At 29.4% G+C, this 1,140,500-nt stretch overlaps 58 protein-coding genes and 9 long non-coding RNA genes across 156 annotated transcripts in view; 39 read left to right on the top strand and 28 right to left on the bottom strand.

Moving 5' to 3' along the window:
* Positions 1–2,567: 2,567 nt before the first annotated feature.
* On the top strand, positions 2,568–16,438 carry LOC123263514 (mothers against decapentaplegic homolog 4). 6 transcript variants are annotated; one of them, XM_044726352.1, is made up of 12 exons: positions 2,568–3,016; positions 3,119–3,263; positions 3,371–3,519; positions 4,816–5,095; positions 7,264–7,554; positions 7,631–7,822; positions 10,784–10,972; positions 11,057–11,236; positions 11,945–12,193; positions 13,847–14,128; positions 15,668–15,798; positions 16,039–16,438. In XM_044726352.1, the coding sequence occupies exons 2-12, from the start codon at positions 3,194–3,196 to the stop codon at positions 16,117–16,119; spliced, it is 2,094 nt and encodes a 697-aa protein (XP_044582287.1). In that variant the 5' UTR covers positions 2,568–3,016; positions 3,119–3,193; the 3' UTR covers positions 16,120–16,438. The 6 variants fall into 6 exon arrangements, with proteins under 6 accessions (XP_044582287.1, XP_044582289.1, XP_044582288.1 ...); XM_044726350.1 differs by having other exon boundaries at positions 2,569–3,016; positions 7,249–7,554; XM_044726351.1 differs by having other exon boundaries at positions 2,569–3,020; positions 7,249–7,554.
* Positions 16,439–22,992: 6,554 nt separating this feature from the next.
* LOC123263605 (probable 28S ribosomal protein S26, mitochondrial) lies at positions 22,993–25,997 on the bottom strand. The gene is made up of 3 exons (XM_044726503.1): positions 25,905–25,997; positions 25,537–25,829; positions 22,993–23,474 (listed from the first exon to the last, which is right to left on the bottom strand). Exons 2-3 carry the CDS (start codon positions 25,773–25,775, stop codon positions 23,057–23,059), a joined length of 657 nt encoding a protein of 218 aa, XP_044582438.1. The 5' UTR covers positions 25,776–25,829; positions 25,905–25,997; the 3' UTR covers positions 22,993–23,056.
* Positions 25,998–26,434: 437 nt separating this feature from the next.
* LOC123263561 (palmitoyltransferase ZDHHC16) lies at positions 26,435–30,249 on the top strand. The gene is made up of 5 exons (XM_044726433.1): positions 26,435–26,570; positions 27,435–27,582; positions 28,197–28,506; positions 28,594–28,784; positions 29,710–30,249. The coding sequence occupies exons 1-5, from the start codon at positions 26,521–26,523 to the stop codon at positions 30,127–30,129; spliced, it is 1,119 nt and encodes a 372-aa protein (XP_044582368.1). The 5' UTR covers positions 26,435–26,520; the 3' UTR covers positions 30,130–30,249.
* A 312-nt stretch (positions 30,250–30,561) lies between these two features.
* LOC123263544 (proteoglycan 4-like) lies at positions 30,562–33,393 on the top strand. The gene is made up of 2 exons (XM_044726403.1): positions 30,562–31,347; positions 32,058–33,393. The coding sequence occupies exons 1-2, from the start codon at positions 31,247–31,249 to the stop codon at positions 33,376–33,378; spliced, it is 1,422 nt and encodes a 473-aa protein (XP_044582338.1). The 5' UTR covers positions 30,562–31,246; the 3' UTR covers positions 33,379–33,393.
* A 2,639-nt stretch (positions 33,394–36,032) lies between these two features.
* On the top strand, positions 36,033–54,058 carry LOC123263097 (serine/arginine repetitive matrix protein 1-like). The gene is made up of 5 exons (XM_044725634.1): positions 36,033–36,130; positions 36,893–37,393; positions 47,085–47,306; positions 51,578–52,160; positions 53,869–54,058. Exons 1-5 carry the CDS (start codon positions 36,033–36,035, stop codon positions 53,998–54,000), a joined length of 1,536 nt encoding a protein of 511 aa, XP_044581569.1. The 3' UTR covers positions 54,001–54,058.
* A 1,260-nt stretch (positions 54,059–55,318) lies between these two features.
* Positions 55,319–57,643, top strand: LOC123263536 (serine/arginine repetitive matrix protein 1-like). Its single transcript, XM_044726390.1, has 3 exons — positions 55,319–55,575; positions 55,703–57,029; positions 57,107–57,643. Exons 1-3 carry the CDS (start codon positions 55,469–55,471, stop codon positions 57,236–57,238), a joined length of 1,566 nt encoding a protein of 521 aa, XP_044582325.1. The 5' UTR covers positions 55,319–55,468; the 3' UTR covers positions 57,239–57,643.
* A 916-nt stretch (positions 57,644–58,559) lies between these two features.
* On the top strand, positions 58,560–61,155 carry LOC123263583 (ribonuclease Oy-like). The gene is made up of 3 exons (XM_044726476.1): positions 58,560–59,841; positions 60,787–60,969; positions 61,052–61,155. The coding sequence occupies exons 1-2, from the start codon at positions 59,266–59,268 to the stop codon at positions 60,964–60,966; spliced, it is 756 nt and encodes a 251-aa protein (XP_044582411.1). The 5' UTR covers positions 58,560–59,265; the 3' UTR covers positions 60,967–60,969; positions 61,052–61,155.
* Positions 61,156–62,671: 1,516 nt separating this feature from the next.
* Positions 62,672–63,666, top strand: LOC123263632. The gene is made up of 3 exons (XR_006509185.1): positions 62,672–62,953; positions 63,031–63,337; positions 63,426–63,666. It is a non-coding gene; the product is annotated as an uncharacterized LOC123263632 (long non-coding RNA).
* A 1,456-nt stretch (positions 63,667–65,122) lies between these two features.
* LOC123263589 (sepiapterin reductase-like) lies at positions 65,123–66,447 on the top strand. Its single transcript, XM_044726483.1, has 3 exons — positions 65,123–65,414; positions 65,492–65,796; positions 65,864–66,447. Exons 1-3 carry the CDS (start codon positions 65,177–65,179, stop codon positions 66,104–66,106), a joined length of 786 nt encoding a protein of 261 aa, XP_044582418.1. The 5' UTR covers positions 65,123–65,176; the 3' UTR covers positions 66,107–66,447.
* Positions 66,448–68,437: 1,990 nt separating this feature from the next.
* LOC123263491 (centrosomal protein of 135 kDa) lies at positions 68,438–95,441 on the top strand. Of its 7 annotated transcripts, none has more exons than XM_044726286.1 (18): positions 68,438–68,705; positions 68,810–69,086; positions 71,899–72,131; positions 72,212–72,764; positions 73,994–74,152; positions 74,230–74,384; positions 74,455–74,733; positions 74,803–75,032; positions 75,804–76,014; positions 76,086–76,201; positions 89,569–89,848; positions 90,725–90,922; positions 90,997–91,376; positions 91,436–91,567; positions 92,837–92,944; positions 93,366–93,421; positions 93,550–93,968; positions 94,086–95,441. In XM_044726286.1, exons 1-18 carry the CDS (start codon positions 68,514–68,516, stop codon positions 95,403–95,405), a joined length of 5,298 nt encoding a protein of 1,765 aa, XP_044582221.1. In that variant the 5' UTR covers positions 68,438–68,513; the 3' UTR covers positions 95,406–95,441. The 7 variants fall into 7 exon arrangements, with proteins under 7 accessions (XP_044582221.1, XP_044582224.1, XP_044582219.1 ...); XM_044726289.1 differs by having other exon boundaries at positions 93,550–94,703; positions 94,908–95,441; XM_044726284.1 differs by having other exon boundaries at positions 93,550–94,852; positions 94,895–95,441.
* Positions 76,565–84,908, bottom strand: LOC123263545. Of its 2 annotated transcripts, XM_044726405.1 has the most exons (6): positions 84,773–84,908; positions 83,272–83,434; positions 83,031–83,206; positions 82,620–82,957; positions 79,214–79,960; positions 76,565–76,586 (listed from the first exon to the last, which is right to left on the bottom strand). In XM_044726405.1, coding segments are annotated over exons 1-5 (1,404 nt in total). In that variant the 5' UTR covers positions 84,775–84,908; the 3' UTR covers positions 76,565–76,586; positions 79,214–79,235. The 2 variants fall into 2 exon arrangements, with proteins under 2 accessions (XP_044582340.1, XP_044582339.1); XM_044726404.1 differs by lacking the exon at positions 76,565–76,586 and having other exon boundaries at positions 78,457–79,960.
* A 1,042-nt stretch (positions 95,442–96,483) lies between the features above and the next one.
* Positions 96,484–128,881, bottom strand: LOC123263493 (AT-rich interactive domain-containing protein 2). Of its 14 annotated transcripts, XR_006509177.1 has the most exons (17): positions 128,423–128,881; positions 128,046–128,307; positions 125,725–125,818; positions 123,309–123,406; positions 122,413–122,564; positions 115,397–115,863; positions 112,448–113,028; positions 109,723–110,337; positions 108,626–109,022; positions 106,289–106,609; positions 105,882–106,055; positions 102,052–103,770; positions 99,933–100,118; positions 99,676–99,756; positions 99,192–99,283; positions 96,937–97,137; positions 96,484–96,834 (listed from the first exon to the last, which is right to left on the bottom strand). XR_006509177.1 is itself a non-coding variant. In XM_044726292.1 (16 exons), exons 2-16 carry the CDS (start codon positions 128,135–128,137, stop codon positions 97,017–97,019), a joined length of 5,190 nt encoding a protein of 1,729 aa, XP_044582227.1. In that variant the 5' UTR covers positions 128,138–128,307; positions 128,410–128,881; the 3' UTR covers positions 96,913–97,016. The 14 variants fall into 14 exon arrangements, 12 of the variants coding, with proteins under 12 accessions (XP_044582227.1, XP_044582226.1, XP_044582225.1 ...); XR_006509178.1 differs by lacking the exon at positions 99,676–99,756 and having other exon boundaries at positions 106,421–106,609; XM_044726292.1 differs by lacking the exon at positions 96,484–96,834 and having other exon boundaries at positions 96,913–97,137; positions 128,410–128,881.
* A 9,237-nt stretch (positions 128,882–138,118) lies between these two features.
* LOC123263096 (zinc finger protein 593 homolog) lies at positions 138,119–143,666 on the top strand. Its single transcript, XM_044725633.1, has 3 exons — positions 138,119–138,205; positions 138,276–138,376; positions 143,450–143,666. Exons 1-3 carry the CDS (start codon positions 138,119–138,121, stop codon positions 143,664–143,666), a joined length of 405 nt encoding a protein of 134 aa, XP_044581568.1.
* LOC123263550 (serine--tRNA ligase-like) lies at positions 138,276–145,020 on the top strand. Its single transcript, XM_044726412.1, has 2 exons — positions 138,276–138,376; positions 143,450–145,020. The coding sequence occupies exon 2, from the start codon at positions 143,670–143,672 to the stop codon at positions 144,993–144,995; it is 1,326 nt and encodes a 441-aa protein (XP_044582347.1). The 5' UTR covers positions 138,276–138,376; positions 143,450–143,669; the 3' UTR covers positions 144,996–145,020.
* A 17,305-nt stretch (positions 145,021–162,325) lies between these two features.
* Positions 162,326–174,031, top strand: LOC123263539 (neuropeptides capa receptor-like). Of its 2 annotated transcripts, XM_044726393.1 has the most exons (5): positions 162,339–163,293; positions 169,217–169,508; positions 169,566–169,671; positions 173,621–173,821; positions 173,905–174,026. In XM_044726393.1, exons 1-5 carry the CDS (start codon positions 162,424–162,426, stop codon positions 173,942–173,944), a joined length of 1,509 nt encoding a protein of 502 aa, XP_044582328.1. In that variant the 5' UTR covers positions 162,339–162,423; the 3' UTR covers positions 173,945–174,026. The 2 variants fall into 2 exon arrangements, with proteins under 2 accessions (XP_044582329.1, XP_044582328.1); XM_044726394.1 differs by lacking the exon at positions 169,566–169,671 and having other exon boundaries at positions 162,326–163,293; positions 173,905–174,031.
* A 3,059-nt stretch (positions 174,032–177,090) lies between these two features.
* LOC123263509 (dynein axonemal heavy chain 1-like) lies at positions 177,091–210,364 on the bottom strand. 2 transcript variants are annotated; one of them, XM_044726345.1, is made up of 7 exons: positions 210,295–210,364; positions 203,660–204,102; positions 189,012–189,802; positions 186,808–186,939; positions 182,153–182,642; positions 181,933–182,065; positions 177,091–177,381 (listed from the first exon to the last, which is right to left on the bottom strand). In XM_044726345.1, exons 2-7 carry the CDS (start codon positions 204,037–204,039, stop codon positions 177,229–177,231), a joined length of 2,079 nt encoding a protein of 692 aa, XP_044582280.1. In that variant the 5' UTR covers positions 204,040–204,102; positions 210,295–210,364; the 3' UTR covers positions 177,091–177,228. The 2 variants fall into 2 exon arrangements, with proteins under 2 accessions (XP_044582280.1, XP_044582279.1); XM_044726344.1 differs by lacking the exon at positions 210,295–210,364 and adding an exon at positions 206,543–206,880.
* A 4,623-nt stretch (positions 210,365–214,987) lies between these two features.
* LOC123263593 (MOB kinase activator-like 2) lies at positions 214,988–222,367 on the top strand. Of its 2 annotated transcripts, none has more exons than XM_044726487.1 (5): positions 214,988–215,421; positions 218,129–218,383; positions 218,608–218,732; positions 219,872–220,099; positions 222,152–222,367. In XM_044726487.1, exons 1-5 carry the CDS (start codon positions 215,417–215,419, stop codon positions 222,196–222,198), a joined length of 660 nt encoding a protein of 219 aa, XP_044582422.1. In that variant the 5' UTR covers positions 214,988–215,416; the 3' UTR covers positions 222,199–222,367. The 2 variants fall into 2 exon arrangements, with proteins under 2 accessions (XP_044582422.1, XP_044582421.1); XM_044726486.1 differs by lacking the exon at positions 214,988–215,421 and adding an exon at positions 215,549–215,711.
* A 5,655-nt stretch (positions 222,368–228,022) lies between these two features.
* LOC123263644 lies at positions 228,023–228,909 on the bottom strand. Its single transcript, XR_006509197.1, has 3 exons — positions 228,291–228,909; positions 228,172–228,206; positions 228,023–228,092 (listed from the first exon to the last, which is right to left on the bottom strand). It is a non-coding gene; the product is annotated as an uncharacterized LOC123263644 (long non-coding RNA).
* Positions 228,910–229,468: 559 nt separating this feature from the next.
* On the bottom strand, positions 229,469–238,489 carry LOC123263523 (palmitoyltransferase Hip14). Of its 2 annotated transcripts, none has more exons than XM_044726368.1 (7): positions 238,354–238,489; positions 234,765–235,303; positions 234,403–234,706; positions 232,475–232,675; positions 232,230–232,391; positions 231,246–231,402; positions 229,469–230,612 (listed from the first exon to the last, which is right to left on the bottom strand). In XM_044726368.1, exons 2-7 carry the CDS (start codon positions 235,301–235,303, stop codon positions 230,131–230,133), a joined length of 1,845 nt encoding a protein of 614 aa, XP_044582303.1. In that variant the 5' UTR covers positions 238,354–238,489; the 3' UTR covers positions 229,469–230,130. The 2 variants fall into 2 exon arrangements, with proteins under 2 accessions (XP_044582303.1, XP_044582304.1); XM_044726369.1 differs by having other exon boundaries at positions 234,403–234,682.
* On the top strand, positions 238,422–289,028 carry LOC123263572. Of its 2 annotated transcripts, XM_044726460.1 has the most exons (4): positions 238,422–238,535; positions 238,750–238,950; positions 285,525–286,108; positions 288,616–289,028. In XM_044726460.1, exons 3-4 carry the CDS (start codon positions 285,674–285,676, stop codon positions 288,964–288,966), a joined length of 786 nt encoding a protein of 261 aa, XP_044582395.1. In that variant the 5' UTR covers positions 238,422–238,535; positions 238,750–238,950; positions 285,525–285,673; the 3' UTR covers positions 288,967–289,028. The 2 variants fall into 2 exon arrangements, with proteins under 2 accessions (XP_044582395.1, XP_044582392.1); XM_044726457.1 differs by lacking the exons at positions 238,422–238,535; positions 238,750–238,950 and adding an exon at positions 264,516–264,889.
* Positions 289,029–303,065: 14,037 nt separating this feature from the next.
* LOC123263547 (FK506-binding protein 59) lies at positions 303,066–309,474 on the bottom strand. 2 transcript variants are annotated; one of them, XM_044726406.1, is made up of 5 exons: positions 309,346–309,474; positions 308,783–309,240; positions 306,501–306,748; positions 305,036–305,545; positions 303,066–303,329 (listed from the first exon to the last, which is right to left on the bottom strand). In XM_044726406.1, exons 2-5 carry the CDS (start codon positions 309,237–309,239, stop codon positions 303,162–303,164), a joined length of 1,383 nt encoding a protein of 460 aa, XP_044582341.1. In that variant the 5' UTR covers position 309,240; positions 309,346–309,474; the 3' UTR covers positions 303,066–303,161. The 2 variants fall into 2 exon arrangements, with proteins under 2 accessions (XP_044582341.1, XP_044582342.1); XM_044726407.1 differs by having other exon boundaries at positions 303,066–303,347; positions 309,346–309,473.
* Positions 309,475–313,695: 4,221 nt separating this feature from the next.
* LOC123263517 (ralA-binding protein 1) lies at positions 313,696–324,788 on the bottom strand. Its single transcript, XM_044726359.1, has 6 exons — positions 324,612–324,788; positions 324,367–324,502; positions 321,949–322,187; positions 321,618–321,879; positions 316,496–317,606; positions 313,696–313,842 (listed from the first exon to the last, which is right to left on the bottom strand). The coding sequence occupies exons 1-6, from the start codon at positions 324,694–324,696 to the stop codon at positions 313,735–313,737; spliced, it is 1,941 nt and encodes a 646-aa protein (XP_044582294.1). The 5' UTR covers positions 324,697–324,788; the 3' UTR covers positions 313,696–313,734.
* Positions 324,789–326,663: 1,875 nt separating this feature from the next.
* On the top strand, positions 326,664–343,754 carry LOC123263489 (cytoplasmic dynein 2 heavy chain 1). The gene is made up of 16 exons (XM_044726280.1): positions 326,664–327,094; positions 327,513–328,539; positions 330,103–330,323; positions 330,379–330,777; positions 330,848–331,089; positions 333,127–335,689; positions 335,749–335,992; positions 336,050–336,362; positions 336,414–337,175; positions 337,227–337,699; positions 337,753–338,467; positions 338,521–338,747; positions 338,804–342,005; positions 342,061–342,782; positions 342,833–343,071; positions 343,128–343,754. Exons 1-16 carry the CDS (start codon positions 326,861–326,863, stop codon positions 343,713–343,715), a joined length of 12,171 nt encoding a protein of 4,056 aa, XP_044582215.1. The 5' UTR covers positions 326,664–326,860; the 3' UTR covers positions 343,716–343,754.
* Positions 343,755–344,633: 879 nt separating this feature from the next.
* Positions 344,634–346,448, top strand: LOC123263095. The gene has a single exon (XM_044725632.1). It carries the CDS (start codon positions 344,634–344,636, stop codon positions 346,446–346,448), a length of 1,815 nt encoding a protein of 604 aa, XP_044581567.1.
* Positions 346,449–351,242: 4,794 nt separating this feature from the next.
* LOC123263498 (eye-specific diacylglycerol kinase) lies at positions 351,243–366,139 on the bottom strand. Of its 2 annotated transcripts, XM_044726313.1 has the most exons (9): positions 365,908–366,139; positions 362,782–362,880; positions 355,548–355,686; positions 353,728–355,477; positions 352,907–353,057; positions 352,479–352,802; positions 351,688–351,960; positions 351,456–351,619; positions 351,243–351,382 (listed from the first exon to the last, which is right to left on the bottom strand). In XM_044726313.1, the coding sequence occupies exons 1-9, from the start codon at positions 366,063–366,065 to the stop codon at positions 351,330–351,332; spliced, it is 3,111 nt and encodes a 1,036-aa protein (XP_044582248.1). In that variant the 5' UTR covers positions 366,066–366,139; the 3' UTR covers positions 351,243–351,329. The 2 variants fall into 2 exon arrangements, with proteins under 2 accessions (XP_044582248.1, XP_044582247.1); XM_044726312.1 differs by lacking the exons at positions 362,782–362,880; positions 365,908–366,139 and adding an exon at positions 360,199–361,975.
* A 9,978-nt stretch (positions 366,140–376,117) lies between these two features.
* Positions 376,118–390,590, bottom strand: LOC123263562 (troponin T, skeletal muscle-like). 12 transcript variants are annotated; one of them, XM_044726438.1, is made up of 14 exons: positions 384,291–384,454; positions 383,110–383,156; positions 382,918–382,948; positions 381,485–381,505; positions 380,733–380,750; positions 380,326–380,353; positions 380,059–380,260; positions 379,962–379,998; positions 379,552–379,651; positions 379,265–379,483; positions 378,801–378,893; positions 378,252–378,332; positions 377,752–377,830; positions 376,118–376,365 (listed from the first exon to the last, which is right to left on the bottom strand). In XM_044726438.1, the coding sequence occupies exons 6-14, from the start codon at positions 380,329–380,331 to the stop codon at positions 376,136–376,138; spliced, it is 1,047 nt and encodes a 348-aa protein (XP_044582373.1). In that variant the 5' UTR covers positions 380,332–380,353; positions 380,733–380,750; positions 381,485–381,505; positions 382,918–382,948; positions 383,110–383,156; positions 384,291–384,454; the 3' UTR covers positions 376,118–376,135. The 12 variants fall into 12 exon arrangements, with proteins under 12 accessions (XP_044582373.1, XP_044582374.1, XP_044582378.1 ...); XM_044726439.1 differs by lacking the exon at positions 384,291–384,454 and adding an exon at positions 383,221–383,287; XM_044726443.1 differs by lacking the exon at positions 380,733–380,750.
* Positions 390,591–390,971: 381 nt separating this feature from the next.
* Positions 390,972–393,834, bottom strand: LOC123263627 (U11/U12 small nuclear ribonucleoprotein 35 kDa protein-like). The gene is made up of 3 exons (XM_044726534.1): positions 393,775–393,834; positions 393,384–393,599; positions 390,972–391,056 (listed from the first exon to the last, which is right to left on the bottom strand). Exons 1-3 carry the CDS (start codon positions 393,775–393,777, stop codon positions 391,045–391,047), a joined length of 231 nt encoding a protein of 76 aa, XP_044582469.1. The 5' UTR covers positions 393,778–393,834; the 3' UTR covers positions 390,972–391,044.
* Positions 393,835–394,244: 410 nt separating this feature from the next.
* LOC123263634 lies at positions 394,245–409,667 on the top strand. The gene is made up of 3 exons (XR_006509187.1): positions 394,245–394,255; positions 409,202–409,351; positions 409,437–409,667. It is a non-coding gene; the product is annotated as an uncharacterized LOC123263634 (long non-coding RNA).
* Positions 394,854–404,035, bottom strand: LOC123263504 (calcium/calmodulin-dependent protein kinase type IV-like). 16 transcript variants are annotated; one of them, XM_044726334.1, is made up of 10 exons: positions 403,639–404,034; positions 403,450–403,537; positions 401,101–401,304; positions 398,799–398,940; positions 397,848–398,047; positions 397,618–397,770; positions 396,335–396,963; positions 396,221–396,232; positions 395,878–396,190; positions 394,854–395,805 (listed from the first exon to the last, which is right to left on the bottom strand). In XM_044726334.1, exons 1-10 carry the CDS (start codon positions 403,670–403,672, stop codon positions 395,106–395,108), a joined length of 2,475 nt encoding a protein of 824 aa, XP_044582269.1. In that variant the 5' UTR covers positions 403,673–404,034; the 3' UTR covers positions 394,854–395,105. The 16 variants fall into 16 exon arrangements, with proteins under 16 accessions (XP_044582269.1, XP_044582264.1, XP_044582263.1 ...); XM_044726329.1 differs by having other exon boundaries at positions 395,878–396,022; positions 396,095–396,963; positions 403,639–404,035; XM_044726328.1 differs by having other exon boundaries at positions 394,854–395,683; positions 395,732–395,803; positions 395,876–396,963.
* Positions 409,668–410,377: 710 nt separating the features above from the next.
* LOC123263606 (transmembrane protein 60) lies at positions 410,378–421,784 on the bottom strand. Of its 2 annotated transcripts, XM_044726505.1 has the most exons (4): positions 421,649–421,784; positions 416,789–417,154; positions 416,523–416,719; positions 410,675–410,880 (listed from the first exon to the last, which is right to left on the bottom strand). In XM_044726505.1, exons 2-3 carry the CDS (start codon positions 417,002–417,004, stop codon positions 416,543–416,545), a joined length of 393 nt encoding a protein of 130 aa, XP_044582440.1. In that variant the 5' UTR covers positions 417,005–417,154; positions 421,649–421,784; the 3' UTR covers positions 410,675–410,880; positions 416,523–416,542. The 2 variants fall into 2 exon arrangements, with proteins under 2 accessions (XP_044582439.1, XP_044582440.1); XM_044726504.1 differs by lacking the exons at positions 416,523–416,719; positions 416,789–417,154; positions 421,649–421,784 and adding exons at positions 410,378–410,588; positions 412,599–413,108 and having other exon boundaries at positions 410,664–410,880.
* On the top strand, positions 421,092–425,259 carry LOC123263580 (NADH-cytochrome b5 reductase 2). 2 transcript variants are annotated; one of them, XM_044726472.1, is made up of 4 exons: positions 421,092–421,216; positions 423,375–423,692; positions 423,776–423,964; positions 424,851–425,259. In XM_044726472.1, exons 1-4 carry the CDS (start codon positions 421,205–421,207, stop codon positions 425,232–425,234), a joined length of 903 nt encoding a protein of 300 aa, XP_044582407.1. In that variant the 5' UTR covers positions 421,092–421,204; the 3' UTR covers positions 425,235–425,259. The 2 variants fall into 2 exon arrangements, with proteins under 2 accessions (XP_044582407.1, XP_044582406.1); XM_044726471.1 differs by lacking the exon at positions 421,092–421,216 and adding an exon at positions 421,858–421,965.
* A 2,110-nt stretch (positions 425,260–427,369) lies between these two features.
* LOC123263620 lies at positions 427,370–431,731 on the top strand. Its single transcript, XM_044726525.1, has 3 exons — positions 427,370–427,436; positions 427,527–427,673; positions 431,306–431,731. Exons 1-3 carry the CDS (start codon positions 427,382–427,384, stop codon positions 431,587–431,589), a joined length of 486 nt encoding a protein of 161 aa, XP_044582460.1. The 5' UTR covers positions 427,370–427,381; the 3' UTR covers positions 431,590–431,731.
* Positions 431,732–431,821: 90 nt separating this feature from the next.
* Positions 431,822–457,665, bottom strand: LOC123263503 (ubiquitin-protein ligase E3A). Of its 2 annotated transcripts, none has more exons than XM_044726321.1 (9): positions 457,504–457,665; positions 457,186–457,298; positions 448,336–448,471; positions 445,860–446,145; positions 443,392–443,757; positions 441,954–442,813; positions 439,410–439,888; positions 436,056–436,505; positions 431,822–431,991 (listed from the first exon to the last, which is right to left on the bottom strand). In XM_044726321.1, the coding sequence occupies exons 2-9, from the start codon at positions 457,230–457,232 to the stop codon at positions 431,871–431,873; spliced, it is 2,745 nt and encodes a 914-aa protein (XP_044582256.1). In that variant the 5' UTR covers positions 457,233–457,298; positions 457,504–457,665; the 3' UTR covers positions 431,822–431,870. The 2 variants fall into 2 exon arrangements, with proteins under 2 accessions (XP_044582256.1, XP_044582257.1); XM_044726322.1 differs by having other exon boundaries at positions 457,186–457,273.
* Positions 444,623–445,244, bottom strand: LOC123263640. Its single transcript, XR_006509194.1, has 3 exons — positions 445,233–445,244; positions 444,993–445,002; positions 444,623–444,886 (listed from the first exon to the last, which is right to left on the bottom strand). It is a non-coding gene; the product is annotated as an uncharacterized LOC123263640 (long non-coding RNA).
* Positions 457,666–459,787: 2,122 nt separating the features above from the next.
* On the bottom strand, positions 459,788–472,982 carry LOC123263497. 6 transcript variants are annotated; one of them, XM_044726309.1, is made up of 8 exons: positions 472,697–472,982; positions 472,486–472,621; positions 468,639–470,023; positions 468,538–468,578; positions 467,600–468,495; positions 462,580–462,965; positions 462,399–462,498; positions 459,788–460,874 (listed from the first exon to the last, which is right to left on the bottom strand). In XM_044726309.1, the coding sequence occupies exons 2-8, from the start codon at positions 472,603–472,605 to the stop codon at positions 459,972–459,974; spliced, it is 3,831 nt and encodes a 1,276-aa protein (XP_044582244.1). In that variant the 5' UTR covers positions 472,606–472,621; positions 472,697–472,982; the 3' UTR covers positions 459,788–459,971. The 6 variants fall into 6 exon arrangements, with proteins under 6 accessions (XP_044582244.1, XP_044582242.1, XP_044582243.1 ...); XM_044726307.1 differs by having other exon boundaries at positions 467,600–467,826; positions 467,863–470,023; XM_044726308.1 differs by having other exon boundaries at positions 467,600–468,578.
* Positions 466,057–808,486, top strand: LOC123263646. Its single transcript, XR_006509199.1, has 3 exons — positions 466,057–466,090; positions 547,350–547,352; positions 808,358–808,486. It is a non-coding gene; the product is annotated as an uncharacterized LOC123263646 (long non-coding RNA).
* Positions 475,892–480,066, top strand: LOC123263566. 2 transcript variants are annotated; one of them, XM_044726450.1, is made up of 4 exons: positions 475,892–476,147; positions 476,228–476,477; positions 477,473–478,101; positions 480,017–480,066. In XM_044726450.1, the coding sequence occupies exons 1-3, from the start codon at positions 476,032–476,034 to the stop codon at positions 478,094–478,096; spliced, it is 990 nt and encodes a 329-aa protein (XP_044582385.1). In that variant the 5' UTR covers positions 475,892–476,031; the 3' UTR covers positions 478,097–478,101; positions 480,017–480,066. The 2 variants fall into 2 exon arrangements, with proteins under 2 accessions (XP_044582385.1, XP_044582384.1); XM_044726449.1 differs by lacking the exon at positions 480,017–480,066 and having other exon boundaries at positions 475,893–476,147; positions 477,473–478,164.
* Positions 479,555–486,643, bottom strand: LOC123263554 (interleukin enhancer-binding factor 2). 2 transcript variants are annotated; one of them, XM_044726415.1, is made up of 5 exons: positions 486,628–486,643; positions 486,400–486,533; positions 485,350–485,649; positions 483,134–483,698; positions 479,555–479,965 (listed from the first exon to the last, which is right to left on the bottom strand). In XM_044726415.1, the coding sequence occupies exons 3-5, from the start codon at positions 485,641–485,643 to the stop codon at positions 479,679–479,681; spliced, it is 1,146 nt and encodes a 381-aa protein (XP_044582350.1). In that variant the 5' UTR covers positions 485,644–485,649; positions 486,400–486,533; positions 486,628–486,643; the 3' UTR covers positions 479,555–479,678. The 2 variants fall into 2 exon arrangements, with proteins under 2 accessions (XP_044582350.1, XP_044582351.1); XM_044726416.1 differs by lacking the exon at positions 486,628–486,643 and having other exon boundaries at positions 486,494–486,508.
* LOC123263600 (proteasome subunit alpha type-2) lies at positions 486,609–495,664 on the top strand. The gene is made up of 3 exons (XM_044726497.1): positions 486,609–486,738; positions 492,020–492,352; positions 495,202–495,664. Exons 1-3 carry the CDS (start codon positions 486,698–486,700, stop codon positions 495,530–495,532), a joined length of 705 nt encoding a protein of 234 aa, XP_044582432.1. The 5' UTR covers positions 486,609–486,697; the 3' UTR covers positions 495,533–495,664.
* LOC123263557 (RNA-binding protein Musashi homolog 2) lies at positions 545,645–646,062 on the top strand. Of its 9 annotated transcripts, none has more exons than XM_044726428.1 (5): positions 568,333–568,401; positions 632,455–632,540; positions 637,068–637,180; positions 643,422–643,662; positions 644,897–646,062. In XM_044726428.1, the coding sequence occupies exons 4-5, from the start codon at positions 643,429–643,431 to the stop codon at positions 645,722–645,724; spliced, it is 1,062 nt and encodes a 353-aa protein (XP_044582363.1). In that variant the 5' UTR covers positions 568,333–568,401; positions 632,455–632,540; positions 637,068–637,180; positions 643,422–643,428; the 3' UTR covers positions 645,725–646,062. The 9 variants fall into 9 exon arrangements, with proteins under 9 accessions (XP_044582356.1, XP_044582364.1, XP_044582363.1 ...); XM_044726423.1 differs by lacking the exon at positions 568,333–568,401 and adding an exon at positions 598,693–599,163; XM_044726425.1 differs by lacking the exon at positions 568,333–568,401 and adding an exon at positions 599,146–599,163 and having other exon boundaries at positions 632,465–632,540.
* On the bottom strand, positions 608,268–643,455 carry LOC123263638. The gene is made up of 3 exons (XR_006509192.1): positions 643,177–643,455; positions 643,019–643,100; positions 608,268–610,177 (listed from the first exon to the last, which is right to left on the bottom strand). It is a non-coding gene; the product is annotated as an uncharacterized LOC123263638 (long non-coding RNA).
* LOC123263633 lies at positions 651,810–654,938 on the top strand. Its single transcript, XR_006509186.1, has 2 exons — positions 651,810–653,039; positions 653,128–654,938. It is a non-coding gene; the product is annotated as an uncharacterized LOC123263633 (long non-coding RNA).
* Positions 675,699–687,275, top strand: LOC123263505 (dipeptidyl peptidase 9). Its single transcript, XM_044726339.1, has 6 exons — positions 675,699–675,781; positions 676,222–676,447; positions 678,953–679,087; positions 681,148–682,735; positions 684,600–684,872; positions 686,684–687,275. The coding sequence occupies exons 2-6, from the start codon at positions 676,278–676,280 to the stop codon at positions 687,029–687,031; spliced, it is 2,514 nt and encodes an 837-aa protein (XP_044582274.1). The 5' UTR covers positions 675,699–675,781; positions 676,222–676,277; the 3' UTR covers positions 687,032–687,275.
* Positions 691,485–692,840, bottom strand: LOC123263617 (39S ribosomal protein L51, mitochondrial). Its single transcript, XM_044726522.1, has 2 exons — positions 692,730–692,840; positions 691,485–692,036 (listed from the first exon to the last, which is right to left on the bottom strand). The coding sequence occupies exon 2, from the start codon at positions 692,033–692,035 to the stop codon at positions 691,538–691,540; it is 498 nt and encodes a 165-aa protein (XP_044582457.1). The 5' UTR covers position 692,036; positions 692,730–692,840; the 3' UTR covers positions 691,485–691,537.
* LOC123263553 (cellular tumor antigen p53) lies at positions 694,909–700,656 on the top strand. The gene is made up of 3 exons (XM_044726414.1): positions 694,909–695,147; positions 696,817–697,036; positions 699,693–700,656. Exons 1-3 carry the CDS (start codon positions 695,065–695,067, stop codon positions 700,548–700,550), a joined length of 1,161 nt encoding a protein of 386 aa, XP_044582349.1. The 5' UTR covers positions 694,909–695,064; the 3' UTR covers positions 700,551–700,656.
* Positions 702,590–707,106, bottom strand: LOC123263542. The gene is made up of 3 exons (XM_044726401.1): positions 706,455–707,106; positions 704,001–705,063; positions 702,590–703,150 (listed from the first exon to the last, which is right to left on the bottom strand). The coding sequence occupies exons 1-3, from the start codon at positions 706,625–706,627 to the stop codon at positions 702,926–702,928; spliced, it is 1,461 nt and encodes a 486-aa protein (XP_044582336.1). The 5' UTR covers positions 706,628–707,106; the 3' UTR covers positions 702,590–702,925.
* LOC123263609 (oxysterol-binding protein-related protein 11) lies at positions 707,807–711,701 on the bottom strand. Its single transcript, XM_044726507.1, has 2 exons — positions 711,170–711,701; positions 707,807–708,272 (listed from the first exon to the last, which is right to left on the bottom strand). The coding sequence occupies exons 1-2, from the start codon at positions 711,399–711,401 to the stop codon at positions 707,920–707,922; spliced, it is 585 nt and encodes a 194-aa protein (XP_044582442.1). The 5' UTR covers positions 711,402–711,701; the 3' UTR covers positions 707,807–707,919.
* Positions 711,691–716,545, top strand: LOC123263599 (proteasome assembly chaperone 2). The gene is made up of 3 exons (XM_044726496.1): positions 711,691–711,711; positions 712,971–713,375; positions 716,104–716,545. Exons 2-3 carry the CDS (start codon positions 713,043–713,045, stop codon positions 716,497–716,499), a joined length of 729 nt encoding a protein of 242 aa, XP_044582431.1. The 5' UTR covers positions 711,691–711,711; positions 712,971–713,042; the 3' UTR covers positions 716,500–716,545.
* LOC123263615 (translocon-associated protein subunit delta) lies at positions 716,534–721,619 on the bottom strand. The gene is made up of 2 exons (XM_044726519.1): positions 721,203–721,619; positions 716,534–716,863 (listed from the first exon to the last, which is right to left on the bottom strand). Exons 1-2 carry the CDS (start codon positions 721,449–721,451, stop codon positions 716,603–716,605), a joined length of 510 nt encoding a protein of 169 aa, XP_044582454.1. The 5' UTR covers positions 721,452–721,619; the 3' UTR covers positions 716,534–716,602.
* On the top strand, positions 721,795–737,537 carry LOC123263500 (erythroid differentiation-related factor 1). Of its 4 annotated transcripts, none has more exons than XM_044726316.1 (7): positions 721,795–721,820; positions 721,934–722,012; positions 725,018–727,094; positions 729,384–729,934; positions 731,329–731,644; positions 736,631–736,988; positions 737,269–737,537. In XM_044726316.1, exons 2-7 carry the CDS (start codon positions 721,983–721,985, stop codon positions 737,408–737,410), a joined length of 3,474 nt encoding a protein of 1,157 aa, XP_044582251.1. In that variant the 5' UTR covers positions 721,795–721,820; positions 721,934–721,982; the 3' UTR covers positions 737,411–737,537. The 4 variants fall into 4 exon arrangements, 3 of the variants coding, with proteins under 3 accessions (XP_044582251.1, XP_044582252.1, XP_044582250.1); XM_044726317.1 differs by having other exon boundaries at positions 721,813–721,831; XR_006509179.1 differs by lacking the exon at positions 721,795–721,820 and having other exon boundaries at positions 721,885–722,012; positions 736,631–736,832; positions 736,867–736,988.
* On the bottom strand, positions 756,516–868,475 carry LOC123263534. Its single transcript, XM_044726388.1, has 7 exons — positions 868,272–868,475; positions 857,455–857,686; positions 778,156–778,469; positions 777,870–778,049; positions 763,169–763,347; positions 761,023–761,510; positions 756,516–757,110 (listed from the first exon to the last, which is right to left on the bottom strand). The coding sequence occupies exons 1-7, from the start codon at positions 868,293–868,295 to the stop codon at positions 756,884–756,886; spliced, it is 1,644 nt and encodes a 547-aa protein (XP_044582323.1). The 5' UTR covers positions 868,296–868,475; the 3' UTR covers positions 756,516–756,883.
* On the top strand, positions 787,735–805,945 carry LOC123263643. Its single transcript, XR_006509196.1, has 4 exons — positions 787,735–787,862; positions 797,377–797,384; positions 799,025–799,030; positions 805,935–805,945. It is a non-coding gene; the product is annotated as an uncharacterized LOC123263643 (long non-coding RNA).
* Positions 868,476–870,386: 1,911 nt separating the features above from the next.
* Positions 870,387–916,438, bottom strand: LOC123263541 (carboxypeptidase Q-like). 3 transcript variants are annotated; one of them, XM_044726399.1, is made up of 7 exons: positions 910,210–910,418; positions 909,704–909,850; positions 908,886–909,345; positions 905,508–905,658; positions 898,693–899,366; positions 896,915–897,170; positions 870,387–870,403 (listed from the first exon to the last, which is right to left on the bottom strand). In XM_044726399.1, exons 3-6 carry the CDS (start codon positions 909,266–909,268, stop codon positions 896,918–896,920), a joined length of 1,461 nt encoding a protein of 486 aa, XP_044582334.1. In that variant the 5' UTR covers positions 909,269–909,345; positions 909,704–909,850; positions 910,210–910,418; the 3' UTR covers positions 870,387–870,403; positions 896,915–896,917. The 3 variants fall into 3 exon arrangements, with proteins under 3 accessions (XP_044582334.1, XP_044582335.1, XP_044582333.1); XM_044726400.1 differs by lacking the exons at positions 870,387–870,403; positions 909,704–909,850; positions 910,210–910,418 and adding an exon at positions 916,423–916,438 and having other exon boundaries at positions 896,809–897,170; XM_044726398.1 differs by lacking the exons at positions 870,387–870,403; positions 910,210–910,418 and having other exon boundaries at positions 896,809–897,170.
* A 136-nt stretch (positions 916,439–916,574) lies between these two features.
* LOC123263597 (RWD domain-containing protein 1) lies at positions 916,575–920,687 on the top strand. The gene is made up of 4 exons (XM_044726494.1): positions 916,575–916,744; positions 917,371–917,717; positions 917,802–917,988; positions 920,474–920,687. Exons 1-4 carry the CDS (start codon positions 916,675–916,677, stop codon positions 920,602–920,604), a joined length of 735 nt encoding a protein of 244 aa, XP_044582429.1. The 5' UTR covers positions 916,575–916,674; the 3' UTR covers positions 920,605–920,687.
* A 454-nt stretch (positions 920,688–921,141) lies between these two features.
* Positions 921,142–935,664, bottom strand: LOC123263521 (NADP-dependent malic enzyme-like). 3 transcript variants are annotated; one of them, XM_044726365.1, is made up of 12 exons: positions 935,482–935,664; positions 932,730–932,886; positions 931,233–931,391; positions 930,892–931,073; positions 929,159–929,468; positions 928,896–929,078; positions 924,399–924,624; positions 924,178–924,320; positions 923,085–923,379; positions 922,521–922,665; positions 921,426–921,494; positions 921,142–921,232 (listed from the first exon to the last, which is right to left on the bottom strand). In XM_044726365.1, exons 1-11 carry the CDS (start codon positions 935,505–935,507, stop codon positions 921,455–921,457), a joined length of 1,866 nt encoding a protein of 621 aa, XP_044582300.1. In that variant the 5' UTR covers positions 935,508–935,664; the 3' UTR covers positions 921,142–921,232; positions 921,426–921,454. The 3 variants fall into 3 exon arrangements, with proteins under 3 accessions (XP_044582300.1, XP_044582299.1, XP_044582301.1); XM_044726364.1 differs by lacking the exon at positions 935,482–935,664 and adding an exon at positions 933,019–933,068; XM_044726366.1 differs by lacking the exons at positions 921,426–921,494; positions 935,482–935,664 and adding an exon at positions 933,019–933,068.
* A 39-nt stretch (positions 935,665–935,703) lies between these two features.
* On the top strand, positions 935,704–940,095 carry LOC123263574 (ELMO domain-containing protein 2). Its single transcript, XM_044726462.1, has 4 exons — positions 935,704–935,761; positions 936,596–936,701; positions 937,983–938,511; positions 939,612–940,095. The coding sequence occupies exons 3-4, from the start codon at positions 937,996–937,998 to the stop codon at positions 940,032–940,034; spliced, it is 939 nt and encodes a 312-aa protein (XP_044582397.1). The 5' UTR covers positions 935,704–935,761; positions 936,596–936,701; positions 937,983–937,995; the 3' UTR covers positions 940,035–940,095.
* A 536-nt stretch (positions 940,096–940,631) lies between these two features.
* On the bottom strand, positions 940,632–944,537 carry LOC123263576 (thioredoxin domain-containing protein). Its single transcript, XM_044726464.1, has 6 exons — positions 944,284–944,537; positions 943,813–943,998; positions 943,072–943,210; positions 942,837–942,998; positions 942,615–942,740; positions 940,632–940,928 (listed from the first exon to the last, which is right to left on the bottom strand). Exons 1-6 carry the CDS (start codon positions 944,420–944,422, stop codon positions 940,772–940,774), a joined length of 909 nt encoding a protein of 302 aa, XP_044582399.1. The 5' UTR covers positions 944,423–944,537; the 3' UTR covers positions 940,632–940,771.
* A 1,334-nt stretch (positions 944,538–945,871) lies between these two features.
* LOC123263578 lies at positions 945,872–962,795 on the top strand. Of its 3 annotated transcripts, none has more exons than XM_044726466.1 (8): positions 945,872–946,083; positions 948,359–948,632; positions 951,576–951,695; positions 953,324–953,413; positions 954,941–955,040; positions 955,175–955,373; positions 959,733–959,814; positions 959,884–962,795. In XM_044726466.1, the coding sequence occupies exons 2-8, from the start codon at positions 948,468–948,470 to the stop codon at positions 960,034–960,036; spliced, it is 909 nt and encodes a 302-aa protein (XP_044582401.1). In that variant the 5' UTR covers positions 945,872–946,083; positions 948,359–948,467; the 3' UTR covers positions 960,037–962,795. The 3 variants fall into 3 exon arrangements, with proteins under 3 accessions (XP_044582401.1, XP_044582404.1, XP_044582403.1); XM_044726468.1 differs by lacking the exon at positions 945,872–946,083 and adding an exon at positions 946,548–946,631; XM_044726469.1 differs by lacking the exon at positions 953,324–953,413 and having other exon boundaries at positions 945,873–946,083.
* LOC123263637 lies at positions 949,890–951,976 on the bottom strand. The gene is made up of 3 exons (XR_006509191.1): positions 951,783–951,976; positions 951,555–951,719; positions 949,890–950,661 (listed from the first exon to the last, which is right to left on the bottom strand). It is a non-coding gene; the product is annotated as an uncharacterized LOC123263637 (long non-coding RNA).
* Positions 962,796–973,544: 10,749 nt separating the features above from the next.
* On the bottom strand, positions 973,545–1,028,462 carry LOC123263494 (protein artichoke-like). Of its 2 annotated transcripts, XM_044726303.1 has the most exons (5): positions 1,028,286–1,028,462; positions 980,578–980,928; positions 976,437–979,532; positions 976,021–976,376; positions 973,545–975,956 (listed from the first exon to the last, which is right to left on the bottom strand). In XM_044726303.1, the coding sequence occupies exons 2-5, from the start codon at positions 980,867–980,869 to the stop codon at positions 975,300–975,302; spliced, it is 4,401 nt and encodes a 1,466-aa protein (XP_044582238.1). In that variant the 5' UTR covers positions 980,870–980,928; positions 1,028,286–1,028,462; the 3' UTR covers positions 973,545–975,299. The 2 variants fall into 2 exon arrangements, with proteins under 2 accessions (XP_044582238.1, XP_044582237.1); XM_044726302.1 differs by lacking the exon at positions 1,028,286–1,028,462 and having other exon boundaries at positions 980,578–980,988.
* On the top strand, positions 993,942–1,015,985 carry LOC123263530 (alpha-glucosidase-like). The gene is made up of 2 exons (XM_044726382.1): positions 993,942–995,771; positions 1,015,962–1,015,985. Exon 1 carries the CDS (start codon positions 994,034–994,036, stop codon positions 995,762–995,764), a length of 1,731 nt encoding a protein of 576 aa, XP_044582317.1. The 5' UTR covers positions 993,942–994,033; the 3' UTR covers positions 995,765–995,771; positions 1,015,962–1,015,985.
* On the top strand, positions 999,556–1,011,555 carry LOC123263531 (alpha-glucosidase-like). Of its 2 annotated transcripts, XM_044726385.1 has the most exons (2): positions 999,556–999,917; positions 1,010,219–1,011,555. In XM_044726385.1, the coding sequence occupies exons 1-2, from the start codon at positions 999,582–999,584 to the stop codon at positions 1,011,548–1,011,550; spliced, it is 1,668 nt and encodes a 555-aa protein (XP_044582320.1). In that variant the 5' UTR covers positions 999,556–999,581; the 3' UTR covers positions 1,011,551–1,011,555. The 2 variants fall into 2 exon arrangements, with proteins under 2 accessions (XP_044582320.1, XP_044582318.1); XM_044726383.1 differs by lacking the exon at positions 999,556–999,917 and having other exon boundaries at positions 1,009,834–1,011,555.
* LOC123263518 (alpha-glucosidase-like) lies at positions 1,001,641–1,003,662 on the top strand. Its single transcript, XM_044726360.1, has 2 exons — positions 1,001,641–1,001,920; positions 1,001,963–1,003,662. Exons 1-2 carry the CDS (start codon positions 1,001,666–1,001,668, stop codon positions 1,003,613–1,003,615), a joined length of 1,908 nt encoding a protein of 635 aa, XP_044582295.1. The 5' UTR covers positions 1,001,641–1,001,665; the 3' UTR covers positions 1,003,616–1,003,662.
* On the top strand, positions 1,003,867–1,005,619 carry LOC123263532 (alpha-glucosidase-like). The gene has a single exon (XM_044726386.1). The coding sequence runs from the start codon at positions 1,003,893–1,003,895 to the stop codon at positions 1,005,567–1,005,569; it is 1,677 nt and encodes a 558-aa protein (XP_044582321.1). The 5' UTR covers positions 1,003,867–1,003,892; the 3' UTR covers positions 1,005,570–1,005,619.
* A 26,831-nt stretch (positions 1,028,463–1,055,293) lies between the features above and the next one.
* Positions 1,055,294–1,058,023, top strand: LOC123263602. Of its 3 annotated transcripts, none has more exons than XM_044726499.1 (5): positions 1,055,294–1,055,580; positions 1,055,638–1,055,701; positions 1,055,776–1,056,059; positions 1,057,538–1,057,716; positions 1,057,780–1,058,023. In XM_044726499.1, the coding sequence occupies exons 2-5, from the start codon at positions 1,055,694–1,055,696 to the stop codon at positions 1,057,987–1,057,989; spliced, it is 681 nt and encodes a 226-aa protein (XP_044582434.1). In that variant the 5' UTR covers positions 1,055,294–1,055,580; positions 1,055,638–1,055,693; the 3' UTR covers positions 1,057,990–1,058,023. The 3 variants fall into 3 exon arrangements, with proteins under 3 accessions (XP_044582434.1, XP_044582433.1, XP_044582435.1); XM_044726498.1 differs by having other exon boundaries at positions 1,055,296–1,055,580; positions 1,055,764–1,056,059; XM_044726500.1 differs by having other exon boundaries at positions 1,055,299–1,055,580; positions 1,055,764–1,056,059; positions 1,057,568–1,057,716.
* A 1,259-nt stretch (positions 1,058,024–1,059,282) lies between these two features.
* Positions 1,059,283–1,060,556, top strand: LOC123263581. The gene is made up of 5 exons (XM_044726473.1): positions 1,059,283–1,059,594; positions 1,059,652–1,059,715; positions 1,059,768–1,060,057; positions 1,060,110–1,060,258; positions 1,060,313–1,060,556. Exons 1-5 carry the CDS (start codon positions 1,059,417–1,059,419, stop codon positions 1,060,520–1,060,522), a joined length of 891 nt encoding a protein of 296 aa, XP_044582408.1. The 5' UTR covers positions 1,059,283–1,059,416; the 3' UTR covers positions 1,060,523–1,060,556.
* A 70,214-nt stretch (positions 1,060,557–1,130,770) lies between these two features.
* LOC123263495 (protein artichoke-like) overlaps positions 1,130,771–1,140,500 on the top strand; it is a 36,851-nt gene continuing 27,121 nt past the window's right edge. Inside the window, exons 1-2 of the mRNA XM_044726304.1 lie at positions 1,130,771–1,130,990; positions 1,136,077–1,136,649. The gene's annotated coding sequence lies outside the window, so the exon portion shown is untranslated. The remainder of the gene's footprint in view (positions 1,130,991–1,136,076; positions 1,136,650–1,140,500) is intronic.

Below are 1,140,500 nucleotides of genomic sequence, written 5' to 3'. Positions count from 1 at the left end.
TTATAAATGACTATATATGGAGGAATATACAGCCATCCAAGATTATATATAATCCCATATATAATTATATATAAGTATATATAATTATATATGCTTATATATAATTAACATATAAAAAAATTTTTTCCTTGAAAAAAAATTTTTTTTTGGTTATCACGAAAAGTGCAAAATGATGTTTATAATTACGTTTAAATAATTCTGAAAAACAAAATTTGTTACATTTCCTATGAGATGTTTTGGTCTGCTCTGCTACTACCTAATAGTAAAATCTTTATTTATTTTATTATTTAAATAAGTGTTATATTATAATGAGATTCGGTCAAATAAATAAATTATGAATTATGACTATCCAAATATATTATAAAATCAATTTTTACATTATATTTATGATAAACTCATATGATACATTATGTAGATCATAGAATCATTGTCATCTAAGACAGCAGCACAGCAGACAGAAACTTCAAGACGCACGGAGATCACTAAAGTTAAGCAGCATTGAGCAGGGTTAATAGTTGGATGGGTGACCGCTGGTGTTATAGCCGTAAAATTATAGCTAGATATTTTTTTTTGCATTATAATTGGTTACAGAGAATTGCGTAGGACCATATTAAATACTATATCCATAAAATTAACCCAATAATTAATTAGATGTAATAAATATATAATTAAATATTGTTATATATAATTATATATAGGATTATATTTGGCCATTTTTCATGTATAATCATATATAACCAATTTATATAATTATATATAAATATTTTTTCTCGGGTTATTGACACACTATAAGAGATAAAGTTATGATTTGATTTTTTTTAAGCAATCAAATATCAATATCGTTGAATTTTGCTTGTGGTAATGTCTCAAGTAATGTTTTAACTAATCAATTTCTTTTTTTTAAATGATAATCACTGATATTTACTAATTAATTTTAAACAATTAAATATAGTATTCGGATACACCAATTATTGACAGTTTAAAAAACTGATTGATCTAATTATTGACATACCTTAGCCCCAATTATTGACACCTATATTGCTTATGTCTAGAATCATCAGCTTATTCTTATTTATCGAAACTTATTATTAAGTAATCAATATTATTAAAGTTTATTAATAATAATTTCCATAAATGATTAATTACTATTAAAAATATAAAAATTAATTTAAAAATAATTTATTGAATCAAAATAGTTCAAACTCTTACAGTTAATTTTTTAGGTTAAAGTCAGAAAAAAAGGCGTGATAGCGCCTTATTTAAAAATTATCAACTAGTTATTGACACCCATTATTTAAATATTATAAAGGAAACAATTAATTTCGATTATTCAATTTTATAAATTTTTCATGTATTGTTAATTAAAAAAAAAAAATTAGGAAAACGGTTGACCCTAAAGGCCATCCCTGCAACTTCCCGCTAATTCCGTTAATACCTGGCCGCTTTTTTGAGCTCTTCGAGCTCAAAAGTACAATCTGTGTGTTGTTTTAAGCTCTCCGAGCTCAAAAAGATACCTTTTCTATGCTTTTGAGCTCTTTGAGCTCAAAAGTCTGATAGAAGTTTCATAGAACACTATTTTTTGAATGTTCATGCCGCAATAACTTTTGAATGAATGAACCGATTTTTACGCGGTTGGCGGCATTCTACGCAGTTTTTTAAGCCTCATAAAGAATTTCTAAGTTTCAATTGGTCAAACTAGAAATTTCGGAGTAACTCTGAAAAAACACTTTTTTCGGTTTTCTTTCGTTCACGATATCTCTCGAACGAATCAACCAATTTTGACGGGATTGGCGGCGATCGACGTGGTTTTTCAAAGTTAAGAGCTGATTAGTTTTTGGAATCGATCGGTTAAGCCGTTTAAAAGTTATTCCAAAAGAACCACTTCAGAAAAAATTTTTTTTCCTACTTTTTTTTAGATTTCTCCAAATTTCTCAAAATCTATCGGTCTGAATCGGTTCAAATTAACAGGAAATCTAAGTTTGGCGAAGCCCTTTCGAATGGCACCAACCGCGATGAAATCGGTTCAACCGTTCAAAAGTTATAAGAGGTTTACATACTTACACACACACACACACACACACACACACACACACACACACATACATACATACATACAGACATAGTGACACCCTCGCGGGAATAGTCAGGGAAGCTTCCTAGGACCTCAAAACGTCGAGATCTGATGAAAACTCGATTTTCGAAAAACGGGGTAAAACCAATAACTTCCCGATTTTTGAAAATTTTCAATTTTCTTAGCGGGAAGTTAAAAAAGATCATATAATTAGATGAAGAAGTTAATTTAAACTCGGCATTTAAAAAAATTGCTTTTCTAGCCAAAGTTGTTAAGAAAGACGCTCGTAAGCTGGTTTGATCAACTGGTGCTCTTTTTTTTAATAATTAACATTTAAAATTTTGAACTGAGTAATTTTTTTCAATTTTTTAATTAATTAAAATTTAATAAAAATTTATATGATAGTTGTCAATAATTGGGGCTTTTACCTTATTATTTTTATTTTTTAATAAGAAAAATCCTAAAAAAAATCTATTAAATCAATCTATTAAATCAACTTTCACTTCTTTTTAAACTGTTTAAATTTCCCGCGCTTTGTACCACCTACCGCCTAGTGACAGAAACAATTTTATCCATTCCCCTTCTCCTTCGCCGATTATCAAACTCAAACTATACACACTATACTTTACACACATGAAACAAAATATGTATAATAAAAATTAAGCCTCAAACGGCTTGTGATTGCTTTGTTATTCCTAAAAATATCATAAACAAACCATTGATAAAAGTAACCACCATAATATCAGTGTTATATAAAAAAAACAATACTAATTACCAATAAATGTGTGCCAAAATTTATCCTTCACCCTCAAGAGAAACGTGGTTTGATAAAATTACTCAATCATAACCATACAATTAAGTTATTCCAGTGACATTCGTATCACCTCACAATAATTTAACCAACAATAAATTAAATACACAAAAAGAACTCCAACAATTTAACAAGTAGGTAATTATATTTTTTTTTTTTTTTCTGTAATTTAATAAATTTATTTTTAGGTATTTTTATAAAAATTGATTAAATTAATTTTTTTTTTTTTTTTTCAGAAAACAAGAAATTATTTAATTTGGATTTATTATTAAAAATAATAAATAAATAAAATAGCCACGGCTTTTACGGAGATGGTGGGACTTGCGGGCGGGGGAGGACATTTGTATCCCTCGCCCCCGATGCAGACTAATAATTCCGAGTGTAAGTATTTACTATGTTTATTTTATTTAATAAATATATATATATATTTTTTTTTTAATTAGTAATTAGTTATTAATTATTTGATAATTTTTATTATTTATTTTTAGTGAGAGAAATGACGGGGATCACACCAACGGCACCTACAAGCGCCGATGCGTGTTTAAGTATTGTCCATTCGCTTATGTGCCATCGCCAGGGTGGTGAGAGCGAGGGATTTAGTAAACGTGCCATTGAATCGCTAGTTAAAAAATTGAAGGTATTTATTGATAAGTTGACAATTTCTTAAATATTGAAGTTTTTGAAGATATAAGCTCATCCTGATGATACGCTCGTCAAGAGCTTTCATTTGAGTACCTACATGCATTTTTGATATATTTTTGATATATACATATATATAATATATATTTTTAAGATATAAGCTCATCTTGATGTTACATTCGTCAAGAGCTTTCATTTGAGTACCTACATGCATTTTTGATATATTTTTCATATGTAATATATATAAATATATAAAATATATGAAAAATTGATGTGGGTACTTAAATGAAAGGTCTCGATGAGTGTAACATCGGGATGAGCTTATATTTTTAAAAATGTCAATAATTAAGAAATTATATTCTATTTTGTCAATTTTGGATATTTTTCAAGATATAAGCTCGTCTTGGTGTTACACTCATCAAGAGCTTTCATTTGAGTACCTACATGCATTTTTAATATATTTTTGATATATACATATATATAATATATATTTTTAAGATATAAGCTCATCTTAATGTTACACTCGTCAAGAGCTTTCATTTGAGTACCCACATGCATTTTTGATATATTTTTCATATATACATATATGTAATATATATAAATATATAAAATATATGAAAAATTGATGTGGGTACTTAAATGAAAGGTCTCGATGAGTGTAACATCGGGATGAGCTTATATTTTTAAAAAGGTCAATAGTTCACAAGATACAAGGTAATTTCTTGATTATTGACATTTTTGAAGATATAAGCTCATCTTAATGTTACACTCATCAAGAGCTTTCATTTGAGTACCTACATGCATTTTTGATATATTTTTCATATATACATATATTTAATATATATAAATATATAAAATATATGAAAAATTCATGTGGGTACTCAAATGAAAGGTCTCGATGAGTGTAATGTCGGAATGAGCTTGTATCTTTAAAAATGTCAATAGTTCACAAGATAAAAGATATTTTCTTAATTATGTATCTAGCGATAGTGCATTTTTGAATGTAACTAAAATACTTATCATAATAAATTAACTATCTACTAATTTTAATATTTAAGTTTATCAATAGAATATTTTTATTTTTTTATAATAAATTTTTGACAAAATATAATTATATTTTCTTAAAAAAATTATTGACTATACTCAACCGATTTAATTACTCAAGATTTAGTTTTTAAGTTTACAAATAAATAAACATCTAGAAAAAAAAGTATATATTAATAACGAATGATTCAATTTTATTTTTTTTTTTATTTATCAAAGGCACTTAAAAATAAAAAATGACTAATTTTAGGAAAAAAGAGATGAATTGGACAGTTTGATAACAGCAATAACAACAAACGGCGCTCATCCAAGTAAATGCGTGACTATCCAAAGGACACTTGATGGTCGTCTTCAAGTAGCAGGACGCAAAGGTTTTCCACACGTAATCTACGCCCGGATCTGGCGATGGCCGGACCTGCACAAAAACGAACTGAAACACGTAAAATATTGTCAGTTTGCATTCGACTTAAAGTGCGACTCCGTTTGCGTGAACCCTTACCACTACGAGCGTGTTGTTTCACCAGGAATCGGTAAATTTTTTTTTATATTTATTTTTTAATCAATCACTTGGGTTATAGCTTTTTTTTTTTTTAATTTATTTAAGCTTTAAAAATCATTTTTAGTTATGTGATTAATTTTATGCTTAATTGAATGTGCTATTTTTTTAATTACCTCCAAATTTAATTATCTATGGTAAAGGCACCAATTAGTGACAGGGATCTAATTATTGACACGTATTTTATTTTAAATCTTATTTATCTACAATATTAATAACAATTTTTTTATACAAGAATTAAAAAAAATTAATGAGAAAGATTCATTAATTAAAATAATAAAGTTTAGTATTCTGAAACTTGTAAAATAAACTAGAAGTAAGCACTAAAATTTCCAGATTTTTAATTATTTTTTAAACTAATCGATTTAAACATTTTTTTTTAATAAATAAATTATTAAAAATTAACAATATCGGATATTTACATTCAACTGAATGATTATTAATTATAAACAATTGGTGTCAATAATTGGTACACAAAATATATGGATCTGATATTGACAGGTGAGTTTATACCAAGCTGTAACCTCTCCAATCAGACTTTACTTATTTCATTTAGATCAGATTAATGGTGACAAGTAAGCATTAAGGGTGTCAATAATTGGTCCAACGGTATGTCACTAGTTGGATCAATCGATTTATCAGCCTGTCAATAATTGGTGTATCCGGATGATTGACTTTGTCGATTGAAATGAATTATTAAACTTGAGAAAATATTATTAAAAAGCATTAATTTTGTTTCTCAAAAGATTAATCAATATAATGTAAAACCAAAAATTGGACAATCTTAATTTAAAATATGTTTAAAAAAATGAAATCCTAATTTTTGTAAAATTGCACTGTACTTTCTTAACTATTGACGTTTTTAACGATATAAGCTCACCCTGATATTACACTCATCAAGAGCTTTTATTTGAGTACCCACATGCATTTTTGATATATTTTTCATATATACATATATATATAATATTTATAAAATATATAAAAAATTGATGTGGGTACTCAAATGAAAGGTCTTGATGAATGTAACATCGGGATGAGCTTATATCTTTAAAAATGTCAATAGTTTACAAGATACAAGGTAATTTCTTAATTAATGAAAATTAATTTACCATATATTTAATAATTTTCAAAAATTTATAACAAATAAATGATGGCAAAAAAAATTTCAAACTTAAACACACACTTATCTAAGAATAATTTTTTTTTTAATTTAATAACATTAAATTTTTATATCTTTTTCATATATACATATATATAATATATATTTAAAAGATATAAGCTCATCTTGATGTTACATTCATCAAGAACTTTCATTTGAGTACCCACATGCATTTTTGATATATTTTTCATATATACATATATATATATAATATACATAAATATATATAAATATATGAAAAATTGATGTGGATACTCAAATGAAAGGTATTGATGAGTGTAATGTCGAGATGAGCTTATATCTTTAAAAATGTCATAGTTCACAAGATACAAGGTCATTTCGCAATTAATGAAAATTAATTTAATAATTTTAAAATATTTATAACAAAAAAATGATAGAAAATAAAATTTTAAAACTAAAAAGTGCAATTTTCTAAAAATAATTTTTTTTTATTAATTTAAAAATATATTAAATTTTGATATATTTTTCATTTATACATATATATAATATATATTTCAAAGATATAATCTCATCTTGATGTTACACTCATCAAGAGCTTTCATTTGAGTACCCACTTGCAATTTTGATATATTTTTCATATATACATATACATAATATACATAAATATATGAAAAATTGATGTGGGTACTCGAATGAAAGGTCTCGATGAGCGTAACATCGGGATGAGCTTATATCTTTAAAAATGTCAATAGTTCACCCCTGGACCTTAATTTTATAACAAAATAAAATTACTAGGTTCCTTAACCTAAAAAAACTAATTTTTTTTTTTTTTTACTAACGGCACATTTATTAAAAAATTAGCTAACTAATTAACCTTCTGTACACCAGAAATACTAAAAATTCGGAGTACCAATTAAAAATTCGCAGTACAGTGGGTTAAAAAAAACAATCGCTGCTTTATTATATTATTTGCATTTATGTCATCGAATGGGTTCTTCTCGACCTAGACCCGTTCTTTACAGATTTATCAGGTCTGACTCTGCAATCTGGGGTCGGAGTGGGCCCTGGTGGCCGACTGGTCAAAGATGAATACAGCGTTGGCGGTGGAACCGTCACGGTTCCAGGGGTTCCGAGTGGTGGCGCTGTATCCGGAACCGGTTCCTCGGCTTCTGGTTCCTCGAGCGTCGGTGGCTCCACCGGTATGGACGTAGACGGAGAGATTAACCAGATACAGCACCATTCTCAGTCCTCGCAGTCCACCAACAGTAATTCGCAGTCCTCGCAATTTATCACTGGTCTTCCGTCTAATCCAAGTAAATTTATCAAATCAATTATTTATTATTTTATTTTATTTATTATTTTTTTTTTTTTATGATTTTATTATTTTAGCAAATGAAAATATTTACCCTAGAGCTGGTGTAGTAGGTACTGTTCCTGGAACTGCTGGCAATGTCAGCGGGCAACAACAGCAGCAACAGCTTAATCGTAGTAATGCTAAATTGGATGATAGTAATTGTCCTCCGACGAGACTTACTTGGACACCTTCTCCCCATCATATTAATTCGCGGTCTTTACATCATCGTATGTATTTATTTATTTTTTTTTATTTACTAATTTTTAACGGGAATGGATACTGAGGACTGACAATTTTCGACTTGTACTAACAACTACTAAAAAGTTTTTTTTTTTTTTAATTATTATTATTATTTAGTTTTTTAATTAAAGGATCATTCTGGTACCTTGAATGATGTCAGACTCATCAAGAGCTATCATTTGAGTACCCATATGCATTTTTGATATATTTTTGGTATATTCATATGTATAATATATATTTTTAAAATATAAACTCATCTTGATGTTACACTCATCAAGAGCTTTCATTTGAGTACCCACATACATTTTTGATATATTTTTATATATACATATATATAATATATCTATCTACATAAAATATATGAAAAATTGATGTGGGTACTCTAATTAAAGATCTTGATGAGTGTAATATCAGGATGAGCTTATATCTGTGAAAATGTCAATAGTTTACAAGATACAAAGTCATTTCTTAATTTTGTAATGTATATAATATATATTTTAAAGATATAAGCTCAACTTGATGTTACACTCATCAAAAGCTTTCATTTGAGTACCCACATGCAATTTTTATATATTTTTCATATATACATATATATATGTGTTTATATATAAATGTTACATATATGAATATATAAAAAATATATGAAAAATTGATGTGGGTACTCAAATTAAAGGTCTCGATGAGTGTAATGTCAAAGTGAGCTTATATCTTAAAAAATGTCAATTGTTCACGAGATACAAGGTCATTTTTTAATTATTGAAAAATAATTTAACATATATTTAATAATTTTAGAAAATTTATAACAAAAAAAAAAATTATAAAACTAAAAATGCAATTTTGTTGAAATAATTTTTGTTTTTTAATTAATAACATTGAATTTTGATATATTTTTGATGTATACATATATATATAATATATATTTTTAAGATATAATCTCATCTTGATATTACACTCATCAAGAGCTTTCATTTGAGTACCCACATGCAATTTTGATATATTTTTCATATATACATATATATAACATATATAAATATATAAAAAATATATGAAAAATTGATGTGGGTACTCAAATTAAAGGTCTCGATGAGTGTAATGTCAAAGTGAGCTTATATCTTAAAAAATGTCAATTGTTCACGAGATACAAGGTCATTTTTTAATTATTGAAAAATAATTTAACATATATTTAATAATTTTAGAAAATTTATAACAAAAAAAAAAATTATAAAACTAAAAATGCAATTTTGTTGAAATAATTTTTGTTTTTTAATTAATAACATTGAATTTTGATATATTTTTGATGTATACATATATATATAATATATATTTTTAAGATATAATCTCATCTTGATATTACACTCATCAAGAGCTTTCATTTGAGTACCCACATGCAATTTTGATATATTTTTCATATATACATATACATAATATATATAAATATATTGTTATTCGTTGTGTGAGAAAACATTTTATTATTTTAATCGATTATAAAAATAACATATTCCAATGGCATCAAAATCGGAGCTGGAAACCTGGGAACCTTTCCTTGTAAGCAATAAAAACGGACGTATTATTCTCTTTGTCCAAAAGTAAAGCTTCCTTAAATTTATGAATAGGGTAAAAAATAGTTAAAAACTATCATTCTAGCAATATAAGCTAAAATTTTTATGAAAATATCTACAATTCATGAATTTAATGGATATATTTGAAAAAGTTATTAGAAAATTATTGAAATCAGAAAGCATTGGGGTTCGGTTACGAATATCTCTTAAACGGTTGCAGTAATCAATTTAACATATCAGATCTTTTTTGTAGAGCGTTAAATTTCCTACAAAAATGTGGCATATTTATTTCACAACTATTATCTTCCAATGTGGTAGGAAATTAAAAAAAAAAAATTTTTTTTTGATAAATTTTTTGAACTTTGACCTTGGATATCTTTGAAATGGTTAATGTAATCGCTTGCACATATCAAATCTTTTTTGTAGATCATTAAATTTTCTATAGAAGCATGTATAAAGATTTGATTAAAAAATTGATCAATAGTGAGATATGATCTTTTTTATAAGAGACTAACAAAAAATATAAAACTGTGATGCGGATAAGCTTCCTATCAATATTAAGAGCTCAAATTTGGTGAGAATTTTCTAGAGGTGCCTGAGAACCAACTTTTCAATGTTAGAAGTTAAAAATAAAAGTAATCGATTTTTTTGACCCACTCTAATACATATATATAATATATAATATGTATAAGTATATAAAATATATGAAAAATTGATGTGAGTACTCAAATGAAAGGTCTCCACGAGCGTAATATCGAAGTGAGCTTATATCTTTAAAAAATTCAATCGTTTACAAGATACAAGGTCATTTCTTAATTAATAAAAATTAATTTAGTATATATATATTATATATAATTTAGTATATATATTTAATAATTTAATGAAATTTATAACTAAAAAAGGATGACAAAAAACATTTTTAAAATGAAAAAAATGCAATTTTTTTTTAATTTAATAACATATTAAATTTTGATATATTTTCCATATATACATATATATAATATATATTTCAAAGATATAAGCTTATCTTGATGTTACACTTATTAAGCTCTTTTATTTGAGTACCCACATGCAATTTTTGTATATTTTTCAAATATACATATATATAATATATATAAATATATAAAATATATGAAAAATTAATGTGGGTACTCAAATGAAAGGTCTAGATAAGTGTAACATCGGAATGAGCTTATATCTTTAAAAATGTCAATATTTTACAAGATACAAGGTCATTTCTTAATTAATGAAAATTATCTAACAAATAAATAATGGCAAAAAAAATTATAAAAAAAATTATTGTTTTTTAAACTTACAAACCAGAATGATCCCTTAATTCGTCCAATAGATTGTCTATTAAACAAATGACTAACAAAATATCAATTAAAGCCGTAGTTCATCAAATGGGACACCCAGTGTCTCAACAACAGCAATCATTAACCGGTGGTTCAGCGCCTGGCGCTCCGATTCTAAGTCCAACACAAGCTCAATCATCAGACCAATTTTACAGCACCAACACTCCACCTCAGGATTTAAATTCAGCTGCTCCAGCAGTTGATGCTCTAACTGCGTCTCTTGGTAATGATCTAATGATTAATTATAATATAAAAATAATTAAGACACCTTAAGTAACAATTGGTTGATTAAAAAATAAATCAACAGGCGGAACACAAAGTTCTCCTGTATCTCCAGCACACTTGCACCATCAGAATGGGTTTGCTGTTGCTTCTGGAGCTAATCCTTACAATCATGGTGGTCCTCAGTGGACTGGAGCGAATACTTTGACTTATACTCAGAGTATGCAGCCACCAGATCATCGACATCTTCACCAGACTTATAATTGTAAATTAAATATTTTCAAATGGTCAATTTTTGCACGCCTCATAGCGCGAAGCGCGTCAAGTTGTGCTTTATACTCGACTCGTCAAGGTCAAGCAATTTTGTGATCTTTAAATGCCTCTATCACAACCCTATTACACTTATACAATGATATAAGTAGATGTACACCGAGAAAACACTTAAATTAAACCATCTTTTACTTTCTAAAATCATGTCATGTTGCTATTTTGAAAAAAAAAAAAAAAAACGTTTTGAAAAAAATTGTACGTGGACGTCCGGATGTCACTCCATTTTGGATGTAACAAAGATTACTCCCGAACAAATTGATATTTCAAGACCAGACCTTTTTTATTAGTTTAAAAATTCGATTAACTGGGTCCGTATTTAATATCAGTAGCCTAGTTTACGTATTTTTTTTTTAAATTGAATTTTTATTAAAATTCACTACGATACAACTGTACAAAGACAAACGAACTTTTCTTATTTTTCACGTGAAAACTATGGCGCCACTTGATCAAGCTAGATTTTTTTAGACTAAGTGCGCATGTGACAAGAAAAAAGGGCGCCGATATTTAAAAAAAAAATAAAAAATACTCTGTAAGAAATTATTTAATTTATTTTTTTCTTTAAAAATGAATGAGCGTTATGAGGCGTGCACTTTTGGATTTTCCAAACTTTTTTTTTATTTTTTTAACTAAACAATTTTTCCAGGGCATGGAAGTGAAGTTGGCGGGACTATGAGTGGATTATTATCAACCCAACCAGCTCCAGAGTACTGGTGCTCAGTAGGGTACTTTGAATTGGACACACAAGTAGGAGAGACATTCAAAGTGAGCAGTGGGTGTCCAACAGTAACTGTGGATGGTTACGTTGATCCTAGTGGTGGTAATCGTTTTTGCTTGGGCGCGCTGAGTAATGTGCATCGTACTGAACAAAGTGAACGTGCTCGGCTTCATATAGGTAATTATTAATCTACTTATTTTATTATAATACCCAGGTAACATGTGCTTGAGCAAGACTTAGGTAGTGTCTTGAGCAAAACCCCTAGTTGATAGTGCCTTTTTCTACATATAGGTCTTGCTCAAGTTCATGTAGAAGGAACTGGTTCAAGATTTATACATACCTAGCTTAAGACATCTTGTGCAAGAATATGATACAAGTCTAATGCAAGGTGCATTGAAAAACTTTCTGACGGATTTTTTGAATCAGAAACTCACAACAGACATTTACCCATGACTTGCTCAACATTTGCTCAAGATCCGTAATTCTCAGTAATTTGTTCATTTCTAAAGTATTTGTCAACCAAAAACTAACAGTAAATGTTGAAGCGTGACTTGCTCAAGATTTGCTCAAGATGCATCATGCATTATATATTTTATAGCACTTTTTCCCCTCCACTACTTGAAGATGTATTGATTCAGTGGTGCTCATTTTAAAATAGTTTTGTCTTGATCGATAAAACAGTAGGTCTATAATTTAAAAGGTTAAGCTGAATGAGATCCACTGATCCTATAGTAAATATAGAAGGGGTAGAATGATGCGAACGGTCATTCGAAAACATTTGATCTGGAGCAGATCTTGAGCAAGTCTTGCACAAGTATATTCAGCATGCTTCTGGTGTCAGTCTTTCTCAGGAATCGATATAGTTAGTTTATCGATAAGCATCTTCAGATTTTCTCAATTTTCTTACACAATTCTCGAGCTATAATTTGGCCCAAAGTTCTTGTACAAGGCTTGTTCAAAACTTGTCAATTGAATTTACTACAAGTATCTTGAGCAAACCCCCTAGTTGCTAGTGTTTTTTTCGACACATGGGTCTTGCTCAAGTTCATGTAGAAAAAACTGCTTTAAGATTTATATATAACTAGCTCAAGACATCTTGTGCAAGAATATGTGACAAGTCTAGCGCGAGGTGCATTAAAAAACTTTCTGACGGATTTTTTGAATCAGAAACTCACAACAGACATTTACCCATGACTTGCTCAACATTTGCTCAAGATCCGTAATTCTCAGTAATTTGTTCATTTCTAAAGTATTTGTCAACCAAAAACTAACAGCAAATGTTGAAGCGTGACTTGCTCAAGATTTGCTCAAGATGCATCATGCATTATATATTTTATAGCACTTTTTTCCCTCCACTACTTGAAGATATATTGATTCAGTGGTGCTCATTTTAAAATAATTCTGTCTTGATCGATAAAACAGTAGGTCTGTACTCTAAAAGGTTAAGCTGAATGAGATCAACTGATTCTATAGTAAATATAGGAGAAGTAGAATGATGCAAACGGTCATTCGAAAACATTTGATCTTGAGCAAGTCTTGCACAAGTATATTCAGCATGCTTCTGGTGTCGGTCTTTCTCAAGAATTGATATAGTTAGTTTATCGATAAGCATCTTCAGATTTTCTCAATTTTCTTACACAATTCTCGAGCTATAATCTGACCCAAAGTTCTTGTACAAGGCTTGTTCAAGACTTGTCAATTGAATTTACTACAAGTATCTGGAGCAAGACCCTTAGGTAGAAAAAGACACTAAAAACTATCGAAATTGAGACCAGACTTGCTCAATCCTTGAACAAGATTGCTATATGGGTAATGGTTAATTTTTTTTAGGTAAAGGAGTAGTTCTAGACTTACGCGGTGAAGGCGATGTATGGCTCAGATGCCAGAGCGAGCACAGTGTCTTTGTCCAATCATATTACCTAGACCGGGAGGCTGGACGTGCACCTGGTGACGCAGTTCACAAAATCTACCCACAAGCTTACATTAAAGTCTTTGATTTAAGGCAGTGCCATAAGCAAATGAGAGCTCAAGCTTCTACTGCTCAAGCCGCTGCTGCTGCTCAAGCTGCTGCTGTCGCTGGACATTTGACTCATGGCCAGCCAATTACTAAAAGTAAGTTTGGTTTGTTATTTCAATACCTTATTTCAAAAATTTTTTTTAAGTTACTCAAGATTTAATATATAAATTTAGAAATTAAAAATATTTATTTAGTAGCGTAACCAATCTTTAAACAATTGATCTGCAAAATGACAAAATTTTTTATTCAAGTATTTTATGAAAATAATTTTAGTAAGGTAAAGTACCCAGTAGTTGAACAGGTTTCAAAGTAAAACGTATTCGACCCTACTTTTAACATATAAAGATGAAATTATTGCAAATTAGTGATTTTCATGAAAATATAAACAATTTCGATTAGCAAAATAACAAAGATAGAATATTTATATTTTGACAACGTTTTTAAGATAGACTATCAAAGGAGTAGTAGTTGAACAATCAATTCTGACAAGCCGCAGTAGTTGAACACTCCGGGAGCAGTAGTTTAACTAATAAAATATATGCCAATAGACACACCAAAAATTTTCAACATTTTATTGAAATATCTAAAGAATTATAACATATTATTGATTAATATTCAAAATAATACTATCAATATTTAATATATTCATTTAAAAATGATAAATATTTGTATTTAATTTTTTAATTCCATTTTTTATCAATGACAAAGCAAATTTTCAATTATAAATCAAAAAAACTCTATTCAAAACGTTCAATAATTTTTAACTACACTAATTTTTAGCTATAAAACTTATTTAATTTGCAGAAATTAATACAAATGACAATGCTGATCACTAGTCTATAAACCTATTAGAGATTAGAGTGCTGTTAAAATTATACGGGCCCAGCTTGTTCAAGTTCTGGGTACTGCTTTTTAAATTTCGAGATATAGTTACACGCTAAAATTTAATATAAAAATTATAGTTTATGTCTTTGCAAAAAATATGTATTATTCAGAAAAGACTATTTCATTGGGTGGTACAATTTTTTTTACTTAAAATGCTATAATGTTTTTTTCACTGATTGTTTGGTTTACGGTTTAGTACCTTTTTCATAAAAAAAATAGCATCTATCGGTGATTCTCGACATGTCAACTTTTAAGTTAATAAAAATATAAATGTTTTGATTTATAATTGAAAAAACTTACAGAAATCAATTACTGTATCATTGAATAATTATAGCATGCGCATATTACTCATAATAAATCGGATTTTGTATTACAACAATTCGAAAAGTCTGTTCAAGTACTGGTCCCATTTTTATAAGTGTTCTACTGGGTACTTTACCTTATTTATATAATTAAAAACAAAAGAAGAATTTTATTTAATATAATTTGAAAGATTTGAATTTTAATAATTTGCTCAGTTGTTTTAAATTAAAAATGATTATTTAAATTTGAATTTCGGCGGGAGAGTGACGTAGTTCTGGGTCCGGTGCGCAACGCCATCTACAGAAAATTTAAAGAACTTTACTAAAGCCGGGAAAATTTGAATGTTTAATTTAATTTATTCAGCGTTTTAAATTGTTAATTTATTTTAGATTGTATTTATAATTAGAAAAAAATTTTTTTTTTTTTAATAATTTTTATATTTGAAGGTTTAAGTGCAGCAGCAGGAATAGGTGTTGATGATTTAAGAAGACTTTGTATTCTACGACTGAGCTTTGTCAAGGGTTGGGGTCCTGATTATCCTCGACAAAGCATCAAAGAGACACCTTGCTGGATTGAAGTAATTTTTATAAATTTTTTTAATAAAAATTTTTAAAAAATTTCTATGAAAAAAAAAAAATCTGTGATAAAAATTAAAAAAAAATTTCTATAACAAAAAAAATTTTTTTTTAATAAAAATTTCTAAAAAAAAAATGTTTTTTTTGATAAAAATTAAAAAAAAATTCCAAAAAAAAAAAATTTTTTTTAATAAGAATAAAAAAAAAATTTCTATAAAAAAAAAATTTATTTTTTTTTTAAGGTACATTTACACCGAGCATTACAATTACTCGACGAAGTGCTTCACACAATGCCAATCGACGGACCACGAGGTATCGAATAATAAATTTAAATTTCTTCAATTATTTTAATTAATTTAAGAAATATTTTTTAGTACTAAAATCTGTTATTACTTTTTAAAAAAAAAATTACGAACAAAATAATATAATTTGAAATATCGTCTCATTAATTTAAATAGTAGATGCAAATATATATTTTGGTTAAGCTAAAAGTAAATAACCTTGTTCACTAATTAATGAGTAATTATAATAATGATACTGATAAAAAAAAAAAAAAAGAATTTATTGGTAAAATATATGGCGCCATGGCCTTGCTCTCAGACACAACGTACAAAAAAATTATCAGGTTAAAAAAAAACTAATAATAAATAAATAAAAATTTTTACTAGGTCGAGTTTAATAATTAATAAAGTTTAAAGCGTGTCGTATTTTTGTCAACTGCTAAAAACTATATTTTAGAGAGAAAATGTCGATTTATTTAATGAATAAATGAGGGTGTATTATAAGGCGGCCAAATGCAATCTCATTTTATTTTTTTTTTTATTAGAGTAAGCCTGGGCTGGGGCATAGAAATTTTAACCGCAATTCTTTATTAATTATTTTTAAAATTTATTATTATTGTAAATACTTTAGGGTCAAATTTAGATCCAAAGATTTTTTTTAAGGCACTTTTTTGCCTTTAGTTATTAAATTTAACTTTGAGGTATTTGTTATAGTTTTATTGAGATTGTTAATGACATTTTTGAAATCTCAGGTGACAATTTATTATTTCTTTAATTTAAAACTCATTAAATGACCTAATTGGTCGTAAAAAGTTGAAAAATAAATTTTCAGTCTCTTATTGGTCGATTTTTAACTTTGGAACTCAAGGAACAGTTTGCGCGCATGCGCAAAAAAAGCGCGCGAAATTAAAAATTGTTATTATAACCTTTGAATTTAATTAATTTAATTGAAATTTAATTAAATTAATTGAATTAAAAAATTTGATTTAATTTAAATGAAAAATTTAATTAATTTAATTTAATTGAAAAATTAATTAAATAAAAAATTTAATTAATTTAATTTAATTGAAAAATTAATTAAATAAAAAATTTAATTAATTCAATTAGAAAAAGAACCAGTACTTGAACAGACTTTTTGAATTGTTATAATACAAAATCCGTAAATTTGTTAATTATATAAATAATCTAAAATGAATTGACAATTTAAAACGCTGATTTAATTAAATTTAACATTCAAATTTTCCCGATTTTAGTCAAGTTCTGTAAGATGGCGTTGCGCACCGGATTCAGAACTACGTCACTCTCCCGCGAAAATTCAAATTCAAATAATAATTTTTGATTTAAAACTTAACTGAGCAAGTTATTAACATTAAAATCGTTTAAATTACATAAAATAAAATTTTTCTTATGTTTTTAATTATATAAATAAGGTAAACTACCCAGTAGAACACTTATAAAAATGGAACCAGTACTTGAACAGACTTTTCGAATTGTTGTAATACAAAATCCTATTTATTATGAGTAATATGGGCATGCTATAATTATTCAATGATACAGTAATTGATTTCTGTAAGTTTTTTCAATTATAAATCAAAACATTTATATTTTTATTAACTTAAAAGTTGACATGTCGAGAATCGCCGATAGATGCTATTTTTTTCATGAAAAAGGTACTAAACCGTAAACCGAACAATCAGTGAAAAAAACATTATAGCATTTTAAGTAAAAAAAATTTTACCACCCAATGAAATAGTCTTTTCTGAATAATACATATTTTTTGCAAAGACATAAACTATAATTTTTATATTAAATTTTAGCGTGTAACTATATCTCGAAATTTTAAAAGCAGTACCCAGAACTTGAACAAGCTGGGCCCGTATAATTTTAACAGCACTCTAATCTCTAATAGGTTTATAGACTAGTGATCAGCATTGTCATTTGTATTAATTACTGCAAATTAAATAAGTTTTATAGCTAAAAATTAGTGTAGTTAAAAATTATTGAACGTTTTGAATAGAGTTTTTTTGATTTATAATTGAAAATTTGCTTTGTCATTCATAAAAAATGTAATTAAAAAATTAAATACAAATATTTATCATTTTTAAATGAACATATTAAATATTGATAGTATTATTCTGAATATTAATCAATAATATGTTATAATTCTTTAGATGTTTCAAAAAAACGTTGAAAATTTTTGGTGTGCCTATTGGCATATATTTTATTAGTTAAACTGCTCCCGGAGTGTCAAACTACTGCGGCTTGTCAGAATAGATTGTTCAACTACTACTCCTTTGATAGTCTATCTTAAAAACGATGTCAAAATATAAATATTCTATCTTTGCTATTTTGCTAATCGAAATTGTTTATATTTTCATTGAAATCACTAATTTGTAATAATTACATCTTTATATATTAAAAGTAGGGTCAAATCCATTTTACTTTAAAACCTGTTAAATTACTGGGTACTTGACCTTTTTTTAAAATAAAATTTAGAGACTGAAAAAATATTTTTTTAACTTAAAAAATTGTCACCATTACTCAATTAATTTTTCTTGTTGATTATTTAAAAATTTTTAATCATTAATAAATAAAAATCGAACAATTACCAGCTCGAACAATATTTGAGTCTGATTTGCTAATTTTTATTAAAACTACCAATGAAAAATTTTAAAAATAAATAAAAAATAAATACAATTGCTTGTAAATTGTTGACATGAGCTTAAAAAGTAAAACTTTCTTTCGCATTGTGTACAAATGAACTTAATTATTTAAGACTTGATACAATCGCGTTATAATTATACTATAATAATAGTTATAAAATGATTAATAATAATAATAATAATAATAATAACAATATATAACAGTAAAAATAAGTTTAATAATAAAAGATAAATATTTAGGCGTAAAAAGTATGATAAAAAAAAATATGTTATAAAGAAATGGGTGAACAAAATAAATTATGTGCCATTTCTCATTAATTATAGTAATAATTAATTATAAAAAGCTATAGAAAAAATACCAACAAAGTTTATTTTAAATAAAAATCATTTTTTATTTTTTCGACGCTCCTGGGATTCGAACCCGGTTCTTTAAAATTATAGCTATTTTCACTATTTTCTAAATCTATTTCTAAGGTAAAGACACTAATTAGTGACAGGGATCCAATTATTGACACGCTATTTTATTTTAAATCTTATTTATCTACAATATTAATAACAATTTTTTTATACAAGAATTAAAAAAAATTAATGAGAAAGATTCATTAATTAAAATAATAAAGTTTAGTATTCTTAAACTGATAAAATAAACTAGAAGTAAGCACTAAAATTTCCAGATTTTTAATTATTTTTTGAACTAATCAAATTAAACATTTTTTTTAAAAAAATAAATTATTAAAAATTAACAATATCGGATATTTACATTCAACTGAATGGTTATTAATTATAAAATAATTAGTGTCAATAATTGGTACACAAAATATATGGATCTGATATTGACAGGTGAATTTATACCAAGCTGTAACCTCTCCAATCAGACTTTACTTATTGTATTTAGATCAGATTAATGGTGACAAGTCAGCATTAAGGGTGTCAATAATTGGTCCAACGGTATGTCACTAGTTGGATCAATCGATTTATCAGCCTGTCAATAATTGGTGTATCCGGATAATTGACTTTGTCGATTGAAATGAATTATTAAACTTGAGAAAATATTATTAAAAAGCATTAATTTTGTTTCTCAAAAGATTAATCAATATAATGTAAAACCAAAAATTGGACAATCTTAATTTAAAATATGTTTAAAAAAATGAAACCCTAACTCTTGTTAAATTGCACTGTACTTTTTTAACTATTGACGTTTTTAAAGATATAAGCTCACCCTGATATTACACTCATCAAGAGCTTTCATTTGAGTACCCACATGCTTTTTTGATATATTTTTCATATATACATATATATGATATATATAAATATATCAAAAATGCATGTGGGTATTTAAATGAAAGCTCTTGATGAATGTAACATCAAGATGAGCTTATATACTTTAAAACGCCAATATTTGAGAAAATACAGTGCAATTTAGTATATATATTTTGTGAACTATTGATATTTTTTAAGATATAAGCTTACCCTGACATTACATTCATTGAGACCTTTCATTTGAGTACCCACATCAATTTTTCATATATTTTATATATTTATATATATTATATAAATGTAATATATTTTATATATTTATATATATTATATAAATGTATATAATATATGAAAAATTGATGTGGGTACTCAAATGAAAGGTCTCAATGAGTGTAATGTCAGGGTGAGCTTATATATTAAAAAATATCAATATTTCACAAAATATATATACTAAATTGCACTGTATTTTCTCAAATATTGGCGTTTTTAAGTATATAAGCTCATCTTGATGTTACATTCATCAAGAGCTTTCATTTAAATACCCACATGCATTTTTGATATATTTTTCATATATTTATATATATATAAATATATAAAATATATGAAAAATTGATGTGGGTACTCAAATGAAAGGTCTTGATAAGTGTAACATCAGGATGAGCTTATATCTTTAAAAATGTCAATAGTTCACATATTTTTTTAAAAATCCTTGTCTCTTATAGTGTCAATAATTAATGCTTTTACTTTAGAGTTAGGATCTTAGAAATAAAAAATGAATTTTATTCAAATAAAATCTTTTTTACGAAACTTATATTTTTAACATGTCGAATAAGCAGTTTTATACATAGTAACAAGTCATATAAAAATATAATAATAATAAACCATGTATGATTAAATAATTATAGTACGCACGTTTACGTTATGATTGTTTAATATTATGACTTCATTTAAATTAAGGTTAATTATTTTTATTAGTTATTGTTAATGTTGGCTACGTTAAAAATGAAGTCACAATTTTTTTTGTAGCATAAAAAAAAATTTATAATTGTTTTTCTGAAAAAAAAAAAAAAAATTGTTGGATTTTTTAAGTTTTGGATTGTTAATAAATTTACAAATAAATTAAACTCACACATACACGTTTATATTGTTTATGAATTACCGTGCAAGACTTTTTTTTTTAATTAATTAATTAATTAATTAATTAATGCCTTCAATATTTGCCATCATAAATTGAGATTCTAAGACTTGAAATAATAAACGACTAATTACTATTATCTCAACAATTAATAATTAATAATTATCTCTTAACAACAACAATAAAAATAAACTTAATAATTAAACGAACAATCGAATAACTGTAATAATAATTATGATAATTATAAATAATATTAATAGCGAGCGTGTGTGAGAATTTAATAAGATATTAAACAAATATATTTAAATGCCAAAGATGTTCCGTTAAAATATTAAAAAAAAAAAAAAAAAAAAACCGACGTTTAAATAGTAAACAGTTCTGTAATGTCTTTTTAATTAAGGAACAAACTCATTGTTTTAATTAATTGTCTTTTTAATTTTTTTTATTAGTTTAGCTTATATTTATATTAGTTATATATTATTGGATACATTACCATTTACAAATAAACATATACTTAATAAAAAGTACTTTGTTTTTTATTTATTCTTACTAGTAGTTAATTTATAATAAGTATTTATATTAAGCAGCATAATTGAGAAATTACCTTGTATCTTGGGAAATATTGACATTTTTAAAGATATAAGCTCATCCTGATGTTATACTCATCGAGACCTTTCATTTGAGTACCCACATCAACTTTTCATATATTTTATATATCATATATATGTATATATCAAAAATATATCAAAAATGCATGTGGGTACTCAATCGAAAGCTCTTGATACGTGTATGATTATGATGAGCTTATATCTTTAAAATATATATGATATACATTACAAAATACGAAATGACCTTGTATTTGTTAACTATTGACATTTTTAAAGATATAAGCTCATCCTGATGTTACACTTATCAAGACCTTTCATTTGAGTACCCACATCAATTTTTCATATATTTTATATATTTATATATATTATATATATGTATATATGAAAAATATATTAAAAATGCATGTGGGTATTCAAATGAAAGCTCTTGATGAGTGAAGCATTAAGATAAGCTTATATTTCAAAAATATATATCATATATATGTATATATGAAAATATATCAACATATAATATTATTAAATTAAAAAAAAAAAAAAATAATAATTTAAAAGAAATTGCATTTTTTCATGTTTTAAAATTTCTTTTGTGTTAAATTTTTTAAATTTACTAATTATATACTAAATTAACTTTCATTTATTAAGAAATGATCTAGTATTTTGTCAACTATTGACATTTTTAAAGGTATAAGCTCATCCCGATATTACACCCATCGATACCTTTAATTTGAGTACCCACATCAATTTTTCATATATTTTATATATTTATATATTTCACTAATACCATATATATAAAATATATAAAAATTGTCATGTGGGTACTTAAATGAAAGGTCTCGATAAGTGTAACATCAGGATGAGCTTATATCTTCAAAAATGCCAATAATTAAGAAATGACCTTGTACCTTGTCAACTATTGACATTTTTAAAGATATAAGCTCATCTTGACATTATAATCATCAAGACCTTTCATTTGAGTACCCACATCAATTTTTCATATATTTTATATATTTATATATATTATATATATGTATATATCAAAAATATATCAAAAATGCATGTGGGTACTCAAATGAAAGCTCTTAATAAGTGTAACATTAGGATGAGCTTATATCTATAAAAATGTCAATAGTTAAGAAAGTACAGTGCATTTGACGATTACTGATTTTAAATAATTTTATAAAATTTTTCAATTTTTTCCATGTCAAATTTTTTTCAAAAATTATCCTAAATTTAAAGAATATAAATAATTTACTCCAATAAAAATCTATTTATTTCTTTTTCAATAATATTTATTAATAACAAAATTACATAAAAAACTACTGCTGCACTGATTGCTTGATCTGTTCCTCGACAATACTCTTATCATACTTATTTCCCACGGAATCAATAGCATAATTATAATTAATAGGATTAGCCATAGCTTCCTCAATAGCCTGATCAATATTCTCCTCAGTAATAAAAGCCTTGGCCTGTTCCTTTAATTTCTTGACCTTAGTCTCAACTTCATTCATAATTCCTTCATCACGCGTCTTTTTAGCGTCAACCTTCTTCAGAATCTCTATCTTGCGCAGAGCTTCTTCTCGACGACGTCTCTCCTCGCGGTTCTGAGCTTGTACCTTATTCCACTGGTCGTTTATCTCCATGCTTTTTTGGAAGTCTTCTTCTTCGGTTTTTCTTATTAGTTTTTCGTCTAACTGTTCTTTGTTTTCTTCGACAACTTTCATGAAGTACCCTCTGAAATTTAATATTTATACTTTTTAATTTATACTTTATTAGTCTTTTTTTTCTAAGTGTGTATTTTTTACTTTTTCAAACTATTATCCATATTATTAAGAGAATAATATTTATATAAGAAGATAATAGATAGATAATTAAAAAATGACCTTGTATCTTGTGAATTATTGACATTTTTAATGATATAAGCTCATCTTGAAGTTACACTCATCGAGACCTTTAATTTGAGTACCCACATCAATTTTTCATATATTTTATATATATATATATATATATATATATATCATATATATGTATATATGAAAGATATATCAAAAATGCATGTGGGTACTCAAATGAAAGCTCTTGAAGAGTGAAACATCAAGATGAGCTTATATCTTTAAAATAAATATTATATATATATATATATATATATATATATATATATATATATGCATATATATATATATATATGGGTGATTCTCTGTAAGGATGTTTTGCTGTCCCAGGCATTTTTATTAGAAAAATTGTTATTTTGTTGCTAAAAAAAATTTATTACGAAAGTAAAAAAATATTTCTATTCCAAACTATTCCAGCATTGAAAACTAAAATGAAATAAATTTAGGTTTTTTTGCTATAAATTGGTAAACCACCGAAATATCAGTCCCCTGGGTTGTCCCTTTCCCAAAATTAAACCTTTAAGATTGAATTTTAAGTTATTCGTCCATAATATATAATTTGGTCCATAATGTTTATAAACTTAATTAGTTAACTAACAATCTTCTTCAATAAAAAGTACCGAAAATTAATTTGTTTCATTAAATTTATTAAACCAAAGTTATATATATATATATATATATATATATATATATATATATATATATATATATATGTACATATGAAAAATATAGAAAAAATGCATGTGGGTACTCAAATGGAAGCTCTTGATGAGTGTAACATTAAGATGAGCTTATATCTTTAAAAATGTTAATAATTAAGAAATGACCTTGTATCTTGTGAAATATTGACATTTTTAAAGATATAAGCTCATCCTGATGTTACACTCATCAAGACCTTTCTTTTGAGTACCCACATCAATTTTTCATATATTTTATATATTTATATATATTATATATATATATATATATATATATATATATATATATATATATATATATATGTATATATGAAAATATATAAAAAAATGCATGTTGGTACTCAAATGAAAGCTCTTGATAAGTGTAACATCAAGATGAGCTTATATTATTAAAAAACGTCAATAGTTAAAAAAATTCAGTGCAATTTAACAAAAGTCATTATTTAATATTGCAAAGTTTTAATTCTTTATAGATCACAAGTCACGGCAGTCACATAGTGACTTCAAGGTTGCTAGTTTATTTTTAATTAAAAAAATACTTTTATAAAATTTATGATATTAAAATTAACCGACGTTCAACAATTTTGATTTTTTTTTATTAATTGAAGTAGAAAAAAAAAATATTTTTACAAAATTGCACATATAAATTTTAAAACTTTCTACATGTGAAATTTTTTCAATTAATTTTTTTAAAATAATTTTTTCAATAAAAAAAATTCTAAAAATTTGTAGATGTCGGCTAACTTTATTGTCATTAAACTTTACATTCAAATTTTTGATATTATGGCAAAAATATATGTCCTAAAAAATTTTTTTTAAACAAAAGTTTTTCAAAATTTAATTTCATAAAAAAATATTCATGTTTTTTTTTTTTAGGATCAATAATTTCACCGTAATTTCAATAGTAAGATTTATAATTAAAATATTTCAATTTTTTCATTTCGAATCTTAATTTTAAAATTACAGCAAAAATATTATCTTCTTGAAAAAATCACAAGAAACATTTTTTTTTTATAAATTAAATTTTAAAAAACTTTTGTTTAAAAAAAAATCTTTATTAGAGCAATATTTTCGCCGTAATATTAAAAATTTTAATTTAAAATTGTGACAATTTAATATTAAAATTTTGACAAATTATTTTAGTAAAAAAAATTATATGATAAAAAAATAAATTTAAATTATAAATAAATAAATAAATAAACTTACATGAGTGATTTCCACTGAGTATGATAAGTATTAGTAAGCCGTCTTATCTCAATTGCTTCCTCCGGTGGCAGCCTTAACCTGGGGTTTATTCTAAACAACTTTGATTTCGCCGGCGGCAACCACATTGGTTTTCTTTTCCACCATCTTATTGTTTGTGAATTAATTGCATTTATTCCAACCCATTCATTAATTATTAAATTGTTCATCATTTTATTTATAGTTCCACTTGTCCGCAGCATTTTGCTCCTATTTTTTTATTTTTTTACACCAATAACAAATTTTACAATTTTTACCTAAAAAGTAAATTAAAATAAATTATTAATTAATAACAAAATTTATTTAAAAAAAATAAATTAATAATTACTTACAAATTTATTTATTTATTATTAAAATTAATTTTTCATTATTTATTTAAATAAATTAATTTTTTTTGGAGTTTATTTACTTTATTTACTCTATTTACTTAATTTACTTTTTAGGTTAGAGCGCAAATTTACTGCGCATGGAAAATGATCTATGGAAAATACTTCTGCGCATCGCGCATTGCGCAGTGCGCAAAGCGCACTGCGCATGTCAAAATATTTGTTGATTTTTTTTTCTTAAATTAAAAAAATTAAAATCAATTATTAATAATTATATTTTATAAAAATTAATGTTTTTTTTTAATTATTTATCTTTGATTTTTAATTTTTAAATTTGGCGCGAAATTTAAAAAATTCAAAATTCAATTTTTAAAAATTGCAATTTTCTAAAACAAAAAAAATTATAAATAATTAAGTAGAGAATTAATAGAAAATAATTTTTGAGAAAAGCAAAAAAAAATTTAATAAAGGTAAAAAAAAATTTTTTAAATATTTCCGCGCAAAATTATAAATTTTGAGGTTGTGTTTTCTGTGTTAGTAAACTAAAAATAATTATTTAGACAGAAAATTTTAAATATTTAAAAGTGAAAAATGGTGATTAGTTGATAAATAATTCGATAAAATGATTACAAGAGTAATATGGAATTTAATTAGAGTACCGAGACGCGTGAGGTAAGTTTTTTTTTATTAAAAATTAGATAAATAATTTTTTTAACCTTTAAAAAAATTAACTTTTGTTTACATGTTATTATTATTAATTATTATTTCAAATAAAGTGAATTTAAAAGACTTATGGTCAATTTTTTTTCAATTTTCATAATAATTAAATTAATATAAAAAATTTTAAGAATTTTTTTATTGAAAAAAATTTATTAGAAAAAATTTGAAAAATTTTAATTCCAATTTTTTACTTATTTTTATTAATTAAAAAATCAATAATTGTCAAATTTCTGCTATCATTAAAAAAATATGAAACTTTTTTATTTTATTTTTAAAAATTTTTTAGAATTTTTGCTGGTCAATTTTTTTTAATAATTTTATTTCTTAAAAAATTAATAAATATATTTGCTAAATTGATTGTCATTAAATAAAATATAAAAATAAAGTTAACCGACGTTTTTAATTTTTTAATTTTTTTCCATTTATTTAATTGGACCAAAAAAATATTTTTTAAAAATTGCATTTAAAGTTTTTCAAGTTTTTTACAAGTGAAATTTTTTTTTCTTATTTTTTTGTAATAATTTAAGAAAAAAAATTCTAATATTTTTTAAATGTCGGCTAATTTAATTTTCAAAAATAAAATGATATTAAAGTTAGCTGTCACTTAATTATTTTTTAATTTTTTTTTAACAAAAAAATTTGTTCCGAAAAGTTATTTTTAAAAAATTGCATTTTTAATTTATTAAATTTTCTAAATGCCAATTTTTTTCTCATTTTTTATTATGCAATTATTAATTTATTGAAAAAATTCTTAAAATTATTAAATATCTGCTAAATTAATTTTCATTAAATAAATTTAAGTAATTTTCTTTTCAGATTGTATTTTGGTGAAAAATGGTACAGACTTAAAATAACATTTTTGAGTTTATTTTACAACGAATTTTTAGATTGGGGATATGCGTGCGATACCTTAATGGAACCTATTTTTTGGTTTGTAAATAATTTTACGGTGGTATTAGGTCCAGTAAGTTTTTTTTTCTAATAATCACATTTATTTATAAAAATTAAGTTATCCGACATCTAAAAATTTATGGTATTAAAGTTAGCTGTCCCTTGACCATTTTTTAATATTATTTAACAAAAAAATTTGTTCCGAAAATTTTTTTTAAAAAAATTGCATTTTTAATTTATTAAATTTTCTAAATGGCAATTTTTTTTTTCTGAATTTTTAATCCAGTAATTTATTTATTAGAAAAATTATTAAATATCTGCTAAATTAGTTTTCAATAAAAATTTAAAGTATTTTTTTTTGTTGAAAAAAGTATAATAAAAAAAAATTCATTTGTAAAAAACTTGAAAAATTAGAAGTGAAATTTAAAAAAAATATTTTTCAATTCTAATTTAATAATTAAAAAAAATCAAAAATAAAAATAATATGTAGTAATTACCCCACAATTTTAAAATCAATTTGGTTTAAAATTTTTTAAATCCATAAAAATTCAAAATTTTGTATAATATTGATGATAAGTATTTTAAGTTTAAAAAAAAAAGCAAGCTTTTAAATGTAAAAGTTATGCATTAAAACACTTAAAATCACTCTAAAAAGTGTTTTATTAATTAAAAAATTATAACTTTCAGCTTCTAGTCTTTACAGTATCAGTATTAACAGCGATAATCGTTTACATCGCGTATTATGTCGGATTTCCTTACTGGTGGGAAAAGAGTCCATTGATGACATGTATCTTAATGATAATCGGCAACTGGATACTAATGAATGTCTTGTTCCACTACTACATGGGAGTTAACGTCCCAGCTGGATATCCTCCATCTGGAATTCTAATTCCTGAAGCGGTCAGTATTTGCAAGAAATGCATCAGTCCAAAACCTCCTCGTACGCATCATTGCTCTGTATGCAACAGATGTATTCTAAAAATGGACCACCACTGTCGTATCCTTTTTCAATTGAAATTCCTGTTTATTGTTTAAATTTTATTAAAATCTACTCTAAGGAGTTTGTTCCTTAATTTTAAACCAGCCTGGCTGAACAATTGCGTGGGACACTACAACCATCGTCATTTTTTCCAATACATGGCCTTTACGGTATTAGGTGTTGTCTTCTTGATGCTGTTCGGCGTTGAAATAGCATATCAGGAGTATTTTCCAGCCCAAGATCCAGATCTGCATGGACATCCTGTGAGAATCAACAATTCGGAAATAATTCCAGTGGTAAGCAATATTATATTATTTTGTTATTTTATTAACCCAGGTAACATGTGCTTGAGCAAGATTTAGGTGCCAGTGTCTTGAGCAAAACCCCTAGTTGCTAGTGTCTTTTTTTACATATGGGTCTTGCTCAAGTTCATGTAGAAAAAACTGCTTCAAGATTTATATATAACTAGCTCAAGACATCTTGTGCAAGAATATGAGACAAGTCTAATGCAAGGTGCATTGAAAAACTTTCTGACGGATTTTTTGAATCAGAAACTCACAACAGACACTTACCCATGACTTGCTCAACATTTGCTCAAGATCCGTAATTCTCAGTAATTTATTCATTTCTAAAGCATTTGTCAACCAAAAATTAACAGTAAATGTTGAAGCGTGACTTGCTCAAGATTTGCTCAAGATGCATCATGCATTATATATTTTATAGCACTTTTTCCCCTCCACTACTTGAAGATGTATTGATTCAGTGGTGGTCATTTTAAAATAATTTTGTCTTGATCGATAAAACAGTAGGTCTATACTCTAAAAGGTTAAGCTGAGTAAGATCCACTGATCCTATAGTAAATATAGGAGGGGTAGAATGATAAGAACGGTCATTCGAAAACATTTGATCTTGAGCAGATCTTGAGCAAGTTTTGCACAAGTATATTCAGCATGCTTCTGTGTCAGTCTTTCTCAAGAATTGATATAGTTAGTTTATTAATAAGCATCTTCAGATTTTCTCAATTTTCTCACGCAATTCCTGAGCTATAATCTGGCCCAAAGTTTTTGTACAAAGCTTGTTCAAAATTTGTCAATTGAATTTGCTACAAGTAGCTGGAGCAAGACTCATAGGTAGAAAAGGACACTTACAACTATCGAAATTGAGACCAGACTTGCTCAAGCCTTAAAAAAGATTGCTATATGGATATTTAATCGATTTTAGATGGAGTCCATGGATCATTTGAGTGCAGAAGAACTATCAGAAATCGCTCGTCAAAATGAAGAAATCAAAGAACACGAATTAAGACGGCGATTGATCCTCTTTGCGGCGTTGATCTGCGTAGCTACTTTTGCTGCCTTAGGTGCTCTAACTTTCTGGCACGCTGGATTGATTGCAAGAGGAGAAACCAGCATTGAAGCTCGCATCAACGCTACCGAGCGCAAAAAGTATAAAAGCTTGGGGAAGGATTATCAGAACCCGTATGATTTCGGGCCAAGGAAGAATTGGATTATTTTTCTGGGCCTAAGAGGGCGCAGCTGGTGGCGAGTTTTGATGCCCTCGACGCACAAACCTGATGGAGATGGCCTCATTTGGGAGAGCATTTATGATAAAATCGTGTTGGAAGGTTGCCAGGCTAGATGACAAAAAGAGTTTTGGAAGAATGTTTGAAGATTGCCATCATGAATTTCATCAGTGTACATTTCTATTTTTTATGTTACTTGTATTTGTAAGATATGGACCAATAAAAGTTTTAATATTTAAGGGGGTGATGTAAGGGATTACTGACTGCTATACTATCGAAGAGAAAAACTTATTTATAATTACCTAAGCTCATTTTTTATACATAAAAAAAAAAGAAATCGAAAAAAAACTATTCTGAAAAAATTTGAGGATTTGCAGAAAATGTCAAAGTTTAATATGATAAAAAAATTACAAAATTTTTTATTTTTTCCAAAAATTAGAAAAAATATTTTTTTTAAAAAACTAAATTAAAAAAAAATTTTTTCAAAGAAAAAAACGTCTCAATGAATTAAAATTTGAAAAAGTTATAGCCATTTTTTTTTAATTCGTAGCTTTTGGTTGGATAAAAAAATCTGAAAAAATTCTGGAAACGTTTTTTATAAACGTTATTAGCAAGACATCATTGATTAAGATCGAATTGTTTTGCATATAATCTTAGAAGAAAAGCGCGTTCGAAAATTTTGATAAAGCAAGTTAAAAAACTAATGCCAAATTGGCAAATTAAAAAATCTAAATATCGAAATTATAAATAACAAAATTATTGCTTAAAAATCATCAGAGTCTATAATTATAATTTATATTGTTTTTCTACCAATTAATTGATGGTATTGTCATCGAACATATCTTATCGCGACCGTAAAAATCAATTAAATACCGGTAATAAGCTTATAATCTTATTCTTCATGTATACTAGACTCTTAAAATTTCATTCTCATAAAATCCAATGCGCTACTTCTAAATGTAAGCCACGTATATGACTTTTACAGAATATACCTTAAGGCGTTTTTGACACTTCAGAATTGTTAATTGATCATAAAGTGATGTTCTTCATACTATTAGAGCGTTTTGATTAGTTAAAGAAAAAAAGATTAAAAGAAAAAAAAATTTCATCACCACCTCCTCAATCTACGTCGTATAAAACATTATTATTTAGTGAAGAAACGTATTTCATCTTCGTTATAAGTATTCTACTTAAAGCCTGTTGATTTCACTTGCAAAATTCGAAGTTCAATTTAAAATGAGGTGGCATTTGATCGCCGCGGTCGTAATTATAGCTGTTTTCTTCTCGGAAGAAATTCTGGCTAAACCACCAAAATACAGGCCGCAAAGTACTAAAGTGTAAGTGTAATATTTGATTCAGGGGCATTCCATAGTAACTGGTTGGACATTTGACTCTGGAATTCCATCAATTATATACACTCTTAAAAATTTTTGTAAAATTACAAATCAGTGTATAGCATTGCGGAATAAAATACAATTCATATAATTTTCCAATACCTGTCAAGAAATTTACTAAGATGTATTGTAATTTTACAATCTTCATGTATAAACCTAACACGAATTGTAATATTACAGAAGCGTTAGTCAATTTTTAAGAAAAAACTTTTTAATTTTGCAAACATTATTTGTGATCTGATTCAGCATATTTGTATGTAAAATCACAAAAAAATATTGTAATTTATATTACAATAATCTCAGAAAAAATTCAAAAAGCTTTTTTTTATTTTTACAATTTTCATTGTAAAATTACACTGTTCAATGTAATGTTACCAGACAATTTTAATTATATTACACGAATTGTAATTCTACTTCACTGTTTTCCAATTTTAAAAACAATACTTTTCAGTTTCTTCCAAATAAATGAATAAAAATTTTGTTACTAAATCAGTTTAGTACTCCGTACTAAATCCTTCTATCAGTGTACAAATTAGTCAAATATAGACTTTTAATAATAAATTAGAATTAATTAGAGAAATCTTTTAATTTTCTCCTTTCGCATGGAATGTCCTCCAGATGTTAAAACCTAAAAACCTTTCCTTCACTAACAGGACAGTAGCAGTCTCCAAACCCAAAAACAAACCAGCGAATCGTCGCCCTGTAAGTACTTCAGTGACGCCATACAGACCTCAGAAATCTCTCTTTAAAGACGTTTCATCATTAGTAGTATCTCGCCCTGCCCCAGCCGCTGAATCATCATTGTCTTCTCACTTTTTACGACTCAAATTATCACCTTCTCGCCCATCATCATCATCACAGTCAGAGAACCCTTTAAAACCAACCATATCCGGAGGAGCAAGAACTACGTCTGAAGAACGATGGTCAAATATTCGGAATAAGCCAGACAAATATCAACCTAAGCAGCCGAACGCTATCAAACTTCCTATTTCTAGCAGAGTTTCTGTTTCTGGTTCGATTATCCACAAGCGTCCTGGTCGTCCCGGCCTGAAACCATCGCTCAAGGAGCTGTATGCATCTATAAAAAAACAACAATCTGAACAACCGGTTAGCAGAACGCCTTCGAGTACACCACGTCCAGTTCCTAATCGGCCAAACAGTCCACCACCAACTAACGCTAACAATCCGGTGGCTAACCGTCAACCAACTCCAGTTAACAATCCAGAACCTGGTCCTGTTTTTCAACCACCAGCTCCAGAGACTCTAGTTCAAATAGCAGCTGCACCAGCACCAGGATCCAAAGCAGCGCTTGGAGCACAAAAGAAGCTAGATAAAAAGGAGAGAGTCTTAAAGAGCAAAGGTAATGCACAAGCTGCACTTCAGCAGGTCAATGATGATGCGGGAACTTGCAAGGATCCAACTGCTCCAGCTAGTGCATGCTTTGACTTTTACATTCTTTCGGTATCTTGGGGTATTACAATGCAAGTCAGGCGACTTGGCAATACTAATATGATCAATAAAGCTGAATGGGGTGTTCATGGACTTTGGCCCGCAATGAAGAACTACGGCAAGCATCCAAAGCATTGCAATTTGAAAATACCCTATGATCCAAAACAGATCTTACCTATACAGGATGAGTTAGAGAACATATGGTTCTCAGCTAACGGAAGTCCGATGACTCACCAAGCCTTTTGGAGGCACGAGTGGGAAAAACATGGCACTTGTGTTGCAAGGTCGCCTCAGATTAAAAGTGTTAAAGATTATTTTGAAAAGGGCTTGGAACTTTTCGATCAAGTCGATGTTCAAGCTAAACTTAATGCCGCAAATTTTAGGACTAGAAGTGAGATGACTAATAAAGATATGCATCATGAAATTTCAAGAATTTTAGGGCACAGGGTTACTCTTAAATCGATTCATTACCCGGTAAGAAATTCTATGATCATGATTATGATAATTTATCAAGGTTCTCCTTAGTGATACTGAAATTTTTGGTACTTGCAGAGAACAAAAAAAGTTTTGCTGAGTGAAATAAGACTCTGCTACAACCATAACTTCCATCTTATGGATTGTCCACCAGATGCAAAGACGTTGAACCCTGGGAATCAGGACACAAATATAGTTTATGCTTTAGGGGTTCGCCAGATACCACGTAAGCATTAAATTTTTTATTTAATTTAATCCAGCCCAACGTTGGAATCTTGCATCGAATCAACATAGGTAACATGTGCTGGAGCAAGATTTAAGTACCAGTGTCTTGAGCAAAACCCCTAGTTGCTAGTGTCTTTTTCTACATATGGGTCTTGCTCAAGTTTATGTAGAAGGAACTGGTTCAAGATTTATATATACCTAGCTCAAGACATCTTGTGCAAGAATATGAGACAAGTCTAATGCAAGGTGTATTGAAAAACTTTCTGACGGATTTTTTGAATCAGAAACTCACAACAGACACTTACCCATGACTTGCTCAACATTTGCTCACGATCCGTAATTCTCAGTAATTTGTTCATTTCTAAAGCATTTGTCAACCAAAAACTTATAGCAAATGTTGAAGCGTGACTTGCTCAAGATTTGCTCAAGATGCATCAAGCATTATATATTTTATAGCACTTTTTCCCCTCCACTACTTGAAGATGTATTGATTCAGTGGTGCTCATTTTAAAATAATTTTGTTTTGATCGATAAAACAGTAGGTCTATACTCTAAAAGGTTAAGCTGAATGAGATCCACTGATCCTATAGTAAATATAGAAGGGGTAGAATGATGCGAACGGTCATTCGAAAACATTTGATCTTGAGCAGATCTTGAGCAAGTTTTGCACAAGTATATTCAGCATGTTTCTGGTGTCAGTCTTTCTCAAGAATTGATATAGTTAGTTTATCGATAAGCATTTTCAGATTTTCTCAATTTTCTTACACAATTCTTGAGCTATAATCTGGCCCAAAGTTCTTGTACAAGGCTTGTTCAAGACTTGTCAATTGAATTTGCTACAAGTATCTGGAGCAAAACCCATAGGTGGAAAAAGACACTAACAACTATCGAAATTGAGACCAGACTTGCTCAAGCCTTGAAAAAAATTGTTATATTCTTCGGTGCTACAAGTTCAACTATGAAAATAATAAGATAAGCTTTTGCGTCACTTTGTTTGAATACCTTAATCAATAAAATTTATATTTTTCAGCAAACAGAGGAAAAGCTTCATTATAATTCGGATAATCTAACATGGTACTCCATATTCATCAAAAATGATGTTTGATGATTAGCAGCTGTTATATCTATTGGTACTCTGACTTTGCCATGCCAGTCTCATCAGTCATCAATATGATTATTATTCATAAGAATATTGTATTTTTTTGTACTGGAAAAATATATTAATTAACGAAATTTGAACTATTAGTTACTATTTGAGCTTTTTATTTAACATATCATTTGAAGTTATGTTATATCTCAAAGTTATGTAAGTAATATTGAAATAAGTCTGCTTAGAGCATTAAAGATCCACTTAGTTCCCTTAGATGCGCAAATTTATCCCCACGAGTGCGGACACTTACCCTCAGTACGGGGTAAGTGTGCGCATTTAGAATCCTTCGGATTAATCCGTTTTTTTCCGGTGTTAAAGTTTTAGACTTTATTTCTTAATTTAATTATTACCTGAATAAACACTTCATCGGAGACATATTTTTATTTTCCTTTTATGCTTATCGTTTAATTTTGACACTAGTTTGAATGTTTAAGTGCGCACATTTGCCCCACATGACTCTGTAAGTCTTGAAAAGTTATTCTTCACGTTATCAACAACTAATAAAACTTCACCCGCGATTAATTAGTTTTTTACTCTCGCACTTTATCGTTGTTAAACTTAAATTCATAAGAAATGAATACAATTTTCACTTACTCACATTCAACCATATTTTTCTATACTCATCAATTCAATCTTAAGAAACACGTTTACAAATATTTAAAAAAGACATCATTCGAAAACTGACGTCAGATTCCGTTCAAAATCTGAATCTTCTGTAGTTATAGTTAGATACCTACTTAGATAATATTTCTTATGTTCGAACAGTCTAGGGTTCGAATCCTGGTCAGAGCTAGTTTTTTTTTTTTTTCAAACTAAAAATGTGTACAATTGACTATTAGATTTTCAACAATGTTTTTTTTAGTTGCATTATAAAAATTGTATAATATTTTTCCCCACTAATGAATAGTATTGACGTCAAACACTTATCTTATCATATTAAAATAATTAATTTAAACACCGATAACAATAACAAGCTTAATAATGGAGAACGATATCTTCTACAGCTACTCAACCCTTGAAACTAAAAAAATCCTACTCGTTAATTTGTATACAATACCTTCCAGCATATTTGACTCATAAAACATGGACGTCATTAGGTATAATTAAACGTTTTATCATACAGAATATTATTAGAACACTTTAATTCGTAATTGAAAGTGTCAGATAAAAATTATTATCACCACCTACTAAATCAACTTTGAAGCGGACGTCATTCCTATCAAGTATAAGAAGTATAATTCCAATTTTCCACCTTAGTCATTATTCTACCAAGGTATCGCCTGTGGAATGTAATTGCACAATTAGAAGTTCGAAAGTATTGAATCTAAAAATGAAGTGGCATATAATCGCTGCAGTTTTACTCACAGCAGCTTTCATCCCTAAAGAAATTCTGGCTAAGCCATCAAAAGCTAGATATCGAAGTAAAGGGTAAGTTTGAAGATTTATTTACTACCCTATCACAAAAATCCATATAGGAAATCAGCCTAGATTCCCACATAGCGTTTTCGGATAGATTCCCATATGGTTCCCATATAGCAATCTTTTACAAGGCTTGAGCAAGTCTGGTTTCAATTTCGATAGTTGTTAGTGTCTTATTCTACCTATGGGTCTTGCTCCAGATACTTGTAGCAAATTCAATTGACAAGTCTTGAACAAGCCTTGTACAAGAACTTTGGGCCAGATTATAGCTCAAGAATTGTGTAAGAAAATTGAGAAAATCTGAAGATTATTATCGATAAACTGACTATATCAATTCTTGAGAGACTGACATCAGAAACATGCTGAGTATACTTGTGCAAGACTTACTCAAGATCTACTCGAGATCAAATGTTTTCGAATGACCATTCGTATCATTCTACCCCTCTTATATTTACTATAGGATCAGTGGATCTCATTCAGCTTAAACTTTTAGAGTACAGACCTACTGTTTTATCGATCACCTTGCATTAGACTTGTCTCATATTCTTGCACAAGATGTCTTGAGCTAGTTATATATAAATCTTGAAGCAGTTCTTTCTACATGAACTTGAGCAAGACCCATATGTAGAAAAAGACACTAGCAACTAGGGGTTTTGCTCAAGACACTGGCACCTAAATCTTGCTCAAGCACATGTTACCTGGGTAGAAATCCATATTTCCTATTTTTTTGATAGGGCAGATTGAATCTAACAGAATTTTTTTTTTTTACAGAATTTCTAAAAGCTCAAAGCTTAAGAACAATCCAGCGAATCGTCGCCCTACAAGTACCTCAGTGACATCCTACAATCCTCGAACTTCAATATTCAGACCAATTCCATCAGCAGGACCATCTCTTCCTCCACCACCTCCACCATCACCTTCTTCTCACTTTGGAAGACTCCGATTATCATCCGGTTCTCAACCAACACGATCGAGAACACCATCACCGCAATCAAGCAGCCCTTCGAAGTCAACCGCATCCGGAGGATCAAGGAACACGTATCGTTACCAAAATCCATATGTTCCAACAGCGACAAACCCACTCCTAGCTGTGCAGCCTGGTATTGCTCACCTACCTATAACTTCGGGTACAGCTTCTGGAGTTAGTTTGGTAACTCGGAGGCGCCATGTTAAGGCACGGACATCGCTTCAGCAGCTGGGGACTATTTCAAGGAATTCACGATCTCAAACTCGAAGTATCAATCCACCACCTCTAGTTCGTAGTCCGTCACAGAATCCACCACCTCTACCTTCACTTCGGTTCCCTTCACCGCCTCCAGTTTATAATCCGCCAGCGAAACCACCACCAGCTTCAGCTACCAATCCGCCAGCTCAAGTTGGCAATCCTGTATCGGGAACTTCAGGGTCCCAACCACCACCTCAAGTTGGCAATCCTGTACCTGGACCTTCAGGGTCTCAACCACCAGCTCCAGCTGCTCTTGTCCAAGTAGGAGCTGCTTCAGCACCAGGATCCCGAGCAGCCGCAAAAGCGGCAAAGGCGCAAGCGAAGCAAAACAAAATCAACAAAATCAAAACTAACGCCCAAGCTGCGCTTCAGCAGGTCAATGCCAACATCGGAACTTGCAAGGATGTAAATGCTCCACCTGAAGCGTGCTTCGACTTTTTCGTTTTGTCAATCTCTTGGGGACCTGCGACGAAAATCAAGCGACTTGGCACTGCTGCTCCGATTAATAAGCCAAAGTGGAGCGTTCATGGACTTTGGCCTTCATTGAAAACCTACATGAAGCATCCAAAGCAATGCAATTTGAAAATACCCTATGATCCAAACCAAGTCTTACCTATACAGAATGAGTTGGAGGATAAATGGTTCTCAGCTAATGGAAGTCCCATGACCCACCAAGCCTTGTGGAGGCATGAGTGGGAAAAACATGGCACTTGTGCTGCAAGGTCGCCTCAGATTAAAAGTGTTAAACAATACTTTAAAAAGGGTTTGGAACTTTTTAATCAAGCTAATGTTCAAGCTAAACTCACTGCCGCTAACTTCAGGCCTAAGAAAGAGTTGACCAATAAAGACATGCATGATGAGATCTCAAGGATTTTAGGGCATAGGGTTACCCTCGAGTTTATTGACCATCCAGTAAGTATTTCTATGATCGTGATTATGACAATTTATCAAAATTTTACTTGGTGTATTGAAATGTATGTTACTTGCAGAGAACAAGTGAACTCTGGCTGAGTGGAATCAGGCTCTGCTACGACTTCAACTTCCTTCTTATTGATTGTCCACCAGCTACTAAGACGCTGAATACTGTGAACGAGAACACGAAGATGATTTATTCTTTATAAGGTTCTTTAACTACGGGAACTTTAAACAGATGTGTATTTTATTAAAAGACTTATTTAGTAGTAATAAAAGTTATTTATGGATTAATTATCGACTTATTGACTTCAAATCCAAGATTTGGGGGTACTCTTATTACCAATCCTAGCCCAAAGGCTTTTGCGTCAATTGCTTACGTTTGAATAACTGATAACAATCTTCGATTAATATAACGAACTGATAATTCGAATTCTTCAAAATAATTCAATTTTAACCTAAATGATATGAACATACATGATCATGTCTAAAACGTTAAATGTCTCAGATTTGATTCTGTTTGGTCATGTATAATCATATCTAAAGCGTTATATACTTCAAACCTGATCATGTGATAATGCATGATCATGTATGTTCGTGCATGATCAAATCTGAAGCGTTAAATACTTCAAACCTGATCATGCATGGCCCAGAAACACATAAATCGATAAAAGAATATAAAACCTTTCTTACTTTTCATACAAGTTCTATTCTTATAATTATATTACAGTAATTATACCCTGGTAACATGTGTTTCAGCAAGATTTAGGTGCCAGTGTCATGAACAAAACTCATAGTTGCTAGTGTCTTTTTCTACATATGGGTCTTGCTCAAGTTCATGTAGAAAAAACTGCTCCAAGATTTATATATAACTAGCTCAAGACATCTTGTGCAAGAATATGAGACAAGTCTAATGCAAGGTGCATTGAAAAACTTTCTGACGGATTTTTTGAATCAGAAACTCACAACAGACACTTTTATCCATGACTTGCTCAACATTTGCTCAAGATCCGTAATTCTCAGTAATTAGTTCATTTCTAAAGCATTTGTCAACCAAAAACTAACAGCAAATTTTGAAGCGTGACTTGCTCAAGATTTGCTCAAGATGCATCATGCATTATATATTTTATAGCACTTTTTCCCCTCCACTACTTGAAGATGTATTGATTCAGTGGTGCTCATTTGAAAATAATTTTGTCTTGATCGATAAAATAGTAAGTCTATAATCTAAAAGGTGAAGCTAAATGAGATCCACTGATCCTATAGTAAATATAAGAGGAGTAGAATGATGCGAACAGTCATTCGAAAACATTTGATCTTGAGCAAGTCTTGCACAAGTATATTCAGCATGTTTCTGGTATCAGTCTTTCTCAAGAATTGATATAGTTAGCTTATCGATAAGCATCTTCAGATTTTCTCAATTTTCTTACACAATTCTTGAGCTATAATCTGGCCCAAAGTTCTTGTACAAGGCTTGTTCAAGACTTGTCGATTGAATTTGCTACAAGTATCTGGAGCAAGACCCATAGGTAGAAAAAGACACTAACAACTATCGAAATTGAGACCCGACTTGCTCAAGCCTTGAAAAAGATTTCTATTTGAGTATTATTAAACAAAATGATTTCACAATGTTAAATACCTATAATAAATATGATTTAAAATGATTTACATGATTTGAGAAGATTAAAAATGTTTAGAAAGTTAATTCCCGGGAAAAACGGATTAGATCTGGCCATATATAAAAAGATCTAGTCAGATCTTTAAATTGTCTCTATCTGGCAAGACATGACCAGATATAACTTGATCTGACGAGATATACTAAAAAATTGTTTATATTAAATATTACAAGATCTGAATAGATGTATTCAGATCTGATCAGATATAAAAAATAATAGCTAAATAATCACACCAACAAAAATTACAATTTCATGGAATAATATCCAATGAATACTATTTTCTTTTTACACTTTGCGTATCTGTCTTGATTAATTACTAAAAAAAAAATTTTATTGTTTAAAAGCTAGTTGGAAATACCTACATGTATCAATTAATCTTTAACAAATATGTGATGAATATATTTCTCAATAAATAAATGGAAAAAATTAAAGACCCATTGTTATTCATTCTTTATGATTTACTACAATATATGTATAACTACATAATCAGAACTGATTGAATCTAATACTTTTGACAGCTCTGATATAGTTACATCTGGCCAGATATGATAAGATCTTTTCATTTCTAATGTATTTTCAACCCAGATATAGTTATATCTGTTTAGATCTGATCATCATGTCTCAAATCCCATATCTGGTCAGATATAAATGGATTTGATCGGATATAATTAGATATAATTATATCTGGTTAGATCTAAACCTTTTTCACCAGGTCATATCAAATCATTTTGTGTAATCAGTCTTAGTCATTAATTTGTATAGAATATCTGTAGGCATATTTGACTCATAAAACATGAACGTCATTCAGCTATCAAATACAAACGTATTGAATATAATCAGACGACTATTTGAATTCGTCATTGCAAGTATAAGAATAAAATTACTATCACCACCTCCTAAATCAACCTCAAATCAAACGTCATTCCTTTCAAGTATAAAAAGCAAATCCTAATTTCTCACCTTAGTCATTATTCTACTAAGGTATCTGTGGAATCTAATTGCACAATCAAAAGTTAGAAAGTATTGAATCTAAAAATGAAGTGGCATTTAATCGCTGCAGTTTTACTTATAACAGCTTTAATCCCCGAAGAAATTCTGGCTAAGCCATCAAGAAATAGGTCTCGAAGTAGAGGGTAAGTTTGTTAACCAGATTTATTGACGAGATGTTTGAATCTAACAGGAAATTTTCTTTTCTAACAGAAATTCTAATAGCTCAAAGCCGAAGAACAACCCATTATACCGCCGCCCTTCAAGTTCTTCAAAGACGTCCAACAACCCTCATACTTCTATGTTAGGAGCGATTCCATCATCATCAGTGCCACAATCTAATCCTACGACGTCAACTAAAGTCTTCAAACGAATCTCATATGTTCCAAAAACGACGAAGCAACTTCCAATTAGGCAATCGAATAACGCTAATCAACCTTCAACTTTGAGTAACACCAGACCTGGTCTGATTGTTCAGAACCACCCTGTAGGTCATGCTCGACGACCAACTCTCCAACAGCTGGGGAATTCTAGAATGAATCCACAAGTTCCAACTTCAGTTGGCAATCCATCTTCGGCGAATCCACAACCAGCTCCAGCTAACAATCCGCCAGCTCAAGTTGGCAATCCTGTACCTGGAACTTCAGGGTCCCAACCATCACCCCAAGTTGGCAATCCTGTACCTGGACCTTCAGGATCTCAACCATCAGCTCCATCTGCTCTCGTCCAAGCAGGAGCTACGATAGCAACAAGTTCCCGAGCAGCCGCAAAAGCGGCAAAGGCGCAAGCGAAGCAAAATAAAATCAACAAAATCAAAACTAACGCCCAAGCTGCGCTTCAGCAGGTCAATGCCAACATCGGAACTTGCAAGGATGCAAATGCTCCACCTGAAGCGTGCTTCGACTTTTTCGTTTTGTCAATCTCTTGGGGACCTGCGACGAAAATCAAGCGACTTGGCACTGCCGCTCCAATTAATAAGCCAGAGTGGAGCATTCATGGACTGTGGCCTTCTTTGAGGACCTACATGAAGCATCCGAAGCAATGCAATTTGAAAATACCCTATGATCCAAACCAAGTCTTACCTATACAGAATGAGTTGGAGGATAAATGGTTCTCAGCTAATGGAAGTCCCATGACCCACCAAGCCTTGTGGAGGCATGAGTGGGAAAAACATGGCACTTGTGCTGCAAGGTCGCCTCAGATTAAAAGTGTTAAACAATACTTTAAAAAGGGTTTGGAACTTTTTAATCAAGCTAATGTTCAAGCTAAACTCACTGCCGCTAACTTCAGGCCTAAGAAAGAGTTGACCAATAAAGACATGCATGATGAGATCTCAAGGATTTTAGGGCATAGGGTTACCCTCGAGTTTATTAACCATCCAGTAAGTATTTCTATGATCGTGATTATGACAATTTATCAACATTTTACTTGGTGTATTGAAATGTATGTTACTTGCAGAGAACAAGTGAACTCTGGCTGAGTGGAATCAGGCTCTGCTACGACTTCAATTTCCTTCTCATTAATTGTCCACCAGCTACTAAGACGCTGAATACTGAGAACGAGGACACGAAGATGATTTATTCTTTATAAGTTGTTCTTTAACTAAGGAAACTTTAAACATATGTGTATATTTTATTAAAAGACTTATTTAGTGTAATAAAAATTATTTATAGATTAATTATTGACTTATTGACTTCAAATCCAAGATTTGGGGGTACTCTTATTACCAATCCTAGCCCGAAGGCTTTTGCGTCAATTGCTTACGTTTGAATAATTGATAACAATCTTTGTAACCTTTAAATGCCTCTATCACATCCATATTACACTTTTACAATAATATAAGTAGATGTACACCGAGAGAACACTTAAATTAAACCATCTTTTACTTTCTAAAATCATTTCATGTTACTATTTAAAAAAAAAAAAAAATACGTTTTGAAAAAAATTTTACGTGGACGTCCTGATATCACCCCATTTTGGATGTATCAACGATTACTCCCGAACAAATTGATATTTCAAGACCGGACCTTTTTTAATCGTTTAAGAATTCGATGAACTGGGTCCGTATTTAATATCAGTGGCCTAGTTTACGTATTTTTTTTTTAAATTGAATTTTTATTAAAATTCACTACGATACAACGGTACAAAGACAAACGAACTCTTCTTATTTGTCACGTAAAAACTATGGCGCTACTTGATCAAGCTAGATTTTTTTAGACTAAGTGTGTATATGACAAGAAAAAAGGGCGCCGATATTTAAAAAAAAATTAAAAATAATCTGTGAGAAATTACTTAATTATAATTTTTTTTTTTTAATTAATCACACAATTTATTTTTTTCTTAAAAAATGAATGAGCGTTATGAGGCGTGCACTTTTGCATTTTCCAAACTTTTTTCAACTCCATCTATAGTAAGCAGAAATTTTAATTTTTTAGATAAATATAATTCGGTAGTAGAAGAGATATATTATCGGTGTTGATGAGTAAAGTTCATTAGCAAGGTCATTAATCTCCATTATTTTTAATATTAATTAGATTAAGATGAATCAAACCATTTAAGAGCAGTTATAGATAGAACCACTTGTCAACAACAACCAGTTTAAGTAAATTTAATTTTTCTACCTAATATAGTATTTTATTCTCAAATCTACGTAAAGAATACTTAAAAATTTTTAAATGAAGTGTCATTTAATTGTTGGAGTTTTAGTTGTTCTAACTTTGTTTCTCGATGGAACGTTCGCTGGACGAGGACGGGGGTCTTTTAATTTCCGTCGAGGTAAACCGTAAGTCATTTAGTAAAAACTTAAAATAAATTTTTATTGTTCTGTTTTCCATCCAGATGTTTACATTATATCATAATATATAATGAATATATTCAGTTAATTCTGTTATCCCAGGTAAGAAAGATTATGTATAATTGTATTGAGCAAGATTTAGGTGCCAGTGTCTTGAGCAAAACCCCTAGTTGCTAGTGTCTTTTTCTACATATAGGTCGTGCTCAAGTTTATGTAGAAAGAACTGCTTCAAGATTTATATATAACTAGCTCAAGACATCTTGTGCAAGAATATGAGACAAGTCTAATGCAAGGTGCATTGAGAAACTTTCTGACGGAATTTTTGAATCAGAAACTTACAACACACTTACCCATGACTTGCTCAAGATTTGCTCAAAATCCGTAATTCTCAGTAATTTGTTCATTTCTAAAGCATTTGTCAACAAAAAACTAACTGCAAATGTTGAAGCGTGACTTGCTCAAGATTTGCTCAAGATGCATCATGCATTATATATTTTATAGCGCTTTTTCTCCTCCACTACTTGAAGATGTATTGATTCAGTGGTGCTTATTTTAAAATAATTCTGTCTTGATCGATAAAATAGTAGGTTTATACTCTAAAAGGTTAAGCTGAATGAGATCCACTGATCCTATAGTAAATATAGAAGGGGTAGAATAATGCGAACGGTCATTCGAAAACATTTGATCTTGAGCAGATCTTGAGCAAGTCTTGCACAAGTATATTCAGCATGCTTCTGGTGTCAGTATTTCTCAGGAATCGATATAGTTAGTTTATCGATAAGCATCTTCAGATTTTCTCAATTTTCTTACACAATTTTTGAGCTATAATTTGGCCCAAAGTTCTTGTACAAGGCTTGTTCAAAACTTGTCAATTGAATTTACTACAAGTATCTTGAGCAAACCCCCTAGTTGCTAGTGTTTTTTTCGACATATGGGTCTTGCTCAAGTTTATGTAGAAAGAACTGCTTCAAGATTTATATATAACTAACTCAAGACATCTTGTGCAAGAATATGAGACAAGTCTAATGCAAGATGCATAGAAAAACTTTCTGACGGATTTTTTGAATCAGAAACTCACAACAGACACTTACCCATGACTTGCTCAACATTTGCTCACGATCCTCAATTCTCAGTAATTTGTTCATTTCTAAAGCATTTGTCAAGCAAAAACTTACAGCAAATGTTGAAGCGTGACTTGCTCAAGATTTGCTCAAGATGCATCATGTATTATATATTTTATAGCGCTTTTTCTCCTCCACTACTTGAAGATGTATTGATTCAGTGGTGCTCATTTTAAAATAATTCTGTCTTGATCGATAAAACAGTAGGTCTGTACTCTAAAAGGTTAAGCTGAATGAGATCCGCTGATTCTATAGTAAATATAGGAGAAGTAGAATGATGCGAATGGTCATTTGAAAACATTTGATCTTGAGCAGATCTTGAGCAAGTCTTGCACAAGTATATTCAGCATGCTTCTGGTGTCAGTCTTTCTCAGAAATCGATATAGTTAGTTTATCGATAAGCATCTTCAGATTTTCTCAATTTTCTTACACAATTCTCGAACTATAATCTGGCCCAAAGTTCTTGTATAAGGCTTGGTCAAAATTTGTCAATTGAATTTGTTACGAGTATCTGGAGCAAGACCCATAGGTAGAAAAAGACACTAACAACTATCGAAATTGAGACCAGACTTGCTCAAGCCTTAAAAAAGATTGTTAAATGGCTAAATATATATGAAATAAAGTCCTAAGGTGAAGTACTCAGTACTTGAACAGACTTTTCGAATTGTTGTAACACAAAATCCGTATATTTATTGTGAATAATATGCGCATGTTATTATTATTCAATGATACAATAATTGATTTCTGTAAATTTTTTCAATTATGAATCATAACAATTGGTTTTTTGTTAACTTAAAAGTTTACATGTCGAGAATAGCCGATAAATGCTATTTTTACATGAAAAAGGTACTTAACCGTAAGCCGAACAATCAGTAAAAAAAACGGTATACTATTTTAAGTAAAAAATAATTGTACCACCCAATGAAATATTCTTTTCTAAATAATACATATTTTTTGCAAATACATAAACTATAATTTTTATATTAATTAATTATAGAATTTAATAAAAATAAAATTCAAATTTTAGCGTCTAACTGTACCTTGAAATTTAAAAAGCGGTATCCAGAACATGAACAAGCTGGGGCCGTATAATTTTAACAGCACTCTAATCTCTAATAGGTTTATAGACTAGTGATGAGCATTGTCATTTGTATTAATTACTGCAAATTAAATAAGTTTTATAGCTAAAAATTAGTGTAGTTAAAAATTATTGAACGTTTTGAATAGAGTTTTTTTTATTTATAATTGAAAATTTGCTTTGTCATTCATAAAAAATCTAATTAAAAAATTAAATACAAATATTTATCATTTTTAAATGAACATATTAAATATTGATAGTATTATTTTTAATATCAATCAATAATATGTTATAATTCTTTAGATATTTCAATGAAACGTTGAAAATTTTTGGTGTGCCTTTTGGCATATATTTTATTAGTTAAACTACTCCCAGAGTGTCAAACTACTGCGGCTTGTCAGAATTGATTGTTCAACTATACTACTCCTTTTATAGTCTATCTTGAAAACGTTGTCAAAATATAAATATTCAATTTTCTTTGTTATTTTGCTAATCAATTCAAAATTGTTTATATTTTCATGAAAATCACTAATTTGCAATAATTTCATCTTTATATATTAAAAGTAGGGTCGAATACGTTTTACTTTGAAACCTGTTCAACTACTGGGTACTTTACCTTATATTGCTAGAAGACCTGGGTAACAATTCAAATATTTATGTATCAAGAATCATATTTTTAATCAACAAGCTTTCTAGGACTTCTAGAAATAATCAGGGTAATCACCGATCTCCAAGTCCTGAAGTAAGGCGCTTCAGCCCTCAGAATTCTCAGTTTAGACCAGTATCCCCAGAAGCATTATCACGTCCTGCGAGAGCTCCAACACCACCACCATCATCATCACCTTCTCGCTTTGGACGACTCCAATTATCACCAGCTTCTCGCTCACCATTACCATCAGTATCACAATCAGGCAACTCAGAAAATCCAATCAGCCCAGAAATATCAAAGCCGACGATTCAAGAGCAAGATTCAAAAATCCACAAAATTGCCAACAAATATTCAGATGAGCGATTGAACGTTGTAAACCAACATTTTATTCGTCCCAAAGCTGTTATACCTGATCGTAGTAAGCCTCCACCAACACTTGAAGAGCTGAAGAAGAATCCAAAGCATCCACAATTTAAGCCTCGAAATATCATTCCACCGCCCCTAGTTAATAATCCGCAAGCGAATCCACCACCTCTACCTTCGTATCAGTTCCCTTCACTGTATCCAGTTCGTCCACCACGAACTAGAACTACCAAACCACCAGCTAAAGTTGCCAATTCTGTACCAGGACCTTCAGAGTCTCGACCAACATCTATAACTGCTCTCGTTCAAGCAGGAGCTGCTCCAGCACCAGGATCCCGAGCAGCCCAAAAAGCGGCAAAGACGAGTAATATGAAACCCGGGTAAGAAAGACTATATATGGGTGATTCGCTGTAAGGACGTCTTAAATCTGTACAAAATTGTCCGACCAAACTATTTTTGATTTTATTAGAAAAAAATTTAACAAGGGCTACAAAATTATCAGCTTAATTATAATAAATAAACAGCCGAATTAATATTTGCTTTTTCGATATTTGTGTATCTTTTGCCATATAACATGACAGGGGATTGCTTGCCAGGGGACTGTTTTTTTTTTATCAAATTGAGAAAAATCAAGCAAACTATTTCAATGCATTTAACTTTTCAAGTTTTCAATCAATGTTTACATTAATTAGAATAATATTAAGACTTATGGATCGAATTTTATAAATAAATTATAAATAAAAATAGTTGCCAAGGGACTGAGTTTTCAAGTGGCCCAGACACATATTTCCAGCACAAACGGTGCTTTGACACTAAATAAAATGCCGATAAAGCGCTAACAGCCCTATGGTTACTAACTCGAGGCTATTTAGATCCTTATAAACCTTACAAAAGGTAAAATAACACGCTGGATTTTTTTTTTGGCTTTGAACTTTTGGCAGGGGACTGTTCTTAAAATGCCTGGGACAAACTTTGGTTTAATGAATTTAATGAAACAAATTAATTTTCGGTACTTTTTATTGAAGAAAATTGTTAGTTAACTAATTGAGTTTATAAAAATTATGGACCAAATTAAATATTATTGAAGAATAACTTAAAATTTAATCTTAAAGTTTTAATTTTGGGAATGGGACAGCCCAGGGGACTGTTATTTCGGTGGTTTACCAATTTATAGCAAAAAAACCAAAATTTATTTCATTTTAGTTTTCAATGCTCCAAATAGAAATGTTTTTTTACTTTCGTAATAAATTTTTTTTAGTAACAAAATAACAATTTTTCTAATAAAAAAATGCCTGGGACAGCAAAAAACATCCTTACAGAGAATCACCCATGGGGGATAATAATTACCCGGGCGGTTTTGAGAATGCCGTAAAAATACCGTAATTTTTCGGAATTTATGCTCATGCCGTATATTTACCGTTATAATTCGGTAATAATGCGGTTAAACTATAGTTGTTTTGGCCAGTTTTTATACTGTAATTATCCAGTATATATACTGCACTTATGCTGTACAGTTACCAAAAATATACTACACGGAGAGAAATTTATAGGAACCTTTTCAAAAATTATGGGAATGGTTCCTATAATAAAATGATCATTATAGGTATCAATCCTATGCTCATTATGGGAACCATACCCATAGTTTATTGGAAACGTTCCTATACAATAATGGAATAGCTTCAATATATTATGGGAATGGTTCCTATAATATTATAGGAATGGTTCCTGTACTATTAAAGGAATGGTTCCTATAATATTATGGGAATGACGCACATAATAATAGAAAAATGTTTATGTTCATAATAATGAAACAATCACTTCAAAAATATATAGTAATTATTATATATTTTTTTGCTAATAAATTTTTTTTTGTAAATAAAAATTGATCTTTCACTAGAGTGAAAAAATTTCTTTTTCATAATTTTTATTCACGTGTGTACTTAATTTTAAATTGTTTATTCCAACTCAGTTATTATTGTGTTAGATACTATTGAAAAATATTGTAGCAATTCTAAAGTTTCTCTAATAATAAGGATATTTTCTCACTATACAATTAGAGAAACAAAGCAGATGGAAATTTATTGTTTATTTTTACAATTTCATTTTATTTTTAAAACAAATTATTTATTTACAATACACATGTTGAATATTTATTAAATCCACCTTTTGGGTATGTAACTTTTATTGTTTATATGAACAATATTACTTATTTTACATATTTCAAATGATGTTATTAGGAAGCAAGTAAAATTATCGAAATTACTAATAATTTCAAATGCTTCAAAGTGGTCATCAAAGTCACAAATAACTTGAGTTGTAATGATAAATATCTTAATATTATTACACATCATCACTATAATATTATGGGAATGGTTCCCATAAAATTATAGGAATGGTTCCTATAATATTACAGGAATGGTTTCTATAATATCATAGAAACTATTCCTATATATTATGGGAATCATGCCGATATTACAGTTATAATTATAGGTATCGTTCCTATAATTATAGGAACCATTTCCATAATTATAGTAACATTTCCCAAAAATTATGGGTATAATTCCCATAATTTAAGTAATCGCTCCTAAAATGGTATAGGAAAACATTTCATTAAAATTATAGGAATGATTTCCATATTTTTCTCTCCGTGTACACAATTACCGCATTAGTGCCCAAATTTTACCCAAAAAATTCCAAATAATTACCGTAATAATACAGTAATTTTGCCGAATATTTTTTGATATAATGGACAATTATTAAAGATTTGGTTTTATTTTTAGTTCACTTCTATGTTAAAAATGAAAAATTTCCAATTTTGCTTTTTATTCTCCATCGCTACTTTGCAAAAACAAATACTGTTTTTTAATAAATACTAATGTAGAATATTATTTTTTAATTAGGTATTTAGCGGTAATGAATATAAAAAAATACATATGTTAAGTAAATATATTCTAATTTTAATTTCAATTTTTAATTTTTCACTTAGAAAATTGCAAATTTTCTAAAATCGAAAAGTTATATTGTTTCACATGTATAATTATATTATTTAATTTTAAATATGCTTATCGTAAGATGAGCGATGATGCTTAATGTATATAGAATAAGCAAAAAGAAAATATGGTATAGACCGGGTAGCTCAAATGGTAGAGTAGCCGACATGTCCTCAGGAGGTTCTGGGTTCGAATCCCAGTCCGAGCGTTATTTAATTTTACACCATTTTTTAAATCCACAGATTCGGTAGAATCTGGCGCCAAGTTCCGTTCAAATCCGTTGTAAACGGAGCGCCAGACTACCGACTGTGTTTACTGTAAGCAGAACGGTATTTCGAGGTTGCAAAATTTTATTTAATTATATGGTTCTCCTTTTTCCAAAATAATATATTATAAAAGTAATTTATACTTTATTTTACTGATATTAATTAATTATAATCAATTATAACACTTAATTCACTTAAAATTATTAAATTTTATCAGCACAAACTATAGTAAGCCCAGAAATTTCGATCCTGACTTTTTTTCGATGGGGAATATCAGCGCCACAGACTAGATAAAATAAAAATGTGTAGTAATCCTTCCTATAGACACGCAACTACAGTAAAAAGTGATTCATAGCTTGCATCTATGGCCGCCAGGGTGCACTGGAATTACATCTACATAAACTGTAGCTTTAAGGGGATAGTTTGCAGTAAAAAGTGCAGTCAACACGAGATTTAAGTTGTTATCAATTGTAAATTTTCATTATAATTACAAAAAATACTAAAATCCGAACAAAAACAGTTTCACTGTAAAAAAGTCGCACCAAGTCCACGTTCATAAGACTATTAGGAAAAAAAATTTTTTTTTTTACAAAAAGATACAAAATAAAAAAATTAAAAAATCCGAGTAACCGATATGATTGTTTATGATTTTCGGAAATTAAAAAAAATTTTTTTGTAAATTTAAAATTTAAAAAATAATTTTAGAACGTACTTTGTGTGCGTCATTGTGTATTTCAATTTTTAAAGTCCTAGTAAATAGATTTTACGAATTTCATTAAAAGTAAAATATTTTGCAACCGCGCACACTAAATACGTTCTAAAATTTTTAATTTTTAAATTTACAAAAAATTTTTAATTTCCGAAAATCATAAACAATCATATCGGTTACTCGGATTTTTTAATTTTTTTATTTTGTATCTTTTTGTAAAGAAAAAAAAAATTTTTTTTCCTAATAGTCTTATGAACGTGGACTTGGTGCGACTTTTTTACAGTGAAACTGTTTTTGTTCGGTATGGTTTTAATACATTCATTTTACCGCCTTATTACCATAAATATGCCGCATTTTCAGCGTAAATATTTCGCATTTTGAGCGTAAATGTTCCGTAATGTTTCGATAAAAAAACTGACCAAAAGAACCGAAAAAATACCGCATTAATACTGTATTACTGCGATATTTTTTCGGCATTTACAAAACCGCTAGGGTATATATAATTATAATATATATATATATATATATATAATTATAATAATTAAATATGCGCATATATAATTATTAAAAAATATTGCATCCAATTATATATTATTATATATAATTACATATAATTTTATATAAGTTATATATAATAACATATAAGTATATATAATTATATATAAATTTTTTTACCCGGGAAACAGAATCAGCAAAAGCGAAACTAAGGAACAAGCTACGCCTCAGCAGATCAATGCCAATATTGGAACTTGCAAGGATAAAAATGCTTCAGCTGATAAGTGCTTCGACATATTAATTCTTGCACTCTCTTGGGGCCCTGCGACGAAAGCCTTGCGATATGCCATTGAGTCTCCGATTAATAGAGCAGAGTGGAGCATTCATGGATTTTGGCCTTCATCGAAAAACAACGGACGTGTTCCATTCAGCTGCGATTTGAAAAAAAAATTCTATGATCACGAACAAATCTTACCTATAAAGGACCTTCTGAAAGAAAACTGGCTTTCACTTAACGGGTTTTCTAGGAGCAACCGAGAATTTTGGGAGCATGAATGGATAAAACATGGCACATGTGCTTCAAGGTTGCCTGCAATGAAAAATGTTAGACTATACTTTGAAAAGACCTTGGAAATTTTTTATAAAGCCAATGTTTACGCTAAACTTACTGCTGGAGGCTTCAGGCCTAGGACAGTGATGACCCAAAAAGATATGCGAGATAAAATCTCAATGATTTTAAAGCAGAGGGTTAATATCGCGATTCAATATCACCCAGTAAGTATTTCGATTGGGGTCATTCTATGTCAATTCGACAAATAGTTGGAATCGACCCCTTTCAATTTGGACAAATTTTGGTCTCAAGATTTCTTTTATCATATAACAAAGTTCTGCCTAAGAAAAAAATATAAAAAATTTTTTTCAAAAGATGTACAAATTCAAAATTTTGCAATTTTTACAATTTTTCAATTTTGTTTTTGTAATATCTCGAACGATATTATAGATACAGGAATGGCCTTTTGTTTGTTTGAAAGGGAACACTTAGGGCTATTGAAAAAAAAAATATTTTGAAAAGAAATTTTGACAAATGCCAAATTTGTCAAATTTTGAATTTTAGAACAATCGTTAAAAATTAAGTTTGCAGTTAAAATTTTGGCTCAATTTTTTTTGTTAAATACCTTGTACTGATCTTAAAAGATGCTGAAATTTTTAGAAGGGTGTTTTTTTTTTTTCAAAAATATGAATTTTTGAATTTCCAAAAAAAATTTCTTTTCGTTTTTTGCAATTTTTAATTAAGGAGATCCACGGGAAGTAGTCAAATTTTTAAAAGTTCCTGAAAATTTGTAAATTTAATCTACGTAGCCTAATAACTAATAAAAAAATTAAAAAACAGTAGCTTTCCGGGATATTTAATCAAATGATTAGATTTGAAAATTGTAATTTTTACATGTTAGTGGAGATTCCACCAGCCGTGTATTTGGTTAAGAATTTAATGCAATTAACGATTTAAAAAAAATTTTATTTTCATTGAATTTGATTGAAAAAATAATAAGCTAAAGATTAAGACAATAAAAAAGTAGCTTTCCGAACGTATTACGGAGATATTATAGATGTTTTATGAAAAATCACTCGGAACTTCCGTTCTTCAAAGTATTATAATTGACTTGGCAACACCGCTTGCACAGTGTTACTCAAAGCATAAGTAACCAAGGTTTTTTAAATGCTAGAAGATCTTAGTCATTTTAGTTAGACATTAAACATAAATAAATTTTAAGGTTAGGGAACTCTTGCGGTGTTGCCAAGTGTATACCGGTAATTCAGAATGCTACACTTTTTATTAGTCAATTAAATGTTAATAATTATTTAATGAGTAAATTTATCGGAAATTTCCTCAAACTGTTATTAATTAATTTAAAAATTAATTTTAAGATGCACAACAAAAGTATTTTTACGTATTACTTTTTCATAGATATTCTTTACACTAGATTCTGAACACCCTTCTAAAAATTTCAGCATCTTTTAAGATCAGTACAAGGTATTTAACAAAAAAAATTGAGCCAAAATTTTAACTGCAAACTTAATTTTTAACGATTGTTCTAAAATTCAAAATTTGACAAATTTGGCATTTGTCAAAATTTTTTTCCAAAATATTTTTTTTTTCAACATCCCTAAGTGTTCCCTTTCAAACGAACAAAAGGCCATTCCTGTATCTATAATATCGTTCGAGATATTACAAAAACAAAATTGAAAAACTGGAAAAATTGCAAAATTTTGAATTTGTACATCTTTTGAAAAAAATTTTTTATATTTTTTTCTTAGGCAGAACTTTGTTATATGATAAAAGAAATCTTGAGACCAAAATTTGACCAAATTGAATGGGGTCGATTCCAACTATTTTTCGATTTGACATGGAATGACCCATTGTCATGATTATGATAATTTATCAAAATTTCATATGGTGTATTGAAATGAATGTAATTTACAGAGAACAAGCGAGATGTGGCTGAGCGAAATAAGGCTTTGCTACGACCTCCACTTCAATGCTGTAGATTGTCCACCAAATCGCGCGTCGCAGATGGCTGATAAGGAGAACTTAATGATAATTTATTCTTTATAAGTTTTTCTTTAACTAAATGAACTTTCAAGAGAATAAAAGAAAATTCGAAAAAGCTTAATCCTTATTTATCCTTTTTAATTCTAAAATAATGTTGTAATTTCTGTTTTTAATATTTCAGGCATGATAAAATTTGCAGCGGTTAACACTTCAAACCTGATCATGGATGGCCCAGGTAACATGTGCTTGAGCAAGATTTAGGTGCCAGTGTCTTGAGCAAAACCCCTAGTTGCTAGTGTCTTTTTCTACATATGTGTTTTGCTTAAGTTCATGTAGAAAGAACTGCTTCAAGATTTATATATAACTAGCTCAAGACATCTTGTGCAAGAATATGAGACAAGTCTAATGCAAGGTGCATTGAAAAACTTTCTGACGGATTTTTTGAATCAGAAACTCACAACAGACACTTACCCATGACTTGCTCAACATTTGCTCACGATCCGTAATTCTCAGTAATTTGTTCATTTCTAAAGCATTTGTCAACCAAAAACTAACAGCAAATGTTGAAGCGTGACTTGCTCAAGATTTGCTCAAGATGAATCATGCATTATATATTTTATAGCACTCTTTCCCCTTCACTACTTGAAGATGTATTGATTCAGTGGTGCTCATTTTAAAATAATTCTGTCTTGATCGATAAAACAGTAGGTCTATACTCTAAAAGGTTAAGCTGAGTAAGATCCACTGATCCTATAGTAAATATAGGAGGGGTAGAATGATGCAAACGGTCATTCGAAAACATTTAATCTTGAGCAGATCTTGAGCAAGTCTTGCACAAGTATATTCAACATGCTTCTGGTGTCAGTCTTTCTCACGAATTGATATAGTTAGTTTATCTACAAGCATCTTCAAATTTTCTCAATTTTCTTACGCAATTCCTGAGCTATAATCTGGCCCAAAGTTCTTGTATAAGGCTTGTTCAAAATTTGTCAATTGAATTTGTTACGAGTATCTGGAGCAAGACCCATAGGTAGAAAAAGACACTAATAACTATCGAAATTGAGACCAGACTTGCTCAAGCCTTGAAAAAGATTGCTATATGGGCGGTTATGTCTGTTTTTAATTGTAAGTTTTCCTACAAGTAAGCCACAACACGATTCTATCAAATGATCTTTGCAGCGACATCTATTGAGTTTATTTTTAATTCCATCTATAGTAAGAGATTCTAATTTTTTTAATGAATATAACTCGGAAATTCACAACACCGAGTTGGAACTAGAGTAGAAGGGGTACTTTATCAATGTTGACTAGTAAAGGTCATGAATCTTTATTATCTTGAATATTGATTAGATTAAGATGTCTAATCATTAAAGACCAATTATAGATAAAATAATTCACTTTTGAACATCACAAATTTTCAGAAAATTTAATTTTTCTTGCAAACATAGTATTTTATTCTTGAATCTAAGTGAAGAATACTTTCTTCTTCATTAATCAGTAAAAAAACTTTACGCCTGCGTAAAGTTTCAAAATGAAGTGCCATTTAATTGTTGGAGTTTTTATTGTTCTAATTCTGTTTCTCGATGTAACTTTCGCTGGAAAAAGACGAGGATTTTTTAATTTTGGCCGAAGTCAATCGTAAGTTATTTATTAAAACCTTTAAATCAAGTTTTATTGTCCTGTTTTCCATCCAGATGTTAACCTTATCATTGTCTTCAGTTAATTCCGTTATTTGTGTATCAAGAATCGTTTTTTTAATCAACAGAGTTCCTAGGACTTCTAGAAATCATCCGCTTAATCGCCGACTAACAACTTCTGAAGTAAAGGCCTTCAGCTTTCAGAGATCTCGCTTTAGATCAGTATCTCCAGAAGCACCATCTCTTCCTGCGACAGTTCCAGCATCATCAAAATCTTCTCGCTTTGAACGACTCCGATTATCACCAGTTTCTCGCCGACCATCATCATCAGTAGCACAATCAGGCAACTCTGCAAAGCCAATCAAACCTGAAGGATCAAAGACCAGGATTCAAAATCAACGCCCAATTGACCAAACGAAATCTGTTAACCAACCTACTGATAGAACTTCTAGACCTAGCCAGATTGTTCGGAGTCGCTCAGTGGATAATCCTCCACGACCAACGCTTCAACAGCTAGCGACTAGTGCAAGGAATTCACGATCTCCAACTCGAAGTGGCAATCTACCACCTCCAGTTCGTAATCCGTCACGGAATCCGCCACCTCTATCTTCGTTTCGGTACCCTTCACTGCCTCCAGTTCATGATCCGCCAGCGAATCTACCACCAGCTTCAGCAACCAATCCGCCAGCTCAAGTTGGCAATCCTGTACCTGGACCTTCAGGGTCCCAACCACCAGCTCAAGTTGGCAATCCTGTACCTGGACCTTCAGGGTCTCAACCACCAGCTCCAGCTGCTCTCGTCCAAGCAGGAGCTGCTCCAGCACCAGGATCCCGAGCAGCCGCAAAAGCGGCAAAGGCGCAAGCGAAGCAAAACAGAATCAACAAAAGCCAAGCTAACGCCCAATCTGCGCTTCAGCAGACCAATGCCAATATTGGAACTTGCAAGGATAAAAATGCTCCACCTAACGCGTGCTTCGACTTTTTCGTTTTGTCAATCTCTTGGGGACCTGCGATGAAAATCAAGCGACTTGGCCCTGTCCCTCCGATTAATAAACCAGAGTGGGGCATTCATGGACTGTGGCCTTCATTGAAAACCTACAATAAGCTTCCAAAGAGCTGCAATTTGAAAATCCCGTATGATCCGAAAGAAATCTTAACTATACAGGACGCTCTGGAGGACAGATGGTTCTCAGTTAACGGAAGCCCTAAGACCAACCAAGCCTTTTGGCAGCATGAGTGGGATAAACATGGCACTTGTGCTGCAAGGTCGCCTCAGATTAAAAGTGTTAAACAATACTTTAAAAAGGGTTTGGAACTTTTTAATCAAGCTAATGTTCAAGCTAAGCTTACTGCCGCTAACTTCAGGGCTAAGAAAGAGATGACTAATAGAGAAATGCATGATGAGATCTCAAGGATTTTAGGGCACAGGGTTACCCTCGAGCCTATTGACCATCCAGTAAGTATTTCTATGATCTTGATTGTGATAATTTATCAAAATTTTACTTGGTGTATTGAAATGTATGTTACTTGCAGAGAACAAACGATCTTTGGCTGAGTGAAATCAGGCTCTGCTACGACTTCAACTTCCATCTTATTAATTGTCCACCAGATACTAAGACGCTAAATACTGCGAACGAGGACACGAAAATGATTTATTCTTTATAAGTTTTCTTGAACTAAGGAAAATTTGAACATATACTCGGGAAAAATGCTTCATATTCATGTGTGATCAGGCCTGAAATTGGACATGATCATGCTCTTTCATGCATGATCATGTCTGAAGCAGTCATACGTTAAACCTGGACATGTCTTTTCATGTATGATCAGGCATGAAATTAGACATGATTTTGTTTGATCGTGTTTGGTCATGTACGATCATTTTTGGTCATGCATGATCATGTCTGGTCATGTTTGATCCTGTCTAATCATACATGATCATGTCTGGTCATGCATAATCATATCTGAAGTGGTAATACGTCAGGCCTGATCACGCCTGTTCATGTTTGATGTCATATATGTACATTTTATAGAAATAATTTGTCAGTATAATAAAAGTTGTGCATAAATTAACTATCGACTTTATTTTAAATCGAAGGTGTGAAGGTGCTTTGATTATCAATTCTAGCCTGAAGGCTTCAACAAATCACCAACAATATGATCTCTTCAAAATTTGGTGACCATGATAAACCAATCTTAATGATTTCATATGAAAGGAATTGATAGTAACTTATAAATTCTTGCATTTTCGGAGGTTCGCTTTGAAACTTAAGCGATCTAAACACGGTTTTTTGATTAATAAAGCAGTGAAGTATGCATCGACTGTCACTCTTGTTGGAAATCAATCGAATGTATCCAAGAACTTGCGATTTACTAATACCATATGATTGGAATTCATGGAACGAAGTTGAACTCTTAAAGAACACCCTAGAAAACAAATGGCTTGCAGATAGCGCTGGATTTACTAAAAACGAATCCTTTTGGAAGCTTGGGTTAGATGAGCATAGTATGTAATTCAAGGTTGCCTCAAAAAGGCTTCAAGCCATCAATCTTGAACGACTATGAAAAGAACAAAGAAACTAATTAACTCTACGCTGTTATTATTTTATTTTTTTATAAATTCGGGGAAACCCTCTTTGTTTTTTACCTTAATGGCACTCTAGCCTGCTTTTAAGACACTTAATTACAACTAATTAAGATCGTAAATTCTATTGACATCATCGAAGCTAATGAATGTTTTTAATTTCGACGGAATCGAGCAATAAACTTCAGCCTAGCTTACAAGTGAGCATTTCACGGTAAGGTTTAGTGATACTACAATCGCAGGTGTTGAATACCATGAAGTGGCATCTGATCGTTGGGTTGCTGGTGGCTTCATTGCTCCATGAAGCTCTTGCCGACCGCCAGTTTTTTAAATTAGGTAAAGTTAATTCGTAAGTAAATATTCTTCTTTGAGCATCAAAAGCTTTAGAAACTGATGATAAAATTTTACCAGGAGATCCAGAAGTCCAAGTCCTAGAAATGATCCAGCGAACCGTCGACCTACAAGTAACGCAGTGGTACCTTACAACCCTCTGAATTCTCAATTTTCCAGCAGAACTCCAACTGGACCCGCTCCTTTTCAACCTTTGCCATTGCCAACTCCGTCATACTTGCCACGGCATCGTTCGCCCTTACCTCCTCCAACAGGCGATCGATTTGAGCGACTTGGTAATATAAGACCAACGTCAGCATCTGGAACCTCTAAGAATAAAAAGTCAGGAATTGGGACCTTGAAGAAAAACAAACCAGAAACTGGAACCTTAAGGCCTCCAATTCGTTCAAATCCTTCTATCTCTTCTGGGTCTGCACCCGGACCATCTTCATTAAAGGCTTCTAAGCATTTAAAATCTCTGCCAAGCCTTCAGCAGCTGAGTCATCAAGTGCCTCCAACATCTACCCATCCGCAACCAACTTCCAACCATCCGCAATCTTCAACATCAAGCAACCCACAACCATCAACATTCAGCAATTCTGCACCAGTACCAAGCAATTCTTCAACTTTCCAACCACCAGTTCCAGCTTCTTTAACTCAAGCTAGCTTAGATCCTGCTGAGCAGAAACGCTTAGCTCGTCAGCAAGCCAAAGCAGCCAAGAACCAGATCAAGACTGGAAAGATCGTCAAGAACAAAGCACAGCTGGACCAGGCTGCTCAGATGACCACTATTGAAGGGACGAAGTATCCCAACAGAGCAGCGGTTAAGTGCAGTGATCCTAATGTTCCACCTCAGAGTTGCTTTGATTTCTACGTACTATCAGTTTCCTGGGGGCCCGTCGCCCGGGTGGTAAGATTAGGCGCTTCGGAGCATCTTACAGAAAAAATCCGATCAGAATGGACCTTGCATGGACTCTGGCCCTCCTTGAATAACTTCAATCGTGTTCCGGAAAGTTGTAATCTGAATATACCCTGGAATTCTGCGCAGTTGAAATCGATATATACTTCGATGAAGAGGAAATGGTTTACAACGTACACTAGGTACAGAGTTGTTGAACAATTCTGGCGGCACGAGTGGGAAAAACATGGCCGCTGTGCAGCGAGGTCGCACTTTATTAACAGAGACATTCTTGCGTACTTTAAATTAGGCTTAAGGCTTTTTGATCAGGCCAATGTTCAGGAGAAACTCAGGAGGGCTGGCATCACTGCTAGTACCACGTTGTCAATTAGGGAAATGCGGAATGCTATCTCTAATGCACTGGGCACTCGGGTTAACCTTCTGCATATTGATTATCCGGTAAATATGTTACTTATGCTCATTTTTAAGTTTAAAACTTCTAGATTTGGCTTTTTGGTTCGAAATTTTTCCATATTTTGATCATTTTTGCGTCCCAAAAATTTGGATTTATGACAAAAAGATAGTCTGCAAAAATTATTTGGGCTTCAGACTCAGAATTGCCGCGAAAAATTTGAATCCAAATATTGCACGCCTAATAGCGCGAACCGCGTGAGGTTGTGCTTTATACTCGACTCGTCAAGGTCAAGCAATTTTGTGATCTTTAAATGCCTCTATCACAACTATATTACACTTATACAATAATATAAGTAGATGTACACCGAGAAAACACTTAAATTAAACCATCTTTTACTTTCTAAAATCATTTCATGTAGCTATTTTGAAAAAAAAAACGTTTTGAAAAAAATTTTACGTGGGCGTCCTGATGTCACTCCATTTTGGAGGTACCAACGATTACTCCCGAACAAATTGATATTTCAAGACCGGACCTTTTTTAATCGTTTAAGAATTCGATGAACTGGGTCCGTATTTAATATCAGTGGCCTAGTTTACGTATTTTTTTTTTTTTAATTGAATTTTTATTAAAATTCACTACGATACAACCGTACAAAGACAAACGAACTCTTCTTATTTGTCACGTAAAAACTATGGCGCCACTTGATCAAGCTAGATTTTTTTAGACTGCGTGCGCATATGACAAGAAACAAGGGCGCCGATATTTAAAAAAAAAATAAAAAATACTCTATAAGAAATTACTTAATTATAATTTTTTTTTTTAAATCAATTACACAATTAATTTTTTCTTAAAAAATAAATGAGCGTTATGAGGCGTGCACTTTTGGATTTTTTAAACTTTTTTGTTATCTTTGAGATTAATTTCTCGGTTTTTATTCGGATTAAATTTTTCTTTTGGGTTTTACGAACTTTTATTTATCATTGTTACAGAATTCAACGGAAACATATCTAGCTGAAATTATAATATGTTACACCATGGATTTCCGACCCATGGATTGTCCGTCGCACCATAAATATTACAACAACGACATCAAGGATAAATCGATAATCCTCGTCCCAGATATTGTTCCCGAACACAAAATCGTATGGAAAGACCCCAATGAATCTTAATTGGTAAGAAATATGAAATATAAGCTTTCTACAAATTTTTGATTTATTAGTTCTAAACGAAATTTTCTGACATCGTCTTCCGTAGATTGACATGAATCATCTTTCGCATCAAAAAGACACGAAAGTACAAGATGGACTTACGAATTATCGGCAAAAAATTATGATCATGATTAAACAAAAATAAATTAAACAAAAAAAAAAAAATCAAATCAAAACCAAAAAATTTGAAAAAAAAAACATTTTAAATATAAAAATGATTATTGCCATTGTCTGTATTGCAATTGACTTTCCTCAGAGTCCTCAGAATCATGGATTCAATGTAAAAATTGTAATAAATGGTCTTATGATTCTTGCGCAGGAATTGGCGGAGATTATTCTGACGAATATGTTTGTGATCATTGCGAATAATCGTATATTCATTAAAGTATCTCAATGTGATTTCCTAATCATCGAACATTTATATTTCATGGTTTAATCAAAGTGTAATTTTTGTTAACGTCTTAAAAAATTATTATGAATTTTATTGCTGAACTGTTAATTAGTTTTAAATAGATAATAATTAAAAATATAATTAATTTCTTTTATTGCACTCAGAGGTTTTAAACCTACGTACAAGAAAAAATACAGAGATGTTATTTAGCAATGAATCGGTAACAATAGTTTACATTGATTGAAATCACAGGTTGAGTTTTCAGATTGAGTTTTTTAAATACGTAATATCTTGAACCAGACCTTTGTTTTTATATTCTTATCAAGTCAAAATTAGAAATATGAATTGCGTAGAGTAAGACATCTTTGGAGGAATTCAAATAAAACTTTGAGATTAGATTTCTGTCTGGTGCAGAGTATACTGTGATCAATAATTTACAATATAATTATTACTGTTTTAATTTTAAAAAACTGTGCTTTCAATTTTTTATAAGCTATATAATTCAACTTTTCATTAAATTTTTCAGTTCAATTAAATTCATTCTGATTTATTGACCTGAAAAGGCCTAAAATAATGAATTCTTTAAATTTGTCATTTTTTTTTTTTTTTTCGAGTGGTCCATTATGCCCCACATATCACATATTGGCCTAAAATATCATAAAAACATTATAGAGGTCATAACTTGAGGAAAATTGAAGAAAAAAAATTTTTTACCTAATTTTTGAGGGGGGCCGTCGTGCCCCAGGGGGCCTTCGTGCCCCAGGTTCCCCTTCCAAAAAATTTACAAAAATAAAATCCATAATTAGAATCCAAAATTTGATTCTTGTCATTTTTGTATTTACGCGCTTACTGTTACTAGTGAGACCGATGGAGTAGAAAATGACAGCGCCATCATGTGAAAAGTAAGAAATGTTTTATTATGTATCTCTGTGGTGCCATCTAACAATTTTTTTTTTTTTTAACTGAATTATAATTTACTCAGCGTTTCTCTTCATTTAAAATAAATATTTGAATTTTTCGTAAATTGATTTGACATTTATAAGAATTTTATCTAAATCACAATATTTGAACCAAATAATGGTATAATAACTTATAAGACTGACATCAAAATTACAGAAAGAACATAAATCTAACAGCTGTAAAAATTATACTGTGAGTTGTGCTTAATGAGCGAAATAAATAAATAAAATTGAACATTATCTTTACTGGTATCACCAAAACATATATAAAGCGCAAAAACTGCACTTTTTTCATACCATACCTCAACGGAAGTATTAAATTATTATCAACGACTTACGGAGTTTATCAATTCAGTTAATATGGGTCCAGAGTTATTTTTGGTTGGCAGATTATTTATTTTAATAACTGGAGCGAGTAAAGGGATAGGACGGGGCTTTGCGATTACATTTTCTCAAGTAGCATCCAGCAATTCACACTTTTTATTGATAGCTCGCAATGAAACTGGATTGCGAGAAACAGCTAGCCTTATGAGTAATCATGTAAATGTTGATTACGTCAGTATGGACTTATCTTTAGCGCAAGCTGATCAGTTTGAAGGTAATATTACTACATATTAACATTACATTAATTGTATTTATGTCCAATTTTATTAATTACTTGCTGATATTTTTCAGATATGATTAGAAAACGCATCAATCCGAATGAATATGATCATGCTATTATTATCCATAATGTTGGAACAACTGGTGATCTATCACAATTTTGACTTCTGAAATGAATAATTTTCGTGTTTAGGAAAAAATGTATGATTTGAATGAGTTTTCTCCAGCTGTTTTGAACTCAGTTTTCATGAAAATATTTAATGACAAAGTCAAAGCTAAAAAGTTAGTCATTAATATGAGTTCATTCACCGCTAAAACACCTTTTCAATCTCTTGGTTATTACTGTTCGGCAAAAGCTGCACGCGAAATGTATTTTAGGGTATTAAGCAAATTTTGTGAATATTTCTATTAGCTTATTTGTTATTTCATAGAAATATGAGGCAATTTTACACGCAATTTGGTTTCAGGTTTTTGCTAAAGAGTTTCCAAACGTCAACGTTTTAAATTATTCCCCTTACATGGCTGATACTGATTTATTCAGAGCAGGGGAAAACATAACAAGAACAACAGAACTTCCTCGATTCTTAAGAAAGCACGTCAAGAAGGCAAACTATTAACGCCTATCCAAGTAAGTCATCGTCTTATTGCTATTATATGGGCACAAAAGTATAAGTCGGGTGACTATGTAGATTACTATGACCGTTTATAAATGACAGTAGTTTTAACAGGTTTAAAAATAAACTCCTAAAGTAATTAAGTATCTCAATCAACACTGTTGGAAAAATTATTATAAAAATTAGGAAAACGGTTGACCCTAAAGGCAATCCCTGCTACTTCCCGCTCATTTCATACTTAAGCGTACAAAACTGAATTTATTACGTTTTTGAGCTCTTCGAGCTTAAAAATATAATTTTCGTATTATTTTGAGCTCTTCGAGCTCAAAAATCTGCTAGAAGTTGAATAAAACACTATTTTTCGAATTTTTGAACCGCAATAACTTTTGAATGAATGAACCGATTTTTAAGTGGTTGGTGGCATTCAACGCAGTTTTTCAGCCTCATGAAGAACCTTTAAGTTTTAATTGATCTAACAAGGAATTTCGAAGTAGTTCTTAAAAAACGATTTTTTCGATTTTTTTTCGTTAACGATAACTCACGAACGAATTAACCGATTTCAACCAAGCTGGCGGCAATCGACGTGGTTTTTTGATGTTAAGAGCTGATTAGTTTTTGGAAAAGATCGGTAAAGACGTTTAAAAGTTCCAAAAAAACCACATTCGAAAAAATTTTTTTTTTTAGTTTTTTTTCAGATTTCTAAAAATCTACTGGTTCGAATCGGTCCAAATTATAGTCAAAATCTTGGTTTGATCAAGCTCTTTCAACATTCGTTGAAAACTGGATTTTCGAAAAACGGGGTAAAACCAATAACTTCCCAACTTTTGAAAATTTTCAATTTTCTTAGCGAAAAGTTAAAAAAAATAACTGTCCACAACTTTGGAACTAATGGACAAATTTGCCCCTTTTTTAAATAATTATTTATAACTTTTGAACAGTTTAGCCGATTAAAACGCATTTTACGGCGTTCAAAAAAGGTTCATCTGCTATAAGATTCCATGAGAATTAGAATTATTGCGGCACAGTAGATTTTTAGATATCTCAAAAATAAAACAAAAAAAAATATAAATTATAGATAAAATTTATATTTGAATGCTTTGCAAGTTGATTTGACATTGATATGACTTTCCTGAAGTAAAAATATTTAAATCAAAAATTTATTTTTACCTGCATCGCAAAAACATATTTAAAGCGAGAAAAAGTCGATACTTTTTATCATACCTCAATGGAAATATTAAATTGTTTTCAGCGATTATCATAATTATATATTTTCCAGCGTTTCCCTTCATTTAAAATAAATATTTGAATTTTTTGTAAATTGATATGACTTTTATCTAAATCACAATATTTGAAACAAAAATCTGTGATAATAACTTATAAGACTGACTTATCTGAATTATACAGAGAACATGAATCTAACAGCTGTGAAAATTACTGTAAGTTGTGCTCGATGAGCAAAATAAATAAATAAAATTGAACAATATCTTTACTGGTATTACCAAAACATATATAAAGCGGAAAAAACTGCACTTTTTTTATACCATGCCTCAACGGAAGTATTAAATTATTATCAACGACTTACGAAGTTTATCAATTTAGTTAATATGGGTCCAGAGTTATTTTTGGTTGGCAAGTTATTTATTTTAATAACTGGTGCAAGTAAAGGGATAGGACGAGGCTTGGCCATTACATTTTCTCAAGTAGCATCCAGCCATTCACACTTTTTATTGATAGCTCGAAATGAAACTGGATTGCGAGAAACAGCTAGCCTTATGAGTAATCATGTCAATGTTGATTACGTCAGTATGGACTTATCTTTAGCGCAAGCTGATCAGTTGGAAGGTAATATTACTACATGTTAACATTACATTAATTGTATTTATGTCCAATTTTATTAATTACTTGCTAATTATTTTTAGATATGATTAGAGAACACATCAATCCGAATGAATATGATCATGCTATTATTATCCATAATGTTGGAACAACTGGTGATCTATCACAATTGACTTCTGAAATGAATAATTTTCGTGTTTGGGAAAAGATGTATGATTTGAATGTGTTTTCACCAGCTGTTTTGAACTCAGTTACCATGAAAATATTTAATGACAAAGTCAAAGCTAAAAAGTTAGTCATTAATATGAGTTCATTCACCGCTAAAACACCTTTTCAATCTCTTGGTTATTACTGTTCGGCAAAAGCTGCACGCGAAATGTATTTTAGGGTATAAAGCTAAGTTTTTTAATATTTCTATTAGCTTATTTGTTATTTACACGCAATTTGGTTTTCAGGTTTTTGCTAAAGAGTTTCCAAACGTCAACGTTTTAAATTATTCCCCTTTCATTGTTAATACTGATTTATTTAGAGCATCAAAAAACATAACAGGAATAACAAAACTTCCTGGATGGCTTGTGAAAGCATATCAAGAAGGTAAAGTTTTAACGCCTATCCAAGTAGGTCATCGTCTTATTGCTATTATATGGGGACAAAAATATAAGTCGGGTGACTTTGTAGATTACTATGACCCTATATAAATGACAAATTTAAAAATAAACTCTTAAAATAATAAAGTATCTCAATCGACACTAAGGTAAAGTACCCAGTACTTGAACACTTACAAAAATGGGACCAGTACTTGAATAGAATTTTCGAATTGTTATAATACAAAATCTATAAATTTATTATGAGTAATATGCGCATATTATAATTATTAAATGATACAGTAATTGATTTCTGTAAGTTTCTTCAATTATAAATCAAAACAATTATATTTTTGTTAACTTAAAAGTTAACATGTCGAGAATAGCCGATAGATGATATTTTTTTCATGAAAAAGGTACTAAACCGTAAACTGAACTATCAGTAAAAAAAAAAAACGGTAGATCATTTGAAGTAAAAAAAATTGACCACCCAATGAAATAGTCTTTTCTAAATAACACATATTTTTTGCAAAGACATAAACTATAATTTTTATATTAAATTTTAGCGTGTAACTATACCTCGAAATTTTAAAAGCGGTACCCAGAACCTGAACAAGCTGGGGCCGTATAATTTTAACAGCACTCAAATCTCTAATAGGTTTATAGACTAGTGATCAGCATTGTCATTTGTATTAATTACTGCAAATTAAATAAGTTTTATAGCTAAAAATTAGTGTAGTTAAAAATTATTGAACGTTTTGAATTGAGTTTTTCTGATTTATAATTGAAAATTTGCTTTGTCATTCATAAAAAATGTAATTAAAAAATTAAATACAAATATTTATCATTTTTAAATGAACATATTAAATATTGATAGTATTATTTTGAATATTAATCAATAATATGTTATAATTCTTTAGATATTTCAATAAAACGTTGAAAATTTTTGGTGTGCCTATTGCCATATATTTAATTAGTTCAACTACTGCTCCCGGAGTGTTCAACTACTGCGGCTTATCAGAATTGATTGTTCAACTACTACTCCTTTGATAGTCTATTTTAAAAACGTTGTCAAAATATAAATATTCAATTATCTTTGTTATTTTGCTAATCAATTCAAAATTTTTTATATTTTTATGAATATCACTAATTTGAACTAATAATTACATCTGTATGTATTAAAAGTAGGGTCAAATAAGTTTTACTTTGAAACCTGTTCAACTACTGGGTGCTTTACCTGATTGGAAAAATTATTGTAGAAAAAATAACCATCCACAACTTTGGAACTAATGGACCGATTTGCCCCTTTTTCAAAATTTACTGAGATTTTTGTTCGTAGAATAAAGTTATTGAGTTTCATCGAGCTCCGTCAAAAATTGCAGCCGTAATTGTGCTTACAAGCTCCGTTCTATCACATGTATATAAATTAACTTTTGAGCTGACACTATTTTTCGGTATAACTCAACAAAATAAAACATATAGCAAAATTTTATGTAAATTCCAACATGAGTACCTCTGCAACAGATTTATAAAGAAATATACCTCTAAGACTAATCAACGAATTTTCTTAAAATTGAATGTATAAGCTCTAAATATTGTTATTTATCATACAGAAGGCTTGATTCATTAATTCTATTGAATAAACAATTTTAAATATTCCAAATAAATGATATAATATTACTCAAGGACTGTTTAATATCGAAGAAAATCTGATGAATTTTATAAATATTTAATATATAAAAATATATTTAATTCGGTTAAATATGAGATTTTAAACATAATTATTTAAATTATAACAATATATATATTACAATGTTTACTGTAATTAAGAAAAATATAGCATTATGCGAGAATTTGAAGGTTGACAAGTTTAATAGTTATTAAAATAATTTTTTTTTTTTAGTTAAAATAATATTTTATTTAGTATAATTAATGTTAAAAAATAGTTTAAATTCTGTAGTTATTTTGATAGAACTTTTGCGTCAGAAAACGGTATAAGTTATATGCAGTTACTTAGTTTTTCCAACAAAAGTAAAGCTAACACTCGTTACAAGGTATTCTATCAGTTTTTTAAATGAAAAAAATTTTTTGTAATTTTTGCAACTATAAAATTTATAAAAAAAAATTCCATAATTAGGTTACCAAATTTTATTTTTTTTATTTCTGTACTTACGCGCTTAGTGTACTTATGTTTACTTACCCCCTTAGCGTCACTACTGAAACTACTGAGACTGATCATGGTGATATAGAAAGTTACAGCGCCATCATATGAAAAGTACGAAACTTTTTTTTTTTATAAATCTCCGCGGCGCCATCTTACAATTTTTTTAAAAACTAAATTATAATTCGCGGTTAAAATAATAATATGGCGAGTGAGTGTTTATTGTTTACTGTGCACTTGTGCGAAGTAAAATAAGTTGTTAACAGTAAACAAACAATGAAACAATTATTATATAAATAATATAAAATTAAATTAATAAAATTATTATTATAAATTGTAAATATAAAAAAATATAAAAAAATGTGCGACTCAGTTGAATCATACACTATCGGTGCAAAGTACCGCACTGTAAAAAAGCGGCTTGACAGTTTAGGTTATAAACATTCGCTGTCTTTAGACTCTCTGAGCTTAGTTGAGCAGCTACTTGCTGATTTAATAAAAACAACTGAAAGTTTGAAGCATTTTAAAAGTGTCGCTGTTAATAATACTGAGGTATGTTTTTTTTTTTTTTTTAATTTAACTTAATATTTTTTTGTGGTTATAATTAATAATTGATTAATTAATTAATTAATAAATAAATTAATTAATTTTTTTAGAATCGCAATCCTCAGATCCGATTCAAAGACGAGTCACTAGACGAGTGCAATCGCTTGCACGAAGAATTGCTTCAGTGCAAGGAAAGTAATTTAAAAGTCACTAAAGATTTAAAGAAAAAAATCCAGCGGCTGGAGAGCGAGACAGCTGATCTGCAGCTTGCAGCCTCCAGGAACTTGAAGAGGATAAAAGATCTGGAGGTTGAGTCTGCGAATAAGTCTAAAAGGATTCAGGAGCTCCTCGGCAAGTGTTGCAAGCCGACTGTCAGTAATACACTAGGTTAGTTTATTTTAAACTAGCAACTTGGCAGTCACTTCGTGACTGCCGTGATTTGTGAGATATAAATAGATATAATTTTTATTAAATAATGAATTTTAAATAGCATTGTATTTTCTTAAATATTGACGTTTTTAAAGATATAAGCTCATCTTGATGTTACAGGAATCAAGAGCTTTCATTTGAGTACCCACATGCATTTTTGATATATACATATATATTAGGGTGGCCCAAAAAAACCGACTATTTTTAACTTCCCGCTAAAAATCTCAGATTTTCAAAAATCGGGAAGTTATTGTTTTCACCCCGTTTTGCAAAAATCGAGTTTTCATCAGATCTCGACGTTTGAAGGTCACAGGAAGCTTCCCTGACTATCCCCGCGAGGTTGTCACGGCGTCTGTATGTATGTGTGTGTGTGTGTGTGTGTGTGTGTGTGTGTGTGTGTGTGTGTGTGTGTGTGTGTGTGTGTGTGTGTGTGTGTGTGTAAGTATGTGAATCACTTATAACTTTTGAACGGTTGAACCGATTTTATCGCGGTTGGTGCCATTCGAAAGGGCTTCGCCAAACTTAGATTTCCTGAGAATTTGAACCGATTCGTGCCGATAGATTTTGAGAAATTTTGAAAAATCTCAAAAAAAATTAGAAAAAAATCATTTTTGAAAGTGGTTTTTTTGGAATATCTTTTAAACGGCTCGATCGATCAATTTCAAAAACTAATCAGCTCTTAACGTCAAAAAACCACGCCGATCGGCGCTAATCCGGTCAAAATCGGTTGATTCGTTCGAGAGATAGCGTGAACGAAATAAAACCGAAAAAAACCGAAAAAACCGTTTTTTTTCACATAACTTCGTCATTTCTTCTCGGATCGTTTTTGATGATATAGAATAATTTCAGAGGTTAAAAAACCGCGTCGATTGCCGCCGAAAACGTGGAAATCGGTTGATTAGTTCGAGAGATATCCTCGACGAAATATTTGGAAATAAGGATTTTTTCAACATAACTTCGACATTTTTTGGAATAACTTTCAAACAGCTCTACCGATCGATTCCAAAAACTAATCAGCTCTTAACATCATAAAACCACGTCGATTGCCACCAAGCTGGTCAAAATCGGTTGATTCGTTCGAGAGATATCGTGAACGAAAGAAAACCGAAAAAAGTGTTTTTTCAGAGTTACTCCGAAATTTCTAGTTTGACCAATTGAAACTTAGAAATTATTTATAAGGCTTAAAAAACTACGTAGAATGCCGCCAATCGCGTAAAAATCGGTTCATTCATTCAAAAGTTATTGCGGTATGAACATTCAAAAAATAGTGTTCCATGAAACTTCTATCAGACTTTTGAGCTCAAAGAGCTCAAAAGCATAGAAAAGGTATCTTTTTGAGCTCGGAGAGCTTAAAACAACACACAGATTGTACTTTTGAGCTCGAAGAGCTCAAAAAAGCGGCCAGGTATTAACGGAATTAGCGGGAAGTTGCAGGGATGGCCTTTAGGGTCAACCGTTTTCCTAATTTTTTTTTTCTTAGTCTCGAGTGAAAAAATGTTAGTTTTTGATGTTTTAAGAGCCCTCACCAAAGGACAGCTCAAAAAAAATTTTTAAGAGGTGACTCCAAATTTTTTAAAATTTCAAAAATCGTCAAAAATCGAATTTTTTTTTTTTTAATTTTTTTTTCTCGTTACGGTATAATTTTATAGACCAAAAAAAAATAAGTTTCTGAAAATTTCAGTTCAAAATTTAAATTTTGAAAGGTCGCTCATAATTTTTTTTTTTTCTTTAATTAGTCATATCGCTGACTTTAACTGTTGGAAGTGGTACGTTCGGGTCTTTTTGGTTTGTAAAAATCTTAACCTACGCGGCAAAGTCAAATCTCAACAAAGCTGGTTTCTAAGACCAGCTTGGGATTCGAACCCACGCCTGGCAGTTGATTAAATAAAATTATTAAATTAAAAAAAAAATTATATTTTCTATGTTGTGCTTGATTTTTAGTTCATATCGTGATGTATTTTTATCGATTATGGTACTAAATAAAGAAAAAAAAAAATGCATGGAATTTTAATTTGAAAAGTAAAAGGTCGCTCGAAAAAATCTAAACTAATGCAATAATAAATTAAAGAAAATTATGAGCAACCTTTTAAAATTTTAATTTTGAACTGAAATTTTCAGAAAATTATTTTTTTTTAGTTTATAAAATTATACCGTAACGAGAAAAAAAATTAAAAAATAAAAAAAGTTCGATTTAAGACGACCTTCCAGAGAATCACCCATGTATATAATATTTAAAAATATATGAAAAATCGATGTGAGTACTCAAATGAAAGGTCCCGATGAGTGTAATGTTGGGATGAGCTTATATCTTTAAAAATGTCAATATTTCACAATATTTCTGGACACCAAATTTTTCTTATTCTCTTAATAATATAGATGATCAGCTGACTATTCCTCAGACAACAGTACCTAAAACTACTGTACCCCGAACAACGGTTCCCGGAACTTCTGTTCCTGGAACTTCTGTTCCTGGAGCTATTGTTCTTGATACTGCTGTTCCTAGAACTTCTGTTCCTGGAACGAGTGTTCCTCGAACTTCTGTTCCTCAGACAACGGTTCCTGGAACTGTTCCTAGAGCAACAGTTCCTGGAACTGCTGTTCTTAGAACTATTCTTCGTGGAACTGCTGTTCCTAGAACTATTCTTCGTGGAACTGCTGTTCCTAGAACTATCGTTCCTGGAACTTCTATTCAATAATGTTCAAGAAAGTTATTTACTTTTAAAAATTAACTAGGCGCTTAGAATTACTAAATTTATTTATTATTTTACAGGAAATAAAAAACGAACTGTTTTTCCTTTAAGAAAACCAGTTTTAGAAGCCGACCCACTCCCAGTAGACGCTAGTGACAACAATCGGTACATAAATCTCAGCAAAGTTGACCAGCGCAGTGTCGACTTGGTAGCAATGGGAGACAGAAAAATAAGTTCTTTGACCCACGAGCTGACTAAACTGAAGAACGAGCTGTCTCAACAGAAAGACAACATTGTTTTATACAGAGAGCAGGTAAGAAATAAATTTACTAGAAATGAATAATTAAATTGAACTAAATTAGCAACTTACTTATTATAAATGATAATCCTCAGCTGGCATTGAAGGACAAGGAAGTGTACAGATTAAAAAAAATAGTAGAAGCTAAAATCGGCAATGACTGCACTTGCAGAAAGAACGAGCGGTGTGTCGAGTGTAATTTACTCGGTTCGAATAAATTGTCTGAAATAAACGAGGTGAGAGTTCTGCAGCAGGCGAAACTGAACCTGGAGCAGCAGCTGAGAGACGCTTTGGACAAGCAGCATGACGCGATGACCCAGGCGATGAAACTCGCTGAGAGGAATGAGGAACTGGAGAAAGAGTTGAAGGATATTGACCATATTGCCCTGGCTGTTGAAGCTGACTGCAATTCTACTGTCAAGGAAAACAACAAACGCGTCAGCCAGCTTCAGGAAAAATTGGAGAAGACCATGGCTCAGATCAGGCAGCTGGAGACCAATTTGTTGGGTGAAAAACGGACGAGTCAGGAACTCAGAGCTGATTTGGAGAGCTGCAGAGCTGAGAAAAGAAATATTCAGCGATCGCTGGATAATCTTGAAGAGGAAAATCGCCAGCTGACCAACAGGCTCAATGATTTGAATATTATAGGTAGGTTTTTTAGGTAATAGAAATTAGTTTCAAATAATTGGGTTTTTAAAATTATAGGAGTGAGCGATGTTAGTAAAAAAAAATTTTATTATTATACTACTCTGAAAAAATTTAAACAAACTTTTAAATAGAATTATAAAAATTAATTTCTTGTAATTCATTCTTCTGTTCCTAGAACATCGGTTCCTGAAACTTTTGTTCCTAGAACATGTTCCTGGAACTATTGTTCTTTAAACATGTTCCTGGAACTATGATTCGTAGAACATTGGTTCCTGGAACGATTGTACCTGGGGAACTTCTGGTCCTTGAACAGAGGTTTTTGGAAATTTTATTATTTGAACAACGGTTCCTGAAACTATTGTTTGCGAACAAAAGCTCGTGGAATTTTTGTTTCTTGAACAACGGTTCCTGGAAATTTTGTCCCTAACTATTGTTCTTAAAACTAAGGTTTCTGGAACCATCGTTCCTAGAACTTATGTTCCTGCAACTATTGTTCCTGGGGAAGATTTGGTCCTTGAACAGAGGTTTCTGGAACTTTTTTTCCTTGAACAACAGTTCCTGGAACTGTTCTTTGCGAACAAAGGTTCCTGGGATTTTTTTTCTTGAACATCGGTTCCTGGAACTTCTGTCCCTAAAACATGCGTCTAAAACTACTGTTCTTTGAACATGTTCCCGGAACTATTATTCTTTGTACATGTTCCCGGTACTATCGTTCTTTGAACATGTTTCCGGAACTATAGTTCTTAAAACTAAGGTTCCTAGAACTACTGTTCTTCAAACTAAAGTTTCTGGATCTATTGTTCATTAAACGTGGTCCTGGAATTATTCTTCTTTGAATATGTCCTTGAAACTATTGTTCTTTGAACATGTCCTTGAAACTGTTGTTCTTTGAACATGTTTCCGGAACTATTGTTCTTAAAACTAAAGTTTCTGGAACTATTGTTTCTAGAACATGTTCCTGGAAGTATTGTTCTTTACGCATGTTCTTGGAACTATTGTTCTTCGATTATGTTCCTGGAACTATTGTTCCTAGAACCTGTTCCTGGAATTATTGTTCCTAAAACATGTTCCTGGAACTATTGTTCCTAGAACTTATGTTCCTGGAACTCTGTACAAAAAAAATTTACCTACTAATAATTTAGTATATAAATTAACACATCACCTATTCCTAATTTTTCATATTTTATAATTACGCTTACATAACACGCATGTTGCTTTTAACATAATAGAACCTCATTTGAATGCCGAAATCAATAGACTAGAAAGAGTAAATCAGAACCAAAGATTCGAGTTAGCTGAGTTGAGAGAAGAGAATAGATTATTGAAAGAGCAGTTAGATAATAATAAAAGTAATGTTAAGAAAAATTCTAAGAGCATTGGAAAAATTGGTACACGCTTTGATTAATTTTAGTTCATTTTTGGTTTAATAATTTGGTTTAAATCAATTTTATTTCTGTTTGATTAGACAAAAGGATGTCTCATGACACTTCCAGCAAAGTAGCTGAGAAAGGAGAAAAGATTAAACAATTGGAGAAAACTATTCATCAGCTTGAAAGAGACAAAAATTATTATCGTGAAGAATGGAACAAACTTTTGAGCCAGAGGAAGGATGCAGACACGGTAAAACTTTTTTTTTATAAAAAATTTTGGTCTTAATAATTAATTTATTCATTTATTTAAATATTTTAAGACTGAATTATGGAGCCAAATTTGTGAATTAAAGCAACAATTAAACGAAAAAGAATTAAAAATTATGGAACTTCAACGAGAGCGCAAGGAACTTGCTCGGGAAAAATTCGAGCTTGAAAATAAGCTCAAAACTTGCAGAAGTGTCGGTTCCTGTGGTTGTTTTTCAGAGAACGGTTCCAGGAATTCTCAATTAAAGGTTCTGGAACGGGAACGAGACTCTGCACGCACTGACGTTAACCGCTTGACGGAAGAGCGCGACATCTTGCGGGAGCGTCTTAAAGTAAGTATTTATACCCTGAAATTTATTTTAATTATTTTTTTTTAATAATAATTAATGAATTACCTTTAGCTGGCGACGGACGCGCATACAAGTGAACAAAGAAGGCTCCGGGAACGGCTCAGAGACTTGGAACTTAAGCTTGAAGATGTGGAACGAGAGAAACATAATTATATTTTGTCCCAAGAGAGCCGCAGGTCTGCTGTTACTGGCTTGGAAGATCAGTTAGAGGATGTTAAGGAAGAATTGAGGAGAACTAAGCAAGAGTTGACCTCTCAGAGGACTCAGTACTTTCAATTGAGGTATGTAACGTTTATAATAATAATAATAATAATAAAAGAAAATATTAACAAACTTTTAAATAGAATTTATTTCTTATAATTTATTATTCCGATCCTAGAAAATCGGTTTGTGGAACTTCTGTTCCTCGAACAATTATTCTTGGAACTTCTGTTCCTCGAACAATGATTCTTGGAACTTATGTTCTTCGAACAATGGTTTTTGGATTAACAAACTTTTAAATAGAATTATAAAACTAATTTCTTATAATTTATTATTCTGTTCCTAGAACATCGGTTCGTGAAACTTCTGTTTTTCGAACAATGGTTCCTGGAACTTTTACTCCTCAAACAATGGTTCCTGGAACTTTGTTTTCTCGAACAATGGTTCCTAGAACTTATGTTCCTCGAACAACGGTTCTTATTATTATTATATCAATAATATCTCTAAATGCATAAGTAAAAAATGATCTTGTATCTTGTGAACTATTGACATTTTTAAATATATAAGCTAGCACTGACATTACACTAATCAAGACCTTTTATTTGAGTACCTACATCAATTTTTCATATATTTATATATATTATATTTATGTATGTATAGGTATATATGAAAAATATATCAAAAATGCATGTGGGTACTCAAATGGAAGCTCTTGATGAGTGTAACATCGGGATGAGCTTATATCTTTAAAAAACGTCAATAGTTAAGTGACAAATTCTAAAAGAAAGGATTAATTTTATTTTTGCCAATCTAAAAATTAATTTTAATAATATTGAAAAAAAATTTTTCAGAGCATTGCAGGATCAGACAGACCAAGCACTAGGAGATGTCCAAAGTCAATTACATCACTCAGAAGCTGAGTTAACAAAAGCGGTGGAACATAGCCGTGATATGGAACAGCAGAACATACAGTTGAATAATGTAGTCAAGGAACAGAAACAAGAAATTAATACTTTGAGGACTAGTATGGCGAGATTGGATCGAGAAAAGGATCAATTACTTGTAAGTATTTTTTTTTTTTTTTTTTATTATTATTATTAAATGTAAATAATAATATTAATTTTTTTTTTAAGATGGAACTTGATGAAAAAACAGAAAAAATTGCGGGACTAGAACGCGAAGTAATGTTGAAAGAACAACAAGCTAGTGGGATTGAGCAACAACTTCGTGACATGCAGCGAAAAAATCAGTGAGTAATTACCACAAGTTTATTTACACTTTATACATTCCAATAAATATAATTTAAAAAACAATTACAACTATTCTTATAGCTAAAAGTAATAATTATAATATTTTTTTTTCTATAATTAATATTAAATATTTTAGTTGGGGCTATTTTTATAGTAACTTATAAATCACGGTATCTTTTAAAATATTGAAAATAGACCTATAGTATAAAAACGTTTTTTGTAGAAAATTTTACAAGCTATAATTTTTTCCTAAACTCAATATTTTAGGAGTTATATCTCATTTTTAATCTCTTAAACCAAAAAAATCTAAAATAAGATAAAGTACTCAGTAGATGAACAGGTTTCAAAGCAAAACTTATTCGATCCTATTTTTAATATATAAAAATGTAATCATTAGTTTAAATTAGTGATTTTCATGAAAATATAAACAATGTTGAATTGATTAGCGAAATAACAAAGATAATTGAATATTTATATACTGACAACGTTTTTAAAATAGACTATCAAAGGAGTAGTAGTTGAACAATCAATTCTGATAAGCCGCAGTAGTTGAACACTCCGGGAGCAGTAGTTTAACTAATTAAATACATGGCAATAGGCACACCAAAAATTTTCAACGTTATATTGAAATATCTAAAGAATTATAACATATTATTGATTAATATTCAAAATAATACTATCAATATTTAATATGTTCATTTAAAAATGATAAATATTTGTATTTAATTTTTTAATTACATTTTTTATGAATGACAAAGCAAATTTTCAATTATAAATCAAAAAAACTCTATTCAAAACGTTCAATAATTTTTAACTACACTAATTTTTAGCTATAAAACTTATTTAATTTGCAGTAATTAATACAAATGACAATGCTGATCACTAGTCTATAAACCTATTAGAGATTAGAGTGCTGTTAAAATTATACGGCCCCAGCTTGTTCAAGTTTTGGGTACCGCTTTTAAAATTTCGAGGTTATAGTTACACGCTAAAATTTAATATAAAAATTATAGTTTATGTCTTTGCAAAACATATGTATTATTTAGAAAAGATTATTTCATTGGGTGGTGCAATTTTTTTTACCCGGGTAAAAAATATTATATATAATTATATATGAAAAATGACCCTATATAATTATATAGAATTAGATATAATTATATAGAATTAGATATAATTATATAGAATTATATATAATTATTTCTATAAAAATAAAAAAAAATTAGACGTGCGCGGGGACTGAACCAGGGACCTGACGCTTGAAAGGCTGACGCGCTACCTGTTTACCTACGAGACTTATTTGTAAACAGAGTTTAAAATAACTACAAGTAATGCAAATCGTATACATAATCAATTTTTATAAGTTAACTTAATTAATACAGTTCCTATTACTTCATCCACAAAAAATACTATAGATTAATAAATTATTAATCATTAGAGTAGCAGACTCTGAGATAAAAAAAATTATATACAATTGTATATGATTCATATATAATTATATATGATTTCTGTATAGTTGCACTGATAGAAGGATTTGTTTATATTTAATAAGCTTTATTAAATACTAATAAATGATTTATGAGCTGTAATAGAATTCGGTATGTTACAATAAACGTTATTATAATGTAATAAAATTAATGCAAATAATTTATAAAGATGATTTTTGTTTATAAGCAATCTTTATATCATATGACATTGCAAGTGAAACAAATTCACTCAACAAAATATTTATTAACTTTTAATAAATATTTGTTAACTATTAATAAATACTTATTAACTATTAATAAATGTACTTTCCTTTCAAATAAATATTTGTTGAATGTTGAAAAAAATTTATTAAAATTTAATAAATTAAATAATTGTCTTCAAACAAATTAAATTTCTAATAGTTTATAAATTCTTTTATCAGTTTATATACGAAATATTTATAATTTTATATAATTTCATGTAATTTTATATAATAATGTTTGTAGCTTTTGTACAATTCTATAGAATTATATAAAATTATATCTAATTATATGAAATTATATATGATTATATATAATTATTGAAAAAATGTTACATCTAATTCTATATTATTATATATAATTATATGTAATTGTATATGATTATATATAATTATTAAAAAATGCTGCATCTAATTATATATAATTACATATAATCATATGTAAGTAATATATAGTTATATATAAGCAATATATAATAACATATAAATATATATAATTATATATACATTTTTTTACCTGTGTACTTAAAATAATATACCGTTTTTTTTTATTGATTGTTCGGTTTACGTTTTAGTACCTTTTTCATGAAAAAAATAGCATCTATCGGCTATTCTCGACATGTAAACTTTCAAGTAAACAAAAATCTAGTTGGTTTAGTTTATAATTGAAAAAACTTAGAGAAATCAATTACTGTATCATTGAATAATTATAATATGCGCATATTACTCATAATAAATATACAGATTTCGTATTACAACATTTCGAAAAGTCTGTTCAAGTACCGGTCCTATTTTTATAAGTATTCAAGTACTGGGTACTTTACCTTATTTAAGAAAATTAATTTTAGAGATTAAAATAACAATTTGTCATCATTATTTTCAAATTACGCGCGCTTTCTTATGCGCATGCGCGCAGACTGTTCCTCGAGTTCCAAGATTAAAAATCAACCAATAAGAGACTGAAAAAATATTTTCCATGAATAATTAGATCATTTTAATGAGTTTCTAATGTTAAAAATTAATAAATTGTCACCTGAGACTTCAAAAATGTCATTAACAATTTCAATAAAACTATAACGAATACCTCAAAGTTAAATTTTATAAATAAAGGCAAAGAAAAATGCCTTAAAAAAATCTTTGGATCTAAATTTGACCCTAAAGTATTTACAATAATAATAAATTTTAAAAATAATTAATAAAAATTGGGGTTAAAATTTCTATGCCCCAGCCCAGGCCTACTCTAATAAAAAAAAAAAAAAAAAATGTTCAAGTACTGAGTATTTTACCTTAATAATAAAACCAAAATTTCATCACTGGATTTTGTACCGTCGGTTTAAATAATTAGCAATTCCAACCGCGGGCGGTTGACATTCACCAGGATTAGCACTGAGTAAATTAGTTTCAACATCACTATCAACCACCGAAGAATTAACTCTTGAGTAACCAGGCCGGCACTCGCAAGCGACCTTACTAGCGCTATCTCCAGCGTCAATCCAAGAATCAGGCCAGGAGACGGCCTCGCGAGGTCGTCTCCTGGTAACCAGCCACTCACCTAACCCACACGGGCCCTGGGTGTACAATTTATAGCAGTTCTTACCCACCAGGAACATCCCCGGAGTGTTCTCGCACTTATCAAGCTCTAAATCCAGGTCCCGGCACTTTCCCGAGAGCTTCATCAGCTTTGTGCACTCACAGACGCCATTATAGCTGACCCCATCGACGCTGGGCCTGACAGAGTGGTCATAAAGGACCACTTGGCCCGCGGAACAGGGCCCCCGGGTCCCAATTCGGTAGCAAGTACGCTCCCGGGGGAAGTAGAGCCTGCTGCGCTTGCAGGGGACCTGGACGCAGGCCGTGGAGTTCATTAGCATGCTGCCCGGCTCGCACGGGCCACGCGTGTATTTTCTGTAACACTGACCGTCTGAGTAGAGGACATGACCGGGTTTACAAGTACATGTTGCGTGGATTTCGTCACTTGTTATGCTAGCGTTGGTGACTACGTAATGGTGACCTTGTTTACACGGCCCGATCCCACCTGAAATAATTAATATTTTATTGGTTGTTTTGCATACCTTAAGAAGAAAGAGAGGAAAGTGAATTGCTAAATTATAACGTCAGAAGTATTGAAATATTTTTAAATGCTTTTTTGGTTGCTCGTACTTGAATTAATTTAAGTAACTACCCTAGCGGTTTTGTAAATGCCGAAAAAATGTCGCAGTTACACAGTATTAATACGGTATTTTTTCGGTTGTTTTGGTAAGTTTTTTCATCGAAACATTACGGAACATTTACCGTAAAATTGCGAATAATTTACGCTCAAAATGCGAAATATTTACGCTGAAAATGCGGCATACTTATGGTAATAAGGTGGTAAAATCACTGTATTAAAACCATATTTAAAAAATGGTGTAAAATTAAATAATGCTCGGACTGGGATTCGAACCCAGAACCTCCCGAAGACATGTCGGCTACTCTACCATTTGAGCTATCCGGTCTATACCAAATTTTTTTTTTGCTTATTCTATATACATTGAGCTACACCGTCCATCTTACAATAAGCATTTTTAAAATTAAATAATATCGCGTTACTGATGCCATAAGGGCGCATCCCGAAAAAAATACTCTTGAAATGGCATAAGGGCGTATAAAAAATTTTTTTCCGGGAATCGACGTAGTTATGTATGAAACGGACAGAAATGCAAAAAAAATTTTGGTACGCCCTTATGGCACCCAGGGTACCTACCGGGAGCAATAAGGGCGTACCAAAGAAAATTTTTTTCGGGAAACAACATATTTTTACTTGAAACGCGTCGAAATGACGAAAAAAAATTTTTTTCAAATTTGAAATTTTTTGATACGCCCTTATGGCACCCGGGGTACCCACTGGGAGCCATAAGGGCGTATCAAAAAATTTTTTTTTTTGAGAAACAACATATTTTTACTTGAAACGCGTAGAAATGACGAAAAAAAATTTCAAATTTGAAAAAAATTTTTTTTCATTTCTACGCGTTTCAAGTAAAAATACGTTGTTTCCCGAAAAAAAATTTTTTGGTACGCCCTTTATGGCTTCCGGTAGGTACCCTGGGTGCCATAAGGGCGTACCAAAATTTTTTTTTGCATTTCTGCCCGTTTTAGGCATAACTACGTCGATTCCCGAAAAAAATTTTTTGGTACGCCCTTATGGCACCCGGGTGCCATAAGGGCGTATAATAGGCTGATACGCCCTTATGGCATTTGTAACGCAATATAATTATATATGTGAAACAATATAACTTTTCGATTTTAGAAAATTTGCAATTTTCTAAGTGAGAAATTAAAAATTGAAACTAAAATTAGAATATATTTACTTAACATATGTATCCTTTTATATTCATTATCGCTAAATACCTAATTAAAAAATAATAGTCTACATAGTATTTATTCAAAAACAGTATTTGTTTTTGCAAAGTGGCGATGGAGAATAAAAAGCAAAATTGTAAATTTTTCATTTTATTCATTTCTAACATAGAAGTGAACTAAAAATAAAACCAAATCTTTAATAATTGTCCATTATATCAGAAAATATTCGGCAAAATTACTGTAATATTACGGTAATTATTTGGAATTTTGGGTACACTGATAGAAGGATTTGTTTATAGTTAAAAATATTTGTTAATATTTAACAAATCATTTATTAGAGACCACTTTTAGTCCTTAACAAATATTTCTTAGTATTTAAAAGATTTATTAATATTTAATAAATGAATATCTGATTTATTAAATACAAACAAATCATTTTAAATACTAAGAAATATTTGTTTGATACTAAAAATGGTCTCTAATAAATGATTTGTTAACTATTAACAAATATTTTTAATACAAATAAATCCTTCTATCAGTGTAAAATTTGGGCATTAATGTGGTAATTGTATAGTATATTTCTGGTAACTGTACAGCATAAGTGCAGTATATATACTGAATAATTACAGTATAAAAACTGGCCAAAACAACTATAGTTTAACCGCATTATTACCGAATTATAACGGTAAATATACGGCATGATCATAAATGCCGAAAAATTACGGTATTTTTACGGCATTCTCAAAATCGCGAGGGTAGTGATAAATAGTTATATAGACTGTATTTAAATCAATATTTTTCTATTATTGTGTTAAACTAGATTTTTCTAGCTCAGAGATCAAATCTTGGAACTTCTGTTCCTGGAACTCCTGTTCCTAGGGTAACCGGTCAGAAAATCTAAGGCAATAATGTCCATGGTAATAATTTCCAAAAATAATGTCCAATGCAATAATATCCAATTGCAAAAAGATCAAAAATAAAAATATCCAAAGACAAAAAATGTATCCAACATTAATTAATCCCAATGCTTTAATTCATATTTGTACCCAAATATGCTATGAGTCACTACCTAAGTAAAATTATTAATTCAATATTCTAATTCAAGAAAGATTAAGGTTGTTACTAAGTACTTGATAATTCTTATTATCATTGTTTACGATGACTCGTATTATTATTTATATTTATATTAATTGGATATTAAAATGTTATTAATAAATAATTTTTGATTGGATATATTGACATTGGATTTTTCTACTATTGGACATTATTAATTAATAAAATCTTTTATATATTTACTATTAAAAATTAACTAGGCGCTCGAATTTACTAAACTTATTTATTATAAAAAAAATTACCTAAAGGATAACACATCCTTGTTTCTTCATGATAATGCGGAATGCTTTTAAGACACCCACACTGACCTCCAGGCAAGAAAATTTCTCCTTGCTCCAAACAAGGTCCTGTTGTGTAATGCTCATAGCAGCCATCTTCAACTCCTCTGTGGTAATACGCCCCCAATTCGCCTTCAGTGTTACATCCGCACTCCGCGATCCCATCAGCGCCATCTACGAGCAGCTGACCTCTCTGACACGGCCCGCGGGTCAGTTTGCTGTAGCATTTTTCGTCCCTGGGCCAGAACAATTTCCCGCGGTCACACTTTTCTGGCTTTTTACACACTCCCCACCTTCTTGAGCTTCAAGAATCATTAAGAACCTTTAAAATCATCACTAGTAAATTAATAAATTGAAAAATTACAAATTACTCACTCATTAGACTCCAAAGGAGCAAAATATTCTCCAGCTGGACATTCAGCTCTTGTAAAAATCGGCCAGCATCTTGATTCTGCAGCAGACTGAGCTGTTCCTGGAGGACACCGGCACTCAGCACCTGGACCTTTTGCCGTTGGACCCAGTTCCATTGTCTCCGGGCACGGAGCTCCGATCTGCGAATTAAACTCCTCAAAATTCTAGCCTTAGAATTCAATTTTTAAACAATCATCAAATTTACCTGGAAAATCTTGTAGCACTTGCCATCTGGTGGCCAGTACAGTAACTGCCAGCCTCGTGGCTCCGCTGCGCAAGGATTGCTCGATGGGTCCGCCCATGGTGGAGGAACTATTGCGCCATCTATGCTTTTTATTACTAACCACAAAAAAAAACTCTCCGCTAACCTAAAAAAAAAAAGATTTAATTTTTGGGTCAACGGATTACTTTGAAATTTTTTTCTAGGATCCGTACTACTATAAAGAATAATTCTACAAAATTTTATCTTAATATAATCAGAAGTTTTTTTATTAAAAATAATTAAAAGTTAAAACTGGTGTTCTAAGTCGTCCGCCATTTTAACTTTGTGGATTTAAATAAGATAAAAACACCGCGAAGGTAACTGGCGGGAAATTTAAATTCAAAATTTTGAATTAAGAAACTAATAAATTATTTTTTTTTTAATTACTAATCACAAAAATAAATTCTTCATTAACCTAAAAAAGAGTTTCAATTTTTGGGTCAACGGATTACTTTGAAATTTTTTTTTTAGAACAGTACCACTACAAAGAATAATTCTACAGAATTTTATCTTGATCTCTTCAATAGTTTTTTTACTAAAAATAGTTGAAAGTTAAAACTGGTCTTTTAAGTCGTCCGCCATTTTAACTTTGTTGATTTGAATAAGATAAAAAAGGCGCGAAGGTAATTGGCGGGAAATTTGAACTCAAAATTTTGAATAAAAAACTAAAAAATTATTTTTATTTAATTACTAACCACAAAATCACTCCACCAACCTAAAAAAAAAGTTTCAATTTTTAAGTCAACGGATCACTTTGAAATTTTTCTCGAGGACCCGTACCACTACAAAGACCAAGTCTACAAAATTTTATTGTAATATATTTAGTAGTTTTTTTATAAAAAATAATTAAAAGTTAAAACTGGTGTTTTAAGTCGCCCGCCATTTTAACTTTGTAGATTTGAATAAGATATAAAAAGCGCGAAAATAACTGGCGGGAAATTTGAATTCAAAATTTAAAAATAAAAATTTATTTTTTCTTCCAGGAGAAATTAAACTAGCCGTAAAAATATTTAAATACCAGAATTTGGCCTTCAAGAGAAGGTCATTGCGAGTGAAAGTATCGACAAATAGGACATACAAGATAATATTATTTTATTTTATAAACTCGCCGATATAAACTTACACTTTTATTAATTTTATTCGGCAACAAATAATTAACTGTATCAAGGATCAAGATAATTGCATAATTGCTTTAAAAACTACCGGTTACATCAGCACTTTCTCGTTACGTGAATTAATGCGCTAATTACCGTGATCCATATCAGCGTAATTTATTTATTTTTATTCAACAAATCAAAGCTCTTTTGTTTTGCTTCTGACAGCCAGAAAAATTTCAAGTAACAAATTTATTTATTTATTTTTTATGGACTATTCTTGTCCATGCTTGCCATGTCCTTGCCAGGGAAAATTTCGGTAATTAAAAATTTTTATAAATATTACTTACATTTTTTTTTTTATTTTTAATTAGTAAAATATTTTTTTTTTTTTTTATTTTTTTGTTAATCACTTCACATTTTTTTTAAAAGAAAAATTGAGAACTAGACGAATCGAGTTCCGCGGCTCGACTGAGAGACCTTGCGAGCACACTACCTGGTTACTTAACACATAAATATAAAGAGGGGGGCGTTATATATTTTAGCTGAAAGGGATACGGATTATATTAAGGATGTATTATACAAAATGAGTCATGGTTTTTCCAATTATGTATTGGGATTATTTTGTTGCATAATTTAGGATCAATTTTTAATTATTGAAATTTTTAATTTTTTAATTAAATTATTAATTTAAGAATTAATTAAATTAATTTAATTTAAAAAAAAATTAAGGTTAGAGCCCTAATTATTCACAGGGGTCAAAATATTGACGACCTAAATTATTTTTAAATATATTGTTGAATATATTAAATTATGAATTTTTATTAAATTTTAATTAATTAAAAAAAATTATCTAATTATATGATTTTTTTTATTTTTAATTAACAATATATAAAAAATTTATAAAATTAAACAATCGAAATTAATTGTATGATTTACAATATTTAAATTAGCAACCTTGCAGTCACTACGTGACTGCGGTGACTTATGAACTATGAATAAAATTTTGCATTAAGTTAATGACTTTTGTTAAATTGCACTGTACTTTTTTAAATATTGATTTTTTTAAAGATATAAGCTCATCTTGATGTTAGACTCATCAAGAGCTTTCATTTGAGTACCCACATGCATTTTTGATATATTTTTCATATATACATATATATAATATATATAAATATATAAAATATATGAAAAAATGATGTGGGTACTCAAATGAAAGGTCTCGATGAGTGTAATATCGGGGTGAGCTTATATCTTTAAAAATGTCAATAGTTCACAAGATACAAGGTCATTTATTAATTGTTAATATTTTTAAAAATGTAAGCTCATCCTGATGTTACACTCATCGAGACCTTTCATTTGAGTACCCACATGCAATTTTGATATATTTTTCATATATACATATATATATATATCTATATCTATATATATATATATATATATATATATATATATATATATATAATATATACAAATATATAAAATATATGAAAAATTGATGTGGGTACTCAAATGAAAGGTCTTAATGAGTGTAATGTCGGAGTGAGCTTATATCTTTAAAAATACTATAAGTTGACAAGATACAAGGTCATTTCTTAATTATTGATATTTTTAAAAATGTAAGCTCATCCTGATGTTACACTCATCAAGAGCTTTCATTTAAGTACCCACATGCATTTTTTATATATTTTTAATATATACATATATATAATATATATAAATATATAAATAATTGATGTGAGTGCTCAAATGAAAGGTCTCGATAAGTGTAATATCAGGGTGAGCTTATATCTTTAAAACTTTCATTAGTTTACAATTACAAGGTCATTTCTTAATTAATGAAAATTAATTTAGCATACGGGTGATTCTCTGTAAAGACGTCTTAAATCTGTACAAAATTGCCCGACCAAATTATTTTTGATTTTATTATAAAAAAAATTAACAAGGGTTACAAAACTATCAGCTTAATCATAATAAATAAACAGCCGATTTAATTGTTGCTTTTTCGTTATTTGTGCGTCTTTTGCCATATAACATCACAGGGGGCTGTTTGCCAGGGGACTGTTTTATTTTATCAAATTGAGAAAAATCAAGCAAACTATTTCAATGCATTCAACTTTTCAAGTTTTCAATGAATGTTTACATTAATTAGAATAATATTAAGACTTATGGATCGAATTTTATAAATAAATTATAAATAAAAATAGTTGCCAGGGGACTGAGTTTCAAGGGGCCAAGACACATATTTCCAGCACAAACGGTGCTTTGACACTAAATAAAATGCCGATAAAGCGCTAACAGCCCTATGTTTATTAACTCAAGACTAGTTAGATCCTTATAAACCTTACAAAAGGTAAAATAACACGCTGGATTTTTTTTTTTGGCTTTGAACTTCTAGCAGAGGACTGTTTTTAAAATGCCTGGGACAAACTTTGGTTTAATGAATTTAATGAAACAAATTAATTTTCGGTACTTTTTATTGAAGAAAATTGTTAGTTAACTAATTAAGTTTATAAACATTATGGACCAAATTAAATATTATTGACGAATAACTTAAAATTTAATGTTAAAGTTTTAATTTTGGGAATGGAACAGCCCAGAGGACTGTTATTTCGGTGGTTTACCAATTTATAGCAAAAAAACCAAAATTTATTTCATTTTAGTTTTCAATGCTCCAAATAGAAATGTTTTTTTACTTTCGTAACAAATTTTTTTTAGCAACAAATTAACAATTTTTCCAATAAAAAAATGCCTGGGACAGCGAAAAACATCTTTACAGAAAATCACCCATATATATTTAATAATTTTCAAAATTTTATAACAAATAAATGATGTCAAAAAAATTTTCAAAACTAAAAAATTGTAATTTTTTTAAAATAATTTTTTTTTTTTTTTCATTTAATAACATTAAATTTTGATATATTTTTCATATATACATATATATATATATATATATATATATATATATATATATATATATATATATATATATAGTATATATAATATATATTTTAAAGATCGAAGCTCATCTTGATGTTACACTCATCAAGAGCTTTCATTTAGTACCCACATGCATTTTTAATATATTTTTCATATATAAATATATGTAATATATATAAATATATAAAATATATGAAAAATGTATGTGGGTACTCAAATGAAAGGTCTCGATGAGTGTAACATCAAGATGAGCTTATATCTTTAAAAATGTCAATAGTTCACAAGATACATGGTCATTCCTTAATTATGTGTCTAGAAATAGAGCATTATCAAATATAGCCTAAATACTTATCATGATAAATTGACTATTTACCTTAATCAAAATTAAATTTTTAGGAAAAAAATTAATTAAAATAAAATTTTTAAGATGAAAATTGGCAAAACAAAAAAATTAAATAAAAGTTTTAAGGGTGATTTATAGAGAAAAATTCCTGAAGTTTGTTTATAAAATTGAAGAATTATGTTATAATGCGCAATTGCGGTTTTCACTTCCATATTAATATAAACAAGAGCTCGAGCATCATCCGTGTGTTTTTCTTTCTCTTGAACACTAAATCCGTATAACAGCTTGGAGAAAGTTTCGTTGCAACTCTCTAGGGTTTCCCTCTCGATTTTATCAATGTTGTTGTTGTTATTAATTAGGAATTTGGTTTATTTTAGACGAGATGAGAAATAGGGAAGATCTAGTTCCTTTAAAAATGATTATAACTCCTAAAATATTGATTTTAGGAAAAAATCATAAGAGACCAAAATCATAGCTTAGAAAATTTTCTACAAAAAACGTTTATAACATTAACGTTTTATATTATAGGTCTATCTTCAATATTTTAAGAGATATAATATTATATCCTAAAAAAAAATTTTAAATACTATTAAGGTAAAAGTCCTAAATATTGACAGGGGTCTAAATATTGACACCCTAAATTATTTTTAAATATATTTAATTATCTGTAATAAGAATAACTATCATATAAATTTTTATTAAATTCTAATTAATTAAAAAATTGAAAAAAATTACTCAGTTCAAATTATTAAATGTTAATTATTAAAAAAAAAGAACACCAGTTCATCAAACCAGCTTACGAGCGTCTTTCTTAACAACTTTGGTTGGAAAAGCAATTTTTTTAATTGCCGAGTTTAAATTAATTTCTTCATCTAATTATATGATCTTTTTTTTTTTTTAATTAACAATATATGAAAAATTTATAAAATTGAATAATTGAAATTAATTTTTTCCTTTATAATATTTAAATAATGGATGTCAATAACTAGTTGATAATTTTTAAGTTGAATCTCATATTGACAGCCAGTCGACAGCGCTATCACGCCTTTTTTTTTACTTTAACCTAAGAAATTAACTGTAAGAGTTTGAACTCTTTTGATTAAATAAATTATTTTAAAATTAATTTTTATATTTTTAATAGTAATTAATCATTTATGGAAATTATTATTAATAAACTTTAATAATATTGATTATTTAATAATAAGTTTCGATAAATAAGAATAAGCTGATGAGTCTAGGCATAAGCAGTATAGGTGTCAATAATTGGGGCTAAGGTATGTCAATAATTAGATCAATCAGTTTTTTAACCTGTCAATAATTGGTGTATCCGAATACTCTATTTAATTATTTAATATTAATTAGTAAATATCAGTGATTATCGTTTTAAAAAATGAAATTAATTAGTTAAAACATTACTTGAGACATTACCACAAACAAAATTTAATATTGATATTTGATTGCTTGAAAAAAATCAAATCATAACTTTGTCTGTTGTAGTGTCAATAATTGAGGCTTTTACCTTATTATTATTAATCTAAAAAATTAAACACGCAATCTCATAATTGCATAACAAAAAATATTTTACATAATCTCAAAAATCGGATTAAAATAAATATAAAATAAATTCTTTTATAAGAAAAACAGAATAATCAATCATGACTATAAAGACCCGTCGGATGACTAGTAGTTATTCCAAGATCCGTCTTTGGACCATACCATACCTATTTCATTTCCTCTTCCGGTGTTTTACCAGTGACTTGCACTTAACAACCAACTTTCCCTAATTATATTTATTTTCCTGGTCGTTTGCTTGTTTACCATCAATCATTATTCTCGCGTCTAACTAACAATATATTTTTTCAGGATCTGCGTGGACCAGACGGCGGAGCAGGAGCGCCAGTTGCGCAACCTGCAGATGGAACTGGAGAACAGCAGCCGACAGATGGCAGCAGCGGCCAATGACCGAGACAACGCTCTGATGGAGAACCGACGGCTTCAAGATGACCTAGCAGCGGTAACTTGCGAGTTCAGGACGCTCCAGCGTGAGCTGGAGGCTTCCAAGGCTGAGTCTCATGACCTGAAGAGACAATTGCAGACTTATGTTAGTGAAGTTCGACGTGCTGAGGAACTGCTCAATAGAAAGGTATTTTAAAAATTTTTTTTAAATCGATTAATCAGATTTTAACTATTGTTCCAAGAACTATTGTTCTTGGAGCTCCTGTTTCAGGAACTGCTGTTCTTTTTGAAGCTTCTGTTCCTGGAACTATTATTAAAACTCTTATTCCTAGAGCTATTGTTCCTAACACTGCTCTTCTTGAAAATATTGTTCCTGGAACTTCTATTCTTAGAACTAGTATTGAAACTTCTGTTCCTAAAACTATTGTTCCTGGAACTGTTCTTCATGAAACTATTGTTCCTGGAACTGTTTTTCTTGAAACTATTGTTCCTGGAGCTTCTATTCTTGGAACTAGTAGTGAAACTTCAGTTCCTAGAACTGTTGTTCCGGAAACTATTCTTAAAACTTCTGTTCCGGGAAATGCTGTTCTTTGAACTACTGTTCTTTGAACTATTGTTTTTGAAACTTATGTTCCTGAAAGTGTTCTTGAAACTATCGTTCCTGGAATTCTATTGGAGCTATTATTGAAACTTCCGTTCCTTGAACTTCTGTTCCACGAATTGCTGTTTTTGGAACTACTGTTCTTAGATCTAAGAATACTATTCTTGGAACTATTTTTATAACTATTGTTCTTGGAACTGTTATTTTTAGAACTATTGTTCCTAGAACTTCTGTTCCAGGAACTATTCTTGAAATATCTGTTCAGACCTATTGTTCCCGGAACTATTATTGAAACTTCTGTCCCTAGAACTGTTGTTCCTAGAACTAATGTTCTTGGAACTTTAGCAGACTATTTTTTTTCTCCTTACATAAAATAATCAAAAAATTGAACGTATTACTTAGAATTCGAACATATATACTCCAAAAAAATGAACTAAAATAACCAAATTATTTATTTTTCAGGAAAATGAACGCACAGAAATGTTGAACCACTACAGAAGTCTCAGTCTAGAAGCCACAGTCCTGGAAAACAACAACCACAGTTTAGAATCTGAAGCTGCTGAAGCTAGAGGCGCGTTGCAGTCCGCGAGGGACCGATTGGTCGATCTGGAACGCCAATTAGCCGACAAAGATTGTCTCATTAGAGGTTATGAAGCTCAGGTGCGTAAATTCAGTTTGTTCCTGCAGCTCCAGCCCAGATTTGGCTTTTAACTAATAATTTTTCGCTCCAACAGATAACAGAGCTGACTCAGAACGTCGCCAGCTTGGAGACTCAAATTCGCCAGCAGCTGGAACATAGAGGAACAGCGGAAACTGACCTGAACGCGGTTCGGGATCTTTGTGTTCAGCTAGACCAACAAAAAGAGGCGCTAAAGAAGGAAATTAATGATAAAGATGCTATTATTGCACAATGTGAAGCTAAACTGTCGAGATTCAAAGCTGAGAACAATGCTGTTCATGATCAGAAAAGCCGCGACCATGTTACTATTGATAGGCTGCAGATGCTGCTGGACCAGGCTCGTCGCGAGTCGATTAATTATCAGAAGAACAACCAGGAACTGCTTAATGAGATTGATAGGCTAAAACAACGGATCGATGATTTGCAAAATAAATTGTAAGAGTTTTAATTCATGCTGTTGTTTGTTGAGAAGTAAGGTTGATGTTTGTTAATAGGTCTTCGGAGTCTGCGGAACTTCAGCGCTGTCAGAACCAAGCTGCGGAATACAGCAACCAGGTTGCGGAACTAAGGAGGAAAGTTACTGATGAAAGGTTCAATAGGGCAAGAACTGAAGAAAAACATCGAAGGTATTCTATTTGTTTAATTTTTTATAAGAATTATTTATTTACAAAAAAGAAAATAATTATTTTTTATGTTTATCAACTTATTTTATCTAAAAACTAATTTATTTTATGAAATATTTGTCATTTTCCTTTATTTAAATTAATTTAGTTCATAAATTCTCTGTAAGATGGCGTTGCGCACCGGATAAGGAACTACGTCATCACTGGCGCGAAAATTTAAATTAAAAAAAATGAATTTCAACAATAAACTTGAATTAAATTTTCATTCTTGAAAATTGTTATAAAAATTACTAAAATTTTATATTGCAAATAATTTTTTTATTAAATTTATCAACTTATGCATAAAAACTAATTAATATAACGAAATTCCCATTTTAACTTAATATACTTCTTAAATTTTTTGTAAGATCGCGTTGCGCACCGAATATAATATACTACATCATCATTGGCAGGTAAATTCAAATTAAAAAAAAATAATTTTTAATATTAAACTTGAATTGAGTTTTAATTTTTTCAATTTTTCCTATTAAAATGAATATTTTTTATGTTTATCGACTTATTTTACATAAAAACTAGTTTAATTTATGAAATATTCGTGATTTTCTGTTATTCAAATTGATTTAGTTCACAAATTCCCTGTAAGATGGCGTTGCGCACCGGATAAGGAAGAACGTCATCACTGGCGCGTAAATTCAAATTAAAAAATAATGATTTTCAATAAATAATTTCCACTACATTTTTATTCTTCGAAATTTTTATAAAAATTAAGAAATTATTTATTCAAATTAAATTAAACAATTTTTTTTTATTAAACTTATCAACTTATTTTACAAAAAAACAAATTTATATTACGAAATTCTCATTTTAATTTAATATACTTCTTAAATTTTCTATAAAAAACACTTTTTTAATTAAATTAAACATTTAAATCTTCCCGGTTTAGTAAAGTTTTCAAAATTCTCTGTAAAATGGCGTTGCGCACCGGATCCAGAACAACGTCATCACTGGCGCGAAATTTCAAATATTTAAAAAATTTTTTTTAATTTCTTCTTGATAACTTCAATATTTTTTAAATAAAAAATCATTTGAAGTAATTTAGAATAAATAAAATTAAATTAAAATTATTAATATAAATAATAAAATAAAATTAAAAAAATAAGATAACAGTATTTATTATTAAAATTAAAATTATTAAAATAAATAATAGAATAAAATAAAATTATTTAAAATAAAGTTAAATAATTTTTACAAATAACTTTATTAATTTTTTAGAAGCTATCCATACAGTGACCAGATGCACATGTCAGGAGAACCAGCGCCAACGGGAGTGTCGCCATCTTCTCGAGACTTCATGCCCCAGGAACTAGGAACGAACATCAGGTAAATAACATAATAATAATAATAATAATAACATTCTTATAAATTAACCCGCATGTTTATTCCCACCAAGACGACTAGATTGGCTTAACTTACCGTACGACGCCCTCACTCGACCACGCTCGGAACTATCAACCGAGCGTCGGCCATTTTCGGTCTCAGTAACTCGTTGTGATTGTCGTTCTAAATTCTGTAAATCAATTCGTAAATTATCAGCCAAATAATAATTTTTCCATCCAAAATTTCCTGCATGTAAAATTAGAGCATGTAACCATAACCTCAAATTAATAAATAATATATTTCTAAATTTATTTGTTTTCAGATCACTTAATTCATCACCAGACATATATAATGACATAATTTAAACTAAAAAAAAAATTTTTTAAAATAAAACAAAATTAATAATAAATAAATTTATAATTAGATTTCGTGATGACGGATATCCGGATACTCTACGGGATTTCACGGCAACGACAAAAGGTTTGCAGCTTAGCAAGTCTATCGGTATTAAAATGTAGAGACCGTTTTTAGCATATAAGTAGAAAATATTTATTATTATTATTTATATTAATATATTCTCATACTATTGACTGAAATATTGAAAATAGAAAGCGATGTCGTTCCTGGTGAAAGTATTACTGACAGTGGGTACATAGTTCATCATCAAGAGGAACGACCAAGAACGCCATCTAGGAAGAAGTCTTTACCCTGTGCCAAGAACTGTTGCACTGAAGACACTGTAGATGGCTGCCCTGCTTCAAAGTGTGACAAATCTGTTAGTACAGATGCTGAAAAAACTAAAAGAAAAAAAACACAGACTGATAAAAATTTTAGACCGCGGCTTGTTGATGCTGCAGTTTCGGTTCCTGCCGTTGCTGACGCTAGTGTCTCAATTCATGAGTTATCTAATTCGGTAGAAGAAATTTCTGTAATTCTAGACGTTCCTGATGTTCCAAATGTTCCTCAAGTTCCACCGGTTCCACATGTTCCGAATGTTCCAGTGATTCCATATGTTCCACAAGTTCCAAATATTCCACCGGTTCCAAATGTTCCAGCGGTTCCAAATGTTCCAGATGTTCCACGGGTTCCAGTGGTTCCAAATGTTCCAGTAGTTCCAAATGTTCCAGTGGTTCCAAATATTCCGAATGTTCCTAATAGACACCAAGACAACCGACTAGCTAATGCAACCCAGCGTCAAGTTCCAGGAACATCAAAAGACAAGAACACTGACACTGTTCCTGGAACAAGTGAAATTCCCAAGAAGCGTGGTAGGCCTAGAAAAGACCCAGATGATTGCGGTTGTACAGTAGAAATACAACTACCCAACTGTCGGGTCCAAGTTCCACCGGAACCACCGGAACAAGATGAGAACGAGGAACCGTCTGATCCCAGTGACTTGATAAACAGAACTTTTGACCGAGTTCACGATCTTACTAGAACGGTTCAAGACAAATTAAACTCAATGAGCTTCAGTGGAGAAGCTTCTCAACCTTCTAGAGGGCGCGATTCATTCCGTAGGTCAGGAACCTCTGAGAACGAAAATGAAGTTGTCGTTGAAGAGTCTAGTACTTCATTAATCATAGAGACGGGAACTAGACCTCGTGTTCCACCAGTTGACCGCAGGGTTCCTAGAACTGGGTTACGTTCCGGGGAAGTTCCACAGGTTTCTTCTGAACCTGCAAGGCCGGAACGGATTCCAACGCCACCTACGCGAGTTCCAACGTCACCTAGACGTGTTCCATCACCGGAACGTGTTCCATCGGCACCTAGACGTGATCCATCGCCACATAGACGTGTTCCAACGCCACCTAGACGTGTTCTGTCGCCGGAACGTGTTCCACCACCACATAGACGTGTTCCATCGGAACATAGACGTGTTCCAACGCCACCTAGACGTGTTCTGTCGCCGGAACGTGTTCCACCACCACATAGACGTGTTCCAACGCCACCTAGACGTGTTCCATCCCCACCAAGACGTGTTCCAACCCCACCGGAACATGATCCACCCCCTCCTAGACGTGTTCCAACCCCTCCAGAACGTGTTCCACCTCCTCCTAGGCTTCCAGCGCAACCTAGACCTAGAATTCCAGTTCCTTTCAAATCTCAAGGACCTCCAGCGCCACCTAGACCTCCAAAACAAAAGAAACCTCCTAAAGAAAAACAATGTGACCTTACTAGATGTCACAAGTGCCCTATGGTGCGCCCTCCGCGGCAGCACGTGCAATTTCCCCGGCGAAATCTTCAACCAATCCACACTTCAAGCCCAGTTGCCAGCAGCCACGCCATCTCGCGGCCAAACCACCGGTACCACTTGCGCTCTCATGCTAAAACAGTTTACAAGATTGAAAATGGTGCTGCAAAAGTTATTTCTCAGACCCGGGAAGAAAGTTCTAGTTCCGGATCAGAGGTGGCGCGAGTGAGGAGAAAAAAATCACGGAAATTGTCGGATTATTCAGATGTGTAAAATTGTAATTAAATGTTTAATAAATTTGTTTTATAATTATTACTTAATTCTTATTACATAATTTTTAAAACATGAATATTTAATTAATTAATTTCAAATGTTTAAAATACAGTTTTACACTTTTAAAATTATTGAAATGCTAAATTAATTAAGAAATGACCTTGTGTCGTGTAAACTATTGACATTCTTAAAGATATAAGCTCACCCTGACATTACACTCATCGAGACCTTTCATTTGAGTACCCACATCAATTTTTTATATATTTCATATATTTTTATATATCATATATATGTATATATGAAAAATATATCAAAAATGCATGTGGGTACTCAAATGAAAGCTCTTGACGAGTGTAACGTCAGGATGAGCTTATTATGTTTAAAAACGTCAATATTTAAGAAATGACCTTGTATCTTGTGAACTATTGACATTTTTAAAGATACAAGCTCACCCTGACATTACTCTCATCAAGACCTTTCATTTGAGTACCCACATCAATTTTTCATATATTTCATATTTTTATATATATCATATATATGTATATATGAAAAATATATCAAAAATGCATGTGGGTACTCAAATGAAAGCTCTCGATAAGTATAACATCAAGATGAGCTTATATCTCAAAAATCTTCAATATTTAAAAAACTACAGTGCAATTTATAAATTATCTAAAATGTTAAATAAATAAAAAATCTTTATAATTATTACTTAGTTTTTATTACATAGTTTTACAGTCATGAACATTTAATTAATCATTTAATTTTAAATGTATAAAATACAGTTTTACACTTTTAATGTTACACGGTTAAATAATTACAAAATGTGTTGCGTTATAGTTTATAATTATAATTATGATTATTTTTTAGTTATTATTATTAATATTATTTTAATCTATACACATAATGTTGAAAAACGAATTCGAGCATTATCATTACAGCTAGAGATTACATTGAATAATTAATTATTTACAAGTATGTATAGTTAATACAATTAATGCTTCCAATTTATTTTTTTTTTAATTTAAAAAAATATAAATGCAATTTATGTCTGATTTATTTTTTTAAATTTTTTTACTTAATTTTTAAACAGAGATTTTTTATTTTTAATACTCAAATAAAAATTATTAATAAATTTTTAACTACAAACAAATCGACTTATAAATAATTTCAATACAAAACGCAAACAATATTAAATAAAATTGTTCTGTGTGATATGATCAATTATTTTAATAAGAAAAAAAATTTTATAAAAAATTATGACACTAACAAAAATTAACCGGCGCAACGCCTAATAAGTTAATAGGCCTCATTGTAATTATTTTGTATAATTAATTAATTATTAATACTTAATTGTCTACGACATTGATCTTTAATAATTATTTATACATTTAAAAGCCCCTGGGTACTTTAATTAATTAAATAATTAATTAATAAATTAATTAATAATTTAATGAATTAATTGACAAATTAATTAATTAATTAATTAACTAATTAATTAATTAACTAATTAATTAATCAATATTAATATTAATTATCCAATTTTGTAATTATTGATCGCTGCTCAGTGTACTTTAATTGGAAATTTTTTTAATTAGTACAGTAATAAGGTCACCTGCTACTCCCGGTGCTTTGTTCGTTCATGTCGTAGAGAACTTGGGCTATTGTTCGGGATGATTCGACGTTAGATAGCGCCACGCCTGCCAAGTGAGGCTCGTAAGCTCTGAGATGCCTGAAAATTTTGGTTATTAATAAGTTGCACTGTAATTTCTTAAATATTGATGCTTTTAAAGATATAAGCTCATCCTGATGTTACAGGCATCAAGAGCTTTTAGTTGAGTACCCACATGCATTTTTGATATATTTTTCATATATTCATATATATAACATATATTTTTGAAATATAAGCTCATTTTGATGTTATACTCGTCAAGAGCTTTCATTTGAGTACCCACATGCATTATTGATATATTTACATATATACATATATACGATATATATAATATATATAAAATATATGAAAAATTGATGTGGGTACTCAAATAAAAGGTCTTGATGAGTGTAATGTCGGGATGAGCTTATATCTTTCAAAATGTCAATAGTTCACAAGATACAAGGTCATTTTTTAATCATTGAAATTTTTAAAGATATAAGCTCCTCTTGATGTTATACTCATCAAGAGCTTTCATTTGAGTAACCACATGAATTTTTGATATATTTTTCATATATACATATATATAATATATATATATATATATGAAAAATTCATGTGGGTATTCAAATGAAAGGTCTCGTTGAGTGGAATGTACGGGTGAGCTTATATCTTTAAAAATGTCAATAGTTCACGATATACAAGGTCATTTCTTAAATAATAAAAATTAATTTAGCATATATTTAATTTTAATAAATTTATAACAAATAAATAAAGGCAGAATCTGTTTTAAAAATGAAAGAATGCAATTTTCTAAAAATAATTTTTTTTTAAATTTAATTACATCAAATTTTGATATATTTTTTATATATGCATATATATAATATATATTTTTAAGATATAAGCTCATCATTATGTTATACTAATTAAGAGCTTTCATTTGAGTACCCACATGCATTTTCAATATATTTTTCATATTTCCGTATATATAATATATATAAATATATAAAATATATGAAAAATTTATGTGGGTACTCAAATGAAAGCTCTCGATGAGTATAATGTCAAGGTTAACTTATATCTTAAAGAATATCAATAATTCACTAGATAGGTCATTTTTTTATTATGTATCTAGATATAGATCATCATAAATTAACTGGTATCGTTTGGTATGGTCGGAAAAGTTTTGACCTGGAGTTGTACCTTTTTATGGTTTCATATTATTCTCACCAATAGTCAATTTATAATGATAAGTATTTCGGCTGCATTCAAAAATGCTCTATCTCTAGATACATAATCAAGAACTGACCCTGTATCTCGTGGGCTATTGACATTTTTGAAGATATAAGCTCATTCTGACATTACACTCATCGAGACACTTCATCTGAGTACCCACATCAATTTTTCATATATTTTATATATTTATATTTACTATATGTATGTATATATGTAAAATATATCAAAAATGCATGTGGGTACTCAAATTATAGCTCTTGATGAGTATAACATCAAAATGAGCTTATATCTCTAAAATAAATATTATATATACATATGTATATATAAAAAATATATCAAAATTTAATATGTTATTTAATTTTAAAAAAAAAATTATTTTAAAAAAATTGTATTTTTTATATTAAAAAATTTTTTTTTGTGGTCATTTATCATGAATTTTTAAAAATTATCAAACTAATGAAAAATTTATTTTTATCAATTCATAAATGACCTTGTAACTTTTAAACTATTGACATTTTCAAAGATATAAGCTCGTTATGAAATTACACACATTAAGACCTTTCATTCGAGTACCCACATCAATTTTTCATATATTTTATATATTTATATATATCAAATATATGTATATATGAAAAATATATCAAAAATGCATGTGGGTACTCAAATGAAAGTTCTTGATGAGTGCTACATCAAAATGAGCTTATATCTTAAAAATATATGTTATATATATGTATATATGGAAAATATATCAAAAATGCATGTGGGTACTCAAATGAAAGCTCTTGATGAGTGTAACATCAGGATGAGCTTATATCTTTAAAAAAGTCAATATTTAAGTAAGTACACTGCAATTTAATAAAATTCATTATTTACTAAATTAATAATAAATTAATAATTACCTTCGACCATGGGCTGAATATATGACTAGGTTTCTGAGAATTAGAGCTGCCGTTAGGCGAATACTTTTAGTAACTGGACCTTCATTGTCATCCTGAAAAAAAATATTAATTAAAAATTTTCACGACTTAATGATAGAAAGTAAAAAAAAAAACCATGCGAAAGAATTTATGACACTGAAGTTAGCAGGCGTCTAAAAATTTTTAATTCTTTTTTTTTTTAATTAAATTACAACTAAAAAGATATTTTTAAAAAATTGCACTTATAGTTTATCAAGTTTTTTACATGTGAAATTTTTTTTTTTAATTGTTCGATTGAAATTTTTTCAATAAAAAATTTCTAAAAATTTTTTAATGTCAGCTAACTTCATTTTCATAAAAATTTGGGGGTAAAATGGTGTTAGTAATGAAATGGAAAAAAACAACCCGAGTGAAATTGAAATGACATGCCTTTGGATGAGGATAAAATGGTGGATGTTAATTTTACCTGTTCTGGTGTAGAGTTTTGACCAGCTCGAGGAGAACTGACGGTAGTTGTAGGAGCAGCCGGCTTGCTTGGCCTTTGCTGCTTTAAATTATACATAAAATAGTAAGAGATAAGGCTAGAGCTAGGGATTTATAAGAGAAATATTTTTTCCTAACCATGTGTGTTAATTAACCAATTAATTCCCTTTGTTAATTATTTATACTTAATTGATAATTAATTAATTTATTAAATTAATTATGAGGTGTGTAAAAGCTTACCATCAATTCCTTGGGGTTGATAAACTCAAGAGCGTGCCTTTTGATTGCGTGGAGCGCCGCGTTCGGCGCGTAACCAGGGTGCGAAGCTGTAGCGGCGGCTGACGCCGCCGCTGAGGGCGCTGGGGTTGATGTCGATACTTCTTTCCCATTGGTCGCTAGGTTTTTTCTTCTCAGGAACGCCATTTTCTGTTTTGAAAAAATATTTATTAAGAAATGACTTTGTATCTTAGGAAATATTGACATTTTTTAAGATATAAGCTTTTCCTGACGTTACACTCATCGAGACCTTTCATTTGAGTACCCACATCAATTTTTCATATATTTTATATATTTATATATATCATATATATTTATATATGAAAAATATATCAAAATGCATGTAGGTACTCAAATAAAAGGTCTCGATGAGTGTAACATCAAGATAAGCTTATGTCTTTAAAAATGTCAATAATTAAGAAATGACCTTGTATCTTAAGAACTATTGACATTTTTAAAGATATAAACTCATCTTGGTGTTACAATCATCGATACCTTTCATTTGAGTACCCACATCAATTTTTCATATATTTTGTATACCTATATATATTATATATATGTATATATGAAAAATATATTAAAAATGCATGTGGGTATTTGAATAAAAGCTCTTGATAATAACCTCAAGATGAGCTTATATCTTTAAAAATGTCAAGAATTATAAAATGGCCTTGTATCTTGAGAACTATTGAGATTTTCAAAGATATAAGCTCATCCTGATGTTATACTCATCAAGAGCTTTCATTTGAGTACCCATATCAATTTTTCATATATTTTATATATTGATATATACTATATATATGTATATATGAAAAATATATCAAAAATGCATGTAGGTATTTAAATGAAAGGTCTCGAGGATTGTAACATCAAGATGAGCTTATATCTTTAAAATATATACTATATATATATGTATGTATGGATATATATCAAAATTTCATGTTATTAAATTAGAAAAAAAAATTATTTCTAAACAATTGTATTTTTTAGTTTTGAAAATTTTTTTGTCATCAATTTTTTTTTATAAATTTTTCAAAATAGTTAAATATATGCCTAATTAACTCTATTAATTAAGAAATGACCTTGTATCTTGTGAACAATTGACATTTTTGAAGATAAAAGCTCACCCTTACATTACACTCATCGAGACCTTTTATTTGAGTACCCACAAGCATTTTCGATATATTTTTCATAATATTCATATATATGATATATATAAATATATAAAATATATCAAAAATGCATGTGTGTACTCAAATGAAAGCTCTTGATGAGTGTATCATCGGAACGAGCTTATATCTTAAAAAACAACAATAATTAACAAATGACCTGGTATGTTGTAAACTATTGACATTTTTAAAGATATAAACTCACCCTGACATCACACTCTTCGAGACCTTTCATTCGAGTACCCACGTCAACTTTTCATATATTTTATATATTTATTTATATCATATATATGTATATATGACAAATATATGAAAAATGCATGTGGGTACTCAAATGAAAGCTTTTGATGAGTGTAATATCGAGATGAGCTTATATCTTCAAAAACATCAATAATGAAGAAATGACCTCGTATTCTGTGAACTATTGACATTTTCAAAGATATAAGCTTATCCCGAGGTTACACTCATCAAGACCCTTAATTTGAGTACCCACATCAATTTTTCATGTATTTCATATATTTATATATATCATATATATGTATATATTCAAAATATATCAAAAATGCATGTGGATACTCAAATGAAAGCTCTCGATAAGTATAACCTCAAGATGAGCTTATATCTTTAAAACCATCAATAATTAAGAAATGGCCTTGTATCTTGTAAACAGTTAACGTTTATAAAGATATAAGCTCGTTCCGAGGTTACACTCATCAAGACCTTTAATTTGACTACCCACATCAATTTTTTATATATTTCATATATCTTATATATTTATATACATCACATATATGTATACATAAAAAATATATTAAAAATGCATGTGGGTACTCAAATGAAAGCTCTCGAACATCCCAACCTCAAGACGATCTTATCCCTTCAAAAACCTCAATATTTAAAAAAATCAAACTTACCTCAGGATTACAATGCTTGTCATACAAATGCGTCATCAAGGAAAACCGTCTCCTTTTAAGCCCATCACAACTAGCCCACAAACAAACGACCTCTTCCGCATCATTAGGACAGTGTGCTTCACACCCATGCATATAAACCTCATGCGCAGTCTTGAATTGCTTTAGACACCCCCTCCACTCGCACAAAAACGCATTAGGATCCAATTTAATAACAACTTTCTCACTCTGCGCCTGACTTGTACTCGGCTTGTCCTCCGTCGACGTTGAAGTCGAAGTCGTCACCTTCTGAAGTTTATTGTGAAGCTTAACATTGGTCGCGGCAGCCTGGTGGGGCGTGGTGGGCCTAGTTGGGGGCGGAGTCGACGCAGGAGTGGGCGTGACCACTCTGGACGGTAGACTGCTAGTAACCGGACACTGTTGAGTCATCGCAGGAATCGTCACCGTAACAGTATTAGGATTGCTTTGAGTAACAATCGACGTGTTGACGATAATAGAATTCTGGACCGCAGAAGAGGTTGGTACCAAAGGTGGAATGTTACCGATTGCTGGTAAGTTACCGACCGAGGGGTTCTGCATTATCGGCCGAGGCATTTGTGTGACCACGACCTGCTGACCCTGGGGTGTAACTGCGACGACCTTCTGGTGACCTTGACCCTGAGCGGCTTGAGGTTGAAGGATAATTATGGTTTTAGCTCCAGTTCCTTGTTGTTGGGTAGTTTGAGCCACTAGGACGGTTTGCGCCTGACCTTGTACCAAAGCGGTCTGAGATTGGGCCAAGACGTAATTTTGACCTGGAACGCCTCCTGAGACGACATACTGGAGCTGTCCACCCGCTCCTTGCTGGAGCAGCACCTGCGGCTGGGTCGTCCTGGCCTTCATCTGTCCCGGGATCAGCACCTGGTTGTTCTGAACAACAATTTGCCTTGGAGCAGCGACGATCAGCTGCTGAGGAACTTGCTGAGGAACCTGGACGATCTGCTGGACGACTTGTTCCGAGAACTTGGGTTCCTCTTTAACCGGTTCCTCTAGATCGTTCTCATCTTCGATAATATCCGCCGCTAGCGCCGCGTAAAGGTTAGCTGCTGTTGAAGAAACTGTGACCTTCTCCTCCTGATCTTCCTCAGATTTTATAGAAGAGACTGTTGACTCAACATTAACTGAATCATTCTCGTTCCAGGAACTGGTTCCGTTGGAGTACTTGACCTTCTTTACAGAATTCTCCTCGGAATCACTCGACCTTTTGATAGGCGCTTCTATCATCGCGTCGTCGTTGATAGACATTCCGCATTCGAGTTTCACTTCCTTCTTAACGTGGTTCTCCATGTTTTTTAGGACTCCGTTGACAAGTTCCCTGTCTACTTTACGCTCTAGGAGATCCGCGAGCATCAAGTTCTGCTTCCCTCGGGAACTCACGCTTGATTCCTTGGAACTGCTGTCCTGGTCCAGGTCTGGGGTTGCGCCGTTCTGGAGGATTCCTTCGAAACTGGTGATGGAGTTCTCTTCTTCAGCGACCCCGGAACAATCACGGCCGATTCCACTGCTAGAGGCTAGGGAATTGTTTGTGGAGTCTGAATCCTCGGTTACTGGAGGAGTGTAGGGTTTTTGGGTGATGAATTTTGGGGTTACTGGTGGGCGGATTACTTTTTGACCAATGTGGTTTTCGGTGGAGACTATCACTGAGGGTGTGCTGCTGGTTACTGTTTCGTCGTTAACTTCCATCTGGAAAAAATTTAATTATTAATAATAATTTAATAAATAATTAATTTAATATTTAAAATATTGTTATAAATAACATCTTTACTTAATCTTAACTAAAATTGTGAATTAAATAAAAAAAAAAATTTTTTTAATGTTTAACGTTATAAATATTATTAAAAAATTATAAAGTATTATATTTAAAATGTTAATATTAAGAAATTTTATGATAAAATGAGTTTTATGGATTCAATTTAGTTAAATTTTAAATTAAAAAATTTATTAAGTTTGAATTTTGGCGGGAAAGTGACGTAGTTCTGGATCCGGTGCACAACGCCATCTTACAGAAAATTAATGAAACTTTGCTAACGCGGGAAGATTTAAATGTTTAATTTAATAAGCGTTTCAAATTTTTAATTTATTTTAGATCTAAGGGTTACCAAGGGACTAGGATCTAATTATTGACCTAAGGTAAAAGCCCCAATTATTGACAGGGGTCTAAATATTGACACCCTCAATTATTCTTAAATATATTCAATTATCTGTAATAAGAATAACTATCATATAAATTTTTATTAAATTCTAATTAATTAAAAAATTTTAAAAAATTACTCAGTTCAAATTATTAAATGTTAATTATTTAAAAAAAGAGCACCAGTTCATCAAACCAGCTTACGAGCGTCTTTCTTAACAACTTTGGTTAGAAAAGCATTAGTAAAAACATTACTTGAGACATTACCACAAACAAAATTCAACGATATTAATATTTGATTGCTTAAAAAAAATTATATCATAACTTTGTCGCTTATAGTGTCAATAATTAGGGCTTTTACCTTATTTATATTTATCTATAATATTAATAACAATTTTTTTATTCTAATTATTTTTCAAACTAATCAAGTTAAACATTTTTTTTTAATAAATAAATTATTAAAAATTAACAATATCGGATATTTACATTCAACTGAATGGTTATTAATTATAAAATAATTGGTGTCAATAATTGGTACACAAAATATATAGATCTGATATTGACAGGCGAGTTTATACTAAGCTGTAACCTCTCCAATCAGACTTTACTTATTGTATTTAGATCAGATTAATGATGTCAAGTAAGCATTAAGGGTGTCAATAATTGGTCCAACGGTATGTCACTAGTTGGATCAATCGATTTATCAGCCTGTCAATAATTGGTGTATCCGGATGATTGACTTTGTCGATTGAAATTAATTATTAAACTTGAGAAAATATTATTAAAAAGCATTAATTTTGTTTTTCAAAAGATTGATTAAAATAATGTAAAACAAAAAATTGGACAATTTTAATTTAAAATTTGTTTAAAAAAATGAAACCCTAACTTTTGTTAAATTGCACTGTACTTTCTTAATTATTGACGTTTTTAAAGATATAAGCTCATCTTGATGTTACACTTATCAAGAGCTTTCATTTGAGTACCCACATGCATTTTTATGTAATTTTTATATATACATATATATAATATATATAAATATATGAAAAATTGATGTGGGTACTCAAATGAAAGGTATCTATAATTTTAATATCTGAGATTATATCTTTAAAAATGTTGATTTTAAATATGTTACGAAAAATGAAATCGTAATATCTCTTATAGTGTCAATAATTGATGCTTTTAGCTTATATAATTAAGAAAATAAGGATAATTATGTATCAAGTGTATTTATATAATAAAAGAAATTTTTTTAATTAAATTTAGTTTAATTAATAAGGTCTTGATCTTAATAATTGTCCAGGTAAGTTTTAAATCATTTTTTAAATTCAAATTTTGGCGGGAGAGTGACGTAGTTCTGGATCCGTTTTTTAACGCCATCTTACAGAGAATTTAAAAAACTTTGCTAACGCGGGAAGATTTAAATGTTCAATTTGAATACAAAATATATCTTTTAATATTCTAAATATTCTAAATAATTATTTTTAATCAAAAGTTGTAATTAATTAATTATTATTAAATTATTAATAATTATTAAATTACTTAAGAATTATTAAATTAATTAATCATTATTCAATTAATTAATTATTAACAAATTAATAAACTAATGAATTATTATTAAATTAGTTATCATTAATTATTATAGCAATTATAATTAAGTACATACCTTTTCACAATTATTAGCAACAACTTTAGCGCCATTGAGCCGCTGTACTTTCTTGTTCCCTCTTTGTTTTGCAGGAGCTTTAAGAACCACCGTAGAGGGCGTAGTTGCGGTAGAAGTAGTAGGTGTCGCCATCTGTTGCTGAAGCAGTCTTTGCTGTTGTTGTCTTTGCGCGACCTAATAAAAATAAAAAAATAAATGATAAAGAAAAAATTGATAACATTAATTAAAGTCTTCCTAATTAATCCAACAAAAAATAACAAATTAACCACACATCGTGCTTGTTAGTTCATCAGTGCCTGGACACTCTAATTAGTAAAAACTAAAACTTCATATAATATAACCTTGAAGTGTAATTAAATGGAACAAATCATAAAAAATGTTTTTGTTAATCCAAACAAAAACAATACCTGATTGTTTGTTATTAGCTGATTGGCACTGATGGTTGTTGGGATGCTAGTAGTATTTGTTACACAGGCATTTGAAGAAGTAGACACACAGGTAGCAGCGGCGCTGGGCATGCAGTCGCCGCTGACCGTTACCTTTGTAGCCAATAGGCTTTTTATTATCGAACTTGAAGTGGTACCGCCATCTTTGGTCACCACTTGAACCATCTGGGTCTGAGTTTGCGTCTGCGCCTGCGCCTGAACTGTTCCTTGGAGTGGGGGTTGGTTCTGCGCGGAACCGCTGGCGAGCAGCGCCTGGCTTAGATGAGGATGCGTCACGGACACCTGAGGGTTGGAATTTGAATTAAAGTGACGAATAAAATAATAATTTTATTACATTAATTTTAAGGAGATCCAAGTACCCTCCTAGTGTAAAGAATGTATATAAAAAAATAATACGTAGAAATACTTTCGTTATTTTAAATTTAAAATTTTAAATTATTTTTTAAATTTGAATTTTCGCGGGCGAGTGACGTAGTTCCTTATCCGGCGCGCAACGCCATCTTACAGAGCGCGGGAAAACTAAAATTATTAAATTTTTCTAAAAATGAGTTAATAAGCGTAAAAAAAAATAAAAAATGAAAAATATGGTCTCTATTTATTAAAAATAAAAATTATATGCATATTTTTTTTTTCATTTCATTAAAAATATCAAGAAAATTCTTTAAGGAGATTCAAGTTCTCTCTTAGTGTAAAGAATGTCTATAAAAAAATAATACGTAGAAATACTTTTGTTATCTTAAAATTCATTTTTAAAAATTAATAACATTTATGAGAAAATTTCCGATAAATTTACTCATTAAATAATCATTAACATTTAATTGACTAATAAAAAATATAGCACTCTGAATTACCGGTATACACTTGACAACACCGTTCGAGTTCCCTAACCTTAAAATTTATTTATGTTTACTGTCTAACTAAAATAACTAAGATTTTATAGCATTTAAAAAACCTTAGTTACTTATGCTTTGAGTAACTGCACAAGAGGTGTTGCCAAGTCAAAAACAAGACTTTAAAGAACGCAAGTTCTGAGTGATTTTTCATAACAAATATAAAATATCTCCGTAATACGTTCGGAAAGTTACTTTTTTTATTGGTTTAATCTTAAGATTATTATTTTTTCAATCAAATTCAATGAAAATAAAATTTTTTTTAAATCGTTAGTTGCATTAAATTCTTAACCAAATACACGGCTGGTGGAAACTCCATCATGTAAAAATTACAATTTTCAAAGCTAATTATTTGATTAAACATCCCGGAAGTCTGTTTATTAATTTTTTAATTAATTACCTAGGTAAAATGTCCTAAAGCAAGATTTAGGTAGTATCTTGAGCAAAATCCGTAGCTGCTCGTGTCTTTTTCTACAAATGGGTCTTGCTTAAGTTCATGTAGAAACAACTGGTTTAAGATTTATATATAACTAGCTCAAGACATCTTGTGCAAGAATATGAGACAAGTCTAATGCAAGGTGCATTGAAAAACTTTCTGACGGATTTTTTGAATCAGAAACTCACAACAGACACTTACCCATGACTTGCTCAACATTTGCTCAAGATCCGTAATTCTCAGTACTTAGTTCATTTCTAAAGCATTTGTCAACCAAAAACTAACAGCAAATGTTGAAGCGTGACTTGTTCAAGATTAGCTCAAGATGCATCATGCATTATATATTTTATAGCACTTTTTCCCCTCCACTACTTGAAGATATATTGATTCAGTGGTGCTCATTTTAAAATAATTCTGTCTTGATCGATAAAACAGTAGGTCTATACTCTAAAAGGTTAAGCTGAATGAGATCCACTGATCCTATAATAAATATAGGAGGGGTAGAATGATGCAAACGGTCATTCGAAAACATTTGATTTTGAGCAGATCTTGAGCAAGTCTTGCACAAGTATATTCAGCATGCTTCTGGTGTCAGTCTTTCTCAAGAATTGATATAGTTAGTTTATCGATAAGCATCTTCAGATTTTCTCAATTTTCTTACACAATTCTTGAGCTATAATCTGGCCCAAAGTTCTTGTACAAGGCTTGTTCAAGACTTGTCAATTGAATTTGCTACAAGTATGTGGAGCAAAACCCATAGGTAGAAAAAGACACTAACAACTATCGAAATTGAGACCAAATTGAGACCGAATTGAGACCGAAAAAGATTGCTATATGGGTATTAGAATACGTTTTTACTTCGCCTGGATCTCCTTAAACAACTAAAGTGAACTTAGGAAGTGTTAGGTGTTCGTTGGGTGAGTTAGAGTCAAAAGGATGTGAAGAAAAAGCATAATGAGGACGTAGACCCACCTGACTTTTAGAGTCAACCTTGGTAATGATCTGGGGTTGGTTCAGAGTAGCGTTTGAGGGTGTCGGTTTCGGTGGGGCTGACAAGTGGGCCTTTAGTATAGGAGACGCGGGTGTCTGGGCTGTGGCGGTGGAGTTGGTAATTGTCTTGGATGCATTGTTATCAAGGGCCGTGCTGTCGGGTGCAGGACTTTTAGTGACTGTACGCTGTTGTACCAGTTGTAGCACCTTTGCGGGTGTTGGAGTTGATGAAACTGATGTTACCACTGCTGGAGATGATGGCTGGCTTGGATATGTGATTGGTGCTGGAGTTGCGCGGACTCTGATCCCTTCGTAGTACTGCGTTCCTGTTGTTTCTCCTTTTTGTGGGTTTGGGCCTATTGTTCCGCCAAATACCGATCTGGGTTGATAATTACACATTAATACTTTAAATATTCGATAAAGAAGGAATTTTAATTAAATTTATCAAGAAAAAATAGTTTAAAATTGAAATTATGTTTTTGAAATTTGAATTTTCGCGCCAGTGATGACGTAGTTCTGGATCCGGTGCGCAACGCCATCTTACAGAAAATTTAAGAAGTATGTTAAATTTAAATTAATACACGGCTTTTTTAGAGTGTAAATTCAGGTAAAGACACCTATTAGTGACACGAATCCAATCTTAATGTACCGATCAGCCTGGAGTCCCCCTCTGGTCTCGGCCGGACCCCTATCGAGACAGAAGTCTGAAAAGCGGGGTAAAAAAAAAAAAAAAAAAAAAAAAATGAATAATTCATTTTTATAAAAATTTTTTTCGACAAAAAATCAATACTTTTATCACTTAAACGTCACATAAAAAACTGTCTATTTGGTACTATTTGGTAAATTTTATTCAATAAGAAGTTAAAAATTAATAATTGTCAACTTAAACTCAACAAAATATTACTAAAAATATTTTTTTGCCGCGAAATAAAAATTTTTTTTTTTAATTTGAATTTTCGCGCCAGTGATGACGTAGTTCTGTATCCTGTTTTTGGCGCCATCTTACAGAAAAATTCCGAACTATTTTAAAAAAAACAGCGAAAAAATCCAAATTTCATTAAAAAAAAAAAATGACTTACCTAACACATCTAGGAAAATGAAGCGGAGCAATGACTCCCCGTCGTCCAATTTTAGTACAAGAGCTCAAATATTTTTTATAAAGTTCTTCCTGTTCAATCTTAACCCCAGGCGCAAGTTCAAAAGTGGCTCTGAGCCACCCGAGAGCAAACTGTTCATTCTCTTGGATAATTTGCTGATGAGCATGCTGCTGCTGGAGAGAATTAGCAGCCTCGATGGCTTTATTAGCAGCAGCCTTGACAGCAGGGGTCGCTGGAGTAGTCGGCCTGGAGGTTACAGGACTAACTACAGGAGCAGCAACTGGAGCTGGGATGCTAGCTGTGGTGACGACAGCTGGTGTGGTAGCAACGGGAGTAGGAACAGAAGTAGTAGTGGTGGTAGTGGTGCTCTGGCTGACGGTAGAGGTCGCTAGAGTGCTGACAGTTTCCACGACGCGCATTAAGATACACGCCTTGGGTCCATAGCTCTGAGCTTCAACTGTGACCAAGGCCACCAGGGTGTCAATGGCACCCCGGACCCTCGCCAAGCTGGTGCAAGGTCTCTCTCCGAGACTCGTCAGCGCGTACAAGCACTCCAGGGTGTAGACAAGCAGCGCTATGTCGCTGAGTGCCAGGAACCTTGTTTAAAAATGTAAATTTTTGAATATTTTGTATTTTATTTTTGTTTTATGATATTTAAAAAAAAAATTACTTGTGAATTAGTCTAAAGTATTTTAACCAAACACTTTTTTTTACCGTATAGTCAATTTTATGAAATATAAGGTAAAAGCCCCAATTATTGACAGGGGTCTAAATATTGACACCCTAAATTATTTTTAAATATATTTAATTATCTGTAATAAGAATAACTATCATATCAATTTTTATTAAATTCTAATTAATTAAAAAATTGAAAAAAATTACTCAGTTCAAAATATTAAATGTTAATTATTAAAAAAAAAAGAATACCAGTTCATCAAACCAGCTTACGAGCGTCTTTCTTAACAACTTTGGTTAGAAAAGCTATTTTTTTAAATGCCGAGTTTAAATTAATTTCTTCATCTAATTATATGATCTTTTTTTTTTTTTAATTAACAATACATGAAAAATTTATAAAATTGAATAATCGAAATTAATTGTTTCCTTTATAATATTTAAATAATGGGCGTCAATAACTAGTTGATAATTTTTAAGTTGAATCTCATATTGACAGCCAGTCGACAGCGCTATCACGCCTTTTTTTTATTTTAACCTAAGAAATTAACTGTAAGAGTTTGAACTCTTTTGATTAAATAAATTATTTTAAAATTAATTTTTATATTTTTAATAGTAATTAATCATTTATGGAAATTATTATTAATAAACTTTAATAATATTGATTATTTAATAATAAGTTTCGATAAATAAGAATAAGCTGATGAGTCTAGGCATAAGCAGTATAGGTGTCAATAATTGGGGCTAAGGTATGTCAATAATTAGATCAATCAGTTTTTTTACCTATCAATAATTGGTGTATCCGAATACTCTATTTAATTATTTAATATTAATTAGTAAATATCAGTGATTATCGTTTTAAAAAATGAAATTAATTAGTTAAAACATTACTTGAGACATTACCACAAACAAAATTCAACGATATTGATATTTGATTGCATAAAAAAAAATCAAATCATAACTTTGTCTCTTATAGTGTCAATAATTGGGGCTTTTACCTTAACTAAGATTTGTTCATCTTTAAAAAAAAATATTTTGATCTTGCTGTTCCTTATTCTGTTAATTTTTGTACTTAGTTACAGATAACTTTCTCTGAACAGAAGTTCCAGGAACAACAGTTCCAGGAACAATAGTTCTAAGAACAGCAGTTCCAGGAACAATAGTTCTAGGAACAATAATTCTAGGAACAGCAGTTTCAGGAACAATAGTTCTAGGAACAGTAGTTTCAGGAACACAAATTCTAGGAACAATCGTTCGAAGAACAGCAGTTCTGAGAAAAAAAGTTAAGTAGAAGATTCTAGCTTAAGGCATGCAATATTTAATATAAATAAAAAAAGTTTAGAAAATCCAGAAGTGCACACCTCATAACGCTCATTCATTTTTTAAGAAAAAAATAAATTGTGTAATTGATTAAAAAAGAAATTATAATTAAGTAATTTCTTTCAGAGTATTTTTTATTTTTTTTTTTAAATATCAGCGCCCTTTTTTCTTGTCATATGCGCACTTAGTCTAAAAAAATCTAGCTTGATCAAGTGACGCCATAGTTTTCACGTGACAAATAAGAAAAGTTCGTTTGTCTTTGTACGGTTGTATCGTAGTGAATTTTAATAAAAATTCAATTTAAAAAAAAAAATACGTAAACTAGGCTACTGATATTAAATACGGACCCAGTTAATCGAATTTTTAAACTAATAAAAAAGGTCCGGTCTTGAAATATCAATTTGTTCGGGAGTAATCGTTGGTACATCCAAAATGGAGTGACATCAGGACGTCCACGTAAAATTTTTTTCAAAACGTTTTTTTTTTTTTTTTCGAAATAGCAACATGAAATGATTTTAGAAAGTAAAAGATGGTTTAGTTTAAGTGTTTTCTCGGTGTACATCTACTTATATTATTGTATAAGTGTAATATGGTTGTGATACAGGCATCTAAAGATCACAAAATTGCTTGACCTTGACGAGTCGAGTATAAAGCACAACCTCACGCGCTTCGCGCTATGAGGCGTGCAATATAAAATAAATCAATAAAAACAAACCTGCAGATTAATTCAAAGACTTGATCATCCAGCCCGAAAATCACCAGCTCCTCATTGCAGTCTTGTTGGCTGATCTTATTAAGGACTTCCAAGCAAGACATCACCACGAACCGATCCGTGGAGTCGATCCCGTGGACGATGCAATTTATTATCCCCTCAGCTAGTCTTTCTCCGATTTCTTTAAGCTCGATCTCGTTCGCGATGTTCCCCAGGATGTCGAAGCCAAGTTGGTGTAAATTGCTCCATCTCGCGCGGACGCAAAGCAACACGAACCGTAAAAAGCAGCGGTTCTTTCCAAGAACCGCTGCATTCTCTGGAGTGAAGCTTAAGTTCCTAAGGATTGAAGCGATTTGCAGAACTCGCTGGCCATAAGGGTCCTGCGTGCCCAAGGTACGACCCATGCAGAACAAATCGCGGTCCTCTTCCTCGAATTTTATTATTGAGTTTGCGTTCTGGTCGAAACAACCTTCGTCTAGGTACGTTGAGAGCGAGGAGATGCTTAGAGTTGAGGCTAAGCGGGAACATTCTAGAGGCAGGGGATCTACTTCCATTGCTTCGCCGTTTACTAGCTTTTCTTGCTGCTGGAAAAAATTTATAATTTTCTTTAAATTGCACTGTACTTTTTTAAATATTGACGTTTTTAAAGATATAAGCTCATCCTGATGTTATACTCGTCGAAAGCTTTCATTTGAGTACACACATGCATTTTTGATATATTTGTCATATATAGATATATATATATATATTTTAAAGATATAAGCTCATCTTGATGTTATACTCATCGAGAGCTTTCATTTGAGTACCCACATGCATTTTTAATATATACATATATATATATTTATATATAATATATATAAATATATGAAAAATTGATGTGGGTACTCAAATGAAAAGTCTCGATGAGTATAACATCGGGATGAGCTTATATCTTTAAAAATGTCAATAGTTCACAAGATACAAGATCATTTCTTAATTAATGAAAATTAATTTATATATTTAGTAACATTAAAAAATTTATAACAAAAAAATGATGGCAAGAAAATATTTTAAAACTAAGCAATGCAATTTTTAAAAAAATAATTTTTTTTTTTAATTTAATAACATTAAGTTTTGATATATTTTTTATATATACATATATATTTTAAAGATATAAGCTCATCTTGATGTTATACTCATCGAGAGCTTTCATTTGAGTACCCACACGCATTTTTGATATATTTTTCATATATCTAAATATATATATATATATATATATATATATAATATATTATAAATATATAAAATATATAAAAAATTGATGTGGGTACTCAAATAAAAGGTCTTGATGAGTGTAATGTCGGGGTGAGCTTATATCTTTGAAAATGTCAATAGTTCACAAAATACAGGGTCGTTTCTTAATTATAGATGTTTTTTAAGATATAAACTCATCTTGATGTTACACTCATCAAGAGCTTTCATTTGAGTACCCACATGCATTTTTTATATATTTTTCATATATACATATATATATAATATATATAAATATATGAAAAATTGATGTGGGTACTCAAATAAAAGGTCTTGATGAGTATAGCACCGGGATGAGCTTATATCTTTAAAAATATTAATAGTTCACAAGATACAAGGTCATTTCTTAATTACATATCTAGAGATAGAGCATTTTCGAATACAGCCTAAATAATCATCATAAATTGACTATAGCCGATAGATGCTATTTTTTTCATGAAAAAGGAACTAAACTGTAAACCGAACAATCAGTAAGAAAAAACAGTATGTCATTTTAAGTAAAAAAAATTGTACCACCCAATGAAATAGTCTTTTCTAAATAATAAATATTTTTTGCAAAGACATAAACTATAATTTTTATATTAAATTTTAGCGTGTAACTATACCTCGAAATTTTAAAAGCGGTACCCAGAACCTGAACAAGCTGGGGCCGTATAATTTTAACAGCACTCTAATCTCTAATAGGTTTATAGACTAATGATCAGCATTGTCATTTGTATTAATTACTGCAAATTAAATAAGTTTTGTAGCTAAAAATTAGTGTAGTTGAAAATTATTGAACGTTTTGAATAGAGTTTTTTTGATTTATAATTAAAAATTTGCTTTGTCATTCATAAAAAATGTAATTAAAAAATTAAATACAAATATTTATCATTTTTAAATGAACATATTAAATATTGATAGTATTATTTTTAATATTAATCAATAATATATTATAATTCTTTAGATATTTCAATAAAACGTTGAAAATTTTTGGTGTGCCTATTGGCATATATTTAGTTGTCAATATATAAATATTCAATTATCTTTGTTATTTTGCTAATAAATTCAAAATTGTTTATATTTTCATGAAAATCACTAATTTAAACTAATAATTACATCTTTATGTATTAAAAGTAGGGTCGAATACGTTTTACTTTGAAACCTGTTCAACTACTGGGTACTTTACATTATTTAATTGAAAATATAAAATTTTTGGCCAATTTTTAAGCTCCTAGAGCCAAAAGGGCGGATAATTAGAGACCTACGGCCTTTTGGCTTACGAAAATTTTTTTTTTCACTTCTAAGCTCAGAATATGTTTTTTAGATTGAGTAAAAAAAATTTTTTGTACTTTCTTTTGGGTTTAAGATTAATTTTCTTAAAGCCAAAAAGCCCGGGGAAAAATTGTTTTACTATAAAAGTTTGACAAAAAGCTCGATAAAGGTAGATCTAAATAAAAAAGTATCAAAATAAAAGCGAGAAGATAATTAATAAGACAATTAGATCCTACTAAAATTTCTCCGTTCTTTTGGCTTTAGATCACTAAATTTTTAAATTTTTAAACCCAAAACACAAGTACATTTTTTTACATCCGCCTTTTTGGCTTTTCTAAATTTTTTTTTTTATTTTTAAGCTTAGAATTTTCTTGCAAATTACCAAAAAAAATTTTTTTTAATATTTACCTCTTTATCCTGCTCCTTATCTTCAGAAATTTTCTCTTTACTCTCCCCCGCAGCTTTCTTACTATTTTTATCTAAGATTTTCCTCCTCGAGAAAGTATTTAGAATAGTCGGCGTGGGTTTCTTCATAAAAGTCCTTTCATCAGTGAGATCTAGCACCTGGGGCGAGTCAAGAACATCAGACCAAAATGAGTTTATAGAGTAGTTCCTCACTCTGGAGTAAACTTCAATAAATAGGTGCCTCGTCCCTGGAGAGTCAAAAACCCCAGCATGGGCAAGCAAGATGTTGATAAGCCGGGGATACTTGTCTAATCTCAGCGTGTGCTTGCCTTCGTTAGATAAAAGGGTGCAGACATTTATAGCAAAGTCCTGCTCATTGGGCAGCGGTGAGAGCAAGGACAGTGCTAACTTGTCGTAGTTTGAGGGCTTGTAGAGATTCGATGACAGTCCGTTGTACTCGCGGAGTGATTCTAGAATTTATGGATATTTATGTTGGATTATTAATCTTATTAAAATATTTCTAAACGTTTTTTTTTTGTACACTAATAGAAGGATTTAGTTTTATTTAATAAGATTTAGTAACAGATACTAAATGATTTAGTAACAAATCTTTCATTACCAAATATTTATTAATAGGTACTAAATCATTTATTAAAGCCCATTTAGTTCCTCTAAATAAATATTTATTAGTATTTAACAAATTATTTATTGCTACGCAATAAATCGTTTATTGGTATCAAAGAAATTAATTTTTTAACTAATTTTAGCGTATAACCCAACTTTTTAACTTAAAATAAATAAACAATAATTAAAATAAATAATTTTAAGTAAAAATATAAGGTATTATAAAGAAAAAAATCTCATTAAATTATAATTTTTTGTTTGACATTTATAAAATTTAAAATTAAACAAGTTTTTAATATATCAATAATAGACTAATTGAAAAATGTTAACTAAACTCCACTGAGAAAAGACATAAATAGAAGCCATTTATTGGGAGGATTCCAGGAACAATAGTTCTAGGAACAGAAATTCTAGGAACAATCGTTCTAAGATCAGCAATTCCAGGGACAATGGTTCTAAGAACAGCAGTTCCAGGAACAATCGTTCTAAGAACAGCAGTTCCAGGAACAATGATTCTAAGAACAGCAGTTCCAGAAACAATTGTTTTAAGAACAGCAGTTCCAAGAACAGAAATTCTTGGAACAGTCGTTCTACACTGATAGAAGGATTTAATTCTATTTAATAAGATTTAGTAACAGATACTAAATGATAAAGTAACAAACCTTTCATTACCAAATATTTATTAATAGGTACTAAATCATTTATTAAAGCCCATTTAGTTCCTCTAGATAAATATTTATTAGTATTTAACAAATTATTTATTGCTACGCAATAAATCGTTTATTGGTATCAAAGAAATTAATTTTTTAACTAATTTTAGCGTATAACCCAACTTTTTAACTTAAAATAAATAAAAATAATTCAAATAAATAATTTTAAGTAAAAATATAAGGTATTATAAAGAAAAGAATCTCATCAAATTATATTTTTTTGTTTGAGACATTTATAAAATTTAAAATTAAATAAGTTTTTAACATGTCAATAATAGATAAATTGAAAAATGCTAACTAAACTTCACTGAGAAAAGACATAAATAGAAGCCATTTATTGGGAGTATGTGTGTTTTCAAAGGGAAGATAAATCTCCCAAAATCGAGCTTAATAAAATAATTTAAGTCAGTGAATAGGTAATGTATCACATACACATTGGAATTAAAGCGTAGCCATCTACCGACAATACTTACCAAAGAAATATTTAGTACCTGTTACTAAATATTATTTGGTGGAAATAAATATTTATTTCCATGTAATAAAGCTTTGTTCATATAAAGAAATCATTTATTAAACTGTAACAAATAATATCGATGGGTACAAAATATTTATTTCTCCCAAATAAATGAACAAAAATTTTGTTACTAAATCCTTCTATCAGTGTAAATAGTTACATGAACTGTATTTAAATAAATATTTTCTATCGTATTAAGCAAAAAATAATTAGGTGACTGAAAAGTTGTTACGGGCGATGGCTCAGATAGCTTAAGGGGCATTCCATGCGAAAGGGGAAATTGACTAAAATTAAAAAATTTCTCTAATTAATTTTAATATAGTCCCAATTTATTATTTAAAGTCTATAATTTACTAATTTGTAAAGAAAATTATTTCTAATCAATAAGAAAATAGATTTTTCTCTCCTAGTAACTTTTCAACCGTACTAACTTGTATCCTGGTCAAATGTTGTTTTAATAGTTTTAAGAACAAATTCATTTTATGTTTGTTATTAACTAACATATCCCGTGCCTAATACCACAAGGGCGTATAATTTTTAACTTCCTGCTAAGAAAATTGAAAATTTTCAAAAATCGGGAAGTTATTGGTTTTACCCCGTTTTTCGAAAATCGAATTTTTATCAGATCTCGACGTTTTGAGGTCCTAGAAAGCTTCCCTGACTATTCCCGCGAGGGTGTCACTATGCCTGTATGTATGTATGTGTGTGTGTAAGTATGTAAACCTCTTATAACTTTTGAACGGTTAAACCGATTTGATCGCGGTTGGTGCCATTCGAAAGGGCTTGGCCAAATTTAGATTGTAATACAATTTGGACTGATTCGGACCGATGGATTGCGAAAAATCTAAAAAAAAAACTGTAAAAAAAAAGTTTTCAAAAGTGTTTTTTTTGGAATAACTTTAAAACGGCTTTATCAATCAACTCCAAAAATTAATCAGCTTTTAACATAAAAAAACAACGTTGATTGCCATTAATCCGGTCAAAATCGGTTGATTCGTTCGAGAGATATCGTGCAGGAAAGAAAACCCAAAAAAGTGTTTTTTCGGAATTACTCCGAAATTTCTAGTTTGACCAATTGAAACTTAAAAATTCTTTATGAGGCTTAAAAAACTGCGTAGAATGCCGCCAACCGCGTACAAATCGGTTCGTTCATTCAAAAGTTATTGCGGTTTGAAAATTCAAAAGATAGTGTTCTATGAAACTTTTATCAGACTTTTGAGCTCAAAAGCATAGAAAAGGTGTCTTTTTGAGCTTGGAGAGCTCAAAACAACACATAGATTGTATTTTTGAGCTCGAAGAGCTCAAAAACTTCGTAGGTGCAATTTTAAGCGCCCAGGTATTAACGGAATTAGCGGGAAGTTGCAGGGATGACCTTTAGGGTCAACCGTTTTCCTAATTTTTTTTCTAATAAAATCAAAAATAATTTGGTCGGACAATTTTGTACAGATTTAAGACATCCTTACAGAGAATCACCCATATATTTATATATATTATTTATGTGTATATATAAAAAATATATCAAAAATGCATGTGGGTACTCAAATGAAAGCTCTTGATGAGTGTAACATCAAGATGAGCTTATATCTTTAAAAACGTCAATATTTAAGAAAGTACAGTGCAATTTAACAAAAATCGTTATTTAATAAATCAAAATTTTATTTATTTATAGTTCACAAGTCATGGTAGTCACATAGTGACTGCAAGGTTGCTAGTTATTATTAAATTATTAAAAACTTGGACCAAATTATAACAATGTTATTTTTTTGAAAGTTGCAACAAATAACTTGTTTTCTTTACTGTTAGATATAACAGAGTATCTCAGATCTTATGAATTATTACTAAGGTTTTAACCTTAAATGTACTCAAGTATCTATTTCATTTATTGTTATTGCTTAAACCTTTGTAATCATAATGTTTATTATTTTTCAGAGAATAGATATCCTAATGAAGCCGAGGATAAACAATGAAGCTTCACAATTTCAATGAAATTAATACAAACTTTACTTATTGCAACATATTGAAGAAAATCAGAAATTTGATTTACTTGAAAAAATACTTGCAAACTGCACGTAGTTTTTTTTAAAACTTTTTTTCAAAATTTTGTTAAAAGAAAAAAATAAAATGTAAAAAAACTCAGCGTGACCTATGAAGAGTCAATGTAAAAAAATTACTTTATCTAAAGCCAAAAGGGCGTATAATTTTTAACTTCCCGTTAAGATTTTTAAATTAAAAATTTTCTAAAAGCGGGAAGTTATTGGTTTTAGCCCATTTTTTGAAAATATTGTTTTCATCAGATCTATACTCAGCTCAAAAAATTTTTTAACGATTAGTTAATAATTTCTTACTTATAATAAGATGTTTTTCATTCTATATATACATATTATGGATTTTAACTAGAATTTTATGCAACGAATAAGAAGGAAATTTATAAAAAATATAAAATTTTAGTACGCAAAAAAATTTTTAATTTATATGCTTCTTTAATTATTGGAGTGTCCAAAATGATGAAAATTCAATCATTGATTACTGTTCTTTAGTTCTAATTGATTCATCAAAAAAGCTAGATTATAAATTACAACGTCTTACAAATAACTCTATCAGATTTATCTACAATTTAAGACGTGACGAGCATATTACTCCATATAGACAATCACTAAATTGGTTAACGATCAAATCTAAAAGTCGTTACTATCTGGCTTGTTTTTTATATAAACTCCTCAAAACTGGTGCACCTAAATACTTAAGAAATCTCTTTGTGGATGAACCCCCAGATATCAGAAGATCTGAAAGAATAGCCGCCAAATATAACAATAATTTCAAAATCCCAAACTTCACCAACTTAGTCTATGAACACTCTTTTGTGGTATCCGCTATCCGACTTTGGAGGGAATTACCAATTGAAATAACTAACTTACTGAGTCTTGATACTTTCAAGACCAGTTCCTATGAATTTTTTCTTCACAAGGAACGAGAAGGCCAACCATGAACGTCTCACAAATTACCTAGCTCAGTTTAATTTTTGGATCAACTTACTTACTAAAAAACTATTTTCTTTTGTGTTTGCTATCAAGAAATCTACCTGCTATCAGTCTTAAACAACAAATTAATCATATATACAAATTAAATTATTTCGTCTATCTACATAAATTATTCTTGTAAAGATTTGTTGAGTATATTACATACTAAAGTTTTCATTTTTCAAATTTTTAATATTAAACCACTGTCAGAAAAATATTCTAAATGAAATTGTAAAACAATATAATTATATCTTTATTGCTCATTACGTGTACTTTAATAAAATTGAAATGTATACTTTGCCATTTGGCCATTGCCTTGGCATTAAATCATAAATAAATAAATAAATAAAAAATTTAAATTTACTACTATCGAAAATGTTGACTTTTTAAAAATTTATTTTTTTCACAAACTTTCTCTGGACAATTTTGAAGACTGTTGTTCGAAATTATGAAAAATCCTGATTTTTTTTATACGCTCTTTTGGCTTTAGACAGATAATTTTCTAAAGCCAAAAGGGCGTATATCTTAAGATACGCCCTTTTGGCATTAGTACGTCAAAAATTTTCTTTCTGCAGATCTTTACGTTTCGAGCGATTCTAAAAAGAATGGCAAAAAAAAATTTTTTTTATACGCCCTTTTGGCATTAGGCACGCGATATTTATTATTATAGTTTTAAAAAGAAATTTTGTTTATGTTCGTTATTAATTAACACCTAAGTTTATCAAGATCGTGTTGTCAGCATGTTAAATTCTTTATTTGTGTTTTTTAATTAGTTTTTTTTTAATTACCCTAATTAATTTATAGTTAAATATATTAACAATAATGTTTCTAAGGTTGAAATAATATAAAAGTCTTTTTAATAAACAACTTGATGTAGAGATTTTGTACTTGTCCCACCAGTCACAAATGCCTGTCCCACCAGTCACAATAAAAAAAAATTTTTTAGTGACAAAGGGATGTTGTTAATTAGTTATTTTTCTATATTATAAGATAAATTTGACTACAGTATAAGTTTAAGTCACATAATTATAGCTCATAATTGATGAAATTTCAGAGTCAAATGTCCCACCAGTCACTATGGAATGCCCCTTAAGTTACTTTTTTGAACCAATTTGAAAATTTTAGTGCAAAAAATACGTCTCAAAATTTACCAAAAAATTATTAAAAATAGATTAACATACAGGTTGCTAATTCAAGTGATTTTTTTTTTAGAAAATTTCAAAGGAAAGTTTTTGAAAAAAATTAAGTTACTTTTTTAAACCATTTTGAAAATTTTAGTGCAAAAAATGTCAAAATTTCCCAAAAAAACTCTAAAAAATAGAATTTTTATAAATTAACACACTTTTTTACATTTTTGTTTGTTTTTTAAAGAAAATTTCAAAGGAAAGTTTTGAAAAAAATTAAGTTTCTTCTTTAAACTACATTGAAAATTTTAGTGCAAAAAATCTCAAAATTTCCCATAAAAATCTTAAAAATTGAATTTTGATGAATTAACACACTTTTTTACATTTCATTTTTTTCTCTTAGAAAAATTTCAAAGGAAAGTTTTTAAAAAAAAATGAAGTTTCTTCTTTGAACCATTTTGAAAATTTTAGTGCAAAAAATTTCAAAATTTATCAAAAAAAAATCTAAAAAATTAAATTTTAGTAAATTAACACACTTTTTTACATTTTATTTTTTTCTTTTAAGAAAACTTCAAAGAAAAGTTTTGAAAAAAATTTAATTTCCTCTTTGATCCATTTTTAAAATTTTAGTGCAAAAAATACGTCTCAAAGTTTAATAAAAAAATTGGATTTTTATCAATGTAATTTTTTTGAAACAAATCAAGTTCCTTCTTTAAACCATTTTGAAAATTTTAGTACAAAAAATACGTCTCAAAATTCAACAAAAAAATATTAACATGCAGGTTGCTATTTCAAGTAATTTTTAAAAATTTTATTTTTTTTTTTTTTTTTTAAATTTCAAAGTAAAGTTTGCAAAAAAAATTTATTCCGTTAAAAAAAAATTCATTATCATGAAATTTGAATTTTTTTCAATTATTTCAATTTCTCAGTATATATCTATAGACATAAAATTTACAGAGGGAATTTTTTAATTTTTTTTCAATGAAAATTAATAAAAAAAAAAAAATATAATTTTAATGAATAAACCTACCAGCGACATTGTGTTGATGATAATTGTAAGTAAGAGGAACAGAATGAAGCGACCTGGCTGACCACTTGCGATGCCTGGAGTCCTCATCATCATCATCAGCCTGCTGTCCGTCCTCGCCAAGAAAGTGGACCTTCTCGTACCTGTCGAGATACCTGAAAGCTCTGTAAGGTTAGACCCCGGCGACTCGCTGGGAGTGAATGACTGAGTGACAAATAAACGCTCTACTCGCTGCGCTGAGGTGAGTGTGTAGATGATCGGAGAGTGGGTAGATAGTCCAGCAGCCACGTGAGTCGTCACGCTTTTGTAGTATATAGTAGTCTGTAGTCTGCAGTCTCGTTGGAGCCAGATATCAATGAATGAATGGTAGGTAGGCGGTGGTGAGTACGGGCTCGTAGTAATATAACCAAACGCGAGTTTCAGTGTCAAGTATTCAGTAATATCGCTTCTATTCGTATCGCGATGCATACGAACATACCACAGGACTCGTGTTTTCTCGCCGGGTCGATCGGGAGGAGGGGGTGGGGGTGTGGGGGGGAGGGGTCTTAACATACACCAAGAAATTAAGAAGTGGTGGGAGGAAGCAAGCTTGTATTTTGTAGCACTACTTCCCATGTAATAGACTAGACCAGGAGTTACTTCTATTCATCGGTTTCTTCACGCTAGTTTTTTATTATTATTATTACATCGGGTATAGAAGGAGATTGACACTCACTGCGCTGATTGATACTCGGTCATTCAACTCTTTTTTTTCAAGGTTAATTGTCAAGATAATTTAATGAAGATTAATTTGACGTTTTTTAAAAAAATAATTTTTTTTTTTTTTTTTTTTTTTTCAAGTTCTTGATAAGAAAGATTGAAATTTTTTTTTTTTTTTTTTTTAAGGGTTTTATAATTACCGTAAGTAAATTTGCTTCAAGCCCACGCCGCTGTTTACGCAGCCTGATGGTAAGTGAAATTGTTCGCATAATGATGACCACTCGTTTCTGGTATTTACCTGGAAAATTTAAGAGTATAAATTAAATTGTTTTTAAAAAAATTTTTATTTATTTATTTTTTTTTTTTTAATATTTAGAAGAAAGAATTTATTTTTAAAATAAATTCGGAATTTATTTTAGGAAATAATTATTTTATTAAGAATTTTAAAAATGAAAATAGATAAATAAAATTTTGATTTATTAAATAATAATTTTTGTTAAATTGCACTGTAATTTCTTAAATATTGACATTTTTAAAGATATAAGCTCATGTTGATGTTACAGGAATCAAGAGCTTTCGTTTGAGTACCCACATGCATTTTTGATATATTTTTCATATATATGTAAATATATTATATATTTTTAAAATATAAGCTCATCTTAGTGTTATACGTATCAAGAGCTTTCATTTGAGTACCCACATGTATTTTTGATATATTTTTTATATATTTATATATATGATATATATAAATATATGAAATATATGAAAAATTGATGTGGGTACTCAAATTAAAGATCTCGATGAGTGTAATGTCAAAGTGAGCTTATATTTTAAAAAATGTCAATAATTAACAAGATACAAGGTAATTTCTTAATTATTGACATTTTTATAGATATAAGCTCATCCTGATGTTACATTCATCGTAGAGCTTTTATTTGAGTACCCACATGGCAATTTGTGTATATTTTATATATACGATATTTATGAGATATATAAATATATAAAATATATGAAAAATTGATATGGGTACTCAAATTAAAGGTCTCGATGAGTGTAATGTCGGGGTGAGCTTATATATTTAAAAATATCGATAGTTCACAAAATACAAGGTCATTTTATAATTAATAAAAATTAATTTAGCAAATATTTAATAATTTTAAAAATTTTATAACAAAATAATGGGAAAAAATTTTAAAAACTGAAAAATTGCAATTTTTTAACAATAATTTGTTTTTTTTTAATTTCTAACATACTAAATTTTGATATATTTTTCATATATACTTGTATATAATATATATTTTACAAAATATAAGCTCATCTTGATGTTACACTCGTCAAGAGCTTTCATTTGAGTACCCACATGCATTTTTGATATATTTTTCATATATACATATATATGATATATATAAATATATAAAATATATGAAAAATTGATGTAGGTACTCAAATGAAAGGTCTTGATTAGTGTAATGTCGAGATGAGCTTATATCTTTAAAAATGTCAATATTTCCCAAGATACGAGAAATTAAAAAAAAAAATTCTAATTTTTGTATATTAATTATTTAATAAAAAATTTGTAAATGTTTTAAATAAATTTTTCTTGATAAATATTTGTAGCAAAAATTTTATAAAATTAAAAAAAAAATTTTTAACTAAATTTAAAGTGAAAATTTATATAAAAAGAATTTTTTTTTTAAATGCTGACAAAATTTGTAATAATAATTAAATAAAAAATTTATTTTTTAAAATTTGTATATATTTTAACTAAATTTTTTTTAATAAATATAGCAAAACTTTTATAAAATTAAAAAAAATTTTAATTATTCTATTATTATTATTTATTTTATTTTTAACTAAATTTAAAGTTAAAATTTATTTTTTTTAATTGTGACAAAATTTGTAATAATAATTTTTTAATTAAAAAAATTATTATAAAAAAAATTTTAAAGTTAAAAGAATCAGCTGTAGCCTTTAGCCAGGTATCTGGACATGGAGGGGATGAATGTTGAGCTAAAAGGGGCTAGAGACTAGAACGAGAGATTGCAAAGAATAATAAACCCCCTCAAACAGCTGATCCACGCTTATTTATATTAAACTTTTCACCGAATTAAATTAATCGAATGATTAGCAATAAATTAATGTGTTGAATTTCCATCGGTACTTTTATTATATTTTACAGAGTAATAAAAACCTTTTGTACAACGTTGTCATATTTATAAGCAACGTCGAAGCCCGTTTGGTGCCGGTATGCGCGCGACTGGGCGCGGTGTTGCCGTATCGACCGCGCTTTAGTACGCGAATTAGCTCTTTTCAGTCCCGGGACAATTTTTTTACTTTAGTTTTTGATTTATTGACACTTTGTTAAAGAATTAATTGTTTTTTATCTTTAATTATTTTTTTTAATTTAAGTATTTAAAATCAATTTTGATAAAAAAAAATTTTTTTTTTTTTTAAATTAATTTTAATTTTAATTTAATCCTGAAAATTATTACTTTTGATAATTTTTTCTAATAAAATTTAATTATCATCAATTGTAATAATTTTTATTAAATTTTATTTAATTTTTTTTCAGTAAATTAATTTTAATAAAATTAAAATTCAATTTAAAATTATTACCTTGATCCATCCACCATGTGCAGTAACAAGTAGATAAAGTAAATATAGATCTATTTCATTTCCGCTAATTTTTGGATATTTTTTAAATCCGGTCCTGTAAAAAAAAATAAATTATTAATATTAATAAAAATTTTATATTAATTTTTTTAAGAAAATTATTTATAAAACTATAAAAATTATTAAATGTGCAAAAAAAAATTTTTTCTACATACATAATTAAGAAATGACCTTGTATCTTGAGAACTAATGACATTTTTAAAGATATAAGCTCATCTTGACATTGCACTCATCGAGACCTTTCATTTGAGTACCCACATCGATTTTTCATATATTTTATATATTTATATATATTACATATATGTATATATGAAAGATATATCAAAAATGCATGTGGGTACTCAAATGAAAGGTCTTGATGAGTGTAACATCATGATGAGCTTGTATCTTTAAAATATATGTTATATATATGTATATATGAAAAATATATCAAAATTGAATGTGTTATTAAATTGAAAAGAAAAATTATTTTTAAAAAATTCAATTTTTCATTTTTAAAAATTTTTTTTATTATAAATTTTTGAAAATTATTAAATATATGCTAAATTTTCATTAATTAAGAAATTACCTAGTATTTTGTAAACTATTGACATTTTTAAAGATATAAGCCCATCTTGACATTACACTCATCGAGACCTTTAATTTAAGTACCCACATCAATATTTCATATATTTTATATATTTACGTATATTATATATATATATGTATATTTGAAAAATATATCAAAAATGCATGTGGGTACTCAAATGAAAGCTCTTGATGAGTGTAACATCAGGATGAGCTTATATCTTTATAAATATCAAAAATTGACAAAATACAATATAATTTCTTAAATATTAACATTTTTAAAGATCTAAGCTCACCCCGACATAGTACTCATCGAGACCTTTCATAAGTACCCACATCAATTTTTCATATATTTTATATATTTATATATATTATATTTATGTATATCATAGTGTAACATCAAGATGAGCTAATATTAAAATATATATATTTTATATGTATATATGAAAAATATATCAAAATTTAATGTTAGTAAATTAAAAAAAAAAAATATTTAAAAAAAATTGCATTTTTTCATTATAAAAATTTTTTTTTTGTCATAATTTATTTGTTATAAATTTATTAAATATATACTAATTTTCATTAATTATATGACCTTGTATCTCGTGAAATATTGAAATTTTTAAAGATATAAGCTCACCCCGACATTACACTCATCGAGACCTTTAATTTGAGTACCCACATGAATTTTTCATATATTTTATATATTTATGTATATCATATATATGTATATATGAAAAATATATCAAAAATGCATGTGGATACTCAAATGAAAGCTCTTGATAAGTATAACATCAAGATGAGCTTATATCTTTAAAAACGTCAATATTTAAGAAATTACAGTACAATTTAACAAAAATCATTATTTAATAAATCAAAATTTTATTTATTTATAATTCACAAGTCATGAAAGTCACATAGTACTAGGTAGCTAATATTAAATTATAAAAATCATAATACTAAAGTTAGCCAACGATTTTATTTTTCTAATTTTCTTTTAATTATTAAATAAAAACTAAAAAATTGCACTTATAGGATTTCAAGTTTTTTACTAAATTTTTTTAAACAATTTTTCCAATAAAAAAAATTTCTAAAAATGTTTAGATATTTTACTTAATTTTAAATAATAAAATAAAGTTAGCCGAAATTTTTTATTTTTTTATTTTGCTTTATTTATTAAATTTAAAAAAATATTTTTAAAAAATTGCACTTTTTATAAATTTTTTTTAATAATTCTTTAATAAAAAAAAATTATAAAATTTTTCAGATGTCGGTTAACTTAATTTTCATATAAAAATTTATTGAAAATCGTCATAAAAAATTATTTTTTTTTTCAATTTTAGATTCAAAGTAAAAAAATTTTTTTTTTATTTTTCAAAAAGCTTCATAATTTTTTTTTTAGAAAATTTAATGTCAAAAAAAAATTTTTAAAAATTCCACTTATAGTTTTTAAAGATTTTAACAAATGAAAAAAATGTTTTTTTATTTTTATCTAATAATTCTCTAATAAAAAAATCATAAAATTTTTTAAACCTCGGCTAACTTAAATAAAAATTTATTTTTTAAAAATGTTGATAAAAAATTTTATTTTTTAAAAAGCTTAAAAATTTTTTTAATAAATTAAAAAATTGAATGTCAAAAAAAAATTAAAAAAATATTAACTAAAATAAAAAAGAATAAAAATTAAAAAAACAAACCCTCTAGTCTCATGAAAATGATGAAGCTCCTTCAAAAAAGTGAGTCTTTCCCTCTCGTAGGTGACCGGGTCCTTATTAAGGATCTTAGCCATGTTAATATTTAAAAACTGGCTTTATTTATCCAAAGTTTGTACTTGAATTTAGTCATTAGCTCCTCGCTCGAGTTATCAGCCCAGCAAACCAAGACCATGTGGAGAGTGGCCAGTGAATCCCCCCCTCGAGGGATCAGCAGCTCAGGAGCCACCAGTGCCTCTAGTTAGACCTGAAAAAAAATTCCAGGGTAAATAAATAAAATATAAATAATCACTGACAACAATGTTTAATTATTAACTAACAAATAATAAATAAAAATAATAATAATAACACAATACACTAACGACGAAGCTAAACCGTGGATATCAAAATGGCGTCCCTGCCGCCTTCAGTGGCAAGTTTTAAGAGGTAACTCCCGAGGATATTCTTAAGGGAAGCTTTTTATTTCCCGGTCCGGGTCCAGGAGCACTCCGAGCCTCGGCCCGGATTATTAGTCTCACCTCAAGGCTGGAGCTCACCGAGCACTCAGTCTTTGGCTGTCACGGCCGTCGTAATGCACCACTACAGCTACGCCAGACACCTCGGACGGCAGATACACCTTTTACTCACGAGTGAATATTTTTTTAGTTCAGTTTTTATTTCAACGGTCAGAGGAATAACACTTAATTTAACTCCCGCGCACTCCGGTTAGTTTATTCGGTAATAGTAATCTTTGAAGGGTAATTATTGATGCACTCGACGACTATTGTAGACACTAGTGTACAGTGTTACCCCCATTTCCGTCTGTTTCTGTTAGCTGCTGATTTTAAATTTTGCTTTACACCAGAGGGCGTTTCTGAATCGCTTTCACGCTTTTTTGGAACAGCTGCTGACATCTGGCGGATCTTTTAAGTAAATACTTTTTTGACATGTTAATTTTATTTATTTTATTAAATAATTATTGTTGACTAAAATTTATTAAATTTTCGTTATCAAAAAAATTATAATTAAAATTTGATATTTATTTAGATTAATAAAGTTAGCCGACATTTTTCATTTTTTAATTTTGGTTAATTTAATTAAATTAGAACTAAAAAATATTTTTTTTTAATTGCACTTATTATAGTTTTTGAAGTTTTTTACAAGTGAAAATTTTTTTTGTAATAATTTTTTCAATAAAAAAAAAAATTTTTTTCATTTTATTATGTCGGCTAACTTAATTTTCATATTTATTTTTTAAAATATAAGTGCAATTCTTTTATTTTTAATATCAGCGGATTTTAGTGTCATTTTTTTAATTAATAAATTTTTTTTATAAAAACTTATTTTATTAAAATTTATTAAAAAAATAAAAAAGGCCATTCGGCAGCCGAAATGGAAGTAGATTTTTCACATAAAAAAAATTGATTTTTAATAAAATAATATAATAACACTGATAATGTATAACTTCATTCATGAATTAAAAACAAAATTCAATAATAAATTTAAAACTATTTACAACAAATTTTGGAAAAAAAATTATCTTGTGAAGAAAAAGTTTCTCAAATATTTACCAAAGAATTGCTCAGATTATAAGATTTGAATTATAAATGTCCAAATTTTAAGTAACTGCTTAGAAACAACAGTTTTCAAGTTAATCAGAATTTTGCAACCGGATAAAATTTTAGTTGAAGAAAACAATGGTTAGAACTAATTTGTGACATATTTACTGACAACCTACCCGAAAACATTACACGAAAGACTGATCAATATGGTAATTATTGAATTTACATCATGATTAAGCTATGATGCAGACAATAATTCTAAAACGGCTGCAACAGTAAAACTGTTTCATTAAACGAATTCTAAAAGGAGTAATATTGAGGCTATTACTACTTTTGAGTAGTGAAAATTGAAGCTTATTAAAAGAGCTTTACGATGCATTTTACCGAATTTCAATATCTTGTCTAGTTCAGTAATTATACCAAGTTGAAGTAGTAAAAACATCAATTTTTACGATTTTCAAAATTTCAAAATCCTGTCATTTCCAAATTATTCGCTCGATTAAGCTCATCTTCGAACTTAATCTTGGTCTTGATCGATAGGTAAAGCATGCTGAGTTTGAGAAGAATCGGTCATAAATTGAAAACGCTATCGTGCTGACAAGCCGCGTTATATCGTATAAATATATATATATATATATATATATATATATATATAAATACATACATATATAAACTTTTGAACTATATATATTTTCTGACTCAGCTCGACAAACTAAGTCAGAAAATGGCTAAATTTTTTAAAAGTTGCGCCATGAGGACGGCTGCAATAGTTAGATTTTTATAAAATCTAAAAATTTGACATTTTATAAATTTTTAAAAATATAAGTGCAATTAATGAAAATTAAGTTAACTATGGCACGCTGTTTTACTTTTTAAAGCTTAAGATTTTTTACCTAACGTTTAAATTATAATTAACATTTTTACTGTTTTTGAATTATGTTTGACATAATTTTTATTTGAGATTATTTTTTTTAAATCTATTTTTATTTCACTATTGATAATTTTAATTCCATAAGCTTATATATAAATATAGGGTTTTGGAGCATTTTTCATTTTTAATAATCTTATTTTTTACAATTTTTTCAACATTCTTTTCAAGGAGGAATCAATTTTTATTTGAAATTTGTAGCTGTACGCATATTTTCCGATGCTATATATATGATAGAAAATTTTGTTTACGTTGTTGAGTATAGATGAAAAAAGTTTGGAAAATCCAAAAGTGCACGACTCATAATGCTCATTTAATTAAGAAATATAAAAAAAAAAAAAAAAAACTTAAGTCGTTCAAAATTAATTGCCGAAAAAATAGCTGTAGTAGGAAGGTACTGCACAAAAGCCCCTGGTGGAATAAAATTTACATAATATCTATAGATATAGAGCTATCACCATCCATGTTAATTTTACATGGATATATATAGATATACAGTCTTGTAGTTTTCGTTTTTTATTAATTGCAATTAAACGACACTGAATTAATTAATCATTTGCATTCAGTGACCTACAATCGTCGATTAGAATTTAAAAAAAAAATTTTAACTCAAATAATGGATTTTTTCACAAGTTACAGTGTTTTCGGGTTTCACACATGACGGACAGGAAAATTTTTTGACCTATTTTTGTGTTTTTTTCCAATTCTATTGCAGTAAATCAATTTTTAAAAAGTATGAAATTAATCTCCATTAAATTATCTCGACAATAGTATGCAAAATATCTTGATTCCGTGAACTAACAAGGCTATAATAATAAAAATAGCCGCCAAAAGGAGGCGAAAAAAATTTTTCGATCGTAAAGCACTCTCTGATGCTTCGCATCATGAGTCGTGCAATTTTCTTTCCTCTTAGAAATTATGATACAAAAAAACGAACTAATTTTTATTTTTGAATACTAAATATGCTATATGAAAAATTTTCTGAATTTTTTTGAAGCTAAATTTTTACTAAGATGATAAATTTAATTCAGTCCCTAAAAATATAGTATACAAATATTAATCATCATTAAATATGATAAAAATTTATTAAACTTCTGTTTGAATTTTATATTGGTATCAAAAAAAGTAACTGTGATCTTTAAAGTCTCAAAAGAATCACTATTGAATAACAATTTATCCTATTTTCATATAATTTTTTACAATTTTAATTTTAATTGATCAATTGATATTTTGTTGATAATGATAATAATACTCTAGCTAATTAATGATATACCAGAATAATGATATATGTGATATATAACTTGTACAGTTATTTTGAGCGGTAATGCATTTAGTTTAAATGCTTTCGGTTATATTAACCGAACAAAAACAGTTTCAGTGTAAAAAAAGTCGCGCCAAGTCCACGTTCATAAGACTATTAGGAAAAAAAATTTTTTTTTTCTTTACAAAAAGATACAAAATAAAAAAATAAAAAAATCCGAGTAACCGATATGATTGTTTATGATTTTCGGAAATTAAAAAAAATTTTTTTGTAAATTTAAAAATTAAAAAAAAAATTTTAGAACGTATTTAGTGTGCGCGGTTGCAAAATATTTTACTTTTAATGAAATTCGTAAAATCTATTTACTAGGACTTTAAAAAAATTGAAATACACAATGATGCACACCAAGTACGTTCTAAAATTTTTTTTTAATTTTTAAATTTACAAAAAAATTTTTTTTAATTTCCGAAAATCATAAACAATCATATCGGTTACTCGGATTTTTTTATTTTTTTATTTTGTATCTTTTTGTAAAGAAAAAAAAAATTTTTTTTCCTAATAGTCTTATGAACGTGGACTTGGCGCGACTTTTTTTACAGTGAAACTGTTTTTGTTCGGATTTTAGTATTTTTTGTAATTATAATGAAAATTTACAATTGATAACAACTTAAATCTCGTGTTGACTGCATTTTTTACTGCAAACTATCCCCTTGAAGCTACAGTTTATGTAGATGTAATTCCAGTGCACCCTGGCGGCCATAGATGCAAGCTATGAATCACTTTTTTTTACTGTAGTTGCGTGTCTATAAGAAGGATTACTACACATTTTTATTTTATCTAGTCTGTGGCGCTGATATTCCCCATCGAAAAAAAGTCAGGATCGAAATTTCTGGGCTTACTATAGTTTGTGCTGATAAAATTTAATAATTTTAAGTGAATTAAGTGTTATAATTAATTATAATTAATTAATATCAGTAAAATAAAGTATAAATTACTTTTATAATATATCATTTTGGAAAAAGGAGAACCATATAATTAAATAAAATTTTGCAACCTCGAAATACCGTTCTGCTTACAGTAAACACAGTCGGTAGTCTGGCGCTCCGTTTACAACGGATTTGAACGGAACTTGGCGCCAGATTCTACCGAATCTGTGGATTATACTTATTAACAAGGGTTCCAGAAATTTATTAATTAAAACTTTCATAAAAATTAGTGCGATGACGGAAAAAATACTTTATCATTGGAAAGTTTTGTAAGTAAAACAACAGAATTTAAAATCATGGAAATCAATTGAATTTTATTTGACAAAAAATATTAAACAATAATTAAGTCGATCTGTAAGTTAGCAATTAAAATTATCAATATTGATAATATTAATTCCGAGTCTGAATTAAAATTATCAATATTGATAATTTTAATTCCGAGTTTGAATTAAAATTATCAATATTGATAATTTTAATTTACAGGGTGAATTAAAATTATCACTAGATGTTTAAACCATCCGTGCAGCCAATACAAAATCGCGGAATTTGATGGGTCTCGGAGTTAAAATTATCTATTTAGATCATTTTAATTCGAACTTGGAATTAAAATTATCAATATTAATAATTTTAATTCAGACTCGGAATTAAGATTATCAATATTGATAATTTTAATTCAGACTCGGAATTAAAATTATCAATATTGATAATTTTAATTCATAAATTCATTCGTTATGATCCGTATTAATAATTTTTTGAATCGTCTATTAATTCAATCAGCCAAAATAATTTCTTAATTATTTTGTTATAGTGTATTTGCTGAATTTTTATGATGATAGAACATCATAAAGAAATATGGAATGAAGGTCATGATTTATAAAAATTTATTCATATTTTATATTGAAATAAAGTTTTCCCTGGTAATTTATTTTTCATTTTTCGTTGCTTATTTAATAATGCGAACAAAAAATTACTAGATATAGAAATTTATTGGTCAATTATATGGATTTTTTAGCACTTTGGATGTCTTCAAAAATAACATTAAAAAATGTTTCAACAATAAGTTATAATTCTTTAGCATCAGTTAAAAATTTAAGGAATTAGCATTATGTTCATAATTGAAAAGCCATTAATTTTTTATATCGTTGAAATATTTAGCTATTATTGGACGATACTTGAAATAATTAAATCGTCATATTATTTATTCACTTCCTATATACAAAAATAAAAAAAAAATTCGATGCAGCATCAATAATATTCGTCAATTGGAAATTATACATTCAAAATAAATACTCAACGTATATATTACACATAAATCAAAATAATTATTTCCTTTCTTATGAAATAACTAATTATATGTTAAAAAATAAAAATGCACACAATTTTCTATATGTATACATAGTTTGTAAATATTTTACTTACGCACAATTTTTAATAAAGTAAAAAACTACGATGTTATAATATCTTGGTACGATTTGTAATAGAACTGTTATAATTATTATGGAATTTGTCTTTTCAATCAATTATTATGACAACTATTTTTTTATGAGTTTAAAAAGTAAAACGGCGTGCCATAAAAATTTGACATTTATTTTTTAAAATATAAGTGCAATTTTTTTAGTTTTAATGTCAGCTGATTTTAGTGTCATTATTTTTATTAATAAATTTTATTTTTATTAAAAAAATTAAAATAAAATTTTGGCATTTTTTTAATTTTTAAAAATATAAGTGCAATTTTTTAAAAATATTTTTTTATTTTTAATATCAACTGATTTTAGTGTCATTATTTTTTTTTGTTAATAAATTTGGTTTTTATTAAAAAAATAAAAATTTGACATATTTTGTAAATTTTTAAAAATATAAGTGCAATTTTTTTAAAAATATTTACTCTGTTCTTATTTAATTAATTTTTAAAACTAAAATTTATTTAATGTTAGCTGATTTTAGTGTCATTTTTTTATTATTAATAATAAATTTGGTTTTTATTAAAAAAATTAAAATTAAAAGTTGACATTTTATTTATTTTTAAAAATATAAGGGCAATTTTTTTAAAATATCTTTTTATTTTCTGTCAGCTGATTTTAGTGTCATTATTCTTATTTAATTATTTTTAAAAAAATAAATTCAATTTTATTTTTTAAATATTTTTTTATTTTTAATGTCAGCTGATTTTAGTACCATTATTTTTATTAATAAATTTGATTTTTATTAAAAAATATTAATAGAAAAAAATTGAAATTTAAATTTAACATATTATTTATTTTTAAAAATACAAGTACAATTTTTTTCAAATAATTGTTTATTTTTAATGTCAGCTGATTTTAGTGTCATTATTTTTTTATTAACAAATTTGGTTTTTTTTTTTTTTTTAAATTAATAGAAAAAAATTAAAATTTGACAGTTTAGAAATTTTTAAAAATCTATAAGTGCAATTTTAAATAAATATTTTTTAAGTTCTTATTTAATTAAACATTTCTTTATTTTTAATATCAGCTGATTTTAGTGTCATTATTTTTATTAATAAATTTGGTTTTTATTAATAAAAAAATAAAAATTTGACATTTTATAAATTTTTAAAAATACAAGTGCAATTTTTTTTTAATATTTTTTTAGTTGTAATTTAATGAATTGAACATTTTTTTTATTTTTTATGTCAGCTAATTTTAGTGATTTTAGTGTCACTATTTTTTTTTTTAATAAATTTGGATTTTATTAAAAAAATTAATAGAAAAAAAAAAGCTTGACATTTTATTAATTTTTAAGAATATAAGTGCAATTTTTTAAAAATATTTTTTTATTTTTTATGTCAGTTGATTTTAGTCTCATTATTATTTTTGTTAATGAATTTGGTTTTTATAAGAAAAATTAATAGAAAAAAATAGAAATTTGACATTTGATAAATTTTCAAAAATACAAGTGCAATTTTTTGAGAAATATTTTTTTAGTTGAAATTTAATTAATTGCATGAAAAAAGTATTTTAATTTTTCATGTCAGCTGATTTTAATGTCATTATTTTTATTAAAAAAATATAAATATAAAATTTGACATACTTATGTAATAAATTTTAAAAAATGTAAGTGTAATTTTAAAGAAATATTTTTTTAGTTCTTATTTTATTAATTTAAAAAATTAAAATAATTTTTATTGATGACATTAAGTTAAAGCGAGCAATCACTTGAAATTTTTTTTTAACAAAAAAATTTATTCCAAAAATTGAATTTTTTTATTTTTAAAATTACATGTCAATTTCTTTGTTATAAAATTATTTAAACTAAAATAATAAATTAAATTTTGATTTTTTAATGTCAGTTGATTTTTAGTTTGATTACTTTTATTATCAAATTTGGTTCTTATTCAACTGTCAAAATTTTTAAAATAAAATTTTTTATTTTATTTTAATGTTACTTACCTATTAATTATAAAATTTACTATTAAAATGTGAAAAAATGACTCTTTTTACTAATTTTTATAATCAATGAAATTAAGAGACATTTGATAATTAAAAAAATTAAAATTTGACATTTTAATAAATTTTTAAAAATATAAGTACAATTTTTTAAAAATATTTATTTAGTTCTAATTTTATTAATTTATAAAATTAAAATAATTTTTGATGTCAGCTGATTTTAGTATTATTTTCATTATTAATTTTAGTTTAATTAATTGTGATATTAAAGTTAACAATCAGATGATTGTTTTTTAACTTAATTTTATAAATTGATTTTTTTATTCAGTTATCAAAATTTTCTAAATAAAATTTATGTTACTGACCTGTTGATTGTAAAATTTACTATTAAAATCTGAAAAATAATTTTTTTTATAATTAATTTTTTACATTAATTATTACAAGTAATGAAGTTAAGAGATCTAATAATTTTCAGGATTTTTTTTATTAAAAAAAATTAGGAAAACGGTTGACCCTAAAGGCCATCCCTGCAACTTCCCGCTAATTCCGTTAATACCTGGCCGCTCTTTTGAGCTCTTCGAGCTCAAAAGTACAATCTGTGTGTTGTTTTAAGCTCTCCGAGCTCAAAAAGATATATTTTCTATGTTTTTAAGCTCTTTGAGCTCAAAAGTCTGATAGAAGTTTCATAGAACACTATTTTTTGAATGTTCATACCGCAATAACTTTTGAATGAATGAACCGATTTTTACGCGGTTGGCGGCATTCTACGTAGTTTTTTAAGCCTTATAAATAATTTCTAAGTTTCAATTGGTCAAACTAGAAATTTCTGAGTAACTCTGAAAAAACACTTTTTTCGGTTTTCTTTCGTTCACGATATCTCTCGAACGAATCAACCGATTTTGACCGGATTGACGGCGATCGACGTGGTTTTTCAAGGTTGAGAGCTGATTAGTTTTTGGAATCGATCGGTTGAGCCGTTTAAAAGTTATCCCAAAAAAACCACTTCAGAAAAAATTTTTTTTCCTACTTTTTTTTGGATTTCTCCAAATTTCTCAAAATCTATCGGTCCGAATCGGTTCAAATTAACAGAAAATCTAAGTTTGGCGAAGCCCTTTCGAATGGCACCAACCGCGATGAAATCGGTTCAACCGTTCAAAAGTTATAAGAGGTTTACATACTTACACACACACACACACACACACACACACACACACACACACACACACACACACACACACACACACACACACACACACACACACACACATACATACATACATACATACAGACATAGTGACACCCTCGCGGGAATAGTCAGGGAAGCTTCCTAGGACCTCAAAACGTCGAGATCTGATGAAAACTCGATTTTTGAAAAATGGGGTAAAACCAATAACTTTCCGATTTTTGAAAATTTTCAATTTTCTTAGCGGGAAGTTAAAAATAAAAATTTGACATTTATTTTTAAAAACTATAAGTGCAATTATTTAAAAATATTTTTTTAATTGCAAATTAATTAATTAAAAAAATTTTTTTAATTTTTAATGCCAGCTAATTTTAGTGTCATTATTTTTATTTTTAAATTTGATTTTTTTTTAAGCTGTCAAAATTTTTAAAATAAAATTTATTATTTTACTTTAATGTAATTTTTCAAATGTAAAATTTAATTACAAAATTAAAAAAAATTGTTTTTTATTAAAAAAATAAAATAAAAATTATAATATTAATTTTTTTTCAAAGAAAAAAAATTACATTTTTAAAATAATTAATTTTTTGCGGGCTTTTTACTTCAAAATTCCGCCACCAGAGGGCCAAACCCATAAATCCTATAAATCAATACGTAAGTATTGCAAGCAATTATTTTAATTGAACCGACTTGTAATACATAAAAACTAAAATAAAAAAATAATATAAATTATTTTTATAATTTTATAATCACCAATGCCTTACAAAAGAAAAAAAACCGTGCAAGGTCATGGCATGAAAAAAGGATTAAAGACCAAGCGCAAGAACAAGGATCTTGATGAGGTAACTAACACGTGTTTATATTTTTTTGTGATTTTCAATTAAATAATTACTAATTAATAATTTTATATAGATTGAAAGTGATCGGCAAGAAGAAAATGCTCAGAAATTGTTAAATCAAGACATTGATTTAGATCAAGCCGGATTTGGACAGTTTTATTGTGTTGAATGCGCGTAAGTAACCTACAAATTTTATTAAAATTAAATTAGCCGACATTTAAAAATTTTTAGAATTTTTTTTATTAAAAAAATTATTAGAAAAAAAATAATAAAAAATGTTCATTTGTAAAAAATTCGAAAAACTATAAGTGCAATTAAAAAAAAAATATTTTTTATTTCTAATTTAATAAATTAATTAATATAATTTATAATAATAATAATCTTTATTTATCAAATTGCTATCTTTCTTCATTACAATAGTTTTAATATAAATAAAATATATGATCAATCAAAAATTTTTCTGACCGCAATATAAAATATATTATTAAAATAAATTTTTTACATATTCTTTTAATTGTCTTTTAAAGTATGGGAGTCTATCTTCAATTTTTATATTTTCCGGAAGCTTATTGTACAATTTAAATCCTTTATACACAATACATTTCTCTGCCGAGCGCGTTCTAGTTTATTTAATGTGCAATAAGGAGCGATTTCTTGTATCATATTTATGTCTATTTTCATTTCTAGTGATTAATTCGTACAAGTAATACGGTGCTTTATTTATTATAATTTTATGTATAAATACACAACAATTGTATGCTATTCTCTGTCTTATATTTAACCAGCCTAATGCTTTTAACATAAGGTAAAGTACCCAGTACTTGAACACTTGTAAAAATGGGACCAGTAGTTGAACAGACTTTTCGAATTGTTATAATACAAAATTCGTAAATTTATTATGAGTAATATGCGCATATTATAATTATTAAATGATACAGTAATTGATTTCTGTAAGTTTTTTCAATTATAAATCAAAACAATTATATTTTTATTAACTTGAAAGTTGACATGTCGAGAATCGTCGATAGATGCTATTTTTTTCATGAAAAAGGTACTAAATCGTAAACCGAACAATCAGTCAAAAAAACGGTATATCATCATTTTAAGTAAAAAAAATTGTACCATCTAATGAAACAGTCTTTTCTGAATAACATATATTTTTTGCAAAGACATAAACTATAATTTTTATATTAAATTTTAGCGTTCAACTATACCTCCAAATTTTTAAAGTGGTACCCAGAACTTGAACAGGCTGAGACCGTATAAATTTAGCAGCACTATAACCTCTAATAGGTTTATAGACTAGTGATCAGAATTGTGATTTGTATTAATTACTGCAATTTAAATAAGTTTTATGACTAAAAATTAGTGTAATTCAAAATTATTGAACGTTTTGAATGGAGTTTTTTTGATTTATGATTGAAAATTTGCTTTGTCATTCATAAAAAATGTAAATAAAAAATTAAATACAAATATTTATCATTTTTAAATGAACATATTAAATATTCACAGTATTATATTTAATATTATTCATAATATTTTATATTTCTTTTGATATTTCAATAAAACGTTGAAAATTTTTGGTGCGCCTATTGCCATATATTTTATTAGTTCAACTACTGCTCCCGGAGTGTTCAACTACTACTCCTTTCATAGTCTTTTTTAAAAACGTTGTCAAAATATAAATAACCAATTATCTTTGTTATTTTGCGCTTCAATCAATTTAAAATTATTTACATTTTCATCAAAATCACTAATTTGAACTAATAATTACATCTTTATATATTAAAAGTAGAGTCAAATATGTTTTACTTTGAAATCTGTTCAACTACTGGGTACTTTACCTTAATACTTGTATATTTATTTACACCTAATACAAGTCTCATTGCCCAATTCTGTGCTTTCTGCAACTCATCAAGCTTATATTCGGTAAAATTAAGCATTAATGAGCTACAGTAGTCAAAATAAATAAATTTAGAGACTGAGAAAAAATTTTTTTACGGGTTTATTTTTATCATAAATTGGTTCTGATATTTTTTCAGCGACATTAATTTATGATTTAAATAATTGAGAGAGTAAGAAAAATTTTTTGACGAGGATATTATTATTCTAAAAGGAATTTCACTTAGGGTAAGTGTGGGTATTACTGCGGGTGTAGGTATGACTGCGGATTTTTTTATTTCAATAATAAATAAATGGTACTTGAGCTTTTTAAATTAAAAAAATTGTTGCTAATAATTGAAATCTTCAAGAAAATATTTGCACAGTAGTTTTACACGTACAATAATTATTCAATTTGTTATTAATAAATTAAAATTAACTGGCTATGCAGGTCGTAAACTATAGCTTTTTTGTGAGTTTCCGTACGAAAAGTGGTGATACTAAAAGATCTTTTTCTCTACATGAAATGGTTCAAATTTAATATTTTTTGCATATAAAAGTAAGATAACCCTTCTTCAATATCTGTCATGTATTAAAAATTGAATTTTAATTAATTGATATTGTTTATTTCCTCGTTATCCGGTCTATACTAAATTTCCTTTCGCTTATTCTATATACATTAAGCCACACCGTCCATCTTACGGCAAGCATTTTTTACAAATATAAATAATGCTGTGAAGCGGGAAAGAATAAGAGTTACGGTAATTATTACGTGAAGCGTTCCACATTCACGTAACAGGATATTGGTAGGAAAGGATTGAGAAAGGAATGTGGAGAGGATCATCTTAATGTGAGTTTATAGAATATGCGAGAAAAAATTATTAGATAGCTCGGACTGGGATTCGAACCCAGAACCTTCCGAAGACATGTCGGCTACTCTACCATTTGAGCTATCCGGTCTATACTAATAATAATTACCGTCCTATTACTAGGAGTATTTAAAAAAAAAAAAAAGTTTATTTCTAATGTATATATAACTCAAATTAATTAAACACTATTTAATAATTAAAATTGTAATTTATTTAATGAGCTATAACTTGCACTAGGAATTTTTATACAATTAGTTATGCAATTATGTCGAGGATAATCACATAAAAATAATTATTTTTCATATTGCTGATTTTATAAGCTGGAGAAAAAATATTTAAAATTATTTAAAAAGAAATTATAATAAGGTAAATTGAAGCTAATTACATGAACTTTAAAATAACAATTGCCAGAATTTAGTTATCAATTATGCTTTTTAATTTATTTGGAAGAATCTCGTTAAATTAATATTTTAATGAAAATAAAAAAATTTTTCTCTTACCCACAACTTTGGAACTAATAGACCGATTTGCCCCTTCTTCAAACTTGACCGAGATTTTCGTTGATAGAATAAATGTATTAAGTTTGATCGAGATCCGTAAAGAATTCCGGCCGTAATCGTGCTTACACCCCGGTTCTATCACATATATAAACTTTTGAGCTATTTTTCAGTATAACTCAACAAAATAAAACATATTATAGCAAAATTTTATGTTAATTCCAACATAAGTACCTCTTCAACAGATTTATACAGATATCTACCAAAGACTAATGAACGAATTTTCTTAAAATTGAATGTATAAGCTCTAAATATTATTATTTATCATACAGAAAGCTTTATTCACTAATTCCATTAAATAAACAATTTCAAATATTCCAAATAAATGGTAATATTATTTAAGCGCTAGTTTATATCTTAAAAAATCTGATGAATTTCATGAATATTTAATAAATATAAATATATTTAAGCCGATTAAATATGAGATAGACATAATTATTTAAATCATAATAATATTATAATGTTTACTGTACTTACTAAAAATATAATATTATGCGAGAATTTAAAGATTAATAACTTTGATAGTTATTAAAATAATTATTTTTTTTTTTCAATTAAAATAACATTTCAATTAGTATAATTAATGTTAAAAAATAGTTTAAATTAATAAATTATTTATTGTAGTTACTTTGAAAGATTCTGGTTAAATTCTGTAGTTATTTTGATAGAACTTTTATTTAAAAAGACGATATAGGTTTTATGTAATTAGTTAATTTCACAAACAAATGTAAAACTAACGCAAGTTAAAAGGTATTCTATATCAGTTTTTTAAATGAAAAAAATTTTTTTGTAATTTTTGCAAATACCAAAAAATTTATAAAAACATAAGGTAAAGGCACCAATTAGTGACAGGGATCCAATTATTGACATCCTATTTTATTTGAAATCTTATTTATCTACAATATTAATAGCAATTTTTTTATACACTCTAATAATAAAAAAAATTAATGAGAAAAATATATTTATTAATTAAAATAATAAAGTTTAGTATTCTGAAACAACTCGTAAAATAAACTATTTTGAAGTAAGCACTAAAATTTCCAGATTTTTAATTATTTTTTAAACTAATCAAATTAAACATTTTTTTTTAATAAATAAAGTATTAAAAATTAACAATGTCGGATATTTACATTCAACTGAATGGTTATTAATTATAAAATAATTGGTGTCAATAATTGGTACACAAAATATATGGATCTGATATTGACAGGTGAGTTTATACCAAGCTGTAACCTCTCCAATCAGACTTTACTTATTGTATTTAGATCAGACTAATGGTGACAAGTAAGCATTAAGGGTGTCAATAATTGGTCCAACGGTATGTCAGTAGTTGAATCAATCGATTTATCAGCCTGTCAATAATTGGTGTATCCGGATGATTGACTTTGTCAATTGAAATGAATTATTAAACTTGAGAAAATATTATTAAAAAGCATTAATTTTGTTTCTCAAAAGATTAATTAATATAATGTAAAACAAAAAATTGGACAATATTAATTTAAAATATGTTTAAAAAAATGAAATCCTAATTTTTGTTAAATTGCACTGTACTTTCTTAACTATTGACGTTTTTAAAGATATAAGCTAATCTTGATGTTACACTCATCAAGAGCTTTCATTTGAGTACCCACATGCATTTTCATATAATTTTCATATATACATATATATAATATACATAAATATATAAAATATATGAAAAATTGATGTGGGTACTCAAATGAAAGGTCTCGATGAGTGTAACATCGGAATGAGCTTATATCTTTAAAAATGTTAATAGTTCACAATTCTTAATTTAAAATGTGTTTAAAATAATGAAATCCTAATGTCTCTTAGTATTAATAATTGGTGCTTTTATCTTAACCCATAATTTGGCTCCCAAATCTAATTTTTATATTTATGTGGTATTGCAATTTTAATATAAAATAATTTTCTTCAATTAGGAGGCATTTTATCGACGAGGAAGCCCGTGACAAGCACCGTAGATCCAAAGTCCACAAACGCCGCCTAAAAGCCCTCGAAGTAGATCCCTACACTATCGAGGAATCCGAGCGAGCTGCAGGCCACGGTAACTGGATATCCCCCAAAAAGCGCAAAATCGAAACTTTAACCCGGGAAAACGTTAGTTTACCCGATAACAAAAGAATGAAAATCCAATAAAAAATGGCATTAAGTAGAATCTCACCCTCAGTCCTTAAAAACATCACTTGCAGGCACGCATCAGCTCTTTTTATCCCCGGAAATAAAGCAACCGACTCTTACTCGTTCCTTTCCCCAATCCTCGACTTCGACGAGCGCTTTGCCGACATAAAAAAGCTCGAATATCAATTGCATTGTCGAAAAATCCCGCTAGATGTCCGCGCGGTTAAAGATTCCTGGGACTTTTACAAAAGCATAGACACCCAGCGCCACCTGATCGAAGTTCAGCGTGAAGAATTAGCTCAGAAGATAAAAAAGGTCAAAAAAAATGGCGGGTCTATAGAAGAACTTAAGACCCAGGGCGCCATCTTGCGGCACGACTTGAAATTAATTAAAGAACAGCTCTGGAAGCTTGAAGAGACAGTAATTGTTAATGTTCTGAACTTACCCAATGATTTAGATGAAAAAACTTCAATGGAACCGGTGGTTCTTAGAACACAAGGTCGGAAAACTGTTGGAACATCAAAGAGCCACTTGGAACTTGGCTTGGAACGCCACCTGGTCGAGTTTCTGGAACCGATGTGCTATTATCTGACTAATGAAGCCGCTTTGGTTGAATTAGCAGCCACCAGGTGGGCAGCTGGGTATTTTTTGGACACTATAAGGGTCAGTGGAACTGATTTTGCGCGGGATTTTGTTGTTGAAGCTTCCGGAACTGACCACAATGACCCCAGGGCGTCGTTCTTGCTGGAACACAGCAACCATGATGATAAAATCTTGGGTAAGCTTCATTTAGTCGGAGGGTCTAGCTTAATTGCGTTTTTAAGCATGCATACCAAGCAGCTGATTAATCCCAAAAACTTGCCACTGAGGTACCACTCCGTAGGTCGGCATTACACACCGACGGTCGGTAAAACAGATTTGGGACTGTTCGGAGTCGCTCAGGCGACTAGTATAGACTGCTTTACACTCTCCAAGGCTTCGGAAGCCACTAAAGAGTTTTTTAAGCTTGTGGATGTGCTTACTAGGGTCTATGATGACTTAGGGGTCCATTATCGCATTGTTCTTAGAGCAGCTGATGAACTTGAGCCCTGGGAGGCTTTAAAAGTGTCCTTTGAGCTGTGGTCCAGGCACAGCCAGAGGTATATAGAAGTAGGTCACTTAGCGACCCATGGGAATTATTTTAGCAAGAGGTTGCTAATTGCGTTTCAAACTAACACCGGCAGGGATTATCCATCGGCTATTTCCGGAACTGTACTGTCTGTTCCAAGGTTACTAGGATGCTTGATTGAGGATTCGGGTGATTTTGTACCGTGTGTTGTTAAGCGTATTTTGGAAAATGGATTGTAAATTGTTGAATAAATATGTTAAATTATATCAGTGTTTTGGGCTTGTTAATATTCTGAGGTTTGATTATTGATTTAATTACACTGTAGGGTATTTATTAATAATTAGTGCACTAATAAAAGGATTTAGTAACAAAATTTTTATTCATTTATTTGAGAGGAACAAATATTTTGTACCCAGCAATATTATTTGTTACAGTTTAATAAATGATTTCTTTACGTCAACAAAGCCTTATTACATGGAAATTAATATTTATTTCCACCAAATATTATTTAGTAACAGGTACTAAATATTTTTTTGGTAAGTTAAATTAAAGCATTGCCATCTACCGAAAATACTTGCCAAAGAAATATTTAGTATCTTTTACTAAATATCCGAGCAAAAAACAGTTTCACTGTAAAAAAATCGCGCCAAGTCCACGTTCATAAGACTATTAAGAAAAAAAAATTTTATTTCTCTACAAAAAGATATAAAATAAAAAATTAAAAAATCCAAGATACCGATATGGTTGTATATGATTTTCGGAAATCATTACAAAAAAAATTTTTTTGTAAATTTAAAAATTAAAAGAAACAATTTTGGAACGTATTTAGTGTGCGTGGTTACAAAATATTTCACTTTTTATGAAATTATAAGCTTATATCTTTAAAAATATCAATAGTTCACAAAATATGTATACTAAATTGCACTGTATTTTCTCAAATATTGGCGTTTTTAAGTATATAAGCTCATCTTGATGTTACATTCATCAAGAGCTTTCATTTAAATACCCACATGCATTTTTGATATATTTTTCATATATTTATATATATAAATATATAAAATATATGAAAAATTGATGTGGGTACTCAAATGAAAGGTCTCGATGAGTGTAATGTCAAGGTGAGCTTATATCTTTAAAAATATCAATAGTTCACAAAATATATATACTAAATTGCACTGTATTTTCTCAAAAATTGGCGTTTTTAAGTATATAAGGTCATCTTGATGTTACATTCATCAAGAGCTTTCATTTAAATACCCACATGCATTTTTGATATATTTTTCATATATTTATATATATAAATACATAAAATATATGAAAAATTGATGTGGGTACTCAAATGAAAGGTCTCGATGAGTGTAACATCAGGATGAGCTTATATCTTTAAAAATGTCAATAGTTCACAAGATACAAAGTAATTTCTTAATTAAGTATCTAGAAATAGAGAAATTTTATCATATGACTGAAGATAAAATTTTCCTCTTAATATTATTATTACTTCGGTGGTTATTCATAATTATAATTAGTGGCTTTGATAGCGCGCTTCGTATATTTAACTAATTTGAATAACTCTTTAATTTTACGTTGCAGCGTGGAATTATATTCCATCAGTTCCGCAGTTCTTTGAAAAACAAAATTTTATTTATTTTATTATTTTATGGATATTATTAAATGAATCCAGAATCAAGCATATAACATTTTAGATGCGTGATATTAATTCATTTCAAATTTCATTAATGTTTATATTGGCTTTTAAATTGTTGAGCATACTCGAGTTTGTTAATAACATCAACACTTACAATTGAATATTTCTGTATGAATAATAAAAAAAAAAAAAAAAAAAAATAAACTAGCTGGGTTAAAAAATTATCCGTCTAGCTTGATAATATTTTGAGGAATATATTACAATATATAGACGTAAAAAAAAAAAGTATGTACGATTCCATTTAAAACCACACCTTTGACAATATTACGGAACTAATTTCAGATGGTAAGACTAGTTAATTTATTTGTCTTCATCCCTAGTTTAATTATCGCCCATAATTCTTCTTTTATTCTTCTCAATAATTTTTCCATGACTGTTGGTTAATTAGGCTTGATAACTTTGAAGAAAAAAAAAAATTGTAGTGTACAGTAATAATAAAAATATAGGTAAAAGCCCTAATCATTAAGAGGGGTCTAAATATTGACACCTTAAATTATTTTTAAATATATTTAATTATCTGTAATAAGAATAACTATCATATCTATTTTTATTAAATTCTAATTAATTAAAAAATTAAAAACAATTACTCATTTAGTAATAGTAGACACGACTACTACTAATATTACTAATACTACTCTACCATTTACTAATATTTAGCTTACTAATATGACATAAATAAGCTTACTTTACCACAAACAAAATTCAACGATATTGATATTTGAATGCTTAAAAAGAATTAAATCATAACTTTGTCTCTTATAGTGTCATCAGGACGTTTACTTTAGTCATTAAAAAACAATAAAAAATTAATTCTGGAGAATAAAAAATTATTTTACCTGACCGGGATTCGAACCCTGGCTTGTCTGGTCAGTACTAATAATTCTCTATCAAGCAAGAAATATTAAAGATCGAAGTCTAAATATTGACACCTTAAATTATTTATAAGTATATTAAATTATCTGTAATAAAAATAACTATCATATAAATTTTCATTAAATTCTGATGAATTAAAAAATTGAAAAAAATTACTCTGTTCAAAATATTAATTGTTAATTATTTAAAAAAAAGAGCACCAGTTGATTAAACCAGCTTACGAGCGTCTTTCTTAACAACTTTGGTTAGAAAAGCTATTTTTTTAAATTAATTTCTTCATCTAATTATATGATCTTTTTTTTTTTTAATTAACAATATATAAGAAATTAATAAAATTGAACAATCGAAATTAATTGTTTCCTTAATAATATTTAAATAATGGGTGTCAATAACTAGTTGATCATTTTTAAGTTGAATCTCATATTGACAGCCATTCGACAGCGCTATCACGCCTTTTTTTTTACTTTAATCTAAAAAATTAACTGTAAGAGTTTGAACTCTTTTGATTCAATAAATTATTTTTAAATTAATTTTTATATTTTTAATAGTAATTAATCATTTATGGAAATTATTATTAATAAACTTTAATAATATTGATTACTTGATAATAAGTTTCGATAAATAAGAATAAGCTGATAATTCTAGGCATAAGAAGTATAGGTGTCAATAATTGGGGCTAGCGTATGTCAATAATTAGATCAATCAGTTTTATAACCTGTCAATAATTGGTGTATCCGAATACTCTATTTAATTATTCAAAATAAATTAGTAAATATCAGTGATTATCATTTTAAAAAAAGAAATTGATTAGTTAAAACATTACTTGAGACATTACCACAAACAAAATTCAACGATATTGATATTTGATTGCTTAAAAAAAATAAAATCATAACTTTGTCTTTTATAGTTTCAATTATTGGGACTTTTACCTTATATAAAAGTTTTTATTACTATTTTCAATTTATTGATTATTTTATGTCGGTGAAAAAAAAAATAATACACTGGATACTATAAGAACAATTTAAGAATATACTTATAATAATAAGATAATTTAAATTTGAATAGATTTGGTCATCTTTAAAAAAAAGTTAATTCTTGTGCTTAGTTATAAGTAGGTAACTTTTCTCTGAACGGAAGTTCCAGGAACAGAAGTTCTTAGAACAATAGTTCTAGAAACAGCAGTTCTAGGAACGATAGTTTTCAAAACCACGATTCTAGGAACAGAAGTTATAGAAACAATGGTTTTAGGAACAGAAGTTTCAGGGACAATAGTTCTAAGAAGAATGGTTCCAGGAACAGAAGTTCCGGGAACAATCGTTCCAAGAACAGTAGTTCCAGAAACAATAGTTCTAACAACAGCAGTTCCCGGAACGATTGTTCCAAGAACAGCAGTTCTAAGGACAATAGCTCTTAAAACAATGGTTCTGGGAACAGCAATTCCAGGAACAATAATTCTTAAAACAATGGTTCTAGGAACAGAAGTTTCAAGGACAATAGTTCTGAGAACAATTGTTTTAAGAAAAGCAGTTCATAAAACAATGGTTCCAAGAACAGCATCGATGGGAACAATAGTTCTTAAAACAATGGTTCTAGGAACAGCAATTCCAGGAACAATAATTTTTAAAACAATGGTTGTAGGAACATCAGTTCATAAAACAATGGTTCCAGGAACAGGCGTTCTAGGAACAACAGTTCTAAGAACAGAAGTTCCAGGAACAATGGTTCTAGGAACAGAAGTTTCAGGGATAATATTTCTAAGAACAATGGTTCCAGGAACAATAAATCTAAGAACAGAAGTTCCAGGAATAATAATTCTTAAAGCAATGGTTCTAGGAACAGAAATTCTAGGAACAATAGTTCTAAGAACAATAGTTCCAGGAACAGAATATCTAAGAACTAGTGTTGTTAAAGCAGAATATTAAATTTATGTTAAAATACCAATTAATCGATTTTAAAAAAATTTTAACAAGTTCAAAAATTATTTTTCTTTCTGACCTGCTTTTTATATCACTCATTTTTACTATAAGATCCGATTCAATGGGATAAAACGTTGAAATCTTGATGTTTAAGCGCTAGTTAAACACACTCACTATAAAAATATATTTTTTTTGTAAATAATAATTCATTATATTCCTTCACAGTTATAAATTCCGCCAATATTTTTTAATAAAAAAAAATCTGTCAGAAGCAATGAAATCCGGATGCAGACAATATTTACTTTATTCTGTAATTATCCAGTGCAGTGTTTGTTTTTCTGAAAAGTGTTTAAAAAAATGTATGGATGAAAACAATTGTATAAACAAAATGGATCATAAAATTCACTTAAAAGGGTATAATATATCAATTATTCGTAAAGCTTTTACGTTTCTATATTTGGGTTTAACAAATAAAAATAGCAATTAATTTTATCAAAGTAGAAATATTTTTACATTAGGGTTTTTTAAGGGTTAATAATTGAAATACTGATGTTTTAATATACAGAATTTTTAATTTAATATTATAAAGTTAAATGTTAAATTATTATTATCAAGTCAAATTTATCTTATAGCAAGGTAAAAGCCCCAATTATTAACGCTATAAGAAAAAAGTTATGATTTGATTTTTTTTAAGCAATCTAATATCAATATCGTTGAATTTTGTTTGTGGTGATGTCTCAAGTAATGTTTTAACTAATTAATTTCTTTTTTTAAAATGATAATCACTGATATTTACTAATTAATTTTAAATAATTAAATAGAGTATTCGGATACACCAATTATTGACAGGTTAAAAAACTGATTGATCTAATTATTGACATACCTTAGTCCCAATTATTGACACCTATACTGCTTATGCCTAGAATCATCAGCTTATTCTTATTTATCGAAACTTATTATTAAGTAATCAATATTATTAAAGTTTATTAATAATTATTTCCATAAATGATTTATTACTATTAAAAATATAAAAATTAATTTTAAAATAATTTATTTAATCAAAAGAGTTCAAACTATCACAGTTAATTTTTTAGATTAAAGTAAAAAAAAAGGCGCGATAGCGCTGTCGACTGGCTGTCAATATGAGATTCAACTTAAAAATTATCAACTAGTTATTGACACCCATTATTTAAATATTATTAAGGAAACAATTAATTTCGATTGTTCAATTTTATTAATTTCTTATATATTGTTAATTAAAAAAAAAAAAGATCATATAATTAGATGAAGAAATTAATTTAAAAAAATAGCTTTTCTAACCAAAGTTGTTAAGAAAGACGCTCGTAAGCTAGTTTAATAAACTGGTGCTATTTTTAACTTCCCGCTAAGAAAATCGAAGATTTTCAAAAATCGGGAAGTTATTGTTTTCACCCCGTTTTGCAAAAATCGAGTTTTCATCAGATCTCGACGTTTGAAGGTCACAGGAAGCTTCCCTGACTATCCCCGTGAGGTTGTCACGGTGTGTGTGTGTGTGTGTGTGAAAGTATGTGAACCGCTTATAACTTTTGAACGGCTTGACCGATTTCATCGTGGTTGGTGCCATTCGAAAGGGCTTGACCAAACTTAGATTTTGAAAACTATTTGGACCGATTCAGATCAATAGATTTTGAGAAATCTTCAAAAAATTGAAAAAAAATTTTTTTTCAAATGTGGTGTTTTTGGAATAACTTTTAAACGGCTTTATGGTTCAATTCCAAAAACTAATCAGCTCTTAACCTCAAAAAACCACGTCGATCGCCACCAGTCCGGTCAAAATCGGTTGATTCGTTCGAGAGATATCGTGAACGAAAGAAAACCGAAAAAAGTGTTTTTTCGGAATAACTCCGAAATTTCTCGCGCGATCAATTCAAAATTTGAGATTCTTTGTGAGGCTTGAAAAACTGCGTCGAATATTGCCAACCGCGTGAAAATCGGTTTATTCATTCAAAAGTTATTGCGGTTTAAAAATTCAAAAAATAGTGTCTTATCAAATCTCTATCAGACTTTTGAGCTCGAAGAGCTCAAAAGCATAGGAAAGCAATCTCTTTGAGCTCGGAGAGCTCAAAATAACCCATAAATTGTATTTTTAAGCTCGAAGAGCTCAAAAACATCATTGGTGCAATTTTAAGCGCCTAAGTATGGAATTAGCGAGAAGTTGCAGGGATGGCCTTCAGGGTCAACCGTTTTCCCAATTTTTTTTAATAATTAACATTTAATATTTTGAACTGAGTAATTTTTTTCAATTTTTTAATTAGTTAGAATTTAATAAGAATTTATATGATAGTTATTCTTATTACAGATAATTAAATATATTTAAAAATAATTTAAGGTGTCAATATTTAGACCCCTGTCAATAATTGGGGCTTTTACCCCTCACGGTTTTGAAAATGCTGTAAAGATTTGGTATTTATACGATGCTAGCCGTTACCCGCCCGCTTCGCGTGGCGTACAATATAATGGTACATGATCATCTATTAGGGCTTTTACCTTATATAAAAATTTTTAATTTTTTTTATATTTAATGCCTTCTTATTATCCTTTAGGAATTGAATTTTATAATTTTTTAATTAACGCCCACGCAAGGATTTGTGAGGGTGGCATTTCATAAAATTCATTCTTTACAGCTCAAAAACTCCAAAAAAATCAATCTGCCCAAGTTTCAATCCTTTAGCTGCTATAGATTAAAAGGTACAATTTCTTTTAATTTTACGCCCACGCACGGACATGTGGGGGTAGAATTTAATGAAATTTATTCTTAACAGCTCAAAAACGCCAAAAAAGCATTCTGGCCATGTTTCAAAGTATTAATAGCTATAGATTGAAATTTACGAATTTTTTCTTAATTTGACGCCCACGCACGGGCACGCCAGGGGGGTGGAATGTCACAGAATTCGTTTTTAAAAAATTTCTAAATGTAATTTGAAACATTCTGACCAAGTTTTGAACTATTAAAAGCCATAATTGAAAAATATGAATTTTTTTTCGTGAACACCCCGCAACCCCCCTTGTGGGTGGAATTTCGTGAAATCCGTTCTTAGCTGACCTCTACTTGGCAAAAGGAATATTCCTGCCAAATTTCAAGTCTCTAGGTCTTATAGTTCCAGAGATATCGTGATGAGTGACTATCTATATCTATAGAAAGTCTCCTATATATATATAGATAAATGCTGTATTTTTACCGTAATACTTCAGTTATTTTAGCGAGTTTTTTTTGTCGAATTATTACGAAAAAATTACGAAATAAATTCAGAATATTTACGACAATACAATAGAAAAAACACCATTCGGCCACACCCGAAATGGAAGGTAGATTTCACTGTATGAAATTCTTGATAAAATGACGTACATAAGTCGGTTGTACTACACATTGCCTAAAAATGGTTCAATTGCACTCTTAAATTTGAAAAAATAACTAAAAATGATCAAAATGTCAATGTTATAAACGTCAAATTGAAGGCGATTTTATGAGCTTTCACATGAATTTATCAAAAATTAGTAATCTCTTTTCAATCGAAAGTTATACAACAATGAAGTCACCGAAAACGTGATTATCACTATTTTGATAATTTTGAGGTGCTACCATTTCTAAACTTATCGACGAATTTCGCTCATTTTAGGGCTCATGCAAGCTAATCATCCAAGGGATCTATATACTAAATTTCGTTAGGATCTCTTAAGAATTCTCGATAGAATAACATTCATAAGTCGGTTGTACTACACATTGCCTGAAAATGGTTCAGTTGCACTCTTAACTTTGATAAAATAACTAAAAATGGTCAAAATGTCAATGTTAAAGATAATTTTATGAGCTATCACATGCATTTTTCAAAAATTAGCTATCTCTGTTCAATCAGAAGTTATACATCAATGAAGTGTCCAAAAACGTGATTTTCACTATTTTGAAAATTTTAAAAGGCCGCCATTTCTAAACTATTTAATCGATTGTGCTCGTCTTCGAACTTGTTCAAGGTAATTACTCAAAGAATATGTGTACCGAGTTTCATCTAAATCCGTTAAGAATTGTAGACGCTATCGTGTCCACAAGCCACGTTATATTACATATATATACATAAATATATAAACTTTTGAACCAATGCTAATTTTGAGCTTTACTCGACTACATAAGAGATAAAATGACAAAATTCCGTGTGAATTCCGACACAAGGACCAATGCAATAGATAGATTTCTACGAAATCTACCTAAAATTACGGTATATTAACAGCATTTAAACCGTAAATGTACCGCATATTTACTGTGTATCTGCGTCACTATTGCAGCAAAAAACCGGAAAAGAAGATCCCTACTTTCTATTACCGGCAAAATACCAAAAATATCCTGCTTTACTACTATTTTTCAATAGCTTAAAATTTTTGAAGTGAAACTTCTTTAGAATCGTTGTGATTTCAAACCGGATGCAACGAAAAAACGACAGGTAAGAGACACAAATACAAAAATGTGTAGGATGAAGCCAGGGGAAAGAATGAGACAGAAATATACATACAATTTGTATATTATCGGTCTCTCCTCTTTGTGCCATACTTCGTAGCGTCCCCACTCCCATCTTCTAAGCATAGTCGCCTGTAATTTGTGAGCCAGAGCGAGAGAGCAGATGTCAGTGTGTATGTATATTGCACACTGTTTAATACGTGCTTGTATTTGAGCATTTAACGTGTGTAGTGCATGTGAAAACTACGTGAGCTTACTGTACACTGTATGCGGCTGCGTATTACAGCGTTTTAGTAAGATAGCGTGGTGTGTTATTATTTAACTGTTTGTGAGTATTTTTATATCTTGTACTAAATAATAAATTTTATAAAATGCCGAAAACTAATGCCGAAATGTGTCGTCAATATCGACGCAAAAAAACGGAAATTAAAATGAAAAAATTATGATAAAATTCCGATGATTTTAAGTGGGGATTTTAACATAAATTTTGCATCAGATACAGCGCTTCCTTTGATTGAGTTTCTCGATACAACATTTTATTTAAAAATGTGTAACAATCGCACTCAATCAACTACAAGATCAAAAACGGTAATAGATGCAGTGTTCCAAAGATATATCAACCAAATTGAAACTAAAATATTTGTATCGTATTTTAGTTATCATAAGCCTCTTGTATCATTTGTTGAAACTGAAAATATGGAACTTGAGTAATAGATTATGTAACATATGTTAAATAAAATATAAAATATCTTTTAAAATTAATCAAAATACTTTCATTTTTGAACAATTAAACTTTGTAATTATCCTACCCTTGTTATAAATATTCATCTCATTCTTTTGTCGATTCACTGAAGTTTCACTTCTATCGTGTGTGAATCGCACACACACCTTTTTTTTTTTTTTATAATATTATAAACTATCATGAATAATTTTTAAGAGGTTGATAAATTAATTTCTCTATTGTTAATATTATTATCATTTTTTTTTGTCCAGACCGGGATTCGAACCCGGATTATTTAGTTATGCGCCGAAGATGACCACAGAGATACCGTATTATTTCAGAATTATGACGGTAAATTTATGGTAAACGCATGAATACCGAAAATTTACGGTATTTCAAAAACCGCGAGGGACCTTAGTATAGGTTTCAGACACATAATTATAATTGATAAATAAAAAAGCACAGAAACAATTATATAAAGCGTACAATTATATGATTTATTTGGTAATTATTGAATAGTTATTTTATCAAAAGTCATTGTTAAAATATCAATTATTATTATTAAAAGCATACGCAATAGAGCTTTACCAATTAGTGCATAAATTAATAATCAATGCTCGACATTTCACTAAAATATTATGAATAACAATTAAATAAATCAGATATTGAATTATTGAAATAATAAATAACTAAAAAGAATATTTAATTAATTTTGTTTAAAATTAATTCATTTTATTTTACAATAATTAATGATGAAAAAAAAAAAGTTAATTAATTTATTGAAAATCAGAACTAAATTTACAGTAATTTATTAATGAGTAATTATTTGACCTTAATTAAAATTTTTTAATTTATTGAATAATAATTTAATATGAAATATTAAATGTTTCGAATATTATAATACCGTGATCTGTGATTACTGAATGCCTGAGGGATTGATTCAACATTCAATGGAAACAATGTAAAATTGTTTAGCATAGGATAATTAGAGGTAATTGAATAGATGAAATAATCATTTTTTGTTTACTGGAATATAATTGATCGTTATACAAAATTTTAGTGAAACAATAATAAATTGAAAACCAAGAAAAAAGTTATTTAGCAGTCGAAATTAAAGATAGATTCCATTAATAGATATAAAAAATTAGGAAATTAAATATTAAATAGGAAAATTTTTTAAAAGTTACGGATAATTGTAATATCTTTAACAGGATATAAGCTCATCTTGATGTTAAACTCATCAAGAGCTTTCATTTGAGTACCCACATCAATTTTTCATATATTTTTGATATATACATATTAGGGTGGCGCAAAAAAACCGACTATTTTTTTTTTTGAGTCTCGAGTGAAAAAATGTTAGTTTTTGATGTTTTAAGAGCTTTCTCCAAAGGACAGCTTAAATAAAAATTTTTAAGATGTCGCTCCAAATTTTTTTTAATTTCAAAAATCGTCAAAAATCGAATTTTTTCTTTTTTTATTTTTTTTCTCGTTACGGTATAATTTTATAGACTAAAAAAAAAATAAGTTTCTGAAAATTTCAGTTCAAAATTTGAATTTTGAAAGGTCGCTCATAATTTTTTTCAATTTATTAGTGCATTAGTTTAGATTTTTTCGAGCGACTTTTTACTATTCAAATTAAAATTCCATGCATTTTTTTTTTTATTTAGTACAATAATCGATAAAAATACATCACGAGGTGAACTAAAAATCAAGCACAACATAGAAAATATAATTTTTTTTTAATTTAATAATTTTATTTAATCTACTGCCAGGCGTGGGTTCGAATCCCAAGCTGGTCTTAGAAACCAGCTTGGTTGAGATTTGACCTTGCCGCGTAGGTTAAGATTTTTTCAAATCAAAAAGACCCCAACGTACCACTCCCAACACTTAAATTCGGCGATATGACTAATTAAAGAAAAAACAAAAATTATGAGCGACCTTTCAAAATTTAAATTTTGAACTGAAACTTTCAGAAACTTATTTTTTTTTTTGGTTCATAAAATTATACCGTAACGAGAAAAAAAATTAAAAAAAAAAAATTCAATTTTTTAGTAACAAAATAGCAATTTTTCTAAGAAAAATATGCCTGGGACAGCAAAAAACATCCTTACAGAGAATCACCCATATAATATAAATAAAAATATGAAATATATAAAAAATTGATGTGGGTAATCAAATTAAAGGTCTCGATGAGTGCAATGTCAAGATGAGCTTATATCTCTAAAAATGTCAATAGTTTACAAAATACAAGGTCATTTTTTAACTAATAAAAATCAAGTTAGCATGTATTTAATAATTTTAAAAAATTTGTAACAAATAAATGATGGCAAAAAAAATTTAAAAAAAATGAAAAAATGCAATTTTATTAAAAATAATTTTTTTTTTTTTTAATTTAATAACATATTAAATTTTGATATATTTTTCATATGTACATATATATATATATATATATATATATATATATATATATATATATATATATATATGTATATAATGTATATATTCTAAAGATATACGATCATTTTGATGTTACATTCATCAAGAGCTTTCATTTGAGTACCCACATGCATTTTTTATATACTTTTTATATATAAATATATATATAGGGAAAGTGGGTTTCGTAGACCGTCAATCACGCAAAAACTACTGAACATATTGACATGGGACTAGGACCATTCGACGCGGAATGAATTGTAGATGGTTATAGGCTACTTATTTTTCGAATTCCATCAATCCTTCACCATTTTATTTCTATTTAACTTAGATAAACATTTTTCCCGCCCATAAAAACAAAAGACGAGCATTTTTCTTTAACTCATTTTTTTTTTTATCGGCATAAAGGGTTTTTTTTTTTTTTTTTTTTTTTTTTTGAGAATTTAGTTCCATCTACCAACGCGTGGGCGGATGCGTGGGCAGATGCGTGGGCGGATGCGTGAGTGTAATATATATAAGCGAAATAGGGTTTCTTTGACTAAAGTTGACGTCAAAACTACCGAAGCTATCGGGATGGGACTGCTACCATTCGACGCAGAATTTTCCGTAGATGGTTATGGGCTACTTATTTTTTGGATTTCATCAACCATTTGTCATTTTTTTCACGATTTACTTTTACATACATTTTTTCCCGCTAAGAAAAACAAAAGACTCTCATTTTTTATTCATTTGTTTTTAATACGATTTTCTTTTGTTTTTATTACATAACCTTGATATTTGATTGATTTAACGTCATTTAAAAAAAGTTTAAGAAAAAGAAGCTTATTATTTTTGGTGAACTAAGTGTCGAAAATTTATGTTTATATGCTGGTCGTATGTTTGGTTATGATAATTATCTGAAAATTAATTGGTTTCATGAAATAAAATAGTTAGATATCTATGAAATCTACTGAAAATGTTGTTGTTTATAAACTAGAACTTTTTGAAACATGAAACTTCAACCATATCTATTGAGATTTAATAACATTTACTAAAAATTTCCTTACAGTAAACGTCTCTTTAGCAGCGGGAAAAAAGTAATTGCTAGGTTTCCAAAACTTAACATTACATGTAGTAATTCGGTCAACGGATTAAGAATTTTATATACATATTATTTTTGCTGATTACATAACTTATAAATTGTTCTTATTGCGGGATCGCGGGAATGTATCTGATTAAAATGAATGCATTTTCCAAACACTGGGTATGTGAAAAATAAATTTGGCTACTTATTTAAATAGAATTCGTAAAAAACATGCTAAATTTATTTTCTATAAAATATTGATGTCACTGAGAAAATTTTAAATAACAAAAAAATTCTTTGCAATTGAAGCTAGACAGATTTAAACTTTACTTATGAGACTTGCAGTGACTTTAACTAAAATTTCAATACTCATTTGGAATCTGTACAAATCAAAACAATACTCTAATTAAATTTCAAGTCTAGATCTAAAAATGCAATTCTATAAAGCGCCCAGCGAAGCGGGCGGGTAACAGCTAGTATATATATATATAAGATAGATGCTATTTTTTTCATAAAAAAGGTACTAAACCGTTAACCGAGCAATCAGCAAAAAAAGCGGTATATCATTTTAAGTAAAAAAAAATTGTACCGCTCAATGAAATAGTCATTTCGAAATAATACATATTTTTTGCAAAGACATAAACTATAATTTTTATATTAAATTTTAGCGTGTAACTATACCTCGAAATTTAAAAAGCGGTACCCATAACCTGAACAAGCTGGGGCCGTATAATTTTAACAGCACTCTAATCTCTAATAGGCTTATAGACTAGTGATCAGAATTGTCATTTGTATTAATTACTGCAAATTAAATAAGTTTTATAGCTAAAAATTAGTGTAGTTAAAAATTATTGAACGTTTTGAATAGAGTTTTTTTGATTTATAATTGAAAATTTGCTTTGTCATTCATAAAAAATGTAATTAAAAAATTAAATACAAATATTTATCATTTTTAAATGAACATATTAAATATTGATAGTGTTATTGTTAATATTAATCAATAATATGTTATAATTCTTTAGATATTTCAATAAATCGTTGAAAATTTTTGGTGTGCCTATTGGCATATATTTTATTAGTTCAACAACTGCTTTGGGAGTGTTAAACTACTAAGGCTTGTCAGAATTTATTGTTTAACTACTACTCCTTTGATAGTCTATCTTAAAAACGTTGTCAGAATATAAATATTCTATCTTTGTTATTTTGCTAATCAATTCAAAACTGTTGATATTTTCATGAAAATCACTAATTTAAACTAATAATTACATTTTTATATATTAAAAGTGGAGTCAAATACGTTTTACTTTGAAACCGGTTCAACTACTAGGTACTTTAACTTAATTGCATGCCTCATTGCGCGAAGCGCCTGAGGTTGTGCTTTGTACTCAACTCGTCAAGCTCAAGGAATTTTGTGATCTTTAAATGCCTCTATCACAACCATATTACACTTATAAAATAATATAAGTAGATGTACACCGAGAAAACACTTAAATTAAACCATCTTTTACTTTCTAAAATCATTTCATGTTGCTATTATGAAAAAAAAAAAACGTTTTGAAAAAAATTTTACGTAGATGTCCGGATGTCACTCCATTTTGGATGTAACAACGATTACCCCCGGACAAATTGTTATTTCAAGACCGGACCTTTTTTATTAGTTTAAGAATTCGATTAACTGGGTCCGTATTTAATATCAGTAGCCTAGTTTACGTATTTTTTTTTTTAAATTGAATTTTTATTAAAATTCACTACGATACAACTGTACAAAGACGTTTAACTACTACTCCGTTGATAGTCTATCTTAAAAACGTTGTCAAAATATAAATATTCAATTATCTTTGTTATTTTGTTAATAAATTCAAAATTATGTATAAGGTAAAAGCCTCAATTATTGACAGGGGTCTAAATATTGACACCCTAAACTATTTTTAAATATATTTAATTATCTGTAATAAGAATAACTATCATATAAATTCTTATTAAATTCTAACTAATTAAAAAATTGAAAAAAATTACTCAGTTCAAAATATTAAATGTTAATTATTAAAAAAAAGAGCACCAGTTCATCAAACCAGCTTACGAGCGTCTTCCTTAACAACTTTGGTTAGAAAAGCTATTTTTTTAAATGCCGAGTTTAAATTAATTTCTTCATCTAATTATATGATCTTTTTTTTTTTTTAATTAACAATATATAAAAAATTTATAAAATTGAATAATCGAAATTAATTGTTTCCTTTATAATATTTAAATAATGGGTGTCAATAACTAGTTGATAATTTTTAAGTTGAATCTCATATTGACAGCCAGTCGACAGCGCTATCGCGCCTTTTTTTTACTTTAATCTAAAAAATTAACTGTAAGAGTTTGAACTCTTTTGATTAAATAAATTATTTTTAAATTAATTTTTATATTTTTAATAGTAATTAATCATTTATGGAAATTATTATTAATAAAATTTAATAATATTGATCACTTAATAATAAGTTTCGATAAATAAGAATAAGCTGATGATTCTAGGCATAAGCAGTATAGGTGTCAATAATTGGGGCTAAGGTATGTCAATAATTAGATCAATCAGTTTTTTAACCTGTCAATAATTGGTGTATCCCAATACTCTGTTTGATTATTTAAAATAAATTAGTAAATATCAGTGATTATCATTTTAAAAAAAAAAATTGATTAGTTAAAACATTACTTGAGACATTACCACAAACAAAATTCAACGATATTGATATTTGATTGGTTAAAAAAAATTAAATCATAACTTTGGCTCTTATAGTGTCAATAATTGGGGCTTTTACTTTATTTTCTTGAAAATCACTAATTTGAACTAATAATTACATCTTTATATATTAAAAGTAGCGTCAAATACGTTTTACTTTGAAACCTGTTCAACTACTGGGTATTTTACCTTAATTACTAATATTTTTATAAATTTGATATTCAAAGAGTTGCATATCTATTTATAAAAATTTATATTTATATAAAAATCGTTAAATTTTTCACTAGTAATAAATAAAACATTTTACTCTCTCTATAAAATATTTTTCCCTCGGAATTTCATAAAAATTCTTCATTTATTTAATTATAAATTTGTTTTTTAAAATCCTTACGGCATTCCGTCTTAATTTTATCAATCTGAAAAATGTCGCATGTATAATAAAATTAAAAATTCCATAGTCCACTAGAATATTTTTATTTTCATTTTTTATTTCTTGGGTCATATATATTTTCACCAATATTCACGAGTGTACAATTATGTTTTAATATTTTGTTCATATCTGTAATACACGTTATAAAATAGATCAAAATATTTATTTTCAATCAAAGCTTTTTTTATCCTAAAGAGATTTATGTGTGCAACAATAACAATTTTTATTGAAATCGTCCAAAGATTAAAAGTACGTAAACACTGAAAGGTAAAATATAAAAAATATCTTTAAATAATCTATATTATTAAGAGAATACGAGAAATTTTGTATCCAGGATAGTCATATGATGAAATCTTTATATCTCTAGATACATAATTAAGAAATTACCTTGTATCCTGTGAATTATTGCCATTTTTAAAGATATAAGCTCATCACGATGTTATACTTATCGAGACCTTTCATTTGAGTACCCACATCAATTTTTCATATATTTCATATATTTATATATATATGTATATATGAAAAATATATCAAAAATGCATGTGGGTACTCAAATGAAAGCTCTTGATGAGTATATCATCAAGATGAGCTTATATCTTTAAAATATATATATATATATATATATATATATATATATATATATATATATATATATATATATATATATATATATATGTATGTAAATATGAGAAATATATCAAAATTTAATATGTTATTAAATAAAAAAAAAATTTTTGTTTTTAAAATTGCATTTGTTAGTTTTGAAGTTTTTTTTTTGCCATTATTTGTTTGTTATAAATTTTTTAAAATTATTAAATATATAAATTAATTTTCATTAATTAAGAAATGCCCTTGTATCTTGTGGAATATTGATATTTTTAAAGATATAAGCTCACTCCGACATTACACTCATCAATACCTTTAATTTGAGTACCCACATCAATATATATATATATATATATATATATATATATATATATATATATATATATATATATATATATATATATATATATATATATATATGAATATACAAAAAATATATCAAAAATGCATGTGGGTACTCAAACAAAAGCTCCTGATTTATGTACCATCATAATGAGCTTATATCTTAAAAATCTTCAATATTTAACAAAATACTGCAAATTAACCGAAGCTTTCTCTAAAATCTCCTAAATTCCCACCTACCTACCCTCTCGCACATGCTCCAAACATCTCCGCCTGAGAGCGAACCGCGGGAGCTTTAGTTTAATTCCCGCGTCCGCCTGGTCCGCACCAATGGCTCTCAAACCAACTTTCCACCCGTGAATCCTAAAATATGTATCTTAACTTCGGAAGTAAATTAAAGTGTGTCTCGCGCATTCGTCGGTCAATCGAAAATTTAAACCTCTCCTCTGCTTCTTTTCCATCAGAAGAGAGTAACTTTAGCGCTAATTTATCTTACAATTTGAATTACCTGGACTACGATGAAGAATCAGCGATCTGCAACCCAGTTCTGTTCCTTCTGGAACTGTTCCACCAATATTACATCCCTTCAATTATTTTTCTGGGTCTTGTCGGGAATTTACTGTCCTGTGTTGTTTTTTTGAACACCCACTTGAAGATGAGAAGCTCCAGCTACTATTTAGCAGCTTTAGCAACAACAGACTTCAGTTTTTTGGTGACTTTAATGGTAGTCTGGCTGAATTTTAAAATAAACTGGAAGGTCTTTAACGAAGACGGCTGGTGCGAGATTCTCGTCTACGTTAGCGCAGTCTGCAGCTCATTAAGTGTCTGGCTAATTGTCGCTTTTACTGTGGAAAGGTTCATCGCTGTTCAGTATCCGCTGCATCGTCCGTACATCTGCACAGTTGCAAGAGCCAAAATGGTGATTTTTATCCTGACTGTTTTGGCGTTAGTTTGCCATTCTTACGCTTTCATCACTGCTGGAGTTACTAAAAGCCGCGATGGTGTGGAAGATGTTTGTGATCTTAAGCCAGAGTACCTTGAAGTCATGAGGGTCATTAATATCACTGATACAGTCGCTAGTTTGATTCTTCCGCTGATTTTAATTGTGGTGATGAATACTATGATCATGAGGAACTTCTTGAAGTTCAGCAGGAGGTTCAAGCAAACTACTAGTGTGCCCGGGACTTCTAATCAGTGCACCAGTAAGGATCGCAGTGATATTAATCTCAACCAGGCACCTGTAAGTTTTAATAGAGGTGAAAGTTTTTAGTTATTTTTTAATAACGTTATTGAAATATTTATAATATTGTTAACTTCTCGCTAAGAAAATCGAAAAATCGGGAAGTTATTGGTTTTACCCCGTTTTCCAAAAAAAGAGGTTTCAACAGATCTCGAGGTTTTGAAGCCGTAATAAGCTTTCCTGACTATTTTTACGATGATGTCCGTACGTCTGTATGTATGTATGTGTCATTCGAAAGGTCTTCGCCAAACTTAGATTTCCTGTAAGTTGGAACCGATTCAGACCAGTAGATTTCGAGAAATCGCAAAAAAACTACAAAAAAAAAATTAGAAAAACGGTAGACCCTGAAGGCCATCCGTGCAACTTCCCGCTCATTTCATACCTAGTTGCTTAAAATTGCATTAATGATGTTTTTGAGCTCTCTGAGCTTAAAGAGATAACTTTTTATGCTTTTGAGCTCTTCGAGCTCAAAGGTCTGATAGAAGTTTGATAAAACACAATTTTTCAAATTTTTAAGCCGCAATAACTTTTGAATGAGTGAACCGATTTTTACGCGGTTGGCGGCGATCGACGTGGTTTTTTTATGTTAAGAGCTGATTAGTTTTTGGAATTGATTGGTAGAGCCGTTTAAAAGTTATGCCAAAAAATGTCGGAGTTATGTTGAAAAAACACTTGTTTCCAAATATTTCGTCGAGGATATCTCTCGAACCAATCGATCCGAAAAGAAATGTCGAAGTTATGTCAAAAAAACACTTTTTTCGGTTTTCTTTCGTTCACGCTATCTCTCGAACGAATCAACCGATTTTGACCGGATTAGCGGTGATCGACGTGGTTTTTCAAGGTTAAGGGCGGATTAGTTTTTGGAGTTGATCGATCGAGCCGTTTAAAGTTATTCCAAAAAAACCACTTTCAAAAATGATTTTTTCTTATTTTTTTTTGAGATTTTTCAAAATTTCTCAAAATCTATCGGTCTGAATCGGTTCAAATTCTCAGGAAATCTAAGTTTGAGGGAACTCTTTAGAACGCCGTTTGGTTGGTTTTGATCGGTTTAGGCGTTCAAAAGTTATAAGCGAGTCACATAGTCACTCACACACACACACGCACACACACACACACACACATAGACACACATGCAGACATAGTGACAACATCGCATATATAAAATATATGAAAAATTGATGTGGGTACTCAAATGAAAGGTCTCGATGAGTATAACATCAGGATGAGCTTATATTTTTAAAAATGTCAATACTTCACAAGATACGAGGTCATTTTCTAATTAGGTATCTAATAGAGATAATTTCGAATGCAGCCTAAATATCATAATAAATTGACTATAGCTGAGAATGAAATTAAACCTTAAAAAGGCAAAAATTAAAGTCAAGACCTTTGCAATGACACTAAATTTCACTAAAAAAAAACCCGACTATCCTGGAAAAAAAATTTTTCTTAGTCTCTTAATAATAAATATTTTATTTAACTTCAAATTATTACCGGCACATCTATTATTACATTCATAAAAAAAAAAAAAAAATAACCGCGACGGTATTTTACCTCTTAAATATTTATCTGAAATTATTCTGACATGATTTGACGTGACAGAAGGGATAAAAAAAGCACCGAGAGCTTTTTTGTATTTTTAAATACTCAATTAGTCTTCAAAAATATTATTTTATTTTATTTTATTTTGTTTACGTAATTTTTAATCTTCAGTCCAGTGAAATAATTATTTTTATTGAATGCGGAAATAAATCTCTTACCGATTAAAAATGATTAGATGAGGAATAAAGATTTACTTAAATTTTATAACGTGTTGTACTGATATAAATAAAATAATAAAACAAAATTGTCCATTCAAAAAAAGAATTGAAAATATTTATAAGAGGTAAAAATATTCTATTGAAATATGGAATTTTTTTATAATCATACATTCGAGATTTTTTAGATAAATACGGAAGGCTGTAGGGATATTAAACAACAGATTTTTAGTTAAATAAGAGAATTTTTATAAAATTCCGAGGAAAAATATTTTATAGAGAGAGTAAAATGTAAAAAATGTAATTTTCTCTTATGTATGGCCACAAGGGATTACGATCTCATGGTCAAATAAATAATATATCTATCTAAAATGTTTTATTTATTACTAGTAAAAAATTTAATGATTTTTATATGAATATAAATTTAAAAAAAATGTATAAAAAAAAAAGTTTGGAAAATCCAAAAGTGCACGCCTCATAACGCTTATTCATTTTTTAAGAAAAAAATAAATTGTGTAATTGATTAAAAAAAAAGATAATTAAGTAATTTCTTACATATTTTTTATTTTTTTTTAAATATTGGCGCCCTTTTTTCTTGTCATATGCGCACGCAGTCTAAAAAAATCTAGCTTGATCAAGATCTAGCGCCATAGTTTTCACGTGACAAATAAGAAAAGTTCGTTTGTCTTTGTACGGTTGTATCGTAGTGAATTTTAATAAAAATTCAATTTAAAAAAAAAAATACGTAAACTAGGCTACTGATATTAAATACGGACCCAGTTAATCGAATTCTTAAACTAATAAAAAAGGTCCGGTCTTGAAATAACAATTTGTCCGGGAGTAATCGTTGTTACATCCAAAATGGAGTGACATCCGGACGTCTACGTAAAATTTTTTTCAAAACGTTTTTTTTTTTTTCATAATAGCAACATGAAATGATTTTAGAAAGTAAAAGATGGTTTAATTTAAGTGTTTTCTCGGTGTACATCTACTTATATTATTTTATAAGTGTAACATGGTTGTGATAGAGGCATTTAAAGATCACAAAATTCCTTGAGCTTGACGAGTTGAGTACAAAGCACAACCTCAGGCGCTTCGCGCAATGAGGCATGCAATTAAGTTAAAGTACCTAGTAGTTGAACCGGTTTCAAAGTAAAGAGTATTTCACTCCACCTTTAATATATAAAAATGTAATTATTAGTTTAAATTAGTGATTTTCATGAAAATATCAACAGTTTTGAATTGATTAGCAAAATAACAAAGATAGAATATTTATATTCTGACAACGTTTTTAAGATAGACTATCAAAGGAGTAGTAGTTAAACAATAAATTCTGACAAACCTTAGTAGTTTAACACTCCCAAAGCAGTTGTTGAACTAATAAAATATATGCCAATAGGCACACCAAAAATTTTCAACGATTTATTGAAATATCTAAAGAATTATAACATATTATTGATTAATATTAACAATAACACTATCAATATTTAATATGTTCATTTAAAAATGATAAATATTTGTATTTAATTTTTTAATTACATTTTTTATGAATGACAAAGCAAATTTTCAATTATAAATCAAAAAAACTCAATTCAAAACGTTCAATAATTGTTAACTACACTAATTTTTAGCTATAAAACTTATTTAATTTGCAGTAATTAATACAAATGACAATGCTGATCACTAGTCTATAAGCCTATTAGAGATTAGAGTGCTGTTAAAATTATACGGCCCCAGCTTGTTCAGGTTATGGGTACCGCTTTTTAAATTTCGAGGTATAGTTACACGCTAAAATTTAATATAAAAATTATAGTTTGTGTCTTTGCAAAAAATATGTATTATTTAGAAAAGACTATTTTATTGGGTGGTACAATTTTTTTTACTTAAAATAATATACCGTTTTTTTTACTGATTGTTCGGTTTACGGTTTAGTACCTTTTTCATGAAAAAAATAGCATCTATCGCCTTTATCGACATGTAAACTTTTAAGTTAACAAAAATATAATTGTTTTGATTTATAATTGAAAAAACTTACAGAAATCAATTACTGTATCATTGAATAATTATAAAATGCGCATATTACTCATAATAAATCGGATTTTGTATTACAACAATTCGAAAAGTCTGTTCAAGTACTGGTCCCATTTTAATAATTGTTCAAGTACTGGGTACTTTACCTTAGTAGGTTTTATATAAAGTTATTGCAATTGTCTTTAACTAAAAAAATTTTGCTATTTACTCAGCTTGGCGAAGTTCAGAAAATACTATCAAAAGTTTATTGATACGATATAACCGGGCTCTACTGTAACTCACACAATTCTAATCGGATCTCCATAAAACGTAGCGTACGTATTTTTTGAAAGATTTCTAAGGTTAACTTCGAAGATTAGCTTAATCGCTCGGTTAGTTTACTAATTACAGCAATTGTTAATTTTTATAAATTAATTAAAAATGAAAGCTTTTAGTGTCTCTCCTTGCTATAGCTTAAGAATAAGATAACTTACTAAATAGCTGTAAATTTTATCTGAAAGCTCATCAAATAACCTTTTATTTACATAGCTATTTATTTTGCTAGATCAGTAAGTTTAAAAATGACAGCAATTTAAAGGTATTTAAATTTAATAAAAAATATTTAATTCCAGTGGTTCTATCAGAAATTTATAACAAATTCTCGTGCTTATTAACCAGGCTTTTATAAATCTATTTATTAACAATAGAAATGGAATTAAATTCCTTGCATTTCTTACCAAAAAAATCTATACGGGAATCCAGCCTGGATTCCAAAATCGCGATTTCGGATAAATTACCATATGGTTTTCTATATAGGAATCCAGGGTCAGATCCTACACTGTTAAAAATTTTACAAAACGGTTTTGTAATTTTTAAAATATTTTCAGATCAGCTAAGTTTGTACAATTACAATACTTTCCTTGAATTTAAATAATAAAAAAGAAAGATTTGATTTAATATTTGTTGTCATTTTATTTTTATGAAGCGCTGACTAAATTTTGCATCTCACTTAGACCTAATTTTTACAACTCTGATGATATAAAGTGAAAATAATATTTACCCTAGCTAAGAATCGAACGCGAGCCGCGCGCTTGTCAGACCGTTACCTACGCCGTACGACCGATAGGTGATTTAACATCTTATTATTCTTATAAGCTAATCCTATGTAGTGATTGAGCTTTACGGCTTATTATTTATTATTTACATTATTTGTGTTATTTGATGCTGTTTATTGATGGAAAATAACTAACTTTTACATTATTTATAATTCATTGAATATTATAAGAATCAAAGTCTAACATATACTCATTAAAATATATTGATTTCGAAATGATCGTTTGAGCGTAATATTAAAATTTATAAAAGATAAATGATGCCTCGAATTTATTATGACAAATAAACTTAGACTAAAAATTAGTAAAAATAAATATGAAGGACACTGTTATTTTTTGATACATCAGTCTCATTTTTGTAAAACTTAAAAGTATTGTTTTTAAAATTGGAAAACAGTGAAGTAGAATTACAATTCGTGTAATATAATTAAAATTGTCTGGTAACATTACATTGCACTGTGTAATTTTACAATGAAAATTTTAAAAATAAAAAAAAGCTTTTTAAATTTTTTATAAGATTATTGTAATATATATCACAATATTTTTTTGTGATTTTACATACAATTATGCCGAATCAGATGACAAATAATGTTTGCAAAATAAAAAAGCTTTTTCTTAAAAATTGACGAAGGTTTTTGTAATATTACAATGCGTGTTAGGTTTATACATGAAGATTGTAAAATTACAATCTTAGTAGATTTGCTGACAGGTGTTGGAAAATTACATGAATTGTATTTTATTTCGCATTGCTATCCACTGATTTGTAATTTTACTTATTATTTGTTTTGTAATATGATTGTAATTTTGAAAAAATTTTTAAGCAACCTTGAAAGTTCATTGTGCGTGGAATAATTTACCTCGTTAAATATAACTCACCTTAACTATATATAAATATATAAATACACAATACCTCTTAAAATTTCTTAGGTGAGCTTAAAAATACCAAAAGTTTACACAGATGATTAAAAATTAAATAAAGATATTAATCCCAAAATAAATATATTTATTTACTCACTTGAAATTTATTTATAAATTGATTAACAGAGCGGGAGTAGCAGTCACAGCGGTATAGTTCTTGGAACGAGAAGAGTCCCGTCACAGCAATCATTTCATTCATCAAAAAACAATCAATCCCACCATTCATCAGGTATCGGATCGACGGGAGCCGGCGGGGGTGCCCCCGCCGGCTCTGGAGCTAGTATCAATGTGGGAGGGCAGCCCGTTCAACTTCCGACACTACCCAACTTGCCGGTGACTCAAACACCACCCGTTGCTTCAACTTCTATGATGCGTAGCAATTATCAACTCCCCGAATTTACTCCAGCTAAATGTATCCGTAAGTTTATTAAATCATTAATTAATTAAATTATTAATTGGTACGTCTTTATTGCAGACATTAGATCTTCCTCGAAGAACTTAGCTACTACCAGAAACCAACAGAGTATTACTAAAATGCTGTTATTAATTAGTACTGTATTTGTCTTACTCAATTTACCGAGGTAATTGACTCTTTTTTTTTTTTTTTACTTTTAATTAAGCCGTTTGTCCCCGAGCTCGCTAGAGTTTTATTTCCCATTCGAGTGACTACGTAGCTTGGAGGGTGGATAATCCTATTTGTGATGGGTTCTAATTAAGATTTAATTTTATTGGTATTTTATAAGAAAATGAGCAAAATTAAAAAAATTACCTTGTATTTTGTGAAATATTGACATTTTTAAAGATATAAGCTCTTGATGTTAAACTTATCGAGAGCTTTCATTTGAGTACCCACATCAATTTTTCATATATTTTATATATTGTATATATGTATATATGAAAAATATATCTAAAATGCATGTGGGTACTCAAATTAAAGCTCTTGATGAGTGTAACATCGGGATGAGCTTATATCTTTAAAAATGTCAATTATTAAAAAATGACCTTGTATTTTGTGAACTATTAACATTTTTAAAAATATAAGCTCATCCTGACATTACTTTCATGGAGACCTTTAATTTTAGTACCCACATCAATTTTTCATATATTTCATATATTTATATATAATATAAATATATATATATATATATATATATATATATATATATATATATATATATATATATATATATATATATATATATATATATATGAAAAATTGATGTGGGTACTCAAATGAAAGCTTTTGATGAGTGGAACATCAGGATGAGCATATATCTTTAAAAATATCATAAATTGACAAAATACAATATAATTTCTTAATTATTGACATTTTTTAAGATATAAGCTCATCCTGATGTTACATTCATCGAGAGCTTTCATTTAAGTACCCACATCAATTTTTCATATATTTTATATATATATATATATATATATATATATATATATATATATATATATATATATATATATATATATATATATATGGGTGATTCTCTGTAAGGATGTTTTTTGCTGTCCCAGGCATTTTTTTATTAGAAAAATTGTTATTTTGTTACTAAAAAAAATTTATTACGAAAGTAAAAAAACATTTCTATTTGGAGCATTGAAAACTAAAATGAAATAAATTTTGGTTTTTTTGGTATAAATTGGTAAACCACCGAAATAACAGTCCCCTGGGCTGTTCCATTCCCAAAATTAAAACTTTAACATTAAATTTTAAGTTATTCGTCAATAATATTTAATTTGGTCCATAATGTTTATAAACTTAATTAGTTAACTAACAATTTTCTTCAATAAAAAGTACCGAAAATTAATTTGTTTCATTAAATTCATTAAACCAAAGTTTGTTCCGGGCATTTTAAGAACAATCCTCTGCCAGAAGTTCAAAGCCAAAAAAAAAAATCCAGCGTGTTATTTTACCTTTTGTAAGGTTTATAAGGATCTAACTAGCCTTGAGTTAATAACCATAGGGCTGTTAGCGCTTTATCGGCATTTTATTTAGTGTCAAAGCACCGTTTGTGCTGGAAATATGTGTCTGGGCCACTTGAAAACTCAGTCCCCTGGCAACTATTTTTATTTATAATTTATTTATAAAATTCGATCCATAAGTCTTAACATTATTCTAATTAATGTAAATATTGATTGAGAACTTGAAAAGTTGAATGCATTGAAATAGTTTGCTTGATTTTTCTTAATTTGATGAAAAAAAAAAACAGTCCCCTGTGATGTTATATGGCAAAATACACACAAATATCGAAAAAGCGAAAATTAATTCGGCTGTTTATCTATTATGATTAAGCTGATAGTTTTGTAGCCCTCGTTAATTTTTTTTCTAATAAAATCAATAATAATTTTTTCGGACAATTTTGTACAGATTTAAGACGTCCTTACAGAGAATCACCCATATAAACAATTTATGTATAAGTATATATAAATATTTTTTCTCGGGTATATATTACATATATGTATATATGAAAAATATATAAAAATGCATGTGGGTACTCAAATAAAAGCTCTTAATGAGTGTAACATCGGGATGAACTTATATAATTGAGGTTTTAATTGAGGATGGTTTTACTTGTAACACTGTAGAGTGTTTTACAAGGGAGGGTGGGGAATTATTGTCTCTCCACTTTTTTCTCCGCAATATAATCTCTTAAACCCGTCATTATAACTCTCAACCACTTTTTCGTCCCCACTCCCCTGCATGTCGGGATTTTTTCTTTCATGCCCCACACATGTGCTGCGACTGTGGCCGACTTACGCGTTATAATCAGTACCTGCATTTGCATTACGGTCTTAAATAGCATGGAGGTACTTCTATAATGACATTTTACCTCCATAACTATATGGGAAAACCACAGAAAACCCGACCGGTACAGAGGCTGGCAATGAAACGCACATATTCTTAGTTTATAATCATTGAAAAATATTGGTGCGCGCCGGAATCGAACCCTGGTCCCACTCTTTCGAAATGCAGGTACTGAGCCGATTAGGCTATTGCCAACCTGGAATGAACTTATATATTTAAAAACATCAATAGTTAAAAAAGTACACCCTTAAAAAAAAAAAAAAAAAGATTTGAAACGATTCAACCTTTGAATGGTTTTAAATCTTTTTTTTTTTTTAATAAGGGCAATTCAATTTAACAAAAGTCATTATTTAACGGAACAAAATTTTATTTATTTATAGTTCATAAGTCACGGCAGTCACATAATGACTGCAAGGTTGCTAGTAATTATTATTTTTTATTAAAATTACCTTTCACATTTTTCAAAATTTTAATATTTTATTTTTTATATTCAAAGAGGTAATGAAAAATGTATTAATTAACGTACCAAGTTTCAATCATTCAGTTATTCCGTTGAATTAAAAGCGATCGATAATTCAATTGCGTATCAAATTTTCTACGTATCCCTTTAAATTTGAATATCGCTTTATTGCAACTATACAAACCAAAAATTATTATTTTTTACTAAAATTACCTTTCACATTTTTCAAAATTTTAATATTTTATTTTTTATATTCAAAGTGGTAATGAACAATTTATTAATTAACGTATCAAGTTTCAATCATCCAATTATTCCGTTGAATTAAAAGCGATCAATAATTTAATTGTGTATCAAATTTTCTACGCATCCCTTTAAATTTGAATATCGCTTTATTGCAACTATACAAACCAAAAATTATTATTGGTTAATAAAATAAAAATGGAATTTTTTATTATTTCAACGGGTTATACCTAATTGCGAGCTCAAAGCGTTTTTTTATTAATTTTTTCTGAAGAGACATTTTATTTAACAAATATATAAAAAATAAATAGTGAAAAAAATTATAAAAAATGAAAAGGCGTCAGGCAGTGAATAAAATATATACACAAGTTCCAAAAATAAAAAAAAATTAATTTTTTTTTTAATTTTAACTTAGTATAACCCCTTTAAAAGTCAAAAAACAAGTTGCCGGCTTTCGGTCGACAAAATGGCGTCGGTTTTTAAAATGGCGGGCGCGCGAATTTTAAAAATATTAGCGCGCGAATTTTTTTAAAGTTTGAATTTTTATAGACTTAAATACTGTTTTATAAATAAAATAAATACCTTTTTTTTTATATAATTTTAATTGGGTATATTTTTGAGCGCAATTTGTTCTAGAGCAAGAAATAAAAATAAAGTTACAAGTTAATTAAGAAAAAATGAATTTTTTTTCAATTTTTACTAAGTATAACCCCTTAAAATTCCAAAAAACAAGTTGCCGGCTCTCTGTCGACAAGATGGCGTCGGTTTTTAAAATGGCGGGAATTTTAAAAATTTCTAAGCGCGCGAATTTTTTTAAAATTTGAATTTTCAAAGACCTAAATGCTGTTTTAAGGATAAAATAAAAATATTTTTTTTTTATAATTCTAATTAAGTATTCCTTTGAGCGTAATTTGTTCTAGAGTAAAAAAAAAAAATAAAATTACAAGTTAATTAAGAAAAAGTTTTTATAAGAAAAAAAAAGAAAAATTGTAGTTAATGTTGACCTTATTATTTCCAGTTACGCAATCCGTCTGTGTGTTTTTTTTTTCACCCTCGCCGGCCGAGACCAGCCAGTATTACTTTGGTGTCTGCAGCAATTTTTTATGCTTCTGTACTACACTAATTTTAGTATTAATTTTTTACTATACGCCATGTGTGGTATCACCTTTCGGCGTTGCCTCAACCAATTACTACGAAAGTACCTGACAAATATGACAAGGTAAATATATATTCTCTCCATTAAATATGTAGTGACACCTAATACCTTTTATTACATCAATAATAATAAATCTTGAATTTCAGATACTTTGGGCGCCGAAGGAGAAATTCTAATAGCTCGTAAATAAATATCTAGTCAATTGTGTGTTTAAAAATTTCAATTCCATTCCTCTTACTGTTATATTAATAAATGTTTGTCAATGTTAAAAATGTAAAATAAAAATTCTAATGAAATTATTTATACTGTTTTATAAAAAAAAAAAAAAAAAAAAAAAAAAAAAAAAGAAAATGTTGCTTTTCGAATGCCAATATTATATATCAATCCAATGAACTGTAAAATTATTATGTCGGATTATATTCACGTCCGTACGATTGTCATCTTGTTATACTTCAGAACTGTTTTTTTATTCCGATGGTTTCGAATGGTAGAGTAGCCGACATGTCTTCAGAAGGTTCTGGGTTCGAATCCCAGTCCGAGCTATCTAATAATTTTTTTTCGCATATTCTATAAACTCACATTAAGATGATCCTCCCCACATTCCTTTCTCAATCCTTTCCTACCAATATCCTGTTACGTGAATGTAGAACGCTTCGCGTAATAATTACCGTAACTCCTATTCTTTCCCGCTTCACAGCATTATTTATGTTTATAAAAATGCTTACCGTAAGATGGACGGTGTGGCTTAATGTATATAGAATAAGCGAAAGGAAATTTAGTATAGACCGGATAGCTTAAATGGTAGAGTAGCCGACATGTCTTCGGAAGGTTCTGGGTTCGAATCCCAGTCCGAGCTATTTAATAATTTTTTTTCGCATATTCTATAAACTCACATTAAGATAATCCTCCCCACATTCCTTTCTCAATCCTTTCCTACCAATATCCTGTTACGTGAATGTGGAACGCTTCACGTAATAATTACCGTAACTCCTATTCTTTCCCGCTTCACAGCATTATTTATATTTATAAGTACCAGGTTTCGACCATTGCATAATAATTGATGGTTGTTTCTGGACAGTTATCTAATAAGCAAAATTTTGTGGCCAAGGTATTGAGATGATAAAATAGGTTTTTATGGTTGAATTTGATATTATTGGAAAAGTGTTGATCTGGAGTTGTGCCTTTTCTTGGTTTCATATCATTCTCACTAATAGTCAATGTATGATGTTAAGTATTTAGAGTGCATTAGAAAATAATCTCTAGAAAGTTTGGAAAATCCAAAAGTGCACGCCTTATAACGCTCATTCATTTAAAAAAAAAAAAAAATTGTGTAATTGATTAAAAAAAAACATAATTAAGTAATTTATTACATATTTTCTAAAAAATGACCTTGTATCTTGTGAAATATTGATATTTTGAAAGATATAAGCTCATTCCGATGTTATACGCATCAAGACCTTTCATTTGAGTAAGGTAAAAGCCCTAATTATTGACACTATAAGAGACAAAGTTATGGTTAAATTTTTTTAAGTAATCAAATATCAATATCGTTGAATTTTGTTTGTGGTAATGTCGCAAGTAATGTTTTTACTAATTAATTCCTTTTTTTAAAATGATAATCACTGATATTTACTAATTAATTTTAAATAATTAAATAGAGTATTCGGATACACCAATTATTGACAGGTTAAAAAACTGATTGATCTAATTATTGACATACCTTAGCCCCAATTATTGACACCTATACTGCTTATGCCTAGAATCATCAGCTTATTCTTATTTATCGAAACTTATTATTAAAGTTTATTAATAATAATTTCCATAAATGATTAATTACTATTAAAAATATAAAAATTAATTTGAAAATAATTTATTGAATCAAAAGAGTTCAAACCCTTACAGTTAATTTTTTAGGTTAAAGTAAAAAAAAAGGCGTAATATGAGATTCATTTTAAAAATTATCAACTAGTTATTGACACCCATTATTTAAATATTATAAAGGAAACAATTAATTTCGATTATTTAATTTTATAAATTTTTCATATATTGTTAATTAAAAAAAAAAAAAAAAGATCATATAAATGGATGAAGAAATTAATTTAAACTCGGCATTTAAAAAAATTGCTTTTCTAACCAAAGTTGTTAAGAAAGACGCTCGTAAGCTGGTTTGATGAACTGGTGCTCTTTTTTTTAATAATTAACGTCGATTCCCAAAAAAAAATTCTTTTGGTACGCCCTTATGGCATCCAAGGTGGGTCCCGGGAGCCATAAGGGCGTATAAAAAAATTTTTTTTTTGGGAATCAACGCATTTTTGTATGAAACGTGCAGAAATGCAAAAAAAAAAATTTTTGTCTAACTAAAAATTTTTTTGGACTTAAAAAAAAAACAGAATTTTTATTCTTCGCCCTTATGGCATCCGAGGTACGTTCCGGGAGCCATAAGGGCGTATAAAAAAATTTTTTTTCGGAAATCAACGTAATTTCGTCCGAAATGTGCAGAAATGCAAAAAAAAATATTTTATACGCCCTTATGGCTCCCGGGGCCCACATCGAATACCATAAGGGCGTATAATAAAAATTCTGTTTTTTTTTTCTAAGTCCAAAAAAATTTTTATATGGAAAAAATTTTTTTTTTGCATTTATGGACATTTCATGAAAAAATACGTCGGTTCCCAAAAAAAATTTTTTTTGATACGCCCTTATAGCATCCGAGGTGGGTTCCGGGAGCCATAAGGGCGTATTTTGTACTTTACCGCCCTTAGGGAACACTTGTTCTAGGGCCGATTAAATTGAATAAATAAATAAATAAATGGCTTTTATTTATGTCTTTTCTCAGTGGAGTTTAGTTAACATTTTTCAATTAGTCTATTATTGATATATTAAAAACTTGTTTAATTTTAAATTTTATAAATGTCTCAAACAAAAAAAATATAATTTAATGAGATTCTTTTCTTTATAATACCTTATATTTTTACTTAAAATTATTTATTTTAATTATTTTTATTTATTTTAAATTAAAAGGTTGGGTTACACGCTACAATTAGTTAAAAAATTAATTTCGTTGATAGCAATAAACGATTTATTGCGTAGCAATAAATCATTTGTTAATACTAAATATTTATTTGGCGGCAATGGGCTTTAATAAATGATTTAGTACCTATTACTAAATATTTGGTAATGAAAGGTTTGTTACTTTATCATTTAGTATCTGTTACTAAATCTTATTAAATAGAACTAAATTCTTTTATCAGTGAGCGTTATGATGCGTGCACTTTTGGATTTTCCAAACTTTTTTACATTTTAACCTGAGTTAAAATAAAATAGTCAATCCAGACAGTTAAATTAGTTACTTTATTTCTGGTAAGTTCAATAACCACATCTCTCGAATTCAATGAATAATTCATTTAATCTCTAATAATTTTCTTTGTGATAAATCGATCCGTTGAAAACCACAAATACTACTGTAACTTTTAATCCGATTTAATATTATTATGTAAGCTTCTATTCACATAGGGACCGACTGCATCAACATTGTTGGCTAATCCTTTCTTCACTAATTCCATTAGCCCCGTGCATTCCCTTAGAATATCCAGCAAGCTTTTGTCCGAGCACAAATGCAAAATCTGGAATTTTTTTTAATTTAATGAAAGGCGATTTATTATTTTAATTCCAGAAATTAAAAAAAAAATAACTATTTTTTTTTTTTTTTATAGAAATTGCTTCTTGCACGGAGAAAAAAGTATTGCTATTATCACGATATAGTATAGTGATGATCACGATCCACGTATGACTATACTTTAGATGCGCATATATATGTCCAATCTAGTGGATCGTGATTATCACGATATGAATTGTATTGATTGAATTTAAAAAGCAGCAAAGAAAATCCTTACATTCATAATAAAATATAGAATATATAAATAAGTAATCCAAATAAATCTAAATTTTTCTCAAGAAATGAATCTCTATAAAATGTAGATAACAAATTAAAGCCCTCAAAGAGCTTTTGAAGGCTATCTTTCTATATCAAGTGTGGCTTTTTTAAAATTAATTTTTCAATAAAATTAGTCATTTTTTTTTAACATTATAAATTTTAAAATGAAATATTTAAAAATAAAATAATTCCAAGATTGATTAAATGTTCCAATAATAAAAGATTTAATAAATAATTATGATAAAATAAATGAAAGATTTAAAATGACAACATATCAATGGTATTTATTCTTACCAAAGAATAATTGGACACTGTTATGCATTAACATGTTAAGTTCTATAGAAATCCTACGTACTTAACACACTAATGCATAACAAAGTCCAATTAACGTTCTGCTTGATTTAACTCCGCATAGTATTTAAATCCAGCGTTAATCAAAAATTTATTTCAAAAAATGTAAATATTATTTTTTACTGAATAAATACTCAACTTGTTTTTAATTATTTTATTTTATTTTATTTTTTATTTTATTTCAATAAACAAACCCAACAGCCTAGGCCATTAACAGGGTTAATAATACAATCGTTAGTACATAAGAAAAATAAATTTTTGATGTATAACAAGATGACTTATAGCTAGCATAGTGATTTCATTCATTTCCACTCATAAAAATTGCTGAGTAATTATTGCTTATTACTTATTAATTATTACCTATTAAAAATTACTTATTAACTATTAATTCATAATTGCACATCTTTAACGCCACTTAGTTGCTAGTTTGCCAAGTAACGCAGTTACATAGCCATTAGGACAATTCAACATATCAAGTGCAGGTTCCCATTGATAAAAGCGATTCACTGTATTAGAGATGCGATATATTGGCGCTGCCTGAGATAAGTTAGATTTAGCAATAGGTATGTACATTGGAGTTTGATTTCTCATACCTAAGACTGGTATCTTAAATTTAAACAGTGATAGCAATTGAGGACAATCCACCAAGTTGTTAAATAATTTAGTTGCAAAGGAGAATTCCGCACAGATGCGTCTTTCATCGAGAGTAAGATATTCGCATTCTTTGCATAGCGTGAGATCTGCAATTCCCCGAGCCGGATAAAGTCCAGTTTTTTTCCAAATTAAAAATTTTAAAAACCTTCTTTGAACTCTTTTCAATCTTAGTGGACTGTCCTGATTGAGTAGGAGACCATACTAGCGAAGCATACTCAAGTTTTGGTCTAACAAATGTATTATATAACAATTTAATGGCATTAAGATTATTAAAGTTTTTTGAAACTCGAGTAATGAACCCTAGCGTTTTCCAGGCTTCAGACATCATATTATTAATGTGCGTTGCAAAAGTAAGTTTACTGTCAAATGTTACCCCAAGTATTTTGACTGTAGTACTCTTATCTAAAATTTTTCCAGATATGTTGTAGTCAAAGTTGATAATATTTTTCCTCCGAGTGAGTGTTAATACGCAACATTTGTCAGCATTGAGTTGCAGCCCATTGTCCTTACACCATTGCACCATGCATTCAATGTTACGTTGTAAAAATATGCAATCATTTAAATTATGTATTCTCATATACAGCTTAGAGTCATCAGCAAATAAATCAAAGAAACAGGAAGTATGCTGTGCTAGATTATTGATAAAGACAAGAAATAAGAGAGGACCAAGGTTGGATCCTTGAGGAACTCCCAAAGTAGAAATATAGGGTTTAGACCTATATCCCATATAATATACAATATTTTCCCTGCTGACTAGGTATGAAGTTAATAAGCACATGAAGAGAGTAGTTAATCCTAGTTCACGCAGTCTATTAAGCAATATTCTGATGTCAACCTTATCAAATGCTTTAGCAAAATCTGCACAAAATACGTCAAGTTGTTCCCCAGCAGTAAGAGTTTCATTAGCAAGCTGAGTGAAATATACTAAATTAGTTACTGTTGAGCGTTTGGGCATAAAGCCATGCTGAAGTGGAGAGACAATGGACTGAAACTCACTGAAGACTGTTTCATAGATATACATCTCCAGTACTTTGGAGAACGAGCAAAGTATTGCTATGGGTCTGGACAGAGTAACATCTGTCAAGTTTCCAGTCTTAGGTATGGGGCATACTTTGGACTGTTTCCAGATATCAGGAAAAGTTCCATGAATAATTGAAGATTATATGATAATTGTCAGTGGAATACTGAATGCTTCAGCGCATTCGCGCACAATACAACAAGGAATACCATCTGTACCAGCAGACCATTTGTTTGGCAATTTTTTACAATACCTGATTATAAGCGCAATACTTAATACATTCCATATTTTAAATGTTAGAATTAAGCGGAGGTTTATCTAGTCAGGATTTAATAACCATGTAGCTGATATTTAAAGATATAAGCTCACCCCGTCATTACACTCATTGAGATCTTTCATTTGAGTACCCACATCATTTTTTCACATATTTTATATAGTTATATATATTATATATATGTGGGTCATTCCATGTCAAATCGACCTATAGTTGGAATCGACCCCTTTCGATTTTGATGAATTTCGGTCAAAAGTTTTCTTTTATCATAAAACGAAGTTCTGCCAAAGGAAAAAAAATAAAAAAATTTTTTTCAAAAGATATGCAAATTCAAAATTTCGCGATTTTTTCAGTTTTTTCATTTTGTTTTTGCAATATCTCGAATGCTATTATAGATACAGGAATGGTCTTTCGTTTGTTTAAAAGGGGACACTTGGGGCTATTGAAAAAAAAATATTTTGGAAAAAAATTTTGAAAAATGCCAAATTTAATAATTTTGAATTTTTGAAAATCGTCAAAAATAGAGACCGCTATTAAAATTTTGGCTCAATTTTTTTTTGTATGATACCTAGTAATGATCTTAAAAGATCCTGAAATTTTTGGATAGGTGTTTTTTTTTTTTTTTTCAAAAATATGAATTTTTGAATTCCAGAAAAAAATTTTTTTTTGTTTTTTGCAACTTCTATACAAGTTAAAGTTATGCAGATACATAATATTGTAATTTTGAGTAATTAGAAATCAAATGCACGACGTGAAAATATTGAATAATGAATTAATTTTAACTTTTATTCATTTTTTAGACATAATCTAAAAGTCAGGCTTAACGCATGATATAATTTTTTATTTTCTTAACGCATGATATATTTTGTCCGTTTCTTCTCTTCAATTACAGTTTTTAAACTCAAATAACTCAAACAGATATTAATTTTCTATAAAAATTAGAAATGATTTCATGAGAATATCAATTTTTTTTCGTTCTTTCGAATATTTATTTACTTACGAATTTCTGCACAATCATAGTTCTCAATCTCAAATTACAAATTATTCCCATGTTAATAAGACGGCAAGTGGCATCAAAAACTTTAAATGAAGTAAAAAAAGGACAATTAACAAATTCTATCATGCGTTAAGGATGACTTATTTTAAGGATGCAAGATTATGTCTAAAAAATTAAAAAAAGTTTAAAAACCCAAATATGAAAAATATATCAAAAATGCATGTAGGTACTCAAATGAAAGCTCTTGATGAGTGTAACATCAAGATGAGCTTATATCTTTAAAATATCTAATATATATATATATATATATATATATATATATATATATATATATATATATATATATATATATATATATATATATGTATATATAAAAAATATATCAAAAATGCATGTGGGTACTCAAATGAAAGCTCTTGATGAGTATAACATCAAGATGAGCTTATATCTTTAAAATATCTAATATATATATATGTATATATAAAAAATATATCAAAAATGCATGTGGGTACTCAAATGAAAGCTCTTGATGAGTATAACATCAAGATGAGCTTATATCTTTAAAATATCTAATATATATATATGTATATATATATATATATATATATACTATATATATATATATATATATATATATATGTATATATAAAAAATATATCAAAAATGCATGTGGGTACTCAAATGAAAGCTCTTGATGAGTATAACATCAAGATGAGCTTATATCTTTAAAATATCTAATATATATATATGTATATATATATATATATATATATATATGTATATAAAAAATATATCAAAAAATGCATGTGGGTACTCAAATGAAAGCTCTTGATGAGTATAACATCAAGATGAGCTTATATCTTTAAAAACGTCAATATTCAAGAACGTACATTGCAATTTACCAAAAGTCATTGTTTAATAAAGCAAAATTTTAATAATAACTTACATTAGGATTCTGTCGAGCTTTTTTAATTATCCGCCTCCAATATCGTTGAACCGTGTTGAATTTTTTATACTCTACTGGCAGCTGTCTGCTTATACCTTCATTACTGAACACGGGTTCCATATTTATCCACATTCTGAAATCAATAACACTCCGACGGGTAAATTAAATGAACTCCAGGATGAAATTAATAATATAAGTATTGTTGAGTACTGTATTGTACCTTTGCACATCAATCCAAGTGGATAAAACTTGTCGTATTAATTTCAGCTTAGCTGCCCACTCATTAGCAGAAGCTTCGAATGCTTCGCAGTTTATCTGCTGCACTTCTCTAATATCTTCGTCCAATTTTTCAAACAATTCCTTTGAAACACTGATCACACAAGTTTCGGAATTTGAATTGTGAGGCGCTATTTCGAGCTTTAGATTAAGCCAGGATTGAGATAGTTTCTCAAGGGTCACTTCAACAGAGTACTCTTTTTGCGCTTTGTCAGCTACTTCAGCAATCATTTCCATATGAGTCATGATACCAAGGTCGAGAAGCTGCTGAAGTGTTAAGTTAGGTGGTTGAGATATTGATATTCCGGTCTGCATAATTATTTCTTCTCTGTGTCGCTCTTTTAGACCGGGAAAGGTTATTATGTCGACAATAAGGGTGTAGGGTTTGAAGGATTCTATTTTGGTGGATATGTAGGATGTTATTTTCAATATATCTGGAAAAAAGCCCCAATTGACACACTGTTAAAAATTTTTGTAAAATTACAATCATATTAAAAAACAAATAATAATTAAAATTACAAATCAGTGTATAGCAATGCGAAATGCAATACAATTCATGTAATTTTCCAACACTAGTCAGAAAATCTACTAAGATGTATTGTAATTTTACAAACTTCATGTATAAATCTAACACGCACTGTAATATTACAAAACCGTTGGTCAATTTTTAAGAGAAAGCTTTTTAATTTTGCAAACATATTTTGTCATCTGATTCGGCATAACTGTATGTAAAATCACAAAAAAATATTGTAATTTATATTACAATAATCTCATAAAAAATTTAAAAAGCTTTTTTTTATTTTTACAATTTTCATTGTAAAATTACACAGTGCAATGTAATGTTACCAGACAATTTTAATTATATTACACGAATTACTGTAATTCTACTTCACTGTTATCCAATTTTAAAAACAATACTTTTAAGTTTTACAAAAATGAGACTGATGTATCAAAAAACAACAATGTCCTTCATATTTATTTTTACTAATTTTTATTCTAAGTTTATTTGTAATGATAAATTCGAGGCAGAATTTATCTGTTATAAATTTTAATATTGCGCTCAAACGATCATTTCGAAATCAATATATTTTAATGAGTATATGTTAGACTTTAATTTTTATAATATTCAATGAATTATAAATAATGTAAAAGTTAGTTATTTTCCATCAATAAACAGCATCAAATAACACAAATAATGTAAATAATAAATAATAAGCCGTAATGCTCAATCACCTCATAGGATTAGCTTATAAGAATAATAAGATGTTTAATCACCTATCGGTCGTACGGCGTAGGGCGTTAGGTAACGGTCTAGCAAGCGCGCGGCTCGCGTTCGATTCTTAGTTAGGGTAAATATTATTTTCACTTTATATCATCAGAGTTCTAAAAATTAGGTCTACGTGAGGTGCAAAATCTAGTCAGCGCTTCATAAAAATAAAACGACAACAAATATTAAATCAAATCTTTCTTTTTTATTATTTCAATTAAAGTAAAATTCAAGGAAAGTATTGTAATTTTACAAACTTAGCTAATCTAAAAATATTTGTAAAATTACAAAACCGTTTTGTAAAATTAGTAACCTCACAGAGCTATATATGTTTTGTAATATTACTATACCCGATTGTAATTTTAAATAAATGTTTTGCCTATTAACTTCCAATACATTTATCGTAAAATTACAATAGAAATTTATAACAGTGGCCCACTATAAGAGCCAAATTTATGATTTAATTTTTTTTAAGCAATCAAATATCAATATCGTTGAATTTTGTTTGTGGTAATGTCTTAAGTAATGTTTTAACTAATCAATTTCTTTCTTTAAAACGATAATCACTGATATTTACTAATTAATTTTAAATAATTAAATAGAGTATTCGAATACACCAATTATTGACAGGTTAAAAAACTGATTGATCTAATTATTGACATACCTCAGCCCCAATTATTGACACCTATACTGCTTATGCCTAGAATCATCAGCTTATTTTTATTTATCGAAACTTATTATTAAGTAATCAATATTATTAAAGTTTATTAATAATAATTTCCATAAATGATTAATTACTATTAAAAATATAAAAATTAATTTTAAAATAATTTATTGAATCAACAGAGTTCAAACTCTTACAGTTAACTTCTTAGGTTAAAGTAAAAAAAAAGGCGTGATAGCGCTGTCGACGCTGTCAATATGAGATTCAACTTAAAAATTATCAACTAAGTAATTGACACCCATTATTTAAATATTATAAAGGAAACAATTAATTTTGATTATTTAATTTTATAAATTTTTCATATATTGTTAATTAAAAAAAAAAAAAAAAAAGATCATATAAATGGATGAAGAAATTAATTTAAACTCGGCATTTAAAAAAATTGCTTTTCTAACCAAAGTTGTTAATAAAAACGCTCGTAAGCTGGTTTGATGAACTGGTGCTCTTTTTTTTAATAATTAACATTTAATATTTTAAATTGAGTAATTTTTTTCAATTTTTTAATTAATTAGAATTTAATAAAAATTTATATGATAGTTATTCTTATTAAAGATAATTAAATATATTATTATTATTATTTCGATTTTTACTTGTATACCGTTCTTGGTTTTTACAAGGCTGGGTAGATGGTAGCTGTCGTATTCCGCGAGTGCGGCACCGTCCTGTGTTTTTATACTGTCCTTGTTTATTCAACGCTTTTTTTGGACCCCAACACATTCTCTTTTCACTCCTGTATTTTCACTACATAATCAACCTTATTTTTCGCACATTTGTATACTCAACTCTTTATTATTATCACGCGGCTGTGGACCGACTTGTGCTCTCTGAACTGTATTCACGCTATTCCTCACCCCTTTCTATCGGTTGTTGGAATAGTGGCGATGGGGAAACCACAGAAAAACCCATGCCAGTACAGTTCGGCTACCGGAGCGACCCCCGACGGTTGGTGTTGGAACTATTCGAACAACCGTCGGGGCTCGAACCCTCGCCTCACGGCATGATATGCGAGCGAACTAACGGGATAATGACTTAACCCGCTAGGCCATCATGCCACTGATATTTAAATATATTTAAAAATAATTTAGGGTGTCAATATTTAAACCCCTTTCAATAATTGGGGCTTTTACCTTTTTTGTTTAGTAAATAATAATATTTCAATTTTTTTAAATAAATTTTTGATTAACGCTGGATTTAAATACTATGCGGAGTTAAATCGGGTAGAACGTTAATTATTCTTCGGTAAGAATAAATACCATTAATATGCTATCATTTTAAATCATTCATTTATTTTATCATAATTATTTATTAAATATTTTATTATTAAAACATTTAATCAATTTTGGAATTATTTTATTTTTAAATATTTCATTTTAAAATTTATAATGTTAAAAAAAAATGACTAATTTTATTGAAAAATTAATTTTAAAAAAGCCACACATAATATAGAAAGATCGATTTATCCATTTCAGCACATAGTAGTTTAAATATTTGATACTATACCTTTAGAACGTTTGTAAAATTTATAAATTCAAGGAAAATTATACATTTAATAATTAAAATTGTTAGTTAATTAACGAGCTATAACTTGCACTAGGAATTTTTATACAATTAATTATGCAGTTATGTCGAGGATAATCACCTAAAAATAATTATCTTTCATATTGCTGATTTTATAAGCTGGAGAAAAAATATTTAAAATTATTTAAAAAGAAATTATAAAAAGGTAAATTGAAGCTAATTACATGAACTTTAAAATAAAATTGCCAGAATTTAGTTATCAATTATGCTTTTTAATTTATTTGGGAAAATATCGTTAAATTAATATTTTAATGAAAATGAAGAAATTTTTCTCTTACCCACAACTTTGAAACTAATGGACCGATTTGCCCCTTTTTCAAACTTGACCGAGATTTTCGTTGATAGAATAAATGTATTGAGTCTGATCGAGATCCATAAAGAATTGCGGCCGTAATCGTGCTTACACCCCGGTTCTATCACATATATAAACTTTTGAGATATTTTTCGGTGTAACTCAACAAAATAAAACATATTGTTGGAAATCTTCATGTTAATTCCTACAAGAGTACCTCTGCAACAGATTTATAAAGAAATCTACATTAAAAGTAGCACATTATCGTTTTGTTGTCGAGATATAATAATTAAAACATTTTTTAGGAAGATTTCTTTAGAAATGTAGATATTGTAGCCAGGACGTCGCAATTTAAAGAAAATTTTTTGATATGTTTAATTAGCCGAAAAGTTTACATCTACGGAAGAGAACGCGGCATGTAAGCAGGATTGCGCCTAAAGTTCTTGACCGATCTTTATGAAACTCAGTGTACTTATTCTATGAATCAATACCGAGATACAGTTTGAATATGAGCTGAATCCGCCGGTTAGTTTACGAGTTGTGGCTGTTTTAAACATTTATTTCATTTTTGAAAAATTTCGAATTTTTCAAATTTAAGAAATCTAATAATAACAATAAAGGGTGGTTGCTATAATTATTGCTATTTGCTATAAATTCATTGTACTTATCACAAATTTGAATTATATACAGTAAAAATAAACTTTTTCCCACTAACAAGATAAATTGAAGTTCATATACCTGGTTGATTTTCAAACAACTCGACGCAACCCAAAACATTTTTTTCCGTTTCTTTTATAAAGCTTTGCATTATCGAGCTATTTATATTAATGATTGGATTTTCAAGCCACTGTTCTTCAGTTTTCAGCCAACCTAAAGTACAATTATGGAATATTACAACGGTCCATTATTCACTAGAGTATTTGAATCTATCTTACAATTAGTAAACAATAAAGCTCTTTGAAGAATATTTATGAATAATTGGTAGCATATAATAAAATTTTCAAAGAAATTAACTCGTAAATTCTACAATCTAGAAGTAAAATACCGAATGTACTTCTAAAGTATGTCAAAACGCAAAAATATTTCTGCTGATATAGCAAACTTTTTCATGGCTTGAGCAAATCTGGTCTTAATTTCGATAGTTGTTAGTGTCTTTTTCTACCTATGGGTCTTGTTCCAGATACTTGTAGCAAATTCAATTGACAAGTCTTGAACAAGCCTTGTACAAGAACTATCGGCCAGATTATAGCTTAAAAATTGTCTAAGAAAATTGAGAAAATCTGAAGATGCTTATCGATCAACTAACTATATCAATTCTTGAGAAAGACTGACACCAGAAGCAAGCTGAATATACTTGTACAAGACTTGCTCAAGATCTGCTCAAGATCAATGTTTTCGAATGACCGATCGCATCATTCTACCCCTTCTATATTTACTATAGGATCAGTGGATCTCATTCAGCTTAACCTTTTAGAGTTCAGACCTACTGTTTTATCGATCAAGACAAAAGTATTTTAAAATGACCACCACTGAATCAATACATCTTCAAGTAGTGGAGAGGAGAAAGAGCAAATTTTGAGCAAGTCACGCTTCAACATTTGCTATTAGTTTTTGGTTGACAAATGCTTTAGAAATGAACAAATTACTAAAAATTACGGATCTTGAGCAAGTCACTCAAGTGTCTGTTATGAGTTTCTGATTTAAAAAATCCGTCAGAAAGTTTTTCAATGCACCTTGCATTAGACTTGTCTCATATTCTTCCACAAGATGTCTTGAGCTAGTTATATGGGTGATTCTCTGTACGGATATTTTTTGCTGTCCCAGGCATTTTTTTATTAGAAAAATTGTTATTTTGTTACTAAAAAAAATTTATTACGAAAGTAAAAAAATATTTCTATTTGGAGCATTGAGAACTAAAATGAAGTAAATTTTAACTTTTTGCTATAATTTCGTAAATCACCGAAGTAACAGTCCCCTGGGCTGTTCCATTCCCAAAATTAAAACTTTAACATTAAATTTTAAGTTATTCGTCCATAATATATAATTTGGTCCATAATGTTTATAAACTTAATTAGTTAACTAACAATCTTCTTCAATAAAAAGTACCGAAAATTAATTTGTTTCATTAAATTCATTAAACCAAAGTTTGTCCCAGGCATTTTAAGAACAGTCCCCTGCCAGAAGTTCAAAGCCAAAAAAAAATTCCAGCGTGTTATTTTACCTTTTGTAAGGTTTATAAGGATCTAACTAGCCTTGAATTAATAACCATAGAGCTGTTAGCGCTTTATCGGCATTTTATTTAGTGTCAAAGCACCGTTTGTGCTGGAAATATGTGTCTGGGCCACTTGAAAACTCAGTCCCCTGGCAACTATTTTTATTTATAATTTATTTATAAAATTCGATCCATAAGTCTTAACATTATTCTAATTAATGTAAATATTGATTGAGAACTTGAAAAGTTGAATTCATTGAAATAGTTTGCTTGATTTTTCTTAATTTGATGAAAAAAAAAAACAGTCCCCTGTGATGTTATATGGCAAAATACACACAAATAACGAAAAAGCAAAAATTAATTCGGCTGTTTATCTATTATGATTAAGCTGATAGTTTTGTAGCCCTTGTTAATTTTTTTTCAAATAAAATCAAAAATAATTTGGTCGGACAATTTTGTACAGATTTAAGACGACCTTACAGAAAATCATCCATATATAAATCTTGAACCAGTTCTTCTTCATGAACTTGAGTAAGACATGTAGAAAAAGACACTAACAACTAGGAGTTTCGCTCAAGCAAATGTTACCTTTGTGAATATTACTCAACGAGATATTCAATACAAATATTCGTTTGAAGTTTTAAAATCCAATAAAATATCCATCAAAGGTACTAAAAGCTTTGAAATAAAAACCATTCATTTTTTAATTAAAAACGTTTCCATTACATACCTGCTGCAGTTGTCCAGAGCATTTTGTAAGGCTTTAAATATTTTTCCAGGCCAGCTAAATGATTAAAATCTGTAACTGGTAAATCAAAGAGACCTTGGCGCTGATTTACAATTAAAGCTTCGGATTTGCAGGAGTTAAGTAATTTCCACAATTGGTTTATTTCAAACGCACATTCATGCAAATTTTCAACGCTAATTTTTCCAACTACTTTTTCAAATTTTGCCGGCAAGGATTTGATTCTTTCATCAAGCTCTAATTTATCTTTTTGTAAATCCTCCAACAATTTCAAACGCTGATCATTGAGTACTTTTGATGTTAATTTTATTTGACGAGTAACTTTCAATGAATTCCCAACAGCTTTGTAAAACAAATCGAAATCACTGGTTGGAATTTCGCAATTAGTCGCTTCAAGCAATTTGTACTCGGAATCCACTGTATCCATTGCTTGACGTAATTCAGCAAGTACATATGGGATTTCTCGGATAGAGTTTTCCGCTTTGATTACCTCTTCAATGCAACGCGGCGTATTTGTTAATTCTAACTCAATGTCTCTGTAATAGGCGATGATGTTTTCCACTTTTATTCTGCACTGATTCGTTAGTACAGTGATGAGCCCGCGGATAATAGTGAGATATTTGTCGTGCAAGGATTTTTTTGCCTCGATGGATATTTTAAAAACACCTATCCATACAGACGTGGGTAGGTTTTCGTTCATGCAATTTAATTCTGATTTAAAGTGGATCAGTCCCTGGAATATTTCATGATTATCCATGTTCTCGGCTTCAATATCCCTGGATATAACAACACGGAAGGTTAATAATACAAATATAAGGTAAAGTACCCTGAAGAACACTTACACTGATAGAAAAATTTAGTTCTATTTAAAAAGAATTAGTAACAGATACTAAATGATTTAGTAACAAATCTTTCATTACCAAATATTTAGTAATAGGTACTAAATTATTTATTAAAGCCCATTGCCACCAAATAAATATTTAGTATTTAACAAATGATTTATTGCTACGCAATAAATCGTTTATTGGTATCAAAAGAAATTAATTTTTTAACTAATTTTAGCGTGTTACCCAACTTTTTAACTTAAAATAAATAAAAATAATTCAAATAAATAATTTTAAGTAAAAATATAAGGTATTATAAAGAAAATAATCTCATTAAATTATATTTTTTTGTTTGAGACATTTATAAAATTTAAAATTAAACAAGTTTTTTACATATCAATAATAGACTAATTGAAAAATGTTAAGTAAACTCCACTGAGAAAAAACATAAATAGAAGCCATTTATTGGGAGGATTCCAGGAACAATATTTCTAGGAACAGAAATTCTAGGAACAATCGTTCTAAGATCAGCAATTCCAGGGACAATCGTTCTAAGAACAGCAGTTCCAGGAACAATCGTTCTAAGAACAGCAGTTCCAGGAACAATGATTCTAAGAACAGCAGTTCCAGAAACAATTGTTTTAAAACAGCAGTTCCAAGAACAGAAATTCTTGGAACAGTCGTTCTACACTGATAGAAGTATTTAATTCTATTTAATAAGATTTAGTAACAGATACTAAATGATAAAGTAACAAACCTTTCATTACCAAATATTTAGTAATAGGTACTAAATCATTTATTAAAAGCCCATTTAGTTCCTCCAAATAAATATTTACTAGTATTTAACAAATTATTTATTGCTACGCAATAAATCGTTTATTGGTATCAAAGAAATTAATTTTTAAACTAATTTTAGCGTGTTACCCAACTTTTTAACTTAAAATAAATAAAAATAATTCAAATAAATAATTTTAAGTAAAAATATAAGGTATTATAAAGAAAATAATCTCATTAAATTATATTTTTTCGTTTGAGACATTTATAAAATTTAAAATTAAACAAGTTTTTAACATATCAATAATAGACTTATTGAAAAATGTTAACTAAACTCCACTGAGAAAAAACATAAATAGAAGCCATTTATTGGGAGGATTCCAGGAACAATATTTCTAGGAACAGAAATTCTAGGAACAATCGTTCTAAGATCAGCAATTCCAGGGACAATCGTTCTAAGAACAGCAGTTCCAGGAACAATCGTTCTAAGAACAGCAGTTCCAGGAACAATGATTCTAAGAACAGCAGTTCCAGAAACAATTGGTTTAAGAACAGCAGTTCCAAGAACAGAAATTCTTGGAACAGTCGTTCTACACTGATAGAAGTATTTAATTCTATTTAATAAGATTTAGTAACAGATACTAAATGATAAAGTAACAAACCTTTCATTACCAAATATTTAGTAATAGGTACTAAATCATTTATTAAAGCCCATTTAGTTCCTCCAAATAAATATTTACTAGTATTTAACAAATTATTTATTGCTACGCAATAAATCGTTTATTGGTATCAAAGAAATTAATTTTTAAACTAATTTTAGCGTGTTACCCAACTTTTTAACTTAAAATAAATAAAAATAATTCAAATAAATAATTTTAAGTAAAAATATAAGGTATTATAAAGAAAATAATCTCATTAAATTATATTTTTTCGTTTGAGACATTTATAAAATTTAAAATTAAACAAGTTTTTAACATATCAATAATAGACTTATTGAAAAATGTTAACTAAACTCCACTGAGAAAAAACATAAATAGAAGCCATTTATTGGGAGGATTCCAGGAACAATATTTCTAGGAACAGAAATTCTAGGAACAATCGTTCTAAGATCAGCAATTCCAGGGACAATGGTTCTAAGAACAGCAGTTCCAGAAACAATCGTTCTAAGAACAGCAGTTCCAGGAACAATCGTTCTAAGAACAGCAGTTCCAGGAACAATCGTTCTAAGAACAGCAGTTCCAGGAACAGAAATTCTTGGAACAGTCGTTCTACACTGATAGAAGTATTTAATTCTATTTAATAAGATTTAGTAACAGATACTAAATGATAAAGTAACAAACCTTTCATTACCAAATATTTAGTAATAGGTACTAAATCATTTATTAAAGCCCATTTAGTTCCTCCAAATAAATATTTACTAGTATTTAACAAATTATTTATTGCTACGCAATAAATCGTTTATTGGTATCAAAGAAATTAATTTTTAAACTAATTTTAGCGTGTTACCCAACTTTTTAACTTAAAATAAATAAACAATAATTAAAATAAATAATTTTAAGTAAAAATATAAGGTATTATAAAGAAAATAATCTCATTAAATTATATTTTTTTGTTTGAGACATTTATAAAATTTAAAATTAAACAAGTTTTTTACATATCAATAATAGACTAATTGAAAAATGTTAAGTAAACTCCACTGAGAAAAAACATAAATAGAAGCCATTTATTGGGAGGATTCCAGGAACAATATTTCTAGGAACAGAAATTCTAGGAACAATCGTTCTAAGATCAGCAATTCCAGGGACAATCGTTCTAAGAACAGCAGTTCCAGGAACAATCGTTCTAAGAACAGCAGTTCCAGGAACAATGATTCTAAGAACAGCAGTTCCAGAAAAAATTGTTTTAAGAACAGCAGTTCCAAGAACAGAAATTCTTGGAACAGTCGTTCTACACTGATAGAAGTATTTAATTCTATTTAATAAGATTTAGTAACAGATACTAAATGATAAAGTAACAAACCTTTCATTACCAAATATTTAGTAATAGGTACTAAATCATTTATTAAAGCCCATTTAGTTCCTCCAAATAAATATTTACTAGTATTTAACAAATTATTTATTGCTACGCAATAAATCGTTTATTGGTATCAAAGAAATTAATTTTTAAACTAATTTTAGCGTGTTACCCAACTTTTTAACTTAAAATAAATAAAAATAATTCAAATAAATAATTTTAAGTAAAAATATAAGGTATTATAAAGAAAATAATCTCATTAAATTATAATTTTTTGTTTGAGACATTTATAAAATTTAAAATTAAACAAGTTTTTAACATATCAATAATAGACTAATTAAAAATGTTAACTAAACTCCACTGAGAAAAAACATAAATAGAAGCCATTTATTGGGAGGATTCCAGGAACAATAGTTCTAGGAACAGAAATTCTAGAAACAATCGTTCTAAGAACAGCAGTTCCAGGAACAATCGTTCTAAGAACAGCAGTTCCAGGAACAATCGTTCTAAGAACAGCAGTTCCAGGAACAATGATTCTAAGAACAGCAGTTCCAGAAACAATTGTTTTAAGAACAGCAGTTCCAAGAACAGAAATTCTTGGAACAGTCGTTCTACACTGATAGAAGTATTTAATTCTATTTAATAAGATTTAGTAACAGATACTAAATGATAAAGTAACAAACCTTTCATTACCAAATATTTAGTAATAGGTACTAAATCATTTATTAAAGCCCATTTAGTTCCTCCAAATAAATATTTACTAGTATTTAACAAATTATTTATTGCTACGCAATAAATCGTTTATTGGTATCAAAGAAATTAAGTTTTTAACTAATTTTAGCGTATAACCTAACATTTTTACTTAAAATAAATCACAATAATTAAAATAAATAATTTTAAGTAAAAATTTAAGGTATTATAAAGAAAAGAATTTTATTAAATTATAATTTTTTCTTTGAGACATTTATAAAATTTAAAATTAAACAAGTTTTTAACATATCAATAATAGACTAATTGAAAAATTTAAACTAAACTCCACAGAGAAATGACATAAATAGAAGCCATTTATTGGGAGGATTCCAGGAACAATATTTCTAGGAACAGAAATTCTAGGAACAATCGTTCTAAGAACAGCAGTTCCAGGAACAATCGTTCTAAGAACAGCAGTTCCAGGAACAATCGTTCTAAGAACAGCAGTTCCAGGAACAATGATTCTAAGAACAGCAGTTCCAGAAACAATTGTTTTAAGAACAGCAGTTCCAAGAACAGAAATTCTTGGAACAGTCGTTCTACACTGATAGAAGTATTTAATTCTATTTAATAAGATTTAGTAACAGATACTAAATGATAAAGTAACAAACCTTTCATTACCAAATATTTAGTAATAGGTACTAAATCATTTATTAAAGCCCATTTAGTTCCTCCAAATAAATATTTACTAGTATTTAACAAATTATTTATTGCTACGCATTAAATCGTTTATTGGTATCAAAGAAATTAATTTTTAAACTAATTTTAGCGTGTTACCCAACTTTTTAACTTAAAATAAATAAAAATAATTCAAATAAATAATTTTAAGTAAAAATATAAGGTATTATAAAGAGAATAATCTCATTAAATTATATTTTTTTGTTTGAGACATTTATAAAATTTAAAATTAAACAAGTTTTTTACATATCAATAATAGACTAATTGAAAAATGTTAAGTAAACTCCACTGAGAAAAGACATAAATAGAAGCCATTTATTGGGAGTATGTGTATTTTCAGAAGGGAAGATAAATCTTCCAAAATCGAACTTAATAAAATAATCTGAGTCAGTGAATAGGTCATGTATCACGTAAACATTGGAATTAAAGCATAGCCATCTACCAACAATACTTACCAAATAAATATTTAGTACTTGTTACTAAATATTATTTGGTGGAAATAAATATTTATTTCCATGTAATGAGGCTTTGTTGATATAAAGAAATCATTTATTAACCTGTAACAAATAATATTGATGGGTACAATATATTTGTTTTTCTCAAATAAATGAATAAAAATTTTGTTACTAAATCAGTTTAGTACTCCGAACTAAATACTTCTATCAGTATATAAAAATGGGAGCAGTACTTGAAAAGACTTTTCAAATTGTTGTGATACAAAATCCGATTTATTACGGATAATATGCGCATTTTATAATTATTAAATGATACAGTAATTGATTTCTGTAAGTTTTTTCAATTATGAATCAAAATAATTAGATTTTTGTTAACTTAAAAGTTGATACGTCGAGAATAGCCGATAGATGCTATTTTTTCATGAAAAAGGTACTAAACCGTAAACCGAACAATTAGTAAAAAAAAACGGTATATCATAATTTTAAGTAAAAAAAATTGTACCACCCAATGAAATAGTCTTTTTTAAATAACACATATTTTTTGCAAAGACATAAACTATAATTTTAATATTAAATTTTAGCGTGTAACTATACCTCGAAATTTAAAAAGCGGTGCCCATAACCTGAACAAGCTGGGGCCGTATAATTTTAACAGCACTCTAATCTCTAATAGGTTTATAGACTAGTGATCAGTATTGTCATTTGTATTGATTACTGCTAATTAAATAAGTTTTATAGCTAAAAATTAGTGTAGTTAAAAATTATTGAACGTTTTGAATAGAGTTTTTTTTTATTTATAATTGAAAATTTGCATTGTCATTCATAAAAAATTGAATTAAAAAATTAAATACAAATATTTATCATTTTTAAATGAACATATTAAATATTGATAGTATTAATTTTAATATTAATCAATAATATGTTATTATTATTCAGATATTTCAATAAAACGTTGAAAATTTTTAGTGTGCCTATTTTACTGTAATACTTCAGTTATTTTAGCCAGTTTTTTTTGTCGAATTATTACGAAAAAACTACGAAATAAATTCAGAATAGTTACGGCAATACAATAGAAAAATTACGGTATATTAACAGCATTTAAACCATAAATGTACCGTATATTTACTATATATCTGCGGCAATATTGCAGCAAAAAACCGGAAAAGAAGATCCCTACTTTCTTATTACCGGCAAAATACCAAAAATATGCTGCTTTACTACAATCTTTCAATAGCTTAAAATTTTTTTTTATAATATTATAAATTATCATGAATAATTTTTGAGAGGTTGATAAATTAATTTCTCTGATTTTATTATTATTATCATTTTTTTTAGTCCAGAACGGGATTCGAACCCGGATCATCTAGTTACGCGCCGAAGGCTCTACCAGTTGAGCTATTAGAGACACTATCCGTATCCATTTACTCAGTCACCTAATAAGACTCACCGAGTAATGAACACAACCGCCCATCTTACGGTAGAAAGCAATATATCTTTAATTATATCAGTATAAACGCGGCAAAATTGCAGTATATCTTTGGTATTTTTACCGTAGAAATACCATTTTATTATTGTAAAATTATAGTAATATTATAGTTAATACATAAATTTTTTACGGTAAAAGTTCTAGAGTTTTACGGTAATTTTATCGTATTATTTGTGAACTTTGCAGCAAAGGTACGGTAGAAATGCTGTATAACTATAGTAAAAAAACTGGCCAAAATAACCACAGAAATACCGTATTATTTCAGAATTATAGCGGTTAATTTATGGTAAATGCATTAATACCGAAAATTTCCCGAGTAAAAACAGAATTCCGCCGCACCACCGCTGCACGGCTTTTTAAGCGCCGCACCACCGCTGCACTACAGCCGTGACAATTTTGGTTATTTTACAAGTGCCGTATCACCGCCGCACCACCGCCGTGACAAGTAAAGAATTTATCTATTCGCCGCACTACCGCCGCACCAGCGCCGTGACAAGTAAATAAATTTCTATTCGCCGCACCACCGCTGCACCACAGCTGTGACGCGCCCGGGTAAAAATAAAATTATTAATTTTTACGAGAAAATAATAAATTTCGTTCGACCGCCGCACCACCGCTGCACCACCGCCGAACCATACCGCTGTTTGATGGTATATACATCGAAATAAAATATTCGTTGATCATTCAAATAGCTTAACTAAATTTTTTAAGTTAAGTATGGCTTGCAGTGCAGTTGGCAATGTTCGAGACTTCCATGCAGACGATCCAGGTTCGAATCCCATCACAGTTCAATTTTTAAAATTCTTTCAGAGTATTTCGATAGGCGTACCGCTTCTGTGCAACCCGAGGACGAAATTAAAAATCTACATCAACAATACGACTAAAAAAATCAATAATTTCGCGGTGCTTTGGCCTGATTTAAAAAAAATTTTTTTTTTAATATTAGGCATTCGATTAAAAGGAGGTTGATCAATAGGTCTTACATAAAGATTTCTAGTCGCATTATTTATTAATTAATTATTGCGTGATAAATTAATTATGATACCATTTTTTGTGAAATTGTAGGTATGATCCGAACAAAAACAGTTTCACTGTAAAAAATCGCGCCAAGTCCACGTTCATAAGACTTTGAAGAAAAAAAATTTTTTTTTCTTTACAAAAAGATATAAAATCAAAATATTAAAAAATTCAAGTAACCGATATGATTGTATATAATTTTCGGAAATTAAAAAACATTTTGTTGTAAATTTAAAAATTAAAGAAATAATTTTGGAACGTATTTAGTGTGCGTGGTTGCAAAATATTTTACTTTTTATGAAATTCGTAAAATCTATCTACTAAGACTGAAAAAAAATTTGACATACACAATGACGCACACCAAGTACGTTCCAAAATTATTTCTTTAATTTTTAAATTTACAACAAAATGTTTTTTAATTTCCGAAAATTATATACAATCATATCGGTTACTTGAATTTTTTAATATTTTGATTTTATATCTTTTTGTAAAGAAAAAAAAATTTTTTTTCTTCAAAGTCTTATGAACGTGGACTTGGCGCGATTTTTACAGTGAAACTGTTTTTGTTCGGATTTTAGTATTTTTGTAATTATAATACAAATTGACAATTCGTACCAACTTAAATCTCGCGTTGGCTGCATTTTTCATAACAAACTATCCTCTTGAAGCTACAGTTTATGTAGAAATAATTCCAGCGTACCCTGGCGAGTGTAGGTGCAAGCTGTGAAATATCTTTTTCTAACTGTAGTTTCTTATCTATAGAAGGATTACCATGGATTCTCGAATTATTTAGTCTGTGGCATGTCACTTTCTCCATAAGAAAAAAGTCAGGATCTAAAAATCTGGGTCGCTATAGTTTGTGCCAGTGAATTTAATTAATTTTAAATAGAATTTATTATTTTCAAAGACCATTATTAATTAATATTGATAATATAATATATAACGTATTATTATAGAGTATCATTGAAGAAAAAAAAGGTCTGTAGAATGAATAAAATTTTGCAACCTGAAAATATCGTTCTGCTTACGGTAAACACACTCGGTAGTCTGGCGCTCCGTTTGCAACGGATTTGAACGGAACTTGGCGCCAGATTCTACCGAATCTGTGGATTTAGCATTGGTGCGGCGGTGGTGCAGCGGTAGTGCGGCGATGCTAGGGGGAGCAAATTTTTTGCGTGCGGCGTAATAGTCCGCCAAACGGTGGTCGTGCAGCGGTGGTGCGGCGGTCGAACGAAATTTATTATTTTTCCGTAAAAAATAATAATTTCATTTTTACTCGGGTTACGGTATTTCAAAAACCGCGAGGGCATATATTTTATTAGTTAAACTACTGCTCCCAGAGTGTTAAACTACTGCGGTTTGTCAGAATTGATTGTTCAACTACTACTCTTTTGATAGTCTATCTTAAAAACGTTGTCAAAATATGAATATTCAATTATCTTTTGATGCACGGGAAAATTAGTTTGCTAGTTGTTATTAACTTTCTAAAAAAATTGGTAGTTAGCAGATTTTATATAAAGTTATTACAATTGTGGAATTGCCTAACTTTTGAAAACTTTTCCTATTTCCCGACTCAGCTCGTCAAAGTTTAGAAAACACAATTAACGCAAAAGTTTGTAGTTACGATATAACCGGGTTTTACTGTAACTCACAAAATTCTCATCAGATCATAAAACGTAGCGTACTTATTTTTTGAAGGATTTCCAAGGTTAACTTCGAAGATCAGCTTAATCGCTCGTTTAGTTTACTAATTACAGCAATTAATGATATTTATAAATTAATTAAAAACGAAAACTTTTAGTGTCTCTCCTTGCTGTAGCTTAAGAATAAGATAACTTACTAAATAGCTGTAAATTTTATCTGAAAGCTCATTAAATAACCTTTTATTTACATAGCTATTTATTTTGCTAGATGAATAAGTTTCAAAATGACAGCTATTTAAAAGTATTTAAATTTAATAAGATAATTTTATTGCTTTCTTAAAAAATTGCAATTAAGTGCAATGAGTTCAATACAATCATACAAATTATAAAATTATAAGTACATATAAAGAAAAGAGTTTCAATTTGTTAATGTTCAATAATCGATTCTCTCAGTTCACAAAGTGTTCCTATGTAATTGTAGACGTTCAATAGTTCATTAGGTTTACTAAGTTGCAGAATGGAAACCAGGTTTGCGTTGTTCATGAGACTTGAGATGATTTTAAGGAATTTAGATCTGATTTCAAGGTATGAGGGACAGGGCAGCAGGAAGTGGAAAAGCAAGTCATTTTCACCAGAGTTGCAGGTCGGATAGGACTTTAAATTTAATAAAATAGTGAGTTTTAGTGATTCTTCAAGCGATTACACTAATAGAAGGATTTAGTACGGAGTACTAAACTGATTTAGTAACAAAATTTTTATTCATTTATTTGGGAGAAACAAATATTTTGTACCCATCAATATTATTTGTTACAGTTTAATAAATGATTTCTTCACTAGCAGTTTCACCGCCACGGTTATAATATGATCAATTCACGGTCAAACATTAGTCTATATGAAGTGATTTGACGGTTTACATTAGGTGTCGTGAACAATTTTGACGATTGATTTACCGACTGTAGATCCGAGAAATACCTTTTCCTGCGGGTGAACTTACGGTGACCCTGATAGCCACAGTTTCAGACCAACCAAGTTGGTGTCAGATAGTTGCCACCAACTTAGCGACAACTTGCGGTCAACTTCCGAATTTGTAACTGTTGGCGCCAAGTTGGCTACAAGTTTCTGAGAAAAAAGAGACCAATCTACTGCCGCAATATGTCGCCAAATTTCTTGAGAAACTTATCGTCAACTTGGTGTGAAAAAGTTTCAGAGCAACTTTTGCCGACAACTTGGTGACAACTTGGTGAACAAGTTGACACTATGACCCAAATTTTACTTTTTGTAATTGAGTATTTTAGTTTATTTGTTGTTAATTACTTAAAAATTAATAAAAACAATTATTGTTATTAGTGCGGCGATTATTATTTAATTATTGTATTTATTTAGTTAATAATTTTATATTATTGTTACCGAAGGTATGATTAAATTAAGAAAATAAGCGTGTGAGAAATTATTACGAAGCCGAGCGAATTAATTGTAAAAGAAATTAAAAGACTGGGAAAATTATTCTAAGTTCCGAACAAGATTTAGTATGGGAAAGTGATGAATGGATATAAAATGAAAGAAATGACGATTATTATTTTGTAAGAAATAAATTAGGTAAGCGAAAATTTTATAAGTCCCGAGGACAATTTAGTATGGAAAAATCAATGAATGGATATATAATGAAGGAAATTGCGATTAAAATAATAAAGAATTGTGAATTTGACGAAACGAATGGATAGAGAATGAAGAAAATTGCGATTAAAATAATAAAGATTTGAGTTTCAAAAATAAAAACTTAGAATTTGGCGAGACGAATGGATAGAAAATGAAGGAAATTGCGATTAAAATAATAAATAATTATTTTTGAATGCTAGTTCGAGAACACCGGACAGGTGTCTAAAACGACTCTTCCTTTTCGTTACAAGAGAGTTAGGCAAAAAATGATAAACGCCAAAATTTGGCTCGATAAAGGAAGCAATTCTTTCTCGGGAGAATTACTCGGGCGAATACTCTTCACCAAGTAATTCCAGAGGATGATACTTTACCTGGAGTCTGACCAAGGCCCAGGTAAGTATCATGAACCGACCGGGTGAAAGTGCTTCTCCCCGTGCCAAAGCCTTCAGCTGAGGTACGGTAGGTGATCATAAGCCGTGTAGGTGGGGGCGAAGAGGACACTCTCCATTCGCTCTCGGGGTAGAGATTTAGGCCCAGGGGTGACGGCTAGTCTCCTGGGAAAGCGGGGAACCAGCTCTTGACAGTTAGTTCGCGATTTTGAACCGCGAGTATGTGTGAAAAGAGTGTTCTAATATATTGTTTATATTGTTTAATTTGTTTATATTGTTTATATCGTTTATTAACATGATCAGGCCAATAAAGAGGTTTTTCTTTTTTTCTTTGATTTATTTAAAATAAAGTGTTTTGTTTATTATTTTGTTATTGATAATGTAATCTCCGTTTATGACCCTGGACTCCGGCGAGCAAATTTCGAGCCGGGGAAAAATAAATTTATTTTATTTTTATAATTTTTGGAAAACGTAGACGATACAACACCAACCGAGTTACTTTCCAAGAGTTGCCGCCAAGTTGGTGACAAGTTGCGGCAGTAGATTGACAGAAAGTTGCGGCCAACTTGGCTATCAGGGGATCTGATCGACATTTGACCATCAATTCACCCGCATATAACTGACAAACAACTAGCTCATTACGGTCGATTCACCGTGTCATCGTAGGAATCCGATGAAAGAAAATAGGTGCATTCACCCAGAATAATCGATATTAAGCTCGTATAATGTTCGCGTATACGATAATATTAAAAAAAAAAAAAAAATTAAATGTAAAATCACTTCGCCCAGACCAAGGATCGAACTCGGATCATCTGATTGACAGTCAAGGGATTTTCCTGTAATGCTATCCCAGACGTGCATTAAAGATGCATTTTAATCACGGTCTATTTTACGGATACTTAATTTAGTTTTGATAATTATTTCTATTCTATGAATTCTAAATAATAAATCAACAAAGCCTTGTTACATGGAAATAAATATTTATTCCCACTAAATAATATTTAGTAACAGGTACTAAATATTTATTTGGTAAGTATTGTTGGTAGATGGCTATGCTTTAATTCCAATGTTTATGTGATACATAACCTATTCACTGACTTAGATTATTTTATTAAGTTCGATTTTGGAAGAATTATCTTCCCTTTGAAAACATACATACTCCCAATAAATGGCTTTTATTTATGTGCCTTCTCAGTGGAGTTTAGTTAACATTTTTCAATTAGACTATTATTGATATGTTAAAAACTAGTATAATTTTGAATTTTATAAATATCTCAAACAAAAAAATATAATTTAATGAGATTCTTTTATTTATAATACCTTATATTTTTACTTAAAATTATTTAGTTTAATTATTTTTATTTATTTTAAGTTAAAAAGTTGGGTTACACGCTAAAATTAGTTAAAAAATTAATTTCATTAATACCAATAAACGATTTATTGAATAGCAATAAATAATTTGTTAAATACTACTAAATATTTATTGGGTGGAACTAAAGGGGCTATAATACACTGTTAAAAATTTCGATTGTAATTTTAAAAGAAATGTATTGAAAGCTAATAGGCAAAACATTTATTTAAAATTACAATCGGGTATAGTAATATTATAAAAAATATATGGCTCTGTGAGGTTACTAATTTTACAAAACGGTTTCGTAATTTTAAAAATATTTTTAGATCAGCTAAGTTTGTAAAATTACAATACTTGCCTTTAATTTTACTTTAATTGAAATAATAAAAAAGAAAGATTTGATTTAATATTTGTTGTCGTTTCATTTTTATGAAGCGCAGACTAGATTTTGCACCTCAAGTAGACCTAATTTTTAGAACTCTGATGATATAAAGTGAAAATAATATTTACCCTAACTAAGAATCGAACGCGAGCCGCGCGCTTGCTAGACCGTTACCTAACGCCCTAAGCCGTACGACCGATAGGTGATTAAACATCTTATTATTCTTATAAGCTAATCCTATGTGGTGATTGAGCATTACGGCTTATTATTTATTATTTACATTATTTATGTTATTTGATGCTGTTTATTGATGGAAAATAACTAACTTTTACATTACTTATAATTCATTGAATATTATAAAAATTAAAGTCTAACATATACTCATTAAAATATATTGATTTGGAAATGATCGTTTGAGCGTAATATTAAAATTTATAAAAGATAAATGATGCCTCGAATTTATTATTACAAATAAACTTGGACTAAAAATTAGTAAAAACAAATATGAAGGACATTGTTGTTTTTTGATACATCAGTCTCATTTTTGTAATACTGAAGAGTATTGTTTTTAAAATTGGAAAACAGTGACGTAGAATTACAATTCGTGTAATATAATTAAAATTGTCTGGTAACATTACATTGCACTGTGTAATTTTACAATGAAAATTGTAAAAATAAAAAAAAGCTTTTTAAATTTTTTATGAGATTATTGTAATATATATCACAATATTTTTTTGTGATTTTACATACAATTATGCCGAATCAGATGACAAATAATCTTTGCAAAATTAAAAAGCTTTATCTTAAAAATTGATCAACGGTTTTGTAATATTATAGTGCGTGTTAGGTTTATACATGAAGTTTGTAAAATTACAATACATCTTAGTAGATTTTCTGACTGGTGTTGGAAAATTACATGAATTGTATTGCATTTCGCATTGCTATACACTGATTTGTAATTTTAATTATTATTTCTTTTGTAAATGATTGTAATTTTACAAAAATTTTTAACAGTGTAAATGATTTAGTACCCATTACTAAATATTTGGTAATGAAAGGTTTGTTACTAAATCTTATTAAATGAAACTAAATCTTTCTATCAGTATACTATTAAATTCGATAACTTATAATATTTCAGTAAGCTCCATCTAAAAGCTTATAAGCTAAGTCTATCTATATATTAATAAATATTATAATAGAAAAATCTTTACTCACCGAAGATAGGATTCGACATCCAAGCTCAGAATCTCAAGGTACATTTGATAACTATCGACGTAAGCTATCAATTTACCAATAAGCGGTCGATAGAAGCTCTCGATGCTTGTCTTTGCATCAACAATTACGTCATCCAGAAGCCCAATAGGCGAAAGGAACATATTCGGGGGAAACTTCAACTCCGGAAACAGGTAAGCTTGTGGATGCTTAATTGCATGCAACTGAACCACTATCTCGTCAATCCACTTCAATAAAGACGGTACAAACTCGTTAATTTCTTCCGCATATGAAAATATTCTTGAATTGGTTGTGAGAGTCACTTCAAAAATTGCATCTAATGAGGGCTGTAAGCTTAGAAAGCTGCTTAAAGGATCTAGCATTGGAATTACCAACAATAACTGATATTTCTCTATCGAAGACTTTATCAATGTATTCAATGCAGTCTGAAAAAATAATTAATACAATTAAAAAAAAAAGTTGGGTAAATCTTAACATGCCTTAAGCACTTGTTAGAAGTTAGCTTTTAAAAGTAGCTTAAATTCATAAAAGTTTTTACTAAGGTAAAAGCCCCAATTATTGAAAGGGGTCTAAATATTGACACCCTTTATTATTTCTAAATATATTTAATTGTTTGTAATAAGAATAACTATCATATAAATTTTTATTAAATTCTAATTAATTAAAAAATTGAAAAAAATTACTCAATTTAAAATATTAAATGTTAATTATTAAAAAAAAGAGCACCAGTTCATCAAACCAGCATACGAGCGTTTTTCTTAACAACTTTGGTTAGAAAAGCAATTTTTTTAAATGCCGAGTTTAAATTAATTTCTTCATCTAATTATATGATCTTTTTTTTTTTTTTTTTAATTAACAATATATGAAAAATTTATAAAATTGAATAATCGAAATTAATTGTTTCCTTTATAATATTTAAATAATGAGTGTCAATAACTATAGTTGATAATTTTTAAGTTGAATCTCATATTGACAGCCAGTCGACAGCACTATCACGCCTTTTTTTTTACTTTAACCTAAAAAATTAACTGTAAGAGTTTGAACTCTGTTGATTTAATAAATTAATTTTTATATTTTTAATAGTAATTAATCATTTATGCAAATTATTATTAATAAACTTTAATAATATTGATTACTTAATAATAAGTTTTGATAAATAAGAATAAGCTGATGATTCTAGGCATAAGCAGTATAGGTGTCAATAATTGGAGCTAAGGTATGTCAATAATTAGATCAATCAGTTATTTAACCTATCAATAATTGGTGTATCCGAATACTCTATTTAATTATTTAAAATTAATTAGTAAATATCAGTGATTATCGTTTTAAAAAAAGAAATTGATTAGTTAAAACATTACTTGAGACATTACCACAAACAAAATTCAACGATATTGATATTTGATTGGTTAAAAAAAATCAAATCATAACTTTGTCTCTTATAGTGTCAATGATTGGGGATTTTACCTTTACTAAGATTTGTTCATCTTTAACAAAAAGTATTATTTTGATCTTGCTGTTCCTTATTCTGTCAATTTTTGTACTTAGTTACAGGTAACTTTCTCTGAACAGAAGTTCCAGGAACAATCGTTCCAAGAACAGCAGTTCCAGGAACAATAGTTCTAGGAACAGAAATTCTAGGAACGATCGTTCTAAGAACAGCAGTTCTAGGAACAATAATTCTAAGAACAGCAGTTCCAGAAACAATTGTTTTAAGAACAGCAGTTCCAAGAACAGAAATTCTTGGAACAGTCGTTCTACACTGATAGAAGGATTTAGTTCTATTTAATAAGATTTAGTAACAGATACTAAATGATAAAGTAACAAACCTTTCATTACCAAATATTTAATAATAGGTACTAAATCATTTATTAAAGCCCATTTAATTCCTCTAAATAAATATTTACTAGTATTTAACAAATTATTTATTGCTACTCAATAAATCGTTTATTGGTATCAAAGAAATTAATTTTTTAACTAATTTTAGCGTGTTACCCAACTTTTTAACTTAAAATAAATAAAAATAATTAAAATAAATAATTTTAAGTAAAAATATAAGGTATTATAAAGAAAATAATCTCATTAAATTATATTTTTTTGTTTGAGACATTTATAAAATTTAAAATAAACAAGTTTTTAACATATCAATAATAGACTAATTGAAAAATGTTAACTAAACTCCACTGAGAAAAGACATAAATAGAAACCATTTACTGGGAGTATGTGTGTTTTCAAAGGGAAGATAAATCTTTCAAAATCGAGCTTAATAAAATAATCTGAGTCAGTGAATAGGTTATGTATCACATAAACATTGGAATTAAACCATAGCCATCTACCGACAATACTTACTAAAGAAATATTTAGTACCTGTTACTAAATATTATTTGGTGGAAATAAATATTCATTTCCATGTAATAAGGCTTCGTTCATATAAAGAAATCATTTATTAAACTGTAACAAATAATATTGATGGGTACAAAATATTTGTTTCCCCCAAATAAAGGAATAAAAATATTGTTACTAAATCAGTTTAGTACTTCGTATTAAATCCTTCTATCAGTGTAAGAACAGCAGTTCCAAGAACAGAAATTCTAGGAACAATCGTTCTAAGGAGAGCAGTTCCAGGAACAATGGTTCTAAGAACAGCAGTTCCAGGAACAATCGTTCTAAGAACAGCAGTTCCAGGAACAATCGTTCTAAGAACAGCAGTTCCAGGAACAATCGTTTTAAAAACAGTAGTTCCAAAAACAGAAATTCTAGGAACAATCTTTCTAAGAAGAGCAGTTCCAGGAACAATAGTTAAGTCAACTAGAAGATTCTAGCTTAAGGCATGCAATATTTAATATAAATAAAAATAATTATATGTACCTGCATATGTTGGACGATAAGGTTAACCAATCGCTTGAGTTTAACGACGTCGTAAACCCACGGATCTGTTTGACGGATATTAAAAGCGCCTTTTCCGACTTCACGAAAGGAAATTTTCACAGTATTTATTATTTTTTCCAGCCACTGGCCTTTCAAGTATTTTATTGTTTTCGCAGCTGTCTGGAGCTGGAGAAAATTGAATTGTTCAGGCGTTAAGCATTTATCAAGACGATGCGAAATTAAGGTCATGCTTGAAGCTTTATTGCACAGCATAATTATCTTCGCGAGCACATCATGCACTTCCCGGCGAGCAAATAAAATTTCTCGGTGAATTTTTTTTTGAATCTCCTAATTAGAAGGTAATTTTATTAAAAAAACTTGATATTAATATTAAATTTTAAAATATTTCATTAAATTATTTCGCAAGTCGTTAATTAATTAAAATAGCAAAAACTGTAGAGAAAAACTGTAATATAATTTAATTGTAATTATTACCTTGTAATTTTGCATCGCTTCTATTTTATAAAAGTCATACTTGACCTCTGGCTTTTTCCAACCAGAATATTTTTCCACTCTCTTCTCTAAAATTAACCTCAACTCAATTTTTCGGTAATCCGAGGATACTTCGGATATTAACTTAATTAAAATTTGTCATTTTTAAAGATTTAATTAAATTAAGGCATTTTCTCTTATAAAATTTTAATTCCGCGTACTGTTAAATTATTTCCGGCAATCTAATTATTATTAAAAAAAAAAAAAAAATTATTACCTTTGCAATTTTATCATCGGGATACTTTTTACCACGAGTCGCTAATTGAATAATTTTATCAATTATTTCTTGATTTATTTCAATTTCATTTTTTACTTTTAAATTTTCCAAATAAAAATCTAATCCGTCCATCTTCAAAACTTGAAAAAAATTAATTAATTTACTAACCTATCAATTATCAAATTTAAAATGTCAAAATGCTAACTTTAATATCATAATTAATTAAACAAAATTTACTAATCGAAACAACTAGCGAAATCGCAGTCACTAGGTGACTAACGTGACTTGTGAACTATGAATAAATAAAATTTTGCTTTATTAAATTAATGAATTTTGTTAAATTGCACTGTACTTTCTTAACAATTGATATTTTTAAATATATAAGCTAATCCTGATGTTACACTCATCAAGAGCTTTCATTTGAGTACCCACATCAATTTTTCATATATTTTATATATTTATATATAATATATATTATGAATATGTATATTAGGGTGTGCCAAAATGTAACTTCTGTGGAGAACCTTTTAAAATTGGAATTTTGTGTTCCACTTTTAACAGCAGCTGTGATTGGGCATTTCCTGAGATATTTCGGGTTGAGAGAATTCATTTGATTATTTATAGGGTTTTTAACAGGAGATTTAATTGGGCACTTCCGGCCAAATTTTGAATTTTCACCGGAAATACCCGAACTAAGCTTCTGTTAAAAAATTTTATGAAAATCAAATACATTGTCTCACACCAAAATATATCAGGAAATGCCCAAACGCAACCCCTGTTAAAAGCGGAACTAAAAATTCCAATTTTAAAAGGTTCTCCACGGGAGTTACATTTTAGCACACCCTAATATACATATTCATAATATATATTATATATAAATATATAAAATATATGAAAAATTGATGTGGGTACTCAAATGAAAGGTCTCGATGAGTGTAATGTCGGAGTGAGCTTATATCTTCAAAAATATCAATACTTCACTAGATACAAGGTCATTTCTAATTAATGAGAATTAATTGAGCATATATTCAATAATTTTCAAAATTTTATAACAAATAAATAATAGCAAAAAAATTTTTTAAATGAAAGAATGCAATTTTTTAAAAATAATTTTCTGTTTTAAAATTAATAACATATTAAATTTTTATATATTTTTCATAAATACATACATACAATATATATTTTTTAAGATGTAAGCTCATCCCGATGTTATACTCATCAAGAGCTTTCATTTGAGTACCCACATGCATTTTTACATATTTTTCATATATACATATATATAATATACATTAATATATGAAAAATTGATATAGGTACTCAAATGAAAGGTCTTGTTGAGTGTAACATCGGGATGAGCTTATATCTTTAAAAATGTCAATAGTTCTGAAGATACAAGGTCATTTTTTAATTAATGAAAATTAATTTAGCATGTATTTAATAATTTTAAAAATTTTATAACAAATAAATGATGGCAAAAAAATTTTGAAAAATGAAAAAATGCAATATTTTCAAAATGATTTTTTGTTTTTCAATTCAATAACATTAAATTTTGATATATTTTTCATATATTAGGTACTAAATATTTATTTGGTAAGTATTGTTGGTAGATGGCTATGCTTTAATTCCAATGTTTACGTGATACATGACCTATTCACTGACTCAGATTATTTTATTAAGCTCGATTTTGGAAGATTTATCTTCCCTTTGAAAACACACATACTCCCAATGAATGGCTTTTATTTATGTCTTTTCTCAGTGGAGTTTAGTTAACATTTTTCAATTAGTCTATTATTGATTTGTTAAAACGGTTCTGTAATATTACAATGCGTGTTAAGTTTATACACTGATAGAAAAACAATCTTGATTCAAGAAACTTTTTTTCTTCAAAACTTGAACTCTTGAAACTAGATATATGTATATATATATATATATATATATATATATATATATATATATATATATATATATATATATATATATATATATATATATTTCTTTCAAGAATTTTTGTCTCTTGGTTCAAGATAGGCGATAACATTGATTTAAGATGTTACCGACTTGTGTTAAGAATGGCTTTTTTTTTTGTCATTAATTAATTTACTTATTTCCAAGAAATAATTTTTATTTGGTATAACAATTAAAGACTATTTAGTTTTTGAAATATACTTTAATGAATTATTTTAAGTTTTTTAAACGATAATTTTATTTTGATTGAAAAACTTAAATGTATCGATTGAAGATAATATAGCTCTTAAGCCAAGAAAATCTAAATCAAGAAAAGAAATTCTTAACAGGCGAGACCATCTTTTTCTCGCTTTGCTCTCACGGAGTTCAACGGAACTATCTCTGTCGCACTCCCAACAGCAGAGCAATTGCAGTTTCGATTGGTTTCACGAAACGAATGAAATTTTTGAAAAAAAACGCTTTGTGGTGAAATAGTTTATTAAATTATCTATTATCTCTAAAAACGTTTTTTCAAAATTTACATTCGTTTCGCTAAGCCGATTGAAACTGCAATCACTGGTCTCGGCTGTCCTCCAAAATAAATTCTTAGATCAAGAAAATATCTCTTGAGTCAACATAAATTTTCTATCAGTATACATGAAGTTTATAAAATTACTACACATGTTAGAGTAGATTTCCTGGCAGGTGTTGGAAAATTACATGAATTTTATTTTATTTCGCATTGCTATACACTGATTTGCAATTTGACTTTTTATTTGTTTTGTAAATGATTGTAATTTTACAAAAATTTTTAACAGTGTAAATGATTTAGTACCTATTACTAAATTTTTGGTAATGAAAGGTTTGTTACTAAATCATTTAGTATCTGTTACTAAATCTTATTAAATAAAACTAAATCTTTCTATCAGTGTTCTATTAAATTCGATAACTTATAATATTTCTGTAAGCTTCATCTGAAAGCTTATAAGCTAAGTATCTATATATTAATAAATATTATAATAGAAAAATATTTACTCACCGAAGATAGGATTCGACATCCAAGCTCAGAATCTCAAGGTACATTTGATAACTATCGACGTAAGCTATCAATTTACCAATAAGGGGTCGATAGAAGCTCTAGATGCTTGTCTTTGCATCAACAATTACGTCATCCAGAAGCCCAATAGGCGAAAGTAACATATCCGAGAGAAACCTCAACTCCGGAAACAGGTAAGCTTGTGGGTGCTTAATTGAATGTAACTGAACCACTATCTCGTCAATCCACTTCAATAAAGACGGTACAAACTCGTTAATTTCTTCCACATATGAAAATATTTTTGAATTGGTTGTGAGAGTCACTTCAAAAATTGCATCTAATGAGGGCTGTAAGCTTAGAAAGCTGCTTAAAGGATCTAGCATTGGAATTACCAACAATAACTGATATTTCTCTATCGAAGACTTTATCAATGTATTCAATGCAGTCTGCAAAAAATAACTGATACAATTAAAAAAAAAAGTTGGGTAAATTTTAACATGCCTTAAGCGCTTGTTAGAAGTTAGCTTTTAAAAATAGCTTAAATTCATAAAAGTTTTCACAAATAATAGTCTACTGGAGCCTTAGTAGACTAAAAGCCCCAATTATTGACACTATAAGAGACAAAGTTATGATTTGATTTTTTTTAACCAATCAAATATCAATATCGTTAGATTTTGTTTGTGGTAATGTCTCAAGTAATGTTTTAACTAATCAATTTCTTTTTTTAAAATGATAATCACTGATATTTACTAATTTATTTTAAATAATCAAACAGAGTATTCGGATACACCAATTATTGACAGGTTAAAAAACTGATTGATCTAATTATTGACATACCTTAGCCCCAATTATTGACACCTATACTGCTTATGCCTAGAATCATCAGCTTATTCTTATTTATCGAAACTTATTATTAAGTAATCAATATTATTAAAGTTTATTAATAATAATTTCCATAAATGATTAATTACTATTAAAAATATAAAAATTAATTTATTGAATCAACAGAGTTCAAACTCTTACAGTTAACTTCTTAGGTTAAAGTAAAAAAAAAGCCGTAATAGCACTCTCGACTGGCTGTCAATATGGGATTCAACTTAAAAATTATCAACTAGTTATTGTCACCCATTATTTAAATATTATAAAGGAAACAATCAATTTCAATTATTCAATTTTATTAATTTTTCATAGATAGTTAATTAAAAAAAAAAGATCATATAATTAGATGAAGAAATTAATTTAAACTCGGCATTTAAAAAAATTGCTTTTCTAACCAAAGTTGTTAAGAAAAACGCTCGTAAGCTGGTTTGATGAACTGGTGCTCTTTTTTTTAATAATTAACATTTAATATTTTGAACTGAGTAATTTTTTTCAATTTTTTAATTAATTAGAATTTAATAAAAATTTAAATGATAGTTATTCTTATTACAGATAAATATATTTAAAAATAATTTAGGGTGTCAATATTTAGACCTCAGTCAATAATTGGAGCTTTTACCTTAAATAAAATTTGTTTATCTTTAAAAAAAAGTATTATTTCGATCTTGCTGTTCATTATTCTGTCAATTCTTGTACGTAGTTAGTTACAGGTAACTTCCTCTGAACAGAAGTTCCAGGAACAATGGTTCTAGAAACTGCAGTTCCAGAAGCAATGGTTCGAGGAACAGCAGTTCTAGGAAAAGTAGTTCCAGGAAAAGAAATTCTAAGAACAAGCAGTTTTAGGAACAATAGTTCTAGGAACAGTAGTTCCAAGAACAATAGTTCCAGGAACAATGGTTCTAGGAACAGTAGATGCAGAAACAAGCAGTTCCAGGAACAATAGTTCTAGGAACGGCAGTCCCAGGAACAGCAGTTCCAGGAACAGCAGTTCCAGGAACAGAAATTCTAGGAACAATCGTTCTAAAAACAACAGTTCCAAAAACAATGGTTCTAAGAACAGCGATTCCAGTAACATAAATTCTAAGAACAATTGTTCTAAGAACAGCTGCTCCAGGAACAGAAATTCTAAGAAAAATTGTTCTAAGGACAGAAGTTCCAGGCACAATCGTTCTAAGAACAGCAGTTCCAGGAACAATAGTTAAGTTAAATAGGAAAGTCTAGCTTAAGGTATGCAATATTTAATATAAATAAAAATAATAATATGTACTTGCATATATTGGACGATGAGGTTGACCAAGCGTTTGAGTTTAACGACGTCGTAAACTCATGGATCTGTTTGACGGATATTAAAAGCACCTTATCCGACTTCGCGGAAGGAAATTTTCACAGTATTTATTATTTTTTCCAGCCACTGGCTCTTCAAGTATTTTATTGTCTTTGCAGCTGTTTGCAGCTGGAGGGATTTAAATTATTCAGGCGTTAAGCATTTATCCAAACAGTGCGAAATTAAAGTCATGCTCGAAGCTTCATTGCACAGTGTAATTATTTTTGCAAGTGCATCATGAACTTCCAGACGAACAAATAGAATTTCCCGGTGAAGTTTTCTTTGTATCCCCTAATTTTAAGAAAACTTAATTATTAATAAGCTGTGCACTGTTAAAAATTTTTGTAAAATTACAATCATATTAAAAAATAAATAATAAGTAAAATTTACTTTAAAATAACAATTGCCAGAATTTAGTTATCAATTATGCGTTTTAATTTATTTGGGAAAATTTCGTTAAATTAATATTTTAATGAAAATGAAAAAATTTTCTCTTACCCACAACTTTGGAACTAATGGACCGATTTGCCCCTTTTTCAAACTTGACCGAGATTTTCGTTGATAGAATAAATGTATTGAGTCTGATCGAGATCCGTAAAGAATTCCGGCCGTAATCGTGCTTACACCCCGGTTCTATCACATATATAAACTTTTGAGCTATTTTTCGGTGTAACTCAACAAAATAAAACATATTGTAGCAAAATTTTATGTTAATTCCTACAAGAGTACCTCTGCAACAGATTTATAAAGAAATCTACATAAAAAGTACACTGTTAAAAATTTCTATTGTAATTTTACAAGAAATGTATTGGAAGCTAATAGGCAAAACATTTATTTAAAATTACAATCGGGTATAGTAATATTACAAAACATATATAGCTCTGTGAGGTTACTAATTTTACAAAACGGTTTTGTAAATTTAAAAATATTTTTAGATTAGCCGTTTGTAAAATTACAATACTTTCCTTGAATTTTACTTGAATTTAAATAATAAAAAAGAAAGATTTGATTTATTATTTGTTGTCATTTTATTTTTATGAAGCGCTGACTAGATTTTGCATCTCACGTAGACCTAATTTTTACAACTTAGATGACATATAGTGAAAATAATATTTACCCTAACTAAGAATCGAACGCGAGCCGCTTGCTTGCCAGACCGTTACCTAACGCCCTACGCCGTACGACCGATAGGTGATTAAACATCTTATTATTCTTATAAGCTAATCCTATGTGGTGATTGAGCTTTACGGCTTATTATTTATTATTCACATTAGTTGTGTTATTTGATGCTGTTTATTGATGGGAAATAACTAACTTTTACATTATTTATAATTCATTGAATATTATAAGAATCAAAGTCTAACATATACTCATTAAAATATATTGATTTCGAAATGATCGTTTGAGCGCAATATTAAAATTTATAAAAGATAAACGATGCCTCGAATTTATTATTACAAATAAACTTAGACTAAAAATTAGTAAAAATAAATATGAAGGACATTGTTGTTTTTTGATACATCAGTCTCATTTTTGTAAAACTGAAAAGAATTGTTTTTAAAATTGGACAACAGTGAAGTAGAATTACAATTCGTGTAATATAATTAAAATTTTCTGGTAACATTACATTGCACTGTGTAATTTTACAACGAAAATTGTAAAAATAAAAAAAAGCTTTTTAAATTTTTTATGAGATTATTGTAATATAAATTACAATATTTTTTTGTGATTTTCTATACAATTATGCTGAATTAGATGACAAATAATGTTTGCAAAATTAAAAAGCTTTATCTTAAAAATTTACGAACGGTTCTATAATATAACAATGCGTGTTAGGTTTATACATGAAGATTGTAAAATTACAATACATCTTAGTAGATTTCCTGACAGGTGTTGGACAATTACATGAATTGTATTTTATTCCGCATTGCTATACACTGATTTGTAATTTTACTTATTATTTGTTTTGTAATATGATTGTAATTTTACAAAAATTTTTAACAGTGTAGCACATTATCGTTTTGTTGTCGAGATATAATAATTAAAACATTTTTTAGGAAGATTTCTTTAGAAATCTAGGGGTTGTAACCGGAACATCGCAATTTAAAGAAAATTTTTGGATATGTAACTAATGGACCGATTTACCTTCTTCAAACTTGACCGAGATTTTCGTTATTTAAAAATAATTTGGGGTGTCAATATTTAGACCCCTGTCAATAATTGGGGCTTTTACCTTAAATGCAATTTTTCAAATCTAATTTTGTTTAACAAATTAAAAAATTAGCTACAGCTAACTTTAATCTTATAAATTTATAAATAATTAAATTTATTAACAAATTTCTTACCTTTTCACAAAGAAGAACTAACTAGCGCCATCTTGCTTACTATCAGCTGATAATCTTGTTCCCGTGATGGCGCCGCGCAGCGGCGCCATCGCGGCAAGCTTGCAAAGCTTGCCGTGCTATTCTATGAGAACAGCAGATTTCCAGTTTACCTCCTCAAAAATATCTTAGATTCTCGAAGACTGGATCAGCTGTCGCGCAAGGTTATTCCGTATTTCCAAAATTGCGTATTTAATCCCAGAGGAGTTATATAAAATAAATCATAAATAATAAATAATAGAGCCCCTTAAAGAGAGTGACTCTTCATTAACGACTTAGATAGCTAAAGTGATTAGTGGCCATGTTGGCTTTCTTAAACTCTTGATTTTAACCTGGAAGATTTATTATTATAATTATAATTATTATTGTTATTGTTATTATAATTGTTATTGTTAAAATAAATTTAAATGAATAAGTGAATTGAGTCCTAGGATTAAAACGGAGGAACCAGCCGGTTTTTTTGTTATCAAACTGGAGGAATTAAAAATCATCCAAGCTGGATAGGTTACCCGAGTACCTCCGCGATACCGTGGATTGGTTTATGGGGTAAGATGGACATTATTGCACTAATAATAATAATTAAATAAATATATAAATATTGTTAGAGGTAAAATTACCCACGTGATTTAATTATCAGATAAGTTATCAGGATTGTTTACCGAGACGTGGCTTGGTTGTATGGCTTCTTGAAGCCTGTCAGTGATTAATCATCAGTTTGTTCATCAAAGTTAGCTTATCAGGATGTTTGGTCTCGGGAAAAATAAAATTTTTAAATACTCCGCTATTAACAATCCTCTTGCCATCGACGTCGAGGACACCGTTACGTGCTTCTGCAGGTTTTAATATATTATTTTGTTAATTCCAGGTATTGATTTCTCGGTATTTATTAAAAGACCAGTCAGCTGACTCGACGTGTGTAACAGCTGATTCATACGTTTTATGTAACACGTCGCAATGCAGGCTCGGAGGAATATTGTGTTATTATTGAGAAATCTAGAGATTTTTGGAGGTATAAGCTCATCTTGATGTTATACTCTTCGAGAGCTTTCGTTTGAGTACCCACATCAATTTTTCATATATTTTATATATTTATATATATTATATATATGAATATATGAAAAATATATAAAAATGCATGTGGGTAGTCAAATGAAAGGTCTTGGTGAGTGTAATGTAAGGATGAGCTTATATCTTTGAAAATGTCAATAATTAAGAAATGTACTTGTATTTTGGGAAATATAAACATTTTTTAAGATATAAGTTCATTTTGATGTTATACTCAACGAGAGCTTTCATTTGAGTACCCACATCAATTTTTCATATATTTTATATATTTATATATATTATATATATAAATATATAAAATATATGAAAAATTGATGTGGGTACTCAAATGAAAGCTCTCCTTGAGTATAACATCAAAATGAGCTTATATCTTTAAAAATGTCAATAATTAAGAAATGAGCTTGTATCTGGTGAATGATTGACATTTTTAAAGATATAAGCTCATCCTGATGTTATACTTTTCAAGACTTTTTATTTGAATATCCACAACAATTTTTCATATATTTCATATATTTTATATATATATATATATATATATATATATATATATATATATATATATATATATATATATATATATCTATATATATATATATGTATGTATGAAAAATATGTAAAAATTTGATGTGGGTACTCAAATAAAAGGTCTCAATGAGTATAATGTCGGAATGAACTTATATCTTTAAAAATGTCAATAATTAAGAAATTATATTGTATTTTGTTGTTTTATGATACTTTTAAAGATATAAGCCCATTTTGATGTTACACTCATCAAGACCTTTTATTTAAGTACCCACATGCATTTTTGATATATTTTTCATATATACATATATATTTATTTATTTATTTATTTTAACCCCGCTTTTCAGACTTCTGTCTCAATGGGGGTCCGGCCGAGACCGGAAGGGGACTCCAGGCTGATCGGTACATTAAGTTTTGGCAGAATAAGTTTTTGCGGTATTACATACTTTTTCAGCCTGGAGAGTAATGCGGCGATGGGCCGACTTTGGGGAAACTGCACGCATTTGCCTGTGCCCCACCGGTAGCACAGGGCTTGGGGAAACCATCGAAAAACCCAAACCTGTACAGCCCGGCGTGAGTTACGAGCACCGATGTTCACTGAAAATTAAATTTCAGCTCACACCGGGATTCGAACCCACGCCTCACCAGTCCCAAGCAAGCATGACAAGCATTATACCGCTTAGCCATGGGACTGGCTTATATACATATATATAAAATATATAAATATATAAAATATATGAAAAATTGATGTGGGTACTCAAATAAAAGGTCTTGATGAGTGTAATGTCGAGGTGAGCTTATATCTTTAAAAATGTCAATAATTAAGAAATGACTTTGTATCTTGTGAATTATTGACATTTTTTAAGATATAAGTTCACCCTGACCTTATACTCATCGAGACCTTTCATTTGAGTACCCACATCAATTTTTCATATATTTTATATATCTATATATATTATATATATGTATATATGAAAAATATATGAAAATGCATGAAGGTACTCAAATGAAAGCTCTTAATGAGTAACATCAAGATGAGCTTATATCTTTCAAATATATATTATATTTATGAATAATAAATATTTTTCATATATATTTATATATATGAAAAATATATTAAAATTTAATATGTTATAAAATTAAAAAACAAATTATTTTTAGAAAATTAAATTTTTTAGTTTTGAAAATTTTTTTGCCTTCATTTTTTTATTATAAAATTTTTAAATTTATTAAATATGTGCTACCTAAATTAATTTCCATTAATTAAGAAATGACTTTGTATCTTGTGAAATATTGAGATTTTTAAAGATATAAGCTCACCTCGACATTACACTCATCAAGACCTTTCATTTGAGTACCCACAACAATTTTTCATATATTTATATATATTATATATATGTATGTATGAAAAATATATCAAAAATTGATGTGGGTACTCAAATGAAAGCTCTTGATGAGTGTAACATCGGAATGAGCTTATATCTTAAAAAATGTCAATATTCAAGAAAGTACAGTGCAATATAACAAACTTCATTATTTAATAAAGCAAAATTTTATTTATTTATAGCCCACAAGTCACGGCAGTCACGAAGTGACTGCAAGGTTGCTAATTATTTATTAATATATAAAAATGAAATTGCTTATTTAAATTACTTATTTTTTTTAGAAAAGCCAGACGGAAGGAGAAAGATGCAGGAACCACGGAAGACCCCAAGCTGTACCTGGAGGAAGCGGCCCTGGAGAGACAGCTGCCCGAGCTGGACCTCAGGATGCTGGTGGACTTACCACCAGGGCTGGACTACAACGAGTGGCTGGCCTCTCATACGCTATCTCTCTTTGATCATATTAATTTGATCTATGGGACTATTTCGGAATTTTGTACTCAAACTGGTTGTCCTGATATGACTGGGCCTGGACTCAGGTTTGTTTTGAAAATTATTAAAAAATTTTTTCAATTATAATAATTTTTGAATTATTTTAATTTTAAATTATTTTAATAATTTTTTAGATTTTTTTGGTAAATTTGAAGATTTTCTGCACTAAATTTTTTGCTTGTAAATTCTAAGCTTAAAATTATTTATTGCTAATTAATAATATACTTTTTTAAATTTTTTAATATTAATAATCAAGTGTAATAATTGTTAGAACTTACTTGTGGTTTGACGAGAAGGGAAAGAAAACTCGGGTCGCTGCTCCGCAGTACATTGACTACGTTATGACGTTCACTCAACGTACCGTCAGCGACGAGACGATATTTCCCACGAAATATGGTAAATAATAATTTATATTTAATTGCTGAGCATATTAAGGTAGAGGACCCAGTAGTTGAACAGGTTTCAAAATAAAACGTATTTGACCCTACTTTTAATCTATAAAGATGTAATTATTAGTTTAAATTAGTGATTTTAATGAAAATATAAACAATTTCAAATTAATTAGCAAAATAACAAGGATAGAATATTTAAATTTTGACAACGTTTTTAAGATAGACTATCAAAGGAGTAGTAGTTGAACAATCAATTCTGACAAGCCTTAGTAGTTTAACACTCCCAAAGCAGTAGTTTAACTAATAAAATATATGCCAATAGGCACATCAAAAATTTTCAACGTTTTGTTGAAATATCCAAAGAATTATAACATATTATTGATTCATATTAAAAATAATACTATTAATTTTTAATATGTTCATTTAAAAATGATAAATATTTGTATTTAATTTTTTAATTACATTTTTTATGAATGACAAAGCAAATTTTCAATTATAAATAAAAAAAACTCTATTCAAAACGTTCAATAATTTTTAACTACACTAATTTTTAGCTATAAAACTTATTTAATTAGCAGTAATCAATGCAAATGACAATGCTGATAACTAGTCTATAAACCTATTAGAGATTAGAGTGCTGTTAAAATTATACGGCCCCATCTTGTTCAGGTTATGGGTACCGGTTTTTAAATTTCGAGGTAAAGTCACACGCTAAATTTAATATAAAAATTATAGTATATGTCTTTGCAAAAAATATGTATTATTTAGAAAAGACTATTTCATTGGGTGGTATAATTTTTTTTTACTTAAAATGATATACCGTTTTTTTAACTGATTGTTCGGTTTACGGTTTAGTACCTTTTTCATAAAAAAAATAGCATCTATCAGCTATTCTCGACATGTTAACTTTTAAGTTATCAAAAATATAATTGTTTTGATTTATAATTGAAAAAACTTACAGAAATCAATTACTGTATCATTGAATAATTATAAAATGCGCATATTACTCATAATAAATATCCGGATTTTGTATTACAACTATTCGAAAAGTCTGTTCAAGTACTGGTCCCATTTTTATAAGTGTTCAAGTACTGGGTACTTTACCTTATGTCTAAATTTATTGAACTAACGATTTTTGTTTAGCAAACGAGTTCCCGAGTTCGTTTGAGTCGATAGTTCGTAAGATCCTGCGGCTCTTGTACCACGTAGTGGCACACATTTACCACTGCCACTTTCGCGAGGTTGCACTTTTGGGACTCCATGCCCATCTCAATTGTGTGTTTGCTCATCTTACACTTCTTAATCAACGTTTCAACCTGATTGATCCCAAAGAAACCGAAATTCTTGGAGATCTAGAGGCCGCATTACTTGGTAATTATTATTTTATTTTAAATAAATTTGCTTCGAGCTAATAATAATTCAGCAAAGAAAAAAAACAATATCATTTTTTTCATAAATTAATGATTGATTTTCTCCAAACTAATAAATATTAAAGATACTTTTCAATATGTTTAAGATTATTATTAATTATTATTATTATAAAAAAGTTAAAGCACTTACCGGTGCTGGTTTGATCGGGATGAATTATTGATGATCAATCTTGGATATATTTTGTTGGACAGATATAATTTAGCCACAACTCGTAAACTAACCGGCGGATTTAGCTCATATTCAAACTGTATCTCGGTATTGATTCATAAAATAAGTACACTGAGTTTCATAAAGATCGGTCAAGAACTTTAGGCGCAATCCTGCTTACATGCCGCGTTCTCTTCCGTAGATGTAAACTTTTCGGCTGATTAAACATATCCAAAAATTTTCTTTAAATTGCGACGTCCTGGCTACAATATCTACATTTCTAAAGAAATCTTCCTAAAAAATGTTTCAATTATTATATCTCGACAACAAAACGATAATGTGCTACTTTTTATGTAGATTTCTTTATAAATCTGTTGCAGAGGTTCTCTTGTAGGAAATAACATCAAATTTTGCTATAATATGTTTTTTTTTATTGAGTTATACCGAAAAATAGCTCAAAAGTTTATATATGTGATAGAACCGGGGTGTAAGCACGATTACGGCCGGAATTCTTTACGGATCTCGGTCAAACTCAATACATTTATTCTATCAACGAAAATCTCGGTCAAGTTTGAAAAAGGGGCAAATCGGTCCATTAGTTTCAAAGTTGTGGATAAGAGAAAAATTTTTTCATTTTCATTAAAATATTAATTTAACGAGATTTTCCCAAATAAATTAAAAAGAATAATTGATAATTAAATTCTGGCAATTGTTATTTCAAAGTTCATGTAATTAGCTTTAATTTACCTTATTATAATTTCTTTTTAAATAATTTTAAATATTTTTTCTCCAGCTTATAAAATCAGCAATATGAAAAATAATTATTTTTATGTGATTATCTTCGACATAACTGCATAACTAATTGTATAAAAATTTCTTGTGCAAGTTATAGCTCATTAAATAAGTAAAAATTTTAATTATTAAATGTATAATTTCCCTTAAATTTATAAATTTTACAAACTTTCTAAAGGTAGTATCAAATATTTAAACTATTATGTGCTGAAACGGATAAATCTATCTTTCTATATCAAGTGTGGCTTTTTTAAAATTAATTTTTTAATAAAATTAGTCATTTTTTTTTTAACATTATAAATTTTGGCTCAATGAAATATTTAAAAATAAAATAATTCCAAGATTGATTAAATGTTCCAATAATAAAATATTTAATAAATAATTATGATAAAATAAATGAAAGATTAAAAATGACAGCATATCAATCGTGTTTATTCTTACTAAAGAATAATTAACGTTCTGCCCGATTTAACTCCGCATAGTATTTAAATCCAGCGTTAATCAAAAATTTATTTAAAAAAATGTAAATATTATTATCTACTAAACAAATACTCAACTTGTTTTTAATTACGCACAATACTTAATACATTCCATATTTTAAATGTTAGAATTAAGCGGAGGTTTATCTAGTCAGGATTTAATAACCATATAACCAATAATCTAATTAATAATTAATAATTAACAATTAATTATGTATTATACACATTTGTTATTTATATTCTAAACTTTTAAAAAAAAATCCAATTATTATACATATAAATATTATACTTACGCATTCATTTTTTTTTTTTGGGTAAATGTCATTAGTGTTTACCCAACATTTATTATTTATTTATATTTTTTTTTATAATTAATAAATTATAAATTGTATTACTGTTCCTGGCGCTCCTAGCGCCAGGGTGGCGAGTTCCTGAACTTCACAAAAAATTCCAACCAATTTTTTTTTAAGCAAAAAAATTGCAATTGCTTAGCTCGGAGCTTGTAATTAATAATAAAAATATTTATTATAAAATTATAATAATACATATTATTAATAAAAAAAATATTTTTCAGGTGATTCTGCGTCAACAGTTGCAGAACCGACGACTGTAGCCACTTAAAAGTATCCTAATAAATTAATTTATTTATTTAATGTTTACGAGATTGTAGTTTGTGATCTCTTAAATCTTTTCCTCGTTGGACTGTTTTATTTTTTGCTTGTTTACAAGTCACTGCATAATTAGCGTGGAGGTTGTTGCTTGCGAGGGAAAGACTATTAATTATTTAAAAGAAAAAAGATAAAGATAAATGTTGATAATAACTATTTAATAAACGCAAAAGAAGGAATGGGCTTAGTACCTGTAAATAGTCACCATATATTTTCCTTCGTTTGTTGTTAAATCGTGTGAGATTGTAAATAATTTATTGTGAGCCAGAGATAATTATTATTTTAATAGTTAATAGATAATAATAAAATTGTTCTGAAAAATAAATAAATTTAATTGTATAAATAAATATACCGTTACTCAATTTTTGAGAGTTTTAATTTATTAATTATTAATTAATAATTATATTTAAAGTAAAGGTACCAATTATTGACACCCTATTTTAAAACTTATTTATCTACAATATTAACAATTTTTGTATGCAAGAATTAAAAAAAAATTAATGAGAAAGATTAATTAATTAAAATAATAAAGTTTAGTATTCTTAAACTGGTAAAATAAACTAGAAGTAAGCACTAAAATTTCCAGATTTTTAATTATTTTTTAAACTAATCAAATTAAACATTTTTTTTTAATAAATAAATTAAGTATTAAAAATTAACAATATCGGATATTTATATTCAACTGAATGGTTATTAATTATAAAATAATTGGTGTCAATAATTGGTACACAAAATATATGGATCTGGTATTGACAGGTGAGTTTATACCAAGCTGTAACTTCTCCAATCAGACTTTACTTATTGTATTTAGATCAGATTAATGGTGACAAGTAAGCATTAAGGGTGTCAATAATTGGTCCAACGGTATGTCACTAGTTGGATCAATCGATTTATCAGCCTGTCAATAATTGGTGTATCCAGATGATTGACTTTGTCGATTAAAATTAATTATTAAACTTGAGAAAATATTATTAAAAAGCATTAATTTTGTTTCTCAAAAGATTAATTAATATAATGTAAAACAAAAAATTGGACAATCTTAATTTAAAATATGTTTAAAAAAATGAAATCCTAATTTTTTTTAAATTGCACTGTACTTTCTTAACTATTGACGTTTTTAAAGATATAAGCTCATCCCGATGTTACACTCATCAAGAGCTTTCATTTGAGTACCCACATGCATTTTTATATATTTTTCATATATACATATATATAATATACATAAATATATGAAAAATTGATCTGGGTACTCAAATGAAAGGTCTCGACGATTGTAATGTCAGGGTGAGCTTATATCTTTAAAAACGTCAATAATTAAGAAATTATATTTATTTTGTCAACATGATATTTTTAAAGATATAAGCTCATCCCGTTGTTACACTAATTAAGAGCTTTCATTTGAGTACCCACATGCATTTTTGATATATTTTTCATATATACATATATATAATATATATAAATATATAAAATATATAAAAAATTGATGTGGGTAATCAAATTAAAAGTCTCGACGAGTGTAATGTCAGGATGAGCTTATATCTTTAGAAATGTCAATAGTTCACAAGATACAAGCTCATTTCTTTATTATTGACATTTTTTAAGATATAAGCTCATCTTGATGTTACAGTCATCAAGAGCTTTCATTTGAATACCCACATACATTTATATATATATATATATATATATAGCAGCATATATATATATATATATATATATATATATATATAACATATATATATATATATATATATATAATATATATATATATATATATATATATATATATATATATATATATATATAATATATATAATATATATATATATATATATATATATATATATATATATATATATATATATATATATATATATATATATATATATATATATATATATATATATATAAAATATATGAAAAATTGATGTGGGTATTCAAACGAAAGGTCTCGATGAGTGTAATGTCAGGGTGAGCTTATTTATATCTTTAAAAATGTCAATAGTTCGCATGTTAATTTAAAAAAATGAAATTTTTATCATGACTCCTATATTAGTGTCAATAATTGGTTGGCTTTTACCTTATTACCTGATTTTTGATTTCAAGTTTTGTAGATTTTTTTTTTTTTAATTGTTAGATCTGAAATTTTTTTTATTTATAATTAATTATAAATTATTAATTATATTAATTACCTAATTTTTGACTTCAACGAATCTAAACGCGCGACAGAGATTAGAAATTTCATTCAAAAAGAACCCCAAAGCCTCCGCTAGAGGCTTGCAAACATCCCGTACAGATGTCGCGACGTTCAACAGGAAGATCAGTACTGGTTGGACCAAACCGTTGAAAGTTATGCTCAGAACTGGTTTTATTAAATAGTCGCCCGTTAATTGGATGACGCCGACCGTCAGAGGGCGCAGAGTGCTCACCATAAGGAACTTTAATAGTTGAAGAAGAAATGAAGTGACAAAGGTTATTCCGATGTGGATACTCGAGAATATTTCTGCCCAGAAGCGAACTGCTGCGTTCTGGGATTTTGAAACTAGCTTTTGAGAGGTTAGAAGTGGTGAGTCGTCGGTTGTTTTGTAATAAGTTGAGTTTCCGTGGTCAAAAATGTAAATTTCGGGATTTTCTTCTATTTGAATATTTATTTCTTTTATTTTTGGATCAAAATTTTGCTGAAAAAAAAAATAGTGTTTTATTTTTTAATTTTGCGGTAAGTATTTTTTAAAATTAATAATTATAAATAAAATTTACATGTAATTTTTGTTTAAATAAAAAAAATTGACTTCGTCAATTTTTGGAATTTTTTTTTTTCAAAAAAAAATTGACATTTGTTAATTTTAAAAATTTTTTTTTTCAAAAAAAAATAATAAAAAAAAATTGATATTTGTCAATTTTTTGAAATTTTTTTTTTTCAAAAAAAAAAAGTTATTAAAAAAAAATTGCATTTATAATTTTTAAAAATTTATATTAACAAGATAAAGTACTCAGTAGAACACTTTTAAAAAAGGGACCAGTACTTGAACAGATTTTTTGAATTGTTGTAATACAAAATTCGATTTATTATGAGTAATATGCGCATGTTATAATTATTAAATGATACAGTAATTGATTTCTGTAAGTTTTTTCAATTATAAATCAAAACAATTAGATTTTTATCAACTTAAAAGTTTACATGTCGAGAATAGCCAATAGATGCTATTTTTTTCATGAAAAATGTACTAAACCGTAAACCGAACAATCAGTAAAAAAAAAGGTACATCATTTTAAGTAAGAAAAATTGTACCACCCAATGAAATAGTCTTTTCTTAATAATACATATTTTTTGCAAAGACATAAACTATAATTGTTATATTAAATTTTAGCGTGTAACTATACCTCGAAATTTTAAAAGCGGTACCCATAACCTGAACAAGCTGGGGCCGTATAATTTTAACAGCACTCTAATCTCTAATAGGTTTATAGACTAGTGATCAGCATTGTCATTTGTATTAATTACTGCAAATTAAATAAGTTTTATAGCTAAAAATTAGTGTAGTTAAAAATTATTAAACGTTTTGAATAGAGTTTTTTTGATTTATAATTGAAAATTTGCTTTGTCATTCATAAAAAATGTAATTAAAAAATTAAATACAAATATTTATCATTTTTAAATGAACATATTAAATATTGATAGTATTATTTTTAATATTAATCAATAATATGTTATAATTCTTTAGATATTTCAATAAAACGTTGAAAATTTTTGGTGTACCTATTGGCATATATTTTATTAGTTAAACTACTGCTTTGGGAGTGTTAAACTACTAAGGCTTGTCAGAATTGATTGTTCAACTACTACTCCTTTGATAGTCTATCTTAAAAACGTTGTCAAAATTTAAATATTCTATCCTTGTTATTTTGTTAATCAATTTGAAATTTTTTATATTTTCATTAAAATCACTAATTTAAACTAATAATTACATCTTTATAGATTAAAAGTAGGGTCAAATAAGTTTTACTTTGAAACCTGTTCAACTACTGGGTACTTTACCTTAGCAATGTTTTTCAAGGTTTGAGCAAATCTGGTCTCAATTTCAATAGTTGTTAGTGTCTTTTTTTTAACTTCCCGCTAAGAAAATCGAAGATTTTCAAAAATCGGGAAGTTATTGTTTTCACCCCGTTTAGCAAAAATCAAGTTTTCATCAGATCTCGACGTTTGAAGATCACAGGAAGCTTCCCTGACTATCCCCGTGAGGTTGTGAAAGTATGTGAACCGCTTATAACTTTTGAACAGCTCGACCGATTTCATCGTGGTTGGTGCCATTCGAGAGAGCTTGACCAAACTTAGATTTTGAAAACTATTTGGACCGATTCAGATCAATAGATTTTGAGAAATCTTCAAAAAACTGAAAAAAAAATTTTTTTCAAATGTGGTTTTTTTGGAATAACTTTTAAACGGCTTTATGGTTCAATTCCAAAAACTAATCAGCTCTCAACCTCAAAAAACCACGTCGATCGCCACCAGTCCGGTCAAAATCGGTTGATTCGTTCGAGAGATATCGTGAACGAAAGAAAACCGAAAAAAGTGTTTTTTCGGAATAACTCCGAAATTTCTAGCGCGATCAATTCAAAATTTAAGATTCTTTGTGAGGCTTGAAAAACTGCGTCGAATGCTTCTAACCGCGTGAAAATCGGTTTATTCATTCAAAAGTTATTGCGGTTTAAAAATTCAAAAAATAGTGTCTTATCAAATCTCTATCAGACTTTTGAGCTCGAAGAGCTCAAAAGCATAGGAAAGCAATCTCTTTGAGCTCGGAGAGCTCAAAATAACCCATTAATTGTATTTTTAAGCTCGAAGAGCTCAAAAACATCATTGGTGCAATTTTAAGCGCCTAAGTATGGAATTAGCGGGAAGTTGCAGGGATGGCCTTCAGGGTCAACCGTTTTCCTAATTTTACCTATGGGTCTTGCTCCAGATACTTGTAGCAAATTCAATTGACAAGTCTTGAACAAGCCTTGTACAAGAACTTTCGGCCAGATTATAGCTCAAAAATTGTGTAAGAAAATTGAGAAAATCTGAAGATGCTTATCGATAAACTAACTATATCAATTCTTGAGAAAGACTGACACCAGAAGCATGCTGAATATACTTGTGCAAGACTTGCTCAAGATCTGCTCAAGATCAAATGTTTTCGAATGACCCTTCGCATCATTTTACCCCTCCTATATTTACTATAGGATCAGTGGATCTCATTCAGCTTAACCTTTTAGAGTACAGACCTACTGTTTTATCGATCAAGATAAAATTATTTTAAAATGCCCACCACTGAATCAATACATCTTCAAGTAGTGGAGGGGAAAGAGTGCTATAAAATATATAATGCATGATGCATCTTGAGCAAATCTTGAGCAAGTCACGCTTCAAAATTTGCTGTTAGTTTTTGGTTGACAAATGCTTTAGAAATGAACAAATTACTGAGAATTACGGATCTTGAGCAAATGTTGAGCAAGTCACGGGTAAATGTCTGTTGTGAGTTTCTGATTCAAAAAATCCATCAGAAAGTTTTTCAATGCACCTTGCATTAGACTTGTCTCATATTCTTGCTCAAGATGTCTTGAGCTAGTTATATATAAATCTTGAAGCAGTTCTTTCTACATGAACTTGATCAAGACCCATATGTAGAAAAAAACACTAGCAACTAGGGGTTTTGCTCAAGAAATTATTAACTGGCACCTAAATCTTGCTCAAGCACATGTTACCTTTTCTACATTTAAAATCAGCTTTCAAATTTTACCTGTTCAGAATTTTTGACTCTTGGATCAGATAAAATATCTTCTGAAGAAATAAGATAACTCATAGAACTTCTAAAAAATAAAAAAAATAAAGATTAATTATAAGAATAATTTTAAAAAATTACTTACCAAATAATAAAATTAATAATACAATTTATTCTTCGAAAGTTGAAAAGTATTTTCGCCCTAAAATAACCAAAAAATATATTTATAAAATTTTATAAAGTATTTAAATAAATACCAAAAATAATATTTAAGAGGATTTATTACATTTGGATTAACATTTTCAGGCGTTAAATTACAAGCTTTAGAATCTTGAGTCATTCTTAATTATTAAAAGTATATTAATTATAAAAAAAAATTTAAATAAATAATAAATGTTGGGTAAACACTAATGACATTTACCCAAAAAAAAAAAAAATGAATGCGTAAGTATAATATTTATATGTATAATAAATGGATTGTTTTTTAAAAGCTTAGAATATAAATAACAAATGTGTATTATACATAATTAATTGTTAATTATTAATTATTAATTAGATTATCGGTTATATGGTTATTAAATCCTGACTAGATAAACCTCCGCTTAATTCTAACATTTAAAATATGGAATGTATTAAGTATTGTGCGTAATTAAAAACAAGTTGAGTATTTGTTTAGTAGATAATAATATTTACATTTTTTAAAATAAATTTTTGATTAACGCTGGATTTAAATACTATGCGGAGTTAAATCGGGCAGAACGTTAATTATTCTTTAGTAAGAATAAACACGATTGATATGCTGTCATTTTTAATCTTTCATTTATTTTATCATAATTATTTATTAAATATTTTATTATTGGAACATTTAATCAATCTTGGAATTATTTTATTTTTAAATGTTTCATTGAGCCAAAATTTATAATGTTAAAAAAAAAATGACTAACTTTATTAAAAAATTAATTTTAAAAAAGCCACACTTGATATAGAAAGATAGATTTATCCATTTCAGCACATAATAGTTTAAATATTTGATACTACCTTTAGAACGTTTGTAAAATTTATAAATTTAAGGGAAATTATACATTTAATAATTAAAATTGTCACTTATTTAATGATCTATAGCTTGCACAAGGAATTTTTATACAATTAGTTATGCAGTTATGTCGAGGATAATCACATAAAAATAATTATTTTTCATATTGCTGATTTTATAAGCTGGAGAAAAAATATTTAAAATTATTTAAAAAGAAATTATAATAAGGTAAATTAAAGCTAATTACATGAACTTTGAAATAACAATTGCCAGAATTTAGTTATCAATTATGCTTTTTAATTTATTTGGGAAAATCTCGTTAAATTAATATTTTAATGAAAATGAAAAAATTTTTCTCTTACCCACAACTTTGAAACTAATGGACCGATTTGCCCCTTTTTCAAACTTGACCGAGATTTTCGTTGATAGAATAAATGTATTGAGTTTGACCGAGATCCGTAAAGAATTCCGGCCGTAATCGTGCTTACACCCCGGTTCTATCACATATATAAACTTTTGAGCTATTTTTCGGTATAACTCAATAAAAAAAAACATATTATAGCAAAATTTGATGTTAATTCCTACAAGAGAACCTCTGCAACAGATTTATAAAGAAATCTACATAAAAAGTAGCACATTATCGTTTTGTTGTCGAGATATAATAATTAAAACATTTTTTAGGAAGATTTCTTTAGAAATGTAGATATTGTAGCCAGGACGTCGCAATTTAAAGAAAATTTTTGGATATGTTTAATCAGCCGAAAAGTTTACATCTACGGAAGAGAACGCGGCATGTAAGCAGGATTGCGCCTAAAGTTCTTGACCGATCTTTATGAAACTCAGTGTACTTATTCTATGAATCAATACCGAGATACAGTTTGAATTTGAGCTTAATCCGCCGGTCAGTTTACGAGTTGTGGCTAAATTATATCTGTCCAACAAAATATATCCAAGATTGATCATCAATAATTCAATATCAAAAATTCATCCCGATCAAACCAGCACCGGTACGTGCTTTAACTTTTTTTATAATAATAATAATTAATATTAAATTGAACTTCTTAATTAATAATTATAATAATTAATAATAATCCTAAACATATTGAAAAGTATCTTTAGTATTCAACAGCGGCACCTTCTCGACACTTTTTTTAACATCAAAGCTGTTAAGCCAATCAGAGCTTGGCTTTCCTTGGATCCCGCACAAACTGATATTACAAAAGTCTGCAAGGTTCTGGAGCGCGCCGCGATGGAATGGGTTCCCGTGCTTGAAGTGTTCGTACCTTCCGGCGTTCATTCTCTCGTTGGTGGTCATCCCCAGGACCATTATTTGGTACAGCTGGCACATCAGCAGCGCACCGACCCATAAAGAGTGCAGACCTGTGTTAGCAGCGATCCACATTACCCAGGCGTCGCAAGTCGCTGCTGCTACGAAGTAATTGTCCGGGTGCTTCTCGTCGGCCATGTTTGACCAGCACTCGAACTTCCAGTACTGGATCGTCGCTGCTAAGATCACGAAGCACAGACCCAGGAGAGATATTAGGAATCCCAGGAAGTATTTGTGGTTGTACGCGCCTGGATTAAAAAAAAAAAAAATATTATTCAGAGAATAAGCAAAATCAACAGGTACATAATTAAGAAATGACCTTGTATCTTGTGAACTGTTGACTTTTTTAAAGATATAAGCTCATCTTGATGTTACACTCTTCAAGAGCTTTCATTTGAGTACCCACATGCATTTTTTATATATTTTTCATACATACATATATATAATATATATAAATATATAAAATATATGAAAAATTGATGTTGGTACTCAAATAAAAACTCTTGATGAGAATAACATCAAGATGAGCTTATATCTTTAAAAATGTCAATAATTAAGAAATTATATTGTATTTTGTCAATATACGATATTTTTTAAGATATAAGCTCATCCTGATGTTACACTCATCAAGACCTTTCATTTGAGTACCCACATCAATTTTTCATATATTTCATATATTTATATATATTATATATATATGTATTTATGAAAAATATATGAAAAATGCATGTGGGTACTCAAATGAAAGCTCTTGATGAGTGTAGCATCAAGATGAGCTTATATCTTCAAAAATATCAATATTTAAGAAAGTACAATGCAATTTAACAAAAGATAGTAACTGCAAGGTTGCTAGTTTTTTTAATTTATTTTAAAATTCTTACCGATACAATTGTTGATCCAAGGACAGTGATGGTCGAACCGAGCTACACAGCGGTCGCAAGATGAACAGTGCTTTGATCTTATTGGCCTACGCACTAAACAGCTAGTACAAAATCCTTGAGGCTCAAAGCCTCCTGTCTCTGCTACTGCGACTATTGTCTGAAATTTTTTAAATTAGGAATTTTTAGAAGGTATGGTTATTTGGTCACTAAGTATAATTCATAAAAAAGTTTGGAAAATCCAAAAGTGCATGCCTCATAACGCTCATTCATTTTTTAAGAAAAAAATAAATTGTGTAATTGATTAAAAAAAAGAATAATTAAGTAATTTCTTACATATTTTTTATTTTTTTTTTAAATATCGGCGGCGCCGATTCGGCGCCCTTTTCTCTTGTCATATGCGCACGCAGTCTAAAAAAATCTAGCTTGATCAAGTGGCGCCATAGTTTTCACGTGACAAATAAGAAAAGTTCGTTTGTCTTTGTACGGTTGTATCGTAGTGAATTTTAATAAAAATTCAATTAAAAAAAAAAATACGTAAACTAGGCTACTGATATTAAATACGGATCCAGTTAATCGAATTCTTAAACTAATAAAAAAGGTCCGGTCTTGAAATAACAATTTGTCCGGGAGTAATCGTTGTTACATCCAAAATGGAGTGACATCCGGACGTCCACGTAAAATTTTTTTCAAAACGTTTTTTTTTTTTTTTTTTTCAAAATAGCAATATGAAATGATTTTAGAAAGTAAAAGATGGTTTAATTTAAGTGTTTTTTCGGTGTACATCTACTTATATTATTGTAAAAGTGTAATATGATTGTAATAGAGGCATTTAAAGATCACAAAATTGCTTGACCTTGACGAGTCGAGTATAAAGCACAACCTCACGCGCTTCGCGCTATGAGGCGTGCAATATTGAATATAGACCTATAGTATCTCTTCCTAAACTCAATATTTTAGGAGTTATATTAAAAAAATTGTACTCACATTTAACTTATCCTCATGGGTAGCCGAAATAACACCAGGATCTCCACGCCAGGACTGAATAAAACAAATCCAGAGAGGAACAGAGCCACCAGCTAACAAAACCCAGAGGTACCAGGCTGCATGAACACCCAGCCAGAATATCCATGTGATGTATATCCACATCTGTAAGTATTTAATCAAAACTTTTATTAATTTAACAACTCTTAGGTAGTCAATTAAAAATAAATTTAAAAGTTTAGACTTACCTTGGTGGCAAGATAAATAGACATAGGTAAAATGTGAAACAGTCTCTCGTCAAATAGATAATTCTTAGCGACATAAACAGCAATATAGAGTACTAAGAAGGCACCTAGTTTTATCAGATAATCCAAATTGCTTTGAAATATTAATCCAATCAGATAGAATACTATAAAGGGCGTGCTGACCATGCAGTACCACCGTATTCGCTGAAAAAAAATCATTAATAAGTATTTTAGTAATTGACAATGGATAATTTTAAGCTTAGAATTTGTAAGCAAATTTCTAAGACAATAATACCGAAGTTATACTGTAATTTTGCCGCGATTATACTGAATATAATTGAAAAATAGCAAAAATTTAGTATTTTTTGTTGATTGCTGCATTTAAAGTCATATCATAAAAACTGTGCAGATTATAAAATTTTCATTTTTATTCCATTAATTCTTACGTTTTCCATTCTAATCAAGAATCATTGGAAGTGAAGCGTAAGAGTTGTAAGAATTTTAAAGTTCAAAGATGAGTAAATAAGTATACAGTAAATATGCGGTACATTTACTGAATGCTGTTAATGTTCCGTAATATTCTTATTGTATTGCCGTAAATATTCTGAATTTGTTTCGTAATTTTTCTGTAATAATTCCGCAAAATCTGGCTGAAATAACTGAAGTAGGTAAACACACAGCATTAATATAGTATAAATATCGAATCTGCGGGATTTCAAAACCGCAAGTGACTTTCCTATCAAAAAAATTCAAATGGGAAACCAGCCTGGATTCCCACATGGCGTTTTCGGATAGATTCCCATATGGTTTTCTATATAGGAACTCAGGGTAGGATCCTACATAGATTCCCATATTAATCAGGCGAGAAAAAATTTATTTAAAAAATTAAAAATAATTATGAAGTAATTGCTATTAATTAATTTTTAATTGAAATAAATTCCGGAAAAGGGATTTTGTAATTTTATCTAATGAAAAAACTGCTGGCGTCTGATGGACTTGAACCCGGTACCTCGTGGGTGACAGTCTTCTACGCTACTCACTGGCCTAAGTCACGTTCTTACAAGGTCTATGTTTATTCCACTTATATAAATTCACTATAGGAATCCATACTTCCGATGTGGATTTCCCATACAGGAATCCATCAACGCACAGATTCCTATGTGGATTCCTATAGAAATTCATATTTCCTATGTGGATTTTCCATATAGGAATCCATGTATCCACAGGTTCCCGTGTGGATTCCGTTAGGAATCCACACTTCCTATGGATTCCTATACGAATCCATACTTTCCTATGTGGATTCCTATATAAACTTATGTGGATTTTTGTGATAGGGTTAAGAAGATCCAAGTATCTTCCTAGTGTAAAGAATGTCTATAGAAATATAATACGTAGAAATACTTTCGTTATTTTAAATTCGAAATTTTAAATTTGAATTTTCGCGGCGAGTGACGTAGTTCCTTATCCGTCACGCAACGCCATCTTACAGAGAGCGGGAAAACTAAAATTATTAAATTTTTCTTAAAGTGAGTAAATAAGTCTAAAAAATAATAAAAAAAAAAAAAATAAGGTCTCTACTTATTAAAAATAAAAATTATATGCATATTTTTCTTTTCATTTCATTAAAAATATCAAAAAAATTCTTTAAGGAGATCTAAGTACCCTCCTAGTGTAAAGAATGTCTATAGAAAAATAATACGTAGAAATACTTTCGTTATTTTAAATTCGAAGTTTTACATTATTTTTTTGATTTGAACTTTCGCGGGCGAGTGACGTAGTTCCTTATCCGTCGCGCAACGCCATCTTACAGAGAGCGGGAAAACTAAAATTATTAAATTTTTCTAAAAATGAGTAAATAAGTGTAAAAATGAAAAATGAGGTCTCTATTTATTGATTGATAAGGAAGTTTCAAAAAAAATTAAAATTTGTACCTTGTCTCTACACCAAGCCCTTGATCTCCCCTGCCGTTCCCTGATCTCATGACTAATCTTAGAACCCAGCCAGGCTGCGCCAATATGAGGCCCAAGAAGAGTCAACGGCGTCTCATTCTGAAAATTAGCGATCTCCAAAGAAGCGCCATGAGTGATCAGAGTATGAATGGCTGTATTATTCTTGGCAATAATCGCCCAGTGAAGGGCAGTGTTTCCATGAATGATATCAGTAAGCGAGTGGCTGGCTCCTAGGACTAGAAGTAGCCTTGTAGGATCAAGGCTGAAAAAGCAATTGTAATTTTGGCTACATGACAAGTAAGCCTCTGCTTGATAAGTCCAGCCTCCAACCAATATTTACATACCCGTTGACCTTAAAGGCGCTCCACATCAGCGGAGTCATGCTGCTGCGGTCCGGGTCGTTCGGATTGACCCCCTTGGCCACCAGGTATGCGACGATGCCCGTGTGTCCGAATTGGGCAGCCAGGTGGATGCAAGCGAACCCTTCTGAGTCTCTCAGCGAAGGATCTGCTCCAGCTCGGATCAGAATTGAGAAAGTCGCAAGGTGACCTTGTCTAGCTGCCCAGTGCAGCGGCGTCGAGGCAAGTTCTCCTCCAATCGCGTCTACATTTGCTCCTTTGGCTATCAAGTACTTCACGATCTCCGTCCTGTTGTTAATCGCTGCCCAGTGCAGCAAAGTCACTGTTTCCGAATCTGGTTCGTTAACGTCCGCTCCGGCTTCTATCAGCTCTGTTACTCGCTCCAGCGCGCCATATTGCGTCGCTTTTATTATGTCGAAGTTACTGTAGTCCTGGTTTGACCGCGCTGTTGTAGGAACGTCCACGCGCTTTGGCTCTTCTTCATTGTAGTCGCCAGGACACGCTCGAATTGATAGTGGGTACATCTAAAATTGGTGGATTTTATTACTTTCTTCTATATCTTCTAAAATATTGAAAATAAGTCTATAATATTAAAACATTTTTGGTAGGAAATTTTAAGTGCTACAATTTTGGATTCTTATGATTTTTTCCTAAACTCAATATTTTAAGAGTTATAACCATTTTTCTAGTTCATAAATTCCTATTATTCATTTTGTACTTTGTAGAGATTATTTAAGTGATTATATCTCCTAAAATATTGAAGATAGGCATATAGGTTAAGTATGTTTTTTGTAGGAAATTTTAGGAGCTACAATTTTTTATTCTTATGATTTTTTCCTAAAATTGATATTTTAGGAGTTATGATCACTATTATAGTAACTAAATCATAGTTTTTTAATTTTAATTATCTAGTCACTCTTAAAGTTGCTATATCTCCTAAAATATTGAAGATAGATATATAGTATGCAAACGTTTTTGGTAGGAAATTTTAGGAGCTACAATTTTGGATTCTTATGATTTTTTCCTAAAATTAATATTTTAGGAGTTGTGACCACTTTTATAGTAACTAGATCATAATTTTTTAATTTTAGTTATCTGGTTACTCCTAAAGTTGCTGTATTTCCTAAAATATTGAAAATAGGCCTATAGGATGAGTATGTTATTGGTAGGAAATTTTAGGAGCTACAATTTTGGATTCTTATGATTTTTTTTTAAAATTGATATTTTAGGAGTTATAGCCACTTTTATGGTAAATAGATCACAATTTTTTATTTCTTATTAACTAGTCACTCCTAAAGTTGCTATAACTTCTAAAATATTGGAGAAAGTCATATAGGATGAATATGTTCTTTGTAGGAAATCTTAGGAGTTACAATTTTTAATTCCTATGATTTTTTCCTAAGATTGATATTTCATTAATTTATATTTCAGATTGATAGTCATTTTTAAAGTAACTAGATCACAATTTTTCATTTTTTATGATATAGTTACTGTTTGAGTGTATACTATTTCCGAAAATATTGAAGACAGACATACTGTATAAAAACATTTTCTATAGGAAGTTTTTCAAGCTACAATTTTCTCCTAAAATAAATATTTTAGGAGTTATAGCCACTTTTAAACTTCCTAAACAATAATTTTTAATTTTAAATTTCTTAAAGTTCCTATAACTCCTAAAATATTGAAAATAACCCCATAGTATATAAACATTTTTCATAGAAAATTTCCTAAGCTATAATTTTGGTTTCTTATGATTTTTTCCTAAATTCAATATTTTAGGAATTATATCCTTTTTTCTAGCTCCTAAAAAATAATGTTTAATTTTCCACTTCTTAGTCACTCCTAAAGTTCCTATATCTCCTAAAATATTGAATATAACCTTATAGTATACAAACATTTTTGATAGGAAATTTTCCAAGCTACAATTTTCTTTTGACAATTTTTTCCTAAAATCAATATTTTAGGAGTTATAGCCACTTTTAATGTTCCTAAACAATAATTTTCAATTTTCTACTTCCTAATCACTCCTAAAGTTCCTATATCTCCTAAAATATTAAAAATAACTCCATAGTATAAAAACATTTTTTATAGGAAATTTCTCAAGCTACAATTTTGGGCTCCCAATTTTTTCCTAAACTCAATATTTTAGGAGTTATAGTCACTTTTATATCTCATAGGTTCTAATAGTTCATTTTTCATGATAAAATTACAATTAAAGTTCCTATAACTCCTAAAATATTGAAAATAACCCCATAGTATAAAAACGTTTTCGATACTAAATTTCCTAAGCTACAATTTTATTTTTACACTTTTCTCCTAAAATCTATATTTTAGGAGTTATAGCCACTTTTAAAATTCCTAAAAAATAATTTTTAATTTTCCACTTTCTAGTCACTCCTATATTACCTAAAATATTAAAAATAACCCTATGGTATACAAACGTTTCTCATAGGAAATTTTCTAAGCTACAATTTTCCTCCTAAAATCAATATTTTAAGAAGTTAGAGCCTTTTTTCCGTTACCTAGATCATTTTTACATTCTAATTGTTAATATTTTCATTATTTAACCAAAATTAAACTTCCTATATCTCCTAAAATATTAAAAATAACCCCATAGTATAATAACATTTTTTATAGGAAATTTCCTAACCTACAATGTTCTTCATACAATTTTTTCCTATAATCAATATTTTAGGAGTTATAGCCAATTTTAAAATCCCTAAAAAATAATTTTTGATTTTCCACATTCTTGTCACTCCTATATTCCCTAAAATATTAAAAATAACCCTATAGTATACAAACGTTTCTCATAGGAAATTTTCTAAGCTACAATTTTCCTCCTAAAATCAATATTTTAAGAAGTTAGAGCCTTTTTTCCATTACCTAGATCATTTTTACATTCTAATTGTTAATATTTTCATTATTTAACCAAAATTAAACTTCCTATATCTCCTAAAATATTAAAAATAACCTTATAGTATACAAACATTTTTGATAGGAAATTTTCCAAGCTACAATTTTTTCCTAAAATCAATATTTTAGGAGTTATAGCCACTTTTAATGTTCCTAAACAATAATTTTCAATTTTCTACTTCCTAATCACTCCTAAAGTTCCTATATCTCCTAAAATATTAAAATAACCCCACAGTATAATAACATTTTTTATAGGAAATTTCCTAAGCTACAATTTTCCTCTTACAATTTTCTCTTATAATCAATATTTTAGGAATTATAGCCACTTTTAAAATTCCTAAAAAAATAATTTTTAATTTCCCACTTCCTAGTCACTCCTAAAGTTCCTATATCTCCTAAAATATTAAAAATAACCTCATAGTATTATAACATTTTTTATAGTAAATTTCCTAAGCTACAATTTTCTCCTAAAATCATTATTTTAGGAGTTATAACTCTTAATTACAATTTTTTACTCCAAAATCATCAAAAAAATTCTAAACTTTTTTTTTTTTATTTTTTTGTGAGGCCCTAGAGGGCCTCACTATTTGTGAGGCCCCGTCGGGCCTCACAAAAAAAATACTATCTTTAAATCCAAGTAAATAATTAAAAACCAACTTACCTTAAATTTTGTGACTAAACCACCATGTGTAACATATAAATTTTCTTCTTTCAGACCTCCGACTTTTCGTACAAGTAATTACACACAAGCGTAAAAAACTATGACTAGTATGTAAAACGTTCCAGAGAAATTCATGGCAAAATCTCCAAATCTGCAAAACTACGGCTTCTATAAAAAACCAGGTAACAAAAAAAGAATTAATAATAGTAATATAAAATTCTAAAAAATTAAATTATAATATCAATAATTAAAAAACAAAAGATTTAAAACTTACCTTGTAAATATTCTAGCACATTTTTGCATAACCTTAATTAATTTCTAAGTAAACTTGTAAAATCGATTTTAACCTCCAGCAAACAACATCAAAGCTATACACAATTTATCGCTTATTTCTAGGTCCTGCTTCTAAGGCTTCCCTCCAATCAGCTGGCGGCACCTAGCGGGTGGATTATCTGAATATCAAGCTCAGCTTTACCGGCTGAAGATCAACGTCACACCTCAGTACAGTACCTTAGTGTTTATTTTTTTTTAATAAAAATAATATTAACTGGGCGAGTCTCGGGCTTGATCTAGGATCCTGGGAATTAGCAGTGTAAGGTAAGTTTTTATTTTAATTTATTTTTTTAAGAACAATGCTAAGGTTAACTACAATCAATAAATTTTCAATCCAAAAATTTTTTTTAAAATTAAATAAATAAAATTAAGATATATATATATATATATATATATATATATATATATATATATATATATATATATATATATATATATATATATATATATATATTAGCTTGAGAATATTAATTAAAAAAAAAAATAATAATAATTTTACCCGAGATTGGGCTCGAACCCTGATCCGTCCACGCTGTTAAGAATAAAACATCCCACTTCGCCACGGATTTAGTTAATTAAAATTCACTAGCAAGTTTGCAGTCACTACGTGACTGCTGTACTTGTGAGGTATAAATTAATAAAATTTTGCGTTATTAAATAATGAATTTTAAATTACACTGTATTTTCTTAAGAGCGGTTTATAGTTGATTTTCAAACGTGTTTTTCTCATGTATGTGATAAAATTTCGAAAAAAAAATAATTTAATTATCTATCGAAGAGCGAAGCGCTTTTTTGGAAAATTTTCATTTATTTATGCATAAAATGCGTTTTAAGATTCCATTTGTTGTACAAGTATGACACAGATACTTTCGTTTGTCCAATAGGGGGCGAGAGAGAGAAAAAATGTAAACCCTTCTTAAATATTGACGTTTTTGAAGATATAAGCTCATCCTGATGTTACGCTCATCAAGAGCTTTCATTTGAGTACCCACATGCATTTTTGATATATTTTTCATATATACATATTTATAATATATATAAATATATAAAAAATTGATGTGGGTACTCAAATAAAAGGTCTCAATGTGTGTAATGTCGGGATGAGCTTATATCTTTAAAAATCTCAATATTTCACAAGATACAAGGTCATTTCTTAACTAATGAAAATAAATAAATAATAGCAAAAAATATTTAGAAATGAAAAAATGCAATTTTTAAAAAATAATTTTTCTTTTAAATTTAATAACATTAAATTTTGATATTTTTCATATATATATATATATATATATATATATATATATATATATATAATATATTTTAAAAATATAAGCTCATATTGATGTTACACTCATTAAGAGCTTTCATTTGAGTACCCTCATGTATTTTTAATATATTTTTCATATATACATATATATAATATATATAAATATATAAAATATATGAAAAATTGATGTAGATACTAAAATGAGAAGTCTCGATGAGTGTAACATCGGGATGAGCTTATATCTTTAAAAATCTCATTATTTCACAAGATCCAAGGTAATTTATTAATTATGTATCTAGAGATAATTTCGAGTGCAGCCTAAATATCATAATAAATTGACTATCGGTGATAATAATATGAAACCTTGAAAAGGCACAAATTCAAATCAAGACCTTTGCAATGACACTAAATTTCACTAAAAAATCCGACTTTATCATATGACTATCCTGGCCACAAAATTTTTCTTATTCTCTTAAGGGGTTATACGCAGTTGCAAAGCTAAAAAAAACAACATTTTTTTATGAATTTTTTCTAGACACAGTTTTTAATTATCAATTACAAGTGATGGTTATTTAAATAGAGCCTACTTTCAAGAATACAATAGCGCGTCAATCATGTAAAAATATAAATGTGCACCGCTCCTGTAGAAGATGTTCTGAACGACCTCTAAAAAAAAGGGGCTTGGCGGTGATCTCCATTTCGGTGGTTTGGATTATCTGAAATCAAAAAATATGGTGAATTCTTTTACAGGATAGATTAATGCACGTATTGGAGGAAGGAATAAGAAAAATTTTGATTTTTGACAAAATGGCGTCTATTTGTAAAAAATTTTTCGTTTTTGTTGAAAAACAATTTTCCAAATTGTTAAAAAAAAAATAGTAATAATTTTTTTGAATCTTATAAATATTAAATATTAAATAAATATTTTTCTATCGTGTTGAACAAAAAATAATTAGGTGACTGAAAGGTAGTTACGGACGATGGCTCAGATAGCTTAACTGTCCGAGCCGTTGGTGCTTGACCAAAAGATCCGGGTTCGATTCCCGGTCCGGGCTGTAACAATTATTTTTTCTGTTTTCTCAGTTAAAGTTAATAAAGATTACTATTAAGCCGATATTTAACTAAAAATAGTTTAAGTAACTATCTATTGGGGTTCAATATAATTTATTATTTTAGGTATAAAAACTTCTATTAAATAGTGGTGATGCTATTCAACTAGATTTAGCTAGTTTAAAGACCCAGATTTTTCTCTCAGTGTAGCCTAAAAATTAACGATTCCAACGATTAGTTACATTAAATCGTTAGTTTTGATATCACAAGTTTTAAATGATCTGGCAATTTTATAATTTTAAAAAATTCATAAAAACTCGGTGGAATTTTTTTTTAAAGGTTGTTGAAAATAATCCTAAAATTTAGTTGGTGATTTTTAAAAGTAAGTATAAGAAAACTATAAATGCATTAAAAATAATTCCATGACTTGAAGCTTTCTATTAGCGGCTAAAAAAATTTTCTTAAGATATGGAAAGAAGACCGGTCGAATGAAAGGTAAGGAGAAGGTCCTAGTGGAGAAGTTCACCCAGAGGGTGGAAATGTGGAAAGTAATAGTACATATATATATATATATATATATATATACGTGAATTTGTGTGTATATATGGAACTTTGTCGATCAGAGTTGGAGACTTCCGGGTGGGTCTGCCTTCTGCCTTCCCTTCCGACTATATACACACTAAGAGTAGACTCAGTTGAGCCAAGAACCACTACAAGAACAAACATACTCTCCTGAATAGTATATTACTGTATATATTTATTATAGAGACGACAATACGGACGTTACAGTGTACATTTTACTTTGTTAAACTAACCTAACAAAGTAACTGATCTATAACTATGCTAACAAATTTATAATTGCTGTTCTATATTAATTATTATTGTTTTAAAATTTACTTTAACTTTTCTGGTTCCGATCTCTGGAGTTTTGCGTGGATTTGAGAAAAAAATACGATTTTTTGGATTGCTGGGTAACTATTGGGCTTAGAAGAAAGTTTTGGAACAAAAATTGTAGCTTTAATCCCCTTCTTTAAGATAAACTCCATCCGGTTTCTTAATTTTTAAGGCTTTCAAAAGTTATGAACATTTTTTGCCCAAAAATTTTGATATGATAATTTGATCATTATGAATGCTTAATAATTAATATTTCGTGGTTAATGATTTTAGAACGATCAAACGATCATTTCGAAATCAATATATTTTAATGAGTATATGTTAGACTTTGATTTTTATAATATTCAATGAATTATAAATAATGTAAAAGTTAGTTATTTTCCATCAATAAACAGCATAAAATAACACAAATAATGTAAATAATAAATAATAAACTATATAGCTCAATCACCACATAGGATTAGCTTATAAGAATAATAAGATGTTGAATCACCTATCGGTCGTACGGCCTAGGGCGTTAGGTATCGGTCTAGCAAGCGCGCGGCTCGCGTTCGATTCTTAGTTAGGATAAATATTATTTTCACTTTATATCATCAGAGTTGTAAAAATTAGGTCTACGTGAGATGCAAAATCTAGTCAGCGCTTCATAAAAATAAAATGACAACAAATATTAAATCAAATCTTTCTTTTTTATTATTTAAATTCAAGTAAAATTCAAGGAAAGTATTGTAATTTTACAAACGGCTAATCTAAAAATATTTGTAAAATTAGTAACCTCACAGAGCTATATATGTTTTGTAATATTACTATACCCGATTGTAATTTTAAATAAATGTTTTGCCTATTAGCTTCCAATACATTTCTTGTAAAATTACAATAGAAATTTTTAACAGTGTAACTATGCTAACAAATTTATGATTGCTGTTTTATATTAATTATTATTGTTTTAAAATTTACTTTAACTTTTCTGGTTCCGATCTCTGGAGTTTTGCGTGGATTTGAGAAAAAAATACGATTTTTTGGATTGCTGGGTAACTATTAGGCTTAGAGGAAAGTTTTGGAACAAAAATCGTAGCTTTAATCCCCTTCTTTAAGATAAACTCCATCCGGTTTCTTAATTTTTAAGGCTTTCTTTCATATGAATGCTTAATAATTAATACTTCGTGGTTAATGATTTTAGAAGAAAACTTTTGGAACAAAAGGTTATAGCTTTAAGCCTCTTTTTTCAGAAAAACTTTGTCCGGTTTATAAATTTTAATTAGTTTGAAAGTTATGGCCATTTAAAGTATGCCCAAAAATTTGGAAATCATAATGATTTCATCATTATCAATCTTAAACAACTGATATCTCGGTAATTATCAATTTTATAAAAAACTTTTGAAACAAAAATTGTAGCTTTAAGCCTCTTCTTTAAGTTAAATTTCGTCCGGTTTATAAATTTTAATTAGTTCAAAAATGGAGCTTTAAAAGGTGTCCAAAAATTTGGATATCATCATAATTTTATCACTACAAATCTTTAATAATTAATATCTTAATAATTATTAACGTTAGAAAAAATAACTTCTTAACCAAAATTCATTGAAAATAGCTTTATTTACAAAAATTAATACCAATTCTCCATATCAATTACCTTTGCAACTACAAACGTTTCACCAATTAAAAGTCTTTAACTTTCTCTCAATATTTTAATCATTTAAAATGTTTCCAAGCTCAAAGCATTGCAACTACAAAATAAGTGGTCGACTCTTGAAAAAGTTCTACCGAGAGACAAGAATGTCCAACTAATTAAACAGGTTGTTACTTTGGAGGGTGAACTTTTATCTCATCGTGTCAACGGATATAAAATTCCCGTAAAACTGTTATATGCATCACGGGGGGTAGAAAAAATTCTTCCCTCGAAGAATAAATCGGAAGCTCGAGGCATCTTCTCTCGATTAAGATAATTTCCATATCTTGGATAATGAGATCACCGGAAATTGTAGTTCTAATAAAAAATGATAAGTTTCCCTATTAAAAAAATCAATATGGGAAACCAGCCTGGATTCCCACATGGCGTTTTCGGATAGATTTCCATATGGTTTTCTATACAGTGTGTCCCAAAAATAACGGACGCCATTGTAGCATCTGATAAACAAAATAATTTTGAGACATTTTTTAATCAGACGCATAGATAATTAATTATTAATTAAAATAACGTCCTTTTATGCGTTAGAGAGAGAGCACTAGTGTCAAGTCAAGTTCGTTCCAACGAAGATGCTTGCACGTGTGAATGTGTAAGTAAATATGTGTGACTACGTTAGCTATAGAAACTAGTTAGTCATACAGTTAGTTGTATCTTTGTTTGGCACATATTTTACTGGACACTGGCGCTCTCTCTCTAACAAATAAAGAGACGTTATTTTTAATTAATAATTAATTATCTATGCGGTTAATTGAAAAATGGCTAAGGACTTTTCGTCTCAGAATTATTTTTTTCATCAGATGCTACAATGGCGTCCGTGACTTTTGGGACACCCTGTATAGGAATCCAGGGTAGGATCCTACATAGATTCCCATATTAATCAGGCGAAAAAAAATTTATTTAAAAAATTAAAAATAATTATGAAGTAATTGCTATTAATTAATTATTAATTGAAATAAATTCTGGAAACGGGATTTTGTAATTTTATCTAATAAAAAAACTGCTGGCGTCTGATGGACTTGAGCCCGGTACCTCATGGGTGACAGTCTTCTACGCTACTCACTGGCCTAACTCACGTTCTTACAAGGTCTATGTTTATTCCACTTATATAAATTCACTATAGGAATCCATATTTCCGATGTGGATTTCCCATACAGAAATCCATCAACCCACAGGTTCCTATGTGGATTCCTATAGAAATTCATATTTCCTATGAGGATTTTCCATATAGGAATCCATGTATCCACAGATTTCCGTGTGGATTCCTTTAGGAATCCACACTTCCTATGGATTCCTGTACAAATCCATACTTTGCTATGTGAATTCCCATATAAACTCATGTGGATTTTTGTGATAGGGTTAAGGAGATCCAAGTACCCTCCTAGAGTAAAGAATGTTTAAAAAAATAATACGTAAAAATACTTTCGTTATTTTAAATTCGAAATTTTAAATTATATTTTGAATTTGAATTTTCGCGGGCGGGTGACTTAGTTCCTTATCCGGCGCGCAACGCCATCTTACAGAGCGCGGGAAAACTAAAATTATTAAATTTTTCTAAAAATGAGTAAATAAGTGTAAAAAAAAATAAAAAATGAAAAATAAGGACTCTATTTATTAAAAATAAAAATTATATGCATATTTTTCTTTTCTTTTCATTAAAAATATCAAAAAATTCTTTAAGGAAATCCAAGTACCCTTCTGGTGTTAAGAATGTCGAATTTAGCTCATCTTCAAACTGTATCTCGGTATTGATTCATAGAATAAGTACACTGAGTTTCATAAAGATCGGTCAAGAACTTTAGGCGCAATCCTGCTTACATGCCGCGTTCGCTTCCGTAGATGTAAACTTTTCGGCTGATTAAACATATCCAAAAATTTTCTTTAAATTGTGACGTCCCGGCTACAATATCTACATTTCTAAAAAAAATCTTCTTAAATAATGTTTTAATTATTATATCTCGACAACAAAACAATAAAGTACTACTTTTTATGTAGATTTCTTTATAAATCTGTTGCAGAGGTACTCTTGTAGCAATTAACATAAAATTTTGCTATAATATGTTTTATTTTGTTGAGTTATACCAAAAAATAGCTCAAAATTTTATATATGTGATAAAACCGGGGTGTAAGCACGATTACGGCCGCAATTCTTTACGGATCTCGATCAAACTCAATACATTTATTCTATCAACGAAAATCTCGGTCAAGTTTGAAAAAGGGGCAAATCGGTCCATTAGTTCCAAAGTTGTGGGTTAGAGAAAAATTTTTTCATTTTCATTAAAATATTACTTTAACGAGATTTACCCAAATAAATTAAAAAGCATAATTAGCTTCAATTTACCTTATTATAATTTCTTTTTGAATAATTTTAAATATTTTTTCTCCAGCTTATAAAATCAGTAATATGAAAAATAATTATTTTTATGTGATTATCCTCGACATAACTGCATAAATACTTGTATAGAAATTCCTAGTGCAAGTTATAGCTCATTAAATAAGTAACAATTTTAACTATTAAATGTATAATTTCCCTTAAATTTATAAATTTTACAAACGTTCTAAAGGTAGTATCAAATATTTAAACTATTATTTGCTGAAATTGATAAATCTATCTTTCTATATCAAGTGTGGCTTTTTTAAAATTAATTTTTCAATAAAATTAGTCATTTTTTTTTAACATTATAAATTTTAAAATGAAATATTTAAAAATAAAATAATTCCAAGATTGATTAAACGTTCCAATAGTAAAATATTTAATAAATAATTATGATAAAATAAATGAAAGATTTAAAAAGACAGCATATCAATGGTATTTATTCTTACTAAAGAATAATTAACGTTCATGCAATTAGCTTCAATTTTAGTATTAAAAATTTGACTACTTCGCGTGAATCTTTAAAATAATACAAAAAGATAAACATATAATCGGAAATTGACGCGAGTGTAAAATGAGTGCACGCGCGAAAGCTATTACAGAGAATACGAGTGGAAGAAGAAGGAAATACTATAAAGCATTGCATCTCACGTCACAAACTCGAAGAAAGGACGAAGGGGAGCGCTTTATTCCCGTGACCGTGCGCTTCACCAACAACACTGTTATACAGTTATACTAGTACAGTTGGAAGACTGGAAGACTGGAAGACTGGAAGACTAGGCGGTGGCACTCCTAGCTTTGGATATAGCTATACGAGGTATGTACAGCAAGTCTACTACTACCGGGTGCTTCCCTACGTCCGTGCCAGTGGGTAAAGTCTCTCGAGATTCACCAGTATAGATATATACATGCTGGACAATATATATAGCGAGGTGGGCGAGAGAAAAACGGCAGCTTTACGGGAGAGGGTAATTATCTGTTTCTCAGGTCCATTACACCTAGGGGAACTAGGGAAAAGCATTCTCTCTTTGCTTTAACCCTCAGAGCTTCTCTCTCCCTCTTTATCTTCGGGCTCTCAAGGGATGGGTCGCTACGTGAGGGGAAATAAAAATGGATATAACGCTACGGAAATTACAAATTCTATATTGTCTACTTTAGATTTTTATTTATTTACTCTATTAACACTCATGTGTTTACAGGTAATCATCTTGTTGGTCTTTTGGAGGGTTGAAGGGTGTTTAAGAGAAATTTTACGGTGTCACAAAATCAATTTTAGAGTATTGATACGTTCTTTTGTGGATTTTTGACTTGTCATTTTTGTAATTATATCCCCAGTTTTTTAGAAAAAAATGAATGTAACTTTTGAAGCGTTGAAAATTGAGAAACCGAGTGGAGTTTATCTTAAAGAAGGGGATTAAAGCTACAATTTTTGTACCAAAACTTTTTTCTAAGAGCTACACTGCTAAAAATTTTTGTAAAATTACAATCATATTACAAAACAAATAATAAGTAAAATTACAAATCAGTGTATATCTGTCAGGAAATCTACTAAGATGCGTTGTAATTTTACAATATTCATGTATAAACCTAACACGCATTGTAATATTATAGAACCGTTGGTCAATTTTTAAGAAAAAGCTTTTTAATTTTGCAAACATTATTTGTCATCTGATTCGGCATAATTGTATGTAAAATCACAAAAAAATATTCTAATTTATATTACAATAATCTCATAAAAAATTTAAAAAGCTTTTTTTTATTTTACAATTTTCATTTTAAATTTACACAGTGCAATATAATGTTACCAGATAATTTGAATTATATTACACGAATTGTAATTCTACTCCACTGTTGTTCAATTTTAAAAACAATACTTTTCAGTTTTACAAAAATGAGACTGATGTATCAAAAACAACAATGTCCCTCATATTTATTTTTACTAATTTTTAGTCTAAGTTTATTTGTAATAATAAATTCGAGGCATCATTTATCTTTTATAAATTTTAATATTACGCTCAAACGATCATTTTGAAATCAATATATGTTAATGAGTTTATGTTAGACTTTAATTTTTATAATATTCAATGAATTATAAATAATGTAAAAGTTAGTTATTTTCCATCAATAAACAGCATTAAATAACAAAAACAATGTAAATAATAAATAATAAGCCGGAATGCTCAATCACCACCTAGGATTAGCTTATAAGAATAATAAGATGTTAAATGACCTATCGGTCGTACGGCGTAGGGCGTTAGGTATCGGTCTGGCAAGCGCGCGGCTCGCGTTCGATTCTTAGTCAGGGTAAATATTATTTTCACTTTATATCATCAGAGTTGTAAAAATTAGGTCTACGTGAGATGCAAAATCTAGTCAGCGCTTCATAAAAATAAAATGACAACAAATAATAAATCAAATCTTTATTTTTTATTATTTTAATTTAAGTTAAATTCAAGGAAAGTATTGTAATTTTACAAACTTAGCTTATCTAAAAATATTTGTAAAATTACAAAATCCTTTTGTAAAATAAGTAACCTCACATAGCTATATATGTTTTGTAATATTACTATACCCGATTGTAATTTTAAATAAATGTTTTGCCTATAAGGTCCCAATACATTTCTTGTAGAATTACAATAGAAATTTTTAACAGTGTAGAAGGGGATTAAAGCTACAATTTTTATACCAAAACTTTTTTCCAAGAGATATCATTACTGAGATATTAATTATTAAAGATTTGTTGTGATAAAATTGTGATAATATCTAAATTTTTGAACACTCTTTAAAGCTCCATTTTTGAACTAATTAAAATTTATAAACCGGACGAAATTTAACTTAAAGAAGTGGCTTAAAGCAACAATTTTTGTTTCAAAAGTTTTTTATAAAATTGATAATTACCGAGATATCAGTTGTTTAAGATTGATAATGATGAAATCATTATGATTTCCAAATTTTTGGGCATACTTTAAATGGCCATAACTTTCAAACTAATTAAAATTTATAAACCGGACAAAGTTTTTCTGAAAAAAGAGTCTTAAAGCTATAACCTTTTGTTCCAAAAGTTTTTTTCTAAAATCATTAACCACGAAATATTAATTATTAAGCATTCATAATGATCAAATTATCATATCGAAATTTTTGGGCAAAAAATGTTCATAACTTTTGAAAGCATTAAAAATTAAGAAACTGGATAGAGTTTGTCTTAAAAAGAAGGGGATTAAAGCTACAATTTTTGTTCCAAAACTTTCTTCTAAGCCCAATAGTTTCCCAGCAATCCAAAAAAGCGTATTTTTTTCTCAAGTACACGCAAAACTCCAGAGATCGGAACCAGAAAAGTTAAAGTAAATTTTAAAACAATAATAATTAATATAAAACAGCAATCATAAATTTGTTAGCATAGTTACACTGTTAAAAATTTCTATTGTAATTTTACAAGAAATGTATTGGAAGCTAATAGGCAAAACATTTATTTAAAATTACAATCGGGTATAGTAATATTATAAAACATATATAGCTCTGTGAGGTTACTAATTTTACAAAATGGTTTTGTAATTTTACAAATATTTTTAGATAAGCTAAGTTTGTAAAATTACAATACTTTCCTTGAATTTTACTTGAATTTAAATAATAAAAAAGAAAGATTTGATTTAATATTTGTTATCATTTTATTTTTATGAAGCGCTGACTAGATTTTGCATCTCACGTAGACCTAATTTTTACAACTCTGATGATATATAGTGAAAATAATATTTACCCTAACTAAGAATCGAACGCGAGCCGCGCGCTTGCTAGACCGATACCTAACGCCCTACGCCGTACGACCGATAGGTGATTCAACATCTTATTATTCTTATAAGCTAATCCTAGGTGGTGATTGAGCATTCCGGCTTATTATTTATTATTTACATTGTTTGTGTTATTTAATGCTGTTTATTGATGGAAAATAACTAACTTTTACATTATTTATAATTCATTGAATATTATAAGAATCAAAGTCTAACATATACTCATTAAAATATATTGATTTCGAAATGATCGTTTGAGCGTAATATTAAAATTTATAAAAGATAAATGATGCCTCGAATTTATTATTAAAAATAAACTTAGACTAAAAATTAGTAAAAATAAATATGAAGGACATTGTTGTTTTTTGATACATCAGTCTCATTTTTGTAAAACTGAAAAGAATTGTTTTTAAAATTGGACAACAGTGAAGTAGAATTACAATTCGTGTAATATAATTAAAATTGTCTGGTAACATTACATTGCACTGTGTAATTTTACAATGAAAATTGTAAAAATAAAAAAAAGCTTTTTAAATTTTTTATGAGATTATTGTAATATAAATTACAATATTTTTTTGTGATTTTCTATACAATTATGCCGAATCAGATGACAAATAATGTTTGCAAAATTAAAAAGCTTTATCTTAAAAATTTACGAACGGTTCTGTAATATAACAATGCGTGTTAGGTTTATACAAGAAGATTGTGAAATTACAATACATCTTAGTAGATTTCCTGACAGGTGTTGGACAATTACATGAATTGTATTTTATTTCGCATTGCTATACACTCATTTGTAATTTTACTTATTATTTGTATTGTAATATGATTATAATTTTACAAAAATTTTTAACAGTGTATAATAAATATATACAGTATTATACTATTCAGAAAACTTTCCTCTAAGCCCAATAGATGAAATATTAATTGTTTAACTGACATGACACTTGAAGTATTTGGCTTGTAATAAACATATCAATTTAGTCGCCCCTTTGATAAAATTAAAATAATTAATGATCAGTAATTTATCGATAAATTCCCGGAATTATCAACTCGAAAAGGAAGAAAAGAATTATTAATATTAATAACCTTCGATAAATAACGTGGGGAATAAATAAATAAAATAAAAACAAGGTTTGAAAAATTTTCCACGAAATAATAAAATATAATACCCCGTCACGCGATAGTAATTTTTGAGAGCATGCGATTTAAAGTATTTTAATTAAATATGACTCAGTGGATAGTGAATCGATCGTAATATTTTTATTTTACAATATATCGTTTTAAGAAGGGGAAAATATGTTACAATGAAATAAATAGAATAGTTTTGAAAATTTCATCGCATGATATTAGAATGTAGAATCACGTAGAGTAGCTGCGATATAGTTGCTTGGCTTGGTGACAGTTTCCAATCTCCACGGTGGTTTTCGTCTCGTCCACCCACTTGAGCATGTACATCCACGTCAGTACATATATACTCATACATATACCTATACGGACAGGAAGATGCCATATGTACTTATATAAAGTCCAATAAAAGTCCAGAAAATAAATATCATAAATATTACCATTACCAGTTATAATTATTTTATATTGCCCGGGCTGAGGATTACCTTCAATTACTTCATCTACGAGAGACTCTTAATAAAATCTAATTACTTTTTATTTAATTTTGACAAAAAAACCTTAAATCACTCTCTGAATTTCACACTGAATTTTAATTTACAGTTCAAAATTCCCGCCAATTATATTTAAATACCTAGAAGTAGTTTTTTTTGGATCAAATAGACTCTAATTTATTGAAAAATGGATAAAAAGTCCTCTAATTACCTTTTTTTACCTCCGTAATACATAAAACATTCAAAATTCCCGCTTATTAGGTTCTAATCTCCGCCATTTTGATTCAAAGTCGCCATTTTGTCATCCCAAAGCTTAAACCTTGTTTTTTTCAATTAAAAAGTCTATTTTTCTAGACTAACTACACAAAAACATTCAAAAATTCCGCCAATCAAGTTTAAATCCCTGCCATTTTAATTTACAACCGCCATTTTGTCATTCTAAAGCCCACAATTCAATTCTTCACTTAAAACAGTCTTTAATTGATCAAAAAATGGATAAAAAGTCTTTTAATCATCTCTTTAACCTCCAAAATACATAAAAACATTCAAAATTCACGCTAATTAGGTTCTACTCCCCGCCATTGTAATTTAAGGCCGCCATTTTGTCGTCCCAGACTTAAAAACTTATATTTTTCAATAAAACAGTCTATATTTTACAGAAAAATGGATGAAAATACTTCAAATTGCCTTCTAATCACTCCTTACTACTCCAAAACATTAAAACTTTCCACCATTTTGATTTACGACCGCCATTTTGTCATTCTAAAACCCAAAATTCCTTTCTTCTCTAAAACCAGTCCTTAATTCTCCAAAAAATGGTTTAAAAGTCCTCTAATATCTCTTTTAATCTCCTTCCTCCAAAAAACTATTTAAAATACCCGCCAACCAGATTCAAACCCCGCCATTTTAATTCACGACCGCCATTTTGTCGTCTTTAGGCCCAAAGCTTGCTTTTTAGATAAAACAGCCTAAAATGATCTTCTTTAATGTCTCTAATCCAAAAACACATTCAAAATTCCCGCGCAAAATGTTTAAAGGCCCGCCATTTTAATTCACGACCGCCATTTTGTCGTCTTTAGGCCCAAAGTTAGTTTTTTCGCTAAAATGGGCTGTAATTGAGCTAGAAAGGTCTGAAAAAGGTCAAATTATATTAATAAGATGTCTAATTATCTTTTAAAAGCCTTTTTACAAAAAAAATTGCCAACATCACTTCATAAATAAAAGAAATAGAGTTTTTAACCCAATAAAACATTCAAAATTCCCGCGCAAAATGTTTAAAGGCCCGCCATTTTGATTTCTGGTCGCCATTTTGTCGTCCTAAGGTAAAAACTGCGTTTTCCGTCAAAATAGGGCTAAGTTCGTCGGAAAAACTGCGAAAAAAGGATTGGAATATAAAATAGATGATATATCGAGTGAGATTATAATGTCAAAGTGTAAAAAAAGGTGAAATAATGAAGGAATAATGATAACAAAGTTAAATGAGAGGTTGAAATGGTTTTATCTCATGGAAACAGGCTCGAACGTCTTGAAGCTTGAGCGTTGTTGAAGTTGTCGACTACCCATAGCCCAGAGAAGAGCGTGTAGTGTGTATATCGATCTTAAGATCGTGGTGGGTTTACGAGGAACCTCTACTCTCTCTCCAGAGAGTCTTAGCGGTAAGAAAAATACACGAGGACGTAAACGTATTTTATGTTCTTAAAAGCATCAACCTCTTAGACCTGCTGGCTGCTGGCGTGTCTTTTACGGTACAACCACCTAAAAGAGTGGCAAGGGGTGGAAAGGGGGGAGGGGTAGAAGGTGAGCCGGGAAAAGGGTAGGAGGGAGTGGGTATGAGCGCTACCCCATTGTAAAAGTATCTTGTGTACATAAGATGAACGCTCTTTATTTTCCCACTTTTTACTTTTATTTCACATTTTAAATAATTTTTATACCCGCTATATCCTTCTATGCCATATCTATTTTCATATACATTTTTTTTATTTAGTAATATGTTAATGCTAATATTTTATAGTGGATACGTCAGTTATAGACTAACATGGGCAAGCCCTTCTATACTCGAGTATTATATGTATACTATTGAACGTATAACTATTAGTTGGACGATTTTGCGTGTCAGAGCTCGATAAACTCCCAAGGGCTACCAAATGACGGTATACCTACCATATAACGCTCATAATTTATCTCTAGAGTTGATTGCTGAAACGTCAATAGACTTTATATATACCATTGATATACATTATACAATAAATATGCGTTATGTACATCTCTATACCCCCCGAAATGAACTAAAATGTAATGCTGAATTACCCAGGCCATTAGAAACTCTATTTCATTTATTTATGAAGCGATGTTGGCAATTTTTCTTTGTAAAAAGGCTTTTAAAAGATAAGTAGACACCTTTTTAATATAATTTGACCTTTTTTAGACCTTTCTAGCTTAAGTACAGCCTGTTTTAGCGAAAAAACTAACTTTGGGCCTTAAGACGACAAAATGGCAGTCGGGAATCAAAATGGCGGGCTTTTAAACATTTTGCGCGGGAATTTTTAATGTTTTTCTGGATTAGAAACATAAAAGAAGATCATTTTTAGGCTGTTTTATCTAAAAGGCAAGCTTTGAGCCTTAAGATCACAAAATGGCGGTCGGAGATTAAAATGGCAGGGTTTGAATATGGTTGGCGGGAATTCTGAATAGTTTTTTGGAGGAAGGAAATTTAAAGAGGTATTAGAGGACTTTTAAGCCATTTTTTGGAGAATTGGGGACTGGTTTTATGGAAGAAAGGAATTTTGGGCTTTAGAATGACAAAATGGCAGCCGTAAATCAAAATGGTGAAAAGTTTTAATGTTTTGGAGTAGTAAAGAGTGATTTAAAGGCAATTTGAAGTCTATGTATCCATTTTTCTGGAAAATATAAACTGTTTTATCGAAAAAAATGTTTTTAGGTCTGGAACGACAAAATGGCGACCTTGAATCAAAATGGCGGGGATTTAAACTTAATTGGCGGGATTTTTGAATGTTTTTTTGTAGTTAGTCTAGGAAAAAATAGTTTTATGCTTAAGGACGACAAAATGGCGACTTAAAATCAAAACGGCGGGGATTAGAAGGAAATTAGCGGGAAATTTGAATATATTTAAAAAATAAGTGTCAAAAAAATGAAAATTAGAGAATTTTATGAAAAATTGGCGACGAAGCTCGGGATTCATTAAAATTGGGAAGTTTGTGAGTGAAAAAAATGTGAGTTTTTATTACAAATTTAGGGGTTTAATGAGAGTAATGGTTTAGATGAAAATAAAAGAAGGTTGTAATTAATAATAAATAAAAGGAAAGGTAAAATAATGTTGTTGGAATGCGTAAAGCTTATATATACTCGGAATATAGAGAGAGAGAGAGAGTAAAAGTAAGACGATCGCGCGTTTCAGTACTTGTGTAGTTTCTGTTCTCTGTTCTGTGCTCGTGTATATAAGGATCGTTGAAGCTAAGTGAACAAGTCTCTAGTATAGAGAGCGAGAATGCGAAAGCTCGTGTTCCAGTACTGTGCAGTACACCAGTAGGGAGAGAAGCTTACAACTCAGTAATGAATATTTAACTCTGCAGGAAGCAGCTACGAATACTACGCCTTCTTATTCTGTCTCTTTTCAAACCCAACCCACTAAAGCCCACTTTGTGCTACGAAAACTCGCATTTTATCAATCATTGAGTGAGTCTCCAACCTACTAAGTCAAGTAAATATGCATTGAACCGTCTTAAAAATTTTTGAATCGGGTCAAGTTGATAAAAAAAATTTTTTTTTCTATTCCTCATATCAAATTATTAATATTTTGGAACCCCTATCAGGATTCCTGGGGTGAAGATATTAAATATATACAAGCTTGGATGGGGAATATATAATGGACTATCATTTTCATAATTCTTGTAACGGGGAAATTTTCAAAAATTTACGAGATAACGCAGATGGAAGAAAACCTCTTTGGAGGGAATTTTCTACGCTACAACTTTTGTCTATTATAATTTTATTATTTTTATAGTAACTTCTGTACTTTAGGGTGTTATTTATCGGGAAATATTTGATATAGACCTGTATTATAAAAACCTTTTTTTGAGGAAATTTTATAAGCTACAAATTTTGTTTCTTAGAATTTTTGGATAATATCAATATTTTAGGAGTTATAGACGGTTTTATAGCTCCTAATTATTCTTATTATTTGATCTGGAATATTTAAACAATATTTTAAGTGATTATATCTCCTAAAATATTGAAAAGACCTGTAGTACAAAGACGTTTTTAATAGGAAATTTTCTGAGCTACAAATATGATCTATAATTTTTTCCTAAACTTAATATTTCCAGAGTTATAACCACTTTTAAAGGTTCCATGATTCTTGATCCTCCGATAAAATATCCCCATGACAAAAAATCTCCGACAATGCATCCTAAATAAAGTAAAAGCCCTAATTATTGACACTATAAGCGACAAAGTTATGACTTAATTTTTTTTAAGCAATCTAATATCAATATCGTTGATTTTTGTTTGTTTGTCTCAAGTTATGTTTTAACTAATTTCTTTTTTTAAAATGATAATCACTGATATTTACTAATTAATTTTAAATAATTAAATAGAGTATTCAGATACACCAATTACTGACAGGTTAAAAAACTGATTGATCTAATTATTGACATACCTTAGCCCCAATTATTGACACCTATACTGCTTATGCCTAAAATTATCAGCTTATTCTTATTTATCGAAAATTATTATTAAGTAATCAATATCATTAAAGTTTATTAATAATAATTTCCATAAATGATTAATTACTATTAAAAATATAAAAATTAATTTAAAAATAATTTATTGAATCAAGAGTTCAAATTCTTACAGTTAATTTTTTAGGTTAAAGTAAAAAAAAGCGTGATACCGCTGTCGACTGGCTGTCAATATGAGATTCAACTTAAAAATTATCAATTAGTTATTGACACCCATTCTTTAAATATTATAAAGGAAACAATTAATTTCGATTATTCAATTTTATAAATTTTTCATATATTGTTAATTAAAAAAAAAAAAGATCATATAATTAGATGAAGAAATTAATTTAAACTCGACATTTAAAAAAATAGCTTTTCTAACCAAAGTTGTTAAAAAAGACGCTCGTAAGCTGGTTTGATCAACTGGTGCTCTTTTTTTTAATAATTAAAATTTAATATTTTGAACTGAGTAATTTTTTTCAATTTTTTAATTAGTTACAATTTAATAATTTATAAGACAGTTATTCTTTTTACAGATAATTAAATATACTTATAAGTAATTTAGGGTGTCAATATTTAGACTCCGATCTTTAATATTTCTTGCTTGATAGAGAACTATTAGTACTGACCAGACAAGCCAGGGTTCGAATCCCGGTCAGGTAAAATAATTTTTTATTCTTCAGAATTAATTTTTTACTGTCTTTTAATGACTGAGGTAAACGCCCCGATGACACTATAAAAGACAAAGTTATGATTTAATTTTTTTTAAGCAATCAAATATCAATATCGTTGAATTTTGTTTGTGGTAATGTCTCAAGTAATGTTTTTACTAATAAATTTCTTTTTTTAAAATGATAATCACTGTTATTTACTAATTAATTTTAAAAAATTAAATAGAGTATTCGGATACACCAATTATTGACAGGTTAAAAAACTGATTGATCTAATTATTAACATACCTTAGCCCCAATTATTGACACCTATACTGCTTATGCCTAAAATTATCAGCTTATTCTTATTTATCGAAAATTATTATTAAGTAATCAATATTATTAAAGTTTATTAATAATAATTTCCATAAATGATTAATTACTATTAAAAATATAAAAATTAATTTAAAAATAATTTATTGAATCAAAAGAGTTCAAACCCTTACAGTTAATTTTTTAGGTTAAAGTAAAAAAAAAGGCGTGATAGCGCTGTCGACTGGCTGTCAATATGAGATTCAACTTAAAAATTATCAACTAGTTATTGACACCCATTATTTAAATATTATAAAGGAAACAATTAATTTCGATTATTCAATTTTATAAATTTTTCATATATTGTTAATAAGTGTGTGTGTGTGTGGATGTATGTAAACCTCTCATAACTTTTGAACGGCTTGGCCGATTTAATCGCGGTTGGTGCCATTTGGAACGATTCGGACCGGTAGATTTGGAGAAATCTCAAAAAAACTACAAAAAAAAATTTTTTCAAATGTGGTTTTTTTGGAATAACTTTTAAACGGCTTTGCCGATCAATTCCAAAAACCAATCAGCTCTTAACATAAAAAAACCACGTCGATCGCCGCTGGTTTGGTCGAAATCGGCTGATTCGTTCGTGAGTTATCGTTGACGAAAGAAAATCGACAAAAGTGTTTTTTCAGAATTACTCCGAAATTTCTTGTTCTATCAACTTAAAGATTCTTTATGAAGCTTAAAAAACTGCGTCGAATGCCACCAACCGCGTGAAAATCGATTTATTTATTAAAAAATTATTGCGATTTGAAAATTCAAAAAATAGTGTTTCTTTAAACTCCTATCAAACTTTTGAGCTCGAAGAGCTCAAAAGCATACAAAAGATATTTTTTTGAGCTCGGAGAGCTCAAAATAACACACAAGTTGTATTTATGAGCTCAAAGAGCTCAAAAACGTTATAAGTGCAATTTCGAGCGTTTAGGTATAGAATTGGCGGGAAGTTGCAGGGATGGCTTTCAGGGTCAACCATTTTCCTAATTTTTTAACTTCCCGCTAAGAAAATCGAAGATTTTCAAAAATCGAGAAGTTATTGTTTTCATCCCGTTTTACAAAAATCGAGTTTTCATCAGATCTCGACGTTTGAAGATCACAGGAAGCTTCCCTGACTATCCCCGCGAGGTTGTCACTGTGTCTGTATGTGTGTGTGTGTGTGTGTGTGTGTGTGTGACTATGTGACTCGCTTATAACTTTTGAATGACTGAACCGATTGGAACGTACTAAACGGCGTTCTAAAAAGTTCCCGCAAACTTAAATTTTCTGAAAATTTGAACCGATTCGGAGCGATAGATTTTGAGAAATTTTGAAAAATCTCAAAAAAAATAAGAAAAAAATCATTTTTGAAAGTGGTTTTTTTGGAATATCTTTTAAACGGCTCTATCGATCAACTTCAAAAACTAATCTGCCCTTAAACTTGAAAAACCACGCCGATCGTCGCTAATCCGGTCAAAATCGGTTGATTCGTCCGAAAGATATCGTGAACGAAAGAAAACCGAAAAAAGTGTTTTTTTGACATAACTTCGTCATTTCTTATCGGATCGTTTTTGATGATTGAGAATAATTTCAGAGCTTAAAAAACCGCGTCGATCGCCGCCAAAAACGTGGAAATCGGTTGATTGGTTCGAGAGATATCCTCGATAAAATATTTGAAAACAAGTGTTTTTTTAACATAACTCCGACATTTTTCGGAATAACTTTTAAACGGCTGCACTGATCGATTTCAAAAACTAATCAGCTATTAGCATGAAAAAATTACGTCGATCGCCGTCAAGCCGGTCAAAATTGGTCAATTCGTTCAAGAAATATCATGAACGAAAGAAAACAAAAAAAAGTGTTTTTTTGGAATTACTCCAAATTTCCTAGTTTTATCAATTCAAACTTGAAGATTCGTCGTGAAACTAAAAAAATTGCGTCAAATACTGCTAACCGCGTGAAAATCGGTTGATTCATTTAAAAGTTAGTGCGGTTTGAAAATTTAAAAAATATTGTTCTATGATTCTTCTATCAGACTTTTAAGCCCGAAGAGCTCAAAATAACACATAAATTGTATTTTTGAGCTCGAAGAGCTCAAAAACGTCATTAGTCCAGTTTTATGCACCTAGGTATGGAATTAGCGGGAAGTTGCACGGATGGCCTTCAGGGTCTACCGTTTTTCTAATTTTTTTTTATTCAAATTTGTTAAAACTATAACGAATTCGAAGAATAACTTGTCAGCTTTTTTTTTTGTCATAGGGAATATTTTGTCCAGGGATATTTTTTTTTTGAGATATTTTCTCGGAGGATCAAGAAGCTTGATACGGTTAAAGAGTTACATACATTTGAACAATAATACATCAAATAAATTTTCTCGGATGAGTAGAAATAGTTTCTTATTGTTAATCTATAAATAAATACATAAAGATATGTCTGTTTTCTCCAAAAGGTAACATATAAATTTTTTCAAGTTTATTTGTAGAGATAAAAGTTCTTTGTGGTTGCGTGTGTATGTGCGTCTAATATATCACCGATTGTTTTCGCGGGCGCTCAAGCTACAGAGATAAGAGGATGCCACCGGGAATAGAGGTGTCTATGGAATAATCTCTGGATTATATTCACATTATAATAATAAATAATATATATGTACAGTAAAACTTATTATTTGACGGTTAAAAAAAAAAATTATTTTCATTTTCTAGTCACTCCTAAAGTTCCTATATCTCCTAAAATATTCAAAATAACCCTGTGATATACAAACGTTTTTTGTAGGAAATTTTCTAAGCTACATGTTTGGTCTCATAAATTTCTCCTAAATTCAATATTTTAGGAGTTACAGCCACTTTGCTATTACTTAGATTATAATAGTTCATGTTTCACTCTTAAAATATAATTAAAATTCTTAAATTTCCTAAAATATTAAAGATAGACCTACAGTATAAAAACATTTTTAATAGAAAATTTCCTAAGCTACAATTTTCTTTCTACAATTTTTTCCTAAAATTAATATTTTAGGAGTTATAGCCACTTTTAAAGTTCCTAATCAATAATTTTTAATTTTCCACTTTCTAGTTACTCCTAATGTTCCTTTATCTCCTAAAATATTAAAAATAACCCCTTCGTATAAAAACATTTTCCATAGAAAATTTCCCATAAACTCAATGTTTTAAGAGTTATCGCCACTTTCAGAATTCCTCAACAATTTTTCACTTCTTAGTTATTCCTAAAGTTCCTATATCTCCTAAAATATTAAAAATAACCCTATAGTATGAAAACAATTTTTATAGGAAATTTCCGAAGCTACAATTTTGATCTCATAAATTTCTCCTAAACTCCATATTTTAGGAGTTATAACCACTTTTAAAGTTCCCAAACAATTTTTTACTTCCTAGTCACTCCTAAAGTCCCTATATTTCCTAAAATATTAAAAATAACCTTATAGTATAAAAATATTATCCCTAGAATATTTCCTAAGCTACAATTTGTTTCCAATAATTTTTTCCTAAACTCAATATTTTAGGAGTTATCGCCATTTTTCTATTTCCTAATTTCCTATAAAATTAATTCCGTTCAATTTAACTACAAATAAACTTTCTATATCTCCTAAAATATTGAAGATAGGCCTAAAGTATGAAAACAATTTTAATAGGAAATTTCCTAAGCTACAATTTTCTCCTTACAATTTTATCCTAAAATTAATATTTTAGGAGTTATAGCCACTTTTAAAGTTCCCAAACAATTTTTTTTTAATTTTTTACTTCCTAGTCTCTCCTAAAGTCCCTATATTTCCTAAAATATTAAAAATAACCCTATAGTATAAAAATATTATCCCTAGAATATTTCCTAAGCTACAATTTGTCTCCTATAATTTTTTCCTAAACTCAATATTTTAGGAGTCATCGCCATTTTCTATTTCCTAATTTCCTATAATATTAATTCTGTCCAATTTAACTACCAATAAACTTCCTATATCTCCTAAAATATTGAAAAAATCCTTATAGTATAAAAAATTTTTTATAATGTCTGGATTATATTCACATTAAAATAATAAATAATACATATAGTTTTTAACAGTCAAAGTTATTTTATTTAATTTATTAAAAGTTACTTTTTTCATTAATATATATATAGTGTTGCCGAGAGATTAGGACGCGTTGCCAAGAATTCTTAATATCAAAGTTTATGAGAAAATTCCTAAAAATAAGAATGGAGAAAAATAAAACCCGGGTTCATTTATCCAATCTCCTTATAACACGTACATGATTATTCTCTCAGCGTCTTTCCCATTTTATTTTATTAATTCTCTATTCTCTTTTCTTCCCCCCGTTAGCCCTTTTAATTTTCTTCTTTCCTAAACTTTTGTTATGTATTATTTATTCTCTTAAATAATCAAATAATTAAATACCCTTGTTAGTATTTATTTATTTTTTTCTTCAGGATTATTTATCATCGCTTCTAATCGGTAAAATTATTTTTTATAATTTAATAATTAATACTATCGACTACGGTTCATTTTTACCCAGAAGTTGTTATAAGTACGACTTTATAGATTATTTAATAACTCGGAAATGCGGAGTAATTAAAAAATTGAAACTTTCAAGATACGAAGTTGCGTTGAAATACGCTTTTTCTTGTTAATTATTTTAAATATTTAAACATTTTTTTTTTTTTATTAACTTTCAAACTACTTTCCGACATTAAATCTATTTTAATTTATTTAGTAAGCTAAAATATTAATTTCAGGAGAAAATTATAGGACAAAAATTGTAGCTTAGAAAATTTCCTACAAAAAACGTTTTTATGTTATAGGGTTATTTTCAATATTTTAGGAGATATAGGAACTTTAGGAGTGACTAAAAAGTAGGAAATTGAAAATTTTTTGTTTAGGAACTATAAAAGTGGCTAAAACTCCTAAAATATTGATATTAGGAGAAATTTGTGAGGAGAAAATTGTAGCTTAGGAAATTTTCTATAAAAAACGTTTCTATACTATGGGGTTATTTTCAATATTTTAGGAGATATAGGAACTTTAGGAGTATTTTCATATTGAAAAATCAACTATAATAATTTAGGAATTAATAAAAGTTGCCATAGCTCCTAAAATATTGATTTTAGGAAAAAATTATGAGTCTAAAATTGTAGCTTAGGAAATTTCCTATAGAAAATATTTTTATACTATAGATCTATTTTTGGTATTTTAGGAGATATAGGAACTTTAGGAGTGACTAGATATTTAAGAAAATATAAAATTATGATCTAGTTACTATAAAAGTGGTCATAACTCCTAAAATAATGATTTTAGGAAAAAATTTTAAGTTCAAAATTGTAGCTTAGGAAATTTTCTATAAATAATATTTTTATACTATAGACTTATTTTTGATATTTTAGGAGATATAGGAACTTTAGGAGTAATTAGGAAATAGAAAATAAAAAATTATTGTTTAGGAACTTTAAAAGTGGCTGTAACTCCTAAAATATTGATTTTAGGAGAAAATCATAAGTGATCATTATTGTAGCTTAGGAAATTTCCTATTAAATCCATATTCATAGTATGGGTCTATCTTCAAGATTTAAGGAGATATAGGAATTATATTTTCATAGTGAAAAATCAACTATTATAATTTAGGTAATAGAAAAGTGGCCATAACTCCTAAAATATTGAATTTAGGAAAATTATAAGATGCTGAAATTGTAGTTTAGGAAATTTCTAAGAAACATGTTTTTATACTATGGGGTTATTTTTAATATTTTAGGAAATGTAGGAACTTTAGGATTAACTAGGAAGTGGAAAATAAAAAATTTATGTTTAGGAACTCAAAAAGTGGCTGTAACTCCTAAAATATTGAGTTTAGGAGAAAATCTAAATTGAAACCGAAATTGAAGTTTAGAAAAGTTCCTATAAAAACATATTCATCGTATAGATCTATCTTCCATATTTTAGGAGATATAGGAACTTTAATTGTATTTTCACACTGAAAATTCAACTATTACAATATAGGAGTTATACAAGTGACCATAACTCCTAAAATATCAATTTTAGGAAAAATTCATAAGAATCTAAAATTGTAGCTTATAAAATTTCCTATGAAAACATATTCATACTACAGGTCTATCTTCAATATTTTAGGAGATATAGTGACACAAATAATTGCGCTGCAAAAAAATTCGCTATCATCTTCTAGGAGTTATACAAGTGACCATAACTCCTAAAATATCAATTTTAGGAAAAATTCATAAGAATCTAAAATTGTAGCTTATAAAATTTCCTATTAAAAACATGTTTATTCTACAAGTCTATCTTCAATATTTTAGGAGATATAGGAACTTTAATTGTATTTTCATAATGAAAAATTCACGATTACAATATAGGAGTTACAAAAGTGACCATAACTCCTAAAATATCAATTTTAGGAAAAATTCTCAAGAACCAAAATTGTAGCTCCTAAAATTTCCTATGAAAAACATATTCATACTTTCGGTCTATCTTCAATATTCTAGGAGATATATCAATATAAACAATCTAAAACTAGTAAAAACCAAAAATAACACTCTAGTTCCTATAAAACCGTCTATAACTCCTAAAATATCAACTTTAGGAAAAATTTCTAAGAACCAAAATTTGTAGCTTACAAAATTTTCTTTAAAAAACATTTATATACTCCCAATATTTCCTGAGCTATATTCAAAAAAATTAAAAAAGTTCTATAAATTCATAAATTTCCTAATTAAGCTTGAAAAAAAAAATTATAAAATTTTTTTAAAGCCTCTAAAGCCCGTTTTAAAGAAAGCGTCCAAGCAGGACAAGTTGACATGTCTTCTGATTGCCAAACTGAAAAGCCGGAGGTAATTACATAAATAAGATCTCAAAAAAAAGGACTTAATAAGTAAAAAAAAGTAGAGTTAAAAAACAAGCTTGGTAAATGAGGCCATTAAATAAAAACAATCTATGGTTTATGTATAAGAAAAATAATTAAGTTTCCCCGGGGTTATACACATTGAATGTCTTGATCTTGGTTTCATCTCCTCATCCTCCTCTTTAGCAGTAAATAACATACAACTATGGAACTAAGCAGCGTAGTTGATGTGTTGAGCCAACTTTGTCAATCACGTGCGCAGTCTCATCTTATAATTTACCAACTCCCTTATATACACGCCCTTACAATCCCTTCCTTAATATCCATCTCTTCCCCTCGAAAATTTTCCTCTTCCTCCCCTTCTTCCCTCGCCTCCCTCTTCTCATATTTCTTCCCCCACCCCTCCCATTGTTAAAATTATCCAAAAATTATAAATTTGGCGTAAATTTATTAGCAATCCTTAAGAACAAAGGACCGCGAATAGAGCAATTGTTAAGTCGAATAAGTGTGTGGTATGTTTGTGGTATAGTGATTAGTTGCGCATGCGCGGAACTAGAGACTCGCACGCAACGATACTGTTCCAGCATTCAAACTTTAGGCGTCAACCGGATCAGACCTTGCGGGCTTTACAGTTTAAAGTTTAATAAATTCAGCTTTTTATAATAAAAATAATATAAAATAAATTTGTTAATTTTTTTTTTCCACGCTTTGATTGCGTAATTTAATATTCTATTAATTATTATTGGTCAATCAACAAGTGCAACGCAATTCATAGTAAATAATTGTTCGCGAGTGTGTAAACAGTGAATTATTAAAGTTGTTTCAAAACAGCGGGGAAATTTTATTTTAAAAATTTCTAATTAAGTTTTATGGTTGGATAATTAAATATGGATTTTTTGTAATTTTTTTTAATTGTGATCATGCTGCTTATTCTTCTCGGATTTTTAGCGGCAGGTAAGTTTGGATACTTAATTAAGAAATTAGATTGTTTCTTAATTATTGATATTTTTAAAGATATAAGCTCATCCTGATGTTATAGACATCGAGACCTTTCATTTGAGTACCCACATCAATTTTTTATATATTCTATATATTTATATATTATATATATGTATATATGAAAAATATAGAAAAATTGCATGTGGGTACTCAAATTAAAGCTTTTGATGAGTATAACATCAGGATGAGCTTATATTTTTAAAGTATATATGTATATATGAATATCATATGTATATATGAAAAATATATCAAAATTTTATGTATAATTGAATTAGAAAAAAAAAATTGTTTTTAAAAAATTGCATTTTTTAGTTTTGAAAATTTTTTTTGGTATAAATTTTTTGAAATTATTAAATATACGCTAACTTAATTTTCATTAATTAAAAAATGACCTTGTATCTTGTAAACTATTGACATTTTTGAAGATATAAGCTCATCCCGATGATACACTCATCAAGACCTTTCATTTGAATACCCACATCAATTTTTCATATATTTTATATATTTATATATATATATATATATATATATATATATATATATGCCCGAGCTATATATATGAAAAATATATCAAAAATGCATGTGGGTACTCAAATGAAAGCTCTTGATGAGTGTAACATCAAAATGAACTTATATCTTTAAAAATGTTAATAATAAAGAAATGACCTTGTATTTTGTGAGCTATTGACATTTTTAATGATATAAGCTCATTCAGAGATTACACTCATCAAGGCCGTTTATTTGAGTACCCACATCAATTTTTTATATATTTTATATATTTAAATATATATATGACAAATATATCAAAAATGCATGTGGGTATTCAAATGAAAGCTCTTGATGAGTGTAACATCAAAATGAGCTTATATCTTTAAAAATGTCAATAGTTGACAAGATACAAGGTCATTTCTTAATTATTGACATTTTTAAAGATATAAGCTCATCCCGATATTACACTCATTTTTAAAAAATTGCATTTTTTAATTCTAAAATTTTTTTGCCATTATTTTTTTGTTATAAATTTTTCAAAATTATTAAATATATGCTAAATTAATTTTCATTAATTAAAAAATGACCTTGTATTTTGTCAACTATTGACATTTTTAAACATATAAGCTCATCCTGACATTACACTCATCGAGACCTTTCATTTGAGTACCCACATCAATTTTTCATATATTTCATATATTTATATATACTATATATATGTATATATGAAAAATATATCAAAAATGTATGTGGGTACTCAAATGAAAGCTTTTGATGAGTATAACATCAAGATGAGCTTATATTTTGAAAATATATATTATATATATGAATATATGAAAAATATATCAAAAATGCATGTGGGTACTCAAATGAAAGCTCTTGATAATTGTAACATTAAGATGAGCTTATATCTTTAAAAACGTCCATATTTAAGAAAGTACAGTGCAATTTAACAAAATTCATTATTTAATAAAGCAAAATTTTATTTAGTTATTACTCACAAATACACGGCAGTCACGAAGTGACTGCCAGGTTACTAGTGACATAAATAAAATAAATAAATATAAATAGGAGGGTCAGTCAAAAGATTATCCCCCTTAACGAGTTCCCAAATGAGTGCAAAAGCGCGCAAGAGACTAGACTCGAGCTTTATAAATATATATATTTATATGGACAGAAAGAGGCTTGTATATATAGTGAGAATGCTTAAGTAGCTATCTGCTTTGGGATTTAAAAAAATACTAGATTTTTAAACTGAAAATATACAATGAAATATTCTCACTGATATTCTGACTTTATTTTGTTTTACTAAGATTTTTTTTTTTGATGGATGAGGATTATTTTTGAAATATTTCTAGGGGCGTTTGCCGAAGGGTTCAAAAGGGAATTCGCGACACGTGATTTGTTTTTCAATTGTTACATACTTCGCTCAGGGAAAATGTATGAGTATACGGCTGGCTTCGACGCGTTTTTTTAATATTTTTAGTAGCTTGATCTTGGAAATATAGGTACACATATTTTTTTGAGGGAATTTAATAAGCTAAAAATTTGGTATTTTGTAATTTTTTTTTTTTTTAATTCTAATTAAAGTACTAAATCTCCTAAAATATTAAAGATAGACCTATACTATGAGTATATTATTAATAGAAAATTTTCTAAGCTACAATCATGGATTCTTATGATTTTTTCCTAAATTTAATATTTTAGGAGTTATGGCTAATTTTGTAACTCCTAGAATATAATCGTGAATTTTTCATTTTGAAAATCAAATTAAAGTTCCTATATTTCCTAAAATATTGAAGATAGACCTATAGTATGAGTTTTTTTGATAGAAAACTTTCTAAGCTATGATTTTGGATTCTTATAATTTTTTCTTAAACTCAATATTTTAGGAGTTACAGCCACTTTTTGAGTTCCTAAAAAGAAATTTTTCACATTCCACTTCCTAAAATTCTTATATCTCCTTAAATATTGAAGATAGACTTGTAGTATGCTTTAGACATAGACATTTTCAATAGGAAATTTATAAAGCCACAATTTTGGATTCTTATGATTTTTTCCTAAACTCAATATTTTAGGAGTTACAGCCACTTTCAAAGTTCCTAAAGAACAATTTTTAATTTTCCACTTCTTAGTTACTCCTAAAGTTCCTATATCTCCTAAAATATTGAAGATTGACCTATAGTGTAAAAATATTTTTTATAGGAAATTTTTCAAGCTACAATTTTGGTTTTATATTTTTTTCCTTAAATTAATATTTTAGGAATTATAGCCCCTTTTCTAGCTCCTAAATTTGAACTTTTTATTTTTATCAAAGTTTTCACTACTTAAGTTCCTATATTTCCTAAAATATTGAAAATAGACACACAACAAAAACGTTATGACTAGGAAATTTCCTAAGCTACAATTTGACTCTTGCAATTTTCTCCTAAACTTAATATTTTAGAAGTTATGACCACTTTTATAGTAATTAGATCATATTTTTATATATTTAATTATCTAGTCACTCCTAAAATTCCTATATTTCCTAAAATATAAAAAATAACCCCATAGTATAAAAATATTTCCCCTATTAAATTTCCTAAGCTACAATTTTCGTCTCTTATAATTTCCTAAACTCAATATTTTAGGAGTTACAGCCACTTTTCCTTCCCAAATTCCTAGTATCCATTCCGCCCAATCTCCGAAACTCCCTTTATCTCCTAAAATACTGGAAATAGCCCTATAGTATAAAAACGTTTTTTACAGAAATTTTCCTAAGCTACAATTTTGGATTCTTATAATTTTTTTCCTAAAATCAATATTTTAGGAGTTATAGCCACTTTTCTATTATCTAGATTATAATAGTTATTTTTGACTATGAAAATAAAATTAAAGTTCCTATATCTCCTAAAATATTGGAGATAGACCCATAGTATAAAAACATTTTTTATAGGAAATTTCCTAAGCTACAATTTTGGATGCATAATTTTTTCCTAAAATAATTATTTTAGGAGTTATGACCACTTTTATGGTTCCTAAATAATAAATTTTCAATTTTCCACTCCCTAGTCACTCCTAAAGTCCCTATATCTCCTAAAATATTCAAAATAACCCCATAATATAAAAACTAAGCTACAATTTTAGTCTTATAATTTTTTCCTAAACTCAATTTTTTAAGAGTTATAGGAACTCTTATAGTTCCAAAATAATAATTTTTAATTTCTCACTCTTTAAAATTCCTATATCTCCTAAAATATTGAAGATAGACCTATAGTATAAAAACATTTTTTCTTGAAAATTTCCTAAACTACAATTTCAGCCTCTTATAATTTCCCTAAATTTAATATTTTAGGAGTTACAGCCACTTTTCCTTCCAATTCCTATAATCCATCCTGCCCAATCTCCTAAAGTCCCTATATCTCCTAAAATATTAAAAATAGCCCCATAGTATAAAAACATTTTTTGTAGGAAATTTCTCACGCTACAATTTTGGTCTCATAATTTTTTCCTAAAATCAATATTTTAGGAGTTACAGCAACTTTTCCTCCTAAATTCCTAGAATCCTCCCGCCCAATCTCCTAAAGTCCCTATATCTCCTAAAATATTGAAGATAGACCTACAGTATAAAAACATTTTCCCTAGGAAATTTTCTAAGCTACAATTTAGGCCTTAAAAAATTCCTCTAAACCCAACGGTAAACGAATTACAGCGATTTAAATATCTAAATCCACTGTAATTAGCCCGTGGTTAATAAAATAGGAAGCGTTGTAAGATATCTGAGTGAGATATTTATCGGCGATTAAAAGAACGGAAGCGTACCATAAAGTTATTTTAATAGCGGAACCAGAGCACAACCGGTGGTAGGTGGTAGTTATATACGCGCGTCAATGTATGTCTATTGTTTTTCCATTCATAGTCATGTTACCGTGGCACAACCGGTGCACGCTGCATCTGAATCAGAATCAACTGCTGGCAAGTCACGTCTAGGCTACCCCGAAGCGGAATCAAGGAAGAAAGCTCCATATATTTACATACACACCGCCACGTACCTGCTAACCAATGGGAAAAATAATCGCGATAAAAAAAGGCAACATGAATACGTCTGCCCTTTTTTTTAATTAAACAATAACTCCTATTTAACCTACCTCAATTACTGATTTTTATTGTTAATTATTATTACCATTATATATACGTATGTTTCTATTATTCTTCACCCTCATTATCTTTTTATCTCTTATCTTTCTTCCTGGTACACTCCCGGGCTTTAGTTCTTACTCTCTCTTGCTCAAACTCTCGACTTCAAGTGGCTCTCATCTCTTTTTTACCCTCCCTCCCAGCCCCTCCCACCTCCTATTTCGTTTCTATTTAATTCTTTCTTCCTTATATGCATACATTTTATTTTTATATACAGTTTACTTCTCTGATTATTTTAATCCTTTGTAATGTATTTCAGTAAGTGTTTTATGGAATTTTTCTACGGAATATTTATAACGCGCTTAAGAGTCTAGATTTTTTAATTATATGACAAATATTATTTTTTTCTCTTAGTTATATAATCTTAAGCTGTAATTTTGGTGTCTTATTATTTTTTCTTAAAATCAATATTTAAAAAAAAAAAAAATTTAGATTTTCATGATCTATTCACTGGAAAAATGACTATAACTCCTAAAATATTGATCTTAGGAAAAAATTATGAGACCAAAATTGTAGCTTAAGAAATTTCCTATAAAAAATGTTTTTATACCATGGAGTTATTTTTAGTATTTTAGGAGATATAGGGACTTTAGGAGTGACTAGGAAGTGGGAAATGAAAAATTATTGATAAAGAACTTTAAAAGTGGCTATAACTCCTAAAATATTGATTTTAGGAAAAAATTAAGACACTAAAATTGTAGCTTAGAAAATTTCCTATAAAAATTGTTTTAATACTATGGGGTTATTTTTAGTATTTTAGGAGATATAGGGACTTTAAGAGTGACTAGGAAGTGGGAAATGGAAAATTATTGTTTAGGAACTTTAAAAGTGGCCATAACTCCTAAAATATTGATTTTAGGAAATTGTAAGAGACGAAAATTGTAGCTTAGGAAATTTAATAGGGAAATTTTTTTTATATTATGGGATTATTTTTGATATTTTAGGAGATATAGGAACTTTAGGAGTTACTAGGAAGTGGAAAATTAAAAATTAATAATTAGGAACTTTAAATGTGACTATAACTCCTAAAATATTGAGTTTAGGAAAAAATTATGAGATTAAAATTGTAGTTTAGGAAATTTCATGTAAAAAGTGTCTTTATATTGTGGGGTTATTTTCAATATTTTAGGAGATATAGAAACTTTAGGAGTGATTAGGAAGTGGGAAATTAAAAATTATTCTTTAGGAACTTTAAAAGTGGCTATAGTTTCTAAAATATTAATTATAGGAGAAATTTAGAAGACAAAAATTGTAGCTTAGGAAATCTCCTATCAATAACGTATTCATACTATATGTCTATCTTCAATATTTTAGGAGATATAGTTTTTTAAATAGTGGCTAGATAATGAAAATTAGATTCTTATGATCTATTTACTGGAAAAATGACTATAACTCCTAAAATATTGATTTTAGGAAAATTTATAAAAGAGCAAAATTGTAGTTAAGGGAATTTTCTATTATGCACGTTTTTATACTATAGGTCTATCTTTAATATTTTAGGAGATATAGGAACTTTAGGAGGAACTAGAAAGTGTAAAATTGAAAATTATTATTTAGGAACTTTAAAATTGACTATAACTCCTAAAATAATGAGTTTAGGAAAAAATCATAAGAATCCAAAATTGTAGCTTAGAAAATTTCCTATTAATAACATATTCATCTTATAGGTCTATCTTCAATATTTTAGGAAATATAGAAACTTTAATTTTATTTTCATATTGAAAAATGAACTATTATATTCTAGATAGTAGAAAAGTGGCTCTAACTCCTAAAATATTGATTTTAGGAAAAAATCATAAGAATCCAAAATTGTAGCTTAAAAAATTTTCTATTAAAAACATCTTTATATTATAGGTTTATTTTCAATATTTTAGGAGTTATATAAATTACTCAAGAATTAGTATTTAAGTTAAAAAATAAATATATTAATAAATTTCAATTAGCCTCTAGATCAAAATTTATACGTCACATTACTCTATAGTTCACTCGTCAAAAAACAAAACTGCTTTGTAAGATATTCCTCCGAGAACTAAAATATATATCTTAAGTGTGCAGGTATTTATTATATTTTATTATTATTTCATGTTTCAATGCCAGCGTATTTAAAATATATTACGATCGTTGAGTTGAATAAGTAGAGTATTTTTGTGTGCCAATTGTATTTAAGACATTAATGGTCCTTGTAAAAATTGTACAGCCCATAAATTCCGGTAGTAAAAAACTTAGAATCGAAAATTCAATTTATTTATTTTAAAAATTTAACTCATGGCTTTTTTAGATCAAGGACCCCGTAAATTAAACGCGGCAATTGAAGTTAATTGAAGTAATTTAGAAAACATACATTCGTTTTAATTTGAATATATTTTTATAATTCCGAGTTATTAAACTTTTTCGCGTATTGAAAAAAATCGTTTAAAGCCTCAAGATCTCTTAAACTAGATTTTCAGTAACGTTTTTTAAAATAAAAAACTAGAAATTAATTGAAAGCATTCAGTCAAAGCTTTCAAACGTAGTAGGCGGGTCTATATAATTTTTATGATTTAATTTGCGGGAATTATATAAGTAAGAAAGGAAAATATTTTTTTTTCTTTACAGCCCTTTTATATATTTGTCATATAATTAAAAAAATTATAAGTTAAATGTAAAACTAAATTTCACTAAAAAATCCGATTTTATCATATGACTATCCTGAACACAAAATTTTTCTTATTCTCTTAATAATATAGATTTCTAAACGTTTTTTTTCTGTATTTACTCGGAGTATGCATTAGTTTAAGTAACTATTGATAAATAGTTATATGGACTATATTTAAATAAATATTTTTCTATCGTGTTAAACAAAAAATAATTAGGTGATTGAAAGATTGTTACGGACGATGGCTCAGATAGCTTAACTGTCCGAGCCGTTGGTGCTTGACGAAAAGATCCGGGTTCGATTCCCGGTCCGGGCTGTAACAATTATTTTTTCTGTTTTCTCAGTTAAAGTTAATAAAGATTACTATTAAGCCGATATTTAACTAAAAATAGTTTAAGTAACTATCTATTGGTGTTCAATATAATTTATTATTTTAGGTATAAGAACTTCTATTAAATAGTAGTGATGCTATTTAACTAGATTTAGCTAGTTCAGAGAACCAGATTTTTCTCTCAGTGTAGCCTAAAAATCAAGGTTCCAACGATTAGTTACATTAAATCGTTAGTTTTGATATCACAAGTTTTAAATGATCTGGCAATTTTATAATTTTAAAAAATTCATAAAAACTCGGTGGAATTTTTTTTTAAAGGTTGTTGAAAATAATCCTAAAATTTAGTTGGTGATTTTTAAAAGTAATTATAAGAAAACTATAAATGCATTGAAAATAATTCCATGACTTTAAGCTTTCTATTTAAAAATCAAGATTTCAATTGTCACATTAAGAAGATCCAAATTACTCTTATAGTGTAAAGAATGTCTATAAAAAAATAATACGTAGAAATACTTTCGTTATTTTAAATTAGAAATTTTAAATTATTTTTTGAATTTGAAATTTCGCGGGCGAGTGACGTAGTTCCTTATCCGGCGCGCAACGCCATCTGACAGAGCGCGGGAAAACTAAAATTATTAAATTTTTCTAAAAATGAGTAAATAAGTGTAAAAAAAAAATAAAAATTGAAAAATAAGGTCTCTTTATTAAAAATAAAAATTATATGCATATTTTTCTCTTCATTTCATTAAAAATATCAAAAAAATTCTTTAAGGAGATCCAAGTACCCTACGAGTGTAAAGAATGTCTATAAAAAAATAATACGTAGAAATACTTTTGTTATCTTAAAATTAATTTTTAAAAATTAATAACATTTTTGAGGAAATTTCCGATAAATTTACTCATTAAATAATTATTAACATTTAATTAACTAATAAAAAATATAGCGCTCTGAATTACCGGTATACAATTGACAACACCGCTCGAGTGTCCTTAACCTTAAAATATATTTATGTTTACTGTCTAACTAAAATGACTAAGATCTTCTAGCATTGAAAAAACCTTGGTTACTTATGCTTTGAGTAACTGCGCAAGCGGTGTTGCCAAGTCAAATACAAGACTGAAGAACGCAAGTTCCGAGTGATTTTTCATAAAAAATCTAAAATATCTCCGTAATACGTTCGGAAAGCTACTTTTTTTGTTTTAATCTTTAGCTTATTATTTTTTCAATCAAATTCAATGAAAATAAAATTTTTTTAAAATCGTTAATTGCATTAAATTCTTAACCAAATACGCGACTGGTGGAATCTCCATCATGTAAAAATTACAATTTTCAAAGCTGATTATTTGATTAAATGGAAACTGTTTTTAAATTTTTTTAATTATTAGGCTACGTAGATTAAATCTACAAATTTTAAGTTTTAAAAATTTGACTACTTCGTAATTCTTGAGTAATTAATTCAGTAGCGCATAATTAAAAACTGACAGATCAAAACTCCCACTCTAAAAAAAGAATAGTAAATGTCGCAATAAATAACATAAATACGGTAAAAGTAATTAACAATAAGGCTTGGGTAACCAAAAATAATGAGGTCTTGGCCCAGTGATTATAAATTAGCCCTGTAAGCTTGAATTAGGGTAGAATAAAATAACAAAAGCATTAAAGTAGTAAAGTGTGTACAAAAGCAAAGTATTTGATTATTAGTGAGCGCACACGGGTATGTGTTAGTAACAGTAAGCAATCGTAGGAAATTGGAGAGCAATTATCCAGGATAGCGGTGTAAGAGCCGAAATGGGGATCGTGATGAGAAGCTCGCCACAGGAATACGTTATAAGCATTCCTTATTCCTGTCCAGTTGGTTCTTCCCGTGAATTCGGTTCTTCAGCTAACTGTTAGATAAGATTGAATTGTCTGATTAATTTGTACTAACACTTCTAATTGCTAATTCCCAGGTAAAAAGTAAAAAGTCTTTTACAATAAAATGGCTGTCAGTTAAATCTAGACTTTATTTTCTGGCTAGATATTTTTGTAAATTGTTATCTATTGGTGAGCCCAGTTGTCTAAGAGAATTATTTATAGAAGATAAATCTAGACGGTCAGAGAGATTACCGATTAAAAACAATAATGCTAACTATCTAATTCTAAAATTCGCAACATTATATCTTGAGCATTCTTTTGTGATATCAGCAATACGTCTTTGGCAGAAGCTACCAGTGGAAGTATTAGATGCCAGTTCTCTAGAGATATTTAAAAAGAACATGTTTGAATATTTATTATCAATTGATCTCTAATATCGATTCGACGCCTTTGTTATAAATGTCCAATACATGTAATCTTATCTATTAAGTTTGCGATATAGTTCAATTCAAATCAATCTTAATTTAGTACCCTCAAGATTTTTCAAATACCCTAAATTTTCGGTATTAATGCGCTTACCATAAATTTACCGGTATAATTCTGAAATAATACGGTATTTCTGAGGTTATGTTGCCCAGTTTTTTTTACTATAGTTACGCAGCATTTCTACTGTACTTTTGCTGCAAAGTTACTAGAATAATACGAATAAATTACCGTACTCCAGAATTTTTACCGTAAAAAATCTATGTATTACCTATAATGTTCCTATAATTTTACAATAATAAAATGGTAATTCTACGGTAATAATACCGAAGTTATACTGCAATTTTTCCGCGATTATACTGATGTAATTAAAAAATAGCAAAAATTTAGTATTTTTTGTTGATTGCTGCATTTAAAGTCATATCATAAAAACTGTGCAGATTATAAAATTTTCATTTTTATTCCATTAATTCTTACGTTTTTCATTCTAATCAAGAATCATTGGAAGTAACGCGTAGAGATTGTAGGATTTTTAAAGTTCAAAGATGAGTAAATAAGTATACAGTAAATATGCGGTACATTTACTGAATGCTGTTAATATTCCGTAATATTCCTATTGTATTGCCGTAAATATTCTGAATTTATTTCGCAATTTTTATGTAATAATTCCGCAAAATCTAGCTAAAATAACTGAAATAGGTAAACATACAGCATTAATATCGTATAAATATCGAATCTGCGGGATTTCCAAAACCGCAAGTGACTTTCCTATCAAAAAAATCCATATGGGAAACCAGCCTGGATTCCCACATGGCGTTTTCGGATAGATTCCCATATGGTTTCCTATATAGGAATCCAGGGTAGGATCCTACATAGATTCCCATATTAATCAGGCGAAAAAAAATTTATTAAAAAAATTAAAAATAATTATGAAGTAATTGCTATTAATTAATTATTAATTGAAATAAATTCTGAAAAAGGGATTTTGTAATTTTATCTAATGAAAAAACTGCTGGCGTCTGATGGACTTGAACCCGGTACCTCATGGGTGACAGTCTTCTACGCTACTCACTGGCCTAAGTCACGTTTTTACAAGGTCTATGTTTATTCCACTCATATAAATTCACTATAGGAATCCATACTTCCGATGTGGATTTCCCATACAGGAATCCATCAACCCACAGGTTTCTATGTGGATTCCTATAGGAATTCATATTTCCTATGTGGATTCCTATAGGAATTCATATTTCCTATGTGGATTTTCCATATAGGAATCCATGTATCCACAGGTTCCCGTGTGGATTCCTTTAGGAATCCACACTTTCTATGTGATAGTATGGCAAATATACAGCATTTCATATACATACTGAATCTTTGCTTTATTTCCAAAACCGTGAGGACTGTTAACATCTTTCGGGTCTTTGGGTATCGATTATTAAAAAAATCTATTAATATTCATGAACCAAACAGCAAACACGCTAGCGCGAGTACGGTAATTTTAAATAATGGCCTGGGCGTAGTTGAGTTTATTAATTTTTAAAATTGAAATTAATTACGAAAAAGCATTCCATACATTTTTTATAGAATCCGTTGTTTAGGTTGTACTTGTGTTTGTTGTATTGATTGAAAAATTTTTTAATATTCGCACTGAGGTTTAAAAGGGCGTAGCCCATAAGTCTAATTGTTTTATTCCGAGTACGTGTTTTCACGTGCTAGACCTTTTGTTTCACGATAATTCGTTTTCTATAAATATTTCTGTTTCAATTTAAACTTTTATAATTCTGTTAATGGTAATATTAAACCGAAACAAAAATTACATTTTGTATATTATCAAAAAAATTATTTTTAATGCCGTAAAAAAAAAAAAAAACACAACAAGGGCTTTTTTTCCCAAACTGAAAAATTATATATACGCATATATGCTGACAAAAATACATATACGTCGCACATATAAAATATATACGCCACATACTTTTTTTTTGCCCCCGTATATGCGGCATATATTTTTTTCAGTACGGGTTATTAAATGACCTGACATGTTGGAAGATAATATAAAGAGCTGTTTAATTTGGGCGGTTTAATTAGCCAGATCGTCAATATAAACGCAAACGACTATGGCGACTAACCACTTGACTTCAAGATGACCCACCCACATCTTATATCAAGACAATTTAATGGTTTTAATCCAACTTGACACAAGTTCTCTTTCATTGCTATATTACTACATTACTATATTATAGACTTATAAAACTCGAGGAGGAATTAAACTTAATTATTTATATCACACATAATATGTATATAAGAAATTTCTAATTAATAATGATAATATTTGACGTTAAAGTTCATTTTTATAGTGATGAGATATGAAAGTCTTTTAAGTTACTGTCTCTTAATATCTCCTAAAATATTGAAGATAGACCTATAGTATGAAAACACTTTTAATAGGAAATTTTCTAAGCTAGAATTTTGGTCTCTTATAATTTTTTGCTAAAATCAATATTTTAGGAGTTATGGCCACTTTTTTGAAACCTAGAATTATAATAGTTGATTTTTTACTATGAAAATATAATTGCAGTTCCTATATCTCCTAAAATATTGAAGATAGACCTATAGTATACAGACGTTTTTTATAGGAAATTTCCTAAGCTATAATTTTGCTCTTATAATTTTTTCTAAAACTCAATATTTTAGGAGTTATATCCACTTTTATGGTAACTAGATCATTATTTTTCATTTTTACTTATTTGGTCACTCCTAAAGTTCCTATATCTCCTAAAATATAAAAAATAGGCTTGTAGTATAAGAGTGATCGATAGGAAATTTCCTGAGCTACAATTTGGATTCCTACAATTTTTTTCCTAAACTGAATATTTTAGGAGTTATGACCACTTTTATAGTAACTAGATCATAATTTTTCATTTTTAATTATCTAGTCACTCCTATATCTCCTAAAATATTGAAGATAGACCTATAGTATACAGACGTTTTTTATAGGAAATTTCCTAAGCTATAATTTTGCTCTTATAATTTTTTCTAAAACTCAATATTTTAGGAGTTATATCCACTTTTAAAGTTCCTAAGCAATAATTTTGAATTTTCGACTTCCTAGTTACTCCTAAAGTTCCTATATCTCCTAAAATATTAAAAATAACCCTATAGTATAAAAACGTTTTTTATAGGAAATTTCCTAAGCTACAATTTTGCTTTAATAAATTTTTCCTAAAATAAATATTTTAGGAGTTATAGCCACTTTTAAATTTCCTAAACAATAATTTTTAACTTTTAACTCCCTAAAATTCCTATATCTCCTAAAATATTGAAAATAACTCTACAGTATAAAAACATTTTTTATAGGAAATCTCCTAAGCTACAATTTTTCTCTTACAATTTTCTCCTAAACTCAATACTTTAGGAGTTATAGCCACTCTTAAAGTTCCTAAATAATAACTTTCAATTTCCCATTTTCTACCCGGGAAAAACGGATTAGATCTGGCCATATATAAAAAGATCTGGTCAGATCTGCCTTAGCAGATCTAGCCAGATCTTTAAATTATCTCTATCTGACGAGATCTGGCCAGATATAATCAGATCTGACCAGATGTAATTCAAAAAATAATCTGATTAGATCTGACCAGATTTGGTCAGATCTTTAAATTGTCTCTATCTGACATGGCCAGATATAACTAGATCTGACGAGATATACTAAAAATCTGTTTACATTAAATATCACAAGATCTGAATAGATGTATTGAGATCTGATCAGATATAAAAAATAATAGCTAAATAATCACATCAACAAAAATTACAATTTCATGGAACAATATCCAGTGAATACTATTTTCTTTTCACACTTTGCGTATCTGTCTTGATTAATTAAAAAAAAATTTTATTTAATCAAAGCTAGTTGAAAATACCTAAATGTATCAATTAATCTTTAACAAATATGTGATGAATATATTTATCAATAAATAAATGGTGAGAATTAAAGACCCATTGTTATTAATTTTTTATGATTAACTACAATATATGTATAACTACATAATCAGATCTGATGGAATCTGATGCTATTGACAGCTCTGATATAGTTATATCTGCCCAGATATGATAACATCTTTTTATGTCTAATGTATTTTTCAACCCAGATATGGTTATATCTGTTTAGATCTGATCAGATATGACTAGATCTGATCATGTCTGATGTATTTTTAAACTCAGATATAGTTACATCTGTTTAGATCTGATCAGATATCACTAGATCTGATTATGTCTCAAATCCTATATCTGGTCAGATATAAATAGATCTGACCAGATATAATTATATCTGGTTAGATCTAAACCTTTTTTCCTGGGGTAAAAATATTTTAGGAGTTACTATCCTTAAAATATGATTTTTTTACCTGTCAACCTAAATTAATTTACTACTCCCGGAATTATTAGTGAAAACATAAAGAAATGAACTAAAAAAGTTTGTAAAATTAATTAATGGTAAAAATAATTAAGTTAAAAACACTTGATAAATAATCGAGAAGTTTGTCGAGTATTAAAAGTTAATTAAAAGTTTACTATTTAATCCTTTGATTATTTGTCGTAGAATATTCGTCAATAAAAACGAAAAAAAACAACAACATATACAAGCATGACAAGTCGATATTAAGAAGAATTAAAAGGGTTGAGGATGTAGACTGTAGACGAACGACTAATTGGTCGTCGTGTACGCAATTAACTGATCCGAAGAGAGGCATATGGTTAATACGCTCTAATGTACGTTCTGTTGTAATAATCTTATATTAAATATAATATTATATAGAGAAGTACATATAAGAACTTAAATGCGGTCCCCTATATTTATATAATTAAGCAATATAAATGTATATATGGAAGCAGAAGTAGAAGAAGAAGAAGAAGAAATAAGGGGAATGAGATAAAAAGTAGGAACTAGTTGGTGGTTCTGAGGTTGAATTTATAGTTATTAGACAAGTATCGTATGTATCGTATGTAGATGAGAGATATAAATGTAAGAAAGTTTGGCTGAGTTTAAACGCGTCTAGTGATGCCAAACTAGTATGTTAGTATGTTGTAAGTCGACGCCAATCACCGCATATTATACTCAATGGATATGGCCAGGCGCATACCGCACCGCACTGCCAATAGTAATTGTTACGCTCCTCTAAACTCCAACACTTGATTTAATAATTCAACGGTAAAACACCTAAGCAAAGCTTGTTAATGAAGCTACATCATTAATACCACTCGCTTGTAAATTTATCAATTTATCAGTTTGTCAATTAAGCGATACAATAGAAAATTGTAGTACGACAATTAAAGATTTAAACCCCATCAAAAAAATCCACATAGGAAGTGTGGATTCCTAACGGAATCCACACGGAAACCTGTGGGTACATGGATTCCTATATGGAAAATCCACATAGAAAATATGAATTTCTATAGAAATCCACATAGGAACCTGTGGGTTGATGGATTCCTGTATGGGAAATCCACATTGAAAGTATGGATTGCTATAGTGAATTCATATTAGTGGAATAAACATAGACCTTGTAAGAACGTGACTTAGGCCAGTGAGTAGCGTAGAAGACTGTCACCCATCAGGTACCGGGTTCAAGTCCATCAGACGCCAGCAGTTTTTCATTAGATAAAATTACAAAATCCCTTTTCAGAATTTATTTCAATTAATAATTAATTAATAGCAATTACTTCATAAATATTTTTAATTTTTAAATACATTTTTTCGCCTGATTAATATGGAAATATACGTAGGATCCTACCCTGGATTCCTATATAGGAAACCATATGGGAATCTATCCGAAAACGCCATGTGGAAACACAGGCTGATTTCCCATATGGATTTTTTTAGTAGGGAATCCTATCAAAGAATCCACATGAGTTTATATAGAAATCCACATAAGAAAGTATGGATTCGTATAGGAACCAATAGGAATTCACATAGGAAGTGTAGATTCTTAAAAGGAATCCACACGGAAACCTGTGGGTACATGGATTCCTATATGGAAAATCCACATAGAAAATATGAATTTCTATAGAAATCCACATAGGAACCTGTGGGTTGATGGATTCCTGTATGGGAAATCCACATTGAAAGTATGGATTCCTATAGTGAATTTATATAAGTGAAATAAACATAGCCCTTGTAAGAACGTGAGTTAGGCCAGTGAGTAGCGTAGAAGACTGTCACCCATGAGGTACCGGGTTCAAGTCCATCAGACGCCTGCAGTTTTTTCATTAGATAAAATTACAAAATCCCTTTTTCACAATTTATTTCAATTAATAATTAATTAATAGCAATTACTTCAATTATTTTTAATTTTTTAAATAAATTTTTTTTCGCCTGATTAATATGGGAATCTATGTAGGATCCTACCCTGGATTCCTATATAGGAAACCATATGGGAATCTATCCGAAAACGCCATGTGGGAATCCAGGCTGGTTTCCCATATGGATTTTTTTGATTGGAAAGTCACTTGCTGGTTTGGAAATCCCGCAGATTCGATATTTATACGATATTAATGCTGTATGTTTACCTACTTCAGTTATTTTAGCCAGATTTTGCGGAATTATTACAAAAAAATTACGAAATAAATTCCGAATATTTACGGCAATACAATAGGAATATTACGGAATATTAATAGCATTCAGTAAATGTACCACATGTTTACTGTATACTTATTTACTCATCTTTGAACTTTAAAAATCCGACAATCTCTACGCTTTACTTCCAATGATTCTGTGATTAGAATGAAAACATAAGAATTCATGGAATAAAAGTTAAACGTTTTATAATCTGCACAGTTTTTATAATATGACTTTAAATGCAGCAATCAACAAAAAATACTAAATTTTTGCTATTTTTTAATTACATCAGTATAATTGCGGCGAAATTGCAGTATAACTTCGGTATTATTACCGTAGAATTACCATTTTATTATTGTAAAATTATAGGAATATTATAGGTAATACATAGATTTTTTACGGTAAAAATTCTGGAGTACGGTAATTTATTCGTATTATTCTAGTAACTTTGCAGCAAAAGTACAGTAGAAATGCTGCGTAACTATAGTAAAAAAAACTGGGCAACATAACCTCAGAAATACCGTATTATTTCAGAATTATACCGGTAAATTTATGGTAAGCGCATTAATACCGAAAATTTAGGGTATTTGAAAAACCTTGAGGGTACTAAATTAAGATTGATTTGAATTGAACTATATCGCAAACTTAATAGATAAGATTACATGTATTGGAAATTTATAGCAAAGGCGTTGAATCGATATTAGATATCAATTGATAATAAATATTCAAACATGTTCTTTTTAAATACCTCTAGAGAACTGGCATCTAATACTTCCACCGGTAGCTTCTGCCAAAGACGTATTGCTGATATCACAAAAGAATGCTCAAGATATAATGTTGCGAATTTTAGAATTAGATAGTTAACATTATTATTTTAAATCGCTAATCTCTCTGACCGTCTAGATTCATATTCTATAAATAATTCTCTTAGGCAACTGGGCTCACCAATAGATAACAATTTACAAAAATATGTATCTAGAAAATAAAGCCTTATAGATTTAACTGACATCTATTTTAATTCTTGTCTATACAATATTATCGTAATCCATAAAAAAAATAATGGAACTTTCTTTTCGCTCTAGTTTAGTAGACGGTAATGTCCTCTAGATTTAATCTGAGATATTTGTCCGAATTAGGGTGTGCTAAGTTATGGGTGTTTATGTCACCCAAATGGGAAAAATATTTCGATTTAAATTGCTAGCAAGTTTTTTTGTGACTACACGGAAAAATAATCACCCGGATAATTGATCTCGAATTAAACGGCATTGAATTCACGAGGTTGCATCCCTATACATTATTATACTAATCCCGGAGTATTTTATAGTTCAAATGTATATATACAGTAAAGAGTTAAGCGTTTAAGCCTCCAAGTTAAGCAACAGGTCACGTATTAAATTGTAACTGAAAGATTACCCTGTTTATTTATTTCGCTGATTATTCTGGATTGGCTGGAAAAAGTTGCAGTTTTATAGATTAAAATATTTTATAGTATTAATATTTTTTTTAAAGAATTTTTTAAAAAAATTTTATTAAAATAAAGTACCCAGTAGTTGAACAAGTTTCAAAATAAAACTTATTTAACCCTACTTTTAATGTATAAAGATGTAATTATTAGTTAAAATTAGTGATTTTCATGAAAATATAAACAATTTTGAATTGATTAGCAAAATAACAAAAATAGAATATTTGTATATTGACAACGTTTTTAAGATAGACTATCAAAGGAGTAGTAGTTGAACAATCAATTCTGACAAGCCTTAGTAGTTGAACACTCCGGGAGCAGTAGTTTAACTAATAAAATATATGCCAATAGGCACACCAAAAATTTTCAACGTTTTATTGAAATATCTAAAGAATTATAACATATTATTGATTAATATTAAAAATAATACTATCAATATTTAATATGTTCATTTAAAAATGATAAATATTTGTATTTAATTTTTTAATTACATTTTTTATGAATGACAAAGCAAATTTTCAATTATAAATCAATAAAACTCTATTCAAAACGTTCAATAATTTTTAACTACTCTAATTTTTAGCTATAAAACTTATTTAATTTGCAGTAATTAATACAAATGACAATGCTGATCACTAGTCTATAAACCTATTAGAGATTAGAGTGCTGTTAAAATTATACGGCTCCAGCTTGTTCAGGTTATGGGTACCGCTTTTAAAATTTCGAGGTATAGTTACACGCTAAAATTTAATATAAAAATTATAGTTTATGTCTTTGCAAAAAATATGCATTATTTAGGAAAAGACTATTTCATTGGGTGGTACAATTTTTTTTACTTAAAATGATATACCGTTTTTTTTACTGATTGTTCGGTTTACGGTTTAGTACCTTTTTCATGAAAAAAATAGCATCTATCGGCTATTCTCGACATTTCAACTTTTAAGTTAACAAAAATATAATTGTTTTGGTTTACAATTGGAAAAACTTACAGAAATCAATTACTGTATCATTGAATAATTATAAAATGCGCATATTATTCATAATAAATATACGGATTTTGTATTACAACAATTAAAAAAGTCTGAACTGTTAAAAATTTTTGTAAAATTACAATTATATTACAAAACAAATAATAAGTAAAATTACAAATCAGTGTATAGCAATGCGAAATAAAATACAATTCATGTAATTTTCCAACACCTGTCAGGAAATCTACTAAGATGTATTGTAATTTTACAAACTTCATGTATAAACGTAACACGCATTGTAATATTACAGAACCGTTGGTAAATTTTTAAGAAAAAGCTTTTTAATTTTGCAAACATTATTTGTGATCTGACTCGACATAATTGTATGTAAAATCACAAAAAAATATTGTAATTTATATTACAATAATCTCATAAAAAATTTAAAAAGCTTTTTTTTATTTTTACAATTTTCATTTTAAAATTACCCAGTGCAATGTAATCTTACCAGACAATTTTAATTATATTACACGAATTGTAATTCTACTTAACTGTTATCCAATTTTAAAAACAATACTTTTCAGTTTTACAAAAATGAAACTGATGTATCAAAAAACAACAATGTCCTTCATATTTATTTTTACTAATTTTTAGTCTAAGTTTATTTGTAATAATAAATTCGAGGCATCATTTATCTTTTATAAATTTTAATATTACGCTCAAACGATCATTTCGAAATCAATATATTTTAATGAGTATATGTTAGACTTTAATTTTTATAATATTCAATGAATTATAAATAATGTAAAAGTTAGTTATTTTCCATCAATAAACAGCATCAAATAACACAAATAATGTAAATAATAAATAATAAGCCGTAAAGCTCAATCACCACATAAGATTAGCTTATAGAAATAATAAGATGTTAAATCACCTATCGGTCGTACGGCGTAGGGCGTTAGGTATCGGTCTAGCAAGCGCGTGGCTCGCGTTCGATTCTTAGTTAGGGTAAATATTATTTTCACTATATGTCATCAGAGTTGTAAAAATTAGGTCTACGTTAGATGCAAAATATAGTCAGCGCTTCATAAAAATAAAATGACAACAAATATTAAATCAAATCTTTCTTTTTTATTATTTAAATTAAAGTAAAATTCAAGGAAAGTATTGTAATTTTACAAACTTAGCTAATCTAAAAATATTTGTAAAATTAAAAAACGATGTAAAATTAGTAACCTCACATCTATATATGATTTGTAATATTACTATACCCGATTGTAATTTTAAATAAATTTTTTGCCTATTGGCTTCCAATAAATTTCTTGTAAAATTACAGTAGAAATTTTTAACAGTGTATACTGGGTACTTTACCTTAGTAATATTAATTTATGCTAATAAATCAAAGTTGAAGCTTCATAAATTTTAATCTAAAGACCATAAATATTGTCTAATTATATAAAATATTAGGGAAGAAGTCAGTAATTAGAGCGATAACTCAAATAGAGTAAAAAATAGTAAGCTTAAGATAAAATAAAAGTGAGAGTAAATTTATAAAATGAATAAATAGTTTGTTTGTAAATTTGGCAGGTGAATGCAGTAAATTCGCAGAGGTAAAAGTACCAGCAATAGTGGATCCTCGTGAAGAAAAAGTAATACTAGAGTGTAACTACAATCTCGGTGGCGAGCAATTGTATTCAGTTACTTGGTTGAAAGATGGTAATGAGTTTTTTAGGTATATGCCGAGCGCAATGCCAGGAAAATTACAACAGCAACAGCAAAACTCAGAACAGAACCAGTACAAGCAAAAGCAGTCGTTGTCGAGCAGCAGGGTTGTGGATTCGCCCGCCGCGGCGGCATTTAATGTACACGATGGGGTGGTGCAAGTTGAGTTGAGTGAAAGCAACGACAAACGTGTTGTCATACGACAACACTTGGGTGACAAGTGGATAAATGTAACCGGATCTTATGGTTGCCAAGTGTCAGGCGAAAGTCCCAAGTTTGATATTGTCTACGATGAGGCGGTTATTAACGTTGGTATACTCCCACAAAGAGATCCAGTCATCGAAAATCTCAGAGAACACTATGATATCGGGGAAACTCTTGACGCCCAGTGTATTTCTGCTCCCAGTTATCCCACAGCTCAATTGTCTTTTCTTGTCAACGGCCGAGAGGTGATTGATCCTTTTAATTACATTTCAATTCTTTTTTTTTTCTGAGTTTTTTTTTTTGCTTTTTTATATAAGTCGGATCAATAGTTATCATTAAAAAATTAATTCTTGAGTAATTTTATCATTAGATTTTTGTAAATTGTTATCTATTGGTGAGCCAAGTTGTCTAAGAGGATTATTTATAGAAGATGAATCTAGACGGTCGGAGAGATTAGCGATTAAAAATAATAATGTTAACTATCTAATTATAAAATTCGCAACGTCATATCTTGAGCATTCTTTTGTGATATCAGCAATACGTCTTTGGCAGAAGCTACCGGTGGAAGTATTAGATGCGAGTTCCCTAGAGATATTTAAAAAGAACATGTTTGAATATTTATTATCAATTGATCTCTAATATCAATTCGACGCCTTTGCTATAAATTTCCAATACATGCTATCTTATCTATTAAGTTTGCGATATAGTTCAATTCAAATCAATCTTAATTTAGTACCCTCAAGGTTTTTCAAATACCCTAAATTTTCGGTATTAATGCGCTTACCATAAATTTACCGTTATAATTCTGAAATAATATGGTATTTCTGAGGTTATGTTGCCCAGTTTTTTTTACTATAGTTACGCAGAATTTATACTGTACTTTTGCTGCAAAGTTACTAGAATAATACGAATAAATTACCGTACTCCAGAATTTTTACCGTAAAAAATCTATGTATTACCTATAATATTCCTGTAATTTTGCAATAATAAGATGGTATTTCTACGGTGATAATACCGAAGTTATACTGCAATTTTGCCGCGATTGTACTGATGTAATTAAAAAATAGCAAAAATTTAGTATTTTTTGTTGATTGCTGCAATTAAAGTCATATCATAAAAAATGTGCAGATTATAAAATTTTCATTTTTATTCCATTAATTCCTACGTTTTTCATTCTAATCGAAGAATCATTGGAAGTAAAGCGTAGGGATTGTCGGATTTTTAAAGTTCAAAGATGAGTAAATAAGTATACAGTAAACATGCGGTACATTTACTGAATGCTGTTAATATTCCGTAATATTCCTATTGTATTGTCGTAAATATTCTGAATTTATTTCGCAATTTTTATGTAATAATTCCGCAAAATCTAGCTAAAATAACTGAAGTAGGTAAACATACAGCATTAATATCGTATAAATATCGAATCTGCGGGATTTCCAAAACCGCAAGTGACTTTCCAATCAAAAAAATCCATATGGGAAACCAGCCTGGATTCCCACATGGCGTTTTCGGATAGATTCCCATATGGTTTCCTATATAGGAATCCAGGGTAGGATCCTACATAGATTCCCTTATTAATCAGGCGAAAAAAAATTTATTAAAAAAATTAAAAATAATTATGAAGTAATTGCTATTAATTAATTATTAATTGAAATAAATTCTGAAAAAGGGATTTTGTAATTTTATCTAATGAAAAAACTGCTGGCGTCTGATGGACTCGAACCCGGTACCTCATGGGTGACAGTCTTCTACGCTACTCACTGGCCTAAGTCACGTTCTTACAAGGTCTATGTTTATTCCACTTATATAAATTCACTATAGGAATCCATACTTTCAATGTGGATTTCCCATACAGGAATCCATCAACCCACAGGTTCCTATGTGGATTCCTATAGAAATTCATATTTCCTATGTGGACTTTCCATATAGGAATCCAAGTATCCACAGGTTCCCATGTGGATTCCTTTAGGAATCCACACTTCTACACGAATCCTTAACTTTCCTATGTGAATTAAAAAACTCTTTTGATATTTTTAATTAAATAGAAAGAAAAATATGCATATAATTCTTATTTTTAATGAATAGAGAACTTGTTCTTTATCTTTTATTGTATTTTAGACTTATTTACTCATTTTTAGAAAAATTTAATAATTTTAGTTTTCCCGCGCTCTGTAAGATGGCGTTGCGCGCCGGATTAGGAACTACGTCACTCGCCCGCGAAAATTTAAATTCAAAAAATAATTTAAATTTCAAAAATCACTCTAATAAATTTATTAAATTTTTTTTTCAATTTTTTTGATCATTTTAATTCAATTAAAGTTAGGGAACTCTTTTTGTGTTCTCAAAAATGTTATTAATTAATTTAAAAATTAATTTTAAGATAACTAAAGTATTTCCACGCATTATTTTTTTATAGATATTCTTATTAGAAGAGTATTTGTATATTATATAAAAGAATATTTAAATGATAAACTTACATCAAAATCTAGATCAATAAAAGAATTTTTTTAAGCGTCCAATCCGATTTTCTCCCTAAAAAAAAAATCAGTTGAATTAATACCAACAAAAAAAAATTAAAAGCAATAATACCCAACTTACCAATATGTTTTGCTTAACATCCAAAGTTCCGAAAAGCCATTTAAATATTTTCTCGAAGATTTCCGCAATAAAATTTTATTTTAGTTATTTCTTCTCCAGATTGCATTACCAGTTTGGTTTCTTTATGCCTTATCTTTTCTTAACATTATTGCAGGTGGAGAAATCATTGACGACAGAATTCCCCAGTGTGGGAAGCGGCGTTGAGGGTAGCCTAGTCTCGACAACACGTCTCGGATTGTCAATGTCACTTAGCGATCAGGACTTTACTGCTACGTCAGCTAGGAGTCTCCATCTTGTCTGCCGATCGATTCTGCCAGGTATACCAGGTGCCAAGGCCCGCGAGACCAAAGCTATCATTTACCTTTCTGCCAGCAACCAGAAACTCGCCCAAGAAGCGCCAACCCCATTCTCCTCCCGAGCAGACACCAATTCTCATCATCACTATAAATTATTTTTATTTTACACCGTCATCCTCGTCCTCTTCAATTTTAACAGCGTGCTCTAGTCAGCCGATTACACCACAAATAAAAATAAAAATAAAAATAATAATAACAAAAAAACCAAAAAAACTGTAAATAGCTCAATTTAATTAAATAATCTTTTTTTTTCTCTCTATTTTGTCGTGAATTTTTATTCTCGTTTAATTTAAATGCTCAAGTAATTCTTTAGATCCTGCAAAAAATTCTACCCGTAATAGTAATAATAATAATAATAATAATAATAATGATAAATATAATTTAATGTATGAATTCTATATCCGTAAAACTTTTTTACGGTTTCGGGGATTTAGACAAGAGGAGTCTTTGCTTGGAAGCTCGTACTACCGAAATTGAAACGTGTAATCGCGACAGCAGAAGCCAACCCTGAAAAAAATTTATCTTTTTTTTTTTGTAGCTCAGCCGCTAAATTAAAGGATCATTTTAACATGAGAATAACTTCGATAGGATATAAGGGGAATTTAATTGCTGATTAAGCGGCGACTAATGAAAGGGTGTTAAAGATTAAAGATAATTTTGTTAAATTGCACTGTATTTTCTTGAATATTGACGTTTTTACAGATATAAGCTCATTCTGATGTTAGACTCATCAAGAGCTTTCATTTGAGTACCCACATGCATTTTTGATATATTTTTCATATATACATATATATGATATATATAAATATATGAAATATATGAAAAATTGATGTGGGTACTCAAATTAAAGGTCTCGATGAGTGTAATTTCGGGGTGAGCTTATTTCTTTAAAAATTTCAATATTTCACGAGACACAAGAACATTTCTTGATTATTGACATTTTTAAAATATAAGCTCATTTTGACGTTACACTCGCCAAGAGCTTTCATTTGAGTACCCACATGCATTTTTGATATATTTTTCATATATACATATATATGATATATATAAATATATGAAATATATGAAAAATTGATGTGGGTACTCAAATTAAAGGTCTCGATGAGTGTAATTTCGGGGTGAGCTTATTTCTTTAAAAATTTCAATATTTCACAAGATACAAGGTCATTTTTTAATTAATAAAAATTAATTTATGTATTTAGTTAGTTTAAAATATTTATTACAAAAAAATGATGGCAAAAAAAATTTCAAAACTAAAAAATGCAATTTTTAAAAATAACTTTTTTTTTAATTTAATAACATTAATTTTGATATATTTTTTATATTTTCATATATATATATATAATATATATTTTAGAAATATAAGCTCATCTTGATGTTGCATTCATCAAGAGCTTTCATTTGAGTACCTACATGCATTTTTTATATATTTTTGATATATTCATATATATCATATATATAAATATATAAAATATATTAAAAATTGATGTGGGTACTCAAATGAAAGGTCTCCATGAGTGTAACATCGGGATGAGCTTATATCTTTAAAAATGTCAATATTTCACAAGATACAAGGTAATTTCTTAATTATGTATCTAGAGATAATTTCGAATGCAGCCTAAATATCATAATAAATTGACTATCGGTGAGAATGATATGAAACCTTGAAAAGGCACAAATTCAAATCAAGACCTTTACAATGACACTAAATCTCGCTAAAAAATCCGATTTTGTCATATGACTATCCTGGACACAAAATTTTTCTTATTCTCTTAATAATATAGATTTCTAAACGTTTTTTTTTTTGTATTTACTCGAAGTATGCATTAGTTTAAGTAACTATTGATAAATAGTTATAAGGACTGTATTTAAATAAATATTTTTCTATCGTGTTAAACAAAAAATAATTAGGTGACTGAAAGGTTGTTACGGACGATGGCTCAGATAGCTTAACTGTCCGAGCCGTTGGTGCTTGACCAAAAGATCCGGGTTCGATTCCCGGTCCGGGCTGTAACAATTATTTTTTCTGTTTTCTCAGTTAAAGTTGATAAAGATTACTATTAAGCTGATATTTAACTAATAATAGTTTAAGTAACTATCTATTGGGGTTCAATATAATTTATTATTTTAGGTATAAGAACTTCTATTAAATAGTGGTGATGCTATTTAACTAGATTTAGCTAGAGAACCAGATTTTTCTCTCAGTGTAGCCTAAAAATCAAGCTTTCAACGATTAGTTACATTAAATCGTTAATTTTAATATCGCAAGTTTTAAATGATCTGGCAATTTTATAATTTTAAAAAATTCATGAAAACTCGCTTTTAAAAACTTTTACTTTCTAAAATAATTTTATGTTGCTATTTTGAAAAAAAAAAAAAAAAACGTTTTGAAAAAAATTTTACGTGGACGTCCTGATGTCACTCCATTTTGGATGTAACAACGATTACTCCCGAACAAATTGATATTTCAAGACCGGACCTTTTTTATTAGTTTAAGAATTCGATGAACTGGGTCCGTATTTAATATCAGTAGCCTAGTTTACGTATTTTTTTTTTAAATTGAATTTTTATCAAAATCCACTACGATACAACCGTAGAAAGACAAACGAACTTTTCTTATTTGTCACGTGAAAACTATGGCGCCGATATTAAAAAAAAAAATAAAAAATTGTAAGAAATTACTTAATTATCTTTTTTTTAATGAATTACACAATTAATTTTTTTCATAAAAAATGAATGAGCGTTATGAGGCGTGCATTTTTAGATTTTCCAAACTTTTTTTTTTTTTCAGTCATTTTCCCATTTAAATAGCAGTGACGCTATTTAACAATATTTTTCTCTTCTAAAATATTTCCCTGAATTTCAATGACAAAAAAAAACAATTGTCTAGCTCATTATTATTGTTTTGTTTAAGTGGGTTATATAGTTTGTCGTGGTATAAGCAAAAGCAGAAGCAAAAGGAATGAAAGCGGACGGTAGATGTTGGCTGTTGGATGGTGACTGACTAAAATCCTCTCCATCTCCATTATAATAGAGTTGAGTTGAGTTGGTAGCTGGTTATAGGCATTCAAGTACGCGTATGTTAAATCCAGAACATCGTTGTGTGCGTTATAGGTGTGCAATGTGTTAGAAGCGCACATATGTACGTACAAACTGCTAGAGGCATCTGTGGGTGCCGGGAAGTTGCCGAGTCAAGAGTAGAATTGTATGGGAGGCACGTTGTCGTGAGTTAAACACCCAGAGGCTACCAATTCTGTTCCTGGCAACTGGTTCTGCTCAATCTGGGTGGTTCTTCTGGTTCTCCTGGTGCAGGACCACCGCCAAAAGGTAGCTCATACTTCCTCCAGCTTCCAGATCCAGAAGAGCACCCGTGTGCTTTTGAATTCTAAAACCTCCAGGTATCCCAGAGCTAAGCTTTTACACGTCAGTTAGAGCCACTACGGACAATACAATGGTACTCGTATATTTTATTCTAATACACACGCTGTTATATGAAAGCTCTGGGATAAAATATGTAGAAGGCACTCATCACGGTACACAGCCCTGCATTCTAAGCATTTTTATTCTAACATTAAAATAAATATTAACGGAGGGAGTAAAGAAGAAAAAAAACTGCCCTTTTTGGTTGGTGATATCAAATGCCGTGTGTACTTACTTTTATCGCGTTTGCCTACGCTTTAATTCCAGTCACATATGCAAACTCACGTAATACCTCGACACCTATAACACCTATAACACCTGCGTGTCCAATATCAAAAATGATACTTTTTTATTCATTTAATATTCTGTTTAAATTACTGAACAAATCTGGGGTAATTGCTGGAGACTGAAATAAAAATCTGCTTTATTTTTAACTTGATTTATTATTTATTTATTTATTGCTATTTCTGTTAAACTAGAAAAATCTAGTTTAAAAAAGCTTGGAAAATCCGAAAGTGCACGCCTCATAACGCTGATTCATTTTTAAAAAAAAAATTAGGAAAACGGTTGACCCTAAAGGCCATCCCTGCAACTTCCCGCTAATTCCATACTTAGGCGCTTAAAATTGCACCAATGACGTTTTTGAGCTCTCCGAGCTTAAAAATACAATTTATGGGTTATTTTGAGCTCTCCGAGCTCAAAGAGATTGCTTTCCTATGCTTTTGAGCTCTTCGAGCTCAAAAGTCTGATAGAGATTTGATAAGACACTATTTTTTGAATTTTTAAACCGCAATAACTTTTGAATGAATAAACCGATTTTCACGCGGTTGGCAGCATTCGACGCAGTTTTTCAAGCCTCACAAAGAATCTCAAATTTTGAATTGATCGCGCTAGGAATTTTGGAGTTATTCCGAAAAAACACTTTTTTCGGTTTTCTTTCGTTCACGATATCTCTCGAACGAATCAACCGATTTTGACCGGACTGGTGGCGATCGACGTGGTTTTTGAGGTCAAGAGCTGATTAGTTTTTGGAATTGAACCATAAAGCCGTTTAAAAGTTATTCCAAAAAAACCACATTTGAAAAAAATTTTTTTTTCAGTTTTTTGAAGATTTCTCAAAATCTATTGATCTGAATCGGTCCAAATAGTTTTCAAAATCTAAGTTTGGTCAAGCCCTTTCGAATGGCACCAACCACGATGAAATCGGTCAAGCCGTTCAAAAGTTATAAGCGGTTCACATACTTTCACACACACACACACACACACACACACACACACACACACACCGTGACAACCTCACGGGGATAGTCAGGGAAGCTTCCTGTGACCTTAAAACGTTGAGATCTGATGAAAACTCGATTTTTGCAAAACGGGGTGAAAACAATAACTTCCCGATTTTTGAAAATCTTCGATATTCTTAGCGGGAAGTTAAAAATTAATTGTGTAAAGTAAAAGCACCAATTATTGACAGGGGTCTGAATATTGACACCCTAAATTATTTTTAAATATATTTAATAATCTGTAACAAGAATAACGATCATATGAATTTTTATTAACTTCTAATTAATTAAAAAATTGAAAAAAATTACTCAGTTCAAAATATTAAATGTTAATTATTAAAAAAAAAGAGCACCAGTTCATCAAACCAGCTTACGAGCGTCTTTCGTAACGACTTTGGTAAGAAAAGCCATTTTTTTAAATGCCGAGTTTAAATTAATTTCTTCATCTAATTATATGATCTTTTTTTTTTTTTAATTAACAATATATGAAAAATTTATAAAATTGAATAATCGAAATTAATTGTTTCCTTTATAATATTTAAATAATGGGTGTCAATAACTAGTTGATAATTTTTAAGTTGAATCTCATATTGACAGCCAGTCGACAGCGCTATCACGCTTTTTTTTTACTTTAACCTTAAAAATTAACTGTAAGAGTTTGAACTCTTGATTCAATAAATTATTTTTAAATTAATTTTTATATTTTTAATAGTAATTAATCATTTATGGAAATTATTATTAATAAACTTTAATAATATTGATTATTTAATAATAAGTTTCGATAAATAAGAATAAGCTGATAATTCTAGGCATAAGCAGTATAGGTGTCAATAATTGGGGCTAAGATATGTCAATAATTAGACCAATTAGTTTTTTAACCTGTCAATAATTGGTGTATCCGAATTAGAAATTTATTAGTAAAAACATTACTTGAGACATTACCACAAAAAAAATTCAACGATTTGATATTTGGTTGCTTAAAAAAAATTATATCATAACTTTGTCTCTTATAGTGTCAATAATTGGGGCTTTTACTTCTTACAGAGTATTTTTTATATTTTTTAAATATCAGGACCCTTTTTTCTTGTCAAATGCGCACGCAGTCTAAAAAAATCTAGCTTGATCAAGTAGCGCCATAGTTTTCATGTGACAAATAAGAAAAGTTCGTTTGTCTTTGTACGATTGTATCGTAGTGAATTTTAATAAAAATTCAATTTAAAAAAAAAATACGTAAAGTAGGCCACTGATATTGAATACGGACCCAGTTCATCGAATTCTTAAACTAATAAAAAAGGTCCGGTCTTGAAATATCAATTTGTTCGGGAGTAATCGTTGGTACATCCAAGATGGAGTGACATCAGGACATCCACGTAAAATTTTTTTCAAAATGTTTTTTTTTTTTTTTTTCAAAATAGCAACATGAAATGATTTTAGAAAGTAAAAGATGGTTTAATTTAAGTGTTTTCTCGGTCAACATCTACTTATATTCTTGTATAAGTGTAATATGGTTGTGATAGAGGCATTTAAAGATCACAAAATTGCTTGACTTTGACGAATCGAGTATAAAGCACAACCTCACGCGCTTCGCGCTATGAGGCGTGCAATAATACGATTTAATGTGACAAAACTTTGGAATCTTGATTTATAGCTAATAAAAAGCTTCAAGTCATGGAATTGATTTTAATGCATTCATAGGTTTCTTATAATTACTTTTAAAAATCAACAACTAAATTTTAGGATTATTTTCAACAACTTTTAAAAAAAATTCCGGCGAGTTTTTATGAATTTTTTAAAATTATAAAATTGCCAGATCATTTAAAACTTGTGATATCCAAACCAACGATTTAATGTAACTAATCGTTGGAATCGTTGATTTTTAGGCTACACTGAGAGAAAAATCTGGTTCTCTGAACTAGCTAAATCTAGTTAAATAGCATCACTACTATTTAATAGAAGTTCTTATACCTAAAATAATAAATTATATTGAACACCAATAGATAGTTACTTAAACTATTTTTAGTTATATATGGGCTTAATAGTAATCTTTATTAAATTTAACTGAGAAAACAGAAAAAATTGTTACAGCCCAGACCGGGAATCGAACCCGGATCTTTTGGTCAAGTACCAACGGCTCGGACAGTTAAGCTATCTGAGCCATCGTCCGTAACAACCTTTCAGTCACCTAATTATTTTTTGTTTAACACGATAGAAAAATATTTATTTAAATACAGTCCATATAACTATTTATCAATAGTTACTTAAACTAATGCATACTCCGAGTAAATACAGAAAAAAAACGTTTAGAAATCTATATTATTAAGAGAATAAGAAAAATTTTGTGTCCAGGAAAGTCATATGATAAAATCGGATTTTTTAGTGAAATTTAGTGTCATTGCAAAGGTCTTGATTTGAATTTGTGCCTTTTCAAGGTTTCATATTATTATCACTGATAGTCAATTTAGTATGATATTTAGGCTGCATTCGAAATTATCTCTAGATACATAATTAAGAAATTACCTTGTATCTTGTGAAATATTGATATTTTTAAAAATATAAACTCACTCCGACATTACACTCATCGAGACCTTTCATTTGAGTACCCATATCAATTTTTCATATATTTTATATATTTATATATATTATATATATGTATATATGAAAAATATATCAAAAATGCATGTGGGTACTCAAATGAAAGCTCTTGATAAGTGTAACATCAGGATAAGCTTATATTTTTCAAAATATATATTATATATATGTATATATGAAAAATATATCAAAATTTAATGTTACCAAATTCGAAATTAAAATTATTTTAAAATAATTACATTTTTTAGTTTTTAAATTATTTTTGCCATCATTTTTTTGTTATAAATATTTTAAAATAACTAAATACATAAATTAATTTTTATTAATTAAGAAATGATCTTGTATCTTGTGAAATATTGACATTATTAAAGATATAAGCTCACCCCGACATTACACTCATCGAGACCTTTAATTTGAGTACCCACATCAATTTTCCATATATTTTATATATTTATATATATTATATATGTATATATGAAAAATATATAAAAAATGCATGTGGGTACTCAAATGAAAGCTCTTGATAAGTCTAACATCAAGATGAGCTTATATTTTAAAAAATGTCAATATTTAAGAAAGTACAGTGCAATTTAACGAAAATCATTATTTAATAATGCAAAATTTTATTTATTTATATTGCACAAATTACAGCAGTCACGTAGTGACTGCTAAGTTTCTAATATTATAATAAAACTATAAAAATACATTCCAGCAAATTGCGCCAAGCTATGTAGTTTACAGAAACTAAAATAAAACCGAAAAATAGTTGACAATAACCGAAAGGAAGGCAATAAAACGAAAATATGAAATTTTCGATCACAGGTAGGTGGAAAATGTAATTGTGGAATTCCCCCAAACGGTTGTAAATAAATCTAAAAAGTTTTTTCCGAGGGAAAAATGTATGTGTAGGTATCCTCGGATATCCGTCCGTCAAATATACCCACCTGAAGCACTTTCAATATCCTGTCTGTATTTTGAGAAAATAAAAACTAAAAAAAAGGTGAATGCAAGCCCTGTAGGCATTATAAATCGATGCTTTGACTTTGTCGGTCAATGACATCCTCTATATATATGTATATTAAAAAAGAATAGACTCGTCGCAAGTCGCAATGTCGTATAAGAGGGTGATTTAGAGTAGATAAACAAAAGAAACGGAATAGTATAATTCAACTTGGCAAACGGTATATAAGTAAAGAGAGAGGAAAAAAGTATAAATCGGTAAGAGCTAGGCAGCGGTTGAGATTGGATGGCAATGGCTTTTCAAAAGCATATAGCTAAAACTCCTTCTAAAGAGGATTCTTCTGTTTTCTGCGAGGTAAGCGACCACCAAGAGGACTCTAAGGCCGAATTCAATCGATTCAAATAGACTAACTAGAGTTTAGAGACAAGAGCAACTTTAAATCCAATTGTCCGTCGATTTGCTCCAAATTAGCAGTCGGCTTTTATTTTGAAAGTATAATTTTTCGAAGTAAGCTAAAGTACCCAGTTCAATGTAAAACGTATTTGACCTCAAAATTATTTTTTTGATATAAAATTTCACCTATTCCATCACTGATCGAAGGATTTAGTTCTATTCAATAAGATTTAGTAACAGATACTAAATGATTTAGTAACAAACCTTTCATTACCAAATATTTAGTAATAGGTACTAAATCATTTATTAAAGCCCATTGCCACCAAATAAATATTTAGTATTAACGAATGATTTATTGCTACGCAATAAATCGTTTATTGCTATCAAAGAAATTAATTTTTTAACTTACTTTAGCGTGTAACCCAACTTTTAAACTTAAAATAAATAAAAATAATTAAAATAAATAGTTTTAAGTTAAAATATAAGGTATTAAGGTAAAAGCCCCAATATATGATTATGTACCAGTATATGATCACTCCATGTATTTGTATACCTATATTTGTGAATAATAATCTCATTAAATTGTATTTTTAACTTCCCGCTAAGAAAATCGAAGATTTTCAAAAATCGGAAAGTTATTTTTTTCACCCCGTTTTGCAAAAATCGAGTTTTCATCAGATCTCGACGTTTGAAGATCACAGGAAGCTTCCCTGACTATCCCCGTGAGGTTGTCACGGTGTGTGTGTGTGTGTGTGTGTGTGTGTGTGTGTGTGTGTGTGTGTGTGTGTGTGTGTGTGTGTGAAAGTATGTGAACCGCTTATAACTTTTGAACGGCTTGACCGATTTCATCGCGGTTGGTGCCATTCGAAAGGGCTTGACCAAACTCAGATTTTGTAAACTATTTGGACCGATTCAGATCAATAGATTTTGAGAAATCTTCAAAAACTGAAAAAATTTTTTCAAATGTGGTTTTTTTGGAATAACTTTTAAACGGCTTTATGGTTCAATTCCAAAAACTAATCAGCTCTTGACCTCAAAAACCACGTCGATCGCCACCAGTCCGGTCAAAATCGTTGATTCGTTTGAGAGATATCGTGAACGAAAGAAAACCGAAAAAAATGTTTTTTCGGAATAACTCTGAAATTCCTAGCGCGATCAATTCAAAATTTGAGATTCTTTGTAAGGCTTTAAAAACTGCATATAATGCTGCCAATTGCGTAAAAGTCGGTTTATTCATTCAAAAGTTATTGTGGTTTAAAAATTCCAAAAATAGTGTCTTATTAAATCTCTATCAGACTTTTGAGCTCGAAGAGCTCAAAAACATATAAAAGCAATCTCTTTGAGTTCGGATAGCTCAAAATAACTCATTAATTGTATTTTCGAGCTCGAAGAGCTCAAAAACGTCATCGGTGCAATTTTAAGCGTTTAAGTATGAAATTAGCGGGAAGTTGCAGGGATGGCCTTCAGGGTCAACCGTTTTCCTAATTTTTTTTGGATCGATTTATGTATTATTTTGAGCTCTCCGAGCTTGGAGAGATAGCTTTTCTATGCTTCTTCGAGCTCAAAAGTCTAAAAATTATACTATCTCATCAAAAACGATCCGAAAAGAAATGTTATGTGAACTTATGCAAAATTATGTAAAGTTATGTGAAGTTATGTGGAAAAAACACTTGAACGAATTGATTGAAATTATATGAAATTATGTGAAATTATGTGAAGTTATGTGCAGAATACACTTTTCGGTTTTCTTTCGTTCATGATATCTCTTAAACGAACTGGCTGAAATTATGTGAAATTATGTGAAATTATGTGCAGGAAACACTTTTCGGTTTTCTTTCGTTCATGATTTCTCTTGAACGAATCGACTAAAATTATGTGAAATTATGTGAAGTTGCAAGGATGGCCTTCAGGGTCAACCGTTTTTCTAATTTTTTTGTTTGAGACATTTATAAAATTTAAAATTAAACAAGTTTTTAACACATCAATAATAGACTAATTGAAAAATGTTAACTAGATAAATCTTCCAAAATCGAGCTTAATAAAATAATCTAAGTCAGTGAATAGATTATGTATCACATAAACATCGGAATTAAAGCATTGCCATCTACCGACAATACTTGTCAAAGAAATATTTAGTACCTGTTACTAAATATTATTTGGTGGAAATAAATATTTATTTCCATGTAATAAGGCTTTGTTCATATAAAAAAATCATTTATTAAACTGTAACAAATAATATTGATACACAAAATATTTGTTTCTCTCCTCACGGTTTTGGAAATGCCGTAAAGATTCGGTATTTATACGATATAAATTCTGTATTTTTACCGTAATACTTCAGTTATTTTAGCCAGTTTTTTTGTCGAATTATTACGAAAAAATTACGAAATAAATTCAGAATATTTACGGCAATACAATAGAAAAATTAGGGTATATTAACAGCATTTAAACTGTAAATGTACCGCATATTTATTGTATATCTGCGGCACTATTGCAGCAAAAAACCGGAAAAGAAGATCCCTACTTTCTATTACCGGAAAAATACCAAAAATATCCTGCTTTACTACTATTTTTCAATAGCTTAACATTTTTTTTTATAATATTATAAATTATCATGAATAATTTTTAAGAGGTTGATAAATTAATTTCTCTATTATTATTATCATTTTTTTCGTCCAGACCGGGATTCGAACCCGGACCATTTAGTTACGCGCCGAAGGCTCTACCAGTTGAGCTATTAGAGACACTATCCGTATCTATTTACTCAGTCACCTAATAAGACTCACCGAGTAATAAACACGTTCAATAATTTTTAACTACACTAATTTTTAGCTATGAAACTTATTTAATTTGCAGTAATTAATACAAATGACAATGCTGATTACTAGTCTATAAACCTATTAAAGACTAGAGTGCTGTTAAAATTATACGGCCCCAGCTTGTTCAGGTTATGGGTACCGCTTTTAAAATTTCGAGGTATAGTTACACGCTAAAATTTAATATAAAAATTATAGTTTATGTCTTTGCAAAAAATATGTATTATTTAGAAAAGACTATTTCATTGGGTAGTACAATTTTTTTTACTTAAAATGATATACCGTTTTTTTTACTGATTGTTCGGTTTACGGTTTAGTACCTTTTCTTGAAAAAAATAGCATCTATCGGCTATTCTCAACATGTAAACTTTTAAGTTAACAAAAATATAATTGTTTTGATTTATAATTGAAAAAACTTACAGAAATCAATTACTGTATCATTGAATAATTATAAAATGCACATATTATTCGTAATAAATCGGATTTTGTATTGCAATTCGAGAAGTCTGTTCAAGTACTGGTCCTATTTTTATAAGTGTTCAAGTACTAAGTACTTTACTTTATTTTTCCATTTTTTTATTTTCTTTTTTATTTTGCATAAATCTAACTTCGGATCAAGGTTCTTGGATCCTCATGTTGATTTTTGAAAGGCTTTACATTTACAGAATAGAATTTATTGAGATGTACGAGTCATATCTCCGGGGACCCAGGTAGATCCAAGAGGAAATTTAACGCGTGAAAACGTCAAGGTCGTACACGCGAGACCGAATATGTGACTCAGAAGAACACCCTCGTGCAAGATAAAGCTTCTAAGGGGGAGATACCGCCCTCGTACTCCCTCGTGGACAATCCAAAATTATATCGAAACACTACAATGCTTCCAGTAAATTTTTTATTACCTCACAGTCAACAAAATTCAACTTTTCTTTCGAGAAAAATGGATTTGACTAGGGTGATGTTCAGTTCGTTTAAAAAATTTGAATTTCCATTTCTTTTGATAGCAAAAAAGAGGTTTTATAAATTTATAAGATTTTTAAATTAGAAACGTTATTTCTGTAGAAATCTAACTGGCGGATTTAGCTCATATTTAAACTGTATCTCGGTATTAATTCATAGAATAAGTACACTGAGTTTCATAAAGATCGGTCAAGAACTTTAGGCGCAATCCTGCTTACATGCCGCGCTTCTTTTCCGTAGATGTAAACTTTTCGGCTGATTAAACATATCCAAAAATTTTCTTTAAATTGCGACGTCCCGGCTACAATATCTACATTTCTAAAGAAATCTTCCTAAAAAATGTTTTAATTATTATATCTCGACAACAAAACGATAATGTGCTACTTTTTATGTAGATTTCTTTATAAATCTGTTGCAGAGGTTCTCTTGTAGGAATTAACATCAAATTTTGCTATAATATGTTTTATTTTGTTGAGTTATACCGAAAAATAGCTCAAAAGTTTATATATGTGATAGAACCGGGGTGTAAGCACGATTACGGCTGGAATTCTTTACGGATCTCGGTCAAACTCAATACATTTATTCTATCAACGAAAATCTCGGTCAAGTTTGAAAAAGGGGCAAATCGATCCATTAGTTCCAAAGTTGTGGGTAAGAGAAAAATTTTTTCATTTTCATTAAAATATTAATTTAACGAGATTTTCCCAAATAAATTAAAAAGCATAATTGATAACTAAATTCTGGCAATTGTTATTTTAAAGTTCATGTAATTAGCTTCAATTTACCTTATTATAATTTCTTTTTAAATAATTTTAAATATTTTTTCTCCAGCTTATACAATCATCAATATGAAAAATAATTATTTTTATGTGATTATCCTCGACATAACTGCATAACTAATTGTATAAAAATTCCTAGTGCAAGTTATAGGTCATTAAATAAGTAACAATTTTAATTATTAGGTGTATAATTTCCCTTAAATTTATAAATTTTACAAACATTCTAAAGGTAGTATCGAATATTTAAACTATTATGTGCTGAAATGGATAAATCGATCTCTCTATATTAAGTGTGGCTTTTTTAAAATTAATTTTTCAATAAAATTAGTCACTTTTTTTTAACATTATAAATTTTGGCTCAATGAAATATTTAAAAATAAAATAATTCCAAGATTGATTAAATGTTCCAATAATAAAATATTTAATAAATAATTATGATAAAATAAATGAAAAATTAAAAATGACAGCATATCAATGGTATTTATTTTTACCAAAGAATAATTAACATTCTGCCCGATTTAACTCCGCATAGTATTTCAATCCCGCGTTAATCAAAAGTTTATTTCAAAAAATGTAAATATTATTTACTAATTAAGTACTCAAATTGATTATCTACCTTTCCATATCGGGTGCGGCTGAATTACTTATTAAAAAAAATAATAAATACCGAAAAAATTCCATAAGCTGTAGGTTTAACAAAACCTACTAAAAACGTTAAAAAATTTTTTAATTAATGAAATGGAGCTGGGATTTAAAAAGGATTAGTCTTGAGAAATGTAAAAATAAAAACAGACCTCATATTTTTTTTGTAATTAAAATTATACATTTAAGGTAAAAGCCCCAATAGATGATCACGTACCAGTATATGATCACTCTATGTATTTGTATATCTATATTCACAAATATAGGTATACAAATACATGGAGTGATCATATACTGGTACATGATCATCTATTGAGACTTTTACTTTAATGACAAAAAAAAATATTTAAGTCCATTTTAACAATTAAAAAAAAAAAAAAAAAAAAAAAAAGAATGTTCTATATAATTTAAATATTAAATCGAGATTTATTGGAATGAGTTACATTGGCAGTAGTAGCGTAAACGTAAAAGCAAAGTGTTATAAATGAAAACAGAATTTACGTATGTTTACATATTTTTAAACTCGTCAGTCCCGTTGGCGTTTAACATAAGAATATTTGGATTTTCTTTCTCGAAGGCTGTTGCGTCTCTGCCTCCAGGTCTTTCCTCTTGTCCCCATTCGCCGAGAGTTCCTTGCATAACATCCGGCTGTCGTCTTAAAAACTCCTCTTCTTTCTGCAGTATATAACATTACTAAAAAATTTGCCCAGGATAATAACAAGCAATTAATAAATTAGTTTATTAAATTAATTAATAGAGAAATTGTGAATTTTTCTTTTAAATTCAACTCAAATTGTTGAAAAAATAAAAAAAGAATTTTTAATTAATTTTTTAGAGTGATTTTTAGATAATAAGTTATTTATTTAATTTGAATTTTCGCGGGCGTGTGACGTAGTTCCTAATCCGGCGCGAGGCGCCATCTTACAGAGCGCGGGAAAACTAAAAATTTTAAATTTTTCTAAAAATGAGTAAATAAGTGTAAAAAAAAATAAAAAATGAAAAATAAGGTCTCTATTTATTAAAAATAAAAATTATATGCATATTTTTCTCGTCATTTCATTAAAAATATTAAAAAAAATTCTTTAAGGAGATCCAAGTACCCTTCTAGTGTAAAGAATGTCTATAAAAAAATAATACGTAAAAATACTTTTGTTATCTTAAAATTAATTTTAAAAAATTAATAACATTTTTGAGGAAATTTCCGATAAATTTACTCATTAAATAATTATTAACATTTAATTGACTAATAAAAAATATAGCGCTCTGAATTACCGGTATACACTTGACAACACCGCTCGAGTTCCCTAACCTTAAAATTTATTTATGTTTACTGTCTAACTAAAATGACTAAGATCTTCTAGCGTTTAAAAAAACTTGGTTACTTATGCTCTGAGTAACTGCGCAAGCGGTGTTGCCAAGTCAAATACAAGACTTTAAAGAACGCAAGTTCCGAGTAATCTTTCATAAAAAATATAAAATATCTCCGTAAGCCGTTCGGAAAGCTACTTTTTTTATTGTTTTAATCTTTAGCTTATTATTTTTTCAATAAAATTCAATGAAAATAAAATTTCTTTTAAATCGTTAATTGCATTAAATTCTTAACCAAATCGGCTGGTGGAATCTCCATCTATAAATTACAATTTTCAAAGCTAATTATTTGATTAACAAATATAAATAATGCTGTGAAGCGGGAAAGAATAGGAGTTACGGTAATTATTACGTGAAGCGTTCCACATTCACGTAACGGGATATTGGTGGGAACGGATTTAGAAAGGAATGTGGAGAGGATCATCTTAATGTGAGTTTATAGAATATGCGAGAAAAAATTATTAGATAGCTCGGACTGGGATTCGAACCCAGAACCTTCCGAAGACATGTCGGCTACTCTACCATTTGAGCTATCCGGTCTATACTAAATTTCCTTTTGCTTATTCTATATACAATAAGCCACATTGTCCATCTTACGGCAAACATTTTTACAAATATTAATAATGCTGTGAAGCGGGAAAGAATAGGAGTTACGGTAATTTGATAAAATTAAACCCCGAAAACTGTTTTTTAATTTTTTTTATTAATTATTAGGCTACGTAGATTGAATTTACAAATTTTTAGGATTATAATTTGACTACGCGTGGATCTCTTTAATTAAAATTATAAAAAGAATTTTTTAATTATTTTTTAGTGATTTTTAAATTTGAATTTTCGCGGGCGTGTGACGTAGTTCCTAATCCGGCGCGTGGCGCCATCTTACAGAGCGCGGGAAAACTAAATTTTTTAAATTTCCCGCAAAATGAAGAAATAAATAAGGTGTAAAAAATAATAAAAAATGAAAAACAAGTTCTCTATTTATTAAAAAACAAAAATTATAATTAAATAATCACCTGTTTGTCGGCTTTTGCCATTTTTTCAAACATATTCGCGTAGAGCTTCTTCTCCTGGGCGCGGTTTTTCTGTATCAATTCTCGGCAAGCTGCAATCTGCTTTACCGCAGCAGTGTTGCTCGGCTCAATCTTGGTGACCATCTCAAAATCTTTCTTAGCTTCCTCGGGCTGATAAAGTGCCAGTAAAGCTTGACCGCGCCTGAACAGAGCTTTCTCATTGTTACTATCGATCGCGAGTGCTTTTGTGCACGCGTTTTTCGCTTCAAAGTTGTCGTTTATCTTCAGGTAAAACAGTCCAAGGTTCAAGTGAGCTGATAAGAGCAATTGGTCGCGCTCTGGCTTCAATTTCTCGTCGAATTCGCTGTCGCTCTCCAAGTACTCGACTATTTTTCGGGACATCTTTATCGCCAAGTGATATTTACCAGCCTTGAAGTAGTTTGTTGATTTTTCTTTGCTTATCTTCGCTTGCTCGATTATTGTAGCGGGTTCCATTGACCAGACGTCCGCAAGCTGAAATTTATTATTGTAATTATTAATTTATATTATTAAGAGAATAAGAAAAATTTTGTTTCCAGAATACGTAATTAAGAAATGGGCTTGTATCTTGTAAAATATTGACATTTTTAATGATATAAGCTCATCCCGATGTTATGCTCATCGAGACCTTTCATTTGAGTACCCACATCAATTATTCATATATTTTAAATATTTATGTATTTATAAATATGAATATATGAAAAATATATCAAATATGCATGTGGGTACTCAAATGATAGCTCTCGATGAGTGTAACATCAGAATGAGCTTGTATCTTTAAAAATGTCAATAATCAAGAAATGACCTTGTATTTTGTCAATTAGTGACATTTTTAAAGATATAAGCTCACTTCGACATTGTACTTATCGAGACCTTTCATTTGAGTACCCACATCAATTTTTCATATATTTCATATATATATATATATGTATATATGAAAAATATATCAAAAATGCATGTTTGTACTCAAATGAAAGCTCTTGATGAGTGTAACATCGGGATGAGTTTATATCTTTAAAAAAGTCAATATTTAAGAAAGTACAGTGCAATTTAGCAAAAGTCATTATTTAATAAAACAAAATTTTAATTTTTTTTTCGATCACAAGTCACGGCAGTCACATAGACACTGTAAGGTTGCTAATTAAATTTATATTGTTTTAATTTAACATAATATTGAAAATTATTAATTAAAATTTTTAATCAACTAACCATAAATTATTCATTTAATTGAACAATAAATTGAATAATAATAGCAAATTTTAATTTAATTCACTCTCAATAAATTTTATATCAATCAATTTACAAATTTAATAAATAAAAAAATTTTTAAATTAATAAAATTAAAAAGTTTAGTAAAAAAATTCTAGACAATTTTAAGTGTAAAATTTAAAAAAATAATTTTTTTACTAATAATAAAATGACTAAGTACCTTTTCAAATGATTTCATTTCAATGATGTACTCAAGATCAGCATCAGGTGGAATATTGAACTCTTTGTTTCCAGTTTTCTTGTAAGCAAACTTGCTTTTAATAACCAACCTAGATTTTTCTCCAACGCGGAATTTTGACAGCACAGCTTCTACTCCTTCGACAATTCCTTGGTCTTCGCCTTCTCCGAGGTTGAAAGTTACATCTCGTTCCTCGAAGATTTTGTCATTGTACTTTCCTACCAGGTGAACTATAAAATGAAATAAGTTAAATTAATTCAATTAATAAAATATTTATAAATTATTATGATGATAATTAATTAAAGAGATGTTTGACAATTTTTTAAGTTTTCAAGAACATTTAGCAAAAAATTTTACATAAAAAATTTTTTTAATTAAGGCAGAAAAATTGATAAAAATAAATTAATTCTGTATAAAAATTGAAAAATGACCTTATATCTTGTGAACTATTAACGTTTTTAAAGATATAAGCTCATCCCGATGTTACATTTATCAAGACCTTTCATTAGAGTACCCACATCAATTTTTGATATATTTTTCATATATACATATCTATAATATATATAAATATATGAAAAATATATAAAAATGCATGTGGGTACTCAAATAAAAGCTCTTAATGAGTGTAACATCAAGATGAGCTTATATCTTTAATATATATATATATATATATATATATATATATATATATATATCAAAATTTAATGTTATTAAATTGATAAGAAAAATTATTTTTAAAAAATTGCATTTTTTTATTTTAAAATTTTTTTTACCATCATTATTTTGTTATAAATTTTTTTAAATAATTAAATATAAGCTAAAATAATTTTCATTAATTAAGAAATGACCTTGTATCTTGTGAACTATTGACATTTCTAAAGATATAAGCTCACGCTGACATTACACTCATCGAGACCTTTCATTTGAGTACCCACATCAATTTTTCATATATTTATATGTATATATATATATATATTATATATATGAATATATAAAAAATCTATCAAAAATTCATGTGGGTACTCAAATGAAATCTTTTGATAAGTGTAACATCAAGATTAGCTTATATCTTTAAAATATATATTATATATATGAATATATAAAAAATCTATCAAAAATTCATGTGGGTACTCAAATGAAATCTTTTGATAAGTGTAACATCAAGATTAGCTTATATCTTTAAAAATGTCAATAGTTAAGAAAGTACAGTACAATTTAACAAAAGTCATTATTTAACATAACAAAATTTTATTTATTTATAGCTCACAAGTCACAACAGTCACGTAGTGACTGCAAGCTTGCTAGTTAGAAATAATTTAGTAAAATTTTTCAAGTCTCTATTTAGAAATTAATTAAAAATTTCTTAAAAAAATTAAATTTTTCAAATTTCACATAGGAAAAATAATAGAAAAAATTTTTTATCATTCAAAATAAAGAAATTAATTAAAAAATAATTTTTTATTTCTAAATAAAAGAATTATTTTCAAAAAATAATTTAGTAAACAATTTTTTCAAAAATTCCTTTTGATTTAAAAAAAATTCAACAGAAAAATTATAAAAATTTTTTTTATTAATTCTTTAAATATAAATTAATTAGAAAATTTTCTTTCATTTCCAAATAAAATAATTAATTTAAAAAAATAATTTAGTAAACGATTTTTCAAAAAATACCCTTTAATCTAAAAAAAAATCAATAAAATTTTTTTATTAATTATCTAAGTGGTAATTAATAAAAAAAAAAACTGAATATAGGAATTAATAAAAAAAAATTCAATTTCAAAATTATTAAAAAAAAAACTGAATATAAAAATTAATAAAAATAACTGAGTGTAAAAATTAGTAAAAAAAAAAAAAACAGAATTTAAAAATTAATAAAAAAAAGAACTGAATATAAAAATTAAAAAAAAAAAAACTGAATTGAAAAATTAATAAAAAAAATTCAATTTAAAAATTTAAAAAAAAAAATTTTTTATCTAAATTCTTTGATCTAAAGAAAAGTTCAATAAAAAAAATTATAAAAAAAACTTAATAAAATTTTATTATTAATTCTCAAAATAGAATTTAATAATAAAAAAATTTATAAAAATTAATAAAAAAAAAAACTGAATATAAAAATTAATAAAAAAAAACTGAAAATAACAATTACAAAAAAAAAACTCAATTGAAAAATTAATAAAAAATTGAAATATTAATAAAAAAAAAACTGAATATAAAAATTAAAAAAAAAAATTTTTTTTTAGATTCACAATAAAAAAAAAACTTACTTTGCACCAAAGCACCATCATTAGGACACCCCTCGTCCTTATTCCCAGCGACAATCTTGAACCTCTGAATACTAGCATCCTTATTAGGACTCAAGTCCTCACCAGCCCAGTCAAGAACCTCAACCTCAAACTTAAGAGTCGCATCTGGAGGAATAGTCGGCGGAGATCCACTCTTGCCATAAGCGTACTCAGCACCACAAGTGAGCATGGCGACCTCGCCCTTCTTCATAGTAGCAACTCCGATGTCCCAGGCCTTGATGACCCGGCCCTCGCCGAGGTCGAACTCAAAAGGTTCCCCCCGGTCCTTGCTGGAATCAAACTTCGTGCCATCCAGGAGAGTTCCGGTGTAGTGGACCTTGACTTTTGACCCCGGTGCTGGTGTCTCTTCCCCGACGCCCTCCTTCAGGATCTCCTTCAAGACTCCTCCGTCGTTGTTCGGCGAAATGTCGACAGCCATTCTTTAACAAGGTTAGTATTACAATTCTAATTAATTTATAAATTTAACAAACATTTTTTTTTATATAATTATTTTTGTCTTGCTCTAGAAAATTCTTGTGACTTACTTGGACAATTTTTATGACAATTATAATTTATAATTTAACTATTGTATTAAAATCGAGAATGTTCTCACGCTTGCTTGATAATTATTATTATTCTGTGTTTGTTTCTAGTAAGTTCTATTTTCTGGCGCTTTTGTAGCTCTTGTGTTTTGCGCGCATGCGCAGATGATTTAGTTTGAATTTTTTTTACGACTGCAGCGCCAGTACTATGATAGTGAAGTTAGCTGACAGCTGTCAATTTTTTTTTATTAAAAAATTCTTTTTTAATAACTTGACAAGTAGAAAATTAAAAAAATTATAATTAAAATTTTTTAAAATTATTTTTTATTAATTTAAAAAATAAAATCAATTTTTTTAATAACACTGAAGTTAAATGACATTAAAGTTAGCAGTCACGACAATTTTTTAATTTTATTTTACAAAAAAATTTTTTCCAAAAAATTATTTTTTAAAAATTACATTTTTTATTTTTTTAAATTTCTACATATATATGTCAATTTTTTTTTGTCATAATTTATATGTTATAAAATTTTTAAAATTATTAAATATGTGCTAAATTAATTTTCATTGAAGTTGACAGATATTAAAAATTTTTTTACAAGTTTATAGCAATTAAATTATTAAAAAAAAAAAATTAATTAAAAAGTTTCACATGTGAAAATTAATAAAAATTACAAGTGAAAATTTTTAGAAGCATTTTTTTACTGTAATTGATTTGTTAAAAAAATTTTTAAAATTGATAGCTGACTGCTAACTTCAGTATTATTTTTTTTAAGTTTTATAAAAAATCAATTAAAATTAAAAAATACTTAAAAATTTTAAAAATACTTTTAAAAATTTCAATTAATAATTTTTGTTTATTTTTATGACATTTAAATTAGCACTGCTAATTTTTTTATATTATTTAGCAAAAAAAATTGTTAAAAAATTATATTTTTATTTTTTTTAATTTTCTAAATGTCAATTTTTTTTTTGTTGCAATTAATTTTGTTAAAAAAAATTTTTTAACTATTAAACATCTGTTAAATTAGTTTTTTGTTAATTATTAAACTTATTAAAAATTTGTTAAATAACTAAAAATTTTTATGATTTTTTTTATTAAAGAATTATTACAAGAAAATAAAAAAAGTTTTTTTCATTTATAAAAAACTTCAAAAACTATAAGTGCAATTTTTTAAAAATATTTTTTAGTTATAATTTAATAAAATAAGCAAAATAAAAAAATAAAAAATGTTGGCTAACTTTATTATTATTTAATTACTTTAAGTTTTATAAAAAATCAATTCAAATTAAAAATAAAAATTACTAAAATTAATTTAGCAGATAATTGATAATTTTAAGAATTTTTTAAATATATAAATTAAGTCAAAAAAAAATCAGTAAAAAAATTGACATGTAAAAAGTTTAATAAATTCCCTTGTGGAAATAGTCACGAAAAAAAAAGTCAAAAAAATTATATTAAAAAGTAAATTAGACTTTTAAAAGAATTATCTTTAGTTTAAATTTCTAAGAAAGTCTAAAAAAGTCTTTTAAACTCTATATAAGTCGTTTTTTTCTGCGATTTGGCAGAAATTTGAAAGACTTAGAAAGACTTTTAAGGACTGTCCGTAAAAAAAATTTCTGCAAGCAATAAGAAAGTTTTTTTTTTTTTTTTCAATTTTTTAGAATAGAAAAACAATTTAAAAAAATTATAAAACTAATTTTAAGTAGAAAAATTATAGAAAGAGTAGCACATAGGTTTTTTTCCTTTTTATATTAACAATGTTAGATAATATGTTAACAAAATTGAATAATCTTAACTTTTTAAGTATAATTAAAATCCTAATATAAATCCTAATATAAAATTGAGATGAAATGTATGTGGCATCAAACTATTCGTAACGTGATTGGTCGAATATATCATAAGCATGAAAATATATGCAAATGCTACAGTCAGGCGCGCGCTTGCGCGCGCAAATTCAAATTCTAGTTCCTTAAAATTTTAAGAAATGCTGCTATATAAATTGTATCATACAAATAGAAAATTAAAAACAATTAGGAATTACCAAAATTATTTGTCTTTATTTTTATTGAAATTACAAGGTTTTATTTATACTAAAACATATTACCCATGTTTAATTAAACATACAATTTTTTAAAAATAATTTTTCGAAACAAATTTGCTTGTTAAATAAAATTAAAAAATTGTGAAGTGACAGCTAACTTTAATATCATTAAAAAATTTCAACTGAAAATTTTTATAGCATTTAAAATTAGCACTGCTCATTTTTCCATTTTATTTAGCAAAAATAATTGTTAGAAAATTTTGCATTTTTAATTTTTTAAATTTCTGAATGTCAATTTTTTTATTTCTGTTACAAAATTACTTTTTTAAAACTATTAAACATCAGTTAAATTAATTGTTTTTTTAATTATTAAACATTTGTTAAATTAATTTTTACATGTGGAATTTTTTTCATATAAAATTTTTAATGTCAGTTAACTTCAGTTTAGTGTTTTGCTAGAACTTACCAGCTGTTGGAGAAAACGGGTGCTACAAAATGGCGGATCAAGCTTCTTCTATGTAAGTCACTCAAAAGTCTAAAAATTATACTATCTCATCAAAAACGATCCGAAAAGAAATGTTATGTGAACTTATGCAAAATTATCCCTGAATAAAAAAAAGTATTAAGACAAAGAAAAAAGTATTGAAAAGTATTGGATTGACTAGAAAACCAATACTTTTCAATACTTTTTTCTTTGTTTCAATACTTTTTTTTTATCAGGGATGTAAAGTTATGTGAAGTTATGTGGAAAAAACACTTGAACGAATTGATTGAAATTATGTGAAATTATGTGAAATTATGTGCAGGAAACACTTTTCGGTTTTCTTTCGTTCATGATTTCTCTTAAACGAATCGACTGAAATTATGTGAAATTATGTGAAATTAAGTGAAATTATGTGAAGTTATGTGCAGAAAACACTTTTCGGTTTTCTTTCGTTTATGATATCTCTTGAACGAATTGACTGCACTGATAGAAGGATTTATTTGTATTAAATAATATTTGTTAATAGTTAACAAATCATTTATTAGAGACCATTTTTTAATGTTAAATAAATATTTCTTAGTATTCAAAATGATTTGTTTGTATTCAATAAATCTGATATTCATTTATTAAGTATTAATAAATCTTTTTAAATACTAAGAAATATTTGTTAAGGCCTAACAAATGGCTTCTAATAAATGATTTGTTAAATATTAACAAATCTTTTCAACTATAAACAAATCTATTAGTGTGAAGTTATGTGAAATTAAATTCTATGTCAAAAGTATAGAAAGACTATCTCTTTGAGCTTGGAGAGCTCAAAATAAGACATAAGTTGTTTTTTTTGAGCTCGAAGAGCAATTATTAGTGCAATTTTAAGCGCCTAGATATGTAAGTGGCGGGAAGTTGCAGGGATGGCCTTCAGGGTCAACCGTTTGTCTAATTTTTTTTCTTGGAATGGTAATTTATTATGTCTTCTCTAATTATCGATCCATAAATTAGTCAATAAACAACATTGATTCTTAAATGATTAATTTATGCAAACGCGTCAAATGGTTCGATTCATCCCCGCTTGGGGGTAATTGAACTAATTATATTTAAACTTCAAACCCGAACTTTTAATATAAATAATAAATATGTTTACTTACCTATATAGCTCTAATCTTTAACCTGTAATTTTGTTGATTCATTTGTTGATTCATTATATCAAGTATCTAATAAAAAATTCAACCAACGCGGGATTTTACACATATACACTGTAGATACTTCAATAAAGCGCTCCGTGCACACCTTGAACCTTAAATTCAACCAATAGCTAGATAACATGCTCATCCGGCATGTTTTGATGGCGGCAATTTAAAAATTTCAGGCACTTTTAGTGCTTGGCTTTATTATGGCATTTATCATTTAAAAATTTAAATTATCTGCGTCATCGGGATCTGCGTTAAAGATTTTCTGTGTAATCGGTTATCTGAGTAATAAGTAATCTGTGTAATAGAAAATCTGTTTAATCACAATCTGCGTAATCGGGATATGTGTCAAAGGGATCTGGGTAATAGCGCCATCTGTGTAATCGGAATCTGGGTAAAAGAGGCCGTCCCTTTACGTTTGCATTTGCGCATGCGCAAGCACATACGTTATAAAATGAATTTAAAATTTGCGCGCGCTCAAAAAATTTTTATGAAATAAATTATATATAATTTTATAAATTACAAAGTCACAAAAAATTATTATTTAATTTTTATAAAATAATAAAACACTAATTCAAATAAATATTAATTTGATTTATTAAATTTTTTATAAATATCAACATTATAATTACAATAAAAATAAAAGTCATAAATAATTATTACCATTAAAATTATTTTATACAGCTTTTTGTCTTATCAATTGATGCATCGCTAATTGTACGCGTAATTCAACGCATGCGTCTTTTTCTTCAATAATACTTCGAATTAAAGTCATCATCTTTTTCTGTAAGCGAAAAAAAAAACACAATTAATTGTAAAAAGCTATAGAAAAAATACCAACAAATTTTATTTTAAATAAAAATCATTTTTTATTATTTTCACGCTCCTGGGATTCGAACCCGTTTCTTTTAAATTATAACTATTTTGACTATTTACAAAGCTATTACTAAGCTAAGGCACCAATTAGTGACAGGGATCCAATTATTGACACCTATTTTATTTTAACTTCCCGCTAAGAAAATCGAAGATTTTCAAAAATCGGGAAGTTATTGTTTTCACCCCGTTTTGCAAAAGTCGAGTTTTCATCAGATCTCGACGTTTGAAGGTCACAGGAAGCTTCCCTGACTATCCTCGCGAGGTTGTCACTATGTGTGTGTGTGTGTGTGTGTGTGTGTGTGTGTGTGTGACTCGCTTATAACTTTTGAACGACTGAACTGGTCGGAACGTACTAAACGGCGTTCTAAAGAGTTCCTTCAAACTTAGATTTCCTGAGAATTTGAACCGATTCGGACCGATAGATTTTGAGAAATTTTGAAAAATCTCAAAAAAAAAAATAAAAAAATCATTTTTGAAAGTGGTTTTTTTTGACATAACTTCGTCATTTCTTTTCAGATCGTTTTTGATGATATAGAATAATTTCGGAGCTTAAAAATTGCGTCGATCGCCGCCAAAAATGTGGAAATCGGTTGATTGGTTCGAGAGATATCCTCGATAAAATATTTGGAAAAAAGTGTTTTCTTAACATAACTCCGACATTTTTTGGAATAACTTTTAAACGGCTGCACTGATCGATTTCAAAAAATAATCAGCTATTAGCATGAAAAAATTACGTCGACCGCCGTCAAGCTGGTCAAAATTGGTCAATTCGTTCAAGAAATATCATGAACGAAAGAAAACCAAAAAAAATGTTTTTTTGGAATTACTCAAAATTTCCTAGTTTTATCAATTCAAACTTGAAGATTCCTCATGAAACTGAAAAAATTGCGTCAAATACTGCCAACCGCGTGAAAATCGGTTTATTCATTTAAAAGTTAGTGCGGTTTGAAAATTTAAAAAATATTGTTCTATGATACTTATATCACTTTTGAGCTCGAAGAGCTCAAAATAACACATAAATTGTATTTTTGAGCTCGAAGAGCTCAAAAACGTCATTAGTGCAGTTTTATGCACCTAGGTATGGAATTAGCGGGAAGTTGCACGGATGGCCTTTAGGGTCTACCGTTTTTCTAATTTTTTTATACAAGAATTAAAAAAAATTAATGAGAAAGATTAATTAATTAAAATATTAAAGTTTAGTATTCTGAAACTCGTAAAATAAACTAGAAGTAAGCACTAAAATTTCCAGAATTTTAATTATTTTTTAAATTAATCAAATTAAATTTTTTTTTTTAATAAATAAATTAAGTATTAAAAATTAACAATATCGGATATTTACATTCAACTGAATGATTATTAATTATAAACAATTGGTGTCAATAATTGGTACACAAAATATATGGATCTGATATTGACAGATGAGTTTATACCAAGCTGTAACCTCTCCAATCAGACTTTACTTATTTAATTTAGATCAGATTAATGGTGACAAGTAAGCATTAAGGGTGTCAATAATTGGTCCAACGGTATGTCAGTAGTTGAATCAATCGATTTATCAGCCTGTCAATAATTGGTGTATCCGGATAATTGACTTTGTCGATTGAAATGAATTATTAAACTTGAGAAAATATTATTAAAAAGCATTCATTTTGTTTCTCAAAAGATTAATTAATATAATTTGAAACAAAAAATTGGACAATCTTAATTTAAAATATGTTTAAAAAAATGAAATCCTAACTTTTGTTAAATTGCACTGTACTTTCTTAACTATTGACGTTTTGAAGGATATAAACTCATCCCGTTGTTACACTTATCAAGAGCTTTCATTTGAGTACCCACATGCATTTTTGATATATTTTTCATATATACATATATATAATATACATAAATATATGAAAAATTGATGTGGGTACTCAAATGAAAGGTCTCGATGAGTGCAACATTGGGATGATCTTATATATTTAAAAATGTCTATAGTTCACACGATATTTGTTAAAATACTCTGTACTTTCTTACCTATTGACGTTTTTAAGGATATAAACTTATCCCGTTGTTACACTCATCAAGACCTTTCATATGAGTGCCCACATGCATTTTTGATATATTTTTCATATATACATATATATAAATATATAAAATATATGAAAAATTGATGTGGATACTCAAATGAAAGGTCTCGATGAGTGTAACATCAGGATGAGCTTACATCTTCAAAAACGTCAATAGTTTACAAGATACTAGGTCATTTCTTAATTATGTAATATATATAATATATATTTCAAATGAAATAAACTCATCTCGATGTTATACGCATCAAGAGCTTTCATTTGAGTACCCACATGCATTTTTTTATATTTTTCATAAATACATATATGTAATATATATAAATATATAAAATATATGAAAAATTGATGTGGGTACTCAAACGAAAGCTATTCATGAGTATAATCTCAGGGTGAGCTTATATCTTTAAAAACATCAATAGTTAATTTAAAATGTTAAAAAAAACCCTTGTCTTAAAGCAATAATCGGTACATTTACCTCAGTATCAAAAAACTTACCTCAAGAAGTTGATTTTCTTTGGCTAGCTGTATCATCGCAGTGATTTCAGCTTCATTTGGCGAATGAACCCGTTCTTTATCTTTAACCTTCACTATTTCCGGATTTTCCACAATCATATCATTAAGCTTCTTAATTTCATTTCTTTCTTGCTGTATCCTTATTTTCAAAACAGTCTCCATGTTTGATAATTCGTCATGAATTAACATTTCTCGCAATCGTTCAACTAAATTATCATTTTCCTCTTCTTTAACTTCTTCCGAAGCATCAACGACATCTTTAGTCTCTGTCGGTAACTCAATATCAACCACAGGTGGCTCTGCAGTCGCAGTTTCTGTTGTTTCTGATGTTCCTGCTGTTCCTAATGTTCCAGCGGCGGAACTTGCCGTTCCAGGAACCAAATTTGATGAGCTAGACACTCCAGCTGCGGAATTTAACACTCCAGAAGAACCAGAATTAGAATTGGTTCCAGAGTTCCCGGAACTGGTCGCTAAAATTTTGGTTCCAGCTCCGGAACTTGTTCCAGTTTCTCCGTGATTTTCATCAGAAGATTTAACCTCATCATCAAGACTCTTCTGGAGATTTTCTTCTAATTTCTGGACGGTTTTAAATTTCCTTTTCAACTGAGTGATAATCCTCTGGACTTCCCACAATAATTCTTCCCGCGATTTGGTCACGAACCCAGCGTTCATTTGCATGTGAATCTGTTCTAAAAGCGACTCTTGCTTCGCCAGTTCCTTCGCAATCGCTTCTGGAGTGTCAGGTAAGCACAAGGTTCCAGCCGGTAATGGCGGAACGTACTTGTCCAGTGTAATTTCAGGGAACAGTGCCTTGCAGTGGCACAGCAGCGCCAGGAACAGCCGGTGGCTCATCTGCAAAACTGGGCTCAAGGTCATGGCTATGGACTGGGCGTTCATTTTGGTCGTCTTTTCGCGGGCTGTTACGTGATCCAAGTGACAAGTTACCCAGCCTAAAAGCACCCGGTTACACTCAGGAAGCTGCTGGACTAGTTGGGTTAATTGAGATTCTCGCGTTGATACTTCTTTTGTGGATGCTGCTTGCTCGAAACGGGATATTGTTTCGCTGCTTTCTAAAACTGCTTCTGGTAATTCTCTGAAGTTTTAAATGAATCGTTAATTTATCCTAATTTTTATTTTGTTTTTATTAAGTATGCTTTTCTAATTGAATTACTCAAGAATTAGTATTTAACTTTAGAAATTAAATATATAAGCTCATCTTGAGGTTACACTCATTAAGAGCTTTCGTTTGAGTACCCACATGCATTTTTGATATATTTTTCATATATACATATATATAATATATATAAATATATAAAATATATGAAAAATTGATGTGGGTACTCAAATGAAAGATCTTGATGAGTGTAACATCGGAATGAGCTTATATCTTAAAAAATATCATAAATTGACAAATTACAATATAATTTCTTAATTATTGACATTTTTTAATGTATAAGCTCATCCTGATGGTACACTCATTGATAGCTTTCATTTGAGTACCCACATGCATTTTTGATATATTTTTGATATATACATATATATAATATATATGAATATTTGCAATATATGAAAAATCGATGTGGGTACTCAAATGAAAGGTCTCGATGAGTGTAACGTCGATGAGTGTATTGTCAGGGTGAGCTTATATCTTTGAAAATGTCAATAGTTCACGAGATACAAGGCCATTTCTTAATTAATGAAAATTAATTTAGCATGTATTTAATAATTTTGAAAAATTTATAACAAATAAATGATGGCACGAAATATTTTCAGAACTAAAAAATGCAATTTTTTAAAAATAATTTTTTTTTTTAAATAATAACATTAAATTTTAATATATTTTTCATATATTCATATATAATGTATATGTTAAAAATATAAGCTCATCTCGATGTTACACTCATTAAGAGCTTTCATTTGAGTACCCACATGCATTTTTGATATATACATATTTATAATATATATAAATATATGAAATATATGAAAAATTGATGTGGGTACTCAAATGAAAGGTCGCGATGAGTGTAATGTCGGAGTAAGCTTATATCTTTAAAAATGTCAATAGTTCACGAGATACAAGGTCATTTCTTAATTAATAAAAATTAATTTATATATTTAATATTTTTAAAAAATTTATAACAAAAAAATGATGACCAGAAAAATTTTCAAAACTAAAGAATGCAATTTTTTTTTTTATATATTTTGACAAATTTTGATATATTTTTCACATACGTATATAATGTAAAGTACCCAGTAGTGGAACAGGTTTCAAAGTAAAAAGTATTTGATCCGACTTTTAATAAATAAAGATGTAATTATTAGTTTAAATTAGTGATTTTCATGAAAATATAAACAATTTTGAATTGATTAACAAAATAACAAAGATAATTGAATATTTATATTTTGACAACGGTTTTATGATAGACTATCAAAGGAGTAGTAGTTGAACAATCAATTCTGACAAGCTGCAGTAGTTTAACACTCCGGGAGCAGTAGTTTAACTAATAAAATATATGCCAATTGGCACACCAAAAATTTTCAACGTTTCATTGAAATATCTAAAGAATTATAACATATTATTGATTAATATTAAAAATAATACTATCAATATTTAATATGTTCATTTAAAAATGATAAATATTTGTATTTAATTTTTTAATTACATTTTTTATGAATGACAAAGCAAATTTTTAATTATAAATAAAAAAAACTCAATTCAAAACGTTCAATAATTTTTAATTACACTAATTTTTAGCTATAAAACTTATTTAATTTGCAGTAATTAATACAAATGACAATGCTGATTACTAGTCTATAAACCTATTAGAGATTAGAGTGCTGTTAAAATTATACGGCCCCAGTTTGTTCAGGTTATGGGTACCGCTTTTTAAATTTCGAGGTATAGTTACACGCTAAAATTTAATATAAAAATTAAAGTTCATGTCTTTGCAAAAATATGTAATATTTAGAAAAGACTATTCCATTGGGTGGTACAATTTTTAACTTCCCGCTAAGAAAATCGAAGATTTTCAAAAATCGGGAAGTTATTGTTTTTACCCCGTTGTGCAAAAATCGAGTTTTCATCAGATCTCGACGTTTGAAGGTCACAGGAAGCTTCCCTGACTATCCCCGCGAGGTTGTCACTATGTCTGTGTATGTGTGTGTGTGACTCGCTTATAACTTTTGAACGACTGAACTGGTCGGAACGTACTGAACGGCGTTCTAAAGAGTTCCCTCAAACTTAGATTTCCTGAGAATTTGAACCGATTCGGACCGATAGATTTTGAGAAATTTTGAAAAATCTCAAAAAAAATAAGAAAAAAATCATTTTTTAAAGTGGTTTTTTTGGAATATCTTTTAAACGGCTCTATCGATCAACTTCAAAAACTAATCTGCCCTTAAGCTTGAAAAACCACGCCGATCGTCGCTAGTCCGGTCAAAATCGGTTGATTAGTTCGAGAGATATCGTGAACGAAAGAAAACCGAAAAAAGTGTTTTTTTGACATAACCGTCGTTTCTTCTCGGGTCGTTTTTGATGATATAGAATAATTTCAGAGCTTAAAAATCGCGTCGATCGCCGCTAAAAATGTGGAAATCGGTTGATTGGTTCGAGAGATATCCTCGATAAAATATTTGGAAACAAGTGTTTTTTTAACATAACTCCGACATTTTTTGGAATAACTTTTAAACGGCTGCACTGATCGATTTTAAAAATTAATCAGCTATTAGCATGAAAAAATTACGTCGACCGCCGTCAAGCCGGTCAAAATTGGTCAATTCGTTCAAGAAATATCATGAACGAAAGAAAACCAAAAAAAGTCTTTTTTTGGAATTACTCCAAATTTCCTAGTTTTATCAATTCAAACTTGAAGATTTTTCATGAAACTAAAAAAATTGCGTCAAATACTGCCAATATACGTGACTGAATAAAGTAGTCAGTACTTGTCTCGGATAGCTTAACTGGTAGAGCCCTTGGCGCGTAACCGAGAGATCTGGGTTCGATTCCCAGTCTGGGCTGTCTGATTATTTTTTCAATTACGGAAAAATTCCCACTGAGTAGGTCCCCCCTTTCCCCTATCCGTTCTTTCCCAACTCCCTTAAAATTTGCTTTGATATGGCTCTTTACCGTAAGATGGACGGTGGCGTTGTTTGCTCGGTGGGTCTTATATACGTGACTGAATAAAGTAGTCAGTACTTGTCTCGGATAGCTTAACTGGTAGAAACCTTGGCGCGTAACCGAGAGATCTGGGTTCGATTCCCAATCTGGGCTGTCTGATTATTTTTTCAATTACGGAAAAATTTCCACTGAGTAGGTTCCCCCCTTTCCCCTATCCGTTCTTTCCCAACTCCCTTAAAATTTGCTTTAATATGGCTTTCACCAACTGCGTGAAAATCGGTTGATTCATTTAAAAGTTAGTGCGGTTTGAAAATTTAAAAAATATTGTTCTGTGATACTTCTATCTGATTTTTGAGCTCGAAAAGCTCAAAATAACACATAAATTGTATTTTTGAGCTCGAAGAGCTCAAAAACGTCATTAGTGCAGTTTTATGCACCTAGGTATGGAATTAGCGGGAAGTTGCACGGATGGCCTTCAGGGTCTACCGTTTTTCTAATTTTTTTTACTTAAAATGATTCACCGTTTTTTTTACCGATTGTTCGGTTTACGGTTTAGTACCTTTTTCATGAAATAAATAACATCTATCGGCTATTCTCGACATGTAAACTTTTAAGTTAACAAAAATATAATTGTTTTTATTTATAATTGAAAAAACTTACAGAAATCAATTACTGGATCATTGAATAATTATAACATGCGCATATTACTCATAATAAATCGGATTTTGTATTACAACAATTCGAAAAGTCTGTTTAAGTACTAGTCCCATTTTTATAAGTGTTCAAGTACTGGGTACTTTATTTTAATAAATTTTATGCATTATATTTTCTTCTTAGGAAAAAAAATTAAGATTTCACTAGATATTATTATACCTTATTAGAAAAATTATATGCTCTGGCGATTTAATTACTCAAGATTTAGTATTTAAATTTACAAATAAATATCTAGGAAAAAAAATATATATTAATAACATATAATTCAATTACCTGAAGAATAATACCAATAGACTAGCAGCTACAGTAGGCTCAAACTCCGCGGTGTTAACGCTCTCGCGTTGATTGTAAAGTTTCTTAAAATGTTGTACTTTAGATTTAACACCAGGAACTTTGTAAAGTCCTTCAGTAGTCATACCAAACTCTTCCAAATAATCAATACAATTTCTTACAACCAGCGGCAGTTCAATGCCATCATGACACCGACTCCGTTCAACTGCTAGTTGAAGACTTACTCCAAAAATAGGTTGAACATCTACAAAAATTTCAATTTTGAATTTTGAATTTAAACTTTTCTAAACTTTATTAAAAAAAAATTAATTACCACCAATATCTTCGTCATGTTTCTTCTTTCTATCCTTCAATTTATACTTTAACTTATCCTTGTCCTTGTCTTTATCCTTGCGTTTTTCTTTATCAGTATCATTATGCTTGTCATCCTTATCCCGCTTTTTCTTGGCATCTTTATCAGTTTCTTTTTCTTTGCTGTCTTTTTCTCTGGATTTTTCTCGTTTTTTTGAAGGAAATTTGAAGGTTTTTGATTTTTTTGACTTTGACGGACTCCTAAAAATAATTTATAATTTTGTTTAGAAAAATTATTTTTAAAAAATTGGATTTTAAAAATTTTTTTAAATTTTTACGTATCAATTTTTTTTTCATAATTTATTTGTCAAAAAAATTCTTAAAATTAATTAAAATTAAGATTAGTAGCTACTTGATAATTTGTTGATTTTATTTGAAAACAAAATTTGTTTCAAAAAATTATTTTTTAAAAATTGCATTTTTAATTTTTTAAAATTTTTACTTATCAATTTTTATTCTAATTTATCTATTAGAAAAATTAAATTAAGGTAAAGTACCCAGTAAAACACTTACAAAAATAGGACCAGTACTTGAACAGACTTTTTAAATTGTTGTAATACAAAATCCGATTTATTATGAGTAATATGCGCATGTTATAATTATTCAATGATCCAGTAATTGATTTCTGTAAGTTTTTTCAATTATAAATCAAAACAATTATATTTTTGTTAACTTAAAAGTTTACATGTCGAGAATAGCCGATAGATGCTATTTTTTTCATGAAAAAAGTACTAAACCGTAAACCGAACGTTCAGTAAAAAAAACGGTTTATCATTATAAGTAAAAAAAATTGTACCACCCAATGGAATAGTATTTTCTAAATAATACATATTTTTTGCAAAGACATAAACAATAATTTTTATATTAAATTTTAGCGTGTAACTATACCTCGAAATTTAAAAAGCGTTACCCATAACCTGAACAAGCTGGGGCCGTATAATTTTAACAGCACTCTAATCTCTAATAGGTTTATAGACTAGTAATCAGCATTGTCATTTGTATTGATTACTGCAAATTTTTAAGCTCTGAAATTATTCTATATCATCAAAAACGATCCGAGAAGAAATGACGGTTATGTCAAAAAAACACTTTTTTCGGTTTTCTTTCGTTCACGATATCTCTCGAACGAATCAACCGATTTTGACCGGATTAGCGACGATCGGCGTGGTTTTCAAGCTTAAAAGCGGATTAGTTTTTGAAGTTGATCGATAGAGTCGCTTAAAAGATATTCCAAAAAAAACCACTTTCAAAAATGATTTTTTTCTTATTTTTTTTGAGATTTTTCAAAATTTCTCAAAATCTATCGGTCCGAATCGGTTCAAATTCTCAGGAAATCTAAGTTTGAGGGAACTCTTTAGAACGCCGTTCAGTACGTTCCGACCAGTTCAGTCGTTCAAAAGTTATAAGCGAGTCACACACACACACACACACAGACATAGTGACAACCTCGCGGGGATAGTCAGGGAAGCTTCCTGTGACCTTCAAACGTCGAGATCTGATGAAAACTCGATTTTTGCACAACGGGGTAAAAACAATAACTTCCCGATTTTTGAAAATCTTCGATTTTCTTACCGGGAAGTTAAAAATTGTACCACCCAATGGAATAGTCTTTTCTAAATAATACATATTTTTGCAAAGACATGAACTATAATTTTTATATTAAATTTTAGCGTGTAACTATACCTCGAAATTTAAAAAGCGGTACCCATAACCTGAACAAGCTGGGGCCGTATAATTTTAACGGCACTCTAATCTCTAATAGGTTTATAGACTAGTGATCAGCATTGTCATTTGTATTAATTACTGCAAATTAAATAAGTTTTATAGCTAAAAATTAGTGTAGTTAAAAATTATTGAACGTTTTGATCAGAGTTTTTTTGATTCATAATTGAAAATTTACTTTGTCATTCATAAAAAATGTAATTAAAAAATTAAATACAAATATTTATTATTTTTAAATGAACATATTAAATATTGATAGTATTATTTTTAATATTAATCAATAATATGTTATAATTCTTTAGATATTTCAATAAAACGTTGAAAATTTTTGGTGTGCCTATTGGCATATATTTTATTAGTTAAACTACTGCCCCCGGAGAGTTAAACTACTAAGGCTTGTCAGAATTGATTGTTCAACTACTACTCCTTTGATAGTCTATCTTAAAAACGATGTCAATATATAAATATTCAATTATCTTTGTTATTTTGTTAATCAATTCAAAATTGTTTATATTTTCATGAAAATCACTAATTTAAACTTATAATTACATCTTTATAAATTAAAAGTAGGGTCAAATACGTTTTACTTTGAAACCTGTTCAACTACTGGGTACTTTACCTTATCTGCTAAATAATTTTTAATAAAAAAAACTCATACTTAGTCTCTTGATCCTCATCAGGAGAACTTTCACCCTCCAGCGTCGCATACCCGCGGTCCTTTTTATCCTTCTTGTCTTTTTTCTTTCCTAGCAGCTCCTTTTTTGCGTGCTTGTCATGACTTCCATCATCGCTGACTGAAAAAATTTTTTTTTTTAATTACAATTCTGTAGATCATTTTTATTACAAGGAATTTATTAAATTTTGAGGTTAAAAACTATAAATTACAAATAAATTAATACTTACAATCACTCTCGTTGCTTTTACGAGCAGACTCTGAAGCGTAAAGTCCCGGGAATTCTTTTTCAACATCAGGACTCTCAAAATCCATTTTTTTTTGTTATTTATTATTGTTTATTTATTTATTTATTCTGTTATTTACTTTTAGACGACTGTCACTGTCAGTTTTTCTAAGCTACTGTCTACTAGCGCCATCTTTGTTGTACTTTTTAATTTATTTGAAATTATTATTTTTTTTTATAAGCATATTTGTGTGTAAAATTATTAAAAATTTAATTTTTTAATATTCAATCACTTAAAAATAATTATAATAATTATTACAAGATTATTTATTCAGTAAATTAATTAAAAAAGTTTTAAAAACTTTTTTAAATTTAAATTTCCCGCGAGTTTTATCTGCCGCGCATGCGCAAAATGAATTTATTAATTTTAAACAGTTTAGAAAATTTTTTTTTGAAAAATAAATTTTTTTAATTATTATTGAATAATTTTTAAGTAAATAAGTAATTATTTAGATGATAAAAAAAATAATTATTCAATAATTTTTTTTAATTTACGAGGGAAAATTTGAAATTCAAAAAAATAAAATAGATAAGGTTGCGCGGAATTAGATATAACTCCTAAAATATTGATTTTAGAGAAAATTGTAAGTGATCAAAAATGTAGCTTAAAAAATTTCCTACAAAAAACGTTTCCATACTATAGGTCTATTTTTAATACACTGTTAAAAATTTCTATTGTAATTTTACAAGAAATGTATTGGAAGCTAATCGGCAAAACATTTATTTAAAATTACAATCGGGTATAGTAATATCATAAAACATATATAGCTCTGTGAGGTTACTAATTTTACAAAACGGTTTTGTAATTTTAAAAATATTTTTAGATCAGCTAAGTTTGTACAATTACAATACTTTCCTTGAATTTTACTTGAATTTAAATAATAAAAAAGAAAGATTTGATTTAATATTTGTTGTCATTTTATTTTTATGAAGCGCTTACTAGATTTTGCATCTCACGTAGACCTAATTTTTACAACTCTGATGATATAAAGTGAAAATAATATTTACCCTGACTAAGAATTGAACGCGAGCCGCGCGCTTGCCAGACTGATACCTAACGCCCTACGCCGTACGACCGATGGGTGAATTAACATCTTATTATTTTTATAAGCTAATCCTATGTGGTGATTGAGCTTTACGGCTTATTATTTATTATTTACATTATTGGTGTTATTTGATGCTGTTTATTGATGGAAAATAACTAAATTTTACATTATTTATAATTCATTGAATATTATAAAAATTAAAATCTAACATATGCTCATTTAAATATATTGATTTCGAAATGATCGTTTGAGCGTAATATTAAAATTTATAAAAAATAAATGATGCCTCGAATTTATTATTACAAGTAAACAACCACAGACTAAAAATTAGTAAAAATAAATATGAAGGACATTGTTGTTTTTTGATACGTCAGTCTCATTTTTGTAAAACTGAAATGTATTGTTTTTTAAATTGGAAAACAGTGAAGTAGAATTACAATTCGTGTAATATAATTAAAATTGTCTGGTAACATTACATTGCACTGGGTAATTTTACAATGAAAATTGTAAAATTAAAAAAAACTTTTTAAATTTATTATGAGATTATTGTAATATAAATTACAATATTTTTTCGTGATTTTTCATACAATTATGCCGAATCAGCTCACAAATAATGTTTGCAAAATTAAAAAGCTTTTTCTTAAAAATTGACCAACGGTTCTGTAATATTACAATGCGTGTTAGATTTATACATGAAGATTATAAAATTACAATACATCTTAGTAGATTTATTATTTATTTTGTAATATGATTGTAATTTTACAAAAATTTTTAACAGTCATTGATATGAATCAACTACCTTTCGTCAATAACCCTGTTTAAAATTTCCAATAGGATCCCATCAAAAGCGACAAAAGCCACTTAGAAACCAATGAAACTGTTGGGTTTCTAAGTGGCTTTTGTCGCTTTTGATGGGATCTTATTGGAGTTTTTCAACAAAGAACACCTGCCTGGTACTTTCTATCAACTATCAGAAGCTTCCTGAAAGTAAGAGTGAGAGGATAACTCACATGCTTGCGTTGCCAAGCAACCGCGTCATAACATTGACCACGTTGCCTTGTCACTGTAATCCCTTCAGTGTACTATTGAGTCATAAAAAACTTCTCAATGAAGCATCAGAAAATAGATAAACCACGTATGTGACAAAATGTTAGGTGATAAGCGCGAATCTTTAATTATTTCCACTGCGGTGAACTTTTTTGATCTTGATAATAGAAATTTTGGAATCAGTGAAGATATTTTAGAGCCAGAAGATCACTTAGTGCTAGACAAGTTCCTAGATTCTACCAGCACCCGCGCGATTTATATCCATAGGAGTGATGACAAAGTCAAGGTTACTTTTTCTGCTAAGCCTGCACAAAAATGTCTGGTTTTTTTTAAGGTATTTTGGTTCTTTTTATTAGCAAAGTAGAAGAAAAAAATTTTGTGTTTTTTATAATGAACATAACTCCTAAAATATTGATTTTAGGAAAAATTTATGGGACTAAAATTGTAACTTATAAAAATTCCTATCAAAAACGTCTGTATACTATGGGTTTATTTTTAATATTTTAGGAGATACAGTAATTTAAAAAATGATTACGTTGCGCAAAATGAATACTCATGATTTAGGTACTATAAAAATAGCTGTAACTCCTAAAATAATAATTTTAGGAAAAATTTATGAGACTAAAATTGTAGCTTAGGAAATTTACTATCAAAAACGTTTTTATACTATGGGTCTATTTTCAATACTTTAGGAGATACATCCATGAAAACTTAAATACCAAAAAATAACCATAACTATATCTTCTTTCCAGTTGCGATCGTCGCAAGTGACGTCAGAAAACTTCCACGAACTGGTCCAGGTCCTGTCAACAACCGGTAGCCCTTCATTGCTCCTAGAATCTCTCCGCCAAGTATGGAACCCGACGCTGCAATCCTCCGGAGTGACCTTGACAAGCTTAAAGAAGCTAGAAGAAGACATCCTAGGCCCAAGAGCGGCGTCAACCTTGCTGGAAGAAAGTAACTACTGGCTTAAGAAGCTAGACCACTCCAAAAAGAGCAGCGAGCGTTCGGCGATCCAAGATCTCATCAAGCTCCTGCAGGACATCCGTTCCGAGCTGGACAACGCCGCATCATCAAACGACGGCTTGATTGGCCTCGAAGAGTCCTTGGAGATCATCAGCGGCCTAATCGACGACATCTGGAAGCTAGAGACGCCGATTTATAATGAGAAGAGGATGAAATCCTTGCTGGAGATCATCGACCGGGAGTTACTTACCTGCGTCGAGACGTCGCTCACCGAACTGACCGCCAAGGACGCGCGGATCAGCGACGAAGCGGTGTCTAATGCGTCGCAGGTCTGCGAGAAATGGGTGGCGAGTTGCGAAAGACACACGAGTCTCTTCTGGCCGCATCAGTCCCTGCATCCCTGGAAGGATCCTCCAGTGGTTCCTCCAGCTTGCAAGCAAATTGGAGCGCGTCTGAAGCAAGCAGCGGAGCTTCGTCTGCAGTATCACCAGATCGTGCGTCTTCTCAGCGACTCTCAACGTCAAAGTTTGAACACCAGCGGGATTCTCCAGCAGTTCGAGGACTACAAAACGCTGTGCGACGTCGAAAAGTCCGCGGAGTGGGAGCGGATTCTCCGGAGATTCGAAGAAAATCTCGCTCCGGCTGAAGAAGGCGTCACTGAAAAGCTTAAGCGGCAGTTTGCCGCAGCGCAGACGCCAGTGGTTCTCATCTCTGAGGTCCAGCGTTACGCGGAGCTGATCAAGCGGCCGAGGATCAAGCAGAACTTGCGCACAGAGCGGGAGATAGTCTTTTCTGGGATTGGTGACGTCATAGGTAAGCGAGGTGCAATTTTTTTCAAGGCTTGAGCAAGTCTGGTCTCAATTTCGATAGTTGTTAGTGTCTACCTATGGGTCTTGCTCCAGATACTTGTAGCAAATTCAATTGACAAGTCTCCTAGAAACTTGAAATTTGGTAGAAATATTACTTTTGCCCTGTAGAGGTAAACTAAGAACGGATTTTAAGAAATTCCTCCCCCAAAGGGGATTGCGGAGGCGTTCACATTGAAAAATTCCCGTATTTAAAATATAGCTCCTATCGAGTCCAAATTTGATAGAAATCTTCTGTAAGGGATGTAGAAATAGTTTATCAACGAATTTACGATAGATCATCCCAAAAAGGGGTTGTAGGAGTAGGCATTAACAATGAAAATTTTTATTTTTCAAACTATAGCTCCTACAGACTCCAAATTTGATAGGATTTTCTATAAGTGATGTAAAAATCATTTATGAACAAATTTTACGATATTTCATCCCACAGGAGATTTCAGGGGTGGGTATGATCAATGACAATTTTTAAGTTTCATACTGTAGTTCCTATAGACTTCAAATTTGGTAGTAATTTTCTATAAGTGTTCAAAGAGTTCATTTATAATTTTCAACGTTAGATCCTTCTGCGTCTGAATTTGAGCGAATTAGAGCGAATTCGGGTGAATCAGGTTTTAAAACTCTCAAAGAGTTGATTTATAATTTTCAACGTTAGATCCTTCTGCGTCCGAATTTGAGATCTTTGTCTCTGTGTATCTGAATTTGAGCGAATTACGGCGAATCCTGATGAATTAGATCTTTGTCTCTGTGTGTCTGAATTTGAGCGAATGACGGCGAATCCTGATGAATTAGATCTTTGACTCTGTGTGTCTGAATTTGAGCGAATTACAGCAAATTCTGATGAATCAGATCTTTGTCTCTGTGTGTCTAAATTTGAGCGAATTGGGGCGAATCCTGATGAATTAGATAATTAATTTAAAAATTTTTGTAAAATACCCGTGCGAAGCCGGGGCGACCTGCTAGTATTTACTATAGGATCAGTGGATCTCATTCAACTTAACCTTTTAGAGTATAGACCTACTGTTTTAACGATCAAGACAAAATTATTTTAAAATGAGATCCATTGAATCAATACATCTTCAAGTAGTGGAGGGGAAAAAGTGCTATAAAATATCTAATGCATGATGCATCTTGAGCTAATCTTGAGCAAGTCAGGCTTCAACATTTGCTGTTAGTTTTTGATTAACAAATGCTTCAGAAATGAACAAATTACTAAGAATTACGGATCTTGAGCAAATATTGAGCAAGTCACGGGTAAGTGTCTATTGTGAGTTTCTGATTCAAAAAATCCGTCAGAAAGTTTTTCAATGCACTTTGCATTAGACTTGTCTCATATTCTTGCACAAGATGTCTTGAGCTAGTTATATATAAATCTTGAAGCAGTTCTTTCTACATAAACTTGAGCACGGCCTATATGTAGAAAAAGACACTAGCAACTAGGGGTTTTGCTCAAGACACTGGCACCTAAATCTTGCTCAAGCACATGTTACCTGGATAATGGGTCTTCTTTCAGATGCTTATCAATCCGGACCCGACGTCAAAGAGCTACTGGACACGCCACATATCCTGCAAGAGGTCCAGGCTGCGCGTTACGCCGAGACCAAGCTGACGAACCTGGAGAAACTAGTCAGAGAGCTGCTGGACGACCTTCCGGAGGTTAAACAAGCGATGGACAAGGTTCATGCTGCTGCGCGAGATGCGGAGACCAAGCGAGCGCACTTGGTGGAAGCCTGGGTAAGTTTTTTGGAATTTGAAAGAATGGACAGGGCGCTAATTGACCTGGAAATAGATTCAGGACACCCAGAAGTCGATCGCGGACAAAGAACTGACTCTTGGAACGGATTCGGCGGTAGTGGAGCTAACGGGGACCAGTATGATGAAGGTTAATTATGATCCGAGGCTGATGACGCTGATCAAGGAGGCGCGCGCGCTCTCTGGGCAAGGAATTGAACTGCCGCGGGAGGTCAAGAGTCTGGTGGAGCGCGCCGGTGCGCTAGCAGGCCGCGCTAGGGAGCTGCAGAAGATCGCTAACTTTCATAATACGATTGGAGACCGCATGATTGCTTCGCAGCGGCCGATTATGTTGGCTACTGCTATGGAATTCGCCAGGGCGGTTCAGGAGCAGAAGGGGGTAGTTTGGTCAGACTTGTATGCGATTGATGTTTACATCAATCGGCTGAAGGAGTATGTAAGTATTTTGGAGAGAATTGTAAGATGGGTGATTGATGATAATGGTGGTGGTTCTGTTGTGGTTCTAGGTCCAGAAGTTTGCAAGGCAGAACTCGGAACTTGCGACGAAGCACATGTATCTCAGGGACCTGGTGGCTAATTTGCTGAAAGGAGAAGTGGTTAATCTGATTGGAAGTCAGGTTGCGTGGAAGGATACGCTCAAAACTATGCGCAGTGTCGTTGACGATGTTGATGCTAACTATGGGAATACTAAAGCTTGGAAGCTTCACTGGGATAGGCAGTTGCTGAAAGTTCTGGATGTTGCGTACAGGTAAGTAGTGTAAATGATATGATACCCAGGTAACAAGTGCTTGAGCGAGATTTAGGTGCCAGTGTCTTGAGCGAAATCCCTAGTTGCTAGTGTCTTTTTCTACATATGGGTCTTGCTCAAGTTCATGTAGAAAGAACTGGTTCAAGATTTATATATAACTAGCTCAAAACATCTTGTGCAAGAATATGAGATCCGAACATAAACAGTTTCACTGTAAAAAAATCGCGCCAAGTCCACGTTCATAAGACTATCAAGAAAAAAAAATTTCTTTTTTCTTTACAAAAAGATATAAAATAAAAAAATTAAAAAATCCAAGTAACCGATATGATTGTATTTGATTTTCGGAAATTAAAAAATTTTATTGTAAATTTAAGAATTAAAAAAAAAATTTGGAACGTATTTAGTGTACGTGGTTGCAAAATATTTTACTTTTAATGAAATTCGTAAAATCTATTTACTAGAACTTTAAAAAAATTGAAATACACAATAACGCACACCAAGTACGTTCCAAAAATTTTTTTTTAAAATAACGAGTGGAAAAGGTCAACCTTTATAACCATACTCGACCTTTTTATTGTAGTTTATTGCCCAGTTAGTGATCTTGGTAGGCGGGTCAGTACACGGACAATCGTACAGGAACCACCGAGACGGACTATAGTTGCACGTTTTCGTTTCCGTGGTAACTATGGCTTCATCTTTCATTCGTCTTCTAATCGTTTTCCAATGACCTCTTTAGGCAGCAAGCAAGCAGATAACTAATTTAAAGTTTACCCAAATATCAATCTTTTTCAAGGCTTGAGCAAATCTGGTCTCAATTGCGATAGTTGTTAGTGTCTTTTTCTACCTATGGGTCTTGCTCCACATACTTGTAACAAATTCAATTGACAAGTCTTATACAAGAACTTTGGGCCAGATTGTAGCTCAAAAATTGTGTAAAAAAATTGAGAAAATCTGAAGATGCTTATCGATAAACTGACCATATCAATTCTTGAGAAAGACTGACACCAGAAGCATGCTGAATATACTTGTGCAAGATTTGCTCAAGATCTGCTCAAGATCAAATGTTTTCGAAAGACCGTTCGCATCATTCTACCCCTCCTATATTTACTATAGGATCAGTGGATCTCATTCAGCTTAACCTTTTAGAGCCATGATTTATAGCTAAATTTGTCATTAAAGACAAATTTGGGAACTGGGGAAATAAAGGATAAAGGGGGGAGGAGGGACCTTACTCAGTACGAATTTTTCGGTAACCGAAAAAATAATTCAGACAGCCCAGACTGGGACGCGAACCCGGATCATTTGGTTACGCGCCAAAGGCTCTACCAGTTAAGCTATCCGAGACATTGTCCGTAACTACCATTCCGTCACCTAATAGACCTACTGTTTTATCGATCAAGACAAAATTATTTTAAAATGAACACTACTGAATCAATACATCTTCAAGTAGTGGAGGGGAAAAAGTGCTATAAAATATATAATGCATGATGCATCTTGAGCAAGTCACGCTTCAACATTTGCTGTTAGTTTTTGGTTGACAAATGCTTTAGAAATGAACAAATTACTGATAATTACGGATCTTGAGCAAATCTTGAGCAAGTCATGGGTAAGTGTCTGTTGTGCGTTTCTGATTCAAAAAATTCGTCAGAAAGTTTTTCAATGCACCTTGCATTAGACTTGTCTCATATTCTTGTACAAGATGTCTTGAGCTAGTTATATATAAATCTTGGACCAGTTCTTTCTACATGAACTTGAGCAAGACCTATATGTAGAAAAAGACACTAGCAACTAAGGGTTTTGCTCAAGACACTGGCACCTAAATCTTGCTCAAGCACATGTTACCTAGGATAGATCATTTAGAAAGACAAAGAGTCTTCGAACAATAAGTTGCTAACGATAATAGCAGTGTCATCAATCGTTGATGATAAACTCTAACAATCGTTGGATATAAACTCAATATTTAACAAGTTATAGTTATATATAGCAATCAATCACTAAAAGACCCTTAAGTATCTTACCTCTTTCCTATTTTTTCAGGGCAGCGCTCCCAAACCTGGTAAAAAAGCTTCCAGAACTCCCGATCGAGTTGATATTCCGTGAAAACAAGCTCCAGTGGCGCCCATCAGTGGAAGAAATCCGAGCCAAGATCTACTCAGCCATCAAGCGGTTCCTTTCAATCCCCTTAAACTTCCGCGGCGTAGGAAACGCGCAAGACGCCAAGTTTAGCTTGATCGTCGACAAGAACGCGTATCTGTTCGGCGCAGTTTACAAGGACGCGGAAACCGCTATCGCGACGCTAAATTCCGTGAAACTCAAATGGACACCACTCGCGGAACCGGCAACAGCAGACATTGCAGAGAAGCTCAAGGGCAAATCCCCGAAAGAATGGGAAAAGGCGTTCAAGGACACGAAACAGTGGGCGCAACAGATCGGAAAGCTCCGTGGCGGCGAGTTCAAGCTTTGGTGTTTTGCAATAGACACTGCAACTACGCGCAGTGACCTCGAGTCAGCAACGCGCAGGACCTGGGACCGCCTGTCAACGGAACTCCGCGCAGAAGCCGCAGAAAGACTGCTGACCTGTGTGGAATTTTTGAGTTCCACTGCGCGTGACCTTGAGCACCGTCCAAAGGACATCGAGGAGGTAGTGCTTGCTTACGACGCGCATCGAAGAATCGAAAGCGAAACTACGAGGATCGCTGCGGAGCTAGAATGCGGGACAGGCCTTGCTCGCTTGATGGCCGCCTGGACTAGAGAAAAACTGGACGGACTATCCAGCGCAATCACGGCTTGGGAGAGTCTCGCAGATCGGCTGGAGAGGCACAAGATGATCGTCGCGCACCATGTTGAAGACGCGAAGCTGAACTTACGTCACCGCGCGGCTGCGCTGAAGGACGAGCGCGAGCGCTGGGAGACTAAGTGGAACTCTAAACCGGAACTCGTGACTATTGACTGGATTGCGGGGATGCGTGAGCGCTGGACGTCGCTGGAGTCTCAGCGTGACTCGCTGATTACAGATTGCCAGCGCGTATGCCTGGACGTCGCAGAGTTCTTCGAAGATTCTGATTCGCGGCGTCTAGAGGCTGAGTTAGAGGCGGAAGAGTCTAATTGCAGGTTTCAAGAAGACTTCCTCCAGGAACTGGAAGGTCAGTTGTCGGAAGAGTGGAGCGTAGCACGCCGTAGGCTTCCAAGGCTCCACGACTGGCTGGATTCTTGGCGCGAGAGGATCAAGATCCAGGCTAAGGAGCCCAGGGAGTCTCTGGAGTCGTTGGAGGTTGACACCTTCGTCGCAAAGAGGATCCGCGAGCTACGCAGCGCGGTTGAACTTGTCCAGCTATTGCGCGGCGACGAGCTGGCTGAGGAGCACTGGAATGACCTTAGGAAGCTTCTAGGGGTCCAAGTTGCTACGCGGGATATGACTCTGGGGAATCTAATCTTTGCTGCGCCGGAAATCGAGGCGAATATTGAAAAAGTCAAGGAAGTTACCAAGCGCGCCTTGGCGGAAAATGGCATTCGTCAAGCGATCGTCGAGCTAGAGGCCTGGGAATCATCAGCAGCTGTCCAGCTCCAGGATGCTAAGGACAGTAAAGGCCGGGAAATATTGCTGATGGGAGAGTACGGAGAGACGTTGGCGCGCGTGGGAGAATTGAAGCTACTGATTGAAGGCGCCAAAGGTGCTGCGGGTTTCGAGAGATTTGCTGCACGCGCGGGACGTTGTGAGTCGGCGCTCTTTGAGCTGGAAGAGCGGATCAAGGTCCTGGGGGCTGTTCAGCGCAAGTGGGTGTACTTGGAACCGGTTTACAATAGCGGGACAGTCGCCACGCCTGCTAATGACAACGGAAAATGGTTGCGCGCGGATAAAGAGTTCAGGTACCTGTTTGGAGAAGTTTCGAGGGATCCACGCGTGCCTTCGTTGCGCAGACTGCCCATGCCCGCGATTGTGAGTCTCAAAGATCTGCTAGACAGGTGTCAGCGAAGCCTCGACGAGTTTTTGGAAGAAAAACGCGCGGCGTATCCAAGGTTGTACTTCCTTAGCGATGAGGATCTTTTGGAGCTGATTTCAGGAAGTAGCTTAGGTTTGAAGAATCATTTGCCGAAACTCTTTCAAGGAGTCGAAAGCGTGGAGATTAAAGATGGGAGTATTAGTGCGATAGTTTCTCCAGAAGACGAGATTCTGATTCTCACGCGGGGAATTGATCTTGCCGATTCACTGCCAGCTTGGTTATCAAATCTTGAAGAAGAGATACGCGTGACGCTAGCGAAGAAGTTGGAGATCTGCTACCAGGATCGCGCTCAGGACATTTCTAAGTACCCCAGTCAAATTCTGCTGCTGGCTGAACGGATTCACTTCACAGAACGTTGCGAGGAAGCTGTGCGCAATGGAAAAATCGCGCTGAAGACTCTTGTTGATCATCTGGAGTCCCAGAGGGCCAAGTTCCGCGCGCTGGAGGACGCTGATGATCGTCTGACAACTTTAAAGGCGCGGAGTCTGCTGCTAGAGACAGTCCACCACTTAAACATCGTGCGTAGTCTGATAAAAGTCACTGAAACCGGCGGAAACATGTCCTGGACCTGGAGTCGGCAGCTGCGTTGCTACAAAACGGTGAGTAGATGCTTTAAACTCTGTCTAGAACTGGAACTGATGGATATTTTCATTACTAGAACCAAGGACCAGTTGTCAAGTGTGCTGGAGCCGAGTTCCAATACCGCTTTGAGTATCAAGGTGCTGCTGTGGGTCTAGTAAGAACTACGCTGACGGAAAAGTGCTTCCTAGCACTGACCCAGGCGATGAAACTCGGCTTGGGTGGGAGTCCGACTGGTCCAGCGGGGACGGGCAAGACTGAGAGCGTGAAAGCTTTGGCGTCGCTGCTAGGGAAGCTGGTGCTTGTCTTTAATTGCGATGAAGGTCAGTAACTTTCAGGGTTTCAGGTTAGATCAAGAAAGTAACTTGAATTTGTTTTAGGAATGGACGCCAGCAGCATGAAGCGCATTTTGGGCGGACTAGCCCAGGCAGGCGCTTGGGGGTGCTTCGACGAGTTCAATCGCCTGGAGGAAAAGACTCTCAGCGCGGTAGCAATGCTGGTACGTCCGCTGCAGCAAGCTTTGCGTGACAACACCACCAGCGTCCAACTAGGCGAGCAGAATATCACGCTAAATTCTCACTGCTGCGTGTTTATCACCATGAACCCCGCAGGGAGCGACTACGGTGGACGGAACAAGCTACCAGACTCCCTTGCGAGGCTCTTCAGGCCCATCGCGATGGCTCATCCTGATCGGTAAGTCCCACTTGCCTTTGATGATCCTTGATGATGATTCTGTTATTCCAGGTACGACATAGTCAAGGCTCTGCTCGAGTGCGCAGGCTTCCAGGAAGCTTCCAAGCTAGCGGGTCAACTAGTGGAGACTCTGGACATGGCGGAGAAGCTTCTGACTCGGCAACCTCACTACGACTGGGGCCTGAGGGCGCTGAGGTCAGTCCTAGACTCGATTCCTCCTGGGCAGGATGAACGGCAGCGACTCCTGCAAGCCATCCAAGCTTCTACTGTCCCGAAGCTGACCAAGGAAGACACGGACAAGTTCAATCAGATCCTCCAAGACGTCTTCGTGGACGTCGACGTTAAGCACCAGCCTTCTGAAAACAAACAGGCACTGCGAGAAGCATTGGAAGAAGTTTGTCGCAATCGTGGGCTCACTGATGGTACTGTGCTGCGTTGCGAGCAGCTTTACGACCAACTGCAGAGTCGCATAGGCGTCGCAGTGGTTGGACCGCCTGGATGTGGAAAGACTCTCGTGCGTAGAACACTCTCTGATTCTTTGGTAAAGTTGGGCGAGAATATGAGAGAGATAAACATCTTTCCCGGCGCGATTCCTAAGACTCAATTGCTGGGACGCGTTGATGCGCAGACTAGAGAGTGGAGGGATGGTCTGTTGTCTCTTGGCGTGGCTTCTATCACTGATGAGTCGCTCTGGATAGTCCTGAACGGAGATGTTGAGCCCAGCTGGGCCGAAGCTCTTAATTCTGCGTTAGACGACAACAGGATACTCACGCTAGCGAGTGGCGTTAGTGTAAAACTTAACCCACGCATAAGGTAAGGTTAGCTAGAGTTGTAACCAACTGAGATTTAATAGATACTTTTCAGGTTCATATTCGAGACTCATCAGCTAGCTGGCGCTAGTCCTGCGACTGTCTCACGGCTGGGCGTGGTCCACCTTGCTGCTACGCCAGTGTCTGCTCTTCTGATCTCAGCTGTGTTGGACCCTCTGCCGCCTGCAGTCAAGCAAGTTGCGCCTAAGATACACACTGTGATTGACCGCGTGCTGGAGGAGAGTTCCATGTCTTGCGTTAGCGAGGTCAACGCCCTGCTGCAGCACTTGCAATCAGCCAGTACGATGACCAAAGTGACTTACGCGCTGCTGATGGTCACTTGCTTCCAAGCTGAGATGCAGGAGGCCAGGAATACGCTGGCGAATTTCATCTTCCAGACTTTAGACTCCTGGTGTCCTGATCCTCAACGTCCGCTGGACGTGGTCTACAACCCGGAGATCGACAGGCTGGAGCCTTTCGGCGAGCAGAAGAATGTGATAGACGCAGAGACGCCTATTTTGGTGACGAGTAAGTTCCTAAACTTGGTTCTGATAACATTTTTCATGACCTTGAACTTTTAGATGCGCTGAACCGAGGACTGGTGACGATAGCACCTTGGGTTGAAGCTGGACAGCCAGTTCTTGTGCGTGGTCCTCGGGGAAGTGGTAAAAGCAGCCTTGTTACTGCTGCGTTGCAATCGCTGGATGTGAGTGTGGTCAATGCCTCATCTTTGTTCTCGACCTTGGACCTGACCAACCGGCTAAAAAGGTCCTGCGTGCGCCTAGAATCAGCTACTGGTCGCGCGTACCGACCTCGCACTGGCTCCAAGGTGCTTTTGGTCATCAAGGGCCTGCACCACGCGAGCAAGAACCTCCAAGAGCTTATCCGGCAACTGCTGGAAGATAAAGGCTTTCATGAAGACGACCTTGAATTCGCGAGTCTTCCAGTGACGATTCTTGCTACAGCTGACGTTAAGACTCCCCTGCACCCAAGACTCAGTGCGCTGTTGGCGACTCATCACTTAACTCCACCGACTTCAGGAGAGCTCCAAGCGATCATCGAGGCCCACTTGCATCACGCGCTGAAGCAGGTGTCTCCTGAAACTAGACCCGCTTCGTGGATATCTTTTGTAGCTTCGGTGATGCAGGACTCTATTTCAGCAACCAAAGAGTTCTCCTGGACTGCCAAGGACCTGGTGCGCTGGGCTAGAACTCTGGCTTACTACCCAGCGCCGGAGAGCGAAGAGGACATCGTCCGTCATCTGCTAGACGCTGGATCCCACCTCTTTTATCCAAAGTAAGTTATTTTGGGAGATTAGTCGAAAGATTGCTGATAACTTTGATCCTCAGGTTGACCTTGAAGGACCAGACGCGCTGGAAGTCGACCTTGACTTTGAAGATTCCGGACCTGAAGGCCCAGAAAGACACTCTGTATACCTGGCAAGGAAACGCTGGATTGAGTCCTCTAGCGCCTGAATCCTGGAAGATGGAGATGCAGAACGTGATTGTCAAGTGCCAGCGTGAAGGCGAGGTCTCGGAGACAGTCCTCTCTGCGCATCTGCTCCAACTAACAGCAGGTAAGTGAGTTAAGACGCGTGCGTAAGCTTGGCGTATTAAATTACTTAAATTTCAGGCATCAGCTGGGCGTTCGGCGCAGGGTTCCAAGGGATTGTCATGGTGGGACGACCTGGCAGTGGGCGTAGGACAGCAACCAAATTGATAGCCTCAGTGTCCTCGCTGCGTCTAATTGACTCCGGCCCAAGACGCGGGAGAATTTCCATCAAGGCCGCGGTGCAGTCAGCTGGAATCGATTGCGAGCGGACTCTTCTACTTCTAGAGGAACATCACCTGCGCGAAGAAGGCCTGGGTGTCCTTGCCAGTGCGTTGGTATCACGCGGAGAAGTACCGGGGCTCTACATGTCTGAAGAACTGGACACTTTAGTGGCGCCGTTGACTGATCTAGCGCGCAAGGAAGATTTCACTGGCGGCCTTGACCAGTTTTTGTACAACCATTTAAGGTCTTTGCTGCGTGTAGTAGTGATTGTAGACACTACAGATTGGAATTTTACAGACTACGCGCTGGAAGATGCACTGGTGGTTGCGGAACCACCTGGCGCAGAGTGGTGGACCCTGGAAGCCCGGCTGCAAGAGCTGGGTGGTCAATTAGCGCCTGATTTTTCAGAATCTCAAGGGCTTAAGCATCTGACAGAAGCTCACTTGCAAGCACCGCGTGGTCAGCAATCTCCAGCGCGCTTTTACGCACTCGTAAACTCTTGGTGTGACCTTCGCGCGACCTGGTCTAGGGATATAGAGTCCAAGATTGCGAGTCTGGAAGCTGGAATTGGGAAGTTAAAAGAAGCAGGTGACAAAGTCGCTAAGCTAGAAGACGAAGCGTCGAAGCAACGCAAGGAACTTGAAGTAGAAACTGGCCGTGCTAACGCCGCGTTAGATCAAATAACAGCGACGATGCGCGGCGCTACGGGCCAGCGTGGAGAAATGACAAGTTTAAAGGCAGACACTGAGCGTGAAAGCGCGGAACTCGCTCGGCGTAAGATAGTAATTGAAGGCGAGCTTTCCAAAGTTGAACCGCTAGTTGAAGCAGCCTCCCACGCAGTAGCAAACATCAACGCTGACGCGTTAGCAGAAGTTCGGTCTCTACGCGCGCCTCCCGCGGCAGTTCGTGACGTTTTGGAAGGCGTATTGCGGCTGATGGGCATCAAGGACACGTCCTGGAACAGCATGAAGATATTCTTGGCGAAGCGCGGAGTCAAGGACGAGATCAGGACTTGGGACGCACGGCGTAGTACTCAGGCCAGCTTGGATGCAGTGGAAAAATTGGTTAAAGAACGTCCTGAGTCTTTTGAGGAGAAAACGGCACGTCGTGCGTCAGTGGCTGCTGCTCCTTTAGCGGCCTGGGTGCTCGCTAATCTCCAGTACGGGAAGATTCTTCAGCAAGTAGCGCCTCTGGAGCGTGAGCAGCGTCAATTAGCGGAGAAACTCGCTGAAGCCGAAGCACAGATTGATAAATTAGCTGAGGGGCTCAATTCAGTTGAGTCGCGTGTCAAGCAGCTTCAGGACCAGTTGGCTGAACACTCCCGCGGCGCAGCTGCTTTGCAAGTCAGGTCAGAGGTGACTGAAGCCAGTCTCAAGACTGCGCGCGCATTATTGGAGAAGCTAGATGTCGAGTACCGGGACTGGGAACTCCAGCTGGAGAATCTGAACAAAAGAAAGACGAAGCTGGATGTCGAAGCTGCTCACGCGGTTACTTTGTTGGTATATGAGACGATGAAGGACGAGAAACGACGCGAAGTCATCGATTTGTTGGTTTCAGAGCGCGAACGCTTGATTTGGCGTGCCCAAGACCTACCAGCGGACTCTGTAAGCGTCGCAGGAGCGGTCTGCGCGCTGCGAGGCCCACTGGTGCCCTTGTTTATCGATTCCAGCGGCGTAGCGGTTAATTGGTTGAAGCGCAACCTGGAAAGCCAGCTGGAGGTGACGAAGCCCAGCGATTCGAAGTTCTTGATGACGCTGGAGCTGGCTGTGAGGTTCGGCAAGGCGTTGCTGGTCGAAGAAATCGTCGAGTTACCATCAATTCTTCTTCCTCTGCTGCGTAAGAGATTCCTGAAGCTTGGAGATAGAATTCTCGGCGTTCAAAATGGATTCAAGCTTTTCCTAGCAACCAGGTGCGACAGAATCGATACCTTGCCCCGCGAAGCTGACGCAGTGCTTTTTAAAATAACAATGGGAGCGGGAACGCGGAGCCTTGCTGAACGCTTCGTCGAGCAGGCGCTGTTGCAAGAGACCCCGGAGCTGGATAAGCAGCGCCGCGAGGCACTGGAGCTGGAAGAGAAACTAGCAGGTGAGCGAGATCAAGCGCGCGTAGATTTGTTAGCTCAATTAGCTAACGCACGTGGCGAAGATCTGCTTCAGGACTCATCAGAGGCGTCGCCGAACTCTCTGCTGTCTTCGCTGGAGGCGACTCAGGCTAAAGCTAAGGAAATAGCCCGTGCGTTGGAGCAGAATCGTCAGAAGCGTGACCAAGTGACCCAACGCACGCGTGAGCACGAAAAACTTGCTAAATTCGCCGCGCAGTTGTTCAAACCCGTGAAGGCTCTTGCATATCTGAATCCGTTGTATGTTTTCAGTGTGGAAGCGTACGCGGAGATTTATTTAGAAGCTGAGAAGCACCGCAAGCTGATCGACGGCGACTCTAAGCAAGCTGAAGGACAGGCTGAGAAAAAGCTGATGGCGCTCACGCTGAACTACTGCGCCAAGGTGGCTTATCGCAAGGACCGGCTGCCCTTGGCTTTATATTTAGCGCTGGTGATGTACCCGGTGTCTGACAGTGAGCGCCATCTTCTATTCCAGGACTCTGTGAGCTCAAGTGACGCGCAAGATCCCTCAGTTCCCGACTGGGTGCCAGAGGAGCGCAGGGTCGCTACGCGTGCGTTGCTTGCGGCGATCCCTCAACTAGGGTCTAGATTACGCAGCGAGTGGCTCGAGGACTTAAATACCATTTACAAGGACTCTTGCAGCTCTTTTCAGAAGCTTTTGGTGGTCCAGGCGCTGCGACCTGATCACTTAAACACTGCGCTGACCAAGTACGTCACCGAGAAGCTGAGTGTAAAGGACCTGGCGCCAAGCACCTGGACCATGGAGTCTGTAGTTGAAGGCCAGAAGCGGCCTGTCCTCTTTCTGCTGTCCCCCGGCGCAGACCCTGGGCCGGAATTAAGCAACCTTGCGTCGCGCTTGAACGTCACTGGAGGATTTGTTGAGGTCTCACTGGGACAAGGCCAGGTTGACCAGGCGGAAATAATGATCGACAACGTTTGCAGGTGAGTAGAGACTTAAGCTTCTTTTGAAAGGCTTTTAGAAGGTTTAATATTTCAGAAACGGCGGCTGGATCCTGCTGAGCAACCTCCAGCTGGCGTTGAACTGGCTGCCTAAGCTAGAAAGCATCCTGCGCAACGCTACGCCACACGAATCCACGCGGATCTGGCTTACCACTGAAGAGTGCACGGGTTTCTACCCAGGATTAGCTGGGCTGTGCCTGAAACTCGCCTACGAACCACCAGAGGGCGTCAAACGCAATTTAAAACGGTCTTTACGCCAACTCCAAAGCTACCGGCCGCAGTCGAAAGACTCCGAGGGCGTCTTTGTGCTTGCGTGGCTCCACGCGGTGCTTCAGGAACGTAGGAAGTTCGTTCCGCGGGGGTGGATCCGCGCGTACGAGTGGAGCGAGGCTGATCTGGAGGCTGCGAGGGAACTGGTGGTGAACTACGCGCTGAAATTCAACCCTTCGGCGCGTCTGGATTGGGAGGAAGGTCGCGGGCTGCTCGACGTTGCGATCTACGGCGGAAGGCTTCAAGATCGCTTCGACATGCGGGTTCTGGAGGCGATTATCAAAGACGTCTGGGCCCAGGACGTATTCCAAGGACGCAGGAGGCTTGGGAAGGTTCTTAGCGTGCCTGAAGCTTGCAAGAGGGACCCTGCGAGGTATATCGACCAGTTGGCGGACGCTGACGATCCTCTGGAGATCTTCGGGCTTCCTGCTAACGCTCTCAGGGCCTGGGAACGCTCCGCCGCGGAAGTTGTCATCGCGGAGCTTAAAGGTAAGAGTAGAAGGTGCGCAGGTGCAGGTTTTATTGAAGTTTTGTTTCAGGAGTATTTGACAAATCGATGACGTCGGACAAGAAGTTACTCAGACGAGCGGACGGGAAGTTCCAGCGTGATATCAAGAGTCATTATGAACAACTGTCCTCTGCGCTGATGAAGATCAAGGTCATAAAAGGGGCCAAGCACCCGATTCAAGAATTCTTCGTCAGTGAGATCGTCAACTTCAATGCTCTGACGTCGAACCTAAAGGACGCCGTTAGCAACAACAAGATCATTTCTGCCAAGGTTAGTTACGTCGAATTGATGGTTTTGGTTCTTTTGCTGAACTTAGGTTGTTCCAGACGCCCTCCAGCTTGCTGAAACGCTGGCCCTCAGGGTCCAAGGAGATCCTGGCGTTCATCAACGATCTAGCGGCGCGGAGCAAGTTCTTGTCGGGAGTTAATGTAGACAACCTGCTGATAACCTCTAATGAGTACAAGAAGGTCAACATTATCAATCTGAGCTACTTATCAAGGCCAAAAGGATTCCTAGCGGCGGTAAAACAATTCACTGCTAGGGAATTGAGGGTCTCGATGAGCGAACTTAAGCTCAGCGCCACCTGGCTGGAAAACAGTGAACTTTCGGCTCATAAGACCTCGAATCATGACAAGGGGGTTGTTATCGGTGGATTGATGATCACTGGAGCGACTATCAGCAATGGAAGCTTGGTTGATGTTACTGATAAGGCTTCGGCTGTTGTCAATACACCGCTGTGCTTGATGAAGTATGTTATTGGAAATGGAGAGCATCTAGACGAAGGGATTGAAGTGCCAGTTTATAATAATTTGCAACGGGATCAATTGATCTGCTCGCTGAGGGTTAATTGTAGTAGGGATAGGATTAATGAGTGGGTTAAGAGGAGTGTTGTTATTTATTTAGGTCTTAATTAGATGTAAATGTAACGAGGGAACAATAAATATTGTTGAATATATGTATTTTTGATTATTTTGCAGGTAACCTTGAGCAAGATTTAGGTACCAGTGTCTTGAGCAAAATTCCTAGTTGCTAGTGTCTTTTTCTACATATGGGTCTAGCTCAAGTTCATGTAAAAAGAACTGCTTTAAGATTTATATATAACTAGCTCAAGACATCTTGTGCAAGAATATGAGGTAAGTCTAATGCAAGGTGCATTGAAAAAGTTTCTGACGGATTTTTTTAATCAGAAACTCACAACAGACACTTACCCATCACTTGCTCAAGATTTGCTCAATATCCGTAATTCTCAGTAATTTGTTCATTTCTAAAGCATTTGTTAACCAAAAACTAACAGCAAATGTTGAAGCGTGACTTGCCCAAGATTTGCTCAAGATGCATCATGCATTATATATTTTATAGCACTTTTTCCCCTCCACTACTTGAAGATGTATTGATTCAGTGGTGCTCATTTTAAAATAATTTTGTCTTGATTGATAAAACAGTAGGTCTATACTCTAAAAGGTTAAGCTGAATGAGGTCCACTGATCCTATAGTAAATATAGAAGGGGTAAAATGATGCGAACGGTCATTCGAAAACATTTGATCTTGAGCAGATCTTGAGCAAGTCTTGCACAAGTATATTCAGCATGCTTCTGGCGTCAGTCTTTCTCAAGAATTGATATAGTTAATCGATAAGCATCTTCAGATTTTCTCAATTTCCTTACCCAATTCTCGAGCTATAATCTAGCCTAAAGTACAATTGTTCGACTTGTCAATTTGCTACAAGTATCCGAATCAAGACCCATAGGTAGACACTAACTATCGAAATGGACTTGCTCAAGCCAGCTAAAATAAAAAACTTAAAAAAAAACACATTATATTAGAAGCCAAACATGATAAATCAAAATTTAAAACAAATTTCAAAAGTCGACGACTTATATGTCATCGACCTCGTGATAGTAATCATAGTCATCGGAATCTTCTACATCGTGCTCTTCCCTACACCGCGCATGAGCACCGTAGCATCCCCTCTGAACTACGACATCCAACGCGCCCTAGTAAACCCAAACCTCATCACCCTCCCGAAGCACGCCGTCATCTTCGCGAATTACCGCATCCCGGAGCTTCGCGACGCCACCTTTACCAACAACTTCCTTTCCTCCGGCTCTCTATTAATCCCCGAGCTTTCCTCTTTCGGCATCGCGGTACTCTCCAAGTACGCCGAAGACGGCGAAACCGACTATATACTCGTCGCAGAGCACCTGATTGCGTCCTTGGATAGCGTCCTCCAAAAATTCAAACCCCAGGACCTAATTAACTATTTAAAGCCTCGTTGGCGCGTAACGATCCCACTAACGCGTATGCTTGCGACGTACATGTACCTCAGGGAACGATCTTCGATTTCAAACATCTGCTACCAAAGAATCACCCAATTCATCCCGAACATCAACCAATCAATCACCTTTACGCACACCGGCGCAGATTTGGCGCGCGTAGCCATCCCACGTCTGATGGCGACGTATCTATACGCTCGCAAAACTTTTAGAAAAGAAGTCAGGACCGAAGTCTTCAATTCTTTAAAAAGTGTCTTCAACGTCACACGAATCACCACCGCCGACGTCATAGACGGCGTTTACGCAGATGGAATCTACGCAGACGGCTCCGCAATCAGTCACCGCACGGCGTCATTCAAAGATTTAGTCTCATTAAACTTCTACGCAAAGATCTACTACGCGTTAGGCCGAAGGTCGAACATCAACAGCCTAGTGAAGTCGTTGTTAAACGACGTCCTTCATCCAGAGCTAAATTTCCTACCTTTCGGGCTCTTTACATCAAATTCTGCGTCAGGAACTGAATTACTGATGTCGCTGGATGAGTACAAGCGTACGGCTACCGTGGGAACCAAAATCTTCCCTTTTATTGGCCTGGGAGTCTTCAAGGCGCCGAAGTTCGTCTTCTCTTTACGCGTACAGCGACCTAACATTGCAGCGTTTCAAAGCGAGGCAACAAACTACGCGCTGGGTTTGATCCAGATGCGGAAGATGTTCCTTAAAAAGACGTACGAAGACGTCTGGGGCTGGAAGACGATTAAACACCAGCCTGGTGTGATGATTATGAAGGATACGGAGGCGAAGATTGAAGCCCTGAAAGCTAAAGGGGAGCCGGTCTTCGCTGATGAAGTAACGTCGTGCATCGGACATCTATGTGACGTCAGGGTAATGTTCTGGATCAATAAGTATAAAATCAAACCTATCTTTGGGGAACTTCAGGTGGCTGAGTATGGGGTCTGTACTGATAATGGGCTGGTTTTAAAATATGTGATCAAGAATGTGACGGAGATGGTCATGGTTCAAGTCAAGGATCCTGATGGTGGTCCGCAGGTTAAATTGGGATCGGATTTAGTGTTACAAAGTGACGAATTGGTCGTTATTAAGGAAGGTGAGACAGGAGATGTTCAGTGGAGACAGGTCTTTGATAAAAATCAAGAGCCAAGAAAAATTGAAGTTCAAAAGGGGGTTATGGAGTTTAGATTTGATAATAATAGTTGGAAGGTTGAGGATATTGGGGAAAGTAGGTTTATTGTACGTCGCGGGGCGATTATTGAAATGGCTGGTAGTTCTAGTCCCGATGTTAATGATACATTTTCGTATGATAAGAAAAAGTATCTGAGAAATTCTATTAAGCTTATGTATTATCACAAGAAGTGATTTGGAGAATGATTATTGAGAAATTTGAATTTTTTTTCGACCACTTGTGAGAAGATACGCGATCTAGTGACAATTTTTGGAACTCGAGAAGAAAAAATAGGTTTTGGAGACTGGGGAAGGGCTTAAAGGGATTCTTTAAGTGTAAAAGGGATTAAAAGAGGAATTGATGATAGATTTTTAGGTTTATGAAAAAAAAAATGACTTTTTTTAAGAGTTCAGGTCAAAATGTGAGAAAAATAGTTTATTTATAAGTATTTTTAGGGATTTTAAGGAAAAAAAGTTTTATTTATGACTACTTGCGAGAATAAGCGCCACTAGCGCCATCTAGTTGCGACTTTTGGAACTAAAATTAAAGAAATCGTTTTTGGGTCTAGAATGACAGTAGGAAATGTTTTGTAGCTTCTAGAGGGCTAGAAAAATTAAGTTAAGACTTTTTTTTGGATAAAAACACATTGATATTCAGGCTACAGAATCTAAAGAAAAAAAAAATTAATATTGAAGGCGATAACATGTTAAAAAAGCGAAAAAACCATTTCTTGCAACCACATGCGAGAAGATATGCAACCAGTGGCATCTAGTGGGAATTTTTGGAACTAGATGATAAAAAATAGGTTTTGAAGACTAGGAGAGGTTAGAGGAATTTTGTAAGTGTAAAAGGGATGAAAGGAGATTTGTGATGATATATTTTTAGGTTTTTAGGGAAAAAAATGATTTTTTTTAGAGCTCGGGTCAACATGTGCTCAAAAATGGTTTAATTATGAGTATTTTTGAGGATTTAAAGCAAAAAAAAAGTTTTTTTACGAACACTTGCGAGAATAAGTGCCACAAGTGCCATCTATCGGCGATTTTCGGAACTAAAAATAGAAAAATTGTTTTTGGGTCTAGAATGACAGTAGGAAATGTTGTGTAGCTTTTAAAGGTCTAGAAAAATTAATTTAGGATTTTATTGGGATAAGAAACACATATTCTATTCAGACTAAAGGATCTCGAAAAAAAATTATATTGAAGACGATAACATGCTAAAAAAGAACAAAAAAAGGTTTTTTTGCGACCACATGCGAAAAAAACGCCATTAGTGTCATCTAGTGGTAATTTTTGGAACTAAAATATATTATTTATTGAATAAAACAACACAACTTGTTGAAATCGATTTATTAGATTCTTATACAAGATAATTGTTGTCGTAATTGGTGTTTTTATTATTTATAAATAAATTATTTAGATAGTCATAGTCAATAATAACGTCAATAAACTCTAGCTTGGAAGATCGACCAATGATTGTCCAATATTATAAATATTTCTTTATCATATTTATTGCTGTATAATTACATAAATAATAATAATTTACAGTTAAATAATAATTAATAATAAAAAAAGAGTATTAAATTTTGACTTTCCAAGTCAAGAGTTATATTAATACCGAGGTTGAAGGCAATACTGTGTAAAGGTTATAAATTTGTTGACAAAATAAGAGTCCGAAGGCATTAAGTACAATTTAAGGTGGCAATGCTCTAATAAATAATTATTAATATAATCGAAAAAATTTCCAGGCCCCTCTAGTTAATAGGCTTCAATTTCTTAACCTAGTTTATTAATTAATTAATGTATAATTTATAATATTTATACTCTAGCGTATACACATGATTGTACACAGCAGGAACTATAGTTTAACTACTATACTTTTATATAATTACTTTTAATCAAGTGGTGTTACGTAGGAAGATTACAAAGGATTAATTTTTCTTAATTTTAGTTTTATGGTTATTGAGTGTATGAATTTTTATGAGTTTTAACCGATTTTTGTTTGTAGTTACCGATCTGATATAGGAATCGGCACTTTTTTTTTTATATATCGGTTCCGTAGGACATTCCGGACAAAATGATACCAAAAGATCGGCACTTTTCTAAAAGATCGGTATGGGACTTGTGAAATTCCGCGTTGACACTTTCTTTGTACAAGATTTCAAACCGCGATAACTACTAAACTATTGAAGTTACAGAAAAAAGTTTCAGACAAAAGTTGTAGGGAATTTTATTTTGGACTTAAAAGATCTCTTATAATTTTTTTAGATTTTTAATATTTTAGCCGGAATTTTGATTTTAAATTTGAGAAGAAATTTAGATCCTTGTGAATTCCTAAAAACTTTAAATCGCAATTATGACTTAATTATTGAAATTACAGAAAAAAAGTTTGGGTCAAAAGTTGTAGGAAATTCAATTATCTACAAAAAAAGGTTTCTTTTGGATTTTTCCTAAAATCAATAGATTTTCCAGAATTTTCATTTTAAAGTTTACAATAAAATTTTCAAGTTTATTAAATAATTTTCAATTTATTAATTTTTTTTTTCAAATTGCAATATCTTCTAAAATATCAAAGTAATTAAAAAACATTTAAAACAAAGTTCAAAGTAAATTTCCTCCTCTACAAAAAAAGGTATCGATCAAATTTTCTCCAAGCTCAATAATTTTCCCAGAATTTTCATTTCAACATTCTTAGTGACATTTTAAATTCTCCCTCTCAATTTTTCTTTTCAACCCCGCTATCTCTCAAACTACAAAAGGTCCAAAAAAAAGTTTCTTAAAAAACTTCTACAAAATAAAATTCCCCACAAAAAAAGGTCTCTAACAATTTTTCCGTATCTCCAACCATTCCTCAGAATCTTAACTCGCTCCCTAAAATCACCTTACAAAAATCGTTAATAGTTACCGATCTGATAAAGAAATCGGCACTTTTTTTTCTGAAAATCATTAATATAGATCCTTCTGGACCCGAATCTCCCAAAAGATCGACACTTTTCAAAAATATCGGTAAGGAACTTCCAGTCTCCCCCCACCAAAATTTCCCCCTCCTCATTTTAACTCCCTTATATCTCCGCTCGATCCCAACAAAAGTATGGACATATACATCATTTCACGCGGAATTTCACGCTCTACAACCCTTCGGGCTCTTTTATCCCCAAAAAAAATTTTCTTGATTCCCAAAATCGAATAAATTCATACACTCACTACCAATTAATAATTATTATTAACAATCGATTAATGAATAATAGTACAGTAGTCATAGCAATAGACCGTCTTTTAATAACTAATTGGTGTTCATACATTGATCCCATTTATTATATAAATATTCTGCTAAATTTACTTTTGGCCGATTTATTATTTTTTTTTTTTTTATTATTTAGGTTAGTTTTATTTTTTCTGGTACGCCTTTTTGTGGTCTTCTCATCACACCGTTAAATAAATAGAAAAGGTATTCAGGTAAGTGCAATTTTTTAATAAATTATTCTTTTAAGAGATCCATTTTTTTTATCACGATTAAATTCAAAATTGCCGCTTGTGTATTGCAGCTAAAATTCAAGGTTATAAAAACCCGCGAGAATTTAAAAATCCGCGGGAGATTTAAAAATATTTATGATTTTAATTAAAATTCTATTTTATTAAATTGGTTCTGAATTTTTTTTTTTTAATATATATATATATATGAGATTCTAAAATAATTTCGTTTTATATATATATATATATTTTTTTTTTTAGAAATATATCGATATGTATTTTAATATCTTTCGTTAAAAATTAATATTGTTTTCTCCAAATAAATTTTTTTTTTTTAATTTAACAATGAATTAATCTGATCTGTTAATCAAACATTGTCTTTTCTCACTCCTGACAATAAAAAAGTTGAATTTCTCGCTTTTTTGACGTTTTTACAACACTACTTACGAGAAGAAGCGTCATCTAGCGGTTACTTTTGGAATTAAAATCTAATAATTGATTTTGAGGTTAAAATTGAACTTTAAAATTATTTTGTAACCTTCAAGTAAAAATAAAAGAATTATTTTATATTTATGAAATAAAATTTTTATAAAAAATTCATTTTCTAAGGTTAGGGTTTTTTTTTACTTCACAATTTATAATATTATAGTATCTGTGATAATTTTTAAAGAAAAAAAATGATTTTTCTTACCACATGCGAGAAAAAGCGCCACTAGCGCCATCTAGCAGCGACTTTTGGAACTGAAGTTCAAAAAAGCTGTTTTTATAGTAGAAATTCAACTTTTTCTATTGAAAATTAAATTTAAAGCCAATAATAAAGAATTTTAGAGGATGATTCTAAAGATATGCAGAAAATTCTAGTAATTTTCCCAACTACAATTATGTATATTTTTTTCGACCTCTAATTAAAAATAAATGTATGACAATCCATATCAGAAATTCACTTCTTTTTTCAAAGTACTAATAAAAATTTTTTTTGACTTTTTTTACTCATTAAAAACAATCTTATTTAAAAGCTAGAGCCAAATTTTCTCAAAAAATATTATATTGGAACATATTCCATGAATAATAAGCAAAAAAAAAACGAATTTTTTCTACCACATGCGAGAAGAAGTACCACGAGTGTCATCTAGCGGTCACTTTTGGAACTAAAATTTTAAAAAAGGTCTCTAGACACAAACCTTTACAGAACATTAATTAACCTCTTCTGAAATGCACAAATACAAAAAAACAACGTTTTTTCCTACCAGATGCGAGAAAAAGCGTCATCAGTGCCATCTAGTCGTAAGTTTTGGAACTAAAAATCGAAAAAATGGGTCTAGACTTTAATCACTTGTAGAATGTCAAGTATACTCTTCTAAAATGCATAAATACAGAAAAAAAAAAGTTTTTTGTACCACATGCGAGAAAAAGCGCCATCTATCGGCGATTTTCAGAACTAAGTTCTAAAAAATCATTTTTAGGTCCTTTGCAAAGTCTAGAAGTGAATTTCCAAATATTTTTGAATTTGCATGCATATTAACCGTAAAAACGTTAAGAAAAAACCTAACCTTAACAAAAATAAATAAAATGATAACGATAATGAGTCAGTTAATGGACCTTGATAGGTCAGGGAAGATTCAGTAGCATGTCTTCGGTGTCTAGATGAAATTGTTCTTGACCTAAGAAAATATATATATTTTTTAAACCAAATATATGACTAATATAAAAATATATTTAAAAATATATACTTACTGTATAAATAAGCAGCGAGGTCCCGATCTTCGGACATAAGCGCCAGTTCCCTGGGTGTGTTTCCGTGTCGATCTTTAGCAGTGAGGGTGGCGCCACCTGCGACTAACATGCAGCAAATAGAGCGGCGTTTTTGCTGTGCGGCTTTGTGGAGCGCAGTCTGCCCTCTGGAGGAGAATAAGTGAATAATTAGTAATTTTTGAAGAATTTTATAGAAGTTTTTAGTCATATTTACTTGTCGTTGTCGGCCATATTGAGGATCGATGGAGGGGCGCAAGCTATCAGGTACCGCACGATGTCTTTGTAGCCATGCCTGGCAGCAAGATGGAGGGCAGTTTGGCCATTGGCGTCTATAGATAGCAACGAGTACCCTCGGGAGTGGAGTTCTCTCAGGGATTTCAGGTCTCCTGTTTTGGCAGCTCGGATGATGCCATCTGACGGCTTTTCTAGCAGGGGATTCATTCCTAGCTGGACTTCTGGTGCTAAACTGAACAGTCTTTCGCGAGCACTGTAGAAAAAGGGGTTTTTATTTAGAAAATCGGTTCTAGTTACCGATCTGATATAAAAATCGGCACTTTTTTTTTTATATATCGGTTCTATAGATCATCCCGGATTCGATGGTACCAAAAGATCGGCACTTTTCAAAAAGATCGGTATGGGACTTGCCGAATTTCGTGTTTACACTTTCTTCGAATTAAACTTAAAACCTTGATAACTACTAAACTATTGAAGTTACAAAAAAAGTTTGGGATAAAACTTGTAGGAAATTTTATTTTATACAAAAAAATGTTTCTTATGATTAAAACGTCGAGATCTGATGAAAACTCGATTTTCGAAAAACGGGGTAAAACCAATAACTTTCCGATTTTTGAAAATTTTCAATTTTCTTAGCGGGAAGTTGAAAAGGTTTGATAAAAAAAATTGATTTTTTTATTAAAAAATTAATAATTCCGGTTTATATTTTCAAATGCACGAAAATGCCCTCATTACTTATTTTTCAAACTTGAAAAATTGTAAAGTGCTTACCTGATAAAAGCAGAAGTTGGCGCTCGGTCAGATCTCTCCGGCGCAACAGATTTTGACGAGCTTTGTCTAGGCTTAGGCTCCTTCTTAAGAACATTTTCTTCATTAACCTTATCATTATCATTATCAGGTGAGTGTCGTTGTGTTTCAGTGCTACCCTCTACCGGTACGTCTTTTTCTACAGAATCTTTACTTTTTTGACCCTTATCTACATTACTCTGCTCTAAATTAATACTTTTACCCTCTACATTAATACTTTCATCCGGAATACTTTCAGCTGGCCGTTCCGGCGCCTTCGGTTTGCTCCTCGTACTTGGACATTCTTCGCTACACCAAATTTCATATAAAATCAAACAAAAAATAATTTCAGTTAATTTTTAGAATTTCAGCGCCATCTGCGAAAAAAAATTAATCAAATCAAAAATAGTCACCTTGGCGAGGCGTCTGCTTTGCCAGCTTCTTCAATATTGGTCACAGCAGCGTCCTCTTCTAGAACAAACACCGCTTCTGAGGCGACATCTGTTACATAGTGCAGCTGCTCTTGGGCTCGGTCGATTCTAAAGAATCTCTCAGCTGTACAAGCTGAAAAAAGTATTTTTTAAAAATTTTTTTAACCACTTGCGAGAATAAGCGCCATCAACGCCATCTAGTGGTGAATTTTAGAACTAAAATCTAAAAAAAATTGTTTTAAAGCAAAATTTAAGCTTCTAAGTGTCTGGAAAAAATTTATTTAATTTTTTGGATGATATTTTGATAGAAGAAATAAATTTTTCCACGACTAGAACATATAACTTCACAAAACAACATATTATAGCATCTGTGACGATTTTATAAGAGAAAATAACATTTTTTCCTACTACATGCGAGAAGAAGCGCCATCAGCGCCATCTAGTGGCGACTTTTAGAACTAAAATTTAAAATATCTTTTTTAAGCTTCTAAGCTTCTAAGTAACTTTTTATCATTTGACCCCTAAAAAAAATATTTTTCACTTTTAAATCTTTAGAAAAAAAATTTTTTCTCAGCTAATAGTTGCTATCTTCAATAAACTTCTATTAGTTCCATCAAAATAGCTTTAATAACAAAAAAACCAATTTTTTCCATTACATTAGAGAAACAGCGCCACGAGTGCCATCTAGTGGCGACTTTTAAAACTAAAATATAAAAAATTATTTCTAGGTTCCCTGCAAGGTCTATAACATAGTTTTCAACTAATTTTTGAATTCTCAGCTAAATTTACAAAATTTTACTCACAATCAAGAAAGCAGCAGTTGTCCATATTGAAATCCTTGGCCAGCAACTTCCTGAGCGACTCAAGATCCATAGTAGCTTCAAGATCCAAAGGTTCTGGAGTCAAAGGAACAGCAGCGCCAATCAACCGTTCCTTATCCGAATGATAAGTCTCATAATCCTTCATCTTAATCCTCATAATCTGCAACTTCAAACTTTCCAATTTATCCCCCTGACTCCTGGTCCTGCCTTTCCCCGAGCTTCTTCGCTTAGCCAACATGGTCGCCCTATTCAGCAACTTGATCTCCATAATCGATGGCAGGACCCTGCAAGCTTCTCCATCAACTTGCATAGGAATGGTCCTGGTAGTAACCAACCTAGCCCTACTGCACTGAGTAATACAAGTGCCGTGTCCTCCAGCTTGAAGCAGCGGTAGCTGATAGGTCGTCAGGCCCACCACCTCCAACAACCCGTCCTCCGTAGAAGGTTCCTTGGTCCCGGACCCACCTCCCCAGGGATGGGTCCCGCCCCCATAGGAGGGGATATTCAAAAAAACAATAGCATGGACCCTGTGCTCCTTCAACTTGGGAGTCATATCCTGTCCATCGCACTCCAAGGTCACGAACTCGCTCAAGTCCTTCCACTTCCTCCTGACCAGATCCTTCCCGCCCATCTGGCCGTAGAACATCTTGTTCCTCAGCCTGGAGTTAAATTTCTCCGGATGGGCCTCTCTAGCTTCATGGAACTCCAGAGCAATGTGGGCGTCAACCCCGAGAGAGAAATAATTATTCACAACATTAAGCGGGAGGTTGTCCTTCCCCTTCCCATCGTCCTCCTCCGCAGCGTCAGGGTTCTTTTCAACAGCCACCTCCCACCTGTCCAATAGGGTGGTATCACTGTCCCCAATATTCGAAAGGATCTTCCCTATTGGCTCGTCAGTGTACCCCCCTCCCCATCCAAGAGCGCGAGCCAGATCGTTCCCGGTTCCAAGGGGGAGGACCCCAACAGCCGGGGGCGGAGCTACGCCAATTTGGTCGAGGATTGACAGGACCCAGCCCACTGTACCATCCCCACCACAGGCCAGAACTCGTAAATTAGGGACCTTTTGGAAGAGTTCCAGGCCCATTCGCGGCCCGCCCTGCGTAAGGTCGAAAACCTGTCGGGGGTTTAGCAACCACTGGAATTTTTGGAGGAGTTTCGCGCCCTGATTTCCCCCACTCTTCGGGTTTATAAAGACAATTACGGGCTTGATAGTGGGAGTGGGGATGGGCTTGACCACCCAGATCTTCCCCTGGTCTTTGGGATCACTGGGGGCGACGCTTTTCCGGCGGGTGGAGTCGCCCTTACCAGATTTCCGCTTTCGGGGAGACTTCCGGAGGCTGGACTTAAACAGGCCCTTGCGGGGGAGTTTCACTATCCAGGAGGGCGGGACTATTATCCGGTTGTGCACGCCCAATTCGCAGTTTTCGCCGATTTTTTCGACGTTAAAGCACGCCTCTTTGTTGTGATACGCGGATTTGCACCAGCTGCAGGACACTGCGACGATTTCCTTTGAGGAGAACGAGAGCTTTGACTGGAACGCCTTGGAACAGTTCGCGCACTTTCCTTTTTGGGAACGACGGTGCACCCAGTGGTGCTGGGTTGAAGTTTGTTCTCGGTACTGCCGCACGTCGACGTCGCGGAACGACGACTTGCAGGAGAAGTTAAGGCCTGCGGCGCAGAGTGTGTGGGCCACTACTCGGCAAGCGGCGCATTTCACTCTTGGGCCGTGCTTCTAAAGAGGTTTTAGGTAAATTTATTAAGAGTTAACAATAATTATTATTATTAGGGAGGAGGAGACTTACCGAACAGTCGTTGGCGTAGCAGAATTCTCCTGAAGCGGCTGTCGGGACCCACAAGTGCTCGCCGTTGACCGCCTCTGAGCTCCAGTCTGGGGTCGAACGCAATTCTCGGCTGCTGGATGCCCCTGAATCGCTTTTCCCTCTGGAAATAAGGAAAATTGGGTGTAGTTAACGATCTGATATAGAAATCGGCACTTTTTTTTATATATTGGTTCTGTAGGACATTCCGGACAAAATGATACCAAAAGATCGGCACTTTTCTGAAAGATCGGTATGGGACTTGTGAAATTCCGCGTTGACACTTTCTTTGTACAAGTTTTCAAACCGCGATAACTAAACTATTGAAATTACAGAAAAAAATTTGAGACAAAAGTTGGGAATTTTTATTTTGGACTTATGATCTCTTATAATTTTTTTTTATTTTTAATATTTTAGCCGGGATTTTGATTTTAGAATTGAGAAGAAATTTTGATCCTTGTGAATTCCTAAAAACTTTAAATTGAAATTATGACTTAATTATTGAAATTGCAAAAAAAAAGTTTGGGTCAAAAGTTGTAGGAAATTCAATTATCTACAAAAAAAAGGTTTCTTTTGAATTTTTCCTAAAATCAATAGATTTTCCAGAATTTTCATGTTAAAGTTTACAATAAACTTTTCAAGTTTATTAATTAATTTTCAATTTATTAATTTTATTTTTCGAATTGCGATATTTTCTAGGATATCAAAGTAATTAAAAAACATTTAAAACTAAGTTCAAAGTCAATTTCTTCCTCTACAAAAAAAGGTATCTATCAAATTTTCTCCAAGCTCAATAATTTTCCCAGAATTTTCATTTCAACATTCCTAGTGACATTTTGAATTCTCCCTCTCAATTTTTCTTTTCAACCCCGCTATCTCTCAAACTACAAAAGGTCCAAAAAAAAGTTTTCTACAAAACTTCTACAAAATAAAATTCCCTACAAAAAAAGGTCTCTAGCAATTTTTTCCATATCTCCAACCATTTCCCCAGAAATTCAACTCGCTCCCTAAAACCACCTTACAAAAGTCGTTAATAGTTACCGATCTGATATAGAAATCGGCACTTTTTTTTCTGAAAATCCTTTCTATAAACCCTTCCGGACACAAATCTCTCAAAAGATCGGCACTTTTCTAAAATATCAGTAAGGAACTTCCAGTCTTCCCCCACCAAAATTTCCCCCTCTCCTTATTTTAACTCCCTTATATCTTCGCTCGATCCCAACAAAAGTATGAATTTAAATACATCATTTCACGCGGAATTTCACACTCAACAACCCTCTGGGCTTTTTTATCCCCAAAAAAATTTTCTTGATCCCCAAAATCGAATAAATTCATACACTCACTGCCAATTAATAATTAATATTAACAATCGATTAATGAATAATAGTACAGTAGTCATAGCAATAGACCGTCTTCTAATAACTAATTGGTGTTCATACATTGATCCCATTTATTATATAAATATTCTGCTAAATTTACTTTTGGCCGATTTATTTTTATTTTTTTTTATTATTTAGGTTAGTTTTATTTTTTCTGGTACGCCATTTTTGTGGTCTTGTTGTCACACCGTTAAATAAATAGAAAAGGTATTCAGGTAAGAGCAATTTTTTAATAAATAATTCTTTTAAGAGATCCATTTTTTTTATCACGATTATATTTAAAATTGCCGCTTGTGTATCGCGGCTAAAATTCAAGGTTATAAAAACCCGCGAGAATTTGAAAATCCGCGGGAGATTTAAAAATATTTGTGATTTTAATTAAAATTCTATTTTATTAAATTGGTTCTGAATTTTTTTTTTTTTAATGTATATTTATATGAGATTCTAAAATAATTTTGTTTTTTATATAATTATTTTTTTAAGAAATATATAGACTTTTCTATATATTTCCAAAATTTTCCCCTCTCCTTATTCTAACTCTCTTATATCTCCGCTCGATCCCAACAAAAGTATGGACTTATATACATTATTCCACGCAGAATTTCACGCTCTATAGAGGTGTATACACCTCTATAAGCTCTATTTTTCCCAAAAAAATTTTTTTGATCTCCAAAATCGTAAAAAACTCCCTAAATTCCCAAAAAATTTCTTTTTCACCCTCTCAGATCTCTTCCTGCTCTCTATCTCAACAAAACCCAAGATTATTATACATTAAATCACGCAGAATTTTCTGAAAAACTATATGGCGCCCTTAGTTTTTGAAAAAAAAATTTTCCCAATATAAAAAACCTATAAATCGTCAATTTTTCAAACTAAAATGTAAATTGACTGAACAGAAATATACAAACCCATATTGTATATCATTATTTATTTACAGAGGGGTGAAATATAAAGTAAGAGGGTCGCCTGAGGGACTTAACTTCGTACTCAGTATTATTAACTCAACTCTTTTCAGTCTTTAATAATATAATAATAGGTATTGCTTTTCCGTCCCTCTTTTCCCTTTCTAGCCCTCGAGCTTAATCCCCCGAGCCCGAGCCTCTGTATCCACGAAAACTCTACAATGAATAACGGAATAACTTAGCAACTTGTGTTTTACAAAGTTCGCCAATTCAATTTAGCGACGTTGCTCAACAGTAACCCGCTTTTTTACTAAGAAAACTCGTTAATTTTACTAAACTTATACTGTGTACATTTTGTAAATAGTAATACAATAAGTATTATTATTTAAGGAACATTGCGTTTGAATAATAGCTAATAAAGTTAATTAACTCCAGTAGGGTGGAAGAAAATCGGCGGAACAATAACGATTTCTGTGAGTACTTATCTATCGGGGGATCGAAGGAAATTAAATTACAAGCTGAAGGCTGCCAGGTACTTAATGTCTTTATTTTGGATATAAATAGATGACGTGATTTTATGGATTCTGAGGGTCGGTGGGTACAGATTACTTGACCGATTTGTGTAATAAATTATTGGGGAGAGAAGCTTAGAAACTGCGGAGTTTTTTTTTACAAAAGGGAGTGTAGTTACCGATCTGATATGGAAATCGGCACTTTTTTTTTTATATATCGGTTCCGTAGGACATTCCGGACAAAATGATACCAAAAGATCGGCACTTTTCAAAAAGATCGGTATGGGACTTGTGAAATTCCGCGTTGACACTTTCTTTGTACAAGGTTTCAAACCGCGATAACTACTAAACTATTGAAGTTACAGAAAAAAGTTTCAGACAAAAGTTGTAGGGAATTTTATTTTGGACTTAAAAGATCTCTTATAATTTTTTTTGGATTTTTAATATTTTACCTGGAATTTTGATTTTAAAATTGAGAAGAAATTTTAATCCTTGTGAATTCCTAAAAACTTTAAATTGCAATTATGACTTAAATATTGAAATTACAAAAAAAAAGTTTGGGTCAAAAGTTGTAGGAAGTTCAATTATCTACAAAAAAAGGTTTCTTTCGAATTTTTCCTAAAATTAATAGATTTTCCAGAATTTTCATTTTAAAGTTTACAATAAACTTTTCAAGTTTATTAAATAATTTTCAATTTGTTAATTTTATTTTTCAAATTGCGATATCTTCTAAAATATCAAAGTAATTAAAAAACATTTAAAACAAAGTTCAAAGTAAATTTCCTCCTCTACAAAAAAAGGTATCGATCAAATTTTCTCCAAGCTCAATAATTTTCCCAGAATTTTCATTTCAACATTCCTAGTGACATTTTAAATTCTCCCTCTCAATTTTTCTTTCCAACCCCGCTATCTCTCAAACTACAAAAGGTCCAAAAAAAAAGTTTTCTACAAAACTTCTACAAAATAAAATTCCCTACAAAAAAAAGTCTCTAAAAATTTTTTCCATATCTCCAACAATTTCCCCAGAATCTCAACTCGCTCCCTAAAATCACCTAACAAAAATCGTTGATAGATACCGATCTGATTTAGAAATCGGCACTTTTTTGGATATATCGGTTCTATAGATCATCCTGGATCCGATGGTACAAAAAGATCGGTATGGGACTTGCCGAATTTCGTGTTAACACTTTCTTCGAATTAAACTTAAAACCTTGATAACTACTAAACTATTGAAGTTACAAAAAAGTTTGGGATAGAACTTGTAGGAAATTTTATTTTATACAAAAAAATGTTTCTTATGATTTTTTCATATCTCGATTATTTTAGTCAGAATTTTAATGTTAAGATTCATGATTGAGAAATTTTGATGATTATCAATTCTTAAAAAGTTTTAATTAAAATTTTTAATCAATAAGTTGTCTAACGGAAAAAACTTTTGGGACAAAATTTTTAGGAAATTGAATTTTCTATAAAAAAGATTTCACCGATTTTTCTGTATCTCCAACCATTTCCTAAAATTTTAATTCTTAGATTTATAATAAAGAAATTTTGAACATTATTAATTCCCAAAAACTTTAAATTGGAATTCTAACTAAACTATTGAAGCTACAAAAAAATTTTTAAATAAACCTTGTAGGAAATGAAATTTCCTACAAAAAAAGGTCTTTTTCAATTTTTCAATATCTCCAACCGTTTCCCCAGAATTACAGCCAACATCCCTGAAGACGCCATACAAAATCGTTAATAGTTACCGATCTGACCCAGAAATTGGCACTTTCTTTTCTCAAAATCTTCTAAAATACCGGTAAGGCACTTCCAAAATCAACTATCCTAACCTACCCACCCTCTTCTATCATCCTTATTCGGCAGCAACGCAGTGTATCTCGTCTGTTGATCAGTAGGCAGAACAATATCCACACTTTTCGACCTGGCACCCTGTTGAGGAACCGTGAGGCACCCAGAGTCATCACTTTGGCAGCTTTTAGCACTATTGAAGCACGAATCCACTGAGGCGGCCCTGTCTCTCTTCAATTCCGGCACAGTTAAGAAGATATCCCTGACAACCAATTTCGCCTTTTCAACTTCATCATCCTCCTCTTCATCATCATCATCCTCCTCGGGTCCAAGAATCGCTGGCAATTCAATCAAAGCCTCTTGCCTGGATAACCTCCTGGTCCGCTCAGGGACAAATTCAACCCTGATGCCTTCATCGGAGCTGCCATCAACATCATACTCATCAAAATTCAACAACGTGACCCTGATCTCCGGACTTCCATCTCTAGGTCCTTCATTTTCATCCTCCAGAGCAGACTCGGACCTATCAGAGGCGTCGGACCTGGGTAGGTCATCATCAGCGTCGTAATCATCATTGCAAACCCTCAAGTGGGTGCTACCAGTTGAATCATCATCAGAGTCCTTGTCAGACTCACTTCTGGCCTGAGATAGCTTCTTGAATTCCTCAACGCAGACACAGTGGTAGCAGGCGACCTGGACCAGGAGCTCCTTCCTCACCGACCTGGATGTCGTCCCCAGCAGCGAGCTCTTTTCATACATATCAAATGACCTGGACCTCTGGCTGGTGGCCACCGGAACCTTCAAGGAAGTCCTGATTGGACTCCCGGAACCTGGTCCAGGTCCACGTGTCTGGCGCATTTCAGAACTTTGGTCTAGCCTCTGGACCTCCAGCTGGATTTCATCGAAAGAGGCAGAGCGTACTTGCTTGGGTACCTCCAAGCTTGACTGGGACTTCATTTCTGCTCCCGTAGGGGTGCGCGACCTCTTGAAGGTCGAACGGAGCTTTCGCATTCTGGTTGAACGCTTTAAAGTTGCACGCGGAAACTTTTAATTCCGCTTGTGAGTTTAAATTCCAGGCCATTCTAGCTTTTTAAAGTGGTTGGTGTAATTATTAACATTGGTCGGGTAATTGGTTGTTAATGTTTTTAAGGGTTAAGCTTAATTTTGGTCCCAATTATTGGTTGTAATATCGCGGAATTAACCGATGACATTTTTTAAATGGTATAAACAAAATAATAATACACTTGTAACACTTATCCACGTGTTATCACTTAAAGGGGTCGTCACTTAACACGGGGGTGCTTTTGAAATTGTTGAAGGGTTGATTATTTAAGTGGCGGTATTACGAGATACACCAGTTGGATTATCACGGAAAAAACCTAATGAATGATGACAATTTCTTGGTAAAGACGGAAGAGTACTCATGAGCTTTATAAGGTGGTGGTACGCCGCCCCCGCCCAATGGGTGGTTTACCACCACCACTTGGTAATATACACTGGCAGCATCATCACCATCGATCCAGACGTTATCCTAGTGGTACTAACAGCGACGTAGTTATAAAATTTTGCTGCCCTGCGCTTACAATTGAATTGGTATGCTTACAATTTTCAATGGCTTCGCAGAATATCAAGATGGCGGATTTTTTGGGTTTTTTTGGTTTTAACGCAAGACGATCCACTAACAGAAAGTGGAAAATTTGTGCAGGGTTGGATGGACAGGTAGTTTCAAAATGGCGGGGGTTTTTGTATTAAAGGATACTTGAGCGAATTCGAGGTTTTTTAGTTTCTGCTGGTGGTACACCGCGCGGAATTACTTCGGAAAGTGGATTGAGACTCCGGGGTAAGTTTTTGAAGACTATAACACCCCTGATTTCACGCATGGGCAATACGGACCGGGGTTAGTGTGTGTTTTTGTTATGATATGTTATTATGGTGATCTTGTGATATAGGTCATGTTTCTTGAGGGGTCATTTTTGATGTTCCTTGGGGTGTTTTTTTTAGAATTTGTGATTAATTGGGGTTGTTATCTATGTGGGGTGAAATGATATCATGATGCACGCAATCGAAATTTATTTTTTTGGAGATGTGAATACAGATTAAGGGGATAAGGAGGTGGAGTAATTAATGGATTCACGTGGAATTAATAATTCGGGGATAATTTAATTAGAGATGCTATCTTGGTTTTTTAGCGAGTCTGTTTGTGCAAATTGTAAGGGTCGTTTTTTATTTTAAATTGAGAGTTTCTTTTAGCTAATTACTCTCGAGTTATTTGATATCCTTTCTAGGTTATTATTATAAAAGAAAAATATTTTAAAAACATTTTTAAATACAAAAAATTTATAAATTATAAATTCATGAATTTTGAAGTTCTAAAAAATTTTTATACTTCAAAATTCGCCTAAAAAAATACTTTTTTTTTAGATTCTGTAATTAAAACTTTTTTTAGATCGAGAGCATGTTTTATTTATCAGCCGACATTCATTAACGGACGACTGGACTCAATTTACACGTAAAATATATAAATATATATATATATATATATATGTACCGCCAGAAGACATTTTCGTGCATTTGAAAATTAAAACCGGAATAATTAATTTTTTAATAAAAAAATTACTTTTTTTCATCAAACCTTTTTCTATATGGCACGAGCCGATCTTCCCGGCACACAAAAAGTGTCCCCTCCACGAATTGTACATGCTGTCCTAGCTCCGGTGATATCCCAAGTAACCTACAATGCACACGAGATTAACTAATTATTTTTTTGGTTTTACAAAAAAAAAAAAAATTAATTAAACTCGTGTTCATTGAAGGTTGAAAAAAATGTGTGGAAAAATTTTTTTTTGAAATTTTATTGCTTGTGTCTTGTAGAGCGTAAAATTCCGCGTAAAATGATGTATACAGGTTCATACTTTTAAGGGGAATGAACGGAGTAATAGAGGATTTAAAATAAGGAGAAGGGGAAATTTTGGTGAGAGAAACTGGAAGTCCCTTACCGATATTTTTTAAAAGTGCCGATCTTTGGGTATATTTGGGACCAGAAGGGTCAATATAAACGATTTTGAGAAAAAAAAGTGCCGATTGCTGGGTCAGATCGGTAACTATTAACGATTTTGTATGGCGTCTTCAGGAATGTTGGCTGTAATTCTGGGGAAATGGTTGGAGATATTGAAAAATTGAAAAAGACCTTTTTTTGTAGGAAATTTCATTTCCTACAAGGTTTATTTAAAAATTTTTTTGTAGCTTCAATAGTTTAGTTAGAATTCCAATTTAAAGTTTTTGGGAATTGATAATGTTCAAAATTTCTTTATTATAAATCTAAGAATTAAAATTTTAGGAAAATGGTTGGAGATACAGAAAAATCGGTGAAATCTTTTTTATAGAAAATTCAATTTCCTAAAAATTTTGTCCCAAAAGTTTTTTCCGTTAGACAACTTATTGATTAAAAATTTTAATTAAAACTTTTTAAGAATTGATAATCATCAAAATTTCTCAAACATGAATCTTAACATTAAAATTCTGACTAAAATAATCGAGATATGAAAAAACCATAAGAAACATTTTTTTGTATAAAATAAAATTCCCTACAAGTTTTATCCCAAACTTTTTTGTAACTTCAATAGTTTAGTAGTTATCAAGGTTTTAAGTTTAATTCGAAGAAAATGTTAACACGAAATTCGGCAAGTCCCATACCGATCTTTTGGTACCATCGGATACAGGATGATCTATAGAACCGATATATCAAAAAAAAAATGCCGATTTCCATATCAGATCGGTAACTATAAACGATTTTATATTTAAAATATTCTTCAAGCTATCTTGTTTAAAGTTTACAGATTAAGTTTAGGGAAAAAACAGTCTCTTTGATATAAAGGGAGATACAATTTAGATAAAACAAAAATATGAGTTATATTTATAAAAACAGAATCGATATAGGATAACTGAGCGGTTTATATATATTATACATAAATATAGAGTTAAAAATACATAGATATGGATAGGGAGTGAAAAATATATGAAATAAAAGATAAAACCCCGAGAGCTGAGGGATGACCGAGTTTTTTAAAAATAAGAGATACGATAAATCTATAAGAAAAATAAATAAAATAAAGGTAAGTAAACCCGAGGATTTGTTGAACGACTTTACTCTCAATAAAAGGCTTTGTATAGACTATATATTGTCGATAAAGCTACTGGAAATATAATAATAAGGCATACAAAGGATGTAAAGTGATTACTGAAGATGACAGATCGAGTGACCGGTTCGGTTATTCTTTTGTAAACTTACTTCGCCGGAAAGTTATTCTATAAAGTTATAATAGGTTCATTGTGTCTGAGTAATTGTTGTTTAATTTTTATTTTAAGGGAATTATTGAAAAATTATTTTTGGTATTTTATTACACAATATCGGTTGTAGATACCGATCTGATATAGAAATCGGCACTTTTTTTTTGATATATCGGTTCTGTAGGACATTCCGGATAAAATGATACCAAAAGATCGGCACTTTTCTAAAAGATCGGTATGGGACTTGTGAAATTCCGCGTTGACACTTTTTTTGTACAAGGTTTCAAACCGCGATAACTACTAAACTATTGAAGTTACAAAAAAAAGTTTGAGACAAAAGTTGTAGGGAATTTTATTTTGGACTTAAAAGATCTCTCATAATTTTTTTTGGATTTTTAATATTTTACCTGGAATCCTAATATAAAATTGAGATGAAATGTATGTGGCATCAAACTATTCGTAACGTGATTGGTCGAATATATCATAAGCATGAAAATATATGCAAATGCTACAGTCAGGCGCGCGCTTGCGCGCGCAAATTCAAATTCTAGTTTTGATTTTAAAATTGAGAAGAAATTTTGATCCTTGTGAATTCCTAAAAACTTTAAATTGCAATTATGACTTAAATATTGAAATTACAAAAAAAAAGTTTGAGTCAAAAGTTGTAGGAAATTCAATTATCTACAAATAAAGGTTTCTTTTGAATTTTTCCTAAAATCAATAGATTTTCCAGAATTTTCATTTTAAAGTTTACAATAAACTTTTCAAGTTTATTAAATAATTTTCAATTTATTAATTTTTTTTTCAAATTGCGATATCTTCTAAAATATAAAAGTAATTAAAAAACATTTAAAACAAAGTTCAAAGTCAATTTCTTCCTCTACAAAAAAAGGTATCTATAAAATTTTCTCCAAGCTCAATAATTTTCCGAGAATTTTCATTTCAACATTCCCAGTGACATTTTAAATTCTGCCTCTCAATTTTTCTTTTCAAGCCCCGCTATCTCTTAAACTACAAAAGGTCCAAAAAAAGTTTCCTACAAAATTTCTACAAAATAAAAATTCCCTACAAAAAAAGGTCTCTTACAATTTTTCCGTATCTCCAACCATTTCCCCAGAATCTCAACTCGCTCCCTAAAACCACCATACAAAAATCGTTAATAGTTACCGATCTGAAATAGAAATCGGCACTTTTTTTTCTCAAAACCCTTTATATAGACCCTTTAGGACCCAAATCTCCCAAAAGATCGGCACTTTTAAAAAATATCGGTAAGGAACTTCCAGTCTCCCCCCACCAAAATTCCCCCCTCTCCATATTTAACTCCCTTATATCTCCGCTCGATCCCAACAAAAGTATGGACTTATATACATCATTTCACGCGGAATTTCACGCACTTTCCAATAAAGCCCTTCAATTTCCCCCCAAAAATTTTCTCAAATTCCCCCACCCCAAAATTAATTATTTTACTTACAAATCACCTCCAAATTCCACCGACCTGTAGACTCCATTCTCCAAAAAATTTTCACTATCATTTATCCCGCCCTTTTGTCCTCTACCTATCCCGCAATCTAGCGGGAAATTCAAACATTTAAAACACTCTCTTAAGTTTATTTTCATTTCTTCACACATCGGCGCTCATAATTATTCCGTGTATTTTTCACAAAAGTCTCAAGAAAACTGATCAGGATAAGAATTTACTCAAAAAAAAAACAAATAATAATAATAATAAACCCGTTTTTTGAAGGATGAATTTCAATTTAAATATTTTATTATTATTATTAGGTAACAAGTCCAAGGAAAAAATTATTATTATATTTTTTTGAAATAAAACCGGTTTTGTAGGTACAGTAAATTAATTATTTTATTTTTTATCGATGCATTAAAGGTCGCCGGTAAATAAACACATAAATAATAAAAAGTGTCTTAATATTTATTCACGCGTTAAATTATTTTGTAAGAGACTTTGAATTTACTTCGACAGCAAGAAATAATGCTGAGTATTTTTTTTTATTTCCTCAATAGGAAATTGTACGTATTCATTTTATTCATTTATGCGCTTTGTTTTTATTGAAACTACATGATAATGTGGGAATTTAATGAGCTATTAAGAATAGTCTGAGCTGATACGGTGACTAAGCAGTTTTGTAACTGTTTTTAATCGGTGTGTTGTAATAGAGAAGGTTTTTTGTTTGACATTGGATTTTTTTGTAGTTTAGAAGTTGTGGATCGAGTCTAAATAGGTTTTTTGTGAAATTTAGAAGTAAAAAAAATGATTTTAGAGTGGAGGGATTTTGAAAGAATTTTTGGGAGGAAAATGAAGGGCTTAAAAGGAAAGTGCGTGAAATTCCGCGTGAAATGATGTATATAAGTCCATACTTTTGTTGGGATCGATCGGAGATATAAGGGAGTTAAAATATGGAGAGGGGGGAATTTTGGTGGGGGGAGACTGGAAGTTCCTTACCGATATTTTTTAAAAGTGCCGATCTTTTGAGAGATTTGGGTCCGAAAGGGTCTATGGAAAGGATTTTAAGAAAAAAACGTGCCGATTTCTATATCAGATCGATAACTATTAACGATTTTTGTAAGGTGATTTTAGGGAGCGAGTTGAGATTCTGGGGAAATGGTTGGAGATACGGAAAAATTGTTAGAGACCTTTTTTTGTAGGGAATTTTTATTTTGTAGAAATTTTGTAGGAAACTTTTTTTGGACCTTTTGTAGTTTGAGAGATAGCGGAGGTTGAAAAGAAAAATTGAGAGGGAGAATTTAAAATGTCACTAGGAATGTTAAAATGAAAATTCTGGGAAAATTATTTAGCTTGAAGAAAATTTGATAGATACCTTTTTTTGTAGTGGAGGAAATTTACTTTCAACTTTGTTTTAAATGTTTTTTAATTACTTTGATATTTTAGAAGATATCGCAATTTGAAAAATAAAATTAATAAATTGAAAATTATTTAATAAACTTGAAAAGTTTATTGTAAACTTTAAAATGAAAATTCTAGAAAATCTATTAATTTTAGGAAAAATTCGAAAGAAACCTTTTTTTGTAGATAATTGAATTTCCTACAACTTTTGACCCAAACTTTTTTTTTTGTAATTTCAATATTTAAGTCATAATTGCAATTTAAAGTTTTTAGGAATTCACAAGGATCAAAATTTCTTCTTAATTTTAAAATCAAAATTCCGGCTAAAATATTGAAAATCCAAAAAAAAATCATAAGAGATCTTTTAAGTCCAAAATAAAATTCCCTACAACTTTTGTCTCAAACTTTTTTTTGTAACTTCAATAGTTTAGTAGTTATCGCGGTTTGAAACCTTGTACAAAAAAAGTGTCAACGCGGAATTTCACAAGTCCCATACCGATCTTTTAGAAAAGTGCCGATCTTTTGGTATCATTTTATCCCGAATGTCCTACAGAACCGATATATCAAAAAAAAAGTGCCGATTTCTATATCAGATCGGTAACTACAACCGATTTTGTGTAAAAAAGTATCAAAAATTCTAGATTAATATTTATTATAAAAATTCTTACCCTTCATTATCATTTGCCATAATTACAATGCAGAAAATTAACAAATCCACTCAGAAATTAGTTCCCATAGACAATAAATATTCACAATTACCATAAGAATAATTAGCAAAAAAATTAAATATAAAATATAATAAATAAATATATAAATAAATAAATAAATATTTGAATGATGTTTTATCGTTAATAATTAGAGTAAAACTAACGCTGAAGAAGACTTCGATGGCGAATTAGTGCCGGCTCTTTTATGGCTTCGGATATGAAGCCAAATAATTTTATAGAATTCATTGTTGTTATAATAATAATAATAATAATAATAATAATAATAATAATAATAATAATAATAATAATGATAATAATAATGATGATAGTAAATATAGTTAATTTAACTTCTTGACAATGCTATTTATTTTATTAAATAACTTTTAAGAAGATTAACTTTATTTACAATACACGTGTATCATATTATCACGTGTTGGATTTTTACTAGGAACTGTTATTTTTTTTTTTTTTACTGGAAATTATTTTTGGTGATTTTAAAGTGCAATTAGAAATTTTATAAAATTTTTTCAGTGATAAAAAATGAAAATTTAATTAGTGATTTTACTAGTGAAAGAAAAAAAAGCGATAACTCCTAAAATATTGATTTTAGGAGAAATTTATAAGAGAGCAAAGTTGTAGCTTAGGAAATTTCCTATGAAAAATGCTCTTATACTATAGGTCTATCTTCAATATTTTAGGAGATATAGAAATTTTAGAAGTACCTAAAAAGTGGAAAATTAAAAATTACTGTTTAGGAACTTAAAAAATGACCATAGTTTCATTTTTATTTAGTCCTAATTTATTATTAAAAGTCTATATTTTACTAATTAGTAAAGAAAATTTTTTTTAATCAATAAGAAAATCGATTTTTTTCTTCCAATAACTTTTCAGCCGTACTAACTTGCATCCCAGTCAAATGTTGTTTTAATAGTTTTAACAACAAATTAATTTTATGTTTGTTATTAACTAACATATTAATTATTATAGTTTTAAGAACAAATTTTGTTTATGTTCGTTATTAATTAACACCTTAGTTTATCAAGATCGTGTTGTCAGAATGCTAAATCCTTTATTTGTTTTTTAATTAGTTTTTTTTTAACTATCCTAAATAATTTATAGTTAAATATATAAACAATAATATTTCTAAGGTTGAACTAATATAAAAGTCTTTTTAATAAACAACTTGATGTAGACATTTTGTACTTGTCTTACCAGTCACAAATGCCTGTCCCACCAGTCGCAATAAAAAAAATTTTTAACTTCCCGCTAAGAAAATCGAAGATTTTCAAAAATCGGGAAGTTATTGTTATCACCCCGTTTTACAAAAATCGAGTTTTCATCAGATCTCGACGTTTGAAGGTCACAGGAAGCTTCCCTGACTATCCCTGCGAGGTTGTCACTATGTCTGTGTGTGTGTGTGTGTGTGTGTGTGTGTGTGTGTGTGTGTGTGTGTGTGTGTGTGTGTGTGTGTGTGTGTGTGTGTGTGTGTGTGTCTGACTATGTGACTCGCCTATAACTTATGAACGACTGAACCGATCGGAACGTACTAAACGGCGTTCTAAAGAGTTCCCTCAAACTTAGATTTCCTGAGAATTTGAACCGATTCGGACCGATAAATTTTGAGAAATTTTGAAAAATCTCAAAAAAAATAAGAAAAAAATCATTTTTGAAAGTGGTTTTTTTTGAATATCTTTTAAACGGCTCTATCGATCAACTTCAAAAACTAATCCGCCCTTAAGCTTGAAAAACCACGCCGATTGTCGCTAATCCGGTCAAAATCGGTTGATTCGTTCGAGAGATATCGTGAACGAAAGGAAACCGAAAAAAGTGTTTTTTTGACATAACTTCGTCATTTCTTCTCGGATCATTTTTGATGGTATAGAATAATTTCAGAGCTTAAAAAACCGCGTCGATCGCCGCCAAAAACGTGGAAATCGGTTGATTGGTTCGAGAGATATCCTCGATAAAATATTTGGAAACAAGTGTTTTTTTAACATAACTCCGACATTTTTTGGAATAACTTTGAAATGGCTGCACTGATCGATTTCAAAAACTAATCAGCTATTGGCAAGAAAAAATTACGTCGATCGCCGTCAAGCCGGTCAAAATTGGTCAATTCGTTCAAGAAATATCATGAACGAAAGAAAACAAAAAAAAGTGTTTTTTTGGAATTACTCCAAATTTCCTAGTTTTATCAATTCAAACTTGAAGATTCCTCATGAAACTAAAAAAATTGCGTCAAATACTGCCAACCGCGTGAAAATCGGTTTATTCATTTAAAAGAACTAGCAGAAGATCACTTGGCTGGCTGACATTGTAAGGCCGACGTGACTTTTTGATTGCTTGCACAGTCTTTAAGATGCTGCGGTTACATTACGATGGAATATTGATGCACGGTTTCAGCGTATTAACATCAGTTCGGGTGCGATCAGATAGACAGACAGATGTGCTTAGCTTACCATATGCTAGGACAGTAACATATGATAAATCATTCTTGGTCACGGCAGTTAGAGTTTGGAATCAGTTACCGGAGGAGATTGTGCAAATCACCGATTACAGTGAATTCAGATCAAAATGTTATGCATTCGTCTTATCTAGAGACGATATATAAACAATATTTTTATTTAATTAATTAATTAATGAATCTCACAAAACTCTTTAATTATTTGCTTTGAGTCAACGTCACATATTCTATTTTATTTCACATATTCTATTTTATTTTATTTCACAATATAATTATAATTGTTATTATCATTTTGAAATAATCTTTATTAATGTTAAATGTCTTCGCGCCTTGTGGATTGTATGAATGCTAGGATTATTTGTATAATTAATGTAAGGCCCTTAGGGAGCTTCGGCTTCAGGGTCTAAATTTTTGAATAAATAAATAAATAAATAAATAAAAGTTAGTGCGGTTTGAAAATTAAAAAAATATTGTTCTATGATACTTCTATCAGACTTTTAAGCTCGAAGAGCTCAAAATAACACATAAATTGTATTTTTGAGCTCGAAGAGCTCAAAAACGAAATTAGTGCAGTTTTATGCACCTATAAATATAAATAATGCTGTGAAGCGGGAAAGAATAGGAGTTACGGTAATTATTACGTGATGCGTTCCAAATTCACGTAACAGGATATTGGTAGGAAAGGATTGAGAAAAGAATGTGGAGAGGATCATCTTAATGTGAGTTTATAGAATATGCGAGAAAAAATAATTAGATAGCTCGGACTGGGATTCGAACCCAGAACCTTCCGAAGACATGTCGGCTACTCTACCATTTGAGCTATCCGGTCTATACTAAATTTCCTTTCGCTTATTCTAGGTATGGAATTAGCGGGAAGTTGCACGGATGGCCTTCAGGGTCTACCGTTTTTCTAATTTTTTTAATCCACAGATTCGGTAGAATCTGGCGCCAAGGTCCGTTCAAAAATCCCGTTGTAAACGGAGCGCCAGACTACCGACTGTGTTTACTGTAAGCAGAACGGTATTTTGAGGTTGCAAAATTTTATTTAATTATATGGTTCTCCTTTTTCCAAAATGATATATTATAAAAGTAATTTATACTTTATTTTACTGATATTAATTAATTATAATCAATTATAACACTTAATTCACTTAAAATTATTAAATTTTATCAGCACAAACTATAGTAAGCCCAGAAATTTCGATCCTGACTTTTTTTCGATGGGGAATATCAGCGCCACAGACTAGATAAAATAAAAATTGTAGTCATCCTTCCTATAGACACGCAACTACAGTAAAAAAAAGTGATTCATAGCTTGCATCTATGGCCGCCAGGGTGCACTGGAATTACATCTACATAAACTGTAGCTTCAAGGGGATAGTTTGCAGTAAAAAATGCAGTCAACACGAGATTTAAGTTGTTATCAATTGTAAATTTTCATTATAATTACAAAAAATACTAAAATCCGAACAAAAACAGTTTCACTGTAAAAAAGTCGCGCCAAGTCCACGTTCATAAGACTATTAGGAAAAAAAATTTTTTTTTTCTTTACAAAAAGATACAAAATAAAAAAATAAAAAAATCCGAGTAACCGATATGATTGTTTATGGTTTTCGCAAATTAAAAAAAATTTTATTGTAAATTTAAAAATTAAAAAAAAAATTTTAGAACGTACTTGGTGTGCGTCATTGTGTATTTCAATTTTTTTAAAGTCCTAGTAAATAGATTTTACGAATTTCATTAAAAGTAAAATATTTTGCAACCGCGCACACTAAATACGTTCTAAAATTTTTTTTTTAATTTTTAAATTTACAATAAAATTTTTTTTAATTTGCGAAAACCATAAACAATCATATCGGTTACTCGGATTTTTTTATTTTTTTATTTTGTATCTTTTTGTAAAGAAAAAAAAAATTTTTTTTCCTAATAGTCTTATGAACGTGGACTTGGCGCGACTTTTTTACAGTGAAACTGTTTTTGTTCGGATTGTTTCTACGTAGGTAATCAGTCTAATTCTTCATAATATTCAATGTTTGTAGGATTAATTTTGTATTGAGAGAAATATTTTTTAAAAGTTTAGTGCAAGAACTGGAATTGGACTTTAAGTATACCTTTGGTAAGACAGAAGGATTTGTTCTTAGTCCCACCAGTCACATTCAGTTAAATGATAATTACGAGAAACTTAAAAAGTAATCGAGGTTTTTAACAAAGGGATGTTGTTAAGGAAGTACGAGCACCAAGGCAACTTTTGATAAAAGGCTTGATTTTTTTTTTAATATGAAGTTTAAATATGTCTAAACAAATTCCGAAAATTTGAAGGAGATTGCCCGATCATTTAAATAAATAATTAACTTTAAAGTTGAGCAATTTAACATTGGTCTTATGGGGTAACCCTCAAACATTGATACATTTCTGTATTTTTCTCGTAAAACTGTCGGTGAATATTTTTAAAAAACTTATGAATGAAAGTAAATATATTAGTGATAAATTTAATTTAAAAAAATGTACACTTGCCCGACTAATTAAAGTGTATTAATAAAAAGAAAAATAAATGCCGCCATTAGCCAATGTTAAATGTATATCTATATATTGAGAAAAATCATATTGTTACTGCTCTCCCGTTACCGCGCTAGAGTCGATACCTATCCCCACCCTGCCTAGCGCTCGTACTTCCTTAATTAGTTATTCTTCTATATTATAAGATAAATTTTACTATAGTATAAGTTTCAGTCACATAATCCATTCTTATAATAATTTAGATGAAAAATATGAAAATATATCATGTAAGCAAACTATTCGTAACGTGATTGGTCAAATATATCATAAGCATGAAAATATATGCAAACTCAATAGTCAGGCGCGCGCTTGCGCGCGCAAATTTAAATTCTAGTTATATATATAATTGATGGAATATATAATTAAAATATATAATCAAATGCCCCACCAGTCACTATGGAATGCCTCTATAACTCCTAAAATATTGATTTTTAGGAAAAATTATGAGACAAAAATTGTAGCTTAGGAAATTTCCTATTGAATTTTAGGAGATATAGCAACTTTAGGAGTAACTAGGAAGTGGAAAATTATAAATTATTATTTAGGAACTATAAAAGTGACCATAACTCCTAAAATATTGATTTTTAGGAAAAATTATAAGAGACAAAAATTGTACTTTTTTAAAAAACAATTTTCTACAAAAAACGTTTTAATACTACCAGCCTATTTTTAATATTTTAGGAGATATAACCATTTTTTTAAGGCATCTATTAAATAAAATAAAAAAAAAAAAAAAAAAAAACTTACTTTTAGACAAATTATTAATGTTAATTCATTTTCTATATTTTGATTTTCTTACCATGTTAATAAAGTAAAAATTGTTTTTAAATCTTACCTAAAAATAAAAAATAAAGATATTGATAAAAATTCATTATTATTAATGATACTAAAGTTAGCCGAAATTTTTAATTTTTTTTAATAATTAAATTAGAACAAAAAAAAATATTTTTAAAAAATTGCACACAGTTTTTAAAGTTTTGTACAAATAAAAATTTTTTTTTCTTTTTTTTGAAGTCAATTTTTTGAATAAAAAAAAATAAATAAATTTTTAAGTGTCGGCTAACTTAATTTTCATTATTATTATTATTATTATTAAAAAATTACCTCATTAATTTATCCTTGAGCTTGAGTCAACTCCTACCCCTTCCCCATTTCACAAATTTAATTTTGTCTTCACAAATTCTTTCATTTAAAAAATTCTCCATTGAAGCTTCAATTTTTCTGGCACTTATTCTCTTTTGCGCAGTCGCATAATTTAATTTTTTTTCTCTGCCAATTATCACAGCCATTATTTTTAATTAAAAAAAAAATTTTTTTACTTATTTTATAATAATCCTGCAAATTATTAAAACATTTTTATAAATATTAATTTTATAATTTTTAGGTTAAAATTTTTCTTCAATCTACAAAATTTTATTTCTTAAATAAAAAAAAAAATAATAATTCTTATTATGAAATACTCACCACAATTTTGTATAAAAAATATATTTCTGTTTAATATATTTATATAAAATATATTTCATAATATTTACTTAACACAAGTGTGTTTTTATTTACATTTTTAATCTCTCTAATTCTGTTTGAGCAACTGGTGGGATTAGTAGGGATATTTTTAAGAGTGGGGGGTTTAAATCCGCCATTTTTATTTAAGCGGGAAAATTTTAAATTTTGAATTTTTAAATTCTATTAATTAAACTGAATTATTTTTTTATTAATTAAAATTAATTATAATATTTTAATTTATCAAACTGAATAATAATAACAATAATTATGATAAATACATTTTTATTGGTCATTAAATTAAAATTTTATTGTTAATAATATTACAATTTTATAATCAATCTATTTTTTTTTATTTTAAAAAAGCGCGCGCTCACCATTTTATAATTTTATAACAAAGTCAGCCATTTTGTAATATAATATAAAGTTCTTGATGCCAATATAAATTTTTTTTTCATTTTCTATCATTAAAATTAATTATTTTTTCTGAAATATTTTGTTTAAATTATTTTTAAGGAGATTTGAGCGGAAAAATTTGAAATTGTTTAATTTTTTCAATTAAAATTAATAATAGTTGCATTATTATATAATTAAAATTAATAATAATTTCATCAGCAATACATATAAATAATGAATTTTATTATTAAAAAACTTGTAATTAAAATTCTATTAATAATTTATTTTTTTATTTTAAAAAAAAGTACGCGCTCGCCATTTTATAATTTTATACCAAAATCAGCCATTTTGTTATAAAATATAAAGTTCTTGATACCAATATAAATTCTTTTAGTTTTTTATTTTTAAAATTAATCAATTTTAATAATTTTTTCTGAAATTTTTTATTTTAATTATTTTTAAGTAGATTTGAATAGAAAAATTAAAAATTTTTCAATTTTATTAATTTAAATTAATAATGATTTTATTAGTATCATATTAATAATTAATTTTCATTGTTAATAAAATTTAAATTAAAATGTTATTATTAATAATATTTTAAAATACAATTTTGTAATTAATTCATTTTTTTATTTTAAAAAAAGCGCGCGCTCAGCCGCCATTTTATAATTTTATAACAAAGTCAGCCATTTTGTCAAGAAATACTTAGTTTTTCATGCTAGTAAGAATTTTTTATTTTTTATTGTTAAAATTAACCAATTTTTAGAATTTTTTTTTATAAATATATTGTTTAATAATTTTTAAAGTAAATTTATAAGTGAAAATTGAAATTTAGCTTTCTTGTCTTTAGAAAAATCATCAATTTTTACAGTTAATATTTAAAAAAATAATTTTTTAAAAAACACTATTGCTTTTTAATTTAATAAATAATTTTTTTGATAAAAAATTATTAATAATAACTTCCTAATTTTTGAAAATCATTAATCATAAAATAAAAGAAAATTTTTTTTAGGAAAAAATAAATATTTTTAGGCATTTTTCAATTTTTTATTAATCATGACATACAATAAATAAATAACTTGAATTAAAAAGCCGACAATAATTTCTGGTTTAATAATAATGATAATAATAATAGTAATAATAATAATAATTATAGTAATAATAATAATATTAATGATAATGATATTGATAGAATTTAATTAAAATTAAATATTTATTCTTCTTCCTCTTCTTCCTCCTCCTCTTCTTCTTCTTCTTCCTCCTCTTCCTCTTCCTCCTCCTCTTCTTCCTCTTCTTCCTCCTCCTCTTCTTCTTCAGCTTCCTCTTCCATTGCGGGCTCTAAGTCCTCGTCGGCGGCAGCCTTGACATCCTCCTCGCCCTCTGGTGACTCGGGGTCGTCCTTCTTCTTCCCGGGTCTTTCTCCAAACCATTTAGGTAATTTCGCTGGAATTGTTTGAATTTTATATATTAATATATTTATTCTGGACATTTTGGTTGTGTTAGTGATTAATTAATTAATTAATTAAGTAATTATTTAATTAGTGAGATAATTTTTTTAATTACAAGGGGAAAAATTAATTGGTGTTAAGTTTTTAAAATATCATTTGATTTTTTTTTTTGGGGGAGTGACATTATTAATAATATGAAGAAGTTTTGGAGCCTTATGAAGAAGTTAAATGGAATTTTTCAAAATTAATTAACTAGGGTTTTATTAAATAATGACTGTTGTTAAATTGAATTGTATTTTCTTAATTATTGACATTTTTAAAAATATAAGCTCATCCTGATGTTATACTCATCAAGAGCTTTCATTTGAGTACCCACATGTATTTTTGATATATTTTTCATATATTTATATATATTATATATATATCATATATATGTATATATGAAAAATATATCAAAAATGCATGTGGGTGCTCAAATGAAAGCTCTTGATGAGTATAACATCAGGATGAGCTTATATTTTTAAAAATGTCAATAATTAAGAAAATACAAGGTCATTTCTTAATTATTGACATTTTTAAAGATATAAGCTCATCCCGATGTTACACTTATCAAGACCTTTCATTTGAGTACCCACATGCATTTTTGATATATTTTTCATATATACATATATATAATATATATAAATATATGAAAAATTGATGTGGGTACTCAAATGAAAGGTCTTGATGAGTGTAACATCAGGATTAGCTTATATTATCAAAAATGCCAATATTTCACGAGATAGAAGGTCATTTCTTAATTATGTAATATATAACATATATTTTAGAGATATAAGCTCATCCCGATGTTACACTCATCAAGATCTTTCATTTGAGTACCCACTTGCATTTTTTATATATTTTTCATATATACATATATATAATATATATATAAATATATAAAAAATTGATGTGGGTACTCAAATAAAAGGTCTTGATGAGTGTAAAATCAAGATGAGCTTATATCTTTAAAAATTTCAACAATTCACAAGATACAAGGTCATTTCTTAATTATTCATATTTTTAAAGATATAAGCTCATCTTGATGTTACACTCATCAAGATCTTTCATTTGAGTACCCACTTGCATTTTTTATATATTTTTCATATATACATATATATAATATATATAAATATATAAAAAATTGATGTGGGTACTCAAATGAAAGATCTCGATGAGTGTAATGTCAGGATGAGCTTATATCTCTAAAAATGTTAATAGTTGACAAGATACAAGGTCTTTTCTTAATTATTCATCCCATAAGACACCAAAAACTAACAATAAAACTAAAATAAAACAGTATAAAAAATTTGTAAAAAAAACCACATCGAAGAGTACATACTCTTCTGGCGACCAAGGAATTGTTCCTTCTGTTGGGTCCACTCCTTCTCCTTGGTCTCCTTCAGCAGGTCTGTCAGTCCCTGTAATCAGGCCCACATGCAAGGGACAAGGACCACACATTAATAATTAACCATTAACCATTAATCATTAATCATTAACAATTAATCATAGATATCCATCTCCGGCTGCGAGTTCCTCGAACAATAACAATAATAAATAACAATAATAAATAACAATAAAATTAATAAGGGGACCAAATAACATGCCTCCATTAATGACAGGGGGAATTAATAAATAAAACTCGATTAAAGTGATTAAACGCGACGACTCACTTTTCGTGCGCTTCATGAACTGTTCAGTTTTTTGCTTCCACAATTTCTCGTTCAGTTCAGCTAACGCCGTATCATAACCCTATTTTATCAACTTTATTATTAACCTCTAAGGGCCGTTAATCGGTAATTAATAATAGATTTTTTATTTCGTTAATAAATGTCAACTTACGCCCTCGAACAATTTTTTCTTGTCGTCGTATGATCTTGTGTCAACACGACGCTCGTACTTGGACGCTACCTGGATCTTGGGCTGAAAAAAAATTTTATTTCAAGAATTATTTATTTGTTTATTATTAAAAATAGTATTTTTACTATTAAAAAACTTGCTTTTATTTTTTTAGATACGAATCTGTAATTTTTTTGGTCAAATTCCTCTATGGGACATTTGGAACAACTCAGGCGCATGCGCAGTACGTTTTTTTTTACAACAATAATATAATTAATGTCTTTTTTTTGGAACAAGTACTTTCACAGGTCAATATAAACTGTATTGAATACAAATTAGTCATTTTTATAGCTAAGTTCCACTATGGAACATTTGGAACAAGTCAAGCGCATGCGCAGAACTTTTTTTTTAAATGCATCAATTTTTTATGACTGAAAACTTTTAAATAAGTTTAAGAATGATTTATTTTTATATTCTGATTAATTTAAATATCCTAAACCATTAATTAGCTATTAATAATTAATTAATTAATTAATTAATAATAATACATACGGGGTATTTTCCGGTTAATGCCTCGGGGTCAAGACCCTTTTTCAAGGCCTTATGCCTCAGCTGTTGCTTCTGTCGCTCCTTCAACTCTTTCAACTGTGAATTAATCATTATTAATTAATTAAACAAATCGACTTAAACTTTGAACCTTCAGAAAAGGTTCAAAAAAATTTTTTTCCACTTCCGGTCTTAAAAATTTACAATCTGTATTTTTTCAGCTTTAAAATGAGCGCGAGTTGGATTTTTTCTGATAATTCTAACCGGAGATATCCGAGCGTTAATCATTAATCAAATAATTCCCATTAATTGATTAACGCTCGGATATCTCTGGTTAGAATAATCAAAAAAAATCCAACTCGGGCTCATTTTAAAGCTAGAAGAACACAGATTAAAAATTTTCAAGACCGAAAGTTGAAAAAAATTCCTTTCACTCTTTTCAGAGCGTTTAAAAATAACCAGAAACTCACGTCGTAGTCTTGACGTTTCTGACGCTCTTCCAAGTCGTATTTTTCAGTTTCCAACTTAACAATTGTCTCCCAAAGATCATTAGCCTTAGAGCGCAATCTCTCGATTGACAGGTTCTCAATTTCAAGAGGCTTGATACGGATTGACAATGAGATTTTCTTCTCTTCTTCTAGCTGTTCTTTTGTCTTGTTACGTTCCAATGCCGCTGATGACATGTTTCCCTGAAAAAACAACAAAAATTAGCCAATTAATCTCCGATTAATTGGCTAATTAATTAATCACTACTTACCATATCTTTTTTGTTAATAGTAAAGTTGGGTCCCTTTTTGCTCTGATCTTTCATCGCTTGCATCATAGCTTGACGCTTTTTCTCCGACTCTTCAAGACGCCTGTGATTAATAAAGAGATTAATTAATTAATGGGTTATTAATATTCCAATATTACCACGAAGGGTTATTGGGAGATAGTTCAAGAATATACAAAAAAAAATTCGAATTAATCCGATGATTATTTTCAAAGTTACAGAAGTTTAAAGTCAGATGTTGCGGATGTACGGATGAATTAATTTTCTGTAACTCGGGAACTAATTAACCGATTTGAAAAATTGAAACGGAAAATTAAAGAGGGTGTAATTCTGAGTGACCTTGCAAAATTTGGGGTAATTTGGTCACCTAGTTTCTAATAGAAAAAAATTCTTACTTTCTTTTTTCTTCCTGGTCACGTTGTTTCTTCTCCTCTGTAATCATTAATCAATATTAATCCAATTTTTTTTTTTTTAATAAAATAAATAAATTACCAATTTCACGTTGACGACGTTCCTCCTCTTCCTTCTTCTTCTGGGCCATTCTTTTCTCTTCCTCAGCACGGCTGACTTTGCGCTTCGCCTGTTTCTCCTTCAACATTTTAAGTTCTTCCTCTTCCTTGGCCCTCTGTTTCCGCCATTCCATAATATATTCCTTAAGCTGTTCATCGAGATCGCTTCTCTTTTGTTCTTGCCTCTGTAAAAAAAAAAAAACTTAGCAAAACTCCCTTAAAAAAAAAAAAAAAAACAAAAATTTCTTACCTTCATAAATTCCGGATTGTCGGAGTCTCTGAATGGAAAAAAATAAAATTAATAAGCGACAAAAAAATAAAATAATTACAAAAAAAGCCTTAATTAATGTTCGATACAATTAAAGCGTAATTATTATAATTATTAACAATTACAGCTGCGGATAGGTGGTAGGTAAAAAAAAAATAAAAATCGTAAGGGGTAACACGGATTATTGCTCCTTTAACAAAATTCTGCGTAAGCTAGAAATAATAATAATAATAATAATAATAATTATGTTTATAATTATTATAGGGGGTGTTTATTTACAGGTAACCCTTTTCGTAGGGTTGTAAGGTCTGAAATTAATAAATTATTTACATAAATAATAAAAAAATGGCAATTTAATGCAATTGTTTGTAACAAATCCTCAAACTTACTTTTGGGACGCCCTACCCCTACAAAAAAGAGAAATATTGATATTAATATATTCTTAATACCTTAATTATCTTCTAAATAAGCAGATTAATTATTTAAATTAAAAAATTTTAAAAAAGCTCGCAGGTGAACTTTTTTATGTTGGCGTCAAGCCAAGACGCTTGTTCATGTGACGGGAGTGGACGAGGTTCGATCCCAGGCTCCGGTAATTTTTTTTTTTTTTTTTTTTAATTAAAATTGTAAATTAATCTGCGTTAATATTTTTTAAAAAATTTACCCCTCGTTGAAGAGTTTGTCGGGAGTGAGGATGTTGATATTATTAAAGGATTAACCATCGACACAATTGCTCGTAATTGGCTAAATCTTGTACTGTTTTTTTTTTTTTGAATAATTAATTTTAATAAAAAAAATAAAATAAAAAAATGAAAAATCTCAAAAAAAAAAAAAAACAACAACAAATTATATACAAGCGTCTTATCAGCGTTTGTCAGCGTTAGCATGTCTCGTTTATTTTTTAGCTGTAAAATAAAATTATTTTATTATTATTGATTATTGATTATTAATTTTTTAAACAATAAAGGCGGTTCAGCGAAACGATTTGTCGTTTTTTGGTTTTTTTTTATTGTTTAATTAAAAATTATTTTTTAATAATTAAAAAAAAAAAATTAATTTTTTTATAGAAAAATTGCGAGCTAGTAATTTTGTTTTTAAAAAAAAAGGCGAGGCGAAGAACTGCGGACGAACATTAACTTACTCGATCTTCTTCTCTGGCTGCCTTTAATGTCAATGTCGCATTGGATCAATTGATTGCGTCGTTGGATTTTTATTTATTTATTATTTATTGAGAGACGGATGGTTCGTAATGGAAAGAGAAAGACCAGAGTCAGTTATTGGCTTTGTGTGTGTACGGTGTTAGTAAATTTTTATAATCTAATTACTAATTACTAATGACTAATAGAGCAACCGAATTTTTTTAATTTTATTAGGTGTAATTTTAAAAAGTAAACAGTGTGGTCGATCAGGAATTTTATAAGGAGTAGATAGAAAAAAAATTTTGAAAATCGGACCAGTAGGAGCTGAGATATGGACAATTTTGAAATCCGTACATTGTTCTGTACGGATGTACGGATTTTAATTTTCCTGTTAATTTAGAGTAATTTTAATGCACAAAAGCATTTTTTTTGTTAATTTAAGGATTCTGAGTCGACTGAGATAGCTTTCAAGTTAATTTGAAACATCAAAATTAACTTAAGGACCGAAATTTTGAAAATTTTTCCTAAAATCCGAATTAAAAATTTTTTATCTAAAATTGTGACTAATATTTATATTTATTTATCTTAGTGTATAATTAGCCGGTAAAAAAATTTTTTTAAATCGGGTGAGTTGGTGCCGAGATATAACGAAGTCGTACATTCGTACATTATTTAGTACGGATGTACGGATCATTGATTTCTCGGTAAATTTAAATAATTTCAATGTACAAAAGCATTTTTATTGTCAATTCAAGTATTCTGAGTTAACTGACATGGTTTTTAAGTAAATTAGAAGCTTCAAAATTAAATTACAGACCAAATTTTGAAAAGCTAACGGTGTGGGCTACTGAGAATTTTATAAGGAGTAGATAGAAAAAAAATGTTTGAAAATCGGTTCAGTAGAAGCCGAGATACGGCCAATTTGTAAATCCGTACATGGTTCTGTGCGGATGTACGGATTGTAATTTCGGCGTTAAATTGGAGTAATTTCAATGTGCAAAAGCACTTTTTATATTAATTCGAGTATTTTGAGTCGACTGAGATGGTTTTTAAGGTAATTTGAATCTTCAAAATTAAATTTAAAAAAAAAATTTTTTTTCTGTCAAAAAAAATTTTTTTTTTTTAATTCATATTAAAGTGTATAATTGATCCGGTCACTCTATTTATAAAAATAAACACACGATCTATTTTAAATTTAACCAGACTTGCTCTATATACACATATAATATTAAATTAAATATGTTTATATAAATATATAAAAGTCCAATTAAATTTCTACTTCTAATCTACAAATTCCCAAATTTTGATCCATATTGTGTAGCCCTATTTAAAAATCCACTTTCTTGCGACTTACTTCCTGCAAAATTTCCAAAAATTCTTCAATTAGAAAATTTTCAAAAAAAAAAAAAATTTTTTTTAATATTTTTTTTTCAACTTACACTTCCTCGACCTCCTCCTCTTCGCTCCTAACATAAATAGGAAAAACGAATAATTAATATTAATACACATGCGGAATAAAATTAATTACAGGGCGGAAATTTTCGAAAAAAAAAAATAAAAAAAATAACATACAAGGGTGACATTTAAGGTGACATATAATTTTTTTTCCAAATATTTTTCTACTTACGAGTATTGCTCCTCGTCGTCAGACATGTTTGTTGTTTATTGAGTTTTCTGCAAAAAAAATAATTAATTAAAATTTATTAATTAATTAATTATTAATTGGAGAAATAATTACGAGTAAATAAAAATAAGAAACCCGATACTAGATACCGAAGCGCTCTATAAGGAGAGATCACCTCCGAATCGTAACTCTAATTTTAACTAACGCATACGCGCCCGGTGAGCTCTAAACTCTCTCTCTCTCTCTTGCCGTCGGCTTTCAAAAATAAAATTTGTATTTATATACAATTGTATCTCGACCTATTTTCTCATATTTCAGCTTTGATTTTTCTTTTTCATTTTTTTCAGGTCTATTTTGAATAATTTACTTTATTCTTTATTTTTGAAGTAAAAAAAAAAAAAAAAAAAAAAAAAATTTGTCGACAGGATTCGAACCCTAGTCCTGCGAAACGAGAGTTTTTAGGTGTTATCACTCCGCTAATATAAAAAATTGATCTGAGGAATTTTGAAAAAAAAATTTGATATAAAGGTTTGTTATTTTTGGGAGAGTTAGATTTTGAGGGAGAATATTTAATTGTTATTTTATTTTTTGAAGGAAATTAAATTGAAATTTTGGTATTTTTAAGGCTATAGAATATTATATTTTCATAAAATTTTGTTTTTATAATTTTGAATAAAATTTGAATTATCAAAAATTTAATATAAAAATTTTTCAAAATTTTCCATAGTTAAAAATTTGACATAAAAATTTTTAAAAATTCCCCATAATAAAAATTGTTCGAAATTTCCCATAATTCAAAATTACTCATTAAAAATTTTTCAAAATTTACCATAAATAAAAATTTGACATAAATTTTTTAAAATTCCCCATAATAAAAATTTTTCAAAATTTGAAAAAAATTTTTTTAAATTTACCATAGTTAAAAATTTGCCATAAAAATTTTGAAAAATTCCCCATAACAAAAATTTGACATAAAAATTTTTAAAAATTCCCCATAAAAATTTTTTTTGATTAAAAAATGCCACTAAAAATTAAAAAAATTTTTTTTCAAAATTCCCCATAAAAATCACTCACAAAAGAAATTCACCATTCAAAATTTCACTATAAAAATCACTTTTAAAAAAATTAAATAAAAAAATTAAAAAGAAGAAATATACTTAAAAAAAAAGTTAATTCCAACTTACACTTGAAAAAAAAAAAAAAATAATCCCCTTGCGGATGCGTGAAAAAAAAGAGTACGCACTGAACAAAGTTCCGCGGTGGAATGTGGAGTCCGCACTGGTAACAGCGGCTCTGAGAACACTGGAGTAAGTAAAGAATATCTAAGTAAAGAATAATCCACCACTACCGCCACCAGTTTATTTTACTAACGACTAACAACGATCCTCGCCTTCTTCGTCGTGCAGCTCGGTTAATTTTAGGCACACCATCGCCACCTAAGTTATCTTATGCACCCCCCACCCGCCCGAAAGCTCCACTCGCCCACCCCAAGCATCTGCCGATGCCCCCGCGGGCTCTAATTCGACATCACGGCAACAAAATTCAATCTATAATAAATATAACGATACTATTTTTGTCATTTTAAAAAGGCTAGTATCGTAGGAAAGAAACTTGAGAAAAATTAAATATCATACCGATTTATAAATATTCGTAATTTGTAAGAAACTTCCCAGGGATATAAAATAACAAATCTGTTGTCGGAAGATGCAAATAAACAATTTTTGTTAATAGTTACCGATCTGATATAGAAATCGGCACTTTTTTTTTGATATATCGGTTCTGTAGGACATTCCGGACAAAATGGTACCAAAAGATCGGCACTTTTCTAAAAGATCGGTATGGGACTTGTGAAATTCCGCGTTGACACTTTCTTTGTACAAGGTTTCAAACCGCGATAACTACTAAACTATTGAAGTTACAGAAAAAAGTTTGAGACGAAAGTTGTAGGGAATTTTATTTTGGACTTAAAAGATCTCTTATAATTTTTTTTGGATTTTTAATATTTTACCTGGAATTTTGATTTTAAAATTGAGAAGAAATTTTGATCCTTGTGAATTCCTAAAAACTTTAAATTGCAATTATGACTTAATTATTGAAATTACAAAAAAAAAGTTTGGATCAAAAGTTGTAACAAATTCAATTATCTACAAAAAAGGTTTCTTTTGGATTTTTCCTAAAATTAATAGATTTTCCAGAATTTTCATTTTAAAGTTTACAATAAACTTTTCAAGTTTATTAAATAATTTTCAATTTATTAATTTTTTTTTTCAAATTGCGATATCTTCTAAAATATCAAAGTAATTAAAAAACATTTAAAACAAAGTTCAAAGTAAATTTCCTCCTCTACAAAAAAAGGTATCTATCAAATTTTCTCCAAGCTCAATAATTTTCCCAGAATTTTCATTTCAACATTCTTAGTGACATTTTCAATTCTCCCTCTCAATTTTTCTTTTCAACCCCCGCTATCTCTCAAACTACAAAAGGTCCAAAAAAAGTTTCCTACAAAATTTCTACAAAATAAAAATTCCCTACAAAGAAAGGTCTCTTACAATTTTTCCGTATCTCCAACCATTTCCCCAGAATCTCAACTCGCTCCCTAAAATCACCTTACAAAAATCGTTAATAGTTACCGATCTGAAATAGAAATCGGCACTTTTTTTTGGATATATCGGTTCTATAGATCATCCTGGATCCGATGGTACCAAAAGATCGGCACTTTTCAAAAAGATCGGTATGGGACTTGCCGAATTTCGTGTTAACACTTTCTTCGAATTAAACTTAAAACCTTGATAACTACTAAACTATTGAAGTTACAAAAAAAGTTTGGGATAAAACTTGTAGGAAATTTTATTTTATACAAATAAATGTTTCTTATGATTTTTTCGTATCTCGATTATTTTAGTCAGAATTTTTATTTTAAGATTCATGATTGAGAAATTTTGATGATTATCAATTCTTAAAAAGTTTTAATTAAAATTTTTAATCAATAAGTTGTCTAACGGAAAAAACTTTTGGGACAAAATTTTTAGGAAATTGAATTTTCTATAAAAAAGATTTCACCGATTTTTCTGTATCTCCAACCATTTTCCTAAAATTTTAATTCTTAGATTTATAATAAAGAAATTTTGAACATTATTAATTCCCAAAAACTTCAAATTGGAATTCTAACTAAACTATTGAAGCTACAAAAAAATTTTTAAATAAACCTTGTAGGAAATGAAATTTCCTACAAAAAAAGGTCTTTTTCAATTTTTCAATATCTCCAACCATTTCCCTCGAATTCCAACCAGCATCCCTGAAGACGCCATACAAAATCGTTAATAGTTACCGATCTAACCCAGAAATCGGCACTTTTTTTTCTCAAAATCGTTTTTATTGACCCTTCTGGACCCAAATATACCAAAAGATCGGCACTTTTCAAAAATATCGGTAAGTAACTTCCGGAGTTGACTCTAAAAATCGGTACCAGGAACATTCTTTTTAAACTCGTTTTTTCTCAAGTTAACTTTGACGAAAGTAGGCGTTATTATACATCATTTCACGCGAAATTTTACAAGGATTAACATTATATCCTTATATACAACAAAAAAATTTTTTTTTTATTCAAAATCTTGTTTATTAGTCGAAAAAATTATAAAGCTAGAGCCAAGATGTGTCACAGGTTATTTCCGAGCGATAAGACATAATAATAATTGTTTAGGATGGAAGTGAGAAACGACAAAATAATATAATGATAGTATATAACGTAAGAATAAAAAAAATTGGGATGAAAGAAGAGAAGTTTAGAAATGGGGCCGCCATATTTGGCCTCCATTATATTTTTGTATGCGAGGTGCCAAGCAATGTTACGTATTTGATGATAGATGTGTATATTATTTAGTAAATATAATATATATGTGATGTATATATATTTAATGTTATATGGGTTCAGTTATTTTTATTTTTGACTATTGGGGATTGTTTAAGAAATTAAAGAAATTTAAACTAATTCAAGGTCAATGAATTATTTTTAATTTTGTTTCGAAATAAAAAAAAAATTTTTTTTTTTTAATTTGAATAATATTAAGAGGATAAGAAAAATTTTGTGTCCAGGATAGTCATAAAATAAAATCGTTTTTTTTTTTTTTTTTAGTTTGAAAATATCTCTAGATACATAATTAAGAAATGACCTTGTATCTTGTGAACTATTGACATTTTTAAAGATATAAGCTTATCATGACATTACCCTCATTAAGACCTTTAATTTGAGTACCCACATCAATTTTTCATATATTTCATATATTTATGTATATTATATATATGTATATATGAAAAATATATCAAAAAGCATGTGGGTACTCAAATGATAGCTCTTCATAAATGTAACATCAGGATAAGCTTATATCTTTAAAAATATCATAAATTGACAAAATACAATATAATTTCTTAACTATTGACATTTTTAAAGATATAAGCTTATCATGACATTACCCTCATTAAGACCTTTAATTTGAGTACCCACATCAATTTTTCATATATTTCATATATTTATGTATATTATATATATGTATATATGAAAAATATATCAACAAAGCATGTGGGTACTCAAATGAAAGCTCTTGATGAGTGTAACATCGGGATGAGCTTATATCTTTAAAATATAGATTATATATATATATATGAATATATGAAAAATATAGCCAAATTAATATGTAATTAAATTTAAAAAAAAAAATTATTTTTAAAAATTGCATTTTTTAGTTTTGAAAATTTTTTTTGCCATCATTTATTTGTTATAAAATTCTTTAAATTATTGAATGTATGCCGAATTAATTTTTATTAATTACGAAATGACCTTGTATCTTGTAAACTATTGACATTTTTAAAGATATAAGCTCACCCCGTCATTACACTCGCCGAGACCGTTCATTTGAGTACCCACATCATTTTTTCATATATTTTATATATTTATATATATTATATATATGTATATATCAAAAATATATCAAAAATGCATGTGGGTACTCAAATGAAAGCTCTTGATGAGTGTTACATCAAGATAAGCTTATATCTTTAAAATATATCTATATATATAAAAGAGAAAGTGTGTGGGCATGTTCCATATAGGCTCCGAAACGGCTGGACCGATTTCAATGAAACTTTCAGGGAATCTCCAGATTGACCTGGCGAGTAATCCTGTAAAGTTTGGCGGTGATCGGAGTATTTTTTTTTTTTTTTTGAATTGTTAATGACATTTTTTTTAGTGCTAATTTTTTATTACTGATATTGTATATTCTATTGTTTTCATAAACCAATTTAAAATTCAAGATAACACGTGTGTCGTGTATTTTTATGTCATTAGTATATTGAAGAACATTTTGGAAATTTTACTTTTTTTTTATTACTTATATAAGAATTAGTGGCATAATTTAGAGTATTATTGGTGTAAAATCATATGGGAAAATGAACTATGTTAGTTCACTGTTGAGCATAATAATATTAATTATGTAATGATGTTGGGGATTATTCTGCACTTTATATTCTCAAACTTAATAAACATCAGGTAAATTATTAGTTAATTCACATCATTATAGATATTTAACGAATCGATTTCAGATTGTTTATATTTTCAATGCGCAAGTTCGATGACGAACTTTTATTGTGAATATTCAAGCAAGTCCTATTTGTTTTTGCGTTCATCGTAGAGACAATATTGTGTTAACTAATATGTTTATGGGTGTAGGTGATGATCTTCACCTGGCAGAAAAACGAATAGAAGAAAATTAGGACGACGATTGATCCTAAAGGCCATCCCTACAACTTCCCGCTCATTTTGTATTTAAGCGCTCAAAATTACACATTATGTTTTTGAGCTCCTCGAGCTCAAAAATATGATTTTTCTGTCATTTTTAGCTCTCCGAGCTCAAAACTCTAATAGCAGTTTAATAAAACACAATTTTTTGAATTTTCAAACCGCAATAACTTTTGAATGAATAAACCGATTTTCACGCGGTTGGCAACATTCGACGCAGTTTTTGAAGCCTCATGAAGAATCTTTGAGTATGGATTGATCGAACTAGAAATTTCGGAGTGATTCCAAAAAAAACACTTTTTTCAGTTTTCTTTCGACAACGATAACTTACGAACGAATCAACCGATTTTGACGGGACTGGCGGAAATCGACGTGGTCTTTCGATGTTAAGAAGGGTTTACATTTTTTCTCTCTCTCGCCCTCTATTGGACAAACGAAAGTATCTCTGTCATACTTATACAACAAATGGAATCTTAAAACGCATTTTATGCATAAATAAATGAAAATTTTCCAAAAAAGCGCTTCGCTCTTCGATAGATAATTTAATTATCTATCGAAGAGCGAGGCGTTTTTTTTCGAAATTTTATCATATACATGAGAAAAACACGTTTGAAAATCAACTATCAACCGCTCTTAAGAGCTGATTAGTTTTTGGAATCGATTGATATAGCCCTTTGAAAGTAAATCCAAAAAAAATAACATAAGAAAAAATTTTTTTTTGGAGTTTTTTTGAGATTTCTCAAAATCTACCAGCTCGAATCGGTCCAAAGTGTATTGAAAATCTAAGTTTGGTTAAGTCCTTTCGAATGGCGCCAACCGCGATGAAATCGGTCAAGCTGTTCAAAAGTTATAAAAGGGTTACATACATACATACATACATACATACATACGTACGTACATATATATATATATATATATATATATATATATATATATATATATATATATATATATATATATACATACATACATACATACATACATACATACATATGCAGCATATATATATATATATATATATATATATATATATATATATACGTACATACATACATACATACATACGTACACATATATATATATATATATATATATATATATACATACATACATACATACATACATACACACATACATACATACATACAGACACACGGACATCATCGCGAAAATATTCAGGGAAGCTTCCTAGGACTTCAAAACGTCGAGATCTGATGAAAACTCGATTTTCGAAAAACGGGGTAAAACCAATGACTTCCCGATTTTTGAAAATCTACGATTTTCTTAGCGGGAAGTTAAAAATTAAATCGAGGACAAATGATAATTATTATTGTGGCAGTTTCATTATTATATTGATTGATGTCTTTTGTTAATAATTTAATTCCTGTATCCTTAAATAAAGCCCGGCGAAGCGGGCTGAGTACGCTAGTGTTATATATATGAATATATATGAAAAATGCATGTGAGTACTCAAATGAAAGCTCTTGATGAGTGTAACATCGGAATGAGCTGATATTTTTAAAAACGTTAATATTTAAGAAAGTACAATGCAATTTAACAAAATTCATTATTTACTAAAGCAATATTTAATTTATTTATAGTTCACAAGTCACGGCAGTCACATAATGACTGTAAGATTGTTAATAATAAAATAATTTTGAAATATATACTTACTTAATTGTTTCTAATATGAGGTATAATGGGCTTTTTAAATGGTCTCATTTTTCCTCCAAATCTTAACTGGCCAGATTCTTTTTTTCCTCCAAATCCTCCACCTAAAAAATAAAAAATAAATTAATTTTAACATAAATTATTATTTAATATTTAATAATTATAATAAAAATTTGGAGTTTATAATGGTTTGTAATTTTTTAGAGATTTATAATTTATTTAAGAAATAATAATGGTAATTATATTTTTGTTATACAAAATAAAATACTAAATTTAATACTAAAATTTACCTAGTCTTCTAGGTTTCCAATTTTTCATAGTTCTTCCGAGTTCGTGGTCGACAAAAATTTTAACTCCGTCACAAAAAGTATCATTAAGGTTACGGATTGCGCGTTTAGCCTGGTCATCAGTCGCCATTTCTACGAATCCATAGCACATAGATTGTCCAGTAACAACGTCGACGATTATTTTTGCTGTTATAACTTCTCCCACGGTTGAAAAATGCTGAAAATTATTATTATTATTATTTACTATTTTTTTCGAAGATCGGTGTTTTTACTAATTAAAAAGTTCTATATTTCAAAGCCATTATCCCCGATCCAAATTGATGTTAGACTAATTTTAAATTTTACATTAAATTTTTATTTATTAAATTTATTTTCACCACTTTTATTGTTGGTATGAGCACTCAATACCATCTTCGGGTGAATATATCTAATAATTAAAAATTTTTTATTTTTAATTAAGATTAAGCAAAGAAGTTAATTTTTTACTCAGTGAAACTTTTTCGGTCACCGAAAAAATAATAACTCAGAAAATGCTCAGACCAGGAATCGAACCTGGATCTTTTGGTGTCGCGACAACTGCTCTACCCTTAAGCTATCCGAGACACTGTCCGTAACAATAGTTCAATTACCTATTAAGAACCACTAAGTAATTCTTGTATATTGACAATTTTTAATGATGTATTTTAGATGTTTTTAAAGACGTAGACTCTAATCTCCTACTTGACTGTATAAAGATTGTAGTCCGTCTGGCCAGGATTTTTCGATAATTTACTATTTTTTCCGAAAATCGGTGTTTTTACTAATTAAGGTAGTACCCTCGCCAGAGTCGTTTTCTTAGGATTTTTAACTTCGGTAGATTAATATTCATATAATTCTGCGTCGATTGGCGCAATTTGAAAATTTTTGACCATTTAGTTTCAGAGATATTTAATTTCAAAGTTTGAGTTTTGAACGCTCTTTTACATTGCGGTATCCGGGATATCGAAAAGTTTACCTACAAACATTTTTATATCTCAGAAACTTTTCTTAGGATTCTTTTAAAAACTAGAGTAACGTTAACTAACAACTAAACAATTTTTTAAAAATAATTTCATTGATAATTACCACACAGTTTCAGAGAGATTTATTAATAAGTAATGAAAAATTTACCAGACTTTAGCCGAGGAGGGGATACGTTAATAAAACTGTGGCAACAACGCAAGTTTTGTGAGCCGCGAAAAAAATATGAGACGCGCATGCGCTGAAAAATTTGAAAAGTTTAATTTACTTTAAGTGTAACATTATAGTTATTAATTTTATTTATTTAAAAAAAAAGTAACAATGATTATTTTATGAAAATAAGTATTTTTCTATATTTATAAAAATTCAAAAAGTTAATAAGTTGAATATAATAATATATATTAATCTTTCATAAGTTATAAAAATAATAGTCAGATGAAAGATTAATAAAAAATACTAAAATTTAAAATCCGTAAATACATCAACATAAAAATTCAATTACTGATTTTTCTGAAAAACAAAACAATATTGTCAATTATTTTTTTTTCTATTTGTTATTTGCATATTTGCTAGCGATTTCTGTCGTTTTTCAAGGACTTTTTATGAATCGTCCTTTATAAGTCAATTTTTCAGACATTGTAATTATATTTCCGAATAAATGTATCCTAATATAAAATTGAGATGAAATGTATGTGGCATCAAACTATTCGTAACGTGATTGGTCGAATATATCATAAGCATGAAAATATATGCAAATGCTATAGTCGGGCGCGCGCTTGCGCGCAAATTCAAATTCTAGTTTTATTTTAAAAAATGCGTGAGGTGCTCCTAATATAAAATTGAGATGAAATGTATGTGGCATCAAACTATTCGTAACGTGATTGGTCGAATATATCATAAGCATGAAAATATATGCAAATGCTATAGTCAGGCGCGCGCTTGCGCGCAAATTCAAATTCTAGTGTAAATAAATAAATAAACGCATGTGTCCAAACAGAGGTTAATCTACAGTTAGTCCAAAACACTACAGTATAACCACTATAAAATATCTTAACACTCACGCAGTGTTGCCAGACTTTTCAAACGATCAGTTTCTCGTTTGTGATTGGCTAAAATAAGTACATAAACAGCAAAAAGTTTTAGGCTTGTCAATAATGACTCTAAAGTATATGTACCATACACTCTAGCACAAACTTTTGACGATGGAAGTCGCGAGGGTACTACCTTAAAGAGTTTTATATTTCAAAGCCATTATCCCCGATCCAAATTGATGTTAGACTAATTTTAAATTTTTATTTATTAAATTTATTTTCACCATTTTTATTGTTGGTATGAGCACTCAATACCATCTTCGGGTGAATAATTATTATTATTATTATTATTGATTCCAAAAATCATATCTTCTAAAATATTGAAGATAGACCTATAAAACATAAACATTTTTTACAGAAAATTTCCTGAGCTACAATTTTTTTATTCTTATGATTTTTTCCTGAAATCAATATTTTCAAATTTATCACCATTTTTACCTGAATTAAATCCTGTCTTGTAGTTTTAGGATTAAGCTTCGATACAAATAAAGTTGAAGAAGGATATGACTTTAAATTATGCGGCGGCTGGTAATGCGAATTAATAGCACGAGTAATTCCTTTATCATGTGGCTCTGTATCAGTTCCATCGATACTTCCTGCTTTTAGTGGATCGTACTCTTTTAAATAAGGACTCCAGTTTTTTAATACTTCATTCTGAATTTTAAAAAAATATTAATTATTATTGTCAATTTTTTTTTTAATTTATTTTTATTTATAAATTAATTATTGAAAAAAAAAAAAATTTTTTTTATAAAATTATAATATTATTATTATTGTTATTGTTGTTGTTGTTATTATTATTCAATAAATATAACCTAAAAATTCTTACCATTGTAATATTAAAAAATTGTTTCACAATTTTTAGCGCTTTTATTAAAAATTTAAATAAAATTATTAAAAAGTTTACTTAATTAATTAATTATAAAATAAATTTAATTATAATACTAATTTATATTTTTTATTTTACAGAAATAATTTCACTGTTTCACTTGGTATTGATGTTATTGTTATTGTATTGTCAAGTTGTCTCACTAAAAATAAAAAATGGCGGCGAAATGTGAAAATAGCAGCTGCGCATGCGTCGACGCGGGAAAATAAAAAGCGCGGGAATTTTTTCAAATTTAAATTTAAAATATACAATGAATTTTTGTAATTTTATATATTAATTTTTTTTTTTTACAAGGTGTATTATTTTGTAATAACAATAATAAACAATAAAATATATACTAAATTAATTATATTAAATCTCAATAATTATTATTTTTAATTACATTATTAGTGATATAAAATATCAAGAAAATTGCGTATAAGTACAAAAAATTAATTGACTTCTTTTCAGAAAATTTTAATAAAGAACTTTTTCTTTTTAATAAAGAATTTAATTTTAATTATTATTGTCATTTTTAATATTTTAATAATAATAATAAAGTTTTTTAAAATGTAATATTACATTTAAATTTTAATTTTTTGTTTTTTGGGTGAGTTTTAATTAAGTTGCTATATCTCCTAAAATATTGAATTTAGATCTATAGTATACAAACGTTTTTTGTAGGAAATTTCCTAAGCTACAACTTTTTATTCTTATAAATTTTTCTTAAAATTAATATTTTAGGAGTTATGACCATTTTTATAGCGCCTAAACCGCAATTTATACTTTTCCATTATCTAGTTCTTATTTAAATTACTATATCTCCTAAAATATTAAAAATAGGCCTATAGTACAAAAAAATTTTTAATAGGAAATTTCTTAAGGTACAATTTTGGATTCTTATAAATTTTTTCTAAACTTAATATTTTAGGAGTAATAGCCAGTTTTATACTTGACCTTGAAAATGACAATATTAATCCCAAAAAAATTATTTTTCAATTATTTAAGCTTTAAAATTCGACTAAAAAATAAGACTCAAATATTTTTCTAACAAATTTTATTCAAATAAGATCAAAATTAATATGAGCGCCCATTCTCTGAAGAGCAAGAATAGTATTGACGGCCTTGACCCACCGTTTCTTGATAACATATCTCTTGAGTCTAACTTTGGAAATAGGGTTCTCCAAAGCCTTAGCGAGCCACCGATGTTCCTGCAATTGAACCGCACTGGGTCGCTTTCTGTAAAATTTCTCAAAAATTCAAAAAAATCCTCAAAAAATAACACCGATCTCTCATTTAAATTCCCGCGACTTTTGGACAGTTTGAAAATACCGCGCCAAAGAATTGATCGACCGTCGGCCAATCGACTCGTCGTTCCAGTCGACACTTATCGACTTCCTGGGCAGTGCTGACCCCCTCGGCTTCTCTTGGTCCCACTCGTCCAACAGCTTCAATAACAAATTTTTCGCGCTGTTTGGCTCGTCTAAATTCATAGTCTTGTGCAAATTTTGCAGGTTAGTTATCCTCGGGACATCTCGGCAAGTTTCGCCGAACCGATGTTTGGCCCTGGCTTTCCGCCATGGCGGCGTCAGGTCGATGTCAACGTCCTCTCGGTCAAATCTGTTGAACACAGTTTCCTGGAAACTTTTGTGAGGGTTAAATTTTGTGCCATTTAATTTTCTGTCTCGAGTTATGGCACTTAATTTTTCATTTATTTCATTTGTTTCACTTTCTGACGTGTTTATCAACACTCGGCTGGATTTTGTTGAGGAAACTTTACTCTCCGTTTCAAGAGCTTTCATTTGACTACCATCTTGTCCATATGCCATATTTGCCATATATGCCATATTTTTACCCTTATTCTCCATATTTGACATATTGGTCCGCCTAACTTGACTAGTATCCTGATCTGCCATATTGTGCCGTTTAACTTGACTAGTATTCTGATCTGCTATATTTGTTGCCATATCACCCATATTTGCCATATTTCCTATATTTGGGGTATTTTTCTTGATTTTGTCTCCTGTTAATAGACTACTATCTTTTCCAATTGCCATATTCCGTGCCATATCTGCCATATTTTCCATATTTTGTGCCATATTTGCCATATTTTTACCTATATTTTCCATATTTGGCATATTGGTCCGTTTTGCTTTACTAGTATTCTGATCTGCCATATTTGTTGCCATGTCACCCATATTTGCCATATTTTCCATATTTGGTGTATTTTTCTTTATTTTATCTCCTGTTAATAGACCACTATCTTTTCCAATTGCCATATTTTGTGCCATATTTGCCTTATTTTCCATATCTGGCGTATTTTTCTTAATTTTGTTCCCCTTTAATAAACTAACATTCTCTCTAGTCGCCATATTTTGTGCCATATTATCCATATTTGCCATATTACCCATATTTTGTGCCATATTACCCATATTCGCCATATTTTTCTCAATTTTTTCCCTTTTCATTAAATTTTTGTTTTGTCCAATTGCCATATTATTTGCCATATTTGCCATATCACCCATATTTGCCATATTAGTATTTTCTGCCATATTTTTCTCAATTTCACTTTCCACCTTTTTACTTTTACCTTCTCCATATGCCATATTATCCATATTTGCCATATCACCCGCCATCTTGTTATTCCCCTCCCGACTAGCCAGTAACCTCAAATGCTCCGATAGTTTAATAATTTCCTCAGCAATTTTTATCTGAGAAGCCGGATCTCGATACTCCTGGCCCTGACCCTCAGAGGCGCGACGTTCGAACGCCAAATTGGGAACATTAAGAAACAATCTGTCGTCAAAAGCGCCCTCTGAGGTCAAACTACAAATACTCTCAGGAGGGGAGGGGCTTTGACCTTTCAAGGACATTGACCTGTCCCCCTCTCTCTCGACTGTTCCATTGTCCTCGAAGAGATACGGACTGTTCGGGTGGTCCCGCCATCTTTCGACAAACTGCTTCAAGTTGTCTTTCGTCACGTCCAGTTCGCTTTTATTTTTGACTACAGGCGACGCTGGAGTCACAACAAGTGGCGCCACTTTCTTTGTCTTTTTCTTCTTCTTCAATGGTGACTGTTTCTTCGTTTTTGAATTTGATTTTGGCGCCAACCACGGGTGGAACCGACAAACGTGTGCCGAAATTCGTTTTCTGTAATTTTTTTTACTCCGTAAATTTTTTTATACTTTTTTTGTAATTTTGTCTTTCGTGCCTTTTTGGCGGGAAAAAAATTCAAAATGGCCGGTCGGAGAAATTTACAGAGAGATCGGTTGATTTTTGTTATTTATTATTGGTTTTTTTTAAATTATTATTAATAATAATTAATTTTGTTACAGCTAATTAATTATTAATTAATTTAAAGTCACGAAAGACAAAATTAATGTTAATTGTTATTATTTTACTATATTTGTTAGTTATTTTTTTGGGAATATAGGTTAAATAAAATACGAAGCAATACGAAGATTTCCGAGTGTTTCCGAAGAATACCGAAGGTAGCCGAAATTCCAAACTTTTGACATTTTGATAAGTAAAGTAATCTCCGAAAATTTCCGAAGACTCACGGAAACACCCGAGTGTTTCCGATGATACCCAAAGTCCAAAATTTTCATATTTTGATCAGTAAAATCATCCCCAAAAATTTCCGAAGACTCACGGAAACACCCGAAGATTGCCGAAGTTACCCGAAGTTTAAATTTTTGTGTTTTTTTCATAAGTTTGCATTCTAGATAACTTTCTAACCAAGCAATTACTCCAAATATAAATAAAACATGCGGGAAAAATTGAAATTAATAATTATTAACTCACTCTTTGTCTTTAACGAGCAAGCGACGTATGAAATCTTTGGCATCCTCTGAAATATTGTTGAAAGCTTCGTGATCGAAGTCGTACTTAGCGATTGTTACGTTCGCCATTGTTTCGACATCAGTGTCTCCCATGAAGGGCGACAGTCCCGACAACCTGAAAAAAAATGAAGAAGGTTAGGAGGTAAGATAAAAAATTTTAATTAATTTTTTAAAAAATTATATATAGCTTACAGAACGTAACAGATCACTCCAATGCTCCACATATCAGTTCCGTATCCAATCTGATCAAAATTTACAACTTCAGGCGCTACGAATTCAGGAGTTCCAAAGAGAACCTGGAGTTTTTTTCTTGGATCAAATTGTCTGGCCAGTCCAAAGTCTATTATTTTTATTCGGTTACCTTCTTTGGTTAAGCATAAGATGTTTTCTGGCTGTAAGTAATTGATATATTCAAATTTTTGAAAAAAAAAAATAAAATTTTTGAAAAAAGTACAATTAAAAAAAAAATTTTTTCATAATTAGAATTTTCAAGAAAATGTAAATTTTAAAATAAATTATTAATTAAAAAAAAAAAAATATTTTTTCTAAATTATAAAAATTTTAATTTGAAGAAAATTTTAAATTTAAAAAAAAAAATTCAAATTGTTGAAAAAATCAAAATTTTTGAAAAAAAACACTAAAATGAAAATAAAATTTTTTTTTTCAAGTGTGATAATAATTGAAACTCAGTAAAAATTTTGATTTAAGAAAAAATTTTTGATTTTGAAAGAAAATTTTTTTTTTGATTTATAAAAATTTGAATTTTAAGAAAAATTTCAATCTAAACATCCCAATTTGAAGAAAAATTAAAATTTTTGAAGTCGAATTTTTTAAAAAATTGAAATTAAAAAAAAACAATTTAGAAAAAAATACTAAATTGCAAAAAAAATTTTTTTTCTCGGGTGTAATAATAATTTGAATTTTCACGAAAATGTTATTTTGAAAAAAAAAAAATTTTTTTCTGAATTATAAAATTTGAATTTTGAGAAAAATTTCAATCTGAAGAAAAATTTAAAATTTTTAAAATAGAAATTATTGAAAAAAGATAAAAATTTTAATTTTGAAAAAAATTTCAATTTTTTTCTCTAAAAAATTTTTTTTTCTCTAAAAAATTAGTTTATTACTAATTAAAAAAAATCTTACCTTCATATCAAGATGTAAAATATTTTGTGAATGTACAAATTCAATCCCTTCGCAAATTTGCCGCATAAAAACCGCACAACTTCTTTCAGTAAGAACAAAATCGTCGTCAATCACTCTCTCAAACAATTCTCCTCCTTCAATCCTAAAAATTATGAAATTATTATTGTTATTATAATCCGAACAAAAACAGTTTCACTGTAAAAAATCGCGCCAAGTCCACGTTCATAAGACTATTAAGAAAAAAAAATTTTTTTTTCTTTACAAAAGATATAAAATAGAAAAATTAAAAATCCAAGTAACCGATATGATTGTATATGATTTTCGGAAATTAAAAAAAATTTTGTTGTAAATTTAAAAATTAAGAAAAAAATTTTGGAACGCATTTAGTGTGCGTGGTTGCAAAATATTTTACTTTTAATGAAATTCGTAAAATCTATTTACTAGGACTTTAAAAAAATTGAAATACACAATGACGCACACCAAGTACGTTCCAAAATTTTTTTCTTAATTTTTAAATTTACAACAAAATTTTTTAATTTCCGAAAATCATATACAATCATATCGGTTACTTGGATTTTTAATTTTTCTATTTTATATCTTTTGTAAAGAAAAAAATTTTTTTTTCTTAATAGTCTTATGAACGTGGACTTGGCGCGATTTTTACAGTGAAACTGTTTTTGTTCGGATTTCAGTATTTTTGTAATTATAATAAAAATTTGCAATTGGTACTAACTTAAATCTCAAGTTGGCTGCATTTTTATAGCAAACTATCCCCTTGAAGCTACAGTTTATGTAAAAATAATTGCAGCGCACCCTGGCGGGTGTAGATGCAAGCTGTGAAATTTATTTTTTTAAGTGTAGTTTCCCATCTATTGGACTATTACCATGCATTCTCGAATTACTTAGTCTGTGGCATGTCACTTTTTACATCGAAAAAAAGTCAGGATCGAAATTTTTGAGCTTGCTATAGTTTGTGCGGATTAAATTTAATAATTTCAAGTAGATTAATTGTTATAAGTGAATATAATTAATTAATAACAGTCAAATAAAGTATTAATTACTGTTATAATATACAATTTAGGAATAAAAAGTACCGTAGAATTAAATAAAATTTTGCAACCTCAAAATACCGTTCTGCTTACAGTAAACACAGTCAGTAGTCTGGCGCTCCGTTTACAACGGATTTGAACGGAACTTGGCGCCAGATTCTATCGAATCTGTGGATTATTACTAGTATTATTATTTTATAAAATCAACAGACTCGATAGAGTCTGGCGCCAAGTTCCGTTCTCAAGCCAGACTACCGAGTGTGTATATACCGTAAGCAGAACGGTTTTTTGAGGTTACAAATTTTTTTTCAAATTTATTTTGATTTTTTTTTTATATGATATTTTATAATAGTAGTTCATGCTTTTTATTACGCGTATTACTTGATTATTATCAATTATCTTTATAATTTCTATTTAAAATTATTAAAAATAATCAGCACAAACTATAGCGACCCAGATTTTTAGATTTTAACTTTTTTCTTGTGTAAAAATCGGACGGCCAGAGACTAAATAATATAAGTATGAATGCTAATCTTATAATAGAGGGGAAACTACAGTGAAAAAAAGATATTTGACAGCTTGCAATTACACACGCCAGGCGGCGCAAGAATAACTTTTACATGAACTATAGCTTAAAGGGGATAGTTTGCCACCGGAAATGTATTAAATTAAAATTGTCAATTTTTATTATAATTACAAAAAATACTGAAATCCGTACAAAAACAGTTTCACTGTAAAAAAATCGCGCCAAGTCCACGTTCATAAGACTATTAAGAAAAAAAAATTTTATTTCTTTACAAAAAGATATAAAATAAAAAATTAAAAAATCCAAGTAACCGATATGGTTGTATATGATTTTCGGAAATTAAAAAAAATTTTTTTGTGAATTTAAAAATTAAAAGAAACAGTTTTGGAACGTACTTGGTGTGCATGATTGTGTACTTCAATTTTTTTTAAAAGTCCTAGAAGATAGATTTTAGGAATTTCATAAAAAGTGAAATATTTCGTAACCCCGCACACTAAATACGTTCCAAAATTGTTTCTTTTAATTTTTAAATTTACAAATTTTTTTTTAATTTCCGAAAATCATATACAACCATATCGGTTACTTGGATTTTTTAATTTTTTATTTTATATCTTTTTGTAAAGAAATAAAATTGTTTTTTTCTTAATAGTCTTATGAACGTGGACTTGGCGCGATTTTTTTACAGTAAAACTGTTTTTGTACGGATTTTTATTACTATAAAACTTACAATTCTAACACAACATAAAACTGCTTAGTATTATCAATTGCGTCATATAATTGAATTAACCGGGGATGCTGTAACCGGCGCATTATTTCAACTTCGCGCTCCACCGAGCGTCTGTCTTCCTTCTTGGTTGTATTTACGATTTTCACAGCTAATTTTAGCCCATTCTTTTTGTCCTTACATAGATACACTGTTCCGAACTTTCCTCTAGAAAATAAAAAAATCCAAAAATTATTATCAAAAATTCAAATTTTTCATTATGAATTTTAAAATGGAAATTCTGGGAAAATGATTGAAAATATAAAAAAATTATAGGACATTTTTTGTAGAAAATTGAATTTCCTACAAGTTTTGTCTCAAACTTTTTTTGTAACTTTAATAGTTCAAAAGTTATCACCTTTTTTCAAAATTTGAGGTATTTTTAACACCGATAAAAAATTCAAATTTTTCATTATAAATTTTAAAATGAAAATTCTGAGAAAATTCTTGGAAATATAGAAAAATCATGAGACATTCTTTGTAGGAAATAAAATTTCCTAAAAATTTTGTCCCAAACATTTTTTAGTAATTTCAATATTTAAGTCAAAATTTTCACTGAAAATTACAAAAATTCATAAAGTTCAAAATTTATTGGTTATAAATTTTAAGAGTGAATTTTTGGGTAAAATATTGAAAATACGAAAAAATTATGAGTCTTTTTTTGTAGAGAATCAAAAGTACTACAAATTTTGTCCGAAACTTTTTTTTGTAACTCCAATAGTTTAGTAGTTATCGCGGTTGGAACTTTAGTTCCAAGACGCTTCCAACGCGGAACATCACAAGTCCCATACCGATCTTTTGGAAAAGTGCCGATCTTTTGGTACATTTAATTCCAAAATGATCTAAGGAACCGATATGTCCAAAAAAAAGTGCCGATTTCTACATCAGATCGGTAACTATTTACAAAAATCTACTTAACCAATCTAATAATAACACCGGTTGTTTCTCATTGGAATGTCAAGAGCAAAGTGTTAAAGTTTAAATTCCATTGAAATTTAATTGGCACGCCTTCACTTTTAACTTGTCATTCATTTAACAAATATATATGTATATATATACATATATATATATATATATATATATATATATATATATATATATATATATATATATATATATATATATATATATATATATATATATATATATATTGGATATTTAGTGTGTAGTAAACCATCGAGTTGTGTATACACGTGTATTTATTTATAGAAAAAGACCTTGATTAACGTTTTAAAACATCCATTACCCCTGAATTATTATTATTTTTTTTTTTTTCAGTTTATTTATTCTTATTTTTATTTTTACTTATATATTTATATATCCATACATATTAAAGCTTAGAAGTGGGTAAAGAAATTCCTGAGGTAAGATCTAGCAATTATATATATAAAATAAAATAAATTGAAAAATTAATTTGTTGAATTTTTTTTTTTGATCAAAATTTTTGATATATTTTTTAGTAATTTTATATTATTTTTATTTATTTATTTAGTAATTTTATATTAGCTATATTTTATTTAAAAAATGGTCATAAAAATATTCTGAGGATAGTGTTAAAAACTAGAATAAATTTCCTAGAAGATTTTTCAAAAATTTTTTGAAAAAAAAATTTCTTTATACTCCTAAAATAAATTTCAAAAAATTTTATTTCCGTAATTTTTTTCCAAAAATTTAATTAAAAATTCTAATAAAAATAATTGTCGGATCGATTTGCAATTTTGCAGGACAGTTTGGTGGATTTTAAGGAGTAAAAATTTTTAAGGACCTTAAGGTGTCAGAAGAAAATTAGCGAAGAGATAGACGATTTATGCAGGATAAAAAAAAAAGTCGCTTAATTTGGATAATTTTGAAAATTTTTTTTTTGAAAAATTTTTGTAGTGTTTTGAAAAGAATTTATTCTAGTTTTTAAAAATGTATTTAGAAAATTTTTAGGATTGTTTTAGAAAGAGATATTGTTAGTTTAAGTTGAAAAAATAATTTTTTTTTTAATTTTAGGATTTTAAGGAAAAATTTAGAATTTTTTTTTAATTTAATAAAAAAATTTTTTTTTGATTTTAAAATTGCAAAAATTGGAAAAAAAAAAATTTTTTTTGCTCAAAAATTTTTTTTTTCAATTTTGAATTTTAAGGAAAAATTCAGTTTTTTTTTATTTTAATTTAATTAAAATTTTTTTTTTAAATTTTAAAATTCCAAAAATTAAAAATAAAAAAATTTATTTTGCTCAAACAAATTTTTTTTTTGTTTTTTCAATAACTTTTTTTTTCAAAAAAAAAAAATTTTTTTTTTAAATTTACTATAAATAAAAAATCTCACCGTCCCAATTCTTCTTGCAATTCATAATTGCTATTAAATTCATCACGCCGCACCGTAACATCTTTATAAGGAAATGCTGGTTCAATTTCTAAAGAATTTTATGATTATTATTATTATTATAATTATAATTGCTTAAAAAAAAAATCACATTAAATTTGATTAAAAAAAAAAAATAATCATATTAATTACCACCAACGGGATCACTTTCGTCAACGTGAATCATGATTAATAAATTAATATCCCGAAAATGAATTAATTACCGAGCCATTTTACTGCCAAAATAAATTCCGAACAAATTGGACGAATTAATTTAATCGAGGAATATTAATTAATAGGACTGTCAAACAGATTTATTAATCAAAGTAGATGATTTACAATTTAATAAATTTTAAGTATGTAAAAGCGAGTGTTAACTTGCCCGCGAGTCTCAACGCGACAGACGGAATTAGAATTTGTCCGACGACGGGATTCAGCCCGTGGATTCTTAGCTCACGTGACTCATTTCTTTACTATATATATATTTAATAAATATATCGACATACATTTCTCGCTATGAATCGATCCAAATGTAAAAACATTGAGTATTATCTCGCTAATATTTATTATTTAAAAAAAAAAATTTTTTTAAGGGGTCGGAATTTTATTACCACATAATTCTACTAATACTACTGGCCATAATAAAAATAATAATAATTGTCGCAAGATTTCTTCTTGTACTCATCGAGACCTTTCATTTGAGTACCCACATCAATTTTTCATATATTTATATATATTACATATATGTATATATGAAAAATATATCAAAAATGCATGTGGGTACTCAAATGAAAGCTCTTGATGAGTGTAACATCGGGATGAGCTTATATCTTTAAAAATGTCAATAACTAACAAATGACCTTTTATCTTGTCAACTATTGACATTTTTAAAGATATAAGCTCACCCTGACATTACACTCATCGAGACCTTTCATTTGAGTACCCACATCAATTTTTCATATATTTTATATCTTCATATATATTATATATATGTATATATGAAAAATATATCAAAAATGCATGTGGGTACTCAAATGAAAGCTCTTGATGAGTGTAACATCGGGATGAGCTTATATCTTTAAAAATGTCAATAACTAACAAATGACCTTTTATCTTGTCGACTATTGACATTTTTAAAGATATAAGCTCACCCTGACATTACACTCATCGAGACCTTTCATTTGAGTACCCACATCAATTTTTCATATATTTTACATATTTATACATGCTATATATATGTATATATGAAAAATATATCAAAAATGCATGTGGGTACTCAAATGAAAGCTCTTGATGAATGTAACATCGGGATGAGCTTATATCTTTAAAAATGTCAATAATTAAGAAATGACCTTTTATCTTGTCAACTATTGACATTTTTAAAGATATAAGCTCACCCTGACATTACACTCATCGAGACCTTTCATTTGAGTACCCACATCAATTTTTCATACATTTTATATCTTCATATATATTATATATATGTATATATGAAAAATATATCAAAATGCATGTGGGTACTCAAATGAAAGATCTTGATGAATGTTACATCGGGATGAGCTTATATCTTTAAAATGTCAATAACTAACAAATGACCTTTATCTTGTCAACTATTGACATTTTTAAAGATATAAGCTCACCCTGACATTACACTCATCGAGACCTTTCATTTGAGTACCCACATCAATTTTTCATATATTTTATATCTTCATATATATTATATATATGTATATATGAAAAATATATCAAAAATGCATGTGGGTACTCAAATGAAAGCTCTTGATGAATGTAACATCGGGATGAGCTTATATCTTTAAAAATGTCAATAATTAAGAAATGACCTTTTATCTTGTCAACTATTGACATTTTTAAAGATATAAGCTCACCCTGACATTACACTCATCGAGACCTTTCATTTGAGTACCCACATCAATTTTTCATATATTTTACATATTTATACATGCTATATATATGTATATATGAAAAATATATCAAAAATGCATGTGGGTACTTAAATGAAAGCTCTTGATGAGTGTAACATCGGGATGAGCTTATATCTTTAAAAATATCAATAACTAAGAAATGACCTTTTATCTTGTCAACTATTGACATTTTTAAAGATATAAGTTCACCCTGACATTACACTCATCGAGACCTTTCATTTGAGTACCCACATCAATTTTTCATATATTTTATATCTTCATATATATTATATATATGTATATATGAAAAATATATCAAAAATGCATGTGGGTACTCAAATGAAAGCTCTTGATGAGTGTAACATCGGGATGAGCTTATATCTTTAAAAATGTCAATAACTAACAAATGACCTTTTATCTTGTCAACTATTGACATTTTTAAAGATATAAGCTCACCCTGACATTACACTCATCGAGACCTTTCATTTGAGTACCCACATCAATTTTTCATATATTTTATATCTTCATATATATTATATATATGTATATATGAAAAATATATCAAAATGCATGTGGGTACTCAAATGAAAGATCTTGGCGAATGTAACATCGGGATGAGCTTATATCTTTAAAAATATCAATAACTAAGAAATGACCTTTTATCTTGTCAACTATTGACATTTTTAAAGATATAAGCTCACCCTGACATTACACTCATCGAGACCTTTCATTTGAGTACCCACATCAATTTTTCATATATTTTACATATTTATATATGCTATATATATATGTATATATGAAAAATATATCAAAAATGCATGTGGGTACTTAAATGAAAGCTCTTAATGAGTGTAACATCGGGATGAGCTTATATCTTTAAAAATATCAATAACTAAGAAATGACCTTTTATCTTGTCAACTATTGACATTTTTAAAGATATAAGCTCACCCTGACATTACACTCATCGAGACCTTTCATTTGAGTACCCACATCAATTTTTCATACATTTTATATCTTCATATATATTATATATATGTATATATGAAAAATATATCAAAAATGCATGTGGGTACTCAAATATGCTTCATATGCTCACATACTCACATATGCTTCTATATAATTAGATATGAATCATATATAATGATAAATAGTTTTTTTTATACGGGTATGCCTTTATATGAGTACATAAGACTACTTATGTGCTGGTAAAGGTATGAGTATATCAGACCATATGAATCCATATCAAGTTATATCAACCCTGATGATCAGGGATTTTTCTTTCAAGTTTATCAAAGTATATATAACTTTATAAGGTTATATCAGGGAATATCAGGACCTATTAAAAAATAATGTAAAATTATATATGAGCATATCAAGCTATATCAACGATCAATGATATAGACATATCAAATTGATAAGGCTTGATCAGGCCTGATATGGCCAATTTTCATATCAGGCCATATCAGGACATATCAAAAATTAAATATGGACTTATCAGATCATATCAGGCCAGATATGAACATATCAAAAATTTTTATATGGCCTTATCAGCTCATATCAAGCCTGATCAGAATATTTTTTCACGGGTATTCAAGCCAAGCGATGGACATTCCATCTGCACTATTGGTCGAGAGACATTCTCTCTTTGCATTAGTTCTATGGGGTCTATCGAACTTGAATACTAGTAAAGCTTTTTTTTCGAAAGGATTTTTTTTTCAAATTTTCAAAACTCCCCTCACGGTTTTGGAAAAACCGTAAAGATTCGGTATTTATACGATATAAATACTGTATTTTTACCGTAATACTTCAGTTATTTTAGCCAGTTTTTTTGTCGAATCATTACGAAAAAACTACGAAATAAATTCAGAATATTTACGGCAATACAATAGAAAAATTACGGTATATTAACAGCATTTAAACCGTAAATGTACCGCATATTTACTGTATATCTGCGGCACTATTGCAGCAAAAAACCGGAAAAGAAAATCCCTACTTTCTATTACCGGCAAAATACCAAAAATATGCTGTTTTACTACTACTTTTCAATAGCTTAAAATTTTTTTTTATAATATTATAAATTATTAACAATTATTTTTTTCATTGACCCATTATGTATATATAAATTAAAGTTTTTTCATGCCTACTGGTCAAGTGACTAGTGAACCTTATTCAAGCCAAGCGATTGACATTCCATCTGCACTATTGGTCGAGAGACATTCTCTCTTTGCATTAGTTCTATGGGGTCCATCGAACTTGAATACTAGTAAAGCTGGAAGTTTTGTGGTATCTGTTCGAGTTGTAAAGATGTTAAACAAATGAAAGAAAATGAAAGAAACTACATGAGAGCAAAGATAAACTTTGAAAAAATAAATGGGGTAGGTTACCAAGCCAGGAATCGAACCTGGATCTCCCTGTTAACATGTCAGGAGCTCTTCCAGTTAAGCTACCGTGCCCCTTCCACCATCCAACTTTCTCAGTCCATTCTTATACTCTCGATACTTTACTTACTTTTCCCTTCTTTTTTATTCTCCCCACCCAAACTACGTACTACAATGGTATTGTAGTAATTATTGAGGCGTTGTTATAAATTAACAATTATTTTTTTCTTCATGACCCATTATGTATATATAAATTAAAGTTTTTTCATGCCTACTGGTCAAGTGACTAGTGATCCTTATTCAAACCAAGCTTGGCTTGAATAAGATTCACTAGTCACTTGACCAGTAGGCATGAAAAAACTTTAATTTATTAATTATTATGTTTGTTACAAATTTGCGATAATTAACGTTATTTTTCAAGAAAAAATAGAATTTACAAGTATAAAAACTAATCTCTTTATAAATTCAGTACTTAACGGACAACTTTTATTGTCACTAAATACCGATGTTTTGAAAATTTAGTCTTTATTTGGACATCTGGAGGAATTTTTTGTTTTTTCATGTATTTTTTGTAGTAAAAATATGAACAATTATTGTATAAATCTGTGAGAGTATATATAATAGAATTGGGTCGAACACTCAAGTATTTAGTAAGAAACTTAATATAAAATTCTTAATATTTAGAACTAAGCGAGACGAGACCGAGACGAGATTTTTGATACTCTCGCCTACTCTCGTCTCGTGTGAAGCCCTAACCTGTACGGATCGTTTTCTTGCAATATCTAAAAAACTACTTGACCGATTTTTATCAAAATTAATGGGTGTCTTCTTAAGAGCCTACATAATTATATAAATTAACAATTTCATTAATTTTTTAATTAATTCAACGATGTAAAGGATCCGTACATAATAATTGTAAACCTGTACGGATCGTTTTTTTGCAATATCTCAAAAACTGCTTTACCGATTTTTATAAAAATTGATAGGTGCCTTCTTAAGAGCCTGCAAAATTATATCAATTAACAATTTCATCAGTTTTTTAATTCATTTGATAATATAAAGCATCCGTACATAATAATTGTAAATCTGTACGGATCGTTTTATTGCAATATCTCAAAAACTGCTTTACCGATTTTTATAAAAATTGATAGGTGCCTTCTTAAGAGCCTGCAAAATTATATCAATTAACAATTTCATCAGTTTTTTAATTCATTTGATAATATAAAGCATCCGTACATAATAATTGTAAATCTGTACGGATCGTTTTATTGCAATATCTCAAAAACTACTTGACCGATTTTAATAAAAATGAATAGGTATCTTCTCGATAATATACAGAATCATTTTCACATAAAAATTTGGTAATTGTTTAATAAATTATGGATTAAAACTATTTTTTCTCTAATTATTTTAAGTATACTCTTTCCGTGTTGTGGTAAGAAAGAAGTCTACTAACCAAGAAGAATATGAGCTAACAGAATATTATCTATTTTGTCGGCAAAAGTTCAGCTCTATAGTCGCTATTGAATATAAATTCAACAATTTGTTTATATTTGACGCAACAGGTAAAGTATTTTACAATATTGCAATTAAAAATTATTATTATACCCAATGCTCATGAATAAATAATTACTTTTTTTTTTTTTTTAGGTTCTTCGGGAGTCTACAAGCTTGAAAACGCCAGTAGTTTTCGGAGGATAAATTTTAGCACCGACCAAGTGACTCAAATAAAAAATAAAAAATTTTTTACGGATCCAAATATAAAATTGGTTTTGAAAAATGAAGCTCCATGCTTGGCTCTCGTGAGCACCCGAATAATTTTGTTTGCAAAATTGTAATTTGTTATTATTTTTATCAAAAATAATAAATTATTTAATGTTAGAAAGTTCTCAAGTTTATTTTTTAATAATTTCTAGTAAAAATCGGTTGTAGTTAACGATCTGATATAGAAATCGGCACTTTTTTTTGGACATATCGGGTCCTTAGATAGTCCTGGAACTAAATGTACCAAAAGATCGGCACTTTTCCAAAAGATCGGTATGGGACTTGTGATGTTCCGCGTTGGAACCGTCTTGGAACTAAAGTTCCAACCGCGATAACTACTAAACTATTGGAGTTACAAAAAAAAGTTTCGAACAAAATTTGTAGTAATTTTGATTCTCTACAAAAAAAGACTCATAATTTTTTCGTATTTTCAATATTTTACCCAAAAATTCACTCTTAAAATTTATAACCAACAAATTTTGAACTTTATGAATTTTTGTAATTTTCAGTGAAAATTTTGACTTAAATATTGAAGTTACAAAAAAAAGTTTGGGACAAAATTTTTAGGAAATTTTATTTCCTAAAAAAAATGTCTCATGATTTTTTCATATTTCCAATAATTTTCCCAGAATTTTCATTTTAAAATTTATAATGAAAAATTTGAATTTTTTATCGGCATTAAAAATACCCCAAATTTTGAAAAAGTGATAACTTTTGAGCTATTAAAGTTACAAAAAAAATGTGAGACAAAACTTGTAGGAAATTCAATTTTCTACAAAAAATGTCTTATAATTTTTTCATATTTCCAATAATTTCCCCATAATTTTTTATTTTTATTTTCAAAACCTAAAAATAAATCGAGCAGTTTTTTAGCTTAACTTATTTATTATTAAAAATATTACAAATTCTAAGGTAATTCATCTTCATGAAACGGTTTGTATCCTTTTGAAAATCCACTTGTTCCCGGACCATCTGATCTTGACGAAGAAAGTTTTATTTTTGGTATGTCTTTACAATAATTCATTGGCCTTAATTCATCTGTAATTTTATTTAAATAAATTTTTATTATAATAATAGTAATAAAGATAATAATAATAATAATTTTATACAGACCTTTTTTTCCGGTAGTTACTAATAAATAAACCGCAATACTGACAACAATAACCATTATAACCATCAGGGTCCGTAAAAGATTAACTTCAAATTGACTTTCCCAATAATAGTCATTTTTTTGAACTATTAACTCCACGGTATGGACGTTAAATTTTGAATGGTTGCTTATATTTCGAGATACACAGTGATAAAATCCAGATTCTCGCGTTGATACGCTCTAAAAATTACAAAAAGAAATTTATTAGTGGTTTTAAATTGGGTCTGTCCTAATTTTGGACGACGTATAAAAAAATTAAATTAAGATAACTAGTATTTAAAATACCGATAACAAATTCAAGTTTTTCATTGTGAATTTTAAAATGAAAATTTTTGGGAATATGAAAAAATTATAAGACATTTTTTGTAGAAAATTGAATTTTCTACAAGTTTTTTCTCAAATTTTTTTTTGTAACTTTAATAGTTCAAAAGTAATCACTTTTTCAAAATTTGGGATATTTTTAATACCGATAAAAAATTCAAATTTTTCATTATAAATTTAAAAATGAAAATTCTGGGAAAATTATTGGAAATATGGAAAAATTATGAGACATTTTTTGTAGGAAATAAAATTTCCTAAAAATTTTGTTCCAAACTTTTTTTAGTAACTTCAATATTTAAGTCAAAATTTTCACTAAAAATTACAAAAATTCATAAAGTTAAAAATTTGTTGGTTATAAATTTTAAGAGTGAATTTTCGGATAAAATATTGAAAATACGAAAAAATAATGAGTCCTTTTTTGTAGAGAATCAAAAGTACTACAAATTTTGTCCGAAACTTTTTTTTGTAACTCCAATAGTTTAGTAATTATCGCGGTTGGAACTTTAGTTCCAAGACGGTTCCAACGCGGTAAATCACAAGTCCCATACCGATCTTTTGGAAAAGTGCCGATCTTTTGGTACATTTAGTTCCAGGATGATATAAGGAACTGATATGTCCAAAAAAAAGTGCCGATTTCTATATCAGATCGGTAACTACAACCGATTTTTTCTAATTTTCAATATTTTAACCAGAATTTGATTTCCCAAATCTTTAAAATAAAATTCTAACAAAACTATTTAAACTCAATGTTCTACAAAAAAGGTCTCTTATAATTGCACGCCTCATAGCGCAAAGCGCGTAAGGTTGTGCTTTATACTCAACCCGTCAAGCTCAATTTTGTGATCTTTAAATGCCTCTATCACAACCATATTACACTTATACAATAATATAAGTAGATGTACACCGACAAAACACTTAAATTAAACCATCTTTTACTTTCTAAAATCATTTCATGTTGCTATTTTGATAAAAAAAAAAAAAAACGTTTTGAAAAAAATTTTACGTCGACGTCTGGATGTCACTCCATTTTGGATGTAACAACGATTACTCCCGGACAAATTGTTATTTCAAGACCGGACCTTTTTTATTAGTTTAAGAATTCGATTAACTGGGTCCGTATTTAATATCAGTAGCCTAGTTTACGTATTTTTTTTTTAATTGAATTTTTATTAAAATTCACTACGATACAACCGTACAAAGATAAACGAACTTTTCTTATTTGTCACGTGAAAACTATGGCGCCACTTGATCAAGCTAGATTTTTTTAGACTGCGTGCGCATATGACAAGAAAAAAGAGCGGCAATATTTAAAAAAAAATATAAAATACTCTGTAAGAAATTACTTAATTATAATTTTTTTTTTCAATCAATTACACAATTAATTTTTTTCTTCAAAAATTAATGAGTGTTATGAGGCGTGCACTTTTGGATTTTTCAAACTTTTTTTTCATTTTTCTAGAATTTGACCTTGAACCTTAACACACCCTACCAAGTAAAACAAAAATAACACTTTGACCCAAAAATTGGACGGTCCTAATTTGGGCCAGTCCCAATTTTGGAACACGCGAAAAACTTACCCAAATAAATAATTTTCCGGTCAATACTTGGTAATTATACTTGTCAGTATCAAAAAAACTGTCCGGACCGACGATATTGTTATTGTTATCAATTACTTTCCAAAACATGAAACGATGATTGTCGTCATTGCTGCGACAAAGTAACGTCGCTTGTTGGCCCGCGACGGCCCGCGCTACACTAGTCAGTCCATTTATTTCGAAAACTAGCGAAGTAATTGTTAAAAAAAGGAAAATTAATGAATAAATATTCATTTGGGAAGTTGTTTTGTTGAAGATCTTTGAGAAGACTAAAAAATTTTGTTGATCTTTAGTGTTCAAATGTCATTAGAGATTATACAAGAATAAAGTATTCTAGGCCGTGTTTATTTATTTAAAACTTGGCTGTCATTGGCTCCAATCCAAGGTTCTTAAATTAAAAATTTATACTATTATTATGTAACTTACGAATTATTGACCACCGGAAAATTTATTTGGGAGTTTCATTCAAAGAAATTGTTCTAGGGGAATCCTTTGCGATTTTTGAAATACCGTAAATTTTTGGTATTAATGCGCTTGCCATAAATTTATTGTTATAATTCTAAAATAATACGGTATTTCTGTGGTTATATTGGCCAGTTTTTTCACTATAGTTACGCAGCATTTCTACTGTACTTTTGCTGCAAAGCTACTAGAATAATACGATTAAATTACTGTAAAACTCCAGAATTTTCACTGTAAAAAATCTATGTATTAACTATAATATTACTATAATTTTACAATAATAAAATCGTATTTCTACGGTAATAACACCGAAGTTATACTGCAATTTTGCCGCGATTATACTGATATAATTAAGAAATATCAAATATTTAGTATTTTTTGTTGATTTCCGCATTTAAAGCCATATCACAAAAAATGAGCAGATTATAAAATTTTCATTTTTATTCCATTAAATTTACGTTTTTCATTCCAATCAACGAATCATTGAAAGTAAGGCGTAGGGATTGTAGGATTTTTAAAGTTCCAAGATGAGTAAATAAGTATACAGTAAATATGCGGTACATTTACTAAATGCTGTTAATATCCCGTAATTTTGCTATTGTATTGCCGTAAATATTCTGAATTTATTTTGCAATATTTCTGTAATAATTCGGCAAAAAAACTGACTAAAGTAACTGAAGTATGGTAAATATACAGCATTTATATCGTATAAATATCGAATCTTTGCGGCATTTCAAAAACCGCGCGGAAAGTTTTTTTATATACTCATGTCGTTAATAAGCGCCAGGACTATTTGCTGACACATGACGATCATTTATTTGATTAAGGGGGTATTCTCATCTAGAAATTAAAAAAAATTAGATTTTTTTTTCAAATTTTCAAAACTCCCCTCACGGTTTTGGAAATACCGTAAAGATTCGGTATTTATACGATATAAATACTGTATTTTTACCGTAATACTTCAGTTATTTTAGCCAGTTTTTTTGTCGAATCATTACGAAAAAACTACGAAATAAATTCAGAATATTTACGGCAATACAATAGAAAAATTACGGTATATTAACAGCATTTAAACCGTAAATGTACCGCATATTTACTGTATATCTGCGGCACTATTGCAGCAAAAAACCGGAAAAGAAGATCCCTACTTTCTATTACCGGCAAAATACCAAAAATATGCTGTTTTACTACTACTGTTCAATGGCTTAAAATTTTTTTTTATAATATTATAAATTATTAACAATTATTTTTTTCATTGACCCATTATGTATATATAAATTAAAGTTTTTTCATGCCTACTGGTCAAGTGACTAGTGAACCTTATTCAAGCCAAGCGATTGACATTCCATCTGCACTATTGGTCGAGAGACATTCTCTCTTTGCATTAGTTCTATGGGGTCCATCGAACTTGAATACTAGTAAAGCTAGAAGTTTTGTGGTATCTGTTCGAGTTGTAAAGATGTTAAACAAATGAAAGAAAATGAAAGAAACTACATGAGAGCAAAGATAAACTTTGAAAAAATAAATGGGGTAGGTTACCAAGCCAGGAATCGAACCTGGATCTCCCTGATAACATGTCAGGAGCTCTACCAGTTAAGCTACCGGGCCCCTTCCACCATCCACCTTTCTCAGTCCATTCTTATACTCTCGATACTTTACTTACTTTTCCCTTCTTTTTTATTCTCCCCACCCAAACTACGTACTACGGTGGTATTGTAGTAATTATTGAGGCGCTATTATAAATTAACAATTATTTTTTTCTTCATGACCCATTATGTATATATAAATTAAAGTTTTTCATGCCTACTGGTCAAGTGACTAGTGAAGGGGAAGGGGCCCGGTAGCTTAACTGGTAGAGCTCCTGACATGTTATCAGGGAGATCCAGGTTCGATTCCTGGCTTGGTAACCTACCCCATTTATTTTTTCATAGTTTATCTTTGCTCTCATGAAGTTACTTTCATTTGTTTAACATCTTTACAATTCGAACAGATAACACAAAAACTTCCAGCTTTACTAGTATTCAAGTTCGATGGACCCCATAGAACTAATGCAAAGAGAGAATGTCTCTCGACCAATAGTGCAAATGGAATGTCCATCGCTTGACTTGAATAAGGTTCACTAGTCACTTGACCAGTAGGCATCAAAAACTTTAAATTATAAATTATCATGAATAATTTTTAAGAGGTTGATAAATTAATTTCTTTGATTTTATTATTATTATTATCATTTTTTTTAGTCCAGACTAGGATTCGAACCCGGATCATCTAGTTACGCGCCGAAGGCTCTACCAGTTGAGCTATCAGAGACACTATCCGTATCTATTTACTCAGTCACCTAATAAAACTCACCGAGTAATGAACACAATCGCCCATCTTACGGTAGAAAGCATTATATCTTTAATTATATCAGTATAAACGCGGTAAAATTGCAGTATATCTTTGGTATTTTTACCGTAGAAATACCATTTTATTATTGTAAAATTATGGTAATATTATAGTTAATACATAAATTTTTTACGATAAAAGTTCTAGAGTTTTACGGTAATTTTATCGTATTATTTCTGAACTTTGCAGCAAAAGTACGGTAGAAATGCCGTATAACTATAGTAAAAAAACTGACCAAAATAACCACAGAAATACCGTATTATTTCAGAATTATAACGGTTAATTTATGGTAAACGCATTAATACCAAAAATTTACGGTATTTCAAAAACCGCGAGGGTCAACCCTTTAAGAATATGTCTTTAGCAGGATTTTAGAAAATTCAAATTATTTTCAGAAAAACGTTTTTTTTTAAAAAGATACCCACGATTTCTCGAGCTCTACTGAACCAAATTACTTGAATTTGTTATAGTTGCAAAAATTTATCAGATGCCTGCTAACTTGAAAATTACAAGAGATTTTATCGTGAAAAAAAAAAAGATAACGTTCCTATTTTTCGTCAGATTGTGTCTTTTTTTTTTCTCTTGAATTTTGTTTTTAAATTCTATCTTTTTTTTTTCCCCTCAAATTTCGTCTCAAGTTTAAAGACAAACTTAAAGTTAATTGTGTCTTAAATTTTATTTTAAATTTTGCCTAATTTTTTTTCTTACATTTCATCCTTAGAATTAAGACAAAATTTTGTCTTGAATTTTAACTTATTTTTTGTCTTGAATTTTAACTTATTTTTTGTCTTTTTTTTTCTTTCTCAAATTTGGTCTTAAAAATTAAGACAAAATTTAACTTAATTTTGTCTTAAATTTTCTTTTTTTTTTTTTCATAAATTTTGACTTACCTTTCATCTTGAATTTTGTCTTAAATTTTACCTTAAATTTAGTCTTATTTTTTGTCTTAAATTTAGTCTTATTTTTTGTCTTAAATTTAGTCTTATTTTTTGTCTTAAATTTAGTCTTATTTTTTGTCTTGAAATTTGTCTTAAATTAAGAGTAAAAAAAAAAAATTACCTATATTAAAAAAAAAATTCTCAATATCTGGAATGTTGAATTAAATGAAAAAAAACATCAATAGTCAACGCAGGTAAAAGGACCCAAAACGGACTAAGAACAGCTTTAGCAGGAAGATACAGATAAGGCGCCTCCAATTTCAAGCAGATAAGAATTTGGACGCTTAATTTCAGCAAGACCGCCAACATGTGCCATCCCTAAAAAATAAAATAAAAATCAATAACAAATTTCAAATTGACATCCTCAATCATAAAAAAATAAACTACCTTGCGTCTCAAACAATTGGTGCTGTTATGATTATTCTTGCAGTGCGACACCATGTTGAAAATGATGTAGATCAGTAAAAAGGTGTCGTACAGCCACATTGGGATGAAAACAATGAACCAGTTCCATAATATTCGCTGGTCCAGTCTTAGTACCAGAAGAATGAGAAATATTAATAATTCAAACCAGGTAAATAATGCGCGATGTAACACTGCCATTATTTACATATTTAATTAATTATTATTTAATTAATAACTGTTTTTTAATTTAGTATTCCTTGTTGCCTTGAATCAAGAGTCGCCATTTGCAATTTGCGGTTGGCGCATGCGCAGTTGAAAGATGTTAAGGACTTTTACACGCAGCGTTACCTGGTGGGATAAAAACGCGGGAAAGAAATTCAAATTTAAAATTTATTTAAAAATAAATTTTTTATCTACTAAATTAAATATATCTCCTAAAATATTGAAAATAGCCATGTAGTACAAAAACTTTTTTTTACTAGAATTTTAATTATTATTTTTTTACTAGAATTTTAAAAATAATAATAATTTTTTATAATAATAATTTTTTATAATAAAAATAATTTTTTACTGGAATTTTTAAAATAATAATTTTAATTAATATTTTTTACTAGAATTTTTATTATTATTTTTTTGCTAGAATTTTTAATTATTATAATTTTTTCCTAAAATCAATAATTTAAGAGTTATATTAATTTTTCTTGGACCTAAATTATAATTTTTTACTTTTTATTACTTATTTACTCTTCAAGTAACTACATCTCTTAAAATATTGAAAATAGACCTTATGAATTTTTCCTAAAATCAATATTTTAGGAGTTATAGCCACTTTTATAGTTCCTAAACAATAATTTTTAATATTCTACTTCCTAGTCTCTCCTAAAGTTCCTATATCTCCTAAAATATTGAAAATAGACCTTAGGTATAGGAACGTTTATTGAAGAAAATTTACTAAGCTACAATTTTAATCTCTTAAGATTTTTTCCTAAAATTAATATTTCAAGAGTTATAGCCACTTCTATAGTACCTAAATAATTAATAGGAATTGATTTTTCATTTTTCATTTTGTCGGAACTACAAAAGTGGCTATATCTCCTAAAGTATCAAAGTTAGACCTGTAAAACACAAACATTATCAATAGGAAATTTTCTAAGCTACAATTTTGGATTCTTATGATTTTGTTCTAAATTCAATATTTTAGGAGTTATGATCTACTTTATAGTACATAGATCATAATTTTTTCATTTCTCACTATAGGAACTACTAAAGTTTCTATATCTCCTAAAATATTAAAAAAAGCCTCATAATATACAAACATCATTGATAGGAAATTTTCTAAGCTACAATTTTGGTCTCTTATGATTTTTTCCTAAAATCAATATTTTAGGAGTTATGATCTACTTTTATAGTTCCTATAAATTTTCCCTAAACTCATTATTTTAGGAGTTATAGCCACTTTTATAGTTCCTAAACAATAATTTTTAATATTCTACTTCCTAGTCTCTCCTAAAGTTCCTATATCTCCTAAAATATTGAAAATAGACCTTAGGTATAGGAACATTTATTAAAGAAAATTTCCTAAGCTACAATTTTAATCTCTTTAGATTTTTTCCTAAAATTAATATTTCAAGAGTTATAGCCACTTCTATAGTACCTAAATAATTAATAGGAATTGATTTTTCATTTTTCATTTTGTCGGAACTACAAAAGTGGCTATATCTCCTAAAGTATCAAAGTTAGACCTGTATAACACAAACATTATCAATAGGAAATTTTCTAAGCTACAATTTTGGATTCTTATGATTTTTTTCTAAATTCAATATTTTAGGAGTTATGATCTACTTTATAGTACATAGATCATAATTTTTTCATTTCTCACTATAGGAACTACTAAAGTTTCTATATCTCCTAAAATATTAAAAAAAGCCTCATAATATACAAACATCATTGATAGGAAATTTTCTAAGCTACAATTTTGGTCTCTTATGATTTTTTCCTAAAATCAATATTTTAGGAGTTATGGCTACTTTTATAGTTCCTATAAATTTTCCCTAAACTCATTATTTTAGGAGTTATAGCCATTTTTTAGGTAGATTTCATAGAAATCAATCTTTTGCATTGGTCCTCATGTTGGAATTTACTCGGAATTTTGTCGTAATATCTCTTAACTAGTCGAGTAAAGCTCAAATATAACGTTAGTTAAAAAATTTATATATGTATGTAATATAACGCAGGATGTTGCCGCGATTGTGTCTACAGTTCTTGACGGATCTAGATGAAATTTGTTACACATATTCTATAGATAATAACCTTGGATGAGTTCGAAGATGAGTGAAATCCATCAATAAGTTTAGAAATGGCAGCTCTTTAAAATTATCAAAATAGTGAAAATCACGTTTTCGGTGACTTCATTGATGTATAACTTTTGATTGAAAAGAGATACTTAATTTGTGACAAATTCATGTGAAAGCTCATGAAATTACCTTTAATTTGACGTATATAACACTGACATTTTGACCATTTTTAGTTATTTTATCAAAGTTAAGAGTTCGATTGAACCATTTTCAGGCAATGTATAGTGCAACCGACTTATGAATGTTATTCTGTTGAGAATTCTCAACAGATCCTAATGAAATTTAGTATGCAAATTCTTTACACAATTAGCTTGCATGAGCATTAAAATGAGTGAAATCCTTCGTTTAGTTTAGAAATAGTAGCTCTTCAAAATGATCAAAATAATAAAAATTACGTTTCTGGTGACTTTATTTATGTATAACTTTTAATAGCAAAAAGATAGCTGATTTTTGATAAATTCATATAAAAGCTTACAAAATTACTTCTAATTTGACGTATACAACGTTAACTTTTTGACAATTATTAGTTATTTTATCGAAGTTATTCACCTCAAAAAAATTATTAAAATTACAAAAATTATAAAAATTGTGATTTTTGTAATTTTACTTCTGAACAACTTTTGATTGAAAAACGATAGCTCAATTTTAAAACTTTCACTTTAAAGTGAAGGATGACACGCAAAATCGTGAAGCGTTCCACATTTTTTTACAACTATAAATAATGCTGTGAAGCGGGAAAGAATAGGAGTTACGGTAATTATTACGTGAAGCGTTCCACATTCACGTAACAGGATATTGGTAGGAAAGGATTGAGAAAGGAATGTGGAAAGGATCATCTTAATGTGAGTTTATAGAATATGCGAGAAAAAAATGATTAGATAGCTCGGACTGGGATTCGAACCCAGAACCTTCCGAAGACATGTCGGCTACTCTACCATTTGAGCTATCCGGTCTATACTAAATTTCCTTTCGCTTATTCTATATACATTAAGCCACACCGTCCATCTTACGGCAAGAATTTTTTACAAATATAAATAATGCTGTGAAGCGGGAAAGAATAGGAGTTACGGTAATTATTACGTGAAGCGTTCCACATTCACGTAACAGGATATTGACACACAAAAATGACGAAAAATATGAAAACATACGATGGTTCGATTTGAAAATAATTAAAAGAAACTATACTTTCATTAATAAAAGTTTAAATAATAATTATTCGACAAATTTTTTTTATAATTATTTATAATTACAAAAAATTGAAATCTACCTTCCATCTCGGGCGGAGCCGAATGGCTTACTTTTTTTTTTTTTAGTAATTAGATAATTATTAATTTTTTATTATCTAGTTACTATTTAAATTAATATGTCTCCTAAAATATTGAAAATAGCTCCATAATATAAAAACGTTTTTTTATAGGAAATTTTCTAAGCTACAATTTTAGCCTTATAATTTTCTTCTAAAATCATTAAAATAATTTTAGGAGCTATCGCCATTTTTATTATTTCTTCCTCCAATTTTAAAAAAAATATTTTTTTATTAAATTAACAAAATTTTTTTTTTTAATAAAAATCCGACAATATTAATAAAAACTAATAAAAAATTTATAGAAAAATAGTATAAGAATCTATAAAAAAAATTAAAAACTTCAACATCATCCATAAATGTATAATTACACTTATATAACGATAAAAAAAAAAAATGTTATCTCACTACAAAAAATCAGACGGCTGATATATAATTTATCATAATATTACAATATATATATTAATGACTACTTCATAATCTTCATAATTATGTTAACTATGTTAACTATACATAGAAAATTCTGAAAATTCTTACCAGTAATATTTTATTTAATATATATTTTATACTTACAAAAAAAAGTTTTTTTATTTTTTTTTAAATTCTTTTAATAATATCATAATAAATTTTTTAGACAAAAAATTTTTAAGTGTCTTTAAAGAGCGTGCGTCGTGTACTATATATATACTTTTATAGATAAAAATTAACGACGCCATAACAATATATAGAACATAACCCATCATGGACTTGCAGGTAATTTTATTATTATTTTTAATAAAATATAATAATTATTTAATTTTTAATAAAATTACATTTTATTTAGAGTAAAAAAATTAATTTTTTATTCTAAAGAAAAAACAAAATTAATTTATTAAAATAAAAATAAAAATTGTACATTAGAAATTTTTCAAAAATTTTATTAAAAATAAAATTATTGTAAGAAATTTAATAAAAAAATTCAACGTGAAAATTAAAAAAAAAAAAATTATGAAATTAAATTTCTATATAAAAAATTGAATTTTTTTTTTGCAATTTATTAAAAAATTTCTAAAAGTTATAAAATAAAAAATTGACAGTTATCAACTGACTTTATAATTAAAAATACAGGTATAAAATATAAATAGAAAATATAATAGTCTAGATATATATTTATATTTAAAATAAAAAAAATAAAAAAGTACTTACCACTTGCCGAAAATTTTCTACAGTCCAGTATTAGTAATAAAGTGCGAATTTAACGCAGACGCGCTAGATAGATAATTTTATTATTATTCTAGCTCCTAACCTCATTTGCGTGTCGCCCGACAAGTGACAAAAATCAATTTATCTGGAGCCTGAAAAAATTAAAAAATATTTATTTAATTTAAATCAATTTAATTTAATTTAATATTAAAATAGTTAAGAAAAAAAGTACTTTTTTGCTATCGATATTCATGACAATAGTTTTATTTTAATTGTCATTTTTGGAATTGCGAAAAAAGTGAAATATGATCAATGCACGTGTAAGTTTTCTTTTAAATTTTGTTTTAGATTATTAATTATAATTATTAATCATTAGAATGAAGAGTGTGGCTATTATGCAAGATTATAATAAGAATTAATTTGATAATTTTTTTTAACAAAAAAAATATGTCAAAAAAATTGACAAATTTTGATTAATTAAAAATGCAATTTTTAATAAAAACAACAATTTTTTTTAAGTAACTTGAAAAATTACAAGCTTAATTAAAAAACATTCAAATTTTTACATGAAATTTTTTTTTTTTAATTAAATTTTTAAAAAAAATGTAAACTTGAAAAAATATAAAAATTTTCCAAAAAAAAAAAATTTTTTTTAAATTTCATTAAAAAAATTACAAGCTCACTTAAAAAAAAAAAAATTTTTTTTTTTTAATAAAAGAATTTTTTTTTTAAATAAAAAAATTTCATTTTTTTAAAATATAGAAATTTTTCACGAAAAAAAATTTTTTTTTTAATTTCATTAAAAAATTACAAGCTTACTTGAAAAAAAAAAAAAAAATTTTGTTTTTAATAAAAAGAAAACTAAAAAAAAAATTTTTTTTTAATTGCATTAAAAAATTACAAGCTTACTTAAAAAAAAAAACGAAATTTTTTTTTAATAAAAGAAATTTTTTATAAATAAAAATTTCATTTTTAAAAATATAGAATTTTTCATGAAAAAAATTTATTAATTTCATTAAAAAATATAAGCTTACTTGAAAAAAAAAAATTTTTTTTAATTGCATTAAAAAATTACAAGCTTACTTAAAAAAAAAATTTTTTTTTTAATAAAAGAATTATTTTTTTAAATAAAAAAATTTCATTTTTTTAAAATATAGAAATTTTTCATGAAAAAAACATTTTTTTTTTAATTTCATTAAAAAATTACAAGCTTACTTGAAAAAAAAAAAAAAAAATTTTGTTTTTAATAAAAAGAAAACTAAAAAAAAAATTTTTTTTTAATAAAAGAAATTTTTTTATAAATAAAAAATTTCATTTTTTAAAAATATAGAATTTTTTCATGAAAAAAAAATTTATTAATTTCATTAAAAAATATAAGCTTACTTGAAAAAAAAAAAAATTTTTTTTAATTGCATTAAAAAATTACAAGCTTACTTAAAAAAAAAATTTTATTTTTTTTTTAATAAAAGATTTTTTTTTAAATAAAAAAAAAATTTCATTTTTTTTTTAATAAAAGATTTTTTTTTAAATAAAAAAAAAATTTCATTTTTTAAGAATTTAGAATTTTTTCATGAAAAAAAAATTTTTTTTAATTTCATTAAAAAATTACAAGCTTACTTGAAAAAAAAAAAATTTTTTTTTTTACCAAATAGAAAATTAAAAACAAAAAATTTTTTTAATAAAAAAAAATTTATCCAACTTACCAATAAATTCAATTTTTTACTTCCAGGTACTAGCAGTGGTGGGAGCAGTAGGAACCTTGATAATAGGAGTAACAATTCATTACCTAATCCGAAGAAAGAAGCGAGCTCCAGTCCTGCTAGAAGACCCACTGAAAAAATACAGCCTGCCGTTGATCGAGAAACAAGTAATCAGCCACGACACCAGGAGGTTCAGGTTCGGGCTGCCCTCTAGCAGCCACGTCCTGGGACTGCCCATAGGCCAGCACGTCCATCTGAACTGCCAGGTCAACGGGGAGCTGGTGATCCGAGCCTACACTCCGGTGTCCAGCGATGACGACCTTGGATTCGTCGACCTGGTTGTCAAGGTCAGTCTCTAAAGCTAAAGCTTGTCTCTCCTCTAGATTAATCCTGGTTCAGTTCTTTGGATGCTAATCTTGCTTTGTTTCAGGTTTATTTCAAGAATGTCCACCCGAAGTTCCCCGAGGGCGGAAAGATGAGCCAGTACTTGGAGGCGATGAAAATTGGAGACACTATTGACTTCAAGGGACCTTCGGGCAGGCTTGTTTATCATGGAAAGGGCAACTTTGCTATCAGGTTGCTTAGAAAGGAACCTCCTAGTCAATACCATGTTAAAAAGGTAATTTTTTTTATTAAAAATAACTTTTTTTTGGTTTTTATCTTAATTTTAAAGCTTCTTATTAACTTGAAAACCATCTCAGTCGACTCAGAATACTTGAATTAATAAGAAAAGTGCTTTCGCACATTGAAATTACTTCAATTTAACCCGAAAATTACAATCCGTACATCCGTACAGAACAATGTACGGATTTCCAAATTGTCCATATCTCAGCTCCTATTGAACCGATTTTCAAAATTTTTTTTTCTATCTACTCCTTATAAAATTCTTAGTAGCACACACTGTTAACTTTTCAAAATTTTGTCGGTAATTTAATTTTGAAGCTTCTAATTTACTTAAAAACCATCTCAGTTAACTCAAAATACTTGAATTGACAATAATAATGCTTCTGTACATTGAAATTATTTAAATTTACCGAGAAATCAATGATCCGTACATCCGTACTAAAAAATGTACTAATGTACGACTTCGTTATATCTCGGCTCCAACTCACCCGATTTAAAATAATTTTTTTACCGGCAAATTATACACTAAGATAAATAAATTGGAATATTAGTCACAATTTTAGATAAAAAATTTTTAATTCGGATTTTAGGAAAAATTTTCAAAATTTCGGTCCTTAAGTTAATTTTGATGTTTCAAATTAACTTGAAAGCCATCTCAGTCGACTCAAAATCCTTAACTTAACAAGAAAATTGCTTTTGTACATTAGAATTACTCAAAATTAACGAGAAAATTACAATACGTACATCCGTACAGAACAATGTACGGATTTCAAAATTGTCCATATCTCAGCTCCTACTTGCCCGATTTTCAAAAATTTTTTTTTCATTTACTCCTTATAAAATTCCTAATCGACTTCACTGCTCACTTTTTTAATTTCCAGGTTGTGATGATCGCCGGAGGAACTGGAATAACTCCAATGCTGCAATTGATCCGAGCGATCTGCAAAGACCCGCAAGACTCAACCAAAGTCTCTTTGCTCTTCGCGAATCAAACGGAAAAGGACATCTTGCTGCGCGAGGAACTGGAACAGGTTCTCAAGGACTACCCGGAACAGTTCAAGCTCTGGTACACTCTCGACTCAGCCAGAGACACCTGGAAGTACTCCACGGGGCACATCAACGCGGACATGATCAAGGAACATATGTTCCCTCCAGCAGATGATACTATTGTTCTGATGTGTGGCCCCCCACCTATGATCAATTTCGCCTGTACTCCTAACCTCGATAAACTTGGTTATGATCCCAAACTCAGATTTGCTTATTAATTTTAATAAATTTTACTGTCATTTATATATTTCTAATTTATTTTTATCTTAATTGGAAATTGTTGATTAGTATTAATAGTCCATTTAAAATATTAAAAATTTTTGTAAAATATTGTAAATTGTTCAATTAATTATTATTAAGAGACATTTAAACAGATTTTAAATTAAGATATGTGAACTATTGACATTTTTAAAGATATAAGCTCATTCTGACGTTACACTTATCGAGACCTTTCATTTGAGTACCCACATCAATTTTTCATATATTTTATATATTTATATATATTATATATATGTATATATGAAAAATATATTAAAAATGCATGTGGGTATTCAAATGGAAGCTCTTGATAAGTATAATGTCAGGGTGAGCTTATATCTTTAAAAATGTCAATAGTTAAGAAAGTACAGCGTATTTTTTAACAAATATCTTGTGAACTATTGACATTTTTTAAGATATAAGCTCATCCTGATGTTACACTTATCGAGACCTTTCATTTGAGTACCCACATCAATTTTTCATATATTTTATATATTTATATATATGTATGTATGAAAAATATATCAAAAATGCATGTGGGTACTCAAATGAAAGCTCTCGGTAAGTGTAACATCAGGATGAGCTTATATCTTTAAAAATGTCAATAATTAAGAAATTATCTTGTATCTTGTGAAATATTGACATTTTTAACATTATAAGCTCATCCTAATGTTACACTCATCAAGACCTTTCATTTGAGTACCCACATCAATTTTTCATATATTTTACATATTTATATATATTATATATATGTATATATGAAAAATATATCAAAAATGCATGTGGGTACTCAAATGAAAGCTCTTGATGAGTGTAACATCAGGATGAGCTTATATCTTTAAAAATGTCAATAATTAAGAAATGACCTTGTATCTTGAGGTCTATTGACATTTTTAAAAATATAAGCTCATCCTGATGTTACACTCATCGAGACCTTTCATTTGAATACCCTCATCAATTTTTCATATATTGTATATATTTATATATATTATATATATGTATAAATGAAAAATATATCAAAAATGCATGTGGGTACTCAAATGAAAGCTCTTGATGAGTGTAACATTGGGATGAGCTTATATCTTTAAAAACATCAATAGTTAAGAAAATACAGTGCAATTTAACAAAAGTTAGGATTTCATTTTTTTAAACATATTTTAAATTAAGATTGTCCAATTTTTTGTTTTACATTATATTAATTAATCTTTTGAAAAACAAAATTAATGCTTTTTAATAATATTTTCTCAAGTTTAATAATTAATTTCAATGGACAAAGTCAATCATCCGGATACACCAATTATTGACAGGCTGATAAATCGATTGATCCAACTAGTGACATACCGTTGGACCAATTATTGACACCCTTAATGCTTACTTGTCACCATTAATCTGATCTAAATGAAATAAGTAAAGTCTGATTGGAGAGGTTACAGCTTGGTATAAACTCACCTGTCAATATCAGATCCATATATTTTGTGTACCAATTATTGACACCAATTATTTTATAATTAATAACCATTCAGTTGAATGTAAATATCCGATATTTTTAATTTTTAATACTTAATTTATTTATTAAAAAAAAAGTTTAATTTGATTAGTTTAAAAAATAATTAAAAATCTGGAAATTTTAGTGCTTACTTCTAGTTTATTTTACGAGTTTCAGAATACTAATCTTTATTATTTTAATTAATTAATCTTTCTCATTAATTTTTTTTAATTCTTGTATAGAAAAATTGTTATTAATATTGTAGATAAATAAGATTTAAAATAAAATAGGGTGTCAATAATTAAATCCCTTTCACTAAGTGGCGGCAGAATTTGCCATTAGCGCCCCTTCTTGGAATTTTTTGGCACTAACTTTAAAAATTAGTGCTCTTGGGGTAAGTCAGTCCTATTTTGCCAACCCCCTTAATTTTCGAATCTTAATTATTACTATTGTTATTATTGTTATTATTGTATTAGTCAACACAAGACGCGACATTTACTGGGTGCGACCATTAATATTTTTTAAACAATTATTAATAAATTATTTTTATTTATTATTAATGATATAAATTAATTGTTTAAAAAAAATTAATATTGAATATTTACAAAAAAAAAAAAAAAAATGATTAAGCGGTGTGTGTTTTTATTGTTAATTTTTGGATTATTAAACAGACAAGGTAATTATTTAATTTTTATTTTAGATTTTTTTTTTAAGATTCTTTAATAATAATAATAATAATAATAATAATTTTGTTTTGTTTAATTAGTGTCAGCGGCTGGAGGATGGCTGCTCTGTTACAAGTGTAACAGTAACCAACCAGGGTGTGGAACTCCCTTTAATTGGTTGTGGTACTGGGGAGAGTACTGTCCAGAACCTGATGATGTCTGTGTTAAAGTTATAGAACGCAAAGGAGGTAATAATAATATTTGGTTTAAGAGTATTTTTTTTTTGTAACTTTAATAGTTCAAAAGTTATCACTTTTTCAAAATTTAGAGTATTTTTAATACCGATGAAAAATTCAAATTTTTCATTATAAATTTTAAAATGAAAATTCTGGGAAAATTATTGGAAATATGGAAAAATCATGAGACATTTTTTGTAGGAAATAAAATTTCCTAAAAATTTTGTCCCAAACTTTTTTTTGTAACTTCAATATTTAAGTCAAAATTTTCACTGAAAATCACAAAAATTCATAAAGTTAAAAATTTGTTGGTTATAAATTTTAAGAGTGAATTTTCGGGTAAAATATTGAAAATACGGAAAAATTATGAGTCCTTTTTTGTAGAGAATCAAAAGTACTACAAATTTTGTCCGAAACTTTTTTTTGTAACTCCAATAGATTAGTAGTTATTGCGGTTGGAACTTTAGTTCCAAGACGGTTCCAACGCGGAACATCACGTTCCATACCGGGAATTTTGAAACATTATGACATTTTTTGTAGAAAATTGAATTTCCTACAAGTTTTGCCTCAAACTTTTTTTTATAACTTTAATAGTTCAAAAGTAATGACTTTTTCCTAATTTGAGGTATTTTTAACACCGATAAAAAATTCAAATTTTTCATTATAAATTTTAAAATGAAAATTCTGGGAAAATTATTGGAAATATGGAAAAATCATGAGACATTTTTTGTAGGAAAAAAAATTTCCTAAAAATTTTGTCCCAAACTTTTTTTTGTAACTTCAATATTTAAGTCAAAATTTTCACTGAAAATTACAAAAATTCATAAAGTTCAAAATTTGTTGGTTATAAATTTTAAGAGTGAATTTTCGGGTAAAATATTGAAAATACGGAAAAATTATGAGTCCTTTTTTGTAGAGAATCAAAAGTACTACAAATTTTGTCCGAAACTTTTTTTTGTAACTCCAATAGTTTAGTAGTTATCGCGGTTGGAACTTTAGTTCCAAGACGGTTCCAACGCGGTAAATCACAAGTCCCATACCGATATTTTGGAAAAGTGCCGATCTTTTGGTACATTTAGTTCCGGGATGATATAAGGAACCGATAAGTCCAAAAAAAAGTGCCGATTTCAATATCAGATCGGTAACTACAACCGATTTTTTCTAAAAATTCAAGTTTTTCATTATGAATTTTCAAATAAAAATTATTGGAGATATGAAAAAATTATAAATCATTTTTTTGTAGAAAATTGAATTTCCTACAAGTTTTGTCTCATCTTTATTTTATAACTTTAATTGTTCAAAAGTAATCACTTTTTCATAATTTGAGGTATTTTTAACACCGATAAAAAATTCAAATTTTTCATTATAAATTTTAAAATGAAAATTCTGGGAAAATTATTGGAAATATGGAAAAATTATGAGACATTTTTTGTAGGAAATAAAATTTCCTAAAAATTTTGTCCCAAACTTTTTTTTGTAACTTCAATATTTAAGTCAAAATTTTCACTGAAAATTACAAAAATTCATAAAGTTCAAAATTTGTTGGTTATAAATTTTAAGAGTGAATTTTCGGATAAAATATTGAAAATACGAAAAAATTATGCGTCCTTTTTTGTAGAGAATCAAAAGTACTACAAATTTTGTCCGAAACTTTTTTTTGTAACTCCAATAGATTAGTAATTATCGCGGTTGGAACTTTAGTTCCAAGACGGTTCCAACGCGGAACATCACGTTCCATACCGGGAATTTTGAAACATTATGACATTTTTTGTAGAAAATTGAATTTCCTACAAGTTTTGCCTCAAACTTTTTTTTATAACTTTAATAGTTCAAAAGTAATCACTTTTTCATAATTTGAAGTATTTTTAACACCGATAAAAAATTCAAATTTTTCATTATAAATTTTAAAATGAAAATTCTGGGAAAATTATTGGAAATATGGAAAAATCATGAGACATTTTCTGTAGGAAATAAAATTTCCTAGGTTTTGTCCCAAATTTTTTTTTGTAACTCCAATATTTAAGTCAAAATTTTCACTGAAAATTACAAAAATTCATAAAGTTAAAAATTTGTTGGTTATAAATTTTAAGAGTGAATTTTCGGATAAAATATTGAAAATACGGAAAAATTATGAGTCCTTTTTTGTAGAGAATTAAAAGTACTACAAATTTTGTCCGAAACTTTTTTTTGTAACTCCAATAGTTTAGTAGTTATCGCGGTTGGAACTTTAGTTCCAAGACGGTTCCAACGCGGAACATCACAAGTCCCATACCGATATTTTGGAAAAGTGCCGATCTTTTGGTACATTTAGTTCCGGGATGATATAAGGAACCGATAAGTCCAAAAAAAAGTGCCGATTTCAATATCAGATCGGTAACTACAACCGATTTTTTCTAAAAATTCAAGTTTTTCATTATGAATTTTCAAATAAAAATTATTGGAGATATGAAAAAATTATAAAACATTTTTTGTAGAAAATTGAATTTCCTACAAGTTTCGTCTCATCTTTTTTTTGTAACTTTAATAGTTCAAAAGTAATCACTTTTTCATAATTTGAGGTATTTTTAACACCGATAAAAAATTCAAATTTTTCATTATAAATTTTAAAATGAAAATTCTGGGAAAATTATTGGAAATATGGAAAAATCATGAGACATTTTTTGTAGGAAATAAAATTTCCTAAAAATTTTGTCCCAAACTTTTTTTTGTAACTTCAATATTTAAGTCAAAATTTTCACTGAAAATTACAAAAATTCATAAAGTTCAAAATTTGTTGGTTATAAATTTTAAGAGTGAATTTTCGGATAAAATATTGAAAATACGAAAAAATTATGCGTCCTTTTTTGTAGAGAATCAAAAGTACTACAAATTTTGTCCGAAACTTTTTTTTGTAACTCCAATAGATTAGTAATTATCGCGGTTGGAACTTTAGTTCCAAGACGGTTCCAACGCGGAACATCACGTTCCATACCGGGAATTTTGAAACATTATGACATTTTTTGTAGAAAATTGAATTTCCTACAAGTTTTGCCTCAAACTTTTTTTTATAACTTTAATAGTTCAAAAGTAATCACTTTTTCATAATTTGAAGTATTTTTAACACCGATAAAAAATTCAAATTTTTCATTATAAATTTTAAAATGAAAATTCTGGGAAAATTATTGGAAATATGGAAAAATCATGAGACATTTTCTGTAGGAAATAAAATTTCCTAGGTTTTGTCCCAAATTTTTTTTTGTAACTCCAATATTTAAGTCAAAATTTTCACTGAAAATTACAAAAATTCATAAAGTTAAAAATTTGTTGGTTATAAATTTTAAGAGTGAATTTTCGGGTAAAATATTGAAAATACGGAAAAATTATGAGTCCTTTTTTGTAGAGAATCAAAAGTACTACAAATTTTGTCCGAAACTTTTTTTTGTAACTCCAATAGTTTAGTAATTATCGCGGTTGGAACTTTAGCTCCAAGACGATTCCAACGCGGAACATCACAAGTCTCATACCGATCTTTTGGAAAAGTGCCGATCTTTTGGTACATTTAGTTCTAGGATGATCTAAGGAACCGATATGTCCAAAAACAAGTGCCGATTTCTATATCAGATCGGTAACTACAACCGATTTTTTCTAAAAACTCAATTTTTCAGCCGAGACATTGATAACTCGTGACTGCTTGAGCTCCCTCAAAGACTTCCGTACCGATATACCTGCCGATCACTACGAAGGTTGTCGTCCAGCTGCCAAGGACGTTCGCCTGGGCCACTTCGTCAACAACACCATCAAAGAGCTCGACATTCACCGGGACTACTACGATGAAGTCAATTGGTGCTTCTGCTACTTCGACAATCGGTGCAATTCTGCAACCGGTTTGCAAGCGAAGTTTATCATTCCTCTAACTTTACTCACTTTAATTTACAAATTTAGTTATTAATTTTTTTTTAATGTTTTTTACAAATTTTTTTTAAATTTTAGCCGTCCTTTTTAATAGATCTTAAATAATTGTAATTAAGAACAAACATACCGTCCAAAATGTACAAGAATTTTATATAAATATACATTTATATATATTTATAATTAAAATGTGTTTTTATTTATTTTTAAACGGCTTAAAAAAAATTCAATAAAGAAATAAACAAACTAATTTATTGAGATAAAACAAAAAAAAATTTTTTTAAACTTAAGCATTTAAAAGTAATAAAATTAAAATATTTTTCATAACATTCCAAAACCTTTTGAATAATTTATCGCTTTTAAAAGCCGATCTTGAAGCTTTTCCATTGATGAGTAGTCTGGTAATAATAGTGTGTTAAAGCATGTGTGCGCTATGGGTAACCTGGAACAAAATAATTTTTTTTTTAAAAAAATTTTTTTTTCAAAATAGAGGGTAGAATGTTAAAGAGCAGAAAATTCCGAGTAAAATTATATGGTTTTAGATTTAGGTGCCAGTGTCTTGAGCAAATCCCCTAGTTGCTAGTGTCTTTTTCTACATATGAGTCTTGCTCAAGTTCATGTAGAAAGAACTGCTTCAAGATTTATATATAACTAGCTCAAGACATCTTATGCAAGAATATGAGACAAGTTTAATGCAAGGTGCATTGAAAAACTTTCTGATGGTTTTTTTGAATCAGAAACTTACCCATAACTTGCTCAAGATCCGTAATTCTCAGTAATTTGTTCATTTCTAAAGCATTTGTCATTTGAGGATACTTTGGATAGTCATTTTAACAATATTTTTTTCGTGTAAGGTAAAAGCCCCAATTATATGATCATGTACCAGTATATGATCACTCCATGTATTTGTATATCTATATTCACAAATATAGGTATACAAATACATGGAGTGATCATATACTGGTACATGATCATATATTGGGGCTTTTACCTTACATATTATATTGAGTTTATCTAATCCGAACAAAAACAGTTTCACTGTAAAAAAAGCACGCCAAGTCCACGTTCATAAGACTATTAAGGAAAAAAAATTTTATTTCTTTACAAAAAGATATAAAATAAAAAATTAAAAAATCCAAGTAACCGATATGGTTGTATATGATTTTCGGAAATTAAAAAAAATTTTGTTGTAAATTTAAAAATTAAAAGAAACAATTTTGGAACGTATTTAGTGTATATTAAATAGATTTTAGAAAGTAAAAGATGGTTTAATTTAAGTGTTTTCTCGGTCAAAATCTACTTATATTCTTGTATAAGTGTAATATGGTTGTGATAGAGGCATTTAAAGATCACAAAATTGCTTGACCTTGACGAGTCGAGTATAAAGCACAACCTCACGCGCTTCGCGCTATGAGGTGTGCAATTATTTCTTGGAAATAAGTGAATTAATTAATGACAAAAAAAAAGCCATTCTTAACACAAGTCGGTAACATCTTGAATCAATGTTATCGCCTATCTTGAACCAAAAGACAAAAATTCTTGAAAGAAAAAATATATCTATATCTAGTTTCAAGAGTTCAAGTTTTGAAGAAAAAAAGTTTCTTGAATCAAGATTGTTTTTCTATCAGTGTAGGTATCGGTCTGACAAGCGCGCGGCTCGCGTTCGATTCTTAGTTAGGGTAAATATTATTTTCACTTTATACCATCAGAGTTGTAAAAATTAGATTTACGTGAGATGCAAAATCTACACGGAAATAAAATTGAAGGAGTTTTTACTAATTTACTATTGTAACTTTTACTAAATAAAAGAGTAACGGTGGACTATACATCTTATTTAGTAATTTTTACGATCTACTATTGTAAATTTTATCCAACAAATAAGACAAGCAAGAGTCTTAAAAAGTCGAATACTATAGAGCAAATTATACAATATGTGTTTGTGAACTTTACCATTCAACTATTGTAAAAATTCACAGTTGGTTTTTTTAAAAGAAATATTAGGGAGGGAGAGAGATAGAAGGTTGGACTAATTGGTACCTGTACAGTAATCGAAAAAAGAAACCGACATTTTCGTGCTATCTAGGAATCGAACCCAGAACTCTGTGTTGGCAGCCAGAGACTCTCCCTCTACGCTATCTGAGGTAAACTAAGACACATCCACAGATTCGGTAGAATCTGGCGCCAAGTTCCGTTCAAATCCGTTGTAAACGGAGCGCCAGACTACCGACTGTGTTTACTGTAAGCAGAACGGTATTTCGAGGTTGCAAAATTTTATTTAATTATATGGTTCTCCTTTTTCCAAAATAATATATTATAAAAGTAATTTATACTTTATTTTACTGATATTAATTAATTATAATCAATTATAACACTTAATTCACTTAAAATTATTAAATTTTATCAGCACAAACTATAGTAAGCCCAGAAATTTCGATCCTGACTTTTTTTCGATGGGGAATATCAGCGCCACAGACTAGATAAAATAAAAATGTGTAGTAATCCTTCCTATAGACACGCAACTACAGTAAAAAGTGATTCATAGCTTGCATCTATGGCCGCCAGGGTGCACTGGAATTACATCTACATAAACTGTAGCTTTAAGGGGACAGTTTGCAGTAAAAATGCAGTCAACACGAGATTTAAGTTGTTATCAATTGTAAATTTTCATTACAATTACAAAAATACTAAAATCCGAACAAAAACAGTTTCACTGTAAAGTCGCGCCAAGTCCACTTTTATAAGACTATTAGGAAAAAAATTTTTTTTTTTCCTTACAAAGATACAAAATAAAAATAAAAATCCGAGTAACCGATATGATTGTTTATGATTTTCGGAAATTAAAAATTTTATTGTAAATTTAAAAATTAAAAATTTTAGAACGTACTTGGTGTGCGTCATTGTGTATTTCAATTTTTTTAAAGTCCTAGTAAATAGATTTTACGAATTTCATTAAAAGTAAAATATTTTGCAATCGCGCACACTAAATACGTTCTAAAATTTTTTTTTTAATTTTTAAATGTACAATAAAATTTTTTTTAATTTCCGAAAATCATAAACAATCATATCGGTTACTCGGATTTTTTAATTTTTTTATTTTGTATCTTTTTGTAAGGAAAAAAAAAATTTTTTTTCCTAATAGTCTTATGAACGTGGACTTGGCGCGACTTTTTTACAGTGAAACTGTTTTTGTTCGGATTTACATAAACTCGGAGTCTAGCGCTGTGCACGGCCATCACTCACACTAATTGAGAAACATTCCAATTCAACTATTGTAAAATTTGCTATAGTTCTATTGGAAAGATACAGAGGCAGCACTGGAAATTTTCATCTCTTACTTTTTACAATAGGGACCGAGCCCTAACTGTAGAGGCAGCACATCTGTCGAAAGTGGCGCACTCTGGTGTTAAATTTACACAAAAACGGGCAAAAATATTGCAATTGTTAATGAAATAATGAAAAATAGGAAAAATAATTAATTACAGTTTTTAACGGGTAACAACCGATCGTATTCAAAGCAGAAATGATTGAAATTGTGAAAAACTTTTGAACCTAGATATTTATGGAATCTAGTTGAAGGAAAACATTTAAATACCTCAGAAAACATGAGCGCTAGGTTATGTCCCACTCCAGTTGCACTTCTATCGAGGTTATTTGTCTACCATTTTTCGACCGCGAACCACAGCCAGTCAGAGAAAAACATCAAAATTTCAGTGGTTAATTTATTTTACACTTTCAGTCCAGTGTAATTATATACTTTAAAGTATAACTAAATTATATTGATAAAAATACTGCCAAAAATCTATCAATTTATTAAGATAAAAATTAATAAAAAGTGAAACTCATGTTAAAATTCAAAACTTTTGCCCGTAATTTGTACATTTAAGTCACCAGTTGGCGTGACAGTCTAGAGGCTCGGTCCCTATAGTAATATCGTATTTTTTCATGAATAAATAGTATTTTTTCTTCTAAAATATTTGAAAATTAATAGTAATCAAAGTATAGTCCAGCTTTACAATAGTTGTATCGTAAATTTTCCCAGAAATTTTTTCCCGTGTAGTTAGCGCTTCATAAAAATAAAATGACAAAAAATATTAAATTAAATCTTTCTTTTTTATTATTTCATTTAAGTAAAATTCAAGGAAAGTATTGTAATTTTAGAAACTTAGCTAATCTAAAAATATTTTTAAAATTACAAAACCGTTTTGTAAAATTAGTAACCTCACAGAGCTACATATGTTTTGTAATATTACTATACCCGATTGTAATTTTAAATAAATGTTTTGCCTATTAGCTTCCAATAGATTTCTTGTAAAGTTACAATAGAAATTTTTAGCAGTGAAGGCTTGTTCAAGATTTGTCAATTGAATTTGTTACAAGTATCTAAAGCAAGACCTATAGGTAGAAAAAGAGACTAACAACTATCGAAATTGAGACCAGACTTGCTCAAGCCTTGAAAAAGATTGCTATGTGGGTTCAACTTTACAATTAACTATAATAAATAATTACCGATCAGAATCGGGTCCATGACGTGAAATGACCATCTTCAGCCTGGAAAGCCCTCCTACTGGAACTCGATCGCTTCCGGTGGTGAACTGCAGGAGGCGCCGCTGACTCTCGAGAGGAAGAGAGTGAGCCACTCGCCAGAAGTTCTTTATTGCCTCGCTCTCTACCGTGTAGCCGTCGTACTCCGTGGAGGCCTCCAGCTCCGCAAAGTCGAATACTTTAGAGCCGCAGACCAGCTGCTCGATCTCTTCCGGCCGGAAGAGAAGCCCTAAAGGGCTCTCATCAGTCACCATCTGGAATCCGTGGCGGAAAGCTTTGAATTGCCTAGCCACTGATTGGTTCAGAAGGAAATCTGCGTAAGAGTCGACGAACTCCCGTTTGTTTTCTTGGTTCACGTATACTTCATCGCCATTTTCACATAATTCGTGGTATAAGACTGATCCGAATACATCTCTGTAATTTATTATTATTATTATTATTATTATTATTATTGGTAGCAACCTTGCAGTCACTATGTGACTGTCGTGATTTGTAAACTATAAATAAATAAAATTTTGCATAATTAAATAATTAATTTTATTTAATTGCACTGTACTTTCTTAAAATTGACGTTTTTAAAGATATAAGCTCATCCTAATGTTACACTCATCAAGAGCTTTTACTTTCATTTGAGTACTCACATGCATTTTTGATATAAACATATATATAATATATATAAATATATGAAATATATGAAAAATTGATGTGGGTACTCAAATAAAAGGTCTCGATGAGTGTAATGTCGGGATGAGCTTATATCTTTAAAAATGTCAATAATTCACAAGATACAAGGTCATTTCTTGATTATTGATATTTTTAAAGGTATAAGCTCACCCTGATGTTACACTCATCATGAGCTTTCATTTGAGTACCCACATGTATTTTTGATATATTTTTCATATATACATGTATATAATATATATAAAAATATGAAATATATGAAAAATTGATGTGGGTACTCAAATAAAAGGTCTCGATGAGTGTAATGTCGGGATGAGCTTATATCTTTAAAAATGTCAATAATTCACAAGATACAAGGTCATTTCTTGATTATTGATATTTTTAAAGGTATAAGCTCACCCTGATGTTACACTCATCAAGAGCTTTCATTTGAGTACCCACATGTATTTTTGATATATTTTTCATATATACATGTATATAATATATATAAAAATATGAAATATATGAAAAATTGATGTGGGTACTCAAATTAAAGGTCTCGATGAGTGTAATGTCGGGATGAGCTTATATCTTTAAAAATGTCAATAATTCACAAAATACAAGGTCATTTCTTAATTATTGATATTTTTAAAGGTATAAGCTCACCCTGATGTTACACTCATCAAGAGCTTTCATTTGAGTACCCACATGTATTTTTGATATATTTTTCATATATACATATATATAATATATATAAATATATGAAATATATAAAAAATTGATGTGAGTACTCAAATTAAAGGTCTCGATAAGTGTAATGTCGGGATGAGCTTGTATCTTTAAAAATGTAAATAATTCACAAGATACAAGGTCATTTCTTGATTATTGATATTTTTAAAGGTATAAGCTCACCCTGATGTTACACTCATCAAGAGCTTTCATTTGAGTACCCACATGTATTTTTGATATATTTTTCATATATACATATATATAATATATATAAATATATGAAATATATAAAAAATTGATGAGGGTACTCAAATTAAAGGTCTCGATAAGTGTAATGTCGGGATGAGCTTGTATCTTTAAAAATGTAAATAATTCACAAGATACAAGGTCATTTCTTGATTATTGATATTTTTAAAGGTATAAGCTCACCCTGATGTTACACTCATCATGAGCTTTCATTTGAGTACCCACATGTATTTTTGATATATTTTTCATATATACATATATATAATATATATAAAAATATGAAATATATGAAAAATTGATGTGGGTACTCAAATTAAAGGTCTCGATAAGTGTAATATCGGGATGAGCTTATATCTTTAAAAACGTCAATAGCTCACACGATACAAGGTCATTTCTTAATTATGTATCTAGAGATAAGGTAAAAGCCCCAATTATTGACAAGGTCTAAGTATTGACACCCTAATTTTTTTGTAAATATATTCAATTATCTGTAATAAGAATAACTATCATATAAATGTTTATTAAATTCTAATTAATTAAAAAATTGAATAAAATTACTCAGTTCAAAATATTAAATGTTAATTATTAAAAAAAAGATCTCCAGTTTATCAAACCAGCTTACGAGCGTCTTTCTTAACAACTTTGGTCAGAAAAGCAATTTTTTTAAATGCCGAGTTTAAATTAATTTCTTCATCTAATTATATGATCTTTTTTTTTTTTTAATTAACAATATATGAAAAATTTATACAATTGAATAATCGAAATTAATTGTATGCTTTATAATATTTAAATAATGGATGTCAATAACTAGTTGATAATTTTTAAGTTGAATCTCATATTGACAGCCAGTCGACAGCGCTATCACGCCTTTTTTTTTTTACTTTAACCCAAAAAATTAACTGTAAGGGTTTGAACTCTTTTGATTAAATAAATTATTTTTAAATTAATTTTTATATTTTTAATAGTAATTAATCATTTATGGAAATTATTATTAATAAACTTTAAGAATAAGTTCTTTCCCAACTCCCTTAAAAATTTGCTTTAATATGGCTCTTTACCGTAAGATGGACGGTGGCGTTGTTTGCTCGGTGGGTCTTATATACGTGACTGAATAAAGTAGTCAGTACTTGTCTCGGATAGCTTAACTGGTAGAGCCCTTGGCGCGTAACCGAGAGATCTGGGTTCGATTCCCAGTCTGGGCTGTCTGATTACTTTTCAATTACGGAAAAATTCCCACTGAGTAGGTCCCCCCCTTTCCCCTATCCGTTCTTTCCCAACTCCCTTAAAATTTGCTTTAATAATATAATTAATAAGTTTCGATAAATAAGAATAAGCAGATGATTCTAGGCATGCTTAGTATAGGTGTCAATAATTGGGGCTAAGGTATGTCAATAATTAGATCAATCAGTTTTTTAACCTGTCAATAATTGGTGTATCCGAATACTCTATTTAATTATTTAAAATTAATTAGTAAATATCAGTGATTATCATTTTAAAAAAAGAAATTGAATAGTAAAAACATTACTTGAGACATTGCTACAAACAAAATTCAACGATATTGATATTTGATTGCTTAAAAAAAATCAAATCATAACTTTGTCTCTTATAGTGTCAATAATTGGGGCTTTTTACCTTACAATAAATACCTTAAATATTAAAAAAAAAACTTAAAATAAAACATACTTGTAACCAACTCTAAAAGTTTGCATAAAAGTATCAGGCATATCATCTCCAGGATAGTCCAGCATCTCCGTAAGGGTGCGATAGAGCGTAGGGCTCCAGTCCTTGAGGTCCGCAAAGCACCCCTTCCTGCCTAGGAGCTTCCGGTAGACGACCATGGGAAAGCGGACGTCCAGGATGACGTTGTTGTAGATCGCGAGACCCAGGACGACTCCGATTAAGGTGAACTGGGCGTCGCTCTCGAAGGAGGTCGGGTTGAACCAGGTGGTCTGGGTCTCCTCCTGGGTGGTGAACATCCCGTAGTCCGGGTTGAAGATTTCCTCGACGACTAGCTGGAAAAATTCTTTGGATACTCCGCCTTCATCTACGCCCTGCTCGCCCTCGAATTCTACGACTAGTTGCTTTTTTAGGTCTGTTGGGTTCTCTGTTGCTATCATTTCAAGTTCCACTAGTGCGTCGTCTATTATATAGTCACGACGAACCTTAAAAAAATTAATTTGTTAGAAATTTTTAATTTTTAATTGAAAATGAAAATTCTGGGAAAATTATTGGAAAAATTGAAAAATTATAAGACATTTTTTTTAGGAAATTTAATTTCCTACAAATTTTGTCTTAAACTTTTTTTTGTAACTTTAATAGTTCAAAAGAAATCACTTTTTCAAAATTTAGGGTATTTTTATTAATACCGATGAAAAATTCAAATTATTCATTATAAATTTTAAAATGAAAATTCTGGGAAAATTATTGGAAATATGGAAAAATCATGAGACATTTTTTGTAGGAAATAAAATTTCCTAAAAATTTTGTCCCAACTTTTTTTTGTAACTTCAATATTTAAGTCAAAATTTTCACTGAAAATTACAAAAATTCATAAAGTTAAAAATTTGTTGGTTATAAATTTTAAGAGTGAATTTTCGGGTAAAATATTGAAAATACGGAAAAATTATGAGTCTTTTTTTGTAGAGATTCAAAAGTACTACAACTTTTGTCCAAAACTTTTTTTTGTAACTCCAATAGTTTAGTAGTTATCGCGGTTGGAACTTTAGCTCCGAGACGGTTCCAACGCGGAACATCACAAGTCCCATACCGATCTTTTGGAAAAGTGCCGATATTTTGGTACATTTAGTTCCAGGATGATCTAAGGACCCGATATGTCCAAAAAAAAGTGCCGATTTCTATATCAGATCGGTAACTAAGGTAAAGTACCCAGTAGTTGAACAGGTTTCAAAGTAAAACGTATTTGATATTACTTTTAATATATAAAGATGTAATTATTAGTTAAAATTAGTGATTTTCATGAAAATATAAAGAATTTTGAATCGATTAACAAAATAACAAAGATAATTGAATATTTATATTTTGACGACGGTTTTGAGATAGACTATCGAAGGAGTAGTAGTTGAACAATCAATTCTGACACGCCTTAGTAGTTGAACTAATAAAATATATGCCAATAGGCACACCAAAAATTTTCAACGTTTTATTGGAATATCCAAAGAATTATAACATATTATTGATTAATATTAAAAATAATACTATCAATATTTAATATGTTCATTTAAAAATGATAAATATTTGTATTTAATTTTTTAATTACATTTCTTATGAATTACAAAGCAAATTTTCAATTATAAATAAAAAAAACTCAATTCAAAACGTTCAATAATTTTTAACTACACTAATTTTTAGCTGAAAAACTTATTTAATTTGCAGTAATTAATACAAATGACAATGCTGATTACTAGTCTATAAACCTATTAGAGATTAGAGTGCTGTTAAATTTATACGGCCCCAGCTTGTTCAAGTTCTGGGTACCGCTTTTAAAATTTCGAAGTATAGTTACACGCTAAAATTTAATATAAAAATTATAGTTTATGTCTTTGCAAAAAATATGTATTATTCAGAAAAGACTATTTCATTGGGTGGTACAATTTTTTTTACTTAAAATGCTATAATGTTTTTTTGACTGATTGTTCGGTTTACGGTTTAGTACCTTTTTCATAAAAAAAATAGCATCTATCGGCGATTCTCGACATGTAAACTTCGAAGTTAACAAAAATACAATTGTTTTGATTTATAATTGAAAAAACTTACAGAAATCAATTACTGTATCATTGAATAATTATAACATGCGTATATTACTCATAATAAATATACGAATTTTGCATTACAACAATTCGAAAAGACTGTTCAAGTACTGGTCCTATTTTTATGTGTTTAAGTACTGGGTACTTTACTTAATTTATATAATTAAAAACAAAAGATTTTTTTTTTATATAATTGGAATGATTTTAACCTTAATAATTTCCTCAGTTAAGTTTTAAATTAAAAATTATTATTTAAATTTGAATTTTGGCGGGAGAGTGACGTAGTTCTGGATCCGGTGCGCAACGCCATCTTACAGAGATTTTAAAAAACTTTACTTAAGCCGGGAAAATTTGAATGTTCGATTTAATTAAATCACCGTTTTAAATTGTTAATTTATTTTAGATTTATATAATTAATAAATTTATAGATTTTGTGTATAAATATCAAGAAAATTCATACCTTAAGCTTTAAAAATGGATTAGTAGGCTGCCCAACAAAAGACTGAAAGAAGCTCATCCTCCTCTCACTGTACATCCTTATCCTATTATCATAGTACAGCCCGAGAGTCTTGGTAGCGGGGGTGAGTATGAACGCGTAGTTCATGAAGCTGAATTTTTTTGGTTGCTCGCTCTTGTAGTACGCAAAGTCCTTGTCCATCTCAACAGAGTCACTGAGGAGCTCATTGTAAAAATCAGTGAAGCTGATGAACGGCGTCCTGGCATCTAGTACCGAGATTCCAAGTTCCGCCGCTAGAGGGTCGTTAGCAAGAGCGCTGGCGCTGGTGGAGGACCCGGCGGACAAGCTGGACAAGGAGACGATTCTGTTGAAGAAGAGCTTCTCGTTGTCGCTCCTAGGAGTTAGACTCTCCTCCTCAGCAACGCCATCTACCGGGTCCAGTTCTCCAGCGAGCATGCTGGCGTAGTACAAGATTTTCATTACTTTGGTCGGCGCTGTTATCGTGTCCGCGTCCTGGATGCAGTAGTCCCTAGAGAAGTTTCCGCCGATGACCTTGACCGTGATCAGCTGCTGGAGCGCCTGGAGAAGACTCACCAGCCGGGACTTGCAGTGTCGCGCCCACACTCGTGCTAACTTCGCCTGAGCTGCTACTGGCAAGCAGCTCACTGCTTTGCACAACATGTGGAACGCGTACTCCAGGTACTCCGAGGACCCCAGCACCGGGATCTCGAAGACTATCAGAAACACGTTTAATAAAGTGTCTGTTGAGTCAGCTGGCATTATTCCGAACACTCGTAAGTCCAATTCTATACTGTCCGCTAGAGTTACTAATGCATTGACTAGAGCTGACTCGAATTCTTCACCTAGAGAAAAAATTTTTTGGGTATTTTTTTGGTACCGAGGGCATCAAGACCTAGAGGGTGACAGCGCGAGTAAAATGAGTATAAACACTTGGGGGGGTGATTTGAAGATTTGAGGGAGAAAATCGCGTTAATAATTTTGGGATTGATCTATAGATCATTAATAAAAATTGACCTAAAGGGTATTGAGGCGGGAGACGGGCCATTTTACTCGGGATTTTATGGAGAATAAAAGTGGACAAGTTATTTTTTAGGAAAAATATTTTTTGAGTTATTAATTGGGCTGTTAATAATTAATGAAAAAAAATTTTGGTTTTTTTAAAAATTGATTGTACAGCGACCTAAAGATTTTAATTACGAGTAAAATGACCCCTAACACTCGATATTTATCTCAAAGGGTTCATTAAAAAAATCGCGTTAATAATTTTTGAATTGATCTATAGATCATTAATCAAAAATTGACCTACGAGCAATCGGGTCGTGTGACGGCTCATTTTACTCGGGGTTTTATGGAGATTGAAATTATCTAGATCATTATTCTCTCAGCGACGAATTAACCTTAATTAATCATTAAAACTGACCTGGTAGGGTCATAAGAGCAGCGAATGAGCGTCTTACAGCCTCTAAGTCGACAGTAGTGTCATCTACGCTTGGAAAAGTCGGAGAAGGGTCGCTGCTGTCGATGTCCTTGTCTTCGCCCTGCAGTGATCTCACAGCTTCCTTACTGAGGTCTCTCGGCTGCTTTAGTAACGACTCAGGCGCTCGGTCAAGCAGCGCCGCCAATGGCGAGTCATTTTTTTCGGCCTTCTGGAAACTCCGACTGAGCGCTTCCGAAGAAGAAAAAACTTCTCCTAGAGTTCTTATCAGCTTTGAGTATGAACCCTCTGATTTACAGTGCTCTATTATGTCCATAAGTTTTGATTCTGTTAGATATGGAATTTGTTTTCCTGAAAAATTCAATTTGTTTATAATAATAAATAATAACTATAAAAAAATATCAAATTTAGATTTTGGTATATATTTTTTATTGGTTAAAAAAATAATTTAATAAAAGTTTGTAAAGTTATATAAAAATCTAGGGAATTTTTTTTAATATCTAGAGATTTTTTTCTAGGGAATTTTTTATAACTTTTTCACTGTAAATAAAATTTTTTCTAGGGATTTTTTATTAATCTAGGGAATTTTTTGTGTCTAGTAACTTTTCTTCCATTTCAGTAATTTTTTTCTAGGGAATTTTCGACTTCGAAAAATTTTTTTTCTTGATAGTAATTTTTTCTAGTGACTTTTCTTCACCCTAGGAAATTTTTCAAGTAACTCTTCGCCAAAAATTTTCAGTTCCAAATTCTTCCACTAGGGATTTTTTCTAATAACTTTTTCAATCTAGTGACATTTTTCCATCCTAGAGAATTTTTCAAGTAATTACAATACATTAAAATTTTTCCCCTAGTAACTTTTTAAATCTAGTGACTTTTCTTCACTCTAGGGAATTTTTCAAGTAACTTAAATCACAATTTCCACCCAAAAATTTTCCAACTCAAAATTTTTCCCTAGAGGATTTTCCTTGACTTTTTCCTCGAAACTTTTTAAATCTAGTGACTTTTTTCCACCCTAGAAAATTTTCCAAGTAACTTCAAAACATCGAAATTTTTCTCCAAAAATTTTCCGCTAGGAAATTTTCCCTAGTAACTTTTTCAATCTAGTAACTTTTTTCCACTCTAGGGAATTTTTCAAGTAACTGTAATCCATCAAAATTTTTCCCCAAAAATTTTCAAATTCAAAATTTTCCCTAGGGAATTTTCCTTGACTTTTTCAATCTAGTGATTTTTCTCTATTCTAGGGAATTTTCCAAGTAACTTCAATACATCAAAATTTTCCCCAAAAATTTTCAAACCCAAAATTTTTTCCTAGGGAATTCTCTCTAGTAACTTTTTAAATCTAATGACTTTTCTTCATCCTAAAGAATATTCCAAAAAACTTCAATTTACAAAATTTTTCTCGAAAAATTTTAAAACTCAAAATTTTCCCCTAGGGAATTTTCCTCGATTTTTTCCTAGTAACTTTTTCAATCTAGTGATTCTTTTTCATCTTAGGGAATTTTCCAACTAGCTTCAATACATCAAAATTTTTTCCCCAAAAATTTTCCCTAGGGAATTTTTCCTAGTAACTTTTCAAATCTAATAACTTTTTCCACCCTAGGGAATTTTTCAAAAAACTTCAATTTACAAAATTTTCCCCAAAAATATTCAATCCCAAAATTTCTCCCTAGACAATTTTCCTCTACTTCAATACATCGAAATTTTTCTTCAAATATTTTCCCTAGGGAATTTTTCCTAGTAACTTATAAAATCTAGTGACTTTTTTCTAAAAGGTGAAAAACCCTAGAGAATTTTCCAAAAATTTCAATCCCCAAAATTTTTCCAACCCAAAATTTTCCTCAATTCCCTAGTAACTTATTCAATGATACTTCTTAGCCTCCAAATATCTAAGATACATCGCCAACACCATCAACTCAATAACAGGATCTCTGAGCTCGCCCTCTCCCGCCTCCATTTGTTCCCCCTCCTCATCCAACTTGATCCTCTTGTTCCTCCTCCCAGTCTTAGCTCCGCCTTTTTTCTCCCTCCCCACCTTCACAACTTTCTTTTTCTTATCCTTCTCCTCTTTCCTCGGCCGTCCCCTCTTTCTAGCCGGAATTTTAACATCACAATTCTTCAAAATTCTACTGAAGCTCTCATTGGATATCAACTTTTCGCTCTCCCCACTCCCACTCCCACCCTCACTCCCACTATCTTCACTCCCACTCTCATCCTCACTACCAGTGGCGCCATCTTCCAGCTTTTTCCCGCACTGTGAGCAGTTAGAATTTTTACTAATTAACTTTTTTTTCCGCTTTTCCGATCTATCGTCTCTCAAATCTTGATCTCCGTCATTTTGACGTAAATTATTAATAAATTCATTTAGGATTTCTTGGGATTGGGAACAGGAAACTAATTAATCAAATAATCATAATTAATTAATTAAATTAATAATTAATTAATTAAAAACTTACCTTCGACGGAACTCGACGGGTTCATAGTTTTATTCGGCAAACTTTTAGCCATTAACGCGGGACCTGATTCCGTTAATGACGTTGTAGTTGAATTACTATTGTGATTTTTTATAACACTATTATTGCTATTACTATTACTGTTAGTATTATTATTATTATTGTTATTATTAATCGCGGATGCTGTTCGAGGTATTTTGTTTGGCTGTGTTCTGTCGCAAAGACGGGCTTCTTGTGAAAATAACTGGATTGCTTGTGCTGCCGCCTGATTTGGAGTCAAATTAGTTACCTGGAAGATTAATCAGATTAATCACTTGTTAATCAAAAAATTTTTATGTCTTCACTTTAATAATCTCGAGTTATAACTGACATTTTTAATAATATCAAATTTAAAATTACTATTTTCGCTTTTAGCTATCGATTAATCATGATTAATCATGATTAATCAAGCATTTTTGAGCAATTAATTATTAGTCTTATTTACTTTAAAATACAGAGATGAAAAATCGAGATTAATCTCGATATTTAAGAGGATTAATGCCATTAATTGACTGATTAATTCATGTTAATCAAAATTAGTTAACGAAATTTTAAATCCAGATTGTCGAATTTTGGAAATTTATTATAATTTATCTCGATAATAAAATAATTAATTATAATTAGTCTCATTAATACTTAAATTTTTACGGTAATTAATGCAGTTAATCAATTGATAATAAAAGATTTTTTGTCTTTGCTGTTTTAAATCCAACTATTGACTGACATTTTAATATTATCAAATTAAAAATTATTTTTATTGATTACAACTATCGATTAATCATGATTAATGAAGGCTTTTGAGCATTCAATTATGAGTTTTCTTTAGATTTAAGTAACAGGATGATAAATCGAGATTAATCTCGATATTTAAAGGGATTAATGCCATTAATTGAATGATTAATTAAAATTGATTAACGAAATTTTAAATCCAAATTGTCGAATTTTAGAAACTTGTAATTCATCTCGATAATTTAAAAATTAATTTTAATTAATGCCATTAATCAATAAATTTTAAGGTAATTAATGATATTAATCATTTATTTGTTGATCGAAAAAATTTTAATGTCTTCACTTTAATAATTTCGAGTAATGGCTGACATTTTTAATAATATCAAATTTAAAATTACTATTTTCGCTTTTTAGCTATCGATTAATCATGATTAATCAAGCATTTTTGAGCAATTAATTATTAGTCTTATTTACTTTAAAATACAGAGATGAAAAATCGAGATTAATCTCGATATTTAAGAGGATTAATGCCATTAATTGACTGATTAATTCATGTTAATCAAAATTAGTTAACGAAATTTTAAATCCAGATTGTCGAATTTTGGAAATTTATTATAATTTATCTCGATAATAAAATAATTAATTATAATTAGTCTCATTAATACTTAAATTTTTACGGTAATTAATGCAGTTAATCAATTGATAATAAAAGATTTTTTGTCTTTGCTGTTTTAAATCCAACTATTGACTGACATTTTAATATTATCAAATTAAAAATTATTTTTATTGATTACAACTATCGATTAATCATGATTAATGAAGACTTTTTGAGCATTCAATTATGAGTTTTCTTTAGATTTAAGTACAGGGATGATAAATCGAGATTAATCTCGATATTTAAAGGGATTAATGCCATTAATTGAATGATTAATTAAAATTGATTAACGAAATTTTAAATCCAAATTTTCGAATTTTAGAAACTTGTAATTCATCTCGATAATTTAAAAAATTAATTTTAATTAATGCCATTAATCCTTAAATTTTAAGGTAATTAATGATATTAATCATTCATTTGTTGATCGAAAAAATTTTAATGTCTTCACTTTAATAATTTCGAGTAATGGCTGACATTTTTAATAATATCAAATTTAAAATTATGTTTGTAGATTGAAACTATCGATTAATCATGATTAATGAAGACTTTTTGAGCAATTAATCATTAGTCTTCTTTAGATTAAAGTACTGGGATGATAAATCGAGATTAATCTCGGTATTTGAAGGGATTAATGCCATCAATTGACAGATTAATCATGATTAATCAAAATTAGTTAATGAAATTTTGAATCCGGATTATAGAATTTTGGAAAGTTGTTAAAATTTATCTCGACAATAAAAAAGTTAATTATAATTTCTGCCATTAATCCTTCAATTTTGAGGTAGTTATTGCAATTAATGCGATTAATCACTTGTTAATAAAAATTTTTTGAGGCTTTTGCTTAATTAATTTGAAGTAGTAACTGACATTTTTACGAATATCAACTTTAAAATGACTTTTCTTGATTTAAACTATCAATTAATCATGATTAATCGAGCTTTTTTTAATGAATTAATGAATTAATCATTGTTTTTACTTGAATTTTTCTTTGAATTACTATTAATCACCAATCGATATCAATAATTGATCTCTATTGACCGTTGTTTAGTTTCTTACCTTGCCGCTAGAGGCGCAGTGTTGATTGTCGCACTGATAATTACCACAGCCATCGGTTAATTGATAAAAATAACGCTCTATTAACATTTTGGCCGCTGCGCGCTTCATGTCACTGCACGGACTCTCCGCTCCTACCCTAAAAGATTTATTAATTACATAATTACTTAATTAATCCCTTAATTATTAGAGATACACAAAAATCATCAGATACTTTTTTTATAGAAAATTGAATTTGTTACAAGTTTTTTTCAAACGTTATTTTGTAATTTTGTTAGTTTAGGAATTATTGCGGTTGAAACTTCAGTTCCACACGGAAAGAAAATTGTACGAAAAATTACAATGCAAACATCGTAATTTTTAGAATAGGACATTGTAGTGCCGGGCCAGAACTCAAACATCATAATTTATACGATGCAACATCGTAAATTTCTATTACTCAAATTAAAAAGAAGTTTAGGTCACCGAAAAAATAATTCTGTATCATTCAGGAATCGAACCCGGTGTCCTCTCCGCCTCAAGTCCAAGGTTTATCCCCTCACGCTATCGGAGGGAATATCTAAAGTTTCTGTTCAGTCACATAATAAGACCCTCGATACAGTAGTTGGTCATCTTTCGGTGGTGGCGTCGCAAACTACTAGACTCTGTCTCTCTTTTATTAAAACATATAGTATGCGTCCTTATTCACTTGCTCTTACGGAAAAAAAATTTACTAAATAACATCGTAATTTTCAATAATTCAAATTGTATTCTGTAGACGGCAGCATCGTAAAAATCGAGATACTGAAAGTCTAGTCCTGGATTACGATGTTACTATAGTAATTTTTCATAGGATTTTTTTTCCGTGCAAGAAGGCTCCAACCGGAACTTCGCAAGTCACATACCGATATTTTTACGGAAAAAGGTACTAAACCGTAGATTGAACAATCAGTAAAAAAAAAAAAAAAACGGTATATCATTTTAAGTAAAAAAAATTGTACCGCCCAATTAAATAGTCTTTTCTAAATAATACATATTTTTTGCAAAGACATAAACTATAATTTATTTTATATTAAATTTTAGCGTCTAACTATACCGCGAAATTTTAAAAGCGGTACCCAGAACTTGAACAAACTGGGGCCGTATAATTTTAACAGCACTCTAATCTCTAATAGATTTATAGACTAGTGATCAGCATTGTTATTTGTATTAATTACTGCAAATTAAATAAGTTTTATAGCTAAAAATAAGTGTAGTTAAAAGTTATTGAACGTTTTGAATAGAGTTTTTAGGTAGATTTCTTTAGAAATCTAACTATTGTAGCCGGTCTCATGTCTTAATTTTAATAAAATTTTGTCATAATATGTTTTATTTCATCGAGTAATGTCGAAAAATAGCATTGGCTCAAAAGTTTATATATGTATTTATGTATGTATATATATATATATATATATATATATATATATATATATATATATATATATATATATATATATATATATATATATATATATATGTGATATAACACGCCATGTCAGCAGGATTGCGCCCACAGTTCTCAACCGATCTTTATGAAATTTTGTGGACTTATTCTATGGATCAATACCAAGATCAAGTTCGAAGATGAGCAAAAATGGCTGGTTGAGTTTTGAGTTGTGGGTGTTGGAAAATTTTTTTTTCATTTTCAAAAATTTTGAATTTTGTATATTTTGTGAAAATAATTTTCCAGGTGTAAAAAGATAAAAATCTATCAAATTTATCTTAAACTTCAGTTTATTACCTTCAATTTAAACTATCATTTGTCTAGTTTTGATGATTTTTTAATTAATTCTGTGACTTTGAAAATTTGAAAAAATTTTTCAATGATTGTGTTTCGGCCCTTTTTCTTCACATAATTTTTAAGCCGTAAAAGATAGCTTAAATCTATCAAATTTTCGTTAAAATTCATATAATTATCTTCAATTTGAGCTATTTTTCGTCGCTTTTTTCAATTTATTTCGTAGTTGGAAAAATTAAAAAATAAAGAATAAATTAATTACTTTAGCTTTTATCGTCAAATGACTTTCATTTCTTACAAATCCTATTTGTTAGGTAGATGTCTTTGATTATATATTTGTTGTAGTCGGTCTCATATCGTTATTTGCAAAAATATAATGAAAAAAAAATTTTAGGACATGACCTAGTCAATTTGATTTTTTTAATTAAATGTTCAATGGATGAACATTTAGAGTTATAAAACAAAGATTCACCCTGAGAATAAAAAAAAATTATTCTAGTATTTTGTTTTTAAATTACGTATTTTTTTCAATATTCATCTAAGAAATCTACCTATCCATGTCGGGTATGGCCGAATGGCGTTTTTTTTTATTTATAATTGAAAATTTGCTTTGTCATTCATAAAAAATGTAATTAAAAAATTAAGTACAAATATTTATTATTTTTAAATAAACATATTAAATATTGATAGTATTATTTTTAATTTAAATTAACATATAGTGACATCTCCAAAAATTGACAATCCCATAATAAAATTGAGATGAAATGTATGTGAAACCAATTTATTCGTGTTGTGATTGGTCGAAAATAAATACTCTCATTCTGATTGGTTGAAAGTGAATATGATATACATAAACGACACATAAATATATCATGACAATAAATATGAGGCGCGCGCAAATTAAATTCTAGTAGCAAAAAAAAGAATTGGCCAAAATGACATATGTACAGTGAACACTAACCAAAAAATTATGGTCATTAAATTACTAATCCTGAAGTTGACAATTTTACCACGTTGCATATAGAAAATTAAAAGCATGAATAATTTAACATAAACAAAATAACATTTATCAAAATAGTAAAATTTAATATAAATACATAGTCAATTGAGTAAAAACATTCGGTAGTAAAATGTCTAAAAAGAAAAAGAAAAAACCGAAAACAATAATAACCTAGAAATTATTATTAAGGAGGTCCTTTCGCCGCCAATGTAAAATAAAAAATATTAGATTATGAGTAAATTTAATTTTTTTCTAATAGTTAAGGTCCTTATTTATCTTATAGTGAGGTTTAAATTATACTTTACCGGACAAATTTTTGAAAAAATAAAATTTTTAAATGTTAGTATTTGTTCAGAGTCTTACGAGAAAATCAGACGTTTGCAGTATTTCTCGAATTATACTATCAGTCATGGATTAGATGAAGTAAAAAAACTAAAATCAGATTTTCGAAATATTCAGGTTTCTTTTTGCAATAAAATATATCAGTTACCGAGATATTTATTGAGAAATTAATATTTAAAAAATCACAAAAAATTCTCAAGTTACCTACAATAAAATGGAGTCAAAAGATTTGGCAACGTTGCGTAGCGCGCGAGCTTCAGACCATTCAATAAATTCAAACTAAACTTTAACGCGCTTATGTTTTTCATGCATACTTATTAGTTAATTTATTGTTAACAACTTTTCATAATTCATAATTGAAAAATAAAACAATAATTAAAAAATACTAGCATTCCTGCCATGAGACATTAGAATGTTATGGTTTTGTGACTAAACATTTTTAATTAATTTATTTATTTACACTGACTGCAAAAAGTTAAACACGGTTAAGGTTATATTGTGCAAATAAAAATGTAAACAACCGAAATAAAGAAAGCGTTTGCCAAATCACGGACAGGTTACTAACAGCTGATTTACAACAGTCAAATTAATTTTAGTATTTAACTATTTTTTTTAATTTTCAAAATTTCAACGATTAATGCCTCATATACTATTTATTTTTTAATTTTAGGAATTTTTATGGGTTTTGTATTTTAATTTATTGAAAATTTACTACTACAGTTGTTATGACTCAACTGGAGCGAAAGGACTTCCTTAAGATTTTAAATTGTAATCATCTTATCAAGTAAGATTTTTGTATATAAAAATAACAATGTTTTTTAAAAAAGATACAAAAAAAAAAAAAAAATTTATGATATTAACTGTAAACAATTGTAAAATTTGCAGCTGACGTTGGATATATGTTAAATAATTTGTATTATATATTAATTGAATAAATGTCTGATGATGCCTGCACAGAAAAAAAAATTTCTTGACTGGAGAATAAAATTCTTGGCTCAAGTAAATTTTCGGGTGCCCGAAGGAAGACCGAAGTTGTCTTGGCCGAAGTAAAAATTTTTCTTGAAATTCTATTCTTGGTGGAAGTAATTTTTCTTAATTCAAATTATCATAAATACTTGATACAATCAATTTTTATATTGGATCAAGATTTTTAGATACTTCAGGGAAGTAGCGCCACCTACTTCAGTTGAAAAAAAAATTTTCTCACCTTGAGAAAATTTTTCTCTTGAATATTTGATACCCATTTTAGATTATTTTAGCACGCAATTATACATATTGAATGAAAGAAAATAGTTCAATATTATTTGATCTTCCCATTTGACATGTTTGTCAATAAAAATATTAATGAAAATTTATTATCGAGATATTTAATTTTTTGGAGCAAGAGAAAAATTTTCTCAAGACAAGAAAATTTACTTCTGTCAAGAACTTAATTTTTTGGAGCAAGAGAAAAATTTTCTCAAAACAAGAAAATGTTCTTGATTCAAATAAATTGTCTTGGATCAAGATACGTATTTCTTGAAGCAAGAGAATTAATTTTGTTGAGATAAGTGAAATTTCTTGTGTCAAAAAAAAATTTTTTTTTCGCCCAAGAAAATAATTAGCAAGAAAAATATTTTCTTGGTTCAAGTGAACCATTCTTTCTGTGTGTAAGGACAACAGGCGAAATATCGCATAGAAATATTAAATAAGAGTGTGTTAGACTGGATTGCCAATATAGCTACAACCATAAATAAATTATTAACCAGTCATCAGGGTAATAAAAAACCCATAAAAAACTAAATAAATTATTTTTATTATTAATCAATAATATGTTATAATTCTTTGGATATTTCAATAAAACGTTGAAAATTTTTGGTGTGCTTATTTGCATATATTTTATTAGTTAAATTACTGCTCCCGGAGTGTCCAACCACTAAGGCGTGTCAGAATTGATTGTTCAACTAAGGTAAAAGCCCCAATATATGATCATGTACCAGTATATGATCACTCCATGTATTTGTATACCTATATTTGTGAATATAGATATACAAATACATGGAGTGATCATATACTGATCAGTTACCGAGTGATCTTGTGGCCGTGAATTCTTCAGCTGAGTTTCAGACGTTGTGTTACAAATTAATTTTTGATAAAGACATTTGAACTAGAGAGTCAATAATAATAATAAGTGTTCATTTACTTATATGATTAAAATGTTATTCAAAATGGTTTCTAATTTTGTATTCAGATTACTATTTAATTTTGTATTCAAATTACTTTTTAATTTTGTATTCAAATTACTTTATAATTTTGTATTCAAAGTACTTACTCACTATGTAATAATACTATTAAATTTCTACGGCCTTTAGGGAACGTCAGTTCTAGGGCCGAATGTCTTCAATAAAATAAATAAATACTGGTACGTGATCATCTATTGGGGCTTTTACCTTACTACTCCTTTGATAGTCTATCTTAAAAACGTTCTCAAATTATAAATACTCAATTATCTTTGTTATTTTGCTAATCAATTCAAAATTTTTTATATTTTCATGAAAATCACTAATTTTAACTAATAATTACATCTTTGTATTTTAAAAGTAGGGTCAAATACATTTTATTGTAAAACCTGTTCAACTACCTGGTACTTTACCTTACTTTAAATTAAAATTAGCTCAAAAATATACGGAATTTTTATGATAAAAAAAAAGGTACTGAAAAAATTGTGAAAATTATAACAACTTTGTCTTTGGTACGTTAATAAATTTATATTTAATAACTTTATTATCAATAAGTCTTTGGAAAAATAATAAAATATCAAAGATTAATTATTAAAAATTAAAGCTGCTAAAATGATTTCGCGATAAATGTCATTGTATTTATTTATTTTATTTTGTAGATGTAAATGTGGTTGTTTTTTTCAAAAAATAATTTATGTAATTAAGAGACTAAGAAAAATTTAGTAACGGGTATATATCTTTATCGTAAATTGGTTTTGATATTTTTTCAGTGATAGTCATTTATGATTTAAATAATTAAGAGAGTAAGGAAAATTTTATGACGAGGATATTATTATTTTAAAAGGAATTTTTATAGTTTTATTTGGTATCATCAGAAAGGTCTTGATAAGAATTAGTGCCTTTTGGTTTTATATATTTTTTAGTAGTCAATTTTTTATGTAAAGTTTTTGGAGGAGTTTTTAATAGTTTGTTGGTTCTATAATTTTGTTCCGTCACAATTGTCTATTAAATTATTTTTAATTGATCCTGTGATAGCTCTATTATTTTTGAAATTTATTTCAAAAGTACCCAAACTAAGTGTATGATTATTCAAAAAATCATTAAGCCAGTTTTCTTATTTATAATCCTTAATTCTTGGCAGTCACAACACTGCAGGTTGTGAGTTTTTAATTATACTTGAAATAAAAATTTGCAAAGAAATATACGGAATTTTTATGATAAAAAAAAAGGTACTAATAAAATTGTGAAAATTATATCTTAACTTTGTCTTTGGTACGTTAATAATTTTATATTCAATAACTTTATAATCAATAAGTATTTGGAAAAATAATAAAATATCAAAGATTAATTATTAAAAATTAAAGCTACTAAAATGATGTTAATAATTAAAATAATAGGTCTGGTGAATAATATGTCTTTTTAAATAATCTAATGTACCTAATATTAGTGAGCTTTTTGGGCATTCATTTAAATATCATTCAATCGTACTACTATTAAATATCTTTTCCCAAAGTTATAAACTACTATTTATTTAATCAGATTAATATAATATTTAACAAACGATTTGTTTAATTACTAAAAATCTTATATAGATTTAAAGATTTAAAAAAACAAACGTACTTTTGTAGATTTAAAATAAAAGTTATTTATAAGTTTTGTAAGGATAATACTACTAGTCAGTATTTAGAGCCTAAACGGTCAGTATTTAGTACACTGATAGAAGGATTTGTTTATAGTTAAAAATATTTGTTAATATTTAACAAATCATTTATTAGAGACCACTTTTTAGTCCTTAACAAATATTTCTTAGTATTTAAAAAGATTTATTAATATTTAATAAATGAATATCTGATTTATTAAATACAAACAAATCATTTTAAATACTAAGAAATATTTGTTTGATACTAAAAAATGGTCTCTAATAAATGATTTGTTAACTATTAACAAATATTTTTTTAATACAAATAAATCCTTCTATCAGTGTAAGCAATGGTGAATATTCTGAGCTATCGGCTGTAACGTTAATTATTACAATTATATTTTTATTTTTATATATTTTATAAACAAAAGTATTATAGTTTGTTAAAACTATAAAAAAACACTTGTTTCAGCTAAACTCCGATAATTTACAAATAATTTTAATTTTATCTTAACTGGTCAATCCCTCGCGGTTTTGATAATGCCGTAAAAATACCGTAATTTTTCGGCATTTATGCTCATGCCGTATATTTACCGTTATAATTCGGTAATAATGCGGTTAAACTATAGTTGTTTTGGCCAGTTTTTATACTGTAGTTATCCAGTATATATACTGCACTTATGCTGTACAGTTACCAAAAATATACTATACAATTACCGCATTAATGCCCAAATTTTACCCAAAAAATTCCAAATAATTACCGTAATAATACAGTAATTTTGCCAAATGTTTTCTGACATAATGGACAATTATTAAAGATTTAGTTTTATTTTTAGTTCACTTCTATGTTAGAAATGAATAAAATGAAAAATTTCAAATTTTGCTTTTTATTCTCCATCGCTACTTTGCAAAAACAAATACTGTTTTTGAATAAAAATATGTAGAATATTATTTTTTAATTAGGTATTTAGCGATAATTAATATAAAAATAATACATATGTTAAGTAAATATATTCTAATTTTAATTTCAATTTTTAATTTCTCACTTAGAAAATTGCAAATTTTCTAAAATCGAAAAGTTATATTGTTTCACATATATAATTATATTATTCAATTTTAAATATGCTTATCGTAAGATGGACGGTGTGGCTTAATGTATATAGAAGAAGCAAAAGAACAATATGGTATAGACCGGGTAGCTGAAATGGTAGAGTAGCCGACATGTCCCCAGGAGGTTCTGGGTTCGAATCCCAGTCCGAGCGTTATTTAATTTGACAACATTTTTTAAATATGGTTTTAATACAGTCATTTTACCGCCTTGTTACCGTAAATATGCCGAATTTTCAGCGTAAATGTATCGCATTTTTACGGTAAATGTTCCGTAATTTTTCGATAAAAAAACTGACCAAAACAACCGAAAAAATGCTGAAAAAATACCGCATTAATACTGTATAATTGCGACATTTTTCGGCATTTACAAAACCGCTAGGGATATTTAGAAAGATATTAATAAAAAATAAAAATAAAAAAAAATTGTCACTAAAATTATTGAAAAAAAACTTTTTTTAAGTCTCTAAAAATTAAATCAAAAAGATGAAAATTAAAGTAGCAAATATTTAACAATTTTTAGAACTTTTTTTTTAAATAAATTAGAAAAAAAGTTCTAAAAATTGACATGTAAAAATTTTTAAAAATTAAAAATGCAATTTTTTAATATTAATTTTTTATAAAAAAATTTATTTGTTAAATAAAATAAAAAAAATAATTTCATAGCTGACTTTAATGTCAAATTAAAAACTCCCAAGATTTAGAATTCTTAATTTTTAATTTTATTTTTTTAATAAAAAATAAAAAAAAAAAATTGTCATTAAAATAAATTTAAAAAAAAATTACTAACCTGGAAGCAAAATCTTCTCCAGGGTCTTCCGAAGCTTTTCCGTTCATAGATTTATAATTATTCCCTTTCTTCAATAAATAATTGTCAGCTTAAATTAAAAATGAAATAAAAATCTGAAAAATAAAAATAATTTATTTTTGAGGTTATGCTTGTGTGTTTTTATTGACAATTTTGAAATAAGTGAATGCTATTTTTATATTAACAAATATATCCACTTAAATTTTCTTTGTTCTATTTTTATAAAAAATAAAAATTACGCAAAATTAAATCATTGTCATTTAATCATAAATAAATAAATATTTTTTTAAAAGTACTTACTTTAATAATTTTAGATTTTAATTGTCGAGCCTTTTTTTTATTTAATTTTTCTTATAATTACATTTAATGACAATGACAATTGTTTATTTACCAGCGATTAATTGCTCAGCTGAATTTCACTTGTTGGTTTTATTTTTATTTAATTTTTTTCGTTTTGTTTATTATTATTATTATTTGGTAGCTTGGATTTTATTTATTTATAAATAATAAATAATTGTTGCGTTAAACTTCAACTATTTAATTAAACTATTTTTGTTGATAAAATGTTGAGGAAAAAAAAATTATGTATAGTGTGTGCTATATATATGTGTAAATAAATATTGAGTATACTTGTGTTGGTTATTGGTATAGTTTATTTAACTATAGTAAGAGCGCAATGCATTGTGGGAAATTTTAAACAGCTGATGAAATTTTTTTTAATTAAAAAAATTTATTTTCAAAAATTTTTTAAGCTTAAATTTATTTTTAAGAAACTAAAAAAATTATTTTAAATAATTTTTTAATTTAATTTTTCAAAAAATAAATTTTTAAACTTGATTTTATTTTTTAAAAATAAAAAAAAATTTTAGTGAAAATTTTTTTAATTTTTTTATTAAAAAATAGAATTAAAAATTTTGAATTTTAAATTCTGGGACTTTTAACAAACAAATTTGTTAATCAAAAATTGTATTTTTAATTTTTTAAAATTTCTACATGTCAATTATTTTTTCTAATTTTTTTGTATTAATTTATTTAAAAAAAAAATTATAAAAATTGTTAAGTACCTGCTATTTTAATTTTTATCTTTTTGATTTAAATTTGAGAAACTTGAAAAAAAAATTTTTTTTAAAATAATTTTTAATACTCAATTTTTTTTTTTAAATAAAAAAAATTGTCTGGGAAATTTAGAGACATTTTGCAGTTTTAATTAATTTTTCAAAGAAAAATTGAAAATTTTTATATATAAAAAATATCAAAAAATAACTATACTATTAAATTATAATTTAATTTGGTATTTTTTAATTGATAAATAATTGCAGAAAAAATTTAGAAAAAATTAACAATAATTAAAATAAACTTGAGAAACTATCATTAAAAAGCATTAATTTTGTTTCTCAAACGATTAATTAATATAATGTAAAACAAAAAATTGGACATCAATCTTAATTAAAAATATGTTTAAAAAAATGAAATCCTAACTTTTGTTAAATTGCGCTGTACTTTCTTAAGTATTGACGTTTTTAAAGATATAAGCTCATCCCGATGCTACACTTATCAAGAGCTTTCATTTGAGTAACCACATGCATTTTTCATATATTTTTCATATATATATATATAAATATATGAAATATATGAAAAATTGATGTGGGTACTCAAATTAAAGGTCTCCATGAGAGTAATGTCAGGATGAGCTTATATCTTTAATAACGTCAACAGTTCACAAAATACAAGGTCATCCTTAATTATTGATATTTTTAAAAATATAAGCTCATTTTAATGTTACACTCATCAAGATCTTTAATTTGAGTACCCACTTGCATTTTTTATATATTTTTCATATATTCATATATATAATATATATTTTTAAAATATAAGCCCTTTTTATTGTGACACTCATCAAGAGCTTTCATTTGAGTACCCACATGAATTTTTTATATATTTTTCATATATACATATATATAATATATATAAATATATAAAATATATGAAAAATTGATGTGGGTACTCAAATGAAAGGTCTCGATGAGTGTTATATCAAGATGAGCTTATATCTTTAAAAATTTCAACAGTTCACAAGATACAAGGTCATTTCTTAATTATTGATATTTTTAAAAATATAAGCTCATCCCGATGTTACACTCATCAAGATCTTTCATTTGACTACCCACTTGCATTTTTTATATATTTTTCATATATACATATATATAATATATATAAATATATAAAATATATGAAAAATTGATGTGGGTATTCAAATGAAAGGTATCGATGAGTGTAATGTCAAGATGAGCTTATATCTTTAAAAATTTCAACAGTTCACAAGATACAAGGTCATTTCTTAATTATTGATATTTTTAAAAATATAAGCTTATCCTGATGTTACACACATTAAGAGCTTTCATTTGAGTACCCACATGCATTTTTGATATCTTTTTCATATACACATATATAATATATATATAAATATATAAAAAATTGATGTGGGTACTCAATGAAAGGTCTCGATGAGTGCAATGTCAGGACGAGCTTACACTTTAAAAATGTCTATAATTGTTGCATTAACCTCAAATAAATAAAAAAAGCGTCGAAAATTTTATTCATTTATTTTAATCTATGAGTCAAAAAGTATAAATTCAAAGACTTAAATAAACCTCTCTATAAATATGAAAATTTTTTTAGACATCAAAGTTAAATATACAAACATATATAATACACTTTCAATAATAATTAATAATAAAAAGAAAATTACTAAAAATAATACTATTAATTTATCTAACTCTACCATTATTTCTAAAACTCCGTCCTCTTTTTCTCTTTCTGCTTTTCTTAACTTCTAAATTTTCTTTTTCTCCAAAATCAGTCACGGTTCCTGGAACAGTTCCACTAGCCGCAGTTCCACCAACAGGTGGCGCTGAAATAGCTTGCGATTGATTGGGTGTAAAAATACTATCACAACTGCAGCTGCGTTTTAATTTTCCATTATTAAATTTTGAATTAAGCTGATCTTCAGTTAAATAGAACAATTTATCAAAACTTTGAGTTTTTTTGATAAATAAATTAGGCTTAGCATCAATTAAAGATTTAATACGATTTAAATCAATGCTAACATGGCAGCTCATACCGCCATCTTGGATTTCACTTGACAAATCTTGGCAATTTTCATTCGTAATTTCTTCATTATTTACAAAATTAATTTCAGAATTTTCAACATCATTATTATTATTAATATTATCAGAATTTTGATGATCAATATCACCAAGACATTTTGACGAGCGTAATTTCCGTCCATTAAAATCGCCATTTAAATTCGCATCATTATTAATCGGCTTGAGATTTTCTTTGGCAGTGTCTGTTGTCTGGTGATAATTGTAACTACTACTTCCTGAGTTAGGTGTCACCACTGTTGAAGACTCAGCTGACTTATCGCCTTTTATTCTGTCGGAAGCACTGTCGTTAGTTAATAAATTATTATCATCTGGGTTGTTATTATTATTTATGGAACTGGATATATTTTCATATTTCATCCGCTTTGATTTAGGTCCACGAACCCGCGAAGACCTTGGCTTTACTATGCAAACATTGTTCCGCCCGGAACGCAATCTTTGACCATTGTCGGAATTTATCGCGCTATCTAAATCTATGTTCATTCTATAATTATTGTACGCTGTTATCTGTAATTAATTAAGAGATTTAAAATTAATTTGGTTAATTTATTTGTGTTCCTTAAGCTAGATTAAAATGATAAAAGATCTCAATTTTTTGAAAGAAAAAAAAAGTCCAGTAAAGTTCCAGGAACAATAGTTCTAGGAACTGCAGTTCCAGGAACCGTTGTTCGAGGAACAATAGTTCTAGGAACTGCAGTTCCAAGAACCGTTGTTCGAGGAACAATAGTTTTAGGAACCGTTGTTCAAGGAACGGATGTTCGAGGAACCGCTATTTTAAAAACAAGAAATGCTTGAAAAAGTTGTTCTAGGAACAATGTGCTAGGAACCGTTGTTTGAAGAACAGAAGTTCTAGAAACCGTTGTTCGAAGAACAGAAATTAAAAAATCATTATCCAAAGAACAGTTCTAAGAACCACTGTTCTAGGAACTATGGTCAGAGAAACTGAAGTTCCAGACGTTGTTCTAGGAATCGTAGTTTAAAAAACAGAAGTTCTAAGAACAGTTCTTAGAACGATTGTTCGAAGAACGACAATTCTTAGATTGATTGTTCGACGAACAACAATTCTTAGAACCGTTGTTCAAAGAACAGTTCTAAGAACCATTGTTCGAGGAACAATTTCAAGAACCACTATTCTAGGAACTATGGTTAAAGGGACAGAAGTTCCAGACCGTTGTTCTAGGAACCGTTGTTCAGAGAACAAAAGTTCCAAGAAAATTTCTTAGAACAATTGTTCGAAGAACAACAGTTCTTAGAAAAACAGAATTTCAAAGAATCGTTGTTTAAAGAACAGTTCTAAGAGCCATTGTTCAAGGAACAATTTTGGGAACCACGGTTCTAGGAACTATGGTTAGAGAAACAGAAGTTCCAGATCGTTGTTTAAAGAACAAAAGTTCTAAGAACCGTTGTTCCAAGAACAAAAGCTCTTAGAACCATTGTTCGAAGAACGTCATTTCTTAGAACCGTTTTTAGAAGAACAGAAATTCAAAGAATTGTTATTTGAAGAACAATTCTAAGAGCCATTGTTCAAGGATCAATTTCAGGAACCACTGATCTGGGAATTTAGGCAGAGGAACTGAAGTTTCAGACCGTTGTTCCAAGAACAACAGTTCTTAGAACCATTGTTCGAGGAAGAACAGTTCTAAAAACCATTGTTCGAGGAACAATTTCAGGAAAGTCTGTTTTAGGAACTATAATCAGGGGAACAGAAGTTCGAGACCGTTGTTCGAAAAAAAACAGTTCTTAGAACCATTCTTCGAGGAACAGTTCTAAGAACAATTGTTCGAAAAACAACAATCTTAAGAACCATTGTTCGAGGAAAAATTTCAGTAACCATTGTTCTAAGAACTATGCTCAGAGGAACCGTTGTTCTACGAACAATAGTTCCAGGAACCATGTTCTAGGAACAGAATAATAAATAAATTTTATAATTCTTTAAAAAAATTTGTAAAACCATATTTATTCTTAGTATAGTAGAAAATTGCGTTTAAGGCATACAATTATTAAAAAAAATTATTGTAATTAAAAACTTACTTCAAGAGAATTGTTAGAACACATCCGAAATTTTAAGTCTCTTAATAAAATCTTTTGACCCTTTACTCCAAATCGATCACTTCTGGAGCAGTCGTCGTTGCTAAATAATTAAAATTATAATAATTGAATATAATAAATAATAATTAAACGCCAAATTAGGAAGATGATAAAATCAACTTACTGTTGATCGTTGGTTGTTGGGTTGTGCTTTTTTGTTTTTGTGACTCTAGTTCTGGCTGCTCCTGATTCGCCTGGCTGACTTGAAGAGATTGCTGGACCCTTCGCGTGGCCTGAGATCCTGGATAAGACCTCGGTGCTGGATAACGCTCCCGGATCGGCTGCAGAGGTAGATTGGCTATGAACTCGGGTCTCCAAGGCGCTGGTTTTTCTGGCGGTGACTCTGGCCGCGGTTGAGGTTGAGGTTGCTGGTGGAGATGATGGTGGTGGTGGTGATGATGAATGTGCCTCTGGTACTGGTTTGACGGTAACTGTTGCTGGTGCTGCTGGTGTTGCTGATGCTGGTAGATTGAACTCGCTAGCAGGTTCGGAGCCTGCATCCCCGTCGGACTGTTAGAATTACAAGTTATACAAGAGAAAATGCATGAGGAGCAATGATTGATCAATGTTCCTCAGCAAGTTATTCTCAATGAAATTTTATCATGCATTATTGATATTTATTTTTGTTTAAGTAGAACCACCAATTGATAAATTAATTATGACATTTAATTAACAACAATAGTTTAATTAAATAGTTAAAGTTTAAAATACGCAACAATTAAGTACCCTTATAGCAATCATTTTTAAGTCTTGCTCAAGTTCATGTAGAAAGAACTGCTTCAAAATTTATACATGAGTGATTCTCTGTAAGGATGTTTTTTGCTGTACCAGGCATTTTTTAACTTCCCGCTAAGAAAATCAAAGATTTTCAAAAATCGGGAAGTTATTGTTTTCACCCCGTTTTACAAAAATCGAGTTTTCATCAGATCTCGACGTTTTAAGGTCACAGGAAGCTTCCCTGACTATCCCCGCGAGGTTGTCACTGTGTGTGTGTGTGTGTGTGTGTGTGTGTGTGTGTGACTATGTGACTCGCTTATAACTTTTAAACGACTGAACCGATCGGAACGTACCAAACGGTGTTCTAAAGAGTTTCTTCAAACTTAAATTTCCTGAGAATTTGAACCGATTTGGAGCGATAGATTTTGAGAAATTTTGAAAAATCTCAAAAAAAAAATAAGAAAAAAATCATTTTTGAAAGTGGTTTTTTTGGAATATCTTTTAAACGGCTCTATCGATCAACTTCAAAAACTAATCCACCCTTAAGCTTGAAAAACCACGCCGATCGTCGCTAATCCGGTCAAATCGTTTTTGATGATATAGAATAATTTCAGAACTTAAAAAACCGCGTTGATCGCTGCCAAAAACGTGGAAATTGGTCGATTGGTTCGAGAGATATCCTCGATAAAATATTTGGAAACAAGTGTTTTTTTAACATAACTCCGACATTTTTTGAAATAACTTTTAAACGGCTGCACTGATCGATTTCAAAAACTAATCAGCTATTAGCATGAAAAAATTACGTCGATCGCCGTCAATCCGGTCAAAATTGGTCAATTCGTTCATGAAATATCATGAACGAAAGAAAAACAAAAAAAGTGTTTTTTTGGAATTACTCCAAATACTGCCAACCGCGTGAAAATCGGTTGATTCATTTAAAAGTTAGTGCGGTTTGAAAATTTAAAAAATAGTGTTCTATGATACTTCTATCAGACTTTTGAGCTCGAAGAGCTCAAAATAACACATAAATTGTATTTTTGAGCTCGATGAGCTCAAAAACGTCATTAGTGCAGTTTTATGCACCTAGGTATGGAATTATCGGGAAGTTGCACGGATGGCCTTCAGGGTCTAGAGTTTTTATAATTTTTTTTATTAGAAAAATTGTTATTTTGTTACTAAAAAAAATTTATTATGAAACTAAGAAAACATTTCTATTTGGAGCATTGAAAACTAAAATAAAATAAATTTTGGTTTTTTTGCTATAAATTCGTATACCACCGAAATAACAGTCCCCTGGGCTGTCCCATTCCCAAAATAAAAGCTTTAAGATTAAATTTTAAGTTATTCGTCCATAATATATGATTTGGTCCATAATAATTATAAACTTAATTAGTTAACTAACAATCTTCTTTAATAAAAAGTACCGAAAATTAATTTGTTTCATTAAATTCATTAAACCAAATTTTGTCCCAGGCATTTTAAGAACAGTTCCCTGTCAGAAGTTCAAAGCTAAAAAAAGAAATCCAGTGTGTTATTTTACCTTTTGTAAGGTTTATAAGGACCTAACTAGCCTTGAGTTAATAACCATAGGGCTGTTAGCGCTTTATCGGCATTTTATTTAGTGTCAAAGCACCGTTTGTGCTGGAAATATGTGTCTGGGCCACTTCAAAACTCAGTCCCCTGGCAGCTATTTTTATTTATAATTTATTTATAAAATTCGATCCATAAGTCTTAATATTATTCTAATTAATGTAAACATTCATTGAGAACTTGAAAATTTGAATGCATTGATATAGTTTGCTTGATTTTTCTCAACTTGATAAAAAAAAAACAGTCCCCTGTCATGTTATATGGCAAAAGATACATAAATATCGAAAAAGCAAAAATTAATTCGGCTGTTTATTTATTATGATTAAGCTGATAGTTTTGTAGCTCTTGTTAATTTTTTTTCTAATAAAATCAAAAATAATTTGGTCGGACAATTTTGTACAGATTTAAGACGTCCTTACAGAGAACCACCCATATATAACTAGCTCAAGATATCTTGTGCAAGAATATGAGACAAGTCTAATCGAAGGTGCATTGAAAAACTTTCTGACCATGACTTGCTCAAGATTTGCTCAATATCCGTAATTTTTAGTAATTTGTTCATTTCTAAAACATTTATCAACCAAAAACTAACAGCAAATGTTGCGTGACTTGCTCAAGATTTGCTCAAGATGCATCATGCATTGTATATTTTATAGCACTTTTTCCCCTCCACTACTTGAAGATGTATTGATTCAGTGGTGCTCATTTTAAAATAATTTTGTCTTGATCGATAAAACAGTAGGTCTATACTCTAAAAGCTTAAGCTGAGTGAGATCCACTGATCCTATAGTAAATATACGAGCGGTAGAATGATGCAAACGGTCATTCGAAAACATTTGATCTTGAGCAGATCTTGAGCAAGTCTTGCACAAGTATATTCAGCATGCTTCCGGTGTCAGTCTTTCTCAAGAATTGATATAGTAAGTTTATCGATAAGCATCTTCAGATTTTTTCAATTTTCTTACACAATTCTTGAGCTATAATCTGGCCCGAAGTTCTTGTACAAGGCTTGTTCAAAACTTGTCAATTGAATTTGCTACAAGAATCTGGAGCAACATGTGTTTGAGCAAGATTTAGGTGCCAGTATTTTGAGCAAAACCCCTAGTTGCTAGTGTCTTTTTCTACATATGGGTCTTGGTCAAGTTCATGTAGAAAGAACTGGTTCAAGATTTATATATAACTAGCTCAAGACATCTTGTGCAAGAATATGAGACAAGTCTAATGCAAGGTGCATTGAAAAACTTTCTGACGGATTTTTTGAATCAGAAACTCATAACAGACACTTACCCATGACTTGCTTAAGATTTGCTCAAGATCCATAATTCTCAGTAATTTGTTCATTTCTAAAGCATTTGTCAACCAAAAACTAACAGAAAATGTTGAAGCGAGACTTGCTCAAGATTTACTCAAGATGCATCATGCATTGTATATTTTATAGCACTTTTTCCCCTCCACTACTTGAAGATGTATTGATTCAGTGGTGCTCATTTTAAAATAATTTTGTCTTAATCTATAATACAGTAGGTCTATACTCTAAAAGGTTAAGCTGAGTGAGATCCACTGATCCTATAGTAAATATAGGAGGGGTAAAATCATGCGAACGGTCATTCGAAAACATTTGATCTTGAGCAGATCTTGAGCAAGTCTTGCACAAGTATATTGAGCATGCTTCCGGTGTCAGTCTTTCTCAAGAATTGATATAGTAAGTTTATCGATACGCATCTTCAGATTTTTTCAATTTTCTTACACAATTCTTGAGCTATAATCTGGCCCGAAGTTCTTGTACAAGGCTTGTTCAAAACTTGTCAATTGAATTTGCTACAAGAATCTGGAGCAACATGTGTTTGAACAAGATTTAGGTGCCAGTATTTTGAGCAAAACCCCTAGTTGCTAGTGTCTTTTTCTACATATGGGTCTTGGTCAAGTTCATGTAGAAAGAACTGGTTCAAGATTTATATATAACTAGCTCAAGACATCTTGTGCAAGAATATGAGACAAGTCTAATGCAAGGTGCATTGAAAAACTTTCTGACGGATTTTTTGAATCAGAAACTCATAACAGACACTTACCCATGACTTGCTTAAGATTTGCTCAAGATCCGTAATTCTCAGTAATTTGTTCATTTCTAAAGCATTTGTCAACCAAAAACTAACAGCAAATGTTGAAGCGAGACTTGCTCAAGATTTGCTCAAGATGCATCATGCATTGTATACTTTATAGCACTTTTTCCCCTCCACTACTTGAAGATGTATTGATTCAGTGGTGCTCATTTTAAAATAATTTTGTCTTAATCTATAATACAGTAGGTCTATACTCTAAAAGGTTAAGCTGAGTGAGATCCACTGATCCTATAGTAAATATAGGAGGGGTAAAATCATGCGTACGGTCATTCGAAAACATTTGATCTTGAGCAAGTCTTGCACAAGAATATTCAGCATGCTTCTGGTGTCAGTCTTTCTCAAGAATTGATATAGTTAGATTGATAAGCATCTTAAGATTTTCTCAATTTTCTTACACAATTGTTGAGCTATACTCTGGCCTATCTTGTACAATTGTTCAAGACTTGTCAATTGAATTTGCTACAAGTATCCGGAGCAAGACCCATAGGTAAAGACATTAACTATCGAAATTGAGACCAGACTTGCTCAAGCCTTGAAAAAGATTGCTATATGGGTAAATAATTGTAGAAAAAAAAAATTTTACCTAATCAATTTTTGGTTCTTGTACATTAAATTTTTTAAATTACCCAATTCCTAAACATTATTTTTCAATTGACCTTGTCACTAAATTGGCGTTTCTACCTTCCATCAAAATAAAAAATAAATCTTTCTACTTACAGGAATTTGCTGGCCATTTTCTCCAGAAGACATCGTCGCTGCATTGTTCGGCGGTCCAAGAGGAAGAATATACTGCTTATCACAGAACTTGATAACCGCAGAGTTAGCTAAAGAAATCCCTCCAGCATAAGAAACCACGTGATTTTGCATATAATTACTCGGCGGAACAATTCTAGTCATCCCTGTGGCAAAATTCGACACACTAGGTGTCGTAGGCATCGTAGGCGTCGTAGGCGTCGTAGGCGTCGTAGGTCTCGTAAGCGCTGTAGGATTAACATCAGTCGTTGTAGCAGGTGCAGAAATATTGGGACCATATCTTGGTTTCTTTGGCGGGAGCGAAGCTCGCATAAGTTCCCGGGTGTTAGTATCAATCACATTATTAACTCTATCAACCAAAGTCGACAATACCGATGGTGAGTCTGCTTTTCTTTTGATAAACGCTCCCGAAGAATTTTCACTAATAATACTTTCACTTGTCGAAAAACTCGTCTCTGAATTCTGAACTGGTTCAAAATCATTGACTATGTTCGTTGAATTATCTGGCACTCGGGCGAATTCTTCCGGAGCTAAAGAAGTCACTTCAAGAATCTTGATGTTCATCAGCCCGTCTTCTGGGTTAAATGCTTCAATTTGGGATTGTGATGCTAATTCTTCAGCAGGCTGTGCTATTGTTCCATCATTTTCATCATCACTGTCCACAACTATAACATCTTCAATAATTTTATTACTTTTGGAACCTTGATTTGATTTATTTAACAAAAAATCTTGTCTACATCTTGCTGTTCCTTCTGAAGATTCTTGTATTGAGTTAGTTCCAGGAACAATAGTTCTTGGAACATCAGTTCCATTAACAATAGTTCCAGGAATAGATGTTCTAGGAACAGAAGTTCCATTAACAATAGGTCCAGGAACCCATGTTCTAGTAACAGAAATTCCAGAAACTGATGTTCCAGGAACCGATGTTCTAGGAATAGAAGTTTCAGGAACAACCGTTCTAAGAACAGAAGTTCCAGGAACTGATGTTCCTGGAACAACCTTTCCAGGAACCGATGTTCTAGGAACAAAAGTTCCATTAACAATAGTTCCAGGAACTGATGCTAAGGGGACAAAAGTTCCAGGAACCGGTGTTCTAGAAACAGAAGTTCCAGGAACAGAGGTTTCAGGAACAGAAGTTCCAGGAACAGCAGTTCCAGGAACGGAGGTTCCAGGAACTGAATTCAATCTTTGACTATCATTACTTCTAAAAATTGAAACATCATTTTGTTTTTGATTAGAAGTTTCAGGAAAAGATTTTCTAGGTTCAATAGACAATTCAGGATATTTAACAGCCTGAAGAATTTTCTCAGGAGAATTTTGCGGAGTAACTTTTCTAACTTCAAGAATAGAAATTTCATCTTCCTCTGAATTGTTCCTTTGCCTATCAGAGGAACCTTGAACCGCTTGTTGTTCATCAAGGATGCTTTTAAGCTGTTGAATCGTCGTAGGTTCCGGGAGTTGTCGAGCAGTCTGATGAAGCTGTTTGAGCTTAGCAGACCTGGGTCCAGGTTTAAGATTAATCGAAGCAAGTTCCAGAGCTTTAGTGACACTACTTGAAGAATCTTCATCATCGCTGTCAATACTAACGTCAATATCATGCGTAACGGTTCCATTGATTATGGTGTTGGTTTCTGAGAATTTTTTGGAGAGAATTGAGACACAGTCGTTGCAATCCCAGGACTTGGCCCATCTTAGGTTCGTACAGCGAACGTGAGTTCCTTGAGAACCGCAAGTTCGGCAGAGAACCATCTCCCAGGAGGAATTGGTGGAACTGTTGTAATCACGGCCTTGAGGACACAGACATTCTTGAGCGTCGCATCTGTTGTGGCGGTACAGCAGTTCCTGGAACGCGTTTGGAACCAGTTCCCAGGAAGCGTCCTGGCTTGGAACGAATATTCCGCATTCTTGCATCGCGCTTTGGAACTCTTTCTTGTTATTGCACAGAGGACATTTGAAGAAGTATCCAGCGCTTAGGGCCAATTGTTGAACACAGTCTCGGTGGAACCAAGCGTTCTTTTTGCAACATGGCGCCCAGAGAGTCTTGAAGACATCTTGCCGGGATGCTGAGTCGAAGCAAATCCAACATGTTGTTCTTTCTGGGGTGGATTTAAGGACTGTGCTGTCGATGTGCTGCTTTGGACGGTGGGATTGGCAGAATGATTTGAATTGGTCGAAGAATTGGTGCAGGGTGTTGTTCTTTAGGCCGCAGGGTAAGTGGAACACTCTTTTGCATTTTTTATTGACGCAACCGAGGGTTGCGCCTTTTCTTTTGCAGAATACGCAGACTAATCTCTTCCCGCGGTTTAGTTCTCGGTTTATGTCTGCGGGAAGAAAGCCCAAAATTCCATCGTCGTCGCCACCTCTTTGCTGCATGTTGGATGACAGCAGCTGGAATTTTAAATTAAAGTAAAGGCACCAATTATTGACACCCTTTAAATCTTATTTATCTACAATATAACAATTTTTTTATACACTATTTAAAAAAATTAATGAGAAAGATTAATTAATTAAAATAATAAAGTTTAGTATTCTGAAACTCGTAAAATAAACTAGAAGTAAGCACTAAAATTTCCAGATTTTTAATTATTTTTCAAACTAATCAAACTAAACATTTTTTTTTAATAAATAAAATAAGTATTAAAAATTAACAATATCGGATATTTACATTCAACTGAATGGTTATTAATTATAAAATAATTGGTGTCAATAATTGGTTCATAAAATATATGGATCTGATGACAATTAAATTGAATTTTTTAGTTTCATTTACACTGATTCAACATTTGCAATTCTATAACTTCTATTTGGATAAATTTTTTGGAGAAAAAGAACGCAATATACAAAATAATATTTCGAAATTCATCATGAATTTTAGGGCGAATTCCAAATATTTTTTTACAAATTAAAAAAATTAAGTTTTATATGCGATTTGTTTCAAATTCATTATGAAATTCAGCTGGAATTCGCCCTGAAATTCATGATGAATTTCGAAATATTATTTTGCATATTGTGTTCTTCTACTCCAAAATATTTATCCAGATAGAAGTTTGAGAATCGTAAATAATGAGTCAGTGTAAATAAAAATAAAAATTCCAATATAATTGACTCCAAACATTTTTTACAGATTAAAAAAATTAAGTTTCATATACGATTTGTTTCAAATTCATTATGAAATTCAGCTGGAATTCCCGATTAAATTCATATTTGTTTCACAATCTGAAGTTCATCCGGAAATTCATCAGGAGCCAAAATTTTTTTTGTACGGGCATAAGCTCATCTCAATGTTACACTCATCAAGAGCTTTCATTTAAGTACCCACATGCATTTTTGATATATTTTTCATATATACATTAGAGTGGCGCAAAAAAACCGACTATTTTTTTTTTGAGTCTCGAGTGAAAAAATGTTAGTTTTTGATGTTTTAAGAGCCCTCACGAAAGGACAGCTTAAAAAAAAATTTTTAAGAGGTCACTCCAAATTTTTTAAAATTTCAAAAATCGTCAAAAATTGAATTTTTCTTTTTTTAATTTTTTTTCTCGTTACGGTATAATTTTATAGACCAAAAAAAAATAAGTTTCTGAAAGTTTCAGTTCAAAATTTAAATTTTGAAAGGTCGCTCATAATTTTTTTTTTTTTTTCTTTAATTAGTCATATCGCCGACTTTAAGTGTTGGGAGTGGTACGTTGGGGTCTTTTTGGTTTGAAAAAATCTTAACCTACGCGGCAAGGTCAAATCTCAACCAAGCTGGTTTCTAAGACCAGCTTGGGATTCGAACCCACGCCTGGCAGTTGATTAAATAAAATTATTAAATTAAAAAAAAATTATATTTTCTATGTTGTGCTTGATTTTTAGTTCATCTCGTGATGTATTTTTATCGATTATTGTACTAAATAAAAAAAAAAAAAATGCATGGAATTTTAATTTGAATAGTAAAGGTCGCTCGAAAAATCTAAACTAATGCACTAATAAATTGAAAAAATTATGAGCGACCTTTCAAAATTCAAATTTTGAACTGAAATTTTCAGAAACTTATTTTTTAGTCTATAAAATTATACCGTAACGAGAAAAAAAATAAAAAAAAAAAATTCGATTTTTGACGATTTTTGAATTTTAAAAAAATTTGGAGCGACATCTTAAAAATTTTTTTTTAAGCTGTCCTTTGAAGAGAGCTCTTAAAACATCAAAAACTAACATTTTTTCACTTGAGACTTAAAAAAAAAAAATAGTCGGTTTTTTTGCGCCACCCTAATATACATATATATAAATATATAAAATATATGAAAAATTGATATGGGTACTCAAATGAAAGGTCTCGATAAATGTAATATCAAGGTGAGCTTATATCTTTAAAAATGTCAATAGCTCAGACAAATAAATTCAAAATATGTTTAAAAAAATGAAATCCTAACCATTTCTCTTAGTATCAATAATTAGTGCTTTTACCTTATCTTAAAATTTACATAAGATAATTTTTTTTTTTAATTCCCACATGTGAAATTTCTTTACTAAATTCTTATTTAAATTATTTAATTATCATAGGTTTTAAAATTGTTACATGCTTATTGATTCAATTTATTTAATGTCACAAATAATTTTTTATAAAAAAAAATTCAATACAAAAATTCTACATTCAGAAATTAGAAAAGAATTTTTTTATTATAATTTATAAATAAAAAAATTTTTTTTTTGTAATTTTTTATAATTTCTTTTTAAAAAAAAAAAAGAACTCTAAAAATTGTCAGATGTCATTTCAAATAACTTTTTCAATTTTATTTTTTAAAAAATAAAATTGAATTTTTTCCATTTAAAATACTAGTAATTATTTTATTAAATTAAAAAAAAAAACTTACCAAACAATAATAATGAGTAATAATTCCATTGTGTTGATATATTTTCCCATACTTTATTTCATTATCCTCCGGATCATTACAAAAAACACAGATTTTCTGTTGGTTCGTCTCCGGCGACATTTTATCCAACAAACAACTTAAAAAAAAAAAATTTTATTAAATTAAATTAATAAAAATATTTAAAAAAATTTATATATAATAAATAACTCACATAAATTAAATCATCAATAACAATAGCAACTCAAACATTCCTAGCGTATACATTAACCTCCAACAATAAAAAATCAACCATGACACTTTACAATAATTAACACTTGAAACTTATTTAAAATAATTAAATTATTAAATTACTATTTATTTGTTTATTTATTTTTTGACAGATACAAAAAAAAATGGAGTATTTACTCCGGGAATTTATTATTTATTTATTGTTATATTTGTCATTGCGGATAACAAACCACGCCATTTGCTGATCTAGCATCATCACACACACGCAACGACATTTTATTGTGTAATAAACTATAGTCAAACCACACTATGTATAGTTAAGTATTTTTTTTAGTATAGTATATTAAAATTTGAATTTTTTTTTAATTTTAGTATTGTTTTTTTTTTTTACAATGTAAACAATTTATTTTTTTATGTGAATTTTTAATTTATAATTAAATTATGTGTTTTAAATTTTATGATACTAAAATTTGACGCAAAAAATTTTTTTTTATTATTATTAATAATTAAATTATAAAAAAAAATATTTTTTTTTTAAATTAGCACTTTTGGGATTATTTTGAATTTTTAGATGAAGAATTTTTTAATAATAATTATATCAATAGTAACAATGATAATAATCATATTAATAATAATGATAATGATAACAATGATAATTTAAAAATGTTTTATTATTATTATTATTATTATTATTATTATTATTATTATTGAAAAATTAAAAAAAAAATTCCTTATCTTAAAGTTAAAAACATTAATAATAATTTGAAAAATTTCAATAATGATTATGATTTTTATTATAAAAAAATTTTATTAAAAAAAATTCCTCATCTAAAAATGTAAAATAATAACAATAATAATAATAAAAATTTTCCAAATTATCATTGTTATTATTATTGTTAGTTTAAATTTCTAAGTAAGAAATTTTAATAATAATAATAATAACTAGCAACCTAGTATTTCTAACCAGGGTGCCGTGTGATTTGTGAATTATAAAAAATTGAAATTTTGCTTTATTAAATAATGACTTTTGTAAAATTGCACGGTACTTTATTAAATATTGACGTTTTTAAAGATATAAGCTCATCCCGATGTTACACTCATCAAAAGCTTTGATTTGAGTACCCACATGCATTTTTATATATTTTTCATATATACATATATATAATATATATAAATATATGAAATATATGAAAAATTGATGTGGGTACTCAAATTAAAGGTCTCGATAAGTAATGTCGGGATGAGCTTGTATCTTTAAAAATGACAATAGTTTACAAGATACGAGGTCATTTCTTGATTATTGATTTTTTTAAAGATATAAGCTCAACCGGATTTTACACTCATCAAGGGCTTTCAATTGGGTACCCTCATGCATTTTGATATATTTTTCATATATACATATATATAATATATAAAAATATATGAAATATATGAAAAATTGATGTGGGTACTCAAATTAAAGGTCTCGATAAGTGTAATGTCGGGATGAGCTGTATCTTTAAAATGTCAATAATTCACAAGATACAAGGTCATTTCTTGATTATTGATATTTTTAAAGGTATAAGCTCACCCTGATGTTACACTCATCAAGAGCTTTCATTTGAGTACCCACATGTATTTTTGATATATTTTTCATATATACATATATATAATATATATAAATATATGAAATATATAAAAAATTGATGAGGGTACTCAAATTAAAGGTCTCGATAAGTGTAATGTCGGGATGAGCTTGTATCTTTAAAAATGTCAATAATTCACAAGATACAAAGGTCATTTCTTGATTATTGATATTTTTAAAGGTATAAGCTCACCCTGATGTTACACTCATCAAGAGCTTTCATTTGAGTACCCACATGTATTTTTGATATATTTTCATATATACATATATATAATATATATAAATATATGAAATATATAAAAAATTGATGAGGGTACTCAAATTAAAGGTCTCGATAAGTGTAATGTCGGGATGAGCTTGTATCTTTAAAAATGTAAATAATTCACAAGATACAAGGTCATTTCTTGATTATTGATATTTTTAAAGGTATAAGCTCACCCTGATGTTACACTCATCAAGAGCTTTCATTTGAGTACCCACATGTATTTTTGATATATTTTTCATATATACATATATATAATATATATAAATATATGAAATATATAAAAAATTGATGAGGGTACTCAAATTAAAGGTCTCGATAAGTGTAATGTCGGGATGAGCTTGTATCTTTAAAAATGTAAATAATTCACAAGATACAAGGTCATTTCTTGATTATTGATATTTTTAAGGTATAAGCTCACCCTGATGTTACACTCATCAAGAGCTTTCATTTGAGTACCCACATGTATTTTTGATATATTTTTCATATATACATATATATAATATATATAAATATATAAAATATATGAAAAATTGATGTGGGTACTCAAATGAAAGGTCTCAATGAGTGTAACATCGGGATGAGCTTATATATTTAAAAATATCGATAGATCACAAGATATTTGTTAAAGTACCCTGTACTTTCTCAACTATTGACGTTTTTAAAAATAAAAGCTCATTCCAATGTTAAACTCATCAGGAGCTTTCATTTGAGTACCCACATCAATTTTTCATATTTATATATATGATATATATGAACATATGAAAATATACCAAAAATGCATGTGGGTACTCAAATGAAAGGTCTCAATGAGTGTAACATCGGGATGAACTTATATCTTTAAAAATGTCAATATTTCACAAGATACAAGGTCATTTCTTAATCATGTGTCTAGAGATATTTTTGAATGCAGTCTGAATATCATAATTAATTGACTATCGGTAAGAATGAAATGAAACCTTGAAAAGACACAAATTCAAGTCAAGACCTTTACAATGACCCTAAATTTTACTAAAAAACCGATTTTATTATGTAATTATCCAAGAAAAAAAAATTTTTTTTATTTTTTAAATTAATATAGATTATAAAAAATTTTCAAAATTCAATACCAATAATCATAAATTTCAAAGTATCATCAATATTATTATTGTTAATTTAAATTTATAAGGAATTTTATTGTTAAAATTGAATAACAATAATAATAATAATACTTTTTATTAATAACAATAAAAAAACTTTTTTTTTAGAGTTTTGATATGTCAAAAAAAGAGCGAGAGAGACAGAGAGAGACAGAGAGGAGGAAGCAAGAAGAGAGAGAAAGAAGAAAATAAAAGCTCGATAACAGAAACCAAAAGCGCAAGCGCTAAAATCTGAGAGCTTTAAAGCTCACGTTTATTCCAACTCTCAGATCAGTTCACTGCACAAAAATAAAATGTCGAGCTTCCTGGAGCCGGACGCTGGTTCCCCATCAATGTCCAAAACCGAGGACAATTTGTCAAACAGCGAGGGCCCGCTGATAAAAAAAAATATCCGCAATCACACTTCCAGGTAAGTAATAATTTTCCATTAAATCTAAATATTAATCGAAATCTTTAAATAAAGTATATTTAGTTATTTTTAATTTTCAGCACTGACGTATCTGGACTGAAGCGATCTCCATCGCAGTCAGCATCGCAGGACCCATCTTCATTTGACAGTGAGAAAAAGCGGTACTGTCTGTGGACCCTGACGTTCATCCTGGCGATGATAGGATTCAGCAATCTTCTCCTGAGTATTACGATAATTTCTGTTTTGAGAGTTTCTCAGGGGATGGAGTCTCTGGAGATAATTCCTAGTGAAAATCTGGTCAAGTTTTTTGGAAAAACGGACCTCGATAGGGTAAATTTGAATTATTTAACAATAATTAATTTAATTATTAGCAACCTTGCAGTCACTACGTGACTACTGTGACTTGCGAACTATAAATAATTAAAATTTTGCTTTATTAAATAATGGCTCTAGTTAAATTGTACTGTATTTTCTTAAATATTGATGTTTTTAAAGATATAAGCTCATCCCGGTGTTACTTTCATCAAGAGCTTTCATTTGAGTACCCACATGCATTTTTGATATATTTTTCATATATTTTATATATTTATATATATTATATATATGTATACATGAAAAATGCATGTGGGTACTCAAATGAAAGCTCTTGATGAGCATAACATCATGATGAGCTTATATCTTTAAAAATGTCAATAATTAAAGAATGACCTTGTAACTCGTAAAATATTGACATTTTTAAAGATATAAGCTCATTCTGATGTTACACTCATTGAGACCTTTTATTTGAGTACCCACATCAATTTTTCATATATTTCATATATTCATATATATCATATACATGTATATATCAAAAATGCATGTGGGTACTCAAATGAAATCTCTTGATAAGTATAACATCATGATGAGCTTATATCTTTAAAAATGTCAATAATTAAGAAATGACCTTGTATTTTGTGAACTATTAACATTTTTAAAGATATAAGCTCATCCTGACATTAATCTCATGGAGACCTTTAATTTGAGTACCCACATCAATTTTTCATATATTTCATATATTTATATATATTATATATACGTGTAAATGAAAAATATATCATAAATACATGTGGGTACTCAAATGAAAGCTCTTGATGAGTGTAACATCAGGATGAGCTTATATCTTTAAAATATATATTATATATATGAATATATGAAAAATATATCAAAAATGCATGTGGGTACTCAAATGAAAGCTCTTGATGAGTGTAACATCAGGATGAGCTTATATCTTTAAAAACGTCAATAGTTAAAAAAGTACAGTGCAATTTAACAAATAAATTTTCCAGGTTTGCGTCGAAGAAGGCGTATGCCAAGGCTACGGCGACGAGCCAATGGAGTTAACTGGCGACGACTCAGGAGTCCACTTGAATGTAAAAAATCGGCGACATGACCACTCCCGAGGGAACTTATGGGTCCTTAAAAACGGGACGACAGTGTCTCAAATAGAATCTTTTGAAATAAAAGATTTCCGAACAGGAGATCCGTTTTTCTCGACGGACTTTCCGAATTTCGGACTGCCGAGTGGTGTATTAAAGTTGAACGTCAGAGTGGCCCAGACCCACCGGATAGTTTCGCCGATAAACGAGTCGCTGAGCGTGGACTCAAACCGCGAGGTGACTATGCACGGAGCTGAGAGCCTTCGGCTCGACAGTAAGCAGATAGTCTGGATGGCGGACAACCAGGTCAAGCTTAAGAGCAACGACTCGATCGTCGTTGACGCGGCCAACGGTGTCTTCCTGGACACTAAAAAAATCCCGATTGCCTCGGGAGTTGTCGGAAGCGGAAGTGAGTCATATAAAATTTGCGTCTGCATGCCGGAAGGAAAACTCTTCAGGGTTCTAATTCCTCCTGGTAATGTTAGGGTGAATTGTGCGAGAGTCAGCATGTCTGCTGACAATCCTTGTTTGTAATTTTTAATTATTATAAGGTAAAATCACCAATTTTTGGATTAAAATATGTGAACTATTGACATTTTTAAAGATATAAGCTCATTTTGACATTATACTCATCGAGACCTTTCATTTGAGTACCCACATCAATTTTTCATATATTTCATATATTTATATATATTATATATATGTATATATGAAAAATATATCAAAAATGCATGTGGGTACTCAAATGAAAGCTTTTGATGAGTGTAACATCAGGATGAGCTTATATTTTTAAAAATGTCAATAATTAAGAAATTATATTGTATTTTGTCAATTTATGATGTTTTTGAAAATATAAGCTCATTCCGATGTTAAACTCATTGAGACCTTTATTTTGAGTACCCACATCAATTTTTCATATATTTTATATATTTTATATATGTATATATGAAAAATATATCAAAAATGCATGTGGGTACTCAAATGAAAGCTCTTGATGAATGTAACTTTAAGATGAGCTTATATCTTGAAAAATGTCAATATTTAACAAATTACCTTGCATCTTGTGAAATATTGACATTTTTAAAGATATAACCTCACCCTGACATTACACTCATCGAGACCTTTCATTTGAGTATCCACATCAACTTTTCATATATTTCATATATTTATATATATATCATAAATATGTATATATGAAAAATATATCAAAAATGCATGTGGGTACTCAAATGAAAGCTCTTGATGAGTGTAACATCAAGATGAGCTTGTATCTTTAAAAACGTCAATATTTAAGAAAGTACAGTGCAATTTAACACAAAAGTTAGGATTTCATTTTTTTAAACATATTTTAAATTAAGATTGTCCAATTTTTTGTTTTACATTATATTAATTAATCTTTTGAAAAACAAAATGAATGCTTTTTAATAATATTTTCTCAAATTTAATAATTAATTTCAATGGACAAAGTCAATCATCCGGATACACCAATTATTGACAGGCTGATAAATCGATTGATCCAACTAGTGACATACCGTTGGACCAATTATTGACACCCTTAATGCTTACTTGTCACCATTAATGTGATCTAAATACAATAAGTAAAGTCTGATTGGAGAGGTTACAGCTTGGTATAAACTCACCTGTCAATATCAGATCCATATATTTTGTGTACTAATTATTGACACCAATTATTTTATAATTAATAAATATTCAGTTGAATGTAAATATCCGATATTGTTAATTTTTAATACTTTATTTATTTATTAAAAAAAAAATGTTTAATTTGATTAGTTTAAAAAATAATTAAAAATCTGGAAATTTTAGTGCTTACTTCTAGTTTATTTTACGAGTTTCAGAATACTAAACTTTATTATCTTAATTAATTAATCTTTCTCATTAATTTTTGTTAATTAGTGTATAAAAAAATTGTTATTAATATTGTAGATAAATAAGATTTAAAATAAAATAGGGTGTCAATAATTAAATCCGTAATTAATTGGTGCTTTTATTTTAATTATTATTTCGATACAAGTCTGAAAAAGATTACAATTTTTCAAAAAATCAGAATTAATTTAGGTGACTTATAGAGAGATGTATTAAAATTTTTTTTTTTAAATTATGTTGTGTCAGTCATCATTTCCTCGTTGCTCTCTTCCATGTCTTCTTGCTGCTCCTGGTCAGTTGGAGGCTCGTAGGCTTTGTCCAAGGGACTAGCAACGACGCCACCTGGCCAGACGCTCATTTCAACCGCGAGCTTGTTGCCTCCTTCTAGAAGAGGACGGTAGCCGCCGTGAGCTAGGACGCGCAGCAAGGTTTGGGCGGTCAAGCAGACTTGGTCTTGTTGCTCAAGGGTCATTGCGGTGTGCACTCGGATGTTCCCGCTTTCACATGGATCCGAAATACCTTAAATGTTTTTTATTAAAATAATTATTTTTAGGGTCATAGATTACATAATATTTTTATTAATAAGGTAAAAGCCCCAATTATTGACACAATAAGAGACAAAGTTATGATTTGATTTTTTTTAAGCAATCAAATATCAATATCGTTGAATTTTGTTTGTGGTAATGTTTTAAGTAGAGACATTACCACAAAAATTGACACCCTAAATTATTTTTAAATATATTTATCTGTAATAAGAATAACTATATAAATTTTAATTAAATTCTAATTAATTAAAAAATTGAAAAAAATTACTCAGTTCAAAATATTAAATGTTAATTATTAAAAAAAAAATTAGGAAAACGGTTGACCCTGAAGGCCATCCCTGCAACTTCCCGCTAATTCCATACTTAGGAGCTTAAAATTGCACCAATGACGTTTTTGAGCTCTTCGAGCTCAAAAATATAATTTATGGGTTATTTTGAGCTCTCCGAGCTCAAAGAGATTGCTTTCCTATGCTTTAAAGCTCTTCGAGCTCAAAAGTCTGATAGAGATTTGAAAAGACACTATTTTTTGAATTTTTAAACCGCAATAACTTTTGAACGAATAAACCGATTTTTACGCGGTTAGAAGCATTCGACGCAGTTTTTTAAGCCTCACAAAGAATCTCAAATTTTGAATTGATCGCGCTAGGAATTTTGGAGTTATTCCGAAAAAACACTTTTTACACGCTTTATATTAGCTTCACTTGTATGTCAGTTTGTCAGTATGTAACTCTCCGTGGGTAATCTGCGCGCCTGCGGCCTTCCTTGGTTCTGGTAGCCGTTTCTCAGGCTCGCTCTCCGAAATCGAACTCTGATTCCCCGTATTTATAATATTTATAAATAATTATTTTTTATTAGCTTCACTGTATGTCAGTATGTCAGTATGTCAGTATGTAACTCTCCGTGGGTAATTTGCGCGCCTGAATATTTTTGATAATCAACAAATAATAGTTTAAAGAAACTAAAAAATCACGCTTTTATAAATAAACCAAACTAAAAAGTAAAAAATAAATAATAGTTTAAAAAAACTAAAAACACGCTTTTTATAGAAAACCAAACTAAAAAATAAAAAATAAATTTAAATTAAGAATAGTGTTAAAAATTTCAATAAATATAAATTAATAATAGTGTAAATAAAAAAAATGTATTTTATTTTAAAAAAAGCGTGGGGTGCTTTTTAAGATACTAGAATTTGAATTTGCGCGCGCAAGCGCGCGCCTGACTATAGCATTTGCATATATTTTCATGCTTATGATATATTCGACCAATCACGTTACGAATAGTTTGATGCCACATACATTTCATCTCAATTTTATATTAGGACTAGAACTAGAATTCAAATTTGCGCGCGCAAGCGCGCGCCTTGACTATAGACTTTGCATATATTTTCATGCATATGATATATTCGACCAATCACATCACGAATAGTTTGGTTTCACATACATTTCATCTCAATTTTATTATGGGACTAGAATTGAATTTGCGCGCGCGCCTCATATTTATTGTCATGATATATTTATGTGTCGTTTATGTATATTATATTCACTTTCAACCAATCAGAATGAGAATAAATATTTTCAACCAATCACATCACGAATAGATTGGTTTCACATACATTTCATCTCAATTTTATTATGGGATTATCAAAATGATAATCACTCTACTCATATCTGTCAATAAAATATTTATAACTATTGACACCATGCACCTCACGCTTTTTTTAAAATAAAATACATTTTTTTTATTTACACTATTATTAATTTATATTTATTGAAATTTTTAACACTATTCTTAATTTAAATTTATTTTCTATTTTTTAGTTTGGTTTTCTATAAAAAGCGTGTTTTTAGTTTTTTTAAACTATTATTTTTTCGGTTTTCTTTCGTTCACGATATCTCTCGAACGAATAAACCGATTTTGACCGGACTGGTGGCGATCGACGTGGTTTTTTGAGGTTAAGAGCTAATTAGTTTTTGGAATTGAACCATCAAGCCGTTTAAAAGTTATTCCAAAAAAACCACATTTGAAAAAAATTTTTTTTCAGTTTTTTTAAGATTTCTCAAAATCTATTGATCTGAATCGGTCCAAATTAGTTTCAAAATCTAAGTTTGGTCAAGCCCTTTTGAATGGCACCAACCGCGATGAAATCGGTCAAGCCGTTCAAAAGTTATAAGCGGTTAACATACTTTCACACACACACACATACATACAGACACCGTGACAACCTCGCGGTTATAGTCAGGGAAGCTTCCTGTGACCTTCAAACGTCTGGATCTGATGAAAACTCGATTTTTGCAAAACGGGGTGAAAACAATAACTTCCCGATTTTTGAAAATCTTCGATTTTTTTAGCGGGAAGTTAAAAAGAGCACCAGTTGATGATCAAACCAGCTTACGAGCGTCTTTCTTAACAACTTTGGTTAGAAAAGCAATATTTTTAAATGCCGAGTTTAAATTAATTTCTTCATCTAATTATATGATCTTTTATTTTTTTTAATTAACAATATATGAAAATTTAATAAAATTGAATAATCGAAATTAATTGTATGCTTTATAATATTTAAATAATGGGTGTCAATAACTAGTTGATAATTTTTAAGTTGAATCTCATATTGACAGCCAGTCGACAGCGCTATCACGCCATTTTTTACTTTAATCTAAAAAATTAACTGTAAGAGTTTGAACTCTTGATTCAATAAATTATTTTTAAATTAATTTTTATATTTTTAATAGTAATTAATCATTTATGGAAATTATTATTAATAAACTTTAATAATATTGATTACTTAATAATAAGTTTCGATAAATAAGAATAAGCAGATGATTCTAGGCATGCTTAGTATAGGTGTCAATAATTGGGGCTAAGGTATGTCAATAATTAGATCAATCAGTTTTTTAACCTGTCAATAATTGGTGTATCCGAATACTCTATTTAATTATTTAAAATTAATTAGTAAATATCAGTGATTATCATTTTAAATAAATAAATTGATTAGTAAAAACATTATTTGAGACATTACCACAAACAAAATTCAACGATATTGATATTTGATTGCTTAAAAAAAATCAAATTATAACTTTGTCTCTTATTGTGTCAATGATTGGGGCTGTTGCCTTATTTCAATAATAAAAATTTAAAAACTAACCTGCAGAACCCGGTAAAAATAATCCAGAAGACAACAGTTGAAGAACTCGTCGGTAAGCTTGATTAATCGGCAAAGCTTGTCTCCCAGGGTTGTTCATAATAGCATTATGAGCCAGCAAATCAAGCATCCAAGGAGAAAGAGGTTCGAAACCTTCGAACCGGCTCCGCAAGTCTCTCAACAACCGAATCAAGATCTTGATGCTGGAATGGTGAGCGTTCTCTTCAAACCAACGCGAGTGTCTTATCGCGGCCAAATGTCCTTGGCAGATTTTCACATCAATGTGCTGATCAGACTCCAGCTTCCGGAGATTTTGGTGCAGAGTTGTTATCAAAACTCTCACGGTTGCTTCGTTGTTGGCAATGTCGAACCCACGCTCGGTCTGGGTTAGCTTGAACACGTCTTTTGGATTAACAGTCTTTAAATCCAAGTAGACTTTGTTGCCAAGAGCTTCTACGGCTGTTTTTGTTGGGAGAGTTTTTAAGATTACCACAATGTCTGCGACATTGTGGCCTTTTATCATTGTTCCTTTTTTGAAGCTACCGACTTTTCTTACTTCTTCCAATTGCTGTAATTAAATAATGATTTTTGTTAAATTGAACTGTACATTCTTAACTATTGACATTTTTAAAAATATAAGCTCATCATGATGTAACACTCATCAAGAGCTTTCATTTGAGTACCCACATGCATTTTTGATATATTTTTCATATATACATATATGTAATATACATAAATATATAAAATATATGAAAAATTAATGTGGGTACTCAAATGAAAGGTCCCGATGAGTGTAACATCATGATGAGCTTATATCTTTGAAAATGTCAATAATTTTGAAATTATATTGTATTTTTTCAACTTATGATATTTTTGAAAATATAAACTCATCATGATGTTACACTCATTAAGAGCTTTCATTTGGGTACCCACATGCATTTTTTATATATTTTTCATATATACATATATATGATATATATAAATATATAAAATATATGAAAAATTGATGTAGGTACTCAAATGAAAGGTCTTGATGAATGTAATGTCGAGGTGAGCTTATATATTAAAAAATGTCAATAGAACACAGGATATTTGTTAAAATACCTTGTACTTTCTTAACTATTGACGTTTTTAAATATATAAGCTCATCCCGATGTTACACTCTTTAAGAGCTTTCATTTAAGTACCCACATGCATTTTTCATATATTAATATATATTTTAAAAATATAAGCTCATTTTAATGTTACACTTATCAAGAGCTTTCATTTGAGTACCCACATGCAATTTTAATATATTTTTCATTTACACACACATATATATATATATATATATATATATATATATATATATATATAAATATATAAAATATATGAAAAATTGATGTGGGTACTCAAATGAAAGGTCTTGATAAGTGTAATGTCGAGGTGAGCATATATCTTTCAAAATGACAATAATTAAGAAATTATATTCTATTTTGTTAACTTATGATATTTTTAAAGATAAAAGCTCATTCTGACGTTACACTCATCAAGAGATTTCATTTGAATATCCACATGCTTTTTTGATATATTTTTCATAGATACATGTATATAATATATATAAATATATAAAATATATGAAAAATTGATGTGGGTACTCAAATGAAAGGTCTCGGTGAGTGTAATGTCGGGGTAAGCTTATATCTTTAAAAATGTCAATAGTTCACTAGATATTTGTTAAAATACCCTGTACTTCCATAACTATTGACGTTTTTAAAGATATAAGCTCATTCTGACGTTACACTCATCAAGAGATTTCATTTGAATATCCACATGCTTTTTTGATATATTTTTCATAGATACATGTATATAATATATATAAATATATAAAATATATGAAAAATTGATGTGGGTACTCAAATGAAAGGTCTCGGTGAGTGTAATGTCGGGGTGAGCTTATATCTTTAAAAATGTCAATAGTTCTCAAGATACAAGATCATTTCTTAATTATGTATCTAGAGATCATTTTTAAATGGAGCCTAAATACTTATCTATATTATTAAATTAAAAAAAAAATTTTAATAACAATAAGCACTATAAAATGTTCTAAATTATTTTTATTATAGAATAATAATAATAATTATTAAAAAAATTTCCAAGTTATTATTCTTAAAATTTTTTTTTTTATCACAATTCTTCAAAAAATTCTTAAATATCTCATAATCAAAACATTTACTTACACAAGCTTCAAAAGTCCCCGGAGCAACAATTAAATTATCCAAAACACTCTGCAATTTAACAGTAAGATCCAAAATCGCAGTTTGCTCCTTGGGAGTCGGACACATGTCAGAATTTTTCTTCAGCAAAGCCATAGTAAAGTCCGACTCATCTGGCATGGGCTTAACCGGTGGAAACGCCGCTTCGCATAGTGTGTAGTCAAACAAATGTCTCAACAAAAATTGCTTTCTTATGAAGCCCATACCACGACCTATTCCTCCACGTCCTCTAATCATTCCTCCTCTTCCTCTAACCATTTTTATCTACAAATATTTTATTATAAATTTATACAGCTGATAATTTTTAAAAATTTTTTTGACTATTAAATTAGCAGACAATTTTTTTTTATTATTATTAAAATATAATTTTTCAGAGTTAAAAATTTTTTTTTGTAAATTGTAATTATTTAATAATTTATTATTATTATTATAATTAAAAAAAAAATTGTAGCAAAATTTTTTAAAAAAAATTTTTTACCTTTAATTAATTAAATTAATAATCAAAAAATTATTATTATTATTATTATTATTATTGTTGTTGTTGAAAATTTTAGCAAAATTTATTAAAAAAAATTTTCAAGCTTTGATTAATTAATTGAATAATAATTAACAAAAACAATATAATTTATTGTTATTATTATGATTATTGTTATTATTTAATAATTTATTATTATTAAAAAAAATTGTAGCAAAATTTTTTAAAAAAAATTTTCAAGCTTTAATTAATTAATTGAATAATAATTAACAAAAAAAATATAATATATTATTATTATTATTATTAAAAAAAAAAATTTATTAAAAAAATTTTTTAACTTTAATTAAATAATAACTAAAAAAAAAATTTTTAATAATTTTCTAGAATTAATTTATATTTTTTTTTTAATAAATTAAAAATTTTGTCGTGTTTGCTAAAATGCACTCACAAAAATCAATACTTCTATTTACACTCCAAAAAAATATACAATTAAATAAAAAAAAAGCATTTTTGATTAAAAAAAAAAATTTAATACTTACAATTTTAACTTATAATTTTTTTCTTTTAAATATTTATTATATAAAAAAATAATAAAATTGTAGCCGGTTGTTTATTTTAATTATCAATATTAACCTTGCTGAAGTTCGACACCAGCTATCAGCAATTTCTCCAACTGAAAGAGAAAAAAAAAAAAAACGTTACATTATTATGATTATTCTGACAGAACTAACAGGTGCTGCTGCCTGGCGGGATTTTTAATAACTTACCGGCACGCGGCACTTGAATCAAACTTCAGAGCGTTAACTGACTAGACACAATTTGTGAAAAGTGATTGTCATGGCGTCTGAGAGATACAGTTTTTCTTTAACTACTTTTAGGTAATTATTAATTTATTATTATTAATATTTAATAACAAAAAAAAATTATTATTTATTGTTATAAATTTGTAAGTAGAATTTTTATTTTTATTTGACAAGTTTTGACGTTTTGTTAAGTGTTGTATTGTTAACCTCAATTTTTTTAAATAATAATAATTAATATTATTGAATTACAGAAATTAGTTTTTTATTTAATAATAATGATAATAATTATAACTTGAAATTTTTTCCGATTATTATTATTAATGAATTATAAAAATTTTTAATAATAATCACTATTAAAAATTTTTTTAAATTACTATTATTATTATTGAAAATTTTTCATACTTCTGAAAATTAATTTAGATATTTTATAATTTTAAGAATTTTTTTAACAAATTATGTCAAAAAAATTGAGCAAAAAAAAAGTTGATATTTAGAAAATTAAAAAATTAAATAATGCAATTTTTTAGAAATAATTTTTTGTAGCAAAATTTATTTATTAAAAAAAATTAAAAAGTGGTCAAGCGACTGCTAGCTTTAATTTAATTTCATAGTTTATTAATATTAATAATAATAGTGTTGATTTGAAAATTCTTATTATTATTATTGTAAATTATTAAAAAAATGATAATAAAATTAACATCTAACTTTTATAATTATTTTTTTAAAATAAAAATTTAAAATGCAATTTAAAAATTTGTATTTTTTATTATTATTGCAATTACATTAGGAAAATTTAAAAATTTTAAAAAATCAGCTGATTCAACAATAATTTTCAAATTTTTATTATTATTAAATTATAGAAATTGTTTTTTTTTAATAATAATGATAATAATTATAACTTAAAATTTTGTCCAATTATTATTATTATTAAAATTATTTTTAATAATTCAATAATAATAATTTTTAAATTTTTATCATTTTTATTATTATTATTTTATATTTAATATATGAAAATCGGTGTTTTTTAAATTTAATAAATCAAAGATAGTTAATATTGTAAGCCAGCTCCCCGATCCAAATTGTTGGAGAATTACTAATTTTTCATTATTAATTGTTCACCATATTATTTCATCGGTATGAAGTCTCAATACCATCAGAGAAAATTTAGGTGACGATAATAATTAAAATTTGTTTAGACAATTATTATTAGAGAAAGATGTAATTTTTTACTCAGTGACCGAAAAAATAATTCGGACAGCCCAGACCAGGACTCGAACCTGGATCTTTTGGTTACGCGCCAAATGCTCTACCAGTTAAACTATCCGAGACCTATCCGTAATTACTATTCAGTTACCTATTAAGTTAGACTGAGTAATTCTCATTTGGCCAGGAATTTTTAATGTATATTTAATATATGATCGGTGTTTTTTAAATTTAATAAATCAAAGATAGTTAATATTATAAGCCAGCTACCCGATCCAAATTGTTGGAGAACGACTAATTTTTCATTATTAATTGTTCACCATAATATTTTATCGGTATGAAGTCTCAATACCATCAGAGAAAATTTAGGTGACGATAATAATTAAAATTTGTTTAGACAATTATTATTAGAGAAAGATAGATAGATAGATAGATTTATATTTATTTGTCCTTAGAGCCGAAGCTCCCTCAAGGCCATCAATAAGCAATACATTATATATATATATATATATATATATATATATTAAGTATACAGTATAATATATATATACATATATATATATACTAGCTGATACCCACTCCGCTTCTGCTGGGCATACAATAAAATTTTTATGTTGTAACCTAGATGAAAAATATAAACAAAATGATTAATTTCAAAAAGATAATTAATATAAATTTTGAATTAGAGAAAAGTGATTGTTTATGATAACCGGTGTTAGCGAGTATTAAATATATGAGAAAAGTATTTTATTATTAATAATCAATCAATCAATGGGTCAGTTAGTCAGTAAATCTGTCATTAGACAGATTTCCGCATCACCCATGACGTACTGTGTAGTGAGATGCGTTCCCATTATAATAATGTTATCCTAAACATTTAGTCTAGACCGGATAGGTCAAATGGTAGAGTAGCCGACATGTCACCGGAAGGTTCTGGGTTCGAATCCCTGTCCGAGCTATCTGAATTTTTTCTCGCATATTCTGTAAACTCTTATTAAGAAGGTCCTTTCCTATTTCTTTCTCAATCTCTTCCTCCTCCAATTATTCTGTTACGTGAATGTTGGAACGATTCACGTAATAATTATCCGTAATTCCTATTCTCTTCCCTCTCATAGTATTATTTAATTTTAAAAAATGTCAATAATTTTTTTAATTTTAAAAAAATGTTAATAATAAAATACTTTTCTCATATATTTAATACTCGCTAACACCGGTCATCACAAACAATCACTTTTCTCTAATTCAAAATTTATATTCATTATCTTTTTGAAATTAACCATTTTGTTTATATTTTTCATCTAGGTTACACCATAAAAATTTATTGTATTCCTATCGAAGCGGGCGGGTATCAGCTGGTTATTAATAAATTCATAACAAATTAAGTGGTATTAAAAAGTATATTTATTATTACTCATTTTATTAGAAATTATCTTAAATCGACCGTTTTTTATAATAATTTAACGATATCGTTGTAAAATTTTAGAGAAGACGCATCAGACACAATTTACCATTTTAATTTTAATCATTAAAATCAGTATAATCATTTAACAATATCAACTTGATAATATTTATGTTTAATTTATCTGTGTTATGATATAATCGAGTTCATCCTTCATGATTATTCAATACATATAAGTTATTTCAGTTATTAATGATTTAGCTATTCTTTTCTTAAAAAAACGTATGATTATGAATTCTACTGTCCCCAACAGTCAATCGATAAAATTTAAAATCAATCATTTTGACAGTTATTATAGCAACGGTAACCATGATAACGGTAACCATGGTAACGGCAACCATGGTAACGGTAACCATGGCAACGGTAACCACGGCAACGGTAACCATAGCAACGGTAACCATGGCAACGATAACCATTACAATGGTAACCATGGCAAAGGTTGATTAGCGTGGGTGGTTGTAGGGGGGTTGAGTTCGATAATTTACGGGTGCCACTGATGGTTTCTTAGTTTAGAGGGTCAAAATGATATTTCGCTCCCAAAAAGAGAGAGATATAGGGAAGGGGAAAGATTATAGGGCACGGAGGGGAGGAGAAGAATGAGAGGGAGGGAGGGAGGGCATATGTGATGGTAGACGAAAAATTCATTTTGGCTAGGAATTGCGTAAAATCCGTTCTTAGTGAGCGTCTACATCACGAATGGAGTAACTATGCTAAATTTCAAGTCAATCGGGCGAATAGTTTCGGAGATCTCGTGATGAGTGAGTGGTATTTCAAGCTTATATATATATAGATATATATATATATAATATATATATAAGTATACAGTATAAAAATACAATTACAATAGTACTGTAAGTTTGATAATATAACAACAGCAAGGTTTTAAAGTTACTAAATACAATAAAGTTACTTAATAAATTTACAGTAGTTAGTTAGTAAATTTATAAACACTGAGACACTTTTGAAACAGAAATTATAATTAATTAAACAAATATAATAATGATTTTAATTGCCATTAGCCAGAAAAAATGAAAAAGATGCATTTTGAAATTCAGGAAGATTATCTACAGTTGTCAGCCCAGGTGGCAACGAGTTTCAGATACGTATACCATTGATTATAAAAGATTGTTCATACATATTACTGTTTGCTCTTGGCAAACGCAAGTAATCTTGTCTAATGTCACCTCTACGCATTGATACATTAAGATATTGAAGTCCTGGGCCAAACAACTGCCGAGAATTTAGCCTTATTTCTTTAAAAAACAAACATGCTATGAAATAATCTCTTCTCTTACTTAATTTTAGCCACCCTAATTTATTATAATACGGGGTTACATGTTCATATCTGGATAATTTGAAAATAAATCTTACGCAAGAATTCATTTTTCTTTGCAACCTAAGCAGCAGCTTTTTCGACATGTTGGTAAACGCAGCACAACAATAATCAAAAATCGGGAATAAAAGTGTAGTCACTAATTTTACTCGCAATTGTTCATTAAATATTTCATTGTTAATTTTAAGTTGAGCTAACGTTTTCATAGCTTGATTACAAGTCTTTAATACTTGGTGTTCCCAAGAGAGATTATTATCTAAAATGACGTAATTTTTAAGATGTAATTTTTTACTCTGTAACTTTTTTCAGTGACCGAAAAAATAATTCGGACAGCCCAGACCAGGACTCGAACCTGGATCTACCCGTAATTACTATTCAGTTACCTATTAATCGGTGTTTTTTAAATTTAATAAATCAAAGATACAACAATTTGGATCGGGTAGCTGGCTTATAATATTAACTATCTTTGATTTATTAAATTTAAAAAACACCGATCATATATTAAATATACATTAAAAATTCCTGGCCAAATGAGAATTACTCAGTCTAACTTAATAGGTAACTGAATAGTAATTACGGATAGGTCTCGGATAGTTTAACTGGTAGAGCATTTGGCGCGTAACCAAAAGATCCAGGTTCGAGTCCTGGTCTGGGCTGTCCGAATTATTTTTTCGGTCACTGAGTAAAAAATTACATCTTTCTCTAATAATAATTGTCTAAACAAATTTTAATTATTATCGTCACCTAAATTTTCTCTGATGGTATTGAGACTTCATACCGATAAAATATTATGGTGAACAATTAATAATGAAAAATTAGTTATTCTCCAACAATTTGGATCGGGTAGCTGGCTTATAATATTTATCTTTGATTTATTAAATTATTATTATTATTATTATTAATAAATTATGAAAATTTTTAGTAATAATAATAATTAAAAAATTTTTCAAATTATTATTTTTTATTAAATTATAGAAATTATTTTTTTTAATAATAATGATAATAATCATTACTTAAAATTTTTTCCAATGATTATTATTATTAAAATTATTTTCAATAATTTAATAATAATAATTTTGAAATTATTATTATTATTATTATTAATGAATTATGAAAATTTATAATAATAATGATTTGAAATTTGTTGTTGTCATTATTATTAAAAATTTTTTCATACTTTATTAATAATAATAATATTAATTAAAAGATTATTATAATTATTGTGAATTATTATAAATTGAATTAACAGATAATAATTATTTTTTATTAAAAAAAATAAAAATTTTAAACGCAATTTAAAACTTTTTAAAAATTAGCTGATTAATAATTGAATTTTTAATATAAAAAATTAATATTTTCAGCCCTTCGGGTAAATTAGTGCAAATAGAATATGCACTGGCAGCAGTCGCCGCTGGAGCACCAAGTGTTGGAATAAAAGCCTGCAATGGAATAGTCCTGGCTACGGAAAACAAACACAAGTCTATTCTGTACGATGAGCACAGTCTCAGCAAGGTTGAGATGATCACCAAGCACATTGGAATGGTCTACAGTGGAATGGGTCCGGACTACCGGCTGCTTGTCAAGCAAGCTAGGAAAATGGCCCAGCAGTACTTTTTGGTCTACCGCGAGCCTATTCCTACTGCTCAGTTGGTTCAAAGAGTTGCTATGCTTATGCAAGAGTACACTCAGTCTGGGTAAATTATTTACTTTTAATTAATTAGAGTTAAATTTAGAAAAATTTTCAATTTTAATTATAATTTTCTAATTTAAAAAAATTTTTTTTTAGTGAAAAATTTGTTACAAATAATTAAAAATTAAAATTCTATATTAAGAAAATTTAATGAACAATACCTAGAATTTTTTAAAAATATTATTTTAGTTCTAAAAAAATAAAAAAAAAGTAGAAATTGAAAAAAAAAGTATTCAATTTTTTTTAAATGAAAATTAAAAAAAAAATATTATATGACACTTTATGAGACTCATGAAAAATCTCGTAAACTATTGACATTTTTAAAGAAATAAACTCATCCTGATGTTACACTCATCAAAACCTTTCATTTGAGTACCCACATCAGATTTTCATATATTTTATATATTTATATATATTATATATATGTATATTTAAAAAATATATCAAAAATGCAACTCGGTACTCAAATGAAAGCTCTCGATGAGTGTAACATCGGGATGAGCTTATATCTTTAAAAAAGTCAATAGTTAAAAAAGTACCGTGCAATTTAACATAATTAAGAAATGGGCTTATATCTTGTGAACTATCGACATTTTTAAAGATATAAGTTCATCTCAATGTTACACTCATCGAGACCGTTCATTTGAGTACCCACATCAATTTTTCATATATTTTATATATTTATGTATATTATATATATGTATATATGAAAAATATATCAAAAAATGCATGTGGGTACTCAAATGAAAGCTCTTTGATGAGTGTAACATCGGAATGAGCTTATATCTTTAAAAAGTCAATAGTTAAGAAAGTACAGGGTATGTTGATAAATATCTTAGAACTATTGACATTTTTAAAGATATAAGCTCACCCCGATATTACACTCATCGAGATCTTTCATTTGAGTACCCTCATCAGATTTTCATATATTTTATATATTTATATATATTATATATATGTATATTTAAAAATATATCAAAAATGCAACTCGGTACTCAAATGAAGGCTCTCGATGAGTGTAACATCGGGATGAGCTTATATCTTTAAACAAGTCAATAGTTAAAAAAGTACCGTGCAATTTAACATAATTAAGAAATGGGCTTTTATCTTGTGAAATATTGAAAATTTTAAAGATATAAGCTCATCCCGATGTTACACTCATCAAGACCTTTCATTTGAGTACCCACATCAATTTTTCATATATTTTATATATTTATGTATATTATATATATGTATATATGAAAATATATCAAAAAATGCATGTGGGTACTCAAATGAAAGCTCTGATGAGTGTAACATCGGAATGAGCTTATATCTTTAAAAAGTCAATAGTTAAGAAAGTACAGGGTATGTTGATAAATATCTTGTGAACTATTGACATTTTAAAGATATAAGCTCACCCCGATATTACACTCATCGAGATCTTTCATTTGAGTACCCTCATCAGATTTTCATATATTTTATATATTTATATATATTATATATATGTATATTTAAAAAATATATCAAAAATGCAACTCGGTACTCAAATGAAAGCTCTCGATGAGTGTAACATCGGGATGAGCTTATATCTTTAAAAAAGTCAATAGTTAAAAAAGTACCGTGCAATTTAACATAATTAAGAAATGGGCTTTTATCTTGTGAAATATTGAAAATTTTAAAGATATAAGCTCATCCCGATGTTACACTCATCAAGACCTTTCATTTGAGTACCCACATCAATTTTTCATATATTTTATATATTTATATATATTATATATATATGTATATTTAAAAAATATATCAAAAATGCATGTGGGTACTCAAATGAAAGTGCTTGATGAGTGTAACATCGAATGAACTTATATCTTTAAAAAGTCAATAGTTAAGAAAGTACAGGGTATGTTGATAAATATCTTGTGAATTATTGACATTCTTAAAGATCTAAGCTAACCCCCATATTACACTCATCGGGACCTTTAATTTGAATACCCTCATCAGATTTTCATATATATATTTATATATTTATATATATATATATATATATATATATATATATATATTTATATATATATTATTATATATATTATATATATGTATATATGAAAAATATATCAATAAAAAATGCATGTGGGTACTCCAATAAAAGCTCTTGATGAGTGTAACATCGGGATGAGCTTATATCTTTAAAAAAGTCAATAGTTAAAAAAGTACCGTGCAATTTAACATAATTAAGAAATGACCTTATATCTTGTGAACTATTGACATTTTTAAAGATATAAGCTCATCTTAATGTTACAATCATCGAGACCTTTCATTTGAGTATGCACATCAATTTTTCATATATTTTATATATTTATGTATATTATATATATGTATATATGAAAAATATATCAAAAATGCATGTGGGTACTCAAATGAAAGCTCTTGATGAGTGTAACATCGGAATGAGCTTATATCTTTAAAAAAGTCAATAGTTAAGAAAGTACAGGGTATATTGATAAATATCTTGTGAACTATTGACATTTTTAAAGATATAAGCTCACCTCGATATTACACTCATCGAGATCTTTCATTTGAGTACCCACATCAATTTTTCATATATTTTATATATTTATATATATTATTATATATATCATATATATGTATATATGAAAAATATATCAAAACGCATGTGGGTACTTAAATGAAAGCTCTTGATGAGTGTAACATCAGGATGAGCTTATATCTTTAAAAACGTCAATATTTAAAAGAGTACAGTGCAATTTAACAAAGATCATTATTTAAATACACTTTTTTATAATTTATTTTTTCAATAAAAAGAAGCATAAAATTTTTAAGCATCTTAATTAATAATCACTAAATTTTTTTCAGAGGTGTACGACCATTTGGAGTATCACTCCTAATCTGCGGCTGGGACAACGGTAAGCCTTATTTATTCCAATGCGATCCATCAGGCGCGTACTTTGCCTGGCGTGCAACAGCAATGGGAAAAAATTTCATCAACGGAAAAACTTTCCTCGAGAAACGTTACAGCGAAGATCTCGAGTTAGATGATGCTGTACACACTGCCATTCTGACGTTGAAGGAAGGGTTTGAGGGACAGATGACTGCCGACAATATTGAAGTTGGAATTTGCGATGCCAGCGGTTTTAGACGACTTGATCCTTCTCACGTCAAAGATTACCTTGCAAATATTCCTTAATTTAAAAAAATTATTTTATCCTTTTTTTGTACTTCTATAATTACACTCTTAAAACTTCAATAAAGGTTCGATTGGTGAGAAGATTATAGGAGTTAAGTATAAAAATAAAAACTTGCTATTTACTATCAAAAAGATTATTTTTATTTTAGCAAAAAATTTTTTTTATTATCAGTTAGCAACCTTGCAGTCACTACGTGACTGCCGTGACTTGTGAACTATAAATAAATAAAATTTTGCTTTATTAAATAATGAATTTTGTTAGATTGCACTGTACTTTCCTAAATATGAACGTTTTTAAAGATATAAGATCATCATGATGTTACACTCATCAAGAGCTGTCATTTGAGTACCTACATGCATTTTTCGTATATACATATATATAACATATATAAATATATAAAATATATGAAAAATTGATGTGGGTACTCAAATGAAAGGTCTTGATAAGTGTAATGTCAGGGTGAGCTTATATCTTTAAAAATGTCTTTAAAAATAGTTCACAAGATACAAGGTCATTTCTTAATTAATGAAAATTATTTTAGCATATATTTAATAATTTTAAAAATTTTATAACAAAAAAATTATGGTGAAAAAACTTTTTAAAAATGAAAAAAATGCAATTTTTTAAAAATAATTTTTTTTTTTAATTTAATGACATTAAATTTTGATATATTTTTTATATATACATATATATATATATATATATATATATATATATATATATATATATATAACATATATTTTAAAGATATAAGTTCATCGTGAAGTTATACTCATCAAGAGCTTTCATTTGAGTACCTACATGCATTTTTGATTTATTTTTCATATATACATATATGTAATATATATAAATATATAAAATATATGAAAAATTGATGTGGGTACTTAAATGAAAGGTCTTGATGAGTGTAATGTCAGGGTGAGCTTATATCTTTAAAAATTTCAATAGTTCACAAGATACAAGGTCATTTCTTAATTAATGAAAATTAATTTAGCATATATTTAATAATTTTAAAAATTTTATAACAAAAGAATTATGGTAAAAAAACTTTTTAAAAATGAAAAAATGCTATTTTTTAAGAATAATTTTTTTAATTTAATGACATTAAATTTTTGATATATTTTTATATATACATATATATAACATATATTTTAAAGATATAAGCTCATCCTGAAGTTACACTCATCAAGAGCTTTCATTTGAGTACCTACATGCATTTGTGATTCATTTTTCACATATACATATATGTAATATATATAAATATATAAAATATATGAAAAATTGATGTGGGTACTCAAATGAAAGGTCTCGATGTGTGTAATGTCAGGGTGAGCTTATTTCTTTAAAAATGTCATTAGTTCACAAGATACAAGGTCATTTCTTAATTAATGAAAATTATTTTAGCATATATTTAATAATTTTAAAAATTTTTATAATAAAAATTATGGTAAAAAACTTTTAAAAATGAAAAAAAATGCAATTTTTTAAAAATAATTTTTAATTTAATGACATTAAATTTTGATATATTTTCACATATACATATATGTAATATATATAAATATATAAAATATATGAAAAATTGATGTGGGTACTCAAATGAAAGGTCTCGATGTGTGTAATGTCAGGGTGAGCTTATTTCTTTAAAAATGTCATTAGTTCACAAGATACAAGGTCATTTCTTAATTATGTATATAGAGATAGAGAATTTTCGAATGCAGCCTAAATACTTATCATATTAAATTGAATATCGGTGAGAATGATATGAAACCTGTAAAGGCACCAATTTAAATCAAGACATTTGCAATGATGCTAAATTTCACTAAAAAAAACCTATTAAACGCCCAGAAAACATTTATTGATAAATTTTGTTGAATTTTCAAAGTCACCAAATAAATTTAAACAACTCATCAAAAGTCGACGAATAATACCTTTAATTGAAGATAATTATGTAAACTTTCAGATAAATTAAATAGATTTGAAGTATCTTTAACGGGTGAAAAATAATTTCGATAAAATAGTAAAAATTCGAAATTTTTCTAAAATGAAATAAATGTTTAAAACAGCCACAACTCGTAAACTAACCGGCGGATTTAGCTCATCTTCAAACTGTACCTCGGTATTGATTCATAGAATAAGTCCACTAAGTTTCATAAAGATCGGTCAAGAACTTTCGGCGCAATCCTGCTTACATCTTTAAAACTGCATTTCAAGACCATAAAAATTCATTCTTTTCTGTTTTAAGTAAATATAAATACAATAAAAAGAAATTGAATAAGTCGATTAGGACGTTAGAGTCTTTCTTCTTTTTCTCCGTAATTGTTTTACGTAATTTAGTCGTCAAGAATCAACTCATCTCGTTAAGATCATTTCCTCAGCGACTTACAAGCCCTCGAGACTCACCTAGGTATTTTTTTTTTATCCTTTAACATTCAAGATTAATTTTGTTTTTTATTTTTTTGAAACAATTTAATTTTCCGCAAGTATTTGAAGTATTTGAGCGAAGAAATAAAAGTATTGATTTACTTTTCTAGCCGACTATGGTACCGACAATTCTCTTTGTTGTATTTAAAAGATATTTGGCGAGTGAGGTTTTACCGATAAAATATGATTCGAAAAGCAAAGGTTCAATGGAGTTATTATAAAACACACAGGAAGATAAAATGTTGGCGAACGAGTAAACTCGATGCAGAACCGCTTGAACGGTCAAAGCCTCTGCTATGTGGTATTATAGATACATACCACTATCTGAACTGAAAAGCCTTAACGCCTGACGCGTTAGGGCATCCAAAGTGTCACAGGCTCTGATGAACATGCTCCTTTACTCTCGATGCTACGTATAGTAGTACTATGTCGGAGTACTTGTTAGTTATTCTGTTTTACACGCTCTAACTTTTAATATCTATTCTAAACTCATTTGAAAGATAAAATGGATAAATTTGAAAAGAGAAAATTGGATTTTATAATAAAACATAGATTAATGTGCATTGGGTAATTTATTGGAAGCTAATAGGCAAAACATTTATTTAAAATTACAATCGGGTATAGTAATATTACAAAGCATATCGCGTGACTAATGCAAAAAGGGCGCATAGCTACAGGTTAGTAGGGATCCATGCTAAAAGGGCGCATTAAAAAATTTTTAACTTCCCGCTAAGAAAATCGAAGATTTTCAAAAATCGGGAAGTTATTGTTTTCACCCCGTTTTGCAAAAACCGAGTTTTCATCAGATCTCGACGTTTTAAGGTCACAGGAAGCTTCCCTGACTATCCCCGTGAGGTTGTCACGGTGTGTGTGTGTGTGTGTGTGTGTGTGTGTGTGTGTGTGAAAGTATGTGAATCGCTTATAACTTTTGAATTAGCCATAATTTATAGCTAAATTTGTCATTAAAGACAAATTTGGGAACTGGGGAAATAAAGGATAAAGGGGGGAGGAGGGACCTTACTGAGTAGGAATTTTTCGGTAACCGAAAAAATAATTCAGACAGCCCAGACCGGGACTCGAACCCGGATCATTTGGTTACGCGCCAAAGGCTCTACCAGTTAAGCTATCCGAGACATTGTCCGTAACTACCATTCCGTCACCTAATAAGACCTACCGAGTAATAAACACCACCGTCCATCTTACGGTAAAGAGCCATAATTTATAGCTAAATTTGTCATTAAAGACAAATTTTGGAACTGGGGAAATAAAGGATAAAGGGGATAAAGGGGAGGAGGGACCGCAATTATAATTTTCAAAAAACTGAAAAAAAAATTTTTTTCAAATGTGGTTTTTTCGGAATAACTTTTAAACGGCTTGATGGTTCAATTCCAAAAACTAATCAGCTCTTAACCTCAAAAAACCATGTCGATCGCCACCAGTTCGGTCAAAATCGGTTGATTCGTTCGAGAGATATCGTGAACGAAAGAAAACTGAAAAAAGTGTTTTTTCGGAATAACTCCGAAATTCCTAGCGCGATCAATTTAAAATTTGAGTTTCTTTGTGAGGCTTGAAAAACTGCGTCGAATGCTGCCAACTGCGTGAAAATCGATTTATTCATTCAAAAGTTATTGCTATTTAAAAATTCAAAAAATAGTGTCTTATCAAATCTCTATCAGACTTTTTGAGCCGAAGAGCTCAAAAGCATAGAGCAATCTCTTTGAGCTCGGAGAGCTCAAAATAACCATAAATTGTATTTTTAAGCTCGAAGAGCTCAAAACATCATTGGTGCAATTTTAAGCGCCTGTGGGTTGATGGATTCCTCGTATGGGAAATCCACATCGGAAGTATGAATTCCTATAGTGAATTTATATAAGTGGAATAAACATAGACCTTGTAAGAACGTGACTTAGGCCAGTGAGTAGCGTAGAATACTGTCAACCATGCGGTACCGGGTTCAAGTCCATCCGACGCCAGCAGTTTTTTCATTAGATAAAATTACAAAATCCTTTTTTCAGAATTTATTTCAATTAATAATTAATTAATAGCTATTACTTCATAATGATTTTAAATTTTTTAAATAAATTTTTTTTTCGCAATGATTAATATGGGAATCTATGTAGAATTCTACTCTAGATTCCTATATAGGAAACCATATGGGAATCCATCTGGGAATCCAGGCTGGTTTCTCATATTGTATTTTTTGATAGGGTAGTAAAAATAATTCATCATTATTATTTCTTCTTTATTAAAGAAATCCACTTTTCCATATCAAATCCAGCCGAATAGCGTTTCTTATATATAAATATATATGAAATCTGCTGGTAATGCAATTTCGAAAATATAAGAGTGACAAGAGACAAGTATACAAGTCCTTGCATTAGCATAGTCCTGACGAAGCATAAAGCCCCCCAGATACTTGAGTAGGACACACTTGTATACTCTTTGTCGTGGAAATAACAGGAGATGTCAGTTGTAAGATAAAATTATCCATCAAGAGCTAGAAAGAAAAAATCAAAATGAAAGATATGAATTTTCTAAGGAAAACATTGAATTCAATAATCAAGGAGCAAATTACCACAGAGGCATAACTCGGACTGAAGACATTGCAATGAGAATTGTATGGAATGTAATTAAGCTAACGCTAGGGTCTGTCAAATTAAACCAGCGAGGAGCTTCCAGTCGTTCGTCATACTGATTTATTTACGTCCAATCAAACACAGTCACCTCCAGACTCCAGAAATTCACAATGTTAGTTCATTTTTTAATCACAAGTTCTATTTTTATCCGACGGATAATAATAATAATAATAATAATAATAATAATTAGTGAATTAAAAGAACTATGTTTAACTTGGTAAAGTATATAATTGACGAGCGCATTATAAAGCTGAGTAAAAATGACAAAAGGATTTATATGAATTGTAACGAGGAAAATCCGATAATTTCCGGTCCATTAGAACCTCGATAATTCATTTTAAGAGTGAGGGCTCTCGTTATTTAATCTCTGAGCAATAAAACGTCTCTGAGGACTTTTTATTCAATCTAAATTTATTTTTCTGTTTTATAATAGAAAATCTATATGAAAAACCAGCCTGGATCCCTACATGGCGTTTTCGGATAGATTCCCATATGGTTTCCTATATAGGAATCCAAGGTAGGATCCTACATAGTTTCCCATATTAATCAGGCGAAAAAAAATTTATTTAAAAGATTAAAAATAATTATGAAGTACTTGCTATTAATTAATTATTGATTGAAATAAATTCTCAAAAAGGGATTTTGTAATTTTATCTAATGAAAAAACTGCTGGCGTCTGATGGACTTGAACCCGGTACCTCATGGTTGACAGTCTTCTACGCTACTTACTGGCCTAAGTCATGTTCTTACAAGGTCTGTGTTTGTTCCACTTATATAAATTCACTATAGAAATCCATACTTCCGATGTGGATTTCCCATACAGGAATCCATCAACCTACAGGTTCCTATGTGGATTCCTATAGAAATTCATATTTCCTATGTGGATTTCCCATATATGAATCCATGTATCCACAGTAGCGTGGCGCAAAAAAATCGACTATTTTTTTTTTTGAGTCTCAAGTGAAAAAATGTTAGTTTTTGATGTTTTAAGAGCCCTCACCAAAGGACAGCTTAAAAAAAAATTTTTAAGAGGTCACTCCAAATTTTTTAAAATTTCAAAAATCGTCAAAAATTGAATTTTTTTTTTAATTTTTTTTCTCGTTACGGTATAATTTTATAGACCAAAAAAAAATAAGTTTCTGAAAGTTTCAGTTCAAAATTTAAATTTTGAAAGGTCGCTCATAATTTTTTTTTTTTTCTGTAATTAGTCATGTCGCCGACTTTAAGTGTTGGGAGTGGTACGTTGAGGTCTTTTTAGTTTGAAAAAATTTTAACTTACGCGGCAAGGTAAAATCTCAACAAAGATGGTTTATAAGACCAGCTTGGGATTCGAACCCACGCCTGGCAGTTGATTAAATAAAATTATTAAATTAAAAAAAAATTATATTTTCTATGTTGTGCTTGATTTTTAGTTCACCTCGTGATGTATTTTTATCGATTATTGTACTAAATAAAAAAAAAAAATGCATGGAATTTTAATTTGAATAGTAAAAGGTCGCTCGAAAAAATCTAAACTAATGCACTAATAAATTGAAAAAAATTATGAGCGACCTTTCAAAATTCAAATTTTGAACTGAAATTTTCAGAAACTTATTTTTTTTTAGTCTATAAAATTATACCGTAACGAGAAAAAAATAAAAAAAAAAAATTCGATTTTTGACGATTTTTGAAATTTAAAAAAATTTGGAGTGACATCTTAAAAATTTATTTTTAAGCTGTCCTTTGGAGAGAGCTCTCAAAACATCAAAAACTAACATTTTTTTACTCGAGACTCAAAAAAAAATAGTCAGTTTTTTTGCGCCACCCTAATCCACAGGTTCCTATGTGGATTCCTATACGAATCTATACTTTCCTATGTGGATTCCCATATAAACTCATGTGAATTTTTTAAATAGCCCTATCAAAAAAATCCATATGGGAAACTAGCCTGGATTCCCAGATGGATTCCCACATGGCGTTTTCGGATAGATTTCCATATAGTTTCCTATATAGGAATCCAGGGTAGAATTCTACATAGATTCCTATATTAATCAGGCAAAAAAAAATTTATTTAAAAAATTAAAAATAATTATGAAGCAATTGCTATTAATTAATTATTAATTGAAATAAATTCTGAAAAAAGGATTTCGTAATTTTATCTAATGAAAAAACTGCTTGCGTCTGATGGACTTGAACCCAGTACCTCATCGTTGACAGTCTTCTACGCTACTCACTGGCCTAAGTCACAAGTTTCAAATGATCAGCTGACAATTTTATAATTTTAAAAAATTCATAAATACTGGGTGGAATTTTTTTTAAAGGTAATTTGTTGAAAATAATACTAAAATTTAGTTGGTGATTTTTAAAAGTAACAAGAAAACTATAAATGTAATTTTTAAAAATAATTCTTGGAAAATATATAAATTTTTCATAAATTCCGTCAAGAAAAATGTAATAGATTTCTAAGAAATCATACAGAGAGAAAAGTGGATAGCTGAATAGTAACGTCATTATTAAAGTATTTCTAAACGTTTTTTTTGTAGTTACTCGAACTATGCATTAGTTTAAGTAACTATTGATAAATAGTTACCTGGACTGTATTTAAATAAATATTTTTCTGTTATCATGTTAAAAAAATAATTAGGTGACTAAAGGTTGTTACGGACGACGAAGATAGCTTAACTGTCCGAGCCGTTGGTGCGCAACCAAAAGATCCGGGTTCGATTCCCGGTTCGGGCTGTAACAATTATTTTTTCTGTTTTCTGAGTTAAAGTTAATAAAGATTACTATTAAGCCCATATTTAACTAAAAATAGTTTAAGTAATTATCTATTGGGGTTCAATATAATTTATTATTTCAGGTATAATAACTTCAATTAAATAGTGGCGATGCTATTTAACTAGATTTAGCTAGTTCAGAGAACCAGATTTTTCTCTCAGTGTAGCCTAAAAATTAAGATTCCAATGATTAGTTACATTAAATCGTTAGTTTTCATATCACAAGTTTTAAATGATCTGACAATTTTATAATTTAAAAAAATTCATAAAAACTCGGTGGAATTTTTTTTTAAAGGTAATTTGTTGAAAATAATCCTAAAATTTAGTTGGTGATTTTTAAAAGCAATTATAAGAACTATAAATGCAATTCTTAAAGAAATCTAATAGATTCCAAATAAATCAAATACAAACCTTAGTATTAAATTGGTTAAAGCTTCGAGCGTCGATTGAACAAGATGAGATTAATCCGAAAAACGTCAACATTTTTTCCGGTCATCTCGACGAATTGGACGGCCCCGAACACAGTTCCGAAGATTGACGATCTCCTAGAGTGAGAACTAAATTGAAGCTCTCCAAGATTACCTACTTGTCTTTTTCTGTTTCGCCGGTTGACTGATGAAAACACTTAATGGTAAGCACAGACCTGAGATATTCATTTTTTTATCGCACAATATACAATAAAGAAGAGTTTGCAATTATTTGTTGTTAAACTTTTAGGGTTAAAATTCACTGCTCTCAATAGAAAGCGATTAGAGTTTGAATAATGGCGGAGATAATTGCCCGAGTAAGTTTTGGGATTCCCGATTCTCGGTGAATGGAGAGACAAAAGTCACGGGATTAATTTCGTCAAGTTAGTGCTCGCTCTTGTCTATTCTCTGTCTTCTTTTATTATTTTCCGCTTAAACTTGGTTAGGTAAGGGTTATATATCCATTTGTATGATTAACGGTCGCTGGCCCTCTTGTGACCTGTTAGTGAAGTTTATCGCCGCCTCTTCCATGTTCGACCGTTCCTCGATAGAATCCGGGGAAAAAATTGTAAATAGATGTATGTGATATTAGAGAAGTATTCTGCTGATGCTGATGATGAAGGTAATGACTAACAACTTGCTGTTTCGAAGGAGAAAAGTAAGTTTTTAGGTAGATTTCTATAGAAATATAATTAGGTAGATTTCTATAGAAATATAACTATTGTAGCCGGTCTCATGTTGTAATTTTAGGAAAATTTTATCATAATATGTTTTATTTTATCGAGTAATGTCGAAAAATGGCATTGGCTCAAAAGTTTATATATGTATTTATGTATGTATATATATATATATATATATATATATATATATATATATGTGATATAACGCGTCATGTCAGCAGGATTGCGCCCACAGTTCTCAACCAATCTTTATGAAATTTTGTGAGCTTATTCTATGGATCAATACCAAGATCAAGTTCGAAGATGAGCAAAATCGGCCGGTTAGTTTACGAGTTGTGGGTGTTTGAAAATTTTTTTCATTTACAAAAAATTTTGAATTTTGTATTTTTTACGAAAATAATCTTCCAGATGTAAAAAATAGATAAAATCTATCAAATTTATCTTAAATTTCATTTAATAACCTTCAATTTAAACTATTATTTGTCTAGTTTTGATGATTTTTTTAATTAATTCCGTGAATTTGAAAATTTTCAAAAATTTTTCAATGAACGTATTCCAGCCTTTTTTCTTTAAATAATTTTTAAGCCATAAAAGATAGCTTGAATTTATCAACTTTATGTCAAAATTCACATAATTATCTTCGATTTGAGCTATTATTCGTTACCTTTTGATACTTTTTTCAATTTATTTCGGAGTTTGGAAAATTAAAAAAAAATCAAAAATAAATTAATTTTTAGCTATTATCATCAAATGACTTTCGTCTGTTACAAATCCTATTTTTTAGGAAGATGTCTTTGAATATCTATTGGTTGTAGTCGGTCTCATATCATTATTTGTAAAAATATAATAAAAAATAAATTTTAGGACATTTTTGCCTTTTAATAACGTGTTTTTTTTTCAATATTCAAACAAGAAATCTACCTATCCATGTCGGGTATGGCCGAATGGCGTTTTTTAATTTACAATACAAGTTTTAGAGATTTTTTTCAAGGTTTGAGCAAATCTGGTCTCAATTTCGATAGTTGTTAGTGTCTTTTTCTACCTATGGGTCTTGCTCCAGATACTTGTAGCAAATTCAATTGACAAGTCTTGAATAAGCCTTGTACAAGAACTTTTGGCCAGATTATAGCTCAACAATTGTGTAAGAAAATTGAGAAAATCTGAAGATGCTTATCGGTCTAACTATATCAATTCTTGAGAAAGACTGACACCAGCATGCTAAATATACTTGTGCAAGACTTGCTCAAGATCTGCTCAAGATCAAATGTTTTCGAATGACCGATCGCATCATTCTACCCCTCCTTTATTTACTATAGGATCAGTGGAGTTCATTCAGCTTAACCTTTTAGAGTACAGACCTACTGTTTTATCGATCAAGACGAAATTATTTTAAAATGAGCACCACTGAATCAATACATCTTCAAGTAGTGGAGGGGAAAAAGTGCTATAAAATATACAATGCATGATGCATCTTGAGCAAATCTTGAGCAAGTCACGCTTCAACATTTGCTGTGAGTTTTTGGTTGACAAATGCTTTAGAAATGAACAAATTACTGAGAATTATGTCTCTTAAGCAAATCTTGAGCAAGTCATGGGTAAGTGTCTGTTGTGAGTTTCTGATTCAAAAAATCCGTCAGAAAGTTTTTCAATGCACCTTGCATTAGACTTGTCTCATATTCTTGCACAAGATGTCTTGAGCTTGTTATATATAAATTTTGAAGCAGTTTTTTCTACATGAACATGAGTTTTTTCTAGCAAGACCCATATGTAGAAAAAGACACTAGCAACTAGGGGTTTTGCTCATGACACTGGCACCTAAATCTTGCTTAAGCACATCAACTAAATCGATCGGTTAGTTTACTAATCACATCAATTATTAATTTTTAAAAATTAATTAAAAATTGAAACTTTTAGTGTCTCTCCTCGATATACCTTAAGAATAAGATAACTTACTAAATAGCGGTAAATTTTATCTGAAAGCTCATTATATAACCTTTTATTTACATAGCTATTTATTTTTCTAGATCAATAAGTTTAAAAATGACAGCTATTTAAAAGTATTTAAATTTAATAAAATAGTGAGTTTTAGTGGGTCTAAGCAATTAGTATTAAATTCGATAACTTATTAAATTCCTGTAAGCTCCATCTTAAAGCTGATAAAATACGCTTCTAATAATCTATCAATATATTTAAAAAAAGATTTTCTGGTCCATTCATGAAATTTTTAGTAGATTTCATAGAAAGCTATTACAATTGTTCTTAACTTTTGAAAAATTTTGCTATTTTCTGACTCAGCTCGTCAAGGTTCAGAAAATACAATTAACTCAAAAGTTTATTGATACGATATAACCGGGCTCTACTATAACTCACACAATTCTTATCGAATCTCCATAAAACGTAGCGTACTTATTTTTTTAAGGATTTCCAAGGTTAACTTCGAAGATCAGCTAAATCGCTCGGTTAGTTTACTAATTACAGCAATTATTAATTTTTTTAAATTAATTAAAAATGAAAACTTTTAGTGTCTCTCCTCGATATACCTTAAGAATAAGATAACTTACTAAATAGCGGTAAATTTTATCTGAAAGCTCATTATATAACCTTTTATTTACATAGCTATTTATTTTTCTAGATCAATAAGTTTAAAAATGACAGCTATTTAAAAGTATTTAAATTTAATAAAATAGTGAGTTTTAGTGGGTCTAAGCAATTAGTATTAAATTCGATAACTTATTAAATTCCTGTAAGCTCCATCTTAAAGCTGATAAAATACGCTTCTAATAATCTATCAATATATTTAAAAAAAGATTTTCTGGTCCATTCATGAAATTTTTAGTAGATTTCATAGAAAGCTATTACAATTGTTCTTAACTTTTGAAAAATTTTGCTATTTTCTGACTCAGCTCGTCAAGGTTCAGAAAATACAATTAACTCAAAAGTTTATTGATACGATATAACCGGGCTCTACTATAACTCACACAATTCTTATCGAATCTCCATAAAACGTAGCGTACTTATTTTTTTAAGGATTTCCAAGGTTAACTTCGAAGATCAGCTAAATCGCTCGGTTAGTTTACTAATTACAGCAATTATTAATTTTTTTAAATTAATTAAAAATGAAAACTTTTAGTGTCTCTCCTTGCTATAGCTTAAGAATAAGATAACTTACTAAATAGCTGAAAATTTTATCCGAAAGCTCATTAAATAACCTTTTATTTACATAGCTATTTATTTTGCTAGATCAATAAGTTTAAAAATGACAGCTATTTAAAAGTATTTAAATTTAATGAAATAGTGAGTTTTAGTAGGTTATTGTTGCACTTTTCATTATTAAACACTCTTATTATCCTACTTATCAGTCACTTATCACTCCCAGCGTCTAAGACGTAAATTTATGCTCGAATAATTACAAATGAAAGATCTAGCAGTGTATACCTTAATCAGAAGCTTTTCAAAGCTCCTCATTGTCTTACTTTTGGGTTTAATATTCAAGCATTGTTTCTGACTCAGCCGCGTGTTAATTTCATTAAAAATTAACATTATTTGTGTTTTCAACAAGATTGAGGCGTTTAAATGAAAGCTGAGGTAAAAATTTGGCGATTCTCGGCTTAAAGGCTTCGTTTAGAGGAGAGCTTCAATCCAGGAATGTATAGAGTGTGTAGCGACTGGCGACAGGTGGGTTTTACTATCAGAGTAACTCGAGGGAGTAGTTACCCCTAACCGGCACGTCATCATGGGTGGTAGTAAACTCGCGTTAAACGATAAAGCTCTGGAACTAATCGGCTCTACTCGCATTTAAACTCCCTTCTGCTCCTTCTCCTGATCCTGTCGTTATGCTGATACTGTATTGCTGGTTCATGTATGGACCGAAGATGGCCTTAAATATTGTTTTGTATCTTAGTAAATCTAAAAAGAAGCAATTAAGAAATTACATAAATTGTATAAATAGATAGATTAATAAGAGCGTATTTTATAAGCTTTCAGATGGAGCTTACAGGAATTTAATAAGTTATCGAATTTAATAGTAATTGCTTAAAGACCCACTGAAACTCACTATTTTATTAAATTTAAATACTTTTAAATAGCTGTCATTTTTAAACTTATTGCTCTAGCAAAATAAATAGCTATCTAAATAACAGGTAATTTAATGAGCTTTTAGATAAAATTTACAGCTATTTAGTAAGTTTTTTTATTCTTAAGCTATAACGAGGAGAGACACTAAAAGTTTTTATTTTTAACTAGCAACCTTGCAGTCACTATGTGACTGCTGTGACTTGTGAACTATAAATGAATTAAATTTTGCTTTAATAAATAATGATTTTTATCAAATTGCACTGTACTTTCATAAATATTGACGTTTTTAAAGATACAAGCTCATCTTGATGTTACACTTATCAAGAGCTTTCATTTGAGTACCCACATGCATTTTTCATATATTTTTCATATATTCATATATATTATATATATTTTAAAGATATAAGCTCATTCCGACGTTTCACTCATCAAGGGCTTTCATTTGAGTACCTACATGCATTTTTTATATATTTTCCATATATACATATATATAATATATATAAATATATGAAATATATGGAAAATTGATGTGGATACTCAAATGAAAGATCTTGATGAGTGTAATGTCGGGGTGAGCTTATATCTTTAAAAATGTCAATAGTTCACAAAATACAGGGTCATTACTTAACTAATAAAAATTAATTTACCATATATAAAATAATTTCAAAAAATTTATAACAAATAAATGGCAAAAAATATTTTTAAAAATAAAAAAATGCAATTTTTTTTTAATAATTATTTTTTCTAAATTTAATATTTAATTTTGATATATTTTTCATATATACATATATATAATATATATTTTGAAGATATAAGCTCATTTTGATGTTACACTCATCAAGGGCTTCCATTTGAGTACTTACATGCATTTTTGATATATTTTTCATATATACATATATATTATATATATAAATATATAAAATATATGAAAAATTGATGTCGGTACTCAAATGAAAGGTCTTGATGAGTGTAATGTCGGGATGAGCTTATATCTTTAAAAATGTCAATAGTTCACAAAATACAGGGTCATTTCTTAACTAATAAAAATTAATTTACCATATATAAAATAATTTCAAAAAATTTATAACAAATAAATGGCAAAAAATATTTTTAAAAATAAAAAAATGCAATTTTTTTTAATAATTATTTTTTCTAAATTTAATATTTAATTTTGATATATTTTTCATATATACATATATATAATATATATTTTGAAGATATAAGCTCATTTTGATGTTACACTCATCAAGAGCTTCCATTTGAGTACCTACATGCATTTTTGATATATTTTTCATATATACATATATATTATATATATAAATATATAAAATATATGAAAAATTGATGTGGGTACTCAAATGAAAGGTCTCGATGTGTGTAACATCGGGATGAGCTTATATCTTCAAAAATGTCAGTAGTTCACAAGATACAAGATCATTTGTCAGAAAATATCAAAATTTTTCAAAAGTTAAGGACAATAGTTAGATTTCTATAAAACCTTATAAAAAAACGGAGGGTGACCAGATGACGGAGCTGAGAGTAGTGGTAAGTACTAGATTATGGATATGTACCCACACAGCTAACCACAGCATATCTCCACGCATGATTGAATCCAGCCGTTAAATCATCTCTTTAATAACTCGTTTGTTTTAATAGACTATGGTGTTTTTGGTGCGTTAAAAAGTATCTCTGTTTACCCAACTCGAAAGATACGCCGTACCGCACCACACAGATTATTAACTTTAATCGCCATTTCTTCCATCCCCCTGAACAGGATTTAATTCGCATCCACTGTACTCATTTAATGGCCTGAACATATATATAATTCATCTATGGACTATCATCAGACACGTTCAAGATATGACATCAGGTCAATGTGAATAAACGACAGCTCCGAGGCATGCATACTCAATAAGCATAAGCTCGGTGAATCTAGTTTTATGGTGAGATTAACATTGTTATAAACTTTAAAGCTAATGTAGAAGTTTTTAAGCTAAATATTGTCTGTTATACTCCCGAAAAAAAATATTTATATATATTTATATATAAATTGGTTATATATGATTATATATAAAAAATGGCCAAATATAATCATATCTAATCATATATAATAGGGTGGTGAAAAAAAAACCGACTATTTTTTTTTTTTGAGTCTCGAGTGAAAAAATGTTAGTTTTTGATGTTTTAAGAGCTCTCTCCAAAGGACAGCTTAAAAAAAAATTTTTAAGATGTCGCTCCAAATTTTTAAAAATTTTAAAAATCGTCAAAAATAGAATTTTTTTTTTTAATTTTTTTTCTCGTTACGGTATAATTTTATAGACTAAAAAAAAATAAGTTTCTGAAAATTTCAGTTCAAAATTTGAATTTTGAAAGGTCGCTCATAATTTTTTTCAATTTATTAGTGCATTAGTTTAGATTTTTTCGAGCGACCTTTTGCTATTCAAATTAAAATTCCATGCATTTTTTTTTTTTTTATCTAGTACAATAATCGATAAAAATCCATTTTGGTACTAATATCTTTTGTCAATAGAACATTGATTTTCCAAGATTTGGCGCAGATGATACAGATGGCGGCTGGAGCTTTAATTTAAAAGTAAATGCAATTCTATTAAAGTTTAAGTAAATAAATTAAAGAAAAAGGAAAAGCAGAGGTAGTGTAAGCTTACGATCCTCGTATAACACTAAAAGGAAAGTGTAAGTTCTGGTCTGGCAATAAACTCCGGTAGGACACGTACGTTTTAATTGAAACTAGTATTTTAATTTTGTCACTTGGACAAATTTAAGAACAATAACTTTCCTATAAAATTCTCACGAGAGCATAAACATTTCCTGGAAATATTACCAAGATCGAATTAAATATTTTTCGGTCAAACTGTGTAATGATAAACTCAGAGATATTGCACATGGGACTTGAAAAGCTCGTACACATGTAACGTATAAGCTCTGCTGTTGGTGTTATTCATGCAGACGATAATAAAAGAAGAAAAGTTGTGAATGAGTGAGTGGGAAAGTTGAATCGCGAGCCCAGGACTATTGCCAAAGTTTTGAGATATACGAATACTTGTTTTTGTGAAATTCTCCGCACTGCAGTCCGTTGTTGGTTTTATATTGCTCACTTTGCAAACAACATAAAACATTTAATTCATATTCATAACTTTTTCAGCTCACCTGAGTCTTTTTTATTAATATAAACTATTGAGAGATTTAATATAAATTTAACTATTGCAATTGAAAAATTTTGATATTTTCTGACTCTGTTCTATTTCTAGATACATAATTAAGAAATGGCCTTGTATCTTGTGAAATATTGACATTTTTAAAGATATAAGCTCATCACGATATTACAATCATCGAGACCTTTCATTTAAGTACCCACATCAATTTTTCATATATATATATATATATATATATATATATATATATATATGAAAAATATATAAAAAAGGCATGTGGGTACTCAAATGAAAGCTTTTGATGAGCGTTACAGCGGAGTGAGCTTAAATCTTTAAAAATGTCAATAATTAAGAAATGACCTTGTACCTTGTATACTATTGACATTTTTAAAAATATAAGCTCATCTCGATGTTACACTCATCGAGACCTTTAATTTGAGTACCTACATCAATTTTTCATATATTTTCTATATTTATATATATTATATATACGAATATATGAAAAATATATAAAAAAGGCATGTAGGTACCCAAATGAAAGCTCTTGATGAGTGCAACGTCAGGAAGAGCTTATATCTTTAAAAATACCCATAGTTTAGAAACTACGGTGCAATTTAACAGAAATCAGTATTGAATAAAGCAAAATTCTATTTACTTATAGTACACAAGTCACGGCAGTCACATAGTGACTGCAAGGTTGCTAAAAATGAAAACTGTGAGTGTCTCTCCTCGCTATAGCTTAGGAATAAAATAACTTACTAAAGAGCTGTAAATTTTATCTGAAAGCTCATTAAATAACCTTTTATTTAGATAGCTATTTATTTTGCTAGATCAATAAGTTTAAAAATGACAGCTATTAAAAAGTATTTAAATTTAATAAAATAGTAAGTTTTCGTGGTTCTTCAAGCAATTACTATTAAATTCGATATTTAATTAAATTCCTGTAAGCTCCATCTGAAAGATCATAAAATACGCTCCTAATAATCTATCTATATGTTTAAAAAAAGATTTTCCGGTCCATTCAATGAAATTTTTGGTAGATTTCATAGAAAGCTATTACAATTGACCTTAACTTTTGAAAAATTTTGCTATTTTCTGACTCGGCTTGTCAAGTTTCAAAAAATACAATTAACTAAAAAGTTTATTGATACGATATAACCGGGCTCTACTATAACTCACACAATTCTTATCAGATCTCCATAAAACGTAGCGTACTTATTTTTTGAAGGATTTCCAAGGTTAACTTCGAAGATCAGCTAAATCACTCAGTTTGTTTACTAATTACAGCAATTATTAATTTTTAAAAATTAATTAAAAATGAAAACTTTTAGTGTCTCTCCTTGCTACAGCTTAAGAATAAGATAACTTACTAAATGGCTTTAAATTTTATCTGAAAGCTCATTAAATAACTTTTTATTTACATAGCTATTTATTTTGCTAGATCAATAAGTTTAAAAATGACAGCAATTTAATAGTATTTAAATTTAATAAAATAGTGAGTTTTAGTGGGTCTTTAAGCAATCACTATTAAATTCGATATTTTATTAAATTCCTGTAAGCTCCATCTGAAAGCTTATTAAATACGCTCTTAATAATCTGTCTATCTAAAAAAACCAAAATTTTCTGATTTGATTCAGGGATCTTGCTTGAGCAAGATTTAGGTGCCAGTATCTTGAGCAAAACCCCTAGATGCTAGTGTCATTTTCTACATATGGGTTTTGCTCAAGTTCATGTAGAAAGAACTGCTTCAAGATTTATATACAACTAGCTCAAGACATCTTGTGAAAGAATATGAGACAAGTCTAATGCAAGGTGCATTGAAAAACTTTCTGACGGATTTTTTGAATCGAAACTCACAACAGACACTTACCCAGGACTTGCTCAAGATTTGCTCAAGATCCGTAATTCTCAGTAATTTGTTCATTTCTAAAGCATTTGTCAACCAAAAACTAACAGCAAATCTTGAAGCGTGACTTGCTCAAGATTTGCTCAAGATGCATCATGCATTGTATATTTTATAGCACTTTTTCCCCTCCACTACTTGAAGATGTATTGATTCAGTGGTGCTCATTTTAAAATAATTTTTGCCCTCCGGGCGGAAAGTGGCAACTTTCGTCCCGCTGCGCTAAACTAAGTTGCCGCTTTCCGCCTTCGTCGGACAAAAAAATAGTATACACTCCACGGAAGTAAATAAAGAAAGCCTCAGATCACATGTTTGTCAACCTCGGCTTCGCCTCGGTCGACAATTACATGTGATCTGAGACATTTTACTTTACTTCCCTAGGTGTGTAATATAATTTTATCTTGATCGATAAAACAGTAGATCTATACTCTAAAAGGTTAAGCTGAATGAGATCCACTGATCCTATAGTAAATATAGGAGGGGTCGAATGATGCGAACGGTCATTTGAAAACATTTGATCTTGAGCAAGTCTTGCACAAGTATATTTAGCATACTGGTGTCAGTCTTTTTCAAGAATTGCTATAGTTAGATCGATAAGCATCTTCAGATTTTCTCAATTTTCTTAGACAATTCTTGAGCTATAATCTGGCTCAAAGTTCTTGTACAATTGTTCAAGACTTGTCAATTGAATTTGCTACAAGTATCTGGAGCAAGATCCATAGGTAAAGACACTAACTATCGATATTGAGACCAGATTTGCTCAAGCCTTGAAAAAGATTGCTATTTATTGATTTGAATAACAAATCTGCTTTTATAAACCTTCTTAAAAATTCTAAATTATATGTTATAATTACATGGAAGAAGTGGAAGGAAATGAGAAGATAGTGTGCTGTTACTAAAGTTGGGTTTATTTAGCAAGTATCAACTATGTTAAGATTTAGTTTCCTCCTCATCACCATCACCATCATCATTATTAAAGTTTATCAGGTCTACACCCTGTATATATGAATATAATGGATGTATTTAAGTAGTCTAGACGACTTAAACAAAGCGACAACTCTCCCTGTGACCTATTGTCACGTATTAAAACTACGTGGAACCCTCGGACGATGTGTGATTAACATAAAAATACCTACGCTCTTTTAAAAGTTTTATTGTCTATTCATCCGAAAGTAAAAATGAAAGTTATTTGTGATAAACAAGCACTTTTTAGATGAAAAAGTGACAGGGAAGAAAAGTTTAAACACAATCAACGTTACTATTATTGAGTTTTCAATAAACACCCTCTTAGAGAATAAAAATCCCTCACATATGCAAAAAGGAATAAGGGCAATATCATTCTCCGCGGTGTCTTTGATAGTTTGATATATAACTCCAGCATAAAAGCCGGCTGTAAAAGCATCTCTTCAGATGCATTCTCAAGATTTATGTTCTAACCATTCGTCATTTTATTTCTTGCTTTTATAGACTTTTATAGTTTATATTTTTGTTTTATTCGCGACAAATCACTGTTTAATATATTGAACTTTTAAACATTTAATGTAAAAACAAATGAAGTATTAAAAAAGGATTTTTGTAAAATAGATAGATTAATAAGAGCGTATTTAATAAGCTTTCAGATGGAGCTTACAGAAATTTAATAAGTTATCAAATTTAATAGTAATTGCTTAAAGACCCACTAAAACTCATTATTTTATTAAATTTAAATACTTTTAAGTAGCTGTCATTTTTAAACTTATTGATCTAGCAAAATAAATAGCTATGTAAATAAAAGATTATTTAATGAGCTTTCAGATAAAATTTACCGCTATTTAGTAAGTTATCTTATTCTTAAGCTATAGCAAGGAGAGACACTAAAAGTTTTCATTTTTAATTAATTTTTAAAAATTAGTAATTGCTGTAATTCGTAAACTAACTGAGCGATTTAGCTGATCTTCAAAGTTAACCTTGGAAATCCTTCAAAAAATAAGTACGCTACGTTTTATGGAGATCCGATAAGAATTGTGTGAATTATAGTAGAGCCCGGTTACATCGTATCGATAAACTTTTGAGTTAATTGTATTTTCTGAACCTTGACGAGCTGAGTCAAAAAATTGCAAAATTTTTCAAAAATTAAGGACATAGTAGTAGATTTCTATGAAATCTACTACAAATTGTGATTTGATAAAAAAAAAATTGAATCTGACACGAGTATATCATATGTGAAATAAAATAATAGCATGTTTTGTAATCGATACCGCTCGCATTGCAAAACGTCTTGCATGTCATGATATAACATCACCAGTCACAATACTTCAGTACAATCTAACCAATTGTAACAATACAACCTATATACTTGCAAGATTTCTAACAATAATAAAATAACTGACATTTAGGTTATTGAAAATTTGTTAATGGATACATCAATTTGGTGACTGTGCAGTGAGCGTAAGTGCCATGTGCGGTTCGGTGATTATGGATTACCTGGTGGACCAGACGAGGGTAGAGATAACTCGTCTCCATGTTATCGTTGTCTACTCTACACATTATTTCTCTTTAAATAGTTTATTTATCTAAAAAGCTTCGGAGTTTGCTTTTGTTCCAACTAAAAAAAAAAAAAATACCCATTATTAATCTTTATAATTAAAGGAATGAAAAAATGAATTTTTTTATATGATAAAATGAGTTTTTTAAATAAAATTTAGTATAATTAGAAAGGACAAGAACTTAATACTTGTCCAGGTAAGTTTTAAATTAGAAATTATTTTTTAAATTTGAATTTTGGCGGGAGAGTGACGTAGTTCTGGATCCGGTGCGCAACGCCATCTTACAGAGAGTTTAAAAAACTTTCATAAAACCGGGAAGGTTTAAATGTTTAATTTTATTTAATAAGTGTTTAAAATTTTTAATTTATTTAAGATTATCTATACAATTAAGAGAATAAGGAAAATTTTATCTGTGAGGTATTTAGGATAAAATAAGTTTTTTAAATTAAATTTAGTTAATTGGAAAGGTCGAGACCTGAATTAGTTCGTTTTCAATGTTTCATTTCCTTTTCTAAAATAGTTCATTTATTATGATAAGTTTTCGAAGTAGTTATAAATAGATTAGAATTTGACAATAAACGTCATTATATTTATTTATTTTATTTTATAAATGTGAATGTGGTCATATATATATATATATATATATATATATATATATATATATCAAAAATTAATTTATATAATTAAGAGACTAAGAAAAATTTAGTAACGGATATATCTTTATCGTAAATTGGTTTTGATATTTTTTCAGCGATAGTCATTTATGATTTAAATAATTAAGAGAGTAAGGAAAATTTTGTGACGAGGATATTATTATTTTCAAAGGAATTTTTATAGTTTAATTTGGTATCATCAGAAAGGTCTTGACAAGAATTAGTGCTTTTTGGTTTTATATATTTTTCAGTAGTTAATTTTTTATGTAAAGTTTTTGGAGGAGTTTTTAATAGTTTGTTGGTTCTATAAATTTGTTCCGTCACATTTGTCCATTAAATTATTTTTAATTGATCCTGTTATAGCTCCATTATTTTTTAAATTTATTTCAAAAGAACCCAAACTAAGAAATGATCTTATATCTTGTGAACTATTGACATTTTTAATGATATAAGCTCATCTCGATGTTACACTCATCGAGACCTTTCATTTGAGTACCCACATCAATTTTTCATATATTTCATATATTTATATATATATTATATATATGTATATATGAAAAATATATCAAAAATGCATGTGGGTAGTCAAATGAAAGCTCTTGATGTGTCTAACATCGGGATGAGCTTATATCTTTGAAATATATATTATATACAGTGGACTCTCGATAACTCGAACCTTGTTAAGTCGAAATCCTCAGTAATTCCAAAAAAATTTGTATTCTCTTCCGCTGAACTCTTAAATTCGCGATATCGCGAATTATTTAGACTCTGTAACTCGAACTTAGTATTGTTTTCCTTCCAGTATCGATAAAGGATATCTATACTCTATAACTCGAATTTTAAAAGTGAAACTCTGTAAGTCGAAGTTAGTAAAATATAAAGACGTTTTTTTCCGAACTGTCCAAGCTTATAGCAATCAAATCTAAATCCCTACAAGAATTTTCAATGCTTCTTATATTCTTATTTGCAATGTATATTTTTTCTCTAAGTTATTTTCTTGCAAATTAAGTGTTTTCTTAATTTTTTTGGTCTACTTGCAAATTTTGAACATCTTGTTAAGTCGAAAACTCGTTAACTCGAAGTTTTTATCACTTCCCTTGAAGTTCGAAAAAGTAAGTAGGAGTTATCGAGAGTCCACTGTATATGTATATATGACAAATATATAATTGAGGTTATAATTGAGGATGATTTTACTTGTATCACTGTAGAGTGTTTTACAAGAGAGAGTGGGGAATTATTGTCTCTCCACTTTTGTCTCCGCAATATAATCTCTCAACCCCGTCATTATAACTCTCAACCACTTTTTCGTCCCCACCCCCCTGCATGTCGGGATTTTTTCATGCCCGACACACATGTGCTGCGACTGTGGCCGACTTACGCGTCATAATCAGTACCTGCATTTGCATTACGGTCTTAAATAGTATGGAGGTACTTCTATAATGACATTTTACCGCCATACCCTCGCGGTTTCGGAATCACTGTAAAATCACAGTGAAATTTTAGTGAGATTATAGTAAAAAGATAGTGCGACCATGATGAAATTACGGTGAAATCACCATAATTTTGTGCCATTCGGTTACTGTAGTTTTATGGTCATCTCACAGTGGTAATGCTGTGAGTTTAGAGTGGTACCACTGTGAATTTACAATGAATCCACAGTGAATCTACGGTGAATTCACAATGAATCCACAGTGAATTTACGGTGAATTCACAATGAATCCACAGTGAATTTATGGTGAATTCACAGTGAATTCACCGGGGTAAAAATAATTGTATATAATTATTTCCATGAAAAAAATATCTGGCGGGAGCAGGAATCGAACCGCGAACCTCATACTCGGAAGACTGACTTGCTACCAATTGACCTAAGAGAACATCGCGAGAAAATATGTTCGTGTGAACTACAAGTCCTGCATATGTTATATAAATGACTATTTTTTTTTCGTTACATATAATTATATAAGAATCATAAATAATTTTTCGAAATTGCAAAAACCATCTCATATTATTACATATAATTATATATTAATCATATATAATTATTCGAAATCACAAAAACCATTACATATAATTATGTATAATTATACATGATTATATATAGTTATATATAATTATACATGATTATATATAATCAAAAAAAAACCATTATACATAATTATATTTAAATTAGATGTAATTATATATTAATCATATACAATTTTCTTACCCCGGACCCAATGAGTTCACAGTGAAATTACTATGAATTCACAGTGAAACTCTATCATGAACTAACGGTGTTACAACTATCAGATCATTCTGAAGTCACGGTTAAATCATGGTAAAACGACGGTGAAATCACAGGGAAAGTAATATGAATTCACTGTGGAACTATTAATGAACTCACGGTGTTACCTCTGTGAGACTACCATGAATCTACAGTGATACCACCACTAAACCATAGTGACGAAATGGCACAAAATCACTGTGAATTCACTATGAAATTACCGTGAACCCACAGTAGATTTACGGTGAAGACGATTTCACTGTGAATTCACTGTGATTTCATAGTAATTCCGAAACTGCGAGGGTAACTATATGGGAAAACCACAGAAAACCCGACCGGTACAGAGGCTGGCAATAAAACGCACATATTCTTAGTTTATAATCATTGAAAAATATTGGTGCGCGCCGGAATCGAACCCTGGTCCCACTCTTTCGAAATGCAGGTACCGAGCCGATTAGGCTATTGCCAACCTTTATATGACAAATATATGAAAAATGCATGTGGGTACTCAAATGAAAGCTCTTGATGAGTGTAACATCAGGATGAGCTTAAATCTTAAAAAATATCAATATTTAAGACACCACAGTGCGATTTAACAAAAATCAGGAAAGTCATTAATTGCCTCAGAAAAATATTTTCCTTAATCCAAAATTCCATTGTCTGGATAATGTATATAATATATTGACTCTTCTTGTCATCTCCAGGAATGTTGAATCTTTTTTGTTCTTTCTTCTCATTCTTGATAGTTTCTTGCGGATAAAGTCATGCGAATTAATCGCTCGTAGAGGCCGTCAACGCCAGAAATTCGCCAATTGACAAAAAAAACGTTGACTCGAATAATATCTTGGCTTGCGAAACGGTTCTATGATTAAATGTCTCCAGAATAATCCATCCGTCTATCTTTATAATTTTTCGGTCTATCTCTTCTAAGGCGTTTTCACCCACTGGACTATCTAGTGTAAATTTAACACACTAAACCTTATATACCGAGCATATTTATATTAAACTAGCGATGCAATGTATACTTCCGGTTGTCGTTGGGTTGCTAAATAATTCACCCGTGTGACTGACTATCCAGATCGGAACAGTTACTATTAATAGATAACTGACCGATGCATCATGAGGAAAATTTGAAACATTGCCGATCCAAACCCGGGAGCCAGGTGTTACCGGAGTTACCCTAATTACGCGTACCACGGACTGGAAATTGATGAGCGACACTTATTTTTGGAATTTCCGAGGTGATACTGCAATCCGCGTAAGAACAAAAATAGAAAAAATTAGATTTAGTACCCAAATAATGGATTTTGTTTTTATAAATTTTTTGGTACTTGCGAAAATTACAAAAAATATTTCTTTATTTAAAAAACTGATAGTATACCTTGTATTTTGCGTTAGCTTTACATTTGCTGGTGAAACTAACTAACTACATAAGACCTATATCGTCTTCTTAAACAAAAGTTCTATCAAAATAACTACAGAATTTAAACACAATCCTTCAAAGTAACTACACTAAATTATTTAGTCATTTAAACTATTTTTTAACATTAATTATACTAATTGAAATATTATTTTAACTGAAAAATAAATTATTTTAATAACTATTAAACTTATCACCCTTCAAATTCTTGCATAATGTTATATTTTTAACTTCCCGCTAAGAAAATTGAAAATTTTCAAAAATCGGGAAGTTATTGGTTTTACCCCGTTTTTCGAAAATCGAGTTTTCATCAGATCTCGACGTTTTGAGGTCCTAGGAAGCTTTCCTGATTATTCCCGCGAGGGTGTCACTATGTCTGTATGTATGTGTGTGTATGTGTGTGTGTAAGTATGTAAACCTCTTATAACTTTTGAACGGTTGAACCGATTTCATCGCGGTTGGTGCCATTCGAAAGGGCTTCGCCAAACTTAGATTTCCTGTTAATTTGAACCGATTTAAACTGATAGATTTTGAGAAATTTGGAGAAATCTAAAAAAAAGTAGGAAAAAAAATTTTTTCCGAAGTGGTTTTTTGGGATAACTTTAAAACGGCTCAACCGATCGATTCCAAAAACTAATCAGCTTTCAACCTTGAAAAACCACGTCGATCGCCGCCAATCCCGTCAAAATTGGTTGATTCGTTCGAGAGATATCGTGAACGAAAGAAAACCGAAAAAAGTGTTTTTTCAGAGTTACTCCGAAATTTCTAGTTTGACCAATTGAAACTTAGGAATTGGTTATAAGGCTTAAAAAACTACGTAGAATGCCGCCAATCTCGTAAAAATCGGTTCATTCATTCAAAAGTTATTGCGGTATGAACATTCAAAAAATAGTGTTCTATGAAACTTCTATCAAACTTTTGAGCTCAAAGAGCTCAAAAGCATAGAAAAGGTATCTTTTTGAGCTCTGAGAGCTTAAAACAACACACAGATTGTACTTTTGAGCTCGAAGAGCTCAAAAAAGCGGCCAGGTATTAACGGAATTAGCGGGAAGTTGCAGGGATGGCCTTTAGGGTCAACCGTTTTCCTAATTTTTATCAAGTACAGTAAACATTGTAATATTATTATGATTTAAATAATTATGTCTAATATCTCATATTTAACCAGCTTAAATATATTTTTATATATTAAATATTTATAAAATTCATCAGATTTTCTTCGATATTAGACAGCGCTTGAGTAATAATACCATTTATTTGGATTATTTAAAATTGTTTATTCAATAGAATTAATAAATCAAGCCTTCTGTATGGTAAATAATAATATTTAGAGCTTATACATTGAATTTTAAGAAAATTCGTTGATTAGTCTTAGGTAGATTTCTTTATAAATCTGTTGCAGAGGTACTCATATTGGAATTTACATAAAATTTTGCTATATGTTTTATTTTGTTGAGTTATACCGAAAAATAGCGTCAGCTAAAAAGTTTATATATGTGATAGAACCGGGCTTGTAAGCACGATTACGGCCGCAATTTTTGACGGAACTTGATGAAACTCAATACATTTATTCTATGAACGAAAATCTCGGTCAAGTTTGAAAACGGGGCAAATCGGTCTATTAGTTCCAAAGTTGTGGGTGTTTTAAAAATTTTTTCATTTTCATTAAAATAAAAATTTAAATAATTATGTCTGATTTCTTATATTTAACCAGCTTAAATATATTTTTATATATTAAATATTTATAAAATTCATCAGATTTTCTTCGATATTAGACAGCACTTGAGTAATAATACCATTTATTTGGAATATTTAAAATTGTTTATTCAATAGAATTAATAAATCAAGCCTTCTGTATGATAAATAATAATATTTAGAGCTTATACATTGAATTTTAAAAAAATTTGTTGATTAGTCTTAGGTAGATTTCTTTATAAATCTGTTGCAGAGGTACTCATGTTGGAATTTACATAAAATTTTGCTATATGTTTTATTTTGTTGAGTTATACCGAAAAATAGCGTCAGCTAAAAAGTTTATATATATGTGATAGAACCGGGCTTGTAAGCACGATTACGACCGCAATTTTTGACGGAACTTGATGAAACTCAATACATTTACTCTACACGGGAAAAAATTTCTGGGAAAATTTACGATACAACTATTGTAAAGCTGGACTATACTTTTATTACTATTAATTGTCAAATATTTTAGAAGAAAAAATACTATTTATTCATGAAAAAATACGATATTACTATTGTAAAAAGTAAGAGATGAAAATTTCCAGTGCTGCCTCTGTATCTTTCCAATAGAACTATAGCAAATTTTACAATAGTTGAATTGGAATGTTTCTCAATTAGTGTGAGTGATGGCCGTGCACAGCGCTAGACTTCGAGTTTATGTAAATGTTAAAGGATATGTGTCTTAGTTTACCTCGGATAGCGTAGAGGGAGAGTCTCTGGCTGCCAACACAGAGTTCCGGGTTCGATTCCCAGATAGCACGAAAATGTCGGTTTCTTTTTTCGATTACTGTACAGGTACCAATTAGTCCACTCTTCTATCTCTCTCCCTCCCTAATATTTCTTTTAAAAAAACCAACTGTGAATTTTTACAATAGTTGAATTGTAAAGTTCACAAACACATATTGTATAATTTGCTCTATAGTATTCGACTTTTTAAGACTCTTGCTAGTCTTATTTGTTGGATAAAATTTACAATAGTAGATCGTAAAAATTACTAAATGAGAAGTATAGTCCACCGTTACTATTTTATTTAGTAAAAATTACAATAGTAAAATAGTAAAAACTCCTTCAATTTTCTTTCCGTGTATGAACGAAAATCTCGGTCAAGTTTGAAAACGGGGCAAATCGGTCGATTAGTTCCAAAGTTGTGGGTGTTTGAAAAATTAGTTCATTTTTATTAAAATAAAAATTTAACGAGATTTTCCCAAATAAATTCAAAATCATTGATAACTAAATTCTGGCAATTTAATTTTAAAGTTCATGTAATTATCAATTTACCTTATTGAACTTTCTTTTTTAATAATTATTAATATTCATTCTCCAGCTTATAAAATCAGCAATATAAAAAATAATTATTTTTATGTGAGTATCTTCGAATAACTGCATAACTAATTGTATAAAAATTCCTAGTGATATAGCTCAATAAGTTACAATTTTCATTATTAAATCTATAAATTTTCCTTAAATTTATAAATTTTACCGTTCTTAAGGTAGTATCAAATATTTAAACTATTACTTAGTGCTCAAATTAATAAATCTACCTTTTTCAATTAATTATATTTTTACCAGTTACAAGGTATTTACAAATTAAATTACAAGGTATTGCACTATCACCGACGATTTAGAATATCTGATTTAAGTCACGATATTTAAACAATTTTTTCCCTAAGAATTATCCACGCCCGTCAGCTCCAGAGTCGCTTTAGAGATCTGGATACAAAAAAGCGAGCATTGTCGACGAAGAAACAATAGTTGCTCGGAGTTTAATAAGTACGCGGAGAAATCGAGCATAGAAAGGTGGTCACTGATGGAAATAATAGACCCTGGGTTGTTCTTGTAACCATGAAGAAAGCTGATATAAGAAGTTGGGTATCGACGATAAAGTAAGATTATTTTCAAAGTGTGGTGTATGAAAACGAACAAAAAGAATTACCAACAGAAGTTTCAGCACAACCACCAGACGTGAAATCGGATTACTCGGTCTGTGGTTTGTTCCACTAGCTAGTAGTCTTATACTATTTTACTATTTGGCTAGTTATTATTGTAAAGTATGATTTTATAGAAGCAAGAAAAAAAAATTATAAACAAACTAATGAAAGATTTATTTGGAAAAATCTCGTCAAATTTTTATTCTAATGAAGGTAGATTTATCAATTTTCAGAGTATTAGTTTAAATATTTGATACTACCTTAAGAACGGTAAATTTGATAAATTTGAAAAAAATTATAGATTTAATAATGAAAATTGTAACTTATTGAGCTATAGCACTAGGAATTTTTATACAATTAGTTATGCAGTTATTCGAGGATACTCACATAAAAATAATTATTTTTCATATTGCTGATTTTATAAGCTGGAGGAAAAATATTAATAATTATTTAAAAAGAAAGTACAATAAGGTAAATTGATAATTACATGAACTTTAAAATTAAGTTGCCAGAATTTAGTTATCAATTCTTTTGAATTTATTTGGGAAAATCTCGTTAAATTTTTATTTTAATAAAAATGAACTAATTTTTCAAACACTCAAAACTTTGGAACCAATCGACCGATTTGCCCCGTTTTCAAACTTGACCGAGATTTTCGTTCATAGAATAAATGTATTGAGTTTCATCGAGTTCCGTCAAAAATTGCGGCCGTAATCGTGCTTACAAGCCCGGTTCTATCACATATATATAAACTTTTCAGCTGACGCTATTTATCGGTATAACTCAACAAAATAAAACATATAGCAAAATTTTATGTAAATTTCAACATGAGTACCTCTGCAACAGATTTATAAAGAAATCTACCTAAGACTAATCAACGAATTTTCTTAAAATTCAATGTATAAGCTCTAAATATTAATATTTATCATACAGAAAGCTTGATTTATTAATTCTATTGAATAAACAATTTTAAATATTCCAAATAAATGGTATTATTACTCAAGTGCTGTCTAATATCGAATCAAATCTGATGAATTTTATAAATATTTAATATATAAAAATATATTTAAGGTCGTTGAATATGAGATATTAGATATAATTATTTAAATTATAATAAAATTACAATGTTTGCAGTACTAGGAATTTTTAAACAATTAGTAATGCAGTAATTATTCGAAGATACTCACATAAAAATAATTATTTTTCATATTGCTGATTTTATTAGCTGGAGAAAAAATATTAATAATTATTTAAAAAGAAAGTACAATAAGGTAAATTGATAATTACATGAACTTTAAAATTAAGTTGCCAGAATTTAGTTATCAATTCTTTTGAATTTATTTGGGAAAATCTCGTTAAATTTTTATTTTAATAAAAATGAACTAATTTTTCAAACACTCAAAACTTTGGAACTAATGGACCGATTTGCCCCGTTTTCAAACTTGACCGAGATTTTCGTTCATAGAATAAATGTATTGAGTTTCATCGAGTTCCGTTAAAAATTGCGACCGTAATCGTGCTTACAAGCCCGGTTCTATCACATATATATAAACTTTTCAGCTGACGCTATTTATCGGTATAACTCAACAAAATAAAACATATAGCAAAATTTTATGTAAATTTCAACATGAGTACCTCTGCAACAGATTTATAAAGAAATCTACCTAAGACTAATCAACGAATTTTCTTCAAATTCAATGTATAAGCTCTAAATATTAATATTTATCATACAGAAAGCTTGATTTATTAATTCTATTGAATAAACAATTTTAAATATTCCAAATAAATGGTATTATTACTCAAGTGCTGTCTAATATCGAAGAAAATCTGATGAATTTTATAAATATTTAATATATAAAAATATATTTAAGGTCGTTGAATATGAGATATTAGATATAATTATTTAAATTATAATAAAATTACAATGTTTGCAGTACTAGGAATTTTTAAACAATTAGTAATGCAGTAATTATTCGAAGATACTCACATAAAAATAATTATTTTTCATATTGCTGATTTTATTAGCTGGAGAAAAAATATTAATAATTATTTAAAAAGAAAGTACAATAAGGTAAATTGATAATTACATGAACTTTAAAATTAAGTTGCCAGAATTTAGTTATCAATTCTTTTGAATTTATTTGGGAAAATCTCGTTAAATTTGTATTTTTATTTTTATGAAAAAATTTTTCAAACACCCGCAACTTTGGAACTTATGGACCGATTTGCCCCGTTTTCAAACTTGACCGAGATTTTCGTTCATAGAATAAATGTATTGAGTTTCATCAAGTTCCGTCAAAAATTGCGGCCGTAATCGTGCTTACAAGCCCGGTTCTATCACATATATATAAACTTTTCAGCTGACGCTATTTTTCGGTATAACTCAACAAAATAAAACATATAGCAAAATTTTATGTAAATTCCAACATGAGTATCTCTGCAACAGATTTATAAAAAAATCTACCTAAGACTTATCAACGAATTTTCTTAAAATTCAATGTATAAGCTCTAAATATTAATATTTATCATACAGAAAGCTTGATTTATTGATTCTATTGAATAAACAATTTTAAATATTCCAAATAAATGGTATTATTACTCAAGCGCTGTCCAATATCGAAGAATAGCTGATGAATTTTATAAATATTGGATATATAAAAATATATTTAAGCTGGTTAAATATGAGATATTACACATAATTATTTAAATCATAATAATATTAAAATTTTTGCTGTACTTAATAAAAATATAACATTATGCGAGAATTTGAAGGTTGATAAGTTTAATAGTTATTAAAATAATTTATTTTTCAGTTAAAATAATATTTCAATTAGTATAATTAATGTTAAAAAATAGTTTAAATGAATAAATAATTTAGTGTACTTACTTTAAAAGGTTGTGTTTAAATTCGGTAGTTATTTTGATAGAACGTTTGTTTAAGAAGACGATATAGGTTTTATGCAGTTAGTTAGTTTTACCAGTAAATGTAAAGCGAACGCAAGTTACATGGTATTCTATCAGTTTTTTAAATCAAAAAATGTTTTTTGTAATTTTTGCAAGTACCAAAAACATTATAAAAACAAATCCATTATTTGGGTACTAAATCTTATTTTTTCTATTAGTTATTATTATTATCATTAATAATAGCTGAAATTTTAATAATTTTTATTGAAGAAAAAAAACCCAGGATTCACATCTGTTGTTGCTCGTGATATGCATTGCTAAATTAAAGGATATATACTGTATAGTTGGGCGAACCTTTTCTGAATACTGAAAGCCCGAAAGAAGAAACGGGAGGGATGATACACCAGACTCGGTAGTTGTAGCTTAATTCGTGGAAACTCCTCTCACCGTAAACCGAAGAAATGAGAGTTTTTAATGAAAGTAAAAAAGTTTAACTCTTCCAAGGTATTTACATTATTTTTCCACAATTTTGTGTCAGCACACATAACACACAAACCATCAAGCAAGTAAATATTAATAATATTTTGACAAAGCCACATGATATTTATCAGTTCACATTATTACGCGAAATCTAATATCATCTAAAAGTTTCTTAAAAGCGGTTTATAATGTGATATAATAGCGGAGGAAGGTTATCCTTTTAGGTAGCTCATCAGGATCATATACGAATTTCACGTTTCGGTCATTACTGCCATTACCGGCGCAGTCTTCTGGGGTCATATATTATACGAGGGCTTCAGGAGCTGCATAATTACCCAACACGCTTCTGGTTTTCTGGTCTACTTTGAGTGTAAGTCTTTTAAATAATAATAAAAAGTGCCATTCAGCAGCCTGAGTAGAAGTAAATACACTGTTAAAAATTGTTGTAAAATTACAATCATATTACAAAACAAATAATAAGTAAAATTACAAATCAGTGTATAGCAATGCGAATAAAATACAATTCATGTAATTTTCCAACACCTGTCAGGAAATCTACTAAGATGTATTGTAATTTTATAATCTTCATGTATAAACCTAACACGTATTGTAATATTACAGAACTGTTGGTCAATTTTTAAGAAAAAGCTTTTTAATTTTGCAAACATTATTTGTGATCTGATTCGGCATAATTTTATGCAAAATCACAAAAAAATATTGTCATTTATATTACAATAATCTCATAAAAAATTTAAAAAGCTTTTTTTTATTTTTACAATTTTCATTGTAAAATTACACAGTGCAATGTAATGTTACCAGACAATTTTAATTATATTACACGAATTGTAATTCTACTTGACTGTTGTCCAATTTTAAAAACAATACTTTTCAGTTTTACAAAAATGAGACTGATGTATCAAAAAACAACAATGTCCTTCATATTTATTTTTACTAATTTTTAGTCTATGGTTGTTTATTTGTAATAATAAATTCGAGGCATCATTTATCTTTTATAAATTTTAATATTACGCTCAAACGATCATTTCGAAATCAATATATTTAAATGAGCATATGTTAGATTTTAATTTTTATAATATTCAATGAATTATAAATAATGTAAAAGTTAGTTATTTTCTATCAATAAACAGCATCAAATAACACAAATAATGTAAATAATAAATAATAAGCCGTAAAGCTCAATCACCACATAGGATTAGCTTATAAGAATAATAAGATGTTGAATCACCTATCGGTCATACGGCGTAGGGTGTTAGGTAACGGTCTGACAAGCGCGCGGCTTACGTTCGATTCTTAGTTAGGGTAAATATTATTTTCAGAGTTTTAAATCTTTCTTCTTTATTATTTCAATTGAAGTAAAATTCAAGGAAAGTATTGTAATTTTACAAACTTGGCTAATCTAAAAATATTTGTAAAATTACAAAACCGTTTTGTAAAATTAGTAATTTCAGAGAGCTATGTATGTTTTGTAATATTACTATACCCGATTGTAATTTTAAATAAATGTTTTGCCTATTAGCTTCCAATACATTTCTTGTAAAATTACAATAGAAATTTTTAACAGTGTAAGTTTGTAAAATTACATTACTTCTTTTGAATTTTACTTGAATTGAAATAATAAAATAGAAAGATTTGATTTAATATTTTTTTTCATTTTATTTTTATGCAGCGCTGACAAGGTTTTGCATCTTACATCGATCTCATTTTTACAACTCTGATGGTATAATGTGAAAATAATATTTACCCTAACTAAGAATCGAACGCGAGCCTCGCGCTTGTCAGACCGATACCTAACACCCTACGCCGTATGACCGATAGCTGATTTAACATCTTATTATTCTTATAAGCTAATCCTATGAGGTGATTGAGCTTTATGGCTTATTATTTATTATTTACATTATTTGTGTTATTGATGGTGTTTATTGATGGAAAGTAACTAACTTTTACATTATTTTTAATTCATTGAATATTATAAAAATTAAAGTCTAACATATACTCATTGAAATATATTGATTTCGAAATGATCGTTTGAGCGTAATATTAAAATTTATAAAAGATAAATGATGCCTCGAATTTATTGTTACAAATAAACAACCATAGACTAAAAATTAGTAAAAATAAATATGAAGGACATTGTTGTTTTTTGACACATCAGTCTCATTTTTGTAAAACTGAAAAGTATTGTTTTTAAAATTGGAAAACAGTAAAGTAGAATTACAATTCGTGTAATATAATTAAAATTGTCTGGTAACATTACATTGCACTGTGTAATTTTACAATGAAAATTGTAAAAATAAAAAAAAGCTTTTTAAATTTTTTATGAGATTATTGTAATATAAATTACAATATTTTTTTTGTGATTTTACATACAATTATGTCGAATCAAATAACAAAAAATGTTTGCAAAATTAGAAAGCTTCTTCTTAAAAATTGACGAATGGTTCTGTAATATTACAATGCGTGTTAGGTTTATACAAGAAGATTGTAAAATTACAATCCATCTTAGTAGATTTCCTGACGGCTGTTGAAAAATTACATAAATTGTATTTTATTTCGCATTGCTATACACGGAAAAAAATCCTATGAAAAATTACTATAGTAACATCGTAATCCAGGACTAGACTTTCAGTATCTCCATTTTTACGATGCTGCCGTCTACAGAATACAATTTGAATTATTGAAAATTACGATGTTATTTAGTAAATTTTTTTTCCGTAAGAGCAAGTGAATAAGGACGCATACTATATGTTTTAATAAAAGAGAGACAGAGTCTAGTAGTTTGCGACGCCACCACCGAAAGATGACCAACTACTGTATCGAGGGTCTTATTATGTGACTGAACAGAAACTTTAGATATTCCCTCCGATAGCGTGAGGGGATAAACCTTGGACTTGAGGCGGAGAGGACACCGGGTTCGATTCCTGGATGATGCAGAATTATTTTTTCGGTGACCTTAACTTCTTTCTAATTTGAGTGATAGAAATTTACGATGTTGCATCGTATAAATTACGATGTTTGAGTTCTGGTCCGGCACTGCAATGTCCTACACTAAAAATTACGATGTTTTCATTGTAATTTTTCATACAATTTTCTTTCCGTGTACACTGATTTGTAATTTTACTCATTATTTGTTTTGTAATATGATTGTAATTTGACAAAAATTTCTAACAGTGTACAAATATTTTTCGGATTTATCATCGAACAGATAATCCGTAATGACAAAACAATTAGTCAAGCTTTTGGTACAGCTAGTTGACACATTAGATTGTGTGTGTTAAGTCTGTTGGTGTGCGGTGTAGTGTGAATGCCGCTTCTGTACTGACAGTCACACGCGGGATCTGCGAGTGATTAATAATCATCGTCGTTACCACACCTCGCCGGTATCAGTCGTCTTCCGGTTGCTGGTTTATGCTTAAATCCATCCACAATTATTATTGCTTGGCTGTTTGCTGATACACCAATCATCACCATCAACATCAACATATTTATATATTATTATAATTATAATTATCATAATTATAATAATAATAATGCAATGAACTATTACAAAAAAAAATTTTAATATGTGCAGAGCTGGGGTCGATCATAGGGATGAATTATTCGGTGGTGTCTCGTGCACTCTGGTGCGCTGGTGGTACTACAGCATGCGTCGTTGTCTGGTGGCTCCTCTTGGACCCTCTGCCGTTGACAATGTCATCCATAATGTTTGTCCGGTCCATGTCATCGCACCACTGCTGTACTCATACTCCGAGCCGCATTTTTATATATTAATTTTTATATTTTTTTGTTACCTGCCCGAGACATCTTTGCTTTTTCTTTTTTAAACAATTTATCTTTTTTTTTTTATCATGTGACGAATTTTATAAGGGGGATACATTTTTTTAATAGTTTAAATATTTGTTACTACCTTAAGGTAAAATTTATAAATTTAAGAAAAATTATAGATTTAATAATGAAAATTGTAACTTATTGAGCTATATCACTGGGAATTTTTATACAATTAGTTATGCAGTTATTCGAGGATACTTACATAAAAATAATTATTTTTCATATTGCTGATTTTATTAGCTGGAGAAAAAATATTAATAATTATTTAAAAAGAAAGTACAATAAGGTAAATTGATAATTACCTGAACTTTAAAATTAAATCGCCAAAATTTAGTTATCAATGCTTTTGAATCTATTTGGGAAAATCTCGTTAAATTTTTATTTTAATAAAAATAAAAAATTTTTCAAACACCCACAACTTTGGAACTAATTGACCGATTTGCCCCGTTTTCAAACTTGACCGAGATTTTCGTTCATAGAATAAATGTATTGAGTTTCATCGAGTTCCGTCAAAAATTGCGGCCGTAATCGTGCTTACAAGCCCGGTTCTATCACATATATATAAACTTTTTAGCTGACGCTATTTTTCGGTGAAACTCGACAAAATAAAACATATAGCATAATTTTATGTAAATTCCAACATCAGTACCTCTGCAACAGATTTATAAAGAAATCTACCTAAGACTAATCAACGAATTTTCTTAAAATTCAATGTATAAGCTCTAAATATTATTATTTATCATACAGAAGGCTTGATTTATTAATTCTATTGAATAAACAATTTTAAATATTCCAAATAAATGGTATTTTTACTCAAGCGCTGTCTAATATCGATGAAAATCTGATGAATTTTATAAATATTTAATATATAAAAATATATTTAAGGTCGTTAAATATGAGATATTAGATATAATTATTTAAATTATAATAAAATTACAATGTTTGCAGTACTAGGAATTTTTAAAGAATTAGTAATACAGTAGTTATTCGAAGATACTCACATAAAAATAATTATTTTTCATATTGCTGATTTTATGAGCTGGAGAAAAAATATTAATAATTATTTAAAAAGAAAGTACAATAAGGTAAATTGATAATTACCTGAACTTTAAAATTAAATCGCCAAAATTTAGTTATCAATGCTTTTGAATTTATTTGGGAAAATCTCGTTAAATTTTTATTTTAATAAAAATGAAAAAATTTTTCAAACACCCACAACTTTGGAACTAATTGACCGATTTGCCCCGTTTTCAAACTCGACCGAGATTTTCGTTCATAGAATAAATGTATTGAGTTTCATCGAGTTCCGTCAAAAATTGCGGCCGTAATCGTGCTTACAAGCCCGGTTCTATCACATATATATAAACTTTTTAGCTGACGCTATTTTTCGGTGAAACTCAACAAAATAAAACATATAGCAAAATTTTATGTAAATTCCAACATGAGTACCTCTGCAACAGATTTATAAAGAAATCTACCTAAGACTAATCAACGAATTTTCTTAAAATTCAATGTATAAGCTCTAAATATTATTATTTATCATACAGAATGCTTGATTTATTAATTCTATTGAATAAACAATTTTAAATATTCCAAATAAATGGTATTGTTAGTCAGACGCTGTCTATAGCATAATATATTACATTTCTTTTGGCGGAATTTATGGAAAATTTAGATATTTTCCAAGAATTATTTTTAAAAATTTCGTTTATAGTTTTCTAATAATCATTTTTAAAAATCACCAACTAAATTTTAGGATTATTTTCAACAAATTACCTTTAAAAAAAAATTCCACCGAGTTTTTATGAATTTGTTAAAATTATAAAATTGTCAGATCATTTAAAACTTGTGATATGAAAACTAACGATTTAATGTAACTAATCATTGGAATCTTAATTTTTAGGCCACACTGAGAGAAAAATCTGGTTCTCTGAACTAGCAAAATCTAGTTAAATAGCGTCGCCACTATTTAATTGAAGTTCTTATACCTAAAATAATAAATTATATTGAACCCCAATAGATAATTACTTAAACTATTTTTAGTTAAATATGGGCTTAATAGTAATCTTTATTAACTTTAACTCAGAAAACAGAAAAAATAATTGTTACAGCCCGAACCGGGAATCGAACCCGGATCTTTTGGTTGCGCACCAACGGCTCGGACAGTTAAGCTATCTTCGTCGTCTGTAACAACCTTTAGTCACCTAATTATTATCTTAACACGATAATAGAAAAATATTTATTTAAATACAGTCCATGTAACTATTTATCAATAGTTACTTAAACTAATGCATAGTTCGAGTAACTACAAAAAAAAAAAAAAAACGTTTAGAAATATTTTAATCATGACGTTATAATTCAGCTAACTATCAATATTTCTTTCAGTGTAAATGTCGATCAAAATAGAAAAAAATGGAGGAAGAAAAAGAAGAATGGAAATAAAAATGTAATGTATTGTTGCTATGGCAACATGTTGATAGTTCCCAATGGTCACGTGGCTTGTCGGAGAATGGAGAAATCCAGCTGTAAACCAGGAAAATCCAAGCCGACGGCTTATCCCCCGGTGGCGCTCAAACTAATGCAGCAATAAACATGCATCTACGTGAAACACGAGGCTGGATGTTGAATAAAGAGACCTTAAACTCTAAACTCTAGACTGGATGTCTTCTATACATATCAGACTAGATTACATGCGCGGAAAGTGAAAAATTATTTTTAATAAAAATTTTATTATTGTTCGTAGATTTCAAAGATTGCTATTACATTTCTCATGACGGATTTATGGAAAATTTAGATATTTTCCGAGTCTAATTAAGAAAATACCTTTTAATTAGAAAGTTTATGTATTTTTTAGTGGTTGACTGTGAATCTTACAATTGTTTAAATTGGGTATCTATAGTTACAAAACACTTAATAGATGTATTTGTACGAGATAATAAGGCTTGTAAGTACGATAGCATCGACAATTTTTATTAAATCGTAATTAAACTCAGTATACTTTTCTTTTGAGTGATTTTCCCCGGTAACATGTGCTTGAGCAAGATTTAGGTGACAGTGTCTTGAGCAAAACCCCTCGTTGCAAGTGTCTTTTTCTACATATGGATCTTGCTCAAGTTCATGTAGAAACAACTGCTTCGAATTTAAATATAACTAACTCAAGACATCTTGTGCAAGAATATGAGACAAGTCTAATGCAAGGTGCATTGAAAAACTTTCTGACGGATTTTTTGAATCAGAAACTCACAATAGACACTTACCCATGACTTTCTAAAGCATTTGTCTTACCCATTTCTAAAGCATTTGTCAACCAAAAACTAACAGCAAATCTTGAAGCGTGACTTGCTCAAGATTTGCTCAAGATGCATCATGCATTATATATTTTATAGCACTTTTTCCCCTCCACTACTTGAAGATGTATTGATTCAGTGGTGCTCATTTTAAAATAATTTTGTCTTGATCGATAAAACAGTAGGTCTATACTCTAAAAGGTTAAGCTGAATGAGATCCACTGATCCTATAGTAAATATAGGAGGGGTAGAATGATGCGAACGGTTATTCGAAAATATTTGATCTTGAGCAGATCTTGAGCAAATCTTGCACAAGTATATTCAGCAAGCTCCTGGTGTCAGTCTTCCTCAAGAATTGATATGGTTAGTTTATCGATAAGCAACTTCAGATTTTCTCAATTTTATTACACAATTGTTGAGCTATAATCTGGCCGAAAGTTCTTGTACAAGGCTTGTTTAAGACTTGTCAATTGAATTTGCTACAAGTATCTTGAGCAAAAACCCTAATTGCTAGTGTCTTTTTCTACATACGGGTCTTGCTCAAGTTCATGTAGAAAGAACTGGTTCAAGATTTATATATAACTAGCTCAAGACATCTTGTGCAAGAATATGAGACAAGTCTAATGCAAGGTGCATTGAAAAACTTTCTGACGGATTTTTTGAATCAGAAACTCATAACAGACACTTACCCATGACTTGCTCAAGATTTGCTCAAGATCCGTAATTCTCAGTAATTTGTTCATTTCTAAAGCATTTGTCAACCAAAAACCAACAGCAAATGTTGAAGCGTGACTTGCTCAAGATTTGCTCAAGATGCATCATGCATTATATATTTTATAGCACTTTTTCCCCTCCACTACTTGAAGATGTATTGATTCAGTGGTACTCATTTTAAAGTAATTTTGTCTTGATCGATAAAACAGTAGGTCTATACTCTAAAAGGTTAAGCTGAATGAGATCCACTGATCCTATAGTAAATATAGGAGGGGTAGAATGATGCGAACAGTCATTCGAAAACATTTGATCTTGAGCAGATCTTGAGCAAATCTTGCACAAGTATATTCAGCATGCTCCTGGTGTCAGTCTTCCTCAAGAATTGATATGGTTAGTTTATCGATAAGCAACTTCAGATTTTCTCAATTTTATTACACAATTCTTGAGCTATAATCTGGCCGAAAGTTCTTGTACAAGGCTTGTTTAAGACTTGTCAATTGAATTTGCTACAAGTATCTTGAGCAAAAACCCTAATTGCTAGTGTCTTTTTCTACATACGGGTCTTGCTCAAGTTCATGTAGAAAGAACTGGTTCAAGATTTATATATAACTAGCTCAAGACATCTTGTGCAAGAATATGAGACAAGTCTAATGCAAGGTGCATTGAAAAACTTTCTGACGGATTTTTTGAATCAGAAACTCGCAACAGACACTTACCCATGACTTGCTCAAGATTTTCTCAAGATCCGTAATTCTCAGTAATTTGTTCATTTCTAAAGCATTTGTCTACCAAAAACTAACAGCAAATGTTGAAGCGTGACTTGCTCAAGATTTGCTCAAGATGCATCATGCATTATATATATTATAGCACTTTTTCCCCTCCACTACTTGAAGATGTATTGATTCAGTGGTACTCATTTTAAAGTAATTTTGTCTTGATCGATAAAACAGTAGGTCTATACTCTAAAAGGTTAAGCTGAATGAGATCCACTGATCCTATAGTAAATATAGAAGGGGTAGAATGATGCAAACGGTCATTCCAAAACATTTGATCTTGAGCAGATCTTGAGCAAGTCTTGCACAAGTATATTCAGCATGTTGGTGTCAGTCTTTCTCAAGAATTGATATCGTTAGACCGATAAGCATCTTCAGATTTTCTCAATTTTCTTACACAACTGTTGAGCTATAATCTGGCCTATCCTTTACAAGACTTGTCAATTGAATTTGCTACAAGTATCTGGAGCAAGACCCATAGGTAGAAAGAGACATTAACCATCGAAATTGAGACCAGACTTGCTCAAGCCTTGAAAAAGATTGCTATAATAGCTATTATCACTTTTATGCATTCTCTGTTACATATTTAATATTAAAATATAAAAATAACCTATCATACATTATATTTTTCAGGCCTTGTAATAAACTCGAGTCGTTAAATCCCTCTATTTATAGAGAATAGAGATGAAATGATGATGATGATGATGATAGTGGTAGTGAACATCGAGTGACAGATAAGCCGTTTACCGCCATACTACGATCATCGTACTGATGCGAGTGTTATTGCCTGGAAACTTGATAACAGCAGCATCAGCAACGCGTGATATACTTTATTAACCTAAACATAGACAAGTAACAAGTACTAATACTGTTGATACAAGTCTAAAGTATAATTAACTATTTCAGAAATGGAATTGGCTTAAAAAGAATAAAAAAATTGCAAGACTTGGAATTGCAACAGGTGCAAAGAAAATTGAGTCTCCAAGAGATCTCTTCTTGAGAAGTACTAACTGGAAGTAGTTAGAAGTAGGGGCAAAGAAACTAAAACGAAAAATAAACCTGGGGTATTTATTCCCTCAGTACATAGAGAATCTAACAAGTACGTCTCTCAGAGTCTCATTATATCGTGCAAGTTTTCCAGCTCGTTTGTTTCTTCAACATTTATTCTTCCATGGTTCAAATTTGACCGAATAAATAATTGACCAATGACTTTTGGATAATAACTTTTGGAGGAATGCGTGGAATATATGGAACTTCTCCATGCATATGAAATACCTCGTAGATCAGAAGGATATTCTTATGTCCTGATACACAGTTGAGGAATTTGTTCGCGGATAGTGTCAGCTAATTTACGAGCCAATTAATTCGCGTGAGAATCACCACCGGGAATACCCTACTGCTTATATATTCTCCAGAGCATTGACCAACTTTGCTGGAATTTAATATTGTGGTTTAATGGTTGTGTTATTATGGTGAATATCAATCTAAGTGTGTTTTTAGAGGAAAAGATAATTAGGAATTGTCGAAGTGTTTAAATTTTTGGCATCTGAAATGGAAGTTCATTTGAAATTTATTAGAAGAATATGATGGATATTTTTCTGAATAGAATATTGAATTTAGAAAGTGACAGAAAACATAAAAAAGTAGATTTTAAAGTTACAAATACAATAATGGTGAGAATATAATTGAAATTTTAATTTTTAAAGACAATTTTTTAGAATTTTGTAAAGAAGGAATCTTACTCAGTGGAACTTTTTTCGGTTATCGAAAAAATAATTCGGACAGCCCAGACCAGGACTCGAACCTGGATCATTTGGTTGCGCGTCAAATACTTTACTAGTTAAGCTATTGTGTTTTTTACGTGGGGATGGTATGAGATCTCATACTGAAATATTGTGGTGAAAAAAAAAAAAAATAAATAAAAAATTGAATAAAAAAATTAGAAAAACGGTAGACCCTAAAGGCCATCCGTGCGACTTCCCGCTAATTCCATTCCTAGGTGCATAAAACTGCACTAATGATGTTTTTGAGCTCTTCTAGCTCAAAAATATAATTTATGTCTTATTTTAAGCTCTTCCAGCTTAAAAATATAGCTTTTCTATGCTTTTGAGCTCGGGGAGCTCAAAAGTCTGATCGAAGTTTCATACACGGTGAGAAATTTCTGTAGAAATTTACTATGCATACATAATAAGACTGAACCTTAATGACTCAATTCAAAATATTACCATAAAAATTTAAGAATATCATATTGTACCAATCAATATTTACTAGGGACCATAGTAAATTTGACCATGCAACTGTTACATAAACATATATAAAAAATTTTCGTAAACTGACAGAACAAAAACTGTTAGTGTGCTTAAAACTTTTCATTATAGTTCCATAGTAAAATTTCTGTTGCTCAGTCGACAATAAAAATTTATAAAAAAGTTTCACATTTAGTCACGTGTACTCGGTTTAAATTTAAAATTGTGACTATGAAATTTTCAAATGTCCCATAGTAAACGTATGCGCGTCAGTCGCGACGCGCGCTCTTTCATTTTTTCGTGCTGCTTTGTTTTGTCAACATAAGTCTACAGACGCTATCAGTAGTGGTTAACCCTTCGTTGGTCGCGCTTCACTGCCCGCCTTCATTGGTCGCGTGGTTAGGGAATCGCCGCAATGTTAATTTTCTTACAGTGTTGCCAAGTATACTTTTAAGTAAGCGCGGTAAAATTTGAGTTGGTATGAAATAAAAATTAATAATTAGCGCAATAGAACAATGAAATCAAATGGATGATGAAAGTTCCTCATAAATTAATATTTTTTTTATTGAAAAATTACATTTTATAACATTCACATATAATTAAGAATTGTACATAAGAACACATAATAAGAACAGAAATTATATATATTAAGAATTATTACTTAAGAATAATGACTTGAAACAGTAGTAATATTATTATTCTTGTGATCCAATCCACGTAATGATATTTATTTATTTATATTTATATTTATATTTATTTATTTATATTTTTATTTTTATATTAAAATTACTTACAATAACATTGCACAAATAAATTAAATAAATAACTTTATGGGACATGCGCATAACAACTATAACAGCTGATGACGGCCATATTGTTTTTATTTATTCAAGTTTCATATAATTGGCAATGCTGCGAATAAAATTTCATGGTCGGGTTTGGTCGCGCTTACGGGGAATTGCCGCGATTCCATGTTCTTACGACATTTATTATTTAATATCTAATTAATAAAAATACCTACAACTTTAAAAACTGTTTAGGTGCATGCTAAATGAATTGAAGAAGGAATAGCTAAATTTTTTAAGGCTGGAAAAAATTATTTTTTTTTTTATAACGAATTGAAAAAAAAAAGCGGGGAATCGCTCATAGCGCGACCAACGAAGGGTTAACGGTGTTATGAAAATTGCAATAAACATTAAGTTTTAAATAAATATTAGTTTATAAATCCATCAACACATGAATAGTTAATGAAAATTTGTAAGATTCATAAATAATAAAATATTTAATAATTTACCGTGAAAAATTAAAATGAAAACAAACATTTGATGGTTAACCTGCAACCGACACTTCTAATAATAATAAAAAATAATTTAAAAGTTATATATTGTGTTTATAATTATTCATAATAAAATTAACTGCCAAAATAAATCCTACGTTCATTGTTAAAAATGAAAAAAAAAATAAAAAAAACTATATTTTAAAAAAATATTTTTAAAAATTATTGCAAACAAAAAAAATCTTGTTTGGTTTGATATTTTTTTTGATTGCTAAAAACATTTTTTACTCTAAAATTTTTTATTTTTTACAAACGTTTTCTTATTTTTTTTGCTATAGTACATTCGGAAATTTAAATTATTGCATATTTCATTTTACTATGGTACATTTCAATTTCTACCATTTACTATGTCTGATTTCATTTGTTTCGGAAATTACTATGGGCCATTGTAAAATTTTATTCTGAGTCAATAAGGTTCACTAGTAATATGCACCATTGTAATATCTAAAATCCATGCAGAATAAAAAATAATGGAAATTTCTCACCGTGTAGAACTATATTTTTTAAATTTTCAAACCGCACTAACTTTTGAATGAATCAACTGATTTTCACGCGGTTGGCAGCATTTGACGCAATTTTTTTAATTTCATGAAGAATCTTCAAGTTTGAATTGATAAAACTAGGAAATTTGGAGTAATTCCAAAAAAACATTTTTTTTGGTTTTCTGTCGTTCATGATATCTCTTGAACGAATTGACCAATTTTGACCAACTTGACGGCGATCGACGTAATTTTTTCATGCTAATAGCTGATTAGTTTTTGAAATTGATCAGTGCATCCGTTTAAAAGCTATTCCAAAAAATGTCGGAGTTATGTTAAAAAAACACTTGTTTCCAAATATTTTATCGAGGATATCTCTCGAACCAATCAACCGATTTCTACGTTTTTGGAGGCAATCGACGCGGTTTTTTAACCTCTAAAAATTATACTGTATTATCAAAAAAGATCCGAGAAGAAATGACGAAGTTATGTCAAAAAAATACTTTTTTCGGTTTTCTTTCGTTCACGATATCTCTCGAACGAATCAACCGATTTTGACCGGATTAGCGACGATCGGCGTGGTTTTTCAAGCTTAAGGGCAGATTAGTTTTTGAAGTTGATCGATAGAGCCGTTTAAAAATTCCAAAAAAACCACTTTCAAAAAAAATTTTTTTCTCATTTTTTTTTGAGATTTTTTAAAATTTCTCAAAATCTATCGGTCCGAATCGGTTCAAATTCTTAGGAAATCTAAGTTTGAGGGAACTCTTTAGAACGCCGTTTAGTAGATTCCGATCGGTTTAGTCGTTCAAAAGTTATAAGTGAGTCACATAGTCACACACACACACACACACAGACACACACACACACACACACACACACACACACACACACACACACACACACACACACACACACACACACACACACACACAATTTAATAATAATAATAATTATAATAGTAATGACAATTTGAAAAATTTTGTTATTATTATTATTATTATTATTATTTTTACTATTATTATAATTATTATTTTTAGTGTAATAATTCTAAAGTTATATACCAACAAATGAACTTATTCAATAGCCTTTTAGTAATGGTATAGTAGGTGTAGTGAAGAAAGAAATCTAAAAAAGATATTGAACAGGAGAACAATGCCGCGTGGCCTGAATTTAAAATTCAAAGAAAAAAAAACAATAATAATAATAACAACAACAATATCCCAAACGAAATACAAATTTCTGAAGTCAAAAAAAAAATGGTTAAGAAGAAATGAGTATCGTTGAATAAAAAAAAAAAAAAAAAAAAAAAAAAAAAAAAAATATTCAACAATACCGTTATTTGGAACAAGAGGACAAGTACAGGATTTTCTCGCGATTACATTGAAAATGAGTATACAAAAGAACACGATAATATTCCGAAGTAAAATCTAGATTATAATTACAATAATCGATTCGCAGTTGATTAAATAACAATATTCAAAGTTTTAAAACTGAGACGTCAACGCCTGAGGGTTATTTTTTATCATTTTTTTGCTGGAGCTGGAGAGATCTTTATTCTTTAACGAAAACGCATCGTTAAAGCTGGAAGGGCCGGAAAAGCTTGCAACGCCGGTCATTGTCTGGCCATTAGCGTGTTCCCCTCATCACCACTCATCTCTATGTGTATACATATATACTGCTGCTCTTTTTATCCCCCGTTTTGCTATCGCGAAACTTTTTCTCCAGTTTGCAATAACGATTCAGAGAATATCCGCGATAAGAGTCGCTAAATCGCATCCTGTATCATCATCATCGATTTTAATTGTAAATCCAAAAATTTATAATTAAGATTATCCAGGCGAAGTAGTCAAATTTTTAAAACTTCTAAAAAATTAGTAAAGAGGCATTCCATAGTGACTGGTGGGATATTTGACTCTGGAATCCCATCAATTACCCATATAGCAATTTTTTTCAAAGCTTGAGCAAATCTGGTCTCAATTTCGATAGTTAGTGTATTTTTTTACCTATGGGTCTTGCTCCACATACTTGTAACAAATTCAATTGACAAGTCTTGAACAAGACTTGTACAAGAATTTTTGGCCAGATTATAGCTGAACAATTGTGTAAGAAAATTGAGAAAATCTGAAGATGCTTAACGATAAACTAACTATATCAATTTTTGAGAAAGACTGACACCGGAAGCATGTTGAATATACTTGTGCAAGACTTGCTCAAGATCAAATGTTTTCGAATGACCGTTCGCATCATTCTACCCCTCCTATATTTACTATAGTATCAGTGGATCTTATTCAGCTTAACCTTTTAGAGTATAGACCTACTGTTTTATCAGTGGAGGGGAAAAAGTGCTATAAAATATATAATGTATGATGCATCTTGAGCAAATCTTGAGCAATTCACGCTTCAAGATTTGCTGTTAGTTTTTGGTTGACAAATGCTTTAGAAATGAACAAATTACTGAGAATTACGGATCTTGAGCAAATCTTGAGCAAGTCATGGGTAAGTGTCTGTTGCGAGTTTCTGATTCGAAAAATCCGTCTGCGAGTTTTTCAATGCACCTTGCATTAGACTTGTCTCATAATCTTGCACAAGATGTCTTGAGCTAGTTATATATAAATCTTGAATCAGTTCTTTTTGCTTGAACTTGAGCAAGACCCATATGTAGAAAAAGATACTTGCTACTAAGGGTTTTGCTCAAGACACTGGCACCTAAATCTTGCTCAAGCACAAGTTACCTGGGTAACTATGTCAATTCTTGAGAAAGATTGACACCGGAAGCATGCTGAATATACTTGTGCAAGACTTGCTCAAGATCTGCTCAAGATCAAATGTTTTCGAATGACCGTTTGCATCATTCTACCCCTCCTATATTTACTATAGTATCAGTGGATCTCATTCAGCTTAACCTTTTAGAGTATAGACCTACTGCTTTATCGATCAAGACAAAATTATTTTAAAATGAGCACCACTGAATCAATACATCTTCAAGTAGTGGAGGGGAAAAAGTGCTATAACATATATAATGCATGATGCATCTTGAGCAAATCTTGAGCAAGTCACGCTTCAAGATTTGCTGTTAGTTTTTGGTTGACAATTGCTTTAGAAATGAACAAATTACTGAGAATTACGGATCTTGAGCAAATCTTGAGCAAGTCATGGGTAAGTGTCTGTTGCGAGTTTCTGATTCGAAAAATCCGTCTGCGAGTTTTTCAATGCCCCTTGCATTAGACTTGTCTTATAATCTTGCACAAGATGTCTTGAGCTAGTTATATATAAATCTTGAACCAGTTCTTTTTGCTTGAACTTGAGCAAGACCCATATGTAGAAAAAGATACTTGCTACTAAGGGTTTTGCTCAAGACACTGGCACCTAAATCTTGCTCAAGCACAAGTTACCTGGGTAACTATGTCAATTCTTGAGAAAGATTGACACCGGAAGCATGCTGAATATACTTGTGCAAGACTTGCTCAAGATCTGCTCAAGATCAAATGTTTTCGAATGACCGTTTGCATCATTCTACCCCTCCTATATTTACTATAGTATCAGTGGATCTCATTCAGCTTAACCTTTTAGAGTATAGACCTACTGCTCTATCGATCAAGACAAAATTATTTTAAAATGAGCACCACTGAATCAATACATCTTCAAGTAGTGGAGGGGAAAAAGTGCTATAAAATATATAATGCATGATGCATCTTGAGCAAATCTTGAGCAAGTCACGCTTCAAGATTTGCTGTTAGTTTTTGGTTGACAATTGCTTTAGAAATGAACAAATTACTGAGAATTACGAATCTTGAGCAAATCTTGAGCAAGTCATGGGTAAGTGTCTGTTGTGAGTTTCTGATTCAAAAAATCCGTCAAAAAGTTTTTCAATGCACTTTGCATTAGACTTGTCTCATATTCTTGCACAAGATGTCTTGAGCTAGTTATATGGGTGATTCTTTGTAAGGACGTCTTAAATCTGTACAAAACTGTCCGACCAAATTATTTTTGATTTTATAAGGAAAAAAAATTAACAAGGGCTACAAAACTATCAGCTTAATCATAATAATTTATTTATTTAATTAATAATTTATTTATTTATTTCTTAAACAGCCAAATTAATTTTTGTTTTTTCGATATTTGCGTGTCTTTTGCCATATAACATCACAAGGGACTGTTGGCCAGGGGACTGTTTTTTTTTATCAAATTGAGAAAAATCAAGCAAACTATTTCAATGCATTCAACTTTTCAAGTTCTCAATGAATGTTTACATTAATTAGAATAATATTAAAACTTATTGATCCAATTTTATGAATAAATTATAAATAAAAATAGTTGCCAGGGGACTGAGTTTTCAAGTGGCCCAGACACATATTTCTAGCACAAACGGTGCTTTGACACTAAATAAAATGCCGATAAGCGCTAACAGCCCTATGGTTATTAACTCAAGGCTAGTTAGATCTTTATAAACCTTCCAAAAGGTAAAATAACACGCTGGATTTTTTATTTTTGGCTTTGAACTTCTGGCAGGGGACTGTTCTTAAAACGTCCGGGACAAACTTTGGTTTAATGAATTTAATGAAACAAATTAATTTTCGGTACTTTTTATTGAAGAAGATTGTTAGTTAACTAATTAAGTTTATAAACATTATGGACCAAATTATATATTATGGACGAATAACTTAAAATTTAATCTCAAAGTTTTAATTTTGGGAATGGGACGCCCGGGGGACTGTTATTTCGGTGGTTTACCAATTTATAGCAAAAAAACCAAAATTTGTTTCATTTTAGTTTTCAATGCTTCAAATAGAAATGTTGTTTTACTTTGGTAATAAATTTTTTTTAGTAACAAAATAACAATTTTTCTAATAAAAAAATGCCTGGGACAGTAAAAAACATCCTTACAGAGAATCACCCATATATTAAATGCTCCTAAACATAAATAAATTTAAAGGTTAGGGAACTCTTGCGGTGTTGTCAAGTTTATACCGGTAATTCAGAGTGCTATATTTTTTATTAATCAATTAAATGTTAATAATTATTTAATAAGTAAATTTATCGGAAATTTCCTCAAAAATATTATTAATTAATTTAAAAATGAATTTTAAGATAAAAATATTTCTTCCTAGTATTTTTTCAAGACATTCTTTACACTAGAAGGGTACTTGGATCTCCTTAAATCCACCGGTTGCAACAAAATATATTATAATCTACGCGCATGCGTAGTATTATACACTACTCCGCAAGAATGTCCCTGTTACACCCTCGCAAATTCACGTGCTGCCCTCTTTGCACCCTCTTTGTCTCCGTCTCTCCCTTGAGCTTGCAATGTGCATGTATGTATATGTTTCTAAACTAGTGATAGTGTCTGTTTGTCGTTATGTTCGGGCTTCCTCGCGAGTTATGCCAACCAACTTGTTCAGTTACTCTGCTCGAGCGCGATCTGAACACACACGCGCTATATAAATATTATGTATGTACATATAATACATAAATATATAGTAAATACATACTGTATTTGTTATTATTGTCCTGCATCTGTAATATTTCTTCTTCAGGATAACTTGTTTTGTTCTCAATTGTGATTTGGGATGACCACGTGCTTTTAATTTAATTTTGTGCATTATTTACCTGTGAACTTTATTTGTCTTTTGGATAATATTTAATAATATTTAATAATATTTAATATCGTGAAAATTTTACATATCTTCTATTGTTTTGGGAAGTCTATGCAATATTAGAGTGCGTTAATGTGAAAAGATTGGAAATTTATATTGATTTTTAGGTATGTATTATTTGAAATTTAAAAATAAATATTGCAGTGACTTATAAACTATAAATAAATGAAATTTTTTTTACTTTTGTTAAATTGCACTGTACTTTCTTAAATATTGACGTTTTTAAAGATATAAGGTCATCGCGATGTTACACTCATCAAGAGCTTTCATTTGAGTACCCACATGCATTTTTCATATATTTTTCATATATTCATATATATAATATATATTTTAAAGATATAAGCTCATTTTGATGATACACTCATCAAGAGCTTTCATTTGAGTACCCACATGCATTTTTCATATATTTTTCATATATTCATATATATAATATATATAAATATATAAAATATATGAAAAATTGATGTGGGTATTCAAATGAAAGGTCTTGATGAGTGTAATGTTGGGGTGAGCTTATTTCTTTAAAAATGTCAATAGTTTACAAGATACAAGGTCATTTCTTAATTAATGAAAATTAACTTAGCATATATTTAATAATTTTTTAAAATTTTTAACAAAAAAATAATGGCAAAAAATATTTTTAAAAATAAAAAAATGCAGTTTTTTTATAAATAATTTTTTTTTTAATTTAACAAAATATTAAATTTTGATATATATATATATATATATATATATATATATATATATATATATATATATATATATATATATAATACGTATTTTAAAGATATAAGCTCATCCTGATGTTACACTCATTAAGAGCTTTCATTTAAGTACCCACATGCACTTTTGATATATTTTTCATATATATATAAATATATATATATATATATATATATATATATATATGCTATATATATATATATATATATATATAAATATATGAAAAATTGATGTGGGTATTCAAATGAAAGGTTTCGATGAGTGCAATGTCAGGATGAGCTTATATCTTTAAAAATGTCAATAGTTCACAAGATACATGGTCATTTCTTAATTATGCATCTAGACATATTTTCTAATGCAGCTAAAATACTTATCATGATAAATTGACTATTGATAAGAATGATATGATAAAATTACAAAATTCATTTTTCAGGATTAATTTAAATTAATAATTAATGAATAGCAATTACTTCATAATTATTTTTAATTTTTTAAATAAATTTTTTTTCGCCTGATTAATATGGAAATTTATGTAGGATTCTACCTTGGATTCCTATATAGTAATCCATATGGGAATCTATCTGAAAACGCCATGTGGGAATCCATCTGGGAATCCAGGCTGGTTTCCCATATGGATTTTTTTGATAGGGCTATCAAAAAAATCCACATGAGTTTATATGAGAATCCACATAGGAAAGTATGGATTCGTATAAGAACTCATAGGAGTCCACATAGGAAGTATGAATTCCTATAGGAATCCACATAGGAACCTGTGGATACATGGATTCCTATATGGGCAATCCACATAGGCAATATGAATTTCTGTAGGAATCTACATAGAAACCTGTGGGTTGATGGATTCCTGTATGGGAAATCCACATCGGAAGTATGGATTCCTATAGTGAATTTATATAAGTGGAATAAACATAGACCTTGTAAGAACGTGACTTAGGCCAGTGAGTAGCGTAGAATACTGTCAACCATGAGGTACCGGGTTCAAGTCCATCCGACGCCAGCAGTTTTTTCATTAGATAAAATTACACAATCCGTTTTTCAGAATTTATCTCAATTAATAATTAATTAATAGCAATTACTTCATAAATATTTTTAATTTTTTAAATAAATTTTTTTTCGCCTGATTAATATGGGAATCTATGTAGGATCCTACCCTGGATTCCTATATAGGAAACCATATGGGAATCTATCCAAAACCGCCATGTGGGAATCCAGGCTGGTTTCCCATATGGATTTTTTGAGCATGCTCAAAAATGAGATAAGGTAAAAGCCCCAATTATTGACACTATAAAAGACAAAGTTATGATTTGATTTTTTTTAAGCAATCAAATATTAATATCGTTGAATTTTGTTTGTGGTAATGTCTCAAGTAATGTTTTTACAAATCAATTTCTTTTTTTAAAATGATAATCACTGATATTTACTAATTAATTTTAAATAATTAAGTAGAGTATCCGGATACACCAATTATTGACCGGTTAAAAAACTGATTGATCTAATTATTGACATACCTTAGCCCCAATTATTGACACTTATATTGCTTATGTCTAGAATCATCAGCTTATTCTTATTTATCGAAACTTATTATTAAGTAATCAATATTATTAAAGTTTATTAATAATAATTTCCATAAATGATTAATTACTACTAAAAATATAAAAAATAATTTATTGAATCAAAAGAGTTCAAACCCTTACAGTTAATTTTTTAGGTTAAAGTAAAAAAAAAGGCGTAATATGAGATTCAACTTAATAAAAATTATCAACTAGTTATTGACACCCATTATTTAAATATTATAAAGCTTACAATTAATTTCGATTATTCAATTTTATAAATTTTTCATATATTGTTAATTAAAAAAAAAAAAAAAGATCTTATAATTAGATGAAGAAATTAATTTAAACTCGGCATTTAAAAAAATTGCTTTTCTAACCAAAATTGTTAAGAAAGACGCTCGTAAGCTGGTTTGATAAACTGGAGCTCTTTTTTTTAATAATTAACATTTAATATTTTGAACCGAGTAATTTTTTTCAATTTTTTAATCAATTAGAATTTAATAAAAATTTATATAATAGTTTTTCTTATTATAGATAATTAAATATATTTAAAAATAATTGTGGCTTTTATCTTAGTTTACATTATTATTTTTAATCACTAAATCTTCTATAAATAATTCTCTTAGATAATTCGGCTCTCCAATAGATAACAATTTACAAAAATATCCAGCTAGAATAAAAATATGATTTCCCTCAAGCTTATTTTTATCAATTGTAAAGAAGAATAAGAAGCGCTTATCTCTTCACAGCTGTCTCATCGAATCTCTTCAGCAATCACATGCATTTAAGTACCTTCAAATAGTAGTACAGAAAGAAAATAAAAAGAACTTACCTTACCCGATTATATATTTTATTTTATATATTTATATCCTAAATGTAGATTGTCGCGGAAATGTTTTGGTACAAAAAGTATAAATAAATTGAGACAGAGAATGATTAGGGTGCTTTCTTAAGACGACACTCGTTCCGTTCCCGGGAGATCAACTCGTATCTCTTAACTTGTGAAAAGACGAATCGGTGGATTGGACACAACGTATATGTGTTTGCAAGTACCGAGACATGCAGTACAGATTTAGCCGACATCTGCTTTTCTTCATTTCTTCTCAGTTACTCTTCTTCTTTATTTAAAATTTAGATACAATTTTTGTTTTATCGGAAAATAATTGAAAAAAAAAAAAGTTGATGGAATTTTTAAGGTGAAATTTTGAAGGTAATGTTTGGATTTAAATTGTAAAAGAAAGGGAAGTAAGAGCGCCTGCGTCGAGTAATCGAACTAATCGAATATGAAGGAGAGCGTAGTATATTATGAGGGTTAAAGTTACTTCCAGAGAAGTACGCATCGATAACTATTAACTCGTCGAGTCCTTGAGAGCTGGGTTTTTATTAATTATAATGGAAAACTTTTAAACTTTGCTTATTTTTTTGGTTTAGTTTATAAAAAAGAAGCGGATCATAGAATTAATTATGAATTGTAAAATTATGAAGCAAGTATTATTGCATGTTTGCATTGAAGATGATAAAGAAAGATAAAGAAAGAAGCGACTTATTTATAGGGTAAAGCTTTCAAATATTGACCCCTCTGGTAAAAATTTCTATTGTAATTTTACAAGAAATGTATTGGAAGCTAATAGGCAAAACGTTTATTTAAAATAACAATCGGGTATAGTAATATTACAAAACATATATAGATGTAAGGTTACTAATTTTACAAATATTTTTAGATTAGCTAAGTTTGTAAAATTACAATACTTTCCTTGAATTTTACTTTAATTGAAATAATAAAAAAAATAGATTTGATTTATTATTTGTTGTCATTTTATTTTTTTGAAGCGCTGACTAGATTTTGCATCTTACATAGACTCAATTTTTACAACTCTGATGATATAATGTGAAAATAATATTTACCCTAACTAAGAATCGAACGCGAGCCGCGCGCTTGTCAGATCGATACCTAACGCTCTACGCCGCACGACCGATAGGTGATTTAATATCTTATTATTCTTAAAAGCTAATCCTATGTGGTGATTGAGCTTTACGTCTTATAATTTATTATTTACATTATTTGTGTTATTTGATGCTGTTTATTGATGGAAAATAACTAACTTTTACATTATTTATAATTCATTGAATATTATAAAAATTAAAGTCTAACATAGACTCATTAAAATATATTGATTTTGAAATGATCGTTTGAGCGTAATATTAAAATTTATAAAAGATAAATGATGCCTCGAATTTATTATTACAAACAAACAACCATAGACTAAAAATTAGTAAAAATAAATATGAAGGACATTGTTGTTTTTTGATACATCAGTCTCATTTTTGTAAAACTGAAAAGTATCATTTTTAAAATTGAAAAACAGTAAAGTAGAATTACAATTCGTGTAATATAATTAAAATTGTCTGGTAACATTACATTGCACTGGGTAATTTTACAGTGAAAATTGTAAAAATAAAAAAAAGCTTTTTAAATTTTTTATGAGATTATTGTAATATAAATGACAATATTTTTATGTGATTTTACATACAATTATGCCGAATCAAATGAAAAATAATGTTTGCAAAATTAAAAAGTTTTTTCCCAAAAATTGACCAACGGTTCTGTAATATTACAATGCGTGTTAGGTTTATACATAAAGATTGTAAAATTACAATACATCTTAGTAGATTTCCTGATAAGTGTTGGAAAATTACATGAATTGTATTTTATTCGCATTGCTATACACTGATTTGTAACTTTACTTATTATTTGTTTTGTAATATAATTTTAATTTCACGAAAGTTTTTAACAGTGTGCAGTTTAGATAAAATGAATATTATTTGTAAATTATTGGAGTTTAGCTAAAACAAGTGTTCTCTTATAGTTTTAAAAAACTATAATACTTTTGTTTATAAAATATATAAAAATAAAAATATAATTGTAATAATTAACGTTAAAGCCGATAGCTCAGAATATTCACCATTGCTTACTAAATACTGACCGTGTAGGCTCTAAATACTGACTAGTAGTATTATCCTTACAAAACTTATAAATAACTTTTATTTTAAATCTACAATAGTACGTTTGTTTTTTTAAATCTTTAAATCTATATAAGTTTTTTAGTAATTAAACAAATCCTTGTTAAATATTATATTAATCTGATTAAATAAATAGTAGTATATAACTTTGGGAAAAGATATTTAATAGTAGTACGATTGAATGATATTTAAATGAATGCCTAAAAAGCTCTCTAATATTAGGTAGATTCGATTATTTAAAAAGATATATTATTTACCAGACCTATTATTTTAATTATTAACATCATTTTAGTAGCTTTAATTTTTAATAATTAATCTTTGATATTTTATTATTTTTCCAAATACTTATTGATTATAAAGTTATTGAATATAAAATTATTAACGTACCAAAGACAAGGTTAAATTATAATTTTCACAATTTTATCAGTACCTTTTTTTTATCATAAAAATTCCGTATATTTCTTTGCAAATTTTTATTTCAAGTATAATTAAAAACTTACAACCTGCAGTGTTGTGACTGCCGAGAATTAATGATTATAAATAAAAAAACTGACTTAATGATTTTTTGAATAATCATACACTTAGTTTGGGTACTTTTGAAATAAATTTCAAAAATAATAGAGCTATCACAGGATCAATTGAAAATAATTTAATAGACAATTGTGACGGAACAAAATTATAGAACCAACAAACTATTAAAAACTCCTCTAAAAACTTTACATAGAAAATTGACTACTGAAGAATATATAAAACCGAAAGGCACTAATTCTTATCAAGACCTTTCTGATGATACCAAATTAAACTATAAAAATTCCTTTTAAAATAATAATATCCTCGTCACAAAATTTTCCTTATTCTCTTAATTATTGAAATCATAAATATCGCTGAAAAAATATCAAAACCAATTTACGATAAAGATATACCCGTTACTAAATTTTTCTTAGTCTCTTAATTATATAAATTAATTTTTGACATATAACCACATTCACATCTACAAAATAAAATAAATAAATATAATGACGTTAATCGCGAAATTCTAATCTATTTATAACTACTTCGAAAACTTATCATAATAAATGAACTATTTTAGAAAAGGAAATGAAGCATTGAAAAGGTACTAATTCAGATCTCGACCTTTCCAATTAACTAAACTTAATTTAAAAAACTTATTTTATCCTAAATACGCCACAAATAAAATTTTCCTTATTCTCTTAATTGTATAGATAATCTAAAATAAATTAACAATTTTAAACACTTATTAAATAAAATTAAACATTTAAACCTTCCCGGTTTTATAAAAGTTTTTTAAACTCTCTGTAAGATGGCGTTGTGCACCGGATCCAGAACTACGTCACTCTCCCGCCAAAATTCAAATTTGAAACATAATTTCTAATTTAAAACTTACCTGGACAATTATTATGTTCTTGAGCTTTTCAATTATACTAAATTTTATTTAAAAAACTTATTTTATCCTAAGTACGCCACAGATAAAATTTTCCTTATTTTCTTAATTGTATAGATAATCTAAAAATTTTAATTAAACAAAAATTCCGTATATATTTCTGCGCAAATCTAAGTATAAAATAAAATCCTTTTATTTTTTTGCTACCTGGTGAATATTTTCTTTTGCAAAAAATTTTTCGTTGATTTTCAATACCAACAATGGACAGCAAAAATAAAAGTTGTGAAAAAGAAACTTTGTGAACGAAAAGTGTGTCGTCTATTGTCGCGAACATTCATATCAGAAAACAGAAAACAGCAATCATAATAATTCAAGTATAGACAACTGAACTTACGTTCAGTAAATGTGAAAGGAAAATTTTTTGTTAAAAAAAATGGAGCAAGGTTCACAATAACACTCTGCGTGATGATGTGAACCATCAAGAGCAATGGACAACATGTACTAAGTGTCACGATATTTCACTGGGAAATGTGGGAATCAAAATTTAACTACTATACTCTCCCACTAGAGCCTGACAGGAGCCTGGCGTTGTACATTTATCGTCAGCATCTCTCTCTGTCGGTAGTAATGTGAACAGACCGCAATAATATGACAGCAAGGGCTGTGAAGAGAATCCTTGTGTCAAAACAGCCGTCTTTCCCCGCTTATGATAAAGAGTTTATTCTCTGATTTTATTAAATAATGCTTAATAATAAAAGAGAAATTTTAAAGCACTTTGAGGATAATAATAGCCTCGGAAGGGTAAAAGAAATAAGAGGAGAAAAGGAATGGATGTAAACGAGAAGGTTATGATGTGCGACGTGTCGCGATTAACGACCCACAGCCGGAGGAATAAACCACCAGTCCTCGATTATTATCAACCCTAGTCGCTATCGAATTTCGATAAATGTCCGCTGCATATCGTCCGACCTAGGTGCAAATAAAACAGATCGCTTTGACCAATTATTGTGGATTTTTTTAGAAATATAGAGATATAGATTGGAGCTCCTTTGTTGCAATTTAAAGTAAGTTTTAGGTGTAAGCAGATTTGCGCTTAAAGTTCTTAACCGATCTTTATGACATTTTGTGAACTTATTCTATGAATCAATAACGAGATACAGTTTGAATATGAGCTAAATCCGCCAGTTAGTTTACGAGATATGGCTGTTTTAAATATTTATTTGATTTTAGAAAAATTTAAAATTTTTTTACTAAGGTGAAAGCACCGATTATTGACACTATAAGAGACATGAAGATTTCATTTTTTATAACATGATTTAAATTAAGATATGTGAACTATTGACATTTTTAAAGATATAAGCTCATCATGATTTTACACTCATCGTGACCTTTCATTTGAGTACCCACATCAATTTTTCATATATTTCATATGTTTATAAGTATTTTATATATATATATATATATATATATATATATATATATATATATATATATATATATATATATATATATATATATATATATATATATGAAAAATATATCAAAATGCATGTGGGTACTCAAATGAACGATCTTGATGAGCGTAACATCGGGATGAGCTTATATCTTTAAAAATGTCAATAGTTCACGAGATACAAGGTCGTTTCTTAATTAATGAAAATTAATTTAGCTATATTTAATAATTTCGAAAATTTATAACAAAATAATTTTCAAAACTGAAAAATGTAATCTTTTTAATATAATTTTTTTTTTAATCGAAAAAAAAAAATTCAATTTTGACATATTTTTCATATATACATATATATAATATATATTTTAAAGATATGAGCTCATTTCAATTTTACACTTATGAAGAGCTTTTATTTGAGTACCCACATGCATTTTTGATATATTTTTCATATATACATATATATAATATATATAAATATATGAAATATTTGAAAAACTGATGTAGGTACGCTAATGAAAAGTCTAGATGAGTGTAATGTCAGGATGAGCTTATATCTTTAAAAATTTCAATAGTTCACAAGATACAAGGTCATTTCTTTATTAATGAAAATTATTTTGGCATGCATTTAATAATTTTAAAAAATTTATAACAAAAACATAATGTGAAAAATAAATTTTTTAAAATGGAAATATGCAATTTTTTTTAAAATAATTTTTTTTTCAAATTCAACAACATACTAAACACTGATATATTTTTCATATATACATATATGTAATATTTATAAATATATGAAATATATGAAAAATTGATGTGGGTATTTAAATGAAAGGTCTCGATGAGTGTAATCTCGGGATGAGCTTATATAATTAAAAATATCAATAGTTCACAAGATACAAGGTCATTTCTTAATTAATGAAAATTAATTTTGCATATATTTAATAATTTTTAAACATTCACAACAAATAAATGATGTCAAAAAAATTTTTAAAAATGAGAAAATGCAATTTTTTAAAAATAATTTTTTTTCAAATTTAATAACATATTAAATTTTGATATATTTTACATACATACATATATATAATATATATTTTAAAGATATAAGCTCATTTTGATGATACACTCATCAAGAGCTTTCATTTGAGTACCCACATGCTTTTTTGATATATTTTTCATATATACATATATATAATATATACAAATATATAAAATATATGAAAAATTGATGTGGGTACTCAAATGAAAGGTCTCAATAAGTGTAATGTCGGGGTGAGCTTATATCTTCAAAAATCTCAATAGTTCACAAGGTACAAGGCTATTTCTTAATTAATGAAAATTAATTTAGCATATATTAAATAATTTTTAAACATTTATAACAAAAAAATAATGACAAAAAAAAAATTTTTAAAAATGCAAATTTTTAAAAATAATTTTTTTTTTTTAATTTAATAACATAATTGATATATTTTTCATATATACATACATATAACATATATTTTAAAAATATAAGCTCATTCCGATGTTATACTCATCAAGATCTTTCATTTGAGTACCCACATGCATTTTTGATATATTTTTTATATATTTATATATATGATATATATAAATATATAAAATATATGAAAAATTGATGTGGGTACTCAAATGAAAGCTCTTGATGAGTGTAACATCAATATGAGCTTATATCTTAAAAAATCTCAATATTTCACAAAATACAAGGTCATTTTTTAATTATGCATCTAAAGATAGAGCTTTTGATAGTATTTTCTGAATTTTAGCAAAATTTTCCCTAAATTAAGGACAAATGCAATAGATTTCTAAAAATTCTAACTAAAAAAAATGAATTATTGAAGATACAATTATAATTGAGAGCTTTTTAATGGTAACATACATAAAAGTCTCTTGAGACGTCGACGTTATCCGTAAATCTACTCCCTTCTTCTCTCCACTCTATATATATTTAGGAGATAAACCCCGGAATATAATTTGACTTGACAGCAAGTAAAAAAGAAGATAGTGGAGTGATTTGCGTGCACTTTCTCACACCAGTCGGCCGTTAACATCTACAACGTTTAATTCTCTTTGAAATTTAAACTCTTTCTTTTATTCGTCAGACTATCTACATACTACATGTGCTATTGCTACCTGGAGAAGGAGAAGAAGAAGGAGGAGAAGGAGAGGAAGGGGTTGAGGGTGAAAAAGTAGAGATTATATCTTTCCGTTTTATAAAACAAAACGTATATATATATCTGATAGGAATTAACATGAAGCACACTAACGATAACAATAAAAGCGAAATTTAATATACGTCAGCGGTATTTGACATTTAATATTTAATATTTAAATAAAAGCGGACCGGTTGCGGAAATGGTAAGAAGGAGAAAGAACTGCAGAGAAGACTCGTCAACAAAGTAGGAATACAAGAGGGAAATATCGGGACTCTTGAGAAAAGAACCCGGGTGTGGTGGATTGTCTATCGTGCCGCGGAGAGATAAAACAAGAAGACTACTGAGGAATAGTGAACAAGTGAACAAGAGTAACTGTATATGTATACAAGATATATAAGGAAGAATCTCAAGAGGATGAGGCAGCAGTACCAGCCCTTGGTCTCAACAACTTCCCGGTACACAATGCCCGAGGTTTTATTTACCACGTTTAGTTTAACCTTAACTTTTCATTCTCGACGACATTCTAAGGCTCTGGTGTTTCTCATTTGAATATTTAATTATTTTCATTGATACAAATTATTGCAATCTTTTTCAAGGTTTGAGCAAATCTGGTCTCAATTTCCTCGGTAATATTTACTCGGATTCCAATTCATTTTTATAGTTTCAAACAGTAAAGCGGACATCGGGGTGGCAAAAATATAAATATTGCAGAACTTAAGAACGTTCCCAAGTAGCAGTTGTGCTCAACTTTAAAAACGGTCTCCCCATATAAACCATACTATAAATGCAACAACAAAAAGTTGCGATCCACTGTACATTTTCAGTGGCGCGAACGTGCGCAGAAGTCCAAAAATATACCCATTGCGTCGTTTTTCCGATCTGGCAACATTGTAATCTCTTTCTGTATATTTTTATTTATATTTGAGACGAGTGTAATAGAGTTTGAATATTTGAAGGTTACTTTTATTTTGAAGAGAAATTAATAAAAAACAATTTATTAATAATGACTTAATAATGATAAAGAAATTAAAATCACAAAAAAAAAAATTAAAAAAAAACTTGTCTAAAAAATAATATATTTCTAAAATGTTTCATTTTATGTTAGTAAATGAAACAAGAGTTTTTATACAAACTATATTGTTAATTATATTTTTGAATCTATAATTATTAATAATGTTAACATATGGAGTATTAATGTTGAAAAATAATTCATAATAAATATTCCAGAGATTTACGAAATCACATTTTTTTTACAACATCCTACAGTTAACCTATTTGTGAGCAACTCGCATTTATTTACAACTGCTGCGCCTTTAGGGTATTTAAAACTTCCCGCCTAACGCAGCGTTGCCAAGCCACCATCTCTCTTTGATCGAGTAATGAAAAAAAAGTGAAAAGTAACTCACTTTCAACATTTTTTATAACTAAATGAATACCGCTCCTTTTTGTTATTTTTTGAGAAATATGTTTATTATATGTTCAATTAACAATTTTCAGTTTTTATAAAAATTCTAAAGAAAAATTACTGTAGTTATTTAAAAAAAAAGTGCGCTACAATGAGGGTTAGGATAGGGATCACATGTTAAATATGTGATTTTAAACTTTCGATTATTCAAAATTTAGCACCGCAAGAAGGGTTTTAAAAAATTTCTACGTATAAAGGACACTTATAAGTATCTGGATTCAAAATTTGAACGATATTCCAAGAAAAGTGTTTTCCTTGGGAACGTCCTTAATGTAAAAGTTATAAAAGCCACAATTTATAATTTAATCTCCAAAATAAGTGATTAGTAGCTGTCACTATAGTAAATAACGACTCTTTTATCTTAAAAAATTACAGTTTCAAACAGTAAAAATTGCCATTTCAATATATTATTATTATTATTATTTATTTATTTAATTGGCCATGAAGTCGAAACTCCTTGCGGCCATCCAAAATTGATACAAAAAATCTTAATATAATATATAGGTAACCGGGCTCTATATCCGCGGACAAAATATCCCCGACAAAATATCCTTGTCAAAATATCTTTAGACAAAATATCCTTAAGACAAAAAATCCTTAAGACAAAATATCCATGGATAAAAAATCCGTGGACAAAATATTCTTAAGTTCAATAATATTTTTAATTTAATAATCATACTTTTAATATTAAAAATGTGTTAAGTTGACTCTCAATAATTTAAGGGTGTTTATCGAATAAACACACACAAAAACCATGTTAAAAGAGCGCAACACGATTACCCGCGTTTGTGTTGGTCTAATATCGAATAAACACACACAAAAACCATGTTAAAAGGGCGCAACATGATTACCCGCGTTTAAAATAAAATTTGAAAAAATTTCTATCTAAAAAAAAAATTAATTTCAAATTAAAATAAAATTAATTAAAAAAACAAACTAATTAAAAAAAAATCAACTTTCATAAAAAATTTCTATCTAGAAAAAAAATTAATTTTAAATTATAATAAAATTAATCAAAAAAAAACTATTTATTTGAAAAAAAATTAATTTAATGATTTAAATGTATTAATGATTAATGATAATAATCTATAAATATTAATTTCAATAAACAACTGTTGCAATTCAGAGTATCCGCGTGTAAATTTATTTGTATTTGATATGTCAATTTTTTTATATTTTGTCCACGGATTTTTTATCCATGGATTTTTTGTCCTAAGGATATTTTGTCTTAAGGATATTTTGTCTGAGGATATTTTGTCCAGGATATTTTGTCGGGGATATTTTGTCCGCGGATATAGAGTCATAGAACCAATATATAAAGTAGTGTGTTAAGTAGTATATACCCAGATAGCAAAATGACGTATTAAGTTATTCCGAATGAGCTCAGATTTCTGATTTAGACGTCAGAGTCTACGTCTAAAAGACGTCTTTAAGACCTTCTGAAGAGGTCGAATGCGCCGCTTATTGTAGACTTTAACAGCCGAGACCAGTGATTGCAGTTTCAATCGGCTTAGCGAAACGAATGGAAATTTTGAAAAAACGTTTTTAGTGATAATAGATAATTTAATAAACTATTTCACCACAAAGCATTTTTTTCAAAAATTTCATTCGTTTTGTGAAACCAATCGAAACTGCAATTGCTCTGCTGTTGGAAGTGCGACAGAGATAGTTCCGTTGAGCTCCGTGAGAGCAAAGCGAGAAAAAGATGGTCTCGCCTGTTAAGAACTCATCAAAACGAGCTCTTAAAGAGCTCTTTTTTCTGAACTCACACAAATGAATGATTTTTTATCTCTATACGCTATTATAATGATAACAATAATAAGAACACAACAAAAATAATAATAATAATAATAATAAAAGTAAATTATGAAAAATAATTCAGAGTTTCATGAAGCACAGATGCTGATTTCGAATGTTTATTATTTTAGTTAGACCTAATATTGTCGGTTTAAAGAGAGAAAGTGAAAATCGCAATTGCCGGAACTAAGATTCAAACCCGAGTCGCGCGCGTGCTAGATCGATACCTAACCCCCTACGCTGTTCAAACGATATGTCGTTACACATCTCATTATTCTTATAAGCTAAGTTTATATAGTGATGAAATGTTGCGATCATTGTCTATATTATTTATTCTATTTGATACTGTGTATCGATAGAGAAAAAGTAACTTTTACGAATATTTATATACTAAAAAATATTCAAAAGTCTACTTGTAATATTTTTTTAAATAGTCTATATAAATTTTGTTTACTTTTCACAATATAAAATCTAATAGATAAATTAATGAATATTAAAAATTCAACAATAATTGATAAGTATATAGTTATAAGATATCGTTAAATTCGAATAAAATGTTTAAAATTGATACATGCAAAGTACTCCTTAAATGTAGAAAGTTCCCATAATTTTTTCAGATTAGAATCTAATTTTATTATTTTATCTAAATTAGTTTGATTATGAACCAGATTTTAACATTATTGCCGATTACTTCATAATATAATTTAAAATTTTTGAAAAATTTAATTAACCTGGATTAAGAGAAATGAGTTAACCTATGCCAAGTGTATATCTATATATTAATCTATTCAAATTGTCTTAAATCATTTAATTCGAATTATTTTTAATCATTTTCAATTTAATTTCTCAATCAGGAAGTAATAAATAAAAAATGAATAAGATTTTGACAGCTTTATATTAAAAAGAAATTTGTGTTTTTGTTTATAATGTCTATAAGCTCATTATACGCAACTCAAAAAGAAGTCCAAAAAAGGGACTCAGTTAGATGTCAGAAAATTGACTCCAAACTTATGAGTTCATTAAGAGCATCTCTCCTCGTTATAGCTTAAGAATAAGATAACTTACTAAATAGCTGTAAATTTTATCTAAAAGCTCATTAAATTACCTGTTATTTAGATACCTATTTATTTTGCTAGATCAATAAGTTTAAAAATTACAGCAACTTAAAAGTATTTAAATTTAATAAAATAGTGAGTTTTAGTGGGTCTTTGAGCAATTACTATTAAATTCGATAACTTATTAAATTCCTGTAAGCTCCATCTGAAAACTCATAAAAAACGCTCCTAATAATCTATCAATATATTTAAAAAAAGATTTTCCGGTCCATTCAATGAAATTTTTAGTAGATTTCATAGAAATCTATTACAATTGTCCATAACTTTTGAAAAATTTTGCTATTTTCTGACTCAGCTCATCAAGGTTCAGAAAATACAATTAACTCAAAAGTTTATTGATACGATATAACCGGGCTCTACTATAACTCACAATTCTTATCAGATCTCCATAAAACGTAGCGTACTTATATTTTGAAGGATTTCCAAGGTTAACTTCGAAGATCAGCTCAATCGCTCGGTTAGTTTACTAATTACAGCAATTATTCATTTTTAAAAATTAATTAAAAATGAAAACTTTTAGTGTCTCTCCTTGCTATAGCTTAAGAATAAGATAACTTACTAAATAGCGGTAAATTTTATCTGAAAGCTCATTAAATAACCTTTTATTTACATAGCTATTTATTTTGCTAGAGCAATAAGTTTAAAAATGACAGCTATTTAAAAGTATTTAAATTTAATAAAATTGTGAGTTTTAGTGGGTCTTTGAGCAATTACTATTAAATTCGATAACTTATTAAATTCCTGTAAGCTCCATCTGAAAACTCATAAAAAACGCTCCTAATAATCTATCAATATATTTAAAAAATGATTTTCCGGTCAATTCAATGAAATTTTTAGAAGATTTCATAGAAATCTATTACAATTGTCCATAACTTTTGAAAAATTTTGCTATTTTCTGACTCAGCTCATCTAGGTTCATTAAATACAATTAACTCAAAAGTTTATTGATGCGATATAACCGGGCTCTACTATAACTCACACAATTCTTATCGGATCTCCATAAAACGTAGCGTACTTATTTTTTGAAGGATTTCCAAGGTTAACTTCGAAGATCAGCTAAATCGCTCGGTTAGTTTACGAATTACAGCAATTATTCATTTTTAAAAATTAATTAAAAATGAAAACTTTTAGTGTCTCTCCTTGCTATAGCTTAAGAATAAGATAACTTACTAAATAGCGGTAAATTTTATCTGAAAGCTCATTAAATAACCTTTTATTTACATAGCTATTTATTTTGCTAGATCAATAAGTTTAAAAATGACAGCTATTTAAAAGTATTTAAATTTAATAAAATTGTGAGTTTTAGTGGGTCTTTAAGCAATTACTATTAAATTCGATAAATTATTAAATTCCTGTAAGCTCCATTTGAAAGCTTATTAAATACGCTCTTATTGTAGAAATTTTTTCACATTTTATGTAAAAAATTTATTTACTTTATAAATTGCTCTAGTGTTTACACTATCACTGTTGTGGTCTCATTTGAATAGGAAATCTACTTCCATTCCGGATCTTTTTTTTGTTCTCGGATTTTACACCGGGCTGATAATCCAATTAGCGTCAACAGCCGTAAGATACTTGATGGGAAAACCCATTAAGCTTTTGGACTTAATCGTCCCCGCGGGCCATTCGTCTATCCAGTCTCTATCCCGACTCTAAGTATAGTAAGAGAGTAAAGATCAGGTAGCCTTGATGGTTCTGAACAATCTCATAGTCAGGCATTGTATTTACTAGGTATATGTTTACTCATCCATTGGGTCTGTTGTGATGATGATGATGTTGGTAAAATCTATTGTCGCCCAACTGTAAACAACTGGAACACGTACGCTGATTCAGAGAGTATATTAATTTACGTTAGATTCTGCTTTACTTTGAACATTAAATCCTTGATCCTTTTAAAGATAACAAAAAATAAATTATAAAAATCTGAAAAATGAGATTTAGTACCCAAATAATGGATTTTGTTTTTATAAATTTTTTGATACTTGCAAAAATTTCAAAAAACATTTTTTCATTTAAAAAATTGATAGAATACCTTGTAACTTGCGTTAGATTTACATTTGCTGGTGAAACTACCTAACTACATAAAACCCATATCGTCTTCTTAAACAAAAGTTCTATCAAAATAACTACAGAATTTAAACACAATCCTTTAAAGTAAGCACACTAAATTATTTATTCATTTAAACTATTTTTTAGCATTAATTATAATAATTGAAATATTATTTTAACTGAAAAAAAAATTATTTTAATAACTATTAAACTTATCAACCTTCAAATTCTCGCATAATGTTATATTTTTATTAAGTACAGTAAACATTGTAATATTATTATGATTTAAATAATTATGTGTAATATCTCATATTTAACCAGCTTAAATATATTTTTATATATTAAATATTTATAAAATTCATCAGATTTTCTTCGATATTAGACAGCGCTTGAGTAATAATACCATTTATTTGGAATATTTGAAATTGTTTATTCAACAGAATTAATAAATCAAGCCTTCTGTATGATAAATAATAATATTTAGAGCTTATACATTGAATTTTAAGAAAATTCGTTGATTAGTCTTAGGTAGATTTCTTTATAAATCTGTTGCAGAGGTCCTCATGTTGGAATTTACATAAAATTTTGCTATATGTTTTATTTTGTTGAGTTATACCGAAAAATAGCGTCCGCTAAAAAGTTTATATATATGTGATAGAACCGGGCTTGTAAGCACGATTACGGCCGCAATTTTTGACGGAACTCGATGAAACTCAATACATTTATTCTATGAACGAAAATCTCGGTCAAGTTTGAAAACGGGGCAAATCGGTCCATTAGTTCCAAAGTTTTGAGTGTTTGAAAAATTTTTTCATTTTCATTAAAATAAAAATTTAACGAGATTTTCCCAAATAAAATCAAAAGCATTGATAACTAAATTCTGGCAATTTAATTTTAAAGTTCATGTAATTATCAATTCACCTTATTGTACTTTCTTTTCAAATAATTTTTAATATCTTTTCTCCAGCTTATAAAATCAGCAATATAAAAAATAATTATTTTTATGTGAGTATCCTCGAATAACTGTATAAATTATTGAATAAAAATTCCTAGTGTTATAGCTCAATAAGTTTCAATTTCCATTATGAAATGCATCGTTCAAAATTTCTATTGTAATTTTACAAGAAATGTATTTTAAGCTAATAGGCAAAACGTTTATTTAAAATTACAATCAGGCATAGTAATATAACAAAACATATATAGCTCTGTGAGGTTACTAATTTCACAAAACAGTTTTGTAATTTTACATATATTTTTAGATTAGCTAAGTTTGTAAAATTACAATACTTTCCTTGAATTTTACTTTAATTGAAATAATAAAAAAGAAAGATTTGATTTAATATTTGTTGTCATTTTATTTTTATGAAGCGCTGATTATATTTTGCATCTCACGTAGACCTAATTTTTACAACTCTGATGATATAAAGTGAAAATAATATTCACCCTAACTAAGAATCGAACGCGTGCCGCGCGCTTGCCAGACCGATACCTAACGCCCTACGCCGTACGACCGATAGGTGATTTAACATCTTATTATTCTTATAAGCTAATCCTATGTGGTGATTGAGCTTTACGGCTTATTAATTATTATTTACATTATTTGTGTTATTTGATGCTGTTTATTGATGGAAAATAACTAACTTTTACATTATTTATAATTCATTGAATATTATAAAAATTAAAGTCTAACATATACTCATTCAAATATATTGATTTCGAAATGACCATTTGAGCGTAATATTAAAATTTATAAAAGATAAATAATGCCTCGAATTCATTATTACAAATAAACAACCATAGACCAAAAATTAGTAAAAATAAATATGAAGGACATTGTTGTTTTTTGATACATCAGTCTAATTTTTGTAAAAAAAAGCTTTTTAAATATTTTATGAGATTATTGTAATATAAATTACAATATTTTTTTGTGATTTTACATACAATTATGCTGAATCAGATCACAAATAATGTTTGCAAAATTAAAAAGCTTTTTCTTAAAAATTGACCAACGGTTCTGAATATTACAATGCGTGTTAGGTTTATACATGAAGATTGTAAAATTACAATACATCTTAGTAGATTTCCTGATAGGTGTTGGAAAATTACATGAATTGTATTTTATTTCGCATCGCTATATACTGATTTGTAATTTTATTTATTATTTGTTTTGTAATATAATTGTGATTTTACAAAAATTTTTAACAGTGAGTATAATTTTCCTTAAATTCATAAATTTTACTTCTCAAGGTAGTATCAAATATTTAAACTATTACTCTGTGCTCACAAATAAACTTACAAGCTTTGTCTTTTTATACAATGTTAACAATCTTAAGTATAAAATGTTTTCCTCCAATGATTAAAATTTTTCTACGCTCTGGAAAATTGAATTGGCAGATTGGCCAACAAGAAGATCTCCAGGGATTCCATGAATTTTTTCCAATTTTTCCCAGATGAAACGCACACAATAGTAACATAGTCATGAATCTAACTCTCCAATGAAAAAATCCGTTATCCTTTTTAAGTTATTGTACGTCTTTAGATGCAACATACAGCAAGAATTTCAGCTACTAGTGATAGTAGAACATATTTGTACACATATAACTTAAACGTGCAGTGTATCTTTATCTAGCATGTAGGTATTGCATGAATTACGTCGCCGCATCGAGCTCGTTGCCAAATGGACCGCGAATAAATTCATCGATCCTTGTCGTCTCTCTACCCTCCTCGTTTCATTTGGCCTCGTCGACGTAGTACCCAGGAAAAATAACCAGCGTATAGTATTCTGATATTTTGATACCCTCCAATGAAAATGAAAGAGTAATAATACCAGAAAAAAATAAAAAAAAGTGTGAAAGAAAGCAAGACTGTTTCGTACGTAAATTAAAGTTTTGCCTGAGCTTAAAAAATATTACTCACTACTATTTCCGTAATGGAGTTTCTTGCTGGAGATGCCGAAGATGGAAATTTCCCTCTAGAGTTGTCCGTGCTGTAACAGTAATTACCGAATAGAAATGGTGCTGGCAGATTTTTTCTTCTTCTTCTTCTTATTCTTCTCCTTGTGCTTTGGTTCTTGTTCTTGTTCTAAGTCGTCGACATCTATATACCTCGGTATTCTTCTTGTTGGTTGTCATATCATTATACCAAGCGTCTTTTGGTTGGTAACCTTCCAACCGGGCTTTTCATTCTTGGAAACATTTCAAACTGCTGTCAGAGCCATCGATTCTCTCTTTGGGATACTTATTACCCCAAAGTTAATTGTCACTTAACTTTTTCTCTCTTTGGTTTATTTTATTTCCTTATTCTTGTTAGGGTTATTAATTAAACACTTAGGAGGAATATATATTTTTGTTTTTTTAATTAAAATTTTTTCTTTTTGTAAAGATCTATTAAATTTCTTCATAATATTCCGAATATAACATCTAAATTTAACTGTAATATTCCTTATATTATAATAAATTTATTACTTTAATAATAACTATTACATGATGTATAATTATAATTTTTGGTATATTTATATAATAAAATAAATTTTTTAAATAGAATTTAGTATAATAGGAAAGGTCTTGACCTTAATAATTGTCCAGATAAGATTTAAAAAAGAAATTTTTTTTTAATTCAAATTTTGGCGGGAGAGTGACGTAGTTCTGAATCCGGTGCGCAACGCCATTTTACAGAGAGTTTAAAAAACTTTCATAGAACCGGGAAGATTTAAATGTTTAATTTTATTTAATAAGTATTTCAAATTTTTAATTTATTTTATAATATCTATACAATTAAAATAATAAGGAAAATTATATCTGTGGCGTATTTAGGATAAAATAAGTTTTTTAAATAAAATTTAGTATAATTGGAAAGCTCAAGAACATAATAATTGTCCAGATAAGCTTTAAATTAGAAATTATTTTTTAAATTTGAATTTTGGTGGGAGAGTGACGTAGTTCTGGATCCGGTGCGCAACGCCATCTTACAGAGAGTTTAAAAAAGTTTTATAAAACCGGGAAGGTTTAAATGTTTAATTTTATCTAATAGGTGTTTAAAATTTTTTATTTATTTTAGATTATCTATACAATTAAAAGAATAAGGAAAATTATATCTGTGCCGTATTTAGGATTATATAAGTTTTTTAAATAAAATTTAGTTTAATTGGAAAGCTCAAGAACATAATAATTGTCCAGATGAATTTTAAATTAGAAATTGTTTATTAAATTTGAATTTTGGCGGGAGAGTGACGTAGTTCTGGATCCGGTGTGCAACGCCATCTTACAGAGAGTTTAAAAAAGTTTCATAAAACCGCGAAGGTTTAAATGTTTAATTTTATTTAATAAGTGTTTAAAATTTTCTATTTATTTTATATTATCTATACAATTAAAATAATAAGGAAAATCTTATCTGTGGCGTATTTAGGATAAAATAAGTTTTTTAAATTAAATTTAGTATAATTGGAAAGTTCAACAACATAATAGTTGTCCAGATAAGCTTTAAATTAGAAATTATTTTTAAATTTGAATTTTGGCGGGAGAGTGACGTAGTTCTGGATCCGGTGCGCAACGCCATCTTACAGAGAGTTTAAATAACTTTCATAAAACCGGGAAGGTTTGAATGTTTGATTTAATTTAATAAGTGTTTAAAATTTTTAATTTATTTTAGATTATCTATACAATTAAGAGAATAAGGAAAATTTTATCTGTAGCGTATTTAGGAGAAAATAAGTTTTTTAAATTAAATTTAGTTAATTGGAAAGGTCGAGACCTGAATTAGGTCGTTTTCAATGTTTCATTTCCTTTTCTAAAATAGTTCATTTATTATGATAAGTTTTCGAAGTAGTTGTAAATAGATTAGAATTTCGCGATAAACGTCATTATATTTATTTATTTTATTTTGTAGATGTGAATGTGGTTATATGTCAAAAATTAATTTATATAATTAAGAGACTAAGAAAAGTTTAGTAACGGGTATATCTTTATCGTAAATTGGTTTTGATATTTTTTCCACGATAGTCATTTATGATTTGAATAATTAAGAGAGTAATTTGGTTTTATTAGAAAGGTCTTGATAAGAATTAGTGCCTTTTGGTTTTATATATTTTTCGGTAGTCAATTTTTTATGTAAAGTTTTTAGAGGAGTTTTCAATAGTTTGTTGGTTCTATAAATTTGTTCCGTCATAATTGTCCATTAAATTATTTTTAATTGATCCTGTGATAGCTCTATTATTTTTAAAATTTATTTCAAAAGTTCCCAAACTATGTGTGTTATTATTCAAAAAATCACAAGCCAGTTTTCTAATTTATAATCCTTAAATCTCAGCAGTTACTGCAGGTTGCTAGTATGTAACATAGCTTACAATATACGTTAAAAAAATATAAATATATATTGCAAGAATATATTTCCGACGTATATTGTTATTTCTTACGGGCAGTCGATTCGTTAATTAACCACTTGTTTTTTTGTTTGCATTCCAACTCGGAAACAAAAGCTATTGTTTAAGAATTTTTATAAAAATCAGTGAATGTTATTCTCTGAAATGTGTGTGATATTATATACCAAACAATAACAAAAGCATATGAGTAAAGTTTAAATGTAATTTAACGTCGGAATTTGAATGAATCGATAATAATGAAGTTGTCGGTTTGTTCTAGCGGTGAAAACTGGGGAAAACCGGAAGTGAGGGAGCTAACAAAATTGCGCCGCTACCACCGATGGCGGCCGCGAGCTTTCCACCAAACTTTTCCAACGTCGGCGTAATCGAGAACTGGTGAGTCTTTTTGTTTAAAATTTATCAAAAACTAATATTATTTTTATGAACACGCTAAATTTTTTTTTTTTTTTAGAATTAAAAAGTATAATTATAATTATAAAAGTAGTGTAGCTTATAATCAATAACAGGTAGTACTAAAATAATATTTACATACTAGAACATTAAACACTGAAAGTAAAGTGGATAGTTGAATTATAACGTCATTATTAAAATATTTCTAAACGTTTTTTTTGTAGTTACTCGAACTATGCATTATTTTAAGTAACTATTGATAAATAGTTACCTGGACTGTATTTAAATAAATATTTTTCTGTTATCATGTTAAAAAAATAATTAGGTGACTAATGGTTGTTACGGATGACGAAGATAGCTTAACTGTCCGAGCCGTTGGTGCGCAACCAAAAGATCCGGGTTCGATTCTCGGTCCGGGCTGTAACAATTATTTTTTCTGTTTTCTAAGTTAAAGTTAATTTATAATACCATATAAATTTAATATAATTTATTATTTAATAATATAATTTATATTATATAATATTGTTTATATATATTATAATATTGTTATAATATAATAATTGTTATAATATTGTTTATATATATTATATTGGTTCAATATAATTTATTATTTAAGGTATAAGAACTTCAATTAAATAGTGGCGATGCTATTTAACTAGATTAAGCTAGTTCAGAGAACCAGATTTTTCTCTCAGTGTAGCCTAAAAATTAAGATTCCAATGATTAGTTACATTAAATCGTTAGTTTTCATATCACAAGTTTTAAATGACCAGCTGACAATTTTATAATTTTAAAAAATTCATAAGAACTTGGTGGAACTTTTAACTTCCCGCCAAGAAAATCGAAGATTTTCAAAAATCGGGAAGTTATTGTTTTCACCCCGTTTTGCAAAAATCGAGTTTTCATCAGATCTCGACGTTTGAAGGTCACAGGAAGCTTCCCTGACTATCCCCGCGAGGTTGTCACGGTGTGTGTGTGTGTGAAAGTATGTGAACTGCTTATAACTTTTGAACGGCTTGACTGATTTCATCGCGGTTGGTGCCATTCAAAAGGGCTTGACCAAACTTAGATTTTGTAAACTATTTGGACTGATTAAGATCAATAGACTTTGAGAAATCTTCAAAAAACTGAAAAAAAAATTTTTTTTCAAATGTGGTTTTTTTGGAATAACTTTTAAACGGCTTAAAGGTTCAATTCCAAAAACTAATCAATTCCAAAACTAATCAGCTCTTAACCTCAAAAAACCACGTCGATCGCCACCATTCCGGTCAAAATCGGTTGATTCGTTCGAGAGATATCGGGAACGAAAGAAAACCGAAAAAAGTGTTTTTTCGGAATAACTCCAAAATTCCTAGCGCGATCAATTCAAAATTTGAGATTCTTTGTGAGGCTTGAAAAACTGCGTCAAATGCTTCTAACCGCGTAAAAATCGGTTAATTCATTTAAAAATTCAAAAAATAGTGTGTTATCAAATCTCTATCAGACTTTTGAGCTCGAAGAGCTTTAAAGCATAGGAAAGCAATCTCTTTGAGCTCGGAGAGCTCAAAATAACCCATAAATTGTATTTTTGAGCTCGAAGAGCTCAAAAACGTCATTGGTGCAATTTTAAGCGCCTAAGTATGGAATTAGCGGGAAGTTGCAGAGATGGCCTTCAGGGTCAACCGTTTTCCTAATTTTTTTTAAAGGTAATTTGTTGAAAATAATCCTAAAATTTAGTTGGTGATTTTTAAAAGTAATTATAAGAAAACTATAAATGCAATTTTTAAAAATAATTCTAACATTTCGTCACGCTGTGTAAAATTGAAATTATATTACAAAACAAATAATAAATAAAATTACAAATCAGTGTATAGCAATGCGAAATAAAATACAATTCATGTAATTTTCCAACACCTATCAGGAAATCTACTAAGATGTATTGAAATTTTACAATCTTCATGTATAAACCTAACACGCATTGTAATATTACAGGACCGTTGGTCAATTTTTAAGAAAAAGTTTTTTAATTTTGCAAACATTATTTGTCATCTGATTCGGCATAATTGTATGTAAAATCACAAAAAAATATTGTAATTTATATTAAAATAATCTCATAAAAAATTTAAAAAGCTTTTTTTTATTTCTACAATTTTCATTGTAAAATTACACAGTGCAATATAATGTTACCAGACAATTTTAATTATATTACACGAATTGTAATTCTACTTGACTGTTTTCCAATTTTAAAAACAATACTTTTCAGTTTTACAAAAATGAGACTGATGTATCAAAAAACAACAATGTCATTCATGTTTATTTTTACTAATTTTTAGTCTATGGTTGTTTATTTGTAATAATAAATTCGAGGCATCATTTATCTTTTATAAATTTTAATATTACGCTCAAACGATCATTTCGAAATCAATATATTTTAATGAGTATATGTTAGACTTTAATTTTTATAATATTCAATGAATTATAAATAATGTAAAAGTTAGTTATTTTCCATCAATAAACAGCATCAAATAACACAAATGATGTAAATAATAAATAATAAGCTGTAAAGCTCAATCACCACATAGGAATAGCTTATAAGAATAATAAGATGTTGAATCACCTATCGGTCGTACGGCGTAGGGCGTTAGGTATCGGTCTGGCAAGCGCGCGGCTCGCGTTCGATTCTTAGTTAGGGTAAATATTATTTTCACTTTATATCATCAGAGTTGTAAAAATTGAGTCTATGTAAGATGCAAAATCTAGTCAGCGCTTCAAAAAAATAAAATGACAACAAATATTAAATCAAATCTTTCTTATTTATTATTTCAATTCAAGTAAAATTCAAGGAAAGTATTGCAATTTAACAAACTTAGCTAATCTAAAAATATTTGTAAAATTAGTAACCTTACGTCTATATGTTTTGTAATATTACTATACCCGATTGTAATTTTAAATAAATATTTTGCCTATTAGCTTCCAATACATTTCTTGTAAAATTACAATAGAAATTTTTAACAGTGTTTAATTGAATAGTGATGCTATTTTCCTATAATTTTCTATGTAATTATAACTTGCATGGAATTAACTATAAAAGTAATACAAATATGTTCAATTGTCGAGCAGTAGAGGTATTTGCGTATTTTATTTTTAAATTAATAAGAGCTAACATACGCGAGTGCACTTGAGTTTAATCGACATTTATAACGTACTCTGTATACAAACATATATTCGATACATGAATTTGGCGTCGGCGCACTTTATTTTATCAATTTTCATCGAGTATACTTGTAGAATAAAAGTATATAGATTACCAGATATTGAATATAAATTTTTGTTTTTATACTTTGAATATTCTATACGGTAGCTTGCAATTAAAAAAAGTTTAATTGAAAAAAAAAAGGGAAAAATTTATTCGAATAGTTTAAGCGAATCTGGATGTTCACTTGTGTAGCGGTGTGCACACAAAAAAATATTTAGGGTTATTATCGCGCAACGATAATATTCTGAATTCCGTACACGCTTGGAGCTTTTCCATCCACATCTACACCGAGAGCGGCTAGGCGTGCACCAAAAGATAAGCTTCTCTTATTTTCATCTGAATTCTCGGTAAATTCCCGAGCTTATGAGCTATTTCAAATTTCCATTCACAACTTACACCATAACTCTCAGTCATTTTTTGCCTCGTGTTATTATTATTGAAAAAATATTATCTCGGGTAAAAGACTAAAAGTAGGACATGATAGAGATACCTAGATTAAAATTAATAATTCTCTTTTTACATAAATCGTTGGATTAAATTTGTCCGATAAAAAGAATAGCTTTTTTTTTGGGAAAAGTAGGATAGAGAATTTATATGAATTATATGATTTTTGATCCTCTAAAAATATAATTAATTGAAGGTAGATTTATTAATTTGAGCACGGAGTGATAGTTTGAATATTTGATACTACCTTTAGGTAAAATTTATAAATTTAAGGAAAATTTATAGATTTAATAATGAAAATTGTAACTTATTGAGCTATAGCACTAAGAATTTTTATACAATTAGTTATGCAGTTATTTGAGGATAGTCACATAAAAATAATTATTTTTCATATTGATGATTTTATAAGCTGGAGACAAAATATTAATAATTATTTAAAAAGAAAGTACAATAAGGTACATTGATAATTACATGAACTTTAAAATTAAATTGCCAGAATTTAGTTATCAATGCTTTTGAATTTATTTGGGAAAATCTCGTTAAATTTTTATTTTAATAAAAATGAAAAAATTTTTCAAACACCCACAACTTTTGAACTAATGGACCGATTTGCCCCGTTTTCAAACTTGACCGAGATTTTCGTTCATAGAATAAATGTATTGAGTTTCGTCGAGTTCCGTCAAAAATTGCGGCCGTAATCGTGCTTACAAGCCCGGTTCTATCACATATATGTAAACTTTTTAGCGGACGCTATTTTTCGGTATAACTCAACAAAATAAAACATATAGCAAAATTTTATGTAAATTCCAACATGAGTACCTCTGCAACAGATTTATAGAGAAATCTACCTAAGACTAACCAACGAATTTTCTTAAAATTCAATGTATAAGCTCTAAATATTATTATTTATCATACAGAAGGCTTGATTTATTAATTCTGTTGAATAAACAATTTCAAATATTCCAAATAAATGGTATTATTACTCAAGCGTTGTCTAATATCGAAGAAAATCTGATTAATTTTATAAATATTTGATATATAAAAATATATTTAAGCTGTTTAAATATGAGATATTAGACATAATTATTTTAATCATAATAATATTACAATGTTTACTGTACTCGATAAAAATATAACATTATGCGAGAATTTGAAGGTTGATAAGTTTAATAGTTATTAAAATAAGTTTTTTTTCAGTTAAAATAATATTTCAATTAGTATTATTAATGTTATCAATTATGCTTTCGAATTTATTTGTGAATATCTCGTTAAATTTTTATTTTAATGAAAATGAAAAAATTTTTCAAACACCCACAACTTTGGAACTAATCGACCGATTTGCCCCGTTTTTAAACTTGACCGAGATTTTCGTTCATAGAATAAATGTATTGAGTTTCGTCGAGTTCCGTCAAAAATTGCGGCCGTAATCGTGCTTACAAGCCCGGTTCTACATATCACATATATATAAACTTTTTAGCTGACGCTATTTTTCGGTATAACTCAACAAAATAAAACATATAGCAAAATTTTATGTAAATTCCAACATGAGGACCTCTGCAACAGATTTATAAAGAAATCTGCCTAAGAATAAACAACGAATTTTCTTAAAATTCAATGTATAAGCTCTAAATATTATTATTTATCATACAGAAGGCTTGATTGATTAATTCTACTGAATAAACAATTTCAAATATTCCAAATAAATGGTAATATTACTCAAGCGCTGTCTAATATCGAAGAAAATCTGATGAATTTTATAAATATTTAATATATAAAAATATATTTAAGCTGTTTAAATATGAGATATTAAACATAATTATTTTAATCATAATAATATTACAATATTTACTGTACTTGATAAAAATATAACATTATGCGAGAATTTGAAGGTTGGTAAGTTTAATAGTTATTAAAATAATTTTTTTTTCAGTTAAAATAATATTTCAATTAGTATAATTAATGTTAAGAAATAGTTTAAATGAATAAATAATTTAGTGTGCTTACTTTAAAGGATTGTGTTTAAATTCTGTAGTTATTTTGATAGAACTTTTGTTTAAGAAGGCGATATAGGTTTTATGTAGTTAGTTAGTTTCGCCAGCAAATGTAAAGCTAACGCAAGTTACAAGGTATTCTATCAGTTTTTTAAATGAAAAACTGTTTTTGTAATTTTTGCAAGTACCAAAAAATTTATAAAAACAAAATCCATTATTTGGGTACTAAATCTCATTTTTGCTATTCTTATACTTCACAAAGTAGGTCCTTTTTAGTTTTTCTGATTAAAGCTCACAGCTTATATATTTTTTCCACTGCAATGTGATTCTCATCCTTTACTTCAAGGGAGTCGCCCTTTATTTTCCTCTTTTAGACTTATACGGGAATAGCTCTTACGCTTTGTACCTTTCTTTTAATTTTTCTATTATCTTTCGTATTAATATTTCTTCTTTACTTTTAATAACACCCCGGTATTATTATTAACTCTTACGGTCTGCTCTTTAGCAAGTTTAGAGTTTATATGATATATAATCTACAATATATATATAATATTCCAGCTCTAGTTAATCTGAATGAAAATTATTACTACAACAGTGAGCTTGGCAGTGACAGTGACAGTGGTGTTGAGATTATTTCAGTGCATCTCACTGGTAAAGAGTTACGAGATTATAAACGTACTCTTGGGTTTATATTTGTAGAAAAAAAAAGACAAGTAAGAAATCATTATGCTGATTATGATGAGCTATTATTGTTATTCCGGCTGTATTTAGAGAGTGCGTGCAAACTATGTAGACTGTAGACAGTAGACTGTAGGCAGAACGTGGGCTGCAGGTTGTTACGGTTGTTACCGTGATAATGCAATTAGACGATGACAAATTGTTTACTGTTGCAGCGGTAATCTATGCTATTTGAATTATTTATGTGGGTGAGAGGGTAAAAGAACCGAATATTAACCAGGTAGGATAAAAACTTTTTTTTGTTAAAATAGAAATTTTATTTTGCAAAAAAAGTAATTTTTTCTGGAAAAAAAAATTTTTTTTACTGCTTATTTATACGATAAAATGACTTTTTAGATAAAATTTAGTGTAATTAAAAAGGTTAAGAACTTAATAATTGTCCAGATAAGTTTTAAACGAGAAATTATTTTTTAAATTTGAATTTTGGCGGGAGAATGACGTAGTTCTCTATCCGGTGCACAACGCCATCTTACAGAGAGTTTAAAAAACTTTCATAAAACCGGGAAGGTTTAAATTTTTAATTTAATTTAATAAGTGTTTTAAATTTTTAATTTATTTTATATTATCTATACAATTAAGAGAATAAAAAAAATTTTATCTGTGGCGTATTTAGGATAAAATAAGTTTTGTAAATAGAATTTAGTATAATTGGGAAGCTCAAGAACATCATAATTGTCCAGATGAGTTTTAAATTAGAAATTGATTTTTAAATTTGAATTTCGGCGGGAGAGTGACGTAGTTCTGGATCCGGTGCGCAACGCCATCTTACAGAGAGTTTAAAAAACTTTCATAAAACCGGGAAGGTTTGAATGTTTAATTTAATTTAATAAGTGTTTAAAATTTTTTATTTATTTTAGATTATCTATACAATTAAGGGGATAAGGAAAATTTTATCTGTGGCGTATTTAGGATAAAGTAAGTTTTTTAAATAAAATTTAGTATAATTGGGAAGCTCAAGAACATAATAATTGTCCAGATGAGTTTTAAATTAGAAATTGATTTTTAAATTTGAATTTCGGCGGGAGAGTGACGTAGTTCTGGATCCGGTGCGCAACGCCATCTTACAGAGAGTTTAAAAAACTTTCATAAAACCGGGAAGGTTTGAATGTTTAATTTAATTTAATAAGTGTTTAAAATTTTTTATTTATTTTAGATTATCTATACAATTAAGGGAATAAGGAAAATTTTATCTGTGGCGTATTTAGGATAAAATAAGTTTTTTAAATTAAATTGAGTTAATTGGAAAGGTCGAGAACATGATAATTGTCCAGATGAGTTTTAAATTAGAAATTGTTTTTTAAATTTGAATTTTGGCGGGAGAGTGACGTAGTTCTGGATCCGGTGCGCAACGTCATCTTACAGAGAGTTTAAAAAACTTTCATAAAACCCGGAAGGTTTAAATGTTTAATTTAATTTAATAAGTGTTTAAAATTTTTAATTTATTTTAGATTATCTATACAATTAAGAGAATAAGGAAAATTTTATCTGTGGCGTATTTAGGATAAAATAAGTTTTTTAAATTAAATTTAGTTAATTGGAAAGGTCGACACCTGAATTAGTGCCTTTTCAATGCTTCATTTCCTTTTCTAAAATAGTTCATTTATTATGATAAGTTTTCGAAGTAGTTATAAATAGATTAGAATTTCGCGATAAACGTCATTATATTTATTTATTTTATTTTGTAGATGTGAATGTGGTTATATGTCAAAAATTAATTTATATAATTAAGAGACTAAGAAAAGTTTAGTAACGGGTTTATCTTTATCGTAAATTGGTTTTGATATTTTTTCAGCGATAGTCATTTATGATTTCAATAATTAAGAGAGTAAGGAAAATTTTGTGACAAGGATATTGTTATTTTAAAATGAATTTTCATAATTTAATTTGATATCATCAGAAAGGTCTTGATCAGAATTAGTTCCTTTTGGTTTTATATATTTTTCAGTAGTCAATTTTTTATGTAAAGTTTTTAGAGGAGTTTTTAATAGTTTGTTGGTTCTATAAATTTGTTCCGTCACAATTGTCCATTAAATTATTTCTAATTGATCCTGTGATAGCTTTATTATTTTTAAAATTTATTTCAAAAGTACCCAAACTAAATGAGATTATTCAAAAAATCATTAAACCAGTTTTCTTATAAATAATGTCAATTTTATCTAAGCTGGATAATATTTGGAACCTTTACCCTAAATACGGCGGATTATTTCTTGAAGGTGAAATAATATTGCAATATTTATTCAAGGATAAAGTAAAACGGTGATTATATTGTTTGTGTTCAAAATTATGGATCGTTTGGAGAAATTAAATGGAGAATAGCAAACTGTGATTTTAGAGTAATGCAAATGTTGGAATAAAGCTAATTAATGTTTCCGGCAACTTACTCAAACGCGTTTATTTATTTATTTTCGTAGTGTAATTATATACGTAATAAAAATAAGTAGATAATTTAATTATAAGCTTTACGTGTTTTTAAATTATAAATTTAATCGGTGATATATGAAATAAAATTCTCTTATATAGTAAACTAGTAATAATAAAACTATAATGAAGCCATAATTCATATAATTTTTTATTAAAAATAAATTTAGCAACTGATTCAAGAAAAGATAAAGGATAAAGGAAAAAAGGGGGACTTTACTTAGTAAGAATTTTTCGGTACCCGAAAAAAAAAAATTTGGACAACCCAGACCGAGATTCGAAGCCGGACGATTTAAGTATATGTTAAAGACTCTTAAACTATAGTTGGTTAAGCTATCCAAGGCTCTGTCCATAACTACAATTTTAAGTCACCTAATAAAAAAGGACTCGATAGGTTAATTATAGAACAAAATGCTATTTGTTTTTTAGTAGATTTCATAAAAATCTAACTATTGTAATTGTCCTCATAACGCAACTTTTGAAAAATTTTGGTGTATTTCGGCCTAACTCGATGAGCTGAGTCAGTAAATACATATGGTTCAAAAATTTATATATGTATGTATATATATATATATATATATATATACGATATAACGCGGGGCTTGTCAGCATGATAACGTCTACAATTCTCTATTGATCTCAATGAAACTCTACATACTTATTCTACAGACGATTATGAAGGTCGAGTTCAAATTTGAGCCAAATCGGTCAATAAGTTTAGAAATTACAGCATTTTTGAGTAGATTTTATAAAAATCTAACTATTGCAGCCGTCCTCATGGCGCAACTTTTAAAAAATTTAATCATTTTCTGACTCAGTTTGTCGAGCTGAGTCAGAAAATGTATATAGTTCAAAAGTTTATATATGTATGTATTTATATATATACGATATAACGCGGCTTGTCAGCACGATAGCGTTTTCAATTTATAACCGATTCTTCTCAAACTCAACATGCTTTATCTATCGATCAAGACCAAGGTTAAGTTCGAAGATGAGCTTAATCGGGCGAGTAATTTGGAAATGACAGGATTTTTAAATCTTGAAAATCGTAAAAATTGATGTTTTTACTACTTCAACTTGATATAATTACTGATCGAGACAAGATATCAAAATTCGGTAAAATGCATCGTAAAGCTCTTTTAATAAGCTTCAATTTTCACTACTCAGAAGTGGTAATAGCCTCAATATTACTCCTTTTAGAGTTCGTTTAATAAAACAGTTTTACTGTTGCAGCCGTTTTAGAATTATTGTCTGCATCATAGCTTAATTATGATGTAAATTCAATAATTACGATAATGATTAGTATTTCGTGTAATGTTTTCAGGTAATTCGTCAGTAAATATGTCACAAATTAGTTCTATATATTGTTTTCTTCAATTAAAATTTTATCCGGTTTCAAACATCTGATTGATTTGCAAATTGTTGTTCCTAAGCAGTTATTTAAAATTTGGTCATTTATAATTCAAATTTTATAATCTTTGCAATTCTTTGAGAAACTTTTTCTTCAAAAGTTAATTTTTTTTCCAAAATTTGTTCTAAATAGTTTTAAATTTATTATTGAATTTTGTTTTTAATTCATGAATTAAGTTATATATTATTAGTGTTATTATATTATTTTATTAAAATTCAATTTTCTTTATTTGAAAAATCTACTTCCATTTCGGCTGCCGAATGGCCTTTTTTTTAAATCTATATCTTTTTTTGGATAAGCGAAAATTTTTTTTTTACCTAATTACAAACAATAGAATAATTTTATAAAAAAATAAGTTTCTTTTTAAGTAAAAAATAAAATTAACCCGATTTAGAAAGATTATTTGAAATAATTATCTTTATGTTAATTGTATACCTTATCAACAAAATCCATTTGAGAAACCAGCTTGGATTCCTAGATGGAGTTGTCGGATAGATTCCCATATAGTTTCCTATATAGGAACCCAGGGTAGAATCTTACATAAATTTCCATATTAATCAGGCGAAAAAAAATTTATTTAAAAAATTAAAAATAATTATGAAGTAATTGCTATTAATTAATTATTAATTGAAATAAATTCTGAAAAACGGATTGTGTAATTTTATCTAATGAAAAAACTGCTGGCGTCGGATGGACTTGAACCCGGTACCGCATGGTTGACAGTATTCTACGCTACTCACTGGCCTAAGTCACGTTCTTACAAGGCCAATGTTTATTCCACTTATATAAATTCACTATAGGAATCCATACTTCTGATGTGGATTTCCCATACAGGAATCCATCAACCCACAGGTTTCTATGTGGATTCCTACAGAAATTCATATTTCCTATGTGGATTTCCCATATAGGAATCCATGTATCCACAGGTTCCTATATGGATTCCTATAGGAATTCATACTTCCTATGTGGACTCCTATGAGTTCTTATACGAATCCATACTTTCCTACGTGGATTCCCATATAAACTCATGTGGATTTTTTTGATAGCCCTATCAAAAAAATCCATATGGGAAACCAGCCTGGATTCCCAGATGGATTCCCACATGGCGTTTTCAGATAGATTCCCATATGGTTTACTATATAGGAATCCAAGGTAGAATCCTACATAAATTTCCATATTAATCAGGCGAAAAAAAATTTATTTAAAAAATTAAAAATAATTATGAAGTAATTGCTATTAATTAATTATTAATTGAAATAAATTCTGAAAAACGGATTGTGTAATTTTATCTAATGAAAAAACTGCTGGCGTCGGATGGACTTGAACCCGGTACCGCATGGTTGACAGTATTCTACGCTACTCACTGGCCTAAGTCACGTTCTTACAAGGTCAATGTTTATTCCACTTATATAAATTCACTATAGGAATCCATACTTCCGATGTGGATTCCTATGGGTTCCTATACTAATCCATACTTTCGTATGTGGATTTCCATATAAACTCATGTGGATACAGTCGACAGGGCATAGTATCAGTTGCGCGCGTAAGCGCGCAACTGAATGTTAGTATCGAATCATATATATTTTCATCATGATATGTTTGACCAATTACATTACGTAAAAATTGGCTACATATATATTTCATCTCAAATTTTGAATTATATTTCTTAATCAGGGAATTTTTAGCAAGAAAAAAAGCCATTTTTTTCCAAATATCCAGAATTTTTCTGAATGATCCAAAAAATTTTGAAAAATGTTTTTAAAGGTATAGAAAATTGTTCTATTAAAATAAAAAAAAATCAAGTTCAAAATCAGTCAATTTGGCACGAAATGCTTGATGTATAACACACATAATACCTGTCAAATCTGTGGTAGTCTGTAGCTGAATATGTATTACAAGGTAGGATTCTTGGCTGGTTGGGATGGCGACACTCGAGCCCATCGGTCGTTATCAGAAACAGGAGGAGGAAGAGGAGCAGGAGTAAGAGGGGGAGTGTTACCCCCAGACCACTCTGGCTTTCATATACTAGACTAGATACAAGATACTAGATACTAGATGAATGCATGGATGTGCTAGTGGTAGTGGAAGTACACACGATATTACAGACATCACACAGCACCCAGTTTGTGTAGTAGTTTGAGGATACTACCACCAAACCAAGAGGGCGGAGATGTCGTCGTCGTCGTCATCGTCGTTGTCGTTGTATATACTCTTCTACAATGTCGAAAGCAATTGGACGCCATTGCTGAGCTGGGACAACATCCGCTCGCGGTTTTAACGATACCTACCATAACGGCTTTTACTCCGTTGTTCCCTTCTCTTTATTGTTCTCTTTACCTCAAAAATCCATATAAATATTGGTGATAATAATAATGATAATGATAATTATTAATCTTCACTATTCGCATCTGGTTTGTATCATTTAAAGTGTAAATACTAGCAGCGATACATTTAGTTTATGAATCAACAGTGATTAGGGCTCCAATGACTTTCCAGTCGACCTCTCGTTCCGATTACGTTCTAGCTCCCTCTGGAACGTGGAAATAAAAATAAATAGAGGAAAAAAAGGATAGATAAAAAGAGGAAATATTTTACTGGAAAATACATCCAACATTTTTCCGATACTTCAATGAATTTTTAACGATACGGTTTATAGGTAGCAAAAAAGGATTTTTTAGAGTTTTTGTAATTTGAAATATATGATTTTTTTTAACATATAGGAAATGATGAGCTTTCGGATGAAGTTTTAATAAGTTATCGAATTTAATATCAATTGCTTAAAGACCCACTAAAACTCACTATTTTATTAAATTTAAATACTTTTAAATAGCTGTCATTTTTAAACTTATTGATCTAGCAAAATAAATAGCTGTGTAAATAAAAGGTTATTTAATGAGCTTTCAGATAAAATTTACAGCTATTTAGTAAGTTATTTTATTCTTAAGCTATAGCGAGGAGAGACACTAAAAGTTTTCATTTTTAATTAATTTTTAAAAATTAATAATTGCTGTAATAAATAAGCTAACCGAGCGATTTAGCTGATCTTCGAAGTTAACCTTGGAAATCCTTCAAAAAATAAGTACGCTATGTTTTATGGAGATCCGATAAGAATTGTGTGAGTTATAGTAGAGCCCGGTTATATCGTATCAATAAACTTTTGAGTTAATTGTATTTAATGAACCTAGATGAGCTGAGTCAGGAAATAGCAAAATTTTTCAAAGGTTAAGGACAATTGTAATAGCTTTCTATGAAATCTACTAAAAATTTTATTGAACGTACCGGAAAATCTTTTTTTAAATATATTGATAGATTATTAAGAGCGTTTTTTATGAGCTTTCAGATGGAGCTTACATGAGTTTAATAAGTTATCGAATTTAATAGAAATTGCTTAGAGAACCACTAAAACTCACTATTTTATTGAATTTAAATACTTTTAAATAGCTGTCACTTTTAAACTTATTGATCTAGCAAAATAAATAGCTATGTAAATAAAAGGTTATATAATACGCTTTCAGATAAAATTTACAGCTATTTAGTAAGTTATTTTATTCTTAAGCTATAGCAAGAAGAGACACTAAAAGTTTTCATTTTTAACTAGCAACCTTGCAGTCACTATGTGACTGCCGTGAGTTGCGAACTATAAACAAATAAAATTTTGCTTTAGTAAATAATGATTTTTGTTAAATTGCACTGTACTTTCTTAAATATTGACGTTTTTAAAGATATAAGCTCATCCCGATGTTACACTCATCAAGACCTTTTATTTGAGTACTCACATGCATTTTTAATATATTTTTCATAAATACATATATATTAATATAGATAAATATATGAAATATATGAAAAATTGATGTGGTTACTCAAATGAAAGGTCTCAATAAGTGTTACATCGGGATGAGCTTATATCTTTAAAAATGTCAGTCGTTCACAAGATACAAGGTAATTTCTTAATTATTAATATTTTTTAAAATGTAAGCTCATTTTGATGTTACACTCATCAAGAGCTTTCATTTGAGTACCTACACGCATTTTTGATATATTTTTTATATATTGATATATATATAATATATATAAATATATGAAATATACGAAAAATTGATGTGGGTACTCAAATGAAAGGTCTTGATGAGTGTAACATCAAGATGAGCTTATATCTTTAAAAATATCAATAGTTCACAAGATACAAGGTAATTTCTTAATTAATGAAAATTAATTTAACATATATTTAATAATTCTACAAAACGTATAGCAAAAAAACAATGGCAAAAAAAATTTTTAAAAATTCAAAAATGCAATTTTTTTTAAATAATTTTGTTTTTAAATTTGATAGCATATTAAATTTTGATATATTTTTTATATATACATATATATGATATATACTTTAAAGATATAAGCTCATCCCGATGTTACACTCATCAAGACCTTTTATTTGAGTACCCACGTGCATTTTTGATATATTTTTCATAAATACATATATATATTAATATATATAAATATATGAAATATATGAAAAATTAATGTGGGTACTCAAATGAAAGGTCTCAATGAGTGTAACATCAGAATGAGTTTATATCTTTAAAAATGTCAATAATTCACGAGATACAAGGTCATTCCTTAATTATTGATATTTTTGAAGAAATAAACTCTTCCCGATGTTACACTTATCAAGACCTTTCATTTGACTACCCACATGCATTTTTGATATATTTTTTATATATTTATATATATATATATATATATATATATATATATATATATATATATATATATATATATATATATATATATATATATATATATAATATATAAAATATATGCAAAATTGATGTGGGTACTCAAATGAAAGGTCTCGGGGAATGTAACATCAGGATGAGCTTATATCTTTAAAAATGTCAATAGTTCACAAGATACAAGGTCATTTCTTAAATATTAGCAAAATTTTTCAAAAATAAGGACAAATGCACTAGTTAAATTTCCATAAAATCTCCGAAAAATATGCAAAATATATAAGTGGTAAACAGCAAATATTACCCGTCGTTCAATCGGATCGAAATCTCCTTCGGACACGCATTCCGTCATCACGCAGAGTACCGACTGGTACCGGTGTCTGACTTGAGGCTCAATTTACTACTATACAGTCTTCACCCTCTCCACCCTCTTTTTATGTATATTTTATTATCTTGTTCTATTTTATAAAACTTTTAATCCAGTTCTTCCAACGTAAACTTATTAAATTGATTTATTCCGTCATTTACCTTAAAACAAATTATTTTTAAAAAAAGTTCAGCGTTTCACATTACTCTGAAATTCTTTCTAGTCCACTTGATTCACCCTTTTTATTTTTTCCCTTTATTCTCTATTGAAAATAAAAAAGAAAATAACTTTCAGTTACGATTTATGTTGGTAAAAATTTATCGGTTCAATTTCCGCGATATTTAAAATCTCGTCAACAGCTTTTTCATCGGGAATATAAATAAAAATTATTATTATTACTCTACTTACTCTATGAATAATAAAATATGTAAAAAATATCCTCTAGGTGAATTTAATTAAACTTTTAATTCAGCTAGTCACGTATATCCATCTAAACTGTGAATAAATTAACGATTTAGTTGATCAAGGTTAAAAAAAACGTTCTATTCTATTCAAGTACAATTAATAATTAACATAATTATATATTCTAAATGTTTTATTTTTTTATTCGCACTGTTAAAAATTTCTATTGTAATTCTACAAGAAATCTATTGGAAGCTAATAGGCAAAACATTTATTTAAAATTACAATCGGGTATAATAATATTACAAAACATACATAGCTCTCTGAAATTACTAATTTTACAAAACGGTTTTGTAATTTTAAAAATATTTTTAAATTAGCTAAGTTTGTAAAATTACAATACTTTCCTTGAATTTTACTTGAATTGAAATAATCAAAAAGAATGAATTGATTTAATATTTGTTTAAATTTTGATTTTGCATCTCACGTAGACCTAATTTTTACAACTCTGATGATATAAAGTGAAAATAATATTTACCCTAACTAAGAATCGAACACGAGCCGCGCGCTTGCCAGACCGATACCTAACGCCCTACGCCGTACGACCGATAGGTCATTTAACATCTTATTATTCTTATAAGCTAATCCTATGTGGTGATTGAGCTTTATGGCTTATTATTTATTATTTACATTATTTGTGTTATTTGATGCTGTTTATTGATGGAAAATAACTAACTTACATTAATTATAATTCATTGAATATTATTAAAATTAAAGTCTAACATATACTCATTCAAATATATTGATTTTGAAATGATCTTTTGAGCGCAATATTAAAATTTATAAAAGATAAATGATGCCTCGAATTTATTATAACAAATAAACAACCATAGACTAAAAATTAGTAAAAATAAATATGAAGGACATTGTTGTTTTCTGATACATCAGTCTCATTGTTGTAAAACTGAAAAGTATTGTTTTTTAAATTGGAAAACAGGGAAGTAGAATTACAATTCGTGTAATATAATTAAAATTGTCTTGTAACATTACAATGCACCGTGTAATTTTACAATGAAAATTGTAGAAATAAAATAAACCTTTTTAAATTTTTTATGAGATTATTGTAATATAAATTACAATATTTTTTTGAGATTTTACATACAATTATGCCGAATCAGATCACAAATAATGTTTGCAAAATTAAAAAGCTTTTTCTTAAAAATTGACCAACGGTTCTGTAATATTACAATGCGTGTTAGGTTTATACATGAAGATTGTAAAATTACAATACATTTTAGTAGATTTCCTGACAGGTGTTGGAAAATTACATAAATTGTATTTTTTTTCGCATTGCTATACACTGATTTGTAATCTTACTTATTATTTGTTTTGTAATATGATTGTAATTTGACAAAAATTTTTAACAGTATTTATAAATTAAACTTTTTATTTAAAAATTTTACAAAAATTTTTAACAGTGCAGAGTCGAATGTCCCACCAGTCACCATGGAATACTCCATAAGGTAAAAGCCCCAATTATTGACACTATAAGAGACAAAGTTATGATTCGATTTTTTTTTTAAGCAATCAAATATCAATATCAATATTGAATTTTGTTTGTGGTAATGTCTCAAGTAATGTTTTAACTAATAAATTTTTTTTTTTTAAATGATAATCACTGATATTTACTAATTAATTTTAAATAATTAAATAGAGTATTCGGATACACCAATTATTGACAGGTTAAAAAACTGATTGATCTAATTATTGACATACCTTAGCCCCAATTATTGACACCTATACTAAGCATGCCTAGAATTATCAGCTTATTCTTATTTATCGAAACTTATTATTAAGTAATCAATATTATTAAAGTTTATTAATAATAATTTTCATAAATGATTAATTACTATTAAAAATATAAAAATTAATTTAAAAATAATTTATTGAATCAAACGAGTTCAAACTCTTACAGTTCATTTTTTAGGTTAAAGTAAAAAAAAAGGCGTAATATGAGATTCAACTTAAAAATTATCAACTAGTTATTGACACCCATTATTTAAATATTATAAAGGAAATAATTAATTTCGATTATTCAGTTTTATAAATTTTTCATATATTGTTAATTAAAAAAAAAAAAAAGATCTTATAATTAGATGAAGAAATTAATTTAAACTCGGCATTTAAAAAAATTGCTTTTCTAACCAAAATTGTTAAGAAAATAAACGCTCGTTATCCGGTTTGATCAACTAGTGCTTTTAATTTTTTTTTAATAATGAATATATATTTAATATTTAATATTTAATATTTAAAATATTTAATATATTTAAATATTTAAATATATTTAATATTTTGAATTGAGTAATTTTTTTGAATTTTTTAATTAATTAGAATCTAATAAAAATTTGTATGATAGTTATTCTTATTACAGATAATTGAATATATATAAAAATAATTTAGGGTGTTAATATTTAAACCCCTCACGCAGAAAAAAATTTTGTTAAAATAACCTACACGGAAATAAAATTGAAGGAGTTTTTACTAATTTACTATTGTAATTTTTACTAAATAAAAAAGAGTAACGGTGGACTATACATCTTATTTAGTAATTTTTACGATCTACTATTGTAAATTTTATCCAACAAATAAGACAAGCAAGAGTCTTAAAAAGTCGAATACTATAGAGCAAATTATACAATATGTGTTTGTGAACTTTACCATTCAACTATTGTAAAAATTCACAGTTGGTTTTTTTAAAAGAAATATTAGGGAGGGAGAGAGATAGAAGGTTGGACTAATTGGTACCTATACAGTAATCGAAAAAAAATATCGACATTTTCGTGCTATCTGGGAATCGAACCCAGAACTCTGTGTTGGCAGCCAGAGACTCTCCCTCTACGCTACCTGAGGTAAACTAAGACACATATCCTTTAACATTTACATAAACTCGGAGTCTAGCGCTGTGCACGGCCATCACTCACACTAATTGAGAAACATTCCAATTCAACTATTGTAAAATTTGCTATAGTTCTATTGGAAAGATACAGAGGCAGCACTGGAAATTTTCATCTCTTACTTTTTACAATAGTAATATCGTATTTTTTCATGAATAAATAGTATTTTTTCTTCTAAAATATTTGAAAATTAATAGTAATCAAAGTATAGTCCAGCTTTACAATAGTTGTATCGTAAATTTTCCCTGAAATTTTTTCCCGTGTAAGACATGTTCTAGTATCAAATGCATTTGTTAACATAGTGATAACAAATTATATGTTAAAATAACAAAATTTAGGTTATAGCAAGTTATTGATATGTTATAACAACAAAACGATTTGGTTACTATAGCAAAATCTTTAAGTAGATTCGACAAAATAATTTAGTTGGTATAACAAATTTTTTTGTTGAAACAGCAAAATTATTCTATTAAAATAACAAATAAATTTACATTAAATGTTACATTAAATTTTATAAGAATCCATAATTTAAAAATATGCTATAATCAGTGATATCTGATTTGGAAAATATTTTAGCAACAAATTAGTTTTGTTATTGCAATAAAATGATTTCGTTAGGACAACAAATTGATTTGGTGATTTGTCAGGTTGGTTTGTTAGTACAACTTGAAACATTTTGTTAATGCGACTAATGGATTTGCTACTATAACTACACTCATTTGTTACCAGAACATATTTTTCAGTTATCCCGTCTTTTGTTATTTCAACAAAATCATTTTTATGCGTGCTGTCTCAATAATTAGGGCTTTTACCTTATTTCAGTACAATTAATAATTAATATAATTATATTTTAAAAGTTTTCTTTTTTTATTCGGTAATATTGCTTCTCAATTCAAGTTAAAACAGGTTTCATCGTACTGTGAAGCACTTTTAGTGCGGTGTAAGTAAAAAAATATAAAAAATTATTAAATAATAAGAATCCTACTCGTCTCTTTTTCCCGAGGGTGGTTTAAGTTACGTATTTGTATAACAAAACTCTATACGCAAAGTTTCGCTTCCTGTTTTTTATATTTTTCAATCAGTGCGGGAAAAAAAAGCGCAATTCGGTCACACTTGATATAGAAAGGTAGGTTTATCAATTTGAGCACAGAGTAATAGTTTAAATATTTGATACTAACTTAAGAACGGTAAAATTTATAAATTTAAGGAAAATTATAAATTTAATAATCAGAATTGTAACTTATTGAGCTATAGCACTAGGAATTTTTAAACAATTAGTAATGCAGTAGTTATTCGAAGATACTCACATAAAAATAATTATTTTTCATTTTGCTGATTTTATAAGCTGGAGAATAAATATTAATAATTATTTAAAAAGAAAGTACAATAAGGTAAATTGATAATTACATGAACTTTAAAATTAAATTGCCAGAATTTAGTTATCAATGCTTTTGAATTTATTTGGGAGAATCTCGTAAAATTTTTATTTTAATAAAAATGAACTAATTTTTCAAACACCCACAACTTTGGAACTAATCGACCGATTTGCCCCGTTTTCAAACTTGATCGAGATTTTCGTTCATAGAATAAATGTATTGAGTTTCATCGAGTTCCGTCAAAAATTGCGGCCGTAATCGTGCTTACAAGCCCGGTTCTATCACATATTTATAAACTTTTTAGCGGACGCTATTTTTCGGTATAACTCAATAAAATAAAACATATAGCAAAATTTTATGTAAATTCCAACATGAGTACCTCTGCAACAGATTTATAAAGAAATCTACGTAAGACTAATCAACAAATTTTTTTAAAATTCAATGTATAAGCTCTAAATATTATTATTTATCATACAGAAGGCTTGATTTATTAATTCTACTGAATAAACAATTTCAAATATTCCAAATAAATGGTATTATTACTCAAGCGCTGTCTAATATCGAAGAAAATCTGATGAATTTTATAAATATTTAATATATAAAAATATATTTTAGCTGGTTAAATATAAGAAATCAGACATAATTATTTAAATTTTTATTTTAATGAAAATGAAAAAATTTTTAAAACACCCACAACTTTGGAACTAATGGACCGATTTGCCCCGTTTTCAAACTTGACCGAGATTTTCGTTCATAGAATAAATGTAATGAGTTTCATCGAGTTCCGTCAAAAATTGCGGCCGTAATCGTGCTTACAAGCCCGGTTCTATCACATATTTATAAACTTTTTAGCTGACGCTATTTTTCGGTATAACTCAACAAAATAAAACATATAGCAAAATTTTATGTAAATTCCAACATGAGTACCTCTGCAACAGATTTATAAAGAAATCTGCCTAAGAATAATCAACGATTTTTTTCAAAATTCAATGTATAAGCTCTAAATATTATTATTTATCATCCAGAAGGCTTGATTTAGTAATTCTATTGAATAAACAATTTTAATTATTCCAAATAAATGGTATTATTACTCAAGCGCTGTCTAATATCGAAGAAAATCTGATGAATTTTATAAATATTTAATATATAAAAATATATTTAAGCTGGTTAAATATAAGAAATCAGACATAATTATTTAAATTTTTATTTTAATGAAAATGAAAAAATTTTTAAAACACCCACAACTTTGGAACTAATCGACCGATTTGCCCCGTTTTCAAACTTGATCGAGATTTTCGTTCATAGAATAAATGTATTGAGTTTCATCGAGTTCCGTCAAAAATTGCGGCCGTAATCGTGCTTACAAGCCCGGTTCTATCACATATTTATAAACTTTTTAGCGGACGCTATTTTTCGGTATAACTCAACAAAATAAAACGTATAGCAAAATTTTATGTAAATTCTAACATGAGTACCTCTGCAACAGATTTATAAAGAAATCTGCCTAAGAATAATCAACGATTTTTTTTAAAATTCAATGTATAAGCTCTAAATATTATTATTTATCATACAAAAGGCTTGATTCATTAATTCTACTGAATAAACAATTTCAAATATTCCAAATAAATGGTAATATTACTCAAGCGCTGTCTAATATCGAAGAAAATCTGATGAATTTTATAAATATTTAATATATAAAAATATATTTAAGCTAGTTAAATATGAGATATTAGACATAATTATTTAAATCAAAATAATATTACAATGTTTACTGTACTTAATAAAAATATAACATTATGCGAGAATTCGAAGGTTGATAAGTTTAATAGTTATTAAAACAATTTTTTTTTTTCAGTTAAAATAATATTTCAATTATTATAATTAATGTTAAAAAATAGTTTAAATGAATAAATAATTTAGTGTTCTTACTTTAAAAGATTGTGTTTAAATTCTGTAATTATTTTGATAGAACTTTTGTTTAAGAAGACGATATAGGTTTTATGTAGTTAGTTAGTTTCACCAGCAAATGTAAGGCTAACGCAAGTTACAAGTTATTCTATCAGTTTTTTAAATCAAAAAATGTTTTTTGTAATTTTTGCAAGTACCAAAAAATTTATAAAAACAAATTTCATAATTTTCAATTAATTATGCTTACTAGGCCGGTTTTATAGCGAAATTTTATGTAAATTCCAAAATGAGTACCTCTGCAACAGATTTATAGAAAAAACTAATTGATAAAAATAGTGTAAAAGATAAAATATTATAGACGAATGGTACTAAAAGTATTAAAAACTAAACAAAATGAATGCACTCGAAAAACCGGCTTTCTGCATCAAGGTAACTTGTCTTCTCTTATTCTTGTTTTGTTTCTCGTCTCTCTCTATTCGCGAAACCGGACGTCCAACTTAACGTGTAAGGACACAAAGGGACGTGGGCTAGAGCTGAGAGAGACGGAATTAAACCACCAAGTAAAGACAACCAAGAGACTGTTTTGCAAGGAAAGGAAACGACAAACTACTTCACGTTGCTTTATACACTGCTGTATAACCAAGTACCAGGGGTTACACGAGTACAACCGAGCCTATAGATTAATAATATATTTTTCTATAGGTACATATAGCATCGCGTTTTTTTAACCCAATTTATCTTATAAGTTTGTTAAGAATTAGTCTTTTAGTTTCTTTAATCTTATTTGTGTATTTATAAGGATTATAAGTCGGCTTTAAAATTCATTCAGCTTTTTAAGTATTTAAGCTTTGCAAAAAAATAATAAAATAAAATAGAATATTAAATAAGGTAAAAGACCCAATACCGGAACGACGAAGGGTACATGACTGGTTTTTATTACTTAGAAAATATTCAAATGGTTCATTAATAATAATAATTCATCCAATCATATAGAATAAACATGTAGTTGCACGAAAATAATTAAATTTATCAATTTTGTAGAATTTAATATTAAAAAAAAAAACATGTTTTTTGAAAAAGTCTAAAAGACCCAGTATCGGAACACCTTAAATGCCTACACGGAAAGAAAATTGAAGGAGTTTTTATTATTTTACTATTGTAATTTTTACTAAATAAAATAGTAACGGTGGACTATACTTCTCATTTAGTAATTTTTACGATCTACTATTGTAAATTTAATCCAACAAATAAGACTAGCAAGAGTCTTAAAAATTCGAATACTATAAAGCAAATTATACAATATGTGTTTGTGAACTTTACAATTCAACTATTGTAAAAATTCACAGTTGGTTTTTTTAAAAGAAATATTAGGGAGGGAGAGAGATAGAAGGTTGGACTAATTGGTACCTGTACAGTAATCGAAAAAAGAAACCGGCATTTTCGTCCTATCTGGGAATCGAACCCAGAACTCTGTGTTGGCAGCCAGAGACTCTCCCTCTACGCTATCCGAGGTAAACTAAGGCCCATATCCTTTAACATTTACATAAACTCGGAGTCTAGCGCTGTGCACGGCCATCACTCACACTAATTGAAAAACATTCCAATTCAACTATTGTAAAATTTGCTATAGTTCTATTGGAAAGATACAGAGGCAGCACTGGAAATTTTCATCTCTTACTTTTTACAATAGTAATATCGTATTTTTTCATGAATAAATAGTATTTTTTCTTCTAAACTATTTGACAATTAATAGTAATAAAAGTATAGTCCAGTTTTACAATAGTTGTATCGTAAATTTTCCCAGAAATTTTTTCCCGTGTAGTCCCAATACCGGAATATAGTTGACCCAATACCGGAACGATAAATAAAACTAATTTTTTTAATCTAAAGAGTCCGCTTTTCGTAAGCTGAATTAATTAAATAATTAATTAACAAATCATAATACTTTATGTGAATTTTTCTGAATTTATAAAATTTTATCTTTGACTTAACTTTCGGCATCCTACTACTACCTATAAAAAATTAAGCAGTTAATTCAGAATTCAAATGACATCTATGCATAGTGAAACTAACAATAATTATTTAATATTAAAAAATCAAATAAATTTTTACTAAAAATCAAAAAAAAAAAAAAATAAACGATTCGAGATTATACTTGACGACACTTATGTAAAAAAGAAAATTTTAAAACAGAAATTTGCTTTTGTTCTTCAAGTTAAAATTTACGAATATTTGAAGCAATTTTTATAATAAAATTACTTTCTGTATTAAATGTTATTTCACAAAAACTTTTGTTGTTGTTCTTGATGTAAACAATCAACACAGTTTATCGTAAATAATAATAAATAATATCAATATGGCTGACTGTTCCGATACTGGGTATTAGCTTATTTCGGGTGTATCAATAGACGAACAGTAAATTTTAAATAACAATAGGGTCTTTTTTGTATTATCAATTAATTGCATCGAATTATTAGTATTTGTATTAATATATAAAAAAAAAATTTTAGTGAAAAGTATTTCCATTAGGTTTCTATGAGCTTAAGATCATCGAGCGATTTCTTAGCAAAACCATTAAGAGACCTTGATAAGTCAGAAATCTAAGACTATTGACATTATTAACATTTTTTTTCAATATTTCCAATAGGGTAAGTGTGGGTATTACTGCAGGTGTAGGTATTACTGCAGATTTTCTTCTTTTAATTATCAATAAATGGGTTATGACTTTTTTGATTAAAAAAAAATTATTTCTGTTAATTTAAACCTTTCGGAAAATAACTGCATAGTGGTTTTATAAGTAAGACAATTATTCAATTTGTTATTAATTAATAAAAATTAAGTAGTTACAGAAGTGAATAATTTTATCTTTTTTAAGAGTTTCAGTGTAAAAAGAGGTGGTCGTAAAAAGTCTTTTTCTTTATATAAATCACCTAATTAATATATTTTTTACATTTAGAAGTTAGATACCCCTTTTTTAGAATCAAATAATTAATAAAAATTACATTTTCATCAGTAAAATTTATTTAATTAAGCATGCAGTAATTGGTACCGAGAAACCGCATGTGCGTGTATTACTGCAATTTTCTCAGCCGACTGCAGTAATAGAAGCGCCTCTATTTGTATATGTCTGTACCTATTACTGCGGACATAAACACGGCTATTGTAACCTCCTAAATAAGTGCGTAAATCAAGTTGTCTCGAAGTGAAAAATAAACTATGGAGAAAATTAATAAAAAATCAAAAGTTAATAAACAAAAAAATAAGAAGTCGAGGCAAGTCCAGGAAAGCAATAATCAGTAGATTGTAAGATTACATCAATTAAAATTTACCAATTCTGGTCAATTAATAATACGTTAAGGCTGTGTTACTTATTATTTAGATTATGAAGAATTCTTGTTATTACATTAAACGAATAAATTTTCTTTTTGATAAGTTTTTGTTGATTTTTAAGTAAATCCTAAAATATAGCCGTTCTGCAGTAATAGGTACGCAGTAACTGGATCAGTTGCAATAATGGACACGCAGTAATAGGAGCAAGCTACTTTAAGACCTGCAGTAATACATGCATTTAGACTTCTTTTTAAATGCTTATTATTTAACGAAAATATTTGTTTCTCTCATTGTTGATTTTATTTTGGGTTAATAATAAGTCAAACTTTTGTTTAAAAAAAAAAAAATAGTATATTACACACCTGTGGCAAGAAAATGAGAAATGTCTCAGAACACATATATGTTGCCCGAGGCGAAGCCGAGGTCGACATATATGTGGTCTGAGATATTTATTATTTTCCTGCCATAGGTTTGTATACTATTTTTCTGTCCGACAGAGGCGGAAAGCGGCAATTTCGTTTAGCGCAGCGGGCCGAAAGTTGCCACTTTCCGCCTGGAGGGCAGAAAAAGTTATTATTATCTTGAGAAAATTTTATAAAAATGCTTTCGAAGTGAGACTTACGAAAAAAACTGCAGTAATACCCACATTTACCCTATAATTTAAAGTTTCATTCATATTTTATTATGTAAAAAAAAGATTGAGGTTTCTAATAAAAAAAAGTTTGTTTAATTTGATTAAGTGCGAGATAAAATATAAAATAATAATTGTCAAATCGTTCCGGTATTGGGTCTTTTACCTTATCTGCTCTTTTAATTTTCATTTTAGAACAAATTTTGTTAAATAAAATAAAAAAAATTGTCAAGTGCTAACCTTAACATAATTATTAAAAAAAATAAACAAATGCTTAACTGACATCTGACTTAAGGAGGTCCTTTCGCCGCCAATGTAAAATAAAAAATATTAGATTATGAGTAAATTTAATTTTTTTCTAATAGTTAAGGTCCTTATTCATCTTATAGTGAGGTTTAAATTATACTTTACCGGACGAATTTTTGAAAAAATAAAATTTTTAAATGTTAGTATTTGTTCAGAGTCTTACGAGAAAATCAGACATTTGCAGTATTTCTCGAATTATACTATCAGTCATGGATTAGATGAAGTAAAAAAAAACTAAAAATCAGATTTTCGAAATATTCAGGTTTCTTTTTTTGCAATAAAATATATCAGTTACCGAGATATTTATTGAGAAATCAATATTTAAAAATCACAAAAAATTCTCAAGTTACCTACAATAAAATGGAGTCAAAAGATTTGGCAACGTTGCGTAGCGCTTGAGCTTCAGACCATTCAATAAATTCAAACTAAACTTTAACGCGCTTATGTTTTTCATGCATACTTATTAGTTAATTTATTGTTAACAAATTTTCATAATTCATAATTGAAAAATAAAACAATAATTAAAAAATACTAGCATTCCTGCCATGAGACATTAGAATGTTATGGTTTTGTGACTAAACATTTTTAATTAATTTATTTATTTACACTGACTGCAAAAAGTTAAACACGGTTAAGGTTATATTGTGCAAATAAAAATGTAAACAACCGAAATAAAGCGTTGCCAAATCACGGACACACAGAAAAAAAGATTTCTTGACTGGAGAATAAAATTCTTGGCTCAAGTAAATTTTCGGGTACCCGAAGGAAGACCGAAGTTGTCTTGGCCGAAGTAAAAATTTTTCTTGAAATTCTATTCTTGGTGGAAGTAATTTTTCTTAATTCAAATTATCATAAATACTTGATACAATAAATTTTTATATTGGATCAAGATTTTTAGATACTTTAGGGAAGCAGCGCCACCTACTTCAGCTGAGAAAAAAATTTTCTCACCTTGAGAAAATTTTTCTCTTGAATATTTGATACCCATTTTAGATTATTTTAGCACGCAATTACACGTATTGAATGAAAGAAAATGGTTCAATATTATTTGATCTTCCCATTTGACATGTTCGTCAATAAAAATATTAATGAAAATTTACTATCGAGATATTTAATTTTTTGGAGCAAGAGAAAAATTTTCTCAAGACAAGAAAATTTACTTCTGTCAAGAACTTAATTTTTTGGAGCAAGAGAAAAATTTTCTCAAAACAAGAAAATTTTCTTGATTTAAATAAATTGTCTTGGATCAAGATACGTATTTCTTGAAGCAAGAGAATTAATTTTGTTGGAATAAGTGAAATTTCTTGTGTCGAAAAAAAATTTTTTTTTCGCCCAAGAAAATAATTAGCAAGAAAAATATTTTCTTGATTCAAGTGAACCGTTCTTTCTGTGCAGGTTACTAACTAGAGTGGTCCAAAAAAAAATAGATTTTTGCCTATCATCTTAAAAGCTTCTTTAAGGTATAAAAAAAAATTCTCTCCAAAGCGCAGCTTGATATCTCAATTCTTCATGAAGCTCAATGAATTTTTATTTTCCCATTTAAATAATACGTAAAAAAATTTTATTTACGTTTTCATTCGGTAAAACTATGAAATACATTTTTTTTTGTATTTTTCGTCAATTATTTTTGTAGGAAATTTAATTTTCTACAAAAAAGTACTGAGGTAGTTTCTTCGTAATCTTAACGAGTAAAAAGTTATTGAGCTTTAAATACTCGCACAAAAGAAAATTTAAACGAAGATAGTTTCAAAGCAACTTTTCGAAAAATTTTTTGGTAACTGTATGTAATGATTTCAAAATTTATCAAATTAGACTGTTTCTAATATAATTAACACGTGTCTTTAGATGAAGTATTAACTGTGAATTATGAATAATTTCTCTCATTACAATTTAGATATTTTTTCCTATGAGCAGTGATTTTTCAAAATTGAACTTGAATTTCATTACGGAATCTGAATCGAGGGCAAGCTAGTACTTCCGGATGTATACTGAAGTAAATTTTTTTATTTAAGAACATGTAGGACAGGTAGGACAGGTGAATATTTAAATTTTGAACATGATGCTGGGACATTTTTTGACCGAATGAAAAATCATGAAACTTTGCAGGAGTACGTAAATAGAAGTCTTCGTGAATTGATTCTTTTATTTTTGAATTCAATCATTAAAAAAAAAAATGATAAATAAACAGGTAGAGTTCGTGCGTAAAACTGCCTAATCTCAGGAGTCATCACATATTTAAATAGACAAGCTTAACTATAAAGAAATTGCTAATAAACTTACAACCAATATAATCTTTAAGACTGATTTAATTTTTTGGTTTTTTCTTATTTTAGTTTATATGACTTATAAGACATAATTATTAAAATGCAGCTAGGTTAGGGTAAAAAACTGATTGTCAACAAAAAATTTAATTTACTATATATCTTCATGTAGGCCGCAAGAGAGTGCTAAAAGTAAATTATCTAGTTAAAATTTTTTAAGCAGTGGTTAGAGTATTTACAAAGTCTGGTAATCTCCTTCAGTGCATTTTACATGTGGTTCAAATAAACAAACCGATATATTAAATTATCATTTGTTGTCACTGGTCCAGACTGAATTACCGATATCAGACTGTATACCATGTTTTTAAGAAAAAAATATAAATTACATAATCAAATACTTTGAAACAGAAAATGTGATACAACATGGATTCTAAAATCATATCTGGTTGAATTTTCTTTTATTGCGAGTATTTAAAGCTTAATAACTTTTTACTCGTTAAGATTGGGAAAAAACTACTTCAGTACTTTTTTCTAGAGAATTAAATTTCCTAGAAGGATAATTGACGAAAAATACAAAAAAAAATTTTTTTCGTAGTTTTACCGGATGAAAACGTAAATAAAATTTTTTTACGTGTTATTTAAATGGGAAAATAACAATTCATTGAGCTTCATTAGGAATTGAGATATCAAGCTGCGCTTTGGAGAGAATTTTTTTCATACCTAAGAAAAGTTTTTGAGACAGCAGCACTTGAAAAAAAAAATAAAAATGTTTTTTTTGGACCACTCTATTACTAACAGCTGATTTACAACAGTCAAATTAATTTTAGTATTTAACTATTTTTTTTTTAATTTTCAAAATTTCAACGATTAATGCCTCATATACTATTTATTTTTTAATTTTATGAATTTTTATGGGTTTTGTATTTTAATTTATTGAAAATTTACTACTACAGTTGTTATGACTCAACTGGAGCGAAAGGACTGCCTTAAAGTTTCATTCATATTTTATTATGTAAAGAAAAGATTGAGGTTTCTAATAAAGAAAAGTTTGTTTAATTTGATTGAGTGCGAGATAAAATATAAAATAATAACTGTCAAATCGTTCCGGTATTGGGTCTTTTACCTTATCTGCTCTTTTAATCTTCATTTTAGAACAAATTTTGTTAAATAAAATAAAAATTGTCAAGTGCTAACCCCTTAACATAATTATTAAAAAAAATAAACAAATGCTAAACTGACAGCTGACTTAAATATCACAAAAAAAAAAAAAAAAAAAAAAAAAAAAAAATGAGAATCCCTGCAAGGACCAATAGCAAACCACCAAAGGGTACGGATTAATACAGCTGAGCGGCGTTAGCGTCGCTGGAGTCACTTGCAAGTTATCCTTGTCTATCTTACAACTCCCTAGCAAAGTATATCCTCCAGAAAACAATAATAACAATAATAAAAATAATAATAATAACAAATAACAACAATAAGTACTCACAATACTGACTAGTGTCTATATAATATACTAGGCCGAGCAGCAGTTTGACGGTTAGGTCCATCTCCTGGTGTTCTGAAGGTTCCCCCACTCCGGGAGTAAACTATACACAAATATATATTTATTACTTATCTCAGTGCTTACCAGTAATCCGACCAGCGAACAATTAGTTCCTATTCAAGGGTTTTACCGGACAGCTGTCATTTATTTTTTACTCTTGAATTAATCACAGAGTTAACAATAAATTTTTATTTATTTATTAAAAAATAAATAATTTATTCAATTTAATTAATAAAAAAAACTTGGCTGTTTTTAAAATCAAGTCCTTTGTTTTAACGCTCGCGGGAAAAAAGAAGGAAGCCGAAGGATCGCATGCGCGTCGGCTGTCGGTTTAGTTTGTCGGCTGGTCACCCCACCTCCTGGTTGGTGCCTGCTGCTGCTACTGCTGCTGGAAGAATATAATAATCAGTGTGCATCAGCAGTGTGTTGGCCCACCGGCCACTGAAACAGTCTTGGAAAATACTCGTTGATATTTTAATTTATTACCTTTTTATTTATTGTTAGTTGGGGTTTTAATTGTGCCAATTGTGGAAATTATTGACGGATTTATTGACAGGTAACCTTGAACCCACATGACCCCTCTGAGGATACTTGGTGGTTCCTGTTCATACTTTTAATAATTATTCTTTTATTTATTATAATTGAATAGTGTGTTTTTGTGTACCTGGGAATTATGTTTCCGTATACGACATTTCCGACTGTGGGGTAAGCTTTTATTTGTTTTTTTATAATACTATAGTGAGCTGACTCTTCTAATTTTTTAATTAAATAAATTGGAACAAAAAAATATTTTTTTAAAATTGCACTTGACATTTTTCAATTTTTTTAAATAATTTTTTCAATAAAAAAAATTATACAAATTTTTAAATGTCGGCTCACTTGATTTTCATTGTTTTTTTTTTAATTATTTTATAATTAAGTTAGCCGACAATTTTAATTATTTTTGGAGTAAATAGTTCTTAAAAATTGCACAGTTTTTTTTACAAATAAACATTTTTTTTTAATTTATTTATCAAAAAAATTTGTTCCAAAAAATTGTTCTTTTTATTTCTTCAAATTTCTACATGTCAATTTTTTTCTAATTTTTTTTCCCATAATTTATTTGTTGTAAAATTTTTTTAGGCTAATTAAATTTTATTTAATTTATAATAATAGTTAGCCGACAATTTTATTTTTTTTTTTTGGAGTAAATATTACTTAAAAAATCGCACATAGTTTTTTTACAAATAAAAATTTTACTAAAAAAATTTGTTCCAAAAAATTATTTTAAAAAAATTGCATTTTTTATTTCTTAAAATTTCTACATGTCAATTTTTTTTCTAATTTTTTTTGCCATAATTTATTTGTTGTAAAATTTTTTTAGGCTAATTAAATTTTATTTAATTTATAATAATAGTTAGCCGACAATTTTATTTTTTTTTTTTTTAGAGTAAATATTACTTAAAAAATCGCACATAGTTTTTTTACAAATAAAAATTTTACTAAAAAAATTTGTTCCAAAAAATTATTTTAAAAAAATTGCATTTTTTATTTCTTCAAATTTCTACATGTCAATTTTTTTTCTCATTTTTTTTGCCATAATTTATTTGTTATAAAATTTTTTTAGGCTAATTAAATTTTATTTAATTTATAATAATAGTTAGCCAACAATTTTATTTTTTTTTTTTGGAGTAAATATTACTTAAAAAATCGCACATAGTTTTTTTACAAATAAAAATTTTACTAAAAAAATTTGTTCCAAAAAATTATTTTAAAAAAATTGCATTTTTTATTTCTTAAAATTTCTACATGTCAATTTTTTTTCTAATTTTTTTTGCCATAATTTATTTGTTATAAAATTTTTAAATTTATGCTAAATTAATTTTCATAAAAATATTCTAAAAATTTTTTTGGGCTAAATTAATTTTTATTTAACTTATACTAATAAAGTTAGCCGACTTTTTTAATTTTTTTATTAGAAAGAAATATTTTTTAAAAATTGCATTTATGAAAATTAATTTAGCAGTCACTTAACAATTTTTTAACTTTATTCAATAACAAAATTTACTCCAAAAAATTATTTTTAAAAAATTGCGTTTTTTATTTTTTTAAATTTCTGTATCAATTTTATTTTTCTAATTTTTTTGCCATAATTTATTTTTTTATTTATACAAAATTTACTCCAAAAAATTATTTTTAAAAAATTGCATTTTTTATTATTTTAAATTTCTGTATCAATTTTATTTTTCTAATTTTTTTGCCATAATTTATTTGTTATAAAATTAATTTAGTAAATATTTAAGAATTTTTTTAAGAAATAAATTATGACTTAATTTTTTTTTTAATTGACATGTAGAATTTTAAAAAAATATTAGATTAAATTTAAAAAATTGAATTTTTTAAAATAATTTTTTGGAACAATTTTGTTAAAAAAATTAAAAAATTGTCCAGTGACAGCTAAATTTAATGTCATAATTTTTACAAATAAAAATCATATTTTAATAATTTATTCAATTAAAAAAAATTCTAAAAATTTTTAAATGTCGGCTAATTTAATTTTTTTAGTTTATTGGAATGGGTAAAATTTTGTTTTTGTTAGTTAATAGCACGCTTTACCATCACGATGTTGTAAATTTACTTTTGCAAGTCAAAAAATGAAAAAATAATAAAATTAGTCGATGTTCAACAACTTTTGATTTTTTTTAATTAAATTGTACCTTAAAAAAATATTTTTGAAAAATTGCACGAATAATTTTAAAAATTTTCTACGTTTCATTTTTTCCTTTAGTAATTTTTTGAATAAATAAATTATGGCAAAAAAAAATAATTGACTTAAAAATTTTAAAAAATTAAAAATGCAAGTTTTTAAAAATACATTTTTTTGTTAAAAAAAAAAATTAATAAATGATCAAGACTACTCGTAGTCGGGAATCCGGTGGCCATGGCAACGAAACAATTGTATTATGTTGATTGGAGGTGCTCGGAATTTTTTTCACGTGTGGGGTTTAAGGAGCAACAGCTACATATTCTAAAAAATAAATAATATTCTTAAAACAATTTCCTGTTTACAATTTTATGGTCATTTACGCGAGTTTTTTTGTTACTTAGTAATTATTTTAATTTACGGATTTTAGAATTTTTTTTTTTAGGAAATTTAAATTTGAAACTGACAATTTTTTAATTTTTTTGAGAAATTAAATTAGTCTAAAAAATTGTAATTAAAAAATTGCTTTTATTATTTTTTTGGAGCTTTTAAAGCTTGTATTTTTAAAATAAATTTTTATTATTATTTATTTGCTAAAAAATTTATAAAAAAATTTTTTTAATTTATTATTTAAGCATTTATTTTTTGTAAATATTTTTTAAATTATAATTTAATTAATTAAAAAAAAAAAGAAAAATTATTTAAATAATTATTAATATTGTAAGTTTGTTATAAAAGTTTAATAAATGTCAGATTAATGATAATTTAAATATTAGATTTTTAGAACCAGTAAAAAATAAGAAAATTAAAATTGAACTTTTTTTTTAAACATTTTAATATTTTTATACATATTTAAAAAATTTAACTTACTCCAAAAGAAGAAATTTTGAAGCTTATTTTTTTAGAAATTTTTTATTTAAAATCAAACAAAAAAATTTTTTAAGGGCTTTAATTTTTTACTCAATAATAAAAATTAAATTATTGTAAATTAAAAATTAAAAAAAAATTTTTAAATTAGTTTCATTAAAAAAAATTAACAATATTTATTTTCTAAAAAAAAAAAATTCAAAAGTACTGAAAATATTCAAAAGTATTAAAAAGAATTCAAATTTCACATTATTAGATTTTTATTTATTTTTTTTTTTTATTTAATATATAAATTGCTCATAAGGAAGCTCTAAGAATAGCAATATATCAGTCATAATAATAGATACATTTTGTTTAACAATAATTACAATAACATTATTAGATTTAAGATCCTAAAATTCTTCAAAATAATTACTATGATAAAATTAATTTTTTTCTGCATATTATTACACTTACAAAGTTATAAAGCAGCATTTAGCGTATGAAGAATAAAAGCATAAAAATACAACAAGATAAAAAGGAGAGAGGTTTGCAAAAAAAAAAAAAAAACAGAAATGGAAGGGACTCTCAGCAAGACTCGTTAGGTTAGGTTAAGTTTTACTGTTCAACCCGATAAAAACTATTAAATATTTATCATACCGGTACAAAGACAACAAACAAAAGCTCGCTTTGTTTTACCTTTTTATTCAATACTGTCGATTCAAAGTTAAATTATAATTATTTAAGTTCTACTTATTACTTATTGTCTTGCAAAAAAAAATGCTGACTCGTGACACGCACTCATTGTTTGAATGAGCTAATTTTTTATTATTATTTTCGTCATAGTGAATAAAATTAAAGAAAATAAACTTAATAAAATATATTAAATTTTCCTCTCACTCTTTACTTGGGAGTGCGTATAGTTGTTTGACTAGATCGGGAGTCATTCACCTCAGACGGTCTTTGTAATTAGTTTCAATAACAATATAAGGTATTGATCGGTTGAAAAATAATAAAATCCCAAGACTCTATTTATATTCTCATAAATTATTTAAACTTTGAATGGACATTTATATGGCTGCAGTGAAAGTAATGGAAATATAATAAATAAACTAGCAATAATTTAAAGAAAGACTAAGTAGAGCGATGTGAAACCTCTCGGAAAATTTTCTCGCGGTTCACAACCAATTGTATTATTTATCTTGAGCGACTTCCGCGTCTTTTTAGTTTTAAACAACAAAAAGACTGAAAAAATAGCAAAAACGAGAGAGATCGTGCTCGTCACGGTTGGTCGATGCACGTGGTACCGCTCTGACAGTTCTCCCACTCACTTATTCACTTTTCCTCTTTCCTTCTTCCTCTTTACTCCACAAACGATCGCCGATCTTACACGTTGGGCGCGGTGAGATATTTCGCCATTTTTTCCTTTGTCTTACCTGAAAGAATGTATTAACTTTCTGAAGCTAGGTAGATTTATAAGGAGGTCTAGATATTTTGAGATATGTTTTATTGCCTGTAAGCAGGATTGCGCCTAAAGTTCTTGGCCGATCTTTATGAAACTCAGTGGACTTATTCTATGAATCAATACCGAGATACGGTTCGAAGATGAGCTAAATCCGCCGGTTAGTTTACGAGTTGTGGCTGTTTTAAACATTTATTTTATTTTCGAAAAATTTCGAATTTTTACTATTTTATCGAAATTATTTTTCACCCGTTAAAGATACCTCAAATCTATTTAATTTATCTGAAAGTTTACATAATTATCTTCAATTAAAGGTATTATTCGTCGATTTTTGATGAGTTGTTTACATTTATTTGGTGACTAAAAATTTAACAAAATTCATCAATAAATGTTTTCCGGGCGATTGTCTTAAAATAACTTTTTAGCTGTGAAAGATACCTTAAATCCGTTAAATTTACAAAGTTCACATTATTATCTTTAATTAAAGCTATAATTCGTCGACTTTCGATAATTTCAATTTATTTGGTAATGAAAATTAAAAAAAATTTTCAACACATGTATTTAGCATCGGCCTAAAAGTTTATATGTATAGGATAGAACGCGGGATGTAAGCAGGATTGCGCCTAAAGTTCTTGACCGATCTTTATGAAACTTAGTGGACTTATTCTATGAATCAATACCGAGATACAGTTTGAAGATGAGCTAAATCCGCCGGTTAGTTTACGAGTTGTGGCTGTTTTAAACATTTATTTTATTTTCGAAAAATTTCGAAATTTTACTATTTTATCGAAATTATTTTTCACCCGTTAAAGATACCTCAAAGCTATTTAATTTATCTGAAAATTTACATAATTATCTTTAATTTAAGGTATTATTCGTCGAATTTTGAAGATTTGTTTAAATTTATTTGATGAATCTGAAAATTGAACAAAATTCATCAATAAATTTTTGATTAAAAAATCTACCTTTTTATGTCTGGTATGACCAGGCGCATTTTTAAAATAATTTTTGATTGTATTTATAGGTAGAGATAAGAATTATTCCGAGTACGTGATTCGAGTGAAAGCAAGATGATGATTATCTTGCTATATATGTTCTCGTCTATTTCTAGAGTACTAGACTGTCCAGAATATATGTATAAGCATAAGTATCTTCGGGTATTCAACTCTTTTACTCTTACGGTAAAAAGAAACAAAAATAAAACAAAAAAATGACTGGCCTTTGAAATCTAAAAAGTATTGAGAATAATTAACGAAAAGTATTAAAAAAAAATACAAGACACGTGCCGAAAAAAGTAATACGGAAGTTTGGGGGTTACAGGAGAGCCTTTGCAATAATTTGCAGCTGCTCGGGCCACCTGGCAGCAGGACACTTTTTTGATTGTTAACCATCGATGCTGCAGAATATTTTTATATATAAATATATAGAGTGATCTATATGGGGGACCGGAAAATAACTTGGAATACTTTCTGAAAGTAATTTTTGTTTCGAGATTTAAACAATATCAACAAGGATAAAGAAAGGTGATATTGTTACTTGTAGTGGACTAGCGGGGGAGAAAAAAATATTTTGTGAAGGTAAACGAATGCTTGGCCTTGGCTCGGCTTTCTGAAATCCACGGCCAACATTATGTTACACACATTTTTTATTTGCTCCCTTTCGACGCTCCAGGGCCTGAGTAACAACGATTAATATAAAAATTATAAAGATTTTTTAGATTAATATTGAAAATGAGGGTTATTTTAAGATTAAGGCCCAAAATATATTTAAAAAAAAATTACTAGTAGGAAGTAAAATAAAATTATCAATATTAGATGTAAAAAAAAAAAGTAGGATTTATCAGGAGTAATTTTTAAATTACTATGCAAGAATTATTCCATGTTTGTATTGAGGATAAGATACTATTAGAAAAGTTAATTTAAAATAAACGCCCAGAAAACATTTATTGCTGAATTTTGTTTAATTTTCAGTCACCAAATAAATTTAAACAATTCATCAAAAGTCAACGAATAATACCTTTAATTGAAGATAATTATGTAAACTTTCAGATAAATTAAATAACTTTGAGGTATCTTTAACGGGTGACAAATAATTTCGATAAAATAGTAAAAATTCGAAATTTTTCTAAAATGAAATAAATGTTTAAAACAGCCACAACTCGTAAACTAACCGGCGGATTTAGCTCATCTTCAAACTGTATCTCGGTATTGATTCATAGAATAAGTCCACTAAGTTTCATAAAGATCGGTCAAGAACTTTAGGCGCAATCCTGCTTACATGCCGCATTCTATCCTATACATATAAACTTTTAGGCCGATGCTAAATACATGTGTTTATTATTTTTTATAATTTTTATTACCAAATAAATTGAAATTAAAAGTCGACGAATTATCGCTTTAATTAAAGATAATAATGTGAACTTTGTAAATTTAACGGATTTAAGGTATCTTTCACAGCTAAAAAGTTATTTTAAGACAACCGCCCAGAAAACATTTATTTATGAATTTGGTTAAATTTTTAGTCACCAAATAAATTTAAACAACTCATCAAAAATCGACGAATAATACCTTTAATTGAAGATAATTATGTAAACTTTCAGATAAATTAAATAGATTTGAGGTATCTTTAACGGGTGAAAAATAATTTCGATAAAATAGTAAAAATTCCAAATTTTTCGAAAATAAAATAAATGTTTAAAACAGCCACAACTCGTAAACTAACCGGCGGATTTAGCTCATCTTCAAACTGTATCTCGGTATTGATTCATAGAATAAGTCCACTAAGTTTCATAAAGATCGGTCAAGAACTTTAGGCACAATCCTGCTTGAATCCCAAAATTTTCTAAAAATTGCGAAACAAGACTTACAATATCTAGATCTATAAATAATTAACCTTTTACTATTGATAAAATAATAAAATATTGTGAGAACTATTGGACCTAGTTTAAAGACACATTACTTGTCTGTTGGGCGCAGCCATGGCGAGTTAAACGAGTTAAGTAGACTTTTACTGTACTTTCCCATTGCATAATCTAACGGTATCAACATATCACAATATAAAATGAAATAGTTTATTTTATCCTTATTCGTTCCCTAAAGATACATAACATATACATAACATGGCTGTCTGGTTAGTTTTTGGTGTAGGCCAGCTGTTGGAATCATTTAGAGTGCATCAAACACCTGGTACTAGTTATCTTTGTATCATCGGGTTTCCCACCTTTTGTCCTCTAAAATGATAAAACAGCGGTGCATTAAGATGAGAACCCCTGGAATAGCTCGAACCACCGATTGGATGGAAATAATAAAAGCAGAGGGACCAATTGAATTTCACACCGGAGATAAGAATATTCGATTATCGAGAGACGTCCTTAACAGGTGTCTAGTTTTAGATCGATTATTCTTATTTGTGGAGTAACTATGTTTTCTCTATCTCCTCTGTTTTCTGATTGGTCCGATAACAGAAGAGATTTTCAGAAAAGAAAGGATGTATCTTGATTAAAATATATTATTTTAAATTGATATTTAACATTTTTTAACTTAATTTCACTGTTAACAATTTTTATTATGATTTTACAAGAAATGTATTGGAAGCTTATAAGCAAAACATTTATTTAAAATTACAATCGGGTATAGTATTATTACAAAACATATATAGATGTGAGGTTACTAATTTTACAAGGTTTTGTAATTTTACAAATATTTTTAGATTAGCTAAGCTTGGAAAATTACAATACTTTCCTTGAATTTTACTTGAATTGAAATAATAAAAAAGAAAGATTTGATTTAATATTTGTTGTCATTTTATTTTTATGAAGCGCTGACTAGATTTTGTATCACACGTAGACCTAATTTTTACAACTCTGATGATATAAAGTGAAAATAATATTTACCCTAAATAAGAATCGAACGCGAGCCGCGCGCTTGTCAGACCGGAACCTAACGCCCTACGCCGTACGACCGATAGGTGATTCAACATCTTATTATTCTTATAAGCTAATCCTATGTGGTGATTGAGCTATACGGCTTATTATTTATTATTTACATTATTTGTGTTATTTGATGCTGTTTATTGATGGAAAATAACTAACTTTTACATTATTTATAATTCATTGAATATTATAAAAATTAAAGTCTAACATAGACTCATTCAAATATATTGATTTCGAAATGATCGTTTGAGCGTAATATTAAAATTTATAAAAGATAAATGATGCCTCGAATTTATTATAACAAATAAACAACCATTGAGTAAAAATTAGTAAAAATAAATATAAAGGACATTGTTGTTTTTTGATACATCAGTCTCATTTTTGTCAAACTGAAAAGTATTGTTTTTAAAATTGGAAAACAGTGAAGTAGAATTACAATTCGTGTAATATAATTAAAATTGTCTTGTAACATTACAATGCACTGTGTAATTTTACAATGAAAATTGTAGAAATAAAATAAACCTTTTTAAATTTTTTATGAGATTATTGTAATATAAATTACAATATTTTTTTGTGATTTTACATAAAATTATGCCGAATCAGATCACAAGTAATGTTTGCAAAATTAAAAAGCTTTTTCTTAAAAATTGACCAACGGTTCTGTAATATTACAATGCGTGTTAGGTTTATACATGAAGATTGTAAAATTACAATACATCTTAGTAGATTTTCTGACAGGTGTTGAAAAATTACATGAATTGTATTTTATTTCGCATTGCTATACACTGATTTGTAATTTTACTTATTATTTGTTTTGTAATATGATTGTAATTTTACAAAAATTTTTAACAGTGTCTATAAATTAAACTTTTTGTTTAAAAATTAAGAATAAAACAAGTTTATCAACTTACTAAAGAGCTTTCTGCCTACATAACCTCCAAAAGCTTTGTAGAGCATATCTAGATTACACACATTCACACTTTTGTTCTTGCTTCTTGTTACTCATACACACAACCATGTGAGAGCTAAACTCCCTCTTGATTACTCTCAGCTTGGATATGTTATTTACAAGGGAGGCAACAAAATATTATTATTAATAATAAATAATTAAACATTTAAATTTGTTCTCTTGCTGGTTAGAAGTGCTAGAGTCTAATGCATGCTCTACACAATTCCTGATGGCCTTTTCAACGTTTACCGCATCTCTTAATGGAAAACAAAATGGCGGACTAGTGAAACAAAATGGCGGACTGAAGGACTGTCTAGTCTTTTCGATTTGAATTTTTGCCGGGCTGTGATACAGTAGAACCTTTTTAAGTCGAGTTTAACTTAATTCTAAGGAGGAACTACCTCAATGAATCATCAGCAGTGGCGAAGTGGTATCACTCATTCTTAACAGCGCAGGCCGATCAGGGTTCGAGCCCAATCTTGGGTAAAATTAGCATTATTTTTTATTCTCAAGAAAATTAATATTCTCAAGCTAATATTATATATCTTAATTCTATTTATTTAATTTAAAAAAATTTTCTAGATTAAGAAATTTTAAAAGACAAAATATTGATTGAAGTATAAACCTTATTAACGTTATTCGTAAACTGTGAAAAAATAAATTAACAAAATCTGTCGAGAAGTTTCACCGAGAAACTACCTTAAAATTTGTTAACGACAAAAACTTTATTTTAATTAATGCTATTGAATAAATAGAATTTAGATATTAATGTTAGCTTGAGAATATTAATTTTCTTACAAATAAAAAATAATGCAACTTTAACCCGAGACTGGGCTCGAACCCTGATCGAACTGCGCTGTTGAGAATAAGTGATACCACAACGCAACTATTCACATCAGATATATTATTTTAGTTATTAATTTAATGAAAACTTTTCTTCTACTACCAAATAGTAAGAGCGTGAATTTTTTGACAAATAAATAACTCTAGAAATAAAAAATTTTGCTTAAATATTTTAATAACAGTAATTTATCTATTGACAAAAAAAACAAATTTCGATGTCCAAGATATAATTTATTTAAAACAATAATAATTCAAAATTAAGACCTCTAATTTGGATTTATCTTTTTAGATCGTTAGCTATAATTTATTGAAATTTAAACGCTTATTCTTACCATCAATATTAACAATCAATGTGTCGGATGTTTTTAAATAAATGATCGATGCTCCGATCCCAAGAAATTAAACACAATCGATAGTTCGGCGTGGATGTTTTTTACTAACATCGGGCATCCCTACAATCTTAACAACTCGATCACTTGAAACTAATTACCTCTGTAGCTCCAAGATAAATAAGTTACCGACTCAAAAGAGAATTTTAAACCAAATAATTTATTTTATTTTAAAATATTTTCTGGATTAAGAAATTTTAAGGGAACAAAATATTGATTGAATCTTTCAATGTTAATTTAAATCCGATTTTTACAAGCTAAAAGTTGGGATTTAATCGGATTGATAGACTCAAGTGTGCTTAAAATTATTCCTCAAACAAGAAGCTCTTTGTTGGACGAGTGTTATCTTCTTGGTTCGTTAAATCTTCTAGAGTTTCTTATTATTATTATTATTATTTTTCTTTTAATGTTTATTATTCTGATTGGGTACAAAACAATACATTGTTTATTGATTAAGATTGTGAATTTCAATGTATTCTTCAAAAGAATAAACTCGTGAATCTTTAATAAATTTATCCGTGGGATTTCCTTGTGCATCCAGCATCTGCTCGTGACGCATCAAACGATACCGATTATCAAGATCAATCGCCGGCTCTGGGGTGTTGCAGCCAATCAGCTAAAAAAAATAATTTTAGAATTGAAATACGTGAGATAAAATAAAAGTGCTATTTGGCAGACGAGATGGAAGTAAATAATATATTTATTAGAAAGAAAATGATATATATTTTTCTGGATAAAATATTAAATTTCAAGACTGACAGAAAACAAAATAAAAAAATAATTACATTTATCTAACAAAAAGATATTAAAATAAAAATTTTTTACTTACAAACTAATGCAACAGAAAAATTTAATTAAACAATCGTATGTAGATAATTTTCGGTTTAGTGATATAAAATGATATTTAAGGAGATTTAATTTTTCATAAATTCCGTCAAGAGAAATGTAATAGATTTCTATGAAATCAAACAGAGAAAAAAGTGGATAGCTGAATTATAACGTCATTATTAAAATATTTCTAAACGTTTTTTTTTGTAGTTACTCGAACTATGCATTAGTTTAAGTAACTATTGATAAATAGTTACATGGACTGTATTTAAATAAATATTTTTCTTTATCGTGTTAAAAAAATAATTAGGTGACTAAAGGTTGTTACGGACGACGAAGATAGCTTAACTGTCCGAGCCGTTGGTGCGCAACCAAAAGATCCGGGTTCGATTCCCGGTCCGGGTTGTAACAATTATTTTTTCTGTTTTCTGAGTTAATGTTAATAAAGATTACTATTAAGCCCATATTTAACTAAAAATAGTTCAAGTAACTATCTATTGGGGTTCAATATAATTTATTATTTTAGGTATAAGAACTTCAATTAAATAGTGGCGATGCTATTTAACTAGATTTCGCTAGTTCAGAAAACCAGATTTTTCTCTCAGTGTAGCCTAAAAATCAAGATTCCAACTATTAGTTGCATTAAATCGTTAGTTTTCATATCACAAGTTTTAAATGATCTGACAATTTTATAATTTTAAAAAATTCATAAAAACTGGGTGGAATTTTTTTTAAAGGTAATTTGTTGAAAATAATCCTAAAATTTAGTTGGTAATTTTTAAAAGTAATAAGAAAACTATAAATGCAATTTTTAAAAATTGCATTTAAGCTTTCTATTTAAAATTCAAGATTCCAACATTTTGTAACATTAAATCGTATTATTTAAAGACCACATTTTTCTTTCAGTCCAGATATAAAAAGAGTATGTGACGTATTCTTATGCGTAAGTGCCGGATTTGATCGATCCATTCAAGTCCTAGAGCAACCTTATTTTCATTCTTTTTTGGTACTTAACTCTAAACTTACTTTCGTACATTTAAAGCCCAAGAGCGAGAGCTTTTCCAAGTTTTCTGCGCAGGAGAACAAATCGATTTTCGGATCAATATTAATGTGGGGTAATGGCGTTGTTGAAAAAAGCTTTTTCGACTGTTATTATTATTATTCAGTATTGAATATAATAAAAACTTCAAAGAGACTTGTTGATGGCCTGAAAATTTTCCTCTTTTTAATTTTATTTAAAAAAAACTCCAATATTTTTTTTTTTTTTTTTTTTTTTTTGTAGTTTGACGTCAACGTACAGCTAAAACTGACGCTCCTGACGTTAGGTAACATTCAACCCTCTGTAAGCCGCTTACTAAAATTCCCGTCTCTGCTTTTCACCCCCGCCTCTTTCTCTGCATTGTACTTTTGTACTCAAGCACTATTAAAAGTACAGAGCACTCTTGCTATTTTTTTTCATGCATTTGTAATTGTGCATTGTTACAAATAGATTGATTAGTTTTTTAAAAATCCACAGAAAAAACCTTGAGAAAATTTTTCTCTTGAATATTTGATACCCATTTTATAAGGTAAAGTACTCAGTACTTGAACACTTATAGAAATGGGACCAGTACTTGAACAGACTTTTCGAAATGTTGTAAGGGGCTGTTCATAAATTACGTAAGCACTCATTAGGGGGGGGGGTCAAGCTGAATCTCTATGCATGCTTACTTAGGGGGGAGGGCGCTAGTAGACAAATCTTACGTAAGCAAAATTTTTAAATTATTTCAGTAGTCAGTAACTTAAATTACTTTTCTACTAAGATTCTCGATCGATAATGTCACACACAGTATTGTTTGGTAATAAGTTGTTAAAACAAGGCAGAAAGAGCGAAGCTGACATGAGTGTCAGAATCTTTTATTTTTGTTAAAAAATGCTAGTTGATGTACATAGTAAAAATTAAAGTAATAGAATCCTATTCAGTTGGAATAGTTTAAATAATCCATTTGGGGTTTATAAGGTTGAATCTTACCCAGTTGGTGTTAATTTGAAAAATTCAACCTTGTCCGTCAAGTTTAATTAATCCGTTTTTGCCTATTTTGTAATAAATAGTTTGATTCACTTTGCCTGTTCAGTCAGAACAGTTTGATATATTATTAGTAATATTCGAAGCACCTAATATTACTAATTAGCTCCAGTTCGTGTGTGAATGTTGCCAAATTAGGCATCAGTGGTTAAAATAATTTATTTTATAGTTAATAAGCAAATTATCCAACGAATAAGTCAATCAGTTATTTGCATCTTGCCATTACATCCCACTCCTAGTACGCGGTTTAAGGTGGATTCACCAGAACATGTACCAGAGGCCACGTGTTCCAGTTCACCCGGAGAAGTAACACCTACTCGAAGTCCTAATTAATAAGCTATACATAAGTATTGGTGTTGGTTTTATTAGTTTTTACGGCCAGTTCGAGGTATTTATTCTTAGATTTTATAAGTAACCGAGTCTCTGGAGCCAGGCAGAACTCACATTTTGAAACGTACCTTGAATGGTTAGAATCTAAGATTTAATTTATTAATTGATAAATTCTCTAAATAAGAAGTGGCGCATTCCATAGCGTTCCCTTTAAATCTACTACGTTTCAATGGCATTTGTTAAAAATTAAAAATATTTTTAACTTATTTAAAGCCCAAAATTGATGTATATCTTACGTAAGATTTCAGAGGGGGGTGGATGCATCAGTTCAAAATCTTACTAATGCTTATCATGGGGGGAGGGGGGTTGTAAAATGCTCCAAATTATGCTTACGTAATTTATGAACAGCCCCTAATACAAAATCCGTATATTTATTATGAGTAATACCCATGCAGGAAACCCCCAGAGTTGACAAAGGGGCCAGGCTTGGGCCAGTACTAAGAAACCTAGCTTCGGCGTACCTGTATTGGCCCATGCGTGGGCCAGGCTGTTTAACCCAGCCTCGGCCATGCCAATGATTACCCAACCTTGGGCCAAGACTGGCTAACTCAGCCTTGGCCATTCATTGGCGACCCAAGCGTGGGCCAAGACTGGTTAACCCAGCCTCGGCCATGCCAATAATTATCCAAGCTTGTGCCAAGACTGGCTAACCTAGCCTTGGCGATTCATCGGTGACCCAAGCTTGGGCCAAGACTGGGCAACCACGCCTTGGTCGGCCGAATTATTACCCGAGCCTGGGCCAGAACTGGGTCACCCAGTCACGGCCACAATGATTACCCAAGGGTTAGCCAAGATTGGGAAACCTACACTGAAAAAAAAAATTAACTTAATTCAAGAGAAAAATTCTTGAACCAAGAAAATAACTTTGAAGAGTTTAATTGTCTTCAATCAAAACGAAAAGTTCTTTAATTAAATAAAATTTACTTAAATCGAGAAAAATTTCTTAGTTTAAGAATTTTTCTACTTAAATCAAGAAGATGAAATTCTTAAAAACTATTTACTTGATTTAAGTAAATTTTTTTTTCTTTGTAGCCATGGGCGTTGAATGGCAACCAAGACTTGAGCCAGAATTGGGTAACCTAGCCTTAGCGATTCAATGGGAAATTCAAACTTAATAAATCATTAAGTAATAGAATTTTAAACAGTAAACATTTATTGTTTAACGAATATTTGCTAACAAATTCTAAAATTTAAAATTTATTATTTAACCAAGACAATTGCATATCGTCAAAATTGATGTAGTCTTAAAAAAATTAAAATATAATAATTTACAGTTGAATTTTTAATATTGATAATTTTAAACATGAAAATTTATCATAAGATATTAAAAATATACAGAACGATGTACAAAGTTTAAAGTAATATAACAACTTGACTCTTTCATTTTTTTTAACTATAATAAACATTTGTAAAAAATAGTTAATTTTCATCGAAACACAATATTAAATAACATAAATTATATAAATAATAAACCGTCACACTTCGTCACTATATAGATTTAGCTTATCAGAATAATAAGATGTGCATCAACTTATCTCGGATAGCTTAACTGGTAGAGCCTTTGGCGCGTAACCAAATGATCCGGGTTCGAGTCCCGGTCTGGGCTGTCTAAATTATTTTTTCGGTTACCGAAAAATTCCTACTGAGTACGGTCCCTCCTCCCCCCTTTATCCTTTATTTCCCCAGTTCCCAAATTTGTCTTTAATGACAAATTTAGCTATAAATTATGGCTATTTAATATTAAGCCATATGCGTAACCGAGAGATCTGGGTTCGATTCCCAGTCTGGGCTGTCTGATTATTTTTTCAATTACGGAAAAATTCCCACTGAGTAGGTCCCCCCCTTTTTCCCTATCCGTTCTTTCCCAACTCCCTTAAAAAATTTGCTTTAATATGGCAAATATTATATATAATATATATAAGTATATATTCTGAAACGGCTGCAACAGTAAACTGTTTCTTTGAAGTGAACTAAAATGAGTAATATTAAAGCTATTTCCACTTCTAGCTAGTGAAAATTCAAGCTTAATAAAAGAGCTTCAAGAAGCATTTTACCGAATTTCGATATCTTGTCTAGTTCAGAAATTATATCAAGTTAAAGTAGTGTAAACATAAATTTTTAAGATTTTCAAAATTTCAAAATCCTGTCATTTCCAAACTACTCGACCGATTAAGCTCATTAATAAAAAATAGTACCCTAGAAAATTTCTTATTAACGTAATTATCATCACTCCCAAAGAAACCTTTCTATCAGCAAAAAAAAAAAGCAATGTGAAGACCCACGGGGCTGGATATGGAGGTCATAGTTTTAAGCTTGACTTTAAGTAAGACAATCCCTCAATTTTTCTATTTCTTTTTATCCATCTATAAATTTTTTCCGTGCCCGAGCTTTCGCTTGCGGGCTTTCCTCGTGTCGTCTTTCTTGTCCTGCGGCTTCTAATGACATAATTCAATTTCAAGTGTTTCGTGTTTCTCGACGCCCTGTGAGTTATTGTATTATCTTGCATACTGCACAACTAGCAAACTTTCAATATTATATTTATTCCTCAAAGCTCAATAGTTAACTCTAATAAGTAAAATAACAAAATAATACACAAAAAAAGGTTCACTTGAGCCAAGAAAATATTTTTTTTTTCTAATTATTTTCTTGAGCGAAAAAAAAATTTTTTTTGACAAGAAATTTAACTTATTCCAACAAAATTAATTCTCTTGCTTTAAGAAATACGTATCTTGATCCAAGAAAATTTATTTAAGTCAAGAAAATCTTGTTGTTTTGAGAAAATTCAGCCGTTTGCTCCAAAAAATTTATTTCTTGATAGAAGTTCATTTTCATTAATATTTTTATTGATTAACATGTCAAATGGGAAGATCAAATAATATTTCATCATTTTTTTTCATTCAATATGTATAATTGCACGCTAAAATAATAAGGTAAAGTACCTGTTTTGACTCGCGATTAGTTTATCGCGAGTAAATTTGCGGTTACGTATAAAATTAATAATTATATTTTATACCGAATAATTAATTGAGTTTGTTTGTGAATTAAATATTTAATTCACAAGGTATGTGGGCAGTCTTACAATTAGATTGCGCCAAGGAAAAAAACCAATGAGGTTCGGTTTAACTTTAATTTATTTTAAAGCAAAGAAATGCGACTGTGCGCTACAAGGTATGTGAGAATAACTGAACTTAGAGAAAATACAAAAAGTTTGGAAAATCCAAAAGTGCACGCCTCATGACGCTCATTCATTTTTTAAGAAAAAAATTAATTGTGTAATTGATTAAAAAAAAAAAAATTATAATTAAGTAGTTTCTTACAGAGTATTTTATATTTTTTTTTTAAATATCGGCGCCCTTGTTTCTTGTCATATGCGCACGCAGTCTAAAAAAATCTAGCTTGATCAAGTGGCGCCATAGTTTCCACGTGACAAATTAGAAAAGTTCGTTTGGCTTTGTACGGTTGTATTGCGTAGTGATAGTGAATTTTAATAAAAATTCGATTAAAAAAAAAAATTAGGAAAACGATTGACCCTGAAGGCCATCCCTGCAACTTCCCGCTAATTCCATACTTAGGCGCTTAAAATTGCACCAATGACGTTTTTGAGCTCTTTGAGCTTAAAAATACAATTTATGGGTTATTTTGAGCTCTCCGAGTTCAAAGAGATTGCTTTCCTATACTTTTGAGCTCTTCGAGCTCAAAAGTCTGATAGAGATTTGATAAGACACTATTTTTTGAATTTTTAAACCGCAATAACTTTTGAATGAATAAACCGATTTTCACGCGGTTGGCAGCATTCGACGCAGTTTTTCAAGCCTCACAAAGAATCTTAAATTTTGAATTGATCGCGCTAGGAATTTCGGAGTTATTCCGAAAAAACACTTTTTTCGGTTTTCTTTCGTTCATGATATCTCTCGAACGAATCAACCGATTTTGACCGGACTGATGGCGATCGACGTGGTTTTTTGAGGTTAAAAGCTGATTAGTTTTTGGAATTGAGCCTTTAAGCCGTTTAAAAGTTATTCCAAAACCACATTTAAAAAAAATTTTTTTTTAGTTTTTTGAAGATTTCTCAAAATCTATTGATCTGAATCGGTCCAAATAGTTTTCAAAATCTAAGTTTGGTCAAGCCCTTTCGAATGGCACAACCGCGATGAAATTGGTCTAGCCGTTCAAAAGTTGTAAGCGGTTCACATACTTTCACACACACACACACACACACACACACACACACACACATACATACATACAGACACCGTGATAACCTCGCGGGGACATTCAGGGAAGCTTCCTGTGACCTTCAAACGTCGAGATCTGATGAAAACTCGATTTTTGCAAAACGGGGTGAAAACAATAACTTCCCGATTTTTGAAAATCTTCGATTTTCTTAGCGGGAAGTTAAAAATACGTAAACTAGACCACTGATATGAAATACGGACCCAGTTAATCGAATTCTTAAACTAATCAAAAAGGTCCGGTCTTGAAATATCAATTTGTTCGGGAGTAATCGTTGGTACATCCTAAATGGGGTGACATCCGGACGTCCACGTAAAATTTTTTTCAAAACGTTTTTTTTTCCAAAATAGCAACATGAAATGATTTTAGAAAGTAAAAGATGGTTTAATTTAAGTGTTTTTCCGGTGTACATCTACTTATATCATTGTATAAGTGTAATATGATTGGGATAGAGGCATTTAAAGATCACAAAATTACTTGACCTTGACTAGTCGAGTATAAAGCACAACCTCACGCGCTTCGCGCTATGAGGCGTGCAAAATTGTTACAAAGAGAGTAAGAACTAGGCGTTACAATTACAAGCAGGAAAAATTAGGAGTAGGAATATTTGGCAACGAATAGTTGACCAGGAAATAATTTGGAGGCGGGATAATTGCAAGCTATGCAGTTTGGAAAAATAAGCAGGAAAGGGAATACGGATGTTAAGGTTTTTACATGGATGGGCGATAGATTTACAAAATATTTCTAAACTTAGTTGGCAATTAAAAATACAAAATTTACTAAAAGTAAAAACCCAGAGTAATATAACCCAGATATCAAATTTATGACCATAAGCAGATTAAAAACTATTTAGGAAAATATCCCAAAAATTACCATTAAAAATTCATTTTCTATTCTAAAGCTAGAAAATAACTAAAATATAAAAAAAAGCAAAAAATTGTCTAGACTGCTATTGCTATACATAGGCTGGAAAATTTACACTCATAAATAAAGTTGAACAAATGAATGAACTTTTTCTAAATAACATAAAATACTTAAGAATACGGGTTTGAATTTAAAATAAAACATATTATTTACTAATTTAAATAATAATTTTTGACTATACAATAAAAAATATAAAATTATTCAATTAATTTAAATTTTTCTAATAAAACTAATCGTACGACGGAACAGTACCCAGTAATTGAACAGGTTTCAACGTAAAATTTATTTGACCCTACTTTTAATATATAAAGATGTAATTATTAGTTCAAATTAGTGATTTTCATGAAAATATAAACAATTTTGAATTAATTAACAAAATAACAAAGATAATTGAATATTTATATTTTGACCACGTTTTTAAGATAGACTATCAAAAGAGTAGTAGTTGAACAATCAATTCTGACAAGCCTTAGTAGTTGAACACCCCGGGAGCAGTAGTTGAACTAATAAAATATATGCCAATAGGCACACCAAAAATTTCCAACGTTTTATTGAAGTATCTAAAGAATTATAACATATTATAGATTAATATTAAAAATAATACTATCAATATTTAATATGTTTATTTAAAAATGATAATATTTGTATTTAATTTTTCAATTGCATTTTTTATGAATGGCAAAGCAAATTTTCAATTATAAATCAAAAAACTCAATTCAAAACGTTCAATAATTTTTAACTACACTAATTTTTAGCTATGAAACTTATTTAATTTGCAGTAATTAATACAAATGACAATGCTGATCACTAGTCTATAAACCTATTAGAGATTAGAGTGCTGTTAAAATTATACGGCCCCAGCTTGTTCAGGTTATGGGTACCGCTTTTAAAATTTCGAGGTATAGTTACACGCTAAAATTTAATATAAAAATTATAGTTTATGTCTTTGCAAAAAATATGTATTATTTATAAAAGACTATTTCATTGGGTGGTACAATTTTTTTTACTTAAAATGATATACCGTTTTTTTTACTGATTGTTCGGTTTACGGTTTAGTATCTTTTTCATGAAAAAAATAGCATCTATCGGCTAATCTCGACAAGTAAACTTTTAAGTTAACAAAAATATAATTGTTTTGATTTATAATTGATAAAACTTACAGAAATCAATTACTGTATTATTGAATAATTATAACATGCGCATATCACTCATAATAAATATACGGATTCTTTATGACAACAATTCGAAAAGTCTGTTCAAATACTGGTCCCAATAATTATCTTTTAACCCAAAGCGAGTTTATTAATTAAAAAAAAAAAAAAAAAAAAAAACAAATAAATTTTGCAAGTGCGGAGCATTAAAGTTAGTTAGTGCGTCAGACATTACGTGGAAGTAGTGCCTCCTCAATACAGTATACTCGAGGGCGAATATCCTATCGATTTTAGTAGTACACAAGGGCGAGAGTTTCCTGTTAACTTTGAAGGAGCTTCGGTTCTACGCAGACGGAAAATAGGAGATAGCAAAAAAGATAAAGCAAAAAAAAATGAGCGAAATAGGGGAAAAAAAAGGAAAAGAAAGGGTCGAAGTGAGAGAAAAGATCCCCGTGGCTCAGCATCGTCTGCTGCGAAGCTCGTGGTGAGTATTGATCCGGGGGGGATCATTTTTAAGACAAAGTTCCCGCGAAGTGCCACAGATGGCTCCACCTAACAACAGGCACCCCCCGAATTGCATCCCCCTGTTTTCCAGGGCCGTAATTCACTCATTCTATCATTACGTCATTCTATAAATACATTATTATTATTATTATTATTATTATTTAAAGTTCGTGCTTTAAATAACTACTTATCTTTAGTTCCTCGAAAAGTTTTTCCCTTGTTTTTTCCATTACCGCTTAATTAAAACTTTAGAACAAGTGTTTCAATTATTATAATTGAACGTTGAATTTTTAGCGAATTTCCGCAGATGCCTAACCCAAATGTAAGCTCCAATAGGGATTAGTAACATGCCATGCTCGCCATATCTGTATCTGAGCCTGGAATTGCGATTATTCGACGGCTTTGTTGCTAGTCATCAAGCATGCTCTCCCTTGCTCTCTTGCTCCCTTGCTCCCTTTGGATTTAAAGTAGTCTGTAATATTTTCATTTTCTGTTCATGGATAGAAGAACCAAATATTGACCAAGTTGGAAAAAATAAAAAGAGATTTTATTTTATACTTGGATTTGCGCAGAAATATAGGAAATTTTTGTTTAATTTTATTTAATAAGTGTTTAAAATTTTTAGATTATCTAAGGTAAAAGCCCCAATTATTGACGGGGGTCTAAATATTGACACCCTAAATTATTTTTAAATATATTAAATTATCTGTAATAAGAATAACGATCAAATAAATTTTTATTAAATTCTAGTTAATTAAAAAATTTAAAAAAATCACATTCAGTTCAAAATATTAAATATTAATTATTAAAAAAAAATAAAGTTAGCACCAGTTCATCAAATCAGCTTACGAGCGTCTATTTTCTTAACAACTTTGGTTAGAAAAGCATTTTTTTTAACTGCCGAGTTTAAATTAATTTTTTCATGTAATTATATGATCTATTTTTTTTTTAATTAAAAATATATGAAATATTTATAAAATTAAATAATCGAAATTATTTGTATGCTTTACGATATTTAAATAATGGGAGTCAATAACTAGTTCATAATTTTTATGGTGAATCCCATATTGACAGCCAGTCGACAGCGCTATGACGCCTTTTTTTTGAGTATTAAATCTATATATATATAAGCGAAATACCACTCACTCATCACGAGATCTCCGAAACTATTCGCCCGATTGACTTGAAATTTAGCATAGTTACTCCATTCGTGATGTAGACGCTCACTAAGAACGGATTTTACGCAATTCCTAGCCAAAATGAATTTTTCGTCTACCATCACATATGCCCTCCCCTCCCCTCCCTCTCATTCTTCTCCTCCCCTCCCGTGCCCTATAATCTTTCCCCTTCCCTATATCTCTCTCTTTTTTTGGGAGCGAAATATCATTTTGACCCTCTAATCTAAGAAACCATCAGTGGCACCCGTAAATTATCGAACTCAACCCCCCTACAACCACCCACGCTAATCAACCGTTGCCATGGTTACCATTGTCATGGTTATCGTTGCCATGGTTACCGTTGCTATGGTTACCGTTGCCGTGGTTACCGTTGCCATGGTTACCGTTACCATGGTTGCCGTTGCTATGGTTACCGTTGCCATGGTTACCGTTGCTATAACAACTGTTAAAATAAATAAATTGTAATAACAAATTCGGTTGTAAATTAAATTCAGAGGAATGATTAGAATAAAAGTAGAAAGTTACTAAATATTAATATTCTATACAATTATTATTCAACAGTATTATTCTATACAATGTTAGGCAAATACATCGATTTTTATCGATTGATTGTTGGGACAGTAGGAATTCATAATCATACTTTTTTTAAGAAAGAATAGCTAAATCATTAATAACTGAAATAGCTAATATGTATTGGAATGATCATGAAGGATGAACTCCATTATATCATAAAACAGATAAATATAACATAAATATTAATGTTGATATTATTAAATGATTATACTGATTTTAATGATTAAAATTAAAATGGTAAATTGTGTTTGATGTATCTTCTCTAAAATTTCACAACAATATCGTTAAATTATTATAAAAAGGTAGATTTAAGATAATCTATATATATATAAGCGAAATACCACTCACTCATCACGAGATCTCTGAAACTATTCGCCCGATTGACTTGAAATTTAGCATAGTTACTCCATTCGTGATGTAGACGCTCACTAAGAACGGATTTTACGCAATTCCTAGCCAAAATGAATTTTTCGTCTACCATCACATATGCCCTCCCCTCCCTCCCTCTCATTCTTCTCCTCCCCTCCCGTGCCCTATAATCTTTCCCCTTCCCTTTCTTTCTCTTCTTTTTTGGGAGCGAAATATCATTTTGACCCTCTAATCTAAGAAACCATCAGTGGCACCCGTAAATTATCGAACTCAACCCCCCTACAACCACCCACGCTAATCAACCGTTGCCATGGTTACCATTGTCATGGTTATCGTTGCCATGGTTACCGTTGCTATGGTTACCGTTGCCGTGGTTACCGTTGCCATGGTTACCGTTACCATGGTTGCCGTTACCATGGTTACCGTTATCATGGTTACCGTTGCTATAATAACTGTCAAAATGATTGATTTTAAATTTTATCGATTGACTGTTGGGACAGTAGGAATTCATAATCATACGTTTTTTAAGAAAGAATAGCTAAATCATTAATAACTGAAATAACTTATATGTATTGGAATAATCATGAAGGATGAACTCGATTATATCATAACACAGATAAATTAAACATAAATATTATCAAGTTGATATTGTTAAATGATTATACTGATTTTAATGATTAAAATTAAAATGGTAAATTGTGTCTGATGCGTCTTCTCTAAAATTTTACAACGATATCGTTAAATTATTATAAAAACCGGTCGATTTAAGATAATTTCTAATAAAATGAGTAATAATAAATATATTTTTTAATACCACTTAATTTGTTATGAATTTATTAATAACTAGCTGATACCCGCCCGCTTCGATAGGAATACAATAAATTTTTATGGTGTAACCTAGATGAAAAATATAAACAAAATGGTTAATTTCAAAAGATAATGAATATAAATTTTGAATTAGAGAAAAGTGATTGTTTGTGATGACCGGTGTTAGCGAGTATTAAATATATGAGAAAAGTATTTTATTATTAACATTTTTTAAAATTAAAAAATTATTGACATTTTTAAAATTAAATAATACTATGAAGCGGAAAAGAATAGGAGTTACGGATAATTATTACGTGAATCGTTCCAACATTCACGTAACAGAATAATTGGAGGAGGAAGAGATTGAGAAAGAAATAGGAAGGACCTTCTTAATAAGAGTTTACAGAATATGCGAGAAAGAATTCAGATAGCTCGGACAGGGATTCGAACCCAGAACCTTCCGGTGACATGTCGGCTACTCTACCATTTGACCTATCCGGTCTAGACTAAATGTTTAGGATAACATTATTATAATGGGAACGCATCTCATTACACAGTACGTCATGGGTGATGCGGAAATCTGTCTAATGACAGATTTACTGACTAACTGACCCATTGATTGATTGATTATTAATAATAAAATACTTTTCTCATATATTTAATACTCGCTAACACCGGTTATCATAAACAATCACTTTTCTCTAATTCAAAATTTATATTAATTATCTTTTTGAAATTAATCATTTTGTTTATATTTTTCATCTAGGTTACAACATAAAATTTTATTGTATGCCCAGCGAAGCGGGCGGGTATCAGCTAGTACGTTATATACGCGATTATATTCAAGGCTTTTAACTGTCAAATAACTCGGCGTGTTTTAGTGTTAAATAAGTTTTTAAATAAATTGTTATATTATTCATTCATAGAAATTATTATTAATTAACTTTAATAATATTGATTACTTTATACCAAGTTTTTGATAAATAACAATATAACCAAATGATTCGACGCATGTGCAGTAGGGGCGTCAATAATTGGTGTATCCAGATCATATATTTAATTATTTAAAATTAATTAGTAAATATCACTGATTATTATTTTAAAAAAAGAAATTGATTAGTTAAAACATTACTGAAGACATTACCACAAACAAAATTCATCGCTAGTTATATTTGATTGCTTAAAAAAAATCAAATCATAACTTTGTCTCTTATAGCGTCAATAATTGGGGCTTTTACCTTATACAATTAAGAGACTAAAGATAATTTTATTTGTGGCGTATTTGGAATAGAATAAGTTTTTTAAATAAAATTTAGTATAATTGGAAAGCTCAAGAACAAAATAATTGTCCAGATGAGTTTTAAATTAGAAATTATTTTTTAAATTTGAATTTTGGCGGGAGAGTGACGTAGTTCTAGATCCGGTGCACAGCGCCATCTTACAGAGAGTTTAAAAAACTTTCATAAAACCGGGAAGGTTTAAATGTTTAATTTTATTTAATAATTGTTTAAAATTTTTTATTTATTTTAGATTATCTATACAATTAAGAGAATAAGGAAAATTTTATCTGTGGCGTATTTAGGATAAAATAAGTTTTTTAAATTAAATTTAGTTAATTGGAAAGGTCGAGACCTGAATTAGTGCCTTTTCAATGTTTCATTTCCTTTTCTAAAATAGTTCATTTATTATGATAAATTTCCGAAGTAGTTATAAATAGATTAGAATTTCGCGATAAACGTCATTATATTTATTTATTTTATTTTGTAGATGTGAATGTGGTTATATGTCAAAAATTAATTTATATAATTAAGAGACTAAGAAAAATTTAGTAACGGGTATATCTTTATCGTAAATTGGTTTTGATATTTTTTCAGCGATAGTCATTTATGATTTAAATAATTAAGAGAGTAAGGAAAATTTTGTGACGAGGATATTATTATTTTAAAAGGAATTTTTATAGTTTAACTTGGTATCATCAGAAAGGTCTTGATAATAATTAGTGCCTTTTGGTTTTATATATTTTTCAGTAGTAAATTTTTTATGTAAAGTTTTTAGAGGAGTTTTTAATAGTTTGTTGGTTCTATAAATTTGTTCCGTCATAATTGTTCATTAAATTATTTTTAATTGATCCTGTGATAGTTCTATTATTTTTTAAATTCATTCCAAAAGTACCCAAACTAAGTGTGTGATTATTCAAAAAATCATTAAGCCAGTTTTCTTATTTATAATCCATAATTCTCGGCAGTTGCAACATTGCAGGTTGTGAGTTTTTAATTATACTTGAAATAAAAATTTGCAAAGAAATATACGGAATTTTTATGATAAAAAAAAGGTACTAATAAAATTGTGAAAATTAAAACTTAACTTTGTCTTTGGTACGTTAATAATTTTATATTCAATAACTTTATAATCAATAAGTATTTTGAAAAATAATAAAATATCAAAGATTAATTATTAAAAATTAAAGCTACTAAAATGATGTTAATAATTAAAATAATAGGTCTGGTGAATAATATATCTTTTTAAATAATCGAATCTACCTAATATTAGTGAGCTTTTTAGGCATTCATTTAAATATCATTCAATCGTACTACTATTAAATATCTTTTCCCAAAGTTATAAACTACTATTTATTCAATCAGATTAATATAATATTTAATAAACGATTTGTTTAATTACTAAAAAACTTATATAGATTTAAAGATTTAAAAAAACAAACGTACTATTGTAGATTTAAAATAAAAGTTATTTATAAGTTTTGTAAGGATAATACTACTAATTAGTATTTAAAGCCTACACGGTCAGTATTTAGTAAGTAATGGTGAATATTCTGAGCTATCGGCTGTAACGTTAATTATTACAATTATATTTTTATTTTTATATATTTTATAAACAAAAGTATTATAGTTTGTTAAAACTATAAAAGAACACTTGTTTCAGCTGAACTCCAATAATTTACAAACAATGTTAATTTTATCAAAACTGCGCACTATTAAAAATTTTTGTAAAATTATAATCATATTACAAAACAAATAATAAGTAAAACTACAAATCAGTGTATAGCAATGCGAAATAAAATACAATTTATGTAATTTTCCAATACCTGTCAGGAAATCTACTAAGATGTATTGTAATTTTACAATCGTTATGTATAAACCTAACACGCATTGTAATATTACAGAACCGTTGGTCAATTTTTAAGAAAAAGCTTTTCAATTTTGCAAACATTTTTTGTGATCTGATTTGGCATAATTGTATGTAAAATCACAAAAAAATATTGTAATTTATATTACAATAATCTCATAAAAAATTTAAAAAGCTTTTTTTTATTTTTACAATTTTCATTGTAAAATTACCCAGTGCAATGTAATGTTACCAGACAATTTTAATTATATTACACGAATTGTAATTCTACTTGACTGTTTTCCAATTTTAAAAACAATACTTTTCAGTTTTACAAAAATGAGACTGATGTATCAAGAAACAACAATGTCCATCATATTTAGTTTTACTAATTTTTAGTCTAAGTTTATTTGTAATGATAAATTCGAGGCATCATTTATCTTTTATAAATTTTAATATTGCGCTCAAACGATCATTTCGAAATCAATATATTCGAATGAGTGTATGCTAGACTTTAATTTTTATAATATTCAATGAATTATAAATAATGTAAAAGTTAGTTATTTTCCATCAATAAACAGCATCAAATAACACAAACAATGTAAATAATAAATAATAAGCCGTAATGCTCAATCACCACATAGGATTAGCTTATAAGAATAATAAGATGTTGAATCACCTATCGGTCGTACGGCGTAGGGCGTTAGGTATCGGTCTGGCAAGCGCGCGGCTCGCGTTCGATTCTTAGTTAGGGTAAATATTATTTTCACTTTATATCTTCAGAGTTGTAAAAATTGGGTCTATGTGAGATGCAAAATCTAGTCAGTGCTTCAAAAAATAAAATGACAACAAATATTAAATCAAATCTTTCTTTTTTATTATTCCAATTAAAGTAAAATCCAAGGAAAGTATTGTAATTTTACAAACTTAGCTAATCTAAAAATATTTGTAAAATTACAAAACCTTGTAAAATTAGTAACTTCACATCTATATATGTTTTGTAATAATACTATACCCGATTGTAATTTTAAATAAATGTTTTGCCTATTAGCTTCTAATACATTTCTTGTAAAATTACAATAGAAATTTTTAACAGAGTGGTCAATATTTGGAGCTTTACCCTAAATTCTGCGGATTAGTACTTAAAAAATACTCCGAATTTAATTGATATTGGATAATCCGGTCTGATGGCCTGATGGATTGGCTGAGAGGAATAGTAGAGAATGGAACAAGAAAAATAATATGTAAATTGAAGAAAGGTTGCTGACTCGTAGTCTCAGTTGTATATTCAGTGTCTGTATTAGTGAGCTAGTGGTAGGTAGATAATATTGAGCAAGAAGAACGAGAACAAGAGGTTGAATGTTGAATACATTTAACCGAGTAGAGGTAGAAGCTTCTATAGTTATACAATTACACACAATGCTAGAAAGGGATGAAACTGTTTAAAGTGGTATGGGATCAGACACTTCCTCCCCTTCTGGTTCTATGTCAGGTGGTTCTCAAACTTATTTCACAGCAAACTTTATTCGAACTGTTTGACGTTTACTGTTTACTGAATTTCCGCAATTGAGTCAGGCTCTGCTTTTATTTTTTCCCTTTTATTTAATAGTATTATACTTACTTTTTTTTATAATTATTAAGATCGTGTTAGTAATTAGTTACGGCGGTTAGTGACCGTAGCTTGGTTTTAAACGTGTGACATAATATCGTGTTAGCTTATCATAACAATTAATCGTTGGTTGGCGATTTTAAGGGTAGTTATACAAATGTGTACAAAGCTTGCTGACATTTTTATCTTGCTCTTTTTATTCGTTAGGTTAATTTATTTATTTGTAGATTTAATTGCTATAAATGACCTTTTATCTTGTGATCTACTGGGATTTTTAAAAATATAAGCTCATCCTGACATTACACTCATCAAGACCTTTCATTTGAGTACCAACATCAATTTTTCGTATATTTTATATATTTATATATATTATATATATATGTATATATGAAAAATATATCGAAAATGCATGTGGGTACTCAAATGAAAAGTCTTGATGAGTGTAACATCAGGATGAGCTTATATCTTTAAAAATGTCAATAATTATGAAATTACCTCGTATCTGGTGAGTTATTCACATTTTTAAAGATATAAGCTCATCCCGATGTTATACTCATCGAGACCTTTGATTTGAGTATCCACATCAATTTTTCATATATTTTGTTTATTTATATATATATATATATATATATATATATATATATATATATATATATATATATATATATATGTATATATGAAAAATATATCAATAATGCATGTGAGTATTCAAATGAAAGCTCTTGATGAGTGTAACATCGGGATGAGCTTATATCTTTAAAATATATGTTATATATATGAATATATAAAAAATATATCAAAAATGCATGTGGGTACTCAAATGAAAGCTCTTGATGAGTGTAACATCGGGATGAGCTTATATCTTAAAAAACATCAATAGTTAAGAAATTACAGTGCAATTTAACAAAAATCATTATTTAATGAAGCAAAATTTTATTTATTTATAGTTCACAAGTCACGGGCAGTCACAGAGTGACTGCAAGGTTGCTTGTTAAAAATGAAAACTTTTAGTGTCTCTCCTCGCTATAGCTTAAGAATAAGATAACTTACTAAACAGCTGTAAATTTTATCTGAAAGCTCATTAAATAACCTTCTATTTACATAGCTATTCATTTCGCTAAATCAATAAGTTTAAAAAAGACAGCAATTTAAAAGTATTTAAATTTAATAAAATAGTGAGTTCTAGTAGGTCTTTAAGCAATTACTATAAAATTCGATAACTTATTAAATTCCTGTATGCTCCATCTGAAAGCTCATTAAATACGCTCCTAATAATCTATCTATATATTTAAAAAAAGATTTTCCGGTACATTCAATGAAATTTTTAGTAGATTTCATAGAAAGCTATTACAATTTTCCTTAACTTTTGAAAAATTTTGCTATTTTCTGACTCAGCTCGTCAATGTTCAGAAAATACAATTAACTCAAAAGTTTATTGATACGATATAACCGGGCTCTACTATAACTCACACAATTCTTATCGGACCTCCATAAAACGCAGCGTACTTATTTTTAGAAGGATTTCCAAGGTTAACTTCGAAGATCAGCTAAATCGCTCGGTTAGTTTACTAATTACAGCAATTATTCATTTTTAAAAATTAATTAAAAATGAAAACTTTTAGTGTCTCTCCTTGCTATAGCTTAAGAATAAGATAACTTACTAAATAGCGGTAAATTTTATCTGAAAGCTCATTAAATAAACTTTTATTTACATAGCTTTTTATTTTGCTAGATCAATAAGTTTAAAAATGACAGCTATTTAATAGTATTTAAATTTAATAAAATAGTGAGTTTCAGTGGGTCTTTAAGCAATTACTATTAAATTCGATAACTTATTAAATTCCTGTAAGCTTTGTCTGAAAGCTTATTAAATAAGCTCTTATTACTCTATCTACTCAAAAAATAATTAAATATTTTCCGATCGATTTGATGAAAATGAACTTCTAAATTATTTTTTATATTTTTTTTATAATTTAGTTTTTTTTCTTTTTAAAATTCATATGACAAAAAAAAACATTGTGTTCGACAGTAGTTAATTAGAATTAGTAATTTCTGTGATTAAAAGTGTCTATTGGTTGGTAATTTTGGTGTAAATCGTTTAGTAGCTGAATTTTCGTTCCTTAATCCTTAATAAAATCTTTAATAGAGCACGTAGTGTGTAAAAGAGAGTACGTGGTCAGCATTTATTCAGTAGACACGTCGCGATTGTACTATTTTCGTTCTTTTACTACATACACTGAGATTCTTTTATTTTATTTAAGTATTGTTCATTCATACATTTTTTTTTATTCTTATTGAATCGATTGACACGTAGAATATGTAATGTATCTAAATATATATCGCCCGTGATACTGCAATACTTTGTAATTTAATTTGTTAATACCTTGTAATATCTAAAAATATAATTTTACAGGAGAAAAAAAAACTAATAAAAAGATTTTATTAAATTTTAAGGAAAATTATACATTTAATAAGGAAAACTTTAACTTATTGAGCTATAGCACTAGGAATTTTTATACAATTAGTTATGCAGTTATTCGAGGATACTCACATAAAAATAATTATTTTTCATATTGCTGATTTTATAAGCTGGAGGAAAAATATTAATAATTATTTAAAAAGAAAGTACAATAAGATAAATTGATAATTACATGAACTTTAAAATTAGATTGCCAGAAATTAGTTATCAATGATTTTGAATTCATTTGGGAAAATCTCGTTAAATTTTTATTTTAATAAAAATGAACTAATTTTTCAAACACCCACAACTTTGGAACTAATGGACCGATTTGCCCCGTTTTCAAACTTGACCGAGATTTTCGTTCATAGAATAAATGTATTGAGTATCATCAAGTTTCGTCAAAAATTGCGGCCGTAATCGTGCTTACAAGCTCGGTTCTATCACATATTTATAAACTTTTTAGCTGACGCTATTTTTCGGTATAATTCAACAGAATAAAACATATAGCAAAATTTTATGTAAATTCCAACATAAGAACCTCTGCAACAGATTTATAGAGAAATCTACCTAAGACTAATCAACGAATTTTCTTAAAATTCAATGTATAAGCTCTAAATATTATTATTTATCATACAGAAGGCTTGATTCATAAATTCTACTGAATAAACAATTTCAAATATTCCAAATAAATGGTATTATTACTCAAGCGTTGTCTAATATCGAAGAAAATCTGATGAATTTTATAAATATTTAATATATAAAAATATATTTAAGCTAGTTAAATATAAGAAATCAGAAATAATTATTTAAATTTTTATTTTAATGAAAATGAAAAAATTTTTAAAACACCCACAACTTTGGAACTAATCGACCGATTTGCCCCGTTTTCAAACTTGACCGAGATTTTCGTTCATAGAATAAATGTATTGAGTTTCATCGAGTTCCGTCAAAAATTGCGGCCGAAATCGTGCTTACAAGCCCGGTTCTATCACATATATATAAACTTTTTAGCTGATGCTATTTTTCGGTGAAACTCAACAAAATAAAACAGCAAAATTTTATGTAAATTCCAACATGAGTACCTCTGCAACAGATTTATAGAGAAATCTACCTAAGACTAATCAACAAATTTTTTTAAAATTCAATGTATAAGCTCTAAATATTATTATTTATCATACAGAAGGCTTGATTTATTAATTCTATTGAATAAACAATTTCAAATATTCCAAATAAATGGTATTATTACTCAAGCGCTGTCTAATATCGAAGAAAATCTGATGAATTTTATAAATATTTAATATATAAAAATATATTTAAGCTAGTTAAATATAAGAAATCAGAAATAATTATTTAAATTTTTATTTTAATGAAAATGAAAAAATTTTTAAAACACCCACAACTTTGGAACTAATCGACCGATTTGCCCCGTTTTCAAACTTGACCGAGATTTTCGTTCATAGAATAAATGTATTGAGTATCATCAAGTTTCGTCAAAAATTGCGGCCGAAATCGTGCTTACAAGCCCGGTTCTATCACATATATATAAACTTTTTAGCTGATGCTATTTTTCGGTGAAACTCAACAAAATAAAACAGCAAAATTTTATGTAAATTCCAACATAAGAACCTCTGCAACAGATTTATAGAGAAATCTACCTAAGACTAATCAACGAATTTTCTTAAAATTCAATGTATAAGCTCTAAATATTATTATTTATCATACAGAAGGCTTGATTCATAAATTCTACTGAATAAACAATTTCAAATATTCCAAATAAATGGTATTATTACTCAAGCGTTGTCTAATATCGAAGAAAATCTGATGAATTTTATAAATATTTAATATATAAAAATATATTTAAGCTAGTTAAATATGAGATATTACACATAATTATTTAAATCATAATAATATTACAATGTTTACTGTACTTAATAAAAATATAACATTATGCGAGAATTCGAAGGTTGATAAGTTTAATAGTTATTAAAACAATTTTTTTTTTCAGTTAAAATAATATTTCAATTAGTATAATTAATGTTAAAAAATAGTTTGAATGAATAAATAATTTAGTGTACTTACTTTAAAAGATTGTGTTTAAATTCTGTAGTTACTTTGATAGAACTTTTGTTTAAGAAGACGATATAGGTTTTATGTAGTTAGTTAGTTTCACCAGCAAATTTAAAGCTAACGCAAGTTACAAGGTATTTTATCAGTTTTTTAAATCAAAAATGTTTTTTGTAATTTTTGCAAGTACCAAAAAATTTATAACAGCAAAATCCATAATTTGAGTACCAAATTATGGATTTTGTATCGCAGTATCAGCCAGTAGAATATTGAATGTGGATTATAATTAAAAGCACCGTAGCAGAATAACATTTTAAATAAATAAATTGGATAATTTATAATTGAAAGTTGAGTAAAATGAATACATCACTCCGGTTTAATGTTGTTTGATTTGTCCGTAAAGGGAAAAGGCATTTATTTATAATATAAACCTTGATTTTACAGGCCTCCAACTTTCCACGGAGATAATAATTACCTTTTTATTTAATTAAACCGCGCAGCATTAGTTGTTAATTAATTATTTACAATTATACAATGATTGCCCTCGAAATTGAATTAAAGTTACACAAATATATAAAATATATAAATAAATATAGATATATATTTATATACAGTATTTTCAAGGATGCAGGACGACCATCATTGGGTGAAATTCAGGAAGAGCTTCAATTCTTTGAAAGTTTCGTGTTTAATCCTTCAGGTAATCCCAAAAAAGAATAAAAATAATAATAAAGAAGAATTTTATGAGTATTTTGGCATGGCTATTGATTATTATTAAATCAGTAGATTAAATTGAAATCCCTTTGGTTGAATTTATTATTTAAATAAGGTAATGAATAAATAAATATATTTATTGATTTAAAAGGGGATTGTTGGGTATTACAACCTGTAGAGCAAAATTCTATCTATATTTATAAATTTTGTTTATTTATTATGTAGATTATTACCATCAGAGAGAATTTAGTTGATTATTTTATTAGACAGTACTTGATTTATAATCCGGTTGTTTTATTTACAAAAGGAATAAGTTAAAAAGTTAGTATTGACGAAATAGGAATTGATAGAAGCATTAGTAGTCTATTTTAAAGGTATTGATTTTAAAATCCATAGTAGGTTTCAAATATTGACCGGTTTAGATGAAATTAACATTGTAAATTATTGGAGTTTAGCTGAAACAAGAGTTCTTTTATAGTATTAACGAACTATAATACTTTTGTTTATAAAATATATAAAAATAAAAATATAATTGTAATAATTAACGTTACAGCCGACAGCTCAGAATATTCACCATTACTTACTAAATACTGACCGTGTAGGCTCTAAATACTAATTAGTAGTATTATCCTTACAAAACTTATAAATAACTTTTATTTTAAATCTACAATAGTACGTTTATTTTTTTAAATCTTTAAATCTATATAAGTTTTTTAGTAATTAAACAAATCGTATGTTAAATATTATATTAATCTGATTAAATAAATAGTAGTTTATAACTTTGGGAAAAGATATTTAATAACAGTACGATTGAATCCGAACAAAAACAGTTTCACTGTAAAAAAATCGCGCCAAGTCCACGTTCATAAGACTATTAAGAAAAAAAAAATTTTTTTTTTTCTCTACAAAAAGATATAAAATAGAAAAATTAAAAAATCCAAGTAACCGATATGATTGTATATGATTTTCGGAAATTAAAAAAAATTTTGTTGTAAATTTAAAAATTAAGAAAAAAATTTTGGAACGTATTTAGTGTGCGTCATTGTGTATTTCAATTTTTTTAAAGTCCTAGTAAATAGATTTTACGAATTTCATTAAAAGTAAAATATTTTGCAACCACGCACACTAAATACGTTCCAAAATTTTTTTTTTAATTTTTAAATTTACAACAAAATTTTTTTTAATTTCCGAAAATCATATACAATCATATCGGTTACTTGGATTTTTTAATTTTTCTATTTTATATCTTTATGTAAAGAAAAAAAAATTTTTTTTTTCTTAATAGTCTTATGAACGTGGACTTGGCGCGATTTTTTTACAGTGAAACTGTTTTTGTTCGGATTTCAGTATTTTTTGTAATTATAATAAAAATTTGCAATTAGTAGGGGAGAAGGGGTCAATTGAACCAAAAAGTTTAGTAATTTTTACTATTCGAATTAAAACTAAATAATAACTTTTTTTTTTCTTGGAATGATAGTTTATTAAGTCTACTATCATTATCAATACATAAATTAGTTAATAAACAACGTGAATTTTTAAAAATTATTAATTTATCCAAACGCGTCGAATGGTTCAATTGACCCCCGCTCGGGAGGCAATTGAACCACTGCTCGGGGTCAATTGAACCAATGACATTTATAACTCAAACCCGAACTTTTAATAAATAACATATTAATTGTTACTTTCTAATATTACTGTTGCACATTTTTAATACACATATATTATATTTAATAAATTAAAAATCGATTTAAAAATAATTTTAATTACAAATTGAGTTTATCAAATTGTTAGGTTATTTCCCTGAGTATTTTTCACGTCGAGTCAAGATGCGCGCGCATGTCCCATGCTTCTCCGTATGGTTCAATCGTCCCCGGGACTGCTGGTTCAATTGACCCCGTATAATTTTAAAACAATTAATAGTAAATAATAAATAAATAAACCATTCTATCACTATAAACAAAGTTGAGGATTATAAAATATAAGTATATACAACTACTATAATTCAAATTTTATCAATTAATTCAAAAATTTAAATATTATTAAACAATTTGTCACCAGCCGAAAAGAAAGTTTGCATGCCTAAAAATAAGAAAATCTCAATTTTTCAAAATTTATCGATCGCAATGATTTCAAATTTTGATCATATCCGAGTTTAACATATTAGAATCTAATTCTAAGAGCATGAAGCGTTTTTCAATTTTTCGATTTTTAAGTCGAGTGGTTCAATTGCCCCGTGGTTCATTTGACCCCCTTCTCCCCTACTAACTTAAATCTCAAGTTGGCTGCATTTTTTATAGCAAACTATCCCTTGAAGCTACAGTTTATGTAAAAATAATTGCAGCGCACCTTGGCGGGTGTAGATGCAAGCTGTGAAATTTATTTTTTAACTGTAGTTTCCCATCTATTGGAGGATTAGCATGCATTCTCGAATTACTTAGTCTGCGGCATGTCACTTTTTACATCGAAAAAAAGTCAGGATCGAAATTTTTGAGCTTGCTATAGTTTGTGCTGATAAAATTTAATAATTTCAAGTAAATTAATGGTTATAATTGAATATAATTAATTGATATCAGTAAAATAAAGTATGAATTACTGTTATAATATAAAATTTAGGAACAAGAAGTACCGTCGAATTAAATAAAATTTTGCAACCTCGAAATACCGTTCTGCTTACAGTAAGCACACTCGGTAGTCTGGCGCTCCGTTTACAACGGATTTGAACGGAACTTGGCGCCAGATTCTACCGAATCTGTGGATGATATTTAAATGAATGCCTAAAAAGCTCACTAATATTAGGTAGATTCGATTATTTAAAAAGATATATTATTCACCAGACCTATTATTTTAATTATTAACATCATTTTAGTAGCTTTAATTTTTGATATTTTATTATTTTTCAAAATACTTATTGATTATAAAGTTATTGAATATAAATGTATTAACGTACCAAAGACAAGGTTAAATTATAATTTTCACAATTTTATCAGTACCTTTTTTTTATCATAAAAATTCCGTATATTTCTTTGCAAATTTTTATTTAAAGTATAATTAAAAACTCACAACCTGCAATGTTGCAACTGCCGAGAATTATGGATTATAAATAAGAAAACTGGCTTAATGATTTTTTGAATAATCACACACTTAGTTTGGGTACTTTTGAAATAAATTTTAAAAATAATAGAGCTATTATAGAATCAAATAAAAATAATTTAATGGAGAAATGTGACGGAACAAAATTATAGAACCAACAAACTATTGAAAACTCCTCCAAAAACTTTATATAAAAAATTGACTACTGAAAAATATATAAAACCAAAAGGCACTAATTATTATCAAGATCTTTCTAATGATACCAAATTAAACTATAAAAATTCTTTTTAAAATAATAATATTCTCGTCACAAAATTTTTCTTACTCTCTTAATTATTGAAATCATAAATGACTATCGCTGAAAAAATATCAAAACCAATTTACGATAAAGATATACCCGTTACTAAATTTTTCTTAGTCTCTTAATTATATAAATTAATTTTTGACATATAACCACATTCACATCTACAAAATAAAATAAATAAATATAATGACGTTTATTGCGAAATTCTAATCTATTTATAACTACTTCGAAAACATCATGATAAATGAACTATTTTAGAAAAGGAAATGAAACATTGAAAAGGCACTAATTCAGGTCTCGACCTTTCCAATTAACTAAATTTAATTTAAAAAACTTATTTTCTCCTAAATACGCTACAGATAAAATTTTCCTTATTCTCTTAATTGTATAGATAATCTAAAATAAATAAAAAATTTTAAACACTTATTAAATTAAATTAAACATTCAAACCTTCCCGGTTTTATGAAAGTTTTTGAAACTCTCTGTAAGATGGCGCTGTGCACCGGATCCAGAACTACGTCACTCTCCCGCCAAAATTCAAATTTAAAAAATAATTTCTAAGTTAAAACTCATCTGGACAATTATTTTGTTCTTGAGCTTTCCAATTATACTAAATTTTATTTAAAAAACTTATTCTATTCCAAATACGCCACAAATAAAATTTTCCTTATTCTCTTAATTGTATAGATAATCTAAAAATTTTAAACACTTATTAAATTAAATTAAACAAAACCCCTATTTTTTATTTTATACTACCCGGTCAATATTTGTTTCTTTTACCATATATGATGAAATATTATAAATTAAAGTGTTTATGCAGAAATATTTAATAAATATTTTGCTTCAAATAGCAGAAGAACAAAAGCACTACTAAAACTTTACGTACTACGGTCATATTATTCACGTCAAAATCACCCTCGAGCAGTCTGCTTTACATTAATATTCAACGTCTCTACTATATACCCAGAAATGTTGAATGTCCGTTTCAAGCTTTATAAATATGCATATGTATACATACATAAGTATATATACATACACCTAACCAGCCATTAATTAAATACCATAACATATATTTCTATGATGTCTATGAGATTAGTGATAAGATATAAGATTTTGCAGGTTGTGATTTGGGAAGATACTTCTGAAAATGGCTGACACCCAAGGGAGCTACGTACATCATTGTTGTTATTATTATTATTGTTATGGAGTCTTTCCAAGCGACAACAATTCAGGCAAGAATTAGTAGCGAGAAAAAAATCAATTAAGTAATTAAAGTTGGCATGACTTTGGTTTTTTTAAAGAAGAATATTATAAAATAAATGTTTTATCAATTTTAGAGTACTGACAGAAAGTTTATTAATAATTAGATAATAAATAATAATTATTATTATTATTGTTATTATAGAACCTGTATATTCAATAGAATTATCTAAGTAGGTATATAGTAGTTTTAATTAATAATAACAATATAAATAGAAAGCTGTTTAATATTGTAACAACTATTTAGGATCTAATCAGAAATTGCTACCTTGTTACCACAAACCGAGAAATTTACAATCGGATTCCATGTTTAGAGAATTCCCGAGTCTATTTGACTATATTTGTTCTTCCCCGAGTATTGATCAGTCAATGCTTCTATATGGGACCCAATTTTGTCACTGTGATTATAAATACCAATTTAAGTATTATTAATTACCGGAATTTAGTAGCGATAATTAAAATAGTGATTATAAACTCTTAAAAATATTTTTAATCAGAAATTATTAAAATAAAGTATTAACATTTTTATTTTTTTAAGTGTTAATAAAAAAAATTAAAATATAGAATTTTAGAGAGAATATACAGTAAAAAATTTTTTGTCAAATTTAACACAAAAAAAAATTTTTTTTATGTACCATAAAAAAATGATATATTATATCTTGACAAAAAAAATTATAAAGTGCTACTTTTTGACATTAATTTATTTAAATAATATTTTTTTAATATAACAGATACTAGTAACCGTGCAGTCACTATGTGAATTGTGAACTAAAAAAAATTAAAATAATGACTTTTGTTAAAAGTTTTGCACTGTACTTTCTAAAATATTGACGTTTTTAAATATATTAGCTCATCTCGATGTAACACTCATCAAGAGCTTTTATTTGAGTACCCATATGCATTTTTTATATATTTGTGATATATACATATATATAATATATATAAATATATAAAATATATGAAAAATTGATGTGTGTGCTTAAATGAAAGGTCTCGATGAGTGTAACATCAAGATGAGTTTATATGATTAAAAATGTTAATATTTCACAAGATACCAGGTAGTTTCTTAATTATTGACATTTTTAATGATATAAGCTCATCCTGATGTTACTCTTATCAAGACCTTTCATTTGAGTACCCACATCAATTTTTCATATATTTTATATATTTACATATTTCACAAATATCATATATATATATAATATATAAAAATTGCCATGTGGGTACTTAAATGAAAGGTCTCGATGAGTGTAACATCAGAATGAGCTTATATCATTAAAAATATCAATATTTTACAAGATGACAGGGTCATTTTTTAACTATTGACATTTTTAAAGATATAAGCTCATCCCGATGTTACACTCATCGAGACCTTTCATTTAAGTACCCACATGGCAATTTTTATATATTTTATATATATATATATATATATATATGATTTTTGTGAAATATATAAATATATAAAATATATGAAAAATTGATGTGGGTACTCAAATGAAAGGTCTTGATAAGAGTAACATCAGGATGAGCTTATATCATTAAAAATGTCAATATTTCACAAGATACAAGGTCATTTCTTAATTATTGACATTTTTAAAGATATAATCTCATCTCGATGTAACACTCAACAAGAGCTTTCATTTGAGTACCCACATGTCAATTTGTATATATTTTATATATATGATATTTGTGAAATATATAAATATATAAAATATATGAAAAATTGATGTGGGTACTCAAATGAAAGGTCTCGATGGGTGTAACATCGGGATGAGCTTATATCATTAAATATGTCAATATTTCACAAGATACAAGGTCATTTCTTAATTATTGACATTTTTAAAGATATAATCTCATCTCGATGTAACACTCAACAAGAGCTTTCATTTGAGTACCCACATGTCAATTTGTATATATTTTATATATATGATATTTGTGAAATATATAAATATATAAAATATATGAAAAATTGATGTGGGTACTCAAATGAAAGGTCTCGATAAGAGTAACATCAGGATGAGCTTATATCATTAAAAATGTCAATATTTCACAAGATACAAGGTTATTTCTTAATTATTGACATTTTTAAAGATATAATCTCATCTCGATGTAACACTCAACAAGAGCTTTCATTTGAGTACCCACATGTCAATTTGTATATATTTTATATATATGATATTTGTGAAATATATAAATATATAAAATATATGAAAAATTGATGTGGGTACTCAAATGAAAGGTCTCGATGGGTGTAACATCGGGATGAGCTTATATCATTAAATATGTCAATATTTCACAAGATACAAGGTTATTTCTTAATTATCTATCTAGAGATATTTTCAAATGCAACCTAAATATTATTATAAATTGAATATCGGTGAGAATTAAATGAAACCTTGAAAAGACATAAATTCAAGATCTTTGCAATGACACTAAATTTCACTCAAAAAACCGATTATATCATATGACTATCCTAGAAACAAAATTTATCTTATTTTCTTAATAATATAGATTATTTGGGTAGTCGGAAAGTTTTGCATGCTTTAAATGAGAAGTAAGCCTAAAAAATCCCGAGTTTTGTTATTAAATATCTTGCATATTAATCAGTAAAAATTATTAAGCTTCAAAATTTATTAGCAAACATCCTATATATTAAAATTGAAGTTAGTTTAGTATCAAAATAAATAAAAAACATGGACCTTGATTCCTTATTGGTTCAAAATTAAAGCGCGCGCTTTTTAAATTCTTAGCCGTAAAAGAAAAAAAAAATAACAAAATCAGTCGAAAAATCTACCTTAAAATTTTTTACTATAAAAATTTTATTCAAATTAAATAAAATTTTTTATCTTAAAATTATATTTAATCTCCAGAAAAATTTTAACATATTACACAATGACGAAAAAATTCTAATTAGAACCCCAACTTTTTAAATTATTTAAATCCATATGTTTAACCTCAAATTTGAATAAAGAAAAAAAAACGCGACCTTTGTAAACCTACTTGCTCATAAATTTCCTAAATTTTCATCACCTTTATTAACTACAAAGAATTTTCCGTGAATTTCATTTCCCACAGCTTAGCGGGTGAGCTTAAGCCTATCAATAAATCTTCACGGGTTCGAATCTCCACCTAAACAATTTTTTTTTTTTTTTTAACTCTAATTGATATCAAAATCTGAATTCATCAATTTGTTTAATACCTCGGTATGTTTTCGTTTACTAAAGGTTGATAAAGTAACCCGCTTTGAATCCGATAAAACAGTAATCTCTCCTTTCACCGTGGATCCCTTCTTTATCGGCAGCACCTTCTTCTCCGTGATCGATTGAACAAACTCGTGACTTTTAAGGGTTGAATAATTCTCAACAAAGAAAAATTTCCGTAATAAAGATTGTAATTAAAGCGAATCTTTGTTGTTATAAATAATTGGCGTGGGCGAGAAGGGGGTTAGGAGGGCATGCTGTTATTCCGGCCATCTGTCTATGAGGGTGTAACCCCCGTAGATTAATTGTAGCCCCTTGTATTGATCGGATAGCCGCGGGATAAGAATAGAGGGAGAATTTCCAAATAAATATTAAAAAAAATCCGTCGGACTAAAACGAAATAATTCTACTTAATATTTAAAACAAAGCACGTGTATTGCATGAAAAAAATCTATAAAATTACTCTACACATTAAAAAACTAGTGACAAAAAGTGCGTTAAAAACGAATATTCTACACAACTATTATTAATAAAATTTTTATTTATTTTTCTACTCTACAAGACATGTATATCTAAGACACAAAGTCTGTCACTTAAATATTTACAACAAAATAGTCTATTTTATTTAAATACGTGGCGCCACCTTGGGTCGGTGCCCTGAACAAGCGCTGTTCTTCCACACCCTTGCATCGACAAGCTACTCTTTCTCTCTCGGGGTTACAACCCCTTTTAGAATCCTCCAACAGGAATCAGGAGCCTCGCCCGTTTATCCACCAATCAATTAATCTTTATCTTTATAAATAATATCACTTTTAAATCCACTGATCGATATCTTCACAATATTTAAATATTTAATGAGGCACACCCTTCAGATATCGACCATATAAATATCACAATTTTTTTTTCTTTTCATACTCTCACTATAATCCATTTAATTAACAAGGATAAAATTTGGGGTGGTTCCAACGGAATTCTAACATACATTATTAATATTTACAGTTGATTACATTCATACTCTTACAGACTATTTAATAATAAATTACAATGTAAAGATTAAACCACTTGAAGCACTCCTCTTGATGTTGGATTGAAGCAGATGATTAGCAATGGATCCAGGACAATGTCCCATCACACCAGTAACTTGTTAAATGCGTACTGCTGTGACAGGACAATATTCCGGACACCACCGCAGATGTATAATGAGTTTAAAAAAATAATTATTAAGTCAAGTAAACAATTTGAGGATAACTAACCGAGCTTAGGTTGAATTCTACTCCGCGATTGCTAGTCTAACGTTGCTAGTTTGAGCGTCCCGACGGCACTGCGTCGCTCAGTGGCGACGGTACCCCTGCTTACCCTATGTTCCTCCCACCCTGTTCTTTTAACTCACACATTGAGGTAGCTAAAGCACCAGCTACTGACGTCCTGGCAACGGAAAGGGAGCGCCACTGGTAGGAGCTCTCCGGGTTGGTACGGAGGGTGAAAAAGGTACGCGACAACCCCCACGGATAGAAACCCAGACAGAGATGAAAACTGGTGAGCTTGCGGGTGAGGGAGTATTGGAGGGCGAGAAGGGTGTATTGATCCACCAGCTGTGCGCTCTCTCACCCTAAAATGTACTATACTACATATTTTACCTATTTTACTGTAAAAGCACGACTTGCTTTCTTATTCTCATCGAGTTTGTTTCTTTGATAATTATAGACAAGTTCATGGAAAAAATGAATCTTGATAATTTTGTGATTATTGATGGAATTTTTTTGGATTAGGAATTTTAAAGATACCTTGCATTTTTTAGGGATAATGATGTTTCATTAATTGAAAAAAGTATATACTGAGAGAAAAGTAGATAGCTGAATTATTAGGGCATTATTAAAATATTTCTTAGCTTTTTTTTGTAATCGAACTATGCATTAGTTGATAACTATTGATAAATAGTTACATGGACTGTATTTAAATAAATATTTTTCTGTTATCGTGTTAAAAAAATAATTAGGTGACTCAAGGTTGTTACGGACGACAAAGATAGCTTAACTGTCTGAGCTGCTGGTGCGCAACCAAAAGATCCGGGTTCGATTCCCGGTCCGGGCTCTAACAATTATTTTTTCTGTTTTCTCAGTTAAAGTTAATAAAGATTAGTATTAAGCTCATATTTAACTAAAAATAGTTTAAGTAACTATTTATTGGGGTTCAATATAATTTATTATTTTAGGTATAAGAACTTCAATTAAATTGTGGCGATGCTATTTAACTAGAGTTTGCTAGTTCAGAGAACCAGATTTTTCTCTCAGTGTAGCCTAAAAATCAAGATTCCAATGATTAGTTACATTAAATCGTTAGTTTTCATATCACAAGTTTTGAATCGTCAGCTGACAATTTTATAATTTTAAAAAATTCATAAAAACTCGGTGGAATTTTTTTTTTAAAGGTAATTTGTTAAAAATAATCCTAAAATTTTGGTGATTTTTAATAGTAATAAGAAAACTATAAATTATTAAGAATAATTATAGCTTTCTATTTAAAACTCAAGATTCCAATATTTTGTCACTAAATCGTATTATTTAAGGCATAAGAACTTTAATTAGTGATACTATTTACCTAAAATCTTACCTTTAATAGTCGAGGATTTCTTAAATCAATGAATCCTGGCTTAGATGATACTTCAAATCGTTGATTAATTTTTTGACTTAACCTGTAATGTTATTTATTAATTATTAATTATTATTATTACTGTAATTGTTATACTAATAATATTTTTGAGTACTTACTGAACGTCAATAGTAGTAAGAAAAATTCTGTGGTAGATTATGTAGGTAACTCCAACGAGGACACCAAATTGTACACCAATTAATGGCCAAACCTGAAAATAAAATAAATTATTAATTAATAATTACCTTTAGGTTAGATTAATGTCGATTTGGATTTCTGAAAGTACTTAGTGCATTTAATAATTAAAAAAAAAGGAAAAAATAATAGTTTTAGTTTGTAAAAAAAGGTAAATTGTATGTTTTAGCGCTGGCATGGAGGCTGCAAACGGTGCGATAGACCACGATTTTCACAATACTCTAGTGCCAATAAACGGCAGCCACTCTGGAAGCTCCGGCAGAAGCACACCCAACAGCGGTGACCCGGCTCCTGGTAAATTATTTGTTGGAGGACTGTCATGGCAGACTAGCAGTGAGAAACTCAGAGAGTACTTTGGGATGTTTGGAACAGTAACAGATGTTTTGATAATGAAGGATCCAGTTACTCAGGTTTGTTTCAGTTATTGAATTATAATTTTCCCGGGTTTTAAAGGTGATATTCGACGGGTGAGCTTAAGACTTGTTCCGACTAATTCAAGTCGGAATTTTTCAATCGCTTCGCTAAAGTTTTAATTAAATCCACGTTACTAATAAATATCCAAAAGAAAAGAGCTGACAGCATGTAAGGGAGCACGAGTTAACGTAAGCCGTGAATTCCTTTATCATTCCGTAGAATTGGTAATTCTTCTTTGAGTCGGTAACTTATTTATCTTGGAGCTACAGAGATAATTAGTTTCAAATGATCGAGTTGTTAAAATTGTAAGGATGCCCGATGTTGGTAAAAAACATCCACGTCGGACTATCGATTGTGTTTAATTTATTGGGATCGGAGCATCGATTATTTATTTAAAAACATCCGACACATTGATTGTTAATATTGGTGGTAAGAATAAGCGTTTAAATTTCAATAAATTATAGCTAACGATCTAAAAAGATAAATCCAAATTAGAGGTCTTAATTTTGAATTATTATTGTTTGAAATAAATTATATCTTGGACATCGAAATTTGTTTTTTTGTCAATAGATAAATTACTGTTATTAAAATATTTAAGCAAAATTTTTTATTTCTAGAGTTATTTATTTGTCAAAAAATTCACGCTCTTACTATTTGGTAGTAGAAAAAAAAATTTTCATTAAATTAATAACTAAAATAATATATCTGATGTGAATAGTTGCGTTGTGGTATCACTTATTCTCAACAGCGCAGTTCGATCAGGGTTCGAGCCCAATCTCGGGTTAAAGTTGCTTTATTTTTTATTTGTAAGAAAATGAATATTCTCAAGCTAACATTAATATATAAATTCTATTTATTCAATAGCATTAATTAAAATAAAGTTTTTGTCGTTAAAAATTTTAAGGTAGTTTCTCGGTGAAACTTCTCGACAGATTTTTTTAATTTATTTTTTCACAGTCTACGAATAACTTTAATAAGGTTTATACTTCAATCAATATTTTGTCTTTTAAAATTTCTTAATCCAGAAAATTTTTTTAAATTAAATAAATAGAATTAAGATATGTAATATTAGCTTGAGAATATTAATTTTCTTGAGAATAAAAAATAATGCTAATTTTACCCGAGACTGGGCTCGAACCCTGATCGGACCAAGCTGTTAAGAATGAGTGATACCACTTCGCCGCTGCTGATCATTCATTAATTTACTTTTTCCTTCTTTCGAAATTCTAGCGGAGTCGTGGATTTGGCTTCATAACATTCGCCGAACCTGGAAGCGTGGACAAAGTACTTAAGTGCCCAATCCACACTCTGGACGGTAAGAAAATAGACCCAAAGCACGCGACTCCTAAAAACCGAGCAAAGCAAGCTAACCGAACAAAGAAAATCTTCGTCGGGGGCGTAAGCCAGGACACGAGTAGCGACGAAGTTAAGGCTTACTTCAACCAATTCGGCAAGGTTGAAGAAACCGTGATGCTGATGGACCAGCAAACAAAGCGACATCGCGGATTCGGCTTTGTAACTTTCGAAAATGAGGACGTAGTCGACCGAGTTTGCGAGATTCACTTCCACACAATAAAGAACAAGAAAGTCGAGTGCAAAAAAGCCCAGCCAAAAGAAGCGGTTCAACAAAGCGCCCTCGCGCTGGGCAAAAGAGTAGTTTTGGGCGCGCTGGGTGTCAGGTTAGCACCTCAGCCGCCCCTACAGGTGGCGACAGCGTCTCAGATTGTCGCCGCACAAGCCCAAGCTCAAGTTCAAGCTGCCGCCGCAGCTGCCGCGGCAGCACAAGTACAAAGCGCCGTCGCTGGCTACGGGAAGCTCTTTGCCAGCAGCTACCCGGCGTTGTCCGCTTACCGCTACGCTCCCTACCCAATTCCTGCGGCTGCAGTCGCAGCGCCCCCTCAGGCTCCAGCGCCACCTACTGCCGCTAACACAGCGCCCCAGCAAGCCGCCGCAGCTCCCGGGAATCCCTACCAAGGATACTCTCTCACTAACGTCGACATGTCCAGCTTCCAGGGCGTCGATTGGGGCTCCATGTACGGAATGGGTATGTACGTCTAAATTCTACTCAACACTAGCAATCCTCGTCTTCGATTCATCTTTAAGTCTTGGACCAACTGCAGCGTCATCTTCTGGATTTATTTCTTCACAAGTCTGATTTTTTCTTTTTTTTTTTTTTCAATTAACTTATTATTATTTATAGACTTGTCTAAATTATTTTTTTTTTTTTTCGGTAGATTTATACATATATTTATTTTTTAAATTAATTAATAGCTTCTTGATATAGTATTCAAGTGGCAGAAGCAATACTCTTTTATGAAAAGGGAGTGATAAGTTTTTAATAATTATAATAATTATAATAATAATAATAATAATAATAATAATAATACTAATAATAATAATAACGTCAATACGTAAGTTAAATTAAAATAAGATTTTTTTTTAAGAAGACAATATTTATCTTCAATTTTGAGCAATAATTTTATTATTATTATTTTTATTATTATTATTATTATTATTATTATTATTATCATTATTATTATTATTATAATGTATAATATTGAAATTATGAAAAGGGAGTGATAAGTTTTTAATAATAATAATAATCATAATCATTATAATAATAATAATAATAATAATAATAATAATAATAATAATAATAATAATAATAACAAAATTTTTCAAGTTTTCAAAATTATTATAATAATAATAATAATAATAATGATAATAATAACAAAATTTTTCAAGTTTTCAAAATTATTATAATAATAATAATTATAATTATTATTATGAATTTATAGAAATTTTCTTAATAATAATAATAAAAAATTTTCAAGTCGTCATTATTATTATTATTATTATTATTATTAAATTATGGAAATTTTCTTAATAATAATAATAAAAAATTTTAAAGTCGTCATTATTATTTTTATTATAATTATTATTATTAAATTAAGGAAATTTTCTTAATAACAATAATGATAATAAAAATAATAATAATAATAATAATAATAAAAATAATAACGTCAATCCGTAAATTAAATTAAAACGAGATTTTTTTTAAAGAAGAAAATATTTATCTTCAATTTTAAGCAATAATTTTATCATTTTTATAATAGTAATAATAATAATAATAATAATTATTATTATTATTATTATTATTTTTATTATTATAATTATTATTATTGTTATTATTATTATTATTATTATGATTATTATTATTATGTATAATATTAAAATTATGGACAGGGAGTGATACGTTTTTAATAATTATAATAATAATAATAATAATCAGGAAGCAGTAAGGACTGTCAATATTAAATAAAACAATATTTATCTTCAATTATGAGCAATAATTTTATCATTATTATTATTATTATTTTTATAATTATAATAATAATTATTATTGTTGTTATTATTATGATTACTATTATAATTATGTATAGTATTAAAATTATGGAAAGGGGAGTGATAAGTTTTTAATAATATCAATAATGATAATAATAATAATAATAATAATAATAATAATAATAATAATAATAATAATAATAATAAAGCAGTAAGGACTGTCAATATTAAAGAAGACAATATTAATCTTCAATTCTTGAAATTTTGAGCAATAATTTTATTATTATTATTATTGTTATAATAATAATAATAATTATTATTATAATTATTATAATTATTAAGGTATAATATAAAAATAATCTTTTTCAATACAATATCTTTAGTGATATTTTAGTAAACAAATTAGCAATTACGTGCGAGTGATATAAAGTAATAATTACATATTAACATTGTTACTCGCGTTAATACGAGTATTATTAATTATAATAATAAATGTAGCAAGTAAGTTAATAATTATGGTCGGTAATGTTAGACCATGAATGAGTGAGATAAAAAAGTATAGAATATAGAAATTAAGATACTTTGTAAGAGTGAATTTAATCGATCGTACTTAATCTTTTTATTATTAAATAATCCAAGTAATCCAACACAGTAGGCTGAAAAAAAAATTTTTTTTGAGCTGTAGTCTAGATTAGCCGTTTTTTAGTTTTTTTTTTTTTTTTTTTATTATTTTCTTCTTCTTTAGTTGCCTATTTATTTTTATTACGAGGTACAGTGAATGTTATGATGTGTAGATTAGATTTGTCGCTAACAATAGTTGGGTATGAATATTATTATTATTATTATTACTATTATTATTATTATTAAAAGGTTTTTGCTGGAATTTCTAATTTTAGATCTCAAGGCGAAAATTTTGGACGTAAAAAAAATTAATTAATAATTATTAATAATTGATAATTGTTAATAATATTAATAATAATTAATAATTATTATTAATAATTAATAATTATTATTAATAATTAATAATTCTTATTAATGATTAATAATTCTTATTAATAATTAATAATTATTATTAATAATTAATAATAATTATTAATTATTAATAATTAATAATTATTATTAATAATTAATAATTATTATTAATAATTAATAATTATTATTAATAATTAATAATTATTATTAATAATTAATAATTATTATTAATAATTAATAATTATTATTAATAATTAATAATTATTATTAATAATTAATAATTAATAATTAATAATTAATAATTATTGATTATTAATAATTAATAATTTTTGGGATGAAGGTTTAAAATTTAATTTTGAATAAAAAATGTTCATTATTTTTTTATAGGACCAAAAATAAAGCCATAATTTCAAAATTAAAATTTTTCTAATTAAAAAAATTTTAATTATTAATTTTTATAAAGCTTCATTTCTAAATTAAGGCTTTATTGGTCTTAATAAAAAATAACACAGTTTTTTTTAGGTAATTAAATTTTTAACAAATTTTGTTTCAAAAATTTTTTTACACGCCCAAAATTTCCGCTAAAATTCAACAATTATTTTACTTTGAAATTCCGGCAAAAAGCCTGACTATTATTATAAATACTACAATATATTTATATTAAACTTTATAATAGGCAAAGCATGCTGGTTGATTTAAATTTTCTCCTAATTTTTTTTCCTACATTTCTTCTTTAAAATTGTAAACCGTCGGTGTGAAAAATAATTATTTTTTTCCGGATACTGCATTCCTAAAAAAACTGTCAAGGTTATTAATTGTAATAATAAATAAATAAATATAGTATTATAAGAAATCACACTGACATTGTTTTAACGTGCAGGAAAAATAATAATAACAATAATAATAATAACAAAATTTTTCAAGTTGTCATTATTATTATTAAATAATGGAAATTTTCTTAATAATAATCATAATAACAAAATTTTTTAAGTTGCCATTATCATTATAATTATTATTAAATTATGGAAATTTTGTTGATAACAATAACAGAATTTTTCAAGTTGTCATTATCATAATTATTATTATTATTATCAAATTATGGAAATTTCTTTAATAATAATAATAATAATAATAAATTTTAAGTTATTATTATTATTATTATTATTATTATTATTATTATTATTATTATTATTATTATTATTATTATTATTATCAAATTATGGAAATTTCTTTAATAATAATAATAATAATAATAATAATGATGATGATAAAAATAACAATAATTATGATAAAAATTTTCAAATTGTCATTATTATAATTATTATTATTGTTATTATCAAATTATGGAAATTTCTTTAATAATAATAATGATAATAATAATAATTACATTTTTCGAGTTGTTATTATTATAATAATTTTTATTATTATAATATTAAAAATTTTCTTAATAAAAATGATAATAATAATAATAATAATCATTATGATAAAAATTTTCAAGTCATTATTATAATTATAATTATTGTTATTATTAAATTATGGAAATTTCCTTAATAATAATAATAATAATAACAATAATAATAATAATAATGATAAAAATAATAATAATTATGATAAAAATTTTCAAGTCGTCATTATTATCATTATTATTATTATCAAATTATGGAAATTTCTTCAATAATAATAATGATAATAATTATAACAACAAGAATAAAAATAATGATAATAATAATACTTACATTTTTCAAGTTGTCGTTATTATTATAATAATTTTCATTATAATAATTTTGAAAATTTTCTTAATAATAATGATAAAAATTTCCAAGTTGTCATTATTATATTTATAATTATTGTTATTGATCAATTATGGAAATTTTCTTTATAATAATAATAATGATGATGGTGATAATAATAATGAAAATAATTATTACCATAATAACAGTTATTATTATTATCATAATAATAATGATAATAATAACAACATTAATAATAATAATAATAATTATTATTATGATAAAAATTTTCAAGTAGTCATTATTATAATTATTATTATTGTTGTTATTATCAAGTTATGGAAATTTTCTTAATAATAATAATAATAATAATTATAATAAAAATTTTCAATTTGTCATGATTATATTAATTATTATTATTATTAAATTATGAAAATTTCCTTAATAATAATAATAATGATAAAAATAATAATAATAATAATAATAATTATTATTATTATTATGATAATAATAATAACTATAATAAAAATTTTCAAGTTGTCATTATTATATTAATTATTGTTATTATTAAATTATGAAAATTTCCTTAATAATAATAATAATAATAATGATAACAATAATAATAATAATAATAATAATAATAATATTAAAAGGTGTGGTAAAAAAAATTCCTGCACGTATAAAACAAAAAGAAAAATGTACCCAGAAAGAAAACGCACGTTCTCAAAAAAAAAAAAAAAATTATTATTTTTTATTTTTATATATATTAAACCGCGATATCTATTTAGCTCTCTCAGACTCATTTGGAGGACGATCGATCGCGAGGATAGAAAGAGGGAGTATTTTGAGCACCCCTGATCCTGCGCGCGTCGATTTTCTTCAGGACACTCTAAGGATCGAAGACCAACACTCCTATAGATTGTTATTATTATTATTATTATTATTATTATTGTTATTATTCGTGCTTCCAACGACCATATCTTCCTAACGATATAAATTTCCGTAATTTTTATTTGAGAACGTGGGTTTGAAAATCATATATAGAGACAGAAAAAAAAGCAAAGAAAAAAAAAAGATAAATTAAGGAATTAATTAATAAAACAATAATAATTAGTTTAATGCCTAGTGAAATTGCCAATAAAGTAGTTATAAATTTAGTAGCTAACTCTTCTGTGTATCATATCCCTGTATCATCTTTACATATATCCTTAATACATTTTATGCCTTCTTAAATAATTTTATAAATTATTTATTATGAATTATCATTCTCGTATTAGTAAAGTATTTTAGATTTAATTATAGTATTTATATAAATATATTTTGATATATATAATTTGTTTTTTAGAAGCGAGTATTGTTTTCTAACAAATAATTATTAGATTGTGTTTATTTCTGGGTGCTGTTTTGCGAAATTGGCCTGTGTGTTAATTACCAATGCCAAAGTAGAGAGTATTAACCGGTTTGTTATTTTAAGTGTCAATCTATGTCTTTTCGTAGAGCTGGAACAGTAGATCCTCTTTAATAAGTCGAACTTCTGGGGAAAATTATAATTTTCCCGGGGATTTAAAGGAAATATTCGACGGGTGAGCTTAAGACTTGTTCCGACTAATTCAAGTTGGAATTTTTCAATCGCTTCGCTAAAGTTTTAATTAAATCCACGTTACTAATAAATATCCAAAAGAAAAGAGCTGACAGCATGTAAGGGAGCACGAGTTAACGTAAGCCGTAAATTCCTTTATCATTCCGTAGAATTGGTAATTCTTCTTTGAGTCGGTAACTTATTTATCTTGGAGCTACAGAGATAATTAGTTTCAAATGATTGAGTTGTTAAAATTGTAAGGATGCCCGATGTTGGTAAAAAACATCCACGTCGGACTATCGATTGTGTTTAATTTATTGAGATCGGAGCATCGATCATTTATTTAAAAACATCTGACACATTGATTGTTAATATTGGTGGTAAGAATAAGCGTTTAAATTTCAATAAATTATAGCTAACGATCTAAAAAGATAAATCCAAATTAGAGGTCTTAATTTTAAATTATTATTGCTTTAAATAAATTATATCTTGGACATCGAAATTTGTTTTTTTGTCAATAGATAAATTACTGTTATTAAAATATTTAAGCAAAATTTTTTATTTCTAGAGTTATTTATTTGTCAAAAAATTCACGCTCTTACTATTTGGTAGTAGAAGAAAAGTTTTCATTAAATTAATAACTAAAATAATATATCTGATGTGAATAGTTGCGTTGTGGTATCACTTATTCTCAACAGCGCAGTTCGATCAGGGTTCGAGCCCAGTCTCGGGTTAAAGTTGCATTATTTTTTATTTGTAAGAAAATTAATATTCTCAAGCTAACATTAATATCTAAATTCTATTTATCAATAGCATTAATTAAAATAAAGTTTTTGTCGTTAACAAATTTTAAGGTAGTTTCTCGGTGAAACTTCTCGACAGATTTTGTTAATTTATTTTTTCACAGTTTACGAATAACGTTAATAAGGTTTATACTTCAATCAATATTTTGTCTTTTAAAATTTCTTAATCTAGAAAATTTTTTTAAACTAAATAAATAGAATTAAGATATGTAATATTAGCTTGAGAATATTAATTTTCTTGAGAATAAAAAATAATGCTAATTTTACCCGAGACTGGGCTCGAACCCTGATCGGACCAAGCTGTTAAGAATGAGTGATACCACTTCGCCACTGCTGATGATTCATTGAGGTAGTTCCTCCTTAGAATTAAGTTAAACTCGACTTAAAAAGGTTCTACTGTATCACAGCCCGGCAAAAATTCAAATCGAAAAGACTAGACAGTCCTTCAGTCCGCCATTTTGTTTCACTAGTCCGCCATTTTGTTTTCCATTAAGAGATGCGGTAAACGTTGAAAAGGCCATCAGGAATTGTGTAGAGCATGCATTAGACTCTAGCACCTCTAACCAGCAAGAGAACAAATTTAAATGTTTAATTATTTATTATTAATAATAATATTTTGTTGCCTCCCTTGTAAATAACATATCCAAGCTGAGAGTAATCAAGAGGGAGTTTAGCTCTTACATGGTTGTGTGTATGAGTAACAAGAAGAAAGAATACAAGTGTGAATGTGTGTAATCTAGATTTGCTCTACAAAGCTTTTGGAGGTTATGTAGGCAGAAAGCTCTTTAGTAAGTTGATAAACTTGTTTTATTCTTAATGTCTTTGTTGGACACACTACCCGAGTGCCTTAACTTTATTAGTTTATTTCTTTTCGAAAAATCTTTTTTGTTACTTTCATTTAGGATCTAAAAATTCTCCCTGAGGTTCGCCATTTTTTATAAAAGGTAAGATTTTTTTTTTTATTTATTTAGAAATTTTATTACTCTATTAGAAGTAATGTTTTATTTTTGTGTCTTGTTTAATCCTCAACAGTTTACTAAGAAGAAAGAAATTATCCAACGGCTAAAGAAGTTGTAAGAATTTCAACGCGCTGGAAAGAAGAAAGAGCTATGAAGAAATTATAGTTAAAGAAAAACAATTAAAATTTGATATTTTATCCTAAATATTGTGTGACAAATGCCAAAATAGCGGGAGTCTACCCATATAGCAATCTTTTTCAAGGCTTGTGCAAGTCCGGTCTCAATTTCGATAGTTGTTAGTGTCTTTTTCTACCTATGGGTCTTGCTCCAGATACTTGTAGCAAATTCAATTGACAAGTCGTGAACAAGCCTCGTACAAGAACTTTGGGCCGGATTATAGCTCAAGAATCGTGTAAGAAAATTGAGAAAACCTGAAGATGCTTATCGATAAACTAACTATATCAATTCTTGAGAAAAACTGACACCAGAAGCATGCTAAATATACTTGTGCAAGACTTGCTCAAGATCTGCTCAAGATCAAATGTTTTCGAATGACCGTTCTTATCATTCTACCCCTCCTATATTTACTATAGGATCAGTGGATCTCATTCAGCTTAACCTTTTAGAGTATAGACCTACTGTTTTATCAATCAAGACAAAATTATTTTAAAATGAGCACCACTGAATCAATACATCTTCAAGTAGTAGAGGGGAAAAAGTGCTATAAAATATATAATGCATGATGCATCTTGAGCAAATCTTGAGCAAGTCACGCTTCAACATTTGCTGTTAGTTTTTGGTTGACAAATGCTTTGGAAATGAACAAATTACTGAGAATTACGGATCTTGAGCAAATTTTGAGCAAGTCATGGGTAAGTGTCTGTTGTGAGTTTCTGATTCAAAAAAATCCGTCAGAAAGTTTTTCAATGCTCTTTACATTTGACTTGTCCCATATTCTTACACAAGATGTCTTGAGCTAGTTATATATAAATCTTGAAGCAGTTCTACTACATGAACTTGAGCAAGACCTATATGTAGAAAAAGACACTAGCTACTAGGGATTTTGCTCAAGATACTTGCACCTAAATCTTGCTCAAACTTATTTTACCTCTTAAGAGGTAAAATCTCAAATAAATTAATCATATACTTGATATAGCCTTGAAAAAACAAATTTTTAAAAATTTAGTTCCTAAATTTTCTGTGAGATGGCGTTGCGCACCGGAAAAGGTAATACGTCACACTCCCGCCAAAATTCAAATTCAAAAAATCCTTTTTTATTTAAAAATTAATATTTGAGTAAAATTTTAATATTTATATTCAATATTTAAATAAAATTACCCGGCATTTTAACATTTGTCTCGCAATATTTTACACTGATATTAACAACAACAATATATTATTGATAATAAATAAAGTATTGCACACTATGCATGAATTAAGGAACGTTGCACTACACTAACTAAAATGGTGAACTATAACTGCCTGATTGTAAGCCATTATTGGTATTTTTAAGCATGCAATATTAATAACAATAATAATAATTTGTCTAGACTACGATTTTTGTTAAAAATAGTTCTTCCCATATCATTGTATATTATTTATCGACAAGAGTGAGAATTATTCGGGTTATAATAATAAATACAGAGACGTGTACGCAAGCCTTTTAAATAATAATAATAATAATAATTAATAATGTGACTTTTGATGTAGCTTTGGACATGGGACCTACACGTATTCTAGTATTAAAGTTTCTAAACAGTTGGGTTATTAAATTTACTACCGGTGTCACCGGGTCTTGTTCTTCCAATATTATATATTAAAAATGAAAAAAAAAAAAAATTAAAAAATTAAAAGCTTAAAAAAAATACAACAAAATAAATTATTCAATAACGGGTTTAACGAGTTAGTTGTTTAAGAAGAAATAATCAATATGGTGCGTGTCTAAATTCATCGGATTTGTGTGATCTATGGAACAATAATAATAATAATAATAATAATAATAATAATATATACAATGGCAATAACGCACCATTTTTTTAAATAGTAAATCAACGTTTCAATAAAATGTCAATTAAACTGGAGTGTATTAAATAGTTTTTGGCATTTAAGTTTTAAATAGAGGATTTGGTTATTTTTTAATATAATGGTGCGTTTATAATTTTTCTGGGGGATATATGGTAAAAAATTTTTCGGCAAAAAAAATTTTGTGTTAAATTTTTAACACTTTTTCGTGTAAATTTCATACTTTAATGTGTTAAAATAATTAAAACAATTTTTTTGTTAAAAATTTAACACTTTAATACACAAATTTAACACTTTAAAGTGTAAAATTTACATTTTTTTGTGGAAATTTACACTTGATTGAATTTAACACTTCAAAGTGTAAATTCGATAATTTTACGTGGAAATTTTACTCTTTTTTGTGTAAATTTCACACATTTTTCGTGTAAATTTCTACAAAAAGTGTTTAATTAATTTACACAAGAAGTCTAAAATAAATTTACATAATATAAACACTTTAAAGTGTTAAAAAATTAAATATTGTTTCGGCGAAATTTACACAAAAAGTGGAAAATAAATTTACGCAATAATTAACACTTTCTAGTGTTAGCAAATTTAATACTGTTTTGCCAAAATTTACACAAAAAGTGTTTATTAAGTCAAGTGTTTATTAAGTGCAAATTTCATATTTTTTCGTGTAAATTTACATAAAAATTTTTATATAAATTTACACAATATTAACACTTTAAAGTGTTGAAAGAGTCAACACTTTTTTATCGAAGTTTACACAAAAAGTGGCAATTGAATTTTACACTTTTTTTGTGTAAATTTACACAAAAAATGCTAAATAAATTTAAATAACACTAACGTGTAAATTTGATAATATTACGTTTAAATTTTGCACTTTTTTGTGTGTATATTTTACACTTTTTTGTGTAAATTTACATAAATAGTGTTAAATAAATTTCCACAAAAAGTATCAAACAAATTTACATAGATAGTGTTAAATAAATTTACATAAAAAGTGTTAAGAAATTTAACACTTTTTTACCGAAATTTACACAAAAAGTGTTAAATAAATTTACATAAAAAGTGTTAAATAAATTTACATAAAAAGTGTTAAATAAATTTAACACTTAAACATGAAAATTTAATATTCTTACGAGTAAAATTTACATTTTTTTTTGTGTAAATTTACACAAAGTGTTAACTTAGTTTACATAACACTCTAACGTGTAAATTGAATAATATTTCTTTTAAATTTTACACTTGTTTTGTGTAAATTTTATACTCTTCTGTGTAAATTTACACCAAAAATGTTAATGAAATTTCCACAAAAGGTGTTAAATAAATTTACACAAGAAGTGTCAAACAAATTTACATAGATAGTGTTAAATAAATTTACACAAAAAGTGTTAAACAAATTTACATAAAAAGTGTTAACAAATTTGACACTTTTTTTTACCGAAATTTACACAAAAAGTATTAAATAAATTTACAAAAAAGTATTAAATAAATTTTTACACTTGAACGTGAAAATTTAATATTCTTACCAGTAAATTTTACATTTTCTTGTGTAAATTTCCATCGAAAGTGTTAATCAAATTTACACTTTTTTATTGAAATTTTCACAAAAAATGTTAAATAAATTTACACAAAAAGTGTTAAATAACTTTACACAAAAAGTGTTAAATAAATTTAACACTTAAACATAAAAATTTAATATTCTTACGAGCAAAATTTGCACTTTTTCGCGTAAATTTTACACTTTTTTTGTGTAAATTTACACAAAAAGTGTTAAATATTTAATACAAATTTTTTTGACCCCAAAATTTTTTACTGTAAAAATTCACTGAATTTTAAAGCATTCTCTACTACATATAATAATAATAGTAATAATAATAATAACAATAATTTCCAATCACTTGATACTATTTACATATTTGTATATATATTAATGAGCGTTTGTATCTGTTCAAAAAAAGGATAATTAAAATATTATTATTTCTAGAAAAAATTATTATTATTAAAGAATCTAGTCAATGAGCTTGAACATTCCAATCAACGGGTTCTAGAAATAATAAATATTTTATTATCATTATTATGACTGTAAATAATGTCAATTTAACTATTTTGACAATGATTATATCAATAAGCTAATAATAACAATAATAATAATAATATTAATAATAATAATAATATATTTTTTCAATCTTATCAAAATGCTCGTTAAGGCTCCTTTATTTAAAAAGCAATAAAATCTTCCATATCTTCCTGAATTATTTTTTCCATGCCTAGGAGCATTTATTTATTTATTTATTTATTTATTTATTTATTTATTTATTTATGTATATAATAATAAGCTTGGTAATAAATTAGTAAAAAAAAAAAAATGTTTTTAAAACAATAAAATTATACTTAGGCTGTTGTTGACGTCGCAGACGATATCTTCGAGAAGAAACAAGTTTTGTATTCTTAAAAAAATAAAAAATGTTTTTTATAAACTTTTATGGAAAAAAAAAAAAAAAAAAAAAAAAAACAAGACTTGTCGATATCTCTGTTATAGACTGTAGTTACATGTTAGTAGCGTTTATAGCTTAGGTGATAAAAAAAAATAATTATAAATGTATTAGCTTATAAATATTAAGGTAGTATTATCACTTTTAGTTTAAATGTGCCATTATTGTATTTGTGAGAAAATAATCCAGGTAACTAGTCACTTTTTTGATTAATATTGTTTTTAAGGCCCGGATCATTTTCTCTTTGTAGTCACGTTATTTATTATTATTATTATTATTATTATTATTATTATTATTATTATTTATTATTGTGTAAAAGGTTGTATTATATGTTGTCTGTATGGAAAGAAGAAATAAAATAACAAATGCTTAAATTTTAGCACACACCAAGCTCGCCTTGCATCACCCACGAGCAACGAATAATTAACAAATATATCATGCACTAATTGATATTTATTGCTGACACGGTTGTTTTTTTTTTTTAATAATAATAATGATTTTTTATGACAAAAAAGAAAAGCTTATTTACTGCACAGTGAAAAATTTTAAGTTTTTTTGGGGAAAAAATATTGTGTTAAATTTTTAACACTTTGTGTAAATTTAACATTTTTTTGTGTGAATTTAACACTTAAATATGGGAAATTAATTATATATTTTTTTGTGTAAACTCAACACTGTGTTATGTAAATTTAACACTTTGTGTAAATTCAACACTGAAATATGAGAAGTTAAGTTTACATTTTTTTGTGTAAACTCAACACTTTTATGTAAATTTAAAACTTGTCTGTGTAAATTTAACATTCTATTATGTTAAATCAATTTTACACTTTTTTTGTGTAAATTTTACACTTTTCGGTGTAAACTCAACACTTTTTTTGGTAAATTCAACACTTTTCTATGTAAATTTAACACTTGTTTGTGTAAATTTAACATTCTATTATGTTAAATCAATTTTACACTTTTTTGTGTAAATTTAACACTTTATTGTGTGAAGTTTACACTTTTCGGTGTAAATTTATCACTTTTTTGTGTGAATTTAACAATATTATTGTGTTAAGTTAACACTTGAATATGTTAAATTAATTTTACACTTTTTTTTATGTAAATGTAACATTCTAAGATATTAAATCAATTTTACACTTTTTTGTGGAAATTTAGCACTTTTATTGTGTAAACTTTACACTTTTCTGTGTAAATTTATCACTTTTTTAATTGAATTTAACACTTTTATTGTGTAAATTCAACACTTAAATATGTTACATTAATTTTACACTTTCTTTGTGTAAACTTTACACTTTTTTGTGTAAATTCAACACTTTTCTGTGTAATTTTAACACTTGTTGTGTAAATTCAATACTTCCGAGTATAAATTTAACACTTATTGTGTAAACTCAAGTCTTCAATGTGTTAAATTAATTTTACACTTTTTTCTGTAAACTTAACACTTTTCTGTGTAAATTTAAGATTTAATCATCTTCAATTTTTCGAAATTTTTTTGCATAAATTTTACAAAAAAGTGTACATTCAATACTTCAACGTGTTAAGTAAATTTAACACTTTTTCGTGTAAATTTAACATTTTTAAGTTTAAATTCAACACTAATGTGTAAATTTAACTTATTTTTGTGTAAATTAAACACTTTACTGTAGTAAATTTTTAAGACTTTGTGTAAATTCAACACTTGAGTGTAAATTAAACATTTTTTGGTGTAAATTTTACACTTTTATATTCAAATTCAACACTAATGTGTAAATTTAACTAATTTTTGTGTAAATTAAACACTTTACTGTGGTAAATTTTTAACACTTAATGTAAATTTAACACTTAAGTGTAAATTACCATATTTTGGTGCAAAATTCAAATTTTGAAGTGTAAAATTCACCATTTTTGTATAACTTCCTTTAAATCAACTCAAAAAAGTGTTAAAAAATTTTTCTTAAACACAATAACCAAAAAATTTTTCACTGCGTAGAAATAATCGTTGCTCGTAAATATTAATTTTTGCAAACAGATCAATCTAGTGAAACATTCTTCAGTAGTTAACTATGTTATTTGTAATTTGTTTTTAGTTTTAAACAATATACTAGAATAATAATTATAATTATAATAATTATTTACGTGGTGGTTTTGGTAATAATCACTTATAGAAGATTATTATTACCCAGATAACCAAAACTTCTAGTCAATTTAAGAATACGCCTTAAATTTCTTAGAAATTTTATTACAAAAAAAAACTGAACAAGTTTTTACAGTAAATTTGTATAAAACCCGGCGTAGATTCTGATCGAGCTATATGCTCACCAAATAAAACTAAAAATGGCTATCTGTGTGCAGAAGAAACCAAAACCACCAAGTATTTTCTGCAGGTAATCTGATTTATATTGTACCTGTTGTTGTTGAAGACATATTAATTAAAAATACTCTTATTCCACGCCAATTGCTTAATTTGTCATAAATTACCATACTATTTACAACCTAATTTACCCAATCAATGCTTTTTACTACCTTATTATTGATAATTATACAGCAAATTCCCTCTAAAGGTTACAGGACGCCTTCATTAAAGGCGTGACATTTAATGATGAATTTTGTTTAATTTTTAAAGTCACCAAATTAATTTAAACAACTCATCGAAAGTCGACGAATAATACCTTTAATTGAAGATAATTATGTAAACTTTCAGATAAATTGAATAGATTTGTATCTTTAACGGGTGAAAAGTAATTTCGATAAAATAGTAAAAATTTGAAATTTTTCTAAAATGACAAATGTTTAAAATAGCCACAACTCGTAAACTAACCGGCGGATTTAGCTCATCTTCAAACTGTATCTCGGTATTGATTCATAGAATAAGTCCACTAAGTTTCATAAAGATCGGTCAAGAACTTTAGGCGCAATCCTGCTTACATGCCGCGTTCTATCCTATACATATAAACTTTTAGGCTGATGCTAAATACATGTGTTGAAAATTTTTTTTAATTTTCATTACCAAATAAATTGAAATTATCAAAAGTCGACGAATTATAGCTTTAATTAAAGATAATTATGTGAACTTTGTAAATTTAACGGATTTAAGGTATCTCACAGCTAAAAAGTTATTTTAAGACAATCGCCCGGAAAACATTTATTGATGAATTTTGTTTAATTTTCAGTCACCAAATAAATTTAAACAATTCATCAAAAGTCGACGAATAATACCTTTAATTGAAGATAATTATGTAAATTTTCAGATAAATTGAATAGATTTGTATCTTTAACGGGTGAAAAATAATTTCGATAAAATAGTAAAAATTTGAAATTTTTCTAAAATGACAAATGTTTAAAATAGCCACAACTCGTAAACTAACCGGCGGATTTAGCTCATCTTCAAACTGTATCTCGGTATTGATTCATAGAATAAGTCCACTAAGTTTCATAAAGATCGGTCAAGAACTCTAGGCGCAATCCTGCTTACATCTCTCCCTAAAGACCTTTAGAGGGAATCGGCTGTAATATTTTTAATTTATTATCTCTAGATTGGCTTTAACACCAAAAATAATATTTAAAAAATTATTTAGCGTATGTTAGTAACACCGTAGGATTTTATTTAAAAATATTTAGTAGCTGGTATAATCTTTATATTTAATACAGTATATATAGTTGGATAGTATTGTAGCTGAGCCGAGAAGAAATCCTGTGTGATGATAATCCTGATAATAATATCAGCAACCACTCAAATAAAGTTTCTTCCTTTTATTTCTTCATTTATTATTTCTTCTTCTTGCTACCTTATTATTATTATTATAAATCATAATTATATAAATAAATTAATCCTCTTCCCAGTAATTTCAACGAATTACAACGATAAGTAGTCTTTAATATAAAGTATAAATTATTTGTGACTAAACTGATTAAATTAAAGACTTATTTTAATACCAAATAGGAATTGCTAGTATTAAAAAAAAAAAAAAAAAAAAAGAATTAATCAAAATATAAGATTGACTAAATATTGATATTAAATAAATATATGTATAAATAAATTAATTATATATATACATAATTAAAAAAATAATTAATTAATATGTATCAAAGATCTGGCGACATGTAAGTGCTTTTGTATTAATCAAGTACAAACTGTACATAAAAAAAAAAAATAATGTTGAAATCTGTGTAATAAGATTTCACAATATCATTAGAATAAAATATATTAAATAAAATTTAATTAGATAATTAGAAATTGGATACTGTTTATAGTAAGACGTTAAATTGAATATATGATATGTATTATATAGTTTTAGTGTTGGATTATATTATATTAAGGGTTATTATTATTGTGGACGAGGGTGTGACAATGATCATGACAGAGAACCGAGAAATAATACCGGGGTGGCTCGACAGGGGGCGAATACTTGAGGATCGATATTGTTAACCCCCGCGGGGCACCGAAACCAATTCTCAAAGGATTCTAACCAGTCATCGTTATGCTCCTGAAGTTTATTATGAAATAGCTTTGAATTATTATGATAAATTATTTATGAGAATAGAATAAATTGAAGGTAAGTATTTTATACAATAGAAAAACTTTGAATCCTAAAAACAAATTTTTAATACTATTAGCAATCTGCAGTCACTTCGTGACTGCAGATTGCAGATTTTACATGAAAAAATAGTTTGGAAAATTCAAAAGTGCACGCCTCGTAACGCCCATTCATTTTTAAGAAAAAAATAAATTGTGTAATTGATTAAAAAAAAACATAATTAAGTAATTTCTTACAGTATTTTTTATTTTTTTTTTAATATCAGCGCCCTTTTTTCTTGTCATATGCGCACGCAGTCTAAAAAAATCTAGCTTGATCAAGTGGCGCCATAGTTATCACGTGACAAATAAGAAAAGCTCTTTTGTCTTTGTACGGTTGTATCGTAGTGAATTTTAATAAAAATTCAATTTAAAAAAAAAATACGTAAACTAGGCTACTGATATTAAATACGGACCCAATTAATCGAATTCTTAAACTAATAAAAAAGGTCTGGTCTTGAAATATCAATGTGTTCGGGAGTTATCGTTGTTACATCCAAAATGGAGTGACATCCGGATGTCTACGTAAAATTTTTTTCAAAACGTTTTTTTTTTTTTTTTTTTTTCAAAATAGCAACATGAAATGATTTCATAAAGTAAAAGATGGTTTAATTTAAGGGTTTTCTCGGTGTACATCTACTTATATTATTGTATAAGTGTAATATGGCTGTGATAGAGGCATTTAAAGATCACAAAATTGCTTGACCTTGACGAGTTGAGTATAAAGCACAACCTCACGCGCTTCGCGCTATGAGGCGTGCAATTAAGGTAAAGCACCCACCCTATCAAAAAAATTCACATGAGTTAATATAAGAATCCACATAGGAAAGTATGGATTCGTATAGAAGCCCATAGGAATCCACATGGAAACCTGTGGATACATGGATTCCTATATGGGAAATCCACATAGGAAATATTAATTTTTCTAGGAATCCACATAGAAACCTGTGGGTTGATGGATTCCTGTATGGGAAACTCACATCGGAAGTATGGATTCCTATAGTGAATTTATATAAGTGGAATAAACATAGACCTTGTAAGAACGTGACTTAGGCCAGTGAGTAGCGTAGAATACTGTCAACCATGAGGTACCGGGTTCGAGCCTAGTCTCGGGTTAAAGTTGCATTATTTTTTATTTGTAAGAAAATTAATATTCTCAAGCTAACATTAATATCTAAATTCTATTTATTCAATAGCATTAATTAAAATAAAGTTTTTGTCGTTAAAAATTTTAAGGTAGTTTCTCGGTGAAACTTCTCGACAGATTTTGTTAATTTATTTTTTCACAGTTTACGAATAACGTTAATAAGGTTAATACTTCAATCAATATTTTGTCTTTTAAAATTTCTTAATCCAGAAAATTTTTTTAAATTAAATAAATAGAATTAAGATATGTAATATTAGCTTGAGCATATTAATTTTCTTGAGAATAAAAAATAATGCTTTTACCCGAGACTGGGCTCGAACCCTGATCGGACCAAGCTGTTAAGATTGAGTAATACCACTTTGCCACTGCTGATTATTCATTGACGTAGTTCCTCCTTGAAACCACTAAAATTAATATCTAAATTCTATTTATTCAATACCAGTAACTAAAATAATATAGTTAATATCAACATAATAATTTTATTATTAAATTAGACACGAACCTTCGACTTTCGAAGGTTCTCGAGTAATAGCGTGATAAAGTCGCTTAAAAAAAATAATAAAAATACTTTTGACGCATGTTTCCTGTTAAATATCATAAACTAAAAGTAATTATTGTATTACAATGCGGACAACCTCCAAGTGACACGTGATGAGTACTTTGACCCAGATTGTGCCACACATTACAATAATTCAATGGACTCTGTTCTTTTTATTTCATTTTATTTATTTTATTCATTTTATTGAAACACCTGGTAATGAAAAAAATAAAGATCAAAAGAGAATTTAATTAAGACGAAGCTTTTAAAAAGTTTCTCAGCTTTTGATCCCCGGGATTTTTATTTTTTTACATTTTTTATATGAATAAGTTACTTGGAATGCGAGCTGGTACTCTCCCGGTTCCCGTCTGAGGCAGTCTCAACTTTTTCACTTTTTTCACTTCACCCCTTGTGTGTTCCACCCTCACAAATATATTCATCCCTCTTTTTTCTATACAAGAAGTCCAAGATACATAATGCACTTTCCGCTATTCAATTTTTCAATATTTCTTCTCTTTAGTTAAATAAATAATTTTAAATGCAGACTATATTATTTATAGTTTTAATATTCATATCCTGATCCAGACAGCAAAATAGTCTGGTTATAAAATTGCAGTACTTCAGTCTACTGGGCATCAAACTTTCATCCCCAGAGTGAATACGTGTCTTGGTAAATAAAATATATACGGCCTTTTTCCTCTCTGGTAAGCTCTTAAGGTTATAAATATTACATTTTTTCATCATTTTAGGGATATTTTAGTTTTTAAGCTTCTAGCAGTGACCGCTAGGTGGCTAAACGTTCTCAATTGCAGAAAATTGTTTTTTTTAGTATATAAGTACTAGCTGAATTGTCAAAATATTTACCTATTAATAATAAAATTACAATAATCATTAATAATAATGATAATTTAATAATAATCTTTAATAAAGACAATTTATATACCTGGAAGTATTAAAATATATAATTAATATTTTATATATGTAAATATAAACTGATATAATCAATAAAAAAATTTTTTTAAAATATTTAATCTAAATATTTTAGATTGTAATATTGATAATTCTTTTTTTATTGTAATATTGTAAAAATTATTTCATTAATTAGTTATTTATCTATTAATATAGTTAATAAGTTGCACCAACCTCTACAAGAACAAAATTTAGTTATATAGATATTCAACAGATGGCGTGGTACTACAAGATTTAGTTAGATAGATATTCAACAGATGGCATGGTATTACAAGATTTCGTTACAAAGACAGTCAACAGATAGCGTAGTATTTATTTCCTAAATATTGTTTCAAAAGTAAAATTGTATAGAATTAGCAAAAATAAAATAGATAAATAAATTTTTTGAGGTAAAAATAGATTTTATATGTTTAGATACATATTTTGCATGTATATAAAGAAATTCTTGAAATAAAAAATAAAAAAAAATATTTTTGTTAATTTTTAGATATTAATATTGCTATTTTTTAATTCTAATATTGTAAAAATTGTTTTATTAGTTAATTATCCATATTAATTTAATTAGTAAAACTTTCTTCGTTTGTGTGTCAGCAAACACTTTTTGCTCGTTGCGCTAACCTCTACAAAAACAAAATTTAGTCATAAAAGAAGTCAACAGATGGCGTGATACTAAAAGACTTAATTATATAGACATTCAATAGATGGCGCGGTATTTAATTTCTAAAAATTTTTTTAAAAATAAAATTGTATAGAATCTGCAAAAATATAATGTATAAAATATAACATAAACATAAAATATAACATAACATGAAATATTAAATATAAAATATAGTGAATAATAAATTTTAACAAAAATTTTTGTAGTCAAACTAAATTTTATATGTTTAGATATATATTTTGCATATATATCAAAAGAAAAAATGTTTTTATAAATTTTTAGATTATAATATTACTATATTTTTTATAATATTGTAAAAATTGCTTTATTAATTAGTTTTTTAGGTATTCATATAGTTAATAAAACTTTCTCCGCTTGTGTGTTAGCAAACACTCTCTGCTCGTTGTCCTAACCTCTACAAGAACAATATTCAGTTACACAAATATTCAACAGATGGCGCGGTACTAAAAGATTTAGTTATATTGATAGTCAACAGGTGGCTTGCTACTATAAAATTTAGTTATATGAACAGTCAACAGATGGCGTGGTCTTTAATTACTAAAAGTTGTTTTTAAAAATAAAATTGTATAGACTTAACAGAAATAAAATAAATAATAAATTTTTAAAAGATTTTTTTATGGCAAAAATAAATTTTATATGTTTAGATATATATGAAGAAATTCTTGAAATAAAAGAATGAAAACTTTTTTTGTTTATTTTTAGATTATAATATTACTATTTTTTTTTTTTTTCATAATGTAAAACTTGTTTAATTAGTTAATTATTCATATTAATATAGTTAATAAGAATTTCTTCTCTAGTTTCTTTGCAAACACTCTCTGCTCGTCGTGCTAACCTCTACAATAACAAAATTTACTTACATAAATATTCAACAGATGGCGTGGTACTACAAAATTTAGTTACCAAGACATTTAACAGATAGCGTTGTATTTATTTTCTAAAAATATTATTTAAAAATAAAATTGTACAGAATTACCAAATAAAAAAATGAATAATAAATTTTTACAATATTGTTTGTAGTAAAAATAAATTTTATATGTTTAAATATAGACTGTGCATATTTATAAAAAAATTCTTGAAGTAAAAGAAAAAAAAATTTTTTTCCTCAATTTGTAGATACTAATATTACTATTTTTTTTATAATATTATAAAAATTGTTTTATTTATTATTTATTTTTGTATTTATCTAGTTAATAAGTCTTTTTTCACTTGTGTGTCAGCAAACACTCTTTGCTCGTTATTCCAACCTCTACAAAAACAAAATTTAGTTACATAGATATTCAACAGATGGCGTGGTAGTACAAAATTTAGTTACCAAGACATTCAACAGATGGCGTTGTATTTATTTTCTAAAAATATTATTTAAAAATGAAATTGTACAGAATTTTCAAATAAAAAAATGAATAATAAATTTTTACAATATTTTTTGTAGAAAAAAAATAAATTTTATATATTAAGATAAATCTTTTTCCTTTAAAAAAAAAATTCGTACATTAAATTTTGAATTTGAAATAATAAATAAATAAAAGTAATAAAATTTGAATTCTTTTTAATACCTTTAAATTCCTTTCTCAATTTTTTTTTTTTTTTTTTTTTTTTTTTTTTAACTAGGACAAAAACTAATATAGGTTAATCTTGAAATGATTATTAAAATATATAAGAGTGAAAATCCCGATGTTTAATCACCAAAAAACAAGTGATTAAATCTAACACGGGTATTAGCCCTATTCAGTAGTGTTATATTAACCCCTTAATTATTTTTCTTATATATTCTAATTATTATCTTTTATATTTATATGTTATTATAACCTTATTCACCGCTATACTGGTATAATACCGGTATACCTTGTATAATAATTCCGCTTTCGGTAAATAATAATATTACTAATAATATAATCCCCGCTTCACAGCATTATTTATATTTGTAAAAATGCTTGCCGTAAGATGGACGGTGTGGCTTAATGTACATAGAATAAGCGAAAGGAAATTTAGTATAGACCGGATAGCTCAAATGGTAGAGTAGCCGACTTGTCTTCGGAAGGTTCTGGGTTCGAATCCCAGTCCGAGCTATCTAATAATTTTTTCTCGCATATTCTATAAACTCACATTAAGATGATCCTCTCCACATTCCTTTCTCAATTCTTTCCTACCAATATCCTGTTACTTATTTATATTTGTAAAATATATATTTCTAATGTATCTCACTTAGATATATTTATAAATATAAATAATGCTGTGAAGCGGGAAAGAATAGTAGTTACGGTAATTATTACGTGAAGCGTTCCACATTCACGTAACAGTAATTATTATGGATTTGTCTAGATATTTACTCTATAATTTGGTGGTATACATACTGAGTACAGATAGTTACGTAATATACTCATTATGTAAATGGTGAAATTAAGATAAAACCCCTTAAAAAAAAAAAGAGAGATAAAAAAAATTAAAAGAAAAAATAATATATATGTAGTTAATTTTTGTTTGTTAAGGAAACATATTTTATTTTTATGACTTTGTATCCTCACGATAAAAAGAGGCACTGTAAAAGGAAATGTGTTAAACGTTCTGTTCAGCTCTTGAAGGAGGCCTGGAAATTTGTAAATTTTATTGGCTCTTTTTTTTATGTATATCTAGACTATAAGTAAACGTAACCTGAACCTAAGTAATCAAGATAAGTTTGGTATTTAACAGAAACGAAAAAAATTCTAAGAATTAATAAAAGGAAAATCCAAACCAAAAAAAGGCCATTCGGCAGCCGAAATGGAAGTAGATTTTTCAAATAAAGAAAATTGATTTTTAATAAAATAATATAATAACACTGATAATGTATAACTTAATTTATGAATTAAAAACAAAATTCAATAATAAATTTAAAACTATTTGGAAAAAAAATTATCTTGTGAAGAAAAAGTTTCTCAAATATTTACCAAAGAATTGCACAGATTATAAGATTTGAATTATAAATGTCCAAATTTTAAGTAACTGCTGAGAAACAACAGTTTTCAAGTTAATCAGAATTTTGCAACCGGATAAAATTTTAGTTGAAGAAAACAATGGTTAGAACTAATTTGTGACATATTTACTGACAACCTACTCGAAAACATTACACAAAAGACTGATCAATATCGTAATTATTGAATTTACATCATGATTAAGCTATGATGCAGACAATAATTCTAAAACGGCTGCAACAGTAAAACTGTTTCATTAAACGAACTCTAAAAGGAGTAATATCGAGGCTATTACCACTTCTGAGCAGTGAAAATTGAAGCTTATTAAAAGAGCTTTACGATGCATTTTACCGAATTTCAATATTTTGTCTAGTTCAGTAATTATACTAAGTTGAAGAAGTAAAAACATCAATTTTTACGATTTTCAAAATTTCAAAATCCTGTCATTTCCAAATTACTCACCCGATTAAGCTAATCTTCGAACTTAACCTTGGTCTTGATCGATAGATAAAGCATGTTGAGTTTGAGAAGAATCGGTTATAAATTGAAAACGCTATCGTGCTGACAAGCCGCGTTATATCGTATATATATATATATATATATATATATATATATATATATATATATATATATAAATATATATATATATATATATAGCTGCATATATATGCTATATATATATATATATATATAGCATATATATATATATATATATATATATATATATATATATATATATATATATATATATATATGCATATGCTTATATATATATATATATATGTATATATATATATATATATATAGATATATATATATATGTATATATATATATATATATATATAGCATATATATAGCATATATATATATATATATATATGCTATATATATATATATATATAAATACATACATATATAAACTTTTGAACTATATACATTTTCTGACTCAGCTCGACAAACTGAGTCAGAAAACGACTAAATTTTTTCAAAGTTGCGCCATGAGGACGGCTGCAATAGTTAGATTTTTATAAAATCTACTAAAAATAAAAAAGATGTAACCGTTTCAATTTTAAACGTTTTAAGTTAAACTAAATATATTTTCCCAACATTAAAAATTACACTCGAAGAATTTATAACATACGCACTTTGATAAAACGTATTTATTTATCAATTATTATTTATATAAATAAATAATACTAAAATATTAAGTTGATGAAATTAATGAAATTAATAATGAAGAAATATTAGTAGTATATGAATAATTAATAATTAAATAAATTGTTTAGCTTAAATTGCAACATAGTCCAGAATTTCATAAATAATAAACAAACAATAAATAACTAATAAATCGAGATAGCAAATAATAGTATGGTTTAATTAAACAATAATAATTAAAGAAGTACTAGGAACGTGAGAGTAAGAGAGAACGTATTGATGGATCCTGACTAGAGTGGGGTGAGGCCCTTACTTTCCGGAGGCAACCTTAGGGAGAGGGCTACGAATCTGGAAACACAGGATCTTATTGGACAGTGTTTTCCCCAAACTTTACTAAACCGCCCAGAAAATCAGAGACCCAAACTTTTTGTCCAGTTCTAATCAGTCTAGAGAGTAGTAGAGTTGTCTAATTCTAAGTCCTCGGCTAGGAGGTACTCTCGTGCGGGAATCTCACTAGAGACTCCCGTTGAGAAATCCTTTTTTTAATATGTTGATTATTTATAAAAAATAATACAGTGTAATATAGTAATAAATTGCGTAAAAAAAAGTAAATTCATTGAGCAAATTAAATTTTGAATCGAATAAAGTAAATTAAAAATCGAAGAATAAATAAGGATTAAAATAATTAATTGTAGATGAAAACTTTAGGTATTATCTATCTTTTGTAATTCTCCAATGTAAAATTTGAATGTTAATTTACAATTAAGTAAAATTTGTACACGGAAAAAAGTAAACAGTAATAAATAACAGTCGATTTATAATAAGTAATGATCAACTGCTAAAAATTACCATTTCAAACAGTAAAATCCTGATTTTACTATTCACTTTATAATATTTACCATTTAAACGTTACAGTTTACTCTTTACATGGAAGAAAATACTATTTCAAACAGTAATATTCGCTATGTAAATGTCTAAAATGTTTAAGTATAATAATTAACAATTCAGACTTTGATATTTATCATTTGGTAGCTAAAAAATGATCGCAATGATATGTAAAAAGTATAAAATAAAGTTAGTAAATTTCTAATACAAGCAACGTCAATATTTACAAAGTAAAATGATAAATTTTAAACGCAACGTTAAAAATCAAACTGTAATTATTGACTTGCTTGAACTGGTAAAATCTATATTTTAAAAGTACACTGTAAAAAAAGCGGTGTTAAAATGGACTCATTTTAACACCGCTATGTAACACCTGTGTATTAACACCGGTGTAGCGGTGCTCTTTTGCGGTGTTAAACCTGTCTAATATCGGTGTAACTGGTGTAATACCGGTGTAACAGTAGAATAAATAAAATAAATAATGATTTTACTATTAGGTAATAGCAGAGCAGACCAAAACATCTCATAGGAAATATGACAAATTTTGTATTTCAGAATTATTTAAACGTAATTATAAACATCATTTTACACTTTTTGTGATTACCAAAAAAAAAATTTTTTTTCAAAGAAAAAATTTTTATGTCTGTTAATTATATATAAGCATATATAATTATATATACTTATATATAATTATATATGGGACTATATACAATCTTGCATGGCTGTATATTGCTCTATATAGTCACATATAATTATATATGATTATATATAACTTCATATACAATTCCATATATTATCATGTATGATTATATATAATTCTATATACTTATATATAATTGTACATGGAACTATATATAATCGTGCATGGTTGTATATTGCTCCATATATAGTCACATATAATTATATATGATTATATATAACCTCATATACAATTCCATACATAATCATGTATGATTATATATAATTCTATATACTTATATATAATTGTACATGGAACTATATATAATCGTGCATGGTTGTATATTGCTCCATATATAGTCATATATAATTATATATGATTATATATAACCTCATATACAATTCCATATATAATCATGTATGATTATATATAATTATGTATGATCATATATAATTGTATATAATTATATATGTGATTCCATATATAATCATATATGATTATATACAATTATATATAATTATATAGAAACATTTTTTCTCGGGTAACAAAATACTTAGGTTCTAATAATTTCAGATCCACATATACGATTGATATGAGTAGCTCCACACACGGAGACTAATATCTTATTAATAAACATAATATAATGGCTAGTTTTTAAGTAGATTTGCAGCCGAATATTTATTGTAAAACTTATGTAATTAAAATAAAGCAAATAAACTTCTTTAAAAAAAAAAAAAAAAAAACAGAAACTTCAAGATGCACGGAGATCACTAAAGTTAAGCAGCATTGAGCAGGGTTAATAATTGGATGGGTGACTGCTGGTGTTATAGCCGTAAAATTATAGCTAGATATTTTTTTTGCATTTTAATTGGTTACAGAGAATTGCGTAGGACCATTTTAAATACTCTATCCATAAAATTAACCCAATAATTAATTAGATGTAATAAATATATAATTAAATATTGTTATATATAATTAGATATGATTATATTTGGCCATTTTTCAAATATAATCATATATAACCAATTTATATATAAATATTTTTTCTCGGGATTTATATTTTTGCCGCCCCGATGTCTGCTTTACTGTTTGAAACTATTAAAATTAACCGGAATCTGAGTGAATATTACAGTTTACTTTTTTCCGTGTATCAATCTAGTTTATGTTCAATATATATTAAATAAAATCAATAATAATTTTTATTAATAAATCCTGTCCCTCTAGTCTTCTGGGTTCCCGGTCTAGTGGTGATAACTCACCAGGACCAAAATGAATTAAATTCGTTTTGTCCAATCTGGACGTAACAGTAGCCTTAAAAAAAAAAAAAAAAAAAAAATAAAACAAGAAGGTAACTGAAAGCGACCTCAAACAAAGCAAGCAAAGTTGAGACCAAAAAATATAAGCTCTCTGTCTGGAGAGCAGAAGTGCTGAGAAGGAGCGTTTAAACCCATACAAGCATATATATGTTTTATCAATAGAAATTGCTCCTGGTAATTCTGGTATCCTGATAGTGGTGCGTTGCGATCCAGTTTCATCAAACTCCTTCAAGCAATTACCATTATTTCAATTACAATCGATTTTAGTAATAATTGTTTGCTTTTTTATTCAGTAAAAAATACCTCGGAGGTTTTAACGCTTTGATAAATAATGAATATTTCTATAAACTTCTGCTACCCCGATACCAAAACGCGCCGCGGAGATTTCTTCGCGACGGAACAATTCGTTCTTTTGATAACTCTTTCTCATCTTGGGTTTTTTTTATTTTTATATATCTTAAGTATATATAAAAAATATTTTTGGTAAAAATAAGAAACTTTTTTTGAGTTTATTTATATTTTTTTCATTAAAAAATACAGTAAATATTGAAAGCTGAATAAAAAAAAAAGGAAGCACAGATATAAGTACTGTTTTTTATTGATATTTCATCGGGGTTAGTGAACCAATACTCGTTGAATTTTATTTTTAGGTAGAATTTTATAGGAAGCTAGATATTGAAGGGCTTTTGTTGCAATTTTAAGAAAATTTTGGGATGTAATTTATGTCGAAAAATAACAAAAGTTTATTTGTATGGGAGGTAAGCAGGATTGCGCCTAGAGTTCTTGACCGATCTTTATGAAACTTAGTTGACTTATTCTATGAATCAATACCGAGATACAGTTTGAAGATGAGCTAAATCAACCGGTTAGTTTACGAGTTGTGGCTATTTTAAACATTTGTCATTTTAGAAAAATTTCAAATTTTTACTATTTTATCGAAATTATTTTTCACCCGCTAAAGATACCTCAAATCTATTTAATTTATCTAAAAGTTTACATAATTATCTTCAATTAAAGGTATTATTCGTCGACTTTTGATGAATTGGTTAAATTTATTAGGTGACTGAAAATTAAACAAAATTCATCAATAAATGTTTTCCAGGCGATTGTCTTAAAATAACTTTTTAGCTGTGAAAGATACCTTAAATCTGTTAAATTTACAAAGATTATATAATTATCTTTAATTAAAGCTATAATTCGTCGACTTTTGATAATTTCAATTTATTTGGTAATGAAAATTTAAAAAAATTTTCAACACATGTATTTAGCATCGGCCTAAAAATTTATATGTATAGGATAGAACGCGGCATGTAAGCAGGATTGCGCCTAAAGTTCTTGACCGATCTTTATGAAACTTAGTGGACTTATTCTATGAATCAATACCGAGATACAGTTTGAAGATGAGCTAAATCAGCCGGTTAGTTTACGAGTTGTGGCTATTTTAAACATTTGTCATTTTAGAAAAATTTCAAATTTTTACTATTTTATCGAAATTATTTTTCACCCGTTAAAGATACCTCAAATCTATTTAATTTATCTGAAAGTTTACATAATTATCTTCAATTAAAGGTATTATTCGTCGACTTTTGATGAATTGGTTAAATTTATTTGGTGACTGAAAATTAAACAAAATTCATCAATAAATGTTTTCCAGGCGATTGTCTTAAAATAACTTTTTAGTTGTGAAAGATACCTTAAATCTGTTAAATTTACAAAGTTTATATAATTATCTTTAATTAAAGCTATAATTCGTCGACTTTTGATAATTTCAATTTATTTGGTAATGAAAATTAAAAAAAATTTTCAACACATGTATTTAGCATCGGCCTAAAAGTTTATATGTATAGAATAGAACGCGGCATGTAAGCAGGATTGCGCCTAAAGTTCTTGACCGATCTTTATGAAACTTAGTGGACTTATTCTATGAATCAATACCGAGATACAGTTTGAAGATGAGCTAAATCCGCCGGTTAGTTTACGAGTTGTGGCTATTTTAATCATTTGTCATTTTAGAAAAATTTCAAATTTTTACTATTTTATCGAAATTATTCTTCGCCCTTTAAAGATACCTCAAATCTATTTAATTTATCTGAAAGTTCACATAATTATCTTCAATTAAAACTATAATTCGTCGACTTTTAATAATGCATAGTAATTTAACAATTATTCATGATAAATCCTATTTTTTCTTCATATTCAAAATCAACTTAGACTAACCAAATATTGCCTTTTTTCATTTTATTTTAAAAATAAAATTTAAAAATCTTTTTTAATAAAACTCCTAACTTACCGCAGAATTATTCTTCAATTTTTTCCAAGTGAATAAATTTAATTTCCAGTCTTTCCACGGCTTTCTTCTAGAAAACTCCACTACATCTTTTAATCCTTTTAAATTCATTTTTTTTTTTTTTTTATCAAACCACAAATAATTTACTCAATAATTGTTTTTTTTTTGTTTTTTATCTTCAATTTTTTTTTTTTCTAAAAAAAAATGAAAATTGTAAATATAAAAAAACTATTTTACAACTTTTTTTCTTTTAATTATTGCAAAAATAATATTTGCAATTTTTTATTAAAAAAAAAATATTTTACAATTTTTTATAATAGAAAAAATAATATTTGCAATTTTTTATTAATAAAAAAAATATTTTACAATTTTTTTTAATTTACAAAAATTATATTTGCAATTTTTTCATTAAAAAAAATATTTTATAATTTTTTTTTAATTTTTACAAAAATAATATTTGCAATTTTTTTATTAAAAAAATATTTAACAATTTTCTTTTTTAAATTATTGCAATTACAAAAATAGTATTTGCAATTTTTTATTAAAAAACATATTTTACAATTTTTTGTTTTAATTACAAAAATAATAATTCCAATTTTTTATTAAAAAAAATATTTTACAATTTTTTTTTCTTCAATTACAAAAATAAAAATTCCAAAATCTTTTTCTTAAAAAAAAATAATTTACAATTTTTTTTCAAATACAAAAATATTTGCCATTTTTTATTGAAAAAAATATTTTACAATTTTTTTATTAAAAAAAATATTTTACTTTTTTTGTTAAATTATTTTAATTTAAAAAAAAAAATTATTTAAGCTGTAATTAAATTATTTTTCAACATCAGCTGATTTTAAAATAAAAAATTTTTAAATTATTTAAAATTTCCCGCTAAATTTTCTAGTTCAAAATTTCACCGCTAGAGTAAAAACCAGCGCTGGTGGTATAAAAAATAAAAAAAAAGAGAAAAGGGGTCAACGGAGAAGACCCACCAAGTAGTCTCACCGCCATCCGGTTAAGTTATTTTTAACTCACAACATTTCGTCAGGTAATGAAATATAAATTAAAAATAAAAAAATATCATTATTTATTTAAATAAACTCAGTAATTATTCAACAGAATAAAATGTTATAAAAAATACTCAAAAAGCCAGCCGAGTGAATTTAGGCAGTCTTTTAAATAATTTGATAAACCGCCAAGAAAATAAAGTTGTCATGCTGCTCTGTTGTGACAGTTGATCCGACAGAATTATATATACGCCCCCAAATATTAAATTAATAATAATAAAATTTATTTACGTCATATTAATTAATTTTTATCAATTTTAATTAAAATAAATTTTTTTTTAACAAAAAAAAAATTAAAATTGAAATTTTATGACAGTAAATATTATTTTGACATAACCTCTAAATAATTATTGTGATTATTATCCTTGAATAAATAGTATGAATAGTATAAATAGTAACATTATTATTGTTTTTATTTCAGATCAGCTGATAGCAAAGATTTAAATAAATTATATTTATTCCTGTTAATGATCAACAATGGAGTCTTGCAAAGAAGGAAAAGATTTTGAGTATGAACCAAGTCCGAAAAATAAAAAAAGTTGGTCTGAACTTCGGGGTGTTGTTAGTGAATTTAGGAGAAAATTGTCGGGAGTTTCTGATGGCTCGGTTCCTGATCATATTACTTTTAGATCGCTACCAGATGGAAGGTAAGAATTTTTTTATAAAATTGTTATAAAAAAAAAATGTAAGGTACATAATTAAGAAATGACCTTGTATCTTGTGAAATATTGATATTTTTAAAGATATAAGCTCATCCTGATGTTATACTCATCGAGACCTTTCATTTGAGTACCCACATCAATTTTTCATATATTTTATATATTTATATATATCATATATATGTATATATGAGAAATATATCAAAATGCATGTGGGTACTCAAATAAAAGCTCTTGATAAGTGTAACATCGGGATGAGCTTATATCTTTGAAAATATAGATAATTAAGAAATGACCTTGTATCTTGTGAAATATTGACATTTTTTAAAATATAAGCTCATCCTGACATTACACTCATCGAGACCTTTCATTTGAGTACCCACACCAATTTTTCATATATTTTATATATTTATATATATATATTATATATGTATATATGAGAATTAGATCAAAATGCATGTGGGTACTCAAATAAAAGCTCTTGATAAGTGTAACATCGGAATGAGCTTATATCTTTGAAAATATAGATAATTAAGAAATGACCTTGTATCTTGTGAACTATTGACATTTTTAAAGATATAAGGTTATCCGGATCTTACACTCTTTGAGACCTTTAATTTGAGTACCCACATCAATTTTTCATATATTTTATATATTTATATATATCATATATATGTATATATGAGAAATATATCAAAATGCATGTGGGTACTCAAATAAAAGCTCTTGATAAGTGTAACATCGGGATGAGCTTATATCTTTGAAAATATAGATAATTAAGAAATGACCTTGTATCTTGTGAAATATTTATATTTTTAAAGATATAAGCTCATCCTGACTTTACAATCACCGAGACCTTTCATTTGAGTACCCACATCAATTTTTCATATATTTTATATATTCATATATATCATATATATCATATATATGTATATATGAGAATTATATCAAAATGCATGTGGGTACTCAAATAAAAGCTCTTGATAAGTGTAACATCGAGATGAGCTTATATCTTTGAAAATATAGATAATTAAGAAATGACTTTGTATCTTGTGAACTATTGACATTTTTAAAGATATAAGGTTATCCGGATGTTACACTCTTCGAGACCTTTAATTTGAGTACCCACATCAATTTTTCATATATTTTATATATTTATGTATATTATATATATGTATATATGGAAAATATATCAAAAATGCATGTGGGTACTCAAATGCAAGTTCTAAACGAGTGTAACATCGGGATGAGCTTATATCTTTAACATATATATTATATATATATATATATATATATATATATATATATATATATATATATATATATATATATATATATGAAAAATATATCAAAATTTAATGTTATTAGATAAAAAAAAAAAAATTGTTTTCAAATATTTGCATTTTTTAATTTTGAAAATTTTTTTGACTATTATTTTTTTGTTGTAAATTTTTTTGAATTATTAACTATATGGTAAATTAATTTTCATTAATTAAAAAATGACCTTGTATCTGGTGAACTATTAACATTTTTAAAGAAATAAGTTCACCCTGACATTACCCTCATCAAGACCTTTATTTGAGTACCTACATCAATTTTTCATATATTTATATATATCATATATATGTATGATATATATGACAATTATCTACGGTACTTTGGTAAAACCTCGTATCTCTCATTTAAAATATACAGAAGATACGAGGTTTTACCAAAATACCGTCGATATATCAAAAATACATGTGGGTACTCAAATGAAAGCTCTTGATGAGTGTAATATCAGGATGAGCTTATATCTTTAAAAATGTCAATAATTAAGAAATGACATTGTATCTTGTGAATGATGTTATACTCATCAAGTGCTTTCATTTGAGTACCCACATGCATTTTTGATATATTTTTCATATATACATATATATAATATATATGAATATATAAAATATATGAAAAATTGATGTGGGTACTCAAATAAAAGGTCTCGATGAGTGTAATATCGGGATGAGCTTATATCTTTAGTAAGGTCAATAGTTAAGAAATAACCTTGTATCTTGTGAATTATTGACATTTTTAAAGAAATAAGCTTACCCTGATATTACCCTCATCGAGACCTTTCATTTGAGTACCTACATGAATTTTTCATATTTTTATATATATTTATACATATTATATATATGTATATATGAAGAATGTATCAAAAATGCATGTGGGTACTCAAATGAAAGCTCTTGATGGGTGTAACATCGGGATGAGCTTATATCTTTAAAAATATCAATATTTAAGAAAGTTACAGTGCAATTTAGCAAAATTCATTATTTAATAAAGCAAAATTTTATTTATTTATAGTTTATAAATCACGGTAGTCACATGGTGACTACAAGGTTGCTAGTTTTTATTATTCTAATTGATTTGTTATAAAACTTTTATTTTAAAAAGTATAAAATCGATTTATCGTAAAAATTTTATTCATAATTTATTTAATAATTAATTTTTTAGGACGAGAATATATTTTTTGGGCACTCCGAGTAATGGTTGGGAAACTACGCTTTTGTTTGTTGACATTGGTCAGTACGAGCAGTGTAATGGATGTAAATTACACTGGCAACCTGTCATTGAAGCCAATTTCCAGAGGTAATTGTTTTTTATAGTTAATTCAATAGGATAAAGTTTCCAAATATTGACCAGTTTAGATAAAATGAACATTGTTTGTAAATTATTGGAGTTTAGCTGAAACAAGAGTTCTTTTATAGTATTAACGAACTATAATACTTTTGTTTATAAAATATATAAAAATAAAAATATAATTGTAATAATTAACGTTACAGCCGATAGCTCAGAATATTCACCATTACTTACTAAATTCTGACCGTGTAGGCTCTCAATACTAATTAGTAGTATTATCCTTACAAAACTTATAAATAACTTTTATTTTAAATCTATAATAGTACGTTTGTTTTTTTTCAATCTTCAAATCTATATAAGTTTTTTAGTAATTAAACAAATCGTTTATTAAATATTATATTAATCTGATTAAATAAATAGTAGTTTATAACTTTGGGAAAAGATATTTAATAACAGTACGATTGAATGATATTTAAATGAATGCCCAAAAAGCTCACTAATATTAGGTACATTAGATTATTTAAAAGACATATTATTCACCAGACTTATTATTTTAATTATTAACATCATTTTAGTAGCTTTAATTTTTAATAATTAATCTTTGATATTTTATTATTTTTCCAAATACTTTTTGATTATAAAGTTATTGAATATAAATTTATTAACGTACCAAAGACAAGGTTAAGTTATAATTTTCACAATTTTATCAGTAACTTTCTTTTTTATCATTAAAATTCCGTATGTTTCTTTGCAAATTTTTATTTCAAGTATAATTAAAAACTCACAACCTGCAGTGTTGTGACTGCCGAGAATTAAGGATTATAATTAAGAAAACTGGCTTAATGATTTTTTAAATAATCACACACTTAGTTTTGGTACTTTTGAAATAAATTTTAAAAATAACAGAGCTATCACAGGATCAATCAAAAATAATTCAATGGACAAATATGATGGAACAATTTGTAGAACCAACAAACTATTAAAAACTCCTCCAAAAACTTTACATAAAAAATTGACTACTGAAAAATATATAAAACCGAAAGGCACTAATTCTTATCAAGACCTTTCTGATGATACCAAATTAAACTACAAAAATTCCTTTTAAAATAATAATATCTTCGTCGCAAAATTTTTCTTACTCTCTTAATTATTTAAATCATAAATGACTATCGCTGAAAAAATATCAAAACAAATTTACGATAAAGATATACCCGTTACTAAATTTTTCTTAGTCTCTTAATTATATAAATTAATTTTTGACATATAACCACATTCACATCTACAAAATAAAATAAATAAATATAATGACGTTTATCGCGAAATTCTAATCTATTTATAACTACTTCGAAAACTTATCATAATAAATAAACTATATTAGAAAAAGAATTGAAACATTGAAAAAACACTAATTAAATTCGCGACCATTCCAATTAACTAAATTTAATTTAAAAAACTTATTTTGTCTTAAATACGCCATAGATAAAATTTTCCTTATTCTCTTAATTGTATAAATAATCTAAAATAAATAAAAAACTTTAAACACTCATTAAATTAAATTAAACATTCAATCTTCCCGGTTTTATGAAAGTTTTTTAAACTCTCTGTAAGATGTCGTTGCGCACCGGATCCAGAACTACGTCACTCTCCCGCCAAAATTCAAATTTAAAAAATAATTTCTAATTTAAAACTTACCTGTATAATTATTAAGTTCTTGAACTTTCCAAATATACTAAATTTAATTTAAAAAACTTATTTTATTCTAAATACGTCCCATATAAAATTTTCCTTATTCTCTTAATTGTATAATCTAAAATAAATAAAAAATTTAAAACACTTATTAAATTAAATTAAACATTCAAACCTTCCCGGTTTTATAAAAGTTTTTTAAACTCTCTATAAGATGGCGTTGCGCACCGGATCCAGAACTACGTCACTCTCCCGCCAAAATTCAAATTCAAAAAACAATTTCTAATTAAAAACTTACCTAAACAACTATTAAGTCCTTTAACTTTTCAATTCTACTAAATTTTATTTAAAAAAACTCATTATCATATAAATTTATCTTCCAGCGTTTCAAGTGCCAACAGACTATCAAAAGAAGAGCAGTTACTCTGGGAAAGGAAAAGACTGACCACCTGGGGAATAACCTCTTACGAAATCCACCTCGAAACCGGCAAGCTAGTATTCCCCGCCGCAAGTAGCCTGTACCAATGCATAGACACCGGTTTCCTCCCGGGTCCCTTATTCCCATCCGAACTTCGAATTCTCGCGCCTGGAGCAAAATTATGCCCTCAAATCTGTCCTTGGAACAGCGCTCTCGTCGCCCATACCTGTTCAGGCGACCTTTACCTCTCCCACTCAATAACCGGGTGTTCAGTGCGCCTAACTTACGCGCGCAAGGGCGGAAAGAACCTAACCGAAGATCCTCTAACCGCCGGGACTCCTTCCTACGTAATGCAGGAAGAATTCACGCGTTACACCGGGTACTGGTGGCAGCCCAAATCCTCCGACGGAATTTACCGAATAGTCTACGAGGAAGTCGACGAGAGCGACGTTAAAATCTTCTGCTTTCCTTCCTCAACCCTAAACTCGGGAGAAGTCGACGAGTTCCGGTTTCCTCGGGCAGGAACTTCAAATTCTAAGAGTAATTTAAAGATGCTGCAATTTCGGTTGACTGAAACCCAACAAATAGTGGAAATTGAGACCCTAGAATTGCAGTACCCGTTGCACATAATGTTCCCGTGGATGGAATATTTAGTCCGAGTTGGCTGGACTCCAGATGGCAGCAACGTCTGGGTCCAATTGCTGGACCGAAAGCAGCAGAGGATTGAATTAGTCCTCTTATCTGTTGATAACTTTTGCGAGCCTCCGCCTAACGTTTACAACTCGGAGAACCACTTCACGCCCTCTTCAGCAAGCGTCCAGGTTATTTACTCCGAAGAGAGCTCAATTTGGATCAACGTCAACGACCTGCTCTACTTCCTCCCCTCAGATGACCCCACAGAGGTCAAATTCATCTGGGGAAGCGAAGAGTCCAAGTACATGCACTTGTATTTAATAACTTCTAGCATTGCTGGACTCAGCAATGGAATTGAAGAGCCTCTTGACCGTCTGGACAGTGTTTACTTCCAGCCCAGGGTCATTTCCAAGGTCGCCATCACCCAGGGCGACTGGCCGGTCCTGGGGAAGAAGATCTGGGTGGATACTAGCAATTCCATTGTATACTTTGTGGGCCTCAAAGAAGGACCCTTGGAGCAACATGCCTATGCGGTGTCCCTCAGGAGGCCTTTGGAGGTTAGGTTGCTCACCAGACCTGGGCACAGTTACAACAGCATCTGCTTTAATAAGGAGTGCACCATGATGGTCGCTGTTTATAGCTCTATTAAGACGCTACCGACGTGTCAGGTGTTTAGAATATCCCAGAGTGATTGGACTGTCGAGAGCATCAGTCTCACGCCTGTTGGGTATTTGTTAGAGCCTACTAATTCGGAGATTGATCTACTCGCGCCGGTTATTCATGCGCATAAAATTAATTCTGGGGATACCATTTATTCTATGGTTTTTAAGCCGCATAATTATAGGCCCAGGGTCAAGTATCCCGTTATTTTGCAGGTTTATGGAGGTCCGGAGGTTCAATTGGTTTCTAATACTTTTAAGGTTAGTTTTTGGAAGTTGGAGAAGATTATGTGCCAAAAGGGTGGTCGATAAATTTGATACTTAATTTCTGAGTTAGATTTTTTTGGTAAATTTTAAGATTTTTTGCACTAAAATTTTAAAAATGGTTCAAAGAAGAAAATAAAATTTTCCTTTGAAATTTTGACTTTTCTTGATTTTTTTTTCCAGCTTAGAATATTTTTTAACAATATTAAAAAAAATTTTCTACGCTTTTTTGGTTTCAGGAAAAAATTGTTTTTTTTATTCCTTAGGCTTAGAATAAATTTTCAGATAAAACATTTTTTTTAAGAAAAAAATAAAATGTAAAAAAACACGTCAACTTATCAAAATCCAATTTTTTAGATTTTTTTTGGTAAATTTTGAGATTTTTTGCAGTAAAATTTTCAAAATGGTTCAAAAAAGAAACTAAATTTTTTTTCAAAACTTTCCTTCGAAATTTTCTTAGAAGAAAAAAATAAAATGTAAAAAAGTATGTTAATTTATAAAAATTCGATTTTTTAGATTTTTTTGAAAAATTTTGAGATTTTTTGCACGAAAATTTTCAAAATAGTTCAAAGAAGGACTTGAAAATTTTGAAAAAATTTTCCTTTACAAATTTCTTGAGAAAAAAAAATTTCTTGAACTAGCAACTTGCATTTTATTTGATAAATATTCAATTTAAAAAATTTTTTTGTTAAATTTTGAGAAGTATTTTTTGTACTAAAATTTTCAAAATAATCCAAGAAAGAACCTAAAATTTTTTTCAAAACTTTCGTTTGAAATTTTCTTAATAGAAAAAAATAAAATGTAAAAAAGTGTGTTAACTTATCAAAATTTAACTTTTTAGATTTTTTTGGTAAATTTTGAGATTTTTTGCACTAGAATTTGAAAATGGTTCCAAAAAGAAACTAAATTTTTTTTAAAACTTTCCTTTGAAATTTTCTTAAGAGAAAAAAATGTCAATTCATCAAAATGTCAATTTTTTTAATTTTTTTTGTTCAATTTTGAGACGTATTTTTGATACTAAAGTTTTCAAAATAGTTCAAAGAAGTAAATAAAATTTTTTTAAAAACTTTCCTTTGAAATTTTTTTTAAGAGAAAAAACTTAAATGTAAAAAAGTATGTTAACATATCAAAATTCAATTTTTTGGATTTTTTTCTTGTAAATTTTGAGATTTTTTGCACTAAAATTTTCAAAATGGTTTAAAGAAAAAAATAAAATTTTTTTCAAAACTTTCCTTTGAAATTTTCTTAAGAGAAAAAAATGAAATGTAAAAAAGCATGTTAATTTATGAAAATTCAATTTTTTAGATTTTTTTGGTAAATTTTGAGATTTTTTGCACTAAAATTTTTAAAATGGTTCAAAGAAGAAAGTTAATTTTTTTAAAAACTTTCTTAAGAGAAAAAAATAAAATGTAAAAATGCATGTTAATTTATAAAAGTTAAATTTTTTCGATTTTTTCGTTAAATTTTGAGACGTATTTTTTGCACTAAAATTTTTAAATATGGTACCAATAAAGAAACTAAATTTTTTTCAAAATTTTCCTTTGAAATTTTTTTAAGAGAAAAAAATTATTTGAACTAGCAATGTGCATGTTAATTGATCAATATTCGATTTTTTAGATTTTTGTGTTTAATTTTGAGTCGTATTTTTTACACTAAAATTTTTAAAATGGTTCAAAGAAGGAACTAAATTTTTTTCAAAATTTTGCTTTGAAATTTTGGCTTTTCTAAAATTTTTTATTCGGTTTTGAGCTTAGAATCAATTTGTAGATTGGCAAAAAAAATTTTTTATCCGCTCTTTTGGCATTAGTCTTGTGAAATTTATTATTATAATTTATAATATAATAAATATAATTATTTTCAGGGAATGCGACATTTGAGAATGCACATGCTAGCGTCTCAAGGATACTGCGTTGTTTTAATAGACAACCGTGGTTCCCACTACCGCGGTCTGATGTTCGAGAGTCATTTAAAACGGCGAATGGGAACTGTTGAGCTAAGTGATCAGGTTGAGGTGCTAAATTTGTTGGCCGATAAATTGGGATACTTGGATTTGAACCGGGTTGCGCTTCACGGATGGTCTTACGGTGGTTATTTGAGTTTGATGGGATTGATTCAGTACCCGGAAGTATTTAAGGTAATTTTATTCATAATTTGAAGAAAATCAAAATTTTAAATAGGACGAAAAATAAAAAGCAACATCATGAGAAGACAATCTATATTATTAAGAGAATAAGAAAAATTTTGTTTCCAGGATAAGCCTATGATAAAATCATTTTTTTTTTTTTTAGTGTAATTTAGTTTCATTTAATTGCAAAGGTCTTGACTTGAATTTGTGCCTTTTTAAGATTTCATTTCACTCTCACCGGTAGTCAATTTATTATGATAAGTATTGAGGCTGCATTCGAAAATGCTATATCTATCGATACATAATTAAGAAATTACCTTTTATCTTGTGAAATATAGACATTTTTAAAGATATAAGCTCATCCTGATGTTACACTCATTGAGACCTTTCATTTGAGTACCCACATCAATTTTTCATATATATATATGTATATATGAGAAATATATCAAAAATGCATGTCGGTACTCAAATGAGAGCTCTTGGTGAGTGTAACATCAGGATGAGCTTATATCTTTAAAAATATCACAAATTGACAAAATATAATATAATTTCTTAATTGTTGACATTTTTTAAGATCTAAGCTCACCCTAACATAATACTCATCGAGACCTTTCATTTGAGTACCCACATCAATTTTTCATATATTTATATATATATATATATATATATATATATATATATATATATATATATATATATATATATATATATATATATATATATGTATATATGAGAAATATATCAAAAATGCATGTCGGTACTCAAATGAAAGTTCTTGGTGAGTGTAATATCAGGATGAGCTTATATCTTTAAAAATATCACAAATTGACAAAATATAATATAATTTCTTAATTGTTGACATTTTTTAAGATCTAAGCTCACCCTAACATAATACTCATCGAGACCTTTCATTTGATTACCCACATGAATTTTTGATATATTTATATATATTATATATATGTATATATGACAAATATATCAAAAATACATGTAGGTACTCAAATGAAAGTTCTTGGTGAGTGTAATATCAGGATGAGCTTATATCTTTAAAAATATCACAAATTGACAAAATATAATATAATTTCTTAATTGTTGACATTTTTTAAGATCTAAGCTCACCCTAACATAATACTCATCGAGACCTTTCATTTGAGTACCCACATCAATTTTTGATATATTTATATATATTGTATATATGTATATATGACAAATATATCAAAAATTCATGTGGGTAATCAAATGAAAACTCTTGATGGGTATAACGTCGGTATGATCTTATATCTTTGAAATATATATTATATCTATGTATATATAAAAAATATATCAAAATGGATGTGGATACTCGTATATATATATATATATATATATATATATACATACATATAAGAAATTACCTTGTATCTTGTGAAATATTGACATTTTTAAAGAAATAATCTCACCATGTCATTACACTCATCAAGACCTTTCATTCGAGTACCCACATCAATTTTTCATATATTATATATATGTATATATGAAAAATATATCAAAAATGCATGTGGGTACTCAAATGAAAGCTCTTGATGAGTGTAACATCGGGACGAGCTTATATCTTTAAGAATGTCAATAATTAAAAAAGTACAGTGCAATTTAACAAAAGTCATTATTTAATAAAACAAAATTTTAATTTTTTTTAGTTCACAACTTACAGCAGTCACGTAGTGACTGCAAGGTTGTTAATTTTGTCTTATTTTCAATTGTAATTTTATTTCCTAAAATTCTTACTGAAAATTCAAATCTTAGATTATAATAAATTAATAATAAAATAAAATTGTATAAAGGTGGCTATTGCCGGAGCACCAGTAACTTGCTGGAACCTCTACGACACAGGATACACTGAGCGGTACATGGACCACCCGGACAGCAATTACCACGGTTACATAAACAGCTCCGTTTTGACCTACGTAAATAAATTCCCCGACGAAGAAAATCGCTTGTTAATAATTCACGGATTAATTGATGAAAACGTTCACTTTTTTCACACAAGCGAATTAATTAATGCGCTTATCAAAACCGGTAAGCCTTATCAATTGCAAATTTACCCGACAGAGAGGCACAGTCTTAGGAGTTTAGATGCAACGAGGCATTACGAGACAACACTGCTGTCTTTTTTACAAAATAATCTTTAAATTTAAGATTTAAAATATTTTTAAAAAACCGCCAGCTTAATTGAAAAAAAAAAAATTTTTTTTAAATTGTACATAAAAGATAAATTTTCCACTTTTTTTTTTTGATCTTCATACCACGGAAAGAACAAGATGACACTGGATAACATCCTAGATTATATTCAGAGACATTTATGGTGAAAAAAAAATTTCAAATAGTAGCTGGTATAATCCAGATTACACTGAGTGACATAATCAAAAAATTACCTTGTATCTTGTGAATTATTGACATTTTTAAAGATATAAGCTCATATTGATGTTACACTCATCGAGACCTTTCATTTGAGTACCCACATCAATTTTTCATATATTTTATATATTTATATATACTATACATATTAATATATGAAAAATATATCAAAAGTGCATGTGGGTATTCAAATGAAAGCTCTTGATGAGTGTAATATCGGGATGAGCTTATTTCTTTAAAAATGTCTATAGTTAAGAAATGACCTTGTATCTTGTGAAATATTGACATTTTTTAAAATATAAGCTCATCCTGACATTACACTCATCGAGACCTTTCATTTGAGTACCCACATCAATTTTTCATATATTTTATATATTTATATATCATATATATGTATATATGAGAAATATATCAAAATGCATGTGGGTACTCAAATAAAAGCTCTTGATAAGTGTAACATCGGGATGAGCTTATATCTTTGAAAATATAGATAATTAAGGAATGACCTTGTATCTTGTGAAATATTGACATTTTTTAAAATATAAGCTCATCCTGACATTACACTCATCGAGACCTTTCATTTGAGTACCCACATCAATTTTTCATATATTTTATATATTTATATATCTATATATATCAATATATGAAAATTATATAAAAAATAAGTGTGGGTACTCAAATGAAAGCTCTTGATGAGTGTAACATTATGATGACCTTATATCTTTAAAATACATATTATATATATGAACAATAAATGAATATATACATCAAAATTTAAGTTATTAAATTAAAAAAAAAATTACTTTCAAAAAATTACATTTTTCCATTTTTAAAAATTTTTTTTGCCATCATTTATTTGTTATAAATTTTTTAAAATTATTAAATATATGCTAAATTGATTTTCATTAATGAAGAGATGACCTTGTATCTCGTGAACTATTGACATTTTTAAAGATATAAGCTCACCCCGACATTACACTCATCGAGACCTTTCATTTGAGTACCCACATCAATTTTTTATATTTCATATATTTATATATATATATATATATATATATATATATATATATATATATATATATATATATATATATATATATGTATATATGAAAAATATATCAAAAATGTATGTACGTACTCAAATGAAAGCTCTTGATGAGTATAACATCATAATGAGCTTATATCTTTAAAAATATCAATAATTAAAAAATTACCTTTTATCTTGCGAACTACTGACATTTTTAAAGATATAAGCTCACTCTGACTTTACACTCATCGAGACCTTTCATTTGAGTACCCACATCAATTTTTCATATATTATATATATTTATATATACTGTTTATATGTATGTATGAAAAATATATCAAAAAGGCATGTGGGTACTCAAATGAAAGCTCTTGAAGAGTCCAACATCAAGATAAGCTTATATCTTTAAAAACATCAATATTAAAGAAAGTACCGTGCAATTTAACAAAATTCATTTTTTAATAAAATTATAATCCAAATATCACTCAGTATAATCTTGATTATACTAGCTACTATTTGAAATTTTTTTTTATCTCAGATATCACTGAGTATAATCTACGATGTTATCCAGTGTCATCTTATTTTTTCCGTGTGTTTATATTATTTTTTCTTTTCCTTTTTTTCTATAATTTTTCTAATCACGCTTTATAATAAATTAAATAAAAATTGACTAAAATGATGATTTATAAATATTTATATATATGTACGCTCCGAAGACAGTATTACTGATCAGCAGAGACTATTTGTTGTTGCCATACTTTTAAAAGCCTCGATAAATATTTTTAAAATAAAAATCTATTTCCCCGTTTTATTTCAAGGGGCCTAGTTTTGTTGTGATTATATTCAAAAAATAATAATTATAATAATAATAATAATATTAATTATAAATTCGTAATGAAATAAAATAATAGGAATTTCAATAACCGATATTGTATAATAAAAAAAATATTAAATTTGGACGCTAGTGATTTTGTTGTAAGTGTCCGTAAAATTGTTTTTAAATCATTGGAAAGTTTTATTATAATAATAATAATAATAATAATAATAATAATATTAATTATAATATATTAGATTAAATACTCAAAAGTTAGGAGAAATATTTTTTTTTTAATTGTACTTATATATCAAGTGACAAATTCCAAAATTATTAAATTTTTTTTTTTTGGGATTTTTTTTCAATTTAAAAAATAAATTTTTTTTTAATTTGTCACTTGATATTTGCAATATAATTTTTTTACTGCGTGATTTTTTTTTACATTTATGTATATACCTTCGTGCAGTAATTTTTTTTTATAAATACATTAACAAGGAGTCTAATTATATAATAATAAAAATTAATTACAATTATCACTGTGAGAATTTATTACTGATAAATAAATTCAATATTTTATATTCCAAATTGTTGTAATCTATACGTATATAAGAAATGACCTTGTATCTTGTGAATTATTGACATTTTTAAAGATCTAAGCTCATCATGACATTACACTCATGGAGACCTTTAATTTGAGTACCCACATCAATTTTTCATATATTTCATATATTTATATAAATGAATATATGAAAAATATATCAAAATTACATGTGGGTACTCAAATGAAACATCTTGATGAGTATAACATTAGGATGAGCTTATATCTTTGAAATATATATTATATCTATGTATATATGAGAAATATATCAAGAGGCATGTGGGTACTCGTATATATATAAGAAATGACCTTGTATCTTGTGAATTATTACCATTTTTAAAAATCTAAGCTAACTATGACATTACACTCATCAAGACCTTTCATTTGAGTACCCACATCAATTTTTCATATATTTTATATATTTATATATATTACATATATGTATAAATGAAAAATATATCAAAAATGCATGTGGGTACTCAAATGAAAGCTCTTGATGAGTATAACATCAGGATGAGCTTATATCTTTAATAAATCTCATACATATGTATATATATATATATACATACATATAAGAAATAACCTTGTATCTTTTGAACTATTAACATTTTAAAAAATCTGAGCTCACCATGACATTACACTCATCGATACCTTTAATTTGAGTACCAACATCAATTTTTCATATATTTTATATATTTATATATATTATATATATGTATATATGAAATATATATCAAAAATGCATGTGGGTACTCAAATAAAAGGCCTTGATGAGTATAACATTAGGATGAGCTTATATCTTTGAAATATATATTATATCCATGTGTATATGAGAAATATATCAAAATGCATGGGGATTTTTGTATATATATAAAAAGTGACCTCAAATCTTGTGAATTATTGACATTATTAAAGATCTAAGCTCATCATGATATTACACTCATCGAGACCTTTAATTTGAGTACCCACATTAATTTTTCATATATTTCATATATTTGTATATATGAATATATGAAAAATATATCAAAATTACATGTGGGTACTCAAATGAAAGCTCTTGATGAGTATAAAATCAGGATAAGCTTATATCTTTAATAAATCTAATACATATGTATATATATACATATATATAAGAAATAACCTTGTATCTTTTGAACTATTAACATTTTAAAAAATCTAAGCTCACCATGACATTACACTCATCGAGACCTTTCATTTGAGTACCCACATCAATTTTTTATATATTTCATATATTTATATATATTATATATATGTATATATGAAATATATATCAAAAATGCATGTGGGTACTTAAATGAAAGCTCTTGATGAGTATAACATCAGGATAAGCTTATATCTTTAATAAATCTAATACATATGTATATATATACATATATATATAAGAAATAACCTTGTATCTTTTGAACTATTAACATTTTAAAAAATCTAAGCTCACCATGACATTACACTCATCGAGACCTTTAATTTGAGTACCCACATCAATTTTTTATATATTTCATATATTTATATATATTATATATATGTATATATGAAAAATATATCAAAAATGCATGTGGGTACTCAAATGAAAGCTCTTGATGAGTATAACATCAGGATGAGCTTATATCTTCAAAATATATATATTATATATATGTATATATCATAAATATATGAAAAATTGATGTGGGTACTCAAATGAAAGGTCTCGAAGAGTATAACATCAGGATGAGCTTATATCTTTAAAAAGGTCAATAGTTAAGAAAATACATTACAATTTAACAAAATTAATTATTTAATAAATCAAAATTTTATTTATAACTCTAAATATTAAAAAAAAAAAATTAAAACGTTTTATTCTTACACTTGAAATTAAGAAACTTGTACAAGAAGTTAATTTGTTTTTTGATACTGTGCCAGCGAGTGGGTCTGGCGATGGGGAAGATCCCCTTGGACCAGATTCTCTTCTTCCTCAGCAAGACTTGGTACTCGTTACCTTTAACACCTCTTAACCAAGCTGGGACGTTGTAGAGGATCCTGGTGGGATGGAGATCGTCGTTGCCGAGGATGTCGATGTAGTCGTTCTGGCCAAAGAGAGCTCGCTTTTGGTTCCAGTGGTCTTTTGGACGATATACTGGTATTTCTCTCAGTCTGTCTTCACTATTGCGAGGCAACAGTCCTCGAGCGTTCAAAGGGTCTCGGTATCCGTAACGTCTTACTAGTGGACCCTTGGCTCGCTTGTCTGCGTGGTACATGTAGAAGGTACGCGCTTGACTCGCTTGACTCGCTTGAGGCAGCCAGGGTGTCATTGATGACAAGATTCGTTTACTTAACCACGACATTCTGGAAAATATTTTTATTATTTAAATTTATTTTGCAGGCTATAATTTTAACAAAAATTTTTTTAACAAAAAAATTCAATAAAAAATTAATGTGTAAAAATTAAAAAAAAAAATAAAAGATTTAATTTTTTAAAAATACATTTTTTGTTAAATAAAATTAAAAAATAATCAAGTAGTTTTTTTAGAAACAAATTATGGCAAAAAAATTGACGTAGAAATTAAAAAAAAAAAATTCTATTTTTTTTAAATAAATTTTTTGTTGAAGAAAATTAAAAAATTGATGAAATTTAATTTAGCTGTTATTTTTTAATTTTCTGAAACAAAAAAATTATTATTTAAAAATCGCATTTTTAATTTTTTTAAATTTCTACTTGTCATTTTTTTGACATAATTTATTTGTTACAAAACTTATTAAATATCTTCTAAATTAATTTTAATGCAAAAAAATGACAGAAATTAAAAAAATTAAATTCAATTTTTTAAAACTAATTATGTTAAATAAAATTTAAAAATGATTGAATGCTAAATTCAATGAAAATTAATTTAAGAACGTTAAGAATTTTTGTAGCAAATAAATTATGGCAAAGAAAATGTCTTTCTAAAATTGACATGCAGAAATTTAAAAAATTTTTAAGTGACAGCTAAATTTAATGTCATTATTTTATTAATTAATTATTTAAAATTAACACTGTACCTTTTGGTTAAGTTAATTAAGGTTATATTACTGGCAAGTAATGTGTATTTTTATGTAACGATAATTTTGTCAAATTTACAAATTTATTTTTAGCGAAAAAGACAAACACAGAGTCGCCATCTACAGAAAAAATTGTTTTCTAATTTGTATTAAAATCTGCAGATGGCGACTCTGTTTTTAGTAGACTAGAATTTGAATTTGCGCGCGCAAGCGCGCGCCTGACTGTAGCATTTGCATATATTTTCATGCTTATGATATATTCGACCAATCACGTTACGAATAGTTTGGTGCCACATACATTTCATCTCAATTTTATATTAGGAATTAAAATCTGCAGATGGCGACTCTGTTGTTAGTAGACTAGAATTTGAATTTGCGCGCGCAAGCGCGCGCCTGACTGTAGCATTTGCATATATTTTCATGCTTATGATATATTCGACCAATCACGTTACGAATAGTTTGATGCCACATACATTTCATCTCAATTTTATATTAGGATTTTATAAAAATCTAACTATTGCAGCCGTCCTCATGGCGCAACTTTTGAAAAATTTACCCATTTTCTGACTCAGTTTGTCGAGCTGAGTCAGAAAATACATATAGTTCAAAAGTTTATATATGTATGTATTTATATAAGGATAAAAAAAATCCCATAATAAAATTGAGATGAAATGTATGTGAAACCAAACTATTCGTGATGTGATTGGTCGAATATATCATACTAGCCGTTACCCGCCCGCTTCGCGTGGCGTACAATATACGCCAGGCGCGAAAAATATTAATTTTGTATTATTCAAAATACCGGTCTTCAAAAGACCGGTCAAAATATTAATTTTGAGCAAAAAACAAAGAATATTGGGATCTGTATTTTTTATAAATGTAACAACAAAATATGTTCTAAGCTATTAAGGTAAAAGCTCCGATAGATGATCACGTACTAGTATATGATCACTCCGTGTATTTGAATATCTATATTCACAAATATAGGTATACAAATACATAGAGTGATCATATAATGGTACATGATCATCTATTAGGGCTTTTACCTTATAAAAAAATTTTTAATTTTTTTTATATTTAATGCCTTCTTATTATCCTTTAAGAATTGAATTTTATAATTTTTTAATTGACGCCCACGCAAGGATTTGTGAGGGTGGCATTTCATGAAATTCATTCTTTACAGCTCAAAAACTCAAAAAAAATAAATCTGGCCAAGTTTCAATCCTTTAGCTGCTATAGATTAAAAGGTACAATTTCTTTTAATTTTACGCCCACGCACGGACATGTGGGGGTAGAATTTAATGAAATTTATTCTTAACAGCTCAAAAACGCCAAAAAAGCATTCTGGCCATGTTTCAAAGTATTAATAGCTATAGATTGAAATTTACGAATTTTTTCTTAATTTAACGCCCACGCACGGGCACGCCAGGGGGGGTGGAATGTCACAGAATTCGTTTTTAAAAAATTTCTAAATGTAATTTGAAACATTCTGACCAAGTTTTGAACTATTAAAAGCCATAATTGAAAAATATGAATTTTTTTTCGTGAACACCCCCGCAACCCCCCTTGTGGGTGGAATTTCGTGAAATCCGTTCTTAGCTGACCTCTACTTGGCAAAAGGAATATTCCTGCCAAATTTCAAGTCTCTAGGTCTTATTAGGTCTTATAGTTCCAGAGATATCGTGATGAGTGACTATCTATATAGAAAGTCTCCTATATATATATAGATAGATGCATGAAAATATATGCAAACTCTATAGTCAAGGCGCGCGCTTGCGCGCGCAAATTTGAATTCTAGTCCCATAATAAAATTGAGATGAAATATATGTGAAACCAATTTATTCGTGATGTGATTGGTTGAAAATATTTATTCTCATCCTGATTGGTTAAAAGTGAATATAATATACATAAACGACACATAAATATATCATGACAACAAATATGAGGCGCGCGCTTGCGCGCGCAAATTGAATTCTAGTTTTTTTTTAAAAAGTGACATGTGAAAATTAAAAAAAATAAAAAATACAATTTTTTTAAAATTAATTTTTTAGAAGAAATTTTTTTAATTAAAATTAAAAAATTGTTAAGTAACTTGCTACCTTTTATTAAATTAAATTAAATTAATTTTTGTTTTTATAAGTAGAAAAAGAGGTAAGTCGTCGCGCGCACAAGGCAACAAGTGCCGGGAGTGCGCTTCAAAAATGGCCGTCTCCATGGTTGTTTACGGGGGAAAGTGAAGTGTGAGTGACGCCGGTGGCCTTTGGCTGCCGAAAAAAAATTATTATTGCTAAAATTCGCAATATTTTTTCAATTTTTGATTACCCAACGATTTGGCATGTGTACCGCGATGAGTTACACAGCCTCCCAGGAGTCGGATCTTTTTGATGCCACCGTCTTCGATGAAATTGGGTCTCACGTGTGAGTTTTTAGAGTTTTCATGGCGTTTTTACTGCCATTTAATTTTATTTCAACTTTTATTTATATACTAAAATTTTCACTATTTTTTTCTTCTTAAAAATTTTATTTTTTCTCCATTTTTTTTTACTTTTTTCTAACAAAAAAAAAAATATTAAAAATTGTTTATTTTCTTTTTTTATTTAAAAAAATTTTTTAATTTTTTTGTTTTTTTATAACAATTTTTTTTTAAGCAAAAATAATTGAAAATTTACTATATTATTATTATTATTAATATTTATTGTTTTTTTGTTCTATAGAAATGTCAGCCATATTTTTTTTCTCAACAAAGAAAACATATTCAAGGTCGCTAAAATTCACAATCATAACAATAAAATAATAATAATAAAATTAATAGGACTATTAAATTATTTTGATAAAAAAATTTAGAGCAATTGATTAGATAATTAGAAAAAAAAATTATTTATTCGAAAATTGTTTTTTTAATAAATAAAATTAAAAATTAATTCATTTAATTTTTGCTTTGCATTTTTTTTTTTAATTTTAATAACAATTTTTTTAATAAAAAATAAAACATGTTAATTTTTTTAATTTTTGTTTTGAATTTTTTTTTTTTTAATTTAAAAAACATTTTTTTCCTAATTTTTTTTATAAATTTTAATAACAATTTTTTTAATAAAAAATAAAACATGTTAATTTTCAAAATATTTTTTTTTAATTTAAAAAACAATTTTTTGTTTTATTAATTGTATAAATTTTTGCCCTAAATTTTTTTTTTAATTTAAATAACAATTTTTTTATAAATTTTAATTATTAGAATTTTAATAAGAATTTTTTTAATAAAAAATTAAACTTGTTAATTTTTTTAATTTTTGTTTAATATTTTTTTTTTTTTTAATTTAAAAAACAATTTTTTCCTAAATTTTTTTTTTAATTTTAATTATTAGAATTTTAATAACAAATAAAACATGTTAATTTTTTTAATTTTTGTTTTGAATTTTTTTTTTTTTTTTTCAATTCAAAATTTGTTTATAAATTTTAATTATTAGAATTTTGATACCAATTTTTTCAATAAAAAATAAAACAAGTTATTTTTTTTAATTTTTGTTTAAAAATTTTTTTTTTAATTTAAAAAACAATTTTTTCCTAATTTTTGTATAAATTTTAATTATTAGAAATTTTAACAACAATTTTTTTAATAAAAAATAAAACATCTAAATTTCCTTAAATTTTTGTTTAAAATTTTTTTTTAATTTAAAAAACAATTTTTTCCTAATTTTTTCCATAAATTTTAATTATTAAAATTTTAATAATTAATAAAATATGTAAATTTTTGATTTTTTTTTTTAATTTAAAAAAATTTTTTTATATTTTTTTTATAAATTTTAATAACAATTTTTTTAATGAAAAATAAAACCTTAATTTTTTTAAATTTGCTATGATTTATTTTTTTTTAATTAAAAAAAAAAAACATTTTTTTCCTAATTTTTTTATAAATTTTAATTATTAGAATTTTAATATAAATTAAAATATGTTAATTTGAAAAATTTTTTTTTCTTAATTTTTTTGAAAAATTTCTTTATAAATTTTGATAATTAAATTAAAAAAAAAAAGTTTTGTAATGAAAAAATGAAAATTAAAAATTTTACAATATTTTTTATTTATTCTTTAGAGATTTATCAAACTTGCCTATTTTGGAAAATGAAGAGCCAGAAGAGATGGAAAAAAAATACCAACTAAATCCTACCCCAGAAATGAACAATTCTGGAGCGGGTTTAGCGATTGACCCGTTGCAATTTGGTCCGCTGTCCTCGGCACCAATTATTGAGGAATTTCCTGGGAAATATAATTTCGAGATTCTTATACCTCAGGGTAGAGGAAAAAGTAGTGTAGTAAGTTTTATTTATATAAATAATAAATTAAATAATTAATAAGATAAAGGCACCAATTAGTGACAGGGATCCAATTATTGACACGCTATTTTATTTTAAATCTTATTTATCTACAATATTAAAAACAATTTTTTTATTTACTATTTAAAAAAAATTAATGAGAAAGATTAATTAATTAAAATAATTAAGTTAAGTATTCTGAAACTTGTAAAATAAACTATTTTGGAGCAAGCACTAAAATTTCCAGATTTTTAATTATTTTTTAAACTAATCAAATTGAACATTTTTTTTTAATAAATAAATTAAGTATTAAAAATTAACAATATCGGATATTTACATTCAACTGAATGGTTATTAATTATAAAATAATTGGTGTCAATAATTGGTACACAAAATATATGGATCTGATATTGACAAGTGAGTTTATATCAAGCTGTAACCTCTCCAATCAGACTTTACTTATTGTATTTAGATCAGATTAATGGTGACAAGTAAGCATTAAGGGTCTCAATAATTGGTCCAACGGGATGTCACTAGTTGGATCAATCGATTTATCAGCCTGTCAATAATTGGTGTATCCGGATGATTGACTTTGTCGATTGAAATTGATTATTAAACTTGAAAAAATATTATTAAAAAGCATTCATTTTGTTTCTCAAAAGATTAATTAATATAATGTAAAACAAAAAATTGGACAATCTTAATTTAAAATGTGTTTAAAAAAATTAAATGACCTACATGCAATTTTGATATTTTATCCTATATACATATATATGACCTATATTTTAAAGATACAAGCCCATCCTGACATTACATTCATCAAGAGCTTTCATTTGAGTACCCACATGCTTTTTTGATATATTTTTGATATATTTATATATAAATATATAAAATATGAAAAATTGATGTGGGTACTCAAATGAAAGATCTCGATGATTATAACATCGGGATGAGATTATATTTTTAAAAATGTCAATAGTTCACAAGATACAAGGTCGTTTCTTAATTATTGACTTTTTTAAAGATATAAGCTCACCCTGATATTACACTCATCAAGACCTTTCATTTGAGTACCCACATGCATTTTTGATATATACATATATATAATATATATAAATATATGAAAAATTGATGTGGGTACTCAAATGAAAGGTATCGACGAGTGTAACATCATGATGAGCTTATCTCATTAAAAATGTCAATAATTCACAAGATACAAGGTAATTTCTTAATTATTGATATTTTCAAAAATATAAGCTCACCCTGACATTACACCTATTAAAAGCTTTCATTTGAGTACCTTCATGCAATTTTGATATATTTTTCATATATACATATATATAATATATATAAGTATATAAAATATATGAAAAATTGATGTGGGTACTCAAATGAAAGGTCTCGATGAGTGTAACACCGGGATGAGCTTATATCTTCAAAAATATCAATAGTTCACAAAATCCAAGGTAATTTCTTAATTATTGATATTTTTAAAGATATAAGCTCACCCTGATATTACACTCATCAAGAGCTTTCATTTGAGTACCCACATGCATTTTTGATATATACATATATATAATATATATAAATATATAAAATATATGAAAAATTGATGTGGGTACTCAAATGAAAGGTCTCGACGAGTGTAACAACATGATGAGCTTATATCTTTAAAAATGTCAATAATTCCCAAGATACAAGGTCATTTCTTAACTATTGACCTTTTTAAAGATATAAGCTCACCCTGATATTACACTCATCAAGAGCTTTCATTTGAGTACCCACATGCATTTTTGATATATACATATATATAATATATATAAATATATGAAAAATTGATGTGGGTACTCAAATGAAAGGTCTCGACGAGTGTAACATCATGATGAGCTTATCTCTTTAAAAATGTCAATAATTCACAAGATACAAGGTAATTTCTTAATTATTGATATTTTCAAAAATATAAGCTCACCCTGACATTACACCCATTAAAAGCTTTCATTTGAGTACCTTCATGCAATTTTGATATATTTTTCATATATACATATATATAATATATATAAGTATATAAAATATATGAAAAATTGATGTGGGTACTCAAATGAAAGGTCTCGATGAGTGTAACACCGGGATGAGCTTATATCTTCAAAAATATCAATAGTTCACAAAATCCAAGGTAATTTCTTAATTATTGATATTTTTAAAGATATAAGCTCACTCTGATATTACACTCATCAAGACCTTTCATTTGAGTACCCACATGCATTTTTGATATATTTTCCAAATATACATATATATAATATATATAAAAATATAAAATATATGAAAAATTGATGTGGGTACTCAAATGAAAGGTCTCGATGAGTATAACACCATGATGAGCTTATCTCTCTAAAAATGTCAATAGTTCACAAAATACAAGCTAATTCCTTAACTATTGACCTTTTTAAAGATATAAGCTCACCCTGACATTCCACTCATCAAGAGCTTTTATTTGAGTACCCACATGCATTTTCGATATATTTTTCATATATACATATATATAGTATATATTAATATATAAAATATATGAAAAATTGATGTGGGTACTCAAATGAAAGCTCTCGACGAGTGTAACGTCATGATGAGCTTATATCTTTAAAATCGGTGCTTTTAACAGTACTCCCAACTCCTGCGTAAAATCTACATCGACATGGAACAACGGCAGCCAATGCGGTTCCAGTGGTCACCACCAGTGGACAACCTCTACCTGCGCACTACCTTAGTCTACGCAGAAGACCGGTACCGAGGAGACCCAGTTCTGCGTTGCCACAACCACATCGGAACAGACAGCCCAGCGAACCGGAACATGCCAACAATAATCCTGAAGCAAGTAGTGCGTTGCATCCACCCCCGCAGCTGTTACGAGGACATCAGCGGACACAATTCTGTAACAATTCCTCTAGGAACTCCCCAACCGGGTTGCAATTACGTTCCTCTGGACTTTATGTTCTACTGCAAGAACAGCTGCTCCACTGGAATGAACCGTCGCGCGACTCAGTTGGTCTTCACTTTAGAGACCGAGACAAGAGAAATTGTCGGACGTCGTACACTTGAAGTCCGGGTTTGCAGTTGTCCGAAACGCGACAAGGAGAAAGAAGAAGAGACTTTTGCTTCTCGTGGGAAGAAACGCAAGATGAAGAGGATCCCCTCTCATAACATCAACAATATTAACATCAACACCAACGCTAGTCCTAATATCAACACCAATAATATCAATTCCATCAATGGACTCCAATCCCTTCCCTCTTTTGGCTCCTTGGTTCCTCAACCTCCTCCGGGAAAGAAACTCGCTCTTGCTAGGGACCAATGCGTCAGCTTGAATCTTAGGTTGCCTTCCAGGGAAATTGCTAAGGCTGTTCTTGAAAGCGCTTATAATATTCTGGCTGGAAGAGCTGCGCTTACTGGAGATCATGCGTTTTTTTATCCTTACATGAAAGAAATTCAGAATACTAATAATTCTTTTGGGAATGATTAATGTGGGTATTTTTTAAGACTTTAAGGGGCTTTAGGAGCTATTTTTACAGTAATTTTGACCATAGTTTTTTTGTTGAGCAGAAAAAATTAGCTAACAAATTTAAGTTGTCCGAAAAAGAATAAAAAATAGAAATTTTTTTTTTTTACGTGGAAAAAATTTTTTCACGAAATTTTACTATGGAATTTTTTTTAGGTAACATGGTAAAAATTTTGAAGACACGATTTTTAAACTTAGTTATTTTTACATGCAAATATTGAAAAATTAATATGCGATCATTTTTACCATACTGACTTTAAAATAATAAAAAAAAATTTTTACATAGAAAAAATTTGTACGTAAAATTTCACCGTGGGAATTTTCTTTTAAAGTAATATGGTAAAAATTTTGAAGACACGATTTTAAACTTAGTCATTTTTACCCTGCAAATATAAAAAAAATAACTTTGTTATAATTTTTACCATGCTGACTTTAAAATAATAAAAAAAAATTTTTACGTGGAAAAAATTTTTATGTGAAATTTTACCATGGGAATTTTTTTAAGGTAATATGGTTAAAATTTTGGAGAGATGATTTTCAACATTGTTATTTTTATCATGTAAATATTGAAAATAATGATGTTTGGAAAAAGTTTACCATGTTGACTTGAAATTATTTAAGAAATTTTTTTTACATGGAAAAAATTTTATGCGAAATTTCGCCATGAGAATTCTTTTTAGACAACATGGTAAAAATTTTGAAAACCCGACTTTTAACATTTTTATTTTTGCCATGCAAATATTGAAAAATAAATATGTTAAAATTTGTACATTCAAATTTTTACCATGTTGATTTTGAAATAAATTAAGAAATTTTATTTTTTTACATGGCAAAAACCTTCTGAGTTATTTTTACCATGTGAATTATTTTTTTAGGCAATATAGTAAAAATTTTGATGTTAACATGATTTTCAATATTGTTATTTTTACCATGCAAATAACGAAAAATAGCTATGTTAGAAAAATTTACTTGTTCAAACTTTTACCATGCTGATTTTGGAATAATTTAAGAAAATTTTTTTGCGAAATTTCACCATAGGATTTTTTTTTGCACCATTGTTAAAATTTTGAGGATATGATTTTTAACATTATTATTTTTACCAAGCAAATATTGAAAAATAACTATGTTAAGAAAAATTTATGCATTCAAATTTTAACCATGTTGAGTTTTCAATAATTCAAATCTTACTATTTTTGCATGGTAAAAATTTTTGAATTTGACATAAATTAATTTTATGGTAACATTGTTATTTTTACCATGCAGGTATTAAAAAAATAATTATACTACGTAAAAAAAATTCGTACGTTAATATTTTTAACATAATGACAAAATAATTTTGATAGAACCTTTAAATTAATTGCTTTATTAATTTACAATATTTTCCTGTTGACATATACAATTTTTCAGTGTAAAATTAGAAAATTTTCTGTACTATAAGAATTTTTTTCCATGCAAAAAATTTTTTCCGTGCATACAAAAACTGAATTGTGAAATCTTTCTGATTTTTTTTCATGGTCAAAATGTTTATTAAAAATTCCTGTCAGAACAATTTTTCCCATTGAAAAAAATTGCATTTAAATTTTGTTTTCCTATCAAACGTAGACTTGATTAATTTTAATCAATAAAATTATTTTTTGTCCTTATAAAATAAATTTTTCTTTTACAATAATAGAAGTGAAATTTTTTTTTTTTAATAAAAAAATTTGAAGCAAATTACTTTTTGTAAAAAAAAAATTGAGCTAATTTCTACTCAACAATTTCAAGTTCCGTAAAGTATCCACATTATTACACCACAAATTCAAAATAAAAAAAAAAAACTTGTACCTGGGGTACTTGAGACTCGCATTTTTATTTCTATGAAATGATATATTTTTATTTTAAAATATTTTTTTTTATATTACTTGACTTGTGGATAATTTTACATTACACTTTAAGCAAAAAAAAAAATTAATTTTTTTCACCACAAAATTTTCCGCTTCCGTAAAATTACACATCAAAAAAATTTTTATTAAATTTACAAAAAATTATACAAATTACTATAAAATCATATGTGCCTTAAAAACTGTTAATTATATTAATAAGTAATAAAAAAAAAAATTGTTGTAATCAACGGCTTACTGTGGCCTCTGAGAATTTATGTTATACATATATATACTTAACTATAATTATTTTTATTATTATTGTTTAATGAACTGAGTTTATGCTCAATTATTTAATGTATAATTACATTTAAGCCAGTAATTGTAATGTGATTATTAGTCAGTAATTATTGACTATTTTTTTACTTTTGTATACGAAATAAAGCACTTGTTAACCTTCAATTGCTTCTAAATTGTTCCTTAGATGTCTAAGCCCTCTGGTGGAGAAATAAGCAACTCTATATCTAGAACCACAATATTAAAAGCTTGCGGAATTGGTGCTTGGTCTGCAAGTTCTGGCCTTGTGGATTCTATTTTAGTAATCCGACGTTTGAGTTTTATTTCTGTGTTCTCAGAACTTCTGCCATGGAGAATCCACTCTCCTTTAGTTGATACACTTGTTACCCAAGCTGTTTCTTCTTGGTACTACATTAAAAATAGTGTATTTTAACACTTTTTTACTATAAAAGCATTGAAACAGCTTTTGTGCATGCGCAAAACCTATTTTAAACTTTGGAACAGGATTTGCGCATGCGTAAGATCTGTTCCATAGCTGGAACTGTTTTTGCGCATGCACAAGACTTGGTCTAATGCTAAGAACAAGTCTTGCGCATGCGCAAGACCTGTTCTAACGTTGGAACAGGTTTCGCGCATGCGCATTAACAGTTCTTAGCACTAGAAGAGGTCGTGCGCATGCGCAAAAGCTATATTAACCTTGAGACAGGTTCTGCGCATGCATAAAGTCTATTACCAGCATTAGACCGCTGTCTTATCAGTAATTTTAGTTACAAAATGTATTTGACATAATTAAAATTATTGTATACTAGTGCACAATATATTTTGTATTTTTTTGTTATAATGTAAAAATTTATATATTGTATATTAATTGCAAAATTAGGTGACCCTGTTAATGGTCTTTGGTTGTTGGGTCTTTTTCTAAAGAAATATATTAATAAATTAGAACAAGTTCTGCGCATGCGCACAAACTGTTCCAGATATGGAAAGCCTGTTTTAAAATTAGAACAGGTTCTGCGCATGCGTATAATCTGTTCTAGTTGCGGAACGAGTTCCGCTCATGCGTAGAGTCTATTATTGGCATTAGAACAAGTTTTGCGCATGCGCAATAACTGTTCCAGCTATGGATTAGGTCCCAAACATGCGCAGAATTTGTTCTTGCCAATTCGTGGTTGTAAATTGAATATTTATCAATAATTACAGATTATTAATGATTAAAAAATTGAACTATAAGATATTACTTTAAAAGAAAAATACTTACATGGAAGAAAAATAAATCATTGGAACAATGTATAATAAAAAGAGTATCACATTGGAACTCTAAAGGAACAGGTATTGTAATTTTAGGCCCAAAAAAATGAACCTGAACAACTTGATGATTTTTTCCCAAATGCTCAATAAAATTTTCACAATTAACCGGTTCGTAGCATGTGATCTTAAAACTCAACGGACAGGGAAAAGAATTAATAACAGAGTCCGTAGAACCTCCCCAACATGGCGTCGAGGGCGCAGGAACACTTAAATACCCAGAGTTAGTATAAAACTTGCTTAATTGAGGTTCTCGGGCCTTGTGGTTCTCGGAACCGGACAAATCAGCTCGTAATTCTCCAGTACTCGCAGATTTAGTTCTGTCACCAGTAAATAGTTCCCCGAGCCGCCGGAAAGCCGGTGAGGGCGCTGATGGGCTCAGATATTTCGGATCTTCTGTAGCTAAATTGTCCGCAGAAGCAGCTTTGTCGAAGCCACCTAGGAGGCGCGCTAGTCGCGTCTTCATCGCAGCCGGTAAGCCAGGTTGCTCTTTTTTACCCACCGTGTCCTTACCGACCGATTTTCCGAATAATTTTTCTCTGAGCGACGAATTTACAGCTTCGCCATTTGCTGTAGCTCGGGCAATTAATCTTGAGATGTCTTCTTCATAGGCGTCGCGGATATTCCGCTGGATCTGGTCGGCGACAAGACAACGACCTTGGCCTAATCTGATCCTGCAGATGGGACAGCGAGGAGTTTTTTGGCGGCAATTCGAACACAAAATGTGACCATGCACGCACTGAGACACTGGTGCTGAAGCCGTTTCTAAACAAATCGGACATTCTAAAGCTTTCACGGTTCCAGAAACTGCCTTAGCTAATTTTCTTGCTAAGGTTGGCAGAGGTCCTGATACTGCAACGCCAAATTCTGAAGTCTCGTCAGCTGTTTCTGCGCAGTGGCGCCATACTTGTAAATTTATTGTCTCTCCAGGTTCGCGTTTTATTAATGAGGCGATTTCTTTTACTCTAAGGCCGACTATGTCGGCATTATTTATGTCTAATAGGCAATCTCCAGCTCTGAAATTTAATTTTATGATTAATTGTAATTAATGGATTCTAATTTTGGGGTTAGGATATGCGAATTTTGGCATTTTAGGCTTTTTTTATTATTGCGCATGCGCGGGAACAGTTCCTGCGCATGCGCTAAAACAGTTCCTGCGCAGAAATGTGAGTGTTTTTCGTACATGCTTGTAAATTATAATAAAATTAATTAAAAAAAAAAAAATTAGTTTAATAAAAAATTAATTTTATAAAAAAACAATTAATTTAATAAGAAAATCAATTTAAAAATATCTTAAATAAAATAAATTTTTTTTTTTAAAGCAGGAACTGTTTTGACGCATGCGCAGAGACTGTTCAAGGCAATAGACAGTCTTTTTATTATATTTTAATATTAAAAATACAATTCAGACCGACTAATCTATGAAAATTAATTAAATATTAACAACAAATTAGCTTTTTATACAAATAATTGGGTATTTTCTAGCAGGAAAATGATTTTTGGCGCATGAATTTTAAGCGCGAAATTTTGATTTTGAAATTTACTCATAATTTATAAAAATTGTAAATTTTTCTGGAAACTAGATTAGAAATTCAAAATTTATTTAAAGATAATTTTTATCGAAAAGTCAAATTTTAAATTAGTTTTTATAAGAAAAAAAAATTTTTTTTCTATTTTTATATTAAATTTTTATTTAAAATAATTTTATCAAATTCGAAATCTTTTCTAATATTATAAATTTTAATGCTTGAAAATTCTGCGCAGAAATTTTTTCTCATACAAAAAATCGCCAATTTATCCGTCTTTACTGCGCATGCGCCCGAACAGACCCTGCGCATGCGCAGAAATAAAATAAAATTGTACTTCTAAAATAACAATCTGAAAAGCAACTTATCTTAAAAAAATTAATCTATTATGTGCGCAGAACCTGTTCCGACGCATGCGCTGTTTTAAAATAAAATTTTGTTCGTAAAATTACAATCAGAAAGCCAAATCATCAAAAAAAAATTATTATACCTGTGCAAAGTCTGTTCCGATGCATGCGCAGGAACTATTCCAACGCCTGCGCAATAATAGAATAAAACTTTATTTTTAAAATTACAATAAACCAACTTATCTACAAGAAATTACTATATTACCTGCGCAGGAACTGTTCTAGCACATGTGCAGTTATAAAATTAAATTCTGTTTGTAAAATAACAATTTAAAAGTCAAGTTAACTTCAAAAAATGATTTTAATACCTGCGCAGAACCTGTTCCGACGCATGCGCAGGATATGTTTCAGCGCAGGAACTGTTCCAGCACATGCGCAGTAAAAAAATAAAATTTTATTTTTAAAATTACAATCTAAAGGCCAACTTATCTACAAACAATTATTAAATTACCAAAAAAATAATAAAATAATTACCTAAGACCCGATTTATCCGCAATGCTCCCAGGTTCGACATAACTAATCCAAGGATAAGGATCCCAAGGGGACCGTGTCAGGTGAAATCCACAAATTTTGTTGTTTTCGTCTTCCGAATCGTCAATATACAAAGAAATAAATTTTCTGCAGGTATAAACCGGTGGTTCCTCCATTTTTTTTCACATAAATAATAAACTAAACATAAAACTTGCTAGTAATACTAAAAGCAAACAAGTTAATAACCGACTCTATAATCTTACGCTCTTAGTATAAATGAAAAACGAACAGATTTAAAAGTAAATCGGATCTCGTTCACCTTCACCTACTTACAGAGCCTTGGCATTGATGTAACAGCCTCCTTTTCCTTTTTTCATCAAGATCCGCTCAAGCAAGTATTTTTTTTTTAAACAAAATAACATTTTTTATAATTTACAATTTTTTTTATTTATTACGCTATAAAGTTGCTATAAAAAAAAATATAAATTATTCGTCTATTTTACAAGTGCGTTTAGGCTATTTAATTATTTCATAGGAAAGTTTTACAAAAAATTCCTAACAGGAATGTTTTCGAGGGGAAACTATTTTAATTTTTCTTGATATGCTTGGAATATTTTATTTTTTTCTAAAATCAGTAGCTGCTTATTTTTTATTAGCTATAGAAAAAATTTTTTCTTGTTACAAAAATTTTTTTTAAGGTACTGGTAATTGTCAAGAAAATCTTTAGATATTTTTTTTTCAATTTATAAGTTTTTTTTTTTTTTTTAAAGGATTAAGTATCTAATTAATTAGTAGAATATTATTTCTAGTCTGTTGCAGACAAGATGGCGGCGGGGTTTTAAAATGGCGGATGCGCGCGCATATTTTTAAATTTGAAAATTTTTTGAATTATTAAAATTCAAATTATTCCAATTATTTTTTAAAAAAATATATAAAATTATGTATTGGTAATATTATTATTATTATTATTATTACAAAAATTCTGTAAAAAATTATACTTTGTTTCATATAATTATTAAAACAAATATATTGATAAAAAAAAACATACATAAAATTTTATATGATTCCTATTCAAATATTTGCGCCAAATAAAATTTAAATTTTCAAAAATTCGCGCCAAATAAATTTAAATCCTTCGCGCGCGCATCCACCATTTTGTTTTTACACCAGACGGCCATTTTGTCGTCTAAGTTTCAAAACTTCGTTTTTTTACAATAAAATCGTTAAAATAAAAGTAATTAAAAAATTTTTTTTTCTAATTATCAACTTTACAAATTATTATTTATTTATTTTAACTTTTTCACTCATAAATTTTGTAATTCGATAAAAAATACGATTTAAAAACAAAATTCTATAAAGTTTAATAGGCCTTTAAAAAATAACTAAAAAAAAAAACTTATTCTGAAGCTACCTTCATTAATTATCTCTTGAAAATTGATAAATACTTAAGTCCTTAATTAATAATAAATTATTTGTACAGAATATTTAAACATTGATTTAAAGTAGTAACAGTAGATTGTACAAGAGCCTTGAGCACCAGGAGGTCGGGGTCCAGGTGGAACTCGGAAGTTTCGATGGCGTCCACCAGAACTCGGTTCTGCTTCTCGAGCTTGGTCAGTACTTCCCGGCAGTTTGCGAACGCGTCGAGGACCTCGAGCTTGTCTACTGGAGTCCTGGGGGTGGTTGAAGAGTGCTCTCGAGGCGGCAATGGCGGGTGGCTGCTAGCTATCGCTCTGGTGTACATTTCTGTAACTGCTCGCAATTTGTCGACCCATTCTTGCCGCGCTCGAGCGTCTGTGGCTCGTAGTTTAATCATATCACCTAGAATTTTTTTTTTTATAAAATATTTTTTTAAAAAATATCAACTTGTAATGAAAATTTAAAAAAATCGTCAGCTAATTTTAAAATCATAATTTTTTTAATAAATTTTTCTTGCTATTATTTATTTATTAAAAAAATTATATCAATTGTTATATTGAAAAAAATATTGCAAAAAACTAGAAGTAGAAATTAAAAAGAAATTATAAGTGCAATTTTTTATAAATACTTTATGTCAGATTAGAGAAATCAATTATATAAAGAAAAAAATATTTGAAAAATGATAATTAAGTTAGCCGACAACTAAAAAATTAAAAAATTTTTTTTATTGAAAAAATTATTACAAAAAAATAAGAAAAAAAATTTTATATGTAAAAAACTTGAAAATATTTGTTTCTCTCATTGTTGATTTTATTTTGGGTTAATAATAAGTCAAACTTTTGTTTAAAAAAAAAAAAAGTTATTATTATCTTGAGAAAATTTCATAAAAATGCTTTCGAAGTGAGACTTACGAAAAAAACTGCAGTAATACCCACACTTACCCTACAGTTTTTTAAGTTTTTTACAAGTGAAATTTTTTTTAAAATCATTTTTTCAATAAAAAAAAATTAGAAAAACGGTTGACCCTACAACTTCCCGCTAATTCCATACTTAGGCGCTTAAAATTGCACCAATGGCGTTTTTGAGCTCTTCGAGCACAAAAATACAATTAATGGGTTATTTTGAGCTCTCCAAGCTCAAAGAGATTGTTTTCCTATGCTTTTGAGCTCTTCGAGCTCAAAAGTCTGATAGGGATTTGATGACACTATTTTTTGAATTTTTAAACCGCAATAACTTTTGAATGAATAAACCGATTTTCACGCGGTTGGCAGCATTTGACGCAGTTTTTTAAGCCTCACAAAGAATCTTAAATTTTGAATTGATCGCGCTAGTAATTTTGGAGTTATTCCGAAATAACACTTTTTTCGGTTTTCTTTCGTTCACGATATCTCTCGAACGAATCAACCGATTTTGACCGGACTGGTGGCGATCGACGTAGTTTTTTGAGGTTAAGAGCTGATTAGTTTTTGGAATTGAACTATTAAGCCGTTTAAAAGTTATTCCAAAAAAACCACATTTGAAAAAAAATTTTTTTTTCAGTTTTTTGAAGATTTTTCAAAATCTATTGATCTGAATCGGTCCAAATAGTTATTAAAAGAGCTTTACGATGCATTTTACCGAATTTCAATATTTTGTCTAGTTCAGTAATTATACTAAGTTGAAGTAGTAAAAACATCAATTTTTACGATTTTCAAAATTTCAAAATCCTGTCATTTCCAAATTACTCGCCCGATTAAGCTCATCTTCGAACTTAACCTTGGTCTTGATCGATAGATAAAGCATGCTGAGTTTGAGAAGAATCGGTCATAAATTGAAAACGCTATTATGCTGACAAGCCGCGTTATATCGTATAAATATATACTAGCTGTTACTCGCCCGCTCCGCTGGGCGCTTTATAGAATTGCATTTTTAGATCTAGACTTGAAATTTAATTAGAGTATTGTTTTGACTTGCACAGATTCTATCGGATTGGCATGCACCTTTTACCCATGTAATTATTCTAGCTACACTGATAGAAGGATTTCTTAACATTTAAGAAGATTTCTTTGTATTTAAGAAATCATTTCTTAAACATCATTTTTTAGTATTTAAAAAATATTTCTTTGTATTTAAGAAATATTTCTTAAATACTAAGAAATATATATATTTTTTAAATACTACGAAATATTTATTAAATATTAAGAAATATTTTTAAATACTAAAAATGATGTTTAAGAAATGATTTCTTAAATACAAAGAAATCTTCTTAAATACTAAGAAATCCTTCTATCAGTGTAATATTCATTGTAACTTTCAATGTGCAATCATTATAACATTCCCGTGTTTTTCTTACAAAAATTAATAATAATTGATATGAAAAAAAAAATTTTTAATGAGCATTGAAAATTTCAGTTAAAGAAATTGCAGGTCTCATAAGTGAAAAAATCTGCCTAGTATGTAAACATAACCAATAGAATTAAAAAATTTATTTTAAACAAATGACAATCGAATAGAATAAATTTAGTTACAATAAAAATTCATTATTTCTAAGTGAAAAAAATATAGCTTCCGGATAAGTAATCACCAACATATCATATACTAAGATCTTCTCCAAAACACGCTGCATTTTATGGTATAAGTATTATTCCGATCGGTTCAGTAGTTTTCGCAGTATAACCGCACAAAAAAACCAGCTCTCCATTTATTGGTATATATATATATATATATATATATATATATATATATATATATATATATATATATATATATAAATATAAATATTTTTTATATTATTTTTTAATATTTTTAATATTTTTATATAATATTATTTATATATATATATATATATATATATATATATATATATATATATATATATATATATATATATAAATATAAATATTTTTATATTATTTTTAATATTTTTAATATTTTTTATATAATATTATTTATATATATATATATATATATATATATATATATATATATATATATATATATATATATATATATATATATATATATATAAATATAAATATTTTTATAATATTTTTTAATATTTTTATATAATATTATTTATATATATATATATATATATATATATATATATATATATATATATATATATATATATATATATATATATATATATATATATATATATATATATAAATACATACATATATAAACTTTTGAACTATATATATTTTCTGACTCAGCTCGACAAACTAAGTCAGAAAATGGGTAAATTTTTCAAAAGTTGCGCCATGAGGACGGCTGCAATAGTTAGATTTTTATAAAATCTACTAAAAATGACTCACCAGTAGCAGAGTTGACAGTAAAAGTATTAGAATCCTCATCACTAGGAGCAATGACAGCTCCAGCTAAATAAATAGAGCACCTGGGCCGCTGGTTTTTCTCAGCCTCGCTGAGGAAGTAGTGTAGCTCGCCAGTCTCCGGGCTGAGGATGAACCACCTGAACTGCCACCCTTTCATGGCATTCGTGTACTTGTGCAATTGTCCTTCGTACCGGTGTCTCAGCGATGGATTCATTTTTTAAGTATTTTTATTATATTATTTAATTATATATTAATTATTTTCTCTACCGATTTTAAATTATTGTAACTTTAATTAATATTAATATAATATAAATAAGTTTTTTTTATCTACACTATTTACACAAGTACTGCTATTGTTATTTTATGCTTAGACTTTAATAATTTATTCATTATTAATACTTATTGTTTAATTATTAGCTTTTATTTCAATTGTCATTCAGCTTTTATTTATTTATATTTACTTTTAGACGTTTTTAGGTTATGCGCACTGAAGGTACTTTATGCGTACAGAGACAATGGAAGATGTGAGAATGTTTATATAGACAGATAATATATCGGCGGTGCTAGTAAGTGTAATAAACACCTGCTAGATTTATTAAGTAGTTTTTTTTTTAATTTAAAAAAAAATTAATTCAGCAGACATTTAATAATTTTAAAAATTTTGGTGAGAAATAAATTATTACAAAAAAAATTGGGAAAAAAAATTGACACCTAGAAATTTTAAAAAATTAAATATGCAATTTTTTATAAATCATTTTTTTGATAAATAAAATTAAAAAATAATCAAGTGACTGCTAACTTTAATTTCATAAAAAATTATTAAATTAAAATAAGCAGTCAATTTACAATTTTTCAATTTTATTTAACAGAAATTTTTTTTTTCCAAAAAATTATTTTTGAAAAATTGCATTTTTTATTTTTCAAAATTTCTACATGTAAATTTTTTTTTCCCATAATTTGTTTGTTATTAAATTCTTAAAATGATCAAATATATGCTAAATTAATTTTCCTAAAAAAGTTTATGAAATTAAAGTTAGTAGCTACTTTACTATTTTTTTTTAAATACATTTATTTTGAAATTTTTTTTTTTTTTAAATATTGCAATTTCAATTTATTAAAATTTCTACAAGTCAATTGTTTTTCTTTTTTTTTTTTTGACTATATAATTGATTTTTTGGAAAAAATTTTTCAATTCATCAAATTTTTGTAAAAATAAGAAATTATAGTTAGCAGTCAATTGACTATTTTTTTTTTCAAATAAATTTGTTCTTAAAAATTATTTTTAAAAAATTGCATTTTTAATTTATGAAAATTTTTACATGTCAACTTTTCTTCCTAATTTTTTTGACACAATTTACTTTTTATAAAAATTTTTTTTAATTTATTTAATTTCTGCTAAATTAATTTTAAAAAAAATTTGAAATTAAAATTAGCAGTCACGACTATTTTTTTTTTTTTTTTTTTTCCAAATAAATTTATTTGATTTTTCATAATTTGTTACAAAATTTCTTAAATTATTAAATATCGTCTGAAAAAAGTTTCATATTATATTTAACAAAGAAATTTGTTTCAAATAATTAAAAAAATAAAATGTAATTCTTAATTTTTTTAAATTTCTCCTTTTCAATTTTTTTTAAATTCAAAATTGACCGCCAAAACAAATTTGACCATTTCGCCACTAGATGGCTTAAATATTGCCACCTACCCGCACTCAGACTTACCACTCGCCGATATAATAGATAACTTCATTCACTATAATCAAAACTTATTCAAAAACTTGCAGGTTAGACCAAAAGTAAATAAACTGCCTGTTCATCATCCTCGCAAGTGACAAAAATTCAAAACCAGGCAGAAAATGATAAAACTAACCACGGAAATAAACCTCCAGGACTATATCCTGTTCTTGCCAGCAGTTGCGGTGGGAAATGTCGCGCAATTAGCGATTGACTTGCTCATAACTAGTCAAAATATGAAGAAAATCGGTCATGTTGCAAATTCCTGCTTCATTCCGATCCTCGGAGCGGATCCTTACGTCAAAGACTCGTCGGATCTCTGTACCAGCGCGGATTTCTATGTCCAGGAGAGCAACAAGCTAGTCGCTTTGCAAATCCGATCGCCTGCGGTCAAGAATCTCCAGGGATTCTTCAAGGATTTGGGAAAATTCGTCGCTGATCACGGAATTTCAAAGGTATAACTTACAATATACGTTTTTATATAACTCATATTATTTTTGGATAAGAATTTTTGTTTTTTAAGAAACATATAATTGTTTAGAGCATTATTTTGACCTAAGATGTTATTAATCCTGACGGTTTTGGAAATGCCGCAAAGATTCGATATTTATAAGATATAAATAATAAATGCTGTATTTTTACCGTACTTCAGTTATTTTAGCCAGTTTTTTTGCCGAATTATAACAGAAAAATTACGAAATAAATTCAGAATATTTACGGCAATACAATAGGAAAATTACGGGATATTAACAGTATTCAATAAATGTACCGCATATTTACTGTATATTTATTAACTCATCACCGAACTTTAAAAATCTTACAATCCCTACGCTTTACTTCCAATGATTCTTTGATTAAAATGAAAAACGTAAGAATTAATGGAATAAAAATGAAAATTTTAGAATCTGCACATTTTTTATGACATTACTTTAAATACAGCAATCAACAAATAATACTAAATTTTTGCAATTTTTTAATTATATCAGTATAAACGCGGCAAAATTGCAGTATAACTTCGGTATTATTACCGCAGAAACACGATTTTATTTTTGTAAAATTATAGTAATATTATAGTTAATACATAGATTTTTTACGGTAAAAATTCTAGAGTTTTACGGTAATTGAATCGTATTATTCTTGTAAATTTGCAGCAAAAGTACAGTAGAAATGCTGCGTACCCAGGTAACATATGCTTGAGCAAGATTTAGGTGACAGTGTCTTGAGCAAAACCCCTAGTTGCTGGTGTCTTTTTCTACATATGGGTCTTGCTCAAGTTCATGTAGAAAAAACTGCTTCAAGATTTATATATAACTAGCTCAAGACATCTTGTGCAAGAATATGAGACAAGTCCAATGCAAGGTGCATTGAAAAACTTTCTGACGGATTTTTTGAATCAGAAACTCACAAGACACTTATCCATGACTTGCTCAAGATTTGCTCAAGATGCATCATGCATTATATATATTTTATAGTACTTTTTTCCCTCCACTACTTGCACCCTAAAAGGTTAAGCTGAACGAGAAATGAGATCCACTGATCCTATAGTAAATATAGGAGGGGTAGAATGATGCGAACGGTCATTCGAAAATATTTGATCTTGAGCAGATCTTGAGCAAGTCTTGCACAAATATATTCAGCATGCTTCTAGTGTCAATCTTTCTCAAGAATTGACATAGTTACCCAGGTAACTTGTGCTTGAGCAAGATTTAGGTGCCAGTGTCTTGAGCAAAACCCTTAGTAGCAAGTATCTTTTTCTACATATGGGTCTTGCTCAAGTTCATGTAGAAAAAACTGCTTCAAGATTTATATATAACTAGCTCAAGACATCTTGTGCAAGAATATGAGACAAGTCCAATGCAAGGTGCATTGAAAAACTTTCTGACGGATTTTTTGAATCAGAAACTCACAAGACACTTATCCATGACTTGCTCAAGATTTGCTCAAGATGCATCATGCATTATATATATTTTATAGTACTTTTTTCCCTCCACTACTTGCACCCTAAAAGGTTAAGCTGAACGAGAAATGAGATCCACTGATCCTATAGTAAATATAGGAGGGGTAGAATGATGCGAACGGTCATTCGAAAATATTTGATCTTGAGCAGATCTTGAGCAAGTCTTGCACAAATATATTCAGCATGCTTCTAGTGTCAATCTTTCTCAAGAATTGACATAGTTACCCAGGTAACTTGTGCTTGAGCAAGATTTAGGTGCCAGTGTCTTGAGCAAAACCCTTAGTAGCAAGTATCTTTTTCTACATATGGGTCTTGCTCAAGTTCAAGCAAAAAGAACTGGTTCAAGATTTATATATAACTATCTCAAGACATCTTGTGCAAGATTATGAGACAAGTCTAATGCAAAGTGCATTGAAAAACTTTCTGACGGATTTTTTGAATCAGAAACTCACAACAGACACTTACCCATGACTTGCTCAAGATTTGCTCAAGATTCGTAATTCTCAGTAATTTGTTCATTTCTAAAGCATTTGTCAACCAAAAACTAACAGCAAATCTTGAAGCGTGACTTGCTCAAGATTTGCTCAAGATGCATCATGCATTATATATTTTATAGCACTTTTTCCCCTCCACTACTTGAAGATGTATTGACTCGGTGGTGCTCATTTTAAAGTAATTTTGTCTTGATCGATAAAACAGTAGGTCTATACTCTAAAAGGTTAAGCTGAATGAGATCCACTGATTCTATAGTAAATATAGGAGGGGTAGAATGATAAGAACGGTCATTCAAAAACACTTAATCTTGAGCAGATCTTGAGCAAGTCTTGCACAAGTATATTCAGCATGCTTCCGGTGTCAGTCTTTCTCAAGAATTGATATAGTTAGTTTATCGATAAGCATCTTCAGATTTTCTCAATTTTCTTACACAATTGTTGAGCTATAATCTGGCCGAAAGTTCTTGTACAAAGCTTGTTCAAGACTTGTCAATTGAATTTGCTACAAGTATCTGGAGCAAGACCCATAGGTAGAAAAAGACACTAACAACTATCGAAATTGAGACCAGACTTACTCAAGCCTTGAAAAAGATTGCTATATGGGTAACTACAGTAAAAAAACTGGCTAATATAACCTCAGAAATACTGTATTATTCCAGAATTATAACAGTTAATTTATGGTAAACACAAATATACCCCGCTAGAGGTCAGTTCTGATGATTTTTCTCGCAGGTGGTGATCCTGACCAGCGCCTGGGCCCATACCAGATCAGACATCCAAATCCGTACGGAGCCAATGCGCTTCCTGGCGTCTCCCAGCTGCGGAGAAATTTTCTCTGGTCTAGATTTTCTGGAGCTTGAAACAACCAAAGACGAAGCAGGTCGCGAGGGCTTTGAAATTTCTGGAGGGGGGTTCGCCTTGAAATTGCACGAATTTTTATCAAACCAGGGGATTCCCTCTGTTGTAATTCTGCGGTTCTGCTCAGAGGGCGACAACGTTCCTGATGCGGTCGCGGTTCTTGAGTACCTCAACAGATGGCTGGCTTTTGGGTTCGACGCTAAGAAGGTTAAGTTCCCGAACTCGTGGGAGTTTTTGTTCGGAAACGCCGCGCCAGTGGATATTTATTAGATTTTTGTATAATTAATAATTTAATAAATAAAAATTTGTAATTATATGTTAATTTATTTAAATATTAAAATTTAAAGATAAAAAATTTGATTTAAATCTGGAACTAGGCGAGGAGCTTTGACTTGGCAGAAAAAGCTGCGTAGGAAACAAGAGCGGCAAGAGCTACTGCTAAAAGCTCGGAGTTGATCCAAGGACCCTGGTACACTCCTGGGTTGGTCACTGTCACCACGGCGAGTGGCTTTACAGATGACGGGTCTTCGTTGTTACGGTGCGCTTTTCTGATTGCTGCGTAACTTTCTTCGTCGTAGAGTTTTACTTCGTAGTTGCCGGAATGGACTTTCTTTATGTCTTCAGTCCAGGATACCTGAAAAATTTTTTTAAATAAAATTTAGTGATGAAATATTTGATATTTCAATTTTTTTGTATTAAAATTTCTTAAAATTTTTTAAGGCTAAAATTTAATATCTAGTTTCAGAATTAGAATTTTTTAATAAAAAAAAAAAATTATTAGAATTTTTCAAATTAAATATCTTAAAAGAATTTTAAAAATTAGAATATTTAAAACAAAAATTTTTAAGACTAGAATTCAATCATAGAGTTTGAAAATTATAATTTTTCAATTTAAAAAATCATTAGAATTTTGTAAATAAAAATTTCTAAAAAAATGTTAATGATTAAAATATTTAAGAGTAATTTTTTTGGATTAAAATTTTTGAAAATTAAAATTTTATTGAATTTTAAATTTCATAAGATCAAAAATGATTTTATTGGTTCAGAATGTGCTAAAATAAATTCCTGAAGTTTTCTATAGCCGGATTTACAAATTTTTCAGACGAAAGGCTCATTTTTTGCCAAAAAAATAAAAATTTCGCTGCTGATTAAGAAACTATCAAAATTAGCAAATTATTGAAGAATTAAAGCTTGAATAAGGTCAAGTATCCAGTAGTTGAACAAGTTTCAAAGTAAAAAAAATTGAACCCGACTTTGAATATATAAAGATGTAATTATTAATTCAAATTAGCGATTTTCATGAAAATATAAGCAATTTTAAATTGATTAGCAAAGTAACAAAGATAATTGAATTTTCATAGATAGACTATCAAAGGAATAGTAGTTGAACAATCAATTTTGACAAGCCTTAGTAGTTTAACACTCCGAGCAGTAGTTAAACTAATAAAATATATGCCAATAGGCACACCAAAAATTTCCAACGTTTTATTGAAGTATCTAAAGAACTATAACATATTATTGATTAATATTAAAAATAATACTATGAATATTTAATATGTTCATTTGAAAATGATAAATATTTGTATTTAATTTTTTAATTACATTTTTTTGAATGACAAGCAATTTTTCAATTATAAATCAACAGACTCGATAGAGTCTGGCGCCAAGTTCCGTGCTCAAGCCAGACTACCGAGTGTGTATATACCATAAGCAGAACGGTTTTTTGAGGTTACAAATTTTTTCAAATTTATTTTGATTTTTTTATATGATATTTTATAATAGTAGTTCATGCTTTTATTACGCGTATTACTTGATTATTATCAATTATCTTTATAATTTCTATTTAAAATTATTAAAAATAATCAGCACAAACTATAGCGACCCAGATTTTTAGATTTTAACTTTTTCTTATGTAAAAAGCGGACGGCCAGAGACTAAATAATATAAGGATGCATGCTAATCTTATAATAGATGGGAAACTACAGTGAAAAAGATATTTGACAGCTTGCAATTACACACGCCAGGCGGCGCAAGAATAACTTTTACATGAACTATAGCTTAAAGGGGATAGTTTGCCACCGGAAATGTATTAAATTAAAATTGTCAATTTTTATTATAATTACAAAAAATCCTGAAATCCGAACAAAAACAGTTTCACTATAAAATAATCACCCCTGTTGAAAAACTCCTATAAGATCCCATCAAAAGCGACAAAAGCCACTTAGAAACTAATAAAACTTATGGGTTTCTAAGTGGCTTTTGTCGCTTTTGATGGGATCCTATTGAAATTTTAAACAGGGTCGCCAAGTCCACGTTCATAAGACTATTAAGAAAAAAAATTTTATTTCTTTACAAAAAGATATAAAATAAAAAATTAAAAAATCCAAGTAACCGATATGGTTGTATATGATTTTCGGAAATTAAAAAAAATTTTTTTGTAAATTTAAAAATTAAAAGAAACAATTTTGGAACGTACTTGATGTGCGTCATTGTGTACTTGAATTTTTTTTTTTTTAAAGTCCTAGTAGATAGATTTTAGGAATTTCATAAAAAGTGAAATTTTTCGTAACTACGCACACTAAATACGTTCCAAAATTGTTTCATTTAACTTTTAAATTTACAAAAAAATTTTTTTTAATTTCCGAAAATCATATACAACCATATCGGTTACTTGGATTTTTTAATTTTTTATTTTATATCTTTTTGTAAAGAAATAAAATTTTTTTTCTTAATAGTCTTATGAACGTGGACTTGGCGCGATTTTTTTACAGTGAAACTGTTTTTGTTCGGATCGGCTTTTCTCGACATGTAAACTTTTAAGTTAACAAAAATATAATTGTTTTGATTTATAATTGAAAAAACGTACAGAAATCAATTACTGTATCATTGAATAATTATAACATGCGCATATTACTCATAATAAATTTCCGAATTTTGTATTACAACAATTCGAAAAGTCTGTTCAAGTACTGGTCCCATTTTTACACGCTTTATATTAGCTTCACTTGTATGTCAGTTTGTTTGTCAGTAACTCTCCGTGGGTAATCTGCGCGCCTGCGGCCTTCCTTGGTTCTGGTAGCCGTTTCTCAGGCTCGCTCTCCGAAATCGAACTCTGATTCCCCGTATTTATAATATTTATAAATAATTATTTTTATTAGCTTCACTTGTATGTCAGTATGTCAGTATGTCAGTATGTAACTCTCCGTGGGTAATTTGCGCGCCTGAATATTTTTGATAATCAACAAATAATAGTTTAAAAAAACTAAAAAATCACGCTTTTATAAATAAACCAAACTAAAAAGTAAAAAATAAATAATAGTTTAAAAAAACTAAAAACACGCTTTTTATAGAAAACCAAACTAAAAAATAAAAAATAAATTTAAATTAAGAATAGTGTTAAAAATTTCAATAAATATAAATTAATAATAGTGTAAATAAAAAAAATGTATTTTATTTTCAAAAAGCGTGGGGTGCTTTTTAAGATACTAGAATTTGAATTTGCGCGCGCAAGCGCGCACCTGACTATAGCATTTGCATATATTTTCATGCTTATGATATATTCGACCAATCACGTTACGAATAGTTTGATGCCACGGGTTGCGGTCAACCAGTCAGATCGACAGCATTCCGAATTATCAAAATTTTAGAAAATTAAAAATTCCGCTACATTCAAAGTTTATAAAATACATTAACTTAAATATAATACCAGCCGAAAAACAATTTTGCAAATTATAAAATACCGAGCTATCGAATATAGGTAAACATAAATCTTATATTCCTCAAGAGTTAAAATTGATTTAATTTCGAAAAAAGTTCGTTCCGACGTATATTCATCCGAATACTCATCCATACGAATAATGATTCGGCCGAAAATTACTCATCCAAATAACTATATATTTACATTTTTCGGCTAAATGAGTGTTCCTCTGTTCATTCATTCTGGCGTAAAAATTTTCGTTATTATGTTTTTTAATTTATTGAGACTTTGTGACTTTGAAAGATTCTATTAATATAATTTTAGTTTTTTCATTATTCAAGTTTATATTTTTCGAAATTTTAAAATTTGTAAGATTAATTATTTTAAATTATATTTTATATTTACTTTCTAAGTTCTAGAAATTTATTAATTCGGAATGTTGTCAATCTGAATAGTTGACTGCAACCCGATGCCACATACATTTCATCTCAATTTTATATTAGGACTAGAATTCAAATTTGCGCGCGCAAACGCGCGCCTTGACTATAGACTTTGCATATATTTTCATGCATATGATATATTCGACCAATCACATCACGAATAGTTTGGTTTCACATACATTTCATCTCAATTTTATTATGGGAACTAGAATTCAAATTTGCGCGCGCAAGCGCGCGCCTGACTGTAGCATTTGCATATATTTTCATGCTTATGATATATTCGACCAGTCACGTTACGAATAGTTTGATGCCACATACATTTCATCTCAATTTTATATTAGGACTAGAATTCATATTTGCGCGCGCAAGCGCGCGCCTCATATTTATGGTCATGATATATTTATGTGTCATTTATGTATATTATATTCACTTTTAACCAATCAGAATGAGAATAAATATTTTCAACCAATCACATCACGAATAAATTGGTTTCACATATATTTCATCTCAATTTTATTATGGGATTTTATTATGGGATTATCAAAATGATAATCACTCTACTCATATCTGTCAATAAAATATTTATAACTATTGACACCATGCACCTCACGCTTTTTTTAAAATAAAATACATTTTTTTTATTTACACTATTATTAATTTATATTTATTGAAATTTTTAACACTATTCTTAATTTAAATTTATTTTCTATTTTTTAGTTTGGTTTTCTATAAAAAGCGTGTTTTTAGTTTTTTTAAACTATTATTTATTATAATAAGTGTTCAAATACTGGGTAAGTACCCAGTACTTTACCTTAATTAATATTTTGTGTGTTTACCTGGTATTTATTATCAGCACTAAGTCGAACAGCGGGTAGAGTTTTTCCTTCACATTCAGCGTAAAGTGAAATATCCTTGACTCCGTTGCTGCACTTGAGAGTAAACTGTGTAGTGAATGCCACGTTCGTCAGGACAGTCGCGTCCTGGGTTACATATGCCGTAGCAGTAACCTCTGGCTTGTCACATTTTTCTCCTCTAATTCCACTTACGACTCCGAGGACAACGCACAAAATTACTAGGCACTTCATTTTTTATTTATTTATTTATTTAATTTAAATTTATTATTTAAATATATTATTTTAAGTCACAATTTATTAATTTACTATTTTTTATTACAGTCTGCTCAGTGTATCCAACTGTTGTGAATGATAGTGTGGCGCTGTGAGTGTGTGCAGTGAAGTAATGTTTATGTCAATGTGTAATGTGATATGTGATGTGTCAAAATCAGAGCCACGTCACTGACGGACGTGGAATTTTAAAAGTTTGTCAGAATTTATTGACCAATGATAATTTAGAGCGCCAAAGGTAACATGTCAGCCATCTTGCGGTGAAACTTGGAACAAATATAATGTTAATAATGTTTCAGTAATTCCAGTACGTTCTAGAAGCTTGCTCAGGTGATACAAACGTATACAAAGTTTTTATTATTAAACTAAAAATATAAATACGTGCATTTATTATATTTATTGTATTTATTATTGTGTATTTAATTTTATAATTATTTTTTCAGTGATACACTAGCGTTGTTTGGAAGTTTATAAAAAAGATTTTTTTTTAAGATGTCGGACTCATCTGATGGAAATTTGGAGGTATTTATTTTTATTTATTTATTATAGTTGACAAGTTTTTAATATTTTTTTATTAAAAAAATATTTTTTCAAAATTGCACTTAGTTTTTTACAAATAAATTTTTTTTTTCTAATAGTTTTGTTAATAAAAAAAATTATTTAAATTTTATAATTGTCGTCTAACTTAATTTTCATTCAATAGTTAGGTTATTTTTTAATTAGAAAACAAGATTTGGAAATAAAGTATAATTAAGTTGGCAGTCACTTGACAATTTTTTTATTATTTTATTTTAAAAAATAAATTTGGTAAAAATTTATCCAACAGATGTTTGATAATTTTAATAATTTTTGTAAAAAGTAAAATACGGTAAACAAAAATTAGCCGATGATTTTAATTTTTTTTTTTTTTTTTATCATTTAATTAGAATTAAAAAATGTTTTTTAAAAATTGCAATGAAGAAAAAAAATAAAAAAATTTTTAAAAATTTTTAAAAATTAAAAATAACATATTTTTTAAAACAATTTTTTTGGAACAAAATTAGTTAAAAAAAATTGCAAATAGTAAACTGACTGTTAATTTTAAAATTATTTTAAAAAAATTGAAATTATAATTTTTTGAAAATTCTACATGTCAATTTTTTTTATGATACTAAAATAAGCCGACATTTATTAATTTTTTATTTATTAAATTAGAACTAAAAATTTCGCGGTTTTTAAAATACCGTAAATTTTCGGTATTAATGCACTTACCATAAATTTACCGTTATAATTGTAAAATAATACAGTATTTCTAAAGTTATATTGGCCAGTTTTTTTAATATAGTTACGCAGCATTTCTACTGTACTTTTGCTGCAAAATTACTAGAATAATACGATTAAATTACCGTAAAAAATCTATGTATTAACTATAATATTACTTTAGTTTTTTATGGGTTTTTATTACCCTGATGACTGGTTAATAATTTATTTATGGTTGTGGGTATATTGGCAATCCAGTCTAACACACTCTTATTTAATATTTCTATGCGATATTTCGCCTGTTGTCCTTACAGGCATCATCAGACATTTATTCAATTAATATATAATCTGAACAAAAACAGTTTCACTGTAAAAAAATCGCGCCAAGCCCACGTTCATAAGACTATTAAGAAAAAAAAATTTGTTTTTTTCTTTACAAAAAGATATAAAATTAATAAATTAAAAAAACCAAGTAACCGATATAATTGTTTATGATTTTCGGAAATTAAAAAAAATTTTGTTGTAAATTTAAAAATTAAAAAAAAATTTTGTAACGTATTTAGTGTGCGCGGTTGCAAAATATTTTAGTTTTAATGAAATTCGTAAAATTTATTTGCTAGACTTTGAAAAAATTGAAATACACAATGACGCATATTTTACACAACTAAAAAGACTCTTTAAGTCTTAAAAATAACAAATAAGACGGATAGCTTAACTGGTAGAGCCCTTGGCGCGTAACCGAAAGATCTGGGTTCGATTCCCAGTCTGGGCTGTCTGATTATTTTTTCAATTACGGAAAAAAATTCCCACTGAGTAGGTCCCCCCTTTCCCCTATCCGTTCTTTCCCAACTCCCTTAAAATTTGCTTTGATATGGCTCTTTACCGTAAGATGGACGGTGGCGTTGTTTGCTCGGTGGGTCTTATATACGTGACTGAATAAAGTAGTCAGTACTTGTCTCGGATAGCTTAACTGGTAGAGCCCTTGGCGCGTAACCGAAAGATCTGGGTTCGATTCCCAGTCTGGGCTGTCTGATTATTTTTTCAATTACGGAAAAATTCCCACTGAGTAGGTCCCCCCTTTCCCCTATTCGTTCTTTCCCAACTCCCTTAAAATTTGCTTTGATATGGCAGTAATTAGTGTACTTTATACACTATATCTTTACCGTAAGATGGACGGTAGTGTTTATTACTCGGTAGGTCTTATTAGGTGACTGAATGGTAGTTACGGACAATGTCTCTGATAGCTTAACTGGTAGAGCCATTAACAAAATACTGCAATTTTGCCGCGTTTATACTGATATAATTAAAAAATAGGAAAAATTTAGTATTTTTGGTTGATTGCTGCATTTAAAGTCATATCGTAAAAAGTGTACAAATTATAAAATTTTCATTTTTATTTCATTAATTCTTACATTTTTCATTTTAATCAAAGAATCATTGAAAGTAAAGCGTAGGGATTGTAGGATTTTTAAAGTTCAGCGATAAGTAAATAAGTATACAGTAAATATCCGGTACATTTACGGTTTTAATACTGTTAATATCCCGTAATTTTCCTATTGAGAACACTACTCCGTATTATAAAAAATTAGGCTGGTTAAAATTTATGCGAGAAGGGATTACTTCATAGCTAGTTTATTTTACAAAGAAGTCAAACTAAACTATAATCAATTATTCAGATCAAAATTAGAATTTCTGCGGATTGCATTAAGGAGAGGCGATGTCAGGAATGACTACTTGAGTCTACCAAGAAGTAATTTGGCTATCTATGAAAATTCTTTCCTGATTTATGGTATAAAAATTTAGAATTCATTACCGGCTGATATTACAGTAATTGACAACTTTGAAAATTTCAAAAAAGCTTGTTTTAACTTTTTCTTGCAATCAGTATAATTACCATTAATCATGCAGTTTAACATATTAGTTATTAGTTAGTATTAATTAGTTATTAATTAGTGTCGATCTTTAAAATTGTATTGCGGACACTGTAACAAATGTACACTTATGAACTATTGTCTTTATGAATTGTTGATGGTCCTGAAGGAGCTTAGAACTTCAGGATCGAATAAAATCTATTATCTGTCTATTTATTGTATTGCCGTAAATATTCTGAATTTATTTCGTAATTTTTCTGTAATAATTCGCCAAAACAACTAGCTAAAATAACTAAAGTACGGTAAACATACAGTATTTATATCGTATAAATATCGAATCTTTGCGGCATTTCCAAAACTGTGAACGCAATAAAAACAGTTCATTTTTAAACAACCCATAAAACTACCTCTTTTCAGTTAAAACCTGTAATAGTAACTTCATCTTCACCAACCCCGGTAAAATCAACCGCAGTGGTAAAATACTCCACAGTAGCCCCAGCAACCTTCGCGCAGCTCCAATGCAACACCAATCTAAACCACCCCCCGTCAAACTGGCTAAGCAGTTCCGCGGAGAGCTACGGCCTCCAGAGTATCCAGCCCCCAAACACCGGGTTCTCCAGTTTCCGAATGGCCCAAATGTTCCCTGACTGCGTCGGCGATGTCGACGTGGTCTCCGACGCGGAGAACATAAAGAAACTCCTAAAAATGCCTTACAGCCACGGGGTAGTTTCAATGATGGTCCACCGAATTGAGAACACTTTACTCCTGGACGACTTTGACATCCAGAAGTACCTCTTACGTCAGGCTGAAAGCGACTGGAAGTGGTTGAAAGAATTCATCTACCAGCACGTGTTCCCCCCTGAAGACAAAGAGAAGCGTCTGTCCCACCGACCGAATAGCAGGAACGCGATCCAGCAGCGGAACCTGACCTCCAAGTTCCTCTACCACTCGCTAGTCCCTTCTGCAGAGCCAAAGCCGCTTCCGACTCCGCCCCTGCCCCTTCAGAAGTTAGAAACAGAACCTACTCCACCCCTTCCTGAACCAAGCGAAGAACCTGGTCCCGGTCCAAGAAGCCACTTCTCCAGAAACATAGTCTGGACCTTTGAGAACATCCAGATGCTAATTGGAACCAATATGCCGATTTTCGGGGGCCAAACTCATCCCTGTATCTCCCTTAGGCTCAGAGACATGAACAAGCCTATCAACGTCCTGACTGGCATCGACTACTGGCTGGACAATCTGATGTGCAACGTCCCTGAAGTGGTGATGTGCTACCACCTGGACGGAATTGTCCAGAAGTACGAGCTGATAAAAACTGAAGATCTTCCCAATTTGGATGACGCTAAGTTCAGTCCCAAGGTGATCAGGGACGTGGCTCAGAATATTCTGAGCTTCCTGAAGAATAACGCGACGAAAGCTGGACACACTTACTGGCTCTTTAAGGGAAAAGATGACGACGTAGTCAAGCTTTATGACCTGAGTTCCCTTTGCAGTGATATTCCTGAAGACAAGGGCCAGAATCCTTTCACTGTTCCTGTTGCCATGTTGCTCTACCGCGTTGCCAGGAACATGAAGTACTCTAGTGATTCAGGGTATCAAGGAACGATCAGGATGCTCTTGAAGAATTGCATTGACCTTCTGGATATCGAGAAGTATCCCCAGATCGTTACATCCGCGCATTATATGCTTTCGGATCTGTACGTTCCAGCAGATACTGATCCAGCGGCGCCTGTTTTGATGGAGCAGGAAAAAGAGGAGCAGAATACCAGTTCCGAAGCCGAAGGAGAGGAGGATGATGTAGGAGAGGGAGAGATATCTATCCAATCGTTGACGCTAACGCATATTAGGGAGGAGGAAGTAGGGTGCAAGTTCAGGCCGCCTCCGATCAGTGGAACTGTCGCGGAACGCTGTTTGGACGGATTGAGACATGTTATGGAGGGGTTAGAATGCTTGAAATACTTTCCGGAGGAGAAGGAAGAAAAGGAGGAGGAGGTTCTCAAGATGGCCAAGTCTTTTGAAGCTATTCCGATGCCGTATGAGAGTTTGAAGGAGGAGAAGAAGAAAAAAAAGAAGGAGAGAAAGAAGCATAAGGAGAAGGATGAGAGGAATAGTAAAGCGGTTTGCAAGAAGATGGAGAACTTACCGACCTGGCAGAAGAAGAGCGATATTCAAGATTGGAAGAATCATTTGAAAATTCTGTTGTATGAGAAAGCGACGCTGATTTTTGCGGTTTTGGGAGAGTATGAGTATACGAACCAGAGGTTCGGGAGGTCGCTGAGGTATAGCTTGGCGGTGCTGAGGTGTCATCGGATTTTGGAGATTTTTTGTGGGATGAAGAATGATAAGTTGATTAGTTATTTGTTGGGGAGGGCTGGAGATTGCTGTTTGATGATTGTTCATGATTGGCAGAATATTGAGGAACACAAGAGGGCGTATGAAGAGGCAGATGATGTTGAGGTTAGAATTGTCAGCGAGCTGTTTGATATGGATATGAGTGAGTATTTTTGATTATGGGATTTGGGTTAGTTTTAAGATATCTGATCAGATCTGGTATATTCGGTAGAATATATTTGATATATCTAATTAGAATACATTTTTTCAGATCTGATGTATCTAATCAGATCAAATATATTTAATATACCTGATTTACTTGATCAGATTAAATACATCTGATGTATCTTATTAGTTTTAAAATGTTTGTTCAGATCTTACAACTGATATATCTGATCAGATCTAATATATCTGATCAGATTTAAGGTGCTCCCTTAATTCGGGTTTATGTGATCAGATCTGATCTATATGATTCGATAATATGTATCTGACCAGATCGGATGTATATAATCAGATCTGCTGTATCTGGTATATAGATATAGCAGATCAGATTTGGTATATCTGGTATATATGATCAGATCTGATATGTCCTGATTACATGGTCAGATATAAAATATATGATCAGAATTGATACATCCTGATCATATGGTAAGAATAAGCATGCATGATCATATGATTCGATCTGACATATATGATCAGATCTAATCTGATACATCCTAATCATATAGTCAGATCTGAAAGATATGATCAGATCTGACATAGGGTAGAAGTACCGATTTTGGCCATCTTAAGACCAATTTTGGCCACTTGATATTTGAGTTAATTTGTAAAAAATTTAACTATTCAGGTAGAATTTTTGTAGAATTTATAAATTAGTACATTTATACGAATTGAATTCATAAAGTCTTGCGGTTGTAGAAATATTAATACAATAATTTGAAAATAAAGTGGTCAAAAAAGGTACGCTGGCCACAAACGGTACTTCTACCCTATATGATCAGATCTAATCTGATACATTCTAATTATATGGTTAAATCTGAAAGATATGATCATATGATCAGAACTGATACATCCTGATTATATGTTAAGATTTAGCATATATAATCATATGATCAGATCTAATCTGATATATGCTAATCATATGGTCAGATTTGAAATGTATGATCATATGATCAGAACTCATACAACCTGATTATATGTTAAGATTTAGCATATATGATCATATGATCAGATCTGACATATGATCATATGGTCACACGGAAAAAAAAAATTACATTATATAATGTAACGTCGCTTTCCGTGATGAAAACTGGAAAAATTACAGTTTCAGATTGTAATTATTACAGATTTTATAAGAATTACATTGTAAAATGTAATATTTACATTGAAAAGTCTGAAAATTAACATTTAAAGTTTGAATTTAGAAAAATTTTATTTCGAGCTGTAATTTTTCTAGTTTTGAATACGACGGGACACTTATGACTATTTATAATTCTTAAATATTATTCCTAAGATCGGTGATTTTACTTATTAAAGAGCATTTATTATAGTAAGCCAACTTTCTCGATCTACATGATGGTAGACTAATTCAATTTTCATTTTTTAACTATTTTCACCACACTATTGTCGGTATGAGCACTCATACCATTCTCGGGTGAATATATCTAATAATTAAAAATTTTGATTTTTTAAGACAATTTTAGTTAAGATTAAATGAAGATGTTATTTTTTATTCAGTAAAACTTTTCGGTTACCGAAACACTATTTATAATGTTATTTTTGGAGTTTTTTTTTTTTCCGTGCAGATCTGATATACCCTGATCATTTGGCCAGATCTGATAGATACTGATTATATGATCAGATCTGATTTATCCTGATGATATTATCAGATTTGATGTATCTGATCATTTGTATTACATCTGATATTTCTAATTAGATCTAATGTAACTAACGGCTACCCCTCTTTATCTCAGAAATATCATCTCGAGACAATAATATCTCAACAATAACATCTCAAATATAAATGTCTCAGTGCAATTTTGAATTTTTGTGCCGATTTCATGCTCGAAAATAGGCCAACACAAACGCCCGTAATCGTGTTGCGCCCTTTTAACATGGTTTTTGGGTGTCTTTATGCTCAAAAATAGGCCAAAACACACGAGATATTATTGTCTGAGATATGATTGCCGAGATATATTTACCAAGATATTAGAGGCTGAGAAATTATGAGTGATCACCGTAACTAACATATTCGATAAGATCTAATATATCTGATATATTTGATCAGATTGTCTAGATTAGATTTATGATCAGATCCAATATATTTTTTCAACCCTAATAATTCCAAAATATCTAATCAGATCTCATATATCTGCTATATCTGATTAACCATTTGTAGTTAGAGCTCAAAATTGTCTCCAGTTTCTTGAAATTTACCAAAAATTAATTCCAGATGTAGAAGAGCTGCTTCCAGAAACCTTAACAACCCTGGAAGCGATCTTAGTAGTCTCTTTAAATTGCTACGAGCAAGCCTTAGCCCTAGGACCACTTGAACCCGACAAGAACATCCTAATCCGTCGTCTAGGAAACATCCACAATGAGCTAGGTGTCCTCTACATGAACCAAGCTACCTCAAAATACCAGCAAGTAGACCAGGAAGATTCTACCCCTGTTGCTGAGGTAACTTCCTTGCTGAATAAGTCCTGCCAGCACCTAGAGGCCGGGGTGAAGGCTTTTGAAACCAGCAAAGATGACGTCAATCTGGCTCTTCTTCACTCGAATTCAGGCAGATTGATGAGGACCTGGGCCCATATTCCTGACAAGAGTCAGAGCCAGGAGAAGTACTTCTACAACAAAGCAATCATGAGTTATCAAACCGCCCTACAGGTTCTTGGGAGCAAGAAAACCAATCCTTTTATCTGGGAGGACGTCACCTGGGAGCTGTCTAGCACCCTTTATGCCATGGCAACTTTGACTCAAGATTTCAATAATAGCAATCATAAGGTAGCTATAGTTTTTCTTGATACATATTTTTTTAGATCGATTAATTGCTATTTTTACATAAAAAAGTGATTTTAAGGGCTTGTGGGGATTTTTGAAGGATTTATGGGGGGGTAAACACGATAACTTTTGAAAAAATAAATTTTTCAACTCAATTTATTTTTTAATCTCCTCATCTGCCTTTTGGGAAGTTGCGGATTTAAAATTGCAGCTTAATATTGTTTTGTTTAATTATAATTAATTTTTTTCGGCTGGCAGTGGGAGAAATTTTCTGTCCTTTGAGAAGCCATATAGAGAAATTTATTTGTAAATACAGCTTCAAGACAGCTGATACTACCCTGATAGCCACAGTTTCAGACCAACCAAGTTGGTGTCAGATAGTTGCCACCAACTTAGCGACAACTTGCGGTCAACTTCCGAATTTGTAACTGTTGGCGTCAAGGTGGCTACAAGTTTCTGAGAAAAACAAGGCCAATCTACTGCCGCAATATGTTGTCAGATTTCTTGAGAAACTTGTCGTCAACTTGGTGCGAAAGAGTTTCGAAAGCAATTTTTGCCGACAAATTGGTGACAACTTGGTGAACAACCGAGTTCATTTCCAAGACTTGCCGCCAACTTGGTGACAAGATCCCTGATAGCCACAGTTTCAGACCAACCAAGTTGGTGTCAGATAGTTGCCACCAACTTAGCGACAACTTGCGGTCAACTTCCGAATTTGTAACTTGTGGCGCCAAGGTGGCTACAAGTTTCTGAGAAATAAGAGATCAATCGATTGCCGCAATATGTCGCCAAATTTCTTGAGAATCTTATCGTCAACTTGGTGTGAAAAAGTTTCAGAGCAACTTTGCCGACAACTTGGTGAACAAGTTGACACCAACTGAGTTACTTTCCAAGAGTTGCCGCCAAGTTGGTGACAAGTTGCGGCAGTAGATTGACAGAAAGTTGCGGCCAACTTGGCTATCAGGGTTGCGGCAGTAAATCGACGGAAAGTTGCGACCGACTTGGCTATCAGGGTATACTCAATTGTTTCGCTGGCCGACCGCCGGTAATACAGTCTTTAATTGGTTCTTTTTTATAATTCACTTATCGGAACGAAAGAGGGCGTTCAATTCGTATGAAAAGAATACTATCCGCGGGAAAATTTAAACGAGCTTTAAAATAGAATTGTAAATAAAATTAATTTCTTGTAATTTATTTGTAATTAACTTATTAAAATTATTTTTTTAATTTATTCTTGTAGTGTACAGTAGATAATTATTTATTTATCGACGTTTGATATAAAATTATTAAAAAATTGAAAGTAGTATTGAAGTTATATTTAAAAAATAAAATTCTAATGACTGGGCCCATAACCTTTGATTAAAATTCAAACTTTTTTTTCCGACTTATTCCTTCAGACTGAAGAAGAAGTGACCAGAGAAGTAGTAGAACTTTTACAAAAAGCTCTCAAGTACTGCGACACTGTGACACCAGGCCCTCGGCAGCCGATTTACCAGTTCCGGGCCGCGAACATCCAGCACCGTCTCGGGTCACTCTACCACCGCGTTTACCGCGAATTGGACCAAGAGGAAGTCAACAAACGCAAAACTTCACTACAATTAAGCCGCCTGCACTATGAAAAAGCGGCGATATTGTTCATGGCGCTCGAGCAACCAGTTGAGTTCCTCACCGTTCAGATGGAGCGCGTGGCGCTTGCGGAACATCAGGCATCTAGTGAGTATTTTTAAAAGATTTTATAGTAATCTAACTATTGCATTCATCCTTATGACGAGACTTTTCAAAAATTTCGGTATTTCTTGGCTTAACTCGTCAAGGTACAGAAAATACAATTAAGGAAGTCCTTTTGCTCCAGTTGAGTCAAAACAACTGTAGTAGTCAATATACGATAAATTAAAATAAAAAACCCATAATAATTCCTAAAATTAAAAAATAAATAGTATATGAGGTATTAATCGTTGAAATTTTGAAAATAAAAATAAAAAAGTAGTTAAATACAAAAATTAATTTTACTCTTTCAAATCAGCTGCTACACGCAGAAAAAAATTTTTTTAAAATAACCTAAGACATGTTCTAGTATCAAATGCATTTGTTAACATAGTGATAACAAATTATATGTTAAAATAACAAAATTTAGGTTATAGCAAGTTATTGATATGTTATAACAACAAAACAATTTGGTTACTATAGCAAAATCTTTAAGTAGATTCGACAAAATAATTTAGTTGGTATAACAAATTTTTTTGTTGAAACAGCAAAATTATTCTATTAAAATAACAAATAAATTTACATTAAATGTTACATTAAATTTTATAAGAATCCATAATTTAAAAATATCCGAACAAAAACAATTTCACTGTAAAAAAAGTCGCGCCAAGTCCACGTTCATAAGACTATTAGGAAAAAAAAATTTTTTTTTTCTTTACAAAAAGATACAAAACAAAAAAATTAAAAAATCCAAGTAACCGATATGATTGTTTATGAATTTCGGAAATTAAAAAAAATTTTATTGTAAATTTAAAAATTAAAAAAAAAATTTTAGAACGTATTTAGTATGCGTGGTTGCAAAATATTTTACTTTTAATGAAATTCGTAAAATCTATTTACTAGGACTTTAAAAAAATTGAAATACACAATGATGCACACCAAGTAAGTTCTAAAATTTTTTTTTTAATTTTTAAATTTACAATAAAATTTTTTTAATTTCCGAAAATCATAAACAATCAAATCGGTTACTTGGATTTTTTAATTTTTTTATTTTGTATCTTTTTGTAAAGAAAAAAAAAATTTTTTTTTCCTAATAGTCTTATGAACGTGGACTTGGCGCGACTTTTTTACAGTGAAACTGTTTTTGTTCGGATTTTAATATTTTTTGTAATTATAATGAAAATTTACAATTGGTACCAACTTAAATCTCGTGTTGACTGCATTTTTTACTGCAAACTATCCCCTTGAAGCTACAGTTTATGTAGATGTAATTCCAGTGCACCCTGGCGGCCGTAAATGTAAGCTGTGAATTACTTTTTTTAACTGTAGGCTTATCTATAGGAGGATTACTACACATTTTTATTTTATCTAGTCTGTGGCGCTGACCTTTCTCCATCAAAAAAAAGTCAGGATCGAAATTTGTGAGCGAGCTATAGTATGTGCTAATAAAATTTAATAATTTCAAGTAAATAAATTGTTATTAGTGGATATAATTAATTAATACGGTGAAATAAATTATGAATTACTGTTATGATAAACAAATTGGGTAAAAAAAGTACCGTAGAATTAAATAAAATTTCGCAGCCTCAAAAAACCGTTCTGCTTACAGTAAACACAGTCGGTAGTCTGGCGCTCCGTTTACAACGGATTTGAACGGAACTTGGCGCCAGATTTTACCGAATCTGTGAATGCTATAATCAGTGATATCTGATTTGGAAAATATTTTAGCAACAAATTAGTTTTGTTATTGCAATAAAATGATTTCGTTAGGACAACAAATTGATTTGGTGATTTATCAGGTTGGTTTGTTAGTACAACTTGAAACATTTTGTTAATGCGACTAATGGATTTGTTACTATAACTACACTCATTTGTTACCAGAACATATTTTTCAGTTATCCCGTATTTTGTTATTTCAACAAAATCATTTTTATGCGTGTAGTAATATCCTGTTACGTGAATGTGGAACGCTTCACGTAATAATTACCGTAACTCCTATTCTTTCCCGCTTCACAGCATTATTTATATTTGTATAATGCTCCCCCTAGTAACCTGTCCGTGATTTGGCAACGCTGTATTTCGGTTGTTTACATTTTCATTTGCATAATATAACCTTAACTACGTTTAAGTTTTTGCAGTCAGTGTAAATAAATAAATTAGTTTGAATTTATTGAATGGTCTGAAGCTCGCGCGCTACGCAACGTTGCCAAATGTTTTGACTTCATTTTAATGTAGGCTGCTTGAGAATTTTTTGTAATTTTATAATTTTAATTTTTCCATAAATTCCACGGCAACCTATATATTTTATTGCAAGAAATTAAACCTGAATATTTCGAAAACCTTATTTTGAGTTTTTTTTTTTTTTTACCTCATCTAATCGGTAGTTAATACTATAATTCGAGAAAGTTGTTAAGGTCTGACTTTCTCGTAAGAGTCAGAAAAAACACTATACTAACATTTTTAAAAATTTTTTTTTCAAAAATTTGCACGGTAAAGACTAAATTAAACTTCACTAGTAGATAAATAAGGACTTTAACTATTAGATAAAAATTAATTTTATGCGTAATCTAATATTTTTCATTTAACATCGATGGCGAAAGGACCTCCTTAACTCAAAAGTTTATTGATACGATATAACCGGGCTCTACTATAACTCATACAATTCTTATCGGATCTCCATAAAACGTAGCGTACTTATTTTTTGAAAAATTTCCAAGTTTAACTTCGAAGATCAGCTAGATCGATCGGATAGTTTACTAATTACAGCAATTATTAATTTTTAAAAATTAATTAAAAATGAAAACTTTTAGTGTCTCTCCTTGCTATAGCTTAAGACTAAGATAACTTACTAAATAGCTGTAAATTTTATCTGAAAGCTCATTAAATAACCTTTTATTTACATAGCTATTTATTTTGCTAGATCAATAAATTTAAAAATGACAGCAATTTAAAAGTATTTAAATTTAATAAAATAGTGAGTTTTAGTGGGTCTTTAAGCAATTACTATTAAATTCGATAACTTGATAAATTCATGTAAGCTCCATCTGAAAGCTCATAAAATACGCTCCTAATAATCTATCAATATATTTAAAAAAAGATTTTCCGGTCCATTCAATGAAATTTTTAGTAGATTTCATAGAAAGCTATTACAATTGTCCTTAACTTTTGAGAAATTTTGCTATTTTCTGACTCAGCTCGTCAAGGTTCAGAAAATACAATTAACTCAAAAGTTTATTGATACGATATAACCGGGCTCTACTATAACTCACACAATTCTTATCGGATCTCTAAAAAACTTAGCGTACTTATTTTTTGAAGGATTTCCAAGGTTAACTTCGAAGATCAGCTAAATCGCTCGGTTAGTTTACTTATTACAGCAATTATTAATTTTTAAAAATTAATTAAAAATGAAAACTTTTAGTGTCTCTCCTCGCTATAGCTTAAGAATAAAATAACTTACTAAATAGCTGTAAATTTTATCTGAAAAGTCATTAAATATCCTTTTATTTACATAGCTATTTATTTTGCTAGATCAATAAGTTTAAAAATGACAGCAATTTAAAAGTATTTAAACTTAACAAAATAGTGAGTTTTAGTGGGTCTTTAAGAAATTACTATTAAATTCCTGTAAGCTCCATCTAAAAGCTTATCAAATAGGTTCTTATTAATCTAGTTATTTGAAAAAAAATTAAATATTTTCCAGTCAATTTAATAAAATTTTTTTGAATTAATTGCACGCCTCATAGCGCGAAGCGCGTGAGGTGCTTTATACTCGACTCGTCAAGGTCAAGCAATTTTGTGATCTTTAAATGCCTCTATCACAACCATATTACACTTATACAATAATATAAGTAGATGTACACCGAAAAAACACTTAAATTAAACCATCTTTTACTTTCTAATTGATATTTCAAGACCGGACCGTTTTGCACGACTCATGATGCGAAGCATCAGAGAGTGCTTTACGATCGAAAAATTTTTTTCGCCTCATTTTGGCGGCTGTTTTTATTATTATAGCCTTGTTAGTTCACGGAATCAAGATATTTTGCATACTATCGTCGAGATAATTTAATGGAGATTATTTTCATACTTTTTAAAAATTGATTTATTGCAATAGAATTGGAAAAAAACACCAAAATAGGTCAAAAAATTTTCCTGTCCGTCATGTGTGAAACCCGAAAACACTGTAACTTGTGAAAAAATCCATTATTTGAGTAAAATTTTTTTTTTTTAAATTCTAATCGACGATTGTAGGTCACTGAATGCGAATGATGAATTAATTCAGTGTCGTTTAATTACAATTAATAAAAAACGAAAACTACAAGACTGTACATCTATTTATATCCATAGAAAATTAACATATGGATGGTGATATATCTATAGATATTATGTACATTTATTCCACCAGGGGCGCTTGTGCAGTACCTTCCTACTACAGCTGTTTTTTCGGCAATTAATTTTGAACGACTTAAGTTTTTTTTTTTTTTTTTTTTTTATATTTCATAATTAAATGAGCATTATGAGTCGTGCACTTTTGGATTTTCCAAACTTTAATTTTTATTAGTTTAAGAATTCGATGACCTGGGTCCGTATTTAATATCAGTAGCCTAGTTTACGTATTTTTTTTTAAATTGAATTTTTATTAAAATTCACTTCGATACAACCGTACAAAGACAAACGAACTTTTCTTATTTGTCACGTGAAAACTATGGCGCCACTTGATCAAGCTAGATTTTTTTAGACTGCGTGCGCATATGACAAGAAAAAAGGGCGCTGATATTAAAAAAAAAAAAAAAAATGAAAAATACTGTGTAGGAAATTACTTAATTATAATTTTTTTTTTAATCAATTACACAATTTATTTTTTTCTTAAAAAATGAATGAGCGCTATGAGGCGTGCACTTTTGAATTTTCCAAACTTTTTAGTAACATATTTTCTCAATTTTTGTATTGTTTATATTATCGGTGTAAAAATTTATTTTATTTTCTTTCTAGCCTCAACATTTACAAAAAAATTGAAAGCTTATCAGTCAGGCTTGGATTTAATTTTGGAAGCCATCCCAATGTTGGAAATCATGATCGAGAAGCACAAGGACGATAAAATCAAGTTCGATGGAAATAAAGAAAACTTAGAAGTTATGAATGGAGAAAATAAAAATAAATATTCTGAAGAAGACAAAGAGAATCAGGAGGGAAAGCTTCAGAATTTGAAAAAAGAGAGTCAAGAAGAGAGTGAAGAAAATCAACAGAATGAAAAAGAGGAAAATTTGATTGTTTTGATGGAACAAAGGTTGCAATATTTGTTGAAGTCTTTGGCTAAATTGTGTATAGACAAAAACGCTAATAAAAAAGAGTAAGTTTTTTTTTATATATTTTATTTTTTGCTCTAAAAAAATTATTATTAAAATAATTATTATTATTGAAAATTTTACTTCACTATATTATTAATTATTTTTTGTTTCAAAAATTTTTCAATACTAATAATAAATAATTTCTTAAGAGTGCATTATTATTATTATTATTCATTTTTTATTAAATAATTGTAAATAATTAGATCCAAGAATTTTTTTTGCATACAATAATTAAATCATAGGATTGAAATGAAAAAAATATTAATCATTCAATTTTTTTAGGTATGACAATTTGTCCAGCACCTACAAATTCTGTTACGGAAAAACTCTGCGCCCAGTTAATAAATCAGGAGTCGATTTGTTGGAGCATCTTGTGAAGGTTTTCACTGAAATAACTCCGAAAATTCGGCAGCTCAACGACTAAAAAGTTTTTTTAACTTTTTCACAATTATTACTGCAGCTAGAGAGTGACTTATATAAATCACAGATATAAATGTATATACTGTATTTAAGTATTTATTAAATAATAAATGGGTTTTGTTTTTTATAAATTTTTTTAATTTTTTCATTCGAGATTTATCATAAAATTTTTAACTTCCCGCTAAGAAAATTTTCAAAAATCGGGAAGTTATTATTTTCACCCCGTTTTTCAAAAATCGAGTTTTCATCAAATCTCGACGTTTGAAGGTCACAGGAAGCTTCCCTGACTATCCCCGCGAGGGTGTCACTATGTCTGTATGTATGTGTGTGTGTCTGTGTAAGTATGTAAACCTCTTATAACTTTTGAACGGTTGAACCGATTTTATCGCGGTTGGTGCCATTTGAAAGAACATGACCAAACTTAGATTTTGAAAACTATTTGGACCGATTCAGATCAATAGATTTTGAGAAATCTTCAAAAAACTGAAAAAAAAATTTTTTCAAATAAGGTTTTTTTGGAATAACTTTTAAACGGCTTGATGGTTCAATTCCAAAAACTAATCAGCTCTTAACCTCAAAAAACCACGTCGATCGCCACCAGTACGGTCAAAATCGGTTGATTCGTTCGAGAGATATCGTGAACGAAAGAAAACTGAAAAAAGTGTTTTTTCGGAATAACTCCAAAATTCCTAGCGCGATCAATTCAAAATTTAAGATTCTTTGTGAGGCTTAAAAAACTGCTTCGAATGCTTCTAACCGCGTAAAAATCGGTTTATTACACGCTTTATATTAGCTTCACTTGTATGTCAGTTTGTCAGTATGTCAGTAACTCTCCGTGGGTATCTGCGCGCCTGCGGCCTTCCTTGGTTCTGGTAGCCGTTTCTCAGGCTCGCTCTCCGAAATCGAACTCTGATTCCCCGTATTTATAATATTTATAAATAATTATTTTTTTATTAGCTTCACTTGTATGTCAGTATGTCAGTATGTCAGTATGTAACTCTCCGTGGGTAATTTGCGCGCCTGAATATTTTTGATAATCAACAAATAATAGTTTAAAAAAACTAAAAAATCACGCTTTTATAAATAAACCAAACTAAAAAGTAAAAAATAAATAATAGTTTAAAAAAACTAAAAACACGCTTTTTATAGAAAACCAAACTAAAAAATAGAAAATAAATTTAAATTAAGAATAGTGTTAAAAATTTCAATAAATATAAATTAATAATAGTGTAAATAAAAAAAATGTATTTTATTTTAAAAAAAGCGTGGGGTGCTTTTTAAGATACTAGAATTTGAATTTGCGCGTGCAAGCGCGCGCCTGACTATAGCATTTGCATATATTTTCATGCTTATGATATATTCGACCAATCACGTTACGAATAGTTTGATGCCACATACATTTCATCTCAATTTTATATTAGGACTAGAATTCAAATTTGCGCGCGCAAGCGCGCGCCTTGACTATAGACTTTGCATATATTTTCATGCATATGATATATTCGACCAATCACATCACGAATAGTTTGGTTTCACATACATTTCATCTCAATTTTATTATGGGATTATCAAAATGATAATCACTCTACTCATATCTGTCAATAAAATATTTATAACTATTGACACCATGCACCTCACGCTTTTTTTAAAATAAAATACATTTTTTTTATTTACACTATTATTAATTTATATTTATTGAAATTTTTAACACTATTCTTAATTTAAATTTATTTTCTATTTTTTAGTTTGGTTTTCTATAAAAAGCGTGTTTTTAGTTTTTTTAAACTATTATTTATTCATTCAAAAGTTATTGCGGTTTAAAAATTCAAAAAATAGTGTCATCAAATCCCTATCAGACTTTTGAGCTCGAAGAGCTCAAAAGCATAGGAAAGCAATCTATTTGAGCTCGAAGAGCTCAAAATAACCCATAAATTGTATTTTTGAGCTCGAAGAGCTCAAAAACGTCATTGGTGCAATTTTAAGCGCCTAAGTATGGAATTAGCGGGAAGTTGCAGGGTCAACCGTTTTTCTAATTTTTAACTTCCCGCTAAAAATCTCAGATTTTCAAAAATCGGGAAGTTATTGTTTTTACCCCGTTTGGCAAAAATCGAGTTTTCATCAGATCTCGACGTTTGAAGGTCACAGGAAGCTTCCCTGACTACCCCCGCGATGTTGTCACTATGTCTGTATGTATGTATGTATGTGTGTGTGTGTGTGTGTGTGTGTGTGTGTGTGTGTGTGTGTGTGTGTGTGTGTGTGTGTGTGTGTGTGTGTGTGTGTGTGTGTGTGTGTGACTATGTGACTCGCTTATAACTTTTGAACGGTTGAACCGATTTCATCGCGGTTGGTGCCATTCGAAAGGGCTACGCTGAACTTAGATTTCCTGAGAATTTGAACCGATTCGGACCGATAGATTTTAAGAAATCTTGAAAAATCTTAAAAAATAAGAAAAAATCATTTTGAAAGTAGTTTTTTTGGAATATCTTTTAAACGGCTCTATCGATCAACTTCAAAAACTAATCCGCCCTTAAGCTTGAAAAACCACGCCGATCGGCGTCAACCCGATCAAAATCGGTTGATTCGTTCGAGAGATAGCGTGAACGAAAGAAAACCGAAAAAAACCGAAAAAAGTGTTTTTTTCACATAACTTCGTCATTTCTTCTCGGATCACTTTTGATGACATAGCATAATTTATAGAGCTTAAAAACCGCGTCGATTGCCGCCAAAAACGTAGAAATCGGTTAATTAGTTCAAAAGATATCGTCAATAAAAGATTTGAAAACAAGTGTTTTTTTAAAATCACTGCGACATTTTTAACTTCCCACTAACAAAATCGAAGATTTTCAAAAATTAGGAAGTTATTGTTTTCACCCTGTTTTTTTTTTTCTTTACTCACGTCTTAACGATAATAATTTTTTGAATGAGCTTGGATAGCTCAAAATGACACGAAAATTATATTTATGAGCTCGAAAAGCGCAAAAAGTAATAAGTGCAATTTTAAGCGCTTAAGTATGGAATTAGCGGGAAGTTGCCGGGATGGCCGTTAGGGTCAATCGTTTTCCAAATTTTTTTCCTAATAGTCTTGTGAACGTGGACTTGGCGCGACTTTTTTACAGTGAAACTGTTTTTGTTCGGATCATATGGGTACTGCTTTCCCCTTACCGCGCTAGAGTGGATACCTATCCCCACCCCGCCTAGCGCTCGTACTTCCTTAATCTCGAGCCATAATAATCTCTGTTCTAAGAAAATAGCAGTATGCTGCAGAGAGAGAGCTACAAATTTTCTCGGCTCAAGTGAGTACCTAGTACGCTTGAGCAGCGCCTAATTAACCATAAAAGTATTTTGAATTGAAATATATAATTGATGTGTTATGTTTCATGGAAAAGACTTTGAGTTTACAAGATTTAATGTGTAAAGAGTGTGAATTAGTTTGTATTTTAAATCAAGTATTAATGTATGCTATTTTGTGGTATTAAATAAATCGATTGCAAAATATTATTGCATACTTATTTTAAAATATTTAAATTATTTAAAAAATTAAAAAAATTTTTTTTAATAGCTTTAAAGTAAAGTACATAAAATTAATTTTTTTTTCCCCTATAATATTATTGCTTTATTTTTTACATTTTATCTTTCTTAATCATCTGTGGCAGGAAAAATTAATTATGTAATTTAATAAATATTTTTATTTTACTAAAATTTAAAATTGTTAAAATAAAAATTACAATTTTTTGCTACAAAATTAAAAAATTTTCAATTATCATTACTATTATTAAATTTAATAATTAATTACAACTATAATTAAATTTAATAGTAGTAATAGTAGTGTTAATAATATCAACATTTTCGTGGCGTAAATTTGTCATCTTTATGTCGACTTTTGGACACAAAAATCGACACATTTATTAGGAAAACAGGATACTAAAAGAAGTAAGAGGTAAGTAATTTGCTATATTAATAAACATACTATATTATAAGTTCATTCAAGTGTTGCAAGTCAGTGACATGCAGCGCCAAGTTTCCGCGCGGAAATTTAAAATTTTAGGTAGCAAAATCTCTTTATTTTTTATCAATTTCTAAATTTTTAATAAAAATTTGAGGAATATTTATTAAATTTGCAATAAAAAAAGGCTAAATTTTGAATTATAGAAGAAAAAATAAATAGGGTAAGTGTGGGTATTACTGCAGGTGTAGGTATTACTGCAGATTTTCTTCTTTTAATTATCAATAAATGGGTTATGACTTTTTTGATTAAAAAAAAATTATTTCTGTTAATTTAAACCTTTCGGAAAATAACTGCATAGTGGTTTTATAAGTAAGACAATTATTCAATTTGTTATTAATTAATAAAAATTAAGTAGTTACAGAAGTGAATAATTTTATCTTTTTTAAGAGTTTCAGTGTAAAAAGAGGTGGTCGTAAAAAGTCTTTTTCTTTATATAAATCACCTAATTAATATATTTTTTACCTTTAGAAGTTAGATACCCCTTTTTTAGAATCAAATAATTAATAAAAATTACATTTTCATCAGTAAAATTTATTTAATTAAGCATGCAGTAATTGGTACCGAGAAACCGCATGTCCGTGTATTACTGCAATTTTCTCAGTCGACTGCAGTAATAGAAGCGTCTCTATTTGTATATGTCTGTACCTATTACTGCGGACATAAACACGGCTATTGTAACCTCCTAAATAAGTGCGTAAATCAAGTTTTCTCGAAGTGAAAAATAAACTATGGAGAAAATTAATAAAAAATCAAAAGTTAATAAACAAAAAAATAAGAAGTCGAGGCAAGTCCAGGAAAGCAATAATCAGTAGATTGTAAGATTACATCAATTAAAATTTACGAATTCTGGTCAATTAATAATACGTTAAGGCTGTGTTACTTATTATTTAGATTATGAAGAATTCTTGTTATTACATTAAACTAATAAATTTTCTTTTTGATAAGTTTTTGTTGATTTTTAAGTAAATCCTAAAATATAGCCGTTCTGCAGTAATAGGTACGCAGTAACTGGATCAGTTGCAGTAATGGACACGCAGTAATAGGAGCAAGCTACTTTAAGACCTGCAGTAATACATGCATTTAGACTTCTTTTTAAATGCTTATTATTTAACGAAAATATTTGTTTCTCTCATTGTTGATTTTATTTTGGGTTAATAATAAGTCAAACTTTTGTTTAAAAAAAAAAAAAAGTTATTATTATCTTGAGAAAATTTTATAAAAATGCTTTCGAAGTGAGACTTACGAAAAAAACTGCAGTAATACCTACACTTACCCTAATATTGTAAGTTTTGTACTCATATTTAATGAAAGAAATTGTGAATAGTAATTTGATATTTAAAAAAAAGAATACCAACTAGTTTTAATGCAGTCCTGGTACGACGAAGACCGAAAACCGTGCCCGTGCGTCAAGTTTGTCCGAACTTTGACGACTTTTGGACACAAAACCTGTGCAAATGATCCGGAGATCAGGTAGTAGAAGGAGCTTGGATGTTATATCCACTGGAAACGCTAGATGGCGTTGTAAGTACGGTTCAGCGCTGGTAACTACAATAATAACTAATAATATAGAAAATAAAATAGACTTTATTATCAATTTTAATATTAATTTATTAAATAATAATTAATTAAGGAAGTGGGGTAAAATGGGGCACCTAAAAAATTTAGTTTAATTTTTGTTATTTAACCCGTCAGCACTCACGTGAACTTTTCGGTAATATTTACTCTCGTGATGAGAGATTTGCTCACGTTTAATCTGCATGCGGCCGGGCAGCTATACAGTTACGAAGATACACGAACTAGCCCGAACGTTACCGAAAGTAAATTTTTTTTTGTTACACCTATAATCTCGTGATGAGAAGAATGCTCACAATTTCCGAGGCGCATGGGAAAAATATTTTTTTTATAAAATATATATAATATTAAAGCATTTCAAAAGTTCATAATTTGAAAATAGGTAAAATTACTCGAAGGTAGAAAAAATTTCATCTACCCTTTCCATTTAAAAAGAAAAAGTTTTCATTGTTTTAAATCGAGCGTGAGCAAAATGCTCATAACGTGAGTGCTGACGGGTTAAGAAGGGTTTACATTTTTTCTCTCTCTCGCCCTCTATTGGACAAACGAAAGTATCTCTGTCATACTTGTACAACAAATGGAATCTTAAAACGCATTTTATGCATAAATAAATGGAAATTTTCCAAAAAAAGCGCTTCGCTCTTCGATAGATAATTTAATTATCTATCGAAGAGCGAAGCGTTTTTTTTCGAAATTTTACCACATACATAAGAAAAACACGTTTGAAAATCAACTATAAACCGCTCTGAATATTTTAAAAGAACTTTTTCAATAAAATTTTTTTTTTGTTTTTTAAAAAATAAAAACATATTTTTATTTTTTAAAATGCTTCTAAAGTAATTTTAACGTTATTGTGTATCATAAGGATTTTTTTTACTGATATTTTCCTTATAGAATTGTTTTTTTATTATAAATTTCAAAAGAAATACTTTTTGAAATTTAATTTTTAATACCATTTAAGGTAGTACCTCCACAAAAAGCATACTTCAAGAAACTTATGGAATTTTTTTTTATCGAAAAATAAATATACGTGAATAATTGACCACCAAAATTTCAGATCAATTCACCGCACCGTTTTTAAGTAATTAATTTTCGAAACTGCATTTTTTACACGTAGAGGTATAGAGAGATGGTAAAGTTAGTAATGTGGAACGCTTCACGTAATAATTACCGTAACTCCTATTCTTTCCCGCTTCACAGCATTATTTATATTTGTAAAAATGCTTGCCGTAAGATGGACGGTGTGGCTTAATGTATATAGAATAAGCGAAAGGAAATTTAGTATAGACCGGATAGCTCACATTTTTACAAATATAAATAATGCTGTGAAGCGGGAAAGAATAGGAGTTACGGTAATTATTACGTGAAGCGTTCCACATTCACGTAACAGGATATTAGTAGGAAAGGATTGAGAAAGGAATGTGGAGAGGATCATCTTAATGTGAGTTTATAGAATATGCGAGAAAAAGTTATTAGATAGCTCGGACTGGGATTCGAACCCAGAACCTTCCGAAGACATATCGGCTACTCTACCATTTGAGCTATACGGTCTATCCCTAGTAGAAATAATCGAGTTTTCACTGGATATAAACCAGTAACTGGCCAGTGATATCGAGTAAAAACTTGAAATCGCGCCACCTACAACTAAGTCATAAACATTAGTTACACCGACAGTGTATCTTTACTAGTGTGTGTGTGTGTGTGTGTGTGTGTGTGTTTGTTTATTTTTTTTGTTAACCTGTACGCATCATTATTGTAATTATTATTATTAAAAAACAGTATAAATCAATCAAACTTAGTGTTTATTAACGTGTAAATAATTTCCAGTTTATATTTCAAAATGGATGCAGTGAAAAAAAGTGCCACAATATATAAATTGCGACTGTGGGTATTAAAAACAAATCTCCAATTCAAAATAATTATTTTCTTATTCTATTGTTAGATTTATTATTAGTCTATCAGTCTAATGATGTTATCTATTTTATAATGTACACATAAATGAAACTTTTTTATATCATATCGTTTATTAAACATTATTTTGAATTTATTTGACAATTTTAATAACGCCTAATAACCTCAGAATTCGAAACTGACAGTTTCACTAAAGCCGCCATAATGTTTTGTTAGATCTCTAGTAAAACTGGCCAGTTACTAGACAGAAACTTGATATTACACTGGCCAGTTACTGGTTTAAGTCTAGTAAAACTGGCCAGTTACTGGCTAAAAACTTGATTTCATTTCTACTAGGGATACTAAATTTCCTTTCGCTTATTCTATATACATTAAGCCACACCGTCCATCTTACGGCAAGCATTTTTACAAATATAAATAATGCTGTGAAATCTTCCGTACCACTCGAGTGATGCAAATAGATTTCATACTAACTTTATCATCTCTCTATATCTCTACGTGTAAAAGATGCAATTTCAAAAATTAATTACTCAAAAACGGTGCGGTGAATTGATCTGAAATTTTGGTGGTGAATTGTTAATATATTTGTATAAAGTATAAAGCTTATCACCACGTTAATATTCCCAGTGTTTGATAATTGTTGTGCGGCTTACTGCAATATTACTAATGACTCTCGCAAATGCGATTACAACGCAAAATGAATTACTGTGTTCGCTATATCTATAAAATTGCGAGGGCTGAACACATTACTCCGTACTTTAAGAGGCTGGGTTGGTTAAAGCTGAGTGACAGAAGAAACTACTTTATAGCATGCCTATTTTACAAAGAAATATATTTAAATTATCGTCAGCTATTTAAGTGCCACTTAGAATTTTTGCCGGTTGCGTTGCGTAGAGGCGATGTAAGGGAAGATTATCTGCGGCTACCTAGATCTAATTGTTGTATGTATGATAACTCGTTTCTTGTTCGTGGTACACGGAAAAAAATTTCTGGGAAAATTTACGATACAACTATTGTAAAGCTGGACTATACTTTTATTACTATTCATTTTCAAATATTTTAGAAGAAAATTTACTATTTATTCATAAAATTTTAAAACTTACTATTGTAAAAAGTAAGAGATTAAAATTTCCAGTGCTGCCTCTGTATCTTTCCAATAGATCTATAACAAATTTTACAATAGTTGAATTGGAATGTTTTTCAATTAGTGTGAGTGATGGCCGTGCACAGCGCTAGACTCCGAGTTTATGTAAATGTTAAAGGATATGGGCCTTAGTTTACCTCGGATAGCCTAGAGGGAGAGTCTCTGGCTGCCAAATAAAGAATTCTAGGTTCAATTCCCGGATAAGACGAAGATTCTTATTTCTTTTTTCGGTGACTGTATAGGTTCCAATTAGTCCAACCTCTTATCTCTCTCCCTCCCTAAAATTTCTTTTAAAAAAATCTTGTGTCAATTTTTACAATAGTTGAATTGTAAATTTTACAAACACATATTGTATAATTTGCTCTATATTATTCGACTTTTTAAGTTTCTTAGTAGCCTTGTTTGTAGGATAAAATTTACAATAGTAGATCGTAAAAATTACTGAATGAGAAGTATAGTCCACCGTTACTATTTAATTTAATAAAAATTACAATAGTGAAATAGTAAAAATTCCTTCGATTTTCTTACCGTGTATACGTATCTGGAATGCGCTGCCAGCTGAAATTACAAAAGCCGAAAGTTTCGAAATATTCCGTAGACTGTGCTATGATTATTATTTCCAAAATTGTTGATCTGCTATATTGAACGTTTATTACTGCTATTGAAGGTTGTTAAGCTTTGTATAATACAAGTATTATTTATAAGCATGATTAACATGTTATTACTGTTAATTACTATATTTATTTTGATTTTATTTTTATGTATCTAAAACTCTGTACATCATACACTAATTATAAATGTATATTTGATGATGGTTCTGAGGGAGCCTAGGCTCCAGAATCCAATAAAATTATTATCTATCTATCTATCTATATTTATCTTTCGATAAAAAAATTCCATAAGTTTCTTGAAATGTGCTTTTCGTGGAGGTACTACCTTAAAAGCTATAAAAAATATGCAATAAGTCAAACGAAAATCTTTTACGTCTCCTTTTTAACTTCCCGCTAAGAAAATTGAAAATTTTCAAAAATCGGGAAGTTATTGGTTTTACCCCGTTTTTCGAAAATCGAGTTTTCATCAGATCTCGACGTTTTGAGGTCCTAGGAAGCTTTCCTGACTATTTCCGCGAGGGTGTCACTATGTCTGTATGTATGTGTGTATGTCTGTGTAAGTATGTAAATCTCTTATAATTTTTGAACGGTTGAACCGATTTCATCGCGGTTGGTGCCATTCGAAAGGGCTTTGCCAAACTTAAATTTTCTGTTAATTTGAACCGATTTGGACCGATAGATTTTGAGAAATTTGGAGAAATCTAAAAAAAAGTAGGAAAAAAAATTTTTTCTGAAGTGGTTTTTTTGGGATAACTTTTAAAAGACTTTACCGATCGATTCCAAAAACTAATCAGCTCTCAATCTTAAAAAACCACGTCGATCGCCGCCAATCCGGTCAAAATCGGTTGATTCGTTCGAGAGATATCGTGCAGGAAAGAAAACCGAAAAAAGTGTTTTTTCAGAGTTACTCCGAAATTTCTAGTTTGACCAATTGAAACTTAGTAATTCTTTGTGAGGCTTAAAAAACTGCGTAGAATGCCGCTAACCGCGTAAAAATCGGTTCATTCTTCAAAAGTTATTGCGGTATGAACATTAAAAAAATAGTGTTCTATGAAACTTCTATCAGACTTTTGAGCCGAAAGAGCTCAAAAGCATAGAAAAGGTATCTTTTTGAGCTCGGAGAGCTTAAAACAACACACAGATTGTACTTTTGAGCTCGAAGAGCTCAAAAAAGCGGCCAGGTATTATCGGAATTAGCGGGAAGTTGCAGGGATGGCCTTTAGGGTCAACCGTTTTCCTAATTTTTATTTTTGATTTTTCAATATTTTTTTATTCCTGAAAAATTAATTATTTTTTGTTTAAATATTTTTAATTTAATTAATATTTAATTAATGTAAAATACCCAGTAGTTGAATACACGGAAAGAAAATTGAAGGAGTTTTTATTATTTTACTATTGTAATTTTTACTAAATAAAATAGTAACGGTGGACTATACTTCTCATTTAGTAATTTTTACGATCTACTATTGTAAATTTTATCCAACAAATAAGACTAGCAAGAGTCTTAAAAAGTCGGATACTATAGAGCAAATTATACAATATGTGTTTGTGAACTTTACAATTCAACTATTGTAAAAATTCATAGTTGGTTTTTTTAAAAGAAATATTAGGGAGGGAGAGAGATAGAAGGTTGGACTAATTGGTACCTGTACAGTAATCGAAAAAAGAAACCGGCATTTTCGTCCTATCTGGGAATCGAACCCAGAACTCTGTGTTGGCAGCCAGAGACTCTCCCTCTACGCTATCCGAGGTAAACTAAGACCCATACCATTTAACATTTACATAAACTCGGAGTCTAGCGCTGTGCACGGCCATCACTCACACTAATTGAGAAACATTCCAATTCAACTATTGTAAAATTTGCTATAGTTCTATTGGAAAGATACAGAGGCAGCACTGGAAATTTTCATCTCTTACTTTTTACAATAGTAATATCGTAATTTTTCATGAATAAATAGTATTTTTTCTTCTAAAATATTTGACAATTAATAGTAATAAAAGTATAGTCCAGCTTTACAATAGTTGTATCGTAAATTTTCCCAGAAATTTTTTCCCGTGTAGAATGCCGCCAACCGCGTGAAAATCGGTTTATTCATTCAAAAGTTATTGCGGTTTAAAAATTCAAAAAATAGTGTCTTATCAAATCTCTATCAGACTTTTGAGCTCGAAGAGCTCAAAAGCATAGGAAAGCAATCTCTTTGAGCTCGGAGAGCTCAAAATAACCCATAAATTGTATTTTTAAGCTCGAAAAGCTCAAAAACATCATTGGTGCAATTTTAAGCGCCTAAGTATGGAATTAGCGGGAAGTTGCAGGGATGGCCTTTAGGGTCAACCGTTTTCCTAATTTTTTTTTTTGATTTTTCAATATTTTTTTATTCCTGAAAAATTAATTATTTTTTGTTTAAATATTTTTAATGTTTAAACAAAAAAAACAATTTTTTTTGTTTAAATATTTAATTAATGAAAAGTACCCAGTAGTTGAATAGGTTTCAATATAAAATGTATTCGACCCTACTTTTAATATATAAAGATGTAATTTATTAGTTAAAATTAGTGATTTTCATGAAAATATAAACAATTTTGAATTGATTAGCAAAATAACAAAGATAATTAAATATTTATATTTTGACAACGTTTTTAAGATAGACTATCAAAGGAGTAGTAGTTGAACAATCAATTCCGACTAGCCGCAGTGGTTGATTACAACATATTATTGATTAATATTAAAAATAATACTATCAATATTTAATCAGTTCATTTAAAAATGATAAATATTTGTATTTAATTTTTAAATTACATTTTTTATGAATGACAAAGGCAATTTATGTAATTTTATAATCATTAAAAAATTGACTCTCCTTAAAAAAAATTTTCTTTTCAAAAAAATTAATTTAAATTTCTATTTTTTTTTTTATTAAAATATTAAAAATAAAGTATAAAATTTCTGAACTTGCTCTTTAATTGTTCTTAAAGAACAAAAGTACAAACTTTGACAAAAGCGCAGTGAGCTGAGAGTGAGAGTAAGTGGAAGAGTATGTAAACAGTGAGAGTAAAAGTGAATTAGTAGTCGTTGAGGGTAAGAATACTCCATACATCTATACAAAATATGATAATACGTTGACGATACAAGGAGTCTTTGTTTTGCACATACACATGACTGTGAGATGTACAAAGCTTGCACGAGTGGCTTAGAGCATAAAAGAGCAGTTCTAGCAGTTATACTGGGACATTAACCCCAAGATGAAAGCTACCCTTGAAGATCCTTGTGGTTAATACTGGTTAATCTAAAGGAAACTCCCAGGTACTTGCTTCAATAACATATAGTAAGCTAATTTTAGGATGCTTGGATTGTTTTAATTAAATTCATGAATTTTAGGGGGGTATTAAAAACTTTATTTAAGAAATTAATTGATCTTTTGATTATTATTTAATATAAACCTTAAAAATTTTTCACTATAGGGACATTCCATAGTGACTGGTGGGACATTTGATTCTGGAATTCCATCAATTATAAACTATAATTATGTGATTGAAGCTTATACTATAGTAAAATTTATCTTATAATATAGAAGAATAACTAATCCAAACAAAAACAGTTTCACTGAAAAAAAAATCGTGCCAAGTCCACGTTCATAAGACTATTAAGAAAAAAAATTTTTATTTCTTTACAAAAAGATATAAAATAAAAAATTAAAAAATCCAAGTAACCGATATGGTTGTATATGATTTTTGGATATTAAAAAAAATTTTGTTGTAAATTTAATAAATAATAGTTTAAAAAAACTAAAAACACGCTTTTTATAGAAAACCAAACTAAAAAATAGAAAATAAATTTAAATTAAGAATAGTGTTAAAAATTTCAATAAATATAAATTAATAATAGTGTAAATAAAAAAAATGTATTTTATTTTAAAAAAAGCGTGAGGTGCATGGTGTCAATAGTTATAAATATTTTATTGACAGATATGAGTAGAGTGATTATCATTTTGATAATATCTTAAAAAGCACCCACGCTTTTTAAAATAAAATACATTTTTTATTTACACTATTATTAATTTATATTTATTGAAATTTTTAACACTATTCTTAATTTAAATTTATTTTCTATTTTTTAGTTTGGTTTTCTATAAAAAGCGTGTTTTTAGTTTTTAAACTATTATTTATTTTTACTTTTAGTTTGGTTTATTTATAAAAGCGTGATTTTTAGTTTTTAAACTATTATTTGTTGATTATCAAAAATATTCAGGCGCGCAAATTACCCACGGAGAGTTACATACTGACATACTGACATACTGACATACAAGTGAAGCTAATAAAAAATAATTATTTATAAATATTATAAATACGGGGAATCAGAGTTCGATTTCGGAGAGCGAGCCTGAGAAACGGCTACCAGAACCAAGGAAGGCCGCAGGCGCGCAGATTACCCACGGAGAGTTACTGACATACTGACAAACTGACATACAAGTGAAGCTAATATAAAGCGTGTAAAAATTAAAAGAAACAATTTTGGAACGTATTGAGTGTGCGTGGTTACGAAATATTTCACTTTTTATGAAATTCCTAAAATCTATCTACTAGGACTTTAAAAAAAAATTGAAGTACACAATGACGCACACCAAGTACGTTCCAAAATTGTTTCTTTTAATTTTTAAATTTACAACAAAATTTTTTTTAATGTCCAAAAATCATATACAACCATATCGGTTACTTGGATTTTTTAATTTTTTATTTTATATCTTTTTGTAAAGAAATAAAAATTTTTTTTCTTAATAGTCTTATGAACGTGGACTTGGCGCGATTTTTTTACAGTGAAACTGTTTTTGTTTGGATTTCAGTATTTTTTGTAATTATAATAAAAATTGACAATTTTAATTTAATACATTTCCGGTGGCAAACTATCCCCTTTAAGCTATAGTTCATGTAAAAGTTATTCTTGCGCCGCCTGGCGTGTGTAATTGCAAGCTGTCAAATATCTTTTTTTCACTGTAGTTTCCCATCTATTATAAGATTAGCATGCATCCTTATATTATTTAGTCTCTGGCCGTCCGCTTTTTACATAAGAAAAAAGTTAAAATCTAAAAATCTGGGTCGCTATAGTTTGCGCTGATTATTTTTAATAATTTTAAATAGAAATTATAAAGATAATCGATAATAATCAAGTAATACGCGTAATAAAAAGCATGAACTACTATTATAAAATATCATATAAAAAAAAAATAAAAATAAATTTGAAAAAAAATTTGTAACCTCAAAAAACCGTTCTGCTTACGGTATATACACACTCGGTAGTCTGGCTTGAGAACGGAACTTGGCGCCAGACTCTATCGAGTCTGTTGATTAACAACATCCCTTTGTCTTTTTTTTTTTTTTTTTTTTTGGAATCTTACGCGTCAGCCTTCTGGCCTAGACACGTGGGATTTTTACGTCCCTTCCTACTATTTATTGTCCTTGATGTGTCTAAATACACATGTTTACCTCCTTTCCGTGGCTGTGGCCGACTTACAATCTGTACCCGCATTTGCCTGTGCCCCGCCCCTTAGCACAGTGACCAAGGAAACCACAGAAACCTGGCCAGGGTACAGTCGGCAAGGGAGCAAGCCTTGGAAATCGCAGAAAAATTGTGACTGCCAGGGCTCGAACCCACGCCTGAGCGACTGTTGTACGGGCAGTTTAAGACTTAAACCGCTCGGCCACGCAGTCGCTAACATCCCTTATTTCAAAAACCTCCATTACTTTTTAGTAGATTTTATAAAAATCTAACTATTGCAGCCGTCCTCATGGCGCAGCTTTTGAAAAATTTAGCCATTTTCTGACTTAGTTTGTCGAGCTGAGTCAGAAAATATATATAGTTCAAAAGTTTATATATGTATGTATTTATATATATATATATATATATATATATATATATATATATATGCTATATATATATATATATATATATATATATATATATACCAATAAATGGAGAGCTGGTTTTTTTGTGCGGTTATACTGCGAAAACTACTGAACCGATCGGAATAATACTTATACCATAAAATGCAGCGTGTTTCGGAGAAGGTTTTAGTATATGCTATGTTGGTGATTACTTATCCGGAAGCTATATTTTTTTCACTTAGAAATAATGAATTTTTATTGTAACTAAATTTATTCTATTCGATTGTCATTTGTTTAAAATAAATTTTTTAATTCTATTGGTTATGTTTACATACTAGGCAGATTTTTTCACTTATGAGACCTGCAATTTCTTTAACTGAAATTTTCAATGCTCATTAAAATTTTTTTTTTTCATATCAATTATTATTAATTTTTGTAAGAAAAACACGGGAATGTTATAATGATTGCACATTGAAAGTTACAATGAATATTACACTGATAGAAGGATTTCTTAGTATTTAAGAAGATTTCTTTGTATTTAAGAAATCATTTCTTAAACATCATTTTTTAGTATTTAAAAAATATTTCTTAATATTTAAGAAATATTTCGTAGTATTTAAAAAATATATATATTTCTTAGTATTTAAGAAATATTTCTTAAATACAAAGAAATATTTTTTAAATACTAAAAAATGATGTTTAAGAAATGATTTCTTAAATACAAAGAAATCTTCTTAAATGTTAAGAAATCCTTCTATCAGTGTAGCTAGAATAATTACATGGGTAAAAGGTGCATGCCAATCCGATAGAATCTGTGCAAGTCAAAACAATACTCTAATTAAATTTCAAGTCTAGATCTAAAAATGCAATTCTATAAAGCGCCCAGCGGAGCGGGCGAGTAACAGCTAGTATATATTTATACGATATAACGCGGCTTGTCAGCACGATAGCGTTTTCAATTTATGACCGATTCTTCTCAAACTCAGCATGCTTTATCTATCGATCAAGACCAAGGTTAAGTTCGAAGATGAGCTTAATCGGGCGAGTAATTTGGAAATGACAGGATTTTGAAATTTTGAAAATCGTAAAAATTGATGTTTTTACTACTTCAACTTGATATAATTACTGATCGAGACAAGATATCAAAATTCGGTAAAACGCATCGTAAAGCTCTTTTTATTTTTTTTATTGAAAAAATTATTACAAAAAAATAAGAAAAAAAATTTTATGTGTAAAAAACTTGAAAATATTTGTTTCTCTCATTGTTGATTTTATTTTGGGTTAATAATAATTTAAACTTTTGTTTAAAAAAAAAAAAAGTTATTATTATCTTGAGAAAATTTTATAAAAATGCTTTCGAAGTGAGACTTACGAAAAAAACTGCAGTAATATCCACACTTATCCTACAGTTTTTTAAGTTTTTTACAAGTGAAATTTTTTTTAAAATCATTTTCTCAATAAAAAAAAAATTAGAAAAACGGTTGACCCTGCAACTTCCCGCTAATTCCATACTTAGGCGCTTAAAATTGCACCAATTACGTTTTTGAGCTCTTCGAGCACAAAAATACAATTTATGGGTTATTTGAGCTCTCCGAGCTCAAAGAGATTGCTTTCCTATGCTTTAAAGCTCTTTGAGCTCAAAAGTCTGATAGGGATTTGATGACACACTATTTTTTGAATTTTTGAACCACAATAACTTTTGAATGAATAAACCGATTTTTACGCGGTTAGAAGCATTCGACGCAGTTTTTTAAGCCTCACAAAGAATCTTAAATTTTGAATTGATCGCGCTAGGAATTTCGGAGTTATTCCGAAAAAACACTTTTTTCGGTTTTCTTTCGTTCACGATATCTCTCGAACGAATCAACCGATTTTGACCGGACTGGTGGCGATCGACGTGGTTTTTTGAGGTTAAGAGCTGATTAGTTTTTGGAATTGAACCATAAAGCCGATTAAAAGTTATTCCAAAAAAACCACATTTGAAAAAAATTTTTTTTTCAGTTTTTTGAAGATTTATCAAAATCTATTGATCTGAATCGGTCCAAATAGTTTTCAAAATCTAAGTTTGGTCATGCTCTTTCAAATGGCACCAGCCGCGATAAAATGAACGGTTCAACCGTTCAAAAGTTATAAGAGGTTTACATACTTACACAGACACACACACATACATACAGACATAGTGACACTCTCGCGGGAATAGTCAGGAAAGCTTCCTAGGACCTTAATAAAACGTCGAGATCTGATGAAAACTCGATTTTTGCAAAACGGGGTGAAAACAATAACTTCCCGATTTTTGAAAATCTTCGATTTTCTTAGCGGGAAGTTAAAACACTAATATTGGCTTAAATTTAATAATATGGGAAATTAAAAATAAATAAAATTCTTTTTTGATTTTTATTTAAGATTTTATTATGTAATATAAACCTTATGTGTTAAACCATACTACATGTGTGTTTAAAATTTAATAATTTATTTTCTTACAATTAATAACTCTAGTGCTATTTCTTACGTATTAATTACAGCTGATTTCAATTATATCGAATATACATAATTTATCAATTAAAATTTTTTTTTATTCGAATTTTTAAAATTTCTCTGAATACTTCGAAATCTTTGGATGTCTTTGGATGTATTATTATTATTATTTACTTATTTATTTTCATAATTATAAATATATTTACCGATTAATACTTGCGTTAATAGTTAATCTGTTTACATGCAAAAAATAGTCTCGTATTTAGTCAATAATTTAATTAATTATTTTTTGGTGATTAAAAAAATATTTAATTACTTCATCTAAATATTTTTATTTTTATTTAGTTATTAATTAATTATATTAATTAATAAATAAATTTATTGAACAAAAATACGAGACTTTTATTGTTTATTTTATTATTAATTATTCTTTAATTTGTTTATTTTTATTATTTTATTATTAGTAATTGTTATCTGTATTATTAATATTATGATAATTGTTAGTATTAATCTTTACTGAGAATATAATACATTCATATCTAAGTACCTCATGATATATTTTTTTTTGTAAAAATTTTCTTTTTTATTTATTCAGTAGAACTTGTATTTTTACTATAAGTAGATCTATATTCAATCTTGTATCTGATGTATCAAATCAGATCAAATATATCAGATCAGATATATCAGATCAGGTATATCAGATCTAATACATCAGATCAGATCTGATATATTAAATCAGATCGATCAGATCTGATATTTTAGATCAGAACATATATTAGATCTGATATATCAGATCATATCTGATATATTAGATCAGATCTGATATCTCAGATCAGATCTGATATATTAGATCGGATAGATTAGATCTGATATTTCAGATCAGATAGATCAGATCTGATATATTAGATCGTATAGATCCGATCTGATATATTAGATCTAATTTATCAAATCTGATATATTATATCTTATGGCTCAGATGAGATAACTTAAATTAGATCTATTAGATTTGATCTAATATATTAGATTAGATCTGATATATTAAGTCAGATCGATCAGATCTGATATATTGAATCAGATCTGATATTTTAGATCAGAAAATATATTAGATCTGATATATCAGATCAGATCTGATATATTAGATCAGATCTGATATCTCAGATCAGATCTGATATATTATATCAGATCTGATATCTCAGATCAGATCTGATATCTCAGATCAGATCTGATATATTAGATCAGATCTGATATATTAGATCGGATAGATTAGATCTGATATTTCAGATTAGATAGATCAGATCTGATATATTAGATCGTATAGATCCGATATTATATCTTATGGCTCAGATGAGATAACTTAAAGTAGATCTATTAGATTTGATCTAATATATTAGATTAGATCTGATATATCATATCTAATATATCGACCGAAATTTGATAAATCAGATAAGATCTAATATATTTGATCAGATCTGGTCAGATCTCAATTTTTTCCTACTGGATAATAGTATAGTTGTTAATAGATCTTATACATCGTTTACGTAAATTTTTCTTACAAGACTGAACATAGTTTTTTTTTCATAAAAGCTCGAAAGCATCTAAATATCAAGGTACTGATAATTGTTATTTCATTAATTAAAGAATGAAACTTTACTGTTGAAATTACAAATCTAAAAGTTTACACTTTTAAAAAATTGCCCAGATTGTCATAAAGTCATAAAGTTTAAATATAATCTAAATTTGTAACTAATTAAAAAGCTTCTGAAATAAAAACAAATGCCTCTTTAAACATAAAAAGAAATTGTAAATAAATTAAATGCATTTGTCCAAAAAATTTCAATTTTCAAAAATAATTATTCAAAATTATTCGGTTGTTTTTTTTTTATTTTACCAAGAAAATATATCGACAATCGGTTTATTGTTATTGTTATTATTATCAGGGCAAGGAGTGACGCTTCCACACCATTTTGTCTCTTTGAGTGGCGGACAGGGAGCGCCACCTCGTCGTGGTTTAACAGTAATTTTCCGCACTCGTTGTGTTTCTCCTACTCCACAGCTACGACTACAAGCGCTCCATGCTTCCCATTCTCCTACTTTGCAGTCCCGAGGGATTCCTGAAAAACATAATAAATATATTAGATCTAAATTTTCATAAATCAATATATTTAAATTATCAAATCTTGCCAGATATATCAGATCTTATTTGATGTAATAAATCAACATTAATCTATTATATCAGATCTGATCTGATATTTCAGATCTAATTAAATAAGTCAAGTATGATCTGATCAGAAGTATTAGATCATATCAGATTTATTAAATCTGATTTCATGTGTTACATTTTGTATTATAGATGACCAAATATATAAGATTAGGTGTAATAAATTAGATCATATGTGATGTGATATATCAGATCTGATTAGATATATCACATATGATCTGTTATTTGGATTTGATCTGATATATTAGAGCTGCTTATGAATATCAGATCTAAAATGATCAGAAATATTCGATTTTAAGCGATCTGATATACTCGATGTAATTTTATACATTGATTCTGACCAATGATATTGAATTCGATCTGATATATTAGATCTAATTTGACCAGATATCATCACATATGATCTGATATATTAAAGCTGTTCATAAATGACAGATCTTATTTTATACATTAATTCTTACGATACATTTTTTTTGATCTGATATATTAGATCTAATCTGACCAAATATATCAGATTTAGTGCAATATATAAGATTATATATGATGAGATCTATTAGGTCCTATGTAACGTAATATATCAGATCTGACCAGACATCAGATCTGATTGGATATATCATATCACATATGATCTGTTATATTTAGATCTGATTTGATATATTAAAGCTGCTTATAAATATCAGATCTAGAATGATCAGAAATATTCAATTTTATGCGATCTGATATATTCGATCTAATTTTATACACTAAATCTGACCAGATATATTAAAATTGATCTGATATATTAGATCTAATCTGACCAAATATATTAGATCTGGTGTGATATATAATATTATTTTTGTGATGAGATTTATTACGTCTTATGAAATATGATACATTAGATCTTAATATAAATGCTATATCAGATCTGATCTGACTCATGAAATCAAATTCAATCCGTTATATCAGATTTGATCTGATGTATTTAAGTTGACCGTATATATCAGATTTTGAATGATCAGAAATATTCAGTTCGCGATCTGATATATTAAATCTGAATTTATATAAAAATTCTGACCAGATATATTAAATTTGATCTGATATATTTGACCATATGTGATCTCATCAGGTTTCAGATTCGACCAAATATATCAGATCTAATCTGACCAGATATACTAAATCTGGTGTGATATATAAGATTATATGTGATGAAATCTATTTGGCCCTATATAATATGATATATCAGATCTTAAAATAAAAACTATATCAGATCTGATTTGATATATTTAAGTTGTACATATAAATCAAATCTTGGATGATCAGAAATATTCAGATCGCGATCTGACCCATTCAATCTGATCTTATATATCAATTCTGATCCAATATATTAGATCATATATGATCTGATCTTTAAGATCTCATTCTACGAAAAAGTACTAATCTGATGTATTAGATCTGATATAATATATTACAGTAGACCAGATAATATCAAAAATAAAAAATGAACAAATTTAAAGTAAAATTTGTTAAAAGGAATGAATTTTTTTTCGTAGTTGAAAAGCATATTAAAAAAAAAATACTGCCGATACAACTCAATAAACTGAACATAAAAAAAAAAAAACCATACAAAGTCTCGTTAATTAAAAAGTATGTAAATAGAGTAAAAATGAGTATTCACTGACATGAAACAAATATGAAGTTAAAATATGACAATAACAACAGGGCAAATAATAAAAATGATTCATTGGATAAAGCCCTTGAGGCGTTTAATAAATCCACATCCACGACATACGTTTGACTCATTTGATTGTTGATCTCTGTCTCTCCCCCTAAAATACTTTCTAACCCTGTCATTTCAATTACCCCCTCCGCCTTCTCCCTTATTTGTAAAATATTCACGATTTGGAAATGAACCAGACCTGAAATTTAAATCCCAGTGGCCCGTTTTACCCTCGAGTCTGGTGTACACAGGGCGTGGATGTGGACAAGGGATAGAAAAAAGAAAAGAACCCGCCAGCTAGAATTTTTCATTTATGCTTCGTAATACAAGAGGCCACGTGTACGTTCAATGGCTATATTTTCTGCGTGGCTGATCAAAGCTGCCTTCAGATCTTTTTTTAATTTTTCCCTTGCGTTGTAACTTTTTATTACTTCGTTTTATACGATACATTTCCTTTAACCACTTAACACAGTTAATGATTAAAAATAGCCTTTGTAAGTAATAACCTCCAAAAGATCTGATTTTATAAAAACGACCCATGTAACATGTGCTTGAGCAAGATTTAGGTGCCAGTGTCTTGAGCAAAACCCCTAGTTGCTAGTGTCTTTTTCTACATATGAATCTTGCTTAAATTAAGTTCATGTAGAAAGAACTGGTTCAAGATTTATATATAACTAACTCAAGACATCTTGTGCAAGATTATGAGACAAGCCTAATGCAAGGTGCACTGAAAAACTTTCTGACGTATTTTTTGAATCAGAAACTCACAATAGACACTTGCCCATGACTTGCTCAAGATTTGCTCAAGATCCGTAACTTTCAGTAATTTGTTTATTTCTAAAGCATTTGTCAACCAAAAACTAACAGCAAATGTTGAAGCGTGACTTGCTCAAGATTTGCTCAAGATGCGTTATGCATTATATATCTTATAGCACTTTTTCCCCTCCACTACTTGAAGATGTATTGATTCAGTGGCACTCATTTTAAAATAATTTTGTCTTGATAGATAAAACAGTAGGGCTATACTCCAAAAGGTTAAGCTGAATGAGATCCACTGATATTATAGTAAATATAGAAGGGGTAGAATGATGCGAACGGTCATTTCAAAACATTTGATCTTGAGCAGATCTTGAGTAAGTCTTGCACAAATATATTCAGCATGCTTCTGGTGTCAGTCTTTCTTAAGAATTGACATAGTTGCGAAGGTAACTTGTGCTTGAGCAAGATTTAGGTGGCAGTGTCTTGAGCAAAACCTGTAGTTGCTAGTGTCTTTTTCTACATATGGGTCTTGCTCAAGTTCATGTAGAAAAAATGGTTCAAGATTTATGTATAACAAGCTCAAGACATCTTGTGCAAGATTATGAGACAAGTCTAATGCAAGGTGCATCGAAAAACTTTCTGACGTATTTTTTGAATCAGAAACTCACAATAGACACTTGCCCATGACTTGCTCAAGATTTGCTCAAGATTCGTAATTCTCAGTAATTTGTTCATTTCTAAAGCATTTGTCAACCAAAAACTAACAGCAAATCTTGAAGCGTGACTTGCTCAAGATTTGCTCAAGATGCATCATGCATTATATATTTTATAGCACTTTTTCCCCTCCACTACTTGAAGATGTATTGATTCAGTGGTGCTCTTTTTAAAATAATTTTGTCTTTATAGATAAAACAGTAGGTTTATACTCTAAAAGGTTAAGCTGAATGAGATCCACTGATATTATAGTAAATATAGAAGAGGTAGAATGATGCGAACGGTCATTCCAAAACATTTGATCTTGAGCAGATCTTGAGTAAGTCTTGCACAAGTATATTCAGCATGCTTCTGGTGTCAGTCTTTCTCAAAAATTGATATAGTTAGTTTATCGATAAACAACTTCAGATTTTCTCAATTATTTTACGCAATTCTTGAGCTATAATCTGGCCGAAAGTTCTCGTACAAGATTTGTTCAAGACTTGTCAATTGAATTTGCTACAAGTATCTGGAGCAAGCCCCATAGGTAGAAAAGACACTGACAACTATCGAAATTGAGACCAGACTTACTCAAGCCTTGAAAAAGATTGCTATATAAGAAGTTGGTTAGAATAACAAAAATATAAAATAACTTACGTCGTCGAAAATGTTTTCCTTTAGCAAATCGATGCTGCTTCCTGAATTTGTGCGTTTCTTTTGTACTCGTAATGATATTATCGTCACTATAAGAGCGTGTTGTGTTAAAATCAACGTTGTTGCTGCTGATATTTGCGATATTTCTGTTATTATTATTATTATTATTATTATTATTATTATTGGTGGCATTTGCGATCCTTCTTTGAATATCCTGGTAAATTTGCTCCTTCTGGCGTTCCATTAGCGCATCAGCGCTCTTACGCTGCATGATCTCTTGTCTGGTCCTGGAGTCCTGGCTGTTAGCCAGATTAAAATTCAGACTTGGAATAACGTGATAGCGTTGTCCTGGCAAGGATGTAGGGGTTGCTGGGAAACGTGCTCTTGACAGTCCCAAGCTGTACGAGGATGCAATGCTATCCATTATAGCGGCTTTATTATCTACTGGATAATCTGTTACCAACGGATTTGTTGGCCCAGATGTCCAGTACCTGTAATTGATCATTAAGCATTAGCTACTGGTTATGATGTTTGTTGAGAAATTTTAATAGATATCTGGACAAAATCAAATCTTAACAAATTTAATTATATATGGTCAGAAAATTTTATTTCAGGTCATATATCTGGTATATCTGATCATGTATATAGCTAGATATTTGTGACCATAGACAGAAAGTATATCTAATCCAAGATCGGATTCTGTCTATGATCAGTGATCATAAATAGTCAGATATATCTGACCATATATAGTCAGATATACGTGATCATATATAGTCAGATATATTAAATCATATATAGCCAAATAAATCTGATCATACATAGCCAGATATAGCAGATATATATGATTATATGCAACCAGATATAGCAGATATATCTGATTATATGCAACCAGATATAGAAGATATATCTGATCATCTATAGTAGATAAATCTGATCATATATAGAAGATATATCTGGTCATATATAGAAGATATATCTGGCTATAGTCAGATATATCTGGTCATGTATAGAAGATATATCTGATCATATATAGCGGATATATCTGATCATATATAACATATATCTAATTATATGTAGCCAGATATAGCAGAAATATCTCATCATATATAGCAGATATATCTGTTTATAAAAAGCCAGATATAGTAGATATATCTGAACTGATCTATTGGATATATTAGATCTGATTTAATACATTAGATGTATCAGATCTAATGTGGTATACTGGATAAATCAGATCTGAATATATATATTGGATATGTTATGTCCGATCTGATATATTGGATTTATAAGATCTGATTTGATTTATTGGATGTGTAAGATTTGATCTACCCTATTAAATATATCAGATCTGATCTACTATATCAGATCTGAAGTAATATATCAGATCTGGTCTGATATATTGGATATATGAGATCTGATTTGATACATCAGATTGATCTAATATATTAGATATATCAAATCTAATCTCATGTATCAAATATATCAGATCTGATTTTCTATATAAAAAGTGATCTGATATATTAGATATATAAGATCTGATCTGATATATTGGATATATAAGATCTGATCTGATATATTGGATATATAAGATCTGATTTGATATATTAGATTTATAATATTTGACCTACCCAATTAGATATATCAGATCTGATATCATACATCCAACATATTAGATATGATTTGATTTATAAAATCTGATCTAATATCATTAAATATATCAGTTCTGATCTAATATACTGGATATATCAGATCTGATCTGCTATATTAGGTATATAAGATCTGATTTGATGGCTTTGATTTCATTTAATAATTTAAATCTATCTAGATAGGTCAATTATAGTGAATATAATTTGTCATATTGAAGGTACTGGATCTGATCAAAGAAATAAGAGTTGACTATTTATATTCGAACTCTTTTTGTTTTTTTTTTTTTTTTTTAAGAGAGAAACCCTTAAAATGATAAATCACTAGCGAATCCCTCATGGCTGGATAAATTTGTAAATTGCAAGCAGAAGTACTTACAACCTAATAGTTAAAAGTTGGAATAAGCGAGACGTAAAAAGGGAATGTAAGAGTACGGAATAAGTAAGTAAAATACGGAAAACGGGGAGAAGTAGATTAAGGGAAGGTATCTAGTTAAAACGATTACCTGTATCTCTGAGTGTCCATTTCCTTTCGCTCTTCTGCAATCGCTTCGTTCAAGTCACGGTTCGGATCGATTCCCCTGAGAGTCGCAACTGCTAGATTGTACGGCGACTTATCATTGCTTATAAACTCCATTTCCACTTCGTCTTCGTGATACGTCTCTGTTAGTGTGTATTCCTTCAGCTGTAATAAAATTCGAGTGCTTATGTACGATCGGGCATTGTATAAATTTCGAAAGAAAATGTTTACAATAAATAATAATAATAATAACTAGCAACTTTGCAGTCATTATGTGCATGACTGCCTCAACTTGTAAAATAGAAATAAATAAAATTTTGCTTTATTAAATAATGAATCTCGTTAAATTGCACTGTAATTTCTCAACTATTGACGTTTTTTAAGACATAAGCTTATTTTGATGTTACACTCATCAAGAGCTTTTATTTGAGTACCCACATGCATTTTTGATATATTTTTCATTTATACATATATATAATATATATATAAATATATGAAATATATGAAAAAATGATGTGGATACTCAAATTAAAGGTCTCGATGAGTGTAACATCGGGATGAGCTTATATCCATAAAAATGTCTATAGTTCACAAGATATAAGGTAATTTCATAATTAATGAAAATTAATTTAGCGTATATTGAACAATTTTAAAAAATTCATAACAAAAACTAATGGCGAAAAAAATTTTTTTAAAATGAAAAAATGCAATTTTTTAAAAATAATTTTTTTGTTTTAATTTAATAACATATCAAATTTTGATATATTTTTTATAAATACGTTTATATAATATATAGTTTAAAGATATAAGCTCATCCCGATGTTATACTAATCAAGAGCTTTTATTTGAGTACCCACATGCATTTTTGATATATTTTTCATTTATACATACATATAATACATATAAATATATGAAATATATGACAAATCAATGTGGGTACTCAAATTAAAGGACTCGATGAGTGTAACATCGGGATGAGCTTATATCCATAAAAATGTCTATAGTTCACAAGATATAAGGTAATTTCATAATTAATGAAAATTAATTTAGCGTATATTGAACAATTTTAAAAATTCATAACAAAAACTAATGGCGAAAAAAATTTTTTTAAAATGAAAAAATGCAATTTTTTAAAAATAATTTTTTTGTTTTAATTTAATAACATATCAAATTTTGATATATTTTTTATAAATACGTTTATATAATATATAGTTTAAAGATATAAGCTCATCCCGATGTTATACTAATCAAGAGCTTTTATTTGAGTACCCACATGCATTTTTGATATATTTTTCATTTATACATATATATATAATATATATATAAATATATGAAATATATGAAAAATTGATGTGGGTACTCAAATGAAAGGTCTCGATTAGTGTAATGTCGGGATGAGCTTATATCTTCGAAAATGTCAATAATTCATAAGATACAAGGTCATTTCTTAATTAATGAAAATTAATTTAACGTATATTTAATAATTTTAAAAAATTTATGACAAAAAAAATTTTTAAAAATAAAAAAGTGTAATTTTTTAACAACAATTTTTTGTCTTAATTCAATAACATATTAAATTTTGATATATTTTATATATACATATATATAAAATATATATTTTTAAGATACAAGCTCATCCCGATGTTACACTCATCAAGAGCTGTCATTTGAGTACCCACATGCATTTTTCATATATTTTCTATATATTTATATATATAATATATATAAATATATGAAATATCGATTTTATCATATGACTACCTTGAAGACAAAATTTTTCTTATTCTCTTAATAATAAAAATAATATAAAGCAAAGTACTGACAATATAAAAGGAAATTAAATAGCATCATTATTCATTATTTCTCGGTACACTTGCAATTAGTTAAAGACATTTTGAGGTCGACAAAGTACCAGTTAATGGATCTTGGGGTAATTACAGAGTGACTCAGAGACAGCACTGGAATCGATTGATCAAATGTAGTCCATATAACTGTCGAATATTCAAGAGAATTACATTTGATCTGCATAACTCTAGTTAACTCACCCTTCTACTCAGATCTTACATCCATTCATCAGCTATATATGTAAACACTGTTAGTGCATATATATATAGAGAGATCACAGTGAGGAGATAAACAAAGACGCTCCGCACAATATAACTTCAAACTATACACAGATAAATCTATTTGATTTTCAGCTCAAGAGACTGCTCTCGGATGACGGTTAATTAAGACCGATCTCTAATTAACACATTCAAAGCTTTACTTGTTATATTCGTCTAATTGCATTTGATACCGCATATTCTGTTTAGTTAAGACGTCTTTGTTGAAATCTTATTACTATTATTATTATAATAATCAAAAGAATAAAAAAAATTTTGTCTTTACACTGTTAAAAATTTCTATTGTAATTTTACAAGAAATGTATTGGAAGCTAATAGCCAAAACATTTATTTAAAATTACAATCGGGTATAGTAATATTACAAAACATATATTGGTGTGAGGTTACTAATTTTACAAGGTTTTGTAATTTTACAAATATTTTTAGATTAGCTAAGTTTGTAAAATTACAATACTTTCCTTGAATTTTACTTTAATTGAAATAATAAAAAAGAAAGATTTGATTTATTATTTGTTGTCATTTTATTTTTATAAAGCGCTGATTAGATTTTGCATCTCACGTAGACCTAATTTTTACAACTCTGATGATATAAAGTGAAAATAATATTTACCCTAGCTAAGAATCGAACGCGAGCCGCGCGCTTGTCAGACCGATACCTAACGCCCTACGCCGTACGATAGATAGGTGATTCAACGTCTTATTATTTCTATAAGCTAATTCTATGTGGTCATTGAGCATTACGGCTTATTATTTATTATTTACATTGTTTGTGTTATTTGATGCTGTTTATTGATGGAAAATAACTAACTTTTACATTATTTATAATTCATTGAATATTATAAAAATTAAAGTCTAACACATACTCATTCAAATATATTGATTTCGAAATGATCGTTTGAGCGTAATATTAAAATTTATAAAAGATAAATGATGCCTCGAATTTATTATTACAAATAAACAACCATAGACTAAAAATTAGTAAAAATAAATATAAAGGACATTGTTGTTTTTTGATACATCAGTCTCATTTTTGTCAAACTTAAAAGTATTGTTTTTAAAATTGAAAAACAGTGAAGTAGAATTACAATTCATGTAATATAATTAAAATTGTCTGGTATTACATTGCACTGTGTAATTTTACAATTAAAATTGTAAAAATAAAAAAAAAGCTTTTTAAATTTTTTATGAGAATATTGTAAGATAAATTACAATATTTTTTTGTGATTTTACATAGAATTATGCCGAATCAGATGACAAATAATGTTTGCAAAATTAAAAAGCTTTTTCTTAAAAATTGACTAACGGTTCTGTAATATTACAATGCGTGTTAGATTTATACCTGAAGTTTGGAAAATTACAATACATCTTAGTAGATTTCCTGACAGGTGTTGGAAAATTACATGAATTGTATTTTATTTCGCATTGCTATACACTGATTTGTAGTTTTACTTATTATTTGTTTTGTAATATGATTGTCATTTTACAAAAATTTTTAACAGTGTAGGATAGTTATATAATAAAATCGTTTTTTTTTTTAGTATAAAAATCTCATTAAATACATAATGAAAAAATGACCTTATACCTTGTGAATTATTGACATTTTTAAAGATATAAGCTCACTCCGACATTACACTCACCAAGACCTTTCATTTGAGTACCCACATCAATTTTTCATATATTTTATATATTTATATATATTATATTCATGAATATATGAAAAATATATCAAAAATGCATGTGGGTCCTCAAATGAAAGCTCTTGATGAGTGTAACATCGAGATGAGTTTATATCTTTAAAAAGATCAATAGTTAAGATAGTACAGTGCAATTTAACAAAAATTATTATTTAATAAGGCAAAATATTATTTATTTATAATTTACAAGTCGAGGAATTCATACCCATAGTGACTGCAAGTTCACTACTTATTATTATTATTATTTTTAAGAGAATAAGAAAAATTTTGTGTTCAGGATAGTCATATAATAAAATCGTTTTTTTTTTTTTTTATTTAAAAAGTATTTTCAGATACATAATTAAGAAATGACCTTGTAACTACTAAACTATTAAAATTTATATAGATATAAGCTCATCCTGACGTTACACTCATCAAGACCTTTCATTTGAGTACCCACATCAATTTTTCATATATTTTATATATTTATATATATTATATATGTATATATGAAAAATATATCATAAATGCATGTGGGTACTCAAATGAAAGCTCTTGATGAGTGTAACATCGGGATGAGCTTATATTTTTAAAATATAAATTATATATAGGTATATATAAAAAATATATCAAAATTTAATGTTATTAAATTAAAACAAAAAAATTATTTCTAAAAAATTGCATTTTTTCATTTTTAAAAATTTTTTTTGCCATTATTCTTCGATTATAAATTTTTAAAATAATTATATATTTGCTAAATTAATTTTCATTAATTAAAAAATGACATTGTATCTTGAGAAATATTGATATTTTTAAAGATATAAGCTCATCCCGACATTATACTCATCGAGACCTTCCATTTGAGTACCCACATCAATTTTTCATATATTTTATATATTTATATATATAATATAGATGAATATATGAAAAATATATCAAAAATGCATGTGGGTACTCAAATCAAAGCTCTTGATGAGTGTAACATCGGGATGAGCTTATATCTTTAAAAACATCAATATTCTAGAAAATACAGTGCAATTTAACAAAATTAATTATTTAATAAAACAAAATTTTATTTATTACTATTTTGCATAAATTCATGAATTTTAAACATTAATCAACGTTTCATGTTTTGGATCCTCCCTAAACAAGCGACACAACCATATTATCCTAGCGACCATCAATCCTATCGACATGCCTCAATCGTCGATCATCCCCTTACAATCCAATTGTAACACGTACATGACCTACTAATTATTCAACACAAAAAAACCATTGCAAGCCATTAATAATTCTGTCACTGAAAATCAACCCTCTAACCTACGAATTGAATCTTGTACCAAAATTGTTCGTATCAAATTTAATTTTGTACAAAAATGCATCTGATGTTTTTTCTCGAAAAAATTAATTGTTTGCGAGATTATCGCAATTAAACTTTAACAGCTCGAAAATTTTTTTGCTAAGTAATGAGTGATAAAAGTTAGTTACGATAACAGTAACAATAAATAATGAAGGCGCGTAAATGTAATTCAAGATCAGTGATAACACTTTAATTAAAAACAGATACGATAAATCAATGATTGATGAGATTTAAATGTTTAATCGCGATGATATTTTACTATGCAAATTTATAAACGCTGATACAAATGAAAAACTAGAGCGCTATATCAACGATTTTACGTGATTAATAGTTATCCACGTCTGCGGGTTACATTCACTACATTTATCATACGTCCAATTTCATTTAATGCTCTTTTCATACTATTTTTTTTTTTTTTTACGTTTCATCAAACAACAAAGAGATACAAAATTTTACCTACAGTTTGCGGTAGTTAAAAGTATCGAGTACAGCCGTAAATATTTTTTTTTTATTTTTTAAAGAGACAAGCCCCTAGTTATTTATAAAAATAAATTTTTAAATTCCTAAAATGATTTTTTTTTAATTAATCTTTTAAATAATTAATTAAATTTCTATTTTAAAGTTAATTCTTTTGAATTAAGTTTCTACGAGTGGACGAAATTCGTACTATGCGACACCTAGCGGGGACTTTAGAAACTATTTCTAAATTATACTTTTAACTGACATAGTGATTTTAAAATCGCTCAGTAATTAAAAAATTAATACTTTCAAATTAAGTTTCTAAAAGCGAACAAAATTTGGAACCGTGCGACACCTAGCGGTGACTTTAGAAAATACTTTTAAATTACAGTAAAAGCTGTTAAAAGTTACCGTATTTCTGTCTCAATTTCTAACATAACATAAAACGCTAACAAGAGCGAGAAAGACAACCGGGGTAACTTTTAACAGCTTTCACTGTATATTTTAAAAATAATTCAGTAATTTAAATTTAAAACTTTTGAACAAAGTTTCTAAAAGCGGACAAAGTTCAGAACCATGTTACACCAAGCGGTAACTTTAGAAAACATTTTTAAAATGATTTAGTAATGTTAACTTATAACTTTCGAATTAAGTTTCTACAAGCGGACAAAATTCAGAACCATGCGACACCTAGCGGTTACTTTAGAAAATAATTTTTGAATTATATTTTTAAAATTATTCACTAATTTAAATCTAAAACTTTCGAATTAAGTTTCTGATAGCGGACGAAATTCGAAATCATGCGACACCTAGCGGTGATTTTAGAAACTATTTCTAAAATCATTTAGTAATTTATATTTAAAACTTTCTAATTAAGTTTCTGATAGCGGACAAAATTCGGAACCTTGCGACACCTAGCGGTGACTTTAGGAACTATTTTTATAATTTACTCTAAAAAATTCTGTACTTTTTGAATAAAATTGTATTTTACAAAAAAATGTGTTGAAATGCAAAAAAATCATAAGAAACCTTTTTTGCAGAAAATTTATCTCTATAAAAAAAGTCCTTATCATTTCTTCGCATTATTAATTTTTTATTCAGAAATCAAATCAGAAATCTTCTAAAAATTTTTTTTTTTTTTCAAAATATTTGAATAAATAAGTTATTTTTTAAAGTTTATAATCAAAATTCGGGGTTAAATAATAAAGATTCTTCACACGAACTGTATCTATAAATTGTTTTGTATCTCTAACCCTTTAGTTATAAATCGAGTCATAATTTAAAAAAAATTTTTTTTAACTAATCTAAATAGGAAACTGACTTTTTGAATTTAGAACTCAAAATTCTGGATTAAATATTAGAGATAAAAAAATTATAACGAATCTTTTTTTGTGAGGAATTAAATCTCTATAAAAAAGGTTCTAATCACTTTTTCGATATTTCGCACTCTTTAGGTAGAATTTTGAGTTAAAGATAAAGTTGATTATTTTTACAAATTAAGAAAAAGCTAAAAATTTAAAAAATAATTTTTCTTAAATAAAATTTGATCCTTAATAAAATTATATCCAGGTCTGGAGTTTGACCAGACTATCTGACGTTAGAAAAAAGGTAATTAATAACCCGTACGGAGTAAATTGACTAAATAGACATATGATACGAGCAGGGGCTGAATTAACAGCCAGAAAATGAGTTTACGTTAAATCCGTTTATTGGGACGATAGATGATGGTTCGAGGCTTATAGAACAGTTTCATGGCTCTCATGGCTCCTGCAATGGTTTGCCTCAGGGCACGGGCTTCTAGACTCTCACACACACTCATATATTTAGATGTATCTATATATAGTAATACGAAGCTCACTAGGAATAATAACATGTGGGGAAACGTTATTGCTCAGTAGCCTAATCTTGCAAATCCTCTGCCCTACGGTCGCTCGGAGCGTCAGACTGCGTTTATCTGTTACCCGATAGTAATTCGACGTTAACAGTCAGCCTATATCCTCTATTACTCTATCTACTGTCTGCCATCTCTAACCGCTGCCACGTATCAACTCAATTTAGATTTATAATTATTAATTATAATCTTTTTAAATAATTTTATATCAAACATCGATAAAAAAATAATTATTTACTGTACCCTACAAGAATAAATTTGAAAAATAATTTTGATAAGTTAATTAAAAATAAATTAAAAGAAAATAATTTTATTTAAAATTCTATTTTAGAGCTCGTTTAAATTTTCCCGCGGATAGTATTTTTTTCATACGAATTAAACGCCCCCTTTCGTTCCGATAAGTGAATCATAAGAAAGAACCAATTGAAGACTGTATTACCGGCGGTCGGCCAGCGGAACAATTGAGTATAGTATCAGCTGTCTTCAAGCTGTATTTACAAATAAATTTTTCTATATGGCTGCTCAAAGGACAGAAAATTTCTCCAACTGCCAGACGAAAAAAATTAATTATAATTAAACAAAACAATATTAAGTTGCAATTTTCAATCCGTAAGTTCCTAAAAGGCAGATAAGGAGATTAAAAAATAAATTGAGTTGAAAAATTGATTTTTTCAAAAGTTATCGTGTTTGCCGTAAATTAATTGATTATTAAATAACAAAATTTGTGAGTGTTTAATTTTTCTTTTACGGGAAAAACCTTCAGAATTTTTTAAAAATTTTATTTTATCCTTTGTTCCTACAGAAAACAACGAAAATGAATTACATTATCGTCTTTTTGGTCACTATTGCCTGTGCTGCTGCTGTTATTACCGACGGTGAATACTCGTCAAGCGGTCTAGAAGCTGAAAACCAAGAGAATAGTGTCACCCCCAACCCCAACTGGAACGAAAACCAAAACGACAACTGGAACGGTAATACCAACGGAGGGGAGAGTTCCCCGGTTGGAAGCTCTAACTGGAACGAAAACCAAAACTATCGAAAAAATCCATATGGAAACTAGCCTAGATTCCAAAATGAATTCCCACATGGCGTTTTCGAATAGATTCCCATATGGTTTCCTATATAGGAATCCAGGGTAGAATTCTCCATAGATTCCTATATTAATCAGGCGAAAAAAAATTGATTTAAAAAATTAAAAATAATTATGAAGTAATTGCTATTAATTAATTATTAATTGAAATTTATTCTGAAAAACGGATTTTGTAATTTTATCTAATGAAAAAACTGCTGGCATCTGATGGACTTGAACCCGGTACCTCATGGTTGACAGTCTTCTACGCTACTCTCTGGCCTAAGTCACGTTCTTACAAGGTCTATGTTTATTCCACTTATATTAATTCACTATAGGAATCCATACTTCCGATGTGGATTTTCCATACAGGAATCTATCAACCCACAGGCTCCTATGTGGATTCTTATAGAAATACATATTTCCTATGTGGATTTACCGTACATTTCTCAAAATCTATTGATCTGAATCGGTCCAAATAGTTTTCAAAATCTAAGATGAAATCGGTCACGCCGTTCAAAAGTTATAAGCGGTTCACATACTTTCACACACACACATACACACACACACACACACACATACAGAAACCGTGAAAACCTCGCGGGGATAGTCTGGGAAGCTTCCTGTGATCTTCAAATGTCGAGATCTGATGAAAACTCGATTTTTGCAAAACGGGGTGAAAACAATAACTTCCCGATTTTTGAAAATCTTCGATTTTCTTAGCGGGAAGTTAAAAAAACACCTATCCAAAAATTTCAGGATCTTTTAAGATCATTACAAGGTATCATACGAAAAAAAATTGAGCCAAAATTTCAATGGCGGTCTTCATTTTTGACGATTTTCAAAAATTCAAAATTTGACAAATTTGGCATTTTTCAAAATTTTTTTCCAAAATATTTTTTTTTCAATAGCCCCAAGTGTCTCCTTTTAAACAAACGAAAGACCATTCCTGTATCTATAATAGCATTCGAGATATTGCAAAAACAAAATTGGAAAACTGAAAAAATCGCAAAATTTTGAATTTGCATAACTTTCGAAAAAATTGTTTTTTTTTTGTTCTTTAGCAGAACTTCGTTTTATGATAAAAGAAAACTTGTGACCAAAATTCATCCAAATCGAAAGGGGTCGATTCCAACTATTGGTCGATTTGACATGGAATGACCCACATGAAGATTATAAAATTACAATACATCTTAGTAGATTTCCTGACAGGTGTTGGAAAATTACATGAATTGTATTTTATTTCGCATTGCTATACACGGATTTGTAATTTTACATATTATTTGTTTTGTAATATGATTGTAATTTTACAAAAATTTTTAACAGTGTCTTCAACTACTGGATACTTTACCTTAAGGCTAAATTAGCTAAACGAAATATCACTAAAAAAATCAGAATATAAATTCCGTCGTTATTTCACCCAGAAAATGCATATAATCAAAAAGTAAACAAGCTAAGAGGATACATAATGGTTAAATAGCCTTGTGATTGACAATTAAACTAGCAATACGTTGCAGGGAGCAGTAGAGCAGTAATAGTTAATACGACAATCGCGCCTAAATGCTCACAATCACGATGTACAAGGGTATTAAGTGCACACAAGATGACGGTGCTCTGATTATTGATTATCGATTCAATTCAATTATTTTAGTACATTAAATATAAATGCACATCGTGGATGATAGACGCGCTGACATTGATAACTCTTTTTGTTATTACCTTCAACTTAGTCTTAGGAGTGGTTTTTTCCACTTGCGAATCAAGTATCGATCATATCGCATCGTATCGGACTGAGTAAAGACGCTTAGACCACTCTTGAGCTATTCTATCTCGAGTCTCAAGATCCAATCCCCTTTACTTCGAGATTACTACGCTGAGCTCTTCTATTTATTAATTTTTATTCTTCGATAAATCAAGATACCAATCATATTAGTGATATTAAATCGGGGATTTTTTTAATTTAAAAAAAATTATTTATCTAATAAAAATTGAAACAAAACTGAAAGCATTACTAAAAAGTTTGAGAAAAATTTTAAGCTTAAAAATTTGAATTTTTTTCAAAGGTTATGGGCCCAGTTATAAAAATTTTCGGATTTGTTTTGATAAAATATTTTTTGCTTAAAAATATTATTTTTTAGGCGATTAAAGACGGATGAAATAATCGTCTAAGAACACATTACACTTTCGAAGAACTTAAAGGGTCATTCTGGTTTGTAACTTTGAAAAAAAATTTTTTTTTTACATTTTTCGAAAGTACATATTGAAACACTAAATTTTACTTAATTTAAAAATTTAATTATTTAGACCATTAAATCTCGCGGATAAGAAATAATCGCCTAAACTTCTAAAAATTAGGATTCGCTGCTCTGGGATATTCCGCTCCCGTGAACCAATGAGTGTCTTTGTCTTTAGATGATTTTATTAGTTTGAGACAGAAGTTCTCACGCGTGCCAGTCAATTTATTTTAATTACTTACAAATTTTAACTGCAACGATGACCCTTCGTCTTTGATTGACCCTTTGGCAGGTTGTAGATAGATAGTCGTAGTAAATAAATAGGTGAATAGTGGTAGTTTAGTAATAGTGTATAGCGGTGATAACAATAAACTTAACTTTATTTCACCAAATCAACACTTTAAACAAGACTTATAATATTTCGGTAACGAAATATTTATGAAACAGAACACTTGTATTTAAGATTATAACTAATTTAGTAATAATACTAGTGAGCGTGGTGAGTAATCACCTGATGCGAAAAATAATAATTTTAATAGAAAATAATACAGAATATTCAATTAAATAATAAACTTTTAGATTAATTGAGATTTTGGTGAGTAGTCACCTAATAGCAGTAATAGTGGTAATAGTAGTAAAATGACTAAGAAATATTTTGCGTGGTGGTTGACACCGGGGGATAGATCGAAGTGTCGATCATCGCTCAAGTTTTGAGGTTCGTAGCTGATTTTTCCCTCCTCGTGTCGTCTTGTGACGTCACGGGGCTACACATTAATTTAGCTAGTGTCGGTAACGAAAATTTCGGGTGGTACACTGATAGAAGGATTTATTTGTATTAAAAAAATATTTGTTAATAGTTAACAAATCATTTATTAGAGACCATTTTTTAGTATCAAACAAATATTTCTTAGTATTTAAAATGATTTGTTTGTATTTAATAAATCAGATATTCATTTATTAAATATTAATAAATCTTTTTAAATACTAAGAAATATTTGTTAAGGACTAAAAAGTGGTCTCTAATAAATGATTTGTTAAATATTAACAAATATTTTTAACTATAAACAAATCCTTCTATCAGTGTAGTTCGCCAGGCTGGTAACATCGGGACATTTTGTAGTGTCTCAATATATCTAAAAGTATTGTGTTAAAATTTCTAAGTGATCGGATCACTGTACCTAGATTATTTAACGATGTTTATGTGGATGTTCGAGTGGAAGAAATTCAAATTTTTGAAAAGGCTGAAGGGAATTTTGAATGGTCCCGGCGTCGCTGATTGACTTTAGGTAAGATTTTGTTTTTTTTTAATTAAAAAAACTTTAAGCGCGTTTATCTCAGAAGTAAGTTTTTCTGGTTGACGTACATGATATCTTCGGAAGCACTGACCCGATCTTAATAAAATTTAAACGATATATTCTGCATAGTAATAGCTATTGCATCAGCTACAACCAAATCAAAATTTTTATTTTTACTATTTTTTTAGGACTAAAAACTGTGAAAAAAAGCCTCAATTTTCAGTTTTTTTTTTAAATTGTCCATTGTTATTCATTAATAAATATTAATCTCCGTAGCTGGTGCAACAACTACTTATATATTGAAGGTAAATAATTTTGGTTTTAGTGTTTTAGATGAGCCGTTATCAAGTTATCATGCACTCGAGCTTTATACCAACGTTTTGTCAGAGCTCCGTTCTCCCGTTGTTTATTCATATAAAAAATATTAAAAAAATAAATTTAGATATTTTTAGTGTTATTCAAGAGTGTATTTGTTGAGCTGAATTTAATATTAATATCTATAATAGTTTCTGTGTAAAAAAATCATTAATATCAAAATGACCCCTTAATTATGAAAAACTGCGCTTGCAGAGTTTCAATTTGTCGTCATGGTTTCGTCTACTTCTAAGACAATTCTACTGGGAGGTGCCAAGTCTGCGTAATTACGTGCTTAGATGACGGAAATCTCGGTTTAGAATATCTGGAGAGCCAAATCTCGGTGGCTTAAACTCAATGGCGTTAAACTGGCACGTGTCCACGTCCACTTTGAAGCTAACTCTCAACCCTAAAGCTCGTTCTAATCTCAAGATCCTCGGAAACTCAAGAGTAACCTGGTTACCGGCAATACTCAGAGGCTCTGAGGGCCGCTACCGGTACTTTAATTCGTTACGCCCGTCTAACTATTGAACGTATTAACTAACAGCAGTTGCTTCCAATTGTTGTTAACTGCCAATTATTTGGAGTTTGTTTCCTTTAAAGGTCAATTGGTGATTGCTCGCTTGGAGATAAAGTTTCAAGTGTTGAAAAAAACACTAAGAGAAGTGAAAAAGTTTTAATTTGATCAGACATATCAGATATATATTTGATCGGAACAGGTATATTAGATAGCCCAAATCTTCTTAGATATATTAAAGATGATTAAAAATATTCCGTATAATCAAAAATAATATTAAATCCGATAAAATATATCTGATATATTAAATCTGATCATATTCATAAAATAGATCAGATTTAATTATATGTATGATTTGATTGGATAAATGCAATATACTAGATCTGATCATATATATATCTGATATATTAGGTCTGATCAAGTATTGAAGGCATGTAAAATTTGATCAAACACATGCGATCTATCAAATTAAACAGATTTGATCAGATATATTAGATCAGATCAGATAGATTTGATATTTATCAGATCAAATCCAATATAACAGATATATCAGATTTAATCAAATATATCAGATGTAGTCAGATGTATTAGATCTATCAGATCTATCAGATCTGTTTAATTTGATAGATCGCATGTGTTTGATCAAATATATCAGATTTAATCAGATATATCAGATCTGATCAGATATATCAGATACATTAAATCTGATCAAATACATTAGATCTGATCGAATATACTAGATCTGATCGAACATCCTAGATCTGACCAGATATATTAGATCTAATCATATATATCAGATACGTAGAATCTGATCAGATATTTCAGATCTTATCATATATATCAGATACATTAAATCTAATCAGATATATCAGATATTTTAAATCTGATCAAATATACTAGATTTGATCAGATATATATGATACATTGAACTGATTAGATATTTCAGATCTGATCGGATATGTTAGATCTGATAAGATATGTAAAATCTGATCAGCTATATCAGATATATTAAATCTGAATATACGAGATCTGACCATATATATCAGATATATTAAATCTGATCAAATATACTAGATCTGATCAGATATATCAGATACATCGAATTTGATCAGATATTCTAGATTTGATCATATATGTTAGTTCTGATCAGATATATCAGATATCTTAGATCTGATTATATATACCAGATCTAGTCATATATATTAGGAACATTAAATTAGGTGAGATATATCAGATATATCAGTTCTGGTCATATATATCGTATCTGGTTATATATATCAGATATATTAGATCTGATCAAATATACTAGATCTGATCAGATATTAAAAATATTTGCTTAGATATATCAGATTTGATCAGATACATCAGATCTGATCACATATATAAAATTTGATTAAATATATCATATTTGAACAAATATATGGGGTTAATTAAGATAAATTAGATTTGATCAGATATATTAGGTATACTAGATCTTATAAAATATATCTGATATAGTAGATTTGATAATAAGAAATTAATACCCGGAAATTTCTAATTAGAAATTTAATTTTCTTTCAATAAATAACATTTTAGTTGATTAGTTAAAGGTATCTCCGACAAAAGCAACCCTCTAGAAAAAAAAAAACAAAATTTCGTTGAAATCCAGCAAAGGCAAACTAAAGGTTTTATTCCCCGAAGTAATTGAATTTGTATTTTTTTAGTTGACTAACCTTGGTAAAGGTCAGGGTGGCAATTGGCGGCAGTCGTGGTAGGTTTGGGTAATAGAAACTTCCAGCTGGATGTGCAGGATATCGTGATGTTATTCTGTAAGCAATCCCCTGGGGGTTCGTCGGCCAATTTGCCGCCGTAAAGGTAAAACCGTTGTCTGTGCCGCCGTCCAATGGGTCTAGCTGTATAAAATAAAACATTCAACTTTTATCTTGCTCCTTTTTTATTATCATCCAGCCAGAGATGGAACCAAGGGAGAGGACATATGAAAAAAAAAAGATACTTTACCTCAACAGTTACGGTATCAACCCAATTACCCTCCACACAGAGCTGGAATGAGTCGACTCCCACAAACCAATCGGGACTGGGATTTATCCTCGCCATCATGCTAACCAGGGTGTGATTACCATCCAGAAATGTACGTGTCACGGTACTGCCCTCCCCTTGGGGTATTCCCGGGCCTCCGAAGACGTCCAGGATATTAGGGCTGTCTCCCCCTGTGTCCAAGCTATCTGTGCGTCCTGTTTCTACGTACTGCATTGCTCCAGGTGATAATCGCTCGCCTAGACGGTATAATGTGTACGTTGAATCGTGAGTTCGCCCTGGAATTATAAAATATTGATTTTTTTTAAGAGATAACCTTACAGAATAAAAACATTTTTCATAGGAAATTATCCCCAGGTAATATATGCTGAAGCAAGATTTAGGTGCCAGTGCACCCAAATCTTGAGTAAAACCCCTAGTTACTAGTGTCTTTTTCTACATATGGGTCCCGGGAAAAAAAGTTTAATCAAATCAGATCAAATTCATCAGATCTGAGCAGATCTGCATTTTCGCCAGATCTGTCCAGATCAAATTTGATCTGATTAGATCAAATCTGATCTGTTCAGATCTGGTTCGATTGAAACAGAATCAATTTATAAAGAAGTTTATAAAATAAAAATAATAGTAAAATTTATTTTATATCTACTTGCAAATTAGAAATTATGTATTTTATATCAATTTTCTGTGATTAAAAGTCGAATTATCGTTGAAAAACAATTTGCGATGTTGGGGATTCGAACCTGGGTCCTCCTGCATATCAGTCCCAGAGCGTACCATTCAGCTACTAGAAGTACCTGACTGAGTTACTCTTCAGATAATAGTGTAGGCGCTGTATTATCTTTTCGTAAAATTTTGAGGTCGGTGTACAAAATATGATTACTTTATGATTTTTGACCCGCTGAAACCGAATATCGCAGTCATTTTTTCGAAATCTCGGGCCATCTATTGTTTATAGCCATTTGTTTGAACAATTATTTGAGAAATAATTTTTTTTGAGATCGGATATTGTTTTTTCAATATTTTAGGCAATTTTAAGATGAAAATTAATCTAATTAAATTTGCCGTAAGTTGATAGTTTCTGAGTTATTAATTTTTGAAAATTGAAAATTCTTGATCTTCAACAATTTTATTGATTAATTACAAATAAATTAATTACTTAACACCAGGTTTCATGCACGTGATTGTTCAGAAGAATACTCAAAGTTTCTATTGAAACAATAACATCCGGTTATGATTTGCATTAAATAAAAAACGTGATCAAAGTTAGTGCATTTGTAAGAGCTATTTATTAGAACATGAAGTATAAAAAGTCGTACCTAAGTAGATCTGCTCTGATCAGAGCAGATCTAATTAGATCTATCCATATCACCTTTATGATTACATACATTCATCAAGCTTGATCTGATTTGATCTAACTTAATCTGATCATATCTAAACTTTTTTTCCCGCGTAATAATCAGATTGAATTAGATCTGCATAGATCAAGTCAGATCTATTCATATCTACTTTTTAATTTTATTTTGATCAAACTTGATCTGGTTTGGTCTAATTTGATCTGACCGGATCTAGTTTGATCAGAACAGATCTATTTATATCTACTTTTTAATTTCATTTTGATCAAACTTGATCTGGTTTGGTCTAATTTGATCTGACCGGATCTAGTTTGATCAGAACAGATCTATTCATATCTACTTTTTAATTTTATTTTGATCAAACTTGATCTGGTTGATCAACGCATATCAAATTAGATCTGTCCATATCTAATTAGATCTAAATTTAGATCAAATCTGATTTGCTCAGATCAAATTTGATCAGAGCAGATCTAAACTTTTTTTTCCTGGGTGCACAATTCTTGAGCTATAATCTGGCCCAAAGTTCTTGTACAAGGCTTATTCAAGACTTGTCAATTGAATTTGCTACAAGTATCTGGAGCAAGACCCACAGGTATAAAAAGATACTAACAACTATCGAAATTGAAACCAGAATTGCTCAAGCCTTGAAAAAGATTGTTATATAGTTCTGAGCTATAATTTTCATCACTTATGATTTTGTTTTCAGATCAATATTATAAGTTACGGCTATTTAAAAGTACTATCCAACTTTGGCTACCTACCTAAGAGTTTTTCTATGTTTTCATGGATGAAAAGTTTCGATATTTTATAATAATTATGATGAAAAATCAGAGTTTAGCATCTACGATGAATAATAGCCAACCTTAATGCATTTATATTTATTAAAAATATAAAAAAGGGTAGTTTAAAGGGGTCGTTAGTGATTTACCGACAAATATAATACAGTATCCTAGAGTATGACGCGTATATAGTAACTCATATCCTACAAGAGACCGGAAGCTGTGTGAGATAGTCAAATTAATGCGGTGCCTCGAATTTATGGGCAATTAATGCACCTCTCAACTCTCTACTACTCATCCTGGTATCTTCAGTCTCCTCATTCTGCAACATCATAACCACCCCGACTACTTTTATTCTTTCGGAATTTCTTTTTTTTACATAATAATTTTTCGCTTCATCTGTATTCAACAATTTTCCTCCCCGTACACTCTTTTTCTCTCTTCTCTGCGAGTCTAAAAGCAAGCTTTGTTTTATCCTCGTTGCTCCAGGACTACTAGACGTTATCCATGATAATAATTTCATTTTTAAGAGTCTACAGTTTTATAGGACAATAAAAAATAAAAATTACTGCTATACAAATGACCGTATTAAATTTGTATTTTCATGCGTTCAATTTGAAATTCAAATTTATTAAGGTTAGAAATTTATTTCGATCATTTTTATAGAATAAATTTATTCTAATCGATTTTATTTTTAGTGTGTTTAACTGGACTAAACGATCTGAAAAAAATATCTAATATATCATATAAGATCTCATATATCTAACATATCTGATCAGATCGAATATATTATAGAATTTTTTACAAATCTGATCTGATCCGATAGATTGAATATATTTGGTCAGATCGAATTTATCTGATATATCTAATCTCGCTCGATAATCACATAAGATCTTATAGATATAATCAGATTAAATATATCAAAAATATTGAATCAGATCTCATACATTTGATCAGATCAGATAGATTGAATATTTTTGGTCAGATCGAATTTATCTGATAAATCTGATCATATTCAAAGCACTGAATAAGATCTTACACATCAGATCTGTTCAGCTATATCAGATATATTTAATTAGATCGAATTTATCTGATATATCTGATCTGATTAAACATGTCATATAAGATCTCATAGATCTTATCAGGGCAAAAATATCTGGAATATTTTATCAGATCTTATAAATTATAAGTCAGATCGAATTTGTCTGACACATCTGATCAGATCTAATGTACAATATAAGATATTATACATTATATTTAGTCAGATCCATCTGATAAGATCAAAGATATCTGATATATTTGATCAAATCGAATTTATTTGATATATCTGATCTCCTTTAATATATTACATGAGATCTTATAGATCTAATCAGATCGAAAATATTGAATTAGATCTGGTCAGCTACATCAGATATATTTGAGCAGATTGAAAATATTGGATATATCTTACCTTATTAAATAAATCATATAAGATCTTAGGGATCTGATCAAATCAAACATATCGAATATATTTATTCAGATCTTATAGATCTTCACATCTTATAGATCTCCACATCTTATAGATCTTCTAGATCTGATGAACTTCTAGATCTGAAGATCTTATAAATCTTCAGATCTTAAGATCTCATAGATCTTCAGATCTTATAGATCTTGTAGATTTTCAGATGTTATAGATCTTGAGATCTTTTAGATCTTCATATCGTTTAGATCTTCTAGATTTTAAGATATTCTAAATCTGAAAATCTTCTAGATCTTCTAGATTTGAATATTTTTTTGGATTTGAAGATCTTATAATCTTCTAGATCTGAAAATCTTATAATCTTCTATATCTGAAGATCTTATTATCTTCTAGATCTTAAGATCTTATAAATCTTCAGATCTTAAAATCTCATAGATCTTCAGACCTTATAGATCTTCTAGATTTTCAGATCTTTTAAATTTTCAGATCTTTTAGATCTTCAGATCTTTTAGATCTTCAAATCTTTTAGATCTTCAGATTTTTTAGATCTTCGGATCTTTTAGATCTTCAGATCTTATAGATCTTTAGATCTTATAGACCTTACATATTACACGATTTATAATATCAAATTAGATCGGATTTATCTGATCAGATCTAAAGTATTTTACAAGATGTTATATATCCTATTCAATCAGTTATATCTGATTAGATCGGTAGTGTATATACTTAAACAGTTTGAACACATCATTTAAGATGTTATAGATCTGATCATTCCCAATACATCTAATGCATCCAACAAAACTGATCTGATTAAATATATCTAATGACACTTTATATATATAATCGTAGAATATATATGTAATCAGATTGAATACACTATATAAGATCTGATATGTTTGAATTTATTAAATATTTCTGATCAGATCGAATATATGTAATGGAAACAAATATATCTGATCCATCTGGTCAGATTTTCTCAATGATATAAGTTCTTATATATTTAATATATCTGATATATCTTCTATATAATTTTACAAAACCTATATTTCAATTTTTACGTAAGAAATAAATGACGTCAATGTGAATGAACCGCAAAAATAGTTTTTTTGTATTTCTGTATGCTTAAGATTAGGTCAGTCTATAAATATATGGCGCCAGTGTATGTCTTAAACTGTAAGCATATGTGTATGTTTCTCAAGAAGTAACTGTTCTTGCTCACTGATGGATTAATTGTCTCCCATAATTCACAAATGTATATAGATTAGGGCAGCTAAAAAACAAGAATACTATAGAAACGTTGTTAGCCGAAAAAAGTCGAGTTAAATGAATTCGACGAAGATTTTTTATAAAATTATTTTGATTGAAAGGTTCATGTCTTGTATTTACATAAGCAGGACGGTAATATTAAATCTCAGAAAGTATTCTCGTCACAAATAAAAACGGTGTTTGTATATATTTTAGGAGTCTCGATATCGCGTCGTATCTCTGTCGCAGCTCACGAATTCTGAATAATACATCAAAAGATCCGACACGGGAAGCCAATGCGCGTCCGGAAGACTTGGAGATACCGTCACAGATAGAAATACTATAGGAAGTCCATGTTTAAATTTAAGATTTACATTTACGTCAATAAAAATTTTTATTTTATTTTTTTTAGCTTGAATTATTATTAATAATAGTTTAAAAATTTTCTGCAATAATTGATCCTCCTGAAATTAAAATAAAAAAAATTTTTCACTTCTTATTTAGTTAAATTTAATCCAAAGTCCTCAAGCGAGAAGAATTGTTCCTTCGGCGCCACCTAGTGGCGTCCCTAGGAACTAAAATAGAAAAAAGTCTCGAAAGTGTAATTAAGAGGGTTTATGCGGAGTTCCGCAGATGAAGCAATAGCAAGATAATATGTAGAAATGGAATTACAGGATTGAAACATGAGAACGGGGAAGATCGAAAGGATGGAGTTGAGGTGGAGGGCGCTAGGCTGCGGAAGGGGTGGATGAGTTTGTGGATATCCGAAAACTTGCTAATAAATTCCAGACGAGTGAACGAATCGATCGCCAAGGGGGATTCAGATTAACGTACTTTGAAATCGCCGAAGGCATGAATTCCTCGCGGTTAACTGAACTTTGTCGTCTACATACATTTAGATGTTTGTATATATGTCAGTTTATCGATAATTTTTGGTATATGTAACATATTTATCTTAATAATTTGTTTTTATTTTTATTATAATTTTTTCGCGCAACTCTAACATTTAGTTAATGAGAATTTGATATTAATAAACTGTTCAAAAAGTTTTGTAGCTTTAAACAATTATAAAATTATATAGTTTTAGGATAAATATGTTGTTTGCTTTAAAAATTGATTTTTTAACATAAGTAAGTAATTTTTTTTTTATTGATGCTCTTGTTTTGCTGTTGTTTTTATTTTTGTTGTTAATCATGGTATTATTTTTGTTGTTGTTACTCTTGTTTTCATAGTTTTTACTCTTATTTTTGTTGTTGCTTTTGTTATTGTTGTTTTTGCTCATGCTGTTATTTTTGTTGTTGATCTTGTTTTGTTGCTCTTGTTGTTGTTGTTGTTGCTGTTGTTTCTTCTTTTGTTCTTGTTTTGTTGCTCTTGTTTTTGATGTTGTTTTTAATATTGTTGATTTTGGACATATTGTTGTTATTATTTATGTTGTTGTTGTTGTTGTTCTTGTTTTGTTACTCTTATTATTTTTATTATTGCTCCTGTTATTTTTGTTGTTGCTCTTGTTTTTATTGCTACTCTTGTTATAGTTGTTCCTGATGTTGTTGTTGTTGTTCTTATAGTTTTGTTATTCTTGTTTTTGTTGTTGCTTATTTTTTGTTGCTCTTGTTTTTTATTTTTGTTGTAGCTAATGTTGTTGTTGTTGTTTCTCTTGTTGTTCTTGTTTTGCTGCTTTTGTTATTGTTGTTGTTTTTCTTGTTTTGTTGCTCTTATTGTTGTTGTTGTTTCGTCTGTTGTTCTTGTTTTGTTGCTTTTGTTATTGTTGTTTTTTCTCTTGTTTTGTTGTTTTTGTTTTTGTTGTTACTCTTAATAATTGATGTTGCACGTATTGTTATTGTTGCTCTTGTTTATATTGTTATTGTTGTTGCTCATTTTGTTGTTGTTGTTGTTGTTGTTGCTCTTGTTGTTATTAATGTTGTTCTTGTTTATATTGTTACTCTTGTTACTGTTGTTGTTGTTTTCCTTGTTTTGTTGCTCTTGTTTTTAGTTTTTTGTTGTTGCTCATATTATTGCTGTTGTTGCTGTTCTTGTTTTTGTTTTGTTGCTCTTGTTTTTGTTTCTATTTTTGCTCATGTTGTTGTTTTTTTTATAATCTTTGCTTTTGTTTTTGTTGTTGTTCTTATCCTTGTCGTTGTTGTTCTTATGTTTGTTGTAGTTGCTTTTGATGTTACCGTTATTTTTATTGTTAATCTTATTGTTGTTGTTGTTGTTGTTGTTGTTGTTGTTGTTGTTGTTGTTGTTGTTGTTATGGCTCTTGTTAATGTTGTTGTTGCTCTTGTTTTTTTGTTGTTGTTATATTGTTCTTGTTATTGTTGTTGTTGTTTTTGTTTTTGCTAATGTTATTGTTTTTTCTCTTGTTTGTGTTGTTATTATTTTAATTGATATTAATTATCGACCACTGATTCAATATATAACGGAGGAACGCACACAATATACTTCTATTAAATAAAACAAACGGGGAATAAAATAATTTTATTATATCGCGATTTCGGCGGGTGAAAATGAAATGAGAATGAATGTAATGTGTGTTCCGCGCAATTTGCGAAAATACAAATAACGGTAGACCACAAAATTCACAAGGGACACAAAGGACAAATAGACCTGTGTCGGTTCAATCATCCATGATGATGTTCACAATGACGAATGTTACAATTCCGTCACTTTACTAATTTTATACCTATTCAATATTTGTTATTTTATTGACGTCAAACAATTCATGACTCTAAAACAATAAATATGTGCCCTGTGTTGTTTTATCATTTGAATGTTAGTATTTGCTTATGTTCTTTCGTGTTAGTATGTTTAGTACTAAAATCATATAAAGAGATTTTTGATGAACTAAATTTATACTATTTTAAATTTTTCAATAATTATATATTAAACGTTGATAAAAAAATAGTTATCTATTGTACACTACAAGAATAAATTTAAAAAATAATTTTAATAAGTTAATTACAAACAAATAAAAACAAATTAATTTTATTTACAATTCTATTTTAAAGTTCGTTTAAATTTTCCCGCGGATAGTATTTTTTTTTAAACGCATTGAACGCCCTCTTTCGTTCCGATAAGTAAATCATAAAAAAGAACCAATTAAAGACTGTATTACCGGCGGTCGGCCAGCGAAACAATTGAGTATAGTATCAGCTGTCTTCAAGCTGTATTTACAAATAAATTTTTCTATATGGCTGCTCAAAGGACAGGAAATTTCTCCAACTGCCAGCCGAAAAAAATTAATTATAATTAAACAAAACAATATTAAGTTGCAATTTTCAATCCGTAAGTTCCTAAAAGGCAGATGAGGAGATTAAAAAATAAATTGAGTTGAAAAATTGATTTTTTCAAAAGTTATCGTGTTTGCGTCTTTATAAAAACTTCAAAAATCCACACAAGCCCTTAAAACCACTTTTGTTTATATAAAAAAAGAGAATTTTTAAACCGTGAAAATCCGTCTAAATATTTTACTAAATTTTAAATTCAAATTCCAAATTTTTGAGAAAAATTCGGAAACTTCATTTTCCCAATTCTACATAACATTGTCTATTTTTCCGAAAAAATTCTAAATATTCTATATTTTCCGTCATTTTTTCGTAAAAATTTTTCATAATAATTTTACAACGTTTTTCAGATATTTAAAAAAAAAACAACTTTTCTTTATAACTTCTGTGTATTTAAAAAAAAATATTAAGATAACTTTTTGAACAATAACATTGTATTCTATGAGGAGTGTGTAAGCAGTTGGAATAATATATATTTTTTAATTTGTCTTATGACAATACTCTCAAAGAACAATATTGTATCGATACATAATAATTGAGTAATATTCTGTTTATTAATCGATATAATCTGACGATATAAATACCTGAACTTTTTAATATAATCACATCATTCTTCAGTTGATAAATTAAATTAATTGTTGAACAACAAAACTCGTGAGTGTTTAATTTTTCTTTTACGGGAAAAACTTTCGGAATTTTCTATAATTTTTCAAAGAATTTCGGGAAAAATTACCACGATTTTCTAAATTTTCCAGGATAGCTTAAAAATTTTCCGGAAAAACTTTATTTAAAATTTAAAATTTTTTTCTTTGTTCCCCCAGAAAAAAAAAAACAAAATGAGTTACATTATCGTCTTTTTGGCTGCTATTGCCTGTGCCGCTGCCGTTACTACCAACGGAGCACCGAGTACCTTCGACGGAAGCTCCGACTGGATTGAAAACCAAGACGACAACCGAAACGGTGCTTTCGATCCAAACTCCAAATGGAACGAAGAGCGAAACCTCAACCGGGACTTTCACGGCCACGGATCGGCGAGTACCGGCAACTGGATCGAAAAACAAGACGACAATCGGGACTTTAACGGCCATGGATCGAGGAGTACCTCCAACTGGAACGAAAACTAGGACGACAACAGGAACGGTCACTCCTCCGGAGCGCAGACTACCTTCTCCGGAAGCTCTGACTGGATCGAAAACTCCGACTAGAAAGAAACCCTATCAAAAAAATCCATGTGGGAAACCAGCTTGGATTCTCCGATGGATCCGCACATGGCGTTTTCGGATAGATTCCCATATAGTTTCCTATATAGAAATCCAGGGTAGGATCCTACATAGATTTCCATATTATTCAGGTAAAAAAAAAATTTTTTCACAAAATGAAAAATAGTTATGAAGTAATTGCTATTAATAAATAATAAATTAAAATTAATTCTGAAAAATGGATTTTGTAATTTTATCTAATGAAAAAACTGCTCGCGTCTGATGGACTTGAACCCGGTACCTCATGGTTGACAGTCTTCTACGCTACTCATTGGCTTAAGTCACGTTCTTACAAGGTATATCCCATATAACGATCTTTTCTAAGGCTTGAGCAAATCTGGTCTCAATTTCGATGGTTGTTAGTGTCTTTTTCTACCTATGGGCCTTGCTCCAGATACTTGTAGCAAATTCAATTGAAAAGTCTTGGACAAGCCTTGTACAAGAACTTTGTGCCAGATTATAGCTCAAGAATTGTGTAAGAAAATTGAGAAAATCTGAAGATGCTTATCGATAAACTAACTATATCAATTCTTGAGAAAGACTGATACCAGAAGCATGCTGATAATACTTGTGCAAGACTTGACAAATGCTTTAGAAATGAACAAATTACTGAGAATTACGGATCTTGAGCAAATCTTGAGCAAGTCATGTGTAAGTGTCTGTTGAGAGTTTCTGATTCAAAAAATACGTCAGAAAGTTTTTCAATGCACCTTGCATTAGGCTTGTCTCATATTCTTGCACAAGATGTCTTTAGCTAGTTATATATAAATCTTGAACCAGTTCTTTCTATATGAACTTGAGCAAGACCCATACGTAGAAAAAGACACTAGCAACTAGAGGTTTTGCCAAAGATATTGGCACCTAAATCTTGCTCAAGCACAAGTTACCTGGGTAACTATGTCAATTCTTGAGAAAAACTGACACCAGAAGCATGCTGATAATACTTGTGCAAGACTTGCTCAAGATCTGCTCAAGATCAAATGTTTTCGAATGACCGTTCGCATCATTCTACCCCTCCTATATTTACTATAGGATCAGCGGATCTCATTCAGCTTAACCATTTAGAGTATAGACCTACTATTTTATCGATCAAGACAAAATTATTTTAAAATGAGCACCACTGAATCAATACATCTTCAAGTAGTGGAGGGGAAAAAGTGTTATGAAATATATAATGCATGATGCATCTTGAGCAAATCTTGAGTAAGTCACGCTTCAACATTTGCTGTTAGTTTTTGGTTGACAAATGCTTTAGAAATGAACAAATTACTGAGAATTACGGATCTTGAGCAAATCTTGAGCAAGTCATGTGTAAGTGTCTGTTGAGAGTTTCTGATTCAAAAAATACGTCAGAAAGTTTTTCAATGCACCTTGCATTAGGCTTGTCTCATATTCTTGCACAAGATGTCTTTAGCTAGTTATATATAAATCTTGAACCAGTTCTTGCTACATGAACTTGAGCAATACCTATATGTAGAAAAAGACACTAGCAACTAGGGGTTTTGGTCAAGACACTGGCACCTAAATCTTGCTCAAGCACATGTTACCTGGGTATGTTTATTCCACATATAATTGAGGTTATAATTGAGGATGGTTTTACTTGTATCACTGTAGAGTGTTTTACAAGGGAGGGTGGGGAATTATTGTCTCTCCACTTTTTTTCTCCGCAATATAATCTCTCAACCCCGTCATTATTACTCTCAACCACTTTTTTCGTCCCCACGCCCCTGCATGTCGGGATTTTTTCATGCCCGACACACATGTGCTGCGACTGTGGCCGACTTACGCGTTATAATCAGTACCTGCATTTGCATTTCGGTCTTAAATAGTATGGAGGTACTTCTATAATGACATTTTACCTCCATAACTATATGGGAAAACCACAGAAAACCCGACCGGTACAGAGGCTGGCAATGAAACGCGAATATTCTTAGTTTATAATCATTGAAAAATATTGGTGCGCGCCGGAATCGAACCCTGGTCCCACTCTTTCGAAATGCAGGTACCGAGCCGATTAGGCTATTGCCAACCTTTTTTATTCCACATATATAAATTTACTATAGGAATCCATACTTCCGATGTGGATTTCCTATGCAAACTTATGTGGATTTTTTTGATAGGAAAACCAAAACATTTTGATAATTCATTTATTAATTAATTGAAAAATTTTATTTATTAATTAATAAAAAAATAATATACTGAAAAATGATAATAAATCTTTTTTTTTTATTCTTGTGTTCATATTTTTATATAGAGGTATTTTGAAACTTGATGATATGTTAATTTAAATTTCCACGTAATATATATTCTGTTTGTTCATTTTTCATTTCCGTTTGTATCTGGTGGCAAATAAGCCCGCGCAATAAACTGACATTATGTAGAGAGTATGGAAAGCCAAGTAGAGCAGAGAGGTACCAAATAAAGAAGCTATTTCAATTTTTTTTTCTTTCTTCATCTATTTCACTCTAACCCAACTCATTTTCTTTTTCCCTCTTTATTTCTTTCACCCTCTGTTCCAAAGTTTCCAACCGCAATCAGTCTTGCATTCACGATCTGGATTTCGGGATCTACAATCTGTACAAACTTTTGTTTTTTACGTCTCATAAATTTAAACTTAAGCTTTCGCTTTTTAATGATTTTTTCTAAAATAAGTTTGATTAATTATTATGATAGTGAGAAATTGTCAATCTGCAGTAAATATGCGAAGAGAAAAAAGTAAATACGCAATGGTTGCCATAATGTATATTTCATGTGGTTTATGTCTGCAAATAAAATAGAGTTTGTGTTTGAAAGCTTACAAGAGATGAATAAATAAAAAGGATGGAAATGACAGAATAAAGGTAAAATTGAAAAATTGTCGCAGGATTTTTTACTAGATTCGTAGAAACTTTTCGTTCAATATTGTCATGACACTTTTCTCAGTATTCAATCATTTTATTTGTTCAAAATAGAAAAAAAAATAAATTTTATGACTGATTTTTTTTGCTTTTGTGACAAATAAAAGTTACATATTGAAGATATGTTATATTGTAAGTGGAAGTTACGAAAATAATATGTTAAATCTTGTATAATCTGAAACATCAAGTTTATTAAATCTGATCTGATACATGGAATTTAATTGGATATTTCAGATCTAATCTAATAAATTAAATATATATTATATCGGATCTAAAATTCTAAATCTGATCAGATTATAGGAAATAAATTTATCAGATCTGATTGTATAAATTAAATCTAAATGGATGTATTAGATCCGATCTGAAATTCTAAATCTGATCAGATCATTGAAATTAGATTTATCAGATTTGATGTAATATATTGCATTTATTGAGATATATTCGACCCAATCTGAAATTCTAAATCTGATCAGATTATTGGAACAAGATTTATCAGATTTGATCAAATACATTAAATCTATTTAAATATACTAGATCTAATTTAAAATTATAAATCTGATCAGATTATTGAAATTAGATTTATCAAATCTGATTGTTGAAATCAAATCTAATTGGATATATTGGAGTCGATCTGAAATTCTAAATCTGATCGGGTGAGAAAATTTCAGGTTACTAAATTAAGATCTAATATGATTAGATATTTTACAAATACAGCTGGCTTAACATATTAAATCTGATCAGATTATTAGAATTAGATTTATCAAATCTGATTGAACAAATTAAATCTAATTGGATAGATTAGATCCGAACTGAAATTCTAAATCTGATCGGATTATTGGAATTAGATTAATCAGATTTGATGTAATATATTGGAATCTATTGAGATATATTAAATCTGATCTGAAATTTATAATCTGATCAGATTGTGAGAATTTTAAGTTATTGAAATAATATCTATTCTGATTGGATATTTTCTGAACATAGCTGGCACAACATATTAAATCTAATCAGATTATTAGAATTTGATTTATCAAATCTGATACAACAAATTGAATATAATTGGATATATTAAATACGATCTGAACTTCTAAATCAGATCAGATTATTGGAATTCGATTTATCAGATTTTATCTAATACATTGAATCTATTTATATGTATCAAATGCAATCTAAAATTCTTAATCTGATCAGATTGTGAGAATTTGAAGTTACTAAAATAAGACCTAATCTGATTGGATATATTACAAATAAAGCTGGTTTAACATGTCAAATCTGATCAGATTATGGGAATTAGATTTATCAAATCTGATGGAATAAATCAAATTTAATTGGATATATGAGATCCGATCTAAAAATCTGAATCTGATCAGATTATTGGAATTAGACTCATACATTGCATTTATTGAGATATATTAGATCCGATCTTAAATTCTAAAACTGATCACATTGTGGAAATTTTCGGTTACTGAAATAAGATTTGATCTGATATATTGAATCTGATTGTATATATTACAAATACAGCTGGCTTAACATATCAAATCTAATCAGATTATAAGAATTAGATTAATCAAATCCGATTAAGTAATTCAAATCTAATTGGATATATTGAATCCGATCTGAAATTCTAAATCTAATTGGATTGTGAGTATTTTAAGTTATTAATTATAACCTAAAATTATAATAACTTATAATAAGATCTGATTTAATAAATCAAATCTAATTGGATACATGAGATCTGATCTAAAATTCTTAATCTGATTCAATTGTAAAAATTTTCGGTTAATAAAATAAGATCTTATCTGATATATTGAATATGATTGAATACATCATAAGTACAGCTTTATATCAAATCTAATCAGATTATTACAATTAGATTTCTCAAATCTGATTGAATAAATAAAATCTCATTGGATATATTAGATCAAATCTGAATTCCTTAATCCGATTAGATTGTAGCCATATTAGGTTATTAGATTAAGATTTAATCTGATAAATTAAATCTAATTGGATTTATTAGATGTAATCTGAAATGTTAAATCTGATTAGATTGTGGACATTTTAGGTTACTGAAATAAGATCAAATCTAATATATATTGTAATATATATCTAATATATTACAAGTACAGTTGGCTTAATATATCAAATCTAATCATATTATTAGAATGAGATTTATCAAATCTGATTGAATAAATGAAATCTAATTGGATATATCAGGTCCGATTTGAAATTCTTAATCAGATTAGACTGTATAGGAATTTTAGGTGACTAAAATAAGCTCTAATCTGATCAGATCTAATTGAATCTGGTCAGATTTGCTTGCACCGAGGCATATAAATTCAATATTTTTATGACCGTGATTTATTACCAAATTCTTTTCAATTTTTTAATTAGTAGGTTAAAATATTTATAATTTTAAATTTACAAAAAAAGAATAAATTTTTCAAATTTTCCATCGTAATTCATGATATTATGTTAATGCTTGCGTGGATAGTAATAATTAGTCTAATTAAATTAATTAAGAGTGAATAATTAATTTCGCACGAACCTACAACAATTATTAACGCATTGGCGTATACATCCGATGTTACCTTCGAATTTATATCCTCCATATATGTTTATGCATATATTAGTTTCACGGTTAAATAGAAACCTCGCCACAATATATTCGTGTGAAAGCTTCGGCTAATTTAAGGCAAATATTTATCCTGTTTATTGAATTACCGAGTAATTTTTAACGATAAAAATTTTTTGCTACACAAGATTTTCTTTTTTATTATTATAAGTATTATATTTGGCGTGTAACATAAAAATTTAGCGAGGGTGGTGTCGCGAGATAAAGGGATGAAAAAATATAAGGAGAATTAGGGTGAGTAAAATAGCTCGTTACAAACAAACTATCCGAATGAAGCAGTTTAATGTGCAAACACGTTACGTTTATTTATATTGTTACAGAGAATGTCGTTAGTGAAATGGACGTTACGGTTAATGTATAAAGAGCTTTGTACCAGCCGCAGAGTTAGTAATGGTAATAGAAAATTTTTAATAGCTAATTGTTGTAAATGAAATTAGTCGAAAATGTGGGACTAATTTCTTTTTTTAAGGAAAAAATGATTGAATTGAAGCATATTTGAGCTAGGTGTGAAGAAAAACATGATAATACCTCGGTCCAATTTTAAAACACAGTAACTGCAAAATTTTTATACATGATTTCTAACTTCCCGCTAAGAAAATCGAAGATTTTCGAAAAATCGGGAAGTTATTGTTTTCACCCCGTTTTGTAAAAATCGAGGTTTAAACAGATCTTGACGTTTTGAAGCCCTAAGAAGCTTCCCTGACTATTTTTACGATGATGCCCGTACGTCTGTATGTGTGTGTGTGTGTGTGTGTGTGTATGTATACCTCTTATAACTTCTGAAGTGCTTGACTGATTTGATCGCAGTTGGTGTCATTCGAAAGGTCTTCGCCAAACTTAGATTTCCTGTAAGTTGGAACCGATTTGGACCAGTAGATTTCGAGAAATGGCAAAAAAAGTGAAAAAAAAGTTGTTTTTTTTTTCATTTTTTTTTTAAATATCTCCGAATTTGCTAAACCGATCGACCTCAAAAACTAATCGGCTCTTAACTTTGAAAACCCGCATCGATCGCCACCAAAAGCGTCAGAATCGGTTGATGCTTTCGTGAGATATCGTTGTCGAAAAAATCGAAAAAAGTGTTTTTTTTTTTTGTAATAACTCCGGAATTTTTCATCAGATCAATTTTTTTATTCAGAATTATTGATAGAGTTCAAAATTACATCGATTGCCGCTAACCGCGTGCAAATCGGTTAATTGATTCAAATGTAATAAGATTGTCCAAAATTAGTCAAGGCTAAAAAAAATCCAATTTTAGCAAAATTATCTATGACTTTAACCTAAAAATGTAAAGTTTTATCAAGGATCAGTGAATCCAACACAATAAATGAGATTATAGAAATAACCGTCGATAAACACGCGAGATAACGCAATATATTTGCTAAAACTACGTAATCGCCTGGCAAACGATTGGAGGGTGAATTAAACCAGCCCTCATGTACCAGTACGACCGAGTACTCCGGCTCTGGGAGTCATACTGTAAAGATATCGTGATAATTTACAAAATGGCGCTATCAACCTATCGTTAAATTTTTGATATCCAAAAAAGTCATTTCATTTATTTAATTGCTTTTGCCAAAAAAAGTTACTAAATAATTAAACATTGTTCTTTTGATGACAGTAGATAAATTCTGATAGAGTTCGGACCTTCGTCTAATACCTAAGTCAATTACAAATCCTGATTAAATTAAACTTCGCGACAATTAGAACGGCAAAAACGTATTCCGTGTCGAAAATAGTATCTAATGTTGGAACAGACTTAGAGTTTAAAACAAGTTGTTGATGGTCACGCGATACCTATGTACAACCGAGTTTTATGTATATACATATATAGTGTGGTAGTAGTTGTACGTCAGGGGCTCTCTAGGCCTCTAAATCTCCCCAAATTCAGACGACTATACACTGAGATAACTTTTACGGTCTAATGCTCTAATAGTTTGATAGTTCGAATTCCGTAACTTTGCTAACAGTTCGGTACTTACTTTTCATATGGTGTTCTTATTATTACTCAGTTGTTTTAATTGAAAAAATTTTCAAGTTTTTATATTAGAATTTTTAATTAATATAGATCTTTTAATATAAAATGACAAAAGTACGGACCTTAATAATGTATCTAGGTAAGTTTTTTAATAGAAATTGAATTTTCAATTTGAATTTTGGCGGGAGAGTGACGTAGTTCTGGATCCGGTGCGCAACGCCATCTTACAGAGAGTTTGAAAAACTTTCATAAAACCGGGAAGGTTTAAATGTTTAATTTAAATTAATAAGTGTTTAAAATTTTAAATTTATTTTAGATAATCTGTACAATTAAGAGAATAAGGAAAATTTTCTCTGTGGCGTATTTAGGATAAAATAAGTTTTTTAAATTAAATTTAGTTAATTGGAAAGGTCAAGACCTAAATTAGTGCCGTTCAATGTTTCATTTCCTTTTCTAAAATAGTTCAGTTATTATGATAAGTTTTCGAAGTAGTTATAAATAGAATAGAATTTCCCGATAAAAGTCATTATATTTATTTATTTTATTCTGTAGATGTGAATATGGTTATATGTCAAAAATTAATTTATATAATTAAGAGACTAAGAAAAATTTAGTAACGGGTATATCTTTATCGTAAATTGGTTTTAATATTTTTTCAGCGACAGTCTTTTATGATTTAAATAATTAAGAGAGTAAGGAAAATTTTGTGACGAGGATATTATTATTTTAAAAGGAATTTTTATAGTTTAATTTGGTATCATCAGAAAGGTCTTGATAAGAATTAGCGCCTTTTGGTTTTATATATTTTTCAGTAGTCAATTTTTTATGTAAAGTTTTTGGAGGAGTTTTTAATAGTTTGTTGGTTCTATAAATTTATTCTGTCACATTTGTTCACTAAATTATTTTTAATAGATCTTGTGATAGCACTATCATTTTTAAAATTTATTTTATAAACTCATTTTTATGCATAATGTTCTTTAAAAAAAAAAATTTAACTTCAAATTAGCAGTAAATTTATAGCAGAATTATAGTGAAAAATTCTCCATAATCTCGGGTAATATCGTCTCACATACTCGAGCTTAGAAAGTAATAAAATTTTATTTAGTGATAGCTCCTATAAAGAAGTATCGATCGGTTCATTTGAGGCTTATCCGAACTGAAAAGCTTTAAAAATATAATAACGATTCTTTTATCGCTATAATCTAATCCTCAGTATAATGTCTTTTGAAATCGATCTATTTTTTTTATTATTTATTGTAAATTAAATAAATAAAAACAAAAATAGAATTGAGAGATATTTAGTTGTAAAAGAGTCCATTTACAGAATTAGTTTTTGTTTTGATGATCAAATGCAATTCAATTTGCACGGACAAAATATGATATCGACGTGGATAAATGTAACGCAAAGAGTGCACACGGTAAATATATTTTCAGGGTTTATGACATTGCTATGTAGAAAGCTTTTTGATAAATATAATATTTATTAATGTAAACATTTCATTATTTGGGTGCTTTTATAAATATTATATTATTTAAATTTAACTAATTAATGTACTGCAGATATTTTGTTATTATTGTTATTTTCGTCATTATATTTATTTTGGTAAAGTAAAATTTTTTCAGTACACACTTGGATAGTCGAAGTAGAAAACTGTTTTTAGGTTCAAGAATTTTGATCTGTTTACATATAATTTTTATCAGATATGACCAGATTTTATTATGATCAGATCTTTTTTACCAGATCTATTTGTGACCAAACATGACCAGATCTGTTTATGATCAGATATAACCAGATCTGCTTGTAACCAAATATGACCAGATCTTATTATAATCAGATATGACCAGATGATTTTTGCTAGATCTATTTATGACCGGATCTGTTTGTGGCCGAATATTACCAGATCTGTTCAGATCTTATTATGATCAGATATGACCAGAGCTTATTATGATCCGATATGACCAGATCTTATTATGATCAGATCTTTTTTGCCAGATCTATTTATGATCAGATCTGATTGTGACCAAATATGACCAGAGATTTTCATGATCAAAAATAGCCAGATTTGTTTACAAGAAGTTAAGGTTATATCTTTTTATGATCAGATCTAACCAGATTTGTTTGTGACCATATCTTGTTATCATTAATTCTGACTATGACCAGATTATGTCTAGATCTATTCATGACGAGAAAAGATCAGATTCTATTATAATCAACAATGATCTAATCTGATCATCGCTACATATGACCAAATCTAATTATGATCAGATATAACCAGATCTTTTTTGACAGATCTATTTATGATCAGATCTGTTTGTGACCAAATATGACCAGATCTTATTATGATCACATAAAATGTGATCAGAAAGCATCAAATCTTATTATGATTACCTTTGAGCAAATTTTTGGAAGACCAGATCTAATTGTGGTCATAAATAACCAGATCTGTTCAGATCTTATCATGATTAGATAAAATTAGATTTGTTTGTGATCATGGTCAGACATGGTCTGATCTTATCAGATCTATTTGTGATCATGATCAGACCAGATCTGATCATATCTATTTATGATCTGATCAGATCTGTTTATAATCTGATCAGATCTGTTTATGATCGTGGTCAGACAAGATCTGATCAGATCTGTATTTGACCAAATCTGATTGTGATTCAGATCGTACTACAACAAAATATTATCAGATCTGGTCATAAACATTTTTTTTTTCATTATCATCATTATTAGAGCAAAATTTAATTGTCAATTGACAATATTTAATGAGTCACATGCACTAGGGGAAAAAGTGGTCCTGTTTTCGACTATCCCCAGTATTACATTCACGTACAGAAGGCACATTTGCGATCACGCGTGGATATTTGTTCGGTCTGCTTCGCTAGCAAATATATTACTGGTTCGTGTTTATGACTGGAGCCCGTTTATATGTCTATGCATTAGAGAAAGATGGAATTCATTGGAGGACTTGAATTTACTGATACTATACAGAGCGAAAGGTTAAACGTTTATTTAGACAACAGAATAGTAAACTAGCGAATCCTAATTAGTTGGCTCGGAATATCCTAATATAAACATGACCATGTATGAGAAATTTACATCTGCAATTGAATAAATTAACTGGTAAATGCGCTTTGTGTTATTATAATAGAGACAGAAATTCAAAACTTATTTTTTGCACTTTAGAGTTGAGAAAAAAATGGAAAAAATTTATTTTCATGTCTTCGGCTATGAAATCTTGAAGTAGGGTTCTTACCCAAGTAGCATGTTCTTGAGCAAGATTAAGGTGCCAGTGTCTTGAGCGAAACCCCTAGCTGCTAGTGTCTTTTTCTACATATGGGTCTTGCTCAAGTTCATGTAAAAATAACTGGTTCAAGATTTATATATAACCAACTCGAGACATCTTGTGCAAGAATATGAAACAAGTCTAATGCAAGGTGCATTGAAAAACTTTCTGCGCATTTATCGAATCAGAAACTCACAACAGACACTTATCCATGACTTACCCATGACTTGCTCAAGATTTGCTCAAGATCCGTAATTCTCAGTAATTTATTAATTTCTAAAGCATTTCTGAACCAAAAACTAGCAGCAAATGTTGAAGCGTGACTTGCTCAAGATTTGCTCAAGATGCATCATGCATTATATATTTTATAGCACTTTTTCCCCTTCACTACTTGAAGATGTATTGATTCAGTGGTGCTCATTTCAAAATGATTTTGTCTTGATCGATAAAACAGAAGGTCTATACTCTAAAACGTTAAGCTGAATGAAATCTACTGATCCTATAGTAAATATAGGAGGAGTAGAATGATGCAAACGGTCATTCGAAAACATTTGATCTTGAGCAGATCTTGAGCAAGTATTGCACAAGTATATTCAGCATGCTTCTGGAGTCAATTTTTCTAAAGAATTGACATAGTTACCCAGGTAACTCGTGCTTGAACAAGATTTAAGTGCCGGTGTCTTGAGCAACACCCCTAGTTGCTAGTGCCTTTTTCTACAGATGGGCCTTGCTCAAGTTCATATAGAAAGAACTGGTTCAAGATTTATATTTAACTAGCTCAAGACATCTTGTACAAGAATATGAGACAAGTCTAATGCAAGGTGCATTGAAAAACTTTCTGACGGATTTTTTGAATCAGAAACTTACAACAGACACTTACCCATGACTTACTCAAGATTTGCTCAAGATTCGTTATTCTCAGTAATTTGTTCATTTCTAAAGCATTTGTCAACCAAAAACTAATAGCAAATGTTGAAGCGTGACTTGCTCAAGATTTGCTCAAGATGCATTATGCATTATATATTTTATAGCATTTTTTCCCCTCCACTACTTGAAGATGTATTGATTCAGTGGTGCTCATTTTAAAATAATTTTGTCTTGATAGATAAAACAGTAGGTTTATACTCTAAAAGGTTAAGCTGAATGAGATTCACTGATATTATAGTAAATATAGAAGGGGTAGAATGATGCGAACGGTCATTCCAAAACATTTGATCTTGAGCAGATCTTGAGTAAGTCTTGCACAAATATATTCAGCATGCTTCTGGTGTCAGTCTTTCTCAAGAATTGACATAGTTGCGAAGGTAACTTGTGCTTGAGCAAGATTTAGGTGGCAGTGTCTTGAGCAAAACCTCTAGTTGCTAGTGTCTTTTTCTACATATGGGTCTTGCTCAAGTTCATGTAGAAAGAAATGGTTCAAGATTTATGTATAACAAGCACAAGACATCTTGTGCAAGATTATGAGACAAGTCTAATGCAAGGTGCACTGAAAAACTTTCTGACGTATTTTTTGAATCAGAAACTCACAATAGACACTTGCCCATGACTTGCTCAAGATTTGCTCAAGAACCGTAACTCTCAGTAATTTGTTTATTTCTAAAGCATTTGTCAACCAAAAACTAACAGCAAATATTGAAGCGTGACTTGCTCACGATTTGCTCAAGATGCATGATGCATTATATATTTTATAGCACTTTTTCCCCTACACTACTTGAAGATGTATTGACTCGGTGGTGCTCATTTTAAAGTAATTTTGTCTTGATCGATAAAACAGTAGGTCTATACTCTAAAAGGTTAAGCTGAATGAGATCCACTGATCCTATAGTAAATATAGGAGAGGGAGAATGATGCGAACGGTCATTCGAAAACATTTGATCTTGAGCAGATCTTGAGCAAGTCTTGCACAAGTATATTCAGCATGCTTATAGTTAGTTTATCGATAAACATCTTCAGATTTTCTCAATTTTCTTACACAATTCTTGAGCTATAATCTGGCCGCAAGTTCTTGTACAAGGCTTGTTTAAGACTTGTCAATTGAATTTGCTACAAGTATCTGGAGCAAGACCCATAGGTAGAAAAAGACACTAACAAGTATCGAAATTGAGACCAGATTTGCTCGAGCCTTGAAAAAGATTGCTATATGGGTAAACTTTGAAATTATATATAACAGGTTTATATTAATCTCAATTTTCAGCGCCTTCAGTAAAGATTTCAAAAATTCGACATTCAATCGCTCAGAAAACTTTCAAATAAATTTAGTATCTTTTTTGTTGCAATGTTTTTTTTTACTTTTGCAGTTTTCCGCCCCGAAGCCCATAAATTTCTCGGCGAGTTTCGAATTGCGTCATTAATTGCAAAGTTACCACTGGAAATCGTGATAGTTTAACAAAATAGTGTTTCCGAAGATTTTACGTTAAAGTTATCGGTTTCTACTTTCCTTCGACACTAGTTTACTTTTTGTCTGATAAAAATAGACAAAGTTATTGAGGTCATTTGGAAGGACACTTTTGATGGATCGCAATATCCATCAATATATATTTAGAAATTTTAGATGTGTCACTGATAATTGATAATGACACTTACAGTAAGCGTAGATATAAAGGTCATATCAGAGAATAAAGTTAAGTAGTGGAATTTCCGGTTTGATGCCCTCGATAGAAGATAGACCCTTTTAGATTTAATATTGGTCCTTTAGGTTACACTTCAGCTGACCAGATGTGTTTAGTTTCTTTACTCGAGAACTTATACATTTTATTGAATAAAAAGTTATCCAAGTGGAAATTTTATTTACAGTATTTTATCAATTTTTTTAAGCGAGCGAAAATTCCTGAAAAATTCTCCGTACAAATATGCGAAGGGTGGGTGATAAAGGATGTTATTGTAAAGAATGAAGATTGGATTTTTGGCAACACAGTTTTCTTGAGGATTGAGTATGTTGCTTTGGTTTAGGGTGAAAAATTGATTGATTTTTTAATAAGTTAAGAAAAACATCTTGGACGCTGAAATATTGATTTTTTTTCCATCGAAAATATACTATTCTATTTGAAAAAAAATTTAGATCTGATCATATATCTGAGAACTCGTCAGATATATTAGATATATCAGATTTAATTAGATACATTAAATTTGGTAAGATAGATGAGTAATATATTTGATAAGATATATGGGATTTAATAAGATAAAATAAGATTGGAATAAATATATCAGATCTGATCAAATATATAACATCTGATAAGATATAATACATTTAAATAAAATCAGATCGGAATAAATATGTCAGATCTGATCAGATACATTAGATATACTGACTCTGATGACATATATTAGATGCATATAAATTTAGATCGGATTTAATATATTAGATCTGATCAGATCTAACAATATATTAGGTCTGATCAGATCTGACTGAATATATTAGATCTGATCAGATGTGACTGAATCTATCAGATCTGATCAGATCTTACTGATTGTGTCAGATATGGCCAGATCTAACTATATATGTCAGATCTGGCCAGATCTGACTAATTATATCATATCTGATCAAATATATGAGATCTGATTAGATATAATACATGAAATGAAATCAGATCGGAATAAATATGTCAGATCTGATCAGATACATTAGATATACTGACTCTGATAATATATATTAGATGCATATAAATTTAGATCGGACTTAATATATTAGATCTGATCAGATCTGACTGAATATATTAAATCTGATCAGATGTGACTGAATATATCAGATCTGATCAGATACATTAGATATGTTGACTATGATAATATAAATTAGACGCATATGGATTAATGTCGGATTTAATAAATTCGATCTGATCAGAATTAACTGAATATATTAGATTTCATCAGATGTAACTAAATATATCTAATCAGATCTAATTGATTGTGTCAAATATGGTAAAATCTGACTAAATATGTCAGATCTGATCAAATCTGACTGAATATATCAGAAAGAAATATATAAACTAAATTTTAACATCTAATTTGTTAGAATATATTAGATCTGATCACATGTGTTTGTCATATAAGATCTCTCAGATTTGCTTCGATATATCAGTTATATGGAATCCAACTAAATATCTTCGATCTGTAAAATCTTATCAGATATACAATTTATATCAAATCTGATTAAATTTACGAGATCTGAATGGATATATTAGATCTTAAGATCTGATCAAATATATTAGATATCTATGATCTGATCAAACATATTTATCATATAAAATCTATCAGATTTTCTTGAATATATTAGGTCAATAAGATCTAAATGAATACATTCGATCAGTTCGATCTTATCATAATATCAGATCTTACTAGAAATACTAGATGTATTCGATCTGAGTAAATGTATTCGATGTAAATAAATTTATGAGATCTTAAGATCTGGTCAGATATATCAAATATATTAAATCTGATCACATCTATTTTTCATATAAGATTTATTAGATCTGCTTATATATATCAAACATATGATATCTGAGCTAATATCGTCGATCTGTTAAATATTATCAGATCTTATCAGATATATCAGATCTCACTGAATGTACGAGATCTGAGTCAATATATATTATAGATTTCAAGATCTGATCAAATATATTTGTCATACAAGATCTATTAGATTTGCTTTAATATATTAAACAAATAAGATCTAAGTAGATACATTCGATCGGTTCGATCTCAGATCTGATCAGAAATTCTAGATAAATCCGATCTGACTCAATGTATTAGATTTAATTAAATTTATTAGATCTAAGATCTGGTCAGATATATCAAATATATCAGATCTGATCAAATATATTTGTTATTTAAGATCTATCAGATTTGCTTGGAAAAATTAGTCAAATGAGATCTGAGTAGATACTTACGATCTGATCGATCTTATTAGTTATCAGATCTGATCAGAAATACTAGATAAATCTGATCTGACTGAATGTATTAGATTTAATTAAATTTATTAAATCGGAGGATCTGGTCAGATATATCTGATTTATTTAAATATATTAGTTCTTATAAGATATATTAAATCAGATCAGAAATATTAAATTTTTTCTCCGTTTTTTTTTCATCATTAAAACTTTTATTATTTCTCTTTAAAAAATATTCCAACTAAAACATTTTCCCAAATAAAACCAATTGACTTTAAATTCGATAGTTAAGTTTATTTTAAGAGTGTTAAAAAAATTACACTCGTTAACCCAAAAAAACTGGTCTTATTTGTCCTAAAAAGTAAACAAAGTAAAAAGTAAACGTTAGCCGGCGTGGCGTACAACAGTATATCTGTGTAAGAAGTAAAGAGGAAAGATGGATGGGGATTAAGAGGATGGGAAAAGTCTGTCTGTCCAGTGGAACTAGATATATAAGTAAGTCTGTCGGTTGAGATAAATTACTGGTCGGAGGCCCCGGAAGTTGAGCTAACGAGCTGTGTCCTAACTTTTTTTCCGACCAACCCCATACACCCCCACTCCCTCCTCCATATCCTATCTTTATAACGAGCTAGGGTTCCGAGGAAAAAACTGGTCATTTTTTCAGTTAAAAATTAATGAATAAAATGCTCATTTGTTACAAAGCTTGAATTCTTTTTTTTTTAGATTCATTATTTTTATTCCGAGCTGATTTTTCCCTTTTTCTGGGTCAATTCTCAGGCTATCTATTTAGCCATCAATCTGTCGAACCAGCGAGCTTGAGTCTGTTGAGGATTACCGAGAGATACACGACTGGCAGTAACTGACCATCGAAACCACAAACTAGATACATGCATCTGCGCTACAGGATCGTTCTTCCTTGTCTACTCGAGGCTATTATACACTTAATTTTTTTTATCCGATAAAAATTGAAACCAAACTGAAAGCATTACTAAAAAGTTTGAGAAAAATTTTAAGCTTAGAAATTTGAATTTTTTTCAAAGGTTATGGGCCCAGTTATAAAAATTTTCGGATTTGTTTTGATAAAATATTTTTTGCTTAAAAATATTATTTTTTAGGCGATTAAAGAAGGATGAAATAATCGTCTAAGAACACATTACACTTTCGAAGAACTTAAAGGGTCATTCTGGTTTGTAACTTTGAAAAAAAATTTTTTTTTACATTTTTCGATAGTACATATATCTAAAAGTATTGTGTTAAAATTTCTAAGTGATTGGATCACTGTAACTCGATTATTTAACGATGTTTATGTGGATGTTCGAGTGGAAGAAATTCAAATTTTTGAAAAGGCTGAAGGGAATTTTGAATGGTCCCGGCGTCGCTGATTGACTTTAGGTAAGATTTTGTTTTTTTTTAATTAAAAAAACTTTAAGCGCGTTTATCTCAGAAGTAAGTTTTTCTGGTTGACGTACATGATATCTTCGGAAGCACTGACCCGATCTTAATGAAATTTAAACAACATATTCTGCATAGTAATAGCTATTGCATCAGCTACAACCAAATCAAAATTTTTATTTTTACTATTTTTTTAGGACTAAAAACTGTGAAAAAAAGCCTCAATTTTCAGTTTTTTTTTCAATTGTCCATTGTTATTCATTAATAAATATTAATCTCCGTAGCTGGTGCAACAACTACTTATATATTGAAGGTAAATAATTTTGGTTTTAGTGTTTTAGATGAGCCGTTATCAAGTTATCATGTACGTGAGCTTTATACCAACGTTTTGTCAGAGCTCTGTTCTTCCATTGTTTATTCATATCAAAAATATTAAAAAAATAAATTTAGATATTTTTAGTGTTATTCAAGAGCGTATTTGTTGAACTGAATTTTATATTAAAATCTACACTGTTAAAAATTTTTGTAAAATTACAATGATATTACAAAACAAATAATAAGTAAAATTATAAATCAGTGTATAGCAATGCGAAATAAAATACAACTCATGTAATTTTCCAACACCTGTCAGGAAATCTACTAAGATGTGTTGTAATTTTACAATCTTCATGTATAAACCTAACACGCATTGTAATATTACAAAACCGTTTGTCAATTTTTAAGAAAAAGCTTTTTAATTTTACAAACATTATTCGTGATCTGATTCGGCATAATTCTATGTTAAATTATAAAAAAATATTGTAATTTATACTTAAATAATCTCATAAAAAATTTAAAAAGCTTTTTTTTTATTTTTACAATTTTCATTGTAAAATTACACAGTACAATATAATTTTACCAGACAATTTTAATTATATAACACGAATCGTAATTCTACTTCACTGCTTTCAAATTTTAAAAACAATACTTTTCAGTTTTACAAAAATGAGCCTGATGTATCAAAAAACAACAATGTCCTTCATATTTATTTTTACTAATTATTAGTCTATGGTTGTTTATTTGTAATAATAAATTCGAGGCATCATTTATCTTTTATAAATTCTAATATTACGCTCAAACGATCATTTCGAAATCAATATATTTGAATGAGTATATGTTAGACTTTAATTTTTATAATATTCAATGAATTATAAATAATGTAAAAGTTAGTTATTTTCTATCAATAAACAGCATCAAATAACACAAATAATGTAAATAATAAATAATGAGCCGTAAAGCTCAATCACCACATAGGATTAGCTTATAAGAATAATAAGATGTTAAATCACTTATCGGTCGTACGGCGTAGGGCGTTAGGTATCGGTCTGGCAATCGCGCGGCTCGTGTTCGATTCTTAGTTAGGGTAAATATTATTTTCACTTTATATCACCAGAGTTGTAAAAATTAGGTCTACGTAAGATGCAAAATCTAGTCAGCGCTTCATAAAAATAAAATGACAACAAATATTAAATCAAATCTTTCTTATTTATTATTTCAATTCAAGTAAAATTCAAGGAAAGTATTGTATTTTTACAAACTTAGTTAATCTAAAAGTATTTGTAAAATTACAAAACCTTGAAAATTAGTAACCCTACATCTATATATGTTTTGTAATATTACTATACCCGATTGTAATTTTAAATAAATGTTTTGCCTATTAGATTCCAATACATTTCTTGTAAAATTACAATAAAAATTTTTAACAGTGTACAATAGTTTCTGTGTAAAAAAAATCATTAATAAAACCTGAATTATTTTTGTGGCAATATTGTTAATTACAAAGAAATTATTACCAAGTTTTCTGAAAAATAAGACACTAGTGCGTGAAAACAAAGAATACTTCCGAAAGACACAGACTTATCTCTGTTTAGAGCAAAAAAAAATAAAACAAATCTTGCAAAAGGTAAAAAGTCTGAGGAACTACGAGAAAAGATAAAGAAATAATAAACGGAAAGCTGTCAGTGACACCAAGGGGAAAAATCCAACCCTCGACGTTTGCAAAACACTTTTCTATAGACACATAAGACTAGACAGGAACTCAAGGTTACAAAACACCCAAAGCGAAACAAAAGACGATAGACTTAAACTTTCCTTTGTCTCCGGCAAAAGAGAGTCTCCGACTGGGGTTGGAAAAACCTTGAGGAATTATTGTGGAAGTCATGCAATTATATATCATCAGTCTTTGGGTCTGAAGACACGAAATTCATTTGTTGATTCTCTCTAAGACGGTTCTGAGTTTTTTATCCGTCTTTTTTCGGGCTTTTTTTAATGGGGGTGCTGAAAATTGAGAGATATATTGAAGTTAATATTAAGTATGATACACATTTTTGAAGCTTGAAAACCTGATTAGAAAATCCTATAGCCGAAGACATAGAAAAAAATTTTTTTTTTAATTTTTTTTAGCCTCTAAAGTTAAAAAATTAAATTTTGACTTTTTTTTCCTTTTAATTAGGGATGATGAAAATTAAGGAAAATATTGAAGTAAATATCAGTTATGATACATGATTTTAAAGCTTAGAGGCTCAAGATTAAGATCCTTTAGCCGAAGACATAAAAAAAAATTTTTTTTGAATTTTTTTTAACTTCCAAAATTGAAAAACTAAATTTAGAATTTTTTTCTTCTTGTTTGGGGATGTTGAAAATTAAGAGAAATATTGAAGTAAAAATTAATTATGATATATAATTTCGAAATTTGAAGGTTTAAGATCAAGATCCTTTAGCTGAAGACATGAAACAATTTTTTTTGTAATTTTTTAAGCTCTAGAAAAGAATAAAGAAATTTTTGAATTATTTGTTTTTATTTGGGGGCGTTGAAAATTAAGGAAAATATTAAGATAAATATTATTTATGATACATATTTTTGAAGCTTAAAGATGAAGGATTAAGATCCTCTAGCCGAAGATACAAAATTAATTTTTTTTGTTAATTTTTATTTAGCTTCCAAAGTTAAAAAAGGAAATAAAAGAAATTTATTTTTTTGAATGAAGGCGTTGAAAATGAACAAAAATATTGAAATAAAAATTAATTATGATAACTAGTTTTCAAATTTAAAGGTTCAAGATTAAGATCCTTTAGCCGAAGTCGTAAGAAATTTTTTTTTAAAACTACAAATTTGAAAAACTGAAATTAAAATTTTTTCTGTAGATCGGGGATCTTGAAAATGAACAGAGACATATCCCAGGTAACATGTGCTTGAACAAGATTTAGGTACCCGTGCCTTGAGCAAAATCCCTAGTTGCTAGTGTCTTTTTTTACATATGGGTCTTGCTCAAGTTCATGTAGAAAGAACTGATTCAAGAGTTATATATAACTAGCTCGACATTTTGTGCAAGAATATGAGACAAGTCTAATGTAAGGTGCATTAAAAAACTTTCTGACGCATTATTTGAATCAGAAAATCACAACAGACACTTACCCATGACTTGCTCAAGATTTGCTCAAGATCCGTAATTCTCAGTAATTTCTTCATTTCTAAAGCATTTGTCAACCAAAAACTAACAGTAAATGTTGAAGCGTGACTTGCTCAAGATTTGCTCAAGATGCATCGTGCATTATATATTTTATAGCACTTTTTCCCCTCCACTACTTGAAGATGTATTGATTCAGTGGCGCTCATTTTAAAATAATTTTGTCTCGATCGATAAAACAGTAGATCTATACTCTAAAAGGTTAAGCTGAATGAGATCCACTGATCCTATACTAAATATAGGAGGGGTAGAATGATGCGAACGGTCATTCGAAAACATTTGATCTTGAGCAGATCTTGAGCAAGTCTTGCATAAGTATATTCAGCATGCTTCTGGTGTCAGTCTTTCTCAAGAATTGATATAGTTACCTAGGTAATTTGTGCTTGAGTAAGATTTAGGTGCCAGTGTCTTGAGCAAAATCCCTAGTTGCTAGTGTCTTTTTCTACTTATGGGTCTTGCTTAAGTTCATGTAGAAAGAACTGCTTCAAGATTTATATTTAACTAGCTCAAGACATCTTGTGCAAGAATATGAGACAAGTCTAATGCAAGGTGCATTGAAAAACTTTCTGACGCATTTTTTAAATCAGAAACTCACAACAGACACTTACCCATGACTTACTCAAGATTTGCTCAAGATCCGTAATTCTTAGTAATTTGTTCATTTCTAAAGCATTTGTCAACCAAAAACTAACAGTAAATGTTAAAGCGTGACTTGCTCAAGATTTGCTCAAGATGCATCGTGCATTATATATTTTATAGCACTTTTTCCCCTCCACTACTTGAAGATGTATTGATTCAGTGGTGCTCATTTCAAAATAATTTTGTCTTGATCGATAAAACAGTTAGGTCTATACTCTAAAAGGTTATGCTGAATGAGATCCACTGATCCTATAGTAAATATAGGAGTGGGAGAATGATGCGAACGGTCATTCGAAAACATTTAATCTTGAGCAGATCTTGAGCAAGTCTTGCACAAGTATTATCAGCATGCTTCTGGTGTCAGTCTTTCTCAAGAATTGATATAGTTACCTAGGTAATTTGTGCTTGAGTAAGATTTAGGTGCCAGTGTCTTGAGCAAAACCCCTAGTTGCTAGTGTCTTTTTCTACTTATGGGTCTTGCTTAAGTTCATGTAGAAAGAACTGGTTCAAGATTTATATTTAACTAGCTCAAGACATCTTGTGCAAGAATATGAGACAAGTCTAATGCAAGGTGCATTGAAAAACTTTCTGACGCATTTTTTGAATCAGAAACTCACAACAGACACTTACCCATGACTTGCTCAAGATTTGCTCAAGAACTGTAATTCTCAGTAATTTGTTCATTTCTAAAGCATTTGTCAACCAAAAACTAACAGCAAATGTTGAAGCGTGACTTGCTCAAGATGCATCATGCATTATATATTTTATAGCACTTTTTCCCCTCTACTACTTGAAGATGTATTGATTCAGTGGTGCTCATTTCAAAATAATTTTGTCTTGATCGATAAAACAGTTAGGTCTATACTATAAAAGGTTAAGCTGAATGAGATCCACTAATCCTATAGTAAATATAGGAGGGGTAGAATGATGCGAACGGTCATTCGAAAACATTTGATCTTGAGCAGATCTTGAGCAAGTCTTGCACAAGTATATTCAGCATGCTTCTGGTGTCATTCATTCTCAAGAATTGATATAGTAAGTTTATCGATAAGCATCTTCAGATGTTCTCAATTTTCTTACACAATTCTTGAGCTATAATCTGGCCGAAAGTTCTTGTACAAGGCTTGTTCAAGATTTGCCAATTGAATTTGCTTCAAGTATCTGGAGCAATACCCATAGGTAGAAAAAGACACTAACTATCGAAATTGCGACCAGATTTGCTCAAGCCTTGAAAAAGATTGCTATATGGGTATTGAAGTAAAAATTAATTATCATTCTAATTATTCTCCGTCATAATGTATATTCAAATCAGACATTACAGTTTCGTTGAACTAATAAAAAACTTTTGCATTAGTTATTTGTGTGATAATATAAAGTTACCGTTGGATCATTATGAAATATTGAAAAAAAAATGTGAACTAAAAAGTTTCTGTTCTGCATAATACATTGAAAATAGTTAATTAAAATTTTTTATCCACTAAACTTCATACCAAATTGGAATAATGGTGTTTATTAATGTATTAAACGCTTAAGTATTCATTGAAAAAGTTGATTAACTTTAATATGAATATCGACTCTTTTTCGCATGAATTATGCACGGTGTCGAGAAAGCTTCTAAAAAAAAAAAAAAAAGAATATACAATAGGATTCGAACCGGCCACTGCAGATTTCCAATTTTTGGTGTTATTGGACCCGACTAGAGTGTACATAGTATATTCAATGAAATCGATTCGATTTGTTAAAGCAGTTTGGTTAGTTGTTATAAAACCTCTCGTTTTATTAAATAACTTAAACCGAATAATAAATGAATGAATCTATTAGGTATGATTAAACACACTGAAATCAGAATACATTATATACAATGAAGATCATGAATTTTCGTGGGGTAATCGTAAACTGGCTGTTACTATTATTCGTTTGCACTGGGATCATAGTTATATACGATAGCTATATACGTCCATAAAACGATGCTTGTACTAATTTTGTTGGTAGGTCAACGGCCAATGGGATTCAACGTTCAGCAATCCCCGGAAAATTAAATGAATTATTCATCGGAATTGGTAATGCGTGAAACTACCGGCATTTTCTGGCCAAACTCCTCCTACTTTTTACTACTATTTGTTCCGTTATTATCTCGGTAATTAACAACCGAATGCGTAATGAAAAAAAATTTATTTTTGCTCTAAACAAATTAAGTATTTAATTATTTTACTGGATATTTTTAGATCTTTATGATCTAATTATGCAAATCTGGTCAAATCTTTATGATCTGATTATATGTGATCATTAGATCTGATCAGATCTTTATGACCTGATGAGATCATTATGATCTGGTCAGATCTTTATGATCCGATAAGATCTTTATGATCTGATAAGATCTTTATGATCTGATCATATGTGATTATTAGATCTAGCCAGATCTTTATGATCTGAGCATATGTGATCGTTATATCTGATTAGATATTTATGATCTTATTATGTCATAGTTAGATCTGGTCAGATCATTGTGATCTGATCTGATCTATATAATCTGATCGAATCTGTATGATCTGATTACAAATGATCTTTATGATCTGATCAAATCTGTATGATGTAATTACAAATGATCTTCATGATCTGATCACAAATGATCTTTATGAACTGATCACAAATAGTCTTTATGATCTGATCACAAATTATCTTTATGATGAGGTCAGATTTTTATGATCTGGTCAGATCTTCATGATCTGATCAGATCTTTATAATCTGGTCACAAATTACTTTGATGATCTGGTCACAAATTATCTGATCACAAATTATCTTTATGATCTGGTCAGATCTTAATGATTTGATCGGATTTGTATGATCTGATCACAAATTACATTAATGATTTTTATGATCTGATCAAAAATTATTTTTACAATCTGATCTCAAATGATCTTCATGATCTGCATGATCTGACTTCATGTGATCCACAGATCTGCCTAGCCAGATCTGTATAGACCTATATGCTCTTATCACATATGATCAGAAAATCTGGTATAATCTTGATGATCCGAATGGATGTGATTAGAAGATGATATTACATTGATCAGCTGAAATATGCATGATTTGATTAATCAGATCAGGATTTTAGTAATCAGCAGACTGATTTTTCAGATCTAACCTCATATAATTGCTAAAATTTAGTCAAATTCTTATGATTTGATTACTTAGATCTAGTTAGATTCCTATGATCTGATCACACAGATCTAGTCAGATCCTTATGATCTTATCACACAGATTTCTATGATCTGATCATACTAATCTGGTCAGATTTTGATGATCTGATCATTTAGATGGGGTCAGATTTTGATGATCTGATCAAACAGATCAGGTCAGATCTATTTAGATCCTTAAATAATTTTAATATGTTGATAGTCGCATCAATATAATCGGATCTGAATACATCTAACCATTAGTTTTAATCAGATCTAAGCTTTAATGATAACACCTATCGAAAAAGGAACAAAAAATTCTCAAACTTGAACATCAAAAGCTTTGAAACAAAAACAGTCACCATTGATACATTAAATCATTTAAAGCTGGTGTAGAATCGAGTTAACCATTTCCGGATAATCTGGAACGAACAGAAAGAGGATTCATGGATATCTCTTAAGCGTACTGGTGCGTTTATGGAGACCGATTCATCGGAAACCCCCCTTGAGTGCATTTCGATTATCCCCAAGAGGGCTGTAAGCTGTAACAAGAGTGCAGGCGATAAAGACTGATGGATATATAGGTTATATTGACTGTGGTGTTGGATTTGATGGTAACGATCGATGAGTTGGTAGTCAATAGTCGGTCACTCGAGTGGAAGCAAAGGGAAAGACAAGAATCGAGGCTACATTGAACCCTCTTTATCCTTCTTCGAATTTAAATCCCTTATGTCTTTATAACTCACTTTACATCTTTTCCACTCCTGTTGTACATCAGCCCTCACTCAACGGCTCACTGGCTCCCGCTTGCTTCTTTAAACTTATGTTGAGCACTCGAATATCCATTTGCGAGTCCTCTGTGGAATAATGCGAATGACTGATTCCGTGAGAATCTAGAATGAGAATGAGAATGGAAATTCGAAATTGTAAGCGGGTTTGCTGATCGTGACCCAGTTGTTTAACAAACTATTTCAACGTTCGAGTAGATATGGAACATGATGCTCTTCCTCATTTGGGTTGGGGAGGAGGAGGAGGAGAAGGCGGATGAGAAGATTAGCTTTTCGTGAGTTTTGCTGTTGTATGTTTGTCAGGTACAAGGAGGTTATGATAAGAGGGCAACTTTTGATTATTTCCGTGACTACCGAAATTTTAGAATAAGAATTATGCATTTCAGGTTAAAAGATGAGATTATTCATAAAGTTTATCAAATTTGTCTAATCAGATTATAAGATTTTACCAAATATATGAGATTAAATTTTAAGATCTGAACAGATCTAAATGATCTGATTATAGGACCTGACCAAATCTATAAAATTAGTATATAAGATTTATATGATCAATGCAAATGAGCAATATAAGTAGGTCATAAAATCTATGTAATAAGATCATGATATTTGTGTGATCAAATTATAGAATTTAGTTAAATACGTATGACCATATATGTGTGATCACATCATAAAATTTGGCCGGATTTGTGTGATCAGATCACAGGATGTGATCAGATCGTAATATCCGGTTAGATCGTAATATCCGGTTAGATCGTAATATCCGGTTAGATCGTAAGATCTGGTTAGATCATAAGATCTAGTCAGATCGTAAGATCTGGTCAGATCTATATGATCAGATTTATATGATCAGATTTTAAGATATATATGATCAGATCGTAAGATCTAGTCAGGTCTATATGATGAGATAGTAAGATCTGATAACAAGAGTTAGTCGTCAGATCTGATAACAAGAGCTAGTCGTCAGATCTGATAATAATGTTCACATAGAAAATGTGATCATTAATCTGACCATATATGTGTGTGATCAGATCATGAGAGCTGGTCAGATCTAGCGATCAGATCATAAGATCTGATCAAACTTATGTGATCAGGTAAGAATCTAGGGATCAGATCATAAGTTCAGATCAGATTTATATGATCAGATCGTTAGATCTAATCAGATCTATATGATGAGATCATAAGATCTAATAGCAAGAGCTGGTCATCAAATCTGATAATAATGTTCACATAGAAATTGTAATCATTAGATTTGACCATAGATATGTGTGATCAGATTATGAGATCTAGTCAGATCTAGGGATCAAATCATGTATTCTGATCATATCTAGGTGATCAGGTCGTAGGATCTGCCTTTACCAGAAAATCAGACCAGATCTAGAGTGATCAAATCATAAGATCTGGTCAGACCTATATGATGAAATCGTAAGATCTGATAACAAGAACTGGTCGTCAGATTTGATAATAATGTTCACATAGAGAATGATATCATTAAATCTGGCTGTATAGATGTGGATTCAGAACATTAGATTTGGTCAGATCTAGGGATAAGGTTATAAGATCAGGCCAGATCTGTGTGATCAGATCATAAGATCTGATCAGATCTATGTGATCTGATCATAAGATCTAATCAGATCTATGTGATCAGGCTATGATCTGATCAGATCTATGTGATCTGATCATAAAATGTCATCAGATCTGTGTGATCAGATCATAAGATCTGATCAGATCTATGTGATCTGATCATAAGATCTAATCAGATCTATGTGATCAGGCTATGATCTGATCAGATCATAAAATCAGGTCAGATCTGTGTGATCAGATCATAAGATTTGTTCAGATCTGTGTGATCATATTAAAAACCTAATCGTTGAATTCGAACTTATGATCAGATCTGAAAAGTCTGATCCTTATGATCATAAATTTTAATTAATAAATCTGGCCACATTGTACATGACATCGAAATTGAACTTACTAATCAAGTAAGACAAAAAATAAATTTTAAAACAATCTAGAAAAAATCTCAATTTTAAACCCCATCACAATCAATAAAGTTCATTATCAAAACTCTATCACCATGCCCATTTTCTTTCCAATTATTTTTCCCCATCGGCACAACATTCTGGTACATTACCATTCTCACCGTAACACTCTATTTTCCACTATCACCTCAACACTCTTTATCCGACTTTTCTATTTTTCATTTACCTTTTTCCACCTTTCTCTCTTTATTTTACTTTGTTACCATCACGCGCTACGTGACCCACACACTGATAGTCATTCTCATTTAGTTTTCCTTCTATTTCGTTTATTTATTTTACTTTTTACTTTTCACTGCCCTTCTCCCTTCCTGTTTATTATTCTATTTTTTTCAGTTACGTTTTCAACATTCCAATGCCGTGAGAAATTCAAAAGTTTGTTTCCAATCCTGCTAAAAGCACGGAAAAAACCCGACTCACTTCCCCGAAAAGCTCATTGTATTCACGACAATGTTTAAAAAACTCTGTTGAATTCATGGAAGCTCATAATTAGAAAAATATGTTAGGGTGCTTTTTTTTTTTGGCTTTCAAATCTAAAATTTCAATACAAATTAAACTTTTCAATTTATGGGTGCGTTCGTGCGTTGGTTAGCTAGCTCGTGCGTGCTTTCATTTATTCGTCGTTTACTTTTTTCAGGTACATCCCACATTTCTGTTTGAATTCTATTCCTTGGTAGCTTTTCCACCGATCGATTCAGCCCCGTTTATTTAGTAATGCATTTCCAAGAACAATAAATCACCCATTTTCTTTTTTATTGGAGTAATAAATAAAAAAAAAAAAAAAATTAGTGTAATTAAAAAGAATAAAGGTAAATTCTACGGAGTAAAGATTCATCAAAAGAGTTTTTACTAAAAATTAATACTATTTTCAATATCAAACGTCGATAAAAAAATAATTATCTGCTGTACACTACAAGAATAAATTTAAAAAATAATTTTAATAAGTTAATTACAAATAAATTACACGAAATTAATTTTATTTACAATTCTATTTTAAAGCTCGTTTAAATTTTCCCGCAGATAATATTTTTTTCATACGAATTGAACGCCCTCTTTCGTTCCGATAAGTGAATCATAAACAAGAACCAATCAAAGACTGTATTATCGGCGGTCGGCCAGCGAAACAATTAAGTATAGTATTCAGCTGTCTTCAAGCTGTATTTACAAATAAATTTTTCTATATGGCTGCTCGAAGGACAGAAAATTTATCCAACTGCCAGCCGAAAAAAATCAATTATAATTAAACAAATCAATATTAAGCTGCAATTTTCAATCCGTAAGTTCCTAAAAGGCAGATAAGAAGATTAAAAAATAAATTGAGTTGAAAAATTGATTTTTTCAAAAGTTATCGTGTTTGCCCCTCCATAAAAACATTAAAAATCCACACAAGCTCTTAAAATCACTTTTTAAGGTAAAAATGGCAATTAATCGATTTAAAAAAATTTTTGATAAGTTCAGAGATAAATTTTCTTTCTAACAGTGTGCTTTTTGTATTATTTAAATTTATATTATAACTGTTAAGTGGGATTTAATGTGACAAAACGTTGGCATCTTGATTTTTCCGCGCTCGGAGTTAAGGTATGCTAAACATATGGGCGGAATGAAAAATATTGTCCTCACGTCGAATCCTTAAAATTACGATCGTTGAATTATTTTAGGCGTTTAATTGGTTCCGAACCTTAAACTTTTTATATAAATTATTTGTGAAGTATTATTATTAAATCCACAGATTCGGTAGAATCTGGCGCCAAGTTCCGTTCAAATCCGTTGTAAACGGAGCGCCAGACTACCGAGTGTGTTTACTGTAAGCAGAACGGTATTTCGAGGTTGCAAAATTTTATTTAATTCTACGGTACTTCTTGTTCCTAAATTTTATATTATAACAGTAATTCATACTTTATTTTACTGATATCAATTAATTATATTCAATTATAACCATTAATTTACTTGAAATTATTAAATTTTATCAGCACAAACTATAGCAAGCTCAAAAATTTCGATCCTGACTTTTTTTCGATGTAAAAAGTGACATGCCACAGACTAAGTAATTCGAGAATGCATGGTAATCCTCCAATAGATGGGAAACTACAGTTAAAAAAATAAATTTCACAGCTTGCATCTACACTCGCCAGGGTGCGCTGCAATTATTTTTACATAAACTGTAGCTTCAAGGGGATAGTTTGCTATAAAAAATGCAGCCAACTTGAGATTTAAGTTAGTACCAATTGCAAATTTTTATTATAATTACAAAAAATACTGAAATCCGAACAAAAACAGTTTCACTGTAAAAAAATCGCGCCAAGTCCACGTTCATAAGACTATTAAGAAAAAAAAATTTTTTTTTTCTTTACAAAAAGATATAAAATAGAAAAATTAAAAAATCCAAGTAACCGATATGATTGTATATGATTTTCGGAAATTAAAAAAAATTTTGTTGTAAATTTAAAAATTAAGAAAAAAATTTTGGAACGTTCTTGGTGTACGTCATTGTGTATTTCAATTTTTTTAAAGTCCTAGTAAATAGATTTTACGAATTTCATTAAAAGTAAAATATTTTGCAACCACGCACACTAAATACGTTCCAAAATTTTTTTTTTTAATTTTTAAATTTACAACAAAATTTTTTTTAATTTCCGAAAATCATATACAATCATATCGGTTACCTGGATTTTTAATTTTTCTATTTTATATCTTTTGTAAAGAAAAAATTTTTTTTTTTCTTAATAGTCTTATGAACGTGGACTTGGCGCGATTTTTACAGTGAAACTGTTTTTGTTCGGATAGTTCATTAACAATGATCTAGTTAAAAATTATTTTAATTTTTTTGACATTTTTTGGTTAGTTTATGCGCTGACATGGTACATACAGACGATGTTGTGACTGTTATATATACAGTTGAAACTCGCTGTATAGGCCGGTCGCGCCACGAAAATACGAAAGAAAGCGAGGTACTGTGCTGCCGAGCCAGAAAATATGCGTAGCGCGCATGCGTTAGAGCAGGCCATAAAAGTTGCTCTTCCTGGAGTAAATTGCTGCCAGAAAGAGCGTACTTTCGGCTAGGAGAGCAAGAAAATGTTATTTGAGACTACGTTAGATTTTGACAATATTTTCCTTATCACTTGGATAAATTTCTTGAAATAAATATTTTCACGAACCTAAATCGTCGATAGAGATATAGACGTTTGATAGTTTTGCCCATCGAAGAGACTTGTCTTATGTCCATATCTTCCTCACAGTCGAGCGCCAGTGAATCCTCTCAAATTTATAAGACCAGTTAGTTTCTCCGTGAATTTACAACTATATCTATACTCTGGTACTTTCAGTACACCTCAAACTCTTTCCTCTTTACACTCCGGCTCTTGTCACCCCAAGATTTGCAGTGTATGTCGCCTCTGTTGTATATTATGTCCCAAAGTCCTTTATAATACACTAGTTGAGATAAAAAAGTTTTTATCTACTTATCGTTTTTCACTATCTCATATTTTATACATAATATTCTCTTTTTTTAAATTTACGACTGAACTTTCTTTAAGGAGATCCACGCAAAGTGGTCAAATTTTTAAAACTTCCTGAAAATTTGTAATTAATTCTAATTTAGTCCTAATTTATTATTAAAAGTCTATATTTTATTAATTTGTAAAGAAAATTTTGTTTAATCAATAAGAAAATCGATTTTTTTCTCCTAGTAACTTTTCAGCCGTACTAATTTGTATCCGGGACAAATGTTGTGTTAATAGTTTTAAGAACAAATTTTGTTTATGTTCGTTATTAATTAACACCTAAAGCGGCATGATGGCCGAGCGGACTAAGTCATTATCCCGTTAGTTCGTTCGTGCATCATGCCGTGAGGCGAGGGTTCGAGCCCCGACGGTTGTTCGAATAGTTCCAACACCAACCGTCGGGGGTCGCTCCGGTAGCCAAACTGTACTGGCATGGGTTTTCTCTGTGGTTTCCCCATCGCCACTATTCCAACACCGATAGAAAGGGGTGAGGAATAGGGTGAATACAGTACAGAAAGCACAAGTCGGTTCACAGCCGCATTGAGAATAAAGTTATGTGCGAAATTATATGTTGATTATAAAAAAGTGGAGAACATGTTGTTGATTATAAAAAGAGTGGAGAATATGTTGATAATAAAAGAGTTGAAAAATTGTGTTGATAATATAGAGCGGAGCATATGTTGATAATAAAGAGTTGAAAAAGAGACTACATGCGGAGATGCTGAGACAATTAGCCTTGTAAAAACAATAAATCGGTATACAAGTAAAACTCATAATAATAAATAATAATCCACAGATTCGGTAGAATCTGGCGCCAAGTTCCATTCAAATCTGCTGTAAACGGAGCGCCAGACTACCGACTATGTTTACTGTAAGCAGAACGGTATTTTGTGGTTGCAAAATTTTATTTAATTCTACCGTACTTTTTTTTTCCTAAATTGTATATTATAACAGTAATTCATACTTTATTTGACTGTTATTAATTAATTATATTCACTTATAACAATTAATCTAATTGAAATTATTAAATTTAATCAGCACAAACTATAGCAACGCAAAAATTTCGATCCTGACTTTTTTTCGATGGGCAAAGTGATCTGCCACAGACTAAATAATTCGAGAATACATAGTAATCCTTCATTAGATGGGAAACTACAGTTAAAAAAAGATATTTCACAGCTTGCATCTACACCCGCCAGGGTGCGCTGGAATTATTTTTACATAAACTGTAGTTTCAAGGGAATAGTTTGCTATAAAAAATGCAACCAACGCGAGATTTAAGTTGGTACCAATTGTAAATTTTTATTATAATTACAAAAATACTAAAATCCGAACAAAAACAGTTTCACTGTAAAAATCGCGCCAAGTCCACGTTCATAAGAATATTAAGAAAAAATTTGTTTTCTTTACAAAAATATATAAAATAAAAAATTAAAAATCCAAGTAACCGATATGATTGTTTATGATTTTCGGAAATTAAAAAAAATTTGTGTTATAAATTTAAAAATTAAGAAAAAAATTTTGGAACGTACTTGGTGTGCGTCATTGTGTATTTAAATTTTTTTAAAGTCCTAGTAAATAGATTTTACGAATTTCATTAAAAGTAAAATATTTTGCAACCGCGCACACTAAATACGTTCCAAATTTTTTTTTTAATTTTTAAATTTGTAACAAAATTTTTTTTAATTTCCGAAAATCATAAACAATCATATCGGTTACTTGGATTTTTTAATTTTTTATATTTTTGTAAAGAAAAAAACAAATTTTTTTTTCTTAATAGTCTTATGAACGTGGACTTGGCGCGATTTTTTACAGTGAAACTGTTTTTGTTCGGATATTAATTAACACCTAAGTTTATCAAGATCGTCTCAGCAAGCTAAATTCTTTATTTGTGTTTTTTAATTATCCTAAATAATTTATAGTTAAATATATAAACAATAATGTTTCTAAGGATGAAACAGTATAAAAGTCTTTTTAATAAACAACTTCATGTGCACATTTTGTACTTGTCCCACCAGCCACAATAAAAAAAATTTTTTTAATTGTTTCTACGTAGGTAATCAGTCTAATTCTTCATAATATCGAATGTTTGTAGGATAAATTCTGCATTGAGAGAGAAGTATTTTTTAAAAGTTTAGTGGTCGAACTGAAATTGGACTTTAAGTATACCTTTGGTGAGAGAGAAGGATTTTTCGTTGTCCCACCAGTCACACTCATTCAAATGATAATTACGAGAAACTTAAAAAGTAATCGAGGTTTTTCGCAAAGGGATGTTGTTAATTAGTTATTCTTCTATATTATAAGATAAATTTTACTATAGTATAAGTTTTAGTCACATTATTATAGCTTATAATTGATGGAATTCCAGAGTCATATGTCCCACCAGTCTCTATTGAATGCTCCATCAGTTAATAAAATATTAATGATTATTTAATGAATAAATTTTTCGGGAATTTCCTCAAAAATGTTATTAATTAATTTAAAAATTAATTTTAAGATGCATAACAGAAGTATTTCTACGTAATATTTTTTATAGACATTCTTTGCACTAGACAGGTACTTGAATCTCTTGAAAAAAAAAAAAAAAAAAGTCAGGACTCGAACCCGGTACCTTCAAGTCCAAATTTTGACCCTACTAATTTTTTAAACTTAAACTTTAAAAGCTTATAACTCTGGAACTAATTGCTCAATTTAATGAATCGAGGGCTCATTTTGTTCCTCATTCTGTCCTCATCCAAAAAAATCACACTAAAATCCAAAGTACGGTAGGTCGATTTAGTGCTTAGAACGATATCAGTGCAGAGGTGACGAGAATGAACGTTATAAGGCCGAGTGTGTGATTTACGATATTTTTTCGAGCAGAATCTTGGCACGAATTACATGGAAGGCATTCAAGCACGTCTAGCTATTATGGCTTCTGACGTAACACTAAATCCCGAGAGACTCGAAACTGCCGCGTGAAACTTATTGCAATTATTACTGTGAATTCATGGCTTTTTTTGCGATACGTGACGTTTTTTAACGTATATTCATTTAATCTCTTCTTTTATCTTTGCAGTTACCTGCCGAGTTCTTTTCAATGAGCTACTTTATTTCTAAAGTAACTCGCCGAACCTACGAAAAATAAAATAGATAAAATTCTATGGGTTATAAAAGTTAACTTAATTTTTATGGTTATTTTCATTTTGTAAACGTGATCTTTCATAGTATTGTAACTTGGGTTATTATTCTATACAAAATTACCAGACTTAACTATATATTTCCATATTCGACCAAATTATAAAAATATAACTTGAACAGCTTCACTATATCTGAATAATGTAATCAGATTTTATTGGTCATAGCTAATCTTAAATAACTAAATCTGATCACATATGACCAGTTATGATTACACATAACCATATATGATCAGACATGACCAAATCTGATTACACATGACCATATATGATCAGACATGACCAAATCTGATCATATATGACCATATCTGATCAGATTATACAAATATAAGCAGATATTTTTGATCAAATTTGATTATATGTGAACCGATTTGACTATATGTGATTAGATTTGACCACATGTAACCATAAGATAATGATCTGACCATATCTGATCACATGTGACTTGATGTTGACCGTATGTTGACCACATTTAGTCATATTCAACTAGATTATAATAATCTGACCAAATTTGATTGATCATAGTTAATCTTATACGACCAAATTTGATCACATATCAACAGTATGATTACACATGACCAAATATGATCAGATATGACCAAATTTGACCATACTCGATCAGATTATAAAAATATAACCAGATCTGTATGATCAGATTTGATCATGTGTAATCAGATTTGAGTATGTGTGATCAGATTTAACCACATGTTGCAATATTCAGCCAGATTAGAATAATCTAACAAGATCTTTTGGGTCACAAATGATCACATATGATCATAACTGATCACATATGACCAGATAAAATAATATCTGATCATATTTGACCAGATCAGATATGATCATAGATGACTAGATCAGATCATATATGACCAGATTATATATAGTCAGATTGTATATGATCAGATCATAAATGGCTAGATCAGATCATATATAATCACATTATAGATGACTAGATCAGATCATATATAATCAGATTATATATGATCAAATCATAGATCAGATCATATATGGTCATATATAATCACATATAACCAGATCAGATTATATTTAATCACATATGATCAGATCATATCTGATTACATATGATCAGATTATATCTGATCACAGAATCAGATTATATCTAATCACATATGATCAGATCAGATTATATCTAATCAGATCATAGATAACTAGATCAGATTATATCTAATCAGATCATAGATTACTATATCAGATTATATATGGTCATATCTGATTACATATGATCAGATTATATCTGATCACAGAATCAGATTATATCTAATCACATATGATACGATGATAACTGATCACATATGATCAGATTATATCTGATCACATATGATCAGATTATATTTTATCACATATGATCAGATTATATTTGATCACATATGATCAGATTATATTTGATCACATATGATCAGATTGTATTTGATCAGATCATATCTGATCACATATGATCAGATTGTATTTGATCAGATCATATCTGATCACATATGAGCAGATTATATCTGATCACATATGGCCAGATCAAATTATATCTGGTCATATATGGCCATATTATATCTGATCACATATGGCCAGATCAGATGATATCTGATCACATATGACCACAACTGATCATATATCACCAAATCTAATTTTTTCCCCCAGGATTAGTTTCAGCTTAATTATCGGAGAAGTAACAAACATTTATCTCAACCAAACATTAGTTAGAGTATTAACACACAAAAAGAACCTTTTTCCTTGTCATCTTAAAAGCTCCGAGCGTATCAACTCCGCAGCTAATTAATTTAATGGGCTTGGCATTGACAGGAAGCAGGAATCTATTTGGTTTTCACCCTCGAAACACCAAGTGTAAACTTCCTCTCAGTTTCTATTCCAACCGATCATTTTATTTAGTTTCTGGTCTGACATGCCATGTCGTTTCATACTATTTTGCTGATTTGTTCGCACGAAACAACCCCGAGTTAGCGCGAGTAAGAAATGATTCAATTTCCATCAATAATCTTGATTTTTCTCTTTCAATACAAATCAACTCCAATCAACTTCGGACTGTTTCGTATTTAGTTTTTCCAATTTGTGTTAACAAATTCCGTTTCTTTTGCCGTTTTATTTTGAACAAAGCTTTTAAATTCGAACAATCTTATTAAATATTTTTTTACTGATTAAAAAAAAATGCATATAATTTATTAGATTTGAAAATTTTCATGGATTATATAAATCATTTTAATTGAATAAGTTTTTAAATTTTATTATCTGAAAGATTATCTCAATCGTAAATCCTCACGAATATTTTAATCATAAAATATTAAAGTCACGAGCAAGAATTTATAAAATTATAATACGAATGTTAATCCACCACTCAAAAGATTAAATAAATTTTCTCTTTTATCCTCAAGTAAGTTTATTAGAATTAAAAAACAAAAAATTAAAATGATGGAATAAATTTTTCTACTATTTAAAAAGCTCCTAAGTAAATTGACACATACGTGATAAAAGTGAAATGAACAAGTGAAAGTACAACAGCGTAGTAAGGGTGGATATAAAAAAAAACACAGTAGTAACTCTCGCGTATAATAATAACAATAATGAAATAAATAACGAGAACTTTGATGTAAAAAGGGCGAGCAAAAAATCTTTCAAAGGATAAAAGTTGCCGAGGTATAAATTGAAACATTGTTCGCGATACTTTGAAGTTAATACTTTGAATTAAATTTTTTTTCACTTTCACAATTAAACTCGTTAATTTATTTTTCTATTTATTTCAAACTTTTTACTTCAATTCAATTAATTTCTTTAAAAATTTAAGTATCCATTATGTACATTTTTTAGTTTTTCAATTATTGACCAGCTGAAATTTATTCATCGGTCTTTAAATATCCGCGCCGATAGGGAAATGAATAATTAAATTTTTTTCAATATTTTACGTTGGTATTTTTTAATTATTCGAAAACTGAATGTAAATTTTTGACCGGTTTTTTTTATTGAGCGAGCAGTATGTAACATGTAATATACTCAATTTTAACTAATATTTTTGATCAGATTTTATTGATTTAATATATCAGATATATCATATCTGAACTGACATATCTGATCAGATCTGATATATTTGTTAGAATCTGATAAATCTGATCAGTTCTGATATATTTGTTAGAATCTGATATATCTGATAAAATTTTGTATATTTTTTGAAATCTCATCTATATCATCAAATCTAATATAACTGATCAGATCTCACAGATCTGATATATTTCTGCAGATCTTGTAGATCTAATATTTCAGACATATTAAGTCTGATCTAGGGTATTTTTTAATATTTGATATATCTAATGAAATTTAGTGTATTTGTTTAAGTCTTATAATTATAATCAGATCTAATATGGCTGATCAGATCTCTTAGATCTGATATATTTCTTCAGATCTTATAGATCTAAGATATCAGATATATATAATTTATAAAGACTCAATATATCTGATGAAATTGAGCATATTAGATCCAATCTGGTCCAGTCTTATTTGTTAAGATCTGATTATCTGATAAAACTTAGTATCTTTGTTTAGATCTCATCTATATCATCAGATCTCACAAATCTAAAATATCCGAGCTGATATATTTTTTCAGATCTTATAAATCTAATACATCAGATATATTAAATCTGATCTAGTCTATCAGTTAACACTTAATATATCCGATGGAATTTATCATATTTGCTCAGATCTTATATTTATAATCAGATCTAATATATCTGATCAGATCTTATAGATCTAGTATATCAGATATATAAGGCCTGATCTGATATATTTGTTAAGATCTGATAAATCTAATGAAATTTGGTATATTTTTGTCCAAGATTAATCTATATAACCAGATCTAATATAACTGATCAGATTTCATAGATCTGATCTGATATATTAGTTCAGATTTGTAGATCTAATATTTCAGATATATTAAATCTGATCCAGTATATTTGTTAAAATCATTTAATATGTTTAAAATTTAGCATATTTGTTCGTCTTATATTTACAATCAGATCCAATATAGCTGATCAGATCTCGTAAATCTAGTATATCAGATTTAGCATCTTCAATCTAATATATATTTGTTAAGATCTAATATATCTGATCTGATATAATTGTTCAGATCTTATAGATCTAATATATCTGATCTGATACATTTGTTCAGATCTTATAGATCTGATGTATTAGATATATTAAATCTCTTAAGACTAAATATATTTTATGAAATTCAGCATATTCGTTCAAGTCTTATATTTATAATCAGATCTAATGTTGCTGAATATATGAGATCTAATACATATATTCAGATCTAGTAAATCTGATCGAATCTTATCGATCTAATTACATCTGACCCGATCTTATAAATCTTTTATATCTAATTTGACCTGATATATCTAAAGGAAACTGATCCCGGGGAAAAAGGTTTAGATCTGACCAGATATAATTATATCTGGTCAGATCTATTTATACCTGATCAGATATGGGATTGGAGACATAATCAGATCTAGTCATATCTGATTAGATCTAAACAGATATAACTATATCTGGGTTGAAAAATACATCAGACATAAAAAGATTTTATAATATAAATATATCTGGCCAGATATAACTATATTTGTTAACTATTAATAAATACTTATAAACTATTTTAATAAATATACTTTCCTCCCAAATAAATATTTATTGAATGTTAAAAAATATTTATTAGAATTTAATAAATTAAATAATTGTCTACGAATAAATTAATTTGTTAATAGTTAATAAATTTTTCTATCAGCGTATATTGATAATTAATAATTTTCAAATTTGATAAAAAAAACTTTGTTCATTACGCATCGATCATGGACACGATTCACATTACTTGTAGTTATTACAAACTCTACTCTTCAAGTAAGCCTCGTAGGTAAACAGGTAATGAATCAGTCTTCCAAGCGTCAGGTCTCAGGTTCGGTTCCCACGCGCGCCAATTTTTTTTTTTTTTATAGAAAAAATTCTATATAATTATATAGGGCCATTTTTCGTATATAATTATGTATGAGTATATATAATCTTTTTTACTCAGGCAATTTAAAGATCTGACCAGATCTGATTATATCTGGCCAGATCTCGTCAAATAGAGACAATTTAAATATATGGCCAGATCTAATCAGTTTTTCCCGGGATATAATCTAATATATCTTATTATAACTTGCAAGATCTCATCAGATAAAAGCTTTTTATAAATCTGACCAGATTTAGATGATTAGATCCGATTACATATGTAAGATCTGGATCATATACAATTTCTGATTGAGTTTGATCTCATTGAACCTAATAGCAACACATAACTGCATTCTTATAGAACTTTGACCTTTTTTCGAGCTAAAAATAGAGTTCTATGATAACAATCGCAATAATAATTGAATAAAGAGTAGTAGTAAAAACTTATAGAGAGGAGTGGGTTAATCGGAGTAGTAGCAGTAGTCAAATCCACTTTAGAAGTAAAATGAAGTTCTTGAAGTCTTAAACACTTTATTGCGGTGGGCATTTAAATTTAAATATCATTCGATTACGTTTTAAGAAATGCACTCAAGCTCCAAAGCCTCACTCATCATATTTTTATTATTCACTTTATGCTCTTTACTCTTACCCTATTTCCTACTCATCCTTATTCGCATTTCTATAATTTACTTTCTACCCTCTTCCGTCCTCTTGCTCTGTCATCTATATCCATATCTTTATGCTCTGCTCCATGTCTATTTCCGTCTCGCTCAACTCATCCAATTTTCGCTTCACCACCATGAGAAGAAAAAATAAAACTATTTTTTTTCTTTTTCATCTTTTTCTTCTCTTTGCCTTATATTTAAATCCATTCAAATATATTCGTTCGCGAGTTACTTTTCCAACCCTCGGTACTTGTTACAGCCCCGGTAGTCGACCCCGATTTCCATTTCTTTTATTGTTGTTATTTAACTCCTCGTTATTGACAAGTACTTAACAAGTTCTTTGTTAAATATTCATTTTAGCTTTTTTTCTCTTCAGATTTTTCTTTTTTTAAATGTTTCAAGCGCGAGCACAAAGGTATGTCCTATTGAAGTCTACAAATCACAATTTCAAAAAAAAGATACGTAAAGCACACTGTTAGAAAGAAAATTTAGCTCTGAACTTATCAAAATTTTTTTTTAATCGATTAATTGCTATTTTTACTTAAAAAAGTGGTATTAATGGCTTAAGTGGATTTTTAAAGTTTTTATGGAGGGGCAAACACGATAACTTTTGAAAAAATCAATTTTTCAGCTCAATTTATTTTTTAATCTCCTCATCTGCCTTTTGGGAAGTCACGGATTGAAAATTACAACTTAATATTGTTTTGTTTAATTATAATTAATTTTTTTCGGCTCGCAGTTGGATAAATTTTCTGTCCTTTGAGCAGCCATATAGAAAAATTTATTTGTAAATACAGCTTGAAGACAGCTGATACTATACTCAATTGTTTCGCTGGCCGACTGCCGGTAATACAGTCTTTGATTGGTTCTTTTTTATGATTCACTTATCGGAACGAAAGGGGGTATTCAATTCGTATAAAAAATATACTATCTGCGGGAAAATTTAAACGAGCTTCAAAATAGAATTGTAAATAAAATTAATTTCTTGTAATTTATTTGTAATTAACTTATTAAAATTATTTTTTAAATTTATTCTTGTAGTGTACAGTAGATAATTATTTTTCCCCAAATCGTGAGGATAAATTTATGATCGAATTTCAGTATCGAATAATAACGGAATTAGATTGCTGTGTCGTGTTTCTATAGCAATTAAATTTTATTGTGTCATGTAATAGAATAATAAAACGTACATAGTACGTAGTAAAAAAAAGTGTAATGTTGGGGCTCAGAAGTAACCCCTGAGAGCTAACAATACTCCAAGTACAGAGTACTCATAAAAAATCTATATATGACAGGGGATAGAGTGAAATCACAACAGGCAGGCGTGAGTCGTAAAATTCGAAAATGCGTGTAATAATAGCTGAATGATGAAGGATGGAAAATATATTGCTTCGACGCTGTAGTGATGAAAAGATTGACGAATAGAAGAGGAGCACAATGTTTTTTTTTTTTTTTTTTTTTTTACTTTAGTTTTTTATCATCAGAATCTGAACGGAGGGTGGATTCCAATTTTCAGAATGTCGGGTTACGAGCGCGTAATATTATTGGGATTATAATATTGAGATATTAAATTTTCCGGAACATTTTATTGGAAGAATTGTTATTTATTTTATTATACAGAGAGATATTTTATTTAAAAATTATCGTAAAAGTGAAACGCTTTGCAATTTATGATTTATATTAGAATGCTTTTAATAATTGATTATAAATATAACTCAGGTAACATGTGCTTGAGCAAGATTTAAGTGGCAGTGTCTTGAGCAAAACCTCTAGTTGCTAGTGTCTTTTTCTACATATTGGTCTAGCTCAAGTTCATGTAGAAAGAACTGCTTCAAGATTTATATATACCTAGCTCAAGACATCTTGTGCAAGAATATGAGACAAGTCTAATGCAAGGTGCATTGAAAAACTTTCTAACGCATTTTTTGAATCAGAAACTTACAACAGACACTTATCCATGACTTGCTCAAGATTTGCTCAAGATCCGTAATTCTCAGTAATTTGTTCATTTCTAAAGCATTTGTCAACCAAAAATTAACAGCAAATGTTGAAGCGTGACTTGCTCAAGATTTGCTCAAGATGCATCATCCATTATATATTTTATAGCACTCTTTCCCCTCCACTACTTGAAGATGTATTGATTCAGTGGTGCTCATTTTAAAATAATTTTGTGTTGATCGTTAAAACAGTAGGTCTATACTCTAACAGGTTAAGCTAAATGAGATCCACTGATCCTATAGTAAATATTGGAAGGGTAGAATGATGTGAACGGTCATTCGAAAACATTTGATCTTGAGCAGATCTTGAGCAAGTCTTGCACAAGTATATTCAGCATGCCTCTGGTGTCAGTCTTTCTTAAGAATTGATATAGTTAGTTTATCGATAAGCATCTTCAGATTTTCTCAATTTTCTTACACAATTCTTGGGCTATAATCTGGTCCAAAGTTCTTGTACAAGGCTTGTTCTCGACTTGACAATTAAATTTGCTACAAGTATCTGGAGCAAGACCCATAAATAGAAAAATACACTAACAATTATCGAAATTGAGACAAGATTTGCTCAAGCCTTGAAAAAGATTGCTAAATGAGTAATGATAGGTGACAAAATGCTTTTATTAAGAAAAAAATTTTTCAAAAATGAAAAAATTTTTCAAATACACACAACTCCGAAACTAACGGGCCGATTTAGCTCATCTTCAAACTGTATCTCGGTGTTGATTCATAGAATAAGCCCACAAAATTTCATAAAAATCGGTTAAGAACTTTCGGTGAAATCCTGCTTGCACCCTTAAATTTTTGAGAAAATTGCAAAAAAACTGCCGAAAATCGGTATAAATCTCAAAAAAATGCAGTTACACTGAGAAAAAAAAAATACTCTTACCCAATTAACAACTTCTTGGTTCAAGAAATTCGATGATGATCAAATATTTTATTGTTGTTAATTATTAATTTCTGAAAAAAAAGAACATCAATATTTATCTTTGGATCATACGTAAACAAATGAAATAGCTTTAGTTAAATTAAGTAAAAATTACTGTCATCAATTCAACAAGTTCTTGAGCTAGGAATATATATTCTTGAAAATTTTCAAAAACATGAATTCTTGTATTAAGAAAATTTTCTTGATAAAAGTATGTTTTTTTCTCAGTATATGTGAAAAAAAAATTTTTTTTTAGGATTAACAATGAATTATGTAAATAATGTAAAAATTTTCTTGAAATTTACGAACTAGAAAGATCCCTTAATTAAACAGAAAATTTTAAAGGAATTTTTTTTCTGTAAATATTATTGAAATAATAAATACTAATAAGGTAAGAAAAAAAAACATAATATGAGACAATAAAAAAATATGAAGCAGCACCTGGAGAAAACAGCAACAATACGACCACCAGAAATCATAAAACCTTATATTTATTAGCACTCACACACTCTAACACCGTTAACCCCTTAGCACAATCCGTTTGACGCAATGCCATATAAGTCTGCAGCAAACCACAATCCAGCCACTAGAACTTGGCAGTGGCGACTACGAGCTGTTAATAAAACAAAAAAAAAAAGCTAGCCTTTTCTTCCTCGGAAAACAACTTGTCGTTAACGCTTTTCCGTATATTTCTCTAATTTGTTATTTTAGTTTTACAGCACCGCTGGATACAATCAACATTAAGCATTCAAATAAAAACGAAATATATTTTAAATGAAATTTTTACTTCAAGTACTTTTAATGCGTTAGGAACTAAAATGGCCACGGAATTTAAATTTACATGGTTCTAACACTTCCGAAAGTAGAAGACTCTAACGAGTTTCTTAACGACTCTTGGATTCACCCTCTTTACGAGTTACCGCTGTTTCTATGGAAAATCAACCCAGAATAAAAATCTCTTCTTCGTTATACACACATAGACACATTTTAATGTCAACTCTTTTAGCTAATTATTATTTTTATTGACCTGGATAAATTTTTAATTACAATGGGGGAGAAAAAGCTTGTTTATTAATTAACTTACTTGTTAAAAATAATTTCAATATAAAATTTATTTTTTCCAAATCAAAAAAACTTCTTTAATGTTTCAACGTTGATTTATAATGATGAATTTTTGAAGTAGTTATAAATAGATTCGAATTTCGCGATAATTAGACAAAATTAAAAGTTATTTATATAGTAAAATCAGTTTTTTAAATTAAATTTAGTATTATTAATAAGGGATTGATCTTAATAATCTGTCCAGTTGAGTTTTTAATTAGAAATTGTTTTTTAAATTTAAATTTTGGCGGGAGAGTGACGTAGTTCTGGATCCGGTGGGCAACGCCATCTTACAGAGAGTTTAAAAAACTTTTATAAAACCAGGAAGGTTTAAATGTTTAATATAATTTAATAAGTGTTTAAAATTTATAATTTGTTTTAGATTATCTATACAGTTAAGAGAATAAGGAAAATTTTATCCGTGGCGTATTGAGGATAAAATAAATTTTAAAAATTAAATTTAGTATAATTGGAAAGCTGAAGAGCATAATAATCGTTCAGATAAATTTTAAATTAGAAATTATTTTTTAAATTTGAATTTTGGCGGGAGAGTGACGTAGTTCTGGATCCGGTGCGCAACGCCATCTTACAGAGAGTTTACAAAACTTCCATAAAACCGGGAAGGTTTAAATGTTTAATTTAATTTAATAAGTGTTTAAAATTTTTAATTTGTTTTAGATTATCTATACAATTAAGAGAATAAGGAAAATTTTATCTGTGGCGTATTTAGGATAAAATAAGTTTTTTAAATTAAATTTAGTGTAACTGGAAAGCTCAAGAACATAATAATTGTCTAGATAAGTTTTAAATTAGAAATTATTTTTTAAATTTGAATTTTGGCGGGAGTGTGACGTAGTTCTGGATCCGGTGCGCAACGCCATCTTACAGAGAGTTTAAAAAACTTTCATAAAACCGAGAAGGTTTAAATGTTTAATTTAATTTAATGTGTTTAAAATTTTTAATTTATTTTAGATTATCTATACAATTAAGAGAATAAGGAAAATTTTATCTGTGGCGTATTTAGGATAAAATAAGTTTTTTAAATTAAATTTAGTGTAACTGGAAAGCTCAAGAACATAATAATTGTCTAGATAAGTTTTAAATTAGAAATTATTTTTTAAATTTGAATTTTGGCGGGAGTGTGACGTAGTTCTGGATCCGGTGCGCAACGCCATCTTACAGAGAGTTTAAAAAACTTTCATAAAACCGAGAAGGTTTAAATGTTTAATTTAATTTAATGTGTTTAAAATTTTTAATTTATTTTAGATTATCTATACAGTTAAGAGAATAAGGAAAATTTCATCTGTGGCGTATTTAGAATAAAATAAGTTTTTTAAATTAAATTTTGTTAATTGGAAAGGTCGAGACCTGAATAAGTGCCTTTTCAATGTTTCATTTCCTTTTCTAAAATAGTTCATTTATTATGATAAGTTTTCGAAGTAGTTATAAATAGATTAGAGTTTCGTGATAAACGTCATTATATTTATTTATTTTATTTTGTAAATGTGAATGTGGTTATATGTCAAAAATTAATTTATATAATTAAGAAACTAAGAAAAATTTAGTAACGGGTATATCTTTATCGTAAATTGGTTTTGATATTTTTTCAGCGATAGTCATTTATGATTTAAATAATTAAGAGAGTAAGGAAAATTTTGTGACGAGGATATTATTATTTTAAAAGGAATTTTTATAGTTTAATTTGGTATCATCATAAAGGTCTTGATAAGAATTAGTGCCTTTCGGTTTTATATATTTTTCAGTAGTCAATCTTCTATGTAAAGTTTTTGGAGTAGTTTTTAATAGTTTGTTGGTTCTATAAATTTGTTCCGTCACAATTGTCCATTAAATTATTTTTAATCGATCCTGTGATAGCACTATCATTTCAAAAATTTATTTCAAAATTCCCCAAACTGTGATTAGTATAAAAAAATCATTAAGCCAGCTGTCCTCTAAAATTAAATTGTTGCAGGTAACACAAGAATTGAAAAGTCTATGATTTATAATTAAAATTATTATTATTATTAAAACCAAAATATCAAAACACAATACCCAATAATTTGACATTCCACCAAATAAATCCACCCGTAGTTTAAAATATTAAACAACAGCGTTGTAACGGGTCGTATTTACAGTTCGAAAAGACAAAAGATGTGACAACATGCTCGGGAACGTAGGATGTCCAGTAGCACGTGGCAATAATAGCTAGCGCGGGATGCTCATCTGTATCAGGTACAACTACCAGCACATATGATACAAGCTCCGATAGCAATAGTTTTCATCCGTGCAACATATAACATACAACACGGAGCATATATCAACAATACACCAACAAATGACGGAATTTCGTCTACCAGTTTCATACAGAAGGCGACTCACTGTCAAACGTGTCATATATCAACAAACGAACCCCCGTCACCCGTCACATCAATGTGATAGTCACTGACGACAGCTCGGAACAGAATACACTGGCTAGTCTAATACACCAACACATCAAATTCATTCGGTATCTCCCCTATGCTACCCACTCGCCCGTTGTTATCATCATTGTTATTGTTGTGTCGTTAATTTTATCCAGTGACTTTGGGGACAGGATCATTTGATACCGCTGTCGAAACTGTCGAAAAGTATCACTGTCGTATCATCGGTCGACAAATATTGATAAGGTGAATTTGGAAAGAAGGGCATACATTATTTCTACCCATATAGCAATCTTTTTCTAGGCTTGAGCAAATCTGGTCTCAATTTCGATGGTTGTTAGTGTCTTTTTCTACCTATGGGTCTTGCTCCAGATACTTGTAGCAAATTCAATTGACAAATCTTGAACAATTGTACACGAACTTTTGGCCAGATTCTAGCTCAAGAATTGTGTAAGAAAATTGAGAAAATCTGAAGATGCTTATCGATAAACTAACTATATCAATTCTTGAGAAAGACTGACACCAGAAGCATGCTCAATCTACTTGTGCAAGACTTGCTCAAGATCAAATGTTTTCGAATGACCGTTCGCATCATTCTACCCCTCCTATATTTACTATAGGATCAGTAGATCTCATTCAGCTTAACCTTTTAGAGTATAGACCTACTGTTTTATCGATCAAGACAAAATTATTTTGAAATGAGCACCAATGAATCAATACATTTTCAAGTAGTGGAGGGGAAAAGTGCTATAAAATATATAATGCATGATGCATCTTGAGCAAGTCATGCTTCAACATTTGCTGTTAGTTTTTTGTTCACAAATGCCTTAGAAATGAACAAATTAACGAGAATTATGGATCTTCAGCAAATCTTGAGCAAGTCATGGGTAAGTGTCTGTTCCCGGGAAAAAAAGTTTAGATCTGCTCTGATTACATCAGATCAAATTCGTCAGATCTGAGCAGATCTGCATTTTGGCCAGATCTGTCCAGATCAAATTTGATCTGATTAGATCAAATCTGATCTGTTCAGATCTGGTTCGATTGAAACAGAATCAATTTATAAAAAAGTTTATAAAATAAAAATAATAGTAAAATTTATTTTATATCTACTTGCAAATTAGAAATTATGTATTTTATATCAATTTTCCGTGATTTAAAGTCGAATTAACGTTGAAAAACAATTTGCGATGTTGGGGATTCGAACCTGGGTCCTCCTGCATATCAGTCCCAGAGCGTACCATTCAGCTACTAGAAGTACCTGACTGAGTTACTCTTCAGATAATAGTGTAGGCGCTGTATTATCTTTTCGTAAAATTTTGAGGTCGGTGTACTAAATATGATTACTCAATGTATTTTGACCCGCTGAAACCAAATATCGCAGTCATTTTGCGAAATCCCGGGCCATCTATTGTTTATAGCCATTTGTTTAAACAATTATTTGAGAAATAATTTTTTTTGAGATCGGATATTGTTTTTTCAATATTTTAGGCAATTTTAAGATGAAAATTACTCTTATAAAATTCGTCTTAAGTTGATAGTATCTAAGTTATAAATTTTTTAAAATTGAAAATTCTTGATCTTAAACAATTTTGATGATTAATTACAAATAAATAAATTACTTAACACCAGGTTTCATGCACATGGTTGTAAAGGAGAATACTCAAAGTTTCTATTGAAACAATAACATCCGGTTATAATTTGTATTAAATAAAAAAAATGTGATCAAAGTTGGTGCATTTATAAGAGCTATTTATTAGAACATAAAGTATAAAAAGTCGTACCTAAGTAGATCTGCTCTGAACAGAGCAGATCTAATTAGATCTATCCATATCACCTTTATGATTACATATATTCATCAAGCTTAATCCGATTTGATCTAACTTGATCTGATCATATCTAAACTTTTTTTCCCGCGTAATTATCAAATTAAATTAGATCTGCATAGATCAAGTCAGATCTATTTATATCTAATTTTTAAATTAATTTTGATCAAACTTGATCTGGTTTGATCTAAGTTGATATGACCAGATCTTGTTTGATCAGAACAGATCTATTTATATCTAATTTTTAAATTAATTTTGATCAAACTTGATCTGGTTTGATCTGAGCAGATCAAATTAGATCTGTCCATATCTACTTAGATCTAAATTTAGATCAAATCTGATCTACTCAGATCAAATTTGATCAGAGCAGATCTAAACTTTTTTTCCCGGGTTGTGAGTTTCTGATTCAAAAAATGCGTCAGAAAGTTTTTCAATGCACCTTGCATCAGACTTGTTTCATATTCTTGCACAAAATGTCTTGAGCTAGTTAAAAATAAATCTTGAACCAGTTCTTTCTACATGAACATGAGCAAGACACATATGTAGAAAAAGACACTAGCAACTAGGGGTTTCGCTCAAGACACTGGCACCTAAATCTTGCTCCAGCACATATTACCTGGGCTTGCAAAAAATTTTCTAAGCCTTGCATCTAATCTTTGAACGGCAGAATAAATTCTGAAAAAAATCGACACTTTGGATACTTTTCACGTGGACATATTTATATTTGTGACAAGCGATATGAAAAGTGACTCTGCAGACTTTCTATGGAACGTAAACGGGAGAACGTATCTCACCCGGGTAGTAAAGAGCTATACAAGCTACGGTATATATCATTGGAGTTTAGATAGTTATAAAGCATGGGCTTTTCGAAATCTCGGAGGCACAATCCGGCGATGGGCGATGGGTGTGAGTTAAGCAAGGTACAGAGGTATACAAGGGTTGACTTCAGGCACACCCGTCGAGAAATATACCAGCAAAAGTGTAACCCCAGGCAGAATAAGTTGAAATATATATTATAAGTATTGGAGGAAGCGAGATAGAGGGTTGCTATTGAGGGTGGTGTTGTGCGGGTAGGAATGAGGGTGAAAATGCAGATGGGGTGGTAGACTGGAATTTCTCGGATTTCCTGCATAAATATCTCCAGCTACTACTTCTGCTTCAGCTCGAAGCCCGAAACCCATTCCCCATACCACCTTGTGTCAGTTTGTTAAAAGGGTCATGGAAAACGCGCCAACAAACTAACAATCTCAACAATTATTGTGTTTTTGAATTAGATAACAATTGCTCCTTTTATTCCTCATTTAGGATTCATTCCTGCTAATTACATATTAGTAATCGGGTTTCCTGTAAAGGGAATTTAGATTTGACAAGATGTAGTTGTTTCTAATTAAAAATATTCCATTAAGTAGGTTTACTTGTGTCTGATTAGAAAGATCATTTAGATGTAATCTTTTTGGTTGGATCTGGCCAGATCTGGTTCATCAAACTTGATCAAATCTAACTTAATCTAGCAAGATTTGTTTAATAATCTTGTGAGTAGATCTAGTTTGGCAGACGATCAGATCTGCATGATAATCAGAATCTGACTAAATCTGATTAGATTTGCGAGATTAGCATAATCAGTCAAGAAACGGGGTCTCTTTCATAGAAACCTAAACAAATTTGTTGAATTTGACCAGATCTAACCAGAACTATATAATCTGACTGAATCTTATCAAACATTTCTTACTAGACTTAATTGATCATTTTCTCACCAGATCTTATCAAATCTAGCTCAATCTACTTAATTGAACCAGATCTAGATAATCAGCTTCTGACCAGATCTGGATATTAATATCTTTTATCAGACCTTCTTGATCATACATGACCAAATCTTCTTAATTCAACCTGACCAGAACTGTTTAATCTGACTAGATCTATTTGATCAGCTTCTGACCAGATCTGGATAATAAGATGCTAACCAGACCTTCTTGATTAAATATACTTAGATCTGATTAATTAAGTATGACTCAATCTATTAAATTTAACCAGATCTAGGTAATCAGATCTGGATAATAAGATCCTAACCAAATCTTCTTGATCAGACCTAATCAGATCTTCGTAGTCAAATCTGAAAAAACTGTTTAATCTGACTCAATTTTGTTGATCATTTCTTCCTAGACCTAGTTGACCATTTTCTGACCAGATCTGATTAATCAATTTTGAATCAATCTACTTAATTATACCAGATCTAGTTCATCAACTTCTGACCAGATCTGGATAATAATATCCTAATCAGATCTTAATCAAACGTCACCAGATCTTAATTAAAACTAATCAGAACTGTTAAATCTGACTAAATCTTTTTGATAAATTCCTAATAAATCTAATTGATCATTTTCTAACCAGATCTGATTACTCAAACCTAACCTAATCTGCTTAATCTGGCCAAAATTGCACCATCAGCTTATAACTAACTCTAGTTAATCAGCTTCTGATCAGATCTGGATAATAAGATCCTAACCAGATCATCTTGATCAAACCTAACCAGATCTCCTTATTGAAATCTGACCAGAATTGTTAAATCTGACAAAATCTTTTTGATAATTTCCTACTAGATCTAGTTGATCATTTTCTAATCAGATCTGATTGCTCAAGCCTGACCTAATCTGCCTAATCTGACCAAAATTGCATAATAAACTTCTAACTAAATCTTGTTAATCATCTTCTGATCAGATTTGATTCATCAAACCTATTAAATTCGTTTAATCCAACAAGATCTTATGATTATACTTAAACCAATCTTATTTTTTCAATCCAAATGGTCTAACCACCAATTCTTGGATAATCAGAACCTAAAATAAAATACTTGTCGAAAGTTTAACGATAAGGTTAATTAGGTGCATCGCATTACAACGAAACGGGGTATATAATTCGAGGTACTTAGGCTATCTGTTAAGCAGAGGAAGCTGAAACAGAATATGTTTAAGCAAAAGGAACTCCGTCTAACCAAACCATCCAGCATATAGCAGTTAACCAACCAGGTAGTTTTCAGCTTCTGTGCTTGTGTACGATCTACTAGCGACTAGCTAACTAACTATTACAACATAACCTTGTGTTCTATGCTCTTGGTCTATGTGCTAAGTTAAGTAACGAGGAGAACCAACCTGCCGATGACGTTCTCAACTAAAACTTGCTTTCTACATTCTCGACAAGCTGTGCTCCCTACATCTGTTTTCCTAATACTTCTCTTAAAGTAATTTTGTATGCACTGACACACCTGGAGGGTATTCACCCTTTCTATTTGTACCTCATTATTCACTGTTTATTCGTCAGTTTAATTATATCATCTTTTGAGTGTACTTAATGTAATTTGTTTGCTTTAGTTATCATTACCATCAACTATTATATAATTATTATCATTGCTACGAACTTTTATCTCTTGTTTGCACTTAAAAATTTCTATTGTAATTTTAAATAAATGTATTGGAAGCTAATTGGCGAAACATTTATTTAAAAATACAATCTGGTATAGTAATATTACAAAACATATATAGACGTGAGGTTACTAATTTTACAAGGTTTTGTAATTTTACAAATATTTTTAGATTAGCTAAGTTTGTAAAATTACAATACTTTCCTTGAATTTTACTTTAATTGAAATAATAAAAAAGAAAAATTTGATTTAATATTTGTTGTCATTTTATTTTTATAAAGCGCTGACTAGATTTTGCATCTTACGTAGACCTAATTTTAACAACTCTGATGATATAAAGTGAAAATAATATTTACCCTAACTAAGAATCGAACGCGAGCCGCGCGCTTGCCAGACCGATACCTAACGCCCTACGCCGTACGACCGATAGGTCATTTAACATCTTATTATTCTTATAAGCTAATCCTATGTGGTGATTGAGCTTTACGGCTTATTATTTATTATTTACATTATTTGTGTTATTTGATGCTGTTTATTGATAGAAAATCACTAACTTTTACATTATTTATAATTCATTGAATATTATAAAAATTAAAGTCTAACATATACTCATTCAAATATATCGATTTCGAAATGATCGTTTGAGCGTAATATTAAAATTTATAAAAGATAAATAATGCCTCGAATTTATTATTACAGATAAACAACCATAGACTAAAAATTAGTGAAAATAAATTTGAAGGACATTGTTGATTTTTGATACATCAGTCTCATTTTTGTCAAACTGAAAAGTATTGTTTTTAAAATTGGAAAACAGTAAAGTAGAATTACAATTCGTGTAATATAATTAAAATTGTCTGGTAACATTACATTGCACTGTGTAATTTTACAATGAAAATTGTAAAAATAAAAAAAGCTTTTTAAATTTTTTATGAGATTATTGTAATATAAATTACAATATTTTTTTGTGATTTTACATAGAATTATGCTGAATCAGATGACAAATAATGTTTGCAAAATTAAAAAGCTTTTTCTTAAAAATTGACCAACGGTTCTGTAATATTACAATGCGTGTTAGGTTTATACATGAAGATTGTAAAATTACAATAAATCTTAGTAGATTTTCTGACAGGTGTTGGAAAATTACATGAATTGTATTTTATTTCGCATTGCTATACACTGATTTGTAATTTTACTTATTATTTGTTTTGTAATATCATTGTAATTTTACAAAAATTTTTAACCGTATACGCCGTACGACCGATAGGTGGTTCAACATCTTATTATTCTTATAAGCTAATCCTATGTGGTGATTGAGCTTTACGGCTTATTATTTACTATTTACATTATTTGGGTTATTTGATGCTGTTTATTGATGAAAAATAACTAACTTTTACATTATTTATGAAAAATCCTTCTCTCTTACCAAAGGTATACTCAAGTATACCTTTAAAGCCCAATGTCAGTTCGACCACTAAACTTTTAAAAAATCCTTCCCTCTCAATACAAAATTTATCCTACAAACATTCAATATTATGAAGAATTAGACTGATTACCTACGTAGAAACGCTACCTCCATACCTAAGTGCTCAAAAATTCACTTATTTTTTAAGCTCTTCGAGCTCAAAAATATAATTTTTGTGTAATTTTGAGCTCTCCGAGCTCAAATAATTCTCTGTTCTGTGCTTTTGAGCTCTTCGTGCTCAAAAGGCTAATGGAAGTTTGATAGAACACTATTTTTTGAATTTTCAAATGCAAATTAGAAATTATGTATTTTATATCAATTTTCCGTGATTTAAAGTCGAATTATCGTTGAAAAATAATTTACGATGTTGGGGATCCGAACCTGGGTCCTCCTGCATGTCAGTCCCAGAGCGTACCATTCAGCTACTAGAAGTACCTGACTGAGTTACTCTTCAGATAATAGTGTAGGCGCTGTATTATCTTTTCGTAAAATTTTGAGGTCGGTGTACTAAATATGATTATTTTATGAATTTTGACCCGCTGAAACCGAATATCGCAGTCATTTTTGCGAAATCCTGGGCCATCTATTGTTTATAGCCATTTGTTTAAACAATTATTTGAGAAATAATTTTTTTTGAGATCGGATATTTTTTTTTTCAATATATTAAGCAATTTTGAGATGAAAATTACTCTTATAAAATTTTCCGAAAGTTGATAGTTTCTGAGTTATAAATTTTTGAAAATTGAAAATTCTTGATCTTCAACAATTTTGATGATTAATTACAAATAAATAAATTACTTAACACCAGGTTTCATGCACGTGATTGTAAAGAAGAACACTCAAAGTTTCTATTGAAACAATAACATCTGGTTATAATTTGTATTAAATAAAAAAACGTGATCAAAGTTAGTGCATTTGTAAGAGCTATTTATTAGAACATAAAGTATAAAAAGTCGTACCTAAGTAGATCTGCTCTGATCAGAGTAGATCTAATTAGATCTATCCATATCACCTTTATGATTACATATATTCATCAAGCTTAATCCGATTTGATCTAACTTGATCTGATCATATCTAAACTTTTTTTCCCGCGTAATAATCAGATTAAATTAGATCTGCATAGATCAAGTCAGATCTATTTATATCTAATTTTTAATTCAATTTTGATCAAACTTGATCTGGATTGGTCTAATTTGATCTGACTGGATCTAGTTTGATCAGATTAGATCTATTCATATCTACTTTTTAATTTCATTTTGATCAAACTTGATTTGGATTGGTCTAATTTGATCTGACCAGATCTAGTTTGATCAGAACAGATCTATTCATATCTACTTTTTAATTTCATTTTGATCAAACTTGATCTGGTTTGATCTAAGCAGATCAAATTAGATCTGTCCATATCTACTTAGATCTAAATTTAGATCAAATCTGATCTGCTCAGATCAAATTTGATCAGAGCAGATCTAAACTTTTTTTCCCGGGAATTAAAAAACTCAAATAAAGGATTTAGCATGCTGACAACACGATCTTGATAAACGTAGGTGTTAATTAATAGCGAACATAAAATGAATTTGTTCTTAAAACTATAATAATAAATATGTTAGTTAATAACAAAGATAAAATGAATTTGTTCTTAAAACTATTAACACAACATTTGTCCCGGATACAAATTAGTAAAATATAGACTTTTAATAATAAACTAGAACTAAATTAGAATGAATTAGAGAAATTTTTAAATTTTAGTCATTTTCCCATTTCGCATGGAATACCCTTTTTCTTGAATTGTAATAATTATTTCTGATCAAAACTTTATTTTCAAAGAAATTTCAACGCAATTCGTGAATTGATGAAAATTTATATCAACGTACATGTGTTATATATCTCAACGACTGCCGAAGGCTACGAACAATATACATGAAAAATAGTTGAAAAGCAGAAGCGCCCGCAGCTACAGAAAATAGAGAAGAATTTTTTCGAAAACACGCACAAAATCATATCTTTGTACACAATCAATAAGTTTGTCTACATATTCTATGTAGTCGTGTTTGGCAATCGATGTATTATTATTTTTTCACTATCATATTACTGATATATAATACAAGATAATACATATTTTAGAGGAGTATAATAAAATAAACGAAATGAAAGAGGATCTCATATTATTTTTAGTTGGTTTTATTTGATACGGATGAGTTTTTAAAATTTTATTTATCAGGTGGAAAATGTCATGTAAATTCGTTATAAGTCTTTCAGGATTTGCTTTATATTTTTATTCCGAGGATTAATTTATACGTTTTGTCAAGTATAATGAAAGTGTAGTAAAAAATAATATTTTTGCGTTTCTATTTTTTTGTAAAAAAATTTCAATGGTAAAATATCATTTAAATTGTTGAATAATTTGAATAAAAATGAGATCTATCAAATTTGATCATATGTGACCAGATATCACAAGGTTTTATTATATATTACCAGATCTAATCATTTGTGATCATGTATGATCATATTTGATCTTATGTAGCCAGATATAATTTTAGAGCTAATCAGATTTGATCACATGTAATAAATCTACTATTAATTACTTAGATTTGATGATATGAAACAAGATTAGATATCAGATCTGATGATATGTGACCATAAAATGATCATGGATGATCATAAATGATCAGATTTAATTATGTGTTTATGTGTGCCATATGTGACCAGTGATCATATGTGGTCATACGTAATCAGCGATAATAAGGATCACATATATAGATGTCATATGTAAAGATCTATATGATTTTAATGGTGATTTTTGGACTATCTGATCATATATGATCATATGGTCATATATGATCAAATGGTCAGATTTGGTCACAAATAATGATACTAACAGTGGTTATATTTGGTCATTAATGATCAGTGATCATATTTGGTCTTATGATAAATGATCATATATGGTGATATGATCAATAATCATATGATCAGTGATCATATTTGGTCGTATGATTAATAATAATATGATCAATGATCATATATGGTCATATAATCATATCAGTGATCATATTTGATCATATCATAATATGATCAGTTATCATTTTTGGTCATATGATTAGTGATCATATTCGGTCATATGATCAGTGATCATTTCTGGTTATATAATCAATGATCATATGATCAGCGATCATATTTGGTCATATGATCAATGATCTTATAATCAGTGATCGTTTTTGTTCATTTAATTAACAATCATATGATCAGTGATCATATTTGGTCATATGATCAATGATCATATTTGGTCATATGATCAATGATCATATTTGGTCATATGATCAATGATCATATATGGTCGTATGATCATATCAGTGATTATATGACCAAATGATCAGTGATCGTTTTTGGTCATATGATCAGTAATCATTTTTGGTCACATGATTAGTGATCATTTTTGGTCACATAATTAACAATCATATGATCAATGATCATATTTGGTCATATGATCAGTAATCATATTTGGTCTTATGATTAATGATTATATCATCAGTGATAAGTTTTCGTCATATGATCAGTGATCATATTTTGTTATAAATGATTATACTTGGTTATATAAACAATGATTATATGATCTCGGATCATATTTGGTTATAGGATCATAAATTACCATATGATCATATTTGACTATATGATCCTATTTGGTGATATATGATCATTTTTGGACATATATTATCAGTGATCATATATGATCAGATTTAAACTTTCTTTACCTAACACTAAAAAAATGAAATTTTTTTTAATAAAATGAATAGTTTATAATTAGCTAATTATGATTAGGAACATCAAAAGTGAGTTAATCAACAGCAACTGAAATATATACATTAACGTCCATCTCTCATATTACTCACCATAATTATCTCGTACAGGAGAGTTTAATCACTCTGATACCAATCGTCCGCGTAGAGGCATTTCTACACATTCCACTATCAAATCGCACAAAGACACCGTCCCTTTGAACTCGAGAGTACTTAATGACAAAGGAATTAAGTCGCTTTTTTTTTTTTAAATAATTCTTCATCCTCTAGATTAGAGTCAATTCATTATAAATTATCCCGCAATTACTAATGAAATGACTCTTGGATTAATCAAAAATTTCAAAGAACAAAAATGTTGATAGATGAGGAGGAAAAATATGAGAATATTCTAAAAATCTCTCGTCTTAAATTTACATTTAAGCTTCACTCCTCTACTCTCTCTCCATTCAAGGTTGTAAATTTCTTGAGTGAGTCTTTGAAGGCTCCTACTTTCGCTAATTAAAATCAAAGTTCAGGAACTTTGACTGAGAAATTTAAAAAGTGTTCATTAAATATCGGACGAAAATATATTATCCGCTTTAATTAAATTTAATTTTTTTATTTAATTTTTTTTTTTTTTTTTAAACGCTAATATATATAACTGAATAATTTTTTTTTATTTATAAAAGATCAATAATAAGGTGGGATTAAAAAGAAATATTTAACCCTCCGGGTGACAGAAAAAATGGTGACAGAAAAAAATAGAGGAAAAAAAAACAAGTCGGTGACAGAAAGACGAAATAAAAAGAATAATTAATACGAAAATCTATTTGACGGCTTATACAGACTCGTGAAAACCTGGAAACATATATGTAAAGATGAAATAAAATTTTATTTTAGTCCTCGGAAATACGATTGCAGTGAATGAATTGGTGATTTTTCGAGTCAGATATCGGGCTGGAAATAACGGTTATTGCCGTGAGTTCGGACATTATATATATTTCGAGTGTTTGTAGTTTGCGGGCGTGAAAACGGATTTTATTTTCATTTCATTTGTTATCGAAATCTTTTATGTTTGATGGGTATTTGCATTTGATTGAGACGTATATTGCTGATATCATTTTGACGGATGGTAATCTGCTGGATAATGAATTGTGAATAGTGAACAGAAGCTTTTCCCGAGGGGAATTACCAATGAAAAAATCCGCATGAGTTTATTTGGGAAACCACATAGGAAATATGAATTTCTATAGGAATCTACATAGGAACCTGTGGATTGATGGATTCCTGTATGGGAAATCCACATCAGGAGTATGGATTTCTATAGTGAATTTATATAAGTGGAATAAACATAGACCTTGTAAGAACGTGACTTAGGCCAGTGAGTAGCGTAGAATACTGTCAACCACGAGGTACCGGGTTCAAGTCCATCAGACGCCAGCAGTTTTTTCATTAGATAAAAATACAAAATCCGTTTTTCAGAATTCATTTTAATTAATAATTAATTAATACCAATTACTTCATAATTATTAATAATTTTTTAAATTAATTTTTTTTCGCCTGACTAATACGGGAATCTATGTAGGATCCTACCCTGGATTCCTATATAGGAAACCATATGGGAATCTGTCCAAAAACGCCATGTGGGAATCCATCTGGGAATCCAGGCTGGTTTCCCATATGGATTTTTTTGATAGGGAGTGAAAATAAATTTTCATTCAAATTTTCACGGAGAGAAAAATATTATGGGAATGACAGTGAAATTAGATTGAATTGTTACACAGTGCAAGAATTTGATTAAGCTAATCAAACAAATACCAGAAAATTATTGCGTGGTGTATTAACAGATATTAATTTTGCAAGCGGAGTAATTTGAAGAGGCGGGTGAGTAGAATTCATTGATCAATAATTGAACCAAATATTTTCTCAGTCACATTAATTCGCAAAAATAATTAGTAATTACACATTTTTGGAATCTTTTATTTTGAAAAAAAATTGAAAAACTTTTTTGTCAACACGAGGATCTGTATAGCTAAATTGGCTACACGATGGATCGTAATCGGCTTGAAAATCGTGGATTGCGCAATTGTGCCTCTCTAGAAAGTTTTAACAGTGTGTACCGTTAAGCACTTTCATCATAATTTTAACCAATTTCCTCTCATAAAGTCGCCCGGGAAAAAAAGTTTAGATCTGCTCTGATCAAATTTGATCTGAGCAGATGAGATTTAATCTAAATTTAGATCTAAGTAGATATGGACAGAACTAATTTGATCTGCTTAGATCAAACCAGATCAAGTTTGATCAAAATGAAATTGAAAAGTAGATATAAATAGATCTATTCTGATCAAACTAGATCCGGTCAGATCAAATTAGACCAATCCAGATCAAGTTTGATCAAAATTAAATTAAAAATTAGATATAAATAGATCTGACTTGATCTATGCAGATCTAATTTAATCTGATAATTACGCGGGAAAAAAAGTTTAGATATGATCAGATAAAGTTAGATCATATCAGATCAAGCTTGATGAATATCTGTAATCATAAAGGTGATATGGATAGATCTAATTAGATCTGCTCTGATCAGATCAGATCTACTTAGGTACGACTTTTTATACTTTATGTTCTAATAAATAGCTCTTACAAATGCACTAACTTTGATCACGTTTTTTTTATTTAATATAAATTATAACCGGATGTTATTGTTTCAATAGAAACTTTGAGTATTCTTCTTTACAGCCACTTACATGAAACCTGATGTAAAGTCATTTATTTATTTGTAATTAATCATCAAAATTTTTTAATTAATTTTGATCAAATTTGATCTGGATTGGTCTAATTTGATCTGACCAGATCTAGTTTGATCAGAACAGATCTATTCATATCTACTTTTTAATTTCATTTTGATCAAACGTGATCTGGATTGATCTAATTTGATCAGAGTGGATCTAGTTTGATCAGACCAGATCTATTCATATCTAATTTTCAATTTCATTTTGTTCAAACTTGATCTGGTTTGATCTAAGCAGATCTAATTAGGTCTATCAATATCACCTTTATGATTACACATATTCAAGATCAAATAAGATTGATCAAATTAGATCTGTCCATATATACTTAGATCTAAATTTAGATCAAATCTGATCTGCTCAGATCAAATTTGATCAGAGCAGATCTAAAATTTTTTTCCCGGGTAAATACAATTTCTTACCTTATTTCAAAAACCCGTATTTGAATCCCCTCCAACCACCAAATTACCGTCTATATAACTAGATATTCAAAAAGCAAGGTCCAAAAAAACTCCATTCATTTCCACTACATTGAATTATAAATCCAACCCCTTGAGCTTGCGCTTAATGAGATTACCCTAGAAGTTCATCCCGCATCGGTCCTCTTGCACAAAGTGGCTCTTCCAGACAGAATATAAGCACAAAGCAGTGAGTAGTGGTGATCCACACGACAAAACAACTCGAGTTTTAAAGAGTCCGCAACAAAAGCGCGTGCACTCACGTCAACCATCAAAGGGGAAAGAGAAGGGGTAGATTTCCAGCGTGGGGAATAACTGTGGTAGTTAGTGATGCAGATTAGAGAGTGGAGGGCTCTCAGCAATGTCTATCCCACTGGAAATTATTCATATATATGCCTGTATAAATTCATTGAACCCCTGTTGTCGTTTTGTCCTGAGCGAGAGAGGGAGGACTGCCTGGTGTAATAATAGCGATGAATTGTTGATGGCGCCAGAGCTACTCTGTATTTATGTCGCGGGGCGGCTAAAACGGGAGCTCAGGTCCTGAACCGCCTGCTCCTGTCCGCTTTTACGGACCGGCCCTCGTCTTTTTTTCTCGACCTTGCAAAGCACATGTATTATCATTATCACTTTTAACCCCCGGACATCATTATGCGTAATGACAATGACAGCAGCCAGAATAGTCATTTGTGCGGTTGATAGTGTCTGATCATTAGTTCTCAATTCACGCGGCCATCCGGATTCTGGTCTGGGCTAAAGTGACTTTTGCGATCAGTGTTTATGCGAGGGTTATCATTGCTGGGGAATATTTCACTTTTTGACATTCATATTCCGATTAATTGCGCTTTTATTATATGGACAGCTTTTAGATTCAAGGGGATTTTTGTGCAGATGGCTTGATATGTTTGGTATTGATTTTGAGGGTGGAAATAGATGGTAAGTTTGGATTGGTTTGCATTTATTGAAAAATAATGCAAGTTTTTGAGTTGAAAAAAAAAAGGAAGTATGGATTCTATTCTAAAAAAATTTCTATTGTAATTTTACAAGAAATGTATTGGAAGCTAATAGGCAAAACATTTAGTTAAAATTACAATCAGGTATAGTAATATTACAAAACATATATAGATGTGAAGTTACTAATTTTACAAGGTTTTGTAATTTCACAAATATTTTTAGATTAGCTAAGTTTGTAAAATTACAATACTTTCCTTGAATTTTACTTGAATTGAAATAATAAAAAGGAAAGATATGATTTAATATTTGTTGTCATTTTATTTTTATGAAGCGCTGACTAGATTTTTCATCTCACGTAGACCTAATTTTAACAACTCTGATGATATAAAGTGAAAATAATATTTACCCTAACTAAGAATCGAACACGAGCCGCGCGCTTGCCAGACCGATACCTAACGCCCTACGCCGTACGACCGATAAGTGATTTAACATCTTATTATTCTTATAAGCTAATGCTATTTGGTGATTGAGCTTTACGTCTTATAATTTATTATTTACATTATTTGTGTTATTTGATGCTGTTTATTGATGGAAAATAACTAACTTTTACATTATTTATAATTCATTGAATATTATAAAAATTAAAGTCTAACATATACTCATTCAAATATATTGATTTCGAAATGATCGTTTGAGCGTAATATTAAAATTCATAAAAGATAAATGATGCCTTGAATTTATTATTACAAATAAACAACCATAGACTAAAAATTAGTAAAAATAATTATGAAGGACATTGTTGTTTTTTGATACATCGGGCTCATTTTTGTAAAACTGAAAAGTATTGTTTTCAAAATTAGAAAACAGTCAAGTAGAATTACAATTCGTGTAATATAATTAAAATTGTCTGATAATATTACATTGCACTGTGTAATTTTACAATGAAAATTGTAAAAATAAAAAAAGCTTTTTAAATCTTTTATGAGATTATTGTAATATAAATTACAATATTTTTTTGTGATTTTACATACAATCATGCCGAATCAGATGACAAATAATGTTTGCAAAATTAAAAAGCTTTTTCTTAAAAATTGACCAACGGTTCTGTAATATTACAATGCGTGTTAGATTTATACCTGAAGTTTGTAAAATTACAATACATCTTAGTAGATTTCCTGACAGGTGTTGGAAAATTACATGAACAGTATTTTATTTCGCATTGTTATACGCTGATTTGTAATTTTACATTATTTATTTTTTAATATGATTGTAATTTTACAAAAATTTTTAACAGTTTAGCTTAAAAGTTGACATGTCGAAAATAGCCGACAGACGCTAATTTTTTTATGAAAAAGGCACTAAACTAAAGGATTTCGTATACTGCTCTCAGTCAGAGATCGTGCTGTGCGCAGGAATAATGTATTTTATCAGCCGAGTTGTCGAACATTGACTTATGAACGTTCATTTCTATTGTCTGCGATAAGATGCTGGAATCAGCTTCCGGATGATCTTGTTGTGTTGGGCACATTTCAGGAATTCAGGCTTGCAAGTTTTCAATGGCATTCTGACAATGAGAGAGATGCTTAAGAGTGTAAAATTGTGGTGATATATAACTGTTCAAATGTTGCGAAGAGTCAATGTTAATCAATTTTAATCTATGTTAATCAATGCTAACTAATAATAATAACTAATGGCAATTACTGCCAATTTAAGCTAATCATTTTTGTATTTAGTCTTTTTGTTGTTTGCTTACCATTTTACTTATGTATTATTATTATTATTATTATTATTATTATTTTTATTAATATTATTATTATTATATAATGTACTCATTATAAATGTATTTGATTGTATGGCCCTTAGGGAGCACTTGCTCTAGGGTCAAAATTATTAAATAAATAAATAAATAAACCGTAAACCGAACAATCAGTAAAAAGAAAAAAACAGTACATCATTTTAAGAAAAAAAAAAATTGTACCACCCAATGAAATAGTCTTTTCTAAATAATACATAATTTTTGCAAAGACATAAACTGTTATTTTTATATTAAATTTCGCGTTTAACTATACCTCGAAATTTTAAAAGCGGTACCCATAACTTGAACAAGCTGAGGCCATATAATTTTAACAGCACTCTAATCTCTAATAGGTTTACAGACTAGTGATCAGCATCGTCATTTGTATTAATTACTGCAAATTAAATAAGTTTTATAGCTAAAAATTAGTGTAGTTAAAAATTATTGAACGTTTTGAATTGAGTTTTTTTGATTTATAATTGAAAATTTGCTTTGTCATTCATAAAAAATGTAATTAAAAAATTAAATACTAATATTTATCATTTTTAAATGAACATATTAATCATTGATAGTATTATTTTTAATATTAACCAATAACATGTTATAATTCTTTAGATATTTCAATAAAACGTTGAAAATTTTGGTGTGTCTATTGGCATATATTTTATTAGTTCAACTACTGCTCCGGAGTGTTCAACTACTAAGGCTTGTCAGAATTGATTGTTCAATTTGATAGTCTACTCCTTTGATAGTCTATCTTAATAAAAACGTTGTCAAAATATTCAATTATCTTTATTATTTTGCTAACCAACCCGAGTCGAAAAAATGAACTTACATGAGCTTCCCGCATGAAAAAACTATATATGGCTGAACATATATGGAAAGTTATATGCACAGAAAGAATGGTTCACTTGAACCAAGAAAATATTTTTCTTGCTAATTATTTTCTTGGGCGAAAAAGAAATTTTTTTTTGACACAAGAAATTTCACTTATCTCAACAAAATGAATTCTCTTGCTTCAAGAAATACGTATTTTGATCCAAGACAATTTATTTGAATCAAGAACATTTTCTTGTTTTAAGAAAATTTTTCTCTTGCTCCAAAAATTAAATATCTCGATGATAAATTTTCATTAATATTTTTATTGACAAACATGTCAAATGGGAAGATCAAATAATTTTTTTTTCAACTGAAGTAGGTGGCGCTGCTTCCCTGAAGTATCTAAAAATCTTGATCCAATATAAAAATTGATTGTATCAAGTATTTATGATAATTTGAATTAAGAAAAATTACTTCCACCAAGAATAGAATTTCAAGAAAAATTTTTACTTCGGCCAAGATAACTTCGGTCTTCCTTCGGGCACCCGGAAATTTACTTGAGCCAAGAATTTTATTCTCCAGTCAAGAAATTTTTTTTTCTGTGTGGGAAATATGTGATCATATATAGCGGCGAAATTATATATATGAAATAATAAATGTTTTGTTAATATAATGAAGATATATTTGATTCAAAATTAGTGCCGTATATTACTTAGTATATGTTATAAAATATACTATTATTATATAAAAATTACTTATATAGAAAACTAATTAATAGATAAATATATTTTTCGTAAAATATATGTTGAGATAGATTATTACTGTATACTTTCATTTATAAAATTTCAATTATATGGCAATATATATTATTTTATTATAAAATACCATACATAATACCAGATATTTATGATATGTCGATATAGGTCAAAACGGAAAGATTAATAAAAAAAAAAAAAAAATTAATAATTTGTCGTGTATCTTAAGTTTTAAGAGCAACTTGATATATTTTCTTCTTTTTTATAACTTTTTTTCAGAGAATTATTTGGCCTCAGCATTCTATTGTAATTTTGGTACCAATGCCAATATTAAAATTATATTGAACATATAATTTAAAGTATATTTTAAATTATACTGAAAAATACATTGTTCTTATACTATTTATAATATAGTTGATTATAATATGTACGATATATTTAATCATATATAGCTGAAAATATAATTGAAATATATGTAATGAGTATAACATCAATACATAATACTACATATATCATTATTGTATATGTGAAACGGCAAAATTTTGCATATTGATCCTTATATAATCACATATATTTTTATATATGTAAAATATAAATTTTAACTTCCCGCTAAGAAAATTGAAGATTTTCAAAAATCGGGAAGTTATTGTTTTCACCCCGTTTTACAAAAATCGAGTTTTCATCAGATCTCGACGTTTGAAGGTCACAGGAAGCTTCCCTAACTATCCCCGTGAGGTTGTCACGGTGTCTGTATGTATGTGTGTGTGTGTGTGTGTGTGTGTGTGTGTGTGTGTGTGTCTGTGTGAAAGTATGTGAACCGCTTATAACTTTTGAACGGCTTGACCGATTTCATCGCGGTTGGTGCCATTCGAAAGGGCTTGACCAAACTTAGATTTTGAAAACTATTTGGACCGATTCAGATCAATAGATTTTGAGAAATCTTCAAAAAACTGAAAAAAAAATTTTTTTCAAATGTGGTTTTTTTGGAATAACTTTTAAACGGCTTAAAGGTTCAATTCCAAAAACTAATCAGCTCTTAACCTCAAAAAACCACATCGATCGCCACCAGTCCGGTCAAAATCGGTTGATTCGTTCGAGAGATATCGTGAACGAAAGAAAACCGAAAAAAGCGCGATCAATTCAAAATTTGAGATTCTTTGTGAGGCTTGAAAAACTGCGTCGAATTCTTCTAACCGCGTAAAAATCGGTTTATTCATTCAAAAGTTATTGCGATTTAAAAATTCAAAAAATAGTGTCTTATCAAATCTCTATCAGACTTTTGAGCTCGAAGAGCTTTAAAGCAAAGGAAAGCAATTTTTTTGAGCTCGGAGAGCTCAAAATAACCCATAAATTGTATTTTTGAGCTCGAAGAGCTCAAAAACGTCATTGGTGCAATTTTAAGCGCTTAAGTATGGAATTAGCGGGAAATTGCAGGGATGGCCGTCAGGGTCAACCGTTTTCCTAATTTTTTTTATATGATGAAGGATGTATAGCTTTTTCATGCGGGTTACATCAATTGTTTTAGTATAGCAGTTAATTAAGCTCATTTAAGTTAATTTTTTCAACTCGGGAATTCAAAATTGTTTATATTTTCATGAAAATCACTAATTTGAACTAATAATTACATCTTTATATATTAAAATAATTGTTCTAATTATCAAAACTTTCAGCTCTTAAAAAACTATTTCTAGTTATCTGAAACAATTTAAATAATTCATCCCTTTCTCTCGAATCCTTTGAGTCGGTCCAAATCTCAATAAAAGACTCGAGTGTCTTATTTTTTTTTCTTTGGTACAAAAAAGCAGAGATACAATGAATAAATAAAATGTCGAAATTAAAGGAAGATTGTAAGAGAGAATGAAAATAGTAAAAAAGTTAAGATTTGAAAGAAGAAAGTAAAAAAATCGAGGAAGAATAAAGAATAAGCTCGGAAAAAAGTGTAAAAAAAAGTAAAAGTGGAAAGTAGAGAACAGTAGACGGGGTAGTGAGATGTTCATACAAAGTGTGGGATGAAAAGTATGCACGTTTCTCCGACCCTGCGGGAGTTGCGTTTATTAAATCAACAAAAGCCTCCCGGGGTTTGGGGAACAAAAAGGGGCGCCGGGATTGGGTGGTGAAAGGAGCTAGAGGGTGGAGAACTTGGAGACGAAAACCGGGTTCAAGGTGAGGGTAAGATACAGCGAAGAGTAACAGACGTGCTTTCTTCGCTGGGAGGAATGGGTCACAAACTGCATCAGTCGCCGAGGAAAAGGGTAAGGAAACACCACAATCCAATAAACATTTTATTATTTTATTTTTAGAAACTTGCACTATAAGACTGTAGAGATTTAAGGATTATGAATAAGAAAACTGGCTAGATGATTTTTTTATATTAATCACAGTTTGGGGAGTTTTGAAATAAATTTTTGAAATAATAGTGCTATCACAGGATCAATTAAAAATAATTTAATGGACAATTGTGACGGAACAAATTTATAGAACCAACAAACTATTAAAAACTCCTCCAAAAACTTTACATAAAAAATTGACTACTGAAAAATATATAAAACCGAAAGGCACTAATTCTTATCAAGACCTTTCTGATGATACCAAATTAAACTATAAAAATTCCTTTTAAAATAATAATATCCTCGTCACAAAATTTTCCTTATTCTCTTAATTATTTAAATCATAAATATCGCTGAAAAAATATTAAAACCAATTTACGATAAAGATATACCCGTTACTAAATTTTTCTTAGTCTCTTAATTATATAAATTAATTTTTGACATATAACCACATTCACATCTACAAAATAAGATAAATAAATATAATGACGTTTATCGCGAAATTCTAATCTATTTATAACTACTTTGAAAACTTATCATGATAAATGAACTATTTTAGAAAAGGAAATGAAACATTGAAAAGGCACTAATTCAGGTCTCGACCTTTCCAATTAACTAAATTTAATTTAAAAAACTTATTTTATCCTAAATACGCCACAGATAAAATTTTCTTTATTCTCTTAACTGTATAGATAATCTAAAATAAAATAAAAATTTTAAACACATTAAATTAAATTAAACATTTAAACCTTCCCGGTTTTATGAAAGTTTTTGAAACTCTCTGTAAGATGGCGTTGCGCACCGGATCCAGAACTACGTCACTCTCCCGCCAAAATTCAAATTTAAAAAATAATTTCTAATTTAAAACTTATCTGGACAATTATTATGTTCTTGAGCTTTCCAATTATACTAAATTTAATTTAAAAAACTTATTTCATCCTAAATACGCCACAGATAAAATTTTCCTGATTTTCTTAATTGTATAGATAAGGTAAAAGCCCCAATAGATGATCATGTACCAGTATATGATCACTCCATGTATTTGTATACCTATATTTGTGAATATAGATATACAGATACATGGAGTGATCATATACTGGTACGTGATCATCTATTAGGGCTTTTATCTTAATCTAAAATAAATTAAAAATTTTAAACACTTATTAAATTAAATTAAACATTTAAACCTTCCCGGTTTTATGAAAGTTTTTGAAACTCTCTGTAAGATGGCGTTGCGCACCGGATCCAGAACTACGTCACTCTCCCGCCAAAATTCAAATTTAAAAAATAATTTCTAATTTAAAACTTATCTGGACAATTATTATGTTCTTGAGCTTTCCAATTATACTAAATTTAATTTAAAAAACTTATTTCATCTTAAATACGCCACAGATAAAATTTTCTTTATTCTCTTAACTGTATAGATAATCTAAAATAAATTAAAAATTTTAAACACATTAAATTAAATTAAACATTTAAACCTTCCCGGTTTTATGAAAGTTTTTGAAACTCTCTGTAAGATGGCGTTGCGCACCGGATCCAGAACTACGTCACTCTCCCGCCAAAATTCAAATTTAAAAAATAATTTCTAAATTAAAACTTACCTAGACAATTATTATATTCTTCAGCTATCCAATTATAGTAAATTTTATTTAAAAAATCCATTTTATTTTATAAATACTTCATAAAGAGTAAAGTTTTCTTATCCTCTTAATTATATAAATTTTGGGAGTTAAATTTTTAAATGTCAGCCAAAGGCGAGTCTATAAATAAGTCAATTACGCTCGAGTTTACCGAGTGATATTGATTATCTAATTGTCATAATCGATGGAACTAACTACATTCCTATCTTTAGATCAAGTAATTACATTCTATAACTGTCGGCTTTGTAGTCAAGTTATTTTAGTTTATAATCCCAGATATAATGATAATGATAATCATATTTTGTGTTTAATAATTATTTTTTTTGCCTCAAAAGTGAAAAATTTCTAAATTTTTATTTCTGAATGGGGGCGCTGAAAATTGAGAGTAATATTAAGGTAAAAATTAAGTGTTGTACGTCATTTTGAAGCTTGAAAATTATTTTTTAAGATTTCTTAGCCGAAGACATGAAAAAAAAATTTTATTTTCAATTTTTTTTAGCTTTAAAAATAAAAAACAGATTTTTTTTATTTTCGTTTCTAATTGAGGGCGCTGAAAATTACTATTATTATTTAAGTAAAAATTAAGTATGATGCATGATTTTAAAGCTTAGAGACCCTTTTTTAAGATCCTATAGCCGAAGACATGAAAAAAAATTTTGTTATATTTTTTTTTAACCTCCAAAGATTAAATTATAAATTTTCAATTTTTTTTTTTCTGAATGGGGGCGCTGAAAATTAAGATAAATATTAAGATATAAAATAAATAATATATATGGTTCCGAAGCTTGAGAACCCTTTTTTAAGATCCCATAGCCGAAGAATTTTAGATATTATATTTTTACTTATTTTATTTCAATATAAATGATATTTTGTTAAATTTAACAATTTTATTAAACAGAACGGAAATAAACTAATGCCAGAAACGTCAATCAACGTTTCCTGTAGCTTATTTTATTTTCTACAATACTGCATCAAATTTTTATTAATAAAAATTTATAGATTAATATTCATGAAACTCAATTCTTTTGACTAACGAATATTGTCACTGTCCTAGTTATTTTCGGTAGAACTAGTGAGTCGAGTTTTAAGCTTAATGGATTTTGCATAAGGATGCATATTTAAATCATCTATAAAATATCAGTAAGTCATAATACGTCATGACGTGGAATATCATCAATAATTCAATTTTTTTATTTTAGTAACAATCTGAATTTCATATGAATCGATTTGCATGACTGCTTAATTTAATAAACACCTCCATATTTATGACAATAATTTTAACTTAATCCTAAAAATGAGTTTTGACTTCTAAAGCTTCTGGATCATTTTGGACACTATTAAAATGTTCCTTGATATTTTTGAACACCTAAAAATCCTAATTTTGACATTGTTTAACAACTTTAGATAATTTTTGACAAAGTTTTAGTTTTTTAATGACTAGATTAATTGATTGGTCTTTTTTCATACTTTTGGATAATTTTTGACATTATTAAAAAATTTATAAATATTTTTGATCCTCTAAAATTCAAATTTTGATATTTTTGATCGACTAAAAAGAATTTATGACATTGTTCAACAATTTCGGATGACTATCATAGATTCACAAATGAAGTGAGTATACGCAGTGACAAAAACGATGAAATAAATCAAACATACCATCGACGCATATCATGAATAGCTTGATTGGAATATTCTCTTTAATTATTTGTGCCAACAGCTTCCGTGAATTCATAATTTATAATTTCAACATAAATTTGTTTGTTTTCAGTTCATTAAACCTCACTTGATATGTCATGCTTCATTAATCCCTAGATTTATTCTCAATTTGAAACAATATTCGATGTATTGAGCCATTCAAGCGGTAAAAAATTTAAAAACTCACCAACTAGTTTGCCGAACTGGGCAGGTGGCCGCCATTCAGGATAGTGACGTGGAAACCGAGCTCTCGACCAGTATGTCCGTAGGATAACTTTGTAAACGGCGAGCTTATCTTGACGATCTGTTGATGTTCCACCACATTGTGATGCCACGTTTGAGATATTTATTATCAGTAGGAGGGATATGTAGAACAATGTTGACTTTAGTGTGTAATTTTGGGATATCACTGAAAGCATCTGGAACAAACAATTTTTTTATTGTATAATAATAATTATAACTAGCAACCTTGCAGTCACTATGTGAACTATAAATAAATAAAATTTTGCTTTATTAAATTATGATTTTTGTTAAATTGCACTGTATTTTCTTAAATATTGAAGTTTTTAAAGATATAAGCTCATCTCAACGTTACACTCATCAAGAGCTTTCATTTGAGTACCCACATGCATTTTTGATATATTTTTCATATATTCATATATATATAATATGTATTTTAAAGATATAAGCTCATCCTGATGTTACACTCATCGAGAGCTTTCATTTGAGTACCCACATGCATTTTTTATATATTTTTCATATATACATATATATAATATATATATAAATATATAAAATATATGAAAAATTGATGTGGGTACTCAAATGAAAGGTCTCGATGAGTGTAACATTGGGATGAGCTTATATCTTTAAAAATGCCAATAATTCACAAGATACAAGGTCATTTCTTAATTATTGACATTTTTTAAGAAATAAACTCATTTCGACGTTACACTCATCAAGAGCTATCATTTGAGTACCCACATGCATTTTTGATATTTTTCATATATTCATATATTCATATATATATATATATATATATATATATATATATATATATATATATATATATATATATATATATATATAATATGTATTTTAAAGATATAAGCTCATCCCGATATTACACTCATCGAGAGCTTTCATTTGAGTACCCACATGCATTTTTTATATATTTTTCATATATACATATATATAATATATATAAATATATAAAATATATCAAAAATTGATGTGGGTACTCAAATGAAAGGTCTCGATGAGTGTAACATTGGGATGAGCTTATATCTTTAAAAATGCCAATAATTTACAAGATACAAGGTCATTTCTTAATTATTGACATTTTTTAAGAAATAAACTCATTTCGACGTTACATTCATCAAGAGCTTTCATTTGAGTACCCACATGCATTTTTGATATATTTTTCATATATACACATATATAATATGCATAAATATATAAAATATATGAAAAATTGATGTGGGTACTCAAATGAAAGGTCTTGATGAGTATAATACCAGGATGAGCTTATATCTTTAAAAATGCCAATAGTTCACAAGATACAAGGTCATTTCTTAATTATCTATAAATTTTAATTCAAAATACGTTAAAAAAATGAAATTTTAATGTCTCTTAGTGTCAATAATTGGTGCTTTTATTCATAAAAATTTTTAAATTTTCAACAAAAAATTGATAAGTTACTCGCGTAATTTAGTAATATCAAACTCTAGAATTTCTAACGAGAGTACACATCCCTTTTGAAGCGTTCTAACTTAAAAAAAAAAAAATATAAAAAAAAGTAAAACAGTCTCTTTACTCTAAACTTTACTAAGTTAATTAATTTTGGCATAAAAAATCAATTAGATAATCAGCGGCAGTTTGTAATTCAGAGCAGCTGTCGGGGGTGGTAAGATAAAATCTGGTGAGAAAAGTCATCGCACTTACGAAGACGAGCAAACTTATATATCTTGCCATTTTATTTTCATTAGTACTCTGTTTTTATTTTTATTTTGTTATTATTATTACTTTTATTTAAGCTCAACGCTGTGCGTCTCCTCTTGTTTTCTCTTAATTTCTTCTCTACCAGTGTTCTCTTTCACGAAGAGGCCACTGACGCATAACGCTTTTCGTGGAAACGAGAATAGAAACGAGAGCGAGATATAAACAGGCACAACCAGAGTAACATCTACGTGAGTTGGCACATACCTACTCTTTACTTTAGATTTTTAACTTTTTTTATTTTATCTATCTCGTTAAGACATTTGTTAAGTGGATCAAATTTTTTTTACTTTATTTTATTTATAAATAAATATACTCTTGGATATTTTTTTATTTTTTTTTTTATAAATTTAAAGCTTTTTTCTTGGATGAAAATCGGAAATTTTAAGAAGTTTACTTCCAGGGCTAATTACTTGTAAATTATTAATTTTATGAGGAAATTCATTTATACAATCTTGGAGGAAATTTAATTTCCTATTTAATAAATCCTAAAAGAAAAATTTAGGGTCAATATTGTTTAAGAAAATTGCATTCAAAATTAAGAAAATAATTTTTCTAAACATAGGAGTGAAAATTGTTTTTAATGGGAAAACTTTTTAAAGAACTATAAGTTTTAAACTATTGAATTTATGACAAATATAAAAAGCAATCTTGTAGGGAATAAAATTTCCTAAGTTAAAGTACCCAGTACTAAAACAGTTATAAAAATGGGAGTACTTAAACAGACTTTTTGAATTGTTGTAATACAAAATCCGTAAATTTATTATGAGTAATATGCGCATTTTATAATTATACAGTGATACAGTAATTGATTTCTGTAAATTTTTTCAATTATAAATTAGAACAATTATATTTTTGTTAACTTAAAAGTTAACATGTCAAGAAAAACCGATAGATGCTATTGTTTTCATGAAAAATGTACTAAACCGTAAACCGAACAATCAGTAAAAAAACGGTATATCATTTTAAGTAAAAAAAATTAGGAAAACGGTTGACCCTAAAGGCCATCCCTGCAACTTCCCGCTAATTCCGTTAATACCTGGCCGCTTTTTTGAGCTCTTCGAGCTCAAAAAAACAATCTGTGTGTTGTTTTAAGCTCTCCGAGCTCAAAAAGATACCTTTTCTATGCTTTTGAGCTCTTTGAGCTCAAAAGTCTGATAGAAGTTTCATAGAACACTATTTTTTCAATGTTCATACCGCAATAACTTTTGAATGAATGAACCGATTTTTACGCGGTTAGCGGCATTCTACGAAGTTTTTTAAGCCTTATAAAGAATTTCTAAGTTTCAATTGGTCAAACTATAAATTTCGGAGTAACTCTGAAAAAACACTTTTTTCGGTTTTCTTTCCTGCACGATATCTCTCGAACGAATCAACCGATTTTGACCGGATTGGCGGCGATCGACGTGGTTTTTCAAGGTTGAGAGCTGATTAGTTTTTGGAATCGATTGGTTGAGCCGTTTAAAAGTTATCCCAAAAAAACCACTTCAGAAAAAATTTTTTTTCCTACTTTTTTTTAGATTTCTCCAAATTTCTCAAAATCTATCGGTCCAAATCGGTTCAAATTAACGCAAAATCTAAGTTTGGCGAAGCCCTTTTGAATGGCACCAACCGCGATGAAATCGGTTCAACCGTTCAAAAGTTATAAGAGGTTTACATACTTACACACACACACACACACACACACACACACACACACACACACACACACACACACACACACACACACACACACACACACACACACACACACACATAGATAGATAGATATATTATTTATTTGACCATGAGATCGTAATCCCTTGTGGCCATACATAAGAGAAAATTACATTTTTTACATTGGTTTAATACATAGTATTAATTTTAGTACAAATATAGAATATAAATTTAAGTCATATTAAATTAAATTAATTTTAATCCGTTCAGATCAGAAACAACTACATAGTATCTTAATTAATCGATTCTAAACTATGAAAATAGTTGAATGCAGCGCTACGAAATTCATTAAAAGTATCAAGATTTGTAAGATTTGCTGGTAATGTGTTCCAAACGCGTATTGCTGATACTATAAATGACTTATCATAAAAAGCAAGATGGCTAGCTGGAAGCCTTAAATAATCTTGTCGTACATCTCCTCTGCGCAACATCGGTTGCAGAAAAATTAATTCATTACGGAATAATTGACATTGATCGAAATTAATAGCTTTGTACAGTATGCATGAGAGAAAGTAGTTTCTTCGCATTTTCAACGTGAGCCACCCGAGTTTATTATAGTAAGGTGTTATGTGCTCAAATCTACTGATTTTAAAAATAAAACGTACACAAGCATTTAACTTGCGTTGTAATTTACACTGCTGCTTTTGAATGATATTCGTGTAAATTAGAGCACAGTAATCAAATATTGGAAAAACAAGTGTAGTAATTAATTTTATCCTTATTTTTTCACCAAAAAATTCATTATTCATTTTTAATTGCGCGAGAACTCTCATACTTCGCTTACATACATTATCTATTTGGTCATTCCATGAAAGCGTATTGTCAAGTATTATACACGGAAATAAAATTGAAGGAGTTTTTACTAATTTACTATTGTAATTTTTACTAAATAAAAGAGTAACGGTGGACTATACTTCTTATTTAGTAATTTTTACGATCTACTATTGTAAATTTTATCCAACAAATAAGACAAGCAAGAGTCTTAAAAAGTCGCATACTATAGAGCAAATTATACAATATGTGTTTGTGAACTTTACAATTCAACTATTGTAAAAATTCACAGTTGGTTTTTTTAAAAGAAATATTAGGGAGGGAGAGAGATAGAAGAGTGGACTAATTGGTACCTGTACAGTAATCGAAAAAAGAAACCGACATTTTCGTGCTATCTGGGAATCGAACCCAGAACTCTGTGTTGGCAGCCAGAGACTCTCCCTCTACGCTACCTGAGGTAAACTAAGACACATATCCTTTAACATTTACATAAACTCGGAGTCTAGCGCTGTGCACGGCCATCACTCACACTAATTGAGAAACATTCCAATTCAACTATTGTAAAATTTGCTATAGTTCTATTGGAAAGATACAGAGGCAGCACTGGAAATTTTCATCTCTTACTTTTTACAATAGTAATATCGTATTTTTTCATGAATAAATAGTATTTTTTCTTCTAAAATATTTGAAAATTAATAGTAATCAAAGTATAGTCCAGCTTTACAATAGTTGTATCGTAAATTTTCCCAGAAATTTTTTCCCGTGTACCTAAATATTTCACAGAACTTACAAAGTCGATTACCGTTTGATTAACAGTTATTTTATCACAAGATTTACATTGATCAAGACTAACATTATAAGGACTACACATACATACAGACATAGTGACACCCTCGCGGGAATAGTCAGGAAAGCTTCCTAGGACCTCAAAACGTCGAGATCTGATGAAAACTCGATTTTCGAAAAACGAGGTAAAACCAATAACTTCCCGATTTTTGAAAATTTTCAATTTTCTTAGCGGGAAGTTAAAAATTTGTTTTTATTGTGACTGGTGGGACAGGCATTTGTGACTGGTGGGACAAGTACAAAATGTTTACATCAAGTTGTTTATTAAAAAGACCTTTATATTATTTCACCCTTAGAAATATTATTGTTTATATATTTAACTGTAAATTATTTAGGATAATTAAAAAATACTAATTAAAAAACACAAATAAAGAATTTAGCATGCTGACAACACGATCTTGATAAACTTAGGTGTTAATTAATAACGAACATAAACAAAATTTGTTCTTAAAACTATAATAATAAATATGTTAGTTAATAACAAAGATAAAATGAATTTGTTGTTAAAACTATTAAAACAACATTTGTCCCGGATAAAAATTAGTAGGGCTGAAAAGTTACTAGGAGAGAAAAATCGATTTTCTTATTGATTAAAAAAAATTTTCTTTACAAATTAGTAAAATATAGACTTTTAATAATAAATTTTAGGACTAAATTAGAAAAATTTTTAAATTTCACTCATTTTCCCATTTCGCATTGAATGCCCGAAATTTAATAAAAAAAAATCTTATGGGAAATTGAATTTTCTATCTAATGAGTCCTAAAAAAATATTTTATCTTTAATATTTTCTGAGAAAGTCGCATTTAAAAAGAAAAAAAAAATGATTTTTTTAAACATAGGGTTGAAAATTATTTTCTTTAAAAATTTTTTAAAGGACTATAAGTCCTAAACTATTGAATTTATGACAATTAGAGAGAACAATCTTGTAGGAAATTGAATTTCTTATCCAATGAGGTTAAAAAAAAAATTTTATCTTAAAAATTTTCAGAGAAAATTGCATTTAAAATACAAAAAAATATTTACCTTAAAATAAGTTTGATTCGTTTTTTTTTTTTTTTTTATCTTTAAGGGCCTATAAGCCCCAAACTATTGAATTTACAACAAATCTTATTAAGAACAATTTAAATTTCCTATCTAACGAGTCCTAAAAACTAATTTTATCTCAAAAATTTTCTAAAAAAATCGCATTTAAAATTAAAAAAGATAAATGTTCCTTAAAACAATTTCAAGATTACACTGTTGAAAATTTTTATTGTACTTTTACAAGAAATGTATTAGAAGCTAATAGGCAAAACATTTATTTAAAATTACAATCGGGTATAGCCATATATAACTCTGTGAGGTTACTAATTTTACAAAACGGTTTTGTAATTTTAAAAATATTTTTAGATTAGCTAAGTTTGTAAAATTACATTACTTTCCTTGAATTTTACTTGAATTGAAATAAAAAGGAAAAATTTGATTTAATATTTGTTGTCATTTTATTTTTATGAAGCGCTGACTAGATTTTGCATCTCACGTAGACCTAATTTTTACAACTCTGATGATATAAAGTAAAAATAATATTTACCCTAACTAAGAATCGAACACGAGCCGCGCGCTTGCCAGACTGATACCTAACGCCCTACGCCGTACGACCGATAGGTCATTTAACATCTTATTATTCTTATAAGCTAATCCTATGTGGTGATTGAGCTTTACGGCTTATTATTTATTATTTACATTATTTGTGTTATTTGATGCTGTTTATTGATGGAAAATAACTAACTTTTACATTATTTATAATTCATTGAATATTATAAAAATTAAAGTCTAACATATACTCATTCAAATATATTGATTTCAAAATGATCGTTTGAGCGTAATATTAAAATTTATAAAAGATAAATGATGCCTTGAATTTATTATTACAAATAAACAACCATAGACTAAAAATTAGTAAAAATAAATATGAAGGACATTGTTGTTTTTTGATACATCGGGCTCATTTTTGTAAAACTGAAAAGTATTGTTTTTAAAATTAGAAAATAGTCAAGTAGAATTACAATTCGTGTAATATAATTAAAATTGTCTGATAATATTACATCGCACTGTGTAATTTTACAATGAAAATTGTAAAAATAAAAAAAGCTTTTTAAATTTTTTATGAGATTATTGTAATATAAATTACAATATTTTTTTGTGATTTTACATAGAATTATACCGAATCAGATGACAAATAATGTTTGCAAAATTAAAAAGCTTTTTCTTAAAAATTGACCAACGGTTCTGTAATATTACAATGCGTGTTAGGTTTATACATGAAGATTGTAAAATTACAATACATCTTAGTAGATTTTCTGACAGGTGTTGGAAAATTACATGAATTGTATTTTATTTCGCATTGCTATACACTGATTTGTAATTTTACTTATTATTTGTTTTGTAATATCATTGTAATTTTACAAAAATTTTTAACAGTATATTGAACTCACGACAAATCTTGTAGAAAATAAAATTACCTTCCTAATAATTCCCCAAAAAGTGTTCCTACGTCAGCCATTTCCGGATAAATTAACATTAAAAGTCCTAAAACCGCAAGTGTATTGTAAAAAAAAACGAAAAAAAAATAAAGGGTCGATTTACTTTGTATTTTTAATTAGTCTCTTTCTTTGTTTACGATACTCATTACTCGGCGTAACGTTGGCGTAAACTTCGGTAATGTTTTTCGTGGTTTTATGGGTTTTCTGCATTGTTTTATTGTATTTGTTATTGCTGAATAGAGTGCGAGCGCAGAAAGCAGACCCGGGTTATAACGGGAACTTTTAGTTTAACCTCGTTAAAAACAAATGTCCTTGTTATAACATCCTTCCTACAATTTATTTTATTTCTTATCTCATTTCATTTTTTATTTCGGAGTCTTTATTGCCCCTCTTTACCTTTCTTCTTCTCCTACTCCTACTCCTACAGAGAAAACTCTATTTCCTATGTGGATTATTTTCAGTGATCTACTGCATGTTCATATAATTTTGTATAATATTTCCGTCCTACAAGTTAACATTTTATTTTTAAGACCGGCTAAGTAAGAGCTAGTTTACCATTAAAAATTAAATTGTCGAACGAAAATATATAGACTCAGTGTATACATAATATATGTGTCTATATATACTTCCAACTCACTAACTCACTCGGGATATACTTATGCCTTATGTCTATTTGCATTCGGTCGGATACTTCCGGTCTTCATCTCTAATGTCGCGTTAAAAAAATTTTTATTTTCGATTGACGTATACTCTGTTATTTTACTTTGATGTTCAATTTTTAATGATTTTATAAAGATACTCAAAATATTGTTGCAAAAAAGTATTTTTTTTTTTACTTGGAAGAAATAAAATCGGATCTGATTAATATGATAAATATATAATCAGATCTGATATATCTGATTAAATCTGATATATATGATTAAATCTGATAAATCTGATTAATTATGATATATGTTCAAATTTAATATAACTGATCAGATCTCATAGATCTGATATATCTGGTCAGATCTGACATATATGATCAGATCTAATATATCAGATCAGATCTGATATATCTAATAAGATTTGATATATCAGATCAGATCTGATATATCTAATAAGATTTGATATATTAGATGAGATCTGATTTATCTAATAAGATTTGATATATCAGATCAGATCTAATATATCTGATCAAATCTGATTCATATGATCAGATTCAATATATCTGATCAAATCTTATATATCTGGTCAGATCTGATATACCTGGTCAGATCTGACACATAGGATCAGATCTAATATATCTGATCAACTCATAAGGCTCAGATTTAATATATCTGATCAACTCATAAGGCAGATTTGAACCTATATAAAAATCATAGATCAGATTCAAACATGTATATGTTCAAATTTGATATATCTGGTCAAATATGACATATAAGATCAGATCTAATATATCTGATTAAATGTGACACATATGATCAGATCTAATATATCTGATCAAATCTGATATATACACAGAAAAAAAATAGGAAAATTACATTATCTAATGTAACGTGGCGCTCCGTGATGAAAACTAGAAAAATTACAGTTTCAGAATGTAATTATTACAGATTTTATGAGAATTACATTGTAGAATGTTTAATATTTAAGAATTGTAGAATATTTACATTAAAAGCTCTGAAAATTAATATTCAAAATTTCAATTTAGAAAAATTTTATTTCGAACTGCAATTTTTCTAGTTTTAAATACGACGGGACACTTATTACTATTTATAATGTAATTTTTCGAGTTTTCTTTTTTCTGTGTATATATTAAAATTGAATATATCTTATCAGATCTGATATATATTTAATAACATTTAATACAACTAATCAGATAATTAATAATTAATCAGATTAATATATCTGATGAAATTTGATTCATATGATCAGATTTAATATATCTGGTCAAATCTGATATATTTGGTCAGATCTGACGTATATAATCAGATCTAATATATCTGATCAAATCTGATATTTATGTTCAAATTTGATATCGATGTTTTAATTAGCAAATTGTCTAACTCCATTTTAGAAAATCTTCCATTTGTACGAAAAAGTCATTAGTTAAAAATTGATTATAACTTTTTAAAAAATCATTTAATATTTTATAGAGGTGTAATAATTTGGTTTGGGTCATTCAAATACTTTATAATTGGACTATTGTTAAATCAAAATGTTAAAAAATCACCATCTACAAAATAAGCAGTTAGACCGATTGCTAATTAGACCGTCGATATATTTGATTAGATCTGATATATTTAGTCAGATCTAATATATCCTATCAAATCTCATATATCTTATAAATCTAATCTGATTTTAAATATTCGATAAGATTTGACATATCTGATAAGATCTCATATATCAGATCTGAGCAGATCAGATCTCATAAATCAGATCTGATCAGATCAGATCTCATATATCTAATCTAATCAGATCTGATATATCTGATCAGATTTTATATATTTAATAAGATTTGATATATCTGATCATATCTGATACATATGACCAGATCTAATATATCAAATCTGATATATATATTTGTTCAAATTTAATATATCTGATAAGATCTGACATAAATATTCAAATATATCTTATATATAAAATCAGATCAAATATATCTGATCAAATATTATACGTCACTTGAGATCTTATAAATCATATCAACCTTAATATATTGATCAAATCTGATATACTTGATCATATCGGCTATATTTGATCAGATCTAATATTCTAAATCAGATCGAACATTTACAATAATTCTAATATATCTGATCTAGATTAGATCTGACATATCCTAAAAATCCATGACATTTTTATAGAATATCTCAACTCTAAAAATTTTCTGAACAATCCTTAAAAATTCCAAATTAAAAAAATTAAAATTTTTTAAAAATTCATTTTGTTATTATATGAAACCGTCATGAATTACCACAACAAAAAAAAATGAAAATAAAACCGGCACTCTTTTTCCTTGGATCAGTGACCCGGAGCTTTAAATAATGTTTGAATAATAAAGCGCGAATAAACTTTTTATATTAAAATTACTGCAAGTGTTTCAATAAAAATTTCCTGCTCGGAATAATAATTACAATTTATTTATTATTATTTATTATATATCTTCCTCACCATTTTTAGGTAAATCCAAATCATATGATTAACAGCCGTAATTAATCAATCGAACTTTAATCAACACTTCACATCATATTTTTTTTCAACAATTTTAAATTCACTGAACACGTGCTCCACTTGTCACTCAACAAATTAAAATTATTAACCACTAAACAAGTTTATTTTTATTAATAATTAAAATTATGAAAATTAATTAAACAATATTAATATTTATAATAATTAATAATTAATTAAGAGATAAATAATAAATACATTTTCTTTTTTTTTTTTTAAACGCGATATAATTTTTTTGCAAGGACCAGATTTTAATTAAAAGTTAATATTGTTGAAAAAATTGAGGAAGAAGCGACCGAAGTGAATATTGCGAGGGCTGTCGCGTAACTGGCATTACTACTAGCTTAAATTCATGATGCGTCGACGTATGCGCGCCAAAGTAGACATTAAATGAACAGTTCGAGAAGCAGCGATGCGCATGACTGTATATATTTTTAACTTCCCGCTAAATGTGAGGGTAATTTTTAAGAAAATTTTCCTCAATTATAAAATAAGGTAAAGTACCCAGTAATTGAACAGGTTTCAAAGTAAAATGTATTTGACCCTACTTTTAATATAAAAAGATGTAATTATTAGTTCAAATTAGTGAGTTTAAAGAAAATATGAACAATTTTGAATTGATTAGCAAAATAATAAAGATAATTAAATATTTATATTTTGACAATGTTTTTAAGATAGACTATCAGCGGAGTAGTAGTTGAACAATCAATTCTGACAAGCCTTAGTAGTTGAACACTCCGGGAGCAGTAGTTGAACTAATATGTGAACACAACAAAACATCTTGGAATTCACCTGACTAATAATCTCTCTTGGGATGTTCATGTAGCTCATATTACAAGGAAGGTCTATGCCACACTAAACTGTCTCAAACACAGAAAGAATATTCTCTCAACTTCTACGCGCAAACTTCTCATTACAGCAACCATAAATCCAATCATTGATTACTGTTCTTTAGTTCTAATTGATTCATCAAAAAAGCTAGATTATAAATTACAACGTCTTACAAATAACTCTATCAGATTTATCTACAATTTAAGGCGTGACGAGCATATTACTCCATATAGACAATCACTAAATTGGTTAACGATCAAATTTAAAAGACGTTATTATCTGGCTTGTTTTTTATATAAACTCCTCAAAACTGGTGCACCTAAATACTTAAGAAATCTCCTTGTGGATGAACCCCCAGATATCAGAAGATCTGAAAGAATAGCCGCCAAATATAACAATAATTTCAAAATCCCAAACTTCACCAGCTTAGTCTATGAACACTCTTTTGTGGTATCCGCTATCCGACTTTGGAGGGAATTACCAATTGAAATAACTAACTTACTGAGTCTTGATACTTTCAAGACCAGTTCCTATGAATTTTTTCTTCACAAGGAACGAGAAGGCCAACCATGAACGTCTCACAAATTACCTAGCTCAGTTTAATTTTTGGATCAACTTACTTACTAAAAAACTATTTTCTTTTGTGTTTGCTATCAAGAAATCTACCTGCTATCAGTCTTAAACAACAAATTAATCATATATACAAATTAAATTATTTCGTCTATCTACATAAATTATTCTTGTAAAGATTTGTTGAGTATATTACATACTAAAGTTGAGATTTAAGTGTATACTGAGAGAAAGTAAGTGGAGAGTGACCCGGTAGCTTAACTGGTAAAAGCATCCTGACATGTAATCGGGGAGATCCAGGTTCGATTCCTGGCTTGGTTAATTTTTCGTGGATTTTTTCAAAAAGTTGCCCTTTATTCTCAGTAGCTTTCCATCGTTAATACTTAACATATAGTCGAACAGATACTAGCATTCACCAGCTAACTAGTGTTCAAGTTCGATGGTTACCCATCGACCTAACTATCCGAAGACGAATTGTCTCAAATCGTTAGTGAAGATGGAAATTTCCATCCACTTGAAATTAGATTTATACTAGCATAAAAATGACCGAATAGGTGATAACGGTTCAGAAGAATTACATACTAAAGTTTTCATTTTTCAAATTTTTAATATTAAACCACTGTCAGAAAAATATTCTAAATGAAATTGTAAAACAATATAATTATATCTTTATTGCTCATTACGTGTACTTTAATAAAATTGAAATGTATACTTTGCCATTTGGCCATTGCCTTGGCATTAAATCATAAATAAATAAAATAAAAAATAATAAAATATACCCGTACTGAAAAAAAATATATGCCGTATATACGGGGGCAAAAAAAAAGTATGTTTACTGATAGAAGAATTTATTAACTATTAATAATTCAATTTATTTGAAGACAATTATTTAATTTATTAAATTTTAATAAATATTTTTTAACATTTAATAAATATTTATTTGGGAGGAAAAAGCGGCATGATGGCCGAGCGGACTAAGTCATTATCCCGTTAGTTCGTTCGTGCATCATGCCGTGAGGCGAGGTTCGAGCCCCGACGGTTGTTCGAATAGTTCCAACACCAACCGTCGGGGGTCGCTCCGGTAGCCAAACTGTACTGGCATGGGTTTTCTCTGTGGTTTCCCCATCGCCACTATTCCAACACCGATAGAAAGGGGTGAGGAATAGGGTGAATACAGTAGGGGAGAAGGGGGTCAAATGAACCACGGGGCAATTGAACCACTCGACTTAAAAATCGAAAAATTGAAAAACGCTTCATGCTCTTAGAATTAGATTCTAATATGTTAAACTTGGATATGATCAAAATTTGAAATCATTGCGATCGATAAATTTTGAAAAATTGAGATTTTCTTATTTTTAGGCATGCAAACTTTCTTTTCGGCTGGTGACAAATTGTTTAATAATATTTAAATTTTTGAATTAATTGATAAAATTTGAATTATAGTAGTTGTATATACTTATATTTTATAATCCTCAACTTTGTTTATAGTGATAGAATGGTTTATTTATTTATTATTTACTATTAATTGTTTTAAAATTATACGGGGTCAATTGAACCAGCAGTCCCGGGGACGATTGAACCATACGGAGAAGCATGGGACATGCGCGCGCATCTTGACTCGACGTGAAAAATACTCAGGGAAATAACCTAACAATTTGATAAACTCAATTTGTAATTAAAATTATTTTTAAATCGATTTTTAATTTATTAAATATAATATATGTGTATTAAAAATGTGCAACAGTAATATTAGAAAGTAACAATTAATATGTTATTTATTAAAAGTTCGGGTTTGAGTTATAAATGTCATTGGTTCAATTGACCCTGAGCAGTGGTTCAATTGCCCCCGAGCGGGGGTCAATTGAACCATTCGACGCGTTTGGATAAATTAATAATTTTTAATTTCATATGAAAGGAAGATTGCTTATAAACAAAAATCATCTTTATAAATTATTTGCATTAATTATATTACATTATAATAACATTTATTGTAAAATACCAAATTCTATCACAACTCATAATTATCTTTTATATTTTTAAATAATAAAAACGTTAATTTATTTAGTGAATTTAATTATTATCATGTATTCCAGCTGTAGGATCATAAAAAGTGTCAAAAGAAAATTGCTAATTTTGTTTTTGATTTTAAATAAATATTTGTTAACAGTTAACAAATATTCATTAACCATCAATAAATATTTATTAACAGTTAATAAACTGTACTTAATAATTACTTATTAACTATTAATAAATATTTGTTAACTGTTAATAAATATTTATTAACATTTAAGGAGGTCCTTTCGCCGCCAATGTAAAATAAAAAATATTAGATTATGAGTAAATTTAATTTTTTTCTAATAGTTAAGGTCCTTATTTATCTTATAGTGAGATTTAAATTATACTTTACCGGACAAATTTTTGAAAAAATAAAATTTTTAAATGTTAGTATTTGTTCAGAGTCTTACGAGAAAATCAGACGTTTGCAGTATTTCTCGGATTATACTATCAGTCATGGATTAGATGAAGTAAAAAAAAACTAAAAATCAGATTTTCGAAATATTCAGGTTTCTTTTTTTGCAATAAAATATATCAGTTACCGAGATATTTATTGAGAAATTAATATTTAAAAATCACAAAAAATTCTCAAGTTACCTACAATAAAATGGAGTCAAAAGATTTGGCAACGTTGCGTACACGGAAAGAAAATTGTACGAAAAATTACAATGAAAACATCGTAATTTTTAGTATCGGATATTGCAGTGCCGGACCAGAACTCAAACATCGTAATTTATACGATGCAACATCGTAAATTTCTATCACTCAAATTAAAAAGAAGTTTAGGTCACCGAAAAAATAATTCTGTATCATCCAGGAATCGAACCCGGTGTCCTCTCCGCCTCAAGTCCAAGGTTTATTACCTCACGCTATCGGAGGGATTTACTAAAGTTTCTGTTCAGTCACATAATAAGACCCTCGATACAGTAGTTGGTCATCTTTCGGTGGTGGCGTCACAAACTACTAGACTCTGTCTCTCTTTTATTAAAACATATAGTATGCGTCCTTATTCACTTGCTCTTACGGAAAAAAAATTTACTAAATAACATCGTAATTTTCAATAATTCAAATTGTATTCTGTAGACGGCAGCATCGTAAAAATCGAGATACTGAAAGTCTAGTCCTGGATTACGATGTTACTATAGTAATTTTTCATAGGATTTTTTTTCCGTGTAGCGCGCGAGCTTCAGACCATTCAATAAATTCAAACTAAACTTTAACGCGCTTATGTTTTTCATGCATACTTATTAGTTAATTTATTGTTAACAAATTTTCATAATTCATAATTGAAAAATAAAACAATAATTAAAAAATACTAGCATTCCTGCCATGAGACATTAGAATGTTATGGTTTTGTGACTAAACATTTTTAATTAATTTATTTATTTACACTGACTGCAAAAAGTTAAACACGGTTAAGGTTATATTGTGCAAATAAAAATGTAAACAACCGAAATAAAGCGTTGCCAAATCACGGACAGGTTACTAACAGCTGATTTACAACAGTCAAATTAATTTTTGTATTTAACTATTTTTTTTTTTAATTTTCAAAATTTCAACGATTAATGCCTCATATACTATTTATTTATTAATTTTAGGAATTTTTATGGGTTTTGTATTTTAATTTATTGAAAATTTACTACTACAGTTGTTATCACTCAACTGGAGCGAAAGGACTTCCTCAATAAATCGTATTTAATAAATAATTTATTAACTGTTAAAAAATATTTATTAAATCTTATGATGTTAAAAAATCATTTATTAACAGTTAATAAAGCTTATTAAATATAAGCAAATCCTTCTATCAGTGTGGCGTATATATTTTATATGTGCGACGTATATGTATTTTTGTCAGCATATATGCGCATATATATTTTTTCAGTGTGGGATATGGCAATAGGCACACCAAAAATTTTCAAAGTTTTATTGAAATATCTAGAGAAAAATAACATATTATTGATTAATATTCAAAATAATACTATCAATATTTAATATGTTCATTTGAAAATGATAAATATTTGTATTTAATTTTTTAATTACATTTTTTATGAATGACAAAGCAAATTTTCAATTATAAATCAAAAAAACTCTATTCAAAACGTTCAATAATTTTTAACTACACTAATTTTGAGCTATAAAAATTATTCAATTTGCAATAATTAATACAAATGACAATGCTGATCACTAGTCTATAAACCCATTAGAGATTAGAGTGCTGTTAAAATTATACGGCCCCAGCTTGTTCAAGTTATGGGTACCGCTTTTAAAATTTCGAGGTATAGTTATACGCTAAAATTTAATATAAAAATAATAGTTTATGTCTTTGCAAAAAATATGAATTATTTAAAAAAGACTATTTCATTGGGTGGTACAATTTTTTTTACTTAAAATGATATGCCGTTTTTTTTACTGATTGTTCGGTTTACGGTTTAGTACCTTTTTCATGAAAAAAATAGCATCTATCGGTTATTCTCGACATGCCAACTTTTAAGTTAACGAAAATATGATTTTTTTGATTTATAATTGAAAGAACTTACAGAAATCAATTACTGTATCATTGAATAATTATAATATATTAATCTATTGAAAAATTTTAGTAGAGCACGTGTTAATTTTTAATTTAAGCACTACCCGTATAGCAATCTTTTTCAAGGCTTGAGCAAATCTGGTCTCAATTTCGATAGCTGTTAGTGTCTTTTTTTACCTATGGGTCTTGCTCCAGATACCTGTAGCAAATTCAATTGACAAGTATTGAACAAGCCTTGTACAAGAACTTCGGGCCAGATTATAACTCAAGAATTGTGTAAGAAAATTGAGAAAATCTAAAGATGCTTAACGATAAACTAACTATATCAATTCTTGAGAAAGACTGACACCAGAAACATGCCGAATATATTTGGGCAAGACTTGCTCAATATCTGCTCAGGATCAAATGTTTTCGAGTGACCGTTCGCATCATTCTACCCCTTATATATTTACTATAGGATCAGTGGATCTCATTCAGCATAACCTTTTAGAGTATAGACCTACTGTTTTATCAATCAAGACAAAATTATTTTAAAATGAGCGCCACTGAATCAATACATCTTCAAGTGGTGGAGGGGAAAAAGTGCTATAAAATATATAATGCATGATGCATCTTGAGCAAATCTTGAGCAAGTCACGCTTCAACAGTTGCTGTTAGTTTTTGGTTGACAAATGATTTAGAAATGAACAAATTACTGAGAATTACGGATCTTGAGCAAGTCATGGGTAAGTGTCTGTTGTGAGTTTCTGATTCAGAAAATGCGTCAGAAAGTTTTTCAATACACCTTGCATTAGACTTTTCTCATATTCTTGCACAAGATGTCTTGAGCTAGTTAAAAATAAATCTTGAACCAGTTCTTTTTACATGAACATGAGCAAGACCCATATGTAGAAAAAGACACTAGTAACTAGGGGTTTTGCTCAAGACACTGGAACCTAAATCTTGCTCAAGCACGAGTTACCTGGGTAACTATGTCAATTCTTGAGAATGACTGACGACAGAAGCATGCTAAATATACTTGTGCAAGACTTTCTCAAGATCTGCTCAAGATCAAATGTTTTCGAATGACTGTTCGCATCATTCTACCTCTCCTATATTTACTATAGGATCAGTGGATCTCATTCAGCTTAACCTTTTAGAGTATAGACCTACTGTTTTATCGATCGACAAAATTATTTTGAAATGAGCGCCACTGAATCAATACATCTTCAAGTAGTGGAGGGAAAAAAGTGCTATAAAATATATAATGCATGATGCATCTTGAGCAAATCTTGAGCAAATCTTGAGCAAGTGACGCTTCAACATTTGCTGTTAGTTTTTGGTTGACAAATGCTTTATAAATGAACAAATTACTGAGAATTACGGATCTTGAGCAAATCTTCAGCAAGTCATGGGTAAGTGTCTATTGTGAGTTTCTGATTCAGAAAATGCGTCAGAAAGTTTTTCAATGCACCTTGCATTAGACTTTTCTCATATTCTTGCACAAGATGTCTTGAACTAGTTATATATTAATCTTGAAGCAATTCTTTCTACATGAACATGAGCAAGACCCATATGTGGAAAAAGACACTAGTAACTAGGGGTTTTGCTCAAGACACTGGAACCTAAATCTTGCTCAAGCACGAGTTACCTGGGTAACTATGTCAATTCTTGAGAATGACTGACACCAGAAGCATGCTAAATATACTTGTGCAAGACTTTCTCAAGATCTGCTCAAGATCAAATGTTTTCGAATGACCGTTCGCATCATTCTACCTCTCCTATATTTACTATAGGATCAGTGGATCTCATTCAGCTTAACCTTTTAGAGTATAGACCTACTGTTTTATCGATCGACAAAATTATTTTGAAATGAGCGCCACTGAATCAATACATCTTCGAGTAGTGGAGGGAAAAAAGTGCTATAAAATATATAATGCATGATGCATCTTGAGCAAATCTTGAGCAAATCTTGAGCAAGTGACGCTTCAACATTTGCTGTTAATTTTTGGTTGACAAATGATTTAGAAATGAACAAATTACTGAGAATTACGGATCTTGAGCAAATCTTCAGCAAGTCATGGGTAAGTGTCTATTGTGAGTTTCTGATTCAGAAAATGCGTCAGAAAGTTTTTCAATGCACCTTGCATTAGACTTTTCTCATATTCTTGCACAAGATGTCTTGAACTAGTTATATATTAATCTTGAAGCAATTCTTTCTACATGAACATGAGCAAGACCCATATGTGGAAAAAGACACTAGTAACTAGGGGTTTTGCTCAAGACACTGGAACCTAAATCTTGCTCAAGCACGAGTTACCTGGGTAACTATGTCAATTCTTGAGAATGACTGACACCAGAAGCATGCTAAATATACTTGTGCAAGACTTTCTCAAGATCTGCTCAAGATCAAATGTTTTCGAATGACCGTTCGCATCATTCTACCTCTCCTATATTTACTATAGGATCAGTGGATCTCATTCAGCTTAACCTTTTAGAGTATAGACCTACTGTTTTATCGATCGACAAAATTATTTTGAAATGAGCGCCACTGAATCAATACATCTTCAAGTAGTGGAGGGAAAAAAGTGCTATAAAATATATAATGCATGATGCATCTTGAGCAAATCTTGAGCAAATCTTGAGCAAGTGACGCTTCAACATTTGCTGTTAGTTTTTGGTTGACAAATGCTTTATAAATGAACAAATTACTGAGAATTACGGATCTTGAGCAAGTCATGGGTAAGTGTCTGTTGTGAGTTTCTGATTCAAAAAATGTGTCAGAAAGTTTTTTAATGCACCTTGTATTAGACTTGTCTCATATTCTTGCACAAGATGTCTTGAGCTAGTTATATATAAATCTTGAAGCAGTTCCTTCTACATGAACTTGAGCAAGACCCATATGTAAAAAAGACACTAGCACTAGAGGTTTTGCTCAAGACACTGGTACCTAAATCTTGCTTAAGCACATGTTACCTAGGATAATTCATTTTAGTTTGTTAAATTTGATGAAAATATCAAACCAATGCCTTAAAAATGTACATAATTCAATATAATATAGATCTATACGATACCGTGATGAATATTTCATTACAGCGTCCTTTGTTCCCCCTCTTTCTGAGAAAACTGTTAACTGTTTTCCATATCACAGAACGCAACATCAACGTCTTCTATTCATGCCCATCAGATAGATGATAAGACCGTCGGAAAAAGGTTAGTTGTTTGACAGTTTCTTAAGCTGACCTCCTCTTAGCCCGGAGCTAAGTCTGATGACATTCTAAAATATTCAAGCATCTCTCAAGACTTTCCTCCGCTGGAAAAGAAAGAAAAGCTTCAATCGAAAATTTCATACCCTGTTATGGACCATAGACTGTAGATGAAAAATTTATGTCCTGAGAAATCGCGTTGGAATTTCGATTGACCATGTAACTAAGAGGGTTCAAAGAGAATTATAGAGCGAAAGGGAAAAAATTGAGAATGAGGAAGAATTTTCGAGGTCAAAAAGAGAGATGATAAAATATTAATAAAATTCTGGAATGTAAATAAAAATTTTGTTGGTTTTAGTCGCTGAAGTTGGTTTTAGTTTAAAACGAATTAATTCAATCTGACCAGATCTAGATCTAATCACAATCAGAGATCTGATTGTACTTGATCACAATCAGAGCTGGTCAAAATGAGATTTAATTATACTTAATCAATATAAGAACTGATCACTCGTCATATTTGATCACTTTAAGATCTGATTATAGTTTATTATAATCAGATCTGAGCATATATGATCACAATCAGATCTGATTATAAATTAATCTAATCATATATGATCAATGATTGCTCTTAAACAAATCTAATCATATATGACCATACTCAGATCTGATCATGAACTAATCTGGTCATATATGATCACAATCAGATCTGATTATATATTATCACAATCAGATATAATCATAAACAGAAAACATCAGATCTGATCATGAACTAATCTGGTCATATATGATCACAATCAGATCTGATTATATATAATCTTAATCGAATTATGGCAATGTATAATCCTATTTGATTTATTCTGTTTATGAACAGATCTGATTGTGATCTGATCATGAATATAATCGTGATCTAATCATATATGTATATATGATCATGATCTGATGATATTTAAGATCATTATCTGATCATATTTATGATCACGATCTGATCATATTTATGATCACGATCTGATAATATTTATGATCACGATCTGATCATATTTATGATCACGATCTGATCATATTTATGATCACGATCTGGTGATATTTATGATCTGATTATATTTATGATCTGATTATATTTATGATTACGATTTTATCATATTTGTGATCATGATCTAATGATACTTATGATCTGATTACATTTATTATCACGATCTGATCATGATCTGATCATTTTTATAATCATTATCTGATCATATTCATGATTATGATCTGATCATATTTATAATCATTATCTGATCATATTCATGATTATGATCTGATCATATTCATGATTATGATCTGATCATATTCATGATTATGATCTGATCATATTTATGATCATGATCTGATGATACTTATAATCTGATTTTATTTATGATCACGATCTGATCATACTTATAATCATGATCTCATCATATTTATAATCATGATCTCATCATATTTATGATCATGATCTGATCATATTTATGATCATGATATGATCATATTTCGTCACAATCAGATCTGGTCATATATGATCACAATAAAATCAAACCGTTTCAAATTTCCTACAGATTTGTTCATATTTAATCAAAGCTTTTCCCATAAAAGAATTCCAGATTAACCTTCTAAATTTATCTACCTAGCTATTTCTAATTGAATCGACCAAATCTGATTATATCTGATCATATATACCTCGATTTCGTTCAATCTAACTTTTTCCCTTAAAAATCCGTTTCAAAGCCCGTTTTAAGTATAAATTCACACTTATAACTAAAAGCAAAATAAATTGTAACACTCCCTAGAAGCTTATTAACCCAAATCTTTTGTTAAAACATAACTACACTGGTACATAATTAAAGAAAACCTGAAAATGAGATCACCTGTGGTTAAGTATCGTGTTAGTACTAGGTAAAGTATTACTTTTATTTTAACATCTATTTATACTTTTCCATTTGTTATAAAAGACCGTATTACGGATTTATGTCAAGGGTTTTATTTTTCTTCGTTGTAATTTCTTCCTCTTCTTTTTCATCTCCAACTCATTCCAGTTCTTTTAGCCTAAGCTCCGCAAAACGTGTAGCGATGCGACGAATGAAATCCTCAAGTTCTAAACCTTTTTATCCAACTAAATAGGGTTAGGTGGTTGTTAATTTTTTATAGAACGAATTATGTCGAGCATAGCAACGCTGCAAGTCACATATGTTAAGACTAATTTTAATGAGAGGATTGTTTTTATAAAAATTTTTTTTTGTTGGTAAATAGGCTCGTGTTTTACAGCGAATTAAATTTAATTGAGTAATTCATTTAATTAGTTTTACTGATGGTCAATTAACACAACAAAAAATATCAGATCAGGTCATTAAGATATAGGATGATGTCATTACTCAGTACTCATAATTTATTGCATTGCAATGTTTAATTATTGCATACATAATCCGATAAAAAAAGTTCAAAAAAAATTTTTTTTATTTAAGCTGAAGCTTCCGTCATTATAATTAAAGGAAAAAAAGGTGATATTAAGGTAAAGTACCCAGTAGTTAAATAGGTTTTGAAGTAAAACGTATTTGACCCCACTTTTAACATATAGGGCATTCCATACCCGAGAAAAATATTTATATATAAATTGGTTATATATGATTATATATGAAAAATGGCCAAATATAATCATATCTAATCATATATAATTATATATAACTATATATAATTATATATAACAATATTTAATTATATATTTATTACATCTAATTAATTATTGGGTTAATTTTATGGATAGAGTATTTAATATGTTCCTACGCAATTTTCTGTAACCAATTAAAATGCAAGAAAAAATATCTAGCTAGAATTTATCGGCTATTACCAACGGTGGCGTTGTTTGCTCGGTGGGTCTTATATACGTGACTGAATAAAGTAGTCAGTACTTGTCTCGGATAGCTTAACTGGTAGAGCCCTTAGCGCGTAACCGAGAGATCTGGGTTCGATTCCCAGTCTGGACTGTCTGATTATTTTTTCAATTACGGAAAAATTCCCACTGAGTAGGTCCCCCCCTTCCCCTATCCGTTCTTTCCCAACTCCCTTAAAATTTTCTTTAGTACAGGTTAACACCAGCGGTCACCCATCCAACTATTAACCCTGCTCAATGCTGCTTAACTTTGGTGATAGTGATTCTATAATCTACATAATGTATCATATGAGTTTATCATAAATATAATATAAAAATTGATTTTATAATATATTTGGATAGTCATAATTCATAATTTATTTATTTTACCGAATTTCATTATAATATAACACTTATTTAAATAATAAAATAAATAATGATTTTACTATTAGGTAGTAGCAGGGCAGACCAAAACATCTCATAGGAAATGTAACAAATTTTGTATTTCAGAATTATTTAAACGTAATTATAAACATCATTTTACACTTTTTGTGATTATCAAAAAAAATTTTTTCAAAGAAAAAATTTTTATATATGTTAATTATATATAAGTATATATAATTATATATACTTATATTTAATTATATATGGGACTATATAGAATCTTGCATGGCTGTATATTGCTCCATATATAGTCATATATAATTATATATGATTATATATGACCTCATATACAATTCCATATATAATCATGTATGATTATATATAATTATATGTGGAACTATATATAATCTTGTCTGGTTGTATATTGCTTAATTATATGATAATTATAAATGATAATCAAAAATTTTCAACGTTTTATTGAAATATCTAAAGAATTATAACATATTATTGATTAATATTAAAAATAATGAGTGTTTTTTCATGTCGTCTAGGTCAAATAACTAGTAGATGTTGTTCAAGTCAAGAGATGGATACTTTCATCTTCCCTTATTGGTTGAGAGATATCCTCTCTGTATATAAGTTCGATGGAAATCCATCAAACTTGAATACTAGTAAAGCTGTAAGCTTTTAGTATCCATTCGAGTACTAAAGATGTTAATTAATTGAAAGAAATGAAAGAAATTATTTTGAATGAGAGTAAAGACAGACTTTCGAAAAAATAAATGGGGTTGGTTGCCAAGCCAGGAATCGAACCTGGATCTCCCTGATAACATGTCAGTAGCTCTACCAGTTAAGCTACCGGGCCCCTTCCACCATCCACCTTTCTCAGTCCATTCTTATACTCTCAATACTTACTTTACTATCCCTTCCATTTTACCCGAGTTACGTACTATGATGGTACACGGAAATAAAATTGAAGGAGTTTTTACTAATTTACTATTGTAATTTTTACTAAATAAAAGAGTAACGGTGGACTATACATCTTATTTAGTAATTTTTACGATCTACTATTGTAAATTTTATCCAACAAATAAGACAAGCAAGAGTCTTAAAAAGTCGAATACTATAGAGCAAATTATACAATATGTGTTTGTGAACTTTACCATTCAACTATTGTAAAAATTCACAGTTGGTTTTTTTAAAAGAAATATTAGGGAGGGAGAGAGATAGAAGGTTGGACTAATTGGTACCTGTACAGTAATCGAAAAAAGAAACCGACATTTTCGTGCTATCTGGGAATCGAACCCAGAACTCTGTGTTGGCAGCCAGAGACTCTCCCTCTACGCTATCTGAGGTAAACTAAGACACATATCCTTTAACATTTACATAAACTCGGAGTCTAGCGCTGTGCACGGCCATCACTCACACTAATTGAGAAACATTCCAATTCAACTATTGTAAAATTTGCTATAGTTCTATTGGAAAGATACAGAGGCAGCACTGGAAATTTTCATCTCTTACTTTTTACAATAGTAATATCGTATTTTTTCATGAATAAATAGTATTTTTTCTTCTAAAATATTTGAAAATTAATAGTAATCAAAGTATAGTCCAGCTTTACAATAGTTGTATCGTAAATTTTCCCAGAAATTTTTTCCCGTGTAGTAGTACTTTTATTTAGGCAATATTATTAAATTACTAAAGGTGTTTTCATGACCGGATATATATATATATATATATATATATATATATATATATATATATATATATATATATATATATATATATATAATGAGTGTTTTTTCATGCCGTCTAGGTCTTTACTCTCATTCAAAATAATTTCTTTCAATTAATTAACATCTTTAGTACTCGAATGGATACTACAAGCTTACAGCTTTACTAGTATTCAAGTTTGATGGATTTCCATCGAACTTATGTACAGAGAGGATATCTCTCAACCAATAAGGGAAGATGGAAGTATCCATCTCTTGACTTGAACAACATCTACTAGTTATTTGACCTAGACGGCATGAAAAAACACTCATTATATAAATACAATTCAATCATGAAAACACCTTTAGTAAAATAAAAATAATACTATCAATATCTAATATGTTCATTTAAAAAAGATAAATATTTGTATTTAATTTTTTAATTATATTTTTTATGAGTGACAAAGTAAATTTTTAATTATAAATCAAAAAAAATCTATTCAAAACGTTCAATAATTTTTAACTACACTAATTTTTAGCTATAAAACTTATTTAATTTGCAGTAATTAATACAAATGACAATGCTGATCACTAATCTATAAACCTATCAGAGATTAGAGTGCTGTTAAAATTATACGGCCCCAGCTTGTTCAAGTTCTGGGTACCGCTTTTAAAATTTCGAGGTATAGTTAGACGCTAAAATTTAATATAAAAATTATAGTTTATGTCTATTGCAATAAATATGTATTATTTAGAAAAGACTATTTCATTGGGTGGTACAATTTTTAACTTCCCGCTAAGAAAATCGAAGATTTTCAAAAATCGGGAAGTTATTGTTTTCACCCCGTTTTGCAAAAATCGAGTTTTCATCAGATCTCGACGTTTGAAGGTCACAGGAAGCTTCCCTGACTATACCCGCGAGGTTGTCACGGTGTCCGTATGTATGTATGTGTTACAAATATAAATAATGCTGTGAAGCGGAAAAGAATAGGAGTTACGGTAATTATTACGTGAAGCGTTCCACATTAACGTAACGGGATATCGGTAGGAAAGGATTGAGAAAGGAATGTGGAGAGGATCATCTTAATGTGAGTTTATAGAATATGCGAGAAAAAATTACTAGATAGCTCGGACTGGGATTCGAACCCAGAACCTTCCGAAGACATGTCGGCTACTCTACCATTTGAGCTATCCGGTCTATACTAAATTTCCTTTCACTTATTCTATATACATTAAGCCACACCGTGTGTGTGTGTGTGTGTGTGTGTGTGTGTGTGTGTGTGTGTGTGTGTGTGTGTGTGTGTGTGTGTGTGAAAGTATGTGAACCACTTATAACTTTTGAACGGCTTTACCGATTTCATCGCGGTTGGTGCCATTCAAAAGGGCTTGATCAAACTTAGATTTTGAAAACTATTTGGACCGATTCAGATCAATAGATTTTGAGAAATCTTCAAAAAACTGAAAAAAAAATTTTTTTCAAATGTGGTTTTTTTGGAATCACTTTTAAACGGCTTAATGGTTCAATTCCAAAAACTAATCAGCTCTTAACCTCAAAAAATCACGTCAATCGCCACCAGTCCGGTCAAAATCGGTTGATTCGTTCGAGAGATATCGTGAACGAAAGAAAACCGAAAAAAGCGCGATCAATTCAAAATTGAGATTCTTTGTGAGGCTTGAAAAACTGCGTCGAATGCTGCCAACCGCGTGAAAATCGGTTTATTCATTCAAAAGTTATTGCGGTTTAAAAATTCAAAAAATAGTTTCTTATCAAATCTCTATCAGACTTTTGAGCTCGAAGAGCTCAAAAGCATAGGAAAGCAATCTCTTTGAGCTCGGAGAGCTCCAAATAACCCATACATTGTATTTTTACGCTCGAAGAGCTCAAAAACGTCATTGGTGCAATTTTAAGCGCCTAAGTATGGAATCAGCGGGAAGTTGCAGGGATGGCCTTCAGGGTCAACCGTTTTTCTAATTTTTATTACTTAAAATAATATACTGTTTTTTTTACTGATTGTTCGGTTTACGGATTAGTACCTTCTTCATGAAAAAAATAGCATCTATTGAATATTATAAACATGTAAACTTTTAAGTTAACAAAAATATAATTGTTTTGATTTATAATTGAAAAAATTTACAGAAATCAATTACTGTATCATTGAATAATCATAACATGCGCATATTACTCATAATAAATTTCCGAATTTTGTATTACAACAATTCGAAAAGTATGTTCAAGTACTGGTCCTATTTTTATAAGTGTTCAAATATTAGGTACTTTATTTTACTTTGAGCTGATAAAAAAAAGTTCCAAAAATGAAATGATCATATTAAATTACCAATAAAATTTTCATATTAAAAATGATGTAATTAGTACTTCAGGTAGAAGTAAAGCATTTTTATGTTTTCAATCCAATTTCAACCCAATGTTCGTTCAGATGGAATCTACTGAGCAGTTACAGCTGGAATTAATTAATCTCCGGATGTCTCGGACATTATTATCAAGTTCTAAAATGTACCAACTATTTCATTCTCTTCTCTTCTTTTCTCCAGCTCTTACGCTTTGGTTCTTTATTTTGGCTCTTCTTCTTCCCTCTATTCTCTTATTTAACACTTTTCAATCCGAGTGGAAAAGAATTTTCTTCATTAATTAACAGCAGAGCAAACGATGGAGTGAAATTTATTATCCTCATATTTTTTGCTTTATTTATTTTTACTTTCATGCTACAGTAAATTGTCTACTAATTCAACATCTTCATTGACTTAACTTTTTATTATTATTGTCATAATTATTATTATCATATTTTTTTTTTCATTCGAGTTTTTTTAGTACATACTCAAATATTGAAAGTAAAAACTTGCTTTCAAGAAAATAAAAATCAAATTTGATCATGGTCATTAATGACCAGATCTAAACATAGGCATTTATGACTAGATCTGATCATGGTAATGCATGACCATTCTGATCATGATCATTTATGACCAGATTTGATCATGATCAGAAAAATATGACCAGATCTAATTATGATCAAATATTATCTGACCTGATCATAGTTATATATTACCCGATCTCATCATGATCATTTCTTATTATGACCCACTATGATCATATCTCAATATTATCTACTGAGATCATAATATGATCATGGTCAGATATGGCCAGATAATAATATGATCATGGTCAGATATGACCATATAATAATATGATCATGGTCAGATATGACTAGATCATAATCATGATCATATCTGATTAAGGTCAGATCATAATTATGATCATATCTGATTGTAGTTAGATTTAATCAGATCATTGTATGGTCATATCTAATCATTGTCAGATATGATCAGATCATGACCAAATCATAATATGAACATGACCAGATCATATTATCATAATGACTAGATCATAATATGATCATGGTCATATATGACCAGATCATCATATGATCACATCTGATCATGGTCAGATATGATCAGATAATGACCAGATCATAATATGAACATGGCCAGATCATAATATGGTGATGGTCAGATATGGCCAGATCATAATATGGTGATGGTCATATATGGCCAGATCATAGTTATGATCATATCTGATCATGGTCAGATATGATCAGACCATGGCCAGATCACAATATGAACAACACCAGATCATATTATGATAATGAGTCATTATTAATGACCATATCATAGTGTGATCATGGTCATATATGACCAGATGATATTATGATCATGGTCAGATATGGCCAGATCATAATTATGACAATATCTGATCATGGTCAGATTATAATTATGATTATATCTGATCATGGTCAGATATCATCATAATTATGATCTGGCCATATCTGACCATGATCTAATATCAGTATGATCAAATATGGTCATATATCATCATGGCAAGATCATAATTATGATCATATCTGATCATGATCAGATCATAGTATGATCATATCTGATCATGGTCAGATATGATCATATATTATTATATTTGAATATAATCAAGTTGGGTCATGTTCAGATCTAACCAGATCTGATTTTGATAAGAGTAATTTTAATTAAAATTTCTTATTAAGTTTTAAATTAATAATCTGACCTGAATTTTTTCATTATAAAAAATAAATACCGAAAAGTTTTAGTAAAATGATAAATATTCAGAGTGTCCTTTTAGACTTCTGATTGGAATAAAAAGTTTGAATGGATCAAAACCCGGCGAATAGTGATATAAGAAGATAAGACCGATGACGTTGAGACAATAGGGTACGAGAATGGTTTATAAAAGTGGAATAAAAAAGTATATATTTTAAATATTAGCCGAGAAAAAAGCCGGTGTACTCAAGACCGAGACACTTCTGTGCTCATACACAAAAAGAAGTGGAAGGATAATCATAATAATCCGAAAGGACTTGGAGTAGAAGTCGGAGGTAAAAAGAAAAATGATAGTCGAGTCTTGGAAAAATGAATACTGGAAAGGTACAAAAGAAAAGTTTGTTAAAAAAAAAGTTTAACAAGGCCAATAAGAATCCTTTTTTTGTTTCAAGTACTTTTGCTGAATATTTGTTTACATTATTACATAAATAATAAAAAATCATAAATAAACTTGAAAGCAATACAATACTGTCGATGTGCGAAAGAATCGTTAAAAACCGGAAGGCATTTTTCGTGAAGACGAATGGGTTAATTCAGTATCGAAAAAGGGTGCGTTCGTTTTAAATTGAATCATAAATCCCGCTGATTTAAACTTTTTTAGAAAAAAAAAAAAAAAAAAACCCCGCGCATGTATCGGTGATTATAAATTGAATATAAAGATAAAAGATATAGAGGATCGTTGAGATTAATATTAATGCCCATCGCGAAAGTTTTAACAACGTGCCGAGAGGGTTATCTCTCTATATCTTTTTGCCTGGTATATATTCCGTAAAATATTTGTACAGCGTAGCTACAAATTCCAATTTGAGAAACCGCTTCCCAGCCGTGCTCTATACCAAAGAGTATATGTAATAACACTATAACTATGGGAGTGTTATGTTTCAGACTCATGTGACCCACCATGAGATTTAAATTAATTAATTAATAACCCTCGTCTCGCCTCGGTTACAAATATTCTATTTTATATACATCCCTCTTTATTTATTTATAACCATACTCCTAATGTATTTATGTCCTGGTCTTACTCGGGACAGTAATCCCGGTTCATTATTATGGAAATTGTTTTTGATTTATAATTTACAAGTTTTTTCATTTCAATCGATTAAAAATAATTTCAATTGACTTTAAATTTAATTTTAGATTCTTTACTGCTTCAATTTGTGGCTAGTTCTTAAAAAAAACAATCTAATATATCTGATCAAATCTGATCAGATCTGATATATATAGTCAGATCTAATAGATCTGATGTACATGATCAAATCTGATAGATCTGATATATAACACCAGATCTGATAGGTCTTATACATCTGAGCAGATCTAGTAGATCTGATATATCTGATCGGATATAATATATCTGATCAGATCTGTTCAATCTGATATATCTTATACATCTGATCAGATCTAATAGGTCTGATATATCTGATCAGATCTAATAGATCTGATATATCTGATCAGATCTGTTAGATCTGATATATCTGATCAGGTCTGTTCGATCTGATATATCTGATCAGATCTAATAGATCTGATATATATGATCAGATCTGATAGATCTAATATATATGATCCGATCTGATATATCTTATAAATCTGATCAGATCTAGTAGATCTGATATATCTGATCAGATCTAATAGATCTAGTATATCTGATCAGATATATCAGATCTGTTAGATCTGAGATATATGGTCAGATCTGTTGGATCTGATATATGTGATCGGATATGTTAGATCTGATATATCTGATCAGATCTAATAGATCTGATATACATGATCAGTTCTGATAGATCTGATATATATGATCAGATCTAATAGATCTGATATATCTGATCAGATCTGATATATCTGATTAGATCTGATATATCTGATCAGATTAATAGATCTGATATATCTGATCAGATCAAATAGATCTGATACATATGATCAGATCTATTAGATCTAATAGATCCGATATATCTGATAAAATCTAATGTATCTGATCAGATCTGATAAAATCTAATATATCTGATCAAATCTGATATTTTCGATCACATCTGATACATCTCGTTTAATTTAATGTATATGATCAAATCTGATCAGATCTGATACATCTGATCATATCTGATACACCTAGTAACATTTTTTTCAATAAAAAAATTATTTTCACATCAGGTATAAAATTAAATTCTATTCAGCAACAAAGCTGTTAATCACTTCCCGGTGATTACAATTCACGGTCATATTTTCGCCCCTTAATAAAATGTAACTACCTTGCCAACATACTGGTTAATATATATCTATACAACAGTGAAGCTCTCGTAGAGCCGGTTGCGGTTTTCCCCCGAAAATTTACTATGCACCAGCTTGACCGCGCGACTAAATTTCACTCTTCATTACTTCTCAAATTGAAAAAATAATCATCTTTCTATCATTAAAAAAATAAATAAATAAAATATAAAATCAATAACAAAGTTACATAATATACCTGTCAATATTCCGATATTAAAAAAGTTAATATACTCGTTTGTCGGCAGAAAATACCTCGGTTATTAATAGGGTCGTGTATCAGAATAAAAAGGGAAAGTTCGAATAAAATAATAAAATACATATATATTATATATATATACAGGAGGATTTTTGGTGGAAGTTTGGAATAGAAGACGATATTGAGCAAACGTTTTGTCTTGTACGTGACCTGAGAATTGTTGAAAAAGCTTCTTTTTTTTTTTTTTTTTCCAGCATTTGTTGATTTATGGAAGAAATGTAAGATGAATTGGTAACTTAAATATTTTCGGTGATTTATAGCTTCGTTGTGACGGAGGTCGACGGTCTAAGTCTAAATACAGGGGTCAGAACTTTTGTAAATATGGTAATGACCAATCATAACTCGAACTAAAATAAAAAATGACCATAAAAAAAAATGTCACTGGGACATTCCATAGTAAATAGTGGGACATTCGACTCTGGAATTCCATCAATTATAAGCTGTAATTATGCACTATTAAAAATTTTTGTAAAATTACAATCATATTACAAAACAAATAATAAGTAAAATTACAAATCAGTGTATAGCAATGCGAACTAAAATACAATTCATGTCATTTTCCAACATCTGCCAGCAAATCTATTAAGATATATTGTAATTTTACAATCTTCATGTATAAACCTAACAGGCATTGTAATATTACAGATACGTTGGTCAATTTTTAAGAAAAAGCTTTTTAATTTTGCAAACATTATTTGTCATCTGATTCGGCATAATTCTATGTAAAATCACAAAAAAATATTGTAATTTATATTACAATAATCTCATAAAAAATTTAAAAAGCTTTTTTTATTTTTACGATTTTCATTGTAAAATTACACAGTGCATTGCAATGTTACCAGACAATTTTAATTATATTAAACGAATTGTAATTCTACTTCACTGTTTTCCAATTTTAAAAACAATATTTATCAGTTTTACAAAAATGACACTGATGTATCAAAAAACAACAATGTCCTTCATATTTATTTTTATTAATTTTTAGTCTATGGTTGTTTATTTGTAATAAAAAATTCGAGGCATCATTTATCTTTTATAAATTTTAATATTACGCTCAAACGATCATTTCGAAATCAATATATTTGAATGAGTATATGTTAGACTTTAATTTTTATAATATTCATTGAATTATAAATAATGTAAAAGTTAGTTATTTTCCATCAATAAACAGCATAAAATAACACAAATAATGTAAATTATAAATAATAAGCCGTAAAGCTCAATCACCGCGTACGATTAGCTTATAAGAATAATAAGATGTTACATCACCTATCGGTCGTACGGCGTAGGGCGTTAGGTATCGGTCTGGCAAGCGCGCGGCTCGTGTTCGATTCTTAGTTAGGGTAAATATTATTTTCACTTTATATCATCAGAGTTGTAAAAATTAGGTCTACGTGAGATGTAAAATCTAGTCAGCGCTTCATAAAAATAAAATGACAACAAATATTAAATCATATCTTTCTTTTTTATTATTTCAATTCAAGTAAAATTCAAGGAAAGTATTGTAATTTTACAAACTTATTATTTTAAGTAATAAAAATTAGAAAAACGGTTGACCCTGGAGGCCATCCCTGCAACTTCCCGCTGACTCCATACTTAGGCGCTTAAAATTGCACCAATGATGTTTTTGAGCTCTCCAGGCTCAAAAATACATTTTATGTGTCATTTTGAGCTCTTCGAGCTTAAAGAGATAGCTTTTCTATGCTTTTGAGCTCTTCGAGCTCAAAATTCCGATAGGGATTTGATGACACTATTTTTTGAATTTTTAAACCGCAATAACTTTTGAATGAATAAACCGATTTTCACGCGGTTGGCAGCATTCGACGCAGTTTTTTAAGCCTCACAAAGAATCTCAAATTTTGAATTGATCGCGCTTTTTTCGGTTTTCTTTCGTTCACGATATCTCTCGAACGAATCAACCGATTTTGACCGGACTGGTGGCGATTGACGTGATTTTTTGAGGTTAAGAGCTGATTAGTTTTCGGAATTGAACCATTAAGCCGTTTAAAAGTGATTCCAAAAAAATCACATTTAAAAAAAATTTTTTTTTCAGTTTTTTGAAGATTTCTCAAAATCTATTGATCTGAATCGGTCCAAATAGTTTTCAAAATCTAAGTTTGATCAAGCCCTTTTGAATGGCACCAACCGCGATGAAATCGGTAAAGCCGTTCAAAAGTTATAAGTGGTTCACATACTTTCACACACACACACACACACACACACACACACATACATACAGACTCCGTGACAACCTCGTGGGGATAGTCAGGGAAGCTTCCTGTGACCTTTAAACGTCGAGATCTGATGAAAACTCGGTTTTTGCAAAACGGGGTGAAAACAATAACTTCCTGATTTTTTAAAATCTTTGATTTTTGTAGCGGGAAGTTAAAAGTTTTTTTTTATTGTGACTGGTGGGACAGGCATTTGTGACTGGTGGGACAAAATTTCTACACCAAGTTGGTTATTATAAAGACTATTATATTATTTCAACCTTAGAAACATTATTGTTTATATATTTAACTATAAATTATTTAGGATAATTAAAAAAAACTAATTAAAAAACACAAATAAATGATTTAGCTTGCTGACAACACGATCTTGATAAACTTAGGTGTTAATTAATAACGAATATAAAAAAATTTGTTCTTAAAACTATAATAATAAATATGTTAGTTAATAAGAAACATAAAATTAATTTGTTGTTAAAACTATTAAAACAACATTTGACCCGAATACAAGTTAGTTCGGCTAAAAATTTACTAAGAGAGAAAAATCGATTTTCTTATTGATTAAAAAAAACATTTCTTTACAACGTAAAATATTAACTTTTAATAATAAATTAGGACTAAATTAGAATTAGAGAAATTTTTCAATTTACGTCATTTTTACATTTGACATGAAATGTCCCCACTAAAAAACTGCCGTCGATTAATTTTAGCATCGGAGGGTGAATCCATACCATTTGTCTCCGACAGTAAAATTCAACAGACCCAGCAAAACCTTTATTTGTTCACTTTCTTTGGTCTCAATACCGAAAAAAAGACTACGCCTTTTATATATTTCACTTTAACAAAAAATAAAGAAGAAATCTTTCTTCGTATATTATTTAGCCTTGTAACCACCGTTACACCTCCCCATCCCGGCAACTCTATCCCGGCTTCTACGATTCCGGTCTGTATCCACAACTCGAGCTCTCTTGAGACAACGAATATTAATCCGCAGATACTGAGGAGTCCTTATCCTTAGACCGGGATGGGAAAATGGTTCTAGGGAGTAAACAAAGAAATTCTTTGTACGAACGCGAGTGCTTTGATTTCTTTTGAGGGGACAAAGGATGTTTGGAATTGAAGGTTTTTTTTTTTTTTTTTTTTTTTTTTAAGTAATCGCTATCATAATTGCGATGTATGTGAGGGAGATTAAATAATGGTGAAATTGTAGGAAATTTTGGGGGTTTATATTTGTAATTCTTGTGTAAACATGATTGTCGAATTTACATTTTTTTTTTAAATTCAAGTTTTGAATTATTAGAAATTCCAATTTTAATTTTGGAAAATAATATGTTAAATTTACATGAAAAAAATTGTAAAATTTGTAAAATGTTTAATTTACATCGAAAAATGTAAATTTTACATTTAAAAAATGTAAATTTTACATTAAAAAATGTAAATTTTACACTAAAAAAATGTAAATTTTACACTAAAAAAATGTAAATTTTGCGAGTGGAATAACTAATTAATTTACATTACAAATAATCTAAATTTTAGCAAGTAGAATAGATGTTAAATTTACATGGAAATATTTTAAATTAAAAAATTTATGACATGTTTAATTTGCATCGAAAAATGTAAATTTTACACTTAAAAAATGTAAATTTTACATTGAAAAATGTAAATTTAGCGAGTGGAATAACTAATGAATTTGCATAGAAAAAAATGTTAAATTTACATTACAAATAATCTAAATTTTAGCAAGTAGAATAGATCGTAAATTTACATGGAAATATTGTATTTATGACATATTTAATTTACATCGAAATATGTAAACTTTGTAATGAAAAACATGTAAATTTAACAGGTGGAATAACTGGTGAATTTACATGGAAAAAATTTTTAATTTACACAGTAAAAAATTTTGCGTCATTGCGTCAAAAAAATTTTGTGTTAAAAATTTTTATGTTAAATATTTTACACTTTTTTGTGTTAATTTAACACAATTAATGTTAAATTTACACATAAAAGTGTTATATATTTAACACAAAATTTTTTGACGCAATGACGCAAAATTTTTTACTGTGTACATTGTAAAAATGTTAAATTTATATTTCAAAAAATTTTAATTTTGGTAAGTGGAATAGATGTTAAATTTACATGGAAAAATTGTGATTTAAAAAATTTATGACATGTTTGAGTTACATGGAAAAATGTAAATTTTACATAAAAAAAATTTAAATTTAGCGAGTGGAATAAAAAATGAATTTACATGGTAACAATGCTAAATTTACATTACAAATAATCTAAATTTCAGCAAGTAGAATAGATCGTAAATTTACATGGAAATATTGTAAATTAAAAAATTTATGACATATTTAATTTACATCGAAATATGTAAACTTTGTATTGAAAAACATGTCAATTTAATGGGGGGAATAACTGGTGAATTTACATAGAAAAATGTTAAATTTACATTGGACAGAATATTAAATTTACATCTCAAAAATTTTTTTAATTTACATCGGAAAAAAGTGTTAAATTTACATTGCAAAAAATCTAAATTGTGGCAAGTGGAATAAATTTTAAATTTACATGGAAAATTGTAAATTTTACAATGAAAAATGTAAATTTTACATTGAAAAAAAATCTGGAAAATGGTTGACCCTAAAGGCCATCCCTGCACAGGAAGAAAAATGTCTTGATTGGAGAACAAAATTCTTGGCTCAAAAAAATTTTCTATTACATGTATAATCTAAAATTTTCCATCTCAAAAGTGTCAAATCAATTACTGCAGTTTAAAATTATTCAAAAAATCAGTCAATACACCAAAAAGCAGTTCAAAGTATCTTTTATTTATTTTCTCTATAAAAAAAATCCACTCTACGTTCTTTTAGCATAGCTATTTTCATTCAATCCGTTCTCTTTTACAGAATCCGTATGTTTTTTCTTTGTTTCTGTTTTTTTTTTTTTGTTTATGCACTGTTGAAAAAAACAAATTGGTAGAGGATCAATGAAATTCGAGCTTGTGTCCAGATAACAATTGCCTGTCAATTGCATTCGCATCCAGTATCCCTCGTGGTCAAGCAGACTTGTCATGGACTAGTTGTCTGCTGTAACAACCATTTTCTTCTTTTTGCTCTTCAGCGAAGTGAAACTGAAAATTCAAAATGAATACTACTGAAACAAACATTCAAATTACCCTCTTTAGATGTCTCTTTTCTGTTGATTCGATTCGTCACTTAAGCTTCGTATAGGAAAAAATAATGTGTGAAAATTAAAGAATTAAAGAATTAGTGACAGGGTTCCAATTATTGACACCCTATTTTATTTTAAATCTTATTTATCTACAATATTAATAACAATTTTTTTATACACTCTAAGAATTATAAAAAAATTAATAAGAAAAATATATTAATTAATTAAAATAATAAAGTTTAGTATTCTGAAACTTGTAAAATAAACTATTTTGAAGTAAGCACTAAAAATTTCAGATTTTTAATTATTTTTTAAACTAATCAAATTAAACATTTTTTTTTAATAAATAAATTAAGTATTAAAAATTAACAATATCGGATATTTACATTCAACTGAATGGTTATTAATTATAAAATAATTGGTGTCAATAATTGGTACACAAAATATATGGATCTGATATTGACAGGTGAGTTTATACCAAGCTCTAACCTCTCCAATCAGACTTTACTTATTGTATTTAGATCAGATTAATGGTGACACGTAAACATTAAAGATGTCAATAATTGGTGCAACGGTATGTCACTAGTTGGATCAATCGATTTATCAGCCTGTCAATAATTGGTGTATCCGGATGACTGTCGATTGAAATTAATTATTAAACTTGAGAAAATATTATTAAAAAGTATTAATTTTGTTTCTCAAAAGATTAATTAATATAATGTAAAACAAAAAATTGGACAATCTTAATTTAAAATATGTTTAAAAAAATGAAATCCTAATTTTTGTTAAATTGCTCTGTACTTTCTTAACTATTGATATTTTTAAAGATATAAGCTCAACCCGATGTTACATTCATCAAGAGCTTTCATTTGAGTACCCACATGCATTTTTGATATATTTTTCATATATTTATATATATAATATATATAAATATATGAAAAATTGATGTGGGTACTCAAATGAAAGGTCTCGATGAGTGTAATGACAGAGTGAGCTTATATCTTTAAAAATGTCAATACTTTACGAAATACAAGGTCATTTCTAAATTACTGACATTTTTAAAAATATAAGCTCATCCCGATGTTAAACTCATCAAGAGCTTTCATTTGAGTACCCACATGCCTTTTTTTTATATATTTTTCATATATTTATATACATAATATATATAAATATATAAAATATATGAAAAATTGATGTGGGTACTCAAATGAAAGGTCTCAATGAGTATATCATCAGGGTGAGCTTATATCTTTAAAAATGTCAATAGTTCACAAGATACAAGATCATCTCTTAATTACTGACATTTTTAAATAGATAAGCTCATCCCGATCTAACACTCATCAAGAGCTTTCATTTGAGTACCCACATGCAGTTTTGATATATTTTTCATATATACATATATATAATATATATAAATATATGAAAAATTGATGTGGGTACTCAAATGAAAGGTCTCGATGAGTGTAATGACAGAGTGAGCTTATATCTTTAAAAATGTCAATACTTTACGAAATACAAGGTCATTTATAAATTACTGACATTTTTAAAAATATAAGCTCATCCCGATGTTAAACTCATCAAGAGCTTTCATTTGAGTACCCACATGCCTTTTTTATATTTTTCATATATATATATATATATATATATATATATATATATATATATATATATATATATATATATATATATATACATATATATAAAATATATGAAAAATTGATGTAGGTACTCAAATGAAAGGTCTCAATGAGTATATCATTAGGGTGAGCTTATATCTTTAAAAATGTCAATAGTTCACAAGATACAAGGTCATCTCTTAATTACTGAGATTTTTAAAGAGATAAGCTCATCCCGATCTAACACTCATGAAGAGCTTTCATTTGAGTACCCACATGCAGTTTTGATATATTTTTCATATATACATATATATATAATATATATAAATATATGAAAAATTGATGTGGGTACTCAAATGAAAGGTCTCGATGAGTGTAACATCGGGATGAGTTTATATCTTTAAAAATGTCATTAGTTCACAAGATACAAGGTCATTTCTTAATTATATATCTAGAGATGTAGTATTTTCGAATGCAGCCTAAATACTTATCATCATAAATTCACTATCAGTGAGAATGATATAAAACCTTAAAAAGGAAAATCTCCAGGTCAAGATTTTTTTAACGATACCAAATTTAACCATAAAAAACCCATTTTATTATATAAATACTCTGGCCACAAAATTTTACTTATTCTCTTAATAATATAGATAATTCAATTTTTTGGTATATGAAAATTTTAATTTTAAAATTATGGCTTTTGATATCAAGAGTTTAACACCATTAATTGTTAATTAATTACATTTGAATGTTTTATGATATTGATTATGTATTTCGGGGTAAATCAAGACTAATATCAGCGATAATGTATGAAGTCGCTGCAAAAAGCGCGGTTGCCATGTCCAGGTTGTCGGGAGTTTCTACGTCCATTGTGTCGCCTTCAGAATGATGGAACCAGAAGTAACGTTCGTTTTTGTTCCACAAAGACGCTCCAGGTACGCCATCATTCACCCAGTTTTCGATATCTGGGCCACTGTGAGGTGTTTTCACTTCCAGAGGCGTCATTTTTGACAATAATCTGAAAAAAAATCATTTTTAAAATAATAAATAATTTTTTATATTAATGAAAAAAATTGTCTTAATATTTCTTAAAGAATTTTTTGATTTTGATACAAGAATAAAATTTTTGGCCAAAAAAATTTTTTTTTTTGTAAATTTTAATATGATTCAATTTATTTTTTTAATAAATCAAATTAATATATCGCGTTACTAGAACCATAAGGGCGTATAAAAAATTTTTTTTTGCTCCAATCAATGTAAAAATATTGAAAACATTAACATCTATGGAAAAAAGGAAAAAAAATTTTTTTTTTGTGATACGCCCTTATAGTTTTAAGAAAACATTTTTCTAAAACCATAAGGGCGTATCCTGTTTTTTCGGTTAATTATCGATTATAGGTCGGAGTAAGAAAAAAAATTGCAAAGGTGATAGAAATTATCACTCCACAACTTAATTTATATCAACAAATATTTATTTGAGTGAAAAAACGAATGAAAAATTAAGAAAAAATAAATTCATAACAACTTGAGAACAATCGGTATGTCTTCAAGTTAATAAAATTAGCCTCAAAGTTTTTCAAAATTGATTTTTTTTTTACTTCAGATCTATTTACAATTAACAAAAGAGTTTTGTAAGCCATTTAGAACTTTAATTTTAAAAAAGCCATTCAAAAAGAACTTTGTTCTTAAGAATTGTTATGATTCTTTAATACCAATATCTTGAAGCAAGTTTGATGACCTAAATCATTTTTGTATATCAGGCATTGGCCCATAAAATATCATCGGTATTATCAAAGTTTAATTTTCAGCCATGGTCATAGTTTATAAATTTTTTTGTCATTATCTAGTTAAAAAAAAAATTAGGAAATCTTTTTTTTTACTTTCATAATCTTACACTGATAGAAGGATTTGTTTATAGTTAAAAATAGTTGTTAATATTTAACAAATCATTTATTAGAGCCCACTTTTTAGTCCTTAACAAATATTTCTTAGTATTTAAAAAGATTTATTAATATTTAATAAATGAATATCAGATTTATTAAATACAAACAAATCATTTTAAATACTAAGAAATATTTGTTTAATAAATCCTTCTATCAGTGTAGACACAGACGATCCTGACGATAGAGATGGCATTGGAGTAATACTCTGATGAATTTATTTTTCCTTAATTTTTTATTAGTTTTCTCATTTAAATAAATATTTGTTGACATAAATCAAGTTGTGGAGTGATAATTTCTATCACCTTTGCAATTTTTTTTCTTACTCTGACCCATAATTGATGATAAACCGAAAAAACAAGATACGCCCTTAAGGTTTTAGAAAAATGTTTTCTTAAAACCATAAGAGCGTATGACAAAAAAAATTTTTTTTTTCGTTTTTTCCATAGATGTTAATATTTTCAAGATTTTTACATTGATTGGAGCAAAAAAAAATTTTTATACGCCCTTATGGCTCTAGAGTAACGCGATATTTCTTTTAGCATTATAAAAAATATTTTTCAGTTATAAAAAAAATTTTTTAAAAATAAATAAAATTACTTAGTAATCCGACGAAGAATACAAATAACTTCCGGCGACCCAGTAGCTTCCCACCCAAGAGGTAAAAAAGTTCCAATATCAGACTCCATAACCATCTGCAGATTTTTCTCCTGGCTCCTGTACTTATTAATATAATAATTAGCTCCAATAATTCCCATTTCCTCAGCAGTCCACATAATAGAGCGAATAGTCCTTTTGGCCTGCAAGCCCAAGCCCTTGAGGAGCAGCACTGAGACCCAGGAAGAAAAAGCGCCGCCTCCGTCGTCCATGGCGCCCTGGCCAACGTCCCAGCTGTCTACGTGCCCGGAGACCACGACGACCTTCTCGGGTTGAGTGGAACCCGAGATCTCCGAGACTAAGTTCCTGGAACGGCCGCTGGCCAGTTGGTGCGCCTCCATCTTGATGCTGATTCTTAACTTCTTGCCTCTTTTCGCCAGGCGGCCCAGCAGGTGCGCGTCTTCCACTGTGATACAAGCCGCGGGGATCTTCTTCACTGACTCTGAGTAGTCCATCATCCCGGTGTGCGGCGAGTAGATTGAAAATGGGGTGATGCTCCTAATAAGAGTCGCTACTGCTCCTACTTTGGCTGCTTCGATAGCACCACGGCTGCGGTATTCTACTGTTTTACCGTACGAGATGAATTTTTGGTTGTATACTACTATTTTTCCCGGGATCTGATGAATAAAAAATTGGAATTAATACATTTTTTTATATTACGGCGAAATTATTGGGCTTGGAAAAAAAATTTTGGCACAAAAGTTTAACTAAATTTAATTGAAAAAAAAAAAAAATAAATAAAAAATGTCTCTTATAATTTTCTTCGAAGATTAATCAGAAAGCCGCAATATCAAAATTATTTATTTGTTTATTTAATTAGAATGCTAAGCAATGGCCGAATGGCAAAAATAGAAGAGTATAAACAAATCTACATGAATATTTTAACAATAATTGGATTTCGCTAATAGAACAGTAAAAACAAAAGTTCTCAAAAATTAGAGAAATGTAATCAGCTATTTACAATCAGAAAAAATGAGGTAAAATAAAAGTAAGCAAGAAATTTTAAGATGTGTCGGACTAAGTTTAGATTTAATGCACTGCAAATCACTTAAAATTTTAACGATTTGAGTCATCAGTGAGGCTAGATATCAAGTTTTCCTTAAGCTCAAGATCATGGAAAAATTGGTAAGCTTTTGTCGTGAAATTAAGATTTTTAAAATTGGCAAAAATTATGTTATTAATTATGAATCTCAATTTTTGATATTACGGCGAAAATATTGGACTTGAAAAAAAATTTTTGGAAAAGTTATTCCAAATTTAATTTTATAAAAAAAAATGCCTTCTATGATTGTTTTATACAACCAATTGTTTCACTGTATAATTTAAAAAATTAAAATTAATTTTAAATAATTCAAGTTTTTTGGTAATTATTTTGGAAAATTTTTATTTTGAAATTACGAATTTCTGATTAGTCCTAGGAGAAAATTATAAGACATTTTTTTGTAAAATTAAATTTTGAATAACTTTTATTTGAAAACATTTTTTTAAGCCCAATATTTTTGCCGTAATATCAACAATTAAGATTTATAATTAATAATTAAATTTTTTGATAATTATTAAAATTTTAATTTTGAAATAACGAATTTTTTATTGGTCCTAGTGTTGGAGTTTGAGGAGTAATGTCATTAAGGGGAAATGTTGGAATCAATGACATACTTTATCAACAATTATGGTTTTATCCTTCGACAAAATATCCCGGACAAAATATCTTAAATAATTAAATTTTTCAATAAAATAATTACAAGCTTGTTACCGTGTTGTGCCCTTTTATCATGAATTTTGTGATATTGCGTGACTAATGCAAAAAGGGCGCATAGCTACAGGTTAGTAGGGATCCATGCTAAAAGGGCGGATTAAAAAATTTTTTTTTGTCATTCTTCTAATTAAAATCACTCGAAACACAAAGATCTGTAAAAAAAAAAAAAAATCGAGTATACTAAAGCTAAAAGAGAGTGACTCAAGACATGCGCCCTTTTAGCTTTTAGAAAAGTAGTGCCTAAAGCTAAAAGGGCACAAAAAAAATTTAAGTTTTTATAAAAAATTTTGATAAATAGCTTCACAAGACATAAAATAAAAAAGTTTTATGAATAAAAAAAAATTTCTTAACAGCCGGTCTCTACATGGAAAGAATAAGATGATACTGGGTATCATCCCAGATTATACTCAGTATTATCTGTGGTGAAAAAAAATTTCAGATAGAAGCTAGAAAAATCCAGATTATACTGCGTGATATCTGGATTATGCTCATTGTAATCTGGATTTACAAAAAAATTTTTTTTAATTTCCGAAAATCATATACAACCATATCGGTATCTTGGATTTTTTAATTTTTTATTTTATATCTTTTTGTAAAGAAATAAAATTTTTTTTTCTTAATAGTCTTATGAACGTGGACTTGGCGTGATTTTTTTACAGTGAAACTGTTTTTGTTCGGATTTCAGGATTTTTTGTAATTATAATTAAAATTGACAATTTTAATTTAATACATTTCCGGTGGCAAACTATCCCCTTTAAGCTATAGTTCATGTAAAAGTTATTCTAGCGCCGCCTGGCGTGTGTAATTGCAAGCTGTCAAATATCTTTTTTTCGTAGAAATCTATCTATTGCATTGGTCCTTGTGTCGGAATTCACACGGAATTTTGTCATTTTAACCCCAAATTTGGTAGGAATCTTCTGTGGGGGATAAAGAAATAATCTATGGACGAATTTCACGATAGCTCACTCCACAGGGGGTTGCGGGGGCAGATATTAACAATGAAAATTTTTAATTTTCAAACTATAGATCCTACAGACGGCAAATTTAGTTGGAGTCTTCCATATGTGGTGCGGAAATGTTTTAAGAGCGGATTTTACAGCAACCCACCCCCAATAAAGATTGCGGGGGTGGGTGTTAGAATGTTAAATTTCTATCTCCAAACTGTAACTTTCTACAGACTCTAAATTTGGTAGGAATCTTCGTGTATAATTTTAAGTTCAGCTAAGAATGGATTTTATCAAATTCTAACCCCAAAAGGGATTGCGGGGACGTCAGCAGTGAAAAACGTTCACTTCCAAACAATAGTTTCTATAGACTCGAAGTTTTGTAAGAATATTTTATTTATAATGTAGAAATCATCTCGAATAGGATCTTATGAAATTCCTCCCTCACATAAGAGTGCGGGGGTATTAATTGTCAAAAAATTCATATTCTTCAAATATCAGTTCCTACAGACATAAAATTTGATAAAATCTCAAGAGAAACAGGAAATTTTGGAAGTTCAGGGAAGGTTTAAACGGTGAAAAACATAAATAATAAACAACAGAAAATACTAAAAATGACAATTTAGTTTTTCAATACACAATGTTCTGAGCTGAGTAATGAGGTCTGATCTCTTTGGGTCCGTTCCTAGCTGTGAAGTGAGGTCCGATCTTTTTGGTCTGTTTTGTTTTCAGAAATAAAAAAAAGTGTCAGTTAGTTGTTAAAAGAAATAAATTAATTTCAAGCCAATTAATAAAATCTATCATCAGTTTGTCAGTGCGCAAGGAATTTTTTATTGTTATTGTTTCAAAATACCAAGGAGAAGACGACCTGACTTAAGTTGTCGAAGTTAATCAAATGTGGGAATCAAATCGGAGTTTCCGTGTTTCGTGCATGGGAAATTATACGTCGCGTGTTCGTGAGTCAGAAAACCACCATCTTTATATATTTACGCACCGCAAGAAAAGATAAAAAATGTATTCCATCAGAAAGCTTTAAATTAATTAAGTGTATAAATACGGTGCATTTAATGTAAATAAAAATTTTGTATTCAGTTTTGACTATACTTTTCAAAAATATATGTAGATGATACTAAGTTCACCGGGTCGTCTAGTATATATATATATATATATATATATATATATATATATATATATATATATATATATATATATATATATATATATATGTAATATAACGCGGCTTCCCTAGCGGTTTTGTAAATGCCGAAAAAATGTCGCAATTATACAGTATTAATGCGGTATTTTTTTAGCATTTTTTCGGTTGTTTTGGTCAGTTTTTTTATCCAAAAATTACGGAACATTTACCGTAAAAATAAGATACATTTACGCTGAAAATGCGGCATATTTACGGTAATAAGGCGGTAAAATGACTGTATTAAAACCATATTTAAAAAATGGTGTCAAATTAAATAACGCTCGGACTGGGATTCGAACCTAGAACCTCCTGGGGACATGTCGGCTACTCTACCATTTGAGCTACCCGGTCTGTACCATATTGTTTTTTTGCTTATTCTATATACATTAAGCCACACCGTCCATCTTACGATAAGCATATTTAAAATTAAATAATATAATTATATATGTAAAACAATATAACTTTTCGATTTTAGAAAATTTGCAATTTTCTAAGTGAGAAATTAAAAATTGAAATTAAAATTAGAATATATTTACTTAACATATGTATTATTTTATATTAATTATCGCTAAATACCTAATTAAAAAATAATATTCTACATATTTTTTATTCAAAAACAGTATTTGTTATTGCAAAGTAGCGATGCAGAATAAAAAGCAAAATTTGAAATTTTTCATTTTATTCATTTCTAACATAGAAGTGAACTAAAAATAAAACTAAATCTTTAATAATTTTCCATTATGTCAGAAAATATTCGGCAAAATTACTGTATTATTACAGTAATTATTTGGAATTTTTTGGGTAAAATTTGGGCATTAATGCGGTAATTGTATAGTATATTTTTGGTAACTGTACAGCATAAGTGCAGTATATATACTGGATAACTACAGTATAAAAACTGGCCAAAACAACTATAGTTTGACTGCATTATTACTGAACTATAACGGTAAATATACGGCATGAGCATAAATGCCGAAAAATTACGGTATTTTTACGGCATTATCGAAACCGCGAGGGTTGTGGACACGATAGTGTCTACAATTCTCAACGGATTTAGATGAAACTCGGTACACATATTATTTGGGTAATTACCTTGAACGAGTTCAAAGATGAGCAAAATCGTTCAATTAGTTTAGAAATGGCGGCCATTTAAAATTTTCAAAATAGTAAAAATCACGTCTTTGGTCACTTTATTGATGTATAACTTTTGATTGAACAGAGATAGCTAATTTTTAAAAAATTCATGTGATAGCTCATGAAATTACCTTTAATTTAACGTATATAACATTGACATTTTGACCATTTTTAGTTATTTTATCAAAGTTAAGAGTGCAACTGAACCATTTTCAGGTAATGTGTAGTACAAACGACTTATGAATGTTATTATATCGAGAATTCTTAACAGACCCTAACGAAATTTAGTATATAGATTCCTCGGATAATTAATTAATTAGCTTGCATGAGCCCTAAAATGAGAGAAATTCGTTAAATTAATAAGTTTAGAAATGGTAGCTCCTCAAAATTATCAAAATAGTGAAAATCATGTTTTCGGTGACTTCTCTGATGTATAACTTTCGATTGAAAAGAGATTGTTAATTTTTGATAAATTCATGTGAAAGCTCATGAAATCGCCTTCAATTTGACGTTTATAAAATTGACATTTTTACCATTTTTAGTTATTTTTTCAAATTTAAGAGTGCAATTGAACCATTTTTTAGGCAATGTGTAGTACAACCGACTTATGTACGTCATTCTATCAAGAATTTCATTTAGTGAAATCTACCTTCCATTTCGGGTGTGACCGAATGGCGTTTTTTTAGTCTCTGGCCATCCGCTTTTTACATAAGAAAAAAGTTAAAATCTAAAAATCTGGATCGCTATAGTTTGTGCTGATTATTTTCAATAATTTTAAATAGAAATTATAAAGATAATTGATAATAGTCAAGTAATACGCGTAATAAAAAACATGAACTACTATTATAAAATATTATATAAAAAAGAAATCAAAATAAATTTGAAAAAAAAATTGTAACCTCAAAAAACCGTTCTGCTTACGGTATATACACACTCGGTAGTCTGGCTTGAAAACGGAACTTGGCGCCAGACTCTATCGAGTCTGTTGATTATACTAACTACTATCTGAAATTTTTTTTTACTCAGTATAATCCGGGATGATATCCAGTGTCATCTTGTTTTTTTCGCGTATGATTGCAGCTTTATATTTACCTTCTAGACAAAGAAGAATTTTGAAAAAAACGCTCTGCTACGTAATAGATTTTTTAATTATCAATTTCGTATAGCAGGGTGTTTTTTTTTAAATTTTCATTTGTTTAAAAGAAAAACATAAAATTACAATAGCTTTATAATCATGAATGCACACCGAGGATAGTACCGTTTCTTGCAGTGAGTGCGACGCGAGAAAAAGAGGGAATCAGCTGTTTTTAAGTACTTAAACAATATTGAAAAAATAATAATTTTTAACTATTTTATACAAGCAATGGATAATTAAATTAATCTAAAGCTAATGGGATTGAAATAATTTTCAAATAAAAAATAAATTAATACAATCACGCATATTTTGGAATTTTGCACGCCTCATAGCGCGAAGCGCGTGAGGTTGTGCTTTATACTCGACTCGTCAAGGTCAAGCAATTTTGTGATCTTTAAATATCTCTATCACAACCATATATCGGGAACCAATCCCAACACCTAGGAGAAAATTATAAGTGACATTTTTTTTATAAAATAAAATTTTGAACAACTTTTATTTAATAAATTTTTTTTATATGACCAATATATTCGCTGCAATATAAAAAATTAATAAAAAAAAAATATTAAATGACTATTCTTCATTAAAACTAACCTCAGAAGCGCGCCTTTTTAGTTCTTCAAAACTCTCCACAACAATTGCTTCGGCCGTTATTCCTTCAGGTGGCGTTCCAATGCTATAACCAAGTCCCAGCATCCTTAAATTTTTTTCCCGAGGAGACAACATTGTCGCTGATTCATTTCCTCTAGAATAAATTAAATTAATACCACATTAAATTAAATAACTAAAATATTAAATATAAACAGACTCGATAGAGTCTGGCGCCAAGTTTCGTTCTCAAGCCAGACTACCGAGTGTGTATATACCGTAAGCAGAACGGTTTTTTGAGGTTACAAATTTTTTGCACGCCTCATAGCGCGAAGCGCGTGAGGTTGTGCTTTATACTCGACTCGTCAAGGTCAAGCAATTTTGTGATCTTTAAAAGCCTTTATCGCAACCATATTACACTTATTCAATAATATAAGTAATGTACACCGAAAAACACTTAAATTAAACCATCTTTTACTTTTTAAAATCATTTCATGTTGCTATTTTGAAAAAAATTTTACGTGGACGTCCGGATGTCACCTCATTTTGGATGTACCAACGATTACTCCCGAACAAATTGATATTTCAAGACCGGACCTTTTTTATTAGCTTAAGAATTCGATGAACTGGGTCCGTATTTCATATCAGTGGCCTAGCTTATGTATTTTTTTTTAAATTGAATTTTTATTAAAATTCACGGATACAACCGTACAAAGCCAAACGAACTTTTCTTATTTGTCACGTGAAAACTATGGCGTCACTTGATCAAGCTAGATTTTTTTAGACTGCCTGCGTATATGACAAGAAAAAAGGGCGCCGATATTTAAAAAAAAAATAAAAAATACTCTGTAAGAAACTACTTAATTATAATTTTTTTTTTTAATCAATTACACAATTAATTTTTTTCTTAAAAAATGATTGAGCGTTATGAGGCGTGCACTTTTGGATTCTCCAAATTTTTTCAAATTTATTTTGATTTTTTTTTTATATGATATTTTATAATAGTAGTTCATGCTTTTTATTACGCGTATTACTTGATTATTATCAATTATCTTTATAATTTCTATTTAAAATTATTAAAAATAATCAGCACAAACTATAGCGACCCAGATTTTTAGATTTTAACGTTTTTCTTATGTAAAAAGCGGACGGTCAGAGACTAATCAATATAAGGATGCATGCTAATCTTATAATAGATGGGAAACTACAGTGAAAAAAAGATATTTGACAGCTTGCAATTACACACGCCAGGCGGCGCAAGAATAACGTTTACATGAACTATAGCTTAAAGGGGATAGTTTGCCATCGGAAATGTATTAAATTAAAATTGTCAATTTTTATTATAATTACAAAAAATACTGAAATCCGAGCAAAAAACAGTTTCACTGTAAAAAAATCGCGCCAAGTTCACGTTCATAAGACTATTAAGAAAAAAAATTTTTATTTCTTTACAAAAAGATATAAAATAAAAAATTTAAAAATCCAAGATACCGATATGGTTGTATATGATTTTCGGAAATTAAAAAAAATTTTTTTGTAAATTTAAAAATTAAAAGAAACAATTTTGGAACGTACTTGGTGTGCGTCATTGTGTACTTCAATTTCTTTTTAAAAGTCCTAGTAGATAGATTTTAGGAATTTCATAAAAAGTGAAATTTTTCGTAACCACGCACACTAAATACGTTCCAAAATTGTTTCATTTAATTTTTAAATTTACAAAAAAATTTTTTTTAATTTCCGAAAATCATATACAACCATATCGGTTACTTGGATTTTTTAATTTTTTATTTTATATCTTTTTGTAAAGAAATAAAATTTTTTTTTCTTAATAGATAGATAGATAATAAATTTTATTGTTCCTAGAGCCTAAGCTCCCTCAAGACCATCAGCAATAATAATACATTAATTTACATTTTTACGTATTATAGTAAAATTAAGTACAAATTAATTATTAATTAATGGAACGTTCACATACAGCTTTTTAGTGATAGGCAGAAAGATCTTATAATTATAAAATATAATTTAATTTAATATAAATTTAAAGCAATAATTCAGAGTGATAATTAAAATAATTACAAATAAATCTAAGACGCATAGGTATTCAAAAATTCCAATTGAAATTGAAAGTGAAAATCGAATTTAAATATAATTTAATTTAATTCAAATTTAAGTATCACATTGAAAGAAATGATTGAAGCAAGCATTTTTAAATTCAACCAAATTATCCACAGCCACAGTCTCAACTGGCAGATCATTCCAAATAGTCTTATGAACGTGGACTTGGCGTGATTTTTTTACAGTGAAACTGTTTTTGTTCGGATCCACAGATTCGGTAGAATCTGGCGCCAAGTTCCGTTCAAATCCATTGTAAACGGAGCGCCAGACTACCGACCGTGTTTACTGTAAGCAGAACGGTTTTTTGAGGCTGCGAAATTTTATTTAATTCTACGGTACTTTTTTTATCCAATTTGTTTATCATAACAGTAATTCATAATTTACTTCACCGTATTAATTAATTATATTCACTTATAACAATTTATTAACTTGAAATTATTAAATTTTATCAGCACATACTATAGCTCGTTCACAAATTTCGATCCTGACTTTTTTTTATGGAGAAAGGTCAGCGCCACAGACTAGATAAAATAAAAATGTGTAGTAATCCTCCTATAGATAAGCAACTACAGTTAAAAAAAGTAATTCACAGCTTACATTTACGGCCGCCAGAGTGCACTGGAATTACATCTACATAAACTGTAGCTTCAAGGGGATAGTTTGCAGTAAAAAATGCAGTCAACACGAGATTTAAGTTGGTACCGATTGTAAATTTTCATTATAATTACAAAAAATACTAAAATCCGAACAAAAACAGTTTCACTGTAAAAAAGTCGCGCCAAGTCCACGTTCATAAGACTATTAGGAAAAAAAAATTTTTTTTTTTTCTTTAACAAGATACAAAATAAAAAATTAAAAATCCAAGTAGCCGATATGATTGTTTTGATTTTCGGAAATTAAAAGAATTTTATTGTAAATTTAAAAATTAAAAAAATTTTAGAACGTACTTGGTGTGCGTCATTGTCTATTTCAATTTTTTTAAAGTCCTAGTAAATAGATTTTACGAATTTCATTAAAAGTAAAATATTTTGCAACCACGCACACTAAATACGTTCTAAAATTTTTTTTTTAATTTTTAAATTTACAATAAAATTTTTTTTAATCTCCGAAAATCAAAAATAATCATATCGGTTACTTGGATTTTTTAATTTTTTTATTTTGTATCTTTTTTTAAAGAAAAAAAAAATTTTTTTTTCCTAATAGTCTTATGAACGTGGACTTGGCGCGACTTTTTTACAGTGAAACTGTTTTTGTTCGGATTTTATATACCTGATCCATTTTGGAACCGGAACAACATCTCCATGAACATTTTCAAGCCCAAGTTCTCTGGACCTCAGCAGAACATGATCAATAGCATCCTCAAGATTCTGCGTTCCCGTGAACCTGGACCCATAATCATCAACAAAGTCGGAAAGATCCCTCCAAGTTCTTCCTTTGAAGCTACCATTGGTAGCTTCGTAGACTATTCTGTCGACTATCGGCTGGTAGCCGTCGATTTCTTTTATCAAGTCGGGTGATAAGACTCCTTCGCAGCTATCGCTGCTATCTGATAGTCTTTTTACGACTCGGTAGCAATTTATATTATTTATTTTTATAATTGCTATTGCTAAGAAGATATATGTAAATGTAAGTGATGATATTAATGACTTCATTTTTGGCTAATTAGATTAATTTAAACCACGTTCAACTCCGGACAGCTGACTGATCAAGACTGACGCTTCTCGAGTAACTGACAAAATTAAAAAAATATTAGAATCAAGAGCTACTGTTAGATGCGTCATTGATGATAATATTGATAGAATCACGTGTCAGAAAACAATTGTGTAAATACGAACGGAAGAGAAAAATATTTATTTATCTTAAGTTTGCTGATGATAGATATTATGTTCGATAAATTTATTATATTTTTTTTTATTAAATTAAACGGCCCTAGAATTAAGTAAAAATATATTAAGACATTCAAGTTAACAGTTTTTAATTTTTTTTTTAAACAAATAAAATTTTTGACGTTTTTTTGAAAAAATAAGCTAAGAAATTTTATCTGTTTTTTTAGTGTGAATTTTCGATTTTTTATTTTTTGTACATACCTTGAATAGTTCTTTGAGTAATCATCAATTTTTTTGTTAGTAATAACAATTTTTAATATCAGTATTTGTTTATATATTTATTTACATTTATTAGCTAATTAACCACTGTTGGTTTTTGATGCTTTTGACATGACTCTTAAGGAGGTCCTTTCGCCGCCAATGTAAAATAAAATATATTAGATTATGAGTAAATTTAATTTTTTTCTAATAGTTAAGGTCCTTATTGATCTTATAGTGAGGTTTAAATTATACTTTATCGGACAAATTTTTGAAAAAATAAAATTTTTAAATGTTAGTATTTGTTCAGAGTCTTAGGAGAAAATCAGACGTTTGCAGTATTTCTCGAATTATACTATCAGTCATGGATTAGATGAAGTAAAAAAAAACTAAAAATCAGATTTTCGAAATATTTAGATTTCTTTTTTTGCAATAAAATATATCAGTTACCGAGATATTTATTGAGAAATTAATTTTTTTAAATCACAAAAAATTCTCAAGTAACCTACAATAAAATGGAGTCAAAAGATTTGGCAACGTTGCGTAGCGCGCGAGCTTCAGACCATTCAATAAATTCAAACTAAACTTTAACGCGCTTATGTTTTTCATGTATAGGGTAAGTGTGGGTATTACTGCCGGTGTAGGTATTACTGCAGATTTTCTTGTTTTAATTATCAATAAATGGGTTATGACTTTTTTGATTAAAAAAAAATTATTTCTGTTAATTTAAACCTTTCGGAAAATAACTGCATAGTGGTTTTATAAGTAAGACAATTATTCAATTTGTTATTAATTAATAAAAATTAAGTAGTTACAGAAGTGAATAATTTTATCTTTTTTAAGAGTTTCAGTGTAAAAAGAGGTGGTCGTAAAAAGTCTTTTTCTTTATATAAATCACCTAATTAATATATTTTTTACATTTACAAGTTAGATACTCCTTTTTTAGAATCAAATAATTAATAAAAATTACATTTTCATCAGTAAAATTTATTTAATTAAGCATGCAGTAATTGGTACCGAAAAACTGCATGTGCGTGTATTACTGCAAATTTCTCAGTCGACTGCAGTAATAGAAGCGCCTCTATTTGTATATGTCTGTACCTATTACTGCGGACATAAACACGGCTATTGTAACCTCCTAAATAAGTGCGTAAATCAAGTTTTCTCGAAGTGAAAAATAAACTATGGAGAAAATTAATAAAAAATCAAAAGTTAATAAACAAAAAAATAAGAAGTCGAAGCAAGTCCAGGAAAGCAATAATCAGTAGATTGTAAGATTACATCAATTAAAATTTACCAATTCTGGTCAATTAATAATACGTTAAGGCTGTGTTACTTATTATCCGAGCAAAAAACAGTTGTGGGTATTACTGCAGTTTTTTTCGTAAGTCTCACTTCGAAAGCATTTTTATAAAATTTTCTCAAGATAATAGTAACTTTTTTTTTTTTTAAACAAAAGTTTGACTTATTACTAACCCAAAATAAAATCAACAATGAGAGAAACAAATATTTTCGTTAAATAATAAGCATTTAAAAAGAAGTCTAAATGCATGAATTACTGCAGGTCTTAAAGTAGCTTGCTCCTATTACTGCGTGTCCATTACTGCAACTGATCCAGTTACTGCATACCTATTACTGCAGAACGGCTATATTTTAGGATTTACTTAAAAATCAACAAAAACTTATCAAAAAGAAAATTTATTAGTTTAATGTAATAACAAGAATTCTTCATAATCTAAATCAACAGACTCGATAGAGTCTGGCGCCAAGTTCCGTTCTCAAGCCAGACTACCGAGTGTGTATATACCGTAAGCAGAACGGTTTTTTGAGGTTACAAATTTTTTTTCAAAATTATTTTGATTTTTTTTTATATGATATTTTATAATAGTAGTTCATGCTTTTTATTACGCGTATTACTTGATTATTATCAATTATCTTTATAATTTATATTTAAAATTACTAAAAATAATCAGCACAAACTATAGCGACCCAGATTTTTAGATTTTAACTTTTTTCTTATGTAAAAAGCGGACGGCCAGAGACTAAATAATATAAGAATGCATGCTAATCTTATAATAGATGGGAAACTACAGTGAAAAAAAGATATTTGACAGCTTGCAATCACACATGCCAGGCGGCGCAAGAATAACTTTTACATGAACTATAGCTTAAAGGGTATAGTTTGCCACCGGAAATGTATTAAATTAAAATTGTCAATTTTTATTATAATTACAAAAAATACTGAAATCCGAGCAAAAAACAGTTTCACTGTAAAAAAATCGCGCCAAGTCCACGTTCATAAGACTATTAAGAAAAAATTTTATTTCTTTACAAAAGATATAAAATAAAAAATTAAAAAATCCAAGTAACCGATATGGTTGTATATGATTTTCGGAAATTAAAAAAAATTTTTTTGTAAATTTAAAAATTAAAAGAAACCAATTTTGGAACGTACTTGGTGTGCATGATTGTGTACTTTAATTTTTTTTAAAAGTCCTAGTAGATAGATTTTAGGAATTTCATAAAAAGTGAAATGTTTTGTAACCACGCACACTAAATACGTTCCAAAATTGTTTCTTTTAATTTTTAAATTTACAAAAAAATTTTTTTTAATTTCCGAAAATCATATACAACCATATCGGTATCTTGGATTTTTTAATTTTTTATTTTATATCTTTTTGTAAAGAAATAAAATTTTGTTTTCTTAATAGTCTTATGATCGTGGACTTGGCGCGATTTTTTTACAGTGAAACTGTTTTTTGCTCGGATAATAAGTAACACAGCCTTATCGTATTATTAATTGACCAGAATTGGTAAATTTTAATTGGTGTAATCTTACAATCTACTGATTATTGCTTTCCTGGACTTGCCTCGACTTCTTATTTTTTTGTTTATTAACTTTTGATTTTTTATTAATTTTCTCCATAGTTTATTTTTCACTTCGAGAAAACTTAATTTACGCACTTATTTAGGAGGTTACAATAGCCGTGTTTATGTCCGCAGTAATAGGTACAAACATATACAAATAAAGGCGCTTCTATGATAATGGGAATTAATAATAAGTTTATTGCAGAGTCTCTATGTTATCATTATTCTTACTGTAAAGAAAAATATAATGATTATAAGGGTAAAACTAGAACTAAATTCTTTACAATTACCAAAGATTAATAAAAATATTTCGCGCAAAAATTCTAAATATATAGCAATTAAGTATTTTAATAAACTACCTCAGACTTTAAAGTCGTTAAATATAAAAAATGAGCTTAATAAAAAAAAAGTATTTCAATGAATAGCATCAATTGATATCTAATTTCATGATTACATCTTTGTTATCATAATATGCTCTCTTGTTTTTCTTTTTTCATTTTAAAATGACTAGAATTGAATTTGCGCGCGTAAGCGCGCGCCTCATATTTATTGTCATGATATATTTATGTGTCGTTTATGTATATTATATTCACTTTCAACCAATCAGAATGAGAATAAATATTTTCAACCAATCACATCACGAATAGATTGGTTTCACATACATTTCATCTCAATTTTATTATGGGATACTTTATATAGGGACCGAGCCCTAACTGTAGAGGCAGCACATCTGTCGGAAGTGGCGCACTCTGGTGTTAAATTTACACAAAAAACGGGCAAAAATATTGCAATTGTTAATGAAATAATAATGAAAAATAGGAAAAAATAATTAATTACAGTTTTTAACGGGTAACAACCGATCGTATTCAAAGCAGAAATGATTGAAATTGTGAAAAAACTTTTGAACCTAGATATTTATGGAATCTAGTTGAAGAAAAACATTTAAATACCTGAGAAAACATGAGCGCTAGGTTATGTCCCACTCCAGTTGCACTTCTATCGAGGTTATGTGTCTACCATTTTTCGAGCGCGAACCACAGCCAGTCAGAGAAAAACATCAAAATTTCAGTGGTTAATTTATTTTACACTTTCAGTCCAGTGTAATTATATACTTTAAAGTATAACTAAATTATATTGATAAAAATACTGCCAAAAATCTATCAATTTATTAAGATAAAAATTAATAAAAAGTGAAACTCATGTTAAAATTCAAAACTTTTGCCCGTAATTTGTACATTTAAGTCACCAGTTGGCGTGACAGTCTAGAGGCTCGGTCCCTATATTAATATTAAGTCTTTTTATTGATAAGTTTTTGTTTCTCCAGGTCTATGTACAGGTGTTTTTTATAACACCTCTATAGGTGCATATTTTGTATGTATATACTAATTTTGTATCCTGGTAATAATAAATAAATAAATAAATAAATAAAATTACTGCAATCGACTGAGAAAATTGCAGTAATACACGCACATGCGGTTTTTCGGTACCAATTACTGCATGCTTAATTAAATAAATTTTACTGATGAAAATGTAATTTTTATTAATTATTTGATTCTAAAAAAGGGGTATCTAACTTCTAAATGTAAAAAATATATTAATTAAAGCTGCCTTGATAGGCGCGCGGTAAATCTTTTGGCTCGGGTGCCTAAAGTACCGGGTTCGAGAACTCGGCAATGTTTTTATAGGTTGGCAATAGCCTAATCGGCTCGGTACCTGCATTTCGAAAGAGTGGGACCAGGGTTCGATTCCGGCGCGCACCAATATTTTTCAATGATTATAAACTAAGAATATGTGCGTTTCATTGCCAGCCTCTGTACCGGTCGGGTTTTCTGTGGTTTTCCCATATAGTTATGGAGGTAAAATGTCATTATAGAAGTACCTCCATACTATTTAAGGTAGTTGTAGCGTGATAGGCATTTCAACAGAAAATTATGAAATTTTTTTTATTGAAAGATAAATATATTAATAATTCACTACCAAAATTTCAGATCAATTGACCGCACCGTTTTTGAGTAATTAATTTTTGAAATTGCATCTTTTACACGTAGCGGTATAGAGAGATGATAAAGTTAGTATGAAATCTTTGGCCCACTCGAGTGGTATGGAAGATTTCATACTAACTTTACCATCTCTCTATACCTCTACGTGTAAAAGATACAATTTCAAAAATTAATTACTCAAAAACGGTGCGGTCAATTGATCTGAAATTTTGGTAGTGAATTATTAATATATTTATCTTTCAATAAAAAAAATTTCATAATTTTCTGTTGAAATGCCTATCACGCTACAACTACCTTAAGACCGTAATGCAAATCCGAACAAAAACAGTTTCACTGTAAAAAAGTCGCGCCAAGTCCACGTTCATAAGACTATTAGGAAAAAAAAATTTTTTTTTTTCTTTAAAAAAAGATTCAAAATAAAAAAATTAAAAAATCCAAGTAACCGATATGATTGTTTTTGATTTTCGGAAATTAAAAAAAATTTTATTGTAAATTTAAAAATTAAAAAAAAAAATTTTAGAACGTATTTAGTGTGCGTGGTTGCAAAAATATTTTTACTTTTAATGAAATTCGTAAAATCTATTTACTAGGACTTTAAAAAATTGAAATAGACAATGACGCACACCAAGTACGTTCTAAAATTTTTTTAATTTTAAATTTACAATAAAATTTTTAATTTCCGAAAATCAAAAACAATCATATCGGTTACTTGGATTTTTGAATTTTTTTATTTTGAATCTTTTTTTAAAGAAAAAAAAAAATTTTTTTTTCCTAATAGTCTTATGAACGTGGACTTGGCGCGACTTTTTTACAGTGAAACTGTTTTTGTTCGGATTTTAGTATTTTTTGTAATTATAATGAAAATTTACAATCGGTACCAACTTAAATCTCGTGTTGACTGCATTTTTTACTGCAAACTATCCCCTTCAAGCTACAGTTTATGTAGATGTAATTCCAGTGCACTCTGGCGGCCGTAAATGTAAGCTGTGAATTACTTTTTTTAACTGTAGTTGCTTATCTATAGGAGGATTACTACACATTTTTATTTTATCTAGTCTGTGGCGCTGACCTTTCTCCATAAAAAAAAAAGTCAGGATCGAAATTTGTGAGCGAGCTATAGTATGTGCTGATAAAATTTAATAATTTCAAGTAAATAAATTGTTATAAGTGAATATAATTAATTAATACGGTGAAGTAAATTATGAATTACTGTTATGATAAACAAATTGAATAAAAAAAGTACCGTAGAATTAAATAAAATTTCGCAGCCTCAAAAAACCGTTCTGCTTACAGTAAACACAGTCGGTAGTCTGGCGCTCCGTTTACAACGGTTTTGAACGGAACTTGGCGCCAGATTCTACCGAATCTGTGGATGCAGGTACTGATTATAACGCGTAAGTCGGCCACAGTCGCAGCACATGTGTGTCGGGCATGAAAGAAAAAATCCCGACATGCAGGGGGGTGGGGACGAAAAAGTGGTTGAGAGATTATATTGCGGAGAAAAAAGTGGAGAGACAATAATTCCCCACCCTCCCTTGTAAAACACTCTACAGTGATACAAGTAAAACTATCCTCAATTATATTAATTAGGTAATTTATATAAAGAAAAAGACTTTTTACGACCACCTCTTTTTACACTAAAACTCTTAAAAAAGATAAAATTATTCACTTCTGTAACTACTTAATTTTTATTAATTAATAACAAATTGAATAATTGTCTTACTTATAAAACCACTATGCAGTTATTTTCCGAAAGGTTTAAATTAACAGAAATAATTTTTTTTTAATCAAAAAAGTCATAACCCATTTATTGATAATTAAAAGAAGAAAATCTGCAGTAATACCTACACTTACCCTACAGTTGTTGTGACTCAACTGGAGCGAAAGCCCGAAAGGGCTTCCTTAAATAATTGCTACTTTTTTCCGTCACCAGGTGTCGCTGTCAGTCAATTTTTAATTTTTATCTGTAACTTTCTCTAGATGGAGTATGGAGTGAGAATAATCCAAAATTATTAATTTTTACACTGTCAATAATTTTAATCTCCAATAATTTAATAGTATTTTTTTTGTTTAATAAATTTTAAGTTATTTTCCAAAAGTGTCATTATGGATCATAAATCAGAACAGCATGAAGAAATTGAAGCTCTTGATTCTATTTATTCTGGAGAGTTACAAAGTAAGAATTTATTTATTTTTTTTTTTATATACATAACCTAAAAAAATACAATAATATTAATTTTATTATTTTAATAATTTTTTTTTTAACAAATAAAAAGTCAGCTGACAGCTGTCAATTTTTTTTAATTTTTATAACAATTGTGTCAATAACAACAAAAATTTTCATTGAATAATTTTTTTAAATTGTCACATAAAATAATTTTATAAAATTTTTTTTTTATATTAATTTTATTGATAATTAATTAAGAAAAAAAAATTCTGTCAATTTAAGTGTCTAAAATTAATTTATGTTTAATAAAAAATAAGTAAATTATTTAATTTAATAAATTGACTTGTTATAAAAATTTTTAAAAATTAACAGCTGATAGCTAATTTATATATCATTAATTTTATTTTTTATTAATTAAAAATTTTAATAATAAAATATCAATTAAAAAAAATTGATGTTTAATAAAAAATAATTTTATTATTTAATTTAATGAATTAAATTAATTTATAAAAATTTTTTTCATTAACAGCTGATAGATAATTTAAGTATCATTAATTTAATTTTTCAATAATTAAACAGAAAATTTTATTAAAAATTTTTGATAATAAAAAAATTAATTAAAAAAAAATTACTAGTTTTAGAAACAAACCCTCACAAATTTATGCTAACAATAAAAAGCGAAGAATACGAACCCGAGTCAGAAAATGGACTGTCCTGTGACCTGGAGTTTACTTACACAGCAAAATACCCAGAAGAGCCTTTGGATATCCGGATTGAGAGCCCAGAGAATTTTGAGGATGGAGATGAGGAGAAGCTGCTGGAGCATCTTAAGGAACAGATGGAGGAAAACCTAGGGATGGTGATGGTCTTCACTCTTGTGAGTGCTGCTCAAGAGTGGCTCAATGTACAGTGGGACAGGATCAAGCTTCATCGAGAGGAACACGCTGCTAAAAAGCTTATTGAGGAGGAAGAAGCTGAGAGAGTAATTTTATTTTTTTTTTTTATTAATTATTATTAATATTGTTTAATTAAATTAGTGTTAATAAAGTTTAATTGTGTTTTTTAGAAAAGATTTGAAGGTACTAGAGTAACAGTAGAGACTTTCATGAAATGGAAGGAACAATTTGATGAAGAAATGGGACATAATAAACGAAGAGAGCTGGCGTTGATTCAGTCTAAAAAATTAACCGGCAGAGAAATGTTTATGACTGATAAAACTTTGAATGAATCTGATCTTAAATTCTTAGATGAGGGTAATTTATTTTTTTTTTTAATTATTATTAGACCAAGGAAAATTTTGTCTCCAGGATACATAATTAAGAAATGACCTTGTATCTTAAGAAATATTGACATTTTTAAAGATATAAGCTCATTCTGATGTTATACTCATTAAGACCTTTCATTTGAGTACCCACATCAATTTTTCATATATTTCATATATATTATATATATGTATATATGAAAAATATATCAAAAATACATGTGGGTACTCAAATGAAAGCTATTAATGAGGGTAACATCAGGATGAGCTTATATCTTAAAAAATGTCATTAATTTAGAAATGACATTGTATCTTGTGAACTATTGACATTTTTCAAGATATAAGCTCACTTCGACATTACACTCATCAAGATCTTTCATTTGAGTACTCACATCAATTTTTCATATATTTATATATATATATGAAAAATATATCAAAAATGCATTTGGGTACTCAAATGAAAGCTCTCGATGGGTATAACATCAGGATGAGCTTATATCTTTAAAAATATTAATAATTAAGAAATGACCTTGTATCTTAAGAAATATTGACATTTTTAAAGATATAAGCTGATTCTGACATTAAGCTCATCAAGACCTTTCATTTGAGTACCCACATCAATTTTTCATATATATTATATATATGTATATATGAAAAATATATATCAAAAATACATGTGGGTACTCAAATAAAAGCTATTGATGAGGGTAACATCAGGATGAGCTTATATCTTAGAAAATGTCATTAATTTAGAAATGACATTGTATCTTGTGAACTATTGACATTTTTCAAGATATAAGCTCACTTCGACATTACACTCATCAAGATCTTTCATTTGAGTACTCACAACAATTTTTCATATATATATATATATATATATATATATATGAAAAATATATCAAAAATGCATTTGGGTACTCAAATAAAAGCTCTCGATGGGTATAACATCAGGATGAGCTTATATCTTTAAAAATATTAATAATTAAGAAATGACCTTGTATTTTAAGAACTATTGACATTTTTAAAGATATAAGCTGATTCTGACATTAAGCTCATCAAGACCTTTCATTTGAGTACCCACATCAATTTTTCATATATATTATATATATGTATATATGAAAAATATATCAAAAATACATGTGGGTACTCAAATGAAAGCTATTGATGAGGGTAACATCAGGATGAGCTTATATCTTAGGAAATGTCATTAATTTAGAAATGACATTGTATCTTGTGAACTATTGACATTTTTCAAGATATAAGCTCACTTCGACATTACACTCATCAAGATCTTTCATTTGAGTACTCACAACAATTTTTCATATATATATATATATATATGAAAAATATATCAAAAATGCATTTGGGTACTCAAATAAAAGCTCTCGATGGGTATAACATCAGGATGAGCTTATATCTTTAAAAATATTAATAATTAAGAAATGACCTTGTATTTTAAGAACTATTGACATTTTTAAAGATATAAGCTGATTCTGACATTAAGCTCATCAAGACCTTTCATTTGAGTACCCACATCAATTTTTCATATATTTCATATATATTATATATATGTATATATGAAAAATATATATCAAAAATACATGTGGGTACTCAAATGAAAGCTATTGATGAGGGTAACATCAGGATGAGCTTATATCTTAGAAAAAATTTCATTAATTTAGAAATGACATTGTATCTTGTGAACTATTGACATTTTTCAAGATATAAGCTCACTTCGACATTACACTCATCAAGACCTTTCATTTGAGTACCCACATCAATTTTTCATATATTTATATATATTATATATATGTATTTATGAAAAATTCATGTGGGTACTCAAATGAAAGCTCTTAATGAGTGTAACATCGATATGAGCTTATATCTTTAAAAATGTCAGTAATTAAGAAATGACTTTACATCTTGAGTATTATTGACATTTTTAAAGATATAAGCTCATCCTGATGTTACACTCATCAAGACCTTTCATTTGAGTACCCGCATCAATTTTTCATATATTTTATATATATTATATATATGTATATATGAAAAATATATCAAAAATACATGTGGGTACTCAAATGAAAGCTATTGATGAGGGTAACATCAGGATGAGCTTATATCTTAGAAAAAATTTCATTAATTTAGAAATTACATTGTATCTTGTGAACTATTGACATTTTTCAAGATATAAGCTCACTTCGACATTACACTCATCAAGACCTTTCATTTGAGTACCCACATCAATTTTTTATATATTTATATATATTATATATATGTATATATGAAAAATATATCAAAAATACATGTGGGTACTCAAATGAAAGCTTTTGATGAGTGTAACATCAGGATGAGCTTATATCTTAAAAATTGTCAATATTTAAGAAAGTACAGTGCATTTTAACAAAAATTATTAGATAATTTTTTCAATAATAATTAAAATGTCAAAGAATATTATCTTAAATATATTATTCCAGGTGATGCAGTTAAAGTTGATGAAAGTTTATTCCAAAATCTCGATGACCTGGACCTCAATGATAATGACTCAAACGATGACGATTCTTATAGAATCGAGCCAGTAAGAGAGTATATAGATCCTGTTAATTAAATTTTTTAGGTGTATTAATTAATCTTGTTTCTTTTTATAAAATTGTACAATAAAAAATCAACTAAACTCAGGCAAGTATTTGTTAATAATTATTTTACCTATTTACTAAAAAACCCAGACCCAATAAAAAATAAATAAATAACGACAATGAAAATGATAATTTATTAAATGTTATACATAAATCGCTTACAATATTACTTATCAACATTATACTTTCATTTGAAACATATTTAATTAGTGTATCTTATAGATGGCAGTAAAAATTAATTATCCAATTTATCTTTCGATGTAAATATAATACCAATTTGCCGTAAAAATACTAGAGAAGTCTATTGTTAATTAATCAACATAAATATTAATACTGTAAATGTAACTGTAATTAGTAGAAATATATTATTATTATTGTAATTTTTTTTTTCTCAAAACTATTAATTGGAAGATAAGATATTTAATTTTTAAGTTTAAGTACAACACTCGGAACAATTCTTTAAATCCACACAATTTGTTTTTCTTTGTAATACAATGACCAAAATTGAATTAATCATCCTTATTATTATTATTATTTATAAATAATCGCGTATGGAGAGAATAAATTATCTAATTTCATGATGGCCTCTACGTTTATAATCTGTTGGAAAAAAAAAATAATTATTAGATTAAATTTACAATAAATAATTTTTAGTTGTTAAGTTTTGATTAATTGAGCAAAAAATAATTCAAAAACGTGCAAATTAATTAGCAACGCTTTTTGGTTAATTATTTTAAAGACAGTCTTTAGTTAAAAAAAAAAAAAAAACCAAAAAAAAAAAGTAACATAGTACTTATATAAATTTATTTGGAGAAAGTAGAGTTAAAGATGTTTTAAATTATGCCGAATTTCAATATTGTCTCTGGAAAAAGATAATAAAAAAAAAAAAGAAAATATTTAAATATAATAAATAAGTAGAAGCATATTAACATTGTATCGTGTGAACTATTGACATTTTTAAAGATATAAGCTCACCATGACATTGCACTCATCAAGAGCTTTCATTTGAGTACCCACATGTATTTTTGATATATTTTTCATATATACATATATATAATATATATAAATATATATAATATATCAAAAATTGATGTGGGTACTCAAATGAAAGGTCTCGATGAGTGTAACATCTGAATGCGCTTATATCTTTAAAAATGTCAATAGTTCTCAAGATACAAGGTCATTTCTTAATTACTGACATTTTTAAAGATGTAAGCTCATCCCGATGTTACACTCATCTAGAGCTTTCATTTGAGTACCCACATGTATTTTTGATATATTTTTCATATATACGTATATATAATATATATAAATATATGAAATATATCAAAAATTGATGTGGGTACTCAAATGAAAGGTCTCGACGAGTGTAATATCAGGATTAGCTTATATCTTAAAAAATGTCAGTAATTAAGAAATTACATTGTATCTTATGAAATATTGACATTTTTAAAGATATAAGCTCATCCCGACGTTACACTCATCGAGACCTTTCATTTGAATACCCACATCAATTTTTCATATATTTTATATACTTATATAAATTATATGTATAAATATATGAAAAATATATAAAAAATGCATGTGGGTACTCAAAAGAAAGCTCTTGATGAGTGTAACATCGGGATGAGTTTATATCTTTAAAAATGTAAATATTTAGGAAAGTACAGTGCAATTTAACGAAAGTCATTATTTAATAAAGAAATATTTTAATTATTATAATTAAAAAATATAAGCATAAGAACGTTTTAATCATCAAGCAAGACAGATTATCAGTGCTAGTTCCAGGAAATTTCAACAGGTGGCGCTGATGACAATTCTTCTCGCACGTGATAGTCTGACTTGCTTAAAAATGATAATAGGTGGCTAAAATAAATAAATAACTTACTTTTCAGGTAAAACTCGAGGCTCTGCATAATGGTCGGGCCACTCGTATATATTTGGTAGCGGACTGTCGTAATTGGCGTTGTACATTTTGCTAACAACAAAAGCTCTTTTGTCTTTAGGTTCTGGATACTCGCTAGCTAATCCGCCTACAGAAAAAAATTACAGAATTTATCCAATTTTATATTGTATTTAAGATGAAAAATATGAAAATATTTTGCGCTCGCAACATACACGGAAAAAACAAGATGACACTGGATATCATCCCAGATTATACTCAGTGATATCTGTGGTGAAAAAAAAATTTCAGATAGTAACTAGTATAATCCAGATTATACTGCGTGATATCTGGATTATACTCATTGTAATCTGGATTATACTCAATGTAATCTGGATTATACTCATTGTAATCTAGAGAGTACTTATTGTAATCTGGATTATACTAGCTACTATCTGAAATTGTTTTTCACTCAGTATAATCTGGGATGATATCCTGTTTCATCTTGTTCTTTCCGTGTTTGCTAGTTGATTATTTAATTTTGAGTTATGTTGTATGGCTAGTACTTACATTGGCCGTACGCGTACTCGGCAATCCGTACGGCTATGTCGATAGAGCACTCTTTTATAGATCCAAGTGGGGGGTAGACACTTCCACGAGCAAGGTCTTCATCTGATACATGGTCAGCGACAGTTTGCGCGGAAATCAGGAACAGTTCCTCAGTAATATGGTGAACTCCTGTAGCTATCACACCCAGTGCAATGCCTGGGAATATGTATGCGTTGTTTCCTTGTCCGGGTTTGTAGACTGTTCCATTGTGAGTCACTTCGCCGAACGGAGAACCGGAGGAAAATATACACCGGCCCTGAAAATAAAAAAAAATAATAATTTAAATTGAAATTTTAGTAGGTTAATTTTGTGGTTGCGAGAGGAACAGACAGTAGCACCATCTAGCGGATTTCAATCGAACTAAAGTTATTAAAAGTGTCATCTAGTTGATTGGAACCGAACTAGAACATATAGTAGCGCCATCTAAAGGCTTAGAACCGCATTGGAACTTACAGTGGCGCCATCTAAAGGTTTGGAACAGCATTGGAACCTATAGTGGCGGCATCTAATGAATTGGAACCGAATTAAAGTTCTTAAAAGTGTTATCTAGAGGATTGGAACCGAACTAGAACATATTATGACGCCACCTAAAGGTTCGGAACAGTATTGGAACCGATAGTGGCGCCATCTAGTGGATTGGAATCGAACTACAGTTCTTAAAAGTGCCATCCAGTGGACTAGAACTGAACTAAATGTATAGTGGTGCCATATAAAGGGTTGGCACCGAACTATAACATATAGTGGTGCCACCTAAGGGTTCAGAACCACATTGGAATACATAGTGGCACCATCTAGTGGATTGAAACCAAATTTAAAGGTATATTGGCAACATCTAGAGGATTGTAACAGGACTAGAACTTATAGTGGCGCCATCTAATGAATTGGAACCGAACTAAAATTCTTAAAAATGTTATCTAGTGGATTGGAACCGAACTAAAAGGCATAGTAATGTCATGTAGAGAATTGGAACCGAATTTAAAGTTATTGTGGCGCCATCTAGTGGCTTGGAACAGAACTAAAAATTTTTTTTTAAGTTAATAAGAATAAAAATTACCTCAGTATAATCATAAGCCTGTTGTGCAGTACATTCAGCTTTACTTGTAGGATTACTTAAAGCAAAAATTAAAGGTCGTTCATTATTTTTTGCCATTTCTTGCAAAACTTCTGGTGTAAAAGCTCCCGCAGCTGCTGATGCACCTGAATAATTAATATTAATTACAAAATAAATAATATTGATATCATACATTATTAAAATATAAAAATAAATTGATCTACCTATTAAGACAGTAGGTTTTATTTCCCTGACAAGTTCAATAAGCGTCTTAACCTCTTGGTGAGTTTTAGCGTACCACTTTTTATGACCATCAAGATTGCCAACTTTTCGGCCCTCCGTTAGCAAACCGTCAATATCCATCATCCAAACTTTGTTCCTAGCCTCTTCTTCTGTGCATCCGTCAGCTTCCATTGCTTTTACGCACAAATCTGCTATTCCTATTGCAGCCTAAAAATTTATTTTTTTAATACACGGAAACAAATAAACTGTATTATTCACTGAGATTCCGGTTAATTTTTATAATTTTAAACAGTAAAACGGAGATCGAGGTGGTAAAAATATAAATGTTATAGAACTTGGTGTAGAAAGTATAAAGACCACAATTTATAATTTAATATCCAAAATAAGTGATTAGTCGCTGTCACTATAGTAAATAACGACTCTTTCATCTTAAAAAATAACAGTTTCAAACAGTAAAAATTGCCATTTCAATATATAGTCCATATTATGAGGAGAAGAGGAGCTCAGATGAAAGAGAAAGGGGTCTCACTCTGGGAGAATTTAACATTTGAAACAGTAAAAATTATACTTTTAAAATATCAACAGACTCGATAGAGTCTGGCGCCAAGTTCCGTTCTCAAGCCAGACTACCGAGTGTGTATATACCGTAAGCAGAACGGTTTTTTGAGGTTACAAATTTTTTTTCAAATTTACTTTGATTTTTTTTTTATATGATATTTTATAATAGTAGTTCATGCTTTTTATTACGCGTATTACTTGATTATTATTAATTATCTTTATAATTTCTATTTAAAATTATTAAAAATAATCAGCACAAACTATAGCGATCCAGATTTTTAGATTTTAACTTTTTTCTTATGTAAAAAGCGGACGGCCAGAGACTAAATAATATAAGGATGCATGCTAATCTTATAATAGATGGGAAACTACAGTGAAAAAAAGATATTTGACAGCTTGCAATTACACACGCCAGGCGGCGCAAGAATAACTTTTACATGAACTATAGCTTAAAGGGGATAGTTTGCCACCGGAAATGTATTAAATTAAAATTGTCAATTTTTATTATAATTACAAAAAATCCTGAAATCCGAACAAAAACAGTTTCACTGTAAAAAAAATCGCGCCAAGTCCACGTTCATAAGACTATTAAGAAAAAAAAATTTTATTTCTTTTCAAAAAGATATAAAATAAAAAATTAAAAAATACAAGTAACCGATATGGTTGTATATGATTTTCAGTAATTAAAAAAAATTCTGTAGTAAATTTAAAAATTAAAAGAAACAATTTTGGAACGTATTTAGTGTGCGTGGTTACGAAAAATTTCACTTTTTATGAAATTCCTAAAATTTATCTACTAGGACTTTTAAAAAAAATTGAAGTACACAATGACGCACACCAAGTACGTTCCAAAGTTGTTTCTTTTAATTTTTAAATTTACAACAAAATTTTTTTTAATTTCCGAAAATCATATACAACCATATCAGTTACTTGGATTTTTTAATTTTTTATTTTATATCTTTTTGTAAAGAAATAAAATTTTTTTTTCTTTATAGTTTTATGAACGTGGACTTGGCGCGATTTTTTTTACAGTGAAACTGTTTTTGTTCGGATTTCAGTATTTTTTGTAATTATAATAAAAATTGACAATTTTAATTTAATACATTTCCGGTGGCAAACTATCCCCTTTAAGCTATAGTTCATGTAAAAGTTATTCTTGCGCTACCTGGCGTGTGTAATTGCAAGCTGTCAAATATCTTTTTTTCACTGTAGTTTCTCATCTATTATAAGATTAGCATGCATCCTTATATTATTTAGTCTCTGGCCGTCCGCTTACATAAGAAAAAAGTTAAAATCTAAAAATCTGGGTCGCTATAGTTTGTGCTGATTATTTTTAATAATTTTAAATAGAAATTATAAAGATAATTGATAGTAATCAAGTAATACGCGTAATAGAAAGCATGAACTACTATTATAAAATATCATATAAAAAAAAATCAAAATAAATTTGAAAAAAAATTTGTAACCTCAAAAAACCGTTCTGCTTACGGTATATACACACTCGGTAGTCTGGCTTGAGAACGGAACTTGGCGCCAGACTCTATCGAGTCTGTTGATTCATTGTATTAGAATTTAGTGATGATTGAGTGATTGAGTGACTGAGTGTTTAACACACTACATTATATATATATATATATATATATATATATATATATATATATATATACTTTATATATATATATATATATATATATATATATATATATATATATATATATATATATATATATATATATATACTTTATATATCCACAGATTCGGTAGAATCTGGCGCCATGTTCCGTTCAAATCTGCTGTAAACGGGGCGCCAGACTACCGACTATGTTTACTGTAAGCAGAACGGTATTTTGAGGTTGCAAAATTTTATTTAATTCTACCATACTTTTTTTTCCTAAATTGTATATTATAACAGTAATTCATACTTTATTTGACTGTTATTAATTAATTATATTTACTTATAACAATTAATCTAATTGAAATTATTAAATTTAATCAGCACAAACTATAGCAACGCAAAAATTTCGATCCTGACTTTTTTTTGATGGGCAAAGTGATCTGCCACAGACTAAATAATTCGAGAATGCATAGTAATCCTTCATTAGATGGGAAACTACAGTTAAAAAAAGATATTTCACAGCTTGCATCTACACCCGCCAGGGTGCGCTAGAATCATTTTTACATAAACTGTAGTTTCAAGGGGATAGTTTGCTATAAAAAATGCAACCAACGCGAGACTTAAGTTGGTACCAATTGTAAATTTTTATTATAATTACAAATAAATAATAGTTTAAAAAAACTAAAAACACGCTTTTTATAGAAAACCAAACTAAAAAATAGAAAATAAATTTAAATTAAGAATAGTGTTAAAAATTTCAATAAATATAAATTAATAATAGTGTAAATAAAAAAAATGTATTTTATTTTAAAAAAAGCGTGGGGTGCTTTTTAAGATATTATCAAAATGATAATCACTCTACTCATATCTGTCAATAAAATATTTATAACTATTGACACCATGCAAATATTTATAAAAGCGTGATTTTTTAGTTTTTTTAAACTATTATTTGTTGATTATCAAAAATATTCAGGCGCGCAAATTACCCACGGAGAGTTACATACTGACATACTGACATACTGACATACAAGTGAAGCTAATAAAAAATAATTATTTATAAATATTATAAATACGGGGAATCAGAGTTCGATTTCGGAGAGCGAGCCTGAGAAACGGCTACCAGAACCAAGGAAGGCCGCAGGCGCGCAGATTACCCACGGAGAGTTACATACTGACATACTGACAAACTGACATACAAGTGAAGCTAATATAAAGCGTGTAAAAATACTAAAATCCGAACAAAAACAGTTTCACTGTAAAAAAATCGCGCCAAATCCACGTTCATAAGACTATTAAGAAAAAAAAATTTGTTTTTTTCTTTACAAAAATATATAAAATTAAAAAATTAAAAAATCCAAGTAACCGATATGATTACTTATGATTTTCGGAAATTAAAAAAAATTTTGTTATAAATTTAAAAATTAAGAAAAAAATTTTGGAACGTACTTGGTGTGCGTCATTGTGAATTTCAATTTTTTTTAAGTCCTAATAAATAGATTTTACGAATTTCATTAAAAGTAAAATATTTTGCAACCGCGCACACTAAATACGTTCCAAATTTTTTTTTTTAATTTTTAAGTTTGTAACAAAATTTTTTTTAATTTCCGAAAATCATAAGTAATCATATCGGTTACTTGGATTTTTTAATTTTTTTATTTTATATCTTTTTGTAAAGAAAAAAACAAATTTTTTTTTCTTAATAGTTTTATGAACGTGGACTTGGCGCGATTTTTTTACAGTGAAACTGTTTTTGTTCAGATTATATTATGTACTCACAGAAACTGCTTTCTTGTAAAAACTGTATTTACTATGTAATTGAAATTGCCATTTGGTCTGTGCCTTGGCATTAAATAAACAAAAATCTAAACTCTAAAAATAATTACAGTTTGATTTTTAGCGTTGCGTTTAAAATTTACCATTTTACTTTGTAAATATTGACGTTGCTTGTATTAGAAATTTACTAACTTTATTTTATACTTTTTACATATCATTGCGATCATTTTTTAGCTACTAAATGATAAATATCAAAGTCTGAATTGTTAATTATTATAGTTAAACATTTTAGACATTTACATAGCGAATATTACTGTTTGAAATAGTATTTTCTTCCATGTAAAGAGTAAATTGTAACGTTTAAATGATAAATATTATAAAGTGAATAGTAAACTGGCAATTTTACTGTTTGAAATGGTAATTTTTAGCAGTTGATCATTACTTATTATAAACCGACTGTTATTTATTACAGTTTACTTTTTTCCGTGTATGAATATTAATTTATTAAATAAAAAATAATTTTTTATTTTACCTCACCAGCACCTAAAAACACAAATCTATTATCGGACATTTTTCTCTTGGTAATACGTTTGGAGGCCAAAATTCCAGCAACCGCAACTGCTGCAGTTCCTTGGATGTCATCGTTAAATGTACAGTACTTGTCTCGGTACTTGTCTAAGAATCTAAAGGCATTGTGATTTCCGAAATCTTCAAACTGAAAATTAACAACAATTATTATTATTGTAAATATTTATTTAATTTTTTTTTTTTTCAATTAAAAATAAAATTATTGACCTGAATTAGGACATTTTGTCCGTATTTCTGGACACAAGCAGCCATAAACTCGTCAATAAGCTCATCGTAATCAGCTCCCTGGCTCCTGGGTTTATTTAGACCAATATAGTGAGGGTCGTCGCGCAATTGCTCGTTATTGGTTCCGACATCGATGGTAATTGGTAGACATTGGTGAGGCTTTATTCCGGCCAAAGCAGTGTACAGGGCTAATTTACCAACGGGAATTCCCATACCGCAAGCTCCCAGGTCGCCGAGACCTAATATACGCTCCCCGTCTGTCACACAGATCGCACGGACTGATTGTTCCGGCCTGATAATATTTAAAAGATTATTATGTATCTTGAGAACTATTGACATTTTTTAAGATATAAGCTCATCCTGATGATATACTCATCGAGACCTTTCATTTGAGTACCCACATCAATTTTTCATATATTTTATATATTTGTATATATTATATATATGTATATATAAAAAATATATAAAAAATGCTTGTGGGTACTCAAATGAAAGCTCTTGATGAGTGTAACATCGGGATGAGCTTATATTTTTAAAAATGTCAGTGATTAAGAAATGGGCTTGTATTTTGAGAACTATTGACATTGTTAAAGATATAAGCTCATCTTGATGATATATTCATCGAGACCTTTCATTTGAGTACCCACATCAATTTTTCATATATTTTATATATTTATATATAATATATATGTATATATGAAAAATATATCAAAAATGCATGTGGGTACTCAAATGAAAGGTTTCGATGAGAGTAATGTCGGGATGAGCTTATATCTTAAAAAATGTCAGTAATTAAGAAATGACCTTGTATTTTGAGAACTATTGACATTTTTAAAGATATAAGCTCATCTTGATGTTACACTCACCGAGACCTTTCATTTGGGTACCCACATCAATTTTTCATATATTTTATATATTTATGTATATTATATATATGTAAACATGAAAAATATATGAAAAAGGCATGTGGGTACTCAAATGAAAACTCTTGATGAGTATAACATCAAGATGGGCTTATATGTTTAAAAATGTCAGTAATTAAGAAATGACCTTGTATTTTGAGAACTATTGACATTTTTAAAGATATAAGCTCATCTTGATGTTACACTCACCGAGACCTTTCATTTGGGTACCCACATCAATTTTTCATATATTTTATATATATATATATATATATATATATATATATATATATATATATATATATATATATATATATTATATATGTATATATGAAAAATATATAAAAAATGCTTGTGGGTACTCAAATGAAAGCTCTTGATGAGTATAATAACATCAAGATGAGCTTATATCTTTAAAAATATAATTAATAGAGAAATGACCTCGTATTTTGAGAAATATTGACATTTTCAAAGATATAAGCTCATCCTTACATTACACTTATCAAGACCTTTCATTTGAATACTCACATCAATTTTTCATATATTTTATATATTTATATATACATAATATATATGTATATATGAAAAATATATCAAAAATGCTTGTGGGTACTCAAATGAAAGCTCTTGATAAGTGTAACATCGGGATGAGCTTATATCTTTAAAAACGTCAATAGTTAAGAAAGTACAGTGCATTTTAACAAAATTCATTATTTATTATTATTATTAAATTTGCAAAGTTCTCCGTTGTCAATAATAATAATTTTTTATTCTAGTAACTGATGCTAATCATCAATAATAAAAAATACATACCAATTATTTAAAATTTCATAAATATGTCCTTTATCAAAACAAGTAATAAACAAGCCCCTGGGTCTTCGATAAATAACTCCGAATTTCTGACACGCAAGGCCTACAGTAGGAGTGTATATAATTGGCATCATTTGTTCGATATTCTCGCTGAGAAGTCTGAAGAATAACCGCTCATTTCTCTCCTGTAAAAATAATTTCGTCAACCCTCTATACTAATAATTTTTACTATTACTAATTATTATTATTATTATTAATAATATCATCAAATAAAAATAATCTCTAATATTATTTAGCATGACATTAACAAAGCGTAATTACTGGCAAGAGCCGGTCAGTTTCACCTGGAGCTCCACAAGGTAGAGGTACCGGTTCAGGTCCTCAGTGTACTTCATCACAGAAGCTTTACACAATGCCAGCTGCTCTTCCTGAGTCTTAAATCTCGGGGGTTGTAGTCCGTGGATCCCCAAGGCTATTCGCTCTTTCAAGTTAAACGCCAATCCCTAAAAAAAAAAATTTTATTATCAAATAATAAAATTATTAATGCATAAAAATTCTTGGTATCATGTCAAAAATTTACTCAAGGTCTATTTATTATCATAATTTTATTTCCTCATGACATTGTTTTAATACCCTGTTTATTTTTATCAATACTACGAAAAATTATCTCAATAATAAATTATATTTTTATTTATTTTATTTATTTATACTAATAAAATTAATTTTTTTAAAAAGAAATTTTCAAGTCAAAAGTGTATTAAAGTTGATACTTTATAATTTTATTTTTGACATCATTAATTAATTTAATTTTTTTTTAAATAAATCAATACTATTATAACCAACAATTAAAAAAAAACAATTCATTTTAATTAATTGTAGTTTAATTATAATTTAAAAAAAAATCTTAAAACTGATAATTCAAGATCAGCTGTTAGACCTTCGCCATTTTATATTTTATACATTCAAAATTTACAAATACAATTAAATTTTAAAATGGCGCGAATACCGATGATATTTTGTGGGCTAATGCCTGATGTACAAAAATCATTTAGGTATCAAACTTGCTTCAAGATATTGGTATTGAAGAATCATAACAATTCTCAAGAACAAAGTTCTTTTTGAATGACTTTTTTAAAATTACAGTTCTAAATGGCTTACAAAACTCTTTTGTTAATTGTAAATAGATCTGAAGTAAAAAAAAAATCAATTTTGAAAAACTTTGAGGCTAATTTTATTAACTTGAAGACATACCGATTGTTCTCAAGTTGTTATGAATTTATTTTTTCTTAATTTTTCATTCGTTTTTTCACTCAAACAAATATTTGTTGATATAAATTAAGTTGTGGAGTGATAATTTCTATCACCTTTGCAATTTTTTTTCTTACTCCAACCTATAATTGATAATAAACCGAAAAAACAGAATACGCTCTTATGGTTTTAGAAAAATGTTTTCTTAAAACTATAAGGGCGTATCACAAAAAAAAATTTTTTTTTCGTTTTTTCCATAGATATTAATGTTTTCAATATTTTTACATTGATTGGAGCAAAAAAAATTTTTTTATACGCCCTTATGGTTCTAGTAACGCGACTTATAAAAGATTGAATTAAAATTAATATTCTTAATAAATTCTCTGTTTTACGACTTTGTTTCTCGTTTCAAACCGCATTCCGTTCAATGACTCGGCAAATTTTGATTTTATCTCTTGTACCGTTATTAAAATTACTTAAATGTTTACAATAAAATTTACAACTCTTCTTAAAAATTATTTAATTTATCCTTGACCTATTTTTCAAGATAAAAATTTCCAACTTAAGTAAGTAAAATTAAAATAAGTATTTACCTTATTAAGGCGTGGGTCTCTAAGGTGACCAATACCCTTGACCATATTGATAGGCACAACGTCCCCGGATATTTCATAAATTTCTCTGTGCTGGACGTCTTTAGTCGCTGGGTGCGATGGAGGAAGTACTCGAGTCCACGCTCCATTTCTCGTAGAACTGAAAAATAAATTCATATTAATTGAATTAACATGATAAATTACAGTAAAAAAATTCCCACAATAATTTTATAATTTATACATTGTTTATTTTTATTAAAATTAAATAAATTAATTTATTAAATTGACTAACTAGTTCCGTACGGAGCTTAACATCCGGAAATTCATTGATGAATTATATAGATACAGTCAAGTATGTTCGATTGTGTTAATTGAAGTACTGAACTAGTGCATAAAATTAACCTGATATTTATCTATTGTTTTGTTTTTTATTTTAATTATTTTTAATGCAAAATTTTTTTATGATGTTAATATAATGATAAGATTAGTGTGATATAATATCGACACTGGTCTAGATTCTAGTCAAGGTTGAAGTATAAATACGGAAGTATTGCATTTTAATCAATAGTAATAATTTTTATTTTTAATAATTAATTTTGTAAAATTAGACTGTACTTTCTTAAATATTGACGTTTTTAAAGATATAAGCTCATCCTGATGTTAAACTCATTAAGAGCTTTCATTTTAGTACCCACATGCATTTTTAATATATTTTTCATATATACATATATATAATATATATAAATATATAAAATATACGAATAATTGATGTGGGTACTCATATGAAAGGTCTTGATGAGTGTAACATCAGAATGAGCTTATATATTTAAAAATGTCGAGTTCTAAAAATACAAGGTAATTTCTTAATTACTGACATTTTTAAAGATATAAGCTCATCTTGATGATATACTCATCGAGACCTTTCATTTGAATACCCACATCAATTTTTCATATATTTTATATGAGCTTATATCTTAAAAAATGTCAATAGTTCTCAAGATACAAGATCATTTCTTAATTACTGACATTTTTAAAGATATAAGCTCATCTCTATGTTACACTCATAAAGAGCTTTCATTTGAATACCCACATGCATTTTTAATATATTTTTCATATATACATATATATAATATATATAAATATATAAAATATATGAAAAATTGATGTGGGTACTCAAATGAAAGGTCTTGATGTGTGTAACATCAGGATGAGCTAATATCTTAAAAAATGTCAATAGTTCTCAAGATACAAGATCATTTCTTAATTACTGACATTTTTAAAGATATAAGCTCATCTCTATGTTACACTCATAAAGAGCTTTCATTTGAGTACCCACATGCATTTTTTATATATTTTTCATATATATTTATATATAATATATATAAATATATAAAAAATTGACGTGGGTACTTAAATGAAAGCTTTTGAGGAGTCTAACATCAGGATGAGCTTATATCTTTAAAAATGTCAATAGTTCTCAAGATACAAGGTAATTTCTTAATTAGTGACATTTTTAAAGATATAAGCTCACCCAGACATTACACTCATTGAGACCTTTCATTTAAATACTCACATGCATTTTTGATATATTTTTCATATATACATATATATAAATAAATATATAAAATATATGAAAAATTGATGTGGGTACTCAAATGAAAGGTCTTGATGAGTATATCATCAGAATAAGCTTATATCTTTAAAAATGTCAATAGTTCTCAAGATACAATGTCATTTCTTAATTATGTAGCCTAGAGACAAAATTTTTCTTATTCTCTAAATAATATAAATAATATAATAATAATAATAATAATGTCTTCTAAAATTAAAAAAATTTCATTAAAGTTTTTAAATCCTAAAAACTTATAAAATAAATAATATAAATTTATAAAATTTTATTAATCATATAAATTCAACATTGAAATTTTTCCTTGTATTTTTTTTTATCCTCGCTATAAATAATAATGAGATAATCTAAGGAAAACTAATATACATCTATATACCTCATACAAACATTAAATTTTTTTATATTTATACTAGCACACAAAATATTATTATTATTATTATCATTACTATTACTATTATACTAAGAAGGAGAACGCATGTCCTTGGCCTCCACATAATTCACGATCACGATCAATAACACCAAGAATAGATGCGTTATATCACACTATAAATAAAGTAAATAAAATAAAACTTAAGAGTAAGATAGATAATTTATTACTTACATTAATTTCTCCTAATCTTATAAACATAAGCATTTTTTCTAAATCAATCACATAAACATCTATACTTACTATTAAATTACCGGCTTCAGGTCATCTTATTATAATATATAATTATTACATATATATATATTGATTTTAAACAGTCATATATATAATATGACATAATAAAATAATAATAAAAATGAAGCAAGCATGCATTGTAAAAGTTAGCACAAGTCAAGTTCTATTTTAAGTTAAATGATACTGAAAATAACCCTCGAAAATCTAATAATTTAACAATATAACTCTTTTTATATTAATATAAACAAATTAAATATTTAATATACAATTTTGAATTATAAATTATTAAAAAATAATTATATATTAAAATTTTAAATTTTATCACTATGTAAAATTTTTTTTTAACAAAATTACATTTATTATTTTTTTAAATAAAAAAATAAAAAATGTCAATATTTTTTTTTAAAGTGCAATTTTAAATGACACGTAATTAAAAATAATAATTAATATTAAAAAACATAACTTACAGTATAGACCTCTGAAGAATGAACATTTTGTCCCAGTCCCAGCTGATCGGGCTTCACCTCTTACCTCTTTACACACAAACCCGGTTATACTCTATTACACTCAGTGCTAATGCCTGCTGTTATGTTGGAGTATTCTGACCCCGCGTGCGACTGCGCTTCAACGTGCTAAGCTTGCTATGCTGCCTGGAGTTACTTAATAATTTTGTCATAAGTGTGTAAGTATATTTACACATGTCATATGTGTAATTTTTGGTGACACTCATAATAATTTGACATGCGCGTAAGAATTTTATTTTTGACTTACTTTATTTATTTATAATTCAAATCTAAAATAAAAAATAAATTTAATTAAAAATCATCCAAAAAAAAAAAAATATAATGAAAATTAAGTTAGCCGACATTTAAAAACTATTAGAATTTTTTTTTATTGAAAAAATTATTACAATAAAATAAAAAAAAATCTTTTACTTGTGAAAAACTTCAAAAACTGTAAGTGTAATTTTTTAAAAATATTTTTTTGTTTTAATTTAATTATTAAAAAAAAATCAAAAAATTAAAAATGTCGGCTAACTTTAGTATTATAAAATATATTAAAAAATTATTGTTCTTTTTTTAATATAATTTAAAAAATAAATTACATTAAAAAATTTATAAATTTTTTATTTAAAAAATTATGACAGAAAATTATTGTTTTTTTGTAAAAGTTAATTATAATTAAAAAAATAGAATTAAAATTAATTATAATTATAATTTTAATTGTTTTTTTACTTACTTACTTATTACACTAAAAATTTTAGATGATTTTTTATTTATTTAATTTTTAACTGCAGCGGCCATTTTGAAAAACACAACTAGCGCCACCAGTCAGCTTTTTAGGAAACTAAATTCAAAAATAGAACTGACAGTTGGAAAAAATTCTAAACTTTTAAATAAAATAAAGTGACAGTTGTCATTAATTTATTAGTTTTTCTTTTAATTAATTTAATTAATAAGAAATTAATATAATTTATAATTTATTTATTTATTTAGTAAATTAATAAATAAATAAATAAAAAAAATGTCTTGCGCATGCGCATAAAAAACTAAATCAATAACCTTAAATTTCAATGTTCAGGTTGATGTTGGAGATAATCGTCCAAACAAAACAAACGCAAGCAACAAAGTAAAGTGCAATAAAATGTCAGTGTCCTGGATTTCCTGACTCCTGGTCCTGAAAAAAGGTAATTTAACAATAAATAATTATAATAATAAAATTAGCAGACATTTGTCATCAATTTTTAATTTTAATGAAAATTAATTCAGCAGATATTTTATGATTTAAGAATTTTTTGTAACAAATAAATTATGTCAAAGAAAATGAGAAAAAATAATTGACATTTAGAAAATTAGAAAAATAAAAAATCCAATTTTTTAGAAATGATTTTTCGGAGCAAATTTATTTTTTAAAGAAAATTAAAAAATTGTCAAGCGACCGCTAACTTTAATGTCATTTAATTTTAAGCGAATTAAAAAATTTGATGAAAATTAAGTTAGCCGACATCAAAAAATTTTTAGAATTTTTTTTTCATTGGAAAAATTATACAAAAAAATTTTATTTGTAAAAAACTTGAAAAACTAAGTGCAATTTTTTAAAAATATTTTTTTTGTATAGTACTAAAGTTAGCCGACGTTTTTAATTTTTTGATTTTTTTTATGATGATAAATTTAGCTGATAGTTTATAATTTTTAAAAATTTTCTTAACAATTAAATTAATGACATTAAAGTTAGCAGTCACTTGACCATTTTGTAATTTTATTTAACAAGCAAATGTGTTCTAAAAATTTATTTAAAAAAATTTGCATTTTTAATTTTTTAAAATTTCTACATGTCAATTTTTTTTTCTAATTTTTTTTGCACTAATTTATTTCTTAAAAAAATTCTAAAAATTATGAAGTATCTGCTACTTTAATTTTCATAATAAATTATGGCAAAAAAGAAACTGACGTAAAAATTTTTCAAAATTAAAAATCCAATTTTTTTGAAATAATTTTTTGGAGCAAATTTGTTTGCTAAAAAAAATTAAAAAATTCTCTAGTGACTGCTAACTTTAATGTCATTTTTTTTCATTCATTAAATTATAACTAAATAATATATTTAAAAAATTGCGCTCATAGTTTTTCAATATTTTAACATATAAAAATTTTTTTTTTATTATTTTGGGATAATTTTTTAAATAAAAAAAATTCTAAAAATTTTTTAATAGTGGCTAAGTTAATTTTCATTTTTTATTATTTTAATTAAATTAAAAATGTCGGCTAATTTTAATATTCAAAAAAATTAACACGTAAAAAATTAAAATTTTAATTTTAATTTTAAAAAATATTTTTTTTAATTATAATTTTTAATAATTAAAAAAATTAAAAATCATTAAATGTCCAAAAATTGTATAATTTTTTTTATAACGTGGAATTTTTTAATTAAAAATATTAATAATAATAATAATAATTATAAATAAAAACAGAAATTGAAGAGAGATGTACCGGTACGTTTGGTCGCTGGTCTGCTGGTACCTGAGGCCGATAATAAAGTGGTTCCTCCGGCAGACGACGTCGATGTGCGAGCTCCAGAGGATTTGCTACGGCGAGCCCTCGGGGGCCAAGAGGACGCTCGCGGTCGAGAATTCCCTGTACCAGTCCCGGAACCCGGAGATCAAAGCGATGGTAGTCAGTCTTGACGAGCTGACCGAGCGTAGGGGCTTCAACGCCAAGACCGAGAGGAAGGTCCTCGAGGACGCCATCAGGACTGTCCTGCTGGCCAAGAAGATTAATCCTGTAGCTCACCCTGATTTCGCCAAGACCTTCGGCAAGTGCGTCGAGCTGATCTGGGGGTACAGGCAGCTGGTTTTTGAAATTGAGGAGCTCAGGAAAACTGGGTATGATTCTAATAATCCAGAGCATGAAGTGATCCTGCTGAAGCTTTGGAATCTTCTGAAGCCTGATGAACCTCTTGAGGCTAGGGTTACTAAGCAGTGGCAGGATATTGGCTTTCAGGTAAATTTTTTTATTTTATTTTATTTAATAATCTATATTATTAAGAGAATAACAAAAATTTTGGATCCAGGATACATAATTAAGAAATTACCTTGTATCTTGAGAACTATTGACATTTTTTAAGATATAAGCTCATCCTGATGGTACACTCATCGAGACCTTTCATTTGAGTACCCACATCAATTTTTCATATATTTTATATATTTGTATATATTATATATATGTATATATGAAAAATATATCAAAAATGCATGTGGGTACTCAAATGAAAGCTCTTAACGAGTATAACATCGGAATGAGCTTATAAAAATGTCAGTAATTAAGAAATGACCTTGTATCTTGAGAACTATTAACATTTTCAAAGATATAAGCTCATCCCGAGATTACCCTCATCAAGACCTTTCATTTAAGTACCCACATCAATTTTTCATATATTTGTATATATTATATATATGTATATATGAAAAATATATCAAAAATGCATGTGGGTACTCAAATGAAAGCCCTTAACGAGTGTAACATCGGAATGAGCTTATATCTTTAAAAATGTCAGTAATTAAGAAATGACCTTGTATCTTGAGAACTATTGACATTTTCAAAGATATAAGCTCATCCCGAGATTACCCTCATCAAGACCTTTCATTTGAGTACCCACATCAATTTTTCATATATTTTATATATTTGTTTATATTATATATATATATGTATATATGAAAAATATATCAAAAATGCATGTGGGTACTCAAATGAAAGCTCTTAACGAGTGTAACATCGGGATGAGCTTATATCTTTAAAAATGTCAGTAATTAAGAAATGACCTTGTATCTTGAGAACTATTAACATTTTCAAAGATATAAGCTCATCCCGAGATTACCCTCATCAAGACCTTTCATTTGAGTACCCACATCAATTTTTCATATATTTTATATATTTGTATATATTATATATATGTATATATGAAAAATATATCAAAAATGCATGTGGGTACTCAAATGAAAGCTCTTGACGAGTGTAACATCAGGATGAGCTTATATCTTTAAAACCATCAAAATTAAAGAAAGTACAGTGCAATTTAACAAAAGTCATAATTAAAATTCCAGGGCGACGATCCAAAGACAGATTTCCGAGGCATGGGAATTCTCGGCCTAGAGAACCTGGTGTTCTTCGCAGACGAGTACCCAATAGCAGCTCGCCACGCATTACTACACTCTATTCACCCAAGATACGGTTACGCGTTTGCGATAGTCGGGATCAACATCACCAGCATGGCCTGGAGGCTGCTCCGGGACGGAGCAGCCAAAACCCACGTCTACAATTCCTCAAAGACTCTCCCGGGAGTCCGTGCCTTTCACCAGTTCTTCAGCTACCTCTTCTACGCGTTCGACGAGTTCTGGATCGAGAGCAAGCCCACCAATATGATGGAGTTCTCCTCTCTATCCCAGAAATTCGAGAACAGCATCCGCACCGCACTCGCTAACCCTGCGACTGTCTTTCGGCTCAATCCCAGCCTCGACAAAATTTAGTGAAAATTTTTTAAAAATTTATTATTATTTACAAGGCCAATATTTTTGCCATAATTTAAAAAATAATTTTTTATTAAAAATTATTATTTTAAATTTATGGCAAAAATTTTGTTGCTAATAATTATTAATTAAGTTTAAAAATTAAAATATAGTTAGGTAAGATTTTTTATTTATTTTTTAGAGGCTCTTTTAATTATATTAATTTTTAAGAGTCCAATTTAATTATTTAGAGCTGGTTATTAATTTTAATATTAATTTTTTATTTTAAATTTTATTGTAAAAAATTTTCATTTTTTTAATTTAATTTCCTAAAAATTAAATTTAATATTTTTTTTTAATAATTAAAAATTTATATAATTTAATTTAAAAATAAATATTAATTATTTTTCCAGCTCTAGAAAAAAAAATATAAAAAAAAAAGCACGAAAATTTTTACACCGCAAGCGCTTGAAAAATTTTTGCATAATTATAATTAAATTAAAAAAAAAAAGTTTATTGACTTTGCTTAGGAAAATTTAATTATTTAAATTTAATGCCATTCCATTATTTATAATAAAAATAAATTAAGGAATAATAATAATAATAATCACAGTGAGGTATAATAAAAATTAAAAATTTTTATTTTTACAATCGAAATTTTCTTATAATTGTAAATGGAAGATAGGAAAATCACATTGCTTGATTATTAATTTAATAATTTAATAAATTAATAAATAAATTATCAATTATTAATTCATTTATTTATCTTTCTTCTTAGTTGTTGGTGTTTCAGTTTTGTTTCGAAGTTTTGAAACTACTGAGACAATAACTAAAATGCAAATTATCATGCTTCCTAGTTTCATAATCCAAGGATTTTCTCTCAGTGTGTTGGCGATCATTAGGGTTAAGTCGTCACTGGAATGAAATAAAAATATTTTATTATTTATATTATTAAGAGGATAAGAAAAATTTTGTCTCCAGGATACATAATTAAGAAATGACGTTGTATCTTGTGAACTATTGACATTATTAAAGATATAAGCTCGTCCTGATGATATACTCATCGAGACCTTTAATTTGAGTACCCACATCAATTTTTCATATATTTTATATATTTATATATATTATATAGATGTATATATGGGAAATATGTCAAAAATGCATGTGGGTACTCAAATGAAAGCTCTTGATGAGTGTAACATTGGAATGAGCTTATATCTTTAAAAATATTAATAATTAAGAAATGAGGTTGTATCTTGAGAACTATTGACAATTTCAAAGATATAAACTCATTCTGAAGTTACACTCATCAAGAGCTTTCATTTAAGCACCCACATGCATTTTTGATATATTTTTCATATATTCATATATGTAATATATATAAATATATAAAATATATGAAAAATTAATGTGGGTATTCAAATGAAAGCTCTTGGAGAGTTTAATATCGGGACGAGCTTATATTTTTAAAAATATTAATAATTAAAAAATGAGGTTGTATCTTGAGAATTATTTACAATTTCAAAGATATAAGTTCATCCTGATGTTACACTCATCAAGACCTTTAATTTGAGTACCCACATCAATTTTTCATATATTTTATATATTTATATATATTGTATATATGTATATATGGAAAATATATCAAAAATGCATGTGGGTACTCAAATGAAAGCTCTTGATGAGTGTAACATTGGAATGAGCTTATATCTTAAAAATATGAATTATATATATTACATAATTAAGAAATGACCTTGTATCTTATGAAATATTGACTTTTTTAAAGATATAAGCTCATCTTTACATTACACTTATCAAGACTTTTTATTTTAGTACCCACATCAATTTTTCATATATTTTATATATTTGTATATATTATATGTATGACATTTATAATATATATACATATATAATATATTATATGTATATATAAAGAATGCATGTGGGTACTCAAATGAAAGCTCTTGATGAGTGTAACATCGGGATGGGCTTATATCTTTAAAAATGTCAGTAATTAAAAAATGACCTTGTATCTTGAGAACTATTGACATTTTCGATGATAGAAGCTCATCTCGACATTCCGTTTTTCAAGAGCTATCATTTAAGTACGCACATCAATTTTTTTTTATATTTTATATATTTGTATATATTATATATGTATATATGGAAAATATATCAAAAATGTATGTGGGTACTTAAATGAAAGCTTTTGATGAGTGTAACATCGGGATGAGCTTATATCTTTAAAAATGTCAATATATAAGAAATGACCTTGTATCTCGTGAACTATTGACATTTTTAAAGATATAAACTCATTCTGAAGTTACACTCATCAAGAGCTTTCATTTAAGCACCCACATGCATTTTTGATATATTTTTCATATATTCATATATGTAATATATATAAATATATAAAATATATGAAAAATTGATGTGGGTATTCAAATGAAAGGTCTTGATGAGTATATCATCAAGATGAGCTTATATCTTTAAAAACGTCAATATTTAAGAAAGTACAGTGCAATTTAACAATAGTCATTTAATAAATCAAAATTTGAAGTTTTTAGTAATATTAAAATTATTAATAATAATAATACTTACAATGGACTTTGAGGAACTGGAACATTTTCTGCTTGAGTGTTCTTGTACCAAGTTTCAGCGAACGACACCATGGCATTAACATCATACTTAGGAATTTGATACCTGTACATTTTTCCTCTCCTGAAACTGTAAAATTATTTTTCCAAAATAAGGTCCTAAGTTACTTTTTTAACATTTATTATTTTTTATTTTATTTTCAGTTTTAATAAAAAAATAACTCACAGAATTAATTCGGGGACATCGTAAACGCTGAATCTCCTTGCAGTAGCTGCTCCAGAGGTATGTTTATTAACCCTTGCTGTATTTATCCTGCGTTTTATTTTAGCGCCTACTGCTTCCCATCTTGCCCCAAGGCGCTGACATTCTACGCAATTGTCACTGTAACTATTCAATAAATTTTATGATTAATAATTTTTATAAAAAATAAAAAACTCAAATTAAAAAAAAAAATACTTACAACATAACAAACCAATCCCCAGTAGTAGCTCCAGTACTGACCTGTGTCAAGTGTTCAAAGGTTTCATCCGTAAGTTCTCTGACAATCGGCTCTCTATTGTCAAAGAAGGTTTCAAAAATTTCCTTGTCATCCAGAGGACCTTAAAAAAATTAAGTATTTTTTTTTTTTACAATGTAAAATTAAATAATTATTTATATATTTATTTACTGATTAATTAATTAATTAATTAATTAATTAATTTGAAAATTAATTAATTAATTTATAAATAAATAAATTTATTTATTTATTTATAAATTAATTAATTATTTTATTCATTTATAAATTAATTAATTAATTTATTTATCTATTAATAAATAAATAAATTAATTAATTCATTTATTTATTTATAAATTAATTAATTAATTACTTAATTTATTTATAAATAAATAAATTAATTTTTTTATTTCTAAATTAATTAATTAATTTATAAATAAATTAAGTAATTAATTAATTAATTTATAAATAAAAAAATTAATTAATTAATTTAGAAATAAAAAAATTAATTAATTAATTTAGAAATAAAAAAATTAATTTATTTATTTATAAATAAATTAAGTAATTAATTAATTAATTTATAAATAAATAAATTTATTTATTTATTTATTTATTTATAAAATAATTAATTAATTACTTAATTTATTTATAAATAAATAAATTAATTTTTTTATTTCTAAATTAATTAATTAATTAATTAAAAATTACCATTGTAGAGAAGGGGAACACTGTTTCTGAAGAAAACTAATGCAGGTTCCTCGTTTGGAGTGTACAATTTTCTTAAATAACTATTAGGAACCTTTACAACCCAAGCTGAAAGTGAATCTACTAATTCATCACGTAGTCCAATTAATTCTTCTTCCCAATTTTTGCATTCTTTACAGTCATCTTTAGCTGAAAAATTTAGTAAGTAAATTTTAATTAAAAAAAAAATTTTATTTTTGATATAAATAAAAATTATTAATTTATTTTATTTAATAATTCTTCATTATTTTTTTTTAAATAATTAATTAGTTTAAATTTTATTTTATTTAATAATTTTTTTAAATTAATTTCATTGAATTTTATTTTATAAAAAAACAATTAGTTAAAAAAAAAAAAAAATTTTTTTTTCAGAAAAACGCACCATCTGTTTTATTAATTTTACTGATAATTAATTAAAAAAAAAAAAATACATACTAAAAAGCGCAATCACAGGATCAGTAGTAATATGTTGGATTAATTCTTCATCTGTAAAAACAGCAAGCGGAGGTTCTGAAGCTAAAGAATTATTTATTAAAACTAGAGCTAAAATAATAAATATTTTATCGAACAACATTTTTTATTTAAGGTAAGTTTAAATATTAATTCATTTGAAGTTTTAAAAATTTATTAACTAGTCCCCGGCGGACACGTATTGTGATTATTGTTGTACATTTACTATATATATTATATATTGAGAAATAGTGATTTTTGTGGGTAAGAGGATTTAATACCTGGTTTATTGGTGGAGCTAAAAGCCGTTTCGTTGATTATTGGTGGCTATTTTTAGTAACAGGTGGTCGCCGCACTGTCGTTGAAGTTCCAATTCGCGGGAAATTTTGAATATTTGAATTTCGCGGGGAAATTGGGGATAGGGGTGAAAATCAAAGATGAAAATTTAGGAAAAGCACTGAAAATTAATAGGAAATTTGCATTTTCTTCTAGCATTTTTCGAGTTATTGACGCCTTAAGTTAGAAATTGATGATTTTCCTAAAAATTTCAAGTTTTTTGGTACTTTTTCTCCCATATCTCGGAAAATATCACTTTAAAAAGATTTTCCAAAGAATACTTTTTTATAGCCCGGAAAATTTTCTATCCAAAACACATCCTAGAAGATAACTTTCCTCAAGTATTTTCCGAGTTATCACCTTTTAAACTTGAAAACTCGTAATTTTTTCTAAAACTCCAAGTTTTCAGTGCTTTTCCTCCTATATCTCGGAAAATATCACTCTAAGAAGATTTTCCAAAGCATACTTTTTTGTAGTCCGGAAAATTTCCTATCAAACAAGTGTACAAGATTTTTATTTTCCTTTGAATTTTCCGAATTATTGACGCCTAAAGTTAGAAAGTGATCATTCTTACGAAAATTTTCACATTTCTTTCAATGATTTTTCTTCGATAACTCGGAAAATATTGATCTTAGGGAATTTATCAGAAAAATACTTTTTTGTAGTCTGGAAAATTTCCTATTAAAAAGACATCCAAGGTTTTCATTTTCCTTTAAGATTTTCCGAGTTATTGACGCCTAAAGTTAAAAATTGATGATTTTCCTTAAAATATAAAGTTTGTTTGGTACGTTTTCTTCTACATCTCGGAAAATATCACTTTGAGGAGATTTTCCAAAGGATACTTTTTTGTGGCCCGGAAAATTTCCTACAAGTCAGCCCATTATTTTTCAAGTTACACCCGATTTTCCACCAAAATTTTCAATTCTAAAAAAAATTTTCCAATAAATTAACTCTTTTTAATCAATAAAAAAAAAAAAACATCTTCCTAAAATTAGCCAGCAGAATATTTCAGCAAGTACCCGGCCTCGAATTAAGATTAAATATGCTTGCATGAAATCCCAAACATTTGATCGAATTTCCCGAAAATAATTCTGTACCGCGACATCGCGAGACTTCCCGATATATAGAACTATAGCTAAAGTTTTCGTTAAAGTTTATCATCCCCCACTTTTCCACCCCCACTCTTTCACTTTTAGAGACTTATTTGACGTGCCTAGTATAGACAACAAGAGGTTGCACATCGACGGGCAGCTCAATACAAGCTTCCGAGATTACATGTATAATGCATGGAGTACATATACGTACCTATGAATTTCCTTGTTATATATCAAACTAGTTATAGTTATAGATTACACAGACGAACAGGAGAGATAATATTAGTAAAGGGCTCACCAGCTAGGAATACCTAAGGGGAATCGCCAGTCGCGTGTTTTACTCATTCCTCTTCAGGTGAGTCTTATTTTTACTTCTAAGACTAAAAAATTAGAAAAAATTTTCATAAAAAAAAAAATTTCGCAGAAATTTTTATTAAAAAAAATTCTAAGAATTTTTCATTAAAAAAAAAAATTCTAAGAATTTTTTATTAAAAAAAAATTCTGGGAATTTATATTAAAAAAAAAATTCTGAGAATTTTTTATTAAAAATAAAATTCTGGGAATTTATTATTAAAAAAAAAATTCTGAGAATTTTTTATTAATAAAAAATAAAATTTCTGAGAGTTGTTTTATTGAAAAAAAAATTTTTTTTTGTGAATAAGAAAAAATTTCTGGAATTTTTTAGTCCTAAAACTTTAACATCCCCCTTTTATCCTCTCACTGAGTTTCATTTGCGGACTAGGAATTTCTATTGAGTGTACTGAGGGGTGGAATTAAATGGAACCGAGTAGAGGAGCTTTTAGAACCCTTGTGGTCAGAAATAGTTGAGCTTTAGTTTAGTTGCTAGTTCTGCGCCCGAAAAATACTGCCGCGGGTTTTACTTTTTTTTGCATACTTTCATTTGTAAGTAAGTTACGTAAAAATTCATTTTTTTTTTAAAAGAAACTTAAAAAATCCGGATTTTTCGCTTATAAAGTTAAAATATCGGTCAAATTTGAGCAATTTGAAAATTCAGGGATCGAATCCTGACTAGAATTATTTTTTTTTATATTAAGAAATAAATTAAAGATCAATCTAAGTAATTATTATTTTATTTAATTAAAAAATTTCTCCAATCAATTTTTTTATCGATTTAAATAACAATTAATCAATATTTACTAGCAACCTTGAAATTTTTGTTTTATTAAATAATGAATTTTGTTAAATTGCACTGTACTTTCTTAACTATTGACATGTTTAAAGATATAAGCTCATCCCGATGTTACTCTCATCAAGAGCTTTCATTTGAGTACTCACATACATTTTTGATATATTTTTCATATATAAATATATATAATATATAAAAATATATGATATATATGAAAAATTGATGTGGGTATTCAAATGAAAGGTCTCGATGAGTGCAATGTCAAAATGAGCTTATATCTATAAAAATGTTCTCAAGAAATAGTTCTCAAGATACAAAGTCATTTCTGAATAACTGACATTTTTAAAAATATAAGCTCATCCCGATATTACTTTCATCAAGAGCTTTCATTTGAGTACCCACATGAATTTTTGATATATTTTTCATATATACATATATATAATATATACAAATATAAAATATATGTGAAAAATTGATATGGGTACTCAAATAAAAGCTCTTGATGAGTGTAATGTTATAGTAGGCTTATATCTTTAAAAATGTCAATAGTTCTCAAGATACAATGTCATTTCTTAATTATTGATATTTTTTAAGATATAAGCTCATCCTGATGTTACTCTCATAAAGAGCTTTCATTTGAGTACCCACATGCATTTTTTATATATTTTTCATATATATACATATATGTAATATACATAAATATATGAAAAATTGATGTGGGTACTCAAATTAAAGGTCTCGATAAGTATAACATCGGGATGAGCTTATATCTTTGAAAATGTCGATAGTTCTCAAGATACAATGTCATTTCTTAATTATTGATATTTTTAAAGATATAAGCTTATCTTGATGTAACACTCATCATAAGCTTTCATTTGAGTACCCACATGCATTTTTTATATATTTTTCATATATACATATATATAATATATACAAATATATAAAAAATATGAAAAATTGATGTGGGTACTCAAATGAAAGGTCTCGATGAGTGCAATGTCGGAATGAGCTTATATCTTTAAAAATATCATTAGTTCACAAAATACAAGGTCATTTCTTAATTATATATCCTGGAGACTTTTCTGATTCTTTTAATAAATATAGATTTGAAAATTTCAATTAAATAAAATTTCACAAAAAAATTCAAAAATTACAATGTTAAAATAACTTTATAGCCATTTTCAACATGGCGGCAATTTTTAACCTGCTCAAATTATAAAATTCAGGGTTCGAGCCCCGCCAAGAATTTTTTTTTTTCTTTTGTTTAAATAAAAAAATCCTTGAATTTTTATTTAAAAATAAAAATGTATATTATATCGTAATAAAATGAAAAAAAACAATTTTGAGTAACTACTTAGCAAGTCCATCAAATGTATAAATAACTGCAGGAGTAATATAGTATAACTTGTCGAGTTTATAGTCTGTGTACAAAGAGCGTGTTATCTCAAGGGGTTGTAGTAACACTGGCACTATCATTGTCTAGGTATTTTATCGGGCCCGACAATTGTATATCAGAGAGTTGCAAGTTGAGGATGTACTGAATCCCGAGCGAGGTTAAACATAAGAATAAGACCAACAAGACACCTTTGATAATGGGGGTTGAGTACGGCGATACGGACAACGTGACGACGTACAACCCCGATGTCGAGGAGCTGATACGTCGAGAACAAGATCGTCGAGTGGTACAAGAAGGGACTGCTGTTTGGAGGCGACGTAAAGAACAACTTTTGCGCCAGAAACATCATGAACAGCTTCAAGTACGTTATATCTTTTTACTTCTTTGGAGTTTTGCTCTTCGAGTAGAACTTTAATAGGTACTTTTTTTTTTTTTAACATTATTTCTCGGCACACTGAGTTAGTGATTGATTTTTTCCGCGGGTAGAAATGGAAATTTATTTTAAAATAAGTATATCGAAGATAAAGAAAAATTTGTGTATTTTCTTAACTATTGACCTTTCAGAAGATACAAGCTCATCCCGATGTTACACTCATCAAGAGCTTTCATTTGAGTACCCACATGTATTTTTGATATATTTTTCATATTTACATATATATAATATATACAAATATGTCATAAATATCAAAAATTGATGTGGGTACTTAAATGAAAGGTCTTAATGAGTGTAATGTCAAGGTGAGCTTATATCTTTAAAAATGTCAATAGTTCTTAAAATACAAGGTCATTTTTTAATTACTGACATTTTTAAAGATATAAGCTCATCACAATGTTACACTCATCAAGAGCTTTCATTTAAGTACCCACATGCATTTTTTATATATTTTGCATATATTTATATATATAATATATATAATATATATAAATATATAAAATATATAAAAAAATTGATGTGGGTACTTAAATGAAAGCTCTTGAAAAACGGAATGTCGGGATGAGCTTATATATTTAAAATTGTCAATAGTTCTCAAGATACAAGGTCATTTTTTAATTACTGACATTTTTAAAGATATTAGTTCATCCTGATGTTACACTGATCAAGAGCTTTTATTTGAGTACCCACATGCACTTTTGATATATTTTTCATATTTACATATATATAATATATCTAAATATATAAAATATATGAAAAATTGATGTGGGTATTCAAATGAAAGGTCTCGATCAGTGTAATATCATGGTGAGCTTATATCTTTAAAAATGTCAATAGTTCTTAAGATACAATGTCATTTCTTAATTACTGATATTTTTAAAGATATAAGCTCATCCTGATGTTACACTGATCAAGAGCTTTTATTTGAGTACCCACATGCACTTTTGATATATTTTTCATATTTACATATATATAATATATCTAAATATATAAAATATATGAAAAATTGATGTGGGTATTCAAATGAAAGGTCTCGATCAGTGTAATATCATGGTGAGCTTATATCTTTAAAAATGTCAATAGTTTACAAAATAAAAGGTCATTTCTCAATTATCTATTTTTCCCCTATTTTCAATATTTCACCCAAAATTATAAAATTAAAAAAAAAAACCGATAATTTAAAATTCTGTTATTAAAATATTAATCAGAATTTAATAACACTTAACACTATAAACTCAAACAATATGATTCGTTAAGTTTTGTAATTAATTAGCCAAGTTATCCGGTATCTCAGTAGCCCATAAAGGACTTAGCGTTATTTAATAAATAGTATTACTTCCCCGTCCCTTCCCTTCTCTTCTCTCTCAAAGTTATCTATTCATTCATTCAAATAGATATTACTATTACTATTATTATTACCCTTACAGTTGCCTACCTTTGGGTGTGTAACCAAAGTCTCAACTTTCCAGATATTACCTTCTGCGCTTCAACAACTCTTGCCACTCATAGACTCTATATTCTCCTATACAAGCATATAAATTAGCATAATCTCGAAAACTACTTAAAGACAGATTTTACCCCCGGCTAGTGGAAGCTCGCGACAGAATTTATATTTTATATATATATATATATATATATATATATATATATATATATATATATATATATATATATATGTATATAAATTTATTCCTGAAGATTAAGACAGGATTGTCGGATTGTTTAACTCTCGATTTGATGAACGTAATGCCTTTGTGTACTGTGATAATACTGATACTGAATTACCATACAAATCGCTCGATATTTATGTACAGATATATTTATGTACATTTATGGACATATACTGAATTTATCCCGATTAATGGGGGATTTCCGGCGGGAAACTACCGTCAGGATAACTCTATCATTCATCCTTGATACATCGATCTTGTTTTTCGCAAAATTTCGTCAAATTATTCTGAAATAAAAACAAAAAATTAAAATGAATATATTTTTCATATTTACATATATATATATATATATATATATATATATATATATATATATATATATATATAATGTAGATTTTAAAGATATAAGGTCATCCCGATGTTACACACATCGAGAGCTTTCATTTGACTACCCACATGCATTTTTGATAAATTTTTCATATATATATATATATATATATATATATATATATATATATATATATATATATATATATATATAAAATATATAAAATATATGAAAAATTGATGTGGGTACTCAAATGAAAGCTTTTGATGAGTATAATGTCGGGGTGAGCTATATATATATATATATATATATATATATATATATAGCATATATATATATATATATATATATATATATATATGCTATATATATATATATATATATATATATATATATATATATATATATATATATATATATATATGAGAAATATATCAAAAATGCATGTGGGTACTCAAATGAAAGCTCTTCAAGAATGTAACATCGAAATGAGCTTATATCTTTAAAAATGTCAATAGTTCTTAAGATACAAGGTCATTTAGTAATTACTGACATTTTTAAAGATATAAGCTCATTCTGATGATATACTCATCGAGACCTTTCATTTGAGTACCCACATCAATTTTTCATATATTTGTGTATATATATATATAATGTATCAAAAATGCATGTGGGTACTCAAATGAAAGGTCTTGATGAATGTGACATCGGGATGAGCTTATATCTTTAAAAATGTCAATAGTTTACAAGATACAAGGTCATTTCTTAACTACTGACATTTAAAAAAAAATTTATTTTTCAAAAAGTTATTCCAAGTTAAAATTAGATATCTTAAATATAAATGAATGATACTTATCAAATGAATATTTCCAGCTCCGTCACTTGCAGTCAACTTACTCTCCCTGGGGAAAGCCGGGAGGAGGCGCCCCCTACTTCGGCTCTTTAAAGAAGAAGAACGTGATCCTCGAGCCGCTGTCGCCGCCCAGCTCCCAGGTAAAAGAAATAAATCTAGAATAACTATAAAATAATAAAATAAATCACATTTATTATTATTATCGACATCAAAATTTCTAAACTCACTTGTCCTTGTTCTCAATTGGAGGTCACTGCATTCATTTCATGCACTAGCGTGATTAGAAGCGATCTTGCGCCAGTCAGCAGATCCTTGAGTTCTCGATCGATTTGTTCGTGTCCTACTGCTGATACTATATTATTGATACCTTAAGTAGTCCTCAAGATTTATCATCATAAATATAATAATAATAATAATAATAATAATAATTTATTATGACAACCCTTAATCTCAAAATGGAGTGGTTAAAATTATCAACGATTAAATTCCCTTCAAAATGAGTACCCACACGCCTATAGTCCCTCATATGTGACCATATGTGATCATATATGATCAGGTGACATATGTGTTCATCACATACGTCAGATATGACGTCATATGATCAGATATGATCACATATGACCCTTAAAAGCATATGCGTACTCATTTTTTCGGAAATTTTCCATAGATTACACTAAATCAGCTTTTTTTATCATATATGACTCATATATTTATCATATATGTTACATATGACGTCATATGATCAGATATGATCAGATATGAGCCTTAAAAACATGTAGGTACTCATTTTTTCGGAAATTTCCCGTAGATAACACTAGATCAGCTTGTTTTTATCATATATGACTCATATATTCATCACATATGTCATATGATTAGATATGACCGCATATGACCGTTTTAAACGTCTGGGTACTCGGTTTTTCGGAAATTTTTCGTAGATTACCTTATTTTTTATCATATATGACGTATGTGCTGATCATATGTCATATATGACGTCATATGGTCATATATGATCACATATGACCATTTAAGACGTGTGGGTGCTCATTTTTAGGGAATTTCTTATAGATTAGCTTGTTTTTATCATATATGACGTATATTTTCATCACATATGTCATATATGACGTCATATGATCATATATGGTCACATATGACCTTTAGGACATGTGGGTACTCATTTTTTAGGAAATTTACCGTAGATTGCAATAGACCAGCTGATTTTTGCCTCCGAGCAAACCAGAAGCCGGAAATCGGGGAAGAAGGTCATGTAGGCGGTTTTTATTTATCGCGTTTATTGCTCATTTATATTAACAAGGAGGTGCAGATGGTATCGCGACGTTTACTGATAATATGTAGATCTAATTTCAATGATTATCGTCGCGTTATTATTCATCAGTCATTAGTCAACTCAGGTGGTATCTCGTCACGCGAGCTGCCAAGGTTTTACCTATCATTCAAACATTTCGTGACTCTCAACTCTGTTTGCTGAACACTCTCAAGAATTATCATCATTATTGTCTGATTTTTTTTTTAATCATAAACTTCATAGTTTTGAAGCCTCTGAAAAGTATCTTAAAAATTTTTTAGCTAAATAATTTTAGTACCATCTTAAAGGTTATTATTTTATTTAAAAAAAATTTTTTTTCGACCACCCTTAACTAAATTACAAGCAGTTAAATTCATTTTCATAAAAATTTCAAAATTTATTCACCTTAATAAGAGCTTTCTCAAAAGTAATACTCGTAATAGTAATGACATATTTACTTAGGTGTCATTGCAACCGTGGGGTCGCCCCGGGCCAGGTGGTCTTCCCTGGAGGGATCCAAGGCTGCTGGGTGTCCGCTTTATGGAGTCTATGGTACGGTAATTTATAAAACCCGGGATTAAAAAAAAAAAAAAAAATTTGTTACTTTTTAATTTTAATTTTTTAAATAATTAAAAGCAAAACTATTTAACTTGTCATTATCAATTAACAGAGTAATTAAAATAAATGAATAAATTATTAAAATACAAGAAATGTTTAAATAGTTATGGTATAAGTTATAAGTTATAAGTTATAACAAACTAGTTAAGTTTAAGCCGAGAAAATAACACGGAATTTCCAGACTTATCTTGAGTCTTAATTCCTAATTAAGCTCAGCTTCGCCCGTATTTCCGGTATCTGAAGCGAGCTACCCGGTTTATACATATTTATATATATAGATGTATATGTATATTTATATTAGAGGTCGCGGATGAGAAAAGAAGGGGAGGGAAATGTTTGCCCGGGGGTTAGAATGATGGTTTAAGTTGTAAGAGAACGGGATTATTTAAAACTAAATATCTTCTTACTTACCTACCAGCTCTGGATCTAACCAATTCTTAAGCTGGATAATTTAACACAATCTTTAACTTGATATGTTTGCTTATATTTTTATTATAAATATCACTATTGATTTTATTATGAATATCATTATCATTATTTAAAAAATTATTATAAATTACATTGTTGATAATATGATGAATATCATAAATATCATTATCATAATGAATATCATTAATATCATTATCATAATAAATATCACCAATATAAATACCATAATGAATATCTTCAAAATTATTATCATGATGAATATCATCAATATCATTTATGTCGTTGTCATGATGAATATCATAAATATGAATATCACAATGAATGTCACCAATATCATTATCATGGTGAATATCACCAATATAATTATCGTAATGAATATCATTTATGTCATTGTCATGATAAATATCATAAATATAAATATCACAATGAATGTTACCAATATCATTATCATGATGAATATCACCAATATCATCATCATGGTGAATATCACCAATATTGTTGTCATGATGAATATCATCCATATCAATACCGATATCATGATGAATATCATCAATATCATGATGAATATCATCAATATCAATACCGATATCATGATGAATATCATCAACATCATTATCATGATAAATATCATTGTCATGATGAATATCACTAATATCCTAATCATGGTGAATATCACCAATATTATCATCATGGTGAATATCATTGATATTATCGTCATGGCGAATATCATTGATATAATTATAATGGATGAATATCACCAATATTGTTGTCATGATGAATATCATCAATATCATTATGAATATCACCAATATCATGATGAATATCGTCAGTATTATTACGATGAATAATATTTGTATCATTGTCATGATAAATATCATCATCATGATGAATATCATTAATATCATGGAGAATATTATCAAAATCACTACCATGATAATTATCACCAATATCAATACCATAATGAATATCATCACAATAAATAAAAATTCGATGATAATTGTAATTATAATAATGATAATAATTATTTTTAAGGGATGGACAACAAAATCATTTCTTCGTCGACTTACCTCCAGCAATCAGCGAGAATTAACACCATCAATGCAAGAGTTTTTTGACGCCAAGTCTAGACCAGGTATTATTACAATTTAACAATTCTTAATTTAGCAATAACAGACATAATTTCATAAATAATTAATCATTGATATTCTGTCGTCTCTTCTGCGTATCGTGAATGACGTTTTAAATGATATTATATTAATCTAACAGAAATAACTGAGTCCTCGGGGAGGCTGGATGGAGTCAGACCATTTACATCAATTCAGAATGAGTGCAAAAATACTCCTTATGATTATAAATTGACTGGCGGAATTGAGCTAGTACCATTGCTCACAGCACGTAAATGTCACTCAAATCCTGTTAAATATATTAATACAGACGCTACGCGTCCTGGATATATCTTAGACAGGTTTGTTTCAATTTTTAATCAGCTTAATAATAATAATAAAATGTTGGTATGAACAATTGTTGATTGGAATAATTAGAAAAAGTCTTGTTTGAATATTGAACTCTATTTGTCCGGTCTGAAATTAATTAGCAATTTATCTTTCGCGTCTTACTCAAATTACCTTTACTCTATGTGTCCTGTGGGCAAATACAGACATCTACACACATAGACACATACGAGTACACATGCGCGAGGTAGACAAACTTGTCACATAGGGTATGTACATCGTACAAATAAACATAATTAATATTTGCACTAATTAAAAGTTTAACAATTAGTACCAACAGCTCAATTTTGTTATAATTCAAAATTTAATTATTACTAGTTTTATAATCAATATAATCAATACTAATAAATAATATAATCAATATAATGAATATTTTTATCATTATTATTGTCATGATAAATGTCATTAATATCATTATCAATATCATAAATAATATGACGAACATCTTTATAAATATCATTATTAATATCGCCAATATCATTACTATGATAAATATCATCAATAATATAATGAATATCTTTATAAATATCATGGTGAATATCACCAATATCAATATAATGATGAATGTCATGAATATCAGTATGAATATCACCAATAGAATTATCATGATGAATATAATTATCAATATCATCATGAATATAATTATCAATATCATTATGAATATCATCAATATCATTATCAATATCACCAATATCAATGTCATGATGAATATCATCAATAATATGATAATTATCTTTATCAATATCATGATTAATATCATTATGAATATCACCAATAACATTATCATAATAATAATAATAAATATCATCAATATCATCAATTTTACGATGAATATCTTTATCAATATCATGATGAATATCACCAATAGCATTGTCATGATGAGTATCATTAATAATACAATGAATAATTTTATAAATATCATGGTGAATATCACCAATATCATTATCATGGTGAATATCACCAATATCATTATCAGGATGAATATCCTTATGAATATCATCAATATCATTACTATGATGAATATCGTCAATAATATGATGAATATCTTCATAAACTTTCTATGAATATTACCAATATCATTATCATGATGAATATCATAAATATCATTATCAATATCATCAATAATATCATGAATATCATGATAAATATCACCAACATTATTATCATTATATATATCTTGATGATATTCATTATATTGATCATCAATATCATTACCAATAGCCTAATAAATATCATAATGACTGTAAACATCACTGTAAATATCACTATTATGATGAATATCATCAATAAGATGATGAATATCATTGTAAAAGTCAATAATAAAAATATTATCATAGAAATTGTCATAGAAATAATAAATGACATATGAATCAATAAACAAGGTACCTTGAGTCGCTATCGACAATATCAATTAATAACGAACAATAATAAATATAAACGACGCGGTGTTAATGTAAATTGATTAACTGTTCGATTATTAACTATTATAATATGATTAATAGGATTACCCAGGTGTAATTCGAGGAGAACTCTCAATAGAGACGTCCGAGCATATCATAAACAATGTGGCGCAGCAGCTGAGTAACGATACACACTGCCGGAATATTCCATTAGCGGTCCTATCAGAGCTCAGACCGTCTCATTAATACACTCTCAATAGTGCTGAGATCCCTATCATCTATTCTCTATCTACAACGGCCTTTCTACTTCACTTACACTCTCGTTTAAATTAACTCCTCTTGATATACCTCTTAATAGGTTATCATATACTCCACTATTACGTCAACGTTATCTCTAGTTCCAAAGAACGGCTTTTATCGATATTAATTATCACATTACCTTCAACAATATTCCATGTTTGCCTATCAAAATTTTTCCGGGGCTTTGATAAGTGTCTTAAAAATTTTTTAGCAAAACGAACTTGTTGCCATCTGAAAGCTTATCCTTCAAGCTTTATTTTCCATTTTTTAAAAAATTTTTCCGATAATTAGAACACAAGTTACAGAGCTTTAAAAATGAAGACAAAAAAATCATCGTAAAATTTTCCAAAAATTGACCAAAGTATTGAAGGAATTTATTATCTTCATTTTTAAAGCTCTGTAACTCTTGTTCTAATTATCGGAAAATTTATATAAAAAATGGAAAGTGAAGCTTTGAGGACAAGCTTTCAGATGGCACCAAGCTTGATTTGATAAAAAATTTCTAAGAGACTTTTCAAAGCTTCTAAAATTTTTCAAAAATTGACCAAAATATGAAAGAAAATTTTTATCTTCATTTTCATAGCTATGTAACTTTTGTTCTAATTATCGGAAATTTTTTATTGAAAATGGAAAATAAAGCTTGAAGAATAAGCTTTTAGATGGCACCAAGCTTGTTTGAATAAAAAATTTTTAAGATAGTTTTCAAGGGGTTTAAAAATAAAAATATTTGTTCCGGTTCGTAAAAAATATCAACATTAAAGCGTGATTTAATTTTTCCGGATAAAAGAGCGGTAAATACATGAAAGGGATGTAATCTATTTAAAACAAAAGAGACCGGAGATTAATGAAAACAACAATCAATTTTTAATTAAAAGATAAAAAAGAGGCGGAGTGGATAGGAGAATAGAGCTTGGAGTAGAGTTCGGAGTAGAATTGGTCCAGTTGTTAGCATTGAGGTGGTATATTGCGTCGGTTATACACGAAGAGGAATAACAGAGAGCTCGATCCGAGTGAGTCGATATCATATAACAAAGCATGTCTCTGTTGTGACAAATTGCTTGGGGTTAGTATTGCACTCAAGGGGCACAACTACATTACTGGTAATCAACACATTGATGCAGATGCATTCAGCGGTCACTTCACCTGCCCCAGCTTCCCTCTTCTCTCCAACCCATTGGGAAATGATATTCCATTTGGTTAAATAATATAATCCCTTTGTGTCTAACCCTAAGTCCTCCGCATCCGGTCAAACAACTTACTCCCCGGGATAAACACCGCTTTATTGTTATTAGTTATTACTGCCGAGCTTCCGAGCGCTGTGTACAAGGGTTCCACAACGAAAAAAATGTCTTCGGCTGGGGGGAAATTTACCTCAGAGTGTCCGCTTTCCAAAGGTGCTAGTCCTCTAGGTGTCGGATAATATTTCGAAGCTCTTTTCAGCGCCCCCAGGGAGACAAAATAAAAAGACGGAAAAAAAGATATCGCGTTGCTATGAACTTTGAAGTGCGATATCTTGGGATTTAATTATCGGAAAAATTTTTTTGGAAATGGAAAATAAAGCTTGAAGAACAAGCTTTCAGATGGCACCAAGGTCGTTTTGATAAAAAATTTTTAAGACACTTTTCAAAGCTCCTAAAAGGTTCCAAAAATTACGCAAGCTATTGAAGGAATTTCTTGGTCAATTTTTGCAAGCTTTGAAAAGTGTCTTAGAAATTTTTTATTGAAACAAACTTGGTGTCATCTGAAAGCTTGTTCTTTAAGCTTTATTTTTTATTCTATAAAACAATTTTCCGATAATTAGAACAAAAGTTACATAGCTTCGAAAATGAAGACTAAAAATTCTTTTAATATCTTAGTAAATTTTTGGAAAATTTTAGAAGCTTTGAAAAGTCTCTTAGAAATTTTTTATCGAATCAAACTTGGAACCATTTGAAAGCTTGTTTTTCAAGCTTTATTTTTTATTTTCTAAAAAAATTTTCCGATGATCAGAACAAAAGTTACAGAGCTTTGAAAATAAAAATAAAAAATTCCTTCAATATCTTGGTCAATTTTTGGAAAATTTTAAGAGCTTTGAAAAGTGTCTTAAAAATTTTTTATCAAATCGAGCTTGGCGCCATCTGAAAGCTTGTCCTCAAAACTTCACTTTCCATTTTTTATAAAAATTTTCCGATAATTAGAACAAGAGTTACAGAGCTTTGAAAATGAAGATAATAAATTCCTTCAATACTTTGGTCAATTTTTGGAAAATTTTACGATGATTTTTTTATCTTCATTTTCAAAGCTCTGTAACTTGTGTTCTAATTATCGGAAAATTTTTTTAAGAAATGTAAAATAAAGCTTGAAGAACAAGCTTTCAAATGACACCAAGTTCGTTTTGCTAAAAAATTTTTAAGACACTTTTCAAAGCTCTTAAAAGGTTCCAAAACTTGGCCAATTTTTGGAAAATTTTAGTCGCTTTGAAAAGTGTCTTAAAAATTTTTTATCAGAACAATTTTGGTGGCATCTGAAAGCTTATTCTTCAGGATATATTTTTCCGCTAAAAACATTTTTACCTCCACTCCTTTTCTCCTTTAAAGCACTTTAACTAAAAAATGACTCCTTATTCACTTGCAGCCACCGGTCATTGAATATCGAGAATCGTGACTACACAGCAGCGCTGTCAGAGCAGATATCCCGGAAGCGTGAGCGTATACTCGTAAGTCCAGTTTGTAAAAAAAAATCTTTGACAAATGGCATAAATATACGGGTGTTTTTTGTTTTACAGGAGGAAAAACGCCTGGAACAAGAGAGCTGTCGCAGGCATTTTGACACATGGAGGAAGCTCTGGGGGCGACCGGGTCACGGCGCCCCGATAGATCACGCTTACAGAAACGATCTCCATGCAATATTATATCGTGCTGTTCCCAGAGTCTATTGATCTTTAGCGAAGACGCCAATAAATAACCTAACGGAAGCACTTCGGCGGATTGACAAAATTATAATTATTACCCGTAGCGTAGACTAATGCTAATCCACGGACAATTTGCATAATGATCCATTGGAAACAGATTGAACACGTAGACGCGTGAAAGCTGTCAAGAGGATATAATGGACCGGTCGCATTAATTAATGACCGAAACGCGCCAGTCGTGATGTTTGTGGCGGCGATCTACTACCCGATGAATACACGGCACTCTATTCACCCTCAGACGTATAAATACTCGCCACATCTACGCTCCCTTTGTCTTGTTTGATAGAATGTAATTTAACGTCCCGATTTTAGCGAAAAAGTCGAAAAAACGCTAAAAAAATAAAAATACTGGCTTTAAATTGGTTAGAGAAAAAAATAAACCGGCCCAAATTACCCCAGTTGATCGAAAACATCCTTAGAAAGATGCAGAATTAAAAAAAAAAAAAAAAAAAAAAATGTTGCCTAGATTCGAACCCGCGATCTATAAGTTTAATAATAAAAAATTAAAATGGCGATAACTCGGAAACTACTTTGCCGATTTTGAAGCAACTTTGTAGGTTGATGTAGAGTAACTGCCTTTAGGTCTCTACAAAATTTCAGGCGATTCTGAGGACCCTGGGGTAAGATGGTCAGGGAAGAAAAATTAATTTTTTGTAAAAAGTGACTATAATTCCGGATATTATCGACCGATTTTCGTCAACCAAAGCTTAAATTCTTTATTTCAGTGCTTTTAGTACTCTATGGAGTTTTTTAAGGATCCGGGGTAAGTTGGGTCACTAAAAAACTTACTAAAATCATAAAAAATGAAGTTTTTATAGGGAAATATAAATATAAATAGAAAGTATCTGGGTGGTATGAAAAAAAAATACTTTGCCGGGATTCGAACCCGCGACTCATAAGTTTAATAATACTTAAATTTGAAATGACGAGATCTCGGAAACTACTCGGCGGATTTCGACGCAACTTTGTAAATAAACGTATATTAACTGCCCCTAGGTTCTTACAAAATTTCAGGCGATTCTGAGGACCCGGGGTAAGATGGTCAGGGGAGAAAAATGTAATTAACCCGAAAGAAAGTTTAACATTCAATGAAATAAAGGACTCGAGTGATTGTTATCGTAGCGTTTGAATAAGTAATGTTGTCGAGGAGCCAGTTAAAATAACTCTTGAAGTTTAAATGAAAACGGTGACCCATTTAGCCCTGGAGTTAGTTTCTAAAAAGTTCGTCCCTTTTATAATGTATTCCAGAGTAAAACAGCATTAATAATTATGACAGTAATATAAAACGAATTGTTATATTTTTAGCTTTAATTCTTGAATATTTAAGTGGTGACCTCGGTAATTATCATAAATTAGTGGTCCTCATTACTTGAGTAGCTGAGAAAAAATGTAAATAAATTAACCGTGTAACTATTGTAAATTTAAGGTTAAAAACAACCCAACCAAAAGAAAAACAACAATAATAATAATATTATGCATAACCGCATAAAATTCTCTGGTATTTGGTTTACATATACAGAGACAGAGGGCACTGTATTCCGGATACAGGTACTGATATTTTCCGAGATAAAATGAATCACCCTTATACAAACCCCGACCGCGAGCCTTTACAACCCCCATGCCACTGACACTAGTAACAGCGGCACAATGCTCAGACAATGGAGCAACCATGGAGTTGTGGATGTTGGTTTCTACACGGTGATTGTGTCTCGTTTCTCGTTTCTCGTGTCCCTTCCGCCTAAACCCGGTTGTGGTTGCGAGGAATTTTCGCGGTTCGAAGCCTCTGCCTCGGATCTGTGACCTCTCACCCCTAGGATAACTCACAGGCTAAATACCGCCCGATTTTTTTCATTTCAGACGGCCCATCTTACCCCGGGTCCTCAGAATCGCCTGAAATTTTGTAAGGACCTAGAGTCAGTTAATATATATTTATTTACAAAGTTGCGGCGAAATCGGCCGAGTAGTTTCTGAGATATCGCCATTTCAAATTTAAATATTATTAAACTTATGAGTCGCGGGTTCGAATCCCGGCAAAGTATTTTTATTTCATACCACTAAGATACTTTCTATTTATATTTATATTTCCCTTTAAAAACTTCATTTTTTATAATTTTAGTGAGTTTTTTAGTGACCCAACTTACCCCGGATCCTCAGAAAACTTCATAGAGTACTAAAAACACTAAAATAAAGATTTTGAGCTTTGGTTGACGAAAATCAGTCGCTAATATCCGGAATTATAGTCATTTTTTACAAAAAATTAATTTTTCTCTCCTGACCATCTTACCCCAGGGTCCTCAGAATCGCTTGAAATTTTGTAAGGACCTAGAGGCAGTTAATATACGTTTATTTACAAAGTTTTAACAAAATCGGCCGAGTAGTTTCCAAGATATCGCCATTTTAATTTTTTATTATTAAACTAATAGGTCGCGGGTTCGAATCTCGGCAATTTTTTTTTTTTTTTTTTTTTTTTTTTCAATTAGAGAATTTTTATATGTAAAGAAGAGGCAATTTGAAAGTCTATTAAAGTGTCGAGTTACTCTAAAAGTTATAGCGCTTTGATTAAAAAAATTTTCATGTCCATTTATTCGTTTGATTGTTCGTTTGTTTGTTTGCCGAGCGCTTCAATAATCAAAATAAAAATACCGGATACACGATAGAGTAGTAATTGCTAGTTGTGCGTTCGGTGTATTTTTTAAAAAAATTAATAATAGCCTAGGTACAAAATTTTATTAAAAAAAAAAAAAAAAAAACACTTAATTAATCAATTAGCTGTAAATAGAAAAATTATAATGCAAATGTATTAAAATACAATTGTGTTGTAAATAATGTAAAAAGTTTTTAAAATTAAATAATAAAGCTGCGGTACCTTTTTTTTTTTTTTTTTATTTTTTTACCTAAAAAAGGTTTTACCGTGAGCTTTCATTAGCAAATTTTAAGCCGAGGTTTATTATATTGGTAGTGTAAAATTTAAAAGTTTCTGGTAGTAAGTAGTTAAATATCCAGCCGGTGTTCGTCAACCACCAGGGAAGTATTTCTGTTGAATAAAATTAAAAAATAAAGGAATTTACTTGTGAGTTTAAGAGTCTGCTATCGATTTCGTAGAAAAGTTTTATAATACATTTGAGTAGTGAGGACTTGGCTAAGTTTGAGTGCATACTCTGTTCTAAAAGTGTTTTCTATTTATTTTTTTTTTTTATTTTTTTTTTTTATAAAAATATTGATGGCCTAGCCGCCATTTTTACGGAATTATACCTTCGAAAAATTGTAAATGAGAGTGAAGTTAGAGAATCAGGAAAAAAAGGTTAATGGAGGAAAAAAAAGTAAAGTTCTAATAATTTATAATGCATAGTAAAGAGCAGGAACATGAATTACTGCCTTGGCTAAACTGCAGAGTATGGACTGTAGAGTGTTGATGGTTGTACGAGATTCCATTTTACCTGTCTCATATACAAGAGCTCCCGAGAAATAAACTCGGCATAACTAGTACAGTATATAATAGGAAAACGCGAACGCAACATGGGCGGTCCTTTAGCTGCTTGCCGGCGTAATCATGAGAATTATGACAGTCTGCAAGCGACCTTTCTCCTATTATTTATTTTTAAATCCGCTGTTGTAATTACATTCCGAGGTATTACACTTTTTTTAGTCCGCATTCCTCTAAACACTACAAACTTAACTTACATTAGAATACAAATATTTTTCTGCTATGACCATCTTACCCCAGGGTCGTTAGAATCGCCTGAAATTTTGTGGAGACCAAGAGGTAGTTACTTTACGTTAATTTAAAAAGTTGCGGCGAAATCGGCCGAGTAGTTTCTGAGATCTCGCCATTTCAAATTTAAGTATTATTAAACTTATGAGTCGCAGGTTCGAATCTCGGCAAAGTATTTTGTTTTCATACCTTACCCCGGATCCTTAAAAAACTTCATAGAGTACTAAAAGCACTGAAATAAAAAATTTAAGCTTTGGTTGCCGAAAATCGGTCGATAATATCCGGAATTACAGTCATTTCTTACAAAAAATTAATTTTTCTCCCCTGACCATCTTACCCCAGGGTCCTCAGAATCGCTTGAAATTTTGTAAGGACCTAGGGGCAGTTAATATATGTTTATTTACAAAGTTACATCGAAATCGGCTTAGTAGTTTCCGAGATATAGCCATTTTAAATTTAAATATTATTAAACTTATGAGTCGCGGGTTCGAATCCCGGCAAAGTATTTTTTTTTCATACTACCCAGATACTTTCTATTTATATTTATATTTCCCTATAAAAACTTCATTTTTTATGATTTTAGTGAGTTTTTTAGTGACCCACCTTACCCCGGATCCTTAAAAAACTTCATAGAGTACTAAAAGCACTGAAATAAAAAATTTAAGCTTTGGTTGCCGAAAATCGGTCGATAATATCCGGAATTACAGTCATTTCTTACAAAAAATTAATTTTTCTCCCCTGACCATCTTACCCCAGGGTCCTCAGAATCGCTTGAAATTTTGTAAGGACCTAGGGGCAGTTAATATATGTTTATTTACAAAGTTACATCGAAATCGGCTTAGTAGTTTCCGAGATATAGCCATTTTAAATTTAAATATTATTAAACTTATGAGTCGCGGGTTCGAATCCCGGCAAAGTATTTTTTTTTCATACTACCCAGATACTTTCTATTTATATTTATATTTCCCTATAAAAACTTCATTTTTTATGATTTTAGTGAGTTTTTTAGTGACCCACCTTACCCCGGATCCTTAAAAAACTTCATAGAGTACTAAAAGCACTGAAATAAAAAATTTAAGCTTTGGTTGCCGAAAATCGGTCGATAATATCCGGAATTACAGTCATTTCTTACAAAAAATTAATTTTTCTCCCCTGACCATCTTACCCCAGGGTCCTCAGAATCACCTGAAATTTTGTGGAAACCTAGAGGCAGTTACTTTACATTAACCTACAAAGTTTTATCAAAATCGGCCAAGTAGTTTCCAAGAGATCGCCATTTTAATTTTTATTATTAAACTTATAGGTCGCGGGTTCGAATCCCGGCAAAGTATTTTTTTTTTTTTTCAGTATCACCCAGATTTTTTCTATTTTATTTATATTTTTCTATAAAAATCCATTAATAAATTTTATAGAATTGATTATCTAAAAAAAATCACAAGAATTCTTTCCGATATAAAATTCAATTGTCTAGAAAAAAGTATCCTAATAAATTTATCCTTAAACCCATCGCTTAAGAAAAAGTTATTATTCCTCTTGTTGCCGGACAACCTTAAAAAATCTCTCCACTTTTATATAATCATAATTTAAAATTTCCCTGAGCCATAAAAAACCTAACAGAGGAATAAGTACGTAATTCTGAGCGCGTCTCAGAACCGAGAAAAGGTGTAAAAAGCTCTTGCATAAAAAAAAAAAAAAAAAAAAAAAACGTAGAGATCGGTGAGTTTGAAGGGGGCCCTTGGAAATCTCCGGGGATTACCGTCTTCCGTTTATGAAAGTTGTATTAATCCACGTCAAATGCCTCAAATGCCTGAGAATAACGATGTGCTTTACAGTACCAGAAGTTGAGGAGATCTCTCTAGTGAGGGTGCTTTTCAACAAGACTCCAAAGGGAGCAAGATAAAGCTACAAAGGATGCTAAGCATCACTGATATTGAGTAGTTCAGTTAAGCTTTGTATTTCCGGGAATTCACTCTGGAATTTAATAGACGACTGACTGACCAGCAGACGTAATTTATGACCTAAAAAAAAATATTTTTTTTTTTAATGTATTGTTTAATCAAATAATTTTAAATTGAACTCGGAAAATTAGTACGAAATAAATTTATGATAAAATAATGGGCTTAGCAATGGCTACAGTATAATAGTGTAAATGCATATTTCATAACTACAGAATCCCCTATTGTTTCGTCCCTTGTTCTCCACTCGTATCCCAACGTCACATACCTATATGTTTATATATTAGGTACTGCACATTTACATGAACATATCATCCCAACATACACCGGTGATAAAGGATCCTCCAGCTAGTACACGTTCTACTGTCAAGCTTACACGCTATTGCCAATAAACAATAATTTACACACTTTTTTGTTATTCGTTATATTAATGAAAAAATTAATAAATGCTGTCCTAGTGTCGAGAACATTCATTAAAAAAAAAGAAAAAAAAAAAATTGTGCTCCGGAATCGAACCCAAGACCTATTAGTTTAATAATAAATAATTAAAATGGCGATATCTCAGAAACTACTCGGCCGATTTTGACGCAACTTTGTAAATAAATGTATATTAACTGCCCCTAGGTCCTTACAAAATTTCAGGCGAATCTGAGGACCCTGGGGTAAGATGGTCAGGGGAGAAAAATTAATTTTTTGTAAAAAATGACTATAATTCCGGATATTATCGACCGACTTTCGTCATCCAAAGCTCAAATTCTTTATTTTATCGCTTTTAGTGCTCTATGAAGTTTTTTAAGGATCTGGGGTAAGTTGGGTCACTAAAAAACTCACTAAAATCATAAAAAATGAAGTTTTTACAGGGAAGTATAAATATAAATAAAAAGTATTTGGGTGGTATGAAAAAAAAAAAATACTTTGCCGGGATTCGAACCCACGACTCATAAGTTTAATAATACTTAAATTTGAAATGGTGATATCTCAGAAACTGCTTTGCTGATTTCGACGCAACTTTGTAAATAAATGTATATTAACTGCCCCTAGGTCCTTACAAAATTTCAGACGAATCTGAGGACCCTGGGGTAAGATGGTCAGGGGAGAAAAATTAATTTTTTGTAAAAAATGACTATAATTCCGGATATTATCGACCGATTTTCGTCATCCAAAGCTCAAATTCTTTATTTTATCGCTTTTAGTGCTCTATGAAGTTTTTTAAGGATCTGGGGTAAGTTGGGTCACTAAAAAACTCACTAAAATCATAAAAAATGAAGTTTTTACAGGGAAATATAAATATAAATAGAAAGTATCTCGGTGGTATGACAAAAAAATACTTTGCCGGGATTCGAACCCGCGACTCATAAGTTTAATAATACTTAAATTTGAAATGGCGATAACTCAGAATCTACTCGGCCGATTTTGACGCAATATTGTATCAACTATGATACAATAAAATTGATAAGGACCTTTCTTATAGAGATTTAAATAGAATTTCCTATCAAAAAGGTTTCATATAATTTTTCTTTTTCCCATTCTAGACCCATAAATCCCGATTAAACCCAATAAAAAAAAACCCAATATTGAATAGCTTCCACAAAATTGTAATCATAAATTCAATCTTTAAATTAAACAAAGACAAATAAAAGTTGTAAAAAACAAAACTTGTCTACCACCCAGCAACCGGGAGCCGTCTACGGACAATCAATGCAATCCAATCAGCGGAGCGACCATTTTCCGGTTTAGAGAGTTGTCGTGGCGCCCATCGTGCGTAACTGGGGCGGCCCCTTTTCCGACTGCAGACGATTGACAACTAGACAAGCTGATACAGATTTGCATAATTGATAGGAGAAATTACTGAGTGACCTTCTCGTTAACCACCTCCTGGCGGGCCTTTACCGAAATATACCTCGGAAATGACAATTATCATCACCACGAGCATCAAATGTGACTTGATGTCCGCATATAGCAGTCGTTAATCACCCTGGCGGGTCCATAAGCCCGATAATTATTACACATATCCACCTAATTACTCATTAGTTGTTATATTATAAATACAAGATAGAATGTATCGTTATAATCCCGGATATTGCGATGGTTTAATTAAATTCGCTAATTAATTCGATTTCTCAGAGACTCTGATTGCCAATTTTTCATTCCTCTCTTTTATGTCCATTCATTACCGCTACCGCTACTCCAATTGGGGATCTTTTTTTCCGAGATACTATACGGCTAATTGCTGTAATTAGTTTTTCAAACTTTTTTCGAGGGGTTGAAAGGTCATTTTTTGTTATTTAACATTGGTTTGACCTTGAAATCCAATTTTGGTCCTAAAAATTAAAATTATGGGCTAAATATTGAAGATATGACTTTTTTGATGAAAATTTCAGCCTATATAAGAAACATCCTTATCAATTTTATCATATCGCGTGCCAAAAGGTAAAAGGGCGCATAATTTTTTTTTTTATCACCAATCGACTGGTTGACATATTCTTTACCTAAAAATGAAGCATCGATTTCCTAAAGCTATTTTATTATATCTCTTATTATTATATCTCCTACACGGGAAAAAATTTATGGGAAAATTTACGATACAACTATTGTAAATCTGGACTATACTTTTATTACTATTAATTGTCAAATATTTTAGAAGAAAAAATACTATTTATTCATGAAAAAATACGATATTACTATTGTAAAAAGTAAGAGATGAAAATTTCCAGTGCTGCCTCTGTATCTTTCCAATAGAACTATAGCAAATTTTACAATAGTTGAATTGGAATGTTTCTCAATTAGTGTGAGTGATGGCCGTGCACAGCGCTAGACTCTGAGTTTATGTAAATGTTAAAGGATATGTGTCTTAGTTTACCTCAGATAGCGTAGAGGGAGAGTCTCTGGCTGCCAACACAGAGTTCTGAGTTCGATTCCCAGATAGCACGAAAAGGTCGGTTTCTTTTTTCGATTACTGAACAGGTACCAATTAGTCCAACCTTCTATCTCTCCCTCCTAATATTTCTTTTTAAAAAAAACCAACTGTGAATTTTTACAATAGTTGAATTGTAAAGTTCACAAACACATTTGCTCTATAGTATTCGACTTTTTAAGACTCTTGCTAGTCTTATTTGTTTTGGATAAAATTTACAATAGTAGATCGTAAAAATTACTAAATGAGAAGTACAGTCCACCGTTACTATTTTATTTAGTAAAAATTACAATAGTAAAATAGTAAAAACTCCTTTAATTTTCTTTCCGTGTATTATTGAGTCAAAATTTGAATTCTAAATTCAATTTTAAGATTAGTAGATTAAACAAAATGTTAAAAAATGTTTAAACTCACAATCTTTTGTCAAAAATTGATTCTATATTGGAATCTCTACACGGAAATAAAATTGAAGGAGTTTTTACTAATTTACTATTGTAATTTTTACTAAATAAAAGAGTAACGGTGGACTATACATCTTATTTAGTAATTTTTACGATCTACTATTGTAAATTTTATCCAACAAATAAGACAAGCAAGAGTCTTAAAAAGTCGAATACTATAGAGCAAATTATACAATATGTGTTTGTGAACTTTACCATTCAACTATTGTAAAAATTCACAGTTGGTTTTTTTAAAAGAAATATTAGGGAGGGAGAGATAGAAGGTTGGACTAATTGGTACCTGTACAGTAATCGAAAAAAGAAACCGACATTTTCGTGCTATCTGGGAATCGAACCCAGAACTCTGTGTTGGCAGCCAGAGACTCTCCCTCTACGCTATCTGAGGTAAACTAAGACACATATCCTTTAACATTTACATAAACTCGGAGTCTAGCGCTGTGCACGGCCATCACTCACACTAATTGAGAAACATTCCAATTCAACTATTGTAAAATTTGCTATAGTTCTATTGGAAAGATACAGAGGCAGCACTGGAAATTTTCATCTCTTACTTTTTACAATAGTAATATCGTATTTTTTCATGAATAAATAGTATTTTTTCTTCTAAAATATTTGAAAATTAATAGTAATCAAAGTATAGTCCAGCTTTACAATAGTTGTATCGTAAATTTTCCCAGAAATTTTTTCCCGTGTAGTGGAATAGGAAATTTGACCTTCTATAAGAAAAATCCTTATCAATTTTATCATACCTCCTATTATTGAGCCCAAATTTGAATTTTAAATTCAATTTTAAGCTTGTTGGATTTAACAAAGTGTACAAAAATGCTTAAACTCAAAATTTTTGGTCAAAAATTGGTTTTATAAAAAAATTATAAGTAAACTTTTTGATAGGAAATTTTATTGTCTACAAGAAAGTTTCTTACCAATTTTGTGTTATTTGTATCTCGTTATTAAGCCAAAATTTGAATTTGAATTTTAATCTTAAGCTTGTTAGATTTAACAAAGCGTTCAAAAAAGTTTAAACTCAAAATTTTTGGTCAAAAATTGATTTTATGTTAGAATCTCTAGTGAAATAGGAAATTCGGCCTTCTATAAGAGAAAATTCTTATCAATTTTATCATATCTCCTATCATTGAGCCAAAATTACAATTCAAAATTCAATTCTAAGCTTAGTGAATTTAACAAAGTGTTCAAAAATGTTTAAACCTAAAATTCTTGGTCAAAAATTAATTCTATTAAAAAGAGGCTGGCAATAGCCTGGTCGGTTCGGTGCCCGCTTTTCGAAAGAGTGGGACCCGGGTTCGATCCCGACACGCACCAATATTTTTCAGTGATTATAAATAAAAATATGTGCGTTAATGTTGCCAGCCTCTGGATGTGGCAGAGATAGCCGGGCGGCACACGTCTGACTTGGGTGATCACCCATTTAAGCAACAACTTGAATGAGTGATCACTCTAGTCAGCGTTGGCTAGCGCGAGGGATCTCTGCACACTAGGATAGGGGCCTAATGCTCCAGTGGTCGATAAAGAAGAATTTCTTATCAATCACTGTAGACTTAACCCAGCTCCGACTGTACTAACATGGGTTTTCTCTGTGGTTTCCCCATGTTTCTGTTCCAATACCCGAGTGGTAAGGACCAGGGTGAATGCGGTACAGAAGACACAAGTCGGTCCACAGCCGCATTAAGAAGTGTGTGTTAGGAATGAAAAAATCCCGACATGCAGGGGGGTGGGGTCAAAAGAAGTAGTGAGTATAATGAAGTGATAATAATGATGGAAGTAAATACAAAGTAGAGCTGGGAAAAAAGTGTAACAAAGGGAAGTGAGAAATAATACCCCACCCTCCCTTGTAAAACACTGCCCAAGTGATACAAGTAAAACCTCCATTATTATTAATTCTATTAAAAAATGATAAGAAATCTTTTTGATAGGAAAATAAATTTTCTAAAAAAAAAAAAATGTTTCTTAAGTCCACCTTAAAAAAATCACCAAAACTCTATTAAAATAAACTTTTCCACCCCAATATTAAAAATTCACCCCTTGAAAATGAATGCACCGTTAAAATAAAGTTAATTATACACTCGGTAGTTTATAATTAATCAATTAAAAGTACACAGCAACTGTTGCCGTTCCATCGATTAATTAACAGCATTCAATGATTATCTTAACAGGAAAAAATAATTAAACCCCTGATTAACGGAAATCAATACGCACGACAACGCGTAATTAAAACATCCATTATCACTCGATAATAAAAATAATAATAATAATAAAAAGTGTTGAAGAGAATCTGCTGACGACAGTAATCAGAGAAAACTCGTTCAATAATTCAATATATAACTCTAAGATTATTTTTTCCTCATTTTTTTTTTCTTATTTTATTTCTTTTGGACATTTTTCAATATCGCGGGATTCAACCCCCCCCCCCCACCCCCCTATATATCTCATTGAAAATTAACCGTCCGGATATCTGAACTCTTCTTCAACTGTCTTACTCCTCTCAACTTAATTCTCCAGCCTGGAGACCTACTTCGAGGTTTATTAAACTCTATCGAAATCTCTTTTTAACTTTTTTTATTAAAACATCCACAAAGATTTTACTTTTTCTTCAATTTCGTTTAAATGACGTAACTTACGGAAAAATTACTAGATATTTCTTTTAAAGAATTCAATTTTATTTTCGATAATTTACTTCTGGAATTTGAGAAAAATTTTTTTCTACGTCAAAAATTCAATTTTTGAACCTTGATAATTTATAGGGACTATAAAATATATATTAAGAACTTTAAATAAATTTTACGGGAAAATTATAAGAGATAAGGAAAAATTAGTTAAGAAATTAAATTACTTTCACAAAAAAAAATCTATTATAATTTTCACGTACACTGATAGAACGATTGATTAACTATAAATAATTAAATTTATTTGAAAAAAATTATTAAATTTTAATTAAGTTTTTTAATTAAGAAATGACCTTGTATCTTGATAACTATTGACATTTTTAAAGATATAAGCTCATCCTGATATTACACTCATCAAGACCTTTCATTTGAGTACCTACATGTATTTTTCATATATTTTATATATTTATATATATTACATATATGTATATATGAAAAATATATCAAAAATACATGTGGGTACTTAAATGAAAGCTCTTGATGAGTGTAACATCAGGATGATCTTATATCTTTTAAAATGTCAATAATTAAGAAATGACCTTGTATCTTAAAAACTATTGACATTTTTCAAGATATAAGCTCATCATAACATTACACTCATCGATACCTTTCATTTAAATACCCACATGCATTTTTCATATATTTTATATATTTATATATATCATTTATATATGTATATATGAAAAATATATCAAAAATGCATGTGGGTACTCAAATGAAAGGTCTCAATGAGTGTAATATTGGGGTGATCTTATATCTTTAAAAATGTCAGTTTTGATATATTTTTCATATATACATATATATAATATATAAAATATATGAAAAATTAATGTGGGTACTCAAATAAAAGGTCTCGATGAGTGTAACATCATGATGATCTTATATCTTTAAAAATGTCAATACTTCTCAAGATACAAGGTCATTTCTAAATAACTGACATTTTTAAAGATATAGGCTCATCCTGATGTTACAGTCATCAAGACTTTCAATTTGAGTACCCACATGCATTTTTGATATATTTTTCATATATACATATATATAACATATATAAATATATAAAATATATGAAAAATTGATGTGGGTACTCAAATGAAAGGTCTCGATGAGTGTAATGTCAAGATGACTTTATTTCTTTAAAAATGTCATTAGTTTGCAAGATACAAGGTCATTTTTTAATTACACTTATTAAATATTGAAAAATCTTTTTATCAGTGTATTGCCGGTAGATTCTTCAAAAATCAACTTTAAATCCTAAAATAAAAAAAAAATCGTATTTAAAAAAAAGTTACAATAGTTTATTATTTTAATTACATTACATATTATTTTTTTTTATAAATTATACATACATACTCAATTAATTAATATATTTATACATTTTTCTATTCATCACATATTTTTCACATACTTACACATTAATTTGTTTTATATATATATAACAATATAAATAATTGAATAAGAGAGCAAAATATTGGAATAACTAGGCCAGCTCCCCCCTTCCCCCCACCCCCCACCCTACCCACTAGCAACCCACACATTTACATTAAAATGTTCCCCACTTAGATTAAAATATTTAATACTCGCAACCTGTTACAAACCGCTAAACAGTTGTTATCGGTCGGCCACAATCACTACAAAATTTATTATTCAAATTCACACCGCACACCTTTTTTAAAACTTAAAATTTAATAATAAAATTTAAATAAATATTTACGCTAAAAATATTTATAAAAAATTTTTATATTTGTTTTTCAATTTAACTATAAAAAATTTGGAACACTTAGTTTTTATTCTCACTAAAAAAACATTATGGCGCCCAGTGTTCATTCATTTTATTTTATATTTTATTATTATTGCCCGTTTGTGATTAATTTTTATTTTTACGACCCCCCAACAAGTCTTTTCAAGATATTTTACAAAATATTTTGATATTTTTAACCTTTAAGGTTGCCCATTTTACCCCCTAAGGGCACCCAAGTCGTCAATACTGCCCGTGTCTGCTAATTTACGACACCTACCAACTAAATTTGGCGCCCAACAACTGATTTTTAGGATCTGACGTCAGATTATGACGTCTAGCAACGAAATTCTGACCCAAAATTTTCTCAATTGGCGCCCAGTTTCATGTATAAATCATATTTTGTCAGATTACGACGTCTAGCACCGAAATTTTGACCTAAATCTTGCCTATTCAACGTCCAGTACAATATTAACGTCAGATTTGGACGTCTAACATCGTAAATGTTCATAATTACGTCATTTTTCTTCAGATTTGGATGTCTGACAACGATTCTATTGAACAGAACCTTAAAAATTTAGCGTCAAATTAGTGAATCTTGCAATTTTCGTGAGATTTGAACGTCTGTTATCGATTCTATTGAATAAAACGTCAAAAACTGACGTCAGATTAGTAAAAATTGCAATTTTTACTAGATTATGACGTCTAGCACCGAAATTTTGGCCTAAATCTTGCCTATTCAAAGTAAAGTTCAAATTTGACGTCAGATTTGAACTCTGTTAGTGATTCTATTGATTTAAAAGTCAAAAACTAGCGTCAGATTAGTAAAAATTGCAATTTTCATTAGATTATGACATCTATCACCGAAATTTTGGCCTAAATCTTGCCTATTTAACGTCCAGTACAATATAAGCGTCAGATTTGGACGTCTAACATCTTAAATGTTCATAATTCCGTCACTTTTCATCAGGTTTAGACTTCTGTTATCAATTCTATTGACTAAAACGTCATAAACTAGCGTCAGATTAGTAAAACTTGCTATTTTCGTCAGATTATAACGTCGCACATCAAACCTAGTCTTCAATACTTCAGTTAATTGGCACCCGAATCAATAGTCCGTCAGATTATAATGTCTAGCACCAAAACATTGACCTAAATATTGTCTAGTTGACGTCAAGTCTATTGTTTACGTCATATTTCATCAGATTTAACGTCTGGCAGCGAACCTATTCACTCAAACTTTAAGAACTCGCGTCAGATTATTAAAACTCGCAATTATTACGAGATTATGACGTCGTGCATCGAATCTAGTTTTCAAAATTTCACTTAATTGGCACCCGGAGCAACAATAACGTCAAAGTATATAAGATAATATCGTCTAGCTCGATTATTTGACTAAATCTGACTTGGACGTCTAGCACCGAAATAAGTTTTAAGCTACCAAAGCTTAGAAAAACGTCAGATTATGCCGTATGGCTCGCAATTCGACAAAATCTGACGCTGCTTTTCATCAGATTTAGCCGTCTAGCACCGAAAAAAGTTTTAAGCTACCAAATTTTGGAACGACGTCAGATTTGACAACCAACTGGACGCCAACTGGTTCCACGGTAGCTTAATCTTGCGACGTACCCTAAATAAATTGGTCAATATTCCCCATTCAGCCTAACTAACATAAAATCTGGAGGGCAACGTGATTTGTGATGATGGTCCCGGATTTAAACGTTGGTGACGTCAGTCCTGGTGTCTGCCAGCCGGGAACCATTAGCTCGTCGCTATACATTAAGATTAGTAGCACCAGTAACAACGTTGTTAACATACCCGGAATTGTCCTTATTGGTAGCAGTGACGCTCGTCGCAGTGATCGTCGCAGTAACCGCGGTAATATCAGTAGTAACATTACCAGGAGTAACAGCTCTTGCGGCGTCACCACTTTGAATACTGAAGTGTCTATAAGAGATATACTCTGGTGGTACAGGTTGTTGGTCGCGCTTCACCGCCTCTCTCTGTTTTTTGACCTTCAAGTAGCCCAAAACGGAGACGAGGAGTATGAAGACGACGAACCCCATGCAGCACCCGACGATCAGACCCAGTCTTCTGGTCAAGATACTGCTGACGCCGCTAGGATCACTGATAGGTGCTCCATCACTGATCACAACTGCTGAAGGCGCCTCCAGGGTTTTCATCTCCTGGCATTGGCTCACCGTAGAGTCCAGCATCTCTGATGGTAGCGACGTCAGGACGTCGAACAAGATTTCGTCAGAATCGTTGCTATTCTTGGTGATGATCGACGATGATAGTGATGCTGACGATGAGTAGTCTTCTGGTGCCCAATTTCCAAGCCCTCGGATGCAGACCAGGTACCGGGTGTTGGCCAGCAGTTTGGGCAGCCTTAATTGTCTTGCAGTTGGACCCAAAATCTTGCTTCGGATCTGCAACAAATCATCACCATCATCATCATTATCATCATCATCTAAAAAATGATCTAGAACTTACCTCATCAGGCGAATCCAGGTTTCTAAAGACAACCTGATACCCATGAAGCCCAGTATGATTGCGACTCTGCCAAACAATTGAAGCAGAGAAAGGTTGAATATCCTGGGTGCTAATCTTCTGAACCAAAGGAGTTGAGCAGAAAGCATGAGGATCCAATTCCAAGAACACCAACCCTCGAAGCTCTGGTGGCTGCTCACACCTTAGCAATCCTTGGGATTCTCCATCATTGATCATGCCTCGACGTACATTGCTCCCAGCTACAACCTCCCTGGTTTCCTCACCAACAACCAGCTTCTGGTGATCTCTGAGCCACTCCCACAGCTCCTGGGACTCGCATCCACAATGCAGGGGGTTTTCTACAATCAAACCAATGATAAAATCTAACAAAGGCAACCTAGAATATTGAAGAAACTTACCTTCGGCTCTAAGAGTCCTAATCTGGGTCTCCAAAGGCCTGAGCGCGCTCAGCGGCAGGTTTGCTAGGTAATTCCGGCTGAGGTCCAGCAGCTGTAGCTTCTTCATCATCTTGAAAGCATCACTGCTGATCCTGGACACCCAATTCCCATGGAGGTGTAGTTCTTCTAGATTTGCAAGGTACCGGAAGGTGTTACCACCAATGTGGGTGATCTGGTTGAAGGACAGGTCTAGAACCTGCAGACTTTTGGAGTCAGCTGGGAAGTCTTCGAGTTCCTTCAACCTGTTCCGGGTCAGGTTTAACAATTTAAGGTGTTCTAGACCTCTGAGTCGTTCTTGAGGCAGTAGTTCTAATTCATTGACGCTGAGGTCTAGAGTTACCAACATTGGCAGCTTCTTGAAGGCTCCTTGAGCAATTCGGGCGACTGCGTTGGCTGTTACGAAAAGATGGAGCAGGACTGGAAACGCGTCGAAATCCTGGCTGGTGATGATCGTCAGGTTTGTCCTTGAGATGTGGATCTCCTGCAATGCGGGGTAGTGAGTTTCTAAGGAAGGAAACTCGTGGACCCTGGTCAGTGGATTGCTGGTCATATTCAGCCAATTTAGGTTTGGGATGTTGCGTTCTCCTAAAGCTACGCTTGGAATTTGCCGGAATTTGTTGCCAGCTAGCTCAATCTTTCTCAATTGGACAGAGTGGATGAAAAAATTCTCCGGGAGGGCTGTTAAGTGGTTGTAGCTCAGGTCAATGGATATTAACCTTGAGAAGTTCGCCGTAGCGAATCCAGACAACGTCATAATCCGGTTGTTTCTTAAATCTAGCTCTCTTAGGTTCGTTAGTCCACTAAGACGCGTTGCGTCTACGTGAGAAATAACATTGTGAGCAAGCGACAAGAATTCTATCGACGTCGCATTGAGGAATACTTCATAAGGAGGCTCCTGGAACCGGTTCCCATCAAGCTTTACTTCTCTGAGCGACTCCAAACCTAGGAACAAGCTTCCAGGAAGGGACCTAAGTAAATTGGTGCCTAGCAAAAGCTTCACCAAGTTCTTGTTCTTGGCAAACAGTTCAGGAGGCATTCGATGTATCGACGTAGACTCCATAGCCAGCTGCTGCAACGACGGCAACCCGTCCAGAGACTCACCATTGACTTGGGAGAAGTTGTTGTTGGAGATTTTAAGCACTCTAAGCCCCGGAATGTCCAGGCGATCTAGCGCATTCGCAGTAAGGTGATTGTACTCTAAATTTAGCTCGTACAAATTGTTCAAACCTCTGAACGCACCTGATTCTATCAAGCTCACAGAACAGTTCCGGAGGTTCAGAGTTCTGATTGGCAGCCCTTCCTGGAAGATCATTGAATGCAAGACATTCAGGTGGTTGTTTGCAAGATCCAGGATCCTCAACCTTTTCAGGGCTGTTAGCGCAAACGGGTCGAACTTCCTCAGTCCGTTGTCTTGGAGGTACAATTCTTCTAATTCATGAAGTTCTGAGAACGTCTTGACGGTGACATGGCTCAGGCGGTTCATACTAAGTTCCAGGAACTTCAGGGCCTGCATCGGTTGGAAGGTAGTGTCTTCAATCCTGGAGATTGAATTGTTGGTAAGGTAAAGCCTTTCTACCAACAAGAGATCACGGAATAGAGGAGCTTGGAGCCTGGTGAGCCTATTGTGGCCCAGCCACATAATCCTAACCGAAGATTGTCCTCTTAAAGAGTCATTATGGAGGACTCCTAGCCCATTATTATCCAACTGGATAGATATAAGCGAGCTTCCAGGCCTGTCGTCTTCAATTCTATCATCTGAAACTTGGAAAATATCTCCTAAGACTGCCAAAAGGTTCCCTTGGAGGTTAACATGCTGGAGGCTGTGGAGGGTCTTCAAAGCTCCAGTTTCCATGTCAGTGATCGCGTTGTTCTGGAGGTGGAGCTCCTGGAGTTCAGGAAGGGGAGCGAAAACTCCCCTTTTGACCTCTGTAATCTGGTTATCTTGCAGCCTGAGCTCCCGAAGGTGCTTAGTACGCCCAAAAGTCCCAACTTCTAGTTCCCGGATGTTGTTTTCGTCTAATGACAAGGTCAGGAGGTTCTCAGTGTGCTGAAGGAAGTCCTTGGGGAGTTTACTGATGAAGTTAGCAGTGAGGTGAAGTTGGGTCAGCTGCTTCAAGCTTGCCAGGCTTCGGGAATCAACCTTCCTGATGGCGTTGTGCTGGAGGTAGATCACCTGAAGATTTCCGCTTCCTGCAAAAGTATCCGCTGACATCTCCAGGATGTTGTTGTCTGCCAGGAAGAGTTCCTTTAGTTCAGGCAGCCTGGAGAAGACTCCGTGGATGTAGTGGATGTGGTTGTGGCTTAAATCAATCGACCTGAGCTTCTGGTTCGCTCTGAAGGTAGCTATATCCAGGAAAACTATCTTGTTGTGAGAAATGTCGATGGATTCTAGGTCTATTAAGGAAATAAAGGCGTCTTTATCAACCAGCTCAACTGCGTTTAAGTAAAGCGAGAGTGTTCGTAACAAAGGACAGCAACGGAAGCAGTTCAGCGGGATCTTGTCGAAGTTGTTGCTGCTGAGGTCCAAGAAGTTCAAGGCGTCTAATCTTGAGTAGCCGTCTTCAGGAAGCTGCGAAACTTCGTTCCAGGACAGTCGGAGGGACACCAGGTGCTCTAGGTTCCTCAGAGCGGTCATAGGAAAGATCCTGATCTTGTTCTCAGCTAGGTCAAGGTCAGTTAAGGAAGCTTCCAGGCCTGAGAACGCGTGCTCAGCTATCTTCTGAATTTGGTTGCCTTTTAGGTTCAGCTTCTGGAGGGACAGCTTGGTGAAGGAGTGAGCTGGCAGGTCGTGGATGTGGTTAGACTCTAAATCCAAGGTTGTCAGCTGGGTTAAGCTTGCCAGGGCCTTGTGTGGAACCTGTTGCAGCCGTGCTGAAACTAATCCTAGAGAAGTGAGCGAGTTGTTGAATTTAGTGAAGGAATCTTCGGCAACTTCTCGGATACTTGAGTGCGAAATCTGGAGGTGCCTGATTTGAGTTCCGGAGGGAAAGATGCTGGGCTTCAGCTCGTCTACTTTCCGGTCTAATTCGTAGATGCTCAGAGACTGGACCACGGCTTCTGGAACAGAAATTGGGAATAGGGTTTGTTGATTATAAGAAGGTGTTATCGATCAGAGTGGAGTAGCTGAGTGAAAAGTATATCGGGTGGCTTTAGTGGTTTCTGTGGCTTGTGGTTTGGCTTTAAGGAACCCAGGAGGGGTTCGTGTGGGTTTTATAAGCTTTGAAGATAGAATTCCATGTGACCCAACGTCCTTTGAGTTCACATTTTTAACCTTTTTGTTTTAAGGATATTTAAATAAAAGTTGTACTTGTGATGATAGAGATAAGCGAGGATGATTGACGTCTGCTTTACCTTTTTTATTCTCTAATACGTCCATAAATAAAATTACCATAATTCCTATAACTCGTAGCTTTTCCAGGATTATCATATCAAAAATAAAAAATCATTTTAAATGTGTATCTCATAATCCGCTTATCATTAAACAGCTTTACTATCGTTTTTAACACCGCAAATATTGATCCTAAAAAGCTGACCACCCAAAAAAGGTACTTTTTACAAAAACTATTATAACTCAGCTTTTACAAACTCTAAAAAATTTTTAAAACACTTTAGAAGATAGGGAAAATCCTCACCTTTTCAGAAAACTTGCCCCCGATTCGTTAAAAAATTTTCCCTAAAAAATTACAGCCAAAAACATAGCGCCCAAAATTAGCACAATTTTCCCCAATATACTTCCTGACCCATCTAACCCCGTTAACTTAATAATATCAACTCGGGACCTTGAAATACGTCTTCTAGAACCTTAAGCTTTCTAAAAAACTTTGTCCCGAGTCGCTAAAAAATTTTCCCGCGAAATTATAGCCTAAAACGTAGCGCCCAAAATTAGCACAATTTTCCCCAATGTACTTCCCGGCCCATCTAACCCCGTTAACTTAAGAATCTTGACTCGTGACTCAAAACTACGTCTTTTGGGGTCTTCAAGCTTTCCAACGAGCCGTAGTTCATCTCGATATCTCAATTACAGCCCGAGATTAAGGAGTTCCTGCAATGACTCATCAACCCTAGATGCTGCTAAAACTTGTTTTTTCCAATTTAAACTCACCTTTGGGGCTCGTAAGAGTTGCTACTGCAGTCAAGGCGGCTCTCAGTGAATTCTCCGTGGCTCCGTTGCATTCTAAAAATAGGCCGTCTTCGAAATTGTAGCAAGGACAGCCGGGAATAAGCTCTGGAGACGGACACTGGGTAGTTCCAATTGCACTTTTAGCGGCTTCTTTTGGCGACATTGCTGCCAGGATTATTATAAAACAATAACCAAAGTTGAAAGGATTTTTCCATAGTACTGTTGTATTAACATGACTCTTTCGTCTGGTTCGTGGCCAAGTTGTCCACATCATCGTCGTTTTTTTGGCCCCAATTGCATCCTCAACGGATTAGTCACACATCCATTTCGGACCTGGAAAAATCCAATAATAAAAAAAAAAGGTTAGATAAAATCTGATCTAATCCGATAAAAATACGCGAGGATTATTTCTAGCTGGGATTAGTTAGCGCTCTACCCCTTTCTCTTTTTCCCGCCAATTCTTCTTCCATAAAATGGAATCATAGAAAGGTTCCAAGCGAGTTATTGTGGAATTATTGTGAGCTTAGAGTTAAATTCAAGTTGGGATCAGTGTGTCATATATAACAAATTGCACGTATGTATAGTATATGTGTATGGTTTGTAGATTGTGGACATCAATAGAAATACCCCGCCAATCAACTGGCACTTGAATTCCACAATCAAATTATATTTAACGTACCTGGGTCCAACGTTTCCCTAATGCACATAGGGGCTTTGTGTTGAAAGCAGATTTAATCTCAGCGGTCATGCCAACAACTCTATCCGCTATTCTATATACCCCACATATAATTAAGCTTTGATTTTAATTTTGTTTTTGTTCCTCAGCAATTTTGTGTAATTAGAGAATTCAATTTCTCTGGATAGTCATTTTCAGATGAGCTTTTTGTTTTACACGAGGGATTATTAACAATGCTGAAATTATCTGGGTATTTCATTTTTAGTACAAAGGATAAATTTTTTTTTACATTCCGTCAATCCGCTTTGCGCGAAAAATTGATAAGGGAAAATTAGCAATCTTGATAAAATTTTTGCTATATTAAATAATGACTTTTGTTAATTTGCACTGTACTTTCTTAACTATTGACGTTTTTAAAGATATAAGCTCATTTAAAAGCTTGATCTTTAAGCTTTTTTTTTCATTTGTTAAAAAATTTTTCTGATAATTGGTACCCAAGTTACAGAGCTTTTAAAAGTAAAATCAAAAATTCCTTCAATAGCTTGGTCAATTTTTGGAAAATTTTAGGAGCTTTGAAAAGTGTCTTAAAATTTTTTTATCAAGACAAGCTTAATGATATCTGAAAGCTAGTTCTTCAAGCTTTATTTTTCATTTTTTTAAAAAATTTTCCCATAATTATAACCCAAGTTACATACCTCTGAAAATTAAGATAAAAAATTCCTTCAATAGCTTGATCAATTTTTGGAAAATTTTAGGACCTTTGAAAACCGTCTTAAAAATTTTTTATCATAACGAGCTAGATGCCAGCTGAAAACTTAATTTTCAAGCTTCATTTTCCATTTTCAAACAAAATTTTCCAATAATTAGAACACAAGTTACTCAGCTTTGAAAATGAAGATAAAAAATTCCTTTAATATCTTGGTCAAATTTTGGAAAATTTTAGAAGCTCTGAAAATTGTCTGAAAAATTTTTTATTGAAACAAACTTGGTATCATCTGAAAGCTTATTCTTTAAGCTTTATTTTCCATTTTTAAAAAATTTTTCCGAAAATTCAAAACCCAAGTTAAAAAACTTTGAAAAAATAAATCCGAAATTCTTTTAACGGGTTACTTAATTTTTGGAAAATTCAAGGAGCTTTGAAAAGTGTCTTAAAAATATTTTATCAAAACAAGCTTGATACCATCTGAAAGCTTGTTCTTCAAGCTTCATTCTCCCACCCAAAAAAGTTTTTCACCCCCTCTCTTTTCCAAGTTATACAGCCTCGAAATTCCTTGATAACCTTAGCGTTGGGCGCCATTTCAATAATTTGGCGGCATTAACTTAAAAATTCCGCGGAATTTAAATACAGGGTGGCAGCCGGGGTGTATACTGGTTTTGTTTAAAATCTCATTGTTCTGTATGCCATTTTACAAAGCTTCATAGGTCGCGACTGCAAAGAAACGAAGAAAACCCGGAGTGTGGAAGAGGAAGGAGGGGGAGAAGAAGGGGAGGGGTGAACTGGCGTACGGGCATTTGCATTCTCATTACCATCGTCTGCGTTATTCAAATAGCCCGAACTATAACTGTGACCTCCCCTTTCTCTCTTCCCGCTATTTTTTTCCATACGTACAAATTCGCGATAGTTTGTCGACTTTAGCGCACAGATTTAATGCATGAAAACAACTTCCGAGTCTGAAAACTTTTTAATAAATATGCACACGTTGTATAATGCTCTTTGTAAGACGAGGGCTCAGTGTTCCTCAGAATCGTTGAATAATCCTCGGGTAATTACCCTTCGACATATTTCAATATTGGGGGTGTGCAATTTCTTTAATCACATAAATATTGTTATTTACCAATTCTGCAAAGTCTAGCCAATGATATGCAACTCAATTTTCCAAAAAATATTCCAGGATGGCTGAGATTTTTATGGATTAATCTATATTATTAAACGAGTAAATAATATTTTGTAACCGTACATAATTAAGAAATGACCTTGTATTTTGTGAACTATTGACATTTTTAAAGATATAAGCTCATTCCGATGTTACACTCATCAAAAGCTTTCATTTAAATACCCACATCAATTTTTCATATATATTATCATATGATCTGTAACTTGAGTTCTAATTATCGGAAAAATTTTTTGAAAAGGGAAAATAAAGCTTGAAGAGCAAGCTTTCAAATGGCACCAAGTTTGTTTCGATAAAAAAATTTTAAGCCACTTTTCAAAGCTTCTAAAATTTTCCAAAAATTACGCAAGCTAATAAAAGAATTATTTATCTTCATTTTCAAAGCTGTGTAACTTGGGTTCTAATTATCGGAAAATTTTTTTTGAAAATGGAAAATGAAGCTTGAAGAATAAGCTTTTAGATGGTACCAAGTTTGTTTGAATTAAAAATTTTTAAGACAGTTTGCAAAGCTTCTGAAATTTTCCAAAAATTAATCAAGGTATTAAAGGAATTTCTTATAATAATTTTCAAAGCTCTGTAACTTTTTTTCTAATTATCGGAAAAATTTTTTAAAAAATGAAAAATGAAGCTTAAAGAACAAGCTTTCAGTAGCAAGTTTCATCTAATAAAAAATTTTTTAGTTATTTTTCAGAGGCTCTAAATTAAAAATTCCTTTTTTTTTAAGCATGACCAGCCATTATCTAATTAAATAATTTCCACCTGAGTAATCTAGAACACTGGTTTTGTAGTTTGAGGAATGAGGCTTGAAGAATCGATAATTAAAGTAATTATGAAAAGTAGTAATAATAATTAGGGGCCATAAAAGCGGTAACTATTTAAAAAGAAATTTATCGAGGGATTCCTTGGCAGTAAGTTAGCGGCTTATCTATAGAAACGGCTCGCGTATCACCGCTTTTTTAAAATTTATTGCCCTCCTTAGCCTGGGTAGGGTAGTTTAACAAACGCAGCAAACGTCGATACGTGAATACTCAGCTCGAATTTAGGTACGTACCTAGAAAGTGCTTAAACAACTCGAGTATACATCTCATGCACACACGTAAGTAACTTCCGCTTCCTTCTTATGCCGCTTCCGCTTTGATCCACGATTTGAAGCCACCCATACATCTTCTACCCTCTCTTTCTTCCTCCCACCTCCTCGCCATAACTATTACCATTACGCGACTGAATTTTTCGAATCGGGAAAAAGTTGAGCAAAAAGCCTCCGATCTCAGGCTAGAACAAAAACTAGTACCAGCGCTGTTGCGTGAGGGACTTCCGTGCTTGAAGAACTTGCTCCTACTCGGCTTCGTCTTGCTATAAAATATATCCTGACTGTAATTTTCAGGACTTTTATTTCAAAATTCTTGCTTAAGATGATGACAGAAGCCCTGAAAAGTATCTTGGAAATTTTTTAATTAAACAAATTTGGTGCCATTTTAAAGCTTGTTTTTCAAGCTTTATTTTCCATTTTTTAAAAAATATTTCCAATAGTTAGAACCAAAGTTACAGAGCTTCAAAAATGAAGATATAAAATTCCTTCAATAGCTTGGTCAATTTTTGGAAAATTTTAGGAGCTTTGAAAAGTGTCTTAAAAATTTTTTATCGAAATAAACTTCATACCATCTGAAAGCTTGTTCTTCAAGCTTTATTTTCCATTTTTTAAAAAATTTTTCCGATAATTTGAACTTAAGTTACAAAGCTTTAAAAAAAAAATCCAAAATTCCTTCAATAGCTTGGTCAATTTTTGGAAAATTTTCGAAGCTTTGAAAAGTGTCTTGAAAATTTTTTATCAAAACGAACTCAGTACCATATCAAAGCTTGTGCTTTAAGCTTCATTTTTCATTTTCAAAAAAATTTTTTCGATTATTAGAACCCAAGTTACAGAGCTTTAAAAAGAAAAATCAAAAATTCCTTTAATAGGTTACGCAATTTTTGGAAAATTTTAGAAGCTTTGAAAAGTATCTTAAAAATTTTTTATCCAAAAAATTTTGGCACCATCTGAAAGCTTGTCCTTCAAGCTTTTTTCCCCTCCTTCCAAAAAATTTTTTTCCTCACCTCTTTCCAAGTAATTGTCATCTCAGAATTAAGAAGCTTAACCGCCGTAAAATGGTAGGTAAAAACAGTTCACGATAATGATAATCATGTCACGTATTCATGAGTCATCTTGTTAGAGGAAAATTCAATCCTGGCGTCCAAAATGTCTGACGGTGTAACTAACTTGAAGTTCTTGTTATAGCGAAAGACATGAGTAGACCAAAGAGAGCCGAGGAGTGAAGAGATTTCACCCACCACCCACACCCACCCTTGGATGAAGACAATGGAGACCTGGAGAAGCAAGACGCTTCGACGGACACATCCGGTGAGCTGTATAAACAGGGGGTTGTAAAACGGTCTCATAAACCCTAAAGCACAGTGTTTTACAACCTCGGAGCTATCTCCGAGCAACGGTACCTGAGACGGGATGGAACCTCGATTCCATGTCATGCAACCACATTAGATAAAGCATACATGATACTAAAAAATTCAATCTTTCACAAGAAAAACTATAAAAAATAAAGATATTCATTTTTAGCTTAATTGAATATCGGAAAAGTTGATTGGCAATTTCCCAATCTAGCTGATTGGCTATCTCAGCTAAATTCTCCGTGGGATATTTTTTCACCTCGAAATTGTTGAGGTCACGTGAAACAGCTCGTCAAGACCTTTAAAACGAGTACCCACATGCCTATGTTCCCTCACAGGTCGAAAAAGGTCAGATATGTGACGTCATATGGGATCATATGACGTTATATGGGATCATATGACGTCATATGTGGTCATATGACGTCATGTGATCATATATGACCACAAAAAGCGAATTAGGGCGTGTGGGTACTCATTTCACGCGGAATTTCATCCACAATTCAAATCCACTGTTCATTTTTATCGTAAATTGTACTCACAGAAAATTAAACTTGAGAATTCAGATCAGTGGCGCGAATTAATTCCAAGATGAATATGACAATTGTCCAAGAGAAGAAAGTTGGAATGAATACTTGTCGAAAAGTTTATATTTTAATATTCTCTTATTTCTTAAACGCAGACGGGGACATTTTATTTTATTCAAAACTTTATCATTCATTTCACTGTCATCCGATTGAATTAAAAGTCGGAAACTACCCGGAGTATTGTTATCGTTTATGTCTGCCTTGTCAGTTTAGTGGAAACTTCGAATGGTAAGGTATTTTTTTACTAGGCATGTAAGGACTCTTTTATTATCTTACAACTGTCTTTTCATAGCCAAGATGTCTTATTTTATTTTAAAATGTCTTGTTATTTTTTATGTTGATTTTTGGGGTGTGCAATTTGACCAAGGACATAAATATTGTGATTTTAAGGATCTTCAATGTCTTAACAAGGATATGCAACCCAAAATTTCGAAAAATATTTAAGGATGCCTGATATTTTTAAGGATTACTTTATGGTACTATATGTATAGTAGCCTCTGGGGCTTTTAGAGAATTTTTGGCAATAATTAAGTTAAAAATGTCTTGTAATTTTTTATTAATAAATTTTTTGTTTTTTAAGATTTTTATAGTTGATTTTTGGGGTATGCAATTTTTTCAAGGACATAAATATTGCGATTTTTACATTCTTCAAAGTCTTGACAAGGATATGCAACCCGAAATTAAAAAAAATATTTAAGGATGCCTAATATTTTTAAGGATTAATTTTTGGTACTATATAGAAGCCTCTGGTGGCATTTAAAAAAATTTTGCGATAATTAAGTTAAAAATGTTTTGTAATTTTTTATTACTAAATTTTTTATTTTTTTAAGATTTTTAAAAAGGATTTTTGGGGTGTGCAATTTATGCAAAAAAATAAATATTTCGATTTTTAGGTTCTTTAAGATCTTGACAAGGATATGCAACCGTAAATTTAGAAAAATATCAAAGGATGCTTGATATTTTTAAGGATTACTTTTTGGTAACATATAGGACGCTCCGGTGGCTTCTAGAGAATTTTTGCGATAATTTGGTAAAAAATACGTGTGTGAGCAGAAAAAAAGGGAGAATCACTTAAGATAATGACATTAAATAAAACTGAAGCGTGAAACATGTTAAAATAATTACATAAGAAAATTATTTAATTACTTAATGTTACTTAACTAAATTAAGAATAAAATATTTTATTACTCAACCGAAAAAATAACCAGATACTTTAATCAAAGATATTTACACAGTTTCATATATATTATTATTATTACAGACAAATCCAATAATTTTTCGTAATAAGTTTTGAAGTAAAAGTGAAATCGATAGTTGAAGCGGAAGTGGGAGCCCTTACAAATTCTCGTTAAAAGTTTCGAGAAGTTTATATTTTGTATATACACTCGTACTTATACCGATAATGATACTCTAAAAAAAAAAAGCCAAATTTCGAATGATAATTTCCTTTTTTTCCCCACTACCACCCACTTCCCCTCACTTTCTTGGCAATTAAATTACACAATTTAGAGAACGCTGTCACGTAACAAAAAGTTTTACCTAAAGTTCTTTTTATTCTTCACAGAGTCTCTTATATAATAATAAAACCCCTTCTAACTCATAAAATTAAATTACGTATACTAACTACTGATGCTTGACCAGAAACTTTAAAAGTTACGAGTTTTGAATATAAAATTATTTATTTAATTACTATATTTTGTATTTTTCTTTAGAAATTAAATTAGAAAAAGAAAATATCGAAAACTGCAATATTATAGTTGTTTTTTATGAGTTTAGTGACCCAATTAACCCCAGATCCGTTAAAAAACTTCAGAGAGTACTAAAAGCACTAAAATAAAGAATCTAAGCTTTGGTTAACGAAAATCGTCTGATAACATCCGGAAATATAGTCATTTTTTACAACAAATTAATTTTTCTCCCCTGACCATCTTACCCCAGGGTCCTCAGAATCGCCTGAAATTTTGTAAGGACCTAGGAGCAGTTGATATAAGTTTATTTACAAAGTTGCGTCGAAATCGGCCAAGTAGTTTCTGAGATATCGCCATTTCAAATTGAAGTATTATTAAACTTATAAGTCGCGGGTTCGAATCCCGGCAAAGTATTTTTTTTTCATACCACCCGGATACTTTCTATTTATATTTATATTTCCCTATAAAAACTTTATTTTTTATGATTTTAGTGAGTTTTTTAGTGACCCAACTTACCCCGGATCCCTAAAAAACTTCATAAAGTACTAAAAGCACTAAAGTAAAGAATTTAAGCTTTGGTTGACGAAAATCGGTCGATAATATCCGGAATTACAGTAATTTTTTACAAAAAATTAATTTTTTTCCCCTGACCATCTTACCCCAAGGTCCTCAGAATCGCCTGAAATTTTGTAAGGATCTAGGGGCAGTTAATATACGTTCATTTACAAAGTTGCGTCGAAATCGGCCGAGTAGTTTCTGAGATATCGCCATTTCAAATTTAAGTATTATTAAACTTATAAGTCGCGGGTTCGAATACCGGAAAAGTTTTTTTTTTTTTTTTTTCCCCAGAATACTTTCTATTTATATTAATATTTTCCCATAAAAACCACGTCCATAAAAAAAGTTTCAAACTAATATCCGAAAAAAACTAACTGAAGCATCCTCAAGTTAGCGACGGACATGACATGAATACACCCAGCATACCCAGTACCCAGTACAGTACTCAAGGTATCTTCTGTATCTATACACCGAGTGCCAAAGTGTTGAGTGTTGAGTGTGGAGCCAAAAGTACACACAGGAAACTCATTAAAAGCATGTTAGTGCTTAGAGAACCGGCGTAGAGTGATCGTTGAGTATCGGGTAAAATTTATCGTAGCGTACCCGCTACCCGCGATATTTACAAGGAAACTACCAGTGCGGATATTACTGCTTGTACGTCAGGTTATTGATGTTCTCACTAAATATTTATGATTTAGCTCCTTCGTCCCCTCTTATTACAATTTTTTATTATTTTATTTTTTTTTATCTTAAGGAACTTATCTAGTCGTGGAAAGTAATTTTATTTATTGTATTTATTTTATCAGTGTAAATAAATTGTTTTTCAATTTAAATCTGTTGATATATTATTAATCAATATATTGGCTTTAGATAAGTGTAATTATATCTAGGTCAGGAATTTTATTTATTTACTTATTTATTTAGTAAATTCTAGAATATTATCTATAAATTTTATAGTAAGATGTTAAATATCTGAATTAAAAAATTAATTATAAAGTAGATTTAAATTAATTAGATACTATTAATGAAATAAGATCTGCAGTCAGTTGATTTTAGGAAATTAATTTATTTAATTGCAATTAGTATAAAAGAATTTATGACTTGAAAATTAATTATTTTTGAATAATTAAGAGAGTAAGAAAATTTATTAATTGAAATTTGGATTAAATTTACTAAGAAATTTGTGAATTATAAATAAATAAAATTTAAATAATGAATTTTGTTGAATTGAACTGTACTTTTTTAAATATTGATGATTTTTAAGATATAAGCTCATTTTGATGGTACACTTATTAAAAGCTTTCATTTGAGCACCCACATGCATTTTTGATATATTTTTCATATATACCTATATATAATATATATTTTAAAGACATAAGCTCATCCTGATGTTATACTCATCAAGAGCTTTTATTTGAGTACCCACATGCATTTTTGATATATTTTCCATATATACATATATGTGATATATATAATATATATAAAATATATGAAAAATTGATGTGGGTATTCAAATGAAAGGTCTCGATGAGTGTAATATCAGGGTGAGCTTACATCTTTAAAAATGTCAATAATTTATAAATTATATTATATTTTGTCAACTTATCATATTTTTTAAGATATAAGCTCATTCTGATGTTACATTTATCAAGAGCTTTCATTTGAATACCCACATGCATTTTTGATATATTATTCATATATACATATATATAATATATATAAATATATAAAATATATGAAAAATTGATGTGGGTATTCGAATGAAAGGTCTCGATGAGTTTAATATCAGGGTGAGCTTATATCTTTAAAAATGTCAATAATTTTGTGGAGACCCAGGAGCAGTTAATATACATTTATTTACAAAGTTGCGTCAAAATCAGCTGAGTAATTTCCGAGATATTGCCATTTTTAATTTTTATTATTAAACTTATGAGTCGCGGGTTCGAATCTCGGCAAAGTTTTTTTTTTTTTTTTTTTTTTTCCCCAACAGACCGCTCTGTAAAATTGATTATAAAATAATAAACTTATTTTCCTAATGAATGAACAAAAGTAAATTAATAAGTAAAAGAAAATAATTTTTCGGAAAATAAAAAGTTATTTATCCCAACGTTTTTGTATACTCCAAAAAAAAAAATTAAAACAAAGAATAAAAAAGAGCGTGGATAAGTGAAGTTGTAATTAAAATGGGCCACTGGCTTCCATCTGAAAAAAACGTTCACCCTCATTTCTTTAATTCTTTCTTCCTTCCTACCTTTTTATTACTTTGTTATTATTATTATTATAACTCCGTTCTTTTATATATATTATTTATATTTATTACACAGACGTGTTACTCTCTCTGTACACGCATGCATCTGCTCCAGCTCATTAACATATTTAATTAAATATAAATTTTAAAAAAATAAATTAATTAAGCCTTCAGTGTGACCAGAATATTAATTTTTTTTTTTTTGGAATTCTTTTTTTTTTAAGCGCTAAAAAAATTTTTTAACTAAATTTTTAAGGTGTCATTTAAAAGCTTGTCTATTTTAAATTAAAAAAAAAAAATTTTATTTTGTAATTATTAATTTATCAATATATATTCATACGGTCGAACGTGCTCGGACTAAAAGAAAGGATTTATAAAAAAAATGCCCCGTCGTTTTATCTGACGTTCAGCGATTTGAATAGACAAACAAAGCATATTCTTTGGGGTATTTTTTAGTCTGTTTTTTTATTTTTTTTTTTTTTTATTTAAAGCTCACTTAGACCGACAAAGGAAAGGCAAGCGTGAAAAGTATGATTTATTCGTGATCCCAAAGCGTCCTGGTGTGATTTATATGCAGAATCCTAAAGTAGTTGAATTGAAAAATAACTTTTAAAGTTTTATAAAAATAAAACTAAAGAATAATTATAATATTTTTTTTTTTTAATTTTTATTGATAATCACAGATTTTTATTTAAATAATTAATTTTTTGTAAAAACTGACTGTAATTCCGGATATTATCGACCGATTTTCGTCAACCAAAGCTTAAATTCTTTATTTTAGTACTTTTAGTACTCTATGAAGTTTTTTAAGGATCCGGGGTAAGTTGGGTCACTAAAAAACTCACTAAAATCATAAAAAATAAAGTTTCTATAGGGAAATATAAATATAAATAGAAAGGATCTGGGTGGTATGAAAAAAAAATACTTTGCCGGGATTCGAACCCGCGACTCGTAAGTTTAATAATACTTAAAATTGAAATGGCGATATCTCAGAAACTACTTGGCCGATTTCGACGCAACTTTGTAAATAAACGTATATTAACTGTCTCTAGGTCATTACAAAATTTCAGGCGATTCTGAGGACCCTGGGGTAAGATGGTCAGGAGAAAAAAATTAATTTTTTGTAAAAAATGACTGTTTCCGGATATTATCGACCGATTTTCGTCAACCAAAGCTCAAATTCTTTATTTCAGTGCTTTTACTACTCTACGAAGTTTTTTAAGGATCCGGGGTAAGTTGGGTCACTAAAAAACTCACTAAAATTATAAAAAACTAAGTTTTTATGAAAAAAAATAGCGTAAATAATTCTGACATCCACGTTTTATTTACAGTGGAGTTTATTGTCGCACTTTCATCTCCAGACTCTAGACCAGAGGCTCCACAGGGTTCAATAGTTAACTCAACTGGACGTTGTTTTATTTTTTCGAAACATTTCATACCGCTGTCAGCCGCCACTGACACTCATCTCAAGTCAAACACACACGGATTAAATATTACACATACTCCGACTGTGTCAGGTCTTTTTTTCCGCAAAAAGGAAAAAATAGAAAACGGGGAATTATAATAATAATATAAAACAAATTTTCATAAATCAACTCCTTATTTAAAGATTCAACTTGTGAATTTTACAAGAATATTTCTCTGGAATAATTCAGAGGGTAAAAATTAAATAAAATACATTAATTTCCTAGAAATAATTTAATGTCAAATGCTAAGTGATGAATTTTTATCAGATCCGATAAACTTATTATTGTAATAAATTATTTATCATAAACTTCTTGGGTAAGTTAATGCCTTTTCCGCGTGTCCTCTATTTTGCAGGCGTGTAAACCATGAATCGTTTGCGTGCTTATAATATTTATCCATTAATCATAATGAAAACTCGATGTTAGCCTTTTTACTATCGTCCATAATTACTCTTATCATTGTTATTATATTTAATTACTGGCTTTATGATTATTATTAAATTGCATTACTCTGTAAGACTATTCAAATTCAGTGCATTAATTTTTTTTACTTGTAATATTCATAAATTACTTTTATAGTTTAATCTTTTGTGATTTTATTATATTTTATTATTAATTATTATTTTATTAATTATTATTATTAATTAATTAATTATTATTATTAATTAATTAATTATTATTATTAATTAATCAATTAATTATTATTATTAATTATTATTTTATTATATATTATTATATTTTATTATTAATTTATAAGTTTAAAAATTAAAAAAAAAAATATTTTTAAATATTTGAATTTCCCGGGTAATTAATGACGTCATTAGAATTTCTAAGTGGCGCCATCTCACGGCAAAATTTAGAAACATCAATTTTGGCACTATCAATTTTTTTTTAAATAAAAAGATACATACGTTTTATTAAATATATTTAATTCGGTATTTTAGAATCTTTAATGCTAATGACGTCATTAGAATTGTTAAGTGGCGCCACTGCACGGCAAAATGAAGAAATACTAATTTTGACGCTGTCAGTTTTAAATACAAAAAAATACAGTTGTTTTATTAAATATATTTAATTAAATGTTTTAGAATTTTCAATGCTAGTGACGTCATTAGAATTGTTAAGTGGCGCCATCGCGCGGAAAAATTCAAAAACATTAATTTTGGCGCTCATTTTAAAAACAAAAATATGCAGCTGTTATACCAAATAAAGGTTAAAATTAATTCTTAATCAGAGATATTTCAATAAAAATTGCTCTAATCAATTTAGTTAATTTTAATTGATTCAATTAATTTTTAAATTTAATAAAATTCACCTGAAAAATTAAATAAAAAATATTTTTTTTTATTCTCCCGGGTAATTTTAAAATTTAAAATTAATCTTCAGTTTTATTGCCGTCATTAGAATTCTTAAGTAGCGCCACCACGTGGCTAAATTTAGAACCATTAATTTTAACATCAAAATATTTTTTAAACCAAAAAATATACATCCATTCTACCAAAAAACCGCTGCAATAAATCCTCAATAAAATCCACACCTCTTATCTAAATAATAAATTTAAAAATAACTAAAAAAATAAAACTTATTTTTTTTCAATGTGACAAAATTAACTCTACTTATATCTCCGGGAAAATCCGTTTCCGTTATAAAAAATTAATATCTCAAAAAAAAAATCTAAATCCATCCTTCTAACAATCACAATTACTCATAATCATACCCACCAAGGCGTAACTTAACCGCTTTAAAAATAAAAATAGCTCTACCTTCTCCCCCACCACTTACCAAGGTCTTGTTTACGTAAACCAGTTTAATTAATAAATTTCTCAAGAAAATTCCCCGATGATAACACCTCAGTATTTTTAAAACCTCGCTTATAAATACACTATGTCCACCAAAGTAATCTTCACAATAATGTCTCTGTTCTCAACAATTCTAATAATCGGTTGTGTGGTTACCTTCACACTAACCTCCAAGACACCCAAACAATGGTGGAACAATTCCTTCATCTACCAGATCTACCCGCGGAGCTTCATGGACTCTAACAACGATGGAACCGGCGACCTCCCTGGAATCTCCTCCAAACTCGACCACCTCAAAGATCTAAACGTGTCTGCAATTTGGATATCTCCAATATACTCCAGCCCTATGGCAGACTTCGGGTACGACATTTCCAACTTCACCAACGTGGACCCAATCTTCGGAACCTTGGAAGACTTCACTAACTTAACCACCAAGGCCAAATCCTTGGGTCTAAAGGTCCTGCTGGACTTTGTGCCGAACCATTCATCAGACCAGCACCCGTGGTTCGTCTCCAGTATCAACAAAATCAAACCCTTCGACGACTACTACATCTGGCTGGACGGAAAGCTTGTCAACGGAAGCTACCAACCTCCCAACAATTGGCTGAGTGTCTTTGGAGGATCCGCTTGGGAGTGGAACCCAATTAGGCAGCAGTACTACCTGCACCAATTCGCCAAAGCCCAACCAGATTTGAATTACACCAATCCTTTGGTTAGGTCAGAAATGGAGAAAGTTCTGACCTTCTGGCTGGACCATGGAGCAGATGGCTTCAGGATGGACGCAGTTAACTATCTTCTGGAGGATCCGTTGTTCCAGGACGAGCCGCTAAGCTCCAAAAGCAGCCAAGTTCCAGAAGATGACTACGAAAGCTTGGATCATGTCTATTCCAAGGATATGGAGGGGACTTTTGACGTTTTGAAGGCTTGGAGGAAGATTATTGACTCCCACAAGAAGGCCAAGGAGCCTAAATTGGTTCTTACTGAAGCTTATGCTGATTTGGAGAGCATGAAGCGTTTCTATGAAGCAGGCAGTGATATTCCGATGAATTTTGCGTTTATTGAGAAGCTTAATGGCAATTCCACGACGATGCAATTCAAAAGAGCAATTGATGCTTGGCTAGGGATGGTCCCTAAAGGTCAAGTTGCCAATTGGGTGATTGGCAATCATGACAATCCAAGAGTTGCTGATAGATTTGGACCAGCTAGGGCTGATTTCTTGACAATGCTAACTGCAGTGCTTCCTGGAGTGGGGATTGCGTATTATGGAGATGAAATTGGAATGGTGGGCAGGGAAATGACTTGGGAGGAGACTGTTGATCCTGCTGGCTGCAATGCTGGACAAGACAGGTTTGGGTTGAAATCTAGGGATCCTGAACGGACTCCGTTCCAATGGAGTGGGGAGAAGAATGCTGGGTTTTCGGGAGCTAATGAAACTTGGTTGCCGGTTAATGAGAACTTTGAGGAGGTTAATTTGGAGAAGCAGAAGGTGGAAGTCGAGGGGGAGAGTCATTATAAGGTTTTTAAGAAGATGGTGGAATTGAAGAGGAATTCAGTGGTGGTTACTGGGAGTGTGGAGGTTATTTTGGTGACTGAAGATATTCTTGGGGTGGTTAGGAGGGTTGATGTGGGAAATCCGGTGGTTTTGTTAGCGAATTTTAAAAATGAAACGAAGGTTGTGGATGCTAGGACCTGGATGAATATTCCGGAGAATTTGAGTGTTTTTGAAGCGAGTGTGGGAGCGGGAATTCCTTCCGGGGTTATTATGGATACTACGGAGGTTTATTTGCCTGCTGAAGCTACTGTTATCCTGCATTAAGGGTTAAGGAAAATTTTAGGAGGAAAATATTGTAGTTTGGCTGATTAATAATATTTTTTTTGGTTATTATTATTATTATTAATATTAATATTGTTCTATAATTGTATTGTTCTTAATAAAATGTATAACAAAATAAATAAAATAGTTTTATTAATATAATACAATAATAATAATTAATACATTTTTTTTGTTGATTAATTATTATTAGTATTATTATAATTATTATTATTTTAAGGATATTAGCTCATCCTGATGTTACACTCATCAAGAGCTTTCATTTGAGTACCCACATGCATTTTTGATATATTTTTCATATATACATATATATGATATATATAAATATATAAAAGATATGAAAAATTGATGTGGGTACTCAAATGAAAGGTCTTGATAAGTGTAATGTAAGGATGAGCTTATATCTTTAAAAATGTCAATATTTCACAAGATATGTAATAGGTAATATATATAATTCATATTTTTGAGATATAAGCTCATCCCAATGTTACACTTGTTAAGAGCTTTCATTTGAGTACCCACATGCATTATTGATATATTTTTCATATATACATATATATGATATATATAAATATATAAAAGATATGAAAAATTAATGTGGGTACTCAAATGAAAGGTCTTGATAAGTGTAATGTAAGGATGAGCTTATATCTTTAAAAATGTCAATATTTCACAAGATATGTAATAGGTAATATATATAATTCATATTTTTGAGATATAAGCTCATCCCAATGTTACACTTGTTAAGAGCTTTCATTTGAGTACCCACATGCATTATTGATATATTTTTCATGTATACATATATATAATATATATAAATATAGAAAAATATATGAAAAATTGATGTGGGTACTCAAATGAAAGGTCTCGATGAGTATATCATCAGGATGAGCTTATATTTTTAAAAATATTAATAGTTCACAAGATACTAGGTCATTTTTTAATTATGTATCCTGGAGACAAAATTTTTATTATTCTCTTAATAATATAGATAATAAAATTTCAAAAATTCTATTAATATTTTAAAAAATAAATAAATTTAATAAAAAATAAAAATGTCAATTAAACATTTATCGATCAATTAATACATAAATTAGTTTTCTACTTAATAATTCATCTTACCAGATTGAGGACAAAACATGATAAAATATATTTGAATAATTAATTGATGTTCGCTAGCAGAGTAATATATATATATATATATATATATATATATATATATATATATATATATATATATATATTATAGAATTGGAAAGATAATTAACAAATCTGGTTATCCGATTAGTCTCAATTAAATAAACATTAAATCCTTGGTAGCTATTATCGCACCTGAGGTGTCAAACGTAGATAGTATCACCAGGCGATATTGTGAATTTAATCTAGATATCGGTTTATCGATAACAGAAACATTACATTACCTGTAAGCCGAGGAATTATTTCTATATCCTCTTACAATTAAATCCTTGAGGTATCAGTTATCAATTTTATATTTTTTCATTCAATATTATTTAAAAAAACAATTTTTTTTATTTTATTTATTTATTTATTTATTCATTTATTTATTTAACAATAATAATAATAATAATAATAATAATAATAATAATAATAATAAAATCTCTTGAATAAAATCTCTTGAATAAAAATTTCCTGTTTATTATTCTTATATAATAAAAAATAATTAATGATGACAATATTAACAATGTCTTCGCTTGAAGAAATAGCAAGTGTGACGCTATCAATTAATTACACACATCTACAATAAAATAAGTGTGTTATATACCTCCGATTTAAAAATATTATATTTCAACTGGCAAATGTCACTCTATTATTATTATTATTCTTGGCAACTATCAATATTATCTTATACAACACTCAGTTTTTTTTATCATTATTATTATTATTACTCATGACTTATAAGAATCACCTATGACATTACCAATTATATCCTCGAACTGTCATATACTCGTTACAATTCTAAGTAATAAAAATTACTTGAGATATTGATAATATCCTGTTTTATTTTTTTTTAATTAATTCAACCCAACGGATGTCACTTTAATAATTTGTTAAATAATTTATTATAGATACTACTAAAATTTTCCTCACAAAAAATAAATAATTCAACTAAAGAGTGACAGATATGTTATTATTTATTCTTCATACCAATAGAAAATGAAATTTTATTATTTAATATGACACATCTGATATAACTTTATATTAAGAAATGAACCAATAATTTCAATTGAAACTTTTAAATCTTTTAAAAAAAATTTCACTAATAAAAAAAATACATAGTTAAGAAATGACCTTGTATTTTGAGAATTACTGACATTTTTAAAGATATAAGCTCATCCTGACATTAGATTCATCAAGACCTTTCATTTGAGTACCCACATCAACTTTTGATATATTTTATATATTTATATATATTATATATATGTATATATGAAAAATATATCAAAAAGGTATGTGGGTACTCAAATGAAAGCTCTTGATGAGTGTAACATCAGGATGAGCTTATATCTTTAAAATATATGTTATATATATTACATAATTAAGAAATGACCTTGTATCTTGTGAACTATTGATATTTTCAAAGATATAAGCTCATCTTGATGATATACTCATCGAGACCTTTCATTTGAGTACCCACATCAATTTTTCATATATTTTATATATTTATATATATTATATATATGTACATATGAAAAATATATCAAAAATGCATGTGGGTATTCAAATGAAAGCTCTTGATAAGTGTAACATCAGGATGAGCTTATATCTTTAAAATACATATTATATATATTACATAATTAAGAAATGACCTTGTATCTTGTGAAATATTGACATTTTTAACGATATAAGCTCACCCTGATATTACACTCATCGAGACCTTTCATTTAAGTACCCACATGCATTTTTGATATATTTTTCATATATATATATATATATATATATATATATATATATATATATATATATATATATATATATATATATATATATATATATATATATATATATATATATATATTTATAAAATACATAAATATATAAAATATATGAAAAATTGATGTGGGTACTTAAATGAAAGCTCTTGATGAGTGTAATATCAAGATGAGCTTATATCTTTAAAAACGTCAATTTTTAAGTAAGTGCAGTGTAATTTAACAAAAGTCATTATTTAATAACACAAAATTTGCAAGATTGCTAGTAATTTTTATTTTATAATAATTCAAATGAAATAACATTCATTTAAAATTTTTTTCCGATTATCCAATAATCAATACCGAGCATATCTCCGTAATCAATCAAAAAAACCACCCAAATAAAGAAATACAACAGATCAGTAAAACCCGATAGTAATAAATAAATTCCTCTTGAAGCTCGGTAGTGAAAAAAAATCAATTATCAATCTTCAAAGCATATTAATTACAACTCGGATAAAATTCCATCACTCTACTATTCACCGAGTTCTATTGTATATTTGATCACTGAATGATGTGTGTTTAACTCATTGTATTTAAAATTGATTATACGAAAATCCATCTCTATTTGATTGCACCTCCCTCCCCTTCCCTTCCCTCTCTTCCCCTCATCAGTCTTCACATATTACACATGAATAAACACAATTTGCTCGAATAATCGACATGAAATTCAAAAACTTCCGTAATTTTAAACTCTAATTTAATTTTCCCTTCCCTACCTAGAAACTGATAAATCAAATCTAATCTTCAATATTTTTATCTCTAACCCAACTATAAGACGCCTTGTCATCAAGAGCCTCCAACAATCCACAATGTGGAAGTTATTCTTACTCCTAACCTTAGTTTCCGCGCAAGAACCCTCAAAATGGTGGGAGAACTCGTTTATCTACCAAATCTACCCACGAAGTTTCAAGGATAGCAACGGGGACGGAGTGGGGGACCTAAAAGGAATCACCTCCAAAATGGACCATTTAGCCCGCTTGGGCATTTCTGGCTTCTGGATCTCCCCAGTATGTGAAAGCCCGATGGTAGATTTCGGGTACGACATCTCCAACTTCACCAACATCGACCCAGTATTCGGAAATTTGAAGGACATGGAAGACCTAATCAAGGCGGCCCACACAAGGGACCTCAAGGTCATCCTGGACTTCGTGCCCAACCACTCATCGGACAAGCATCCTTGGTTCCAAAAAAGTATGCAGAAGATCAAACCTTACGACGAGTACTACATCTGGAAGGACGCCAAAATTGTAAACGGAACCCGTAAGCCGCCCAATAACTGGTTGAGTGTGTTCCATGGGTCGGCGTGGACCTGGAATGACGTCAGAAAGCAGTACTACTTCAGGCAGTTCACTCCTCAACAGCCGGACCTGAATTACCGCAGCGCAGCGCTTAGGAAGGAAATGGAAGACGTCCTGGTCTTCTGGACCATGCGTGGTATCGATGGGTTCCGGGTGGACGCAATCATCCACGCTTATGAAGACTCCAGAATGCTAGACGAGCCAGTTATTCCTAATTCAGGTTACCCAGCGGACAATTGGAACTCCCTCAACCATATTTACACCCGAAATCAAAACGAGACTTATGATTTGGTGGCTACTTGGAGGAAAGTTCTCGATGGGCAGCCGGGTGTTAAGAAGATTCTAATGACTGAAAGCTACACCGGGCTTGGAGATCAATTGGAAAGTTCTATGCGTTATTATAAAGCCGGGTCAGATGTCGCTTTTAATTTTATGTTCCTTGGAACGCTAAATAACAAATCAACACCTCTAGATTTCAAGAAAGCAATTGATTCTTGGATGAATTATCTTCCCAATGGGCAGGAAGCCAATTGGGTGATTGATAATCATGACAACAACAGGGTTAATACAAGATTTGGAGGAGCTAGGAAGGACCAGTTTATTATGCTAACTGCTATGCTACCTGGAGTTGGTGTTATGTACTACGGAAATGAAATTGGAATGGACGACACCTGGTTGTCCTATAAGGAAACTGTCGACCCGGTTGGATGCAATGCAGGACCTCAGAAATACAATTTGACATCCAGAGATCCTGCTAGGACTCCAATGCAGTGGGACAATTCGACTAGTGCTGGGTTTTCGAGTAATAAGACTACTTGGCTTAGGGTCAATGCTAATTATCAAAGCATCAACTTGGTAAGTGAGCAGAATGACTTTAGATCGCACTTTTCTATCTTTATCAAGATGATGGCGTTGAAAAAGTCCGGGAGATTGGTCAATTCGACCACTGAGACGGTGGTGATTGAAAACAAGGCTTTGGGTGTCGTCAGGCGCCCAATTGGTCAGGGGAGGATCTATGCTATGGTGATCAATTTTGACAGCAAGCCGGTGAAGTTGGATGTCGCTGCTTGGATGAATATCCCGGAGAATATGAGGATCTTGGTGACTAATCGGGACTGGAAGACTTTTAGTTGGGACGTTGTTAAGACTACTCAATTGGAGATGCCTGCTTATGGCTCTATTGTTCTTATGCCTTATTAATAATATATTTGATGCTTAATTATTTATTGATGTACTTGGGAATAATAAATATTTGTAAATTATGAAGTTTTTTGGATTTTATTTCTTGGCGTCTAGACTAAGTACTAGGAATCATATTATCATGATTATCGTATTAGCGTCAGGAATTAAATAGAAGAATAATTAATGACTCCTCATTGTCTATAGTTCTGATAAATTATTAAAGGAAGTGTAGTATCTGGTGCATAACAAAGAGGAATTGATGAAAAGACAGCGCGTCAATAATTAAGTATGCAGAATAGATAAATAATGCAACACTTGTCACGGTTTCTGCTAATGGTATTGAAAAAAAAAACAATGCTTATCACACTTGAGGGTATATAATGAGGACGGAGGTGGTTTGTTGGTAGTTTGAAATGTTACGTGAACTAGTTCTTATTTCTTTGGTTGCTGTTGCGGTTGCTGGGCCACGTGGACCATTTGGACCAGGTGGTCCACATGGACCACATGGACCAGGTGGGCCATCTAGACCACCTGGACCAAATGGACCACATAGACCACCTGGACCAAATGGTCCACCTGGTCCAAATGGACCACCTGGACAATCTAGACCACCTGGTCCAAATGGACCACCTGGACCACAAGTTAACAATCAAACCCAATTCTACAATTCATCATCATCCAACAATTCAACATCATCATCAACCAACTCATCATCATCAGTAAACTCAACATCTACCGAATGGTGGCGAGACACTTTTATCTACCAAATCTACCCCCGAAGTTTCAAAGACAGTAACGGTGACGGTATTGGCGACCTGAACGGAGTCCTGGAAAAGATCGACCATTTCGCTGACATGAATGTCAGCGCTCTCTGGTTCTCCCCAATCTTCAAATCCCCCATGGCAGACTACGGCTACGATATCTCCAACTTCACGGACATCGACCCACTATTCGGCTCCCTATCAGACTTCAAGAACATAACTGCAGCAGCGCACAAAAGAGGTCTTAAGGTAATCCTCGACTGGGTACCCAACCACTCCTCAGACGAGCACCCGTGGTTCAACAAATCCATCAACCGGATCAAGCCCTACGATGACTACTATATCTGGCGGGACGCCAAAATCGTCAACGGAACCCGCCAACCACCCAACAACTGGCTGAGTATCTTCTTGGGCTCAGCTTGGACCTGGAACGACGTCAGGAAGCAGTACTACCTCCACCAGTTCCTGGACAAGCAGCCGGACTTGAATTTCCGCAATGCAGATTTGAGGAAAGAAATGGAAGACGCTTTGATCTTCTGGGCGAACAATGGTGCTGATGGCTTCAGAATCGACTCGATGATCTTCATGTACGAGGATTCTCAATTCCGTGATGAACCCTTGATCCCCAACACTGGAAAACCTGCTGATGATCCAGCAACCTTGGACCACATTTACACCCAAAATCAACCTGAAGGCTACGACTTGCTCAAAACCTGGAGGGACAAGCTTGATGCTATCGGAGGCAACCAGAGGAAGTTCATAATCATGACTGAAGCCTACACTACCCTTCCTCTCACAGTTAAGTACTACAAATACGGCGCTAATGTCCCTTTTAACTTCATGTTCGTAACAGGACTTAACAACAAATCCTCAGCTTTAGATTTCAAGCGTAGCATCGACGGCTGGCTGAACAACATCCCCGAGGGTGACTACGTCGCCAACTGGGTGGTAGACAACCACGACAACCAGCGAGTCGCCAACCGCTTTGGTCCTAAACGAGCTGACCAATTGACAATGCTAGCTGCTGTCCTTCCAGGTGTTGGAGTCGTCTTCAACGGCGACGAAATCGGTATGATTGGCGCCAAGATCTCCTGGGCGGAAACTGTTGATCCCCAAGCTTGTCTAGCTGGTCCCGATCGCTACTTAAGTGTCACCAGAGATCCTGAAAGGACTCCCTTCCAGTGGGACAGCTCCACCAGCGCTGGGTTCTCCAGCAGCAACAAAACCTGGCTACCAGTCAATCCCAATTACAAAACCCTTAACCTAGCCAATCAAAAGAACGATCCTGATTCTCACTATGGAGTCTTTAAACGTCTAGTTGCTTTGAAGTCCAAGGAAGTTGTTAAAAAGGGAGATACTGAAGTCATCCTGGCTACTGAAAACGTTCTTAGTGTCGTCAGGAGGCTACCTAATCAAAATCCAGTTGTCCTACTGGTCAATTTTAAGACTACCAAGGTTACCATTGATGCTGCTGGTTGGTTGAACATCCCTAGTAACTTGACCGTCTATGCTGCTAGTGTTGGATCCAATATTAAAACTGGGTCCAAGGTTGATACCTCCAAATTCAATCTTCCTGGTGCTGCCTCTGTTATTCTTTATTAGTTTAAATTTTTCTGTAGATTTCTTTAAATAAATCTTGTTATTGCAAACTGTTGACATTCTTTGTAATCCTTATCTAGCTATCAAGAAAAATGTAATCAGAAAAAATGTAATCAGGCGCTGATTACATTTTTAACCGATAAAATAATCTTTAAGATAAGATTTCCTTCCGAGATTTGAATATTGGAATTCCACAAGGTTAATTCTTGCTATCACCATTTTTTTTTCAACCTACAATTTAAACTCCCGAGAATTCTGATGATATCCAGTACTGGCCAAGATGTATCGCGTGTTGGTTCTATTCCTTTTAATCGCCAGCGATTCGCTGGCTCAAAATTCAGAATGGTGGAGAGACACCTTTGTCTACCAAATCTACCCGCGAAGTTTCAAAGACAGCAACGGCGACGGAATTGGAGACCTAAATGGAATCACCTCTAAATTAGACCATCTAGCAGATTTAGGAATTAGCGCACTATGGCTGTCGCCAATTTACACCAGCCCTATGGTAGATTTCGGGTACGACATCGCCAACTTCACCAACATCGACAGTATCTTCGGAACACTTAGTGACTTCTCAAAACTAGTCACCAAAGCCAAAAGTCTAAACCTCAAAGTAGTTTTAGACTTTGTTCCCAACCATTCTTCAGACAAGCACGCTTGGTTTCCTAAAAGCGTTCAGAAGGTCAAGCCCTATGACGAGTACTACGTCTGGCGGGACGCCAAGATGGTCAACGGAACCCGCCAGCCGCCCAATAACTGGCTGAGCGCCTTCCAAGGGTCAGCTTGGGAATGGAACAACGTCAGGAAGCAGTACTACCTCCACCAATTCGCCGCAGGACAACCTGACCTTAACTACAGAAGCTCTGCTCTTCAAGAAGAGATGAAGAACGTTCTCCGCTTCTGGCTGAAGCTTGGCGTGGATGGAATTCGAATTGACACCATTCCAAATTTGATTGAAGACTCTAGATTCCTTGATGAGCCTAAAATACCTAACACTGGGCTTCCAGACACTGATCCTGGAACTCTTCAGCACATCTACACAGCAGACCAAGACCAGACTTATGATATCTTGAAATCCTGGAGAGAAGTCCTGGATTCCAGCAACGGGACCAAGAAGATCATCTTGACAGAAGCTTGGACCAGCTTGCCTTTAACAATGAAGTACTACACCTACGGATCCAATGTCCCGTTCAATTTCATGTTCATCAATCAACTAGGTAACTATTCCACGCCTTTAGATTTCAAGCGGATCATTGACCGGTATTTAAACAGCATACCTCCTGGTCAGCAAGCCAATTGGGTGGTTGGTAATCATGATAGTCACAGATCTGGTTCAAGGTACGGTGAGCAGCGAGCCAACCAGATTCCGATGCTAGCAGCAGTCCTTCCAGGAGTTGGTGTTCTTTACAACGGAGATGAGATTGGTATGATTGACAGACAACTAACTTGGGCTGAAACTGTTGATCCTGCTGGATGCAACGCAGGACCTGGAAGGTACAATGTTACTTCTAGGGATCCTGAACGGACTCCCTTCCAGTGGGATGGTACTAAGAACGCTGGGTTCACTTCAGGCAACAAAACCTGGCTGCCAGTTCATCCTAATTACAAGACACTGAATCTGGCTGCGCAGAAAGGGGTTAGTACGTCGCATTACGGAGTTACCAAGCAGCTAGTGCTGCTGAAGAAGGATCAGATCATCAGAACTGGATCCACCCAATTGGTGGTTATTGGAAATGAAGCTCTAGGAGTAGTTAGAAGGTTGGATTTCTCAAGGACGGTGGTTTTGCTGATCAACTTTACGGAGAAGCAGCTTAAGGTTGATGCTAGCAGCTGGCTGAACATTCCTGAGGTCATGAGTGTCTATGTTGCTTCAGTAGGATCCAAGATTGTGCCAGGTTCACGTGTTAATACTGGTGGTATTAATTTACCCGCTGCGGCGTCTATTATTCTCAAGTAATCGATAGTTTTATGTAATTGGAATTTGAATAAAGAATTGTGCTATTGAAATGATAATTGTTTTATTGCTGAAATGCTTTTAAAATTGTAGATTGAAGCGTTGACATTTATTAGCTAGGTTATCATCATAATAATAATATATGATATGAGGTACCTACATTCATGAGGTTTGGGTTAATTTAATCGGATCAAGTTGGAATTCTTTGTTTTTATTTTAGGGCGCGTGGTAATGTCTCTCGAGTTAGTAATTAAGAGTGACAGTTGAGACACCATTGTTGCTAGAAAGTTAATATTCTCGGAAGAATGAACTTTGTATCTTCTATATATATCTAGAATAATAATTAACCAGGTAAAGTTTGTATTAAAGATTGAAATCTAATTAGATAGGGGTTTTTTTTTATAGAACCCAGAGGATTTTCCGTAGATTAGAGAGGAAAAATACTGTTATCAACAATTGAATCTTGGTGTTGGTTAAAGATACCAATAAGATAAAAGGAGAATCATCAAGGCTTTCCAAGACAGTTTTCAAGATGCAAGGACTGGTGATTGTGTCGTTAATCTTGTCACTTGGGTGTCTTGAGCCCGCGTCAGCTCAAAATGGTTCTACAAGTGGTGACTGGTGGAAAGACACCTTCATCTACCAGATCTACCCCCGTAGCTTCAAGGACAGCAACGGTGACGGAGTCGGAGATCTGAATGGTATCACCTCCAAGCTGGATCATCTAGCAGACTTGGGTGTAAGCGCAGTTTGGCTGTCACCGATTTACACCAGCCCTATGGTAGACTTCGGATACGACATCTCTAATTTCACAGCAGTGGATCCAACCTTCGGAACGTTTGCTGACTTTACGCGTCTTGTTACAAGAGCAAAATCACTCAAGCTTAAAGTAATCCTGGACTTTGTTCCTAACCACAGCTCAGACAAGCACCCGTGGTTCCTCAAGAGCGTCCAGAAGGTCAAGCCCTACGATGAGTACTACATTTGGCGGGATGCCAAAATGGTCAACGGAACGCGTCAGCCACCCAACAATTGGCTAAGCCAGTTCCAGGGTTCAGCTTGGGAATGGAACAACCAACGTAAGCAGTACTACTACCACCAATTCACCGTCGGCCAACCTGACCTCAACCACTCCAGCTCAGCTCTTCAACAAGAAATGAAGAACATCCTCCGCTTCTGGGTGAACCTTGGCGCGGACGGCTTCCGCGTCTCCGCAGCCAACTACCTAATTGAAGACTCTAGATTCCTAGATGAACCCAAGAGCTGGAAAGCTTCTTACCTTCCACCTGGTGATCCTGACTCCTTAAACCACATCTACACAGCGGATCACAACCAATCCTACGAAATTCTCCAAACCTGGCGAAAATTTCTGGATTCCCTCAACGGAACCCGCAAGCTGCTCATCACAGAAGCTTACACCACTCCTTACTTTACCATGAAGTTCTACCAATATGGTTCCAACTTCCCCTTCAACTTCCACCTAATTCGCAACATCTGGAAGAGTTCTGGAGCTTTAGGCTTCAAAAGAATCCTTGATGGCTACTTCAACGAACTTCTTCCTGGAGCGATTCCCAATTGGGTGACTGGTAACCACGACAATCGTCGAATTGGCTCCAAACTTTACAACGCCTGGATAGACCACATCAATATGATGGCCGGGGTGCTTCCTGGAATAGGTATCATCTACAACGGCGATGAAATAGGCATGGTTGAACGCCCAATGACCTTCAATGAGACCTTGGACCCAGCAGGAATCAACGCTGGTGCTCTTTACAGGCTCAAATCAAGGGATCCATCAAGGACTCCCTTCCAGTGGGACAGTTCCACCAGTTCTGGGTTCTCCAGCAGCAACAGGACCTGGCTGCCAATCAATTCAAACTACAAGACCTTGAATCTAGCTATCCAAAAGAAACAGACCTACTCTCATTTCTGGATAATGAAGAAGGTCATTGCGTTAAAGCAATTCCCGGTTATCAGGAATGGTACCACTGAAGTTGTTATCATCAACTTTCCGTGCTTGGCTATTGTCCGTCGTTTGCAGAACCAGGTGGCTGTTTTACTGATGAATGTCCACAAAACAGCAGCACGTCATGATATCGCGGCTTTTATCAACGTTCCTGATAAAATGACGGTCTATGCTGCTAATTCATTGGCCAATATTTCAATAAATTCAGTCGCTGATTTAACGGACTTAACGATTGGTGGATTCGGAGCGGTTGTTCTCGTTAATTTTTAAAAAATTATTCACCAACAGCACCGTTATTATCTGTGTTATCCGATTAAAATAATAACCATGTGCAGTTGAGCAAATAATTTCAACGTTACTGAAATAATAATACCCTTCAATTTATTTTTTAATTAATTTTAATTGGAAATTTGTAGGCTGGCTATGATAATTAAAAATTTATCTTTTTTTTTTTTTTTTTTAGCCCATTCAACGCACCACTTAAATTATCAGTTGCAAAATATAATTGTAGTATTTTAATTGAATAATCAATGATGCTGTGCTAAAAGTTTAAATTAATAAAAATTTTTTTTATCCTTGTAAATGTTCATTTTTATATGTTACTTTTTTTACATATTATGCTTTAGAATAAAAAAAAAAAAAAAAAAAAAATATTAACCTAAGCTGAGATCGATCTCGGATCCTTCGTATTACATTTTAAAATCGCAATATCTCAGAAACTAATCGGCCGATTTGATTGGTCCAAGGCTACTTTTAATTCTAATTACTGTACCTTAAGAATACACTTTGTCCGGAGCCCATATCTCTCAGCGGGGTAAGATGGGCCATTGTAGCCCGAGAAAAAAATTGGTTTTTTAGCGATATTTACCAGAAAAACACATAGGAAGCTAATTGAATTGATAAACAAAGCACTCTGGCTCAATTTAAAACCAATATAAACATTGGAAGGACAGTAAACATTATTTTACCATCGGAACTTTTTATAGATAATTGAAAAAAACGTTATCACTTTTTAACATTGACTCGATATTAGTGAGAGTCGATATCTCTCAGCAAGGTAAGATGGGCCATTGTGGCACCGAAGAAAAAGTACTTTTTTTCGAGTTTTTTTTTGCCGTTTAAGTTAGGAATATGTAAAGATAGGATAACAGTGATACATGTAGTGCTAAATACAGTAAGTAAAGCATCCAATAACAGGATCACATAATCACGTGATCTTATGATGATATTTTATCGTGACGGTTTAAACTAACAATTATTTTTTTGGCACTGGACTCAAAGATAATAATTAGCCGCCTTGTCTTTAATTTTGCTTAAAAAAAAAAAAAAAAAAAAAAAATAACCTAAGCTGGGATCGATCTCGGATCCTTCGTATTACATTTTAAAATCGCAATATCTCAGAAACTAATCAGCCGATTTGATTGGTCCAAGGCTACTTTTAGTTCTTATTACTGTACCTTAAAAATACACTATGTCCGGAGCCCATATCTCTCAGCGGGGTAAGATGGGCCATTGTAGCCCGAGAAAAAAATTGGTTTTTTAGCGATATTTACCGGAAAAACACATAGGAGGCTAATTGAATTGATAAACAAAGCACTCTGGCTCAATTTAAAACTAATATAAACATTGGAAGGACAGTAAACATTATTTTACCATCGGAACTTTTTATAGATAATTGAAAAAAACGTTATCGCTTTTTAACATTGACTCGATATTAGTGACTGGTACTGTTGATAGCTGCTAGAGAGATTTGGTGACAAATTCTTCTGAATGGTCCTTTGGGTTAATGACATCCAAGATCAAGATCAAGATATTCCAACCAGGTAAGTTGAAAATCCATCATCCAGATTGAGGACAGACGTGGATCAACTTTTCAATTTAAAGATTATGATCCTGGTGATAGTTAAGTCCTCCGTTATTCTTTCAAAAAGTTTACTGAAACCCTCAAATAAAGTAACAAAACAATTTCCGAGAAAGCAGATGCATGTAAGCTGGTTAAAGCCCTTTCGTGTTGCTCCGAATAAAGAAACGTCCGTTGGAACGGAAAGCGAATCGATATTTTTTCATTGAAGCTACTGCGCAAACAGCGTATCCAAGAGAACAATATTTACTGTTTATCTCGTTTAATCTCCCGCATTAGTAGAAACAACTTGATGGGCTAGAGATAGCACCTGGAATTTTCTCACTATCATCAACAACATTGATAGACATCCAAAAGAAAAAAATCTTGTTATCAACCATCGGATCTTGGTGTTGGTTTAAAGATACCAGTAAGATAAAAGGAGAATCATCAAGGCTTTCCAAGACAGTTTTCAAGATGCAAGGACTGGTGATCGTGTCGTTAATCTTGTCACTTGGGTGTTTTGAGCCCGCGTCAGCTCAAAATGGTTCTACAAGTGGTGACTGGTGGAAAGACACCTTCATCTACCAGATCTACCCCCGTAGCTTCAAGGACAGCAACGGTGACGGAGTCGGAGATTTGAATGGTATCACCTCCAAGCTGGATCATCTAGCAGACTTGGGTGTAAGCGCAGTTTGGCTGTCACCGATTTACGCCAGCCCTATGGTAGACTTCGGATACGACATCTCCAATTTCACAGCAGTGGATCCAACCTTCGGAACGTTGGCTGACTTTACGCGTCTTGTTACAAGAGCAAAATCACTCAAGCTTAAAGTAATCTTGGACTTTGTTCCTAACCACAGCTCAGACAAGCACCCGTGGTTCCTCAAGAGCGTCCAGAAAGTCAAGCCCTACGACGAGTACTACATTTGGCGAGACGCCAAAATGGTCAACGGAACGCGTCAGCCACCCAACAATTGGCTAAGCGAGTTCCAAGGTTCAGCTTGGGAATGGAACAACCAACGAAAGCAGTACTACTACCATGAATTCACCGTTGGCCAACCTGACCTCAACTACCGCAGCTCGGCTCTTCAAGAAGAAATGAAGAACGTTTTCCGCTTCTGGCTGAACCTCGGCGTAGACGGGTTCCGCGTCGACGCTATCAACTTCCTAGTCGAAGACTCCAGATTTCTAGACGAACCCAAGATCCCCAACACCGGATTCGCCGACACTGACCCCAGAACTCTTCGACATATCTACACTTCAGACCAAAACGAGACCTACCAAGTAGTTCAATCCTGGCGCCAATTAATAGACTCCTACAACGGAACCCGCAAGCTCCTCCTAACTGAAGCTTACACCACTCCAGCTTACACCGCCAAGTACTTCCAATACGGCTCCAACATCCCCTTCAACTTCATCTTCCTCCGGAACATCACCAGCCCTTCCAAACCTCTAGACTACAAACGCGCCATCGACCGCTTCATCAACCTGGTTCCTCCTGGGTCCATTCCCAATTGGGTAACAGGTAACCACGACAACTCCAGAGTCGCCTCCAGATTTGGTCCTCACAGAGCCGACCAGATCACCATGATCGCCGCAATTCTTCCCGGAGTCGCTATCATCTACAACGGCGACGAATTGGGTATGGTTGACCGTCCAATGTCCTGGAAGGAAACCATTGACCCAGCTGGCTGCAATGCTGGACCTAGCAGGTACAACCTCACTTCTAGGGACCCTGCAAGGACTCCCTTCCAGTGGGACGCTACTAAGAACGCTGGGTTCTCTTCCGGGAACAAAACCTGGCTGCCAATCAATTCTAACTACAAATTCCTAAATCTAGCCACTGAAAAGACCCTGGCTAATTCTTCCTACTCTATCACCAAGAAGCTGGTAGCCTTGAAGCAAAATCCTATTGTCAAAACTGGAACCACTATGGTCACTGTCATCTATGCATACTTCCTTGGAATTGCAAGACGGCTCCCTAATCAGAATCCTGTTGTCCTGGTGGTGAATCTTTACAACCATACAATGCACGCTGATGTTGCTACTTTTATGAACATTCCTAAGTATATGACCGTCTATATTGCCAACGCTGCTGCCAAGTTGACAGCTGGAACCAGAATTGACACCTCTTTTTTGCAACTTCAGGGTAACGCTTCAGTAATTCTGATTTAATAAATTAGATATTCAGTGTTAATTAATGTTTACATGGTGTGATTGATGTTCAATAAATAATTTTTGAATTTTGAATAAGCATATTTATCACCTTCCTGCGCCAAAAGTAAATATAAATCCGTGAATTATTCATTTCCCATGAGTGTTATCAATCGATCAACTCAACACCAGCAAACTTTAGTTCCCCTTCTACTCTCTTGGTGCTTCACCGAATCTTCTCCCACCCCTTAATTCTACCCTTAACTCTCACAATCCCGTAACTCATTCACATTTTACAACGCTTTATTGTTCCCCATCAACTCACTTGAAGATTAAAGCATATTTACATGCGCTGGATGCTTGTATTAAAGTGTAGCTAGAAAAAAAAAAAAAAAATAAAATAAAAGACATTTGAAACCGACAGTAATAAAACAGCGTGAAATTTTTTATAAAATTCTTACGCTCTGCCGCTTCAATCACACTGAGTGCACACGTTTCCTTACTTTTGCACCAGATTTTAAGATAATAATTAGCTGCCTTAATTTGATTAAAAAAAAAAAAAAAAAAAAATTAACCTAAGCTGGGATCGATCTCGGATCCTTCGTATTACATTTTAAAATCGCAATATCTCAGAAACTAATCGGCGGATTTCATTGGTCCAAGGCTACTTTTAATTCTAATTACTGTACCTTAAAATTACACTTTGTCCGGAGCGCGTAGCTCTCAGCGGGGTAAGATAGGCCATTATGGCACCGAAGAAAAAGTAGTATTTTTCGAGTTTTTTTTGCCGTTTAAGTTAGAAACATGTAGAGAAAGGATAACAGTGATACATGTAGTGGTAAATACAGTTAGTGGAGCATCCAATAACAGGATCACATGATCACGTGATCTTATGATGATATTTTATCGTGACGGTATAAACTAACAGGTTTACCAAGCTGTGAATACAGAAGATTCCAGGACAATTGGCTGGAAATCCCATTGGATTGTGGATATGAACCTATTCCGGACCGAAATACTCTGCGGGTGAGTATGTATATATATATATAGCATATATATATATATATATATATATATATATATATATATATATATATATATATATATATATATATATATATATATATATATATATATATGAACAAGTGGGGTATCAGGGCCACGGCAACCACCCAACCAATACCACCTAGGCTCTCAATTTCAGTTTGCCCGCGTTATCGAGAGAGTTTATTGCTTGATCGGTGTATTAACCTACACCATTTATATTATTCATATATATATATATATATATATATATATATATATATATATATATATTATTTTCATTTGAATTATCAATGTTTCCGGGTATTCACAACTCGTTGACATATTAAATTGTACATGAATATTGTCTTTATATATATATATATATATATATATATATATATATATATATATATATATATATATATATATATATATATATATATATATATATTTAAATAAATACATGGGTAAGTGCAAGTACATTCATGATTACAACAAACCGTGTTACTGTTAATTTTATCGAGCAAATAATGCGCAGTGCTAATAATCATTTACTAGACGAATATTTATCGTGTCGCTTTTCACGAATATTTGAATAATTCATTATGCAAATAGAGTAATTGCTGTTGTAATATAAATCAACATTGAAAAATACGCTTTTTAAAATGTTTCTATTGAAAAAAAAAAAAAAAAAAAAAAAATTACCTGACCTGGGATCGATCCCGGTTCTGTTTTATGAAAGTTAGCTATTTTGAAACTGCGATATCTCGGAAACTAATCGGCTGTTTTGATTTATTAAAAGCTACTTTTGATCGTAATCACTGTCCCTTGGAGATAAAGCTTGTCCGGAGCTGAAATTCCACAGCGGGGTAAGATGGGCCAGGCAAAAATTTTATAATCGGAAAAATAGAGTCTTTTCGTGGTAATAAATGATTGTAATAAGCTGAATATAATTTAATATTGAAGAATAAGTTGTTGATATTGTTGTGTTGATATTAAAAAAAAATTGAAAATAAAAAAAAATAAAAAAACACAAAATTTAAAAAAAAAAAGGAAATTGAAAAATAAAAAAAAAATTAAAAAGAATAACAATTCATCGTGCTAATAGAGTAATTGCTGTTTTAATATAAATAAACATTGAAAAATACGTTTTTTTACGTGTTTCTATTACAAAAAAAAAAAAAATAAAAAAATAATAATAATTCATTGTGCAAATAGAGTAATTGCTGTTTTAATATAAATAAACATTGAAAAATACGTTTTTATAAATGTTTCTATTAAAAAAAAAATTAAAAAAAAATTACCTGAGCTGGGATCGATCCCTGTTCTTTCTTCATAGAAATGAACCATTTTTAAACTGCGATATCTTGGAAACTAATTGACCGATTTGGTTGGTTTAAAGCTACTTTTGATCCAAATCACTGTCTCTTTGAGATAAAGTTTGTCCGGTGCTGAAATTCCGCAGCGGGGTAAGATGGGCCGGGTAAAAATGTCATAACCGGGAAAATAGAGTCTTTTAGTGGTAATAAATGATGATAATAAGCTGAATAGAGCTGGTAGACAATGAGTTTATATGAAAAGGCGATGGTATGTAATGAGAATAATGGTAATGATAATAATAATAATAATAATAGTAATAGTAATAACAAAGACAAGATAGTATAAAAGCAATTTCAAGAGTCACTGATTTCATTCCGCTACTAGGAACTATACACACGGATATACTACTGACAACAATTTCTCTAGTCCTTTGACACAATTGTCGCTTTATATACGTAAGTTTGTACTTTGTCGTGTATCCCAGGCACTACCGAAACAGCAAAGTTCATGGGGAACGTAGAATGAGAGAAAGAACGATTACAAACGCGCTACACTTCCGGATGAGAAACTGGATAAGACTATTTTTTTTTTTTTTTCCATAAATATATCTTACGAAATAAGAATTTCTTCTTGATTTCTCATGAGACAATTCTTTTATCTCGAAAATGAACACAAAAAATCCTTAAATTTACCTTCTTTTACTATTTCCCTCAGATCTAGATTAATTGGATTTTTTTTATGCTTGAAAAATTTTAAATTTTATTTAAAGTTTATAAAAATTATCTTAAATACTCAATTTACTTAAAAAAAAAAAAAAAATTTCTGAGATTCGAACCCACGACCTTCAATTTAAAACCTGATTTATTTATTTTTAGCTATAGTTTAAAAACTAATCGACCGATTTTTTTAGATCGAAGTTTATTTTATTCCTTGTGATGCCCCGAATCCAAAAATTTGTCACTCGAGTAAATCGGCCGTGGGTAAAATCGACCGGAAATGTCTTCATAAGCCACCTGAAATCTTCATTTCTCAATAACTCGGTAACTAATAGACCAATTTGGCTTTGTGATGGGTCATTTTTTTCAGTATCGTAGCGAGAATAAATTCCAGTGGGAATAAATGGAATTCCAGGCAGGTGAAAGTTAAAATCGTTAAATCGTAATTTTTTTTGGTGTATGTCAATCAGCAATTTGTAGGTTATATTTATAAGCCCGAGTAAATCTAGTAAATTTACAACTGAATTGTGCCAGCGGGTTTAAATTTAGTGCCGTTAGACACGCGACATAGAGAAAAAAATATGAAATCGATAGATATAAAAAAATAAGACGTGGTCTAAATTATTCGTCGATAATTGGAATCCGTCGGTGCATAAAATTCTGTATATGTAGGCTATATGTAGTTAATATTAGTTGTATGTTATAGATATAGATGAATAGATTGTGGAAATAGAATGACATTATTTGAGAGAATGGAAATTGGATTTTACCATTAAATGTATGTAGTTGAGTACGTGGGTACCGGTCAAAAGGTAGAGAGAGAAGCTAGTATAGTGTAAAAGGTAGTGAGTGTAAATCGACGTCTGTGTCTGCACGCGGCGTACAATTAGGTAGAACAATATTTACTATTTGCCAATATGGTGATAGCTTAACAGTCCGTGCCATCTGGCACGTTTCTGCTTAAACTTACTTTTTACTGTTATTGTTATTGTTTTTATTATTTTCCTCGCGGTTGAATTCTTATTATTGCTTCGATTTGTGGTCCATTACTTAGAATACCAATCATCGGAAAAGTTATGAATTTTATAGAAGATTTATAGGGGTTTTAGTAATAATAGAGCTTCTAGAATGCTTCTAAAAGCCTAAGAAATTTTTTTGGAGATTCTAGAGGCCTTGTAAAAACATTTAGGAGCTTTTAGAATGCTCTTAAATGTCTGAAATAATTTTTTTAGGGTTCTAGAAGGTTACAATATTCAATTAAAAAATTTGGGAGCTTCTAAAATGCTTCTGAAGGTCTAAGAAATTTTCTAGGAGGTTAAAGAGGCCTTGTAAGAAAATTTAGGAGCTTCTAGAGTTCTCCTAAAGGTCTAAAAAATTTTTTTTAAGGTTCTGAGGATTCCAATATTCAATAAAAAAATCTAGAAGCTCCTAATAGGCTCCTAAAGGTCTAAGAAATTTTCTAGGAGGTTTTGAAGGACTCTAGAAGGTCAGTAATAAATTTAGAAGCTCTTAGAATGCTTCTAAAGGCGTAAGAAACTTTCTAGGAGGTTCTAGAGGCCTCTATAAAGTCTATAAAAAAATTTAGAAGCTTCTAGAATGCTCCTAAAGATCTAGAAATTTTTTTTGAGGTTCTAGAGGATTCCAATATATGATAAAAAAAATCTAGAAGCTCTTAAAATGCTCGTAAAGGTCTAAAAAAATTTTTTTAATTTTCTAGAGTATTCCAATATTTAATAAAAAAATCTAGAAGCCCCAAAAATGCTCCTAAAAGTCTAGGAAATTTTCTAGAAGTTTTTAAAGGACTCTAGAAAGTCAATAAAGAATCTAGAAGCTCTTAAAATTCTCCTAAAGGCCTAAAAAAATTATTTGAAGATTCTAGAGGATTCAAGTATCCAATAAAAAAAATCTATAAGCTCCTAAAATGTTCTTAAAGGTCTAGGAAATTTTCTAGGAGGTTTTAAAAGACTCTAGAAAGTCAATAAAAAATCTAGGAGCTCCAATCAAGGTCTAAAAAAAATTTTTTAAGGTTCTAGAGGATTCAAATATTCAATTTAAAAAATCTAGAAGCTCCTAGAATGCTTCTAGAAATTAAAAAAATTTATCTATAAAATTCTAGAACATAAATTGTATCTAAGAATTCCTCGATTTTTTTTAAAGTCATAAAATTTCCTATAACTCCTAGAAAGCTATTTTTTCCAGCCCATAAAATTTAACGTATCCTTTTATTATTAACCTTATCACCCGAAGCGCAATAAAAATGAATGAAACACCAGTTAACATTTTCACAATCTTTATTTACTCATCAATAAAAATAAACAAAGCTAATTACTCTATTTGCGTTAGCAATACTTGTTTATTATCATTATTATTATTGCTACAGTTATCATTATTATTATTATTATTATCACCGCGCAATAGGATGGTATTTGTAGAACGAAAAATAATATTTAGAGTATTATTTCAGTGAAGTTGATTCTCGTTAAACTAAAGCTTTCCCCTAGCGGTTGCTTTTCATTCCCCTGTCACTTTTATACTCTATACACATAACAATATTTATATATATATATAAAATATATAAACTTCTCTCTTGTGACAGTATAATAAAAAGTATACGAATAAATAACAGTTAATACTTCATCGTTTTAAATTTACTCTCAACTTTATTCTTATTATTTTCCACTCAAAATAATAATATCCGACAGCACTCTATGTTCTTAAAAAAAAAAAAAAAAAAAAAATCTGCCCAGGATTCGAACCCTGTACCGCCCATTCAAGACTTTAAAAAATATTCATGCTAATATCTCGGAATCTATTGGTCCGATTTGGATGGACCAAAGTTATAAATGATCTATATTGATCCCCGAACCGTAAAATCCAGGTTTGGAGCCGATCTGCGTCAGGTCAAAAATGGCGGGAAAAAAGGGAGGGGTAAATGTCAATTAAGGAGAAAATAGATTAACGTGATGTGTGAGTGTTATAAGTGTTATATTAAATAAAGGATAATGATATTAAGCTTATAGCTGACGTCAACGGATGCTGTGAGTGGTAAATTGTGTTAGGATTAAAACCTTTGAATAGTTGGGGTGAAGTGAGCTGAATACTGATCAGCATGTCAATTGGCTCCGCCAAATAATTAATGGTAATTGCTTGTAACTGGGTAAGCACGCTTACCTCGACTGTTTCTCGGGAAACCGATTTAGTTTGTATGGATTTAGTTGGTCTGAAATTGGAACATGGTCCATAATTGGGTCAATCTGTGAAAACTGTTTCTTAGGATAGAATTAGTTGTTTTGAAAATTGAGACATGGTCCATAATTGGGACATGGTCTAAAATTGGGTCAATCAGCAAAAAACTTTTTGTCGGGATAGATTTAGATGGTCCAAAATTGGGACTTAGTCCCTAATAGAGTCATTCTGTAAAATCTTTTTCTCAGGATAAATTCAAATGGTCCAAAATTTGGACATGGTTCATATTTGGGACATGGTCCGAAATTGGGTCAATCAGTAAAAAACAGTTTATCGAGATAGATTTAGTTGGTATAATAAATGGCACATGGTCGATAATTGAGTCATGGTCCGAAAGAGGGTCACCAGTGAAAAATTCACACAGTATGGTAATAGTTGTCATTATTTGTCAAGTATTAACTGTCTAAGTGAGTTTTATGGAGCTTTAATTCCCTTTTAGAGTTGAAATAAACAAAAAGTTTGAGCTGACATCGTTGAAATAGATACAACCCCCCCCCCCATTCATAAGCAAACGCACTTAACCACCCGTACTATCCAGTTTCACTTGCCAACGAGCTTTTGAATATTCATGCTTTGTAGATTCATATACAGTAATTTTATATTATATTCTTTTATTTATTTTTATTCTATCCTCGCTTAGATTCGATCGGTCTAAAAAAATATATTTTTCCGCTGAATATCAAATCTGATATTTTCGACACTCTATTTTTAAGATTCACGAGTCGTATAAAAAAAGCTTGAAAACTGGTAATTAGAATTTCATCGAGTGATTTGCGAGACTCTAAAATTCAACCTCGGAAAAGCTATTACGGAATCGTTATCTTGAGCCGAAGCTATTACTGTCCTACTCAATTTTTTATTCAGTGGAAAAACGTACCATTTAGTCTGTTTACCCGGGAATAATGACCCAAGACAATTTTTTTCCCGCCAAAATGCTAATACTTGCAAAAAAACGGAAAAACGTCATAAATACGTCAAAAAAACGTATTTAAAAAAAATTAGCGATAACAGCTTCTAGAGAAAGTAAAATTAAGCTTAAATATTTTTAGACCGTAGCTCTACGATAATTAGGGCCTGAGTTAACTTAGTTTCAAAAAACCAGCCGCCATCTTGAAAATGGAACAAATTTGGTAACAAAGCTCAAATTTGAATTTAATTATAAAAGTGACTTTGCTTAAATGTTACAATACTTAAAATATCGATTTTAAGATAGTGGGGTAAGATGGGCCAAGGAAAAAAATGAATTTTTATAAAATAAAAATGAGAAAAAAGCTTCATTAAGCTCGACAAAAGAGTAGGTCAGCAGAACACATGTGCAAGCTCAAAAGCGTCAATGGAAAGGTACGATAATGAAATTGATTTTCGCTTAGCTCGCACTATCTCTCTTCCTCGCGACTACGGTTTAATAATCTGCAGGTCATAATGCTTTTTTTTTTACCAAAAGCTCGATGAGTGTTAATAAATACTGAGTGGAAATCGTCAATTAAGCACAAGTACTGAAAAATTCATTGGGATTTGTACAATAGATAACAACTCTATTTACATTTAAATATTTAATTTTGTATATCGGATGAAGTCACTAATTATTTAATGGAATTAGAGCTTTATTTTTCAAAAGCTTTCAAACAAAGAAATTTTAATAATTTTTATTGAAGAGTAAATATAATAAAAAATGAATAGCAAATGGTTTTTCAATTTTTTAATTTTTGAGCTTGCAAGCTCGCATGAACGAGTAGAGCTCTCTTACAAGCTCGGCTCTAAAATGATAGAGGATAAAAAAGGAATAAAAGTAGAGGTCGCGCGTCGAAATCGACCCAGGCGTTGCTGAGTAATTGCAGGTCAAAGTGTCGACCAAAAGGTTCAGGGTTCAAATCCTGGTCAGATTAATTGAATTTTTTTTTCTAAATAAATTGTTAGGCTTGAGGAATGGAAGCTCGAGCTTTTAATGTGATTAGCCGATTGTTTAATAGAAATTTTGATTAGAGGTCATCGCATCTCAGTAAACTCTTGTAGAATAAAGGTAGAATTCGCCACAAGGCGAATGAGCTTTTGCCCTAGCCATTATCCTTTCCGGGATTCTGAGGCAACTTGCTAGATTAGTTTCTGATTAAGCTGGTCATGTTCACTCACTTTGAATAGTTTCTGGCGCTACTGTCGCAAAACGGTTAATTTTACTTCTAAAACTTTATATTCGCTTTTAAATGACAAAACGATAGCCATTTAAGTGAAAAATCGCCACTAGAGCTTTTATAATTAAAATTCTGATGATAAAACACCTGAGCTTGCGGGCTTGGATAACGCTAACGCGGATTTGAATCTACTTACGGAAGCTTGCGGTTACAATTTTAATAAACGTCTAAAGTTCAACTCAAATGAAGACGGAATACGCTCGAGCTTGCGACGTTTAAGCTCCCAAACCTTCGAGCTTGCAAGAATTAATTGTTGTGCGTGGAATGGGACGCAATTTGATTAAGAGTAATATAGATTAAAACTGTTGAGATGTATTTGTAAGCAGATTTTGTATAACTTTAGAGTTTGCAGGATCAAGATTAGATTTTGTTACGTGAGCTTTAATGAAAAAAAAAGCTTTCTAACGCTAAAAGAAAAATCTAAAAGCATTAATATTAAGCTCTTGTACGTAAATAACCAAAGGTTAGGTAATTAAACATCGATACTTTCAAATTATTTGAGTATCAAAAAGAATTAATTTGTTCGGTTACATGAAAATTTTAAGATTTAGCTGCAAGCTTTAAGCTTGCATGTAATGCTACTGATTAAAACTGATTTTGAGTACTAAGAAGCTTACAAGGCATTTGGAAGCTTCTACGTATCTTACACAAATTATCCGCTTTTATAATTAGATCCCTATATGAGCTTGCAAGCTCGAGTAGTAAGCTTTAAGTGTAAACTCATACTGACGTATAGAATATATACTAATATAGAGTAATAGGAAAATTTTTGCGAAAAGCTCGAATAAAAGCTTTTTGGCTTGCAAGCTCTAACTTTCCAGGACGGATAATTGTAGAGTGAAGTTCAAGGAACTCACTGAAACAATCAGAACCTTGAGCTTGCCGACGGAAAGCTCAGAATTAGAGCTTGGAAGCTGGCAGAAATAGTTTTGGATGTAAACTAATACAGATTTATAGTATATGTGCTAATAATGATTATTGCAGAAATTTTTTTCGAAAAGCTCGAATAAAAGCTCATTGACCTGCAAGCTCAAACTTTTATTGCTAGAATTTGACAGAATGAAGTTTAAGGAACCCGTAGAATTTATCAGACCCTCGAGCTTACGGAAAGAAAGCTAAAAAAATAAAGCTTAAAAACCCCCACAGCAAGCTTAGCATATGAACTAATACCAACTTATAGCAACTGTCAATAGACAATTGCGAAAAATTTTCTGAAAAACTCAAATAAAAGCTCATTGATCTGCGAGCTCAAGTTTTTTCGTGTTGATATCGACAGCGAGAACTTCAAGTAACTCTTAGAAATAATTAGAACCTTGAGCTTGCGGATAGAAAGCTCAGAAAATAGAGCTTGCAAGTTTGCATAGCACGCTTGAAGTGTAAACTTACACAGAGGTATAGTATATAGACCATTAATGCAGACTATTTTTACAATTTTTTTAATAGCTCAAATAAAAGCTCATTGACTTGCAAGCTCATGATTTTTCGACCGGATATCTATCGAGTGAAACTCAAGGGACCTACAAAAATAATCAGAATCTTAAGCTTGCGGATATAAAGCTCAGAAAATTAAGCTTGAAAACTCGAATAGGAAGCTTTGGATGTTAACTAATACAGGTTTATAGTTTATGTGCTAATAAATATTATTGCGAAAATTTTTCCCAAAATCTCGAATAAAAGCTCAATAACCTGCAAGCTCAAACTTTTTCGACCGGATATTGACAGAGTGAACTTTAAGGCACCGGCAGTAATAATCAAACCCTTGAGCTTGCGGAAAGAAAACCCAGAAAATTGAGTTTTTAGAACAAAACTCTCTGTGGCCATAATCGAAAGTTTTTGTCTGTAGGAACTTTTAAAAGTATGTGTGCACTGACGTGTGAGCCATAAAAGCTCTAGTGTAGTGCAGTGTCATAAAAAGCTCTTATCCGAATTTTATCGCCGTAAAATAAATTGATATATATTTATCAGGTTTTATTGAAATTTTTGTTTTTTTATTTTCAAACAAGCTCGTCATCCTCGATTTAATATAGCGGAGCTTTTTTTGTTCAGTCAGTACGAATAATATTTATTTTATTCCTTGGCAATGCGAGAATGAAAATAATAATAGTAAATAATAAAAGAAGTAAAAATGAGCGGTTAAAATATATGAGACAGCTCAAAAGCTCTTGCAATCTTCACGTGGCTTCTAAACAATACTGTGAGCTATTTCTTGAGCATGATGACATACGACGATAAAATATACTCAAGATACACAGGATAAAAAAATTTTATATATAAGAAATGTGCATGTAGTACGTTGAGGTGAAAAAAGCACATAGAGCTTTCCAGTTATTTTCATTAATTTTTTTGTGCTTTTTCTCCACAGTTTGTTTTTTCCCGCAACTAGGCCATTTGCTATTTATTGAACCGGGGGAAATAAATAAAAAATATGTCTATCTAAATATAAATAAAACAAGGTTAGTAGATTACCCTTGTTGTAACAAGTATGTACTAAACAATCGACTCTAAGCTTTTAAATATTAATGAGCTTTAAAGTTCACCGTACATTTGTCAATCGATACTGCGACGGATGTTTTCAGTTGTTACTATTCGCAAAATGTTTTAATGTTTAATACAAAATGTTTTAATGTGATTTAAGCTAAATTTAGATTGTAATTTTTAAGAAAATATCCATCTTACGGCATAAAATTTGCCGTAAGATGGAAAATATGTCCGAGATTTTTTGTTAGTCAAGGTTACTATAACTTAAAATTCCATTTAAATATTAAAAAACAATTTTATTCCATCTTTTGTCAAAACTTCATTCCATCTTACGGCATATAATGTGCCATTTTATGCCGTAAGATGGAAAATAACTCCGAAATTTTTCAACAGTCAAGGTTATTATGATTTTTGATTTCATTTAAATATTAAAAAACAATTTTTATTCCATTTTATGTCAAAACTTCAATCCATCTTACGGCAAATATAATTAAAAAAGGAAATTTTCTTCCATCTTTAGCTACTGATTATAAAAAATAAAGAATGTCAAGGTTAATATATCTTAAACTTCATAAAATGCCATCTTACAGCAGCATCTTACAGCATGAAAATTATTAAGCTGTATGAATTTAAGCCCTTAAATTTGATCAAACTTAAGAAAAAATGTTTATTGGTCATTATATGCCGTAAGATGGATTAAAATTGATTGATAGAGTGACTTGGTATGTTGTTAGAACAAAAAATGGACTTCATTCCATCTTACGGCAATTTAATCTAATTATAAAAAGAAATTTTCTTCCATTTTTAGTTGCTGATTATAAAAAATAAAGAAGTTCAAGGTTAAAATGACTGATACTTCATAAAATTCCATCTAACATCAGTAGAAGTCAAACTTCATTCCATCTTACGGCGTATATTACTTTAATATCTAGAAAATTGTAAAGCATAACTCGAAGTTTTGAAATTTAATCAAACTTTAAAAGATAAAATTATATTACTCATTCTTTGCCGTAAGATGTATTGAAGTTTGACTGATAGAGCGCCTTGGTATGATATTATCACAAAATTAAACTTCATTCCATCTTACGACGCATATTATTTTAATAATTAGAACATTATAAAGCTTCAATGACTTGAAGTCTTTAAATTTAATCAAATTTTGGAAAATAAGATTATACTTTTTATTCTTTGCCGTAAGATGGATTGAAGTTTGACAAATTGAGCGACTTTATATATTATTATCACAAAAAACTGAACTTCATTCCATCTTATGGCGTAAATTAGTGCAATTATATGAAAAATTAAAGGTGAGAGTGACTAGGAGTCATTAAATATTAATAAAGCATCTGTAAAATGAACTTCATTCCATCTTACGGCGAATATTATTATAAAAGCTTGAAAATTATTAAGTTGCATGGCTTTAAGTCCTTAAATTTAATTAAACTTCAAAAAAATGTCGACTATGCCGTAAGATGGATTGAAGTTTGACTGAAAAATCGACTTGATTTATTGTTATCACAAAAAATTGAACTTCATTCCATCTTACGGCGTAAATTACTTTAATAACTAAAAAATTGTAAAGCTGCAATGACTTGAAGTCTTTAAATTTAATCAAACTTTGAAAAATAAGATTATACTTTTCATTTTTTGCCGTAAGATGGAACGAAGTATGACAGATAGAGCGACGTTATATGTTATTATTGTAAAAATTGAACTTCATTCCATCTTACGGCGCATATTAGTGCAATAGGAGTCATAGAAATTTAACTAAACATCTGGAAAATGAACTTAATTCCATCTTACGGCGCATATTATAACATTTTTTATAAAAAAAAAATTTTTTTTAGATATTTTGAAATCAATAACTCTTATATTTGTTAAAAAATATCTATTTTCTATCATTTCATATTTTACCGTACAGAAATCCCTCAAAAGCAATAATTTTTTTTTGTCTTAATTTTTTTTATAAAAAAAAGAATATAAATACTCGAAATATTTTGTTTCACATTTAGTTGCTTTCAAAGACTCTTTACGTCAGAGCTTTTTATATAGATATATATATATATATATATATATATATATATATATATATATATATATATATATATATATATATATATATATATATATATATAGATATTTATGAACAAACAAGAAAGTTCATGTACATCAAACAGCTTCCTAAGTCTTTGATTTATTTTTATTCATTTTCCAATGGAATTATTTTTTATAACTATATATATATTTACAAAAAAGTAAATGACTAATTTCACATAAATTTTTTTTTTCACACCAATTATAAATTATAAAAAAAAATTTACAACAAAGGATGTAGAGCAACAAAGACGTCAGAGAATACTAAAAAAAAGCTTGAAAAAAAAAAAAATAAAAAATAAATCAGAGAGATAGAGTATTCAATCAATGAATACTATTGTGTCATTTCCCGTGGGCATTTTATTCCGTCAGATCCAATTGCTATAAACACTTTGAAAGAAATAAATTTAATGAAATAAAATACCCGGTTATTTGATATTTAAATCATTTAAATTTACTAGACTTTATCGTTTATCAATCAAACTATTATTATTATCATTTTTCAAAATTTTTTTGTAATTTATTTATATTTTTCTTTCCTTACAAGTTCACTTGCGAGAAACTTTTCCACCTAGCGGTGACTTTTGAAACTAAGTTTAAAATTAATTAAAATCTTTTAAATAATAAATATAAAATATTTAATATTATTTATTAAGTAGCTTAGAATATTAAAATATAATTTTTTAACTATTTACTAGCAAGAAAAATTCCGCCTAGTCGCCACCTAGCGGCGACTTTTAGAACTAAGTTTAAAATTAATAAAAATCTTTTAAATAATGAAAAAAAAATATTTAATACAATTTTTTAACTATTTACTAGCGAGAATAATTCCGCCTAATCGCCACTTAGCGGTGATTTTTGGAACTAAAATTTTTTTAAGTGTCTTAATCAGAGCACTGAGTTATAATTTAATAAAAAATTCATATTAATTATTAATAATCAAATCTAAGAACCGATATTGGAACAATTAACAATTAAATTAGTTGATTTATTTTTAATCGTTTTATTAATTATTTAAAATTATTCCTGATTAAATATTCCAGGTCAATTAATATTTGTCAGCCATTTTTAATTTATAATTATTTATTATTGAAAAAAATTGAAAAATAAATTAAAATTAAAAATCTTGAATTTAAAAGATCGCATGCGAGAGAATTTTTTTAACAAACTGACATCTAGCGATAGCTTTAAGCATTACAAAAAAAAATTTAGGGGATATTTTTTCTACTCACCATAAAAATTTCGTAATTAGATTTTTCGACCGTAAGAACTTACCTGTAAGAAAAAAAAATTAAAATTAATTAAAAAAAATTATAATATTCTTTATTAGGTAGCTTAGAATATTAAAATTTAATTTTTCAATTTTTTACTAGCGAGAAAAATTCCGCCTAATCGCCACCTAGCGGACAAAAATAAAACTAAATTTATAAAAAATTATGTAAAGCAGTATCTTTAAACACACTCAAGGTATTTCTAGTCCAACACCTTCAAAGTTGATAATTAATGTTGAATAATTAAAATTGAGGTCACTAACTACAGAAATGGATAATAAACTCTTTATTGAGTGAACAATAAATTTTTAATAGATCAACGGAATGAAACTTTTCATAATTTTATTACATTTATTCAGACAAAATTAAATGCTTTAAAATTTAATTTTCGTGGATATTTTCGTCTAAAACCGTGAATATAATGACTCTGGAGCTCAATTATATCTTAAAATAAATTCAAGACTCTCTAAAGAATAATAATCCACGCTTAAAACCTAAAAAATCCCGAAAAACGGCTTAATTACCTTACTACTTGCGAGAACACCAAATCGTAGCCACCTAGCGGTAACATTGGAACTAAAAATTTTTTTTTTTGCATTTTATGCATCGCAATCACTTCAGTAACTTCCTAAAGGTACATAAAGCTGTCTGTCGACAATAAAAAGGATAAATTTATTAATATCAATAGTTAAAAAATAATTAAATAATTAAAATTTAGGTCACTAACTATAAAAATGAAAAATAAAATCTGTATCAAGTAAATAATAAATTTTTAACAGATCAACGGAGTATATACAACTTTTTATAACTTTTTTAGAATCCATTTAAACAAATTTATTTTTTTTTAATTTAATTTATGTCTAAAACCGTAAATTTAATAACTATAGAGCTTAATTATGTCTCTACAGAAATTCTAGACCCTCTAAAGAATAATAATCTAGCCTTAGAAGGTCAAAAACCCCAAAAAACGGCTTAATTTTCTCACCACTTGCGAGAACGCCAAATCGTAGCCACCTAGCGGCGACATCGGAAATAAAAAATTTTTTTTTTTGCATTTTAGGCATCGCAATCACCTTAGTAACTTTCTGGAGATACAAAAAGCTGTCTGTCGTCAATAAAAAGGATAAATTTATTAATATCAATAATCAAAAAATAATTAAATAATTAAAATTTAGGTCACTAACTACAGAAATTGATAATAACTTCTCTATCGAGTAAATAATAAATTTCTGACAGATGAACGCAGTATAACTTTATTAAAATGCATTTAGACAAAATTAATTGCTTTAAAATTTAATTTTTGTGGATATTTTCGTCGTAAACTGCGAATTTAATGACTCTGGAGCTCAATCGTATCTTAAAATAGACTCTAGGCCCTCTAAAGAATAATGATTCACCCTTAAAACCTCAAAGATTCTAAAAAACGGCTTAATTACCTCACCACAAGCGAGAACGCCAGATCGTAGCCACCTAGCGGTGACATCGGAACTAAAAAAAATTTTTTTTGCATTTTATGCATCGCAATCACCCCAGTAACGTTCTGGAGGTACAAAAAGCCGTATATGGTCAATAAAAAGGACGGATTTATTAATGTCAATAATCAAAGCATAGTTATTGCGTCCCGGGAAAAGAGCGGAGATCAAAGAGTTTATAATTGGTGATTTTCAGCAGTGGAAATGAAAATTTTGCTGTAGAATGCAATAAAATCCACCAATAATTATCATTATTATTATTATTGTAGCAGAAATAATTATAATAGTAACTGTAATAACGATGATAACAATTTCAGAATTATTAACATTTCGCTGCATTAACGTCATTACCTTGATGCAGCTTCAATTATACGTAAAAATTTTAACAATTCTAGTACTCCGCACAAATGTACAATTGCATTTCTGTGTACATATATATTTCTTGGTAATTACCAATGATCAAACGAACCATTACACATAATGCGACGTTGCATCATTTTTTTTCCCCCGACGGAAATTTCTGATATTAAAAAAAAAAAATATGTTGAGTCCATTTGACAAATTAGAAAATTGGAAAAAAAAAAAAATAAATAATAATTTATCGGCTGTCAAATTTAAAACCGTCAAAATCACACTCGTCAATCTTTTGACAGCCGATAACTCGGGAACCAATCATCGGGGAGTAACTGGTGCCAATATTTCGGAAGCGGCAATTGATGCTCTTTGATTTGGTTAAATAAATTTTTAAAAAGGATCAAATTTTATAGTATTGAAAAAAAATTTTTAATTAAAAAATTTAGACTTAATTTTTGACGCAAAAAAAATTTTTTTTTGACTAAAAAAAAATTTTTATTTTGGCTCAAAAAAAATATTTTATTTTTTGGGCCACAAAAAATTTTGAAAAAAAATTAAAAGGATATTTTTGAAACTTTTTTGGGATTTACCTTAAAGGGGCACAATTAAAAAAAATTGTTACATCACTGAAGTATTTCCAATATTAAGCACCACACACAATGTTAAAATAAAACCACCAAAATATTTAATCACAAAAATGATAAACCTCTCCTGATAGGGAAACTCTAAAAAAACTCACGATGATGTCACTTAGCGCGCCCACGCAAGACTGCCACTCATTCTGGTGGCTGACTTGTACCTGATTCGAGCTACTGCGCCGGCGACTATTTTCTCGGTCTGTATACACAGAGGTACATGTTTATGTGTGCAATAAAACAAAGCTTACTTTATGGAACTGACGGCAGTTGTACTAAAGTAATTTACACTTAGTTATTTATTTTATCGATTATTATATTTTTACCTTTTTTTTTTCTTTTTTAATACACCGCGGAATACTTGAACCCGAGAATGAACATGAATTATTTATTGGGGTGTTCGAAGAAACTCGATTATGTTAGCTCGGTGAATAGTTGATAGCGATTTCTGATTTGGGTCGTCCGAGAATTTTGGTGTTTGTAGGATAACTCGAGAACTAATATAGTTATCTTAATCGGGTTGGTGGTGTTCAATGCGGGTTATCGTCCTTAAAGACCCTTTAAAATTTGGAAAGGATCGGTCAAGTTGTTTTTAAATGGTAACCAAAAATATAAAATTAGTAATGATGAAAGTGTTATCAAAAATCTTGGAAAAGTTGTGATAACTCTGGAAATAATAAACTTATCTCAACCGGGTTTGTGGTACTCAATACGGGTTATCGTCCCTAAGAACCCTTCAAAATTCGGAAAAGATCGGCAAAGTAGTTTTTAAATGGTAACCAAAATTGTGAAGTTGATGATGATGAAAGTGTTATCAAAAATCTTCGAAAAGTTTTGATAACTCTGAGAATAATCGATTTATCTCAACCGGGATTGTAGTATTCAATGTGGATTATTATTCCTAAGAACTCTATTAAATTTGAAAAGGATCGGTTACATAGTTTTTAAATGGTAACTAAAATTGTAAAGTTGATAATGAAAGTGTTTTAGAGATCTTGCAAAAGTTGTGATAACTTTGGAACTAATCAACTTATTTTAACCGGGTTTGTGGTTTTCAATGTGGATTATCGTCCTTAAAAACCCTATACAATTTGGAAAAGATCGGCAAAGTCGTTTTTAAATGGTAACCAAAATTGTGAAGTTGATGATGATGAAGTGGTTTTAGAGATTTTGCAAAAGTTGTGATAACTCTGGAACTAATCAAGGAATTTAAGCCGAGTTGGTGGAATTTGATTTCAGTTATCATCCTTAAGATCCTACAAAAATTTGAAAACAATCGATCGGCTAATTTTAATAAACTTAACAAAAAGCCACCTTAAAGAGGCCCTTTTCCAACAAATTACCGTAAATTAGCATTCTCTAAAAAACAAACAAAACAAGTTCTTCCGCTTTTAATTAAAACATTTTAACAGAATCCTTTGTCACAATTATTGATATTTACTTTGGTCACAGAAGTGTATACAAAAGTATAACTGTTGTACAGCACGAGTTTTGTAAAGTCTCACGTAGTTAAGGACCAGAAAGTTATATGCAGCTAGAGCAGTGATAGATGTAGATTTCCTTTGGTTTGTGTACCCATATCTACGTATAACTGTAGAACGGGAAGTTTTGCTTTGAGCTTTTACTCGCGAATACCACAATTGGCTACTGCTATACCTCAACAGCACTAGAACACCACTACTATCATCAATTCTATACCTCCTTTCTTTCGTCCTTCATGTGCGCCGCGATAGTTCAACTGGATGAATGTTTTACTCCCAAACTTACTACCGCATTTCACATATGCTACTCAAAACAATATCATACACTATTTTTCCTCAAACTTCAGCTTTGTTGTAGAAAAAATACCTCAAAAACCTTCCAGAGTCATCAGTAACCTCGTCCGGATGAATTTAAAGCGTTTTCCCGCCAAAAATCTTACCACTTGCGAAAATAACTGCCTTGGGCACCATCTAGGGGTGACTTTCGGAACTAATCGGCAAATTTCCGCCTCTGGGCCTTTTGAGTCAATTTCTAGGACGGATTCTTCAATTTGGTAATGAAAAACGTCCAAGATGGACCGTGAGAGCTTTTAGAGGTCACGGATAAAATTTTTAAGTACATATTCGGTTTGAAATCTCACTGAAATAATAATGGGCTGAGACGTAACAGTTGGAGTGTATCTAGTTAGGTTATTACCGAGCTTTGGTGGTCCTTAGGGACAAAAAGTTACCAGCTGGTTGAGTATGTGCGATCAAATTACTTTAGAAAATGTGTTCTACCTCCGCTAAACTACCTATTAATAACAAAATAACCCATTTTATCAGCTCGCTAATTAACAAACTAACTTACGTTAAAAATAAGCTTACAGATTAAATTTACTACAACTAATCTATACCAAAATCCAAAGGACTGAGTGTGTTAATGTTAACTATAGTGCAGCGGCACTCAATAGTGAATAGCATGTACGTCTGATGGTTTAAACATCAATGCACCTTGTAGAATAGAGGTCTTGGGTTCGAGATGGATTTTAGCAATCTTGGTAAAGGCTGCTGTGAATTCGAGGTGAGTGTTACACAGTTTGAAGTGTTACTATACCTCTAAAGCAACATAACATTTTAAATTAAACTCTTTACTGACAATCCCTTTGTCCGAACTTCGATTAGTGACATTCTTCGGATTCATTTCGTGATTGATTTTTTTGTTTGGGTAAAAGGGCGAGAAAAGAGCCGTAGTTCTTTTTTTATGCTAAAAAAAATTAAAGTGTTTTTAATGATAAAATAAAGCTTTAGGTAAATTTACATACTGACCAAACAATTGAATTCTTGGTTTAAAAAGTAGGTAGAATGAAAACGGTGATTAATCAGATTATCATATCGAGAAATCAAGTAATATTCGAGATTTTTTAGTTTTATTAAATTAAACCGAAAAAAAAGGATAAAAACAAATATGTATAAAAAAAAAGAATGATATCTTTTGACAAAATCCAATAGCATTTCTATGCTGGAAAATTCTATATTCTATTTATTTTATTTCATTTCATATATCTATATGTATTTTTAGCGAAGCTTTTTTTCCAGTTTCACAAAGCTCGAAATATTTCCGGTGAATTTTTTTACAACGCACTACTATAACTGGTGCTCTCAATCCTATTTTTAGAGCTGGGAATAGGAACTTTATATATACGCACACAAGTCTACATAAAAGATATGTATGTATGTACTTCACATACGACGCAATATTTAGTTTGGATGGAAAAGGACGTGGCATTTTCGCACTGCTCGGGAAACCTCAAATGCATATTTCATAGCGTACATGCAGATTAAGTGCCGCCCCAAGTTCTAGTGTCCTCTTTCGACGTCGACGGAGTTTTAACGTCTGTTCTGACATATTCTTTACGCATAAAACGTCACCCGGTGTATAATAACAAAATACTCGAGTTATTACACTAAATTGACAGATTAATTAAAGTCTAAAAAAGTAACTAAGGGAAACTTTGGCAATTTCACTCAATTGATATACCCGTCAGTTTTTTCATTAATAGTTTGAATGGTTACCGGAAAATAGGAGTTAATGATCCACCCGCTGTTGAAATTTAATATAAGAAAAGTAGAGCGATAAAGATCTTTTCTTCGAGAGAGTGATTTTCCGATGGTTGTTAACTGATGTCGAGCGATTATAGAGTAATTAACTCACTTGCATTCTTGATGGTTTGCTTCTACAAAATGCAAGTGCTTAAGTGACATTTGAGCTTGTAAATTTATACAAACTACTTCAGTATATAAACTACGGTCTCTTGTATATAGGATGCGCTACTAGGAGAAACAGAGATTCCATTTCAGCATGCACCAATTCACTTATTTGTAAGCTCAACGCTATTTGTATTTATTATTTATGATGACATGCGCTCAAGTTATGTTTTAAATTGTTGAATTAGGTTGTTATATTCTATAGTTTACTTTATGTACATGTTTTGTCTATAAATAAGTAATTTGACGCGAGAGTTTAAGATTTGAAAGTGAATTTTTGGTTGAAAAATTAATTAAAAAAAAAAAAATTTGGGCCCTGATTTTAAAGTGTGTGGTCTTGTTTAAAAATTAATTTTATAAAAAAAACGAAGTGTAGATCGATAGGAAATTTAATGCCCTACAAAAAAGGTCCTTGACCTTAAGGTCGTAGGGGCAAAGGTTTCGAAGTTACAGAGGTTTTAAACTTAGGTTTTTAAATTTGTAAGTTCAAAATTTTTGGGCCTGATTTCAAAGCATGTGGCTTTGTTTAAAAATTAGGTTTTTGATAAAAAACGAAGTGTGGGTCCTTAGGAAATTTAATGCCTTACAAAAATGGTCCTTGACCTTACGCTCGTAGGAGCAAGGGTTTCAAAATTACAGCCCTTTAATTAAAAATTAGTTAATTTAAAAATGTCACGTATGTGATTTAAAGTGGCTTTGTTAGAAATCTATGTCGAACAAAGGACTTATAGTTGAAAACGCACTCTCAAATCATCGAATCTTATTGATTTTCTCCTTGACATTAGATTTATAATGACTATAAAAAGATTTAATCCATTTCAGCGTAATATTTACCGACATAATATTTCCGTTTGATAAAATGTGAAATCCAGTAATGACTTGAATTTATAAAAGTGTATGCCTAGATAGTCAAAGAAAATTCTTGCTTGTACATCAAAGATACTTAAAATGAAATAGCGAAAAGAAGCTATCGGCAGTAAATAGACCTACACTTGTGTATTGAGCTAGTACATGTGAATTGAGCTGAGTGCTAGGTGAAAGGAAAAGAACTAGAACCAGAACCAGAGTCACTGACTTTAATAAAATATTACCAACACTTCGGGTGGTAGAAGGAAAAGGGAGTACCTAAGACTCCGAGTCTCGTAATAACTTTTTACATCCAACTCTATTTTATTTCCCCTTAATTCCCCGGATGATATTCTCGAGATTATTGATTCTTCTCATCCCTCAACTTTCTCGCTCTTCGTTACTCAATTCAGGCTGGTATCACAATTACGGTCAATTTTCAATTGTCATCCATTACTACGAGGAAAATTACGAGGTTCCATCAATAATATTATCTCCAGCCTTAAGCTTTATGTCCTTATCAAGTTTTACGACACAACTATGAGCATTGAATTTTAAAAGGTGTTCATTAATTTTTGAATCGGTTCGCGCGCTTTGAATACCCTTCTAATCCCCTAAAAAATTTACAGAATTTAATAATTGACAAAGAAGTACCTTCTAGACGCTCCAAGCTCAAGACGAAATTTTCTTTTAATTTTTTATCACGATAAAAAAGTAATTGTTCGATTTTAAAAATGTTTGACGGGATTTTCTTAATTGATTTATATTTAAAGCTCTGTAACTTTGAAACCCTTCGTCCTACGAGCATAAGGTCAAGGACCTTTTTTGTAGGGCAGTAAATTTCCTATCAACCACATTTCGTTTTTTTTCAAAAAATTAATTTTTAAACAAAGCCACACGCTTTGAAATCAGGCCCAAAAATTTTGAATTTACAAATTTAAAAGCCTAAGTTTAAAACCTCTGTAACTTCGAAACCCTTGCTCCTACGACCTTAAGGTTAAGGACCTTTTTTGTCGGGCATTAAATTTCCCATCGACTCACACTTTGTTTTTTTTCAAAAAATTAATTTTTAATCAAAACCACACGCTTTGAAATCAGGCCCCAAAATTTTTTTCTTTTCAAAATTAATTTTTGACCAAAAATTAACGATTCAAAATTTAACCACCGTTTTAATTACAACCATCTAATTGAACAGAGCCCAAAAAGGCCAACGATAGAAACCTAAGTGAAATTATAGACACAATATCTGGTTGTCTATAATATCCGGTTGGTGAAATGCAGAAAGCAGCTACCACAAGTACCGCAGTTGGTTTAAGACACTGAGGAACAGAGCCTCAGTATCTCTCTCCGAAAAGCATGTATACTATATCTCCGGTAATTTATGAGAGGGCGGTTAACCCTTTTAAGCATTTGCTTTGCTAAAAGATTTAAAAGTCAGATCTAAAAATTACCAACCACTGGCACTTTATCACCGTTATTAGCCACAGCACTCCCACCGCTGCTGCACACCAAAAAAAAAAAAAATTAAACTTTATGATAATTTAAAACAATCGACAATTTTACTTAATGGTAATTTATACTTTTCATTTAAAATTACTGCCCAAACTAGTCATCATTTATCAATTTGGCGATTCTACACTCCGTTACTTTTCAAATGAATAATTTCGTAATTTAGTATGTCTTACCAAACTTTTTTAACCTGAGAAAACTTCTGGATTTTCCAGAGTACTTTCTTGGATTTTATAGCCCGAGGTCAGTGAATCAAATCTTAACCAGGTCAAGACCTGGCCTTTACGCTACACGTGTTTTTTCTTGATTTTTTTTTCCTTTTTAAGCACTCTAACCGGACCATAGTATCCTCAGTGCCATAAAAATATAACATAATTTAACGTTAAATTGAATTTTGTGGAAAAAGATAACGTAAGGTAAAATCAATACAATAGTTTCCGTAAAATTTGTGGTTTTTTTTCCAGGGTAAAAAGATAATACCATATTTCAAACTTCAATGTGTTACGGTAACTAAAAACGCTCATCATATATATATGTGTGATCTAGCATAAAATTTTATGATGAGGATGAGTACTAGTGATATCGTAAAGGCATCTTATGTACACAAGTTCTCATAGAATTCATGGTATCATATCACGCGTGGTGTAGCTAGGATGATAAGAATATTTGTTGGTGTACGTGATGAAAAAATCTAAATAAAAAAGTGACGATATATGGATGTATATATATAAATAAATAATAAAAAAAATTTTATTTCGATAGCAGAGCACGTATTTTACGTCACCACGTGTATACAAAAAGGCGAGCCACACCGGTACACCGGCCCGAGCAAGTTATGAATCCGCGATGAAACCATACACACCAGTGAGCGAAGAATGTATCGTTGTCATAAATAACAAAACCTCGAGCATCTGTCCAAGTTAATGCGTATCTTTAGCTGGAAAATATTCACCTGAAACGTTAAAAAGTGATTTACGGCTCGATAACAACCATTTTAATATTTTATAATACGTATTTTGATTTTTTTTTTTTTTGTTTATCCGATATAAAAAACCCCCAATGAATCGTTAAGCTACTTTATTTCCACCCCCTTAACAATTTGTATGATCTATGAGTCTAATTAATAGCAAGTATCCTCAGGGAGCCGCTTACCAAGATTTCAATTACGTTCGTCGACGTCACCGTAAACTGATTAAAACTGTTCCGTCGTTCTTTTTATTCTTACCATCCGTTTTTTTAACCTACTCAAGCTAATCCCTCTCGAGGACACTCCACTTCCACCAACACACCTGACGAGCTTTTTTATCCGATTCCTCATCTGGAAAACATAAAACAATAATACTTCCTTCCAATCATCTATTTTCCGATAAAAAACGTTGATAAATTACCTGAAGAATTCAATCTTGATTGATTTACGATTTAAATTTATAATATCGAAATATACCTATTTTTGGCGGGAAAAATATACCGGATTTTTTGAGTCCTGGTAAAAAATATTGGCATCAACGGATTCTCCAAAGATCCCCCAAGGTCACTGGATCCTCAATTTAGGGTTATTAAGTGCCACCGTCAGGATGCCGTCGGATTAGATTTTCCCGTCGAGAAGCTCCAAATGTACCTTATCCCGCGTTTTGTAAAATTCAGTGACACAATTAGCCGGCGGTCCATGTTGACTGCTCTTATCTAGGAGCGAGGAAGATAGACAAGATTGATTAGGCTGCAGAATTCCGATGCGGTTCTTGGACGGAGTTAACCCAGTACGTCTTGATCACCACCAGAGTGAGATATTCTGCTGTTCTGGCATCCATAGTCCGTCATTCTGGTAATATTCGCTCCACTGACCACGTTGGATAAGGATAAGCTTGAATTAGAACTAACTTCAGCTTGAATTAGCACAATTTAAATTGTAAAATTTCTAACATCCAAAATTAGATCATCCTGAAAAAAATACCGCGAACAGGATGTGGTGATTATTGATGTACCAGGACAAAGAGGATAAGAGAATTGAAAGAGGAACTAGAGATGCGTCGTTCGAAACAATTTCGCGGTTGGATAATCTCCAGTCAGTTGAGAGAGTGTCCCCTGTTTCTATATTCTGTACTACTTCCTTGTTTCTATATTACGAGGCAACCCACTCGTTTCTCAACGTATATATATGTCTGTCCGTAGTAGATAACGGTAGCTATTAAAAGATAAATTAGCGACCCGAGTCATTTTGAGGTTACGGATAGATTCATCATTGGGTTCTAGATACCGATACTGGTTACCCAGATACCAGATACTAGATACTAGATACTGGTAATGCGAGCTCAGCTAAATCGAGTTTATAAATAAAATCGATTATTCCCTCAGTGTACGTTTATTTTACCCAATTGCTACTAGCTTTTATTGGACCATGCAGATCTCAGTTTATCTAACCGATTTTTTTTTGGTCTTTTCAAGTTTGTTTTCATGATGGAAGTATTGGTCGCTTCTTTTGATTTGATCCAATATGATGATGATGATCCAAAAAAAAAGCTGATAAAATAATATCATTTGGTGCTAAAATGTTGACATTCGATTAGCAAAGTATTTTCGTTGAAAAATAAATAATCCGTCAGAAAATCTCCAATATGTTTTTTCCGATTCTATTTTCCATGCATTATTTTATAAACCAAGGTATAGAATGACAGAACCGTTGACAGGGTTCTGAGTCAGTGATGCTGATTTGTAGATAGATTTTGATATCTAAAAGCTCCAGCTGAGACAGATCAGTATTTTCTGAGATAGCGAATAGAAAATAGAAGACCTGTGTTAGTTTTCAACCTGCTATTCTCCACGAGACACCGAGATAACGAGTACTGTGTTGCCAACCCTCGAGTCTCCTTCTCTACCTTTCCACCCTTCCACCCTCTAGCCACTACACCGTAGTTTCCGGCAAACCCCTCTATCCTTTATATTCCTTTCTTGCTTGCTCCCGCGTCCTCACCAGAGATTTCGTACGACCACTGAATTCACAGTGGCTTAGCTTGCACAAATTTCCTCGACACAATATGATCCATCGAAATCGGGACAAAGCTACGCTGTTCAAGCTTTTTACGGTTTCTTTACTAACCATACAATTTACACTCCCACAGTGATAGGTTACCCGTGAATTTTATCCAAAAGACTCATCTCTATCAAAATTTTTGATAATCGCCTTTTCAAAACCTTCAGCTCTAAATTTTCCTACAACAATTTTCAGCATACCCTTAAAAAGCTCTTGACGTCTCCTTTTACGATATCCAACCACAAAAATTCCCAGAACTCTTCTTCCACCCCATTTTCCGTAAAAACCACATCATCATCCTCGAATTAGAGTATCCTTCATATTAAGGCTTTACCAAATCGCTTCAATGGCTCCGGAAGTTCTACTATCTTCATCTCAATGACCACTTTCACTAACCCAACCACCCTTGCCACCCCCCCCCCCGACCTTTTCCACCCCCTCCACGCCTTGTTTCCACCAAAACCGCCAATTCCAACATTTTCCCCAGTATACATTTTGGCTTACAAAAGCTCGAAAATAAATTGGGATCAATTTCCAATTTTTCTTAGAATATAGTACACATCTCAAGCTTTTACGATCAATTTTGCACCAGTAAATCCGACCACCCAGACCAAAGTTATTTAGCATACAAAATTTCTTAAGTTACCCTTAAAGTTGACCAACCGCTTGATAACTTAGCAGCGGTTTATTGGACAACTTTATAAATTACCAAGATGAATTCATGAAGAAAGTCTTATTTGCAAAGAATTACTATGATATAGGTGTTACCTTGTCAGAGTGGTTGACCTAGATGTCGAGGCCACTGCTCATTACTCGCTCTTGTACCGCTCCGCTGTAGTCTGTAGTCTCCAATCTCCAGTCTAGAGACTAGAGTCTACAGTCTACAGTCTACAGTCCAGCAACCCTCCCCTCCTTCCACAACCCTTACTGGCAACTACAATGCACATATCACCAGCGGCTATGGCGTTATTACTCGACGTAGATGTCATCTCACCTTCCCCTATTCCCTTTCTTCTCCATACTGTTATTATTTTTTAAACAATAACTGGGGAACCATTCTCTAATTTATCTACAGGCTATTTGTTGCCATTAGTATGTATCCCTAATGATTGAGAAAACAAAAGCCATGATGATGATGATGATGATGATGATGGTAGCATATGCTGGAAAGTCCATTAGTTTCGGCTATTAGTTTAATCCATTCTAGACAAGCTTAAGTAGCATTCTTCAAGAATTCTCGGTAAAATGTTTTTTTTTGGAGAGCTTTTTAGCTAAGCATTCCTGAATGTTAATTAGCGAGTGAAATTATTTGTTGTTAAGTAGTTGCATCCATCAATCTTGAGAATATTTTTCACATTGCAAAAAAAAAAAACAAATAATCCGTAACATAGCACCTGGCTGACACGAATACATATTTCTCGGTATCAAATAATATAAAAAAAAAATAAAGAAATAGAATATAAAGGTCCTGCTCAATGGAAACAACAGTACGTTTGTTCAAAATCGTAAATTCATGGTATTATGAACAATAAACTGTAGAATTTTATCTATTTGACCGTAAAAAATGTGAACTGACTAACGAGCGTTACGTGAATCGAATCCGTGATTTTTTTTTTTTTTTTTTCCCGCCAAATGTTATAAAACAAACATCGACTGTTTCCAAACTTAAAATAATTATTTTTAAATAATTTAGTCGTAAAGTCAAACTAGAGATTTACCTCAAAAGTTCTGCCAGCCAGGAAATTTTATTAAGCTGGATTTAATAGTTTTGCTGGAAGTAGGCAAGCTATGGAAAGAGGAGGTTGCCTGGAGAGAATGGAGATATCAGAGTTTTCAATGGAAACTCTCGAAACATGACAGCTGGCAACTAACAAATTGGGTAGAATGCTATGTTCGATGGAGGCTACCCTCGGGAATACTTGGGTCTATTCAATCGTTTCGTTCGAGAGTCATCATCAAATCATTGATTTTCAAGTTTTGTGTCGCTATACTGATTTGGAAAATTTTTGAGGTACCTAAAAAAATAAAATAGAGATAGAAGATATTTTATTATATTGGAAAAACTCAACAATTATATTATCAATTCATAGGATTCCGCGGTTATTGTGAAGTTCTGAAATAAGAACTAGCTCACGATTTTCATTTCGTCGTTTATATCTAAAGAATGCTACCGCAAAAGACGTACGTCTTGTTGAAGAGAACACGCATACCTACACATAATTTACATTCCGTTTTGCATCAATTCGGTTTTATTCGAATTCGAAAAGCTTCGTCTGATCGACACACACACAATGGAATGCATATGGATGTAGGTGTAGATGTCCCAACCTACACATAAATTTGTATGCACAACCATGTATGGATGATGTAGATACCAATGGGGAATACCGAAGGAACGTGAAATCGATTTGATCGGGACAATTTTTATTTTTTTTTTACCTCTACGTTTTTATAACGTTGAATTTTTATCCATTACTTTCTCAATGCACATGCAGGAGAAACGTGCTATAATGTTTTATAGAGCAATGGAAACTCGACAAGATAATATTCTAGATATACGGCGCCAAGAGTTGTTAGGAAGGGGGGGGGGGGGTTATTGAGGGTGAGGGTTAGAATTCGCTTGAAGACAAGTAGACGGGACTGGCTGATGGGGTGGCAAGAACTAACGGCAAATATACCAAGAACATAAGCTAAAAAGGATGGGAATAGAATATAAGGTAATCGTTACGTTGAAATCACAGAAAGTACGAAAATCCATACAGACCGATCAAGTCACGCCACAATATGAACACGAACACTTATAAGGTATCGCTATTTTCACAGCCATTTGATTTGTAGAAAAAAAAAAAAAAAAAAATTTTTTTTTTTTTGGGAATAATTTTGGTATGGCCATTTTACCCCTGATTGGTTGAGGAGGTTAGAGGGATCGATGCTGAAGAGAATGAGCCCTTGGTCGACTAAATCTGTCCAGTAGTTACCGAGTTAACACGGTTTTTTATATCCTGGCGGCCATTTTGTCGACCTAGCCGCCATTTTGTGGAAAATTGTGGTTCGTCCGATCAAGCTGATTTTCAGTTTTATAGTTAATAGCGTTATTCTGAGTAAAATAAGGCTTTGATCGACAAAATTGTACGAGTAGTTTTGAAATAATTTGTAGAAATAAAAAATAAATTTTTTTTTTAGGAAAAATTTTGGTATGACCATTTTACCCCCGGTTGGTTAAGGAGGCTAGAGGGATCGATGCTGAAGAGAATAAGCCCTTGGTCGACTAAATCTGTCCAGTAGTTACCGAGTTAACATGGTTTTTTTGTTACAGCGGCCATTTTGTTGACCTATCCGCCATTTTGTGGAAAATTGTGGTACCTCCGATCGAGCTGATTTTCAGTTTTATGGTTTATGGAGTTATTCTGAGTAAAACGAGGCCTTGATCGAGAAAATCGTACGAATAGTTTTGAAATAAATCGAGTCATAAGTTTAGAAGTGTAAAATTTAGAGATAAAAAAGGTGTCATGTTGCGTCAATAAATATCCTGGGAATTGTCGAAGCCAGTTTCACCCTTTAAATTTTGCCGATAGCCCAGTTTACCAACTGTTCCGTCGTCACAAACATCAACAAAGCGTAACAAAAAGGGAGTAAAAATAAAGTTTGAAGGAAGAAGAGCAAGAAGGTAGAGACAAAAAAATCTCAATTGCACGATGTCGATTATCTAACAACTGAAATCTATTTCTTGCACGGGTTTGAGAAGTTCCAAGGGTGGGTACAGAGGGCCAGTAATCTGGAGTAGTAGTAGTTTGGTAAAGGATTGCAGGTGGATTATGGGGATGAACAATCTAGTGGATTGTATCACACAGAATCGCAGTTACGGTAGCAAAGTTGTAACTGTTTCTCAATACAATAGTTCACTCGATCGATTTTGGGGATGTGTTGTAGTTGTTGTCTTCTTCATTGTCATTGTTTTTGTTACTTCGACTCTACTCGCTCATCGTTTCGGGGAATTAACGACAAAAACCTGTTACAGTGAATAACATCTCAAAGGAACTAATTGGACGATGATAAATCGATTTGTTCGTTAAATAAACTCTCGTTAACTATAACTATCAAAATAGAAATGACAATAAGAGTTATTGACGTCAGGACCTTAACTTACTAAAACTTTTCGGAATTAAATGCTTGATAATTCCCTTTAATTGACGGTATTCCAGGCTATTGGTTTTGCAATAATCAACCCTTACCCAGCTATTTTCGGTTCTACATTGTTCTATCTAATCCGGGTATTGATACCCACGAAAAATTCATAATTCCACTCTTTCACCTCAAAATTGCGCTTATTGGTTTACAAAGCTCTCGCAAGTTGGCTTAGAATTGAGCTAGGGTAAATCCGATCAATGATCGCAAAAGCTCAAAACTTTCACTTTAACCCTCTACATTCATCCAAAAGCTGCCATTATTATCTGCTGACACATAGACCACAATATGATCATTCTAAGCTATCTACAATTGGCGATTTGATTCAAAAATCGCTTTGAATGCTTCCAAACGGTATTATTCTACAAATTTCCACCCCAGAAGTTATAAGAACACCAATTACAAGTAATTCCAAAGATCTAAATCTCAAAAATTTGGATTCATCACTTTTAATCATAAATTGGTACCAAAAATGCTTAATCACAATTCGTTAGTTTTTTCAAACTTTGGTAACTCGGTCAAAAATCAAACTAGGACAAATCTAATTACTGATCCCAAAAGCTATCAACCTCTATTTTAACGCCCTATATTCGTCCGAAAGTTGCCATGATTGTCTCCAGAGTTACGGACCAAAATATAATCATCCCAAACTATCCACAATTGGCGATTTGGTTCAAAAATCGCTCGAAATAATGCCAACCGGTATTATTTTATAAATTTCAACTCCAGAAGTTATAAAAACACCAATTTCAAGTAATTCCAAAGATCTAAACCTCAAAAATTTGGATTCATCACTTTTAATCATAAATTGGTACCAAAAATGCTTAATCACAATTCGTTAGTTTTTTCAAACTTTGGTAACTCGGTCAAAAATCGAACTAGGACAAATCTAATAACTGATCGCAAAAGCTATCAATCTCTACTTTAGCGCCCTATATTCGTCCAAATGTTGCCATGATTAGTTCCTGAGTTACAGATAATAATATAATAATTTTAGGGTATCTAAAATTGGCGATCTAGCTCCACAATGGCCTTGGATCTTTTTTTTGGTTCATTACCACTCCAAAAGCACTTAAAACACCAGCTGCAAGACAATTGAAGGTCTAGTTCCCAGATCTTACTCTTTTTTGTCCGTAATCATGCCACCAAATTGTCGGCAAGTGAGCAGTGAAAGAGGTTTGTCACTTGAAAGTACAGAGCTTTGGAATTGCTCGCGTGTTTTCTCATGAACACGATTTACATGACTTACACGACATTGGCCAGTCTATAACAGTAGAACAACTATAAATTCCATCCAGTGATATTGCTCTTGTATGGATATATATAGCATAACCCACGCTATTTAACTCAACTTAGGTAGCGGCAAAGTCTTATCCAGGGCATTGATCGCTGGCAGTAGAGTTACTCAGCAGCAGAAAACGGTATAATGTTATGTTATGCCAGAGAGGAAGGGATGGTTGGTGGTAAAGGCTCGACTAGGCTGTAAAGGGGCTACGACACGCGCCCATTTTACAGCCCCAGTTACGGGTTGAACCCAGAGAGGGTTAACTTGTAACTTTAAAACCGGGAACTGGCTGGTGGTCTACCTAAAACTACTCCACTTCTGGGCTTCCGAGTGCAGCATTCTGGTGGTTGTAGAGTACTAACTACCCTTTACTCGAACAGGATAGGAAGTCAACCGGTGTACACTGATATCAACTACAATCAACTATGTCACTATCATTATCTCATGTGTGCCTTTTCACCCCTTTACTTTCGTCTCTGTCTGCACCTGCTTGCGCATATACTAGCTTATTAATGTTCGCTATGGTTTACGCCATTTTTTTTTGTTATCGTACTCGAGGTTGATAATTAGCTGTTATTAACACTCCAGGCGATTTTATAAGTAACAAGCTCAAAATTACATCAAATTAAATACTACTTTAATGATTTATTTTTATTTGTAAGTTATGATTACAACTCGTTTCTACGTGTGTTTTTCAAGCTAAAATCGACCTGAAAGGTTTTACATCTATTTTGTGGTAAAACGATAGAGCATGCAATCCTGATCAAGAAAAAGTTTTAAAAATTAAAATCCGTTAATTTCTCTCAAAGTTATCGATGTTTTTCTAAATTATTATTAAAAGTAACATCCCGGGTTCGAATCCCGCTATAATTTTTTTTTTTTTCTAGTCAATAATAAGGCCTTAAGTAATATTCATAATAAAAATAAGCAAGTTATCGCCTATTTTTTCCTGACTATTATTAAATTTAAAATCGTGGGTTTGAATCTCAGCTAGAATTTTTTTTTTATTTATTTTTTTTTTTTTTTCTAGTCAAATAATATTCTTAACAAAAATTTCAAATATCACCTAAATATTTAAAAAAATAATTTCTTTTTTTTTGATAAAATTGACCTAATTGATTTCAATCCAATTTATAATAAAATAAACAGCAAATTCAATGACTAAAAAAATGAGCTATTGTTTGAGAAAATCGAACAATTACTTCCTGAATTATCGCTTATTTTGTTTTGACTATTATTAAATTTAAAATCGTGGGTTCGAGTCTCGGCTAGGTTTTTTTTTTTTTTTTTTTTTTTTTCAAATAAAAGCGATATCCGTATAATTATTGACAGCATTCTTTCAGTTTTGTGTGAAAAAAATATTTCATGCGTCAAATTTTTCGTCGACGTGATATTTGCAGTGTAAATAAATATATATATATATATATATATATATATATATATATATATATATATATATATATATATCTACGCAGTCGCTGATCTGTAACGCCACCAGAATGTAATGCTTTTGAGCATCCAAATTGAATGATGAGTTTTCCAGAACAGCGCTGGGTACTCTCAGAATGAAATTTCAAACAATACAACTTTTTTTGTGTGCGTGTGCGTGTATGTATGTCTATCAATGTTTGTGCACATCTATGCTGACAAAACAACAAAAAAAAAAAAAAAAAAAAAAAAACGTGAGTAGTTCTCTCAATGCGGGTGAATTTTCCTCCTCCCTAGTTATACTATATGTCATTGAGTTTATGGAAAATTCAGTTACACTTCAGCTACACAAACACTATTAATTTTATTTCATTTATTTATGATATGTTTATACAAACAAACAAGGCCATCGGTCCACTGCACTATAATATTTACAATTTTTTATTTTTAACCAATCAATTGTACCAACAGTTGCGTACGGAATATATTTATCACAATTACTGCAATTGATCATCCGGGCTTAAAAATTTTTTTTTTTTTTTTTTTTTTACTTATATTTTTTTTCTACAGAGTTTGCTTGTGAGAAAAAAAGCGCCACCTCGCCACCTAGCGGTGGTTTTTGGAACTAATTTTTTAAAAATTTTTTTTGGATACTTTAAAGTATTTGTGACCTATTTCATAAAAAAATTAACAATTTTGGAGCTTCTAATTAGTATTATTAATAAATAATATCCGAATTTTTAATTGAAAATTTTCTTATCGGTGGTTTTGATAGTAAAGATTGAAATTTTAACGAAAAAAAATATTAATACTCTGGAAATTTATTTCTGTAAGCGAGAGATAAAAGCGCCACCTCGCCATCTAGAGGTGACTTTTGGAACTAAATTTTTTAAAATTATTTTTAGATACTTTAGAGTATTTGTGACCTACTTCATAACAATATTCACAATTTTGGAGCTTCTAATTAGTATTTTTAATAATTAATATCCCAATTTTTACCTACAAATTTTCTTATCGGTGTTTTTGATAGTAAAAATTGAAATTTCAACGAAAAAAAAATATTAATACCCTGGAAATTTATTTCTGCAAGCGAGAGATAAAAGCGTCACTTCGCCACCTAGCGGAGACTTTTAGAATAAAATTTTTTTTTCTAGTTTTAACATCCTAGAGGTAGTATGTAAATTTTATTGTAGTTTATAATTAATTTTATTGGAGACAATAAAAGTTATTTACGAAAGCTTAAAATTCGTTAGCATTTATATGTAAGTGGTTTAAAAATTTATATTATTCAAGCCTTGAGAATGGGTAAGTTTCATTAATACGACAGGGCGGTCCAGTTGTTCCAGAGATCTACACTCGTAGCTTGTAACACTATAGATATAACATTTAAGTATATAAGCTTGTGCATATGCATTTCTCTCTGGGATTTCAAATATTTACATCTCCTTAAGTTAGTAACAATCTCTAGGGGCATTGAGACTTTAACGGGCTTAGCTTATACTGTATAATACATTACATTCAATATATTGTTTTGAAATTAAAAAAAAAAAATAATCCATTTAAATAAATATATAAACACAATATATTATCTCAACATAAAATCGATTCCTTTATTATTTATAATTAAAGTTCAGCTTAAGTCATTGTCGATTTATCAGAATTAATTATTGATCAATATTATTTATTTAAATTTCCTTCTACGATGGTAGATTCATAACACAGTTTCATGAGACAAACTTTCAGATTTCTATTATTTATTTAAACCTTTGAATTTAATATCATTCCATTTTACGAAACTGATATAAATTAATTTACTTTATTGAATGAAATTTATTTACATCTTACAATATTATAATGCACTGTATTAAAAAAAAAAAAAAAAAAAAAAAATAGTTGAGGATTCGAACTCAGTTCATATTAAGTATCTTAAATTACCCACTAAAAAAATTAAAAATCGCAATATCTTGGTTTTTTTATTAAGATACAGCAGCAGGATTTTTTTCTACTGCTTCCTTTTAATCACACCTACAATTTAAGACAATTCTTACGTTGATATCTTCTCCATCAATTTATTGTACTAATTATTTTATCACACCTATAATTTAAGACCACTTTAAAGTTGATATCTATTCCATCAATTTATTGTACTAATTAATTAAAAAAAGAAAAAAAAAAAGTTAGTTCAGGATTCGAACCCGGTTCCTATTAAGTATCTTAAAGTACCCACTAAAAAAATTAAAAATTGCAATATCTTGGTTATTTATTAAGAAAGAGCACCTAGATTTTTTTCTACGGCTTCTTTGTAATCACACCTACAATTTGAGACTATTTTTACGTTGATATATTGTCCATCAATTTATCGTCCTAATTAATAAAAAAAAAAATTTTTTTTTTTTTAATAAAATTGCACATTATTATAAATACAATTTGGCAAGTCTGAGAAGTTAGATTGGCATCAAGCTCTTGAGACAAAAGTTATCCAGCTCAGTGATGCATTAAATCTGTACCGAGTGTAGTTAGAATTAGTTTGATATTTTATCCTCAAATATATACACAAGATTTAATAATGTCGTTTAATAAAAAAGTTGGTGTGGCAATAGTTAACGCTTTTGTTAATAAATTATATATTTATAAAGTTGTTTGGAATTATCAAATTTATAAATAATTCCATAAAATAAATTATATAAATGACAATGATCGATTGAAAGATTTAATTAATTATTTTAAAAGACTCCTGAAAATTATATGAAATAAACATTTATCGACATTTCAGTCCTGCTTGGTAAAGAATTTAATTCTTTTTTTTTCTTTCTTTTCATTGTCGACAACGAAATACGATTGATTGTAATCCAATTGGATTAAATTTATAAAAGGAGACAAATTTACTATATAGTCACTCGATTCCATCCGTGAGATTAGATAGTAAGTAGTGTTGCCTTGAGTACACTCGAGCTTTAAATGACACCCTATAAACTTTAAGAAAGAACAAATTACATTATAAACTAAATTGATGATTTGAGAAATGATAGGAACGTGATGTGAATTTAATTAAAAAAGGTCAGATATTAAAATAATTCAATTGATTCAATAAAAAAAAAAAAAAAAATTAGGACTCGAACCCCGATCCAATTATAAAAATTGTTGAGGACTCGAACCCTAAACCAATAAAGTAGCTTTAATTGCCGACCAAAAAAAATAAAAAACGCTGTAACTCCGCAACCAATGGTCCGATTTGACCGATCGAGGTGTCATTTTACTCCTTATTGCTTCTGGATCATCATACTGACGTTTCGTGAAGATCGGCGGGGGGTGACATCACCGCAATCGGTATATGAATAATAACTAATCTATAAAAATTGAATGTATATACAAATAGCAACAATTTGTAATTTTTTATTATAAACCAAATCTATCAAGTAGTAATGCTTGTTTTTTTGAGTTTAAAAAAATTTAATATTTTATTTTAGAAATTGTTACAAGCTGGTGCTAAGCCTGCTTTAATTTAATTAAAAAAAAAAAAAAAAAAATTTTTTTGAGGACTTGAACCCAGAACTAATTAAGTAGCTTTAATTTCCGACCAAAAAATAAAAAAAACGCTATAACTCCGCAACTAATGGTCTGATTTGACCGATCGAAGTGTCATTTTATTCCTCATTGCTTCTAGATCAACATACTGACGTTTCGTAAGGATCGGCAAGGGGTGACATTAGCGCAATTGGTATATGAATAATAACTAAAGTTAAATGTATTAATTAATGAGCCAACCATTCGGAGTGATAAATTACGCGGTTTAATTTGAATTTTCCTTAATTTGTAGGATGTGTTGAACAAAGAGCCAACCATTTATCATAAGTTATATATGTATGTGTATATGATCTGATTTATAATCTCAAACCGCGGGATTGTTCGAGTAAAAATTAAGAAAATTAAATTTTGATTAATATTGCATTTAATTATTTTATTTTTGTAAATTGATGTGTATAAAAGTGGGGGAAAAAATCGGATTTCCGTAAAAACTAGTGAGACGCCAGGACGTTACTAGTTGTACAAAACGGAAATGGGAAAACTTTTTAAAGCGGCTCGGCTCTACGTGGAATATGAAACGTAAAGTATTTCGCGTGTATACTGTAAAAAGCTTTTGTGCCATACTGTTAGTCAAATTTATTATTATTATTATTATTATTATTATTATTATTATTATTATTATTATTATCATTATTGTTGATATAAATATCTAAATAAAATATATTATAATTCTTTCTGGTGAATGAATTTTTAATAAGTATTATTTTTTAATTGATAATACAATAATAAAAAAAAAAATAAATACTTATTATTGTTTTAGATATAGAAAAATATTATATATTATTAAAAGTATTTTAATTAATCGTATTTTACGATAGAAATATTTCAGTTATTCATATCGGATTTTATATAATTCTCCATGGATTAAAACGTAAAAGGTAAAACAAAACAAATAAAAAATTAATATTATAAAAGGAATTTGTATGGAATTAACGCATTCATGCGGACTTACCGATTTTTTATTTGAATATTTAATTAAAATACTTAGGACGTTTATTCTTTATTAGATATTATACCAAACTTGATATCTTTATGAAAAATAATAGTTTTTAAATTGTTTTAGAGAAAAAAAAAATTTTTTTTTTTGAAATTTTGGATCGATATTAAAAAATTGGTTTTTTTTGGGTGAATTTTTGCAAGGACCTAGGGAAAACTTTTCTACGAAAAGTTTCTAAAGAACCAAGTCAATCGGTCGATTAGTTTACGAGTTATAGTCATTACAAAAATCATTGCACAACCCAAAGCGCGGCAATGAATAGTTAAATTGTGATTTATGGGCTTAATATTGGTGATAAAAAAATGATCAAGGATAAAATTGAAAAAAAAAAATATATTTAATAATTTATATTGTATTTATTACGTCGATATATACATATACAATAATTAAATAATTAATAAATACAATAAGTGACTTGAGCTAAAATTTTACAGTACGGGGTACACAATTTTAATTTTCATTAATTGTCGCCAGGAATCGACCCTAATTTTTTATTTTTATTTTAAAAATTTTAAATAATTATTGCTCTCAGTCACCAATTGACTCACTCAATCTAATTCAACATATTTACAATTATCCTTAATATTATTAATATAATTATTGTAAGTATTATTATTATTAATAATCATGATTATTATTGAATTATTTACATACAATTAAAATCTATAAATCTGAAGAATAAAAAAATGTAAAAAAGAAATCGAGCGTTAATAAAAAATCAGTCTTAAATCCAAGAGATACAACAGTACGTACATTTTATCATCTTATCGTTGTTTTATTTTTTTTTTTCTATACATTTTTCCTACTTACTCATTTATTATGTAGTTACTTAAATATTAAACGCGGTTACTTTTTTTTTTACCGAAAAATTGAGCGTTGTAAGATGAATGTCTCTTAATTTGTTTGTGGTTTGAGTAAAAACTCCATTTTTTAATTACCAGTAATTAAAAATTGTAATTAGGTTGTGATTTTTTGTAAGGTACCTAGGGGACACTTTTCTAAAAAAATTTTTTAAAGAACCCAGTCAATCGGTCGATTAGTTTCCGAGTTATAGTCATTTTAAAATTCACTGCACAACCCAAAGCGCGGCAATAAATAATTAAATTGCAATTTATGGGCTAAATATTTAAAATATGGAAAAATTATAAGACTTTTTGTAGGAAATTTCTTCCTCTATTAAGAAAGTTTAATAGTTTCACCAAAATTTCAAATTTAGAATTCATCAAAGCAAAATTAGTAGTTTTCTATCGTTCTAGCGTTATAAATGATGTTTAAAATAAAAAAATGAAACTAAAACTATCAATAAATCCTTAAGAACAACAATCAATATCATTGGTAAGTAGATCACTTAAAATTATCCCCATAGGAAAGTACAAATGTATAAATTGACGGTAAAGTTGTAAGACTGGAGAAAAAAAAATATATATTTATTATTTCCTCAATAAATTTACCCGTAACCCTGTCTTATTTATAACGCGACTTTAAGGTATCACTTGACTGGTTTACAATACCCAAATGTGTATTTAGTTAACGTATTTATTGTCGGGCATTAAAAATACCGGAATTTAAATATTTTACAAGCATATATACGTTCTGGGTATAGTTATCTAAGTTAGAGGTACTATCGGAAAACTACTGACATATTGACAGTTAAACAGGAATTATTTCCTGGAGTTAGCATCCTGGTGTTTAATATTTAAACAAACCATCAATCGTCAACCCTTAATTTTAAATTAAACTAATTATAGATCAATTTCAAAATAAATTCAACAAAAATTATCTTACAATGTTAAAAATTTTTGTAAAATTACAATCATATTATAAAACAAATAATATAATTCATTTAATTTTCCAACATATATCAGAAAATCTACTAAGATGTATTGTAATTTTATAGTCTTCATGTATAAACCTAACACGCATTGTAATATTACAGAACCGTTGGTCAATTTTTAAGAAAAAGCTTTTTAATTTTACAAACATTATTTGTCATCTGATTCGGCATAATTCTATGTAAAATCGCAAAAAAATATTGTAATTTACATTACAATAATCTGATAAATAATTTAAAAAGCTTTTTTCTTATATTTACAATTATCATTGTAAAATTACACAGTGCAATGTAATGTTATCAGACAATTTTAATTATATTACACGAATTGTAATTCTACTTGCCTTTTTTCCAATTTTAAAAACAATACTTTTCAGTTTTACAAAAATAAGACTGATGTATCAAAAAACAACAATGTCCTTTATATTTATTTTTACTAATTTTTTAGTCTATGGTTGTTTATTTGTAATAATAAATTCGAGGAATCATTTATCTTTTATAAATTTTAATATTACGCTCAAATGATCATTTCAAAATCAATATATTTGAATGAGTATATGTTAGACTTTAATTTTTATAATATTCAATGAATTATAAATAATGTAAAAGTTAGTTATTTTCCATCAAAAAAACAGCATCAAATAACACAAATAATGTAAATAATAAATAATAAGCCGTAATGCTCAATCACCACATAGGATTAGCTTATAAGAATAATAAGATGTTAAATGACCTATCGGTCGTACGGCGTAGGGCGTTAGGTATCGGTCTGGCAAGCAAGCGGCCCGCGTTCGATTCTTAGTTAGGGTAAATATTATTTTAACTTTATATCATCTGAGTTGTAAAAATTAGGTTTACGTGAGATGCAAAATCTAGTCAGCGCTTCATAAAAATAAAATGACAGCAAATATTAAATCAAATTTTTCTTTTTTATTATTTCAATTAAAGTAAAATTCAAGGAAAGTATTGTAATTTTACAAACTTAGCTAATCTAAAAATATGTTTAAAATTACAAAACCTTGTAAAATTAGTAACCTCACATCTATATATGTTTTGTAATATTACTATACCCGATTGTAATTTTATAATCTTCATGTATAAACCTAACACGCATTGTAATATTACAGAACCGTTGGTCAATTTTTAAGAAAAAGCTTTTTAATTTTACAAACATTATTTGTCATCTGATTCGGCATAATTCTATGTAAAATTGCAAAAAAATATTGTAATTTATATTACAATAATCTGATAAATAATTTAAAAAGCTTTTTTCTTATTTTTACAATTTTCATTGTAAAATTACACAGTGCAATGTAATGTTATCAGACAATTTTAATTATATTACACGAATTGTAATTCTACTTGCCTTTTTTCCAATTTTAAAAACAATACTTTTCAGTTTTACAAAAATAAGACTGATGTATCAAAAAACAACAATGTCCTTTATATTTATTTTTACTAATTTTTTAGTCTATGGTTGTTTATTTGTAATAATAAATTCGAGGAATCATTTATCTTTTATAAATTTTGATATTACGCTCAAATGATCATTTCAAAATCAATATATTTGAATGAGTATATGTTAGACTTTAATTTTTATAATATTCAATGAATTATAAATAATGTAAGTTAGTTATTTTCCATCAAAAAACCAGCATCAAATAACACAAATAATGTAAATAATAAATAATAAGCCGTAATGCTCAATCACCACATAGGATTAGCTTATAAGAATAATAAGATGTTGAACCACCTATCGGTCGTACGGCGTAGGGCGTTAGGTATCGGTCTGGCAAGCAAGCGGCCCGCGTTCGATTCTTAGTTAGGGTAAATATTATTTTCACTTTATATCATCTGAGTTGTAAAAATTAGGTTTACGTGAGATGCAAAATCTAGTCAGCGCTTCATAAAAATAAAATGACAGCAAATATTAAATCAAATTTTTCTTTTTTATTTTCCAATTAAAGTAAAATTCAAGGAAAGTATTGTAATTTTACAAACAGCTAATCTAAATATATTTTTAAAATTACAAAACCTTGTAAAATTAGTAACCTCACATCTATATATGTTTTGTAATATTACTATACCCGATTGTAATTTTAAATAAATGTTTTGCCTATTAGCTTCCGATACATTTCTTGTAAAATTACAATAGAAATTATCTGTAAGAACATTATATTTGTCAGTAGTCAAACCATGTCTGTCCCTAAGCTCGACAGACCATTATCGAACAGCGCTTAAGGCTTTGTCTCATCTTGTCTTTCCCTGTTCAACCAGCAAACTACAACTTGTAGCACAGAAGTCTTAGAGCACAACAACTCCCACTTCCACCCACTTTCCACCGGAGAAATCCGATGTTGCTACTCTGCAATGTCTATTCTCCAGTCCTCGAAATAGCAGGCTCTTTGAAGACCATTCAACCACGGTTTATATTTTCTCAAAGTTACGAAGATATCTAGTAACTCGGTAATTTTACAAAGCATTACTCACCAGCTGCCTAGACTTAAGCTCATGCATTCTTGTTTTTTTTTTATAATAAATACTCCTTTGATCATACGACAATAGACCCAGTGTTTCAATTAATCTTAATCCCTATCTTTTTGACTATTTTTGCAAAGATAACGGTCTCGTTAGTGGTTTTAATTAATCTAATTAAATAAACCTGATTTTTTGCAAGAACCTAGAGGACACTTTTCTACGAAAAGTGTCAAAAGAACTGAGTCAATAGGTTGAGTAGTTTACGAGTTATAGTCATTACAAAAATCATTGTACAACCCAAAGCGCGGCAATAGATAATTAAATTACGATTTATAGGCTAAATATTGAAGATAGAAAAAATGATCAAGGATAAAATTAAAATAAAAAAAAAAATATTTAATAATTTATATTCTATTTATTACGTCCATATCTACACGGAAAGAAAATTGAAGGAGTTTTTACTATTTTACTATTGTAATTTTTACTAAATAAAATAGTAACGGTAGACTATACTTCTCATTTAGTAATTTTTACGATCTACTATTGTAAATTTTATCCAACAAATAAGACTAGCAAGAGTTCTAAAAAGTCGAATACTATAGAGCAAATTATACAATATGTGTTTGTGAACTTTACAATTCAACTATTGTAAAAATTCACAGTTGGTTTTTTTAAAGAAATATTAGGGAGGGAGAGAGATAGAAGATTGGACTAATTGGTACCTGTACAGTAATCGAAAAAAGAAGCCGACCTTTTCGTGCTATCTGGGAATCGAACCCAGAACTCTGTGTTGGCAGCCAGAGACTCTCCCTCTACGCTATCCGAGGTAAACTAAGACCCACATCCTTTAACATTTACATAAACTCGGAGTCTAGAGCTGTGCACGGCCATCACTCACATTAATTGAGAAACATTCCAATTCAACTATTGTAAAATTTGCTATAGTTCTATTGGATAGATACAGAGGCAGCACTGGAAATTTTCATCTCTTACTTTTTACAATAGTAATATCGTATTTTTTCATGAATAAATAGTATTTTTTCTTTTAAAATATTTGACAATTAATAGTAATAAAAGTATAGTCCAGCTTTACAATAGTTGTATCGTAATTTTTCCCAGAAATTTTTTCCCGTGTATATATACGATAATTAAATAATTAATAAATACATCAAGTGACTTGAGCTAAAATTTTAAAGTACGGGGTACACAATTTTAATTTTTATTAATCATGGCCAGGAATCGACACTAATTTTTGATTTTTATTTTAAAAATTTTAAATTATTATTGCTCTCAGTCACCAATTGACTCACTCAATCTAATTCAACATATTTACAATTATCCTTAATATTCTTAATATAATTATTGTAAGTATTATTATTATTAATAATCATAATTATTATTGAATTATTTACATACGATTAAAATCTATTAATCTGAAAGATAAAAAAATGTAAAAAAGAAATCGAGTGTTAATAAAAAATCAGTCTTAAATCCAAGAGATACAACAGTACGTACATTTTATCATCTTATCGTTGTTTTATATTTTTTTTCTATACATTTTTCCTACTTACTCATTTATTATGTTGTTACATAGATATTAAACGCGGTTACTTTTTTTTTTACCGAAAAAATGAGCGTTGTAAGGTGAATGTCTCTAAATTTGGTTGTGGTTTGAGTAAAAAGTCAATTTTTTAATTACCAGTACCTAGAAATTGTAATTAGGTTGTGATTTTTTATAAGGACCTAGGGGAAACTTTTCTAAAAAAAGTTTTTAAAGAACCAAGTAAATCGGTCGATTAGTTTCCGAGTTATAGTAATTTTAAAATGCACGACACAACCCAAAGCGCGGCAATAAAAAATTGAATTGTGATTTTTGGATTAAATTCACAAAATAGGTTATTATAATCATAATAAATAGTTTTATAACACAGAAGAGGTGACTATTATAGGTAATGTTGATAAAAATTGAACAAAAAGTCACCATAAGTGGTTAGAGTCATCGATAGTAAAGTGCAATTTATTTTAATCACTATAATTGTTAGTGATACCAGTTCAATATAAATTAAAGCAGTTAAGTAAACATCAGTACTTATCGTTTGAAGTAATAACCTGGTTATCATTTCTTGTGCATTCTATCGAATATTATTTCTAAATCCTAACACATAAAACTCAATGGATACTTGGTTAGCATGGAAGATGTTGGTATCATCAATAATATTGATAGCAGGTAGTAAAAGTTGCAATGTCATTTACGATCGTCCCATTGACGAATTGATGGAAGCTAACACCAAATCACCATAGTTGGTGCTTATCATAAATCACGTAAAAAAGCAACATTCTGGGATAGACGGTAAATATTAATGGATAAATACCTCTGTTTAATATTGTAATCACTGACTGCTTCCAGGTGTAAATTACGGATCGCTGATCAAAGAAGACATCGTCCTTACAGCAGCGTCTAAGATGCCAAGGTCAGTATCAATCCTTCATAATCACTTAAATCATCACCAATTGTCCTGTTATTTGTTTTTAGATACTCTCCAAGCCAGCTGGAGGTTATCATCAATTGGCAAAAAACTTTCGAGACTATCTGCGACTCCAGAACAATATCATTCTTCTTCTACTCTCCAAATTTTGACGAAAACAAGATAAAACCAAGCGACTGGGTGCTTTTGAAGTTGGATAAACCCTTCGAGCTCTATGACAGGGTCGGTATTATTCCATTGGCTGATAAAAGTTACCAATGGGATCCTGAGGATTGTTTTATCTATCGTTGGATGCCTGTGAAAACAAAATACAAAGTAGAGTCTGGATACATCATCGAGGAAGGTAAGCTTAATTAATTCAGTTATCCCCAGTAGAAATGCAATCAAGTATCTGGTCAGTAGCTGGATAGTTTAACTAGACTTAAGCTAGGTACTGGCTAGTATAATATCCAGTAACTGTCTAGTTACTGGCCAGTTTTACTAGACATCAAATAAAACATGGCGACACTTGTAGGAATTTGAGGTTATTTGATTTGTTTTGATTGATGCTCACAACCGTAATTTGGTTGTTATGTCGATTTTTTTTATTTTATCTATCTTTTTAAATATATAACGAATTATTTTCATATTGAAATACACAATTGTTTTTAATTATTTACACTGTTTCTTAATATGTACTAAAGATACCTCTTACAGGTTAAAGTGAACAAAATAAACATACACACTAGGGTGGCGCAAAAAAACCGACTATTTTTTTTTTTTTGAGTCTCGAGTGAAAAAATGTTAGTTTTTGATGTTTTAAGAGCTCTCTCCAAAGGACAGCTTAAAAAAAAATTTTTAAGATGTCGCTCCAAATTTTTTTAAATTTCAAAAATCGAATTTTATTTTTTTTTATTTTTTTTCTCGTTACGGTATAATTTCATAGACTAAAAAAAAATAAGTTCCTGAAAATTTCAGTTCAAAATTTGAATTTTGAAAGGTCACTCATAACTTTTTTCAATTTATTAGTGCATTAGTTTAGATTTTTTCGAGCAACCTTTTACTAATCAAATTAAAATTCCATGCATTTTTTTTCTTTATTTAGTACAATAATCGATAAAAATACATCACGAGATGAACTAAAAATCAAGCACAAAATAGAATATATAATTTTTTTTTTAATTTAATAATTTTATTTAATCAACTGCCAGGCGTGGGTTCGAATCCCAAGCTGGTCTTAGAAACCAGCTTGGTTGAGATTTGACCTTGCCGCGTAGATTAAGATTTTTTCAGACCAAAAAGACCCCAACGTACCACTCCCAACACTTAAAGTCGGCGATATGACTAATTAAAGAAAAAAAAAAAAAAATTATGAGCGACCTTTCAAAATTTAAATTTTGAACTGAAACTTTCAGAAACTTATTTTTTTTTGGTCTATAAAATTATATCGTAACGAGAAAAAAAATTAAAAAAAAAAAAATTCGATTTTTGACGATTTTTGAAATTTTAAAAAATTTGGAGCGACCTCTTAAAAATTTTTTTTTAAGCTGTCCTTTGGTGAGGGCTCTTAAAACATCAAAAACTAACATTTTTTCACTCGAGACTCAAAAAAAAAAAAAATAGTCGGTTTTTTTGCGCCACCCTAATACACACACTAGTATAAGTAGAACATCGGTGTGACCAATGTTTACGATTTAGTTGTAGGTGGCGCAATTTCTAGTTTTTACCTAGTTTCGCTAGCCAGTTACTAAATTTAGTTACTAGCTAGTTACTAAATATGATTGCTAGCCAGATACTAGATTTAATTGAGTGAAAAATTGATTATTTCTACTAGGGAAGTAGATTGTTACTTTTTTAGGGTATCAATTTTAGGGTTTCTACATCGAGAGTATCGAGTGTCACTTACTCCAGGTTCATCCGGGCTCTATGATAAGGAAATGGGCAAGCTACCCGATAGTTTAGATTGCATTATCGAATTTTGCTACGGAACCATTGATGAAGAAAAAATCTTCACAAATATTGTGAGTCGCAGTTATTAACTCTGATCAGAATTCAGAATTGAATTAGTGCTTGATGATTTTCAGAGCTTCGTTGGGAGCCCCATTGTCTGCAAGCTAGTAGATCAAGACCAATACCTTCAAGTCGGGCTTACTACTTTCGTTGGCCAATGGATTGCCTATCCAAATGAAGATCATTTTGACTTTGAAGACATTACAGAGTATAATGAAGCTAGTTTTGTTGATCTTACCGAGGATTTTGATGAGTATATTGTTCCTACAGTCTTAACAGATTAGCATCCATTAAGGATAAATAAAATCTAAGTATCAATGATAGTTTATTTTCTTTTACAAAATCCCTTTTGATAGATATGATTTTGGATATTTAAGTAATATAATTGAATAAACCGGATTTTTGAGCTGATTTTCTGCAAGGACCTAGGGAAAACTTTTCGAAGAAAAGTTTTCAAAGAACCAAGTCAGTCGGTTGATTAGTTTACGAGTTATAGTCATTACAAAAATCATTGCACAACCCAAAGCGCGGCAATAAATAATTAAATTGCGATTTATGGGCTTAATATTGGAGAAAAAAATGATCAAGGATAAAATTGAAAAAAAAAATATATATTTAATAATTTAAATTCTATTTATTACGTCCATATCTATATATACAATAATTAAATAATTAATAAATACAATAAGTGACTTGAGCTAAAATTTTACAGTACGGGGTACACAATTTTAATTTTCATTGATCATGCCCAGGAATCGACACTAATTTTTGATTTTTATTTTAAAAATTTAAAATTATTATTGCTCTCAGTCACCAATTGACTCACTCAATCTAATACAACATATTTACAATTATCCTTAATATTATTAATATAATTATTGTAAGTATTATTATTATTAATAATCATAATTATTATTTAATTATTTACATACGATTAAAATCTATTAATCTGAAAGATAAAAAAATGTAAAAAAGAAATCGAGCGTTAATAAAAAATCAGTCTTAAATCCAAGAGATACAACAGTACATACATTTTATCATCTTATCGTTGTTTTTTTTATTTTTCTATACATTTTTCCTACTTACTCATTTATTTTGTAGTTACTTAGATATTAAACGCGGTTACTTTTTTTTCACCGAAAAAATGACCGTTGTAAGGTAAAAATCTCCAAATTTGGTTGTGATTTAAGTAAAAAGTCAATTTTTTAATTACCAGTAATTAGAAATTGTTATTAGGCTCTGATTTTTCATAAGGTACCTAGGGGACACTTTTCTAAAAAAAGTTTTTAAAGAACCAAGTCAATCGGTCAATTAGTTTCCGAGTTATAGTCATTTTAAAATGCACGGCACAACCCAAAGTGCGGCAAAAAAAAATAAAATTGTTATTTTTGGATTAAATCCACAAAATAGATTGTTATAATCATGATAAATAGTATTCTAACATAGAAAAGGTGACTATTATTGGTGAGGTTGATAAAAATTGAACGAAAAGTCACCATAAGTGGTCAGAGTCATCGATAATGCAGTGCAATTTATTTTAATCACTATAATTGTCAGTGATACCAGTTCAATATGTAATTCTTTATTACAAATTAACAGATAAGTAAATAACTGTGCTTATCGCTCGAAGTAATAACCTGTTTATTATTTCTTGTGCATTATTTCCAAACTCTAGTGAATAGAACACATTGGCTCCTCAATAACCAACGCAATGAATACCTGGTTAGCATGGAAGATTTTGGTATCATCAATAATATTGATAGGTGGGACTGAAAGCTGTACTACTATTTATAATCGTCCTTTTGCCGAAGTAATGGAACCAAACAAAAGATCACCATGGTTGGTGTTCATCGCTCATAAATCAGGAGAGACATTTCCTGGGATTAAGGGTAAGTATTAATCAATAATTAGCTCTGTTAAATATTGTAATCAACTTCTGCTTTTAGGAGTATCTTACGGATCTTTGATCAGAGATGACTTGGTACTTACAGGAGCGTTTAAAGTGTCCAGGTAAGTATCAATTTTTCCACCAAAGAATTTTGCTTTAATGCCTGTTTTTTAGTGTGCCACAAAAGCGCCTGAAAGTTGTCTTAGATTGCGATCCAACTGGTGAGATTACTTGCGACTCTAGATTGGTAAATTTCAAGCTACACTCGTCAAATTTCGATGAAGACCAGGTTAAACCAAGCGACTGGATGATTTTGATATTGAAAAGTCCGTTCAAGATCCAGGACTCAGGTGTCATCTCACTAGCTGGTAAAAATCATCAATGGGACCCTCAGGATTGTTTGATCTATCACTGGATGTTCGTCAGAGTATTAAACGACAAAATTCGTAAAACTTTCGACGAGGGTAGGCTAACTGATCATTTTGATTGCTCAATTTTTAGTGGTATTTATTTTAGGGTTTGTCCATAAAGAGTTCCGAGTGACACTTGGTCCAGAATCTTCTAGGATTTATCCAGAAGACGAGCCGAAGTTACTTGACTACGTAGACTGCTTTATTGGAAAGTGCAATAAAAACATTCATACTTCGACCCAAGTCCACAAATTGGTAAGTTTCAATTTTTGAACGATCTAGATAGAATTACTGTTTAATTCCTTTCAGAGCTTTGTTGGAAGTCCAATCGTTTGCAAGCTTCTAGACCAAGACCAGTATGTTCAAGTTGGGTTCACTAATTTCGTATTTGAAGCTGTTCAACATTATCTAGATGATCATATTGAATATGAGAACAATATCAATTATGATCAAGACACTTTTGTTGATCTTACCAAGGATTTCGATGAGTTTATTATACCGACAGTCTTAAAAAATTAGCATCCAATTGTGATAAATAAAATCTAAATATCAATGTTAGTTTATTTTCTTTTACAAAATCCCTATTGATAAATGTGATTTTGGATATTTAAGTAATCTAATTGAATAAACCGGATTTAGGGCTGATTTTCTGCAAGGATCTAGGGAAAACTTTTCTTCGAAAAGTTTTCAAAGAATTAAGTCAATAAGTTGATTAGTTTATGAGTTATAGTCATTACAAAAATCATTGCACAACCCAAAGCGCGGCAATCAATAATTAAATTGCGATTTATGGGCTTAATATTGGAGAAAAAAATGATCAAGGATAAAATTGAAAAAAAAAAAATATTTAATAATTTAAATTCTATTTATTACGTCCATATCTTGTATATACAATAATTAAATAATTAATAAATACAATCAGGGACTTGAGATAAAATTTTACAGTACGGGGTACACAATTTTAATTTTCATTAATCATCGCCAGGAATCGACACTAATTTTTGATTTTATTTTAAAAATTAAAAATTATTATTGCTCTCAGTCACCAATTGACTCACTCAATCTAATTCAACATATTTACAATTATCCTTAATATTATTAATATAATTATTGTAATATAATTATTTACATACGATTAAAATCTATTAATCTGAAAGATAAAAAAATGTAAAAAAGAAATCGAGCGTTAATAAAAAATCAGTCTTAAATCCAAGAGATACAACAGTACGTAAATTTTATCATCTTATCGTTGTTTTATTTTTTTTTTTTTCTATACATTTTTCCTACTTACTCATTTATTATGTAGTTACTTAGATATTAAACGCGGTAACTTTTTTTTTTACCGAAAAAATGAGCGTTGTAAGGTGAATATCTCGAAATTTGGTTGTGGTTTGAGTAGAAAGTCAATTTTTTAATTATCAGTAATTAGAAATTGTAATTAGGTTGTGATTTTTTGTAAGGTACTAGGGGACACTTTTCTTAAAAAAGTTTTTAAAGAACCAAGTCAATCGGTTGATTAGTCTCTGAGTTATAGTCATTCTAAAATACACGGCACAACCCAAAGCGCGGTAATAAATAGTTAAATTGCGATTTATAGAATAAATATCCAAAATATGAGAAAGTTATATACCTTTTTTGTAGGAAATTAAATTTCTTATTAAAACTACACGGAAAGAACAAGATGACACTGGTTATCATCCCAGATTATATTCAGTAATTTCTGTGGTGAAAAAAAAATTTCAGATAGTAGCTAAAAAAATACAGATTATACTGCGTGATATCTGGATAATATTCATTGTAATGTGGATTATACTAGTTACTATCTGAAATTTTTTTTCGCTCAATATAATCTGTCAGTAAGAAATCAAAATTGCGCCACCTACAATTAAGTCATTAATATTAATATTTATTTCTTTTTTATCAATCGTTAGATTTAATTGTTAATTTTTTAAACAAATCTTTTTATTGTCCTCAGAATTTTGATAATTCATTTTTATAACATAAGAATTTTGATAACTCAATAACCTCAAAATTTTTAATTTATAATTATCAGATTTTTCAAAGCCGCTATGTTTTATTCGATCTCTTGTTAACTCGACCAATTGCTTGAAAAAAAACTGGATATAATTGCCTTGACTCAATAGTAATTGCAGACACCTTAACTTTTTTCGGATAGCTTAGCCGGTAAAGCCTTTGACGCATAACCAAACGGTACAGGGTTCGAATCCTGGTCTGGGTTATTGAATTATTTTTTCGGTTTTTTACCTTTTTTTTTTAGTTTCTAAATTTTTCTTTAATGATAAATTTAGTTATTAATTATATTAGCCATAAATTCAATTTTATTTCTACCAAGGTAACCACAAAATATTAATCTTGATTTAATAATATTAAAAAAGCATAATAAAGTAAATTTTAGTAAATCCTTTTAGATATTAGAATAATATTTTCCATTAGTGTTATTTTGCAGTTCACTTAGCAATATTTTTCCAGGCTTACCTCAGCTTTGTATTATTTAAATTATTTTGGTCTTAACTCGGGATGTGGTTGGATAAAAAATTTAATACAAACACGTAAAGTTAGGTAAGAAAATAAAAAATTAAAAAATACACGAGACAGCTGGACAAATTGTAACGTAACTACTACTGCTACTACTACTACAGTAAAGGTATTAAATTATATCATCTGGCAGTAGCTTACGGTGATATCTTTTTAAGAATTATTATGGACGTTTTTTTTACGCCACCATATTTTCTTTTATATTTTTTTTTAACCCCTGTAGAAACTCAAGTACATTTCATGTGTGAGGAATATATATATATATACTCTCATCATGTTTCATTCACCCTTACGATAATTGAGCCATTATATTTTTAATTGCATGCGCAAACTTTATGCATGTATAGGAATAGTTATTTTTTTTTAATTTTATTTTATTTAAAAGAAAATGAGCTTAAATAATAAACCTTTAATTAAATATTTAAGTTTTTTTTTTTATGAATAACTTCCTTTAAAATTATAATAGATAATGAATTATAAATTAAAAGGTTGCTTGGTAAAATATGTATTTTCAAAAAGCTTTTAGTGGTTATTAATAAAATACATTATTTATAATAATTACTCACCATACATTCTCTATTTAATTCACCTCAAAATCGAGAAAACTAAATTTAATAACAGAAAATCGAAAAATAATGAATCTGACCCAAAAGCTGTTTTTCAAGATGGTGGAACAACTGGGGGAATCATCGCACGTTGAATATTAATAGCTTGAATTGCAGCTTGAATGACCTCCTTTAAGACCCCTTAGGTTGCGATTGCATTCCGTTAATCGGAAACGAGTACCAGCGCGCCGCGGAAAAAGGGGTGAATTCACGAATTCGCGGATTTTGTGTTTTTTGGCTCTAAAGGCTAGGGAAAATTTTTCTAAGGGTTCTAAAGTGTCTAGTCATCGAAGTCTACCAATTTCCGATAATTTGGTATACTCATTAAGGTACCTGGGGCAATTTGGACCGGAGTTATGGCCCTACAAAGATAGTCAGGTATCCTTTGATTGAGTTAGATTACTTCAGATGACGAAAATCTCGATGAAAGAATTAACCAATTGCTTAATTTGATAAATTTATTAGGTACTGAATATAAATTAATATTTCAATAGAGAATTAAAAATTCTTATTTTTTTAAAAATGGTGGAACAACTGGGGGAATCATCGCACGTTGAATATTAATAGCTTGAATTGCAGCTTGAATAACCTCCTTTCAGACCCCTTAGGGTACGATTGCGTTCCACTAATCGGAAATGAGTACCAGCGCGCCGCGAAAAAAAGGGACAAATTCACAAATTCGCGGATTTTGTGTTTTTTGGCTCTAAAGGCTAGGGAAAATTTTTCTAAGGGTTCTAAAGTGTCTAATTATCTAAGTCTACCAATTTCCGATAATTTGGTATACTCATAAAGGTACCTGGGGCAATTTGGACCAGAGATATGGCCCTACAAAGATGGCCAGGTATCCATCGATTGGATTATATCACTTTATAGCCCGAAATTGATGAATTTTTTTTTTAACTTTTTCCGTTTCTACCCTCATCTAGTCGACAATTAACATCGATCTTGACACAGTAGTTAGCAAAGACTGAAAGCATACAGACAAAGTAAAAATGAAGGTAAAATTCTTGAAAAGTCGGATTACACGGTAGAATTCATTTTATTTGCTTAAACTAACGTACTCTTGTATTCCCGTAGTCTTTGTTTCACTTGTCCCTTTTTCTTTATCTCTCCTTCTCTCAGAAGTTTGTTTTACTTTTCTTTATTTTTTACCAACGGAATATATATATACATTTTTTTTTCTTTATTATTCTTATCGTAATATTTTTTTCAGACGAAAAAGTACGTCCATCCGTCGTGTTTTACTAAATACAAAGAGACTATTTCCGCAACTCTTTCTCTTTTTTTTTTATATTCTGTGTGTTCTCTGTTACGCGTATTGTACAGTTTTATACCACCGCTTTACGAGCTTTTATTCACAGTTTTGATTTACGAATTAAATATTCTGTTTTAATTTTAATTTTTTTTTTTTATTCAACTTAAACGTTACCAACAATTCAAAGCGCTTAATCACTTTTTTTGTTAATTAATTTATCCAGGCTGTTTTAATGCTCGTTACCCTTTAAGCAAATTTAATATATATTTTCTTTGTTCCTATTCGGCGTTCTTTATTAAAAAAAAAAAAAAAAAAAAAAAAAATTGAATTCAACGTCTAAAAAATAAAATATCTCAATTAACTAATTAAATAAATTATCACAGAGTATATTTATATTTATTTATGTATCTACCGAGTGGATGATTAATTTTTATCACGCACTGTGCTCCGATCAGCGCACAAACGACTCGTTAGACTCGCATTCAAATTGAATCGTCGATAATGACAATTAGCGAGCAAACAGTTTTGTACCCTATTTGCGTTCATTCGTATAAAATTGCAACTCAACTCGTATTCGTACAGACTCTTTCGATGAAAGAGCTAACGAATAAAATGCTCGGTATTTTTTTTTTTACCTCGTGAAAATTAATTTATCACACATGCAAGTTAACTGAGACCGGACGACAAGCTGTGTAATTTATTTTGTCGCTTCCGTTGGTACGGAAAATTCTTAATCAGTTTCACCAATTAAATCCATTATCTACGGGTATTTTAACACTCTATTATCCCCCGTTTCTTTGTCTACCAACTTTTTACAGTTGTGCCAACATTTTTTACCATTAACACAACAATTGGAAAGTATTTTCACCCATTTTCTGATGATAATTTATTGCTAAAGGCTAATCTAACCCAATCGAAAGATACCTCACCATCTTTTTAGAGCCATAACTCCGGTCAAAATTGCCCCAGGTACCTAAATAAGTATAACAAATCATCGGAAATTGGTAGACTTAGATAACTAGCCACTTTAGAACCCTTAGAAAAATTTTCCCTAGCCTTTAGAGCCAAAAAACACAAAATCCGCTAATTCGTGAATTCACCCCTTTTTTCCGCGGCGCGCTGGTACTCGTTTCCGATTAGCGGAACGCAATCGTAACCTGAGGGGTCTGAAAGGAGGTCATTCAAGCTGCAATTCAAGCTATTAATATTCAACCTGCGATGATTCCTCTAGTTCTTCAACCATGTTTAAAAAAAGAAGAATTTTCAATTCTCTATTGAAATATTAAATTATATTTAATACCCAATAAATTTATCAAATTAAGCAATTGGTTAATTCTTTCATCGAGATTTTCGTCATCTGAAGTAATCTAACTCAATCAAAGGATACCTGACCTTCTGTGTAGGGCCATAACTCCGGTCCAAATTGCCCCAGGTACCTTAATTAGTATACCAAACTATCGGAAATTGGTAGACTTAGATATCTCGACATTTTAGAACCTTTAGAAAAATTTTCCCTAGCCTTTAGAGCCAAAAAACACAAAATCCGCGAATTCGTGAATTCACCCCTTTTTTCCGCGGCGCGCTGGTACTAGTTTCCGATTAGTGAAACGCAATGGCTACCTAATGTATCTTAAAGTAGGTCACTCAAGCTGCAATCCAAGCTTTTAATATTCAGTGTGCGATGATTCCTCGAGTAGTTCCACCATCTTGAAAAAGAGCCCCGGGATCAGATTCGTTATTTTCGTTGGTTTGATGGATTATCTCGACTGTGGGGCTCGAGTGACGCATAAAACACGACAATTGCATGAATTAATACGCTTATTAGAGTAATATTATTAAATATAGAAAGCGCTCTCGTGTAATACAAGATACAAGACGTTGTCTGGCGTTACAATCAACCCAACAATACAAAAGTAACTTCGCTCTCGGGTACAGAGATATATAAATATACATAAATGCATCAGTACAAGTGCCATGTTATGCCAATTACACTCGATTGATTCGCATTCTGTTCAACATGCGCGGTATAAATTCACCTTTATGCACTCTACACTCTACTTTATATGTTATTATTGTACAATGTGTATACTATATTGTATATTGTATATTGTATTTTCTACATTGTATATTCAACTCTATGCTCAATTCTCTTCATCTCTATATACACACACTCACATACACATTGTTACTTATAGATACAAGATTGGATTTATATCATGATACGGAAAATAACTTTGTGGCATTCCGTAACTAGTTTCGTCACGATGCAATCAGATAATCAGTCCACAAATGTTTCCACAAATGTATTATCTTACACAAATTTCATTTGTTCATATACCTAGAAAACTAATTTAATTCAAGAGGAATTATTATTGTCAAAGCTAATTTATCCAAAGTAATTATAAACTTCGATCAACTTGATTTTGTAATTTAACTCATTCCATTTTCGATTTGCTTAAATTTCAACCAAATTTCTTAAATTAAAATTTTTATGACTTGATAAATTTTGTAAAAAAAAATTTATTTTTAAAAAATATGTGTACTAATTAAATCAAATATACTACCCACGTACCTGCAATAACAGTTACACGAATCGGGTAGTAATACAAAGCAATAGCAAATGTCCTTAAATCCGTTCTACCAACAGTTACCACAAATAAATCTCACTGCTATTGTAAAACTTTATGTAGCAATTCATTAACAAATCTAACCCTTCGATAAGATCCAAGAAAACTCGCTCGCAGACTTTGCATTGAAGAGGGGGGGGGTGCTAAATTTTTTTGGCATACCTCCAATTTTAACCTCTCCAATCATTGATAAATATTCTGAGCACTGTTCCTCTGATAAACAATTTTTTTTTTAACAAAGTCAAAGGCTACATAAATTGTCATTCTGCACAAACGTGATTGGACGGGATTGATTTTATGCATTACTCGAGATATATACTTAAAAACTACCTTGGGTATGCCTTAAAATACAAATAGAGTGATTTTTGGGTTTAGTTCTAAAAGTCACCACTAGGTGGCCAAATGGCGCTGATTATTCTCGCTTGTAGAAATTTTAAAAATTAGTATTTAGGTCCCTGGTTGTTTTTTAGGTAGTAAATATTAAAAATAAGTAAAAGAATCGTTTTTTTTTTTTTTTTAGCAAAGTCAGAGGCTACATAAATTGTCATTCTGCACAAACGTGATTGGAGGAGATTGATTGTACGCATTACTCAAGGTCTAAACTTTAAAACTACCTTTGGAGTGTCCTAAAATATAAATGGAGTGATTTTTGGGGTTAGTTCTAAAAGTCACCGCTAGGTGGAAAAGTGGCGCTGTTTATTCTCGCTTGTAGAAAATTCAAAAGTCAATATTTAGGTTCCTAGTTGGATTTTAAGGTAGTAGATATTGAAAATAAGTAAAAGAATTATTTTAGAAAACAAAAAGGGAATATTTAAGAGTTCGACATAAATCTCCGGTCTAAAAACGAAGACTATTATAAATGGAATAAAAGTAAAAGGCTCGAATAATTTTCGATCGATTTTCAATAGGACGAACGGCTATGTATATTATTTAAGTGTAAGACGGCCTTAAGATAAGATCAAAGAGCTTTTATTCGTTGAATGCAATATCGAACAATACCTATTATATACCGAAATTACCTTTCAACATATATAAAAGCGTCGGCTTATGAATTATTAATTTAATTATTGGTGAATTTTAACTCAAAGGTGAATATCCTCCGCCTTTTATGTTAAAATTCAATAAATTTTTTATTATATTGCTAATTAATTTTCTATTGAAATATTGATTTATAATTAGCACCAGATAAATTTATCAAATTGAGCAATTAATTGATTCTTTTATCGAGGTTTTCGTCGTCTGAAGTAATCTAACACAATCAAAGGATACCTTATCATCTTTGTAAGGCCATAACTCCGGTCCAAATTGCCTCAGGTACCTTTATGAGTATACCAAAATATCGGAAATTGGTAGACTTAAATAACTAGGCCCTTAAGAAACCTTAGAAAAATTTTCCCTAGCTTTTGGAGCCAAAAAATACAAAATCCGTGAATTCGTGAATTCACCTCTTTTTTCCGCGGCGCGCTGGTACTTGTTTCTGATCAGCGGAACGCAATCGCGACTTAAGAGGTTTGAATCTAGGTCAGTTGAGCTGCAATTCAAGCTTACAATATTTAATGTGCGATGTTTCCTTGAATTGTTCCTTCATAAAAGCTCTGAATCAGATTCTTGCGATATTTTAAATTTAGCTATTTTTCAATAAATATTTCGATGTGAATTAATATTATAATTATAGCTCTAGTATAGTTTTAGAATGGTACTATTACGGTTATATTTTATATTATATATAGCGTACAGAGAGAACAAAAGAAGCTTCTATTTCCAGATCACAGAACAGGTGATTTAGAGCTCTGAGGCGTTTTCGGTTATCTATCGAGCGAAAAAAACAGATAGTTGTCAGTAAAGAGCTAAATTCAATACTTAGATTCACTATGACGAGAAGCAAAATTTTTGAGATAAATTTAACGATAGATAAACGGGGGATATTAAGAACGATAAATAAAGAGATACAAGGTAGTTTGACTGAAATTAGAATTTTGCGAGCGCACGAAGGGAAGTACCTTTACACAGTCGGAAGTAAGCGGTTATCTAGACCCGGTATTCAAACCCAAGAAACGGGGTATAATATGCCCTATGTCTAGATGCACGACCGGATTGCCTGACTATGGGACAACTGACTAAGAACTGGTCCCTTCTTAATTAATTGCTGTCAGGAGATATTTATCCACTTGTTATCTATAATAGACTGTCTTCAATCATTTTTGAGGGTTATAAAACACAAATTGACCAAAACTGACACTAATTATTAAAATTTTTAGGTCCTGATAGTGAAAGTGTTGAATTTAGGGGTTGCAATTTTCAAAGACGTGGCACAAGTGGAAGGAAGTGGAATTTTTGAATTTTCTTTTCTGATCGAAAAAGGTCTAAGGGTGTAGTATAAATGTTATGAACTTCCAAAAGATGCGACGGTCCTTTCAAATTCAAAATTTGGAATATCGATTTTTAATTAGGTTGTCTGAGTTCGAAAATTTAGATTTTTAGAGTTTTAATGAGTGAAAAAAATAATTTAAAGCTTTAATTGATAGGAAATTTTCTGAATTCCGAAATTGGCGCTAATTATTGAAGTTTTTAGGTCCTGATAGTGAAAATGTTGAATTAAGGGGTTGTAATTTTGAAAAACGTGGCACAATTAGAAGGAAGTGGAATTTTTGAACTTTCTCTTCTGATCGCAAAAGGTCTAAGAGTGTAATATAAATGTTATGAACGTCCAAAAGATCCAACCGTCCTTTCAATTTCAAAATTTGAAATATTGATTTTTGATTAGGTTGTCTGAATTCGTGAATTTGGATTTTTACAGTTTTAATGGGTGGAAAAAAATAATTTAAAACTATAATTGATAGGCAATTTTCTGGATTATGCATTAAGGCTAGTTAAAATTGAAAAAAAAATTTTTTTGATCCGGAATTTGTAAGAAAACTAAAAATCAATAAGCTATTTTCGTGATATCCAATTTAACTAAAAAAAAAAAAACTATTGGAGATGTTCTCGGTCAAACTTTAGACGAAATCCAATCATATATCTCGGAAAGTTATCCGAAAAAACCGATGAGCCGTAAGTTTGAAAAGACATAAAAGCCGTCAACAAAATTCTCGTTACCGGACTATCTTAAAGTTTATATATTGAATTGATTTAAAAGTAATATTGTAGGTAGAAAAAAAAATGTAACAACCCTGGAAAATGAGGATAAATATACTTAAACTATAAGTATGAAAAAAAAAAAGTTACGGCAGTTTTCCATTTCCCAGATGACACGCAAGACTTTCTTTGAATATGTACTCAGTATATCCTTAGTCCTCGTCTTGCCTTAGCTCGTTTCACATTAAATAACTACCAAGATACTTTACGAATGATGCTAATGCACTTTCGTCTCCTTTCTCAATTCTATCTCATTTTATTAGTATCTTAAAAAGTTTTCTAAGCTATTTCTCTTCTACTAAGATCCGAAGATTCATTTCACCTAAAAAACAAAATGATAATGATATAAACTGTCCGTAAGAATTCAACCCAAAGTTTGATGAGTTAACCTCTTTATTCTATTTAACTTTCTCACAATGGACAATGGGGTAAGAAAAAAAAGCTCTGATAAGAGACCTTAAATCCAACTGGACACCCCAATGGCCCATTCTTTTCTACCACCATTAACTTTCTTTTATTAACTTACATTTCAGTTAATCACCAACGCGAATTGTTGAAAAAGTTCTAAAAAGTTTATCAACCTTCTTGACCGAGTATCATTTACCTTTTTTTTTCCTAAAAGTCCTGCAGAAGATTTCTTCAAAAAAAAAAAAAAAAAAAAAAAATATTGCCCAGGATTCGAACCTGCGACCCATAAGTTCAATAATAATTATTTAAAATGACGATATCTCAGAAACTACTTTGCCGATTCTGATGCAACTTTGTACCTTCACTTAGGGTAATTGCCCGTAAGTCCCTACAAAATTTCAGACAATTCTAACGACCCTGGGGTAAGATGGTCAGAGGAGAGAAAATTTTTTTTCCAAAAAATTACCTATAACTTGGAATATTCTGGACGCATGTTCAAAAATTAAAGCTTATAATTGTTTTAGAACCCTCTTTATAATCTTTTGAGGTCTAAAATGAATCTGGGGTAAGTTGGGCCGTTAAAAAAAAATTTTTTTCCAGAAATTTAACTATAAATCGGAATATTCTCGGCCGAATTTCAAAAATAAAAGCCTATAAATTTCCTTAGAAGTTTCTTTACAATCTTTTGAGGTCTAAAATAGATCCGGGGTAAATTGGGCTCTTAAAAAAATTTTTTTTAACTTAATAAGCCGTCAAAATATCCTCTAGCTTGTTAAATAAACTCAGAAAAAGGTCATTTCTTATATAACCGGACATTTCATTCGTAACGAAGACACAAGTGTCGATTTTACTCTCGAGTTTTTTATTTCTTACGCCAGTTCGTTTGCTGACATCGAACTGATTTTGACAACCCGTTAAGGCTCATCGACAATCCCATTATTTCTGGTCTTTCATTCTAAACAGAGAAAAAAAAGAGAAAATGTGAAATAAAACAATTAATAAATTAGAAAAATGAAAATTAAAAAATGAATAATAAAAAATCTACGTCTCGTTAACGCTTGACGAACACTCTCAAGCTCTTGGGTGGTAATAACGTCGAGCTTTTCAACTTATAATTGGACGATAGTGAAACTTGTCGAGCGAGAATGCGACTTTGAAGCTTTTACATAATACAATACAGTTGACTACGTGGTGGAGATTTTTTTTTTATACTATATTCGGGATTCTTTTGATTCTCGAGTTATTTTCGTGACAAATTCACCGTGAAATCTAAATATATAACCTATTCTCATGAAACAAAAAAGTGACACATTTTTTTTGGAACAAAATAAATTTTTCCTAAAAATAAAAAATAAAATAATTAAAATTGACCTGTATAAATAAATGACGAAATATAAATCAATTATTAAAAAAAAAAAAATAAATAAACGGGTTAAAAAATTCTCGCACGCTACCGCGGAAAAAAGGATCAATTATTCAAATAATTTTTATTATTAAAAAAAAACATGACAAAACACTATTATTACATCGAGCGTAATAAATAAAAATGTTTCGCAGTTAGACACAAAAAAAAGCGTGTACATAAGATCGCAGGATTATTCGCGAATCGTGACAACTGTCTGTCGTGTATGTGACGTAGGCTCGCGATTCGTGATTAAGAGCATAAAGCTTGAGCTTTTTTTTTTTTTAATGTCGGACAAAAAAATTGGAAATTGATAATATCGCAAAAAAAAAAAAAAAAAAAAATTAGTGTGAAGGATAAAATAAATTGAAGGTAATTTATAACTTATAAAAGCGCATCAACAATCAATTTTAAAATTGAATTGGTTCCAGGATAGCGAGATAGATGGTAAGGAGCAAAGGAGCAAAGGATGCTGGATGACATGGACCCAAGAGACTGCTAATGTAATTATAGATGCTCTAACCTAACGCAGAGAGGCTGCGATGTAGTCTATACTCTATATTCTATATTCTGTAGTCTATACTCTCTATTTTATATAGTATATATTATGTACCAGAGAGTATGTAGTATATAGATGGGTATATGGTGGCTGAAAGTAATTTTAATATTTCCCAAGCTATGTGACATATATACTGAGTGTTTTCTGGGAGTGAGAAAGCTCAGATGAAAGCACTAAATGTAATTATGCATGGCGAAAGCTTTTTGAGATGGTAATTTCATCATTATTGAACGTTAAGTGGTTCCTATTGTTTTTGTTTACTTCTTTTTAAATTATCGAACGATTTTATATCAAGAGCTTGCAAGCTCAGGGATTTTTAGACGGTGTTGGAAAGTAGGTGGGGTATAGAGTGTGATAATGTGTGAGCTTGCAGGATTTTGTGAAGGGAAAGGGTCAAACAGTTGATTTGAAAAAAAAGCTTCACTTAGCGTGAAAGCTTAACGAATTTTAAAATTTAAAGTTTTGAAAAATTTTTTTGTTTATTTCTTTTGCAATAATCGACCGATTTACTGACAAAAGCTTGCAAGCTTAAGGATTTTTCGACGGTATTGGAAAGTAGAGAGAGTATAGATTGTGATAATGTGCGAGCTTGCGGGTTTTTTAGAGGGAAAGGGTCGAAAAGTTAGTTAGAAAAAAAAGCTTTGCTCAGCGTGAATGCTTAATGAATTTTAAAATTTTAAGTTTCAAGAGATTTTTTTTTATATAAAGTTCATGTAATGAGCTTAAAATAGAGCTCTAGAAGGTATTTGTTGGGATAATTTGATAAGTGACTTAAAAATTGATGGTAAAGGCGTAATTCTAGGATAAGCTTGCAAGCTCAGCAAGTTATCGACGGAAATGTGTTACTGCTAGAGTTTCTGAATTTTGTATAAGCTTCTGAAGATATTATTACTGAAAGCTTGCGACATTATCGATACAAGGTAAATTGAGCTTTTTAGCTTCTGGTAAGTCTAGAGCATAAAAGTTCTTTTATCGAGTTGACAAAGAAATTCATTTAATTAAGACCTGTTTTAATTTTAACAACACAAAAGGTCATTGTTCCAGAATTAAAGTGGGAGCTTTTAAGCCACCCACTAGTATATCAAATTTATCCGAATAAAAAATATTTCATAACGATGAAGAGTGATTATACGTTTATTAACGATTTTTTGATACCGATATTCTGGATGACAAACTATCTGACTACACTGAAAGCACAGCAGCAGAGATAGAGCTTTATTTATTTTACTATCCGTAAGTTAATCGGCGAATCGATATTTCATCTGGAAAAGACCGAATGAATAAAAAAAACCTCCATTAATATTCAAGGATAAATGAATCAATTATAGAACTTTTTTTGACAAATCACTAGATTTAGAAGAATGAAAGAAGCGATTCGTCATAAAAGCTCTGTGCTTTGAACTAGCAGCTATCAAAAGCTCCAGCTAATGGAAGAGAACAACTTTATTGATAAAATGATGTTTGTGATAAAGTAAGTGAACTCAAACAATAAAGGATAGCGCATCTTTGAAGAGACCGCCAACTCCGAGTGGTTGATATATCTTAACGGTTAATACACAGTAGTAGACAACGTCGAAAGCTTCGTCTTCGAAAGCTGTTGAAGCACTTTCTGAAGAGTCTTACACTAACCCTAGTAGACGTACAATCTACGTCAGAGCTTGCTGCCGAAGTCTTGAAACTTCCGCTAGTTTCGGAGCTTGATGAGCTTTTCAACAAAAGCTTTGCCCCATTAATAGCTTTTGAGGTGTTCTCTGTAAATTGACATTTCCAATGTGAATTCAATCAATTTTGGCCACCCGAGCTTTCGCAATACCTAGAGCTTGCAAGCTCGGATCGTATTGCCTTCTTTGAAGCTTGGGCTTTCATTTTCCGAGCTCAGAATTTAAAAAGCTCTTAAATTCGCTGCAAGCTTGCAAGCTATGAATTTTAATTTTGGGATAAAAACATTATTTTGGCTGGTAATTGGGGTAATATTGTAAAAAGCTTTAATTATAGAGGTAATACGTGTCCTTTTGCATATCATGATCCGGAAAGAGAGCACCAATCGTTGATTTAGTAATCCCGTGTGGCTCCGGCGCTTATTAACGGACTAATTCGATTCCATTTCAATGTTAAGCTCATTTATTGACCATCACACCATCCGCCCTTTCTGCAGGTAATACATTCATATCATTACATATGCACAAACAAGAGCACAATTACTGCAGAAGCTTCAATAGTATGAAATTTCAGAATTTGCCGATTTCAATCTAATCCACTGATTAATTAGCAATCCTTAAATTTCCTTTTAGAATATTGAATTATTATCATTCAACATATATTGAAGAATAATATTTTTGATATATTTTTTGGTTTTATCCAAAATATAGGTTTTGCGATGATTTTTAGGAATAATGATTTTCTTGAAATCTTAGAATTTGCCGTTTTGAATCTAATCCACTGATGAATTAGCGATCTTCAGGTTTCATTTTAGAATATTGAATTGTTATCATTCAACAACACACACTATAGAATAATATTTTCTATATATTTTTTGGTTTTCTCCAAAATCTACCCCCATGGAAAAAAAATATATCTCGAAATACATAAAAAATATATTTTTAATATATCAAAAATCTATAAAAAATATATAAATTATGTATAGTAAATATATTTTTAATAACTAACTTTTGGCAGATTTTCATATATATTTTATATATTTTAGATATATTTAAAATATATTTTTTTAATATTTTTAGCTATGTATTTTTTATGTATTTTAAGATATATCTTGAATATATCTAAAATACGTTTAATATATATAAAATATATATGAAAATCGGGCTTAAGTTAGTTATTGAAAATATATTTACTATACATATTTTTTATATATTTCGACACATTTTTTTTTTATATTTTTTTTTCATCTAGGTAACTTTTGCGATGATTTTCATTAATAATGATTTTCTTGAAATTTAAGAATTTGCTGTTTTTAATCTAATCCACTGATAAATCAGCAATCCTCAGGGTTCCTTCTACAATATTGAATTGTTATCATTCAAGACACATTGAAGAATAATATTTTTTATATATTTTTTGGTTTCATCCAAAATATAGCCTTAGCGTCGATTTTCATGAATAACGATTTTCTTATACATATTCATCGCCGTAAAAGCGCCTACAGCAAATATTGTAAAAACATGTCGACAAAATCTAATCCGTTGAAATAATTGCAATCCCGGTGTTTTGACGAAAAATATTGTCAAGATGTCTTAGAAGACATTTTGGTTTATTGGACTTTGTATATATTTTTGGAATTCATCCAAAAATTACATCAGAGAATACCAATAAAATTTGGATAAAACTTTTTTTTTTTTTTGATTCAAGTCAACAATAACTGGAAATTTCGGTTATAACATTGCATGTAAATGGGATGCAAATGAGAATTAAACGTAAGCTCGGAGAAACCTCAACAACACTCGAGAACACGTGATCAAGTGTACCCTACAAGCTCATTTAAATTTTTATTCCCTCGGTCTCTCGTAATGATACCATTATGATTATCATAATGATGATATTAAAAAATATTCATCAATATTTAATTTTATGAACTATCAATTTATATTTCTTGGGAGAAAAAAAAAGCTCAAGTAGGCCCCGGGGAGCCGTCTTTGAAGATAACTCGAAAGCTCTAGAGCTTTGAGCTGTACATTGTTTAAGAAAGAGATCCACTGGCACTAAATGAAGAAAAATGGTGGTTGGTGGTGCAGCTGAAGTGCACCACTGGAAAATTATATGTAAGACTAGTGGTTGAGCTTTCCTCGGATTTGCGGTTGGGTAAAGCTCTAATGGATGTCTTATAACAAGATTACTAAGCTATATCTTTGTATCTATATGTAGAGTTGATTTTTCAATCATAGAAAAGGAAGGTCCCAAGGCAATAATTCGTTTCACTTAAAAACTTTTTTATAAACGTGAATAGAATTGCGACCGAGAGATCGAAACTTTTTATAAATATATTAAATAAAAGCAACATTGCTAAAGTTATAATGCGTTCAACTTTGACTATGAGCTTTCGGGTTTCAAATTATAGAAATAGCCTAACTTGAAATTGGATTCTCAAGACCATTTTACCCCACTTTCACTTATAAATGGTAATTTTATTATTTGATAACGAAATCTATTTAAATTTCCCCTATAAATCTTAAAAATCGTGATTTTCGATCAAATTTACCTATATTATAATTTTAAAGTCATTAAGGGGGTTGGTTGGGGTCCATATTACCCTTAGTTACTTCCCAAATGATAAATAATGATAAAAAAGTCGATTTAAATGATTTTTAATCGAATACTTTTGATATTTTACCCAATTTCTTATTATCAGCTCAACAACCAAAATTGATTTTTTAAAAAAACCAATTTTTGGGGGCGAATTTTAATTTTTACGATATATTGACCCATATAACCTGATTCCTTGCAAAATTCTAAAGAGATTGGCGTCAATAAATTTTTTTTGCAATAATTAGGACCAAAGTTATCGCCATTTTAGCAAATGACCTTGAAAAGGTAGTCGTAGTACTAAATCGTGGATATCTAGAGCCCAAATTGGACAATTTGGAAATTTTTTTTTTTAATTTGATACTCTAAAAGTTGCCCAATCAACCTAAATGGGTCAAGATATTAACAATCTATGTAGAACAAAGCTACGGCGATATAGAAATGAATACCAAAAAACGGAAAAAAATTTTCGGACTTTAAGGGTGATTTTTCATCAAAGTATGTATTTTAATATTCATTACTAGTAAGGAAACACGAAAAGAGTTGAATTGGATACACCTGTACCAAAAGGTAAGATTTTTTTTTTATCGCCATCTATACGTGACCGTATTTCCCGATCAAATGTGTTTCTGTGACGTTCAGTCCTTTAAGAAATAAATGTGGTAAAAAAAAAAAAGAATAGAAGTGTAAAAAAGATAGTACTGCAGGATAAAAAGAAATAAGTATCGAGAAAAGCCTGTTGTAAAATGTTAAAGTACTTGTCGTCATGACTTTACCTTAAGGCCAATCTGGCTCTCTTCCCATTAGATATACTTATTCTGCTCTAGAATCACTTTAAGAATCACCAACTACAAAGCAAAAGCTACAATTTTTTATTCAAACTACTTTTATTAATTCACCGCTAGGTGGCGTTGCGGAGTGCTGCAGTAAAATCAAAATCTGATGAAGTAGTCCTTTGGAGGGTTTTCACCAGATTATTTTGAGCTTTTGCAGGATCAAATCGGTCGATTAGAATCCGAGTTATAGGCAAAACAAAAACAAACTTATAGGGTCCGGGTTCGAAACCCGGATCAATTTTTTTTTTTTTAATTCTTTTTCTTGCCTTTCTCACCATCTGGGGATTGTAGGTTGATTGGAGCGGTAAATATTGTAGTTATTTTGGGGTTAATACATCTCCATTCCCGAGACTGATAGGGAGATTGGGTAGGGTTGGGGATGTAATTTAAGGGATGTTGAATGTCGTGTGGTGTCGGAAGAGCCAGTTCTCCTTCACGGTAACTATCGATCAGAGCGGCTTATCTTGCGCTAGCGCGTTACTCTTGGAACCGGTCCGACGCGCCCTCACCACAAGTACCTCGAAAGCCACTTTGTGGCTGGGAATTCCGAAAGAGTTACACTATTGGGAATAGTACACACGCTGTTAAATTCCACGGAATATAACCCTAGATGATGATCAAGCTTCCCCTATCATGATCAGTTAATTCAAGCCTTCAATTCTATGTTTTCCAAACTGACTATTTGCATATCAATTCGTCACTTAATTAATGACCTAATTACCGGAATTCTGATCCTCATTTCTGGCGCCCAAGGCGATGAAATTCTAACCACTGTAACTTCATTACTAATTGTCGCACCACAATTTCTAATGGCTTGTTGTGATGATAATGACATCCAGCTTCTCCACCACCCAATAAGTCATTTTTTGAAGGATTTAGTTAAATTTTAGTTCCAAATCTCCAACTTTTGAGCTTCCAACTTAAATCCGTTTCCAATCATTGAATCCAGCAATTTTGTATCAGACACAATGAAAGATGAACCCGGATCTTTGCTGGAACAAGGGACTAGCCGCTGGAAACTCAAACGAATCTTACAATGAAAAATTACCTCCCAAGTGTATCCAGTTGGGCTAAAAGTGGGTGGGCACACCCAACTGTGTCTTCTATCAAGCTTCCCGTTGGATCAAAGACGCTTTAAATTTACCGAGAGAAGTTTAATTACTTTCTCGAGATTAATTACTCTGGTAATTGACATACGTGTTACAACATTGTTTTTCTGAGACATTTCTAGAATTTCAAATTTCAAACCAAAAATTCCGTAATTTTATAACTGAGTGAGAATTGTTAATCCTCGGCACAAATGATCCTTGACTTCTTTCCTGAGTTAAAGAGCCATCTAGTGGAGTGCTAATTCGTTTTACAAAAGCTTCTTTATCTATCTCTTAATTCAGCACTTTACTCTTCAAGTTCTCACTACCGACGACAATTAAGCTAATTACTATTGCATCGGTAATAGCTTGTGAATTTGGGTCAAGTAATACGATGTCTACACTTACTACTATAGATGTCATCGACTTGGAAATTATAATTACTGTTAGTTGCTTACTAATTGGGTGCCATGACGTCAAAATTGATCCACTTTTTCTACAAAATATTCTAAATTTCCTTTTTATTTTAAAAAAGGCGGGAAAATTGTCATTATCCTGAATTCAGAAAATTCAATATTTTTTTTATTAGACTCCAAAAATTTTTTTTTCGGTGATTTTGCATTAGATCTATTAGTTTGATCTCAAAAAACGCGCCAAACACGTTAAATAGTAAGCAAATTAAAAAAAAAACATTATTTTGGGAATATCATCGAATTGAAGGATACTTACGTAATTTTGAAGCGCCATAACTTCGCTCCTATTGGAGGTAGATACACCGGATAGGTCTCGTCTGGCTTGCAGTATTATTATCTTTTGCAATATTATCATTTTGTACAGTTTGATACCCAAGTTTAGGAGTTAGGGGCAAAAAGGTCATTTTCTTGAATTCACGAAATTCGAGATTTTTTATTGTTAAACCCCAACAATTTTTTTTTCGGTGATTTTGCATCGGATTTATTAGTTTGATCTCAAAAAATACGCCAAACACGTTAAATAGTAAGCAAATACAATAAAAAACATTATTTTAGGAACATCATCGAATTGAAGGATACTTAGGTAATTTTGATCCATCGTAACTTCGCTCCTATTGGTCCTAGATACACTGAATGGATCTCATTTGGTTTGCAGTATTATTATCTTTTGCGATTTTATCATTTTGTAAAGTTTGATACTCAAGTTTAGGAGCTAGGGGCAAAAAGGTCATATTATTGAATTCACGAAATTCGAGATTTTTTATGGTTAGACCTTAACAATCTTTTTTTTCGGTAGTTTTGCGTACCATATCTTCAAAATTACTCCGCAAAATTTTCTGGATTTCCTTTTTTGTTAAAAAAAAAAGCGGGGCAAAATGGTCACTTAGCGATAACTTAAAGCGGGATTTAATTGAGCGCAGCTGGTTTGACAATTGAAACAGAGTTAGCAGTTTAATGGCCATTGATTCAAGCTCTGTAGCACGTGTGCAGGTGCCGGTGACTTGTCATAAGTCGTTATCGATTTAGTTTTAAAAAAAAAATTGAGCAAAAGATTTTTTTCGTCACTCAAATTCAAGGTTCGTTAAATTCGTGTTGCTTCTCTTTTACAGAGCAAGAGTCTTAATTATTTATTCTGTATCCCTCAAAAGCTAGGGGTTGTTTTTTATCATCATTATTATTATTATTATCACTGTATACAGAATACTTGACTCAAAGTTCTCTCGGAGTTTTCATCACCGTGAGTATGAAAGTAGGGTTGAGTACCGTCGTTCCGGGAAGTGTGCTGGGGTCTGATTAAAAGCTCCGCAAAGTTAAATACGAATAATTTTTTTATTTTTTGTGTACCATGACCTCAGAGAGTCTAAAAACGCTGTCTAGATCTCAGAAAGATGGCGTTTGATCTACTACGGTAATGTTAATTATTTTTAACTCCCCATCAGGAGATTAGATTGGATAACCACCCATCATTAACATTATCCATTATCATCATCAGAAGCAGCATTGTTACTGTCGAAGCATTCTGATTGGCTAACGGCACTTTAGGACATCACTCTACTGCAGTAGGATTGTCGTTGGCTGAGAAATACGACGTAGGTCAATCTATCCCAGATAGTGACACCGCCCAATGTATGTTAACATAAACTACCCGGTCCGCAACTGTAATTATTACCACACACTTGTAAGGCCGCCAGTTAGCTCTGCCCGATTGATTTCCCTCGAAATTTATGCGGGTTAATAATTAACTCCATTAACTCTGGTAATTTACTCTATTTGGTTACGGAGCTTCATCAACAGAAACCAGGAGTTGTGGTTGTGCCGTCCACAACTCGGTAAAGGGCGCTAAATATGTATCAGACACCTCTAGCGGCAACCAACAAGCAAAAAAATACTCTTTTAAGGCTATCAGATAATTGAAGGATACCTTGGTGGCTTTGACCCGCGGTAACTTTGCTCTTGTTGGTCCTAGATACACCTGATAGGGATTTTTTTGTTTGCAGTTTTATTATCTTTTGCGATATGATCATTTTGTTAAGTTTGATACCCAAGTTTAAGAACTAGGGGCAAAAAGGTCATTATCCTGAATTTACGAAATTTAGGATTTTTTATGGTTAGACCTTAACAATTTTTTTTTCCGTGGTTTTGCATCGGATCTATTAGTTTAATCTTGAAAAACGCGCCAAACTCGTTAAATATTAAGCAAATACAAAAAAAAAACATTATTTTAGGAATATCATCGAATTGAAGGATACTTAGGTTTTTTTGACCCGCCGTAACTTTGCTCCTATTGGAGCTAGATACACCGGATACGAATTATTCGGTTAGCAGTGTTGTTATCTTTTGCGATACTATCATTTTGTAAAGTTTGATACCCAAGTTTAGGAGCGAGAGGCAAAATGGTCATTTTCTTGAATTCACGAAATTCGAGATTTTTTATGGTTAGACCCCAACAATTTTTTTTTCGGTAGTTTTGCGTGGGTTCTATTAGTTTTATCTCAAAAAACGCGCCAAACACGTTGAATAGTAAGCAAATACAAAAAAAAAAACATCATTTTAGGAACATTATCGAATTGAAGAATACTTAGGTAATTTTGCCCCTCCGTAACTTTGCTCCTATTGGAGCTAAATACACCGGATATGAATTATTCGGTTTGCAGTATTGTTATCTTTTGCGATATTATCATTTTGTAAAGTTTGATATCCAAGTTTAAAAGTTAGGGGCAAAAAGGTCACTTTTATGGATCCACCGAAATTGAGATTTTGACACTTGGACCCTTGAATCTTTTTTTACCCGTGTTTTTGCATTGAAACTATGTATTCGACCCCGAATAATCTTCTAGTGATTAAATAGGGTGACCTAACATTAATCCAAATCAGAATTTGAATAAAGAGTGTGTTGGGCTAAAAGTCTCGAATGGTCGAGCGCAGAAGCGTGATAGCGATGATGAGGGTAAAAGTCACAAAAAAACTCCGGGTGTGCAGTGGGAAAGGACGTCCGGGACTTTGTCGGCAGAAAGACGAGGTGACATTTAATTCCGAAGAAAGCACACAAAAGACGACGTTTTACTTTGCCACTCGACGCCGCACTTGTTTTGTTTTTGCTGTTTTTTTCCAGATATCGATTCTCTGTTCTGCCCTAGGATTATTTATAATAATCTACCTCTTTTTTCCAACTTTTGAAAATTCTTACCTTATCAGGAATATGTTTTATAAAATGTCAAGAAACAAAAATGTGAGTTGTGATCGACAAGAGGAGATTGCTAAATCCTTTAAGAATTTCTTCTAGAAATTCAAGGTAAGTTTTCAACTTTGTAGTAAATTCGTGATACCTAGTACAGTTTATTATTTTTTTTTTTCAATGTTAAATTTTTTATTTTCGCAGCATGCACATTGAAGTATTCTCAATATCAGCGTGTAAGCCGATAAAAATAAATATTCCCAGCTGAAAATAAAAACGAATATCAGTAGCAATTTAAGTTCGTGTTCGTATTGAAAACAAAACCAAAAAAAAAAGACAAAGTGAGTTATTGGCTGCCGGAAAAAGGATACCAAAAAAGACAGAAAAAACTATCCCAAGCTCGGATTTACTCAAGACGAGTGACTTGGATCTCAAGAAAGTTTACGCCAATTGAATTTGAATTTGAGAAGTCATATAGATGATCTTTGTACGTTTGTTGGGTAAAACATCAATTTTTTGTCCAAAATTTGAACCACAATATTAAAAATTTTTGTAAAATTACAATCATATTACAAAACAAATAATAAGTAAAATTAAAAATCAGTGAATAGCAATGCGAAATAAAATACAATTCATATAATTTTCCAACACCTGTCAGGAAATCTACTAAGATGTATTGTAATTTTACAATCTTCATACATAAACCTAACAGGCATTATAATATAACAGAATCGTTGGTAAATTTTTAAGAAAAATCTTTTTAATTTTGCAACCATTATTTGTCATCTGATTCGGCATAATTCTATGTAAGATCACAAAAAAAATATTGTAATTTATATTACAATAATCTGATAAAAAATTAAAAAAGTTTGGAAAATCCAAAAGTGCACGCCTCATAACGGTCATTCATTTTTTAAGTAGCACGTAGTCTAAAAAATCTAGCTTGATCAAGTGGCGCCATAGTTTTCAGGTGACAAATAAGAAAAGTTCGTTTGGCTTTGTACGGTTGTATTGTAGTGAATTTTAATAAAAATTCAATGAAAAAAAAAATATGTAAACTAGGCCATTTATATGAAATACGGACCCAGTTGATCGAATTCTTAAACTAATAAAAAAGGTCCGGTCTTGAAACATCAATTTGCTCGGGAGTAATCGTTGGTACATCCGAAATGGGGTGACATCCGGACGTCCACGTAAAATTTTTTTCAAAACGTTTTCTTTTTCAAAATAGAAACATGAAATGATTTTTTTAGAAGGTAAAAAATGGTTTAATTTAAGTGTTTTTTCGGTGTACATCTACTTATATCATTGTATAAGTGTAATATAGTTGTGATAGAGGCATTTAAAGATCACAAAATTGCTTGACCGTGACGAGTCGAGTATAAAGCACAACCTCACGCGCTTCGCGCTATGAGGCGTGCAAAAGCTTTTTTTTTATTTTTACAATTTTCATTGTAAAATTACACAGTACAATGTAATGTTACCAGAAAATTTTAATTATATTACACGAATTGTAATTCTACTTGACTGTTTTCCAATTTTAAAAACAATACTTTTTAATTTTACAAAAATAAGACTGATGTATCAAAAAACAACAATGTCCTTTATATTTATTTTTACTAATTTTTTAGTCTATGGTTGTTTATTTGTAATAATAAATTCGAGGCATCATTTATTTTTTAAAAATTTTAATATTACGCTCAAATGATCATTTCAAAATCAATATATTTGAATGAGTATATGTTAGACTTTAATTTTTATAATATTCAATGAATTATAAATAATGTAAAAGTTAGTTATTTTCCATCAAAAAACCAGCATCAAATAACACAAATAATGTAAATAATAAATAATAAGCCGTAATGCTCAATCACCACATAGGATTAGCTTATAAGAATAATAATATGTTGAACCACCTATCGATCGTACGGCGTAGGGCGTTAGGTATCGGTCTGGCAAGCAAGCGGCCCGCGTTCGATTCTTAGTTAGGGTAAATATTATTTTCACTTTATATCATCAGAGTTGTAAAAATTAGGTCTACGTGAGATGCAAAATCTAGTCAGCGCTTCATAAAAATAAAATGACAACAAATATTAAATCAAATCTTTCTTTTTTATTATTTCAATTAAAGTAAAATTCAAGGAAAGTATTGTAATTTTACAAACTTAGCTAATCTAAAAATATTTGTAAAATTACAAAACCTTGTAAAATTAGTAACCTCAAATCTATATATGATTTGTTATATTTTTATACCCGATTGTAATTTTAAATAAATGTTTTGCCTATTAGCTTCCGATACATTTCTTGTAAAATTACAATAGAAATTTTTAACAGTGCACCCTCCTACAAATTCCCTCCGGAGATTATCAATTAATAATCAGTGGCATTGTTTACCAATCACAATGTTCAATCACTGATTTGGATGATGATAAATTTGTCGTGCGATTATTCAGTTTGGGTAACACACTGTCAATAGTATGTTTGGTTCCTCATGAAAATAGAGGGAGCGACCCAATGGGTGTTTTCTTGTGAAAAATTCAAAAAGCATGTAATCCTATTGGATTTGTCTGGTCAGTTACTTAATCTACGTACGTGATCGGTGTTTTCAATTTCCCTCTAACGGTTCGTCCAGCTGTGATCCTTTTTATCCAGAGCCTTTATTGGTGAATGTACTCCATGTAACCGAGGATTAACCTCCTTATTTCTTGTTTGCTTTACCGATTTTTTAAAAAAAAAAATTCAATTGATGGAAAATCTAACATAAAATAGAGAGTTTGATAACGTTTTGTTGAATATTATCGTGAGGATTAATGCGCGGAAGTTATATCGCTGTGAGCTATTATAGTTCGTGAGTTAATAGAGAAATTCAGTCTCATGAGAATCCCAAACTCAATGCAATGCGGTGATATACCGATCGATCCTACTGAGATTACTATGCGGCAATTATCCCCGTAATGTTCTATTTATCTTCGCGTCACTGCGTAATATCAAAAAAAAACGTTATTTTTTTTTTTGGTTGCCAGATTTTAATGAAAGCTTTTGGAGATAATAGAGGACACTATATAAAACTTATCTTTCTTTGGACGGATGAAATCCGTCCAGTAGTTTCGGAGTTAGAGCGATTTAAAAATTCATTTTTAAAGACAGGGTTCGAATCCCGGGTAAGTTTTTTTTAAATTAGATTCTGACAATTTGTTTTTTTTTTTTTTTTTTTTTTGGTAGTTTGGCGTGAGAATTATTGGTTTGATCTCAAAAAATGCGCTAAATACGTTAAATATTAAGCAAATAAAAAAAAAAAAAAAAAACATCATTTTAGGAATATCATCGAATTGAAGGATACTTGGGTAATTTTGACCAGTGGTTACTTCGCTCCTATTGGAGCTAGATACACCGGGTAGGTCTCATTTGGTTTGCAGTATTGTTATCTTTTGCGATATTATGATTTCGTAGAGTTTGATACCCAAGTTTAGGAGCTAGGGGCAAAAAGGTCACTTTTTTGAATTCACCGAAATTGCAATTTTTACGCTTTGACCCTTGAAATCGTTTTCAAATTTACGGGAGTTAAAGAGGTGATAGAGGGCACCTTAAGAAACTTATTTTTTTTTTTGGATTGATAAAATCGGTCCAGTAGTTTCGGAGTTAGAGCGATTTTAAAATTCATTTTTGAAGATAGGGTTCGAATCTCGGGTAAGTGTTTTTATGCCTAAGTTGAAGAACAAAAGATGCCTCAATTAACTTTATATAAAGCAATAAAAATCCTAAGTGTACTGTTTCATTCTTCTAAGCTTATTTATTGGGGCAATAAATAACACAGGAGTTGAGACAATTAATTTCCTGCTGAATCAACTACAAAAGCTCCCGGGTTTTGGGAGTACGTTAAGAGAGGGGGAGGAAGGGGGAGGGGGGAATGTTGGGGCTGATAGGATACGATACTAGTCTATAGACGTCCCGTTCCAGGAGCCAAGCATCGAGTTATAAGATGAGTGCACTAAACTACGTAAATCGTGATAAGGATAAGAATCCACCTGGAAAGTTCGTTTGAAACACCGCGAAGGGAATATATGCTCAATCTACTTCTTGTCGTCGATGTTAAACTTACCGTTAAGTTTAATTCGATTTAAGTTTACGAATATTCATTATCATTATCATTATCTTACGTGCATACCTTGTTTGTGATAGATACCAAATTTTGATCAAAGTTTGCTTGAGGTTTCAGTAAGACTAAAGTTATTTAAGTGACACAGATGAGTTGGAAAATTGGTAATTGTTATTTTTAGGAAATTTAGATTTTTTTATTTATTAAAAAAATTTTTTTAAGCTTGAAAATCAAGATAAAAATCTATATTCGATATCTCTAGATACTTAATTAAGAAATGATCTTGTATCTTGAGAACTATTGACATTTTTAAAGATATAAGCTCATCCTAATGATATACTCATCAAGACCTTTCATTTGAGTACTCACATCAATTTTTCAATTATTTTATATATATATATATATATATATATATATATATATATATATATATATATATATCATATATATATGTATATATGAAAAATATATCAAAAATGCATGTGGGTACTCAAATGAAAGCTTTTGATAAGTATAATGTTAGGATGAGCTTATATTTTTAAAAATGTCAATAAGGAAAAAAAGACCTTGTATCTTAAGAACTATTGACATTTTTGAAGATACAAGCTCATCCTGATAATATACTCATCGAAACCTTTCATTTGAGTACCCACATCAATTTTTCATATATTTTATATATTTATATATATTATATATATGTGTTTATGAAAAATATATGACAAATGCATGTGGGTACTCAAATGAAAGCTCTTGGTGAGTGTACCATCAGGATGAGCTTATATCCTTAAAATATTAATTATATATATTACACAATTAAGAAATGACGTTGTATCCTGTGAACTATTGACATTTTTAAAGATATAAGCTCATCCTGACATTACACTTATCGAGACCTTTCATTTGAGTACCCACATCAATTTTTCATATATTTTATATATTTATATATTATATATATATATGTATGTATGAAAAATATATTAAAAAAGCATGTAGGTACTCAAATAAAAGCTCTTGGTGAGTGTAACATCAGAATGAGCTTATATCTTTAAAATATATGTTATATATACGTATATATGAAAAATATATGAAAAATTGATTTGGGTACTCAAATAAAAGCTCTTGATGAATGTAACACCAGGATGAGTTTATATCTTTAAAAATGTCAATATTTAAGAAAGTACAGTGCAATTTAACAAAAGTTTATTTATTTACATTTCATATAGTGACTGCGAAATTGCTAGTGTATATTTATCTTGAAGATAAATTTTCAAGAGCTCGATATTTGTAATTACAGAACCAGAGAGTTAGTTTGCGCATCAAAGAGTTAAAAGTTGATGAAACAAGAGTAAAATATATCTCTCTTAGTAAAATAAGACGAAGAAGAGCTTAAGAATGATGAAGATTTAGCAGGAACTCAAGATGGAGAAAATGATGAAGGATTTACGATTGCGATTTCCGGTTCGGTTGAATAAATCCGGGTAGTACTTAACTATTATATTGTGGATATTGTGTCGGATGAAATCGGGATGAGTCAACAGGATCTTATCACTGTTATTTTACTCGAGGATTTACCAGACGTGTGGATAAATACAGATAGCTAGCTCTGGGATTATGCATACTGAAGACGCTAGTGAATTCTTTGGTAGAGGGGGAGGAGGGAGAAGGAGGGGAGGGAACAGTAGATAGTGGTTAGCAGATGCTGGTATTTACACGCTAATGGAGATGAGAATCGCGGAAAGGAACCTTCAACGTGGAAGTAATATCCAGTTAATGAATACATCCCTTATAATGTTGTAAAGGTAACTATAGTCATTAAAATTATAATAAACGTTAAGATAATGACGTTAACAGCTCATTGAGTGTAATTTATAGACGATTCTACGTCTATTGTTAATTTTTAGAAATAAACAAATAAATAATTTGAATTTAATTATTTATTGCCGCGCTTTGGGTTGTGCAGTGAATTTTAAAATGACTATAACTCGGAAACTAATCGACCGATTGACTTGGTTCTTTAAAAACTTTTTTTAGAAAAGTCTCCCCTAGGTACTTTTCAACAAAATCACAACCTAATTACAATTTCTAATTACTGGTAATTAAAAAATTGACTTTTTACTCAAACCACAACCAAATTTCGAGATATTCACCTTATAACGCTCATTTTCTCGGTAAAAAAAAAAGTTACCACGTTTAATATCTAAGTAACTACATAATAAATGAGTAAGTAGGAAAAATGTATAGAAAAAAAATATAAAACAACGATAAGATGATAATATGTACGTACTGTTGTATCTCTTGGATTTAAGACTGATTTTTTATTAACGCTCGATTTCTTTTTTACATTTTTTTATCTTTCAGATTAATAGATTTTAATCGTATGTAAATAATTCAATAATAATTATCATTATTAATAATAATAATACTTACAATAATTATATTAATAATATTAAGGATAATTGCAAAAATGTTGAATTAGATTGAGTGAGTCAGTCAATTGGTGAAAATTAAAATTGTGTACTCCGTACTGTAAAATTTTAGCTCAAGTTACTTATTATATCGTTTACCGAGATCTACTTGTAGTATGTATGATAATTCCTTTCTTGTTCTTGGCATACGCATCTGGAATATGTTGCCGGTGGAGATTGTTAGGGCCGAAAATTACGAAATGTTTCGTAGTTTGTGCCGTGATTACTTTTTGCACGGTAATGATTAATTAAAATATTAACAGCATTACGTTATTATTATGCTATAAACTAATGTTATATTATTTTATATTAGAACTGCTGAACTTCATCATGATACTGTATTATCATTTACTTTGTATTTACTGTACTTATTATTTTGTACTATTTTGTATTATTTGATGATGGTCCTGAGGGAGCCTAGGCTCCAGGACTAAATAAACATTTATCTATCTATCTATTAATTATTTAATTATTGTATATATAGATATGGACGTAATAAATAGAATTTAAATTATTAAATATTTTTTTTTATTTCAATTTTATCCTTGATCATTTTTTTTTATCTCCAATATTAAGCCCATAAATCGCAATTTAATTATTTATTGCCGCGCTTTGGGTTGTGCAATGATTTTTGTAATGACTTTAACTCGTAAACTAATCGACCTATTAACTTGGATCTTTGAAAACTTTTCGTAGAAAAGTTTTCCCTAGGTCTGTACAAAAAATCACCTTTAAATTCCGAGCCTGGGCCCATAACCTGGTAAAAAATATAATGTAGGACACTTAACCGGCGAGTAATGAAAGAACTGGGGATTTTTTCACATAAAAGCCATCATTTTAGTGGATGCACGTTGATTTTTGCAGAAAATAAAAATATTTCAATTAACAAAAAAAATATATATATATTTTCATTTTTATTTTTGGAATAATAACACTAAAAAAAAACGTTATTTCTCTTGAGAATAAACCATACAAGGATTTTATTCACATTTACTGATCGTAACACTCTCGAAAATAAAAACAAAGTATAAAAAATCGGAGCTTGATAAATTGATGTAGGATGTAGGATGGTGGATGTTGAATAGAATCAAAAAGAATAAAAATAACTAGAGCAAAAAAAAATATAAAAATATACGGAATAGAATAGAGATAAAAGTACAAAAAGGTCCTGAGGTAAAAGGAACAAGAATAGCGAAAATGAATTTTAGTTAAAATGAAAAAAAACTCAACTTCAAGTTAAGAATAGAGGTAAAAAGAAAACTTTCCGAGTAGAAACTCCAAAGCCGTCGGGTGAAAAACGGGGGTAAAATGCACCAGGTGGATATTGCTCGTATACTTTGACAGCGGGTCTTCACATCCCATTTCCAACACTGGCTGTCATTACTTGGGGAAGATAGTCTCAAATTGACCATTTTATTTTTTTATTTTAGGTAATAAAATCTACTAAAAATATCGAAATATCGTAGGTTGCCTCTTAAATATAGTATTTCGTCGATATATACCTCAAAAGTTCGTTTTTAAGCTAAAAATCTTAGAAATTTACTACTACATGCGAGAAACAGTGCCACCATGCCATCTAGCGGTGGCTTTTGGAACTAAAGTTTTTTTCAGTCTAATTGATTATACTTAGTGTCTTAATAAAAGTTTTTGATGAAACATTACTAAAAAATAGTTTTAATCGATAAAATTTGACAAAAAGTGTCAAAAAAATAAAATAAAACTGTAAAAATAATAGAAAATATTAATAATTATACGAAATTACCCGAAAAGTACCAAAATTGACGAAAAACCTTAGAAATTTATTTCTCCATGCGAGAGGGAACATCGCCACTTGGCCACCTAGCGGTGACTTTTAGAACTAAAATTTTTGTTCGACCTAAATTATGAATCTCAGTGTCTTATTTTGTAAAATAGGGTTAGTAGAAGTATTAAATACACTATATTCAATTTAAAATGAAGAAAAACATATTTTTTTTCATTATAATTTGACATAAAAGTAGCAAAAAAATTAAAAAGAACTGTAAAATTGATAAAAAAATATCGATAATTACGAAAAAGTATTAAATTTGCTTAAAAAACTTAGAAATATAATTCTACATGCGAGAGGAAACAGCGCCACTTGGCCACCTAGCGGTGACTTTTAGAACTAAATTTTTTTTTTCTATTTTATGATTCTAGAAGACATCTAACTTAAAAATTTTTTAGTTCACGAATTTTGACGTATACCATGAATAAATTCTTGTAAAAAAGTAGGAATATAAGGCTAAAAGCATATCCCGTGTCAAAAATACCCTTAAGCTCAAGATGATTTTTATTTGTGATAATCCGGATACTTTTATAAAAAAAATGTCCCTTGAAAAGTGTCAAGAGTTGCTGGTATTTATTTAACTCTTAGCCTTTTTATTTTTTTTTCTTTTTTTTTAACTGTCGTGGCAAGATCTCGGTGCTTTTCTCGCGACAGTTGACGTAGACACCAATGAAAATAAAAATAAAAAATGGAAGTAGCGAATGTAACGAAAGAGGAGGTGAAGATTGCTAAGAATTTCCGTCCTTTGACAAATTATTATTCTGTCATATGTGTAGTGAGCTTTTTTAATCTTTCAAAGCTTTTTTTTTTTATTAAAAAAAAAAAAAAAAAAAAATTCAAATGAAATTATGCGGATACATTTTAATAAAATAAACTTCTAACTGTTATCTGTAAATTTTCTACACACGAACAATAAAAGGATATTCTCTTTAGTTAAGCTCACAAGCATAAACATTTATGTGAATTTTAATGTACAAAGTTATGATGTAATAAAGTTAGTATAAACAGGTAGAATTAAATTTAAGAGGCCGTGATAAAATCTAATATAAGGTTTGTGCTCTCATAAGTTGTATGAGTTGATAAATATGCACATACACGTACTATGAAGCGTACGCTGTTGTAAACCCGGGCATTAATATCTAATTATCGCTAAGAACGTCTGAGGAAGTTGGGCGCTTTATGTGTAATGGGGTAAAACAGACACTTGTTATCCTGGCTTTTGAGTTGTCTAGTCGGTGAGAGTGAGAACGCTGTTCAGAATGATCTAACAGTAAGTGCGTATAATGTTACCTGAGATTTATATTAGACTATTGTAGTTAATAACCTAGAGGTTTAAGACCAGTTTGTCTTATTGTCTGCATTGGTTTAATTAATACACCAAGTTTCTTCAGTAGATACCTTGAATTTTTTTGGAGAGATTTATAATGGATGGTAAGTGATTTTTTTATTTAAAATTTAGTTTTTGTTAAATTGCACTGTACTCTCTTAAATATTGATGTTTTTTAAGATATAAGCTCATCCTGATGTTACGTTCATCAAGAGCTTTCATTTGAGTACCCACATGCATTTTTGATATATTTTTCATATATACATATATGTAATATATATATAAATATATGAAAAATTGATGTGGGTACTCAAATTAAAGGTCTTGATGAGAGTAACATCAAGACAAGCTTATATATTAAAAATATATATTACATAATTAAGAAATGACCTTGTATCTTGTGAAATATTGACATTTTTAAAAATATCAATATTTCACAAGATACAAGGTCATTTCTTAATTATGTAATATATATTTTTAATATATAAGCTTGTCTTGATGTTACATTTATCAAGAGCTTTCATTTGAGTACCCACATGCATTGTTGATATATTTTTCATGTATACATATATATAATATATATAAATCTATAAAATATATGAAAAATTGATGTGGGTACTCATATTAAAGGTATTGATGATTGTAATGTCAAGGTGAGCTTATATCTTAAAAAATTTCAATAGTTCACAAAAAACAAGGTCATTTCTTAAATATGTAATATAATATATATAACATATATTTTAAAGATATAAGCTGATCCTGACATTACACTCATCGAGACTTTTCATTTGAGTACCCACATCAATTTTTCATATATTTTATATATATATACATATATATATACTAGCTGACCCGGCAAACGTTATTTTGCCATGTGAATAATTTCTAGAGAATTTCTAGTGTAGAAAAAAAATTACTAACTTATTGGAAGTGTATAAGGATGTGGAATATGATTGAAAAAAGCTTGGAGTGCTGTGAACAATGAGGGAATGTTGTTTAAAAATAACAAAACACCAAACATTAATTGTTTTAATTTATTAAAAGTAATAATTATTTATATAATTAATTAATTACATAATATTAATCTCTTAATGCTGCAGCGTGAACAATATTTTTTGTTAGCCCGTCTTTAGCTAATACAAACAAACTTGATGGTTTACCCACTCGAGAGCATGCAACGTATAATTGTCCGTGTGAAAAACATGGTGTGCTCAAATCTAAGCCACAAACAGACATTGTTTGGCCTTGGGATTTATTAATAGTCATTGCAAATGCCAATCTAATCGGAAATTGAATACGCTTAAATTGAATTGACACATCTGTGGGTATAATAGATATTCGTGGTATCAATATATTTTCACCTCGAAACTTGCCATTTAAAATGGTGCCTTCGATAAAGTTTTTCATTAATTTTTTAATGACTAATCGCGTACTGTTGCATAGCCGTGGCGGGTTCAAATTACGACGCAAAATTTTTGGAGATCCAACCTTCAATTGTAAGTTATGTGGTGGCATGCCTGGCAAATCTAGTGAGTTCAAAAACTGTTGGAAAATTTACAGCTTCAGTGTCATCGCAAACTGTATCAATAGATTTATATGATACCAAGTCCCCTGGCAATAACTGTTGTATCTTCAGATTTAAAATGTCAACGTCCACATTTTTTGCAGCTAACATTGCTCTTTCTGCAAGCTTCTCGAGATTTATGTAATACGTGTGTACATCGGGAAATATTTGTTCAATGAGAGCATCTTGCGAATCAATGATTGTGCAGAAATCATTCGCTAATTTTATGTATCCAGTTTCAGCTATAGTGACTTTTCCATCGCCGATATCTAAGAGTTGTTTTGAGAATGTTTCAGCGGATGGATCTTGAAGCATTTGAACGCGCATATTTACTTTCAGCTGTACTATTTCAACATTACGCCACAATGTCGATGATTTTAAGCAGGCGTTGATTTCATCAGCGTACGTTGAACGTGGAATGACGGGAAGTGTTTATCTGAAGTCACCTGAAAGGACTAACAGAGTGCCACCAAATAGTTTGTCGTTCCCGAGTCGAAATTTAAATCGTAGATTCAACGTATTGAACGTTCAAATCGTAGGTTGAGCGTATTAGACGTTGAAAACGTAAGATCAACGTATTGAACGTTGAAATCGTCATTTGAACGTAACGGACGTTAAAAACGTATATTGAACGTACCCAACGTATTATAAATGTGAAGAGAACCAATAATGGGTGAAAATAGTAATATTAATACTACTCAAATAACTACACATTTTTAATTTTCTTAGCGGGAAGTTGAAAATTTTATTTTTTTTTTTTTGTAAAAATCCAGTGGTACAAAATTTTATAAAATTGGATAAAAAGTTATCATTTTATATACAGATTTATGAGGCCATTTTTGGTATAAAATCGTATGAATGATATTTTATAAAATTTTACATAATTTTGGAAACCATTCCGAGGGTAAAAAATTTCGATAAAGCATTTCCGTCAAAAAAAAAATGGTAAATTTAAGCTAAGAAATGTAAAATCTCCCTAACAAAACAAAAAAAAAATTTTTTTTTGTTTATTTACGTTTCAAACATGTGTAGTTATTTGAGTAGTTTTAATATTACTTATTTTCACTCATTATTGATTCTCTTCACATTTATAATACATTGGATACGTTCAACATACGTTTTTAACGTCCATTACGTTCAAATGACGATTTCAACGTTCAATACATTGATCCTACGTTTTCAACGTCTAATACACAGTAAAAAATATTGTGTATTTGCGTCAAAAACGGTTTGTGTTGAAAAATTGTGTGTTAATTTTTGTGTGTTAATTTGACACTTTTTTTGTGTTACCTGAATTTTAACATTATAAATAATAGTTTAAAAAAACTAAAAACACGCTTTTTATAGAAAACCAAACTAAAAAATAGAAAATAAATTTAAATTAAGAATAGTGTTAAAAATTTCAATAAATATAAATTAATAATAGTGTAAATAAAAAAAATGTATTTTATTTTAAAAAAAGCGTGAGGTGCATGGTGTCAATAGTTATAAATATTTTATTGACAGATATGAGTAGAGTGATTATCATTTTGATAATATCTTAAAAAGCACCCCAAAAAATTTTAAAATTAAAAAATTTTTGGGGTGAACACCCCTTATCACTTAGAGGTTAGAAAAACAGATAGTGGCCGATTTTCAGGTTTACTGAATATGCATAAAAAATTTCATGAGAATCGGTCAAGCCGTTTCGGAGGAGTATGGGAACGAACATTGTGACACGAGAATTTTATATATTAGATATATAAATCTGAACAAAAACAGTTTCACTGTAAAAAAAATCACGCCAAGTCCTCGTTCATAAGACTATTAAAAAAAAAAATTTTATTTCTTTACAAAAAGATATAAAATAAAAAATTAAAAAATCCAAGTAACCGATATGGTTGTATATGATTTTCGGAAATTAAAAAAAATTTTGTTGTAAATTTAAAAATTAAAAGAAACAATTTTGGAACGTATTTAGTGTGCGTGGTTACGAAATATTTCACTTTTTATGAAATTCCTAAAATCTATCTACTAGGACTTTTAAAAAAAATTGAAGTACACAATGACGCACACCAAGTACGTTCCAAAATTGATTCTTTTAATTTTTAAATTTACAACAAAATTTTTTTTAATTTCCGAAAATCATATACAACCATATCGGTTACTTGGATTTTTTATATCTTTTTGTAAAGAAATAAAATTTTTTTTTCTTAATAGTCTTATGAACGTGGACTTGGCGTGATTTTTTTACAGTGAAACTGTTTTTGTTCGGATTTCAGGATTTTTTGTAATTATAATTAAAGTTGACAATTTTAATTTAATACATTTCCGGTGGCAAACTATCCCCTTTAAGCTATAGTTCATGTAAAAGTTATTCTTGCGCCGCCTGGCGTGTGTAATTGCAAGCTGTCAAATATCTTTTTTTCACTGTAGTTTCTCATCTATTATAAGATTAGCATGCATCCTTATATTATTTAGTCTCTGGCCGTCCGCTTTTTACATAAGAAAAAAGTTAAAATCTAAAAATCTGGGTCGCTATAGTTTGTGCTGATTATTTTTAATAATTTTAAATAGAAATTATAAAGATAATTAATAATAATCAAGTAATACGCGTAATAAAAAGCATGAACTACTATTATAAAATATCATATAAAAAAAAATCAAAGTAAATTTAAAAAAAAATTTGTAACCTCAAAAAACCGTTCTGCTTACGGTATATACACACTCGGTAGTCTGGCTTGAGAACGGAACTTGGCGCCAGACTCTATCGAGTCTGTTGATATATAAAATATATGAAAAATTGATGTGGGTACTCAAATGAAAGGTCTCGATGAGTGTAATGACAAGATGAGCTTATATCTTTGAACATGTCAATATTTCACAAGATACAAGGTAATTTCTTAACTATGTATCTAGTAGAGATATACAGCCTAAGTCTTTATCATAATAAATTGCTTACCTTTTTAATAAATATGTAAAAATTGATACTGAATCCTCAAAATTTTATTATTTTAGTTAATTAATTTTTCTTGCAACATAGTCAATGCAAAATAAATAAAAAACTGTCTTGGCATGTTAAAATAGTCCTAATAAATAAATCGTGTGAATAATAAACTTTCTTAAATTGAAAAGTTCCTGAAATAACAAACTTTTAACGAAATGACAAGATGAAAGCAGTCTTAAGGCAATCTACGGTAGATCTTTTGAGTAAAAAATCAGTTTAGATAGTTGGTTAACTAGTTAGGCGCCAAGGTACCGAGAAGTTAACTCGGCAGGTCATTTTTCCAAGTTAATTATTGGTACAACACACCTGGAAGTTTGCTAAAGATGGGATGTTTCAGGTGAACCCTTGCACAGAATAGAGGCAGGGGACCTTCGCCGGAAGCACTAAAGCTACAAGCGACAAGATTAAACTTTTGAATCAGTTGTCACGATGCTCCTCACGGAGATTGTCACCGAGTTTGTTTCTGATGTCCTGGGTAAAGGTAATTTTTTTAGTTTATTTAATAAAACTATATTAGTTTCTTTTTTATTATTTTAATTTTCAATTTTTTTTTAATAAAAAGCTTAAAAAAAATCTTAGTCACCCAAAATAACTAAAAAATATCACCAATATAGTTTATTTATCGTTTTTCTATAAAAATCTTAGAAATTTCATTCCACATGCGAAAGAGAACAGCGCCACTTTCTCGCCTAGCGGTAACTTTTGGAACTAAACATTTTTTCCAGCCCAATTAATGAAACTACGTGTCTTAATTGAAATTTTTCTTGAAAAAATTATTAAAAAATAATTTTAATCGATAAAATTTGACCTTAAAGTGTCAAAAAAATTTTTAAAAACTATAAAAATCATAGAAAATATTAATAATTATACAAAATTATCCAAAAAGTACCGAAATTAACAAAAAAAACCTTAGAAATCATTTATTACATGCGAGAGAATCAGCGCCACTTGTCCTCCTAGCGGCAACTTTTGGAACTAAACTTTTTTTCTGCCTAATTAACGAAATTTCACGTTTCAATTGAGGTTTTTGATTAAAAATGATTATAAATTGTTTTTAATCAATAAAATTTGACTTTAAAGTGTTAAAAAAATTTTAAAAAACTATAAAAATAATAGATAATATCAATTATAATACGAAATTATCCAAAAAGTCCAAAAATTGACAAAAAAAAGCCTTAGAAATATATTTCTACTTGCGAGAGAGAACAGCGCCACTTGGTCACCTAGCGGTAACTTTTGGAACTAAAATTTTGTTTTTTTTTTTGTGGAATCTAGGACACTTTATCTATTATAAATTTGATAAAAATTTGCATATTTTATAACCTATTAAGCAAAAAAATGATACTAAGAGAAAAAAGATGAATTATTATGCAAAGAAAATTACAAAGCAAGTCCATGTATGCGCATATGTAAACTTAACCAAGATAATATTTGAATTTAAATGTCTTGTCATCTTGTGAAGCAGCCGTACACACTCGGTAGTCCGGATGAATAAATATATATTACTAAAAGTGCCCTTTAAAATAAAAGATCCGTGGGTTTATGCGTGTCATTCGCTTGAACAACCATAGAGAGATACATTAGCTAGTTGGTGAAAGGACCCTCTTATCTTCATCCTCATCCTCATTCTTATTCTTATTGTTATTATTGTTATTATCTTTGTTATTATAAGAGGAAGTCGAAAAAAAAAAAAAAAAAAAAAAAAAAAAACAAAAAGGTCATTCTACTTGTATAAGTAAAGAGCATGACATATTCTGATGCATTTATTCATGTAGGTATTTACGAGCATACCAAGCGACGTACAGAGGACAATAAAATTTTCTAGTTTGTTTTCTGTTCTTACCTAGTTTACTCTCCAGTCACGGTTTCATCTTTTAAGCTCCTGGGTCAGCTATGATCATGCATGTGTCTGTTCTTTGCTTATAAATATCCATCAAATTTTATCGTATCTTGTAATAATATTATCGGAAATCTCTAAATCTCTAATACAGAATTTAGATTTATTTAACATTACTAAAAATTTATTTTTAAATATCTGATAAAGGAATAATCTTTATTATAGTCAATTTTTTATAAAAAGTATCTTTAGATACATAATTAAGAAATGACTTTGGATCTTGTGAAATAATTACGATTTTAAAGATATAAGCTCATCCTGATGTTACACTCATCGAGACCTTTCATTTGAGTACCCACATCAATTTTTCATATATTTGATATATTTATATATATGTATATATGAAAAATATATCAAAAATGGATGTGGGTACTCAAATGAAAGCTCTTGATCAGTGTAACATCGGAATGAGCTTATATCTTTAAAAATATCATAAGTTTATAAAATACAATATAATTTTTCAATTATTGACATTTTTAAAGACGTAAGCTCACCCTAACATTATACTCAATAAGACCTTTAATTTGAGTACCCACATCAATTTTTCATATATTTTGTATATTTATATATATTATATATATGTATATATGAAAAATATATCAACAATGCATGTGGGTACTCAAATGAAAGCTCTTGATAAATGTAATATCAAGACGAGCTTGTATATAAAAAATATATATTACATAATTAAGAAATGACCTTGTATCTTGTGAAATATTGACATTTTTAAAAATATAAGCTCATCCTGATGTTACTCTCATCAAGACCTTTAATTTGAGTACCCACATCAATTTTTCATATATTTCATATATATATATATATATATATATATATATATATATATATATATATATATATATGTATATATGAAAAATATATAAAAAATGCATGTGGGTACTCAAATGAAAGCTCTTGACGAGTGTAACATTGCGATGAGCTTATATCTTTAAAATATATATTATATATATTACATAATTAAGAAATGACCTTGTATCTTGTGAACTATTGACATTTTTAAAGATATAAGCTCATTCTTACATTACACTCATCGAGACCTTTCATTTGAGTACCCACATCAATTTTTCATATATTTTATATATTTATATATATTATATATATGTATATATGAAAAATCTATCAAAAATGCATGTGGGTACTCAAATGAAAGCTCTTGATGATTGTAACATCATGATGAGCTTATATCTTCAAAAATGTCAATAGTTAAGAAAGTACAGTTCAATTTAACAAAAATCATTTTTAAACCTTCCAAATTACTAAACTATCATTTGAAAGTTACAAAAATTTTCTTTATAAAACTTGCATAGTACTTATTAGACCCCCGTCTCTCTTTGTTCACCAAAGAACTACGAGGAAAATATATAAATATTACCAACGAACCGGAATAAGTGTACAATGGAACAACAAGTTTGCATAGGACAGTATATATAACGTACAACATATAAGCTGGTTGTTATATTAGAAAGCCACTGGATCTCAGACAGGATCTCTCTACTCTATATACAAATATATAAATATATACCTAGTAGTATGAAGGGATATGAAGTAAATATAGAGGGCACCCGAGCCAGTTTCACTACCAAGGAGGCAGTTATGGAAAATATACTGTAGTATAGAAACTTTTTGCTTTAAACAATAGACGCTAAGATAAAACAATGACGGTCCTGTAATGCCTCAGGACAGTAGTTTGTAGTTTTGCGTAATGTTACTTCAAGTTGTAATTGAGAGTCGCAATATTTTACTGAACAAGAGTTCAGATCTCCATTAATTTGCTGTGATATATATTTTTTTTTTCTAGGAATTTTTTTAATAATAAAAAAAAAAAAAAAGTGGAAAAAATCTAATTAAACGCAATTTAGTAAGAAATGAATTTCCTTGGTTCAATACTCCATTAAATAAAGTAATTAAATAAGTTAAAGAGAAGAAAAAAAAAAAAAAATATTAAAGGTTGATTACACCCGGCTGGCTCTTCGTACTTAGTGTCAGTGAACAATGACGCAATTTCTCGGCGTCTCGGGCGAGAAAAATTATTTGTCGTTGTCAAGACGCTGTTTCTTTAATTCGAGCTTGGGTAAAAAGAAAATTCAAATATGGAAATTTATAATAGTTATGATTTATAATAATGGACAAATTTTTAAACGTTTTTAAGCTTGTAGAGATTTATTTTTTAAATTAATTTTGTTTTTTTTTTTGCCGTAAGATGGAAGTTTAAAATGGCCTAAAAAGGTAGAAATTATAAAATTTTTATAATTTTAAGCTTTGTTTATGTTAAGTTAGAAGTATTTACACGATAAAACAATTTTATTTTTTTTTTTTAATAATTTTATTCATTTTTTGCCGTAAGATGGAAGTTTAATTTGGCCTAAAAAGGTAGAAATTATGAAATTTTTATAATTTTAAGCTTTGTTTGTGTTAAGTTAGAAGTATTTACACGATAAATCAATTTTATTTTATTTTTATAAGTAATTTTATTTATTTATTGCCGTATGATGGATGGTAAAGTTCTAGTTTCACCTTAACTTTGTAATGTTAATTAATTTTATGCTTGTAAGCTTGATTAATTTGATGATTAAAACATTTTTGTAAGAAGTTTATTTTTAAAAATAATTTTATTTATTTTTTGCCGTAAGATGTAAGTTTAAAGTGGCTTAAAAAAGTACAAATTATAGAATTTTTATAATTTTAAGCGTTGTTTATGTCAATTTGGAAGTATTCACACGATAAAACAATTTTATTTTATTTTTATAAACAATATTATTCACATTACGCCGTAAGATGGACAGCTAAGTTCAATTTTCACTTAAAATGTGTAAAGTTAATTAATTTTAGGCTTGTAAGAGCTGACTAATTTGAAGTTTAAAGAATTTTTGTAAAAAATTTATTTTTAAAATCAATTTAAATTATTTATTGCCGTAAGATGGAAGTTTAAATTGGCTTAAAAAGTTACAATTTATGACATTTTTGTATTTTTAAGCATTGATATTGTCAAGTTAGAAATATCCGGACTATAAATCAATTTTATTTTATTTATATATGTAATTTTAAGCCGTAAGATGGAAGGTGAAGTTCTAGTTTCACTCAAAATGTGTAATGTTAATTAATTTATGCTTTAAAGCTTTTTTAGCTATAAATTTAAAGCATTTTTGTATAAAACTGATTTTATTTTATTTTTAGAAATAATTTTATTTATTTGTTGCCGTAAGATGGAAGTTTAAATTGGCCTTAAAAGGTACAAATTATAGAATTATTATAATTTTAAGATTTGTTTATGTTAAGTGGGAAGTATTTACAGTATAAAACAATTTTATTTTATTTTTTAAAATAATATTATTTATTTTAAGCCGTAAGATGGATGAATAAGTTCAAATTTCACCTAAAATGTGTAAAGTTAAATAATTTTAGGCTTGTAAGCTTGATTAATTTGAAGTTTAAAGAATTTTTGTAAAAAATTTATTTTTAGAAATCATTTTAATAATTTATTGCCGTAAGATGGATGAAGAAGTTTAAATTTTACCTAAAATGTCTAAAATTAATTAATTTTATGCTTGTAAGTTTGATTAATTTGAAGTTTAAAGCATTTTTGTAAGAAATTTATTTTTAAAAATAATTTTAATTATTTATTGCCGTAAGATGGAAGTTTAAAGTGGCCTGAAAAGGCACAAATTATAAAATTTTTATAATTTTAAGATTTGTTTATGTTAAGTGGGAAGTATTTACAGTATAAAACAATTTTATTTTATTTTTATAAGTAATATTATTTATTTTAAGCCGTAAGATGGATGAATAAGTTCAAATTTCACCTAAAATGTGTAAAGTTAATTAATTTTAGGCTTGTAAGCCGGATTAATTTAAAGTTTAAAGCATTTTTGTAATAAATTTATTTACTACTATTTTTAAAAATAATTTTATTTATTTTAAGCCGTAAGATGGATGAAGAAAGTTCAAATTTTACTTAAAAAATTAAATATAAATAAATTTGATGCTTGTAAACTTTGTTAATGTTAAGTTAAAAGTATTAACATAATATTAATTTTATTTAAAAAATTAATATAATATATCTAAAGCCGTAAGATGGAATATATAAGTTAAATTCATCAAAATTTAAGCATAAAATACGAATTATGCAATAGTTTTAATAAAAATCCGATTAAGTAATACTGAAAATTATAAATTACAGTTGAGTAGTTATGAAATGCAGACTTGCACCTTGTGAAAAATAAAGTTATTCAACAAACATGGGTAATTGAGTTTAACTGATAGGATCGCTCGCAAAGTCTCATTAAGATTCTTTACGTTTTAGGTTATAAAATACTTCTATACCTATATTTGTGAATATAAGGGCGGGGGTGTATAGAGTACCACGAGAAAGAGAGAATAAAGGTACAGTAGCACATTTATTCGAGTGGCGAGCGAAGTGCTGCTGCAAAATACGAGCCACTGAAATAAATTTAACCCTCTTGTATTTTACATTTCTCTATATTCACATATATGCTTTAGTATATGTATATATTATCAGAGTATTTAATGTATGGTAACTCACAAATGTAACTTTCTTTTTTTTTTCAAATGTCAAAGTAATATTTCTTTTTAATTGAAATGAGTAATTTACAGATTTGTATTGCTTAAAAAAAATTTTTATTTCAATTTATTATTATTATTAATAGAATAAGATAAATTTTGTCTCCAGGATACATGATTAAAAAAAGACCTTGTATCTTGTGAACTATTGACATTTTTAAATATATAAGCTCATCCCGATGTTATACTCATTAAGACCTTTCATTTGAGTACCCACATCAATTTTTCATATATTTTATATATTTATATATATGTATATATGAAAAATATATCAAAAATGCATGTGGGTACTCAAATGAAAGCTCTTGATGAGCGTAACAGCAGAATGAGCTTATATCTTTGAAAATGTCAATAATTAAGAAATGACCTTGTATCTTGAGAAATATTGACATTTTTAAAGATATAAGCTCATCTTGTTGATATACTCATCGAGACCTTTCATTTGGGTACCCACATCAATTTTCATATATTTCATATATTTATATATATCATATATATGTATATATGAAAAATATATCAAAAATACATGTGGGTATTCAAATGAAAGCTCGTGATGAGTGTAACATCAGAATGAGCTTATATCTTTAAAATATATAGTATATATACTACATAATTAAGAAATGTCCTTGTATCTTGTGAACTATTGACATTTTTAAAGATATAAGCTCATCTTGTTGATATACTCATCGAGACCTTTCATTTGGGTACCCACATCAATTTTCATATATTTCATATATTTATATATATCATATAAATGTATATATGGAAAAAATATCAAAAATACATGTGGGTATTGAAATGAAAGCTCGTGATGAGTGTAACATCAGAATGAGCTTATATCTTTAAAATATATAGTATATATACTACATAATTAAGAAATGTCCTTGTATCTTGTGAACTATTGACATTTTTAAAGATATAAGCTCATCTTGTTGATATACTCATCGAGACCTTTCATTTGGGTACCCACATCAATTTTCATATATTTCATATATTTATATATATCATATATATGTATATATGAAAAAAATATCAAAAATACATGTGGGTATTCAAATGAAAGCTCGTGATGAGTGTAACATCAGAATGAGCTTATATCTTTAAAATATATAGTATATATACTACATAATTAAGAAATGTCCTTGTATCTGGTGAACTATTGACATTTTTAAAGATATAAGCTCATTCTTACATTACACTCATCGAGACCTTTCATTTGAGTACCCACATCAATTTTTCATATATTTATATATATTATATATATGTATATATGAAAAATATATCAAAAATGCATGTGGGTACTCAAATGAAAGCTCTTGATAAGTGTGACATCAGAATGAGCTTATATCTTTGAAAATGTCAATAATTAAGAAATGACCTGGTATCTTGAGAAATATTGACATTTTTAAAGATATAAGCTCATCCTGGTGATAAACTTATCGAGAGCTTTCATTTGAGTACCCACATAAGTTTTTCATATATTTATATATATCATATATATGTATATATGAAAAATATATCAAAAATACATGTGGGTATTCAAATGAAAGCTCTTGATGAGTGTAACATCAGAATGAGCTTATATCTTTAAAATATATATCATATATACTACATAATTAATAAATGACCTTGTATCTTGTGAACTATTGACATTTTTAAAGATATAAGCTCATTCTTACATTACACTCATCGAGACTTTTCATTTGAGTACCCACATCAATTTTTCATATATTTATATATATTATATATGTGTATATATGAAAAATATATCAAAAATGCATGTGGGTACTCAAATGAAAGCTCTTGATAAGAGTAACATCAGAATGAGCTTATATCTTTGAAAATGTCAATATTTAAGAAAGTACAGTGCAATTTAACAAAATTCATTATTTAATAAAGCAAAATTTTAGTTTACAAGTCTCGGCAGTCACATAGTGACTGCAAGTTTTCTAGTTATTATTATTCTGGCTCTAAAATTTGGCGACTATTTTTATATATTTGTTTACTCAGTAAGTTACGAACATAAACATCAATAACAGTGACAATCTTCATGCATATACCCAAGATCCTGGTATAAATCTAAAACCGGAAATGTAAGGGCGTAACCCTTGATCTAAACTCGAAATCCCAATCTGAATCCGAATCCGAATCTCCTGATTCTCCTTAGCCGCATCCTAGAGGATAAAGGACAATGGAGCAGTTGTCAACAGGGAGTTCGCACAGTCGGTGGTAGACACGCGTGAAAATCGGCTCACCTTAACTCAGAATGGCTTTATGCCAATTCCATCGGATATTAACATGGAAATGGACTCTGATTTGCGATACTCGCTAACTCGAACCGACAGTCCAGTATTCTGACTCTGCGTTGCCCATTTATACCTCCTGTGAATCACTTAATTGGATATTCAAGCTATTTGTTGTTTTGTACAAAACAACCGAACAAATGACAATTTAATCCCGGATTTTTGTAGAGACCTAGGGGACACTTTTCGAAGAAAAGTGTCTTAAGAACTGAGTCAATCGGTCGATTAGTTTCGGAGATATAGTCATTACAAAAATCATTTCACAACCCAAAGCGCGGCAATAAATAATTAAATTGCTATTTATGGGCTTAATATTGGAGGTTAAAAAAATGATCAAGGATAAAATTGAAATAAAAAAAAAATATTTAATAATTTAAATTCTATTTATTACGTCGATATCTATATATACAAAAATTAAATAATTAATAAATACAATAAGTGACTTAAGCTAAAATTTTACAGTACGGGGTACACAATTTTAATTTTCATTAATCATGCCCAGAAATCGACACTAATTTTTGATTTATATTTTAAAAATTTAAAATTATTATTGCTCTTAGTCACCAATTGACTCACTCAATCTAATTCAACATATTTACAATTATCCTTAATATTATTAATATAATTATTGTAAGTATTATTATTATTAATAATCATAATTATTATTAAATTTTTTACATACGATTAAAATCTATTAATATGAAGGATAAAAAAATGTAAAAAATAAATCGAGCGTTAATAAAAAATCAGTCTTAAATCCAAGAGATACAAGAGTACGTACATTTTATCATCTTATCGTTGTTTTATATTTTTTTTCTATACATTTTTCCTACTTACTCATTTATTATGTAGTTACTTAGATATTAAACGCGGTTACTTTTTTTTACCAAAAAAATGAGCGTTGTAAGGTGAATATCTCTAAATTTGGTTGTGGTTTGAGTAAAAAGTCAATTTTTTAATTACCAGTAATTAGAAATTGTAATTAGGTTGTGATTTTGTTGTAAGATACCTAGGGGACACTTTTCTAAAAAAAGTTTTTAAAGAACCAAGTCAATCGGTCGATTAGTTTCCGAGTTATAGTCGTTTTAAAATTCACTGCACAACCCAAAGCGCGGCAATAAATAATTAAATTGCGATTTATGGGGTAAATATCAATAATATGAAGCCTTTTTTGTAGAAAATTAAATTTACTCTTACTATTTATCCGGAATTTTACTAAAAAGTTTAAATTTTGAGAAATAAGCAAAATTTTTTTTAATTAGATTTTATAAATTACCATAATTTTTTTTTTTTTACTTTTGATTTTAGTCAAAATATAATAATTATTGTATTAAAAAAAATTTTTCTTTTATTAAAATAATTAATTTTAGCAAGGTAAAAAAAAATCTAAACTAACTCATTGATTTATCCGTCAGTTTCAAAATATAAATTAAACTAGTGATATAAAAATCCAACTAAAAGAAAAATAATTCAATTTAAATTCGTTCTATTTACACATCAATTCAATTAACGTAGCAAAGAATAATAAAAAAATAAATAAATAAATAAAAACGTTAATATTTTTTTGTGTCGCGGAATGAAATTAGTCTGAAAATGAATACGCTGGAAAATAATTATTTTTAAAAATAAAACTCGTGAGTATAAACAGCAGGTGGAGAGAGATATGACGTTACACATTAATTTACCGAGTGTACCAGAAAAGAGGGAAGGAGAATTAGGTGGGGAAAGGAGGTTGCAGTTGAAGTGGGGGAGACCGAGGTGAGCTTTCAAGCCTTTGTGTGAACAAAAGCACTTGAGCTTGATTATTACTCTCACGGGTATCGTCCATACTATCACTTGGTCAGTCTATGGAAATCCATTAAAGTGTCTCCTGGTTCTAGATTTATACTTCGATCCTTTTGTTAGTATAATAACTATAATTACTATTATTACTTTGAATTATCAAATTGTTGTAGGTTAGACACGTTAAAAATATTGTATTTTTGAATTATAATTCACAATTTAGCTGAAAAATCTTTAGGAAATTTAATTTCCTGCAAAAAGGTATCGTAATATTGATATTTAGCCCATAAATCGCAATTTAATTATTTATTGCCGCGCTTTGGGTTGTGCAGTGAATTTTAAAATGACTATAACTCGGAAACTAATCGACCGATTGACTTGGTTCTTAAAAAACTTTTTTTAGAAAAGTGTCTCCTAGGTACCTTATAAAAAATCACAACCTAATTACAATTTCTAATTACTGGTAATTAAGAAATTGACTTTTTACTCAAACCACAACCAAATTTCGAGACATTTACCTTACAACGCTCATTTTTTCGGTAAAAAAAAAGTAACCGCGTTTAATATCTAAGTAACTACATAATAAATGAGTAAGTAGGAAAAATGTATAGAAAAAAAATATAAAACAACGATAAGATGATAATATGTACGTACTGTTGTATCTCTTGGATTTAAGACTGATTTTTTACTATCGCTCGATTTCTTTTTTACATTTTTTTATCTTTCAGATTAATAGATTTTAATCGTATGTAAATAATTCAATAATAATTATGATTATTAATAATAATAATACTTACAATAATTATATTAATAATATTAAGGATAATTGTAAATATGTTGAATTAGATTGAGTGAGTCGATTGGTGACTGAGAGCAATAGTAATTTAAAATTTTTAAAATAAAAATCAAAAATTAGTGTCGATTCCTGGCCATGATTAATGAAAATTAAAATTGTGTACCCCGTACTGTAAAATTTTAGCTCAAGTCACTTATTGTATTTATTAATTATTTAATTATTGTATCTATAGATACGGACATAATAAATAGAATTTAAATTATCAAATATTTAATTTTTTATTTCAATTTTATTGATTATTTTTTTTCTCCAATATTAAGCCCATAATTGCAATTTAATTATTTATTGCCGCGCCTTGGGTTGTGCAATGATTTTTGTAATGACTATACCTCCGAAACTAATCGACCTATTGACTCAGTTCTTTAGACACTTTTCGTAGAAAAGTGTCCCCTAGGTCACAAAATTAGACCATCCCTACTTATTCTTCCATATCTCCTTTATTTTAACCAAATTTAACTATCAAACCAACTTACTCACCCCTGATCTAATAAATATCAACTAAAAATAATTTACAAAAAATAACCGCTTATTATAGTAAGCCAAAACTGCAATAAAAAAAAAAAAAAAAAAACAAATTAAAATTTATCAAAAAATTATCACTTATTATAGTAAAGACAAAACTTCAAATTTAATTAAAGTAATCCAACAAAATCAAAAATGAATCGAACATTCAATATAACCAATCAAACAATAACCCAAAGCATAGAATCTATCAAAGACTTTATCAACTACATAACAACCATAATAACCGCCTACCAAACCGGCTTGAAGACCTTCTACAACGACTACCTAACCTTAGTGGACCTCAAATTAACTCCAAACGTAACCTTCGCATCCTTCCGCAAAGCCGACAGCATTTACACGAAACTGATTTTATCTTTAGACAAATTCCTCGCAGCTTTGCGTGAAGACCATTTCGCAACAACAAAATTAGCAAGAGAGTTACAATCAATCCACTCAAAGCGCAAGATGCTTGCAGATCAGAAAAACGAACGTAATAAGCCTCAGTTGATCACAAAGATCACCAATATCTCCAAGGTGTTTACCCAATTGGCTAAGGACTACCAGGAGAAGGTCAACAATTTCCTCCAGCTGCAAAATAACCTAGCAGACAAGCTGATAATTTACAATTCATTGTCTGGAAAGACTTTCAATATTTCGTTGAAAAATGATTACAGTGAATTCTTGGAATTGTTGGGTGTTACTGAAGATAGCGGCTTGTTGGAGATGATTAATAACAAATTCATTGAAGAATTTACCAGCAAGATCGACTCGCTTGAAGAGGATGTGTTGGTAAGTGTCCTTCCGTTAGATTCTTTAGATTCGCAACCAAATCAACCAAACCAACCTAATCAACCAAATCAAAGACAACCCACCCAACAACCAAGAAAACACTTCAACCTCCATGTTGTCGACCTGGTGTCTTCAATTAACGTCCAGGATTTGCTTAGAGATAACGTTGTGATGTTAAAAGACGATAAGTTAAACAGTATTCTGCTGCAAAGCGCCAAAACCCAATTGTTCAACAAATTCAACACCTGGCAAGACAAATTCTTCAGTCTGCCTTTGTACGGACAATTTATTGTGACGCTTCAGCAATTTATACTACCAAGGTCGTTGCAGCAGTTAGAAGCACACCAGGAACTCGAAAGGATAGCTGAGGAATTGGTTGAAGGTTACAGAAGATTGCCTACTGATCGCAAACTCTACTCTATAACCGATGTGTTAAAAATAGACGGGAATAATAAGCATAGGATTGATTTTCTTAAGAATTGGTTCACCTGGACTAGGATTGTCTACCTTTACAATTACTTTGAAATAGAGGAGAAAATTATTAGGTTGCAAATGCAATCAGGTGGTAGTCAGGAGGAAATACGTAAGTGGAGGCTGGAATTCAGTCATAAAAGTATTTTGATGTACTTGTATGGTAAATGCTTGGCTTTGTTAGAAGCTTATGTTCAGCCGGATGATGTTCATCTAGAAGCCAAAAGGAAGATTGCTCTGGATAGGTACAAGGAATTAGTTAGCCAGAAAGTTAAAGTGTTTGAATTGAATCTTAGAAATTTGGAAAATCCGAGTGAGGATTTGGTAAGGGATATTAAAGAGGAAGAGATAATTATAGATGCAATGGGACAAAGTTACGCAAATGCTATTATAGATTTGCAAAATCCGACGCAACAATTATATTAATTTTGAGACATTTGGGAAAATTTGATACAATTGAGAAAATTAATTTTTTTTATACACTGTTAAAAATTTTTTTAAAATTACAAGAATATTACAAAACAAATAATAAGTAAAATTACAAATCAGTGTATAGCAATGCGAAATAAAATACAATTCATATAATTTTCCAACACTTGTCAGGAAATCTATTAAGATGTATTGTAATTTTACAATCTTCATGTATAAACCTAACACGCATTGTAATATTACAGAACCATTGGTCAATTTTTAAGAAAAAGCTTTTTAATTTTGCAAACATTATTTGATCTGATTCGGCATAATTCTATGTAAAATCACAAAAAAATATTGTAATTTATATTACAATAATCTGATAAAAACTTTAAAAAGCTTTGTTTTATTTTTACAATTTTCATTGTAAAATTACACAGTGCAATGTAATGTTACCAGACAATTTTAATTATATTACACGAATTGTAATTCTACTTTACTGTTTTCCAATTTTAAAAACAATACTTATTAGTTTTACAAAAATGAGACTGATGTATCAAAAAACAACAATGTCCTTTATATTTATTTTTACTAATTTTTTAGTCTATGGTTGTTTATTTGTAATAATAAATTCGAGGCATCATTTATCTTTTATAAATTTTAATATTACGCTCAAATGATCATTTCAAAATCAATTTATTTGAATGAGTATATGTTAGACTTTAATTTTTATAATATTCAATGAATTATAAATAATGTAAAAGTTAGTTATTTTCCATCAGTAAACAGCATCAAATAACACAAATAATGTAAATAATAAATAATAAGCCGTAATGCTCAATCACCACATAGGATTAGCTTATAATAATAATAAGATGTTGAACCACCTATCGGTCGTACGGCGTAGGGCGTTAGGTAGCGGTCTGGCAAGCGCGCGGCTCGCGTTCGATTCTTAGTTAGGGTAAATATTATTTTCACTTTATATCATCAGAGTTGTAAAAATTAGGTCTACGTGAGATGCAAAATCTAGCGCTTCATAAAAATAAAATGACAACAAATATTAAATTAAATCTTTCTTTTTTATTATTTCAATTAAAGAAAAATTCAAGGAAAGTATTGTAATTTTACAAACTTAGCTAATCTAAAAATATTTGTAAAATTAGTAACCTTACATCTATATATGTTTTGTAATATTACTATACCCGATTGTAATTTTAAATAAATGTTTTGCCTATTAGCTTCCAATACATTTCTTGTAAAATTACAATAGAAATTTTTAACCGTGTAGAGATAATTCGTGTTTATTAGTTTGGTAATTAAGGCAATACTGGTTTATTTATTGAATTAAAAGTTTCAATTACGAGGTAATTTATTGACAATACTTGTTTTTTGAATGATTTGAATACCGTGAGAATCTTCAATTTAGAATTGATCGAGCTAGGAATTTTGGAGTTATTCCGAAAAAACACTTTTTTTGGTTTTCTTTCGTTCACGATATCTCTCGAACGAATCAACCGATTTTGACCGGACTGGTGGCAATCGACGTGGTTTTTTAAGGTTAAGAGCTGATTAGTTTTTGGAATTGAACCTTTAAGCCGTTTGAAAGTTATTCCAAAAAAACCACATTTAAAAAAAATTTTTTTTTCAGTTTTTTTAAGATTTCTCAAAATCTATTGATCTAAATCGGTCCAAATAGTTTTTAAAATCTTAGTTTGGTCAAGCTCTTTCGAATGGCACCAACCGCGATGAAATCGGTCAAGCCGTTCAAAAGTTATAAGCGGTTCACATACTTTCACACACACACACACACACACACACACACACACACACACACACACACACACACACACACACACACACACACACACACACACACATACATACAGACACCGTGACAACCTCACGGGGATAGTCTGGGAAGCTTCCTGTGACCTTTAAACGTCGAGATCTGATGAAAACTCGATTTTTGCAAAACGGGGTGAAAACAATAATTTCCCGATTTTTGAAAATCTTCGATTTTCTTAGCGGGAAGTTAAAAATACTAACTGCGAAGAAAGTTGCAATTTCAATTGTCTTCGGTCCAGCGTGAATGTGCTTCGGAGCAAAAGTCCAAATTAACGAATTCAAAGATTCGGTATTATTTTGGGTTTCAGAACCCAAACATCGTTCCAATAAAGAATCAGCTGATAAACTTTTATAAATTGGTTTTATTACTTCTAAAACTTCGTCATTTAGAGGAGGATTTTTGTGGTCAAATTCGTCAATAGTGCCGTCTTCTATTGCCTTCTGATACTTGCACCAACTAGATGAACAATTCATGTGCTGAGGATTTTCGTTGGTTGAAATTTTATGAAAGTAGGTTGCCCACACATCTCTCTTCATGTCTTCAACAGAATCTGGATTTCGACGAATTGCCAAACCATAATATAAAGACAATTCATTGATAAGCTTATCAGTGAGTTTACCAGCGCCTTTGCCACGTCACTAAAACGGCTATAACTCATGAAATAATAGGAATTTTGAAAAATCCTTTTAATGACATATTTTTGAATATCTAAACTTGGAAAATATGAAAAAAAAAAAATTTTCGATTTTTTTCAAAATTCTACAGTAGAATACTCCCTTAAATTTGTAGAAAAATATAAATTTTCCAGAACAAAAATAAAAAAAAAAACCCAATAAATATTTTCTATAATTAAAATTAATTTTTAGTAATATTAAATTAATCCAAGTTATATTTATAAATTAAAATCCTTTTTTTTTAATTCTAATTATACAAAATTTAATACTAAAACTTTAAAATTTAATTTAAATAATTTTAATTAATAATATTAATAATTTCTAAGCCTCTAAAAAATTTCTATATTAAAAAAAAAATAAATTATTTTAAAACATTTATTATAGTAAAAGAAAAAAACCTCAAATATGAACACAATAGAACCCAATTTGAAGTTCAAGCTTTCAAAGCTTCCCATAAAATCCAGCCTAGAATCTTTAGACCGCTTTATCACAAAAGTTCGCACCTTTCTACGCAAATTCCGTGACGGTTTCGAAACCCACTTCGACAACTACCTAACCGCGGTTGAAAACCGAACCTTACCTTTAGCACCTTACCTAACATTCCGCAAAGCCGACAGTATTTACACCAAATTAATATCATCGCTCAAAAAATTCGAATCTGCTTTGCGCGAGGATTATTTCACAACAGCATCAGTCGTCCGAGAGCTTCAGTCCATCCGCAATAAGCAGCTGAAATTAGCCGCCCAAAAAACTGACAAGAACAGTGCCCAAATAATCTCTAAATTCAACAATACTTCCAAAGAGTTCAAACAATTAGCCGAAGACTACCGCGACAATCTCTCCAATTTCTTCCAGCTTCAAGGAAGCCTGGACCAAATGATCATCATCTATACTTCACTTTCTGGAAAATCCTTCAAAATTTTTATGAGAAATGAATATAAAGATTTCCTAGAGCTGTTGGGATTGGAAGAAGCTGATGGGTTTGCAATAAAAGTCAGCAAAGCTGCGGAATCTGTTAAGAAGTTTAATGATAAGTTGGTTGAGGAGTTTAAGAAGAATATTGAATTGTTGGATGAAAGTAAATTGTTGGAAGTTATCAAGCCTGATATTCTTGATTTAGAAGCACCAGAATCAATATCTAGAACTGGAATTGGAAATTCTAGACCTGGAACTAGTTCTAAAAATGCAACTTTTGAACCTATATCGAATTCTGCATCAAATTCTGCATTAAATTTTGAACTTAGACCAAATTCTGCATTAAATTTTGAACCTAGATCAAATTCTGCATCAAATTTTGAACCTAGATCAAATTCTGCATCAAATTTTGAACCTAATTCTAAACTTAGACCAAATTCTGCATCAAATTCTGAAGCTAGTTATCAAACAGAACCTAATTTTAGCTCTAATCTTAATTCTGCATCAACTTCTCAACCTAATTCTGGATTTAGACCAAATTCTGCATCAAATTATGATCCTAATTATCAATCTAAACCAAGTACTTCATCACAACCTTCCTACAATCTTTTAGGTGATGATGATACTGAAAGAAATGAAGATCGACGACGTGAAAATCGAAAAAGAAGACTAATTAACCTTAATACTGATCAAGTTCCAGGTGTTCAACAGAAAAAAGCTAAATTTGAATTGAACACTGATGACTTAATATCATCAATAACATCTACAATGTTAATAAATTCTGGAATTGTTGAACAAAACACACCTATTCCAAGAGTTAACTTCTTGTTGAAAGAAGCTAAAAATGAATTTAAGATCTGGGACAATTTATGGCTAGATAGATTCAAAAATTTGACCTACTATCAAGAGTTTATTAAGGATGCTTCAGATTTTATGCTGCCAAATCCGGCAAATAGTGAAAATCTTGACGTTGAATTGATGAAGGTAATTGATAACTTGGAAAAGACTCACGGAGAGTTGTTTAAAGATGGTACAATGCCCTCAATAATTGAAATTTTGGAAATAAATGATGCTGAAAAGATGGAAGCAAGAAATGAATTTCTAAAAAATTGGTTAAAGTGGACTAATATGATTCATTTGTATATTTGTTTTGATATTAATAAAACTATCACAGATTTAGATATATTTTCTGAGAATGATGAAGTTGTGATCAAAAAGTGGATTTTTAAGCTTAAGATACAAAATATTGTAAGGTATTTGTATGAACAAAGTGTGAAAAAAGTGGAAAATATTCTTGAATTTCCTAGTGATGAAATTGAAGAATTTAGAAAAGCACTTATAGATGTTTATAAACAAGGAGTTATTCAAAAAATGAAGCTTTCTATAGTTAAACTTGAAGTTAAGATTAATCCAAATGTCAATCTGAAGACAGTTATCCATCAAGAGTTGGTTAAACTCGAAAATATTTCAAAATTGTTCGATTATTTGGTCTTAGAACAGAGAGATATATTCAATTTATAATTACAAGAAGTTTTAAATGATAGATGAGCCAAAATTTGAGAAAAATTTATTTAACAAATTGATATGTTATATTTTTTTTGGATAAATCCTTCAAAATTTGATCAAAAAGCCAAAAGAAGGAATTTTTAGTTATATACCAGGGAAATTTGCTACCACATGCAAGAAACTAGCGCCAATTCGCCATCTAGCGGTGACTTTTGGTACTAAAAATTTTTTTAGTCCGAGATGGTTAAGTTTGATGTCTTAGAATAAAAAATAGAGTTAGTACCGCGATGAGATAATTATTCTGATTAAATTCAACTCTAATGTCACAAAAAAGTGAAAAAAATCCTTAAGATTGATAAAAAATATAAATACTTAGACTAAACTGCTAAAAAATTACAATAATTATTCAAAAAAACATAGAAATTTCTTACCACATGCGAGAAACGCAGCGCCACTGCGCCACCTAGCGGTCCCTTTTGGAACTAAAAATTTTTTTTCCCTTTTCTGGGTGCTGTAGGTTATATTCTGTCAAAATATCAAACTAATCATCCATAACAAAGACTTATTAATCCAAATAAGCCATACGGTGGATCGAGCACGCTATCAAGGGCACAGAATAATCAAACGAGCTTCAGGTCTAATAATATATTCTGGACGAAGAGAAGAGCCACGTAGACAAAGCTTGGATAATCGATCAATAATTCAACACAGCCAATCGTGACGGGCAATTTACCTCACTGTGTAAATAAAGCAGTTACCTATTTTGCATGCATTACATCTCGAGTTTGTATCATCAGACAACCCTCCTCTAATTTGACGCACTAGGTTGTACGGCCCACGGCATATCGCCCAGGGGATTCCTTTGTCTATCACTCAAGAATATTCTCGGTAGGTGCATTACCTTTTGTAATGATAGTATCTTCTCGATATCATTAGACGTGATGATAATTGGGACAATAATTTGTGGTATCATTATCTTAATGATTCACTGATAAAATATAACGATGTTGGATAGAATTTTCTATATTAATATATAGCTATGAATAATTTTATAAATTTGTCTATATTATTAAAAGAATAAAAAAAATTTTGTACATAATTGAGAAATTACCTTGTATCGTGTAAACTATTGACATTTTTAAAAATATAAGCTCATTCTGATGATTTATACTCATTGAGACCTTTCATTGGAGTACCCACATCAATTTTTCATATATTTTATATATTTGTATATATTATATATATATGTATATATCAAAAATATATCAAAAATGCATGTCGGTACTTAAATAAAGCTCTTGATGAGTGTAACATCATGATGAGTTTATATCTTTAAAAATGTCAGTAATTAGGAAATGACCTTGTATTTTGAGAACTGTCGACATTTTTAAAGATATAAGCTCATCCCGAGATAACACTCATCAAGACCTTTCAATTGAGTACCCACATCAATTTTTCATATATTTTATATATTTATATATATTATATATATGTATATATGAAAAATATATCAAAAATGCAAGTGGGTACTCAAATGAAAGCTCTTGATGTGTTTAACATCGGGATGAGCTTATATCTTTAAAAATGTCAGTAATTGAGAAATGACCTTGTATCTTGAAAAATATTGACATTTTTAAAGATATAAGCTCATCCCGGTGTTACACTTATCGAGACCTTTCATTTGAGTACCTACATCAATTTTTCATATATTTCATATATTCATGTATATTATATATATATATATATATATATATATATATATATATATATATATATATGAAAAATATATCAAAAATTGATGTGGGTACTCAAATGAAAGCTCTTGATGAGTGCAACATCATGATGAGTTTATATCTTTAAAAATGTCAATAATAAAGAAATGACCTTGTATCTTGAAAACTATTGACATTTTTAAAGATATAAGCTCATCTTGATATTACACTCATCAAGACCTTTCAATTGAGTACCCACATCAATTTTTCATATATTTTATATATTTATATATATTATATATATGTATATATGAAAAATATATCAAAAATGCAAGTGGGTACTCAAATGAAAGCACTTGATGTGTTTAACATCGGGATGAGCTTATATCTTTAAAAATGTCAGTAATTGAGAAATGACCTTGTATCTTGAAAAATATTGACATTTTTAAAGATATAAGCTCATCTTGATATTACACTCATCAAGACCTTTCAATTGAGTACCCACATCAATTTTTCATATATTTTATATATTTATGTACATTATATATATATGTATATATGAAAAATATATGAAAAATGCATGTGAGTACTCAAATGAAAGCTCTTGATGAGTGTGACATCAGGATGAGCTTATATCTTTAAAATATATATTATATACATGTATATATGAAAAATATATCAAAAATGGATGTGGGTACTCAAATGAAAGGTCTCAACGAGTGTAATATCAAGATGAGCTTATATCTTTAAAATTGTCAATAGTTCACAAGATACAAGGTCATTTCTTAATTATGTAATATATATAATATATAAAACTCATCGAGTTTTGTATAATTAAAAAATGAATTTTTAGTGATATTAAATTGATGCAAACTCTCTATTGTTTTTTATTTATACATCGAAATATCAATGTTGTTATCAGGAGACATTCTTTGTCTTTGACATCGAAATAAGCAGCATTATTCGGCTCAAAGGAATCCTCAATAGTTCCGGGTACCCACAAATTGGCACCCTGGTAGTTTCCACTAGATTAGGGCTCCAGTAAAGTACAAGAAGACAAAAAAAGTAAGTCACAGAGTGTTACTCAAATAGAATGCCAATTGGGTTGTACCCGATAAAAAGGCATTCTTCGTCCACTATTCAATCTTAAACTTTCTTTTGCGCTCAACTCTTGCTTCTCCTTTCTAAGCTCTCTGTTTCTCAAGCATGAGAAACAGATCCCGGGCACTATTTTCAGTCCTTTGTCCCTTGATTCAGAATTTCTTATACGCTTTTCGACACTGTCGATATCACCGTCAAAAAAATAGCTTACATAGGAGGAACTCAAGAGGGAATATTCTACGTTTATTGCTTCGTGAGAATAAATAACAAGATGATAAAAAGGTGTCAGCTTCGATACAACTGCATGCGAGAGAAATAAATCTTTGTAACACTTTTCTTTGACGAGATTTTTTATTTTCGTTAATAAATTTTATTTCATTCTTTATAAAAATCTCAATAAATAATTTAAATTTTAATTTTGCTTTGTTAAATAATGAATTTTGATAAATTGCACTGTACTTTCTTTTTAAAGATGTAAGCTCATCGCCATGTTACACTCATCAAAAGCTTTCATTTGAGTACCTACATGCATTTTTCATATATTTTTCATGTATACATATATATAATATATATAAATATATAAAATATATGAAAAATTGATGTGGGTATTCAAATGAAAGCTCTTGAAGAGTGTAACCTCGGGATGAGCTTATATCTTTAAAATATCATTTATATATATTACATAATTGAGTAATGACCTTGTATCTTGTGAAATATTGATATTTTCAACGATATAAGCTCATCCTGATATTACACTCATCAAGAGCTTTCATTTGAGTACCCACATCAATTTTTCATATATTTTATATATTTATATATATTATATATATGTATATATGAAAAATATATCAAAAATGCATGTGGGTACTCAAATGAAAGCTTTTAATGAGTGTAACATCTAAATGAGCTTATATCTTTAGAATATATATTATATATATTACATAATTAAGAAATGACCTAGTATCTTGTGAACTATTGACATTTTTAAAGATATAAGCTCATCCTGATGTTACACTCATCGAGACCTTTCATTTGAGTACCCACATCAATTTTTCATATATTTTATATATTTATATATATATTATATATATGTATGTATGAAAAATATATCAAAAATGCATGTGGGTACTCAAATGAAAGCTCTCGGTAAGTGTAACATCAGGATGAGCTTATATCTTTAAAAATGTCAATAATTAAGAAATTATCTTGTATCTTGTGAAATATTGACATTTTTAACATTATAAGCTCATCCTAATGTTACACTCATCAAGACCTTTCATTTGAGTACCCACATCAATTTTTCATATATTTTACATATTTATATATACTATATATATGTAAATATGAAAAATATATCAAAAATGCATGTGGGTACTCAAATGAAAGCTCTTGACGAGTGTAACACCAAAATGAGCTTATATCTTTAAAAACATCATTAATTAAGAAAATACAGTGCAATTTAACAAAAATCATTATTTAAAAAAAATTTTTCTTTCTATAAAAAAGCAACCTTATTTTTTTTATATTTAAATAAAACTAATATAAAATTCAAGATATCAATATTCTCCAGTTACTTTTAATTTGATATCTCGAGCCTAGATATCTATCTCAAGATGTTAAGACAAGACTTATTTAATATATAAGAAACGGCGCTATCGCCTGGAGGGTATCACGATTACTCGATTCAGGGAGTCTCTTTCTTCTTTGTCTTCACTATTATTATTTTTATTTTTTTGAATTGCAAAGTGATTGAACAAAATTAATATATTTTTAAAAATCAATTTTAAACAACTTAATAATAAATAATTAAAAAAGGATTAAAATGCGGACTTAATTATTGAAAAATAAGAGGCTCTTCCTCAAGAGCAGGACGCTAAAAGATAATACTCGTATAAAAACAAAGTAATCGCGGTTGTGAGCCGGATAATAATGAGGAGCTAAGCGAATTTAAAGATAAAGACCTTTTTTTGGTTTTAAAAAAGTTTATAAATCGTTTGTGAATTCTCATTCGAATTTCAACAGACGCTTTTCAAAGTACGTGGGATAAATTTTACCCAGTTAATTTTTTTTTTTTTTTGTGACCTTTTAAGTATATATAATTGAAAATTCTACTATTTTTTTTTTATTAACTGTTTATTTGTCAGAGCAAATGATGAAATAGAATGATAAAAAAAAATAAAACAAAGTAAACCCTGTGACAGCTAAAAAGTTTCTTACAAGAGCCAATTGGAATGCTACCAGACGTTTGTTTCCCACTCACGCCTATCTTTATGATACCACGTACGATGAGGCTCTTTTTGTAACAGCACTTCGTCGCTGAGTCTAAGCTGATTTTAGTATTAGATACAAAGTTAGTTTGTTTTTATTTTTTTTTTTAATCGATTGGTTTAATTTTAAGTATAGACCTAGGGGACACTTTTCTTCGAAAAGTGTCAAAAGAACTGAGTCAATCGGTCGATTAGTTTACAAGTTATAGTCATTACAAAAATCATTGCACAACCCAAAGTGCGGCAATAAATAATTACATTGCGATTTATGGGCTTAATATTGGAGAAAAAAATGATCAAGGATAAAATTGAAAAAAAAAATATTTAATCATTTAAATTGTATTTATTACGTCTATATCTATATTTGCAATAAATAAATAATTAATAAATACAATAAATGACTTGAGCTAAAATTTTACATTACGGGGTACACAATTTTAATTTTCATTAATCATGCCCAGGAATCGACAATAATTTTTGATTTTTATTTTAAAAATTTAAAATTATTATTGCTCTCAGTCACCAATTGATTCACTCAATCTAATTCAACATATTTACAATTATCCTTAATATTATTAATATAATTATTATAAGTCTTATTATTATTAATAATCATAATTATTATTGAATTATTTACATACGATTAAAATCTATTAATCTGAAAGATAAAAAAAGGTAAAAAAGAAATCGAGCGTTAATAAAAAATCAGTCTTAAATCCAAGAGATACAAAAGTACGTATATATTATCGTCTTATCGTTGTTTTATATTTTTTTTCTATACATTTTTCCTATTTACTCATTTATTATGTAGTTACTTAGATATTAAACGCGGTTACTTTTTTTTTACCGAAAAAATGAGCGTTGTAAGGTGAATGTCTCCAAATTTGGTTGTGGTTTGAGTAAAAATTCAATTTTTTAATTACCAGTAATTAGAAATTGTAATTAGGTTGTGATTTTTTGTAAGGTACCTAGGAAACACTTTTCTAAAAAAAGTTTTCAAAGAACCAAGTCAATCGGTCGATTAGTTTCGGAGTTATAGTCATTGCAAAATTCACTGCACAACCCAAAGCGCGGCAATAAATAATTAAATTGCGATTTATGGGCTTAATATTGGAGAAAAAAATGATCAAGGATAAAATTGAAAAAAAAATATTTAATAATTTAAATTCTATTTATTACGTCCATATCTATATATACAATAATTAAATAATTAATAAATACAATAAGTGACTTGAGCTAAAATTTTACAGTACGGGGTACACAATTTTAATTTTCATTAATCATGCCCAGGAATCGACACTAATTTTTGATTTTTATTTTAAAAATTTAAAATTATTATTGCTCTCAGTCACCAATTGACTCACTCAATCTAATTCAACATATTAACAATTATCCCTAATATTATTAATATAATTATTGTAAGTATTATTATCATTAATAATGATAATTATTATTGAATTATTTACATACGATTAAAATCTATTAATCTGAAAGATATAAAAATGTAAAAAAGAAATCGCGCGTTAATAAAAAATCAGTCTTAAATCCAAGAGATACAAAAGTACGTATATATTATCATCTTATCGTTGTTTTATATTTTTTTTCTATACATTTTTCCTACTTACTCATTTATTATGTAGTTACTTAGATATTAAACGCGGTCACTTTCTTTTTTACCGAAAAAATGAGTGTTGTAAGGTGAATGTCTCTAAATTTGGTTGTGGTTTGAGTAAAAAATCAATTTTTTAATTACCAGTAATTAGAAATCGTAATTAGGTTGTGATTTTGTTGTAAGGTACCTAGGGGAGACTTTTCTAAAAAAAGTTTTTAAAGAACCAAATTAATCGGTTGATTAGTTTCCGAGTTACAGTCATTACAAAAATCATTGCACAACCCAAAGCGCGGCAATAAATAATTAAATTGCGATTTATGGGATAAATATCAATAATATGAAACCTTTTTTCTAGGAAATTTAATTTACTATCAAAAAGGTACAATTTTAATTAAAAGTCTTGTTAAAAATCAACATAAGGTGAAATATTTATTTAAGCGAATTAAAATGGTTTGATGTGACATCACAACAATGTTTAATTATAAAAGTTACAGAGGACTTGGTCAACTCATTGTCCAAGCAACAATTAGTAGACACGAAGCAAACGTTACTGTTGTAGCTGTAGCTGTAACTGTTACTATAACTATAACTCAACTAGAGGATCAGTATTAACACTAAACAGCGATGAGTATTCTGAGCACGTACTTGTATACTTGGAAGTACTGAGTGTAGAGTGTCACTTGACGAAGCTCGAGTGCGCATATTATTAAAACGGGAATCGCATTACTGTGACACTGTAAAAGATACTGTTCAGAGTCGCTTGATTGAGACCTACAACTCAATTTTTTACAATAAAATAAATTGTTAAATGGCAAAATAATGCTGACAATTCTACTTAGATATTGCAATGGAATTCTATTGCATGGAAATAAACCTTATATGTGACTAAAAGGACTGGCAATATCTCAAAACTATTGATTGGAACGATAGTGGACACAAAAGGTACCGGAGTCTAGAATACGTCGACAGTACAACACTCAATACATCATTTGGACGCAATTCATGGATCGTTATTTCACTTTCGATACCCACCTACAACTCCTATATGCCACATTACAACTTCTGCATTGACATTCCACTTCTCTATATCTTCTGTACTACCTAAATGGAAGTAAAGCTAGAAATAGAATGGCTACCTTAAATTTATCAACCGTAAGCATACCGATCTCTAGAAAATTGAAATTGTACAATGTTAAAAATTTTTGTAAAATTACAATGATATTACAAAACAAATAATAAGTAAAATTACAAATCAGTGTATAGCAATGCCAAATAAAATACAATTCATGTAATTTTCCAACACCTGTCAGGAAATCTACTAAGATGTGTTGTAATTTTACAATCTTGATGTATAAACCTAACACGCATTGTAATATTACAGAACCGTTGGTCAATTTTTAGGAAAAAGCTTTTTAATTTTGCAAACATTATTTGTCATCTGATTCGGCATAATTCTATGTAAAATCACAAAAAAATATTGTAATTTATATTACAATAATCTGATGAAAAATTTAAAAAGCTTTTTTTTTTATTCTTACAATTTTCATTGTAAAATTACACAGTGCAATGTAATGTTACCAGACAATTTTAATTATATTACACGAATTGTAATTCTACTTTACTGTTTTCCAATTTTAAAAACAATACTTATTAGTTTTACAAAAATGAGACTGATGTATCAAAAAACAACAATGTCCTTTATATTTATTTTTACTAATTTTTTAGTCTATGGTTGTTTATTTGTAATAATAAATTCGAGGCATCATTTATCTTTTATAAATTTTAATATTACGCTCAAACGATCATTTCAAAATCAATATATTTGAATGAGTATATGTTAGACTTTAATTTTTATAATATTCAATGAATTATAAATAATGTAAAAGTTAGTTATTATCCATCAAAAAAACAGCATCAAATAACACAAATAATGTAAATAATAAATAATAAGCCGTAATGCTCAATCACCACATAGGATTAGCTTATAAGAATAATAAGATGTTGAACCACCTATCGGTCGTACGGCGTAGGGCGTTAGGTATCGGTCTGTCAAGCGCGCGGCTCGCGTTCGATTCTTAGTTAGGGTAAATATTATTTTCACTTTATATCATCAGAGTTGTAAAAATTAAGTCTACGTAAGATGCAAAATCTAGTCAGAGCTTCATAAAAATAAAATGACAACAAATAATAAATCAAATCTTTCTTTTTTATTATTTCAATTAAAGAAAAATTCAAGGAAAGTATTGTAATTTTACAAACTTAGCTAATCTAAAAATATTTGTGAAATTACAAAACCTTGTAAATTTAGTAACCTCACATCTATATATGTTTTGTAATATTACTATACCCAATTGTAATTTTAAAGAAATGTTTTGCCTATTAGCTTCCAATACATTTCTCGTAAAATTACAATAAAAATTTTTAACAGTGTAGGAAAAAGCTTTTTAATTTTGCAAACATTATTTGTCATCTGATTCGGCATAATTCTATGTAAAATCACAAAAAAATATTGTAATTTATATTACAATAATCTGATAAAAAATTTAAAAAGCTTTTTTTTTTATTTTTACAATTTTCATTGTAAAATTACACAGTGCAATGTAATGTTACCATACAATTTTAACTATATTACACGAATTGTAATTCTACTTTACTGTTTTCCAATTTTAAAAACAATACTTATCAGTTTTACAAAAATGAGACTGATGTATCAAAAAACAACAATGTCCTTTATATTTATTTTTACTAATTTTTAGTCTATGGTTGTTTATTTGTAATAATAAATTCGAGGCATCATTTATCTTTTATAAATTTTAATATTACCCTCAAATGATCATTTCAAAATCACTATATTTGAATGAGTGTATGTTAGACTTTAATTTTTATAATATTCAATGAATTAAAAATAATGTAAAAGTTAGTTATTTTCCATCAAAAAAACAGCATCAAATAACACAAATAATGTAAATATTAAATAATAAGCCGTAATGCTCAATCACCACATAGGATTAGCTTATAAGAATAATAAGATGTTGAACCACCTATCGGTCGTACGGCGTAGGGCGTTAGGTATTGGTCTGTCAAGCGCGCGGCTCGCGTTCGATTCTTAGTTAGGGTAAATATTATTTTCACTTTATATCATCAGAGTTGTAAAAATTAAGTCTACGTGAGATGCAAAATCTAGCGCTTCATAAAAATAAAATGACAACAAATATTAAATCAAATCTTTCTTTTTTATTATTTCAATTAAAGAAAAATTCAAGGAAAGTATTGTAATTTTACAAACTTAGCTAATCTAAAAATATTTGTAAAATTAGTAACCTTATATCTATATATGTTTTGTAATATTACTATACCCGATTGTAATTTTAAATAAATGTTTTGCCTATTAGCTTGCAATACATTTCTTGTAAAATTACAATAAAAATTTTTAACAGTGTAGTTAAAATTTTATTTTTAAAATCTTTAAAATTTTATCTTATAGGAAATAAAATTGTCTATAAAAAAAGTCTGGAATAAAATTTGTAATACAGATATTTTTAGAGTTATATTAATTTTAAGGACTAAAAGTCGGCATTTGTCACGCAACAAAACGTTTGAATGAAAATACAAATAATTACATAATTACAGTTGATTCGTTGATTGAATTTCCTGCTCCACCTAAAAAAAACAGCGGGTCTATTAGAACCGGGAGTCTTTAAAATAATTACTGAGCGTTCCGTGTCAGCAGATGCCCATTTCGCTCACATTTAACCTTTAACTCAATAAAATCCTTTTTAAAAAATAATAATATTATTTTTATCATTAAATAAAAATTGTTTTTATTTTGTCAGGTGATACATGGACACGCACAAAATGTTCAATTAAATTCATGAATAGGGTGTAAATAATTAAATTCTCGGGCTGTAATTCGAGCATTAATTGGGGATAAATTGAACAAGGTTTCATCGATTACAACGTTATTATACCGTTCAATAAATAATTACTTGGAACATTCTGCAGTTCGACATGATAAATTTATCTTTTTTTTTTAATTGGAAAATTTTTTTTGAATTAATTAAGTTCACACAATTTAATTAAAAAAAAATTTTTTTTTTTTTTAATAAAAAAATTTTTAAAATTTTTTTAACTTGTTGTTTAATAATTTTTTTTGTATAAATATATAAATATGTATACTAGAAGGTATATAAGAGGTAAAAGGGTAAACATATTCGAAACTCATGTTATGTAAAATGCCTTTGAGGGATAATTTCGGGTTGAAATAGCTCCACTGCATTTTATTATCATTCGTCTTCTTTAAATTAAATATTCCAATATTTCTTGCTCTAATAATTTTATACATTAAAGGTTATATTTATTTATGAATTTAATAAATAAATATATATATTTTAGAAAAATTTACATTTAAATGTTTGTAATTAAAAATATAAAAAATTTTTAATAAAAAAAAAATAATTTGTAAATTTTTTAATTTATCAAAATTTTTAATAAAAATTTTTTTTGTAGAAAATTTTTTATAAAATACATCAATTATACACTGTTAAAAATTTCTATTGTAATTTTACAAGAAATGTATTGGAAGCTAATAGGCAAAACATTTATTTAAAATTACAATCGGGTATAGTAATATTACAAAACATATATAGATGTAAGGTTACTAATTTTACAAATATTTTTAGATTAGCTAAGTTTGTAAAATTACAATACTTTCCTTGAATTTTTCTTTAATTGAAATAATAAAAAAGAAAGATTTAATTTAATATTTGTTGTCATTTTATTTTTATGAAGCGCTGACTAGATTTTGCATCTTACGTAGACTTAATTTTTACAACTCTGATGATATAAAGTGAAAATAATATTTACCCTGACTAAGAATCGAACGCGAGCCGCGCGCTTGCCAGACCGATACCTAACGCCCTACGCCGTACGACCGATAGGTGGTTCAACATCTTATTATTCTTATAAGCTAATCCTATGTGGTGATTGAGAATTACGGCTTATTATTTATTATTTACATTATTTGTGTTACTTAATGCTGTTTTTTTGATGGAAAATAACTAACTTTTACATTATTTATAATTCATTGAATATTATAAAAATTAAAGTCTAACATATACTCATTCAAATATATTGATTTTGAAATGATCATTTGAACGTAATATTAAAATTTATAAAAAATAAATGATGCCTCGAATTTATTATTACAAATAAACAACCATAGACTAAAAAATTAGTAAAAATAAATATAAAGGACATTGTTGTTTTTTGATACATCAGTCTCATTTTTGTAAAACTAATAAGTATTGTTTTTAAAATTGGAAAACAGTCAAGTAGAATTACAATTCGTGTAATATAATTAAAATTGTCTGGTAACATTACATTGCACTGTGTAATTTTACAATGAAAATTGTAAAAATAAAACAAAGCTTTTTAAAGTTTTTATCAGATTATTGTAATATAAATTACAATATTTTTTTGTGATTTTACATAGAATTATGCCGAATCAGATGACAAATAATGTTTGCAAAATTAAAAAGCTTTTCCTGCCCTCCGGCCGGAAAGTGGCAACTTTCTGGCCGCTGCGCTAAACAAAGTTGCCACATTCCGGCTACGTCGAGCAGAAAAATAGTATACACACCTTGGCCAGTAAATAAGAAAGCCTCAGATCACATGTTTGTCAACCTCGGCTTCGCCTCGGCCAACAATTACATGTGATCTGAGACTTTTCTTATTTTACTGGCCTAGGTATGTAATATACTATTTCTTAAAAATTGACCAACGGTTCTGTAATATTACAATGCGTGTTAGGTTTATACATCAAGATTGTAAAATTACAACACATCTTAGTAGATTTCCTGACAGGTGTTGGAAAATTACATGAATTGTATTTTATTTCGCATTGGTATACACTGATTTGTAATTTTACTTATTATTTGTTTTGTAATATCATTGTAATTTTACAAAAATTTTTAACAGTGTAAGGTGAGAAAATTTTTTTCTCACCTTAAGTAGGTAGCGCTGCATTCTTAAAGTATCTAAAAATCTTGATCAAATATTCCAAATATTTTTTTAAAAATATCTAATGTAACCCTTTTAAAATTCGAATAACCATTTATATATATTAAATCCAAATTATTCATTAAATTTTTTCCAAAATATAATAATAAATTTTAAAATTTAATTATTTAACCCTTGCAAACTTCAATAACTCCAGCACAAACTCGCAAACTATATAGTAAAATTTTCTCTATTCTTCGGACACTTTTATTTAAACATCGATGAGTTAGAAACCGAGTGGCACTACCGAGCCAAACCCGAGCGAGCTTTGAACTTTTAGGTCCGAAGTTAAGTTTGACGTTTGCAAACCGTTCGTTTGTCCTTCGCGACTATTACGGGCGTGTAAACATCTAAACTAGTTCTTTGTCGAGTTTTACTATCGAAACTCTCAAGAGTTGGATTGTTACTTTGAAAATTCCCGTGAATAATAAAAATAATTTACAATAAAATGAAGACCCGGGAAAAAAGCTTCAGATCTGACCAGACATAATAATATTTGTTAACTATTAATTAAATACTTAAAAATTATTTTAATAAATATACTTTCCTCCCAAATAAATATTTATTGAATGTTAAAAAATAATTATTAAAGTTTAATTAATTAAATAATTGTCTTCGAATAAATTAATTTGTTAATAGTTATAATAAATCTTTCTATCAGCGTATATAGATAATTAATAATTTGGAAATTTGATAGAAAATTTTGTTCATTTTGCAAATTTCGCCAGATAAAGACAATTTAAAGATCTGGCCAGATCTGCTAAAGCAGATCTGGCCAGATCTAATTCATTTTTCCCGGGGAGTTATATTACTAAAAATATATATATCTAAGTGTTTGATTTTAATGCGAATGTAAGCATTATTTTTCTCTATTTATAAATTGGGAGACAAAAGAAATCAAAGGATCAGGAATCGAAAGAAGAAAGAGGGGGGAGACAAGATAGAACAATCCCGCATAAATTACAGCCACTCTGCTAGTTGGTAGTACTGTAGTACTCTGTTACTTTGTACTCTAAAGAATATAGACTATAGGGGGATCCTATTATTCTTACAATGGGGTATTATATTGAGGTGCTCCATAATTCACGGGTAAAATATTATCCAGAATCTAGATCTATAAATAATTAAACGGAAGATATATAAGCTTTTTTTATAGGTATTATTCAATTTTTAAGGTTATTTATCATGTTTCTTAAAATATAAGCTCATTATAATGTTATACTCATCAAGAGCTTTCATTTAACTACCCACATGCATTTTTTATATATTTTTGATATATACATATATGTAATATATATAAATACATAAAATATATGAAAAATTGATGTGGGTATTCAAATGAAAGGTCTTGATGAGTGTAATGTCAGGGTGAGCTTATAACTTCAAAAATCTCAATAATTTACAAGAAACAAGGTCATTTCTTAATTATGTAATATATATTTTAGAGATATAAGCTCATCCTGACATTACACTCATCGAGACCTTTCATTTGAGTACCCACATGCATTTTTGATATATTTTTCATATATACATATATATAATATATATAAAATATATGAAAAATTGATGTGGGTACTCAAATGAAAGGTCTTGATGAGAGTAACATCAGGATGAGCTTATATCGTTAGAAATGTCAATAGTTCACGAGATACAAGATCATTTATTAATTATGTAATATATATATAGCGTATATTTTAAAGATATAAGCTCATTACCATATTACACTCATCAAGAGCTTTCATTTGAATACCCACATGCATTTTTGATATATTTTTTCATATATACATATATATAATATATAAAATATATGAAAAATTGATGTGGGTACTCAAATGAAAGGTATTGATGAGTGTAACATCAGGATGAGCTTATATCTTTAAAAATGTCAATAGTTCACAAGATACAAGGTTATTTCTTATATATGTAATGTATATAATATATATTTTAAATATATAAGCTTATCCCGACGTTACACTCATCGAGACCTTTCATTTGAGTACCCACATGCATTTTTGATATATTTTTCATATATACATATATATAATATATAAAATATATGAAAAATTGATGTGGGCACTCAAATGAAAGGTCTTGATGAGTGTAACATCAGGATGAGCTTATATCTTTAAAAATGTCAATAGTTCACAAGATGCAAGGTTATTTCTTATATATGTAATGTATATAATATATATTTTAAATATATAAGCTTATCCCGATGTTACACTCATCGAAACCTTTCATTTGAGTACCCACATGCATTTTTGATATATTTTTCATATATACATATATATAATATATATAAATATATAAAATATATGAAAAATTGATGTGGGTACTCAAATGAAAGCTCTCGATGAGTGTAACATCAGAATGAGCTTATATCTTTAATACATAGCACCACTAAATATATATTTAAGAAAAACTTTCCGATAATATTTTTTATAATTTAAAAATTAATTTTTAGTAATATTAAATTAATCCAAGTTTTTTTCTTCTATGAAACTAATTTTCTGTGCTCAAGATTTTTTTTCTCTTAATTCAAACAAACTTTTCCATTAGTATATAATTATAATAACAAAACAAATTATCATAACAAATTTAAAAGTAGAAATAAACACGGTAATAAATGAAAATATTTAACAACTTTTTACGGGGGGGGGGGGGGGGAGAAAAAGTTCCGGAAGAAATGCCAAAATGAAGACGAGATGATTCTCAGTTGTTTCTAACCCCTCGTTCACTACGATACAGAGCTCCATTGACTCCCCGCCTACCGCAAGACTGAGCTGGCAACAGAATGAACGAGAGAGAGAAAGAAAGAGAGTAATCGCGGATCGGACGCTCCCTCATCTCTGCGCGAACGCAGGCACCAGTACGCCGGCAGCCTCTGAATGGGCTGGAGCTATTTTGGGCACGTCGCGCTCGCGGTTATCTTTGTTCCGCGTCACGTTCTTCCGCGACAAATGACACTAGACGTGCTGGTACACGCGGTCCATTTGACACACCGTACCTAAGATTCTTCAATTTGTTCAAATTGTTCGGCTTTGTTCCTGGAAAGTGGATTGTTCAGGTTAGCAAGTGTTTTGTTCAGAAAAAGAATGGCGTTTTTTTTTTTTTCAAGTGGTCATTTGTTTAATTTGAACAAAGTTTGTTCAATTATTGTTTGAACAATGTTTGTTCAATAATTGTTCAAACAAAAATAGTCAAGTGGATTTTTGAACAATGGTTGTTGTTTGAAAGTTTGTTCAGTGATTGGTGACAAAAATTTTGTTCAATAATTGTTCAAACAAAAATTGTTCAGTGATTTTTTGAACAATATTTTTTGAACAAAAATTGTATAGTTGTCTGAACAATTTTTGTTCAACAATTTTTTATACAAAGTTTGTTCAATAATTGTTCAAAAAAAATTTGTTCAACAATTGTTCAAACAAAGGTTGTTCAGTGATTGTTTAAACAATAATTTTTGAACAATAATTGTATAGTTGTTGTCAGAACAATATTTGTTTAATAATTTTTTATACAAAGTTTGTTCAATAATTGTTCAAGAAAAGTTTGTTCGATAATTGTTCAAACAAAAATAGTCTAATGGATTTTAGAACAATGGTTATTGTTTGAAATTTTTTTCAGTGGTTGTTCAAACAAAGATTGTTCAATAATCGTTACAACAAAAATAGTCGAGAGGCTTTGTGAACAATTTTTAATGATTAAAAGTTTGTTCAGTGATTGTTGACAAAAATTTTGTTCAATGGCTGTTTGAACAATGATTTTTTCTACATTGCCTGAACAATTTTTTTGTTCAATAATTTTTTATGCAAAGTTTGTTCAATAATTGTTCAAACAAAGATAGTCTAATGGCTTTTTGAACAATGTGTATTGTTTAAAAGTTTGTTCAAACAAAGATTGTTCAATAATTGTTCCAACAAAAATAATCTAGTGGCTTTTTGAACAAGTGTTATTGATTAAAAGTTTGTTCAGTGATTGTTGACAACAATTTTGTCTAAACAAAGATTGTTCAGTGATTGTTCAAACAATAATTTTTAAACAATGATTGTATATTTTTTTTCTGAATAAAAAATTTGCTTAATAATTCATTACGCAAAGTTTGTTCAAACAAAGATTGTTCAGTCATTGTTTAAACAAAGATTGTTCAATCAAATATATTCTAGTGGCTTTTTGAACAATTGTTGTTTGAAAGTTTGTTCGATGATTGTTGACAAAAATTTTGTTCAATTAAAAATTTTTTTGTGATTATTTATAAAATTTTTGTTCAAACAAAGTTTGTTCAATGATTGTTCAAACAAAGTTTGCACAGTTTTTGTTGAGTGATTGTTTGACCAATATTTGTTCTAATATCGTCTAGTGATTGCTGAACCAATATTTGTTCAATAATGTTTCATTTAAAGTTTGTTCAGTGATTGTTCAAAAATTGTTCAAACAAAGTTTGCTTAAATATCCTTCGAAAAAACTTTTAATCCTTGATGAACAAAGTTTCTTACAAATTTCCTTTTATTACACAAAATCTGAAAACAATAAATAATTTTACTGTTTCGTAAAGTAACTTCGTTTACTACCAAAGCAAATACTATTGCAAAACAAGGTTGTTTGATTGTTTGCTAATTATCAGAGTTGTTTATACGCGATCAACTTCGAGGAAATAATTGGAATAGTTTCAGGATTAACATTGTTTCCGAGTTTGTAACATTGTTTGGGAACAATGTTGACACATGCATTCTCATCAGAGCTCTTTTCACAAACAATCACTCGAACAAAGTCTTTGTACCATTTGTTTCTGAACAATCATCGTTCAAAAAAAATGTCTGTCCCTTTTTATGCAATTTTTTTAAGTTTACAAATATTGAACAAAAAAAATTGTTCAATTGTTCAAAACAATCTTTGTTCCTGAACAATAATTGTTCAAAAAAATTCCCCCACCATTTTTTTGCCTTCTCAATCTTACAATATTGAACAAAAAAAAGTTTTTTAATTGTTCAAAACAATCTTTGTTAAATTGTTCAAAACAATCTTTGTTCCTGAACAATAATTGTTCAAAAAAATCCCCCTATTATTTTTTTGTCATTTTTTAAGCTTAAAAATAATGAACAAAAAAATTGTTCAATTGTTCGAAACAATCTTTGTTCAATTGTTCAAAACAATCTTTGTTGTTGAACAATCATTGTTCAAAAAAATACCCCTACCCTTTTTTGTCATTTTTTTAAATTTAAAAATATTGAACAAAAAAAATTGTTTAATTGTTTAAAACAATCTTTGTTCAGAACAATGCACCAAAAAATAGTTCAAATCAAAAAAATTTTTTTTTCTCTCGACTCAGAATTTTTTTTTAAATACTTTGAAGAATATTAAGTAACAAAATAATTCACGGATCAGGTCGATCAGTAGCTTTGTTCTTGCTTATTGAACAGTCATTTATTCACCCTGTTTATCGAAGTTTTCCCGGTAACTGTAAAAAGCGTGTCGCGATCAGCTTACCCACCTTAATAAAAACAACAAAACAAAATCCAATAAAAGACAATCACCGTATCCTTGTTGAACAATGTTTTTTCCTCATCTCAACTTCATTGTATTTATCTCTATATATATATATATATATATATATATATATATATATATATATATATATATATATATATCTAACAGCTTCTATTTCTGACGACGCTTTTTTACTCACAGCTTAATTAGACGTGTGTTTGATAGTGAATCGAAAGTGCTACGTCAACTACCTCGTACCACTTTTCAATTGTTTATTTTTGTCCCAGCATTTTCGCTCTCATCAGAACAAACAAAAAGTTAACGAGCGGACAAACTAAAATAAATAAACAACTTTTTTCATTCAATCACAAGGTTAATTCGGAAATATATAAATAAATAAATTTATATCACTACAAAGGATACTATTGTTCACAACAATTTGGAGATCGCAAAAAAAAAATGATAAAACATTTTTTTTTCTATTGAACAAATCGGATTTCCGCGCTGATTTTTGATAGTTACCTCCGGGCATATACGCGGATGATAGGTACGTTGAATTGAATCGATTGGTTATTAATTCAAGAGTTATCTTGTTTACAATAATCAAAAACAGTAAAATAATAAGCACTAAAAGTTGAAATAGAAATTCTGGCTAAACGGTTAGAGATATTGAAAAATTGATAAGGACCCTTTTGATAGAGAATTAAATTTACTATGAAAAAAGTTTCTTAAAAATTTTTTGTGTCTATTATTTAGCTCGTAAATTGTAATTGAAATTATTATGCCACGCTTTGGGTTGTGCAGTGAATTTTAAAATGACTATAACTCGGAAACTAATCAACCGATTGACTTGGTTCTTAAAAACTTTTTTAAGAAAAGTGTCCTCTAGGTATCTTACAACAAAATCACAACCTAATTACAATTTCTAATTACTGGTAATTAAAAAATTGAATTTTTACTCAAACCACAACCAAATTTAGAGACAATCACCTTACAACGCTCATTTTTTCGGTAAAAAAAAAAGTAACCGCGTTTAATATCTAAGTAACTACATAATAAATGAGTAGGTAGGAAAAATGTATAGAAAAAAAATATAAAACAACGATAAGATGATTATATGTACGTTCTGTTGTATCTCTTGGATTTAAGACTGATTTTTTATTAACGCTCGATTTCTTTTTTACATTTTTATATCTTTCAGATTAATAGATTTTAATCGTATGTAAATAATTCAATAATAATTATCATTATTAATAATAATAATACTTACAATAATTATATTAAGAATATTAAGGATAATTGTAAATATGTTGAATTAGATTGAGTGAGTCAATTGGTGACTGAGAGCAATAATAATTTTAAATTTTTAAAATAAAAATCAAAAATTAGTGTCGATTCCTGGGCATGATTAATGAAAATTAAAATTGTGTACCCCGTACTGTAAAATTTTAGCTCAAATCACTTATTGTATTTATTAATTATTTATTTATTGCATATATAGATATGGACGTAATAAATAGAATTTAAATTATTAAATATTTTTTTTTTTTCAACTTTATCCTTGATCATTTTTTTCTCCAATATTAAGCCAATAAATCGCAATTTAATTATTTATTGCCGCGCTTTGGGTTGTGCAGTGAATTTTGCAATGACTATAACTCCGAAACTAATCGACCGATTGACTTGGTTCTTTAAAAACTTTTTTTAGAAAAGTGTTTCTTAGGTACCTTACAAAAAATCACAACCTAATTACAATTTCTAATTACTGGTAATTAAAAAATTGAATTTTTACTCAAACCACAACCAAATTTGGAGACAATCACCTTACAATGCTCATTTTTTCGGTAAAAAAAAAAGTAACCGCGTTTAATATCTAAGTAACTACATAATAAATGAGTAAGTAGGAAAAATGTATAGAAAAAAAATATAAAACAACGATAAGATGATAAAATGTACGTACTCTTGTATCTCTTGGATTTAAGACTGATTTTTTATTAACGCTCGATTTCTTTTTTACATTTTTTTATCTTTCAGATTAATAGATTTTAATCGTATGTAAATAATTAAATAATAATTATCATTATTAATAATAATAATACTGACAATAATTATATTAATCATATTAAGGATAATTGTAAATATGTTGAATTAGATTGAGTGAGTCAATTGGTGAGTAAGAGCAATAATAATTTTAAATTTTTAAAATAAAAATCAAAAATTAGTGTCGATTCCTGGGCATGATTAATGAAAATTAAAATTGTGTACCCCGTACTGTAAAATTTTAGCTCAAGTCACTTATTGTATTTATTAATTATTTAATTATTGTATATATAGATATGGACGTAATAAATAGAATTTAAATTATTAAATATTTTTTTTTCAATTTTATCCTTGATCATTTTTTCTCATATATGAAGCCCATAAATCGCAATTTAATTATTCATTGCCGCGCTTTGGGTTGTGCAATGATTTTTGTAATGACTATAACTTGTAAACTAATCGACCGATTGACTCAGTTTTTTAGACACTTTTCGAAGAAAAGTGTCTTAGACACTTTTCGTAGAAAAGTGTCCCCTAGGGCCTTGCAAAATTAAAAATAACTTTTACTTATTTAAAGCGTGACCCTTGACATTAAAATAAATTTAACAATTGGAATTGTCTCTTTACAGATGAACCACAATCGATACAACTCCAAGGACAAGTAATGTGAACACAGAAGAGCCACTACTATATATAATACCCGGATCTTCCTGTCTGTCTCGTTTCATCTTCGGCGGAACATAAAATAGAGAATGGAGGAAAGTTTTAGGAAAAGTTTAAAGTTTTAATTGAAATTCAAGATGTTGTCAGTGTTTGTGCACTCTCGACGTGTTAACATTTAATTGTTAAACCTGTTTATACGCACACACACATATATATTTACATATATGTTGGATGTTAAGGGATGCTTCGCTCGAGTTACCGCCGGTACATGTTAACAGAGACACATCAAATGTTCACCGTACATCCATATGCATATATACCTTTAACCTACGTATGTATAACCTGTATACGCTCTTATGTGACATGTGACATGTGTGAGATGGAATAGAGCAACCAAACAGAAGATGTCTGTACGTACATGTGTATAGTAATAGTATAAAGTGTCGCCAAATTGTACAGTGGGGTAGTAAGTGCGTGTGAGGATTAACCTGTGTGTTGTCATAAGTATTCAAACAGCCAAGTACATCACTTCCGAGCTCGTAAGTTTTTACACCTTTTTTTTAAATATAAAAAAATAATCTATAAAATAGAAAAAATCATAATTTTATTTTTTCAAATTGAAATTTTGGATAAATTGGAGGAGATACAGAAAAATTATACACGGAAAGAAAATTGAAGGAATTTTTACTATTTTACTATCGTAATTTTAATAAAAATTTTATTCTAGAATATTTGACAATTAATAGGAATAAATAAGTTTCTTATAATATTTCTTAATTTTTGATATTTAACCCATAAATTTGAATTTTATTATTTAGTGCCGCGCTTTGGGTTGTGTAATGATTTTTAAAATGACTATAACTCGGAAACTAATTGAGCGATTGATTTGGTTCTTTGAAAACTTATTGTAGAAAAGTGTTCCCTAGGTCTCTGCAAAAAATTAGACCAATTGGTTTATTACAAAGATAATTATGGTAACTTTAAATTTTAATTAATAGAAATTCAGCTTATTTTTCTCAATTTAAATTTTTGAAAAATTCCGGCTAAATAGTAAGAAATACAAAAAAATTATGAAACTTTTTTAATAGAAAATTAAATTTCCTACAAAATAGGTTTCATATTTTTTATATTTACCCCATAAATCACAATTTTATTATTTATTGCCGCGCTTTGGGTTGTGTAGAGAATTTTGTAATGACTATAACTTAGAAACTAATCGACCGATTGATTTAGTTCTTTAAAAACTTTTCGTAGAAAAGTGTCCCTTAGGTCTGTACAAAAAATTAGATCAATCGATCAATTAGAAAGAAAATTATGGTCATTGCGAAAATTTGCATTGTAAAAATGATAAAAGATACAAAAGAATCATAAGAAACTTTTTTAAAATAGTAAATTCAATTTCCTACAAAGGAAAATATATAATTTTTTTAATATTTTTGATATTTAGCCCATAAATTGGAATTTAATTATTTATTGCCGCGCTTTGGGTTGTGCAGGGAATTTTAAAATGACTATAACTCCAAAACTAATCGACCAATTGACTTGGTTCTTTAAAAAATTCCTTTAAAAAAGTGTTTCCTAGGTCCCTCCATAAAATTAGACCAATCTATCAATTAGAAAAAAAATTATAATTATAAATTCTAATAAAAAGAATTTTTGCTTATTTCCCTCAATTCAAACTTTATATTAAAATTTCGACTAAATGGTTATATTGAAAAATTAATAAGAACCTTTTTAATAGGAGGTATCTTATAATTCTTTAATATTTTTTATATTTACCCCATAAATCACAATTTAATTATTTATTGCCGCGCTTTGAGTTGTGCCATAATTTTTGTAATGAGTATAACTCGCAAACTAATCAACCGATTGACTTGATTTTTTTATAATTACTTTCTAAAAAGTGTCCCCTAGGTATCTACGAAAAATCAGGGCCCATAACCTGTTTCTTAAATATTAAATATTTTCAAAAATAAATAAAAAAAAAAGTATCCATTAGCATGTCAGCATATTATCAAAATAATCCGTGAATATTGATTATGAAATTGAGCAATTAAATTCGCATTAAAATCAATTATCGGTGCATTTGAATCCCCGGTATTCCATTAGTACCTGATCCCTCAATTATTACTTTTTCATCGCGCTTCCTTTGTAGCGCTCCAACAAAACCCGGGGATCATTTACAGAGCAATATAATCCTCCTATCCGTATTACCCTCACTATAAATAGAATTAAATTATCATATCGTTCGGAAAAAAAATTCCACTTCTAGATTTTTTAATTCACTACATTGTTAAAAATTTCTATTGTAATTTTACAAGAAATGTATTGGAAGCTAATAGGCAAAACATTTATTTAAAATTACAATCGGGTATAGTAATATTACAAAACATATATAGATGTAAGGTTACTAATTTTACAAATATTTTTAGATTAGCTAAGTTTGTAAAATTACAATACTTTCCTTGAATTTTATTTGAATTGAAATAATAAAAAAAAAAGATTTGATTTAATATTTGTTGTCATTTTATTTTTATGAAGCGCTGACGAGATTTTGCATCTCACGTAGACTTAATTTTTACAACTCTGATGATATACAGTGAAAATAATATTTACCCTGACTAAGAATCGAACGCGAGCCGCTTGCTTGCCAGACCGATACCTAACGCCCTACGCCGTACGACCGATAGGTGGTTCAACATCTTATCATTCTTATAAGTTAATCCTATGTGGTGATTGAGAATTACGGCTTATTATTTATTATTTACATTATTTGTGTTATTTGATGCTGTTTTTTTGATGGAAAATAACTAACTTTTACATTATTTATAATTCATTGAATATTATAAAAATTAAAGTCTAACATATACTCATTCAAATATATTGATTTTGAAATGATCATTTGAGCGTAATATTAAAATTTATAAAAGATAAATGATGCCCCGAATTTATTATTACAAATAAACAACCATAGACTAAACAATTAGTAAAAATAAATACAAAGGACATTGTTGTTTTTTGATACATCAGTCTCATTTTTGTAAAACTGATAAGTATTGTTTTTAAAATTGGAAAACAGTCAAGTAGAATTACAATTCGTGTAATATAATTAAAATTGTCTGGTAACATTACATTGCACTGTGTAATTTTACAATGAAAATTGTAAAAATAAAAAAAAAGCTTTTTAAATTTTTCATCAGATTATTGTAATATAAATTACAATATTTTTTTGTGATTTTACATAGAATTATGCCGAACCAGATGACAAATAATGTTTGCAAAATTAAAAAACTTTTTCCTAAAAATTGACCAACGGTTCTGCAATATTACAATGCGTGTTAGGTTTATACATGAAGATTGTAAAATTACAATACATCTTAATAGATTTCTAGACAAGTGTTGAAAATTAAATGAATTGTATTTTATTTTGCATTGCTATACACTGATTTGTAATTTTACTTATTATTAGTTTTGTAATATTCTTGTAATTTTACAAAAATTTTCAACAGTTTATGCAATTTTTATAAATATTTTATTAATAAAAAAAAATTATTAAATAACATTAAAGCTTCTGTTTTTTTTTTAATTTTTTCCAACGATCCATTGAGAAGTTAGGCGTAAGTAAATCAAGTATCGCAACCGATGGTATATTGAGTTAATATAACTGTCGGAAACTTCGGCGAACATAATTGCCGCTTCTATTTGTACCGATATCAAGCACCTATGATATGATATCAGCCCAGACAAGATGTGTTTCTCGTATATTGATAGAATCAGCCGTATATTAGGGTAAATATAGTTTATCGTCGATGATGTTGAGTCTACAGTCTGTAAAATCTATTGATTGCTCATGTGTTTATTAGTTTGGTAATTAAAGCAGTACTGGTTTATTGATTTAATCAAAAGTTTCAAATAGGAGGTAATTTATTGACAAACTTGTCTTTTGACTAAATGATAAGACATAAAAGAAAATTATGATACTTTTTTTGTAGAAAATTAAAATTCATATTATTGATATTTACCCCATAACTAGCATTTAAATTATTTATTACCGCACTTTGGGTTGTGCAGTGAATTTTAAAATGACTATAACTCGGAAACTAATCAACCGATTAATTTGGTTCTTTAAAAACTTTTTTTAGAAAAGTCTCCCCTAGGTACCTTACAACAAAATCATAACCTAATTACAATTTCTAATTACTGGTAATTAAAAAATTGAATTTTTACTCAAACCACAACCAAATTTGGAGGCATTCACCTTACAACGCTCATTTTTTCGGTAAAAAAAAAAGTTACCGCGTTTAATATCTAAGTAACTACATAATAAATGAGTAAGTAGGAAAAATGTATAGAAAAAAAATATAAAACAACGATAAGATGATAATATGTA

The sequence above is a fragment of the Cotesia glomerata genome, linkage group LG4 (genome assembly GCF_020080835.1).
Source record: "Cotesia glomerata isolate CgM1 linkage group LG4, MPM_Cglom_v2.3, whole genome shotgun sequence".
Taxonomy (NCBI): Eukaryota; Metazoa; Arthropoda; class Insecta; order Hymenoptera; family Braconidae; genus Cotesia; species Cotesia glomerata.
The sequence above is the reverse complement of the archived record's forward strand: the minus strand, read 5'-3'. Positions and strand labels throughout refer to the sequence as shown.

Excerpts from the sequence above, each read along its gene's own strand:
- LOC123263514 (XM_044726350.1), top strand. The coding sequence starts at position 3,194 with ATGGTGGGACTTGCGGGCGGGGGAGGACATTTGTATCCCTCGCCCCCG. Across the intron at positions 3,264-3,370 it reads GCAGACTAATAATTCCGAGT|TGAGAGAAATGACGGGGATC; the intron begins GTAAGTATTTAC and ends ATTTATTTTTAG. Across the intron at positions 7,823-10,783 it reads TTCGCGGTCTTTACATCATC|CCGTAGTTCATCAAATGGGA; the intron begins GTATGTATTTAT and ends TATCAATTAAAG.
- LOC123263605 (XM_044726503.1), bottom strand. The coding sequence starts at position 25,775 with ATGCTGCGGACAAGTGGAACTATAAATAAAATGATGAACAATTTAATA. Across the intron at positions 23,475-25,536 it reads ACTCAGTGGAAATCACTCAT|AGGGTACTTCATGAAAGTTG; the intron begins GTAAGTTTATTT and ends ATTAAATTTCAG.
- LOC123263561 (XM_044726433.1), top strand. The coding sequence starts at position 26,521 with ATGATTACAAGAGTAATATGGAATTTAATTAGAGTACCGAGACGCGTG. Across the intron at positions 28,507-28,593 it reads AAAAATGGACCACCACTGTC|CCTGGCTGAACAATTGCGTG; the intron begins GTATCCTTTTTC and ends ATTTTAAACCAG. Across the intron at positions 28,785-29,709 it reads ATTCGGAAATAATTCCAGTG|ATGGAGTCCATGGATCATTT; the intron begins GTAAGCAATATT and ends AATCGATTTTAG.
- LOC123263544 (XM_044726403.1), top strand. The coding sequence starts at position 31,247 with ATGAGGTGGCATTTGATCGCCGCGGTCGTAATTATAGCTGTTTTCTTC. Across the intron at positions 31,348-32,057 it reads AGGCCGCAAAGTACTAAAGT|GACAGTAGCAGTCTCCAAAC; the intron begins GTAAGTGTAATA and ends CTTCACTAACAG.
- LOC123263097 (XM_044725634.1), top strand. The coding sequence starts at position 36,033 with ATGAAGTGGCATATAATCGCTGCAGTTTTACTCACAGCAGCTTTCATC. Across the intron at positions 37,394-47,084 it reads CTAGTTCGTAGTCCGTCACA|GAATCCACCACCTCTACCTT; the intron begins GAATCCACCACC and ends TAATCCGCAAGC. Across the intron at positions 47,307-51,577 it reads ACGAGTAATATGAAACCCGG|AATCAGCAAAAGCGAAACTA; the intron begins GTAAGAAAGACT and ends CCCGGGAAACAG.
- LOC123263536 (XM_044726390.1), top strand. The coding sequence starts at position 55,469 with ATGAAGTGCCATTTAATTGTTGGAGTTTTTATTGTTCTAATTCTGTTT. Across the intron at positions 55,576-55,702 it reads AATTTTGGCCGAAGTCAATC|AGTTCCTAGGACTTCTAGAA; the intron begins GTAAGTTATTTA and ends TTTAATCAACAG. Across the intron at positions 57,030-57,106 it reads TCGAGCCTATTGACCATCCA|AGAACAAACGATCTTTGGCT; the intron begins GTAAGTATTTCT and ends TGTTACTTGCAG.
- LOC123263583 (XM_044726476.1), top strand. The coding sequence starts at position 59,266 with ATGACCACTATTGAAGGGACGAAGTATCCCAACAGAGCAGCGGTTAAG. Across the intron at positions 59,842-60,786 it reads TTCTGCATATTGATTATCCG|AATTCAACGGAAACATATCT; the intron begins GTAAATATGTTA and ends TCATTGTTACAG.
- LOC123263589 (XM_044726483.1), top strand. The coding sequence starts at position 65,177 with ATGGGTCCAGAGTTATTTTTGGTTGGCAAGTTATTTATTTTAATAACT. Across the intron at positions 65,415-65,491 it reads GCAAGCTGATCAGTTGGAAG|ATATGATTAGAGAACACATC; the intron begins GTAATATTACTA and ends AATTATTTTTAG. Across the intron at positions 65,797-65,863 it reads CACGCGAAATGTATTTTAGG|GTTTTTGCTAAAGAGTTTCC; the intron begins GTATAAAGCTAA and ends TTTGGTTTTCAG.
- LOC123263491 (XM_044726283.1), top strand. The coding sequence starts at position 68,514 with ATGTGCGACTCAGTTGAATCATACACTATCGGTGCAAAGTACCGCACT. Across the intron at positions 74,385-74,454 it reads AGAGGAAGGATGCAGACACG|ACTGAATTATGGAGCCAAAT; the intron begins GTAAAACTTTTT and ends AAATATTTTAAG. Across the intron at positions 93,422-93,549 it reads TTTCACGGCAACGACAAAAG|AAAGCGATGTCGTTCCTGGT; the intron begins GTTTGCAGCTTA and ends TATTGAAAATAG.
- LOC123263545 (XM_044726405.1), bottom strand. Across the intron at positions 82,958-83,030 it reads GCTCCTTTGGAGTCTAATGA|CTCAAGAAGGTGGGGAGTGT; the intron begins GTGAGTAATTTG and ends TGATTCTTGAAG. Across the intron at positions 79,961-82,619 it reads AAGGATGTGTTATCCTTTAG|GTGGGATCGGGCCGTGTAAA; the intron begins GTAATTTTTTTT and ends TAATTATTTCAG.
- LOC123263493 (XM_044726292.1), bottom strand. The coding sequence starts at position 128,137 with ATGGCTAAGATCCTTAATAAGGACCCGGTCACCTACGAGAGGGAAAGA. Across the intron at positions 123,407-125,724 it reads CACATGGTGGATGGATCAAG|GTAAATACCAGAAACGAGTG; the intron begins GTAATAATTTTA and ends TAAATTTTCCAG. Across the intron at positions 106,610-108,625 it reads AGGTTGACTCTAAAAGTCAG|GTGTCCGTGACGCATCCTCA; the intron begins GTGGGTCTACGT and ends TCCAACCCTCAG.
- LOC123263096 (XM_044725633.1), top strand. The coding sequence starts at position 138,119 with ATGCCTTACAAAAGAAAAAAAACCGTGCAAGGTCATGGCATGAAAAAA. Across the intron at positions 138,206-138,275 it reads AGAACAAGGATCTTGATGAG|ATTGAAAGTGATCGGCAAGA; the intron begins GTAACTAACACG and ends AATTTTATATAG. Across the intron at positions 138,377-143,449 it reads TTTTATTGTGTTGAATGCGC|GAGGCATTTTATCGACGAGG; the intron begins GTAAGTAACCTA and ends TTCTTCAATTAG.
- LOC123263550 (XM_044726412.1), top strand. The coding sequence starts at position 143,670 with ATGGCATTAAGTAGAATCTCACCCTCAGTCCTTAAAAACATCACTTGC.
- LOC123263539 (XM_044726393.1), top strand. The coding sequence starts at position 162,424 with ATGTATCTTAACTTCGGAAGTAAATTAAAGTGTGTCTCGCGCATTCGT. Across the intron at positions 163,294-169,216 it reads TTAATCTCAACCAGGCACCT|AGCGGGAGTAGCAGTCACAG; the intron begins GTAAGTTTTAAT and ends ATTGATTAACAG. Across the intron at positions 173,822-173,904 it reads TACCTGACAAATATGACAAG|ATACTTTGGGCGCCGAAGGA; the intron begins GTAAATATATAT and ends CTTGAATTTCAG.
- LOC123263509 (XM_044726344.1), bottom strand. The coding sequence starts at position 206,815 with ATGCTGTGCAATAAAGCTTCAAGCATGACCTTAATTTCGCATCGTCTT. Across the intron at positions 189,803-203,659 it reads GATGTCGAATCCTATCTTCG|GGATATTGAAGCCGAGAACA; the intron begins GTGAGTAAAGAT and ends TGTTATATCCAG. Across the intron at positions 177,382-181,932 it reads AAGCTCGACAGAATCCTAAT|ATTTTGCATTTGTGCTCGGA; the intron begins GTAAGTTATTAT and ends AAAAAATTCCAG.
- LOC123263593 (XM_044726486.1), top strand. The coding sequence starts at position 215,617 with ATGTTTGGTCTCGGGAAAAATAAAATTTTTAAATACTCCGCTATTAAC. Across the intron at positions 218,384-218,607 it reads ATGACTGGGCCTGGACTCAG|AACTTACTTGTGGTTTGACG; the intron begins GTTTGTTTTGAA and ends AATAATTGTTAG. Across the intron at positions 218,733-219,871 it reads GATATTTCCCACGAAATATG|CAAACGAGTTCCCGAGTTCG; the intron begins GTAAATAATAAT and ends ATTTTTGTTTAG.
- LOC123263523 (XM_044726368.1), bottom strand. The coding sequence starts at position 235,303 with ATGTACCCACTATCAATTCGAGCGTGTCCTGGCGACTACAATGAAGAA. Across the intron at positions 234,707-234,764 it reads AGCGCCTTTAAGGTCAACGG|CCAAAATTACAATTGCTTTT; the intron begins GTATGTAAATAT and ends CTTGTCATGTAG. Across the intron at positions 232,392-232,474 it reads CTATTTATCTTGCCACCAAG|ATGTGGATATACATCACATG; the intron begins GTAAGTCTAAAC and ends AAATACTTACAG.
- LOC123263572 (XM_044726457.1), top strand. The coding sequence starts at position 264,856 with ATGCTGCTTATTCTTCTCGGATTTTTAGCGGCAG. Across the intron at positions 264,890-285,524 it reads TCTCGGATTTTTAGCGGCAG|GTGAATGCAGTAAATTCGCA; the intron begins GTAAGTTTGGAT and ends TAAATTTGGCAG. Across the intron at positions 286,109-288,615 it reads TTCTTGTCAACGGCCGAGAG|GTGGAGAAATCATTGACGAC; the intron begins GTGATTGATCCT and ends ACATTATTGCAG.
- LOC123263547 (XM_044726406.1), bottom strand. The coding sequence starts at position 309,239 with ATGGCTGTCGACATTTCGCCGAACAACGACGGAGGAGTCTTGAAGGAG. Across the intron at positions 305,546-306,500 it reads AAATGAAATCATTTGAAAAG|CTTGCGGACGTCTGGTCAAT; the intron begins GTACTTAGTCAT and ends AATAAATTTCAG. Across the intron at positions 303,330-305,035 it reads TGGCAAAAGCCGACAAACAG|AAAGAAGAGGAGTTTTTAAG; the intron begins GTGATTATTTAA and ends TATATACTGCAG.
- LOC123263517 (XM_044726359.1), bottom strand. The coding sequence starts at position 324,696 with ATGGATTTTGAGAGTCCTGATGTTGAAAAAGAATTCCCGGGACTTTAC. Across the intron at positions 324,503-324,611 it reads TAAAAGCAACGAGAGTGATT|TCAGCGATGATGGAAGTCAT; the intron begins GTAAGTATTAAT and ends AAATTTTTTCAG. Across the intron at positions 322,188-324,366 it reads GATGAGGATCAAGAGACTAA|GAGTCCGTCAAAGTCAAAAA; the intron begins GTATGAGTTTTT and ends AATTATTTTTAG.
- LOC123263489 (XM_044726280.1), top strand. The coding sequence starts at position 326,861 with ATGTTAGGTGATAAGCGCGAATCTTTAATTATTTCCACTGCGGTGAAC. Across the intron at positions 331,090-333,126 it reads GTTCTGGATGTTGCGTACAG|GGCAGCGCTCCCAAACCTGG; the intron begins GTAAGTAGTGTA and ends CTATTTTTTCAG. Across the intron at positions 336,363-336,413 it reads GCGATGGCTCATCCTGATCG|GTACGACATAGTCAAGGCTC; the intron begins GTAAGTCCCACT and ends CTGTTATTCCAG.
- LOC123263095 (XM_044725632.1), top strand. The coding sequence starts at position 344,634 with ATGATAAATCAAAATTTAAAACAAATTTCAAAAGTCGACGACTTATAT.
- LOC123263498 (XM_044726312.1), bottom strand. The coding sequence starts at position 361,160 with ATGCGAAAGCTCCGTTCGACCTTCAAGAGGTCGCGCACCCCTACGGGA. Across the intron at positions 355,687-360,198 it reads AATAAGGATGATAGAAGAGG|AGGGAAAAGCGATTCAGGGG; the intron begins GTGGGTAGGTTA and ends CCTTATTTCCAG. Across the intron at positions 351,383-351,455 it reads CCTCGCTGCTTATTTATACA|GTCAAGAACAATTTCATCTA; the intron begins GTAAGTATATAT and ends ATATTTTCTTAG.
- LOC123263562 (XM_044726437.1), bottom strand. The coding sequence starts at position 383,135 with ATGTCTGACGACGAGGAGCAATACTC. Across the intron at positions 379,652-379,961 it reads GACCAGGAAGAAAAAAGAAA|GCGTCTTGAAGAGTCGGAGA; the intron begins GTAAGAATTTTT and ends TATTAATCACAG. Across the intron at positions 377,831-378,251 it reads AGAAAAAATTGTTCGAGGGC|GGACTGACAGACCTGCTGAA; the intron begins GTAAGTTGACAT and ends GCCTGATTACAG.
- LOC123263504 (XM_044726323.1), bottom strand. The coding sequence starts at position 403,672 with ATGATTCACGTTGACGAAAGTGATCCCGTTGGTG. Across the intron at positions 401,305-403,449 it reads TTGCAAGAAGAATTGGGACG|AGGAAAGTTCGGAACAGTGT; the intron begins GTGAGATTTTTT and ends TTTATTTTCTAG. Across the intron at positions 395,804-395,875 it reads AAATATGGCAGATATGGCAC|GAAATATGGCAAATATGGGT; the intron begins GGAATATGGCAA and ends CCCCAAATATAG.
- LOC123263606 (XM_044726504.1), bottom strand. The coding sequence starts at position 412,850 with ATGAATATTTATTCATTAATTTTCCTTTTTTTAACAATTACTTCGCTA. Across the intron at positions 410,881-412,598 it reads CCGGAAAATTATTTATTTGG|AGCGTATCAACGCGAGAATC; the intron begins GTAAGTTTTTCG and ends TGTAATTTTTAG. Across the intron at positions 410,589-410,663 it reads AGTAACTACCGGAAAAAAAG|ATGAATTAAGGCCAATGAAT; the intron begins GTCTGTATAAAA and ends ATAAAATTACAG.
- LOC123263580 (XM_044726471.1), top strand. Across the intron at positions 423,693-423,775 it reads TCGTCGACCTGGTTGTCAAG|GTTTATTTCAAGAATGTCCA; the intron begins GTCAGTCTCTAA and ends GCTTTGTTTCAG. Across the intron at positions 423,965-424,850 it reads GTCAATACCATGTTAAAAAG|GTTGTGATGATCGCCGGAGG; the intron begins GTAATTTTTTTT and ends TTTAATTTCCAG.
- LOC123263620 (XM_044726525.1), top strand. The coding sequence starts at position 427,382 with ATGATTAAGCGGTGTGTGTTTTTATTGTTAATTTTTGGATTATTAAAC. Across the intron at positions 427,437-427,526 it reads TGGATTATTAAACAGACAAG|TGTCAGCGGCTGGAGGATGG; the intron begins GTAATTATTTAA and ends TTGTTTAATTAG. Across the intron at positions 427,674-431,305 it reads AGTTATAGAACGCAAAGGAG|CCGAGACATTGATAACTCGT; the intron begins GTAATAATAATA and ends TCAATTTTTCAG.
- LOC123263503 (XM_044726321.1), bottom strand. The coding sequence starts at position 457,232 with ATGAACGGAAAAGCTTCGGAAGACCCTGGAGAAGATTTTGCTTCCAG. Across the intron at positions 448,472-457,185 it reads GGAGAAGATTTTGCTTCCAG|GGTAGGAGCGGAGAGTCCGT; the intron begins GTTAGTAATTTT and ends TAAATCTTTTAG. Across the intron at positions 436,506-439,409 it reads ACTTTTAGAGTTGGTTACAA|AGATGTATTCGGATCAGTCT; the intron begins GTATGTTTTATT and ends AATAAATTACAG.
- LOC123263497 (XM_044726306.1), bottom strand. The coding sequence starts at position 472,605 with ATGTCGCCGGAGACGAACCAACAGAAAATCTGTGTTTTTTGTAATGAT. Across the intron at positions 470,024-472,485 it reads TTACTCATTATTATTGTTTG|CTGCTGTCATCCAACATGCA; the intron begins GTAAGTTTTTTT and ends TTAAAATTCCAG. Across the intron at positions 460,875-462,398 it reads GTTCTAACAATTCTCTTGAA|ATAACAGCGTACAATAATTA; the intron begins GTAAGTTTTTAA and ends AATTAATTACAG.
- LOC123263566 (XM_044726450.1), top strand. The coding sequence starts at position 476,032 with ATGTCGAGCTTCCTGGAGCCGGACGCTGGTTCCCCATCAATGTCCAAA. Across the intron at positions 476,148-476,227 it reads ATCCGCAATCACACTTCCAG|CACTGACGTATCTGGACTGA; the intron begins GTAAGTAATAAT and ends TTTAATTTTCAG. Across the intron at positions 476,478-477,472 it reads GAAAAACGGACCTCGATAGG|GTTTGCGTCGAAGAAGGCGT; the intron begins GTAAATTTGAAT and ends TAAATTTTCCAG.
- LOC123263554 (XM_044726415.1), bottom strand. The coding sequence starts at position 485,643 with ATGGTTAGAGGAAGAGGAGGAATGATTAGAGGACGTGGAGGAATAGGT. Across the intron at positions 483,699-485,349 it reads CGGGGACTTTTGAAGCTTGT|CAATTGGAAGAAGTAAGAAA; the intron begins GTAAGTAAATGT and ends ATTTAATTACAG. Across the intron at positions 479,966-483,133 it reads ATTTTTACCGGGTTCTGCAG|GTATTTCGGATCCATGTGAA; the intron begins GTTAGTTTTTAA and ends AAAACATTTAAG.
- LOC123263600 (XM_044726497.1), top strand. The coding sequence starts at position 486,698 with ATGGCGTCTGAGAGATACAGTTTTTCTTTAACTACTTTTAG. Across the intron at positions 486,739-492,019 it reads TTTTCTTTAACTACTTTTAG|CCCTTCGGGTAAATTAGTGC; the intron begins GTAATTATTAAT and ends TAATATTTTCAG. Across the intron at positions 492,353-495,201 it reads CAAGAGTACACTCAGTCTGG|AGGTGTACGACCATTTGGAG; the intron begins GTAAATTATTTA and ends AATTTTTTTCAG.
- LOC123263557 (XM_044726421.1), top strand. The coding sequence starts at position 568,346 with ATGGCGGCCGCGAGCTTTCCACCAAACTTTTCCAACGTCGGCGTAATC. Across the intron at positions 568,402-643,421 it reads GTCGGCGTAATCGAGAACTG|CGCTGGCATGGAGGCTGCAA; the intron begins GTGAGTCTTTTT and ends TGTATGTTTTAG. Across the intron at positions 643,663-644,896 it reads TGAAGGATCCAGTTACTCAG|CGGAGTCGTGGATTTGGCTT; the intron begins GTTTGTTTCAGT and ends TCGAAATTCTAG.
- LOC123263505 (XM_044726339.1), top strand. The coding sequence starts at position 676,278 with ATGGAGTCTTGCAAAGAAGGAAAAGATTTTGAGTATGAACCAAGTCCG. Across the intron at positions 676,448-678,952 it reads AGATCGCTACCAGATGGAAG|GACGAGAATATATTTTTTGG; the intron begins GTAAGAATTTTT and ends TTAATTTTTTAG. Across the intron at positions 679,088-681,147 it reads ATTGAAGCCAATTTCCAGAG|CGTTTCAAGTGCCAACAGAC; the intron begins GTAATTGTTTTT and ends TTTATCTTCCAG.
- LOC123263617 (XM_044726522.1), bottom strand. The coding sequence starts at position 692,035 with ATGTCGTGGTTAAGTAAACGAATCTTGTCATCAATGACACCCTGGCTG.
- LOC123263553 (XM_044726414.1), top strand. The coding sequence starts at position 695,065 with ATGTGTACCGCGATGAGTTACACAGCCTCCCAGGAGTCGGATCTTTTT. Across the intron at positions 695,148-696,816 it reads GATGAAATTGGGTCTCACGT|AGATTTATCAAACTTGCCTA; the intron begins GTGAGTTTTTAG and ends TTTATTCTTTAG. Across the intron at positions 697,037-699,692 it reads GTAGAGGAAAAAGTAGTGTA|TACTCCCAACTCCTGCGTAA; the intron begins GTAAGTTTTATT and ends TGCTTTTAACAG.
- LOC123263542 (XM_044726401.1), bottom strand. The coding sequence starts at position 706,627 with ATGGAGGAACCACCGGTTTATACCTGCAGAAAATTTATTTCTTTGTAT. Across the intron at positions 705,064-706,454 it reads GCGGATAAATCGGGTCTTAG|AGCTGGAGATTGCCTATTAG; the intron begins GTAATTATTTTA and ends ATTAAATTTCAG. Across the intron at positions 703,151-704,000 it reads ATGATTTATTTTTCTTCCAT|TACCAAGAAGAAACAGCTTG; the intron begins GTAAGTATTTTT and ends TTTTTAATGTAG.
- LOC123263609 (XM_044726507.1), bottom strand. The coding sequence starts at position 711,401 with ATGAATCCATCGCTGAGACACCGGTACGAAGGACAATTGCACAAGTAC. Across the intron at positions 708,273-711,169 it reads TACTGTCAACTCTGCTACTG|GTGATATGATTAAACTACGA; the intron begins GTGAGTCATTTT and ends AAAAAATTCTAG.
- LOC123263599 (XM_044726496.1), top strand. The coding sequence starts at position 713,043 with ATGATAAAACTAACCACGGAAATAAACCTCCAGGACTATATCCTGTTC. Across the intron at positions 713,376-716,103 it reads CTGATCACGGAATTTCAAAG|GTGGTGATCCTGACCAGCGC; the intron begins GTATAACTTACA and ends TTTTTCTCGCAG.
- LOC123263615 (XM_044726519.1), bottom strand. The coding sequence starts at position 721,451 with ATGAAGTGCCTAGTAATTTTGTGCGTTGTCCTCGGAGTCGTAAGTGGA. Across the intron at positions 716,864-721,202 it reads GTGCTGATAATAAATACCAG|GTATCCTGGACTGAAGACAT; the intron begins GTAAACACACAA and ends AAAATTTTTCAG.
- LOC123263500 (XM_044726316.1), top strand. The coding sequence starts at position 721,983 with ATGTCGGACTCATCTGATGGAAATTTGGAG. Across the intron at positions 731,645-736,630 it reads TGCGGAACATCAGGCATCTA|CCTCAACATTTACAAAAAAA; the intron begins GTGAGTATTTTT and ends TTTTCTTTCTAG. Across the intron at positions 736,989-737,268 it reads AAAAACGCTAATAAAAAAGA|GTATGACAATTTGTCCAGCA; the intron begins GTAAGTTTTTTT and ends CAATTTTTTTAG.
- LOC123263534 (XM_044726388.1), bottom strand. The coding sequence starts at position 868,295 with ATGATTTGGATTTACCTAAAAATG. Across the intron at positions 778,050-778,155 it reads TTGATACCGTAACTGTTGAG|CTAGACCCATTGGACGGCGG; the intron begins GTAAAGTATCTT and ends TATTTTATACAG. Across the intron at positions 763,348-777,869 it reads CCACCCTGACCTTTACCAAG|CTGAAGGAATACACACTAAC; the intron begins GTTAGTCAACTA and ends ATTTTATTACAG.
- LOC123263541 (XM_044726400.1), bottom strand. The coding sequence starts at position 909,268 with ATGAAGTCATTAATATCATCACTTACATTTACATATATCTTCTTAGCA. Across the intron at positions 905,659-908,885 it reads CCGGTTCCAAAATGGATCAG|AGGAAATGAATCAGCGACAA; the intron begins GTATATAAAATC and ends AATTTATTCTAG. Across the intron at positions 897,171-898,692 it reads ATTCTTCGTCGGATTACTAA|ATTATTGTCAAAAATGACGC; the intron begins GTAATTTTATTT and ends ATTTTTTTTCAG.
- LOC123263597 (XM_044726494.1), top strand. The coding sequence starts at position 916,675 with ATGGATCATAAATCAGAACAGCATGAAGAAATTGAAGCTCTTGATTCT. Across the intron at positions 916,745-917,370 it reads TTATTCTGGAGAGTTACAAA|TTTTAGAAACAAACCCTCAC; the intron begins GTAAGAATTTAT and ends AAAAATTACTAG. Across the intron at positions 917,989-920,473 it reads TCTTAAATTCTTAGATGAGG|GTGATGCAGTTAAAGTTGAT; the intron begins GTAATTTATTTT and ends ATATTATTCCAG.
- LOC123263521 (XM_044726364.1), bottom strand. The coding sequence starts at position 933,053 with ATGAATTTCCGGATGTTAAGCTCCGTACGGAACTA. Across the intron at positions 931,074-931,232 it reads TCTACCTTGTGGAGCTCCAG|GAGAGAAATGAGCGGTTATT; the intron begins GTGAAACTGACC and ends TTATTTTTACAG. Across the intron at positions 921,495-922,520 it reads CCTCGAGTTTTACCTGAAAA|AGACAATATTGAAATTCGGC; the intron begins GTAAGTTATTTA and ends ATCTTTTTCCAG.
- LOC123263574 (XM_044726462.1), top strand. The coding sequence starts at position 937,996 with ATGTACCGGTACGTTTGGTCGCTGGTCTGCTGGTACCTGAGGCCGATA. Across the intron at positions 938,512-939,611 it reads GGCAGGATATTGGCTTTCAG|GGCGACGATCCAAAGACAGA; the intron begins GTAAATTTTTTT and ends TTAAAATTCCAG.
- LOC123263576 (XM_044726464.1), bottom strand. The coding sequence starts at position 944,422 with ATGTTGTTCGATAAAATATTTATTATTTTAGCTCTAGTTTTAATAAAT. Across the intron at positions 943,999-944,283 it reads TCCTGTGATTGCGCTTTTTA|CTAAAGATGACTGTAAAGAA; the intron begins GTATGTATTTTT and ends TAAATTTTTCAG. Across the intron at positions 943,211-943,812 it reads TGTTCCCCTTCTCTACAATG|GTCCTCTGGATGACAAGGAA; the intron begins GTAATTTTTAAT and ends AATTTTTTTAAG.
- LOC123263578 (XM_044726466.1), top strand. The coding sequence starts at position 948,468 with ATGGGGGTTGAGTACGGCGATACGGACAACGTGACGACGTACAACCCC. Across the intron at positions 953,414-954,940 it reads TCCGCTTTATGGAGTCTATG|GGATGGACAACAAAATCATT; the intron begins GTACGGTAATTT and ends ATTATTTTTAAG. Across the intron at positions 959,815-959,883 it reads GGAAGCGTGAGCGTATACTC|GAGGAAAAACGCCTGGAACA; the intron begins GTAAGTCCAGTT and ends TTTGTTTTACAG.
- LOC123263494 (XM_044726303.1), bottom strand. The coding sequence starts at position 980,869 with ATGATGTGGACAACTTGGCCACGAACCAGACGAAAGAGTCATGTTAAT. Across the intron at positions 979,533-980,577 it reads AACTCTTACGAGCCCCAAAG|AAGCCGTGGTCCAGTCTCTG; the intron begins GTGAGTTTAAAT and ends TTTCTGTTCCAG. Across the intron at positions 976,377-976,436 it reads TAGGACTCTTAGAGCCGAAG|AAAACCCCCTGCATTGTGGA; the intron begins GTAAGTTTCTTC and ends GTTTGATTGTAG.
- LOC123263530 (XM_044726382.1), top strand. The coding sequence starts at position 994,034 with ATGTCCACCAAAGTAATCTTCACAATAATGTCTCTGTTCTCAACAATT.
- LOC123263518 (XM_044726360.1), top strand. The coding sequence starts at position 1,001,666 with ATGTTACGTGAACTAGTTCTTATTTCTTTGGTTGCTGTTGCGGTTGCT. Across the intron at positions 1,001,921-1,001,962 it reads ATCAAACCCAATTCTACAAT|TCATCATCAGTAAACTCAAC; the intron begins TCATCATCATCC and ends TCAACCAACTCA.
- LOC123263532 (XM_044726386.1), top strand. The coding sequence starts at position 1,003,893 with ATGTATCGCGTGTTGGTTCTATTCCTTTTAATCGCCAGCGATTCGCTG.
- LOC123263531 (XM_044726383.1), top strand. The coding sequence starts at position 1,009,850 with ATGCAAGGACTGGTGATCGTGTCGTTAATCTTGTCACTTGGGTGTTTT.
- LOC123263602 (XM_044726498.1), top strand. Across the intron at positions 1,056,060-1,057,537 it reads TGGATACATCATCGAGGAAG|ATTGTTACTTTTTTAGGGTA; the intron begins GTAAGCTTAATT and ends CTAGGGAAGTAG. Across the intron at positions 1,057,717-1,057,779 it reads AAAAAATCTTCACAAATATT|AGCTTCGTTGGGAGCCCCAT; the intron begins GTGAGTCGCAGT and ends GATGATTTTCAG.
- LOC123263581 (XM_044726473.1), top strand. The coding sequence starts at position 1,059,417 with ATGAATACCTGGTTAGCATGGAAGATTTTGGTATCATCAATAATATTG. Across the intron at positions 1,059,716-1,059,767 it reads GGAGCGTTTAAAGTGTCCAG|TGTGCCACAAAAGCGCCTGA; the intron begins GTAAGTATCAAT and ends CCTGTTTTTTAG. Across the intron at positions 1,060,259-1,060,312 it reads CGACCCAAGTCCACAAATTG|AGCTTTGTTGGAAGTCCAAT; the intron begins GTAAGTTTCAAT and ends AATTCCTTTCAG.